The 861,367-nt window shown below is 36.9% G+C and overlaps 13 protein-coding genes, 2 long non-coding RNA genes and 1 pseudogene across 29 annotated transcripts; 7 read left to right on the top strand and 9 right to left on the bottom strand.

The window, feature by feature from the left end:
* The first annotated feature begins 40,937 nt into the window (after window positions 1–40,937).
* Window positions 40,938–42,632, top strand: LOC134678834 (uncharacterized). The gene is made up of 2 exons (XR_010100254.1): window positions 40,938–41,464; window positions 42,221–42,632. It is a non-coding gene; the product is annotated as an uncharacterized LOC134678834 (long non-coding RNA).
* A 17,043-nt stretch (window positions 42,633–59,675) lies between these two features.
* LOC134678317 (gamma-aminobutyric acid receptor subunit beta) lies at window positions 59,676–615,253 on the top strand. Of its 10 annotated transcripts, none has more exons than XM_063536831.1 (11): window positions 59,676–60,033; window positions 71,999–72,099; window positions 74,187–74,254; window positions 76,025–76,251; window positions 76,367–76,449; window positions 78,024–78,161; window positions 78,524–78,808; window positions 79,316–79,503; window positions 79,587–79,721; window positions 79,994–83,408; window positions 83,613–86,999. In XM_063536831.1, the coding sequence occupies exons 1-10, from the start codon at window positions 59,954–59,956 to the stop codon at window positions 80,156–80,158; spliced, it is 1,470 nt and encodes a 489-aa protein (XP_063392901.1). In that variant the 5' UTR covers window positions 59,676–59,953; the 3' UTR covers window positions 80,159–83,408; window positions 83,613–86,999. The 10 variants fall into 10 exon arrangements, with proteins under 10 accessions (XP_063392901.1, XP_063392900.1, XP_063392902.1 ...); XM_063536830.1 differs by lacking the exon at window positions 78,024–78,161 and adding an exon at window positions 77,629–77,766; XM_063536832.1 differs by lacking the exons at window positions 74,187–74,254; window positions 78,024–78,161; window positions 83,613–86,999 and adding exons at window positions 73,812–73,879; window positions 77,629–77,766; window positions 615,234–615,253 and having other exon boundaries at window positions 59,678–60,033; window positions 79,994–82,526.
* Window positions 91,796–100,602, bottom strand: LOC134678937 (UDP-N-acetylglucosamine--peptide N-acetylglucosaminyltransferase 110 kDa subunit-like). The gene is made up of 7 exons (XM_063537693.1): window positions 99,858–100,602; window positions 99,040–99,434; window positions 96,739–97,964; window positions 95,722–96,013; window positions 95,075–95,255; window positions 94,510–94,614; window positions 91,796–92,080 (listed from the first exon to the last, which is right to left on the bottom strand). Exons 1-7 carry the CDS (start codon window positions 99,971–99,973, stop codon window positions 91,924–91,926), a joined length of 2,472 nt encoding a protein of 823 aa, XP_063393763.1. The 5' UTR covers window positions 99,974–100,602; the 3' UTR covers window positions 91,796–91,923.
* Window positions 112,820–120,155, bottom strand: LOC134678312 (tryptophan 5-hydroxylase 1). The gene is made up of 10 exons (XM_063536818.1): window positions 119,853–120,155; window positions 119,616–119,769; window positions 119,256–119,421; window positions 118,153–118,203; window positions 117,335–117,452; window positions 116,131–116,294; window positions 115,470–115,596; window positions 114,777–115,009; window positions 114,096–114,312; window positions 112,820–112,914 (listed from the first exon to the last, which is right to left on the bottom strand). Exons 1-10 carry the CDS (start codon window positions 120,120–120,122, stop codon window positions 112,831–112,833), a joined length of 1,584 nt encoding a protein of 527 aa, XP_063392888.1. The 5' UTR covers window positions 120,123–120,155; the 3' UTR covers window positions 112,820–112,830.
* Window positions 129,417–136,345, top strand: LOC134678156 (JNK-interacting protein 1). The gene is made up of 8 exons (XM_063536609.1): window positions 129,417–129,657; window positions 129,812–130,050; window positions 133,489–133,743; window positions 134,265–134,480; window positions 134,921–135,038; window positions 135,114–135,276; window positions 135,562–135,743; window positions 136,075–136,345. Exons 1-8 carry the CDS (start codon window positions 129,575–129,577, stop codon window positions 136,145–136,147), a joined length of 1,329 nt encoding a protein of 442 aa, XP_063392679.1. The 5' UTR covers window positions 129,417–129,574; the 3' UTR covers window positions 136,148–136,345.
* LOC134679086 (uncharacterized) lies at window positions 147,331–169,001 on the bottom strand. Its single transcript, XM_063537931.1, has 14 exons — window positions 168,926–169,001; window positions 167,542–167,777; window positions 166,349–166,542; window positions 164,822–164,936; window positions 160,530–160,658; window positions 159,179–159,508; window positions 154,930–155,049; window positions 154,283–154,527; window positions 153,222–153,465; window positions 152,298–152,525; window positions 151,863–152,144; window positions 149,139–149,285; window positions 148,626–148,754; window positions 147,331–147,555 (listed from the first exon to the last, which is right to left on the bottom strand). Exons 1-14 carry the CDS (start codon window positions 168,999–169,001, stop codon window positions 147,388–147,390), a joined length of 2,643 nt encoding a protein of 880 aa, XP_063394001.1. The 3' UTR covers window positions 147,331–147,387.
* LOC134678159 (probable cytochrome P450 305a1) lies at window positions 173,035–185,342 on the bottom strand. Its single transcript, XM_063536613.1, has 8 exons — window positions 185,133–185,342; window positions 179,450–179,704; window positions 178,971–179,189; window positions 178,699–178,880; window positions 178,369–178,465; window positions 177,878–178,055; window positions 177,176–177,435; window positions 173,035–173,247 (listed from the first exon to the last, which is right to left on the bottom strand). The coding sequence occupies exons 1-8, from the start codon at window positions 185,221–185,223 to the stop codon at window positions 173,069–173,071; spliced, it is 1,461 nt and encodes a 486-aa protein (XP_063392683.1). The 5' UTR covers window positions 185,224–185,342; the 3' UTR covers window positions 173,035–173,068.
* LOC134678313 (glycerol kinase 3) lies at window positions 213,096–277,370 on the top strand. The gene is made up of 8 exons (XM_063536819.1): window positions 213,096–213,489; window positions 214,178–214,351; window positions 222,614–222,761; window positions 223,369–223,520; window positions 224,872–225,120; window positions 225,501–225,670; window positions 244,785–244,920; window positions 277,075–277,370. Exons 1-8 carry the CDS (start codon window positions 213,247–213,249, stop codon window positions 277,345–277,347), a joined length of 1,545 nt encoding a protein of 514 aa, XP_063392889.1. The 5' UTR covers window positions 213,096–213,246; the 3' UTR covers window positions 277,348–277,370.
* LOC134678333 (uncharacterized) lies at window positions 246,342–399,380 on the bottom strand. The gene is made up of 3 exons (XR_010100177.1): window positions 399,027–399,380; window positions 398,040–398,436; window positions 246,342–246,903 (listed from the first exon to the last, which is right to left on the bottom strand). It is a non-coding gene; the product is annotated as an uncharacterized LOC134678333 (long non-coding RNA).
* On the bottom strand, window positions 269,506–270,923 carry LOC134678930 (uncharacterized; annotated as a pseudogene).
* On the bottom strand, window positions 278,529–286,488 carry LOC134678314 (uncharacterized). The gene has a single exon (XM_063536820.1). It carries the CDS (start codon window positions 284,665–284,667, stop codon window positions 283,144–283,146), a length of 1,524 nt encoding a protein of 507 aa, XP_063392890.1. The 5' UTR covers window positions 284,668–286,488; the 3' UTR covers window positions 278,529–283,143.
* On the bottom strand, window positions 401,755–463,353 carry LOC134678319 (homeobox protein caupolican). 2 transcript variants are annotated; one of them, XM_063536845.1, is made up of 5 exons: window positions 462,477–463,353; window positions 432,146–432,472; window positions 425,008–425,117; window positions 403,333–403,631; window positions 401,755–403,198 (listed from the first exon to the last, which is right to left on the bottom strand). In XM_063536845.1, exons 1-5 carry the CDS (start codon window positions 462,516–462,518, stop codon window positions 402,684–402,686), a joined length of 1,293 nt encoding a protein of 430 aa, XP_063392915.1. In that variant the 5' UTR covers window positions 462,519–463,353; the 3' UTR covers window positions 401,755–402,683. The 2 variants fall into 2 exon arrangements, with proteins under 2 accessions (XP_063392915.1, XP_063392916.1); XM_063536846.1 differs by having other exon boundaries at window positions 432,146–432,456.
* LOC134678315 (homeobox protein araucan-like) lies at window positions 579,809–695,626 on the bottom strand. 3 transcript variants are annotated; one of them, XM_063536821.1, is made up of 7 exons: window positions 695,062–695,623; window positions 618,957–619,325; window positions 599,890–600,002; window positions 592,874–593,190; window positions 586,962–587,541; window positions 586,771–586,831; window positions 579,809–581,920 (listed from the first exon to the last, which is right to left on the bottom strand). In XM_063536821.1, the coding sequence occupies exons 1-6, from the start codon at window positions 695,152–695,154 to the stop codon at window positions 586,792–586,794; spliced, it is 1,512 nt and encodes a 503-aa protein (XP_063392891.1). In that variant the 5' UTR covers window positions 695,155–695,623; the 3' UTR covers window positions 579,809–581,920; window positions 586,771–586,791. The 3 variants fall into 3 exon arrangements, with proteins under 3 accessions (XP_063392891.1, XP_063392892.1, XP_063392894.1); XM_063536822.1 differs by lacking the exon at window positions 695,062–695,623 and adding an exon at window positions 642,382–642,654; XM_063536824.1 differs by lacking the exon at window positions 586,771–586,831 and having other exon boundaries at window positions 695,062–695,626.
* Window positions 695,627–710,502: 14,876 nt separating this feature from the next.
* LOC134678321 (uncharacterized) lies at window positions 710,503–766,418 on the top strand. The gene is made up of 5 exons (XM_063536849.1): window positions 710,503–710,671; window positions 710,742–711,364; window positions 726,009–726,035; window positions 726,241–726,369; window positions 766,360–766,418. The coding sequence occupies exons 1-5, from the start codon at window positions 710,545–710,547 to the stop codon at window positions 766,399–766,401; spliced, it is 948 nt and encodes a 315-aa protein (XP_063392919.1). The 5' UTR covers window positions 710,503–710,544; the 3' UTR covers window positions 766,402–766,418.
* A 12,344-nt stretch (window positions 766,419–778,762) lies between these two features.
* On the top strand, window positions 778,763–793,865 carry LOC134678324 (uncharacterized). 3 transcript variants are annotated; one of them, XM_063536852.1, is made up of 6 exons: window positions 778,763–778,845; window positions 787,451–787,543; window positions 788,025–788,120; window positions 789,501–789,694; window positions 790,146–790,262; window positions 791,453–793,865. In XM_063536852.1, the coding sequence occupies exons 1-6, from the start codon at window positions 778,797–778,799 to the stop codon at window positions 791,555–791,557; spliced, it is 654 nt and encodes a 217-aa protein (XP_063392922.1). In that variant the 5' UTR covers window positions 778,763–778,796; the 3' UTR covers window positions 791,558–793,865. The 3 variants fall into 3 exon arrangements, with proteins under 3 accessions (XP_063392922.1, XP_063392924.1, XP_063392925.1); XM_063536854.1 differs by having other exon boundaries at window positions 788,034–788,120; window positions 791,453–793,864; XM_063536855.1 differs by lacking the exon at window positions 788,025–788,120 and having other exon boundaries at window positions 791,453–793,863.
* A 34,848-nt stretch (window positions 793,866–828,713) lies between these two features.
* Window positions 828,714–856,492, top strand: LOC134679068 (cyclic nucleotide-gated cation channel subunit A-like). The gene is made up of 10 exons (XM_063537910.1): window positions 828,714–828,724; window positions 829,983–830,090; window positions 831,838–832,108; window positions 843,464–843,700; window positions 849,771–849,930; window positions 853,459–853,604; window positions 854,251–854,373; window positions 854,840–855,745; window positions 855,822–856,003; window positions 856,131–856,492. Exons 1-10 carry the CDS (start codon window positions 828,714–828,716, stop codon window positions 856,420–856,422), a joined length of 2,436 nt encoding a protein of 811 aa, XP_063393980.1. The 3' UTR covers window positions 856,423–856,492.
* Window positions 856,493–861,367: the final 4,875 nt, after the last annotated feature.

Genomic DNA, 861,367 nt, shown 5'->3' with positions numbered 1-861,367 from the left:
TTGGCCACAATTACAAATATTTCCATTAAGTAATGACTTGCATCGCTCCTCTAAATTTTGATTTTCTTGCAGCAATTTATTAAAAGCCTTGATGTGCTCCTCAACTTGTTTTTTGGTGGTTTCATACATGGTGGTTATTACCAGAAGCTCATCTTTTAACCTATTTATATCGGCATGTAACTTCTGGAAATTTGATTCCTTGGTTTCAAGCTCCAAATGACAATTTTGAACCCTATTTTTCATAACCGATAATGCATGTTTTAATTTACTATATTTTTTAATGCATGCCTGGCCTTTGATAAGCTTCTGGGTTCTCCTAATATACCTATTAATCTTGATATACTTTTTTAACTTATTGCTACTATTAAAATATACTAAATATCTAGAGTCCTTACTAATTTGAGTTTCACCGCTTGCCAACTCTTGGTACACATTTTGTAGTTCCGAAGCATCATAGTGCTCCCGCTCTCTCCTAAACAAATTAAGTTCATCATTAGCCGCACCCAGTTCCTCTTCCAAATGTGTGATGCGGGTTAAGGCCACTTCATGCGTAGAAGCGCACTGATTGAATGAGTCTACTGCCTCTTGCAAACGGTCCACTTCACCACGGGCATCAGTCAACTGCACATCATTGTCTGCCAGGTCCCGTCTTAAATCTGAGTTTGTGTCGACCAATTTCTTGAACTGTAGTTCGCTCTCCTCCCTATCCTGCAACAACTGCTTGGACAAGGCCCTCGACTCCTGTAGATCTTGTGTAGTAGTCTTAAGTTGCATCTCTAGTTGGCGCGCAGTTGCCTTGCGAGTGTTGGCAGCGCTTTTGGTGGTCATTGTCACTTGTCACGAGTTCTGAAAGGTGTAAATAATAAAGGATGAGTACTTATCTCAATACAATTGAGAGTGGAATTTTGCCAGGACAAGAGAGATGAAAGCTAGAACATATGAACTATGAACGATGTATGCAGTGTGTCAGTAGTGGGCTGTGTCTGTGGCGAATGTGCCTTGTCTCAACTTTTACTTCCACTAGTTCGTCAAGCAAAGAGAAACTGCACTGAGCCAATGTATTTGTGGTTTGACGTTGCTCACGGCTGTACAATGAGCTTTGTACAAATGTAATACTAAGTAATATATGGTATAATATAATAATAACAGTGTGGTAACAGTAAGATAGAACAAAATACTCTCCCGGTTTCAAACACGAAAATCCAACGGCGATCACTCGTTGACAGCTAGGTAGTTCCGCCCCAAAGTACAGTAAATACTCGATGTATCGTTGTCAATTGCACATAAATTATATAACTGATGTTTCTTTACTACTTAAATCTATTAAAGTTCACCATAACTCTAATTTTAAACTAAAAATATAATTAATTTTCAATATTTGAAATCAGCTGGTCTCAAGTCAGCCTGACAGCTCGGGGACCGTTCGGAAACTCCATAATGGCTGCGTCCCGTTCTCGGCAGGCAGCTTGCTCCATAACATCGGCGGCAGTTTCCGCCCAATTTTCAAATACATCATCTTGTATTTTGGCATAGTATTTTTCCGTAAAAACAGGTATATCCATAGCACTTGACATTTCCTCAAATTGGGAATACCCGATTCCAGTAGAAATTATACCTGATACGGCCGCAGTGTTAATATCAACTGTATTGTCATTCTTAGGATCATCTGAATTTACGCTGAAAGTCAAGCCGCAAAGTTTACAGTTAAATTTGAATATGCTTTTGAGGCCAGTGCGTTTTTCGCTAATAAGTTCCAAAGTAGACATGTTACAGTTAAACATGGACTCGTGAGCTGAGATTTCACATAATCGTTTTAGGAAATAATTTATATCTAATATCCTGCGACCAGTCATTAAATTGTGGTCTTCTTGACTTTCTGGTTCTACAGAAAAGGGCATTTCTTCTTCTGTCATGGTCCTGGAAATTACAAAAGTTAAATCCTCGTATTATTATCACAAACAAATTAATATAATTCTTTTAAAAAACGTCGTCTATATAATCGAACTAACATGTCCATTGTTTTCCTTAAGTTAGGTAATGAATTATTTCCATCAACATCCATTGCGACATCTTGTAGTGACTGTGGCAATCTGGAATACAACAAATAATTTTGATCATTGGACATATGCTAATAAGTTTACATTTAAATAGATAAATAAATAGATGCTTACATGTTGTCTGGTTGAACAAACGTAATATCTGGCTCCACATTGGTCAAAGTAACAAATTGTGGGGAAGATCTAAAACAAAAATATTTACTTACAAACAAGATATATTCAGTGGTATTACTAAAATAAATTAATAACTAGCTTAAATCTAAAATAGGCCCTTGAGGCATTGTACCAGAATGCTGGCGGCATCGGCATTTTATCGCTGTATCGCAATGCTGATACGTTGTGCGAGGTAGCCGCCTGCTCTTCGGTCACCAGTTACGTCAACCAGACGCTTCGCGATTTCTGCGAACAACTTGTGCGCGCTGGGACTCAACTCCAAATGGTACAAGATGGTACTCTCTACCGAGGCTCTTATATTTGTTACGTTTTAAAATTTCGGCGCTATTAACTATGTTAGCCCACCTAACCGGATGCATGCAATAGAGTCCCATTTGAGAATGGCGGTTTTTTTTTGCCAACGTCAGCGATGCGAGTTTTATAGCGCATCGTGGTGTTTCGGACGCGATCGGTCCTTTTAACACCTAAAATGCTGCGCTCCATAACACGTTGGCAAACCTTCAGTTTAGACAGGTTAGAACAGGCAGTGTACAAATATCAACGAGTTTTCGCTTAAGTGACAGTGGAAGATTTCCCTTCATTTATTAGCTCTTTCATGGACCAGTAGCTAGACATATATATAAAGAAAATAATTACTCAATTGACGGTTCGGTACAACAGGATTCTAATACTCTTCCATCATGTCCTGTGTCGCAATTCATCCAACTAAAAGAATATCACAATATTATTATAAATTTAATCAGTTGTTACGTAATAATATGACGACTGCTGAGCACAGGCCTCCCATGCACGAGAGGGCTTGGGCTATCTATTCAATAGTCCTCACGATGGCCCAACGGCACAATGCGAAAAACAATTTAATGCGAAAGGGGTTGCGGAAAACTAGTTTTAACTTAGTACTGTAAACCCATTTGCACCAAGACCTCCCTTAAAATTAGTATTCACGGTAACATGTACAGTCAACGGTAAAAATATGGGTGTACAAATCATTTCAAAAATATGTCCCATAACTCTTATATCAGTGAATTAAGAACTATGGGACATATTTTTGAGTAAGTTGTCTACACCCATATTTTTACCGTTGACTGTACTACATGATTGAAATAATAAACCGTTTAGCCATATTACTATAGTCTAGCGCAGCGGTTCTCAAACTTTTTTGGTGACGGAACCCTTTCGGCAAGCGAAATATTTGACAGAACCCCAAATTAAAAATTTTCGTTCATCACTGTGGACCAGATATACCTCTAGAAGAGCTGGTTTTTTTCTTATTATTACAAGTATATTTTCGCGGAACCCCAACAGAGGCTTTGCGGAACCCTAGGGTTCCGCGGAACACACTTTGAGAATGGCTGGTCTAGCGGGAAGCGAACGAAAAGTCTATTAGAAATGGATTTTCGCTCATGTCGTCTCGGATATGGGTGAAGAATGAATATGGTATCGATGCATTCAGTGTAATTTTTTTTATATTTATTTCAGAAACAAACAGTACTTTATAAAAAGAAAAAATACATAGTTTATTTAAGTTTAGACCTAAAGTTTCATTAATATATTTGAATTTTACAGTGAAAAACAGCGAGCTTTTGAGCGTGGGTATGCATATATTATGTCCATTTATTTGGCACGCCCTACAGCCCAAGCGGCTGAACAGTTTTGAATTCGTCAGAATTGTGGTAAAGACACACTGCCCTATTCGAACTTTAAGATACGTCAGCTAATAGATCTTGAAACGATATGGATTAGATGTGTCAGTGTCAAAAGTGACATTTTTCTTTGAAGAAACGTCACATTTGACACGGACATATCTAATCCATATCGTTTCAAGATCTATTAGCTGACGTATCTTAAAGTTCGAATAGGGCCGACAGGCGATATAAATTTTGAAAATAGCGCCCGCTAATGAAAACATGATACTATATTCACCCATATCCGAGACGCCGAGACACTGCTGTACTCTATATAAATACATAAATACAAAACTACTTACTCATCCGGCGGTTCAGGAGTACAAAATCCATCTATTTCTGCATTGTGATTCGACCAACTAAAATAATAGGTAACATAGGTAAATCAGCAACCATGATCAGCTAAGCCGTTTTTGAGTTACCTACCGTAAAAAGTCTTCCCTTCGTAGTGGAAAGACGTACAAAGTGCTGATGTACAGTAACCTGCAGATATAATTGACCCCCCTGTATAAAAACTTCTACGCAATCAAGTTTCTAAGGGGGAGGGGGGGGGGCAATTATCTGTACAGATTACTGTGGGTATATTAAAATAATAATAATTGTTTGCATGAAGTTCCACATATGGAACACAGGTAAAAACCTTTTATTTTCCCAAATGTGCGTTGTATATCTATAATTTATTTATTATTTTTCCCTAAACACATATATTTATCACAAAATTTTATTTTTCAAAACAAAAAAAGTCATACATTGTAGGGTTAAAATTCTTTTTTATCTCTTTGTTAACTTTAACAGCCTGCAGCACCGTATTGATCGTAGAATAAAAATAAACATAACTAAATTTGTAGGAAATTTTATGTTAATATAACTTTTGTCCGAAGTAATTATAATGCTACTCGAGATATGAAAATAGGTGCCTTCAGCCCGCCTCTACACCCTCAACACACCCCCTACCCTCAAGGACTTTTAGTATGTTTATCTGGACACCACAAGGTATAACTATATCAATTTTGAGCTATATTATGAATGTGGGTATATTAAATTAGTACTCACCGTTTGGCATTCAGTTTTTGAGCATTTTTTCTGCAGGTCATCAAATGCCCGATCTTTTTTCGCTTTTTGTGATTTTTTTTATTTCCCATCGTTAAAATGTATGACTGCGCTGATGGCGATACCTACTGCAGCTCGATGACTTCGATGAGCACTGAGGCGAGGGCTTACCGCGAAACACGAAAATCGAAACTTCGTTATCTGTCTCTCTATCATTCTTACAAATTGGAACGATATAGAGAGGTAGATCACGAAATCTTGATTTTCGTCTTTCGCGGTAGGCCCTCTGAACTGACATGACAACTTAGCACGCTCTGGATTACACTTTTGTATTTATTCGGTTTACTCGCGTATTTCAACAACGATCAAATGAATTTTATTAGTTTATTTACCTACATTGTAGGTATGTACGTCACGTGTGACATGAACAGACAAGGAGAGCAAGATAAAATATATTGTTTTGTCTTCCTTCTTTCAATGGAACTTTTTTAGAGTTTCTCTTCCTCAAAGGAGGCTAGTGGTTAATACGAAACTCAAAATACTCTCATTTGCATCTTAAAAAAAATAGGATGGGTCACTGACCTGTCCCGGTAAAGTGAGGTAGTGTGCGTGACGTGTGCTTGTGTGTGAAATGGGGTAATTTGACAGAATCTGAAAATTTTCCCCGGGCATACCTCACCTTAAATTTGATCCACTTCCCGGTTTCTGATTGAGCTGAATTTTTGCATGCATGTATAAATCGGATGACAATGCAATATTATGGTACCATCGAGCTGATCTGATGATGAAGACAGGAGGTGGCCATAGGAACTCTGTGATGAAACAACGCAACCTAATTGTGTTAGGAGTTTTTAGAATTGTCTCGATGAGTATTAGTTGTCTGTCGTAAAAAAAGTACAGTCAGCTATAAAAGCTTGTACCAAAAAAGTATTTTTTTCCAAAAACTTATTTCCATGTACATAGTATGACATATTTATCATTTTGTAGAATCAAAGAGAATTGTATAACAGCGCCACCTAACGTAACATAGTACTACTAAAACATGAAACTAAAAAGAAATTTACATAACCTCTTCCTTGGCTTAGAGCGCTAGTTTTGTCTAACGAATTGAACAAGATGGCATTAGTGATATCTGGAAACTTGAAGATATGTTGTAAGGCAGAATAATAAATACAATTTTGTAACTTTCCGAGTAATATCAAAAGGAACACACGACCGACATCTATAATTTTTATATTACTTTTTCCTTTCAGACATTATAATATTATGTTTTTGTCCACCAAAGTTCGCTATTTAGATAGGATACCAATAATACTGTCATAATTTAACATATTTAATTCTTCAATCAAATAAACAAGTTCTCCATTTAGAGTTCTGTTGTTAAGTAGGCCTAACCAGCCAATTAACTCTGGTATTTCTGGGTATTGGGTAGATGTCTACGAGGACATACGTGTAGTAAGTTTTCCTAGTCGTGTGCTGACTCAATTCACCCTTAGAAATTTACTGTTGCCATCAAATATGTGCACATTTTGACGACCGGATTGTATGCACTGGTAGGCCCTAATATGCTCGCCGTAATATGAGCGAGCTTGTTTAATCTGGTAAATCCCCAAAGAAAATAATATTAGGTAGGTACAGGCAAGTCAGATGAGGAATGGCGCTGAGTTCTGGGACATTTCCATCAATGCTTGTAAATTGCACCCTTATTCTGTTTAAATCGTGCAGGTCTACATAATCAGCTAGATTATTGGGTGTATTATATTTGGTTAGTGCTATTTCCAAAATCTCTTCTGCGTAACAATTGTCATGGATCGCTTAGTTAACGCGTCTTAATAAGGTGATTGATTTTAAATATGTAGAAGGAGTGATTTACTTTTGAATAAATTTAATTTGTGATTAATAACCGGTGCGACTGTATTGTCAAAAATTGATAAGCCTAAAAGGGGGAGGGATTTTTTGGTATGAACATATTAGGTAGGGAATGTTGAAGATACCGTTTTTTAGCAAACCTATTTTGTCCACCTCTAGTTTACGTATTATTGTTTTTGTATACCTAGTTTTCTTTAATTGTGGTGTGCAACAATTTTATATCTTGATAAAAAAATTTGGCCAAGTCCGAGTCATAGCTCGTGGCATTTAGTTTCCCGCACGCATCGTTATATTTTAGATTGTTTGCCTATTTTTAGGGTTCCGTAGTCAAATAGGAGAGAAGAAGATCTGTCGGTCTGTTCGAGGCGTTGATTTGCGTTTTATATTTAAAATGAAAAAACTTTATGTAGGGTACCTACCTGTAGGTACACGTAAAGTGGGCAGTGGCATGGTTTTTTTTTACGTCAACTATAGAGTGTGGGGCTGTGGGGTGTCGTTAGAAAGGTTTTTCAAAACGAATAGGAGTTTTTAGTAAACATTTTTTTATTACACCTTACATGACCCGACATAGTCTTGGTCGAGTTTTTAGCTTCTACGTTTAATTTACCGTGTCGTTAAGAGATCACAGGTTACCGTGGGCTTCTCGGAAGATCATCCTGTAAGTGATTCTTCGGCGGGAACGGGCTCGATTAAATGCATAGCCTGCACCAAAAGTACATCGCGGGAACGATAATTGGTGTTTTGGGGAAGTACCCTATGAAACTCAGTGACACATTCATCCTCGATATAACCATTCGCAAGTATTTACGAGAAGCGAGCCAGTGTATTCGACAATAAACTAGGAGATAATTTATAGGAATCGTGCAGTCAAAACGGCAAGTGCAACGTGACGTCCAAGCGCTCACAGTCTCGATAGGTCCTTAGTATTTTTTGGTTCACCATTATAGCTCGGTACTCGATACTCCTTCAATTTGAATTAGAGTTAATATTTTGATTTCATTTTGATTCTGGTTCCATGCCTATTCAATTCAATTCAAATAGCTTTTATTTCTGATACTATGTACGAGAATTTGGGTGTAAATTAGAAAAAAAAACGGATGATGAAAAGGGTCATAAATTTAAAAAGGTGCTTGATTTTAAATATGTAGAAGTAGTGTTTTAGTTTTGAATAAATTTAATTTGTAATTAATAACGGGTGCGACTGATTTGTCAAAAATTGGTAAGCCTAAAAGGGGAGGGATTTTTTGGTATGAACATATTAGGTAGGGAATGTAGAAGAAAGCGTTTTTTAGCAAACCTAATTTGTCCACCTCTCGTTTACGTATTATTGTTTTTGTATCGTTTTATTTAATTGTGGTGTGCAACAATTTTATATCTTGATAAAAAAATTGGCCAAGCCCGAGTCATAGCTCGTGGCATTTAGTTTCCCGCACGCATCGCTATATTTTAGATTGTTTGCCTATTTTTAGGGTTCCGTAGTCAACTAGGAGAGAAGAAGATCTGTCGGTCTGTCCGAGGCGTTGGTTTGCGTTCGTTAATGCTAGAAAGCTGCAATTTTAGCATGGATATTTATAAATCAACCAATCCGATAAACAGATAAAATATATTTAAAATAAAGAAACTTTATGTAGGGTACCTACCTGTAGGTACACGTAAAGTGGCATGGTTTTTTTTTACACCAACCACAGGGTGTGGGGCTGTGGGGTGTCGTTAGATAGGTTTTTCAAAACGAATAGGAGTTTTTAGTAAACATTTTTTTATTACACCTTACATGACCCGACTTAGTCTTGGCCGAGTTTTTAGCTTCTACGTTTAATTTACCGTGTCGTTAAGAGATCACAGGTTACCGTGCGCTTCTCGGAAGATCATCCTGTAAGTGATTCTTCGGCGGGAACGGGCTCGATTAAATGCATAGCCTGCATCAAAAGTACATCGCGGGAACGATAATTGGTGTTTTGGGGAAGTATGAAACTCAGTGACACATTCATCCTTCATATAATCATTCGCAAGTATTTACGAGAAGCGAGCCAGTGTATTCGACAATAAACTAGGAGATAATTTATAGGAATCGCGCAGTCAAAATGGCAAGTGCAACGTAGCCAAGAGCCGTAGCGACAGCATCCAATATTAGTTTTTAACTATAATGTTTGTGCATTTCTAAAACAAAAGTTGACGTATTCTCGATACATGTCATTAAGATTATAATTAATTACGAATCTATTGTACTCATCTCAAACTGAAAAGAAGTAGCTTTTTGTCTGAAAACGTGACATCTCCGCAATATTATAACTCACGCTGGTCACATTTCCTAAGTCGACCTCGCAGAGACATATTCGAATCCGCTCATGTGTTAATAATTCCTTTTGTGAAGTTCGTCTTAGCCTGCTTTCTCGACATTTCCTCTGCAGCTTTAACTTCTAATAAGTTAGTCCTAGTTAGAGACGCTGAGGTTGATGTGTTGTAGTTTTATTTGGCGATGATACGAGTGATTTTTAACCGACTTCCAAATCTCAAAGAAGGAGGTTCTCAATTCGGTTGTATGTTTTTTTTTATTTATTTTTTTATTTTTTTTATGTTTGTTACTCCATAACTCCGTCATTACTGGACCGATTTTGTAAATTCTTTTTTTGATTGAATGTATATGCATACAGATTGGTCCCGTTTTTGTCAAAATCCAGTTCTGATGATGGGATCCATGAGGAATCGAGGGAACTCCTCAAATCTTAAAGGCATACACATAGTGATTTTTGGTTTTTTATCAACGAATCAAGCATATACATCCAAAAAAGTGACATTTGATGAAGTGGAACTGCTGATGATGATCAGAACGGAACTCTTCAACGACGCATAGTTCACGGTTGGCGATTTGTCCTCTTCGTTATGTTTGTTAAGCAAGTTAAATTTTTAAGCCACATTTTTGTCAAGCTCGAGTTCTGATGATGGGATCCATGAGGAATCAAGGGAACTCCTCAAATCTTAAAGGCATGCGTATAGAGATTTTTGTATTTACATCAGAAAATCAAGCATTTTCATTAAAAACTGTTGCATTTGATGAAGTGGAACTGCTGATGATGATCAGAACAGAACTCTTCAACGACGCATAGTTCACGGTTGGCGATTTGTCCTCGTCGTTATGTTTGTTAAGCAAGTTAAGTTTTTAAGCCACATTTTTGTCAAGCTCGAGTTCTGATGATGGGATCCATGAGGAATCAAGGGAACTCCTCAAATCTTAAAGGCATGCGTATAGAGATTTTTGTATTTACATCAGAAAATCAAGCATTTTCATTAAAAACTGTTGCATTTGATGAAGTGGAACTGCTGATGATGATCAGAACGGAACTCTTCAACGACGCATAGTTCACGGTTGGCGATTTGTCCTCTTCGTTATGTTTGTTAAGCAAGTTAAATTTTTAAGCCACATTTTTGTCAAGCTCGAGTTCTGATGATGGGATCCATGAGGAATCAAGGGAACTCCTCAAATCTTAAAGGCATGCGTATAGAGATTTTTGTATTTACATCAGAAAATCAAGCATTTTCATTAAAAACTGTTGCATTTGATGAAGTGGAACTGCTGATGATGATCAGAACAGAACTCTTCAACGACGCATAGTTCACGGTTGGCGATTTGTCCTCGTCGTTATGTTTGTTAAGCAAGTTAAGTTTTTAAGCCACATTTTTGTCAAGCTCGAGTTCTGATGATGGGATCCATGAGGAATCAAGGGAACTCCTCAAATCTTAAAGGCATGCGTATAGAGATTTTTGTATTTACATCAGAAAATCAAGCATTTTCATTAAAAACTGTTGCATTTGATGAAGTGGAACTGCTGATGATGATCAGAACAGAACTCTTCAACGACGCATAGTTCACGTTTGGCGATTTTTCCTTTTCGTTATGTTCGTTAAGCAAGTTAAGTTTTTAAGCCACATTTTTGTCAAGCTCGAGTTCTGATGATGGGATCCATAAGGAATCGAGGGAACCCCTCAAATATTAAAGGCATACGTATAGATTTTTTTGTATTGTCATCATAAAATCAAGCATTTACATACAAAACTGTCGCATTTGATGAAGTGGAACTGCTGATGATGACCAGAACAGAACTCTTCAATGACGCATGGTACACGTTTGGTGATTACGAATTTCGATTTTGACTTGGACTGGGACCCGGACTCGGACTCATACCCGGATCCGGTTCGGACCCGGATCAGGTTCGGACCCTGACCTGGACTCGGATCCGAATTCGGACCCGGACTCGGAACCGGACTCGGACCCGGACTCGGATCCGGACTCTGACCCGGACTCGGACCCGGACCTTGACCCAGAAAACCACTATGATACCTTAACTAAATAAACAACTATGATTACCTACCATAAAATTAATGTAGGTATAAAGTACGATGATGCCAATCTTACTAGCCCCTCCCGCTTAAACCCCCGTACATCGCACGGCATGCGCCATTAAGTGGGTTAGGTTAGGTTTGAACTGCGATCCTCACAGAACCGAACAAGGATTAGGTTAGGTTAGAACTGCGAGCCTTACAGAAACGAAATGCTACTTGAAAAGTGGGTTTGATTAGGTTCGAACTGAGGAGTGGGTTAGGTTAGGCTAGAACTACGACCCTCATGGCTCCTCTTCACGGTGGGCCAACGCCGGCCACTCCAAGGGACGCATTTATGCGTTAGAGGGAGCAAGTGATAGTGCATGGCTGCGTCCCTTGGAGTGGCCGGCGTTGGCCCATCCTGTAGAGGAGCCATTATACAGAAGCGAAATGCTAGTAAAAAAGTGGGTGGTTTTACCTCCTTTTCTACATAGTGTACCATCTACAATAATCTTTCATCGGCCCCCATGGAAGTCGGTTTTTTTTTCTTAAAAATTATGTTGTTATAATTTTATTGTTGCATACGTTATATATATATATATATATATATATATATATATATATATATATATATATATCTATCTACGTTAACACAATCTATCGAACAGATTCATATAATTCGCTTTCCCTTTGTCGATCGCCTTTCTCGTTTATACAGCCCGATCCCCGGAGTTGGTTTTGGTCCTGGCCGCATTCCCCACACTATAGTCTCGTTAATTTTCATATTGTCAATACAGAATAGGACATTTTAAAGTCGACGACATTAAGTTTATTTGCTCTTCTCTAGTTAATGTCTGTCGAATGCTTATATCGCGTGGCCGCATACATAATGCATTCCGTAAGCAAGTTTTCCTGCTCTCCTAAATTTCCTAAGTTACTACCTGACACAACTAAAAAGGTCCTAAATATTCCACTTCGATCAATGCCTGGCCATAGTTTATATGAAGACTGCAGAGCAAGGAATTACTGACTCAAGGGGAATTAGAATTAATTAGATCTCTATTTTTTACTTCTACAGGTTGGTAAGTATTCTGAATTTGGTAAGCGGTTGGTAAGTTTTTAGGTTAACTTAGGTTCTCTAAGATATCTAGTTGGAGTAATTACTAGATTATTAGGGCCGTGACCGTCTAGTAGGTAAGTACAAGGGGGGGTTCTCTTTAGTTTGATTGCCGTAAGCTAGGATGTAACTTTTATTCAAGTTAGAATTGAATTAGGACTATAATATGTGAGTCAAGGGTTTCGAAGTTTTGTGGTCAGTTTGCTGTTCGTGAAAGTTTGGGGAGAGTTGGAATCATAATTGGAGCAATTGGGTAGGATTAAAACAAATGAATTCGTAATACGTACTTGTTGATGATTTTTATGGGTATCGCAATCACATTCACATTTATAACTTTCCTTCATTAACACTTATATATTATTACACATTACCTACGCAGCATTTCATTTGTTGCACTGCTTTCATTGTTCTAATTATTATAATTGTTTTCACTCGCGATATTTATTAAAATTAGCTTAATTGAAATTATCTAGTGATGATAAAAGATATATTATAGTTGTCTGTAAAGTCGCACGGCGGTCGGAGCAATTTTAGGCTGTTTTCTACACACTAGCCTGCCACTCAGTGTGTAAGTGATAGTCCCGCTGAACGCACGTCGACGAGAATGGCTCCTTTTTATCCCACATGTGGGGCCGGCCCTTATATACATCTATTATCCGTGTCCAAATTTCACGTTCTTTATTCATTGTGACAAGTGACCTCCGTTTGGTTCGGTTCAATGAACTGACTGGACTTGCCCCAATCGTACTACACATGTAACAACCTAGCAGGGCGGTAGATACAATCTAGGGAGCTAGGAAGGTCGTGCGCCCCTGCCGCCCTGCTGCAGGCCCAATCTAAAAATTGCCCTGCTTCTCTACACACATCACAATTAAGGAGGCAATTAAGGGTCCAATTCCAATATTGCCCCTGCGGCAGGTGTGTGAGTGGCCCGCTTTACGGATGATAATTTTGATGAAAAATTTCATACTTTTATTTATAAATTTTTCACTTCATTCGATGCCTCAGTTGCTGACGTCTGTTCAGACTGTGGTTCACTACTCAGCGATTCTATCAACTCTAGTTGTTCAGCGACAGGGTCCGGTCCGAAGGTATCCGGCGACCTGGGACATGGCAACGGAGCTGGCGGTTGCTGCGAGTGGACCACTTTCATGAGTTTTGCGCGATGGGTCAACGTTTTGGCTGGTTGGAGCCGCTGAGCCCGCGCCCCCCAGCCTGTCTCCGTCTCCAGCCCACAGATCTCGCAGTAGCTCCACTCGGGTTGCTGTTCGAACGACTGTCCTCTTCGGGGCCAGTTTACCCTGCAGTGCAGTGCGATTACAAAAAGTTATTATCGTTATACCAAATACTAAGTGTCATGTGTCTTTAGTTTTCATTAATTACATACAAGGAACTTTTAAGTTTAAGTAGGTACATTGTTCATTTAGCTCATTTGGAATCGATGCGTAATTATGGTCGTTTTGAAGATCGCGTAACAGGGCATCGATCTAAAAGAGAATAAAATATTTTGGAGTTATAAAAGATTAATCAGTTGAATAGTAATTAAGTATAAAATATATCACCTCGTCCATCTCTTCATTTATTGAAAATTCTTGAGGGGGGGGGGCTTGCGGCTTGGGTCCTGTGCAATGATGTCAATGTTAATGACTCGAGGTAGTTCATCTTCTATATCTCAATCTTCGAGAGACTCCTGAGCTGGAGGGTTCTGAACTGGATGGACCTGAGCAGAAGGGTCTTAAACAGGAGGATCCAGAACAGGAGGGTTCCGGGAAGGAGAAAGATTGAGGGGGGTTATGGGCAGGGGGAGGAGTGCGAGCTTTCGCGGCGTGATCGTCGTCCCTAAAATGTAAGAATATTATCAATACTTATAAGATATACTAAAAGAAGAAGTTGAGTGGAATTTCAAATAAATTTAATATTATGTAGCATACCTTTTTTTCTTTAGGTATATATATGCAAGCTTTCTCCGATAGAGAGAAAGTTGGTAATTTAGGTCTGCGTAAGAAATGGGATGGCGTGGAAAGTTGGAAATATAATCGAATGTAAAAAAAGAGAGACTTAAGGCTAAAATACTTTGACGGAAGTTTTAGAAAATTGAAATAAGAGACGTGTAAAACATAAAGTCAATGTAAAGAAATTTAATTTAATATGATCTTAATCAATTATACATTAACTTCATTTAAGAACACGAAATAAATTATCAGTAACCTAAAACTATAAATACAACTAAACTACCTAATTCATAAAAACTAATCAAATAACCGACCCCACACCCCTACCCCCGCCTACTTCGATTTTTATAACAAACAAAACCCTGGATAAATAGAAAATTCCATGTAAAACTTTAACGGAGAAAATAGATACAAGAATTGAATTCGGTTTTAAAATTATTTTTTTATTATTATCTGTGATAGTTTTAAAGGAAAGGTAAAAAGCCGTTTACACTAGCGTAGGTACCGCGTGATTCAAAACGAGTCTTGTACATGAGTTAAAGATTTGCCGGGTTAATCGCTGAAGTTAGTGTATAAAATATTAAAATGTTACAGATTATGTTAAAATATTGTTCGGGGAAATTTTATTTATTATCACAGTCGTTAGAGGTTTAAACGATGCGAGTGTAAATTAACTTAGTGAAAGATTGAAAATATAACCTCTGAAACTTAATATATTCAGATCTATTTTGTATGGAAAGGTTAAATCATAAATCATAATATATTTATTGTGACTATAGGCATATAAGTGACATAAGTGTTACATTTCATATAGTTATTGACTAAAACCATAGCCTACCTACCATCTTAATGGTGTACAGTATTTGTTATTTGAAGCTAAAGCTAAAAAAAATATTTAAGTAGTTTTTTAAATATTAATATTATTTTTAAATATAAATGATAAAAAGGCGGTAATTTACTTTACACAAAAGAAAAGTGTACCTAATCTCTTCGAGTTCTGAGAAGAATCTAAAAGAATTTGATATTATTGTCAGCTAAGTTATCAACTTATCACTATTATCAGGAGTGACTACTTAGGCCGCTAAATGAAAAACGAGATGCATTTCGAGTGGTCCAACAGAAATGATTAGTGCCAAAATAGGAGCGACTCAACATATGATTGAGAAAATTGAAGAAAAGAAACGTTGTACCAATTTGATATTAATTATTGAAATCAAATTTTAAAGCATTACAGCTAACACCAATGCACTGTAAAATTAAGTAAGTAATAATAAAGCGATTAATAAGCTACTTACCTATTGCATATTTGATTCGCAAAAACGTAAAAAATCTTTAAGAAGTTTATGAATTTGGTCGGCAAACAAGTTGCAGTCAGGTGCAAAAGATAAAAAAATATTAAGGTGTGTCCGCGGGAACGGACAATTGGAGAGTACTGGTGTGCAATGTGAGAGGTTCCATTCATTAAAGAATAGCGATTATTACATAATGAATTCTAAGCAATCAAGGCAGAATCGCCCGTGGCAGACGGAGCAAACCCAATAATATTCTAGCAGTAACTTTGTTATCACATTTACCACATTTCAGAGGCACTACCATTTTTGTGTGCGTGTTTTGGTAATGAAATCATCAAAATCTTGTATTATAAGCAGAAATAAAATAAATAATTATAGAGAGGAAAATAATTTAGTTGATGTTGTCAATTACTTAGAATCAAATTTCATACAATGATGTATGTTATACTGTCTGTTAATTATTACCAATATTATGAAGTCAGACAGATAACTTTTATATACATAAACTGCCATCAGGAATCGACACACTGACTACTCGTGAGAGGATTCGCGCATCAGCTACTTGCATCATATGGGCGGACCAGTATATTGCATATATTCAGGATATGAAATTAATGCTTAGTACAAGTTGACCTCCGTAGGAATCGTGATTCTCACAATTACCTGCGAAAATGAATCGCCTGATATGAAGGCAACAATGACCCCTATTCGACAAGCGACGTTTGACGTATCGTGTTGATCTCCCGTTGATGTGGGAAAAATCATAAGTTCTCGAATACGTATAATGTCAAAATTTGACATTAACAATCCACAGTTAGGGTGACAAGCAATCCAAACCGAACCACCCTTAGTTTAGAGTTGAGTTTTGGTTGTACCAAATGATATTATCCACCGTTGATGGAATCAACACACAGTATGCATTAAAATCAACTGTTGATTTGACGTGGATGCGAAATCTGCCAGTTGTACATGTCGAATTTGGCCCAATATCTAGGCTTTTTATGTACGCACTGACATTTAATGACTTGACATTTATTACTTACCTATATACAATGAGTTTTAGGTGTCTTCCGTACAAATAAATCGAGCCATGAAATCACAACTGATCACAACTAAAATCATACGGTATTCCGTAGAATAGTCTAATTTAAGATGAACGGGAAATAAATCACGGGGTAGGTATAGGTAGTTTCATAGTCTAATAAAACATGGTCTTCTCTTCCCAGAGTGACACAAGCCTACGTCACAATAACATGGCCGCTATATATAGCGCTATCGCATATTATCATATAGCGCTGTCGCATGATGACGTAGGCTTGTGTCAGTCAGGTGACCTAGAATTCTAGAAAAGGCGGGAAGAGAGTACCAGGCGGAGTATATTATTATACCATGGGTAGTTTGAAAAAATGAATGTAGAAAAACGTTTAGGTTATCTATGGAATAAAAGTACCCTTCACACTCTCGCGGTCTCAATAATAATGTTTTATAAATGTTATAATTTTGATAATTTAATGAAAATGCATTTATGATATAAAAAATTAATTTTAATTTAAAATAACTGTAAAATTATTACCTACTACCTACACCTTAGTGCATTCTTGGATCACAATATCTAGTTGGGGTAGTTACTAGATTATTAGGGCCGTGAGCGTCTAGTAGGTAAGTATAAGGGGACCTTCTCTTCAGTTGTATGGTGATTATGTTTATTTATGCTAATGCGCTTGGAACACAAATCGCCACGTGCCCGGCTTCTCAATAGGGCTTCACAGAAACCTAAGCATGTACTTTATGCATGTACACATTTAAGTACCTAGATGCAATAGCATTTCCATAGTCTAAGTAGGTTAACTAAATACAGATTAACTTCAGTAAGGTATTTTTGATCTATTAGGTAACTTAAAGTTCTAAATTTCAAATAGAAACATATAGAATAACTAAAGGTACTATATATATATATATTTTTTAAACATTGAATGATGGTGGTATTTTAAAGTCATATATAGACTCGTACACAAAATGTCCTTCATAAATAGAGACCACTTATTTGAACTATTTTGTTCTACTCAACACTTTTATTCATTAATAACAAATGCAGAACAGTACAACACAATAGTGTTGAATTATTACTTCAATTAATGTAACGTATATTGCTAGAGGCCGTGTATCATATGTGGTCCGGCGTACCTTAATTTAGGGGCGTAGATCTTACTAAGTGTTTCATGTGTACCTATATACCTATTTGCTTAAACGTTCAATCGTTGTTGCCAAAATATACTTATTTAAAATTTATTGTCATTTTTTTCCATCATCATACTCTCCAACTCCAAAAAAATATATTTTTGTGAGCATTTTAAAGATATATCAATGAATATTAATTAAACGTACCTACTTTGAATTGATCCCAATATCATTCAGATAGTTCAATTGTGCTATGAGCTAAGATCACTTAAGTTAAACTTGTAAAAAAGTAATATTTTGACGAAATAAAGGGGAAATTCAAATAACCAAATGGTTATTTGAATTTTCAGGCAATCGGGTTTCACTACAAGGATGAGGTCAAAAAAGAAACACTACACTATTTAGGTCAGAGTTAGAAATGTTACAATTATGTATTCAGAGTAACAGTTAATGGTATTACCTCTAGTTATTAATACCAGTCAGTAAAGACAAAGCTGATCCAGCAGTTTAAAAATAAACGTGTTTATTAGTGCACTTGAGGGAGCAGTCATAATGTACTAGTCTTAATTCCATAACGATCCTATTAAGCATAGTTGCACAATGATCAACAAAACAAAACATTGTGGTTTTTAAAAATAACTTCTTGATTATAAAACTCCTCAAAGGCAAGTAAGGCACATACGTTCTTGATAATCGTGATGTTATTATTATTATTGCGTATTATCCTGTCATTGTTCAATTGAAGACTATAATTTAATGGTTTGTTGACATTGACAAAAAAACACAATATTTCTCGGAGTGCATTGGCGTTAGTTCTCTTCTCCGACTCAGACTCGCTGTCTGACCTGTCCGAAGTGCTGGATGACAAGATGGACTAGGAGCTGGAGCCGCTGGACGAAGTGCCGGACTCGCCTGCCATCCTCAGCAGGCTGGATTGGATTGGCGTCAGTTCTCTTCCCGAAACGCAGCGCTGAAGCACAAGAAAGCATTGCGCTTTTATTTGTTTTATAATGCTAGCTGAAACACAAAAGACCAAAACGGATTATACCGCTTATACTTATTAATTTATTATACTTTTTCCAATGGTTGTCTACTGTATAAAAGAACACAAAAGCCTTTCTTCTGGTTACTTAAAAATGAGATCCTGTTTGATTTTCCATAATTGCAATCAATAGTGTTTCCTGGGTCACTAATGACAAAAAATGCACGCTAAGTTTTTATATTAGGTACTTAAAAAACGTATTTATTCATGTTCTATCTATCTTGGTGACATGTCAATGCTTCGGAAGCCGGTGTTGCTCGAAGTGTCAATGCAATGAAAGAATCAGAAAAAATTATAAAAACCCAATGTATGAGTAGGTACCGTTCCTTCAATAAAATGCGAAATGTGGAGTACAATTTTTAGGGAGTTTAGGGGATTTATAAGATTTAGTGTTTATCGCCTAGGATGATTATGGCACTAATTTTAAACAGCAGATCAGCACGGCTACCATCAGTATATGTAACATTACTTTCTGTACATCTCACATGCACTAATATGCGAGAGCGAGATGCATAGATAGTAAATTACGTAGACGTGAGAAAATGTGTCAATTTTGTTATTTAGTTCTTTATGTGAACCCTAGAGGCGCTGTATAAAACTCCGATATAACTCTTGCTCTGTTTTTTAGTATACTTAGAAAGGGACAGCATCGTTTGGAGTGGAGTGAAGGTACATATGTAAGACCGTAAAGAAACGTAAAATGACTCACGGCACGTTTATTCACTGAAAGTAAGTGAAAAATACTCTGCCAACTGATGGTAGAGGCACAGGTACGAGAGAGATTAAACTCAGAGGGTCGCCCCTCATCGTTCGTTGCAGTTTATCTGACATACATCTCAGGTCCGGATTCGAGGAGCTCGCCTGTTGCAATCGGCATAACAATCAATATCCGTGCAAATATCGATATTTAAATCGTGTTTCTCAAAGTTGTTAATTTAATAATTTGCGAATTGTAAGGACACACTTACCTATAACCTATGTGTTAAGGTTTTCTTAATAAAAATTAAATTCTTATGTGGGAATGACAACGTATATTGGCAGACCGATATATCGGTAGCCAAGCTTTATTGCCACCTGCGTACTGAACCTTAGCGTTTTCATTATCCCCATTTGTTCATTTGCTCTCAGCGAGCTCAATTTGGTTTAATGGAACAACTAATCAAGAACGTAAAGTGATGGAATTTTAAACTGTTGTAATTATTTATAACACACAAATGAGGATATAATTCACATGCAGTGGAAGTAGACGATAATGATAAATAATTCGGAGCGCTGCGCAGCGGGCCGATTATTGTATTTCGGCCGCTCGGTTTCGTGTATTTCATTCAATAGTGACGAAATCGAACACTCGAAATTCAAAAATCGGCCCCCAGTATCTACTTAATCTAGGGTTGGGGGCCGAGTTTTGAATTTCAATCACTCGATTTCGTCACTCGGTGGGAAACGGCGAAATGCTGATTTTTGAAATACGAGCGATCAAAATTAGAAAACTAGTGGCATTGACCACTCGATTTCAATTCTATTAGTAGAATTTAAACGCCTAGTAGTGGAGATATCATTTAACGAAATACACGAAATCGAGTGGTCGAATTTCAAAAATCTCGGGTTGGTCCTCGGGGTGACGACGGCCGCTGCCGTCTTACCAATGAATTAAAAACCCGATACATTAACTGTTACCGTTTCTATTTCCATGGCCAACGGCGTTTCACCCTGGTGATATGTCGTACTAGGGATGTATACTGCTCTCCTAACCCGAATAGCGCTATCTCAAAAACAAATGATTTTGAAAATGGAACTATAAGTTATAGAAACTAAAGTATAAGTTAACAATGAATTTTCTTTTGAGATAGCGGTACTTGGCTTAGTAGGGCAGTATAATGAACCCTCGTGAACGTCAGCACTTGGGTTGGAGGGTTGAGGAATGGCAGCCACAAAAAATAACAGATATCGCGTCCGGATTAAAATTTTGACACATGACAATTTAAATGATATAGTAATTAAAAATAATCGTCAGCCGTTTGTCTCGCAGTGTAAAGTCTGTTAGCTGGTCAGGAAAACGCCAAAATATTGGATTTGTTTTAATATAGGTAGTTCGTTTTGCAGCAATTTTTATCCAAATTTAAAGCAACTTAAAAACAGGTGGCGCACCAAAACCCAGTGGCAATCTCCACTTCTTGAATATGTATAACAAATATTCGTCTGCATTATTAGCTTGTAGAGTCGTTGCCAAATACGGCGTCTGCAGCGGAGGCAGAGGCTGTATCTAGTTCTGTTGGCACACTGCGCCTGGCCTTACTTACTACGAGTACGAGTAAGTATGTAACTAACTACAAACGCAACACCCATGCAAGTTTGGTTTGATAATTATATTGTTAGTATCTCGACTATCTAGGCGACTTATATTGTGGATTTTATTTCATCTACTATTTCATTCAATTAGTTGTGTGACGAGTTACCCATATACTTACCTATTACCGTCAATATTTCGTTAATGTTACTCAAGGATGAGTTTAACTCTATATCAATTGGTGACCTATAGCTAGTTTGTGAGGCAGCGCTTCTTCGACCCTGTTACCAGGCCGTATCAGGCCTACGGACCAGCCGACCTAGCCAAGGTTACAATCGCTATCGCTTCGACAACGAAAAGCATTATGTCTCTCTATCACTCTTCCATATTAGCGCGACAGTGACAGTTGCGTTTCGATCGCTACGGAGCGTAAGCGATTGGCATCTTGGCTACGCGGCCAGCTCTCTTCAATCGACATAGATGTTAACTTGATAAGTACGTATGTAGTTTCGGAAAAGACAGGCTGTAGCAGACGGGCGGAGGGATAGACGGCTAGACAGATAGACCAACCATTTATATTGATTTTGCGTATATACCTATTAAAAAAGAACCGAAAATGTGATACAGTTTTTAAAGTAGGTAAATATTTCACGGCATTAGCTTTTAGTACAAATATATAAAAGCCCTATTTTAATATAGATAGGTACATGTAAAACACCTACCCCTAGTTAAATGCAAGATTAAATGTGGCATATTAATGAGCTAATTTGTCCTCGTAAAACTTACCAACTTAAATATTATGAATCTTTCTCCAAAAAAATCCTAGACTAAAAACAGCAATTTGTTATATTGATATGTCTGCGGTAGTCGCCTGTGCGCCAAGCAGACGGATTTGCGACAACGTTAGATACCCGAAATCGATATCGCAGCGGGTTGATCAGGAACGGCTACTCTACCAAACAACCCCGCCTTATACGAAAGCCGAACGTTTCAATTTGTAACGAGCATTAATATTTCGGAAAATCGAAGAGCGAACTACTTAATGTAAGTACGTAATAGGTATATATTTACATAAGTAATAAAATTCATAGGCTCCGGGACCAAACCAGTTAAAAAAATTTAAACTCTTTGTTTAAATATGGATGGTTTCCCGTATCTTGTGTTGTGTTGGGAAATTTTGATTAAAATCTGTGGGAGTACTATTTTGAGATGAACAAATAGGTAATTAATCGCTGTATAATTAAACAAATTATATTTAATATGACATAAGAATATTCCACATCAGTCAGTTAAGGTGCCACAAATATATAAAATTGACTTAGCGACCTGCGTTCGTAGGCGAAGGTAAGCCAACTAAAGAGGTTCGTCACAACACAAATGTTACAAAATTTAATTTACTTCGTTTGAAATTTCTAGGGTCCTTTAAAATGATGTCGTGATGTAACAATACGAATGACCTCTGTCATCGTTTGTTAAAATTAAGGGCAATTAATTACACATAAGGAAGTTTTTGGATAGATTAAATTAGTTGGAAAAACAAAATACTCATAAAGTTATTCTCTGACTTTATTAACTAATGAATTGGAAGCACAATTGTATACATAAGAGATTTTAGATTGATGAAGATATCTTTTTCAGTTGTTTTATATGTATTATAGCAAGCAAAGGCAGATTTTTACTTTAAATAGCGAACATTTACCATATTAAAAATAAAATGAACAAAGAAAAGTTTGAATGATGAAATTTGTGAAAAAATGGAGTTATTGTCGTTAAATATTGTTGTAAGAAATAAGATCATATGCCTAAAAAATAGTTTTAGCCATAATTAACAGTGGAAGAATCGGAAAATTCAAAGAAAAGCTTGTAAATGGATTGCTAGGTGTAAATTGTATACTACAAACGCAACAGGAAAACTGATGAAAATTCTTAACATAAATGTTAATTAATGTTTTTTTAGAACATTAGAATATTTGTTAGAAAATAGTTTTAGTCATATTTTATAGAGAAAATAATGGAAAATTTGGAAAAAACATACAAATAAAAATGTTAGGTTATTTAGTTCATAATCTTTAAATTTAAAGTAAGGAATTATGACTATAGTGGGCTATTGTAATACATAAATAAAACGTAAATACATCCGATTTTGCATTTAATTCCATCTAAAAACGTATATTTTACTGAAAATTCATGAAGAAATATCCTCCTTAAAAAAAACACATAAATCATAGATTCAAAGGAAAATGGACTCAAAATGTATATAAAATAAGGTTCAAAATCGAGTGCATTTTTTTGGTTGCATAATATGAATGAAGCATATTATACGTTTTGGTCGAATAACGCGACCAAAGTTGTAAATTTGAAATATAGAATGGAATGGGGCACAAAATTCGGAGTATAAAAGCAGAACAGAATCTGGGACGGTCATTCAGTCTACAGCAGCGGACCAGGGAAGAATTCCAAAGAAAAAAGAAGAGGAAGCAGCCAAAGAAGCTACAGAGCAGCCAAGGAGCCGGGACACTAGAGGAGCCCTAGGACGCCAAGGAAGCCCTACGGAGCCCTATAGCGGGGTCAAGTTCGCCGAAGAATCCAGCGAAGCCCTACTGCGGGGTCAAGATCGTCAGCGAAGCCCTACGGAGCCCTACGGCGGGGTCAAGATCGCCAGGGAAGCTCTTCGGAGGATCTTCAGAGGAGCCTCAACGAATAAGCTCCGGACTGTGGAGTTCAGCGGGTAGACTTCGCCCAGCGGGCAGTCGCCTCACCACTCCGGGCAACGACTCAACGAGGCTTCAGTAGCAGAGCGACGGCTGATAGATCCGGAGCTTCGAATTCCAGTTTAGCCTCGAGAACTTCTGTGAGCGTTTAAATATTTTTCATATTAATTTTACTTAGATATTTCTACTACAATTAAATAAATAAAAGTTGATTAAAAGTAAATAGTTCTATGGAACTTTCATGGTTAAAATGGGAATCAAATAATAGATTTGTAGAAGTATTAAAGTATTTAACTGACTTAGCGAGAGTGATAAAATAGAATTGAATGAGAAGGATCAGTGAGTTAAGAAAAAACAAACTTCAAAACAAACCGTGGTAGGTACCGGATACTTTCACATCATGTTTTATTGGTTTTGTAGACATCTCAGCTCCTTAAACTGAATTTTGCAATAATTATCACTGCAGATTATTGTATTTCATCCATAATTCACAGCAAAATTTCTGTTGTAAACTTATGTGATTGTTATTTGAAACTGGAATTGAAATAAAAAAAAATATTCATTTTTAGTCGAAATAGTTTATACATATAACCATATGACATTCATTAAAACAAAACACTAATAAATAAATACTCACTTAATTTTTTAAGATAAAATACAAATAATAAATTTGTTTGATCAAAAACTTGGTTTACTTCATCAGTTCAGTAAGTGGTCATTGTGAGGGAAGGCGTTATTTATTTATTATTATGAGTGATGTTGCCAGACGGAATTAATTGTGTGGGGTGATGATTGTAAAAATTACGTATCTTTCACAAGGTTATAAAATGAAAGAGACAAACTATAAGATACGGAGTCGATTTAACAGAATGGAAATAGTAAAAGTCACGTAACAAAATGGCGTCGGAGTAAAGGAAATTGAGGACTGTACAGATTGTCGGATAGAATGCTAGAATTAAAAGGATGCTTAGACAAAGAGAAAATTAGAAATTATAAAATGAATTATAGTGAAATATGATGGAAGGTGATTGTTATAATATGGGGAAGGAAGAGTGTAAGTAAGAAAGAGAATGGTTTGTTTGGGATGGAGTGAAAAGTATTATAGTTTGTAAAAATGCTGAAATGTAGTGTAACATAATTTGTTGTTACAGAAATTATACATAAGCATTCAAGAAAACACTCTTTTTTTTCTCAAGACAAAATGACGGATAGAAAACAAGAAATGGAATCACATAAAATTAATGGAATAATTGATACGGGCAGTCACTATTCGTTTATTACGGAAGAATTATGGGAAAAATTAAAACAAAAATACACAAAACTACCTAGGACACAGATAACACCATTTTGTATAAAAACAGTATTTGGAATTAATAGCAAAGAAATCAGATTTTTGACAGTGTTACCATTATTAATAGGAGAAGAAAAAATTGAGGCAATTTTCTATATTATGCCAAAATTTGCCATACCCATAATAGTTGGAATTTATAATCTAAATTATATTGATATATGGAATAAAGACTTCAATGCCAATTTGGTTAATATGAATGAATGGATACAATTTAGGATAATAAAATAGAGGGAAAGGTGCTTTATAGTTATAAATAAATTAGTTAGTAACTAGAAAAATGGAGGGAGTATTAAGGAAGACTATTTTGTTGCAGAAAAAAAAAATAGAATAAAGGAAAGAGGAGATGAAAAAGGAAGGGAGTAAAAATAAAAAATAATAATAAAAATAAAAGAAAATGTACTATCTAAGAAAAGAAAAAAAAAACACAAAAAGGGTTACTTAACCACTAGAAAAAGTTTACAAATAAGGAAAAAAAATTATAACAAAATGTCAAAGTCAAAAAGACAAATTAAGGCCGGACCAAAGATAGTAGTAGAACCTGAAACAGAGAAAGAAATACAGGTTATTGATGAAGTGGTAGAACCAGAGAGTGAGCTTAATTCTAGGAAAAGAGCAAATATCAAATCTAAAATACAGAAGAGTAACCTGAGGTTGATTAATGATACACTCAGGCGAACTGAATTAAGAATGAAATTAGAACTAAAGCAAATGAGAACTGAAATCCAAGCTTTGCGCACCCAAAACAAATAATGTCGGAATCAACAAATGAACCAGGACTTAGAAACAATGCCATATGGAGAAGAACAATTAGAGTTAAATAATGCAGAGACTCAAGAAGCTACAGTGAACATGGCAATAAATACAACACAAAAAAATTTTGGAGAAGCTACTATACCAGCGGAAGAAAAAAGGAAGAAAATTATTTATAATATTAAGAATTTGAATTTAGAAAAACCTAAATTTGGAAAAGGAAACAGTTCCCATCCAGTGGATTTTTTAGAGGATCTGGAAAGCTATTTAAAGAAAACCGCAAACGATGGAGCCGAAATTGACATGATACAGGAATGTTTGGTAGAAGGAGCTAGAGATTGGGCTAGAATATATAAGGATCGTTGGATGACCGTGGAAGATTTTAAAACAGATTTTTTAGCAACATATTGGGGAGAAAGAGAGCAAAATGAGCTACGACGTAATATAGTGCATGGGATATGGGATAGACAACAGAATACTTCAATGTTAGATTATTATCTGAAGCTCATAGGGAGAGCAAAAATGTTGATACACAAAATACCGGAAAAACAATTAGTGGCAGATATTATAAGACACTTTCCACGTTACGTTCAACAAGCCTTTGTTACCACAAAAATTGACACGATTATAGAGACTGCAGAATTTTTAAGATCAATGGATGATGTAAATAAACAAAATTTTCCCACTTATACTTTACCAAAAGGAACAAACAAGAAGAAGGAGATCCAACAAGACTATACACAATGGAAACGACCAGAAAATTCACAAAGAAATAATAAGAAGTCAACAGATGTAAATGTTATAGAAACAGTAACTACAGAAGAGTTGGAAGAACAGGAAAACTGTTAGAAGCTGATGAACACGTCCCCAGATCGGCTTCTTTAAAAGGGGACAAAATTTTACAAATGATGTTAAACATGAACTGGAAACCAGGACAAAAGTTAGGGAAAAATGGAAGAGGATTACAGAAACCTATAATAGAAACTAAAGGACAAGTAAATAGAGTTGGTTTAGGTTATGTAGAAGTAATTATAGAAAATAAGGTAGATTTGAATGATATTATTGAGGGAATAAAATTTAGAATAGAAGAATAGTACATTACTACAGAGGCCGGGACGAAAGGGGTTGCCGGCCGAAGACATATAGACGGCCGAGCGAAGCGAGGCCGGATAGGTCTGAACGCGGGCAACCCCATTTCCCGCCGAGGTATGTATAGTGCTTTTCTCAAACATGCAATGAAATAAATAAAATAAAAAATCCACGAAACCCAAGTTTTATTTATAGAAAAAACTAAAAGTAAACTACACCCAAAATATAACCAACACGTACCTATATCATTATCACGCGTATGTTTTACACGAGTCGTGTATTTTTACTACCCGTATATTTTCATGTATCTTTGATTTTTTCGCCTTGTATCCGTCTGACTGTCGATTTCGTCACATAAGTTTACATAGTCTTTCATGTTGATATCATGTTTCACATACATCGTTGCTTTATGCATGGAGTAAATAAGTATAATTTCCACAGTGTTGACGAATTTGTAGTTACATTCATTTAAAATATGCCACAAAATTGTTTCTAATAAACTGTAAGCCATTTTTCTTAGTTTCTCAAATAATAAAATTACCATAAGCAACCATATACGTACTTCGTATTTGACTTGGCGGCAGAGGCAGCAAGTTATTTAAAATCAATTCTGCTTACGCTGCCAATTCCAACACCTACGATTACAATTAATATTAATTTCAATATCGTCGGAACTCATATTAAAGTCAAAAAATCAACAACGCACCATAAATCCAATAAAACAGAATGAATATTTTTCAATTTTACCTCCATAGCAATTTAAAAAATATAACCACGCATGTTTGAGTAGACCTTTTTACCGCGAACGTTTACAGTGCTGCAAACTTTCCTAATTTATCAGGAGATTTCCAGATTTTTGATGATGTCTCCTGATCTACTGATTTATTTGTAGAATAGTTTAAAATCTCCTGATTTTTTACAAGTAGTAGTATTTGAAACTATTACTTCATTCTTTGTAGATTTGTTAGGTTGGCAGAGGTTGTTTTCATTGAAATTTCTATGCAATAGAACGAAAGGAATGGGACAGAACGTTTTCATTCGGCCGGCTCGGGGACTTGACTATTTGTTATCTGTATCTGGCCGCCGCCGTACGGAATTTTTATTCTGTTTTTCGTACGGAATGACAGGTGCAAGCGAGACAGCACTATGAATGTGTATAGCGACGTCCCATTCACGCGTAAAGTAGTCGAAGTGTTTGGCCGTTTGGTTTGCCGCGCATTTGAACTGAATATTATCTGCCAGCTGTCAAAAGTGACATTTCTGGTCTAGAAATTTAATGTCACTGTCAAGTGTCAGAATCGGGTTCTTGATTGTTTTTGGTATTCCATTTTTTTTTTCTAAATTATTCACTTTTTTTTTCATATAGTCTAATATTTTTCATAGCTTAACCTTCATACACCTTATTTTTCATAAAAAAGGTATATTTATATTTAGCTCCTGATTTTTTTTGGTGTCTCCCGATTTTTTTTGTCTATGTCTCCTGTTTCGTTCAGGTTGCAGTTTGCAGCACTGAACGTTTAGATGAAATATTTTGAATGTTTTTATTTGTGTAGTTAAATTTATAATTTAAAATTATAAAATTATAGAATTTATTAAGTTCATGTTGATATTATACAAATAAAACTGCAAATTATAGCAAACATTGTTTTTTGTTTTTTTTTTTAATAGGCGTAGTGGCAGAGTGTCATTACGAACCATAAAGCAAATACTGCCTCTAGTTTTTTTTAATGGATGAATGCCACGATGCTGTGTCACAAATATCTGTGAAATGAAAATTAAAAAAGAGGACTTTGTCGGCCTAGGCCTGCAAGATGTGTATGAAATTCCATTAACGACCTTTTGTCCTAGCCGCACCTGAAACGTCATACTTCGCAGCCTATTATAAGGAACATAACATCAATATTTCATTGCATGTTTGAGAAAATAAAATTAATTGGTAAAGAATGTATATTAGTGTCGTCAGTATTTGAAGAAGTAGAATTTGAACAACCGGATCAAGGATTTTTTAAGTCGGAAATTACTTTCAAAGTAAGAGATTACGATGTAATAGGATTAGTAGACACAGGGAGTGATATTACATGTATGTCAGAAGCTTTTTGGGAAGAATTAATTGGTAGATATTCAGATTTGCCAAAAATGCCAGTTAAGCCTTTCCAAGTTAAAACTGCAGCCGGACATAAAAGTAGAGATGTTAAATTCATGACAATATTGCCCTTACAATTTCAAAGTGCAACTATTGAAGTAAACTTACTTATAGTACCAGATTTAACTATGCCGATAATAATTGGATTCGATTGGATGAGAGAAAATGAAATAACGATTAAGCTAAAACGGAGAGGAGGTGGAATATTAATTAATCATGAAAATGAACCTGTTTGGGTTCGGTTCAGAAATGTAGAAGATGACATAGATTTTTTATCAAAGATGCAGCAACAAATAGTTATAGAAGATAATATAGAACCTAAAGAAATTAATTATAAAATTGGAAGTGAATTACAAAGCCATGAAAGGGATAAATTTAAAGGTTTATTAGATAAGTATCAAAATTTATTTCAATCAAAATTGGGAAGAGCCAATTGTTATGAACATGAAATTAAAATGGAGAATAATGTACCAGTGGTAAAGAAAACTTATCCTGTACCATATGCATATAGAGGAAAAATTGAAGGGAAGTTGAAAGAAATGGTGGATCAAGGAATCATAAGCAGGACTTCAACCCCATATTGTAGTCCATTGACATTTACTTTGAAAAAGGATGGATCCATTAGAGTGTTACTGGATGCAAGAGAGATAAATAAATACATGATTCCAGAAACAGAAAAACCCCCTATGCAATTGGATGTAATGAATTCTTTTCACGGAGCAAATTATATTAGTATAATCGATTTGAATAATGCATATTTTCAAATTCCAATAACTGAAAACAGTAAAAAATATACAGGATTTAGCTTCAATGGAAAATCTTATGTTTATAATGTGTTGCCTCAAGGATTGAAAACTTCAGTAGGAAGTTTCAGCAGAGCAATGGATGTAATATTGGGACATGAAGTACGCGAATTTTCTGTCAACTATTTGGACGATTTAGCCATTATTACTACGGGAAGTTTAGAGGAACATCTAGAACATATAGATGTAGTTTTGGGAAGATTAGCAAAAGCCGGAATGACCTACAATTTGGGAAAATGCGAATTCTTATGCAAGCAAGTGAAAATGTTGGGTTATATCATTTCAACAGATGGACTGAAAACAGACCCTGACAAAATCAAAGCCATACAAGAATTCCCAGTTCCAAAAAAAATTAAACATGTAAGGGCATTTCTAGGCTTATGCAATTTTTATCGGATATTCATACCAGATTATAATGAACATATACAGCCTTTATGTCAACTGTTAAAGAAAGACAAACGATGGAATTGGGGAAATAATGCACAAAAGGCATTTGAAATGATAAAAACTTTATTCCTGAGTAGGGTTTGCAATCCGGATCCGAAATGTATGAAATTATCCGGATCTGGATCCGGATCCGCGGATCTTCCCATACATTTCGGATCCGTCGTGCAAACCCTATTCCGCAGAGAATTAGAATTACATCATCCAGATTTTAGAAGCCAATTTTATCTACAAACTGATAGTTCAGGAATTGGTCTTGCAGGAGTTTTGTATCAGAAAACCCCAGAGGGTCAAATAAAGTTATTGGGTTTCCATAGTAAATCTTTAAGAGGGACACAATTAAATTATACAATAACTGAAAAGGAATTTTTTGCAGTAATAAATTGTTTGGAAAAAATTGAAACTTATCTAAGAGGAACAAAAGTAATCATTCAGACGGATCTAAAGCTTTAATGTTTGTAAAAAATTGGAAGTTGTATAATTTAAGAGTAACACGTTGGATAAACTATTTAGAGCAATTTCAATATGAAATTCAACATATTAAGGGGAAAGAAAATGTTGTTCCAGATATACTATCTAGATACCCACCAGAAAGTGAATTGCTTCAAGAAGATAAAGTTAAATTGCCAGAGATATTATACACAGAGGTAGGGGTAAATAAGCAATTAATTAAACAATTAAAACAAATGGAAAATTTACAAAAGGAAGATAAAGAAATTGGTAAACTTATAAGCACAAAGGTGTGTTTTGGAGAAAGGGATTCTATATTTCAAACCTAATAAAACAGAGAAAAGGGTTATTTATTTGCCAAATGTGTTAAGAGAAGAAGTAATTAAACAAGTTCATTTGGAAATGGGACATCAAGGGGCTTATAAAGTGATAAAATATTTAAAAGACCGGTTTTATTGGAGAGGCTTAACTAAAGATGTAAAACGAATTATTAGAACTTGTCATGAATGTCAGATGTCAAAGTGTGATAATGTTAAACATGTAGGACCATGTCGGTCCATTGTTACAGAGAATATAGGAGATATGGTAGTCAGCGATTTATATGGACCATTGCCGTCAGGAAAATTCGGAATGAGTTACATTTTAGTAATACAAGATACATTTAGTAAATTTGTAAAATTTTATGCCATAAGAAAAGCAACTGCTAGAACTATAATAAGCAAAATGAGACAATTTTTTGACATTATTAAGCCAAAAGCAATTATGACGGATAATGGTTCACAATATGCTAGTAAGCAATGGAAAGATTTTATGATTAAAGAAGGAGTTAGATTGATTTATACAACAGTGAGAAATCCAAGGCCAAGTTTTTTTGAACGTACTAATAGGGATCTTAATAGTTTGTTTAGATTATATTGTAGTTCAAATCATAAAGGTTGGGTGGACATTTTACCAAAATTAGAGAGATTATATAATAATACTTATCACAATAGTGCTGGATATAGTCCTTGTGAAATAATGTATGGTCAATCAGAGCAATTTACATTTGATAAAGAGCTGAATGTAAACAAAACATTGGAAATAGATCTAGTACGGGAAGAAGAAGGAAAAATTTGATTAAAGCAGCTAAATATAGACAGGAGAAATTTAACCAGAAATATAGATTGATTCAATTTCAAATAGGAGACTGGGTTAAAGTTAGACAGTTACACAAATCAGATGCTAATAGGAAGTTAACAAAGAAGTTTGGGAAATTATATGCAGGACCATATATGGTAGCTGCAGTTCCATATCAAAATGTTTACATTTTGGTAGACCCTAAAACTAATCAAGTGAGAGGGAAATTTAATGCAATACATTTAGCTAGATATCACAAAAGAAAGCAATAAAGGATAAAAAAATATATATATATATATAGTTTGTAATTAATTAAAATTAATTTGTTAAAGTAAAGGTTAATGGAGTTTGTTAAAAATGGTGGAAGAACCAATTTGATTTGTTAAGAATGGTGGAAGAGCCAATTTGATTTGTTAAGAATGGTGGAAGAGCCAATTTGATTTGTTAAGAATGGTGGAAGAATCAATTTGATTTATGAAATTTGTTAAGAATGGTGGGAGAGCCAATTTGATTTGTTTAAAAGCACTTACTTTGATTATAAAGAGAAATAAATGTTTTATTTTATAAACTAGAATTTTATTTATTTAAAAAAGGAATGGTCCGGTAGTGTGTGTAGTCTCTAAATCTTTTTAACAAAAGATAGAATTTGCAGGATATAAAATTATGGTATGGTGGTGTGTAGAGGCTTTAAAAAAATGTTGAAAACGTAAGAGTGATAGGAATAAGGATTTATTTAGTGAAAGAGAAAAAAAATGATAAATAAGGATATCATATTATTTAGAGCCTGCAATGGTTAACAAACAAGGAAATGAGTTCTATGCTTAAGACAGTAAAGTTCAATCTTGAATTAAGAGAATTGAGGGTTATAGACAAGGTACATTATTACTATTGCCATGAAACGGGCGGCCATTTTGATTTAGGTCAATCAAGTTATTTTGTAATATGAAATATACAAACTTCAATAAGCAATCGGAATGATACTATTAAAGTAGATTATTATAAAATATTGTTACCTTGAAAAGAGAATTTTGTTATTTAAAGTTCACGCTCTGGTTCCTAAAAAAAATAAATAATAAAAAGGGTTAATTAAGTATATGCAAAATAGGAAAAAAGAAAGAAGTTAAAAGGATTTAATTATTTTAACATAATTACATCAATAGGCGCCATTGCGTAGTTATGGTCATTTCCGAGTTCTAAAAGTAGAGCGTCGATCTAAAAAAAGAGTTAAAAACATTAAAGTTATTTATAAACCTTTAAAATAGTTATTTTAATATTAGTAATTGAAATATAGTACCTCTGCCATTTCCTCGTCAAGAGGAATATTGAAAGGCTCTGGATCCTCAGCCACGAGTTCAATGTTAATTGCTTGGGGAAGCTCAATTTCAGGAAGATCAACTTGAGGGGAAATGGGGGGATCTCGTTCTGGAAGGTCTTGTAGTATGTCATCAGCTTGTTGTACTTCTTGTTGGGGAGGAATTAGGGGTTCAGGGGGAGTTCGAGCCTCGGCCCGTTCTCGACGGAGGCGTCTTTCCTAGAAAAAAGAAGAGAAGGAAAATGAAAAAAAATTTATCATTAATATATGTAAAAAAAAGAAAAAGAAAAAAATATATATTTAAGATTTCAAACAATAGATTGAAGATAACATACCTTTTTCTCTTCGTGATGGTTCAAGTCGGCGTATGAGATGGGAAGCTCTAGTTGGGTGTTGATTAAATTCAATACATGGATACGTATTGATTGTTGGACGCCTCTGTTAGCATAATTGACGTGATTTCTATTCCAGAGTACCGGAAATGCTCTGAAAGCTTCACCGTAATTAAAATTTTCCATTGTAACTAATATTGTTTAGGAAAATGAACTTTCTACTAAAACAAAATGGCTTGGAATGAGGAAAGAGCGCGGAATTTTGGAGATTTGGCGCGGAAAGTTGAATATTAAAAAAAAAGGAAAAAGAAGAGAGAATAGACAAACTATTTAAGGCTAGTATACATTGTCAGACACATTTCGTGAGTTGACAATACGTTGTCTGTACTAAATTAAGTTTGAAGTGCGGTGCGGTGGTCTGTTACGGTGTTCACATTATTGTTATAAAAGTGAAAAGTGCTTAGTGTCGGAAAGAGACGAAGTTAAAAAGAAAAAGAAAAAAGATATTTTATAGCTGAGCGCGAAAAAAATAAAATAATGAAAGGATTTATTGTGGAACGGAATCTATAAAGAAGCAAAATGTTGTATCTATAAATTAAGAATTACCACTGCCATGATTATGTTTGAGAGAAAGAGAGGGAAATAGAAGAAGGAAGCAAAGGAATAGAGGGCGGAAAAAGAGAGACAAGTTTTTTTTTTTGAAATATAATTGGAAACAATATTGACAGTTGATACGAAGATTGAAGATTGGAGAGAAGATAATAGAAGTGATTATTGTAGTGTATAGTGAATGTGAATGTGGTGAAAATTAATTGTTCACGAGTGAAGTGTGTGTATGTGTGTGTGTTTATGTGTGTGTTCGTTTGTTTCTATTTAGTGTAAAATATTAAGTTGTGTATGGAATTTTGCATATTAGAAAATAAATATTATCAAGATTTTTACGTCGTAGCGTCCAAAAAGGTCTTTATGACCGTAGACAAATAGAAATTTGAATAAGTTGAAGTCAACCAATGACGAGACGGAATGGTCTATACTCTATGAAAGTCCCGAAGGCCAAACATTAACCTATAAATTAATCAGCGAGACAAGAAATGAGATAATAATTTGGATTTTACGAAGAAATAAGAGCAAAATCAAGAATCGTTACACTATCAGAAGAAAAGCAAAGACTCTAAAGATACGAGTCTGGAAAGAACTTTCATCGAGATCAAAAAAGACGACGGTGTTATCAAGACTTACCCATATCACTGTTATCAGAAGCACCTACTGAGGCCATTAAAAGAAGAATGTAATGCGTCTGGAGTTTTAAAATATGCTGAGGATCAAAAGGAAGGTTGATAGTGTCAAATTATGAGCGAAATAACATATGATTGAGAGAATTTTGTAAGGAAAATCGTCTCATTCACTTTTTGAAGTCATACAAATGATTTTCACATACACTGTCTTGCGGAGGCCTATAACACGCATCTTCACACTGATTACTCGTGCAAGGGTTCATATATTAGTTGCCTACGACTATGGGAGAACCAGTAGTATGTTGTAGGTTATAATATATCTTCATGCATTATTGGATCACAACAACACAATGGAGGGAATAATAACTACTATATTGAAGTCAACCGAAATTAAAAAGCAGTTTAAACAAGAGGGAGGAAATGTAATTAAGCGGTAAAGAGGTTATTACCTATGGGAAGCACTACATCATGCTTAGCATAGCACTCCCGTTTTAGATGGAAGGAGCCAAAATTGATTTTAGGAGGAACAGCAATACAAATAACTAGAAGAAATATAAAAGAGGTATAGAGTTTGCAAGACAAAACACATTGACAATGTGATATAGACGGAAGTCGACCAAAGTAGTTCAGTTGAGAATTGAAGCAGTAACTTATATTATGTGCAGTAGAGTAAAATTTATGTAGCATAAATTCTATTATTGCTAGAGGTTGCTGCCTTTTGGAACTGAAACGGGACCTCATCAAATAATAAATCAAAATTGTATTTTTCATTGAAGAAAAGAAGAGACATGGATGTTAAATATTTTTGTTCCCTAAGTTATTTTGAATTGAAGTTTATTATGTCTGTTTTTCATAGTTTTATTTATATATTTTAGCAATAAGCTCATTAGCATTAGAAGAAATAAAATATAAAAATAAATTGGACAAAGTTTTATTTTACAACCCGCTTGGTCTAGTGTAATGAATCTGTGTTTTGAAACTGTAATTCCTGAATTTAAATCATAGTAAGAGCATTTATTTGAGTGTAAAACACAATGATTGTCCATGATTCATGGCTGTGTTTTATGAGAAAGCATATGTAATTGAAGGAGCCACTGTGTGTGTTATCAGGGCAATGAGACGTTCACCTGGTCTTATTTATCTATTTATATCAGTATGTATTGGTTCAGTATTCATGTTAAGTCTTGCATAGTATGAAACTAAAAAAAAAAAAATGACAGAACATCCTCATAATAAGTATTTATTCATCTAAAAATAATCAATGTTAAGTATAATAACAAATAATGTAAGCTAAAGTCAGGTCGTTTAGTGACAAAGTCAGGCACTTTTGTAATTGGTCAGCCAACCAATAAATGTTATGGCTACCCAAAAATATTATCAATTGTTTGATTACAAAGCGTTGATGTTTTAACAAACGCCAAACGCCTAAGGAAAAATAATCAAATAACAAGCTAATTTGCTATTACAAAAAGGCAGGCGTATTTAGATGCATAAAATTTATGTTTATTTGTAGGTATATTGGGGAAAATACATGGTTATATACAAAAATTCAGGATTACAGGAAATATGGTACATTTAGAGCTATCAGGGAACATAGAGGTACGATAAAATAGAGAGGGAACATGGAGGGGGCCGAATGATCAAACAAAAGGCAATTGTGAGACTTACGGTGGGTTCGGAATAGAGGGCGATATTATCGCTTGTCCATGTCACAGTCTCACTGGACCAAGTTTGCCACCGTTAATTTAGGCTAATAACTCGACAGGGTTGCGTAGATTGGATTTGGTATGTTGTCAGGAATGTTGGAACGTGTTATTAATATTGTCGCATTGCGTATGTTCTGTTTTTCACAGGTGCACGTGTTTAACTCATTTATGTAGTACTAGGTCCATGCCGGGAAAGTCTACAGGTGTTGGGGTCTAACCAGATTAGTTAAAATTTCAAGTTATTTACATCTGGCTTTGACTAGAATCATTGGCAGGAAGATTGGTCGTGTGGAGACTATGGGCAGATATCGAGAATGCCACATCTCACAATCATCGAGCGTAGCTTCACCTGGGTCATGGGTATGTAAAATTACTTGAATTCATCACGTGACCTTTGCCAAACAACTGTCACAATATGAAGATGCACTGGATGACGTAAATGCATCTACTTCACATGTCTGAATCTCGACCAAGTATTGAGGTTGGCCGTCGTTACTGACAGTCCACGTACGCCAAATATCACAGCTGAGCATCCGCGAGAGCTTGAAAAATAGCTCATTGTAAGATAGTTATCGGCAATAGCTCAAAAATTGTGAGCACTCAAGGGGGCGAGGATATATTTCTTACCACAACTAAGTCATTTTAAAATAACATAATGCGTAATTTCATTTTATAATTATTTTTCTTAAGTACCTATTCCAAATTGTGATTCCATTACTTTACCTAAATAACTTTAGCTTGACGTTACACAACTATATAAATTTACAATACATGTCGCGTTGCTTTGAACGCTTGATTTGACGTTAAAGTTTAGAGTCGATGAATATCGGAGCAGGCGAAACTGTCGCGAAGCGCTTCAATTTCATGGTACATTGTACAGGCCATTTAACATTCGTTCGTATTTAACATTCATAAATCGGGAAATCGATGTTATTCATGTTAAACAATTTGTAATTTTTGGTGTGGTTCAGAGGGGAGTGGGGTATGAGTGAGTGAGACCACAGATATAAAATCTAAGAATATGAACAAGACATTTAGATTGTAGCAAACAGAGAGGCATCAGTAATTTTTGAGTTGGTTAGGATTTTTCATCACTAAATTACAACTTTAACGTCATAATAGGTAGATGAAAGTCGGCACGTTTGAAATTTGCCTCATCTGGTGTATATATTATGACTGTGTATTAGACATGTAAAAAAAAATGGCAATAAGGTTGTAACCCTACAGATAAACAGTAAAGTCATTTGTTAAGTACATGTAATTTTTTGACTTTAAGTTATTCACATGCATTCGTATATTTATTCCTTACGAAATAATTTGGCTATGGATGATTGCAAATCAATATTCGTTTTAGTGCTTAAATGATGTGTTTCATTATATTTTATTGTTGATAAAATTTAATAAAATATTATCAATAATAACTAGCTATTTTATCTTATATATTATTCGTAAATTTAGTATGGTTTGCAAACAGTTATAAGTTGAGACATTCTGATGAATTGAAATGTTGTTGTGAGAATATGTTTTGATCATTTGGTAAAGTTGTAGAATCAGTCCTTGGATGTCTATGAAGATAAATCATTCTTTGGTCCCCCTGCACTTTGTGTGATGTGATGCTGAGTGAGTGTTAGTATGTTCATTGTACTAATTGGAAAATTCATGCAATGCATATACTGGCCTTCGACGCATAGGACGAGAGGTTTGTGTGTTTTCTATTTCCGGAGCAAACATGATTTGTTTTGGAGGGGAAGAGAATGCGGAGGCTAATTGATGATTTGATTAAGTCCTTGTTTTTCATAGGTAATCTAACAGTATTGGGTTATACCTTGGTAGAACACAATATTGTGGACAAATCGGTGTTTTAATATAGTATGATATTATTTGGAAGCAGGCCGAGGTGTAATTGAATTGTACTTGATTTTTTTACATTTTCGTTGCTTAACTTTTTTTGCGTGTTTAGTATATTTAAACATTTAGGTAATAACACAATTGGGTCATTGTCCGCGAATTTTGGGGTATATTTTTTTAAATCGGGAATACTAAGATTCTGGCGTAACTCACAATAACATTTTATGAGAAGAATGTTAGGGTGTAGAATAGTTGTTTTGTTAATAAAAAAAAAATGAATTATTTTTATATAATTTTCTGACTTATAACCACACTAGGAGTATTATTTATTTTTTAAGTTGTTATAGAGAATACTACGAGTTTGGAAACTTGTGTGGTTGAATTCTTGTTTATTATCAGTTAATATTTTAAGTAAACGAGTTTTCGAACGCGAGTATGGTGTTTCATGTTATGCGAAACAGAAATTTTAATAATTGATATTGTAATGAATGAACTGGTGGGGTTTTGTGGAATTTTCATATTAAGGGGTGGTCTTTTAAATGGTTAATGGGAAAATATAAAATTTTACAGTTAATTTTTTTTTAGAATTGTTTTCAGAGAGTTATTAATTCAATGGGAATTTGTGTGTTTAGGGAAATTTGTTAAAACTGACCATGTTTTAATGATTTTGAGTTTTCAAACGGAATAGTGTGTATGGCAATGAAAGAGAGAGCGTATGAAAGGCTTATAAGGTGAAGAATTGATGGTGAATTATTTGAGATGATGAATGTTATTTGAGATGATGAATGTATATTTGTGTGTAATGAAATGAGTTTTGTTTGATGACACAAAGTTCGGAAATGTGGTCTCCGAAGTTATGGATATTTCGAATACTTGAGCTTAGGGATGGGGGGAGGGGTTCGTGTTTGGGTTACAATGATCATTGTCAGGGAAATCTTGGTGTTAGGATAGTTTAAAGGATACCAGTTTTAGGTATACTTCTTTGACAATGAGACACATTACAAGCTACAAAAATGAAATCTACACACCCGTAATCTGTCTCGGGGAAATCAAAGAAAGATAATTTGAACTTTCAAGTGTTTAGTAATTGATTTGTCTGAGTTTGGATATGGACATCATGCCACAAAAGGTGACACTGGTTGATATGGGGGGGAATTGTGGACTGGTTGTTGGTTTATGGGAATATTATTGTGGGAGGTTATACAAAATGAAAGGAGTAGTCATTTTTGGAGAAGACTGCCTTGTCTCCTCGTCAGTCCGAGCAATGTGGACGTGGTATCTGTATGTTAAAGAAAGGTAGCTTAAGGTTACCAGGCGATTGGGCAGGGATAGTTTCTATTAGAGATTACATGACCTCACAACCCATGTACTTCATCTGAGAGTGGAAATTCTGGCCTCTTTATAATTTTGGCTCATGAAACTAATAAAAACCTTAAGGTCCGTGATTTTTTTCTCTGGGTCAACTAGTGATACTGAGTAATGGTCATTTTTACACATCACACTATTGTTTTCCTCTGTCTGAGGTTGCTTTCAACTTTGTGATTGATGGTGGTTCAGGAAGGGTGAAAATTACACTTGGTGGGTGAAATATCTATAATTTTATCATTTTGGGGTGTGGATTGTTCTCTGGTTATGGAACAAATGCTCCATGCTCGGCGAACAACTCCAAGAGGGCGATTGTAACAATACGAATGACCTCTGTCATCGTTTGTTAAAATTATGGGCAATTAATTACATATAAGGAAGCTTTTGGATGGATTAAATTAGTTGGGAAAACAAAATACTCACAAAGTTGTTCTCTGACTTTATTAACTAATAAATTGGAAGCACAATTGTATACATAAGAGGCTTTAGGTTGATGAAGATACCTTTTTCAGTTGTTTTATATGTAATATAGCATGCAAAGACGGATATTTACTTTAAGTAGCGAACATTTGCCATATTAAAAATAAAATGAACAAAGGAAAAAAGTAGGAAACATGAAATTTGTGGTTAAATGGAATAATTGTCGTTAAATATTGTTGTAAGAAATAAGACCAAATGCCTAAAAAATAGTTTAGCCATAATTAACAGTAGAAGAATCGGAAAATTCAAAGAAAAGCTTGTAAATGATTTACTAGGTGAAAATTGTATACTACAAAGTCAAACAGGAAAAGCTGATGAAAATTCTTAACATAAATGTTAACTAATGCTTTAGAACATTAGAATATTTGATAGAAAATAGGTTTAGTCATATTTTATAGAGAAAATAATGATAAATTTGGAAAAAACTTACAAATAATAATGTTAGGTTATTTTGTTCATAATTTTTAAAGTAAGGAACCATGACTATAGTGGACTATTGTAATACATAAATAAGGCATAAATACATCCGATTTTGCATTTAATTTCATCTAAAAATGTATATTTTACTGAAAATTCATGAAGAAAAATCCTCTTAAAAAAAATTACACAAATCATAGGTGCAAAGGAAAATGAACTCAAAATGTATATATAATAAGGTTCAAAATCGAATGCATTTTTGTGGTTGCATATTTTGAATGAAGCGTATTATACGTTTTGGTCGCATAACGCGACCAAAGTTGTAAATTTGAATTATTGAATGGAATGGGGCACAAAATTGGGAGTATAAAAGCAGGACAGAATCTGGGACAGATTCATTCAGTCTACAGCAGCGGTCCTGGGAAGAACTCTAAAGAAGAAGGAAGAGGAAGCAGCCAAAGGAGCTACGGAGCAGCCGAGGAGCCGGGACACTGGAGGAGCCCTAGGACGCCGGCGAAGCAATGTATAAAGGTCCTGTTAAATAATAAATTAAAAAAAAAAAAGCCCTACGGAGCCCTACTGCAGGGTCAAGATCGCCGAAGAAGCCAGCGAAGCCCTACTGCGGGGTCAAGGTCGTCAGCGAAGCCCTACGGAGCCCTACGACGGGGACAAGATCGCCAGGGAAGCCCTACGAAGGATCTTCAGAAGAGCCTCAACGTATAGGCTCCGGACAGAGGAGTTCAACGGGTAGACTCCGCCCTGCGGGCAGTCTCCGAACTCATCTGCCTGTAAAGGGCAGACGCCACACCACTCCGAGCAACGAGGCTTCAGTAGCAGAGCGACGGCTACTAGATCCGGAGCTTCGGATTCCAGTTTAGCCTCGAGAACTTCTGTGAGTGTTTAAATATTTTTCATATCAATTTACTTGGATATTTCTACTACAATTAAATAAATAAAAGATGATTAAAAGTAATTAATTCTATGGAACTTTCATGGTTAAAATGGGGATCAAATATCAGATTTGTAGAAATATTAAAGTATTTAACTGGCTTAGCGAGAGTAATAAAATAGAATTGAATGAGTAGGATCAGTGAGTTAAGAATAATTGACAGTATGAAAGTTATAGATGAATGAATAAAGCCTAGAATGCTCAAGCTTTCCTTTTGAGAATAAACGCATAAGCAAATTGAATTTTTACAAGAATAATTAAATTTAAAGAAGTTTAAGTTTGAATTTAAAGAGAATAAACTGCTTTTGCTCAAGAAAATTTGAGTGACTTTTAAAATATGAATAAAATTGGACTAAAGCCTTTGTAAACATAAGAGGATCATATTAGTGTGAAATAATGCACTAGAGTTCTATTCATTTTCCAAATTACAGTGCATCAGATAAGCAGAGCAAGTCTGAAAGATTACTGTTGGAAATCCCATTTGTAATCTGTGCATTATACTGTAATAAAAGAGTTTTGGAGTCTGAATGGAATCTTTTATTATATTTATGTAAATAATCATATTTGGCTTTATTCTAGTTTAAATTGGGGCATTAGAACATAATTATTTTACAAATTCTCTAGTAAAAGGTACTAAAGTTAGGATTTTATCTTTATTCGCTTTTGCAGTAAATCTACTGTGTCCAATAACTTTTTCAGGGACTCAGAAGTTCGGAACTACACCATGATCGCTTCAAACGGATATAGATTTATTAGCTTTGCAAAATGGTTGAGTTACATAGGGTTTATCTTTTGTATTTTCATGTTTAATAGCTTTTGCTTAAAATCAGTTTTAGTTTATTTTCAAGCAAGTGTAATTAATAATTTATATTTTATAGTACAAATAATAGAAGCCTTCGCTCTTCTATATCCAAAGCTTGACAGTTTTCTTTTAGCGTTCTTTCTGCAAGCTTTTTAGATTACGAACGCTAAAATAGACTCACGTCGCTTAAATTTAGACGCTAGGTAGGTAAGTCGAGGGATAAAACAAATTAGCTTCAAAATAGAATACAAATCCACATAAAATAAAATCAAGATCAAATATTCCGGTTAATAAACGCTTTAAACTCTATTCTGTTGTTTGTTTTAGTATCCAATCCCGTCCTCATAAAGAATCTGAGTTACTATGTGTCACAACAAAAAGGGTCCTTCATAAACCGCTGCGATCGTAGCCTGGCCATAGTTTTAAGGAAGCATGTGGCGGGGAATTCTGACTCATATTAGGGCTTTAGCAATATTTAGATTTAATTCTGTTCCGGCCTCTTCTAGGATATAGTAAGTATTCTGCCATTTTTAGGTTATCTATACTTGGGACTTTTTTTAAAGGGGGTTTTAGGTTCTTTGAGATACTTTGCTTGTGGTAAGTATTTGAGTGTTAGGACCGAGATCTTCTAGTTGCTTAGTAATTGGGCTGGTAGGTTAGGTTAAGTAGGTAAGTTAATTAGTATAGGGGTTAGGACTGTTACAGTGACTTGTGTGTCCTTTGTCTGTGACCCTACTACGCGTGTTGGGGCTTGGATGCAGCTTAGCTGTTGCAACTGCCACCACTTTTATGACATAAATATTAACTAGCGACCCGTCCCGGTTTCGCATGGGTTAAGTTTATTATACACCTAAAACTCTCTCAAGAATCACTCTATTGATAGGTGAAAACCGCATGAAAATCAGTTTCGTAGTTTTTGAGTTTATCGCGAACAAGCACAATAACAGACCGACGCGGCGCCGACTTTATTTTATACATGGGAAGCCAAAATAAAGGTGTGCATGAATTTGTCGACGATTCTACAACTAAACATGCTGAATTATTTATTTAAGATTAATAAAATCTCAAAAAACACAAAAAATCTAAAGCACTAAGCGTTTTTTCAAGAACCAAGCTAATTTTAGCAGTTCGCTGGCATACACTTCATAACTCACCTACGTAACTATTGTATTACCCAGCGGTTTCTGCTAGTTTCATTAGACAAACAATGCACGCCAGACTTCGAAATACGAGTAGAGCCACTGGTGCAGACTACCTGTGAAATAAACAACAAAATACTTGATAACGAGCTGGTGGTTCTGAAAATTAATTAAAAAACCGGGCAAGGGCGAGTCGGACTCGCGCACGAAGGGTTCCGTACCATAAAGCAAAAAAAAAAAACGGAAAAAATGCAAAAAGAAAACGGTCACCCATCCAAGTACTGACCACGCCCGACGTTGCTTAACACATTCAACACCAAGAACCCGACTGTCGGGTACACTGTTCGTAGCGACTACGCGCTACATACGGCGAAACCGTGGCTACGCGCTACGAGCGTAACCCGTAGCACTTAGTGGTAATGAATGTGTTAACTTTGGTCAAAAATCACTTTTGCTGTATGGGAGCCCCACTTAAATCTTTATTTTATTTTGCTTTTAGTATTTGTTGTTATAGCGGCAACAGAAATACATCATCTGTGAAAATTTCAACTGTCTAGCTATCACGGTTCGTGAGATACAGCCTGGTGACAGACAGACGGACGGACGGACGGACGGACGGACAGCGAAGTCTTAGTAATAGGGTCCCGTTTTACCCTTTGGGTACGGAACCCTAAAAAGTATTAGCTGGCCTGCAGCTATTTTAATTAATAATAACGCGATGTCTTCAGTATACAAAATGGACAAATAAGTGACTGAAAAGATATTATTATACTTACCAAAAAATTCAGGGTGCCTAGCCAAGATGCCAATCGTTCGGTCCGTAGCGAACGATACGGTACCCGCTCTATCACTCTTCTATATTGACATAGACAGACACGTTTTGTTTTTTGGCTACGCACCTAGGTAATAACTTATTAGCAACAGTTTAACGCATGTTGTTAGGCGTATCACAATAACGGGTATAGGTACTCTTCAAAACTGGCAGAAGTGCGCAATATGAATATGAATACATAGGTAAGTAGTTTGCATTGGTCACAAAAGTGGCAGTCATTTTTTTCGGCGTCTGTAGATAAGTTTTTGGGATACATTGAACATTTCTAAAACTTTGTGAAGGTGTATGGGTATGCTTGATGATGGTCAAGTACCAATTAGTTATCAATTAGGAGAAGGTGGTTCTTGTTTACATGTATTGTTTATGGTTGCGTAATCCGTGCGCCATTTAGGACACTACCTAGTCCTATAGGAATCGTTAGGCAAGTGGCCAAGTTTCACTTCGGATATAAATACGGTACAAATACGGCCTCCGTTAAAAGCCTTTTTTTAATTATAACTAACAATTTACATCTTTATCACTCATCACTTCAAAAAGTTTTAGACAAGCATGCAAAACAGGCAATATTATGAGTTTTTCTGCCTCTCGCAGTAGGTATGTAATACGAGTACCTTTATAGTAAGATACCAGAGTATGTTGACCAAACTACACTTAAAAAATGAATACACAGTGTGTACACCTTTTATACATAACATATTGAGTGAGTAATTGAGTATATTCGGAGCTACATAACTTTTACATTAAGGTAAATCAATAAAAACATTAATGCCGAATAGCCCCAGGGTGTTATAAATAGTAGATTAACCGTGATCCATAAAATTATTGTTTGCGTGAGGAAATGGCAAATGTGCATAATAGATCTGGGTCACAGTTGCATGTAAACTTGTTAATAATCTGGTTATAATGACGCACGCCATGGCAGTTGCTTGCTCCGAATGGACTTACCTACTCTACTAAATACACGTTCAAATGCTATTATTTCAGCCGCGCCAATTATCATAATTGCACGGCTTTAGGCTGAAACCTATTATTATAAAATATTTTGTCACAAAAAGTATACCAATGTAGAGTACGGCTACGGCATATGCGATGACAAAGAAAAAGTACCTACATCGTTGTTGGAACACCAAAGTATTAGGGAGGAGTCAGGGAAACTTGACTAGTTGGTAGAATTTAAGTGTTAAATTCAAAATATTTACTAGGTATCTCACTCCAATATCACCTTAATTAAGTATCAAAAAGTGAGACTGATACCTGACTACGCAGCCAAACTCTTTAAAACTAATATTAGTTGCATCACATGATGCAAGTGCAATGTAACTGAACCATCAGGAATACCATGAAAGCAGAACAAAGCTACTAGGACTTTTTTGCAATACGTTTTTTCGCATTGCGCCGCATCGTGAAGGGTTTACGCAAAAGGATACCAACTGCGCAATAAATAAATTGATACCACAATTTTACACATTTTTTCACCTTTACGTAAAGGTTCTTTTAGGAAAGGAGCTACATAATTGCTTAATTGAATTCGTACAAGTATCTAAGTGCATACCTATTATTTTTACGACGCTCTAAACTAAGTACCTAGCCCCTCACAAAAGACACCTACGTTCCAAACTCCTTAAAATATATCTTATAGCTTCCGATTAAAATGGCTTTCACATAGGTACGCATAGCCAGACTGACGAATGGACATGACGAAATTATAATGGTCCCGAAGTTATTGACATTTTGGAATGCTAGAAATTAAGCACAAATACAGAAAATAAATACAAACTAATTAAACTAAATAGCGGCTCACAAAATAAATTTACATATTATATTAACAGATTAAAAGTGAAAATTAATTTTTAACTCTATAAACTTAACTTAGTTTTTACTAATAACGTAGCATATATAATAATGTAACATATAACTAGAGTTAGACCAAGAGAAGTCTGCAATGATCTTGATAGCACACGCAGTGCAAGTGTTGTTTATACGTCATATATTCATAGAAGTTTGACGTTTAAAATAACACTTGCACTGCGTGTGCTATCAAAATTGTTGCAGACTTTTCTTGGTTTAACCTTACCTGATTAATATGAGGTCAATGTGGTTTATCTTATTGCTCTGTTATCAATATTAGCACGAGTTGGGGAAAATTGTAAATCAATCTATTTATCTCTGATGAGATAAATAGCAAAAGGAACTAACGTGAACTTTTGCGGCACTAAAATGAGGAAACGTTACAGTGAAATCCTTATAAAAAAAATCTCTAATTTGGTTCCATCCTGTTTTATATCTTCATTCTTGTGCACGTGCCAAAACCTCCGGGAGTCGTAAATCTTACTTCCTAAGTGAACGTTGATTTGGATGTACCAAATTTTACGCAAATCCTCGTTTTTATTGCTAAAAAGAATTCCATGTGCCTATGTGGATGCAGATACTACACATCAGACAAAACTTAAAAATAAATCACTATTCTGTACGGACATTCTGGTCGTTCTTGTCTACGTGACACCGTGATAAAATTGTGTCGCTCACTTTCAACCCCACGATGTTTAAATGTGACGGTTATTTTGTCTTGTGGATAAACTCATCCATAATGCCTACGCCTACTGACTTGTACTGACTACTTTTAACGTAGGTATCTCAATAAAGGGGGCCCACTGACTAACAGTCTGCCGGACGGTATCGACATGTCAGTTGTTCGGAACTGTCAAAATTTTGTTCTGACTGACAGGCCGATACCGTCTGGCGGACTGTTAATCTGTGGGCCCCTTAAGAAGACGTCTGATAACTATGCCCCAAAATAGCTTGTAATTACTTTGGTAAGTCGATGGAAAATATCTTACGTAATGCGGTACCTAGTTAGAGAAATTGCTCACGTAATTTAACGAGCGATAGCACTAATAACGTGCCAGTCACCTTTAAAATGAGATATATGTTTAATGAACGTTCCACGTAAATACATAATTATGACTGTATATCGGGTGGAACAGAACGAGAGACTTTTATGCAAACATGGAATAAGGGGAATTCTTTAGGCTACATACTTTATTTTTCAGTCTTAAACCATTTTTGAGATACAGTTTGTTAAACATTAGTGCAAAAATCTGTGTGTTTCAACCCTAGCATTGAAGATCATATTAATGATATGACATGTGTCAATTTAAAATGTACCTAAATAACTTTATAGGGTTGTCACTGATATAAAAATCCCTTGTTATTCGTACATTACTGTGTTACATTACCAGCATTGTACAAAGAAAAAAATTTCTTCGTGCAAAACCGGGTAATGTACCAAGAAACCTTTGTTCCTCTTGCACATTACCACTCACATTGACAGTTATGTACAAAGAATTACATATTCTTCTAAGAAATTGCTGTTCCTACTACTCAACCAAGGAGGTTCTCCGAGCAGTGTATCTAACTTATTAATGTGGGTCACTGATTTCTCATATGAGAAAATTTTAACCTAAGATATAAAAATGTTGTGGTAAATGTCAGTAGGTTATATTTGATAGTAGAGATACAAGCGAATGACAAAAAGGGTATGGGTAGAAATTCGGGTGGAAAGGATGCGAATGGAAAATTTGCTACGCGGAATTAACGATTTTGGAGAAAAGATATATACACTTCCCCCGCCGCGTCTGTCTGTATGTCTCAATATATGTTCGCGAGCAACTCAAAAACTACTGAACGGATTTTCATGCGGTTTTCACCTATCAATAGAGTAATTCTTGAGAAAGGTTTAGGTATACAATTTGTTAAGGTTTTGTGTAACCAATTAAATTAAATTTAATTTAACTGCTTCAAAATACTTCCTAGCTGAAACGACATGCTCAGTTATGACTATAGTTGATTACTTAGGTGTGAACAACTAGATGACAACTAAATTTTATGATCGCTTTACAATATTAGTTGCCAATTTATTATTTTAGTCGCCAACCTATCACTTTAAGTTCCCTATATTTTTTTTGGGTGGCTTGATTTTGCTGCCAGTTCTTTTAATAATATGATGTTTATATTTGAAGCTAATATTATTTTTGACGCTAAAATATTAATGCACAGCCAAATTATATTATTATATGCCGAATGAAAGTTCCTGTTTAATATTTTTGTTGCCTGGTTAATAATAAGCCAAACTAAAATAAGTAGGTACATCAAGCAAGTTATGAATATGAGGTCAGTAAATAAATGGGCCTATTTTTTCCAGACAATGTCCTGTTGTTATGTAATGATTTTCCAATTGAGAGACGGCTCTATTTATGCGAATGTTAACTTCAATGATATTCAAGCTTCTTTGTGAGCAAATGTTGGATATGTACGACCTATAAATCTCTTTACTCTAGAATTCCACCCCTCTGCATAGTTTATAGTACGGTACTGCTCTTTATGATAACACCATATCTTACGAAATTCTTTGTTTTTCATCCACACTCCTTCACTAAGAATTCTGATGTCCATAACTATAATACTAGAAATAAAAATAAGCTTGCTATCAGAAAGTTTCGTGTTCGTAAAGTACAGAAGTCATTCGTTGGGCAATGCATTCATTTTTATAACAAGTTACCTGAGGATGCTTTAAGATTACCCTTTCCAGCTCTTAAGAATTACTTAAAAAAGTCATTGATGTTGAAGGCTTATTACAGAGTCGAGGACTACTTGACAGACAAACATGCATGGTCCAAACCAGAAACTGTAATAACGACAAGTAGCAATTAAAAACATTGTATTATGTGTAGAGTTAAAGGTGACTCAGCTCAGGTAAGAAAGCACATCAAATTGTATGAAAGCATCTCATAACAATCAGTTAGATTCATATAATATGTATTCTCATTTCTTTTATTGATTTTATTTTCTTTTCCTTTTGTAAGATTTGATTTGTTTTCTGAAAGAGCTACGTATTTGTGATTTCATGTGCATATATTTTTATTTTTTATATCAAATTCTATAAAGTTATGTACTCACTGAGTATAATTGCATGAATTCTATAGTAATTTAAATTGTATTAATTACTCGTAATGCATGTTAATTATAAGATGTAATAATGTTTTGAAAAGATGTGTCCCGCCGAGTTTGTTGCCGGTCCCATATTGGGATACCCTCCTCCAATTGGGTAGGTAAAGTTTTTTGAAGATAGGCAAATTATATTTTTTTCCGATAGTATTCATTATAGCGATCACGGAAATGCAGCTCTTTTATTTTTATTTAATTTTATTGATTAAATATAATTTTTTAAATGATCGATATGACGTTTGTGAGTTGAAATGGCATAACCGAGTAATTCCTTTGCACGTAGTAAATGGGACGAGATAGAAAAAAAAACGATGTCAACTGTCAGTGTCATTCTTGGAAAATAACATGAAAATAATTGGAAAATAATGGTCGAACGAAACCTTTGTGTTTTCTTTTAATTGGATGTCGGTGTGATTTCTAGAATAAGTATTTTTAACGTCCCTAGCACGATCAACACGGATACTTTGATAATGATAACAACTGCTTTCGACTACTTGGCACTGCTTCTTGGAGAACATTTTCTTTAACGCCTTCACGACGACTCTTGGACTGCTACACGAGTCATTTTGGATCTCAGTATTAACACAATAGATGGAGACGATCCCGGAAACGTTCGAATGGAAATAGAATATTACAGAGATGAACTCAAAGTGCTTCGTACCGTCTTGTAGGAAGTACAGACATTACTTTCCAAATTCAGCGTATTTGAGCACACCAAAGTCTTTAACAGCGATTCGGTGCCAAGGTTTAAATATATATTGGCCAAAATGGTAACTTATACGTTTGTGAGGACTATATAAACGTGATTGTTGTATTGTACATAGGTACATAATGAATAAGATTGTAAATAGTCTTATAACTAGGTCGTTATTGGCTGTTATATATGGGCTCGGCAAGGTGTTCACAATATCTGAACACGCACTCTTAACGCCCTGATAATAGAGGCCTGTTCAGATATTTATGAGCACCCTAGCTGCACCAATATATCTGATGGCGACCGTACTTTAGAAAACTTGCAAAATAATATAATATAAATCCAGTAAATTTCGTTTCGTTTAATTTTATAAATCCACAAATTATTATCCTTAAGCATTAACGTTACAACAGTATTATAGGATCATGCAGTGTGTCAACTCGAAAAAAGACTACATTTTTGCTTCCATTGAGGTATACATAGTAAGCACTATTCTCAAATTATATGAGGAAATAAAACAAATTCAATTTAGTAAAGCGTATTTAATAGGGGTAAAGTGACGCGAATACAATTAAAAAAACAACGCATATTCTTAGTTTATATTAAATGTAGATGGCTTTTTAGTAGGGATGTACCGACTAGTCGCCGACTAGTCGGGAAAGCCGACTATCCGGCCACATTTGTAGTCGGCGATTAGTCGGCGACTAGTCGGCAAAAATGGCCGATTAGTCGGCACTTTATTAGTGAAAAAAATCCATATGTTTTATGTTTATTTTACTAAAATACCTATTCGGGATGCATACGAAAACTTTTGTTCATATAAATAATTGACCGTTTGATCGTTATCGTATGTTGGTGGGCTAGTGTTTTCCTCTACAGGTCGATCTCAACTGATTCTCGTGTAATTTCATGTGCAAGTTCGACAGTTAATTATTTTTATTGTTATTCAGTTTTTTTTTATGGTAGAGCCATGAGGAACTATTAATGTTATTGCAAAATTTATAGACTAACCCCCTTATTCGTAAACGTTTATTAAAGTTGAGAAGCCGATAATAATCGTTTGTCCCTTTCCGACGTATTGGTATGATGGAAAGGGACAAACGATTATCATCGGCTTCTCAACTTTAGTAGACGTTTATGAATAACTAAGGGGGTTAGACAGGGCTCGTGAGGGCTAGACGTTGCTCGTAAAGACGCTGACCACAGGGGATAGGTTCTTAAGTGGTGACTTCATACGGGAAATAGAGCCTTGGAAATACCTCCTACAAGCTATACTGACGGTCTGCTCAGGATCGTAAAATAAAATAACTAAAGACAGAAATTGAACGAGGATTCTTGTTGTAGGTCTTTGAACCTGTAGAGAACACCTTTTAGCCAAGCTAATATGATGAATAGCGCAACAAAAGGAGCAAAACTATTGTTTTTCACCTGAACTTATACGAAACTAATCATCTGGCCGACTAGCCGACTAGTCGGCCGACTAATCGGCCATTCGAGCGCCGATTAGTCGGCTAGTCGGCTAGTCGGCCAAATCAATAGTCGGTACATCACTACTTTTTAGTTTTCGCTTGGTCACAGAAATACGCTAATAACCACTTTCACAGTAGGTGTTTCTTGCGTTTTGGCTGTCCTTCCACAGCATGAGCATGTCGTAAGTCCTGTTGTATTTGTCCCTGGACTTAGCAGGAAGCTAGTTATTCATTATTAAGTTGCTTCTGCTTTCAAATGAGGCGGTGTGCCGTCTATTCCATGTCGTTTTCGTCACTTGAACTCATTTTGTTTATTACGAGTATTAAAATAACAAGCGGTAACTTATTGAGTATTGCACAAACGAATAAACTTTGCCGCCTTTTATTTGCATATTTTTTAAAATCATATTAAAGCCTAACAAGTTCCTTTTTAGCCCTCGCCACGTTGCGGATTTTCGATGGAACTAATTTATTTTAATGGCAATTATTTTGTTTGACATCCGACATTGAAAGTCATTGAATGTCACCGATGTAAACAAATCGAAAATGATTGTAAATATTTCAGGATAATAATAGATTTTGCAATCAAAATGCCCAAAAAAATTCACACCGATGCTAAACAAATAATTTTAAATACATTAAAATACTTGCGACAGAAAAAGGATACGGGATTCAGTAGCATTCCATTAAACAATGTTGTGAAATTATTTGTTGACATGACGGGTACTGATTTTCATAGTGAGTTTGTAATAAACTGGTTAGTTTTGTACTAAATATGAATATTAATTATTAAATTATTATTTTTCTCATTTAAGGCGTCTTTAGTGCTATAATCAAAAATATTTATTATAAGAATGAGCCATTACCACCACGAGTGACTGAATCTGGTAAATATATATACGGAGGTCGAATATTTAGAATCAAATTATGGCGGATAGGTAAATTATTCATACTTAATTATCAACTAAACATGCTCTTTCGATTGGGTTTCGATTGGGAAACATACTTCTACAACTCACATGTACATAATTGTATACCTCACTCGCTCTTGCACGATGCCAATACACACTGTCCCGACTATTCATGACGTACACGTATTGTTGCTATATGTAAGCTGTTTGTAGCGACATTATATCAGGGCTAAAAAAGAACTTGTCAGGCTATACCATAGATACTAAGCATACGGTACGCGCATGCGTCAAGCCGCGCGCACCGCGCAGCGCCCTTTCGCGGTGCTAAAGCGGTATCCAGACGGGACTGAAATTGGCGTCAATCTCCGATTTTAGATTTATGGTGATATTAGAGCCCTTTAAATTGAAAAAATGCCCCATAACGAAAATACTAGCGTCACAAATTGGTGTTCTTGCGTCAGCACCTCATTTTATCGTTAATATCGGTCATTCTCGGCGGTTGAATTCGGCGAGCCAAATTGGCGTTTGCGTCCGCACGTCCCGATTCGATCGGGCAATTTAATCAGATTGGCGAAAAATTTACTAATCTGGATACGCCTTAAGCAACATCGAGTTCACGATAATTTGAATATATATATATATATATATACTTGGCCAAGCAGATCTTGTCAGTAGAAAAAGGCGGCAAATTTGAAAAATGTAGGCGCGCAGGGATATCGTCTCATAGAAAATTTGAATTTCGCGCCTTTTTCTACTGACAAGATTTGCTTATACATAATGATAATAGATTTTTAGCACAAGTTCCATTTCATAAAACTTAACCCAAATCATTTGTACATTATCAAGTCAAAGATAAAGACATGTTGGTTTTAAAAATTTAATAAGTATAGACCATAACATTGTCATGATCTTGTAACATTGTTAAAATAGAGAGTCTCCCATTTTCATTTTATTGTATTTTTTTATAAAATGTCTTTAGTTTCTCGGGATATCTTGGTCCTAATTCGATTGCTCTTTTTTATGAAAATAATTCCTTCACATTCACAGGATGCTCGAGGCTTAGCCCAATAACACTGCACGGAAGTATGTGATGGCTCAATGATCCTAATTAGCCATCAGTATAATACCGCCAATGAGTGTTTACATCCACCTGAAAATAAGAACAACATTCATAAAATGAGGATAACCACACAAAACTAAACTCAGATGGCTGAAATTGTTAGAAAAAATTAGACCGATTTCTTGTTTACGAACTTAACAGCTCATGGCAATCTAATAATAAAAATCAAAAAACAAGTGAAGAAAATTTTATGTACCTATGTATTTCACGGATACGTACTCCTGTACGGCCATTGCTCCTCTTATTCAGCGGCATTGTGCTTATCACTGTTATGATAAAAATTTCAAATTTGTAGAATCTGCTCGCAATCTCGCATTAACTCGCTTATTTTTCTTGCAAAACTCAGTCCAAGGGTCAGCGCAGGGGTCGTCGTGTAGGGGTTGGGAAGAAAACGTTGTCCAATATGCAGTGCCAAGTTGTCGAAAGTAAATTCAATCTTTGTCCAAATACGCGCAGATGTCGTGGGGTATCAGAAGTCCGTGGGTCGTGCTGAAGTCGTCGAAAATCTCAATGATAACATTAATAGCAATTCGCGAGGTAACAGAAAATGAGGCTTGTCCGTTAATCCGTTAATTTTCGGGAATGACAGCTAAGTGACACTGACAGTTGACATCGTTTTTTTTTTTCTATCTCTTCCCATTTGCTACGCGCAAAGACATTAATGCCGCATCTGCCATTATATCTCACAAACGTCATATCGATCACTTAAAAAAATATATTTAATCAATAAAATGAAATATAAATAAAAAAGTTGCATTTTCGTAATCACTATGACGAATACTATTGGAAAAAAATATAATTTGCCTATCTTCAAAAAACTTTACCCACCCAATTGAGGGGGGATTTAAATCTTCTCGGGGCAGAGGTGTACGGTTGGAGCCGGTAAATTTATTTGACGTTCATAAGCGCATTGTAATATGCCTACTTGAATAAACTATTTTTTATCTTTTATCTTTATCTTTTACTCTGTACATATATGCGTTAATTTTTTTAATATAATCGTTTTGTGAACTCTCCCTTTGTATGTACATCCAACCTTCCTCTGTTATCCACAGGCAAAATTGCTAGCCCTGCACAGAGGCAAACGTGACGATTGTTAACCTTCGACGTTTTTTTAATCTTCTGGGCATTCGCTTTAAGGTCTGATAAAAAGGAAAGTAACACCATCGAGTTACAACGTGTGGAAATATTTTTTATGGCATTTCTTGCCGCCAATTTGAAATCAAATGTAAATTGAGCGGGATCCCATTCGGGTATTTGCTATTTTATCAGGTTGAATAATGTTCCGTAGGTTTTTTTGTTTTTTATTTACCAGCAGGGCATAGACCAGTGGAATTAAATTTGTAGACTCATCGTCACTGCCCAAATCACCGTAAATAACATATAGTTGTTCGAATGGTGAACAAGAACCAAATGTACCATCTGCGAAAAAATTTTTGCATTCGGTCATGAGTTCTCTGGCTTTTTCTGAGGCAAACAATAATATTTTATTACTTATCCTCTTCATAGTCGACTAATAAAAACTGTAAATATGTAAGTACTTTGCTGGTATTTCAACATGTGTAGAATCCCGAAATACGCTTTTCTTAATGCCTTGTACATTTTTTCTGGCGTTGTGTAAACCTGTATGTATAGAATTGAACTTTGGCAACGGCGCTAATATTCCTTGATCTTTTAAGCCACATATTGTTGCATTCAAACATGTGTTTATGTGGGCTGATTATTTGTAATGCAGACCAATTTTCATAAGGAATCTTTGATAGGTAACTAAAAAAGCACTTGAATTGACTACACAACAATTGCGATAAATTACGATATTATTTCCCTTGTTGATGATTTTGTTTTACTTTTTTTTATAAGTTCATAAGTTTTTATTCAGCATAAATAGTACAGTTTAATGAGTAACATCAAAAAGATTAAAAACTACCTAAAATTAAAAACTAAACTAATCTAAATTAAAATAAATCTAAAAAAGGCCCCCGCGGCATCATGCCAAAGATGCTGGCAGCATTCCCTCGCTGAATGGCAATACTAATGCGTTGCGAGAGAAAGCTGCCAGCTCTCTGCTGGTCACCGGTAGTATCGGTCAGCTTTTTCGACAGTTCTTTAAAAAGAACATGAGCGCTTAGACCCCACGGCCCCAGTGTCTCAACACCGAATGCCACGAAATGGTATTGGGGGCCGAGACCTTGATACTTTGAAAACATTTTTGTTTTCAACCGCCTCGGCAGCCGTCCCAGCCCTGGTCGAAGTTCTTGGTAGATGGGACGGTGCCAGTGTATCGACGCATGTGGCGTTCTAGACTCGCGTTCCACGGGACCGGGACATACCGTCCGGTCTCTTGCCATCGTCCCTCAAAACGCCGTTATGTTCGAGGATAGCTGGCGCATTGACGGTGGCAAGAGACCGGCGGATGATATTATTTAGGGCAGCGTGCCTGGGGAGGCGGCCAGCACTTAACCGACAAGAGAGGCCGTCGATTTACAGTCAGCAGAGAGTACTTACGAACACTGATGCACATGCACAATATGGGATTCAAATATAAAAAATGCAGAAACCAAAGGTCAATATTGATGGAGCGTTCCGATATTGTGGTTTGGCGTGAAAGTTATTTGGATCAAATACAAGAAGTAAGGGATAAAAATATACCTATAGTCTATTTGGACAAGACCTACATTCATACTTCTCTGAACCACGCCAAATGTTGGCTGAGCGAAAATTAACCCAGAGTATGGAAAGCCGTTTCAACAGGGTGTGGGACTCCTGTTTTAGGATTTTAAGAAATAATTAATCACCTAAAATTAAAGCGTATTAATATTTATTCTGACATAACAAGAATCCACATTCGACAATAATAAAAGTGACACCTATGTATTGTTGACTTAGCGGCCTGCTTCGCAGGCGGAGGTAAGCCAACTGAAAAAGGTTCGCCACAAGGGAAACAACATATTATTGTTCATGCCGGTGGACCGTTCGGATTTGTTCCTAATGCACTTCTGGTATATAATGATAAGAAAAAAAGCAGATTACCATGATGAATTAATTCCCAATCTAAGTGAACCCACATGTATAAATATGGATAATGCCCGAAAAATAGGGCATTGTAAAAGCTAAAGTGGCAACTAAAAATATGTCTATTGATAATAAAGCTTTTCTAAAGCTAGTGAAGATAGTTTTCAGGTATAAAACTTATTTTAATATTTAGAATTTATTTAAGCTATGTAAATTATTTGAATTTAGTCTAGGTAGGTATATCATTAATGATTTAAATTTTTAATAAATTATTATTGTATAGGAAGTAACTCAAGAAAATTCGAGTAATTGCTGTGACCATGTTAAAACAATTGAAGACGATTATAGAAATAAAGGTCCTATAATCGAATTGGAGACTGAACGTTTTATATTCGAGGTTGGTGGTCCTGAAAGCGACACAACATCTGATGAAAATCAGACTTCGTCAGAGTCAGAAAACGAAGAATATATAAATATTGAATATTTAGAATCAGATTTTGACGAATAGGTAAATTGAAAGAACCGAATTCTCTGTAAGCAATGTTTTGACATTATACGAGTATCAACATGAAGCCAATGCCCACTACCCCGACCCGCCCGTACGCAAATTATTGCCATACGTAAGCCGTTTGCAGCGATACTATCTCAGGGTTAAATAAACTGTTGTCAGGCTTTACAAAGGAGTAAAGTGCAAAAGTATAAACATATTTTTGACGTCAACTGTACAGCGTTGCATTATTTCCAAACGTATTTAAATATTTTATATGAAAACAAAATATTTTAGTGGATACGTGTAACAGTTATTTTTTTTATTACATAGGTATTTGAAATTAGCAGAAGTGTACTTATCGTTTAGAATTGGCAAGTGTCGGCTCGGCCGCCTCGCGCGGCGACCGCGGCTAAGTAGGCGGGCGATATGAGAGGCCCGAGATTGCCTCTTCAGACTAGGAAGTGTTGACATCTTCAAAGCCACCTGACTGACTGACCTTTTTATTGACTTGAGCCGGCACTCAAATTGATTTTGAATTAAATTACAAGAGGGTATTTAAGAATAAACGAGTATTTATTAGCAACGGGTAGTACATAATGATGATTGGGATAATTCGTTAGTAGGTAGATACTGTGTCTAAAAAAACTAAACTGTATCCCAACAAACATTATTGAGTATATTTATGATCGCTCCTTTGTAAGTAAAATTAAATAATCGATGGAACCGCTATCAATCCAACATTAACTGCAGGGTCCCTACAAATGAATATTTATTCAATTTTCAATCAAACAGAAAAATGTATTGATACAAATTTTACTTATCCAATTAACTTTTAATGCGCCAGATTTATTTAATTAAGCAACCAGTCTGTCAGTTCTATAAAATCTATAGTATTTTTTCATGACAAACTTTAGAAATTTATAAAGGAAGTATCAGATTTAAAAAATAGTAAGTTCTTCAATATCTTCATTCAACAATAAATTAGCACACATACGCAAACTCAAAGTGAACTCGCGGTTGACGGTAACAACAAACATACTCCTCGGCATTCATTCTCGCTCCTCGTGTCAGACATGACATGAAAAACAAACGCCACGAAGAAAACTCCTCTGTTGACAAAATTTTGACTTTCAATATCGCTACACTTATGTAGTATTTCAATAAATGTGAAAGTACCTACGTACCAACGTTTTCCAAGATAAGTAAAATAAGTTGTGGCGATTGAGACTGTCACTGAAGACAGCTTAAAAGTAACAAGTGACTTGTGAACTTAAAGGTACCGTTCGGATTCAGACTACATACACCAGCATAATAGTTCGTTTATCTTAGCATTAGAAATAAAGTAAACAATCTTGATGTGTCTTTTAATTGAAAAACACATTTTAAAAATAAGTCACGGCAAATTTGTTAACAATTATGAATCTAATATGATCGTTTATATTCTTCTGCTTTCATAAGTAATAGTTACTGGTTTTCAAAATTAAGGGTTTTTCAATTAAAAGACATGTCAAGATCGCTTACCTTCTTTCAAGTTCCTTCTAATGTAAAAAAAATCGAACTATAGTTAAAAAAATGTAAACAATGTGTTTTTACATTTTCGGGTACTTTAAACATTTATCAGTTAACCAGCCAAATAGAAAACTGCCTGGATCATTGACATTTGTTGACATTGCATTGCAGTCGGCAATAATTTTGGCGAAGGTCTCTCGTTTCCAGATAGATAGAGGGGTAACATTGAGACTTTACTATGGCTAGTTGCACGACTAGCCCTTAAGATCGTAAATTGTACAGTGCTGTGAGCCTAATCAGTATATTTGGGGGTATTTCCCTTGTCGAAACCTTGTTGTTGTTGGGTACTAGTCTGTTCTAACTTACTGCCGCGGTGCCGCCGTGTTACTGCGGCGATTTTAGCAAACATCTCATTTTTTTAAAGGAAATTGACAACACAAGTGAGCGGCGTCATTAAAACCGCTGCAGTAATTTAGCAACAGTAATGCAACAGTAGGTATGCTACGTAACACAAATAAAAGAAAAGGTAGCTGTAATGTCGTATAAGGAAATCAAGGAGGCGGCCCTGGATAGAGTCAAATGAGAGCTACAAAGACAAGAGTCTAACTCTTAAATTTACGACGACGAATGCAACTGCAGTTGACATCCGAATGATAACTTTAAAGCACCTGTCGCGGCAGGCAGTACCTATTAAGTGCATGAGGAAATCGCGTGCAAACTTCTAGTTACAGACAATCTAAGTAGTGTATTATCCCGCGCCTGCGACAGGAGTGTTTACACTACATATTTACACGTGCTGTGGCGTACAATTACCTTCAGACAATTTATATAAATATATGGCTAGGCTAATATATGTTATAAATACAACAAATTCACTTAAGCGTGGTCAACTGGCCATGTATGTATAATACCCATCCAATTCTTATACCAAATTATTATTTGTATCTAAATTAATGTTACAAAAAGATTAATTTTTGTTCGTTCTTTTTTTACTCCAGGAATTTTCAGGGTTTTGTTATTGCACATACCTACAAGGCATGTTTTATAAAAAAAACATTACACAACTGACGTCAGAGAATGTTTAATTCAGGCAGTTAGTTTAGTACACAAATCTTTGGCAAAAAAGACGCAGTAAGTAATATTGGGATATTTATTTGGCGAGGTGTCGCGAGCAGGTTTGAAGTTTTAATGTGAAGGAGTCCGGTAGTAGTAATTAGGAGGTGAGTACGCGTCGCAGCGGCTGCGGCGGCGCGACGGTCGATAGCTGGAGCGACAGGCGGTACCGTCCCGGGTCACGCCTGCCAGATCGATAGCGGCACGGCGGGGGCGGAGGACCCGAACCCGGCATTACTCGCGCCGCCACGGCAGACGAGACACCTAGTCCGCCGCGAGATCGGCGGCAGGCGAGCGCGGCCGGGGCACGACGCTCCATGCGACCTCCGCTCGCGACATGAGCGGCGCCCGCCCCCGCAGCGCGCCCCTGCTCCTGGCGCTCGCAGCCGCCTTTCTCCCGCAAGCCAACCATGTCGCGTAAGTATACGAGCAATACCAATCCCACCAAATGTGACGCTGACGTAAACTTTGCTCCAGCATCATAAAACACAGCGCGGCAATAAAACGGAATACATGGTTTTTGCTAGTTCATTACGTTTTTTCCAAAAATTTATACGATATAATAAAACAAGTGCGCCTAAGGGTGAATTATATAGAATGCTTTGGCCAACATTTTTTTTTAATTGACATTTTATGGTTGAGTAAATTAGGATGCTAAATAAATCAAGCGTAAGAATAGGTCGTTATAGTTTCTACTTTTTATTCAATAACTTACACGACGTGGGACGTGGTGAATAAGTAAATCAACGAGTGAAATGTGATTTGCCTTCTTAAAGTACTTTATAAAAGATTACAAATATAGGTGCAAACATAGTATCAAATGATCCTCACATACGTTGTTAGACTAAACACAAGAATGGTAACGAGTAAGTCTAATGTAGACCCAGTTTTATCGATTCACAAAAGAAGACACTGTATCGGGACTTCAATAAGATTCCCGATGCTTCGAGGGCGTCCGGGCATACTACGTAATGACGTTTGCAGATTAAACTCATATAAAAAGTAAGGAGATCGTTTTACTTCCAGAAAATTTAGTTATTTTCTTGCTAAATAAAATATATATAAGCATTTTAAGCCAACTACTTATACGCAGACCTTTTTGCGACGAATAAATATCTAATTCCTAAATTATCACAATCTTATCAATAAAAATAATTTTCTCCACGTCTAAAAACCCACAAGTAGTTTGGGTAAACAGGATTTTAGAATCCCGTCTTAGCTAAGGATGAAGGAGACCCAAGTTAGAACGGCCCGGGACCGGGCCGAGGCTAATGATACTTCTTTTTCTATGACAGGTGACCGATGATCACGTGATGTTTTCTAAAGAAAACAAAGGATCGGATGCCTCGGCCCGGACCCGCGTCGTTCTAACTTAATATATAGATATCTATACAACCTAGTGCCATATATGTTATTATATTTGGGTAAACAATATTTGTTTTGGCGCTGTAGACTAAACGTATATACTGCTTACTCGTTGTTCAAAGAAAACTGATATCAACTATAAAATATTATATCGTGATCAACATTTTTTCGACATCTCAACGAATAAAATACAAGCGATATTGCATCTAATAGTCACAAAGTGAAGACCAATTTTGTTTTTGTTGATTCTACTAATGAAATAATGAGTGATATACTTAATGAAATTTAATCGTTTTTTCTACACGGTAGAGAATGGCATAATCTCGCAGAAAGTCGGTATTTCCATACTCAGACCACAAAGGCACGAGCACTCACGCGACGCAGTTGAAAGTGTCGCAGATATCACGCGAACTTCTACTTAACAGTCTGCCAGTCGATTCTACATGAAACCCTGCAATACCGACTTAAATCATAAGTATTACAATCTAGGTGCGGTGCAAAGCTGGATATCTACGATTGCTCGTACCTAATAGGAAAACACATTAAAGGTACATTATCCCAACTAACAAGGCAACTGCAACCTAATTCAAGAACACAAAGTGCTGTTAACACAAAAAAATCAGTGCAGATCGAAGGAAAATGTTCAAGTACAAACAAGTGTATGTGCTACGCGACAACATTTCGATCTTTACCACTTAAATGGTTGGAGGTCCTCAAATGTGCTTTTCTGTCATAACTTCCTACGAACGGTCAGCCATAAAAGTGGTCTACCACTTTTCGACTCTATCAATCAGATTATAAAGACTATCGCTTGCGGTATGTCCGGACGGATACGATCTTCGAACCTTCAAGAAAAGAGCCTAATTTCATATTAAAGGCCGGCAACGCACTTGTAACCCCTCTGGTGTTGTCCTTAAGGTGTCCATGGGCGTCGGTAATTGCTTACCAAAATGCGATTCGCATGTGGTTTGCCTCTTATCATATCATGAAAAAAAAATTGTTACGATTAACTAAATTATGGCATAACTGATGATACTCACTAAATGCATAAAATATTAATCTTATACCTATAAACGAGCAATTGTATATTTATATATTTCGGGGATCTCTGAAACGGCTTTACAATTTTGATGAAATTTGCTTTATAGGGATTTTCGGGGGCGAAAAATCGATCTTGCTAGATCTTATCTCTGGGAAAACGCGCATTTTTGACTTTTTATATGTTTTGCGAGCAAAGCTCGGTCTACCAGGTATTAAGTGGTTAAATCTCCTACTTCAGACAATAACATCGCTAAAATTAGCTGTATTTCAACGAGCGAAGCCGCATCAGGTGTTCTATCGATACAGCTTTGCAGACATAACGAGTATACGTAGCTGTATTGATATCTAAAGGTTGCCGGTGTGATTCTATAGTCACAGCTGCCGATATTCGAAATACTGGGGATAGATATTCAGTTACGTCGGATATCCAACTTCCACTGTATTTAAAGCTATGCGAAATCCGATTTTGAATCTATGCGGGCTTTATTGCAATAGTTTGCTTTGAAATTGCCTTCTATCTGCAATTACCATGGAAAGCTAAATGATTGACTTTTATTATTAACTATACAGACGGATCTTTACTGCCATAAGGCATAGTAGTTTGCAAAATACTCGACTCGACGACTCGATTGTGATCCGTTTAACTAATCGTAATGGAAACTGTCTTAAATCAAATTAAATGTTTGCAAATTACAAAGTAAAAGGTTGTGGTGTGTGTAAGGTGTTGAGTGTCTGAAAGAAATCGCTCTTTAGCAGTAAGACTGCCTGTTGTCTGCCTCTACATTTAATCACTTGTTCTTTTCTTTTGTATCTTTTTACTGAAGTGTGCCAATAAAGAGTATTATATATCTATCTATCTACAATTAAAATCAAGCCGTATAAAAATATAATAAAAAAGTAGGTTTCTAATCTTTACGCAGTTTTGAATATTTAATACGTTATGAATATTTAATACGTTAATCTCCTTCTTCTTGATCGGGACGCTCTTGACAGAGCGGTCGTGGTCATCATTGGAAGTCTCCCTTTGTGACACGTTTGACAGCTCGCCTCCACTCCTCCCTGACGGCTGCGCGTTTAGCGCATTCGTGCAAGGGGCCGTCCATTGCTGCCTTTATTTGGTCCGTCCACCTCATGGGCGACCTTCCTCGCGCTCGGGTACCTTCTACTCTGACCTGCACCACCAGTGCGCAATACGTTAATATCAAACTGTTATTCTCGTATATTTATATATATTTTGGAGCTCCAAATGACTGTGTTGTAAGCATAATATTTGTTCCCGTAAAATGTCAGACAGGAGTAAATTGTCCCAGTGTAAATAATATTAAAACAACCTAAAGTATGGACTCGAAAAAATCTGGTCGTGCATGATATGGTACGAATAAATCTTTTAAATGTAGTAGTTTGATATCCACAAATCATTTAAAAAAGTGCTGATTGAAAATCCTGATTCATTTAAAAGATTTAGTACCATATCATTCAGGACCAGGGGGCCGATTTTTGATTTTCGATCGCTCGATTTCGTCACTCGAAAATAATAATTTGTGAAATACGAGCGATAGAAATTGGGAATCGAGTGGTATTAACCACTCGTTTTCAATTATATTAGTAGAATTTAAATGCCTAGCACTGGAGATATTATTGAACGAAATACACGAAATTAGCGATAGAAATTCAAAAATCGGTCCCCAGATTTTTTCGTGCCCATACTTTAAATATGCAACTTACACTTTACATGTTATGTCTATCATGCGGTACATTAAATGTTAAAAGAGCGAGGAAAATTGTTAGCACTTGATGCGTGGGAAATGATGTCTTGTTGCCAAAATTACAAGGGCAAAAATCGCCTGGCGGCTTATATCCAGGGGCCGCGCTGCGCGGTGGGTTAGCTACGCCCTGGCTCCGGGACTGCTTCTATTTTTAGATAGCTGAAAAAGACATCAAGTCCTTTACGAAATACAAATAACATTTATATTTTGCTTATTCATAGAGCTACACCCGAGCCTTACAACATATATTTATGAATGTGTATTCTTCTTGTTATTGGCTAAAACTTAAAATCTAATTTTACTCATATCCGAAGGACAAAAGGCTCTGTTACAATTAAAGTGGAGCAGTGTTCAGCCATAAATATTATGATTTACACTATAGCTACATAAATACATGTTGAAAAAATATAGGTTCAATTTCCCGGCATCAGTATTAATAGATTACAATATCTTTATTTAATGTATGTAAACATGTTTAATGTATGTCGATTCAATTTTAGTCCTACTATAGGTAGGTAGCTTTCGTATTTGAAACATGTGTATATTTTGGGGCATCCTAGGAGTAAAAGAGACTACCTGATCTTTGGGCGCGAGAGGCTAACTCGCTCTGTCTCGCAGGCGCGCCGCGTCGCGCCGGTCCGGGCATTCGCCAGCTCCACGTAGCCTTCCTTTTCGTATTCGCACACCACAGTAAAAATGAGCTTCTTCCAAAATACTCTTTCAAACAGATATCCGTAAAATAAAGTTCATTTCATCATTCAGTAAATCCTCAAATTGATATGCAGTGAGTATCGATGGAAGGTATAAGGAATGAGTTTTCCTAAGCCTATCTTGACAATTCGATCGTTCAATCCGGCTTTATATCTTATATCTGTCCTACTTTTAGTAATCGATGTCCGGCATCGAAATGCTTTCTCGCTATGTCGAATTTGAACTGTAAATACTAAATAGCTATAGGTATACTATTGAAAATGCTAAATCGCAAATAATTCAGTAATATTCTACTTCAATTGATTGTTAAGGTTTTTTTCACACTATAGATAGTAAAATAGTCGTCAAATTATGTACTTAAAGGTATTAAGCACAAAACTAGCTATTTAGACGGACAATAAGTACTCATAAATATCGAGCAGAAATGACTGTTTCGTCTGGTTAATTTGGTGAAACTAAAACAAACCGGTGTAATGTTACTGCGTGGCAAATTGAACCGAGCCAAGTGAACCTAGCGGGATTAACACGGCCTTTCGGCTTCATTTATGCACAATCGCGTGCGCGAATCCGTTACAACGAAGGTTGTTAGCTTGCTGCCATTTCATACGGGCGGCCGAACGTCCGAATTATGTCGTTGTTGGTGTAGTAACGTTTTGTCCGCGGCTATTATATAGCAGCGCGGCACAATGCCGCAGTACGGTAAGGGCGCGCTCTCACAAACTGAATACCTAGATCCTTTTAGCTTGAGTTAGAAGTGAACGATAGCTATGGCCCAGTTGCACCAACCACATTTGACAGACTGATCAGCGTCACTCAGTAGTGTACTATGAGACGTCCCATACAATAAAATTTAACGCACGTTTTGTTTGTGAAAGGCGGTTTGGTGCAATTGGCGTTTAATCCAGTAACTAAACTTTGCACAACAAGAGTACCTACACTCGTTTATAATGAATTCGTTTTTATTTTTAAATATACAAGTAATATAATTAAGTAAGTAAAGAGCTGCATATATTTATAAATTCATAATAAATATTATTATACTAATACATTTGAACCAAGCAAAGCTTGTAGATACTCGGGTACCGTAATCACAAGGTAACTTAGTGCACATTATATATCACATCTATGTCAATTGGTGTAAATTCAAATATCAAATATTTTATTAAAACCATAAACATAATTAATATCAAACTTACAAATAAGTACATATCAAAAATCAAATTATTTATTTAAAACAAAAGTTCGTATAAATATATTTAATTTTTTTAATAAAGCTTAAAACTAAAAGTGTAGAGGCTCGTCAATATTAACGTTAAAAGTTACATTAAAACGCTTTTACAAACAGTAACTAGTTTTCTATTGCATTGTATTCACTTTTGAAAGATTAGCTTAGTTCTGACTGCAAGGGTGGAAATACTTTTAGGTTTTTTTTTTATATTCATATTTAAATAATTTATCTTATTCTAATCTGCTGTTTTGAAATCGTAGCTACGTGAGGTAAAGAAAGTTAACTCTTGTACTCGTACTGTACTGTTGTGGTATATATAACCAAAAGTTTTACGATATACACAAATAGTTTTTTTTATATTAAATTCTTCGCCCTCCTCGCCTTTTCCTGTTATAACTAGATACACGGTCGGCTTTCCTTATTCTGAGTCTCCAAGCAGTTATATTCTGAGCTGAACTGATTCTAAGGAAGACTCCTTACGAAAGTTAAGGCTTTCCATATCCTTCTCAATAGTTTTCGTCCATGAGGTACGCTCTTTTTATACTTATTCATGGACATGCATTTTCTGACAATATTATTTTCCGGCCTTCGCATTATGACCGTATCTCTGGATCCAGATATGTTATCCATGATATTTAATCTTTTATGCCGTCCTCATCGCCAATGTGAAATATCGGACTACTTTCGGGAATAACGGGATAGCATTGAAAATACGTGCTACCAAAACTATATGTGTTTAAGGAATGAAAATCGAAATTAGAGGCCATGTGTCAACAGAAAACTTAATCAATTAATCATCCTCATACATGCAGTATGCATAAATACATCACAATGGGTGCGACTTTATGCTGCTCTATGTTACGTATCTTGTCCTTTTTAGGGTTCCGTACCCAAATGGTAAAAACGGAACCCTATTACTAAGACTTCGTTTTCCGTGTGTCCGTCCATGTCCGTCCCCAGGCTGTATCTCAAGAACCGTACTAGTTAAACTAGACAGTTGACACTTTCGCAGTTGAAGTATTTCTGTTGCCGCTATAACAAAACGAAATAAAATAAATAGTTAACAGGGCTTCCATACAACAAACGTCTGTTTTGCCGTTTTTTGCGTAATGGTACGGAACTTATGGAACCCTTCGTGCGCGAGTACGACACGCACTTGGCTGGTTTTTTATGTTGAAATCAAATAATAGTGCACTAATCCTTTAAGCTTATTATTTTTCAAGTAAATGGAATGGAATAATGACAATATGTTAAGGTTAGGTTATCTGTAGGTACTTGATGTATCAAATCGACTAATTTTACTTGCCAAAGTCCTGTGTAAGTATTGGTATAATGGTATTAAAAAAATGGTTGGAGAAAGAAACTTAAACACGCCACATCGTGATTAAATGCCGTGCGACGCCGCCGTTTTTGGTTCAATAGAAAAAGTGAACCAATTTTGTGACCTGACTTCAAAAGAAATAGTAGGGTACATCGCCAATTATTAGCCAGTTTTCAATTACTGGCCACCTATACTAAAATGAATTCTGTGTATAGGTGAATAGAACTCATTTTTGTAAGAGGCGGCCAGTTATTGAACGAGTGGGTTGTGGATAAATTTCAGTTACTGGCCATTTTCCTTATACTGAAAATGAGTTTTATTTATCTGTAAATATAATTCATTTTTGGAATAGGTGGCCAGTAATTGAAAACTGGCTAATAATTGGATTTTCGTACCTTATATACTAAAATGAACTTTGTTCACCTATAAATAGAAATCAAATTAAGTGGCCAGTAATTGGGGGGTGGCTAGTAATTGGCGATGTACCCTATATTAGTTATTTAATTTTCAATATTTAGTACCTATTATTTGTATATTATTAATTTAATTAGGTATACTATAATATATGTAGGTATATTTAAATATATAGGACATGAAAAGGAATATAAAACTATAACTACCTACAGTTAAATTTAAATAACTAAAACTAAAAATTTAAAATATCTATAAAAATTTGGTGCTCTCAGGAGGGTGCACAACACGCAGGCAGTACCTAGTCATTCGTAGAAAGTTTAACATTTAAATGGTATGAAATCTAACATAAGCTATATGTGTATTATAAACTCCAGTGCGCTAATAGAATTTAACTTTACCGCCAGTTTAAGTATTCAGTCACTTCACTTGACATTTTATTCTTCAATTTTAGCAGTGCATAAACAGTTTCTCTTTGTCTAGGTTAAGGTTGACTACAAGGGAGGGAGGCGGCCTCCATCTCTAATAATAAATCCTTTCATGTCCAATTTTGTTTTGCTGCATTTTATTTTAGTCAGACTGCGCTTGAACACAACCTTAACCGATGTGAACTAGGCTTGTGAAAATAGATAGAATCAGTGAACTACACTATTTATAAAGACCTGACCTTCTCGAAGTCTATCTAGCTCCTCTCTGTTTAGAACTTGGAGACATATATTTCAGATTCAAGGTGAGTTCCTTGAGCTCCAGTTGAATATTGCTGAAGTTCAAAGAATTCAGCAACGCATTGAAGATTTTAGTCCCTACTAAATTGACATGCAAGTTATCAGTTAAATATCCTTAAAAAGTTTGGTACATACTTTATATTTACATCGCTCGTGAAATGTACGATTCTAATTAGACATCCATATTTGAATGTCAACTATTTAGGATAATCGCTTTGCTGTTCGGGGGTCCATTGGCGATGGTAATCGCTTACCATCAGGCGATTCGTCTGCTCGTTTGCCTCCATCAATAATAAGCGTGAAGTTCGCGAAAACTTATGAGTAATTAGATTTAAGTTTAATAATTATTGACTTTTAAGCGAGTTTTAAACTTATTAATACTACATTTTACCATACCACCTCCCATACAACTTATTATTTATTAAATAAGGAAACTGATGTATGGACAGAGCACTCTACGCTTACTTATTTCTCTATGGACCAGCTATGGACTTAATATAAAAAAATAATTAATAATACGTACGATAAGTGTAGACCAGGGTGCCGATTTTTGAAATTCGATCGCTCGATTTCGTCACTCGAAAATCGGTGGAAATCGGCGAAATGCCAATTTTTGAAATACGAGACATCGAAATTTGGAATCTATTGGTATTGACCACTCGATTTCAATTCTATTAGTAGAATTTAAAAGCCTAGTAGTGGAGATATTATTTACCGAAATACACGAAATCGAGTGGTCGAAATTCAAAAATCGGCCCCCAGGTATCGATTGTATGTTTTTATAATGGCGGCTTGTACAGTTACCTGCAATAATATGATACACAACGAAGGCCGCATAAATATCTGACACGATCTTATTTGTAGAGCCATAAGCGCGTGTCACATATTTTTGCGGCCTTCGAAGAGTAACATATTGTTGCAGGTGACTGTACATAGCAGCCACTCAGCCGCGTTTTGTGGTCAGGGCCTGGCGTAGTGTTAAAATTATAACGCGCCCGAGGGACTTCGTAGTTGTCACAGTGCCCTGTTTAGTTAATTAGTTAGATTCTCGCTAAATTTAATCTGAACTTGGTTCGCTTGATAAGCTGAGGTGGATATATTAATTTATATAAAATAAATTTGAGAATTATTCCATATTCGTTATATAATTATGTAGAGCTTGTCAGTCGAGTATCGTGTTTAGGCCACGAAGCTTGCGGAGTGGTCTAACTCGATACGAGATATTGTATACAATATTTTTTCTACGAGTCGACTAAAATAATACTTTTTCCACTAGCTACAAAACCTAAATAACTAATCAAAATTAGGTAAGTATCTCACTAGATAAAAAGATAGTCGAAAGACATCAACGAAACTGCTCATTTATTAAACAGTCGGGCGTTGGTGTCTTCATTTTGACCGCGGTGACACGTGAACGATCCAATTCATTACATTTAACTAAAGCGTTTCGTAAGGAAGTTATTACACATATTATAGTTGAGTCGGGAGTCCATAGGGAAAAGAATGTTAGTTCAGTTTAGTATACGAAGTTTTAATTCAACTATTAATATCGAAGTTGAATATTGATAACAAATTCAGTTATTGGTGCATGAGTTAATTTGCATGAATACCGATTTATTATAAATTCACGTAAACTCTGTGTCCCGATAGCAACAGACTGAGTTCGTAAAATAAAAGAACTTCGTATAAAAGTTTGCTGGCTTACAACACAATAGATAAAGGTTGTTCAATACATTCTCTTGTCTTTCCGTCGGGATCCATAAATAAAAGAATACCGCAGCGTTTTCCATTGACAACTTTCAGCCGTTACACATGTTACGCTGTCAATGGACAGTTTTCCGATCACTAAGGTTCACGATACGTGTAATACGATTTTTTATAATTTTTACAAGCTTTTATTTAGTTTCACCTGGGGTGGTATTCGACAAGCGACGTTTGACGTATCGTGTTGATCTCCCGTTGATGTGGGAAAAATCATAAGTTCTCGAATACGTACAATGTCAAAATTTGACGTTAACAATCCACAGTTAGGGTGACAAGCAAACCAAACCGAACCACCCTTAGTTTAGAGTTGAGTTTTGGATGGTTTTGGTTGTACCAAATGATATTATCCACCGTTGATGGAATCAACACTCAGTATGCAATAAAATCAACTGTTGATTTGACATGGATGCGAAATCTGACAGATGTACGTGTCGAATTTGGCCCCTGACCGTTGTCTGTAATCAAATCTTGCAAGTTAAATTTGATCCACTTCCCGGTTTCCGATTGAGCTGAAATTTTGCATACATACGTAAGTCGGGTGACAATGCAATATATGGTGTCCTCGAGTTGATCTGATGATGGAGACCAGAGGTGGCCATAGGAACTCTGTGATAACACAACGAAACCTAATTGTGTTTGGGGTTTTTAGAATTTTCTCGATGAGTATTAATTGCCTGTGGAAAGAAAAGTACAGGATAAAAGCTTGTACCAAAAATGATTTTTATTCCAAAAACTTATTTTATATAGGTAATCTTGTATCTCTCAATCACTCTTACTCTTCCTATTTCCTTTAGTACGTAGTGTGCGTGTAGTGAAAATATTTTGGCACCTTTTTAAAGTAGGTACATATTTGATTTTTAAAGTACATATTCACAGTGACTACGCTTCAAATAGTATTTCAGTGTTCGCATGTTCAAGTAACAGCCTCGCGGCTCTATTATAAATGCATAGGTGCCTTTCCGTGGTTTTATTCGTTCACGTTGAAGGAGTAATTACCATTGATTGTGTTTGCCCCACTTACCTGTGATAATGCATCACTTCAATATGCAAGTGGCTCTCTCCTGCTCACACTTTGATCTTGATCTAATCGGTTCACTTTCGCACCTCACCACAATATCTAATTTTAATGCCGGATACGTGCAAGATTACCTATACTTTGTTAGATTACCTAATCTAACAAAGTATTTAGTCTAGCACTGGATAGGCCCGATGTAAGTGTAAATAATGTTTAAAATAGTTTATTGCACTTATTAACTTATTTTCTTGGATGCTTTCAGCATTATTCTGGAAATTGTTTCTAATTTAAGAGAAGTGATAAATATGATAAACAAATATCCTGTACGCGTATAATAATTTTAGTAGCTAAAGACTATTATTTACAAAATACACATTTTTTATTATTTTACTTTACTGGAAACCATAGTGGGTACATCACAATAATGCATAATTATGTGGTTTTTTTTTATTGAAATATTACCACTGTATGAATGTTCCCCGTGTATGAAAAACTAAACTGAAGCTATGATAAAACTTAAATGACTGATTAACTACAAGCAAGAGAACTAACTATGTAGGTAGGTGGTAGGTAAGTACGTGGGCCACACTGAAAGTTTCTGGATTCTGATATATGAGACGACTTATTTTTTCTAAGTGGCCAGTCCAGGAATTTTCAGTATGCCTTAAGTATTACATAGTTCCGCATTACTCTTGCCTATTGTGCTAAGATCACAATAGGCAACCTGTCCAGATTAAGAACGAGACATATGTATAAAGGTACGTTCTTTGTTCATATAAAGACGCCATCTTGAACTCTAGCTTAATGCACGGGCACGATGGAGTATTTGCCACGTAGTTCAAATTCTGGCCTAGGATTTGGGTTATAAGGTTAGGAACGCAAAGTTTCCTTAGAGAGTCTGCGGAAAGAGAAGAGACGTAGTTTATATTGATTCCCATACATTCCACGACTCTTGTCTTTCCGCACAGACTAAACCTTTTTATTGTTGGAAGTAGTTATACTATTTTATGAAAATGCTTTGTTTTTTGTTTACAGGGGCGCCGGTGGGGGTGGCATGTTCGGCGATGTCAATATATCAGCCATATTGGATTCCTTTAGTATAAGTTATGACAAAAGAGTAAGGCCTAACTATGGAGGTTAGTAATACACATAATCATTTCAACATAGGGCTTAGTTAACCCCACGACTCAGTATAAAATTGCCTTACAATTGCTTTAATGTGTAAATTGCATTTTATTTTGGGTCGTAGTGGATATGCAAGTTTATTTTACATGGACAATTTTGGAGGTTTAAATCAAATAACAAAATGGAACAACTTTGAGGAGTACTTTTGCATGATTGACTGTTTGATGTTTTTATAAACGGTACATCTCTTCTGAAACTAATCGTGTATATTTTGTATCCGTAGAATGTTTTTGTATATAAAGCCAAATTAAAATTAAAACAATAACCGTTTCTTATTTTTATATCAAACTATGGCCCCAAATATGTTTTTGTTTAAACGATATCTCGAATCAACTTTATTCAAAGATACCTCATTAACTAGATACTACTTACTTACATCAAAATAAAAATAATCAACCGCCCGAGAGCGCCCGATGCGCATCTTAAGATGACTAAGTCTGATCTGTCTGAAGATTCTATGCAATAGCTACATAATATAAAATAAATACTCTTCATCGCACATCTCAAGAATAAAGTAAAACAGTCAACACATTGAAAACGTCTGTATACCTATGGTCGATCCTGAAGAGCAATATTTTCTACCTCTAGACGACCTCTGGGTAGAGTGGGTAGTGGAACTATTACAACATATTTTCAGTAATGATTCGATGTTGACGTTCTAAAATCAAGATAAAAACAGCTGTTATGATTAATTACATACATACATACAGCTACATTTTTTTTAATTAGATATTTTGATAATGTAATGCAGAAACATTCACAAGAACTCGTCCTTAACACTCGTATGTAGAAGAGTTTCTTGGCTTACGGAACTCCACTATTCTTATTAGTATCTAACTTATTTTGACCCTGATTAAACTGTGATGATTTGTATCGATTTTTTTGAAATTTGACGTATTATTAAAAAAAATATATATCATTTTAAAATTCCCAGGAACAATGGGAAATTTCTCGGGAAGAATGGGAAATTTCCCGGGAGTATAGGGAATATACGTAGGCAGATGAGATACAGTTTATAATATTTAATAAAAAATTAAGATGCTAAGTGTTTACTGTATTTATGATAATGCAATAGTATATCTCTACGCAATTTTAAAATTCCCCTACTTTCCCTTCATATGGGAAATTTCCCGGGAACGTTTCCGGAAATAATCCCACCTAGGGAAATTTCCCGGAAACGGCATATCACTAGGTACAAGCAACATATTAAGCTGAGTAATTTTACGTTTTTAGTATAGCACTTGATGAAAAATTAGTTTTCAAAACTGCAAAATGGGATATTTTCTTTCATAGTTCGAATTTATGTGTGCTGTTGTGTTTAATTCCGGGATATTCGAGAATTCTCTCCCTGTGCAGGTGGAAATGCCCAACGCAATACTTTAGACTATTGCAAATGGTTCGATACATTCTGGAACGTTAATTTGAAAGTAATGGCGATATTGTTAAAAACAAACGTGTGCATAAAAGCTAAATTGTTGGGGTAGATGAATAGGCTGTAAATACATTATAATGTGCTAAAAATTCTATGTGTAATAGAACAACTTAAGACTTTTGGGTAGTACTAAAAAAAGATAATAAATTACCGACTAAATGAGAGCTCAGCACATATACAACTCGTCAGGCAAATAATCACCATATTATGAGTATGTTGTGTCGTTTTCAGGACCACCCGTGGAAGTGGGGGTCACCATGTACGTGCTCTCCATCAGCTCTCTATCTGAAGTGAAAATGGTATCTTCCTTTAAAAACAGTATATGTAAAAGACACAGCGCATATATAGCAAGATATGTCCCTTAGTACAATCACCAGCATTATACCGTTCATCGTAGCACCCGTGTCCACGGTTCGATCAAATAGAGTAGGCGTGACGCGCGCGCGCGTAGCTCAGTCGCGCTGCCGCGGCCCGCGTCCGCTCGTAGCGCCCGCGCCGCGCCCCCTCTGCTCCGCCCGCCCGCAGGCGATGGGGAACGTCACCGTCCTCTGGTTTGGTTTTCACGGCGCAAGGCGCGCGCGCACTCACGATTGGGCTTGATTGCAGGTCCGCCAGTGGAGGTGGGCGTCACCATGTATGTGCTCTCTATCAGCTCCGTCTCCGAAGTGCTCATGGTACTCGCCCCTGTCAGCTCACGCTTGACTCGGTCGCTCCGGCGCCGCGGCGCGCGCCTGCCGCGGCGACCGAGCAGCCCCAGACACGAGGCTGCGAGCATGTCCGCGTTTGGTGGAGCAGATCGCCCTTTGTCCGCCAACTTGCTTTCTTATTATGTTGTTTCTCGTTAAAACACCAAAATGGTAACCTGAAACACTATACGTCAAGGGCATCATAATAAGAAAAGCAATTCGTTATAACCTTGAAAGTTTATCCAGTTGTGTGTCCAGCAGTACTCGTAACTCCAAAGTTGCTGCTACTAAAGTGATAATAAAATAATGGCATCTGATGATATTTGAACGACGAGTGATGTTATTAAATATAATTTTAAACGTCAGGTTAAAAAATTGTTGAGGAAATAATGATAAGTTTCATAAATCAACAGTTGTCATTACTTTTGTTGTCTCGAGGTACCTAATCCAATCGTTCACAATGGAATAATATTTAAATGTGTATAAAGAAGATGTCGCGGTATTCGAACAGCGTATAGTCAGCATATATCATGGTTTATAACAGTTTTCTATTATTATGTTCTTGTTTGTAATGTCCGAATATTTCACATTTCATGCTCTATGGATTTGCGACGACTGTGCAATTCTTGTCGTGACTCATTTTGTAGTTTGTTGTGTTTGTACGTCTATGTGTATCTACTGAACATTACCAGTATTCGTACCTTTTTGGTCTTCAGTAAATTGGAACACCGACTGCATCTCGCTCGTATACTTCATAGTCAACAGAAGGAAAATCTTATGAAGTAGGCGTTATCACCTAGCTAGCTAATACAATGCCCGCTTGCGCTGCACGGCACGCGGTCGCGCGGAGCGAAGTCGGCTTTCCAATGAGTCAAGCTGAATGAGCCCGATAGGCGTGATTGGGTGAAAGACCCCGAAGTGGAAACCAAATCAAGGTTGGGAAGGTCACAATGAGACGTGACCCATGGCCCAGGGAGGGAGGTTGCCTGAATAAAAAGTCGCGTTTCAGCGATTGGTGCTCATTAACGAACGTTGAAAATGTTTTATACCTTGTCAAAGTTAATCGTGGCAAGTTGTACCTATTCGTGCCGGCTTGTTAGCTTCTGAGAGAGGTCTGCCTATATCGAGCCGTGGGTGCCCGCCTGCGCTGCCACCCACTCAACTCGTCCTTCCTCCACGTAGCGCACCCACCTACCTGTTCATACTTAGACTTCACACCATTAATGTCTATAGGCTTCATGTCACTGATACACTCTGTGCACACCTTTATTTTATGTTTAAGCTTCTCGCTAAATTTTGTCTTTTCAATGTAGTACTGTGTCTTAATACCGAAACTCAATAGAAACTGACGCTATCTGGAGCTTAAGAACCAAGTTCCGGACTTGTTGTTACTTACTTTGTTCTTAGTCTGCCGAACACGACTCTCGCAGTGTCTACTCATCACTGTAAGATGAAGTTGTTTTCAAAACAAGCATGCCGGTGTTAGATGTTGATGTAATAATAGAATTATAGTATTTATTTAAACAAAACTCATTTGAAAATCTATTGACTTAACATAGCTCCTACCATACATAAAAAAGTAATACCTACATCGGTTAAATGAAGCAAAAGAAGTAGGAACTATGTATTTAAACTTTTTTAATATCCATATTATATATTTTTTAGTTGATTCATCCCGTAATCTCATATTTCCATTCGCTGTGTAATAATTAAGAAGATAACAATTTATATTGATTTTTTGTTTTGTGCTTTCAACAGGACTTCACATTGGATTTTTACTTCAGACAGTTTTGGACAGATCCACGACTGGCGTATAAAAAACGACCTGGAGTGGAGACGTTATCAGTGGGATCCGAGTTCATAAAAAACATATGGGTGCCAGACACATTCTTTGTAAATGAAAAGCAGTCATATTTCCACATAGCAACCACTAGCAACGAATTCATACGTATCCATCATTCAGGCTCTATTACTAGAAGTATCAGGTAACATGAATATCAACGTATATTCAATGAAATAATACACATGAAGCGCTACAAATTATATTCTACTCGTATAGGTAATATAAAAACGTCACGACATATTTTATTGGCCTTTCAGATTAACTATCACAGCATCATGTCCTATGCATCTACAATATTTTCCTATGGACAGACAACTGTGTCACATAGAAATTGAGAGTTGTAAGTATCTTGACATTTTTAAAACATAACATTTTTATTAAGTCACTGAGTGTGCCAAATTCCAAAAAGTGTGCTATAATACTTGCAAAAAATTTGTTACTTGAAATATGTATTATTTATATATGTACTTTCTAAAATGTTATACAACTTATCATATATCAGTGTATAAATGAAAGCACGCTTTTCAATGAGTGTTTTGCATTCTTTGTCTGTCAAGAACGGTTCACGTTGATAATATAAACGGGGACGTTATATTTACAAACAAAGAAAATAAAAGAGCGAGGCCTACCGTATTTAATCACCGATGATAGAAAAATAATTAATTACATTTCAAAACTGTGTTTAATTGTGCTCACCAAAAGCAATCCATTAATTTGAGCCTGCCACAATGCAAATGTATCACTAGGCTTACCGATATTGTGTCGTGATCACTTTCTTGTATCACAGATGCTACACAGGTACCCTGTGAGCACAAGCGTTACCTTCAACACGTGCTGTGATTTCCCTCGTGTTCTCATATACGTTGGAACGTCTCCTTCTCGCATACAGCACCCGCAGAAGGCAGACTCGTAAATACTAGTAAGCCTTTGTTCTCACGAGCATTATGCGAAAAAATGATACTGAGACATCGACGCTGAGATAGCTGCGGGCCTAAGGAGGCGGGGACGGTGGCGCCCCGGAGTCTGCATGAGCGGGCCTAGACGAGCGCCGGCCGGGAGCGCCGCTCGCGGCGCCGGCGACATCCGGCACACCGCGTGCGCTCATCGACCTGCACTCGCACCCCGCACCCCGCACTCACTGACTGATCAACTGATCGCACCTGCATGACTTTTTATTTTAAGCTTAAAATAATTCTTAATTTCATACTGTTTGTATCCGCTTTTCGTCTAATTGTCTATTATTATTTATATACATAGATAGCATATCATAACGTCTTGATTTTATTCCAGTCCCTTTTCATCAATTACGTAGAATTAGTAGAATGTACCTATATTTTTCTATCATCCACGTCGAGTCGACCCGAGAATTTATATGGTAACTCGGGTCTGCTCGTTTGCGCCTCGCCATTTACGGCCGTGAGTCTCATCTCCGACATCGTTGCGGCCTCGCGGATGAGGGAACCGCAATGCTGCCGCAGCGTAAGTGATAGCGTTTTGTGTGTTTGACATGTCTCCGGAGTCGGATACACTATGAGAGACATTCGATACCATTGGAAAGACGGACATTCTAGCGTCGGAATGAGCAACGAGGTGCAACTGCCCCAATTCCGTGTGCTCGGGCACCGACAGCGCGCAACAGTAGTGACGCTGACGACAGGTAACATCACACACCCGCTATCCCATGCACTGTTTGTTCATCGCTCCGCCACCGCCCCGTCTCCCTCAGCCCGTGTGCAGACGATCGATACCGCGACACTAGCACACACGCTAACATGACACGACTACCGCACGACGAGACCGCGACTATCCGAGCTCGTGACTCCCCCGCTCTTACCCCGACCGTATGACGGCTCGAGCTCAAAACCCATTGCGATGGGCCTGGGGTTATTTCATGTATGTGTCCGCTGCGCACAGTCGGCTACACCATGCGGGACATCCGATACAAATGGAACGAGGGCCCCAACTCGGTGGGCGTGTCGAGTGAAGTGTCGCTGCCGCAGTTCAAGGTCCTCGGCCATCGCCAGCGAGCCATGGAGATCTCCCTCACCACAGGTATTGCGGGGGAATTAACCCATAAATAACAAGTGAAAAGACCACTACCTTTAACACTGGACAAAAACAGTCACGATTCTTTTCACGTCCTGCTTTTGTATCATTGCACAAAAAACACGATAGAGTGGTGTGATTATACTAGTATTAATGTAATTAACACTCGTATACTGTCTATTAAAATCATATTAAACATAGCAAAACATACAATTCGTTTAAAGTTTTACATTTTAATAAGACCGATTTTATTGAAATTATGAATTTGTGATATTTCTATTAATTTAATAATTAATAATCAATGAATTGTTTATATCTACCTCATACCTACAGAATTAATTTAATGTATACTTTTATACTTTCTACAGGAAATTATTCTCGGTTGGCATGCGAGATACAATTTGTTCGATCCATGGGATACTACCTAATCCAGATATACATTCCGTCTGGTTTGATCGTGATCATCTCGTGGGTGTCGTTCTGGTTGAACCGGAACGCCACGCCGGCGCGCGTGTCGCTCGGCGTCACCACCGTGCTCACCATGACCACTCTCATGTCCTCCACCAACGCGGCGCTGCCTAAGATCTCCTACGTCAAGTCCATCGACGTTTACCTCGGCACTTGTTTCGTCATGGTTTTCGCCAGTTTATTAGGTACAGTTTGATTAGCTCTCTTATCATTATCACATTTGCACAAATGAGCTCGTGTGTACATGTATAACTATTGTTGTTCACAAAAAGGTTAAACACGTGCTCTTAAATTGCAATAAGTATTGGGTTAGCACGATTTGTTTGCGGCTGAAACTCGCGCCAATTATAAGCTTAATAATTTTGATAATCATATTACGAGAAAGACCGGCGGACCCTGGCGCTAGGCCGGGAAAGCGCTAGGTTGAAGATATTACAAGAAAGACTTCCCAGAAATCTAGCTGACAGTTGTGCTAACTTTTCTAAAAGCATATATGTATTAAAGCCAATGCGACTTTATCCAAATGAATACTCTTAACTAGAACTTATACTATATGCAATATATGTAAGTGTAGTACCTACTTATGCAATGCATTTATCAAGCGAGGCGAATTTTGCGGTCGTGTATATTTCATGTATTATCATAGTTTATGAAACCATGCGCTTAGACTGAAGCCCTTCTCTTCTTTTCAGAATACGCTACAGTAGGATATATGGCAAAGAGAATACAAATGAGAAAACAAAGATTCGTAGCCATACAGAAAATAGCGTCCGAAAAGAAACTGCCTGTTGATTGCCCTCCAGTTGGTGATCCACATACACTCTCTAAAATGGGGACGTTAGGGAGGTGTCCTCCAGGAAGAGCTTCGGTAAGCTGTTCGGTAATATGACTTGCTCATTAGTACTCGTATACAAACATGAGAGTGTCTTTATTCTTTAAGTTAATTACCATTATACTTTTCAGGAAGTAAGATTCAAAGTGCACGATCCGAAAGCACATTCAAAAGGTGGAACATTAGAGAACACCATAAACGGGGGCCGGAGCGGAGCCGAAGAAGAGAACCCAGGACCACCGCCGCACATACTCCACCCCGGCAAGGTAATATATATTTTATTTTCTACATGTGTCAGTATTTAACATTCTAGAATAAGGCCTTGCATAAACTACGCGAATATATATACATATATAATATTTCTGTGTCAATCCATGCTTGACTTGTAGGCATGTGCTCCGCGAACATTTACATAACGTTAATACTTAATTATCATATATTGACTAATAATTTACTAACGCTAGCGAATCTATTTTATACCAAAATGAAGGTTAAATTTAGTTGACATGCGTTTAAAATAGCTATGTCTATTTTCCAGGATATAAGCAAACTGCTGGGCATGACGCCCTCTGACATCGACAAGTACTCGCGCATCGTGTTCCCGGTGTGCTTCGTCTGCTTCAACCTCATGTACTGGATCATCTACCTGCACGTCTCCGACGTCGTGGCTGACGATTTGGTTCTTCTGGAAGAGGATAAATAGAGGGGACGATGTCTTTTATCCACTTATTTTTCCACTTTAATCGCATACAATAATAATTTGAAACGAACCGCACTTATTTCCGAAATAAGTTTGAAGAAAAATAGAACTAGCTGTATTATCCGTACGACTTAGTAACAAAGTTAGCTTACGATGCGTCATAGAACTCATCGGTGACATAACTTATTCCAAAAAAAGAATTTGTAGATATAACAGCACTATCTAGTACCTAATTAATTAAATTTAATAATGTAATGAAAATGTAAATAACGTGTTGAGGATATGTAAAATATGGACGTCTTAATCTAAGATAATAAATCTCTTTTCTTGGAGTCTGAAGTAGTAACTAAACGACTGAACATTTTAGATAACATGGACAAGACGTGTTTTAGTTTCCGTAGTGACAGAGGGAGTCGCAGGGAGTGCGAGGAGGCGCGCAAGCGTCGGCGCGGAATTGCCGGGCTGCCAGTTCGATTGTCAGACAGTTTCCTGGTGGTCAGACTCTGTAAATACTAGCTTGCCGTATGAGTAGGTGTTTATTATAAGGCTTTAGAAATAAATAATATCTTTACTAAACGAACCCAGTAATTCAATCATGGACGTTTTTGGAACACAATGTTGGTTCCACATTTTCCAATTTTCTTAATAAGATTTTGACACAGTGCAATTTTTCGAAGTAATTGGAAAAAGTTCCTAAACTAATATTGAGTAGCAAATGGTTGTATGAATTAAAATTAAATCGTGAAATTAAAGTTTCAAATTATTATTATTTCTGTGGTAAAATGAGTGGAGTACAAAATAATGTATGATAAAATCTGATGCTCAAATTTCTCCGCTTGAACATATTAATTACTTAGTTGTAGTAGTTTTGTAGGTATGTTAAAAACTTAGTTGTTCGTTTATTCTTTGCTATTTTCTACATTGTTGTGATAATAATATTAGATGTTTTCTGTTGGAATGTAGTGCAAACCTATCCAATTCTATCTATTAAATATATTTTGTTTCATTTTAATACAAATTTGTAGCTACGTGTTGTAATTTACATATATATGATAAATGTTTCAAATCAGCAATAATTTAAGCTTCTCATTGAAAATGCACGTCGATTTTATGACATTGGAACCCATTATAATTACATGCCGACATATCTAGTTACTAATTGGATACATTATAACAAGAGCAATAAAAATCTTACCTAACTATGTTGAAAACGCATTATACCATGTCAAAAGTCGACTGCACTTGCGAACGACTAACACCGTTAGATGAAGATACAGGTAATTCATAATTTGCTTGCAGTAATATAATGATCATGATTAGTTTTGTCACAATAGTTTGGCTCCATAAGCGGTGTGCATGTGCGAAGTAAGTAAAGTTATTGTTGACCCTCTGATAACTCCAGCATGCGTACTCAACCTACCTCTGCGCCTTTCACTTTGTTCCAGTCATGGTATGTTTACCTTTAAATATTAGGCGATACATTTATTTCGTTGAAGGAATTGTTGAGATTATAATATGAATGAATAAGATTAATATACTTATAACACGTTAATTTTTATATTGACATTGAAATATTTTATAGTCTAGTGCCGTGAGACGATTGTTTTTGATCGCAACTATTTATAAAATAGTGAAAAGAGTTTTGCACTAAGGGATGTTATTGAAAGCGTGTTGTTGCCCGAGTAATTTATCAATAAGTGATTCGTCGCTAGTTTGAACCCAAATATCGATTACAAAATAGACAAACATATTCTTGAATATCAACCATTCCATTAAATTATGTGTAAAAAAAACCTTTAGTAAAGCAGTGTATTATTTTCCAACTATTTATTCGCTTCCTAGCATGCCAAGCCTACGTGCGCTTAGTTAGTATGTCATTCAATGTTTTTAGGTTATTTTGATTAAACGGTAAGATTTTAATTTTGAACGTATCTTAGATTCATTGAAGTACTCCCATAATTAATTGCATAATTTTTGTTTAAAAAAATGATGACGCAATTTTTACATTTTTATTTATTAAATTATTACCTCCATAGAATAGGCGCACAGTAGTCTATGCAATGCTTTCCCTAATTAGTTGGAATTAGTGTAATATTTAGCTTGTACCTCTCGCTAGAAGTAAGCTCTCGTAGCTGGAAGCATTAGGTTGAGCATTAGAACCGTTGGTGCCGGGGAAGCCGATTCGTGACCGCGGGTCTCGCACGTCGTGGCTTACTGTCACCACGTGCTCCGCGCGGACCATCGAGCGACTTCCCCCCAACAACGTTCGCCGGTACCCTCGAATATCTGACAAGCAGGGCTCCTGTCATCAGCTGCGAATTCGCGAGATCGTGTTACTCTTAGCGGGTTCCATAAGAACAAATATTTATCTGTTTAACTTTTAAAACTACCTAAATTAAAGCTCTAACACCATATATAGCAAACAACTGCCGTGTGATCGAAAACAAATACTACCTAGGTAAAATTTTGAGTTTATTATGTTTTTAAATTTTACTAATTAATTATAGGTACATAGATATTTATATAAGTCATTTATATTTAACGGAACCCATTAAAACAAATTCTGCGAGAGAGTGCTATCATTTAATATAGGTATTCAGATGCTATTGTCACTTGATTGTACAATATGTTGTGGCGATGCTTGTCATGGACCCGGCTGCCGTGGGGTCGTGTCACTCGCCGAGCTCACAGATCCGTGGACTAATCTAACAGCTGTGCGCTTGACAGTTTACTAGTGCCCGAAATGTATAACAAAATCAGAAAATTTTAGAAACAAGATGTAGCACTGTAAATTGTAGATGTCTACTAATTAATATATTGTACTAAATAGGTACGTTTTAGATTAACTTTACTTATATTACTTGAAGTATATCAAAGGCACTCTGATAATAACGGCACCTCTTAAACTGTATACTCACTTTTTATTTAATTGCAAACCGTTACTACATTCTAAATTATAATACTTACAGATAATTGATAGATTAAGATTTAGGTTCGCTGGTAGACGTTTGAGAGTAGGTACTACGGCGTAGCCTCTGCTTCGTCTCTCCGAAACGAAATTCTAAAATATTTGTCTAGTGATTAGATATAAGTACGAGACAAATAGTTATAAGGAAATGTATCTTAGATATTATTATATACATAAATACTTATATTATATACAACAGTCACATCCACGTTAATACGTCACAAGTAAGGTAATAATATTAACGTAACTCGATGCTAGCCGTCCGTCGCCGTAGTCGGGGCGGAGGTTCCGGCAACTGATAGCTGATTGTTGACTAGGTGCAGTGGCGGCGCATCCATAAAACTCGACTCCCACCGGGTTGCCTGTTTTTGGATGTTTGAGCAGAGTGGTAAAGGAAATTAATTAAATATGTAAGCCAAAGTAATTGCTTGCCTATGGATATTTTTGACGCGCCGCCACTGCTAGGTGCAGTATGTAGTCGGGGCGGAGGTTCCGGCAACTGATAGCCGGTTGTTGACTAGATGCAGTATAGACGATGCAGAGTACAAGGCCGGCCCGCGGCCGTAGACGCCCGAGAGGTGACATGGCGCGGTGACGCACCGCGGGCCTATATGATCCCGACAAGTAGCCACCTTTCCTGTATTTGTATATTCTATCGAACATAGAAAATTGTATCGAAGTTCTAAAACAATAATCCACCAAAGAGTACTTGCCTAAAAGTAAAAAAAAATACCTACTGTGCAATATGCTAGTCAAAGTCAGTCGGATACTTAGTAATAAGTAGGTAAAACAACGGATGATATTTTAGCATTATCACGACGTCGTATGTAGGTACCTTATATAATATGAATTGCTCAGAAAATAAATAGGAACACTTTGCCTCATGTATTTACTAAATGAAGTGTATAATATAACTCCGTGTATAAAACTAAAACATAGATAACCTAAGCTCATTAAAAAGTATATTTTGATGTTAGTAACAGATTTTTTGAGATTGTTCATTTGTCTACGTATTTGGAAAAATATATTTACTGCATAGATTTCACTTAGGATAACCTGCGTTCATTTGGGGAGTGACTGCTTAAATGATATTTGTTTTTTGACTAATATGTTATATTTATAAGTTTCGTGTTATATAATTTTTTTTAATAAGTAAAAGAACGCTAGGTAATTAACGTGTACAGTCTGCCGGTCTGCCCGAGAGGATATAGTTTATGTGCTCAATAAGTGACGCTAGTCAAGTCAATTTTTTTAGGCTATTGAACTAATAAACTATTGGCGAACGCGACATGCAGAAGAGGGGCGACAATAACAAAGGTAGCACTCCTCAAGTACCAGAAGTACAAATGTTCGTTCTAGAGTCAGCTGCCGAACCGTGCCGAGTACTTTCGAGCCACGACGTGGCGCGCCAAGTCTGAAGTGCCCAGCTGGCATGGTTTAGTGTCTGACTGTACGAATCTAATTCAACGTTTCCTTCACAAATTGATTTATTAAGTACGCTTCAAAAGATATATCAATATTTTCTAAACGGTATTATAAAAATTAAGCGATTACTTGATACTTTAAAGTAATTTTATATCAGTTTTGATGGAAATGACACTAAATGGAATAATAGAATCAGTCAATAGTAAACATTATTTTAGAAAATTGTAGACATCGGGAAAAATATGAAAAGTTGCTCGGAAGACCTTTGCAGTACATTTTTCATGTGGAGAAATAAAGCTCCGATATTGATGGGATTGATTGTACTCCTGGAATGAATTCGTTTTAATAAGCATGCCGCTAATGATTCCTTTGCCATAAGTCTACCATCAAAACGAGGCTAAGATGGCGAATGAAACCCATTCGTTGCCTCATTCCGTGGCAAATACCTACACTGCATAATGTAAAAAAGTGTTTACGCTTTTTGGAAGGTTTCAATGTAGGTACCTACCTATATTTTAAATGCGATCAACTTAAATCCAGAAATCAATTATGTATGAATCCCGATTAGGTATATGAATCTACTTCCAATTGCTGTTTTCCCTTCCCGTTTTCAGTACGGTAAAGGACACATCAACTGATTACGATTTGGGGGCCGATTTTTGAAATTCGACCGCTCGATTTCGTGTATTTCATTCAATAATATCTCCACTACTATGCATTTAAATTCTACTAGATAATAGAATTGAAAACTAGTGGTCAATACCACTAGATTCCCAATATCTATCGCTCGAATTTCAAAAATTAGAATTTCGCCGTTTTCACCGAATTTCGAGTGACGAAATCGAGCGATCGAAATTCAAAAAACGGCCCCCGATCCATGATTTGACCCTGCAAGTAATAAAGCAATAAATAATTTTGGCACCCCTAGAACACTTGCGTGGCGTAGCGATGACGAAATGGATTAATTATAAAGAGAGCAGTAGTCAGTTGTCGCGCGACAAGCTATCGCGGCGCACATGCGTTAGGGGTGCAGGTGTATCAAGGGCGACTGAATTGATAGTAGTATTTATAGTCTCCAATGCAACATAAATTCTAAAGAAGTTTACAATAGCAATAATTACCAGTACTTACCTACAGTTCAACCTGTAGATTTCGTGTCTTATAAAAACATACAAAATAGTATGTAATTTAAGTTTGGTAAGAACACAATAACGACATTTTCGTATAGGGTAGATACGTAAGTATAAATTTAGCAATCGTCTTTTAAATACGTTCGACGGATCTCACAAACTATACCTAATTTAAACCAAGTCACTAACAATACTTTCACTTTAAACCTTAGATATAATAAATACCCTCTGCACAATTTTTATAATAATAAATTATAATTTGGTTGCAAGAACCATACGAATTGTAGTTTATTTAGAAATTATCACTTAACATCAGTGCTCACTTAAAAAGTAACCTTTTTCATTCAAACGCGTACATAATATAAAAGTTGTATTACATATTCGGTACTTCGCACTATTTTTTAATACGTAGCACGTTTCGGTATGAACTGCGCACCGCCGCTTTTCTCCATTCCAATACAAACAGTGCATATACTTGTGTAACCTTAACAAATTAAACCCACTTAAACTCGTAAAATAAAAATAACAACGTCACCACAAATTAATAACCTAGAAGTTCGTTATTAGAACATACATAACATCTCGCCTAGATACATAATAACAATAATTAATCAAAAATTAGCAGTGTCCCATTGACTCATTAACACCAAGCAACATACAAAGTAGATGTTAAAAGAAATATATACATACATACGTATATATATTATAGCGATAAACTATGACTGTAGATTGAAATGTAGTGTTTAATTACAACGATGCTGTAATAAGGATATAAATTCTAAATCAATAATGAAACGATAGAATGAAAACAATGTGCTTTCCGTAAACATAAGAAATAATGTTGATAAACAATGGTGACGTGCATTCAGTCTAAGATGCCGCCGGCTTGAATCCCGGTTACCGGGGGTTTTATACTCACGCTCTACGGTGCTTCTGTGGTGGCAGACATTTTGCAGAATCATATGGATTACTGAGACTATGGATACAGACTATAGATTAAATGGACCAGTTGTGCCTACAGATATTAACCTGGATGATTTTATATACCTAACCTATGTGCTCCACTATAATTCTGCAAAATTTCCAGCTGTATTGATTGTTGTAGTAAAGTCCCTCGTTGAAGGAATCATTGCGCCCGCGCGCCCACGAAAGTCGCGTCACAACAGCCCGTGAACGACTAATCCATGTGTACGCTTTATAAACGTGTCGAGTAGGTCACTAAGTTGTTTTGTAATCTACACCTCTCCCAGTAAACTGCATTGGTTTCCAATCGGATAGATGCTGACTACACGAAATGGGAATGTAAACTTATCAAAATAAAGAAAGACGTGAAATCAGTTTTGTATTTAAAATATTTATTATTACCGACACCATAGTATTTATGTATACTTATGAACGATAAATATTATGTAAAATAATAAAGAAAAATAAATCATTTTTCAAACATGTGTTTTGATTTTGCCTGCCTAGGTACTTACTTAGTATCTACTACCTACATATCTCTCTTAATATTTAAGGTCTCAAAGCAAATATTCTATAGAGTTGCCACATGCCAGATGCGTATGCCATGAGGGACGGGACATACCTACACAATAACGAAACTACAAACACCTTTTAATACATGTATTTATGTATGTGTGCATCATGCATTCCTGTTGAGGCTCAGTGGCACCCTCAATAAATTTCCACAATTTCTTGTCGGACTGTACTTCGGTAAGTAGTTGTAGTAATACAACACTATATTGTACAAAAAAGAAATAATTATTTTTATATTTCTTCACCAGGAAACACCGCACATCACACATAATTAGTAGCGAATTTATCCTTCTTAGGGATCTCTTCCAGCTAACTTTTGAGCAATTGAGGGAGAATTGGAGATGAGGGAGCATAACGACAATATTTCATACAAATACATAAATCTCTAAGCATATGCATTTCAGCAAAGTTGAATAATACGCACTTATATAAGTACCTATAAATCCGTCCGCCTCGAGTCTACTGGACAAGTAGTTATCAGCATTGATTTAGGTTAGGTATTACATTTTTCAACGCATTTCGAAACGAGAGACGAATTTAGTTTGTGTTGCGACACGCTACTGTGAAGTATCCCATGGCGTTAGTCACCTCTAATAATGGAACAGTAATGCCATCGTAAGGGAGTACTCCTCAACCACAGAATAAGTATAATATTATCATACAGAACGATCACGATCCAGCCCACCCCGAATGTAATTAGTTAATTACATCGTCCCGCGGCTGAAGTTTGACAGTCTACAGTGTACTGACTAGCCTCAGTTCCGTTAGCAACGCGATGACGAAAAGTTTAAACTGCCGGTCCCAATTGAAAGTAATGTGCTTGTCAGTTTCAACTTATAAACGCTTTAGCTATTGCCAATAACCTGCCCTGAAGAACTTACACACATATATTGATGCGTATACAGACATGCGCGGCGTAAGAGATTAGATTTTCAAAGGATCTCTGTACAGTAGTAAGGCGTATAGAGATATTATCACAGTAGAGACTATGTTGGAGGCTCTGCCATCTCGTGACCTGAATCGAAAGCGAAAACAATTCACGCTTCTGAGCAGGTCTTCACGTTGGCTCTACTTATTTCGCATAGTAGTCAGCCATCACTAGATGGCTTAAGCCACTAGGTAATGCTTATCATAATATCTTATTAGAATCTTCTTCTGTGCTGCCGTTTACAGCTCATACACGCTCCCTATTACACTCCCTCGAAGGCACTTTTAATTGAGCATGAGGAATAACTGCAAGAAAAAGTTGATCCACTACCTAGTATTCCAAGCGCCTTCAAGAACCAATTAGGAATGGTAAAAGCATAGACAAACTCTTGAAACTCTCGTAAATTAGTGCAGTATATTGTAACCACATAATTGACAAATTAGTAGATAGATGGCGCTGTACGGCGTTACCGTATGGCCATTGTGATATGGCTATATGAGGCCATCTACGGTACGCTGCCAATTTCATGGCTTGCGCAAATTTTTCAAAAAACTCGGGTCTCATTTATACTAGGTATATTGAAATAACACTCTCGATAAATATAAATATGCATTATACTGAAGATGAAACCCACCAAAAACATTCTGTAAAAAACTAGCCAAGTCTCGATGGAGCTGCTTGTTTATCTCTAAAAAGTAATGAAATCTAGACAAAGTCGTGCCAAGTCTAAGGTTCCTTACTGCGATTTCTTTATTATTATAGTTAATGTTGTGTGACTTGGCCGTTGAAGGGTACACAAGGGTACAAAACCAGGTGCTCCGTGACACCATTGCACCAATCTGTCGCCAGAACCGCTACCCATTGACGATGGAAAATTGCCACTTGGAAAACGTTGATTCAATAACCAGTCAATTGTAGGCTTGATAAAGCTGCGTATTTCAATAATACTTATGTATGGGCGAGCCTGAAACAAACACTTCTTTTTGGTGCAATGGCAGATTGGTGCAATGGTGTCATGGAGCACCTGGTTTTGTACCCTTGTGTACCCTTCAACGGCCAAGTCACACAACATTAACTATAATAATAAAGAAATCGCAGTAAGGAACCTTAGACTTGGCACGACTTTGTCTAGATTTCATTACTTTTTAGAGATAAACAAGCAGCTCCATCGAGACTTGGCTAGTTTTTTACAGAATGTTTTTGGTGGGATTTCACTTCTTTTTGTAGAAACGTGGGCATATTGATTTATTTTATTAGATTTTCTTATTTAACACATTTTTTTTCTTTTTAGGAGTAGTTTTTTTTATTATTACAAATCTTTCTTTTCTTTTTTTCCGGTTCTGATTCTTGTACAGTAGCAACAGTTTTTCGTATTGCCCATTCATTAAATCTAATAATTAAATAATAATCAGTAATCCGTCACTAATCATCATATAATGACTTGGCAATCGCACATAATGCTTTACTCGTACCGTACTCGTAAATATGTGTAATGCTCAAACTGCAATTAGCGCTAGCGTTGTGTTCAATTAGAATTATTTTTAATAGGTGACGATGATCCTTTTGTCATTATGCAGCCGTGCGATGGCCAAGTCATTATACGTATTACAAATTAAAGATATCTTATTGATACGGTTTTAACACCCCCTGGCACTGATTAAAATAACCGACTTGGTTTCACATTACATCTCAAAACTTTTTTGTAGTAAAAGCGTTGCGAGACTTGCACCTTTTTACATGTAATGTTTTTGATGGGATCTCATCTCTTTTTGTAGGCAGTCCTCCTTTTCGGGTACTCATACCCATACTATGTATTCACATATCATAACTAAACATATCTTCATTCATACTCACATCGTACATCGTAGAGTACCTTTACTTTACTTTACCTACTAAGTATTTGTAGGAACTGCAACAGTAACTTTGTAATATCATATATTTATATGGGATTACAAACTTACTTATGCAGTTCTTAGATCTTTAAAACGTGACTGATATTGCAATATTTTTAGGCTTTCCCTTTATGTGGCCATTAAACCCTAACTCTGTACCAAATTTCAGCTCTCTGAGTTTATGGGAAGTACTAGTTCTATTCTGATGATCATGAGTGAGTTTCATAAATGCGAAACTTTGCTTTCGCTTAACTTCGGAACTAAATGACCTACAGACTTGAAATTTTGGATTTTAAGTATGTGATTATAGCTTACTGGATGACCAAGATTTCTTCGTTCTGGTCTTATCCAGAGGTTCTCAAATAGGGGCCTGAAAATGCGGCGAAATGGTTCCAGTAAATATGGTACGGCAGTGTTTGCTTCGCGCTCGACTTGGCGGGGGCACTGCCGTGCCCCCCGATATTTAACAATGATTAGATTCACATTATGTACATATATAATAATCTCTTTGTGAAATGGATTTTTCTGGACGGAGGCCTAGATTTAAATGTGAGCTATCCATAGGTAAACCATACCTTAGTAGAATCCATTTTTTTCAATCCAAATTGCAGTGCGGTGTTTGTACTCGCTTTCCATACTAATTTAACATATGGTTATGAAACCTCATTATTTACTTAGGTATCTAAAAAATTTTTATCTTGTGTGTGTCCATTAAAATGTAATGATAAAATTAAGCATAAATGTATATACTACAAAATTTACTGTAACGGTACAGACAGACACACATCACACGAGAGATTATCAGGTAAAAACTTAAGTACAGCCCTCTTAAGTTTTGACCCGATAAATGCTATATGTATAATGATTGATAAACGTGTACCAAAACGTCAATGCACCTTTTTTTTATGGTTGAATGTTAACCGTTTATATGAACTTACATTTGGAGATCAATATCGAAAAAATCGCATATTACATGAATTATTTGTATAAATAAAGCGGTTATTGTAAGTAGGTCGGGGCATATTGGGCAGTCGGGAGGGTCGGGCACCTTTTGTTAATCAGTACGGATATGATGGTCGTATTTGTCTACGTGACAGCGTGATAAAACGGTGTCCGTCTCTTTCTATCCCGCAGAGTTAAAAAGTGACAGTTGTTTTATCACGTGGATAAATGTGGATAAAGCGATCCATAATAGGCTTGCTGGACGATTTACAAGGGGTGCCCGAGCTTACCAACTGCCCGATAGTCCCCTACATCCCCCACTCGACTATTATATTATATTATTACAATTTGAATCTGACAAAATTCTAGACCAATTTAAATTATCTTTCTTACATAAATATACCGATTTTAAATTTTAGATCACATGACAGGCTAGAAAATTACTGAACACTTACATGACCTCATACTTAATAGTTATTTGTTTTACAAGGAGGCAAAGTTGTTGTTTAACCTCGTGCTAATATTGATACCGCGAGCGAAGCTAGCGGTCCGAAAAGTGGAATCATGAGAGTTGCGAGGGTTTCAAGGCACGACGGTTAAGCACATTTGGCCACCGACTAAAGCAAAAAATTTTACATCTCACCAACGCGAGGAAAATATTACCTACTGTAAAATATAAAACAACATCAAATGATCTTTCTTTAAATGAACGTTATTTAATATTTATCATTTCAAATTCAACATCTCAAAATTGCATTCAATTACTTTGTCACAAATGTGGATAAAACGCAACTTCCTCATTGCACTGTCTTTACCAGCTGGCGTGCTGAAAATACCTTTTTGTTATTAAAAAAGAAGTTGCATAGCAAGAGCACTATTTACTGCCCAATTTTTAAGATATATTGAATTACCGTTTTCCCGAATGCGTGTAACACTTGAAAAATGATTTATGTAAACGCTTTCATATGGATTGGTTCCTCGCCATTCTGATATTGCTTCCACATTTTATCATATAAAGACTCCAATCCGCGCGCGTAATGCTTACAGTCGAATAAAGTACTGCTGAAGCGAGACTCGGAGACTTTCGCGCGCACGTATCGTCGGCTGAAATAAGAGAGAAAACGTGATTAAACATAAGAAGACTAGAATTTTAGTTCAAGCTTGATTGTTGTCGTAAGAATATTATTGTTTGGCAAATAAAAACCCTGTTTGACATACTAAACCTAAACTTACACATACCACGTGTTCCAAAATCAAACGATTAGCTGGCACCAGAAGATGGACCTGCTCATGACTACTCTCGAAAAATAAAAACCGGGCAAGTGCGAGTCGGATCGCGCACGAAGGGTTCCGTACCATAATGCAAAAAAGGCAAAAAAAAAACGGTCACCCATCCAAGAACTGACCCCGCCCGACGTTGCTTAACTTCGGTCAAAAATCACGTTTGTTGTATGGGAGCCCCGCTTAAATCTTTATTTTATTCTGTTTTTAGTATTTGTTGTTATAGCAGCAACAGAAATACATCATCTGTGAAAATTTCAACTGTGTAGCTGTCACGGTTCGTGAGATACAGCCTAGTGACAGACGGACGGACGGACGGACAGACGGACGGACGGACGGACGGACGGACAGCAGAGTCTTAGTAATAGGGTCCCGTTTTACCCTTTGGGTACGGAACCCTAAAAAAAAGAAAAATACTTCTAAAGGCCCTGCCAGGATAAGCTAAGTGAGTCTGCCCCCAGCGAGTTTTGGCTTGTAATTTTTTTTATTGATTTGTCTTTCTATTAGTAGGTATCGAGTATGCCAAATTTCAGCTCCCCAAACTTTATAGTTAAATAATAAAAAAAAACGAAATATGATCTTTCTTCAATATTTTCTTTTCTAGTCAACCTATTTTAACGAGCTTGGCATATATTGTACATTTAATAAAGATGATTAAATGACCATAATTATATTTTCATTATGTCATAGAAAAAACCGGGCAAGTGCGAGTCGGACTCGCGCACGAAGGGTTCCGTACCATAATGCAAAAAAAAAAAAAAACAAAAAAAAGCAAAAAGAAAACGGTCACCCATCCAAGTACTGACCCCTCCCGACATTGCTTAACTTTGGTCAAAAATCACGTTTGTTGTATGGGAGCCCCATTTAAATCTTTATTTTATTCTGTTTTTAGTATTTGTTGTTATAGCGGCAACAGAAATACATCATCTGTGAAAATTTCAACTGTCTAGCTATCACGGTTCGTGAGATACAGCCTGGTGACAGACGGACGGACGGACGAACGGACAGCGAAGTCTTAGTAATAGGGTCCCGTTTTACCCTTTGGGCACGGAACCCTAAAAAAAATCCAATTAAACTTTTCAGATATTTTTTCTTTTACTGTCACGTTAGAGACCGCTCTAATTTTTTCACTGGTAATACACCCACCAACGTCCTATAATATGTTTTTTTTTTTCAATATTTTGGCTGAGGGAGAACATGGAGATATCTTTACATGATTTTTTTTTTATTATTTAACTATAAAGTTTGGGGAGCTGAAATTTGGCATACTCGATACTAAAAGAAAGACAAATCAATAAAAAAAATTACAAGCCAAAACTCGCTGGGGGCAGACTCACTTAGCTTATCCTGGCAGGGCCTTTATTATGAATTTACAAAAAAAAATGAAAATGACACCCCCAAGTGGTATTTTTAACGACCTAGGGGCCGATTTTTGAAATTCGACCACTCGATTTCGTGTATTTCGTTAAATGATATCTCCACTACTAGGCGTTTAAATTCTACTAATAGAATTGAAATCGAGTGGTCAATACCACTAGATTCCAAATTTCGATCGCTCGTATTTCAAAAATTAGCATTTCGTCGTTTTCCACCGATTTTCGAGTGACGAAATCGAGTGAACGAAATTCAAAAATCGGCCCCCTAGTCTTTAATTTTTCAATATTTTATTAAATTTTATTTTATTATTTTTCCTCGAGTAGTCATGAGAGCAGGTTCATCTTCTGGTGCCAGCTTATCGTTGAATTTTGGGACACGTATATCGCTAATCAAATAATAATAACAAAAGTATACCAAAAGAGTGAGAGACTTCAGCGATTCCAATCCTGAGTTTTCGACTTTGGCTCTATAGAAAAAAATTAACGACCATAGGTTTCAAATGCACTATAAAAATTATACTTAATAAAGTATGACAAAAGTTAAACACGTGAAATTTAATTCTCCAAATGTGCATGAGCAATATTATGATTGAGGGTACTCAGGAATTACTTTGTTATCTATAAAACACATAAACTTAAAATTAAAAACACACGATATCCGCGCTCCCGGACTTCCATCTCGCTCAAGGTTAAGGTTCCACAGGACAGTCCATTTCCAACGACAGCTGCACTACTACTGTTCATTTTACTATGGAAATTGACAATAACACCGACGCGTTTAGTACAACTTTAGTACTAGTAGCTAGTAGTGCAGCTGCGGACAGAAATGGAATGTTACCATAACGCTCCAATTTATTTTTATTAAAATATACTTACTATTTGTAATCTAATCCTAATTTTACTGCAATGTTAACGTAATCCATCTTGCTGTTTGCAATCAGTTCTGGGCAGTTTAATGTTTTCAATTGCGATGCAGCCACTCTGGAAGAAGATAAAAATGACATCGATTAAACAAACGATAAATAAATATGAAGTTATTGTAGAAACATTAAAAAAAATTACGTACCATGAAATAAAACTATTGAAACGGGTTATATATTTCAATAGTTTTATTTCATGAGTAACTATCGCGGTAACCGAAGACAACATTTACGTACCATATAAAAATACTGGAATGTCTGAAATAATGTAGTGACCCTTCAAAATTAAATTCTTCATAAAATAATTAGGTATATGAAGCCCTGCGAAGCTTCATTGACCAGTAACCAGACTTTCCTCCTTCTTTACAGATTTTCATTAATATGAACACTACAAGGCCGCTTGGTCTCCGTACGCAACATATGGATACAGGTAATGTCTATAGAAATTTTCCTGTCACAAAAAATGTGACGTTGCACACAGATACCATAGGTACCTCAGGATAAGCGCACCAGATGCTTACCTTGACGCTAGGGTATCTCCGGGCATAGTGACCAGCGGAGTGCCAGCCCACAGCACGTCCATGGCCGTGGTATGCCCGTTGCACAGAGGCGTATCCAGACAAATATCCGCCAACTGCCCGCGGCGCACGTGCTCCTCTTTACATGCGATTTTTGTAAAAATAATTCTACCTGGCTCTAAACCTGCAAAGCGTAATATATTTTTAACGTGACTGACGACAGACAGTTTTTAACAAAATATGATATATCTTATTGTTAAACGTCTCACATATGAGTGACACAGTTTTGCAGATAGTGGGTGTTAATAAAAGAAACTAGTCAATCGGTTTGTTTTCGTTAAGCAAAGAGGGAATATCACGCAAAACTCTGCGTAGGGGGCGCCACCAGCACAAACAGTAAGCAAACCGCCTTGTGTGGTGTCACTGTCAACATTTCGTAACAAATATTCTATCAAAACTTGTCAATAAACTCCACAAATAAACTGTATATCGTAAAGGCATCGTAAAGTTACCTACTCTATGGTTTACAGTTTGTGCTAGGGCTGCACTCTGGCGGCAAAACATTGCAGTAATACTCCCTATTGCTAATATATTGCTTTAGTGTATGTCATTTAATTAATAAAATTGTTTTGTTCAATCATATTTTTTACCTAAATCTTCTGCAGCTTTTCTTATATTTGGTTCCCCAGCAGCAGGAAAACTTAAAAGCCAAAGAACACTTTTTGGTACTTCCTTTAATATTTGTACCCACATGCTCATAACCCCTGGATCGACCTTGTACAACTGATTAAAGTTACAATACACAATTGCATCTTCTGGGAGATTGTACTGCATCCTCGATGTAAATATGACATTTTGTAGGATCTCTTCACCAGATGCAACTTTTTTGTTGTTATTATTTATCGAAACTCCACTGTATATTGCCATATCTTTGATAAATACCTAAAAATAAACTGCATTTCAATAAATTTATTAAAACTACGATTTTTTACTTTAAACAAAGTAACACATAAAATAAAAACCGGGCAAGTGCGAGTCGTACTCGCGCACGAAGGGTTCCGTACCATAATGCAAAAAAAAGGCAAAAAAAAACCGGTCAGCCATCCAAGTACTGATCCGCCCGACGTTGCTTAACTTCGGTCAAAAATCACGTTTGTTGTATGGGAGCCCCACTTAAATCTTTATTTTATTCTGTTTTTAGTATTTATTGTTATAGCGGCAACAGAAATACATCATCTGTGAAAATTTCAACTGTCTAGCTATCACGGTTCGTCAGATACAGCCTGGTGACAGACGGACGGAGGACGGACAGCAGAGTCTTAGTAAATAATAGGGTCTCGCTTTACCCTTTGGGTACGGAACTCTAATATTTGACCCTGGTCTGGTCAAGTAGTATGAAAATTCTGAATATCAAAAGATAAGATGTTGATCCCTTCTCTAGTCAGTCCTCCAGGATAATTAGGTAGGTATTCAAAATCGTAGAAGATTATATAAGAAATTTCCCCAAGTGTCCTGTTATATTCCAATAAATATATATGTCATTATCCAATTGGATTAAAAATTGGAGGGAAAGAGAATAACTAAATAGTGTTGGAAAATGGAATCTTAAATCTATTATTATCAATTTATTATAATTAACATATTTCACATTGCCAATAGTTACGCACCTGCGATTGATGAGAAGTATTTAAAACTTCAATAATCTTATTTGGAATGTATACTTCTCTCGTAAGCACTTGAATGGGTGAATATTTCTCAAACTGTACAACTTCGTTCTCTTCCTTTACTAGAAGTGGTTCAATTAAGTTTTCGGGAGAATTGATTATTGCAACGGTACCTTCATATCTTTCATCGTCACCCTTTACTTTGAATTGATTTTTTAAATGAGGAAACATTTGCATATGGTCACCGATAAAATAAGTTTGTGACATAAAAGCTAATTTTTCACTAAAATATTCGGCTGATGATATAGGGGATGATGTTTCGTCAGTAATTATGTAATCCATGTAATTTGCTCCACTGGTACCGGGGTATCCCAGCCACATCACTTGAACAGGTGCTGGTCTCAATGCAAATATTTCATTCCTCGCTCCCTTAGTATATCCGTTCATGTTGACCAATATATGAATCCCATCCCCATATATTTTCTTAGCCGCTATAACATTACATGTGACCGAAGATAAATCAACAAAATGTTCAGATTCTTCCTTAATCTTACTACGGAATGTGGTTCCATCATCTGGATTTAAAGCATAACAAAATACTTCGACCCGTCTGGAGTCGTGCAGTCCTGGTATCGATTGCATGAGATGTGACGTGGGGTGATTACCAAAATCACTACTCACATAACCAATTTTCAACCTCCCATGCAATGTTGTTGGGAAGTTAAATTTTATTTTTTCTAACATGTTTACTTTGTCAACATACAAGGTAGCATGTCGGGCGGCAATTTCTTTCCGGGTTTCGTTCGACAAAGGGTATAAAATGGAATGATGTGGGTGTACAGAAAGTAATTTTTCATTACTTAATTGATCTTTAACTATCGCTAAAATGTTCTGCATTCGTTCATTATAGCCATCCCAATTGCAAATGATTTGCAAACAATGTGCTAAATTGCAATAAGCGTCAGGAAAGTTCGGTTTAAGTTTCAAGGCATTTTCATATGATTCAATTGCATTATTAATAATACCCAAATCTTTGTAAATACTCGCCAAGTTGCAATGCGCATCAGCAAAAGTAGGATTGATATCGATAGCTTTTCTGAAACAAGCAAGAGCGCCATTTATATCTTGCATTTCTCTCAATGTGTTACCCATGTTACTGTAAGCATCGGCAAACTTTGGCTGTATATTTATAGCTTGTTTATAATGCGCTAATGCCTCTTTCAACCTCCCTGTAAGTAATACTTATAATTAGGCACAATTAAATAAATACGTAGTTACTATACTGCGTCAAGCAGATCTTGTCAGTAGAAAAAGGCGGCAAATTTTAAAAATGTAGGCGCGAAGGGTTATCGTCCCATAGAAAATTTGAATTTCGCACCTTTTTCTACTGACAAGATTTGCTTGACCAAGTATATAAGAAATATTGTTAATCACAGATAAAATCTCTCCGTGACTAGCAGCCGTTTATTAATGTTAGCGTACGACACATTAAAAGTAGTAAATTAAATATATCAGGCATTAGATTTTTTTCTATTGTATGTATATGTTAGTTTGTAAGGTATGTATCTATGGGCCTTAGTTGCCTGATAATAAATGTTATTTGATATTTGATTTGATTTGATTTGAATAGATTTCAGTAGAAGTAAATGCAAAAAATAATATATCAGTCGCTTCTATATTTTAAAGCTTCAAATTATAATATAATGCACTTTTGAATTTTACGATATCTACTGCTAGTGTTTAGGTATAGTTAGAAAAAAAATATCAAACGGCGGCGGGAAGACGGTCAAAACTATAGTGTTTTTTTTTTATCAAGGATATATTTTTTTTATTTACGTATGATACTACCTATCGCATATGTCCGTACTAGTATTTAAGTATTTTTAAATAAGTATTCGAACATAGACCATAGGTCATTTTACTTATTTTTATCAATATTAACACCGTAAGTACCTAGCGGAAAATAATGTTCTATTATTTTTTCATATTTTTTAATCTTTTCTTGTGCGAATATCCTTGTGTTGCTGATAATGATATACAATAAATTGATTGCGTGATAAAAGGTCTAACTTCAAGAATTCATTTGAATTCTTGCAATAACTAATTATTGCTATAATACCTGCAATAACTAATCATTGCTAACAATATGATAGATTATTTCCCGCTACTGTACAAAATACAGCTCAAATATATTGCTCATAAAATACACTGATGTCTAATTAAAGACACCAATGTGAAATACGTATAGTTATATTAACAATTCGCCAATATGTATTTGATAACCAAATAAACACTTTAACGAACCTTGTTGCTGTAAGAGAGACGCCAAATTGCTATGAGTGGCCGCAAAATTTGGAAACACTTCCAAAGCTCTTAAGTATAACTTAGTTGCCTCTTCAATTCTTCCTTGCTCCCTCTTAACATTGCCGAGATTGTTTAGAGTGTCAACATGAGAGGGACATAAACGTAAAGCCACGTTATAGCACTCTTCTGCCTCGAAGACGTGCCCTTTCTCTTTGAGAGCATTAGCTAGATTACAGTAGGCATCTGGAAAGTTAGGCTGAAGTTCTATGGCGCGCTTATATGTGTCTATTGCGAGATCTATTAAGCCTTGTTTGTAGTACGAGCAGGCAAGGTTGCCGTGAATTAAGCCATTGTTGGGAGTTAGCTTCAAAGATTGGAGATAGACTGCTACCGTTCTGAAAGCATACGGATAACATCTTATCGTTGGTTGTCATTTCGGAGTTAACTTCTTCTTTTGGGAATCTGTACATAAATAATTAAGTATTTACTAATTAATGTATTACTACAATTAAGAACTATACAACATGTCTAAATTACAAGTAATTTAATAAAAAAAAGAATTTGCCGTTTCATAACTAAGTAGGTAGGTATACCTACTAAATTTGTAAACAAAATAGACTAATCAGAGTCAAGCAAGAAAACAATCTACGAGGTTTACAAAATTATATTGAACTAAAAAAATTATAAATTGTAACTAAGTTGATAACTGGAACTATAATGATTAGTAAATAATAATGAAATAATCTAAACCCCTTGAAGTACCCGCAGCTGTAAATTTAGAAACTGAAAATGTTTTGGCTAGTAATAGTGCCACTGACCTTTTGATTTTGTTTTTAAGCCACGTGATACAGCCATCGGAAAATTCCGCATTTTGGTCGAACCGCGGCGGAGCGATGTTGATGACCGTATACACGACGATGCATTGGTAGTCCATAACAGGGACATATCCTCCGACGGACAAGGCTGCACTGGCGGAGCACACGCTCCCGACTCCGAGTCAGGGCATGACGCGCCGTCGCCGCGACGCGTGCGCCGCTGCCAACTCCCGCGTCCGCGTCCACGCAAACCGCGGCCTTCGTTTACGTTAATAAACTCAAAATCAAAGGCATATCTCAAACGGTCTATTAAACAGGCGGACACACCAAGCGATTACGCGCGCCATTGATTTGATGTGAGAGAATACCACATAAAAAAGTAACTTTCGTGTTCCTTTACAAATTTCAATTTCATATTCAACATTAAACTTCACAGTTTTAAAATACTTATCGCTATAAATCGTTATAACAGGCCCGTAATGTCCACATAACAATAGTCAGCTGTTCCCCCAGTCAGCTGTTAAGTCGTAAGATTTATATTGGTATTGTTTACGTTGCGGCATGGACCTGTCAAGAGCGCGGTAAACTGTCGAAAAAGGAACTGGGATTAAGTAGAATGTAGTATCAAAAAACCGCGCGATAAAACTTTTTAAACAGCCATAACACGTCTAGGTGAGGTAGTAAAACGTGCATGTGGCATGCTTGTATCGATTTTGCGTGGAAGCGAGCGGCGTGGCGACGCGGTGGGCGCCGGGCGCGACTGCGGCGCCCGCCGCCGCGCGCTAGGCAGCGCGAGCCCATCGCGCCTGAATCTGCCGACCGCAAGACGCTCAGCTTCTGCTGATCGTACCCAAATTCTACACAAGAACATTCCTGTATTGTTCGGCAAGCTTTAAAATAATGTGGGTCCTTGCTATATGTACATAACATAAATATTTAAGGTAGGTAACCTTACCCGTAGGGATTCCTATAAAATCATTATAATGAAAAAATAAATTACTCAGTCACTCATAATAATCAAATGTTTAGTCAGACTTACTTTGTTAATTATATAAGGGCTCGATAATAATTTAATTATTATTTAAGTTTTAATGATAATATACATTTTTAAAATGTTAACAAATTTAAAAATAAAGAAATATTATAAAAGCAAAAGTCAAATTTGTTTTCTAAGTGCTGCACTATAATCCGTGCGATAAAACTCTTCAACAAACCTATTCCACGCTCTTAACAATGTCTTTGTTCACTTTGTGAAACATAATAGAGTTCTATGAAACGCACGAGGACATTTCCTGCCATTATTATGATATAATCTTGCCCCATCCCCCGTTAACCTAGTGACCTATTTAGGAACTTCCTGCTGTAAGTAATAATTAAATTATTGCTTTAAATCTTCACTTAGCCCTGCATACTCGTTAATGCATCCATGGGCGTGGGTAGTGGGTAACCTACCTACTCTGATGTTGCGGAGAAAGTTATAACTACACAATTTTTTGTCTCAATCCTAAATATTTAAACGTTTATCTTAATAATGACTACCATATTAATACAACATTATATTTTATTATTAGCACGCAGCTGGCTACGTAAGTTTAGCTTAGACGTTAACTTAATAACTTTATCAGTAAGGGTGCGAAGTCTTTGTGTTTTATCTGGGGTATTGTGCACGGGAATATAGGACGAGTTCGTGACACAGGCCGGGCTGCCGGGACCGGGACCCTTCCGGACAAAACCCATACATAGTCATATTTATTTCACAAGAGCCGGTCCCTTCATCATTGTTCCGTAACAAAATCCAATTTTTTTATTTAAGGATTTGTTCTTTATTGAGGAATATGACCGTATGTTTCCGTTAATAATGCATATTTTTACTGATCATTAATTAATTAGCTAATAGGTACACGATGTAATCATATATTTAAAGAATGCATACAGTTATAAAATATTTTTCACCTCAGCAGATAGAACAAAGGTACTTTGCTTCTTAAAAACAGTGAGCAAAATCGCATCGCAGCAGAGTCCTTACTCAGCTCACCACAAGCTGCCTTTCCTTACCTTGCCTTTCCGATGAGCGAGTGCTCCAAAGTCACCCAAAAGTTTTCCCTCTGCCTCTCACTTGCCTTAGCTAGCCGTCAAGAGTGGAACCGCGAGAGCTGCGTTCTCGCTACCTAGTTCATTTTAGATTCCAACAACTCTTAATAATCTTTACACCCTGATGGCTACTACCTCTGCGTGAGTCCCATGACATAGGCGAGAACAGTTAGCATCTGCTTGGTGTACCTCATACATAAATATATATATGTAATATATATGTATGTAATGAAAATTCATTAAAGTGTCATAAATGTCACTGAGAGTTGGCGTCGGCTCCGCGCTCGCCTTCAAATGTCCAGAATACCTGTTCTCCGATGGGTAAAGACATACAAAATAATGATAATCTTTTAAATGAGGTTAAGGCTAATTTATCCAAATAATATAACGTCATGCCATCAAAAATTTTCAATGTTATAAGCTAATTTTGCCGCTCTGTTAGCGATCTTTGCCGCTCACTTGCCAACTTTCAAGCGGTTTTGACAGATACGTAACTAGTTATAATTAAATTCAAGAAGCACTGCCAAGGACTATGGGTTTCATTTACACTGGCATGTGATTACTTCCGTACGCGTATAGATACTACACCTATACTATTGTGCGATTTATTAGCATGTAATGTACCGCAACATGTTATTTATCATTTATTATCTCGTAAGGTATGGTAAGTAGAGATGTAATTCCAATGTGCTGATGCACACGTTTTATTTTTGCCAAGACTTATTAATTTACTTAACGTCTTCCGCCATTTATTTGAACTTTATAATAAACTGCATTAATTTCTAAGTGATGCGCGGTAAACTGGCGAGGGTTATAAATAGTACTTCCAGTATGAGCAGTATTTTGTTAAAAATTAAATTATTTGATATTTTGGCAGCGTGCCTAAAACAATTTCAATCTCCGGACCGAAATGAACCTCGGCCATCGGGTTTTGATCGTTCAGAAGACATTTCAGTATGTTTTAGGTACGTATTCTTACCGACAATTAACATTATCAGTCGCTGGCGCGCTGCCAGGTGATTGAGTAACTATTACGCGGCTTCAAGTATTTCAATCTTCGCTTGATGCAACTAAACTCGATATTGGGATCCGTAATTCCGTAGGCGTAGTTAAATTTATTTATCTCTGGTAATTTATGTTATACAAATAAAAAACTAAGTGATAAATCCATCTAAGTGACAATTCATCACTGATTTATTATAAGTGGATCTAGCCTCAATTGCCTACAGTTGTTAAATTGAACACTAATTATATCAGAAAAGAAGGCAACTAGTTTGTCGAGGGATTAGAATTTTCCGGAAGTGGAAAGCTCTGGATTTATTTCCTTATTTTGTAATAGTCTATTATGCTCAATGGGTGACAGTAACTAAAAAAATAATATTCAATATTAAAATATCTTTTTTTATAGGGGGTAATTTTATTTAATAACATTTTTACAACTTTATAACAAATCACTAAAACTTATAAATAAAAAATTTGCCCTAAGTCATGGTCCGTAGGTAGGGTGCCCAGAAGGCTAGCCGCATTGCCCCGCTGGATGGCAATGCTGATCCTTTGGGCAAAATATAGGCCAGCCCTCTGGTCACCGGAGGCCTCTATGAGGCGCTTTGATAACTCCCCATAGTGGCGACGCGCGCTAGGTCCCCACGGCCCCAAGGTTTCCACACCAAACGCCGCAAATATATAGCTACTACCTAGTGTGACATATTTGCGGCGTTTGAGGCTTTCGGCCGAGGATGCGGCCGCACCAGCGCCAACTTTGGTGCCTGGAATATGGGACGGCGCCAGGGTATCAACGCACGTAGCGTCCCAGACAAGTGGCCGTCCCATACTCCAAGGCACCAGCGTCATTCCGTCAGGCCTCTTGCCATCGACCCTGGCCAGACCGTTGGGCTCGAGGACCGCCGGTACCTTGGCACTGACAAGGGCCCTTCGGATGACGTCGTTGAGGCTGGCGTGGCGGGGGATCCTTCCAGCGCTACGGCTGCATGAGAGGCCGTGGTGGCCCAGATTATCCACCATAATTCCGCATTGGCACCGGTGGGGTATGTTTGTTGATGCCCCTATTCTTAAACATGTGGCCAAACGGAATGTAGTATTATCCAGCAATGTGCCCACAGTTGTGGATGGTAGTGTCTGTAACCACAGACCCGACTCCCATTCCGCAGTGGCAAGAAGACGAGCGCGATCTGTCGGACTAAGTGCCGAATCTAGGAGACGGTTCCTAGTTAGACGGCAGAGAGGCTCGTCCCACTGCCTCTGCGAACATTAAAATTTACATGTCATAAAAGTTAGAGTGTGTAACTAAATAAAATGAAATATCATCACAAGTTAAAATATTAAACCATAGGTTAAACTTATATTATTAAATTAAATTAAATATCTCCTTATGGTCGTAAAACGTCTGCTCGAGAAGCCATTTTTTGAGTTTTGATTTAAAAAGTAAAGCACTTTGTGCTGTTATAATTTCCCGCGGTAGATGATTGTACACCTCACATATACAGGGCGTCCCACGGCGATGCCACATGGAGGGAAAGTACCTTAAATATCATAGATAGCATATTTTGCTGAAAGAAGACTTCATTTTATTTTTAAAACTTAGTTAAATTGCAATCATACTTTTTTAATTTTTTTTGAAAAAAAATGTATGGAATAAAATATCGCGTCATTGGAGGAAAAGTACCTTAATTATTGTAAATGAACATCTTACTGAAAGAAGACATTATTTCGATTTAAAAAAACAAGTTGAATTGCATTTTAAATAATTTCATGGTTAAACCGGGAATCGAACCCGCTACACGAGAAAAAAAAATACCTTGTACCAAAAAAATAATTCTCACATTGAAGCCTTTCGATCGGTATGACAAAGCTATAAGGTATTTTTTTTCTCGTGTAGCGGGTTCGATTCCCGGTTTAACCATGAAATTATTTAAAATGCAATTCAACTTGTTTTTTTAAATCTAAATAATGTCTTCTTTCAGTAAGATGTTCATTTACAATAATTAAGGTACTTTTCCTCCAATGACGCGATAATTTTATTCCATACATTTTGTTTTTCAAAAAAAATTAAAAAAGTATGATTGCAATTTAACTAAGTTTTAAAAATAAAATGAAGTCTTCTTTCAGCAAAATATGCTATCTATGATATTTAAGGTACTTTCCCTCCATGTGGCATCGCCGTGGGACGCCCTGTATATATTACGGTCCATGACGTGGGTGAGTTTTTTGGACTAGTTTATGCGGCTCGAGTCGCAGCAGTCCCGCGCGCGCACTACGGGTCTCGTACCTTCGCGGGGGTTCGAAGATGGGGTTCATGTCCACCTCATCACGCACACTTCTTGGGCCTTGCCAAGATAACGATTAAACATTACCTACATTTGATACGACTGCTACGAAACCAAATAAAAAAAGGCTGCATAATCCGAAATTAACTACGGAACCTTAAAAACTCATAATTTTGGCTACCACAATTTAGTTTCCTAAAATGGCTAAATAATGCTTTGCAACAAAAAGCCAGAGAAATATTGAATGATCCTTCTAGGCTTCTAGGAATATTTATATTAATGGATATTGGAAATAAATACTGCGATAAAGTAGTTTTCTCACTGTTTAATATTATAGCATAATATTACGTATGTTATGCAAACAGTAGTCCTTGATAAATACATATATATGTTTAGACATTAGGTTGATCAGCTGAATAAAATTTACAGATTTATAACATTTTAATCACTAAGTACCTACACTTATTTTAATCACTATGTAGGCAATATTAGAATGTAAATAATTATGTACCCATGTACTCAGACTGTATCTTTGATATAACCAAATCCTAAACAAGGCGTAGACAGTGCTTAAAACGATTCCGAAAGAAGTTTTTAACTTGGATTTAACCACTGGTAGCGTTTTTTTTTTGTTGTATTGCAATGGAATCTATTGCGAACATCATTGTCATCATTTTGTAGAAGTGGTGACGTCGCGACAGTAAACGCGGCGGTATGATGTAAAATCAATTCATACATTGCGTGCTGTAGGGCTAAGATGGTCAGCTCTTTATCATTTGTCACCATGCCTTTCACTTTCTAACAAATATGTAAGTGGGAGTGACACAAGGCATGATAGATGATAAAAATGCGACCATGATATCGCTCCTGAAATTCAATTAAGGGTAAATAATAGTCGTACATTTTTAATAAGACCTATGACAGTTTGTTAATTAATAATTACCCTTAGGATATGTGGTCGTATCAAAAATACGGACTGTGATACATTTTTCTAACTTTCCTTTTTGTTCCCGCCATACAAAGTATATGAGGAAATGGTAACACAATAGGAAAAAAATGACTTTTTTTATCCCATTCGGATCGAAAGAGCTCGTGATTCTGAGTAGAATTGATACAAAAGTGGCAAAAATGTCACAATAAATAAAAGTGGCATAAAATAAAAGAAACACTCATTAACTCATTAGGTAGATAGGTACCTACGTATTATTATCAACGTTATTCTAAACGCTACATGGTTTCGATCGTTTATATACAGTTGGGTCCTGTGAGCTGTAGACCTCGCGAACGCAACCCTCGCTTTAAGTATTATATCAATAAGATAGAACTTGTACAAAGGAAATTTCTCAAAACCTTCGATTTCCGTATGGGTCGGAGTCGAAACTCAAAAAATAGTCTTTCTCACTATGGATTGCTGACACTTACCCCACATTGATCGCTTCTCGTATAAAAACTGTGAAAATTCAAAAAAAAACTTAAAATCGCAATTATAAACAAAAATAAACTGTTTATTAAAGTAATAATTTAATTATAGTAATAAGTTAAGTTTTTATTACAATTTGAGTACCTATTTAAGGTAACTTTAGTAGGTAGGTAGGTACTTAAAAAAATTGCATGCCCGTGAGAGCAAAAGGTTATGTTGTATGACGTAATTTCCGAAAGATGAGTTTCTGTGGTTTAAAACTAGTGGTTTATCTGTTGATCAAAATGTATACCAAAACGAAATGATCACAGTGATATTCACAAATATCACTGATAGCGAACAGCTGATCATGGACCACATACAAATGTTCATTAGGTAATAGAAAGAAAAACCGCGTATTTTAATCAAATATTTGGGAGACCGAGCTTTGCTCGGAAGACATACAAAAGCTCAAAAATGCGCGTTTTCCCAGTAATAAGACCGAGCTAAAACGATTTATCGCCCCAGAAAACCCACATATAGCAAATTTCATCGAAATTGTTAGACCTGTTTCCGAGATCCCCGAAATATATCTACACATATATAAATAATTAATATAATTATGCATATAAATAAATAGACAAGAAGGTATTACATATTTAAAGGAATAAGATAGATAGATTAGATTAGATTAGATTAGATATAGATTACCTGTATTTAAGTTTGATTTCAGATCCTGTTAGGTACTTATATCATTATTTCACCTCTTTTAACAATTCTAATTTTTTTTGTCAACATTTTTTATCACCCGGCATGATCCCGGAAATGAGTGAAAAAAACGGCGCCATTTTGATTTTCGTTTAAGTTTTGTTCTTAATAAATATAAATGATCATATAATTACGCTTGTAGCTATTATGTTTATAAATACCTACGCTTCACAAAAGTTTGTTAAAATTAATTAATGATCCCGGAAAAGAGAAAAACGAGAAACACCGCCATTTGATATTTACTTATCTTTAGTTCTTACTAAATATAAATTATCATACAATTTGTTTGTATCAGCATCTATGTTTTATATTAACGCTTCACAAAAGTTTGTTAAAATTATATAATTATCCCGGAGAAGAAAAAAAAGAGCCAATTTGATTTTCGTTTAGCTTTTGTTCTTAATAAATATAAATTATCATATAATTACGTTTGTTACAGCGATTATGTTTAGATTTACTCTTTACAGTTTGTCAAAATAAGAAATGATCCCGGAAATGGGTAACATTCGAGAAACGGCACCAATTTGGTACTAATTAGCATTTGTTTTTAATAAATATAAATTATCATATAATTACGCTTGTATCAGCGATTATGTTTATATCTTCTATTTACAAAAGTTTGTTAAATCAAGTAATGATCCCGAAAAAGAATAAAAGAGAAAAACGCCATTTCGATTTTCGATTAGCTTTTTTTCTAAATAAATATAAATTACATTTATATTTACGCTTAACAAAAGTTTCGCAAAATTAAGTAATTCATGCTCCCGGAAAAGAGTAAAAAAAGAGAAACGCCGCCATTTGATATTTACTTAGCTTTAGTTCTTAATAAATATAAATTATCATATAATTACGCTTGTAACAGCGATTACGAGTATGTTTATAAAGGCTGTCCCAGAAATAAAGAGATAAGTTTCAAATTTCGAACGGTTGAAAAGATTTTTGTTTTTTTTTTAACAAAAATAACTGTCATGCCTGCCGTAAAGGCATATCTACCAGAATATGATCAGAATAAGCGGGGATTACGATCGTATTTTTGAAGTTTTATTTATGAAGAAAGCTGAACATGAAGTATTTGCTAAAAGAGTTATTCAGTATTAGGTATAAGTGTCGTCGATAAACGGACACCATACCTACATAATTTTTCGCCAGAGGGATTTCAAAGAACTTCTTTATATCGAAACATAAAGCTTTTTAAAGAAACGCACAGAGATATTTTTAATAACATTCCGGGAAGAAAACGTACTGTTTTGACAGCTAAGAATATAAATAAGTTTATAAACGGAATCATTGAGTTGCTGCGAATAAATTGAAAGTATCGAAGTCAAGTATAGCTCGAATGAAAACACACTATCTACAGCTTAAAGCGATTACAAAATTATCTGCTCCTAAATATATTTTTAAGGCCATGAAGTGCGAGCTAAAAGAGGACGCCGAAGAGTGTATTAAAAAATTCTGAGAAAAGTTCTTATAATTTATAACGACACCCGTGGACCCAATGGATGTTCCTGGGAAACAAAATAATACTACTATGCGACCAATCGGGACTGTAGAATATTCGCAAAAAAACATTTCAATAAATACTTCGTTTGGCAAGCTATAAACTCCATAGACTAGAGTGGTAATACGTTTGAACCATTTATTTTTTTCACAGGTTCTATACACGCATTTACCTGAGAAAATGTATGATAAAGTGTAAAGTAAATTGATTCCCTTCATTGATAAATATTACCATAGAAATTGTATTCTGGCCGGATATGGCGTTATGCCACTACGCCACGAAAGTCACCCAACATTTAGAAGCTGCAGGAATAGATTTATTACGAAAACATAACAGACCCCAAATGTTCCCCGAGCTCATGGCATTGAAACTTTTTGGTATTACGCAAACGAAAATATAAAAAACAAACAGAAAACCCCAAATCATTACCTACTGCATTTAATCATCGATGTACTAGATTGGCTAAAATTGTGGGAACTAGGTCAGGAAAAGCAGTAATGAGGCGACCAGCAATAAACCTTAGAAAAATTGGCTATTAAGGCATTGCACATGGCACAATCAAATTCAGTTTAAAATAACAGTTAAGAAAAGAGTTCAAAAAGAAATAAGAAGCCATTTTGATTTTCGTTTAGCTTTTGTTCTTAATAATTATAAATTATCATATAATTACGCTTGTAACAGCGATTAAGTTTATAATTTACGCTTCACAAAAGTGTGTTAAAATTAAGTAATGATCCCGGAATAGAGTAAATAAAGAGAAACTCCGCTATTTGATATTCACTTAACTTTTTTTCTTGATAATAGTAATTCATTATGATTAATAGTTATAATTGTATTTTATAATCCGTTTTTGATAATTTTAAATTGATGTATACCTACTTATGTGTGTATACGGATGTTACGTGCTCTAAATTTATAGCTTTTATTAAGTAAATTCAACACGCAATGTAATGAATGTGGGATGTTCACTTATTTCGCGTACAATTTGATGTTATAAGTGCTTAATTAAGTGAAATAATTTTCTTAAATGTGTTTAATTAAATTTATTTGTGAATAAAGATCCGGTTCCGACGATGTCCAGTAAGACACCTAAGTACTTGCCATATACTTGCGCTCCGCTAGATAAATACTGTGAGTAACATAAAGATCGACACCACGCAACCAAAAGAATAGGCAGGCTTGCGCGCACACTTCAGCACAGCTACACATGTTCATGATAGCATGTAGCGGAACAACTAATAGAAAATCTTAATGAAATTAACAAACCGTTTGTAGGCGATGAAACTACAAACCTTTTTGCTGCACGCGTGCTGACCGCCGGCCTGGCCGGTAGGTACGGATGCCGCTGCCAGCGCGCGTCTTTTATTTATATGTCCATAGTTTTTTACATCATCTGTAATTTTTATGTGTAACTAGCTGGTTGTTTGTAAATATTCTATATCTTCTTCCGTGTTATTGTGTATATAGGATGTATTATATACTGTACATCATCATCATCATCATCCTGGCGTCAATCCCGGCTGTGCCCCCGCGCGGGGCGCGAGGACCCGGGGCCCGCCTTCCGACTCCTTCGTGACCACTTTGCCCGATCTTCGGCATTCCTGGTAGTGAGTCCGTTGGCACGCATGTCCTCCTTGACGACATCAAGCCATCGCTTCTTGGGCCGGCCTCTTCTTCCCGTACCGGGAGGGAGGTATTATATACTGTACAGCTAAAGTTTTTCGCGTTTCATTCACCATCAGCGGCCCAACAGCATACACCGTTACACGTATTTATAAGTACATTGCTTCGTCGACTACAGCAAAGCCTTCAATAGCATTTATGCTGTTGATGGCTTACCATCACTCAATCTGTAATGGCCTAAAGTCAAAAGTAGAACAGAAATACATAAATATAATCAAAGATGTTAAATAGCACAAGCAACTTAAACTTGAACAGAAATGTCATAGTTTTCAAGTAGTTGAAAATGATTCGGTGGCATGGGCTCATTAGGTCAGTAACTTGAATTTAAATCGTGGCGTTATGAGACTAATGGAAAAGGAACTACAGATATCCCTCCTATGGATAGTGTGCTTGCTTCACATGAACGAGTTACCACTGAGACATTTTTTTCCCCTCTATGGCGCTAGGTCACGGCCTCCTAAAAAACAAAAAATAAGGCCTCCTAAAATATATGATTACGGGTTCCATACATAGGTAAACTGTTAGAAAACTGCAAGCAAAGCCGTTCGTGTCGTTCTAGCCTATAAAGCCTATAGAAGTCACACTGCCCCAGTAGGCAATGATTTAAGCACAAATCGACGAAATCAAAGCCTTTGCGGGCGGCACTTGAGGGATGTCGCAACATATTTATCCCATCTCTCTAACCATACACAAGCTGTAGAGAGGGCGGTTAAAATAACGCCAGAAGCATCGGTGCTGCTGTGTGATAAAACAACCAGAGAAGGGCTAATAAAAATAAGATTAGCTTCGAGGAAAAATATTCCCTAATTTGAAACTAAACAATATTTTAGAGCAGATCAGTAGTTTTTTTTTTTGTATTTTAGTAGAGTTTTTGCTATGTTTTGTACATATTAATACATTAATTCTGAAATACATATGGCTTTATTATGTCAAGACCTAAAAACTTTAAAAAAAGTTTTGGACGTCATATTAAAAAAGACCGAAATGTTTTAATTTTTTTAATAGTTCAAGGACGTTGTGGAGGCGTGTTAAATATCTAAAAAAAAACACTGCACATAATAAGTCCTAGGATATCTTATACGCACTATTAGATTTAAAAAAAAACATACAAGCGCGCTCCACCCTATTAAATAGTTCCCATCAACCTAAAAGGAAACACTATTGAATATGTAAATAACTAACAAATATATCTGGGAAACAAATATCATTAATACGAACTAACAACGACGAAGAGATAGACTGACATCAGCAAGGCCAAAAAAAAATTTAAACTACACAGCGAGCAATAAAAGTATCTTGGTACTAAACAAAACACACACTACTAATAAAAATGATACAATTAGAAAACTAATATGCACTCACAATCGCGAAAGATTAAGTGGCAAAGGGCGGAATAAATGAGACATATTTCAAGACCGATAGACAAAAAATGGAAAAACCGGTTACAAACACATGAAACCTGCAAGACCTTTTACGATCAAGATTTGCTAATAATAATCAGGTGAAAATAAACCCAAGATGCTATTCAGACAATGAAAAAAGATAACGGCACAAGGTGATATTAAATCGTGTAAATTATTCCCTTGAAGGTATTATACTTTTACACTTATAGCAATTATCTAACATAACAGTTACTGCAACTCTTCAGGTTTATTAATAACAATTCCCTTTCAGTTTCAGCCATATGAAAGTACCAGTTGAACGGTTTTAATTTTTTTATGCTCACATAACAGGTCAACAAACAATTGCGCTAGGATATATTATTTAACAACAATATTTTTGGACATTTATTTAAAATAAAACCTGTTCTCGTTAGCAGAGTTTATAACCAATATTATTATGATACCTATAGCATTGCAAACTGCTATACCTAATATTGTAGGTATACCTATCATCTATTGTTTCATGCTCATAACGAGTTTTGCCAGAAACGGCTAGATTACGATGAAAATTAAAATAGATATTTGGTTAGGTAAATGCAATGATGAATCTATGACTAACGAATATTTTTATTACATTTTCGCAATTCAATACAAAGCCCGACCGAAGAGCTGTCGGCTACCTCGCCCAACGTATCAACATTGCGATACAGCGAGGTAATGCCGCCAGCATCCTTGGTACAATGCCTCAAGGGCTTATTTTAGATTTAAGCTAGTTATTAATTTCTTTTAGTAATACTACTGTATATATCTTGTTTGTAAATAAATAATTATACTTAAAATTCAAAGATTATGCTGAAAACAAGTGTACAATCTAATTCTCCGGCCTCGGCGACGCGCCGCGGTCAGAGTTTGGCGAGCTGCCGCCAGAAGTGCTCTGCGGGCTACGCTCGCTCACCTGCAACAAACAATCAATAAAGGACCTCGAAGATGTGATCTGATTCAACCAAATACATATTTTAGTGTACTTAACAATAACTAGTAGTTCGACTAGCGAGAGAACTCGCGTTTCGCCAAAAACTATGTTTGACTATTTAATTTTCGCATTGAAGAAAAAAATTAAAAATTCAAGATGGCGATCGTCGAAGAGATTAAATCAAAAAGTCCTTTCGGTGAAGAAATCAAGAAATTTAATAAGTATTTCCAGATGCAGTATAGATTAAAAAATATTATGTTGTTGTGTTACCGGGCAATTTAGAACTACCGAACAATACTCGTAACATAGCGGGGCGGCAGAAACTTTATGTACTTTTCTAAATACTTCTATAATAATAAAAATAATAATACTTCTATAATAATATGAGTATTGTTCTGAAATAGGGGCATGTCAAAATGTGCATATCATAACATCCAGAGAATTGTTAATACGCTGCGCATGATGCATTACAATGCTATTTGAATTACCTACATAGGTTTATATTGTTTGGGCGCATAAATACAACCCGCCTCGTGAAACATCAAATAACGTAAACATTTTGGAGCTGCTTACATAATGAGCTACTGTATGAATATTCTAGTTCCTCGGGGCTAACACATGTACAGTCGGCGTCAAAAATATGTTTCAATTTTCAAGTTTACGATAAAATTTACTTGGCAACAACAACATACGCCATCGCCTTATGTGGTTCATATTTCCATATAAATTTTGACTTTTGTGGGCGGGTGGACTTCGACGGACTATATATGTATACATTTTTTAAATGGTAACTATAGTTGGTCAAGCAAATCTTGTCAGTAGAAAAAAGCAGCAAATTTAAAAAAAATGTAGGCGCGAAGGGTTATAATTTCATAGAAAATTTGAATATTTCGCCTTTTTCTACTGACAAAGTACGGTGTTTTTTTTACAGAATATTTTTAGACACCGCATGACTCATTATGTATGGTGTGGTGCATGAACTTAACAAGTGTTTTGGTGAATTGTGTGTACCTGTACTAACCGCTTGTTTAAATGCTAATCCCAACAAACAATAAACCTTAAACTGTAACTTCAGAAACATTACATACTGTTTACTAAGTGAGTGCATTATCATTTACGATCCACGCAGGTTTAACACCCACAGCTTTATTGCGTGGTTATACCTGTAAGCCAGTGTGCAACATGTTGGCGATAGTCTCGACGTCGAGCGTGTTGTCCTGGGCGGAGATCTTCTTGATGGCGGAGGACACGATGCAGATGTCGCCTCGCAGCTCCCGCACGAGCGCCGTTATCTTCTGGGCGTTGCTTAACACCTCCACGCTCTGCGTGTACGGGTTGTATCGCACGCCGAACGGACGCTGGATACTTTCGGCAAATGCACTGCAATAAAAGTTTGCTTGCACATAATTATACAACGACAGAAAAGACAAGTTTTATACCTATATAAATTTCTTTTGAGGTACCGAACCCTAAAAACTAAGGCAAAGAAAGCAATTTTAATATCATCGGTAAACATTATTCTATGCTACGTGGGAGGGACTGTCCTACATGGCAACCACAGTGGTTTGTTTATTGCGCTTTCCAAAGCTGATATGTGTTCGATTTTTGATTGACAAATAGTTACCTAGCAACTAAACATATTTATAAGGTATTAATTCATTTGATTAAAATCTCGCACATATCAGATATGGTAAGCGCAACGATTAGCTACAGTAATCATTCCACAAACTTCAATAAATCAAAACAAAGAAAGTCACACTGTTTAGAAATTAACACCCTAGTGGAAACGTGGTTACCCACAGGATTCCGTACAGCGCCTGAAGGACTAGTTTTACAATACTGACCGCATCTTTTCTTTGGCCTCTTCGAACGAGTCTGTATAGTAATATGCATTCTGGTAGGAAGTGATGATGCAGGTTTCATTGACGGTGACGTCGGGGTCGAAGCGCTTGTGTTTGTCGCTCGTGGCTAGAGCGTGCTTCAGTTCGGCCACTGAGGAGAGCAAGCCGGCGCCGTAAACGCGGAAGGAACCGTCCGGGGAACGACAGAGACCGAACTCCACGGTGAAGAAATAAAGCTGAAATACACATGTGTATTTTAACTGTCAACCAATCAGGGTGTACTTAATAAGTGAAGTTTAAGTGGTCTAAAAGGAGATTGCCATACATCCAGAATGGAAGCATTGGAAGCCAAGGCAGATTTGAATATGCATTAAACGTGTTTTAACTACCGACCCAGTAATTTTATAATACACCGCAGAATTAAGATGATAAAAATTCGTGAGTTGGAGGTTGTTTTCTGAAGTACGTTTTAATTAGTTCGAGGTCATTCTAATATTGTATTGTCACCGGTTTTATTTAAATATACTAAATTTGAGCCCAACCGAATATTACATATTGGAATATTACAAAATTGGTTTCGATTAACTTCTAGGATATGACCCACGCTATATTTGAATACGACCTCCGTTAGGGCATGGTAAATACAGAAACGATATATCGAATAGCACCTTCCCAAAACACTAGAATGTTTATTACCGTGGCCAACTTGTCAATGTCCTCGTCAGATGCACCCAGGGAAGCTAGTCCCAGCTCTTGAGAAAATTGTGCGAAGGATGCGTTGGCGAGCAACGGCATGTGCCCTAGCAGCTCGTGGCAGCAGTCACTGAAATAGAATGCAAGTATATTTATTTACTTAAAAAAAGTAGTCCATATACTCGTATGTGTGACGGACAACCGAAAAAAAATCTCGCCACGATTTGTGCCGTTCTAATCCATCCATTTAATTGCAGGCACGATCAAGGTACTTAGGTACAAGGTACTGCGATTTATGACACTTTCTCCGTGTCGATATTGAATACCCTGGACTATCCTCCACGCACAAATAACTTAGGGGCCAATTATTGAGAACTTTCAAAGAGAAATGAATCAATTACTTTGATGTCAATATCCAGGGAGGAAAATGGAGCCTACGTTTGTTTGGAGAGATAATCGTCCACTAGTGGAGTCCATAGACCTCTTAAATTTTAGAGACAGTCAACGTCATAAAGTCATAACTAACTTCAGAACCTTAACGCATTCACTGCCAGGGGGCGTGGCCTAGGAATAAACTTGTATGACGGTGAACGCACATGTGCGTTGGGGGCAGTGAATGTGTTAAGGATACCTCAATATTGACGTTTAGGCGCATAAAACTTACGGCTCTGGAGTGTAAAACGGATCGGAAGAATGGCGAATGTACTGTGTGCAGTGGAAGACTCGAAAGGCGAGGCCGGAGAGAAAGTCGCGAGGAGAGAGGTATCCGGCCACTGGGCGAAGCTGGAAGCCAGTCTTCCTCTTCAGGAATGCGCTGACGTCCTCCAACTGAAAGTAACGTCGATAGGTAATTGATACGATTATATTTCAACCAGCATGCACAGGGTTTCCAAATTGTTCTAAAGGAAATGACACACGGGCCAATTAATTAATAAGATTAATAGTCACAACATCTTATAAAACAAAGACCCCGCCGCATCTGTCTATTCGTGTGTAATGTTCGCGATAAACTCAAAAAATACTGAACGGATTTTCATGCTGTCAATAGAGTAGGTAATTCTTGAAGAAGGTTTAGGTGTACAGTTTGTTAAGGTTTTGTGTAACCGTGCGAAGGGGCGGGGCGGGCCGCTAGTTTTAAGTATAAGTATGTAGTTATATATAAGAATAAAATGCTGTGCCCTTACGGGATCTGTGTTCATTGTAATGTATGAACAATTTGAGTTTAGTTAAGTACAAGGAACTAATTCAAAGATATTTATTTAAAACATAAGTCTATCCTAACAAGCGTTATTAGTAGGTTATCGCCATCCGTCATTTTTATTAGTGTTTATTATAATTCATATAAATATACAAAACTTAACAAGGGTATGCTAAGTTTTCTGAATATTTTTAATTGAGGAAACTGTAGCTTTAAGTATATTATCATATCTTTCTGTTTAACTGTAAATGTATACAACCGTTTGTTTCTTAATAAACAATAAATAAATATGGGAGAAGTTCCTTAGTTTAACACATAATGTTTCCATTTCCTTGATTGTCCCTGAACTTATAGCCGCGCTGGGGCCTTCTAGAACGCGCTAGCTGACGTATAAACCTTTTGGACGCCAATGAACGATATATATCTGCACCGCAGGTCCAACGCCAAAGACGAATTCATCGGTCACAAACCACAGAGCCACTAGGTCTACTACGTGCATATGCATAAAGTTCAATTTCAGTTTTGACATTTCGGCGACGACGTGGCGTCCGAGTGACTGGTTTTGTGTTTGACACGGCATCGAAAATGTATTGGAATTTATTATTCGTTTATGCGATTTCACTCCCTGTTAGGCATCGGTCTCGTTAAAGCGTTTTTGTTTCTTACATACCTGGGGTAAGTTGTCTTCCCTGTAGCCACAATACTTGACGAGTTGCGGCCAGTTCTCCAGATACTCCTCGCAAGCGTGCACCAGGTAGAGCTTGTGCAGCTCTCGGAAGATTATCCCCCTGGGCACAGTGATTATCGCCTTGATTACATGTACACTTTAGGGAGGGGGAGCGTGACCTTACTCTATTGATATAAGAGCTGTAGTTAGCCAAGAGTCACTTTACGCTTAAGCATAGGCAGAGAAAAGCATACTGCCTTTTGTCACTTTACGCTGAAGCATAGGCAGAGAAAAGCATACTGCCTTTTTATTACACCAGTATTATCAGCCCAAAAAAGAGATGAGTAGGTAGGTATAGATAGTTAATTTATTTTACTGGTACTGACAAAATTGGTCTGCCAGAGTATAAATATTTATAATAATCAAAATTCCTTCATTATTTTACATTGTAATGTTTATTATTATAATATCTTATTTGATTAGATTACACAAGTGTAATAATACTAGCGGACAAAATATTATTTCGATTATGCTCTTCCTCTAAATTATAATGTATGTACGCATGCCTGACATAAGATTTTTATGCATAATATTAATTATGATGTTATCATGTATCCGTTTTGTGTACAAAAACATCCCCAATTTTGCAGGCGATTTGTTTGGGCTTATTAAATATTCATTTTGCCGAGCCCAATGCTTTGACGGCATGTAATTCAATCGGCAATAACAGTGTGCACCTACAAAAGTTGCTTTATGACATAAAATCAACTATGTACTTAGGTATGTAACTCTTAACTTTATGAAAAACTTAGTAAACTTACCATGTTTTTATTTCAACTTCAGTATATTGCACTTTCGGTATCGGTTGGCCACTATAAAAAGAAAGGAACGTTTACGATACCATGTTCACTTGTTGACAATTAAGTGGAAGTAACGATTATGTGTACAATACGACATATGATTCCAAAAAACTTTATTCTAATACTACGTTTCCTGTCTCCCTATGAAATTTAAAATTACTACTAGGTACTGCACAATACAAATTACGTTAATAATTAAGGAGCACTTCAGCACCTTTGGTTTGAGATCTATAACAACCTTACTCCCTGTATACTTTGGTCAAATTAAAAAGTATAATGTCGGTCACTTCGCACTTGTAAACGGAGTACGATCTTAGTGCTCTGGAGTGTAGCTATTAGCTTAGTAGGTATTTTAATGCATTTTACTTTTTTCTATTAAATTTTATCTGTAACAATTAAAACTTACGCGTTTTGAACACATATTAATGATCGGGTCTATCGCGAATTTATTTTATTATCTTTATATATGACATTTCACTGGTCGTTATCGCGGATAACTGATGTCCCAGCAAAATGTCAAAACAGAGGTTTGCGTAACTACCCGACGTAAAGTCTATGAAAAAGTTTGGGATAGACCGCATAATTTCAAACCACCCACTACACATATGTTAATTATTATCAATAGTTGGCCACCATAAGTTGAAGTTAAAACCATATTCCCTATCAAAAAAATCTGGGGTGAAAAAACAAATAAATAAAATTCAAAAATTTATAAATATAAACGTTTAAGAGGTAATAAAATAAATTCGCGATAGACCCGGTTATTACTTAGTATATTTTAATATCAATAATCACCTAGCTACTTAGTGAAACGGACTATTATAGTTTTTATCGCTGCAGCAAGTTTCAATGTAGGTAATAAATAATTTATTTTCTTTATTTTAATGTTTTTACCTGTTTTACCAAAACCGGAAACATAATTATTAACAAAATTAGGATAAGAGAGGTAATCCAAAATTAAAACTACGAGTACCTACAAAACTAAAACCAACACTTAAAAAAAAATACACAGATTTGAACCTGTGATATTGTAACATCGCAAAGCGCAGAAAAGTAATACTTACTACTTGTAATTGTTCGCAATGGCAGCGAACTGCTCGCGCCGCTTGCGGTACACGGGATCCTTGAAGCCGGGGTGGTCAGCATCTAACTCGGAGCCGTACATCAATACGTTCTGCGCGCGGTCGAGGTCCGAGATCTTCCTCGGAAACCAAGGCATCTCGCCGAAATCTAACAAAGACCAATAGAAATAACGTCATAGGACTCATAGGAATCAAGAGTTAGCTATTTGGCAAATAAGAAAAATAATTTATTTGCTAAAAGTTGTAGAAACTTTCAGATGTTTTTTTACAGAGGCTCTGAACTGCGCATTTGTTACAGTTATATATGCATAATAGAGTACTCAAGTTTGAAAAAGTAGGTACCAAAACTAGCGGCAGCAGAAAGCGGCGTCGGTGGTGGAAACACTTCCCCGGTTTGAGCTTGTAAGACTTCGAACTCTTGAACTTCGCGCTTCAGCATTCTTTTCAATTGCTCCATCCTACGAGGATCACACTCCACATCCACAAGTATATCTGCCTAAAATAATTTGCATATATGTAGTTTGAACTCAAACTACAATAATATATACGAAAATCAAGGTACCAGTCGAGACTACTCACGTCAGCTACTTCAGTAGCAGATTTCCTGGACTCAATATGGAGCACGTTTATACCCAAGTCCTGAAATACGGACAAGACGCGAACTAAGCCGCCAACTTGGTTTTTTAACGAGAATATCACCGAAATCCTCTCCCCCTCAGCTGTCGGCTGCTGCGACGCCATGCCGATGTCTCCTAGCTTAGGGTGGTGGGGCATATCCTTCTTCATCTCCCACTCAGAACCGTTTCTGTACAACCATAATCCGAGGAACCCTTTTCCCGATCCACTCATTATTTGACAACTTTGATGTTATATGAAACAAATTAAAAATTATTGCTTAAGTTGGTGGTTTTTTATTGAATCCGAGATGCGCTGCTGCATTGGTGAAGACAAACTGCGGGCTCCTCCCAGGCAGTTCGCCTTATAAAGAGAAGAGGCGCGGGAGACTCGACGGAGGGTGGGTATATTTGATTGGCTGAATCAAGCGTTCGGAGTTACTTGGAAAATGTTCTCTTTTCACGCTGTAAAGACGGAGACACACTTAGATATATCAGTCTTTTATTACTTCTCGGATTTAGTACTTGAGGATTAAAATACCACTTGTATTGATGAATACGTCGTAGAAAATACTTATATCGGAAATATCATTAACTTGAAATTATAATTTTAAGTTTGGAACAGTCTTTTACTTTGAGTGTGTCGTAGTTACCTCACCCGCTTTCGCAGCTTTTGTGTGCTTATAGTTTTAGTGATTGAAAAATGAAAAAGATTTTATATATATTGAGGAGAGAAACTTTGAGAGAAAACCTGGAACATTAAACGGTTTCAAACGCAGGCTCAATAAGACCATCTGATGAGACTGAAGTTCTATTCCGAACTCACCTCACTCTAACCATCCCCTAGGCATTTAAATATGACCATTTGTTATAAGTAGTAGGTTATTGTAAAATTTCACTTAAAATTCATAATGGATACCACCTGTCCTGTTTATTTAATAAGTAAATCAATTTAAAAATTTGGTTAATTTGAATCCTAAACAGATGGGTAACACAACAGTATGTGCGAAGCCTCAGCACTAACACCTATAAAGGCTCGTGTAAGTGTAGACCGCGAGGAGGCACCCGGGCTGACGGAGTTAAACGGTCCAGTCACTGTATTTATTACCATTGTTTAGCGAAAAGAGCGTTCCGTATCATTCATTATCTAGTGAGGAACCCGCCCGTTTATTCACTTCGCTACTGGCTACGGTATAAAATTAGACCAGGGGTATTTTCTGATACCATCGGCAAGCATCTTTCGTTTACTAAACTTCTTTGACAAGCTCAGTTCAGATTTTATAATTTTTTATAGTTTTATTTAATCGCAACTTTGAATATTGTTATGTTTATTTATGTTTCACTGCTGTTATACCATTTAAATCAACATAGAAACCGGTAAAGTACTAATCAGGTAAGGTGTATTCAGGTAGTTCCGAATGTCGAAAACTGTCTGATAATTCCGAAAAGAGACTTTTATTATGATGGAATTTTGGGTGTTTTTCTTCTGAATTTCGGAACTATCCGAGAGTCGGAATTACCCGAATACACCTTAGCTAGTTATTAGCTTATTATTATTGTTGTTAATGAGATTTTTTTAGGGTTAGGTACATCAAAAGAATAAAACGGTACCTTTATACATAGGACCATTTTGTTGTCCGTCGGTCCGTCCGACTGTCTGTCAAGTACCTCCTTGTCGGGAACATGTTAAAATTAAAACCATATAGGTATCAGGTCTACAGTCCTTTGAAGGTATTAAATAATCAATTTTTTAATTTCATGTTTGGGTATATTCGTTTTTGTCGTATCAGCAATAAAGAAACACATGTAAAAATGTATTATGGTTCTTGAGATAGAGGCCTATATAACAGACAGCAGACAGACGACACAATAAGTAATACATAATTATAATATAACAAAGTAAATTAATTATTGCGCTAGGATCGAGCTAACGAAGCGTGAATAGGATAAGGTGACGTCACGGTTGGTGACGGTGCATGTGGGCTTTATCTGGTCATAGTTCGTAATACGACTCGCACACTAACTACATACATACAAGTTACATCAAATAATTTATTTATTTGCGTCAAATCGTTTTTAAGTGCATTGTTACATACGTTACAATAAAAATATAGCACGGATATTAAAATACATAGCCAAATATTTTTGTTTTATTTTAGATAAGGGCTAGGTAGTTACTTTACACTTTTTTAAATGCCAACTTGGAACAAAATGTACTAAACGCATTTAAATGATTTGTGTTGAACTCGTACCTATTCTTTTGTTTTTAAGATAATATTATGTTTTTATGTTACATCAGAGGCTAAGTAACTAAATTCTGACCGAATGACAAACCTCTATCATTTGTTATAAACGTGTTAAATAAGATATGGGTTATCTTATTTAACACGTTTATAACAAATGATAGAGGTTTGTCATTCGGTCAGAATTTAGTTACTTAGCCTCTGATGTAGCCCAAATCATGACTGCCAAGATGTGACTGCAAATAAGCCCTGAATCGCAAATAGAGCTACGTCTCCAAGGAAATTAAATTAATTAAAGGCAACAGCGCTTCCGAGGGACAACCGTTCACGCTGTTTAATATCATAATGCTTCTATTTGTTGATCGTTACTCATATTTTGATACCGTATTGATCGTAATTGTAGCAAATATCACCATCAATTTATCACTTGTTTTATCCGTGAAAAACTTTTTAGGGATTTGTACCATCATCAAACATTATGTTGGTACGTACAATCGTGGTAGTAGATATATTACATTAATTATTTTGAAGCCTAGGTAAGTTATTATTATGAATCTAAGCTTGTTATTTTTAAAGGACTTTCAGACTTGTTTTTTTAACCCTTAAATGCATAGCCTACCTCACAAAAACATCAAATTTGAAGCATAAATAAGATTTGTTTATTATATATTATTTCGATAGTAAAACTAATACATTGTCCGATTATTTATTCATTTGTACAGTATCTTACTACAAAAAATGGTTTTGTTTTTGGGGGGGAGGTTGGGGGAAATATGAAAAAAGTCAAATATCGATGATTTTTAGTAGTTATGTGATTTAGGCGGTTCTTTCATGCCATATAATTATTTTACAGGAATCCACACAAATAGTTTGACCTAGCTATACTTTCGGTCTGTGAAATGACTGGACTGTTAGTCCAACTTTAATTATAATATCAACGCCACCGGCGCCATTGTATGCTCAATAGGTAAATCCAGGCAAAGTAAAATGACACAGGACGTCGATGTAGATTTATTAATATCCCTTATTCAGGAACGCGCAGTATAGTGGGATAAAACCATCAATAAATATAAAGATAAAAATCTAAAGACGGCTGCGTGGAAATAGGTCTGCGGAAACATGTTTCACGAGTTTAATGACTTACTTACCTATAATGACCAAGAAGAAACAAAGGCGACATTTTATGCTCAATAGGAAAACGCAGGCAAAGTAAAATGACACAGGACATCCATGTAGATTTATTGATATCCCTTATTCAAGAACGCCCAGTATTGTGGGATAAAACTATCAATGAATATAAAGAAAAAATCTAAAGACGGCTGCGTGGAAATAGGTCTGCGGAAACATATTTCACGATTTTAATGACTTAATGACCAAGAAAAAACAAAGGCGACATTTTATGCTCAATAGGAAAACGCAGGCGAAGTAAAATGACACAGGACATCGATATAGATTTATTAATATCCCTTATTCAGGAGCGCCCAGTACTGTGGGATAAAACCATCAATGAATATAAAGATAGAAATCTAAAGACGGCTGCGTGGAAATAGGTCTGCGGAAACACATTTCACGATTTTAATGACTTAATGACCAAGAAAAAACGAAGGCGACATTTTATGCTCAATAGGAAAACGCAGGCAAAGTAAAATGACACAGGACATCCATGTAGATTTATTGATATCCCTTATTCAAGAACGCCCAGTAGTGTGGGATAAAACTATCAATGAATATAAAGAAAAAAAACTAAAGACGGCTGCGTGGAAATAGGTCTGCGGAAACATATTTCACGATTTTAATGACTTAATGACCAAGAAAAAACAAAGGCGACATTTTATGCTCAATAGGAAAACGCAGGCAAAGTAAGATGACACAGGACATCGATGTGGATTTATTAATATCCCTTATTCAGGAGCGCCCAGTACTGTGGGATAAAACCATCAATGAATATAAAGATAGAAATCTAAAGACGGCTGCGTGGAAATAGGTCTGCGGAAACATATTTCACCATTTTAATGACTTAATTAATCAAGAGAAAACAAATCGTGGTAAGACTCATATTTTATTTCATTGCCAAGTAAGTGATCCAAATTCGTTATTAAAATAATTACAGAATGCAACAAAGGGGCCTTGACCCGCGCTCCGGGTTTTTCCTGGTGCAAAGGCTGTCCATCGCAATTCAACGCGGTAACGCAGCGAGTGTGATGGGCACCTTTGCGCCGGGGGTAGCGCGGGGAGGCCTCTTTGAGTAGTTTTTATATTCCTTATTTTATTTTAGATGTATTTAGGGTTTTAATTACAGAATTCATTCCTTATATTATATTCGTAGCGGTTGTCCTACCCTCGGTTGTAGATTGATTTAGTTCAATAACAGACTAAAAACGAGGTCCCTGGTCAGCGGACATGAAAATATTCATGGGAGCACTGTCGGCGCGGCTGGTTGACACCACAGGTGAGCCCAGGGCTGGCGCTTGTTACCTCTCTCGCGTACGTATACTCACTACGTATTTCCCTTGCGCCACCAGGTCCCTTGAGGTAACGCCGCCAGTGTCATGGGGCCCATGCCGAAGTCCGACCTGTTAGACGGGGTATTATTTTTGTAATTGGTTTGGTGTTTTGTAGGTAAATAAGTAGGTATATTTTATAGTTCGTATTTCTAGTTTTAACTTTAGTTTTAATATGATTACTTGGCTATATAATATCATACACCTTATTAAGGATGACTCACGTTGAACCGGGCCGTGACCGGGCCGGAGCTTTCGGCGCATCGTTTTCTATAAAAAGCATCACGTAATCGCCTGTCACGTCATAGAAAAGTAAGCGCCGGAAGCTACAGCCCGGTCACGGCCCGGTCTAACGTGAGTCATCCTTTAAAATGAAATAACGGAATTATCAATTTGAACATCCTCCGAACATACGCCGTCTCGATTTATGACATAATTATGTACCTATGCTTTTATGACGTCTATTGCAAAAGTGAAATTAACATTCAACAGTCGATGGAATACCCTCCAGTTGTTCGCGGGGATACCGAATGCATATTCAACATGCCTTCTTGCTCGGCTCACTCAAACGATAATTAAAAACTCATTGGTATCTTAAGTGACGTATCAAGGCTCCTTAGCAACCTACATTATGAAGATACGGTTACTCGTAGAAAACTAATCGCTCCCAACGTCGAGAAAAGTGTGTCCAAAATGTTGGAGAAGTCGATTAGAGATACTTATCTTTTCGGTGAAAACATTCAAGATAATGTCAAAACAGTGACAGCTGTTAAAAAGTCTGCATCTGCAGTTCTGAAGAAGGATTATTTCAACAGCACTCAGAGGACGGACGGAAGACAGTTAACATTTAGTAGTAGTAGTAGTAGTAGTAGTAGTAGTAGTAGTAGTAGTAAACACTTTATTGCACAAAACAAGTACATAACACAGAGAGAATACAATAAATGTGTACAAAGGCGAACTTATCCCGTTAAGGGATCTCTTCCAGCTAACCTTTAAGTAACTGAGAGATACATATGAAATGGTAGTCAAACTAAGATAAAATGTACATGACGGCGAGACTTAAAAGAAGTAGCTAACCCTAGGAACATAACTTAATACAATGTGATGCATTAGGTGCAAAGGCATATACATATATAGATATACGAAACAATTACATGTCCATAACAATATTACTAATTACTTCTAAATAAATAAATATATACATACATATATATAAATACATACATACATTTAGATCACAGGGAAACATTAATATTGTTAAGTTCTTAAGAACACGATCGCAGCCAATAGTACACGTCAAATCATGAGATTAGTTGTCAAGCGGACCCCAGGCTCCCATGAGCCGTGACCAAATGCCGGGATAATGCGAGAAAGGAGAAGGGTTCTGCAAATTTTGACTGATCTGTATGAACCATCACATTACCAATATCAACACAATTATCCACAGAGAAACAATTATAGACACCCAAGTTACCAACCAGCCCATGCTGCTTCATCACATAATACCCCAAACGCACTCCATATCACCCCATATTACCCCAAACGTCGTTGTTAAGTTCCAAAGATATAATATTACCACGCACGACGTCGCAACGTGAGATGACGTCGCATCGGCCCACGATACGACGTCGCGCGTCGTATCGTGGGTAATAGGGCATGTGTGATGGCCTGATGGCCCTTAGAATCATGGTAGGAACATTTCCCATATATCTTTTAATTGTATATTTACATAGGTAAAAAGGATTTGGCCTAACACTGTTTTTTTAAACAATTTTTACCAGTAAGAACCTATCAGTAAACAATTACGTAATACATATTCATATTAATTACTGGCAAAAAGAAAAAAAACCCGAGCTAAATGCACTAGGCCTAAAAGGTGTATTATATAATATAATACTAACGTACATTAAGATTATATTTATTCATTAAAAAAAAATTAAATCCGATTTTGTTTTATGATTTTTGTAATCAATGCAATCTATACCTACCTGCTTAAACACTAGAACATACATATTATTTTTAATTCAACTTAAATTAAGTAAATATGCACCCAATAAATGCGCAAAGGCGCCTTTCAACTCATCTTGGACTTTGCGCCGTTTTTGCGAGATCTGCCGTGACCCCGAAGTCGCTGTGGGGCCAGCTTAGTTGTTGTTTAAACCCACAAGGCTTCCTTATACTGCAGACGTGTTCAGATCATACCCATAATATTTTAAATCCGGGCTATGTCGTTGGTCCATTCGTTTCCCACAGTAACGGTAAAATACAAAAGTAATAGAGAGGCAGATAATGAAATTACGATTTTCAAAATATATATAATAATCTTAAAACTTAAATACGCGATTAAGTCCCGTTGTGCAGTTTGATAATATAATATAATATTTTCAAAATACCAATAAAGTAAGAAAAGAATCCGTTATCGTTTTTACCGACCATTAATTACTTCCCTTAAGAGAGAGAAGAGATCAAAAGCGAAACAGCGGTCGTCATTAATTCCAGTAACGTAGCCAAACATGTTTTGCCAACGTATTTATTTATTCTAGCCTAAGTACCTGGGACCAATTTAAAAGCCCTTCTTGTCAAATCCAAGTTAAATAAACTTATAAGAGAATCCGCAGAGAAAAACCTCTCGTGATTCGTTTTTATACGCTTGCTGTCACTTTAAAAAAAAAAGGCTGGCCCAGCAAAAAGAAGAGTGGCGATTACTCCACCGACAAGAGCATACTTAGCTCTTAAATACTGATGATGATGATGATGATGTTGTCACTTTTATATGTGGAGTCGTAAAATAAAAAATCGCAGAATAATATTTCCAGTCTTTCTCGGCATCTTCTACGTTCCCAAGAATGTAAAAAATTATGAAATTATAGGTGTGAAAAACTTGAGGAAGTTTAGGTTAGGTTATAGTGGGCCCGGATCTGGGTCTGCCGGCCGTTATCAAGTCCATGGTGGAAAATGACAGATCGTGGCAAACTGTAAAAACCTTCTGCGAAGACGTCCTACAGCAGAAGGAAATGGCGGAACTCGCCAGGGAGATCGACCCAATGGCCGATCAACGGCGCCGCCGCCTGCCTCCGTAGGTTAACCTCAGGGTGACTGGCACGGGGACGCCTGCCATCCGTCACACACTTGGTCCCTGAGAGGGTGTGACCGTACTGGTTACGGTCTAAAAGAAAACGAGGCCATTAAGAGCCTCCGGAGACGATGGTCCGCCAACACGGCTGCTTTGCCTGGTCCGCTGGTGGTGCTGTAGAAGTAAAGCGCGAGCGTTCCTACAGCCCACCGCTACAGCACAATGGCGGCAGACGGGGGGTTGTTTAGTGGGTAGACTTGGGAACCCAGTAGCCTATAACAAGGAGTCCCACATAACCACTCGGTTCCATCCCCGCACCCGAGTGGTATGCGTTAGTGGTTAGAGTTGATATTGCAGTTTTCCCCACCTCAACAAAAAAAAGGTTGGGTTTGGTTCTTTTAATCGGAAAATCTAAAAACCCAAAATGTTTAATATTCTTTCTTAACTTGTACATAGTCGTAAAATATGTACATAAAGGCACAGAGCTGAAGACAGTTTTTTTATTTATAGGTTATTTTAGTTCATGTTGTAGTTAGTTGTAGCTTTATGTAGTTATTATTATTTTTATATTACATGTAAGTATTTCTGTATAAACCTAATATATAAACCTGTACATAAATACATTATTTTATTTCCACCAAACTATCTTTATGATTATGATTGTCTATTCGATACAAACCGATTAAGAATTATGATTATTATTAATCAACAACAATTTATTTTTATCAATAGGTACTTATTATAATATAACCTATAAACTTAAAAAGGGAACGATCGATAAATTATGTTTTAGTGATTCGTGGTTGATTCAGATTCAACATTTTAATGATATTTCGGTCAGACAAAGAGCTTTTGCACTTGACCTAGTTAATATAACCAGGTGATAGGCAGTGCTATCTGCGGCTATTCTCCTCTCCTGGTGTTTTATTAGTAATCCCCATCTGGCGCTGTGTGTTTTGCTCTCGTGCGTGCGGTGCGCGCCGCGTCGAGGATGAGGGCTCCCAGCTCTGCAAATAACGTACTACTTTTGTAGCATAATGCACTAAGAGACAAATACAAAGCGTCCCAGGATGAAACTTAGTTAAGGGCCGATAAAATTTTAAATGCAAAAACTGGTGTTTTTATTGCACATTCCTGATGCGTGTTGGCGTGGACCCAGTCGTGGTCGCATTACTTTTTAAGGCCTTGTACGTGGAGGGAACCCAATTACTGAGCATTTTCGTTTCTTCTGTCAGCGGAAGTATCTTAAGAATCGTAATAAGTAAACAATTTTAAATTTGGTAGGTATGTAATGAATAAAAAACAAGGTGCAGTAGGTTCACCCAGCAGAGTACCTATTTGAAAAATTGTAGAGCATTTTAGTTTATTATAATACGGTTGCCAAATATATAACAATTTTTGCACAAAAGCTAACTAAATGTATTTTTTTCAATCCTTTTTTTATTCCAATTCAAATAGTGATATTTATTGAAAACTTAAAAAAGCTTGGCTATTCCGTATAAAGCTGGCAGTTTTTATGCGTACAGTATGCATGTAGTCAGCTGTGAGCCTGATCTCTTTTACAATATTATTTCCTGGGTTATGTGTGCATCTCCTAGGTACACAATTACGAGTAAATAAGGTACAGCAGTTATCGGAAAAAAAAGTTGATTTTATGGATTTATGGAGGTATTTATAAATGGAGAAATTCACTGCGGAAATCATCCCTGATGCATTTCATCGCACAACGCATTACTGTGAAGTGCTGTGGGCGCCTGCAGGACACGTGCGCGCGCCGCGCGGTGCGCACCCTGCGCCGGTCGATACCACCCCGAGCGCTCGACGCGCGCAACCCTGCGCTCTATACCCAACTATCAGGTGCAAAAGCGACATGGCCGACAGCGAGTTTGAAGAATTTCGGAGAGTTTTCGACAGAATACCACAACATACAAAGGCTCCAACGCCGTTTTATTCGTAAGCGCTCTTTTTAATTTCTATGTTTAGTCCGAGTGTACCGAGTTTTGTGGTAACCGCAACTAATATTCGCGAGAGTGGAGATGAAGACGTGATGCGCGACGCAGTGAGTCACCCTAACGAGATCTACTAAAGTTGGAATGTGGTGTTACAGTTTAGTGCCAAATGTGGGTTTGGAAGACGAGTCCCCGTCATCGAAAAGTGATGGCACGCCGGAGGACGACCGAGGCTGCGTAGCCGACAATGACTCCATGTCAGCGCTCCCTCCCGGGACGGCATCCCCGGGACCCCCGCCGGAGCCCCCCGAGGCGCAGCGCAGCCCACGTCACCAGACCTTCGTCAACGGCGAACGGCGCAGGCGAAAACTCCCCGAAATACCAAAAAACAGAAAATGTAAGTTGTAATTTTAGCACTCCATGCACGAGTTTCCTGTTATTGTTTTCGTTGGTTCAAGTCCAAAGTTGATAGCCGGTTCGATAATTTTACGCTGGCGCTTGCATCGTTCCCTATTAATAGATTCTGCACCTGCGCTTTGGCGAATGCAATTGAGTCCACACATCCTCAACCTTTAGTGCTATTGCGACTGTCCAAAATCTGGACTCAGACATCGAAACGCAGCCCAAAAAGTGCTATGGATACCCGTGGTTAGTAACAACAGCCACCACTCAGGCTTTCTCAAAATTCCCGTTATATTTCGTGATTCGGTTTCCACCATCATAATTTACTTAACAATTATAAAGGGGCCTACTGATTACCAGTCCGCCAAACGATATCTTCATGTCAGTAAAACGCAAAATAGGACCGCTCCGAACAACTGACAGGCTGATATCGTCCGGTGAAAATTTCCTATATCTACATATTACGACAGGGCCCACTCGCTTAAGAAAATCGATGAACTCCTTTGCTAGTAGTTTTTTTAACTACCTACCTATGAGTTTTATTTTTAATTTTCGCTTCCATAGTTATTGCACTGGCATGGCATTAGGTGTTAAGTTTAGCACGTCAGTTTCGATTTCTATGACATGAAATAAACGCCAATGAGTGACGGCCTCATTCGAACTTTAATATACGTTTGAAACAGCCCGTTAAGTTAATGTTAATCGAAACAATCTTCAACAACTAAGAACATTAGGTAAAATTAATAATAAGTGGAGACTTGCGTGGGATTTTTTCATGAAAGTTTCCACATAATTATTGCGCAATTTTGAGAATGGTCTACAACTAGCCACGAATTTTCAGACAGCCACTTGTAGATATTTGAATCACGAATCATAAACTTTAAAAAACTAGACAAGTACTAGTTACACTCGCTCGGAGAGGGTTACGTACGTCGAGGGAACCTCAAATATATATTTTTTTAATCGAACCCATATCTGATTATGGTAACTGAAAAAAGTATGTCTTGTGCCGGATTGTAGTGGGAAATTAATAAATATATTATTTATAGTGGTAATCTGCTTTGTAGTATCTTCTTTAATACAAGTGTGGGCTGAAACCAAGCGATAAAAGGTAGTCTGATATTTCATCTTTTGATTTGACTCTATAATTAATATTAAATAATATCTCCCGCTGTAGTTGTCTTTTCCTGTACTTTGATCTCAGCTTTTCTAATACATTCTACGGCAATTTTAGGGTGAAATTTTGGAGATATGTATATGCATAAGAATTGGACACTCAATCATTTGAAAGTGAGGCATTCGCAATGCCCACGCCCTGGACTACATACAAAAAAAAACATTCGTAGCTATTATCTAGTTTGATAGCTAATGGAATGGACTGTATGATGAATTGAAGATATCCAAACACGCAGATATTAAACAAATACAGTTATTTAGTTTCATCCTTAGGTATATTTTGTTTGTACCTCCGCCGCCTCTTTCCCGGCCATAACGTATTCTGAGAAATCCAGCATTGTCTGCCACACCTCTTCGCCGGACAGCATAGCCTGCACTACGGCCGGCAACGACAAATCTTGCCCAACTCGGGCAATTACTTCCTCTCTTCCTACAGCCCAGACCGGGCATTCCGCCAATGTGTGCTGGGCGGAGTCTTCATGTGCTCCGCACTCGTGACATCCCGGGGTCGGCTCCCTTTTAGCTTGTTCGTGCAGGTAGTTGCCAAAGCAGCCATGCCCTGACAGCACCTGCGTGAGCCGGAATGTTAGGACCCCAAAATCCCTTACAATCCATTCATGAAGATTAGGTAAATTGTACGTTTACTTAATTGTTACATTTATTTGATGATTAAAATAATTTAAGTATTTAAAACGAAACACGAGATCTTGATAGATGCCACCGCCTGGCAGGCAGACTCCACTGACATAATAAATTAAAAGGTAATAAGAAAATAGTATATATTCAAAGCCTCCTTTGCTTCGCGCGCCAGCCAGTCGCCAACATAGTTCATTGGCGTAATTATTATTTATATAAACGATAGAACCCCACCCTGGGTATGAAATCGACACTAGGACCGTCTATTCTGCACACTTGCTCAAAACCTTCAGTACAAAACTGTCGCTTCGGGAACCCCATGTTTCTACATACAACGCGATGTGAGATCATCAGATCAATTAATCATCCAGTAAGTGTTTTCGTACCGATAATAAGTAAATTATTAAAAATTATTTGAATATTGTCTCCCGGTGACTGCATAAACTAGAACTGGGTTTTAATTTGTTTTCTTTTAGTCTCAGTTACAAAATTTGTATCAAATAAATTAAAACCTTAACAAAACTAGGTACGTGAAACTATAAAAAGGGGAAAGATTAAATCTAAAACTACAACTAAACTTACTGCAAATACTCGAACTGGGGTTTTGATTTATTTTCGATTAGTCTCAGTTAATGAATTTATTTAAAATAAAATAAAACCTTATAACAAAACTATATAAAACTAAGAAACGGGGAAAGATTAAAACTATAACTTCAACTAAACTTATAAATAAAAAATAATGAAAAATATTTGAATTTCGTCTCCCGGTGACTGCAAAAACTCGAACTGGGGTTTTAATTTGTTTTGTTTACTCTCAGTGTCAAAATTTATTTCAAATAAAATAAAACCTTAACAAAACTACAAAAAGGGAAAGTATACATCTAAAACTACAACTAAACTTGAAAATAAAAAATTATGAATTTCGTCTCCCGGCGACTACAAAAACTCGAACTGGGGTTTTGATTTATTTTCGATGAGTCTCAATAACAAAATTTAATTCTAATAAAATAAAACCTTGACAAAACTACATAAAACTATAAAAAAGGGAAAGATTAAATCTAAAACTCCAATTAAACTTATAAATAAAAAATTATGAAAAATTCGTCTCCCGGTGACTGCAAAAACTCGATCTTTTGATTTATTTTCGATTAGTCTCAGTTAGTAAATTTATTTCAAATAATATAAAACCTTATAACAAAACTACATAAAACTAAAAAAAGGGGACAGATTAAAACTAAAACTACAACTAAACTAATAAATAAAAATAAAATCGCCATCTAATGTAACCAAATAAAGACCACTAGCTGAGAGCAAGCTAAGTAGGTACCTAAAGCATTGTTCGCTTTACATTTCCACTTAAATTAACAACTTTCTCCATAGTAGATCCTTGAGATTTATGAATCGTCATTCCTTCAGATGATCTAATCAATATTCATACAATCCCTGAACAGACGTCATTCTTGACGACCATGAGACGACAATTATCTTCTTCTTTGCACTAACCTTAAGAAGGAATTTATTATTCCGTTTACGTTTGTAAGGTATTGCTTGCTTTAAACCCAGGTTTCGTATCTATAGCCACCCGATTGGCTCGTAACTGACTATAACCATATTTTTTCAGCAACCATATTGACATGTGGCCAACCGGCATCACTTGCCGACGAGCTCGGAGCCCTGGCTGGTCCCCTTATCCGACCAGGATGCCAGGGCCGCCCACTTTTGGTGCTCAAATGCGGATACCTGCTCGACGAGGACTCGAGCCCGGACTCGGAGCGGCTGCAGAGCCTGGGCGATGTCGACAGCGGTCACAGCACAGCACACTCACCTATAGACACTGGCCCCAAAAGTTTATCTCCAACTCCGCTACAACAGAATGGTTAGTAAAATATAGATAAGATAAGATAAGATAATAGTTTATTATTATAATTAATTTAGATTTATCAATTTCTATAAATATTTTTTTCTAATCTTCTGCCAGCATCCTTCGTACAATTCCTCAAAGGCCTATTTTAGATTTAAACTAGTTATTAATTTATTTTAGTAATACCACTGTATATATCTTGTTTGCAAATAAATGAGTTATGTATTTCTTCTATTTTGTTTTGATACCAAACTTAAACATAATACTAGGTGCAGTCACCAACAATATAAACAATGCGCCAAAAGTAGGTATCCCGATCCCGGTGCCATCCCCGATTACTTTTTCAAATAAAGATGAGATATATCTCGATAATTCGCATTCAAAAGTTAAGCAGTTTAATTGGTTGTATAAATAGACACATTATTAGCTGTTTCCGTTAAGCTATCAGAGAATTGTAGCTACTTTGGCGCATCGTCTAATACTGTTAATGCTGACTGTACCTATGTGTATTAACAATGCTATTGTTATGTATACAGAAACGAACATTTCGGTTTCACCATCATCCAGCTGTAGCATTAGCGGTATCAATTTCGCTGGTAACATGACTACGGTGCCTCACAGTCAACTGGAAATGCTAGAGGCTACACATAGAGGCCTACATAAGTTCAACCCGCGACATCACGATGAAATAGAAGTTGAGATAGGTGACCCCATTTATGTCCAGAAAGAAGCTGAAGATTTATGGTGTGAAGGTAAACATTTATTAACTCTTTTATATTGCCCCGACTATCCGTCAGGTTGTAACGTGCCTAATATTCGAGAAATTTAAATAGTTACGTTTTATATTATTAAAGCCAAATCTGCTTAAAATAGGATCAACAGGGGAAAAAATTCTCTCATACAAAAATTTACGTTTCATTTTGAAACAATAAATAACAAAACAAAAAATCAGATCTCTTAAGGTTGTTAAATATAATATAATATAAAGATACTTATTAGTTTAAATCCTACTTTTAGTTATAGATTTATTATTTGTACAATAATAAGGTTCTGGCTTTCTGGGTGGTATTAAAACCACGTGCAGCATTTGTTTATTTGTGATTTATATCCTAAAAATACGATAAAATATCTAATTTTACCCTTGGAAAAAGACCGGTTGTAATCCTAATATGATTCTGCACTATTCATACAGGAGTAAATTTGAGGACAGGGCAGCAAGGAATATTCCCATCAGCCTACGCAGTAGATATGGACTACAATGACTTTGATCCAGCAAATGCCAAAGTAAAAAGAGAGCGATATTTATTAGGGTATGTTTTTTTATATATAAAATAAATGATACTTTACTTAAAGTTTAATTTTACTTACATTTAAATATTCTTCAGGTACATGGGATCAGTGGAGACGCTAGCTCATAAAGGGACGGGGGTCGTTTGTCAAGCTGTTAAAAAAATTGTGGGAGAATGCAGCGGCGAACCGAGAGCGCAGCCGTGCATTCTAGAAGTTTCTGACCAGGGCCTACGAATGGTTGACCGATCAAAACCAGAGGTAAGCTTGTGACAAGTTATCGTTGTTTTTAGAGGAGGTCGGTTGTATATGAAAGTTTTTATCGTCATATAAATTATTAGTTTAAAATTTTCTTGACGCGTAAGGCCTTAAATAGGTGCGCATTTGGGGTTTTAGTATTTTGGAGCATGCATGTTGGAGCTAATGTACCTATAGAGCACTTTCCTTACAAGCCAACAAAATTAACAGTAATAGGTATTTTTTTATCTTCTAATACCAAATAAAGAAAATCGTGTACCTACTGAGTTGTTTAGTTTCTGTGTACAGAGAGGTCGAAACACTCCATGCATCGACTACTTCTACTCATTGAAGAATGTGTCGTTCTGCGCGTTCCACCCGCGCGACCACCGGTACCTCGGATTCATCACCAAGCATCCCACGCTGCAGCGCTTCGCCTGTCACGTATTCAGGGGCCAGGAGTCCACCAGGCCAGTCGCCGAGGCTGTAGGGTGAGTACACTACTTTTCCAGTGAGCTGCTGTTGTTTGTGTCATGTGTTTGGTTAAAAAGTTTTGACGCATGACGGTCCAACTTAATGGAATAAAATGAATCTTTTTATTATCTTCATAAGCATAATATAATAAATTACTTATTTCACTGAATAGATTTAATCTGAAGCAAACCCGAAGTTGCGAAGTTTTTTTCTGTTTAATACCATTTTATACATCGCGACTTATCAGATGTTCTCTATGAAACATTCAAAAATTATTTTACGATTTCGCTGTTGGTGCATATTTTATTACAAAAAAAAGTACAATGAAATGTATAATTCTGATTTCAGGCGAGCATTCCAGAGGTTTTATCAAAAGTTTATAGAAACGGCATATCCAATCGAGGATATTTACATAGAGTGAAGCCATAGTTAAATCATCATTGCAGTTATTTTAAGCTTATCCGTTGCATTTGTCACGGTCATCCAAGATGGACTGGAGACAAGCTGTAAGTTACTAGATTAGAGAATCCATGTCCAGTGGCCTAGCGTGAACTAATCTAGCCGAGGGCAATTTCGCATCTGCGAGGCCCTTTTCTTTCACTTTGCCCGAAGGGGCCTCGCACTAGGCCCCTCTGGAGGCGCGAGGCCGTGGGCGACGGCGGACTTCGCCCACGCTTATAGCTACGCCACTGTCCGTGTCTCAAAAAACGTTGCCGAATGGTGAACAGGATTGATGCTGGTTATATTATGGTGCTAACATTTTTTCTCCTGTATTTTCCCCGAGTTATATTTAAAGTTGCCTATGTGTGATTATAAGTGCTGTGATGTGACCTGCTTCGAATGTGTCTATGAAAAAACTGAGCAAAGGTAGATATGCAAGATTTAGTCCTAGTCAGAAATTTCTGCTGGATATCGTGATATTAATGCTATTAATGAAATAAGGAGAAAATCTGTAAGCACTATAAGCGAGTTGTTTGTGACAAAGCAACGTAATCTTTAAACTCGTTGTCGAACGCTATGTCGCGGTGTCTCTTACCAACAATCTTTCAAATATTTTAGATGTCATTCAGTTGAGTGTAAAATTAAGCAAATCATACTTATATCTACATAAGATTGCAAAATTAGAAAAGATCTTCCAATTCTATCATACCTTTACTCACTGTTTTAAGCGGCGTTCAAACTTTAAAAACGATAATGATGTATTATGTAAATACTCGCAACGCATCTCGTTCGCACCAATGCCATAAGTACGAGCCCTTGCTTTTAAGATGCATGGGTGAGTGATATCACAGTAAAATTAAATTGATATCACTTTGCAAATTCGAATCGGCCTCTACTATCTATTCAAATGATGATGGTCAAACAATAACAGCCATGTAAATAAAATTTATCATCTTAATAATTCATTCATTAGAGTGAATCCTTACGTAAATACTTATTGCAAAAAAAATGTAACAACAAAATAAAACCATGTGGATAGAGAAATGCCTTTCCAGTCTGAGAAGACGCAATAGCTCTGAGGATTAGTTTTTCAATAAGGAAACAGGCGGCTTAGGCAACGTGACAATCGCTCCCGCTTCGCCATCGAATCGCTTTGTGTCTCTCTATCACTCTTCCTCATTAGTGTAACAGTGACAGTTACGTTTCGTTCGCTACGGAGCGTTAGCGATTGGCATGTTGTCTACGGGGCTAGATTTGGGTCAGTGAAATTATGTAGGTGTATACAATAGGTATTTTTAAAGCATCATGCAATTCTGTCGGACTGGTTAGGGCAGCACATACTGGTTTAGTAAGAATACAGGAACTGCAACTATCTCTAATATGTACACTATATGATATTTGTTCACAACTGCATTTTTGTATGTGAAGTCCTAAACCCAGCGTACATACATGCTTAGGTCATTTTGGGGACCATATGGTATAGTATAGCCCAAGGCATGTGCTGAGCAAGTAGAACTTAACTATATTATTATACCTACTTACAAGCTGGAAACGGATGATAACCACTACAATACAAAGTTGTAAGGTACACGCCCAATAACGTCGTTTTAGTTTGCCTATGATGTCACACTTTATAATTTCAACTGTCTTGTTTATGGTCGTCACAGGTATATAGGTATACGCCAGTTGCTTGTAAAAATTAGCCTATGCAATTAATTAGTTAGTTTGTAGTGAAATACGTATATAAGTACAATTACTGCAAGGACACTGTTTTTCGAAAAACCGCCTAGCTAGACAACAAACATCACAAGAGTCTACCAAAATGCGTATTCCATAGTATCATTATAAAACGACAAGTATTATAAATTAAACATTGAATCTGAATGAGTACAATAATAGTTTTGTTACTTGATGTTTCTCGTTTGTAAGGATCCAGCGATTAGCCGGTTTATTATTTCATTTTGTAAAACAAAGTCAATGTACATATAAGACTTTGTAACGCGCATCAAAAGTAATAATAGATGTAAGTAGAATAAAGTGTGATTACTTTCCTATCTGATGTAAGATGGAGTATCATTAGGACTAGGTCGCCGGGAAAGCCGACGAGCGTTAGTAGGTACTTACCTAGTAGATAAATTTAGACAGACCAAAGTCAATGTACATATAAGACTTTGATGCAAGATTAATACCTTACGAGTAGGTATAATAGTAGACATAGACAGGTAGGTAAGTAACGTAATAAAAAAGCAAATGAAACATTTACATTGCTTAACTCTGCCTTTCTGCCAGACGATTTGGCGGGACGACCTGGACACATTTCTCAGCGACTGGCCGGATGCTGTAGTTAATCGGGAGGATTGGAAGTCTAGGGGGGAGGCCTCTGCCCAGCTGTGGGACATTTTATAGGCTCGTTAAAAAAGCTCTGCCTTCGTTCAGAGGAGCAAGTTGCAAGTACACACTCTGATTTGCTTTCGCTGTTCTTCTTGTCACTCTTACAAACTAATAAGGACTTAAAATTTTAAATTTCGTTTATTGATACGAAGTATCCTTATTTGTGAATTAAACGACTGGATTAGTTATGCAATAGTCCACCAAATACAAAATTATTGTATTATAACTAATGAGCAGACATCGTAAATTTTATAGCATTTTTGATGCAGCAGAGTGGTGTTAACGGAATTGGTGTAGATAATTCCAACTGAAATGGTAAATTAAGGTTAATATTAACGTAATTAACGCTAATTACCTAGTCATTAGGGTTTGAAATTATTTATACCAATTCCGTTAACACGACTCCGCTACACCGAAAATGCTATATTTACGATGTCTGCTCATAAGATATACTAATTGATGAAAAATAATATTTTATCTAAATTGTATGATGGGTATCTTTAAATATAACTAAATTATGTAGATAGTTTAGTAATTAAAGAAATATTATAAAAATAACGTCACATAATATAAAAGCAGCGTGCCTTTCTAAGCGTTTTTATAACGTGTGTAGAAATATATGACTCATTTTGTATATATTATTATATGTACACAGTCAGTACACTTGCCGAACAGTGCCATAATTTAAGCGTCAGTTAAACTCTTGACACATAACAGAATGTTATACATCAGTAGTAGATTTCGTCTTAGCGGAGATGTAGTTATTTAGTAGGTACTTGTAGCCAAGGTTTTCTAGGTCTTCAAAGATGGTAACCTCACTCTGCACGTATATATACCTAATAATTATCGTCCCTGGTGCCTGCTATAGGTAACGGCCACATTCCAAAAATTATGATCATTGGAGATTCAATCTTAATTACCTAATTTTTATCTAAAAATAATAAAGTTATGTTTCCAATAATCATAAATTTTAAGATAAAGCCGTATAGCATATCCATTTTAATAAAATATCCTGGTGATCTGCGCCTGCTGAAAATCATTGTGTGGCTAAAATGCTCTCATTATGATAGTTTTGGTTAAGATTATTTAGTGGCAATTGCCCGATTAGTTAAAAAACGTCCCCGGATTGGCTTTAAAAATAATCATTTATTATGCAAAGTAATTTATAATGCTGTAAGTAGTATTATTTATTTTCAACTATTTTATTTTGCACAGCTAAAATAGATTGTTTAGGACTCTCTTTCTCTATACTATACTATTAGTCGTAGTTGTCAAGCGACAGAAAACCTGCTGCTACGTAATTGTTGTATCTTAAAAATATTTAGCGGTAGTTACTATGGTAGATTATCATTTTGAGAACTTACAAATTTTATCATTAATTGTAAACACGTCATTTATAACGGAAGAGCAATTAATGACATACGGTCAAGACATGTAATACTAGTGATTAGTGTTTTTCTTTGGTTTCGTTTATAAAAGTAGAGTTAGACCAAGGTAAGACCGCAACAATTTTGATAGCATTCATAATTTCATAGAATGTTGACGTTTAAAATAACACCTACACTGCGTGTGCTATCAAAATGTATGCAAACTTATCTCTGTCTAATTAAGTTGTGTCCCATTTTACAGCTATTAAAACATTTCATTGCTTTTTTTCAACATAGAAATAAATCGAAAATCTACCATAGACATAGTGTTAGTTATAGATATTTATAGAAGTCAGGAATCAAAAAGAAAAGTACTAAATTACTAAATTAGGATAAGGTCATTAGAATCAAAATTGTACCTATAAGTAGATGAATTTAGTTTTTTAACAGTATTATACATATATATCAGAATCAGGTAGAAGTTAATTAATTAAAAGAACTGCAGAACTTAAGATGTGGATGTATTTAATGATATGTATGTAGGTACATAAATATTGATAGTTAGTATGGTTATTGTCCCAATTACGAGTAAATTATAATCTCTATTTGTTCTAATCTGATTTAGTTTTATGATTTATAAGAATCAGTGTGACTTTATTTCAGTACCTAAGCCGCGACGCCTACAAATTCGTATTTCAAAGTAATTTACTACGTTTTTAAAAGGGACGGAACGCGAGACGTAACTCAACGGTGATAGGAAACTTTAGAAGCATGCCATGACGTCACCGTAACCCGTAACTATAAATATTTGGTCGGTGGTCTGGACATTGTACCATTCTACTGTTAAGTAGCTATAGTTCGTTTTTTAGCGTTAGAAATAGACTACGCGATCTTGACGTGGCTTTTGATTGAAAAACGCTTTTTAAAAATCAGTATCTATTATGAAAGACATGACATATTTGCCGTACTATCTTTTTTTTTTCAAAAGTGTTTTTCAATAAAAATACACGACAAGATTGTTAAGCTAAAAAAAACGAACTATTATATCAAGGTGTTTACTAGGTGCAACCTTAGTTTTGTATTAAGAGAGTCATTTGTTTTGGTTTAACAGAGAATAAAATCACATAGGTAATATATATCGTCGGGTGACAAGCAAAAGTCACTAACTAACACCATTGACATTATTGGACAATAAACCGTGTTACAAGTATAATAAAGTGCATTGTTACTTTCATTTTTATAGTACTTAGTGAGTTTTACTTGTCACCCGACGATATACATTATTCGGGATTTCTGGAATTTTAATTGAATCCTGAAAAATGTTGAGATATTTGGTTGACTTGTGTGTGACAGCCCGCGTGAGCGGTTCGTCTTGCCGCGAGCTATTTTAAACGCTCCTCAAGTAACTGACGGGACGGGAGACTAACGACTTCCAGATGACCCGTGTTGCGTGGCTCACGTCGAATCAACTTTACATCCAAGGACCGTTACCGGTATAACTAAAAAAAAACATCACATAGCTTTCACATTATATCTTTGATATTATAAAACAGTATTCAGGTAAGGATATGAGTGAACAAATTAGCTAAATTAAGTGCAAAAGTATACATAAACAACCAAGATACCGAAATTGAATACCGGTTAATTTGTACGAAAAAGTTACTGGTATTCGGTCCCTGATTAGTTACGTCACGATCACAAGTTTGTCAACCCAAATACTTTCAATACTGAGTAAAGAATGAGTCAAATGAAACCAAAAAAAATGTAATTTTAACCTTTCCTTAAAGTTACGAGTAACCATAGCAGAGATTTTTCACCAAACATTATATAATAAATATAATTTCTCAATTGAGACCGTTCCGCTGCTTACCGTTTTCTTTGTAAAGAGTTATTTTGGTAACCACTTGAAAAACTTACTTTATATGCATATTCATATTACAATTCTCTTAGTTAGTATAGTATAAAGATAAGAGTAAATAGATACTATTTTTATATAGGTATAGGTTAATTTAACACCAACCGCATTTTCTTTAAGCTTTGTCATATCCTGTTATTAGTTTATGACTACTCATTACCGTAAATGAGACTGTACTTGTATCATAGACTCATATAATATATTGTATAGACTATATTCAGCTTATCTGTAGTTACCTAGCATATGTATTTCTTCAGTAGGTACCTTTGACAATTATAAACAAGACAGTGAATACAGTGATAGTTAGACTTGCCCATATTACCGCGCCTCGCGCGACGCGACGGATAACTCTAGACACATTACTTGTCATGGTTGGTACAGTGCGTGATATAAAGATTTTAGCCACGAGCAACTGATGCGTATTATTTTAGCTAAAAACCATAAATTTAGTTACTTTATGCGTTCAGGTTAAATTAGTAAAACTACATTTAATTTAGTCTTAAACAAATTCATTCTCTCAGAAGAACACCTCGAAATCTCCAATGTAAGTCATACAGATATATACCTACATATTATCAGGAAAGGATGATTGCCACAACCCAGTGTTTTTTTAAACAACTTGACCGAAAACGAAATTAATAAAAGAACAAACAAACAACACCAACAAAACAACAAACAAACAAAGATCAGTTCCTTTTTCCAATACTGATAATATATATTAATCAATTTAACAGAAAAAGGCATTTCTCTAACCCCAGGCAATTATATTTAAAATAAGGCAACACAATAAAATTTACATGAGAATCTCAAACACTGTGATATATAACAGCTGAAATTGGTTGTAAATAAATTATCCCTATTATTTTTTACTTGGCAATTGCGTAGTACATATATATGTATACTTAATCTGTTTATTTTATTGACTGATTTAACACAAACTACCTTTTATGTAGCCGACAATCATGTTTCATGATTATAACAAATATGTACCATTACCACGGATGTAGCTGTTTATTGTACTTATATGTATTCCTATATTTAACATTTCCTGTATATTGGCTGATGTTACGGATGTCCTGTAAAAAATAAATATTTTGAAGAAAAAAAAGTGGTAATTTTTTTATATTTTCGTCGAATAATACTTGTGCTAAGTTGAGAACTTTGGTTCCCAGAGAAACAAAATTCTCTTTAGCGTTGTATTTTTTTTACAGTTATATAGTAATAAAGTAATATCATATTCGCGCCCATAAAATACCACTAGGTCTTCGTGCCAGTATGATGTCAATGTTACTAAGCCCACCTAACAATATTGGGTTATGTAAGTAAGTATCTACCGCTCCATGTATTCACTCATATACGTACAGTCGGCCAAAAATGTGGTCTACCACCCTACGGTTGAGGTTCGTTTTAATGTCATGAGACAACAAAGTCGTTTTTATTTATGTTATGCCATGTGTCAAGTTTGAAGTCAACCTTAGCGATCGTTAGATCTCGCAGAAACTTTTGTCAAAACTGGTAGACCATTTTCTTGGCCCACTGTCACCTATCAATTTACGTTATTTAAATATTGGCTTTGGTTGCATTGCACCTAAATATCATAATCATAATGCTGCCAAAATGTTTCCTTTTTAAAATGGTGGAATGATTGTGAAATTCATATCATCCAAGTCCCAAAATGAACAAATGTAAAGAAATTAGTTAGGTACATGATATGCTTAATTTCCGATGGGTCTTCTATTTCATATGTATTAAATTTAACTACGTTTTATGGCTATTTTATGTTTATGACCTTTGTCATATTAACACTAATGTTCTGTTGGAACTAAACGGGTAAAACGAAAATAAGGTGTACTAAAACCAAAGCAAATATTGAAGCAAACTCAACATTGTCTGTAAAATGTAAAACAAATTCTTGTATAAAATTTGAGAGCTAATGTAGATGGCTCTGTATAGCTTCTGCGGCAAATATGGCCTCGTTCTGATTTAGCTGTAAAACAGTGGATGATTTGTTCTTAGTTTACAACAACAATTAATAACTGTTTTGTAAATATGTACATGCATTTCTATACTATAGGTCAGGGCTCTCCAAACCCCGGCCCGCGGGCCAAATCCGGCCCGCGAAGCGTTCCAATCCGGCCCGCCGACAGTGGTCCAATCCGGCCCGCGGGAGCCAGGCTCCAGGTATTCAGCCTTAACAGCAGCAACCAAGGGGCCGATTTTTGAAATTCGACCACTCGATTTCGTGTATTTCGTTAAATGATATCTCCACTACTAGGCGTTTAAATTCTACTAATAGAATTGAAATCGAGTGGTCAATACCACTAGATTCCAAATTTCGATCGCTCGTATTTCAAAAATTAGCATTTCGCCGTTTTCCGCTGATTTTCGAGTGACGAAATCGGCCGATCGAAATTCAAAAATCGGGCCCCAGAGGGGCTACCGTGAAAACAGAAATTCGCAAATTGCGGGGATCTTTCTCTTTTCCTCCAATGAAAGCGTAATTAGAGTGACAGAGAAAATGCCCGCAATTTGCGAACTTTCGATTTTGGGGAATTGGGTGCCGACGGTGGTCTGCGCGAAAATTCTGAGGGCGCGATATGGACCTCAGGAAAAGAGTTTGGAGACCCCTGATAGGTGATGGTCACAATAACTTCCGTTTCCGCAAAATAAATAAAATTAAAAAATATATTTTAATGTAATGGTATTTATCATATCCACGTATTTATTATCACGATTTCCTTAAGGTTGAAATGAACATAATAAATTAAAATTCTGTATTTATGTACGAGGTGACAATCTGTAATGTATTGATAAGTTTTATAACGTATGAACAGTGTAATAGTTACTTTTTCAGTTTTAAGTGTTCTGTGGGAAATGTCGATCATAAATACTTTCATAAAGTATATGTACTGTGTAAAATTCTCACAGAACCAGGCGTGACTCACTCCGTGATTTCGTCGTTTTGCTACAGATAGCTAAAAGTACATCCGTTCCGCCCCAATTTTGGGGAAAGCCATAAGCCGCGCGTGGCGCTGTCGCCACCTAGCGGCCATATCTGTGCTGATCGTAACACACGCGTTTTGTTAGAAAGTGAGTCTTCTGTACCTAGTCCTATTATTTATTCTGTGACAGAACCCTTTATGAACGCAGAGTAAAAAAAATAAAACCCGCTAAGTGCGAGTCAGACTTGCACCGGGACGTTTCTTAATATTTACAATTCAGAATTAATTCATTTCTCGAGTGAAACTCGCACTTGATCGATTTTATTAGGTAATTGTTGTTATGCATTAAGTACATTTTGTTTTATTTTATAATCGCATAGAGTTCAATTCGAATATTTACAGCTAAACCTTACGAGGACGGTAGCAGATGCATAGTTTCAATAACTATTGGAAATCCGACAAAACAAGAATACGATAAAATAAAACAAAAATATCGACACCAGTTTCATAGAAATATCTTTGGGAGTAACAAAGCTGAATAGTGCTGTAACTCAATGGTTTAAGCTAAAATATTAATTTATTTTCATAAATATCATTGAGTAATATTATACTCGTACGTAAAACCTTCATAAGGTTTTCGTTCCTCTTACATTAAAATAATAATTGTTTTCGTTGCCATTGTGTTATGATATGAGGTTAGTAATTTACATTTGGTTTCTACGCGTGTGCGTATATATCTCAACGTATAGAAGACAATATAAATGGAATAATTTCTTAATAATTGATTTTGTACGCAATCTATCTACGATTAAAACGAAATACATTGTTTTGAAACTGTCGTTTTGTTTTAGTAGGTAGTATTAATAATATACCTACCTTCTTTTACTTTTACTTTAATTTAGGTACTCACGTGAGTAGGTAAAACACATTCCAGTAAAATGTCCCTTCTATGGACAATATAATAACCTCTCTGCATTGAGCTGCGAACGAAAAGGAAGAGTAAGAATATGTAAGAGTAAGAAATCTTAAGTTGAACCCCAGTTTTTAATACAGGAACACACATAATTATGTTTGGCACATCCTGAATTTATTTTAACTTTTCATAGTTTCTTAAAATTGCCATGCATAAATAAGCCCGCATAAATTACGTAGGTGGTTTTTGTTCTATTGTCAGCAATGTTAAAATGTGTTTTAATAGCAAGGGAGACGGCGATGGCGATGTAAAGGCCTATTTATTGGATTCGTAAGATTATACTTACCCATAATGTTTTCTTTTTCAGCGATCAGCAAAGCGTCTACATATTTTTTTTAATGTAAACAATATCACCATTATGGAGTTACAGGGGCATTCGCATCTCAAATCAGCGCTCGTAATAAATGATAGATCGAAGCTTAATTATAAATTTATATTATTATAAGAAATCATGCTTACAACATACATACAGGCAACCATTGTGTGACACTAAGTTACAGTTTTAGGGTGCGTTCATAGTACCCAGCATACAATAAATACTCTAGTTGCGATGATGCTTATATCACTAACACTAAACAAGTTCTAGTGTTTAAATTAACTTGTACTGACTGTTATCAGATACTCCACCTTGTTAGAGTAAGTAATAAATTTTGGACCTTTGAAGCAGAAATAGAATAATATGAGCACGAAGTACAATAATATGTTAAAGAGCGGCTACCAGAGATACCATACGTTTACCATATGCCATACGTTTGGTAGGTATTCTCTGTGTTTGTTGTGTATCTAGTATAGTACATATTAGTTGTATATTTCCTATTGTTGAAGTAAGAACATTGCTTGTCTCCCACATAGTATTTCGCTGTTCATAATCATGTTTTAAGGGGCCCACTGATTAACAGTCCGCCGGACGGTATCGGCCTGTCAGTTGTTCGGAACTGTCAAAATTTTTCTAACTGACAGGCCGATACCGTCCGGCGGACTGTTACTTAATCAGTGGGCCCCTTTAAGCCCGGATCTCATGAAATACATCATACTAATCAATTACAATCACGCTACGAAAACCAATAATGTAGGTATCTCCGTTTGTAAGTGGTATTCAGATGAACTCACTTTACCAGTAAGTGTTTTATGGTGAAATCAGAACACTTAATTACATCGAATTAATTTTTAGTTAGGTATTCGTACATTTCGAGTGTTGTAAGGTTATTGTAATCATAGGTATACTTGTAAACTAGCATGTTTAAAAAGATACAAAATTGTGTTGTTGTAGTCAACCTATGACTAACAAATTAAGTAAGGGGTGGATTATTGATTCTAAAGCCTGTAAGTGGTAAGAGAAACATTACCTATGTAGAAAATATACCTCTCGGCCTAATCAAGATTATAATAACACGAAAGTGAATATGTCGCCTAGTCAGCCAGACATGTGCATTATTTAAAAGGTTTTAGGAATATATATCCGATTTTTGTTAATTAAGTACAAGATTGCAAATCTTTAGTTCTAATTAAAACATGCTTGTTCTTCGAGACCTGGTAAAGGGTTCAATTAATCTGCAATTAATGACTGAGGTCGGATAACACATGATAACAGCAACAGATCGGTAACAGCATGTTATGTTACAGTTACAATTATCAAGCCTGCTTCTCCTTTATGTCAGGTCTCATTTCCATAATAGTAATAACGCTATCCGCTCTTGATGCTACGGACTCGTACATTTGCGTAAGTGTGCTTTCAGAGTTCATGCTTGACGGCCCTTCTCCCGTATTCATAAGCGGCAAATGATTGCAATCAATTTCTTCCTAAAATAATACATTTATAATTCATAATATAACTAATTAAAATATCAAGTTAACGACCTAACTTTATGTGATTGTAAAAGTACAAATTTTTTCATAGCTCCCAAACAATGAGACGAAGCCTTCACGGTGCAATTATTTATTTACCTAACCTTTATTACACAATAGAAGAAAACAGAAAGCATTTTCTGAAAGAGGCAACGTTGCCAGCGTTGCCTCAAAGCCGAGAGAGTGGCCTCACCTGCTAAATCACTCCTTGCTTGACTTTTAAATAAAAAGTTCTTGAATACAGGTAGTAGAACTCATTAATACAATTTTAATCCAGTTGAAACAATAAAATGCGTGAATGTCGTTGACTATAGTTTGTTTTTTTAGCATCAGAAAGAACTTCGCAGAAGTAAGCTTGTGGTTCCAAATTCGACACTTATAGCGGTAATAATTTGAAGTAAATTATATGTATTGACCATGCTACATTAGATAATTCAATAATTATTAACAATTGAAGAGCCTGATAAAAACTGCACGCTTGCTTCTGCGGAGTTCTTTCTAATGCTGAAAAAAACGAACTATAGGAAAAAAATCGACAAATGAGTCAGCCTCAATTTTTGTATTTGTATTATAACTACTAACCTGCGCCTGCGATTTCGTTCGACAAGTTTAATCCTTCGATTTGGTACTTTATCTTCTTCCTCGCGTTATCCCGGCATTTCGCCACGGCTCATAAGAGCCTGGGGTCCGCTTGGCAACTAATCCCATGATTTGACGTAGGCACTAGTTTTTACGAAAGCGACTGCCATCTGACCTTCCAACCCAGAGGGTAAACTAGGCCTTATTGGGATTAGTCCGGTTTCCTCACGATGTTTTCCTTCACCGAAAAGCGACTGGTAAATATCAAATGATATTTCGTACATAAGTTCCGAAAAACTCATTGGTACGAGCCGGGGTTTGAACCCGCGACCTCCAGATTGCAAGTCGCACGCTCTCACCGCTAGGCCACCAGCGCTTTTTTTTGGCGATTTGGTACTTTATAATCAATTTTAATACCAAGAAACTGTGCAGATACGAGTACTTACATCTATGGATATACAGTCGTGGAAACAATGTCTGTCATCTATAGCCGGGTCGTACCGCCGCCGACGTTTACGATCTCGCTTATCAGACGGGCCGTACTTCTTATTATTTCGAAAGGCTCCTATTAAATTCTGCAAAAATTAAAACAATATCATATCTACGACATAAGCAGTTAGTATAATGTGTAACTATTGATCATAATATTCGTAATTCAACTGAGGAGAGCATTTTCAAAAGGGTTTAGATATTTATCTATGAAAAGTAGAAATAAACAAATTGTAGTTATAATATTGAATTATTCGTTTATAATACGTTTTCAAAAAAGGCAAATACTACGACAAAATATGGCTGGCATGTCGGTAGACTCGTGTCAAAACCATGGGTACGGACAAAGTGCCAACAATATTTAATATATACACGGCCTTATTGCCCATAGCATAGCACAAGTTTGCTCATCGGTTAGCAAGATTACGATAAATAAGATAAGATCGGGTCAATAGAAAAGAAGTCCTCACGTTTTTCATGGCGTAACGCACTATTATCCTGATCTGAAATACAAACGTGATCACAGCTGATACCAAGTACCATATCAATGCGTATCTTGTTTCGATGTGACCAATCTCCTGTGCTATATCGTAATACATTCCGTAACCAAACAGTATCTGCAAAATTATTGATTTAGGTACACATGTACTTGTATCGTGTTGGCGGGCAAAACCACGTTATTACTTGTTGAATTTATATAGAAGCTAGCTTCTGCCCCTGACTTCGTCTACGTAGAATATTAATGATTAGATATGATGATTGATAAAAACTAAAACTACCCTGTGTCCTTCCCCTGGACTCGATCTATCTCCATACCAAATTTCAACTAAATTGATTCAGCGGTTTAAACGTGAAGAGGTAACGGTGTACCCTTATTTTACCGCCAAATTTTTTGCAGAACTTTGTTATACAGAAAATTATTCAATGAATAATCGAATCGCACATTTTTGTTACAATTAATTATGTTTCTTCGATTATTCATTTCAAAGAAACATATTTCGTAACTTGATTAATATTACATTTGATATTCTAAATTCTAAAGACTGGCTGTAAAATTATTATTCATTGAATATTATTTGTGCGATACTACAGTTCACAGAATATTAATTTTAACAATTACTATTTTACTAAATTACCTTCACATACTCGTACCTAGATCGTACCTATTCATTGAAATTGTTAATTGAATTTAGAACTGCGACCCTCAAGAAAAAGAATTGTTGCCAGCAAAATGGGTTAGGTTAGGTTAGAACTGCGACCCCTTAGAAAACGAACTGTTGCCAGAAAAGTGGGTTAGGTTAGGTTAGAACTGCATGCGACCCTCAAGAAAACGAACTATTGCCAGAAAAGTGAGTTGGGTTAGAACGGCAGCCCCTAAAAACGAATTCCTTTCAGAGAAGCAGATTGCGTTAAATTAACGACTCAATAAATAACTAAAAATGACTAGGTATTCTGTATATTACATTATTGTGAACCGTATTTTATAAGAAGTGACTTTTCTACAGTACCTAAAGATTATTTCGCGATTTGAAATTACTTGAGAAATTTTCCGTGAAACGAAAATCTGCAGCAAAATTGTCGGCAAAATAAAGGTACCTACATTCGAATTTATATATTAGTACAAGCTTTTGCCCGCGACCTCTTAGGTGTGGAGTTAGTAATTTGGGTAGGTAGCTTATTTTTTATCCAATCTGCTTTTTATCGATTCCCACTACAAACTTCCACCCCCTTTTCACCCCCTTAAAGGGTGATTTTTGTGATAAAAACTACCCTATGTCCTTCCTCGGGACTCAAACTATCTCCAACCAAATTTCAACTAAATCGGTTCAGCGCTTTACGCGTAAAGAGGTAACAGACAAACAGACAGACAGATACACTTTCGTATTTATAATATTACTAGCTTTTGCCCGCAACTTCGTCAGCGAGGAATTATTGATTTAGGTAGGTATAATACCTGCTACTACTATCCGTTGCGTCTCTAATAATTTTAATCAATCTGCGTTTTCTTGATTCCCCATACAAACTTGAACCCCCCTTTTCACCCCCTTAAAGGGTGATTTCTTGAATGAAAACTACCCTTTGTCTTTTCCCGGGACTCAAACTATCTCTGTACCAAATTTGGACTAAATCGTGCACCAGCGCCGGTGCTACATCGCGCGGGCGGGACGGTTCCTATTAACAAAGTTTGTTGTGCAGTTGTTGTTAAGTCCCCATACAAAATTCCACCCCTTTAAGGGATGATTTCTGGGATAAAAAATAAACTATGTCCTTTCTCGGGACTCAAACAATCTCTATACCAAATTTCATCTAAATCGGTTAAGCGGTTTAAGGGTGAAAAGACAGACATACTTCCTTTTATAATATTTTTATTTATTTATTTTAATCTTTATTGCACAATACATGAAGGTACAAATGGCGGACTTAATGCCTTAAGGCATTCTCTACCAGTCAACCAATGGGTCAAACCAGAAAGATTAAGTAGGTGCAGTGTCTTTAAAGTAAATAAGTTTGTAAACAAGACTCTATATGAATATAAACTATGGTGATAAACTTACACATATACTCAATACAAAAAGACTTACATATTTACATAATATACATAATTATATACCTTGTGTAAATCATTAAGTTGACGAAGAAGAAAGTTTGTCAAGGAAATGTTTGCGCAGCATGCGCTTGAATGTGAATTTGGTCTGCGCTTGTCTGATAGAGAGTGGGAGACCGTTCCAAAGCCTGATAGCCTGGACAGTGAAAGAATTGGACATGAAACCCGTTCGATGTTGGGGGACAATGAGCTTAAGGCTACGGGAAGAGCGGAGATCTGTGCCTGGACGTGGGGTAACAAATTTAAATTTCGAGCGGAGATACTCTGGGGCGGACGGATCAAACAAGATTGAGTAGAGAGTACACAGAATACGAAGGGACCTACGATCTCGTATAGGGAGCCAATTAAGTTTTCTACGAAAAGCAGAGATATGGTCATACTTACGAAGTCCAAACACGAACCGAATGCAGCTATTAAGTAGCCGGTCAAATTTATTTAAAGAATCTTGAGTGAGATTAGTGTAACAAACATCAGCATAATCAAGGACAGGCAGAACAAGAGCTTGGACAAGGAGAGTTTTTGTGCTGACCGGAAGAAAATGTTTATGGCGATAGAGTGCTCTTAACGTGTTAATTACTCTACGACTAACGTCGGACACCTGTGGTTCCCATGTGAGCCCACTGTCAATTGTTAGCCCCAGGTTCTTCACTTGCGATGAAAGCGGAATAACTTCAGTTTCAAAGAGAACTGGCGCCAATTCCACAGTGTTTACCAAAGAGAGTAAGCGGGTGCTGCCAAGTAATATGGCCTGGCATTTAGCTGGGTTGACTGTGATACCAAAGCAATGTGACCAAGTGGAGATATGGTTAAGGTCTAAGTTTATTTCAGCGATTGCCTGGTCCAGATCCTTAGCACTCGCTTGGGTATAAAGCTGCAAGTCATCAGCATACAGATGGTAAGAGCATTTAATTTTAGAAGTAATAAGGTTAATAAAAATCGAGAAAAGAAGAGGTGAGAGAATTCCGCCCTGTGGAACTCCAGAAGTGAGAGTGCACCAGTCAGAAAACGTACGATCAGAACGAACCGCCTGACGACGGTCCTGAAGATACGAAGAGAACCAACCAGCCGCAGATGAAGATATATTCAGATGCCTAAGAGTGGCCAGTAACAGATCATGGTTAACAGCGTTAAAAGCATTGGAGAAATCGATAAGGACCAACACTGTCAACAATGAGGAGTCCATGCCGAGCCTCACGTCATCGACCACTTTGAGCAAAGCGGTGGAAGTACTGTGGCCACGACGAAAACCAGACTGAAATGAAGAAAGTAATTGATTGGAATAAATGTAAGTGGACAGTTGTTTATGGACAATAGCTTCTAAAATTTTTGAAAGAAAGGGGAGAATAGAAATGGGTCTAAAATCTTTAAGTGCACTAGGGTTGGAAACTTTAGGCAGAGGAATGACATAGGCGTGACGCCATAACGAAGGAAAAACCCCAGAAGACATAGAGAAATTAATAACATGCGTAATAACAGGGAGAATACATTCTAAAATGGAAGTAATCATAGTTCTACTTAACTCGTCATGGCCAACAGCATTCGATTTCACAGACATTATTGTTTTTCTAATCTCCTCATCTGTGGCTGGGGTAAGAGAGAAAGCGTTTGTAGTAAAACAAGGCAGGGCACTGATTTCAGCAATACTAAGAACTTTCGTAACAGGGTCTAAGGAAGAAGGTTTTGCAAAGTGGGAATTTAGATCGTTTGCCGAAAAAAGAGAAGAAGTTAACTTGTTAGCAGATTTAACTACGCCAATCGATTTGAGAAATTTCCACGTCTCAGCTGGTGAAGACATGGCGATGTTGTGGTGAATGAATTTACGTTTTGCTGCTCTTACCATCTGGTTGCATTTATTTCTGGCAGCCTTAAAAAGGCACCAATTCTCCTCGCAACGGTCCCGCTTAAATTTGCAAAAAGCCCGATCTCGTCGTGTCATCGCGATACGTACCTCTCGCGTGAACCACGGCGCCGGAGGCCTCTTCAACCGTACTGTGCGTATAGGCGCATGAATGTCGAAAAGCTTAAGAACAGACGAGTTAAGGGCCGCCACCGCTTCATCAACCGACGAAGCTGTCAGCGTCGACGACCAATCTACCGCGCGTGCGTCCCTCTGTAAGGCTTGAATGTCAAGTCTGGCAAAACTGCGGAGTTGTATCGTCACACGCTGCAACTTAGGAGGACGAAGGCGATAACTGAGAAAGACGAGATCGTGATGCGAAAAACCTGGAGCAGGGAGTTGGCCAACTTTTTCTACGAGATCCACACAAGAGACAATAATAAGGTCCAACCAGGAATCCGACGTGTCGATGTTATGGTGAGTTGGCATAAGGGGAAGCACAGAGAGATCTATTATTTTTATATTAATATTATACAGGGTGATTCATGAAACGTGAGCAGGATTAATCCTGCACACTCAGTAACTGATAATTGATCGATCACCCTCGTATTTAGGTGAAACAACCACACTTTTTACTATTTTTTAACTTTTTGGCGAGAGCAAATTTAATTCTCTACAATCATGGTCACCCTACAAGACCTAATTAATATACATAAAACCTCTTTAACCGTAATGACAGCATTATGACTACGAAGAAAATAAACTGTCAAACTTGAGTGAGATACGAGTTTTCAAAAGTAACCAGACCGTGATGACATTCAATTTGACACAGAATATCGGTAGTTAAGTATTCTAACTGTAGGGTGACCAATCATGTCGTAAATAAATTAATAACTTTTTTTTTCAACACGACTAGAAAATTAACGTTAACCTCACTAATACTGATACGAAACAGTTGCTTATAATTTACGAAATGCGCAGTGTTAGTCCTGCTCACGTCTCCTGAATCACCCTGTATATGGATGGATAGTATGGATTATACGTAGTGTTAGAGTGGGTAAAAATATAATTTCCCTTGAGTTGACTCACATTATACTATCATCACAGGATGTAGTTGTTAGCTGACATAATTAATTAGAGACGGGTACAAATTACAGATCCACAAAGGGCACATTACGCCTATAAATTTAAAAACAGCACATAGACCACTCACCCACAGGATAGCTGGAAGAACAGACCAACATACAGTCCAGAACTTTGTCGGACTAAATCCGAGCCAAAAGTTAATATCTGTTGAGAATCTTTTAACTCCGTATATCCACATGATAATAGCCATTCTTAACCCACCCAAATACAATACGGTTAGGCTCAATCCTGAAATTAATCCGGCTCGCATTTTATCAACATACTCACCGACCTACAACAAAAAAAATACAAATAATATCGTAACCTACCACCACCAGTAATATTACATGCAAGGCAGGGCGCCGATTTTTAGATTTCGAGTGCTCGAATCCATCGCTCGAACATCTGTGGCGAACGGCGAAATGCTATTTTTATATGGCAAACGGCGAAATACTATTTTTATAATAGGAGTGATAGAAATTGGGAATCTTATGGTATTAATCACTCTTTTTCAATTCTAGTAGAATTTAAATGTCTAATTGTGGAGATATAAAGAAGGGGCCAAGCGAAAACGAGTGCTCGAAATTCAAAAATCGGCCCACAGGCCCGGCATGGAGCCGACAAAACCGTGGTAAATGCTAGTTTTATTAACATACAATTCTAAATAATTTAAGTGAGTGTAATCACAACTTACCAATAAAATTGGAACAGACAAGATAAACCCAAAAAGGCAAATTAGTCCCTGTATGTAAATAAACTTTAGTGAAGGAAATTCACTATGTAGTAATCTCGTTACCGTTAACGAGTACAACACCTGAAATAAAAAGTTGAGTAGGTATTGGTCAGTGCAAATAAAAAAATCGAAATGTATTTTTAAGCTACTTTTCAGGGGACAAAAAAGAACTGTTTGTTTTCCTGTGTGTAATATATTTGTTGCACCTGTATTTTTTTCTAATAGATCAATGGTTTTCACATGATACTCATACTGAAAAACAAACAGTTTTATTCGTAAATTTTTACAATATAAATTATTTTAACCAAAATTTTGCTACATAGCGACTTTAATTTGGTTCACTTAAAATCGTCATGTGTGAAATACACATAGCGATTTGCTGTCAAAGTAACGTAGCACGAGAGATGACACACAGCGGATTTTAGGGTAAATTATACTCTACAATAAATCGCCATGTGCAACAATCGCTATCATCCTCAACGGAAAACAAACCATTTAATTTCGATATGTGTTAAAAAAATCACATAGCTATTTTTTTGTACAAATGTTGTTCTGTGTTCACTTAGCGGAATTAGTTATTTATGGTTATTTTCAAACTTAATAAAGATAATATTTATGTGGGTCGACGGGAAATTGTAAAAAGGAATTAAAATATGCCATAATCAAAAATCGTAAAAATACACCGAAATTTTCTCAGCCGATTTTTACGAGCGTGGCGTGGGCCCTAATATGTTAAACAAAAGCGTTTGTGTCTTTTAAGAGTGGTCTTCAGCACGTGCTAAAGCATTCATGTCGTGTAAAAAGCAACTATCTGGATAGTATTAAGGCTCAAATTTATGTGACAGCATTCAGAGAACAATCAGGGTGGTCTTTCTTCATCTTTGGAGAAAAGATAACAAAACGTGTTATCTCCGAATGGGCCGTTTCATTAATTTGAACCTTAGAAATATAATTTTAAGTTTGCTTTTTAAACAGGCTTGTCCCCGTTACTTATGTCGGGGCTATTAGCAGTAAGCAGTGTCACCACTGCTTAAAGAAAACAATACCTTTTGTTACAAAGATTAGGGCCTGTGCCCAAAAAATCATCTGAGATAATTATTACTCAATATTAAATGCGGTAAAAATTATCAAAAGGTCCCACTTTGTCGATTCTAGCTGAGTTACGGATAGTTTAATTAAAAATGGAATTATTTTTACCTAAAATCGGGTTTGGACAAAAACTGATACAATATACGCTAAACTCTGCCTAGGGTCCCACTTTTTCGACACCTAAAAAACGGGGATATCATAATATAACTAGTATTTTTAGCCGTTCTAATACTATGCCAAAGCAATTCTAGTCTGTCTATAATATTTAGACCAAATTAGATCTAAAAAAAGCGTTTTGAGGAATTAATTCCCAGCAAGCTGGACAACATCTTCATTTAGTCCTAAATGAGTGTAATCAGAGTTTGCGGAATCCCAAGAGGTAGTCTTAGTAGAGTAGCCTTGCAATATTTTGAATGAATATTGTGTCAACCCAAGGTCCTTTTTCACTTTTATTGTATTTTGTATGTTTTATTAAAAACTACAACTTATGCAAACATTCCCTAATAAGCTCGAGAAACTAAAAACGTGTGATACCTCATTAGATTATTCATGATGCCTAGAAAAATGTATTCGAAGCGTGTATTAGCACACAGAAAATATCAAAAGTTATAAGCAAAAAAAAGGGGGAAAAAGTAGATATTTTTTATTCCCCCAATATTTCAATAAGTATTCATATTTAAGAAACGAAAATTAAAATTATTTAAGAGGAGGATATTTCCAATAAAACATTCCATACTTTGCAGAACTGTATCTCCATTATTTATACTTTTTATTGAACGCTGAACACAGCCGCCGTCCGTGCCTCATTTTCGGGAAACGCTCGCGGCGTGGAAAAGCGATTATGTAACATTAAATATAATTTTAAAGGTATCAAAACTATGGTGTATGTAAAGCATGTCAACAAATGTAGGTACTACTTGTAGAAATGTATCTCAAAGTTATTTTTTCAACAAGTTAGGCAATTTATTTATTTTTCAGCAAGTTAATTCACAAAATTTTCTCGAAATTTTCTTTATTGAAAACGAAAAAAAAGTATAAATAACTATCGTAAAATTTGTCGCCTTCTAGAGCTCTTCTTATACATGCTTAATAAGATCACGTAAAAGTTCTAAAAATTTAAAATGTTGTTTTAAGTTTTACAATTTTACTTAGATTTTTCGATTTTGACAATTTTCTATGTTAATCTAAAACTTGTTTTAAGCAAACTATTAACTTTATTAAAACTTTTATAATATGATCTTATTAAGCATTTAAATATGTTGTCTATGTTGTTGAAAAAATAATTTTAAGATAAATTTCTACAAGTAGTACATTTTCTTGTCATGTTTTAAATACTCCATATTTTTTGAAATTTTTCTTTGAGTATTTTTTACCTTTAAAATTATATTTAATGTCACGTAAATTGCTTTTTCACCCCGCGCGCGTTTTCCGAAAATTAGGCGCGGAGGGCTTTGTTCGGCGTTTAATAAAAAGTATAAATAATAGAGATACAGCTTTGCAAGTATGGAATGCTTTATTGAAAATATCCTCCTCTTTTATAATATTAATTTTGTTTCTTAAATATGAATACTTTTTGAGATATTAGGGAAATTAAAAATATCTATTTTTCCCCCATTTTTGTTCATAACTTTTGATATTATTTGTGTGCTAATACACGCTCCGAACACATTTTTCTAGGCATCATGACGAATCTAATTAGGTATCGAACGTATTTTTAGGAGTAGTATCTCTATTTATCACCGTTTTTAGTTTCTTGAACAGACTATATTACTGTACCTTAATTTTCGTATTATTCTAATTATTTGATTATAAGTAAATTTATCATTTTTTGCCCAATATAACCATAACCCATTATAACCGATTATAGGTTATTTTACGGACATAACCGTAACCGAAACAGGTTATGAAGTTTGACCGGTTATTGCATTCCCTATTACTAATACTAACTCAGAATATAATACAGCTAAATACATTTTGAGAGCTGGTTTTTATATTTGTATCCAATTTTAAATATATGAACCATGTAACCGACAAAGTGGGACCCTGTCATTTATAAAGATAAAACATAGTTCTTGCCAAAGATTTATAACATGCGTAAATAGAGAACATTTTACACACCAAACACGCCATTTCAATAATGAGCCACTAAGTTTCGTAAATCTGCAAAGTGGGGCCCCTTAAGGAAAGTAGGTTTAATAAAGAAAATCACAAAACTTTATCATTATAAAAATTACTTGATATTCGGTATTTAGCATAATTTTAATACGTGTACTTGTTAAGAAATCGTATATATTTTTTTATTATAATAGGTACTACACATGAAGCTTGTATTTCTTACATTTTTTTTTACTTTACTACACATTAACTATTAACTAATTAAAATAATGTCTGTACTACCTTATTTCTACTCTTTTGGTTTCAGAATGCATTTATAAATATAACTTTCTTGAAAAATCGGTCTCATGTAACAATTATAGGAAAACGGCGTAATACACATTGAGTGTTTTTTTCCCTTATTTATGTTATAGCCATCGTTAACTATTAAGGTTTGAGATAGGGGTTTGAAAAATTAGGAATCCTGAAAGTATACATATAGATGGTCAAGCAAATCTTGTCAGTAGAAAAAGGCGCGAAATTCAAATTTTCTATGAAGTGATATCCCTTCGCGCCTACATTTTTCAAATTTGCCGCCTTTTTCTACTGACAAGATCTGCTTGACCAACTATAGTAGTTTGATATCAAGCACGCCATAATTTCAAAGTACGAGTGTACAAATTATTATTTTTTTCCGTATCAATTTTTATCCATCGTTCTCTCCGTTCGCGCTTTGTCACAAAGTAGGGATTCACTAATCTGTACTAGACTAGATAAAGCATAGGTACCAAAAATTAAAGATAAAAAAAGACTACATTCTTTCACCAATAGTTATCAATTGGTGAAAGAAGTGTTATTGAAATTGATATTATGTACTTAGTTGTAGGAACAACTAATAACTCCATATCGACAAAGTGGGACATTCACTTAATTATTATTAATTTATTTTAGAATAAATACTACAGGGTTAATGCCGATACAACTAGACTAAACATAAGTTTTTAAGAAAATTAAATAACACACTTACTAGACATGGAAGTAAAGACAGAAGCACGTGCAAGTATAAATATATATTGATTAGTTTCTGGCCAAATAAGAACTCAGTCGATAATGGCAATAAAACAAAAAATATATAATGCCAAGATCTAGCTTCGTCTCTGTTAATGTCAACGCAGTCACTTAATTGAAATAATAGTATATTCACAAGCATAGATCTCAGTGAAGCAAGAAGAATAAACAATACTGTAAATATAATAACAGCATTGTCAGTCATTGTAAAAGGCGAGGTACTACCAAAATCATGGAAGCCGATCATGCCTACACCATAAACCAATGCGACCATGTATACTGCTCCACCCTGAAAATATTTGACATAATTAGTTAATTATGCTGGTGGCTTGGAGTTCCAAGCCACGTGTTTCACGGATGATCCAAGAAATTAAATAAATATTAGAAACTACAGAGCACGACTATTATAGATTGCAGGTCAAATTAAGAGCAAAGAAACCGAATAAATTGTAATAGTGTGAATGGAAATATCTACCCAAAACAACCCGTTTTCATTGCTCTTATTTGAATTTAATTATAACATAAAGATACACATATATATAGATAGATATACAGGGTGTTTGGTACATCGTTTGCCAAATTAAAACGGCAGATAGGTTGAGTCATTTGCTATCTACTCATCCATAGAAAAAAAAATTGGGCATGGTTGTTTTTTCTACTGCTCAAGTAAAAATTTGAAATTTACGAAAAACTGTCATAGAAGTGAAATTTTTTTTTGCACCTAATTAAAAATTTCTAGGCTTGAAAAGATAGCAAATGACTCAACCTATCTGCCGTTTTATTTGGCAAACGATGTACCAAAGATAGAGTTACACTCTGTGCGGAAAGAGAAGAGTCGTGGAATGTATGGAGTCCTTCTCTTTCCGCACAGACTCTAATGGCTTTATTCATAAACGCGATGCTGGCCTGAATTACCTAGGTATAAACCGTTTGTCTTTATGTCATTTTGACTTGTGTATTTACTTATAAGAAAGGGATAAAACATAATTTAACTAAATCAGGTCCGTAGTTTAATGAATAATGAATAAGGGGGTAAGTACGTCTATGTATTTAATTGTGATGGTGGCTTAGAGTATTTATTATAACTGACTCCAGTTAAGCCATTAAGAGCTTACCCCTCTGCCGAAAAACTTGCTCAATTGTGCAAACTTTTGTATGAAATGACATGGCTATTTGTACTTTACGTTCAAACAAATCGTGTAAAAATAGCAATACATTTGACGTCCCCTCCCCCGCAAAAATCGACAGACTGTTTCGTAAAGAAAATGACAGCGATGACATCTCCTTTCTAAATGCTCTGGTAGACTCACAATTGTACCGTCTGCATTCACATCCATCAATTCAAGAAAAGCTTCGTTTCCTCGTCCAGTAGAAATTGCTAGATACGCATAGGTGAAAATACTGAAGATATGTTTCAGCAGAACTAAATATTTGTAAAACTGAAATGATACAATTAATCCAGAGTAACTATCACGTCATATATGCATGAGTAAGTACATTGTAAATACCAGCTCAAAAGTAGGCATGTTCCTAGGATGTTAAGATGCAGTAGGTTCAGAGAACGAAGTGTTAGAAGAGTCGTAGCCCTTTATATAGTCGCAACACTGTAGTGTCATCCCTTTCAAATCGATCTATATAAGAAAACGGGATGACACTACGGTATTGCCATTTTTTAATTTCTACACTTTTTTTGTCAGACTGTACAAGCTTTTTAATAACTTGCAATGTACCTGTGTATCTATATACATAACTATATTTATAAGGTTTACTCGGGTAATTCCGAATGTCGTAAACTGTCGGATAATTCCGAAAAGAGACTTTTATTATGATGGAATTAAGGGTGATTTTCATCTGAATTTCGGAATTATCCGACATTCGGTATTACCCGAATACACCTTACCTATGTTTGTACGGGCCAAATCACAGAAGAAATAATAGTACTACCCAAAGAGTAAAATAAGTATATAGGTAAAGAGAGCCCTCTTGAAGCATTTTATGGAGAGTCATTTGAAAGCGCCATCTCTGATTGTCCCCCGAAAGTAAGTAAGTAGTAAGTATGTATGTGTGCGTGCACAACTACATATGCATCCATACGTGTACTTTCGTCCCACATAATGTTAGGTCTACTTGGTCCTTCGAGCAACACCGGCTTCCGACACGTCGGAAGGGAGGGGCCCAAGCGATATCTCGCCGTACAAATCTTTCTGCCATTTTTCGCGGGGGGAAAGGTGCACACAGTCGCATTTCTCACACACTTACATACAAAATCCAATCTGTAATGACGACACAAATACATAGAAAATGACACACGTCAAAGACAAATCTTGCAAACCTCGATCTCTTTTTGTGTGCGGACCATAGACCTAGGATTCGCTTGCGCTTGACAGACAGCTTAAGTGTTCGAAAGGGAAGCCATCACGTATATGAACATCCCATAAGTGCGAAAGAGTCAGACTACCAATGAGAAAACGTAACCACTTTTGAGTTTGACGACGGCCGCGGACGGCCAAGAGCGTATCACGGTAATTTTCAAATTGAAAAATATGCACGGATTAGGACGAAAAGTATTAAATAAAATAATTCAGTGAAGATGGTGTCTTGTAGTGTGCCGGATTGCAGTGTCACAGGGCCAAATAATCCAAGCAAATACTCATTTCAGAGGATTTATGATATTCCGAGCGAAATTTTCATAGCGATATTTTGTCAAATTAACAGCGTAAAAAGTGTAAGAAGCCGGTTTATACAGTTCATTATAAGTTTTTCTTTAGTTCCGTGCTAATATTTTATCATATTAGTCAATAATTTAGAATATTTTGTGTAAAAACATAAACTGTTAGTTTACGCTAGGGCTTGACAAAATGTTCATATGACAGTATCGATAACTTGTCGGTATATTAATAGCTATGTAATTATTTCTTCACAAGACATCATTAAGATATTATCTTTTATAACCGACTTCAAATAATAACGATTGTTATACTTTTTTGAAGGTGTTCATGTTTAGCGTGTCATGATAACTTCACTTTTCAACACAGTAAGAGTTACATTAAGATAAGTCTGCAACGATTTTTATGTCAAACGCAGTGCAAGTGTTATTTATACGTCATAATGTCATAGAATTTTAGTGTTTAAAATAACACATTTGAAAAAGTAGTCGATAAAGCAATCAAACATCGACAGATTATTAATATGTTGTAACATGACATCACTATTTTTGATCTCACATAGACAATTTACACACACACTTGCATTTCATTTTTGGTCACACTTTTGAAGATTGAGAGTTGTTCTTTGTCATATAATTCTTTGGTGCGGACGAGTGACTAGTGTCACAACACGCACACTAACACGTTTTCGTTGAAGTATGTCATTGTATTCTGAGAGATGTGAAGTCGGATTTGTCGCTCGACCGATCCGCAATTTGTACTGAGCGAGCAAAATCGATAAATCCAACAATTACTTGAGACTAAAATATAATAATTGTATTTAAATGTAATTTAACGTATGATATGTAAAAAAAAATATTACATGTGAAATTTAACACTTTCTTTTTGTAAATTTGATGTCCCCGACCTCTTTTTATAACAAAAAACCGAGCAAACAGGCATTTTTGTGCAGCAGTGTTCACGCGCGCGTCAGGACTCGGTCTAGTGAAAAATCCAAGTGCAACTAGTTTTATTACCCGCGCTAGATTAGATTGACGCGCTAAGCTTGTACCTCGGCAGAGGGGAAATAGTGCGAATGCCGCCTCCCTTCCGTGTTGCTCGAAGACTTGGTCGGTTTACAAGTCCATTATTTGTTTGGTTTCTTGTAACAAATAACTTTAATTGTTTACAAGAAATCAAACAAAAAATGTACTTGTAAACCGCCCTAGTAGACCTAACATTATGTGGAAAAGGTTAATGTTATCAATAATGGAATAAAAAAAACAGAATATTAATGTAAATATGTTTATTGCTTTCATTTTGTTGATACCGTCAACTGCTTCAACTTTACCAACACGTTCCAACAATGCCTGTTTAGATAAAATTTAAATTTCTACTAAACCGTTATCTTATTTTCACTTCTAGTAATAAGAGAAACGACTCGATTTATCTGGCAACCCATTTTTTTTTGTGGCAACACTACTATGTTTTGGAAGCAGTCGCTGTCAAAGTTTTGAAGACACCGCAAAAACACGTGGTGACTTTGCAGTCGGTGAGTATTAGGTGCATGTGGAAAGAAAAAAAAGTAATAAAAGTAAGTAAGTGTAAGTAGTATTGGTGCAATAATAGTTAGATATTTATGATACAAATGTGGAAAGTAGGTCTTTCCCAACGAGTGGAAGTGAGTTTAATACACGAACGAAGTCGCCGCTCGGTCCGGAAGTATTATAAATGTAACATATTATATTAATTTAAAACTTTCAGAAAAATAAATTTTAATACACACAAATATAGTCTATCAAGATTTTAAGTTTGTTAATAAATGTTTTATTGATTATTGGTACTTAATTAGGATGAAAATTTAAATTCTTCGATTGTAATTGGTAAAATATTACCTTGGTTTGGACAATACGAAACTATTAAATAAGTATTTAGTAAATTAAAAAACTACTTTCCCGCACGCGCGCAAGAAAAGTGGCACTTTGTAGGCCTATGTTGTCCCGCATAAAGTACAAGTTTCTGAGCATAATATGCATTGTAAAGAATATTAATGTACATACTTACCGCAAAGATATATGTTAACTCTGTATAATACAGGGTGATTCATGAGACGTGAGCAGGAATAATCCTGCACACTCAGTAACTGATAATTGATCAATCACCGTCGTATTTAGGTGAAACAACCACACTTTTTCCTATTTTTCAACTTTTTGGTGAGGGCAAATTAAATTCTCTACAATCATGGTCACCCTACAAGACTTAATTAATAAACATAAAACCTCTTTTACGAAGAAAATAAAATGTCAAACTTGAGTGAGATACGAGTTTTCAAAAGTAATCAGACCGCGATGACAGTGATGACATTCAATTTGACACAGGATATCGGTAGTTTAGTACTCTAATGTTAGGGTGACCATCCATGTCGTAATAAATTAATGACTTTTTTTTTTCAACACGACTAGAAAATTAACGTTAACCTCACTAATACTGATAGGAAACAGTTGCTTATAATTTACGAAATACGCAGTGTTAGTCCTGCTCACGTCTCCTGAATCACCCTGTATAAATAAAGTCTAAGGAAAAAACGTGCCTCAGAAATCAAGAAAAAGTCATTTTCGAATAGATGAGCGCCGGGTCACAGCTTTGGCCTAATTACGAATAAAAAATGCCCAATGAATCCACGATATTCTCATCCCTTGAGTTAATACATGCTTTTTAATTAAGTTTTGTCTAGTATGTACACTTGTACAGCCACCTGCAATAATATCTTACTCTTCGAAGGCCGCAAAAATATATGACACGTTCTTATGGCTCTACAAATAAGATTGTGTCAGATATTTTTGCGGCCTTCGTTGTGTGTGCAGGTGACTGTACCTACTATGTATCTATGTACTACAGCAAACAGTCAAATTTACGTTTATGGTGGCATTTCTACGTTCTATCACTGCAAAGTATACCTTCAATATCACCGTGTCAGGTACTGTCGTGAGGCAAAAATTAAGTATCCACATTACAGCAACGACAAAAAATCTCCACGTCCATGCGCCTCTGATATTAGTTTTCATGTATTCCCTGTCAAATCATAAGTTCCAAATTAATATGGCTACTTACTAGGATTTTTGAGGTGATAAAGTTAACTTACTTTGATGGGTGTTATACACACACACACAGAAACTATTTCTGGGTTAGTTTTTCAAACATTTTGTGTATTACACATTGATTTAATTTAGACGTGATTGAGTTATATTTCGGATTTCTAATAATTCTCTTACTTTTCCTGCTAAAGCCAGGGATCACCACTGGTTAGCAATGAGGGGTATTGGATAGAGTATTTCATAGAATTTCTTCCAAGTAACGCAAAATATTTGGATAAAACGGCCGTCAGCTTGATTTTCTGCATTTTTGGTAGGATCAGTCCTTCTGTGGATCTCAATATGATCGAACAAAAAATATGAAACTTGAAATGGCGACCGTTTGTAATAATTTAAACCGCAGATTAATAATAAGGGGGCATTTGGATCCGCAGATATCGATTTCCATCACTAAATTGCAGATTTTCAAGATGGTCGTCTGTTTGTTACAATTTTGGCCTCAGACATGGGGCAGACAGTTGTATTGATTTTCAACAAAGACCAAAGATGTAGATTCAAGGTTACAAATTCGACCTCAGATTCGTATTAAGGAGCCTTCCAGATGGTCACACTTATATATATTTGTATAATTTCGATCATTTAAACTCGTAATAAAATCCCTGGCTATCAGTGGCGGGCGGTGCATCCATAAAAGCCGATTCCCACCGGCTTGCCTGTTTTTGGACATTTGAGCATAGTTGTAAAGGAAATATGTAAGCCAAATTAGCCCCTATGGATATGTTTGACGCGCCGCCACTGCTGGCTATCGATTATCAACGTGACTAGACCGAAATGAACTAGACTATACAGGGTGTGTCTGACCATGGGGCTTTAAATCCAGGGCTCGATTCTACTCGCTAAACTAAGCTTCTTTTATTATGGCACCGACCCCGATCACGAAAAAAATGTTTACTTTATCATTCATTTTGGCTGATCAGATGTCGACGTTTTCTGTGGAAACGCCAAAAAATTATCCCCGATTTTAGGGTTGGTCCCATAGTAAAAGTAGCTCAGTTTAGTGAGTAAAATCAAGCCCTGGATTTAAAGCCCCAAGTCCAGACACACCATGTATATTTTAGAATGAATATACAAGAAGTAACCTCAAACAAACCCTATTCGTTTGTAATCAGTTTCGAGTGAGACAGGTAGAAAACGCCTGTTTGCGCGAAAGAGCACTATTAACTGGTAAAGTGGTTACACATAATAGGTATAAGTGTTGACACACACACATATTGACAGGCTAACACAATAATAGGGTAACCATAATCATCTATCGAAAATATTAATCTAATTAAGGGGTTTTTGGGTCCCCAAGTAAAAGCAAAATATGTAATCAGCTTAACAAAGACTCACATGTAATATATGTGCACAGATGTTACGTTTAATGTAAGGAGTTCTCTGGGTTGTGGCTTTTCACAATATTGCAGGATGTGTTCAGAGTCCATGCAGTGAGAGGTGTTGACGAAGTGAGTGCACGTCGACCATATCGGTGTGCTCGCGAAGCTGCTGCTCAAATATCGCGCACCATCACCTGCGTATCTTAAGGACTATTTTTATATCATTTATTTTCATATTTTTTAAACTGGTTCAGATATTAATTTTGATTAAGGAGCAGTCAAGTGCGAGCCTGACTCGCGCACGTAGGGTTCCGTATATGGTTCCGTACCATTACGGCAAAAAGAAGCTCGTTTACAGAAGCACTAATACGATTCATGAGTTGCCAGCCTGGTGACGGACAGACGGACGGATAGCGAAGTCTTAGTAATAGGGTCCCGTTTTTACCCGTTGGATACGGAACCTTAAAAATGACTACATGGGAGACAAAGTTATCAATAAAATTATAAGTATGTAGAGGTAATGTTCTCAATAAGATACGAGTATTGAAAACATGTGCTTGCATTGCTTAGATATTTTGTTTCACACTACCTAAACTGAAAATAGTAATTCAAGACCAAAAAAAGTAAGTATGTTGCCACTGCAATAAATTGTTTGTAAAATACGCTAAGATAATGTATGTATCGGTAATTTTACTCATACGATTAAAAAAAGTACTTTTATTTACTTACTTTTACATATACCTACAAGACGCGCTAGTAAAAAGTGGCAACATTGTCTTATTTTTTTAGTCTTGAACTACGATTTTCAGTTTAGGTACCTAGGCACAATTTTTTAGTGTAGGTAGGTATATACGCGACAACTGATATCTGTCAGGTCAAGATATAATAGTCTAATCATTATTTTTCTATTCAAACGATACACAGTTGACTACATTTCATATTTTTGAGTGCTATTTGGTATAAATCTGGATCAAAATTGATATATCGTGAACGCCATGCGAGCGTATTATGGGAATTCAGAGTAGTGGAAGTAGTGGAAGCCAGCTCCGCTCCAGTCCGGGCGAATGCGGTCGCGCCACTCCTGTGCTAGCCCGGCTAATCGTGAAAGAAGATCAGTAAATTCAGAAGACCTTACTTTACAAACTATCTTCCAAAGCATAAATTGATGTCTAACCTACCTGATTTTATAGACATTTAAATGAAGCTTACCAGTAAACAAAATAAGGTATATTGCATAATTAAGGCCACTGTTATGCCTTTTAAAACCGGACTTAAGTTTTGATCCCAGTCTAATCGTTGCGTGTACTGTTTTATAAACAACTCCACCCACATATATGCCATGCCAACTACTAGTGCAATGGCTGTGAAACAGAAAATGTCCACTGAAAAAAAACCAACAAAAATTATAATTATTAAATTTATGAAGCATTGTAACAAGCTTTTATCTGTAACATGAATAACTTATCAACAATTCATTAGTATGTAGATACCTGTATTAGGGTGTCCCTCATTTTAGAAATAAATTACACATACCCCCTAAATCAGTTTATTTTATCCCAAAACACTGTGTAATAAAAATTCTGGTCATTCCTGTAACTGTAACCCGTGCCGACTGTCATGAGATTTTCCCATACATGTATAAAAAAAACATTTTTTTTGTTTTTTTTTTCATATCGATTTTGTATAATATTGCCATATTTATAAACTTTATTTAACAAATAAATCTCGATGCGAACACAAAACCAATGAAAAATTATCAAATAAGTGTCTGGTCAAATTTCTTCATACTAATTTGTATGGGAATTTCAGTTGTAAGTCGGCACGGGTTAGTTCCTGGAATATACTGAAAAAAATTCAGGGTGTTTTGGAGTAGTATCGTTATATATAGGGGGTATGCGTTGTTAATTAAAAAAATTACTAATAAGGGACACCCTAACCTGTATTCAGCGACTTTATGAAGGTATATATAGATATGTAATTAAATTGAATTTGTCGTGAGACACTAACATTAAGTTAAATTCACGTTTTAACTCGTGTTTTTCGCAACCTTAGTTTCGGAGATATCATCTTCAATCACTAACCGTAAATATATTCTTAATTCCCATTAGTAAAATTTGACGACCGGTCTGGCCTAGTGGGTAGTGACCCTGCCTGCGAAGCCGATGGTCCTGGGTTCGAATCCCAGTAAGGGCATTTATTTGTATGATGATACAGATATTTGTTCCTGAGTCATGGGTGTTTTCTATGTATTTAAGTATGTATTTGTATATTATATATATCGTTGTCTGAGTACCCACAACACAAGCCTTCTTGAGCTTACTGTGGGACTTAGTCAATCTGTGTAAGAATGTCCTAAAATATTTATTTATTTATTATAAAAAAAAAAAAAAAAAAAAATGTGATACAAGCGTGCTACGTTGGTCATTACACATGCGAACAGCAAGCGCGCAATAAGAAAGCCGAGCCGATGTGTGTAATGAACAATGCACACGTGTTTCATATGACGTTTTTCAAAACACTTGCGAGGGAGAAAAGAAAAACTTTCATATTAATCTTTTAATTGTTAAAACAGTAAATCTTAAATCTGTCATACTGCCTGCCGCTGGCGCCCGCCAGTCCTTGTTGTAAAATCTACTCGTCCAATTTAAAAAGGCTCCGTTTCCATACATATTATTAACAATCAGTTACCTTATTAAGTCAGTCAGATTATCATTCATAACATAACAAGTGCTATATTGTAATAATAAAACCACGCGTGTTTAATATTTAGGATTATGTTATGAGATGAGCCTAAAAGCGGTTCAATAACGTTACGAGCAAGTGTGTTGAAATAGTACATTTACATTACTTATATAACTCGTGTCGACTTAAAACACTCTCTCGGTCGTGTTTTAAATTATCGCCACTCGTTGTTAATTTCCTACTTTTCGCACTTGTATCATACAACGTTTTACAGTACTTATGGCCGTTTAAATTTTCGACATACGCACGTATAGTGCTAGTTACCGCATTAGGGCGATAAATTAGCACAATATGTACTGTAAAGGTAATTAGTGTAATTTATTGATTATATTATATTATACCTGGTTGGGCTATAACTTCAAATAAGTAAAAAAACGGCGGATGGGAGGAATATGTAAAAGTTAAGTACAACAGATTTCGTATACTTTTCCATTTGAAATGATAAGTTCTGTCTAATGCCTGAAACAAAGAAGGTTATTAATCATCTTTTATTTAGTGTTATTTAAGAAGTAAGCTATATTTAATAAACTACTTTTTTTGGTAAGGTAATATATATAGGTATATATAGGTACCTACCTAGGTAATTGTGTTCGAGTGTGAGATGAAAGTGCGACATTTCTTTATTTTATGTCATGATGGGAGTTAGTAGGTTGTTGCTGGTCAGAATCACTATACCTATCATCTTTATTTGTAATGAAATCATTCAATTCAACATAGCTTTCTTAAGGTCCATTCGAAAGGCTTTACAGCCTACCGAGTAAATAAATTTATAGCTGAATATATTTGCTAAATTTATGTTCATTAGGGCATTTAGGTTATATTTGAACTTACTTCTTCGCTGTAGACCTTGCTCCCAGACCGACAACTACTCGATTTACGCATTTTAGAATCTTTTAAATTATTAAATCACTACAAGTATATTTTTTGACTCATGATTTATTTTGACTTGAAAATTATTGACGTTTGATTGAATTTTGTCATAGATATAATATTTCTCATAGGATCTGTCAATCACTTGTAACGTCAGAAATTAAAAAGTTTATATTATATTATGAACATGTTTATAGAACATGTTCTATAGTTCGTTTTTTTTAGCATTAGAAATAAGGTAAACAATCTTGATGTGTCTTTTAATTGAAAAACACATTTTAAAAATGAGTTACGGGAAATATGTAACAATTATGAATCTAATACGATCATTTATATTCTTCTGCTTTTATAAGTAATAGTTTTTGATTTTAAAAAAGCGTTTTTCAATTAAAAGACGTGTCAAGATCGCTTACCTTCTTGCAAGTTCTTTCTAATGCTAAAAAAAACGAACTAGTCCCGGTTGTAAGTACTTGTCCCGGTCCTGAGCTAATCTCATCCAGAAGTGACCCGCAATCTTCCGGATGTCGTCCACCCAACGAATTTGCCACCCAGTTACCAATTGCTTAGGTACTTTTCGCACTTCTATCGTCATGCACTAAGTATTATTCTATGAAGTCAGACTTTATGAAAGCAGCAGAACATATAATCATTTTGTTATGACCCGCGAGAAGACAACAAATTGTCGGACTTCAAAGATTATACATTTTGGATTAAAATAGCCACTAATTGAAATACGAGTAATAATATTAATAAAACTTAAGTTACACAATAATTTTGTTTTTACTTACTTAAATATAAGGGTAAAAGAAACAATTAGGTACATCAATTGTACAGTTTTTACTAATAACATTATTCATTACTATAACAATAATAGGTCACTTAAATTAGCTAAATACGTATATTCACGTTTTTATAATAATACTTACAATTATTTTTCAGTAATAGCCTTGAAGGGGTAGGTAATATTAGGCGAAAAGAATTGACATCAACTTTTTATTAGCATTATAATAATTAAGCCTTTATTAACGTTAGTTGCAGAGAATGATTCGAGCTGAATATTCTAATATTTTTAGGGTTCCGTACCTCAAAAGAAAAAAACGGAACCCTTATAGGATCACTAGTGCGTCTGTCTGTCTGTCCGTCTGACCGTCTGTCACAGCCTATTTTCTCCGAAACTACTGGACCAATTAAGTTGAAATTTGGTACACATATGTATGTTTGTGACCCAAAACGGACGTGTAACGTAAACAAATGAATTTTAAACAGGGGGGCCACTTTGAGAAAATAAAAGAATAAAGTTTTTCAAACTATATACTATATCAAATGAAAGAGCTCAATTTGAGAATCTCAATCATATTTTTTTTATAATTTTAGAATAAACAGTTTAGAAGTAATTCAAGAAAATAGGCATAAAATGACCATTCCCCCCCCTTTATCTTCGAAACTACTGGGTCTAAAATGTTGAAAAAAAAAACATAAAATAAGTCTTTACCTAGATAGATAGATGACAGGAAAACCTATTAGAAATATGTAGTCAAGCGTGAGTCGGACCAATTACTTAGTTTTTGATCTGGCCCCTACGGGTTTTTTAAAGGCAATTCACTCGCGTTTCACATATATATAAAAAATATATTGTTAAAAATTTAGTAATGTACGGAACCCTTGGAACGCGAGTCCGACTCGCACTTGGCCGGTTTTTTTAGAATAACAATTTATGTTCTATGTTTTGTTGTACGTAAATACATATACTGCTAAAAAATAACTGCATTCCCATTGCCAGGGACCTTGTGGGATTATACTGAGCAACTTTAACTTTGGGACCGACCCAGAAATCACTAACTCCCGCTAAACCTTCGTGCAATTCCACATTTACTGAGCGAGTGTGATGAAAAATACTACAAGACACGGCGGAAGGATATCAAATCCAACTTAAATTTAAAATCAAATAAATAGATTGTGACATGACTAAACGACACGACTACAGTGAGGCCTCACCGGTCTGGTCCCACTTCGCAGAACATGCCATATTTATATAGATTGAAAAAAAAATGTTCACAATACAAATAAATGTATTACCTACCTAAATTTGAACCCTACTATTTCCGAGCCTACTATTCTGCTTCTGACCATAAAACCTTATATAGCGGAAGCAGTTATAAAGTTGACCCAAAATTTTTTTATTAAGCTATGAGCTTCATCACCTATGTTCCTTGAGTAATTCTAAGCATTTCAAGCCTGGGAGGCAATTAGAAATGTGTGTCTACTCGGATTTGTAATGGATTCAAACTTTCAACCCCTTTTTAACCCTGTTAGGGGATGAATTTTAGAAAACGCTGAAATTACTTTTCCTGTCTTTTAATTATATCCCAAAATACAAAGATTCAAGTCCCGCGTTCGAAAAATTTTTTGATATCCATACAAACTTTCAACCCCTTTTTCACCACCTTAGGGGATGAATTTTCAAAAACGCTGAAATTAGTTTTCTTGTATTTTAATAATATATCGTTTAACGAAGTTTCAAATTCCTAGCTTAAAATAAAACTTGAACCCCATACAAACTTGCATCCCCTTTTTAACCCCCTTAGGGGTTGAATTTCTCAAAATCGCTTCTTATCTCTTGTACACTTTATAAATGTAATCTAGTGTGCAAATTTCAACTTTCTATCTTTTGTAGTTTCGGTTCCGCGTAGCAAAAATTTCCAACCAAAGTTATCACCTTTTTACGTTTTTCTTGTAAAATTACTATGAAACTGAAAAAAACAAATATCAGCAATGAATTCTACGTCTTTGGTTTATACGAAAATGATACCAAACTTGCCCTAGTACCCACCAGGATCAGAATAGATGTTTTTTAAAGATGACGGGTGGCGGCCGTCTTTGTACCCCACCCTCCCCCCCACCCCAGGCTAGAAATGCTTAGAATTACTCAAATATCAGATGTGATGAAGCTCATAGCTTAATAAAAAATTTTTGGGTCCTGTATGGCAGCGTTACATAACTGATTCCAGTATATAGCCGAGTTGAATAAGTCGTTGTAGCTCTATTTGCCGTTTATCTTTGTACTTAGTTTTAGAGGTCATTATGGTCACTTATATCGTTAATTTTATTGCTTAACTTTGACATCTCATTGCCGTGCCACAAACATCGCGGAGTACGGTCGCGGGGCAGCTATTAGGCCTATAACTGGCTCGTCGCTGGGAAGTACACCGTTGACGCACTGGATCTTAAACTTCTGCAAAATCCCCACAAATGTTAAGAAGACGAACGATCGAGCTAAAGCGTCGCCGGGGCACCTCCTTCGACCTGTAAGTTAAAGCATTATTTTACTCACTGCGTCGTCAACCTGTTTTGAAAAGCAGTACCTATGTATTTTAAAAGTGGTACTTTTTAATACTACACTGAGAGAAAAAACTAACAAAAACACACTTAGAATTACAAAAATAAAACTTAATCCGGGGACAAGGAGAGTCAACTAATAGGAACAAATTGACTTTTGCAATTTCTATTAGTAGGATATACAACTTCTATTTTTGTAATTTGAAGTATGCTAGAGTAATTTCAGAAATTTGGTTTTGTTATTCCGAGAGGTGCTTTAGCAATATCGGAGGTGATGACGTCATGGGTGAAAACTAATCGTTTTGTAATTCTAAGAGTGCTTTTGCAATATCGGAAACGATGACGTCATAGGTTTTACTAAACTGTACTGCGATTCCAAGCTAGCTGTTGTTATTCTAGAGATAATGACTTCACAGGCAAAAACTAAACTTTTTGCAATTCCACCGCCCCTAGCACAGGTGCGCCGCGAGAGCATGTCGCGCGCGTGGTAGCTACCCGTCTCTATTTCTGTCTGTATGAATAAAATAGCAATTGGTAGTATATCTCTGTGCTAAAAAAGCCACTATAAAAGCCTGTCGAAATATTCTACCCATTCCTTTCTTATTCATACAGTCAGAAAAAGACTAGTAGTTATTACGCGCGCAACATGCTCTCGCGGCGCACCTGTGCTAGGGAGGTTGGAATTGCAAACAGTTTAGATTTACCTATGATGTCAATAGAATAACAACAGCTAGCTCGAAACAATATATTCCTGTAGACCCCAACTACACAGTAGGTCGCGGGTTAATATGTCCATGGCGCACAATATATCCTAAATTTATTATTTAACTTAAGTATATTTTAAACAAAGAAGGCACGAGACACGCCCGCCCGACATCCGACACAATACTAACTCTAACCAAATGAACGTAGCAAGTAGTAAATTTTACTAAAAGTACTAACATTCGTTTCGTTGTGTTGGAATTACAAAACTCGTTTAGTGATTGGTACAACAATGAACATAAAAACAACAAGTCTATCTACTAAATACCAGTAAACTTTGTAATGTCGCTATAGTAACAACTGAATTGTTATTTTAAATGGGGTAATGTTATTCCCGCGAACTCGTTTTTTAGATATTACAAAACTATGTAATTGAGACATTTACTAAAAACATAACTTGAAATCACAGATGTTTTTTTCCAAAAATCGCAAACTTCACTAGTAAAATTCGGAGAACTTTAGTAGTAATGAAAATGGATTGTAACAAATACTGAACTTTGTTTAATGCTCCATTTACTAAAGTCTGTTTGTTGAAATTAGATTTAGGATTACTGAGCTGTTTGTAGAAATAAATAAATTTTGCAGAAATAGTGAAAGTTCCATAATTATTACTAAAACTTCATTTTTTCCCCCAGTACAGAACTGTTTTTTAATTCCTGGTGATGATTTTTCTCTCAGTGTATTAATATTTGGATATTATTTTCCGTAACAAAACATTGCTCTTTTTCCATTCATTCATTGAGATTATACATTTATCATCAACTTGAATGCTAGTTTCCCCTATTTTGGTTAAGCGAACACTTCTTAACGTCTGCGTTGGAAAGCCAGTTGTTAGACTTAGACCAAACAATTCGGCAATGATTTTAACAGCACACGCAGTGCAAGTGTTATATTAGGTAAACGTTAAATTTCCACGAAATTATGACATATAAATTACAATTGTACTTAAAGCTTGGCAAAAAAGAGTAGAAATTAAAAAGTGGCAACACTGTAGTGTTGTCCCTTTCAAACCAATATATAAAAGAAAACGGGACGACGCTACAGTGTTGCCACTTTTTAATTTCTACTCTTTTTTGCCAAGCTGTACTGCGTGTGCTATCAAAATTGTTGCAGACTTGTCTTGTTATAAAAAATTGTACATATGCCAAACCTTGTAACTAGGAAGCCAGTTAATGACAATGATGAGACATTAAAATAAGTAGTTCTCAATATAATATATTAATGCCGACAAATACCGGCTTCATAGAAATTGCTAGCAAACAACCACAGGCGTTTGATTCCAGTTGTTCATCAACAGAAAACAGAATGTCTTATTTCCTACATAGAAAACTCGGGCTATACATGTCATCATATATATAAAATTGAAAAACCAGAACGGGATAAAAAACGAGGGAAGAAGCGAGATGGCGCCTTACAAATTTCTAAAAAAGTTTTTGACACGTTTCTCGAATACGACGCACGTATGATAAGAAAAAATTGTTCAAATAAATTATCTACGTATGAGAATAGGACTAGAGCATAAAAACTATCGCTTCCGATGCGTATTTAATTTACAATAAAGAAAATAAATTTTCATAACAATCTTCATTTTACGACATCGTCCATTTCTCGGCAACTCTCGGTTGCTTTCGTTTGGCGGTGCTACAGATTAGACCAAAAAATCCGTAAGTTAAAGTAAACTAAATTATGTTTGTCATGTTGGTATACAGGTATTTCTGAGTTTTATTACACGAAGTAAAATAAAAAGTGCTGTCAACCTCAACCTTAGTCTATAGAGCCCATACGAGTGATTTATGTCATATATGACTTATCATTCTTATCAATCAAAGTAATTACTATATTATTGTTATCAATTTGTATTTTGTTGTTTTAAATTTATTTTTGAGTTATATTATTCAGATTGACTTTCACGGCTTCGACAAACATTGCCATTCGTCCGGGGAACGGGCTAAGAATAGGGCAGATATTATTGAGCGACCTGATAAAAATAAGCAAATATACAGTCAGCAGTCAGCCAAATATCGTAATATAATTTTGTTGCCATAGAAATAAGGATGTGGTGGATGGGAAATATTGAGAGACAAAAGCGGCTAAATTCAGTGGTGGCTCGGACACTTAGAGAGAATGTGCGAGGATCGTGCCGTGAAGAGAGCACAGGTACTTGGGACAACAAAATGGGAGACGCCCGAGTGGACGTCCTAGGTACCGCTGAAACGACGTAGTTGCTCGAGACCTGCTCAACCTCGGCCATGGCGACTGGCGAGAGCTATCGCCTGACCGAGAGGACTAGACTATCTATGTTTGTATGAAAAGGCGATTTAAGGGCGGTGGTCGTCCATATTCGTCTTAAGGCGAAAATTAATCTAATGAACGTTTTTGCAACTAGGCTTATAAGAACAAATAATAATTTTATCTTGAAACTAGTTTTAAATAAATACGTGTAGATGAAAAAATACAATCTTGCCTTTTATCAAATCACATCATTTTTTGACAAATTTGCGAATTGAGTTATCCAAATAACGGCTACAAATAAGAAATCCCTATCACAGTTTTAAACCATGGCAGGGTTGAATACATAATAATGTCGGTATTTAACTAAACATAAGACGAACTCTTTATTTCATTTACGCGAGCGGAGCTGCGGGCCCGTCTAGTGAATTCATAAAATTTAAAAAATGACAGACGACGTGACGACAACGATTTCGGTTCATATTATGGTTCAAGGGTTAGGAATTTATTTATCATGGTCTTATGAGAACGTTGCGTTGTTAATGTTCATCTTCAGGATATCATAATTATATGTATATTAAATGTTCCTCGTCAAATAAATACTTAATTGACTATAATGTGATGATTGTTGAATTGAAACGTATGTTTTTATATCGTTTTTTATCAAAGCGATTCCGTTTGACCTTCCCACCATCCCACCTAAGGCGAAACTAGAATCATATTAGAATTGATCAGGTGTCTCTTAAAAATGTTTTCATTTACCGAAGAACTATTGTGTAAGTATGTCAGATAACTCTTAAGTAAGAAAAAAGTGATACGCACATTATGTTTTTTTTTTAATTCCGGATACCTTTATAACGATGGCGATAGCGATAATTATGAATTAGATCATAACGTGACCTACCTAAGCCGAAGGTGTAGACGTGCTCTGCATTTTTCAACTCGCCGTGCTCATCGATAAATCTCTCAGGCTTAAATTCATGAGGATCTTCGAAAATGTCCGGATCCAAGTAAAGGTCGCCGACTGATATCAATACAGTGGTGTCCTTCGGTATCATATAGCCATCCACAATGCTGTCACTTAGAACTCTCCTAGGGCCCATCAGAGGCACTATTGCGTAACACCTTTGAACTTCCAACAGAAAAGCCGATGTGTAAACCAGCCTGGAAATATTTAAAGATCATTGGATTACCCTCAGATCATACCCTATTACGTATATGTGACGTTCCACGGCAAAAGGTACCTTATGGCGGCTGGCGCTTACGTCGCATAGCCCTGCAATAATATTGGAGCGGCGTTAATAACAACGTTGCGCAGGATCGGGAAAGGTGGCACGCTCTCGTTTCGGAGGCCAAGATTCTCTTTGGATCGCTGAGCCAAAATAGTTAGTAGTTAGTTTAGTTAGTTAATAACAACGTAAGCGGCAACCGTCATAAGGTACCTTTACCCGTGAGACGTCACATATTGCCTTAATTTAATCTCACAATCTGACAGATGGATTTACCCGAGTTTGAAGCGACTCAAGTAATAAATATAACCACCATTATGACCGTTCTGAATCAATGGCAGAAGTGTAAATAGAAGGATGTTAAAAACAGGACTTACTTGTGACTATCAGTCCAACTGGGCACGTTATTTCCTATGACACGTTGTATTTCATCATAAATTTTTTCCTGTATATGTTGATTCCTTAGAACCGTAAGAAAAATGAATTCCAGCAGGTTACTTGTAGTTTGAGATCCGGCAATGAACATATCTAAGCATACCACTTTTAACTGTAGTTCTGAAAAAAAATATATTGGAATCTTAAAGGTAATCGTCTAATCGTTCACGATTCAATCGCTATTTACGAATGAGACACTGACAGATAGGTACTTGAGTCCCTACGGACGCTCTAAGAAAAAAAATGTAAACTAATTGTTCGTTATATCATTGCTAAAAGGAAGAGGTTCTCAATGCATCGCATCGTCCGAAAAAATCGACACTCATCACTCATCCACGAATTGCCACTTCCCGGCCTCTGCAATAATGTACCTACTATTATTTTAAAGATTCAGGTACCTACGTATATAAAAAGACCATAAAAAATATTTTACCCGTAAATGTGCCTTTTTTCACCTTCATTTGATTCAGGAACGAATAAATAAAATCATCACCACTAGCTGCATTATTTTTATGTTTTTGTATTGCTTCCTGGAACAAGGCATATTTATTAAGTAAGGTTTATTAAAAATATACCTATTTACACATTGTATTCAATATCTATATACCATCTGGTATAAAATGATGATAGAATGACCTACAAAAAGTTGGTGACCATTCGCCAAAATTCACGAACGATGCATCAGTAACTTTATTAGGTATTTATATTAAGTGAATTGTTCCCTATAATAGAAAGAAAACATTTTTTTGGTGAAATAACTTACCTCAATAATAGCGGAAATTTGTAAATTAATTCTATTTATAAGCGAATATCCGCTTGCTTCAGGAAAGAAAAATCTGCACCAAGGGAACTGATTGAGCCACCCTCCTGCCATGGAGAACGCCTTAGATCGGGCACTTAGCAATTCTAGTAGCAACTTAAGACGATCCTCTTCAATGGATTCTCCTGAAAACACGAATAAATTTTTGTTGGATTTTTATCCATCTTAAAAAAAAGAAGGAGGTTATCAATACAAAACTGAAAGCCTTATTTTACCTGCCACATATTTCCACAGAACATTCATAACGGCTGTAGCAAGAATACTCTTTGGACTTATTGGTTTAGAATTATTATTTCGTATGTAATCAACTAATCTAGCCATTTCTTGCTGTATCTCTTGTTCCATGGATGCCTTGCCGAACCCAACATTTTTGAGATGTTTGACTGCAAATTTTCTGTGTTCTCGCCATAATGGGCCATCTGCTGATGTTATTCCTAAAAAAATAGAGTATTTTTGACAAGCAACTACGCCTTAACATAAACATTTCAATATTCTACAGAGGAAAAGCGGTATAGTACAATATAGTTTTGATTTTGTAATAACAAAAAAGTTTCAGCATGTCAATCGCAGCAGGTTAAGGCAACCACATCGCATACATGTCATCCATGTCAAACAATTGCTGTCCCGCATTGCAATGCAGCAAGTGTTGAATTTAGCTTAAATACTTACATATTAATACGAACAAACAACGTACCCATCCTCTTTCCAAAACATCGTAATTTGATGAAAAAACTGTTTGGTCTGCCTTCAAACTCCGGTTCCAAAAGTACTTGACGTATATTTCGGTCTCCATACACGACTACAACCAATTCACTTCCTAGCTTCAGACCAAGCACCTGGGTAGAATATTCTTTGGCTATTTGTGAGAGCGCTTTCCACTGCGAACCATGTAGTTTGCTCATTTTTTGTACTATGTTGCTGCATCCAACAAACGGTAACCATTTTGGACCTGAAAATATAAATTTATATTCTAGGTCAAAGGGAATTACCCAATAAATTTTAATTCCCTAGAGAGTGTCTAAATATATGTTTTTGTGGCATAAATGGCAGTATCGTTTTTAGGGTTCCGTACCCAAAGGGTAAAACGGGACCCTTTTACTAAGACTTCGCTGTCCGTCCGTCCGTCCGTCCGTCCGTCCGTCCGTCCGTCCGTCCGTCCGTCCGTCCGTCCGTCCGCCCGTCCGTCCGTCCGTCCGTCCGTCTGTCACCAGGCTGTATCTCACGAACCGTAATAGCTAGACAGTTGAAATTTTCATAGATGATGTATTTCTGTTGCCGCTATAACAACAAATACTAAAAACAGAATAAAATAAAGATTTGAATGGGGCTCCCATACAACAAACGTGATTTTTGACCAAAGTTAAGCAACTTCGGGAGTGGTCAGTACTTGGATGGGTGACCGTCTTTTTTTGCTTTTTTTTGTTTTTTTTTTTTACATTATGGCACGGAACCCTTCGTGCGCGAGTCCGACTCGCACTTGCCCGGTTTTTTACGTTAGCTCTCAGATCTTCCTGGTACCGTAGACCTGATTATATATGTAAGTATATGGTTTCAATTCGATACCTCCATGCATTCCCAAGTTAAAGTGTCTTGATACACGGATGGGTAACAAATTGATCCTATAAGGGTTCCTTTTTTTACTTTTGAGTAGGTACCTGTGTACTGTTTTAGGAACCCTAAAAACAGTTATAAGCAGCAGTTAAGATGTTAAAACCTATTTTCCTGCGTCCTAAAATATAATTTTGCTGAAAGTTAATAAATGGAATGTTACCATTTTAAACACAACAAACAAAGGTCTCATTAGTGAATTAAGCCAATACGTCAAACAAAATTGTAATTAAATTTAATATCGTGATAAGATAAATATAGTACACGTAAATGTAATAAACCTACGTACGTAAATCATTAATTTTTATTGTAGTTTCGTGTCCTTTTTTATGAATATACACATTGTGTCCGTGTCTAATAAATAAGTTCGCATACCGATTACATATTCGATAAAATAAATGTACGAATAGGTAATGTAAAAAAAGTATACCATTTTATTATAAATTTTAGTATAAACGGTGAACTTCGAGTTAGGTAGTTGGCTAACCTTTAAACGCACAAGCAGTTTTCCACGCTTAAATGCAAGGCTGTACTAGAATGTAGGAGTATTTGGGGCATTATCTATGAAAAGGGACCTTATTGTCGATGGCGCATACTCCGCACAGTGTCGCGCGGCATTGTATTTATATCGGAGCATCGTTAATAATGGCGTAAGAGACATCGACATCCCTTTTCATAGATAACGTCACATTTTGTTCATTCTGAGCATTATAAGGCGAACCTATCACTATCGCAAAGGGGTCCTGTTAAAAAAAAACAAATTTATTCCCCTGCGTGCCAGTAAATTATTATGTGTGATCTTTCTACTCTCTCTTTCTTGATCGCTTCAGTAATACCATTAAGTTTACGTTATTAGTGGACCTTGAATGGCATGCCTACAATGCCATCCAAGATCCACTCTTAAAATGTTGTGTACCCAATACCTAGAATATTTCAGATCAGCAGCAAATTTTTGGATAGAACACTCTGGTTTCATATACACTTAGGTATTTAATATATAGGCAAAAGACTTTATTGGCCTGCGAAACGTATCTCATCCGGGGGCAATACAAATTGATGTGTATTCGAACTCACTGGACACTGTGTATAAAATGTGTATGCCAACTAAGTACTCCTACTACCTACACTCCGCCTATGATAGTCAAATCACTAAAATTTGTTGCAGGTTTATAACATTTTACCATAGACTTAGACGGGACGCCAAGGAAACTGGCTATATTTTTTGACTGAACTGAATGTAACTAAAGGACATGAACATTGTGTGTAACGACAATTGGTGTCAATTGTCGTAAGTAACTACTACATATTCCGGATCATTGGAACTAATAGTTAAACGTTACATTACAATACAAATGTCTGAAAGCGGATCTCACACTTTTAATATTTTTAAAGCTTGTTACATCTTTTGTTACCATGTGTATGCCTAAGGACTGTTCAATTTACTAAGCGGACATACTTTATTCAATATTAATCCTCATTATAAAAACTGACTGATATTATAATGGCTGGTTATAAATTAAACATAGATAAGTCTATCAATTGTTGTGTATACTTTTATTGTTGTCAAAATATTTTTCACGATGGAGCGAATTAATATTGAAGATCGCAAATTAATCTTGCAAAAATGGTGTACAGGCCAATTTTCAATGCGGAAAATTGCGAATCAGTTAAAATGCTCCAAGTCGGCGGTGTTTCAAATCATAAAAAAATTTGGGGAGCATCATACACTCGCCGATCTACCAAAATCGCGGCGGAGAAGTGGCCCGGCAAACCCAAATGTGGAAGAAAATGTCGTGCGGCTGTTAAAATCAAAAAAGTACATGTCGGTTCGTGATATTGCAAAAAAAGAAGGTATTAGCGTCGGCACCGTACAGAATATCAAGAAAAGAAATAACATACGGACATATAAAAAGCAAAAAATGCCGAAGAGAAGTGCCGAGCAGCAACTACGGTCAAAAAAAAGGTGCCGTAATTTATACGATATTTTGCTGCAAAACAAATCGCGATGCATTCTAATGGACGACGAAACGTACGTGAAGTTTGACTGCAGTACGTTACCGGGGCCTCAGTATTATAATGCAGTTGTAGGAAAAAATGTACCAGACTCCGATAAAGCCATAAAAATTGATAAATTCGGGAAGAAGGTCCTAGTATGGCAGGCAATTTGTTCCTGTGGCCTCAAAAGCACGTCTTATTTTGCAACCGGAACTATTGGTGGCGAAATTTATAGAAAGGAATGCATCACCAAACGGTTATTTCCTCTATATAAAAAGCACACTATCCCCCCTCTGTTTTGGCCAGATCTGGCGAGTGCTCACTATGCCGGTGACACAGTGACGCTGCTAAAATAAAAAAACATCGATTTTGTTAAAAAATACGACAATCCCCCAAACTGCCCGGAGCTCCGCCCCATCGAGCGATACTGGGCCATTGTAAAGAGACACTTGCGGAAGGATGGCCGAGAAGCTAGTACATTGGCAGAATTTAAACGGATGTGGTCTGCTGCTTGTAGAAAAGTGTCAAAAAGCGATGTGCAAACACTTATGCGACGAATCCGGGCTAAAGTCCGGAAATTTTACCGTTCTAATTGAATGTATTGTTCTTGTGTAATATATTACTTTATTTTAATATTGTTAATAAGTATTCACCGTAATAAAAATATATTTGTTCTAAGAAATCCGTAAACGGACCTATTTTTGATGTCCGCTTAGTAAATTGAACAGTCCTTAGTAGGCGTACCTAATTGGAACAATCCAGACATAGATTGATTATCTTAGATTAAAGGGGTCACTTTGTTTCCCATTAAGTTTGAAGTCATAATGTATTGTTTGTCATATTATAGTTAGTCATAAAACTGAAACCGTTAACTTTTCAGGTTTTTCGTAAGGTTAACCTATAGATGGTTCTGAACCAAATAAATTATGACTAACGAAAATGCGGGCAAACACATTTTCACAAACAATCGAGACCCTAGCTTAAAAGATGTACTTTTTTAGTCTTTATTTTCAAGCTAATTTTTCAGTTCCCAGTTAAGCAGACGGATAGGATTTATTTCATGGATAACACAATTCTCTTGTCATATTCATAACTTCCTACGTTTCTCAAAAATTAGCCCTTAACTCAACATTTCCCACACCATGGGTCGCGACCCATTTCACCCATTGGTGGGTCGCGAGCAAAATTTGAGTGGGCCCTGGGGGGCTACCGCGAAAACCGAAATTCGCAAATTGCGGGGATCTTTCTCTTTTACTCCAATGAAGGCGTAATAAGTGTGACAGAGAAAAATGCCCGCAATTTGCGATCTTCGATTTTCGCCGATATAGCCCTGAAACATAAGACGACATTCCGACCGATCGGGCTCACAACCCGACGAGAGCTACTGACTGAATTTGAGCATTCTAGAAAATGGGTGGGTTCCTAATTTGGCAAATTTTGTTAGGTGGCTCGGACGGAGCCCAGTCAGATTTGGGAACCACTGCCTTATTAGCACGCACATTTACATATATCTATAGAAATGAATTGGTTTATTAGAAATTCAATCCCCTAATGAATCCCTTAGAAGTTCTTGTGAAGTCGAGTCCATACTCGAGTCGCGTTATTTGTGTTTCATACTAAATAGTGTCTGTTAGAGCTCAAGCCCCTTACAATATTGCCTCCGGTGGCGGTAGGGTTGCCAGATCGAAAGGCGCTATTATCGGGAAACAATATCAATTTTTCGGGATTTTGGGACTTAAGTCGGGAAAAAGAATACATTCAAATTAAAGTAATTGCATTAAAAACAACGATATTTTACATTATTGGCACTACGTCAGCTCACTCGCTCGACGACAGTTCGGGACTTGAAATTGTTGTTTTATAACGTAAAGCTGTTTTTCGGGACAGTTTACACTTTGTCGGGAATCGGGAACACATACTAAAAATCGGGAGAATCCCGCCAAATCCCGACCATCTGGCAACCCTAGGTGGCGGCTTAAATATCTTTTGTTGAATATGGTTGACGCAACTATCTTTTCTTTTATAAAATCGCATGGACATTGCGAACAGCCTAGGAATTTTTTTTACAATAAATATTATCTAGTCCCTTATTCCTAGATTAAGTACTACATATTTGATACGTAAAAAAGTGTTAACGGTCTTTAAAGGATTTCCACATGAAGTAGAAAAAAAACTTTAATTGCATATAGGTATATAATATGTCTGACAGAGTTAGACCAAGAAAAGTCTGCAACGATTATATGAACAGCTACAAAATAACTCGCTATAACCAATATTAGCGGGTATTACTTAAATTAACAAATTGCATAAAATATAAAATATTTTAAGTAATTCTTTAACATTTTTAAAAAGGACGAAAACAAATTTTTATTCTGTTTAAAAATCGGCTTAACTCTGTGATAAAAAGACATTCAATAGGTAAGATATTTTTTGCCCCTCAACGGTGTTAAATCATATTTATTTGGCGAGTACCTACATCCGAATGCCAATACATGTTAATTGATCAATTGAACATATGAACACCTCGCTAAAATAGCCACTGTTACCATCGCGTAGAGCGCTTTTAGGTTATGATTCTAAAAGTATTTCGTTCGCTAACAAATATTATGTTCTAAACAATGACAAGACTATATGACCAACAGTAAATAAACATAAATACAGTATTAGTAATCGTTATGTAACCAGTCTAAATAGAAAATGATTGTGTATCGATTTTGTTGTGAAATAATGAAAATTAAGAATGTAATTATTAATTTTTAACTTAACATACGTACCTGGTGGATATTTCTTAGGTTTAGTAATTGTTTGAAGTATGTATCCTGTCAGAATTGTCACTAAAATAGCAAAAAGTAGTGCTGTAATCATTTTGTAAGAGCGCGCGTCGGGCAGTGCGCGTGCGGCTTTCCAGTGATTGATTGATGTGTGGTGTGAGAGAACGCGTCCGCGTCGCGACCGGAGATCGACTGCACTCTTCCCACATTCCCTTGCCACAAGACGCGATGACGTTTGGATAGAGCATTATTGTTAGCTTTTTTTATTCTTTACAATTATCTGTCCGACGCTTTGTATTGAGAAAGAACTCTTTAGATCCTTACCAATACGGTTCTTAATATTACAAAAGGAAGTATCGTAGAGATTTATCAAAACGGCATCACAACAAACGTGCATTGGATAACTTGCGAATTAGTATGGGCTCGATGAGGTTAAGGGCGTAAGCTGTGATGCCCGATAGATGGCGCTGCTGTGAATCGGTTTCAGTTCGAAGACTTCGAAGTGACAAGAGAGATCTTGTAAGTTCGAATGGAGTAAAAGGCCGGCCAAGTGCGAGTGGCATCTTCTCGAGTTTTTAATTGCAACGAAACATGTAAATGTTAACGGAACCCTTAGTGCGTGAGTCAAATTAACTACCTCTCAATCGACCGGTTTTTTGAGGTAGGTACTCATAGATGTTGCTTGTGATTGTGTGCCTAGCTTTTTGACGATAAACGTACTTTCTTTATTTTAGTGATGGTCCCGGACTGAATTATCAGCAAAATAATATTGTGCAATATTGACGTGCGCCGGGCTAATAATTATAAGTATGACAAATTAATGAGTAATGCGTACGAAATTACGACTTTTTAGGTAGGTAGGTAGGTTGGTAGGTGGTTAGGTACTTACTAAAGTGATCGATCGAGCGCTCGATACCTACCTATCAGGCGTGACTACGAACCTTATTATAGTATTTCACGTATCAAATCCCTAGAACATGTTCCCAGTTTGCTTAACATACAGATAACTCAGACTCCAAAAAGTCAAAATGTTTGATAATAAATAAGAAGAGCAATTTTTCGATCCGTATATAATAAGCAGCACATCTACAAAGTGTGTATCCGCACAGTATCCTCATATCATCCTGAGTCCCCCTTGGCGTTATTGCAGTTTTTAATTTAGACTTGTAGGATTCCATTCCATTTTAATTCAAAATTAGATTTGGATTAAATCCTTTATACGGGCCTCAGGGACTCTCGGTTTATTTCGCCCAGGCCACTCCCCGTCAGCTGAATAGCTCCAAAACAAATTTTTGCTCAAGTTGGTTGGGGCCCCGTGTGAGAAATAATGACTGCACAAGGACTTAAGCCTAACAACTGTGGCTCAACACTTTAAAGTGTACTTTTACAAAACATCCAATCCCGTCAACGATCTTATAAGTTATGCCTCTAAATACACTCCAGAGTCCGCCCAGGAATCTTGTAAGTCGTCCAAGGCATGTCTTGTTAGATCCTGACGATCGAATAACGATGGACCAAATTAATGAGAGGCAGAAATTGACAAAGGCAGGTCTGTGGCGAATAGTAGGAATATTCCCCTACTATTCGCTACATAGGTACCTAACCTGCGCAGACCTTTAGGGTAATACTCGTACTCTCGCCGCCCCCACTAGGAAAGGAACAGATCCTCCAGGAGTTGAATATAGGTAACTTCTGCAGTCAACTCAAAAACATGTAAAGCTAAGTAAACAACACATATTTTTTACTTAGCTGCACGTTAACTTCTCTTCTCTATCCTTTATTTCCGGAAATTTCCTTTCCTTTTCGTTCTTGGTGGTGACGTGGCCCTTTCGGTCACGACACCAATCTTCTCGTAAAAAAGCAGTCGCTGGTCACTATGTAAGCCAAACTAAAATTTTTAGATTACGTTGAAATAATGTCTTCGTGTTTTCCTTTGCACCTACCTACTTATTAGTAACTAGTAACTGTCCATGTCAATGGAAACCAATTACTCCTCAAAGCGAGGCATTGTTCACCTGATCACTTACTTAATCGAAACGTTCAATGATCAATTCTTGCCAACAAAACGGGTGGATTAAAATAACGTCAGAGTATTTTTAAAGTAGTGAAGACGTCTTTAAATTTTAATATAATTGTATTATAATTTAAATGTATCCATACAAGTTGACAGAATAATTAGGTAGACATCAAGGGCGATGTATGTGTAGTGTATGTGTGTAGAATGTCCTTGGTAGACATAAAAAAGTTAAATTTATAATAGTACAGTCACCTGCAATAGTATGTTACTCTTCTAAGGCCGCAAAAATATGTGACACGCTCTTATGGCTATACAAATAAGATCGTGTCAGATATTTTTGCGGACTTTGAAGAGTAATATACTATTGCAGGTGACTGTACATAGCACAGCAACGAGGGGCGTAAGTGAAACATAGGAAACGAGGGTGTTAATACACGACAGCCGCAGGCCGGAGTGAATTAAAGACCCGTATTTGCAATATTCTTACTCCCGGAGGTACACACAATTTTTCTTTATTAAATCGCCATTGCTTCTAAGTATGATATCTTTCTCAAATTCAAACTCTCCCTTCTGTACAATATTAAATAATGTTCTGGCTATACTGGAGTCAGTTACGGATCGCTGCCATATATGACCCAAAAATGTTTTATTAAGCTATGAGCTTCATCACATATGATCTCTGAGTAATTCTAAGCATTTCTAGCCTCGGAGCCGATAAGAAGCGTGCGTCTAGTCGAGGAGGGAGGAGTACAAAGATGGCCGCCACCCCTCATCATTCAAAAAAATCTGTTCTGGTCTTGGTGGCTACTAGGGCAAGTTTGGTATCATTTTCGTATAAACCGAAGACGTGGAATTCATTGCTGATATTTGTTTTTTTCAGTTTCATAGTAATTTTGCAAGAAAAACGTAAAAAGATAAAAATTTGGGATGGAGGTTTTTGCTTTGAGAGCTAATAACTTTTGTATAGTGGCCAAAAGTATCATACAAAAAATACTATAATAAAGCGCAATTCATGCAGGTTCTAAACATATACATGTTTAGTAATATCCTACTGCAAAAAGATGGTGAAAAAATTATTAAATGACCGCAGCGCGGGTAGTTGAGTACGAGTATCTACGTAGGTATGCTTAATTTGCTAGATTTTATGATTACGAATAAAATACTTTCATCCAGACATAATTCATCATACAGACATAATTTTATGCACTTTAATTTTAATGCAATTGTAACTATTTGGCCCCACGGCCTAGTGTTATTTGACCGGGGTTTTCTGTAAGGTGGAGGTACGTAGATACTTCCCCAGTTGGGCTCTGCTCGGATAGATCTGGAATGACATCCGCTGTGCTGTGCCCTACCACACAAAGTGAGATGACATTTACAGTGCCCATACCTCTCTTCTGAACGTAGTTTAAGGATATTCCCGGATCCAAAATTGGGTCCGAAAAATAACTATTATAACTGAATTTATTCTAATAAAATAGCGCTCTTCTTTTTGCTGATAATATTAAAACACTATTTACTACTTAGGAAGAGGTAAAATATTTATTTTCACGATAATTTTCATGCTATAACTCTCTTTAAATAATTTTATAGGTACTTACTTGTTGTTTTTAATAAATAACTTCAACCTTCACCTTTTTACCCTATTCTGCATGTAAAGAAAAAAATGAATATGGCAGCATCTTGTCAATAGTTTTTGTTTTTTGGTTTAATGTCATTAGTAAAAAAAATGGCACACGAAACAGTGAACTTAAAAAGAAAGAAACCCAATGATGATAAACTTTGTCGCGATACCCGTCGATGTTTCAGAAAAACTGAAGGTAGGTAATATTTGACAAATTATGATTATGGTTAATTGTTTGATGTGCGGTCAGAAATCTAAAAATAAAATCAAATATAGCTTCACTAGGTTAAAGGGTTATTTTACACTGTGTCTTGCCTGGGTAGGGCCACCACTAGAGGGGCGCCTCCGTATATATGTGACAGAATCTTTCAGCGTAATTTTCATGAATGTTGCACAGAAGTCAAGGGCCGATGATAGTACAATATAATAGCGAGTTTTTGTATTTATTTTTTACTGGAACTAGATTATTGCACTATAACATGTATGTGGTTAAATTAAACTTACTTGCCTAATGCTTTTTCTCTTCAGACATTTCAAAGACGTCAGAAACTAGTCTCGAATCTCTCGAATCTACTACGCACATCAATTTCAGCTTGTGCGTTCTTTGCCAAGAAGAAAAGAAAGAAAGATTACTAAATTCATGTAATGCTAGGAGTGGTTTGTCCGGTGTTGGTTATGAAACTCTATCATCTAATATACAAGAGTTTAACAAGATTTCTGCTTTGCCTATGAAACTGCACGAGTCCCTTCTTTTATATTCAAATAGCGTAGATCTTAAAAATCTACTCGCAACATATAAGGCTTTGTGGCATAAGTCGTGTTACCAAAAGTTTAACAACACTAAGCTAGAAAGAACAAAATTACGAATTGCCAATTCTAAAGATACTAGTCAAGAACCGAGTAGTTCATATTTTACACGTAATTCAGCAGACACATGTTTGTTTTGTGCAAGGCCAAGTACAAAGTTAGAATCATTAAGCGCAGTGACCAAGAAATCATGCAATGATACTATACTTGACTGTGCGAAAAAACTGAATGACATATTAATTTTAAGTAAAGTTACAGAAATATTCGATTTGATAGCTCTAAAAGTTAAATACCACAACAAGTGCTATACTACATATAAAAATCGCGCGCACCAGCTTGAAAAACAGGAAAGCTCGGAATCATCACTAAACACTCAAGTTTATTCCATAGCTTTTGCACAGCTAGTATCACATATTAATGAATCGAAAAATATCAGTGAAGAAGAACACGCTATATTCAGCGTAGGAGAGCTTGCTGATATGTTAGAAAAATCTCTAAAGGATCTTGGAGTTGTCAAAGAAATTAATAGAGTAAAACTTAAAGAAGAATTGTTAGATAAGTGTCCAGAACTAACTAGTATTAATAAGCCCGGTATGCCAACACTCATCACATTCAAAGATACTCTGGAAACTTCAGTTAGATCCCTAAAAAACCGAAATTTTTACAATGAAGGGATCGCTTTGTGCCAAGCTGCAAAAATTGTCAGATCAGACATTAATAGTATTTGTGATGAAAGTGAGATAAAAACAGCGCCAACGTCTCTTATTGCGCTTATTGGCATGATAATTTATGGCCCGTCTTCAGCGACATCATCGTCAACTCACATGGATGAAATTACCAAAAATTTAGCAGAGCTCGTGACTTTTCACGTCAAAAGTAGTGCTAGGAAAAGTTCACACCGAAGACAGCACAAGAACAAAGAAACGACGGTCCCCGTATATGTGGCAGCAAAATTATATGCTGCGACACGCAAAAAAAATCTAATCGACTGCACTTTTCAACTGGGAATGAGCATTTCGTATAATAGGTTACAAGAAATCATTTCAGAAAAGGCTAACGCCGTTTGTCACGTATACCACGTTCAGAATGTTGTGTGTCCCCCTAAGCTGACAAAAGGATTATTTACGACGGCATCCGTTGACAATATAGATCATAATCCAACATCGACTTTTGCGGCTTCTGCTTTTCACGGGACTGCTATTACCTTGATGCAACATAAGATGCAAGGTGAAGGAGGCAAGTATGAGTTCTAACAAAGTGGTTTAAGTACTAACAGGAAACTATGATTTTAGAATATCTATAATACTTACTTCATGTTTCAGGTATACCACGAGAAACAGAAGACACTTTCATTCAAACCACATCCTCAGACGAGTCCAATAGTTATAAAGTGAAGGAGTTACCATCAGATTACGCCATCGTCCCACCTTGTTTTGTGGATGCCAAAAAAGCTAAATGCACCACATCAACCCTCTGCCATCCTGCTCCACCCGACAGCCATCCTTTCTTTGGAGAAAAGGGCTGGTTAGAGTCTACTACAGAGTCGCCAAAGACATGGGAATCATATCACTCTTCAACACCTTCAAATTGTCAGCACACAACTAACATAGAGTTGTTGCCAATCTTTAGAGAGCATTCGAATACAGCAGCAATGATGATGCACACATTTGATGTAGTTTCAAAAGCTACTAACTACATTAACCCGGGTCAAAATCCAGTGATAGTCGGTGATCAGCCTTTGTATGCTCTGTTAAAACAGTTACAATACGTAGGTTGCCCTGAAAGTTTCGGGAATTGGAAAAAATACGCGTTTAAATGAAATAAAACTACTTTTATTGTTTTTCAAAGTATTCTCCTTTGTGTTTAATGCACTTTTTCATTCTCTGAAACCAGTTTTCAAAACAGTTATTGAACTCTGAACTGGGGGTTGACGAAATGGCCATTTTATAAGCGTAGACTGCTTCTTCCGCGGTCTGAAAACGCTGACCACGCAACCGATTCTTTATTTTCGGGAAAGTAAAAAAATCGTTGGGACTTAGGTCGGGGCTGTACGGAGGATGGTCCAGTAATTCGACTTTTTCGCCCTTCAGATAGTCGTTTGTTTTCTGAGCAGTATGAGGGCTGGCATTATCATGGTGTAGTATAATACGGCGGTTAGGGTTATTTTTTCGCAGTTCAGCAAAAACAATCGGTAAACAAACGCCTATATACCAATCGGCATTGACAGTTCTTCGATCTTCAAGAGCAATAGTCGCCACGTGACCCGATTTGGAGACAAACGTGGCTACCATTTTTTTGATCGTGCTGCGAGAACGAACAACTTTTGTTGGCTTCGGCTCGTCTTCGTAAACCCATACTCGAGATTGGTTTTTGGATTCAGGCTCATATGCGTAAATCCATGACTCGTCACCTGACACAATACTAAAAACGGCAGTTGAGCTTCCTCCATTAAATCTTTTTAGGGTTTTGTGGCACCAATTGACACGGACCGTTTTCTGGTCGTCAGATAACAAGTGAGGAATCCACCGGGAAAACAACTTCCGCACGCCCAACTCTTGCTGTAAAATAACTTGTACCTGACTCATTCCAATGCCTAAAGTCTCCTGAATTTCCCGATATGTAACATGCCTATCTTCTTTTATCAGTTGGCGAACAACATCGATGTTTTGATCGGTAACGGCAGTTTTCGGTCGACCCTCACGTACGTCATCCGCAAGAGACACACGGCCACGTTGAAATTCCGAATACCACCTGTATATTGTCGTCTTCGAAGGTGCTTCACTACTAAAAGCAATAGTCAATCGGTCTCCACATTGTTGTTGTGTTAATCCACTTTTAAAGTCATAATAAATCATTGCTCTAAAACTTTCGCGGGACAGCTCCATTTTCACCAGCGACTCAACGACTTTAAAAAACAATTGAAAATAGAACATTGTTTTTTTTTTCTAAGTGGCCAGTGTTTTCGAATAATGAGACTATGCTTGTAACAAAGAGGTATAACACATGTCAAATATACGTTCCTAAGTATGCAATTCCCGAAACTTTCAGGGCAACCTACGTATTTGTTTCCCGACAGACAAAATGTTTTCGTGATGATGGGTGGCCTCCATATAGAAATGGCTGTATTAAAACTGATTGGACAGTTATTAAATGGAAGTGGCTGGGTACAAGCATTGGTTCTATCAAATATAACAACATAGGGCAGATCAGAAGCAATGCTGTCGGCATCGAATATTACCAGGACAAGATATGCACATCAGGTGATTTCTCGAAATGAAACAAAAAAAATACTATTAAAATATGTGGGTATAAACTTGTAGGAAAATTTGAAATGTTTTTTAACTGTACTGTTTTTTAAGGTCACGGCTGCAGTATTGTACTCCTTACAACTGAAAGCATATCAAGCCGAAAACCCTTCGGATGAAAAACAAGAGCCAAAGAGATCATTCGAAGACTGGAAATCATCAAAACTCTTAAACATACCCCAATTCAAGTACTGGGATATGATACTCCAATTAGAGTTGTGCATGCTACAATTCATCAGAAGTATTAGAACGGGAAATTTCAACTTATACAAAAATTCCTTGAGACAACTAATACCTTGGTTCTTTGCATTAGACCACATCAATTATGCCAGATGGTTATCTGTACACATCCGCGATCTGATCAATATGGAACAGACTCATCCAAACCTGCTTCCCCATTTCAATACTGGGAAATTTGTGGCGAATAAATCAAATCGAGCCTTTTCAGGAATTGCTTTGGACCAAGCCCATGAACAAATTAATGCTCTTATGAAAGGAGACGGTGGTAAGCCAGAACTTGTGTGTAATCAAAATAATATATTTTGTGTCTAATTTACATTAATTTATGATATTATTCGTATTCTTTTAGGTATGATTGGCATTACCGAAGACCCAAACACACTACGTAAATGGCTTATCGGTGGACCAGAATTGGCTGCAATGATTGAAGATTTTGAAAAAAATTGTGAGTCAGAAGTTGACACGAATTCTCATAACTTAAAACATCATCTCGACACAGAATCCCACAATAAAAAGTTTTCTCAGGACGCGTCTTCCCTCGAGACTACTTTCGTTGAATTAGGTAACCCATTCCTTGAAGATTCCGGTGACTTGTATGACATTGATAGCAAAATAGTCGCGTCCGCTGATGTCATTAATTCAATCCAGAGTATTGAAAAAATTGGTGAAGAGCAATACATTACCTTTTCCCGAGAACGACTTCGTGAAGGGAAGCCATTACAGGATCCGATCAAACTCAACAAGTTGCCTTTGTTTTCCAGTCCAAAAACAAAATCAACTAAAAATAAGGATAAACACAAAATTGCAACGTTGAAAAATGATTGCCATCTTTTTAGCAAGTTATACATTGCTACTTCAGAGCACAGAGCTGGTGATCTAGACCAATTTTTCAGTCATGAAAATCAGTCTACTCCACCAGCTTTAGCTGTGGCCGGAACGATGCGGTCAGGAACTAAGTCTGATCTACTAAGATGCCTAACAGATATCCATAGTGAAAGCATGACTAATGCCCCTAGAGTAACCGTGAAAATCCTAGACGGACCGGCTATTGTACATATGCTGAACCCAGGCTTATCACAAACGTTTTGCGAATATGCCGACACAATTTTTGTCAATTTTATAAAACGTGAATTAGCCACTATTTCGCGTTTAGACTTAGTTTGGGATAACTACGAGCCCAGTAGCTTAAAAAATTCCACACGCCAAAAACGAGGATCTGGGCAAAGGACTAAAGTTGATCTTAATACTAGGGTTCCAAAAAGCTGGGCCAATTTCCTTCGTGTGGAATTAAATAAAGAAGAGCTTTTTGACCTGCTTTCGGTCCGATGTCTCTCAATGGATTTAACTGAAGATAAGGAGTTCAACGTTACTACAAAAAAATCTGTTTTGAGTAATTTCAGTCGGGACAGAAGAATGATTGAGCCATGCAACCACGAAGAGGCCGATACTAGAATGGTACTTCATGTTGCTGACGCTGTAGACCAAGGACATACAAAAGTTATGATTCGTACTGTAGATACAGACGTGGTAGTCGTAGCAGTCTCGTGTATTCAAAAGCTGCCGGAATTAGATGAGTTGTGGATCCACATGGGTACAGGAAAAAACCATACTTATATCCCATGCCACTCTATTGCCAATGCACTCGGTACGTGTTTGCTCTACCCTTAGTAATGAAAATGTGTAAATTTCCGTAGTAAATGCATGCTAACAATGTATTCTTATATATTACAGGACCAGAAAGAGCCGAAGTACTGCCAATTTTCCATGCCTTGACAGGATGCGACACAGTGTCTTCTTTTAATGGGAGGGGAAAAAAGAGTGCATTTGATGCCTGGAATGCCTACCCTGATGTAACTTGCGGATTCAAGGCATTGTTGGATGCAAAATTAGAAGAAGCGGACACTTTTATTCAAAAATTTATTATAACAATGTACGACCGGTAAGTATAAACTAGTTTGATACAATTTCAGTGTACCTGTTTTAATACAAAATAGTTACAATCTATTTTGTAGCGAATGACGTAAGAATGACTACATTTTATTTTTCAGCTCAAGCCCTTGCACGACAGTCAACGAGTGCAGAAAATATTTATTTACGAAGAGGGACAGACAGCTAGAAAATATCCCTCCAACGGAAGCCGCTCTTCGCCAGCACACACTTCGGGCAATATACCAAGGAGTTCATGTCTGGGGACAGGCCTTAGTGCCTCTCCAAAAGCTTCCGAGTCCTTCTTCTTGGGGCTGGAGAATGGAAGACAGTGAATGGACTCCTGTTTGGTCAGACTTATCCGATGTTGCAAGTGTGTGCCTGGAACTCACTCGTTGCCGGTGCAAGGCAGGTTGCAAAAATCGTTGTAACTGCATAAAAAGAAAATTAAAGTGCACAGAATTATGTCTGTGTACTGGAAACTGCGGACATTAAATATACAGAAAGCATTTTATTCGTCATCATAAAATCTAGCAAAGTAAGCATACCTACGTAGATACTCGTACTCGACCATTTTGTAAGATAAACGCCGCCTAGCGAGAGTCCAACTACCCGCGCTGCGGTCATTTCATAATTTTTTCACCATCTTTTTGCAATAGGATATTACTAAACGGGTATATGTTAAGAATCTGCATAAATTGCGCTTTATTATAGTATTTTTTGTATGGTATTTTTGGCCACTATACAAAAGTTATTAGCTCTAAAAAAAAAAATCTCCATCCTAAATTTTCATCTTTTTACGTTTTTCTTGTAAAATTACTAAGAAACTGAAAAAAATAAATATCAGCAATGAATTCTACGTCTTCGGTTTATACGAAAATGATACCAAACTTGCCCTAGTAGCCACCAGGACCAGAACAGATTTTTTTGAATGATGACGGGTGGCGGCCATCTTTGTTTCCCCCCTCCCCTTATTGCCTCCCAGGCTTGAAATGCTTAGAATTACTCAATGATCATATGTGATGAAGCTCATAGCTTAATAAAAAATTTTTGGGTCAACTTCATAACTGACTCCGCTACTAGTTCTGAACTGAACCCAATGTATTTGATAAATATAATTCTATGAATATTACCTATACATACAATAAAGCTAGATGTGTACCTATATTTATTTCTCCTTTTAAGTGTTTTATTCTCTAAATTACAAATTACGGGCCAAATTATAGTTACACTCTTCACATTATGTAATTATTTCATCCATATCGCTGACTCTTTCTTTCATTAATATATTCGACCTAATTTTTCATATCACCCGCCTTTTTGCCGACCTTTTTAACCGCAAATAAAGAATAACAGAATTTAAATATGTCATTGGTAAATATGTCAATTATTATGTCAATCAAGAAGAAAATACTACATAGGTATTTTCCTTGTGGAAATATAAATAAAAAAAATAAACAGTGAATATGTGTGAACGGAACAAAGAGAAGAGGAAAACGAACCACAAAAATCTGGCGGCCGCCACAACCTCTACAAATTGTATTCAGGTAAGGTCGGCCCATTCATTTCATAATTGAATTATTCATAGACATAGCCCCCTTTTATCTCCGGGCTGCGCTTCCGCTGGTCCTTCGATATAGCTTCTCCACTAACAAAAAAATTAAAAAAATGGAAAGAACTCAAGGAACACTTCATGAGGGTACGGACGTGGACACCACAAAGAAATTTTGAATTTCGATCGCTCGATTTCGTCACTCAAAAATCTGTGGAAAATGGCGAAATGCTAACTTTAGAAATACGATCGATAGAAATGGTGAATCGCGTGCTATTGACCACTCGTTTTCAATTATATTAGTAGAATTGAAATGCCTAGTAGTGGAGATATTATTGAACGAAATACATGAATTCGAGCGGTGGAAATTCAAAACTTGGCCCCCAGGGCGGGACGATTGATAGCGAACTCGAGATTTTTTTTTTTAAAGAAAGCTGTGATGTCCTCTCAGATAACTGGAATGACATGATCATAGACGGTCATAATATTTCGGCAGAACGTCGAGCCCCGGAGGGCGCCGTGGTGGTCGTCATCGATCCCAGTGCGCCCTCACGAACGGCAAAGAGGGTGAAACGCCGGAGTGGGTTTAGTGGGTAGGGCCAAATTCTCCCCCCCCCCCCCCCTCTCACCACGAGAGGGACAAGGAGAGGCGAGTCCCACACACCGCGCGTAAATGCATTCCCATTCCGTCAAAAAAAAAACGGGCAAGTGCGAGTCGGACTCGCGCACGAAGGGTTCCGTACCATAATGCAAAAAAACGAAAAAAAAAGCAAAAAAGAAACGGTCACCCATCCAAGTACTGACCACTCCCGACGTTGCTTAACTTTGGTCAAAAATCACGTTTGTTGTATGGGAGCCCCATTTAAATCTTTATTTTATTCTGTTTTTAGTATTTGTTGTTATATCGGCAACAGAAATACATCATCTGTGAAAATTTCAACTGTCTAGCTATCACGGTTCGTGAGATACAGCCTGGTGACAGACGGACGGACGGACGGACGGACGGACAGCGGAGCCTTAGTAATAGGGTCCCGTTTTACCCTTTGGGTACGGAACCCTAAAAAAGTAACGTCGAGCCCAGTGAAGTCGCCGCTGTACCAGTAGGCCAAGCACATGATTGGCGCGACAGTATCTCGCCGCGAGATAGACTACCCCTCTTTTTCTAACTTATTAATTAAAGAGGGAGGGGTAGTCTATCACGCGGCGAGATACTGTCGCGCCAATCATGTGCTAGCCCGGCAGAGATGCCATCACCGAAATGGTACAGTGAACATGTTCGGCAGAGTCAATATCTGTTGCAGGTACAGTTACATTAATATTAAATTTATTATATGTTCACAGTATATAAAGATGTTACAAATTGACATTTTTTAAAATACAAATAAAATATTTCATATCAATTTCAGGTCGTGAAATGTGACGACTTGCCTTTTAATAAGAAAAATTGTGTTTATTTCGAGACCAATTACCCTATTTTAACAAGTTTAAAGTACACTTTTAGGTCACTCCAAAGTAAAAAATATATAAACTAAGCCGGTCTTGCCCACTGTGACCATATTTCGCTACGAAACAGATCCAAATTAACATATAAACCAATCAAAATAACATTATAGTCTGGTTATTATGAATTGGTTTTGTAGTGTTATGCTATACAATCAAGGAAATACCTACAGTAACAATAGAGAGTTCGAAAAATATTTATTATGGTCTTTAGAGACGACAAACTTTGATGTAGATACCACAAAAGAGAAAGTGGCATCGATGCTGCACATGGAGGAGATATTTAATTTAATTTAGTGCAAAACAGTTTTGAGATACCTACATAAATATTTACGTAAAATCAGGACAAGAAATAATGCTCATAGGTATGTTATGATAAAATTATAAGGAAAAATCTATAAGGAAAATTAACATTGCGACATAATGAATTTACGAAATAGAACGTGTTAGGACAAAATTTCACATAATAAGTAGGTAATGCATAAGTATGTTCAACTGGACGAACAATTCCCTATTTATTTAGCATACCGTAAAACGGGGTGAGTAGGTTTCGCGGGAAGAGTTGGGCTATGAATGGGGAGAGAAGGTTTGAGAGGGGGGGGGGTGAGAAGGGATTTTAAGGCTACTGCTACAAAAATGTACATGTATTCCAATTTCCCAAACAAATAAATGGGGCTAAAGTAATACGCATAATAAAAAAAAATCTATCCAACAATTTTCCAAAATCACCTTTGTATGAAAAACCCTCTCACCCCAAATACGAGGCACTACGGGGTGAGGTGGGTTTTCCTCTTTATCGTCAAAGTTATGAAATGGAACTACCCAAAATAAAATACAAACTGCAATACAAACGTCCGAACCACTTATTATATACACCATTCAGTTTTCACATGTAAAAATAAAATTTTATCGAGGTTTGAAAGTCAAATTTCACCCAACTCACCCCGTTTTATGGTATGCTATTATTATCCAAAAATCACAAGGACAGCGCTCTTAATGATAAAGGCTTCTAAATATTTAGCAATGGACCAGGCATTCGTTGCAGTCTCCAGAGTTAAATTAAAACTTTTATTAATGTAGAATTCTAGATCCAAGACACAGAAAGTTCTATATTTAGTAGAATACAACCGCTTACGCACGTTAAGTATACCGCCCCGTTTTCAAATTAACAATAAACAAAAAACGTGTAAGGAAAAATGCAGATAAATAATGTACAAGAAAATATTTAACGTAACACAGTTTATATAATATTTGGCTATTGGTAAAAACTTGCAGAATGGAGACCCTTGATGCACAAAATAACGATGATCATGAGGAATCGAGGAAGAAGAAGAAGAAAAACTTGTCAAGTCAAAACCTGAACTTGAATACCCATTTATATTTTTGATGGGATATAATATAAGTATATGGTTGATGGGATATAATATAAGTTTATGGTTAATGGTGGACCCGGGTATGTCCTTACACCACGTCCAAGACCACCGGTGGACGGGCAGCAGCGTCCCTCAAATTCGGTGTACTCGACTGCGATCGCCAACCCGCCTGCCAAGCGTGGCGATTATGGCATTCACCCCCCTTAAGGGGGAGGCCTATGTTCAGCAGTGGACATCTTATGGCTGAGATGATGATGATAATGATATGGTTAATGGCCAGGTACTCGTAGCGTAGGTACTCTTTGCGAGGTAGAGGATTATACATCCTCCGAAGTCGAGTCCGGAGATCGGACAGCCGCTGGCGGGGTTTCGGAAGCATGGTCTTGGTCGTTTCCCGTGTCCCGTTTATAGCTTTGAGGCGGCCAAGAAGGGGGTTTAGTGGGTTAACCTGGGGTCTTATTAGCCTTCAACAGGGAGTCCCACATTACCATCCCGGTCCGTCCCTGCGCCAGGTGGCATGCGTAAAGAATTTCTCCTCTTAAAAAAACTTCGAAACTTTTATGATGACCTGCTGCTGATTTTGAAGAGCAGTTTCGTAGAGACTGGACCAAGGTACCCGAATCCAAATAATTCGACAAAAATGCTACCCGATGCCTAATGTAAGATAAGGTAACTTTATAAACTATTTTTTTTTATTTTACCAACTACAAATAATTAAAATTATCTTGCGCATGAAGAATCAGCGCGCCGCCGCCGCCGGTAGTTTAAAATTCGCGCCGAGACAAAACTCACAAGAGAGTAGGTACAAGCGAGGCGTGGTAGCGCGCGAAATGCAAGAAAATAGTAATAACAGTCAGGTATCGTTTGCCAGAAATGGAGAAAGAGGCAGAAAATTAATAAAAGTTTTTAAGCTCTTTAGAGACTGTTTCTTGAGTGAAAGAGGATGATGAAAATGATCCTATTTCTGAAGACGTGGTAGAAGAGACAGAAGCTTGTGCCTTATTTGGAAAGGCAAACATACCTACGCTACGGTTAAAACCTCGACTCCAACGAGATGGCACACAGTGTCTTAGAAATGCTCGAAAGTATGGCGCACTGTTGCATTAGGAACCCGATAAATAGCATCTTACGTCGTATTGGGCAAGGTGATATGATACTTTCCCAGGCAGAATGGAATTTGTTAGAGCATTTATACAATTTTCTGAGCAAGTTTCGGGAAATTGTAGAAATTTTATCAGCATGAAAATCGAGCACAAATTAACCTTGCTTTCTTATTTAAAGCCGAAGTAAAAAACGTGCTTAATTCGATTGATGACGAAGTCGAAGAAGTTGAAGTCGCTAATAAGGCGTCCGGTTTTTTACCCCATAGCTCAGTACTAGTCCATCGCTTTCACCCTTCGAGCAACACGGAAGGGAGGCGGCATTCGCACTATTTCCCCTCTGCCGAGGTACAAGATTAGCGCGTCAATAAAATCTAGCGCGAGTAATAAAACTAGTTGCACTTGGATTTTTCACTAGACTGAGTCCAGACGCGCGCGTGAACACTGCTGCACAAAAATGCCTGTTTGCTCGGTTTTTTGTTATAAAAAGAGGTCGGGGACATCAAATTTACAAAAAGAAAGTGTTACATTTCACATGTAATATTTTTTTTTACATATCATACGTTTAATTACATTTAAATACAATTATTATATTTTAGTCTCAAGTAATTGTTGGATTTATCGATTTTACTCGCTCAGTACAAATTGCGGATCGGTAGAGCGACAAATCCGACTTCTCATCTCTCAGAATACAATGACATACTTCAAAGAAAATGTGTTAGTGTGCGTGTTGTGACACTAGTCACTCGTCCGTACACAAAAAGAGATCGAGGTTTGCAAGATTTGTCTTTGACGTGTGTCATTTTCTATGTATTTGTGTCGTCATTACAGAGGGCCTACCGCAAACCACGTTCGACGTGTTGCCTCCCTGTCACACTTACGTATGAATTTACAAGTGCCATAGAGAGGCAACACGTTGAACGTGGTTCGCGGTAGGGCCTTTGATTGGATTTTGTATGTAAGTGTGTGAGAAGTGCGACTGTGTGCACCTTCCCCCCGCGAAAAATGGCAGAATGATTTGTACGGTGAGATATCGCTTGGGCCCCTCCCTTCCGACGTGTCGGAAGCCGGTGTTGCTCGAAGCTTTCACCCAATAACCTAGTTCATTTTAGATTTCATCAACTCTCAATAGCCCTTACACCCTGGCGGGTGCTGCCTCTGCGTGCGTCCCATGACACGGGTAAGGGCAGCATCCGCTCGGTGTACCCCTTATATACATTTCATTAAAGTGTCAAAAGGGCCTCTACGTGTTGGCTTCGGCTCCGCGCACGCCTCCCAAAGGTCCGGAACACCATTGTTCCGTGATGGGAAAGACATATCCTTAAAAAATAATATGTTGATGAAACTGGACACACGCTTCCCAGCCAGTAAGGCTGTTGTTGCTGCCGCATTATTAGACCGTAGGTTTATGAAGCTTGGAGAAGTTGACCTGATTGCTAACGTAAATCTGTGGAAAGGAAACCTTCTAGACACTCCTCTTCTTCTTCCTCGCGTTATCCCGGCATTTCGCCACGGCTCATAAGAGCCTGGGGTCCGCTTGACAACTAATCCCATGATTTAAGGCACTAGTTTTTACGAAAGCGACTGCCATCTGACCTTCCAACCCAGAGGGTAAACTAGGCCTTATTGGGATTAGTCCGGTTTCCTCACGATGTTTTCCTTCACCGAAAAGCGACTGGTAAATATCAAATGATATTTACCACACCACACCACACCACACATTTTTTTTTTTTAATGATATTTATTTATGAAACCTTCTAGACACTGTTAGTCAATAAAATGCTTGTGTTTGGTGATTGAACAAGTAGGATTTGAAATCAGTTGCCACAAATATCTGAACACGCCCCTATTGTCCAAAGGTTAGAATTCATGTTGTTCAACATTGGGTAGACATTTTTACCAACCCTTGTTTTAAATGAATTTTTGCCAACTTTGCCAACAAGAATGTAATTATTTACATCCAAAATAACCATAACAAAAGGAGTACCTAGCACATATCTACTATGAAGGATACCCAATATACCCATCCTACCAAAAATATTGCAGTAGTAGCGGCTAGCAATGGAATGAATCACACATTCATACATATCAAAATTAAAAAGAAAAGTAATCTCTTGTCCCTAGAGATAAAGATATATTTATTAAAGTAGGTAATTGCTACTAATAACGAAAGTTACATAAAAAAAACTTAACAGTTGATATTGTTTTGCACTTACTAATGGAAATTGTGTACCTAGGAAATTGCTGGACTCCGTTAGAACCGGTCACATACACAATAAAAAGATATAAATCATCACATTTACAAGTTCGCAGAAGTCAATACCCATTAGTTCCAGCGGAAGCCATAATCATAATCATAATCATAATATCTTTATTGCGTTCATGTTGGTACAAATAAATACAGGTGGAAACTTACAAAATTATGGCGCAACATGAGACCCTGTTAGGGTATTGCAAAACTATAACTAAAAACTTACACACAAAAAATCTATACAATAATAAATAATACAATTATTTTTGAAATTTATATAGGTCAAAATACTCTTGTATGGAATAAAAACAGTTCTCAATTAAATATTTTTTCAAATTGTTAACAAATTTACCATATTTTTCCTCTTTGGTTATCTCTTTAGGTAGGTTATTGTAAACTCGTATGGTTGTCATGTGAGGGCTCTTACTACTCATTTGCAAGTTACTACTTGGTAGGGCTAATCTGTCTTTATGACGCAGGTTCATGTGATAGGTGCAATGATCTTTGGCCTTAGAATATAGGGTTGGGTGCTTTCGGATGAATTTACAGGCTTCTAAAATATATAAAGATGGTAGAGTCAATATACCGAATTTCTTGAAGAACGGTCTGCAACTATCGGGGGTTCTTATATTGGCGAGGATCCTGACGCATTCCTTTTGTAGAACAAACAGGTCTGAAACCTCGGTGCTGTTACCCCATAGAATAATCCCATACAGGAGCCAAGATTGTGTGAACGCGTAAAAAGCACTCATGGCCGTTTTTAAATCTGTTGTTTTTTTTATGTTTCTAAGAGCATAGGTGAAACTAGAGAGTTTTAAAGCAACTTTTTCTACATGCGCTTTCCAATTAATGTTTTCATCAACAGTTATACCCAGCAGACTACAATTGTTTATTTGTTCAAATTGGAAATTTAAATATTTGTAATTTAATTCTAGTGGTTCTCTCTGATAAGGTCGAAAATGAATTAAATTTGTTTTTGTTAAGTTTAATTCAAGGTTATGATCGCCAAGCCAATTTATTATGATAACGAGCGTAGTATTTAATTGGGAAACTGCGGCATTTTTATCCTGGCTAGATAATACAATGGAGATATCATCTGCGTACATAAAACACTTAATATTATTTGTATTCAATATTTTTGGTAGGTCGTTCACGTAAATCAAAAATAAAATGCACCCCAATACGCTGCCCTGTGGGATAGAGCATGAAATTTGTCTCTTTTCCGATTGTACTTGTGCTATCGTGTTCGTGTTTTTATCGTGATGGCTTATTTCAACATACTGTACTCTATTTTCCAAGTAAGATTTAAACCAATTATGAATAATACCACGAACTCCTATCCCATACAGCTTATTTAGCAGGATGTTGTGTTGGACCCGATCATATGCTTTGCTCATATCGAGCAACAAACCAAATGCATATTGCTTTCTATCGATAATACCAATAATTTCCTGAATAAATTTGTGGACAGTTAAGACGGTTCCCCTTTCTTTTCTGAAACCATATTGACCATCATCAAAAATATTAAATTTATCACAAAATTATACTAATCTTTTGGCCATGATTGTTTCAAATAATTTCGAGAACGTTGGTAACATAGCAATGGGACGGTATTGGCCAGGGTCGGTCTTGTCACCTTTCACCGTTCACAAAAGTCAAGGTACAACATTAGAACGAGTTGCTGTCCATTTAAAACCTATGTTTCAAAGGTCTATGATATACATCGCTTGTTCCCGTGCAACTACAGTGCAAGGTCTATTTATAGTGACTGAATCATTCAAAGCACCCCGCCCTCCAACTAGTAAAGATGCTATGGTAAAAGAAATGGCAAATTTACATGAGAAACCAATAGTACCAATTTTTAAATTTCTTAGAGAGCGCCATAATTTCACACAGATTATGTACCATAATGTAGTCTTTGAAAGAACACATACCGGATCTATATCCAGCCAGTGACCCACCAGCCAGAGGCTGAATATCCGGTATCCGGTATCCGGCCAAACAACTATCCGTTGCATCTCTACTTATTACAATTTATTTTAAACATTTATAATTCACGTGTTTAAAAGCTTTTAAACACCGTGTTATTTAGTTTAGTTGGTGGTGTGGTAATTTCTCTATAAATAGGTCCTTTATAAACTCTGCAATTTGGCACTGAGAGTGTGCTAATATTTAGCGAGTTGAATAAGTTATTTATCGCTTTATCAGCATAGTAAAATTTACTAATTGACGGCATTCTGGTCAGGTAAGTCTTCACTTGCTACTAAATGTTCAGCTGTAACAGCAACCGTACGGCTAAATAATTGACTGGCTGATTTTACTTTCATCTTGTTAATTTTATTCTTGCAGGGATTACCTATGTCTATGCGCTCTTCCAAAAACTGCTCTTCTGTTATCTCCAAAATATGTCAAGTTGGGTATACCAATTAATATTCAAAGTTACTACTTACTACAGTCTCTACCATATTAAAATTAATGTTTTTTTTGTTGTGTACATGCTTGGTTGCCTTGGTTTAATCAGTTAATAATATTGACGCCATAATTATTTACAAATTACTTAAAAGTTATCAGAACCAGTATTTATTATATATTGATATATATAATAAATACTACCACAATGGTATCTTTTTAACATTGGCAACATGTGCGAATGAGACCATAGATATAATATACTTAAAGACGCATAGACATAAGATATATATAGACGGTGTCTCAGCGAGCTGTCACTGTTGCCACTTTTGTTTAGTGTACGATTAACAATGAGGCCCACGTTGCTGTAGCCATGTCGATAAAGTCATATCGATAAACTATCGACATTTCTTGCAATTTTAATTTTACTTCAAAGGCTTAACGATACCTAAAATGACCAAAAACGCTTTTATTCTTTATTGTGGTTATCAGATCACAATTTTATAGTCACGCCCCAGCAGGGAACCAAGGGAAAGTTCAGATATTTAATTAAAATACATAAATACCTCCTAAAATAGGTGTTCCGCAATAATTGAATTATATTATTATATTATAATATATTCATTATCCATTAGCATTTCAATTATGTTTATGTTTAACGAAGATATTGAAGCTTCAATTAATCGCTATTTCGTTCCGCTGTGTAGCGTTTATCGATATATAACATGATTAAAATCGACTTTTCACATCCCTAAAAGAGCACACATATACGCTTTTACGCACACATACACAGCCTGGGCGCATCAAGAAAGGCAACACTTGATTTGAAGTCCACCTTGTCAACAGTATGGTTGTCCTTTTTTGACAAACGGCATTTTAAAAGAGCGAGGAGAGAGAAATGATACTAGTTGCTGCGTCGTGAAAGAGAACAGAAAAGGTTGGGCCCTTGTAAAGACGAAGTCTAAGCGAGCTGTCACTGTTACCTCTTGTTTAGTGATACCTAAAATGAACAAAAACGCTTTTATTTTTTATTGTGGTTCACAATTTTATCGTCACGCCCAAGTCCCCTACGCTTTCTGTTCTCTTTGACGGCGCAGCAACTAGTATAATTTCTCTCTCCTCGCTATTTTAAAAATGCCATTTGTCAAAAAAGGACAACCATACTGTTGACAAGGTGAACTTCAAATCAAGTGTTGCCTTCTTTGATGCATCCAGGCTGTGTATGTGTGCGTAAAAACGTGTATGTGTGCTCTTTTAGGGATGTGAAAAGTCGATTTTAATCATGTTATATATATATAAACGCTACACAGCGGAACGAAATAGCTATTAATTGAAGTCTATGGTCACGCCCCAGCAGGGAACGAAGGTAATGTTCAAACATTTAATTAAAATACATTAATATGTGTTCCGCAATAATTGAATTATTTTATTACTTATATTATAATATATTAATTATTCATTAGTATTTGGTATATAAAAAGAGCACACATATACGATTTTACGCACACATACACAACTTGGCAGTTGGCACCACCTAAAACGGTAAAACCTTGATAACCTTGATTTGAAGTCCATCTTGTCAGCAGTATGGTTGTCCTTTTTTGATAAACGGCATTTTTGAAAGAGCGAGAAGAGAGAAATGATACTAGTTGCTGCGCCGTCAAAGAGAACAGAGTGGCTACCGCAAAAACAGAATTTCGCAAATTGCGGGGATTTTTCTCTGTCACTCTAATTACGCCTTCATTTTGCAATTTGCGAATTTCGGTTTTCGCCGTAGCCGCTCAGACAACGTTGGGGCCTTGAATTTACTAGTCGGTAGTGCTGCACTCTGGCGGCAGAACATTGCAGTAATATCCCCTATAGCAACCAAACAGAATATAATCACTACGTTTTACGAGACGGGACTTCCATACTAGCGATTTGATTAGTCTGTGTATGTTTGGTTATCCAATCATTACCAACATGTATGACAAACAACTGTCAAAGAGCAATAGTACCAACATAACAGACTTAAATAGTGTAGTATGCTACACGCTTGCGTATTTTATCGATATCGATAAATTGGGGAGGGTTGAAACATGACAGGGGCCCGTCAACAAATTTCGTACTCGAAATCAGGTTAGAATCGAGTCCATATTTAAATCGTATGTTATATATAGTGTTCTTTGAGTGGACTAATACATGGTTGGACTTAAATGTCAATACGATATTTTATTTGTTAAAATAAAAATATGTCAAATGTGTTTTTTTAATAATTTAAAATACATCCCGAAGGTTCGACGGTCAACAGGTAACAGAGCAAAATGTGTGTTCCCCTGATTAAATGTTTATTGCTATGTATTATATTCTTTAATAATAAAATTAAGTCTTCCTTTACAACTTATTTGACCCACTGCCTGCATCTGAAAACATTTAATGATTAAAACAGACACACATACATTTTCTTATATTTTAAGTTAAAATCTTAAATAATAGGGAGATAGGGAGTATTACGCAAAACTGCGGAGCGCCACTACCACTATCTGTTACAATTGGGGGGGTCTATTGCGAACCAAGAAAATCGAAATTTCGTTATATGCATCTTCTCGGAGACCATAAGATAGTCCTAAGATCTTAACAATTGATTTATCCTGATCAACCTCTTTATCACTCTTGCATATTCGAGCGATAAAGAGGCAGATAACTTAATTTCGATTTTCACGTTTACCGGTAGGGGGTCATCCATTAATTACGTCACACGTTTAGGGGGAGGGAGGGGGTCAAGAAAATGTGACATATTGTGACATGGGGGAGGGGGGAGACTCAAACTTTGTGACGTCACTTTAACTTCATCAGTAACCGAAAATTTATTTAAATTATTTAGTTCGCTATACATTTAAATAACAAGTTTTTAAAACGAAAATAGTTTTTAATCGTTTAATTTTCTTTCCTAAGCAGTTTTGGGTTATAAAATTACTAATATTTATATCGTCTAAAATATTTTGATAAAATATTAATAATACTTACTTACTTAATTCGATTTGGCGATTTCGTAGAAAAAATGTGACGTCACACTAGGGGGGGAGGGGTTTGCCAAATGTGACCAAGTGTGACAAGGGGGGGGGGGAGGGGTCAAAAAACCTAGAAATTGGTGTGACGTAATTAATGGATGACCCCTAGGCCCTGGTTAACAAACCGCCTTGATGCATCAATATCATAATTTATTGTCTGTGAAAACTCGTCAAAAAATAGTTTAAGGCAGAGTATGTATAACGTCTATGAATTTACTTGAGTCGGTAGTGCTGCACTCTGGCGAGTCTGGCGGCAGAACATTACAGTAATATCCCCTATTACTAGATTCCAAAAATATATAATATTATGTCCATAATCCATTCCATTAATGCACAGTCATGTTGTATGCAAGTTACCAGGAAATTCGCTCATTTTAGTTTATTTACTATTTACATTGATAAAAAATTAGGCTGCAGTCGATATCGATACTTCGTATTTTATACTTGTAGTACATACCTAGTTCACAATGAAAGTGGATATGCAATATCTAATTTTCGATGTGTTTATAGCCTGCTACACCAAAATAAGGCTAAAAGTATCTAAAGCATTACCGGTCTTCATCTAATGGAAATTTCGCCATAAACTTCCTTTTTTGCGATTTTCGCGAGCGTATCAATTGCCACATATTTCGCACTGAATCAACTTAGTTTTTGGTGGCAATTAAACAAAATCTATTGACTCACTGTATGTTCTTATCACATTTGACTGTTTTGGAAAATAACGAAGGCTTTAAAAAAAGAAATTGCAAGAAATACGTAAGTAAAACCTACGAACCGCCATGACAAGCAACAAAGCAATGTGGCTGGCAGTTGACATGACAGATGAATAGCCATAAACTTATAATATATAGAGACGGTGTCTCAGCGAGCTGTCACTGTTGCCACTTTTGTTTAGTGTACGATTAACAATTTAACACCACCTTGCTGTAGCCATGTCGATAAAGTCATATCGATAAACTATCGACATTTCTTACAATTTTAATTTTACTTCAAAGGTTTGACGATATCTAAAATGAACAAAAACGCTTTTATTCTTTATTGTGGTTATCAGATCACAATTTTATCGTCACGCCAAGGAACCAAGGGAAAGTTCAGATATTTAATTAAAATACATAAATACCTACTAAGATATGTGTTTAACGAAGATATTGAAGCTTCAATTAATAGCTATTTCGTTCCGCTGTGTAGCGTTTATCAATATATAACATGATTAAAATCGACTTTTCACATCACTAAAAGAGCACACATACACGTTTTTACGCACACATACACAGCCTGGATGCATCAAAAAAGGCAACACTTGATTTGAAGTTCACCTTGTCAACAGTATGGTTGTCCTTTTTTGACAAATGGCATTTTTAAAATAGCGAGGAGAGAGAAATTATACTATAGATGGTCAAGCAAATCTTGTCAGTAGAAAAAGGCGCGAAATTCAAATTTTCTATGAGACGATATGCCTTCGCGCCTACATTTTTCAAATTTGCCGCCTTTTTCTACTGACAAGATCTGCTTGACAAAGTATAGTTGCTGCGCCGTCAAAGAGAACAGAAAACGTAGGGGCCTTGGTGAATAGCACTGACGTTTTATTTTGTTTTTTGGCTATGGCTAGGTTACTAAAGTCCATACAAAACCTTTTTTTGTTCTTAAAGGCCTGCTACACGGTCGCCGACAAGCCCCCAAACCGCGTGGCCTTGGTCTGTCCCGGACCGTGTAGACAGTTGTTACCAACAAAATTTCGTTTGACCTCCGGACGCCCTTGGCATGCGAGCGCGCGCCAGCGACCGCGGTCTGAGCGGTCGGTCCGGAACCGTGTAGCCGCCCGTCGCCGACCGCACTAGGCCATTTCGCTTGGAGGACGCGCCGTGTGCGCTCGTGTGGTTATAGCCATGCCATGGGTACTCAGTAGCATTTCTAAAAATTCATCAAATACTTTTCTCTTCATTCTCAGAAAGTTATGTATGGCCCCGTAGCGTAGTCCAGCAAATTCATCAAGTTGAAATGACTCAACAAATGTCGTTTTTTGAGCCAGCGTTTCATTCGTATACCCTTTTCTTTTTTTACAAGCTTTTTATTAACTTGCAATATACCTAATGTAAGTATGTAAATATGTTTGTACGGGTCAAATCTTGCAAGTTAAATTAGACCTACTTTCTAGTTTCCGATGGAGCTGAACATTTGCATACATATATAAATCGGGTGACAATGCATTATTATGGTACCATATAGCTGATCTGATGATGGAGACAGGAGGTGGCCATAGGAACCCTGTGATAGAACAACGCGACCTAATTAGGATTGTTCATTTTTTTTCAAATGTTCTATTTCGAAAACCATTTCGAGATATAAGGTTTTTAAACAGTTTCCGACATTTGCTGCGATATGATAATTGAGGATTGAAGATATTTCAACAAATATCCTTATGACCTTAGTTTGACCTTCTCCTGGGCTGAATGTAAAGTCATTGCATAATAAAAGTTATCGAACCATAGTAAATAAATCCGTCACTCACGTATTGTCAAAGTTATCATTGTCATCGATTGTCATAACAAATTTTTTCAGTTAAACCGCTGCGCTTGTTTGTTACAATTTGATTTATAATTAATACCTAAACAGTAGATTTCATTGCTTAATAATATATCAAAAACCTTGTTCCTATGTGTGGGAATGATTCACAAAAATAATAGTTCGAATCCACGAAGACCTACGACGTGAAAGATGGTGCCGTGAATTAAACTTGGAATACCTACCTACTTCACGTGTTACACACAGTATTGCTGTGAGAATCACGTCGATGTAAGTATAAAATTAATATTAATTTACTACAATTAAGTATTTAAAAGCTCACTTTATTGGTAGGGTCGTGGTATCTATTTATTTTCTGTGGTAATGTAGCCAGAGTATCTAAAGGCAAACCGTTAAACAGAGATGGTGCCTACTAGAAAGAAGGAATATACAAGAATACATAGCCATACTCAAAATTCAGCCTGAAACTGCTTTAAAAAGATATAATTTCTAATTTCCAGGTACATCTTGCAGTTCAAGCTGCTGATATCATGGTGGACAAGACTTAATAAAGAGTTGTGAATAATAAAACATGTTTTTGTTTACCTACTTTTTTATTAATTTGGGGAATATGTTATATATGTTTCCAAAAAAAATAGTAACTTTACATTAAATGTATGTTTATCATGTTCTGCACGAGCATCTGACAATGATGGCTTCTTGTTGACCACCCAGAAGAGAAGTGTATGGTTTGTTATTTACTCTGTTCCCAGGCATTATTTACGGTCGTAAAGTATTACGACGATTAATAATTAATATGACGTTCGTTTCAATACAAAATGCTCAACTTTGTTCTGGGCCCAAGTGCAGTTACATATCTCACAGCTGTATCAAAATAGGAATCACGATGACCTGAAATAATAGGATATAATTAGCAAAATTGGCATGTTCCTAATATAGTAGTATAAGTATGTAGTACAATATCCAAACAATGGTGACAAGCCGGTAGAAAGCACCCACTGGGTGCTAAGCTACCTTTAGCAATGGACGCTTGTAACGATTTTATGAATCCAATCTTCTTACAAATCGAATCAGTTAAAATATATATGATGTAGGTAACTTACGTTTGTATTTTTGCTCCCTCGATTTCAGCCAAGTTATGGTTGGAGTTGGATGCTATATGGATACATACTCCAATAAAACTAAGTTATATTATATAACTTAGGCAGATTTCTGGAATCAGCTTTCTCAAATTTATAGCGTAGGTATTTTGAAATTAATGATTCAAAATAAACGAGTTTTCCATTCCAGACGATTGTTATTTATAGAAACACGTGACACTGACATTGTCGACAGGTGACATTACAATCAATTGACAATGACAAATATTTTTTTAATGCTTGTTGTTGCTTGTGCATTATCCTAATCAGCCGACGACATGTAATTTACGAGAAGTCGTATCTCATATTTTCAATAAATTATAAATATTCAACCGAGCCACGAATTACTAAATCATTCAAATTGGTATCTTAAATTAACCTATATTTTCAGAAAATAAAATAAAAATGGGGGTCTAAAAAAAATGAACAATCCTAATTGTGTTTGGGGTTTTTAGAATTGTCTCGACGAGTATTTAATTAGTTGCCTGTGGAAAGAAAAGTACATTCAGCGATAAAAGCTTGTACCAAAAATGACATTTTTGCCAAAAACTTATTTTTTTGTCATTGCACTAGTATGAGTAGATTATGAAATTTGGCGCCCCGCCAATAAGTTTTGCCGCCCCAGAAGTCAAGGAAGAAAAACAAAATGCAATCCGCAAGGTTAGGGGCCATTTTGTGCGCTTGCAATACGTGTTGTCCGTCCGCGAGTTCTGAACACACTGTGGTCTGCCACCGTCTAGCCAGCCAACTCAGACGGACCCACATACCAAGGACAGACCAGGGTCAGACGGTTAGTAGGCTTGTCGGCGACCGTGTAGCAAGCCTTTTAGTTGCGTCAGCCTGATCTGATAGCAACTGTGGCATTCGGCATTCGAATTTCGAATGAATCGAAGGTTGTTGTTGACTTTTTTTCTATTTTGAAATTTGTCTCCTTCGATTTACGTTCTTCACTTTCTTGTGTAACAATTAAATACATTACGATATAAGATTTTATGTGTCTGTAGCGCCCTCCAGACTATGCGCGTGAATCGCGGGCGAAGCCGCGAACGCGAGTGTGGAGTCTAGTTCGCTGATATGCGAAATCGACTCCAGACTCGCGTTCGCGGCTTCGCGCCGCGATTCGCGCACGAGTGTGGAGCGGGCTTGTCATGTCAAAGAGGATTTCGTTAATAATAATTTTGTTATCTGTAAAATCTTGTTAGAATTTATTATTGTGATAATCCTTTCGCGTATTAGATTAGGGTCATACGGTATTTCTGATCCATTTGGAAACACAAGATTAATAGAAAACTGCCGTTAAAATGAGTGAATACGGAAAATTCGGACCTCTCGTCGGCGCCATTGACGAGGGCACCTCTAGCGCAAGATTTATCATTTTCAAAGCTAACTCTTCGGAAGTCGTCGCGTTGCACCAAAAGTCTTTGGATCAGCATTTTCCTCAGGAAGGGTGGGTTGAACAAGATCCTATGGCCATTCTTGAAGTTGTGACGACATGCGTAGAAAAAGCAGTCGAGAAACTTGAAGCAATGGGCGGCAGAGCTAAGGTATTGTAATTTTTTTACAAATATTTAACCCGAGCAGTCGTTTATAAACATAATATTTTGTCCTTTTAAGATCTTCTTGGGCTCATAATTTTTTCTCATTACATCCATGTGGACAGTGCAATAGTAATTCTAATAAATAAGATAAAAATATCTAAGAACTTACCAACAATCAATGTTCAAAGTTATATTAACATTTATTGTTGGTTCATATTCTTGTCATAGATTTGCTGTAATTAGCAAATAAATTGACTTCACTATTTACTGAAATGCAATGTTTTTTTGAGATCTGGAATGATTGTGGCGATTACTCCACCAACAAGAGCTAGGCTCTTAAGAACAATGATGATGATAATGATGTAGTGCTGAAATAAGACACCTATTACACACTATTGCAGTTATCTTTAATTTTGGGGCAACAGACTACACACCCTGCCCCAAGGTTTATTGCACCACATGTATATTTCATAGTAAAACTGACTGTAGTTATGCAGAAAACGACCAACTCATTTTTTTATCAATGCAGAAAGCAACCAAAGCTACTGAGTTAGGGTATAAGTCACTTTGACAAAAATAAAAAGATGGTCGCTTTCTACAGAACTACGGTCAACTATTATATTGTGCCTTATTCATTTGCTTCTTTAATACCATGCTTCTTGTACACAGACCAAGTATAATTTAATATTTCCAGGATATATTAGCAGTGGGAGTGACAAATCAGCGAGAGACTACAATAGTATGGGATCGTAATACAGGAAAACCACTGTACAACGCTATAGTGTGGCTTGACATGAGAACTACAGCCACCATAGATAAACTCCTGGACACAGTGCCTAACAAGACTAGGAATCAGAACTATCTTAAGGTGGTTCTCCTTGCTCGATTTTCATACAACTTTCTTGGCACCCTAGCTCCTATTATATAGGGTTTCTTCACTTGTATATGTAATGTTTGGGTAGTATATATATTTCTGTCTTCGCAGAACGTAAAAAAATACTAGATTTTGATTAAAATTATTAAGAAAAAAGCCTTTGAATATTGGTAAAATTTTGCCTCATTGCTTGTTTGTGTGAGTGATGCTTATAGTATCGGTGTAATTCTAACATGGCGACTTCATTTGACAAGCAATCATTTTTAATTTGTCAAAGGTGTAACAGATGGCACTTTAAAACCGCAACACAGATTACCTGTGTATTTTGTTTTATTTTCACTCAATAGAGGGAGGTATATTTAATGCACAAAGCATGTTACGAGTATACCTACTCATTTAAGAATCTCCTTTCTGATATAATTTCATTCCCAGATTTAATATAACTTAATATTGTTTCTCCTTTTTGGACTTCACGGGCCTATAAATCCCGGTCTTTTGATAGGCTTGCGTGGGGATATAGATCCAACACGTAGAGGCCCTTTGGAGAGTTTTAATGTCATAACTTAATAATTATTATGATTATTACACAATAAAATACATTAATATATTTATAGAAAGGTCAGTCCAAACAATCATTCGCGTTACGGTCGTCCACCGAAAACCCTTGTGAATTCTGCTTTCGTTTCGGTAAATGTTCTCTGGAAAAGCCTATATTTATTGTAACAATGATTTTTAAACTAAAATACCTAGCTATATTTTTCTCAAAAATATATATAGTAGTGGACCCTATAATGGACGTGGAACCAGTTATGGGACAAAAAACCACAAATCCTCTAAAATAAGTATCTAAAAATAGTTTATAAACACTGTCTGTATATTATCATAAATATGTCTTAGAGCTGTTTCAATTTAAAGTTTCATTAAATTTGGTTATTTTTTAAGAAATTGGCGTCAACCCAAAAGTTGTCGTGTCACTGAAAAAAAATACCACTACGAATTCTTAACAACTTCGCTAAGAGAGGTGAGTTAATTTATTAAATTTTAATTAATTAATACTCGATGAAAACTAGAATGTGTTTTGTTAATTGCATTTACCATGAGATAATGTATACAACACACTATGTTGTGACTCCACAGATGTAAAAAAAATAGTGGTATTTGGCCCAATCCCATTATAGGAGCTGTAAAACTGCATGCCTCCTATAATGGGACAATTGACATTATAATGCTTGCCATGGCATAATTTCATGTTTAAACAATACAGAAGTAAAATGTAGTTACGAAATACGTCAACCAGGAGGTATTCTCGGACTTCGCATAAATTAATATCGTTTTTCCAAACTTTTATTTAACTTGCCCTGTTAGTTTGTGTGGGTCAAATTTTGGTAACAGAATTTGAGCCACTTTTCGATTTCCGATACAATTGAATTTTTTTGTAAGTACGTAATTAAGTATGCAAATCTGATGATAATGCAATATTATATATGATAACATCGACCTGATCTTATGATGGAGACAGGAGGTGGCCATGGGAATTTTATCGAAATAAACCCTAACTAATTGTGTTAGGTATATTAGAATTGTCTCGATGGATCTAATACAATAATAATTGGCTGTGGAAAGAAAAATACATTCATCGATAAAAGCTTATACCAAAAATTGATTTTTTTGCCATAACTTATACCCCATTTCAATATTTTATACTGATAGAGCAATGTCCATTATAGGGGGCCCATTACTGGATCCACGTCCATTACTGGGGGCCCATTACTGGAGCTTTGGTGTCCATGACTGGAGAAGAAAAAAACATAGTTTTAATTTGTTAAGTATGTGGAAACTCATTGCAATATCTTTGATACAACACGCCTAAAACATGAAAGACGGATAGGACTTTCATCTTTTAACACGCTAAGCGGTAGACCAGTTACATGTATAAGGGAAATATCATAAATACTCCAAATTTCTTCTTAAATGTCCCATGACTGGTGCTGTTACTATAGGTATGTGGAGAAAAATGTCATCTTCTTGTAAATAAACAAGATTCTATAATATCTTCTGCTTGTGCATAACAATAACATTAGTAGATGATACTTTTAGGGTTCCGTACCCAAAGGGTAAAACGGGACCCTATTACTAAGACTTCGCTGTCCGTCCGTCTGTCTGTCACCAGGCTGTATCTCACGAACCGTGATAGCTAGACAGTTGAAATTTTCACAGATGATGTATTTCTGTTGCCGCTATAACAACAAATACTAAAAACAGAATAAAATAAAGATTTAAATGGGGCTCCCATACAACAAACGTGATTTTTGACCAAAGTTAAGCAACGTCGGGAGTGGTCAGTACTTGGATGGGTGACCGTTTTTTTTTTGCTTTTTTTTTTGTTTTTTTTTGCATTATAGTACGGAACCCTTCGTGCGCGAGTCCGACTCGCACTTGCCTGGTTTTTTTTCAAAAATGCTGCCTTTCACCCGAGTTAAAACACTCTACTTTTCATTTCGCATACGAGGAAAGTAAAATGCATGTGTTTTTTGAAATACATTTTTATAGTAGGTATTTTTGAGAGTAGGTATTTTTGAGAGTAGGTATTTTCAATTAACAATTTGGCCAAAAGTAATTTATGGAATGGGGAGTCAAATATCAGAATGGAAATTGTATAACAAATCCATTTATACCCAAATTTCAATTGCTTATTGTAAAAAGAATAATAAAATCGTACTTGTAATTGGAACCTAAACTGCTCTAGTGCAGAAACGTATCATTTCCTGCACACCTTTTACAACAACAATGACCCTCTTTCATATATTCGGTCAAATTGTGCTTTTTGAAAAACTAATTATAGCCAGCCTTTTATGAATGTAGTATGATACCTTAGGGTATGGTGCTTTACGCACACTAGCGTCCCTTCCCCTCCCCCTGACGCAACCCACCCTTTTTGCATGAAATATGTCCCGGTTCACAGTTTTTTACATTTTTTGAGGAAAGTATACATTTTAGGAAAAAAAGTGTCAATGAAAGAAATAATCCTTAATAAATTCTTAATAAAAAAGGTCATATTCATTTTTTTTATATCATGCACCTAATTCATGTATTAGCTTGTCAAAATTCGAAATAACATAGTTTTTACTTAGGGTTCGAAACTCATTTATTATACACGGTGTAACATGAGGAAACTGAATAATTTTAGCAGCGTATTCCTGATCACATTTAGAGACAAAAATGTCCTATAAACTTTTTTGAAATTCGCCTAGTTTCAGAGTTAATACCAATAAAAAAAAAACAAGTTTCTATTGTTACATAGTTCAAAACGCCTTTTTGATGGCGATGTTGCTACTATGGGATTTAGTCTAAATATCCTTATTGATATGTCAAAAAGTGACAAGTAACACTTTACAAAAACTAAGTTTTACGAAAAAAAAAACCATTTTAAGTGACAATTTTTATATACAAATTCATTCATAAAATTAAAAAAAAAACCAAAAAAAAATTTTTTTTTGGCGAAATTGACCTAAACACATATTACATCTTTTCCTTTTTTTGACCTCATGTATACATTTTAGGATAAAAGTGTCAATGAAAGAAATAGTTCCTTATTAAATTCTTAGTAAAAAAGGTTATATATTCATTTTATAACACTTATTATACAAGGTGTCCTCAAGAAATGCGAAAGATTTTATTTCTGAGGTCAAATTAAAAGAAGGAAAAAATGTTTGTATGAGTTTAGGTCAATTTCGCCGAAAACAATTTTTTTTATTGTTTTTAGGGTTCCGTACTTCAAAAGGAAAAAACGGAACCCTTATAGGATCACTCGTGCGTCTGTCTGTCTGTCCGTCTGTCACAGCCGATTTTCTCCGGAACTACTGGACCAATCAAGTTGTAATCTGGTACACATATGTAAGTTTGTAAACAAATGAATTTTAAACATGGGGGCCACTTTTGGGGGGTAAATGAAAAAATTAAAAAATAAAAATTTTCAAACTATATCATGTTACATATCAAATGAAAGAGCTTATTGTAAGGATCTCAAATATATATTTTTTATAATTTTCGAATAAACACTTTAGAAGTTATTCGAGAAAATAGGCAAAAAATGACTATTCCCCCCTCCCCCTTTATCTCCGAAACTACTAGGTTTAAAATTTTGAAAAAATACATAAAATAGGTCTATGATGACAGGAAAACCTATTAGAAATGTACAGTCAAGCGTGAGTCGGACTTAATTACAGTTTTTGATCCGACTCCTACGGATTTTTTAAAGATTTCACTCACGTTTCGCATAAATAATGTTTAGTTTTAAGTTTATAAAATACATATGTATGTTAGTCTGTAAGGTATTTGTAATATGGGCCTTGTTCCCTGAATTAAAAATCTAAATAAATAAATAAATAAAATAAAAAATACATTGTTAAAAATTGTGTAATATACGGAATCCTTGGAACGCGAGTCCGACTCGCACTTGGCCGCAATTTTTTAATTTTTTGAGTATATATGTATGTACATAAAAAGTAAATGTTATTGGTAAACTTGTCAGTTAACATGGATTTTTACTTTTTTTTCGGTAAACATAGTTTTTGCAACGTGTTACTTAATTGTCACTTTTTGACATATCAATAAGGATATTTAGACTAAATCCCATAGTAACAACATCGCCATCAAAAAGGCGTTTTGAACTATGTAACAATCATCATCATTTCAGCCTATATACGTCCCACTGCTGAGCACAGGCCTCCTCTCATGCGCGAGAGGGCTTGGGCTATAGTCCCCACGCTAGCCCAATGCGGATTGGATGTAACAATAGAAACTTGTTTTTTTTTATTGGTATTAACTCTGAAACTAGGCGAATTTCAAAAAAGTTTATAGGACATTTTTGTCTCTAAATGTGATCAGGAATACGCTGTTAAAATTATTCGGTTTCCTCATGTTACACCGTGTATAATAAATGAGTTTCGAACCCTAAGTAAAAACTATGTTATTTCGAATTTTGACAAGCTAATACATGAATTAGGTGCATGATATAAAAAAAATGAATATGACCTTTTTTATTAAGAATTTATTAAGGATTATTTCTTTCATTGACACTTTTTTCCTAAAATATATTCTTTCCTCAAAAAATGTAAAAAACTGTGTACCGGGACATATTTCATGCAAAAAGGGGGGGTTGCGTCAGGGGGAGGGGAAGGGACGCTAGTGTGCGTAAAGCACCATACCCTATGGTATCATACTACATTCATAAAAGGCTGGCTATAATTAGTTTGTCTTCCCCATACATTAGAACACAATTTAACCGAATCAATAGCATGAGAAATGAAACGGATATTTCTTGTTTTCTTTGCATTAGCATTTTTCTCTCGATAATTTAATCAATTTGCAACATAAGTAGAAGAATCCTCATATATCCATAAATATCAAAATATAAAAGGACATACATTTTCAGAAGAATTCCCCGTGCGACGTTGCCAAGTGGTTTAAAGTACAACATGCTCGCAACGTTTGGATGTCAATAACTCGACAATGAAAAATTATATTTCAAATCAATTCAAACTTGATATTTTTGACAGTAATGGGTTACTTAAATAAGAAGGCATTTTTCGCCCGGGTCTACTATGGTCAAATGGTCTAGTGGCTTTTAGCTACTGAGTATAAGTCTAACAAGTTGAACAGCATGACAGGGTTCAAACCACGAACAAAGACTCATTTCTTTTTGTATTTATTTATTTATTTTGTTTCATCTTTTTGGAAATTTTATATGCCTTATTTTAAAAGTTATTTTAAGTAAATGTGTTGTATTTGATTATTTCATGTAGGTATATCATTTCAATAAAATTTTGGAAACTTATTTTATACCTGGTCAAGCAAATCTTGTCAGTAAAAAAACCGGGCAAGTGCGAGTCGGACTCGCGCACGAAGGGTTCCGTACCATAATGCAAAAAAAACAAAAAAAAAAGCAAAAAAAAAACGGTCACCCATCCAAGTACTGACCACTCCCGACGTTGCTTAACTTTGGTCAAAAATCACGTTTGTTGTATGGGAGCCCCATTTAAATCTTTATTTTATTCTGTTTTTAGTATTTGTTGTTATAGCGGCAACAGAAATACATCATCTGTGAAAATTTCAACTGTCTAGCTATCACGGTTCGTGAGATACAGCCTGGTGACAGACGGACGGACGGACGGACGGACGGACAGCGAAGTCTTAGTAATAGGGTCCCGTTTTACCCTTTGGGTACGGAACCCTAAAAAGGCGCGAAATTCAAATGTTCTATGAACGATATCCCTTCGCGCCTACATTTTTCAAATTTGCCGCCTTTTTCTACTGACAAGATCTGCTTGACCAGCTATACTTCGTCGATAGTTGACTTCTTATATACCTATTCTGCGATCCTAATTAGCCTCATGCATGACTTTTTTTTAATTATTTTAATCATTATTTATATCCTTTGAAATCGGAAAATAAAAATACTTTTATAAATCTTCCCATAATATTATTAAAAAATAATTAAAATACTGAAAATATTTTACTCACGTAAGTTTAGTTTCGAAGAATAACATACGCTTAAAATAATTCAAAAGAGAATGCTAAAATTATAAAATAAAAAAAAACTGGCATTGTCGGGGTTTGAACCATGTATCTTAGCTACAATATGATTTTTTTCAAAATAGAGGCTACGGGTGCCACGAGCACATGACATTTGATGGTCGAAAACATTAGTTGCTTCTGAATGCGTTGTAATTCTTAATCGTTGCTCAAACAAGAATTTATTATTTAATTTCCAATCTTTTTTCAACAATAAACATTTCATCCGCTGCGCCCTCTAGGTTACTTTACTGTAACATTACGAATGTGCTGACATTTGACACTGACTTTAAGGTGACTTTAAGTACGTAAGTGTGCGTGAATGCAAGAAATTGCAATATTTTGCAGTTGGATTCCGGTAATAACGAAATGAGACAATGTTGAGTTGAACATGTCTCGATTTAGATGTAGTATTTTTTATAGTTTTCGCACATATCAACACATCTTATGAAACTTTGTATTTTGGGAGAAATAGTGAAAATCCACAATTCGTGCACAGTGACGCCATCTTTTGGCTGATAATCGGCATCCCATCCCTAGACATCCACCTTAAGGTAAAATTTTAGTGAATTTGCTCAACCCTCAGCAAATATTGCATAATCTGACAGATGGATTTACCCAAGTTTGATGTTAGCGACTTATTACCCTTCTGGCTCGTTAAATGAGAAATATGTAATAAGATACACCTTGCCTTGCTCTCAATAGATCATTTATAAATAAATACAAAATGTGACATGGTAAGAACCATAGCCGTTACCTTTGAACTTACTCCTAATAACACATACCAAGGAATCACTCAACTCAAAGTTATGTTGAAGGCTCAGAAGACTGTAGAATTGTAATGAGTACTCATTTTCCTTATATTGAAACTATTATATTGCCACAATTCGGGAGAGCCCTCAAGATTGCATCCCTGACAAATCCAGATGGGTTTAGTAGGAGTATCTTTATTTTTCTACTCTACTCATACTCTACAGTGATTATGGCATTTCTCTGTTGGAAACTTGCTAGATAATTAACTTGGCAACTTTGAGGTAGCTTTGGCATTGAGAATATTTTAAAAGAATAAAAGGTGGTATTTTTAACGAAAAAGTTTTGTATGTAACCTTGTGCTATATTTTGTCATGGTCACTATGACATGATATGTTCTAAGCTACAGCTAAACTGTTAAAATACATATTTACGTTCTTAGTTACTTGACACATTTCTGTGATGTTACATGGCTAAGGCTCACTTGCACCATCCCACTAACCCATATGTATAGTACACACTCATCATTATATTTTAACATAACTTTAAGCCACTCAGTTTCTGACAAAAAGCGTAGTAAGGGACAACCCATGTGAGGAACGTATTGTAACACTATGAGGTACAGGAACATTATGGCCCAAAATTTTCTGGATTCAATGGGCATTAGTAATGATCATTAAAAGGCTGTGACAATAGATCACTCCTTGGTCAATGTAGGACTCAAATGATCATAAAAAAAGCTCACAAGAATTATATAATTCCTGCCTGAAACACCTTAGGAGGTAACCTTGATGCAATCGGTCTGCCTGAAACACATTAGGAGATAACCTTGATGCAATTGGTCTGCCTGAAACACCTTAGGAGAAAACCTTTGTTGCAATGTGTCATATTTTATATACTTTCTTGTCAACTAAAACTTGTCCATTTTTCTAGCCGCTGTGTGGTTTACCACTGTCCCCATACTTCAGTGCGGTGAAGCTGAGATGGCTCATTGATAATGTGGACTCGGTTAAGCAGGCTATGAAGAATGGCACATGCTGTTTTGGTACTGTGGACACTTGGATTATTTGGAATTTAACCGGTATGTTTCTGGCATTTTAATAATTGTCATACTTTTAATTATAAAGCAGTATGATTTAAAATTGTGATTATAATGATTAATTTTATTGTGGCCTGTTGCAGTGGTCACTAGGATATTGGCATATTTTTTTTTAAGTGTAAAACTTTGTAACATTTCTTATCCGAATAAGAATGTTAATATCTGTGTACTTTGCTTGAGTGCAATTGCTTAAAATTAACCTGATGACAGTTAAATAGTATTATAGTATAAGCTGATATGTTATCATTAATATGGCTTGATAAGGCTTATATTAAATACCGCTGTGAATGTATTAAGACTGATATTTCTGTAGTTTATTTACTGCTGCTTTATCACCATAGATAAGTTGTACCCATGTTTATGCTTTATCCTTTGGTGATAATAAACCAGACCAACCATTTAACAATGAAACATTTTTGGTATTCTTGCAAAATATTTTTTTAAGAATCTATACATAAAAACTATACTTAGATTGGAAACTTTCCGTTCGTTTGTTGACGTTTAGTTAAAAGGTAGGTACCTAATGCATAGTAGATCCAGATCTGATAATGTGGTATATTGAACTGGCCCTATACCTTTTATATTTTAGGCGGACCTAATGGAGGAAAGCATGTAACTGACGTGTCAAATGCCTCAAGAACAATGCTCATGAACATCGAAAACTTGAAATGGGATCCGTTGCTGTTGAAATTTTTTGAAATCACAAGTCCTGTCCTGCCAGAGATTAAATCCAGTTCAGAGGTAATACAGCCATTAATCACAACAATACAGAAATAGTGTTGAGGAAAACCTCCTGCTTACAATGTAGTCACCTGCAATAATATGTTATACAATGAATGCCACAAAAATATCAGACACTATCTTATTTGTAGAGCCATAAGAGCGTGTCACATATTTTTGCGCCATTCGAAGAGTAACATATTATTGCAGGTGACTGTACTATTGAACAACTTGATTACTTAGGCCCAGGTTAAGCGGTTAAACCTAATAACCTAATGTCAAATTGTACTGGTAACCAGGGTAACTCCAGGTTTAACCAGTTATCCCCGAGTTAGTAGAATGGTGCAAGTGGGCCTTGGCCACTTTGGAACATTTTCACATTTAGGTACTAAAGTAAGGACTCTAAGCAGGAAGAAGTTTGTACTTTGAGTCTTTGACCACCCTGTTTGCATGCGGACCTCAATATAATTATCAGTGATCGGGGATTTCTATGCCACACCGCGGGATATCAAGTCGAAATGGTAATATGGATACGCCGCTTAGCCCGCGATAGGAACAAAACTGTTCGAAAAGTAAACGCTATTTCGGTGTTGGTAATTCGTTTATAAAATAAAGGACTGTAAAAAACAGTGTTGGTTATGATTTAAAGAAAAAATATTATTCAAAAAAAATATTAAGTTATACAAAAATGTTCTTATAAGTACATATAATAATTTAAGGAAAATATTTTTAAAAAACCGTACATATGTACGTACGTATTTCTATTTTAACAGTTATGTCGGGATGTTGTTTGTCATTAAGACACGTGCTATTTTTGCACTTAATAATATAATGAGTGCAAAAAGCAGCTGCAGTGCGGTTTGTATTTACAATGTCATTCTACGGTGCTAATAATTAGTAGATAAGATAAGGGTTTGAAGAAGTGATTCAGTCGGCTTAGATAATGCATGATTAATTGATTAACAGTAACATGCCAAAACACTTCTATATCGCACACGAATCCCGGAATCCCGCGGCATATCCATACTAGCATAATGATTGAGGTCATTCACCCCAAGTTACATAGAAATCCCCGATCACTGATAATTATGCACGAGCGATAGAGATTGAAACAGGCGGGGCAATGTACGAAATTCTTCGTAGTTAGCGCCCTTACTTTACGTTCTTGGCATTATTTTGAATAAAAAAAAGTGAAATTATAATTATTATGACAACATTCTATTATTTCAACATTCCATAGTGAGATTGGTCAGTCACAAATCATAACAAATAACATCATGGCCATCGAATCTTGTTTGTATAGGTAGAGTCACGAACATATCATATGTTTATGCGCATTTCGTTGTTAAAGATAGTATTGCTAATATTTCAGGTATATGGTTACATATCTGACGGACCACTCAAGGGCATTCCAATATCGGGCTGCCTAGGCGATCAGCAAGCCGCTTTAGTAGGTCAAATGTGCCTACAGAGGGGTCAGGCGAAAGCTACATATGGCACAGGCTGTTTTGTGCTTTACAACACGGGTGACATTCGAGTTAATTCCAGTAGAGGTTTGCTGACTACTGTTGCTTTTCAGTTGGGTAGCAAAAACCCACCTGTTTATGCACTAGAAGGTTCGGTTAGTTTCCATTTTTTATGGATTAATTTATTTGAAATGAATACTTTTATACTGTTTTTTCTACAAGCTTTTATTTAACTTGCCCGTTACTGTTAGTAGGTATGTTAGTGTGGGTCAAATTATGAAACCTAAATTTGACCTGAATTGATTGGGCTGAAATTTAGCATACAGATGTAGGTAAATCGGATGAGAATGCAATATTATGATGACATGGAGCTGATCTGATTATGGAGACAGGTGGTGGCCATGGAAACTGTGATATATTGACTCAATGAGTATTAGTTGCCTGTGGAAGGAAAACTACAGTCAGCAATAAAAGCTTGTAGGTACCAAAAATGAATATTTTGCCAACAACTTATTTAATGGTAATTGTTTTTTAGGTTGCTATAGCCGGCGCCGCGTTGGGATGGTTGAAAGATAATATAGGATTGTTGGATAGTGCCAAGGACTCACAAGAACTTGCGGAGAACGCATCTGAAAACGGCAGTGTTGTGTTTGTGCCTGCCTTTAGCGGGTTGTATGCGCCATATTGGAGGCAGGATGCTAGAGGGTAAGTTGGTTAGTTCCCGATTCGCCGGATTCTTGTTCCTTCGGATTCCTCTTTCGCCGGATTTTCTTTAGGACGTCACAATCCGAGTAATATAAGAGAATCCGACGAAACAAGAATCCGGCGAATCGGGAAATAACTGGTAAGTTACTTTTATGATGAACATAAGATAGTTTTTATTAAGGATATCAGCCCTTCAAGAAGATATAATTTACTATAGAAGTAAACTAATTCTACACAGAAGAAGTCGGATAGAGAATCTATAGGATATATAAAAATAAACCACTACATTTCGGTATCGTGGTCGTCCCATTCGTTTTTCGTCAAGTTCCTAAATTAGTCCTATTCTGCTTTCGTCACCCATTCTACATTCGTCACAATCGTCGAAGGCTTTCAATGTAGAATGAGTGACGAAAGCAGAATAGGACTAATTTAAGAACTTTACGACAAACGAATGGGACGACCCAAGACGATACCTACATTTCCTACTACGCGGCATTTAACTGCGTGAAATGATTTCTAACAAGTAGTACCTGTGAGTGGTCGAGGCTGTGATGTTAAGTCCACTTTTTTTAAACTAGAAAACTGTCGTCTTTTATAATCGACTTAATAACCGACTAAACACTGCAGCTTGCAAAATCATTTTATATCAGTACTTAGTTGGTAAACACAATTTATTTATAAATTATTGTCGCTGGGAAGTAATTCGTGCCATTCTCAGCCAGTGACTATTAATACGTTCCTATTCGTACATTTAAGACAACGCAACTCCATTATATTAAAGAATTTATGCAGCATTATTTGGACTTTGACACCTCACGGCTCTGTCATCAAACTGGCTCTAAGGACTGTTCACAAACTAAGTAGGTAATAGTACCAATAATACATTTTTGGGGTTGTCTACCGTTAACTTGTTTTGTGATAAGTTTTTCTACCGTCGTTTTTTGTAATTGTTTTGTCTTGTTCTCATCTTCTACTAAAACTAAAATGTGACTAATTCACATTTTAGTGTTAAGTTATATTAAATAATTTATGCAGTATTATTTGGACTTGGACACCTCACCGCTCTGTTATCAAACTGGCTCTTAGGACTGTTCACAAACTATGTAGGTAATAGTACCAATAATACATTTTTGGGGTGGTCTACCGTTGACTTGTTTTGTGATAAGTTTTTCTACTGTCGTTTTTTGGAATTGCTTGCCTTGTTCTCATCTTCTACTAAAACTATAATAAAATTAAAATGTGACTAATTCACATTTTAGTTTTACGTGTTAAGTTCTGGTTTTGGTCGCAAAATGTATAAGATGATTGTCTTTTATCTTTTAACTCGCTTCTTTGGTTCATTTCGTTTTATTCCATTTGTTTTTTTCTCATGTTGCAATTTTTGTGAAAGCTACACATACACGCATAAATATATCGGGATGTGTGTGACACGTTATTCCATTCACTAGTGTAATGCATAATATGCCTAAGTTGAAAGGCAAATTGTTGAAGATTACCTATACCTCGGCGGGTCTCCACCGGCCTAATGATATATTATTAAGAATTGTCGATGGTGATGACTTCCAATTAACTTCAATGGGTAAATAAATAAAACATAAATAAACAATATTCGGAAACATCTAAAAAAGGGTTCAACCGGCAGTATTTATTGGCCTAAGTGTTAAAAGTTTCTTGATTTTGCATTGTTTATTGTCGGTATGGGTGTATGCCAAAATATAAATGTCCATTTTGTAATTCGCATATCTTCATAGTTTTTGCTTTGACAACCAATGTTAAAGTCGTGTCGGAGTGAGAAAAATGTCATTTGTTGTGACGTCACTAATTATGGTATTATATGTGAGCTTATAATCGTTGTCAATGCGTACCCAACTTATCAATGTTCAGTTAAGCAGAAATATCTCGACATTTTAATGTTATTTACCTATATGTCTAATGTACAGTTAGCTGCAGAGAGGTGACCCCCTCCCCCATGCATAAAAAAATTGTTTGCAGGCGGGTCACCTCTCTACAGCTGATTGTACATCATAGAGCTGGTTTCATGGATGAGCTTTAAGGTTGTCATAAAAACAAATGCAAATGGCACTTACAAAAGTTGGCTTGGCTCCTACGTTTCACTTTTCCTCTAGCTGGCTAGCTCGCAGAAAATCTGACTATGTTCTTAATTTAAAGATAAAGTACAATTACACAAAACCATAACTACAAATGGTAAGGTTTCGACGAGATGACGTTATTCATAAATGCGCTGCAAGCCTCAATTAGGTACCTAGTTATTAATCGTTCGACTTTATCTGTCATTTTGACTGATTGAGTTACTATATATGTCATATGAGGTATTGTAAGAAAGGGATAAAATATTATAAAATATCTAATTCAGGATTGTACAGTTTTATAATTAAGGGGGTTAAACTTTATTGAGCTGTAGCCTTTCAATGTATATTACACTATCTTTTACCCGCGACTTCGTCTGTGCAGATGTAGGTACTTCCTTCTTAGCGCCACTTGAAGCTAAGATATAGACCAGGGTCTCGAAGAGTGTAGTATGCATAATTGATAGACCGCAGTTTGACTTCTGATACTTGTAGTAGGGCTCCTAGTCTACAAGAAACCTGATGGTGCCGGGCTGAAAGGTGGCCCCGTTCCCCCCACCACCCTCTTGAAAATCACCTATAAAATGTTCACAGTCTTTGAGATTCTAATGGTTTTAAATTATTTTTAATAACTTATTCGTGTTAAAATAAACTGCTATAACATAATTATACCGCGATATTATTATTAAATAGAATAGTTTAACGGAGCTGTTTTTGACGGCCGAGGCTTAGCGAATCAAGTCAAGTACTAAGTTTTAGGAGCAGTTCAAAGACGGACTAGGAAAATAATTTGCATACTAGGTACAGGGAAGTTAAATCTATATTGGATAGTTTTAATTGAATATTCAGGTAAGAAAATGATGATAAAACCATACAGTTTAGCCGTTTTGTAGGTTTTTTTTTTTCAAAGTATTTCTTATTTTTCTGAGTGTGTCTTACTATCTATACTATACTGTCATTACAAGTTTTTACAATTGTTATTTACATATTTACATAGTGATATGCAAACATTTGGCCGTTTTTTTTACAGCTGCACGACATAGTGCGGCCCTGAGTTTTGCATTACATGGCTTAAGCAGCGATTCTGGTAAAGATTGTTTCGTCATTTTCTTTGGGTAACTATAACGAGTATCTTTACCTACTTTAAGATGTGCCGGCAATATATCGCCATGTTGAGGTTTTAGGTCAGCGTCGAGTTTGGCACACAATTTAAATAGTGCCAATTATTTCCGGACTCTATACCTACTTATACGTGCCGAAACTCATCGTTGGGCATATCAAATGAGTTGCATGTATCCCTAACGGCCCATCGTTGGAGTTTGCGATGCTGTTTTTCTTCGAACAGATACTGATATTTTAACTTCAAAAAATGCATTCACCCTATTCCTGTACTTACCACAAGAACACTTATCGTGACCCAGTGAGCACTACGATAAATTAATCAAAGGCCAGCCGTCAATAATCGACTATATTATATCTAATTATTCAACAATCGTAGCCATTTACCGTGTATTCTTGTCAAAGTGGACAAAACGGTATGAATGTTATAAAACTGTATAAATCTTGACAAGTGTCATTTATAGCATTTAACTTATCCATATTAGGATATTTGTCCTTTAATATTCGAATTCTATTTGGAGCATTCATAAAAACTTTCTTTACGTTCGAAATAAGCAAATCTACATTTGGATATAAGGAACGTATTTTTTCGGCTACGCCAAAATAGATAAATCAGTTAATCACATTCCATAGGTTCTAATAAAATGAATTTGTTTTGATGTCGACGTAAAGCTCGTAGCAGAAAGGCAGCCTAAATAAAATCATTTCATTAGTTTATAATAAGACACGGGGCGGGGCATTTACCATTGAATGACAAGGTATGTCCATGTTATGCAAAAACTGAAAACAGCTCACCCCCGCCGATCTCTGCTAATAATGTAATAATTACTAGTGTACGGACAAGTGGTGGCATTTTGAACAGAGCGGGAAATGGAGTCGCCTAGGTGCATTTTATGATTAAATGAATAACGATTAAATGATTTTTCGAAAACATATTTATTGCACTTTTTAATTCTTATTCAAGTAGTACCAAAGTTTATTTATTTATTTATTCAAGTATTTGCTGTGATGTTCACCTCATTGCAAATGGCGACTGGGATATACCTAGGATTCTAAATCTTCCTCATCTTGCTCACTTAAAGTGGTGTCCATGTTGTAAAATGAACGAATTATGGCAACTTGCTCCTCCATGTTCTTGGGGGTAAAGGAGGATGGGCAGTTTTGTATGGACACTGGCCTAAAAACCAATAATGACAAGCCATATGTCATTTGAAAGGTTTTTTCATATTCTACAATTTTTGTATGGCAGGAAATCTTAAATCGCTGTGTGAAACAAGTAATGGCAAAATAAAAACATTCCATCAATAAGTATATTTTTACTGTTTTAGGGTTTTAGTTCTGTACAACGGTTTTTAAACTTGTTATCATATAAATACACATGAGAAAACAACTAAATATCGATATACCATCAAACAATTACTACTATTTCTCAAGCAGAAGGTTCATCAATTATTAGCTGTGTTAAGTGCCCAGCTGGAGGAATAAATACTTCGTGTCTTCCTGCACCAAGGTACGAAACTATAACGCCCTGTCAAACAAGTGCAGTAACATTGTGCTATCGTACGTATGCCAATGGAATTTTTATTACACCCCGTTATCTAATGCTCAGTTTGGGGGCAAGTGATGGGGCAGTTGCGATAATCAATATCGATAAAAAATTAAGTTGATTATACTCACTTAATAACATCTACATAGATCTGATTCATACTTAACAGAGCCCTGCTAGTGTTTTTAAAAAATTGTTATGAAATAAAAAACTCTTATTTATTTATTACTTATACGTTTCATAATAATTATAATAAATTAACAATATTTTTTCCATATTGCATGACGTCAAAGGAACAGAGAAGTAGATTTGAAAAATAATAGAAGACACGAAAAACTAACTTTATAGAAAAATACTTCTTATTTCTTTACAAAATTGAAGAAACTTACTGCTCTTTGTTACTAGGAAACGGGACTTAATCGTGTACCTGTAAATTATTTTTAACTAATATTCCCCTCAAAAAAGAAGTGATCCCTGTGAAGTGGTGGTAGAGATCCCTTATAGGGATAAGCTCGCCTTTGTACATTGTTTCTGTATCAACTAACACAGTAATTGTAACTTGTTTTATGTACAATACCTATAAGTTTAGACGTATTTCAACAAGTGTTCGAAGTGACCACCACCTTACGTTTCCAGACACAGACAAAATCGCATTCTCCTAGGATAATCCGCTAAAACAATGTCTTGCGCCCGTTGGAAATGAAACTAGTGTTGTTAAAAGACTAGTCTTGAAGACTTTTTAAAGGTTTGAGCTGAGAAACGGTTCAGAACCTTAACGACTCAAGCTTTTTATGAGCTCTTAAGAGTAACGCTACGTCTTACGTAGGCGAACAACGCGCGAACGCGGCGCGGCGCGGCGCGGCGAAATCAATCCTTTGATGCCCATAGAAGTGTCCTACGTAAGCGATCTCGTTGCGAACGCGGTGCGGCGCGATTTGCACGCGAATGTCAGGCGGCGCGGCGCGGCGCGGCGCGGCGGCGGCCGCTTTCGCCGCGCCGCGTTCGCGCGTTGTTCGCCTACGTAAGACGTAGCGTAATTCTGTATGACTTGGGCTTCTTAGAGAACTCAACCTTTAATAATTCGGGCCTATTGAAAGCTCAAGCCGCTCAAGCGTTAAGAGCTCAAACAACGAGCGTTATTGGCAGAAAGTATTGTGTATTTATTTTTAACCCTTAATTTGACGGTGTCCGGTGTGGCCGTCTACCTAGTTTTTAGGGTTCTGTACCCAATGGGTAAAAAATTATTAGTTATTTCATAAAAACAACACATTTTATTTAAAAAGTAAAAAAAAAGTAAAAAAATGTATTTATTTTCAAGAATATAGGTTACAGAATATGTCAGGGGTCTCCGCACTAGGCTTTGCCTGTACCGCGGGGAACCAGGAACAATTTTTTAACAGAACTAGGTTACTTAATAGCTAATACAAAAGAAACTTACTTAAAAGTTTAAAACTATTTGCACAAATATATTGCAGAATATTATAACTAAACATTATCTAAAATATCTTCAGTCTCGGCATAATTTAGAGAGGTCAAGAATTTGAATAGGAGTTTCTTAGCTTCTATAGGAGAACTATATTTAAGGTTACAGTGTTTAAGTATGGTGTTATAGGTTGTTACGCTAATACAATCTCCGAACCGTTTACCAAAAGCGGTGCGTACTTCGGGAATAGGTAAATTGAAGATGCGTTTTTTAATCAAGGAATTATAGGAAAGAATTGATTTAGACAATTTATGTGTTTGTAGACATATTTTGTGTAGGAATAGCTGTCGACGGATAAAACTTGAGCTTGGGCATACAGATCTGAATTTGAAGGCATTTTCACGAACACGTCTTTGCTATAGTTGTCACATAGCGCTAGCTAGTGGTTTTGGTGGAACTTCGTTGTTTTTGTTATTTCTGTTAATGTTAATTTCTTTTTAGAAATATTGAACATGATGTAATTTAATTATATAGTTTAGTTACAAATACAAATATTTGTATTTCACCTTTTTTCTTGACATTGTGTCGTTAGGTAATTAAACCTACATGTTTTAAAGGGTAGGTACGCACCTCTTGCCTCTGCAACATGGCAGAGGAAAGCAACATTTGCCTCGACCTATTAAAACCTGGAAAGAATAAATAACTTAGACTTTACCGAGTTTGGATTTAAATAATAATGTTGTGAAAACACAACATTGCGAGAATTACTTACCCAGTAACTAAAATATGTATCTCCGGAACTTTATATATACGAGGGGAGGTACAAATATTCGCGGAATGAAGTATTTGCATATTAAATAAAACAGAAGTATTTTTCCTTTTTAATATATTTATCCTTGAGTTTAATGCATTTTTCAGATCGACTAATTAACTTATGTATGCCGTCAAAAAAATATTTTTAACTTTTCCCTCAAAATGAGCCAAAATAGCCTCCTTAACTTCTTCATCGTCACAATTTTTTTTTCCTTGTAGTTCTTTTTTTAAATTTGGGAACAAATTATAATCACTGGGGGCCAGATCCGGGCTGTAGGGTGGGTGAACCAGCGATTCGAAGCCGCACCTGTTAAGAGCAGCAGTCGCAACATGGCTCTTGTGAACCGGTGCATTGTCGTGCAACAGCAACACACCTTTTGATAATTTTCCCCGCCTTTTTTCCTTAATGGCTTCACGTAGTCTTTCTAATAGCATTGCATAATATGTCCCAGTTATGTTAACACCCTTGTCCTTGTAGTCGATCATGAGAATTCCTTTTGAATCCCAAAATATGGTAGCCATCACCTTTCCGGCCGATTCTGATACCCTGAACTTCTTCTGAGGTGGTGCACCCTTCTTATGCCACTGCATCGACTCAGGTTCAAAATGATGAACCCAAGTCTCATCCCCAGTCACAATTCGTTCCAATATGTGGGTAGGATTGTCACCGCACAGATCCAAAAATTGCTTCGATGCTTCAACTCGTTGTTGCATCTGCTGCGGTTTGAGCATTCTCGGTACCCACCTAGCACTCACTTTCGTCATGCCAAGATGGTCATGTAGGATCCTCAATATTGTTGTATCTGATACACCAACTAATGCAGCTAATTGTTTCTTTTTAAGTCGAGCATCTTCTAGTACGAGTTTTTCAACTTTTTGAACGATATCCGACGATGTGACTTCAATCGGCCGTCCTGGGCGAGGGTCGTCTTCAATTGACTCTCTGCCATGTTTGAAGAGGCCATGCCACTTGTAAATCATGGTTGTAGCAGGGCACTGGTCCCCGTAGACGGCTTTCATTTCATTAATTATAATTTGCGGAGGTTTTCCTTGCTTAGATAAAAAATTTATCACGGCACGATATACAATTTGCTCCATGGTCGCACGTTTATTCCGAAATAATTTGTTTGAAGGGCGATATCTTTAAAACAAATGACGGTTTTGAATTGACATCTACATTTTTTTTTCTAAAGAGTTCTCGTAAAAGAGAAACAAAAAAGGTTTTGTACCATTTCACCTCCTTCCACTTCATTCCGCGAATATTTGTACCTCCCCTCGTACCGTAAAACGAGGGGAAAAGACACGATTTTCAACTTCAAGGATGATTTTCGCCAATATTCCAAATGATAAAAGTAATAATCTTGATATCATTTTTTGAGTCTTGGTTCTTTAATTTTCCATTCTTTTACCTAAAGTACTTAGTATGGTACTCGTAAATTGGAAGTAAGTACATACCTACTTAAAACTTATTTTTATAAAAGGATTTCAGGAACACCCAAATGTTATCTCGTAAATGTTTTGGGTTATTATCAGTGATCGGAATAGGTAGTGCCATTTCGGGTGAATGACCTTAAACATTGTACATAGCACAGATAAGACTTCAGATTCTCCAACTCATAATTCTCACTGAAATTTTTCTTCACTAAAAGTAAAAAAAAAAGTCATTATAAATACATCATCAATTCATCTGGGAGCGTAAAGATCCTGCCGGTTTCGTCATAATGACGTATATAAACACACAGGATGTTTTTAAATAGGTACGTAATGACAGATAAAGTCTATTAACGTTCGATTGTAACAAATGTAATAGTTTTTACATTAGTTAAGGTGACGGCACCAATCATGGACATGTTAAGCGCACTAAATTAGAATTTCGTTTAAAAATGGGTTGTTTTTTGACGATACAAAAATGGTGATTTTTTTTTCGGCACTCAAATACATGAGGATCATTTAAACAAAACCAAAAATCATGTATGTTTGATATATAATTAATAAAAAATATATAAATTGAAATTTACGAAATCACCATTGATGGACATCAAAAATTCAGTAATGGACACCCAGTCATGGACATGGACCCAGTTATGAACATCTATTAATGGATACTTTTGTATTGAACACATAAATGAAACAAATGATGTCACAAACAACTTTTATTAACGGTATTTGAACTTTCAACATGATCAGCCTTAGATTTCCAAGTTATACTATCAGACTTTCAATCAACCATCTGATTTTCAGTCATTTATTAAACATTAATTGAGGCTTTACCTCTTTGCCAGCTGCAGCTTAGATTGGTAACATAATAATCAACTGAGATCTATCAGGTAAGAAATTAGAATCTCAGCAATACAATAATCATAAAGCACAATATAAAATAAAAAAAAACGATCAAAAAAGTTTACTTTTTCTCATTGCGACCAACCATTTTACCAGAGGAAGAGGCCCTCTGCCGTGAGGAGTTTGAGGCCACATAGCACAAACTGGAGGACTTTTGCCTGTCACCTTGTTGTGCAAGTAAAGGTTATTTGAGGAACCCCAAACCGGAGGGCAGCTGTGCTTATCTTTTCTCCCATCCTTACAGCATCCAATTCTCTCCCCATTTGTTCGGGGGTGTAATTTTTCTTTGGTGCCATCTAAGACAAAAAAAAGAGCCCAATTATGGACAACTAAAAATATCCAGTTATGGACATCGTGTCGACTCAAATGTTTAGAGCAACAAATTAAATAATTTAATACAATAAACTAAAAAAGTAATAAAAAACTTAAGCATGGACACTTGTCCATTACTGAATTTCATATAGCGGAAGCAGTTATAAAGTTGACCCAAAATTTTTTTATTAAGCTATGAGCTTCATCACATATGTTCCTTGAGTAATTCTAAGCATTTCAAGCCTGGGAGGCAATAAGAAATGTGTGTCTACTCGGATTTGTAATGGATTTAAACTTTCAACCCCTTTTTAACCCTGTTAGGGGATGAATTTTACAAAACGCTGAAATTACTTTTCCTGTCTTTTAATAATATCCCCAAATACAAAGATTCAAGTCCCGCGTTCGAAAAATTTTTTGATAACCATACAAACTTTCAACTCCTTTTTCACCACCTTAGGGGATGAATTTCCAAACACGCTGAAATTAGTTTTCTTGTATTTTAATAATATATCGTTTTACGAAGTTTCAAATTCCTAGCTTAAAATAAAACTTGCACCCCATACAAACTTTCATCCCCTTTTTAACCCCCTTAGGGGTTGAATTTCTCAAAATCGCTTCTTACCTCTTGTACACTTTATAAATGTAATCTAGTGTGCAAATTTCAACTTTCTATCTTTTGTAGCTTCGGCTCCGCGTAGCAAAAATCTCCAACCAAATTTTTCATCTTTTTACGTTTTTCTTGTAAAATTACTATGAAACTGAAAAAACAAATATCAGCAATGAATTCTACGTCTTTGGTTTATACGAAAATGATACCAAACTTGCCCTAGTACCCACCAGGATCAGAATAGATTTTTTTTAAAGATGACGGGTGGCGGCCGTCTTTGTACCCCACCCTCCCCCCCACTTCAGGCTAGAAATGCTTAGAATTACTCAAATATCAGACGTGATGAACTCATAGCTTAAAAAAATTTTTTGGGTCATGTATGGCAGCGTTACATAACTGATTCCAGTAATAAAATATCGAATCCAGTAATGAACAAACACCACAAAAAACTTATTGCTGTGATTGGACATATTCAACTTAGCTCAATTTACTCGCAATATAGTATTATTCAGTAAAAATAACATCAAATTTCATTACAATAATATAACACAAGATAACACCATGCACAAATATGTACTCACCTCCATAACGATTTCAACAACAAAAACGGATTTATATGACAACGAGATTTCACTTCGCAGCCATCTTAGAACAAAATAGCCGATTTTGGTGACGTGTGTCAAAATGACAGCTCAAACGTCTATTGGTTATGCTTTAGTGTTGCCAGTTGAAAAATGTTGGGACAGTTGCTTAATAAATTCGATCAACGTAAAGAATGTCCATAATTGGTGCCGTGTCCATTACTGGTGCCGTCACCCTAGTGAAATAAAAAACCGGCCAAGTGCAAGTCGGACTCGCGTTCCAAGGGTTCCGTACATTACTAAATTTTTAACAATGTATTTTTTATACGTGAAACGCGAGTGAATTGCCTTTAAAAAACCCGTAGGGGTCGGATCAAAAACTAAGTAATTAGTCCAACTCACGCTTGACTACATATTTCTAATAGGTTTTCCTATCATCTATGGGTAAAGACCTATATTATGTATTTTTTTCAAAATTTTAGACCCAGTAGTTTCGGAGATAAAGGGCCCGAATGGTAATTTTTTGCCATTTTATTGAATTACTTCTAAACTGTTTATTTTAAAATTATAAAAAATATATATTTGAGATTCTTATATTAATGAGCTCTTTCATTTGATATGTAACACGATATAGTTTAAAAAACTTTATTTTTTAATTTTCTCATTTACCCCCCAAAAGTGGCCCCTATGTTTAAAATTCATTTGTTTACGTTACATGTCTGTCTTTAAGAATAAGAATAATATTTATTTAAAATAACCTCGTTGACAATATATATATATACAGGGTGTTTGGTACATCGTTTGCCAAATTAAAACGGCAGATAGCTTGAGTCATTTGCTATCTTCTCATGCCTAGAAAAACAAAATTGGCCAGTTTTTTTTTACTACTATGCAAGTAAAAATTAAAAATTTACGAAAAACTCTCATAGACCTGAATTTTTTTTTTGCACCAGATTAAAAATTTCTAGGCTTGAGAAGATAGCAAATGACTCAACCTATCTGCCGTTTTAATTTGGCAAACGATGTACCAAACACCCTGTATATATATCCTGTGGCCCCACACTAGGCTAAGCCTGTGATGTGGCAGCCGGGGTTTCGATTTGTAAGCAAAAGGTTAAGAAGAAACTAATCTAATAAATAATATTTGGGTCACAATCTTACATATGTGTACCAAATTTCAACTTAAGGTGGTTCGCCTAGGTTACTCAAAACTTAACTCTCGCTAGATGGCACCACTTTTGCAAAATTTCAGATTTTATTTTTTTGTGAAATGGTCTTGGTATTTGTATACTTAAAAGTATGTTTCGCGCACTCTTTAAGTAAATATTGAACTATTAAAATAAACATTGAATACTTCATTGTGCAAAAACCACCTTTTTAATTCGACGGAGTGTTGCTGTCACGCTTTTTCCTACTATTACTCACACATGCAAACAGTGTTTCCGTGATCCTTGTAGTAGACAATTTCACACAACGTAAGTATGTTGCAATAGCGTAACGGTATGTTCGTGGAAATACGTGCAAGAGGATTGGGGTTCAAGACTGGTGCGAGTAGGTAATTTCTTTTTGTTTCTCCTTTGTGTTATCTTACCTTTAAACGAGCAATTATTAGATATATAATTATTTATTTATATATTTGGATGGTATCAGAAACGGCTCTAACGATTTCGATGAAATTTGCTATAAGGGGTTTGATCTCTTAGCTAGGTCTATGAGAAAACGCGCATTTTTGAGTTTTTATGTTTTGTAAGCTTTGGTCGGTCTCCCAGATATTCAATCTCCGCTTGGCAACTAATCCCAGAATTGGCATGCGCACTAGTTTTTACGAAATCGACTGCCCTGACCTTCCAACCCAGAGAGTAAACTTATTTGGATTAGTCCGGTTTCCTCACATTGTTTTCTTTCACCGAAAAATAGGTATCGGTGTATAAATAGGTAGGTATCAAATGCTATTTCGTCCAAGCCGTCATTCAATCATTGGTACAAGCCGGGGTTAGAACCCGCGACCTCCGAATTGCTTTCCGCTAGGCCAGCAGTGCTTCCCCCACATACTCAGTGTTATCAGGTTTTTTAAAAATCAAAAACCGGGCAAGTGCGAGTCGGACTCGCGCACGAAGGGTTCCGTACCATAATGCAAAATAAACAACAAAAAAAAGCAAAAAGAAAACGGTCACCCATCCAAGTACTGACCCCTCCCGACGTTGCTTAACTTTGGTCAAAAATCACGTTTGTTGTATGGGAGCCCCATTTAGATATTTATTTTATTCTGTTTTTAGTATTTGTTGTTATAGCGGCAACAGAAATACATCATCTGTGAAAATTTCAACTGTCTAAGCACGGTTCGTGAGATACAGCCTGGTGACAGACGGACGGACGGACGGACGGACGGACAGCGAAGTCTTAGTAATAGGGTCCCGTTTTACACTTTGGGTACGGAACCCTAAAAACGATTACTTATGAAAGCAGAAGAATATAAATGATCGTATTAGATTTATAATTGTTACATATTTGCCGTAACTTATTTTTAAAATGTGTTTTTCAATTAAAAGACACGTCAAGATTGTTTACCTTATTTCTAATGCTAAAAAAAACAAACTATAGTAATAATTGTGTTTTTCATTCATAGACAAAATCCATTATTTTTAACCACAGGAAATTTTATACACTTCTTTTTAGGGTTCCGTACCCAAAGGGTAAAACGGGACCCTATTACTAAGACTTCGCTGTCCGTCCGTCCGTCCGTCCGTCTGTCACCAGGCTGTATCTCACGAACCGTAATAGCTAGACAATTGAAATTTTCACAGATGATGTATTTCTGTTGCCGCTATAACAATTAACAAATACTAAAAACAGAATAAAATAAAGATTTGAATGGGGCTCCCATACAACAAACGTGATTTTTGACCAAAGTTAAGCAACGTCGGGAGTGGTCAGTACTTGGATGGGTGACCGCTTTTTTTGCTTTTTTTTTGTTTTTTTTTGCATTATGGCACGGAACCCTTCGTGCGCGAGTCCGACTCGCACTTGCCCGGTTTTTATTGCAGTGAGGAAGTCCTGATTGTAAAAATCAGAGAGATTAGGAAGAGTATAATTTCTAATTATCTTTGTAAAAATAAAAGAATACGTGTAGCCCATACTTAATAATCTATTTATGATAATAAGAAAAATTAAATAAAAATAAAAAAACAATACCAAATTTAGGTGTAACAAAAATACAAAAAGTTATGTTCCAGCATACAATGACTGGGGATCGAACCGGGAATCTTCCGTTTGCAAGCAAAAAAGCGACTGTTTGCATAACACGCCATGATAGTTCTTAGCTAAGCTGACGAACTTCTCGCTTAGGTCAATTAACTACCTGTCAAATATCAGTGTCAACAAAATTGCACTAAACATGACGGCACTCCAAATTCGAGCCGTGGTCAGCCCGGCAACGTCGGAAATGGTATGGCAACGTCGCAAATGTATCTGTACACGACATTTGTGACACATACATACGTAAAATTGATGAAAAGTTAACTATGATTTTTGCATGATTTCTGTATGAAACATTGTTTTCCTGTTAATTTCGCGCAAACGAATATTCGAAAGAAGATAAATGCGGAAATATTTGTGTACTAATAGTGTGTAGTTACTTAATGAGCTTTGATTGAATTTTGTATGAAAAGCGAACCACCTTAATGGGTCTATTAGTTTCGGAGAAAATAGGCTGTGACAGACGGACAGACGGACAGACGGACAGACAGACAGACAGACAGACAGACAGACGCACGAGTGATCCTATAAGGGTTCCGTTTTTTTCCTTTTGAGGTACGGAACCCTAAAAATTAGTACATAGGTACTTAATAAGTTAGAAATATAATGTTTTATTGTGTAATATAAATATCATTAAGAATTATCATTTAGTTTCATCTTCCCCGTAGTCAGCGAGTTGAAAAAAAAAACAACGGAAAATCGCTTCAATCCAAAGCAGATCTAAACGAGAATATTTAAACGACGAACATAACACTATCTTCACCGTCTCCATCGAATTCATCGTCCATTGAAATATATAATTCATACCTATTATACAGGATGGTACTTTACTATGATCTTTGCTGAAAGTATATTGTTATCTAAATAATTTTTAATCAATTTATTATCATTTTAAAGCTATAGGTTAAGTAAAACAAAAAGGCATTAAAAATTAATCATTTTATTATAGGTGACAACCCTAAGTGCCGCTATAAAGTTACTGTTTACATTTGCACATAGACCGGGAGATAGTGACACATTTTACTGGATCATTTGTACCAGTATGGCGGTTCGTCAGGGGTCTAAGCACGTAATGAAGGAAAGAAAAATTATGGTCATAGCGCTGGTACCGGCGGCCCAATCGCGTGGGCGTTAGTCGAACGTGTCGGATAAAATACGAGTGTCGAACGATTTGTACCACAAAAATCCTCGTATTTTCCGATAGTCTATAAAAAAGAAGTAGGCGGTAGCGTAATGCCATCCTTCTCCGGTGTGACTTACAGCCCGCCATACTGAGGCGAACACATTAATTTAAAAAAAACAATTCAACCATTTGTACCAAGCTAATTTTTGCACAGGTGATCATCGTTGAGCAGCCATTCATGGACATCACCATGCCATACTCTTCGGACGGTTCCAAATGGCCGCCATACCGCCGCAAGGGAGTTAATTATTTTTTGCTAAACGATTTGTACCAGTATTGCATTTAAATTTTTGGAAAGTATTTGATAAAATGTGACCGTTATTATAATTGCCATACTTATAGTAGGGGGAAAAAGTGCTGCCATACTTGAAAAACTTATTTAATCGACACGTTTCAAAAATACGACTATGTATACGTTAAATATTTTTTTACAGCATGGCATCATCATATTCTGTTTGTTTGGATACAATTATACCTAAAAAAAAATATTTCAGATTATAACTACGGGGCGGACGACTGTGAGACTTAAGCCAAGACTTAAAACAAAAAAAATTTTTTTGACGATTTGTACCAGTATGGCATTTGGATTTTTGGAAGTGATATGATGCAATGTGACCATTATTATATTTGCCATACTTCTAATAGGGGGAAAAAGGGGCACCATACTTGAAATAAAAAAAAAATATTGTACACATTTGCCACCGCCTACAGGTATGGCATTATGAGATTTCCATTTATGATCACACAGAAAGTCTTGAAAAAAAATTACAAGATGGTACAAATCGTTTAGCAATAAAAAAAAATTAACTCCTTTGCGGCGGTATGGCGGCCATTTGGAACCATCCGAAAAGTATGGCATGGTGATGTCCATGAATAGCTGCTCGACGATGATCACCTGTGCAAAAATTAGCTTGGCACAAATGATTTAATTGTTTTTTTTTAATTAATGTGTTCGCCTCAGTATGGCGGGCTGTAAGTCACACCGGAGAAGTATGGCATTACGCTACCGCCTACTTCTTTTTTATGGACTATCGGAAAATACGAGGATTTTTGTGGTACAAATCGTTCGACACTCGTATTTTATCCGACACGTTCGACTAACGCCCACGCGATTGGGCCGCCGGTACCAGCGCTATGACCATCATTTTTCTTTCCTTCATTACGTGCTTAGACCCCTGACGAACCGCCATACTGGTACAAATGATCCAGTAAAATGTGTCACTATCTCCCGGTCTAACAGTATGACAGATGTCACTCACTTCACTTACCTAGAATACAAATGTACACTATTTACATGCGATGTTCAAAAGTACCGCCATGTCTGATTATGCACGCTGCTGCCCGTGCTCGCGTATGTCGGTGTACCTGCGACGAAATTTGGGTGCGGATGTTTCTCCTACGGAGGAAGTTTGTGAAAGAAAATGTTTCTCCTCCTTTCAAAGGCAACCGTAAGCCTATGTCTCATCTCTTCTGCGGTGTTACACTCTTCTTTGTACACCATATCTTTTAAAGTACCCCACAGAAAGAAATCGAGCGGCGTTAGGTCCGGAGACCTAGGTGGTCAACGGCGTGGTCCAAATCGTCCAATCCACTGACGTCCGAAAAGCTCAGTCAGTTTACGTCGCGCTTCATGTGTGGAATGGGCTGGTGCTCCATCTTGTTGGTACCAGATAAGTGGTCTTTCGGCCAATGGCAATTCTTCGAGGTAGGTACTCTTAAAGCTCCGTATCTAAAAGGTTCATGTATCCCACTCTGTTGAGAGTTGGTGGTAAAAAAACAGGCCCTATAATAGTGTCTCCGTGATTTGCCGCCCAAACGTTCACTGACCAACGATATTGGTGTCCTGCATAACGATATGCGAATGGGTTTTCTTCAGCATAGATATGCTCATAACGGCGGTTCCATATACCGTTTCGTGTGAACAAACTCTCGTCGGTCCAAATTACGTGTTTGAGAAACTCTCCATCGTCCGCCAACCTTTCCAAAAGCCACCGGCAATATGCTTCTCGGACAGGACAGTCTCTTGGAAGCAAAGCCTGAACCCTTTGAATTTTGTACTGGTGACGGCCGGCACGTTTTAATATTCGTAGTATTTTTGTATGATTCGTTCCAAAATGTCCAAAACCCGCCTGTCTCGACTTGCTCTTGGATTTCGATCGAAATATTGCAGTACCCTCTCTTCAAATCGTACAGCATGCTGTACAACGCGTCCACCGCGTTGGTCATCCTGCCCCGTTCGTGGTACGATGTTTCTATTGTTGGTAACACGATCAATAGCACGCAAAATTGTCATTTGCCCTGTTGGATGGGGTGGTGGGTACCTGTTTCGGTACTGGCGTAAGGCTTCGGCGGCATTGTAATTGCACTCTGCGTACAAAAAAAGCAAATTTAAATAATCTCTAGCATTCAATTGAGCCATTTTGAAATAATTATTCGTAACACGATATGAGATTTTTGCCTTTGACAACGTCAAATTGTATTCAATCAATCGTCAAGCACAAAACTGGCCAGTATGATTAAGTCTTAAAAAGTTTCGTCGCTACATGATAGCTTTGTTACTCTCTTAAATATTCTTAGCGAAGATATTGCACTATTAAAACATTAGATTAACTTACCGATGGACAGTTAACAGTGTTACTTACTAGAAAATAAAGAGTATGATTTTCTTTGTCTGTAGTTGAAATGAGTAACTTCTTTGCTAAACTTTGGTTGGTTTAACCTTCTTGTTTATTATTTATGATCGGCAATTCCTACAATTATTTAGCAGTGACATGTAATTGTCTTTTTTTTTTCATTTTTGCTACAAAAGTAATTAAACTTATTTTCATGACGTCATCGCCCGATCAACTTGCTAGGGTTGAAACAAGTGGATTTTTGCACTAAAGTTTAACCGGCTTTATCTCGTAAATAGTAAAGAATATGAACATAGTTCGTCGTAGGTCGAACAATTCCCCGTTTTTGTAAAAGTTCTTCGTTCTGTTCCACCCTGTATGTATAGCGATTACGTTCCTCTGCAAATTGTACCAAATCGCTCATCCGATTAATTTTTCCAATTTCCCGTTTAAATAAGTATGAAAGTATAGACGGACACATATTGAATCATAAAATATCTTGACACTATTTAATGACAGCAGTGCTATAATTAATTTAATTCGTTGTAATGAACAGATGCTCAGATGTAGGATCTGTTCCGCTTCGATAAGGTCGTTAGGGCGATCGGACGCAATGGTGCGTTCACGGGTTTAGCCAAGTGTTCGCGTTCTTTTTGCTCCTTTAGACAGGATAGGGAAATGTCAACCTAGTCTTTCTTTGGTCTGAGCAGGCTAAAGATGCGCTCACGGCTCAACGCATGCGTTTGGAAAAGGTAGCACAAGTAGAAGTGAAATAATATTTTCCAACAGGGCTTCCTCTACATTATTTATTATTGGGTATAAATTGGACCAGTAGGTACTCATCTGCTACCAAATTTAGGTACACTTTGATCTTGATCTAGGAGGGCATTGTTTCTCTATTTAGTTTGGGGTTCTTGTTCATCAACATAACTTTTTCGGATAGAATATAGAAAGCATTCAATATAGAAAAACCGCGTGACGGAAGAGAACTGTCGAATATCGGACAAGGAATACAAGGAAGAAATAAGCTCTTTTCATCCGAACGAACCTTTATTTAGAGAACAAGAGCCTGTTTACAACTTTAATCTTAATAAAATGCGCAATTTTCTATTTGAAACAGAATTGCGTTGATAGTTGAATAAAAAAATTGATATAAGCCCTAAAAGGCACCTGATTGTGTATGAGTGCTGTGCATATTTTAAACAATCTTTAATATATAACGTTTCTCAATTTCAGGGTGATCTGTGGCATTACTGAGGACACAAATTCATCACACATAATCAAAGCAGCTCTAGAGGCTGTATGTTACCAAGTCAGAGACATTTTGGACGCCATGAACGAGGACTGTGGTATACCTCTACAATTACTGAAGGTTATTATCATTTAATCATGTAATGTAACCATGAAATCTTCAATAATTGCAGCTTCCTGTGTATTCCTGCATCATGTAGTATTTATTTTTTTGGGGCATTGCGCCTGTGCTAGTTTCTTGCGTTGCGCATATCTATTTCTGAATCAAATTGTTTGTAACTAAGTTGAGCCACTTATCACTGTTCTTAATTTAGTCGTGAAATGTAAATTGGGACCTGAACTCGTACTAGGAAGATATCGGGAAAACTCTGCAATTAGGACTTTTGCCGAACTCTGTTGGCCAATGATGCTGATGTTGCTACGGTTACTTTATAACAAAACTTGGTTAACCAATGACCGATCATGATTTCTTTGGAAACTTACATTGCATTGGTACTTAAGTACCTTATAACAGTCCTGTAAACGTCAAGCAAACTTCTCTTATAGGAATGGCAGATAAGACTCGTATTTCAAGCATATTTTGCAATTTTGCAAAGTGAATATTTTAGGAAATAATCGCCTCGGAAGAAACAAAATGCACGTGAGGATTTTTTTTCGTGTCGACCCTATGGTGTGGGATGTTGTTGGAAAGGTCTTTCAAAATGAATAGCAGTTTTAGGAGAACATTTTTGATAAAGTGAATATTTTCGGAAATAACCGCTTTGAAAGAAACAAAATGTGTGTGACAATTTTTTTATCGTTTCAACCTATAGGGTCATTCCAGGTGATTTCAACAAATCGAGTGTGCCGTATGATTTTTGATTTGAATAAAAAAAATTGAGGATATACTTCATGGTGGCAGAAGTGCTGAACCACGACCAGTTTTTTTTTTATGTTTTAATTTCCAAGTTTTGCCCATTCGAAGTTAACAGTGGGGTTAAATTCCTGCTTGTACAAAATCAGACCTAACTTTTTTTGTATAAAAGGTAACGAAATAATTATTTATTTTTTAATTATTTTTGATTAGGTAAGAAATGTGGATATTATACTGTATGACAAAATTTATCTGAATTAACTACAAAAAAAATGGTGACCACCCGAAGTGTACACCTAATTGGTCAATTATTGCAATTTTAAAATGGTTCTTGTGCCAACCCTGGTGCATATCAAATATTACTTTTTTCTGAAATATAAAGTACTTGCCGTGTTCATCTTGTAAAATAAATATAATTGTGTTAGATCAATTACTTCTAATAGAAAAATATAAGTGAAAATTGAGAAATTCGAAAAATGCTCGTGTTTGACTCTAAAAAAATCCATGTGGAAGAGAAAATAAAAATTTGATTTTAGTCAGCAAATATAGCTGATATCTTCGTTGATTAGATTTAGAAAAAAAAGTTTTGTTATTTTGCCTATTTTTTGAAATATGATTTTTTAAACTGCTCATCTCATACATTTTCGCTCTTGTTGTATTTATGCAGATTAAAATACATATGACCTTAAACTTATAAATATGAATGAATTCGATGGAAAAATATAAATAAAATCCAGACGATTGAAATTTACTTTAAATATTTATACAAAAAAAAAATCATTTGCAAACCTTTGCTACTTCAAAATTTTCTGAAGTTGAATAACGTCGCACTTTTAATTCATTTTGAGAAATGGGAACGAAGCTATGATAAGAACGTGTATTTTTTATGGTCCTTATATTTTTAAATCGTTCTGATAGATATACCTCAGCTTCTTCGACATCTGATTTTGAGACCAAAAAAGAACTTGATCCCATGAATTTTATTCACACAAAACTCGTACATAGCTTCAGGTGACAAAATGTTATCACTACCTGTGATGCGTTGCAGACTAGCTTTTCTAATCAACCGCTTAATCGTGCCGCCAGCACCATCACAGGGGGATTTGCCGTGAGAGGTGGCAAAAAAGTTCCACCCTGCTTTTAGTCCGAAGTCATCGTAATGATGACACAAGTTTACAAAATTCTTTTTGTTCTTATATTGTGCAGCTGCACCATCACTAAAATAATGTATCATTTCCAATTTGTCATATTCTTGTTTTAGGCATTCAAGCAAAACCTTTTGGAAAGCGAAAAATGATACGGTGTTGTGAGTTAAACAATCGCTGATAATACAAAATGTTCTACACTGGATAACGTTATCCTTTTTAATGTAAATAACGAATGGATGCAGCGTTGCTTGATCATTTGTCCAGTGAAATGATTGCCCTTCGTCTTGTACCAAAAAAGTGAAATTTTCCGAGAAATCTCCTAAAACTATGCACTCAGTGTCATTTTGCAAGTTTTCTTTTAAATTCTTCAAATATCCAGATTGCTTCTTTGTTATATAATGATGATGTTTCATTTTTAATAATTGGTCTTTTAAATCTTCGTTAAATTCTTCTGCAGTTTTAATAACTGTAAGTAAATGGCATCGATCAGTCGATGACCATTGTGAGTATGTTATGGGAGATAGAAGCTCAATATCTTCACTTATTTTCGAATCCAAGTTTTCAACCCCTGGGCAATCTTTACATTTTGAAAGCATGCAATTTTCGTTATATATATCGCACACAATACTTTTTAATAAGTCTTGGTAAGTTAACTTCGTCTTTATAGCCGATAACATTAACTTTATGTTCTGGTGCATTAGACAAACGCACACTGAGTGTGTCCCGCTAGCACCTGCTAGTATGCAGTTTTTAGGCCGCAGTGAACAAAAGGATGAAAAACCAATCTTAACTCCTGGATGGCATTCCTTAAATTTTATGAAAATTTCTTTTAAGTTCAATAAAACCAAACGCTTCTGCTGTTTAGATTTATTTCCTTCTTTATCTCGGACAGTTAAACAATCTTTTTGACCTGGCATTATTCTGCTAACATCATCATCCTCATAAAAGTCCGTCACAGCTTTTATAGTTTCATCAGACATTTTAGTTCCACTTTTTTTATTTTCATGTTTTGGCAGCACTTCATGCAGTTCACGCATTTTTTTTGCCTTTCTAATCATATACTGACTACAGTTAAATTCAGATTGAATTTTAGCAACACTCCAATTCTTTGGTAATAAAGTTAAAATTTGGTACTTTTCCTCGAAACTCGTGGAAATTAAATATTTTGCCTTAAGCTCTTCGATCAGCTTAAGATATTCTGACCCTAATTTGAAATCATCGTCCTCTACTATCTGTTCTGACTCTTCTGAATTAGTTTCGTCAACACCAAAAGCATCCATTAAGTTGCGGCGTACTGACTGTACTATTTCAGTAGTTTTTTCATCAATTTTCCTTTTTCTTCGTGATAGTGGAATTTTGGTTGAAGAAGTAACGGGAGGTTCCTTTAAAATGCTACATACTTCATTTACTAATTGGATTCCAATACAATCCGGTTGAAATTGTGGTTGTTGATCAAGACTAACAGGCATTGTCTCCTCAACAGACATCATGCAATTATTTTTAGCGGCGGCTGTCTTACTTATCAAATCAAAACATCGGGTACACATAGCAAAGCCTGGTATAAGCTTCATTTCTTCATGTGCTTGGCAGAAAGATAAGCTTATTTCCCGTAACGTTTTTGTTATAGTTTTTTAATGAATTTTCAATGGATCGCAACACTTAACGCCAAATCGCAGGTAAAATTTATCTATGTACTTTTTATAGTGGTACTGACAAATGGTGTTTATAATTGTAATACCTGTACGTTTCATAAGAAGACTTCTGTCGGTTTCACTTATTTCATTTATTGTTTTGAGCCATGATGTCCTCGAAAAAGTCGTTTGATGACAATCTTCCCCTCCAAATATTCCAATTGAACAAGGCTCCATTGTCGAAGTAATTGAATTGTCAAATAAATACTTCTTCTTGTCAGTGATATATAACGAACAGTCAACTATTAATAACACAAGCACTTACTACAAAGAGTTTGCACCACTTCATTATCTCCTAGATAAATACGATTTCCTATAGAACTTCGATAAGGATTATTGGGCCGTTTACTTATGTTCGTAATTTAGCCATGTAACATGCAAATAAAGCTTGTTAACAAGTCAGGAGGCGTCGGTTATTCACTACACGGCTAAATTAAGAAACATTCGCAAGTGATTCACAATCCTTGTCAGGTAACAGTGCATTGTCGAATTTCTACCCTCATTAAATTTACAAATGAAATTATTGCCGTGTCAAAAAAAATATTTGAACATAAAAAACGTAAATAATATCCGTATGACCAATTACCGTCCCATTTTTATTAATTTATAACATAAAACATTTTGTATCGATAGTTGTAAAAAGTAGCATGTTAAAAAAATCATATTTCAAAAAATAGGCAAAATAACAAAACTTTTTTTTCTAAATCTAATTAACGAAGATATCAGCTATATTTGCTGACTAAAATCAAATTTTTATTTTCTCTTCCACATCGATTTTTTTAGAGTCAAACACGAGCATTTTTCGAATTTCTCAATTTTCACTTATATTTTTCTATTAGAAGTAATTGATCTAACACAATTATATTAATTTTACAAGATGAACACGGCAAGTACTTTATATTTCAGAAAAAAGTAATATTTGATATGCACCAGGGTTGGCACAAGAACCATTTTAAAATTGCAATAATTGACCAATTAGGTATACACTTCGGGTGGTCACCATTTTTTTTGTAGTTAATTCAGATAAATTTTGTCATACAGTATAATATCCACATTTCTTACCTAATCAAAAAAAGTAATAATTATTTCGTTACCTTTTATACAAAAAAAGTTAGGTCTGATTTTGTACAAGCAATAATTTGACCCCACTACTAACTTCGAATGGGCAAAACTTGGAAATTAAAAGATTAAAAAAAAACTGGTGGTGGTTCAGCACTTCTGCCACCATGAAATATATCCTCAATTTTTTTTTATGCAAATCAAAAATCATGCGGCACACTTTTTAATTCAAATTTGTTGAAATCACCTGGAACGACCCTATAGATAGTGTGGGGTGTCGTTGGATAGGCCTTTCAAAATAAATAGGGGTCTTTAAACAACATTCTTGATTAAGTGAATCATTTCGGAAATAATCGTTTAGAAAGGAAAAAAAATGTTATTCCTTCTAACTTTTGAACCATCTGTCCAAAAAATATAAAAAAAATCATGAAAATACACTGAGAAACTTTAAATAGTTTTTCTTTAGCAACCTTCTATTTTGATGCTGTCGATATCGTTGTATTGTTCCATTGTTGATCATAAATTAACTACAGCAAAAGAAACGCTTAATAAATATATATGTAATTTAATTATAACAGGGTGCACCTAGTACATTAGATACTGTCGAATGAATTACAATTAATGCTTGTCGCATAACATTCACAATTTCTTGCGTATGAGCTGGACTAAACTCATCGCAAAGAGGTGCCTCCATCAAGTCCTCCCAGTTATCAGCTGATAAATGGTCGGCACATACACGAGTGTTACCTGGTATAAAAAAGTTTAAGTCACACAACATCCGTACCCTTACCATGTCGGGTATCAATAATAAATCAGTATTTGGACATCCAATAAATATGCAACTATTTATGTTCTCGTATGCTCGTACCAGACTCATGGCTAATTAATACTTTGTTTATATTGACGAGTAACAACTGTAAATGTCAAGCAAATTAAGTCATAGTAGTTACTGTCAAGGAATGTCAGTGCTTCATGTCTCTTAAGCCAGTGTCTTTTAAGGAACAAGGTTATAATATTGTATTTGCCAACAAAGTATTTGAATATTATCAGATGGTACAGTCGAGTTCGTTAATATCGACGCGACCAATTGAACAAAAATATGTGTACACGACCCTATACCCATACAAATAAGGTTGTGTTCACATATTTTTGTACAATTGGACGCGTCGATATTAGAGAACTCGACTGTACAAATTTTGTGTTCTGATTTTTGACTGGATATATAACGTGTACAGTACTTATACTGTATAACAAGGTGTATAAAATATAATCTTAGCTGACTTTATCAAGTTTATAGTTTATCAACGGTCGAAAGGTTTCGTACAACAATGAAAAGTGTTCGTTCGTAACTGGTTACGAAAAAGAACAAAATAGTTTTTGATCGCAACCAGTTACGTACAAGACCGAAAAAGTATTCGATCGCAACTGGTTACGAAAGTCTGGTTGCGTACGCGGCCGAAGGGGAAAAATCATCACCAGGAATTAAAAAACAGTTCTGTACTGGGGGAAAAAATGAAGTTTTAGTAATAATTATGGAAGTTTCACTATTTCTGTAAAGTTTATTTATTTCTACAAACAGCTCAGTAAGCCCAAATATAATTTCAACAAACAGATAATAGAAATTGCAAGAACTAATAGAAATTGCAAAAGAAGTTTATTTTTGTAATTCTAAGTGTATTTTTGTTGTACTTTTCTCTCAGTGTAGTGCTTAAAAAACTCAATCAAATAAAATTAAAACAAACTTGATCAGTTAAGCCGTTAATGAGTTATCGCTAAAAGTCTTCCCTTCTTATTTTAATTAAAAGCCTGGCAACCCATATTTGTGACCGGATTTTCGCAGGCAGCCCTATACCATTGTATTTGCAATAAAATTACCATCATTTTGATGTATAATTTAAGCGTCAGACAGATGAGTGCAATTATCGATATAAAATCACACTGAGAGAAAAATCATCACCAGGAATTAAAAAACAGTTCTGTACTGGGAAAAAAATGAAGTTTTAGTAATAATTATGGACGTTTCACTATTTCTGTAAAGTTTATTTATTTCTACAAACAGCTCAGTAATCCCAAATATAATTTCAACAAACAGATAATAGAAATTGCAAGAACTAATAGAAATTGCAAAAGTTAATTTGTTCCTATTAGTTAACTCTCCTTGTCCCCGGATTAAGTTTATTTTTGTAATTCTAAGTGTGTTTTTGTTGTACAGTCAGCATCAAATAGATAGTGACAGTGAAGGTCTCCAAATATACCGCAACATCTAAATTTACCATTAATACTAAGTCATCCAAAGTAATAAAATAATTCATGCCATCCACTGTCAACAAATATACCGATGCATACACAACGCCTGATACTTAGTAACATTCAAACCGCCGTAAACACCATTACACCCACATCGCCGCCGGTAGCGTAGCACCCAAAGTGTCCAAAAATCCGGAACACTTAAGAAAAATGAACTTTATTTTTAAGGAAATAGATGTCAATCTTACAACTTTGTGTTTTAACAATCACCGAGAAGAGTGGCGACCTGTCAAATAATTTCCTCTCTTTCTTTATGGCTATGCCTAATACGAGTACAATATTATTAAATTTTAAACTGATTCTTTTTCAGCCGCGTTTTTAAATGAAATGTAGTCATTTTATTTATTTAAAAGATCTACTTATATGAGTGGGTTTAGATTCCAAATCAAATCGAATGTTATCAGTAATGTTATTACTTGTACAGTCAGCGTCATATAGTTGGTAACATTCAAAGTAGTCAAATAGTTCGGTACATCATATAAATTATATGGTGTACCGAACTATTTGACTACTTTGGATGCTACCAACTATTATGACGCTGACTGTACATACATACATATATACCTACTTGGTTCGAAACACAATGTGAACGAGAAACGGAGACAAAGATTTAAATAAGGTACAAGAATAAAATAATGTTTTAATCAATCACACACGTTGTTGTTTCAGAAAATAATAAGCAATTTTAACAATAACATAAAAAAAAAAACAAATTTCTTCGTTGTTTTTGAAGTAAATAATAACAAAAAGAAAGCAGATTTTTTTAATAGCGTGTATATCCACCTTCAGCAGTGATTACATCCGACAGTCGTTGTCGCATGGACTGCACCGCATTAGAGCAAAAGACATTTCCCCGTAAAGACTCCCATGTCTCTACAACGTGTCTTCGTAAGGACTCTGTATCTCTCACCCTGTTGTTGTCCCAAAGTTGAATCATTTTCCCCCAAACATTCTCTATAGGGTTTAGATCCGGACTAAGAGGAGGAAAAACGATTTGCTTCAGGTGCACTTTAGTCTCAGGCTCGTTTAAATAGTTTTGGACTATTCTGCATTTGTGAACCGAACTGTTATCTTGTACAAATTGGACGGTTTCATTTGGATAGTATATCTGTGTGGTGGGCAACAAAACATCTCTTAAAATCTCTTTATATTTTTGCCCATTCAATCTACCACCGACTTCTATCAGTTCACCAGGACCAGCTTTAGACATCCATCCCCAAAATCCCAATGTGATTCTACCACTCCTATTATTCGGTAAAACGTTCTGTTCTTCATATCTCGAATTGTTCATTCGCCATAATGACAGCCGCCCTCGGGCAGAAGAACAAAATACCTTCTCATCCACGAATACCACATTTTCAAATTGAAATTTAGGTATTTACGTTCAAATTCTAGTCTTTGACCTTTGTGCCTATATGTAAGGAAAGCCTTTTTTGCTGGTATTCTGTGTCGCAAACCACCCTCCCGCAAACGTCTTCTTATGGTGGTTTGTGATACTCTATGTTCGGTTGCCAAATTACGCGAATTCACAAACCGATCGTCAAGAGCCCGCTGCACAATTTCTCTATCTTCAATAGCAGTTGTTCGACGAGGACGTCCATAGGAGACGTGGTTGTTGAGATTTCCTTCCGTGGTCTTTCTCTCTATCCATCGGTAGATTGTAGATCGCTAGAAATAACAATTAATTACTAGTATTTTTAACTAAACACCATGTGAGGCAAAAAACAAACATAGTAGACAACTTACGCTTATGCCCAGTTCATTAGATATGTCTGTTATTGAAACACCCTCCTGTTTTAAATGAATAATTTTATGTTTAACATCATCACTAATACGTATCGTGTCCATTTTAAGACTTACAAGATAACAATTACTTATTAATCTTATTAGATAGCAATGACATATCATGCACTTGACAGTGTAAGTACGATTAGGTATATTGACAGTAAAACGAAGTTTTATTTTTATTTTAAGAGCGCTCTTACAAGAAAAGTCGAAATAATGCAAAATTGATGATACTAGTCGACGGAATTCAGGACTTTGTGCTCATTATTAGAAACAATGAGTACTTGTTCCAGTAAAAGCGTCTTCTTATCTTTTTAAATATCGTTGTAAATATTAGAAAAAGGACTTATTAAATTAGTAATGAATTTTTTTCTGATGGTCGTTTCCGAAAAACCCCGTGAAGCACTGAACGGCAAGCTCTTATTTGGAAATGTTGAGAAGTTTACTCTGCTAAACCTGGCTATTTTGTATTACTAATACCCTGTACTTTAGGCATATCAAACGATATTTTTCCTACATACCTTTGAGAAAGAGAAAATCAAAGTAAAACGAACTCAATTTTCTCTCCGAAACAAGTGTCAATTTCTACGAAAATCTACTTAATATCGAAGTCATTTTCATACTCAAGCAATCTGCAACGTTTGCTTATACTGTTGGTATACATTAGTGTTTATGAAATTCTACTATAATTTTTTGGCAATTTTTTGAAAACTACTCTATATTACCGATGACGCGCGCTCGCCAGCTCAGTGCCGCGGCAGAGCTTGTACAGGCAGGACGTGTGTCGGTCGGCTCCGCACATTTTCAACGGCGACGACGAGGTTTTTTATCATTGTGTGCGGCGGGCGCCGTGTAAAACGCTATACTGTGTGCGTGTAAACCGCAACGAGAGACTTTGATCCTAGCACTGTTTTTATAGTATTATAATTTATAATGGTACAGTTTAATAAACTACCGGACAGGATTAAAAATATTTGAAACGACCTGACATTCTATATGTATTTATTTGACTCAAGATAGTACTCAGGGTCTGATGATGGAGCCGGAAGGTGGTCACCGGTACCAATCAACCATGCAACTAAACCACTTTGTGTTTAGGCTCGTTTTATTCATCTCAACAAGATCTTTGACACAAGATAGTACTCAGGGTCTGATGATGGAGCCGGAAGGTGGTCACTGGTACCAATCAACCATGCAACTAAACCACTTCGTGTTCGGGCACGTTTGATTCGGCTCAACAAGATCTTTGACTTAAGATAGTACTCAGGGTCTGATGATGGAGCCGGAAGTTGGTCACCAGTACCAGTCAACCATGCAACTAAACCACTTCGTGTTTAGGCTCGTTTTATTCGTCTCAACAAGATCTTTGACACAAGATAGTACTCAGGGTCTGATGATGGAGCCGGAAGGTGGTCACCGGTTCCAATCAACCATGCAACTAAACCACTTCGTGTTTAGGCTCGTTTGATTCGTCTCAACAAGATCTTTGACACAAGATAGTACTCAGGGTCTGATGATGGAGCCGGAAGGTGGTCACCGGTACCAATCAACCATGCAACTAAACCACTTCGTGTTTAGGCTCGTTTTATTCGTCTTAACAAGATCTTTGACACAAAATAGTACTCAGGGTCTGATGATGGAGCCGGAAGGTGGTCACCGGTACCAATAAACCATGCAACTAAACCACTTCGTGTTTGGGCTTGTTTGATTCGGCTCAACAAGATCTTTGACTTAAGATAGTACTCAGGGTCTGATGATGGAGCCGGAAGGTGGTCACCAGTACCAATCAACCATGCAACTAAACCACTTCGTGTTTAGGCTCGTTTTATTCGTCTCAACAAGATCTTTGACACAAGATAGTACTCAGGGTCTGATGATGGAGCCGGAAGGTGGTCACCGGTACCAATCAACCGTGCAACGAAACCACTTCGTGTTTAGGCTCGTTTTATTCGTCTCAACAAGATCTTTGACACAAGATAGTACTCAGGGTCTGATGATGGAGCCGGAAGGTGGTCACCGGTACCAATCAACCATGCAACTAAACCACTTCGTGTTTGGGCTCGTTTGATTAGTCTCAACAAGATCTTTGACACTGAAGATACACAAGGTTTGATTATGGAGCTGAAAGGTGGCCACGGGTACCAGTCTATCATGTAACTGAACCACTTCGTGTTTAGGCACGTTTTATTCATCTCGACAAGATCTTTGACACAAGATAGTACTCAGGATCTGATGATGGAGCTCGAAGGTGGCGACGGGTACCTGTCTATCATGCAGTGTTGGCATCAATCTGAACTAAATCAATCCGGATTGATCAATCGAATTGACGCGTCAATCCGAATTGATCAATTCGAATTGATTTAATTCTGATTGACGCGTCAATCCGATTGAATCAATTGGAATTAACGCATCAATCCTCAATTCGGATTAAATCAATTCTCAATCTAGATTAACCTAGGGTCCCTTTCCCTTCCCTAAGATTAGTTTTCAAAGGTGTCCTTTTTAAGCACTTACTTACTGGACTTAAAGTCGATATCTGAGGTTCCCAGAGGTTCGAAAACATGTTCCTGATGTCAGTATTGACTGATGTCCCTTTTAGGGACATTTTTCGAAATTGGCCAATTACGTTCATATTCGTAATCGATGTCGACCATAGGTCCCGAAAAATGTTTCGCGCGTCAGTATTGAAGGATGTCCCTTCCATTTCGGGACATTTTTTTAAATTGATCGTTGGCACTTTAAAACGATATCTGAGATTTCCAAAGGTTCCGTAACATGTTTCCGACGGCAATACAGACGGAGTTTCCTTTTTTTTCTGGACATTTATGGGACATTACTTCCAATTAACCGATTGCGTTCAAAATCGATATCTGAGGTGCCCAAAGGTTTCGAGACATGTTTCTGACGGCAATAACGAGAAATGACCTTTTTTCAGCAAGGTGGTGTAGTAAAGTAAGTACGCGGCTAAAGTGTAGAATCTAAATATTGCCGTTGAAACCATATTTTGCACCTCAGATATCGATTTTGAATGCAATCAGTCACTTTCAAAGAATGTCACTAAAATGTCCCAAAACAGGACACCTTTCAATATTGCAGTTGAAAAAATGTTTAGAAACGTCTGTTTACCTCAGATATCGATTTTAAACGCAATCGGGTAATTTCTAGAAATGTCTCAAAAAAGGACATCTCTCAATATTTCCCTCGGAAACAAGTTTCGAAACCTTTGGGCACCTCAGATATCGATTTTGAACGCTATCGGTTAATTTTAAGGAAAGTCCCGAAAATGTTCCAAAAAGGACATCCTTCATATAGCCGTCGGAAACATGTTTCGGAACCTTTGGTAAACTCAGACACCGCTTTTGAACGCATTTGGTCAGTTTCACAAAAATGGCCTAAATAAAAAGGACATTAGGTAGGTACATACAAAGTAATCGTCAATCCGAATTGACGATTGAGGATCGACCGATCAATTTGAATTAACGATTAGTAATCGTCAATCTTCAACCAGTAGATTTAGAATTAGTTTCGTCAATCGTCAATTCGAATTGATCGGTCAATTCTCAATCGTCAATTCGAATTGATTTTTTGCCAACACTGCTATCATGTAACTGAACCACTTCATGTTTGGGCTCGTTTGATTCGTCTCAACAAGACCTTGGACACAAGTTAGTACTCAGGGTCTGATGATGGAGCTGGACTGTGGCCACGGGTACCAGTCTACCATGTAACTGAACCACTTCGTGTTTGGGCTCGTTTGATTCGTCGCAACAAGATCTTTGACACAAGATACTACTCAGGGTCTGATGATGGAGCTCGAAGGTGGCGACGGGTATCAGTCTATCACATAACTGAACCACTTCGTGTTTGGGCTTCGTGTTTGGTTTATCACCTAGTGTCAAACATCTTGTTGAGACGAATCAAACGAGCCTAAACACGAAGTGGTTTAGTTGCATGGTTGATTGGTACCGGTGACCACCTTCCAGCTCCATCATCAGACTCTGAGTATCACCTAGTGTCAAAGATCTTGTTGAGACTAATCAAACGAGCCTAAACATGAAGTGGTTTAGTTGCATGGTTGATTGGTACCGGTGACCACCTTCCGGCTCCATCATCAGACTCTGAGTATCACCTAGTGTCAAAGATCTTGTTGAGACTAGTCAAACGAGCTTAAACATGAAGTGGTTTAGTTGCATGGTTGATTGGTACCGGTAACCAACTTCCAGCTCCATCATCAGACTCTGAGTATCACCTAGTGTCAAAGATCTTGTTGAGATAAATAAAACGAGCCTAAACACGATGTGGTTTAGTTGTATGGTTGATTGGTAATGGTGACCACCTTCCAGCTCCATCATCAGACCCTGAATACTGTCTTGTGTCAAAGATCTTGTTGAGACGAATTAAACGAGCCCAAACACGAAGTGGTTTAGTTACATGATAGACTGGTACCCGTGGCCACCTTCCAGCTCCATCATCAGACCCTGTGTATCTTCAGTTTCTTGTAACTTGATTCTTGTAAATAAGCGAGTACCTATAATTTCTTTCGAGTAATATACGTTCATAAGTACGAGTATGGGGCTATTCATAAATTACGTCGTTTCAAATGGGAGGAGGGGGGGGGGGGGTCTGGACATCGGATGATGGTAGCATGACGTAGGAGGAAACAGAGTCATCCGAAGCATGATTTTTAGATGATTTGAGGGATGGGGGGGGGGGTCAAAAATAGATGACGTAATTTATGAACAGCCCCTATGTACATTTGCACTGCATTTAGTATTTTCGTACTTACCAAATAACAGTTTTAGGACTTTATAAGTTAAGTACAGTTAGTGTTGTTATGGTTGATTTCAATATGCTTCGCGATGGATCAAGAATGTTTAATCCATAATTGTAGTGCGAGTGTGGTAGAAGGGATCGGAATACTGAGCTCGCTCGGCCTGCCGCAGCGCGTAAAATACCTAAACTCGCTCAACCCCGAAATGTAATAGCACTCTTAAGCAAATGTAAATCAACCTCCTTTACCTGAATTGGAAACCCACTTTGAACAAGAACACTTGTATGTAGATACATCTTGCAGTTATGTATGTAGACCATGCCAGAACGATATTTTTTTATTAAACGGTTTTATTTAGCTTGGGTTGGCGTGGGTCAAATCTAGTAATCAAAATTGTACCACCTTCTTGTTGACCGATTGACTTGAAATTTTTAACTTAGCTTTAGTTCTGGTGACAATGCAATAATATATGATCACTAGTATTACAAATTCAAGATGGCCGACGCCACAAAATGGCCGACTTTATATTCTTTCGTAATTCCCTCGTCATGGGTATCAAATGAAAGGTCTTGGCTAATAGAATACAACACAATATAAAAAAAAATGCAAATTCAAGATTGCGGCTAACACAGAATGGCCTTCATATTTTAAATTTATAATGTAATTTTATAAGAAATAAAACAATGGAATGATTTTATTGGTGGAAGCGATTTGTATATTCATACACGCAGTTACAATTATAGGGTGAATGAGGACATTCAATAAAACAGGGACCGCTACGTCGCTCACAGAATAAGTACATTACGTTTATTTCTTCGTCGTCGAAATTGTCGTCGTCTTCAAAAATAACAACGTGGCCGCAGTCGATGCATGCTCCCGTAAATGATATTTCTTCCTTATCAATGTTGATTTTCAAACGCATTTGTAACAGCACATCTAGGAAAATGTGACATAATAGATTGGTAGGTAAAGGAAGCTGAAAAATTTCATTTTTTCTCATTTTTACCATGTCCCACGAAACTACTTTCTTCTTATCGTTTAGCTGAGATATAATTTTATTAAAACACATTGAATAAAGAGAATCCATTTTTCACTGGTTGTCGTTTTAAATAGTCTTATTTCTTCAGCGATATGCATGCAAGATACAAAATGAACATTGATAATATGTCTAAGGTAAAACACCCAATTATCGACACTTTAACGTCGAGATTCGAGCATTTTTTAAATATCTGGTTTCTTTGTGATAATACACGATTCTTTAATGCACTGGGTAAAATTTTAGGGTCCATTCTATATTATTTTAAAGTAAAAAGAAGTGTAATACTAATAACTTAGGAAAAAAAACAAGATAGATTTAGGCTCTTTTAAGCCTAGTTATCGACTGCAAAATTCCATATATCGACACCCAGTAATCGACATGTTCCAATAATCGTGATCCAGTCATCAACATGTTCTATTTATCGTCATCCAAATATCGACCTAACCCCAAACACCATTCCCAAAAAAAAGTCTTATTCAGTCTTTTAATCATTTTAATTAGCTAAATAAACAAACAAGGGCATGTTGGCATGTAATGCGTAGGTAATTTAAGTACCTAATAATTTTTAATGCTATGGTATTAATGTTTTCATTTTTTTAAATCCTCTTTCTATATTATAAAATAGTTTAATTTCTTATTTATTATGTCAACTTTTAATCACACTTTTGTTACTTAGGTTACTAAGTTTCATCTACTTGCTTAATATTAATCAACAAAACTTAATGAGATCTTCTCAGTGGCATACAAAATTAACATACTTATTATGATATTATCCAGTTGGAATTACAATATTACCAAGTACCTATTTATTAATATTTAATAAAATTATGGCAGGTTTTGATCACAGACTCGTTACCTTAGTCTACCACTTAATTAATAGTTATTTGGCTTAAAAAGTCTATAAAACAAAGAAAATTAAATGTTTTCTGAAGAACATTAAATTAAAAACTTAATACCTTATATTATGAAAGGCAGATATTCTTTCATTTCTGGTATCGTATAAAAACCTCTTTTATTACATAGCATTGGTTTCGGAATTGCTTTAACTATGTCAGACTTTTGGTACCAGATTTTATCTTCTTTTTCCGGCCATTTGAACGTGTTACCCAATGAAAAGGTCATGGTGCTAATTTCAAATTTGTTTTTATCAAAATTTTTAATTACGCCTGGGAAAAATTCTCCTTCGTATTGGATTATAACATAATCTCCACTAGAATACATTGCTGGCTTAGAATATTTGCTCAGTGGTAGATCTTCGTCTGTTAGTTCTTCTTCGATTTCCATGTTGTAGCTATCTTCACTTTCTGCATAGTTTACCTCGGTGTCTGTATTGTCCGACGATGTGTCATTTGGTTTCGGGTTTGGTATCCTATTTCGTTTCTTCTTCTTATTTTCTTTTTCTTTTAGTCTATTTTGCTTTTTATTTTCCATCTCTCTCTGTTTTAACTGTCTTTTCTCTTCTCTTTCTTGGGCTTTAATTTCTTTTAGTCTTGCTGTTTCTATTTTTTGTTTCTCTTTCCCTTCATGATAATCCCTCCACATTTTACTTGTGATGGCAGAAGGAATTTTTTCTCTTAACTTTCTTTTTTTTCCTTTTTTATCTTCATCTTCTCCGGGCCAAAATAAATTTCGTTTAAATGGCGATGGAATATATGTATTTCCCACTTTATTTGCCACAGATTTTGATGTATTAGGGCTTATCATGTCTTTTAAAGGTGTTTTTTCTGCAGCACTTTGAAGAATACACATTGAAGAAGTTGAAGCTAACTGAAGTAAACCTCTTGCTTGCTTCGATGAACTTGGCTGATTAATGATCAAAGCTTCATTGGACTTTTCTTTGGATTCAGGTGTGATCGTCTCTTTTGAAGATGTTATTTCTACTACAGAATTTTCATTGAGGGTAAATGTTGAAGTGCAGGTATTGGAAGCTGTCTGAATTGGATTTATTACTTGGTTGGAAGAACTTTGCTCATTAACAATCAACACGTCATTAGACTTTTCTTTTGGTTCGGGTCTGGTCGTCTCTTTTGAAGTTGTGGATTCTGCGGCAGCTGAAGTTGAAGAGCAAGATGTCGAAGGTATTGCAACTGAATCTGTTATGTTGGAACAACTTGGCTTATCAATAATTGGTGTGTTATTTGTTGTTTCTTTTGATTCTTGTCCGCTAGTTAGGTTTGTCAGTATATTCGATGTAGAATTATTAGATGTTGTGGTTTCATTTAAAGGAACTGAATTTGCAACATTGTTATCACGATTTTCTGCTAGATTGGAAACATCTTCTTGAATCAAGTCAACTTCAGCTTGCATGGATCGTTGATTAACGTGAACTGTACGTTGAACTCTCTGTTTATTGCTAGCCCATATTATATACAGTGACGTGTCTTCCTCATTTAACCGAGAATTTAATTCATCTCGACCTTTATAAAAGAGTTCATCGAAAAACTGCAACTTTTCTGTCCCCAACTTTGCCACTATTTCCTGTTCCAAGAAATTAAAAAAGAGTGCCTGTTCCGTTGCAACTTGCGGGTTTTGTCGAGATTTTATTTTAGTTAGATCGATGTAGTCTGGACCAAAAGGATACAAACCACCAGCGCGAAAACCATTCTTAATGGAATCTTCAGTGAGCGATTGCAACGCTGTTTTAAGGACAGGGGCAAATTTATCTTTTGTTAAATTTTGACCTAAATTTTGTAGTTTCCAGTCCTTTACTGCTTTTTTCCAGTATGATTTCAGTGGTCTGAATATAGCCAAATCCATTGGCTGTAAAATGTGCGTACTGTTTGGGTGTAATGCTATGATTTCTATGCCATTTTCAGCACAAAAATTCGACAAATGCAGGGTCAAATGCGATCGATGGCCGTCCAAAAAGAACACTACAGGTTTTTGGATATTTTTCTGTAACAACCATGGATTAAAAACGTTCGCTATGTATTCATAAAACGTGCTGCCACACATCCAGCCACTCTGTGAACGTCCAATTGCCCAATCTTCGGGAAACGGAGAGGAAATTGTGGACGGAATTCTCTCATATGCAAATACTACCATGGGTGGTGCCAATTGTCCAGCGGCATTTCCAGTAATTAATACTGTTAAATTATCTTTTTCATCTCCGGAAGATTGGTAGATATGTTTGTCACCTTTTTTTGCAAGAACTTTACCAGCCTTAGGCGACAAAAAAAAGGCGCTTTCGTCTGTGTTGAATATTCTTGCCGGCTGTTCTAATGCATCTGTGAGATCTTTTTCGCGTAGATAAGATTCCACTTCTTCAAACCAACGCCTTGTATGCTCTTCTGTAACAGCATCTCGAGCTGTCGTTAAATTTTGTGCCGTTCTCTCAGACAATATAGGATGTCTATTTAGAAAAAGGTTGTACCATTTCTTGCCCGGTCTATTCATGTCAGTAAATGGGGTTGTTTTATTCTGATCAATTATGATACGTTGTACGCTATCGAGTAACTCATCTCTAGTAACGGGAATGTGTTTTTCAGCCATTTCAAGTACCCATTTTTCTAAAATAGCCTCCTCTTCTGTTGACAAATATGTTTTAGGGCCCATGGAACATTCGACTGGAGTCTTACCGGAAATCTTATCATGTAATGTAATTCTGGGTACACCAAACTTTTTTGCAGCAGTTGCAATCTTCTCACCTTTTCTGGCTGCTTCTACCGCCTGTGCCATTTGAAGAGGCGTGTAATTCTTTTTAGGCGCCATGCCTGCAAAAAATGTCGGTTACTGGAACATGTAGACTAACATATAGAATATCCAATCATCGACACATCGGCTGTCGGTTATTGTAGTCATACGCCTTATGGGAATATAGTTCAGAGCCGGAAACCGCTACCAACTTTTAGTATGTTGTTGGGCATGGCATTGGGTCTCCAAAACTGCCGGGAGACGGCGGCGCCGGCCATCTACTTCAGCGGAATGACGTCATCAAAATGGCTCCCGCTTCGTTGCGAATATTGCATACTGCACCCAAATTATGCATATAGCACATACACGTGTGGGGTATTAAATGAAAGCCAATTAAATAAACTATATTTTATTCATACAAAGTTTATAAAAATATGCAACAGTTTAAGAAAAATTTACAAAATAATAAAAATTACGTAAAAAAATATTCGATTATTTGGGTTTTGCAATCAAACCAAAAGTCGGGCGATAAAGCAATGTACTACAACATTAAAGATGACGTCTCAAGCCATACACTGATATCAATAAAATCAAAATTGAACCAAATATGTGGAAATTATGTATCAAAATGTAGATATTTGCCCATACAAATGCATAAAAGTTAAAAAAATCAAAATTGGTCATTTTCAGGATAATCCGCATAAGCTTCTAGTATGTTATTAGCAATATGACCTGGAGTCTAAAACTGCCGGGAGACCATCTCTGTTGTTCCTCAGTTACAAATAATGACGTCATATAAATAATCACTGCCGAATTTCGTAAAATGTAAATTATAGCTATACCACGAGTCTCACATACACGTGAGTTACATGTAATGAAAGGTTATTAAATGTATTATGATTTACTTACACATTGTTTGTAAAAAAAATGTACGGTTTCAGAGCTAGAAACAACGAAATACCACTTTTTATGGAAAAAGTAGATATGTATCAATTTTATAGCTAAACTAAAACCGTCAAAAATTTTTTGCATATAATATTTGAAAAACTAGTTATTCAACTATATATCACAATTTAAATTTTACATTTCTGACAAAAACTGTGGTAGGTGTGGAAAAAAAACTAAAGCGCCCCAACAATTCTACCTTAATGCGCTCATATTATGCAAAGAATAGTTCTATTTATCGAGTATTAAATGAATGAACATTACATAAAATACATGAAAACGACATTTTCGAATGGAACCATAATTAAAAAAATAATAATTTACTTGATAAGTAAGCAATATACTGTTTCTTTAAGTACCTAATCTCCTCCTTTCAAAGTCGGTTAAAATGTAGCTTTTGTGACCTGGGCTACAAAGACAAATAAATTGTCACCTAATTTATCAAAATCAGTTCAGTAGTTTCATGCAAACAGTACCTACACATGCACGCATAGATAGCAAATTCTGCCGTAGTCGGACAAAAAATTAAAATTCAATAATTAGACCTTTACTATTTTGGCCTGGCGTGGCTTGGCATCTAACGTTGAAACCCTCAGGCCGTAGATGTTAGCAGGCCTAGCGGGCGTCGCCTCGATGAGTTAGCAAGATGCCTTATGGAGGCTTCGAATGATCAGAGGGGTGACCTGTATTTCGGAGGATCAGAGGGAAAATTCTGCCAGCCTTCTCAGCTCAGCCTTGAAACCCTTGCACCAATCAAGATTCCACTTTTATAAGAATACCCAACTTACCCAGAATAGGGCAGAGTGACGCTCTTTTGTGCCAGAGGCCAAGATCCTCTTTGCTTTGGGTCACTGAGCCAGTGATGTATGTATGTACGAGGCTAATAGAGGGTTAAATATATAATTATGTATCGCATTAAGTGAACTGATATGGCATTTACCTCGATAAGGCATTTTGTATTAGGCATGTACCTACTTACTGACATGTAACTTTACATTTCTCTAATAATGTAGCGTTAGGCCATGACAATAAGAATCTATTTCATATTAATATTTACCGCGACTACAGCAGGAGCTGCTATCTACGTATGTAATTGTGTATTTTCTACATGAAACAACTGAACTGATTTTGATAAATTAGGTGACAATTTATTTGTCTTTGTAGCCCAGGTCACAAAAGCTACATTTTAACCGACTTTGAAAGGAGGAGATTAGGTACTTAAAGAAACAGTATATTGCTTACTTATCAAGTAAATTATTATTTTTTTAATTATGGTTCCATTCGAAAATATCGTTTTCATGTATTTTATGTAATGTTCATTCATTTAATACTCGATAAATAGAACTATTCCTTGCATAATATGAGCGCATTAAGGTAGAATTGTTGGGGCGCTTTAGTTTTTTTTCCACACCTACCACAGTTTTTGTCGGAAATGTAAAATTTAAATTGTGATATATAGTTGAATAACTAGTTTTTCAAATATTATACGCAAACATTTTTTGACGGTTTTAGTTTAGCTATAAAATTGATACATATCTACTTTTTCCATAAAAAGTGGTATTTCGTTGTTTCTAGCTCTGAAACCGTACATTTTTTTTACAAACAATGTTTAAGTGAATCATAATACATTTAATAACCTTTCATTACATGTAACTCACGTGTATGTGAGACTCGTGGTATAGCTATAATTTACATTTTACGAAATTCGGCAGTGATTATTTATATGACGTCATTATTTGTAACTGAGGAACAACAGAGATGGTCTCCCGGCAGTTTTAGACTCCAGGTCATAGCTAATAACATACTAGAAGCTTATGCGGATTATCCTGAAAATGACCAATTTTGATTTTTTTAACTTTTATGCATTTGTATGGGCAAATATCTACATTTTGATACATAATTTCCACATATTTGGTTCAATTTTGATTTTATTGATATCAGTGTATGGCTTGAGACGTCATCTTTAATGTTGTAGTACATTGCTTTATCGCCCGACTTTTGGTTTGATTGCAAAACCCAAATAATCGAATATTTTTTTACGTAATTTTTATTATTTTGTAAATTTTTCTTAAACTGTTGCATATTTTTATAAACTTTGTATGAATAAAATATAGTTTATTTAATTGGCTTTCATTTAATACCCCACACGTGTATGTGCTATGCATAATTTGGGTGCAGTATGCAATATTCGCAACGAAGCGGGAGCCATTTTGATGACGTCATTCCGCTGAAGTAGATGGCCGGCGCCGCCGTCTCCCGGCAGTTTTGGAGACCCAATGCCATGCCCAACAACATACTAAAAGTTGGTAGCGGTTTCCGGCTCTGAACTATCTCTGCGACCGTTTCCCATAAGGCATGGCACTATTGGAACGTATGGGATATCCAATCATCGACACGGCTGTCGATCATTGGAAGCAGTTTGAATATTTAAATGAAAGACCTATATATTTTGAGTGCTGAACAAGCTTAGCTAAATAATATAATAAAGTGCAAAAAAAAAAAAAAAAAACGTTTCGACATTTGTCGAAGATTGGAAAAAGCAAAAAAAAAATCTCCAATTACCGACAGGCGTGTTTTGACATTTTAACATAACCTCACCCTTCTAATGAAATTATTAAAAAGTTGTGAATTTCTATCCTAATTTTATAAATAACTAACATTTTCGATAAAGCAAAACAATTAAAAGTTATGGGCAATAAATCTTACTCACCTCCTTAGCGATGTTACTAATAAAACTGGATTTCGTTGGAGATATACCGCGGTCGAAACATATCATTACGCCATTTTGTACAAAATGGCCGAATGTATGAAACGTCATCCGCAATGACAGCTAGATAATCCTCGTCTATTGTTTATGCTTCAAATGCGTTCAGAAACTAGAAAATACTGTTATTTTTATTTGTAAACTTTTTTAATGTCGGACAATGGTGCCTTGTTGAAGATTGGGTGTTTTACCTTAAGCATTGACAGGTCGCCACTCTTCTCGATGATTGTTAAAACACAAAGTTGTAAGATTGACATCTATTTCCTTAAAAATAAAGTTCATTTTTCTTAAGTGTTCCGGATTTTTGGACACTTTGGGTGCTACGCTACCGGCGGCGATGTGGGTGTAATGGTGTTTACGGCGGTTTGAATGTTACTAAGTATCAGGCGTTGTGTATGCATCGGTATATTTGTTGACAGTGGATGGCATGAATTATTTTATTACTTCGGATGACTTAGTATTAATGGTAAATTTAGATGTTGCGGTATATTTGGAGACCTTCACTGTCACTATCTATTTGATGCTGACTGTACTTTTCTCTCAGTGCACCTATTTAAACACGGCAACCACATAATAGTGACCGGAAAAAGATAGGCAACCTAGTTGATTTATGTTGTACAAGTTGTATACTTTCCATTGAAACTTATTTCGTCCGTCTGACAAATCGGTGAAATATGACGAAAAAAAAATTTTCAATTTTGTTTTTTAAATAGCCTTCACGAATTCTTAAGGCAATCCTATTTATTTATGTTCTGGAACATATTTTCTTTCATATTTTCATAGTTTCATCTGTCAGACAGATTGGTGAAGGTCCCATATATGTGGGATCTCCTACGAGGGGTACACCGAAATTGACGGGAATTGTGTAGTTTAGGCTGAGTTTGAATAAAACCTTTTTTGATACATGCAAACTGGCTATTTACAATCATTATGACATATCCTTAATTTAAAAAAATATATGAATATATTTATTATAGCGGTTTAAAATGGCTACTATTTAACTGATCACCAGATTTAATAAAATTTAATACCAAAAAAATCTATTTTACCACCCTAAAATCATTAATGATCACCAAAATTATAACACCATTTTAATGTGAAATGATTACCTATTTTATTACTTTTTACTATCCTATTAAAGGAAATGACACCAAATTAATCATTATTAATCCAAAAATAGTAAATGATTACCAAATTTAAAATCCCATTTTAATGTGAAATGATAACCAAATTTTTACATCTTGCTATCCTATTAAAGAAACTAACACCAAAATAATCATTGTAAACCCAAAAATAGTAAATGACCACCAAAATTAGAACTCTATTTTAATGTTAAATTATAACCAAATTATTTAATCTTGCTGCCCTATTAAAGCAAATGACTCCAAAATAATCATTGTAAACCTAAAAATAGTAAATGACCACCAAAATTTTAACCACATTTTAATTAAAATTTGTGCAAATATTTAATATATCCATTAAATTAATTAATACACTTCGTCACCTTTTTCTAGTAGCATTTTATTTCTGTAACAGTCGCAGTTCTAACCTAACCTAACCCACTTTTCTAGTAGCATTTCTTTTCTGTAAGGGTCGCAGTTCAAACCTAACCTAACCCACTTTTCTAGTAGCATTTCTTTTCTGTAAGGGTCGCAGTTCAAACCTAACCTAACCCACTTTTCTAGTAGCATTTCTTTTCTGTAAGAGTCGCAGTTCAAACCTAACCTAACCCACTTTTCTAGTAGCATTTCTTTTCTGTAAGGGTCGCAGTTCAAACCTAACTTAACCCACTTTTCTAGTAGCTTTTCTTTTCTGTAAGGGTCACAGTTCAAACCTAACCTAACCCATTTTTCTAGTAGCATTTCTTTTCTGTAAGGGTCGCAGTTCAAACCTAACCTTACCCACTTTTCTAGTAGCATTTCTTTTCTGTAAGGGTCGCAGTTCAAACCTAACCTAACCCACTTTTCTGGTAGCATTTCTTTTCTGAAAGGGTCGCAGTTCAAACCTAACCTAACCCACTTTTCTGGTACCATTTCTTTTCTGTAAGGGTCGCAGTTCAAACCTAACCTAACCCACTTTTCTAGTAGCATTTCTTTTCTGTAAGGGTCGCAGTTCAAACCTAACCTAACCCACTTTTCTAGTAGCATTTCTTTTCTGTAAGGGTCGCAGTTCAAACCTAACCTAACCCACTTTTCTAGTAGCATTTCTTTTCTGTAAGGGTCGCAGTTCAAACCTAACCTAACCCACTTTTCTAGTAGCATTTCTTTTCTGTAAGGGTCGCAGTTCAAACCTAACCTAACCCACTTTTCTAGTAGCATTTCTTTTCTGTAAGGGTCGCAGTTCAAACCTAACTTAACCCACTTTTCTAGTAGCATTTCTTTTCTGTAAGGATCGCAGTTCAAACCTAGCCTAACCCACTTTTCTAGTAGCATTTCTTTTCTGTAAGGGTCGCAGTTCAAACCTAACCTAACCCACTTTTCTAGTAGTATTTCTTTTCCGTAAGGGTCGCAGTTCAAACCTAACCTAACCCACTTTTCTTAAAGCGTTTCGTTTCCGTAAGGGTCGTTTCAAAAAATGGGGCAACTGCCCTGGATTACCTTAAGGTTAAAAAACAAAACTCCTACAATTTCAACAAGCTTTATATTAAACTGTAAACAAACAGAACATACCAATCCTCTTGGTAACTAAAAATTAATAATCATTTTAAATTCTTACAGAACAATCAGTGTTTTAAATAGGTACTTAAGTGAGTACTTAGTGTAGGAGTCTACAATTTTAATAATCATTTTTTATAAGGAAATAAACAAGAATATAAAGTCAGTCCTCTTGTTAACTAAAAATAATAATCATTTTAATTTCTTAGGGAAGAATCAGTCTTTGAAATAGCTCTAACAATTTCAATAATCCTTTTTTATAAAAAAATACAAACATAAAAAGTCAGTCCTCTTGTTGACTTAAAATAATGTTTTTAATTTCTTACGAAAAAATCAATCTTTGTAATAGGCAAGTACTAATAATAGATACTAATTTTAAAATCTTTAGAAAGAATCAGTCTTCTGTAATAATTCACTGCACAATTAATGCTTTCTTAGCTTTGGCTGGTCGTCCTCTTTTACGTTTCATGCCAATCGGAATAGCTCTTGCCTCTGAAGGTGGCTGGACATGCTTAAGCCGAATTGCTAATCCAACGAGATGCTTGCAGATATAATCTCTGAGAAAGATCGGGCAATTGCATGTGCCACGGAGCCAATTATCTTTTTCTCGGGGCATTATTACTTCCCACTCGCTAAATTGTTGCTCTTTGTACTCGTCAAAGGTCTCCCATGGGCTTTCATAACTTTAACAAAGTAAATCCGAACCAGCTGGAATTCTGTAGGAACAAATTAGTTCAGTCGTGTTCTTTAATGGCACCTGCTTCGACAGTTTTGCCCATTGGTAGCTTTCTGTCCACGTCTTTAAAGTCACTGTTGGCAGATGAGCAAAACGTCTCTCAGTATTTATTATGTATTCATTAGACCAGTCCTTGTCCATATCAGACGCAATCACTAAGAACCGCGCCAAATGATGACGCTCACGAAGCATGCCTTTATCTTTAATCACTTTATTAAAAGCTTCTAAAGCATTGTTTGTAGCAGGAGTTCCCGGAGATGCACCCAAATACCAGAAACGATTTATATAAGCCATTCATTTTCAAAGTATGATATAAAATCATTTTCGGCTTTCCACTTGTCCAAGAACTTTTCACAGGCTCGATCAAATATTTCCTGAGTTGAGGCACACTGTAAGGTATCAATATCCTGTATGACTTCATTTTGGTATTTTTTGGGCACAATTTGCTCTACTCTTGTTTGCATCCTCTTTTTCGCATGCGCCCAGCACATTCTTATGACTGTATCTGTTCCAAATGTGCGCGCAAAGGCAGTTTGTATACTTTTAGCTGCATCACAGACCAAAACTGTCCAAGATAAAGTGTGTGAGTAGAGGTAGGAAACAACGTTTCTCAACGTGGAAAATAAAAATATGAAATCTTCCGTTCGTTCTGTTGTTGTCACAGCTAATCCGAATGGATGGAAATGTTTATCCTTGTCTGTATTTCCAATTACAAGTACTGGAAACCCTTGCCACATGAGCTTATATGTGGCAACCGCGTGAAGAACAGTACTTTGGCATGCTAGACTAGCGATGTGACGAGTCCACTTTTTTTCGATTCGAATCATTCGAATCGATTCGGCCACTGATCCGAGTTGAAATTCGAACTGACTCGACTCGACGGTTTGCGTGGTTCGCGACAAGGTCACGGGCCGCGGAGCCGCAAACGAGTCAAGCGGCAGTTGTTGTAAACAGAACCTTCAGGACACCGAATTAAGGTTTATTTTTCAATGGCCATACTACCAGTGAACTCGACTCGGGATGGCGAATCAAGCGGCAGTTGTTGTAAAAAGAACCTTCGGGCTACGGAATTAAGGTTTATTTTTGAATGGTTATAGTACCAGTCAACTCGGATTGAAACGGCGAATCAAGCGGCAGTTGTTGTAAAAAGAACCTTCGGGCTATCGAATTAAGGTTTATTTTTGAATGGCCTTAGCGTAGCGTTGACTCGGCTCGGAGAGTTGGTGAATTGGCGATTCATTCGCCGAGTCAGCGGATCGGATACCAAGTTACCAGTCAGTTTAGTGGCCGAGTTGATTCGGATTGCCAATAGTCTTGATTCGAATCAACTCATCTGTAGGTTGATTCGGATTATTCGAATCAGATAACTCGACTCGCCCATCGCTATGCTAGACCAATTAAATACTTCGTCGTTAACATAAACCGGAAGCTCTGATCTAAATCATCATCAGAGATTTCATAGGAAATAACGAAAACCTCGTGGTCGTCAACAGGTATTTGAGAGTTTTCTTTTAACCATAATTCCAGCTCTCCCAAGCTTATTACTGCTGGCCCGTATTTTTTCTTCCGTATGATTTGAAGATAATTGTTTAACTGTAACTTAGTCGGCTGAACTAATCCATTAATTTTACTTAAATTCTTCATGATGGACTGAGGCTTCAAACGCAGTTCGAATAGTTTATCAATTTCTTTTTTTGTTTTCTCATCTATACCACATGTGGACCGAAACTTAGAATTCTCATGGTCGTGGTATGTTTCAGTACGATATAATAATATATCATCACTCAATGCGTCAAACAAAAGATAAATCGCGGCAGAACACTGAATTGCAGCCCGAAGTTTCACTTGGTTACAACGATAGTAACGTTTTACTCCTTCCTCAGTCGTGTGATATTTATGTGTTGACCAGGTCTTCTCATTTTTGATATATTCCTCTGCGCTCCGCACGGTCGTAAATTTCCTTTCAAAAACCCAACTGTTACCTGTCTTTCGACGTTTGTTCGTATGCTCTGTGATTTTATCACCGTCTTCACCTGATTCTGACGAAGCACTCAACGGCGGAGCACAAGAACTTGGTCCCGCTAAGTTTTCACTCGCCATCGTAAAAGCAGAATACAAAACACACACAATGAACGCTGCTGGCGCATGACTGAGCATTGCAAAGATGAGCGCGGCGCGTGCGGTGCGGGTTACGGGGGGTTGAGCGGGAGGGGCTACTAATTTTGGTATCATTTTACTTTATTTGGTAATATGTATTCATTTTTTGGTAATCATAGCATTTATTTAGGTTAAAATATCGCATTAATTTGGTCTTCAAGATTTGGTGATCGTTAATGATTTTTGGTAATCATTCAATATATTTGGTATTTGAATACTATTTGAAGAACAGTCGTAATTAAAATGGTGGTACTTTTGTATTTTTAGGCCTTATTTTTTTGGTGTTCAGTAATTTTTTTTGGTAAGCACGTTTTTTTTTATTTAGGGTACCAAAGTATTTTTGGGTGGTCATTATATTTGTAGCCGTTTATAATTGACTAGTCGATAAACAGAATGGGGCTCACGTGTGAAAATTTCCGTGACCGAATTTTTCACAACTTTCGCCTAGGGTTATTTCGTGATGGATGTCTCATCGAGCTTATTTCTATATATGATGTTGAAGTGCCTTGTCAAATGACAATATATCGCTAGTCTGCGGAGTTTTGGCGGGGTCGTGCCTCTCTCAGTACACTTCTACAAGTCGACCAAAAACAGCGGTAACAATTGAAAACGACACGGCTGTGCAAAAGATAATTGAAGGTGACAGACATATGACATATGACATACGAGCAAATCCGGAGAACTATGGGCATTGGAATGACTGTAATCCAAACTATTGTACATAGTTAATTGGGTGTCAGAAACCTTTTTTCCCGATGGGTACCACATAATTTGTCAGAAGAGCAAAGTATGGCTTATGTTGTTTGGTACCTACCGATTTACTCTGAAACGCTTCAACGAAGGGAAATCAAAAGCCGTGTATAATATGGTCTCAGGTCGTCAATCGAGGGTTTATTCATATGAACAGCTTCATATGGGCAGTTTGGGTCTTCGAAGCCAAGGTCAAGCCAATGAAAACCTACAAATCGGCCATTTTGGTAATGCCTACTTCAGAGTACAAAAAGTGCTTTAATTAATGGTTCGAAAGAATGCAGAAATGCATTGATTGCAAAAGAACATACCTACTTAAAAAAACAATAAATCATAATTTATGTCTAACTTGCAGCTAGTTTTTTTTTACCGATCATTTCGGTGTGCCCCTCGTACTATTAGCATTTCTCTCTTTCAACGAACGAGTAATGTCGACTTTGCCCGACACGACCACCGTCAAATAACCGTCAGATAATTTTTGACAGTCGTTTTGATGGAAATACAAATATCTTCTTTTATTATACAAATTTGCTCGAATTATAACTAGTTATCAGTCGTGTGCCCCGAAGTACACCCGATTTGCATTACACTGCTAAATTAAGAACAGTGACAAGTAGCACAACTACGGAATAAAGAAAGAACGGAAAGAGCCTAGATTAGTATGAAAATCTATGTCGCCAACACGTACACTACTACAAATTCAAACACAACCTATCTAAAGGGATGATTGGCAATATTTTCTTATTTCGTAAGAGATTATGAGTTATGAGATGAGCCCTCGCCCATTCTAATAATTTGAACTTTACAGTAAAGGAAATCCCAACAAAAATATAAATGTGAAATGAGACCTAAGTTCAATTAAGAATATGTGTCGTTAAATAATTGAGATCTATATGGGTGCCAAGTTCTGTGCTGTGTAGAAAATCCTTAATAGCCTATGCGTAAAAACTAGCGAAGACAAATCCTTTATAATTTCAGGAAGTTCCTTATTACATTTAAATAAAGTTGATTTTTGTACTAAACAATCAAAACATCCTAAAAACCAAAAACTAGAAAATATTGAAATATTAATGAAATAATACTTAGTGCTGATATGAAATCCCTCCATGTGTGATATTTCTTGTCCGGCTGGTGTTATAATATTTATTATTTATTTATAATGCACTACATATGCATTATTTTCATAAATTTCTCCATTCAGCAATTCTGACAGCTGATATGTGCCAGTAAATAATAATTTTAGTAAATTTTTATTTATTTTTGATATAAGTATGTAAATTATGGTAATATTTATTAGATAAAGATAAAAGATTTATCAAACAAAAAGATTTATTCATATAACAAATATAAAAAGTAATTTTATAGAATTTTACAGACTAAGGTCGATAGGTGCCCGGGTAAATGTGCCTAGCACGCTGCTGGCGTTTCCTCTTTGAACAGCCAGCGAAATATGCGCCGGACTGGGGTCGCCGCTTTTTTCTCGTAGGCGTTGACCTAACTTTCTTATAATTTTTTTGGCGTCAGCACACCGAGGGCCGCTGGTCTCTATGGCTACTGGTACAAAGTCGAAAGTCGGCTTCAGGTTTGAATATTTAGCCCGTTTCAGTCTAGCGGCGTTATCGGCAGCAGCTCCAGCTTTGTGCATCGTGTGGCTGAGATGCGAAGGGGCAAATGTGCTTACGCACGTCGCGCCCCAATTAAGGCATTTTTGATTCTGGAGTGTAATGGTGAACTCATGTTTCATCTGTCTACGTTTCTAAATGACGCCAAAAACTGCTTTACTTCTCTGAAAACCATTCAAGTATTCTTTCGAGTTTTGCACACAAAATCTCTTTTGATCGTGGTTAAGCGGCACCTAACGAGGGGATAACTTTTTCATATTTAATTCCTAACTAAGGATAATAATGTATCTAACCTTTCGAAACACCGTGTCAGCTATAACAGATAGCTTCAATCGTCGATCTGCCATAACCAGAGGGCGGAATTGCTCATGGCAAAAATCAAACGTCAATAGAGTTGGAACGTTAGATTTTATCGAATAAACTGAAATAATATTTACCTATAGCGTATATTTATTTATTTATCAATAAAACTAAACCTCAAATCGATAAGCAAACAATAATAGACTTCATATGAACATAACGGAATAAAATTTAAATAAAACGCAATATAAAATGATAATTTTAGAAACTAATTTTTAACTGAGTACTGAATTATTAAAACTTACCTAAGTTTCAATAATGACGTTTTCCTTGTTTTCTCTGTAATAATACATGATGATCATAATTTTTCCCATATTATCAGCCTGCATACTGGTTCTTTATTTATTGTAAATCCATTTATACGTAGCAATTAGGGATGTACCGACTAGTCGCCGACTAGTCGGGAAAGCCGACTATCCGGCCACATTTGTAGTCGGCGATTAGTCGGCGACTAGTCGGCAAAAATGGCCGATTAGTCGGCACTTTATTAGTGAAAGAAAAACAGAAAACAAATCAATATTTACCATATGATTTATGTTTATTTTACTAAAATACCTATTCAGGGTGCATACCTACGAAAACTTTTGGTCATATAATTGACCGTTTGATCGTTATCGTATGTTGGTGGACTGATGTTTTCCTCTACAGGTCGATCTCAACTGATTCTCGTGTAACTTCATGTGCCAATTCGATAGATTTTTTTTTTAATTTCAGTTATTGGTTTTTAACGGTGGAGCCATGAGGAACTATTAATGTTATTGCAAAATTTAGAGACTTAGTCAGGGCACGTTGCTCGTAAAGACGCTGACCACAGGGGATAGGTTCTTAACTGGCGACTACGTATGTGGAATAGAGCCTTGGAAATACCTCCTACAAACTGTACTGACGGTATGCTCAGGATCGCAAAGTAAAAGAACTAAAGACAAATTGAACGAACATTCTTGTGATAGGTCTTTGAACCTTTTAGTGAAGTAGGACACCTTTTAGCCAAGCTAAATTATGATGAATAGCGCAACAAAAGGAGCAAAACTATTGTTTTTCACCTGAACTTATACGAAACTAATGATCTGGCCGACTAGCCGACTAGTCGGCCGACTAATCGGCCATTCGAGCGCCGATTAGTCGGCTAGTCGGCTAGTCGGCCAAATCAATAGTCGGTACATCACTAGTAGCAATACGTAAGGAACATTCTACTTCAGAATCTTCAGATGATGTAACAGGTGCATATTTATTGAACTCAGTTACGCTATCTTCCTATTTGTTTTTATAAAATCGGCTTAGTCACGAAGGGTGTCATAATCAGGCATCCTGTCCAGTACTTTTTCCAGTTTTATTTGACTGTATTGGATCCACTCCAATCTATAATAGTTCGCACATGGTCTAGAATCTCAAATGATTCTACCACAGATAAATAAGATGTTTGTAACTTTACTATTGCGTCACATAAACAGCTGTCTTTAATACAAATTAAATCATTTTTCAAATCTTTTGTCCTTAAGTTTTTTTTTTGCTTCTCTAATTGCCGCTGACTCGCTTAGGTTTAACTGTCAAATCGACAGCTGAAAAAGTCGATAAAATTCAACGATCCAACTCTATTGTCGTTTGATTTTTGCCATGAGCAATTCCGCCCGCTGGCCATAACCATAGTACCATGTACGTTGGAGACCATTTCCGCAGTCGTGATGTTTTCGGACGTCCAGTATTCATCTTAGGCACTTGTACAGTTCACAATGTGCGGTCGCCATCCAAAAGACATTTCCGTGAGAGGCGACGAAAAAATTCCATTCTGGTTTTAATCCAAAACCATTCTCATGATTGCACAAGTTTATGAAATTCTTCTTGTTCTTGTATTGTGCAGCTAGCTGCACCATCACTAAAATAATAGATATTTTCCCTAATTTTAACACGTATAATTTTTATTAATATAATTCATTAATCAACACAATTTACGAAGATGCAATCTATATTTTATCCTCCTTATGGCACTTTTTTTCTTTCCAGGTGGACGGCGGTATGACGTCAAATTCACTGGTCATGCAAATGCAGGCCGATTTAATTGGCATCAACGTTATTAGAGCAGGCTTCACCGAGAGCACCGCCTTGGGCGCAGCGCAAGTCGCCTATTGGGGAGTCGACGCTTCTAAACCGGTCACACCTATACCTATGACCGATGGTACCATTTATGTTCCACGTATCACAGATGACGAACGTGATATGAGGTATAAACAATGGAAAATGGCAGTTGAGAGGTCTTTAGGATGGGACCAAAATTAATATTATATTGGAATTGAAATTGATATTTTTGTGATATAATTCATTGTTCGTGTAAATTTTTATACATTGTTGAAAGTTAATATTCATTATATATTAGTTAAGTATCGCCTTATAGGGAATAGGTATATTTGCAATAATGTAAGTAAGCAGGTAAAGTTGAAATGGAGTTAAAATGGATTATATTATCATCAGTTAGGTTATACAAATATATATATTTAATTATCATGCGGTGTGCAGGTATTAGATGTCTTAGGCGCCAAGTGTACGATTAAGAGGTCAAAGCTCCCTTTTCATCTACATGTGGGTATAATCATCCATCCCATCAAATCAACGAAGTAGTTATTAAAACATTTTTTCATTGGAAATATTGATATACCTGTCAGATACGAGTTAAGCAGGCTTTGTAATGGGTCTTTTGGTCTAGTCCCGCAGTGATGTCGTTTAAGTACTAAACTAAAACGTCTAACGATATATGTAGATAACGTTGTACAAAAAAACGCATATTAAATGGAATATTAATATGTAAAATAGCCCTGAGATTACTGCAAGCTCTAAAATGATAAGTTTTCTAACGAAAGGAAATATTAGTAGATGTCCCCGTGTTGAAAATTAAAATATCCCGATATTCTCTAGATGAAATAAATAGCAAATGAGCAATACAAACATAACTAAGTAGAGAAAGGGAAGTTACCAAAGCTTCGCATACATATTTTTAAAACCATATACATAGTAGTTTTATGAATAAATAGATGGCATTAACATTCCCGTTGATATAGTGAAAATCCGATAGCCCAAAATATTTTTGGAGGCCTGAGAAGATAGGTATTAAATGACCCAGCCTATATGCCGTTTCAGTTGGGCCAAATTGATGGAATTCTGTATACGTAGAGGCTCAAAGGGTCGCACATCAAACAGCAATTTTTTTTTAAATTTGAATAGAGGGAACATTAGATGCTTATTAGACCTAGTTCTTCCTCTTGAGCGATAAGGAAATTTCTGTAGTTACGAGTAAGAGGCTATTCATAAATTACGTCATTTCAAATTAGGGGGGGGGGGGTCTGGACATCGGGTGACGGTAGCATGAAGTAGGAGGAAATGGGGTCATTCGAAGCATGATTTTTGGATGATTATAGGGGGGGGGGGGGGTCGAAAATCATCAAAAATCGATGACGTAATTTATGGACAGCCCCTAATACTAAGTATAGATGATTTTGCGATGGCGCGCTCCACCCTTCTACAGTTACTTTAGCTACCAGTACAGGTTGAGAAGGTGTTGAGTGCTTCTTCGTGGATGACAATAGTATAGTCAGGGTTTAACGTATGCGGAATGAAATTTTGCACAATATTTGTGCAACCTTATCAAATAAAAAAAATATTTAATATAACGATCATGTTATGTATTTTTTATAACAATCATCTAACAAATTTTAATGTAAAAAGTAATTTGGCCCCATGCATGCTGCTTTTCGACAATTTGTTGGCAGTTTATCCATGGCGCCTGTGTAAGTCGGTGTTGGCATTTTGTTTAATTCTAATTGAAATTTTCGAATTAAGAATAAGAATAATAATTATTATAAAAAAATTAGAACCTGTATATTTTTAGCCCGAAATTATTCAAATAAACACGCCATTTTAGGTTGGCCCAAAATCTTCGATCGGGGAAAGTTGTGGTACGTTTAGGTTAGGCTGATTTGAATCCTTTGGTACATATGGGATTCCTAGCTCCTCTATTTTAGCCAGGGTCTTTTTTGAATAATGGCTGGATGCTAGATCGGGCGAAAACACAACATTAGTTCATCTGTGCTGTGTTTTCTTTATGAAAACGTATACGTCTTTACGATCACGTACAATCGGCAAACAACCCTGCATGTATTGTTCAGCAATGACTGCTAAACCAGATTCAAAAAACACCGCAAGCCACACACATACTTTTTTTGGAAAGGCCCTGCCAGGATAAGCTAAGTGAGTCTGCCCCCAGCGAGTTTTGGCTTGTAATTTTTTTTATTGATTTGTCTTTCTATTAGTATCGAGTATGCCAAATTTCAGCTCCCCAAACTTTATAGTTGAATAATAATAAAAAACGAAATATGATCTTTCTTCAATATTTTCTTTTCTAGTCAACCTATTTTAACGAGCTTGGCATATATTGTACATTTAATAAAGATGATTAAATGACCTTAATTATATTTTCATTATGCCATAGAAAAAAAAAATACAATAAAATTCTTCAGATTTTTTTTTCTTTTACTTTCACGTTAGAGACCGCTCCAATTTTTTCACTGGTAATACACCCACCAACGTCCTATAATATGTATTTTTTTTCAAAATTTTGGCTGAGGGAGAACATGTAGATATCTTTACATGAAATGCTTTAGGTATATTTAATTACTATACAAATGCACAAGATGCCTTTTTGACAATTATCTGTTCAAAAATTGGAAGCGTATTATTAAAAAAATCGTATTGTTCGTTTATACACTGAAGTATTGTTTTTATTGCGAGGCAATATAGCGTTTTAACTTTCTTACGGAAAACGCGTTGTATTGCAGTCGTTTTTGTTAATGAATTCATATCGTTGTTTTTATTTTCCCAACGCACGACAATCGAAATGAGTTCTTTTTGCTGCAAAACGATTTTTTTTATTGTTTTTTTTAACCCTTTTAAAAAGCTGAAATGTAAGTGGCCAGTATTTAATATGCAACATGTACGTTTCTCTAAAGAGGTTGTAATCATTCCGATTTGAATTATAGCGTTTCTAGGAAATGTAATATTGAAGAAAGATCATATTTCGTTTTTTTTTTTATTTAACTATAAAGTTTGGGGAGCTGAAATTTGGCATACTCGATACTAATAGAAAGACAAATCAATAAAAAAAATTACAAGCCAAAACTCGCTGGGGGCAGACTCACTTAGCTTATCCTGGCAGGGCCTTTAGTGTGCTCCATATATATTTTACTGATTTTTCATTTGGGTCATTAGCGTTCTGGAAATAAAAGTTGCCATTCATTGCCGTCTAAGGTGAAATATGATTCGTCGTCCATAATTCATTCTACGTCGTTTTTTTGCATAAAATAATTGTTTTTGACCAAAGTTGTAAGTCTCTTCTTCTGTGTAAGTTTTTAGTTTTCGGACAACGATGGGTTTTACTTTTCTTGCTTGTTTCGCAATGCCCATATCATGTACATAGATACTTTTTCACTGTTTTGCCATCACAGTGAAAACTTTTCTGAGTCCTTGAGTATCGGCTTTTTCCGAACCTGGATTTCTAGTAGCCGTATGTCGAAGGGAATAGGATGATAATATATTTATAAGCCGTCCTTCGGCTCTCCCCCATTTCTGTAAAATGTTTAACAATCCTCGACTTCGGCCAATCTGGATATGTGACGCGAAAATCACACGTTTTTTCGACGAATTTCTTCGTGATTTGCCATAATTTTTCACACAAATCTTACAATCGAATGATTCGTACAACACTTTGACAGATATACAGAAAACAAATGATAATATCAAGTTTTAAATGGGTCAATCACCTTTTTTTTGTTTTTTGATAAAGAACAAATCAAAATATAAAATAACTTCTTTTTACATTTTTATGCGGTTTTAGCATATTACATATATTGAACTTTAATATTTCAGGAGTAGCCGCGGACTTTTATGATTATTACATAGTTTAATATGATCACAAACATAATTTGAGGTTTAATGTGGTCCCCTGTGTAACCATGGATAACTCAATAAAATAGCATGTTGAAAAAAGTGAAGCCATTGCAATGTTTACATAAACACATTTTTGTTAGTTACACATGTAAATTATGGCAAAATATTATATAAGTACAAAATTACAACAATTAGTTATGTCTCTTGAGTCACTGTTGACAAGAACATAAAAAAACTTTTCTTTTAAATAGTAATAACCAATTATACAAATAAAACAAACACCATAACTTGAATTCTCCCTTTATTTTAAACAAAATTTATCGTAAAAGCTAAAGTAAAACTGTTAATATTCCATACAAAAAAAATAAAAATATGTTAATTTTTATGTGACATGTTGGTTACCCAAGAGAAAAAACGGTAACCCAAGAGACTTTTTTTTACGAGTTGGTTACCCAAGAGACAAATCGGTGACTCAAGATAATTTTAAAATGGAACAAGCTTGATTTATATGATCGTATGACATATTTGTTAGACCTTTTTCATAATCATCATACAGATCATTAATGACAGCTTTATTGGGAATGAAATGAAACAAAATAATACCATAGAAAAATGTATTATCATTATTGAAGTAAATAAAAACAAATTCTAAACAGTTTTTGCTATAATAATCACAGCAAGCAATCATTTGTATTTTTATGAATCAACTAAACTAAACGGAACAATACTACCCTCTAATCAGATTTTTAATTAACATCAGAATAAGCTCTCCGCCACTTAACACAAAAAAACTTATTAACAGTTTTTGTTCTTAATAATCACAGCAAGTAATCATTTATATTTTTATAAATCAACCATAACAAAAATTAAATCTTTGGATCCTTAATTATAATAAACGGAACAATAATATCCTTTAATCAGACTTTTAATTAACATAAGAATGTGATCTCCACAACTTAACACCCAATACCACGAGATTTTTCAGATCTATTACAATAGAAAGACAATTAACAATTTTATTTTATTTTTCTAAAACATTAATAATATTTTTGAAGTCAAAATATTCCTGCTGTCTTTTAATTGTTATTACCGGTTTTTGAAGTATTTTTATTACGTCTCTAGGGTCAATGTATGAAAAATCGTTTGGATCCAGTCGAAATATTTGTTTTCCTTTGACTTTACGCAAAAACATGACGAGCATTTCGCCATCATCGTCTAAACCGTTAACTTTGCAGACGTATCTGAAAAGTTTACCTTTGGATCCGCTAACATTTACTAATAAAAAATCCCCACACTTTACTGATCGGTTTTCTTTGTCTTGAATCCCCGAAGTACATGGTTCCGGATTGGTGTACACTGCATCATACAAAGTTCCTTCGCGAGGTTTACACAAATCAGACACAGTTATTTCTTTTAAAACCCTCTCGTTCGCATCCTTAAGTTGACATAGAGGAATGTCATCGTCATCATCAGAACTGAGCTCTTCATTAATACCACTTGTCTTAACTACCTCAGCATAGTCAGGATCATCGTTATTGAGTGCAGGGTTGTCTTCAACATTAATTGGCTGATAATGTTTCGGATTTCGACACTGGCAAAATCCTCTTTCACAAAAACAACTTAAGTCACGACATTGCAGTCGACCTGCTTCAGTTGCGAATAGTTGATGCATACTGATGGTTCCTTTCAAGGGCTTTATATTTTGTGGCAGTTGTATCTGGAAACTGTTTATTTCTTGTCCGGTAATGAGAAATAGCTTGATTTTGCTTTGTTCTTTCAGAGCATTGTAAAAATCTTCTGCATTGACAATGTCCATACCTGTAGCTACCATATTATCTGCGGTTCTTTTTAGATAGCCCCCTATACCATCGGCTGGACCTTTGCCGTGGCCAGCTTCAAAAAAGGACCACGTCATTGACTGGAACCCATAGTCAAAAATTTTTGTCGAACTCAAATAAAAATTTTGCTTTTGCCTGTATTGACTGAAGGGCCCGTCTGAAAAAAAATGCACGGTTTTTATTCCCGGATAATTTTGGCGAATTTCTAAAAGAATGGGTCGGAGGTGAGCCCAAATTGCTGCAGGCTGATGACACAAGTTTGACGATACGGTACAGTAGGAATTCACATTAGGTTTGGGATCTAATTTATTGGTAGTGAAACTACAACCGTGTGTAGTGACACTTGCTCTCTTGAGCCACCAAAATGATGTGCCTGTATTTCTTCAAAACACTTACAATTATAATTTTCGCTAAAATCTGCGACCAAGACCATCTCTGATTCCTCCAATTTATCAACAGCCTGTCGAAAACTGCGATATTGTACTTTAATATTGTACACATGCTTTTTTAGTGTTTTCAATTCGTCATTAAAGTTTCTCAGCAATTCTTTAGCTTGATCTTCTTTCTGTATTTTAATATTCTTCATAGCTTTCATTTGTTTCCCATTTTTTTCATACGCTATTTCCTGTCGAACCCATTCTTGCCACTTTACATTTTCTGTCTCATTTTGTAGATCATGCGGGATATCTTTAAGACAACACGTGTCGCATGTTCCATACATGCAAGCTTGACTCTCCGTGTTACAAACTGTAGACGTAATGAGGACGTTTAAATCATCTGAGGGTATTATTCGTTTCCGTTTAAGAACTCTTGCCTTGTAAACGGGGTTGACGTGTACTTTACATAAGCACATTTCTCGTCCATCTGCAGAGGGTTTCACGGTGAAGAATGGCCTGTATTTCGTAAAAGTGTAATATGAACATTTTGTGTTTGGGTTCTCTTTTTTAAAGACATTGAATAATCTTTTCATATTATCTAATAGAAACCTCTTTTGGGCTTTTATCTTTGCCTTTGTTATTGTTTCTTTTTTCCCCGCAGTCGCTCGTGATACGTCATCTCGAAGGAAAAAATCTTGAACAATATTTTTCAACAGCTTCTCTCCACGTATTAAGCTTTTGATGTTTTCGTTTTCCCTTAAACCACCAGTCAACCCAAGAGTTTCCTTCATTATTTCTTTTCTTTTGGGCTTTGCGACATTTTCAAAAATACTTCTCAATAGTCTCTTTTCTTTGGCTTTCTTAATTTTCTGATATCTATCTTTTATGGCGTTTGTTAAGATATTGTATTTCGCCTCATCACTTTCATGTGATGTTATTTTACGATATTTGCGTTTTTGTCTAAAATAACGTTGTTTATACTTTTCAGACGCCATTTTTAGTTTTTGGTTTTCTTGCTTTAATTTTAAATTTTCTTTGTATAATTTTGTGCGATCTCTTCGGATTTTCTTTCGGCCTCTTTCCCTCTTTTTGTCTACGGTTTTATTATGAAGCTCTTCACTTTCCCTCAATTCTTCTCTATTAGTTTCTTCCATATGACCCATTTCTTGAGGGTTGTTTTCCAAAATATCCTGTGCAGTTACTGGTGAACTTGGAGGTGTGACTTCGAGAACACGACTTAGATTTTTCTTGTTTTGCCTTAAATTCTTTTTTCTTAGTTTCCATATTATTTTAGCATTATAGTGTTCTTTCGGAGTCAGGTCCTTCACTAACTTCTTCTTTGCGTGATAACATTCTCTTTTTTTCTTTTTATATTCCTCATATTTCTCCGGGTCCTTCTTTAACTTTTCTTTATAGCGTCTCTGTTTTTCGGCGGCTGACAATGGCATTTTCGCTGCAATGGATGATTAGTATGAGCAAACAAGCAATAAAAAGCGATTAGTAACAGGGTGATTTGAGCATACAACTTTTAAATAGAGGATTGTGAAACGTGCCATTTAGTTTTTCAGTACAAACATGTTCTCGGAATGATTCAACAATCACCGATAACATTTTGGTGAAGAGAAATATCGTGAAAATAAGTTTCCAACCAAGCGTTATTTCCAGCCAGCGTGTTAATTAGAGTCCATTCCCTCCTAGCCATGAGAGATAAGATAACTAATTATGACGAATAAGCACGTTAACATAAAAATATATTCAAAATAGGCAGTGAAAAATTAAATGATAGTTGTATCGTAATAAACACAATAGAAAAACAAAAATTAAGTTTTTTTTCATATTGCACATATGGCGATCCATTTACGTACTATAAATAGTAACAATTAAATAGCTTATTGTACCTTTATTCACTCAAACCTTGCAAAACAAGTAAATGTCTCATGGCTTACCAAGATTGTCTCTTGGGTCACCGAAAAAGTCAGCTAGGGGACCGGTGACTCAGGAGACAAACTTGTGTTAATACCAGATAAATGCATAATTAAAATAAAAGATGAAACTAAATAGGTCGCTCATGAATATTAGACCTCAGTGCCACGTAACAAACTCTAGTTTTAAACTAAAATCATACAAACATTACGTAAAATCGCAGTAAGTCAGGAGAAACGGAATAAAGCCACCTTACCTGTATCAGAGCTCCGGACGAAATGAACGACGCGACTAACTGCCGCTGCAATGGCGGACCGACTCACGTGACGCTCAGGTCGGTTTTCTATTGGTCGAGCCAAGGTCATGCGACATCACGCCATTCAATGCCTACTTTTGACTCGGTGAGTCGGGAGAACTAGTATTTTTATGATAGACAGTGACATTTTTTGAAACGTAATTCTTAAAAAAAGTGATTATTTTTCTTGCTTTTGCATAGCATTACAAGATAATAAACGCAATGGTCTGTTGGAACAGACCGTAACATTAAATGCTACAGTGGGATTTTTTCACACCATAAAGGTATTTAACTCTTAATGTGCACGCAGTGACAGGAAAGTTTAGTATGGAGGTAAAAATGTGTCTCCTAGAAAACCAATAAATTTTGTGTAAATTATAAAATGTATAATTTCATATTTTACTCAATTGTCATTAACCAGTCTAATTTAATGTGGAACATATTTGAAACCATATATGTTAATTAGTTTAATAGTAAAAATAGATTGTTCAGTAGTGCCACACAAAAACAAAAAAAAAGTGATTGACCCAAATATCGAGTCATTTAGTCTCCAAATTTTGTATGAAAACTTGGTGCAAATTATTATTCCGCATACGTTACCTACATATTTACTTGAAATCAAAGTCGTCATCGGGTATCATAGATAAAGCAGTGCCAAGACGCTTAGTTTTAAATAAACTGAATATGATGACACTATAAGTATAGTCATAATCAATTCAATTTGGATTATTTATGTCTCGCTCACTGTTGCCCTCGAAATTGTCAGGCTGTATACTACAAAACGTATCACACAGTACTGCGCCATCTACTAAATTATCTAATTAGCAGCTACAATTTGTTAGTAGTGCTTTACGTGTCTTAGTATTTCTTGTCTACAAGTATGTTTTAATGATGCACTATATTGAGTTTTCAATATCTTGTTATGATTAATAAGATTGTTTATATTTAATTTATAGAACAATTTATTTTATTAGACGCATATTGTCAGTTTACCACACCTAAAGTTTGTTTAGGTCATTCGTTATTTTTATTATTATAAATATATTTTTGACTATAATGATGGTCTTCATTTACAAATATTCCTTTAGGCCCTACCTATACATAGGTAAGTAGTGGTTCGGAAAAAAGTAGCAGCACATTAAGAGCCCATCAACGGCACACTAGCGCCACTGCTAAATAATCGTGATTCTTTAAATTTATCGACATAGCTATATTTAAAACTACGGAACCCTCAAAAGAGGCCGCTATATACAGTCAGCCAAAAAAGTGGTCTACCACTTTCTTGGTAGAGTCGAAAAGTGGTAGACCACTTTCTTGGCTGACCGTACCTACAGTATTTTGTATAAGTATAATAATTAAAATATGAAACAAGTTACAGTTTATTAAAATAATACTAATAATTAAATTTATTATAATCCAATACAATATCAACTAGATATTACTAGAATTAAAAATTAAATAAATTAGTACTAATTTAAACTACCTATAAATACAGTATAAAAAACCTATAAAGGACCCAATCATAAATGAAATGCCCCGTCTAAAAGTTCGGCCTGCGGCATGGACCCCATTACACTGGCGGCGTTACCTCTCTGTACCGCTAGAGCGATACGCTGAGAGAGGTAAGCACCAGCCCTACGGTCCCCTGTGGAGTCGACCAGCCGCGCCGACAAAGCGTTCATGAATGCCTTCATGTCGGTTGACCAAGGTCCCAGAGTCTTAACTGCGAGCGCCGCAAACTCATAGTTGTTAACTTAGGTCGAGTATTTGCGGCGCTTGGGAATCTGGGCCGCAGCGCCAGCCCGATGTGGGACTGTGCAAGGGTGTCAACGCACGTCGCGTCCCACACCAGGGCTCTTCCTAATTTCCACGGCACTAACGTGGCTCCGTCGGGACGCTTGTCGTCGTCTCTAGCCATGCCCACTGGTTCTAAAACTGCAGGGACAGACGGTGGCAAGCGCGCGACGGACCAAATCGTTGATAGTGCCGTGGCGATACATGCGGCCGGCGCTTTTTGCGCAAGAGAGGCCATGCCGGCCCAGCTGGTCCACGCTTTTGCCGCAGGTGTGGGAAACACATATTCTGGACCCAAGCCTATTGCTATTCTTAGGCTACTTGGGTCCAGAACCGTGCCTATTGCCTTGGAAGGGAGAGCCTGTAACCAATGCCCCGACTCGTGGCCGAAACTGCCAGAATTCGAGCGTGATCAAAGTCGTCCGGGCTGTTGTCTATAAGTGTGGCATGGACTGCCTCTAGGCGAGGGGAGTCCCAAGCCCGTTGAGTAGCAGTAGTAGTCGTCCCAAGTCCCAAGTACTTTTTTTGAATACATCACACTAGTTTCTATGTCGCTGAATTCATCGATCTATGAACTCAAAACAAAAACGGCCGTTTTAACTTTGGACGTACCTATAGATTAATGATTACAGCAACATAAAAACTAGTTTGATGGCCCCCTGTTTTTAGTACCTATCGTTAAATTTAAATAATCACGATTTAGCAGTGTCGCTAGTGTGCACGTTGATGGGCTCAGCAGATTTTTCATTTTATTTTGTGGTAAATTTTAAGCAGTGCATTTTTGTAGTGATCTGTACCTATAAGTAAGTATCCTATTTTGTAAAATGAAATAGGTACCTACAATCGTATAAAAATCAAAGGGCTATTTCAAGTTTTCTCCTTTTATATGATAGCGCAGCGTAGGACGTCCACCCACAAGATGGACGGACGACCTTGCTAAGGCCGCCGGAAGACGCTGGATGTGGGTCGCTTCCAACCGGTACGAATGGAGGTCCAAGGGGGAGGCCTATGTTCAGCAGTGATGTCTTATGGCTGAGATGATGATGGTGATGATGATATCTCACCTAAAACTTTTTAACAGCGTCTTCTTAGTAGCGGATGGTGCTGGGCCTAACATACGGCGTTGCATGAACAAGAGATTTCCTTTGGCAGGATTGGTCCTAATAGGACCCAGGGATGGATTCAAGAAGTGGAGCCACCGAGATTTTTGATGTAAATTTTTAGGGGGGGGGGCTCTCAACTTGATCTTGATATCTGTATTGTATCATTTAAGCTACTAGGCCAAGTTTGGTATCGTTTCCGTATAAATCGGGGGTGCCAAATTCATTTCTGATATCATAATGACACCATTCCGAAGTAAAAACACGTAAAATATGAAAAAAAAAATTTTTTTTATTCCTCTTCACGCTTTTACTGCTCAACCAATTTAGTTAAAATTTGGTACAGTGATAGTTTGAATCCCAGGGAATAACATAGCACCCTTTTAATCTCAAAAATCATCCCTTAAGGGTGTGAAAAGGGAGGAGGAAATTTGTATGGTGATTCAATAACCGCTGAACCGATTTAGATAAAATTTGGTAAAGAGATAGTTTGAGTCCCGGAGAAGAACATAGTATAGTTTTTATTTAAAAAAAATACCTTAAAAAAGAAAGGTCAATAAACGCTGAACCGGTTTCGATGAAATCTATGTCTACATCTTTGATTTAGTTGAAAATGATACTAAACTTGACTTAGAACCTAAACTTAAAGAATTATTAACCTCAAACGTCGCAGACGCTTAAACCCCCCGCCCCCACCCCCCACCTGCATCAAAAATCTGGGTGGCTCCACTTCTTAAATCCATCCTTGGGTCCTAAGGACCAATCCTGCCAAAGGAAATCTCTTGTTCATGCAACGCCGTGGTTGACCTTTTTTTTGCTCTGAGCAAACACAACTATAGAGAATTTATGAGTTATGAGCATACCTCGCAATCGAGCTAGCAAAACCGTAGCAGTTGCACATTAAGGTTGACGCATATATGCGTATTTACTAAGTCAAATACAAAAACTATGTTTTAAATTAATTATTTAAGATCTGTTTGCGTGTCATTACGCTAAATAAGGTATTTACATCCTTGTGCTATACACACATCATTACGTTATAAGTAGGTAGAATTTATTTTGTATTTCAAATTAAGAGTAAACAAATTGAGATCAAATAAACAAAAATTTAAGAAGTAATTTAATAATTTAGTTTCCTGAAACACAAATTTAACTTAAAAATTTAAAAAATAGTGACTGTTATCATGAGTCATGATGATGATTCATGACATATGAACGCTAACCTTTACATTCAACTGTCATTTGCTACGGTTTTGCTAGCTCGATTGCGAGGTATGGTTATGAGGTGTTGTAGAAAAATGCAAATGAAGATTTTGAAATTTTATTGTTCAAAAAGTTACAAAGTAGGTACAGTCGACGTCAAAGATATATTTACAATTGAAAGTTACAAAAAAATCTTTACATTAAAATAAGTTGCCATGTAATGTGACAAGTACTTGTTTACGTGATATATTACAGTTTTATATTTTCACACAATGTGCCCAAAATATGTTTACACTATTTAATCCATGTAGTTTGCCCCTTTTTCTGACCTATGTTCGTTTACATGACAAGTTACAGAATAATATTTACTCTTAATGTACCAAATTAAATTGCATGTAAAGATCTAATGTAATATTTACAATCAACCATACATAAACAGTTTTATACCTCCTGCTAAATAAATATCTTTACAAACAATTGAAAGCTGCATTCTAATTTCAAATAATGACAATCGTCGAAAAGAGTACCATACTGTCAAATGGTCTGTTTGTCTCGTTCGTTTAGATGATGTCAATGCTATGTCGAGTCTGTAATTCCGATGTTTACATTTTAACCATTTTCAGTATTTTTGATTTTCAGGGTTTCGTACCCAAAGGTTAAAACCGACCCAATTACTAAACCTCTACTGTCCGTTCGTCTGTCTGTCTGTCACCAGACTGCATCTATCTCACAAATAGTTAAAACTTTCAGACGATGTATTTCTGTGCCGTTAAGTTTAATAACAAATACTAATAAAATAAATATCAAATACTAATAAAATCAGAATAAAATAAATATTTAAGTGGAGCTCCCATACAACAATGGACGAATCCGACTCGCCCTTGGCCGGTTATTTTGTAAATGCATAGATACTGAAGAATTATAAGTTAACCCTTTTCGGCGCCATGTCAAACGCAAAAGCTAACGCTCATACGCCACGTCATCGAAATGTCAAAGTTGAACTTTATGCGTGTGCACGTAGGTCTAATTTGCTCTGTGGTCGAGGACATATATAATATAAAGTTTGAATGCCATTATTATTAAATCTAAAATCGAAGCCATAGTTCCTAAAAACAGATGTCGCTAGGTATCTCTCATAATTTCAGACTTCTCCCTACTGACCCATTTTTACTAATAAAGATTACCAGATTGAACCAAACTAATAACTGGTTCATCTTGTCTTCTTCATTGTGGTGTCTAGATGGGATGACACCGGGAGGAGAATTTTAACCATTTTGTTCAATCACTACTGACCCCAGCAAATGGTTTAAAAACTGGGATTTTAAAAATGGATTTATATGGCCCCATTGGGTCCATTGATGGCCCAATCCATCAAAGCAGCATGATGAGGGTCCTCAGTACGTTCATTTCCTAGCTGGTTGTAGCAAGCAGCATTGATGGACTTCAGTGGGGCTACATAGTTGCTTGAGTTTCCTGCCACCATTTTCAAATATCTCAGGGTGGTTATCCTGGTGGTCCCAGGGGTGGCAACAGAATCATATGCAGCCCTGTAATAGGTAAGGATGCTCTCCAAGGGAGTGAAGTCCCTATTCTTCTTGTGGATCACATCATCCAATTTAATGGCCACATAAAGGCAGATAGCATGAATGTTATTGTCTACCGTAGTGGGTGTCAAGAGCAGAGACGGAAGAAGTGTGCAACAGATTGCATGAGAGACTTGGGCCTCTCTTGCTGCCCTGCCTTCATCACCATCTACAGCTGCTCCTGGTTGTCCATTGATATGTGCCATCACACCTGGAATGCTGTGGAATGGCACAGTCTCCTTGGCCACTCTAAGGTGGTACAGCTTGGCTGCAACAGCAGGCAACAGAGCTGCAATTCTTGGCAAGGTGATGACATTAGAACCGATTGCAGTCCTTGAGTTCCTCTCATCATCATTGATGTCATACTTGGCCTGTAGCATGTTAAGGATTGCTTCCAGACCAGCATTAGACTTTAGTGCAATCTTGCTGAAATGATTGCTCCTCATCAGGAAAACCATTATCAAGAATTCTAAATCCTTGACCATGGGACCTTGAGAGCTAAAGATGTGAGCTTCAGCTGAAGTATTAGTGACAACAAAGTCCCCTTCTGTGTTGCTGATGTCCCATCTGAGCTCAGTAGGATTGTCAGCCAAATAAGCCAACCTGTTTGTCACCATCTGCTTCATTACCACCTTAGGATCAAAACCCTGATACTGGAATGCAGCAGACAATAATTTAAGAAAGGCTTCTTCAGGATTGAACAAGCTGGTGAAATCAGCTGCTGATAAATTTTCAGCAATTGTATCATCTGACCTATAAAAGGTAACTACCTCTTGCAAGTTCCAGGCCATGATTGGAGGGCTCAGATAAGTTGCCAGAGAAATCTTTAAAGCAGTCGCTAGTGTATTTGGATTGGTCACCCTGTAATATATATACATATATATATACGTCTTGGCGTTGAACCTGCGGTGCCAATATATACGTCTTTGGCGTTGAAAAGGTTAAATAAAAGTTAATTTAGGGCCGAAGTTCCTTACATAAGATAAGATAAGATTCGATGAATAACTGTATGGATTGTCATGGGTATCTGTAGGATAAATGTCTACCTGAGGAATCAAAATCGGCTCTAAAGTTCAGTGCTTTTTAGCTTTAGGGGGCTTTTATTTTTAAAAGAAGCCGACTTTACGTTTTTAGCACAAGTATGTAGGAACGTGGTTTTATTGCTTATGTTGATCAAAAACTTACATACCCAATAATTTCGTTTCTACTATAACTTTTGATTAAAAGACTTATGACAGTAAAGTTAGGTGATTTAATTTCAAATAAATGTTATACTACTTCTATTAAAAAAAAAGATTACTTATATTAATAATCATACAACGTGTGAATATCTTAATGTTTAAACATTTTAAAATCGTGTGTAGCCGCCAAAAGCATCATCTACGTCTTGTAAGCGTTGGCCCATAGAACGAACTAAATTTTCACAGTAGTCAATACCGCGATAGTACTCCCACAGTTCGTGTACATGTTCCCTTAAATTTTGTTTGGTCTTTATCTTCGAAGAGTCCCAGTTTTGGACCATAAGACCCCACATGTTTTCAATGACATTCATGTCCGGGGATTTTGGTGGCAACTTCATCAGTTCTATGCTAACTATCTTGTTCATTGATCCATGCTTGAACTATACGGGAATTATGGACCGATGAGTTGTCCTGTATCAAATATATTTTTTTATCACCAAATGAAGCTTTAAGTGTTGGTAGTAAGACATCCCTGAGGATTTCTATGTAGTTGTTGGCATTCATTCGTGTTGTGATTTCCACGAGTTCACCTGGACCCGAACTCGAAATCCATCCGCGTCTTCAAAGTCGAAGTGTCGAAAGTTATTGGCAAAATTGAACCGTAAACCTTTGTGCCGGTCAATTAATTGCGGTTTCCTTGCAGGGATTCCTGCACTCTTTAATCGTCTTCTGATCGTATTAGCACTAACATTTAATTGTTGTGCATATGTAGGTATGCTTATAAATCGCTGGACCATCACACTTTCTATTAAATCCCTATCAGTGTCTACCGAGGTTTTTTTATTTCGGCCCTTAGATGAGTGACATTTCACTGTTCCCTCGTTGCCCCATCTGTTGATCCACAGATACACCGTTGGTCGCTGAAACAATATGAGAATGATGAGATTCGCTATTTAATATTTCTCATAAAGTTTAATATGTTATGACGTAAGGCCATATTTCTTACCGTCATTTAAATGTTTACTTACCGAAATGCCCAGTTCTTCCGATATATCCGTAACCGTAGCTCCATATTCACGCATGTTAATTATTTTGTGCTTTTTATGGTCGTCTATGCGAAACATTTTATTTAATATTGTTTATGAAATTTATCTTTACAATGCCACTCACAATGCATCAATGACACTCGAAAAGATAAAACACTTCTAGAAATATCATATATAGAATGGAATATTCTTAATAAATGAATTAATAAAAATAAGTAAGAAGGTAAAGAAAATTATAGCAAGGAGGTTTCATAAATAAAAAGTAGGCCAGAATGAAACAGATGAATTATAAAGAAATTAGTAAATAAACAGGTGAATTGTGTAAATATGTTTTTGTAGCAGAATGCGTAAAAGTTTTTATGCATCATGAAACGTAAAAACAGAAATGTTGCTCTTGACGTGTATCACGTTTGACACATTGGGTGTAAATATTATTCTGTAACATGTCATGTAAACGAACATACGTCAGAAAAAGTGGCAAACTACATGGATTAAATAGTGCAAACATATTTTGGGCACATTGAGTGAAAATATAAAACTGTAATATATCACGTAAACAAGTACTTGTCACATTACATGGCAACTTATTTTAATGTAAAGATTTTTTTGTAACTTTCAATTGTAAATATATCTTTGACGTCGACTGTACATTGCAATGAAAATGAGAAAACTCAAAGTCTTATACATTTGAATATGACTGTATTTTTATTTTATAGTATTTTATCTACATCATATTAATACAACAAACTGCTTCATAAGAGCAAAAAATTGAAAAGATTCCAAATACTTTCACTGCTACTTTTTTTACTGAAACCCTCCTTTTAATTTAGGTTATTCATTAATACCCGTATAAAAAATAAGGAGCAGTAAAGGACACGAACGAGAGCACTACATTGCAATGAAAATTAGAAAGCTCAAAGTCTTATACATTTGAATATGACTGTATTTTTATTTTATCTACATCATATTAATAAAACAAACTGGTTCATAATAGCAAAAAATTGAAAATATTCCAAATACTTCACTGCTACTTTTTTACTGAAACCCTCCTTTTAATTTAGGTTATTCATGAATACCTGTAATAAATAAGGAGGAGTAAAGGACACGAACGAGAGCACTACATTGCAATGAAAATTAGAAAACTCAAAGTCTTATACATTTGAATATGACTGTATTTTTATTTTATAGTACCTATTTTGTCTACATCATATTAATAAAACAAACTGCTTAATAATAGCAAAAAATTTAAAAGATTCCAAATACTTCACTGCTCGTTTTTTACTGAAACCTTCCTTTTAATTTAGGTTATTCATTAATCCCTGTATAAAAAATAAGGAGCGTAAAGGACACGAACGAGAGCACATATTATATTTCTGATTCACCCAAAAATTCATGCTTTAGGAATTTACCTAGAGAGGTATGTTAGGTAGGACCATACATCAGGTCGGTTGCGGGAATGTTTAACACTAGCCTAAAAAAAGTTAATAACAATCGATTCAAACTACATCCGTGAAAAAATTTAGAGGAACGCAAAAAATAGTTTAATTGACAATAGCTTAGCTTCTCTTCTATAGTTTTTCGAATATTATTTATTCTATGCTGTTTTTTCCTTGACGCACTTTTTATTAATTTGGTGCAATCTACAGGTTGTGTCTGACCTTGGGGCTTTAAATCCAGGGCTCGATTCTACTCGCTAAACTGAGCTACTTTTATTATGGCACCAACCCCGAAATCCCGAATTTTTTTTTTACTTTTTCATACACTTTGGCTGATCAGGCGTCGACGTTTTCTATGGAAAAGCCAACAATTTTCCGCCGATTTTAGGGTTGGTCCTATAGTAAAAGTAGCTCAGTTTAGCAAGTAAAATCAAGCCCTGGATTTAAAGCCCCATGGTCAGACACACCATGTATAATTAAGTTGCAATTCCAATAGTTATGTGGAGGTTGACTTATATATCTTTCCACTATGACTGTTCTCCATAAAACGTAAGTTTGTCTGCAAACTTAATGATGCCTCGTTGGTAGACTGCATGTTTTATTATAATTTACAAACTTGAAGATATTAATTATGAAGTTCTTAATCGTGACAAAACCGTATTTATTTCATTAAAGTACTTTACATAGTAAGAGTAGTAAGACACAAGACCTTGTAATTACGGGCTTAGGAGGCAGAGGCAAATTTAGATACATTTCCTTTAACACTTCCACTCTACTAGGAGACTTCAAAAATACTGTTTACAACACAGACTTGAATATACCCTAGATGACGCAAATGCATCTACTTCGCGTGTCCGAACTCTGACCAAGCGTCGAGGTTAGCCGTCGCTATTGACAGTCCACGCACGTCAGTTGTTACAGCCGATAGTCCGTAAAAAATTAAAAAATGCCTCGTTGCGTGATAATTATCTGCAACAGCCCAAAAATTGCAAGCACCCAAGGGCAAGGACATATTTCCTATATCAGGTAAGTAATTTTAAAATGATATTATGCATGAATTGATTTTAAACAATTTTTTTAGTATTCCAGGTTGTGTTTCCAATAATGTACCTAAGTAACTATAGATTAACGTTACAAAACTATATTTACATTACATTGCGCGTTTGCTTTGAGCGTTTGATCTGACGTTGTGTATTAAAGAGTCGATGAATATCGGAACAGCGATACTGTCGCGCGTAGCTACGACTTCGTGGTACAGCCCGTTTATCATTAGTCTGTCAAATTTAGCGACTAGTGTTGTTCGTTCTACAATATCAATTAACCATTTTGTTCAATCACTACTGACCCCAGCAAATGGTTTAAAAACTGGGATTTTAAAAATGGATTTATATGGCCCCATTGGGTCCATTGATGGCCCAATCCATCAAAGCAGCATGATGAGGGTCCTCAGTACGTTCATTTCCTAGCTGGTTGTAGCAAGCAGCATTGATGGACTTCAGTGGGGCTACATAGTTGCTTGAGTTTCCTGCCACCATTTTCAAATATCTCAGGGTGGTTATCCTGGTGGTCCCAGGGGTGGCAACAGAATCATATGCAGCCCTGTAATAGGTAAGGATGCTCTCCAAGGGAGTGAAGTCCCTATTCTTCTTGTGGATCACATCATCCAATTTAATGGCCACATAAAGGCAGATAGCATGAATGTTATTGTCTACCGTAGTGGGTGTCAAGAGCAGAGACGGAAGAAGTGTGCAACAGATTGCATGAGAGACTTGGGCCTCTCTTGCTGCCCTGCCTTCATCACCATCTACAGCTGCTCCTGGTTGTCCATTGATATGTGCCATCACACCTGGAATGCTGTGGAATGGCACAGTCTCCTTGGCCACTCTAAGGTGGTACAGCTTGGCTGCAACAGCAGGCAACAGAGCTGCAATTCTTGGCAAGGTGATGACATTAGAACCGATTGCAGTCCTTGAGTTCCTCTCATCATCATTGATGTCATACTTGGCCTGTAGCATGTTAAGGATTGCTTCCAGACCAGCATTAGACTTTAGTGCAATCTTGCTGAAATGATTGCTCCTCATCAGGAAAACCATTATCAAGAATTCTAAATCCTTGACCATGGGACCTTGAGAGCTAAAGATGTGAGCTTCAGCTGAAGTATTAGTGACAACAAAGTCCCCTTCTGTGTTGCTGATGTCCCATCTGAGCTCAGTAGGATTGTCAGCCAAATAAGCCAACCTGTTTGTCACCATCTGCTTCATTACCACCTTAGGATCAAAACCCTGATACTGGAATGCAGCAGACAATAATTTAAGAAAGGCTTCTTCAGGATTGAACAAGCTGGTGAAATCAGCTGCTGATAAATTTTCAGCAATTGTATCATCTGACCTATAAAAGGTAACTACCTCTTGCAAGTTCCAGGCCATGATTGGAGGGCTCAGATAAGTTGCCAGAGAAATCTTTAAAGCAGTCGCTAGTGTATTTGGATTGGTCACCCTGTAATATATATACATATATATATACGTCTTGGCGTTGAACCTGCGGTGCCAATATATACGTCTTTGGCGTTGAAAAGGTTAAATAAAAGTTAATTTAGGGCCGAAGTTCCTTACATAAGATAAGATAAGATTCGATGAATAACTGTATGGATTGTCATGGGTATCTGTAGGATAAATGTCTACCTGAGGAATCAAAATCGGCTCTAAAGTTCAGTGCTTTTTAGCTTTAGGGGGCTTTTATTTTTAAAAGAAGCCGACTTTACGTTTTTAGCACAAGTATGTAGGAACGTGGTTTTATTGCTTATGTTGATCAAAAACTTACATACCCAATACTTTCGTTTCTACTATAACTTTTGATTAAAAGACTTATGACAGTAAAGTTAGGTGATTTAATTTCAAATAAATGTTATACTACTTCTATTAAAAAAAAAGATTACTTCTTATATTAATAATCATACAACGTGTGAATATCTTAATGTTCAAACATTTTAAAATCGTGTGTAGCCGCCAAAAGCATCATCTACGTCTTGTAAGCGTTGGCCCATAGAACGAACTAAATTTTCACAGTAGTCAATACCGCGATAGTACTCCCACAGTTCGTGTACATGTTCCCTTAAATTTTGTTTGGTCTTTATCTTCGAAGAGTCCCAGTTTTGGACCATAAGACCCCACATGTTTTCAATGACATTCATGTCCGGGGATTTTGGTGGCAACTTCATCAGTTCTATGCTAACTATCTTGTTCATTGATCCATGCTTGAACTATACGGGAATTATGGACCGATGAGTTGTCCTGTATCAAATATATTTTTTTATCACCAAATGAAGCTTTAAGTGTTGGTAGTAAGACATCCCTGAGGATTTCTATGTAGTTGTTGGCATTCATTCGTGTTGTGATTTCCACGAGTTCACCTGGACCCGAACTCGAAATCCATCCGCGTCTTCAAAGTCGAAGTGTCGAAAGTTATTGGCAAAATTGAACCGTAAACCTTTGTGCCGGTCAATTAATTGCGGTTTCCTTGCAGGGATTCCTGCACTCTTTAATCGTCTTCTGATCGTATTAGCACTAACATTTAATTGTTGTGCATATGTAGGTATGCTTATAAATCGCTGGACCATCACACTTTCTATTAAATCCCTATCAGTGTCTACCGAGGTTTTTTTATTTCGGCCCTTAGATGAGTGACATTTCACTGTTCCCTCGTTGCCCCATCTGTTGATCCACAGATACACCGTTGGTCGCTGAAACAATATGAGAATGATGAGATTCGCTATTTAATATTTCTCATAAAGTTTAATATGTTATGACGTAAGGCCATATTTCTTACCGTCATTTAAATGTTTACTTACCGAAATGCCCAGTTCTTCCGATATATCCGTAACCGTAGCTCCATATTCACGCATGTTAATTATTTTGTGCTTTTTATGGTCGTCTATGCGAAACATTTTATTTAATATTGTTTATGAAATTTATCTTTACAATGCCACTCACAATGCATCAATGACACTCGAAAAGATAAAACACTTCTAGAAATATCATATATAGAATGGAATATTCTTAATAAATGAATTAATAAAAATAAGTAAGAAGGTAAAGAAAATTATAGCAAGGAGGTTTCATAAATAAAAAGTAGGCCAGAATGAAACAGATGAATTATAAAGAAATTAGTAAATAAACAGGTGAATTGTGTAAATATGTTTTTGTAGCAGAATGCGTAAAAGTTTTTATGCATCATGAAACGTAAAAACAGAAATGTTGCTCTTGACGTGTATCACGTTTGACACATTGGGTGTAAATATTATTCTGTAACATGTCATGTAAACGAACATACGTCAGAAAAAGTGGCAAACTACATGGATTAAATAGTGCAAACATATTTTGGGCACATTGAGTGAAAATATAAAACTGTAATATATCACGTAAACAAGTACTTGTCACATTACATGGCAACTTATTTTAATGTAAAGATTTTTTTGTAACTTTCAATTGTAAATATATCTTTGACGTCGACTGTACATTGCAATGAAAATGAGAAAACTCAAAGTCTTATACATTTGAATATGACTGTATTTTTATTTTATAGTATTTTATCTACATCATATTAATACAACAAACTGCTTCATAAGAGCAAAAAATTGAAAAGATTCCAAATACTTTCACTGCTACTTTTTTTACTGAAACCCTCCTTTTAATTTAGGTTATTCATTAATACCCGTATAAAAAATAAGGAGCAGTAAAGGACACGAACGAGAGCACTACATTGCAATGAAAATTAGAAAGCTCAAAGTCTTATACATTTGAATATGACTGTATTTTTATTTTATCTACATCATATTAATAAAACAAACTGGTTCATAATAGCAAAAAATTGAAAATATTCCAAATACTTCACTGCTACTTTTTTACTGAAACCCTCCTTTTAATTTAGGTTATTCATGAATACCTGTAATAAATAAGGAGGAGTAAAGGACACGAACGAGAGCACTACATTGCAATGAAAATTAGAAAACTCAAAGTCTTATACATTTGAATATGACTGTATTTTTATTTTATAGTACCTATTTTGTCTACATCATATTAATAAAACAAACTGCTTAATAATAGCAAAAAATTTAAAAGATTCCAAATACTTCACTGCTCGTTTTTTACTGAAACCTTCCTTTTAATTTAGGTTATTCATTAATCCCTGTATAAAAAATAAGGAGCGTAAAGGACACGAACGAGAGCACATATTATATTTCTGATTCACCCAAAAATTCATGCTTTAGGAATTTACCTAGAGAGGTATGTTAGGTAGGACCATACATCAGGTCGGTTGCGGGAATGTTTAACACTAGCCTAAAAAAAGTTAATAACAATCGATTCAAACTACATCCGTGAAAAAATTTAGAGGAACGCAAAAAATAGTTTAATTGACAATAGCTTAGCTTCTCTTCTATAGTTTTTCGAATATTATTTATTCTATGCTGTTTTTTCTTTGACGCACTTTTTATTAATTTGGTGCAATCTACAGGTTGTGTCTGACCTTGGGGCTTTAAATCCAGGGCTCGATTCTACTCGCTAAACTGAGCTACTTTTATTATGGCACCAACCCCGAAATCCCGAATTTTTTTTTTACTTTTTCATACACTTTGGCTGATCAGGCGTCGACGTTTTCTATGGAAAAGCCAACAATTTTCCGCCGATTTTAGGGTTGGTCCTATAGTAAAAGTAGCTCAGTTTAGCAAGTAAAATCAAGCCCTGGATTTAAAGCCCCATGGTCAGACACACCATGTATAATTAAGTTGCAATTCCAATAGTTATGTGGAGGTTGACTTATATATCTTTCCACTATGACTGTTCTCCATAAAACGTAAGTTTGTCTGCAAACTTAATGATGCCTCGTTGGTAGACTGCATGTTTTATTATAATTTACAAACTTGAAGATATTAATTATGAAGTTCTTAATCGTGACAAAACCGTATTTATTTCATTAAAGTACTTTACATAGTAAGAGTAGTAAGACACAAGACCTTGTAATTACGGGCTTAGGAGGCAGAGGCAAATTTAGATACATTTCCTTTAACACTTCCACTCTACTAGGAGACTTCAAAAATACTGTTTACAACACAGACTTGAATATACCCTAGATGACGCAAATGCATCTACTTCGCGTGTCCGAACTCTGACCAAGCGTCGAGGTTAGCCGTCGCTATTGACAGTCCACGCACGTCAGTTGTTACAGCCGATAGTCCGTAAAAAATTAAAAAATGCCTCGTTGCGTGATAATTATCTGCAACAGCCCAAAAATTGCAAGCACCCAAGGGCAAGGACATATTTCCTATATCAGGTAAGTAATTTTAAAATGATATTATGCATGAATTGATTTTAAACAATTTTTTTAGTATTCCAGGTTGTGTTTCCAATAATGTACCTAAGTAACTATAGATTAACGTTACAAAACTATATTTACATTACATTGCGCGTTTGCTTTGAGCGTTTGATCTGACGTTGTGTATTAAAGAGTCGATGAATATCGGAACAGCGATACTGTCGCGCGTAGCTACGACTTCGTGGTACAGCCCGTTTATCATTAGTCTGTCAAATTTAGCGACTAGTGTTGTTCGTTCTACAATATCAATTAACCATTTTGTTCAATCACTACTGACCCCAGCAAATGGTTTAAAAACTGGGATTTTAAAAATGGATTTATATGGCCCCATTGGGTCCATTGATGGCCCAATCCATCAAAGCAGCATGATGAGGGTCCTCAGTACGTTCATTTCCTAGCTGGTTGTAGCAAGCAGCATTGATGGACTTCAGTGGGGCTACATAGTTGCTTGAGTTTCCTGCCACCATTTTCAAATATCTCAGGGTGGTTATCCTGGTGGTCCCAGGGGTGGCAACAGAATCATATGCAGCCCTGTAATAGGTAAGGATGCTCTCCAAGGGAGTGAAGTCCCTATTCTTCTTGTGGATCACATCATCCAATTTAATGGCCACATAAAGGCAGATAGCATGAATGTTATTGTCTACCGTAGTGGGTGTCAAGAGCAGAGACGGAAGAAGTGTGCAACAGATTGCATGAGAGACTTGGGCCTCTCTTGCTGCCCTGCCTTCATCACCATCTACAGCTGCTCCTGGTTGTCCATTGATATGTGCCATCACACCTGGAATGCTGTGGAATGGCACAGTCTCCTTGGCCACTCTAAGGTGGTACAGCTTGGCTGCAACAGCAGGCAACAGAGCTGCAATTCTTGGCAAGGTGATGACATTAGAACCGATTGCAGTCCTTGAGTTCCTCTCATCATCATTGATGTCATACTTGGCCTGTAGCATGTTAAGGATTGCTTCCAGACCAGCATTAGACTTTAGTGCAATCTTGCTGAAATGATTGCTCCTCATCAGGAAAACCATTATCAAGAATTCTAAATCCTTGACCATGGGACCTTGAGAGCTAAAGATGTGAGCTTCAGCTGAAGTATTAGTGACAACAAAGTCCCCTTCTGTGTTGCTGATGTCCCATCTGAGCTCAGTAGGATTGTCAGCCAAATAAGCCAACCTGTTTGTCACCATCTGCTTCATTACCACCTTAGGATCAAAACCCTGATACTGGAATGCAGCAGACAATAATTTAAGAAAGGCTTCTTCAGGATTGAACAAGCTGGTGAAATCAGCTGCTGATAAATTTTCAGCAATTGTATCATCTGACCTATAAAAGGTAACTACCTCTTGCAAGTTCCAGGCCATGATTGGAGGGCTCAGATAAGTTGCCAGAGAAATCTTTAAAGCAGTCGCTAGTGTATTTGGATTGGTCACCCTGTAATATATATACATATATATATACGTCTTGGCGTTGAACCTGCGGTGCCAATATATACGTCTTTGGCGTTGAAAAGGTTAAATAAAAGTTAATTTAGGGCCGAAGTTCCTTACATAAGATAAGATAAGATTCGATGAATAACTGTATGGATTGTCATGGGTATCTGTAGGATAAATGTCTACCTGAGGAATCAAAATCGGCTCTAAAGTTCAGTGCTTTTTAGCTTTAGGGGGCTTTTATTTTTAAAAGAAGCCGACTTTACGTTTTTAGCACAAGTATGTAGGAACGTGGTTTTATTGCTTATGTTGATCAAAAACTTACATACCCAATACTTTCGTTTCTACTATAACTTTTGATTAAAAGACTTATGACAGTAAAGTTAGGTGATTTAATTTCAAATAAATGTTATACTACTTCTATTAAAAAAAAAGATTACTTCTTATATTAATAATCATACAACGTGTGAATATCTTAATGTTTAAACATTTTAAAATCGTGTGTAGCCGCCAAAAGCATCATCTACGTCTTGTAAGCGTTGGCCCATAGAACGAACTAAATTTTCACAGTAGTCAATACCGCGATAGTACTCCCACAGTTCGTGTACATGTTCCCTTAAATTTTGTTTGGTCTTTATCTTCGAAGAGTCCCAGTTTTGGACCATAAGACCCCACATGTTTTCAATGACATTCATGTCCGGGGATTTTGGTGGCAACTTCATCAGTTCTATGCTAACTATCTTGTTCATTGATCCATGCTTGAACTATACGGGAATTATGGACCGATATTTTTTTATCACCAAATGAAGCTTTAAGTGTTGGTAGTAAGACATCCCTGAGGATTTCTATGTAGTTGTTGGCATTCATTCGTGTTGTGATTTCCACGAGTTCACCTGGACCCGAACTCGAAATCCATCCGCGTCTTCAAAGTCGAAGTGTCGAAAGTTATTGGCAAAATTGAACCGTAAACCTTTGTGCCGGTCAATTAATTGCGGTTTCCTTGCAGGGATTCCTGCACTCTTTAATCGTCTTCTGATCGTATTAGCACTAACATTTAATTGTTGTGCATATGTAGGTATGCTTATAAATCGCTGGACCATCACACTTTCTATTAAATCCCTATCAGTGTCTACCGAGGTTTTTTTATTTCGGCCCTTAGATGAGTGACATTTCACTGTTCCCTCGTTGCCCCATCTGTTGATCCACAGATACACCGTTGGTCGCTGAAACAATATGAGAATGATGAGATTCGCTATTTAATATTTCTCATAAAGTTTAATATGTTATGACGTAAGGCCATATTTCTTACCGTCATTTAAATGTTTACTTACCGAAATGCCCAGTTCTTCCGATATATCCGTAACCGTAGCTCCATATTCACGCATGTTAATTATTTTGTGCTTTTTATGGTCGTCTATGCGAAACATTTTATTTAATATTGTTTATGAAATTTATCTTTACAATGCCACTCACAATGCATCAATGACACTCGAAAAGATAAAACACTTCTAGAAATATCATATATAGAATGGAATATTCTTAATAAATGAATTAATAAAAATAAGTAAGAAGGTAAAGAAAATTATAGCAAGGAGGTTTCATAAATAAAAAGTAGGCCAGAATGAAACAGATGAATTATAAAGAAATTAGTAAATAAACAGGTGAATTGTGTAAATATGTTTTTGTAGCAGAATGCGTAAAAGTTTTTATGCATCATGAAACGTAAAAACAGAAATGTTGCTCTTGACGTGTATCACGTTTGACACATTGGGTGTAAATATTATTCTGTAACATGTCATGTAAACGAACATACGTCAGAAAAAGTGGCAAACTACATGGATTAAATAGTGCAAACATATTTTGGGCACATTGAGTGAAAATATAAAACTGTAATATATCACGTAAACAAGTACTTGTCACATTACATGGCAACTTATTTTAATGTAAAGATTTTTTTGTAACTTTCAATTGTAAATATATCTTTGACGTCGACTGTACATTGCAATGAAAATGAGAAAACTCAAAGTCTTATACATTTGAATATGACTGTATTTTTATTTTATAGTATTTTATCTACATCATATTAATACAACAAACTGCTTCATAAGAGCAAAAAATTGAAAAGATTCCAAATACTTTCACTGCTACTTTTTTTACTGAAACCCTCCTTTTAATTTAGGTTATTCATTAATACCCGTATAAAAAATAAGGAGCAGTAAAGGACACGAACGAGAGCACTACATTGCAATGAAAATTAGAAAGCTCAAAGTCTTATACATTTGAATATGACTGTATTTTTATTTTATCTACATCATATTAATAAAACAAACTGGTTCATAATAGCAAAAAATTGAAAATATTCCAAATACTTCACTGCTACTTTTTTACTGAAACCCTCCTTTTAATTTAGGTTATTCATGAATACCTGTAATAAATAAGGAGGAGTAAAGGACACGAACGAGAGCACTACATTGCAATGAAAATTAGAAAACTCAAAGTCTTATACATTTGAATATGACTGTATTTTTATTTTATAGTACCTATTTTGTCTACATCATATTAATAAAACAAACTGCTTAATAATAGCAAAAAATTTAAAAGATTCCAAATACTTCACTGCTCGTTTTTTACTGAAACCTTCCTTTTAATTTAGGTTATTCATTAATCCCTGTATAAAAAATAAGGAGCGTAAAGGACACGAACGAGAGCACATATTATATTTCTGATTCACCCAAAAATTCATGCTTTAGGAATTTACCTAGAGAGGTATGTTAGGTAGGACCATACATCAGGTCGGTTGCGGGAATGTTTAACACTAGCCTAAAAAAAGTTAATAACAATCGATTCAAACTACATCCGTGAAAAAATTTAGAGGAACGCAAAAAATAGTTTAATTGACAATAGCTTAGCTTCTCTTCTATAGTTTTTCGAATATTATTTATTCTATGCTGTTTTTTCTTTGACGCACTTTTTATTAATTTGGTGCAATCTACAGGTTGTGTCTGACCTTGGGGCTTTAAATCCAGGGCTCGATTCTACTCGCTAAACTGAGCTACTTTTATTATGGCACCAACCCCGAAATCCCGAATTTTTTTTTTACTTTTTCATACACTTTGGCTGATCAGGCGTCGACGTTTTCTATGGAAAAGCCAACAATTTTCCGCCGATTTTAGGGTTGGTCCTATAGTAAAAGTAGCTCAGTTTAGCAAGTAAAATCAAGCCCTGGATTTAAAGCCCCATGGTCAGACACACCATGTATAATTAAGTTGCAATTCCAATAGTTATGTGGAGGTTGACTTATATATCTTTCCACTATGACTGTTCTCCATAAAACGTAAGTTTGTCTGCAAACTTAATGATGCCTCGTTGGTAGACTGCATGTTTTATTATAATTTACAAACTTGAAGATATTAATTATGAAGTTCTTAATCGTGACAAAACCGTATTTATTTCATTAAAGTACTTTACATAGTAAGAGTAGTAAGACACAAGACCTTGTAATTACGGGCTTAGGAGGCAGAGGCAAATTTAGATACATTTCCTTTAACACTTCCACTCTACTAGGAGACTTCAAAAATACTGTTTACAACACAGACTTGAATATACCCTAGATGACGCAAATGCATCTACTTCGCGTGTCCGAACTCTGACCAAGCGTCGAGGTTAGCCGTCGCTATTGACAGTCCACGCACGTCAGTTGTTACAGCCGATAGTCCGTAAAAAATTAAAAAATGCCTCGTTGCGTGATAATTATCTGCAACAGCCCAAAAATTGCAAGCACCCAAGGGCAAGGACATATTTCCTATATCAGGTAAGTAATTTTAAAATGATATTATGCATGAATTGATTTTAAACAATTTTTTTAGTATTCCAGGTTGTGTTTCCAATAATGTACCTAAGTAACTATAGATTAACGTTACAAAACTATATTTACATTACATTGCGCGTTTGCTTTGAGCGTTTGATCTGACGTTGTGTATTAAAGAGTCGATGAATATCGGAACAGCGATACTGTCGCGCGTAGCTACGACTTCGTGGTACAGCCCGTTTATCATTAGTCTGTCAAATTTAGCGACTAGTGTTGTTCGTTCTACAATATCAATTAACCATTTTGTTCAATCACTACTGACCCCAGCAAATGGTTTAAAAACTGGGATTTTAAAAATGGATTTATATGGCCCCATTGGGTCCATTGATGGCCCAATCCATCAAAGCAGCATGATGAGGGTCCTCAGTACGTTCATTTCCTAGCTGGTTGTAGCAAGCAGCATTGATGGACTTCAGTGGGGCTACATAGTTGCTTGAGTTTCCTGCCACCATTTTCAAATATCTCAGGGTGGTTATCCTGGTGGTCCCAGGGGTGGCAACAGAATCATATGCAGCCCTGTAATAGGTAAGGATGCTCTCCAAGGGAGTGAAGTCCCTATTCTTCTTGTGGATCACATCATCCAATTTAATGGCCACATAAAGGCAGATAGCATGAATGTTATTGTCTACCGTAGTGGGTGTCAAGAGCAGAGACGGAAGAAGTGTGCAACAGATTGCATGAGAGACTTGGGCCTCTCTTGCTGCCCTGCCTTCATCACCATCTACAGCTGCTCCTGGTTGTCCATTGATATGTGCCATCACACCTGGAATGCTGTGGAATGGCACAGTCTCCTTGGCCACTCTAAGGTGGTACAGCTTGGCTGCAACAGCAGGCAACAGAGCTGCAATTCTTGGCAAGGTGATGACATTAGAACCGATTGCAGTCCTTGAGTTCCTCTCATCATCATTGATGTCATACTTGGCCTGTAGCATGTTAAGGATTGCTTCCAGACCAGCATTAGACTTTAGTGCAATCTTGCTGAAATGATTGCTCCTCATCAGGAAAACCATTATCAAGAATTCTAAATCCTTGACCATGGGACCTTGAGAGCTAAAGATGTGAGCTTCAGCTGAAGTATTAGTGACAACAAAGTCCCCTTCTGTGTTGCTGATGTCCCATCTGAGCTCAGTAGGATTGTCAGCCAAATAAGCCAACCTGTTTGTCACCATCTGCTTCATTACCACCTTAGGATCAAAACCCTGATACTGGAATGCAGCAGACAATAATTTAAGAAAGGCTTCTTCAGGATTGAACAAGCTGGTGAAATCAGCTGCTGATAAATTTTCAGCAATTGTATCATCTGACCTATAAAAGGTAACTACCTCTTGCAAGTTCCAGGCCATGATTGGAGGGCTCAGATAAGTTGCCAGAGAAATCTTTAAAGCAGTCGCTAGTGTATTTGGATTGGTCACCCTGTAATATATATACATATATATATACGTCTTGGCGTTGAACCTGCGGTGCCAATATATACGTCTTTGGCGTTGAAAAGGTTAAATAAAAGTTAATTTAGGGCCGAAGTTCCTTACATAAGATAAGATAAGATTCGATGAATAACTGTATGGATTGTCATGGGTATCTGTAGGATAAATGTCTACCTGAGGAATCAAAATCGGCTCTAAAGTTCAGTGCTTTTTAGCTTTAGGGGGCTTTTATTTTTAAAAGAAGCCGACTTTACGTTTTTAGCACAAGTATGTAGGAACGTGGTTTTATTGCTTATGTTGATCAAAAACTTACATACCCAATACTTTCGTTTCTACTATAACTTTTGATTAAAAGACTTATGACAGTAAAGTTAGGTGATTTAATTTCAAATAAATGTTATACTACTTCTATTAAAAAAAAAGATTACTTCTTATATTAATAATCATACAACGTGTGAATATCTTAATGTTTAAACATTTTAAAATCGTGTGTAGCCGCCAAAAGCATCATCTACGTCTTGTAAGCGTTGGCCCATAGAACGAACTAAATTTTCACAGTAGTCAATACCGCGATAGTACTCCCACAGTTCGTGTACATGTTCCCTTAAATTTTGTTTGGTCTTTATCTTCGAAGAGTCCCAGTTTTGGACCATAAGACCCCACATGTTTTCAATGACATTCATGTCCGGGGATTTTGGTGGCAACTTCATCAGTTCTATGCTAACTATCTTGTTCATTGATCCATGCTTGAACTATACGGGAATTATGGACCGATGAGTTGTCCTGTATCAAATATATTTTTTTATCACCAAATGAAGCTTTAAGTGTTGGTAGTAAGACATCCCTGAGGATTTCTATGTAGTTGTTGGCATTCATTCGTGTTGTGATTTCCACGAGTTCACCTGGACCCGAACTCGAAATCCATCCGCGTCTTCAAAGTCGAAGTGTCGAAAGTTATTGGCAAAATTGAACCGTAAACCTTTGTGCCGGTCAATTAATTGCGGTTTCCTTGCAGGGATTCCTGCACTCTTTAATCGTCTTCTGATCGTATTAGCACTAACATTTAATTGTTGTGCATATGTAGGTATGCTTATAAATCGCTGGACCATCACACTTTCTATTAAATCCCTATCAGTGTCTACCGAGGTTTTTTTATTTCGGCCCTTAGATGAGTGACATTTCACTGTTCCCTCGTTGCCCCATCTGTTGATCCACAGATACACCGTTGGTCGCTGAAACAATATGAGAATGATGAGATTCGCTATTTAATATTTCTCATAAAGTTTAATATGTTATGACGTAAGGCCATATTTCTTACCGTCATTTAAATGTTTACTTACCGAAATGCCCAGTTCTTCCGATATATCCGTAACCGTAGCTCCATATTCACGCATGTTAATTATTTTGTGCTTTTTATGGTCGTCTATGCGAAACATTTTATTTAATATTGTTTATGAAATTTATCTTTACAATGCCACTCACAATGCATCAATGACACTCGAAAAGATAAAACACTTCTAGAAATATCATATATAGAATGGAATATTCTTAATAAATGAATTAATAAAAATAAGTAAGAAGGTAAAGAAAATTATAGCAAGGAGGTTTCATAAATAAAAAGTAGGCCAGAATGAAACAGATGAATTATAAAGAAATTAGTAAATAAACAGGTGAATTGTGTAAATATGTTTTTGTAGCAGAATGCGTAAAAGTTTTTATGCATCATGAAACGTAAAAACAGAAATGTTGCTCTTGACGTGTATCACGTTTGACACATTGGGTGTAAATATTATTCTGTAACATGTCATGTAAACGAACATACGTCAGAAAAAGTGGCAAACTACATGGATTAAATAGTGCAAACATATTTTGGGCACATTGAGTGAAAATATAAAACTGTAATATATCACGTAAACAAGTACTTGTCACATTACATGGCAACTTATTTTAATGTAAAGATTTTTTTGTAACTTTCAATTGTAAATATATCTTTGACGTCGACTGTACATTGCAATGAAAATGAGAAAACTCAAAGTCTTATACATTTGAATATGACTGTATTTTTATTTTATAGTATTTTATCTACATCATATTAATACAACAAACTGCTTCATAAGAGCAAAAAATTGAAAAGATTCCAAATACTTTCACTGCTACTTTTTTTACTGAAACCCTCCTTTTAATTTAGGTTATTCATTAATACCCGTATAAAAAATAAGGAGCAGTAAAGGACACGAACGAGAGCACTACATTGCAATGAAAATTAGAAAGCTCAAAGTCTTATACATTTGAATATGACTGTATTTTTATTTTATCTACATCATATTAATAAAACAAACTGGTTCATAATAGCAAAAAATTGAAAATATTCCAAATACTTCACTGCTACTTTTTTACTGAAACCCTCCTTTTAATTTAGGTTATTCATGAATACCTGTAATAAATAAGGAGGAGTAAAGGACACGAACGAGAGCACTACATTGCAATGAAAATTAGAAAACTCAAAGTCTTATACATTTGAATATGACTGTATTTTTATTTTATAGTACCTATTTTGTCTACATCATATTAATAAAACAAACTGCTTAATAATAGCAAAAAATTTAAAAGATTCCAAATACTTCACTGCTCGTTTTTTACTGAAACCTTCCTTTTAATTTAGGTTATTCATTAATCCCTGTATAAAAAATAAGGAGCGTAAAGGACACGAACGAGAGCACATATTATATTTCTGATTCACCCAAAAATTCATGCTTTAGGAATTTACCTAGAGAGGTATGTTAGGTAGGACCATACATCAGGTCGGTTGCGGGAATGTTTAACACTAGCCTAAAAAAAGTTAATAACAATCGATTCAAACTACATCCGTGAAAAAATTTAGAGGAACGCAAAAAATAGTTTAATTGACAATAGCTTAGCTTCTCTTCTATAGTTTTTCGAATATTATTTATTCTATGCTGTTTTTTCCTTGACGCACTTTTTATTAATTTGGTGCAATCTACAGGTTGTGTCTGACCTTGGGGCTTTAAATCCAGGGCTCGATTCTACTCGCTAAACTGAGCTACTTTTATTATGGCACCAACCCCGAAATCCCGAATTTTTTTTTTACTTTTTCATACACTTTGGCTGATCAGGCGTCGACGTTTTCTATGGAAAAGCCAACAATTTTCCGCCGATTTTAGGGTTGGTCCTATAGTAAAAGTAGCTCAGTTTAGCAAGTAAAATCAAGCCCTGGATTTAAAGCCCCATGGTCAGACACACCATGTATAATTAAGTTGCAATTCCAATAGTTATGTGGAGGTTGACTTATATATCTTTCCACTATGACTGTTCTCCATAAAACGTAAGTTTGTCTGCAAACTTAATGATGCCTCGTTGGTAGACTGCATGTTTTATTATAATTTACAAACTTGAAGATATTAATTATGAAGTTCTTAATCGTGACAAAACCGTATTTATTTCATTAAAGTACTTTACATAGTAAGAGTAGTAAGACACAAGACCTTGTAATTACGGGCTTAGGAGGCAGAGGCAAATTTAGATACATTTCCTTTAACACTTCCACTCTACTAGGAGACTTCAAAAATACTGTTTACAACACAGACTTGAATATACCCTAGATGACGCAAATGCATCTACTTCGCGTGTCCGAACTCTGACCAAGCGTCGAGGTTAGCCGTCGCTATTGACAGTCCACGCACGTCAGTTGTTACAGCCGATAGTCCGTAAAAAATTAAAAAATGCCTCGTTGCGTGATAATTATCTGCAACAGCCCAAAAATTGCAAGCACCCAAGGGCAAGGACATATTTCCTATATCAGGTAAGTAATTTTAAAATGATATTATGCATGAATTGATTTTAAACAATTTTTTTAGTATTCCAGGTTGTGTTTCCAATAATGTACCTAAGTAACTATAGATTAACGTTACAAAACTATATTTACATTACATTGCGCGTTTGCTTTGAGCGTTTGATCTGACGTTGTGTATTAAAGAGTCGATGAATATCGGAACAGCGATACTGTCGCGCGTAGCTACGACTTCGTGGTACAGCCCGTTTATCATTAGTCTGTCAAATTTAGCGACTAGTGTTGTTCGTTCTACAATATCAATTAACCATTTTGTTCAATCACTACTGACCCCAGCAAATGGTTTAAAAACTGGGATTTTAAAAATGGATTTATATGGCCCCATTGGGTCCATTGATGGCCCAATCCATCAAAGCAGCATGATGAGGGTCCTCAGTACGTTCATTTCCTAGCTGGTTGTAGCAAGCAGCATTGATGGACTTCAGTGGGGCTACATAGTTGCTTGAGTTTCCTGCCACCATTTTCAAATATCTCAGGGTGGTTATCCTGGTGGTCCCAGGGGTGGCAACAGAATCATATGCAGCCCTGTAATAGGTAAGGATGCTCTCCAAGGGAGTGAAGTCCCTATTCTTCTTGTGGATCACATCATCCAATTTAATGGCCACATAAAGGCAGATAGCATGAATGTTATTGTCTACCGTAGTGGGTGTCAAGAGCAGAGACGGAAGAAGTGTGCAACAGATTGCATGAGAGACTTGGGCCTCTCTTGCTGCCCTGCCTTCATCACCATCTACAGCTGCTCCTGGTTGTCCATTGATATGTGCCATCACACCTGGAATGCTGTGGAATGGCACAGTCTCCTTGGCCACTCTAAGGTGGTACAGCTTGGCTGCAACAGCAGGCAACAGAGCTGCAATTCTTGGCAAGGTGATGACATTAGAACCGATTGCAGTCCTTGAGTTCCTCTCATCATCATTGATGTCATACTTGGCCTGTAGCATGTTAAGGATTGCTTCCAGACCAGCATTAGACTTTAGTGCAATCTTGCTGAAATGATTGCTCCTCATCAGGAAAACCATTATCAAGAATTCTAAATCCTTGACCATGGGACCTTGAGAGCTAAAGATGTGAGCTTCAGCTGAAGTATTAGTGACAACAAAGTCCCCTTCTGTGTTGCTGATGTCCCATCTGAGCTCAGTAGGATTGTCAGCCAAATAAGCCAACCTGTTTGTCACCATCTGCTTCATTACCACCTTAGGATCAAAACCCTGATACTGGAATGCAGCAGACAATAATTTAAGAAAGGCTTCTTCAGGATTGAACAAGCTGGTGAAATCAGCTGCTGATAAATTTTCAGCAATTGTATCATCTGACCTATAAAAGGTAACTACCTCTTGCAAGTTCCAGGCCATGATTGGAGGGCTCAGATAAGTTGCCAGAGAAATCTTTAAAGCAGTCGCTAGTGTATTTGGATTGGTCACCCTGTAATATATATACATATATATATACGTCTTGGCGTTGAACCTGCGGTGCCAATATATACGTCTTTGGCGTTGAAAAGGTTAAATAAAAGTTAATTTAGGGCCGAAGTTCCTTACATAAGATAAGATAAGATTCGATGAATAACTGTATGGATTGTCATGGGTATCTGTAGGATAAATGTCTACCTGAGGAATCAAAATCGGCTCTAAAGTTCAGTGCTTTTTAGCTTTAGGGGGCTTTTATTTTTAAAAGAAGCCGACTTTACGTTTTTAGCACAAGTATGTAGGAACGTGGTTTTATTGCTTATGTTGATCAAAAACTTACATACCCAATACTTTCGTTTCTACTATAACTTTTGATTAAAAGACTTATGACAGTAAAGTTAGGTGATTTAATTTCAAATAAATGTTATACTACTTCTATTAAAAAAAAAGATTACTTCTTATATTAATAATCATACAACGTGTGAATATCTTAATGTTTAAACATTTTAAAATCGTGTGTAGCCGCCAAAAGCATCATCTACGTCTTGTAAGCGTTGGCCCATAGAACGAACTAAATTTTCACAGTAGTCAATACCGCGATAGTACTCCCACAGTTCGTGTACATGTTCCCTTAAATTTTGTTTGGTCTTTATCTTCGAAGAGTCCCAGTTTTGGACCATAAGACCCCACATGTTTTCAATGACATTCATGTCCGGGGATTTTGGTGGCAACTTCATCAGTTCTATGCTAACTATCTTGTTCATTGATCCATGCTTGAACTATACGGGAATTATGGACCGATGAGTTGTCCTGTATCAAATATATTTTTTTATCACCAAATGAAGCTTTAAGTGTTGGTAGTAAGACATCCCTGAGGATTTCTATGTAGTTGTTGGCATTCATTCGTGTTGTGATTTCCACGAGTTCACCTGGACCCGAACTCGAAATCCATCCGCGTCTTCAAAGTCGAAGTGTCGAAAGTTATTGGCAAAATTGAACCGTAAACCTTTGTGCCGGTCAATTAATTGCGGTTTCCTTGCAGGGATTCCTGCACTCTTTAATCGTCTTCTGATCGTATTAGCACTAACATTTAATTGTTGTGCATATGTAGGTATGCTTATAAATCGCTGGACCATCACACTTTCTATTAAATCCCTATCAGTGTCTACCGAGGTTTTTTTATTTCGGCCCTTAGATGAGTGACATTTCACTGTTCCCTCGTTGCCCCATCTGTTGATCCACAGATACACCGTTGGTCGCTGAAACAATATGAGAATGATGAGATTCGCTATTTAATATTTCTCATAAAGTTTAATATGTTATGACGTAAGGCCATATTTCTTACCGTCATTTAAATGTTTACTTACCGAAATGCCCAGTTCTTCCGATATATCCGTAACCGTAGCTCCATATTCACGCATGTTAATTATTTTGTGCTTTTTATGGTCGTCTATGCGAAACATTTTATTTAATATTGTTTATGAAATTTATCTTTACAATGCCACTCACAATGCATCAATGACACTCGAAAAGATAAAACACTTCTAGAAATATCATATATAGAATGGAATATTCTTAATAAATGAATTAATAAAAATAAGTAAGAAGGTAAAGAAAATTATAGCAAGGAGGTTTCATAAATAAAAAGTAGGCCAGAATGAAACAGATGAATTATAAAGAAATTAGTAAATAAACAGGTGAATTGTGTAAATATGTTTTTGTAGCAGAATGCGTAAAAGTTTTTATGCATCATGAAACGTAAAAACAGAAATGTTGCTCTTGACGTGTATCACGTTTGACACATTGGGTGTAAATATTATTCTGTAACATGTCATGTAAACGAACATACGTCAGAAAAAGTGGCAAACTACATGGATTAAATAGTGCAAACATATTTTGGGCACATTGAGTGAAAATATAAAACTGTAATATATCACGTAAACAAGTACTTGTCACATTACATGGCAACTTATTTTAATGTAAAGATTTTTTTGTAACTTTCAATTGTAAATATATCTTTGACGTCGACTGTACATTGCAATGAAAATGAGAAAACTCAAAGTCTTATACATTTGAATATGACTGTATTTTTATTTTATAGTATTTTATCTACATCATATTAATACAACAAACTGCTTCATAAGAGCAAAAAATTGAAAAGATTCCAAATACTTTCACTGCTACTTTTTTTACTGAAACCCTCCTTTTAATTTAGGTTATTCATTAATACCCGTATAAAAAATAAGGAGCAGTAAAGGACACGAACGAGAGCACTACATTGCAATGAAAATTAGAAAGCTCAAAGTCTTATACATTTGAATATGACTGTATTTTTATTTTATCTACATCATATTAATAAAACAAACTGGTTCATAATAGCAAAAAATTGAAAATATTCCAAATACTTCACTGCTACTTTTTTACTGAAACCCTCCTTTTAATTTAGGTTATTCATGAATACCTGTAATAAATAAGGAGGAGTAAAGGACACGAACGAGAGCACTACATTGCAATGAAAATTAGAAAACTCAAAGTCTTATACATTTGAATATGACTGTATTTTTATTTTATAGTACCTATTTTGTCTACATCATATTAATAAAACAAACTGCTTAATAATAGCAAAAAATTTAAAAGATTCCAAATACTTCACTGCTCGTTTTTTACTGAAACCTTCCTTTTAATTTAGGTTATTCATTAATCCCTGTATAAAAAATAAGGAGCGTAAAGGACACGAACGAGAGCACATATTATATTTCTGATTCACCCAAAAATTCATGCTTTAGGAATTTACCTAGAGAGGTATGTTAGGTAGGACCATACATCAGGTCGGTTGCGGGAATGTTTAACACTAGCCTAAAAAAAGTTAATAACAATCGATTCAAACTACATCCGTGAAAAAATTTAGAGGAACGCAAAAAATAGTTTAATTGACAATAGCTTAGCTTCTCTTCTATAGTTTTTCGAATATTATTTATTCTATGCTGTTTTTTCCTTGACGCACTTTTTATTAATTTGGTGCAATCTACAGGTTGTGTCTGACCTTGGGGCTTTAAATCCAGGGCTCGATTCTACTCGCTAAACTGAGCTACTTTTATTATGGCACCAACCCCGAAATCCCGAATTTTTTTTTTACTTTTTCATACACTTTGGCTGATCAGGCGTCGACGTTTTCTATGGAAAAGCCAACAATTTTCCGCCGATTTTAGGGTTGGTCCTATAGTAAAAGTAGCTCAGTTTAGCAAGTAAAATCAAGCCCTGGATTTAAAGCCCCATGGTCAGACACACCATGTATAATTAAGTTGCAATTCCAATAGTTATGTGGAGGTTGACTTATATATCTTTCCACTATGACTGTTCTCCATAAAACGTAAGTTTGTCTGCAAACTTAATGATGCCTCGTTGGTAGACTGCATGTTTTATTATAATTTACAAACTTGAAGATATTAATTATGAAGTTCTTAATCGTGACAAAACCGTATTTATTTCATTAAAGTACTTTACATAGTAAGAGTAGTAAGACACAAGACCTTGTAATTACGGGCTTAGGAGGCAGAGGCAAATTTAGATACATTTCCTTTAACACTTCCACTCTACTAGGAGACTTCAAAAATACTGTTTACAACACAGACTTGAATATACCCTAGATGACGCAAATGCATCTACTTCGCGTGTCCGAACTCTGACCAAGCGTCGAGGTTAGCCGTCGCTATTGACAGTCCACGCACGTCAGTTGTTACAGCCGATAGTCCGTAAAAAATTAAAAAATGCCTCGTTGCGTGATAATTATCTGCAACAGCCCAAAAATTGCAAGCACCCAAGGGCAAGGACATATTTCCTATATCAGGTAAGTAATTTTAAAATGATATTATGCATGAATTGATTTTAAACAATTTTTTTAGTATTCCAGGTTGTGTTTCCAATAATGTACCTAAGTAACTATAGATTAACGTTACAAAACTATATTTACATTACATTGCGCGTTTGCTTTGAGCGTTTGATCTGACGTTGTGTATTAAAGAGTCGATGAATATCGGAACAGCGATACTGTCGCGCGTAGCTACGACTTCGTGGTACAGCCCGTTTATCATTAGTCTGTCAAATTTAGCGACTAGTGTTGTTCGTTCTACAATATCAATTAACCATTTTGTTCAATCACTACTGACCCCAGCAAATGGTTTAAAAACTGGGATTTTAAAAATGGATTTATATGGCCCCATTGGGTCCATTGATGGCCCAATCCATCAAAGCAGCATGATGAGGGTCCTCAGTACGTTCATTTCCTAGCTGGTTGTAGCAAGCAGCATTGATGGACTTCAGTGGGGCTACATAGTTGCTTGAGTTTCCTGCCACCATTTTCAAATATCTCAGGGTGGTTATCCTGGTGGTCCCAGGGGTGGCAACAGAATCATATGCAGCCCTGTAATAGGTAAGGATGCTCTCCAAGGGAGTGAAGTCCCTATTCTTCTTGTGGATCACATCATCCAATTTAATGGCCACATAAAGGCAGATAGCATGAATGTTATTGTCTACCGTAGTGGGTGTCAAGAGCAGAGACGGAAGAAGTGTGCAACAGATTGCATGAGAGACTTGGGCCTCTCTTGCTGCCCTGCCTTCATCACCATCTACAGCTGCTCCTGGTTGTCCATTGATATGTGCCATCACACCTGGAATGCTGTGGAATGGCACAGTCTCCTTGGCCACTCTAAGGTGGTACAGCTTGGCTGCAACAGCAGGCAACAGAGCTGCAATTCTTGGCAAGGTGATGACATTAGAACCGATTGCAGTCCTTGAGTTCCTCTCATCATCATTGATGTCATACTTGGCCTGTAGCATGTTAAGGATTGCTTCCAGACCAGCATTAGACTTTAGTGCAATCTTGCTGAAATGATTGCTCCTCATCAGGAAAACCATTATCAAGAATTCTAAATCCTTGACCATGGGACCTTGAGAGCTAAAGATGTGAGCTTCAGCTGAAGTATTAGTGACAACAAAGTCCCCTTCTGTGTTGCTGATGTCCCATCTGAGCTCAGTAGGATTGTCAGCCAAATAAGCCAACCTGTTTGTCACCATCTGCTTCATTACCACCTTAGGATCAAAACCCTGATACTGGAATGCAGCAGACAATAATTTAAGAAAGGCTTCTTCAGGATTGAACAAGCTGGTGAAATCAGCTGCTGATAAATTTTCAGCAATTGTATCATCTGACCTATAAAAGGTAACTACCTCTTGCAAGTTCCAGGCCATGATTGGAGGGCTCAGATAAGTTGCCAGAGAAATCTTTAAAGCAGTCGCTAGTGTATTTGGATTGGTCACCCTGTAATATATATACATATATATATACGTCTTGGCGTTGAACCTGCGGTGCCAATATATACGTCTTTGGCGTTGAAAAGGTTAAATAAAAGTTAATTTAGGGCCGAAGTTCCTTACATAAGATAAGATAAGATTCGATGAATAACTGTATGGATTGTCATGGGTATCTGTAGGATAAATGTCTACCTGAGGAATCAAAATCGGCTCTAAAGTTCAGTGCTTTTTAGCTTTAGGGGGCTTTTATTTTTAAAAGAAGCCGACTTTACGTTTTTAGCACAAGTATGTAGGAACGTGGTTTTATTGCTTATGTTGATCAAAAACTTACATACCCAATACTTTCGTTTCTACTATAACTTTTGATTAAAAGACTTATGACAGTAAAGTTAGGTGATTTAATTTCAAATAAATGTTATACTACTTCTATTAAAAAAAAAGATTACTTCTTATATTAATAATCATACAACGTGTGAATATCTTAATGTTCAAACATTTTAAAATCGTGTGTAGCCGCCAAAAGCATCATCTACGTCTTGTAAGCGTTGGCCCATAGAACGAACTAAATTTTCACAGTAGTCAATACCGCGATAGTACTCCCACAGTTCGTGTACATGTTCCCTTAAATTTTGTTTGGTCTTTATCTTCGAAGAGTCCCAGTTTTGGACCATAAGACCCCACATGTTTTCAATGACATTCATGTCCGGGGATTTTGGTGGCAACTTCATCAGTTCTATGCTAACTATCTTGTTCATTGATCCATGCTTGAACTATACGGGAATTATGGACCGATGAGTTGTCCTGTATCAAATATATTTTTTTATCACCAAATGAAGCTTTAAGTGTTGGTAGTAAGACATCCCTGAGGATTTCTATGTAGTTGTTGGCATTCATTCGTGTTGTGATTTCCACGAGTTCACCTGGACCCGAACTCGAAATCCATCCGCGTCTTCAAAGTCGAAGTGTCGAAAGTTATTGGCAAAATTGAACCGTAAACCTTTGTGCCGGTCAATTAATTGCGGTTTCCTTGCAGGGATTCCTGCACTCTTTAATCGTCTTCTGATCGTATTAGCACTAACATTTAATTGTTGTGCATATGTAGGTATGCTTATAAATCGCTGGACCATCACACTTTCTATTAAATCCCTATCAGTGTCTACCGAGGTTTTTTTATTTCGGCCCTTAGATGAGTGACATTTCACTGTTCCCTCGTTGCCCCATCTGTTGATCCACAGATACACCGTTGGTCGCTGAAACAATATGAGAATGATGAGATTCGCTATTTAATATTTCTCATAAAGTTTAATATGTTATGACGTAAGGCCATATTTCTTACCGTCATTTAAATGTTTACTTACCGAAATGCCCAGTTCTTCCGATATATCCGTAACCGTAGCTCCATATTCACGCATGTTAATTATTTTGTGCTTTTTATGGTCGTCTATGCGAAACATTTTATTTAATATTGTTTATGAAATTTATCTTTACAATGCCACTCACAATGCATCAATGACACTCGAAAAGATAAAACACTTCTAGAAATATCATATATAGAATGGAATATTCTTAATAAATGAATTAATAAAAATAAGTAAGAAGGTAAAGAAAATTATAGCAAGGAGGTTTCATAAATAAAAAGTAGGCCAGAATGAAACAGATGAATTATAAAGAAATTAGTAAATAAACAGGTGAATTGTGTAAATATGTTTTTGTAGCAGAATGCGTAAAAGTTTTTATGCATCATGAAACGTAAAAACAGAAATGTTGCTCTTGACGTGTATCACGTTTGACACATTGGGTGTAAATATTATTCTGTAACATGTCATGTAAACGAACATACGTCAGAAAAAGTGGCAAACTACATGGATTAAATAGTGCAAACATATTTTGGGCACATTGAGTGAAAATATAAAACTGTAATATATCACGTAAACAAGTACTTGTCACATTACATGGCAACTTATTTTAATGTAAAGATTTTTTTGTAACTTTCAATTGTAAATATATCTTTGACGTCGACTGTACATTGCAATGAAAATGAGAAAACTCAAAGTCTTATACATTTGAATATGACTGTATTTTTATTTTATAGTATTTTATCTACATCATATTAATACAACAAACTGCTTCATAAGAGCAAAAAATTGAAAAGATTCCAAATACTTTCACTGCTACTTTTTTTACTGAAACCCTCCTTTTAATTTAGGTTATTCATTAATACCCGTATAAAAAATAAGGAGCAGTAAAGGACACGAACGAGAGCACTACATTGCAATGAAAATTAGAAAGCTCAAAGTCTTATACATTTGAATATGACTGTATTTTTATTTTATCTACATCATATTAATAAAACAAACTGGTTCATAATAGCAAAAAATTGAAAATATTCCAAATACTTCACTGCTACTTTTTTACTGAAACCCTCCTTTTAATTTAGGTTATTCATGAATACCTGTAATAAATAAGGAGGAGTAAAGGACACGAACGAGAGCACTACATTGCAATGAAAATTAGAAAACTCAAAGTCTTATACATTTGAATATGACTGTATTTTTATTTTATAGTACCTATTTTGTCTACATCATATTAATAAAACAAACTGCTTAATAATAGCAAAAAATTTAAAAGATTCCAAATACTTCACTGCTCGTTTTTTACTGAAACCTTCCTTTTAATTTAGGTTATTCATTAATCCCTGTATAAAAAATAAGGAGCGTAAAGGACACGAACGAGAGCACATATTATATTTCTGATTCACCCAAAAATTCATGCTTTAGGAATTTACCTAGAGAGGTATGTTAGGTAGGACCATACATCAGGTCGGTTGCGGGAATGTTTAACACTAGCCTAAAAAAAGTTAATAACAATCGATTCAAACTACATCCGTGAAAAAATTTAGAGGAACGCAAAAAATAGTTTAATTGACAATAGCTTAGCTTCTCTTCTATAGTTTTTCGAATATTATTTATTCTATGCTGTTTTTTCTTTGACGCACTTTTTATTAATTTGGTGCAATCTACAGGTTGTGTCTGACCTTGGGGCTTTAAATCCAGGGCTCGATTCTACTCGCTAAACTGAGCTACTTTTATTATGGCACCAACCCCGAAATCCCGAATTTTTTTTTTACTTTTTCATACACTTTGGCTGATCAGGCGTCGACGTTTTCTATGGAAAAGCCAACAATTTTCCGCCGATTTTAGGGTTGGTCCTATAGTAAAAGTAGCTCAGTTTAGCAAGTAAAATCAAGCCCTGGATTTAAAGCCCCATGGTCAGACACACCATGTATAATTAAGTTGCAATTCCAATAGTTATGTGGAGGTTGACTTATATATCTTTCCACTATGACTGTTCTCCATAAAACGTAAGTTTGTCTGCAAACTTAATGATGCCTCGTTGGTAGACTGCATGTTTTATTATAATTTACAAACTTGAAGATATTAATTATGAAGTTCTTAATCGTGACAAAACCGTATTTATTTCATTAAAGTACTTTACATAGTAAGAGTAGTAAGACACAAGACCTTGTAATTACGGGCTTAGGAGGCAGAGGCAAATTTAGATACATTTCCTTTAACACTTCCACTCTACTAGGAGACTTCAAAAATACTGTTTACAACACAGACTTGAATATACCCTAGATGACGCAAATGCATCTACTTCGCGTGTCCGAACTCTGACCAAGCGTCGAGGTTAGCCGTCGCTATTGACAGTCCACGCACGTCAGTTGTTACAGCCGATAGTCCGTAAAAAATTAAAAAATGCCTCGTTGCGTGATAATTATCTGCAACAGCCCAAAAATTGCAAGCACCCAAGGGCAAGGACATATTTCCTATATCAGGTAAGTAATTTTAAAATGATATTATGCATGAATTGATTTTAAACAATTTTTTTAGTATTCCAGGTTGTGTTTCCAATAATGTACCTAAGTAACTATAGATTAACGTTACAAAACTATATTTACATTACATTGCGCGTTTGCTTTGAGCGTTTGATCTGACGTTGTGTATTAAAGAGTCGATGAATATCGGAACAGCGATACTGTCGCGCGTAGCTACGACTTCGTGGTACAGCCCGTTTATCATTAGTCTGTCAAATTTAGCGACTAGTGTTGTTCGTTCTACAATATCAATTAACCATTTTGTTCAATCACTACTGACCCCAGCAAATGGTTTAAAAACTGGGATTTTAAAAATGGATTTATATGGTCCATTGATGGCCCAATCCATCAAAGCAGCATGATGAGGGTCCTCAGTACGTTCATTTCCTAGCTGGTTGTAGCAAGCAGCATTGATGGACTTCAGTGGGGCTACATAGTTGCTTGAGTTTCCTGCCACCATTTTCAAATATCTCAGGGTGGTTATCCTGGTGGTCCCAGGGGTGGCAACAGAATCATATGCAGCCCTGTAATAGGTAAGGATGCTCTCCAAGGGAGTGAAGTCCCTATTCTTCTTGTGGATCACATCATCCAATTTAATGGCCACATAAAGGCAGATAGCATGAATGTTATTGTCTACCGTAGTGGGTGTCAAGAGCAGAGACGGAAGAAGTGTGCAACAGATTGCATGAGAGACTTGGGCCTCTCTTGCTGCCCTGCCTTCATCACCATCTACAGCTGCTCCTGGTTGTCCATTGATATGTGCCATCACACCTGGAATGCTGTGGAATGGCACAGTCTCCTTGGCCACTCTAAGGTGGTACAGCTTGGCTGCAACAGCAGGCAACAGAGCTGCAATTCTTGGCAAGGTGATGACATTAGAACCGATTGCAGTCCTTGAGTTCCTCTCATCATCATTGATGTCATACTTGGCCTGTAGCATGTTAAGGATTGCTTCCAGACCAGCATTAGACTTTAGTGCAATCTTGCTGAAATGATTGCTCCTCATCAGGAAAACCATTATCAAGAATTCTAAATCCTTGACCATGGGACCTTGAGAGCTAAAGATGTGAGCTTCAGCTGAAGTATTAGTGACAACAAAGTCCCCTTCTGTGTTGCTGATGTCCCATCTGAGCTCAGTAGGATTGTCAGCCAAATAAGCCAACCTGTTTGTCACCATCTGCTTCATTACCACCTTAGGATCAAAACCCTGATACTGGAATGCAGCAGACAATAATTTAAGAAAGGCTTCTTCAGGATTGAACAAGCTGGTGAAATCAGCTGCTGATAAATTTTCAGCAATTGTATCATCTGACCTATAAAAGGTAACTACCTCTTGCAAGTTCCAGGCCATGATTGGAGGGCTCAGATAAGTTGCCAGAGAAATCTTTAAAGCAGTCGCTAGTGTATTTGGATTGGTCACCCTGTAATATATATACATATATATATACGTCTTGGCGTTGAACCTGCGGTGCCAATATATACGTCTTTGGCGTTGAAAAGGTTAAATAAAAGTTAATTTAGGGCCGAAGTTCCTTACATAAGATAAGATAAGATTCGATGAATAACTGTATGGATTGTCATGGGTATCTGTAGGATAAATGTCTACCTGAGGAATCAAAATCGGCTCTAAAAATCAGTGCTTTTTAGCTTTAGGGGGCTTTTATTTTTAAAAGAAGCCGACTTTACGTTTTTAGCACAAGTATGTAGGAACGTGGTTTTATTGCTTATGTTGATCAAAAACTTACATACCCAATACTTTCGTTTCTACTATAACTTTTGATTAAAAGACTTATGTATGACAGTAAAGTTAGGTGATTTAATTTCAAATAAATGTTATACTACTTCTATTAAAAAAAAAGATTACTTCTTATATTAATAATCATACAACGTGTGAATATCTTAATGTTTAAACATTTTAAAATCGTGTGTAGCCGCCAAAAGCATCATCTACGTCTTGTAAGCGTTGGCCCATAGAACGAACTAAATTTTCACAGTAGTCAATACCGCGATAGTACTCCCACAGTTCGTGTACATGTTCCCTTAAATTTTGTTTGGTCTTTATCTTCGAAGAGTCCCAGTTTTGGACCATAAGACCCCACATGTTTTCAATGACATTCATGTCCGGGGATTTTGGTGGCAACTTCATCAGTTCTATGCTAACTATCTTGTTCATTGATCCATGCTTGAACTATACGGGAATTATGGACCGATGAGTTGTCCTGTATCAAATATATTTTTTTATCACCAAATGAAGCTTTAAGTGTTGGTAGTAAGACATCCCTGAGGATTTCTATGTAGTTGTTGGCATTCATTCGTGTTGTGATTTCCACGAGTTCACCTGGACCCGAACTCGAAATCCATCCGCGTCTTCAAAGTCGAAGTGTCGAAAGTTATTGGCAAAATTGAACCGTAAACCTTTGTGCCGGTCAATTAATTGCGGTTTCCTTGCAGGGATTCCTGCACTCTTTAATCGTCTTCTGATCGTATTAGCACTAACATTTAATTGTTGTGCATATGTAGGTATGCTTATAAATCGCTGGACCATCACACTTTCTATTAAATCCCTATCAGTGTCTACCGAGGTTTTTTTATTTCGGCCCTTAGATGAGTGACATTTCACTGTTCCCTCGTTGCCCCATCTGTTGATCCACAGATACACCGTTGGTCGCTGAAACAATATGAGAATGATGAGATTCGCTATTTAATATTTCTCATAAAGTTTAATATGTTATGACGTAAGGCCATATTTCTTACCGTCATTTAAATGTTTACTTACCGAAATGCCCAGTTCTTCCGATATATCCGTAACCGTAGCTCCATATTCACGCATGTTAATTATTTTGTGCTTTTTATGGTCGTCTATGCGAAACATTTTATTTAATATTGTTTATGAAATTTATCTTTACAATGCCACTCACAATGCATCAATGACACTCGAAAAGATAAAACACTTCTAGAAATATCATATATAGAATGGAATATTCTTAATAAATGAATTAATAAAAATAAGTAAGAAGGTAAAGAAAATTATAGCAAGGAGGTTTCATAAATAAAAAGTAGGCCAGAATGAAACAGATGAATTATAAAGAAATTAGTAAATAAACAGGTGAATTGTGTAAATATGTTTTTGTAGCAGAATGCGTAAAAGTTTTTATGCATCATGAAACGTAAAAACAGAAATGTTGCTCTTGACGTGTATCACGTTTGACACATTGGGTGTAAATATTATTCTGTAACATGTCATGTAAACGAACATACGTCAGAAAAAGTGGCAAACTACATGGATTAAATAGTGCAAACATATTTTGGGCACATTGAGTGAAAATATAAAACTGTAATATATCACGTAAACAAGTACTTGTCACATTACATGGCAACTTATTTTAATGTAAAGATTTTTTTGTAACTTTCAATTGTAAATATATCTTTGACGTCGACTGTACATTGCAATGAAAATGAGAAAACTCAAAGTCTTATACATTTGAATATGACTGTATTTTTATTTTATAGTATTTTATCTACATCATATTAATACAACAAACTGCTTCATAAGAGCAAAAAATTGAAAAGATTCCAAATACTTTCACTGCTACTTTTTTTACTGAAACCCTCCTTTTAATTTAGGTTATTCATTAATACCCGTATAAAAAATAAGGAGCAGTAAAGGACACGAACGAGAGCACTACATTGCAATGAAAATTAGAAAGCTCAAAGTCTTATACATTTGAATATGACTGTATTTTTATTTTATCTACATCATATTAATAAAACAAACTGGTTCATAATAGCAAAAAATTGAAAATATTCCAAATACTTCACTGCTACTTTTTTACTGAAACCCTCCTTTTAATTTAGGTTATTCATGAATACCTGTAATAAATAAGGAGGAGTAAAGGACACGAACGAGAGCACTACATTGCAATGAAAATTAGAAAACTCAAAGTCTTATACATTTGAATATGACTGTATTTTTATTTTATAGTACCTATTTTGTCTACATCATATTAATAAAACAAACTGCTTAATAATAGCAAAAAATTTAAAAGATTCCAAATACTTCACTGCTCGTTTTTTACTGAAACCTTCCTTTTAATTTAGGTTATTCATTAATCCCTGTATAAAAAATAAGGAGCGTAAAGGACACGAACGAGAGCACATATTATATTTCTGATTCACCCAAAAATTCATGCTTTAGGAATTTACCTAGAGAGGTATGTTAGGTAGGACCATACATCAGGTCGGTTGCGGGAATGTTTAACACTAGCCTAAAAAAAGTTAATAACAATCGATTCAAACTACATCCGTGAAAAAATTTAGAGGAACGCAAAAAATAGTTTAATTGACAATAGCTTAGCTTCTCTTCTATAGTTTTTCGAATATTATTTATTCTATGCTGTTTTTTCCTTGACGCACTTTTTATTAATTTGGTGCAATCTACAGGTTGTGTCTGACCTTGGGGCTTTAAATCCAGGGCTCGAATCTACTCGCTAAACTGAGCTACTTTTATTATGGCACCAACCCCGAAATCCCGAATTTTTTTTTTTACTTTTTCATACACTTTGGCTGATCAGGCGTCGACGTTTTCTATGGAAAAGCCAACAATTTTCCGCCGATTTTAGGGTTGGTCCTATAGTAAAAGTAGCTCAGTTTAGCAAGTAAAATCAAGCCCTGGATTTAAAGCCCCATGGTCAGACACACCATGTATAATTAAGTTGCAATTCCAATAGTTATGTGGAGGTTGACTTATATATCTTTCCACTATGACTGTTCTCCATAAAACGTAAGTTTGTCTGCAAACTTAATGATGCCTCGTTGGTAGACTGCATGTTTTATTATAATTTACAAACTTGAAGATATTAATTATGAAGTTCTTAATCGTGACAAAACCGTATTTATTTCATTAAAGTACTTTACGTAGTAAGAGTAGTAAGACACAAGACCTTGTAATTACGGGCTTAGGAGGCAGAGGCAAATTTAGATACATTTCCTTTAACACTTCCACTCTACTAGGAGACTTCAAAAATACTGTTTACAACACAGACTTGAATATACCCTAGATGACGCAAATGCATCTACTTCGCGTGTCCGAACTCTGACCAAGCGTCGAGGTTAGCCGTCGCTATTGACAGTCCACGCACGTCAGTTGTTACAGCCGATAGTCCGTAAAAAATTAAAAAATGCCTCGTTGCGTGATAATTATCTGCAACAGCCCAAAAATTGCAAGCACCCAAGGGCAAGGACATATTTCCTATATCAGGTAAGTAATTTTAAAATGATATTATGCATGAATTGATTTTAAACAATTTTTTTAGTATTCCAGGTTGTGTTTCCAATAATGTACCTAAGTAACTATAGATTAACGTTACAAAACTATATTTACATTACATTGCGCGTTTGCTTTGAGCGTTTGATCTGACGTTGTGTATTAAAGAGTCGATGAATATCGGAACAGCGATACTGTCGCGCGTAGCTACGACTTCGTGGTACAGCCCGTTTATCATTAGTCTGTCAAATTTAGCGACTAGTGTTGTTCGTTCTACAATATCAATTAACCATTTTGTTCAATCACTACTGACCCCAGCAAATGGTTTAAAAACTGGGATTTTAAAAATGGATTTATATGGTCCATTGATGGCCCAATCCATCAAAGCAGCATGATGAGGGTCCTCAGTACGTTCATTTCCTAGCTGGTTGTAGCAAGCAGCATTGATGGACTTCAGTGGGGCTACATAGTTGCTTGAGTTTCCTGCCACCATTTTCAAATATCTCAGGGTGGTTATCCTGGTGGTCCCAGGGGTGGCAACAGAATCATATGCAGCCCTGTAATAGGTAAGGATGCTCTCCAAGGGAGTGAAGTCCCTATTCTTCTTGTGGATCACATCATCCAATTTAATGGCCACATAAAGGCAGATAGCATGAATGTTATTGTCTACCGTAGTGGGTGTCAAGAGCAGAGACGGAAGAAGTGTGCAACAGATTGCATGAGAGACTTGGGCCTCTCTTGCTGCCCTGCCTTCATCACCATCTACAGCTGCTCCTGGTTGTCCATTGATATGTGCCATCACACCTGGAATGCTGTGGAATGGCACAGTCTCCTTGGCCACTCTAAGGTGGTACAGCTTGGCTGCAACAGCAGGCAACAGAGCTGCAATTCTTGGCAAGGTGATGACATTAGAACCGATTGCAGTCCTTGAGTTCCTCTCATCATCATTGATGTCATACTTGGCCTGTAGCATGTTAAGGATTGCTTCCAGACCAGCATTAGACTTTAGTGCAATCTTGCTGAAATGATTGCTCCTCATCAGGAAAACCATTATCAAGAATTCTAAATCCTTGACCATGGGACCTTGAGAGCTAAAGATGTGAGCTTCAGCTGAAGTATTAGTGACAACAAAGTCCCCTTCTGTGTTGCTGATGTCCCATCTGAGCTCAGTAGGATTGTCAGCCAAATAAGCCAACCTGTTTGTCACCATCTGCTTCATTACCACCTTAGGATCAAAACCCTGATACTGGAATGCAGCAGACAATAATTTAAGAAAGGCTTCTTCAGGATTGAACAAGCTGGTGAAATCAGCTGCTGATAAATTTTCAGCAATTGTATCATCTGACCTATAAAAGGTAACTACCTCTTGCAAGTTCCAGGCCATGATTGGAGGGCTCAGATAAGTTGCCAGAGAAATCTTTAAAGCAGTCGCTAGTGTATTTGGATTGGTCACCCTGTAATATATATACATATATATATACGTCTTGGCGTTGAACCTGCGGTGCCAATATATACGTCTTTGGCGTTGAAAAGGTTAAATAAAAGTTAATTTAGGGCCGAAGTTCCTTACATAAGATAAGATAAGATTCGATGAATAACTGTATGGATTGTCATGGGTATCTGTAGGATAAATGTCTACCTGAGGAATCAAAATCGGCTCTAAAGTTCAGTGCTTTTTAGCTTTAGGGGGCTTTTATTTTTAAAAGAAGCCGACTTTACGTTTTTAGCACAAGTATGTAGGAACGTGGTTTTATTGCTTATGTTGATCAAAAACTTACATACCCAATACTTTCGTTTCTACTATAACTTTTGATTAAAAGACTTATGACAGTAAAGTTAGGTGATTTAATTTCAAATAAATGTTATACTACTTCTATTAAAAAAAAAGATTACTTCTTATATTAATAATCATACAACGTGTGAATATCTTAATGTTTAAACATTTTAAAATCGTGTGTAGCCGCCAAAAGCATCATCTACGTCTTGTAAGCGTTGGCCCATAGAACGAACTAAATTTTCACAGTAGTCAATACCGCGATAGTACTCCCACAGTTCGTGTACATGTTCCCTTAAATTTTGTTTGGTCTTTATCTTCGAAGAGTCCCAGTTTTGGACCATAAGACCCCACATGTTTTCAATGACATTCATGTCCGGGGATTTTGGTGGCAACTTCATCAGTTCTATGCTAACTATCTTGTTCATTGATCCATGCTTGAACTATACGGGAATTATGGACCGATGAGTTGTCCTGTATCAAATATATTTTTTTATCACCAAATGAAGCTTTAAGTGTTGGTAGTAAGACATCCCTGAGGATTTCTATGTAGTTGTTGGCATTCATTCGTGTTGTGATTTCCACGAGTTCACCTGGACCCGAACTCGAAATCCATCCGCGTCTTCAAAGTCGAAGTGTCGAAAGTTATTGGCAAAATTGAACCGTAAACCTTTGTGCCGGTCAATTAATTGCGGTTTCCTTGCAGGGATTCCTGCACTCTTTAATCGTCTTCTGATCGTATTAGCACTAACATTTAATTGTTGTGCATATGTAGGTATGCTTATAAATCGCTGGACCATCACACTTTCTATTAAATCCCTATCAGTGTCTACCGAGGTTTTTTTATTTCGGCCCTTAGATGAGTGACATTTCACTGTTCCCTCGTTGCCCCATCTGTTGATCCACAGATACACCGTTGGTCGCTGAAACAATATGAGAATGATGAGATTCGCTATTTAATATTTCTCATAAAGTTTAATATGTTATGACGTAAGGCCATATTTCTTACCGTCATTTAAATGTTTACTTACCGAAATGCCCAGTTCTTCCGATATATCCGTAACCGTAGCTCCATATTCACGCATGTTAATTATTTTGTGCTTTTTATGGTCGTCTATGCGAAACATTTTATTTAATATTGTTTATGAAATTTATCTTTACAATGCCACTCACAATGCATCAATGACACTCGAAAAGATAAAACACTTCTAGAAATATCATATATAGAATGGAATATTCTTAATAAATGAATTAATAAAAATAAGTAAGAAGGTAAAGAAAATTATAGCAAGGAGGTTTCATAAATAAAAAGTAGGCCAGAATGAAACAGATGAATTATAAAGAAATTAGTAAATAAACAGGTGAATTGTGTAAATATGTTTTTGTAGCAGAATGCGTAAAAGTTTTTATGCATCATGAAACGTAAAAACAGAAATGTTGCTCTTGACGTGTATCACGTTTGACACATTGGGTGTAAATATTATTCTGTAACATGTCATGTAAACGAACATACGTCAGAAAAAGTGGCAAACTACATGGATTAAATAGTGCAAACATATTTTGGGCACATTGAGTGAAAATATAAAACTGTAATATATCACGTAAACAAGTACTTGTCACATTACATGGCAACTTATTTTAATGTAAAGATTTTTTTGTAACTTTCAATTGTAAATATATCTTTGACGTCGACTGTACATTGCAATGAAAATGAGAAAACTCAAAGTCTTATACATTTGAATATGACTGTATTTTTATTTTATAGTATTTTATCTACATCATATTAATACAACAAACTGCTTCATAAGAGCAAAAAATTGAAAAGATTCCAAATACTTTCACTGCTACTTTTTTTACTGAAACCCTCCTTTTAAGTTAGGTTATTCATTAATACCCGTATAAAAAATAAGGAGCAGTAAAGGACACGAACGAGAGCACTACATTGCAATGAAAATTAGAAAGCTCAAAGTCTTATACATTTGAATATGACTGTATTTTTATTTTATCTACATCATATTAATAAAACAAACTGGTTCATAATAGCAAAAAATTGAAAATATTCCAAATACTTCACTGCTACTTTTTTACTGAAACCCTCCTTTTAATTTAGGTTATTCATGAATACCTGTAATAAATAAGGAGGAGTAAAGGACACGAACGAGAGCACTACATTGCAATGAAAATTAGAAAACTCAAAGTCTTATACATTTGAATATGACTGTATTTTTATTTTATAGTACCTATTTTGTCTACATCATATTAATAAAACAAACTGCTTAATAATAGCAAAAAATTTAAAAGATTCCAAATACTTCACTGCTCGTTTTTTACTGAAACCTTCCTTTTAATTTAGGTTATTCATTAATCCCTGTATAAAAAATAAGGAGCGTAAAGGACACGAACGAGAGCACATATTATATTTCTGATTCACCCAAAAATTCATGCTTTAGGAATTTACCTAGAGAGGTATGTTAGGTAGGACCATACATCAGGTCGGTTGCGGGAATGTTTAACACTAGCCTAAAAAAAGTTAATAACAATCGATTCAAACTACATCCGTGAAAAAATTTAGAGGAACGCAAAAAATAGTTTAATTGACAATAGCTTAGCTTCTCTTCTATAGTTTTTCGAATATTATTTATTCTATGCTGTTTTTTCCTTGACGCACTTTTTATTAATTTGGTGCAATCTACAGGTTGTGTCTGACCTTGGGGCTTTAAATCCAGGGCTCGATTCTACTCGCTAAACTGAGCTACTTTTATTATGGCACCAACCCCGAAATCCCGAATTTTTTTTTTACTTTTTCATACACTTTGGCTGATCAGGCGTCGACGTTTTCTATGGAAAAGCCAACAATTTTCCGCCGATTTTAGGGTTGGTCCTATAGTAAAAGTAGCTCAGTTTAGCAAGTAAAATCAAGCCCTGGATTTAAAGCCCCATGGTCAGACACACCATGTATAATTAAGTTGCAATTCCAATAGTTATGTGGAGGTTGACTTATATATCTTTCCACTATGACTGTTCTCCATAAAACGTAAGTTTGTCTGCAAACTTAATGATGCCTCGTTGGTAGACTGCATGTTTTATTATAATTTACAAACTTGAAGATATTAATTATGAAGTTCTTAATCGTGACAAAACCGTATTTATTTCATTAAAGTACTTTACATAGTAAGAGTAGTAAGACACAAGACCTTGTAATTACGGGCTTAGGAGGCAGAGGCAAATTTAGATACATTTCCTTTAACACTTCCACTCTACTAGGAGACTTCAAAAATACTGTTTACAACACAGACTTGAATATACCCTAGATGACGCAAATGCATCTACTTCGCGTGTCCGAACTCTGACCAAGCGTCGAGGTTAGCCGTCGCTATTGACAGTCCACGCACGTCAGTTGTTACAGCCGATAGTCCGTAAAAAATTAAAAAATGCCTCGTTGCGTGATAATTATCTGCAACAGCCCAAAAATTGCAAGCACCCAAGGGCAAGGACATATTTCCTATATCAGGTAAGTAATTTTAAAATGATATTATGCATGAATTGATTTTAAACAATTTTTTTAGTATTCCAGGTTGTGTTTCCAATAATGTACCTAAGTAACTATAGATTAACGTTACAAAACTATATTTACATTACATTGCGCGTTTGCTTTGAGCGTTTGATCTGACGTTGTGTATTAAAGAGTCGATGAATATCGGAACAGCGATACTGTCGCGCGTAGCTACGACTTCGTGGTACAGCCCGTTTATCATTAGTCTGTCAAATTTAGCGACTAGTGTTGTTCGTTCTACAATATCAATTAACCATTTTGTTCAATCACTACTGACCCCAGCAAATGGTTTAAAAACTGGGATTTTAAAAATGGATTTATATGGCCCCATTGGGTCCATTGATGGCCCAATCCATCAAAGCAGCATGATGAGGGTCCTCAGTACGTTCATTTCCTAGCTGGTTGTAGCAAGCAGCATTGATGGACTTCAGTGGGGATACATAGTTGCTTGAGTTTCCTGCCACCATTTTCAAATATCTCAGGGTGGTTATCCTGGTGGTCCCAGGGGTGGCAACAGAATCATATGCAGCCCTGTAATAGGTAAGGATGCTCTCCAAGGGAGTGAAGTCCCTATTCTTCTTGTGGATCACATCATCCAATTTAATGGCCACATAAAGGCAGATAGCATGAATGTTATTGTCTACCGTAGTGGGTGTCAAGAGCAGAGACGGAAGAAGTGTGCAACAGATTGCATGAGAGACTTGGGCCTCTCTTGCTGCCCTGCCTTCATCACCATCTACAGCTGCTCCTGGTTGTCCATTGATATGTGCCATCACACCTGGAATGCTGTGGAATGGCACAGTCTCCTTGGCCACTCTAAGGTGGTACAGCTTGGCTGCAACAGCAGGCAACAGAGCTGCAATTCTTGGCAAGGTGATGACATTAGAACCGATTGCAGTCCTTGAGTTCCTCTCATCATCATTGATGTCATACTTGGCCTGTAGCATGTTAAGGATTGCTTCCAGACCAGCATTAGACTTTAGTGCAATCTTGCTGAAATGATTGCTCCTCATCAGGAAAACCATTATCAAGAATTCTAAATCCTTGACCATGGGACCTTGAGAGCTAAAGATGTGAGCTTCAGCTGAAGTATTAGTGACAACAAAGTCCCCTTCTGTGTTGCTGATGTCCCATCTGAGCTCAGTAGGATTGTCAGCCAAATAAGCCAACCTGTTTGTCACCATCTGCTTCATTACCACCTTAGGATCAAAACCCTGATACTGGAATGCAGCAGACAATAATTTAAGAAAGGCTTCTTCAGGATTGAACAAGCTGGTGAAATCAGCTGCTGATAAATTTTCAGCAATTGTATCATCTGACCTATAAAAGGTAACTACCTCTTGCAAGTTCCAGGCCATGATTGGAGGGCTCAGATAAGTTGCCAGAGAAATCTTTAAAGCAGTCGCTAGTGTATTTGGATTGGTCACCCTGTAATATATATACATATATATATACGTCTTGGCGTTGAACCTGCGGTGCCAATATATACGTCTTTGGCGTTGAAAAGGTTAAATAAAAGTTAATTTAGGGCCGAAGTTCCTTACATAAGATAAGATAAGATTCGATGAATAACTGTATGGATTGTCATGGGTATCTGTAGGATAAATGTCTACCTGAGGAATCAAAATCGGCTCTAAAGTTCAGTGCTTTTTAGCTTTAGGGGGCTTTTATTTTTAAAAGAAGCCGACTTTACGTTTTTAGCACAAGTATGTAGGAACGTGGTTTTATTGCTTATGTTGATCAAAAACTTACATACCCAATACTTTCGTTTCTACTATAACTTTTGATTAAAAGACTTATGTATGACAGTAAAGTTAGGTGATTTAATTTCAAATAAATGTTATACTACTTCTATTAAAAAAAAAGATTACTTCTTATATTAATAATCATACAACGTGTGAATATCTTAATGTTTAAACATTTTAAAATCGTGTGTAGCCGCCAAAAGCATCATCTACGTCTTGTAAGCGTTGGCCCATAGAACGAACTAAATTTTCACAGTAGTCAATACCGCGATAGTACTCCCACAGTTCGTGTACATGTTCCCTTAAATTTTGTTTGGTCTTTATCTTCGAAGAGTCCCAGTTTTGGACCATAAGACCCCACATGTTTTCAATGACATTCATGTCCGGGGATTTTGGTGGCAACTTCATCAGTTCTATGCTAACTATCTTGTTCATTGATCCATGCTTGAACTATACGGGAATTATGGACCGATGAGTTGTCCTGTATCAAATATATTTTTTTATCACCAAATGAAGCTTTAAGTGTTGGTAGTAAGACATCCCTGAGGATTTCTATGTAGTTGTTGGCATTCATTCGTGTTGTGATTTCCACGAGTTCACCTGGACCCGAACTCGAAATCCATCCGCGTCTTCAAAGTCGAAGTGTCGAAAGTTATTGGCAAAATTGAACCGTAAACCTTTGTGCCGGTCAATTAATTGCGGTTTCCTTGCAGGGATTCCTGCACTCTTTAATCGTCTTCTGATCGTATTAGCACTAACATTTAATTGTTGTGCATATGTAGGTATGCTTATAAATCGCTGGACCATCACACTTTCTATTAAATCCCTATCAGTGTCTACCGAGGTTTTTTTATTTCGGCCCTTAGATGAGTGACATTTCACTGTTCCCTCGTTGCCCCATCTGTTGATCCACAGATACACCGTTGGTCGCTGAAACAATATGAGAATGATGAGATTCGCTATTTAATATTTCTCATAAAGTTTAATATGTTATGACGTAAGGCCATATTTCTTACCGTCATTTAAATGTTTACTTACCGAAATGCCCAGTTCTTCCGATATATCCGTAACCGTAGCTCCATATTCACGCATGTTAATTATTTTGTGCTTTTTATGGTCGTCTATGCGAAACATTTTATTTAATATTGTTTATGAAATTTATCTTTACAATGCCACTCACAATGCATCAATGACACTCGAAAAGATAAAACACTTCTAGAAATATCATATATAGAATGGAATATTCTTAATAAATGAATTAATAAAAATAAGTAAGAAGGTAAAGAAAATTATAGCAAGGAGGTTTCATAAATAAAAAGTAGGCCAGAATGAAACAGATGAATTATAAAGAAATTAGTAAATAAACAGGTGAATTGTGTAAATATGTTTTTGTAGCAGAATGCGTAAAAGTTTTTATGCATCATGAAACGTAAAAACAGAAATGTTGCTCTTGACGTGTATCACGTTTGACACATTGGGTGTAAATATTATTCTGTAACATGTCATGTAAACGAACATACGTCAGAAAAAGTGGCAAACTACATGGATTAAATAGTGCAAACATATTTTGGGCACATTGAGTGAAAATATAAAACTGTAATATATCACGTAAACAAGTACTTGTCACATTACATGGCAACTTATTTTAATGTAAAGATTTTTTTGTAACTTTCAATTGTAAATATATCTTTGACGTCGACTGTACATTGCAATGAAAATGAGAAAACTCAAAGTCTTATACATTTGAATATGACTGTATTTTTATTTTATAGTATTTTATCTACATCATATTAATACAACAAACTGCTTCATAAGAGCAAAAAATTGAAAAGATTCCAAATACTTTCACTGCTACTTTTTTTACTGAAACCCTCCTTTTAATTTAGGTTATTCATTAATACCCGTATAAAAAATAAGGAGCAGTAAAGGACACGAACGAGAGCACTACATTGCAATGAAAATTAGAAAGCTCAAAGTCTTATACATTTGAATATGACTGTATTTTTATTTTATCTACATCATATTAATAAAACAAACTGGTTCATAATAGCAAAAAATTGAAAATATTCCAAATACTTCACTGCTACTTTTTTACTGAAACCCTCCTTTTAATTTAGGTTATTCATGAATACCTGTAATAAATAAGGAGGAGTAAAGGACACGAACGAGAGCACTACATTGCAATGAAAATTAGAAAACTCAAAGTCTTATACATTTGAATATGACTGTATTTTTATTTTATAGTACCTATTTTGTCTACATCATATTAATAAAACAAACTGCTTAATAATAGCAAAAAATTTAAAAGATTCCAAATACTTCACTGCTCGTTTTTTACTGAAACCTTCCTTTTAATTTAGGTTATTCATTAATCCCTGTATAAAAAATAAGGAGCGTAAAGGACACGAACGAGAGCACATATTATATTTCTGATTCACCCAAAAATTCATGCTTTAGGAATTTACCTAGAGAGGTATGTTAGGTAGGACCATACATCAGGTCGGTTGCGGGAATGTTTAACACTAGCCTAAAAAAAGTTAATAACAATCGATTCAAACTACATCCGTGAAAAAATTTAGAGGAACGCAAAAAATAGTTTAATTGACAATAGCTTAGCTTCTCTTCTATAGTTTTTCGAATATTATTTATTCTATGCTGTTTTTTCTTTGACGCACTTTTTATTAATTTGGTGCAATCTACAGGTTGTGTCTGACCTTGGGGCTTTAAATCCAGGGCTCGATTCTACTCGCTAAACTGAGCTACTTTTATTATGGCACCAACCCCGAAATCCCGAATTTTTTTTTTACTTTTTCATACACTTTGGCTGATCAGGCGTCGACGTTTTCTATGGAAAAGCCAACAATTTTCCGCCGATTTTAGGGTTGGTCCTATAGTAAAAGTAGCTCAGTTTAGCAAGTAAAATCAAGCCCTGGATTTAAAGCCCCATGGTCAGACACACCATGTATAATTAAGTTGCAATTCCAATAGTTATGTGGAGGTTGACTTATATATCTTTCCACTATGACTGTTCTCCATAAAACGTAAGTTTGTCTGCAAACTTAATGATGCCTCGTTGGTAGACTGCATGTTTTATTATAATTTACAAACTTGAAGATATTAATTATGAAGTTCTTAATCGTGACAAAACCGTATTTATTTCATTAAAGTACTTTACATAGTAAGAGTAGTAAGACACAAGACCTTGTAATTACGGGCTTAGGAGGCAGAGGCAAATTTAGATACATTTCCTTTAACACTTCCACTCTACTAGGAGACTTCAAAAATACTGTTTACAACACAGACTTGAATATACCCTAGATGACGCAAATGCATCTACTTCGCGTGTCCGAACTCTGACCAAGCGTCGAGGTTAGCCGTCGCTATTGACAGTCCACGCACGTCAGTTGTTACAGCCGATAGTCCGTAAAAAATTAAAAAATGCCTCGTTGCGTGATAATTATCTGCAACAGCCCAAAAATTGCAAGCACCCAAGGGCAAGGACATATTTCCTATATCAGGTAAGTAATTTTAAAATGATATTATGCATGAATTGATTTTAAACAATTTTTTTAGTATTCCAGGTTGTGTTTCCAATAATGTACCTAAGTAACTATAGATTAACGTTACAAAACTATATTTACATTACATTGCGCGTTTGCTTTGAGCGTTTGATCTGACGTTGTGTATTAAAGAGTCGATGAATATCGGAACAGCGATACTGTCGCGCGTAGCTACGACTTCGTGGTACAGCCCGTTTATCATTAGTCTGTCAAATTTAGCGACTAGTGTTGTTCGTTCTACAATATCAATTAACCATTTTGTTCAATCACTACTGACCCCAGCAAATGGTTTAAAAACTGGGATTTTAAAAATGGATTTATATGGTCCATTGATGGCCCAATCCATCAAAGCAGCATGATGAGGGTCCTCAGTACGTTCATTTCCTAGCTGGTTGTAGCAAGCAGCATTGATGGACTTCAGTGGGGCTACATAGTTGCTTGAGTTTCCTGCCACCATTTTCAAATATCTCAGGGTGGTTATCCTGGTGGTCCCAGGGGTGGCAACAGAATCATATGCAGCCCTGTAATAGGTAAGGATGCTCTCCAAGGGAGTGAAGTCCCTATTCTTCTTGTGGATCACATCATCCAATTTAATGGCCACATAAAGGCAGATAGCATGAATGTTATTGTCTACCGTAGTGGGTGTCAAGAGCAGAGACGGAAGAAGTGTGCAACAGATTGCATGAGAGACTTGGGCCTCTCTTGCTGCCCTGCCTTCATCACCATCTACAGCTGCTCCTGGTTGTCCATTGATATGTGCCATCACACCTGGAATGCTGTGGAATGGCACAGTCTCCTTGGCCACTCTAAGGTGGTACAGCTTGGCTGCAACAGCAGGCAACAGAGCTGCAATTCTTGGCAAGGTGATGACATTAGAACCGATTGCAGTCCTTGAGTTCCTCTCATCATCATTGATGTCATACTTGGCCTGTAGCATGTTAAGGATTGCTTCCAGACCAGCATTAGACTTTAGTGCAATCTTGCTGAAATGATTGCTCCTCATCAGGAAAACCATTATCAAGAATTCTAAATCCTTGACCATGGGACCTTGAGAGCTAAAGATGTGAGCTTCAGCTGAAGTATTAGTGACAACAAAGTCCCCTTCTGTGTTGCTGATGTCCCATCTGAGCTCAGTAGGATTGTCAGCCAAATAAGCCAACCTGTTTGTCACCATCTGCTTCATTACCACCTTAGGATCAAAACCCTGATACTGGAATGCAGCAGACAATAATTTAAGAAAGGCTTCTTCAGGATTGAACAAGCTGGTGAAATCAGCTGCTGATAAATTTTCAGCAATTGTATCATCTGACCTATAAAAGGTAACTACCTCTTGCAAGTTCCAGGCCATGATTGGAGGGCTCAGATAAGTTGCCAGAGAAATCTTTAAAGCAGTCGCTAGTGTATTTGGATTGGTCACCCTGTAATATATATACATATATATATACGTCTTGGCGTTGAACCTGCGGTGCCAATATATACGTCTTTGGCGTTGAAAAGGTTAAATAAAAGTTAATTTAGGGCCGAAGTTCCTTACATAAGATAAGATAAGATTCGATGAATAACTGTATGGATTGTCATGGGTATCTGTAGGATAAATGTCTACCTGAGGAATCAAAATCGGCTCTAAAGTTCAGTGCTTTTTAGCTTTAGGGGGCTTTTATTTTTAAAAGAAGCCGACTTTACGTTTTTAGCACAAGTATGTAGGAACGTGGTTTTATTGCTTATGTTGATCAAAAACTTACATACCCAATACTTTCGTTTCTACTATAACTTTTGATTAAAAGACTTATGACAGTAAAGTTAGGTGATTTAATTTCAAATAAATGTTATACTACTTCTATTAAAAAAAAAGATTACTTCTTATATTAATAATCATACAACGTGTGAATATCTTAATGTTTAAACATTTTAAAATCGTGTGTAGCCGCCAAAAGCATCATCTACGTCTTGTAAGCGTTGGCCCATAGAACGAACTAAATTTTCACAGTAGTCAATACCGCGATAGTACTCCCACAGTTCGTGTACATGTTCCCTTAAATTTTGTTTGGTCTTTATCTTCGAAGAGTCCCAGTTTTGGACCATAAGACCCCACATGTTTTCAATGACATTCATGTCCGGGGATTTTGGTGGCAACTTCATCAGTTCTATGCTAACTATCTTGTTCATTGATCCATGCTTGAACTATACGGGAATTATGGACCGATGAGTTGTCCTGTATCAAATATATTTTTTTATCACCAAATGAAGCTTTAAGTGTTGGTAGTAAGACATCCCTGAGGATTTCTATGTAGTTGTTGGCATTCATTCGTGTTGTGATTTCCACGAGTTCACCTGGACCCGAACTCGAAATCCATCCGCGTCTTCAAAGTCGAAGTGTCGAAAGTTATTGGCAAAATTGAACCGTAAACCTTTGTGCCGGTCAATTAATTGCGGTTTCCTTGCAGGGATTCCTGCACTCTTTAATCGTCTTCTGATCGTATTAGCACTAACATTTAATTGTTGTGCATATGTAGGTATGCTTATAAATCGCTGGACCATCACACTTTCTATTAAATCCCTATCAGTGTCTACCGAGGTTTTTTTATTTCGGCCCTTAGATGAGTGACATTTCACTGTTCCCTCGTTGCCCCATCTGTTGATCCACAGATACACCGTTGGTCGCTGAAACAATATGAGAATGATGAGATTCGCTATTTAATATTTCTCATAAAGTTTAATATGTTATGACGTAAGGCCATATTTCTTACCGTCATTTAAATGTTTACTTACCGAAATGCCCAGTTCTTCCGATATATCCGTAACCGTAGCTCCATATTCACGCATGTTAATTATTTTGTGCTTTTTATGGTCGTCTATGCGAAACATTTTATTTAATATTGTTTATGAAATTTATCTTTACAATGCCACTCACAATGCATCAATGACACTCGAAAAGATAAAACACTTCTAGAAATATCATATATAGAATGGAATATTCTTAATAAATGAATTAATAAAAATAAGTAAGAAGGTAAAGAAAATTATAGCAAGGAGGTTTCATAAATAAAAAGTAGGCCAGAATGAAACAGATGAATTATAAAGAAATTAGTAAATAAACAGGTGAATTGTGTAAATATGTTTTTGTAGCAGAATGCGTAAAAGTTTTTATGCATCATGAAACGTAAAAACAGAAATGTTGCTCTTGACGTGTATCACGTTTGACACATTGGGTGTAAATATTATTCTGTAACATGTCATGTAAACGAACATACGTCAGAAAAAGTGGCAAACTACATGGATTAAATAGTGCAAACATATTTTGGGCACATTGAGTGAAAATATAAAACTGTAATATATCACGTAAACAAGTACTTGTCACATTACATGGCAACTTATTTTAATGTAAAGATTTTTTTGTAACTTTCAATTGTAAATATATCTTTGACGTCGACTGTACATTGCAATGAAAATGAGAAAACTCAAAGTCTTATACATTTGAATATGACTGTATTTTTATTTTATAGTATTTTATCTACATCATATTAATACAACAAACTGCTTCATAAGAGCAAAAAATTGAAAAGATTCCAAATACTTTCACTGCTACTTTTTTTACTGAAACCCTCCTTTTAATTTAGGTTATTCATTAATACCCGTATAAAAAATAAGGAGCAGTAAAGGACACGAACGAGAGCACTACATTGCAATGAAAATTAGAAAGCTCAAAGTCTTATACATTTGAATATGACTGTATTTTTATTTTATCTACATCATATTAATAAAACAAACTGGTTCATAATAGCAAAAAATTGAAAATATTCCAAATACTTCACTGCTACTTTTTTACTGAAACCCTCCTTTTAATTTAGGTTATTCATGAATACCTGTAATAAATAAGGAGGAGTAAAGGACACGAACGAGAGCACTACATTGCAATGAAAATTAGAAAACTCAAAGTCTTATACATTTGAATATGACTGTATTTTTATTTTATAGTACCTATTTTGTCTACATCATATTAATAAAACAAACTGCTTAATAATAGCAAAAAATTTAAAAGATTCCAAATACTTCACTGCTCGTTTTTTACTGAAACCTTCCTTTTAATTTAGGTTATTCATTAATCCCTGTATAAAAAATAAGGAGCGTAAAGGACACGAACGAGAGCACATATTATATTTCTGATTCACCCAAAAATTCATGCTTTAGGAATTTACCTAGAGAGGTATGTTAGGTAGGACCATACATCAGGTCGGTTGCGGGAATGTTTAACACTAGCCTAAAAAAAGTTAATAACAATCGATTCAAACTACATCCGTGAAAAAATTTAGAGGAACGCAAAAAATAGTTTAATTGACAATAGCTTAGCTTCTCTTCTATAGTTTTTCGAATATTATTTATTCTATGCTGTTTTTTCCTTGACGCACTTTTTATTAATTTGGTGCAATCTACAGGTTGTGTCTGACCTTGGGGCTTTAAATCCAGGGCTCGATTCTACTCGCTAAACTGAGCTACTTTTATTATGGCACCAACCCCGAAATCCCGAATTTTTTTTTTACTTTTTCATACACTTTGGCTGATCAGGCGTCGACGTTTTCTATGGAAAAGCCAACAATTTTCCGCCGATTTTAGGGTTGGTCCTATAGTAAAAGTAGCTCAGTTTAGCAAGTAAAATCAAGCCCTGGATTTAAAGCCCCATGGTCAGACACACCATGTATAATTAAGTTGCAATTCCAATAGTTATGTGGAGGTTGACTTATATATCTTTCCACTATGACTGTTCTCCATAAAACGTAAGTTTGTCTGCAAACTTAATGATGCCTCGTTGGTAGACTGCATGTTTTATTATAATTTACAAACTTGAAGATATTAATTATGAAGTTCTTAATCGTGACAAAACCGTATTTATTTCATTAAAGTACTTTACATAGTAAGAGTAGTAAGACACAAGACCTTGTAATTACGGGCTTAGGAGGCAGAGGCAAATTTAGATACATTTCCTTTAACACTTCCACTCTACTAGGAGACTTCAAAAATACTGTTTACAACACAGACTTGAATATACCCTAGATGACGCAAATGCATCTACTTCGCGTGTCCGAACTCTGACCAAGCGTCGAGGTTAGCCGTCGCTATTGACAGTCCACGCACGTCAGTTGTTACAGCCGATAGTCCGTAAAAAATTAAAAAATGCCTCGTTGCGTGATAATTATCTGCAACAGCCCAAAAATTGCAAGCACCCAAGGGCAAGGACATATTTCCTATATCAGGTAAGTAATTTTAAAATGATATTATGCATGAATTGATTTTAAACAATTTTTTTAGTATTCCAGGTTGTGTTTCCAATAATGTACCTAAGTAACTATAGATTAACGTTACAAAACTATATTTACATTACATTGCGCGTTTGCTTTGAGCGTTTGATCTGACGTTGTGTATTAAAGAGTCGATGAATATCGGAACAGCGATACTGTCGCGCGTAGCTACGACTTCGTGGTACAGCCCGTTTATCATTAGTCTGTCAAATTTAGCGACTAGTGTTGTTCGTTCTACAATATCAATTAACCATTTTGTTCAATCACTACTGACCCCAGCAAATGGTTTAAAAACTGGGATTTTAAAAATGGATTTATATGGCCCCATTGGGTCCATTGATGGCCCAATCCATCAAAGCAGCATGATGAGGGTCCTCAGTACGTTCATTTCCTAGCTGGTTGTAGCAAGCAGCATTGATGGACTTCAGTGGGGCTACATAGTTGCTTGAGTTTCCTGCCACCATTTTCAAATATCTCAGGGTGGTTATCCTGGTGGTCCCAGGGGTGGCAACAGAATCATATGCAGCCCTGTAATAGGTAAGGATGCTCTCCAAGGGAGTGAAGTCCCTATTCTTCTTGTGGATCACATCATCCAATTTAATGGCCACATAAAGGCAGATAGCATGAATGTTATTGTCTACCGTAGTGGGTGTCAAGAGCAGAGACGGAAGAAGTGTGCAACAGATTGCATGAGAGACTTGGGCCTCTCTTGCTGCCCTGCCTTCATCACCATCTACAGCTGCTCCTGGTTGTCCATTGATATGTGCCATCACACCTGGAATGCTGTGGAATGGCACAGTCTCCTTGGCCACTCTAAGGTGGTACAGCTTGGCTGCAACAGCAGGCAACAGAGCTGCAATTCTTGGCAAGGTGATGACATTAGAACCGATTGCAGTCCTTGAGTTCCTCTCATCATCATTGATGTCATACTTGGCCTGTAGCATGTTAAGGATTGCTTCCAGACCAGCATTAGACTTTAGTGCAATCTTGCTGAAATGATTGCTCCTCATCAGGAAAACCATTATCAAGAATTCTAAATCCTTGACCATGGGACCTTGAGAGCTAAAGATGTGAGCTTCAGCTGAAGTATTAGTGACAACAAAGTCCCCTTCTGTGTTGCTGATGTCCCATCTGAGCTCAGTAGGATTGTCAGCCAAATAAGCCAACCTGTTTGTCACCATCTGCTTCATTACCACCTTAGGATCAAAACCCTGATACTGGAATGCAGCAGACAATAATTTAAGAAAGGCTTCTTCAGGATTGAACAAGCTGGTGAAATCAGCTGCTGATAAATTTTCAGCAATTGTATCATCTGACCTATAAAAGGTAACTACCTCTTGCAAGTTCCAGGCCATGATTGGAGGGCTCAGATAAGTTGCCAGAGAAATCTTTAAAGCAGTCGCTAGTGTATTTGGATTGGTCACCCTGTAATATATATACATATATATATACGTCTTGGCGTTGAACCTGCGGTGCCAATATATACGTCTTTGGCGTTGAAAAGGTTAAATAAAAGTTAATTTAGGGCCGAAGTTCCTTACATAAGATAAGATAAGATTCGATGAATAACTGTATGGATTGTCATGGGTATCTGTAGGATAAATGTCTACCTGAGGAATCAAAATCGGCTCTAAAGTTCAGTGCTTTTTAGCTTTAGGGGGCTTTTATTTTTAAAAGAAGCCGACTTTACGTTTTTAGCACAAGTATGTAGGAACGTGGTTTTATTGCTTATGTTGATCAAAAACTTACATACCCAATACTTTCGTTTCTACTATAACTTTTGATTAAAAGACTTATGACAGTAAAGTTAGGTGATTTAATTTCAAATAAATGTTATACTACTTCTATTAAAAAAAAAGATTACTTCTTATATTAATAATCATACAACGTGTGAATATCTTAATGTTCAAACATTTTAAAATCGTGTGTAGCCGCCAAAAGCATCATCTACGTCTTGTAAGCGTTGGCCCATAGAACGAACTAAATTTTCACAGTAGTCAATACCGCGATAGTACTCCCACAGTTCGTGTACATGTTCCCTTAAATTTTGTTTGGTCTTTATCTTCGAAGAGTCCCAGTTTTGGACCATAAGACCCCACATGTTTTCAATGACATTCATGTCCGGGGATTTTGGTGGCAACTTCATCAGTTCTATGCTAACTATCTTGTTCATTGATCCATGCTTGAACTATACGGGAATTATGGACCGATGAGTTGTCCTGTATCAAATATATTTTTTTATCACCAAATGAAGCTTTAAGTGTTGGTAGTAAGACATCCCTGAGGATTTCTATGTAGTTGTTGGCATTCATTCGTGTTGTGATTTCCACGAGTTCACCTGGACCCGAACTCGAAATCCATCCGCGTCTTCAAAGTCGAAGTGTCGAAAGTTATTGGCAAAATTGAACCGTAAACCTTTGTGCCGGTCAATTAATTGCGGTTTCCTTGCAGGGATTCCTGCACTCTTTAATCGTCTTCTGATCGTATTAGCACTAACATTTAATTGTTGTGCATATGTAGGTATGCTTATAAATCGCTGGACCATCACACTTTCTATTAAATCCCTATCAGTGTCTACCGAGGTTTTTTTATTTCGGCCCTTAGATGAGTGACATTTCACTGTTCCCTCGTTGCCCCATCTGTTGATCCACAGATACACCGTTGGTCGCTGAAACAATATGAGAATGATGAGATTCGCTATTTAATATTTCTCATAAAGTTTAATATGTTATGACGTAAGGCCATATTTCTTACCGTCATTTAAATGTTTACTTACCGAAATGCCCAGTTCTTCCGATATATCCGTAACCGTAGCTCCATATTCACGCATGTTAATTATTTTGTGCTTTTTATGGTCGTCTATGCGAAACATTTTATTTAATATTGTTTATGAAATTTATCTTTACAATGCCACTCACAATGCATCAATGACACTCGAAAAGATAAAACACTTCTAGAAATATCATATATAGAATGGAATATTCTTAATAAATGAATTAATAAAAATAAGTAAGAAGGTAAAGAAAATTATAGCAAGGAGGTTTCATAAATAAAAAGTAGGCCAGAATGAAACAGATGAATTATAAAGAAATTAGTAAATAAACAGGTGAATTGTGTAAATATGTTTTTGTAGCAGAATGCGTAAAAGTTTTTATGCATCATGAAACGTAAAAACAGAAATGTTGCTCTTGACGTGTATCACGTTTGACACATTGGGTGTAAATATTATTCTGTAACATGTCATGTAAACGAACATACGTCAGAAAAAGTGGCAAACTACATGGATTAAATAGTGCAAACATATTTTGGGCACATTGAGTGAAAATATAAAACTGTAATATATCACGTAAACAAGTACTTGTCACATTACATGGCAACTTATTTTAATGTAAAGATTTTTTTGTAACTTTCAATTGTAAATATATCTTTGACGTCGACTGTACATTGCAATGAAAATGAGAAAACTCAAAGTCTTATACATTTGAATATGACTGTATTTTTATTTTATAGTATTTTATCTACATCATATTAATACAACAAACTGCTTCATAAGAGCAAAAAATTGAAAAGATTCCAAATACTTTCACTGCTACTTTTTTTACTGAAACCCTCCTTTTAATTTAGGTTATTCATTAATACCCGTATAAAAAATAAGGAGCAGTAAAGGACACGAACGAGAGCACTACATTGCAATGAAAATTAGAAAGCTCAAAGTCTTATACATTTGAATATGACTGTATTTTTATTTTATCTACATCATATTAATAAAACAAACTGGTTCATAATAGCAAAAAATTGAAAATATTCCAAATACTTCACTGCTACTTTTTTACTGAAACCCTCCTTTTAATTTAGGTTATTCATGAATACCTGTAATAAATAAGGAGGAGTAAAGGACACGAACGAGAGCACTACATTGCAATGAAAATTAGAAAACTCAAAGTCTTATACATTTGAATATGACTGTATTTTTATTTTATAGTACCTATTTTGTCTACATCATATTAATAAAACAAACTGCTTAATAATAGCAAAAAATTTAAAAGATTCCAAATACTTCACTGCTCGTTTTTTACTGAAACCTTCCTTTTAATTTAGGTTATTCATTAATCCCTGTATAAAAAATAAGGAGCGTAAAGGACACGAACGAGAGCACATATTATATTTCTGATTCACCCAAAAATTCATGCTTTAGGAATTTACCTAGAGAGGTATGTTAGGTAGGACCATACATCAGGTCGGTTGCGGGAATGTTTAACACTAGCCTAAAAAAAGTTAATAACAATCGATTCAAACTACATCCGTGAAAAAATTTAGAGGAACGCAAAAAATAGTTTAATTGACAATAGCTTAGCTTCTCTTCTATAGTTTTTCGAATATTATTTATTCTATGCTGTTTTTTCCTTGACGCACTTTTTATTAATTTGGTGCAATCTACAGGTTGTGTCTGACCTTGGGGCTTTAAATCCAGGGCTCGATTCTACTCGCTAAACTGAGCTACTTTTATTATGGCACCAACCCCGAAATCCCGAATTTTTTTTTTACTTTTTCATACACTTTGGCTGATCAGGCGTCGACGTTTTCTATGGAAAAGCCAACAATTTTCCGCCGATTTTAGGGTTGGTCCTATAGTAAAAGTAGCTCAGTTTAGCAAGTAAAATCAAGCCCTGGATTTAAAGCCCCATGGTCAGACACACCATGTATAATTAAGTTGCAATTCCAATAGTTATGTGGAGGTTGACTTATATATCTTTCCACTATGACTGTTCTCCATAAAACGTAAGTTTGTCTGCAAACTTAATGATGCCTCGTTGGTAGACTGCATGTTTTATTATAATTTACAAACTTGAAGATATTAATTATGAAGTTCTTAATCGTGACAAAACCGTATTTATTTCATTAAAGTACTTTACATAGTAAGAGTAGTAAGACACAAGACCTTGTAATTACGGGCTTAGGAGGCAGAGGCAAATTTAGATACATTTCCTTTAACACTTCCACTCTACTAGGAGACTTCAAAAATACTGTTTACAACACAGACTTGAATATACCCTAGATGACGCAAATGCATCTACTTCGCGTGTCCGAACTCTGACCAAGCGTCGAGGTTAGCCGTCGCTATTGACAGTCCACGCACGTCAGTTGTTACAGCCGATAGTCCGTAAAAAATTAAAAAATGCCTCGTTGCGTGATAATTATCTGCAACAGCCCAAAAATTGCAAGCACCCAAGGGCAAGGACATATTTCCTATATCAGGTAAGTAATTTTAAAATGATATTATGCATGAATTGATTTTAAACAATTTTTTTAGTATTCCAGGTTGTGTTTCCAATAATGTACCTAAGTAACTATAGATTAACGTTACAAAACTATATTTACATTACATTGCGCGTTTGCTTTGAGCGTTTGATCTGACGTTGTGTATTAAAGAGTCGATGAATATCGGAACAGCGATACTGTCGCGCGTAGCTACGACTTCGTGGTACAGCCCGTTTATCATTAGTCTGTCAAATTTAGCGACTAGTGTTGTTCGTTCTACAATATCAATAATAGATTCTAATCGATTACTCGATTTCGAACAGACGAATGATGTTATCTAGTATTAAAAAAAATAGTACATTATTGCAGAGGCCGGGAAAGGGCAATTCGTGGATGAGTTTCGATTTTGTCGGACGACGCGAAGCGGAGTCCCGACAAAGAAGACGAATCCACGAATTGCTGTTCCTGCCGAGGCATATATAGTGCTTTTCTCCAAACATGCGAGGAAATAAGCTAAAATAATTATTATTTAAGCATCAAGCATCACTCAAATCAAACCTTCACATCCAAAATGACAAAAACAATTTCCCTCTTTAGTTAATTTTTAAAAGTTAAAGGCACAAACTTATTCTGCCATTCAGTACCATTCAATATTCGTTCATTCAATATAATTGCGCAATATAGTTTGTCAAACCAACTTTTCAGTCAGTAAGAACCAGGAAAACTACACCCATCCTTTTCTTTTGGGTGCTAGTACTAGTGTAAGACAAAGATAGTATGATTCTCTTTGTCTATGTTTGAAATGAGAAAGTCCTTTGACAAACTATGTAAGCTTTATGAACACGGATGAGATTTAAAAAAAATATAAAAATAATCTTTGATTTTATTAAGCAGTATTCGCACGATCATACACGTGAAATGATAGCTGATCGGGTCGTGTAGAAGCGGCTCACGGCAATAATAATTGGCTGTTTGCGTTTTTTATTATTAAAAAGTAAAAAACACTACAGTAATAAGTTATTACTGTAGTGTTTTTTTACTTCCCGTCCGCTAGAACAGGACATCGATAGTTTGATGTTTTTTAGTTAGAGTTTGACATTAACGAAGAACTTCCCGTACTATTTTTGCTACAGTAAGGTGAACATTTCCGAGCATATTGGAGAAAAACAATTTATTCGTTATTGAAGTACTTCCTTAGTCTGCGTTTTTTGTAGTAATATGCTCTCGAATTTTTACTCCATTTCTGTCTTTGTTTCTGCTGTTCATCTGTAGGTACTTTTATCTTTTATATATTTTATCTTTTACATGAGCAAGACAGTTGAATCGCAGCGGGGCAGAGGGGTATCGGTGTCTTTGAATCGGTTAGGATTTCCCATCACTAAATTGCGGTGGTGACGTCACAGTAGGTGGTAAAAAGTCGGCACGCTTGGTTTCAATACAAATCGTGATATTTGCTTCATCTAGGGTATATTCAAGTATGTGGTTTACAAATTAGCGATCAGGGTGTCTACATACGGATATTGATATCTTATTTGCTCCGCCACCCGATGGAGAGCATGAGCTCAGCATGTAACATGTTTCATTTTAGGTAAAACACTTTTTGAAATTCGCCCCGCCTTGAACATCTACGCAACGCTATCAGTAGCAACACATTATCACACATTGTAGAACCACATTATCGAGTTGATCTTGCCAAAGAATTAACATTTTACAAGATAAGTAGTTTGGTAGAAGTATATTCTCAAACCCGTACCAAAATGTATATTAACTAACAACGCATTATTTGAGGAAAAAAATAAAATGTCCGAGTTGTCAGACGGACAACTATCTTGCCGTTACACACAAATTCACCCCGCCTTGAACATTATACGCAAAGTTAAGTTACACTTTTCACACAAATTCACCCCGCCTTGAACATTATACGCAAAGTTAAGTTACACTTGGTTACACTTTTCATATGAAATCCCGGGGTGAAAAAGTATGTCCATACTAAGCTTACGCATCGAAATCCACACGTATCCCGTGAAATGGCACTACCATGTCCGATCACTGACGATGATGATGGATTTCTGTATTTGCTCCATTTGTCTTTAGTTTTATCAGGGACGACTATGTCAATGGGATTTTAGATTTTCCTGAGTTTTCTTACTAAACGAAGTTGATTTGGGTAAAGTGCGGGTGTCTAAATTGTCTAATATGGTAAACTCAGGTTTATCTTTTTTTTGCCTGACATGATTTTGAATGCGAACTGGTTGAATGGTCGGTTTGGTCGGTTCAATCTTATTTGTCTGTTCACTCACACATCACTGCCTTTTAGTCGTTTTCTTTTAAATCTGTCATTAAAGTGAAAACATCTACAAGTTCTACAACTGTACCTAACTGCATTACCAACGACTTTATTTAATTGAACACATTTAAGATTTGACTGTAAAAGTTCAAATATATTTCTACGATATGTACACTCTGTTGAATGTGCAGTAAGCTGCAGCAGAGTTTAATCCCCTGCAGATATTTTAATGGAGGGGGGTTCATTATTTCTGCAGCTAACTGTACAGCTTAATATAATTACAACTTTCACATTAAAAATACGACTAGATAGATTCGAACTTTACTGACTATAGAGTGACGGCACCAATCATGGACATGTTAAGCGCACTAAATTAGAATTTCGTTTAAAAATGGGATGTTTTTTAACGATACAAAAATGGTGATTTTTTTTTTCGGCACTTAAATACATGAGGAACATTTAAACAAAACCAAAAATTCTGTATGTTTAATACATAATTAATAAAAAATATATCAATTGAAATTTACGAAATCACCATTGATGGACATCAAAAATTCAGTAATGGACACCCAGTCATGGACATGGACCCAATTATGAACATCCATTAATGGACACTTTTGTATTGAACACATAAATGAAATAAATGATGTCACAAATCAACTTTTATTAACGCTATTTGAACTTTCATTTAGATTTCTAAGTTATACTATAAGAGTTTTAGTCCGGTTGCCGGCTGCATGAAACAAACCTGATCAAAAAATAGAATATACCTACCCTGTAGAGGTAACTGACATTTAGTACCTTCCAACGCACTTGGTCGGCCTAGGCTTAACCTGGCAGATTTTGTACAAATGGCAAAAACGTTGGACAAAAAAACATCAAAAAAATACCTCATCGAAAAATAGAATGAAACTTGTATGGTAGGATACCTGACTTTGGGGACAGTAAAAAAAAAAGTGGTCGGCCTCACCTTAGCCTGGCAGTTTTTGCAGTCCAACCAAATTTGTGGTACCACGTGACAGCTACAATTTACCTTGTCGAAAAATAGGATGAATAAAAACGGATTATAATAGCTAAAAAAAACCTGTTGACGTATGGCTTGGTCGGCCTCACCGTAGCCTGGCAGATTTTGCAGTCCGACCAAATTTGTGGTACCACGTGACAGCTATTATTTGCCTCATCGAAAAATAGGATGAATAAAAAACGGATTATAATAGCAAAATAAACCTGTTGACGTATGGCTTGGTCGACCCCGCCTTAGCCTGGCAGTTTTTGCAGTCCGACCACATTTATCCATCCATCTAAGACAAAACAAAGAGCCCAATTATGGACAACTAAAAATACCCAGTTATGGACATCGTCCATTATTGGAAAATAAAGAGCAATCACAAAATCAACCCAACTCAAATGTTTAGTGCAATAAATTAAATAATTTAACACAATAAACTAAAAAACTAATAAAAAGCTTAAGCTTGGACACTTGTCCATTACTGAATTTCATAAAATATCGAATCCAGTAATGAACAAACCCCACAAAAAACTTATTGCTGTGATTGGACATATTCAACTTAGCTCAATTTACTTGCAATATAGTATTATTCAGTAAAAATAACATCAAATCTCATTACAACATAACACAAGATAACAACATGCACAAATGTGTACTCACCTCCTTAACGATTTCAACAACAATAACGGATTTTTATGACTACCGCCCGCAACGAGATTTCACTTCGCAGCCATCTTAGAACAAAACGGCTGATTTTGGTGACATGTGTCAAAATGACAGCTCAAACATTTATTGGTTATGCTTTAGTGTTGCCAGTTGAAAAATGTTGGGACAGTTGCTTAATAAATTCGATCAACGTAAAAAATGTCCATAATTGGTGCCGTGTCCATTACTGGTGCCGTCACCCTAATATAATTTTGTATAGTAGACGGTGATGATCTGATGATAGAATAATGATTATTAAATCGGGTTTTGAAGTGCTGTCCTATCCTGCAGGTATTCATAGTTTATTCACAGGTTAAAAGAATGCATCTTAGGTCACTCACCTGCATCCTGGATCCAATTTTCATCAACAAATAAAACAAATTAATTTATAATATGTAATTACCTAGTGATTTTTCATATAAGAAACTTGAAGTCATCCAAGCCAAAATCGCGCTGCTGCCGCCGATATATGTGGCAGCCGTCTATTTAAAAACTATTTAAATCGGCATACACATCTAATCTATCAAGAAATTCATGAATGTTAAAAATATGTAGGTAATGGCCTACCTGGCTGACTGGCTGGCTGTACCTAGTACTATTATTTATTCTGTGGTAATGGTGTGTCATTAAATACAGTTAGTATTTTAATCATTCATTCTGCGGTTCTGCAAGCCCTTACTTTGAAAACCCCTGGCATCACACTTTGAAAGTTAGTTGGTAGTTTTTTTAGATTCATTCTGGGAGATTTAAAATTCGACTTTTAATTAAACTTTCTGTGGTTGGTAAGTAACATCAGTATTACTCAAATTTACAATAGTACTTACTACAATTATTGCAGGTAATTATAGCGCCAACCGACATTTAATGTTGGTGTTTATACCGCAATGGCAATCATAAAATCGTCGTACACTTGCGATATGATCGTGCTTTTTGATAATTTTGATCAGAAATTAGAGACACGCTCCTAGTTGTCAAACCAATTCTCCTTATACTTATTTATATTTCTGTGATAGGTATTAGCAAAAATTTGGGTAAAAACAGTACAAACCCATTTAATTGCTTCCATCTTTTTAATATTTATCGACCATATCGCTACTTTTAAGCCATAATGAAATGAAATCAAAATCAACTTCTGATCCGAATGATACAACTCTTATGATCAAATAGGTACATTTTAGTCCGATAAATTGTTATCATTAACCAATTCTTGTCAGGTGAAGTGTAATTATTTATTAATGATTGATGACATTTCAGTAAGTCAGCAGAGTTTCCATTGCCACGAGCGTGTGCCCGTGAGGGACGGAACAAGCAATTCAACTAAATCAAATACACATGTTTTCATTGCTCACAATAGTGTAATTTTAGTAGGTAGGACTTTTAGAGTCCGCAATAATTAAAAGAGAAATTATGACAAGAACGACTCTTTTTCTGCTTCTCGTACTAAAAAATCTAAAATTACTTATAATAAAACTAACATTTTCCATCCTAAATATGCTAATTACTTAATTTTTTTTAAAGCGCTGGTCATGGCTTTACTCCGTTACCCTTATAAGAGGGTGATACATAACTACAAGAACTGACACTTTAATTCCAGTTACGTTTTCTTCGGAAGAAGCATAAATAGTTAACTGATTGTAGTTGCACACGTTGGGTCCATTAAAGCTGCCGCGTATCTATCACGGTGTCTCTCATAATTGGGTGTCTGTTGCGGGATGACCACTCGTCTCGGCCCCTTCATAACTATTAACAAGTAGCAACTTAGCCCCTCATCGCCATAGACACATGTAGGGTTGGCGTGAAGCTAAGTGCAGACCCGTGTAGTGGCGCTCGCACGACAGCCTGACGGATGGCGGAGTGGGGAAACGCCGCATCTTGCGGGCCCATGTGAGCTCTTGTCATTGACTTGTGAATATTGCACCACTACACCGACTTCAAGTAAAGTCGGTGTTTGTCATCTCAAAAAAATGAAGGCTCCAAGAGAAAGACTATATCTGCTATGAAATTGTTACTTACCTACTTTTTTAATATTAGTTAACTCATTTTATAATTAAAAGTTACTTTTAAAAACTTATCTTACCTATTGCTATAGTTGCTAGAACGTACACCAGTAATTATTGGGCGTTTATGGATCATTTATATTGGCTATATCTCGTTTAACCCTTTAGTTAGTGGGTAAAGGCAAGATATTTGCCGTCAGGCAACTCGGACATTAATTTATCAATAAACACGTTGTTAGTTAATATAAATTTTAGTTACAGAATATACACATATATAAGTAAGTACAAAAAAAGGAGAGCCGATAAAAGTAATTCCATCTTTTGTAAAATGTTAATTCTTTGGTAAGATCTTAAATACATATTTTGATATTGCCTACATTTGAACAAAAATATCTATAAATAGAATTGAATACCTATGCTTGATTTTGTTGATAATCATAATTCTCATATTTCAAACGTCATATCAATGCTTTTAAATATTAAAATAACTTATTTTATAGAAAGAAATTGCCTACAAAGTTTCAGCCGCACTATGAAAATTGGTACTTAGTTTGTTTATGATATTCATTGACCGACAATGGCAATCCGTCTTGTAACTTGGAAATGACAACAGATATAATTCTCGCTTAAAATAATAAAAAAATACCTAGATCGTACGTGCTTGCAAATATTTAAATTAATAATAAAAATAATATCAGTTGAAGGGTTAAAAAAAAATGCGAAGCTTTTTGTGTTGAACTTAATTACATACACGTATTGGACAACCACCATATGGCGGCATGTTTTTTTATTGACATTATTCTAGAAAATTGAATATATAAACGAAATCGCTCTGTAAAATTTTTGTCTCAGTTTTTAATATTAATATCATTAATAAAAAATGCAGTTTTCGAGCACATACTCGTACCTATGCGTACAAATGATACTCCGAAATATCGGGAGTCCGATCTGATTAACATTTCAGCCGACAGCTTAGCACTATTGACAGGACGAAAGGAATTGTCTCTGTTTATCTCGTGTCTTTGTCTGTGGCTGGGCAGCTAAATTATCATATCCAAATATTAGAGCTTCGCAGAGCGACGTCTAAATCCGTGATACAGACCAACTCACACTCCCCTGGTTCCCTTGAGCCGCAATGCGTGACACTGCCTCGATGGCTAGGCACCCCAGTGCATAATCTACGGCTCGATTCACCAATTGCCTATTAAATCTAGTAATAATACCAGATATACCTAGGTACATCAAAATTCAAATTCAAAACATTTATTTCATAGCTTGGATGATACATAGGTCACGTGATAGGTGAGGTACAGTGATCCCCACACTAGGCTTAGCCTGTGACGTTGATATCTAAGCCAAATACAAATTATTATTAAATCTAGTGCAATAAAATTAAAACTAAAATTAAACTCTCTGTTTAGGTTTTTTACAACATGCATAAAAAAACACATCAATCAATAAAAAATACATATAAACACATTATAAAAAACCTAACCTTAGGGCGCCGCCGGCAGCGGGGCAAGGCCCAAGCTGCCGGTGGTCAGGGCTGCAGAGAGAAGAAACAGCGGACTATCCGCGCCGTATCCAAGATCACCGCCTTCTACATCTGGCCCTTGATCCAACCACCTAGCGAGATTCTCTCAAGATGTTGGTCGAGACTCTTCGATGGTCAGTTCAAGTGCCTATAGCATGACATTCTCATTGATCGATTGAGTCCATCGCATGCAACGCACTACACCACAGGCAGTCAGTTCAATCCTGAGTCGGTCTCACAATTTAGTCACCAGTAGCTGGTACCTAATAACTATGGACTTCTGCAACTAGGTCCTGTCCGTCACGTCCCGGGTAACTCTTGACAACTTGTGACCGCGAGGTGACTGGTTCCAGACGTCGCAGTCAATCCAGTCCAGTCTATAATTGGCATTATGAAGTCATAAGGCGTAAGGCGTGGAGCACTCCAGGGGGAAGTCAAGAAGTCAGGTCGGTTCAGCCATCTTGAGCGATCGATGGCGTCTGCATCGCGTGTCGCGTCGTCGGCAAGGTTAGGGTTCGTCGGCACCCACCTCCAGTCACGGAAGTCCGCCAGCTTGATGACTTCTGCAACGAGATGAGCGACGAAAGGGTACTGTGTGGCCGGCGCGCTATTTCCAGCATGGTACAGCCAACATTGTATATTTAATTATCTCTCGTAAAGCGTTCGTATTATTTCTTTTGTCCAGAGTAAAATGACACAGTAAAAGTACCCTCATCACGATCTAGAAGATAAGATTATTAATATTATTAAAACTGTAATATGTTTTGTAATCTGTATCATGACGAGTGTTTACAATGTTACGGTGCGATATATAAGTTTTCTTTAAATACCAACACGAAGCGAAGTTCACAAAAGATGTATATGAAAGTACCTATACTTTTTAAGTTAGTGTATGATTCTATATATTTGTCCAACTTTTTATAACAACGGCCAATGTTCCCCTTTTCCAAGTAGTTAATCAATGATGATTATTACTTCGCCATCCCAGAAAACCGCCTTCATCTTCGCCTTCTTTGGGACACGTTCACCAGCATTCAAAATATCACCTAGGAACTCCACGTTGATACCTATACACGAGGCTTTGTAGAGGCTGCCCCCCTTCCCCCCGATTCCAGCAGTACTTCCTGTAGATTTTTTGCCGCTGAATTTGTGAAGTTGTAATTTGATAATGTCAATGCAATATTCACTGTAGTCTCCTCGAGTATGTCGCCAATGTTTGGTGAGCAGGGGGCCGATTTTTGAATTTCGATCACTCGATTTCGTCACTCGAAAATCGGTGTAAAAAGTCGAAATGCTAATTTTTGAAATACGAGCGATTGAAATTTGGAATCTAGTGGTATTGATCACTCGATTTCAATTCTATTAGTAGAATTTAAACGCCTAGTAGTGGAGATATCATTTAACGAAATACACGAAATCGAGTGATCGAATTTCAAAAATCGGCCCCCAGACGTGGGGGCTGTTCCATTATTTTTCTCCTTCTATATCTATAGTCAGGAAGTTTTTATGATTCCCGGGCCTCTCTGGATATCAACAGTGCTTCGTGTCTGCATGTAGAGTTGCAGCAAGAATTAACAATACACTGATGCCGAATGCGAAACTTGTCCAGTAAAAGGTTAAATCTCAACAGCATTATGCGTGCACATCTTAACTCTGGCTAATGAAGGTAAATATGGAATACATAAGGTTAACAAAATTTCACGGTTCCTTGGCTCTGGTGAAAGTACATGTTATAGGTTCGTAACAAATGTATCTACTTAGGTAATTGCAGTCGTCGACGATGATGTAGGTAAATAAAAATCCCTGTCCGAGAGTCTGACATAACATAATTATGATTAACTTTACGTTATATATTATAATAAAAGCTGTTACTCTTGCTGCGTGTTTATCAAGCAATCATTCAGTGTTGTCGCAAGCTCGACACGTTGACGGCTCTATCTGAGAGCAGTGGCTGCATGCGCGGTCTGCAAACACCTAGCGCCCCACACCCGAGCAAACGCGTGCCAAAATTTGATAAACTCCTCGGTTCATGTTTAATCATACGACATTTAAGGCAAATGTACACACGGACACTGCCTTTCAATATACTCTATCGGCGCATTATCTTTTTCCATTAGCGGCCGGCAGAGTATCGGCCGTTCAAACATTTGTGTAGCTCTCTAACGGGATGTTTCCTTTGTTGCGAGCCTAATTTGCTCATATTGGTTATAAACCCAAGTCTTAATGTAAATATACCATAAAATCATTGTACTTACATAATTATGTAGGACATGCTTAGTCTGTGAGATAATTTTGATTATGATTAAGTGAATCGAACAGAGCGGCAAATGTGCTGCTGCATAAATTTTGCGCTCTATCGCCCTTACATTTCACCCTTTCTCCGTTGTAATTAAAGAATAAGCTGCACCAAGTTCGCATTTCAAATATATATTTCGTAAATGCGTTGTCAAGGCAATTAGTGACATACCTACTACAAAATATTAAAAGTTCCCCTAAGTGAAATGTGTCGCCAGCATCGCCGCGCCATTCGTCATGCACCGTGTCCTACAATCATGCCCGCTTTATAACGCACTTTAAATTTTGCGTAACGGGATAATATAACGCGAACAAGATGATTCTCATCTACATCTCCATAGTAATAGCACTAATAGCCAGGCTAAAAAATAGTACATTTCAATGCAAGTGTGGAAAGTGTGTTATTAAATAATAAATATGTACCTAAATACGAGTCCCGAGATGTGACACGGGACAAGTATAATATAATAACACACACACGTACATTGAACGGCGTTTTTTAATACATTTGCGAAAAAATCAAAATAAAACAAATATTGGTTACATGAGTATTACACTTAGTCTTTACGAATTTTCCCTTGAACTTAAATGATATTGTATATTATACAGCACTACCTACGTTCAGCGTTGATTTACATTGCAAAAATTAATCACATTATCTAAGTTCATACAAAAATACTCTTACGGTTGCAATTTAAGTAAATTATTTAGACACAACAAAATTTTAAGTGAAAACGGCGGGCGCCGGTTTTCTTATATAATTATTCATTTTTTTCTGTTAACGACAGCCAACGTGGCAATGATAGTTCCATTCAGCCAAATAATAAAAAAGTTTTTTAGTGTTTCATCGTATTATATAACGTTTTATTTATATAATAACTAATAAATATTTACTTTATGTCTTGTAACAAGACTTTTTGTACGTAATAAATGTCTAATGGCAAAATTTAAATTATTTAAAGTTATTGAACATCCAAACTCTTTGGTGTGGACGTATCGATTATGGTCAAAATAAAATTTTAAAAAGCTGGAAAAGTAAAAAGCACTAGTTCCCAAAAACTAACTTTGTGAACGCTAAACAGCTACGTAAAGTAGCACTTTTTGAGCAACTGTATTATAAAAATTTTGTTGCTCTGTTGTAGAGATTTTCAAAGACTTCCTTATTTATACGGTATGCAAAAGCAAATTACGTAAATTATATTGTGAGTAATTAACCATAACTTAATTTTATCATGTTATCATATAGTCTGTCCGTTTTGTTAAGATCAAGTACGCCGTAGTAATAGTATGGCGAACTTGATCTTAGAAATCGGACAGGCTATACGAATAATGAGGAATCTGTACGTATAACTTATTTATCAGTTAAAAACCTTTGACAGAATTTATAAACTAATTAAATATGAATAACGTGTAACGCATAACCAAAGACATATGTAACTTCGTATAAGATGGATAAAGTCTAAGAAAAAGACGTGCCTGGAAATCAAGAAAAAGTCATTCTCGGATAGACGGCGCACACACCTTTGGCCCATGCTCGGCTAAATGGCGTGACGACACCATTTCATATTTAACAATTTTAACACACAATCAGTGAATGAATATGGGCCATAATGATATGAAAATAATAAAATCATGTATCCATATATATTCATTTTTTTGATAGTTATTATACGTGTTTATTTTGAGTTATAGTCGTGTGTCGATAGATGGCAGTAAATTTACAGTGACTACAACATTTACTATGACAGGACCCTTCTATACTATCTATTCTTTTTGGCATAACTTAATTTTGATGGATAAAACTTCCCTGTTCTAGGGCTAAGCCCTTATTGCTATGCTTAAACTTATTGAATTGATAAATAGATTTATGAAAATTTTCATAAAATTTCATAAGTTATTAAAACGAAATTTTTATTCAGCCTACCATTTTTACTAGATACATTCTTATTGTCCTTCACTTTTACAAACTGAACATTTATGAAATAGAGTAAACGTAAATACGCAACCAATATATTTCGATGCTTGCTTTAAACTTTAACTTTAGTACATATTGCTGACTTCGCCTAGACGCGTGTACATTTTGTTTAAGATGCAACCACCCTGAAAACCACACGATTCGATTCATTCTCCTTAGGCCCTTCTTGTATGGTGCTTATGAATCACGAAACGATGCTCGTATTCAGATTAGCTAACCGTCGATATTAAAGTTTTCTTACGAATAAATACGTAGGGTGCAGTCCGCATCAAATAGATAGGTATTAGTGACGGGCAAAGTGGCCAAATATAGCGGAACATAATATATGTATCTTGAGATAGTAGAATGCATTTAAATTTGTGTGCAGGGGGTTCATTTAAGTATCTCTGCAGCTTACTGTACTTTGGACCGTTTTGCACCTAACTGTATTAAGTATATATTCCTTGTTTTATTCCTGTCTGAGTCTTTGAAAAAAAAAAGAGTTTTTTCAGTAGTATTTGGTAAATAAAAATTGAAACACATTTTATACTACATAATGCAAAATCGTTACCTGACCAAACAAAACCCAGAACAAGTATACAACGTTCATTAGTCCACTGGAGGCGTAGCACCACTCGTAAAAATGAAAAAGGGAGGAAGGAAAGGGATTTTATAAAGCCGAGCCCAATTTGAGTTCAATGAGCCGAGAGTCAGTAATGGTAAACGCTCAGAGGGCTTAGAAGGATTTCTAAACCAAACAATAACGCTTAGCAATATAAATAAGTGCTTACATTGGTACATTAGGGATCCCCACGTTGCTAATAAGAGTTTACATAGTACATAGTGTATTTATAAAGACAATACATGGTTATTAGGTTTTGAAAATGATTTTGTCATTACTTTATATTATGATCACCCTGATATTGTTCTTATGTATCTACTTAAGTAAGTACCTAACTAAGCTATGTTCATAATAGTTACCTATAGACGGTTCAATCCGCCGCAAAATTTTTGAGATTTGTGGAGTATTCCTTTTTTCGTAATTACTTTATTATGTACCATGGTTCGCAATAAAGGATTCTATTCTATTCTAAATTCTATATTTTCATATTTGTATTCTTTTTACTCAAGGAAATAACGATATAAAGTAGGTAACACAATTTCAAAATTCTCAACACTATGATATGATTGCAACACGCCGTCTCATCTATAATGTGCATACAAATGTGGGTGGAACAGGCGAATATACGGTAGAGGCCACACTGACTAGTCTATGGCACATCCTTATGATAAGAAGAGAGGAGGAACGTACACATGTACGCCCAGTGTGACTACCCCTCGCGCCGACACATGTAAGTGGATGCTGACGGTTTTCACTCCTATTCACGAGCATTACCGAATATTTGACTGAAAGCCGTAGCTCTGTCTCCTTTACGCTTATTTCATAAGAGTGAGATGGAAAAGAGAAATCAAACCCGAAACTAAAGTGTCGTCCGTTTCGATAAGATTGCCTTTCAGAAATTCGGCACTGTTCAGACTTTGTCGCGTACGTATTTACATGAGACGAGTAAGATTTTTGTATACGATGTAGGCGAGATGTAGCTTCCGTTTAGCTGCGAGCGGTTAAGGGAAAAAATTGTTTGACAACCAACATATTCGCTGCTTTTTTGTATGTCTTTTGTTTAGTGAGCTGATCGGTATCAATCATATCGGATCATAATATTCATACGTTTAAGTTAAGTAACAATCATAATACTAGTTCATAGTTTTAGTTACAAGAAATCTCTAATACCTCGTTTTTTTTTTAAATTCTGTTTACATGACCTTTACCTACCTGCATACAAAGATAGTCCCTGATTAACGACTGTTACTTATATGAAAAGGAACCCGTCATGATAATTCATGTCACTCTGTTTGTACACCGCCGTCGTTCAACAATGCACGACGGGGGCAAAAGGGGTGATATTAAACTCAAAATCAATGCCGACTCCATTGTATGCACAACACGTCTGTACGAGGGGGAAGTTATGTCTTTTGCTTATACTAATAACACCACCTAAAAGGGTGGTTCGTTTCTCCGTGGCACCTAAACTTTGTATGTTAATATAAACACTCGTGTAGGCCTCCTTGCGAACACGAGAAATTCAATGTACATTAAATGGATATTATTATATAAGCGGGCCCGCCGCCGAACCGGAATTATTTGTCGGGGGCATGTTAGTTTGAGAACGAATTTATTACTTCGGTAATGGTGCCAAGTCCTAACTTTATTTCGTAAAGAAGCTGTTTTTGAAGAGTTTAAATTTAAGCAATATCAACGGCTTAAATTTAAACTCTTTAAAATAAAACATTCGAAATTAACTCTGCCTCTTTGTCTGTCTGTCACACTTCACGCTTCCTCTTCACGCTTAAATTGCTGAACCGATTGAGATAATATTTGGTATAAGTAGGTATAGATAGTTTATGACCCGGGAAAGGATATATGATAGTTTTTATCAATGATTATCATACCACGCAGAAGAAGTGACGACAGAAGCTAACGTATATGTATCACCAATCAACTCTTAAAAACTAACCTGATCTAATAAGTCTAGGTTCGAATAATAAATACATATTAGCTTACCTGTCAATATAATGGAAAAAACCATGGAAAAAAAAGCCTTATCGTAAGGGTTAATTATAAAGCGTTAGAGATGCGCGTGCAAAAACAATTCATTCAATAAGTATAAAATGCGAGGCGTGTTGGACAAAATTACGATTTTCGTCAAAAACTTACGTTTGTTTTGATGATGAAGAACACCACAGCTATTCTACGCAGGCCTCTCATCAATATACCTCTGTAGAAACTTGAGTAAAGCTATTGTTTGAACACAACGGAGGAATGTAGCAAAAAGGAAGTTTCCCGTGGCGGGATCATTACAAAACCGCCCCATTTTCATTAAACGGGGCCTAGCCGGTGTCGGGTCAACTTTGAACAAATAGAGAGCGACAAACAACGAGTTTATAGCCATTCACTGGGAGTTCATTACTTTGCTACATTACTCGATATTGAGTCTGTATATAGGTACTTGCCTATGTAGGTACAATATTAGAGTTTGGTTGGTTGAATTTAAAATAATCTATTAAAATTATATTATGAATTAGAAGTAGGCATGACAAAAAAAAAATCTAACCGCATTTTGCTAAATAGCATTAATGTCCTATTTAAACTTACCTGCTTTGAACTGTTTGTCAATAGCGTAATCCGTAAACACCAAACTGTTAAAATCCGCTCTTTGACGGAATAGAGTTTGCTCAGGTGTATACCCTTTCATAATAACCAACTTAAATAATATTGAGCCTCTTGAATGTCATTTCTTTAAATCTACATCCTTCATGTCAAATGGTGACAGCTCAAATGGCGATTTTAAATGGTTATCGCTGTCCCAAATTGGATGGTATCATTGTATTTTTTTCTCTAAATATATTTTATTCATTGTAGTGAACACGTAATTTGGCTTGTCAGTTTAAATTTAATATCTACCTATGAGCCGCAATCAATAGTTCAGGATAGATTTTAAACAGAAGGCCGAAAAAGCCTTCCGCATCGAATACTTACTTATAAAAAATTTCTGTACAACATTTAATTTCTATTTGTGGGAAAGCCGTGCGATAAAATTATAACGGAGCGTGAAACATTGCCTCGCTAAAGCCCCACAGGCTTACTAAGTCAACTCGACTGTAAAAAATACTTTACGTTCAGAGCTTTTGTCCTTTTATTCATATTTAATCTCCGGAGCGTCTACAAAAAACAATGATTTCACGGTACAGCATTAACGCATGTAGGCATAACAGAGTGGTGCGCCCGAACCAAAGTAAACACGAGACCATATATTAAAATGTTGTCAATCCTATTTACAGACATTTTACTCTGTGTTTATCTTATAAATCTATTGTGTGCATGGCGGTCGAAATTGTAGGATTTTGTGTCAATATTGACGCCCAGCGGGTTTGGTGCATTTAACAAGTCCCACCGGGACCGGGAGAGCGGCGATGAGCCGCCAGCTGCCCCTGCCGTCCAGAGATGGCGCTACGAGCCACGAGAAATAATTTTTCCCTCACTTACAATACAAGTTAGTAACTTCTAACTCTGCATAGTCGTTACAATGACAAAATGTGGGATGTCATCATCTTTATACCCGTTTATGACAAATATTATATAAAACATCTATGTAATTATGACGGCATATTATGGCACTCCACACTTTGTCACGACTAAGCCGGCTCGGAATTAGCTTGATCCGACGTTAAATGTGTCTTATAGACTACATCGGATAATTACATTAAAGTTTACAGTAACGTTAAGTATTCATAATAGAGGGTTATTAAAATAAAACAAAACAAGACGTACACAGCATGAGGATTTTAAGACCTTGATATTTACTGTTGCATATAATGTTTTCTACGACTAAAGCTATTACATAAATTGATAAGTAAAATCGAATTATTACTCTATCTACACAATTTACTGTCGCAAGTAAAGCCTTACAAAAAGGACGACTTTAGGGATCCTTTAACCGACCACTAGATAAATCGACCACCGGTCACAGTCACACTATGGGTGATATAGAGGATATAATGGCGGGATTCTACCAGTGTGTGGCACAAGCATTTTCAGTACAAATATGCTTGTGCTGCGCAGTGCTGCACACTGGTGGAATCCTGCCTCAACAAAGCACGTCCCGAGCAACTGGCACATCAAGGATCAAGACAGAGTTGGTGCAAACTGGGCTCTACGTGTCAGTGTTGCCAACTTGGCATAAATGATGCCAGATCTGGCATATTTTCACTCGCTATAGCACCAAAATTTCCCATTAAGCATCTGGCATATTTTTTAGCATAATTTAGTCTAAGCCAAGTTTGCAGCAACAATATGCGCCATCGCCTTATGTGGTTCATATTTTCAATTGAATTTTGACTTTTGTGGACGGATGGACGTCAACGGACTATATAAAGTTGGTCAAGCAGATCTTGTCAGTAGAAAAAGGCGGTAAATTTGAAAAAAGTATGTGTTTTAAGTGTCTAATTTCAAGTGATATTTTAGCATTTTTAGCATAGATGTTTCAAAAATCTTTGGCATAATCTAGACATTAGCATAGCATTTTTTCAAAATCCGAGTTGGCAATACTGCTACGTGTATACTCACGAGTAGGTCCGCTCATTCATATAAAAATAAATTATGTTAAATATAATTTAAGATTAATTAATATAAGTCAGATTTAACCTTAGATCAAAACTGTTAACTTTTATATTTTATTTTATTTATGTGTTGTTGATTCCATTGTGAAACATATTTATGCTCCCATGTTCAATGAATATCTTTGTTAGTTAATCGAATGCATTTATTATTAGATCCTAAAGAGCTTGACTATATTTATCATTTTATTTTTAATCCATCCAATTTTAATTATAAAATACAATCAGGTACATTTTACATGCATCGGTTGAATTGCTTCAACTTAATTGTATTCATTTTACTTTTTATTTCAATACAGTTCTAATGCGCGTCACTTGCACCATGTCACTGACCTGGGGTTCACCGGTTAAACTGTTAACCCATTGTCAAATTGTACTGGTAACCATGGTAACTCCAGGTTTACCGGTTAAGCCCGGCTTAGTGGGGTTTTTAGATTTAGCATTAAAACGAGTGCCTACTGATATTTTCTTAGCCCCCCCCCCCCCCCACATCTGGCGTCTTTCCAGCGTCGGCGTCTACAATTCTAAGGCCGCTGCTCGACGCAACGTCGACGCAACTGCGCAGCGACGTCATTTTCCATAGCGCTGACCAGACGCCGACGCTCAAAAGACGCTAGATGTGAAGGGGGGGGGGGGGGGGGACTTAAGTGATGTTAAGAAACGTTATCGACCCACAGTGAAAAAGGTGGGATAGGCGATGCTTGCATTTGACACGACCAATCAATGAATTCTGAAGATTTAACGTGTCAGTTTCATTTATTTATAATAATAAGAAAGAAGAATAAAGATTCCAAAGAGTCTGCAACACACAGAAACTCAATTCTTCAACTTTTTTTTTAAAGCTAGCGTTTAAATTGAGTAATACAAAGACTTAATCAAACGACGAAAATCCACACACATTTAAAGACATGGTAGTTACTTAAACGCTTCATAAACCGAACGTGGCTTGAACAAAGAGTTGTTCAGTAAAAATGTCGGGGGCATAATGCGAGTCGGGATGTCATTAGCGAAAGCTCGGCCTTTCTAATGCCTAACTGTGCACCGCCTTCCATTGTCAACTCAAATAATGAGCAACTAACGATTAAGCTTCTGCACTCCGTTCGTGCTACGAAAAAATGCCTTTTAAAACCGCCAAACAACATTTAGAGCATCATTAAAATCAGTTTATTGAAGAAAGCTTCTTTCACGCTTTGTAACTGTTAACTGTGCCTTTTTTCACGATCGGAGTGTATGAAGTCCAATAATATTGGAAATAAAGTACCGTAGAGATTTGGAAATTTTGAAACCAGACGTTCCTATTAGGAGCAATGAGAATAATACATAATAGTTAGGGAGGCGAGGTAGCTAAATGGCGTAATTCAACGGCGCCGTCGAGACCTATCAAAATCGAAAGATAAAATAATTTCGAAAAGAAAAGCTCGTATGGCAAAAACCATTTTAGCGGTGGGTTTGGCGTGTACGGTTTTTCAAAAATGTTAAAAAAAACAGTTACTTGGGCATTCTCGAGCGCGTCAGATATTCATACTACGTATGCCCCGAGTGCCTCTGATAACAACGGTATACTAATCTGCCGGTTTGCGTGGTGGGGGTAGGCATATAAAGTAGTCAAAAATGCAAAAAAAAAAAATTTACTCGAGCGCGTCAGATTTTCGGAAGGGGTGTTAAGTAGGCCCCAAGGAAGCTTCCTTTAAAAAAACTGACGATTTCGGCGTGACGATAAGTTACGATGAATTTTTGAAAATGCAAAAAAAAAAAGTTTTTTTGAAATACTCGAGCGCGTCAGATTTTCATAGGGGAGGTTTATCTCGGTATCCTGAAAGCATATTTTTTTAATCTGACAAAAATGTTGGTGGGTTCTCTTAATCTGACCGAAAAAGGTTTTTTGGTTTGGTAGGACGGCATATTTCCGCGAAGCGCTCAGTCTGTATTACATGTTTATGGCAAATTCCTCTTTTTTGCTTCAATTCTTCACTTCGTTTTGCTTACGGTACGTCCAAAAAACAATTTGAGGATCAACAGGCTATTGAATAATATACATACATGAAACTATACATGTTAATAATACTTTTGTATACAGATACGCGTAACTTTTTCTGAGTCCACGAAAATTGTCGAGAAGCTTTAGAAAAAAAAAATTTGAGATATAATAAAAGTCACATAATTTAATCATCGTTATTTCATATCAACTTTTTTTAACACCCTCAGTTTTCGAGATATACTCAAAAAACCGGGAGTTTGAGTTTTTATGATGCTTCAAGTCAAAAAGTTTTAACTTTGGACAAAAATGTAAAGAGACCTTTTTTGTGTAAAATAAAATTACCTTTTTTGTTTATTTAAACTTTTTTTTTGTAAAATGTATCGTTCGCGACTTATATGCCGCAACGCGTTCTAAGGAAGACGAAATGGCTCCTCCACACTTCCGGTCATGCGGAAACCGGCAGATTTTGTATTTTTAGTAAGTTTTAGATTATATTCTTCAAAATAAAAAATAAAAAAATCGCGCTCGAGAATGCCGGATTAACGTTTTTTTTTTACAAGTTCGCGACCCTATAACTCGGCGGCGTCAAGGACTTATCGTCAGATTAGTTAAATTTAGTCTTTAAACACTAAAATCAACCCCCAATATCTTAATCTGACGCGCTCGAGTATTTCAGACTATCCATTTTTTTTTACTAATCTGATCGTCTATCCTAGGCGCGCGTCACTACATATAGAGCTAAATACTTTACAAGGTTGTTCTATTAGGTCTAAGGTATCTCTCATATCTTAAACTGCCACGCTCGAGTATTGCCGAAAATTCCCCTATTCGCCTCCCTAACTATAACCTACATAACAGTACACTACTTACCTAAGTAGTTTGAACAAAATATGCGAGATGTGATCATACAATATTCCGAGGTCATATGACGTTTTTATAAATCATTATAGGCTCAAGAGTTCAGGGTATCAGTTATGAAGCGCAATCTGTACTTTATCTTCCTGTTTATTCTTAATTATGATGCGTTTAAAATGTAAAAGGAAAGTTTATAAAATATCTAGTATAAAGTTGTGCGCATTTATTTCTGTTGCCAGCAATTATATAGTAATTAGCTTGACAGTAATAAAAGGCGATGGCCGTTAGACCTCGGATCTTCACTATTTTTATCTCTCGGTAGACACAAATAGCACAATCATTCAGTTAGAGTGTTCCAAAATGTATCCAAGCCACACCGGTGTGGGCTTACCTACCGAGCGAACGTACCCTCTTGTTTGCATTCGTGTGATATATCAACGCCGGCGGATCAGGCCCGTCACATCTCAGCTGAGGTCATCCCCTCGACAAACAGTGCTGGCAAACATTGTCGGGATTGCTTTTCAAAAACTCCGCAAATGGCATGTCTGCTGACCTAAGAGCCGTGTTTGAGGCTTAGAAGTTTTCGTTTGATCATTTGTCAATTGTTTACTTGGCGGGATTAGTAATATTGAATTATGTGTTAATACAATTATTAAATCTTATATTACTAAGTACTTACTTTTTTCCCAAATTATTCGAACTGTTTTAGTAATCTATTACTTTTATTGAATTAAAGAAACTTCTTAAATTGCATAGTGTAAAATTTTTGATTTACAGTTAGGTTCATATAAGTAAACAGTTGTAGTGCATATACATAATTATTTTCCATCGTATTTTCACGGAAGCGTACGAAGGTCTTGCTATTTCATTCAGTCTCGGTACAAAAAGTACTGAGGTTGACTGAAGTAGCATGGCAAATACGAACGTTTCCGAGAAAGTACGATGAAAAACAATTATGCACTACATCTGTAGCGACATTTTAAAACGTCCTACTTTGGCGATATTGAGTTATTGGTAGTTCCTAAAACTACATAACAAGCTGTCTATAAGTGAAAGAATGGAGTCCCTACGTCTAATAGTTTTGTACTTTGAAGTTAGAAAGTGGTTGATATTGAACTAATCTGCATCACGATGGCCGAAACCTATTCCTGAGGTCATATTAGGGAGCAAAAAGTTTTACAGTTATACTAAGCAAATTCTGCAACGATTTTGATATCACACGCAGTGCAAATGTTATTTTTCATATCTCATGCTCTGAAAGTGGGTCCTTGTTGTTCTAAAAGGTGCGCAGAAAGTGATACGTTTATGTTCTAGTGCAGAAAAGTGGTGTACTCCTCTGCGTCCCTGTCCCACGAACAACTGGGTGGAAACAAAATGGAAAAATAGTGTCTTTATTTCCTCGCCTGGAACAATTGGTAATTGAACCGGCCATACTTGCTAATAACCACCCGCTTTCATAATGACGAACCCAGCACAAACTGCGCTTCACGACGCGGACGACATTAAAGATTGCAAAACCCTCCACTGTGTGACTTCGTGTGATTTACTGGCTTCGTAGGATTTAGAGACACGCCACACTCAGTGGTAACCTAGCGGTGTAGTGTTACTCTCTCCCTTGCCATAATGTACCTAATTGAATCACGGCTGTATCAGGGGCATCATGCGACATAGGTTAAAATAAATATTAATATTTTAAATAAAAACTAGAGGTAGAGGTACTGAGCTCGGAACTGGTATAATGAGCGTACAATATCGTAAAACTACGGGGCGATTATTAAAGCCGCAGCACATACGTCCCTTAAAGTATAACAAGCCGCCAACGGCGCCTACGACCGAGCGGTTGGCTCGTACAATGAAGAGGAGGGAACTCCGCTGTCATCTGCTCTCAACATAATTAAAATCACTTTAAATAATGCCACTAAGCACCCAACCCTGCTGAGCTTTTATTTTAAAAAGTGCTATTAGCATTAAATTTAGTTTTGCGGATGATTATGTCGCTCTCAGGCCACGGAGGACGTTAACTGCTCACAATTTTTGTGAATTATTGTTCAGGCCGGTACTCCCTCGCTTTTATAACAGGCGTATTCCATTTTTTGGCTACTCGGAACATTAAGGTCTTGTGCACGAATAATGGAAATTGAATTGTTTGTTATTAAAGTCAGGGTTACATTTGTTTTATTTCTAAAATACGATACGACAACGGACCTCGTTGTAAGTTTATAAATTCTGCATTTTCGGCTACTTGAAAACAATACATAGATATCTTTAGCCATCTGACATTTGCTAAAAATGTACTATAGGTAGATGGGTTTTATTGTTTTTTGCCGCATTTGCACACTTTTACGGCTTTTACACAGGTACCCACCACGTGCGATCGGAACATAAAGTGTGCGCACAACACGCTTATCTGCTAAATCGGAGTCAAGGAGGCAAAGAGAAAAACAATCCCGAATCGAATTCTTTTAATTTATCCGGCGAAGTTTTAAATCGGTGTTAAGATTCAGCAGTCGTAACGTTTCTTCAATTATCAGCGTCGATCTCTACGCGCCTTACGATAGCTACCGAGCGAACACGCCAGGAGTTGGTCCCTGCTCGAAAAAGAAATAAAAACTAAGTTACTCTGGGCCATTCAATTGAAGCCAATCTAAAGATCAATAAATATTTTTTAATACAGTTGCTCAAAAAGTGCTACTTTACGTAGCTGTTTAGCGTGCGGAAAGTTGGTTATCTCGAACTAGTGCTTTTTACTTTTCCAATTTTTTTAAATTTATATTTGTTCCAATTCACGACTACTTATTGATGAGTGTTAATATTAGTTTCCTTTAAACGTCGTAATCAGCATAAAAACCTACCGTTAATGTAAGAATACGAAAAATATTACATATTTCATATTTAATTACTTACCTCTTCATCATTATAACACGTTTATTTTTTAATATTCAATATTGAAAATTCCGTTCTTAATAAGTTGACTGAATGGAACGGAATAGCTGTCAAACGCCCATAGATATAATATACTTAAAGACGACGTCTAACCGAGCTGTCACTGTTACCACTTTTGTTTAGTGTACGATTAACAATGTTTTTCTTATTTTTTCGCAACTGTATTAAAAAACGTCGTTCGATACACGTGCGGAAATGTCATTCTTCACTCGTCCCGAGTCTTGCCACTCGCCTGCGGCTCGTGGCAAGATATCTCGGTACTCGTGAAGTAATGACATACCTTCCGCACTAGCATCGAAATGTACTATTTTTTGACTCATCCAATAGCAATTACATTCTTGTTAAATTTAACTAAATACTTACCTCTAACTCAGACAATTAGTTTGCAAATGTGGAACGTATAGGTAATTAAAGTGATAATTGTTGTTTAAACTACCTATTTATTTTGAGAAGAAGTAGAATTGTGAACGTTTTCTCTCAAATGTGTTATTGACTACGGCATTAATTCTTCAATTGGAAAAAAAGCTTGTTTCTGTTCTTGGAGTGGCTAAAGTGTTATATAAATATAAATGTGTAGTATTACCTACGCCATTAATCCCCAAAAATCAATTAACCATCAAATTCAGTGTAGAATTCAGCCTACACAAAAAACCAACTAATTTTATGCATATGAATACATCCGTTGTTTTTAGGGATTTTAAAACCGGTCATCTTTAAAATCCATACCTATATTTATTTTACAAATATGCAATATAAGCGTTGTAATTGTAACTAAAGAAGTCTGGCCTTGCATGATCTGGTATATATTTTTATCGAATGCACATTTCTGTGCAGTTCTTATACGAGCCCCGATGCATATGTTTTCGTCAGGTGATAATTGAGTCATTCTATGTAATCAATGTATGGGAAAATGAAACAAATTAATATAGTTTTCAAACCTGTGTGACGTGATACATCTAGGTGTACTGTTTAAAATTCACCACTCTCCCCCCCCCTCCACCTGACGCTCGACCTCCCCCCACCTTGAAATGTGTCCCCGTTGGTAGTTTTTTGGCATTCTCACGAAAACTATAATAGATATCAAAAAAGTGTCAAGGACAGAATTAATCCTCATTAAATTTAGAACAAAAAAGGTCTTATGTGTTTTATTATAAGTTGGACGGTATTCAAGCTATAAGTACTTGTATAACCTTAAAATAACAAAATAACCATACTAGTATGACGAAATGCAGAATATCTTCAAAACGGCTAGACCGATTTTAATAAAATATACCAAAAAAGTCACCGCAGTGAAGCCAGCTATCAAACAAAAGAAACTACATCAAAATCGGTTCATCCGTTTCGGCGTTACGAAGTCACAGGTAAACACAGAAATACAATTTTTTTTTAACTGCACCCAATAATTTTGTAAACCGATTAATTTAGATCAATTATTTTAATGAGATCATGTCCCTTGAAGTTTTAGCTTTACGAAAAGTTAAAAAACATGGAAAACGGCCCAGTATTTTTCAAATTATCGGCATTTTCCCGATTTGTGAGTGGTTTCGTGTTATCACGCGCACGAGTTGCCCTTGACCCCTATAAAACGGGGGGTAAGGGAGGGGTTGTTATCAGTCACTTATCAGAAGTTGACCGGTACACATATCCGCATATTTTCCCGTAAAGAAGACCTGTGAAAAATGGAAACCACTGAAGCTGAAGTCCGCCAAGTCGTCCAGCTCAGCTCCTGCAAGAGGGGCGTAGCCAACGTTCAGTAGCCGCCACGCTGAATTTAAGTCAATCAACAGTTTGCAGAGTTTACCAGAGGTTCCAACGGACTGGATCCTTTACTTCAAGACCAAGAAGCGGCCGCAAAAAGTGTACATCAGAGAGGGACGACCGCTTCATTGTCACAACATCTCTCCGAGATCGACACCTGACAAGCGTTGCCATCCAGCAGCGTCTGCGTGAGATACGAGGAGTGGCTGCCAGTGAGTGGACAATAAGAAGAAGACTTAAGAAAGCGAACTTGACACCCAGGAGGCCTGCAACGGGGCCCAGATTGCTGGCGCGACACCGTACAGCCCGAAGAGAGTTTGCAGAAAATCATATGGACTGGACCATTGAGCAATGGACCGCAGTTCTCTTCTCGGACGTGTGCAGAATATGCTTGAATGGATGTGACCGAAGAGGAAGAGTCTACAGAAGGCCAGAAGAACGGTTCGCCCAATGTTGCTTCTCCGAAAGTCGCGCCACGGCCCCCGCCAGGCACGAAAACTAGCTCTGTTCGCGCGTCGTAGGAAACGTCGTCCCAGGACATCACGGATCCACCGCCATAGGCGACCCTTTCGGAGTAGCAACATTGGGCGAACCGTTCTTCTGGCCTTCTGTAGACTCTTCCTCTTCGGTCACATCCATTCAAGCATATTCTGCACACGTCCGAGAAGAGAACTGGGGTCCATTGCTCAATGGTCCAGTCCATATGATTTTCTGCAAACTCTCTTCGGGCTGTACGGTGTCGCGCCAGCAATCTGGGCCCCGTTGCAGGCCTCCTGGGTGTCAAGTTCGCTTTCTTAAGTCTTCTTCTTATTGTCCACTCACTGGCAGCCACTCCTCGTATCTCACGCAGACGCTGCTGGATGGCAACGCTTGTCAGGTGTCGATCTCGGAGAGATGTTGTGACAATGAAGCGGTCGTCCCTCTCTGATGTACACTTTTTGCGGCCGCTTCTTGGTCTTGAAGTAAAGGATCCAGTCCGTTGGAACCTCTGGTAAACTCTGCAAACTGTAGATTGACTTAAATTCAGCGTGGCGGCTACTGAACGTTGGCTACGCCCCTCTTGCAGGAGGTGAGCTGGACGACTTGGCGGACTTCAGCTTCAGTGGTTTCCATTTTTCACAGGTCTTCTTTACGGGAAAATATGCGGATATGTGTACCGGTCAACTTCTGATAAGTGACTGATAACAACCCCTCCCTTACCCCCCGTTCTATAGGGGTCAAGGGCAACTCGTGCGCGTGATAACACGAAACCACTCACAAATCGGGAAAATGCCGATAATTTGAAAAATACTGGGCCGTTTTCCATGTTTTTTAACTTTTCGTAAAGCTAAAACTTCAAGGGACATGATCTCATTAAAATAATTGATCAAAATTATTCGGTTTACAAAATTATTGGGTGCAGTTGAAAAAAAATTGTATTTCTGTGTTTACCTGTGACTTCGTAACGCCGAAACGGATGAACCGATTTTGATGTAGTTTCTTTTGTTTGATAGCTGGCTTCACTGCGGTGACTTTTTTGGTATATTTTATTAAAATCGGTCTAGCCGTTTTGAAGATATTCTGCATTTCGTCATACTAGTATGGTTATTTTGTTATTTTAAGGTTATACAAGTACTTATAGCTTGAATACCGTCCAACTTATAATAAAACACATAAGACCATTTTTGTTCTAAATTTAATGAGGATTAATTCTGTCCTTGACACTTTTTTGATATCTATTATAGTTTTCGTGAGAATGCCAAAAAACTACCAACGGGGACACATTTCAAGGTGGGGGGGGGGTCGAGCGTCAGGTGGAGGGGGGGGGGGGAGAGTGGTGCATTTTAAACAGTACACCTAGACGTATCACGTCACACAGGTTTGAAAACTATATTAATTTGTTTGTCTCAAAACATATAATGACTGTATTAGACTCCATTCTTTGAGGTTCTCGCGTTTGTTCAAAAATAATGTTTTTGTTTAAAAATTACTAATATTTAATGCTTATACTAATGTAATTTAATTTTATATGGTAATACTCTGCAATAACTAAATCCAAATACAAGAAATACCGTTAATACTGAAAGAAAAAAAATAATGATTTTTTTTTTTGACGGGTAGGATTACAACATATGTGAAAAGGGCTATTACCAGGGAAAGCAATAGGGCTCTGCCAATGTACTGACAATTTTGTTTCAAGCCCATGCATGCAGCAGTGCTGTAAGAGAGGACAATATGATTTGGACAACGTTTTTGAAAAGTCCTTTTTTTCAGCAATAAAAGTCTCATACAATTTTATTATACGATCAAAATAAACTACATTAAACATTACTATTATGTTTCCCATTACTGGGTCATTATATGTTCATGTGTAAAATTTATTAAAATAAACAAAATTATTGCGCGGAACTAGACGAAATCATTTGCATCGGGGCTCGTAATTTTAATAATTTGCAGATATAATAATACTACATTATATAAAACTACCTAAGCAAGGAGCGTTGGCTCGCTAAGTTTTCAGGACCGGGGAGACGAGGTATGTTGAGATAAAGAAGACGTGCGGCAACAAACTGTCATTTACTAGTATACTGTCATATAATTAATTATTATTGTTATAAGTTCGTATACAGATGTGTAGAGAGATGGTTGACTGACACTGGATCACTCAGGATACTTTGACTTTTCAAAATGGCTTTTTAACAGCCATTGCCCAAATCATATAAATACTTAGTCCTCTCTTACTGCATTTCTGCATTCATGGGCTTCGAGTCGAATTGTCAGCATACCGGCATCAGTATAGCCCTTATTCCTGGTGATGACATTTTCTAATCTTCAATATTTAAAACAATAATGATTAAAAAAGTATCAGATCTTCTTCTTCCTCGCGTTATCCCGGCATTTCGTCACGGCTCATGAGAGCCTGGGGTCCGCTTGACAACTAATCCCATGATTTGACGCAGGCACTAGTTCAGATAGATCAGATATCATTTGAAAAATTAAACCGTCTAAATACGAGTCCGAATACATTACACATTGTACTGTAAGATCGACTTACGCTTGACCTTCTTATCGGTTTAATCCCTGTAATTTACTGGTAAAAATGTATAGGTAAGAAATAAATAATATGGCGACAATCGGGGTATCATTTTGGAACGATATGAAAACCAATTTTAGGTTTTAATTAATCATTTTTTATTTTGAATTCCTAGTATAAACAACTAGTAATTGTTTGTCGGGATTATGTAGTATAATTTTTTTATTAGTATCTTGTTTTGCCAAAGATAAATCGATAGTAATCTAATTAATTACATCAAAGATGTAGGTATGAAAAACAAATTTTGACTAGATGACGTATGCATGGGGGTTCAAAGCAACCAAATATTTTCAGTTTTCCCGTTTCCGGGATTTAAATAAGGTTAACACAATGACATTTCGTATTACCTTTTATGTCACAATAACGATAGAGTTATATGAGCAGTAAAACGTCCACGCGCTGCGGCTTTTACCAATGCACTATCTATAATTAAACAATGGGGCTGACCCGCGCCCCGCCGTAACAACCCAACAGCCGACATTTAACACATTCGGATAATCTCACTAAATCGCTTTAATCTCAACTTGGGACGAAACTTAATTCAATTCCACGTTAATTTACTTATTTGAAAATGAGAGTACCTACCCGCGATACAGTTATCAGGGTAGGGCCGAGGGAATTAGGCCTAGAGGATGATCGGGATAATCTTTTTACGAATAAATGATTATATAGGTAGACCTTCGCGTTTAACGATGGGACGTTCAAGTTGTTTGTTTTTATGATTAGGTTGGACCGGAAGAGCCCGCTCTATTTGTTTAACTATGATTACGTGAGAATACTGTAATATCACTAAAATTTTATTAACTATTAAGCCACTACTTGAGAGATATGTGTGAAATTGTTTTCAAAAATACAGTGGAACCTCGATAACATAAAACTCAATAGTTCGTGTTAACGATTTTTCATCCTACGGAAAGTATCGACTTACTTAGAGAGTATTTTATAGGTTTATGGTCGTCTTAAACAGGTTTCGGTTGTTTAAGATATATTTTTGACTTGCAATAATCAATGAACAACTCGTATTTATTTTATTACAGAAAATTACAAAGACTATGTTAAGTAGGTACCTATTACCTACTTTTGTTGATTTATTCGCTTTTCACATCTCCATCTTGTGTGCCATCTCGATTTTTTCTAGATAAAGTACTTATACCTATATCTATCAGTATATACACAATCCTTATGTCTTTTTCCAGGTGTTATAAACATTTCTGAGCTATTCATTTAGCAAATATAAGTATAATATACTTTAATATTTATTTTCGGGAAAAAATGTTTTATTTACCTATGTAATTCGGGAAAATAATTAGGTACAGTGGTATGTCACAATAATATGGCAGTTGCTAGTCATCAATATTCATAATTACAATTACAAAGGTAGATATACAATCTATTTTCAGTAGTAATTAAGTAGTAGTAGTAATATTAGTAGTTCATTAGTATTTTCAAACCGTCTTAAAATTGTTATGTAGGTATTGTAGGACACTGAAAAAGGATAAAAAAAAATGATACAATTTTTGATTGGCAATTGTATACATATCATTATATATTCTTTTCATGTTACGCGTAACGCGTAACTTGCTATAAAATTGATTTAATAAATTATTTAACTATTTAAATAAAATGAGTGGCAATTATGTTGAATCACTTCGGCGGGCTTTCGACGACCCGCAATAGACCCTAATATTATGTTATAAAATATATTATCTTATAAAAATAAAAGGATTCATTTTAACCTTACCACCTGTAGTATCTAAATTTTAACAATAAATCCACTCAGATTTAGATATTTATTGGTAAAATGTAGTATTTCACATTTTACTTTTTTTTCATAAAGTTAATTTTTTTGCCATTGTATTTTATACATCCGTTGGTACCTAAGTAAAAGTAGCCTTATACTGGGTTTAGAAAAGGCCTTCCCGCCGCCGTGGAAGGATTTGGACCTATACCTAAATATTGCGTTGGTTGAATAGCCTCGGACAAATCAACACCCGTTTCTTATGAAAGGATGTAAAACAGAAAATAAAATAAATATGAGCCCTACACTCACCCCCGATCAGTAGGTCTTCAAGACAACAATAATTCAACAACGAACTCCGCAGGTCTTCAAAATGATATTTTCATTTTGCCACAACGTAAAAATTATCCGCACGTTTTTTCCGAATTGACAGATTTCTTCTTTTGTGTTCTTCTTACTTTTCCCCAAACGACATAATATGTACAAAAAAGGTGAGAATGAATGAGGTGATAATACTGATAATGGTATTGAAACTTAAACGCCGGGTGGGTATATTTAGAGCATAGTTAATTGTTATTTATCGTAAAGTTACTTCAATTTGTTACTGTATGAATTTAAGTCAAATGGAAATAGCCTGAGTAAATAGGTATCAATATCAATTTGTCTAACGATAATCGCAAGCAGCATTCACGTACAATCAGTGACATCAGTAGGCTTAGATTTATGACGGAAAATCAAAGTTAAGACGGAACCGTAGGCGGCGAGTCGACTTTGGTAAACAGATATCTATCTATGAACATCTATTTTGTTAATGCAGCATTCAGATTAAAAACAGATGAAGGTAAACGATCAAATAAATTTACATAATCTAATTACGCTAGTAGGATACAAATAACGGAAATAAATAAAGTAGGTACTTACAATATATTACCTTAAATTGAAGTATTATACTTAGGTAAATTGTTATGTTTAAAACTGAATTTATAAAGTTCTCTTTTCTCATACATTTATTATTCATTTATTTAGTTTCATGCGACCTGCGAGAACTATTTTTAATAACATTTTAGCTTAATAAGTAGGTAGTTACTTACATATTATCAAACAAATTTTACCTTACCCCCCGTAAAACTTAACATAAATAAGTAGAACATAACCTACTTATCTCTCTTCTATTTATGGTAGGTAGTTGGTATAAAACGAAAAGCTCCGCTTTTAAGGGATGAACGTGCAACTACGTAGGACCATACTCAACACTGAGCTTGGTCCTACGTAGGTATTTGTTGGTGATAATTTTGCTTATGAATTAAGGTAGGCTATTACTACCACTATTAGTCCGCTACTTTGCAATCCGTCACCATTCCCTCCGGTAATACGAGTAGGAGTTCGTAATTCATCGTACCCATTTAGATTTCAATGGGCGCGCACGTTTGTTTTTTCTCTGGGATTTGCATTTACTCGGCCTAACGGGTAATTTCTGTTGAAGTATAATAGTTATTGGTTTTACAAGGGGCAAAGTTGTTGTGCGCTCTTGCTAATATTGATACCAGAGCAAGGGAAAGTTTCCAAAATCTTGGTTCGAAAGGCGGAATCTTGAGTGTTGCCTACTAGGGTTACAAGGCTGGCTTAAACTGAATTAAACAATTTTTCACAACACCAACGCATTGAAAATACTAACTGTAAACATCAAACCAAAAGAAATTAACGATATTTATCATTCAGAACTCATAATCTGTTTATCTTTGGTTGGCGGTGTGGAGTCAAGAGCGGTGCGGATCTGGTCAGATCAACGTATTGGACTGCGTCCACGTCCATCTCCCATCCACTTTGCCGGTCATAAAAACTTTTTGAAGTTGCCACCATCTTTCCTTGCTATAAAAGTAGTTGTTATAAAATTGCTGTGCCACTATTGTAGATAAAATGGAAATTTCTCATCAGTTTTTAAACAATCAAAAGAGCCTTTACTAGCTGGTGTGGTGAAAAATCTTCTAAAGGGTCCAATGACACCCGAGGAGTTACAGGTAGCAGGCGTTAACACCAACGTCCACCAAATCAACGTATTGGACTGCGTCCACGTCCAGGCCTTCTCCCATCCACTTTGCCGGTCATAAAAAACTTTTTGAAGTTGCCACCGTCTTTCCTTGCTATAAAAGTAGTTTTTATAGAATTGCTGTGCCACTCTTGGAGATAAAATGGAAATTTCTCATCAGTTTCTAAACAATCAAAAGAGTCTTTACAAGCTGGTGAGGTGAAAAATCTTCTAAAGGGTCCAATGACACCCGAGGAGTTACAGGTAGCAGGCGTTAACACCCTAACTGCTGTATTAGGTAAATTAGGTTATAGGAAGTTGTAAGTACGCTCGATTACGGTGATTTATATATAAAACGAAACTATATAAAACTATTGTTTAAAATGATTGTTTTTGATTTATCGGTCGCACTCATATTGACATTGGGTTTTTTTTTGGTCTCATTTTATTACACCGAATTATATTAAGGAAACAATGCATCAAAGCTTTTACGTGTCTGTTAGTTAAGAAAAGATAAATCTTACTACTTGAATCGGCGCGTCAGATAGTTGAAGCTGGTTGGAGCAGCGGGTATTTTTAGGTTACGTCAGATCGGTCCGTCTGCCCGCAGATATGCTGCCGTGTCCCGCTGACGTTAACAAATTACATCGACTGTCGACTTTTTGAAACAATATACAGTTGGCGTTTAACTTATCTCGAGACTTTTCGTTTCGTGTAGATAAAGTGTTGTAATACTAAAATGTCATTATACTCTAACCGCTCGGTACTCGTAAGTCACACAAATAGGCGACTACGCACCTTGACAAATAGTGAAGCACGTAAAGCCATGGAATAGAGATTAAATTGGAGTGATTATGTCGCATTGTATGGAAGCTGTAGATAATATTTCTCGGCGACCCTCGGCGGGCGTATCGTTTTAGTTAGTATCACAGTTATCGAAGCGATTTGTTACGTTATCTCAGTTACTTTGTTTGAGGTTGATAGGTTAACGTTAAGGTATCGTTGCTTGGATCTACTCGTACCCATAAGCCGCGGTGTTGTTCTCTTCAAAACAAAAATCGGTTTGATGGACTTGGCTAGATATTTATCTCCTCTACATAATTATATATATGATTTACCTACGCTTATGGTCTGACCCGAACCCGCTTTGGTGACGCGGCGTGTTGGCTCTGCAGGAGTCATTAATAACGGCAACCTATGTCTGTACCTACTGCTTAATTAGACGACACTGGTTACGGGGTCCTTAATTACCAACTCACCTGCTACTAGCGTTCGACTAGATGTAAGCCTTCGTCAAGCACAATAAACACAGAATGTAAGAATTCTAAATGCATGACTAAATACTATTAACAGTATTGACCTTTACTATGAAACGCGAATGACGAAAATTTAAAAATGAATATTTAAACCAACCGGTGCTTTGTTGGTAGTGTGTATAATTTTGAATAGGATTAAAGTTACTAATCTGACACAAGTCTACGTAAGATAGCATCGCGGACATCTCGGCTCTTCATGTAACATATTGCCTTTTTAGACAAACGGTACGACACAGCCCACGTTCCCTAACAATCGGTGGGCCGTCTTAAAAAACTAATCACACGACGTTTTTTATTAGTCGTTGGGAGAGAAGTTAGAAGTGATTTGTCCAGGGCAATCTATCATTCGAGGCACTATGGGAATAATTAGTGTCAGCGAGCGCATCCGGACGGAGTGCGCGCCAACAATGAGCCCCGTGACGCACCATTCAAACAAACCATTAATAATTCTGAACGCTAGTTTTTCTTAGACGGATTCACTCTTGTAAATAAATGGTACAGCGGATTTATAACTACCTACTTACGAAGACATTTTTTAACGAACGAAGCTGTTGTTAAGTCCACGTCGCACGTGGTGCTAAGGAAGGCCGTGCCAGTTCAGTTCAGCCAGTCTATGATGAGCTATCGAACAGTCCTTGGCCGGTGACAATATTAACACTTGCTAGCTATATGAAGAAAAAAGAACATCCAACGGCTGAGTGATTTCATTTTGCAAATATTCATAAGGTGTTAAGGATTACACGTGAAGTTAAAGCATACGGCAGAGCAAATGGTCACGGTCGCACACCACGTTTTATAGGAACTGAACCGGTGTGAACGACCTCAGTTTCGAGATATGTTTTAATACGCATTTTAATAATGCTTGTATTGTTTAGGCTGCCGGAATACATTAAGCTTTATGTCGTTGTAAGCAGCCGTTGCGGGCGCTGTTCATAAGAGTAATTAGATGTGTTGGTTCCTACATTACATTAGTGAACAAAATTAACGCTGGTGCTGGTGTCCTCCTTTATAGATCCTTCATATTCACCGTGTTTGTTGGATCAATGCAATTATACACGCTACGTTTAAAATACGATTGTTGCGTGTTGTGATTAAAACACACAACAACACACACAAAAAAAACAATGTTTGAAAAAATCCGTCCGGTTGTATCAGTCAAGTTAATAAGTATTAAAGTTTAAAGAAAAATATTGTAATATCTAGTTAATCGATCAGGTGAAACAAACACACCTACTATTCTATAAGTATTTTTAAACACTTCTATAACCTGGATTTTATTACTTAACGATAAATATGTATGGGACCTTATATTAACACCTAACATAACGTATTAAGTAATTAGGGGCAAAAACTTACCGCGACGACACGAAACAACAATGGTGATCGACCTCAGACATTTCTGGAAGCGCATTCTCAGAGTAATAAAGAGTCCGTTCATAATTAGCGCTGCTTATTTAATATAATGTCTAAAACGTGATAATAAGGAAGTAATGTAAGCAAGATCGTTATAATAAAAATAGAGATTTCTTTATGTGTACAATTAAGTGGGCGAGCGTGTATTAATTACTTTACAGCAGCTGTTAACGTGTATGAAATACAGCTAGGTTCGCGGCGGGGAGCCGTGTCGTAATTTGGCTTTTAATAAAACGTTCATCATTTCTAACTTTTTTTACCATAATTGAAGTCAAAATTGTAGACATACTCGTAGTTGAGAAACTGTGACATATTTGACTTGATAGTGCATTCGTGAGCAGGTATATATGATCAACTTATATGCTATGAACGTGTGTGGTATAGTTACGGTCATAAAAATTAAATTATATTTACATCGTATGTTATTGAGTGTGTGTACATTTTATGTGACAAGATCTTTTAAACACACATGAAGTTTCTCATTTTGGTTAATGAATATATAATTATTTATCGTCCCAAAAATAAAACAACATAATAATAACAGCATAGGTACTTTCAGATCTACAGTACAGGCTTCGTCGCCATACAGATAGCTCATCCACCTCAGGTTTCGTTAAAAATAAATTTTGGTTATATTAGACAAAGTTTAGTCCCGTGCAAGTGAAAGATTCTCAAAACTCAAAAGAACGACGTGCTTAATTATATGGAATGTTAAATTCTAGACGGAATATATGTACCTATTAGCGCCCGCGACTTCGTTCATACAGCAGTTAATGATAAAGTATTTAGAACAACATTGCTGCTAGTTTACTTGTACTTGTCTCCCATTTCAAAAATTGCAAATATTCCATAGGGACCTGATTGTGGTGGACTTTTAGAATTTAGAGGATACGGAGAATCCGGGAGCTGGAGCCGATACTGCGGTGCGGTGCTAAAGAAAATTTATACTCGCAGATGACTACTTACCCCGTTCGTCCGTCGTCCTTGTCCACAAAATCCAAAGCGGTTTCTTGTTATATTGTGGCGGGCGGAGCGATATAAATATTAAACTTTGTAGGATTCTTCTTAAATGGACTGAAATCGGTACTCGATGCGCGTTTGTTAGTCGTATAACTCGAACTCAAAATATCCTTGTAGCTTTTCACCTATTCGCATTTCGCCGCGATAGCGTATTTTGTTGTAGCGTGTAATATCGATGGCATATTTTGTAATAGATTTTTACAACAGTAGCAAATTTTGATGTAGCATGTATTATCAATAGCCTATTTAGTCAACCACATATGTTTTCAATAGATGTTTACAACAATAGAAAATGTTTATGTAGTGTGGCGTAAAGCCAAGGGTGTGGACTGTAGGTTCTGTAATTACCTAGTAACACTATACTGGCAAACTGGAAGGCAAACGCGCTTACCGTAGGTTTTGTGGTCTGCAGCTGGCAGAGGCCTCTGCGGGTGATTGCTGCTTCCTCGTTATTTACAGGCACTGTTTTATTGCATTTCTTGCGAATTCAGCGATCATTTCTTTTGCGATTTTACGGTGACACTGATACTGTCAGTTATTATTTTCAGACCATTTATCTGTGTCGCCGGCCAGTAGCCTTGCTACCTCAAGCCTCAAGTAAGTCAGTATAGCAATATTAAGGTTAAATACTAAACTTGTAGCATGTATCCTAATAGTCTATTTAGTTAGCCGCAAATATATTTAGTCGCATTTTACCTGGGTCGCATATTGTTATAGTATATTGTATTGATGGTAAAAAAATTGGGATATATAAAAATACAGTCGCTTATTGACCTCATTGTTACAGCCATTCATTAACTAGCTTTGGAGAATATGTTGTTTAGGAAATCTATCTCTAATGCGAACACGATTATTTGGAAAAAGAAATTATCGAAAGGAAAATGGGAAAATTTGACCATGAATGTATACGATCGAGTCATATCGAGACATACCTGTAGGGCAAAGCAGTAGGACATACCGGATTACTTCAATTCAAGCATATTCCGTATTAACTAAAAACTGGATAATTACCGGCCCCCGCAAACATTGCATGACATCTATACAACCAATTATACAACAATTAGGTAATCAATTTATTTTATTAGCATTAAAGTCTAGAGAGTTAACTTAAAATAAACATAGGTACATACCCCACCCAGGATTTAACATAAAACAACATCAAAGGTTGGTAGATAGGTATAACTCTACATACAACACAACACTTAACATTGAAACATTACACTTAAGATTTATATTTTAACATTGAAAGCTTCCGTCCATGCGAACTTTCAATAAATTAAAAACTGCCCCGCTGACCATCAGCGGATCCAAGTTCTGCTTCCATTTTCTGATTTTAACTGGTATTCTCACGGGTCGGAAATATAATACGTGGTCAAATTGACATATATCAACAAGTTTTATTTAGGTATATTCTTCCAACCCCCATAGGTCTTATCTGATCACGAATTAAAGCTGCGCTTATGTATCGCGAATTATGTAAGTCTTACTTATTATGTACCTAGGTACCTATTACAATAAGCTCGCGATACAGTATCGGAAAGCGCGGCAGTTTGGCTTTCATAAATGTTATTTCTGCTTTGAGCTGAATATCAAAGTTGCAATGAAATCCGGTCGGGTTTTTCTGTACCTATCATTGGCGCGATTAAACAGAAGAAGACATGGATCCGTCGACAGATTTAACGAGGCGACCAAACAACGCCCTCTCAGAAATCTTTCACCTGAATATTTAGCTCTTTGAGTCAAAATAAATCCTTCCGTTTCTCGGAATAACAACAGTGTCAATTCGACGCGCTTTAGAGCAAAGATTATATTTGTCATCGGCGATCGCATTAACCGCGTCCGCGCAGTGTCTCGGTAGCCTCGCGGGCTGAAGGCTCCCACACCGAACAGATGTTTTGTCATCACGCCTTCACTATGAACGAGACTTTTTCCCCGCGGAAAAAAATGTATACACACAGAAGACGCCTGTCTACTATTTATAGAGCTGTCATCTCAGCTTAAAGACCTAATGAGGCGTTTCTAATAACGTTTCGGGCTCATTCGGTCTCCCTGTTTGTTCACGTAATTACTATCCACACGCCCCGAGCCTCTTCGTCGCGCTTTAAACACTTTAAGGAAAACGCTCCTTTGCTAGGAGTCCAGAGAGTGGTTCATCGATTAAGTAGATTATAGTTCTTATTTAAGTAGGTAATCATGGGTTCGTTTATCTCTATCCACTCTGTAGTATTTATGGGTACTTCTCTTACTTTTTGAGATTTGAACTTAGGCATGATTAACATCGACATGAGTAACGCGAGGGTCTATTTTATTGGCGTTCCTTTTATTCAAGATGCAAAAAGTGTTAATAACTGATCTGTAGATAAGTGTTGCCTTTTATGGAACACACTGACACTAAAATTTGCACGCGACGCAATGTCTCTACTTAGATTAGTTTTGTTATATCTCATACATCAATTTTCAGTAAGATAACTTGTGTTTAGATTGCACGATCAATATTTGGATAAAACAACAAGTAATAAGTAATATTATATTGTACGCGACGCGACAGAATGTAATTTATGTAACCTAAATTCCAAGGTATTTTTACCAGACCAGGCCTTATAGTTATTAACAATAAATATTTCACGTTAATGATCAGCATTGTATTCGCAAATCGCGTTTGAGATGGTTAAGGAAATAAAAGTGGATTCGGAAAGCCATCAACGGAAACAAGTCGCCGTGAAGCAAAATTCGCCGGGAAAGCGGCCAGCGCGGCCGCGGCGGATTTGAGAAATATTCCGGCATTAGTCCGGCCACCTGCCCGTTCACACTGAACCTCCGGAATTTTTCAGTATTTCCCATGCAAAGTTTCTCGTTAATATGCAAATTAACAGTTATCTGCACAGGGATGCGCGGATTTAGGGTCACTTTCCAACGCAAAGTGCGCATAATGAAAATTGGAAGTTCACGCCCTGTTTCTATTCCGACCCGTGTAACGATTTAGCATAATTATGAGGATTATAATATCTCTTTTTAACATGTCGATGTTTGCGTTTAATTAAAATAAATATGTAATTAAGCATAATTTAATGTTACTTGCGGACGTAAAGCTACGTACGTAACTGTTTCTGGTTTTTTATTGATAATTTTAATTTGAGATGTTTACTATTGTGTTTTTGTTATAAAATACCATGTATTGGATCGTTAACGTTGGTTTCGTGTGTACTTACGAATACAATACAGTACAAATGCATTTATTTCATTACTTTTTACATCAGTTCTTAGGTATAATATATAACCCATGGTACTTGGCCCATTTAGAGTTATTACCTTTCCAATGTACGAAATCTGCATTAAAGATCGATAGCAACTTATAAATGCTCCGTCTGCGAAGTAACACTTCAATTCAGTCATGCATTTCAACTTCGAGATAAAATTATTTGAATCATTTTGTATAGGGCCTTATACATGATAATGATACTGTATGTTGAGCTAATAACGCAGTGTTGAGTGATGACGTTACGCTGTAACCCCGTATTACTTAAAGTCACGAAACTAAGCGAAGAGCACGTACCAACCCCGTGACGGTTTGTTACCATCAGTTCTTTTATAACTTCTAAATTAAAGAATTTATTTGGGGTATTCTTTTGCTGTTAATGTAGGAAATACCAATCTATTTATTATTCACACTAGTCTCGTGGCGAACTTTAATATAAAATGTAAGTTGTGACTTGTACTAGATATGAAAATTAAAAAATGAATGCTATTGGATTTATTCTATTCATTCTAACTTGCAACTACGAATATGAACTACTTATCGTCTGTGAGGTACGTCATGTTTCGTTGGACCTTCCCTAGTTGAAGGAGCGTCCTTGTGAGTTGTCCGTTGATGCCAGGCGTGGCTTGTTTGGCCTGTCTGCATCCAGTCTGGTTGAGCCAGAGAACTGTGTAGTTTCCCTTACCGATGTGCTAGCAGCATTAAGCGTACCTTGGTAAAGGAGAATCGGTTGATTATTAATCTATTTGAAGATATATTTTCAATATGCTGACCGTTTGCTCGTCTGCAAGCTTCATACCGTAACAACGTATTACGGTGTACTGCGCCAAGATCCTGTCGTCGAATAATATTAAATCCCTCGACAATTCTGTTTCTTAACATTTCGGTATAATCGACTTCAAAGACTTCAGCACACATGATCTTTGATCGCCCCCAAAGATAAAAGTCTAAACATGTTAGATCCGGCGATCTCTGCGGCCATCGTTTAGGGCCATACCGTCCAATCCATTTTTCGCCAAATATTTCTGTTAGTCTTTCACGTACTAGCACAACGGAATGTGTAGGGGTCCGTCCAGTTAATACCATGTCATATTTTCTTTATCTTCTGGCAAATTGTTATAATATTCAATTCTAAACGGGGTTTATTTCAGAAAAGAAAGTAAAAAGAAAAATAAATAACTTATGAACTAAATATATCTAAGAATAAAACTAAATTATACTATAACAACCCTAAATATATCTAAAATAAAAACTACTGGAAGAGGCTTCCCCGCACTACACCCGGTGCAAATGTGCCACTCACACTCGCTGCGTTACCGCGTTGAATTGCGATGGACAACCTTTGCACCAGGAAAAACCCGAAACGCTGGTCAAGGCCCCTTTCTTGCAGGCGGCGACCTACTTCCCTAAGGAAGTTTTTTGCCTCAGCGCACCAACAACCGGACCTCTCTACAGCTATTGGGACGAACAGGTAATTAGTGAGTGCTGAGTAGTAAAAAAATATATATAATAATATTTTTATATAAAAGATTAGTTTGTGGTGAAATGACAAAACACGTCCCCATTCTTTATTCATGTTCTCCAACATATAACGAAATTAGTAATTAATTATCAATTTTTTTGAACAAATCTCTTCTCAGAAATTAGAAGGTTTGGTCAATTTTCTCCTAACAGGTTGAGTTTGGGCAGCTTAAAAAAAATACTTATCCGTTATTTTAGACTACTCTATAACATATATCAAAATAAATCAAATCGGAGTCGGACAGTTGGGTACCCTTCCTTGTAAGTCATATGACGCAACGCACTTGTAAATGGAATGGTATAATCATTTTGACCACGTGTAAGGCTTTTAATGTAATGTTTTTTTTGCTTTTTCGATGTGATCTATCACTAGGTATCCTTATTTTTATATTTGAAAAAAGTGAATTTCAGTGAACTGTTGCCCGTAGGAGGTGAAGAGAAGCGCCAAAAATCTCGTTGCATTGATAATTCTCGATGTATTGAGTTATGCAGATAATTCTTTAAATATTGAAGAAACTTGGCAATACATGTGTGACGTTAAGCGTCGCATGTAGAGTTAGATATGAAAGAAATAGAAAGTTTAATTTACAAAAGTTATTTAATATTAATTAAAATTACAACAAGTTAGCTAGGGCCGAGGGTCCTGTATAACTGAGCTGATACAGAACGAACGTAATATCGAAACAAGTCCTTAATATGAGGCACTTTCCTGGGACTCTACATCGCAGATGGTGCAGATGTAGATGGCTCCGCTGTACATCGCAGGCGTCGCAGTTGGTCCAGGGACTCCAGGGTAGTCTAGGAAGGCTCCCCGCTGTGGTTCCGGATCCTCAGCAAATGGAACGGAAACCTTTCGGAATGTAGAGCTTGCGCATGGCGAAACCCGGGGTACTGCAAGCAGGCTAGAGGCTCATTCAGGCAGGGTGCAGGCAATTTCAACCCCAGGCTTGATCCCTAGTATTCCTAGTAATATTGGGCAAATAAGAAAATGCACACAACAGTGACTGCGACTTCCGGCCCACAAGGACGAAATATAGGGAAGTTATCCTTTAGCATTATTTTAGTGTTCACGGATGAAGCAGTCAGAAAGGAACAGATTAGTTAACAGTATAAAAGTACGTAACGTAAAATTATTCCTATTATTAGACACTTAAATTAAATATTCACAACACTTACCCGATCCGGGGAAAAATACACAGCATAATAACAATAAGGCACGATCTAAATAGCAACAAGGTAGGTAATATTTAGTATTAGAGATAATTAATATCTTATTTGCAAAAAATTTACGTAGATGTTCATCAATTTTCTTCAAGTGATAGATTTCTGAAAACTATTTGAAAACGTTTTAAAATTTTTACTACCGGCCAGCACAAAGCGCTTAGCGCTTACGAGGTTTTATAGCAAACCGTTACACATGTAAATAACATAAGGCATCTCCACTTTTACGGCGATACCAAACTTCGTAGTAGACAAATTTTTATAATTACGGTACGGCAAATAAATATGAAAAAATGTTTACTAGGTCCTGCATATTGTTGATAATTTAAAAAAACGTTTGCGTCTGCGTATTAATGAAAGGAGAATGTTTTTAAGAAAATACGTTTTTTTTTGTAAAACACGTATTAACATAAAATATTTCAAAAAAAATGTTTGTCACCCTGTAATTAGGTACCTACTAAAATAATGTTTCTTGTCGGTGAGGTTGCAGCGAAGTGTCGCCCCTTTATTTAAGTAGTAAATAGCCAAGTGTGACGTACGCAGAGTCGCAGAGAATCCTAACATTAAGGACAATCGATTAATAGGCTCGGTGAACCCGCACAAGTGGCCCATGGCGGGTCTTTGGCAGCACGCACGGGAGATCGCGCGTCGAGTGGTGATTTATCGCAGCACGCGTGATCTGTCGTTGTTTAGCGACCTATATCTACATACCCTGCACGCTGAAGTCCTACAACAGTGCATTGGAGCTTACAAAATATTGAATTTCTACTAAACATGAAGAAAATGCATTTCGTACGTACATTTTCAACGACTTACAAGCATTAAGTACTTACGTAATTTGGTTCGAATTTAAATATATGAGTTTTGTCATTTTCTGTACTTAACTTAAAGGTAAGTAATTCGGTTTTAGGAGACCGTATTCGTAACATTAGAAAAAACACGGCAGAAGTAAGTTTTATATGTAGGTACTTTATGAGGTTTATATACTGATATAATTTCGAGTTGAAAAGTACGAGTAATATGAAGTAAATAGTTAGTAAAGTTAAGTAGTACTCTCATTACCCTCGTATAGCCAGATGCGTATTAACTAAATTATTATAAATTAAATCCTATGTCACAGGAACATACGCTCTGCAGCGTCCCAACAGAGGTATTTGCACTACACGTTTGCAACAAAGTGACATGTCAATCAATGAGATTCCATTAATAAACATCTAATCGCACTTGATAATACTTTGGCCTCATCATAATCCTAAGTGTTTTAATTATAGCTTACAAATTAAGTTGTATATCTGAAACTAAATAACAAAGAAATAATGTTATGGTTTTAATTCATGAGCGCTCTAAATATGCCAGCTTCGCTTCGCCAGCGCTGATTGAGTCCCGCATTAATTATATTATAAATAAATCCTTTGAAAAAAGTCAACAATTGTTTATTTGAAATTCCAACAAAATAACATTTAGTCGGTATGACAAAACCAACGCTGCTCAGGATTGTTGGCGGAATACTAATATGGTTTAAAGAAGAAATAAAGAATCGCATAATGCTGTGTCGTATTTGTAATATGGACATCGATAAATCATAGGGAACCGACCACAATCGTTCCGATGACATGGTATGCCCACAAAAAATAATACAAGCAATCATTCAGATGCCCCGTAGTATTGGGTGGGAGCCCGCTCTCCACTTGTAGGGTTGAGCTCGGCTCGCTCCGAGGAGCGGAAGAGGCCTACTGCATCGCGCATTTGTTTAATTGCAAAAGCTATCCAAAGCATCTTGCAAGCCTTGAGAAACCAATATCGGGAGAATCCCTAAAAAACTATACCCGAGTAAAAATAGTAAGTAGAGTTAGACTTAGAAAAGTCTGTAGAGGTTTTGAATTTTTGACCAACCATGATTTTGAGGGCAACCATGTCAGAAGACATTTAGCAGGTATGCAACTAAGCATTACCTACATTAATAATGAAGAATATAAGTAGTCATATCTTAACCACGTTTGTTAAAACGTTCATACAATGTGTCTTATTGAAAGTGATAAGCGATGAAGCTAACGCCAAAGATTAAGCTTTTGCCATCCTTAGGAAGCATGAATCGTCCGGCCACATGAGATATACAATTTTTGTTCTACCTAAATGTTAATATGATGACCCTCGTCTCTAATTTATTTTCCTATTGTATCGACGAGAGAACAAGAGAAATTAAATGTTATCATAACAGGAATCGAATACGTTCGCGACATATTATTGATCGTGTGAAATAGGCGGTATCAGATTGTCCCATAAATACTAATTATGGTGTGTTTTGATGGTGGAAAGTAGTGATAGAATAATACAAGTGTATCAATTGATGCAATATTAATTCGTTTTATTTTAGAGAGAATATGTTTTTGACGTGTTACACGATTGATGTACATGCATCAAAATGAAAAACATGTCAACAGAACAAATTCAGATATCGATGACAATGTGGACAGCCAGCACTTTCCAACATGTTTAAGTTGACTTTGATGTAGCTTATTAAAAAATGGTTGATTATGACGTAACTGAAATGAAATAGATGGGATAAGAGAAACGTCGGGAGAAGAGAAACACTTATAGGGGATCATCATACTGTTTCTCTTTCCCCAGGCAAAATAAACTATGTCTAGATATGTGGGGTAACTCACATGACATTAATAGGTTTTTTTATGTAATAATAATAATGCTAAACTGAAATAAATGTCATATACTATGAAAAAGTGACAAAGGCCTCCAGTGCCCCAGGCTGGAATCGAACCAGCGTCCTCTGCTATGGCGGCAGGTGCCTGTAAAACAGAACTAGATTATTGCAAATAAAAAACCGGCCAAGTGCGAGTCGGACTCGCGTTCCAAGGGAACCCTTGGAACATTACCCAATTTTTAACAATGTATTTTTTCTATGTGAAACACGAGTGAATTGCCGTAAAAAATCCCGTAGTGGTCGGATCAAAAACTAAGTAATTAGTCCGACTCACGCTTGACTACATATTTCTAATAGGTTTTCCTGTCATCTATAGGTAAAGAACTATTTTGTGTATTTTTTTCATAATTTTAGACTTAGTTTCGGAGATAAAGGGGGGGTGGGGAATTGTTATTGCCGATTTTCTTGAATTACTTCTTTAATAAACTGTTTCATTTGATATGTAACACGATATAGTTTGAAAAACTTTATTTTTTAATTTTCTCATTTTCCCCCCAAAAGTGGCCTCCATGTTTAAAATTCATTTGTTTACATTACATGTCCGTGTGGGTCACAAGCAATATGTGTGTAGGTACCAAATTTCAACTTAATTGGTCCAGTAGTTTCGGAAAAAATAGGCTGTGACAGACGGACGGAAAGACAGACAGAAACACGAGTAGCCCTATAAGAGTTCCATTTTTTTCCTTTTGAGGTACGGAACCCTAAAAAATAATCAGGACCCTATTGTCTTCCTACATTAGGTAAGTACCCTGTAGCGGAGCTCCCTGAGCACACAATGGTTAAATAACAATACTATTTAGGCATATTAGAATTATATATTATTAAAGAACGTAGTTACATCTCAATGTAAACAACCAGATCGAGTGACATGATAATGTTAAGCAGACAAAAATTAGAACATAGTCTAATTGCAAATATCAAATTATCATAGACATACTTCAATCATCATAAGCCAGTACAATACTAACTAGTTCATAAATATAAGTATATACACATTACATTAAAATCTAATTTTGACATACCCCTCTCTATTAAACTTATTATTTATTGAAAATTAATAGGGGTCAAATGAAATTTATATACGGTAAAAAAAAAATTTATTTAGTTAAAAAAAATAACTAACCCATAATCGAAAATACTACACACATTTAAAAGGATAGTAACATTTTAAAATATGCATACATTCCCTTGACGATCCCGACTCATTGTTTGTGTCTAAAGAAAAAGCAAAACACCAAGCAAGATGGAGATGTCCAATATTTTAGATGGCATAGCAGTGCCGCTACGAAATCAGAATTCCTGCTCCAAGGATTCGTGCTAAACGTAAAATGAAAAATAGCCTGTAATTCAAATTGGTGTAAGTCTTTATTACCTTGGACGACAGGGGACAGTATCGGATGTTCGAACAACGCTTTAGTAACCAAGTATGCAATAGATAACCATGTTTTATGCTAATCTTTTAAACAGAAACATGGCTTACAAATTTTCGAGAGCTATCAAAACTTGGACCTGACTCACGGAAAAATGGGATATATTAAGAAGTTTCTGTAGAGCACGGAATTATGGGCAATCAGTGCTTGGATTGTTACGTTAACTTTTGCCCGTCATCGACTATTAAGTTTTCTTTGTTGTAGAAACATGTTGGACTATTTACACAACACGGGCTCTGAGAGAGCCTTTGTAAAAATAACTTGAGGCTTTTTACCAGCCGTCCTGTCCTGTCGGTCAGCACATATCGCTCTCACGAGTTTGAATGAAATGTTCAAGTCATTTGGTGGTGTGACGTTAGAATTTGCTTTTAATATATGAATCGTTTTGATAGCTTTATTATAGGAGTTGAACGACGGCGTTATAGACGGTTAAAGATACAACAAAGCGCGCATCTAGAGGTGACAATGAGTGGTGATTGCCTCGTGAGACTGTAATTGAAATGGGAAGTAAATAGTCGGAACATGACGCATCGTACAAAAATGTTGATTGGCCTTGGGAACGTCTTGTTAAGAACACTGTTGAACTATCAACATAGCAAGACAGTTACAAATAAAAGAAAGCCAAACAAAGAGCAACGAAAAGCAAATTTTATTGCAAATATGTCATTGTCGTGGGTATTAGTTACAGGACCTACACACGTCGTAGCAAAATGCTAGGTAGTTTACTTCTTATGAAGGCAAGCGATTTTTGATCAATTGTTGTAAATGATTAGCTTGATAGTGAGGTTCGGAATGAGTCATTTGTAGTAAAGTAGTTTAATACTTTTTAATATTAGGAATGCTAATAGTAAATTTTGGAACCATCTGTATTTATAGTAATTCATTCATTTGAACATTTTGTGTTACTAGATACCTGATACCTACTAAGTCGCGCGCAACGGCTAGTAAATAAAAATTATTTATCTGTCAAAAAAAAAATCTACAAAAACCAATTATTCTAAGTTTCTTCTTTAAATTGAGTACTTTCCTATTTATTTATTATGTATTGCTGTGACTGTGTACTACCTAAGGGTGTACGGATACGGATGCAATGTTTCCATGATTATCCAAAGCTTTTTTGTTATACTTAATTATGCTTTATGTGACGTATTTTTCAAGTTTCTTCTTTAAATTGAGTAGCAATAGTATACCTTCTTATTTAAACGCGTGTTCTTGCATTGGTCGACACTACAATTTTTGCAAATGAGGTCAAACCCATCTTGAGTGTAAAAAGTGTGAGGATACGTTCGCGTCCGAACACATTTGGCAACATAAACAGAAACTATATTTTTTTTTACATAACGGTTTTATTCCAATCCCACATCAAAGAGATTTAATTCGTTGTTTTCATCACTTAATTTGATTGTTAAATATAATGATCAAACTTAAAGATTCGCATCAAAATAAAGCGATTCAAATGTTTTTATTATTGTTTATTGAGCAAGCTGCTCATATCCGTTCATTTTTCAGAATATTTTCATTAAAGCTTCACTGAATAGATGAAAGAGCAGCGTTAGTATTTTGTCTCAGCCTTTCATCTCACTCGGATTCATCGAATGTCAGTTTTTCCACGAGATATAATTTTATACATTAACAACCTCATTTAACATAAAGTTTTAAATCACTCATGAGGCAATGCTATTAAAACATCGTGGACTCTATTAAGTTCCAGCGGTGGATAAAAGTAATCGGTTCTCATGAACTCTATTACAATTCCGGTGTGTCCCTTACAACATTGTCACAGGCTGTGCTTCACACTACTTATTTATTTAGACTGTGGTAGCCTTTCATCTAGTATACGTGAGCAAATAATGAATGTAAGACATGGCTGTCAGGGTTGCAAGCCATATATCAGACAATTATTAATGAATTAATAACGCAACTTTAGTCCGATAGTTCTGGCGGGAAATGACATCCGAACAATTAGTCGTACAAAACTTACATGAGTATTTTTATGAGTTAGGAAGTGAGAAACATCAGTTTTCGAATATCTTTATATACGACTAGAATTTTTCTTAATAAAATGTTAGAAGAATCCTTTGTCGTTCTTTCCAAAGTATTCATTAGCTTGGATATCCTCGAACCTCGACAACCCTAGCCGCTGACGTCACGCCGGACACGGTACATCAAAGCTCGCCACTTCAATGATTTATGTAGGTACCTACCTATTCGCCGCGGCCCAATTACAGGCACGTACATTTCGTGCTTTTCTATAATAAAGAGTTCACCATCGAGGCCTTTGATGTCTAATTAGATGGCTAGATGAGCTGGTATTGTGGTAATTGATTGATTTATTCACGTTTGCTCCACTTGTTTCCAGTGATTGGAATATTTAATTTTATTTGAAATTGAAAGGTACAAAGTATTGAACAAATTATAAATAAATTCATTGACAATTGATATGATACAAATATCTAATCTATTCTACACTTAGTTAAAGTATATGAAAAATAGGAAAAAGGGGTTAATATATTAATTATTCAATTATTGCAATACCTCATGTACATTCATCGCGTAATCGTGGTTCAGAAGAGGGTCTGGTCCCGCAAAAAAAGCCATCTTCTAGCTCTCTTAACAAATAATAATACATAATAGATAAATAAAAAATATTTTAGGAATAAAGGACTAGAAATGTGAACAAAAAAGAAAATAGGTAGCTACTCGTACTGCGTTATCGTCGGCCAACTCCAAGACCTCTTGTGGGGCCTCAGGGGCCGGAGCTTCGGGAGGAACCCCTACGGCAGGGAAGGGCTCCGGGGCCTCCACGATAGGGTTGGGCTCTGCTGGGACCCCAACAATGTTTATGTTTATTACAGGAGGAGGATCAGAGTCGTTTGGACTTGATGGTGGACTGGGTGCACGCCCACGTCGTTGCCTCCTTCGATTTTAAAAATATAAGTATCTAATTATTAGAAACAAGAAATAGGAAAATATATATACAGGGTGTGTGGTCGATCGTTTGCCAAATTAAAATGGCAGATAAGTGGGGTAGTTTCCTATCTTTTCACGCCCTTTCAAAAAATTCTGGGCCCACGTGTATATTTCTTTTTTTGCTTTTTTTGTTGGGTTTGAAAAATCTTCAGGGCCGACTCGTTTAAACTTAAATAAAAAAAAAGTATGTGGTAGAGAGATGCAACGTTAATTGCGTAGTGATGTCTAACGATGAACGGCTTTATCACAGTCAAAATTAGTGACATTTATCCTTTAATTTATTTTTTATTAACTCTCAAATGTTTTACAACATGTAAAAATTAACACCAAGGTCAACTTTAATTTTCAATTTAAAAAAAAAAAGACCACTTTCTTGTAATTACTTATCTAAATTCTGGTTTGTCCTCTTTCATGGTACAATAATCCCATAAAACCTTTCATGAACTTCATTTTTTCCCGATGTTTTCGGACGCAACACGCAAAAATTATCGATGTCTAAACATTGACGCTGTTATCTCCTCTGAAATCCCCTTTGCCTATCCACACGCGGGTTTTTTTTAATTCTAATATGAAGAAACTTTACCTACCCCTCTGGGAACCTATTATTGTCTTCGGCTGAAGTTTTTGATGAGCAGGTTGAGCTCACTGTAGGATATGGGCATGATTAGGTATGGGAATTGATACAGTTTAATAACTGTATCCTAATGTCTCGCTGAATTTTGATAATTACAGTGTGTACGTTGCCATATCACAGGAACTTGACGAAATAAATGATCATAAACAATGTTTTCCATTTTGATGAATGATGATGATGAATTGGTGCGAAATTTTGGGGAATTGGCGCAGAAAGTTGAAAATGTAATATAAAAAAAAGAAGGCACTTAAGCCTAGAATACATTGACGAAAGTTTTTAAAAAGGGAAATAAAACCTGGAATAAATAATTATATGTTTACGTTGTATTTTATAACTGCTGCTTAAAACACTATCACATATAGGTATTTTATCTACACACATATCATAAACTCTCTATGATGCCTACAAAATCCGTAAATAATGGCCCCCATTACGATAAACTGTTTTGTTACAGCAAATTTCTTATCTGTGAAAATGTGGTAATAGCTTCATTACTATATCAAAATCGATTTGGTAATGCATTCAAATTTCGAACATCTCTGAAAAAAAAAGCAATTTGATTTGACCCCTATTCTAATATCAGTCGAGATGACGTTTTATTCGAAATCAAATGACAATTGCATACAATATTGACAAATCTCGCATGTAAGTTGGTTTCGGACGATATGGTAATCGACCCCGACTCTAGTTTGTCTCTGAATTAAAAAAAACTACAGATGCGTGACGTGCGTGAAAAAAGTTTTCATTTGCCGCCATTTGACGTACAGTTTATCTTTTATAACTGTATGCATTATTATTTGCGTTATTTGACACATTGTGACTGACGTATATAGAGATGTAACTAACCCAAATCGATTGTCACAGCAAGCGATTACGATTGAATGGCACGTAGACTGAGGTATCGAATTGTGACGTATAATGAATTTTTATTTGTGATTTAAATAAAGCTAGAATTATATGGTTTTCCCGCAAGGTAAATGCATTTAATACACCGACCGAGTAGGTCGCACCCATCGTCAAAATCTAAACTAACTGGGGATCTATTTTAAAGTTTATTTATGTTATTTCTGTGTCAAATTTGTTGTCTGTTAGGTGACGATAAATATATCCATATTTACAGTTAATTATCCACCTTTTCCTTACTTTTATTAAAAGAAAAATGAAAAATTCATATCGATTTACTTAGACAACTACCGATTCATAACGGTGGTGTCCGGCCAACCCTAAAATTAAAAAAAAGACGTAGAACGTAAACGTTCGCAGTGCAATTGTTTTCCTTTGTGATTTCGATGTGCAAGACATTTTACGTTGTATTGCTGTTGTGAGTGACAGATGTCAAATAACGCAAATAATAATGCATACAGTATAATTAGTTTTTAAGTAAAAAATAATTTGTTTCGTTGTTTTTAAAGTAACTATAACAAAAGTTTCGTGTAAAATGTGCGATAAAGATATTTCGGAGACGCCACCTCATATCCGCGAGTTCCGCCAGAAAGGAAAGTGCCCTAATGTCGGCTGTAATATGAGGTTAGTGAATATATCATAGAAAGTTTATAATATGTGTGTAGATAAAGCAGTGTATGTAACTGTACATAATTAGGCATTAAAACACTCGTGTGATACTATTATGAAACTCATTTCATTCGTTTCATAAACCCACACTCGTATTTTAATGCCTTTCATTATGTAGCAGTCACATAAACTACTATTAATAATAGTGTTTTAAGCAGCAGTTTTATAATACAACGTAGATATATATTTTTTATTTAAATCTGTATGAAATTGTCACGTTGGTAGCATATTGTTTTGATGTAGTTAAAGCTTCGTTTTGACGACTTTTTTTATAGTTCTCATTGTTTATGATATTTTATAATAGGTACCTACAGTGTGTTATTTTATAATAGCATTACTTCTTACTCTGTAGTGTTGTTTTCCTGATGGTGAATAACGTTTCTAGTACTCCTAAGGTCGAATCTAAGCTTCTACGGTGCTCCACTAGAGTTACAGGCGCTCATAGGCTGCGGTGGCTGCTAACATCAGGCGGGCTGCACGTTTGATGGAATATGAAGACCCAGTAGGCTTAGAACAGGAGCGCCACGACAGCGTTTCACCCGCTAACTAGACTCCCCGTCCCTCTCTAATTAATACGGTTAGAAAAAGACGGGTAGTCTGTCTTGCGGGTGAGATACTGTATGTGCTGAGCTGAGCCTATCTAAATAATAGGTACATAACACGATTCATTGGCAAACTTTAGTGCGTGAAGTAGCAGGAGGAAGACAACTAAATGTTGGTAGAATGAGCATATGCATGCGTTTTCCTGTATACTTGGCTGAGTAACAACTAGAAACTAATTTTACGATGACGACGTAAGTTGATTTCCTTTAACGAAAGAATGACAAGCATCGCACTAATTGGTACTTCAGTGCAGTAAATTATAATTAGCGACTTCCTAAGCTAAAATGGTTTGTGTTGAGTTTGTGGAAATGTGCGAGCAGTTTTTTAAGTTTAATGAAGCTAGCAATAATTGAGAATTAGTTTTGTGTTTCGGTTGTAGTCGAGATCTCCGACGTTATTTATTTACTTATTTATTAATCTGGCTTCTCCAACAAACTAAACGTAAATACTCATATGTAAGTATATGAGCATCAAATACCGTCGATTTTAATAAGTAATTGGGCCAAGAATAAACTGGATCATATATGATCGAAACGGACCTCAAGTTAATCGTCATACCTACAAAATTTGTAGATTACGGTGTGTCACCTTCCTTTGCGATAATAAGGTCATAATATGTATTTCCTAGCAGAAAAAAAGAGAAATAAAAAGCAATTATAATATTTCTGTATTAAATTTTATTGCATCTATTCACACACCTTTCTGGGGTAGGTTTTCAATGAGATTTAAGCTAACAAAACACAGTTTATATAGCCTTACTCGAAAACTTATATTGCATTTAAAACTAAAACATAGAAATGGGAGCTCACTTAAACAACAATAACAACAAGTATTTTTCGATGTTTTACAATCAAGTTTCAGGCAGATTTATTTACCTGCTCAAGAACGTACCTGTGCCAGCTTAGTTAACAAGTAACACTTACATCGAACTAATGCAGTGGATCCTGAGGAGTAGGTACCTACCGAGTAACATTACTGATATGCCAACTAGGAAACGGCCTTTACCAAGAAAATATATGTCTGCGCTTTAATTGCCACGTCTAGTGATTAAATTTATATGATGGCGATTAGACGTCGTTTATTCACATTTTTTCACACAAAGGGCACATCACTATAGTTGCCATATTCAATAACTACTGGATACCTACTCCAAAGTGGACGTGTAGCAGATTTTATTTCTATGAGGAATTCAAGATAACTTCTATTTAACTGTGTTGACAACATAATTTTAAGGCATATACGTATGTGTAAAATATACATAATGTTCAACTGACTTGATCCTTCATTCAATGAGTCCCATTCGGATCCGAATCTATCCATCTCAGCTTAGAGAACTATTTCGTTGTTTATGTACAACTAACTCTCAGGGTTCACAGTGTCATCTGCGGGTAATGTTATTTACATCAAAGAGACCTCTAATACAGAAAATTTATTGCGTTTACCTCTCTTAAATATTCGCATTATTATTACAATATATACTTACAACAGGGACAGTATGTACAAAACTATAGACTCAATTTTGGACTTTCAGTCTCTACTTTTAAAATATTTTACAGTGTTAAGGAAATAAAACGAGGACACAACTATCCATCCATCGATCAACTTTCATACAATAATACAAGGCCATCTTAGACGTATGTAAATTCAAGTTACTTCGGAGAGACCAAATTCTAGTTAGTATTTTCGAACGGAATACTTGTGCAGGATTAGCGCGACGCGGCGGCCACGCGCGGTGGGCTGCGCGCGGCTCCGTCGGCGGCTCCGTGGCTGCTCAGTGCTCAGAGGGGCTACCGCGAAAACCGAAATTCGCAAATTGCGGGGATCTTTCTCTTTTACACCAATGAAGGCGTAATTAGAGTGACAGAGAATAATGCCCGCAATTTGCGAACTTCGATTTTCGCGGTTTTAGGAGCCGCGCGGCGAGCGCGTGGCCCCGAGGCGCGCTCCTCCTCCTAATGTCTAAACTCTTTACTAAATATGTATGTACCTACAGTATGTTAAAATATTTACGACACTCTAACGACAAATGAAACGTCATCAATAATGAAATTTCATTTATGTTTAACATAGACGATCATAGTCTTCTGACTAGAAATGAATTACTCAGATTTAGAAAATTCTCAACAAATCTGGTACTGGTAGTTATTTAAACTTAATATAAAAGGTTAAGGCTACTGACCTCGTAAAATAAATAGTTAAAATGCGATGTTAGATTTATCTAAAACACTATTAAACAATAGACGTAAAGTGGACGTAATTAAGAAGCTTATTTAGAAACGTGAAATTTAATATCAATATTAATTATATATCAATGCGCATGTTGCATAAGTAGGTACATTATTGTTCTTATTTTTAACGTTTCTGAATACGCCTCTAGGCACTAAAATATATGGGAGAAATTTGAAAATAATAATTTACACTCTACAAAAGTACAAATAAACGTTTAAACAGTGTTATTTTATCTAAAAAAAACGTAACACATGTTAATACCTATTCTTCAATTATAGATCACTTTGTTTAACCACCTCCGAATATAAATACATCAACGTGTTTGTTGCAAGGTCCAACTGGTTAGCACCTAGTATTGTCGGTCAGTCGGCCCGGCGCGGCGCGCGCGGAGCGGCCGGTGGCCCCTCCGCTCCACTATCACATTATTAAGCTTCTCTACCGGTGCACATTTATTATTATCATGTATAATGTATGTATACATATTTATAACATTAATCTATAGATTTATTTACAGGTGAGAAGGCCCTCGCGTGGTTGCGTGGCGACCGGCGGCACGGCGGCGACGGCGGGTCGTGGTTATTGTCGGTGCGCCAGCGGCGGGCGGGGGGCCGGCGGTCAGGCGCGCGGCGGCGGCGGCTCCGCCAGCGACGAGGTCGACGACGAGGAGGGCGAGGGCGCGGGCGGCGCGGGCGCCGGGGCCGCCAGCGCCAGCGACCGCGAGTACTCGAGCAGCGCCACGTCGGCCGGCGTGGCGGGCGGGTACAGCCCGCGATACAACTCGGCCCGCCCGTACGGGTGCGCGAGCCGCGCGGCCGCCGCCGCCGCCGCCGCCGACTGGTAGAAGGCCGAGGCGGACGGTGGCGGCGGAGGAGCATCGCCGTCTTTACTCGCCATGTCCGCCAGTGACCATATTCGCGGCTTGGCGGAGGCGGGCGTGCTGCCGGGGGGCGCCCGTGAAGGCAGGTGCTGGTAGGCCGGGTGCAACGGCCGCTCGTAGGGCTCCGGCGACTCGGGCCCGCTGTCGGCGCGCGACTCTGACCACTCCGACTCCGTCCTTTGTCCTAGCATATCCAGCCTTTGCTGTGGCCGGTCTCCGTCTTCGCTCGAACCGGTTCCAGAATCCTTCCCATCTACAACAAAATTTATTACATTGTTTTCAATTCTTACATTTTAATTAAAGGTGCATTCTTTAATATTTCCCACATTTCGCCGTGCAATTGGGACATAACGTGGGTTTGATTTAGGTACAGCTTACAATACATACCTAATACATCCTTGCCGTCGTTGCTCTTGTGGTCGTCGTCATCATTATTATTGTCATCGTCGTCGACCCTGTTCCGTGGCTCCCACGTCATCTTGTTCTCCTTCTTGAGGCGGCGGCGCGCGTTGGCGAACCACGTCGAGACCTGCGTGAGCGTCATCTTGGTGATGATGGCGAGCATGATCTTCTCGCCCTTCGTCGGGTACGGGTTCTTCTTGTGCTCGTTCAACCACGCCTTGAGAGTGCTCGTCGTTTCTCGTGTAGCATTTTTTCTTCTGGCTCCGTTCAGGTCCATTCCGTATCTGTTAAAAATAAAGAATATAGAATAAGGATTAAATTTTAAACTGATTATGTCGTAATGGAATTATGAGCGTCACCAATCTTCGATAAGAAGACAGGCACGCAAATTTTCACCCCGGTCGAGGTGCTTAATTTTTTTATGGGAACAATCAAGCATAAACGGCAGAGTCTGATTTGAGCGAGATTTAAGATAACAGTTTTCGAGACCGCCGGGCGGGACCCTCGCCGCTGCCCAATGAGAGCACCAGCATAATAATTGAAATCGCGATAAGCCATCGACTGCTGCGCCAGCGTTAAGCCCGGCTTATCTTAGACACAGCTAGCACCACGCATTTGTTGGACCGTGCGCCCTTATTTGAATTGCCCTATCTTTATTACGATGCAGTTCTCGTATCGCCAGCCGGCTTCAGTAAGCATTATTAATGAATTAATATATTATCGTTAAGTCAATACAAATGGTCAAATGGTCAACACTGCATTTTTTTTTAAATTCTATTATAAGGTGATTTCAGGAGAGCTACTATATTCTCAAGTATGTACTTAAGTAATTCTTTCGTTACGCCGAAATATTTATCTTCAAGTTCAAAGTTGCAATGAATAATAATATGGCCACCAGAATAATATGGTAACCAGAATAATATGGCATACGTACCTAATAGCTACGACACTACCTAAACTACAAATGTGTAATTGTGTAGGTATCTATAAAAAATACAGCCTTATACTAAACTCAATTTTCCAGCTCGAGTTTATCATAGCCACACATTGTTTCAAATTTTATAACATTTTTGTTGTGGAGTGCAAGCGTTCTGCCGGCTCCATATGCCGCCAATGCAACAGTCGGAAATAGAGTAGGGTGGAAACTGGGGATGAGTTGTATGGGAAATTAATAAAACTGTCACTTAAATCGTATAAGTGACGGGCATCGCCCCTTATCGTTGCACTCCGCGTTCCGTTTTGAGTCTTATGCCCGCGTGCCAGGGCTCCGATCCGTGCCTTCTGCGGCCGCGGATCAACTCGTACTACCCATTGTTAAGCTCGTTGTTGACTTAATAATACTCCTCACCCCGATCGACTAAAATCCTTATAAATAAACATAAATGAATAAAGTTTTGCAACATCATAATCTACACATTTCTTCGTTAGGAGCTAACTTCGAGTGCAAAAACTCCTGCGGCGTTATGAAAGAGTAGCTCAATAGAAAGTTAGTTCACGTTAAATGATTATCTGACCGTAAAACACCGCTTTAAGGCGACATAAATTTAATGACGTTCGCGTCGGAGCGGGCCCCATGAATGAACTAACATCCATAGAATTGAAGTGACAATACGAAAGTGGAGCGACGCCAAGCTTAGGCGTATTCCACAAACAAAAAACCTTCATTTATCCACGGCGTGCCACTTTCACAGCATCCGCGCTCGCGGGGGATACCGCCGCAAAGCGTGCATTTTTTTATTATTTTCCTTCCCCCGGCGCGGCGCAGCGCCCCGGCCGCTGCGGCTTCCCCTTCTCACCCTCACTCCTCCTTCAATTAAATCCCTATCTAACCCACCACCTCATGCTTCCTACTTAAACTCATAAAAATGAGATAAACACAAAAATATTGCTGGTACCTACCTAAAGTTGTTGATATTAAACCTATTGCATCCGCGGTTAATTTGGACGTTTAAATTAATTTTTTTATGATTTTAATCGCGAGAGGGGAGGAAGTGGCTTGATATAATCGTCATGAAACGCTTCAGCCGAGCCATTTCATAAAAACGCAAATCCGCTTATTTTGCGTTTGCGGAGTATATTCTTTGTATCGTTAAAATGTAGGAGTCACGTCACGAGCATTCGGGTTTCTACAGAGAGAACTCCAAAACAATGATACTTACACCCTGATAATTAGGTAAGTAAACTCAAACCTTTAGTACTTAATTCACCGATTATAAATTTAACTGTTAGATTCTATTTGGTTTATTTGTTATAGTAGTTCCTAATATGGATCGAGGAGCGCAAATTGAATTAATCGGTATAATTATATACACAGGTGCAGCTGTAATAATAAAAAATGGCAACCTTTCGAAATTAAGAGGCAGGCTCTTATGGGAGATATAACTAAAAGTGTAATATTATACTTAGGTTTAAATATGAGTGATCATGCCGCCGGGGGAGTGACGCAGGTTAAAGGCTTCGGGATATAATGTTACTACACTTCGATTTAACCAATGACACCCTCGTCGGTATAGAGTTACACGGTGCGATATTTTGAGAGGTAATAGATGTACACCGTTTTCTTTACACGCCAGTAGGTTGATCAACAAATTAATCTATGGACTAGAAATTCGAAAAAAAGTTGACACGCCGACAGGTTTTGTGTTAAAAGTGACATGGGACTGTGTCATATGAGGGAAGATCGTGTTACTGGCAGAACTCGTTCCTTCCCGCACTGTCGCGGACAGACAAATTGAGATAATGTGGCCATCAGACCAGTACGGCCGTAAATTATTTAAATGAGAAACGTTTTCAAAAACAAATATATCAATTAAGCCTGGAAAACGTACTTAGATAGTTTATGTAAATGGTTTTATCACTAATTAATAAAAAACTAAATATATACACGGTTGTATTATGAAACATGTTATGCCAACATGGAAAAATAAACCAACAAACATTGGCTTTCATGCTACAAGTAAATTTACTATGTTCGTAAAAATGATATGAGATAAAGGTAATTATTTTGCCTCGTAATATAGGAATGGGCGCACGCAACGACCAATCTCGGTGTTATGGACGAAGTTTTAAAAGGTACGATACAGGCCCTAAATATTGGTGGGTAGATAGGGCGGTCGGGGGCGCGGCACGCCAAAAACACATTATGAGCGGGCAAAGCGCCATTACGGCCAACCGCACGCGTCGCGCAAGCGATACCCGCCACCTGAACATGCTAGCCGGCGACTAATTGGTCAGCACCATGCATAAAAACCCTTATAGAACAACTACGGGGGAGCCTCATGTTTCCGCCTAAAACGTAAATAAAGCCCGAAACATTATAAGCAGAGTTTGGAAATAATTTAGATGACTGGTTTGTGGGAAAGTAGTAGAGGTAACGTGCGGGAAGGGTGTGTACTGTGTAGCCTGAAATGTTGGTACCTAGAACAACCGAAGCGTGGTGTTTCCGACGACGCATCATCTTTGCACTGTGGCAACTAACTAGACAATAAAAAAAACATCACTACTTTTTTTGCTTTGATTTGAAGTTGCTAATACGAGTTCGCTTCACACATATCTTCACAGCTACAAATATCGTAGATTAATATGAGGTAAATGCAAGTAAAACAGGCATAACTTATGTATGTACCGATTTTTCCTACACAATTGAAATGGTATTTTGTTATGTGTAATAATAGATTTGGTCAAATTAACTATAAAAGAACAAAGAATGAATATAGAAAGATAACTTAATGAAAAAAACAAGACATAAATTGTCGTCATTATCTGTGGCAAATTATTTTTCTGTTAAAATTGTTAGTTGACCCGACCGACGTCCGAGAGCTGATAACGTAATAGTGGACATGTATGTCGTCCGCACAGTTAATTAATTCAAGTAACAATCTGTCTTTGTATGTGTTTACTGGCTGTAAAGCAGCTGCACCTTTGTTATTGGCAGCGTAATCTGACTGAGAAACGTGACCCGCAAAGGTGGCGCGAGACGGGGGATCGATCAACCGCTTCAAAAACTGACTAGTTTTATCAACAATTAGATCTCCTTTAACTCCGTAAACAATGAAATAACTGTACATACCTTTATCTAATATTGAGTCTTTGTTTCTCATTCACAAAGGCCAAAAAACGCTTATTTGATTACATTTATATTCTCAAAGTTACAGGAAGAAAAGCTAAAAGTTCCCATTGCATTAGCCACCTATTGTTATCCGGATTAAAGATAAAAGCGATCTATCATATCAGGCTTTATTAATTCGATCATATTTATAACGAGCTGCGGCCCGCACTTGCTTCTTGCGTTTTATTTCCTTTTACCGCATTGCCGACAGATTTATATTATATATATTCCTCCTAGCCATAATCACCTGAAGGCAAGGCATTTCCAGGTTGATTTGTGCTATTTTCGATTATATTTCAAGCTACCTATTTGTATAATCGTTTCATATTGTTGCCAGTGAAGTGAAGATCCGACCTAGAATTATATAAAGTTAGCTCGCTGAAAATCAAATCGTAAACACCACCTATCGGCCTGGCCATATCTAGCCTTAAGATAAGAATCTTAAATAAATAATAGAATACATATAGTCGTTACAGGTTATGCTTCGAAAAATATCAATAATATAACCATTATATATATTTCATTAAAATTTTCCTAGAACATTACGTTTTCACAATAAAACATAAAAGTATTTGATAAGGAGACTGTAAGGTTCAACTGTAAATGTAAAATTGTAGTGACGCGCTTTTCACCTTTTATATAAATACGCTTTCTTTGTTTTCATAAAATTGTGTTAAAATAAAACTATAAATAAAAGAGAAATAAGTGAATAACAATCAACATCGGGGGACAACATTACCGGGAGACGCAATTATGATAAGTTCTTGTTTTTTACAAGTTGAAGAGCTAAGGGCGGTCACGCTGTTCTTGATGTCAACATTGAAGATAATTAGTAAGCTCCAAAGTGTATTTAAAGAATACATTGTCGTGAGTGAGCTGCATCATAAACGGAATTTACGATGTACGCAAGTAAACATATGTTCTTCGTGTGCGATATTTGAAACAATTACTTATCAATTAATGTTCCGCAGTTTAAATGTATTTGTTTACGGTGACCAGGGACAGACAGAGTTCATCTGGGAAGATGTCAAGAGATGTTATTTATCAAGCGTCAGTCGGCAGCCCGGGCGGAGCGCAGCCCGGGACGCGGCGCGGGAGCGGCGCCGGCGCCGATACGGGACCTCACAAGTCGACTAATGTGGAACGAATAAACTAGTGAAAATTAAGTGTCGCGACCACGATTCCTCTGCTATCTCGGGTCACGTCTCATTTTATTGCTGACATATTATTAATATCTCTGTGAACATTGAATTTTATGCCTCTAGGAGGCATTGTTTCACAACACGACCTAAAGTGAATTGTGCAACTTGTTTCATCAGCACTATCAGCAGTCTCTGTGATTGATTACAACAACATTAAATGAAATAAACATAAAAGCATTTTTGGAAAATGTCTACAACATTTCATTTCATGGAAATTCACTGAATACTAAGAGCAGGCCTGCAGAGCGTTAGCTAGCTGGAATAGTTATATTCTAAAGTTTCAAAATAATCCCAAGGTCGTTATGAAGTAAATGGAATCAATATAAACTAGTAGTTGCCGATATCTAGGCCCTCAGAGTAGGTAGCCTACTTCATCCATTTTAAGATACTGACTGTCCATTGTCCAACACTAAAATATCTTATTTAGGGGTTGAGAGTAGAATGTGTTTAAATATTTATAGAAATGTCCACTTGGACGTAAATGGACGCTTGACCTCTCTGTGTAAACTATATTCAATTTAAGATCATTAAATGTCAGGTGCCAAGAATATCAAATCAATGGCAAAAATGGCAATAATACAGGGTGATTCATGAGACGTGAGCAGGACTAATCCTGCACACTCAGTAACGGATAATTGATTGATCACCGTCGTATTTAGATGAAACAACCACACTTTTTCCTATTTTTTAACTTTTTGGTGAGGACAAATTTAATTCTCTACAATCATGGTCACCCTACAAGACCTAATTAATAAACATAAAACCTCTTTTACGAAGAAAATAAAATGTCAAACCTGAGTGAGATACGAGTTTTCAAAAGTAACCAGACCGTGATGACAGTGATGACATTCAATTTGACACAGAATATCGATAGTTTAGTAATCTAATGTTAGGGTGACCATCCATGTCGTAAATAAATTAATAACTTTTTTTTTCAACACGACTAGAAAATTAACGTTAACCTCACTAATACTGATAGGAAACAGTTGCTTATAACTTACAAAATGCGCAGTGTTAGTCCTGCTCACGTCTCCTGAATCACCCTGTATAGAGCAGGGGCCCATTTCTCAAAAGCTTGTAACTTGTAATACAAGTGGAAGTCCCTTTCTAACAAAAGCTGTCAAAAAGTGACTTCCGCTTGTATTACAAGTTACAAGCTTTTGAGAAACGGGCCCCAGATCTATAAATTGAACAACCATCAAACTTATTTTTACCCTGACTGGTAAACAATTGACTGCAGCTGATAATTTTGATATTTACTGTTGACATATATCTTGTACCAAATGCAAGGCAACCAACAAAATACATACTTTTCCTATTATCCATTTATTACTTAACCTACCCCCTCTCGGCCATCAGCTGGCGACACCTTGGGACACTGTTAGGTGTGAAGTACTCATTGTGTAATAAACCCATCTGAAGAGGAGGGAATTTCGATAGCTAGCTAGTGGAAAATAATCAATGACCAGGCAGTCGACTTGATGCGATGGATTTATTTAGCGAACTGACATACAAAAATATAAACAATCAAACATACATCAAAATTTAAATATGGAATTAAAAAAGAACTTATGACTAGACATAGATAATAATGTAAACGTATCAATAGTTATTTGTTTTACAAGAGGGCAAAGTTGTTGTTTAACCGCTCGAGCTAATATTGATGCCCGAGCAAGCGAAAGATTCCAAAATTGAACCACGAGCGTAGCGAGTGGTTCGAAAAATGGAATCTTGAGCGTTGCGAGGGTTTCAAAGCACGAGGGTTAAACAAAATTTGCCCCCGACTGAAACAACATTTTTCACCACACCAACCCAAAGCAAATATGAAATGTAAAATATCAAACCAAATCAAATCCAAATGAAAGTTATTAAATATTTATCATCCAAAATCATTATTTTAAAGTCAATTCTACCAGCAAACATAAGAAAACAACTCAAAATTTGCATTTGATTATTTTGCCTCACTTGTGAATAAAATGCAACTTTGCTATCAGTTATTGAAGTGCAAAGTAAGCCTTTCTGAGTTGGTGTGGTGAAACAGTTATTTGTACAACAAGAGATCAAAGTTTGATATTTCTTCGAGTGCTTATTTTGAGTCCCGTGCAAGCGAAAGATTCTATAATTTAGAATCTTGAGCGTAGTAAGGGATTCAAAAGCGCACGAGATGTAAATAACTTTGATCTCGTGTACTCGACATTTGACTATAAAGGTCACTTGAATGACATTTTGTCTCACTCAGTGAGCAAAATGCAATTTTGCTCACTCATTTTGTCTCACTCAGCGAGCAAACTACCCTTGTTCGAGCTGCTGAGGTGAAATAGTACATTTCGATGCTAGTGCGGAAGGTATGTCATTACTTCACGAGTACCGAGATATCTTGCCACGAGCCGCAGGCGAGTGGCAAGACTCGGGACGAGTGAAGAATGACATTTCCGCACGTGTATCGAACGACGTTTTTTAATACAGTTGCGAAAAAATAAGAAAAACATTGTTAATCGTACATTAAACAAAAGTGGTAACAGTGACAGCTCGGTTAGACGTCGTCTTTAAGTATATTATATCTATGGGCGTTTGGCAGCTATTCCGTTCCATTCAGTCAACTTATTAAGAACGGAATTTTCAATATTGAATATTAAAAAATAAACGTGTTATAATGATGAAGAGGTAAGTAATTAAATATGAAATATGTAATATTTTTCGTATTCTTACATTAACGGTAGGTTTTTATGCTGATTACGACGTTTAAAGGAAACTAATATTAACACTCATCAATAAGTAGTCGTGAATTGGAACAAGTATAAATTTAAAAAAATTGGAAAAGTAAAAAGCACTAGTTCGAGATAACCAACTTTCCGCACGCTAAACAGCTACGTAAAGTAGCACTTTTTGAGCAACTGTATTAAAAAAACTATTTACATATACACCCTTAACATAATCGTCAAGGCATGCCTGGCTCCTCGAGGAAGAAACTTATTACATTCTAGAAACTACACACATTTAGCTTCTTCTAAAAACCAGAAAACAGTTTGTTCAGAATCGGAAGTAGTAGCACATAGTTAATATATTTCACTTCGTTAAACTACTCAAAGACGTATGACGGACATGAAAGAGTAACAAATGTAGAACTATGCTAAATATGATGCCAGCCAATTAGCCACTATACGAATATCGATCGGCGTATGTTAGAATATCTGCGGTTTTCAGTAGTTGATCTTAAACGTTGTTTATATCTTAAGGTTATCAGGGCCTCGACAAAACATGGTGTAGGCAGAGTGTAAGACACTATCTCTGCCAAAACAGTTCGTGTTGTCATCAGTAACAGCCGACCACTAGTTAACAACAATGGCGGTCAGACCGATACACAACCAGAACGACTAATTGATAGTAGACGGCGTAACATAACAACTGCATAGTAAGATACAGAGTTAGGCATTATAGTTTCAGTCAAAGTGAACACTCATCCAATTTTGGCCTAGTAAAACGCGACACAGTGTTCTTTTTGAGTTTGATTTATTTATATCACATACGTTACATCTTACAAATGCTTATTATTGCTTATCGTCTTATCAACGGACAGGCTATTCATGCTTCTAAAATCATAACCAGCAAAAATGTAAATGAATGACATCAGCACGTAGGTTCGTGGCGAAGCATGAGTCTCGTGCGCGGCTGACCGATAGGAAAAAGGAAAGAGGAAGCGTCCAATGCGCCTAGAATGAAATTAGCTTGTCGGTCAATTACTCCAGGCCCGGCCCGGGTTACTAATGGCGCGCAAGCGCTACCTGAATACGATACCGCTCATTGGCATGCGTCCGCGCGCACCCTTTATTGTTCTATAGATCGGTAATACACGGGAGGACTGGCATTTTGTGCTGTAAATCGTTGTCTATACACGTATCCTCGATTAACTGTGTGGTGCGGCGGTGGCACAGTGTTAGGACAAGTTGCGAGCGCTCCGATGACATCATGTCCGGAACGCGCCGTCGTTGGCCACACAGGATCGCGAGCCTTTGAATGCAACGGCGAGTACCTATCGTTACGAATCGCGGGTGATGGATGACGCATCACCCTTCCTCGACCTCATAATGGATAGTTACTTTACCTAGGTTGTTGGGTAGCTATGTATCTAGGTAATTGCGCGGTAATGTAGTTTATGCAGAAATCCCGCCAATTGCTTTGGTAGCACTTAGCCGACGACATTGCGTTAATAATTACGAGGACAGTTTGCTATGGCGGCACTGCTTATAGACTTTTATTTTTTGACTTCAACGAGGCTTACTCGGGGCTGGACTGGATCCATTGGCTCATTTATAGGCTCTAAAAGTGTAATGCACGGTAGTAACCGTAATTACCAGAGGAGGTACCTACTCTTAAAAGCTGTTTTACCAATTGAAAATAAAGAGTCAAGACATTTGTTTCATGAGTATGGAACGACATTATAGTATTTTTAGTAACCTTTACGTAATGTATAATTATTATATTTGTTTTATATAAAGTCACAGAGGTATGCACCGTCAAAATTATTAATGATATAATGAATTTCTGTTCATAGCTTTATCATTTGTTAGATGTTTCGTATATCGTACGTGCTTACTCAGTGTTGACAACGAGTGGAGCGCGCTGAGCTGACCCGATTTCCCCCGGGGGCGAGATTGACAAATAGTCTTATTCTTACCTAAATGTTCTCTTTATATTACTCGCACTTTAAGCTTTTAACGAAAGCAAAGACTTTTTCATTTCTCATGCTCTGAAATGTCTCATGTCATGGTTGTTCTAAAAGGTGTGCAAAAATGATACGTTTCTGCACTAGATCATATTACGTTCCAAGTAGATTTCATTTTTTTTTCGATAAACAATTGAAATGTGGGTAAATGGATTTGTTGAAAAATTTCCATTCTGATATTGAATAAAACTCTCCATTCCATAAATAAACATAGTTTTGCCTAAATTGTTAATTGAAAATACCCTCAAGAAATACTTTACAAATTTATACTAAGTCACGCTTTTAAAATATACCTCAAGTATTTTTTAGGTATTTGTTTTAGTTTTTAGGTAGTTTTATAATTTTAGGTTAATTTTATTCTAAGTTTGTTATTAATTATGTTTATGGTTTAATAAAATAAAAAAGTATTTTTTACTTTCCTCGCATTCGAAATGAAAAGTAGAGTGTTTAACTCTGGTGAAAGGCATCATTGCCGCTACCCCGGCATAAATGAGTGCCTTTCATCCCTTGGTTAACAATCTATTATTTATGCACCGCTCTTTATTAAGCAGAAAATAGAGCTGTTAAAGTGATCAAGTATGTATTAGTACAAAAATGCTATTTCTATTAAATTCACAGCAAGAGTATACTACCGTCCTCAGACTAAGGTACAGCAGCAGAGGTGACAGCAGGGTGTCATCTATTGGGCATTAGCATGTCAAGCCTTAGTACCACCAGACCACCACCTTAGGCTTTATGAAGCGTGAGCGAAGACCGCAAAGGTAACCACACCTAGACGGTTTATTAAATAGGTTTGGAATACCACGCCACCGATGTAAACCCCTAGAGCTTAGTTTTCATTATTATTTGTTATTAACATGAGTAGAAAACGTGAATAAATAAAATGAGCGGTTGTGCTTCATACTAATTTAGTATTGTCATTATGCCAAGTGATGATCTCAAGTATAATATACTTATTAAGCTCATTCTAGTAGGTAGGCCCTCTGTGATAAGTAAATAATATAAGAGGCATGAACTATTTTACTCCATGTAGTTACGCACTATGTTAGAATATTACTTATGAAAGTCACCAATGTTGGTGAGTCTCGTTTTCCATCTTATTTCACGTAGGCACAGTCAGAAGCAGAAGTTGCTAAGCGGGCGAGGTGTTCAAAATGATCTTGACGCGACTCTATTATTAAGAGAATAAGAGCGTGATTAGGTAATTTTGAACACCTTACCCGCTCAGCAACTTCTGCTGCTGACTGAATATGATATGTAATTTTATAAAATTGTACCTACTTACTAACGGAAAACGATTAATAGCAATAATTCAATGATCGCAAGCTTCTTGTATATTACTGTTTTTATTTATTCCCAAGGCGTGTGCGTGTTAAGATAATTTTGAGCATTTGGCCTTTCCGATATATCTGATAGCGACTGTAGAAGTGGATCACGAAGGTATTATTAGGTATTCGGGAAATAATATCTTCTATGTTCTAGATATATTGGCAAACAATGGTTCACTTTGGAAATATCCATAGAAAGTGACCCTTTTTCATTTCTATTGGGCTTATTTTGTTTAGTTAAAAATGTAACTGATGTTATCTACTGAATTCTATGTGTAATATTTTTTTCTATAGGTAGGTAGGTATATGTAGGTACAATGGTAGAAAGACAAGTTAAATGAATTTAACAAATGCTTAACGCAATCTGACCGCCAGGCGCCGTGTCATATTGGGAAGTTATAACCATTAAAAGAATACAATCGCAATTTCTTCCTGTCATAAATAAAGTTCGGCCGGTATGAGTAATCGTTACTTTGTGTGCACAATATCGGGCGGAGGCCAAATAGACTGGGACGTGCCAGGCATCCTGACGCTCTCTCACATTATCACTTGCTTCGACGAAATTCGTCTACGTACTCTTATATGGTGTGAGTAGTTGAATTTTCCGTTTGTAATTATGTCGGTGAGGAGCGGAAGTGTCGGCGATGGTTGTTACACCGGTCACGGCGCGCCGGGTGACGGTGACGACCGGCTAACGGGCACGCCGCCTATGGCGCGCCTTGGGGACCGTCCAGTGTCCGCCTCCATTAAATTCGTTGGTCCCGGAATAGATACATTTATCTTCATATATTGGTTTCCCATGCCCGCTGTTCTAGCTAAACGCTAAAATCGGCTGACCCAAACATGTTTGGAACATCGATCGATCCGTGACTTCTAATGATGTTGAAGGCTGGCCAGTTATTGAAACCTTACACTAAAATGAATTCTGTTTATAGGTGAATAGAATTCATTTTTAGTTTAGGGTGGCCAGTTATTGGCCATGGCAAGTAATTGGCGTTTTACCCTACCAATATTTTATCTGTACGAAATCGCAAACATTTTATTGAAAAAAACTAGTAGGTAAGTAATTATGTTAAATCTTTACATGGTAGCCGATTAGAACCCAGCTAGATGAGACTGGAAATTATATTGTATTTATTATTAATTACATTAGAATTCTATTCGTTGTGATTAAAAGTGATAGTATGAATATGAATAAGTTGAATAACCCATTCGTCAGCCAATCTTTATAAAAGTGTTTTTATTTTTACCGGTGTTTAAACGATATACTTAAACGACAGTCATGCATGAGGTTAAATTGTCCAGTAGTAGAATTTCAACATATTTCTAAAAGACCTCTTAATTTTGATGCCCACAATTCCACCTTCGGATTGGAATTGTTATCTCGACGCATTATTGTCGCACCCTTAAAATGCTTTTCAGCTCCTAGGCAGCTCTTAAATATCACTAGACGTCAGTGAAGTAGCACATGAGCGTGTGAAATAAAGGCACTTGAAAGTACCTAAGTCAATCATCGTACACTATACATTAAGTGACCTACTCGAGGCTACAGCTAACGAGGAATGTGTTCCTGTACAAAGTGACGAGCGAAGTGGGAACGCGTTCCTCCGGGTGACACCCGGCTGCTGCGTCCGAAGAGGGTTTGTTTGCGAGCGACGTGCCACGGCGGTTGTCCTCGCGCTAATTGTCGGAGAAGTGCCGCTTTATTATAACAGATGAGGATGGACCGACATGATTTTACAAACTGAGGGCTTTGTTGCCTCGGAGGGTAATTAAGGCTTTTAAATATGTTTGCCTCTTGACCGTCCTCGAGCTTTATGGAGCGTCGAGTGAAACGTTAGCGAGAAGGGAGTAGACTTTTTGTTGTAAATTATTTATGTCAGTATAGCTGGCAGGTTTTCTCGTCGTGTTATCAATGAAAGTATAATTTATTTCTCAGCCTCAACCTTTGGCGGCAATTATTTTACTCGTGCGAGTTTGTGCACACCGGTATAAAAACACCGGTATGTTTGGTGCTAAATTAAAAACGTCTGTACGAATTAAAATCTCCAAAACCCACTCGAATCCCAACGAAAATCCACTAAAATACAAATTAGACAGGTTTTGTGTGAATAGTCGTCTCCATCGTAGGAAATGTTTGAATACATATTTATATAGTGAGTTCAGGTCAGCAAAGTTTCGTAGCCCAAAATGAGTTACCGCACAGCTAGCAAAGTTTGAAAATTAATACATATTTCCTTAAATAAATTGTGTTAATAGGATTGCGGCTAGGCTAAAGAAAAAACATTAAAATAATGTTTTAACCTTTTAATCGAATATATTTCAGTCTGAACTAGTTAACCTTTGTTTGAGGACATTTCGCCCATTTACTACCATAATCCATTTTCTACTTATAATCATGGAAACTTCAGAAAATATCAAACAAAGGGACGTAGTACGTAAACGTACCGATCTACTTAGGTACGAAGGCGGGGCGAAAGGTACTCCTACTTCTATATGGAGAAATCGTTGTCCACTATAATATATATCTATAGAAAGAAACAAAGAATATAAATAAATAGTAGTTAAAGTTAAAATTCCTACTCAAGTTTATAAAAAACATCATGTGTGGTATATTATTAAACCTTTTTCTATTCAACTTATTTAATTAAATTACCATAACCTTCTACCGTGTACGTATAATATTTATAAACCGATAAACAATTTGATACCCACCCCTGACAAGTGAGGTGTTTGGACTCGAAAATAGTTAATTACACTCATTGACGGTCCGTTTTGGAGTGTGTTTAGTAAATATCACTACGAATTATTGGAGGGAGTGATTAAGGTGTGAGATAGGTATCAGGCGTCAGGGCTGGCAGCGCCTGAATTATTCAAGTTATTACAATTTTGGATATTTTACTGATTTCGTGTGATCTCAACCCCACAATTTTTTTTTTAAATGACACGCTTTTTTTTCTCTTTAGCGACAGAACAGTAAATACATATAGTATTGTTCAAATTAGACCGTTAGGATTCCATTGTGTTATTCATTTGTACTGACAGACACGTCGTAAGAAAATATTTAACTGCAGGTCGAAAGTGTCCAGTTAAGGAGTTTCTATTAAAGAATAAATTATTGCAAAATATAGCAATTGTGCTTGAAATTGTTTTATATGTATTTTTATTTATAAAATATGCCCTGCTTGGACAAGAAGTCAAAAATGGAATTAGGTACAATATTAGTATATTAATATCACTGGATAGTTTTTTTGATCCTGCTTTTCATCCCGTAGGGGTTAATAAAGCGTTGGAAGATAGGTAGTATGGAAATGCGATTAACGAGTTCGGTAAAGTCGCGAGTAAAGATAATAATGATCTCGTAAGACCCAGTCACCCAAGCCGATTTATGTGCTTTTGAATTTGGAACTTTCTTTTTTTTGGAAGTTCAATTTGTACTCGAATTTAATTAGTACTTGTACAAGTACGCGGGGACTTACGTGGTTAGGCAGCGTGCCGCGCAGTGGCAACCCTTATCAGTCGCAGGCGCACCTGCCGAGCCGTCCTGAACCTCGTATTACCTCGTTATTAGTCCGAAGACGCCCCACCATATATTTTATGACGTTTTAATTGTGTTATTTAACGCTTGTTATTTTTCGACAGCTTATTTCGGACTTGAAAATAGATAGATCAGCCGTTTTTGCACTTTTAGATTTACCGTTAATAAAATACGAAAACGGCAAGGTTAATAAGGACGTGCAAGTTTTGTTTATTTAATAGACTAATATGATTTTCAACTTGTTAATTAATTGTACACATACCTATATATGTAAAATTAATTAACAAGTTAAAAATCATGTTGGTCTATTCAGATTTTAAGGATAAAAATATGGGAAAAAACATTAATCTCAAGGATTTCCTCCTTTTTTTATTTAAGTCATTCAGAAACGGATCATGCAGATCTCTTGTTTTTTAAATTTATATTATGATAAAACTTAATTTACAGAGACCAAGTATGTACTTTATTACATCCCCGTTTTATTTCGTATGTACAGTCAGCAGCAGAAGTTGCTAAGCGGGCGAGGTGTTCAAAATTACCTTGACACGCTCTTATTCTCTTAACAATAAAGAAGCGTCAAGATCATTTTGAACACCTGGCCCGCTATGCAACTTCTGCTGCTGACTGTACCACTAAACTGTTCTGGTCAGAATTTGGGCACGACTTGTGATCCGTGTCTAAAAGGGACTTGTGGGGTAAATGTAAAATCTATTCATGTTCTAGCGACCTTTGCGTGTTTTGAAGCACTAATCATCTTTGTAAAAACTGTAAGTTATTACATAATTGTTATAAATAAGGCTGCTTACAGTGATAAGTCTGATCGACTTACTAACATGCACGGACCCTTTAAACATAAAAACGTATCATTCGATTTAAAGTTTACCTTATGGGCTTCTATGACACCCCAAGAAATACACTTGTGTTATATATACTTACACATATATTATATGTATATAAGCTACGGGTAGCGTATATATTTACATATACATATATTATATGTATATAAGCTACGGGTAGCGCATCAAACAGTGTAAGCCAAGTTGTAATAAAAAAAATTATAGGCGGCCCGGCATTTTGCCACGGTGACTGGGGTCCGCTCAGTAACATAATCCCAGGAACCTAAGGCGACAGTCTAACATTGTTTAATTAACGTAATTTTTATAGTGATTTTATCTCACGTACAGTACGACTGTAAAATCACATAAAAATAGGTTATTTTTGTTATTTAATAAAGCAAAAAAGAGAATTTTTGTGAGGCTGTACGTGTCTTTATTGGACAGCTCGAAACCTTAGATTTTTTTTTATTAACCTGTCGGCTACTTTTTCTGTCAGAATTTACGCTAGCGGCAAAGATCCATCTTACCTATAGCTATTTCGATTTTAGTACGGAGTTATTAGTTTAAGTTTTTACTTATATGACTTAAGTGTATGCGCTTGAAAGTCTTAACTACTAAATATTTCGATTGGATGTGTTTTCAGAAGTCACGTTTAATACTTTTATTTAGTACTTCAAAGTGCTCCCCACCGGGAAATAGTGCTCTAACCCTTTTTAGGGTTCCGTACCCAAAGGGTAAAAACGGGACCCTATTAGTTACTAAGACTCCGCTGTCCGTCCGTCTGTTGCCGATAATAAAACAAATATTAAAGTGGGGCTCCCATACAGCAACAAACGTGATTTTTGCCGTTTCTGCGCAATGGTAAGGAACCCTACGCGCGCGAGTCCGACTCGAACTTGACCGGTTTTTATGTATGAAAACTATATTACAGCAGATACAATTATTCATTAATACATATTTGAGTAAAATTGACTTACTTGACACGGGAAAGACTAACTCGTCTAATCCGGGTATTACGGAGGGGATTCTAATTTAAGGTATTCAGTCGGTGGCTGAAGTGCATGGCGTCGTTAATCTTTATTCAGGGAAGACGGCTCCGCAGTGCAGCGGCAATTAAAAACGAATAAATCACCCCCATCGATCCCTCCCCTTAATGAGCTCTTAATAACAACTAATATTTGTTTTGAAAACTTCAACAGGTTACAAGTGACAGCTCCATTAGATGTAAAAACATACTAGTCTTGAAAATAAGTTTTATATTTACGTACTGATGACATGAATAGATAAGTATACCATTTTCTTTATAAAATACAGGGTAACCTAGTCTACACGCACGTTGTTTATCTGTCTATAGTATAGCTTACCCATTTTTAGGGTTCCGTACCCAAAGGGTAAAACGGGACCCTATTACTAAGACTTCGCTGTCCGTCCGTCCGTCCGTCTGTCGGTCACCAGGCTGTATCTCACGAACCGTGATAGCTAGACAGTTGAAATTTTCACAGATGATGTGTTTCTGTTGCGGCTATAACAACAAATACTAAAAACAGAATAAAATAAAGATTTAAAAGGGGCTCCCATACAACAAACATCATTTTTGACCAAAGTTAAGCAACGTCGGGAGTGGTCAGTACTTGGATGGGTGACCGTTTTTTTTTTTGCTTTTTTTTGTTTTTTTTTTGCATTATGGTACGGAACCCTTCGTGCGCGAGTCCGACTCGCACTTGCCCGGTTTTTTGTTGATAACTTTTTGGTGAATGGGCAAGCCAGCTTTTCAGGTGAGAAGTCGTAGTGTATTGTGTTGTAGGGCTTGTGATGCTGGAACCCTACACTACCCCCGTCGATTCTGCTCCTTAATGACCTCAAAATAACAACTAATATTCATGTTTTGAAAACATGAACAGGTTTTATAAGCTATAAAGGGTGACCAAAAATTCCCCGTCCCGTTGCCAGGGAGGTTTTGGGATTATACCTATGAGCAACTTTTACTCTGGGACCAACTTCTAAATCGCGATTAAAAAATTTACCCTTCCATAGAAAATAGACCAGTCAAAAAGTATGAAACAGTCAAATGTTTTATGTGATTTCGGGGTTGGTCCCATAGTAAAACATGCTCAGAATAGTCCCACAATCTCCCTGGCAACGGGAATGCACTTATTTGTTGGCCATCCTGTATATATACATATATAATTTAAGAGCTTCATTACATGTAAACACATACGGAGCTGGGCTTGAGATAAAGCTTATATGTATTACCGAAATAATGTTTTTGACAGTTATGCCTAAAATACAGGGAGTCCTGTATTAATAGTCATACGAGTTATAAATTATTCTTTATTAAAATTCACGAGTCTGTTGAAAAGATTTTGTTTAATGGGCAGGCTAGCTTTTCGGGAGAGCCAGGAGGGTAGATGATAACATTAGGTACATGATTAAATAATGTAGTTTAAAGTCAGGTTCAGTAATAGACCCAGGCGGTTTTGTATTAGGTTGGTTGACCAATAAATGTTATAACTACCCGAAAATGTACAAATTGTCTGTTTACTTTTATTTAAATACCTAAAGATACAGAGTAAGGATTGCCTTGTGGTATCAGATGGTGAGAAACCATGTCATGTTTTAAACAATAACAAAGTGATACTTAGGTACCTTGTAATTTTCTTTAACAAAAAGTATATTATGCAGAAACTAAGAACTGTTCGTTCACTGTCTGTCGCATTACTTATACGACAAGATCGTTAATTACACTTAATGGCTAATTATAATTACCCTTTTTCTATATTTACATGAATTGTAATTGCCTAGGGTGTCGGGTTAGCCATAGAAAAAGCATGAGAACTATTTTTTCATAAGTTTTTACGAAGATATGAACGACAATTATTTTATGGATGTATTATGGCATGGTATGATCGAGTGAGCATGTAATTTGTCGCCTTTTTAAATATGAATATGAAGTAATATGAAAGCAATATGAAGTAAATATGAACGTATATGAACGGGCTAATATTAATTAGTTTTGTTCTACAGCTTATAAGTAATAAATGCAAATAAATTAGCTCGTTAAAGGATGTTTTGTATTCTGACGAAGTTACTAAAATATCGTAACAATGCTTAAAGAGAGAATTTTTTTAGTTGAGAGTTTTGTAAATTAACCTTTACGAGTTTTTAAATTAACCTTCAGACATAAGCTGACACGTGGACGCTACGTCACCGAAGTGTCAAAACTGAAATTGAACTTTATGCATATGCACGTAGGTCTATGTTGCTCTGAGGTCTGTGACCGATTAATCAGTATTTGGCGTTGAACCTGCCGTTGGCGTTGCAGTTGCCGTTTGGCGTTGAATATCGGTCATTGGCGTCGAAAAGGTTAATTAATACAACTGTTTTGCATTACATAGCATGATCGGACATACATTGATTGTAATTAATCCGTATCCGTTTATCACTACAGCTGTTACTTAATGTCCATCAGCTATCGTCATTTCTCGACTGCTGTCTCTTATCAAAACTAATCACTGCTTCTGTTACAAACTGGATTACAATACTAGGAGCTGTGATATGGGAACAGAATATTTGCAAGTTAGTATGCACTAATACATTCACCGTCACGGAAATCGCACACCTTCGGGCGCAAGCGATTTTTTTAAAGGCCGACAACCTCAACAATAAATAAAACACATAAAGAAAAGAGACATCAGATTAAAGGTTTTAAGTGATGTCAAATTGATTAAGATAAAACCATTTCTCTCAGAGATAGAATTACTCGCAATCGCTCGCACCATACCAAGGTGTGCGATATTCTAGACGCCGAGTGTGGTTGGTTATGGCACCAAACTAGTCACCAAGCATAGTTGGTGACCCCGAATACTTAATTACCTCTCAATAACAAACTTAGGGCCAGTTGCACCAACCACATTTGACAGACTGATCAACGTCAGCGGGCGCGCCCCAGCGCTTTAAGTACTATGAAACTTTCCATACATAAAAATTTAGCGAACTCTTTAACGATACGAACAGTTTGGTGCAACCGACCCTTAATCTGAGTTTCTCTACCCAGCGTAAGTACCTACTACTAAGACAGAGTGATTTGTCATACAAATCATTAAAATAATAATGAAAATCGGTTGATTGCGATCTAAAGAAAAATAATACTTTGCCATAAACAGATGTATATTGCGCATTGCACATACGGTAGGTACGCGGCAACTGGCCCAATCTGATATCTGATACAACATTCATATCTAATAAACTCATGTTTTGTTACCTTTTCAATTCACCGCTATCAGCTTGCCTACACAAGCGTCCTGTCTACATCGCCTAACATATAAATACGGGCACTGATTAACTGTATCAATCGTTATAATAATGATAAAGTGCTTACTTATCGCTTTAACACTTTGCCTTGGAAATTCTGATGCCTTTGATTTTTACGGTTGAATCTAAAAACACTCGATACAGGGTAAAAATCACATTTCAATTGTTAGTAACTTAGGATTTGTTGCATGAAACCGACTGTCACCGCTAAAGCGTTCGCTATTTTTAGGGTTCCGTACCCAAAGGGTAAAACGGGACCCTATTACTAAGACTTCGCTGTCCGTCCGTCCGTCCGTCCGTCCGTCTGTCACCAGGCTGTATCTCACGAACCGTGATAGCTAGACAGTTGAAATTTTCACAGCATAAAACAGAATAAAATAAAGATTTAAATGGGGCTCCCATACAACAAACGTGATTTTTGACCAAAGTTAAGCAACGTCGGGAGGGGTCAGTACTTGGATGGGTGACCGTTTTCTTTTTGCTTTTTTTTGTTTTTTTTTTGCATTATGGTACGGAACCCTTCGTGCGCGAGTCCGACTCGCACTTGCCCGGTTTTTTATTGTATGTGAAGTTTCAAAGTACACTGCTGAGCGATGATGATCAGTCCGTCATATCTGATTGGTGCAACTGGCCCTACCTACCTATTAGTAACTGTGTCCCGTACAAAAAATAGCAATACAGCAGTGATTGACCCTAGCCTGGATTTATAAAAAGTGACGAAAAGACTATAGAAGTTAATTAGCATAAAGCTCAGTGATGACAGACACGAAGTGACAGAGGTGATGGGGCTACTTACCTATTTGATTTAAGTTAAGGCTTCACTCAAGTAATTATAACAACCAGAATTACCTATTTTAATTAATATACGAGGGCTGGGTGTGGGTGTTTAGAACGATACCCTAATGTCTCTATTTCGAACTAATATGTAAGAGTGATAGCGAGATTACTGTTTCGTTCGCTACGGAGCGAGCGATTGGCCTCTTGACTATGCACCCTGGTCAGAAAGTTGTTTGCTATTAAGTTGACTGTTTGTTTGTAGGACTGTAGGTACCTACAATTACTGTAATAATTAAGGTGCTCGTTGTGTACTTGTTTGGTTAGGTAAATGGATAACTAAAGGTTTGGTACAGTAGGTAGATACATATATGCCTGTGTTTGAAGTAGGTACCGCCATAAAACAAGCAAATGCGATTTCGTTCTGGAGTGACCCCACGTAGTGGGATAAAGAGAGTAACACGTGGGCCGGACACGTGAAGTGACAGTGGACGGGGCCCGGGTCGCTCGGACGCGTCGATGCTATTTGTTCCTTTTTCATAGATTTGGACGTTTATCCTGTCGATAATGCACCCGACGGCGACTTATGTCCGTATGGCGAGAGCTCAATACTGTCCGGCGACGCTCCGGTGGGAGGCCGCTCAAAAATTAATTATGCCTGGCTCCAAACTCCCCGATACTGTCACTGGGAGTTAGAAATCAGGAGAGGCCCACGAGCAACGTGAATTTTAGATCGCTATAGGTTCATGAATACTGCACAATCATGAACTCTCGCAATTGTGCCTAAACTGTCACGGATTGTGACGCTATATCGTTACATAAATAGATAAAAGAGCTCACCCGTTGAAGGGGTAGCCAGCGAAGGCGGCGTCGTAGGGGTGGTACACAGTCGGGTAGGGCCAGCTCGCAGCGCTAGCCGCCAAGTTCTCTTTCAGTTCGATACCCGCAGCCTGTAAAAAAAAACATGCGTTTGTAACACCTACATGATCTTCCTACTTACTTATATTTAATCAAAAGGCTGATCTTATTAATCTAAGCCGCGGTATAAAAAGCGGTTAAAATCAAATTAGATTATTTACTTATGCTTAACATTGGCGCATTGAACACAAAAACTTTAATTTAACCGGTTTAAAGTCCGAAGTGAATCTATTAAAACATCGTTTCCGGTAGCGTTAGCGCGATCCATTACGGGTCCTCGCCGGATTGATTCCCTGATCGATCGCTTAAAGTCCTCGTCTTAACTATTATACGAGCTAATGGGCCCAGATACAAGATGAGAGCATCAATCATCTACGAGACAAACGCACCTTTTTAGAGTTCCGTCACCGGGTTACTTTAATTTAATAACTAGGTACAGATTATTTACTCGTAAGTTTCGTCACTTGTCGAATAATCGTGTGGCATTTTTATACCCTCAAAACGAACTATGTATAGGTATGTGTATACTCATGTTAAGGCTTACATTTATTTAGCAAAGTGTAACAACGGTTGATAATAATACTAACATGTTTTCATATAATCTTATAAAACCATTAAAAATGATATGAACACGAATAAAGTTTAATTGGTACAAGTTATCAAAGAAATTGCGTAAAAACTCTGACAGTAACAAAGGAACTGAGGGTCCAAAAATTTATAGCGACGCATTAAAATAACTCAGGAGCGACTCTTAATGCGGTCAGCCAGGATAAATCTATCAAAAGATTTTGTTGTTCAACAACTTCATTGGTGGCCGAATCGAAAATCCGATAATAAATTTTACTCAAGTACGACAGCGTAATCCAGGCGCTCTGTCGCTCTTTGTTGGTTAGACCTTTCTGATATAATTCCAGTTTTCTGTTACTACAAATAATCGGACTAAGCCGTGACGTGACGCGATTCTGCATTCGGGATTTATTGTAACGCGCCATGTTGTGCGGCTTGGCGACTTCGCCGATTTAGGCAAATCTATACCAAGCAGGTATCGGTGCGATATTTAAGTACCTACTTTTATATTAATATCGTTATAATTATGCATTCATATAAGTAATATACTCTCTAATTTGTTTTTAAAGGATAATTTTTCCCATGGAAATTCATACTTAAACAATTATGCATAAGGAATAAAAAATACAGTTTTAATATATGTACTTACCTATTTATTTATGGTAGAGGTTACTTATTAGGTACTAATAATTAACAGAATCACATTTTGGTCTTAATAAAAGTTAGATGAAGGCGACATTACTTTCTAGGCTAAATTAGATATTCTATGGTCACATATGTAATGACATAGGTACTTAGCTTTATATTGTATACATACTAGGGAGTGCTCAAGGTACTGACTTTCTATACAAATACAGTAAGTACCGGGAGCATTCCCTAATACATACTATCTATATTAGCATTATATAGTAGGTTTATAAAGATTGACTTTAATGGTTATTTATTCATGGACCTGGTTAATATTTTAGCCTGTCTATCCAATATACTCTAGTTATTAAATAAAGAGGTAGGTAAGTATTAATGATAAACGGCACTTAAGATGCAATACTGGTGTCTTGATAGTTGGTATCGTAAATATAAGTACCTATACATATAAGATAAATAATATACGTATAATCAAAAAAAACATGCTACTAATAGGTAGGTAACTTTAAAAATAATGAGTCGTAGTCATATAACCATTTACATTAGCATGGTGAACTTTATTATTATGGAACATAAATGTTTATCCGTCAAATGTTTTAATGGACACGCAAAGGTACCTACGAATGATTGAAAGGAAAACACAAGTTTTTACGAAACATCCATTCTTCTATAAAATGTTTTACCTCAGAACGTTTCTTAACTATTTGTTTCTCAGGATTTTTTAACTATAGGGGAGCGGGGGACTTGCTGTAACAGTTAGGGTTTGTGCTCGAGAATTCCCGAGGCGAGAAATCTCGAGAAATTTGTCCTAAGTCGAGACGGGAAAAATATATTCAATGCCTCGAGAACTCGAGAAATAAATCTCTAGTGATAAGTAAAAAGAAAACACGCGTTTAACACATGATGTGTCTATAATGTATTTTTTTAGGTAGTTAAATAAATATGAACAATGTTTTTTTTACATTTTCAGGTAGGTAACCTACTTAAAACATTTATTACCAACCAAATAAAAAACTACCTTGATCCGACCCCTATCGTTCTAGCTTTAACCGATTTTCATGTTTTGAAACTTTTGAACTATACATATCATGATTCATGACATTCATGTAGTGTCTTTTTATTGAAAAACGCTTTAAAACATTTTGTAACGAATCGTAGGACCATGTAATAAGTGTAATAACAAATATTACAAAATTAAATTACTATTGATAAATCAAATCATCCCGATATATTCCTACTAGCAAAATATGACAATTTTAGCAGCTTTATTGTTATGTTGAGTAAGTACGAGTAATTCATATTACGTAGTAAAACTTCTGTTATAAGTTTTGTCACATCGAGTTAAATTTATTGACTTGAATATTGCTGCCTAATAAAATACCATATTGTGGTTTGTTTATATTTTGTTGAATACCTAAAGAAATACACTATAGCATAACACATCGCCGGTGCGCACGCCACCTATAGTTTTTTTTTGCTGTTGTATTTTTGATTATTAAGTGCAATTTATGGTGCCTAAAAATGTACCATATGTTTAATTATTGATCTCACCTACGATTCCTACGAGTTTGATGTGTAAAAAAGCAAAAAAAAAAAATAACATGGTGTTTTTTGGAGCTTTCAAAATTTCTCAAGATACTTGAGAAACTCGAGAAATCTTGGTCGAGAATTCCCGTGCCTCGAGAAATTAAAAAGGTCGAGAAACCAGAAACCCTAGTAACAGTATTAGGAAAAAAAACTGTATCGTCTAAAATATGTATAATTTTATGATTCTGAGTATGAGGGTTTGTAAAGTATGTATCTAAGCACTAATTCCGATTACAATTAATTTTAAATGTTTACGCATCTTTTCCAGACACTTTTTGAAAAACTGGGAGTTGTAACAACTTACCCCGTAATTGGGGCTTGTTGTAACAGTTTTTTTGAAAATGGCCTGTATTGTCTAACATATGTATAATTTTATGATTCTGAGAACGAGGTTTTGTAATCTCAGCACTAATCCCGATTACAAAATAATTTTAAATGTTTACGCACCTTTACACCAGACACTTTTTGAAAAAATAGGAGTAGTTACTGGGAGCTCGTATGCACATCCACTCCCTTCGATGTCTGGCGGGGCAATGGCGGTGTTCACATTATCGACGTTATAAGAAAGTCATTCAGCAAAAAAAAAAAAAATGTTTTTAATTCCCCGTCAACATTGAGCGTTATTTACCCCTGTTACATTAAGCCCCCGGCTCCCCTAATAAGCACGTATAATTAACGTTGTAGGGTAGAGGTATCAACTAAAAGTAAATCGGATAATTAGTACCTACAAAATGCAAAACGATTACTAAGCAAATTATCCCGACTTTTAATTTGTTATAAATATGTTTAGTTCCCTCTTGTTTACCTTGTTGAACATTACTACCTTACCTAAGTAGGTATCAAATCAATATTGTATAACTATAATAAGTTGTTTTCAGAGATTAGAAAATTTATGTTTGTTTACAGTATTCAACGCCCGCCCTTACAAAGACGGCATAGAACCATTTTATAATCTGACAACGAATTCAACACAGTACAAAAAAAGGCTATAAAAACATAACATTAGACTACCCTTAAAGAGTAAAAAAATAATGAATCGTAGACAAAATAAAAGGCGTGAAAAAAACACGGAGGCAGGATCCCATTGAAGGCGAGCAAGGAGCGAGCAAGTTCACACTTTCGCCACCGATGATATACGATCATATCTCCATGAATGATTGAATCATCTGCCGGGACACGTTCACGGCCCCATCTTTTAACACCTTCCTCCAAAAGTTTTACTACGCGCCATATATTACGCGCCGTGGCTACTTTTATGTTGTTATGATCATTATCATTCAAAGTCACTACCCACACACGGATTCGAGCTTCGTATCACACCAGCGGTGGTGCGGACTTGCTTACCGTTAAAATTTCCTGTAATCATTCAAACGCAGTGGTATTCATGACCCTATTACACTTATTATAGAGACAAAATATTAGAATAATACCAATACCTATAGATTTATCGGGTTTCAATCCAATGACCTATAAGTTTTACAACCATAAATAATGTTGTTTGCATTTAATAAGTAAATAAAAACAGGATGTTATGAAAACAAGTCCTAATCGGTGATAAAGGAATCGTCGAACATATAAAGCCGTTAAGTCCGAATGGAGCTTGATACAACTTTTTATGAAATAACGGACAAAAAGGTCATACATCATCAGATTATTCTAATTTATACGTGAGCTTTATAAGGTACACATCGTCCCCGCGGTGGTACTTAGCGCGAGAGGACGACAGCATCTAAAAAACAAACTATTTTGACATCCGAACCTTATTATTTTTCAGTAATTCCTATTGTTGCAGGTGTCAAGAGTGAAATGAATGATAACCGGTAAGCTGCTGCGCTTTAGATACTAATAATCTTACAGAATGAGATGATATCTTGATCCCGAGGTATTGGGCTTCTTTAAACATAATTACTTTAAGACTTAATAAGATTTCGACAAAATTACAGCTTTATCGGATTATGGAACTGGTCGGGACCGCTAATACGAATCGGTTTAAACTGATAGGCAATATATTCACTAGTATTTTTGTTTTCAATTAAATAACCGTATGTATTAATTTACTTGAATACGTATAATTAATGTTTTTGCAACTGTTATTAGGTTTTTAAATGTGTTATACGGCGAAAAGCTAAACTCGTCTTGTAAAGTATGTTATGTAGTTCGTTATGTAGGTAGTATTACATGTAGCACGTGCGTATGTAGCTGTATTGAGCCATTTTGCCGAACCTCCACTTGTACGGTTTCGAGGTTAATCTTCCTTGTTTGAGGTAGTTCTCCGCTCATTATCCGTGCGGCCGCTTAACGCGCCTTAAACTAATTGCCTTTTGGTAATAGCTTTATGTGTTGTAGGTACTTAAAACTTTGTTATGTTTATATGTAGGTATATTATCGGTCAGTTCATTTCGAACAGATTTGGTTATACATGTTAAACTAGAGGCTCTGTGAGGTGTGAGCTAACAGAAAAATTCTATTTAACTATCAAAACTGCTCACAAAATTTCATGAGATTCTGTTGAAAAATGCGACCTGCAGAGGAGAATATCCGGAGTGTCTGACCACTCGGTCGTTTAGACAGACAGGCAAAGATTTTTACCCAAGCTGAAACACTCGGTCAATTATTATACTACCTACTTGGTATTCTATCTCTATTGATAATCAGGAAAATACGTCACCATTTCCATTATAACCAATAGCACTAATAACGTAGGACATAGAGTCTTAGTTGAAGAAAAATCTATCTCAATTCGGTATAGTCGCAATTTCTTCGTCAAGATAAAAATACACTAAAAACGAAAATATTAAACTTTCGATGTAACATCCGTAAATTAACATCTCAGCGGCAGATTATATCTTAGTGAGCATAAATTAATAGTAAAGTAAGTGCCCAGCGAGTTACGATGCATATTTCATTAGGTACTTATGTATGTATTTTGTTTTAGCCTGCTTGCCCGAACGTGCCTATTCTGATGATAATGCTGAAACTATCCATTGACCACACTTTTGATCAATTGATACCTACTTCGTAACTAAATCATCGGGTGTTTGAGTAATTCCAATAGGTAGGAAGGTACAAAACAAATGATAAATCAGACCGGATTTACTATTTAACTATTTATATATATTAAACGCGCTCGTCGCAATAATGTAGCTCTTCTTGGACATTAATATGATATTATTGAAGTTAATAATTAAAATTACAAGAGATATTAGCAAGTTCCTCTAAGTGACCTTATCTTTTTATTTCCTTTGCATATTGACTGAAATGTAAACATTGTAATTATTGTGTTTATGGATAATATACAGACACAATTTTATAAAGAGAGAGATGATCGAATGGAGATGTAGATTGAAACCCAAATTGAAGAAGTATGAGGAGGTAAATTATCTAATAGACCCCAGGGAAGTTGAATAACACGGATTATTTAAAAACAAAAGCCAGATCAAGATTGCGCCTTAAACGAAAAGCGTTTATTTACGACGAACAATATCAATGTTAATGAAATGAAAAGTGTATCGCTACCATTAGATTCATTAGGAACTCGAGGTATTGTGATCTTTACTGTAGCATGGTTTAGCAAACACCGCGGAAAACATACGTACCTAGTGAACCCACCTATAGTGAATTCACGCACGACACCTATACCTATACCGGGTGGGCCCTGAAATGGAGCAATAAATGTAGGCTATCAAACTGATCAAAATTTGTTCAGTGACTTATGACTTATAAAAATAACTTTTCTTAAATATCCTATTGTGAATTTTATGTTTAAAGCGTGACACACAACGTCAATTACAATGATGATACCTACATTGAAGATAATAATTAGTATAATTACCTAATGTGTACGAAAAATAAGAAGTCTAAAGGTCTAATTTTTAAAAGCTGTTAAAAAGTTTTATAGTTTGGAGTCAGTACAACAAGTAAGGTAGAAGTACTAGTGCTCCTAGTATTCGACATGGGCACTTTATGTCAAAGTAATGTAGGATAAAATTGAACGGCAAAGATTTATTATCTGTATTCAAATCTAATTCAAATCTAAATGTCACTGACATAAAGTGACCATGTCGAATACTAGTGCAGCGTCGAGCACTAGTACTTCTACCGTACCTATGTTTTAATTATCTGCTCGTGTTACAAGGCCCACTCGGTTATAAAACGAGTATTTTTTTTATTGTAACTAACACTGTTTTGTTTTAAAGGAATTAATTACTCCCGATAAGTGAAATTATGTCCCAAGGCACAAGAAAAAACAAAAGGTACTAACGGCGTTAGTGTAGAAAGGCGGTTGGTCGGCGGCCAGGGCAGGGAAGTAGGCGGCCATGCCGGCCGCGGTGGCGGCGGCGGCGTCCGAGTAGGGCGCGCTGTACATTGAGAGCGGCACTCCCGATGCCAGCCGCTGGTAGTTGAGGAACTCGTACTGGCAGGAGCAGACCGTCTGGCCGGTTATAGGGTCCTGGAAGATGGGCCGGCCGGTGTCGCAGCACCGGGGCGCGGCGGGCGCGGGCGAGCCGGGCCGCGCCGCGCCGCCGCCCGCGCCGCTCATCCCGGCCGTCGCCGGCGGCGGACTGTTGGAGGCTGTCGATATGGTGCTCTGTAAGTTGTAAATTTTGAAATGCCTTTATGGCGCGTTTTCACATTCGCTGTTGCAAAAGTACACGATCAAAGTACATGTATACAATAATGGTTAATGGAGGCCTCCTAACGCAAAGCGACAGTCGCACAGGCAGATGTAACGCTAACAAACATTGACACGGGCGTGGTATGCTGACTTGGTTACGTGCAAAAACTATTATGACCCCGCGAACGAGCCAACGGCTGAACTATATTGATGAAAGCATAGACAATGCGATTAGCATAGCTCCCGATGATGGATAGTAAATGTGAATTAAATGTGAGTATGCAAAGGGGACGTCGGGAACTGGGCGTGCCGCTCACATCGTCAGACGATTCTCTACCCTTTTCTGTGTGACAAAATTAGATTAGACGTGGAAGCAAAACTAATATCCTTTGAAGAATTCATATTTAATAACAATAGGCTATTATTGTTGTAATAGATTTATTCGCCGGCCTACCTGAATCGATATCGCGGTCGCAGAATAAACATCCGGCGGTTGTCGGAGCACAATGCGCCACGGCCTTTATCCAATGTGCAGACTCGTACGCGGATAAATAGCTTTCTAAATATTTGTCGTTCGAATGAAAAATGGTCCCGGCTGTCCGAGATTTTATTGTAACTTCAATGGGATTAGGAACCGAGAAATGCCACCCGACCGCTTATGATACAACGCTCTGTCAATTTATTTCAAAGAAAATCGTAATTAATACGTCTTTTGTGCCCTTTGCTGTTATATTTCCAGGATTTATTGATGTTTGAAAATAATTTCCGTTGATTTGAACTTAAAGTAATAGCAACACTGGATGTGATTGTGAGCGACGCGGAGGTTTAATAAGTCAAAGAGCATTGTTTCTTGTGGACGTAAGCCCCGTAAAGTAAAGGCGCGGTTAACTGTGAGGGTGGACTACGCTAAGCTGACCCATGTGATGCCCGGAGTATGGCTTCACTATCTCCCTAAACGCGCCATGCCACCCGCTACTTCGCCTGCAATTCACTCGTTCAAACTTTTCTTGGTCTATAGTTACTTCAGTTTAAACACTAGTTTGCCCACTCTTATCACTCAGAGGCTAAAAACATTTGTTGTGTTCAGGGTATTATAGAGGTAATCCCGAAGCCGTTCAGTGACGAATCCCTGAATTACCTACATAACATACCCTGCATTACATAGTGTTTAATCCTTGCTCGCTAACAGTGTGCATGACGGGTTCTACGGCTACAGTTTGAATGTGGCTCGTTCGACTTAAAGGTCATGACAATAGTAATCATATTGGTCTGGAGCGAGCACGCAGCTGAAACCGATGCCGGTGATTAAAAGGGTTCAATCCATTCAAACGATACGAGTACCTATCTATCTGTCGAATGGAAGAACATAATTTCTGTAGTAAATACTTGATCCTGTTCACCGCGCAGTGGCCATTGTGATTGTGTCCCAGTCCAGTACTTCCATTGTCGGCCGATTGTTGTTCTTGTTGATTACCTAATTTGACAGGGAGCTTTCCGGCTGTGGCTAAGAGAAGTCAGAGTAACTTTACCTTCTTTCGATGACCTGTATTGTATAAACGTTTCAAGCTGTATTGGCAACCGATTTCTTAAAAAAAAAAGTATAAATTATAATTAGTAAGTTTTTGTTTCACATTTATAGTAACGCATTGAAAAGAAGTTTTAAATAACTATGTGCCATACAAAACATGTAAGCAAGACAAAACGTAGACAATAATTCTCAATTGTTTACTTTATTCTTTTGCGTTTTATTTCCAATACTTTTTTCAAATTTTATAGCGGATGGAGTGGCGAGCCTTAGTTCCTTTCGTAATAACCTAAACCGATAATTTAGGTACCCACGGAGTATCGATCTCGATGTTTCAGAACAATTCGAATCCTTATTGTAGGAAGAAGTAACGTGCGTATAGGCTAAAAAACCTTAGTTTAGGAGCTATTTATACACAAACCGTACCTCAATTACCTAATATCAATCGAGTTTATCACTGGCAGTTTAAATTGTTTACACCGTAGTGAAACCTATGACGCGCCCCGTTTACAAATATGTACTATTTATATAGTTATCGAGGTGGATTTATTTATTATATTTAAAAAAAATATATATATAAATCAAAATAACAAAATTAGACCATTAACGTTGAAAATGTCAACAAATTGAAAACCGAAATTAAACCGTGAAAGCTAAAGCTAGGTTTATGTACCTAGTGTTTTCACTGTATTCTTTCCTACGAATTTGCCACATCACATAGCCAAATTTAAAAGCGCATCGACATATTTTTTCTTTATCTCTTTGGGCGGATTCTTCGGACCCATCCAGCCGGCGTATTATGATTAGCTTTATCCATCTTTATCCACGTGATAAAATAATTGTCACTTTTTAACACCGTGGGATAGAAAGTGACGGACACTGTTTTATCACGCTGTCACGTAGACAAGAACGACCATCATATCCATACTGTAGTTGTTAATGAAATGAACAACAATTTTAAAGGCGGTCCCTACTCTTAAGGTACCTACCATCGTTACCCCAACTTTACGTTAAATCAGTTTTCCTATATTACCGTTGCATCGCAGCTTTGTCATTATCTAACCGCGATTAATTAGTGTAAGTATTTAAAGGGAAACGGTCGGATACCGCGCGCTGACTTAAGTATTGGTTGCGCACTTATAGGTGCTTATTAGATAAAGAACACAAAAAAGTTGTCATCATATCCTTTTCAAATATCGGACGGTTCGAGGATTAAAGTGCCGCTGCACCTTATCTACAGCAGACATCTTTTAAAAAACAAACACGAGAAGTATTCTCTTTTTGTCGTATTTTTTATCGTAACCCGCAGGATGTGTTAGAGTCGTTAAGCCCTTTTAAGTGTTAAACCATGTAACTGAATATTTGAGCGTATAAGGGACCGATCTATTTGTTAAATAACGTAAAAAAATGTTAATCTAAAAGAAATCGGACCCAATGACATGAATTTCGTTAAAGACATCAGTCGGGCAAAAAATATCGATGACACGTTTGTCGCTCGACTAACCGTGGTGGCAGAGCGGTCCCCAGGTACCCGGGCTGGCCTCGCCGACACCGAGGTGCTCTCCGTAACATCTCATTAAAATATTTATTCAATTTCTACATTCACTCATAGCTGATTTCCCAAAAGGGATAGGTAGAGCACGTTTAATTAGTCAATATGAAAGAGATCAACTCTGATAGAACCACGTCTGATATTCGTTTTTACCTACTAGATATTACGCGTTTTAGTTTTCATAGTCATAGTCAAAAAACAATAAGGTTTACTCGGATAATTCCGAATGTCGAAAACTGTCGGATAATTCCGAAAAGAGACTTTTATTATGATGGAATTAAGGGTGATTTTCATCTGAATTCCGGAATTATCCGAATACACCTTATACGTAATGTGTTCGAAATACATGCCTTAAAAATGAAAGATAATAAGTAATATTTACCTAAATCATAAACATTATCAATAATTTTAGCCACCGTGTAAGAGCAACTCCTCAATAAAAATCTTTTCAATGATTCATAGACAACTAAAGTTCAAACGGCATTTATGCACACAATTGAAGTGGGTCACATCAAAGTTTTTTTTTATTATGAATGGTCTTACTCATGGCCACAGACTAGCCTAGGCGAACACATAAGCAACTAGTACAACGAATATTAATCTCATAGAATTTACTGCAACCGGAAACAAGCAATGGATCGTATACAAATTATCACATTAAGGCAGGCATTTTTTTTTGTTAATTACAGATATGTTTTAGTATCTAGATACTATTCTAGAATTAGCTCACATATTAGAGCATATTCCCCCTATTTAATCCGCTCATAGTCGGTTAATGAAGAAGCATGACAATTTGATAGAGCTGGTGATAAGCGCCCGTCACGGCGGTTGCTCGCGTTCCTCATCATGAGAAAACCACGCGATTATACGAGTACCGTCCCGATTTTTTCCATGAATCTGATTTATTTCCTACCGGCCAATTTTTATATTTGTTTAACAACTACTGTTTCAGTTAACGCTGGTTAATTATTACACATTTGTATATGTTACATCTGTGTTACGCTTTCTTGCGACACACAATTGGACCTGTGTTCTGCCTCTGAGGTTCCGTTATTTTATTAATAAAACGGATTCCTTAACGTAAGGAATGCGTAAGATAACATTTTACATGCGGCTTTAGTTCACTATTTTTTTTAATGCGAAGAGGTTTGTGGATGTACCGACATTATATACCTACTGTTAAAAAAAAGTTCCTAGCAATATGCTTAAAATTAGAACAAATCATAAAACTAACGTCCCAATAAATAAGACCAGGAGTTTTGATAATGTTGACCTCTGCGCGTGAGCAATAACTTAATTCGTCATGTTAGTGCTCCATACAAACTTTGTTTTTGAAACACTGAAGGGATCACTTAAGTGTCGTAAATCGGTTAAAGATGGTTTTTAATTTTTATAGAGACTGTTTGATTTTGATAGCCAAAAGCTTACCTTGCATGTGGCTTGCATAAAAACATGAATATTAATTTATTAATTTATGCCGATCTAAATTCACTATTTTATGGTTTCGTACCAAAAAAGAACCACCCTCATAATGAGACTCTCTTCGTCTCGCTTTCTGTCACATCTCTTAATATCTCGGGACTTTTAACTTTTGGAATAGTTATTTGATACCGCTTCACCCCGAAGGCATTGTCCTAGCGACAAAGCTAATACTCAAAAGTGACGCGATGTGTAAAAGATATGATAAATCGATATCATACACATACGAATCGAACGAATCGTGTCACAAAAATCGCATCACATCAAGTCACCTTTGTCCCTCAAAACAGCCGATTTAGGTCGCTCGCTCAGTGTTTGGCGATAACTGCCCCTGGATTATCGCCAAGCAGCTCCAGACTCCTGGATGACTAGCCAAGGTAACAATCGTTTGCGCCACGATGACGTAACGCTTAGTGTCTCTCTATCACTCTTCCATAATAGTGCGACAGTGACAGTTGCGTTTTGTCCGCTACGGAGCGTAAACGATTGGCATGTTGGCTACGCATCCTGACCAATAGCCAAAGAAAATTTTCTATCTTTTTCTATCTTTTTTTGTATTTTATTATGTAATTAGTTTTAAATGTTTTAATCACATATGGATTATTTCTGGAATAAATTAATTTCATTCATTCATTTATGTTTTATCCATTTTTACGAATACTTCAAAATTACAGATTAAGACAAACTAAGTGACTAACTAACTAACTAAGTGACTAACTAACTAACTGAGGCTTGTAGCGCATCTATTAATTATGTCTGTCTGTAAAAAATATATTGGTAATCAGAGATATTGATAAATTGGTAGGTGACAATATGACAACATAGCTGGACGGATTTCAACCAATCTCATAGCGTAACTGGAGACCCAAGGAATAGTAATATGTAACATAATATAGGACAAGTTTTAAATGAAATGAAACGTTCTCCTTGAACGTTCAAATAGATAGGACGCAGGCTTGATTTGAGTTGTAGACATTTGTGATATAAATTTTAAGCTCCTAATAATACCGTAATTAAAATAGGGTATTTGACTGTATTTAAAATAAATTATTTTACACCATGCATGGAATAAAGCACCAGAAGATTAAGAAACGTAGACAGCAATTATATTTAGTAATAATATATATATTTTTTAAAACCCGTATATAACTATAAAGAGTAGGTGATTTGATTGTGACGTCACAAGCTAGTGTTTCATATAAATTCCATAGTAGCAAAATCGTTTTGAGTTTTGACAGATCAAAAAAAGAAATTGATTTGACTAGTAGTCAAATAACCTATTGTCCATTCAAATACGACATTCCCATAGATTATTCATAATGATCATAATTCTAATTTATAATCCCATTCGCTCTACTTATCGGGCTTGACCTTCGATAATAACAAATAACAACAATCGAGTATAATGAACATGTTCCATTGGGAAATGAGGAATAGTGTTTAGTTACTTCCGCTTGGGAATTTACAGTTTTGTAATATCAAAAACAAGTAAATATCAAAATTAAGGAAAAATCTGCTTAATATTCCCTTTTAAATATCAACTACATTATAAAACTACTGTTTTCTTTGTTTTTACTACTAATTTATCACAATATCACAATAAATAATTTGTCAAGTTGGTGTTCAAAACCCGTAAGCAGACGTAGACGTAATACATAGATCATTTCAAAACAAATGTCATGTGACAAATTATATTCGATGCCAGAGAAAAACCAGCTTTAACGAAAACATGTCAATAAAAAGCACATAACACTTATGTAACTTGTTAAAGATGCGATTTTTATGTCAAACTACACAAAACGGACATAAAAATAAGAATGTAGAACAGTTTTATTAGCTTTCCACAAGCAGTCATATGTGTAGGCGCAGTGACAATCTGTCATGTGGTGGTGGCATTAGCGAGTGCCGTGTGATCCGTCCTTAATTGCGCACTGACGTGCCGGCCCCGTTCGCGTGAATAGGAAAACACTAATTAATTAACTAAGCATTCGTTTTTTCCTAATGTGTTTCCGACGATCTTAGATAAGTGCGGTCGGAGCAGCCGCGCGTGATTCTTCTATGTCCGACATGTGACTTTCGCGAGAGATAATCCTGCCGGGTATTCTCTTAATGAAGCGTCAGTCAACTCCCGCTGTGAGCCGTTAAGCCCGTGCACGCACCTTTCCTCGTGTAAACGAGATCAATTGTTTTCCATCAAAAGTTATTTACATAAAATTGTGACTTAATTGGACAATTACATGGTGGATCGCGAGTGTCTATTTCGACCGCATCCTGTCGAGATATCCTCGCCGATAACGCCGGAATTGGCCCACCCTCGAAATGCATAATGCCTTAAAGAAATTCACACCTTCCCTAATGAAGGTAGAATAAGGGAAGAATAAATATTGAAAGCGAACCGCCAGCCGTATTCTAATGCCCGCAAAGTAGTAATGTGAAGATAAATACGTAGTAATGGTGTATAATGATAATGAATGCATATTAATATTATAAAAGTTGTCCGCTGGCCTCGTTCACGGCCGTCGTCACATCTACAGGAGGTAGCCAAAAGCAAACTTATTCATTTCGTGGATTTTGTAGTTTTTTGAAGTGAAAACTTCTTTAGCGGTGCTGGGCACTTTTTGAGGTGGGGAAAAAATGATAAACTCGAGACAGTGTAACGCGATCACGTGACCGTAACGTTTAGATGGCCACTCATTTAGATGGCATTTAAATAAATAAAGAAAAACTCAATGACATTACATGAAAAAGGGGAAAAGGTTACAATCTTGTACGGGTTGAAATACGAGGATCTCACAGTTACATTCTAACTATATCACTCAAATATAATTCAGTAAAGCTACATCTTGATGAAATCGCTAATAAAAGTGAACTCTAGTACTGGTGAATATATAACTCAAAATATCATGACCAAATATATTTAGATGCGAGGTCTGCAAGGTAACTTTACAATTTCTATTCGAATTTTAAATAATTAACGCTACAAAGTTGAATTTCGAATTTTATACAAGCTTACTAACCAGCAATTTCGGAACTAAAGTTTTTCAATAGAAAGGAGGATGGGTCAATTATACATAGTGCTGCAGACATTTTGGACTAGTCGCAAGACCCGCCGATTAGTATTTTTATTATTAAGCCAGTAAAATTAAACCTACATTGATAGGAACATGGATTGACATCGATTATGTTTTAATGTTTATCATGAACTGGCACAGAGTATACGTACCTAATATAGGTAGGTACATATGGGACCTCCACCTTGTATTTGAAGATTTTGAGGTGTTGTTGCAGGCATCTGAACCTTTCACGTGAAATAAAACCGTAATGTCTGTAAGTATGAAGTTCTTCGATACTGTCCTATTTACTAAGTTGGCCAATAAGAATTTAACTGGGTCACATTGTCGAATCTAATAAGAAAACCGGGTAAGTGCGAGTCGGACTCGCGCACGAAGGGTTCCTTACCATAATGCAAAAAAAAGAAACAAAAAAAAGCAAAACAAAAAACGGTCACCCATCCAAGTACTGACCTCTCCCGACGTTGCTTAACTTTGGTCAAAAATCACGTTTGTTGTATGGAAGCCCCATTTATATCTTTATTTTATTCTGTTTTTAGTATTTGTTGTTATAGCGGCAACAGAAATACATCATCTGTGAAAATTTCAACTCTCTAGCTATCACGGTTCGTGAGATACAGCCTGGTGACAGACGGACGGACGGACGGACGGACGGACGGACGGACGGACGGACAACGAAGTCTTAGTAATAGGGTCCCGTTTTACCCTTTGGGTACGGAACCCTAAAAACGAGTAAGTATGCATCTTCTTATAATATAAGTTCGTCAAAAAAAAGAGTCAACGATAGCTTTTATTATAAGTAATGAATATAATTATTACAGTAGGTACATATGGTCCTATTTTCCCTCACTAGTGCGTAAATAGCACTTTTCGTGCGTATGTCATAAGTTTAAAGGGTCATAATATGTCACTAGTGCGGGAAAATAGGACCATATGTACCTACTGTAATAATTATATTCATTACTTATTATGTACTGTAAAACGTTGTACGATATACGTGCGAATAGGTAATTCGCAACTCGTGTCGATTTAAAACACTCCCTTCGGTCGTGTTTTAATTTATCGCCACTCGTTTCGAATTTCCTCTTTTCCGCACTTGTATCGTAACTAATTATTTTTACTTTATTATATTATAATGATATTACGTAATTCATATTGTCATGGCTTTAAATTCTAATATTTTCATTGATTTTTATTTTTAAGGGTAAACAAACTTATTGTCAAACGTTTTTTTAAAGGCTGTACGAAAAGATGTAGAGATAGACCAAAAAAATTCTGCATATTATTTTTACAGCACACGCAGTGGCAGTGTTATTTATACGTCATAAATTAATAGAAGTTTGACGTTTAAAATAACACCTGCACTGCGTGTGCTGTCATTATCTCTGCAGACTTTTCTTGGTCTAACTCTACCTCGATATAACCTATCTCCTCTACAATAGGGATCACTATATCTTATTCACTATAATATCCTATTCACTATATCTTATCTAAGTTGTTAGTTCAAAGTGCGCACTAGTATTGCCGTAACATACAAAAATTAGTAAAAATAAACAAACACTCTGTATTCCGTCTTCGTTACAAAGTGCGAGTGAAACAGAAAAGGTATAAAACGTGTCGGCTATTCATAATAGACCTTATCGGTCGGTGATCTGTTAGCAATGTGGGTAAAATACACTTGAATCGTTTTTAGGGTTCCGTACCCAAAGGGTAAACGGGACCCTATTACTAAGACTTCGCTGTCCGTCCGTCCGTCTGTCACCAGGCTGTATCTCACGAACCGTGATAGCTCAACAGTTGAAATTTTCACAGATGATGTATTTCTGTTGCCGCTATAACAACAAATACTAAAAACAGAATAAAATAAAGATTTAAGTGGGGCTCCCATACAGCAAACGTGATTTTTGACCAAAGTTAAGCAACTTTATGGTACGGAACCCTTCGTGTGCGAGTCCGACTCGCACTTGCCCGGTTTTTTAAGGTATTCTTAATTTAATTATAGGTACCTCTTAAAGGACTGGCGTTAAACCTTGTGTATTTTTATTGTTTATAATATAGTAAGATGAAAATAGGTTAAATAATATAGCGCATACTTTGGTTGTAATTTGGAATAGCTAATAGGAATCCTATAATATCTCTTATTTTGTTTTTTTTACTCTCGTTACCTATTTCGAAATATTCTTAATAACCCAATTTAATAATAAGTACCTACTTAAAATTACTTAGTATAATTGTTTTTTTTTTTGAAACTCTATTTCACTCATTTGTATAATGGCATTTGCAGGATTTGTGAAACGCACTAACAAGATCGCCCGTTTAAAATTAATACATATACTTACTGCAAATTTACGCATAACCCGCCTCGACAATCATGTACATTGTACAGTCAAAAATATTTTTACACTTTTGCACTTCACTCCTATGTAATTAGGCAAAAAGTGTAAACATATCTTTGACGTCGACTGTACATATGTGGTATGGGCTTAATGTTATACCTCCGAAGTAGTGTACGGTGCGTTTACAGGTACTTATAACAAGTACAAATACATACAAGAGCTTCACCTTGGACTTACCCAGTCACATTATTGCGAATACACCATTATACAAATTGCCCGGAGCTAATTTCTAGTCAGCGTATGCGTTAAACCGGCTTATTACCGTCATATTCTGCTTGTTCGTTTTTCGCGTTGTCATGTTCGCTTTAGGTCACTATGCGCTATTTGCATCCAGTTGATGCGCTTCGATAATTTTCTTACATGAAAAAGCTGTGTCATGCTTTTCTAGCTCTTCGAGCTCATCCTTAAGGATATCATGCTAGTTTTTTAGTGCCACTTCCTTCAGTGATTGCAAATGTATTAGCTAAGGTGTTATAATGAATGCAAAGTTTTTATTCTCATTGCAAAGTTTTAAATGGTGACACAGGTTGCTGGTTTTCAAATTGATAAAGAATTGACGGTTATTGGGTACGTGTTTTATGAGTTTCGATACATTTTACGTCGCCCCAAATATCAATATGCAGTTGAAATGGCGACTGGAGTTGAATTTTCAACACGTGCTTTTCGACGCGCTCCGTCGTCGCCTTATTACAGTGTTTCATTCAAACAACTCATTCATAAAATTGCAACTCTTTTGCGAGCAACCGGAGCTCGCCGCGCTCCATCGCCCACACAAATACGGCCTTTTAACCGCCACATTTTAATTTTTATCGCAATCTGAAAAATATGTTTAATTTATCTCGACAGCGTCGACCCGATTTGTGTGTCTTCAATCATTCTCGGCATCGCATTGATTTCACTAATGAAGTTGTTGCGGATTGTTTTGTGATATTTACGACCTTTGCTAAGGAACAAACATGTGCTAGCTATTGCTTTCTAATAATAACTGGCACTTTATAGTGCTTAATACCCCTTCGGGCGATCCAAACACGCCGACACCCATAAACACCGAAATAGACTGGTGTTCATAATCACGACGTGAACTATATTTGCAACTCGACACTTATTCTTAAACTTAAACTTGATATCGGACCTACACTTTTGATGGGCCTGACATAACTACCCCACTCGTCTAACGTCTTCCAACATGAGAGTTAGAACGTATAATTTAAAGGAAATATGTAGCTTATACAAATGTACAGTGCTACAGTATAGGTGTCTAGATATCAAAGATATATTTATTTATTTATGCATCTTACGCTTTTGCGAAAAAATATTGATGTTACCTACATAACTTGTAGAAAAAAATTACATTAGGCACAGTAAAACCAACTTTAGCTTTGGTTACAAACGCCCGTTGGTAATTTAAAACAATACGTTTTGACTGTAGGTACGATTTTCCTTATGTGCTAAACTGCAACTTTTAACTTTTATTACCACGTTTAGGTACGTGGTAATAAAAGTTGTTGATGTGCACAAAAAATTAAGTGTAAGCATTGACGGACAAAATATTCGACAGTATGCCACTTGGTTGGTAAGGTATAGTTTTATTTTATTGGCAAGTAATGCTGTAACAACATGCCAGCTGAAGGTTCTCCTACTTGCGCGCTGGAGTGCTTGTATCGCACCAGCTCTTCATATTAATCAGGCGGCTGCGAGTCCTTTATCACTGCTCAAGTGCCCGCGTTTATCAATTATTTATGAAATGTGAAATAAAACTGTTCGTGTCGTTGCGAGTATTGAAATTTGAATTATCGGTTATTACGTGTGCCATTAAATCGGTGGCGATTCAAAACATCCCGTTCCCGGCCAGCCTTTATTGCCAGCCTGTCGCTCCTTAATCGATGACTGTGTTACGGAAATAACCCGTGTTACCACCTTTGCATTTTATACTCGCCCCGGATTATTGACCAGACCTTGCGGATCATATACAGAACGTGCTCGTTTAAAATTGTTGTACGGTATTGAATTATCATATAGGTAGTAAATAAACTACTAATAAAATTTATTGCGACAAATATCCTGTATTTGCATCATGAGTATCATGGTCATGTTACAATTGTCATAAAACAGAACCGATAATTTGTATTGTTAATTTTATCTACATATTAACGATGGTTACCATATATCTACGTCTATATACTCATGGTCTCATGTCCATCAATATAGAAATGCTTTTCAATGACTTTAGATTATTATACACAATACAAACATGTTTTGTAATAAAAAAGAAGACATTTTAGGCATTGTAATGCTATTTATAATAATTAGGCTAAGTAATTATGCCTAATGCTAATATAGTAGGTACCTAATGATTCATAAAACGTTCTATGGGTACATATTCACACTGTTTTGATCAAGCAGGAATATACGGACCATGTGTTTGTGCAATTGTGCATATTAGGTATAATTTAACAAATATGTCACTTTTATTACACGTCATACAAATGTTAAATATGCTAAAAACGGGTCATTCACGTATTAAATATAGGTACATATACTATGAAAGGTTACTCACGGAAGTTTTGTTATCATAGAAATTGCTTGGCTTGTCCTGCTGGTACTAAGAAAATGATAGTCATTTTGTTACTAATACTGATGTATGGAGTGAGTACTATGTTATTTTATTTTTTCCTCTATAGGGAACCAATGGAATGATTTTTATGAAAATATGTACTTGAATTTTTATTAATTGAAGTAGAAACACTACCTACTTTATAAATTATAAACTGAAACAGATGTCATATATGAAAGAAAAGAAATGGAGGCCAAAGGGATGCATCTTACTAGAAAAAAATCGACCCATGACGTGTGAGCCGGGTGGCCCAGTTTTAGGCATCTGTCCCGATTGCAGAGGGCGCTGGTTCAATTCCAGCTTAGGACTCTGAAGGCCCTGGTTTCATCCATATCTGACATTTGATTCCTAATATAAATAAATTAAAAAGGGACCAATTGTCGACCTTATATACCCAGATCGGGTTAAATACACCCATAAAAAACCAAAACTGCTCTCCTGCCAACGTTTCGTTTTGAGACTTGAGTACATATGTCATCATATCAGTTGGTTAAGCAATTATTTCACCTGATGGAAGTGTTATATTTTTGGAAGAATTTACCGGATATTGTTGATACGTGTGAAATGGCGCGCGAGACACACAGACGCGAAAATATACTGTTCGGATGTAGAACGCTTACGTTTAGAAGAATTTGTGTTTGGATGTTTTAAATACTTTTTGTTTAACTTATTACTAATAAACACACGCTAGGTGACAAGTCACAAAATTCATAAGGCACGGTGAAGTCTAGTCCAGGAAAGTCAGACCGTAAATTTTATGACTTTAACAATGGGTGCCGGAGTCAATGTTTAGTTTATAAATTATTTACGATCACTTACCTACAGAATTAAAGCGTTACTTACCTACAGGGAAATTATATTACAAATTAATTAAATAACCACCATATTAGGATAACCACAACAAGTCTAAATAGGAAACTAGTCACACTACTATAACATTAACTAGATAGTTATACAACTATAACTTCCTATTCAAAGTTGATCATCATCATCATAGGCCTTTTCGACTACAGCAGACGGTTTATGGTGTAACACCGGAGAAACACCGTTAGATAAAACCAACAAAATATGAGAGTATACGTAAGTACTATTGGCACCCCCTGTACCGAAATTTCTTTTATCTCCAACTAAAATGCAAACTCCATTCGCCGTTTATACATTACGGTGATATTACTTTTTTGGACCTTATACTAAGGAGCTATCTGGAAAAACTCGGTAGCTTGCAAATCATTTGTATTTGCTACATTTACGGTCTGCTTAAGTATGATCACGTACTAGTTCTGAACTAAGCTTGGCTGGCTTCCTATGGTGAGTATCTCCTGTCATTGCTTTTTAATGTCTTATTTAAGCCTGCTTCTCGACTTTACCTTTCAGAGATTTAGGCTCTTGGCTGCTGGTAGTGGTTACCGTTTACAATCTAGCGCCAATCTTTCTCTGACAATTGTAAACAATAAGTCTCATGCGTACAAAAACTCTTTCACTGTCGACGCTGTTGAGTTATGAACCGGGTTACCGGTGTCCGAGAGGCAATCCCTGTCTGCTACAGCACTCCAGGAATGGCTTAAAAATGTGACTTTCCGACGCTTGATTCTGATCTATTTGTAATTCGTTTACCTATCATCATCATCATTGTTCTTAAGAGCCTAGCTCTTGTCGGTGGAGTATTCGCCATTCCGTTCTCTTCTCTGCTACTGTTTTGAGTTCCTGATACGTCACTACATTAATTTTCTCTTTGGCTTGGTCAATATATGCACGTCTCGGTCTTCCATAATATTTTATAAATGAATGTATTATTTTATTGTATGTATATACTTATATTTGTAACAATCTGCAATCATAACTTGCATAGCTTTACTGAAAAAGATGGGAAAGATGGACTGTATGAGTGGAATAAAAGTGAGATTTTACCTTGCGAATTATGCGTATTTAATTATGTTTATATTTACAAATGGATGAGAATAACACGTTTTTATATGACTGCCAAATCGAAACCCAAAAATAACACTATGTGACAATTTTCTTTTTAATAATTTCGAATTTTGAAAACTTGAAATAAGAATGATATGATGATAGTACTGCAAAGAGTATGCAACATCCTGCCCTCGTGCAGCTATGCAACAAGTGCACCAACTAATCTAAGTGGATACATTCATTAAGCCTTAAGTAGTAAGCCTAATAAGTTTTTTGAGGGGACGGCGTAGTGTACCCCCAGCCGTCGCAACGTCCACCACCCTGTTCACGCCATCTTTTCCAGGGAACATATTGGTTACCCTTCCCTTTGGCCATGTTCCACGCGGCAGGGATTCATCCACTATAATAACCACATCTCCTATTAGAAGATCCTGGCCACGATCTCCCTTTGCATTTAGTTGTGTTTGTATCGTCGGCAATACTTCACGTACCCAGCGTTTCCAGAAGTGGTCTGATAACCTTATCGCCTTCTTCCACTCTGAGCGGCCGAACAGGTCACGGTCTTCTAAGGTCGATGGCAGGGTTTGATTTGATGGAGACCCAATTAGAAAGTGGAAAGGTGTAAGGCTGGTTGCGTCCTCTGGGTCTGTGGCGTCGTGCGTCAGTGGGCGAGAATTTGCGATCGCTTCAGCTTCCATCAGCAGCGTTACTAGTGTCTCCTCCTTGGGAAACCTTTCATTAAGTGTCGCCCTCAGTGCCACTTTTACTGTTTTAACGAGGCGCTCCCAATAATTTCGAATTTTGATAACTTGAAATAAGAGTGATATGATGATAGTACTCCAAAGATTATACAACATTTACCTTTAGTTGCACATTTTTGTTTGTCTTGTACTTATTAAATAAAAAAAAAATATAACCTCATGCCGCACAAGAAAAAAAACGCATGATCAGCTAAACGCCCAGTGTGCAATATATGAGCCATAATATTTTGAAGTCGTAACTGCCCACGCACTTAAAACATTTTTTTTTTACACAAATCTCGAGCAGGATTTTTTTAATTTTTTTCTGGGTATAAGTGAATAAAAATGAATACAGTAAACTGAATTCCACCTTCGTATTTTTTGTTCATTTAAATGCACATTGGGTTTTTGATTGACGTTATAAAGTAATAAAATATTTTTTTTTTAAATCAACTTTAAGGCACGTAATTGCGATAACGTAGCCTCTGACTATTATTATTCTGCTTAAATAGTTACATAATAAGCCACGTAAATCAAAAATAATTAGAAAAAAAAATTTTTTAGTATTGGGCTACTTTTTTATGTATGTTAACATTCATATTTGACATCGAAATGCTTTATAACAAGGGCTGAAAAATAGTTAATAAACTTCCTTAACATACAACTTAATATCCTTCTTAATTATATATAAGTTATTGTATGTTTGCTGTGTTTCAGTATCACTGCCTTCGAAACTTTATTTTTCACTAAGACTGTAAATATCTGGTTCATCACCAGAAGGTTAGTATCCAGGATCACAAATTTTATTGTGTGATTGCAAAAAGTCTTACAGCTCGTATTCAACAAGTAAATCATCATGCAGACCTAAAATAAACTATCAAAAAAGAACCTTCAGTTGTAGGTTATATTTTTTTTTTTATAACAGTAGTGCCCAATGTGCAATATGATGAACATAATCTTACGATTAAGAAAAAAAAATGTTTTTGTGCCTTTGTAAAAAAATAACAGTATATTTCAATAAAACAAACATTTAGGATAATTTTTATGTCACTCTCTAAACGATAAAAGCCATGATTCATTTAATAAATTAAGATTATATACCCATGTGTCGCGCGTGTTTGAATAATTGCGGAAGTACAACACTTGTCTATGAATATCTGTCAAACCTCAGCTGTCAAAATGATCGCCACTGAACCGACCATTCACGACCTCAAGGTAAATTCGAATTATGCGCGAAAATTTAAAACTTACATCTGATAAACTTTTATGTACAGCGTATTGTACACTGGGCGTTTAGCTCTGAATTTAATTTCTAAAGTCTGGGCAGTTATGCTGAGTGTCACTTTGTACAATTTATTGCACATTGGGCGGCACGAGGATATATACATATATTACGAAATTGTTAATATAAAGTTTTGACATGTAAACGTAATGTGATATGGTTGACCGATATACAGTACCGGTCAAAAGTTTAAGTTCACTCTGTAAATTCGGTTAAATGAAGCTATAACACAATGTACTAATAAAAGTATTTAATAATCTTTTATTACATAATAAATTAAAGGTAATTCTCTAATTTAAAACCACAATTAAATAAAAAAGATCAGTTTTTGCCAACTTTAGACTCTTCAAAATATCCGCCTTTTGCTTTCAATGCTGCCATACACACTTTCGGCATTCGCGTAATTAGTTTTTGCAGTGTTGATGTCGAAATTTTATTCCAACAAATGTATAGGTATTCCCAAAGCTGTTCTTTATTAGTTGGCCGCATTTTTCTCACACTCCTGTCCAATTCATCCCATAACAACTCAATCGGATTGAGGTCGGGCGATTGAGGAGGCCAATCCATATATTTTAATTCTTTTTGGTTCTCTTTGGATGAAATGTAGTTTTTGCACAACTTCGACGTATGCTTGGGATCGTTGTCTTGTTGGAAAACAAAACCTCTGCCTACAATCCGTTTTCCAGATGGAAAAGCGTGACGTTGCAAAATGTTATGATACATTTTCTTATCCATTATGCCATTGACTCTCACGAGATCACCAACTTTATCACCCGCAAAGCATCCCCAGACCATAACTGATCCTCAACCGTGCTTCACTGTTGGCATCACGCATTGCTTTATCATTCGTTCACCTACTTGTCGTCGAACATATTGACGACGTCTCCCTCCAAAAATTTCAAACTTCGATTCGTCAGAAAATAAAACTTTAGACCACTGTTCAGACGTCCAGTTTTTGTGTTTCTGGGCCCATTTCAACCTCTTAACTTTATTCTGACTACGTAACAAGGGTTTTTTGGCAGCAATACGACCTTTTAGACCATAGTTTCGCAAACGCCGTTGCACTGTCGAAACCGATACTCGCTGTTCTCGGGTGGCGTTGAGTTCTTCGCAAATTTCTGGAGCAGTTAGAGTACGTTGGCGTTTGCTCTGCACGCAAATAAATTGGTCTTCGCTTTTAGACGTGACTTTTGGCCTACCTGATCGAGATCGACTGCAATTAAGACCGGTTTTTTGTTTTCGTTGCAAAGTACTCACGACAGCGGTTTGAGAAACCTTCATTTTTTCAGCGATTTTCCGCGTCGTGTAGCCCTCATTTGACAGAGTTACAATAACAGCACGAGTTTCGACACTAAAATCGGCTTTGCGACCCATTTTAAATGATTTCTAACTTCACGAAATCTCATAGGAAATACGGAACAAAAATATTAAATGGATCAAATTTTCCGAATAACATAAAACGATTCCTCCAAGAGGTATTTTTATTGTTATTTGGTAGTCGTGGAAACAATTAAACGTTTGAAATTCAAAACATATTCTATATTTGAATATAATTAAATATGATAACCTTATTTCGCAGAGTGAACTTAAACTTTTGACCGGTACTGTATAAGCTTTAAAAGCATTTACTAATTCTTTTATGAAGAGAAGAGGCAGATTATGGAGACAAACCATAAGCCCGTGAGTCGCGCGGCGACGAGGTGTGAAATAATGGTATGTAGGCACCTCATCCGTCGGGACGATGCGCCCACGTCGTAATTGTCCTACATGTGTACCTATTTTAAGTTCATATAATAAACTTCCACGACGGTGGCGTCTGATTAGGGGCGAGACTGACAGATCTGTGGTCGCGACGAGCCTCAATAGCTGTTTATTGTGTATTACAGCCGCCGAGCGTCGACTTCGGGAGTTCGTAATGTTTGTCAACCCGGGCGTATCTTCCCGCGTTTGATCATAAATAAGGTACGCACGAAATTAGCGGCTAGTAGATATATGTACATTATATATATTTCAAAATTATTATTGGCACGTAAATATAGGAATATGGCCGCGCCGCATACCGTCTCGGACGACCTCTGGCCAGCACATACTTGTGTGTGCCTTACGCCGAGGCATAAATATACCGTCCCTTAGAATTCGCAGCATCCGCGTATGTAACTGCTAAACACGATCTTTTCGTTCCCGCGTTTGAACGCGAAATATCTTATTATAAACGCAATGCCTTATGGCATCGCATGTCCGTCCTCATTGGCGCGATTCAAATTAATCCCTATTGTAAAGTAAAAAGATTCATATTAGTTATATATTGTATGAATGTAAGGGCTCTTAATATGGACGGTGTGTCGTATTTACGAACACACGCGCGCTGAGCCGGTTGCGTCGTCGGTGTGTGTAACACTATCTCAATCCGTTGCCGTATACGTAACGAGAGACTACAAAATATTACTAACCGCGTGAACGGCACTCCCTTCATTTCGGAGAAATTAATTAAAGTTTCCGAGAAGCGAGGGTCTCATTCACCTAAGTATCTGATTAGGGAGAGCCGGTTGGGGCGCCGGTGCGATCTTAGGTGTCGTGTCGGGTGTTCGGTGTCGCAATGCTCCACCATCTTCGAAACAATAGCTACGTGTGATTATGTAACTCGTTCAGCCCCCGGGGGTTTGTTTTACAACCGTGTCATTGCAAGTGCCGGAATAGCAAAGTATTTAAAACGATTTAATTGTGATAGACGTAACTGAACTGCACGAAACGATTTACATTATTTTATGCAATATATTATTGTATAGAAGCATAGTAATTACAGCACAAACTAAGTTAAACATGGTATTATTTACGCTGGTCGCCCGCGGAGCTCTAAGCCCATATCATATAACATTCTCTACAAAAGAAACTTGCACAACCTTTGACTCATTATAAAGAACAATAGCTCACCATACGAACGGTTACTTATTCATGGTACTTTATTAAAGCTGAAAAAAGAGCACCACCAATCGTTAAATTACGATTCGGAACAAAAAGGGGTCAGTTGAGAACCGACGGTCGAGTGGGTACTGCAAAAATGACGAAGATTGTTCAGGGCTCATTATGAAGTTAAATGAACAGTGTTTGGTTTTGTTGCCGGTTACGTGTTCCGAGGCCGAGCACGCGTGTTGGGCCTAGGACGCGTTCAAATCCGAAAGGCCCTAACGATATACCAATCTCATAGTCGTAATACTGACTTGCTGCCTTCCTGTTGGCTGGGCATATGTGGCGGGCCACGGTCCCGGGCATAAATACTGAATAACTCAACTCCAACAGCTAGGTACTTGACAACCATTCAAATTACTAAGCATGTTTTAGCTGTGTATCTAGTCCAGAGCACGAAATTACCAATTTTTAACGTCGACTTCTATAGAATCAGATGTACCCAAATCCGAACCAGCGAAGAACATGTGACTATAGTCATCACATTCTAGGAAATAAGGTTTCTCGGTATAGTCGCCTGCAAAACAAGACCAAAAGTAAATGCTAATTCTTGAGACTATCAGTGTCTCATATTGACTTTTTGATACTAATATTTTAAGTTTTTAAACTGTTTTGTACCTCCGTAGGAAATAAGTAAGTATTTTAGGTAGATATTTATGTATAATGAAATCAATCAAAACTTTTTGTTCGCATTCTGTGCTCGCCTTAATTCACTCAGCGCGCGGTGTAAAGTCGGTCACAAAATATTAATCTGGAACCCGACTCTCGGTAAGCAAGCCTGACGAGTCGTGTGACCCAAATAAAAACAACTTTGTCACCTTTTGTTCCAGCTTGTTTCGCAAATGAAAATACAGCCCAGCGGCGGGGAAGTCGCATTCAGCATTTGAAAACTTCGAGATAAATTAAATAGACTGGCTTGAGTAAGTAAACTGACGGATCGAATTAGTTTTAATGGAACATGTTGGTTAGTTTCAGACAGAATGTGAACTTCAGCACTAGCAGTAAAGCGCACACCTTTAATCAAATTTTCAGTGATCTCTACTATGTTTGTATTTGCTTTGACTGGCGAAGGTAATAGTGCACTTACCATACATGCAACATAACCATTAAATACGCGCGCAAATTTAACTAAATCACACAATATACGGCTTATTTTTAAGTTCAAATACGTACCGACTAATAGCAACAACAAAATGGCTACCATTCGGCAGCCATTTTGTTGTTGTTACGGCGATACAACTTTTTTCAAAGGGGTGGCAGAATAATAGTCTTGCTCGGTAAACGTATTATTCTGGCTTTGGAGGGCCAATATAAAGCGAGTTTTAAAAATATTGTTCTTAAGGTCACCCCTCCACTAAAATGTTTATAAATTTGTTATTGAACTCGCAAAGATACGAGTCTTTATTAACTAGGTATACATACTACAACAAATAGCAGGTTATCAGCAAGTAACGACATAGAGCGATTATTTAACTTTAAATAAGCATTGCACTTTTATTTAAACAAGTCATTATCGTAGCGAACAATATTTTAAACATATATATATATATATATATAGGTGATAAAATTATTCAGATGGAAGGAAAACATAGGATACATCTAGTTTCTATAGGTAATACTAGTACTACCTATAGAAACTAGAGAAATCCTCTACACATCTACACATCTTCATACATCTAGATGTATGTATGAAGATTAATTTACAACAATAATCCTTCCCAACTACATAAATTCAATTTATTTTCACGTTGTACATCCAATATTTAAAATTGGGTGTCAAAACTATAAAACTCGCAACAAAGAAAGGAAATGAATTCAATCGAAACGTTTCTGGTGCGATTCTAAGTCGATGAGACGTCTGAAGGGTGAGGTGAGAAAGTAGGCAGTAGTTTTTGAACGTACTTCAGTACAATATGGTAGTTTAATGATACATTTAATTGGGCGAGTAAACCGACGCCTGCGCATGCCCTACCCAGAACGCGATTATGCGTTTACTGCCCATTCTTATACTTAATTGCTGTTTAAAGAAAATTAAAACACGTCGGAGATCCTTGCATTCCTGGAAACGCATGCAAGGGTAGGTTTGTTCCAAAGAACAGATGTAGTCAAAAATCACTTGCACATTGATGATCACATTAAAGTCACAATTCCTTATCGAAATGCTAAATAAATAATTAACTTATACCTAATTAATTAAAACATCTCTGCTTGACTAGTTCAGTAAAAATCTGAGAATTAATCTTGATATCTGTTAAAATCATAAGTGTGAGATGTAAACCTCGCGAACCCATTCGGAAAAATTATCCGAAAACTAAAGATAAAAATGAGAAGAGTGATAAAAATCTATTCCTATGTAAAATCACTGGCATGCCTTGTGATTTATATCAGTTACTCGATTAAGGGTTAAATTGATGTAAATTAGCAAATTTTATTATAAAATGATTGTGTTACGAGGTCGGCTGCCTCGTGCGAACTACTCCAGAGCTACCAGTCAATGCCAGGTCCGGAATGAACCGAGATGTTTCACACATGCAAATATGTGTCCCGAATCGCCGGACTGGAATGTATCCCACGTCGTCCGTCCCCTGCGTCCAGAGCTATATAGATCTAGACACACTTTATTATGTTATAATGACGCCCCTAACAGGGAATTGAGAAGTTAAAGATCAAGAAAATATTGTGTTGTCAGTAGTGGAGGCGAAAGCTCGGAAATAATGAGGATAATCCCCTTTGTAAAGGGAGTGCGTCCCTCGCATGAGGCTTCTTATCAACAAGATAGTGAAAGTACGCACGCACTGCCCTGCTGCCGGGCATTATCTTTATTAACATTCGACTACTACTCACTTAGGATTTCACCGTTTTAATTATGACCCGAACTAAGTAATTGACAGATAAGTCTGACGAGTCCTATATTAATTCGACAGCCATGAAATTTAATAAACCGTTATCACAGAGCAAATACGGGTGAGCACCGGTTCTAATAATTTGCCAATAAATTAACCACTCAAAGATAATGTGGGAACGATTGGGGAATAATGAATTTATTGGATACCTACATAGTGGATATTCGCACGGGCAGCGCGGACGGCGCGCGCTTTGCATTTTTGCGCTCCATTCAGTGCCCCCGCTGCTTTGTATCGCTAAGAGCTCGCAGGCATTCTCTGCCCGAGAATTAGGTACAATATTGTTGCCCGTACAACCTTGAGATGGAGCACGAAATACAACATATTAAATTGCTAGCGTTTTAAAGGATGACTCACGTTAGACCGGGCCGTGTCCGAGCCGGAGCTTCCGGTACTTACTTTTCTATGACATGACAGGCGATCGCGTGATGCTTTCCATAGAAAACGATGCGTCGGAAGCTCAGGCCCGGACACGGCCCGGTCTAACGTGAGTCATCCTTAATCCTTTAGACCTCTCGCCATTAACATGTAGGTATGATATGTTTAAGACGCGAGGTTGTAAAACTCATTGAGGCAAAACGTAACGAGTTCAACTATAGTAGGAAGTTATATATATATTTATTCGAATTTAACTATAATAGGGAGCTATTTAAGTATTTGATACTAGGAATGTTTTAGTTTTAGAAAAAAGTTTGCCTCCATAGCAAAATCAGGGACACACATTTTTGTATGGGAGAATTTATTTCCGCTGCGTAAGTACCGTACACAATTTAATTCTTATCTGATCACATTGTAAATTTTTATGCGTTAATTCAATACTTATGGATCTAATAATGCCTCTGCAAACAAAAAAGAAAAAAAAGTTTTTTTTTTTGTTTTTGAAAAATCGATTTTTCTTTGCTAGGCACACGAAATCAGTGTTCTAAAAGTTGATTCACCCAAATACCGATGCATCCACAATTGTATCGTCAAAAGGGGGCTAATTACTTATTTTAATGATGATGATGATGATTTTAAATTGCTTAGAGGACCCTTGTAAAAGTTTTAAATTTAAATAAATCGAAAGTGAAATAATTGAATGCTCAAAGTTAACAAGCGTTTTCCCCGGTTAAAACTAGTGCTCCTAAATATTTTGGGACACAAAAAGCATATTTTCACATCAGCATCACCTGTTCGAAAAAAGGGATTTTTCTAAGAGATTAAAGTGGCACTTTTCTTGCAACTGTGCAACAAAATAATTTACTCATAGGTGATGTGAAAAGCAGTTTGTGTCACATGATAGCAAATTATTTCCACCTTAGGAGTTAATACTGGAATCCCACACTACGTTCAGGATTCTATTTTAGAACCCCACTCTACTCTCGGAAATTATTGTACTATTATTTTGTAACTTAATAACGTGTTACAAAATTGCTTGCCTTGCTTATGTACAGACTAAAAAGTGTCATAAATAAATATCTATCATTCTCTAATAGCTTAACAAAAATACGTATAGGTATCTATCTATACATAGAACAATCACACAACAGATACTTTTGAAAAAGTATCTCTATTTGGAAAATTATGCCAGAGTGGTAGATTTTTTTGATGCGTTGTTTCAGCCATTACTATTGATGCTGACGACTGTACCTGTCTGTCCTAACTATTGACTGACTAAACAATGTTTAAGTACTTATAACTAATTACCAGTGGCATTTCGTCAGGTGACAAGCAAAAGTCACTAAGTATCACCACAAGTTCATAGCCATAGTGAAACATATATATTAGTACTAAAAGAAGGTCGATTTTTGTGTAATTTTTTGTAGTAATTAGTGACTTTTACTTGTCACCTGACGATTTGTTTTTAAATTCTATGTCTTTCTATATGTCACCGAGGAACTTTTGGATCAATCACTCGGGAAAAATAATTTTAGCTAGCAAAAACGCGGTTAACTTGAAACGCGATTTTAATAATACTACCAGTTTTTATTATACTTATATTACTTATAATATAAGTTAGAGGTGCCAAAGAGTTCGTAAAGCATTGAATGTAAATAACATAATCTTGTTGCCATATTTTGATAATGAAATGTAATATTTACACTTAGGTACTTTATTAGTGAAATAAAAAAATCATTTAGAAAAAATAATAATAAAATCTAGCAGACGATTCCTGAAACTTGGCTTGACTAGCAAGGTTTCCTTTATATGAACAATATTTACTATGTATATATGTATAATATAGATAAAATTGTCTACTGAGGTGTCCAAGACATAACAACACTCGTCTTCATATTGTGGTACGGTCGCTGTTATCAATTATTAAACCATTTGGGACCACTTGTACCATCCCACTAACCCGGGGTTAACCGGTCAAACCTGCAGTTACCATGATTACAAGTACAATTACACTGGGTTAACGGTTTAGCGGTTAACCCCGGGTTAGTGAGATGGTGCAAGTGGCGCTTAGCGTTTAAGCTAATACCTATAGGTTGTTCAACTCTTTCGCTTTAATGTAAAGAAATCGCTAATGGCTCAACAGTTAAACACCGTGACTGTAATGGGTAGGTGCGTGATATAATTTGTTCTGGACCCATAACAAATACTATAACATAAAATTATAGAACATAATCTCAATACGTCCAATGTGACACGTAAGATAAGGACAGTTTTCTATGTACCTACTCTACATAATGTACCTACATACATTAGTGCTAAGTATGGCACAGATGTGTCAATTCATTTGTTTGTTCGAATGGACATCATCGAATAGCCACGTAGATTATGATCTATGCGTTTAGCCTACGGTCGGGACGTACTCGATAAGCGGTAAACGCTGTAACTAGCCGGGTCTTATGATAAAGTAGGACGTTATTCCTCTGAGCTGCGGAGAGCTGCCAACGTGTAAGCGATGTGGGCGGGCTCAACAACTTGACAACGTTTCATTTCTTCAGTATACCGTCGACTGTTCATGAATTTTTACAGGTTTAAAAGTTTTTTAACAACACGAATCTTTGTTTGTTTATTGTGTGTATTATTGAGGATACGATTATAAGTGATGCTTATGATATTATAATTATGTAGGTACAAGGTGCTAACGAAGTGAGATTTAACCACGCATTACTGATGTCAAAAAAATGGAAAAATTGTAATATGAGTAGATATGTATACCTAAATCAATTTTGCCAAAAAAAAAATATTTGTTCTTTTTTTTTTAATGTATTTGTACATAAAAAGTAAATGTTATGGGTAAATTTGGGTGGGTGGGTAAATTATAACTTCTTTTTCGTAAAACCTAGTTATTGCAAAGTGTTACTTGTCACTTTTTGACATCTATCAATAAGGATATTTAGAGTTTAGACTACGTCCCATAGTAGCAACATCGCCATCAAAAAGGCGTTACAACTATGTAACAATAAAAACTTTTTTTAAAATTGGTATTAACTCTGAAACTAGGCGTATTTAAAAAAGTTTATGTTTATAGGACATTTTTGTCTCTAAATATGATCGGGAATACGTTGTTAGAATTATTCGGTTTCCTCGTGTAGTTAAGTATAGGTACATTTTTATTATAGGTAGAAGAAATATTTTAAGTGTACTTCGTTTTTTTAGCATTAGAAAGAAGGTAAACAATATATGGACGTGGCTTTTTATTAAACAATATTAAAAAACGCTTATAAAAATTATATTAATTATGAAAGCAAAATATCTAGTGTAAACGTTCATAATTCTAACATATTTGCTGTGACTTATTTTTCAATGGTGATTTTTAATAAAAAGACATGTCAAGATCGCTTACCTTTTTTCTAATGCTAAAAATACGAACTATATTAATAAACATGGCTATTTCTAATAATCGTAATAAAAAAACTTCATCAAAAATTTGAGCAAAGGAGAAAACTTATAAGAAACTAATAAATATAAATATTGTATTTCATACAGTTGAAATAAATAACTCTAAAAAAATGTATTATAAAGGCTAACTTTGTTCTTTGTTTGTTTGTTTGTTGCTTTATTTATAAATATGTATTAGAACTTTTGTGCTATAGGTATATTATAATGCAATTTTGAAACAGATTAAGTCCGATTATTTAACTTTTTATAAACGTAAACTTGCCCTTAAGAGCATAGAAAACGGGCCACTACTGAATTTCTATACTACAAGTGAAAATTACAGGATCATCCGTTTCATGGCAGTTAAGCACAGTCAGCCAAGAACGTGGTCTACGACTTTTCGACTCTATCATCTGATTGATTACTTACAACACTTTAAACTCTCGCGTTTTGTACACATATTCAATTACACAACTCAACTGCAACTCAGCTGAAACGTCGGGATTAAAGGTAAAAACAATGAAATTATATCGCGGTAGACCCGTTTGTGTAATTGAATATGTGATTACTTACAATAATAATTTTTTTATCATTCTTGAATGCTACAATGGGTATAAGTAAATATCGCTTCTAAACCTAGGTACCTACTGTTGCTTTGGACAACATCCAACTACCTTACATAGGTACAATAGAGTTGAAAACAGGACGCATGTTTTTAACCTCGGAATCGGAACGATTAAAGCCTTTTAAGAGCCAACAGGAGTGGTCATTTCTCCATACAAACGTACTCGACTGTTCCTCCGTGGGTTGCTAGAGCAATGATTTTTTCAACACAGATTAATATTGTCAATATCTGTGTCGGCCAATTTTTTTGATATTTTTGTTTTTTAAGGCACTATTAGCCCTTCAAAAATGGCCAAAATGGCCTAATTGACTATGCCGCAATGAGAGGCGTAGTATTCAAAACTGATATCAATTAGTCAAAAAAAAGCAAAACGGTCCGACACAGACATTTTCATAATCATTTAGATTCCCAAGTTTGGTTAGGATTGGTTAAGTTTTGGAGGAGGAAACAGTCGAGTACGAAACCTCGATTTTTGAGATTTTTACGCAGGATTTTTCGCCTTGTCCTCGCACTAGTTTTAGGAGCCGCTTCCGTTAGCGAAACGGGTATATTTACCTAAAATATTTAAAACTCTCCTGCTTCGTCTTAGCATAGGAGAGTCGTTAGCAACAGTATGGGTCAAAGTTGAGTCATCCAGCCGCAGATACGCTATATCCGGATGGTGTACGTACTGTTACAGTGCCAATTACGCGATCGGTAATAACAAGTTAAGTTTCGCACAATCCCATCCATCACGCTGCCACTCGGCTTGTAGTGTTAATCGCGTACATTGTATTGTCGTAATTGTTTATCAACGTGAAAATTCACAATCGTTTGTTCGTGTTCGAAAAGCGTGAGTCAATTGTTTTATAGTGGATTTTCCTGTTGTAAATGTATACTTATGATCGAATGTGTAATCTTCTTATTCTTGTAATTTATTTCGTGCACTACCTGTTTTAAAAGTTTTCTATTCGTTTTATCCTGCTACCCCAATTAAGCTTGTCTGGAAGAGATCGCTTACAGTTATAAGACCGCCTGTTGCTACCATTATTTACACTGTAAATCTGTTATTGTGTTTTTCTTTGTGGTGTAATAAAGTGTATTTACTTACTTACTTGTACGTAGCGAACATAGTAGCGTTTTTTAAATGATAGCGTGTGGTCATTTGATGTGTCTATACCAGTTTGTAAAGAAAAATGGTTTATAATTTATATATACTTAATATATATACATAGTTATAACATATACATGACTAAATGTTAGTACGTACACAAAAATAAATTATAATATAATTAAGTTGTTTAGAATTACTTTATTTGTAATAAATGCCTATTTAGGTATTTATGTATCTACCTACATCAAAATCTACAGCAAATTATTTACAATGCAATATATGTAGGTACCTATATACGCATACTTTTATTTAACTTCAGGTTGCGGTGTTTTATAATGGGTTCAAAGGACCTAACCTCAAAAGTAGGTAATGAATTTATAATAGGTTTAATAGGTACTGGGAAAAGTTGAGAATAGTCCTAAGCGTTAATTTTAACGTTTCCACTTAATGAAAACGGACGGTTTCTAATTTAAATTTCTTATAATTTTATAACGATTTTTGTGAAAAGTCGTCGATGAAATCTGTCGCGGCCCAGCTGGCGCGGAGGGCCGGGTTGATAGTTTAATTGCTTCCTACGACAACTTGCCGACACCGATGTTTAAATATCGTTTACAGTTATGAATTTTATAGGATCTAATACTATTTAGAAGATAATTGCTATAATAAAATCAAGATAATTGCTATAATAAAATCATAAGTTTAAAACAATATAAACTAGGTAGGTAGGTATACCTATACATTTTAACTAGATTGCAGCCCACTCTAAAATAAATGAACGCTTATGATTTCTACTTACATAAGAGCAAAAATCTGTGTTTAATAACTTCATCTATGTATGTATAACGACGGTATTTATTTATTTACAAATAAAATACAAATAAAATGTACAAATGGCGGACTTAATGCCTAAAGGCATTCTCTACCAGTCAACCATAGAGCTAAACAGAGATGTAATTAAAATGGTGCAAAGACAAAAGTAAATTTAATTAGGAACTATTGCAAACAACGGGAAAACATAATAAACTACATATACAATGAATATACTACCACATGATTCTCATACATATTTATATGTTACGATGGATACTACCTACTCATTCTCTCTCTAACACTATGTCTAAGTAAAATTAATTTATTTTAGACATAGGTAATTAAAAGTAATACCTAACCCGTCTACCTCCACTCTGCACTAGCGCCATGTTTTTGTTGTTGCTTATTCTGTTTTTTTATAATTTTACATTTTTGATGATTTGACATGCTGTTAATTAAAAATCATTAAAAGTAAAACCCAATAGGAACGTGAATGTGATAACACGGCTCTCCTCAGAATCCAATTGCCATTATTCTCCTTGGTTACTAATTGGAAGTTTCTAACATACTAATTAAGGTAAGCAGTGTAAAAACAACTTGTTTGACAATGATGGATACAGAAGAGAATTTGTTACGGTATACGTGCTAGATTATTAAAATATGATACTGTTTTGTACGTGAACAATAAAATTGTAAACGTAATTTATACCAGGCACAGCGTGAGCTCTGCCGGAATCTTCACTTGGAATTTAAAATGTTTATTTATTTGGGCGTAGAGTTGAAAACTTGTATATTTTGAGATGAAATGTTTGTTTATTTAGTGAACCAATCGCGCGATACCTAGGTATCCAATAACGGAAACTTCTAGTGCCGTTTTACAGGTGGTTTTACACAATCAACTTAGTGTTGCGAATTCGGACAGATAAAACAATTCTTCGTGTAACATATCTCTTCAAACATTGGAACTAATTGACCTGAGATTTTTTATTCGAATGGGTGAAATGAACAATCCAGATTGTATTAATATATTTTAATTTAAGTAACTATGTCAGCATACCACAACACAGGCTGTTTATTATTAGACAGATTTAACCAAGATCGCTCAGCAAAGAGTTGAATCCAAACTTTCAGTGATAAATAACTTTTGGAAACTACTTTGTATAAAGTTGTTAAATCTGTGTAAAACTTTGAGTACATACCTGATTGGGCGGAGATCCTCGGAAGGCGAACTGGGACGTCATTTTTCACTTTTTTGAACAATTAAAAAAAATCCACGTATTATCCGCGTCACTGTCCGTACACTTCACTGTGTCATGTCTCGCGGATTCAGCCGGCGCATCCGGCGGTGCAGGCTGGCCGGGCGGCCGGGCGCCGGATCGATGCGTCGGGAGCGGAGCGGACCGCGTGGTGCACGGCGCGTGGTGGCGCGCGCGGCGGCAGTGGGTAATGCGGTAGCTGCCCGCCAGGTGATAGTAATTGGCGCCGCGGTCTCGCTCTGCCGTCAACCGTCCCGCTCGGCGCGCACACGCACACTGCTGCCTGTGTGCGTGCACCTCACCGCTCCTTCTTTTCACGCTGGCGTCGCCGTTTGACCCCGCGCGCTGACGACGCTCTCGATTTTTGCGGTGCGGTGGGTGGCGCCCGCGGCGGGGCGGCCCCCACTTCGGCCCCGGAGGTGGGGGTAGATGCACTCCTTTTTTAAAGCTTCTCTTTCTTTTCTCGTATTTTCTGTTAGTATTGGTAAGAAGCGGTCTCTTTTATTTTATTTTATACATATTTATTGTGATAATTAACAGTGACGATGCGCACAACGAGCTAGTCGGTCGAATCGTCGACTTAATGATAGCTTTGCATTTGATTGAAGGTAACCACGACATTTGTAATTGTTTTTTTCGATTGTAGAGGGGAGCGGAGGCACGGGTGTGTGGATGTGTACGCATACCTCTGTCCCTGAAAGCGAGCCAATTTAATCTTGCCATACCCGAAGTTACATGGGTACTTATAAACAATTATCTCTTCCGTGTGATGAGCAATAAATCTGCTTTTAAGCGCTACAATCGCTGGGGGCCACGCCACGCTACTACGTCTTATCAAATAGGTAGGCAGGCACTTAGGTAAATGTATAAATTAGACCAAAGTACATAATATTAATGAATATGATGATGATATTGATACATAATGAATAAATGTATATGGTATGGTAGAGGAAATCAACAAGACAGGACTACTACCTACCTACATTGTAGAGCTCTAGTTCATTGACTCTTCGGGTCACTCACTATACTTACGCAGTGACTTTGTCTAATAGACTCGCAATTCTACAACGTAACGAAGGCCACATACTTCAGTTTCAACTTAGTAGGAATCTTCAGAAAAGATGAAAGAGCCTAATTAAATACCGAATAAAAAAACTCGAGATGTAAGTAAATAAAGCGAATATTTACTTCGTTAAGTTTATAACTGTATAACTTATAAGTAGTGTGCTGTGACGTCCTGCCATTGAGCGCACTCGAACAAGCGTCGGTCAATCTATGACACCGCAGATTAACGAAATAAAAAGCGCAACGTTCCCAATCGATCTGTTCCCCTCTTCTTTCTTATCGCGCGAATATTTCACACTGCACGCATACCGACCGAAAAAACTCGCACACATATAAAATATTCAAACGGTATAACATAAAATAAATTATCTTAGGTGAGTATGAGAGTGTTTGCGTGGCCCCCTCCCCTGGGCGGGTCGGCGGCGACCAATTGGGCCCGGAGTCGCGCGCCGGTCGGCGCGCACTCGCGCCGCGGCCGCCGTGCCGGACGCACGCGTCGACTCATACACTCACATACCTATTTACAACTATTTAATATTTTCGGTACAATCACGGTCACAAATATGTATAGGTCCTAAATTTCTCATCCCTAACAAACGTCTTTTTCTTAATTTTTAGGGTTCCGTACCCAAAGGGTAAAAACGCGACCCTATTATTAGGGTTCCGTACCCTTTGGTAAAAGCGGGACCCTATTACTAAGACTCCACTCTCCGTCTGTCACCAGGTGATGATGTATTTTTGTTGCCGCGATAACAACAAATATTAAAATGTATGGAACCCTCGGTAGGCGAGTCTGACTCGCACTTGTCCGGTTTTTATAAATGTACAAAAAAGCTAAGTACTAAAATATGTGACCTGGGGAGGGATGGGGGGAATTCAAATTCGTAAAATATGATGCCAATTTTAGTTCAATTTAGTGTATCACGCTTGAACTAAAATTGATTGTGACATTGTTAACCAATGTTATGGCTCCTCTACACGATGGGCCAACGCCGGCCACTCCAAGGGACGCATAAATTTATGCGTTAGAGGGAGCAAGTGATTGCTATCTCATTCTAACGCATGGCTGCGTCCCTTGGAGTGGCCGGCGTTGGCCCATCGTGTAGAGGAGCCATTAGTTGTTAGCATGGTATCTAGATACACAGTATACACACCTACACGATGTGTTGTGCATACACAGGCCCAAGAGCAAGATGGTTTGGCTCTAACAAAAACCGGTCAAGTGCGAGTCTGACTGGCGTTCCTAGGGTTCCGTACATTACCCAATTTTTAATTGTATTTTTTTATATGGAACGTGAATGATATATGTCTGTAAAAACCAGTAAGAGTCGGAATAAAAACTAAGTAATTAATTCGGACGACTCACGCTTGACTGCACAATTCTAATAAGTTTTCCTGTCATCTACAGTTAAAGAACTATTTTGTGTATTATTTTCAAAATTTTAGTATCTATATAGTATCAAATGAATGTATGTATCGGGGCGGCTGATTGACGCCACAGAAGACCCCAGAGCTGGCGCGTCATTCTCGCAACTAATCGCCCTGGCGGTTCAGCGAGGAAACGCTGCCAGCGTAATGGATACCATGCCACAAGCGGACCTGATGCTGGAGGGGGTATTCTTTTTATATGTAATTAGGTTTTTATTTTGTAGGTAGGTTTCTTTTATTTTAGTAATAATTTTAATTTGTTTGTAGATTTAGTTAATTTTAATATTTTTAATAAGTTCCTTTATATTTAATATACCAATACTTTACCAACCGGTAATTAGTGTATGATGTGATGTAATTGATTAAATACAAAGTTTTGTACAGTTAATAGGAAAAAAATGTATGTACTCGTATCTACTTTTCTATATTTATTTTCTATAAATCCGTAAAAAATCGGTTTTTGTTGGTAGGTAAATACCTACAACAAATTTACTGACTTATGAAAAGTTAAAAAAATCGCTACCTATTATAAATTACGATATAATCGAATGTTTTTTGAAACCGTATATTTAAAGGCACCCCACTCTAGTTAGCGTCTCCCGAGCGTCGGCGTCTAGTCAACTATGGCCGCTCCTCGACGCAACGTCGGCGCAAAACTGCGCAGCGGCGCCATTTTCCACACCGCTGAATAGACGCCGACGCTCGAGACGCTAGTGTGGGGTGGCCTTTGGGGTCATCCATTAATTACGTCACACGAATTTCTAGGTTTTTTGACCCCTCCCCCCCTCCTTGTCACACTTGGTCACATTTGGCAAACCCCTCCCCCCTAGTGTGACGTCACATTTTTTTCTACGAAATCGCCAAATCGAAATAAGTAAGTACCTAAGTATTATTAATATTTTATCAAAATATTTTTGACGATATAAATATTAGTAATTTTATAACCTGCTTAGGAAAGAAAATTAAACGAATAAAAACGATTATCGTTTTAAAAACTTGTTATTTAAATGTACAGCGAATAAAATAATTTAAATAAATTTTCGGTTACTGATGAAGTTAAAGTGACGTCACAAAGTTTGTGTCTCCCCCCTCCCCCATGTCACAATATGTCACATTTTCTTGACCCCCTCCCTCCCCCTAAACGTGTGATGTAATTAATGGATGACCCCTTTACAGGGCTACCTACTTGTTTTTACGGTTCCGTAGCCAAATGGCAAAGAACGGAAGCCTTATGGATTCGTCATGTCTGTCTGTCTGTATGTGTATGTCACAGCCACTTTTTTCCGAAACTATAAGAACTGTATTGTTGAAACTTGGTAAGTAGATGTATGCTGTGAACCGCATTAAGATTTTCACACAAAAATAGGAAAAAAGTTTTGGGGGTTCCCCATACTTAGAACTGAAACTTTTTTTTTTCATCAAACCCATACGTGTGGAATATCTATGGATAGGTCTTTAAAAATGATATTGAGATTTCTAATATTTTTTTTCTAAACTGAATAGTTTGTGCGAGAGATACTTCCAAAGTGGTAAAATGTGTCCCCCCCCCCCCGTAACTTCTAAAATAAGAGAATGATAAAACTAAAATAAAAATATATGATATATATGATGTACGTAATGTATGCATGCAAACTTCCACCGAAAATTGGTTTTAGTAAGTAGTTTTTTTTTAATACGTCATAAATAGCGCAATTTTATTATGTTACTTGCTGCTACGGAACCCGTCATGGGCGAGTCCGACTCGCGCTGGCCGCTTTTTTATTGCTTCACAATCTTCACATCATTGCCTTTTTGATATTTTATAATACTAACAATCAACCAATATTTTTGGAGATTTGTTATCAGTAGGTATCTTGAAGTAGGTAGGTTACTTTCTTCTTCTTCAGCCGGGCCCTCAGTGCTGAGGATCGTGACATCATGGCCTTCTGTTGAAGACCAGGTTCCTCCATAGGCTTCTATTCTCCGCCAAGCGCATGGCCTCGTGCAGTTTTAATTGCATAGGAACTAACAGTGATATGTGTTAGGGGGGGGGGGGGCTGTCTGGTCCCTTCAACTTTATGGCTCCTCTTCACGTTGGGCCAACGCCAACGCCAACGAGGGACGCATTTATGCGTTAGAGAGAGCAAGTGATATTGCTATCTCATTCTACCGCATGGCTGCGTCCCTCGTTGGCGTTGGCGTTGGCCCAACGTGAAGAGGAGCCTTTACCCAGCATAATAACTCTCCAGAGAGAGAGAGAAAGTGGTGTCCGAAGTATATTAGTATTAGATCCTGGCATATCGGAGATAGCGAAAAATTGTATCATCAACGGCTTGTTTGATTTGATAGTTTGACGTTGGACTTTTAGATTAAGTATTTTGCAGAAACTAGTTATTTTTTAGAGAAGATTGTATATATTTGTGTAAAAACGCTTTATTTTAAATAAAAATAAATAAATATTAAATCCACTCTTTGATTGAACAAAAATTAGATTGTCAATAAAAGTATTAAGATTTACCCGTTGATAAAACTTGATAACGATATAGGTATTTAATATATAAATACATAGAAAACAAAGATCCGTGCTCATCGCCTGAATTAAGCCCTTACTAGGATTTGAACTCGGGACTTACTTCAGAGGCTGAGTCACTTAGACCAGACAGGTTGTTGAATTTTTTGAATCTCTACATAATAAAGTAGGTAACAAACAACTGGATTCTGTATTCTTACATCTGTACTCTGAAACTTAAGGATGTTAATGGCTCCCTTAAGTTTAATTTATGACGTGTTTTTGTGGGTTATGTTTATACTTTTGTACAAAATGACATACGAAGTCGGCATAAAAATATAAACTTACTCGCATATACTTTAGAGTTAGACTGAACAGAAATGAATTTTAAAAACTATCGAAGATACATGTAACGTGTTCCACGTGAAGGGATGAACGTGGTTGACGTGGAGCTGTGGACGGTGGAACGAACGAACCCTCCGCGAGCGCCATCGCCACTCCGAACGCTGCGCTCCAACAACCCATTGTTCGAAATTTTATGCTTAGAAATTGCGCATTTAAAACCAAATGAGCGGTGACTATAACTCATTCCGCAACAGATGTTTGCAAACCGCCACGCCGTAATCGGTGCTATGAGATTGCGCTAATTTTTTTTGAGAATTTTAAGAGCTGCCAAATGTTTACAATCTCGTTTTAGTGCCTTTGATGTCCCCTTTGATATCACCACGTGTGCTCGCCGGCTCCATAACTACACGTCACTGTATAATAACCTGAACGACAGATTGAAATAAAATGGGAAGACGCATCGGCATCTTAAAAAGGTTCGCGTAAGAAAATAAAAAGAAAGTAAGCGTTATTTGTTTTAGTCAAATGAGTTTCTGAGGTCGGCTCTCATACATATCGAGTTCGTGGAAGGCTTTATTAGCGCTGCACCTACCGCCTCAAAGACACATCGCATTTAAATATCACACTGAAAGCGTCAATCTACATACGTCCTATTGAGCAAATCCTAAAAGTGATTTATACCGAGTCCCTATTCGATTGAAGCAGATTACAAATAATGAATAAAATTGCATACGAAATGAGTAGACCTCACGGTCCGTGGGTGTTTGGTTGTTTGCGCGGGGAGGGCGCTTATTGCCTGCTAGCTCGCGGCCGCGGCTCCGCCCGCCTCGCCCGTCTAACTCCATCGCGTTTGATGTATGCTCCGATCCGACCAGCTAAACTTGCGGTGCAGTGCACATCAGTTCTCTGTGGAATTCATATTGAACACACATTACTCATAGTTTGGCTTCGGCACGCGAGCATCATATTAATCTAGCGTATGATTACTTTATCAATTATCTCTTTAAGTTTGAAGGGGTTAAGGTTGAAGACGAACAGTTTCTCGAAGGGTGAGGACAAGTTGGTGCGGCAAGACAAAAGAAGGCAGAAGCAAGAATGAGTCTGGGCGGGCGGCTTCCGCCCGGCGCGGGTAGGGCGCGGATAGTGTAGCGGAAGGCCGCGCCGTAGACCTTATTGATACCAGACATTGCCAATCTGCTTTTGCACCATTTGGGTGATTATTCGCCAATTTTTGGTGATATAATAAATGACTGCTTCATGTTTCCTATGGTTTGATAGTTATGAATGTCGTCGTTTTACGGTAGGTACCTAGGTATAAGTCGGTTTTTTGTGTTCGAACTCCACGAGAATTGTGCTTCGAGTGACTCAACTGTACATACCGAAAGTCAAATATTGTAATCTCTTTGATTTAACATATACAAGTATTTTAATATTAAAACTTTGTGAAATCGTTTACTGGGTAATATTCAAAGCTGTGGGCGGAGGCGGAGGTAGAATGTAAGTAGAGTTAAGTCAAGAAAAGTCTGCAGCGATTTTGATAGCCCACGCAATACAAGTGTTACTTTAAACGTCAAACTTACATGAAATTATGACGTAAAAAAAACAGTTGCACTGCGTGGGCTATCAAAATCGCTGCAGACTTTTCTTGGTTTAACTCTATGTATTTATGGAGGTTGGAAAAGTGGTAACTTTCAGTAATAGGTATCAAATGAATGTCACTCATAATGGACCGTTTTTCGAAGACAAAAATGTCGAAATCGATATATGTGTTGAAATTTAACATACGAGTACAACGCAATTTTATCATACCATTGTTCCGAGGATCCGAAGGTGGCTGTAATAAAAAAAAACCGGGCAAGTGCGAGTCGGACTCGCGCACGAAGGGTTCCGTACCGTAAAGCAAAAAAAAAAACGGAAAAAAATGCAAAAAGAAAACGGTCATCCATCCAAGTACTGACCACGCCCGACGTTGCTTTGGTCAAAAATCACGTTTGCTGTATGGGAGCCCCAATTAAATCTTTATTTTATTGTGTTTTTAGTATTTGTTGTTATAGCGGCAACAGAAATACATCATCTGTGAAAATTTCAACTATCTAGCTTTCACGGTTCATCAGATACAGCCTGGTGACAGACGGACGGTCGGACGGACGGACAGCGAAGTCTTAGTAATAGGGTCCCGTTTTACCCTTTGGGTACGGAACCCTAAAAACACGTAACGTGTTTGAGTTTATTTCGGCACTGAAGAAGAGCACAGTCGGCAATATCATAGTTTGTATCGAAAACGAAATGAGCGATGAATACTTTGATTATACAGGGCGTTTTTTGAACAACTAGCCTTATTGTGCGAGGTGATTAGGTTGGCCATACTGAACAACTTTTTCTATGGGACCAGACCAAAAAAAATATTTGGCCTTCCCATAGAAAACTTCGACATCCACTCGACCATGTATGAAACGGCCAAAAAATATGGTAGTATTAAGCTAAGCGTCAGTATTATCGATGCCAGTTCTAGTGATACCTAGGCCGCGTCGCATCCGAGCACGCTGTTTGCGGACACGGCGCGGGCACGGAGAGGAGGGATGGTCATTTAGTGGCAGCCCCCCTCCGTGTCTGCACAGACTGATTAAACGATCTGCTGTCTGTGTCGAGACTTGTTTGTTTTGCTCCTCTCATCGATTCCACTCCGCTTAAGTGTTTGAGTGAGATTTTCTTTATACAAATGTATTGGAAATTGTATACTACTGTACTGTTTTCTTCTAACATTATTTATTTTAAGCACGCCTTTCTAGACTGGCGCTATTTTGTGTTAATTACGTCTCATTAATGTTTTTATCACCTTCGAGCAGCCTCCGCTCGTCTAATTACAATTTTTATGTCTTTGTGTACAAAAAGTAGCCGCGGATCCGAAAGTGAACTATATTACGACGGCTTTTGTGTGTGTTCGACATACAAAGCCTGACAAAGGCTAATAAGTTTTGTGCGTAGGTGTGAATAGATGGGGTATTGACCGTATTGATGTTATGCCGACGCTTAAGTACTTTTAATTTATGACGAAAATTTAGCATCACGATATATTTAAAAAAATCGGAGAGGAGGAATAATAATAAAACATTATTCATTAACTACCTATTGTAAGAAAAACATAATACGCGTAAAGTAAATCTACTGGTGGAACTACACAGAAGGGAGGACTGGTAAAGCAGTCAAATCTATTGGCAAGAATTAAGCCTAAAGAGTACCCTGATGGTAGCTAGGTACCAAATCCGTATATGGCGTAAGCTGCGGAATATATAGCAAACCGCTTAAGTAGTAAGGCAGACAGGCAGAGCTGTAGGCCATTTTAGAATTTGCGTCAATCAACCTTCTAGACTAGACAACTAAGTAATTCAACTATACTACACGAAAAGTCAGAGGGTATTTTTGGCGGTAAGGTCTAAATCTGACGTGTCAACGTCTAGGCTGGTTGACAATTAGAGGCAATTTTTAAACAACCTTGGGCCTATTAGGAATAAGTATGTTTTGCGTTGGGTCTGCGACTCAGCCTGGAGATGCAGGACCTGGGCAAGCAGCTATCGTAGGAAATGAAAAAGCCGACGAACTTGCAGCCTAAAGGAGACTTATAGAAGGTCAGATAGCAGTCGTTTTCGTAAAAACTAGTGCCTACGTCAATTCTTGCTGTTAGTTGCCAAGCGGACCCCAGGCTCTCATGAGGCGTGGCAAAATGCTGGGATAACGCGAAAAAGAAGACGAACAGCTTAAAAGGAACCTGCAACTGTTTGAAGTTGAAGTAGGTATAGGGAATCACACAGAATAAAGACTGTATCGTTAAGTATAGGGACAGATTAAACCTGGTCTAACTGTTGGCATGTGTATTATTTTATATTACTATGTTCTAAGAGTTTGATCTGGGGGAATTTTTAAGCTATATCTGATTTAAGACGGTTTGACATTTTTTTAATTTTAGGGACTTTATGATGCTTTTAATACCGTATAGCAAATACAGTCCGGACAAGCCTATCGAGCTGGATTTGAGACCATTTCACCTACTCTTTGGTACGATTTAAAGTAACAACAGGTTAATAGGCTGCCAAAACATGTTATCTAAGTGTCCTCTTCATGAGTGTTCAATTGAGCGGCTGCGGAATAAATGTAGTGAATTTTTATTTTTACATAAAAACGATTTTTCACCCTACGTTTTGGAATCCCTTCAATTTCTGATGGAAGCGTCTCCATCATGACCGCTAGAAGAATAAACTTAAAACCAAAGCCTAACGGACATTCATGGCGTTGATCCATCGCTAGACCGGGTCGATAGAAATGCTCCATGATAGTTATAGGTATTAGATGTCAAAGTCATAGTTGTCGTAAGTAGCATGCCATATTCTCTAAAAGGCCACCATGCACAGACCCTAAACTTTTTTTTAACGAATTGAAATGCTTAGACTATGTCCAGATGTTTCGTTATACGAATCATGTGTAATTGCTGTTTATATAGTACGATTTCTTTTGGTGTGATATTGTCTTGTTCGCAAACCGCAATTTTTCTTCTAGTATTTGTCCGCACTCGGTATTGTTACTCGAGAGGATTGAGTAAATTTCGTCCAAACCATATGCATATATGCTTTGCGTCGAGCTCCCAGGACGAAATATGTACCTTATTAAAGCACTATTAAACACATGTGTAGTTTTGAAATAAAAATATAATACCAAAAAAAAACGGCTATGTAAAGTTGTCCCTATAATTAACGATACAGTCTTTATTACCGAATACCGCAGGTTATTGCATTTTAGTATAAAACGTAGCAATTAATGTTGTAAGTATTTATGTAATATTGTTATAAAGTTATTTAACTTCTTTCAGATCTACGAAACAAACAGCGTAAGGGTTAAAAATGCGACAGTCGACTGCGATAACGATAACCGATAGAAAAAATACATATAGAGTGTTCACTCCATACATCAGTTTTAGGACCAAAACGACTATTATTTTCGTAGTCGACATCTAGCATCTGAATTATCAGTACTGCTACTTGACAATATATATATTGCATTACTTACGACAGAAAAATCTAATGCTCAACAAGTTTGAGCTAATATTATAACCGGGTTAACCGGAATTCAATTTCCACCTTCTTTTGCTTTGAATATTAGTTGTAAATTGTTATTCAATACAATTTTCGGGAGTCGCGACACTAGAGAATTCTAGTATCAAGTAGCGGTATTGATAATTCCGCTGCGAAAATAATAGTAATTACAAGCTTTTATTTAGTTTCACCTGACCGTTGTTTGTGTGTAATCAAATCTTGCAAGTTAAATTTGATCCACTTCCCGGTTTCCGATTGAGCTGACATTTTGCATACATAGGTACGTAAGTCGGGTGACAGTGCAATATTATGGTATCATCGAGCTGATCTGATGATGGAGACCAGAGGTGGCCGTAGGAACTATGTGATAAAACAACGAAACCTAATTGTGTTTGGGGTTTTTAGAATTGTCTCGATGAGCATTAGTTGCCTGTGGAAAGAAAAGTACAGTCAGCGATAAAAGCTTGTACCAAAAATGAAATTTTTGCCAAAAACTTATTTTGGTAGGTATCAAAACGGATGTATGGAGTGAGCACTCTATTCTTACTATATTTCTCTATGCCTATACCGGTACGTACATACCTACATGCCGTCAGGTGCGAATGCCTCAACTTAACCTCGTAACAAAACTAGCGCGTCAAACGAAACAATACTTGTTTATAACAAAGTGAAATTATACATTAAAATTAAACGACTACTGTCAGATTAATAACAATGCAAATATTCATAATTTTCATAGTTGGCAATTCAAATGAGCATTTAGTTAGCACCGGGTCGCGACCCGCCGGCTAACTGCCCGCTTCGGAATGGAACATTGTTCGCGGCAATCACATTTATCACCCGATTTTAAAACGGCCTAACAAATACTGTGAATACATTTCAAAATGTAAATACAACTGTTTGACATATTGGATTTATTTCATGTACGCGGTGGTTGCCGAAGCCGAAAAGCATGTTTTTTCAACTATAGTTATGTATGTTAGTTTAAGCATATCACTCTATCTAGATACTTAAATAAGTAGGAAACTGCTGTGGCTGACCATCCATTCTTTTTTATGTTATAAAATAATTATGGTAATTTGAACGTAAAGTAAACGACAGAAACGGCAAGGTATATTATATAATAATATATTTATTTTATCTTTTTCGGTAGTCTCTACTACTTGTGAGGTCTAAAAAAGATAAATCAGATCATGTTTATCAAGGAAAAATAAACTTGTTTCTAAGCGCCATTTGCACCATTCCACTATCCCGGGGTTAACCGGTAAAACCTGGTGTTACCATGGTTACCAGTACAATTTGACACTGGGTTAACGGTTTAACCGGTTAACCCCGGTTTAGTGGGATGGTGCAAGTGGCGCTTAAAGGTGTTAATTTTATGAAGTGTAAGTCAGGCAACGCATTGTTGCTAATGCTATTCTCAGTGTGGGATGCCGATTAATGTGTTTCCGCTTTTCTCCACTAACATAAAGTAATATAGTTATTTACGATACAATTGCGGAAAGTAGGAACTCATGTTGATTTAAAAGACTACCTTCTGTCGTGTTTTAATTTATCACAACTCGTTGCGGCTTACCTATTCGCACGCGTCTTGTATGTTTTATAGTACATATGGCCCTTATATTTTTGACACAGGCACGGAAAGTCCTTTCTCCCGCACTAGTGCGATAAAGTAGCACCATAATGTACTGTAAATTAAATTTAATAAGTACTTACCTATAATGGGAAAATCTTACACCAATCGACCTAGTTCCACAGTAAGCTCAATAAGGCTGGTGTTGTGGCTATTTGACGACGATTTGTAATCAGTCTTGTCAAGCCCTCGTCATCCACGATTGAAGGTCACCTCGTCATCCACGATAGTCCTATAATTACCTCTTAGACTATACGTTGGAAAATTAGTAGCTCTGTTGGACTATTTTATGTTTTACGAAACTATTTTCAGGAAAGCTCCCAAAGAGCTCGAGCTAATACTTCTCTAGTAACTCTCTCCTACTTATTAAATACTAGCGACCAGCCCCGGCTTAGTACGGGTTAACAAATTATACCTTTATACCCCTAAACCTTCCTCAAGAATTACTCTATTGATAGGTGAAAACCGCATGAATATCCGTTGTCAAACGTCAAACGTCGTCAAAGGTCAAACGTCGCTTATCGAATAAGGCCCTAGGTTGTCAATCGTGGCTTTGGAGCGAGTGTCGTCCCACGCACGCTGTACGTCTTTTGGGGTTCTCTGGCAGAGCCACTCCCTGGTTGATGCACAAACGTTCCCTTAAAGCGTCCGCCACATAGGGAATGCACACCCTGTCGCCATTTTTAGGTACAATATTAACAATAAGGTCTGCCACCCCATGGGCCGACGCCAAGAAGGCCGACAGGCTCACATACTGAATACGACACACACCAAACACCAAGGCTACCGTGACAGACTAGAAGAGCTGCTTGTGTTCACTGGTTTTTGTTCATCGAGATGTTTACGATGGACTCAATTGTTAACTTTATAGTAGCATCGAAGCAACAGAAATAACCACACGGGGCCGTACGCATAAGATAGGTTACTTTAGGCTCGGCAAAACATTTTTGTATGAGAACCAAAGCTACATGCGGATTTATGTCCTTGAGGCGTTCGCCGGCAAGCAGGAGCTCTTTGCGCGTTAGCAGAGCCTCGAGAACTGCAGATGGAAATGTAGGGGCTCCAAACAGGATGAAAGAGTTGGAGCTAAGTACCTTAAGCCCAGGCAATATCGATGAGAAGGACGGGGAAGAAGATGACTCCAACCCGCAAGCGAAAAACTAGCGTTTGGACTCATTAACTTCTAAACCAAAATCATTAAGACGCGAAAGTAAAATAAGCTTTACCTCTTCTGGTAGACCAGAAGGTAACATTGGAGGTTTTTTTTTTGTCAGAGGTGAAGGTAATCTTCATTGGATACTCGGCCCGGTATCCAGCAGCATGCCCGACTCGGCTGCGTTGGAGATTTCCTCCCAGCCGCCTACGGACTAAACCCCTCCACCATGTAAAGTGTTTTGTTGCCAGAAACTCGGGCCTATCGGTATACGTGTTGTTTCTGGGTGTGTAGTTGTGTGATCCGGGAAAGATTTGAGAGTAGGTAGAGTACGTGATGAGTTGTGAAGTTATGTGTATGTTGAGGTTGAGTGTACCTATGTGTTTACAGTGCATGAGTGCAAGAAGCTATCGTGTGACCAACTCTATGCACTGCGAAGAGTAATTTAGACAAGCAAGGAAGATGTAAGGTATATACACGGTTTGCTATTTGGTGATTATGATTAGGTACCGTTGATTTTTTTCAGATTTTTAACTGTATACTCAAGGAACCCGTGAAAGCTTTCTGTTGTTGATTCTTTACTGACTGAGGATTTCTTGTATATTGCTAGGGTCTATGTGTAAGTTTTGACATGTTATAAAGTGATTAAGAGTGACATTCCATTTCCAACTGCAGCTGCAATACTGTTCATTTTACTATGGAAACGGGTCGCTGTCATTGTCAATTTCCATAGTAAAATGAACAGTATTGCAGCTGCAGTTGGAAATGGAATGTCACTCTAATTCGTTTAGCTGCAAACCTTGGGCATTCATTTATTAAGTGTTCCAATGTTTGTTTGATTTGTTCTGGAGTAATCTGGATGGTCCCAGGGACAGTGGTCGTTATTTATGATTTTAAATCTTAAGAGGTAAGCCTTAAGAAACCCGTGGTTGCTGAGATATTGCGTTGTAGCAAAGGTAAGTGAATTTTTGTTGACGTAGTCTATTAGCTGTTCGTGAGTGGGAAATAATGTTTTTGTGTATTTACAGTGGCTTGGATCAGACCTCCAATGGTCCCACCATCGAGGTACCAAATATTGAGTGGAGACTCAAGTTCCGTAATTGCTTTTTGTATTGAGAGGCTAAAAGTGAGGGGGCCCAACGGATCTTCTTGTTGAGCACCCGCTTGAGACATAATGCGGCTGAAGAGTTCAGCGGAACGCCGAATATTTGGATATTTTGGATCCGGAATCCATTTTTTGACAGTTGTCTTCAATTTTTACAGTCCGCTCACATTTCGCTGCCGAAAATTTTGGTTTGCAATGTTCGTCGCTTAACCCGCTGACAGCAATAAAGACATCTGACAATGGCTCCCATCCATTGCACCCGTTCGGTTCATTTTTGTTAGAATGTCTCTATACCTATGATTTCTCCTGGACATGTGTTTGGGCTCGTTCGGAAATATTTATATTGTTTTTTTTTTTACGTCAAGGTAGAGTGATACCGTATAGCTACGACCGATCGTATCCGTATCAGAAAAATCATTGAATGAATGGACTAGGAACGGTATGAAAAAAGTTAAAGGCGACCCTTCCGTGATTAATTTAGATACCTATGATCCTCGTACAGTTCCCGTTTAGACCATTTTAATGGGTCCGCTTTTTCATCCGGAGTCAACTGAGGCTGTCTCTGGAAGGCTTATCTTTATGTTGTTAAATGAGAAATCGTAAATTAAGATTTAAATAAAAGACGTCTTGTAAACAGCAAACCTTTTGCTAAAAGCGTTCATAAATTGCCAGAAAGGTTGATTTTTTACGTCCCCGTATTTCGTTTAACGACACCTGACATTTTTTTACCAAGTTTTAGATGTGATGTAGTTCATGTACCTACGTGATTGTCGCTACACGTTCAATGTGTGTAAAAAATACATCATTCAGTTGACACTTGCAACCTTTCGTTGTTAAAAATAATTCTTGGGTTTGTCAAACAATGGTGTCCGCAATTTAAATTAGCTTTGATTGTATGTTCACAAACATGATTTACATAACCGAATAACAAGTTTATACATATTTAATTAGTGACGGAATAACTAATTTTGACACAGTACAATGGTAGTGAAAGGTCAATGAGCACAACCACCCTTCGAAAATCGACAACTTGTATCTATTTGAGTTCATTCATTAAGCTAAAGATTGGGCGTTAAGGTCGGATACGCAGTTAAAAACAATTTGATGAACGCTTTCGATCCAATCCAAAAAATATATTTAATCGCAGCTGCAGTTAAAAGAAAAATCGGCTAAGTGCGAGTCGGACTCGCCCGCCGAGGGTGCCGTACTTTATATTTAGTATTTGTTTTTATAGCGGCAACATCAGAAATACTTAATCTGTGAAAATTTCAACTGTCTAATTAGCTTTCACGGTTCATGAGATACAGCCTGGTGACAGACAGACGGACAGTGGAGTCTTAGTAATAGGGTCCCGTTTTACTCTTTGGGTACGGAACCCTAAAAAGTAGCTAGTTACTATTTTTATTAAATTGTATGTACTTTCATACGCTGCGTATTGCTAAGTACTTTTTCACCACACCAGCTCGGAAAGGCTTACTTTGCACTTCAAAAACTGATAGCAAAGTTGCATTTTATTCACATGTGAGACAAAGTAATCAAATGCAAATTTTGAGTTGCTTTCTTATGTTTGCTGGTAGAAATGACTTTTAAATGATGGTTTTGGATGATAAATATTTAATAACATTCATTTGGATTTGATTTGGTTTGATTTTGTTTAATATTTTACATTTAATATTTGCTTCAGGTTGGTGTGGTGAAAAATTTTGTATTTCTCTCGGGGGCAAATTTTGTTTAACCCTCGTGCAAAACCCTCGCATCGCTCAAGATTCCATTTTTTGAACCACTCGCTACGCTCGTGGTTCAATTTTGGAATCTTTCGCTTGCTCGGGTATCAATATTAGCACGAGCGGTTAAACAACAACTTTGCCCCCGAGTGAAACAAATAACTATTATTAGAGCAACTATAATTTACGATTTAGGTACCTTATCTTGAAATTATTAAAGAGAATTTTGAATTGGACCATTTCTGTTTGTCTAAATAGCCATGGTATTTACAAGTATAGCGATAACCATGATATGATATTCATTTCTAATGGCGGCCAAGGCTCTAGGTAGCATCACGGTTACCTTATAAAAATTACCTGAACGGAGGCAACTAAATATGTATGTATTTTTTCTTACCGCTAGTTAGAATAAATCTAAAATTAACACGCAATATAAAAACTGAAAGAGGCCTCCCCGCGCAACCCCCGGCGCAAAGGTGCCCATCACACTCGCTGCGTTACCGTTGAATTGGGATGGCCAGCTTTTGCAGCAGGAGAGAAATTATAAATTGCTAAGCTAAATCAATTTACATGAATACATTATTATAGTCAAAAAGAAATAATAAAACATTAAATAAATATGAAAGGATATGAGCTTATCTACGTCAATAAAAGTACCTAAGTGTAGAAGAAAAATAACAAAGTCAATAGAAGTAGAATAGCGGAAAGATAATAATATTAAAAACGAAATAGTATTTTAATATAGAGCATAATAATGTCCAAAAAATATTAATGTGAAAATGTCCATGTATTCACTGATAAAGTATAATGGTTTATCCAATAAAAAGTTTCTCAGTCGATGTTTAGTACTGACATTGCTACGCTACACATAAAAGCACGACAGACACTGGGTCTGGGTCGCCCCGCACCATGACATTGACACTGAACTTATCGATACTTCATTATCTCTGATTTCTAACAGTACAGCACGCAAGCCCGGAGAAGAGCTAGTATTAAACGTCATTCAGGCAATCTTATCTTGAGGGACAGTCGCCTGTTCTCGACCCCCGGTTTATTGGTCGCCGTTTATTATCAAGATAAGTTATCTGTGAAGAGCCAATTAAATTTGAAAACAAAGGTAACATAATAAGGCGCCAGAGTAAAACAGGCGCGGCGCGGGGGGGTCACTGGCACTGAGGTGAGACTAAGCGCGCTCAGAAGCGGAAACCTACTCACGCCAGTAACAAGACTACAGTCGCGACCAAAGAAATGGAATCTTTTAAATACGAGTGTAATAAAAAGGCACCGGTTTTAGAGAAAACAAAATGTAATCTGTCAGTAATTTTAAATTGACAAAATAGTAGCAAAAACCATAAACAAAATATGTAAAAACAGATAAAATTATAAAAAGGTTGTGCAATCTTGTACAGGATCACTTCACATGCTTAACTTCTCAGTTCAATGACGTTTCAAATTTTCATGAAATCCTGAAGATAATCAGATGAAAGCTAATAGAATAACCTATTAAAAAGTACCACATTTCATGCGTTTACTTAGGTTTGACGACTGAAATAATTGCCGGTTTTCTAAAAGGCGCACTGCGATTATTTACTTAAGTATCTACGGTTTCAGTCCAATGTCTTGCGGTTTCAGTCTTCCAAGTGCGTGCGCTTATGACAACACAGTAAATTTCGACAATAACAATCATATCAACCGTGCAACAAATAACTTCAAAGGCTAATTTAAGAGTATCCACCGGTTATTTGCAATGGATCAATCTATTGTTAAAACTGAAAATCGCTGATTACTTATTTACTGCGAAGAAATGTCCTATCTGTACAAGATATTCATTCTTCCGGTTGCGTAGGCGCTCCTTTGTCGCTCATAGGGTCTCGGGTACATTGTGTGGAGGCGGCTCGCTTGCAACTGTGCTCACGTACCATGCTATATATATTTATTTCCAAGTCACTATACATTTTTTTAATATTTTTACACACAAGTAAGACGTAAGTTAAGCGTAAGCATTAACTTCATAAATTGTTGAATTCAGAGTGGAACTTAATTTTTTAACCCCCATAAATAATTGGAAACAACATTTAGTATTCCTAACTAATGAGGTGAATAAAGGTATGTCAAGTAAGTGGTAAGGTCAGTGGGTCACAGGTTCGAAACCCGGCTCGTTCCAGTGAGTTTTTTGGAACTGGTAAACGTCAACATCATGCAAGTCGCTTTTCGGTGAAAGAAAACATTGCGAGGAAACAGGACTAATCCCATGTTTTCCCCTTTGAAATGGAAAGTCCCTGTCCCTAAAGTCTCTAAAATTTATGAAAATAAAACCTAGTGCCTGTGTCAATTCTTGGGATTAGATTTCCTAAGTGACTCATGCCAAAAAACTATGGTCATGAAGTAAGTTCGAGTAAGAGTGATAACTGATTTCATCAAGTTTGCGGAATCCGTCTCCATACTAGTCAAATAATTCCTCAGTACCTCAATCGAGCCACTTTATTGCCCTTATTTCTTCCAAACGCAGACACAAAGAACTGTGTTTATAGCTAATGATACTTAGGTGTGTATTTTAACACAAGATCCCGGCCTCCAAAAGAAACGCGTAAAAAATATTCTACACGATATTAAAGGGATTCGACTGCTGTACATCGAGTCCAGATTCTCTTGGTGGCGCCTATTTTTTGTTTACATTTTTTAGTCGCACATTCGGCTCAAAGTTGGCAGCGTAATAAAATGGCAACTGTAAGAAATTTAACAGCCACTTTCGGGGTAGAATATTCGACGATAAAATGTCCGCCTAAGCGGCCGTGGGAGAATCCATCCAGTTTTCTAGATTTTTTCGGCGTTTTATTAACCAGCGTAATAAATTACGAGGAGCGGCCCCGATTGTCTTTTAAAACCTGATTAAATTTTATAGTCAGGGAAATTCCAGACGTCAACAGTTTAAAAGTAGGGAGGAGTAACTGCCGACGACGCCGCGCGTACGACTACGTGCAACTTACAATGAGGCGCTCGCTTAAGTAGGCACGGTAAGTACTTTAGTCAGGCTATTGGACCAAGTTTTATGGCAATCATAAAAAATGAAACCCAACACAGACATAAAACTGAAACAAAAATACAGTAAAATAAAATTAGGGTAACAAGTCGAACTCTTGCTTTGACTTACTTTGCTATGTCACGCAACGAAATTACATCGGCGAGGGCACCCAGCGGCCGTTCTGTTTGTTCTAGGTGAGGCTTAATCAATAGCATTACAAAACGAAACTACTAATAAATAAGAAGTATTTATCTAAACAGGAACTAGTATCGCGCGAGTCAAATGCAGGTAATGGCTTACTGTTCCACTATCTCGTACCCCCAACAAAGACCCCGCGCGTAACGACAAACGACAAAGCATCGCTTTGAGATTAACTCAATCAATTTAAGATAAAACTCTGATCCTACTGTTTTCTTGTGTGGCCTCTCGAGCTATCGTACCGGAGTACAATATCCGCTTTCTAATGATTATAAGGTATATATCTTTGTCATGTTTTGAAGGAGAATGGTCATCAATTTAATTCAATTTTAAGCTGTTTACATGCAGGTATACTTTCCGGAAAAATACCTACTTTCATTGCTAATACTCGTAGGTATCGTATCTTGTTCAAGGTAGGTATAAGTCCTTTTTTGCACGGTTTAACTATTAATTATATTCATTTAGTTAGCAGCTAGTCTTCCATTACCTACTTAAAAAGTATCAAATCTGATTAGTAATGTTGATCATACTTTTTTATGGAAATAAAAGTTTTGATTTGCCAATGTGATACAATTTGACAGGTAAGGTCAATGTGGCTTATTCCGCCATAGGGACTATTCCGTCCATGAGTGTATATTTCTTTGATTTTCAAACGCAGGAAAAAAACATTTGCTTTTGATTGCTGAAACTAGAATCAATCGCTGCTTTGTCGATGAAATTATCAATTTTGTTCGTTAAACGCTAGTGGACGGAATAGTCCCTATGAATGACGGAATTAGCCACATTGACCTTAATTAGATTGTAACCATTGCTTTTCAAGGCCTTGGGTCAGTTTTAGGGTTCCGTACCTCAAAAGGAAAAAACACTTTGTTGTCCGTCCATTTGTCTGTCAAGACCCTTTATCTCGGAAACGCGTGGAGGTAATGAGTTGACATTAAAAGCATAATACTCAGGTCTGCAGTCCCATGGGCCTGTGATGAAAATTCAACTTTTTAGTTGATGCAAAGAAAATGAATTACTCTCTAGGACAACAATGGTGCTATACCCCTAATATACTCGTAGCCATGTTGAGTTCACACCATCCGCTGTAAAATGAATGTCAATTTGAATACGCTCTCCAAACTTAGCAATGTGTAGAATAAATGAGATATGTATGCCCATATGACCAGTGAAAAAGGCAGCAGCTAACGAACGATCTTGATTAGACTACACAATGCCTTAGCGGCCGGTCCATTAGTGAAAGAGTAGGTGTCACGACTCGCGCTCTCGCACGCCTTTCATTATTTATTCCGACTTTCGACACTGCGCCGGGTTTATGGAATACAAACAAATGAACGTTTGTGTACGCCGGATAAATAGGCAGGTGAGAATTTTATGACGTGCTGTGATGAGTCTAATATTTTATGCCGCTGCTCGACGGACATTGTGTAATGTTTATACTGGATTCATGGGTATAAATCTTGTCAAGCAAACACACATTTATTGTTGTTTTATTTAGATGTCATTTTATAATATTCATAAATGGAAACGGTGACTAGGAACCACGATATGGAAAATGGAAATTTTACCTACAATGTTTCATTAGGTCATTAGATCTTGTTCCCCGATTCTGTATCTATCTGTGGACCGATCTAAATATACCACGTGTCCCAAAATTCAACGATAAGCTGGCACCAGAAGATGGACCTGCCGGCCTAGCCAAGGTTACAATCGCTATCGCTTCGACAACGAAAAGCATTATGTTTCTCTATCACTCTTCCATATAAGTGCGACAGTGACAGTTGCGTTTCGATCGCTACGGAGCGTAAGCGATCGGCATCTTGGCTACGCGGCCTGCTCATGACTACTCGAGGAAAAAAAAGAAAAATATATCTCAATTAATTATGGAATTACAAAAAAAATAAAATTGACAACCTAGTGGTATTTTTAAAGACCGCGTCTTCAATTTTTAATTTTCTTTTCAATCTTTATTATTATTTTTCTTCGAGTAGTCATGAGCAGGTCCATCTTCTGGTGTGCTTATCGTTGAATTTTGGGACACGTTGTATAAAGCAACGTACCACGCCTGAAACTCCGAGAATAATAACCAAAAGTATCGATGTGTATAAGAAGAGTATCTACATATTCAATCACCTATAAAAGAAATACTTAATGCAATGTCCGTGCCTAAGTAATGAGTATGAATCTCGGACGTTCTTCACTGTCAGTCAGACTCAATCAGAAGTTGCGGTGGTCACAGATTTACGAGTAGCTATTATTTTGAACTTCAATGATTATAAGGTTTCTTGTCGTACCTATTTACTCGTACTTAAACAAATAAATGCTCTGAAAAGCAGTTATTACATACTTATAACCCTTTATTAAATTATTTCTATGCATATAAGTTGATGACAACAATAATAAAATGTGCAAATGGATTCATGATACTGGTAAAAATGTATAACGGGGTTGGATTGGAATATACGTTTCAATAGTAACGAAGGGATGAAATTATTTCCTTTGTAGTTTTCATAATTTTCATTTCGAATAAGAGGAAAGTAAAATTGAGACTTTCAAGAATAGAACACACTTGTTAGAACAATTATCACTTTCAGAGCATGAGAAATGATAAACATTTTTTTATTAATTATTTATTATATCAGGTACAGTACGTATATGTACCTACTAACAAAGTACCTTTACCTACTGTTAAATGAGCACAAGCAGGGCGGTCGTAAGATATTTCCTTTTCGATTCCACCCGTTTTTGAAAACAATGCCGCCTAAACTGTTTAATTTACATCGGGAACAGGTAAGCAAAAAGGCTAAAGTGGTGACATGCACGGACACACCAGAGCCTAGCGTCGCGGGCGCGGCCGGCGCGCCGGCGCAAAAAGGCCGAATCATTAGAAGGCGCCACACGAGATCCCATTTAAAAGTATGAGAATATTTTCACAAAAAGCCTCACATTCAACTCCCGGCACATTCATTTTATGAGAACAATGAGTGATTTTTGTATTTTTCTTTAATTCTATGTCGATTTTATCCGCGGCAGCGTCGAAGCGAGCCTCTGTGGTTGTCGCCTCGTTCCGTCTTCGACTTTTTGCTCTGGGGAAGCGCGGGCGTCGGCGGCGGCCGATGGTTTTATTCCCGCGGAGGCGCTTACGCCCGCCGCCCCCGCCCCGCGCGGCGCCACACTCACCACATTTCACGCCGCCTCCGAGTCCGAGCACCCGGCCGGCCAGCCAGCGCCCCAGCCCGCTTGTCAATCGCTTTAACGAGCGCATTCAATGTATAGCACTATGTTTAAATAAAATTATCCAAATCTCCCGGCGCCATTGCGAAACCGGAATGTTCATCAAACCGACAATGGCCACTCGGGCTTCATCGAAGCTACTTAAGCGTCTCTCGAGCGTTAAATTACTATTGATACTTTAGATCGTGAGTCATCTCTATCACAGAAGCTGGTAATTGCATTATTTATTTAAGAACGGAAACTTAAATGAGTGGCACGGAGAGGTCTAGTCGTGTTATTTTATTTCTATTAGATGTATGACGGGTACGCGTAACATCTCGACGTGACGGCATAATGGTGCGGAGACAATGGACTTTAAGACTTGTTTATTGACGGGATGGAGTTGTTTTGAAGTAGAGTGCGCAGGAGCGGAGGCGGCGCGCGGAGAGCCAATGATCGCCGGTGGGAGGGCCGCGGCGCGGGCGCCGTTCGGAGTGCACTCTACGACGCACGGATGCTGCTTTTCGGGTGCATGCTCAATTGATCATCTATGGAACATCCTCAACTTAATACTCATGCATAACCCCTCCCATAATAGAGACGATAATATTCCTCTCATCTCTTTATTATTTTACTGTACGCTTCTTGTACTCATAAAGTTGTTTAGCAACGTAATTAACACACAAATGGAATAGGAAAGCATAAGCCATATATAATGCAATTACGCTTACCCCGGTTAGCCGCTGACCATTAGTATACAAATCTGTAATCTTTGTGATGGTAATTTTTCTTGGTTATTCTACTTTTCTTAGGTTGTTAATTAGACATTGGTACCGTGGTAAAAAGTTATATTTATAAATATATTTAGCTTTGTTACAAATTAATGTACCTAATTAATATGATGCAACTGGCGTATCAATGTGAACATTGATAAGCCACTGTGAACAGTGGCTGCTTCTCCCGAATTATGATAAAGGTGGTAATGAAGCTAAGTAGATGCCTATTTATATTATTGGGTTTGGGACCCACTTGCAGACTTGCATTAGGTTAGAAGTTTAGATATATTTGAAAGAGGGGAGAGATGGGGCAAGTTTTTCTATTTTACACCTACCAACAAGCAGAACAAGCTTCAAACAGATATGAAGGTATCGAGATAGGTCACCGTGAGAGAACACCGACATTATCAGATGTTTCATTATTAGCTCTCATGACATAGACATGTATTATATGAACGATTCTGGCAGGATCGCAAATGAAAGTAGGCATATTACAATGCGCTTATAAACGTCAAAAGCTACTTACACCGGCCAACCCTACACCTCTTCCTCGACTGCCAGGAGAAGATTGGCATCCTCCTTCAATGGGAGGAGGATATTCCAATATGAGACCGGCAACAAACTCGGCGGGACACATCTTTTCAAAACATTACAATACATCTTATAATTAACATGCATTATGATTAAATAAGAAAAATATTACAAGAAAGATACTTTGTTGGCAGTACTGGAAAATCTTGAATGTTTCTGTTTTGTAAGTTCATCTGATTTCATATGTATGTATGTATGTATATGTATATGTAAGTAGGTATATGTATTTGTATCAATATTATTTATATTTATGTATGTTTATATTAGTGTATTTATTATGATTGTATTGTGTTCGTAAAGGTACCTACTTAATTGTATCATCTACTACATGTTTTTGCACCGCCTACAACTTATCTGCTTTGCCTAAAGGTTGACTGGTAGAGAATGCCTTATGGCATTAAGTTCGCCTTTTGTACAGTGTATTTCCTTATGTGCAATAAAGATTAAATAAATAAATAAATAATAATTACGAGTAAATAATAGACGTGTATTGTCTGAACAATTCTGGTAGGAGCGCAAATGAAAACACAGGATTTGTCTATCTCCTTGGTGATAAGGTACCCTGCACAGGTTCTAGTCAAAATTGTCATATCTGCCTTAGTATGACGAAGAAGCCTATAATGAAGTAATGAAGAGGAAAGTATCACTATAGTATTTGAATAAAGGTCCCCGATATGAGTGTGGAAGGCCACCCAGGTCCTAGGGGTGGCTATTACCAGCCAGTGTTATCTATGTCTTAGATGCTTTGACAATAAAGTTCAGTCTGATAGACTACACACGATTGGCACCCTAAGCCATGTATCCAGGTTGCTAAAGTACCTAATACCTTCTTACGAGGATAAGGATTATCAAAGCAAACTTAACTCCTAACCTAAGCAAAAGAAGAGTTTTCTAAGATGTTCGAGAAGATAATAAGAGATAGATAGAATACTCTTTATTGACACACCTCGATTAATTGGTTAACCAATCAAATACAAAACCGCCTGAATCAGTCACTGAACGACCTGAATTTAACCTACATTATTTGATCATGTAATGTTTTCATCTACCCTTAACTGGCTTTTAGGAGCCATTTGAGGGTAGATTTTGTTTACTTTAATTTAAATACTTAAAGATACAGGGAAATTTTCAGCACCTAGAAGCCTGAGAAGTCATCGTTCAGATCACTACAAGCATTAAGAGGGGGCAAATACCTGCATAGCTGCGTTCCGAACAACAAAATTTTCGGCATTACAAAATGGTAATCATAGTTTAAATATAAGTACAGGTTATTATTAACACTGGGTACCTTGTTAAAATGTCAACCTGCCGATGGACAATTCTTATTAACATGTTTACAGTCCCAGACCTAGTCTAACAGTAAAATTAGGCTGATTTTTAATATGAACTAGATGACCCGGCAAACTTCGTTTCACCTATTTTTTTTGCAAACTCTTACTTAATTTTTTCTTTCATAAGAACCTTCTTCTGACAATAACAAACATATCAAAAAAAGAATTAGTGAAATTGGTCCATTGGTCACGCGTAATGCCGTGACTAAGTGAATTAGGGATTTAATTTTATATTATATTTTAATAGATATATATATGTAGTTTTTTCCCGAAGAAAGAATGAACTAATTGACCTGAATATGGGGAAAGTAATACCCTTTATTACCCATTAGTGGCCATGAGCCATGAGTAAATGACCTCAGAAAACTAAACACTTTTAATCTAAATCAGCGTTCTTAATAAAGCGCAAATTTAATTAACAACCAATAGTATTGGTTTGTGCATACACGGTATGAATTATAATTTATAACCGGCTGGCAATAAAAACTGTCGTCTGATATGGACGTAAAATAAATAAGGCGAGTGGCGTACAAAGACACATAATCAAATAGACTACGTAAATGCACATACTTTGGGTATAAATTGCCCACGCCTTGCAGAATTTTTAATTTAGACGGCTTTCCTACAAAGTGTAATAAAAATAGTGAGGATCCGTTGAAGGGCACATTTAGGTATCGTGTTCTGATTACGAAAAAGTAGAAGACTTAATGTCGCGAAATGCCTTACCGGGGATTTCAAGGTTCTACTGTATTTAGACCTCATCATCATCTTCCTCGCATTGTCCCGGCAGTTTGCCACGGCTAATGGGAGCCTGGGGTCCGCTTAGCAACTAATCCCTCCAATTCGCGTGGGCACTAGTTATTAACACTGTATAGTACCTAAAAGGTGCCTTAAGGTGACAGTCCATTTCCAACGACAGCTGCACTACTTTTCATTTTACTATGGAAATTGACAATGACAGCGACGCCTTCAGTAGGTACCGGTAGCGCAGCTGCGGTTAGAAATGGAATGTTACCATAAGGTATAATTTAATAACTATATAATGTACTTCACAACATCCTTACCAATCATCTAAGTGGTAGAGCTGGGCTGAATTTCAGGATTGTACGGAAAAAGGTGACTGCAACTTTTCAACCACATGTATGTAAGTATGTCTGTGGCAGCGAAACATCGCCGATCGCTGATTACCCTCGCGTGACTAACCCCTATTTGTACGATCATTGTCTTGCCCTGCATCCTCACACCGGCGGAACAGCGCTCGGACTGACCCCGAAATAATGACTCATTGATTTGATTAGGATTTTATTATTGTGCGTACTGAAAAAATATCTGATGGAACGAGATGCTCCAAAATATCTGTAATCATAACTCCATTTTCTGTTTTATTCACCAGATCGGGACTTAATCGCATATAAATTTGTTTGGAAATTACATTCGATGTTTTTAAAATCGGTCGTAAAAGGCGGAGATTAATAGAAACCACTGTTTATATCATATTAATTGAGAAACACAATATTAACGGCCTCTAACCTAGTCGGTTCCGGTACCGGGACAAGGAGAGGGGGGGAGTGGGCAACCGGGTTAAAATCTTCCTAAGTTATGGATGTTTTCTATACATATATTTAAGTATTTATCTATCATATATATATCGTCGTCTAGTACCCACAACAAAAGCCTTATTGAGCTTAGGTAGGTAATGTGAGTCTAGGGCGATGTGTGTAAGATTGTCCCATAATATTTATTTATTTATTAGCATCAGAAAATTATTTTAGCAACCTATTTTTCCACACCATTTCCTGTGTATTCTGACGTCCCAGTCTCTCCCGTTTGGGGTGTGTGATGTCGTTGGATATTTAGATCTTTCGAAAAATATTAGGAGTCAGGAAAACCATACTTTGATAAAGTCAATAATTTCGTAAATATTCGCTCCAAAAGAAACAAACAATCGTTTTTCCATGTATTTTATTATTATAAGTGCACAGAATTAGTAATAGTACTAGGTACAGAAGACACACTCTCTAACAAAACGCGTTTGTTACGATCAGCACAGATATGGCCGCTAGGTGACGACAGCGCCACGCGCGGCTTATGGCTTTCCCCAAAATTGGGGTGGAACGGATGTACTTTTAGCTACCTGTAGCAACGCGACGAAATCGCGGAGTGAACCACGCTTGATAAGGGTTATAATGCGAATCTATCGTCATTTAGTGTCTTCTTCAAGTAATGACATAGGGTAGGTACCTAAGTACTTGGATTGGTTGTGCATTATTTGTCGTTAACCTAACATCATATCGCGTTTCCTTTATTGAACGGGACATTGGACATCAGTAATTTTCAAGAACCGGGGTTTATAGGAGTAGGCGTAATATTAGGTACAAAAATGAATCTAAGGAAAGTACGAGTACCTAATGCTTATCCATTTTAAGTGAAGTAGTAATCCTAATTATAAGTAAGTACGTCTACAAGTACCGCCTCGCCAAGTGCTACCTCATTTTATTATCTATCATAATATTTTATGCTAAGAACCAAGGAATAATATATCAGCATGTGTCAGAGTATAAATTTATAATTAGTGCACCTCTGGTATTGTTTTTGATAAAAATACATAATGACTTTCCCACTTGGCGTCTCGTTATCGTTGGTTGCGAGGAATAAGGTCGCATGTGTGTACTAACAGCAACACAGTTAACTGGTCATCGATGGACCTTATTTCTGAGCAATAGGGTTTAAGATAAGTCAGTTGACAGTATGGAAAGCACGAGCCGGGTGTCGCCGTGTGCCGTTGTGTCAACGGCGGTGCGTTATGTTCCGGCGAGCTGGTTAATGAGTGGCACAGGACTCCGTCGTGTCGACACTCTCGACGATTCCTCATTTATTTCTGCACTTCAAACAGTAAAGGATTAAGCGCCGCTTTATCTTAATCTATTAATTTTTTATGGCGATTGGGAATAAACAATAGCTATACAACATGTGTACGACATATAGTTATACACTTAAGTACTCAACTTATTTTACTAGGATTTAATTTAAAACAGGTAACTACTTAATATGAATTCGTATTGCGATTAATCAATAAATATGTAACTCAGTGAATTTATTACAAAGAAACTTTATTAGATATCAATTCTGCATGCATTCATGCATTTATTGCAGATTTTTATTTGATTTACCTACAAAGGCCGTTCGTTATTTCTAATTAATTTCTTACACTTTCAAAAGTGCTACATCTACACTTGTGCCCTTATGACATTTTATATGCGATTTTTATTTAATTTATTCGGTGTGAGAGAAGTGTAGGCCCCGATGCCTGTTCCGATACGATAATCTCGGCTTACAGGATGTTTGTGCCGATTTAATTGGCGCTGAGATGCTCGGTGTTTTGCGCCTACCTTCCTGGGACTGCTTCATGCTTTCTACACCTCTCACGTGAAACTAAGGTCGTAACTGACTAGAATTTCTGATTACTGCGCGCCCTTTCATAATATCTACGACAAACCACAGCGTCTTGATTTTACGATAAGAGTTTAATGTGTCCTGGACGATGGATAATGGACAGTCAAACAGATTCCGTTTACGCGCCCTATGTCATGACTCCATTGTCTTAACTGAAGCAACGAACGAAGCCACTCATACCGATTGCTGCTATACTGAAAGCAGGCGTGGCTCACTCCGCGATTTAGTCGCTTTGCTACAGGTAGCCAAAATTACATTAGTTCCACCACAATTTTGGGGAAAGCCATAAGCCGCGCGTGGCGCTGTCGCCACCTAGCGGCCATATCTGTGCTGATCGTAACAGACGCGTTTTGTTAGAGAGTGAGTCTTCTGTACCTAGTACCTGAAAGTTACTAAGTAATATAAAATATTGATTTCCGGAAAATCCATTTATTTTATTTATTTCATTTTATGATTTTACAAATATTTATAGTCAAGTAAATGCAGTAACTCTTCAAATCCGTTCATAAATTTTTGTTATAAACAAGTTTTGTGACATATTTAGAAATTTAATTCAGGCAACAAGGCCCATATTACAAATACCTTACAGACTAACATACATAATGTATTTTATAAACTTAAAACTAAACACTATTTAGTCGACAAAACGGCGTGGCTCCGTTGCATCGGCTGCTCTTGTGTCGGACATATGTAGGTATTTTGATGAACTGTAAACCTCGCAGCTCATTGTAACTATCAAGTACCTATAGTAGGTAACTACAAAGGATATTTTTATTTTAGAATTAACCATGAACTGTTTAATAACGGTACCTAAAAATACACTATTTATTATTGTAGTGTTGCAAATCAATTGTTTTTTCACAATTGACGGTTCCAAATTGAATGAAATGTTAATACTTATCAATATTTTTATCACTAGTGTTAGGTATTAGGTACTTTATGAAAACAATCAGTTTATTTACAGCAAAATAAACAAAAAAACTCATCAGGAAATCTTACAAAGAAGTCGTGAAAGGTGGTCGTGCCCTTTAATGTTGAGAAGGCTTGCGCCGGCGCACAGCAACTCTGGCGACATCTACCGGCGATGCCACTAAGCAATAGGAAAACGTGCATGAAAATTACCTTCAGACTCTGTTTGTTCTCTGTGGCTTTTGTTTTGGTGCGGCGTTTATTATATTTATTATTTGTTTTTGTGTCCTTGGGTAAAAAAAACCGGTACCTAAGTAAATACCTATGTATATACCTACTCGTAGTTTAGATTAGATTAGAATATATTTTGCGCTAGTTGCGGGTATAGAGAGTAATAATTTGATCTAATTATACATATAAATGCAATCAATATTCACAACAAAATTGGTCAAGGATAAAAAGTATTGTAAGTTTTTTGATTGCTTTGAACCATAAAACTTTTGTTAGTTATTAATAGAAAAAGAACATAATCGAAGAGTTCAATAAAAAAAAATGGAGAATTTTTAGAAGCAATATTCATATTTATAGCTTTTGTGCAAAAAATTATACAAATTTTTAAGGTGCGTTTTAGTAGACCTATTTGCGTAATTTTTTCTATCAAGCGAAAGTCAAGAAATTAGGTTTCGTATCGATGAAGTTACTAAAGAAAGAACTCAAGATTGCTAATAATTTTTTGGCAACCGTATTGTGATCTAAATAGTGCTACGATTAACAAAAACTCTGCTGGCTACCTTATATTGATACTTAAGAAGAGGCATAAAGCCTGAAAATAAGAAAGGAACAAAAGATATGGCACGGCTGAAGCCAAATTACAAGCGTTAGCCCCTTCTCAACTAACCGTTTGCTTAAAGAGAAATGTAGGAACTATTTTTATTATCGTAGGTATTAAAATACAATAATCGTATTTTCCATTTGAAATGTAACATACCAAACATATGAAGGGCACTTAGAAAGTCCGGCCTTTTACCGGACTCGGTCTATAAAGCCTTATAAATGCACTTTACGGAACTAATATGCACATTAACCTTCTTGATCACTAATTACTTAGCTTCGTCTTGACGAAGGGCACTGTCTACCTTTTTTCGAGGCATTTCGTCGTATTTTTGTTGGAAAAGAAATGTAGGTAGTTCCGATTTGGATAATAAGAGGGCTGAAATTTTTAGGATACCATCGAATACTTACATAAAATTTTAATATTAGGCTGTAGAGATGCGCAAAACGCTTCGCTGGGTTTAAAAGATTGATTCATATCTTTTGCTCACGGTGATATGTACCTATCACTCATTTCGTTCATTTCGCTCAGTGGATCTGTACTTCTGTAGGCTATATTGTTCACGAGTGAGTAGAGACGAGAGTGATGTCAATCAATCAGAGGATATAAGTGCGACCAAGATCTCCGAATTCTTTCGAACCTCTCCGAAACCTATTCGCAACTCGCTCACTCGCTCGTCCGGCTCATTCGAATAATGAGTGGGAAGGAGCGAGAAGGAACACTGAGATAGATGAGTTACTGAGCGAAATAAGAGGGCTGAAATTTTTAGGATACCATCGAATACTTACATAAAATTTTAATATTAGGCTGTAGAGATGCGCAAAACGCTTCACTGGGTTTAAAAGATTGATTCATATCTTTTGCTCACGGTGATATATACCTATCACTCATTTCGTTCATTTCGCTCAGTGGATCTGTACTTCTGTAGGCTATATTGTTCACGAGTGAGTAGAGACGAGAGTGATGTCAATCAATCAGAGGATATAAGTGCGACCAAGATCTCCGAATTCTTTCGAACCTCTCCGAAACCTATTCGCAACTCGCTCACTCGCTCGTCCGGCTCATTCGAATAATGAGTGGGAAGGAGCGAGAAGGAACACTGAGATAGATGAGTTACTGAGCGAAATGAGCGTGTTGAATCTGCACTGAGTTGAAGAGTGAGTGAGTTCAGTCAGCTGATAGGTACAGTTCATTTAAATCACTCACTCGTGAACGATATGCCTATTAGGCTGGGTTGCATATTATCTTTACCTTAATTTTCACTGTCCGAGCCGTATGAATTTCACTGGTGTACTGCAAGGAAGTAAGACCTCTCTATTTTCTATGATCATTGTAGAGTTAAACCAAGATTCTGTAGCGATTTTGATAGCCTACGCTGTGCAAGTGTTGTACGTCATGTCATAATTTCAAAGAAGTTGACGTTTAAAATAACACTTCCAATGCGTGGGCTATCAAAATCAGCAGACTTTTCTTGGTCTAACCTTAGACCTATTTTAATGGATTGTTAATTTATTGGAAATTGGAATTAACGGAATTACCTTCCTTACCGTATTCCAATAAAATAAAACCGAATTCGAGTAAACTATAAGATAGTAAGAGTTTGGCGTACTTTACACTTACAGTATTTTTTCATCGATACAATTTGTAAAAAATATATCTACTTACCGTCTTTCAATTATTCACTTTGTAAGAGTCTGAGACTCTGTAATGAATGTCAAACGTTCTACGAAACTGTATTGTGCAAGTGGTTGTTATAAAAAATAAACATTAATTGTGTTGCTTGACGGTATAGTGATGATGACAGAATAAGTGCTTGGCGTGAGAATTTTAATTAGTCCTAATACTCGAAGTTTGATATGACTCATGCTTTAAGTTGATGCTTGAAGAGCTATATTCGAGTGTGTAACCGTTCATGTAGTGTGAAAATGTGGCTTACGCTTCGGTTTTCGGTTAGCTTTGAGAAAAACACAAGGCTCATAATCGTGTGCCACACTTGACGCCAGTGAGCCGGTGAGACGCCGAAATTCCTACAGGTCCCACTGTGAATACATAATACTCAAGATTTAAGAAGTTTATTAGACATCAAGAGTTTATTTTAAAGAGTTAAAATGGATTGCACCTGCAAATTTTGGATTTCATTTGGTTTGATTTTGTTTGATATTTTACATTTAATAAGTAGGTATATGCTTCGGGTTTGTGTGGTGAAAATGTTTGTGTTTCACTCGGGGGCAAATTTTGTTTAACCCTTGTGCTTTGAAACCCTCGCAAAGCTCAAGATTCCATTTTTCGAACCACTCGCTACGCTCGTGGTTTAATTTTGGAATCTTTCGCTTGCTCGTGTATCAATATTAGCACGAGCGGTTAAACAACAACTTTGCCCCCTTGTAAAACAACTATCATAACGTTATCATTAACCCAGGCATTTTTTCATAGGAGAGAAACTTTTACGGTTTTTATTTACTATCTATTTATGTAGATTCCTAAACTAGAGCTTGCACCGATATTTTCAATGGACGCTTTGAATTTGTATTCTCTCTATGAGTACCTACTTGTTTTATTTGTAGGGAAGACATCGTCACACAAAGTTGGCATCTTTATTAAATCTATGAATGATCAGCACGCTTGATACAATAGTATTTGTAAATCAAAACTGTTCACATAATTCTTACATGCTTATAATTGAATTCAATAAAACGTGAATGATAAGCTTAAAGACATCCTTGTGCCATTCAAATGGAAACAAACAGGCTCTCCCATTCATGCTCGATTCCAAAAAAAAGCAAATCTGGCAACAATGCCGAAATATCGGAAACATTCGGACGTCACCTTTAGAAATCAGATTAAATGTTGACAAAGCGTTGAACTCAGCAACCCCTTGCATTATGACGAGATATCGAAAATTATGACGCCCTAGGGTTGCCAATTATAAATAATTATTTGGCTTCCGTTAAGTTCAATTAATTTACTCCAAAACGTCTAATCAACAAACCAAACAAATCAAACCAAGGTCAACTTAACAACTGCCTACTTTAGAGACCCACAAACGGCTAGCCAGGTATACTTCTTAAATCAATATAGGTATAGTAAGGACACCCTCGAGCCCATAATTTCGTTTAACACTGGTTCCGCAACGGGACTAGACGAAATTTCACTGTTTTCACACTCTTGAGGCAATGCTGGTTAGCGATGTGACGAGTCCACTTTTTTTCGATTCGAATCATTCGAATCGATTCGGCCACTGATCCGAGTTGAAATTCGAACTGACTCGACTCGACGGTTTGCGTGGTTCGCGACAAGGTCACGGGCCGCGGAGCCGCAAACGAGTCGAGCGGCAGTTGTTGTAAACAGAACCTTCAGGACACCGAATTAAGGTTTATTTTTCAATGGCCATACTACCAGTGAACTCGACTCGGGATTGCGAATCAAGCAGCAGTTGTTGTAAAAAGAACCTTCGGGCTACGGAATTAAGGTTTATTTTTGAATGGTCATAGTACCAGTCAACTCTGATTGAAACGGCGAATCAAGCGGCAGTTGTTGTAAAAAGAACCTTCGGGCTATCGAATTAAGGTTTATTTTTGAATGGCCTTAGCGTAGCGTTGACTCGGCTCGGAGAGTTGGTGAATTGGCGATTCATTCGCCGAGTCAGCGGATCGGATACCAAGTTACCAGTCAGTTTAGTAGGCGAGTTGATTCGGATTGCCAATAGTCTTGATTCGAATCAACTCATCTGTAGGTTGATTCGGATTATTCGAATCAGATAACTCGACTCGCCCATCGCTAATGCTGGTGAACAGCTTTAAAATTCCATTACAAAACTGATCAATAAAATGTAGCCAGAAAACATGAACTCTGACAGATTTAGTCCCCATCTTTTTCGACGCCAACCTTATCATAGATTTAAAAGAAACGAACGAACGGACAAAAATGCGTATAAGTATTTTTGGCAACCCTATTCCCGCGACCCCTGCACATAACTCAGCAATGATCCTTCCATATTGGACGTCCCCGGACAATGGATCGGACAACACGCATTTGAACGCCACAAACTCGGCGAGCGCGCGTAAATCATTGGCATAGCGGAAGTGCGTGGAGTCTATCGTCTCTGGACATTTCCACTAAAGCCCGATACACATGATGGACTGCAACTGCAGGCCTGCTGGCAACTTTACCCGAGGTTTTAGTCTGAAACGCGGGCCAAATAACCGCACCGCCGTTGGACGTTTCAGGAAGGGAGACGGTTCGGTTCAGTCAGAAGGGTACTAACAAATTTGAGGTTTGTTTGTTTGTATGTATGCAGTTCGTAGTCACTTACATTTATCACATAAACATAAAACCAAATTGCATTAGAACATGACCTGTGAATCGCAGTGTCAAATGAAATATGCAATTAATTTTATATCTTCCTTTAAGAGGGGTTGGGTTTCGGTTAAAGGGGCTTTCAACTACTTGACTGGGGACTGTAAAATGCTAATTCTAAGACGTGTGAACTAAATCCTGAATTATTTAAAATCCAGTAAGCTATTAACCTTGCAAAAGAGTTAGTCGCGGATACCAATCTTGTACAGCGTAAGACAAACTTGAGTTTGTATCTAATTGACATGATTAGAGTTAGCGATAAGAAGGCGGTTTATAGATAAATACTTGGATACTTGTATGGCATTATAAGCTTACGTATACGTGATTCTTATTCACAGGCACAACGTATTTAGTAGCCTATCCTTCGGAATTTCCTTCACGCAAGCAAGCTCATTTGACTCGTTAGAACAGTAGGCTGAATAGTAACAGTTAAGTAATTGGTGATCCGCGCTGTTTGGTCGTTGGGTTATTGCGAGCCATCTGCCGCGCTCTAACGGCCAACGGCCATGTATCACGGGGTTTATAGATAAATTAAACGCCGACATCCCGGTACGGCCGGCCCGGGCGCGCTAGGAATGCCCAAATAAATTTTTTGATAAACGCACCGGAAGCCAGAGCTATTACGTGACACTGCCCCCGTTCCGTCTTGCGCCTCTCAGTTATTGTTTTTCTCAAGAAGAATTTGGACAATTCTATGGTCTCGGCCGACGGCAGATGGGTAGCGGTCCTTTGAATCGATAAGATCGTTATCGACTAGCTGTAATAGGTCAGTTTTGTGTCGGAATTAATCAAGCGTCAAAGGGCTGCCTATAATGGGGCATCGAACGTGTCGTATTTCTTCCTAATTAATGGATTTGCTCGCGTCGTTTTGTTTTTGTCACAAAGGACACCGCCACAAAGAATCTAATTGGTCAAAAAAACTAACCAGTTTTTAAAGCACATGTCCCACTCTAGTATTGAGATAGTCATTGGAATTAGCATTATCTAGTCCTCGGTCGTGTAACACAGGGGAGAAGTGCGTGCGGCGTCGGTATAAAGAAATATTAATATCAGCGCGACTATAAACAAGCCGTAGACGATGATAATTCAGAGGCATAAAACAAAGCGGTATCTACGATCGCTGGCAGCCCACGGTGGTTTTAGTGTGAAATGTGTTCTCAGAGACACCGTTTAGCCCCATAACTGCGTGACTGTCGTACGAATCATGCATTTCGGAGACGTCGATTTTATTACTGCGTCAATAAACCACTGTATACAGAAATTTAATGTCCCACTCGTATAATTTCCGATCGGATCCTGCCACGATACATCACGGTATGACACGGAATATGCTAACAACACAAAAACACGCTTTCTTTATTTTCGACGCTAAACAAAGTGAACTGTGGATGTAAGCAGCAGTTTCCTTTGTATGAATGATATATGTCTATAAATCTACATACGATCTGTTGATCGACCGATTGTTTTCATGTTAGTAAACAACGAGTCACTATCGTGGCTAGTTGGGTATACAGGGTGATCAATCCAAATGGGTCAGTAGGGAGAAGTCAGAAACTATGAGAGATAGCGATATCTGTTCTTAGGAACCATGGCTTCGATTTTAGATTTAATAATAATGACATTCAAACTTTTTTTTTAACTCTCATACATAACCGGGAATCGAACCTGGTCAATATTCTTTATGTAATCGCGTGTAGTATTTGTTTGTATGGCAACTTTTAAACGATGCGTGATAGGTGCTCGACCAAATATCATAGAGGGCCCCGAGATAAAAACAAACTACATTAAAAAAATTCAAAATGGACGACTTTTTTATTTTTTCAAATTGGCCCGATCGCGCTGAGATTTGGCATGCGGCAAGCCTGGGGGCCCAAGATTACCATGTCAAAAAAAAAATTTGGAAAAATCCAAAATGGCGGCGGACACGGGCAAAGTCATTTCCAAGTAGGTTAAGCGAGCCCGAAGGGCGAGCTTCAGGCCGGGAGGCCGAAGGCCGACCCCGGCGGAAGGCCGAAGGCTTGGAGCCTCCACCCCGACTCCAAAAACGCGAGGCCGAAGGCCGAGCTGCGTGAATGCCGTGCTTCCAAGCGTTCTACCAAGTCAACTGTCTTGATGCGCGAAGGCCGAAGGCCTGAACCGTCACACGACAGGGGGAAGTTGGAGCTTAAACACGACCCAACACTTCCTATTGGGAGTCGGGTTGGAGGCTCCGGGCCTTCGGCCCTCCGCCGGGGTCGGCCTCCCGGCCTGAAGCTCGCTCTTCGGGCTCGCTTAACCTACTTGGAAATTTGACTTTGCCCGTGTCCGCCGCCATTTTTTTTTTTTTTTGACGTGGTAATCTTGGGCCCCCGGGCTCGCCGCATGCCAAATCTCAGCGCGCTCGGACCAACTTGAAAAAATTAAAAAAAGTCGGCCATTTTGAATTTTTATTTGTGTAGTTTATTTTGTCTCGGGGCCTTCTATGATATTTGGTCGAGCACCCTCCACCTATCACGCATCGTTTAAAAGTTGCCAATACTACACGAGATTACGTAAAGAATATTGACCAGGTTCGAATCCCGGTTATGTATGATAAATTAGAAAAAAAAAATGCCATTATTATTAAATCTAAAATCGACGCCATGGTTCCTAAGAACAGATTTCGCTATCTCTCATAGTTTCTGACTTCTCCCTACTGACCCATTTGGATTGATCACCCTGTATAGTTGGTAAGTGTAATTAAAATAAGTACCTGATATGCGACGTTCCAGGTAATCACACCGAGCTGCAAAATTGTATAAAAGTGAGTACGCAATTTGTGGCTGGGTGTACACTAAACATCGAATCTGTGACAAAGCGCCTAAAAATATATAGGCATTGATTCATAAGTACATCAATACACTAATATACCTACACAAAATTTTAATCATTTTCCGGATTTAATAATATGGTTACATAGTCGATGATTGCGAACCTTCTACTTTCTAAGTTTCTACTCACAACCCTCTGTCCCTAAGTCGGATGGAGAAGGAATTTTAGTACAAGTTGGTTTATATTTTTTGTTTACAAACGTAATACACTCTGACCTCGCTAACTTTTCACATAATTGGCAGTAAGAATGCATACACATCCGTATAAGCTCCATACTTGATGTAGGTAGCACTTGGCATGAAACTTAGCGAGGTCCGACTCTACAAAATCAATTGTCTACAATCAAACTTTCAACCACTGCTTATAGTGAACCATAATAACTTCTGTTTAGTCGTGTAATAATCGGTAAGCCGTGTTCCAGATACAAAAAAACAGTTCGGTCAATTGGCCAATTTACTGCCCAATCATTCTGCTTTTGTACCAATTTCGTATTAAAGTCACAGATCGGTAGAACGAATTGGAGCTATCAAACTATCATTTTGATATCGGGGATGTAAAAACTACCCCCACGAACCCCCGGTTAAGCGGTTTAACCGTTAACCCAGTGTCAAATTGCCAATTGGTAACCATGGTAACTAAAGGTTTAACCGATAAACCCCTGGTTAGTGAATGGTGCAAGTGGCCGTAAATGGTTTTATTTTGTGTCTTTGATAGCATGATCAGCGTGTTCACGAAACCTAATATCGTAAAGGTAACTATCAGATTTTGCTTATGATTGGCAGCCTAAAATCAACAGACTCGACTGGACGCGGAAAATGCATCAGCATATTCATTAACGAACACAACCGTGGTAAATGGAAGTGCGGCTTGCGCTGCAGATTGATACGCGTCAGCACCGGGCCTGTTTAATATCGGATAATCTGCCCGGCCAAAACATTAAATGATACAAAGATACTCGGTGGAAATATGCACCGGTGCACTACTTTGAATGTGCCAAAAGTTGGCGTTAGAGTCGATTTAAGTCCTTAACAGAAGCGCCAAACGAAACTTACCTAAATAAACATAGAAATAGTCACGTGACGCATTTCACAGGGTTCTATGTAACATTTTCAAGGTAGTTGAGATTCGACTTAATATCACTATGACAATGTTCAAATTTCAGTTCGATAAAAGTGAAACATAGAACCCTGTAATATTGGGCCAGCAATTTGTTATCCCCTAGGTAGGAAGCTCATTTATTTCTCTATGTCCAGGGGAACAAATCCTTGACAACTAGTGCCGAGAAAAAAATTGATTAACCATAAAGTCTATCGTTCATCCGAGGAAATCCTAAACTTTGCGTTGTCAACGGCACCCCACCGCAACCCCGATTCTGCGATCGCTACTCCAAGGCTAGCTCGCCTCACAGGTTTCAAAACCGCTTGTTCATTATTGCTCCAACTAAAACACATAACTTTCAATAATGAACGAGCCCTACTTTCGAGCATTATGCGGCTATATTGAAACTGTTTAGTGGACTAAGCAGATTTGTACCACTCGCGTTGCGTGCGCTTATATGGGTCTAGACAATTCAGTTGTGATACTGATAGAGCAAGTAAACGTCACTTTAACACCGCGTGAAATTATCATAAATCCCCAGAATATAAGGAACGTACAAAATTAAAGCCTTTTCATATTTTCGATAACCTATATTTAAATACCTCATTATAATAATACGCTTAGAAGTTACAAAATTATGCTACTATTCGTCCTGTGGGTACTTATGTCTACTTCGTCTATTACGTTTTCTGATTTATGGAACAACGTCTATAAAGGTATCTATTTAATATAATGCGTATATGATCTGTAATACTCTCTGTACTAAAAATAACTAAATTAATTTCGCATGAGTACTCGAGTTAGCACAAACCCCACGCGACGCGGAATGACTGAAATATTGCGATCAAATACCAAAACGCCCTTAAATCTATGGGGTGTGACGCCCGCGCCCCGAACAGCGTCAGAGATTTTGTTCAGAATCAAAAAATGATATAGTCCGGAGCTTATATTGAACGGGAAATAAATCGTACCTATACTTTCTTTAAGTGCCAATAAAAGTTGGAGTAAATCATAAAAGTATCACTCCTCGAGAAACGTCTATAACAAGTGTGTTATTGCGGAATAATTCAGTAGCAGGGGAGGCGTGAAGGATGGCTCCCTCAAGATCCTGGCGGGCGTGGCTCGACCTGGGAATCCCGGTACTCTATCGAAGCCTTCAATTATTTATCGGACCCATGTCTACTTTTCATTTTACTCCTTTCCCCGGTAAAGCTTTCAGTGGTGGAAAATAAACATGTCGCCCTCCAGGGAATCGGCTTTACATCTTGTGACTACAAACTGTATTGGTTCCGGTGCCCATTGACAGTGACAAATGGCGCTTGCTTATTAATTATAAACATTGGGGCAATTTCCAATCGAAAATGTTATGTAATCTGCTACTGAATCTCGGATGAGTTGATAATTAAAGGTGTTAAAAAAGTTTTAATTCAAGTGATAATGGATAACTTTTTCATTTATATCACTTGTAAGTATTCGAATTAAGCAAAACATTTAAAAATTCTCGTCAAACACGACCACTTACAGCAGCAGATTGTCGACTTTTTATTGCTCTCGTCAGACTCAGTTACCTACTATTTTTTCTTTCGTTATACCTACACAATACGTACATTTAGGCTTACAAGATTTAAGCATCAGAACAAAATCAATAGTATCAACCTATTATACAATCTAAATTCAAATTTAGTAATTGAAAACATTCGTACTAGAGCAACAAAACTCAATAAACAACGGTAGATAACGAGTGATATCATTTAAAAGGTGTACTTTCGTTTCGGCCAAATAAATTTCGCCAAATTTCACTTCCCAACAAACTTATCGCAATAGTTTCATTTCCCAAAGGAACCTTTAGCAAAGTTACACTTCGCATATAATTTATTTGGTCAAATTATCATTTGGCATGATTTTACTTTGTCAAATGTTATTAGGACAAAAACTTATTTAGCAAACGTTTTTTATTGTCTAATATTATATTCCAAAAAGATGTTTGGTCAAAATTGTCACTTCGCAAATTTGACAAATAGGCATCTCTATTTAAATTTGTACTTTTTGTTATGTTAATATAGGTAGGTTAAATTCTACGTAATTTGGGTGGGTTGGGTTAGGTTTGAACTGCGATCCTCACAAAACGGAACCGCTATCAGAAAAGTGGGTTAGGTTAGGTTAGAACTGTGACCCTCACAGAATCGAAATGCTATTAGAAAAGTGGGTTTGGTTAGGTTAGAACTGCGATCCTTACAGAAACGAAATACTATGTACTAGAAAAAGGTCATCGAAGTGGAATAATTAATTTAATAGAATAACGAGATGTAAAAAATTTGCTTGACATTTTAAGCTAAAATGTGGTTTAAATATTGGTGGTTTTTTACTATTTTTGGGTTATAATGATTACTTTGGTGTTATTTGCTTTAATAGAATAGCAAGATGTAACAAATTTGGTTGTCATTTTACATTAAAATGGAGTTTTAATTTTAGTGATAATTTACTACATATTTTTGGCAGTATGAATGTTTTTTTTTGACGTTACTTTTACTATGTAGATGAAATTATCAGTTCAATACTAGACAAATAAAATTCTGCAGCCTCCACTTTATTGGTATGTAAATTGTATGCCATGCAATATTTTGGGACATGTAAGTTATGCTTAATGATACATTTGACTAAATAATATTTGGTAAAATGAAACTTGTCCAAGTAATTATTTGCTAAACAATAACTTGCCAAAACAGACTATTGCTAACAGAAAATTTGCGATAAGTTGTTTTGCCAAACATTTTTTTGGGAAATGATAATTTGGGAAACATAGTTTGGGATGTGATACTTTGGGAAACGATTTTGGCCCATTCGTTAGTAAACCCATTTAAAACGAATATCTTTCAGGGAACTATTGTGTAATTATTGAACAAGTTCGTTTTTTTTTAGTATTAGAAAGAAGCACAAAGAAGGAAAGCGATCTTGACATGTCTTTTAATTGAAAAACGCTTTTTATATATCAGTAACTATGACATATGAAAGCAGAAGAATATAAATGATTGTAGATTCATAATTGTTACATATTTGCGGTGACTTATTATTAAAACGTGTTTTTCAATTAAAAGACACATCAAGATTTTTTACCTTTTTTTATGCTAAATAACGAACTATAATGCAAAACAAACGTAGAGTGCATGAGTTTTACAAGAGAAAGCAAAACGTTAAGTACCTCAAAGCGGAACGCCGTTATTCGTCGACACTCTATAAATAGATTATATCGCACAAAAGCTTCACGCTTTTGTCGTTCCTGGATCCCCAAATTGGGCAGCAAGCAGACAGTCAAAAACATTAATTACTAATAAATCAAAAGTGTAATTTATTATTACTGTTTGCAATAAAAAATAGTTTCATTACGTTAGCGGTAGAGGAAACATAAAATTATATTATCTTTTCACGTGTTTGCCCGATTCTTCGGTTACTGCCTAGTTATAATCGTGAATTTGTGGTAGACGGACGTAAAATGTCATTATCTATTTATTTTAATAATAGTCATTAAGCATATTAATACCCCTACTACACTTTTCAGGTGTGGAGTGTGTCGTATAAAACTTTTTGTAATACACATTACTCTTCGGTCTATCAACCCTGCCACTATATATGTATAAAGGAACTGAATAATTAAACTATCTTAATTTTTCATAATGTTTGTATATTCGTAATGGATATAATACTGTTTTAACTACTGCCAGATGCTGGTTACCCCGTAACTGTTTCTGTAAATACTTACATCGAATTGAAAATTAATTACGGGTAATTGTATATGAATAGACGTAGTTTATGTATATACCTACATATACCTCTTTACCAATAGGTACATATATTTTGTAACCATAGGTATATATATTTTCTTTTTCGTTCTTTTGCCCTCTCAGGCAAACGATTTGACTCGTAAATGAAACCTAGCTAGACCGAATTTCGATCTTAGTAGGTATTGAAAATTTGTTACAAACAGGTGCTATATTAAGCACATTAATTACCTCGAAAATATTATGTAGGGCCATATTATGTAGGTACCTACTGTAAATCGTTGTACGATACATGTGCGAATGGGCAATTCGCAATTCGTGTCGATTTAAAATTCATGCCACTCATTACATTGGTAATTTCCTAATATTTTTCACACTTTATGTCTTTATGTCATAAGTTCTTCATCCGCCCACATTAAGGATGACTCACGTTACACCGGGCCGTGTCCGGGCCGGAGCTTCCGGCGCTTACTTTTCTATGACATGACAGGCGATCACGTGATGCATTCCATAGAAAACGATGCGCCGGAAGCTCCGGCCCGGACATGGCCCGGTCTAACGTGAGTCATACTTTACCCTGTGCAGCGTAGATCAGTCTGTGAGCGGTAATACCATGTACTGTGCCCCCGAACGTGCCCCCGAACGATGTCGACGTGTTTCCACTGCTGCCGGAGGTCGCTGAGTGGGGTGTTACAACAGCCGTAGCCATAGGGAGCTGTAGACGCGTCAAGCGATAACAACTGCAAAGGCTAATTATATCAAATTTCTTCGTATGTCATTTCTTGCGTAAATTTTATGCCATAAGCGAATATTTTTTAGCATGATCAGTAAATCGTTACACCAGTAAATATCGTCGGTACGTCGGGTACATCGTACAGTTAAATAGTGTGGAACGGTAGAATAAAATACTATAATGAATAAAATAATCAAGACGTGTTATATTTTGTAATGAACTTTCTACAGAATGCTGCAGTGACAAGTAGTGGTTGGCCACAGTAAATAACAACTGCACAAACTATTATAGTACCTCTACGCGTTTCCTAGTCTATATGACATCGTTATTCGGCACGCGTAGCGCGGCTCGCCCTTCGCAATGGACTCTGTCATTATCATAGCTTTTTGCCCCATAACTAGCCACAACTTCGCTACCTCGGTGTCGTCGCCTCGAGCGCGTTGTTTGGCTTCGCTGAGTACTTTCCGAGAGGAATTTACGGAAATATTAGGGATAGACGCAGTTATATATAACAACGGTAGCCGAGCGGTAACGCATGAATCTAACCTATTCTCGAATAAGTTAGTTTCAGACAAAAACAACAATAAATATTTTTGAAGTTTACTCTATAAAATAGAATGACACTGTTTAGGAGATCAGCAGAACATGGTTGTTGGCACACGGTAGATGAATTTCAAATACTCATCAATACTTATCTAATAGCCGGGGTTCAAAACCGACCCCCGGTTCGAAAACCGCACTGTGACATTTTCGTCCCCCATTAAGACCATCGGCCAAGTATACTTCGCACTGACGGACAGAGAATTGATCCTTAAAACGTATTTCGTAGGCTAAAATAAAGTTTTATAGTGGTGACGGGACCAGTAGTTGCGTTAATGGCCAATCGGGCGACGTTTTTTGTCGTCGTTAGTCTATTTGCTGACGTTTTAGATGACTGGGAAGCGATGCTTTAAAATCCATGGTGCCATAAGCCACACCGTAAACGTTGAGTTTATCTTGCACTTTTTGTAGCAATCTTAATGTTTGTTATTACGAAAGTTCTGTACTTTAAGTACTATTTCAATAAAAACTTGCTATTTCCGCCGTGGTAATTAAACGACAAACATGCCATATCTTTTTCCAAGGAGGATACTGGGTACTAACACGTTTGTATGCAAGGAGGGCCACTGACAATCTTCTTAAGTAATATTACTTAAGAAGGTCCGTTGCGCTCGGAGACACTCGGTTGTGCTCCACTACGAACAAGCATACTCGCTACCAATATGTTTTATATTGAATCTTGATAGGTACGAATTATGTACTATGGTAGCGTACTATAGGTGGTAATATGGTAGAATTATACTTAATAGAGTACACATTAGTGAATAGATCTATCAACTGATTGATTACCTACGTGTTTTACGTATCACAGGTAAAATCTTGTATAAAACCTACTGTTTTACCTGAGGAAAGGGTAGGCATAACCAAAATCTTAATCGGAACCGCTAGATAAAGGGCGGCGTCTACATAACTTTCTAGAAACTTCACCAAAGAAAATCTCCAATTTCTCTCCCTAATCTTTGGAAGAGTTGCCGGCTTTTTAAAATTTTATTTAAACTTTACAGAATAAGTGTCCCCTCGAAAGGGCTGATATTGTGAAGCCATCTGTGACGGAACCCAGCACGGTATCGAAAAGACATATTTTTAGATTTGCCTCGTAAATTGTTTCGATGGAATCTATTGAGGAAATAGAGTATTATCCGTTTATTACGATCGGGAGGGGACAGTCGTGGAAAACTGTTAGCGGGGCGATGTGTTTGTGTTCGATCGGAATGAGTTTCACTTCAAATATTGTTTCTACAAATGGGTGTTTACAACTAGAGAGGACAATTTTGTCTTCCATATCAATGCGACACATTGAAGGCTTTATGATTTGACGCTAAGATAAATAAATACTTGACTTACAAAGTATAAACAACACCCAATAGGTAATATTTATTTTTAATCGGTTTTACGTTATCGAAAGGAACCGAACATCGTTCGTACCGTGATGAATATAGGTATTTTTTAAATCGCTTGAGAAACAGTTTCCTAAACAATTCTTTGCTAAAAGTTCAACCCCTTTTAGATTTGATACATCCTTAATCCAGACTTAGGTATAATATCGCATACATTTCTAATAAGTAAAAGATAGTCAAGCAATTTAGAACGTTCTTAAAAAATACGGACACTAAATGTATCATGCCATTGACAATAATAGTAGATTTTGTATGATACCTACAATTTGTGTGGATAATAAAAAAAAATATATAATTAGGTATATGTTGGGCCCAGTTTTTGTCCTATTTTATTTACTCTGCCATCTTTATTCACCCCGTTTGAGAGTATATCAAAATCGGAATTTCACATAATACTTAGGTAGGTTCTCATATGTAGGTATATTTATGTAGCGAAAGTTAAAAGTAAGTAAAGGTTGAATCCCTTTTGTAGGCGGGCGGTGGCAACACAGCGACGGAGATCTTCAATCTGAACCTGCTAGGTGAGGGTTTATTTCATGGAGCTATGCTGCGTAACTTTCTTGTAAAATGAGAGATTTTGTGCCATATTCCATTGTCATTCGGCGTGTATACATTATGTTTTGACTGTAGGTACATTGAGTGCACCATAGAAATATAAATACTCTGATTCACATCGTAACTTGATATTTTACCAATTTCTGAGGCAGCGTAGGTATTTGTTGGCATTTAGATATTCCGTCAAAACTTAAAATATAATAGTATTTTCAACTATGAAAAGATATACTCGTATTTCTATTTTCTTTATTACCAGATGTACTTAAGCCACTTTTTGGAATTGTATGTAAGGTAAACGTACTAGTACTCGACATGCTAATGCCCAATAGATGACACCTTGTTGTCACCTCTATCTCACCTTAAGTTTCAAGATGACATGTAATGGGACCGCGCCGAGCACCAGTACGTTTACCTTATTCTATTGAATTTAGTATTTTCCTATAATTCATCTTGAAACTTAAGTCATTGTCAATAGAGGTGACAGCGGGTACACTACACAATTCCGAAATATTTTATGCCGAATTTTAGAATATCGAATTTTATTATTTCGATTTTTAAATGCTCGATCCATCATAATTCCGAATGTCGTAATTACCGAACGATGAAAATCACGAAGTTTTATATTTCCGAATAGCAAAACCGCCGATTTTTTTAAATTCCGAACCACATAATTCCGAATATTACAATTCCGATAGTGAAAAATACCGAATTTAACATTTACGATTGTTGAAATCACGAATTCCGAATTGTCATTATTCCGAAATTTTAAATTCCGATTTGACGTGATTCCGATTTTATAAATTCCGAATAACGAAATTCCGAATTTGTTCATAATAAATAATGTCGCTATAAGTAAGCAGAAATGCCTTTTAAAATTTCCTATTTTACATAATATTATAAGAGTTACTCACAAAAACAATTTTTCAACATAATTATGTATTTATGTATGTTTCTACATAATTGTGTATATATGTAGTTAGTTCTGTTTCTAAAAACACTTCTTTTCTGTGGGGGGTTACACTTCTAACCTAACCTAACCCGCTTTTCTAGTAGCGGTTAGTTTCTGTAAAGGTCGCAGTTCTAACATAACCCAATCCATTTTTCTAGTAGCAGCTGGTTTCTGTAAAGGTCACAGTTCTAACCTAACCTAACCCACTTTTCTAGCAACAGTTGGTTTCTGTAAAGGTCGCAGTTCTAACCTAACCTAACCCATTCTTCTAGTAGCAGTTGGCTTCCGTGAAGTTCGCAGTTCTAACCTAACCTAACCCACTTTTCTGGCAACGGTTGGTTCCTGTAAAGGTCGCAGTTCTAACCTAACCTAACCCACTTTTCCAGTAGCAGTTGGTTTCTGTAAAGGTCACAGTTCTAACCTAACCTAACCCACTTTTCTAGCAACAGTTGGTTTCTGTAAAGGTCGCAGTTCTAACCTAACCTAACCCACTTTTCTAGCAACAGTTGGTTTCTGTAAAGGTCGCAGTTCTAACCTAACCTAACCCACTTTTCCAGTAGCAGTTGGTTTCTGTAAAGGTCGCAGTTCTAAACTTACCCATTTTTCTAGTAGCAGTTGGTTTCTGTAAAGGTCGCAGTTCTAACCTAACCTAACCTAACCAACTTTTCCAGTAGCAGTTGGTTTCTGTAAAGGTCGTAGTTCTAAACTTACCTATTTTTTTATTAGCAGTTGGTTTCTGTAAAGGTCGCAGTTCTAACCTAACCTAACTCAATTTTCCAGTAGCAGTTGGTTTCTGTAAAGGTCGCAGTTCTAACCTAACCTAACCCACTTTTCCAGTTGCAGTTGGTTTCTGTAAAGGTTGCAATTCTAAACTTACCCATTTTTCTAGTAGCAGCTGGTTTCTGTAAAGGTCGCAGTTCTAACCTAACCTAACCGATTTTTCTAGTAGCAGTTGGTTTCTGTGAAGGTCGCAGTTCTAACCTAACCTAACCCATTTTTCTAGTAGCAGCTGGTTTCTGTAAAGGTCACAGTTCTAACCTAACCTAACCCACTATTCTAGAAACAGTTGGTTTCTGTAAAGGTCGCAGTTCTAACCTAACCTAACCCATTCTTCTAGTAGCAGTTGGCTTCCGTGAAGTTTGCAGTTCTAACCTAACCTAACCCACTTTTCTGGCAACGGTTGGTTCCTGTAAAGGTCGCAGTTCTAACCTAACCTAACCCACTTTTCCAGTAGCAGTCGGTTTCTGTAAAGGTCGTAGTTCTAACCTAACCTAACCGATTTTTCTAGTACAGTTGGTTTCTGTAAAGGTCACAGTTCTAACCTAACCTAACCGATTTTTCTAGTAGCAGTTGGTTTCTGTGAAGGTCGCAGTTCTAACCTAACCTAACCCACTTTTCTAGCAACAGTTGGTTTCTGTAAAGGTCGCAGTTCTAACCTAACCTAACCCACTTTTCCAGTAGCAGTTAGTTTCTGTAAAGGTCGCAGTTCTTAACTTACCTATTTTTCTAGTAGCAGTTGGTTTTTGTAAAGGCCGCAGTTCTAACCTAACCTAACCCACTTTTCCAGTAGCAGTTGGTTTCTGTAAAGGTCGCAGTTCTAAACTTACCCATTTTTTTATTAGCAGTTGGTTTCTGTAAAGGTCGCAGTTCTAACCTGACCTAACCCAATTTTCCATTAGCAGTTGGTTTCTGTAAAGGTCGCAGTTCTAACCTAACCAAAACCCACTTTACAGACAACAGTTCATTTTCTTGGGGACGCAGTTTTAACTTAACCTAACCCACTTTTCTGGCAACAGTTTGTTTTCGTGAGGTCGCAGTTCTAACCTAACCTAACTCACTTTTCTGGCAACAGTTTGATTTCGTCGGGTTGCAGTTCGAACCTAACCTGAGCCACTTTTCTGGCAACAGTTGCTCCGAAACTGCTCCGGCGCTGCGGGCATAGCAGCCTCTTGGCCCTTGCGTAGCAAAGCGCAGGCACTAACGCTCGCCTCAGCCGCTTCGGCTGCTCTGCGCTTTGCTACAGCGGGCGTGCTTCCCCTCCGCGCCTCTGGCTTTTTACATACACTCTAGGGGTAGGACAGACAAGACGACGTGGATAGTGGGGTGCTCCGATTCGGATTTTGGTTAGTGAGACTTTAAAAAAGTGCGTTTAAATCTTGTTTTGAAAATCACGAATTTCATTATTCCGAATTGACAAAAGATCGAATTTCTGAATGCCGAATTACTTTATTTCCGATCGGTCAATGATTTTTCGGAATAGAGAAATTCGGGAAAAATATTTTCGGATTTTTTCTAAATCGGAATTTTAAGCTTTCGTCCATATGAAAATCGGATTTTAAGTTTTCGGAAATAACACAGTCGTGATTTTGTTCTTTCGTGGTTTTCAAAGTCGTAATTTCGATATTTCGGTCATGTAAAAAATCGGGATTATGAAAATCGAGGTTATGAAAGTCGGAAAAACGTATTTCGGAATACTTGGGTGTTCACGGTGACAGCAATGTGTCATCTATTGGGCATTAGCATGTCGAGTACTAGTACGTTTACCTTACTAATCTAACCCAAATTTATTAGCGTTTCCTATTAATAATTTATTCAACATTAGCACTTACCGAAGAGTCCATCTGAGTCCATATATTATAACGGAAGGAAAAAGTCTTTTTACATCAAATCTCTTCAAAAAATAAGGGTCTCCGTGTGTTGTCGAGCGCACGTGATGAAAAATATATTATTTAATCACAATCTTCGTACAAGATTGTTTCGAGGGATAAGCGACACTGAATTATTTTACCAAAACTAAAGTTTATACTTCAGTGTAAACTTACTTCAAATGCATTTGCATTTGTGCATCTGTACAATGCGTCGCAAAGTCGCAATGCGATGACTGAAGAAGATCCTACACGTTTCACAGCTCTGGGGCCAAATTCGACACGCACAACTGTCAGATTTCGCATCCACGTCAAATCAACAGTTGATTTTATCGCATACTGAGTGTTGATTCCATCAACGGTGGATAATATCATTTGGTACAACCAAAACTCCACTCTAAACTAAGGGTGGTTTGGTTTGGTTTGCTTGTCACCCTAACTGTGGATTTTTAATGTCAAATTTTGACATTGTACGTATTCTAGAACTTATGATTTTTCCCACATCAACGGGAGATCAACACGATACGTCAAACGTCGCTTGTCGAATAGGGGTCAAGTACTTATGTCACAGAATAAAGAATAGTACTAGGTACAGAAGACTCACTCCCTAACAAAACGAGTCTGTTACGATCAGCACAGATATGGCTGCTAGGTGACGACAGCGCCACGCGCGGCTTATGACTTTCCTCAAAATTGGTGTGGAACGCATGTACTTTTAGCTACCTGTAGCAAAGCGACGAAATCGCGGAGAGAGCCACGCCTGCTTATGTATGATAGTTTTGAAAATACATAGGTACTTTATACCGGGCATGTACAATTTACTAAAATGTTATAGCCATCTCTACATATATTCTCGAATTAGTATCCTTTAATTATGATTTAAGTTCGTCGTAATTTAAGGGTCGAAATATTACAATTCCGTTCTAAAATTTCGACCCTTAAATTAATAATGTATCTACAAAATTTTGCACATTTCATCATCAAGTAGTGTTATTTGTTGTGTTTGCAATATCAAACTATTTTCACATTTAGATATATAAAGTAGCAAAAATTTATTGGTATAACAGTTACTCTGTTATACAAACTAATCCTCGTGGGAGCATTGCGGTGAAATGAAAATTCTGCCGAACCACAAAATAGGTAAACTATAATAGTAAATGCCAGTAATATGTAAATGTACTAAAAAGTATTACTATAACCGCAAAATACGCTAATTAAATTAACCTTTGTTTATTTAGAATACGTAATAAGTAAACTAAAGAATACGTAACTACTTTTTTTTACGTATTGTAAAAATCGATGTAACTCGTCGCTTGTTAACGTAACGAGTAGTTGAGTACCAACTTCATAAATCTCACGAGTATTTCGGTCGAGACGTGCTCAATAAACTCCAGAGTTTAACTCGACGTAACCAATTTAAAAATTATATCCGTGTTTATTAACGCGACAATAAATTAATTTACTTTCATAATATACAACGGAGACGCTATAAAATGTGTCTGTCACCATAATTTTGAGCACAGATTGTAGCGTTAGCGCTCGTTTTAAAGCAAGGGGTATGAACCCCTTCCGTTCGGTCTGTATTCGTCACGCACAGAGCGTCAAATGGAAGTATAATTTTTAAAATTGGATTTTTATAGCGCTTTGAATCGGAATAAAATGTGGCAACAGTCAACGCGGGGGTGTTGGCGTGGCCAGTAAGCCAGAGAGCAGCGTGCGCCGCAGCGCAGCGAGATTAGCACGGGAACCTAATCCTTGTGTGCAAACGGGCTTTAACAACCTACCTACGGGTACAACAACGAATGAGGTTACGTCAAAAAGCATTTATTACAAAGGTTTTTGCATTACTATGAGTTTGTTTATCAAAATAACCATTTATCTAAAACATTAAGCCGATGGTTATGAAATGTTTAAAAAGGAACATGGATTCTTCCTGACGTTAGCGGCTGTATAATTTATGTCAATAACTGAATAGTGTGCTTTCTAAAAATGGATGTACATCAATGATGAAAGTTTTAACTGATAATTAATACATATATGTCCGTTAATTAGCAAGTTCATATGCAGCGTGCTGCACAACGCGAGTTGAATGTTCCAAATGTTCGATAAAAGTTAGACATGAACACACGGCTGTTTATATTATTTTCGTGTACTTTTAGAATTTTAGTGCGGAAAAGCGGTAAGGTCGGATTACAGTCGCTTTCGTAAAAACTAGGGCCTACTTACGCCGATTTTTGGGATTAGTTGCCAGGCTCTCATGAGCCGTGGCAAAATGCCGGGACAACGCGAGGAAGATGATGATTTTTAGAAATTTTGTAAAAAAAAAGTGAAAAATGTAAGAGTTTACACATTTGCAGATCTACCTCTGTAACCGTTGTATGATCGTGACTGGTGAATTCACCAGCTTAGCTCCGTTCGCTGTTTAATTCTGTATAAGTACACATTATACTGTATCGGCTAGTTTTTCTGATGAATCTAGGTATTAGACCTACAGTCCAAAACGCAGACATATTTGCTGATAAGTGGCCGTCCTTAGAACGTAGTCGCTTTTCCTTGTCTTAAATGGCTTTTTTTTTAATTTTTGAGTGTTTCCAATAACCAGTAACCACTCAAAAAACATTACCCTCCTTGGTCAAAAAAGGATATAGTTAACGTATAAAGAGGTAGAGAGAACTGTAAAGTGGCGTGACGTGGCACTCGAATAACCGCGCTAATCACGGGGTTGTAGTATCCCGCCCGGTCAACTATCTATCATGCCGCCGTAACTGCATACGGAAACACCCTGTATAATGAGTTAATAACATAATTACTAACCGAGGATCCCGTACATTAACAATTCTAGACTGATTACGGCTACACTGGCAATTTGTTCTAATCATTTGGTGCCAACTCGATAACCCAATATTACAGGGTTATATGTTACATTTTCAAGATAGTTGAAATTTGACTTAATGTCACTATGATAATGTTCAAATTTCAGTTCGATAAAAGTGAAACATAGGACCCTGTAATATTGGACCAGGGAAGTGCAAAATGAAATCAAAGCAGTTTGATGTTAATTAATCGTGACGTCATGCTAGTTAGTGGACAGGTAATATTCCTGTTATCTGCTATACGGTCAGTCGGTATAATGACGTCCAGTCGTCCATAATAAGTTCGAAGAAGTAGGTGCTCTATTCTACTCCTCATATAAATTAATATTTGATTGGCGTATTCGGGAGCGCTGTCACGTTGTCACGATCATACAACGGTTACAGAGGTAGATCTGCAAATGTGTAAACTCTTACATTTTTCACTTTTTTTTTACAAAATTTCTAAAAATCATCATCTTCCTCGCGTTGTCCCGGCATTTTGCCACGGCTCATGAGAGCCTGGCAACTAATCCCAAAAATCGGCGTAAGTAGGCCCTAGTTTTTACGAAAGCGACTGTAATCCGACCTTACCGCTTTTCCGCACTAAAATTCTAAAAGTACACGAAAATAATATAAACAGCCGTGTGTTCATGTCTAACTTTTATCGAACATTTGGAACATTCAACTCGCGTTGTGCAGCACGCTGCATATGAACTTGCTAATTAACGGACATATATGTATTAATTATCAGTTAAAACTTTCATCATTGATGTACATCCATTTTTAGAAAGCACACTATTCAGTTATTGACATAAATTATACAGCCGCTAACGTCAGGAAGAATCCATGTTCCTTTTTAAACATTTCATAACCATCGGCTTAATGTTTTAGATAAATGGTTATTTTGATAAACAAACTCATAGTAATGCAAAAACCTTTGTAATAAATGCTTTTTGACGTAACCTCATTCGTTGTTGTACCCGTAGGTAGGTTGTTAAAGCCCGTTTGCACACAAGGATTAGGTTCCCGTGCTAATCTCGCTGCGCTGCGGCGCACGCTGCTCTCTGGCTTACTGGCCACGCCAACACCCCCGCGTTGACTGTTGCCACATTTTATTCCGATTCAAAGCGCTATAAAAATCCAATTTTAAAAATTATACTTCCATTTGACGCTCTGTGCGTGACGAATACAGACCGAACGGAAGGGGTTCATACCCCTTGCTTTAAAACGAGCGCTAACGCTACAATCTGTGCTCAAAATTATGGTGACAGACACATTTTATAGCGTCTCCGTTGTATATTATGAAAGTAAATTAATTTATTGTCGCGTTAATAAACACGGATATAATTTTTAAATTGGTTACGTCGAGTTAAACTCTGGAGTTTATTGAGCACGTCTCGACCGAAATACTCGTGAGATTTATGAAGTTGGTACTCAACTACTCGTTACGTTAACAAGCGACGAGTTACATCGATTTTTACAATACGTAAAAAAAAGTAGTTACGTATTCTTTAGTTTACTTATTACGTATTCTAAATAAACAAAGGTTAATTTAATTAGCGTATTTTGCGGTTATAGTAATACTTTTTAGTACATTTACATATTACTGGCATTTACTATTATAGTTTACCTATTTTGTGGTTCGGCAGAATTTTCATTTCACCGCAATGCTCCCACGAGGATTAGTTTGTATAACAGAGTAACTGTTATACCAATAAATTTTTGCTACTTTATATATCTAAATGTGAAAATAGTTTGATATTGCAAACACAACAAATAACACTACTTGATGATGAAATGTGCAAAATTTTGTAGATACATTATTAATTTAAGGGTCGAAATTTTAGAACGGAATTGTAATATTTCGACCCTTAAATTACGACGAACTTAAATCATAATTAAAGGATACTAATTCGAGAATATATGTAGAGATGGCTATAACATTTTAGTAAATTGTACATGCCCGGTATAAAGTACCTATGTATTTTCAAAACTATCATACATAAGCAGGCGTGGCTCTCTCCGCGATTTCGTCGCTTTGCTACAGGTAGCTAAAAGTACATGCGTTCCACACCAATTTTGAGGAAAGTCATAAGCCGCGCGTGGCGCTGTCGTCACCTAGCAGCCATATCTGTGCTGATCGTAACAGACTCGTTTTGTTAGGGAGTGAGTCTTCTGTACCTAGTACTATTCTTTATTCTGTGACATAAGTACTTGACCCCTATTCGACAAGCGACGTTTGACGTATCGTGTTGATCTCCCGTTGATGTGGGAAAAATCATAAGTTCTAGAATACGTACAATGTCAAAATTTGACATTAAAAATCCACAGTTAGGGTGACAAGCAAACCAAACCAAACCACCCTTAGTTTAGAGTGGAGTTTTGGTTGTACCAAATGATATTATCCACCGTTGATGGAATCAACACTCAGTATGCGATAAAATCAACTGTTGATTTGACGTGGATGCGAAATCTGACAGTTGTGCGTGTCGAATTTGGCCCCAGAGCTGTGAAACGTGTAGGATCTTCTTCAGTCATCGCATTGCGACTTTGCGACGCATTGTACAGATGCACAAATGCAAATGCATTTGAAGTAAGTTTACACTGAAGTATAAACTTTAGTTTTGGTAAAATAATTCAGTGTCGCTTATCCCTCGAAACAATCTTGTACGAAGATTGTGATTAAATAATATATTTTTCATCACGTGCGCTCGACAACACACGGAGACCCTTATTTTTTGAAGAGATTTGATGTAAAAAGACTTTTTCCTTCCGTTATAATATATGGACTCAGATGGACTCTTCGGTAAGTGCTAATGTTGAATAAATTATTAATAGGAAACGCTAATAAATTTGGGTTAGATTAGTAAGGTAAACGTACTAGTACTCGACATGCTAATGCCCAATAGATGACACATTGCTGTCACCGTGAACACCCAAGTATTCCGAAATACGTTTTTCCGACTTTCATAACCTCGATTTTCATAATCCCGATTTTTTACATGACCGAAATATCGAAATTACGACTTTGAAAACCACGAAAGAACAAAATCACGACTGTGTTATTTCCGAAAACTTAAAATCCGATTTTCATATGGACGAAAGCTTAAAATTCCGATTTAGAAAAAATCCGAAAATATTTTTCCCGAATTTCTCTATTCCGAAAAATCATTGACCGATCGGAAATAAAGTAATTCGGCATTCAGAAATTCGATCTTTTGTCAATTCGGAATAATGAAATTCGTGATTTTCAAAACAAGATTTAAACGCACTTTTTTAAAGTCTCACTAACCAAAATCCGAATCGGAGCACCCCACTATCCACTTCGTCTTGTCTGTCCTACCCCTAGAGTGTATGTAAAAAGCCAGAGGCGCGGAGGGGAAGCACGCCCGCTGTAGCAAAGCGCAGAGCAGCCGAAGCGGCTGAGGCGAGCGTTAGTGCCTGCGCTTTGCTACGCAAGGGCCAAGAGGCTGCTATGCCCGCAGCGCCGGAGCAGTTTCGGAGCAACTGTTGCCAGAAAAGTGGCTCAGGTTAGGTTCGAACTGCAACCCGACGAAATCAAACTGTTGCCAGAAAAGTGAGTTAGGTTAGGTTAGAACTGCGACCTCACGAAAACAAACTGTTGCCAGAAAAGTGGGTTAGGTTAAGTTAAAACTGCGTCCCCAAGAAAATGAACTGTTGTCTGTAAAGTGGGTTTTGGTTAGGTTAGAACTGCGACCTTTACAGAAACCAACTGCTAATGGAAAATTGGGTTAGGTCAGGTTAGAACTGCGACCTTTACAGAAACCAACTGCTAATAAAAAAATGGGTAAGTTTAGAACTGCGACCTTTACAGAAACCAACTGCTACTGGAAAAGTGGGTTAGGTTAGGTTAGAACTGCGGCCTTTACAAAAACCAACTGCTACTAGAAAAATAGGTAAGTTAAGAACTGCGACCTTTACAGAAACTAACTGCTACTGGAAAAGTGGGTTAGGTTAGGTTAGAACTGCGACCTTTACAGAAACCAACTGTTGCTAGAAAAGTGGGTTAGGTTAGGTTAGAACTGCGACCTTCACAGAAACCAACTGCTACTAGAAAAATCGGTTAGGTTAGGTTAGAACTGTGACCTTTACAGAAACCAACTGTACTAGAAAAATCGGTTAGGTTAGGTTAGAACTACGACCTTTACAGAAACCGACTGCTACTGGAAAAGTGGGTTAGGTTAGGTTAGAACTGCGACCTTTACAGGAACCAACCGTTGCCAGAAAAGTGGGTTAGGTTAGGTTAGAACTGCAAACTTCACGGAAGCCAACTGCTACTAGAAGAATGGGTTAGGTTAGGTTAGAACTGCGACCTTTACAGAAACCAACTGTTTCTAGAATAGTGGGTTAGGTTAGGTTAGAACTGTGACCTTTACAGAAACCAGCTGCTACTAGAAAAATGGGTTAGGTTAGGTTAGAACTGCGACCTTCACAGAAACCAACTGCTACTAGAAAAATCGGTTAGGTTAGGTTAGAACTGCGACCTTTACAGAAACCAGCTGCTACTAGAAAAATGGGTAAGTTTAGAATTGCAACCTTTACAGAAACCAACTGCAACTGGAAAAGTGGGTTAGGTTAGGTTAGAACTGCGACCTTTACAGAAACCAACTGCTACTGGAAAATTGAGTTAGGTTAGGTTAGAACTGCGACCTTTACAGAAACCAACTGCTAATAAAAAAATAGGTAAGTTTAGAACTACGACCTTTACAGAAACCAACTGCTACTGGAAAAGTTGGTTAGGTTAGGTTAGGTTAGAACTGCGACCTTTACAGAAACCAACTGCTACTAGAAAAATGGGTAAGTTTAGAACTGCGACCTTTACAGAAACCAACTGCTACTGGAAAAGTGGGTTAGGTTAGGTTAGAACTGCGACCTTTACAGAAACCAACTGTTGCTAGAAAAGTGGGTTAGGTTAGGTTAGAACTGCGACCTTTACAGAAACCAACTGTTGCTAGAAAAGTGGGTTAGGTTAGGTTAGAACTGTGACCTTTACAGAAACCAACTGCTACTGGAAAAGTGGGTTAGGTTAGGTTAGAACTGCGACCTTTACAGGAACCAACCGTTGCCAGAAAAGTGGGTTAGGTTAGGTTAGAACTGCGAACTTCACGGAAGCCAACTGCTACCTGCAACTGCTACTAAAGGTCGCAGTTTCAATATGTCAGTTCGAAGTGAAAACTGAAGGTAAGGTACCTATATGAAGCCACAATGTGAACATAAAGGTTAGGTACCTACATTCGGACGGAGACTGCTGATACGTTGTTGGTGCGGCATTAAAGTGAGTGACCTATTTCCAGCTGCAGTCACAATCCGAATGTAACCATCATGTTTGCATTGTAGCCTCATGTCGGTTAGCATTTTTAATAACAAAACTTCCGTGAGACAGAGATATGAAAATATTAAGAACGCTCCTGATGACACTGGGTTTTTTTTTTTTTTAATGTATCGTTTGTGTGAGTCAATCGGTCCTCGCTAGAAATACGGGCGGCCGGTTGCTCTTTGTCGGATATTAGAAGCTATATGTGATGTGTCTAGTAGGTGCAGTTAGGTCTTGTTAAAAGTTTTTAAGGTGTCAATTATATATTTTGTATATTTGATAAAGGAATTGAGTGTGTCTTCTTTTCCGATAATATGTTGTATAGTGTACGGTTCTATGTCCTGGTATTTTCCACAGATAGATTCGTGGTCACATCTATGATGACACTGGGTACGGAGTGAAAAATGTTGAGCGTTTTTCGACTTAATATACATGAGTGACCCGTTCTTAATGTATTTAATAAGTCATTTCGGTTAATTCATAAAATGTACAAACACGTAGGTACGTAGTCTTCAAAATTATAAAAGCCATTTTGACAGTTAAATTAGATAGCGCTAAATGGCAAGCGAAATGACATTCATGAAATGAAACGGTACTTATATAAAAATCTACTTTAAAAATGAGTGGTTACTCAAGTATAAATAACTTATACGCTTGTGTGACGATTTTTTTATAGTTTCAGCCCTAACCATAACGGCCAACCTGCTGTAAATACAGATGCAATTGTCCAATTCATCAGAATTCAAAATAACAATAATTGTAATAAATATTTGTACAGACAGAATATAAGTTTACATCGACATAACATTTTGGCCCCGGTTGGAGCCGTTCGATCATCTCATACAGCAGTAACAATTCAGTATTTTATTTCCTGAAAATAGCACGACAGACAAGCCACAGAGTAAGACTCAAACCTTGTTGCATTTAAGAACTAATCCGCGACGAGACAGTTTAAGCTCCCAAGCAAGAAACCTTTCTATTTGCATGTGCTTAGGGTTCATTTTGTCTTGGTAGAGATTTGGTGGCACATGTGTAACGGCACTCCGAGACGAGAACTTTTCAGATTCGCAATCACGTAGCCGTGAAAGTTTGAAGTAAGTATTAAGTTTAACCTGAGGCGAGGTAGTGGGGTTTGGTTAACACTATAGTGCTGTTGGAGCGTTGTGACACACGTGGGGTGATATAGTTTTGGCGTGTTATTAAATTCTCGTTTTATCATGTGTCAGTTACCTATAGAACTGTAGTAAACATGATCTCGTAATTTTGTCTTAATTAAAAACAATTGTCCGCAAATTACGACTCCATTACTTTTACGATCACTGCAAGCCACACGGGCAAGCATGACTCATATACATACTTAACGTATCGATCGAAAAAGTACCAATCGTACCAGAGGGCCTATCGCGAACCACGTTCCACGTATTGCCTCTCTGTCGCACTTGTAAATTCGTACTTAAGTGTGACAGCGAGGTAACACTTTGAACGTGGTTCGCGGTCCTTAGCTTCAGATATTTCGTTATTGTCAATAACGTATAAAACGTTCCTTGGACTATTCAATTAAATCTGTACCATTTCGATCCTTCTCACAGTGACTGTCAGTATGAAAGCCAAGAGATCTCACTCATAATTACGATTCGCGATCGTCTACGGGCCGCTTCAGAAGAAAATCCACCCGTCACGTCACGTTGTCGGCACTGTACCTGGCGTCGGGCGTCTTGGGGCGATTAACTCGCGGCTCGTAGACGCGAATGCTCCCCGTATCACTCTCTTGTTTCCGACACAAGGAAAAAGGGTTCTTTAACGTTTCTAAACCATGTATTTACACGTAAGAATTATTAACCTTGAAGTGATGTCATGATTGTCAATAACGTAGGTACCTATACAACGTACATTACGTACATACCATTCGTGTTTGGTCGCGTCTTCGGGCCGCTTCAAAGGAAAATCCACTGGCCATGTCACGTCGCCGGCACTGTACTTACCTACCGTCGGGTGTCTCGCGGCGATTAACTCGCGGCTTGTAGACGCCGCCGCTCCCCGTCTCGCGCGATTGTTCCCGACACAACACGAGAAGGAGAAACGGTTAACGTTTCAAACCCTGTATTTAAAGGTAAGAATTATTAAACTTAACTGGAGTCGTGTTTATAGTTCAGTTAAGTAGTCCGTTCAATGGTGTTCGTCAGTCCGTCCATCAGCGTCTATCAGCGGGCTTTGTCTCATACCCGTTATAGGTAGACCGTTGAAAGATTTTCGCAAAATCTGTTTTTCTGTTGCCAGTGTAACAACTAATAAAATACAAATAAACGCGTGGTGACAGCTATTTGTTGATTTCTTCTACCAACATTCTTCCTTTAACCTTCTTATTTCTAGTTCTAGTTTCTAAACTTTGCAACCTTAGCTTTATTAGTAAAATATACAAGAGGGACTCTTCAAGAGCTTTGTCATTAAAAGGATAGGGAATGACCGTTTCTCCATACAAACGCATGCATCAATTCAATTCAATCATTTATTATTAAAATCACAATTTTAACCATCATAATAATTAGGATCATTACTATTTATTCTCCCCATCCCGCCACTACCATTAATTCCAAAACGAAGGGGCATAGATGTGGTTAACATAAGTAGGGTAACCTACATCAAATCGCGTATAATATTTTATGTGTCCTATCTGGAGAAACGCACAGTTGAGAAGTGCCAACCATCTAATTGGTGAAGATGGAAGCGTTAATAAAATAAGATTTATTTTCATATGTAGACCAATTAGACTGTTACAGATATTTTCGACCGCGAATTGTAGAGATAAGTCTACATATTTGGAAAAATATTCCAGGGTGGCAAATACAATTGACGTGTTGTTTCTTCCGCCCCTAATGATGCTGACCATACCTATCAGAAATAAGTAGTAAAAAAGCTATTTTTGCCTACGGGAATTTTAGTAGGGGTGAAAGTTTATGCGGAAGTTCATTAAAAGTCGGATGATTCCTGAGATGTCCATCCAAATCCCTTTGGCGACGTGTGGATACCTTCATAAGTACCATAGAATTAAAAACTGTTGGTACGTTAACTACCCAGTTAAATAATTATGGTTCATAACTTTGCTGAGTGCTGGGTAGAGATGCAACGAATAGTTGATTGGCCGGATACCGGATATTCGGCCTGACCATCGGCCGAATATTCGGTATCCGGCCACCGAATTTTCGGCCGTCGGAAGTATACCTTTATTTCGGTTTTTCAGGTGCGCGTTGTGCATGTTTGACTTGTTTCCTATAGTGAACGTTCACGCGGATTCATTTTACTCTGAAATCAAGCAATGTTACTATCCTATGGCATCTGGCCTGATAGTGGGTCACTATCCGGTATCCAGATTATTAAAATAATAGCCGGATAGGTTGGATACCGGATAGTAACCGAATATCCGGTGTATCTCTAGTGTTGAGTGTCGTGTACTCGACGGTAATAATAGCCGAAGTCAAAATCTTACGTCGTTTTATAAATAACCCCGCAGAAGACAGCCAGAAGTAATGTAATACTACCTAAATTGCCTGACAAAACGTCTGTATTTAATCTTTAGAAAGTCAAATCATAATCATAATCATAATCATTTATTCGATGCAATCCATGGTGTTTATAAAGGTGTTTAAGTTTCATTCAGTACAGCATGGACCCTACTAGGGCGTGGCAACATATTATACGTAAAAAAAGTAAGATATTTAAACATTCATACATTATATAACTATTTATAATTTGTCAAGCTATTTCCGTCAGTAGAGAAAAGCGGTAAATTTGGAAAAATGTAGGCGCGAGGAGTTCGCATCCCAAAAAAGGTTTAAATTTCTTGCCTTTTTCTACTGACAAACTTGTTTGACTGTCTATATTTATTATATTATTAATAATATGTGCTATAAGAACCCCTAAAGATATTTAGTCGTTAAGGTTACATTCTGATAGTGTTCACAGCATTATTGCTGAAGCAGTACCTTCATGCTTTCAAGCGCGGTTTATATCATTTTCTAACTTCTACCATTTTAAGGATGACTCACGTTAGGCACTGGTCCCACCGCAAGCTAGTAAGCTATGAGCTATCGGCTATAAACACGAACAAAAGATAAGCACTCCCGTGTAAATAAAAGAGACACGGCGATATTTATAGCTCACCGCTGGGCGAGTAACTATAAATATCGCCGTGTCTCTTTTATTTACACGGGAGTGCTTATCTTTTGTTCGTGTTTATAGCCGATAGCTCATAGCTTACTAGCTCGCGGTAGGACCAGTGCCTTAGATCGGGCTGCCCGACCCGGAGCTGACGGCGCATCGTTTTCCATAGAAACAATCACGTGATCGCCTGTCATGTCATAGAAAAGTAAACGCCGGAAGTTCCGGCCCGGACACGGCCCGGTCTAACGTGAGTCATCCTCTACGCTTACACCAACATAATTGGTAGAAGATAGAAAATGATATAAACCGCGCTTGAAAGCATGAAGGTACTGCTTCAGCAATAATGCTGTGAACACTATCAGAATGTAACCTTAACGACTAAATATCTTTAGGGGTTCTTATAGCACATATTATTATCATTTGACTTTCTAAAGATTAAATACAGACGTTTTGTCAGGCAATTTAGGTAGTATTACATTACTTCTGGCTGTCTTCTGCGGGGTTATTTATAAAACGACGTAAGATTTTGACTTCGGCTATTATTACCGTCGAGTACACGACACTCAACACTAGAGATACACCGGATATTCGGTTACTATCCGGTATCCAACCTATCCGGCTATTATTTTAATAATCTGGATACCGGATAGTGACCCACTATCAGGCCAGATGCCATAGGATAGTAACATTGCTTGATTTCAGAGTAAAATGAATCCGCGTGAACGTTCACTATAGGAAACAAGTCAAACATGCACAACGCGCACCTGAAAAACCGAAATAAAGGTATACTTCCGACGGCCGAAAATTCGGTGGCCGGATACCGAATATTCGGCCGATGGTCAGGCCGAATATCCGGTATCCGGCCAATCAACTATTCGTTGCATCTCTACCCAGCACTCAGCAAAGTTATGAACCATAATTATTTAACTGGGTAGTTAACGTACCAACAGTTTTTAATTCTATGGTACTTATGAAGGTATCCACACGTCGCCAAAGGGATTTGGATGGACATCTCAGGAATCATCCGACTTTTAATGAACTTCCGCATAAACTTTCACCCCTACTAAAATTCCCGTAGGCAAAAATAGCTTTTTTACTACTTATTTCTGATAGGTATGGTCAGCATCATTAGGGGCGGAAGAAACAACACGTCAATTGTATTTGCCACCCTGGAATATTTTTCCAAATATGTAGACTTATCTCTACAATTCGCGGTCGAAAATATCTGTAACAGTCTAATTGGTCTACATATGAAAATAAATCTTATTTTATTAACGCTTCCATCTTCACCAATTAGATGGTTGGCACTTCTCAACTGTGCGTTTCTCCAGATAGGACACATAAAATATTATACGCGATTTGATGTAGGTTACCCTACTTATGTTAACCACATCTATGCCCCTTCGTTTTGGAATTAATGGTAGTGGCGGGATGGGGAGAATAAATAGTAATGATCCTAATTATTATGATGGTTAAAATTGTGATTTTAATAATAAATGATTGAATTGAATTGATGCATGCGTTTGTATGGAGAAACGGTCATTCCCTATCCTTTTAATGACAAAGCTCTTGAAGAGTCCCTCTTGTATATTTTACTAATAAAGCTAAGGTTGCAAAGTTTAGAAACTAGAACTAGAAATAAGAAGGTTAAAGGAAGAATGTTGGTAGAAGAAATCAACAAATAGCTGTCACCACGCGTTTATTTGTATTTTATTAGTTGTTACACTGGCAACAGAAAAACAGATTTTGCGAAAATCTTTCAACGGTCTACCTATAACGGGTATGAGACAAAGCCCGCTGATAGACGCTGATGGACGGACTGACGAACACCATTGAACGGACTACTTAACTGAACTATAAACACGACTCCAGTTAAGTTTAATAATTCTTACCTTTAAATACAGGGTTTGAAACGTTAACCGTTTCTCCTTCTCGTGTTGTGTCGGGAACAATCGCGCGAGACGGGGAGCGGCGGCGTCTACAAGCCGCGAGTTAATCGCCGCGAGACACCCGACGGTAGGTAAGTACAGTGCCGGCGACGTGACATGGCCAGTGGATTTTCCTTTGAAGCGGCCCGAAGACGCGACCAAACACGAATGGTATGTACGTAATGTACGTTGTATAGGTACCTACGTTATTGACAATCATGACATCACTTCAAGGTTAATAATTCTTACGTGTAAATACATGGTTTAGAAACGTTAAAGAACCCTTTTTCCTTGTGTCGGAAACAAGAGAGTGATACGGGGAGCATTCGCGTCTACGAGCCGCGAGTTAATCGCCCCAAGACGCCCGACGCCAGGTACAGTGCCGACAACGTGACGTGACGGGTGGATTTTCTTCTGAAGCGGCCCGTAGACGATCGCGAATCGTAATTATGAGTGAGATCTCTTGGCTTTCATACTGACAGTCACTGTGAGAAGGATCGAAATGGTACAGATTTAATTGAATAGTCCAAGGAACGTTTTATACGTTATTGACAATAACGAAATATCTGAAGCTAAGGACCGCGAACCACGTTCAAAGTGTTACCTCGCTGTCACACTTAAGTACGAATTTACAAGTGCGACAGAGAGGCAATACGTGGAACGTGGTTCGCGATAGGCCCTCTGGTACGATTGGTACTTTTTCGATCGATACGTTAAGTATGTATATGAGTCATGCTTGCCCGTGTGGCTTGCAGTGATCGTAAAAGTAATGGAGTCGTAATTTGCGGACAATTGTTTTTAATTAAGACAAAATTACGAGATCATGTTTACTACAGTTCTATAGGTAACTGACACATGATAAAACGAGAATTTAATAACACGCCAAAACTATATCACCCCACGTGTGTCACAACGCTCCAACAGCACTATAGTGTTAACCAAACCCCACTACCTCGCCTCAGGTTAAACTTAATACTTACTTCAAACTTTCACGGCTACGTGATTGCGAATCTGAAAAGTTCTCGTCTCGGAGTGCCGTTACACATGTGCCACCAAATCTCTACCAAGACAAAATGAACCCTAAGCACATGCAAATAGAAAGGTTTCTTGCTTGGGAGCTTAAACTGTCTCGTCGCGGATTAGTTCTTAAATGCAACAAGGTTTGAGTCTTACTCTGTGGCTTGTCTGTCGTGCTATTTTCAGGAAATAAAATACTGAATTGTTACTGCTGTATGAGATGATCGAACGGCTCCAACCGGGGCCAAAATGTTATGTCGATGTAAACTTATATTCTGTCTGTACAAATATTTATTACAATTATTGTTATTTTGAATTCTGATGAATTGGACAATTGCATCTGTATTTACAGCAGGTTGGCCGTTATGGTTAGGGCTGAAACTATAAAAAAATCGTCACACAAGCGTATAAGTTATTTATACTTGAGTAACCACTCATTTTTAAAGTAGATTTTTATATAAGTACCGTTTCATTTCATGAATGTCATTTCGCTTGCCATTTAGCGCTATCTAATTTAACTGTCAAAATGGCTTTTATAATTTTGAAGACTACGTACCTACGTGTTTGTACATTTTATGAATTAACCGAAATGACTTATTAAATACATTAAGAACGGGTCACTCATGTATATTAAGTCGAAAAACGCTCAACATTTTTCACTCCGTACCCAGTGTCATCATAGATGTGACCACGAATCTATCTGTGGAAAATACCAGGACATAGAACCGTACACTATACAACATATTATCGGAAAAGAAGACACACTCAATTCCTTTATCAAATATACAAAATATATAATTGACACCTTAAAAACTTTTAACAAGACCTAACTGCACCTACTAGACACATCACATATAGCTTCTAATATCCGACAAAGAGCAACCGGCCGCCCGTATTTCTAGCGAGGACCGATTGACTCACACAAACGATACATTAAAAAAAAAAAAAACCCAGTGTCATCAGGAGCGTTCTTAATATTTTCATATCTCTGTCTCACGGAAGTTTTGTTATTAAAAATGCTAACCGACATGAGGCTACAATGCAAACATGATGGTTACATTCGGATTGTGACTGCAGCTGGAAATAGGTCACTCACTTTAATGCCGCACCAACAACGTATCAGCAGTCTCCGTCCGAATGTAGGTACCTAACCTTTATGTTCACATTGTGGCTTCATATAGGTACCTTACCTTCAGTTTTCACTTCGAACTGACATATTGAAATGTAAACGACATTTCAATATTTCAGTTTCGCGGAAAATGTATGTGAGAACTTTTATTTATAATTTAGCACATTTTTAGAGATATAAATATACCACACAGACAGACATCGGAGACCTACGAATATCTAGGGTTCCGTTTGGCACCCTTCTTTTACGGAACCTTAAACACGATATTACATTCACAATGCTGATGTACACGGCATCGTAACTTAAAAACAATTATAAATAATAAAATAAATTTCACCAACTCCACGATTCTGTCGTACTCGTCGACTCAACCCAATAATCACAGCGAGCACAAATTTTAATATAACAAACTATTAGCATTTGTGCAAACTGGGAGGGCTTTTAATAAAACTGCGGCACCAACTCCGGCAAATTGCTTTAAGCTGGGCGGCGGTTAACAAGAAGCACGGATGCAGTTCCGCTGAGTTCACGCTTAAGGGCAAGCCCCTCCTGCCCGTTTTCAGAAATGTATCGTGTGTTCTATGACTTATGCTTTCTACTTTAATTTCGATATCTACTTACCTAAAGTTTGACCTCGTGTTAAAAAATGCATTTTACATACACAGGGCGACTTTTACCATGACACTGACCCGGGTTAACCGGTTAAACTTGGAGTTACCAGCACCATTTGATACTGGGTTAACGGTTTGATCGGTTAACCCCGGGGTAGTAGGATGGTGCATGTGGGGCTTAGGCCGAGGTTAGTATATGACATATCAACTAATTATGAAGTAGTCTGCCTCAAAAGCAGTCTAAAATGTAACTAATTGATTATTGCCGGCGGACAAGAGAATTCTTCTAGGATAAGCTCGTCGCGGCCGGCTGTGAGAGTGAAAAATTTCTAGCAACATGCTCTGGAGGTTGAAGAATATTTTATGCCGGGAATGGGGGAATACCGTGGAAATCGTGGAATTCGAAATAGGTAAGGTCGCGAAGGGAGCCGGGGACATGTCCAGTGCGTCTTCTGCCACACCAGCATTTAAGAACATTCTGCAACACTTGAGAGGTAAACATCGCGGTTTCAAAAAACTTATAGAAGAAATGGTGACTGCATAGTAGATATTTCAAGACGGTCTCATACGGCAGCTATTTTATGTCGTGTGGAGTTTAGGTGAGTGAGGTGACCTGGTTAGAAGGAGTAGGTACTTTATAAGAATCGCAAGCAAAACCTACTCAAGGAGCTTAAGAAATTTCGAACTCGTTATTTAGGGTAAATGGCACATTTCATACATTCATTGTTTTTATTTAATACGTAAGTACAGAATTACCCAAAAATAATTAAATATATTTTACAAAATGGCCGTAAAAATTAAAACTAGGTACCTACAATAATTAAAATAAAATATCTTCAAATTATGCTCTTTTAATAGCACTGATACACAAACTCACAGGTTTGTGAAATAATTCTTTGTCAGCGTATTTTGTGTCACCCTGTAACCTATACGTATACAGGGCACCTACCAGAAGTACCTACTCCTTACCCACCCTTCTATTAATAAACCAAATATTGTAACAATTATGAAAATAAATCAAAATTCATCCTCTTTGTTAACGGGAACATTGTTTCCTTTGTCCGCGTTCGTATCGGCCGACGTTAACAAACACTTGAAAAACTCCCAATTAGCGAGCTACGCCTTAACTGCTGGAGGGCCGATGAGAGGTTGCGAACAAAACTATGCGGCGGTGGAATAGAGCAAGCTATGCATTTTGCAGGTAATAGGGCTGGGCGATGTAAGTACCACTTCAGGAAATACTTAGTTTAGGTAACCGAATTTATTATTGATGTTTCCAATTTTAAATATGTATAACGTTCTTCGGTTTGTATGGAGAAAGATCTCATGCGAGAACATAACTACCTTAAGTACCTAATCGGAGAACTTTCTCGAAAGTTGTTATTTATACGTCATAATTTCATAGGAATTTGATGTTTAAAATGACACTTGCACTGCGTGGGCTATCAAAATCGCAGCAGACTTTACGGTCTGACTATAGTATGTAACTGAACGAAAAACAATTACTCAAAGTCGTTAATGTTTAGGTCATACTGAGCAACTTTTACTATGGAACCAACCCCGAAAACGCGGAAAAAAATTGTATGTTTCATACATTTTGCTATTTCGGGGTTGGTCCCATAGTAAAAGTTGTTTCGTATGATCTAAACATTAACGGGTTTGAGTAATTGCTTTTCGTTCAGCTACATACTGTATATGCACAATGTAAACAATATTAAAACTCATGAAAGTGCAGGACAAATCTGGGAATCGGTCTTAGGACTTCCCGATAACTGGTCCAATTTCTTAGTCACTCGACCACTTGAGCTTTTACAAAGTCGGCGGTAGGGGTGATTCATTAATGTTTAATAAAAAAAAGTGTACTTCAACTCATACTAGTAAATACCTATGTCATGTTGTGACAATAACTACCATGCATTAGAATTCTAACTATTAACGCCCTACGATTAGTTGATGAAATGAAATGGATTGTTCTCTGTTTGGCCCGAGGGCTAACTGGTAGAGAATGCCTTCTGGCATTAAGTTCGCCTTTTGTACAATTTTTACTGTGCAAATAAATAAATAAATATTTCCAGTTCCGCAGGTATTTTTTGGTCAGTAAAGGTCTTGGTCTAATCGCACGGCAAGCAACATCAATGACTGATGTCACTACTTGACCACGACACCCTGCAAAGAGTATAAAGACAAAGAAGAAGAAAATTGGTCTTGGTACTCTTAGCAAACACACACACACACACACAGACAGAACCCTACAGAAAGACAGAACCCTATGGAAGGGCCTGGTCAGCAAATATTAGGACATGATGTCACGATCCTCAGCATTGAGGGAACGACTGATGATGATGATGATGACTCTTAGCAAAGTTAGTAGGTACGACCAACAATTTTTATATATTACCGGTATTAGAACAGGGACATTTTCCCTCACTAACGACACAGAGGTAAACAGCAATCTCATACGAACAATACTCTTAAGTAACTTCCTTACATCACAATAGTTTCTGTGGAGCTCGCTCCGCGCATTCAGGCGCGCGGGCTGCATGTTGTTGCTACTTGATGGATTTACTGTTTCTCTGAATTAATCAGAATTTTTCGGCGGAAATTGTCCTCAATGTTGACTGTTTATGATAAGTAGGGGAATTTGAGATGAGTTAAAGAGTTATGTGGACGGAACATTGATTTATTGTTTAACTTAACGCATTCACTGCCAGGGGGCGTGGCCTAGGAACAAACTTGTATGACGGTGAACGCACATGTGCGTCGGGGGCAGTGAATGTGTTAACGGCAACAATGCGTAGAATAGGGAGTATTTCTCAATGTTCTGCCGCCAGAGTGCAGCACTAGTGCACCCAGCAAACCATAGAGTAACTACATACTTTTACAACTTAGACATTGATGCATCAAGGCGGTGTGTTTACAGGACGGTGGCCTACCGCGAAACGTACACAAAAAGAGACCGAGTTTTGCAAGATTTGTCTTTGACTTGTGTCGTTTTCTATGTATTTGTGTCGTTGTATAGATAGGATTTTGTATGTTGTGAGTAGGTATAGAGTGCGACTGTGTGCACATTTCCCCCCGCAAAAATGGCATAATGGTACGGTAATATATCGCTTGCGCTCCTCCCACGCAAGCCGGCGTTTGCTCGAAGAACCGAACTAGAATAACTATAGAAGTTTGACTAAAACTCAAAAATGATTCAGCTGCGCGTAGCTTAACAACGTCAAATATTGCAATGCTGCGCAAGAGGTGACTTTACGTTTATATTTATGTGTATGTATTTAAGAGTTGGTTGTAAACAGAGATGAACTAAAATAATCCCGAATCTCCGCACGTACGTATTTCAAATGACAGAATGTAAAGGTTGTTTTTTTTAAAAGGTATACAAATTCAAAATGAAATAAAACTGAATATTATATGATAATAATAAATGAAATAAAAATGAATTTTATCATCATGGTACCTATTGGTTTTATTTTAAAGATATTGTTATGCCATTAGCTCTTAAAAAAGATTTTGCGCATATGGGCACCACGGCTGGCTCGCACTTTTTTGAGCAACTGGGGCCGTATACTTATTGGCAATCACGCGGCAAATGTTGGCTTTCAAGTGGTCCAACGGCAATGGTTTGTCTTCATAGTCCTGTGATTTCACATATCCCCAAAGAAAGTAATCCATAGGTGTGAGATCACACGATCGTGGAGGTCAGTTCACAGGTGTACATTGCGGGAAATTATGCGCTCATCGAATGTTTCCCGCAATAAATTGATGGTGTCGCGCCACAGAATAACTAATAGTCGGTACTAACGTACAGAAAATTCACTCCTTCACAAAAGTCAGATTTAGGTATAAAATTATACCTGTACTCGCCGCCTGCAGCAAAAATGAAACTTATAACCGCTCACGAACCGTGAATCTCCTTTGCGCGAGCGCCACGTAAAAGTGACATTCCATATCCAACTGCAGCTGCAATACTGTTCATTTTACTATGGAAACGCGTCGCTGTCATTGTCAATTTCCATAGTAAAATGAACAGTATTGCAGCTGCAGTTGGAAATGGAATGTCACTCACGACGATCGTGCGGTCGAGCGGCAGCCCACTGCCATACGCCTGCCCTGCCCGGGAGGCCAGCCGGCCAAATGTACCTAAACTGCGTAGTGACACCCCCCTGGCCGCGCGCTGTGTGGCGTGCTTCAAAATGTACAATTTGCAATCGTTGTTCTGAAGTAAGTGTATTCATTATGAAAATTGCAAAACGTACTGACCACAAATCGTTGCTTATCATGAACAGTGGTAGGTACCTACAACTAAAAATGAAATGCTATTGCATTTAATATTCTATCTTTTACTGGTAAGATTTAAAGTCGAATGGCATTTCATTTTGTTTTGTGTCACTATTCATGATAAGCGTCGAAATATCCCGCCAACTGTTAAATTGACAATCACTAGAAACAGTGTCGCCAATTTAAAAACCAAACCTCTAAAAAAACACCCGTTACGACAGTGGATAATTCTCCTTTCATCTACCTTCCATTTAACAGAGCTTGTACTCGTAGCTGCCTTATCACAGGTCCCCCGCGTTCATTCATCAAAACAAATCCAAAGACACAATCAGCTATTATTCAATAAATACTTATTTGATTTATCCAAAGCTATTTAAATATATCTCCGTACCTCTGTAGCTTCGTTACTGAGTGATCCGATCACAGTTTTGTAGTAAAGATTATGTTCTAAAGAAACTCCCATCCGGTCTTAGGACGCTACACGTGAGATGATTTAAACTAACGCGTCTAAAGATATGCTAATGAGAAAAAACGCTATGTGCTTGTCGCACCATGCATAATGGAGGGTTCCGTACTTTTAAGCAATACAAAAAACACAAACAATAGGACGTACATATCTTCGCGGCACTTACATCGTTTCAAGAAGATTTATATTTTGAGAAAACTCATTAGAGTCAGACGGAGAAAAGTCTGCAGTGATTTTGATAGCCCACGCAGTGCGTCATTTTAAACATCAAATTTCAAGAAATTATGACGTTTAAATAAACAGTTGCACTGCATGGGCTATCAAAATCGCTGCAGACTTTTCTTGGTCTAACTCTAACAGCTCAATCGATCATATTCTAAAATTTTTATGTCGCTAAAAACGTACCTATGTTTCGACAATCTCAAAAGAATCAAAATTTATAGGGTACTTCCCGTGGACGTAACTATGAAATATTATGTCAAGTAGATAATATTATCTAACACTACAGTATAGGAAAAAATCTGAAAAATAGATGTTAGTAAAAAATAAATTAATAAATAGGTAGGTCAAATGCAAATGGCAAAACTGAACTGTAATAACACCCGAGTAAGTACAGTATGCCGTATAGAAGCTAAACTACAAATCGCACATAAAATTAATCTTGTGGTGAAATATCCTGCGTCGCGTTGGTAGCTCGCCCCGCGATGTGTATTGGGCGACACCGGTCCTCCGATGTCCGACATGTCGCTCCTATCTGTTTCGATGCATTTGTCGTTTAAACACCAACCTGTAATAAATCAGGCACACCAATAACCGTCCCCAAGCAGCACAACTTCAGCTCCCGCGTTAAAACGATTCCAATTCTAATCTTTAACCCTTAAAGTCGAGAATGCCTTGTGAGTTTCCTACCGCTTGTCACTGGGTTAGCCGAGCTAATTTAAGCCTATCTCGAGTCCACTACGGACACTCTTCATTCAATACTTTAAATGAGATTCTTATCCCACGTCCTTAAATAGATTAGTAGATTAATGATGTCTGTAATAATTAATAATGGATCCTCAATTTTACAACTACAATAAAACCGGGACGGTCACCATCGTAAACCTTTGCAGTTTGTTGTTTTGAATCCTTTAGCTTTATGATCCGTCAATACCTTGCCCTGTCTTAATTACCCATGGGACCAGTTTTATTGCACTTCAATTTTAACATAGGTATGCCGTCCTCTTGGTTACCTTCCGCTCTCTATATAGTTATTAGTTTTAACTAAATTCTACTATTTAACTCACATCTTCCAATATTATTGTAAACGCAACTTCTAGTTGACAAACTTTACTTCAAAGAGGCTTAAATTATGTCATTAGATAAAAGTGCTTTTAAATAAAAGTTGAATGCATCTTTATGTATTTAATTACAGTTTTTCATTACATTGTTGTTTTTTTAAGCTCTAAGGAAGCTAAGGCTCTAAGCAAAACAACTGCGCTTTAATAAATGTTAAAGAACCTAAGGATTAGACCTGAAAAAATGCCAAAATGTATTTTGCACAGAAACTTTGGTAGGTACTTAGTCGTGTCTTCGTGTCTGTTAATTAGTAGGTGTCGCATGCTCCAAGTCCCAAGTTCATGTTTGCACCCACTTATCTTTTTATCGGCTTAATTGTATCCTTTACAAGAATCATCGAGATCGATCTAATCAAATAAGTCAGTAAAATAACGAACAGGCTCGAGCGCAACTCGGTCAACGAACAAGCTTTAAAAAGTTAAGCCCTTTTTGAAGGTAAAAAAAGAAATGCCCCTAATTGATGCGTCGTCTTTGTTTAGTTTAATTCTAACATGCTTTTCCCATTAAAGTGGTCAGGAATCGGGCTGTGTAGGAGATAAGGCCGACTCTTTACTCCTTACACGTTATAATAGGTATTATGAGGATGGGGCCGGCTGTGCTATATTTTAACTGTGGTTTACAACGAGGTATCTGGAACATTATGAATCACGTGGGCGCGTATTTACTAGGTATTTCAAAATAAATTAAAAAAAACTTGGTTAAGTAGGTAGCTAGAATGGCAAAATTTTGCGAATAAATGAAATCTTTGCTTTTTTAGTCCGTGTATGACCTAAATATTTACTTGTTGTCTCCATCTTCATTGTTTCCGCATAATTATGTCCCCGCGGCGTTACGTCGCGTATTGTTCCGTACAATGCTCTTTTAAATTCCTTTGCACAAGTTGCATTATACTGTTGGGAAAGCAACTCAATTATTCCAGTTTCAGTTTGGAAATAAAAAATGAGATTGTAAAGTGCAATTTCCAGTCGTTAAAATTAATCTGCCAGACTGGTAATTAAGGACTAATCATGTACTTATCTTTTAGAATAAAAATATGGATTGCGACGCCGTCATTTATTTAAATATATCTGGAACATTTGCCTCCTGCTTCGTCTTTGAAGTTAAAACAAAATAAAAGAGCTGCTTTTTGGTTCACGATGTTAGGCGGTATATATTTTTTAAGTTCATAACCCTGTGACACTGTTGGTAAGTACCTATTTATGGATATTTATGGTATTAACATAGGTGTTTGTTAATTATTTGCGCTAAAATACATATAATTTTTAACTCACAATAAAAGACATTTACACGAAAGTTAAACTTGGTAGGTACCTTTTTATGATATCGCTTCATTATGGAATATTATTTCGTATTAATTTAACATACTATCTGGCCGAATAATTAAAACCAAATTAACCTTTTTTTAATGTCATACTTAGGTACTCAATTTTAAAATGGTTACACATAATCTAGTCTCAGCCATATAATACATTTTTCGTCCATACTACGTTCGCACCTTCTTATAAATTATTTCGTTTCATAATAACCTTCACGGTTTTACGTAGAGTTCAACCTATCTTAAAATACTCGTCTCATCGCCCACATTTCACGCTCACATCTAAATATATCGAATAGTTAGTGTGGTTAGGGTTAGTAGGTCAGATCCAACTGGTACGAAAGTACCTATTTATTTGCATCTGGATTCAAATCCGACATATTAGTGCCGTACAATTTGGGGCCAGATTTCATACCCTCCTCGGGGCACGATGGTTCAAGAGCAGTTTTCGAATTGAAACTTAAGGTTTCTTTCACAAGATCGATTCGGACTCGCCCACCGAGGGTTCCATACTTTTGGTAAACATAAATACATCATCTGTGAAAATTTCTACTGTCTATCACTATTTCTACTGTATATCTAGCTATCACGGACATTCTGTCTGAGTCTTAGTATGTGGTTCCGTTTTTACCCCTTTGGTACGGAACCCTAAAAACGATCCACTGGGCTTAATAAATGTATAGGACAAAGCGTAGAGTTAGTGTGTAATCAAACGGCGGTTAGACGGGCGCGGCACCGGGCGGGCAGGTTGCGAAGACAACTCGGCACCTTTTGTGAGTTTTATGGATAATCTTCGTTTTACGTGTATTAACATGCGAGGTGTATCCGGTCGCTTCCCCCCACTTATCACTCGGTCAATGCTCGATAATTTTATTACAGGAGTTTTGTCAAATTACCTGTGTCTTCAAATTAAATTAAACGATACTTGTCTCTTTGATATGAAGCTTTAATTTATATCGGTTTGAAGTTTAAATGTAGATAGTGGTTTATATTTTATAAATAGATGTATGATTTATCTTTATGAGAATTCGTAGGTATGTCGCGTACTAAAACATATCTAAGCTTCTGTTGACTCAAAATGAGTATTCGAATATTATATGTCTTCTCCGAAATGTTAGTTTACTTGCCGTTTACCTATTTTTTTTCACTTTGGTATTCCACCGTATTTCTTAAAAATATTTCGAATTATTCCTTTTTATTTTCTATACAGGCATAAGTTTATCTGGGTTAAAAACGAAGGAGGTCCTATAAGAATAACTACGTAGTCGGGTTACAGGTTTTAAACTAGCTGCAAAATTGGTAGGTGTGAGTTCATATCGGTGTTTGAATATGTTTGTATTCGTCCCTGACAAATAAAAACAATTTTTGCGAAAGGCAAAGGCAGATTGTATTGAATCTCGATTTTTATAGTTTCGTGACACTTGCGTCTTTTGTCGCGATTTCATAAGGTGACAAATAATCTCTTAGATAGGAAATATCTTGAAGATATTCATTATATGGTCAAAATACACGTCCGAGCTACAACAACGCAACGGGTCATTTATCCACGGAAATCCGAAAGAAGCGTACTTACCTTTTTCCATTACCTACTATAGATGCAGAAAACCAATTACGGTTCGATGCGTCCAAGATCCTACGACTATCCTATTGAGTGCCAGCAAATACACGAAACGGTCAGATGTACGCCTCCGGCTCATACGTACCTATACCTACCCATCATGATGCTTTCCATGAACATCCACCCTGCGTCTCAATTACCCACAAGAAGGATATGGAAATACAAGGAGGGCCTTGCCAAACAGACCCCCTTCGAATGACACTGCAAACAAAAGTATCATATAAGTTTATTAATTACATGGCCCCTCGGCACGAGCCTCCATGAATATTAATTATAGGATACCGAAAAGCTTTAGAACGCTCAACGAGGGAAAGTTTTACAAAGAGCTTTTATTATTTAAAGAAGTACCGTCGCTGCTGTGAAATGCATTATGCTCAGGATGTAACGCCAAAGGAAAAGTATATTTAAGCCGCGCAAAATAGAGTCCGTTCTCGGTTGGTAAGGGTGTCATTTATCATAACACGATAAGAAAGTGGCGGAAGAAAGTCAATAGAGTAGATGCTTGAGGGTAAGCTTTACATAGCGTCGGTGCTCGCCCCGCCTCGCGAACAAATAACCGCGCGAAGGCTGTTTCATTTGTAAGTTTTTGGCTTAAATTGAAATTATTTGGATGGATTTATTTATAAGAGCCTTTGTTGTGACGTTATTTATATTAATTATTGAACGCCTTAATAGGTAGATACAATAGATTGAACATGAAAAAACATTAAAGAATACGTAATTTCTAGCAGTTATTTACAAGGAAGTTTTAACCATACTTACCTACTTAGCATGACTGATATGGTGACCCTTTTTGGTCCAAATCCGCTCTCACGCATAGGTGGTAGTTACGAGCCAAGAAGGTTTCAAACACTGTACCTTGAACTAGTTTCATTCTGTAATTTTCCATTCGACTAGAATGTTACATTGGACAAAGCTGTGTCGATAAGGTAAAGTTTTATGTATAAATAGAGGCTCTCTACAATTCTTTACACGCATTTCTTTGATGTTATTAGACTAGAAAGGGCTTAAAAAGTTAATTATGATACTTCTTATGTGAGTATCAAGTACCAAGATTTTGTGATATGATTTAAAGCAAATTAACACTTATTGTAAGGGGGAGGCCTATGTAAGGGGGAGGCCTATGTTCAGCAGTGGACGTCTTATGGCTGAGATGATGATGATGATGATAACACTTATTGACCAGACATCCTATGATATGTTAAAGTTTATTTTTATAAGGTTTTTATGATATAATATATATTCAAATGAAATAATAAATTCCGACCTCTTAACCCGTAATTAGAACAGGGCATCGATTTTTGAATTTCGATCGTTCGATTTCGTCACTCGAAAATCGGTGGAAAACGGCGAAATGGTTATTTATGAAATTCAAGCGATAGAAATTGGGAATCTAGTGGTATTAACCACTCTTTTTCAATTTTATTAGTAGAATTTAAATGCCTAGTAGTGGAGATATTATTTAATGAAATACACGAAATCAAGCGGTCGAATTTCAAAAATCGGGCCCCAGGCCCTGCCCTGTAACCAATATCGACAGTCGATGTTCTCTGCATTGAGGCTTAAAAATCTTAAAATACCCATGCCCGATATAACGGCATTAAGGTTACCAAGTAAAGTGATATTTATACTCATTTCTTATCAATTTCGTTTCTAAATCAACTATCACTTAAGCGATTTTCGTTTTTGAGTTAGTTGCCTGGATTAACAACCTCAAAGCTGTTCTATGATTGCCTAATCATGAGTGATATACGATTAAATAATAAATCAATTTAATATACTTTGAGATATTTTCATTATTCTTGTCTTTCTATCCAGATACAGACAATATAAGACAAAGGAAGACGTGTTTTCAACACAAGAACATACACAAATCACAACCATGTTTCTGTATAACTTTATTCATAAGTAACAAAACTATTTGGGGTTACTGCCAAAACAAAAGCGCTTGTAGCTTATGCGACTTCACTGTCGTTTCCTTTTTCCGATTTATTTAAATAACGCGAAATATAAAAGAATAACATTGGTTGTAATGGGCCAGCCCGCGGGCGACGCGCGTTCAAAATGCATGCAAAATCCAAGAGCCACTTGAACGCCGGCAGCTCTGAGAGGCCCGACCGCAGGGCAGACCCTTTGTAAAATACTGAACCTTTAATGTTACCGGCAAAGAGTATTTGCAACCAGGGCAGACAAATTTTTTAGCACGTGTTACAAACATTAAATCTAAAGAGTTTTTTGCCAACAAACGATATTACGTCATACGTGACTGAATATAATCTTACTCATAAAATATACTTGTAGTATTTATCTAGGGTGCAACGTTGTACTGCACATAAGTAAGTACAGTGTTTTACTTACTTTTTAGGCTAAAATTAAGAAAATTAAGTAAGTCACTGAAAACAAAGCATAGGTAAGTTGTGAGTAAACGTCTAAATAACAAAATATTTCCAAGCCATATTTGTTCCCAAAGCGAACCGTCCTAAATCCACATAGAGCTTAAAGCGTTCCTGGGCCGCCGTCGAGTTATTATTTAGAGTAATTATTTAATTAACACCGTGTCAGCCTTACTCACTTAAGCGAGTTTAGAACGACAAGGTATTAAGTAGCGGGCTAATGTTAACAAGAGCGTACGCGTTATAGTGAGCGCCGGGACCCCCTGCGGCCATATTTACGTCCTCTATACCCAACTTTTGGCACATACACCCCAGCCACAATACATACGTCTACAGAAGGCCAACTGCACAAAATATGCTCCTAGAAAATTTACCTCCCCGGTACTTATAAATATAGGTATATTGATTTAGAAATTAGGCCAAACATTTCTTTGTGAAGTTATTTTTGTGGAGTTTCATGTATGGACAAAAAAGAAATGAGACCCTAATATGAACTTGGTTTAAGGCAAGAAGTTATTTTGCTATTGCATGGGTACCTATAAATATCTGATAATTCCTACTTCTTAGAGACAATTATTGTTTACTGTTTTTGCTAAATGCGATATGTATTTTTCATGTGGTAGATTTAAAATATTAAGAGTCACACCTCCGCCATAAAGCCGCTCACAATACAATCGTAATTACGCCTTCATTTTAAAAAGACAAGCTAAAGATTAAGATAAAGATAAAAAAGATAAAAAATAGTTTATTCAAGTTGGCATATTACAATGTGCTTATGAACGTCAAATAAAGCTATACCGGCTCCAACCCTACACCTAAAATAAAATGAAACTGTAAAAAGTTTACTCGCTCTATATTCTTTGTACCTATTACAATTTCTAGAAATGAAAAAGTTATTACCAGACATAGGTAAATATTTACTTGAATATCATGTCATTTCAGCTAGTCATTTTAAAATAAGAGTGTATTGCGGCGGCTAGTCAGCAGGTCCATATCATGTGAGCACATTAATAATAATTTGCATGATACCATATTTGTATGAAGCGCTCCTTCTGTATGTTCATATTTCTCTTGCGCCCGAACTATGGCTGTTAACAATGTTACTTCTTACCCCTCGCCATGTCATTAGTTGCACGAATTCATATACGCATAATGTGTTTGTTTTCACAAGTCAATTTTTTTCGTTTCGCATTTAATCATTGTGGGAACGTAATATTGTGACTGGCTTTTTTTAATTTATTGACGTAGTACAATTTTATTGCAGATAAGTTTGAAAGGAAGCTTTGTGGGATATGATATCTGCACCGTAATGGCTTGGAATTAAATAAATTACCATTGTTAATAATAGTCACAAATCAATTTGAAGTGATTTATAAAAAACGCTAAAGCGATTTGGTGAATATTAGTTTAACATATGTAATAATTGAATACCATTATATGTCTACGTACATATAGGTATAATAATCCATACTACGTACAAAATATTCAACTTTTACAGAGTATCTACAGTATTAAATACGTTTACAGACTGCAGAGACACACTAATAAGTACTTTCATGAAAAAAACAATGATTTGACATTAAAAATTGCTAGCTATACTTGAACGTAGGTATACGTAGTTATAATATTATATGTAGTAATTAAAAATACGATTACCTAAATCTGGATTGGAAAAATTGTGGTATTAATTAATGAAGCGCTGATGGTGGCCCAGCGGTCCCGTGTGACTTGTAATCTGGGGGTCGCGGGTTCAAACTCCGGCTCGTACGCGTACCAATGAGTTTTTCGGAACTTACTCGTATGTACGAAATATCATTTGATATTTATGAGTCGCTTTTCGGTAAAGAAACCATCGCGAGGAAACCGGACTAATCCCAATAAGGCTTAGTTTACCCTTTGGGTAGGAAGATCAGATGGCAGTCACTTTTGTACAAACTAGTGCCTGCGTGAATTCTAGGGATTAGTTGCCAAGCGGACCCCATAGCCGTGGCAAAAATGCCGGGATAACGCGAGGTAGAAGAGTGATATTAAATAATATGTTATTTATTCAGCAATTTCGACATTCGAGATTATCTTATTACCTAAGTACCTATATCACGCACTGTGTGATGTGTTTTCTGATGAGTCAAAAATAAAAAGGAAAATGTTTGAAGAAGAAGAAAGAAGAAGAAGAAAATAAATTCATTCAGGACGCTTACAGTATTGCTTAAAGCTAATACAACACTTTTATAAGTATAAAATATAAACGTCACTGAATAGGTCCCCCTCAGCTTGATGACAAGTTACCTTTCAGGTATCTTGACGCTGGTCTTCCGTGGAGACCTGTATGCTAGGTAGTAATATTTATGTAGGTACTCGTGCCTACCTAACATGTTAATCGCCCTAGTAAAAACATAGCTACCTACAGTGCGCGTGTTTTCATTAAACGGAACCATCTTTTTTATTACACGGACAAGATACAAAAGTCGTTAAATACGACATTACCACCCTGTAAAATAATTAAAACCAGAAAAGGCATTTATATTAAATAACTTTTACTGCTTCTTGATGCATCAAGTAACTAGCTTACTCGTCCAATTAACGGTAAATATATTATAGTATGCAACACGGGTAAAATAACACCAAGTATAGGTATCTACGTAAGGCAAATACAGTGTAAACTCCGCATAACGTCACTCGATATAACGATTCACTCCCTATAACGACGACATTTTTTTGACTATAGTTGCTTTAATATTCATTTATTTATATTATATGTATAACGAAAACTCTATAGCGTCCAAAAACGTCTGATCCCTCTGAGTGTCGTTATATAGAGTTTCCACTATACATGCAAAATCCAACCTATCTCATCTGCCGTACAAACAATAAAAATATTTCCACGAGTCGGAGCTGCAGTAACTCCGACGGCCCGTCACTCCGGCCGTAACTTTAAATTCATAACTTTTAATTAACCGGAATGCTAACACAATTTAGAGGGTTTATAGTCGTATCAAATTTTCCGAAACGGACCGTTCAGGATCGTAAAATGTGAGAATGATTACAAATTTTAAAACAAAGCATTGTAACGTGGAATTTAGTGCTCGGAGCAGCTGGTGCGGCGCTTAAGGGAAGCTTTAGGGCTCGTTCTGCGCGAGGCGGCTCGTCGCCGGCGCGGTGCTACGCGGTGTTAATTTGTCGCTACAAACAGAGCAGATGTTGGCCCGCTTCCGCTCCGCCTAGCCTCGCGCTAGACGCGTGCTGAGACTCTCAATAAGACTGAAATGTTACTGAATAATCGCTTCGACTGCAATGCCTTTCATAATGCAATACTAATAGCTCCACGCCACTACGCTAAAATTGGATGTGGAATTGCGGATCAATTTCAACTCTATGCATAATCATTGTATATGCTAGAGCGAAAACGAAGAGACAAACTTAGCTTCCTATCATGTAATGTTGAATGGTATAAAACTATAAATGATAATACTAATAATATATGATTTTCCTCATACGTCATGCCTAAACAAAGTATCTACAAGATATGAAAACAATTTTAATCACCTATATTAATTGACGAATATTACCAACTGTCGCTAAAAACGACGCTTGAATTGAGTAATGGAAACAAGCAAAACATTTAAATGTTAAATGATAACTTGTGAAATGGCGGTATTACCTATTCGTTATTAGGCTCGCGACAACGACAACAACCGCCACAAAGGCGGCGTCGAGCCCCGCGGATCCGGCCCCGCCTCGGTAACGGTAACGCAACAAAGAGCGAATTACGAAAACTGCGTCCTCCAAATTTCAGACATTAATCCGTAGATCCTAAGGTTTGTTCAATCAAATAAGTTCTCGTCTTATAATTTAAGCACCCGCATTTACATTCGAACTAGATTCATCCGGCAGCCGACGGCGGCCAAAAATTTTAATAACTGAATAACTTTGCAACTTCGTCTCGTCAAATATAATAGCAAAGTTGAAAGTAATAAGACAAGATTTTATGCATAACAAGGGGAGCCCTTCGAGGGTGAGACGGGGAGGGTCGAGGGAGCTAGCACTGGTCGGCCTAGACAGAAATGAAACGTCAGGCTTTATGAAGACGAACAACTTCGCCTTAACAGATATAAATCTCATTTTCATCCTGTGAAGGCTTTTTTAATGCAGTTTAGGGTAATTTTAATTTATGTTGGTTAAGTAATTGGTGTGGAGTTGGTCGGTTTGGCGCTTGCTGTAGTTGTTTGTGGACGCCATTGTGGGCGCCCGAAGCCGCTGTAAGCATTTGTAACGTTATGATGGGATGTAAGTGATGCTGAGCGGTTGGCTGGCCTTACATACATACGGCCGCGTGACAATATTAAGCGCACTGAGATGCTTGTCATCTCTATTGTGAATTAGCAGGACTAGTAAGAGCAGTGTTTCTGTTTGGGAATGGTTTGAGTGTACTCCATAAGTGAAACATAAGTAGGTATTGATTCTTAGACCCACGCCAGACTTTTACTAGCAGGGCTTAGAGGCTAGGGCTCTAATTAGAATAAGAACGTAACAGTGATTAAAGATTAGACATCAAGATTGTATGGACTAATCTTAGTAAATAGTTTTTAATGTTTTATCTAATTAATACTAAGATTGAAGCCAAGATCTAAGTGCCGCTTACTGAATGAACTAAATATAAAAAAAATAGACAAAACAAAGACGGCTTAAACGATTCGAGCATGATCATTTAAGCCGTTTTTGAGTTATCGAAAATCCCATCCATAGTAAAAAGGCCTACAAAGTGCTTAAAGTAGGTACCTATCCCCTTTTGCTTGATATGTAGGAACCAAGGAACCTTTCCAAGGTCTATTATGGCAGACTACGGAACCCTACACTGAGCATGGCCCGACATGCTCTTGGCCGGTTTTATATTGGCGTAGGTATGCGGTATGCGTTGGATTATACGGGTTATATTAATTGTATAAAATAATTACAATAAATACACTATGATACATTTACATACACAATCAACTTGAGACTTATTTAGGTTGATAGAGTCAGCAGCAGAAGATCATCTTGACGATCCTTTATTGTTAAGTGAATAAGAGCTTGTCAATGTAATTTTGAACATCGCCCGCTTAGCAACTTCCGCTGCTGACTGTACAGGTAGTTTGCCATGCTTAACTACTAACTACGTACAAAATATTTGTGAAACCAATTGAGCAATTACTAAGTATTTCAGAGACGTGACAAACGCCGACATCTGTAGCACGGCATCCGCGATTTACATATAACAAGAAAATATATTAAAAAGCTGTCAACGCGATCTTAGACACAGTTGCGCGCTCCGTCATCGACACCCGGCGGTGATTAGGGGCGGAAAAAGGGCTCGCTATAATTATTACTTTATATATAACCCCCTGTGAATAATTACCCAGGGATCAATTAAAAGGAAACCCAGAATTAAAACACCCTGTTAATGAGGCGGCAAATTTTTATTTCGGCAATATTAGGTTTGTGCCAAGCGGTCGCGGTTATTGTTCGGGGTGAGAGTTGGTAAGGATTTACGATTCACATTGGCATAACACTTTAAGTAATGTGGTATTTTTGACGTGATAATGTCTCATAAATCGATGAACACCGGTAGCATGCACGAAAAAGTGTCACGTTGTGGACGGATCTCCTTGGTAATGTTACGTAATGTAATGCGTCGGCCTAAATCACAAACCTCGTAACTCCATTTCAAGGAAATTAGTACCTAATTGCTACCTTGGGTAACAATACTTATAGTCGCAAACCTCGTAAAGGTGGCCACTGCTGACGAGCCTTCCAACAGTCCAAATAGCGTGGCTGCAATCCAAAATCGGTCCGTGAATGTCAAAAACGTACAATGTTTAATATTAGGATGCCTTCCATTTGGATGAATCCATTGTAACGGCATCCATTTGGAAGGCTCGTCAGTGGCCTGCTTAACACCCCCGGAGGAGTTACGAGGTTTGCGACTTAAGCCGACGAATGGTAATATTTTCTTATTGAACACGTTAACACGCAAAATTATCGTCCGTAAACTGACAACCTTTTTTTTACCACGACAGAATCAAACAATAAGAATAAGAATTATTTATTGCCACACACATACAAGAAAACAAAGACGATAAAAACAAAACAAACAAAAAAAAACACATATACAATACGTGTTGAACCAGCAACAATGAAATTAACATAGATTGACATTAATCATTCTTATGTTATAAAACTTACACATAAACAACCAATAGTGTGACAATAGGGATGGACTCAGCATTTGCTGTGTTACAGACTAGCTGTCACAGCGCTGGTTTTCAGTTCACCCCCAATTATACATATAAGACATTAAAATATAATAAAAATATAAAACAAACTAACCCGAGGTTAAGCGGTTAAACCGTTAACTTAGTGTCAAATTGTACTGGTAACCATGGTAACTCAAGGTTTATCCGGTTAACCCTGGGTTAGTGGAATGGTGCAAGAGGGCCTTACTAAAATACGGTAACAAAAGCCTAATGTATGCATGCAGATTCTATGTATATGTACATGGATTAACAGCGTTGATAGGATAAAACGGACAGGTCTCTCAGAGCTGTCACAGTGCATTCTGGTGTACTTAGGCAATCGTATTAACCATCAGTATGGCTACCACGAGTTGACACTTGACGTTTTACGTTAGCGGCTGCGTGAACTCGATCGCAGTCCATCTCGCTCGCACTGATATATTGGTGCGATCGAGAAGAAATGTGAAGAGACTACAGGAACTATGAAGTTATTTATTTATTTATTTTAATCTTTATTGCACAATACATGAAGGTACAACCCAAGTAGCATTGCAAGCTGTATATAAGCTGTATTAAAGTTTATTTGTATACTATAAGCTGCACAATTAGGCTGTACAAAGGCTGTATAAGCGCTTATACAGCCCTTATAAGTAAAAAAAGGGCCCAAATTATACAGCCTTTGGCGTTATTAGAGCTGTAGAGTAGCTGTATAAGCAATACATAAGCTGCATAATAGCTGCATTACAGCTATATTTCGGTGTAACAGGAAACCTTAACACTACAGATAATCTCTTATAAGTACGATATAAGAATATAAGTTTTAAATGAGTTATAAGAAAGAATTACAAGAGAATAATAATCATTTAAGAAACTAAAATGTCTTAATCTTGTTCATTCGTAATATAGTAATGGCGACAATAAAGTGTTATAGTGGATGGTAAAAGTAAAAGTAAATATTATACAGGACTTGAATGGAATATTACCATTATTAGTAAGTGCGGATTATTATTTATTGTGAACCTGTGTATCTTTTCTGGCAAAATATTTACGCGCCTACAAAATAACAAAGAGAAACCATAAGGAAAATATCAAAAATCGGTAAAGTTACTGTTTGTTTTTAAGGTTAGAGTATCAAAAATATTTATAAATATTAATTCTAAGGCTAAACAATTTATTTTAGCTGGTAATTATAACACGGCGTTAGTCTGCTAAATATTTGCAAGTATTTCTTTAATTATATTTACAAATACGTTTTTTTAGGGTTCCGTACCTCAAAAGGAAAAAACGGAACCCTTATAGGATCACTCGTGCGTCTGTCTGTCCGTCTGTCCGTCTGTCACAGCCAATTCGCTCCGAAACTACCGGACCAATTAAGTTGAAATTTGGTACACATATGTAAGTCTGTGACCCAAAGACGGATATGTAACGTCAACAAATGAATTTTAAACATAGGGACTACTTTTGGGGGGTAAACGATAAAATTAAAAAACAAAGTTTTGAAAACTATATCGTGTTACATATCAAACAAAAGAGCTCATTTTGGGAATCTCAAATATATTTTTGTTATAAATTTAGGATAAAAATTTTAGAAGTTATTCAAGAAAATAGACCAAAAATGACCATTCCCCCCCCTCTATCTCCGAAACTACTGGGTCTAAAATTCTGAAAAAAATACACAAAATAGTCCTTTACCTAAAGATGACAGGAAAACCTATGAGAAATCTAGAGTCAAGCGTGAGTCGGATTTAAGAACATAAATGCGGTTAACGTTTTTTTAGGGACACAGCCGCAATGGTTTAAGTGAAACGTGATGTAGACAGCTATTGCGAAGGCCATAGGCCGATATCCGCATAAGGCCGAAGGCCCGAAGCGTCCCAAAGTGGCGTTCCTTTAGCTTCAAGCGTGAGTCGGACTGAAGACAAAAAATGCGACTAGGCTGTAACTGGCACATAAGCAGCAGAAGTTGCTAAGCGGGCGAGGTGTTCAAAATTACCTTGACATGCTCTTATTGTCTTAACTATAAAGTCGCGTCCAAATCATTTTAAACCACTCACCAGCTTAGCAACTTCTGTTGCTGACTGTACTGATTGATTAGGTTACTATTGTTACGTGTTTTAAAAAGCACTAGATATACAGGGTGGCTAAAAAATAAACTAAGTGTATTCCCGTTGCCAACGTGCAACCCTGAAATCGCGAGGAAAAATTGACCGTAGTTATGCAGAAAACGACCAACTCAATTTTTTTATCAATACAGAAAGCGACCAAAGCCACTGAGTTAGGGTGTAAGTCACTTTGACAAAAATAAAAAGTTGGTCGCTTTCTACAGAACTATGGTCAATTTGGCTGTTTCATACATTTAGGCTGGTCCGTTTTCTATGGAAGGATACTTCTTTTTTCGCGATTTTGGGGTTGGTCCCATACTAAAAGTCGCTCAGTATAATCCCAAAACCTCCCTGGCTACGGAAATACACTTTTATTTTTGGCCATCCTGTAGGTATTATCTCTCTTCGGCCTTCGCTTTTAAAACACTTTCGGAAGTTGTAGGAAGCGCGACCCGTCGGACGCTCGAGTTTTCACTGTTTTCAGCTCTACGCATTTGGACACTTGTACTATTGTTCTGCATTTAATCTTCAGAGATGTAAAGATATAAGCCACCACGCCAGAAAACTTCATGTTACATCTGGTTTTTGATTGACCCATTCGGGTTTTTCAAGACGTTTCACGTACAAAAAATGTTGAAAATTATGTGATGTACGGAACCCTTGAAAGGCGAGTCCGACTCGCACTTGACCAGTTTTTTTATTGTAAAATGGCGACAATTTTTAAACAGCCTACAGGATAGTTGGAGAGCATTATAATCTTAGTAGCTGTGCTGTGTAATCAATGGAGTGTCTTTTACAGCTTTTGTAATTAAAACAGCTTTATAATAGAATATTTGTATTCGTTTGGCTGTATTTCGGTTCTCCGTACATAAGTTATAATTCTCTTTAGAGATCCGTATAACAAATAAAAGACCTGTACTGTAACTGTCATATATTCCTTAAGTTTTATAATACACTTATTTTCAGAAATCATTACACTACTATACTTATACGAGTGTAAAATTACGCCAAAAGATTGTTATAGGCGACTCTATCAGTAATACAGAAAAAAGCTGTACTATAGCTGCCATTTATTCATTTGGTTTTATAATACCCTTACAGACAGAAGTTATACAACTACTATTCTTATAGGAGAGTAAGATTACGCCATAAGAAATAGTTTTAAAACGGGGTTGACAGATACATTTGTACAGCTACAAGTGCCAAGTGATACTACAATACAGCCTGTATACAGCTTTTACGATAAAATTAGCTTGTAGTGTTTCACAACACTTAATGTTTTAAAACGGAGTTGACAGATACTTTTGTATAGCTAAAAGTGCCAATAGCCACGTCAAATTAAGCCGAATTTGGGCAAGCTGCGGAAATAATTCGTGTAGTTTTGAAAATTGGTACAGGCATACCTTGTGGTGTCTAGATAAACATACTAAAAGTCCTCGAGGGTAGGGGGTGTGCTGGGGGTGTAGAGGGGGGTTGAAGGTACCTTTTTTCATATTTTTGCTTATATCTCGAAAATGTGTACGAATTGCATTATAATTACTTCGGACAAAAGTTTTAACATAAAATTTACTACAAATTTGGTTATGTTTGTTTTTACTCTGCGATCAATACTTTAGGAGCTACAGGCTGTTAAAGTTAAATAAGAGATAAAAAATAGACGGTTTAAAAAAACGTCGTATTTTCATAATTGTTCATCATAAATAAAAATTTTAATTGAGAATAAGCAAGCTAAATGACCTGCTGATAAAATATAATAAAAACCGGCCAAGAGCATGTCGGGTCATGCTCAGTGTAGGGTTCCGTAGTTACCCGTCCGTCAAAATAGACTATTTGCAAAAACTCAAAAACTGCTTAATCGATTAGGTTCGCTATATTTTTCTCTGAAAGTCTTTACTAAGCTTTACTTTCACGATTTTTTTCATATTTTTTGGACCCATGGTTCAAATGTTAGGGGAACTAAAGTGGAAAACACAACTTTTTTTCTTTCAGATCGATTATTTCCGAAAATATTAAGCAGATCAAAAAATAGTTCTCAAAGACCCGTATTCGTTTTAAAAGACCTATCCAACGACACCCCACACTATAGGGTGGAAGCGAAAAAAAATTTCATCCTCTTTTTAATGTACGGCAGCCACCCTAAAAAAATATTTTTTCTAATTTATATTTTACAACTTTGTCAGCGTAACTGATTTATATATTCGTGTCAAATTTAAACATGAAAACTAGAAAATTTTTTTTTTATGGTGGTTGCCCTACATAAAAGTGGGGATGAAATTTTTTTTCCACTTCCACCCTATAGTGTGGGGTGTCGTTGGATAGGTCTTTTAAAACTAATAAGGGTCTTCAAGAACTATTTTTTGATCAACTTAATATTTTCGGAAATAATCGATCTGAAAGAAAAAATGTTGTGATTTACCCCTTAGTTCCCCTAACTTTTGAACCATGGGTCCAAAAAATATGAAAAAAATCGTGAAAACATAACATAGTAAATACTTTCAAGGAAAAATATAGCGAACCTAATCGGTACAGCTGTATTTGAGTTATGGCAAATAGTCTATTTTGACAGACGGGTAACTACGGAACCCTACACTGAGCATGGCCCGACATGCATATGGCTTATTTTTTTATATTTTATCAGCAGGTTGCTTAGCTTGCTTACTCTAAGCTAATTTTTTTATTTGTGATGAACAATTACAAAAAAACGACGTTTTCTTAAACCGTCAATTTTTTATTACTTATTTAACTTTAACAGCCTGTAGCCCCTAAAGTATTGATCGCAGAGTAAAAATAAACATAACCAAATTTGTAGTAAATTTTATGTTAAAACTTTTGTCTTAAGTAATTATAATGCTATTCGTACAGATATTCGAGATATGAGCAAAAATATGAAAAAAAGTACCTTCAAACCCCCTCTACACCCCCAGCACACCCCCTACCCTCGAGGACTTTTAGTATGTTTATCTGGACACCACAAGGTATACCTGTACCAATTTTCAAAACTACACGAATTATTTCCGCAGATTTTTCTAATTTGCTTAGGCTACAAGTGTTACTACAATACAGCCTGTATACAGCTTTTACGATAGAATTAGCTTGTAGTCTCTCACAACACTTTTAGTTTTGTAGTAGATTTTTTATATTCTGATAAAGCACCCCATGCTTCCGCAGAATCCTTTATAATGATTTTATACAGCTTGAGCTGTATAATGTCTGTAAAGTACCTTTTATAGAATAGAATAGAATAGAATAGAAATAATTTTATTCGTAAGCACAAACACAAAATAAAAACTTATACTAAACAGAGAAACATAAAAAAGAGAAAGTGCCACGAAATGGTCTCACCTCAGCATGTTGCTGGCGACTTCCAGCGCTGATCTTCCGATAAGAACATCCGGTGAAACAATCACGACAGGTAACATGAATAACAAGAGAATTAACAACAAAATTAATACATACACAAGACAAAGATAGTAATAAGAATACAAAAGACAAAGATAGCAATTAGTCAAGAATACATTACAATAAATTACTATGTATAGTTTTACTACGTACAATACAGCTGTTACATTATCAGGTCAAACTCATCTTGGCCGTACATTACGCCTGACATTACATCTAGCGCCATGCGGCAGCTGCGCAAACTAAACTAAAATGATAAATAAAACAGGTCGATTTGTTACGAACAAAAGCAGTTTAAGCAATATTTTATCGATCTTACAGATTTAACTACATATAGAGAGTCACAAGAGGGCGAGAATAACATTTTTAAAAGTAATGTGCCATGGCAATGCAGAGGGAACGTAATCTAAGTGGTAAGTAAAAGCAGTAACTACAGGCAGCTTGTATCGTGTAAGCAGGTACAGCTTAAATCTTTTCTGACACTCTTATACGTCCCTTAAATCACTCTAAGTTCTTAATTGGCTGCTATATTGATGTTGCCGACACTTCCATGCTACTTGGGAAATGGCGGACTTAATGCCTTAAGGCATTCTCTACCAGTCAACCGATGGGTCAAACCAGAAAGAAGTTAGGTTGGTAGTAATGGAGGCATTTCCCCAGTACGGCTGCTCATGATGCGTCTGCCCGTTTCGAACTTTAAGATACGTCAATTATTAGGTCTAGGAACGATATGGATGACATATGTCAATGCCACATGTGACGTTTCTTGAAACAAAAATGTCACTTTTGAAACTGACACATCTAATCCATAATCGTTTCTAGGCCTATTTAATTGATGTACCTATGTTAAAGTTCGAATTGGGCAGCGTATCTGTGTTCGACCACTCGATTTTGTGTATTTTGTTAAATAATATCTCCTCTACTAGGCATTTAAGTTCTACTAATATAATTGAAATCGATTGGTCAATACCAATAGAGTCCAAATTTCGATCGCTCGTATTTCAAAAATTAGCATTTCACCGTTTTCTACCGATTTTCGAGTGACGAAATCGAGCGATCGAAATTCAAGAATCGGCCCCCAGGTGTTTTGTAGATGTTGTAGAGTAGGTATCTATATAAAAGTGCATTCCGGACAGTTTGCAAAAATATACTTATTAAACGATCTAAATTATGTAAATGTAATAAAATGAATGCTATATGACTAAAACGCCAAACAAACATAAAATATTATTAATTAGGATCACTCGAGTATTAAAAGTACTAAATAGAAATGTTGTAACTAATATATTTTTGAGATAGGTACTTGCTAAAATGCATCAAGACAAATTTATGTTAATACGTAACAACCCAGACAGGGTTATGAGTCTCGTTAGTAATTGACATAATTTCAGTGCCCACATCGTGTAACGCATGCATTTATCAATAACTTTTTGCGACGAGAAAAAATATTAGTTTATGGAGATGAAACGATACGAGGACCGCGGGTTTGTCATACCTCCTCTCACAAGTCGTTAAATATTTTTTTCCACTTCCTACTTCGTACATCGCCTTAACATATGGCGAACTAAATTATGTTACCTACGTCTAAACGACAGCAAAATAAAAATGTCCAAACATTTGTATACATTAAATAAATTTATCATCCCGTTTCGTTTATACGAATAGTGAAAGGAAGCTGGCACACATGGGGAGCCTTCAAATCCCAAATGCATTATTTTTTCATGATAACCTCGCTAATACGAGATAGTGGATACGACAATCGGATGAATGTTCGCGCCGCGTGAAATCACTACTTTTGTGATGATGCCTGGAGCGTGGGACGCTGGGAACACGTGTATGTGGGTCCCTAACACGTGACGATACCTGTCAAAATATGACGAGTCCCATTCGAGTACAGATGTCGTCATTGTTAGTGCTAATCTAATTCGGAGTTGCCGAGCGTGAAAGTGTTGCGATTAACACATTTTCGCAAAGAATTATTGGGAGGTTGTCAGATTGCGTAAGCTGTGACAGGAGAGTGGCAGGCGGGTAGGGTGCGAGCGCAGGAGCGCGCTAGGCGCATTGGCTCCGTCAGATAGCGGTATCGCATCGTTGACAATATTGGCTGGTGTCTATTCATCGCGAATATCTCGCCGCGTGTATGCGTGTTAGCACTCCGGACTTATTGTGATATGTTTTAAGTACCTATGATTTCAGATATAGCTATCAATAAGAGAATGTTGCAAAAAAAAACGATTAGCATGATTTTACTGAGATCTCCGAGAGAATAAACCAGATGGCTAATTATCGAATTTCAAACGCTTGATTTTCGTCTCTCGAAAATCTTTGAAATACGATCAATAGAGATTGGGAATCTAGTTGTATTGACCACTCGTTTTCAATATTATTAGTAGAATTTAAATGCCTAGTACGAGTAGTGCAGATATATTGAAGAGGCGACACGGAAACGAGCGCTAGAAAATTTTGAAACTGAAAATGTACGTATATCGTTACGTTTAGAGTCGATACTCATAGCACGTCCATTAAACGCCGGCATCTAATTGAATGGCTGGAGAACAACCAGCCAAGTCATTGATTGCAACGTTTAACCAGATGGCCGAACGTCGTGTAGTCATTCAGTTCGTAGGTAACGCGTGAACCAGTCATTTTCATAAGGCTGAATTTCAATACGCCAAGTTATTAAGCGTTGAGTGATTCGAGTTCAATCAACTATCGGGTATTAGGCATCTAATTGGATCACTTAATGAATATCCTAGACTAGACGATTAATTTGTTGGCTAATTTAACCAGATGGCTGCGACATGTACTCTCGAAACATAACCCATCCTTCTGCAGTAAGGTAAAAATTAAATTATTTTTATTAAAGTTATGTATGAAGGTATAGGTATATACATAGTACAGACTATTATAGCCTGTAATACATTTCATGATTAATTGGTTATAATAATACTTATTACAAGTATTGCAAATGTTCTTTATGTGGCCCCCTTCTCCTCCCACAAATACGTACAGATTTAACAGTGATTTCACTCCGCAGCCGAAATGACTAATTTAAACCATAACGCTCACCAATTTAATACAGACAGCGAATACACTTGTCTCGGCGAGAGCACATTTGGTTCAGATGTTCCTCCCCGATACATTTGTAAAATAGAGATACGGCTACTTAGTAAAATTAGAGGGTGGGGGAGAAGTGTCACACAAAAGTTATTTAGATGTTTACGCGTCCATCGTTGCATTAAATAAGCTAGGAATACGCGAAGCCGGCGGGGGACAATGGACCCACACCGGGCCATCTCACCCTGTGCACTTTTATATTGCCTGTTTACCTTTTTCAACATCATTATTCACAATAGCCTTCTTTGGAAACTATACCTTAATCCTCATGACGCAAAATTGGTTTTGGAAAATCCAGGTCGAGGTAGTTACGATTTCGCGCGAATAGGGAATGTATAAACGCAATCATAGAAGTTGACATAAAAGTTTTTGTTGAACATTGAACGCTATTAGTTTCGTAGTCTGCGGCAGAAGTTTACAAAATAAACAATTAAAAAGAACGGTTGGTAAATTAAATTACTATATTAACATTATCTACCACGTTATAAAAAAACACTATATACCTAAACCTATGTAGGTAGGTACCGCGTAAATTAGCTACATGGGAATTAATTTGTATCTATACCTGTCGATAAACATTTTGTACAAAACAGCTTAGTATGATAAAATGTTCAATTGAATTAAATCTAATTGAACACCTAAATAAATATATAAAAATTGTGACGGCACAGATTACAACTTGGAATTAAAGACTACCTATAATAAGACTCAAATAGAGATTTGTTGAGACGACAAAAAAATCTTTTTTCTTTTCACTTCTTTTTGAAGTAGGGCGTGATTTGAAATTACTTACTTAAATATACCTACTGTTGATTGTGACCATTAGGTAGGTACCTAATAGGGTAGTATCAAGATTAAAAAAAGAATCTAGAGTTAATTTCAATTTAACTTTAAACTAAACCACTAAGTACATTCTACCTATTCTTTTTGTATGTCAGATATTTGAATTGATGGGTACAGCTCTTCCTCGAGAGGTGCCAGCAAGGGGCGGAGGTGACACGAGGATCTAATGCCGAGATAATGCCTCGACAGGAGAGTTAATTGCAAGCAGTGCACCACACTCAGCCGCCTCCCCCGGGACCGGCGCGCATCCCCCTCCGACGACCTCTTAATCATTCACTCCATCTGCGACGCCGAGCTAAAATACGCATGAAATTTATATGACCCACTCCAAAAAAATCGCACTACCTTTACCCAATTGTTGGGACAATAGGAGCCACCAACGCAGACTCGGCCACCCCGCGGCGCGATTTATGAATAGAATAATACCAGTCCACACAAAACGCTCTCGCACCATCAATCAATGTACTCCGAAATGTTTCATTAGTAAACATTAAGATGTTTGCTTACATGTCCGAATGTTGTTTGACGTAATATGCTCGAGTTCCGTGAAACGAGGTATGAAGTAAAATATTGTCAGTGGAGACGTATGGAGCACAATGTGGGGACGTAATAATCGCACGAGGCGACGCGGGAGGCAACGGTCACTGCACCGTGAGACCTTAACTTACAGACGTTTGTTTAAAAACTCTTTTTATCCACGCGATAAGAACTAAATTCGCTTGTTGAACATACATGATCAACGAATAACCGATGCTCACCCACTCTACGGACAGGTATGTCGAATCAAGAAATGACCATTGTCTGGCGAAAAGAGACGTCCACTCGAAATTTGATCTCAATTGTGCTGAATGTGCGTAATGTCCATAAATCTAGCGATTGACAAAAAGTATTGTAATCGTGTTTGAAAAACATTTTGATCGCACACTAAGGCATACATTTTGAATGGAATTTACTATTAACAGCTATAACAATGTTCCGCGTAGTTTTGCTTACAATTTCCAAGTCATCTTAGTGGCATTGAATAATGTTTTTTTTAAATCATACGTAACATTATTTCACACATTGCTTTTAACCTTATTTAATCTTTAAAAAAAACACATTGCTATTAACCTTATTTAATATTTTAAAACAAATCTTACGGAAAAACGAAATAGACGCCTACACTGAAAATATAGGATCGTTGAGCCTTGCGCCATCTTGCCGAGCGTAAACTTATAGGCGCTAGCGTGTACCGCAGCGCGCCAATAACACATAGCGATATTATACTCGATATACGTAAGTACGTATCCACTAATAAAGAACAATAACTGACTGATTACTAATGTAGATTGATATGAAAACAATGTACCAAAGCAACAAAGCCGGTCCCAAAAGCATTTCGGGACATTCACGACAGTCTCATGAAATGTTTGAACGTGACTAAATGAACTGTGGAAAAAAGTAAAAAACCTTGTCACTTTTCGCATAGCTGCTAACCTCCAGCCGGATATAGCGAGGCAGACAAGTTTTTAAGGCTTTTGTTGACAAGGACCTAAATATAGTTTAGCAAATTTCAGAGTTAGCTCCCTGGGTACAGCGAACTAAGTTAATGAACAGGTAGCAAGTGCAGAAGAGCTTTAGTGTTCTAAATTGTAGTACCTAGGTAGTCACGTCAATTACTCAAGCAAAAAATATATATTTACATTTGTCTAATGCACAACAGTACCAGGAAATACATAATGCAACTTCACGTCTTTCGTTTATGAACAATACACTGGTAGGTACGGTCAGCCAAGAACTTTCTTGGCTGACTGTACATAAATGTATAAGGTAATACCTATTTAGTTTTAACCACGGCATTATAACAACCTATTGTAGTTTTGTTGATCACATATGCGATTATAATATTATACTTAATTTTTTATTATTTTATCACTTTTATCAGCTAATTTACGGACATTTAACATTGACCGCTGTCTCTATCCGAATGCCACATCCTTTCCATTTCCATCTGACAGTGACTGCCAGTTCCAAATTTAAATAAATCTTTTGCCAGTCACCGTCCACCGACAAAAAAGGCTGTAAAGGTGGTAAACCTTTACATTAGGGTCATTAGGGAGTTGTACTTGCCCAGTACTATATGCCTAGTCCCATATCATGTTCATTTCAATAGTGGCTTTCTACTAAAGTGCGATTTTTACCCAACTACCGCAAAGCCAAAATGAATAATAATAAGTTAGCGGGGAAAAGCAGGGCATTAGTACTAATATGTAGAGTTAGACCAAGAAAAGTCTGCAGGGATTTTGATAGCCCACGCAGTGTAAGTGTTATTTTAAACGTCAAACTTCTATGAAATTTGACGTATAAATAACACTTGCCGTGGGCTATCAAAATCGCTGCAGACTTTTCATTGGTTTTCATAGCTCTACTATAAATGTCTGGTTGACTTTATGTAAAGTCTTGTGTTGTAACATGTAACCATCCTCATCACTATATAACAAACCAAGCTGATTATAACTTCCTGTCCGTCTTCAAATCCTCTGCAGGCAGGTATAAAGAAATAATTAAAAACTCATTATTTTATCTTCGTTCATATGTTTCGCTTAATAATTAATATCACGTGGTTGTATGTTGTAGTGATAGTGGGACATGATCGATGGCGGGGCAAGGACGCCCGCGCCTGAGACGCCAGCGAACCGCACTTTCCTGGAAGAGACATTGTCAAGGCGCCCTTATGGTGACCCCTGTGGTTATGTCCACTATTTTGTTGACAGATATGTCGCAAAAAATTGGAGTAAAGTTTCTGTGTTGTAACATGAAGATGTGACAGAATTGAGTTGGAATGTTGTTGTTTTTTTTTATAACAGCATGTGACAAACTACCATGTAGCCCACCATAACAGATACTCACCTACTATTAAATTATTTTCGAAAATATTTAAACACCGGGGATGCGATCGACTTGTAAGAACGTAGTTTTTCCGCATAACGTATTCCGTATATTATATTTTGCTTCTTAATTATATTGTGAGAATTGTATAAGTAAGTTTATTTAAACTATTTAATGGATTTTCGTAGAATTATTACTGAAAGGCTGGTAAGTCGTATACATTTGCAAAGAAAAACAGTGTATAAGTACCCACTTTCCTTATTTTAACTGAAAAAAGAATGTGTTCATTTGTGAGCATATGTAGGTACTTAATAAAAAAATAGTTTTTTATAAAGTTACCTGCGAATTCAATGTACAAAAAAAAATTCATTTAACTAATCTTGGAATGATTTTGGAAGGGTAATCTTTAAACAACTAAATGACGACAAGTCTTATTAAGCTTTTTTTTCGTAAGTAAGTAGGGATGTACTTACTTACCTACTGAGTATGTCCATATTACAAATCTTCATTGTATTTATTTTTAAGAAAACAATAATGGTAAGGACTATATAGTTAACACGCCTAAACTTTAATTGATTGTGTGCATTGGGTCTAGTACGGCTACAATTAGTTTGGCATTGACATAAACGCTATCGTGAACGTAATTTACTTTCTATATATCTCTTTCGCACTAATGTCAGTACGAGCGAGATGCATAGAAAGTAAATTACGTACACGATAGCGTTTATGTCAATGCCAAACTGATGGTAGCCGTAAAGCACAGACAAAACATCCTCCAGACTGAGCATAGTCGCGCTACCCCCTCTGCCACACATACGGTAATTTTACTCCATGTTCGAGTCGAAAGTGTCTTTGTGTGACGTCCGTGTCTTTGAACGGACCAATCACGGCACAGGACTTCGCTCAACTCGTCCCGCGCACCCCCGCATTTTTGGCATCATCGGTTGCATGAAATAATTGCTCTAAATTCGGTCTAGAGGATTCCTAGTCTATGCCGTATAGTTCTCTGAAACAAGCCACTTCCAGCAGCACTTCTTGATCTTTTGCTCTCGGTGCTTAATGAAACACACATCTCGATACATCATTGATCGTGCGCGATAGGCGCGCCCGTGTCGTGTCATGTTTACTAGATGTGACACGAACGCGATGCTCACCCAAAACTCATTACAGGAATTAATGGTGACGTTGTGCGTATGTTACCAATTTTAAGGAAACTGGGGTACGAATATCGTTATTAATATACTATCGCTAATCTGCGGTGAAATCAATTTTATTTTTGGCTTCGACAATGTTTTATTCTACTACATATATGTAGTGTTGTACCTAAGGCTGCGATGCGAACAGGACGAAGACGACTCATTGTAGGTAGTGCGGGCAACGCTGCGATGGTCGCCGTCCGCCGTCGTCGCTGCCAGCGTCCTGAACAGGTTCACTCAGTTCTATTATACATTTTAGGGTATCGATATACATAAATCGTAAACCAGTGTACTTGACACCAATGCCAAATTATTTTGTACCAACTTTATACAGGGTGATTCAGGAGACGTGAGCAGGACTAAGACTGCGCATTTTGTAAATTATAAGCAACTGTTTCGTATCAATATTAGTGAGATTAACGTTAATTTTCTACTCGTGTTGAAAAAAAAAATAATAAATTTATTTACGACATGCATGGTCACCCTAAAATTAGAATACTAAACTACCGATATTCTGTGTCAAATTGAATGTCATCACTGTCATCACGGTCTGGTTACTTTTGAAAACTCGTATCTCACTCAAGTTTGACAGTTTATTTTCTTCGTAATCAAAATGCTGTCATTACGGTTAAAGAGGTTTTATGTTTATTAATTAGGTCTTGTAGGGTAACCATGATTGTAGACAGTTAAATTTGCTCTCACCAAAAAGTAAAAAATAGGAAAAAGTGTTGTTGTTTCACCTAAATACGACGGTGATCGATCAATTATCAGTTACTGAGTGTGCAGGATTAGTCCTGCTCACGTCTCATGAATCACCCTGTATATTTAGACGACCTAACTCTTTGTTACCGCCATGTCACGTAGATGCGAGGTCGCAAGCATAATACAAATAGGATCTGGGGTCCAATAAGATTTGAGAAAATGGCAGTTTTGCACTGAGACAGGTCGCTTTGTGGTGGCCCTAGAACAATGTGATACTTTATCCAGCAACACTCTGCCTTTTGAGATGGCCATTTCCGAATAAACATCTTTCAGGTTTTTATTTTGATGATGATTGCCGTACAGTACGTTACGTACGGTGACGGCATGGTGAGCTGGCGGCCTACCACGAAAACCGAAATTTGCAAATTGCGGGAATCTTTCTCTTTCTCTATTAAAACGTAATTAGAGTGACGGAGAAAAATACCCGCTATTGACGAACTTCGATTTTCGCGGTTATAGCCCTGTAGCGCCGCTAGTCTTAATTTTTTCCAAAACATTAAAACCGCTATCTTTTACGCTTTTCATAATCCTCCAAATAGCTTTTAATAATACCTTTATGTGGCCGGGCCGGTGTTACCGGTGGGTTATCACTGTTTTCACGTTAATTTACTATCTGAGGTACTTGTTATTATTATCCTAATCAAGGATAGGTAAGTAGGTACCTATAATATCGCAGTTCCTAACGTTTTAAATTTTAATATTCTTTCGTAACGACGTGACGTTTTAAGGCCCCGTGGGTTCAGGAGCTTCTCTCACTCTCATTGAGCATAAGCGTGATCGAAACGGCAGTATGCGTGCTTGGGATTGCAGATAGCATGTTTTTAAATTTATAACAAAAGTACCTAATCGATGAGTTCGATCAAAAATAAAATTGAGCTCATTTTTAGATGCAGTTTTCATAATTCGCTTTTGTGCCCAAATTTTTAAACATAATTTAAGGTGCGTCATAGACCTATGTTGTAATGGGGAACATGACATGATCCCAGGACCTCCCAGGCCCTGGGCTGGTTCTACAAGAAATAGGTTTCATTGTTAAATTGGTCACCATTGGTCACCATCAGATGAAATATGGCAACAGATCATTTATCGTCAGTAACAACGCCCGCATCATCGTCTCGGCAGTAATGCCGTAACAGTAATGCAGCTGCAGTCATCATACGAACGTCACTTTTAGGGCCAGTTGCTTCAAACATAATCATCGTCACTCAGCACTATTAAGGAACGAACGAACTATCAATATTTTTCGCGAATATTTTAATCTAATCTGCCTGCTTTCCAAAATATGAGCAAAAATACTTAACGGTGATATTAATTCTCGTTATGACACGATCATGTAAATAATATCATGAAGCGACGATTTAAATTTAGACTACCTACGCTAAAGACTTCGCCATAGTCATTATTACAATTTGCATTCTGTAAGAAGAAAGGAATTAAAAAACACATTTTTGAAGCTAGTGGCCCATATGTATTTTTAACCCAATGACCATATTATTCGTACATATTAATAACGTGTTCAGTGATAGGTATCCAAAATCTTATGAAAAAGGCTTATGAAGCGCTCATACTTAACGTTTCATATAAGTATTCTTTAATAGATTATCTGTTGCCATATTTCATCCGATTGTGACCAATAAAGCTTAATACATACATACGTACGAGCATTCCAGACATTCATGAAATATATCTTAAAAATAACTTCTAGTGATATAGCACACTTATAATCATCAATCTTTGATACATTATAATTTTTTAATAGTATACGGGCGCGGTATAAATAAATTTGAGTATTGAAAAGTCCGAAGTTGTGATCAATAAATAACAACATGACGCTACAAACAAACAAACAAACATAGACCGCCTCCCGCAGCAAGGCGCGCGTGCCGTGGCTTAACCGTATTTTCATATCAAAGGCCCTGCTCAATTTTATGAATTACTTCTATTTCGACCGCTTACTCACTAAACCTCCTATCGAAAACGGTTTTGCTAAAGCAAATGCAATCTTGATAGGTCTTGAATAAGGCACGTGTTGCAATGTGCATTACAGAGTTTGATAAAGCTAGCATCGTGTTTGGGCTCGGCGTTATGTCTTTCTTTATTGGACGGGACTGCGTGGGAGAATTAAATTCGTTGCAGTTTTCATTTAATCGTATTAGGGAAATTCATAACTTTATTATTTGTGTCTTTTATACCGTGGTGACAATACAAAGGTTATTACCTAATTTAGGAAGTTTGTTTGCTTTAATAATCTGGGTGTTTAGAGTTACAATTTGTGGAATAGGTAGGTAATGATATTTTCGCATTGCTTCACAAAAGTTTTTGATTAAATATTTTTTCGTGTAATAAGTTTTTGGTTAAGTGCTTCGTATCGTGGAAATCCATTTTAAGAGCCTATTTTGATAGGCTACTGACGTCATTCAGAGTCGCAGCTTCCTGAAAATAAAAATCACATCAATGGTTCGCTAATGGACGCTCGCGCGTACAGCGAGTATTGTTTTGGTATTTGGCCCTCGTTCCACGAATTAAGTTTATTTAACATTGGTCTCTTATTTTTTTTGTATTTATTTCGTTTGATTTATCCCCCCATTAGGTCATGGTAAGTAATGCGGCCGGCGCGCGCGGCAGGGCGTCCGATCCGCTCGCATAGATAGCGAAGACACGTGTTGTCAACTTGTACTTACGTTCTCCTCCAAATACCGTATATTTGATAAATTTAACATTTAACATTAGTATGATATCCCGATAATGACACCGTTTTATTTGGAGGTGTCACTTAATAAAGTTCTCAGCCGGACCGAATTTATTAACGGGTATCACACTCGGCTTTTGGCTGTGATGGCAATCGTGATATTTATTCTGGAGGTAGTAAACACATAAGTTAGCTCATTTAGACTGTTATTATTGATGAGCTATTTATAAAGGTAAAAGTCTTTTACAGCTTGCACACTTAAAAGCTAGCAGCGTGTAGGTACCAAATGCAGTGTTGTAGATTTAGGTGGAGTGGAGGTAGACCTCTGCTAATATGCTAGGATACCTCTTCCTAGAGGGTCCCCCTCCCATCTTCTATTTGCTCATCAATAAATCACTGTGGCGATCAAGCCACAGTGATTGTCTACGACGAATTTTGAGACATAGGTACTTAATTATGTGGCGCATTACGATTTTTCCGGACCATTATCACATTTCGTAGGCAAAAGATTTTAGATGAGTGGTGTTTACAAGTACTAATTAGGTATATCTATATTAATTACAGCTTGACATTATCTTTGATCCTGCTAAAAGTTAGAGTTAGAGTTAGACTGTCTACAACAATTTTGATAGCACAAGCAGTGCAAGTGTTACATGTTTAAACGTCATAATTTTATAGAATTTTGACGTTAAAATAACACTGCAAATGCATGTGCTATCAAAGTCGTTGCAGACTTATCTTGGTTTAACTTTAGAAGTTTACATTGTCACAGGCAACATTTATAATATTTTTTGTGTTTTGTACATCTTGCAAAGTATTTGATACAAACATCCTGAATGACAGAGATAAGTCAACAGCGGTCGTATAACACAGCAGTAACCGTAACAAGGTACTTGTATATTGCATTATTAATTAGATCGTATCATAATGCATTCGAAAGCAAAGTAGGCGGAGTAACCGTAAGCAGATCCACAGAAAACAGCGCAGTCATCAGGTGCCACGAACATTTCATAAACAACGTGAACATATCAACAGATATAAACAAAGCACACTTGTCACCCGACGTAAGCGTTTTTGTTAGTCGTGCATTTTTATAACAAGAGTTTTTGTTGTGAGGCGATGTAGGAAGGAAACCGCGGCGGGGGGCCAGTCTCCCGGGGCATGCGTACACAAAACATTTCGTGATCCATAAAGACAAAAGGAAAATTAAAATCTGTAAAACTCTCGGGTGGACTGCGTGCGTTCCGACCCGTACACTCGGGGACCTTGTCAGGGATAGCTACGAGGACTTAAGTAATGTCAGCTTTCTACATAGGAGTCTAAACTATCGATAACAATCTTACTTAGCCACAAGTACGGATTGTTTCTCAAAAAAGATCGCATATTTTTTCATTTGCATCATTAGAATGCTAATTAAAAAATTGATAAATGCTGAAGGGAAGCAAGTTCATTAATTATTTTAGAAGATATAGCGTTTGAAATACAGGTGAGCGACATCAATGACAGTTGAAAAACATTTATACCTAGGTGTAGGTATTTATCAGTAGGTTATCGAAAATAGTCAGGTTAGCAAGAAATCAGTACAAAATCAAATAAAAAATTTGCCAGTATATTGAATGGTACCACTAACCTGCATCCGTTCTGGATTACTTGGTTAAGTAAGTACTCGTTTTTAGTCATCTGACATGGAGATCATTTAAGAAGTGAATAATTTTTGGTGATTCTAATACAGGCAAACGTGAGTACATCGCTCTGGGATACGGAAGGTGACTAGTAAAACCAAAGAGAATTTAGACTAGAGGAAAATGGTCATAATAAATACTTTTTGATATTTAGGAAATTTAACACATCTCAGTGAAAAAATAAGGATCATAGTCAAATGCCGTTTTAAAAGTTTTAATCGCTTGTGTCGAAAGATGGCTGTAAATGTACTGACTACATAATTTACTTTGACAAGATTCCTCTATTTCAAATTTTCATTGGAAAAACGTAGTTACAAATTGATATTTTTTTCGATTTCATTGAATTAATTTCAAACTATTAGGCCATTGTGTAAAAAGTTTTTCAAGACATATTTTTATATATAAAAAATATACGTAGGTACCTAGTCGATTTTTTTTTAACATGAACTTATTGCCATGTGGCGGTGCTAATTTAAATATTGAGCAACAGTCTATATCAATACTAGTCAAAATATAGTTCCTCAGCGATAACAGAAGTCATTTCAATAGATTTAGTCTATCAATGGCGCGTTTTAATTTTGAATGTCATTACCTAACTGTAAACACCATGTTTTCAAAACTAACGACAAAAAATAACCAAAACTCTTCCTTGTTACAATGGTGAGCTCCAGCAATATGAATTGTCCACTTTACTTGGCCACCCAATGTACGCAGTCACGGCGGGAAAGTAGTCCTGAGTGCTCTCCTCTGGTGTCTATAATAAAGTATTTACATATTATTATTCATGAAAACAAATGTCCTTTGAATGGTTTTTGAATTTTGTTGACTTAATACAAAGTGCTTTGCGAACGCTGCCCATTCTGTCGGCGACGTCGCATAATGGATTGCTTCGATGTTCGCATTTTGCGCAAATGTTTTTCTTATTTAGCGATATCACGAAATGTGTCTTCGTGGGGTATAGGCTAAGGAATGTTATCGGATATGTCTTCTTCCATTAGGTCGTGGGTCGGCTTGCCGTAAAGAGTTTCGGGTAAGCTATGCTGTTGAGGCCCTACTCCGTGTGCTCGGTTCTGCGAGCGACGCGACGTGCGCGGAGCGGGCGTCCGGAAATCATTGGTATAATAATAAAGAGCTAAGCGAGAAAGCGCCCGCTCGCTGCGTGATAGATGCTCCATGGCCGAGCGACAAAAAAATAACAAAATCGACTTAGCAAACATGTTTAATATAATGAATGACTCGCTCGTATAATATCTTCACCTGCTTAGTATGACATAAATTATAATAACATTATGTTGTACACGTTCAAGGAGTCCCAACAAATTCTTATTCACTAGAAAATAAGACGTTTCTCAAAAATATTGTCCGGGTTAGAGAGACGAGTTCGAAATGGAATAAACGATGAAATTCCTCTAATGCTCTGCTGGACGCGCCCCTTTGTGTGCGCTTACATGACTAATGCCTTGTGAAATTGAACTATTGACGTACATATTTCGAGAAAATCTTCATAGCTTAGAATGAGGCATTCCTCATAACTAAGATGGAGGTATAGAATAGTTTCGGCCCCGTTCCCCGACGATATTGGGCTCAGTTAAACATTTAGAGTACTCTGCCTGCGCTGAGTTTAATTGGATTCCTCGAATAAGAGTCTTAGAAAATCACCATCAATCCTTGATAGGACACTTGTCGATGGATGAAATGTAGACACCATCAAGTAGCTAGTAGAGCGATTCATTCAAAGAACGACCCGCACCTCTCCGTCGAAAAAAAAAACACATAGGTATTTTGTCATTTTTCTCTCATTATTTCTTACGGAGTAGGCCGTGGCGTATCACGTTTTATACACTCCGTATTGCTAACAGCCATTACAATAAATCTTACTACTATACTCCGCAATAACTCGGTGCATTGCGTTTTTATTTCGCGGTGATTTAGTTCACATCATCGATTTGATTCAGTGGCGTTAAAATTGAGAGGTTCTCCGAGAAGAGGGCGCGCCCCTTCGCTCCCCCAATAAAATTACTTAGCCAGCCTGCACATAATTAGCGCTAAACAATATTTAGCGGCGATTAACCCTATAAAGTCTTATTAGATTAGAAGGGGTTGTAAAAATCAATTAGAATGCCGTCCTATGTAACCGCACAGCGCTCACGAGGAATTTCTCTTTTTATTATCAATTAGATGGGTTTATGTGTGGTATGGAGAGTAGGTGAGGATTAGGCAAGTGCGGCGGCGTGCGTGCCTGCGGCGGCCGGCCGCGGCTTAGCCTCGAGGGACGCCCTGACCCTTCCAGCGACACGATGACAGCTGCCTTTGTCATGCCCGCACTCGAATTTTATACCACAAAATTGACAGCTACGTAACACCGTAATTCACCGATCGAACAACTTGTTACCGGGCTTGTTGCGACTCACAATAAAGTATGACGCTGGTTGTAGCCGGCTCGCGGCGCGGCGGGGTCCAATTTATGTTGTTTCATATGTTGTCTGCTTTTGTTAATGTGAAAATTAAATCAAACACGTCGGCACCATATTTTTTGTTTATTGCTTAATCTTTTTGCGATGAGAGTGTACAGCAAACAGCGGCGTGATGTGGCTGTTGTGATAATAACATGATTAAATGTAACAGTAACTAACTTACCTAATATGGAACTGAGGTCAAAACTGTTATTTTACGAGAAAAAGTAGCTACAGATCGATATTACTTTATATCTTGCTACTGCCCTAAATTGTTACGTTGATATGTATTGATATTAGGCAAACTTATCCTTCTTTTGATGCATATAATCTGGATCTGTAGTTGTTTAAATAAAAGTAACAAAATCTATCCCAATTGGCTCCTTAAGTCAATTGAGGGTAGATGAGACGGGTTGGTGTCAGAGTAGCTACGGGTATGACAACCTGAATTTTAAAGTTTGACCTGATGAAACTTAAAGTTAGTTGAAAGGGATTAGGTATGTACGAGTATCTATAGGCCTTGGTAAGGAGTAACTATCAAGAAAAATATAACTTAAATTTTGTTCATTAGGGCCATACTTATTAATAAATTCCAAAAATACTATTATGATGTATTCCGACAAAGAAGGACAGGATATTACATCAGTATGGGACTAGAAAGTAGAAAGCGTCCGAGCATGTTTGAGATTGGAAGAACAATTTGAACATATAATTTTTTGCGCTTACGTACAGGGTAAGTAAGTAAGAAAATATTTTTTCCAGTGTACCTTATGGTTTTTAAGCATGGTAGAGCAGTATTAAGATGAAGACATAAATCATAAATTTATTTGACAAAGTAAATAAAAACTCTACATTTTTAATAGGTAGGTACTTTAGTACCTAAATTAGGTATAATGATAAAAAAAAACAACACAAAAGTATATAAGGCTCTTTGATATCTTCGTAACGTCATGCATGTAGTCGTAATGTCGCGTGCGAGGACAAGGCCCCACGCTAAAGATAATTCGCACCGGCATGACTAAATCAATTTCCAATCAGATCTTGAAGTTAACGGAAGTTTGAACCCTCAGAGGCGTGTAGGAATGCCTGATTGATTCCCGACTCCCACCGTGAAAGTATGTCTGAAGTTGGGCCAGATTCAACTTCAGGCAGATCCAAGCGGAATTGATAATGAGACACGTCTTTGTTCCGCGTTTTGATTGAGCGCGCGTCTGGGTGCAGAGATAGGCGGGACTATTAAAATTTTTGCATTTAGACTTTCTTAGGTTGTTTTTCGAAAGGTTTGTAGTTTTGTTCAGTAGGGGAGACCGAGGTGAGTTAAAACTGAGGTAGTTTGAAACAACGTACATTTTGAGACATCTTTAACTGACGAGCTGGAAAAAACGTTGTGTAGCCGCGTCCCACCGTCCGCTGGTCCCTCAATATACGTCCATGCCTCAAGATGATTATAAATAGCGCAAAATAAACGTTGTTTCAACTTACCTCTGTTTTAACTCACCTCGGTCTCCTCTAAGCTTCGTACTTGTGCAGTACTCAGTACACGATTAATAATGGCCCGTGGATTAAGTCATAATAATCCTTTCGGTCAGCGGCATAAGTGAACTCACCTACTCATACTCATAGTACCTTCTTGTGTTTTTGTGTTACTATGCCAGTAGAATTGCGCCATCTATGTCTACTTCTAATTCCATCTACATCTAATTTTATAGATTGGTATTGGTATATATTTCAGTGGAATTTTGTACCTTAATGAAAACAAGGTAGTAAAAATTAATTAGAGGACGTAAAGTACAGGTAATTGATATGCCGGTTTTTCCATTATCGTAAAGTTATACGTACCTAGGTACTTACCTAGGTACACAGCCCGTAGGTTATAAAACTGACCCGAGTGATCCAGAACAATCCTAAACTAAAATACCTATATACCCAAATAATATCTACATGTTATTAATATCACGAACATGTTTTTAAAGCATATACCATGAATAAGTATGAGTATCAATTTAAAGTAATATATAAAAAAAACATCTTATAGGAGTTCGTCGCTTTCTTATTATAGGAATTTATTGTATTACTTGTATTATGATGGTCCTTTAATTTAAGTCGTTTACATTTTTTACTTTATTTTTGTAATCTATATTAAATTAATAATTTCATGTCGGTTAAATGGCTATTGCCTGATATACAACAACGCATCCCCACACGCATGCATATCAGTAAGTAATAGCCAGTGCTACTGGTCTGAACCCAACTATACCTACTGGCTATATTGACGTCTAGATTCCAGGTTCTACGTTGACTCTGTGACCTAAACTGTATTTATTCATTACTTGTCCTATCATGTAAACAAACACTTCTCGAAGACATTATCACACTTTTCTCTGGAATTACACAATAATCGTCACTTAAAATATCGTTGTATATGTAAAGAAGCTCACAAAGTATTGAAATTAACCAAATAACTACTGAAAAATATCATTTAGTCATATGATTTTCATCAATAATCAAAGTAACGGATGGATCACATCAAAAACTTCTGACGTTACGATGTCTTGATTGTCTATGAACCGTATTGTTGGAATGACTGTTTGTTTACATGAAAGACACGAAAGGATGATATTCTTTACGTATAGTCGAAAAATCGGTCTGTCTGGTGTTTCCAGGCGGAGGGCTCAAGGAATCCGTGCGGCGCGGCGCGGCGATCGATGCGTCGATAGCTCCGATACCTCCCGACGCATCTGGTAGCCACTAGTTTGTTATCGGTGACAAAACCTATTTATCGAAGTCGACGAGATTTATCGGTTGCTATTCTACTCAATAACATGACGTCTAACACGTTATGTCACTATAAATAATTATCTCGGACATTTAACTGTTATAATTTATTAATATGCTTTCTGTGACACATTTAATGTTTTCATTGGGACAAATTAGACAAATACTGTCGGTGATTTGTTATATCGATGATTATATTAATGAGATGTTTAAATCATCCGATGGAGATACTCATAAATGCTTAATAGAGTCTTAATTCAATTATAGTTTCTCATTTGATTTAAATTTTAAACACGAAAAGTCCGATGATCGATCGCGCACTAGTTAATAAATAACTAGCGGCTCGGGAGTACGACGGTTCTAACCCTCTAATTGCAGAGAAAAGATTGATAACCCGCCCGTAATCACCGCCGATACGGAACATTTGGAAGTGGTTAACATTTTAAACATGCCAAAACCTCATAATAACGCATAAATCAGTACATAAAAATCTGTTTGGTGTTGTAATAAATAAAACAGGAGGTAGGAGCCGATGGCCATGCATACAGCGGGGTCTTACGCAATAGTTTGATTTATTGGTTTCGGCAAGGTGCAAGGAATTCTAACGGCCCGGCCGGCCCTCCGAGCGTGATAGAATTTTGCCTTTGCAATTTCCTCATATATGTGAAAAACTATTCGCAGCCCGCGGTGATAAATGGTGGGGCACCTATGAATAAATTTGCCTGTCGGTATAATGCGGAAATCTGGAGTGATTAGGTCTGGCGGCAGGTGTGGGCCAGCTGAGGGCCATCTTCTTAATCGCTCATTTTGTACTCGGCCATGTAGCTTTACTGACGCTTCACCTTTAGAAGGTGGGGTTGGCAATTATTTCTTTAACAATATTTATTACTTCTGTGTTGTTTAACCGAAAACAACATTTATTTGCAAAATGTTTATATATATATGTTTATTAGGTATTTGTGATATGTGTAGATACCTCCTTATTTGATTCTGTATTTGACTAAGCTAAGAGCACTATGGTCCCCGACATCGCTTGGAATCAGGTTTGAAGCTCAGAAAGACGCAGCAGCTCTGCTTCTAGAATCCATGTCCTCTGGTGAAGAAAAATTAAATATTTAGTGGCGATGTGGCGACATCTAACTGGAGCAGTTGCGATGTTTGCACCTTTATCATCTATCGTGTCATCTATCACTGTCACATTTTACATAAGTACCTAGTGTAGAAAATGACTGCCATAAAAGCCTGACCAACTTAGGCGATCAAAATTACGACCGGCCGTTTTAGGGGTTCTTTGGGAAGGCATGTCTAGTTGTGGTCATTCGGCTGATATGATGATGGTGAAGCTTTTGTTTAATCTTTGCCAGTTCCATTCCTATATCAGTCACCAAGCCAAGAAGGACTATTGTAAAGTAGGTAAGCACTTAAACAATAATCTGCTCCTATCGGTTCAACTGGGTTTCGTCTTTTTGAAAAATCAAGTAAAATATAAAACGTCGAAGAGAACATCTAAAAAAGATTCTTTCAAACTTAATAGAATATATGAATTTTAGCCAAGACCATCTATTGAAGGTTTCGGAAATATAATTTGAACTCCAAATAGGTACCTAGTCATCATTAATCTCTCATTTATCACGGCATTCATCTCCAACCTGCAACGGCAGAAACATACAATGCCAATTAATAAAATATATCACCGACAATGACCCTTTATTCGGCCAATATGTTCCCGATCGCCCACCAATTCGAATTGCCGTGTACACCTAATAAATTTTACAAGCGTATCCGAAAAACCCGTACAATAAGAGCAACTGGATGAGACGAGAACAATAGCGGAATAACATTCAGCGGGCAGTAAACGACGCTGGAATTGGAAATCTAAATATTTATTTGAATTACCCGCTGGGGGCGCCGCTTTGACGATGATACGCGAACGAGCCGAGACCGAGTTGCTACCGTTAAATCTTATACCTAGGTTATGGCAATAAAAAAATGTTTCTTGTTAGGGTTCCGTACCCAGAGGGTAAACCCTATTACTAAGATTCCACTGTCCGTCTGTCTGTCACCAGGCTGTATCTCATGAACCGTGATAGATTTCTGTTGCCGCTATAACAACAAATACCAAAAAAATAAGGAACCCTCGGTGAGCGAGTCCGACTCGCACTTGTCCGGTTTTTTGACCTAGTTAGGTTTGTCAGGCACCTTTTGTCCCTTGGAGCGGAGACCTCCGCAGATAACGAGAATTCATACACTGGTTGTCATGACTGACTTGTCTAAAAATACATTCTACAAAGCGATTAATTTTGTATCCTGACAGTCTTTCATTGAATATAATATTGCTTATAAAAAAAACACAAAGCGATTAATGTCATTAGATATTTTTTTATATATACCACTTGATAACTTGTAGAAATAAAATTATGCAGATAATAAATTATTTGGGACGAATAATTTAAACAATTTGGCATAAAATGTACTTAACTCGTTTTTATTCAATTTGAGTGTAGTTACGATCAACATATGAAGAACTGTCTAAAGCTTGTATATTTATGAAGGTTAATATACTGCTTTGGGGCTTGTAAACTCTCCGTTGTTTATACTTATTCCATGTACCTACCTAACTGAAGATAATCAGCCGTTGAAATGCTGTTATATCTTCGTCAAGGTCCTTTACGTTAACTCTTCACTTAAGTAATTAAATCACAAAGGAGATTCATTAAGTTGTATGTAGAAAACCTTTTTAATTTTGTTTTTACCTATTACGGATTATTTAAACTAATCTAATAATCTTTCTGCTTTGGCTTTGATACACAAACACAATCCTTTATTACATTAAATATAGTAAATAAAAAAAAACGCAATATATAAGGAATAAATAAGGAATACATGGTATTCTACCTACGAATGTTCCTGAAATTTACACCGTCCACCGTACACGTCTTGGAATAAACCTAATGCTTAATATGTATGTAATAAATACGATATACTCCTTACGCACTCACTCCTAAATGAAGTTATTGTTAACGTCATTTAACCAATTATCCAATTCCTGCAAAAGATTTATCACATACTTAATTAACAAGAAAAAATAATATAAAATCTTAAGACAAAATGTGCCTGCAAGTGCCATCTGTCGGTGTGTCGTTGCGACTTGAGCTCGCGCCTGCAGCTAAGGCGGAGCGCATCCAAAGTGCACTAGGGATTCACCGCGGCCGTTGCAGATAGTTCTACCTATTTTGAAGAGGCTTCTCTTCGCCTACGCCGCGCGAAAGCCTACGTGGTAACGTCATCTGTATTTTCACAAAAGAAAAACTTTATTGTAGTACTTTACGTTGATGTAGATATTGGAGTATTCACAGAACTGTTACAGTTCTGTATTAATTAATTTGATTAAGATCTCGCGCATATAAGATTTGGTAAGTGCAACGACGTATAGTTCTATGGGAGTAGGTATTAGGTACTTAAATACAGAGCGGCTACCGTAAAAACCGAAATTCGCAAATTGCGGGGATCTTTCTCCTTCACTCCAATGAAGGCGTAATTAGAGTGACAGAGAAAAATCCCCGTAATTGACGATTTTCGGTATTGGCGGTAGCCCTACAGGCGTTAATATTCATAGTATGTTATTAATTTGCACCGTTAAGCTTATCTGTACTGAATCAAAAATAATGTCAGTTTTGTATAGCTTAGCTTTCGATAGTCATGCAGTTCATAGAAAAATAATATCCTCAAAATAATAATTAAACGTTTACGGGTATTTTTATATATTTTCCACATTAGATCACTATTAGGAATTGATATTGCTTAGGATTGTGTAAAAAAATGAATACCTACCTGATTTTAAATACTGTACTAAAATACTTAATATCTAGTAGGTACCTACTAGATATTAAGTATTTTATTTTAGTACATAATTTTATTACTAAGGAAGAGAGAGCCACAGATCTTTATATCTCGGGTTAATTAAATATAGAGTTAAACAAACAGTTTTATTGCGCGCCAATCATGCGCAATCTGTGTAATTTCCCTATGTCGTATATCAGCTTCTAATACGCTTTGTAAAAGCGACAGTATATCGTTGGTAATAGAGCTTAATTCAAAACGAATCAAAACAGGGATGAAATCTCTAAATAGTAAATCTCAATGATGTCTGATCTTCATGCGTGCAATGTAGATATTGAATTCGACGTTATTGTTAAGGGCGTAAGGGCGTATTCATTTATAATTTAGCGCTTTCACTGACTGGGATAAGGCCTATAAAACAGGCGATCGGGTCCCTACGTTATTAGACGTTATTTGTTGTCTATGCTTATTGCTGTTTTACGATCCGTGGACGTTTTATTGCGGTTTCAATTGGCGTAGTGACGGATTTGATTAAGGCGAATAGTGGTGGAATATTCATTATTGCGAGCATAAATCTCTCAACGCTATTCACAGAAAAGCTAGCAGTAAATTACAAATGAAATTTTGTAAGTAGGTCCGGAAATGTCGTACAATATTTAGAAAGACAAAGATGGTTTTAAGTTCATTAATGCTCCCCATAATGAATGATTGCAAATGGCGAAGGTTCTTAAACGAAACAACTAAAATAATATTAAATATCTGTATCAAAATTTCATGGTAATTACCTACTTAAGCTGTTTTAAATAATAATAACTACGCTAAAAAAATCTAAACAGGCGGTTCACTGCAATATTATCTTTCAGATAATATTGAAAATCCTATATTTCAGAAAATATTAGAAAATCTCACACATAACTATGAAATACTTACCAAATTATCGGCAGTTTTGCTGTCTCATTTGAATGTCCTCCTGAGCTCTTTGTACTCTACCTAAGGTTTTGTGACTCGGCCTGCCATCATGTTTCCCTGAATCGGGCTTTCTGGCAGTAGATTTGTAAAAAAGAAGAACGCTAAAGTAATCAGTGTTTCAGCTCTCATTTTTTTGTTTTTCCGCATACTATAGTTAGGAATACTATAATTAGTTACATTTTGAATTTGGTAATGTTTCGTTATCGTTGTGGGCAATTTCGCATTGGAGCCTAAAATATTGAAGCAGGTTGGTTTTAATTACGAGGATTTATTTATTTTAATGGACTTATTGCCTCCATTTACATCCAAATGCAATGATAAATGCAATGATCATGTTCGGTCGTGTTTGAGAGCGGCTGGCGCCATTCAGTCACTGTTAATAAATAAAAACCGGCCAAGTGCGAGTCGGACTCGCGCACGAAGGGTTCCGCGTCATTACGCAAAAAACACAAAAAAATTACGTTTCTTGTATAGGTGCCACTTAAATATTTATTTTATTTTATTTTTAGTAAAGTTTTGTTGTTATAGCTGCAACAGAAATACATCATCTGCGAAGATATCAACTATCTAGCTATCACGGTTCTCTAGTTACAGCCTGGTGACAGACAGACAGACGGACAGTGGAGTCTTAGTAATAGGGTCCCCTTTTTACCCTTTGGGTACGGAACCCTAAAAACGCCCATTCAATCCAGGTCAATCCCAACAAAAAGAAACAAGAACGGACATACGACTCGATTCGCATAAAATTTATTATTAAAACAATATTTAGTTAACGAAAACGCTCTTAATTAAGCTCGATTTTAATTACTATAATTACTTAAACCAAATGCCTATATCGAGTGGCACTCTTAAAGTTAAAAAAACGTTCTTTTATTACGTTTTAAGCATTGTTTAAGAGTTAAAAGAGGGGAGGACCCTCCCGGTCGACTTTTACCTTCTCATTATCGACTTTTTTTCCCCATTTTGTTTGTAAATTCTTAAAGATTCAGACGTTTACTGGTTAACTGATTCAGGGCTGGTTGAAACGTGGCTCGTTATAAAACTGAGCTTTATAATACATATTTAATAGAATAAAGTGTTAACCGTTGTAGTCTGTTGAATAAACCCTGTAGCGGCCGGGGTAAATATTTCCACGAAATTGAGAAAAATAACTGGCGTAGGTTGATTTGTAGTACTTTTGTTGTGGTACAGTTTTTATAACGCAAGCTTTATGTACCTAAGGGTGTAACCATACAACTATATATTTTCCTGAACCTAAACAATGTCTACCTACAGGCACCTGGCGCGATAGCAGAGGACGCTGGTTCGATTCCAGCCTGGGGCACTGGAGGCCTTGGTCACTTTTGCTTAGTATATGACATTTATTTCTGTTTATAATTTATATAGAAGTGTTTCTACTTTAAATAAAAACAAAATAAAATATTTTCTGAATATTATTTAATTTGTTCTATAATACTTCTAATAGTACTTAATGTCTATTACCTACGCCAATTTGTAACAAGGTGTAACAAAAATAGTTGAGGGCATATTTGGTATCGTGTTCTGATCTATTAGGTACCTACCGTGACGCTTAAGTTTAACCTATAAGTACGTCATAGTCGACACCAGGTCCAGAATTAAAATTTGATATTTTGGTAAAGCTCATACCATATCGTAAATCGTATATTTTAAGAAAACTACCAGAGTTGTTCATAGAAATCAGCCATCTTTAAAAAAAAATATTTCGACTGACATTGTTGCATCTCCTAAGTGTTTTGTTTTATCATTAGCTACCTAATCCTGTGTAGGGTTGCCAGATCGAAAGGCGCTATTATCGGGAAACAATGTAAATTTTACGGGATTTTGGGACTTAAGTCGGGGGAAAAAAAATACATTCAAATTAAAGTAATTGTACTAAAAACAACGATATTTTACATTATTGGCACTACGTCAGCTCGCTCGCTCGACGCCAGTTCGGAACTTGAAATTATTGTTTTACAACGTGAAGCTGTTTTTCGGGACAGTTTACACTTTGTCGGGAATCGGGAACACATGCTAAAAATCGGGAGAATTCCGCCAAATCCCGACCATCTGGCAACCCTATCTGCTTCTGTGATGGTGAGAATAGAAGATTGAGCTATAGTGAATCCAAGCGGGAAAAATGCAATTTATGAGTTTAATACAGGTACAGCATTGGATTTCTTTCACTCACTTCACTTTCATTTCACTCATAACACAAAGTGATCGTCTACAGAGGTGTTAGATACTTACTAGGTACATTATAAATGATTAGATACAATAAAAAAGGAAGATATTCTACAGCTAAATACTGATTCCACCTTATATTACATAATTAAGGCACTGAGAAAGGTATCTTGCTAGAATCTGGAGCAGCCCTACTATTAAAATACCTTATCCAATAAAACCAATACTTACTGCAGGAGTGCCTAGTATTCCTGTAGTACCTAGCTACCTACAGGTTGCAGAACTGAGGAAGCACTATTGGCTGTTACCTGCAGGGGTATCATAGCATGTCAATACCTAGAGGAAATCCTTGTACAGTGGGTCAGCAACGCCCTGATCCTTTGGAGGTGCAAGCGTTCATAATTATATAACAACAGGTAACGGTGACCGGCTGACAGGCTGTACGATTGTTTGCCACCATCAATTTCGTGTAGTTGAAATGTATATCATCTTTTTTTTTGCGTTTTCTGTCATTAAAGGCCAGGGGGCCGATTTTTCATATTCTACCACTCGATTTCGTGTATTTCGTCAAATGATATCTCCACTACTAGGCGTTTAAATTCTAATAAAAGAATTGAAATCGAGTGGTCAATACCACTAGATTCCAAATTTCGATCGCTCGTAAATCAAAAATTCGAAAATCAGGCCCCAGAGCCAAAATAGCAGAAAGTCACGTGTGTAACACATCGCTATTATCGCTACTTTTGTGATAGAAGTCAACCGAGGTTAAATTTTGACTGGGCTGGGAGAAGTATCGATTGGATATATTTGAAAGTATCATCGTGACATTGTTACTTGTCATTACAACCAGAATTTACCAGACGGGTATGTGGTATGGCTATAGCAACGTCACCTTTTTTGGGTTAAATTTGTCGCTAGTCAAGTCACTAGTCCTGACCCTGCTATATTTAAATGCCTATTTATTCGTTTTGTTAATCTATCTAGCTAATTCGTGATATCATACGATGTACATACTTACCTACTCGTATCTCACAGCTATGTAATAATAACCATTACAGTACATATGGTACTACTTTACCGCACTAGTGCGATAATTAGCACGTTACGTAACTATATCGAAAATTTAAAGGGATATATGTACTGTAAAACATTGTACGATACATGTGCTATTTAATAGGTAATTCGCAACTCGTGTCGATTTAAAACACTCCCTTCAGTCGTTTTTTAATTTATCGCCATTTGTTTCGAACTTCTTAAGTTTCGCACTTGTATCGTTATGTAAGTACTACATATATTGTGTCTTTATAACCCGAGCTACCAATTCCATCGCGAAAGAGAAATTATTTGTGACGTTTTATTTAGATAGGTAACCTATGTAGGTTTGCACTCTAATTAAATTAGAATAATGTGATAATTTTGTAAACTAAGTATATTTCTTACGAACATACTTCAAAGGCATTGCAAGGATTTCATGGTTCAAAATGGGCCTCAGCCGAGTCATGGATTTATCTCAACTAACATTTCTTTGACTAATTAAAATAATTAATAAATATAACTACGCATTTATTAATTGTGACATTATAGAGTGACAGATGAAATTCATTGCACTATTGGATGCTGAAGCTTCAATGGAAATTAATTAATTAATAAAAAATAATTTTGTCACAAAAATGGGCATGTCTATTTAGCTCAAAATGTATGAAATTACGTTATGTGATTATTACAACGATCCGATACGTGTAGAAAGCAACTTCATCCTAAGGCCAAAATACCTACCGACGCAGTTTCTGAAAAAAAAACTGACAATATTTGCGAGTGAGCCTAAACTCGATAGGGTTTTTTTTTAATTTACGGAATTCGAATCAAACGAGTGTGATCGATAAGTTGATAAGTCACTAAACTTAGAAGGTTACGAAGATATACTAACTTACAGCTCTATAGGATAACTGATTTAAACCTTGATATTTAACAAAGATATTCTTGCAGTCAAATTTTGAAAATAGATTACTTTTAATTTTTTATAAATTTTTCAAAAAAAGTTTAGTTCCGCTTGAGGAGTAGAACCTACCCGACCAGTTAAATCCCCAAGCCTAGGGACTCCCTGCAATCCATGGTAAAATATTCACAGTTCTCGAAAGTTTCGGACAGTGAAGCAAAATTATTAGGGTGTCTGCTCGTTTGTAGTCCTGCCGAATTGTGCGAAGCCATCAGTGGCGGGGACAATCATATTTTAAGTAAATCGGATGTAATCTTTTCATTTCTTCATAAGCCATAGGAAAATCGCCCGTCAGTCAATCGGGTTCTATGAACGTCCGCGCCACTCGTTTATACATGACAAGCTACTGCGAATCGAGCGAAAAAAAATAAAAATTTCACATTTGAAATAAAGATTTAATTACAATCATTACATAATGTTACTCATAATAATAATTAATAGGTATATAATATTCTATAAATAACTATATAGAACATTTAATATTAAGCGAATGTATTCGATTTGGTCACGTTGAAATTTGTTTACTATCTGCGTTGTTCCGTTTAGACGTAAGCCTTCGAAATAACTTGAAATAATGTCAGTGACCCTTCAACGTCCGTGCTACAAAATCAAATACGTCCATTTTATCCCCTTTACATTAAGAAGTAGCTCGATGCATAAAACACTGAACTCAACGAATAATAATATGACTTTTAGAAAACGATAAGAGTGAAGGGTCTTGAGGAATGTGCACTTTATACATCGAGTTAATTCGTCGTTTGCGTCGATTCACTCGGGACATTAAAAACGCTTGCAGATTGGTATAATGCATGCTGTTGAAAATTCAATTTCATAGGTATCTGATGTCAGTCATGTCCATCGCAGTGGTTTTATCTTCTTGCAAAAATACTACATAGATTTTACTTTATAACATTTATAAACATTAATACCTTTTGCTCTGATTTGATTTCTTAATTGACTAAATCCAAATTGAAGGTTGCAAAAGATGAAGCGCCTTTCGTTATATCGTCTAGCCACCCAGAGACCTATAAAAAGGTCTCCTGTGCCATTCTAATTTGAATCTCTGTTTTGACAAATCAAAATTCATTTTTTCTTGGCAAGGTTTGACGTCTGGGCGGGTAGAGGTTGAACCTGGGCCTCGTTTTGTAACGGCTTGTAACTTGTATAGTAATTGGATGCTTGTACATAATAAAATAAGGAAAAAAGATTGAGAAAGGCTTGTATTAGGTATTATCTAACTGCTGCTCTTTCAGGCTTTCATGAAACGGGCCCTGTTCGTGAAATAGGTGCAATAGCTTGCTATTGGAATAGCATGACTGCTTAAAAATGCTTAGTATTCGTCATTTGTGAATGCAACATAGAACACGTATATTAGTAAAATTGATTTTCATTTTACAGCGACGTTCATTAAACGTGCGCGTCACGCCTGCGACGCGGGACTCGTAAGTGAATGTGACTATCACACAATCGATTGGTCATCAGATAACTCATTCATTAATCTCAACTCATTTTAACTTTAAAACGGACGATTACAATTTGAATACAACACACATTACGCTGCCCGAAGATCCCTAGTGACCGCAAACAATATTTAAAAAATGAACCGTTATTCTGAATATATTTACAAGGTATACTAATAATACTTTTAAACAATATTTATAAAGATCATTCCGAGTGTCATCAACAACATCGAAAGTGGCGAAAACATACTAATTACTTTGTACACTTTTTGAGAAACTTAAAATAGAAAATCTACAAAACATTTTATATACAAGGGCAACAACAATAACCGAACCGATGGTTGTTTATCGATTATTCATATAGTTCTTTTTAACAAAAATAAACAATAGTTTACGATATAGGGTACGAAACCAAACTATGCTTCCCTTACTGCCTACGTACTGAGCGTACTCTATCTTATGAACTAGTAAAAGTACTGTCTGGCACCTGAACTAATCAATAACTTATTGCTTTGAAATTACATTTAGACAAATGAAAGTTGGAAGAACTTAGTAAAACAACAGTACCAGCGCCGGCCACACCCAAGCCACAAGTTACACGCCGAGCCGCGGCGCCGAGCCTTGCAAATATACAAATAATTTACTTATATTTCCATAATACTCTTAAATCTATAAAAATACTGAGCAATATTGATTTCGTACAGGGATTCGTTTTAAGTACAAAGTAGGACGAAAGTCGACAAACCTCGATCAGAACTCAAGTACAGATAACAAAATTACAATATCATAAGATACCTACAATTCTGTGCATTTAGGGATTCGAAGTACACCATTCAATGTAATTACATATCAATGCACCAAACAAATAGATTACAAATGACAATGGGTCGACGACCATCATTCATATTTGAGCCTAAGGAAGGGCGTGCTTTTCATAGTGTCCTAATCGCCATGACGTGACGTCACGGACTGAAACACTGAACACTGCCCAGAGTCCGAGACGCGGCGCAGCGACCCACTTCACTTGCTTTACCTGAAACAACAACAGGAAACACAAATTAATAAGCACACTCCGGCCACGCCAACATATTCATCCATACAAAAAACGTAGCTTTAAAAGAATAGCGGTATTTAAATTAACAAAAAAAAAGGTTCCGATAGCCGTTTCGATTCTATCGCGGTGTCGTCCGAGCCGGCCCGCCGCTGCGTTCACACATATCAACCAAAAAAGAAAAAATCTAAAGCAATCGAGATGAGGTGACGAAACGTTCAGTCTCATTATCTGAGAATTTATTAACGAATCGCCCGGACCGGAAAACCGAAATGTGAAAGAAATAAAAATTCGACCTCGGCTGCGGTCATCTAAGGTTTGTACGGCGTCAATGAAAAAAGAAGTCAAACGGGTTGTCCGCGACCTGGGCCTGAATGAAGCGGAGAGGACCCGAGTGAGGTTTAAGAGATAAGGGGAAAGATTGGAGGTTAAAAAAAAAGTAAAGCGGCTTTAATGCGAAGGTAGTGTTGTGAATGAAGAGGATCCATTGAGATTCCGCGCCCACGCGCGCTATCGGCGAGCGCGGCGCGGGCGTGCGGTCGGTGCACGGCAGCGCCGCTGACGCCGCCATAAACAATACTTATTGTACCTATTACATTAACGTTTTTTGTCTTAGACGGAACAATTCCAACGCTGTTTTATTTAAATTAGGTGTAGTGAATGGAATTAGAGCTGGGTGTGTCGTGGATTAAATCCGTATGGATGATTTACTTCCTACTAACTGATGAATAATGCATGCCGAAACTGACATTATACATATTATGTTTGTTTAAGCGTCAGTGTCCATTAACATGGCTTACGAGCTGTGCTGTGAGTCTCATCTTTTAGAATTCTGTATGATTGAGGTTGTGGCCAAGAAACATGTAATATTGTTTTTATCTTTTAATTTACTTTATCGAATTAAGTATAAAATCTTGACTCGGTAGCCCATTCAGAAGAACAAATAATAACCTTAAACTAAAAGGTAGGTATGTTATTTAAGTCCAAAGCAAAAACTGACGATTTTGCGTTCTTTTTGGGGCTACTTTAAAGGAATGCCGCGATAAGGAGTTATTTTCGCGTCATGGAATTCGCGGGCACAAAAAGGCGTGAAAACCAAAATAATACAAAAGGTTCTAGAAGTGAATTTGTGAGCGTTTGGCTAAAACAAAATTCCTCGCGATGCCGTCCTGTGCGGCGGTGGACGCGACGGGATTTATTGTAATGAGCGCGGATACCGCAGACTCTTCTTAGAAAACCTTTGACGTCTCTTAGAAAAATGCGTCTCTACTCCGAAACTAGACACAAAGACACAATTCAACTTCACACGCTCGCACTTCAACTGCGAATCATATACTTATAGAATCTATTTATTTACTTATGGGTCGTTCTACCGTTTCGTGCCGATTTGGTGTCCGAGCCCACATCAAGCCTTAAAATTATAATTTTTTACATGTGGTTATTTTTAAAAGGTATGTTTATGTGGTACGGAAAATGCGCCAGTTTTGGAATTTAGCTAAACCTAATGATCTATTAAATAAAAATTAAAAACATGCGAAAAATTCATTTCCCTCGACATAAAATGGCGTACCATTGGGTTCAAAAATTTAAAAACACTATTATTTGCAGATAATCCCTACTTTCCATTATTGTTTATAAATAGGCAAATAATCAGTATTATAATGGTACATGGTACGTATTTTTAAAGTTAAATTATCATAGAGAGAACGCACTTTTTTAATTTTGTCACGCGAAAGACTTCATTTTCGCTCTAAAAAATTGCCACTCATGCCAAATCTAAACGCGCCTTTATTCACGAATACCTGTGATTGCTACGTGTTTCTACTACCTTAGTCTACCGCAATACGTCAACGAAGGAGGTTTCGCGCTCTTGATTTACGAGTAATTTTGGTTCTCCTCACCGGAAAGGCACTTTGTCACGGTTACTAGTCATTTCCATCCATTAAGTAATTTGGTGCTATATATTGTAAAAAAAATCACCTTGTTAATAATCGGTTAGCATTTTGGCATATCTTCATTACTTTTACTTGATGACATTCTAGCCTTAAAGACGATAAAGAAATTTAAAAAAACCGTTGAAAGTTCATTCCACTCCAATTCATTCCTCTCCATTTCTCCCAATATTTTCGGGTGAAGGAAATGAACCAGTTTGGAAGGAAATGAACAATAATTTTGTATGACAGATGTGATACCTTTTTATGTTTTTAGCCCACAGCCCAAGAGTTATATGCACACATAGGCTCTCAAATCATAACTCTCATGTTTTGAAACGTATGTATGTCGCATTCTTTCGACTTCGTTAGACCGTTTGACAGAGTTTCAGGGTATAGGTTCTTTCTTACCTATACCCGACACTATGTCATGGGAATCCTGTTGGTTGTGGATATTGCATATAAATAAGCAGATAGGCGCGCAAGCGTAATTAGTCTCTTTTTTCATGGCAAATATTGTAAATATATCGAATAGATACATCATATTTCCAACATTTTATAAATGCGGAACATTTTGGACAGGTGAACCTATTGGAACTTATCTAATGCCTAACTTATCTGCTAATTAACATACTGAAAACTTTTTATAGTCCTGGAATAAAGCTCAAGAGCGAGCCCTCCGAGGGCAGATATTTATGAGGAGGGTCTCACAAAGATCTGCTCCCGGGAGCCTCTTCTTGTGCTAAGTTAAAAATACGGGTTGGCCGTATCAGGGAAATTTCTTGTAACTTTGTAACCGTTTAAAGGCCAAGCTTTACAAAAATCCAGAAAGTTCATGAAACAATGGTTCAACACCATCTAGAACTGGAGAGGAGCGTCCCATTCCCACCCCTTTCTGCGAGTTCCACAAAGAAAGAGCAGGCAGCTCGGAGCGTCCGATTGTGGCGCGCCTTCCTGCAAGGCTGAAAGCCGAGCTTTCGCAGGAGAGTAGACCTTAAATTGTTTCAATGCCGAAATGCAAGCGATGCCGAAAGGCGAGCTCCGCATGAGGTGTTCAAAATTTCTTTTAACTATTGGCAGCGGGCACAATCGTGCGAGGTCAAAGACTGAGCTTCAGTGGAGCTGACCTCAAACAAGAACCAATAGCCGAATGTATTAAAAAGCAAGGCCGACGGCCCGGGGGAGCTTCAGATAGGGGCACATTTCCGTACAAGGCCAAACATCAATCTGTAAGAGTGCAGAACTTTGCTAAGTGAGGCCAAAGGCCGAGATCCGCATAAACGCTGAAAGCCCAGTCCGTCTGATAACGTTGCGCTTCCATAGAAGACCTAACTTGAGAACTAAGAGAGCTTGAAATTTAACCAATGTGATCTCGGACCCTCCTGCGGCTTGACCTTTGCATTTTTCCTCGAAAGTGCGACTTGTTGAGTCTACAACCCTATGGAGTTTGTTATTTATAATAAGTATTTTGATTATTCGGGCGTACTCGGCCCTTGGCCTCTATCCACACAGGGTTTTCATGTTTCGTAGAGTACGCTCTTCGACATCTAACGGCTTTAGAGCTCAACATCGTGTTTGCGGTCCGCTAGTTTGCTTTTTAATACACATTTGTTCGTCTCCAAGCTCTGCTGTCCTGCAGCCTTACTGTGGCCCGCCGTTCCCTTTGAAACGACTTATCATGGTAGTGTCCTAAATCTAATATCTGGCCACTTCATTATTTAAAAAAACAACATCTGCTCTTTACAAAGACGGCTAAGTTACTTTACCTACTAGAAAGTTTAAAATTATGCCGCAGTTCTCTCCCGAATAATATCAAAACTAACGATTGTTTTTTATAGCAATTTCTAGATAATTTAAGCTTTTTTAATTTAATTTATGTAAGCAGTTTTTTACATTACGAATCTCATTATTATATGTTTCTAGTTCTGACAAATAATGAGACCGAAAAGAAATACTGAAACATCGTAAAAAGTATTGTTAAAAAGTAGGTTATTATATGAAACAGGTCAACAGGGTAGATATACTTTTTAAAAGCCAAGCTATTTATGGTTCCATCGTTTAAAATATTATCACTTTGATTTTGACTAATAAAGTTAATTTATATTTAATATAATTTCATTTACTTCTATTCGTGTTTCATTACCTTCCCTTAGTTTTTCATTTCCATCTGTGCCTTCATTGCTTTCCTTATTTGTTTTCCAAAAGTATAACTAGTATATAGGTGCCTTTCTTAAAATAATATACACAATACGTATACCCATCCACAATATCAAAATCTACACTGTAACTTCAAAATAAATAAAATCTCCAAAAAAGTGGCAAATCGGCACGAAACGGTAGAACGACCCTTATATTGAATTTACAAAATTTTTTTGGAGAATATATTATTTACCTAAATAAAGTTCCATTCCAAATGTTTGGTCTCTCAAAAATGTGGAGCAAAATATAGTACAAAACATTTTCTTCCTCATTAATCAAGCAAGGCTTATAGTGTCGTATCACATATTTTAATTCTGTGAACGGCTTTGATTAAAATCTCGCGGAAAATAAATCTAATCAGTCACGTTATGAGTTCAAATGGCAGCTAATTTGGGCAGGTCAGCGTGCGTAGGAGGTACACAGTGCGTCTCGGTGACACTGACAAATGACGCAAGATTGCAATCTCGCCGCCCTCGTGCCGTGTCGCCCTTCCGCCTCGAGTCGACTCCATTGTTTTCAATTACCGACATGACACCCCGGCGCGAGTCTCCGCTACTAAAACCACAACTCTGTTTATGGCTTTCGCGATATCTCCGCCGCGATCATCCATTTACGAGGGCGTACCTCATCTACATCTACCCGGCGCTCGCGACTCCACCGCCGCGGCCGGCGCTCATCAATTTGAATCAATCAGAAACTCACCGCCAGTGGAGCGGTCCGCTTTCAGACGGCCGGCACGAAACCGTTGGGGTGTTGTAGTGAACTGGAATAGGAAACATTCACTCTTTTCACGTGGTGTAGTTAACATCTCATGGGAGTTAATTCACCTACTATTTGTATACCGAGTGTTTAACGTGTGGGTGAGTGAGTTGTACAAGTAAAAAAAAAATCACCTTTTATAAAAGGGCTTGAACGCGGCCGAGCCTTCATTGTGATGGGGCTGGTTGGGCTGATGGTTTGCAGGGTGGTGGTTATTGTGGTAGGGGTCGCGCTGCGGTGATTGTTGGTGGCGCGGGAAGCAGTAGGGCGCACCGCCTCCGCTGCCAAGTGGGTTGGCCACGCTGGGCACTTTCATATTGGGCGGCGTCTGCGGTGGCGTGTCAGTCTGCACATCGGGAAAGGCGGCGGGGTGCACACAGGGGTGCTGCGCGCCGTACTGGCCCGGGAAGCCACCGTACCGGCCGTATGAACCTGTGGCGGGGCTGGCAGCTGCCGTGGCAGGCAGCGCGAACCCGTTGGAGCCGCTGTCTGCGCCGCGCTCGGGCCCCGCTCCGTACGCATGCTGTGGCCATGGCTGCGCCGCTGGCGGCGGCGTCTTGCACGCCGCTGTGTCCGCCAATGACCATATCTTGGGCTTCGACGCCGGTATCGGCACGCCGCAGTCGGATCCCCTTTTCGCCTCTTCTTTGATACCGTAACCCAGCAGCTGGTGGTGCATCCCCTGCAGCAGCTCGTCGCCTTTCCTCTCCTCATCTGTAAAAAAGGACAACAACGATCAAGTTTCACGTTGGACTCGAACGAACGCATTATTGCAATCAGATTAGTCGCAATAGCCCATGCCATCACTAATGCTACAACGATAAAAGGAGCTTAAAGTGTTTATATTCCGTATAAAATCGATGTGATGCGGATTGGAGCGGCGACGTGACCGTTACACCCGGGACGTAAGTTTTAGCTCGTAAGAACCTGCCCTCCCTTCAGAAAAGTCGTGTGAAAATACGTTTGGCGTGCAGTGACCCATTCGTTAAGTGGTTATCCGATTAGCGAAGTGAAAATACCACTTTGGGGCGCGAGCGAGGGCCGCGGGGCGCGCCGCCCGTCGCTCCGTATTTAAGAAGAGCATTTATTTCGCATTTCCCTTGGGCCCCGCGGCTCTCTTACAGTTCGCCGGGACAATTAATGGTCAACGTCGTTCCTTTCTTTCTTTGATTTTTAACAGCGACCCATGTTTACTTTTATAAAGCAAAATCTAAAGACGCTTACTCGTTTTTTTATGAATGTATTTTTACGGTCGCATTTTCCTGCGGGCGGCCTTAAGTAAAATTTGATTACCTATGTAATTTCTTATGTTTCGAGGAAAAATTATAGTTATTGCACAATTACACGTAAATGTTTATTCAACAAAATTTTATAAGGTTTTAGGTATTATCATAATACCATTTCCCGATGTAAAGCGGGTTTCGGGCGGCAAGCCTAATGAAATTCAGAGGCGACGCGGAGGGCGCGACCGCTCGACTCCATTCTCTTTATTCCATTTAATGCTGACTGCTCCTAGCTTTTAAGAGGGGTTATCCGCGTGCCCCTCACTACGGATAAATAGGGACGCCACTGATACTTCGCGCGAAGATATTTATCCGGCAAATTGTTTAAATTTTCATTGTATTAATCTAATAAAAGCCCACAACGACCGGAGATAAGCGAAAATTGGGCGATTTTCATCGTGTTTTATTTTAGCAATATGTTGAACGTTATTTAAGAAGACGCTAGTTAACAAATTGAAAGGGTCGTTTAATGAAAAGGATTTGTTACCTAATTTATTTAAATTTTCTAATGAATAACAGATTTATAGATTTATTATTATTAACTAGCCATCAGTTATTAAAAGAAAAAAAAACTAGGCCTTGATTCATGGAATGTTCTATGAAATCGAGCATGCTTTTACATAACGGCTTACTTCAAATGTTGGTACCTACCTACCAAAATTTCGCCCCTTATACTATGTACCTAAATCCCACGCTGGAAGTAAACTGCAGTAGGTAAGGTAAACCAATACGCGGACCTTATCAATTAGCTAGAGCGAGGCGGTTCAGGTTATCCGTGATAAATATTTATCGAACACTGTATGCGTTCAACGCTGTCCCCAGATATGCAAAATAGATGTATCGAAGTGCACGCCGCGGGAGGCGCGGAAACGCTGCCCGCCGAGTGGTATTTCCCTTTAGTCAGTGCACAGAGTGAGACATTATAAAAACGCGTCTGAGGGGCTCGGCCCTCCACCCTCGCTGCACTTTGCAACTGAGGTCAGTGCAATTTATTACATCTCGCAGCCCACTTGTTTGTATTACTTCTGTAGCTTTCCATTAACGCCACGGATTAATATTTTGTTTGCGATGCGTGTGCTTACGACAAAAATTAACATTTATTGGTGGGGTCCGAAGGCTTTATTCATGAGTGGCTTAGCGCGGGATAGTTCTGGATGTTTGTTTACCGACGACTGAGGGTTGGCGTGTGAAAGCTTCTATATTGGCTTTGTTTGCCGTGACTTAAAATGATATATTACACGTCGCGAACATTGACATTTTAGTAGAACGACTATGCATGTTGAGTGAGAAGCGTTATGGTTTATTTGCTCGGTTGTCGTGCCCGGGGATTTGGCTAAGCGGTATAAAAGTTTCTGTTTTTGTAATATCCTGTAGGGTTTTCGTTGTTTACTCGCAGATTTACTTGTATCGCGTTTTGTTTGGATATTATTCTGTGTGTGTAGGTACATATTAAGAATCACATCTATGCGTGATAAGATTTAAGTAGGTAGGTTATTCTTAGATATACAGTTACAGTGTATAGATATAATTGTAAGAACCCAAAAGTTACTTTTTTATATAATTAAAAATATTCAGAAATCGGGTCACTTTGTATAGAAATCTTGAGTGAAATCGTATCTAAATGTTGCAAGTACGTACAGCAACTGTATCTGATATCCCACAGGCAGAGTAAAGGCAATCATACGCTCGTTGCGCGGGGGGTGCCAGTAATGGCATGTCTGCACTGATACTAACGCAGTTACTTAAAACGCATTAGCCGAGGGTTGCTGGCTGATTCCATCGCGAAGGGTTAGCTAACGAATTTTAACTAATATTTCTAAATACATTATATGGATATATCGAAAATTTTAAGACTATTTACTGATTTTGTTTGTTTTTTTACGCGTGTCTATATACCTATCTTGTTTCTTCTAGGAAAATCTTTCAACTTTGACTTCAGTAATTTTTTTGTGTATGTACCTACTTTGTCTTGTCTTTATACATGTATTTGTATATTTCTTTGACACTCTCTTTTCCCGACTTTGCATCATCAATAACTTTTTTTAAACGAACGAACTACGTATATGTAGGTAAGACATATACTCAATTTAAGTTCGTTAATAGTGACATTATTTTTCCTTTTAACGGCGTATTATTCAAGTGAGGCACTCGGTGGCACTCGGCACTTCGCCGCACTCGGGCACTCCGCAACACTCCGGGCCCCCGCCGGCGCGTGTCGTAATCCCGCACAATGCATCGGTGCCATTGCAATTTACAGGGGACACAAATGCTCAACTGTTTAGAATTGCGCTTTTGTTATTAAGCGAATATATACAGGGTGTATCTGACCTTGGGGCTTTAAATTCAGGGCTCGATTCTACTCGCTAAACTGAGCTACTTTTATTATGGCACCAATCCCGAAAAACCCAAAAAAATTTTTACTTTTTCATACATTTTGGCTGATCAGATGTCGACGTTTTCTATGGAAAAGCCAAAAATTTTTCCCCGATTTTAAGGTTGGTCCCATAGTAAAAGTAGCTCAGTTTAGCGAGCAAAATCAAGCCCTGGCTTTAAAGCCCCATGGTCAGACACACCATGTGTGTAGTTGTAAATTCGGTTTGTTTCTGGCGTGATTCAAAGTTTGACATTATTAGACACTGCTGTTTCGTTTAGAATTATACCCAAAGAGAATTAAATCACTACGAGTTATACCTACAATGTAGGTCAGTTTAAGAACATTAGGACGAACGGTGGAGCAAGTATGTTTTGGAGGAGAGACCCCGGCTAGGCAGAAGAAGTGTAGGCAGACCAACCGCCCGTTGGTCCGATAACATAAAGGAGACTGCGGGACCAGTCTGGATAAGGGAGACTGACAACCGCTCAAAATGGAGAGAGATTGGAGAGGCGTAAGTACCTATGCCCTACAGTGGGTGAACACACGCTGAAGAAGAAGAGAAGAAGAAGGTACTTACTACTTAGCTTGTGGAAATGCGGGTATTAGGTATGTGAACTAAAAACTAAAGGAAGCTTTAGTCGAATTTGAACGGTTGCGAAACATACTAATATTAAATAATTTTACGGTTTAGATTAGTTAAGTGTATGGTGTCCATAGAGAAATAAGCCTTTATGAAAAGAATCTCCTCAAATGTACTTGTATATAAAAGCATAGGGAAATAAATAACCTTAGAGTGTTCACTCCATGCCTACCTTTTACTCATTACCAAAGAGTTAACCTAAGAAAAAATCGTGCCCATAAAGTTAACATTCTGTACCTCTATTTATTTAACATTTATTTACTTGCTTACCTATTCACCCATTATGAAGTTTCTTACTTTCAATATAAGTATATACACGTAATTATTACATTTAGATAACCAATTTTCTAAAGAGGTTACCTTTTTCGGTGTAATAAAATGAAATTCCTAATAAATTTTCTTCTTATAACGTCTATTTTAACAACGCATTTTAGTTGTTTCGAGAGTTCGTCATGTTTGTTGTTGTTATAAACTCAGCCCAATCCAATCTTCAGTGGACCGTTTCACCCCAGTTACACTCGACTTTCTAAACCCGGAGTTGATCCCTATAAAGTGGCAAAACTCATAACTTTTCTCTGTCAACAGCATCCATTTTCTACCGCGTGTCCTTTTATTAACTCCACGCGGATGCAGCGCTCTAAGCCGGTGGTTAGAAGGGCCTATGTGTACTTGGAACACTTATGGTTATACGTCATTTTATGGTTATGGGATGGCATTAAAACCACGAATCGTGCGCTTCTGTCCACAATAGGCGCGTTCATTAGGCGACATACGCCGCGCGTTACCCGTGACACCCCTCCATTACCGCCGCTATGAAAACACTCTCCCGAAACCATCTTTATTGTTACAATGCCCACTTACTTATGTTGTCGACAGCCGAGACTAAAGAGCGGTAGCGTGGGACTTTTGCATCGCTGCTAATGACGACGTATAAACATAAGCACAAACGAAAATGTGGAAAAAGCGACGACAATCCCGTCGAGCCGTATTCAATTGGGACACATTATAAATCTCCGAAACCGTACTTACTTACCTACGTTCCAGCGGAATATCCTCATAAAAGAAACGATCCACGAAGTCGACAAATCCTTTGGCAAGAGCACGAAGTAGGGCAGATCGTTGTACAAGCCGAGCGCGACCTCCGAACGTCGCCCCGTGTTCCGACGAACGGAAGAAACGTTATATGAAATTTGGACCTTGGCGCCGCCCACTTTACTACGAATAGGAAATCCGGGACCGAGGAGCGGTTACGCACAGTTACACGCCTGGGACCCCCGCCGCCCGCCGCCGCCTCCACCACCGCTCGCCTCCTTCCGGGTCCCGCTCACCCTCCGGCCCTCAGCGTTAAGCCAATTCACTGGACGATTTATACACCGACGAAATTAAAGCAATTTTAAACGGTTAACAACACCGGTGCAATTTGAACATGAAATAGCACGCACTACCCACACCGGCACAAAATTAGCGTACTTAGTGCAATAATTCATTATAATTCGCAGCGGCAGTTCGACAAAACAATTGTAACGGACATGAAGCATTTCGCATCGCAGTCATTGAAACAGTCATATTATACAAACACGCACGATATATTGGGTACTTAATTTAGTATAATAAACATAAATCAACATCCGGCAGTGACTTCATTGTTTAAGGCCACCCAAATTTGTTTGGAAAGCACAGGTTTGATAGATTTATTGGCCGGTCGGCTGAAGTCTACTCTCGGACGCACCACGATCCACGTGAGCGTACCTTTGTGGGGTTTGATTTTGTCGTCCTGTTCGTCTTTGTCCTTTTCGTCGTCGGAGAGCATGGTGTCGTCATCGTCGTCGGTCTTATTCTTGGGCTCCCACGTCATCTTGTTCTCCTTCTTGAGGCGGCGGCGCGCGTTGGCGAACCACGTTGAGACCTGCGTGAGCGTCATCTTGGTGATGATGGCGAGCATGATCTTCTCGCCCTTCGTTGGGTACGGGTTCTTCTTGTGCTCGTTCAACCACGCCTTTAGCGTCGCGGTAGACTCTCGCGTGGCGTTTTTCCGTCTCGCCGCTAAATCGTACCCCGCTCCATATCTGTCGACAAACACAAATTTATCTACATACCTAACGGGAAAATATAGACTTCATACGCTTCCGGCCTTAGAACTAATACGAGTAAAACTTAACATGAGCTTAAGGGTTATTGAGCCAGGTTATCCTAAGAAACAGTATGTAAATATCACGTTAACCGTCTACTGTTTCTTATAAAAAATAAACCTTTTAGTTGTGAGCATTAAAAGTAAGACAAAAAGAAGTAAATTCGGACAAATTAATAAAACGGACATGATAATGGTCTATCTGTCATTATAAAACAACATCTAACGTCAAGTTAATGATGGGTTAGGTACATAAATTCTAAACATTATTACGAAGAGCTTCTAAAATAATAACATTATATAAACTGTAGTTACGGTGGATGAGCCGGCTCGTTCGAACGAACAATAAAGTGGCTTTTAAATTCGTAACAGATAGGCGTTTTATTGGAGGCAATAGATTTCTCGTAACGGCAGCAAAAATAAAGCTATCGCGGCACGAAGCGTTCGATACACTTTTTAGGGCCTACGGTCCCATTTGCATCCACATTCTAAGCGTATTTGTGGCGGCGTTTCCCCCTGGCGACTGTTACTCGTACCTGACTTCGATTTTCTGTGCCGACATGACAAAGGCGCGGTCTAAGGGGGCCCAATAAATAGGTTCGCGCGTGAAAATAGTTAAAAAATGAACCGAGATCCTGGAAGAGGTGCAGGCAAAATTGAACACTGGAGGTGCAGTTTAAAGTTGAAAGTTAGACGAGCGGTGAGCACTCGACTCAGCGAGCGGAGCATGACGTGATGTGATTTGCAAAAGTGATGGCATTTTGTTTTACTGTAAGATACTATATTTTACTCGTATACTTACTGGTCGGGCTTGTTTATAGAATGATAATAAAACGGAGAAATACGGAATCTATTTACCCAAGTTTGTAAGTAGGTACCTACGAATTTTTATTATAGTCAATAAAGCTTAGGTACCCTTTCCGCCCTAATTTACATATTAACAAAATAGTAACTACTCTACATTTATGTGTAGACTAGATACAATTTTTGTTATTGTTAAATCGGTTGTATTGTAACAAGAACGCACGATGATGGGTTAGTATTGTATTGAAACATTTCCGTGTATTATTATTTATGAGTACCTAGCTACAAATAAAACATTAATGCGTATTGAAAATTTAATGCAAGTAGGAAGTTCAACATATTCTCAAGGAAGTATAAAAGATTAGAATTAAACGGGCACAGGGTTTGTGGAAAGTTGTTTAAAAGTTTTCCGTTCGCGCCAATACCTGCGCGTCAGAGGGCGGTCCGTTGCAGCGGTGCAACTGCAGGGCGTGCAGCGCAGGCGTGGGCGTGGGCATCGATCGCGCGCCATCTTGCCGAGCGAAGGCAAACGAGTGCGCCACCAGAACATATTAAAAAACCATTTTAAACGGTTTAATACGCGTGTCAAAGGCGCATCACATGCAAAGCCTCTGAAACCGAACCGCATTAGTTTGAACACGAATAAGCTCTTGAGAAACGGCGGTTTCCGACGACAGGGCGCCGGATCGCTCAGCGCTCCAGCGGGCCGCTACCTTATATGTGAACAACGCGTTCAACCATCATATTTTTAAACTACATGCTTTTAAAATAAAGACAGTGAAATAAAACGGATGTATATAGTTAAAATTCATTATAATTATGTGATCGTTATATGTAATTTGTTTATAATATTCTATTTCTTGAATTACATACTTTCGCGGTAACTAGATACCTACTTTAAATTGTAGGTAGGCATTCCATATCGAGTTTTTTTCGTAAGAAACATTCGTGGGGCTTAGTCAATTTGTGTCAAAAATGTGTAATAATATTTATTTTATTTATTTATTTATTTAAACATTATTACATGTGTTACTGAAGCAGTTAATTTGGACCATTTTGATTATCCATTTAACTATATTTCACCATGGCATGATGTACCTACTCGTACGACATTTGTATAGGAGAAATAGCGCTGAAGCGGTTGCGAGATCGGCCCGTAAGCTTTCTAATTAATTTAGGTAGTCCACTTACTCCGCCCGCCCTCCGCGGCACATGCAGACTCGCGACAACAACGTCACAAGTAATTACCACCGCTGCACACTTACGTCGTTCCCCGGGACGCGTGCACTCTCCGAATATGTTAATACTTTCATGACCGGAAATACTTTGTAGAAACGTTAATTTGGAGACGAAAACATAAAACCGACGGCGCGCTTTGAGTTATGCGTTATATTCGGCCACCGACTAATGCCAGGATTAATACGCTCTGACGTTTCCTGCTCGATCGCTTCAAATCTACTCAAACAAACTTAAGTAACGCGCCCAAATGCGTTACCCGCCATTTAAAAATAGGCGCCCCGTGACAACTCATTTTAAAACGCAAATGTATCATTGTGGAGCATTATGGGAACTTTTATTAGGTACGTTTACACAATAAGTCAACTGAGGCTGCATATTTATGTGACACGACACTCGTTTCTAAAATGTCGACGTTTGTTTCTCATTTTTACTGCGAAACTTCCCAGATAAAACAGTCGTTGTAGAGGAACATTAACGAAATTTATTTGTAGCTATAGAGTTAGTATAATTCAGTTAAACTGCTTAATAACAAGGAGGCTATCAATACGCAATAAACGGAGCCCCGCCGCCGAACAAGTCGAGTGAACGGTTGAGCGCGGCTGGGCGGGCGGCGTGCGCCGTACAACCAAAACATCACTACGTATTCCCGAGTATTCAATTCGCGGTATCGGGGTTTTTACGATCTGCCCACTTGGGGGAATTGTGGCCTCTACGTGCCCACCCCCGTAAAGCGCACCGCTATGTACGTCCGCGTAAATAAGTAATACACCCCCTCTTCCCTACGGGAGGCTCGGGACGAATTAGAATTAGGATTCGTAACACGAGTGCGCGTCGAGTAGACGCTTTAGAAACGAGATTGTTGCGTTTATTTTCTTGTTGTATCGCTTTCCGTACGTATCTTTTGTGGAACTTATGCTTTTATAGGTACATAGGACGCGTCGCGTGTGTTTGCAGCGGCCTTTTTGTTTTACATCGAGCATTTTGGCACTGGAATTCTAAACTGGATCTCCTTCTATAAGTTATTTATTCATTTGTAGCTGTTAACTTTATAAATACAGTAAACAGTGGTATTTACAGCCATGTAATTGATGCAATTGGACGCAGTTTTTTTTATGAATAACTTTGTCCAGGTGAGAGATACATTCCATTCCATTACGATGATACGATAACTCGATCGAAAATGCCAGGTGGGTATACATTTTTTATAAAATTCATTCATTATTAATACCTATACCTAGACCCATATTATTAGCAAAGTGTCAACACTTTGACTTGGATAGAAAATGCAGGGTGTTTGGTACTTCATTTGCCAAATTAAAACGGCATATAGGTTGAGTAAGTTGCTAATATCTTCTCATGCCCATAAAAACAAAATTGGCCATGGTTTTTTTTACTACTACGCAAGTAAAAATTTGTACTTAAACTGGCATAGAAGTGAAAAAAAAAGTGTGCGCTAAATTAAAAATTTATAGGCCTGAGAAGATAGCAAATGACTCAACCTATCTGCCGTTTTAATTTGGCAAACGATGTACCAAACATCCTTTATATCAATTTAGTTACTTACGAACAGGATGAAACGTAGTCGTTATTGTTTTTCTTGTGAGTCGCTCTTTTTTATTGAGTTCGTACAAAATCCATTCTTACTAATTATCATACGTGCGACAGTGCCTATAAGACCTTGTCATAAAACCGCTGGCAGGCAGAAGTGACTGTCAAGCTGCCATTCGGATGACTAGGCTAACGGCCAACCTATAGTTATAGTTATAGGTAAAGATTGCCCAGATTGGTCTCAGACGGCTTGGCAGGTCAAATTGCTAGGATAACTATTACTGGGCGGACGCGGTCGGCTTAAGGGTTAATGTACGATATTAAAATGATAACGTACCTAAGTTTTATTTAAAACACTCACCATCCGTACCATACATACCTTAATTCAGTTTTGTAACTAGTCATAAGTGCAGAGATCATTTAAATTAAACCTTGTCATTAACCTCCTGAGTCCCGTGTCATCAGTACGCCCTTTGCTGTTAGGTTTATTTGAAACGCAACAGCCCAGATCGCTCCTACACAAATAATTCCCATAGAGAACGCCCGCTCGCTTGAGAGTAATTTCCTGCTTATTTTGATCTCAATGGTGCGGCACAAGTGCTCCCTCTTTTCTCTAATTTTTGTACGTTTTCTGTACTCCACTCTTATGTTAAAAATAGCTGAGTAATTTTTCATTTCGGCGCGCGGCGGGCGTGGCAGATTACAGGCTGTTCGAAATAATACGTCGAGCCAACGGTACTTAACTGAAGTGGGCCTACACCCAGCCAAGTTTTGTTGCTTATGTATGCTTTTCACCGTACCCGTTCCTTTGTGCTCCTCCTATTTATTCGGCCCGGCTAACTTATTGCGGCCCGGAACGTTTTATGAGACTCTTGTGAAGTTTTTCTTTTGAAATGAATATGCAACAATTTCGTTGCCAACTGCTGGTAATTACGTGGTTTGCAACTAAATGAATATTGTTTGTTGATGCAGTTGATCGATGTACGGAGATGGTATAATGAGACGGTTTTTATGGATCGGAGAGATGTTTTCACGCTCGGTGTTGTGAGTTGGATTTGTAACCGGTGGAGGTCGACGTTTACGGCGGCGGGTGACGGGCGTAGATCACCCTGTGCGCGCGCGGCGGACAATTGCGCGCGTGGCGATATATCACCGAGTATTTCCGTGCGCGTCCCAACACCGGTATCGCCGCGTCTTTTTTACGCATAAAAACTAATGTCTCCTCTAATTATTTTTAGATTATAACGCCCCGCCGCTATATATTAAGTCGAGCGGAGCCGGATTGTCAGCATAACTCTGCTTTGATGTATCATGATTTGTTTTTATTTTCAGGCAATTTTAACGTGATTCATGGAGGGATAAATCTCTAGATCGCCGTGAAACTTCTGCTTGATTGATGCGTACGTATAGTACATTGTTATGACAGTCTTATGACGGCCATTCGAAATTTATATAAATTAGGCACGTTGGCGGTTGAGTATAAATAAAGCGTCGCCTGGCACGCCCCGCTCGTCGCGGCTGACGGGTTGATAAGTTTGCCGAAAACGTCAACGCAACGCGTCCGATCTCGTTTCAAAGAAAAACTGTGAATTAATCAGCCACTATCGCGAAATGGATGTAGACAGTTTCTCTTTGTCGCTCGCCCGGGCCGAGTTCGCGAGGGACAGGGAGGATCGGTCGGGAGTAGTTACGTGGGCATTTGTCCCTCGCACGCATCGCCCTACACGGACCTACACGCCGCTGAAGCAAATGGGAAAAGGATTATGGAAACCAGTTTTAAGAGTCAAAAATGTGGAATCTTTTTGCAGGAATTTTCATCGTTCTGTAAGGTAGTTTATTAGATATTTTTATGTGTAAGTAGTTAAATTGTATTTCAAAGCTCTTTATGTTGTACCGGCTTTATATTGGTAGGTATTTTTTTACGTGTGTCAATACTGCATTCCCGAGATGCGTATGTGCGCATTGTTGCTATATTCGTTTATTACCAGCTGACACTTAAACGGTCCAATCTATTTTCGTAAATAGATTCGTCTACTGAGAATCATGGTAATTAAACAGCGTCATAGAGAGGTTTTTTCATTTTTTTGTTATCTTTAAAATGTATTTTGTGTAATTATGTTACAGGTATATGAATTCACAATGGTTGCAGGGAATTATTGTAGGTAGGTACCTACACTAGATATCAATAACTAGTATCATAAATTGGAATATTATAACTACTAACTAGGTAAGTACCTAGTTTTAATGTGAGGTGATTGAATATGTATATCAATATTTTTCTGCCCTGCCCCTGCAATATAATTAGATATATCTGTGATAGCATATATCTATGAGAAGATGACATTATATGCCTATTATACTTGTAATTAAATTGTAACCGAAGCTGTTTACGTAGTCGCACATCAAAAGTTTCTCCGCTCGTGAAGTGTGTCGGTTGTCATGAGTTTGACGGGGCATTGAAACTTTTAGTCCGCAACTTACTAGAGTGTGAACTTGTCTCTATAACATTAGTCCGTGTCAAAACGGCAAGATCAAAGTGGAAATTCTATACTGAAGATATTGTTACATTTTAAGACAGCCTTTTAAAGACTTATGATTCTAAGCTCTTCTTGACAAGAGGTATCACGATACCGAATGTAATATCCACTGTACAGTTCTTAAAGTCAGTCAAAGTCCTAAACTAAATCAAAAGGTGGAAAAAAATAAATAAATGGACGTTTCTCTTGGGACACGCGAGTTTTAGAGCGAACATGTGCACCACACTACACGTCGCAACAAAAGACGAATCTCGATGCATTAATATTATTACGAACTGTCACTCAGCGAGAACGTGGCTCAACAACTGGCGGAGGGTTACAATTGCACAACACAACAAAATTTATTAAAGTCAAAGCGAGCAACAAACACGAGCCTTCGCATAGCAATCTCTTAGAGAGATAAGTCTCGATAGGGAAGTGTTATGTTAATCCTAGCGGCGCGGCGCGGGCTTTATCTAAAGTGGCGCTGGCAATGGACCTTTGGGGTCCCGTGGGCCCGAGGGACTTACCCGTAGGCCGCGAGCGTGGGGTCGTAGGGGTAGTAGCCGCCCGAGGGCTGCAGGCCCGCGGACGTCCACGCCGACATCTCACCGCCGCCCTCCTTCAGGGCGTAAGGGTTGCTCTGAAACACCGCACGACATAATAAACAAACATGCTGCTACTATACCCATCATTAGTTTACTTTGAACTTTAGTTTTAGTTTGCTTTAAACTTAGGTTTGCCTCGGTCGCAGTTATGTAGGTTTGTACTGGTCTGTGGGTATGGACTATGGATAAAGACAGTCCTAATTTTACTCTAACCTTACTATAAATAATTAAATAATGTTCGTTCGACAATAGGTAACTACCCAATACCTGTAAGCAAGGAAGTTATTAATTTTATCGAATTTTGAATTAATGCGACAGCAAGTTTTGTAAATTATACCTAGAAGAAGAGAATTATACCTAATTATGGTTTAAAATATGCACGAGTTTCTGTCCCTTGGCCGAATATCGAACTAACCTTCCGTATGGTATTAAACTTTATTATTTAAGTTGAATATAAGGATGCACCATTAGGTATGTATATCCATGGATGGATCAGTGCTAAAGCATATTTTCTCATTCCTATAAGGCCGTTTAATTAGGACCTTTAGGCGCCTAGTGATAAATACCCAGACTAACTAGGTTAAAATAAAATATGCTAAACAAAACTTTAATGAAGTAATGGCCATTGTAACTCGAGTTGGAAAGTAATCTTTTTAATTCGTTGTCAGCTAATGCCCAGGCTCTCACGTGACTAAGCGTGTGTAAGCAGATAAATCTCCGCCTAATACCTCTCAGTCAATCGTCCTTACAAATACGGCTCCAATTTAATTAAAGTTAACTTCATAAAAGGGCATAAACGCAGGAACAACAATAAAACTCCCTAGTGTACGGGCTGACATATCACTGGAGTATTTTGCATAATGTATGGAGTAAGGGGAAAACTATTAAGGCTCACGCACCCTCCGAGCCTGATAGTTGTTTAACAGCGCTCGAGTGAGGCCCCAAGCTCCCTCAGTACCCTCTATTCGCATACATTAGACGCGACTAAATTAAAAGTGTGAACGATTCAGCGTTCCCTGTCTTTGGCCCCCCTGCGAAAAGCGTGATAATAAAATGAAAAGTATTATGATACCCCCATATGGAGCGCTGGTTCGAGATAACTGAATAAAACAGCTTATTTTCCCCCTCTTTTTGGATAACGGATACTAGTGGAGGCATATTTACAAACAATGGCGCTAAGCGAGGACGGAGTTTAACATAGTAGGATATAAATGCAATCTGAAGCGCTTTTAAACTACCTATAGGTAGTTTAAAAGGCTACTTGTATCGCAAAAATTTTTGCCAGCAATTATTGAAACGATTTAAATTTTAAAGTTAGCGTATTATTTATTGCATAAAGTTTGCGCGAAAACGTTTAAGTTCATTGTGCCTTTTACCATAATATAATTAGGTGTAATTTACAAGTGTGGAACCGTTTTTTTGTTCTTGAACACAGGATTCGGGCACACGAAACCGGGCACTTTTACTAACCCCGAAGATTGGAGTAATTGCAGGCAACAAACACTATGTTTTAACACCCTCGTATTAGCGTCTGCTGTTCTGCTCTACGCGGAGGTTACTTTTCTCTCATTTAAAATGGTAAAGAAGAGTGTAAATATTTATGTATCGAATAAGCGAGAAAAGTTGGTATACATTGGTAGGTGCAAATGACGTCATTCCACGTACAATTTCTCGATTTTGTGTAAAAAAAATTACGCATTAATCGTAGTTTCATGTACCTATCCCTAAAGCACAGAGGTGATTGACCTAATCTAACAATCATTTCGGAAAAGAGCTGATACCCTTCAAACTGCCGGATTGATTTATATGAAGCATAGCTAAGAACTACCGCAAGAAAACTCGCTTTCTCGTGACAAAAAAAACCGCAACGAAATCGACCCATCCGTTGGAGAGCTACGATGCCACAGACAGACATACATTGGCGTCAAACATATAACACCCCTCTTTTTGCGACGAGAGTTAAAAAACAGGTTTTTTTCTATAAATAAAGTCTTCATACATATAACCACAATTCTACGAAATGAAATAATACCCCACGTTTGTCACTTAAAGTATACTATGCCATTTATGGCATACACATTTATGGCACAGTTTACTGTGCGATAATAATCAATTCATTAACTATTACTCTACACTGACGCTGGTTTATTTATTTATACTAATGGATGTCTACACTTAGACTTGGCAAATAAGACAATAAACACAATTTCAGGTAAACCTAACATATCCCTCGGTAAGGACGCGAGCACTTATTAGCATTTTAAATGAGGTGTTAGTAACCCATTGTAAGGTAATAACTTAATTATTGCACTAGGTCGTTAATGCTGCTTGTTTAGAGCTGCAACAGGACTAATTGACTAGGAATTAGATTTGCATACATCTTTCATAGTTACGTGATTAGAATGCTTATCGATTCTATCCTATTTAGTCAACAACTCTTTTTACTTGTGATTGCCTATACTCGAGACGGGGGCTCAATCAAACTGAGGGCCTACCGCGAACCACGTTCGACGTGTTGCCTCCCTGTCACACTTGAGTACGAATTGACAAGTGCGACAGAGAGCATCGAACGTGGTTCGTAATAGGCCCTCTGTTACATTGGCAAACCACCTAAAATGTGTACAATATTGTTTTAATAGCATATACCATGCCCCCGAGCTCTTTCGCGTTATAGGTATACTGCCTTAACTTTGACTACACTAGGATCGCTAAGATAGGCGATCTTATACATTCTGTGTAGGCTGATATTCGGGAATAACCAACGTTAGGTTTATCTCAACGAAGACTATCTACAATAAATATTCACTTTTATTTCATAGAAACAAATAGACAGACAGATATTTCGGCTTACAGATAGGTAAATGATTAACTTTCTTACTAGCTCGCCTATATTTGCTAATTTGTAGGTAGGTACCGACCTATTCTTCAATATTCATACTCTTAAAAAAAGTAAGGCAAATTAGACTTTAGTTTCTGTCGTAGTTTTAGTCCGGTCACTCAAAGCTTTATACGGAAATTTAAAAACAGATATTGACATTCAGTAAAATTAATACCTACCTTAAATGAGACGATACAATTGTTACTACAGGCATTAAATAATAGCTTAATTGTTGCTTTAGGGCTCATGTAGACGGTGCGAGAACTCGCATGCGAGTTTCATTACATTGCGGTTTTTGATCGGTCGGTTGGATTGGACTAACCACCAACAGTCCACAATGTAACTAAAATCGCATCGCATGTGATTTGCGCGCCTAAATCAGCCCTTACGGTATAAATTACAAGAGCAGCCACAACGGAGTCACGCCGTTTTGTCGTCTAAATAGTGTTTAGTTTTAAGTTTATAAAATACATATGTATGTTAGTCTGTAAGGTATTTGTAATATGGGCCTTGTTGCCTGAATTAAATATCTAAATAAATAAATTTACTGAGTGTTGTAAAGTCTAGAGCAAACGTTTGCATAAAATAAATTGTCTAACGATGCAATTTACATCTTGCAGTTATAATACTGTGTCGTATGCAGCACGTACCGATTTGTTAAAATTAATTAAACCACCTGTGGTGACACACCTCCTACGTTATACTTGAAATGAAAAACGCTATGTTACTCATTGGGTGGAAACTAACCTTTAGTTACCTACAATGTATAATGTGACAGAATTATGACTCTTTTACATAATTAACTAACAAGAACAGTTTTAAATGTTTACAGGCTGTTTTCAGATAAGACAAGCCATACATAAAAAAATAACGACGAGAGGCTATATATAATACAGATTAGGAAAATGGTCAGGCATTTATAGGTATACTAGTCCGTTTTTAATGTATATTACCTCTAATACCGGGTGTGGCCTGTAATATGAGCAAAAAATTAAACTGTAAGCTGTATTCCTCATACTGACTAACATTTGTTCAGTGACTTTTATAAATAACTTGTGGTTTGATTTTTAATACACTTTAAAGTTTATTCTAAGACGCAATGTATTGTGAATTTTGTTTTGTTTAAGGCGTGACAAGTAACGTCAATCACAATGATATGGCGTGGCTATGGCGTCCATTAAAGATAATATTTATTTTGTATGAAAAATAGGGACTCTAAATAATTCATAATTTTTAAAAGTTGTAGAACAAATGTGACACCGTTTGAGGAGTACAATCTATGTTTTAATTATTTGCTCATGTTACAGGCCACACCCGGTATATACAAAAAGTAAACAAAATAGATACGTAGCAGGTATTAAGCTTAGAAAAATAGTTTGAGTTCTGTAAATTGTGAATCAATATATATTTAGGTACGTGCTTGTATGGTTTCTAGATATGTAGGTAATAAAAATAATAAAGAAACCTACTAATTTCAAGTTATTGACGTATCAACAAGTTATTAGATATTGTCAAATAATCATAAGAGAATATACCTCGTCTATACCTAAGTAACAACCACAATTAAAACGGACGGAAATCTAAATTAGTGTCATATACACACGCATTATGGAGATCATTATAACTATTCATTTTTCCGCCAAGGGACGTTACGTCAAAAGCGCATTGTCGAAGATCACCCCACAGCGGAGTGACAAATTCCCTTCCGCAACTCTTTGGTGTCGCCAGAGATAAAAATTACCCCAGAGCTGCCATTGGCATTGCCACCGAGATTTATGACTGTGAGCTCACTTTGCGCATCCAAAGAATTTCATATAGGAAAATGTATACTTCTCAAGTAGTTAATACAATATAGGTATATAACAAAGGAATTAACACAAAAATCGATCCCTAGTTAGTAAATCACCGTTCACAATTCTAATAAATATAATATTAATATGATTTACGAAACTGGATCAAACAATACTCTTAAAAATACAAAATTAAATAGAGTCTGTGCGGAAAGAGTCATAGAATAGATTTGGGATTCGACAAGTGAATGAACCAGTTTAAATTGTGAAATAGTATTGTAAAAAAAGTTAACTATAGCCTATATTATAAAAAATTTAACATATAATTATAGATATACATAAAAACAGCACCAAAATCGTTAATAACATATTAGTTTAATAACAGTCATCAGTCACGTGTGTCTTTCGCGGATCCCTAAAAAGTGCGTCTTTGGGTCTGACTGTGGTTCGCTAACCAAGAGTGATGACTGTCTCGCCCCTAACATTAGCCAGGCACGCGCCGACACCTACAACATATATATTATGATGTATGTTCACGACTAGGATCTCTAATGGGGATGTTAGAAGCTCGCGAAATACAAGTGAACAATGAAAATGAATACTCTGTGATTTAACGACATTAATTTGTTTTTAAACTTAAAAGCGATTCCAATAATATAAAAACAATAATTAATTTAACTCACTTCATCTATGAAAGAAAGTCACAATTGACACTTTTGAATTTACTCTTTGTATTATTACGTGTCGATTGACAAATGCCAACGGACGTGTTGGTCAAAAAAAAGAGCAGATGTGTTCGAATTAGATAAGCTGAGTGAGGGTAGGAAGGTGCCAATGTTGATATTAAATCCAGTGCTCATTGGTGGACGTGTGATATGTAAAAAACACAATGTTTTGGACATTTTACAAATATACTAATGCAGCATGCAATTGAAAAATATTAGCAAAAGTTAAACTGAAAGTAAGAATCCTATTTTTCCTTCAGATTGAAATATGAAGCCTCTTCGAGAAGCGAATAACATTAACTAAGTCAAATTAAACATCGCTCTGACGTGAATAACAACCAAATAAACTTTGATTAGGACTAAAGCCTCCGTCACAGTCCTCAGAGCTGTCAACGCCTTACGGCTATATGGCTACGTAAATAGACCATTCTCTCACACCAGAATGGGTAATTAAAATATATACGCTGTTAATTAACCATTCCATCTATCCCAGTCAATAAACAATCTTTTATTCGCAGTTAACGCGGCACAATCGTATATTAACCCTTAAAATTGCATATTTTTAAAAATGTGTTCTATTTTGCATGTAACACGGCTACATTTACAATTAAACAAAATTGCAAAGATACGCTAAAATCCGGAATCCCCCTTTTCCGTAACACTGGGTCTAACAAGGTATTAATCAATTCTCTACAGGGTTCGCGAGTCAGCGCAGATAGACTCATTACGGGACCCCAAATAAATATAAACAGAGGCGAAGGGGCTGCCCCCACTATTTAACCGTATTCACACGCGCGAGAAGATCCATAAATAAAAGCCAACTAGACGACCCTAGCCGCGGAAATCGATGGAGGGTTCTGTAAAAAACAAACCATTGAATGGAAAGATGTTCCGATTTCTTGAAAAGGAACTCGGGAAATGTACCATTTTACTTTAGGTACCGATCTCCAAAATTACTTATTCATGTGGGAGTATAACAAACTGAACAGTAGCTTCATAAATTTTATAATAATCCTGGTTTATTTCAAATCAAAATATTTGAAAAAACCGTTTATATGATTAAAAAGACAAGAATAGCAATATGTATTGTACATCGTCGGAGATGGCGGGACGAGCTTGACGCTTTTGACAGAGACTGGTGGGAGACTTCTGAGGATAGGGATACGTGGAAGAATAAGAGGGAGGCCTTTGCCCAACAGTGGGACAATATAGGCTTATAATAATAATAAATAATAATGCGGCACCCTAGGTTAGGTTTTTTATAATGTGTTTATATGTATTTTTTATTGTTTTGTAAGTGTTTTTATATTTTACTTTTATATTCATATTATAAAAACCCTAGCCTAAGAAAAATGATGAATAAAAAATAATAATAATGTATTACATAAACTGTATTGTATAGTTTTGTACAACTCGAGACATCTTATTATGTAATGTATCTACGTATGAAACATTAGGTATGCATTTCCACTCCGGTAAGTGAGTACCTATCTTGCACGCGAAATAACCCTTTAAGCCCCTCCAGTTAATGGCCCCAGTATTAATCTATGCCCGCTCAAATCGAACCCTAAAAGAGTGATCGGCGTTCATAAATAAGGCTCGTTTATTTCATTGCATTAACTGGTGATAAGTTATTTGACGGTTCATAAATTTTTGCCCCGTCGGTGGCTGGAAGCCGCTTACTGACCCGAGCCTCAGGCCAGGCGCCTCGGTGCCCCGTTCGGCTGCCAAATCGACTGCACTCCATCATCCCGCTCTTCGGTTTCCTGGCTACTGTACGCAGTTAAAGGCTCGATACTTGGGTGTCATGTAGCGCCATTTTCTGCTTCATAAACTGTGTCTGTTAGTTTAGGGGCCAAGTTTGGTGATTGGATTATGTTATGGCGTGGATGTACCGTTATGGTTAGTTTATCGCTGTACGCTGTATGATCTGTTGGGAAATATATTTGTTCGTTCGTAAAGTGGTATCGTTGGTAAAGTGGTAGAGCCCAATAATTACGATGACGGCTTGGTTAGGAAATACTGAGGTCTGAAAATTTATCAATCCGTCCTTATCTAAATCTTCTGTAGTTTGTATCATCTTTGAAAATAAAGGCGATACTATTAACATCACTGCCAAGTGTGAATAGCTTTTGATTCTGTAAATGGGATAATTGTTTGCTAGGCATTAAAGCTTCATAACAAATTAGCGTTAATTTTTCCCATTTACATAGAGTGCAACACAATACTAATATTATTCATACAATAAAAATAACGAGCGTATGAAGCCCGTATTAGCAAAATCTGAAAGTGAATTGTAGCAAGTGGAAAAAAGATGACTGTAAGTGGATAAAAGAGCGCGTACAAACGAAAAAGTCATTTCATGCCGTGCGGTGGAGTCGCGGCCGAGGGCCTCGCACCATTATCGAGCTTGTGAATATGGAATTAAAAGCGATATTTGTAAAGCAACAGACAACGTGGCTAAGTTCAATAAAGCTTTCCCCCAAATAAGCCATAAAATGAGCGGGCACCGGCCCGGGCGCGCCCGCTATACCTATACTGCCGTTCCAATTATTTGTTTGTGGAGGCACAATAATTTTATTTTACGTTTTATTTAACATTTATTTCGTTACGGCAATTTCACGGGTATCAAAGAATTGCTAGATTGTGATTTAAACGGAATTGGTTATTTTCCAGTTGGCATAACGTTGACGCCGCCATCGAGTTGATATTATTTTATTGAGCATGATATTGGGTTCTTAATCAATGCACTAACAACACACATTATTAAAATGAATGATTGCTAATAATTGCAATTTGCTTTGCTTACAGTCAGTTACGATAAAATGGGTTTTGCCACACTTGTTTTTATTAAAAACCTTATCATTTATTTGTTCCTTTTGCTTGCTTTTTTACACATCATGAACGATTTTACATAGCCAATAAAATAAAGAAACCCTTTTCTGTGACACTCATTCATCTCCTTTTTCTTATTTAATCAAGCGCCTAGACAACGTTCATTATTTTGGAAGTTTAATTCAAACGGGAATTAGCATGTCGTAAATGACTTCCCATAAATAAATAAACAATAAAGCGGGATTAAACAAGTCGCGCGCCGAGGCCGTGTGCGGTCACGTTTAAGTGCCGAACTGGATCGATCGGGCTCGTAACTCAATGATCGTAAACAGCAATGATATCAATTAGAGGCCGGCCGATAAACCTCCACTTTAATTAGGAGAACAAACAACAGACTGTCTTTAATGAGCCGCGAGGGGGAAACGTAATTAGGGGAGATCAATTATTGAGCCTCCGTGATTGATTCGGTGCGGTTCACCCGAGCCGCGGCCGCGACCGCAGCCGAGTCTCACTCCGAGACGTCTAAGCAACTACTCGCAAGCTATGTTAATGAATCCATCAAAAACTTTACGCGGCCAAATTGAATCCATCTGAATACGAATTAATAAGTTAAATTGAATACAGCCCATAAGAGTTTCCGGGGTGGTCGTATAACGCATTTATCTGATGCCCCGCTAATAGCCGAGGGTAAAATGCAGCTGTGAAGCTTGACGTATAAATTACTTATAAAATAGGGACATTAAAAACCATTTAGAGCAATAACTATTCTACAATGAACATTCTAATAAATAAAGTGAATAATTTATATGTGTTATTTTGATACTGGAATGGAGAGGTGTCGGTTAATGGTGGGGGGAGGGAGGACAAAGCGCCCCCGGAGCGCTTTTGTCGAGGCCTCCCTGCCCGTGACATCTGTCCGAATCTACAATAACCCGCAAAAAACTCGCAACTTACCAACTGCGAAGCAATCGCACGAACATTCGCGGGCCAGCACGCCGAGCGGGCCCGAGCACCACTCGCGCACCGTTTTGACAGTACTAGATAGATGCGAGCACGTCTTCATTCATCTATTGTTGCTGTTGACGTATCATTTATTCCCCAAACTGGAGCCCGAGCCCCGGTGGTCGTGCGATTAAGGTACGGTGTCATAATATTATAAACGGCGTTAACTTTGTCGTTTCACGGTAAGTTTGCCCTTTTTTTCTACGTGACACGTCGGCAAAAAACCTGATGGGTATAGAAATAAGCCTGTTTACAGAGATGCAGCTTTCGAATCTTATCTTTTATTTCTATCAACAGTAGATTGACATGTTTCGTTATTTGTCAGTGTCAATTATAAATATAAAATTAAACTTAACGTAAATAAGTATATCATAACATAATCAATACTGACTTTGCGTACGAAGCTGGAGGATTTAAATTTGGGCAAAGATATTTATTTTTATGACAACTTGTCAGCATTGATTGTTCCTGAATTGTGGATGTTATGTTTCATATGTATAATCAATTTAATATACTTATCTAAGTTTGTATATAGTAGCTAACGTTTGCTAGTTTTGTAAAAATAACGCATATTAGTTACACGTACAAGAATCAAGTTTTTGTTAAGTGTAATAACGTAAATAGACCGCTTTATTGAGAACCTTTTGAAATATTGTCATTAAGTAAGTTAATCTTAAACTCAACATGGGGATGGGAGCGCGGTAATCGTCTTCTTAGATAACATAATTAACTCGTTACGTCATTTCAGAGATTGGCTTTATCTAATTGCTTGGATTATTTTGTCAACGGAACTGTGGATATAAGCTGTGCCTCATTTTCAGGAATAGTTATTTACGATACAAGTGCGGAAAAGATGAAATTCGAAACGAGTCGCGATCAATTAAAACACGAACGAAGGCAGTAAAGATCGACAAGAGTTGTAAATGACCTATTTATTCGCACTTGTATCGTACAACGTTTTACAGTATATACGGCCCTTTAAACTTTTGACATACGCACGGAAAGTAGGACAATTTGTACTGTTTTTTTTTGCTACTAGTTTGGTCAGTTTTAGTTTCTGTCAGCTAATGTTTAAAAGGCACTATCAAAAATTATCATTTAAAGTTAGTACTAAATCCTTCTAAATTTAGAACTACCTATATGGGTACAAATCGATCACTTGATCTATTTAGTTTTTGTTGTAATGTCTTAGCCCAAAGTAATAGTAAACTTCCTGTGCGGTTTATCACTAATTTATCACCGTTTGACCGCTGATCCGGCGTAGGTATGTTGTGTCCGTTATAATAGTGGCAGCCATTATAATGGTGTTGTAAAACTTTAATTAACCTTTTGGTTCATTAGTCTGATTACCAAGGATTGGCGTACAATTCGCGTTTTATGTATTTATTGAGGTAAAGCATAAATAGCACGAAGTTGTTCTACACAGTAACATAAAATCATATTTGTAATTTTGTAGTGCGATGTCATTTTATCAAAAAAACCAATACAATAACTATAAAATAAATTGGGCAGTTAAAGATTTTACTTATTTAGTTTTCATTCAAGTACTCTCTACTGAATGCTAAGTAATTAGTACGTAGGTACCTCATCTATCTTATGCATCTACTCGTCTTGTCTTAGGGCCCGATTCGGATTTTGAAATAGACATTTATTAGACATCTTTTAGACATCACCAAGATACGATAACGATATGTTTAAGATCTAACCTATCAAATTTGACATTTGCGCGATTCTGGAGATACTATTGAACGATTTGCACAGGATATGACTTAGAGATCCAATTCACATCTAATAGATATCTTACTCTATCTAACGTAAAACTGACATTTGTTGCCCGAATTGCGCTGCAAAAGAGAACTAGTTGATATCTAAACTATAGCGTATCTAGAATGGATCTAGTACGTGTCGTCTCTTGTGAATATCTTGAAATTCGAATACGGCAGTTAAATAAAAGTCAACCTTACTATTCACCGGCTGTACTTTAAAAAATAAATTTAAATAAAAAACAATATATCTAGTTAAAACTATCTCATGTTTCATCGGCACCATGTTTTTTATTCATCTAATTTTTTATTCAACTAATGCTTAGCTCGTCGGGCGAGTCGGGCGGACAAAAATTACACTTAGCATCACGTTTTTTTCACTTCCGGTCAGATAACGAACGGAATAAGCACCTTTATGCTGTTAAATGGTCACAAGTCGTGTTTATATTTACAACGACTGATGCACATCACATATTAATATTAAGGGCATTGTTTTCAATTTTGAACAAGTTAATTTAACTATTAAGTATTTCAAAATCTTAAAGGTTAGGTTAAATATCACTATTACTTACCTATAATTTGATTAAATAGTTGAAATTACAAAACCCAATTGTGGAAAAAATCATATAAAATTGAAATAAAAATGTTAATCTTCTTCATAGTTTTTTTAAATAACATGTTTAAATTTTTTTTGGCTATAACATACTATGTACGTAACAAAAATTACAAAGTGGTTGAACACCACATTGCGGTTGAGATAAAATTACAAAACTTGGCGTATTTTATCAACATTAATAGGTGTAACAAATGAGCGAGGAGGTAGCCCAACGAAATAAACAAGATTTATTTAACCACCCTAGTCACTCTAACTCTGGCCCTAAGTTCAACGTTGCAAATCATTTAGAGTCTGTGCGGAAAGAGAAGAGTCGTAGTTTGTTTTGGTTCCCCTACATTCCGAATTCATCATTCAACATCGCTAATTGCGTCTAATTTGATAATTTAATACACAGAGGTCAATCGCTTAACAACGGTTTATTTCATAATTTACTAGGTGATTTTATCTTTTTTTTAGGCAAAGAGATATTATAGCACGAGGAGACCATGCACACGAATTTAAGTATCATATCATCAGTTTAGTGACGTGACATTTTAAAAGCAACCTTTTACAAAGCTGAACAAAATATTAATAAGAAAAAAAAAACATTAGGTAACCCACCTTAAAAAAAAAATTAATAAATTATATGCAACAAAAGTACGAGTAGGTAGTTCATCCCAAACGACAATTAGTCGGTTCGAATAGAGTGCGGCCAGCCGGCGACTGCACTAACCACGCATTAGCACACTTCCTCCGAGACGCGTCCAGATCTTTTCTCTCAAGATTGATCGCAAATGCCTTCGCTCGGAACCGGTCACAATATCCTCCACTTCCGCCGCAGACAAAGGGTCATAACTAACACATTTCCTCCGGCTGCCGAGACCGCTGACTAACGCCACCGAACCTATGACCCCGCAAATGATCGAGTGAATTATCGCATCACCGCGGTCAAGATACTGCCCATGATAGTGTTGGAAGTGTATTCAAACAATAGTAAATACATTTAGCTAGGGTATTGTTTGATTTATAGTAGAAGCGTGTAGGTAATTTATAAGAGTGCCGGCGGATGGGGGGCCAGCGCCGCGGCGGGACGCCGGGAAATCGGGGAAAAGCCAGAGATTTATTAGCAGCGAGCCGGCGGCTGACCGCACGGCCGCTGTTTGCCCAGTCATTAAAGTCGGCAAGTAAACGCTTAGTGCGAAGATGAGTATATTTGCGGAGCAATTAACGCTTTCGAGGTGAGACGAGGGTTGGACCGTGACTGTTTATAAAACGTCATTGTCACCGATAGAGATGCGGCGTATCGATTTGCAAACACGCAGTGTATTTCTAGCGCTAAGTCGTTCATCCAGCACTTAGACGGTATCGCCACAATGCCGGCCGGTAGATAAGCGCGGCACAGAAGTAGGTACCCCACCTACGTCATATCACTGTGTCAACAAGCGGGTGTCAATCACGGCAAGGCGGTGCCTTACAACATTTTATCGCTTGTCACATAATCTAAGTATAACGAATTTGTGTCAAATCGCCGATAGACCTACCGATAAGCCCACCCATTTTCATCGGCAACACCATTGCCTCATACATTATGTACCTCTACCGCGTGAGATACGCCGAGATTACAAAAAATTACATATGTAAGTCTGTGAGTTATGCATTTATCTATATGTTTCTTGTATCATACTTACTAACATGATGCCGAAGGCTCGAGCCGAAACATTTTGGCAATTTAAAATAGAGCATAGCTTTGTATTAACGTAAAAGGCTAAAGGTACATTAGGTCTGCAATTCCACAAATACGGCTAATGGCTTCGGATGAAGTTCGATAAACACATAGATAGCTTTTAACCTGAATTAAAAATATTAACATATAAGATAATTTTGTAAAGGAGTGCAGTTAGTGTTCTCAAAGCGGGCGAAGTAGTGATCAATAAATAGTTGTTGTATTAGGTATAAATGGAATAAAACTGAGTCAAATAACAATAAGAAAATACCTACCTAATCATAACCATATCAATACAAGTATTTTGTACTCTCAAAACTAAATATGTGATAATATTTTCGAAGCGGCATTTAGTTCTTTATTAGTACGACTACATCCATTATGATATTAGTATCATCAACACCCTCTTATCTATGACGCCGCGCAATCTAAAGATACCTTATCCATTTATAGAATATCGATAAATACTAACATATTTGAGTACCGGGACATCATGGCCGGCAGAGCGCACACATGTGCAACTGCGGCGTTTACAATTCCGTGTAACTTTCAACCTTATTAACAAAGTAGCTAGATATCAATCGATCACGTTATTTGTGAGCGGAGTTCTCCGCTTTCCCATCCTAAGTTAATTAGGGAAGAAATAAAATATAACAAGAACATTAGTCAAACACTGAAGTCGCAGTGACTAATTGATCGGCAATAGAGTAGGTAATGGTGCATCTACATATGTTCCCAGTATTACTACACGCCACTCGCTCACTCACAAATCGGACGTTTTACGAACTGTCCAAAAGCACTTTAACGATAATATGCAATCGTGTACAGCAATTTCCGTTAAGCGAAATGGCTTTTGCGTATTCATGTTTCTATAGGCTTAAAGTAGATGTTTGTAGCTGATTAGAACACTTTTTATATAGTCATTCTTCAAGCAGCATGGGGTCACCTGAACACAAGTTCGTATTTCCGTTATAAGTATAGCAATGATGTAATACGGCGATAAAATACTAAATATTTATGTTTAAGCTTGCAACAAAAATATGGCGAATTATTATTTTGAAGCAAACCCGACTTGGTGTAATCGTTGCTTTCAGATTTTTGATATATGTATGTAAATACTTAAAATTACATAGAAAATATCCATAACTAAGGAACGTATATTTGTGATAAACACACAAATAAAGCCCTTACCGGGATTCGAATTCAGCAACCCAGGACCTCCATCTTCGTAGAAAATTAAACTACCTACCAACTGGATAAGGAGACCGTTATAATTTATTGGTAACTGTTTCAAACATTTCGCGAAACGGAAACCTGACTCCTAAAACGTGTGCGGCGCAGATGAAGATGTAATCAGTGTTGGCCGAAACGTTAATGCAATTGAAAATTCTTGACCATTAACCAGTACAAGTTGAACCGTCAACTGTAACCGTCCGTTACCGTTTACGGTTCAATTTGTAATGGTTAATGGTCAATTGCAATTAACTTTCGGCCAACATTGGGTGTAATAACCCCTTAATTCTACAGTCGTACTAAATGTATGGGGCCCTAAAATCTTAATATTTATAGACATTTCTATTTTAAATTAAAAATGGAAAAAATCACTGTCTCAGGCGGGGCACGAACCCGGGACACTGGAGTCCCGCATGAGACAGTTAATTTTTCCACTTTTCATTTATTTCTAATATCTTATGTTACACAGCCGAATTGTTGGTCGTCCTTCGCCTCGTCGATCCGGACATTTAGTATTTGTATAGTTACACGCCTTGCCTGCAACCTATTGATTGAGTCTACAGCCGTAGACTTTACCTTCGTTAGGCAGGATAAAAAAATATTAAGTCATTACTGACAGTAATTATGAGCATAATCTGTTATTAATCGGTTTATAAAGTGTGACAAACGAATAATTATGCGTTTTTAGTTATGGCAATTTTTTTTTTTACAATTATAGCCAGGAAATATGTATAACTTTTACTGTTTAAAAAAATAGGTAAGTACTGAAACAGCACGCATTGAATAAAAAATACCTTAAATATAAAAAAAACCCGTCTGCTCCGTATCAATTCAAATGACTCCCAAGGCGCATTAGGCCGTAAACTATCGCTGAGGGGCGGTAACGGCGACTTTATAGCAACTTAAAACAGTAGTCGAAAAGTGACAATAGTAGTAAGTAAGTGTATATCGTACGGCGGGTAATTAGGTCGGAGTTAATGCGCGGTGATTAATGAACAAAGCGGCCAACAAGCCGACCACCCACGGGGAGTAGACGGCTTAATAAGACCCTCATTAACACCTTAATGGCTATTCTCAATTCGCCTGATTCCTCTTCAGATTTGTTTATTTTTTCCTTCTCGGTCCAGCCCGTCGCCCGCGCACATCCCGTCTCGCTCCATCGCCCTTCTTTATTGAATTTCTGCTCTCCTTTTTCTAAACTTATTCTCTTTGACTTAAGATTAGTGACTTATTTAAATTGGCATTTTGTTACGTTTTTACAGTCGGCCTGGGCCGTTGCTCGTTTTTTCCCCGCTTATCTAACTTTTAATTTAATCGCGATGTCTAATGAAACGGCCGTGAAACTTTTTTTTTTCAATTGTCCCTTAGATGAGGACCGTATCTGTTTACTGTAGTTAAGATCTGTGTTAAAAGCGGGCCGGGTAAACGTTTTCGTTTATTCAAATGTATCAAAAGGAAAGTATAATTCTAATGCTTTGATGATACCTCCGCGGGCGAGACCTAGACGTTTTGCATGTTTAATAACGTGGGACGGTTTGTTTCGCCAAATGGTTGAATTGAAACTAATGCCTCACGCGAGACGAATATTTTCACGCCACACTTCATCTTGCGATGATCGTACTCGTTTGATTTTGCTCGTGTTGCAGTCGCAGCATCCGAGAATAACTAGTTGAGTTTTCAATACTGCACTTCAACCATGTGTCGGGTAAGATATATCGTGTGGCTTCACTTTCTACGAACATCTGGTAATACTGAGTATAACGATTCTGGCTATTTATATATATATGATTTTATCCAACCAATTAGATAAGTAGGTATATCTACCTACTGTGTAGTATACCATACAAGTAGTTCTACTTTAAAAAGCTCTTCTATACAATTTGATTACTACCTAGTTAATAGTCAGTATACCTCGTAGTCGTAGGTAAGTACATCTATTTATAGGTACGAATACATACTCGTAACTATACATATATCTAATAGAACATATACTAGATATGTACCTACCTAGAATATATTCTCAGCATAGGCACTCAATCGAAATGAGCCTTCAAAGTTAAAAATGTATATGAACATAAAAGGCAGATGCGCTTTCACGAGTAGCAGTTAATTTGGAATGTCGCCGTCATATGTCTATCAGGCGGCCATAACGCAATATGGGGATGGGGTGCTCCAAGATTTCCGTTCGCAATAAAGCGGGCACATGCCGACGAAAGATATTAAGCTTCCTAACAATTTGCCAGAACTTTATTAAATCGAGATTATACTACTGTTTAGTCTGTATGACACGTAAATTAGGGACAGAGTATACATACATAATTAAAATTATAGGTACTAGATTTAATTTCGTACTTTTTTATTTATGTACGAGTACATAATATTGATGTTAGTAAAATTTAGATACCTACCTTAGGTATAAAGATATATATCTAGGTTCATGTTTGAGCGTTCGCGCCTAGTCCTATCATATCATTTGATCATTTAATAGAATCGCACTCGAACAAACATTATTCGCCCTGCGGATAACAGCGAGCGCCGACCCGAGCAGCATTATATGTCGTATCATAAAACTTGATTGTCTCAACCGAAGAAGAAATATTACATTTTAACCGAGGCTGCACCTACAAGGGAATGTTTTAATAAAAAAGCGTTAAAGCCTTTATTATTATTACGGGGAAATATCACCGAGTTTTTTGTACAGTAAAAGCACATGATGCCGTATATTAAAACTAGAATGGAAAACGTGTTAATTTAACTGGCGTAGTCAACAACATTGGAACCTCAGATTAAACGCCACCGCACAAACAACCCGCTTTTATTGATTATCAAAAGCACACAATAGATAAAAGATGGCGCTGGGTGTATTGTTAGCGGGTCGCACAGACGGCGCCACCGGAGTCGCGAGCGTACAAAAATGGCAGTTGCATATTTTTTCCATGCGATCGCATGTACATCCAATAGAAACTAAACCATATCCCCATGATCTTACAGACTATGTTAGCTGAAGTGTCTAGTTAGACATACGCAGCCACAAACAGGCACCGTCGTATTTGTGGTAGAGCATCGTCATTGTTCGCTAAATTGTCGCTTGCACGGAACAGGCTCGGCTTGTCGTGAGTTAGGTATGAGCACAGAGCACACAATGACAGTACATACATTTAAACACCTGTTATTAAACATGCATGCAGGGTCACAGTGAACTCGTAGGTAGCTACGGGCTCGTTAAATACAATGACAGATAGAGATCAGAAGCGCGATTTGGGATGCGTCCACAATTACCGACACGAGTTGTCAGATGATATTATAATTACCGAGTTGAACGAACTCTTTATTTTCCATTTAAGTACGAGTTCTGGAATAATTTGGGGGTTTAACATCCTATCTACGCCGCGATCTGCAAAAACCTTAAAGCTACATCATCGCAATATGTAAAGCGCGACGAAAAACACTAAACAAAGGAGTGAACTAAAATCTTAAATGGAGCCAAGCGTCATGGTCGGTGAAGACTTCCGTTATGAACGCTACACTGCAATATTACATGCCACAAAACTTCCTCTTAGCACTTGACAAAAATCGGATCATGTTTTTCTTCAATAGGATTTTGTAGGTTTAACGGATTTCACATATGCCTCGCCCCGCCTAATGTCGATCGGATAAAACGCTTCGAATTGATCCCGGTGAAATCCGCAACCAGTTTCTAAGTGATTAAAAAATATTTCGAGTTCCGATTTCCAAGTGCACAATCGATTCCTCGGGCGGCTATAGACCCTTATAGGGATTATGCCCGCCGCATGCGACGACCGCCCATTTGTCCCCCTTGCACCAAACAAGGTGTTAAACTGAACAGTAGCGCAAGCCATTCTTTGCGCAACCACAAATTGGATTCGCTTCGTAACATTCTTCATAATAAAACGGGCTCGGAATATAATTTATTGACATTCAAAATCTTCAAATGAAAGGGAGTAAACCGAACGAGTCATTTGACATTTTGAGCATTAAGTTGAGACGTCATATAAAACTTAACTGAGATAAACGTAATTGGTATAATAATGGCGGTTTGTTTTTTGGGTTCCGTTGAGTTTTAAATATTAATGTGTCGTGACAGGGCGGCGACGCGCGCTGCGAGGTGTCGGTGGTTTTCTGGCCCGGCGCGTCCGGACCGGTTCTGGTGCTCTCCTCTCGCTCGCCAGAAAAGCCAAACACGTTGTACTGAGAGCGATAAACCCGGCCTCCTATGCGGACAAACTGCAAACGACCTATTCGTAACAATTTGCACAGTATAGGCAGGGAATAACATTCGATGTTAACGCTGCGCCTAGATACAACTGCGCGCCGAGGCAAACTCGATATGGATTTTATTAAAGGTAAATTTGCCTTATTAAGATCTTGTCGGTGAGTGGAAATTAATTCAAGATCTTAATATTGAATATTGAGATACTACATACCAATGGGGAGTAGAATGCCGAGCTGTCGACGCCGATGCTAGGGTAGGGGTTCTGGTCGGTGGAGGGGTACGGCGTGCCGTACACGCCGACGGCGGCGCTGGAGAGCCGGGGGTAGGAGGAGAGTGCGAGGCGGGCGCCGTCGTACTGGCAGGAGCAGACGGTCTGGCCGGAGACGGGGTCGGTGATGATGGGGCGCGGCGTGTCGCAGCAGGAGGCTGCGGGGGTGCTGGCGTGGCTGCCGGCGCCCGGGGAGAGCGCGCCGCCGGCCACGGCGGAGCCGCCGGGCGACAGCGGAGGCGCCGAGTTGGAGCCCCCGTCCGGCGACGTGGCCGCACCGCCCGCGCCCGCCCCGCTGCTGCCCACGAGCAACTGTAATCAAACATATACTCTCACTTTAGTTTTCAAAAAAAGCTTGTAAGTATTGAAACCGATGGATGCTCCTTTCTAAAAACAGAATCTGTCATGGACATTTGTCTGTCTGTGCCTATGTGAAAGCCATTTTAATTAGTAACATTATTCTGATATCAATGACTGGAGTTTTGTTTTCATACCCTATATAAAAGGTAGGGAACCCCCCATTATGCGTGAACCTATGTACACGCACCTTGGCAGTCTTTTTTTTATTCCGTAGCTTGCTACTGCCATAACACTTTTAATATTCCTGTGATACCTACGTATAGAAATGATACTTATAATATGTATTTAGGTATACAAGTAAATGCTGAAGACTTTTTATTTTCATTGATATATATGTATATTTGATATTTGAAAGTGTACTCTCTGGTTTAGGTATGTTATTTACAAGTATATATTGCGACAGTGGTCAATAATTTCAGTTGGCAATGTTATTGACGCCCACGTGGGCTTGTCACCTCATGTTTAGCGGCGGTGACTGAAATAAGATTATTAGCAGAAAATACTGAAATACTGCATGAGGTAGGAATGTTCTCATCCTTTCCTAGAACAGAAACGTGGTCAGTGAAATTAATACAAAAATGTCACCAGTAAAACGATTGTTTATCTAGTGTAAATTAAATGTTTAATTACATTATTTAGAGTCTCGACATTTAACTGGCAAAATTACAGTGTCGGTTGCGCATATTTAATATTAACGGTGACTTTAAATTTACATCGATACGCCAGTACGTAATCATCTTTTGCCAATCAACAATTTTAATACATTTTCCTGAAGAGGCACAAAATATATAATCCAGGAAATCGCGTAGATCGTATCCACTAGGTGTTTATGTAGGTTATGTGCCTTTTTCTAGACAAGTATACGTGTTTGCTTGATTACCAAATGTATAATTACTTGTTTGTACTTTGTAAATCCTATAATGTATTGTGAGAACCTCATTTGTAAGCGTGGCGACTATTAATTCCTTAAAGCCACATAAGCCCTATACGTTGAAGTTCCAGGCCACAAGTACAGCCACAAATAGGTTAGGAAAGTACCTAATTATATTAACTGATGTCCCAGCACACAGAACACACACTTACCCCGTTTAAATACAAATCTCGGTCGGCAAAAGATTAAAGGCCGAGAGCTCTAGAGGACGTCAACAGATTTTGGTCAATAGAGCGAGCTTGACTCAGAAATAATAGCATAAGATACTATGCACACATTGGACCCCACTTCAACCACTAACATGAGGGCCTCCAGCTTGTTTTCTTTAAACAGAGCGAGAAGACTTTAAAGGGCACTTTGTTTTGTACAGCTAGCGTCAATATCTTAGTTGAGAAGGTCAATATCTGAATAGGTTAGGTTCTACGTCGTTACCTACTAACGTCGTTACTAATGCCGTATTAATTGGCGTAGGTACGAGATACGAGGTTTTTTTATGGCTCCTCTACACGATGGGCCAACGGCGCCAATCCAAGGGACGCATTTATGCGTTAGAGGGAGCAAGTGATATTGCTATCTCATTCTACCGCATGGCTGCGTCCCTTTTAGTGGTCGGCGCTGGCCCATCGTGTAGAGCAGCCATTAGATTTCCATACGTTTCTACTTGTTTTTTTACAGACTTTAGATCTAAATTCTTATTATTGCCAGGTAGATTTATGTATATGTTAGGCGGAAAATATTAAAAATGTGGGCGCTTAGAGTTGACTTTTCATAGAAAATTTGAAATTCGCGCCCTTTTCTATTTGACAAGTTGTGTATGTTTTAGTATATTTTGAACAATTCCATGCTCTATTACGAGTAACAACTATGTCGCCTAACTAGCACCGCTTACGTTTATTTAGAAGAACCATTTGCTCAAGTTTGACATAGCATAGTTTTATTTGGTCGTGCCTTTTTCTGGAGTCGACCCTTAAACCAGCCAATTACCACCCAGCACATGTAAGTTTGTCAGAGCGGGTAACCCGAGCTTGCGCAGCGACGCGCATCATTCGACGCGAGGCTACGATTACAAAGACCCGGCCCCGTTTGTGTAAACATCGCTATCGCATCGCGTGCGTTCCTGTAATTAGTTATATCCAACGATAACGTGTTCACTATGTGTCATTATAGCCGCGACACTGATATTTACAACTATACAAGTCTAATCGGCATATCTGCCGCTCCCCACCCCCCCTGGACGAGTCCGAACCGAGCGAGGGCGAAGTAGGAGCAGCCTTGTTAGAGTTTAGGTATCACACTACCAATCGAAACCGACCTCTATCACGACCACTGAAACACCACGGAAAATGTATGTTTCATGTAGTGTGAAATCAGATTTTGTCCGCCTATCGTGAGCTAGATATCGCGTTCCAACATTATTATTAATACATGATTGTCTTTGTTTGATACCCCCGCTATCTGTGTGACACTGACAATTTGCCGAGGTACGTCTAGCTATTGAAAAGCTTTGTCGGAACCATTACAACGCTATCAGTACCTGTATATGCACTTATACATGTTTAGTACGCTAATGACATGTGATACGGTACGATGGTACTTAGGGTAACTATAGGAAAGCAAAAAATGTTGTTTTAACTTTTTACCAGGCATTCACATTAATGCTGTCTCAAGCTATGTGAGAAAATGTTCTTTACACTCAACTGCGTTAAGCGATTAGACGTCAGATAACGTAGATTATAACACGCGATGTCTAGCTTACATATATTATAATGAAAACTGCATTACATTTTATCGAATAGCAACCGATCGCAAGCACCATTGCGCAATAATATCTATTAAAGAGCAATCAAACTGAGAGGAAATCTATAACAATAACAAAGCATCTGTAACCAACAGTGCTGAGGGTTGATCAAATCAAATATAAGCGATATTATATCAATGTGTACCAAGGGGCGCTCGCTCCGCCGCCTAGGTCAACAAAACTTCTAATAAAAACTACTTGGACGTAAAGCTATCCCAGTTAGATGACAGTGCAAACACTTCGTAACGAATCCTGCGATTTCTATTGCCCTTAAATTAAAAAAAAAGCTTTAGTAATTCAGACCAATCTGTCAAATGAAGAGTGTTCAGCAAAGAGAGGGGCTCTTCGTGAGGATTAATAATGTTTTATGTGGGAGGATAGTTTGAAATGGGGTTGGTGAAGATATTTCTGTTGGAAAAGTGAGTGTCAGCTTTCGTCCCTGCAGAGTTTTGGGGCCTTTAATCAACGCAAGGCGAAGCACTTTGTCATGTGGACAGGAAAGGGCAGATTTTGTTTGCTTTGTGATAACGTGCTCATACTCGTATCGTATATGTAAGTTTCGATCGGAAAAAGTATTTCGGTAAAAAGATAAAAAGGTATACCTATTGAGAAAAACATTGTAGCTACTCGTGAAGCGTGTTTTACTCTTGTGCAACGACGTACCTATGTTTGTACTGATTTTATTTATTTGATTGAAAGTGTGCGGCAATTTCCTTGTTTGTTAAACGTTCTCAAATTAATTAGGCGATAGGTATGTAAAAAACAAATGTGTACAAATATATGTACGTGGAAGGGATTGCACTGTTATGTATTTTTGATTAGAAAATCTGAAACAAAATGTGTTGAAACGTACTAAATTTAATTTATTTATATTCTATTCGTGATTGTAACAGTGTCCCGGAATCCAGGACAATTTACACTTCGATAGCTAAAATTCGGGAGCAAACGAAAAAGCTGGGCTTTCAAACAGCATTTAATGACAACTCGTAAAACAAAAGGTAAAAACAAAATACCTTAAAAACATAGACAAAATCTATAAAAAGTATAAATAACATATGAAAACTCAGATTAGTTCTCGACAAACAGTGAATTGCAAAAATAACTATGTTGATTTTATATCAATATTAAAAAAAAATATTAATTCTCCATAACTTCCTTTAAAATTGAAAATAACCTATTAACATTGTATATAACGTTCATAACTCAACAACTACCTATAGAGATAGTAAAGTAACACTTGTCGAAGCCGAAGCTGCGAGCTGTTTTCTTTGCACAGCCACTGCCGAGGGCGTGGCCTCATTTGGTATTCGTCTAGTAGGTAAATCTTTCGAATTGGATGGCTCGCTACATCACAGGTACAGTCTGTACGCTTTCAGTCCGCTATCAATATTTGATGAGTTTCGGACAACGGCCGCCGTCCCCTTGCCTAACTCCCCGTCCACTGTCATAGTGCGATCTATAGACAGCTACAACTCTGTCTAAATCACACCATCAATTTTATATTACGTTCTATTTTTATTACTCCTTATTTCAACATCGCAGTTTGAAACAATCAAGAAATTCCGATTCTTATTAGATAGGCATTATCAGTGCCAGTGTAATTGCCACTTTAATAGTGTGCGTAAAAAATACTCGCAAACCTTTATTAAAACTTGGAGATCGTAATTGAAAAACATTAGCTACCTGTAATTTGGTATCCGCATTTGAATATAAAGCCCGTTCCAGAGTCGGAATGCGCCATCATAAAACCGACCAGCGGACAGTAAAGGCGTAGTAATGTGTTTATTTTAAAAGCACAGTTAAAGGCATAAAGATGATCTCATAATTTCCATTGCATTAGCAAAGGCATTATCCCGGCTCGAAAACCGGCCGCTCCAATTTCGCTTCCAACGGGATATGTTAAAGAGGACATTATAATAATTAGATTGTTATCAGATGTTATTATATGAATTTTCCAAAATTATAAGAGGGAACGAGATAAGTCGATGATATCGTGACGACGGTAGGCATAGATTACGGAGCCGCCGCGGGCAGGTAATCGGGCGCACAAATTTTGGTCCTTTAGAGAGGCACGCCATACAAATCGATAACCGATCATTATAATGATTGGGCAGTAAACGCCACTCTTGCTCTCTTTTGGCTTGACGAACGGGAGTCGTGTATTAATTTAGTCAGGCCGAGGCGGCAACTCACTTGCTTATTTAACTTCAATTATGCGGAACATGATCGTAATGTCGGTTTTTCTCTAACATATTGATTCATGATTCACACCATTTCTTCATGTCATATCAAACGTTAATTAATGCTAATCTGCCATTAAAATTTATAAAGCGCCCTAAGTAGATATGTCTGCCGCACTAAGCAATAATTAATTTGTATCTACTTTAATAATATTATTGAATTATTCTTTAATTATTTTAATTTTAGTGTTGTGTTCCGTCGTTGAGTAAGGTTGCCAGGGAGCTCAACGAGGGTGCGAGAGTCGGCGACGCGCATGTAACATCTTTGGAATTGGAGGCGTGCATAGGCTACGGAGACTGCTTACAATCAGGCGGGCTGTATGCCTGTTTGCCACCAACCTAGTATAAAAAAAAATATTTAACTTGATCTCGTCAAGATCATTACATAGGTAGAATTTGGAGTAGGTAATCAAAATTCGTTGTTGCACTTTATCTTAGTGCGGCAGATGTAAGTACCTACAGAATTGCAATGGAATTCAAATTTAAATCAATATGGATATGGAAATTACATACCTATATCAAAGTTTAAATAAAACCGACTAGTGTTATACCTTGTACCTATAAAGCAATGTTTCGTTGACAAGCGAGCCTATTTTTAAAAACTGTTCTCTTTAAGAAGATTTATGATATTTTTATTTAGCCTGTTAGTATGTCCCACTCCTGGGCTAATATTAATATAAGTCCATAGTATATTGATTAGATACTTATTGCATACATACATTATCCTAGATTAACGACTTGTCGTAAACTGTTGTTTAGATAAATTTGAATGTTGATCAAATTCAGATAACGTACACGATCCACGCGTGAACGGTAGCGAAGGCATCGTTGCCAAAAATGTGTGTGTTTACAAATTAAATCTCTATTGACTCTTATGTTTGACTGTATAAGCACAGAATAAATAATAGTACTAGGTACAGAAGACTCACTCGTCTGTCACGATCAGCACAGATATGGCCGCTAGGTGGCGGTAGCGCCACGCTTGGATTATGGCTTATGGCAAACCACAAAATTGGGGTCAAACGGATACTGTACTTTTAGCTACCTGTAGCAAAGCGACGAAATCGCGGAGTGAGACACGCCTGGTATAAGGAACATAAATTTGACCGGAATCCCTCCACATTAAACAAGTGTTAATGCATCAAGATCATTCTTGAATACACAAAGGGAGGTTCCATCGTCAGGTTTCCGTCGGCGTTATTACACCTATCATAAATATAAATCCTTGTCGTCTTCACGAACCCACATCCAAACCAAATAGGACTTTAACGATACGGGCGCATATGACGTTCTTACCACTCCTTTAGTACAAATAGAGGTAACTCGTGACATAAGCACCACGGTAAATAAGATATGTTTTAGTATAGACGCATCGGATGATACTACGTTAACAGAGTAATAAAAGACAGCGACACCACTAGAAACAAATCCAAGTTCGTTTATAGCGTCGTGAATTTGCAGTTTTCAATCTGCGTGAACCATTTAAGCTCTAGGCTGAGCTATAAATTATTTTGTATTTACTACTCACCGTCGATGTAAGATTAAATGCACTTTTACTTGAAAACGATAAGTACTAAAAGTATCTTGCAGTAAAATTTATGAAAAGTACATATTTAAAAGTTGATATTACAAATCGGAAATAAATGAAAATTGCCAGGAAGAAACAACTCAATCGTTATAGAATTTTGCTTTTCCTAAATTTCCCGCCAAAACACGAAATTTCCTACATGTTTTATGCACATGCTAAGCTAAGCAACAGTATTTACAAAGAGAACACTAAAGGTGACAGTCCATTTCCAACGACAGCTGCATTACTGTTCATTTTACTTTGGAAATTGACAATGACAGCGACGCGTTCAGTACCGGTAGTGCAGCTGCGGTTAGAAATGGAATGTTACCATAAATATGACATTTAGATGGCAACTGCAGCCGCATTACTGTTGCGGTATTACTGCTGCAGTCTCTACGCGGTCGCTGTCACCTTATTTACCATCCTAAGCTATTATTCTGATCTGTCTTTGTCTATGTCTGCGAAAAAATGGGATCACTTCAACACTCCTACACTCACGGAGCAGGAATAAGGAAATGAATTAACAGCGTTTCTTTTCTTATGAAGGTGGCATTGAGCCTTGAACCTATACTAAAACCAAGAATGTCTAACATAAGAAGATAAGATGAGATAATCGTTTATTTGTTAAAACACGAGTTATACAAGAACTGTGCAAAAAGCTGGTCAATACCACCGGTGACCAGAGAGCTGGCAGCTGTCTTTCGCAGCGCATCAGTATTGCGATTCAGCGAGGGAATGCTGCCAGCATCTTTGGCACAATGCCGCGGGGGCCTTTTTTAGATTTATTTTAATTTAGATTAGTTTAGTTTTTAATTTTAGTTTTTAATGAGGTATAGTATTAATTTTAGATAGTAATTTTCGGGTAGATATAATATTTATTTGCTAACCGACAAATTACAATCTCGCCTCGATCAGTCACTGTACGTCGACTTTAACGAATATTATAGTTATACATAAGATGTCAATATATACAAATTCAGTTCTTTACATGTCTGGCTGGAATTTCAGCATTCAAGAAGAAATTGTGATAATTGTTATAACTCATTTCCTGCAACTTTGGCTTTTCATCCGAGCGGTAGGGAAATGTAGAAGTAACTCCTGAATCTTATAATAATTAAAAATTCGAAAAAAATCTAACGTAAGTGCAATAGGTGCATAGCTGTGGTTGATAACAAAAAATTGTGTCAAAATATTTTTAATCATGTTAATATTGTTAATATCCAGAGAGAAAAATGAGGACTACGTTTGTTATGAAAAGGCGATTTCGCGCGGATCCTCCACTTTCGTCTTAACCTTCAATCTTTATGGGACTATGGGGGTATTAAGAGCCCTTCAACGTGCACACTAGCGCCACAGCTAAATAATCGTGATTATTTAAATTTAACGAAAGATATGGAAAAAAGGGGGCCGCTACATTTTATGTTGCTGGTTTCGTCGATCTAGGAACTCAAAACAAAAACGGCCGTTTTAACTTTGGACGCATAGATTGACGAATCCAGCAACATAAAAACTATAGTCTGATGTATTCAAATGATACATAAATACACAATACAGTACGCAGCGGCCCCCTTTTTTCAATATCTTTCGTCAAATTGAAATAATCACGATTATTTAGCTGTGGCGCTAGTGTGCACGTTAAAGGGCTCTTAAAATGTTCATATTCAGCAAAAGTGTGTGATTCCACTTTGTGTTTTCCGCTGCTGATTCAGCACATGACATAGACTGAGCCATATCCTACCCAGTACCCCATTAGTAACACATAAGTGTTTTTGTTTCGATTTTAAACTCTATTGCTTCAGGCTTTCACAGTTTTATAGGGCAAAAAGAAAGTGTGAGTACTTTAGTCCTTGTGCTCGAAACACAGGATTGTCTCGCGTCACGGCCCACGCCGTTGCGACGCCGACGTGGCTCTGCGTAGCGTCAGCAGAATTGGATTGACACCAGTTGATGACCGACTATGAAAATAAACATATATATAATTTATTCAAAAAACACGTATTTCATGGTTACATTCATATAAAACAAAGGCGGGTCCACATTCATCCCTACCCTTATATAGTATAAAGTTGAGGATGATGACCTTCCCCTATTTATAGAGTTATTTTTATTATTTGCTGTTATTGTCAAAGGTTTGTCGATATAAGAGTGACATTCCATTTCCAACTGCAGCTGCAATACTGTTCATTTTACTATGGAAATTGACAATGACAGCGACGCGTTTCCATAGTAAAATGAACAGTATTGCAGCTGCAGTTGGAAATGGAATGTCACTTTAAGTTTACTTCTAACATTAAAGTCCCTATGGCATACGTCGAGCACGGAACTTTAAAATGAATTAAGCGAGCAATGTAGTTAATCCTATAGGTATAGAAGCACGTATTTCACCGTTGTGTAATGTTGGGTGTTAATGATTAGTTGACATTGCCGACCGTACTTCAGACGTTTGCGTGCTAGACGGGACACGGAGATGCGAGCCGAGCTGATCGATCCTAACCGGGAGTGGGGATTCAGAAACTAAAATTCAATAGGAACACAACTAAGTCAATAGGTAAGCATAAGTAAATATGTCTGCGTCACGCTCGCATAGGTACATAGGTTCGTGCTTTAGACCGAGCGAGCGCCTTTTTTGACATTAATTCAGTTTTCATAAACGCCTAAATCAGCATATTTTAGATATGTATATCATTACATGAAGATTTTATTATTTAACGATCTCAGGCTGTCTAAATTTTACAACTAAGAGACAAGTAGATAGGTACTATTATTGTCACTTCCTTGATTGAGACGAATCTAACAAGTTAACGACACGTAATTCTACCACAGAACTGTATTTGCGGGAGAACGAGCCAAACCATTACCCATCCTTATTTTTCGATATGCTAAAACCCATTGCCGTGACTTAGATGTCAGAAAATACTTGAACTATACACGGAGCAACACAGTCGTGAGCAATGCGTAGCTTACAAAATCACGTACCTAGGTATAATCACATAGTTCATCATTTACATATAAAGCCAAATGGGGTCGTTTAACATTGTAATCAGGTGCGTGCGGCACGGCACGAGGACGAGACGGGATCGATCGCACCGCGTCATGTCACGTCGGATCGATACTCACGACGCGACGTGACGCGTGACGGGCGCGACACAGCGGCGACACGGTCGCGCGTTGCGCGCGCCTCGGGACCCGTCGCGCCGACAAAGTATCCCACCGACGCGACAATGATGTATGACCTATTTCAACTACAGCCAGATATTACGTTTCGTTTCGCTAAATATCCATCGCGCCCGCAATTAATTGTTATTTAACGCGTCCATTCAATTATCTCTCGGATTGCACCGATAATTCCAATGGCCGAATTCCCAGTAGTTTATACTGACTGGGCAACTTCATTTATGGTCGCACGGCACAATCGCAGCATCGGGCATTAATTCTGCAACGCTCCAAACCGACCGATCGTTAAAGTATGTTAATAGCGACAGTACCTAGGTTATTAATAAAGTCAACTGATAAAAAACGTCACCAGCTATTACATTTAATTACCATTTCATCCCATGAAATTGCGATGCCTCGGTTAATGTCGCCATTGAGATTGCGAAGGAGTCTTAATTTTTTAAGTTTCCCTTCCAAATTAGGTGCAAATGACAGTCATATCGCGTTAAGTGGTAACATTAAACCTTGAGCTTTACTAGATAATAAATTCCTGGCCGATCTGATGTGGAGAAACCGATAGTTGAATTGTATTAAAAACAATTACGCAGCTCGACGACTCGATTTACTAGATTCTTCTCCAGAAAAACAAAGAATTGCACGTGTTTTATTGTAGAACGCGAGAAATGACGTTCAAATTAAATGCTTACGATGGTGTGACGGAGGAACACTCGCCTTTTTCAGATAGGTATGTGTAGCGCAACTAAGTCATGTGTTGAAGTAAAATAAACTCACTCGAATGTGAAGTCCCGATGGCTCCGTGTGCGTCGCGTACATGGTTTGACAATCGAATGGAAAGGCGACGAATAATCGCCACTAACTCAATCTGCGGCAACGCGAGCTAATCGGGCGAAACACGGCAATTTAGAAGCCGTGCTCCATGTTAAATTACCGACAAGTTTAATAACAAGCATAAAGCCAATAGCAATAATCGGACTGCAAATTAACTGCCGGGTTAGAGTGGGCACGGAGAAAAACAGTAAAAGCGACGACGCGTGGAAGGTCGGGGGGTGCCGGGTAGGCCGCTACCGGGTAGCGGCGGGCTGGCGGCTATGGCGGACGTATAAATAACATTTAGCGGGCACCGGCGACTCGGATTATGAGGTCGCAGGACTCAATTAAATTGTGCTACCGGCCCGGGCTTTTGCTGTGGACTTTTGCCGTGACCTCCCACTGGATTTGCAGATAAATGGGCCCACTTTACACACAACGTTGCCGTTTGCACGATATTCGGATGAATTCATGATAATGAGTTCGCCGTAGCGCTTTAAGGTTTTGGTTAGTTTTTGATGGCTCATGCTGGAACTGTTATGGGGTGGAACTCATGCGTGATATTCAGTTTTGAGTCACATTTCAATGCGCGTAAAAGGACTACTGTAATGTTCACCACATGCTTTTTAGTGATAAAACTACCAACCATTTGTTATGTTTAGTTTAAGTTGCTTATGTTTTGATTTTTCAATACAGAAATCCTGCTAATTACCGAGCAATTAATGAAACGTAACACTTGTAACTCATAATTAGCTGAATATTTCAAAGTGTTAATTTTATCGTGTATTCGCTAAAATGTAGGAAGTTTCGGAAGATACCTACACAATATTCTTACCGTTATTACCTAATAGGTAATACGAGTATGAAATTAAATTAAATTATTTTAAATTACTAAGTACTGGAGCTGAAGCTTCAGTGATGGTCTTAATAGTTCCTAAAAAGCAACCAAAGCTGGATTTAATTCCCTGTAACATGTTATATGCACCTATATCTTGTAAATATGCATCTAAAACACTATATTATAAAGCAAATCAATCGCATCATACAGAGGGAAGTAATATATAATTTATCTTTTGTATGTACTACAAGAGCTAAAACGCATTATAGGTCTTATATTTCTGAACAATAAAAACGGCTGTTAACTACAAATTGACGTTAGTAAAAATGGTATAGACGCGGACGGTCTAGAACGCAAAATGACTAATAGTGTAATATTTTGCCTATACCCTTTTAGCCTACATTCCGAACGGTCTAGAACGCAAAATGACCGCTTTTGTATATCAATAGGGTAGGTTAGGTTCGTTAGTTATCTTCAAATGGCCGAAGGCCAAACAGCACTGAATAGGAGCCCCGCGATAGCGGGGCTCCGTCGACATCGCTAACGTAAAGATAAAAAGACGAAAATGATGCAGCCATTTTATGTATAGACTAAAAGCGATATAGGCAAAATATTACACTAGTCATTTTGCGTTCTAGACCGTCTGCGAATAACACGTAAAAAGGCATAAAAGTATAATGAAATAGGTAGCTTAATCACACACGTGGTGATCGGCCAAATTATCACGTTCATCGACGCATGACGGTCTCAACTTTATTGACGTGCGTTAGGGTTACCAGGGCTACAGCCGCGAAAATAGAACTTCGCGAATTGCGGGAATTTTTCTCTGTCACTCTAATTACGCCTTCATGGGAGTGAAGGAGAAAGACCCCCACAAAATGCGAATTTCGGTTTTCGCGGTAGCCCCTCTGATGTCGAGATTTTCCTGAAATAATCACCCCTTACTGTAAATTTCATTGGATAGCATGACTGACGTACGCGTTTGCGTTAAGTCTCACTTTGTGTGGGATTTTGAGTTTCCAACACGTCCCGCTTGGCGCGCTGTTCAGAATCCCATACAAAATTAGTCTTAACGCAAACGCGTACTTCACGACACCCTATCGGATGAAATTTACATTAGGGGGTCAGCGATAATATTTAAAGTAATAAGTTAAATACTTTGGCAAGCCAACCTTTTGACAGTAGTAAAAGGCGGCAAATAAAAAAATATCCACGAACGGGTAACTTCCCATACCAATTTCCATTTTCGCGTCTATATATTTCAAAAAAATTGGCTTACTAGAATATAAATTTAAACTAAAGCTTTGAAACAGCTTTATCTATCTATATATATAAATGCAAGTGTCCTGACTGACTGATTCATCAACGCAGAGCCGAAACTACAAAAGCCAGAAAGTTGAAATTTGCACACCAGATTGCATTTATAAAGTGTACAAGAGATAAGAAGCGATTTTGAGAAATTCAACCCCTAAGGGGGTTAAAAAGGGGATGAAAGTTTGTATGGGGTTAAAGTTTTCTTTGAAGCTAGGAATTTGAAACTTCATAAAACGATATATTATTAAAATACAAGAAAACTAATTTCAGCGTTTTTGAAAATTCATCCCCTAAGGTGGTGAAAAAGGGGTTGAAAGTTTGTATGGATATCAAATTTTTTTTCGAGTGGTGGACTTGAATCTTTGTATTTAGGGATATTATTAGAAGACAGGAAAAGTAATTTCAGCGTATTGTAAAATTCATCCCCTAACAGGGTTAAAAAGGGGTTGAAAATTTTAATCTATTACAAATACTTTGAAACTTCTTAGAAAGGCATAATAGCCGATTACAAAAAAAAGTGTGTGCAACGTTTTTGGAAATTCAACCCCTAAGGGGGTTAAAAGGGGATGAAAGTTCGTCTTCGGGTGCAAATTTTATTTTATACTAGGAACTTGAAACTTTGTGAAAAAGTATCAAATTTAAATACAAGAAAACTAATTTCAGCGTTTTAGAAAATTCATCCCCCACGGTGGTGAAAGAGGGGTTGATAGTTTGTATGGATATCAAAATTTTTTTCGAGCACGGGACTTGAATCTTTGTATTTGAGGATATTATTAGAAGAAAATAAAAGTAATTTCAGCGTTTTGTAAAATTCATCCTCTAACAGGGTTAAAATAGGGATGAAAGTTTGTATGGGGTTAAAGTTTTCTTTTGAGCTAGGAATTTGAAACTTCGTTAAAAGACATATTATTAAAATACAAGAAAACTTATTTCAGCGTTTTTGAAAATTCATCCATTAAGGTGGTGAAAAAGGGGTTGAAAGTTTGTATGGATATCAAACATTTTTTCGAGTGTGGGACTTGAATCTTTGTATTTAGGGATATTATAAGAAGACAAGAGAAGTAATTTCAGGGTTTTGTAAAATTCATCCCCTAACAGGGTTAAAAAGGGGTTGAAAGTTAGAATCCATTACAAATGGTTTTGGAACTTCTTAGAAAGGCATAATAGCCGATTACAAAAAAAAGTAATTGCCACGTTTTTGGAATTACAACCCCTAAGGGAATTAAAAAGGGGATGAAAGTTCGTCTACGGGTGCAAATTTTATTTGAAGCTAGGAACTTGAGACTTTGTAAAAAGGTATTAAATTAAAATACAAGAAAACTAATTTCAGCGTTTTTGAAAATTCATCCCCTATGGTGGTGAAAACGGGGTTGAAAGTTTGTATGGATATCATAAATTTTTTCGAGCGCGGGATTTGAATCTTTGTATTTGGGGATATTATTAGAAAACAATAAAAGTGATTTCAGCGATTTGTAAAATTCATCCCCTAGCAGGGTTAAAATGGGGTTCAAAGTTTGAATCCATTACAAATGCTTTGAAACTTCTTAGAAAGACATAATAGCCGATTACGAAAAGAAGTAATTGCAACGTTTTTGGAAATTCAACCCCTAAGGGGGGTAAAAAGGGGATGAAAGTTCGTCTTGGGGTGTAAATTCAATTTTATGCTAGGAACTTGAGCTTTTTGCAAAAAAGGTATTAAATTAAAAAACATGAAAACTAATTCAAGCATTTTTGAATGTATCCCCCAAGGTGGTGAGAAAGGGGTTGAAAGTTTGTATGGAGATCAGATATTTTGTGAGTGCGGAACTTGAATCTTTGTATAAGGGCATAGGTACCTATTATGAGAATACAAGAAAAGTAATTTCAGCAACCAACATCAAAATCCACTTGACTTAAAACTTCATACAACTTGCTAAAAAAGAAAAGTACTTAATTTCAACATTGCTTGGATATGAAAATTATAGGTACTAAAGATGTAAAATGTTGAAGATACGATTCCACGCGGACGAAGTCGCGGGCAACAGCTAGTATAATATATTTATAATAAAAGTGCTTTTAGTTTATCAAGGCAAGTATACATTTTATGGAAACATATACCTACATACATACATATAATCACGCCTATTTCCCGGAGGGGTAGGCAGAGACCACGGATTTCCACTTGCTACGACCCTGACATACCTCTTTCGCTTCCTTCACATTCATAACATTCCTCATACACGCTCGCCGGTTTAGGGTGCTCTTCACCTGGCCTTTCTTCAGGATTTCCCCGATCTGATCAGAGAAAGTCCGCCGAGGTCTACCCCTTCCAACTCCCACTTCCACTTCTCCTTTATATACCTACAAGTGATAAAATTATACTTAGATGTACCTAGAGATAAAACAGTTATTACGAAGGTGTATCAGGAATACTGTTACGTTCCAAAATCAGGGTATAGACATACTATTTTTTAAACACGAAGGGTAGGATGACACATGTAATTTCAATACAATTTTGCGAGATTTGGCGTTTTTAGGTTAGGTATAAATTATATGGAGATGACAGGCGTCGTCCTACCCTTGAAAAAGTCCTTGAGTGAAAAATACGTGAGCAGTGTCTATGTGTGCGTTGCTCGAGCGCACTTTGTATGTAGATTGATTTCTGTACCTATCTGTTCTGTGGTATGAGTGCCGCAAGACGGGCGAGGATGTGGTAGGCCCAGACGGAGATGGCGGGACGACGCATATCTTAACGACTAGCCGGAAATTGCTCAAAATCGAGACGAATGAAAATCAAGGGGGGGAGACCTTTGCCCAGCAGAGGGACACCACATAGGCTTATAATAATAAATATAAAGAATTTCGTTTCAGGTAACCCTGCGTATGAGTGTAAAGTTGGAATTGGAACAATGGCGCCTGTTGTCCTGGTGCGTTGCAATTTTCCGTCTAATTGACTGATCGCAACCAGCCGTGGCAGGGCTGACGTCAAGTTGCACTTTAAGTGCGTAATATGACCCACGGCTCGATCTGAACCGATGCAGAAACGAAAATAGGCAAACATCTCTCTCGGGGTGAATAGGAACGTATCGTTTGAATGGGGTTGGCAACTGTCAAAAGTTTACATAGATGGCGCCATCATAGCTCAATCTCATAGAATAAAACTAGAGAAAGTAGTTTTCTTCTATGAGGTTTGGCTTAAAGGGCTGCCATCCAGGCCATAAAATCGTTTAAAAAAAAACAACAAAAATTTTACACTATTTTATTTATTCTAGAGATTGACAGGGCAAGCTATGCTGGCGCCATCTGTTACATAGGTACTTCGACGACGACTTAAGTACTATACCGGGTGTGGCTTGTAACATGAGCAAAAAATTAAACAGTAGGCTGTACCAATAATGTCATACTGAGCAACATTTGTTCAACGACTATTAAAAATAACTTGTATTTTGATTTTTAATACACTTTAAAGTTTATTCTAATTTTAATTTCTTGCAAATTTTGTTATGTTTAAGGAGTGACAAGCAACGTCAATCACAATGATATGGCGTGGCGATGGCGTCCATTGAAGATAATATTTATTTTGTAAGAAAAATAGGGAGTCTAAATAATTCATAATTTTTAAAAGTTGTTGAACGAAAGTGTCACCGTTTGAGGAGTACAATCACACCCGGTATTTGTGAGTAGGTACAGTCAGCATCAATAGTAACGGATGAAACAACTCTCCAAAAGTATCTGCCACCCTGGATTGCCCTGGAATTATTTTCCAAATAGAGATACAATCTCTACAGTTCGTGTTCTAAAGTATATTTCTTGTGATGTATCTCTATTTAGAAAAGAATTCAAGGGCAATCCAGGGTGGCAGATACTTTAGGAGCGTTGTTTCATCCGTTACTATTGATTCTGACTGTACCTGGTTAGCTCTGATAGGTAAACCTTCTAATGTTCATTTAGTATTTGCATTTTTTAAATGACCGCTTAAGTTTGTGAAAAGTCTGGATTTCTTCGGAGAACAGTCATAGAAAGTTGAAGTAATGATATAATGCCACTGTACTTACTTACATATTTGAATAGTAAAAAAATATGTTATTTATTAGTATTACCCACCGAAATTAGAATATATTAATACTTTTCAAGATTACTTGTACTATAATCTTGAAAACTAATGACGAATGTTATTTTTCCTGTTTTGTATTGATTTTTGTACAACATTATAGTGTTTTACTACTTTTACTGTTACTATATTACAAATTATGAAGTAGGTACAGATATCTATCACATAATACTTATGATACAAGTCTTGGACTTGTACATATTATAGAATAGGTAGATAGAATAGGACATTAACCCTTATTTCAATGAAATTTCCAAAGTGTTTGCATTTACCAAAAGCTATTTTGAAAAGACTATAGCTGTGAAGTTATAAATCAATTTCACGTACAAAATATACAACATAATATCATAGTACTGAATATGATGAAACTGAAATATTATGCGATATTTTAATTTAATTTATTTCTAAAATGGTAATACAGACAATGGTACCTACAGATAATTTGTTCTTATACTTTTTAGGGTTGAGTACCCAAAGGGTAAAAACGGGACTACTTACTAAGGACTCCGCTGTCCATCCGTCTGTCTGTCTATCTGTCACCAGGCCGTAACTCAAGAACCGTGATATTGTATTGTATTTCTATTGCCGCTATAACAACAAATACTATAAACAAAATAAAATAAATATTTAAAAGGGCCTCCTATGCAACAAACGTGATTTTTTTGCCGCTTTTTGCGTAATGGTATGGAAACATTCGTGCGCGAGTCCGACTCGCACATGGCCGGTTTTCTAATTTTATAATGTTAGCATATGGGAATAAGCAACCATATGGCAGGTAACAACGAATATGTACGGTTGGCGATAATGAATGATGGAGAACAAATATTCCAAGTGTTTGAAATATATCAATTTATTAGTGTATACAAACTTAATACCTACAAACAAAAATGATACTTAAAACATAAATAATTAAATAACTAACCTACAAAACTTAAAAACTAAATCTAAAAATAAATAAAACTAATCTAAAAATAAATAATTACAAACTATCCTGCGGAATGGTGCCGTAGATGCTGGCAGCATTTCCCCGCTGTATCGCTATACTTATTCTTTGTGCGAGGAACCTGCCAGCATCTACGGCACCATTCCGCAGGATAGTTTGTAATTATTTATTTTTAGATTATATTTATTTATTTTTAGATTTAGTTTTTAAGTTTTGTAGGTTAGTTATTTAATTATGTTTGAAATATTAAATTTATTATAGGTACGGTGATTTTTAAGCTAATATCCCATGCCTCGAATAAGGAGTGTTGTTCTTAACTATCTTGATTGACACATAATTTATCGTATTTTTCGACGACCGTCAAAGACACTGATACGGGTAATTCAAAAGTTACAAAGACAGCACCGGTGTTGCCAAATTAAAAAGTTGCTTAAACGTACGGAGATTTTCATGTGATAAATTAAATACAGGACAGAACTTAATTGTTGTAGAATGCAAGATATCATAAAGACATCTCAAAAGCCTATATCAAAATAATATTAATACAAAATAATATCCATAATATCAAAAGTCTTTACAGTCAGTCAATTTGTTCGTCTGTAGGTATGTCAGATATTTATAGGTATTCATGTAACAGCAAAATAACTTCTTGCCTTAAACCAAGTTCATAGGGTCTCATTTCTTTTTTGTCCATACATGAAACTCCACAAATATAACTTCACAAAAAATGTTTGGCCTAATTTCTAAATCAATAATAATATACAATATATGTACCTACATATATTTATTAGTGCCTGGGACCTCGTACCTATTTAACAATTCATTAATAATTGATGAGTTCATGTACAGCTGTCAGTCCCTTATTATGTACTAGACTAGAATATTGTAAATTGGTATATTGTACACTGTCAAAGTGGCAAAACATTCAATAAGTCATTAAAGCGCAAGTAACATCATACCGATATTCCGTAGAATTCTTGTCTCCACTGTATCATTTACTTATCTATGGGTGCACCTTCCTACATGTTACTTCATTCATTTATTGATTCCGTTCGCCTCTTTCTAATTTTATAAAATTTTGAAATATTTCGTAAAGTAGGAAGTGTATTTTTCGTTTTAACCCTAAGGTATTTTGGATAGGTATTGTGGTTAGGGTTAGGCCCTGAAAAATCTGATGGTGTAAACCATTTTTCTAAGCTCTCTGATTTTTACTGGCTTTTTTACAGATATTTTTAAAAACTTGATGCGAAAGATAATGTAGTCTGGTTAGCATAATAATATTTATGCTACCTACACAAATAATAATTATTATATTCATTAATTAAGGGTGAAGATTAAAAATACAAGAGAATTGTGGAAAACATTTATTAGCTTGCATTCCAAAATTCGTCCCTGAAAAAACAGAAGAATTATGTTAGTTCTCTGATAAAAATGTACATTTGGCACTCGCAAGGCTGATTTAATTAACCTAATTATATCTAGGGATAAAAAAATATTAAATAAAAAAAATTAACATTTATTGATATGTTAACACTCATTATTTATCGTAATATGAAATTATGTCTTTAAAAACCTTTAGATATATTTTATAATATGGAAAAAACCTATTGTATTATTTTCTTTTACATTCAATATATTTATTAAGAATGGATTTCATTATTTTCCCAATCAGAGATTTAGTGATTGGTGGGTACAAATTTACAAAATAAATAACATAAGAACACTTTTCACCTAAAAATGGTCGACGTTGGGAAACGTTTGTAACTATGTTATGATGGTTATGCCTCTGCGTAGAAGTTTTTATTTTTATTTTAGAAACTGCAAACCTGATGGTGGCATCATATCTAATCCAACAGGGAAGGTACTTCCGCTCCTGATATATGTAAGTTTTGAAGGTATTGTTTTATCTTCCAGTTATATTTATTTACATCAACTTATCTATAGAAAAAATACTACCTACTTATACGAGTATCAAACGTTATGAGTGTTTTCTTTTCAAATGGGTACCTACTCAGACAACAGGAAGAATATTACATTTTTAACTTTCTTTCTGAGGTAACTTATTTAGGTAATAAGTAGTAAGTAGCACTGCTATGGTGTAATTGTGATAATGTATTGTACCTACCTAATTTGCAATTTGAACAAGGTACGTAATTATAGTAACGTTTGAAATTTGTAATAGAAGAGCTTTCCTAAGGGAAACCAGTTGAAGGTCGCTGCATACTTAGGTAAGTATGATTATTTATACTGCCCGGAAGGGGACGAAATATTTTTTATTGGATGGGAAGTGGGTCGATGGCGTCTGACCATCACAAACCTATCTATATTTTTTCCGCAGTCTTCACGAACGGGAAAAATCACATTAACCTTTTTATAGACATTTCAAAGTTATGTTTTTGCGATTGGCGACCGAAATATCCGTTAAGATTAAAGATGTGTCACACTAAAACGTATAATGGCTAGCTAAGTTTAATGTTTAGCTATTTGTCTACCTGCGCGTTATCTGATGGTGTACAGGCGCCATCTGCCTTCGATAGGCATCTCCGTCTATGCGAGCATCGGATTTCAACGATTATAGCCGTCTAAACAGGAACAAAAAATGACATAATTTAGTCCCCAACCGCGAGTCTGCGTCATATACTTCTAGACTTAACGGCAGTGTTGCTAATTAACTAGTGAATTTTGCATTTTTAGAAGTTTTTAATTTCTATAATTTTAATTTAGTTCTAGTACAATCAGTAGCAGAGGTATCTGCGCGGGCAAGGAATCAAATGATCAGAACACAACTTTATTGTTAGAGGATTCTGAGCGTGTAAGTACCTATTGATTATTTTGACCACCTCATCCGCTTACCTACTTAAATTTGCTGCTAACTGTACATACCTTTTGTTTCCTTTACAATTAAAGATTAGCAATTATCATAAATGAAGACAATATGAACGTAATTTATGGCAATTATTTAACATACCCTACTTTGCGCCGTCGGAACCGTAGAAAGGCGACATTCAATTTAACTAGCAGGGGTTGGCAAGTGATTCGGCGCCTCTTTAGCCAAAATCTTCTTAATGATGGCGTATCTTTACCAAGTCCCTCTATCGTTTCAAGTAAGGATTATACTTACTTAGTTACTTGTTTATATATATTAATTTATGGTGGGTTATTTGTTAATATGACAAAGTTAAATGACGGCCAAATTGGTAAAACAGGATTGCCGTATAACCTTAATAAACACTAATAATACACTAATATATATGGGGTGTTGGTGTGCAAGCTGTTTATAAATGTAGTCGATATAGTCACTTTTTCTTTCGTCTATACTATTTGATATTATATGGTATATGGCTATGGTATTTCAGGTTATAACGTAATTTAGTTTAATACTAATGTTCCTTTTTAACACCCGACGCAAAAAGAGGTGTTATAAGTTTAACCGCTATGTGTGTCTGTCTTTAGCCCTCTAGCTCTTAAACGGGTGAACAGATTTAGATGGGGATTGTATTGCGGTGGTTTTTAGACGTTTTTATCAAAATTCGTTAATCTATTTGTATTTTTCAAGTATTTTTTTTTAAATTTTATATTTATTGTCATGATTCGTTTTTGTTATTTGTCGTTTTGTACCTGTTTATTTTAATTGCGGTTTAACAATTAGACTATCATACAAATGATAATACAAAATATATGTATAATAATAAATAACTAGTTAATAAAACAAGTTAAATTGAAAATAAAATTTTAAATCTCTATTAGGTACATTACCAACTTCTTTAGCCAATAAAATATATAGGCCTATATAGAGGTATTATGATATAATTATCCTAACTAAGACCAATACAACACCCCAAACAACAACATCCTTCAAGTTATTAGGTAAACTAACTTATTTTAGGAAATTAACAGTTTTTTTATACTTCACCTTAAGATACAATTTCTACAAGTTCTATATTTCACACTTTAAAAATATAATAGTGGTACAAATATAGAAATAAGAAATTAAACTGCAGGTAGCTACTATAAAGCGATCTCTACCAGAGAACTTTAGGATTCCTAGCTACCTAAAATATTGTATGGCTTTAATAGAAAACGAGCTATCCTGCTATAATAACGACAACTAATTCGCGTAGGTATTAAGTGACGAGAGCGTATATTTAAGTATTTAAAATAGGTATTAATTAGTTTACTGCAAGGATAGTTAGGTACCTACCTAGGTCAGTCAGATTACCTAATTTATTTTGATAAATAGGTGGGTACTTTCATATCAAGTCAGTTGCTGAACAACGACTCAATAAGCGTCATACCTACGTAAGTAGTTTTTTATTTCTAAGAAGTATTAAGGATGTTACATTATTTAGAGTGTTAAGAATGTTATAGATGGAGTTATATATATCTCTGCTATGGGGCTAGGTCGTTTGTGTAATATTTCCCCATAATAATATTTATATTTGTTAATTTATATTTAGTTATAGCAATTAGCAACATTATAGCTAGTGCCGAGTGATCTCACTTTAGATTATTCAATTGTTACAGAATGCTGCGTGAAATAATTAATAATTAGTTTAAAAAAACTTCCTTCTTCTATAAATAATACAAAGCCATCAATTCAATACGATCTAAATGGGTTGTTAACAATTTCCCAATGAATAGGTACTTAATTATAAATAGGTAGGTACTAATTATTATTTATAAAATAATCTATCATTGTATACTTAACCATTGTTTACAAACATTTTTTTTTTCTTAAAACAGGTTATGTATATGTAAGCCATAATATAAATTGCAATTTACTTACAAAGAAAAATCCCTTATAAGTAATGTATTCGAATTAGGTAACCTTTTAGCAATTTAGCGAAAAATGTCAATAGACATAAATTTTGTAAATATAAATAGGTGGATTCTAATAAAAAACAAAGTAGTTACATAATAGGTATACGTATTTACCTATAATGTGTACCTATACGTGTTTTCTTACATGAACTGAAAACCCTTACATGAACTGAAAACCATTAGATAACAATTAGATACGAATAGGTAAGTAACTACTACAAAAATGTTTCCAATAAGATTATACATTATTTCCAGCAAAACTATGCGTCCTTAGTAGGATCATTAATTCCTTTTTATTTTAAGAATTAAGCTGTATTAAGCTATTAAACTTTTGAGTAAATATTATACACCGCATTAAGACAATCTGCCTGTTGATTCTTGACTTTTCCTCTTAAAAATAGGTTCATTCTGCACCAGATAAGCATATTCCGGAGCTAAGAAGATTATAAATTAGGTTCTAGGTAGGTGGTAATGAGACTAACCTGCGAGGCGGGCGGGTATGAGTAGCCAAACTGTGCGTACGCTGCCATCGGGACGATCATATGGGCGGATTCACAAAACACTGTCTCTCAAAGTCTTAATAACACGAACGTATTCCTAAATATATTGACAAATAATTAAGTAAACGTATCACAGGTTGTTTGCGCCGCGGCTGCGCGTTGCGTCGCCATCGCTTCGCTGTTCGTGTGCGAGCGGCCTTATGCTTGCGCGCGCGCTCGGATCTCGACACAGACTGGCGCGCGCCCGACCCGCTACGCCCCTCCGCCGAAGGACACCACCAATCAGACCCCTCCTCATGGGCGGAGTTTCACTTAACCCTCCAATAGCGAAGCGAGTTTTCTATCCCTTTCGAAACGCCGAACGGAAATTTGAAAGGCTATTGGTGGGTTTTATCCCCTCTACTTTGAAAGTGCCGCCTATTCGGAGGCGCCACCCACGTCCGGGTGGGGCGGGGGAAAAAAGCGTTAGTATAGGCTGGACGGGAACATGTTTATGGGTCTCGGGCAGACAGGCCGAGCCGGTGTAGTCCGAGCAAACAAATCTCTAGTGGCAAAAAACGGCCTGACCGAGGACAAGTTGTTTCATTATGCCGCGCCTCGTCAGATTTACGCGCTCGACCACCCCCGGGATAAATAAATCTATAATCGTTTACGAATGTAATTCTATTGGCAGTTTTACCTCTTGTACATACAATGCAATACAATATGTTCCAAAATAAGTTAAGGATTGCGCGCACGCAATAATACCTAATTCTGTACGTATACTGTAGATATAATACACTAAACTAAAACAACAAAAATAGTAGAGTCGTTCACGTTTATAAATATTCTATTTAGGTTATTGCTAGATGGGTTTCTACTTTTCTAACGTAATAAAATATGAAAACCTAGGAATTATTTAGGTGTGTATGTTCCAGAACTATTTATTTTATTTTTAAAATAATAGTATTCAAGATTACCAATATAGCACAGCTATTTAAAAACTTATTTAGGTTAGGTTAGCCCAAAGGCTTCTGTTGTGGTTACATTAGTTTCTTTTTAAATAACTTGTAGGTTCTATTTTACTTTTAATACTCAAAATAAAATAAAATATAACAAAAGTAGATAGAAAATGATACAAAAATTCAACCAACCTACACCTTAATAAAAAATCTTAGTTTTTTCTTGAATGATTAAATATGTAGATACCTACATAATTATTACAGCAGTGTTTCTAAACCTTTTATTCCTAAATTTTAACGATAGAGCACGAAGTACTGACCCTACCTTTCCAATCAATCAATAAGAGAGTAACTATCTACCTACCTATACTGGGATATAGGTACCTACGTATATAACGTACCTACCTACATCTCAAATACACCATTTCGTTGGATTAGTTCATGCAACCGCTAATTTCGAAATTTCAACCCCTAGCCAATACCCTCCACTCTACAATGAACTCTGAACTCTATGAAGTAGAGTCGATATTCGATAAACGGGGCGAGTGAATAGGTGCGGGCACGTTCAAAGTTATCGAACACATTCGCTAAGGAAAATTCGGTTTTTAGTATTCACGCTTTTGTCTAAACAAAATAATTTTATCTTTAAGGTTGGTGTAGAAATTTGGTGTAGGTATAACGTACTTACCTATGTAGGTACCTATATGTCGAAATCAACTTTCCACAAAAATACATTTGCCTACATCGTTATAAAAATGGATTATTTGAATCGTAATTTTTAGGGATCTCGTACCTCAAAAGAAAAAAAAAGAAACCCTTACAAACTCACGAGTGATCCTAATCACTCGTGAGTCTGTCTGTCCGACCATTCCCTTACCCTTTATCTCCGAAACTACTGCGTCTAAAATTTTGAAATAAATAGTTTTTTACCTATAGATAACAGGAAAATCTATTGGAAATGTGCAATCAAGCGTGAGTCGGACTTAATTACTTAGTTTTTGATCTGACTCCTACGGGTTTTTAAATAAAACGTTTCATTAAATTTCAACATAAAAAAATTGGGTAATGTACGGAAGCCTTGGAACGCGAATCACTAACTCCTAAATTTCAGTCACGAAGACGATACAGACAATCTCAGAATTAAAAAAAAAATAAAGTATTAAATAAATAATTTTCAAGATTCCCGGTTTTGATTTGACCCTTCCTCACGCCAACGCGCCTCACCCCTTACCTAGCAGGTGATATTGGCCTACGAACCTCATCTACATAAAAAAAAGGTGATGATTGTCTGTCAGTTCAATTGACGAACCCTTTTTATCTGTTTCTTTATCTTTGCTTTTATTAATGTTTGATTAGAGTTTTATAACCCAATTCAATGTCTTTATTAGGGTCTGATATTACAAGATAATTACTATTAAGGAAGAGAGCTCGGTTAATGAAATAAAAATAACCGCTTTATTGTTGTGGGTTTAATTCTATGTTTCGGAATAATGTGTTGGGTCATTCAAATAATGTACAAAAAAGTAACAGACAACGTGGTCGGTCACTGTAAAATCGAGGAATTGAGAATTAGGTAACCCTTGCAAAAAACTGCGGTCAAGTGCGAGTCGGACTCGCGTTCCAAGGGTTCCGTACATAAATCTGACTCACGCTTGACTGTTTTCCTGACATCTATAGGTAAATTTTGTGTATTAATTTCAAAATTTTAGAGACAGAGATAAAGGGGGGGGGGGGATAGTCGGACAGACAGACAGACGCACGAGTGATCCTATAAGGGTTCCGTGTCCTCCTTTTGAGTTACGGAACCCTAAAAATGAGGCGTTTTGGTAACCATTATCTTAGACTGAACAATAAATTACTAATTAATATTCGCAGTAGAGTCAGCGAATGAAACGAAATGCCAAAAATATCTGCCACCCTGGAATTAAATACTTTTCCAAATAAGGATACATACAACTCTATCAGTTGTCGTTAAAAATTAAAAAGTATCCGTCACTGTCTAATTGTTCTACATAAAGAGAGATTAGCGAATTTTGGAAACTTACGGCTCGATTCGGAAAATGAATTAGATTTCTACTACACTTCAACAAATTACGATACGGGTAATTTAAAGATATTTGTAAGATAGATATGTCAAATTTGACGTTTCCGCGATTCTGGAGGTCCTCTTGAACGATTTCGACAAGTTATGACTTAGAAATCCAAGTCAAATCTAGTCGATATCTAATGTAGATCTAGTTGATCTCTAAATCGTTTCAAGATCTTGTGATTATCTCGAAATCCGAATAGGCCTGTTAGTCTAACACGCTACTTTCGATGGTGACTGTACAGTCACCTGCAATAATGTCTTACTCTTTGAAGGCCGCAAAAATATCTGACATGATCTTATTTGTAGAGCCATATGAGCTTGTCACATATTATTGCGGCCTTCGAAGAGTAGCATATTATTGCAGGTGACTGTACCTACCTATAGTTCGTTATTTTTAGCATTAGAAATAGACTACGCGATCTTGACGAGTCTTTTAATTGAAAAACGCTTTTTAAAAATCAGTAACTATTACTTATTAAAGCAAAAGTAAATAAATAATCGTATATGATTCATAGTTTTTACATATTTCTCGAGACTTATTTTTCAAAAGCTTTTTTCAATAAAAAGACAAGTCAAGATTGTTTACCTTTTTTCTAATGCTAAAAAAATTAACTAAAGGTATTAGCTCGGCGTCGGTATCGAGTTTGAGTGCTAGATGGCTCGGAATCGTGCATTCTGCACCAAGCCTACCTTTCAGGCCCACTCAGTGGTCTCTTATCAGCCGGAGAGCCGGATAAGCCCCAGCCGCAAACCGTTTAGTGGTGTGCGGGCTTAGACAATCATAATTATATTGCACATGTTACACGAGGTCCACAGGCCTATTCGGATTTCGAGATAATCACAAGATCTAGAGACGATTTAGAGATCAACTAGATCTACATTAGATATCGACTAGATGTGACTTGGATATCTAAGTCATAACTTGTCGAAATCGTTCAAGAGGACCTGCAGAGTCGCGGAAACGTCAAATTTGACATATCTATCTTACAAATGGACCCGAGTAGGTATGTCCTTAAACCACGTCCAAGACCACCGGTGGACGGGCAGCAGCGTCCCTCAAATTCGGTGTACTCGACTGCGACCGCCAACCCGCCTGCCAAACGTGGCGATTATGGCATTCACCCCCCCCCCCCCCCCCCCCAAGGGGGAGGCCTATGTTCAGCAGTGGACGTCTTATGGCTGAGACGATGATGATGATTATGATCTTACAAATATCTTTAAATTATCCATATCGTAACTTGTTGAAGTCTAGTAGAAATCTAATTCATTTTTCGAATCGGCTAGCAGTCGAGTGCGTTCGCAGTGTTCGAACTTACGAAAAATTTCTTGGTCCGACTCTACGTCCGCTGAAGGGCAGTAAGTCCCTTGCAAAACAATTTTGAGAAGTGCTTATGTACTTGCCCGACTTTTTTCTAAGCTTACGGTGGCTTGTGGATGTACATCGTGACATAAAATTACATGTTTTTATGTACAACAAACTGATGACACTAATGACAAGGTGGTGACATGGTGACATGCTTAACACGAGTACCTATTCACAAACATATTCAAAGTCGTTTCGTAAAACTCGTACATGTCTTTTCAGTGCATCGAACATCAAGACATTGCAATTCTAATTCGTATGCTGAATTTAAAAGTGACAGCGGAGACTAGTAAATAATATGAACTGTCACAGTTCCGATCTCGTGCTCCTTAAACTGTTCGGTATTTGTGTCCTTAATATTGTGCTCAAAACCTTTGCTCAAAACCGCAACGCCATTTAATGAGCTGTCATTGAGAGTTGAAACATATGTATTGTATAAGATAAGTCTACGTGCTAACTGCTGTTACTGTATGAAAATTACTCCCAGATGAAAACGCCGCTTTCTATGTACGGCGACTATACTGCCCTATGCCCCTATCAAGTATTACAACCGTGAGTTACAAATTTAAACTCGTGTTATAAATATTTCGCGAGAAAATGATGAACTGGGTGGCATGGTATGGCACTGGCCAGACGTGCAAGTTGCAAAACTAGCAAAAAAGTTGGACAAGTACTCGAAATTTTCATAGGAAATCAAGGAAACTTTCATTTTGGAAACGGAAAATGTTGATCCCCATACTAATATAAGAAGCTTCCAAAATTGTACAATTTTCTGACGGCACACCAGTATACTTGCTAGAGTATAAATCCAAATTATTCCTGTTACTGAGGCTCTACATTAAGTTGGCCCTGAATTATTTTCCACCAGACAAACAAGAAAACGGCATATAGATATATGTATCTACCTAATTTTTCGATTCAGAGATTGTACATTTTAAGTATACTGAATATTACAAATCACGGAAAAAAGTAGATGTAGTCACTGGTTCAATTTTTGAATGCTAGCTAGAGTCGATCCTTGAATTTTCTATTTATAAAAGTATAAGAAACGAAAGGAAAATAAATTAAAGGATTGTTATGTTTAGTTAATCGCCTACAAGCCTAAAAACTAAATACAAAAGTAACAAAGTACCCTTAATCATAAAAGAAACGTTACATTTATTAGAATTTAATAACCCATTATATTTTCTAAGACAGTCTATGTAGTTTTAGGCCATTAAAATGATTACAAGTAAGTGTCTGTATGCGAAAGATAGTAGCTAAACTTATTAATTATTTTTTTATAGGTAATCCACTTTATTACCTATACAATTTATTTTTTACTTACTTGGAAAACCAAGACAAATTATTTACCTATAACTAGGTGTATGAAAAGGAACTTAAATCTTTGTTTTAAGTTTTTTATACATAACAAGCAAGTGTAATTTAGTGCATTTCAGGTTAGGATGGTAGTAACACATGGGAGTCAAATTTTAAACTCCTGTAAGTAGTTTAATTGGGCTTCGTTTGACCTATACCGAAAGCGACACTGTGTACTTACATCACATGTTCCCAAACACAGAACCAACTGACATGGCTTTGCTAAATATGTCATTAATATCTACTTACTTAATACTTCTCCTTCACGTGCTTGAAACTAAAAATCTTGTCACTAATTGCGTACCTATCCATAGCTCCAGTACGAGTATCAACATCCGATAAATCGCCCCAAGTCATTTCTGGTTGAGATTCCGCAAATAGCAACCCGATTATGACCGTTTTAAAACTATTATAAAATACAAAAAGTCTTAGGGCTGGCGCCAAGACATCTATCATCATTAATAACAACCAATTTAAGACAATTCTGAATTTTTGGAATATATGGGTGAGCCGAGGCGTCTCACGCAGCAGGAAGCATAAAAACAGACACTAAATAAAACTAGTGGTTGACATGTTGAGTTTTTGCCTTACTAATTACGTGCAACGGAGTGCGTGTAGAAATATTAGTCTCAGTGTAAACAACGCCTTAAGCGACAACATTTTTCTACTAAAAAAGTATTTTCTACCAAACGAGTTGGTAGTGTTCGCGTGAACGGACGGCGAACGTTAGCCGTAAATGCTAACAGTTTAGATATTTATGAACATGTGTACGTAATTAATTTTTACGATGGATCAGATAACGGAGTCGGTGGAGCGATACGCTTGTCGCTTGTCTCAGTAAAGGTTAATTAACACTGGATTGGCTAAGGTTTTTAGGTTTTTCCGAGAATCTGAAACCGGCGAGGGGGTTAAGGTCGTGACTTCACCTCCGTCACAATAGACGCCGACTGCCGCCGAAGTGTAAACACAGTTTGAGGACAATTACAATTCGACACCGTTCTGTGCCTCGCTTGAATACCATATTCGTTCGAAATCGTATAATCTCATCTCAAAAACGTCAAGTTACAATTTCAACTTTAAATGTATCGTACATTGGGTTCAAAAATGCAGTAACCGTATTATTAACTTAACCTCTTGTATTTTAATATACCTAGTAAGTTCATCGGTAGTTTTTCGAATATTTTTCTTTTATAAATATCTTGCTTCTAGTCATAATTTTTTCGTTGACTATTGTTTTTAACTGTCGACGAAAACTGTCTCGTCGTGATCTACATGGGACTAAACAAACGCGCTCATAAAAACTTTCACAAAGCGTGCCAACAGTCACTCCAGGTCAAACTGTTCCACCGGGTTTCATTCACATATTTTAAGACATTGTATGAATAGGTTTAAGGTTAGCAGCGTGAAATAGATGTGCAAACTAATAAAGTATTTTAGAACTGGGTTCATTACATATTTCAATTGTTTTTGGTAATATCAGGTAGAGAACATCGGAGTGACCTAGGTGCTCATAGAAATCCGTCCGTCCTTATAGGTCTGTTTATACTTTTACACCGTATTTCTTTATAATAAAGTATAAATGCGTACCTACCTTTGGTGTATGGTGTACCTATTTTTAATTTTAAAAAATCGCCCTACGATTTTCCAACAAATACCTAAACAGTTAATTACAACGCCAGAACCACCAATCTCACTTTTGGATAATGTACCTTACTGATAACTTATTAACATTTTTCATTGTGATGAGCCATGTCAATAAGTCGCAAATATATTAAAAACAAGGTGCTAACATGATTACAAATTATTCTTAACAGTGCGAAACACCAAATGAACTCTCAATTGTACACAAATACATCTTCTGTGACATTGTGAAAAACATCAATGTCAAGTGCAGAATCAAAACATACTTACAATATGTCCGTTTTTTTAAGACGGATTCTGACAACGTGTCAACATGATAGATATTTTTTACTTTACAATCAAGTATTAATCCCACTCGGCTTCAAATTTTCGAGACCCATAAACAGGTAAATACTCAAAGAGTTGCTCCTATATAAGTCCTGTTTTGCTAATTTAGAGACAGAAGGGTAAAATTGGGTGTATCAAGTGTGTTTAACTTACAAAAAGATTAAACCTTTGGTAAGCGGCAAGGTGTTTTTTTTATATGTACATATATATACCTATAAGTTATAGTTTGCCTTATTTCCATTTAACGTTCTAAGTAGTTTGTATTTTTGTAAACTGATAGCTGAAACGGTTACCTACAATAAGTAGTTAAATAATTATGTTTATGGCTTAGGTACTAAAATTAATTACAAACAAGTATTTATCATAATTAAAATGTTCTTAAATTTACTTATTCTGTTGCAAAGTATTTTATTAATAACAATTGAAATCTACCAGAGATAAATCTTTAAAAACATGTCATAATAAAGTGTCCGTGACATGTCATCAGGGCCTGAGGCAGGTGGGGCCCCTAGGCCATGCCCTGACCACCAACCCACCGTTCCATTAATAAGTAACGTAAAACAGCCGTTAACCCGCATCGAGTCACATTCAACAATGATTGCCATATCTGACTTTTCTATGACGTAATACTTGTAATAGGTATTTACTTTCTCAAATAAAATAAATCACTAAGGTAAGCAAGATTAATAAAAAAATAAGCTAGTAAAATTTCTCACTGAAAATCTAAATGACAATCAAAAGTCACAATCTGGCTTTAATCTGGCTAGTGAAGTATGCAACAAATTCTGCCTATTGTTATATACAGTGGTAACCGTCAAAATCTATTATGGAACCAAAAGCGTCCGACCCGCCGGCCAATTCAGCCCGCGCCTATCCTACAGGCTGGATTCAATTAACTGTACAAGGCACGAGTGTAATAAATTGTCTAAACAATCAGAATTCGAGGCCTGGTAATATGTCGGCGTGCATACGCATTGCGGATGGGGCGGCTTAATCAACGGAGTGTCCCGGGTGGACATGTGTTCGGGCTGGGTCAGATACCTGAATATAGATCTAATATTTTGTGCACGGGTAACGTTATGTAAATACGAGAGAGGGGATTTAAATGGCCGAGCAATTTTAAGAACAATTTATTACTTTAATGTTTTCAACTAAAAATGTAAAGTACGTTTACACAATTTAAATTAAAACGCAAAATTTTTACTCACAGTTGTTTTACCAATATTATTGGAGGTCGGAACATAAATATTATTATTTAAATATATTTATTAACTTAATGCAATTTCCTTACTCCAGCTTTAACAACCATTAAGTTAAAAATTTATTCGACACATCTGACTAACGGCTCACCCGCTGAGAAAATAATGATTTTTTAATTGAACTATTTCCGTATTTACTAATGACAAATACATACGAGCCCCGAATGTGTATTGTTATCTATCGGTCATAAAACTCTCGGACAGACCTCATTAATATGTATCAGCTTAGCGCTCATTATCTAGGAACAAAACACTATTTTCTTCATTGTTTAAATCTTGTTGTCATTAATCAAACAAAATGTAACAAGCTCTAAGCGACGACCTACATATTAATTGATGTATAAAGAATGAATATGTTTTGAATAATGATAGCTGCAAGGCAGGGAGGAACTTACGTATATTAACAAAAATTAGAATCAACCCCAAAGAAGTTATTATAGCCTCCTACCTACTCGTATTTTTAAAGTCAAACTATATGTCGCATACATAGAGGTGTCCTATGTCCTTTGGGTAGGACAAATGTAGGCACAAGGATAGATATATGAAGTGCTATAATGTGTGGTCCTCGGCTTGGACTTGGACGGATTTTTTTTATCCTTTTTGTTGAATTAAATCTTCGTTTTAGCCATTTTTTTGAGAAACTAGTAACTAATGTTGCTAGTTCGGCATGTATCTACACGTAAAATAATTCAAAATGTATTATTTATTATTCTGGTATTATTCTGGATATACCCTTATATAACATTCTATAATACCTACTTAAATAAATGTATTAATAGTAGGTAGTAGGTACCTAAATACAGAATGGTTCACAAGGCCTGGCGCTGATTCTATTCAAATTATCCTAAAGATCTTGTTTTTCTCTTTCGTATAAAATTCCAAATAAACAGGGACACTTAATTTTTTCTCACGTGTCACTACGACCACAAGAAACTGATCGCATTGCAAAAACTTTAGTTCCTAAGTAGCGTGTTAATGACTCCGGGTCGGGATATCGGGCCACTTGAAACAAATATCAGTCTAGCGCGAATCGCAGCGAGGATATGTGGTTCTGTGTTTATTTCCAACTCGCCGTTTAGCCCTACCAAGCTAACTCTGCATCGCATTTGCAATGACAAAGTCAGGCAATATTTATCTAGTTAAATTGATATGAAAATATGACTTTTATACTCGTAGTTAGTTTTAGACGGATTGTACCCTGGTAAGCAGTGACTGCGACATTTTTAACAATGTGATATAGGTACCTACCCTACCCTACATGGTTCGAAATCGAGTCCGTTATGTATAAATGTAATGTGAAACGTACGTACGTGGTTAATTTAAACTAGCAATATCACCAAATAGTGATTACAACTAGTGACCTATAAAACAACGTTAGAAAATTTCGTTTAATACAATATATAAAAACCAAACATTTATCATATGAATTTTGATCTACCTCACCTTACTTAAATAACAAGTACCATATTATGAAAAAGGCAATCGGACAAAGTAAATTGGAAAAATGAAAAGCATAAGGTAACCCTGAAAAATAAAAATGGAAAACGGAAGCGAAAGTTTTGAAACTCTCTTGTTGCAGTTGTTGCCATGTTATTTATAAATAAGTAAACAAAAAATCTCGCTATACAAAACAAAGGTTACAAATTTTGATTTAACATATCTGAAGTGGTTTTATTAACAAGGAATGAGGGTTTCCGCGATCGAGATTTTCACTAGATGGCAGCACCGTGACGAGAGGCCTTATTCACAGCTGCTGTCGAAATCCACCAATAAAATAACATGGTTAAACATGATTAGTGGATTATGACAGCAGACCTCTCGCCTCGGTGCCGTCATCTAGTGAAAACCTCGATCGTGGAAACCCTCAATCGTTGTTATTGTTGGGGATCCCTAAAAGTGTGCCGGATACGAGCGGAAGTCTTATCCCTCCCGCTTCAGTTACACGTGTTACCATGTTTACATTCGACGTAAACCTTATCAACTTGAAACATTTTTTACAAAATTATGCATTCCGTACTTTAACAACACGCTATATTCTTGTAATTAACAGTTGTATAATTAAGTTGGTTTTTGTCGTTGAGAAGTGTCAAAGCTTTATCTATTGACATTTGACGGTTTTTACGAGTGTTAAACATGTAGGTATTTAAAATATGTTAAGTATAGTTAACGTATGTTATTATTATAGGTACAGATGTAGTCCATAATTATTATCCATTGTATTTTCATGGAAACGTAGGTACGAACACGTCTTGCTATTTCAGCCAGTCTCGGTACAAAACGACATAATGACAAATACGAACGTTTCCGAGAAAATACGATGGGAAAGAATTACGCACTTACTACATCGGTAATCGGTACCTACGTGACTGTGAATAGGTATAGGTATAATGTTTATTTTTTAAACCTCATCGGGATATGAATCTATGAAAAAGTTAATGTCTAAAAAACGATCTAAATTTACAACTTTGGGTGGTGTACCCATTTACGCGATTCCTTAACAGGATAAAGTATTTATGGTTTTATATCATTACCATTACTATTAGTAATCCGAGAAATTAATGGCACACTTTAGTACGTAAGTACTTCATTTAAACATGTACTTTGAAGATACTTATGTATTTTACATTATTACTTTTTTAACACTCTTCTAGCCGTTTTGATTAGCCTGTTTTCTTTATAATATGCGTATAAATATAAGATTCGAGCCCTATAACCCAGCAGAGGTAACAGGATGGAGAAAAGAAGATACATATTTTTACCTATTTTGTGTAAAATAGAACGTCTACATACAATATACATACAAGTTCAAGTGTAGGTAATGTTAGGTAATCCCCGATATATGCGATCGATCATCTAATAACGCACTAACACAGGAGCGAGCAGGTACACGGGTACAATCAGCGACACCTGCCCCGTCTCCCACAGGCTCCTGTCACATGCAAATGCATTTCAACTTCGTCTTGGAAAGCTCTTAGCTGTGCCTCAGACATGGATCTAAATAGATATCCCATGTGTCTATAATCCGAGAGGAGTGATCGCTTGCGTTATTTGCCCCCACGCCAGGTGTCTGATAGCATCGCACACCCTTCCGCTTCCTTAGCCCCGAATCCATAATTTTCGTATTCTAACTACAAGGTATGTCACGGAAAACGTATTATTTTATGCCTCTTTCGCGTGAAAATAGCTTACTATTTGATAAAGCCGAAAGCCTGTCTTCTATTCGTAGTTTCTAAGTAAAGTATCATAATAGCGCGATAAGTGCTGACGCATCAGATATAGCCGTTTATAACTATGGCGGGGAATAATGAATTTGGCAAACGATAAACATTTTAGAATAATACTTCAAGTCTCAGTATTTTTTTACAATTTTGTTTGTAGTAACAGAAATGCAATTCAATTACAATCAGTCAAAATTTTATAATGGGACTAAACACATTTTTAAACTAAACTTTAAGAAATAAAAAATAAATAAAAAATAAACTTTATGATCAAATAATGGATTCTGCATTTTCATTCGCATAGGTACTAAATATTAAATACCCTCTGTATCAACACATTAATTTCGTTTAAGTTTGATAACGCTATAAGATTCAAGAAAAGGTTTGCATCTAACTACTTATATAAACATTTGCACAACATGATCAATGGCACTGCAAATTATGCGCCTGCGTGGTCTTTTTAAATATATGTCTGTGAGCAATACCTCCCCGTACGTACCAATACATACCTACATATCGTGCCGGCGGCGATGGGACTTAAATCTTACATTTAGTGCATTTCAAATTTACATGCGGAAAAATGGTATTTAGTAGTAGACCGAGCTTTAGGAATAAACGCAATGTTACAATATGTACTCATATTTAATGAAAATGTTACTCTTTTCGGAGTTATGCAGGGCAGAAATAGATGACGTAAATAGAGGACCAGATCTTTTCGTTGGTGGTGGTTAGGTATGGCATAGACCTCAGGCATGAAACTGTTACAAATAAATATTATTTTAAAAAATACAAGCGGTAATACCTATTTAGTGACAGGTACTACATAGTACGTACTTATGTAAATGGTTAGATACAGAAACCTGGCACACATACTGTGGATTAAACCAATAAGTCTTCAAACCTTCAAGAAAATAGCGTATGTACTTCCATCTTTAATGCCAGTGACGCACTTGCAACCCCTCTTTTATTGAGAGACGGTAATTGCTTATGATCAGACGATTCTTACTCGTTTGCCTCCTATATATAAAAAAAAACTTAATATAAGGTAAATGTACGCTTCACCGAATGCTTAAGCCCTAAACTTACGTTTAATTTTTTTATTATTTCTGATATTTTCTTACGAATATGTTCAATACTAAAATAGAAAAATCGATAAATTTGTCCTCATTTAAACATACCTAAAAATTACTGTTATGATTGGACGTGTATTAAAAACATTTTTAAAGTCATTTCTTCCAATTTCCTTGTTTGTACCGTTTACCGAACTAAGAAAAGTGATTTGCACATTTTACCGAATAGGGAGCCCGCATTACCGAACTAGGAAATAATTGTATGAAAATATGGTGTTGAGTGGCGCTCAAACTTCAGTAGTTCACTATTAAATCCCTACTATGCTTCGTTTTTTAGCATTATAAAGATGGTAAACGATCTTGACGTGTCTTTTTTATTGAAAAATAAGTCAGTAAGTAAGGTACGCAACAATTATAAAACATGTACGCATGTGTATAAAAAAATTTGGCTGTTTCATAAATTTTGGCTCGTCCATTTTCTATGAAAGGGTAATTAATTTTTAGGGTTCCGTACCCAAAGGGTAAAACGGGACCCTATTACTAAGACTTCGCTGTCCGTCCGTCCGTCCGTCCGTCCGTCCGTCCGTCTGTCACCAGGCTGTATCTCACGAACCGTGATAGCTAGACAGTTGAAATTTTCACAGATGATGTATTTCTGTTGCCGCTATAACAACAAATACTAAAAACAGAATAAAATAAAGATTTAAATGGGGCTCCCATACAACAAACGTGATTTTTGACCAAAGTTAAGCAACGTCGGGAGGGGTCAGTACTTGGATGGGTGACCGTTTCTTTTTTTGCTTTTTTTTGTTTTTTTTTTTGCTTTATGGTACGGAACCCTTCGTGCGCGAGTCAGACTCGCACTTGCCCGGTTTTTTTCACGATTTCGGAGTTGGTCCCATAGTAAAAGTTGCTCAGTATAATCCCAAAATCTCCCTGGGAATGGGAATGTAGTTAATTTTTAGCCACCCTGTATGGGAACCCCGGAATTTCATAACAAAAGATAAAAGTTTAAAAAATCACAATCGCCCACGACGAGAGGAATTTAAAAAAAATTTTTGGACATCTAGGTTTGGACCACCCTGTATAAAATATTATTGCTTCATTATTTTTATTATCCTATTCAGTTTTTTTGTCCACATTCCAAGACTATTATCAGGCGTCCATAAGTATGTCTAGAGTTTGAAAAGCGCTGGCATTGAAATAATGGTCACAAAAAATAAACATATAAATATCGACCTAGCCGTTATCGTAATAAGGTTTATATTCTCATGAACGTCGAATAGAAACATGGCCAAAGCAAACATGAGTTCGGTAGCAGAGACCATGGGTACCATTTACCGAACGGCCGTTCGGTGAACGAAACATGGAAAATATGTGGAACTTATTTCGCGAACAGATTTTGAAAATAGTATTTAAATCGTAATCAATGTGGTATAACTACAAATCTATCATTAAATTTAATACTCGAATCCATTACAAAACCGTACATGTGTAAAGTTCTTGCTAATACTGACGTAAAATATCTAAAATTATTGTTTGATAATAGTCTTGCCAAAAACCTTATTTTGATGCCAAAAAGTCGTACGTCGTCGTCGTACATTTCTAACGCAGTTTTATAATAATCTATATAGGTTATTGTTGTTCGGCAATTGCTCATAAAATTACAAATACATTAAGTTATTTGTGAAATTAGGTAGTTAATCTAAATAGTTCGTAATCAAGTTAATCTAAATACCTTCCAATCAAATTGTCGGTGTACTCATCACCGAACTCACATTAAGCTTAATTTCTGATAATATGACTGCACTAAATTAATTAAATTGACTAAAATACACAAACTAATTAAGTAGTCACACTGAAAAACCATACTTTGAAACACAGAAATAAATTTAAAAGGTTTTATGACCTTAAGAAATATACGCAACTTCTTACCGATTTCTTTAAGGTTGCCCATACAAAGTGGCAATCGGCAGCAACGATCCGTTTCGATCAGTTGCCACGTCCCAACTGCGGGACAAATTGGCCGACTCTGAGGCATAGTGGAAGGGATAGGTATTTAACTCGTGGAAAAAAAATACGCAAGTAAATATCAGCTGTAAATAATCGACTTATAGCCTAAAATAGAGGAAATTCGGTGATACGGACGGATATTGAGCGTTCGGTGAAGCGTACTTTTACCTTATCACTCCCGTATTTACTAGGCGGTATCTACTGTAAATGCGGAACACTACAATAAAGTCTCATTAACTCACGATATTTACTCCGCTAAGACAACCTTGCATACGTAAGCCCTTTGAGGGTGCGTGAACACACAAGGAATGTAATCTAGTTGTTTGTGTACGACCTCCTTACACCGTGGCGACAGAGAATCTTGGAGGTGTCCTGTCAGTGTTAAGCACAAACTACTGTTAGGTACTAGCATTATTTTTTTAAGACGACTCAAAATGATAGATAGGGATTTAACGATATGTAATTATAAAAATCTGTGTATTTTATGTCTCTTAAGACAAAAGGCAAGATGGGTCGACGATGTTGTAAAAACAGCTGGTAAAAACTGGATGACCACAGCCCAAGACAGACAAACATGGAACAAGATGGAGGAGGCTTTCTACCCTATAGGGGCCATACAATAATTCGATACACATAAATATTTCAAATATGTAACTGTATGGATAAATAAAGCTATAATAATAATAAAGTCTCTTTAGATGAGTACTATTTTTGTCTCTTTAAATAGGTACCTAACGAAAATGTCAAAGTAACAGTAACAGTTATAACAGTGTTTTGTCTGTTAGGTTAACATAACCTTTCGTAGTTCAATGGTAAACTGTTAATTAGCATTAAACTGAAGTTTGTAGTAATTATACAGGGTAAGGTATTTATAAAGCTATTAATGGTCTATTAGATCATTCGATCGTAAAAATCAGCATTGAATTCCGGCCTTCGTTATGACACAATCAGATAATTGAATTGAAAAATCGCTAACATGTAGATAATGATCAAATAAATAGCGCTTAAAACTGTTAAAAGGTGCTTTTTAGGGTTCCGTAGCCAAATGGCAAAAAACGGAACCCTTATAGATTCGTCATGTCTGTCTGTCTGTCTGTCCGTCCGTATGTCACAGCCATTTTGTTCCAAAACTATAAGCACTATACTGTTGAAACTTGGTAAATAGATGTATTCTGTGAACCGCTTTAAGATTTTCATACAAAAATAGAAAAAAAACAATAAATTTTTAGGGTTCCCCATACATAGAACTGAAACTCAAAATTTTTTTTTTCGTCGAACCCATACGTGTGGGGTATCTATGGATAGGTCTTCAAAAATGATATTGAGGTTTCTAATATCATTTTCTTCTAAACTGAATAGTTTACGCGAGAGACACTTCCAAAGTGGTAAAATGTGTGTCCCCCCCCCCCCTGTAACTTCTAAAATAAGAGTATGATAAAACTAAAAAAAATATATGATGTACATTACCATGCAAACTTCCACCGAAAATTGGTTTGTGCAAGATTTGGTAAGTAGTTTTTTTTTAATACGTCATAAACTACATAAATTTTATTATGTTACTTGCTGTTATGGAACCCTTCATGGGCGAGTCCGACTCGCACTTGGCCGCTTTTTTAATACAAATGCCTTAGCCTCAATAAGCCTAATTTAACGACTAATGTTCGACTATGTTCCAAGTAGGTACTTAACGTGTACCTACTACCTACGACATCATTCTATACATAATATGAAATTAATGTTAAAATATCGTAGCAAAAAACACATAAACGCATAGATTATTCAAGTCGCCATGCGTTATAAGTTATAACAAAGTGACGTCTACAAAAAACGAAAACCTACAAATAACCCAAAAGAGCATTCTTCAACACTTCGATACGTAAAAAGGTACCCTCTTGTAGGTACCGACCCCAAAACGCATTTCGAATTCAAACTTACCTTTTGTTTTTACAAAAATCCTTTTATATCTCTTAGAGACTCGATTTTATCTTGATATAAATCCAGATAATTAAGTGGTGTGACAAAAAATGGAGGCGCGATATGTTCCAGGGACGTCGACTCTTATAAAGCTAGATGGTAATGAATGAACTGAGATAACGAGAGATGAGGTCGGTCCCGTACAGGACAGGTTGCGTTACTGAATGAACTATATACAGTCTCGTTCATTCTCGATCATGCGGATGCGATGATTTTGAGTGAGGACGTGTTGGTTTAGTAGCCTTTTCTCTATCTTACCGCATAATCATTCATACATGGTCCATAAATACACACTGTAACTGTACATATAATTGGCAGGTATAAAAAGTCTAGAGAAATGTGTTAGAATTACATTTAGATGCAATAAACCTTCGCGATTGTATTAGGCGGGCCAGAAGGGAGTGATTTATCAGGGAAGTCACTGAATAATGATAGTGAGTAACAACTGTCATTCTGATATTTATTTATATGTCTAGGGGAGAGTCGGCTATATTGTAGTGCAGGTTAAACCTATCGCCTCTAGATTTCCCTATAAAAAACCAAGTTATTACCCTCAATTTTCTGATCTGCCGGGCTAGCACATGATTGCCACGACAGTATATCGCCGCGAGATAGACTACCCGTCCCTCTTTAATTAATTCACCTAGAAAAAGAGGGGTAGTCATCTCGCGGGCGATACTGTCGCGCCAATCATGTGCTAGGCTACAGACATGGTATACGCCTAAAAACGAATGACACAATTATTACACACGAGCATTCAACAACTTTCATTTAATGAACTTGAGAACAGGGGCCAAATTCGACATGTACAACTGTCAGATTTCGCATCCACGTCAAATCAACAGTTGATTTTATTGCATACTGAGTGTTGATTCCATCAACGGTGGATAGTATCATTTGGTACAACCAAAACTCAACTCTAAACTAAGGGTGGTTCGGTTTGGTTTGCTTGTCACTATAACTGTGGATTGTTAATGTCAAATTTTGACATTGTACGTATTCGAGAACTTGTGATTTTTCCCACATCAACGGGAGATCAACACGATACGTCAAACGTCGCTTGTCGAATAGGGGTCCTGAGAGAGATATGACAGTTGTCTTTTGAAATAGTTTGTTGAAGAAAGTTCCACCGAGTCTTGAAATATGCAAGTGTCTTCCAGTACACCTGTTACTCGAGCAGCCGCAGATCTCCAATTATAATTTTGCTAAACATTAGGTGCTCAACCCGCCGAGACCCGGGCTCCTTAATATTATAATCTTATTCGCAACATGGAATATATTTTGAGAACAGTTATCCGAACTTGTTACCCCCGCCTGTTGTCTAAAGACGGGCACGAAAGGTTCAGCTTTAAGTTCCCCCTGGGAAACTTACTCTAACCCAAGTGTTACACAATACAACCTCCTTGTAAATCCTGTAAACAAAATGGATAAAAAAGGATTTCCCCTGCAGTACGTAGGTATTATACAAGATAGTATACATATTAATAAATTTCTTGAAAAATATCAGATTTTTTATAACATTTTAATACTTAACTTCAAGCTAGTAATAGTATTTATACCCATAACACAATATATTTATTATATCTGATCTAATGAAACTCAAGTATATAACCCATGAGTTTATTCAGACTAGGGGTTCTAGCCAACATGACAATCGTACATCATCAAACGCCAAACGAAAAGAAAATATGTCACGGGACGCTTTTTATTCTATTTCCATATATTATACAGGGTTGCTGAAAATAACTGCATTCCCGTTGTCAGAGTGGTTTTGGGATTATACTGAGCAACTTTTACTATAGACCAACCCCGAAATCGCGAAAAAACCATTTGGCTGTTTCATATATTTTGGCTGGCCCATTTACTATGGCAGGTAAATTCATTTACTATGGGAGGATTTCGGGGTTGGTCTCATAGTAAAAGTAAAACTCAGTTTAATCCCAAAACCTCCCTAGCAACGGGAATGTAGTTATTTTTTGCCACCTTGTACAAGATTGGAGTTTTCTTTCAACTGTTGTCACCTTGGCTAGGCTAAGATATTATTTTCTCCCATGTATCATATGAAACTCCTGATAAAACCTTTTTTTTTAGGGTTCCGTACCCAAAGGGTAAAACGGGACCCTATTACTAAGACTTCGCTGTCCGTCCGTCCGTCCGTCCGTCCGTCCATCCGTCCGTCCGTCCGTCCGTCTGTCACCAGGCTGTATCTCACGAACCGTGATAGCTAGACAGATGAAATTTTCACAGATGATGTATTTCTGTTGCCGCTCTAACAACAAATACTAAAAAAAGAATCAAATAAAGATTTAAATGGGGCTCCCATACAACAAACGTGATTTTTGACCAAAGTTAAGCAACGTCGGGAGTGGTCAGTACTTGGATGGGTGACCGTTTTTTTTTGCTTTTTTTTTTGTTTTTTTTTTGCATTATGGTACGGAACCCTTCGTGCGCGAGTCCGACTCGCACTTGCCCGGTTTTTGTTCACATTGCATGTGCTAGTCTTCGTACAAATCGCGATAATTGCGACGTCTGTAGTTCTGTACAAATATACGTCTGTGCATGTTACTCAATTATTAGCTAAGTCCAACACGACTCCGTGGGCTATTAGGTATTGCGTAAACCTATTAGGCTAGGCCTGTTTATTGGGCGAGTTATCGCATTGTCCTGTCAGGTTGCTACAGGGTGGCCCAAAAGTACGTTGACAATTTTTTTACTGCGGAAGACTGCTGACAACTTTAACAAATGTTTGCATTTGTGTATCAAAGCTTTTAAAGCAGAATATTTGAAGATAATACGTTTTGTTTTAGGTAAATGATTATTGTATAAACTTTTAATAACATTTTGTAAAAAGGCGTTAAAATACGAAAAACGTTCTAAATATTTTTGGGCCACTTGTATATCAACGTAGTCTAGATATAATTAAGGTAAGGACACAACATCATATATTGCGGACATTGAAATCGATGACATCATCACACATATAATTACATGTCACAAATATTTCGATTATACTAGTTAGTGGTATGACCTCGACCCCTATTCGACAAGCGACGTTAGCGACGTTTGACGTATCGTGTTGATCTCCCGTTGATGTCGGAAAAATCATAAGTTCTCGAATACGTACAATATCAAAATTTGACATTAACAATCCACAGTTAGGGTGACAAGCAAACCAAACCAAACCACCCTTAGTTTAGAGTGGAGTTTTGGTTGTACCAAATGATATTATCCACCGTTGATGGAATCAACACTCAGTATGCAATAAAATCAACTGTTGATTTGACGTGGATGCGAAATCTGACAGTTGTATGTGTCGAATTTGGCCCCTCAACTCATGACTGCGGAGCCTGACTATAATGGCTTCAAGGTGCAATCACACATTGTCTTATGAGATCTCTAAACTCTAAACGTTCCTACGTTGACATATCCCCCATCAGAAACAATCATTGCCCCTAGGTAGAGTCAGATCAGACCAAGCTAACTAATTTTAGTTGAAATTGTGAAAACTAGTTTTCGCCAAGGCACTTTGCCAAAAATAATTTTGACTGAAAAATCCCAGTTACAACTAGTTTTCACGAAGGCGTTTCAGAAAACTAGTTTTTACTAGTGAAAACGGGTTTTCACTGTGGCGATACGGACAACTAGTTTTAATTAGGGAAATAGGGACTTGTCAAAAAACGGGCTTTTACGGTAACATATCATATACACTTAATCCGGATAACAATTTTATATTTATTCACATTTAGGATACTATTTTTCAGTCAGTTATTTCCTCTAAGTCCCCGAAAAAGGCAGGATGAGCTCACCTTTTAGCGGCGTGAGCAATTTTATGCGTTTATGTGCATTTTTCGAGTTGCATCCTTTGTTGTGGCTTGGTTAGTTTTAGTTAATTACTCGCGCTGCGCCAGCGCGCTGGTGGCCGCAACACAAAGCGGGTCGATGCCTTCGATAACGAACTCAAGTTTTTATCTTCTTATTTTAACGCTTTTAATTAGTTAGGAAAATATTCTCAAATAAATGGCCGAAGGGACCTTGAGTTAAGGACTGCCTTTGACCGCTGAGCGCCTCCGGGGTACTGTAATGGGCTGAGTGCCTCCGTTATTTCGATTGGCTCCCGTATTGCCGATAGCATGACTACAACAATAATTACTTTGATCGTATATTTTAGTGGTTTAGCTCGGGGATCATACTGCTATGTTTAGTATATTTCGGTGTTATTGACTTACCATGGCTCAGCCAGATTAGGTATCTATTTTTTAAGTCTGTTTAATTATAAATATTTTAAGTTACGTACAATAGGTAACATAAATATAATATAAATTTAGTTTAATTATTTAGTTAATACTTTTGTTAATAAACAGTTAATCAATAAAATATATATATATAAATATTTTTATGTATGAACATACTTTTTTTAATCATACAACATAACAAGAGTTTAGTCCTCAACATTAATAAGAAGATACAGTTAAGCGATAAGACCGCCTTTTGTTGACTCTGTCTTCATGCATTAAATATGTATGTATCTCTGTAAATGTTTCATTTAGGTTGTGCAATAAAGAGGATTTGTATTGTATTGTTTGTAAATATTTAAAACAAATAATTTACATACATACCTACGTATTTAATGTGGTAAATTAGTTATTGATGAAGTGATTAGTTTGTAATTAACATGATACTCGTAACGAGCACGAAAACCGAACGTTTACGTCGTTTGTTTTATCCATGTACAATATAATTGCTAACATGCCATCACGGCCGAAGATTATACTGATTATGATTACAGACTGAGAAAATAAACGAAAACACTTCGCCAACGAGTCTTATCTCGAATTGAATGCAGAGGCATCGGCGAAACGCGAAACCTATTTCGCCGGTGGTCGCTAATAAAAATTTACTTGTCAATTGAAAGCCGATCAGCATGCCGACATATCAGACCAATCTAAATAACAATGTAATAACTAGGTAACCACTTATTTCGACACAGATAATAATAGCCACGTTAATTATTATGGCACAGCGTCAGTTGGATACGTTCATAATTAAAACTCATGAATAATATATGAATCGAGTATTCTCAGCGGGTAACAATCAAACCACAGTAAAACTTAAATATCCGTTTGTGTCGAAAACTTGCCGAATGGAACAAAACGATACACTGGTTAGTTTCCTTTTTACTGTATTCACCTTGTTTAACCACTGTTCTCCGTCTCACTCGTTTATAAGGGAGTTTGGCGTACACTAGGTAATAACATTGTATTAAATAATAACATATAATTAGTACCTGCTACAAAGATAAAAGAGGGACGGAGTTTTTTAAAAGTTGTTTACAATCAACTGTAAGTGGAGATACAAGCGTGTACAGAACTGTTATTGTAGCCGACGTCATTATAGGGCCCCGGACAGTAGTTTAGTAGGTCATTAAGTATTTACGCGAAGTGCTGGTATTCTATAAAATGTGATGTGATTGTTAAACAATAGCGTTCACCATTCAGTATTCTTTGGTAATATGCCAGTAACGGATAAATACTTTTAATTGTATAAAGAGTTCCTTTTGACAGCGAAACAATACGGTGTGAACGTCCTTTGTCTTCGGCTGCCTCGTTTTAATTTTCTACTTTTAGATATGTTTACAGATTAATACTAATACTGGCTTATATAAGTAATAAACATTTAGTTTATAGCTTATTGTTTTAGTTTATTTTTCCAATCAAATGTAATGGGCTTTTACCTAAATAAATAACATTTATTTATTATTATTATAAAAACGGTTTAGGTGTTGAATTCGATGAAAGGCATTATAATTTGAAACGTACCCAAAATTATACCAATTTTGCGTAAAGCTAGAATTACAAAATTTTTGGCTCTCCTCTTGCGAGTAGAAGATCGGAACAAAGGGCAGGCCAAGTACCTACCATTATTCTAAATTTGGAAAGCATCAATATTACATGTTGTTATAGTCAAATCTATCCTATGTTTATAATAGTCGTTATACCTAGTAGACGGCCTTATTATATTCTAATTATAGATGTTTAATAATTTCTTTCGAACGCAGTCCGATCTCTGCTCCAAATTAGAACCAGTTTAGAAGTCTGCGCGCGAGTGTACAATGACGTTAGGCTTGTTAAATGTTATCAGCCCGATCCTTATCTGACGGGCTCGTCGTTGGCCGACTCTCCATCGACACCTCGATGCCCCCTCAACCCGACCGTTATTCATATTCATTAATTAATAATAAATAATAATGTCTAACCTAACCCTTCCGCGTTGCTACGCTAAATGAGCACTTATTATTTAAATTGTGAGATACTTAAAAATCCTGGGATCTCCAATTCCTAGGATTAGATGCAAGCGGACCCAGGCTCCCATGAGCCGTGGCAAAGTGCCGGGACAACGCGAGGAAGATATATGTGAGATATACTTATAGTTTCAAAAATTGGGCCCACCCAAAATGTACAATTGTGCTTACATTTGTAGCGAGTAGGTATGTGCAATCTACTGATTACTGAAATGTTAGCCAGGAGAGAGGATTATATTTTATCAATTTCGTCAAACGTAACAAAGGGATTGCGGATTTTAGCGAGGGTCGTATTATGAGAATTCCTAGAGTTAGACCAAGAAATGTCTGCAACGATTTTGATAGCCCAAGCAGTGCAAGTGTCATTTATACGTCATAATTTCATAGAAGTTTGACGTTTAGAATAACACTGGCAGTGCAAGTGAAAGATCGAATTTGATTGGCCTATAATTTCCTATGACCTGCACATATTTTAGCAGTCAGAATTTCCAAATCATTTCCCATACCCGCTGAGACGAGAAAACGCATTGTCAACTGGGGTCAATAGGGATGGCTGGGGCGAATATGGACAAAAATTTAATTGTTATTTACCCGACTTTACTTCTTAAAAATACCCACAAAAAATGTATCATTCGATTGAAAATGATAATAGATTTTGTATGATACTCGTACAATTTGTGTGGGTAGTTATTAAGAAATTGTCAGGATAATATCATTTTAAGTTTTGTCCCTATTCACCCCAGCCATCCCTATTTACCCCCGGTTAGCGGTACCTCATGAGAGTCATATGTAGCTCATAAGCCGCGGTTTGCTGACCAATCGACATACATAGTTGGTCTACTCCGTTGGAGCCCTTAGAATCCGATAGGTTCCTGTACTTTCTAAAAGTAATGTGCGTTTTCACACAGTTTAAATTCTTGGACGCTTTTTTAAAATCCCTTTTAATCCTAACTGGCTGGTTACCTCCAAGTATAACTTGCTTAGTATGTGTTACTAAGTTATGCAGTATTTAGTAGTTATGGCGTATTTATAAAACGTAGTAGGAGATTTTGTTAGAAATGGACACAACAATACCTACATTCTATGAGTATTTTAAGGTGAAACATTCAATTCAAACCAATAATTCTCTAAGATAAAAATCTAAATTTACAATCGCAAACAAATAAATTGAAACCAGTTTGATATTTATATCCCACAAATAAAACGTCCCAATACTTACCTCTCCAAATACCATAATGCAAAATAAAACAATGAATAAAACAGAAGTGCCCAAACTTATTATTAGTGTTTCAGAAAGTAATGAATCCATTAACACGGGTGACAGTTGGTACATAGCCGAGTAATTATCTTTTAAAAGGGATGCTGGACTACGGTGCTCGGTTTGAACAAAAGGTAGTATGTCTACAAGGGAATCATTGACATAGTTCAGTTTATATTCGTAGTGCGAAAGTTTTCGGTCGAGTCCATAATAATGTTGGTTAGCTAATAGTTACCACTCTGTTTTGATTTTGTGTGCAAATGTGTCGAGGTGATTGAGGTACAGTCGGATAAGGGTTATCTAATTACTTTTAAATTCATATTAGGCTGGCACATATAACTGACGATCTGATTAACGTTAAATATGACGTCGGCTGCTGTCATTCCATGTAGATCAGTGTTTTTTCCATAAAAGCAAATTAATCGCAATAGAGGTACTGCCATCATCTCTTGCGCTAATTGCTGTATGGCCTTTACAATAGAGAAAGAAAAGCGAAATAAATGTTGTAATAAATATTTCAACTCCAAGACCAAAATTATGCCAAATTATTCTAAACTTGTATAGTCAGCAGCCGATGTTGCTAAGCGGATGAGGTGTTCAAAATGATCTTGACGCGACTTTATTGTCAAGAGAATAAGAGCGTGTCAAGGTAATTTTGAACACCTCGCCCGCAGAAGTTGCTAAGCAGCAAGTAGGTACAGTCAACCTACACCTACTCTCACTACAGTTACAAAGTACCCTATTTACAAGAATCTTTCACACCAAACTGATGTAAATATGACAAAGCGATTAGCAAATGACATTTTGGCAGTTGGTATCAGAATATTTGATTGATAGCTATACAAAAACCGATAATTGCAGCCAATTTGGCCTGTCAAAAAACTTACGCAATTTTGCGAAGAGCGCAGGTGGATGCACCGATGTCGTGACTACCTTGAGGTTATTCTCGAATGAAAATTTGTGATATTGGTATTAGATTGAAAAGAAAAGCCACGAACAGTGATGTAATGATGTTACAAATAATAAATATAAAATAGAAAATATGAAGAATTGCCTGATCGTTTTGCGTTCCAATCACTTAGCATAGGTAGATCCAATCCATATCTACATATATATACCTATATTCATCCAGTATCCACCCACTGCTGATAATAGACCTAATTTATCGTTACTTTACATTTTTTTACATTAATACATTCTTTGATTGTAAATGTGAATAAGAGCTGTCATCGCTAAAAAATATTTTCTTGTATTCTTCATGGTATCAGTTCACACCAACTTATTAATAAAACCCTACAGTTGAAATAAAATTCAAAACTTCAAAATTATATAGAAGAATACCAACCCATTATTTTAACTGTCTAACTACTTAATGAATGAGAATAGATCCGCCAATTCATCAAATCACCTGAAGACGGTCGTTCAGATAGTAATTTGCGCCACATTTGGATATCCAACCTACTGGTCAAGCTCCTTGGAAAACGAACTTTAACCCAATAGCCAAAGGCTTAAATTCAAAAAGCAGACTTATTACTTTTTTTAACATAGGCCAGGCACTGAGTAGGGTCTGTTTTCAATCGCTTGCTAATCGTGGAGGAATAAATCGCACTAAAAACCAGAATAAAATGGTCCCGAGACAATCCCATAATGATAAATCCCATACAGCAACCATTTTAGCCGCGATAGCCCAGTTGTTATTAAGAATGCAGTGCAATAATATCGGGTTGTTCAAACCTAAATATAATCGACGAGGAAGAGTCAAAATATGAAGTTGTCGTACTTAACGAACATTGTTTTCATACGCCCTACGACCTAATATGTGATTGCACCATAATAGTTACGAATACATGAAAAATTGAAGTTGAAGATGAAACCCAAAAATATTGACGCATCAACTGAAGTGGCTTCAATATTATTTTAAGTACCTACCTAGATTTTTGCGGTTTAATAAATACCTAAGTAGTAACTGTCAGTATCAGAGATAGTATTAGAATCGGAACACTTCCTAAATTTCACTATAACAAAAGGTGTGTTACGACATAGTTACATATTTGGCCATTATATCAGTATATCTATTTGGTGTTGATTCATGGGCGTACGCAGCATTTTTTAAGGGGTGGGGCAGAAGTAGGGGAGGCTGGGTACGTTGTAACAGGGTACGGTTGAAACAGAAATTCTTAGCTTATGGTGAGAGACCAGGGTGAGGCACCTGCCCCACCTTGCCCCACAGTGCGTACGCCTATGTGTTGATTGCATATTAATTATAATTATAACTATTAACCCATTAGTTGCACAATGATCGCAATTAATCGTCTCGTCCTTTTTAGAGCGTATTGTACAAAGCTTAGTTAGTACCTACCTAAAGTTAAATTGGGTTCAGAGTTACTCTCGACCCCGACTCGCCCCCGTCTGTGAATCCTATCAGAAATACAGCCAGGGGCGGGGCCGACACCTACGGAGCTTCCGGCCGTTGCTGTCAATTAGAATGCAATTTCCCATATTGCAATTTTATTGGTGCATGTGTTGTTTTTCTATTCCGACGAAACGTTTAATTTAAAGGGAAGTTAGAGGTCTACTGTATTCTAGAAATGAGGCTTTCATAGATTAAACTAATGGCATACTTTTGACTTGAATAGGTAGAGACAAAAAAATTAATTTCCTACCCATTTTGTACTTTGTCACACGACTTTCATGTCGATTGTCACTGTGACAAGGTACGAAAGGGTCGAAAATTAAATTCTATAGGTACATACTACGGGTTATTCTTACTAAACTGTAATAAATTTTATCTATCCTCAAAAATATGCCTATGTTCAGCAGTGGACGTCTTATGGCTGAGATGATGATGATGATGTTTTACAAAAAACTAATATATTAACCATACAAAGTATACAATTATCAAACTGAACAAACGACGTCAACGCGCCAGTGACACTTGTTTCGGCATAATAGATTTAAAATATAGTACAGTCAGCAGCAGAAGTATCGAAACGGGTGAGGTGTTCAAAATTATCCAAACAATAAAGTTGTGTTAAGGGGCTCCCCCACGCCAATGACCTTCGATCTGAATCCTTTAGTTTTGTAATGTTTTTTGTAGTTTATCGTAGTAACAGCAACGGCTTTAAGCAAAATAGTATCCCATATTTACTTTAAAGTTCACTGTATTCGAGATATTTGGCATCAAAGTTGAACAATTTTAGGCTAAAAAACTGGTTTTCTGGCCATAACTTTTGTGTTAATTAGTTTAAAATTAAAACCTTGGACACGATTTTCGAGACTTCAAAGACGAACCCAAATATGTAGATTTCGTACATGTAAGATCCTTCATTGCAAACTAGATACGAAAAAAGTGCTTTTTTAGACAATGTTTAAAAAATTCATAACAAAATAGGGATTCTTTTTTTTCAAAATCCGGTAGACAAAACTGGAGATAAAATATTGAAGAGCCGATAACCGTTTGTCTTATAATTCTATCTGTAGTGCAAAAAAAGAAGATACGATTCAAAACTTGTCAAAAATCGATGAAAACCTCGGGTAGCCCCTTAAACAAAATTGGAGAAACGTAGAGGACGTTTAATGTTAAAATGGATTGACACGCAGTCAGGTCACAGTAAATACGTTACTCTTAGTTATTGTATAGAGATTATATTTGTAGGTACCTATAAATAGTTGTGTCCCTGCGGAAAGAGAAAACTCTTAGAATGTTTGCTCCCTTACATTTAGCACACCCTACCACCTTAAATTACCAACGTAGGTATACAATAAAGCTCAAATAAAAACAACTAGATTTTTTGCTATTACATTTGTTTTAAGCGGTTTTATACTGTCAAGTTGCCAACTATAAGGAAACGAAGAAAACCTTTAAATGAAGTCTTCGTGATGTGCATAAAACTGTTAAGTGTCGTCGGAACATAGCTACAATAGCAAAAAACCTTAAAGGCATCCCTCATTGCCTTTTTAGATAATGATGATGTGACCATAAAACGTTAAGTTCTAGGCAACCCACAACAGTAGGTAAGTATTCTTGGAAACGGAAGTTAAGATCTACCAGTAAAAGTAAGTACGTAATTTAATTACCAACAGGAGAAATTGTATTGGCGGTCGACCGGCAAAATTCTGATGTACAGTCGCCATCAGATATATCGGAGCGGCCAAGGTGTTCACAATATCTGAACACGCACTCTAACGCCCTGACAATAGAGGCGTGTTTAGATATTTGTGAGCACCTTGGCCGCTGCGATATATCTGATGGCGACTGTACCTACCTACTAGTAAATCGATGGTGCAAGGTACAAGTATTTTTTTAACTTTTATTTATGTATTTATCTAGTCGTATATATAGGAATGTTTCGTACCTACTTATATAACTGCGCATCTAACGTTCGTTATGCAAAACGACTCTTTCGACTAAACGGATGACATAGGTATAGGTTTTTATAATTAAAGGAAGCCGAAAAGAGGAAACCTACCCGTAAAATGGTTATTAGGCATTTAAATATTTAAAAAATGCGTACATAAAATAATTCCATTAAAAAGAGTAGGTAAGTATATAAATTTAAGAGAAACTAAGTAAATAGCATTTTTGTAAATAGGATATTTTCAATATACGTAAGTACATTTTATTGGAAAAGGAGTAAGTAAAAAATTTACTATTGCCTTGTCATAATAAATATAATTTACTACTTATTTTTCGTTGGAAAGTTCAAGAAATTTGTATGTTAAAAGCAGATAATACATTGTTTTATTAATATAAAGCTTATTTAAAGAGTTCCTAGACCATACCGGTCCACCCAAGGCTCATAAAGAGACACCCTAACACACACCGTGGCGATTACACGAAGCCGCAAGGAAATAAATCAATTCAAACACAGTTTCACTCCAAGGCAGAGATTTATTCGCGCCGACGTAAGTAATTTATGTCGAGATGTCGCTTCAATAATAATTACTAGTGGACTTTGTTTTTTTGACATTCGTTCGCGCAGCGCGATGGCAGGAGGCAATCAAGATATTGTACAGTCAGCAGCAGAAGTTGCTAAGCGGGCGAGATGATCAAAATTACCTTGACACGCTCTTATTCTCTTAACAATAAAGTCGCGTCCAGATCATTTTGAACAGCTCGCCCGCTTAGCAACTTCTGCTGCTGACTGTACATGCCTACACAAAGTTTGAGAACGGATAGCAAAGTTGCATTTTATTCACATGTGAGGCAAAGTAATCAAATGCAACTTTTGAGTTGTTTTCTTATGTTTGCTGGTAGAATTGTCTTTTAAATGATGATTTTTAATATTTAATAACATTCATTTGGATTTGATTTGATTTTGTTTGATATTTTACATTTAATATTTGCTTTGGGTTGGTGTGTTGAAAAATTTTGTGTTTCACTCGGGGGCAAATTTTGTTCAACCCTTCGTGCTTTGAAACGCTCACAATGCTCAAGATTCCATTTTTCGAACTTCAATTATGGACTCTTTCGCTTGCTCGGGTATCAATATTAGCACGAGTGGTTAAACAACAACTTTGCCCCCTTGTAAAACAAATAACTATTGTGTCAAAATAATGATATATTTTACTGAACATTGACTTATACTATTATCTTACACAATCCGACTTACTTCTTAGCTCACAGTCAGCTTAATAAAAGGCTTGTGTTGTGGGTGGAGTCAGTCCTAGAAAAGTCTGCAACAGTTTTGATAGCCCACGCAGTGCAAATGTTATTTATAGGTACGTCAAAATTTGATAGAAGTTTCACTTTTAAAATAACAATTTCACTGCGTGGGCTATCAAAACATCCATAACTCAGGAACAAAATATACATATTTGTGATAAACACACAAATAAATGCCCTTGCCAGGATTCGAACCCTTATACACTATCAATCCTAATAACTCTACTTAATTCTAATAAAGCCGAACTGCCAAACATACAACGTTAAAGATAATAACAAAATTTTAAAGTGGTTTTATCTAAAATTGTACTGAATACATTTAACTATTAGGTCCTTCAAACGATAATAGTTTAAGTGGCAAGTTTAGAAGTGACCGTCGCGTCGTGAGCTGTCAGATCCTTTCACAGATCATTACTCACTAGATGGAGCAATCTAGACGACTAATTTTACTACGCATTGACGGATCATAATTATAGAATGTGAACGCAACCGCTAACTTTAGTCAGATCCACGTTGAACTCCTGTAACTTATAAATTTAAACAGAAGAATTCTAAGGCGATTCATAGCTTCTTGTATTATGCAATGGTAAAAGCTGTAGCTTAGTAGTGCGCCATATAGCGTATTACCACAAACAAATTACAAAAAAAGTGATCATTTTATGGTAAATTTCGCAGTCAAAAATGCGTAGTCTTTAGGAGGCCGTCTATGGTTGCTTATGAATAAATTATACTACCAGAGCAGGTGCAATGACCTTACACAAAATGTTTTGATGGACTTGTTTTAATTGGGTCTTATCTCTGACCGACTATCAACGATAACATTTTCAAATATGAAATTTTTCGTCAACTATACAAACTTATTCGACGCTTATAAATATTGATACATAATTAATATACAAGCGAAAAGATTAATTGGTGACCATTAAATAGAAACATTAAATGGTCTTAAGTGACTAATTAGTAATTATAGACAATGTTTGGCGGCTTAGCTTGCTGGTGATGTTACGTCGTTTTTAGGGTTCCGTACCCAAAGGGTAAAACGGGACCCTATTACTAAGACTCTGCTGTCCGTCCGTCCGTCTGTCACTAGGCTGTATCTCACGAACCGTGATAGCTAGACAGTCGAAATTTTCACAGATGATGTATTTCTGTTGCCGCTATAACAACATATACTAAAAACAGAATAAAATAAAGATTTAAGTGGGGCTCCCATACAACAAACGTGATTTTTGACCGAAGTTAACTAAGCAACGGCGGGCGGGGTCAGTACTTGGATGGGTGACCGTTTTTTTTTGCCTTTTTTTGCATTATGGTACGGAACCCTACGTGCGCGAGTCCGACTCGCATTTGCCCGGTTTTTTACACTATTATGTTTATGAATCTTGTACAGCCTTTATAATATTTTAACAGCTGAACAGCCTACGCTAAACGTCTTGCGTTTAAAAGATAATTAATTTGTGTTAATACGCAATATTTATAAGTAGTATGATAGACACCTGCCGATTTATAAGTGAAGTGATTAAAAGCGAAATGATACAAGTTAATTAATGTTTAGAAACGAAAGTATACCTTATTCCGTTTACTGTAGGATGGGTAATTGCCTGAAGTGCATGTGAGTATTCACCGTTTTTATAGTGGGCCGTTGGGACGTTGCGTAAATGCACGCTATGAGAATGTATAAGGTGCAAACAGGTGCTTTAAACACGCTGGTTTTGACACGAAGTCGGATCCGTTAGAATTCATAACATACTCGTAATAAATATCATATGAAAGCAAAAACAATTTAATGGAGTAAGAAGTAAGTGTAAAAGGCACAAGTTACCTTTAAGTTTTTTCTACCTGTAAAAACAACTTTATCGGTATTATAGAGGTATTAAAGTTACATATAATAATATGCATGGAAAATAAAATACACATTCTTACAACGGCCAAAGTGGCTTAGTTTTGAACTTGATACAGTTCTTTTTTAATTTTCTTAATTAAGTGTTCCTTCAGGACCCGTAAATACAAATAAACGATTAAATTAATACTTATTAGATATTACTGAATAATCGTACTCAAATCGAGCTAGTCCTACAGTAAGCTCAAAAAGCTAGGTAAGTAAGTACACGTGTATAAAAGTCCACTGTTCATTTGTAGGTGCCTGTTTGTTGTTAGATAGACAAGTTAAACTTCCGTATGATTATATGTTTCTTACAGCGACGGTTCATAGCCGTACATTACGACAGCAATATTGTTTCATGGAAACGGCATATCGATTGAAGCAAAAACACTTTGCGCAAACCTCGACGCTAAAAGCTATATTCAGCTATCAAAACAGATCAACTACGTAGTTGATATAAACACATCAATCAAATTTGAGCTTCATCGCGGTGACAATAGGTCTAATTTACTGCGTATCACGTTATTGTGTGCAAGGTTTTGTCGTGTTACTAAAAGGGCTTAAATTTATAGAAATCTGAGTGAGGGAATAGACATTGTTTTGCTATGAGAGTAGTATTGCCGGCCTGACCAACCGCAAGGTGATGGGAAGCACGATAGTGGGTGTACGGCTCGTTTACACACGTACCTTTGTTCATGGCAGCATTAGCTTGTGATTATAGGTAGATAGTTTTACGTAGGATACGTTCACAAATCCAATGAATCGAACCCACTGTGAAAACTATGCAGAAAGCCAATAAAATAATAATGTCGTTAGGTATTAGAAAGAAGTCTACATTACGAGGGTTTTGTTTCTAGGCACTAGTTTTCCGATATTTACCTATAGAATAATCTGAGCTCATGACAGTAGTCTTCCTAACGTCCTATGTATTACCTACTTTTTGCCATAGCTCACAAGTGAAATTAAAAAATATATCGAAAACCATATGATCCTGTGGTAATAAAACAGAATTTTACAGCTTCAGCATAGCTACGTTCTTTTTTCGTTGAAATAATTCATTTGCAAATTAAGTGTAGTACGTAGATATATTTTATAAAGACAAAGTATGATGTAAATTGATTGAATTGCCTAGTACGTGGATATATGACGCTCCGTAGTTATGTTACGGTACATTAGGGAATCCCTAGTTACCACATTATTCATTACGTTTTAATAGGACTATGGAGGTTACCTAATACTCGCCAATGCTATTTCCTTCAATGAATTCGTCTGCTGTGTGGTGAGTGATATAAACTATCCTGTCCTTTTCCGGGCCTCAAACTATCTCCATAGGTATCTAAATCGGTTTAAACGTGAAGAGGTAACAGATAGACAGACAGTAGGGATTTGAGTCAGAACTGCGTCAGGAGACACACCGAAACAATTAAGATATTTGAATTTGTTTTATATGTACTATGGAAACGAGATGTTGGACTATAGTTGGGTAGTTTTACGGTAAGTGCATATAGAACAACAGTACCTATGCTAATGCTAGCACCTTTTGAGTAGTTCGCATTTAATTCCTTTTTGTTCTGGTAATTGCATTTTTTCTATGTATTTACCTAGATTAAGTTATAAAATTGACCACGTGGCGTTATCCCTATTAGCGTGGCGCGCTGAACACCGGTCTTATTGTCCTTAGACCGGCTACGTAGAACCACTTGTATAATAATTAGCTACGTATATAATTTTCGTCGTTCGTCAAGCGCCTCGGGTCCGAAGCACGCATTAATTAGACCAAAGTCTCCGGAAGTACGTCGCGTGCTTCCATCGGACCGATAGCTTGAATTATTTATACTTTTAATATTGTAATTATCATACAATAACACATGTCTTAATAACTTAGGGATAGAGACGCGTTTCGCGCGAAAAGTAACCCTGCCGCTGCCCTTATTATCATTAGTGTTATTATATAAAATGTTATAATAACGTTTACCACGGAAAGGTTAGCTTGATAAGGAGATAACGTGTGCTGTCAGCGTTCTATAATGAGCGCTCGAACGGCGACGCGTCGGCCGAATGCTAATTTCTTTGGCGGCATCGCTTGAACACGCAATGTACGAATTCTTTTACAATTTGTACTTGTTTGTTGAACTTGACGATCTTGTGATAGTGACTGTTAGTGTTCGAGTTATAATTGAGACACTTAAGTAACGTATTCCTAATTGGAGAAGTCGAATTATCAACCAATTTTAAATCTTGCTGGTGTTTTTGTCGTCGTCCAGAAGAAAACGGCTCTAATAATAATTGCCTAAAACTACCTGCTTATAAATTTAGACACCCTAACCTGTGTAAAGCTGTAAAGCTTCTGTACCACTGCTTCTGTATATATACACATCTAAGTAAACATGAGGTACCGAGGTACGGAGTTTGTACATATGTAGTTAGTTACATCACTTACATTTTTTTCCTACCAATTGTAGGCTGAAAGCTAACGCAGATCCACACTTCCACACTGTCCCCCCAGCCAGCGGTATCTGGGCCGACCTACCGGGCGGCCACCAGTCGGTCTTCCCAGATAGTGCCTACCTACGGCAGGGTTCTTGGCAGCCCGATCCTCTTTCATTCTTAACAGGCGACCGAACCAGCGAAGCGCTCGCTTTATACTTAATCATAAATTAATTTTTGACCTCCTGCGTGTGAGTGATGAGCTATTGACATTTAAAAGATATCCCCTACTCCCTTGGGAGAAATATAAGCTAATGTTAATATGTATCATAACCTGCAAAGTATTCATACTTGGCTAAAACCTCTTTAAGAGCGAGTATGATGAAAAAGCTTGTAAATAACATGCGGTAAGAAGTGTTGTACTCGTATTAAATCAAAGTGAGAGCCGTCAGTATTGTTTGGTAACTGGGAGCTCATGCGTGTAATGTGAAACTATGTTCCACGCCATCGGAGCCTCGGGAAAGAGTGCTTATTATTAAGTGATTAAATCCATTTTGTATTTTAATGAGGTTATAAATAAAACTCGATTAATTAAAGCAGGCACTTAGTATTTTCAAACTGACGGCGTAGACTTTTTCTATGATCTATGAAATTGAATGACAAACTTGTTCATCGCCACACGCTTTTCGCTAATCGCCGGTAGTGTTGGTACAGGCTTGACTCCTAAAATATTTGTAGATATTAAGTAATCAAGTTGTTTGCAGAAATCGCGAAGCGTCTGGTTGACTTAACGGTGGCCGAAGGGATGGCGGCTTCCTCGCACAACGTATCAGCATTGCGATACAGCGAGGAAATGCCGCCAGCATCCTTGGAACAGTGCCTCAAGGGCCTATTTCACATTTAATCTAGTTATTAATTTAATTTAGTAGTATACATCTTTTATGTAGGTATCTTTCACCAAAAATCCTATTAGATAAAACACAGTTATATTTTATTCACCAGTTGCGATCTGAGCTTGCCTCGATATTGTCCAATAAGTGCATGAAAATAAAAGTAGGGTATGTTTGCGTTTTTGTCTCACGAATTACGCACCAATTCCGCTGTTACACAAAATCGATTACCACAATTACGACAGGTGTTCAAGTTCATTTTTAGGGCTCCGTACCATACCTATAGGTGTCGCCAGGAGAGATGAGGTGAGTTATTTTACACACAGCTAATTAGAGCGGTAATTGAAAAAGTACCGAATGAACGAATGAGTGAATGTGATTTAAGCGCACGATGTTCAAGCCAAACACGTTGAAGAAACTATTTGGTCAGTCTTGCAGTTACATATTGAATTTGCTATCGGTACCACAAACATCATTGGCCTGTAACATCAATAAGATTATGGTTTAAACAGCGTCCATAAGAGTGCAGCACTTCCGCAAATGACTATTAAGTCCAATGCGAGAGCGACAGCCGCGACCGCATAGTTGGCTCTGTTGGCAAGAGAATGCCGAGCCCGGTGACGAAGGTGGGAGAGCGACGCCCTGATGTCTCAGTTCTCGCCTAGTGTGAAGAAGGCTAAACCACGCTTCATCGTGTGAAACTACCCCTTCACCCAGTGTCTTCCTCCAAGGGTCGCGTTCTTCAGCCTCCGTTTTCCCAGTTGGTGGGAGCGACCCGGAAAAACAACATGTCTCGCTTTGCACTATCCTTAAAACGAAGCATTGGTCGCCTAACCGGTCGTTTGGCGTGGCAAACGAGAAGGCTCCATCCTGTGCACGTCCCCAACCAACGTAATCTGTTTCAAGATTGGAAAACCACATAGTTAACATGAAAGTTCCCATTCCAGTAACAAAAACGACCAAGTGAATCGCTTCTCGGCATCAGACTCGGTCGACTCTATCTACCTTAAAATATTCATTTAAGACTGACATTTACTTCATTAAAAACGGAACCCTTCACCGCCATCGGATAAAAATACTGTTTATTAATGTTTTAATTTTCGTTATGATGTGCATAAAATTTATTCGGCCTTTGCGGCCCAACCGAGTGTAGCACAGCTGCGTCATAGTATAGAATTACATTAAAACTACCGGTTCTTTAAAACAATGCGGGTACCCATTGGACCAATGACCATCACTACACGTGTCCCCATGTCCGGTGAACACGTGAACAAGTGAACACTTCTACTGGACTTTCTCACGGATGCATTAGTCTAAGGGAATCGTATACAGCACTTAGGCAAAGTGCCTGCGTTAAAATTAACGGGGTATTATTGTGAAACGTGCAATAATGGCTAAAATTGTTAATTAAGAGCAAGCAGAAATCTTACACCGATGTCACAAACAATATCTAACACTCTTGGAGATTATTAAATATCAGATATTTCCAAAAATAAAGTGAGGTAATCTTAATAATGTAAATGAACATTAATTGGACACGCCTCTATTACTAACACCTCTCTCTATATATTTTAAATAATGTATCTATATATTTGGTTGGAGCACCCTTTCCTCTCCGACATCTAAAAGAAAAGGAAATCAACATTGTATTGTTACGAATTATTGCATGCTATTGTATCTGATGAGATATTTTATGATGACTCAATAATGGTTATTTTAGAGATTTATTTTTTACAATATTAAATGTATAATATTGTACTTAGATAGTTGCCATATTTTACTGTTAGATACTGAATAAATAATGTCGAATACCGTAAAAAATACCTATTATTACAAAAGCAGGAAACAACCTATAAATTAATGGTTTCATAGTATTCACGCTTTCAGCTATGTAAACGGAACCTTACAACATCCAAACACGAAGAACATTAACGACTTTTTTTCAAATTAGAACGCCATACGTAACTGTCAAAAGCGAAACCTGTTATTTACGAAGCCCAAATGACAAGTTACGTCTGATAATTATGTGGAGCAATCCAGATGTTATCATTTGCTTTATCTACATAAATAGGAACAAGGAAGTTTGTGGAATATGGAAAATGATTTTTCATTATTAAAAGTAAGTACCTATGAAGTAGAAGTATCGGCGGCTGACGATGTGGTGGAATATGTTCGCAAGAAGATCCGTTGCGAGCTGAAAGTGTTCCAGCTGCGATCGCGCCATTACGTGCACTTCAGAGGGCCTACCGCGAACCGCGTTCAACGTGTTGCCTCCCTGTTACACTTACGTTCGAGTTCACAAGTGCGATAGAGAGGTAACACGTCGAACGTAGCAGCAGAGAGCCTACCTCTGCTCGTTCGTGGTGCGTGTGCTGCGGCCGCTGCTGGAAACCATCGCGAGCGCGTACTTCTGGTCAAAGGGATAAAAATACGGCGGTTCCGTGGCATGGGAATCTGCCAAATCCTGCACCGGAACATGCGACACAAACGAAAATCCGCCGTGTCGCCGAAATAATTTTTAGCTTCTAAGATTTTTTTGTATGTATGTTAGTTTGTAAGGTATGCATGCATCTATGGGCCTTAGTTGTCTGATAATAATTTATTTTTATTTATACTGATTTGGTTTTAAATAAACATGGGTTTTTTTTTTATGATTAGCTAATTTTTGTATTGTTATTTAGAAAATCCACGGTTTTATCTTAGTAGTTCTACCGTTTCATCGATATATTTTCTTCGAGACATGGGCTAAGTAAATATTTGAATGACCGTGATGGAAATTTGAAAAAACTGGTCAAGTGCGAGTCGGACTCGCCTTTCAAGGGTTCCGTACATCACATAATTTTCAACATTTTTTGTACGTGAAACGTCTTGAAAAACCCGAATGGGTCAATCAAAAACCAGATGTAACATGAAGTTTTCTGGCGTGGTGGCTTATATCTTTACATCTCTGAAGATTAAATGCAGAACAATAGTACAAGTGTCCAAATGCGTAGAGCTGAAAACAGTGAAAACTCGAGCGTCCGACGGGTCGCGCTTCCTACAACTTCCGAAAGTGTTTTAAAAGCGAAGGCCGAAGAGAGATAATACCTACAGGATGGCCAAAAATAAAAGTGTATTTCCGTAGCCAGGGAGGTTTTGGGATTATACTGAGCGACTTTTAGTATGGGACCAACCCCAAAATCGCGAAAAAAGAAGTATCCTTCCATAGAAAACTGACTAGCCCAAACGTATGAAACAGCCAAATTGACCATAGTTCTGTAGAAAGCGACCAACTTTTTATTTTTGTCAAAGTGACTTACACCCTAACTCAGTGGCTTTGGTCGCTTTCTGTATTGATAAAAAAATTGAGTTGGTCGTTTTCTGCATAACTACGGTCAATTTTTCCTCGCGATTTCAGGGTTGCACGTTGGCAACGGGAATACACTTAGTTTATTTTTTAGCCACCCTGTATATCTAGTGCTTTTTAAAACACGTAACAATAGTAACCTAATCAATCAGTACAGTCAGCAACAGAAGTTGCTAAGCTGGTGAGTGGTTTAAAAAGATCTGGACGCGACTTTATAGTTAAGACAATAAGAGCATGTCAAGGTAATTTTGAACACCTCGCCCGCTTAGCAACTTCTGCTGCTTATGTGCCAGTTACAGCCTAGTCGCATTTTTTGTCTTCAGTCCGACTCACGCTTGAAGCTAAAGGAACGCCACTTTGGGACGCTTCGGGCCTTCGGCCTTATGCGGATATCGGCCTATGGCCTTCGCAATAGCTGTCTACATCACGTTTCACTTAAACCATTGCGGCTGTGTCCCTAAAAAAACGTTAACCGCATTTATGTTCTTAAATCCGACTCACGCTTGACTCTAGATTTCTCATAGGTTTTCCTGTCATCTTTAGGTAAAGGACTATTTTGTGTATTTTTTTAAGAATTTTAGACCCAGTAGTTTCGGAAATAGAGGGGGGGGAATGGTCATTTTTGGTCTATTTTCTTGAATAACTTCTAAAATTTTTATCCTAAATTTATAACAAAAATATATTTGAGATTCCCAAAATGAGCTCTTTTGTTTGATATGTAACACGATATAGTTTTCAAAACTTTGTTTTTTAATTTTATCGTTTACCCCCCAAAAGTAGCCCCTATGTTTAAAATTCATTTGTTGACGTTACATATCCGTCTTTGGGTCACAGACTTACATATGTGTACCAAATTTCAACTTAATTGGTCCGGTAGTTTCGGAGCGAATTGGCTGTGACAGACGGACAGACGGACAGACAGACGCACGAGTGATCCTATAAGGGTTCCGTTTTTTCCTTTTGAGGTACGGAACCCTAAAAATACTAAATTACTGAACATTTTTGCTCCTGGCCCGCGGTCTAATGTCGTCCCCAGACGCCAGCACACACACACATTCACATTTTATTCACAAAATATCCCAAATTTTCCATAGTATCCATGTCCAATTCGTTACCAACTTAAGACACCAACCATATTTTTTCCTAATAAGAGCTCGAATGCTAAATTTAAAAGTAATGACTAACATTTTAATTTTAACTATAAGTAGGTACTATAACTTATTTACAAAAATCAAAACAAAGCAGGAAAAATAACATTCGTCATTAGTACAAAGGCGAACTTATCCCTTTAAGGGTAAGGTTTTTCCTTCCCCTTTGCGTACGAGTAGGTATTTCATGGCTAGTCTAAATACTCTAAATAGCCAGGAAGATGGTACTCCCTCTGGCAGCAATGGGCACGATGCCACATGGCACGCGCCTAACCGTACGTTTCCACGAAACTGCGACCGGTGATGTCCTTAAGATATATTTTTATTGCTCCCATGCTTATCTAAAGTTGGCAATGTTACCCTTAATTAAAAACGTAGCATTAAATTTTACTTTGCAGCGCATCGGCAGTACGCTGTAAGTAGGTATATTCAAAAGTTATATTTATTTACATACATGGTTATGCTAAGTACCTACCGAGGCATATTGACCGTAATCCTAACAACTAAGGGCCCCCCCACATCTGGCGTCTTTCGAGCGTCGGCGTCTACAATTCTATGGCCGACGTCGACGCAACGTCGACGCAGCGTCGACGCAACTGCGCAGCGACGTCATTTTCCATAGCGCTGGACCGACGCCGACAGACGCCGACGCTCGAAAGACGCCAGATGTGGGGGGGCCCTAAAAAGTAAAGTGTGGATTTTGATTCGAAGTCAAATAAGACAAGCTGCTTATGTATTTAATTATTTATTAGAGGTTTCATTATTCCACAGAGAAATTGTATTTTTAAATTATTTATATTATTATTTCATACATAGGTATATTTTTAAGTTAATATTTTTCTGCTTTAGACCCCTTCTGGTTTAAAGCCTCCTTCAGCTGTTTCCATTTGGATTTATCTAATGCTACACTTTGCCATTCTTTCCTACAGTGGCAACAATCTCGTCCTGCCACCTGGGTAGTGGATGTCCTCTCTTTCCAGAGCCCTAGAGTCCTTTCGGGGCCCCGTCCTTGGAATGGAAATGGAACCTTAAAATACTTTACCTATACCTAATCTCTAAAGCGCTTTTTATAATGTCTGCAAACTTATTTTATCCTTTGTGAACACATTTATAGAGAAATGTGATATGTAACATATTTAAAAATCCCAAGAAAAAGTACCTAAAGAAGATTTTTTTAATCGTTACTTATATATTACTGGTACTTCTTGTATGGGTAATTTGATGATGATAAGACATGCCTTCGCTCGATTGATCTTTAGTCGCACAGTATAAAGCTGCTGGTTTATTAGCAGTCACTTCAAAGCTCGGATTACATCTGTCATTGATGTGCTTTGATCATAAAGCTGCAAAATGGTGTACCTACTTAACAACATTATTAGTTGAGTAAATGTTCTTGCTATTTTTTTTATATATATAAATCAGATCATGTCAAAATTGACAAAGGTGTTGAATTCAAAAAATTCCTAGTGTTGCATGCTTTCGTTTATAATATTTATATTTAGTTTTTACGCTTCATATCCAAATTGACGTAGATATTAGGAATATACCTAAATTTTTTTTTTCATTAGCTGCCACGGTGAAAAGAGAACAACAAATAACTGAAGTCTAAATAAAAAGTGCTGTTAATTGCTGCTTTTCTCATAGTCTGTGCGGCTTGCCAATTGCCGTTACCTCAATACTATACAAAAACAGAATTAAAGTGATATTCCATTTCCAACTGCAGCTGCAATACTGTTCATTTTACTATGGAAACGCGTCGCTGTCATTGTCAATTTCCATAGTAAAATGAACAGTATTGCAGCTGCAGTTGGAAATGGAATGTCACTCTTAAGGTTGACACACGCTAGACCAGGCCGGGGCCGGGCCGGAGCTTCCGGCGCGTCGTTTTCTATGGAAAGCACCACGTGATCATCGATCAGCCGTCATAGGAAATGACATCGGACGCCACGGGCCGGGCACGGCCCGGTCTAGCGTGAGTCATCCTTTACTTACAAAGGAAGACGAAAGAAGCACCAACTTCAAACATATCATTTCCTAGCACACATAGGTATGGGATAATATTTAATTTTATCTTTTTTAAAGTAAGATTTATTTTTATGGTTCCGTAATCCAAAGGGTAAAAATGGGACCCTATTACTAAGACTCCGCTGTCCATCTATCTGTCTGTCTGTCACCAGGCGTATCTCATGAACCATGATAGCTATGTATGCATGCATGTGGTTATATCCGAGTGGATAATGATGATATGATCTTCTCTAATCACGGCAGTGCGTTAACGATAGTACAGATGTAGTGCATAGTTGTTTTCTTTCGTATTTTCTCGGAAACGTTCGTATTTATCATGCTACTTCAGTAAACCTCAGTACTTTTTGTACCGAGACTGACTGAAATAGACACGTTCGTACGTTTCCGTGAAAAAACGATGAATTGAACGAATGATGAAAATTACAATTATTAATTTTCTGTAAGATAATTGTCATACTGAATTGTAAGTAGATAATCGGCATTCAGAATGTTGGTTTGTTCTATAGATTCGAAATATAGTTCATGATTTCATAATCAAGTCCTAAACGGACGTTATTTTTATTTTGTGTAGCTCTCTGCTCAGAGCAAAAACGGCTTATTCTCGTTTTCACATGCCAGAAATAGTAGAGTGTATGTTAACGTTGTCTAAGGGTAACATTCCATTTCTGACCGCAGCTCTCTGCACTACTACTACGAACGCGTTGTTGTGTTATTGTCAGTTTCCATAGTAACATGAATGGTAGTGCTGCTGTCGTTGGAAATGGACTGTCACCTTAAGACGAAACACGAATAAGGGTAACATTCCATTTCTAACTGCAGCTGCATTACTGTCAATTTTACTATGGAAATTGACAATGACAGCGACGCGAATACCGGTAGTGCAGCTGCGGTTAGAAATGGAATGTTACCATAAGTCTGAAGTTGAAGGAAATTCGCAGAAAGAAGCTCTTTATTACAACTAAGGAAGATGAACATAAATGAAATTGAAATAATGACCACTTATAGAGCGGCCACACCCCACTTAACCACAATAAGGGGCTGTCAACCGGAGTTTTTGCTTTGCGGTCGAATTGAATGACAGAAATGTTAATTTATGTTTATACCTATAATTGGACGTGTTATAGGTAAAAGTGGTTCAATGAATCGCTACTTAACAGTTCATTGTTTGCTTACTATTTATGACCCTAAACAACGAACACGTTTTATTTTTCCAACGAAGACCAAAGAAGCATCTACTTCAAACGTTTCATTTCCTAGCACACATAGGTATGGGATAATATTTAATTTTATCTTTTTTAAAGTAAGATTTATTTTTATGGTTCCGTAATCCAAAGGGTAAAAATGGGACCCTATTACTAAGACTCCGCTGTCCATCTATCTGTCTGTCTGTCACCAGGCGTATCTCATGAACCATGATAGCTATGTATGCATGCATGTGGTTATATCCGAGTGGATAATGATGATATGATCTTCTCTAATCACGGCAGTGCGTTAACGATAGTACAGATGTAGTGCATAGTTGTTTTCTTTCGTATTTTCTCGGAAACGTTCGTATTTATCATGCTACTTCAGTAAACCTCAGTACTTTTTGTACCGAGACTGACTGAAATAGACACGTTCGTACGTTTCCGTGAAAAAACGATGAATTGAACGAATGATGAAAATTACAATTATTAATTTTCTGTAAGATAATTGTCATACTGAATTGTAAGTAGATAATCGGCATTCAGAATGTTGGTTTGTTCTATAGATTCGAAATATAGTTCATGATTTCATAATCAAGTCCTAAACGGACGTTATTTTTATTTTGTGTAGCTCTCTGCTCAGAGCAAAAACGGCTTATTCTCGTTTTCACATGCCAGAAATAGTAGAGTGTATGTTAACGTTGTCTAAGGGTAACATTCCATTTCTGACCGCAGCTCTCTGCACTACTACTACGAACGCGTTGTTGTGTTATTGTCAGTTTCCATAGTAACATGAATGGTAGTGCTGCTGTCGTTGGAAATGGACTGTCACCTTAAGACGAAACACGAATAAGGGTAACATTCCATTTCTAACTGCAGCTGCATTACTGTCAATTTTACTATGGAAATTGACAATGACAGCGACGCGAATACCGGTAGTGCAGCTGCGGTTAGAAATGGAATGTTACCATAAGTCTGAAGTTGAAGGAAATTCGCAGAAAGAAGCTCTTTATTACAACTAAGGAAGATGAACATAAATGAAATTGAAATAATGACCACTTATAGAGCGGCCACACCCCACTTAACCACAATAAGGGGCTGTCAACCGGAGTTTTTGCTTTGCGGTCGAATTGAATGACAGAAATGTTAATTTATGTTTATACCTATAATTGGACGTGTTATAGGTAAAAGTGGTTCAATGAATCGCTACTTAACAGTTCATTGTTTGCTTACTATTTATGACCCTAAACAACGAACACGTTTTATTTTTCCAACGAAGACCAAAGAAGCATCTACTTCAAACGTTTCATTTCCTAGCACACATATAAGGAATTTTATCCTTATTTGAAGTTGGATTGCTTTTTTTTAGTTTAATTGTTTTCTTTCTTTTGGATGATCATGTCCATATGTTGGGGCATAAATGATTTTTTTTTTCTCCAAAATCTTATTAAATGTAAATGTGTGTTATTCATATTGTACGAAGGGTCGGCCTGAAAACCAGCGCTGTAGTAGGTAAGCCTGCTGAGGTTCGCTCCTTTTTAACATCATAATTTAAAAAATGATATCTACATGTAAACATAATATTTTTTTCTCAAACATGCAATGAAATATTGATGTTATGTTCCTTATAATAGGCTGCGAAGTATGACGTTTCAGGTGCGGCTAGGACAAAAGGTCGTTAATGGAATTTCATACACATCTTGCAGGCCAAGGCCGGCAAAGTCCTCTTTTTTAATTTTTTTTTTCACAGATATTTGTGACACAGCATCGTGGCATTCATCCATTAAAAAAAACTAGAGGCAGCATTTGCTTTATGGTTCGTAATGACACTCTGCCACTACGCCTATAAAAAAAAAACAGTGTTTGCTATAATTTGCAGTTTTATTTGTATAAAATCAACATGAACTTAATAAATAATACATTCTATAATTTTAGAATTTAAAATTATAAATTTAACTACACAAATAAAAACATTTCAAATATTTCATCTAAACGTTAGCGGTTAAATAAAAAAAAAAACAGTGTTTGCTATAATTTGCAGTTTTATTTGTATAAAATCAACATGAACTTAATAAATAATACATTCTATAATTTTAGAATTTAAAATTATAAATTTAACTACACAAATAAAAACATTTCAAATATTTCATCTAAACGTTAGCGGTTAAAAGGTCTACTCAAACACGCGTAGTTATATTTTTTAAATTGTTATGGAGGTAAAGTTGAAAAATATTCATTCTGTTTTATTGGATTTATGGTGCGTTGTTGATTTTTTGACTTTAATATTATGAGTTCCGACGAAATAATGAAATTAATATTAATTGTACTACGATTACAATGTTGGAATTGGCAGCGTAAGCAGAATTGATTTTAAATAACTTGCTGCCTCTGCCGCCAAGTCAAAGACGAAGTATGTATATGGTTGCTTATGGCAATTTTATTATTTGAGAAACTAAGAAAAATGGCTTACAGTTTATTAGAAACAGTTTTGTGGCATATTTTAAATGAATGTAACTACAAATTCGTCAACACTGTGGAAATTATACTTATTTACTCCATGCAACAACGATGTATGTGAAACATGATATCAAGATGAAAGACTATGTAAACTTATGTGACAAAAACGACAGTCAGACGGATACAAGGCGAAAAAATCAAAGATACATGAAAATATACGGGTAGTAAAAATACACGACTCGTGTAAAACATACGCGTGATAATGATATAGGTACGTGTTGGTTATATTTTGGGTGTAGTTTACTTTTAGTTTTTTCTATAAATAAAACTTGGGTTTCGTGGATTTTTTATTTTATTTATTTCATTGCATGTTTGAGAAAAGCACTATACATACCTCGGCGGGAAATGGGGTTGCCCGCGCTCAGACCTATCCGGCCTCGCTTCGCTCGGCCGTCTATATGTCTTCGGCCGGCAACCCCTTTCGTCCCGGCCTCTGTAGTAATGTACTATTGCCTAATTCTAAGCTTATAATGTTTTGTAGCATTTATTTATTTATTTATTTAATCTTTATTGCACATAAGGAAATACACTGTACAAAAGGCGAACTTAATGCCATAAGGCATTCTCTACCAGTCAACCTTTAGGCAAAGCAGATAAGTTGTAGGCGGTGCAAAAACATGTAGCATTGCCTGTAAATATTTCTCAATGTGGTGTTAAATAAAAATTTTCTATGTCTATGTCTATGTAAATACGTAAATAAGTGCTGGGAAAATAATCCTCTTTGCTTGTATGGCTTGTTTTATCGTAGGTTAGAAGACTATGAAGGTATGAAGGAACCCTCCATTACGCGTAATAGTCCCACGCGCATTTGAATGGTTTTGTATAAATATTACTTAGACATGTATGTGCTACAAACAACGCATTTTTTAATGTTATGGCTTAGAAATTTGTTTTTTTTTTCTCTGCTTCAAAAGGGCCTTAAAAATTTGGTACCTAAGTATTAATTTTAATTTGAAAGGTACTTTCATGTAATGTAATGAAATACAATTGTATTCTACGTTAGCTGGTATGTTTGACTTTTTTTGTCTTTTTAAATGACAGTTATCGATAACTATTAATTGTATGTAATATAATCCACATTTGCAGTAATGTTTATTTAGAAGACTTTAATTTTAACGTTATGAAATTTGAAATGAGCATCGAAAACTATAGGAAAATTTGTAAAACTGATATTCGGCATATACAATTCTATTCGTTACATCAGCATTACTAATGAGTTTGGTATATGTATGTGCCTACCTAGTATTTTTTGAAGGCATTTCGACAAAATTGACTGCTCATATTTTATTAGATTTGTACAGGTGAGCCGGTGACATCACCACTTTTTGCAACAGAGGCTTTTGCTTAATATTTACGCGGTGTAACATGAGGAAACCGAATAATTTTAATAGCGTATTCCTGATCATAATATTTAGAGACAAAAATGTCCTATGAAACTTTTTTGGATTTCACCTAGTTTCAGAGATAATATTAATTAAATAAAAAATAAGTTTTTATTGTTACATAGTGTAAAAGGCCTTTTTGATGGTGATGTTGCTGCTATGGGACGTAGTCTTTAAATATCCTTATTGATAGATGACAAAAAGTGACAAGAAACACTTTGCAAAAAGTAGGTTTTACGAAAAAAAAATGTAAAATTCAATTTTAATTTTAATTGACAAGACCAATAACATTTATTTTTTATGTACAAATACATTTAAAAAATTGAAAAAACAAAACAAAAAAAAATTGTTTTTGCCGAAATTTACCTCAGCTCATATTAAATTTTTTCCTTCTTTTGACCTCAGAAATGCGTGGTTAAAATTATTCGGTTTCCTCATGTTACGCCGTGTATAAAGGATGACTCACGTTAGACCGGGCCGTGACCGGGCCGGAGCTTCCGACGCATCGTTTTCTATCGAAAGCATCACGTGATCGCCTGTCATGTCATAGAAAAGTAAGCGCCGGAAGCTCCAGACCGGACACGGCCCGGTCTAAAGTGAGTCAATCTTAAGAGATCGCTAACGCTAGACCGGGCTAGGCCCGGGCCGAAGCGACCGACATGCCATTTTCTATGACGGTTAATTGGTGATCACGTGGTGCTTTCCATAGAAAACGAAGCGCTGGAAGCTCCGGCTCGGCCCTTGCCCGGTCTCGCGTGAGTCATCCTTAGTTGTCAACTTAAGTAAGGACGGAGTTCGAACTAGTGTTTGCCATTGTTACCTCGGAACATAGACTAGGAATCCTCTAGACCGAGTGTAGACCAATAATTTATGCAACCGATGATGCCAAAAATGCGGGGGTGCGCGGGACGAGATGACCGAAGTCCCGTGCCGTGATTGGTCCGTTCAAAGACACGGACGTCACACAAAGAAATTCACACAAAAATTACCGTATGCGTGGCAGAGGGGGTAGCGCGACTATGCTCAGTCTAGTGGATGTCTTGTCTGTGCCTCGGAACTACGAGTACGAGAGAAAAGCTTAAAGATTAACCTACTTTGTAAGTATTCAGAGTGTATAAGTTTCAACGGGAAAAGTGTTGCTACCGATTCAACTTTCCAAGCATTCGGTACTACCGTAAAGTATGCTTTACGGCAGTAAAGTAAAAGACCGTAAAGTATGAAACGCTTGGAAAGTTACGAATATTTCAGCAAATAGAGTAATGTGTATTGCGTCTATTAAATTCACCCATAAATCTCTTGACTATTGTCATTAGCAGCAGCACGTATTTAAAAGTAGGTAACCAATTTCCATTAAGTAGTATGTACTTAATAGACGCAAAACACATTACTCTATTTGCTGAAATATTCGTGTATATTCTCTTTGTAATCAATTACTTACTTGCGAAAATCTAATATTTTAGCGACTATGTGTTGCGTCCATAAATTTTTTTGTTTTGGTCTTCAGTACCTATAGTTTATCTTGTCATGCATACTCTCGCCTCCAATACTTGTTGCAAAGTAGGTACTCTAAGTAAAGTACCTAGTAGGTCGAAATGGCAGGCGAGATATACGCGACTATTGTATGACCCACGTATGACCCTTGTTTTTACGCGATCGACGGAAAAGGGAGGGTCCTATTTTTGAGTTAGTTTTGACTGAATGCAAGAGTATGTATATTTCTTTGGCATATTCTACTGCCTAAACAGTGTACAGTCGACGTCAGAGGTTTACATTTTTCGCCTTATTACAAAGGAATAAGGTGCAAAAGTGTAAACTTATACAGGGTGTTACTGACCATCGGGCATTAAATCCAGGGCTCGATTCTACTCGCTAAACTGAGCTACTTTTATTATGGCACCAACCCCGAAATCCCGAAAAAATATTTTACGTTTTCATACATTTTGTCTGATCAGATGTCAACGTTTTCTATGGAAAAGCCAAAAAAAATTCCCCGATTTTAGGGTTGGTCCCATACTAAAAGTAGCTCAGTTTAGCGAGTAATATCAGGCCCTGGAATTAAAGCCCCATGGTCGGACACATACTGTATTTGACGCCGACTATACCTACACTATTTCTTTGAAAGTAGTTTATTACAATTGCAATTAACTTTCACTTGTTTAGTGTCATATATTTTTAACCGACTTCCATTTCATAGAAGGAGGAGGTTCTGTATTCGGTTGTGGCTATTTTTTTTTTTTTTTTCTATGTACGTTCACCGATTACTCCGACATCCGTAGTCCGATTTGAGTAATTCTTTTTTTGTTTGAAAGGAGCTACCTCCGAGTTGGTCCCATTTTAATTTGGTTCTGTTCTGATGATGGGATCCATGAGGAATTGAGGGAACTCCTCAATTTTTAAAGGCACATGCATGGTGATTTGGGTGTTTTCTTAAGCAACTCGAGCATTTTCTCCCGAAAACCACCACTTTGATGAAGTAGACCTGATGATGATGATTGTTTTGATGATAATGATGATGATTTTTTAAATGTAGTATGTTCAGCGATTACTCCGGCACCTGTGATCCGATTTGAGTAATTATTTTTTTGTTTGGAAGGAGTTACCTCCACGGTGTTTCCGTATTATTTTTGGTTCTGGTCTGATGATGGAATCCATGAGGAATTGAGGGAACTCCTCAATTTTTAAAGGCACATGCATGGTGATTTGGGTGTTTTCTTAAGCAACTCGAGCATTTTCTCCCGAAAACCACCACTTTGATGAAGTAGACCTGATGATGATGATTGTTTTGATGATAATGATGATGATTTTTTAAATGTAGTATGTTCAGCAATTACTCCGGCACCTGTGATCCGATTTGAGTAATTCTTTTTTTGTTTGGAAGGAGTTACCTCCAAGGTGTTTCCGTATTATTTTTGGTTCTGGTCTGATGATGGAATCCACGAGGAATTGAGGGAACTCCTCAGTTTTTAAAGGCACGTGTAAAGTGATTTCGGTGTTTTCTAAAGTAACTCGAGCATTTGCTTCCGAAAACCGCCAATTTGATGTAGTGCAAGTGTAGCCAAGTGTAGCCTTACCACGAGTTTGACATTGACATATTCGCTAAGTTAGCGACGCTAACGTCTTCGTAACTTACTATTTATGCATCTCGCTCGCACTAATATACCAGTACGAGCGAGATGCAAAGAAAGTAAGTTACACACACGCTAGCGAATAAATCAATGTCAAACTCTTGGTAAGCTGGTAAGGCTACTGATCGGGGGTTAGGGTTAGGAGTTAAGGCGAAGCGAAGTTAAGGGAATGGCGGTTGAAGGGCTGCTGGTTCAGGGTCGAGGGGTTCATGGATCAGGGGTTGATGCGCTGTGAGGTAGAGTGATCGAGGAGTTGAGGGATTGGGTCAGCGGCGGGGCGGAGGATGGATTTAGTGTAGTGTCAGGAATTATAATTTCCCAGACGGACTCGAAAAAATTCCTGATTAAGTACATATTTATTAAAGTAGGTACACGAATTTAGTGTTAATCATGATGTTGTTTTTCATTCATGCGTCGCGCACTTTTTAACAATGCGTTAAAAACTAAAAATGGAAAAATAAAAACTTTTTACAAAAAAAAGAAAACCGACTTCAAAAAGGATGAAATAAAATATTATCCTTTTTAAGTCTATGCGTTACCAACTGATATGTTTGAAGTCGGTGCCAAGCCAAGTAGTAACAATACCCGTCAAAAATAATCAGCTTTATGACTATAAATCCCATTAGAACTGTACTAATAACTAATTATAAATGTGTAAGTAATTCTGTCTGCCTCTTTGTCGCCTTTTCATGGCTAAACAACTGAACCGCTTTAGGTGAAATTTGGCAAGAAAGTAAATTCCTTGAATTGTTTTATATTTTGAAATGTAGTCCTCTGAATAAGGGACGGGAAATAACTCAGTCCCAATCCCACGCTTGCGTGCCGACAAACATGGTACGGACTGTACCAAGAAGATTTGATCGTGTGTTCTTAGGTACAGTCGACGTCAAAGATATGTTTACACTTTTGCACCGTACTCCTTTGTAATATGTAATATAAGACGAAAAGTGTAAACATATTTTTAACGACGACTGTACCTACAGAAAGTACGTTCATTGTCGTCGTGTAAGGCAATCCAACGTAAATCATTATAGAATCGCACCAAAATCATGGTATGCTTCAAAAGTTGGCTTGGCACCGACTTCAAACATATCAGTTGGTAACGCATAGACTTAAAAAGGATAATATTTTATTTCATCCTTTTTGAAGTCGGTTTTCTTTTTTTTGTAAAAAGTTTTTATATGTCAAATACAAAATCGGACGTAGAAAATTACTTTGTGTGCCAATAAGATATATACATGTATAATTTATATTTTTGATTATGGATACTAGCAGCTGATGGTTATCATTCATCGCGTGATTTATTTGCTTTATCAGTGCCTTTTTTGTAAGATCGTATAACAAAGATATGTCAAAAAGTGTGATATAAAGTGTTCTCTAAGCATAATTCTAATGTAAGGTGGTGTGACCTACTGAGATGACAATTTTGTACTTATTTAATTTAGACAATTTGAGTTGCAAGAAGTAAGATGAGTAGGGTCAGGCCGATGATTAATTATTGTCTGACATTAAATACATATAGAAGTCATTAAACTTGAGTTCAATACAAATTACAGATAAAATAAACAAATCAATACCTTCATTACTTCGTAATCTCATATTTTTTGAGGACAACCATGAACTTATTCACAGTTTAATTCAGCGTGACAGATTTTGACAGCATGCACAATGATGACTCCAAGGAGTGTATCTAGATTAAAATAGGTCTTATACATTACCTATCTTTGGCTTCAGGTTTGTATGGGACGTGGTTTGATATGTTTTTGCTTAGAGATTGGCAATGTTCGATATGACCCTTCTTTTGCATTTTTTTCCTAACGAGAATCTTTAGCAATGTCCTATTGAGAGCAAAAGGGGGCTTGAACTCACTACCTTGACTTTTTGTAGTGAATATTTTATAGGACATTCAACATATCATAAGTATTTTCTAGATTTTAATTCCTACATACTCTACAGAGAGTCGTACATATATGATCTTCGATTTATTATATGAGCATTATGTTATGAGCACCATGAGCATTACTTAAACATAGTCCTAATTTTTCGGTCATACAACTCAATCATAACATATCAAAAGTTCGCATTTGGCATAAATTCGGGTTTCTATGTAAAGTTCTGCAAAGTGTTGCAGATTTTCTATGAAAATATTATATACATCTGACAACTTTTGCGCTATCCACACAGACTTTCTGCTAACATACTTGAAGCTGCGGCATCAACAGGCGGCATAGTTTTCTGCAAGAGTTATACTTATGACTTACGTCTTGTTGGTTAAAGAAGTCGTCCTGAGCATCCTCGCTGGGGCAGCCCATGTCCTGCAGGAGAGGCGTCACGTGCCGCTCCCAGTCATCCATTATTACGACTTTTACAGCTACTAGACCGGCTAACACAGCTCCAACGACTTTTCACAAACAAACCGTGCAGTCATTCTAGCTTCTGACACTGGGAACCATCCGTACACATTTCGCGCCAAAAACTTGTGAGCCGTCCGATTTCCACTAAAAGTGGCGGGAAAAGTGCGATCGCACGCGACACCCGGCTGTCACAGTCGAGCGAGAGAGAAAAAAACAGGTATCACGTGCCCGCCGGTACCGGCGCGGCGAAAAACGCAAGAGAAAAGTCTGTGCAGGCAGCGTGCGGAGTCAGTGTGGCGAGGAGCGCGATCCCGGCCGCCCGTCGACGCGACCGAGGCAGGAGTGCGTGGCGTCCGCGAGGCCGCACGCCCTCTGCGTCGCGCCGCCTCGCGGCCCTCTCTTTTCCCCGCCCAACCTGCGCATCTCCCCGTCCTTTTTCCTCGAGCCGGTGCCGCACGCCTCCCATGGGCGGCCGCGATTTCCCGCCGTCCGCGGCCGCAACATGGCCGTACCTCTCAGCCCCGCTACGTCCGCTTACCAGCTGCTAACATGAACCATCACCGAGCTCTTAGCGCCAACGAGAAAACACCATGCTGCACATTTTCATAACAAACAACGAACCGGCGGTCACTGTTAACTAAATTAGCAGACACTTATGAAAAGTTGATGAAACTTTTTCTTATCTACGTATAAGTACCTGCCTACTAACTTTTTCACCTACTTGCGTACTTCCTTAGATTTTTCTTACTTAGCCTCAGGTCTAGGCTAAGTATATCTTTTATTTTAGGAAATTTACATGAAAATAAGTACCTATATATGTAGTTACCAACATCATTACATACTCTCTGGAAACCCCGCTTCCGGACAATTAGTACATCACAGATTGTAGTGACATATCAGTATATCACACGATACCACATTTTCATTTTCAGACTTAGCACAGTAAAAGCCTAAATCAGACCATACCTATAAGTATGTCCAGTAAGTCAAAAGTCATGAATAGTTTACCAATTTTCAAATCTATGTATATCCATTGATCGTCCCAAAACTCACCGATACACATTAGCAACCCCGGGCATTATCAAAAGCGTAGAATAAACATAGTTAAACACTTAGTGTGCCAAAGTTCCTGAAGACCGTACAAGCGCCCAATTAAAAGTTAAATGTCTAATTCTTGTTAGACTCTGAAAGTCCGCAACTACCAGCTTCACTAAATTGAAAGTTCTTCAATGTTACGTACATAGGTATACGACGGACGGCCCACATAATTACGAAGTTGTGACTATCAGCAACTTTACCTAACCTCAACTCGAACACCGATGGCCCAGTCGAAAGGCGACTTTCAATCCGGAGGACGTAGATTCCGACTCTGGCACCAATATCTTTTCTTTGAACTTATTCAGCTTATGTACGAAAACCCTTTAACCATTTGACATTCCTTTCTAGTCGTTCGATTTCGAACCATAATTCTCATAGTAGAGATGCGTTTTTGTTTTAAGTATGATGGCAAGTATATTGCCGCTACGGACTAAACTAAAGGGTTAAAAACCACGAAAAATAGCGTTAGAAATTCGTCATCAGACGTCATCAGGGCTTTTATTTCAGACGGCAGTCACATTAATAAAAAATATACTTGCAGCTATACTGGGATTAGATTTCTAATGACAAAGGTAAAAATTAGGTAGGTTACCAGTAAAAATTAATGCTTCTTGGTCAATGATTGCTGTAATATAAGTATGAACACTATGAAAATGCCTCAGACAGAGGTCAGCAACCCGCAATTTGCGAGCCGCATGCGGCGCTTTCTTCTCTTCAGTTACTCGTGCGTAGGTACAGTCAGTTAGTCATTTGATTCCTAATTCCTAGGCCACTATATAATAGAACCATGTAATAAAAATCAATATTTTTATCGTCTACGACAGTGCGATGTATATAGTTCATAAAGCGACAAGGTTCTATAGTAGCCTATAGGAAACATATTATATGTGTATTAGGGTTTACTCGGGTAACGGGCGAATGTCGAAAACTGTCGGAATATTCCGAAAAGAGACTTTTATTATGATGGAATTAAGGGTGATTTTCATCTGAATTTCGGAATAATCCGACATTCGGTATTACCCGAATACACCTTACCTAATAGTCAACCGACATATAAGATCCCTTATAATAAGTCTTATAACTTTTGTGTTAATTGTAAAAACTTACTGCGATAAAATACAAACTGTACTGTAAGAATATTATGGGTCGCTTTATCCACGTGATAAAACAACTGTCACTTTTTAACTCTGCGGGATAGAAAGGGACGGACACCGTTTTATTACGCTGTCACGTAGACAAATACGACCATCATATCCGTACTAATATCGATTTACTTGACTTAAAAAGTTGACACTTAGGTCTGCCTAAATGAGTGTATTCTGACATTTCTGACACATTTAATACTCTTTCAAATGACATCTCACACGAACCGATCGGTCCCATAGGACTTAAGACGTGAACAAATATCAATGCAGAGGGCCGATTTTTGAATTTCGATCACTCGATTTCGTCACTCGAAAATCGGTGGAAAACGGCGAAAACCTAATTTTTGAAATATGGACGCTCGATATTTGAAATCTAGTGGTATTGACCACTCGATTTCAATTCTATTAGTAGAATTTAAACGCCTAGTAGTGGAGATATCATTTAACAAAATACACGAAATCGAGTGGTCGAATTTCAAAAATCGGCCCCCTGGTCGGCCGCCCACTTTTTCCTTCCTTTTTTTCGACCCCCCCCCCCCCTCCTCCATAAAATAAAAACATGTCTATTAATATTCTGGAGACCACGAGGAACACGTCCATACCAGTTTTAGGTATTTAGAAGAGATGTCGACGAAAATCGTGAAGGAGACGACTTTTGTTTAATTTGCCTATAGACTATAGGAATATCAGAATATCACACCTTGAGGTTTGCACAAAATGGCTGGTCAATTAGGCAGATCATGAAATGTCGGCGTTTCATTATATTCCTAGGAATATCTCGATACGCCCGATTTTACGAAGTCTATATGTATGGAATTCTTAGAGATTTTTGATTAAAATAACACATTTTTAGTTACTTTGTCAAATTCGATCTCGTCGAGATATTAATCTCGATCCCGAAAATCTGACTGTCAAGATCTCGAAACACCCAATCTCGATTCGGAAATTTCGTGCGAGATCTCGAATCGCCAATCTTGGTGCGAGATTGCATTCCCTGGCTAGGACCTTAAATTGCTCGACAATAAGGGAGCGTGACTGTACCTAAAAATTTAAGTAAACCCATAACCATGCAATAAAATATTTTTGATTTTAATTTCTAATTTGAAATATTAGAATCAAAAAGTTCAAAATAGATTGTACCTATGTAACTACAAAAATGTGTTCCCTCTCAACGCAAAACCCCTTGTGTCTTAGGAGGATCTAGATATTTTCACACAAGACGGTTTATCGATAACTTCTTACATCACTAGATTATCGACATTAAATGTCGACTATTGCCCATCACTTTTCTGGCTGTGTACGTATTTAGAAACTTGACTCCGCCCCTAAAATTAGTGCGATAGGGACAACTGCAGCTGAGGCGAAAAATCCTGCGTAAAAATGACAAAAATCGAGGTTTTGTAGTCCTCTTTTTCCTCCTCCAAAACTTAACCAATCGTAACCAAATTTGGAAATCTAAATGATTATGAAATTATCTGTGTCGGACCGTTTTGCTTTTTTGGCTAATTGATATCAGTTTTGAATACCACGCCTCTCTTTGCGGCATAGTCAATTAGGCCATTTTGGCCATTTTTGAAGGGCTCTAGCGCCTTAAAAAACTAAAATATCACAAAAAGCAAAACGGTCCGACACAGATACTGACAATATTAATCTGTGTTGAAAAAATCATTGCTCTAGCTTCAAAAACCACGGAGGAAAACGAGGAGTACGTTTGTATGGAGGAATGACCACTCCTGTTGGCTCTTAACAGTTGGTACACGTAACTCAGTCAGATTTAATAATAATAAAGGATGATTCACGTTAGACCGGGCCTTGTCCGGGTCGGAGCTTCCAGCGCTTACTTTTCTATGACATATATGACAGGCGATTCAGTGAGGCTTTCCATAGAAAACGATGCGCCGGTAGCTCCGAGTCGGACACGGCCCGGTCTAACTTGAGTCATTCTAAAGCTTGTAGGTATTTCCTACGGGTACTATTAAGCGTGTTACATGTTGGGTACCTAGTTAAGTCAAACATAATGTGTACGAGTACCTATAGAGTATGTGCGGAAAGAGAAGACTCGTGGAATGTATGGCATCGGCAATCGACTAGGCTAGGAGGCCTAAGGATTTTTGCTAATATTACGGCAGGTAGTATTTTTCTAAAAAAAGTTTAGCGATTCTGGTACTATATTTTTTACAGTAATACATCGTCTACATCCTCCTGTGCAATAGTGACCCACACCGTTTTATATGTACCTAAATAATTAATAATCTGTAAATAGCGCTATCGCAAAACTATATCGGTTCGTACTAGCAATGTACAAATTGCAGAACATTCCCAAAAAGCGGAAACGTTCTCGAGAATGTTCTCAGAACATTCCTGCAACATGGAAATTATTGTTTAAACAAGAGAATATACTTGAAATAAAGTTTAAATAGGCATAACTTAAAACTAAATGTTATTATGCATATATTATTGTCTATTACAGTTAGCTATTTTGTTCATGTGATAAATTTACCAATAAGTTGCTTAAATTCTCACTGTATATCAGAGAACATTTCGACATTCGACAATATTTTCCAAATTTTTTTTTCTTTCATTAGAATCTAGAGGCCTCTATTTCCCGCCATGCCAAATCTCAGCGCGCTCGGACCAACTTGAAAAAAATTTAAAAAAAAAGTCGGCCATTTTGATTTTTTTTAATGCAGATTGTTTTGTCTCGGGGCCTTCTATGACATTTGGTCGAGCACCCCCCACCTATCACGCACCGTTTAAAAGTTGCCATACAAAATAAAAGTGGCCAGTTTTCCCGCAATTGTAGCATTTTGCCAAAAAAAAATTTTTCATAAGTATTTAGGGGACCCCGAGATTCCGTGACCAAAATTTCAGCGCGCTAGGACAAAATTAAAAAAGTTAAAAAAAAAGTCGGCCATATTGAAAAAAAATGGCGGCGTCAAAAACTGCCAGGGTCCCTCTATGACATTTGGTCGAGCACTCCCCACCTAAGTCTGACCGTTTGGCCGGGCCGTCATACATTTTTCTGACCGGAAGCGGACGACCAAAAGTCGGAATTTTCTGGGGGTAAGGACTACACCTAAACTGTCGTGAATATTCAAGGTATAAACTACGATAAATAAATAAATTCTCGTTCTCGAGAACATTCTCAGAAGTTACCGAGAATTTCTCATGTGGAAAGTTTCGCAACTTTGGAAAGTTCTCGTGCGTGCATTGCTAGTTCGTACCAATGAGTTTATGGAGACTTAAATACGCTCGAATTATAATTTTAGCTGCTTTTTTGTGAAGAACAACCATGAAAAGACATGCCAAAAGGGAGTTCCTTAAAGACCTCATAAGTTGATTAAGTGGGTAGGTAGACAACGCCGCGCCGCGAAGCTGTATGTATACCTACTTTATATTTATCGAAGCTTCTGTCTGCGAATTAGTAATGATGATGTTAATTGTTAAAAACTATAATGTTTTGTCCTTTCGCGGCCCTCAAACTATCTCCGGTTTAAGCGTGAAAAGGTAATAGACAGACAAACAGAGTTACTTTCGCATTTATAATTGTGGGATAGGAGGGATACATTCTGCGATCTAAGACTCTTCAAAACTGCCTAAGGGCTTTCATAGTTCACAATGAAAGGGAGTAGTGGCTAGCCTGAGGCGCCACTTTGTTGCCGGTGACCCCACAGTTTTGCTCTGAGGTGCTCCAATAAGTTTCTTTTTGAAGTGGCATTATCCTAGTTTAGGCAGACATAGTTCGACAATTTTTTAACGAGATGTCATGATTAGGCCACGTACCTATATAATTAATTTGTAAAGTACAATGGAGCATTCCACGGGCTGTCCCCTACAAACGCATTTTATTTCCTCTCTCTTTTTTTCGGCATTTAAACCAGGCGATTATTTTTTCTGTGCATATTTTTGACTATTTGTCATAGAAAAGGAAACTCTTCAGAAAATTCGCGTTTGTACCGGTCAGCCAAGAAAGTGCTCTACCACTTTTCGACTCTATCAATCAGATGATAGAGTCGAAAAGTGGTAGACCACTTTCTTGGCTGACTGTACGGGACAAACAGTAGATAATTTCATGGAATGCTCCAATACACAAACTAAGATTTGTCTTTGGTTCCTGTTGTATAAATATTTTGCACTAGCTGTGCCCGCGGCTCCGCCCGCGTGGAATTCAGTCTGTGTCAGTAAGCGGCTTTGGTAGGCGTTCACTGCGTACAGCGTGGCACGTACCGTACGTCGGTCTATACCCGACTCTTTTAGTATATGAGGGCGCCGAAGGCGCCCGGCTTTGGAACGCGTACAGCGAGCCACGTACGTCGGATTACGCCCGACGCTTTGAGTATGAGGGCGCCGAAGGCGCCCGGCTTTGGTAGGCGTTCAGCGTGGCACGTACGTCGGTCTACTCCCGACTGTTTTAGTATGAGGGCGCCGAAGGCGCCCGGATTTGGAAAGCGTACAGCGCGCCACGTACGTCGGGCTACACAAGACGCTTTGGGTATGAGGGCGCCGAAGGCGCCCGGCTATGGGACGCGTACAGCGCGCCACGTACGTCGGGCTACGACCGCCTCTTTGAGTATGAGGGCGCCGAAGGCCCCCGGCTTTGGTAGGCGTACAGCGCGGCACGTACGTCGGTCTACGTCCGACTCTTTTAGTATGAGGGCGCCGAAGGCGCCCGGCTTTGGAAAGCGTACAGCGCGCCACGTACGTCGGGCTACGACCGTCGCTTTGAGTATGAGGGCGCTGAAGGCGCCCGGCTTTGGAACGCGTACAGCGAGCCACGTACGTCGGATTACGCCCGACGCTTTGAGTATGAGGGCGCCGAAGGCGCCCGGCTTTGGTAGGCGTACAGCGTGGCACGTACGTCGGTCTACGCCCAACTCTTTTAGTATGAGGGCACCGAAGGCGCCCGGCTTTGGAAAGCGTACAGCGCGCCACGTACGTCAGGCTACGACCGCCGCTTTGAGTATAAGGGCGCCGAAGGCGCCCGGCTTTGATAAGCGTACAGCGTGACAGGTACGTCGGGCTACGCCTGACACTTTTAGTATGAGAAAGTCGTAGTCGCTTGGCTTTGGTCCGCTTCCAGCGCGCCACATACATCGGGCCACGCCCGACTCATTTAGTATGAGGGCACTTAAGGCGCCCGTCTTTGGAACTGGTACAGCGCGCCACGTGCGTCGAGTTACGCCCGACGCTTTGAGTATGAGGGCGCCGACGACGCCCGGATTTGGTAAGCGTACAGCGTGGCACGTACGTCGGTCTACGCCCGACTCTTTTAGTATGAGGGCAACGAAGGCGCCCGGCTATGGAACGCGTACAGTGCGCCACGTACGTCAGGCTACGCCCGACTCTTTGAGTATGAGTGCATGGGGCTATGCCCGACTCTCTTAGTATGAGGGCGCCGAAGGCGCCCGGCTTTGGAACTGGCACATCGCGCCGCGTGCTTCGGGTTACGCCCGATGCTTTGAGTATGAGGGCGCCTTCGGCGCCCTGCTTTGGTAAGCGTACGGCGTGACACGTACGTCGGGCTACGCCTGACACTTTTAGTATGAGGGCGCCTAAGGCGCCCGGCTTTGGAACTGGTACAGCGCGCCACGTGCGTCGGGTTACGCCCGATGCTTCGAGTATGAGGGCGCTGAAGGCGTAACGGCGGACGTAAGTACTCTTATGATGTATCGATCGTACGTCTAAATCGGTTAAGGCATTCAGAAGTTAAGGCGGAATAAAGAAACTCACATAAATAAATATATACCTACATACACTCGTCTTTCTTTTGGGCAGTCGTGAAGTGTAAAAAGACGGCACTGTGCAATTAGGGGCAATTAATTTGTTTAATTTTGTTGTATTATTAAATCAACATAATTATTCAATTAAATTTGTTGATACCCGGTCTTCTAAACATAGAGTTAATTTGGCAAAATCCTTCCTCGGTGGCTTATTCGTGTCACTACGTATTAAATTCAGCGCCATCCGTTAGTTTTCCAGGGTACTCAGTAGTGGTAGCACATATTTGAAAAAAGTTTGCCCCTCCTTCCTAAGTAGCGCCATAAGATTCAGGGGCAAACTTAAATCAAGCGGTTGTTGTGGCTACCCCCCCTTTTAGGGGTTGAATTTTTATAGCCTATAACCTGGCCGGAGATTTTCTCGACAGATTAGTAAAGTTTGCATCAGAATCCGTTCAGCCGTTTTTACGTGATGCGCGTTCAAATAAACAGACAAACAGATAAACAGACAAACAGACAAAAATTCTAAAAACTGTTGGAACGTGTTCTGTTATCGATTCTAAGTATCCCCAGCCAACTTTTTTTCAAATATCTTCCATTTACAGACTTTCGACCCTCTACAGCTTATTATATGTATAGATTAGCGGTAGATTATTGAGTATTATTTATGTCATATAAGGATCGCCATGCATGATCAGGTCGTCATTAAGCTAGGAAAGAAGCAAATTTAAAGTAAACCTTAAAAATGAAGATGGCAACAAGATACTATTTAAATTTACTTGGTGGTTTCCTAAAACTCTTTTATGTGAGTAAGATTAACTAAATATAATATAACGTTTCTCAAGCGACTCAGAAAGTTCGACTTTTCAAGTATTTGGTTAATCCCTCTTAGTATGCACGGTTAGCCTCGAATATACAGGATGGAAAAATAAGTCGGGCCCTAGAGGGAACTACCTTAAATCCTTAAGCTGGCTCATTTTACTTAAAGGAGACATTCCTTTATTTTTAAAAAGAAACAAAACTGCATTCAAAGATTTTCTAAAACTCGCTTGCCTCTCCCGGGACTCGAACCGACTAAAAATTCCAAAAAATAAAAACTCGCAATTTTATTCTACTAGTCGATACAGTTAAAGTTAATGATAACATTTCTCCAAGAAACATTAGATCTTACACTCGTCTGTCGCACAAAATATCCATAAAATCTAATATGTAGTACTTAAGATTTTTTTAGACAAGCCAAATTGAAGAAAAAAAGAAAAATACTTTGAATGCAGTTTTGTTTCCTTTTAAAAATAAAGCAATGTCTCCTTTAAGTAAAATAAGCCAGCTTAAGGATTTAAGGTAGTTTCCCTCCAGGGCCCGACTTATCTTTCCATCCTGTATATTATTATAGCTGCAAAAGTGGTCAAATAGTTTGTTACACCATCTACTTAGTACGGTGTGACGAACTATTTGGCCACTTTAGCTGCTAGCTGCTACAATATACCTACATATATATTTGACACTGACTGTAAGTGCCTATACCTACCTATCTACGACCTATGACACGTTGGGGTTCTCCCTGCAAGTGCCATGCAACACGGGATTCTAAGACATCCTGACAGCTAATCACCATTGAGTTCTTACAAACATTAAAACGCAAAAGAAAAGAATATGATTTCAATGCAATTTGCGATATGAAAGGATTAAAATTTCGTACCAAGTAAAATAAACGGCTCTACCTAATCAATCAGCTTATCGCAGAATTTGTCGACATGGCACATCCAGTTTAGTAAACCTAAAATTAAAAATAACACCAGTCTTCGAAATTGGAACAATCACCACATGGGTATATATGGTCAAGCAAATCTTGTCAGTAGAAAAAGGCGCGAAATTCAAATTTTCTACGAGACGCTACCCTTCGCGCCTACATTTTTCAAATTTGCCGCCTTTTTCTACTGACAAAATCTGCTTGACCAAGATACTTAACCAACTTCTTATTTTTTTTCTTGTAGCATCTCCTTGATGGAATCCAATTAAATGGAAGTAAATAAGTCTGGTTCATTTGAGGTGACTTTTTTGCGTAATAAAAAGACAGTAAAGGAGTAAGTACAGTAGGAAACATTTAGAAGCTCGTTAAAACATGTCCCATTAGCTTCGGGCTACGAAAGGAACACGGACGAATGAATGCTTCAGGCGCAGATTACTTAAAGTAGAGCCAGGCGTGGCTCACTCCGCGATTTCGTCGCTTTGCGACAGGTAGCTACAAGTACATCCGTTCCACACCAATTTTGGTGGCTAGCCGTAAGCCGCGCGTGGCGCTGTCGTCACCTAGCGGCCATATCTGTCCTGATCGTAACAGACGCGTTTTGTTAGAGAGTAAGTCTTCTGTACCTAGTACTATTATTTATTCTGTGGTAGAGTAGACACGAAACTATTTAATACTAAACTCATACAAGACCATTTTCAGACCTATTTATTTTGTTAATTATATTTATTGGTCGTTGCAATAGCGCTTACGAATGGTCAATTAACAGCGTGGATGGTGATGGTGTTGTTAGATACTTTTGTACAAAAAAAATTTAAACGAAAATAAGATTCTAACCTAACATGATCAATCAACCATATATTAGGTACCCTTCAGGTGAATATTTTTTGATGGAATTCATTTAGAGTTAGGTATCCAAAATGAATATACAATGTAAGTGGGCATTTCCATTTAAAGTTGTACCATGACTCACTTGACGAGTTGAAAATAAAATTTGGATTATTTGGTACTTTTTTATGTGATTCTATGAGTAAATATATTCTAGTTTACGAAACCCAAAAGAGAATCGTCATATTTTTAGCATAAACTAGTTAAAATTAATATTTAATAGGATGAGGGAGGTTTTTTGCGGTCCGTTTGGTTACAAATGGTTTTTGAAATAGTCAATAAAAGACATACTTGAAGCAAATGTTTTTATGTTTAAAGCATAATAATGTTAATAAACAACCTAAAAATAATCATCATCCTGCCTCGATAACGTGTGTTAGCATTGTTATGGCAGGTGTCCGAACTCTTTACAATAGCCCAGTCTCATTGTCCACCCAAACTTCAATCCATAGACCGGTATACTATTCACTTTTGCTACAATAGTCCCAATGCCTGCTGAGACCGGTTCATGGGTGTCTATTGTTGCACCTGTGAACGGGTTCCAGCAGGCGTTCTACATGACATTAAAGCTCTCCAAGGGGCCTCTACGTGTTGGATCTGTGTCCCCACGCAAGCCTATAAAAAAACCGGGATTATAGGCCCGTGATATCCAAAAAAAATCATCATTGTTCAATTTAGAACAAACATTTTTCATAAAAGGGAATTTTAGGTGGTTTGGTTACGAGGTGGCCCCAAATCGTACGATATTTTTAGGTTTATTAAATAGTTATTGGCATTACTGCCATGTGACGAATAACAATAGTTAGAATTACCAAAACTAGTTATTATTGTCAAAAAAATTAAATATTTTAGTTTATAAACTTTGAATAAACAATAATAAATACTTTTGAAATCAAGGGGACATTTCCAAATGGACACCCATGTAACTTAATGGACAAAGTAAAGACGAGATCACAATAATCAAAAATTTACACAAATACTCAGTGAATAAAAAAAGGACTACAAAATATGTACCAAAATCAGTACATAGAGTTTTAAACATAAGAAACTCAATATTACTTAATAAAATATGACTTATTGATTGCACATGAATTAAATAAGTATAGACAAAGTCACGGTAAAAACTATACATACTCAATGTGCGTGCGACTTTACCGTGTCCGTTTGGTTACATTTTTCTAGTCCGGCTATATGTTACGCTTCAAATTGTAACCAAAAGGACGTAACGATTTGTCTGATCCAGAATTAAATCTATTCAAAATAATACAAAACTAACCGCAATGTTCAACTTATGTGCTTGATAAATAACTATATGAAACATCGTTTTATTTAATATTAACAGTGTTTTAGTTACTTAAGGTTCAAGCTACATAAACAGGTGAACAAAACGGACAAAACATTGAGTAAAATTACCGGTCACACACCAGCACGCCTTGGAGGTTGCGTTTTGACTGTTATAAATCAAATTTGACGTTTAAACAAGCTTTATCTATGGTCACAGGGTTCCCAGGATGAAAAAAAACCTAAAATATTGGTAAAAAGTATTTCGCTAGGTAGCCAAAACTGCGTAACCAACCTGGACTATGTCCGTTTCACTATTTCGCCGGGACAACGTTTTTATCGAAATTAAACTCTATTATTGATGTTTTTAAAGCTCTTTTTCATCAAAAACACATTTTCCAACATTTAAACTATGTCCGGAATGCATTACTTGGTGTTGCCTTCATAGAAAAAATATGTGTAAAAGTCCATCAAAAATTGAAGTCCGTGAAGGGGACAGTACTACAGAGTGATTTTATCATATCTAAAAACCTGATTTTAAGTAAGAAAAAAGTGATTTATTGTGCATTAAACTTAATAAATGATGTGTCTATATAATATATTTCAATAAAAAACATCATTTGCCTAGTTAAAAAATTCGTCTTAAGAGTAAAACGCAAAAAATGTAAAGGGACATGCGAAAAACTCGAGGGTACAACTTTAAATGGAAATGCCCAAGTAACAAACCCATTTAACTACAAAGGACGTTTACCTACCATTGGATTGGTTTAATTATGTAAGTAGGTAAGGTTTACGAATGATCAGCTAATACAGTAAAATTATGTTAGTACAAATATGTTCCTCAAGGTTATTTATTATCCAGGATGAAAAAAGGAATCTATTGGTGTCCCTTTTTCTAGGTAGGTACTTATTATGTATTCATAGAACATCGAATAGTGTGTTCGAGAGTGACGTATCTGTGGTGGAATACCCTAATCTGTAGGTACTAGGTGCATTTCCTGACGAAAACAAAGGTTGATATTATTCTGCAATTTAATTAAGGGTTGTAACGAACCAGTACGTGGAACATATTACGTAAATAAAAGTTACTTACAATTACATTCTTTCACAATTTTTTCGCTCTGTCAAAAATTACCAACTATCTCCGATAACCTAACGTGGAATTAGAGAATTAAAAAACCTTTAAGTACCTAATTATTACCATTGCAATGCTTGGTAATGCGACGGCGACGGGGGCCAAGGTCCTCGTTCGAAGAAAAATCATAATAGCACGCGATTCATGATGTTAGTAATGTCAATTACCTACTCGGCACAGACACAGAGTCACCTTGCACACCATTAAGTATATATGTATTATGTTTATGCCAAACGAAAAATACGTATGTATTAGGTGCCTATGTATGTAGTTACTTGCCTACAAAACAAAGCAAATAACTTTGTTGCCAGAAAAGTTGTATTTGCGCGATTCAGAATTGGTACTTATTACACGAAACAGTACCATCTAGCGTGAAAATCCTAATATAACCACCGAATAAATAATAGTACTAGGTACAGACTCTCTAACAAAAGGCGTCTGTTACGATCATCAATAAATTTGTATATATTTTTGTTTTCTTTTGTATTGTCTTCTTTTATAGAGGTGTGCAATAAAGAGTATTAATTGTATTGTATTGTATTGCGTATCCTAGAGTGGTCATATCATAGGTCTTTTACTTACACAGAACAGCGCCATCTACGCATATAATCAGTAAATCAAACATTTTTTACGCCTAGGTCCCTAGTCCCTTTAAAAATTATGTAGGGTAAGGCGAAAACTCTTTTAAGGGAAAATATTTGCAAAAGTGTCCAGCTGTCAGGCTGTCAGCTATAAATAACAGCTCCAAATCTCTCCAGGGTACCTAGCGCTAGAGTAGCTTAAGAAAGGTGTTATTGACGGACTGAAGTGCGCTGACAATGATTTGAATTTTTTTATCATTATTATATATACCTACTCTAGGTATTGTAGCGCCACCTATTTAAAGTTTATTGACTGACGCTTTTTCATACGCGGACGTTTTCCTTTCCCACTCCTTATAATGTAGAGGCCATTTCATAATAAAAAAAAATATTAATAACTGTATCAAGAAAAGAGCAATGGGGTTTTCATAGGGACCCCAGACGCAAAATCACATTTCTTGCAGCGAAAAAAGCTTATATCTAATCTATCTATTTTGTATTTATTTAAATTATTATCTCTGTCAAGCTATTACCGTCAGCAAATAAAAAAAAAAAAACAGCCAAGTGCGAGTCGGACTCGCACACGAAGGGTTCCGTACCATTATCTATAAAAACGGTCACCCATCCAAGTACTGACTTTGTTGTATGGGAGCCCCACTTAAATCTTTATTTTATTCTGTTTTTATTATTATTAGTGTTCCGTACAAAACTTTGTTTACGGAACACTTATGGGATCACTTCGGTCTTGCAAATCAGTTAGTATTTGTTGTTATAGCGGCAACAGAAATACATCATCTGTGAACATTTCAGCTGTCTAGCTATCACAGACCACGATATACAGCCTGGTGACAGACGGACGGACGGACTGACGGACAGCGGAGTCTTAGTAATAGGGTCCCGTTTTACCCTTTGGATACGGAACCCTAAAAATGTAGACGCGAAGAGTTATCGTCCCATAGGAAAATTTAATTTCGCGCCTTTTTCTAACATCAAACTTCTATGAAGAAAATAAAGATTTTACTTTATTTTATTCTGTTTTTAGTATTTGTTGTTATAACGGCTACAGAAATACATCATCTTTGAAAATTTCAGCCTGGTGACAGACGGACGGACGGACAGCGGAGTCTTAGTAATAGGGTCCCGTTTTACCCTTTGGGTACGGAACCCTAAAAATGTAGACGCGAAGAATTATCATCCCATAGGAAAATTGAATTTCGCGCCTTTTTCTAACATCAAATTTCTATGAAATTATGACGTATAAATAACATTTGCACTGCGTGGCCTATCAAATCCGCTGCAGACTTTTCTTGGTCCGACTCTAGTAAGTTTTCTATAGATGGTCAAGCTAAACTTATCAGTAGAAAAAGGCACGAAATTCAGATTTTCTATGGGACGATATACCTCCACGCCTACATTTTTCAAATTTGTCGCCTTTTTCTACTGACAAGATCTACTTGACCAACTATAATATCAAGCACGCCCTGTACGTATGGAGTGCGATAGAAAATGAACCTACGATTATTAAAACAATCTGTATAAACTTGACATAATTATGCTTAAAACGGAACGCTTTGAAGCTTCGGTGTACAAATAGCCGCGGATAATTTCCAATCACAGCCAAGTTTCTAACTGAATGAGCCATTCTGATTGGTTACTGGGGACCAAAGAAGAATACGGTAACCGATGACAGTACAGCGGCGTCGTCGTGACTTTGAAGAGAACTCAGTGTTTGACATTTGTAGTTTTGAGGAAAGTTGATTTGTTATCTAAACTATTTTATAATAATTTTATTAACATAATGTCTACTCCGACAGAGTTAAGTTTTGACGAAATATTAAAGTTCATGTTAGCACATAATGGAAAAGTGACAAATTATGAGTTGGTAAAACATTTTAAAGTGTTTCTTATGAATCCCGACATGAGAGGTACGTAAACAACTGAATACTATCCTGTATTGTCTTCATAGAACCAATAATAGATGACTAATATTTGTAGATGAAGCGAGGAACACTTTCAAGAAACACGTTAATGCGTTGGCTATTATAAAGAATCAGCACAATGAGAAATGGTTGATACTTAAAAAGAAGTACATGCCGAACAACAGTAAAAAAGAAGAGATGGCTGCTAATGACGGTGTATCAGAGTCTGAAGGCAACACCCAGTCGGTGCCGTACCAGCCCCCGCCTCCATTACAACTTAATCAAGACTTTAGTATTTTAACAAATTTAATCCAGCCAAATAATGCTGTTCCAAGTACTGAAACTCCCTCCCCGCTGCATCAGAGTGAGTCTTGCATCAGCTTAACTCTGCCCAGCGACATTTCACCTGACGATGTCCCACCCAAAGTACATCCAAGGCGAAAATCTGCTGACAAAGTAGCTGAAAAAAGAACCAGTATACCTGTAGCTCACCTAGAACGGACATTATCAACACCAAATGATGACAGTGAGGTGCCAATAGTCGAGCCCTTGTCATCTACTGCCATATCAAAAAGTGAAAGCACGCTGGTTGACAATGAACAGATGATCTCGGTGAAGGAGCGGAAGCAGATGTTTAATAGGATGGCTTCAGAGGGAGACATCCTAAAACATCAAGTGAGCGGAAACTTGAGTGCACAGGTTAGTAATCAATATTCATTGTTAGTACAGAATGATTAGATTTTTTTTTATTCGTAAACACAGACAATAGACATACGTAAAAAAAACTTAGTGAGAAGAAAATGTCACAAAATGCCCTCATCTATGCATATTTCTGGCAACTTCCAGTGCTGATCTTCTGATGTATATGAGTGTACATGTTGTGGAGTGTTAATTAGATTTTGGCAAAGTACATATATCTGTAAGATAAGATATTCAACTTTTTAAATATAGGCCAGTTGGTGGACTAAATTCTAAGGAAGCCTTGCTACCGATACCCATTCTAGACCATATTAAGGTTGGTTAACCACATGTGACAATGCTACATTAGGTTCATTGATCATGAATTATATTTAGATGCATCAACTTAAAATTGAGATTTTTCTATGTGCTTAAAACAGGTTTTTTTAAAGCCACAAGTCTCCCTTTGAATACTTTCCCCAGGGCTATGCAATGTAAATTTTGCTATTCAATAAAAATTGCGGCTGTGAGTGGGGTACATTAGTGGACAATTTTAATTATATGTAACTGCAAATTTAATTTGACAATATTACTATGATTGCTTAAGAATAATAAAAATGTCTACACAGGGATTACACTGTGGGGAGTAGCACCCCCATGTACCCGAGTGCTCCTAGGGTATTCTGTCACCTGATAAGTTAGTAGGTGGTACAGGGCCATCCAGAGTGGATCCATTAGAGATGCATACTGGTGGATGTGTAGATAATTTATTCTATAAGAGCTAAACATTTGACACTAGCTCTCACTGAGGATGTGCTCCCAGGACTGATTTTCTTTTCCGGGAATACACAATTCTCGGAAAAGAATTGCCCGAATCTTTTGAGGGCAGTAACATCATATAGTTTTTTCAAGGCCATACCTTATTATTATTATAAGCACATTACTTATTTGTGGACACAGGGTTTTTTAGTTATGGATCTGAAAGAGAAGAGTTGTGGAATGTATTGGGTCCCAGACATTCCACGACTCTTCTCTTTCCGCACAGACTCTGTTTTTGTTTTAGACAGACATTATGATGACTTAGGGTCGGTTGCACCAAACTGTTCGTATCATTAAAGAGTTCGCAAAATTTTTATGCATGGAAAGTTTCATAGTAAAGCGCCGGGGCGCGCCAGCTGACGTTGATCAGTCTATCAAATATGGTTGGTGTAACTGGCCCTTAATGGGGTTAGGCGGTTCACAAAACTATGATGGTGATGGTATCCTGTTATCCCTCATCAGGGACATAGGGCTCTCAGAAGGGTTCTCCACTGTTGTCGATCCTGCGCTGTCTCTTCGACTTTCTTCCAGTCGAGGCCAGCGGATGCCACCTCTTTGTTGACTGTGCGCCTCCAGGTGGTACGTGGACGACCGGGTCTTCTTTTTCCAGAGGTATGCCACGTCAGACCTTGTTTGGACAGGTAACTGTCTGGTCTTCGCAATACGTGACCTATCCAGCGCCATTTCCTAAGGAGAATTTCCTTGTCGATAGGATTTTGGCCCGTCAGCTCCCATAACCTTATATTAGAAATGGTCCGTGGCCAATAGATTCCTAGAATTTCACAATTTCAAAAATTCACAAAACTATATAGGCCCATAAGTGTAAAAATACTTCCTGTAAAGATTTTTATGATATTCACACAAGTTAGTAAATACCTATGATGCATTTCATAAAAGACGTACTTACCTAATTTCGGATTTAATTATAATTAGCTATAAAACCGTCAACCTTATAAAATTTTACCAAGAGCACAAAGCCATGTCCACGACGTCAAGGTAAAAACCGGACAAGTGCCTGTCGGACTCGCCCACCGCGGGTTCCGTACTTTTTAGTATTTATTTTTATAGTGGCAACAGAAATACATCATCTGTGAAAATTTCATCTGTCTAGCTATTACGGTTCATGAGATACAGCCTGGTGACAGACAGACATACAGACAGAGGGACAGTGGAGTCTTAGTGATAGGGTCCCGTTTTTACCCTTTGGGTACGGAACCCTAATAAATAAGTATTCGTCAGCGTAATCTCGTTTCAGTACCTACCTATAACCTTTTTGCTTCGCCGTAGTCGGGTAATAAAGCATTAGCACGTGCCAAACGGGATAGTTAGGATACCCACTGGTTTTACTGTCCCGATCCTATTATCCTGCCTTAAAAGGAGCATTCCAACAGACTTAACTGCAAAACGTAATTCAACACCAAAAAAAAACATTTTAGCCACTTTTTTACTAGCGCGTCTTGATCCTTGTAAAAATAAGTAAATAATAAGTACTTTTTTTTAATCGTAGGAGTAAAATTACTAATAAATAAATTATCTTAGCGTGATTATTTATCAAAACGAATTTACTATTTTACAAACAAATTATTGCAGTGGCAACATTGTCTTACTTTTTTTGGTATTGAATTACGTTTTGCAGTATAGGTATTAATTAAATCTGGATTACTTATGGATGTGATCTGTCCGTGTCATAGTGACGTATTTGGTTGAAGAAATGTCACTTTCACACTGGCAAATCATATCCATGACTAATCCAGATCTAATTCATAACCTGTTATTAAAATCAGAATGCACCTGTGAGAATCAACTACCTATCAACTAAGCTCTTTTGATACTTTTGAGAATGTTTTTGATATGGGCAACACTTTGACGTGCCTATTAGGTAGTGCAGACCTTAAAACAAAGAAGTTAGTAAAAGTAATAGGGCTTTCAAATAAAACAAGCTGATCAAAAAACATTGATTAACAATTTCAAGTATAAAAACACAAACCTTCAATAATTTCTTTCTTGTTCTATCGCTACTACAAAATCTAACTTACTTTTCACTGGCTGTCCTAATGTTTTTATCCACGTAACTGCATCGAACATAATCGTGTTTTAATTATGACCCTGGTTAGAGTATCATTTTGTCCTAAAAAGCCACCAATACTGTTTACTTACATAATTATTGCTTTGAATGGGCCTAAATAATTACACAAATTTGAGGTCCGGCCGCCCGCAGCGACCATAGCACCTGTTTGGATGGACTCCATTATCCCCAATTTATTCCAAGAAAGCGTAAATGTGTTAAATTCTCATTCACTAACGACATTGTGGAATAAAAGCGTATTAACTAATATTTAGACCCCAACTTCAGGGTATTTTTACCTTTTAAATGTCAACGATATATAAAACATACATTTTATTATTTATTGTAGTTTAACTGATCTTACACTAAAGAATGCGAAGCAAACTTAATAGCGAAGTGCACTATTATACGGATTTTACGTTATTACCAGGCAACAATCAGTTTTTCCAGATTTTATTTCTTCCGGATACCCTTAGTGAGTTGAAACTGGGAAAAACTAATTAGAGTAGGATAATGAGTAGGTTGTTGGCATCAGGGATGTTGCGGATGCAGATTTTTTGACAACCGCGGATGCGGATATTTAAAGGCTCACATTTGCGGACGCGGATGTCAAGATTAGGTAGGTACCATGGCCGGCGCGTCAAACATATCCATAGTCAAGCCGGGGCTAATTAGCTTACATATTTCCTTTACAACTCTGCTCAAATGTCCAAAAACAGGCAAGCCGGTGGGAATCGGCTTTTTGTGGTAGGTACTTAATAACGTCGAATATTAGTAATTTTCATTTAAAAAAAAGATGCGATTAGTATTTGTGCGTTGTATGTAATTAACAGTAACTAGGCCGAGTTTTCTGGATCTAGACGATTTTGTTATTGAAAATAATGCGCAAGTTCCGCGGTTACGGATGCGGATGCGGATATTCGCAACATCCCTGGTTGGCATTGCAGTCAAGCATCCAGGCGACCTACATTACTAAGGGCCACTTGCACCATCCCACTAATCCAGGATTAAGCGGTTAAACCGCTAACCGTGTGTCAAATTGTACTGGTAACCATGGTAACTCCATATTTAACCGGTTAATCCCGGGTTAGTGGGATGGTGCAAGTCGCCCTAAAACACGGAACGTCTCGAAGAGGGTTACTCTATTGATAATTATTATGATATGAATATAGAATGTTAATGCCGTCGACACCTGGCACTTCTAATTGAATTGTTTAGCCCTCGTCCGTCAAGCGGATGGTCAAATTGATTGTTATCTATAGTCTACTAACCAAGGGAGAAAAGAGGTCGATTGCACCCGAGATATGCGGCCCTTCGAGCCCTTCCTTCAGAGTGTAGTGGAGTTACAGAAAATTTGGAAATATAGTTAAAAGATCGTCATAAATTCTGCCATTATAACCAAAACACTGACCTAATAAAAAAAAACCGGCCAAGTGCGAGTAGGAATAGCGCACGACGGGTTCCGTACCGTTACGCAAAAAACGGCATAAATCACTTTTGTTGTATGGGCCCACTTAAATATTTATTTTATTCTGTTTTTAGTATTTGTTGTTATAGCGGAAACAGAAATACATCATCTATGAAAATTTCAACTGTCTAGCTATCACGGTTCATGAGATACACCCTGAAGATAGATAGACAGACGGACAGACAGATAGACAGGCAGGCAGACAGACAGACGGACAGCGAAGGCTTAGTAATAGGGTTCCGTTTTTACTCTTTGGGTACGGAACCCTAAAAACCTAAAATACATGGGTAAGCTATTAGTTAATTTACTTTCACCGTAGAGTCAACTGCATAACTCTTGCATAATCTCTTTTAATTTAACAGGATGACAAATTGCAAAACACCATAATAAACATAATGCTAACCCATATCGGTATAATGCTACACTACACCCGAAGGACACATTTGAAATATAACCGGGGGGATGTTGTGAGTGAAATTTTTTAGAATAATAATTTTGAGTCATTCGGACTACCCCTACACGAGGGATGCGTAATTGAACGAAGTTTACAACGATGGCACAGTACAGTTCCGATCAGTACCTAGACAGCCATTAGGCTGATATAGACGGCGCGCGAACTCGTATGCGATTTTAGTTACATTGCGGACTGTTGGTTACGTCCAATTCAACCGACCGATCAAAACCCGCAATGTAATGAAACTCGCATGCGAGTTCTCGCATCGTCTAAATGAGGCCTTAAGGCATGGGAATATTTATTACAGACTTTACAGAGCAATCCGAATGGGTGGGAAATATAAAAAAAGTTATGAAGGATAAAGAAAAAAATGTTCCAGTACCCGACAACTTTGGAGTTCAGATAAAACCTGTAATTTTTTTGATGCGTGTATGATTACCCGACTGAACCAAGATATTTAAACCGTCATTCGGGTCATTCCTTCATTCCAATTACGATACTGACACTAGTATCGTATTTTTAGGGTTCCGTACCCAAAGGGTAAAACGGGACCCTATTACTAAGACTTCGCTGTCCGTTCGTCCGTCCGTCGGTCTGTCTGTCACCAGGCTGTATCTCACGAACCGTGATAGCTAGACAGTTGAAATTTTCACAGATGATGTATTTCTGTTGCCGCTATAACAACAAATACTAAAAACAGAATAAAATAAAGATTTAAATGGGGCTCCCATACAACAAACGTGATTTTTGACCAAAGTTAAGCAACGTCGGGAGTGGTCAGTATTTGGATGGGTGACCGTTTTTTTTTGTTTTTTTTTTTTGCATTATGGTACGGAACCCTTCGTGCGCGAGTCCGACTCGCACTTGCCCGGTTTTTTATTGTAATGTCATTACTTGTGATAGTGTCTGGCCTGTATTAAACACAGGTAAACTCGTCGCTGCTGCTTGTGTACAGTCAGCATCAATAGTAGCGTATTACAACGCCCCAAAGTCACTGCCGAATACATTTCCGAGTAGAGATTTCTCTCGACAGTGATGGGCGTTCTAGTATTCAGTATACCTATGCAACAGTTTAATTGTTATTAAATTGTGCAACGGGACTTAAGCCGCGAATGTAATTTTAAGATTTACCTGGCCTCGCGCGGCTAGAAGATGTTGATGTCAATTGTCAACTTTAGCCTGTCGTCTCCGAGACCACGGGGACAACGCCGTCCTCGAAACGTCGGGGGTAAATCTTTAAATGTAATACGCGTTGTACAATTTAATAATGTGTAAAATCGTAAAAGTTTAAATCAGCGTATTTCTAATGTCTGAAATCAAGTTACTGTCTTAATTTAGCTGTGATTCAGGAAACAAAAGCTTCTAACGACAATATTAGTCTGCATAACGCCTCACGCCAAATGGACTTTACGATTGCTTTATACTGCCGTACACACCTCGTTGAGTGTTGTTAGGTGAACGGCGAGCTTTAAACCTTTCTTCTGTGTTTCTTTAAAATATACATATTATCGTTGTGAATTTACCTTTTTACTTAAGCTACAAATAGTTTAATGATTCGGTCAAATTGTGTTTTTTGAAAAACTAATTATAGCCAGCATTCTATGAATGTAGTATGATACCTTTGGGTATGGTGCTTTACGCAGGCTAGCGTCCCGTCCCCTCCCCCTGACGCAACCCCCCCCTTTTAGCATAAATATGTCCCGGTTGGGCGTTTTTTTTGTTTTTTGGGGAAAGTATACAATATAGGAAAAAAGTGTCAATGAAAGAAATGTTCCCTATTAAATTGTAAACAAAAAAGGTTATATTCATTTTTTTGATACGACGCACCATATTCATGTTATGGCTAGATGAACTTCGACAAAATTTAACAGTTGAGAAACTTGCAGAAGATCAATATAACATAGTACGTGATAGTACTAAAAGAAATCATACAGGACAATAACCTTGCAAGCTTATTTTCCGTATAAGATTTTTTCAGTACTATCACGTACTAACTTATAATGAACTTCAACAAGTTAATACATGAATATGGTGAGTCTTACTAAAAAGTTGTATATAACCTTTTTTGTTTAAAATTTGTTAAGGATTATTTCATACCTTGACACTTATTTCCTAACTCTAATACTTTTCTCAAAAATAAAAGAAAACCGTAAACCGGGACATATTTCATGCTAAAAGGGGGGGTTGCGTCAGGGGGAGGGGGAGGGACGCTAGTGTGCGTAAAGCACCATATCCAAAGGTATCATACTACATTCATAGAATGCTGGCTATAATTAGTTTTTCTTGCCCATACATTAGAACATAATTTAACCGAATCATAAGTAGATACTTAGAGTTGTGTTTTAACTAAGCCGCGAAAAGAGTATAACTCTTTTTTTCTATATTTGCATTGTACAAATCTGTAGCACTAAAACAAAGTTATCGTTTAATACTTACGTACATACTTCATCTTATGTGCGTTTATGTAGGTACTAGTAATAGACAATCTAGGACAAAACCATTTATGATATCGTTTCTACCAAATATGCCCCATAACCTATGTCGCTTGTACTACTTACGTTGACACTGAAATAGACGACACGATACATCCGCTCGTCAGCGTAGTTTTTTAAAACTAAATTAAATTAGACCCAACCCAACCTATAAAAAGTGCGCCAGAGCTGAGCTTTACCATTTAGTTCCTATTCATAGATACATCATTAAATTTGATAGATGATTTCGATTAGAAATTAACGGTTTAAATGTAAGTTTCCGTCGCGTGCCAGATTTGTCATCTCTGCATGTGTTCCGAATTCCTACATGCTAATCGCAACGGATGAGACACGTGTTTTTAGGGAACCTTACGCGAGGGATGCCAACAGGAGTCGATGCTATGCCATCTTTTAGCGCCATACTCAATTGAAAGTTAAATATTGAAAACATTTTTATTTTCACCTTTGAGTACGAACATCAATAAAAAAAATTCTAAATCGAAAATGGTCTTTGTAACTGATGGAGACTGTACTAGTTACTTATTACTCGTTGTATAAAGTTTCGTAATAGTTTAGTTAATATGCTGTTTAGCAGCGTTAAACTAACGCTTAAAGCATCGCGCTCAGTAGGTCCGCCTTGAATATCCTAAGGCTACAAATATAATGACCACCAAAAAATACTTTGGTACCCTAAATAAAAAAATCATGCTTACCAAAAAAAATTACTGAACACCAAAAAAATAAGGCCTAAAATTACAAAAGTACCACCGTTTTAATTACGACTGCACTTCAAATTGTATTCGACTACCAAATATATTGAATGATTACCAAAAATCATTAATGATCACCAAATCTTGAAGACCAAATTAATGCGATATTTTCACCTAAATAAACACTATGATTACCAAAAAATGTATACATATTACCAAATAAAGTAAAATGCTGCCAAAATTATTAGCCCCTCCCGCTCTACCCCCGTACCCCGCACCGCATACCTATCTAACCTAACCTACTTTTCTAGGAGCATACTGAAATGCTACTAGAAAAGTAGGTTAGGTTTGTACTGCTATCAGTTAAGTGAGCTAGGTTAGCACTGCGACCCTTACAGAAATGAATTGCTACTAGAAAAGTGGGTTAGGTTAGGTTTAAACTGCGACCCTTACAGAAAAGAAATGCTACTAGAAAAGTGGGTTAGGTTAGGTTTGAACTGTGACCCTTACAGAAACGAAATGCTACTAGAAAAGTGGGTTAGGTTAGGTTTGAACTGTGACCCTTACAGAAACGAAATGCTACTAGAAAAGTGGGTTAGGTTAGGTTTGAACTGCGACCCATACAGAAACGAAATGCTACTAGAAAAGTGGGTTAGGTTAGGTTTGAACTGCGACCCTTACAGAAACGAAATTCTACTAGAAAAGTGGGTTAGGTTAGGTTTGATCTGTGACCCATACAGAAACAATTGTGGTTACAATTTTGGTGGTCATTTACTATGTTCGGGTGTACAATGATAATTTGGGAGTCATTTGCTTTAATAGGATAGCAAGATTTAAAAATTTGGTTATAATTTTACATTAAAATGGAGTTCTAATTTTGGTAGTCATTTACTATTTTTGGGTTTACACTGATTATTTTGGTGTCATTTTATTTAATAGGATATCACGATGTGAAAATTTGGTTATCAATTGACATTAAAATGGGGTTTGAAATTTGGTAATCATTTACAATTTTTGGGTTAATAATGATTAGTTTGGTGTCATTTCCTTTAATAGGATAGTAAAATGTAATAAAATTGGTAATCATTTCACATTAAAATGGTGTTATAATTTTGGTGATCATTCATTATTTTAGGGTGGTAAAGTACATTTTTTTGGTATTAAATTTTATTAAATCTGGTGATCAGTTAAATAGCAGCCATATCCTAACATCGATATTCACAGTGCATACGATTGAACATTGACTCGTGACTCGCGGTCGATTGTCGTCCAATAATTACCGTCGTGTGTCCGAGCCGCACGTGCCTACGTAAAGACCTAAAAAAAGGTTATTCGTGCCCCAAGCACCACGCTGCGGGCTCAGCTTTATAATGCAATATGACTTGCCTACTAATTTCGTTCAGTGTTACTTCCCAGAAAACTGCATATCGGGGGGTCCGTAAGTGAGCTGCCTTAATCATTGCTTAAGTATGTGCTAAACTTGAAATCCAATTCGTTTTTAGTGGCTAAACTCCCTGTTAAACCTTTTTATTACACTAGTCGCCCCTTACGCGTTTAATTTTAGATTTCACGTGGACCATTTAGAGCCAGATTCCTACATTGACGGCTTCGCGGGAATCGTAGGAAGCTCTGATGCGAACTCGCAAATTAAATTGTGTAATCTATGCGCCATAAATCCTTCAAGAAGGTAGCGAAAATAAGCTTTGTTTTGAGTATATGCCATCAACGTTCAGTTTAAACGTATTCTAGTTGTTATACGCGATGCGGAGATAAGTTATCACGGTCTGCTGCGAGTTGGCAGGAAAATATGACCGATTTCATTGTTCCCTCTGCCATTCGGCCTGAGAATCACTCACCGGCATCAACACGGATGCCACACTTAACGAGCCTTGTCGAATTGATGGAAAATAAGGACGGATGAATTAACACAGGCCTATTGAAAGATAAAAGTGGGTATTATATGCGTCAATACGGTAAACGTGAAGACAATTGAATGTTTCTTGCGGTACAGCAACGGGGAATGAGTTAACACGGGGCGATCTCTCGTTAGATCTACTTCACGCATCTTTGTCTGCAGGTTTTAGTGAATGGAACTCGCAACAGTTTTTGTGTATTTGCAATTCAGTACGAAAATGTCCCTCATTTTATAGGCGATATAGATTTCTTTATTTGTAGTTGTAGTACTTGTAGTATAAATAGTTGTGCCTCTATACAGATGGATATCTAAAACTAAAGTTGGTTATGTCCATTATATACTTAACGTGCAAAAAGATATTAAATTCTATTAATTAGTTTAGCGATAATAAGTTAACATAAATACATACATAGGTTGATAAATACGCACTTAACAATAATCAATTTTATATTAGGCAGTAACTTCATTTAAGGGTTCTCTGCTAACTTTTCGTACAACTATAGTATTTTACCTTATTTATTCTAGATTTAATTAATACTACGAGAGTTTACTATTTGATACTTATTATGTTACTAATAAACCGAAGTCCAATGCCCTGTTACGTCGCCAAACAAAAAAAAGCTTCAGCCTTTGTTTCTCCGAATCTCCAAGGTTCGTAATAAAGTCAGAGATTCAGCCCGCCGAAGAAGCACATGTCTCTTACGGAGACCTGTTAAGATATGTCGTTTTGGTAGGAGGTTGTCGTTGGTCAGTTGTTTTATATAGCTGCCCCGTCGTCACCATAATGTGGCCGCGGAACACCCTGATGCGTAAAGGCGTCCTGGGGCGTCGCAGCACGAACCCGGAGCCACACGGCGCCTTCCCTCAACTCCCTTATGCTAGAATATCAATATCTTTTCAAAAGATTACATCAAATACTTAAATAACTTATGATTCATTTCTGCAACGGTTCTGGGACAAAAGTGCGTGCATTTTATTGAATTGTTACTTATTGAGATCACGAGGGATAAGCACTGTCACTCGATATTTAAATAGGATAGTGGGTTGCAAAACTAGGGTTTTAACTGCTAATTCTAAGTCAAAACGCTAGTATCTTAATCTAACTCGTCCATCTATAGTGATATTTCGAGCCTCTTCACAAATGTACAGTCAACTGTTAAAAATATGGATGCACAAATCGTCTCAAAAATATGTTCCATAGCTCTTATGTCAGGGAATTAAGAACTATGGGACATATTTTTGAATAAGTTGGCTAATACACCCATATTTTTACAGTTGACCCATAACTCTACCTATCATACATCATACATATCGCTGTCTTTTGTCTCTCGTCTCCCGCGGACCATGGGACTCTCAGGTATGAATTTGTCAAGCTATACCGTTTGAAAAGGTCATGTCAAATACATCGATGCCTAGTTATAAATCAGACATTTAATATACGAAATTATATTATAAAGAGCGTTTGCCGTTGAGTCAAGTAACTTACTTACGCATTAATTTTTTTTTAGATGATCTTGAGTATCCTAATAGAATAATTTGATGGTCCTCTTTGATGGTTGACCTGGAGGTGCCTGAATGAACAAACAGCACAGGTAACTGATCTTTGTTGGACTCTATCTAGTTGCAACAAGGTTTAACTATGACCGAAACTGTGTCAGGGAGCGCGGATGATACTGGTACAGTCAACTGTAAAAATATGGGTGTACAAATCATCTCAAAAATATCTCCCATAACTCTTATGTCAGTGAATTAAGAACTATAGGAAATATTTTTTAGGAAGTTGTCTACACCTATATTTTTACAGTTAACTGTATACCAGTTGAAAGTCGAATAGCATCAAATATTATAACAAATTGTATCCCGTATTGAAAGATCTTATTTCATAATATAAATATTTGAGTAAGTTGCCCTACTACATTTTATTAAATTAAGAAACCAGTCAAATAAAACAAGAATTCATTCATGACAAACAGTTCGGCTAATGCATGGTAAATTAATTTTTTTAAATCAATATTTTTTTGGTTTATAAGAGCATTTCCATACAGGTTGATTGTGTTAAAAAAGTCGCGTGATTAACAGTTGTTTCCATAGTTAAATTGTCGTTATCGCGAAACAACCCGGCAACGTACAAACTTAATCTTGTTATTAAATCAAACACATCACATTAAGGATGTTATCTTGTCAATATCGAAGTCCCTAACAGTGAGGCCTATAGTGTAGACATAAATATATAACGACAGGTGGTAAAGTGGCCATGCTGCGAAGCGCACGCCCTGCGATCCCTCGATGGAAATATTAAATCACTAACTTAAGTACTCGAAAATGAACTGTATTAAATACTACTTACGTTTTTTAATTACATACACCTATTTATGCCACATGCGTTATTGTCATCAAGGAATCAATCGCAACGCAGGTTTGAAGACGGGAGAATTCGAATTTATTGACCATTAATTCAAAATATTATTTTCACAATATAAGTACTCATTTATTAATTTTGAAATATTAGGTTCCGATTAATTTATATGTGTCTTTAAGATATTTATTATGTATGTAAATATGGTCTTTATTTATAACTATAAGCCTAACCTTTTGTTTTCAGTTGTCGAGTGCGGTGATGTACCTACTTCATTTAATAAATTGACTGTTCTGCTATGAATAAGTTATAATATTTATTAAACACTTAATAACCGCTAACGTTTCAATCGTGGCGCACTCTAAACACTGATAAATTCTGTGTCCAATTATGTCACACTAAAAGTAGTAGAATGCATTATTTATTACACCCAGTGTCATAAATATTAACGTTGGGTTGTATCAATGTGGGTATTAATATAAATTCTCTTATTCATAAATATAGGTCGTTTGTGGAAAAAATATAATTAAATGGATGTTTTTACGAAATAAACAAAGAATAAAACCGCAGCTGAAAAAAATGGGTTTTCATAGGATTCTTTTAATTTACTCAAAGGCGTAAAATAATGGAATGAAAAGTCATCATTGTCCGTTGCTTTAACTTTTTAATTTCTTACATTTGGATACAAAATCGTAAGGCCTAATGAAAAATTACAACCCATAAAAATCCCCTATTTTATTTTATTGTTATTGGTAATAAAAATTTATACGCTGTTTATTTTTGCCATATTACCAATAAATAATAACTATGGCATTAGAAGAATACCTACTTAAATAAGAATATTAAAAAGAGTTTACTAATTTTTGATAAAAAATCGCCCCGCTTTTTAGTGGTTTGAAATCCTCGTACTATTCTACAATACATGGCAACATGCGTGACTTTGGTATCTTTGGTATACGTGGATAGGTTTTAGATGAATGTTTCAGGTAGGTAGTAAGCAGAGATGTGATTTATTTGAAATACTTGTATTTAAAATGCAAATACAAAATGCAAAATACCTATTTTGTATTTTGTATTTAAATACCTTTTGAAGAAAACTATTTTGTATTTTATTTGAAATAGTTTTTGGGACCTACTTTCTATTTTCAAAATACAAAATACTTTATAGTAGGTAGGTATTGTAGGTAGGAGTTACAATCTCTTCTGATGTTACTATCCTGGCAACTCTCATTCTTTTAACATGGAACTGTTGAATCTGTTTAGTAACGTCGCACATGACCACAAGCATAGCGAGTGGTTAAAAAAGTGGAATCTTGAGTGTTGGGAGGGTTTCAAGGAGGAGAACAAACTTTTCTACCCTGGTGAAACACAAACGAGACGTTTTCATCACACTAACGAGAGGCATTATACTAGCTGTGAAACATAACAAATTAATACTTTAAAACTTGGCCGAAACCGATAAAAACCATCATCCATACCTACATCCTACCGGTCAATATGAGCAAACAACTAGAAATTTGCACTTTAGATAGAGGATTGATTTCAATGAATAAAGAGAGTCTTTTCAACTCGGAAATTCCGAGTAATACTTTTTAATTCAGACTAGGTATTCACTACTCAGAGTACCTTTTATCGAAAAGTATTTGTATTTTAAAAAAGTATTTTGAAAATACCTATTTCGCATTTTGTATTTAAATACAAATTCAAAAACTATTTTGTATTTTGCATTTGAAATAGTATTATCAAGGAAGTATTTGTATTTTGTATTTAAATACTTTTTATAAAGTATTTTTCGCATCTCTGGTAGTAAGTACATACTCGTAGACATTCGTGCACACCTACATTGGGCACGCAAACCGTTAACGTGACGTTATTGACAGAACATTGCATAGTTGTAGGCTGTAGTGATACTCGTACAGATTTCAAGAAATGACTTCCCAATTTTTCTTGTACTACTATTTAATTTTAATCGAATGAAAAGAAACAGGAAGACTGCCTGTCTGACTAAAAGATTTATATAAGATTATACAATAGGTAAACTTTATTGCACAGATCAATTAAATAAAAACGTGTTAACGTGCATGTAGCTCATAAAGCTTAATGCAAAGGCAAACAAGATGATATCATCCTTAAAGAATAAACTACATCTGAAAATCAGTTTAACACTTTTCTTCTTTTTTGACAAATTATTTTTTGATTAAATTTCGTTGGTCTACTCTTGATATCTCATAAAGATGTAAAATTTAAAGAATTCCCATACACACTGATCCGTTTTCGGTGGGCTTGAGTGTATAACTTTAAACCTATTTGTTTGTTGTTGTAATTTTAGTTTTGTTTATATATAAAACGTAAACTTTATTCATATATATGGTACAAAAACAAGTCAAAATTTTTGATTTATTTTCAGAACATTGATGAGGAAGACAGTGTGTCAGTAAGTATCTGTCCTACTTTTTTTTTTCACGCCGCATAAGAACAAATCCATTTTAAAATTGTGATTAAATTTGCGTCTCTGCGTACTTCTCCGGAATCATTTATTAAACTATTGACTAAAATTATTAGTCGGTTTCGAGAACATAATTGTTAAAAAAAATCAAATACAAGTATGTAGGGAAAATTTATTCTTACCTTTTGTACAGCTGGATCCGAAAAGCGAGACCGATCCCCTGGACTCCAAGCAGAAACAGTGGATCCTTAACGCCGCCAGGGGTGACTACCATGCCCTGGCTAAGATGTGTAAGGAGAACTCTAAGCTCGTTAAAACCAAGGTAAGTACTTACGTTATTCATTAACATTTACGGGCCCGAATTAGTTGAATTATGTTTTATCCTTTTCTTACAAATACAGTCGCCATCAGATATATCGGAGCGGCCAGGGTGCTCACAAATATCTGAACACGCGTCTATTGTCAAGGCGTTAGAGTGCGTGTTCAGATATTGTGAACACCTTGGCCGCTCCGATATATCTGATGGCGACTGTACATCAGTCAAAATTACAGATAAAGAGAAACGATTCATAGCTAATTCAGGCTTGTAAGCTACGTGTCTATGAGTGCCGAGCAGTACTTAAGAATTTCTACTGAACTAAAGTTTACTACCTAATGTCATAATGGTAGTTGAAATGTTAGGTGTCGCGAACCTCGAAATGGTTTGATACATGTCAAATTTGAAAACGGGTAAAGTCGATTAGGTATTTAGTAAGTTGTGACAGGTTTTAAGGGTTCCTTAGCTATGATGGCAAAAACGCTACTCTACTAAGTTAAGAATAAAAAAAATGTGTTAATACTTTATACATGTGCGGCACATCATTCGATAGCACCTAAATTATAAAACATATTTAAGGTTTCAAAAAGCTTTTTTCATAAAGTATATGTTTTTAAAATAATCACATCGAAAGTCCAAAGGGTCCTCCTCTCTAACTTTTGAACCGGGGAAATGATTTTTCGCACAAATTTGACCTCGAGAACGCGTCGCGTACCGCGCCGCAGAAAGTTGATTATGGGTTTTTAATTGTATTTCCACGCATTATTTTAGAAAAGCGCTATACATATCTCGGCCGGGATAGTATTTGCCGGCCTTGTGTTCATAAAATGGCCTCGCTTCGCTCGACCCTTTACCTATATGTATTACACTCGGCCGGTAAGTGCCTACGTCCCGGCCTTTGTAGTAATGTATAGTACATAGTTAATATCTTCTAATGTAAACTATCTCTCTCCAACTCTTAAATTATTACATTTAGCTATGTGAACTTTTTAATTATTTCTTATAATACTAGGTTTATTACTGTTATTACCTTCTTTATTAATATGTTAATATCGCGATTTCTAATGGAATTCTATTTATAGTATTTGTGCATTAGGTATGGTATTTTTATTAAGCATTGCAATAAAAAGTTCTCATCAAAACGTATTTCTTATTAATCAAGAACGCATTAGCTGATTTATACAAACCGTTATAATTGGGTCGGTGATTACTGAGAACATTAAATTTATATGTGTTTGTTTATGTTAAACATGTTAAGGCGAGGTGATGTCCTCCACTAACTTTTCAATACATTGACACGACAGCGTCGGCGGGCAGGAAAACTAGGATTTAAATAGTCTTGTTTTAATAATAAAATCTCTGTTTTATTAACTTTCTTTATAAAATTAAACGGTCTTCTTAAAACCTTTTATGATAAAAGAATAGTGTAGCTTGATGGCTCGAAGGACCAGAAAAAGTGGCGTAAAGCCAGTAGACTGTATTGGTGGTTGTGCTATACTAACCCAAAAGAAACTACCGATAGCTGCGGGTGTCTTGTCTTCTCGTGTTGGCAAAGGCAGAGGACCATGCAGCAAAGGCTGGTGGGGGCTTCTTCTTATAGATAAATAACTAGGTAACACTTCATAACTCACATTTATAGACGGGTATATCGTGAATTTTTACTTTATTAGGTACGTTTCGACACAAGTTTCACTGATGCGGTCATATGTGTTCAAAATGCGAAAGTTTTAAATATTTAACACTTAATAAGTTTGGATTTTACTGAATATAGGTATTGGAAATTTCTTTAGCGATTTGGATGACACTGACGTATTTAGTTATTGTTTTCTAAAGACTTTGGTGTCGCCGGCCAGTAGCCGCGCTACTACAAAAGAGTTAGCATAGCATCTAGGTGGAATACTAAAAAGAAACACACTTCAATTTTTTTTTTATTTCATTGGTATACTTGGTCCGAAATGTTCGAATTCGTCCACAATAATCGCCTTTATGAACGTGTGTCTTGGCACTTCCGGGCACTTTGACCGTCCTCGTGCGTTTTTGTGGTTCCTATTCCAAGAGGTCTCGCTAATTTAAAGGAAACCATTAATGCGTTTGGCCAGATAGACAACATTATCTTAAAATGCTGACATTCTGAGAATAAATTTAAAGGAAGCTCAGTAATTTGCTTAAGATTTTCCGAAATAAAACTATCTTCTGTATTTATTAAAATGTTGTGCAAAATGATACTTAAATGCTCTATTTCCGCGATTCAGGTTAACGTGTAGTAAGTAATAAAGTACCTACTATATCCACTATATCCAGCTCTCGGCCATTATCACGAAATACATATTTGAAGAATATATGCTAACTGAAAAAAAGGAGACGCAACGTTAAATGAACGTAAACAAGGAGTGTTAAATATCTTGCACCGTTTTAACATTTTCTTACTAGTTTTTGCTTTATCTTCAAACATCTCAGTTATGCATTAAATCGTAACTTAAACGACTAACAGCTGAACCACAAAAACAAACAAAAAAAAACTTATGCCATTTTTTTTTCAAAAATCAGGGATATGCAGGAATTTCACGAGCAAAAAAAATATGACAAACGATAACGGATGTGGTTGGCCCGCGTCCTTGCGTTTTTAGTTAGTTAGTTAGCGCCGAGTGAGAGCACATGTCCAAAAGGTGTGCTTCTAATTGGGCCCGATGCGCCGGCGCCGCGCCGCCCCCCCCCGCCGCATGCTATCTTGACATATCTCCGGACGTCCCTTGTTTTATTTTTACGAGCCATCTCTCAAGCCTGACTTTTTTCTACGCCATTGTATTTGTTCTGTTACTTACGCACTTGATATATAGACGTCATATAAATCGGTATCGCTAATTCCGTGCATTCCGCTGATTTATACGGACACAATTACCAAATCACACTAGTCCGGTCTGAGCGAGGACTATCTTTCTTAATTATCTTTTACGAATGCCTATTATCAGACGCTAAATTGATCTGCAGTTGAATTAAAATTACTCACATTCGTCATCCGTTTGATCGAGTCAAGACTTGAGATGTCATTACCGCTAAAATTATAATACATTACTTTTATTGAATACGCAATAAAGAGTTAATTATAGCCTTCTCTTTTATTGATTTGTTGTAAATCAAGCGTCGCCGCAGTCGGATTTAAATTTTATTGGCATCCTCTCGCAGGTATGTTAACTGAAACTAATTAAGCATTATTTAAGGTTGGTCTTTTAGGGCGCCAGTCGGTGCGTAGCGTACTGACCTTCTGTAACTCCAATAATACCATTTCGTGGCATGATAACTTTGTATGCATACTAGAGAATTTCTTAAAAAACTTTTTTGTTACTGATGTTTATACCGAATTTTTGTATTCCAATAACACTTTCGTGAGCCGAGTTAGTATTGGGAACAACTCAAGTTAATACGCAACTAATTCAGTACAATTTTCAGTAATATTTTCTGACTTTCTAGTTATCTTTTCGACGAATATTAAAATGCCTAGTCGATGCAGCTTCAATTTGTTAAAATGAATACGCTTCAGTTGTTATATGGCACATAACATGTGCTTTAGAATGTAGAACACTGGTTATTTTCATTTTCTTCCATCCGCTTCGCGAGCTAATAAAGCAACAGTAAATTTTGTCAGACAATATGTAACACGTGTTTGCCACTGTGCCTTGCCGGTTGACATTTGTCGCCTTTCCTCTAAAAAACACTTTGATGCTTATTTTCGTATTCGCCGGGCCCGATGATAGAATCATCGATTTGTAGAAATATCTTAGTGTGTGGGGTACTTATTTTTTTATACGCCTTGCTGCTCTTTGAAACGGGCCACTTAAATATGTCATCGTGGTTTCCTATTTAGATGAGAGCCGCTTTAATATTCATACATTAATAACGCTCCCTTGATGATAACTTGAAATAAATTAATAAGATTTTTTTAACACTTCATGACGTTTCCGTTGTCGAGTTGTTGATCATTTTAAGTGATTATTTTGATGTCGGAATTAAGATCAATCTTTTCATTTATTTTATGATGATTTCTTGTTGGCGGCTAGAGTAAAATGATTCGACATCTTATTTTTATTTTCTATTAGGTAGCAGGACTTTAGTGTTAAATATGAACAATGATTAACAATATTGTTGTTTTCAAAGTTATACTTTTACCTCTATGATGGCAAACAATTATATGGACGCTTGCCTATCTACCTGCCAACCTACATATAATAATAAAATAATAAATGAACATTTGGGGACAATCTTACAATACACACATCGACCTAGCCCCAAACTAAGCATAGCTTGTAGGGGAAGTCCGGACATAGTGAACACCTTTAACTTTGACTTGACATAACATAAAAGTTTAACACGGAAGAAATTAAGACTCATTACAATTTATTAAGTAAAGACTCATTTAATAATTTTTTAATTTAAAACAACATTAGGCTCCAATGTTTAACAATGTCTGTACTGGATGTCCAAAAATTAAGTTTTTGAAGTTAAGATGTGCTGTTGTTTGTAGTTGTAGCAATAAAGTTGTGTAGTGCAGTTGGGTGTTCTATCGCGAGAATAGCGAGTCTCTTCGGTGTCTGTTAGCGATACAGTCTCGGCGTCGAATACAGACTTCTTATCTGCATTATTTTTTGCTGACGGTTCGAGATGTTTTTAACTGTAAGTCGTTTCGATGTATTCCGGTGTTCTTAGATAACGCCGAATGGGATTACAATCGTTTTTACATGCATACTTCGTGTTTATGAGTCAACGCTTACAAAAAAACTGTAAAATATTATCATTTTGTTGTCATGCACACGGTCCAGACGCTATCACTATTAATGACATTACTTTTAATAAAATTAATGTCATTACTAAGGACGGGAACGCAAAAGTGATAGTAAATAATGAAGTTACCAGCAGTTTTGTAAACCTGGAGTGCGTAAGAAGTTTGTTGTTGTACCTATATTTTGTATTGATAGACTAGTAGTTAAGAAAATGTTTTGAAAAATTGAACCTCTGTTAAAGATCTATTATAACCAGAGCGGACCTTCTGTACGGCTACCATCAGTTTGGCATTGACATAAACGCTAACATAAACGCTATCATGAACGTATTTTACTTTCTATGCATCTCGCTCGCACTGACATATTAGTGCGAAAGAGATATACTATAGAAAGTAGATTACGTTCACGATAGCGTTTATTTCAATGCCAAACTGATGGTAGCCGTACTATACGTTAGTAATATTAAGTATCAGTCGTATTAGACAGTCTCTCGTGTGTGGCAGTCTAGAATGGAGTTTAATATTTTAATTCGTTCCTAACGATCGTGTAATAGCGTTGATAAAGATTTGTTTACCCAATAAAACGGCCGGCATTATTACTGCTGATTTACGATCAACCGATTTCATTCTGGGAGGAGCATTCTGAATACAATTAAATCCAATTCTACCGATGTTGATTTCCCACACTGGTATTTATTTAATCTTTTATGATTATTGACTTAGGTCTTAGGGCGTTTATTATGCGAGTGCTTTGATGATATAGGAGCACTATGAATTATAATATGAATACTAACTTTATTTTATTTTATCGGACTGGAATATGCCGTCGTAGTCTAAGACTACTTAGATACTTAATCAATATTTATGGGAGAATGAGTAATAAGCTAGCAAGAGTTTCAGGGCTAGAAGGCGTCACGCTATAGTCTGACATGAGAACCCGAACAGCTCCATTATTTATTATTTCGGGTGACTATAACGCGGTATAGGCTAATGATAGTAACGTGAACCAATCAGTCGTACCATTGTTGTTAAATTTTTCGTTGGTATCGCATAGTCTTCCAACCGCTAGGTTGCATGAAGTTCCCTTGGGAGTGTGACGCAATGCTCGCACGGACTGTTTGAATTGCGCGAGGTCGTCCCGGCTTTGACTATTACTGTTGCTTGAATCCATACCCTTGAATCCGGAGGAAGATACATGTTATATTTACTCAACACCATCGCTTTCTGCAGCAATGGTATCGGCATAAGGTGCACCTAAAAACACTATTTGGTTACGTCACCCAAAACTCTTTTTAAATGTCGATCCTCTGAACTGGAACCACCACTAACTTCCATCATATATTTACGTGAATTATTAAAAGCCAAGTACGTGTTATAGAATCACAATTCTTATGCCAGCCCTGACGTATCAAGTCACTATCTGAAACCATCCTGAAACACATTTAGCAAATTCTTCTTCGAACTTAAAGTGGCCAGTAATTTACTATGATTGCTGTAGAGTTTGATACCTAAACAAATTACATTTATTTTGCCATTGTCTTACAAAATAGCATAGGTGTACCTAGTATATAAGGTAAATAAATGTGTATGGACAAATAATTTCCAAGCAATGCCCGGTTGTTATCATGTTTTCTTTGAGTTCCACAATAGCTTTAGTAATTTCTTCTTCAATCTCCGTGTAATTTATGTTCATTCGACGCTTTTTGAAGCTTGAATTGATATGTATATTTTGTTTCCTTTTCCAGTACATCTAAAAGTTTGCCAATATTTGGTTTTTTAGTCCCGATACTTCTATTAATTTTATTGTGCCATCCTTCTAGATGATTTGTGGTTCTTATTGTATCCATTTGACATCCACATGTCTCAGCAAAATCAAATGCCTTTCGGTTGTAAGCTTGTTTTTTGAAGTATTCATATCCTCTTTGTATATACTCTTCTGGCAAATGGGCCAAACCAATGCACCGAGCAACGTGCCTCTGTTTTACTCTGGTTTTCATTTTCTTAGCTCTACGGAATACACCTCGGTTAAAATGATAGTAATATACTTTTACGATTATGTTTGGAAAAACTTGTTTGACAGCTATCATTGCCGCTAATTCATAATCCAAGGTTATTTTTTGCGGATTAAAAATTTCGCCAGATTGCGATTTTATCAAATGGTATAGAGTTGCATACGTCTTTGTTTTCTTGTTGGGCAGCAGACTAAAAAACAATGATACAATTGTAATAATAAAAAATAAAATAAAAATTCTAAAACTAAATATTTTCAAAATTAATTTCTTGGGGTTAGATATGAGGATATTAGGTATTATTTGAGGAATATTTTACAAAAAATAATTCAACGGTATCGTATCTGGAGGAACTTGGTATGTTTTGAAAATTGTTTTAATTTTAATTAAATACAACTGCCTGAAATGTAATAATGTGATATATTTTTAGAATCGACCCTGAATGCCTTAATACCACACACGATTGGTTTCTGAACAAAACATATTTTTTCCATACAAAAAAAAGATGACGTCATAACTCCTTTCCGTTTTTTTTTTATCCTTGGTGCTACGGGTCAAATTGATTCAAATAGCCTAAATATTAATCATGCCGATTTTCATAACTTTAACACCATTTCGCGGCGCGGGTGGCCAAGCTGCTCCCACTGCTGCTGGAGGTTGCCTGACAATAGGGCTGTTGACATGAATCGCGAATATATATGTAACATGTTATTGCAATTAGGAGCAACCAACCAAAATCGGTAACCACAATTGGCGGAATCGGTGCGTTGGCTGCGAGTATCAACCGCAGGAAATGGGCAACAATCAAAGACGGCATGCTGATCGGCAGACACCATCTGGAATATTGGGATACTACCCTCGTTTGTTACCAGGACACATTGGTACAAAAAAAATGTGTGGGTCATTTGATTGTTCCCGCTTGGCCATACCCCCAGTAACATCAATAAGAAATTGCGCGTCAAAATTATTTTTGCAGCGGGCTGTATACATTTGTAATTGTTCAGGTCGCCAATACACGCAATTAAATTTTAGCAAAGCTACATGGTGTGTAGAGCCTACGTATTTTCCATGCTCGGCATTTTTAAGGAAGTTCACAGCTGGATCTGAAAACTCTAGGCCATAGGCTTCTACTAATCGCTGCGCTTTGGCTTTGCGCAACACGTCAATTGACGGCAGTATTGGCGGATCCTTCCCGCCAAATTGCTTCAACCGAGCCGCCTCTTGACGTCGCCACGTAATCGCGTCCCGGCGCGTGTTTATGAGGAAGTCCGCTACCTTCTGCCTTTGGGCTCCACGTAACTGGCGGCGTTTTTTCCCAGTGTGTATATTTTTAATACCTTGAACGGTAACTTTTAACACGATGTCAATTGTCTTTCAGGATTTTTTTTCGGTAGCTTTATAAACTTTTTTACTTCAGGTTCAGAATGATGAAGAAGTTCTAGATGTCTAGCAAATTTGGTTTATAATTTATTGCAAAATGGACAAAAATATTTTTTGTTATTCTTGTATCTGACGTTTTCGACTGTGGAACAGTAACTTTTCTGACATCTACAGGTAAACAATTGTAAAAAATTTCAGACTTTTGTGAAGTTTGGGAAATATCTTTTACAGATGCCGTCTGATCTGGTACATAAGTAGAATCACTCGCATTGGTGAGTGTTTGACTAACATGAATAGGCGCTAATTCATCACGTCCAGCGCTAATTTCAAATTCTATTTCAGGATCAACAGGAGACATGTGACAGTAAGAGATCTCAGGTCCCATTTCTCGGTCAACAGTCCTTTATTTAAATGTATTAAATTGTAAATTATTTTATATACACAATTGACATGTAATATTTGTAATATTATAAACAAGGAAATTACAATGTTTTGTAAAATATAAATAGGAATATAAAACTAAAACTAACTACAATTAAAATAATTAAAACTAAAAATTAAAAATATCTATCAAAATTTGGTGCCCTCGGGAGGGTGCCCAACACGCAGGCAGCGTTCCCGCGCTGGATTGCGATGGCAATTCGCTGTGCGAGAAAGCTGCCCGCGCGAGGGTCACCCGTTGCCTCCCTCAACCTTTTCCCAAGCTCCTTAAGGAGCATATGTGCGCCTCTGCCCCACGAACCAAGTGTCTCGACGCCAAATGCAACGAATTCGTATTGGGCGCCGAGACAGCTGTACTTGGCTACCTTTAGACGCTCCCGGGTGTCCGCCGCCGCGCCAGCACGCCTGCTGGTCGATGGGACGTAGGACGCCGCTAGCGTGTCAGCGCAAGTGGCGTCCCATACCAACGCACGACCCATCTTCCAGGGAATCAGTGACATCCCGTCAGGGCGCTTACCGTCGTTCCGCACTATTTGGGGCTCCAGAGCGGCGGGAACGCCGGCACTGACGAGCGCCCTTCTCAGGATGTCATTGAGGGCGGAATGGCGAGACAGGCGGCCGGCACCCGAAGAGCAGGCGAGCCCGTGGTGGCCGAGGCTATCCACTTCAGCGCCACATGAAGCACAGTTGTGGTCAGCACAGACAGCAACACCTAGCCGGAGACCAGCGGCTACGCGAAGCGTCTCTGGGTCTATAAAGGTGCCGGTGTTAGGCGAGGGATACGCGTGAAGCCACTGACCTGATTCTGGCCTAGATGAGGCCAGAAGCCTCGCTCGGTCCCTGCCTGTCGCGGTGTCCAGAAGTGTGTTTAAAGTATTTACTGATGCTATATCATCCCAGGCCCTTTGTATTTTCGGTCGAGACGGAAAATTTTGATTTGGTCCAGCTAGCCAAGCATTCGAGGCCTCAACCAGGCACGCGATCTCGCAGTTTGTAGCCGGAGAGGCTTTGAGAATATTACCTGCGACAGTCTCTATATTAGAATCGAAATCATATTTTTTTATCAGCTGTTCTATATGCAAATTGGCAACGTTTTCACACGATTCACTGTTTTCAGGCGATAAAATTGTGTCAATAAATGTATCATCCTCATTTTTATTATGCTGTCCTGTCAAATCATCTTTGATGTCCTTGCAGCTACACAATAATTCTTGTACCGTCATCATCTATTTAATCAGCAAGGATAAAATGTTTAAATTTTTGTGGTACTACTACTTCACAATATTCAGAGTAACTGAAACATAATTCTGGGGCACCAACAATTTTGTTACGGTTAATATATAGCCCTGTCTTGATATTTTTAAAACTTGGAATATCATATAGCAAGTGGAAACCCTTATCCTTCACTTCACAAACCTATGTTTGTCTATGGGTTCGAAGTTACAACTTGTAGTTTGTTTCAGTTTATCAATTTTTTCCAAAAATATATTTTTATCCCCATCCCTGCAGCAATCATTATCGTGCCCATTCGTTTTTTAAAACTTCATTCTTTGTACTTAACTTGACACTCCCTTTATATCCTATTACGCCAGAATGAGTTTTCATCTTTGTATATTTTTCTGCGATGGAATCGAGTAATAGAAGATCACCTCTTCTTGTTGTTATAAATTTTAATTTAGGGTGCGGGCACATTGCAAATATTGCTACCACAAATCACTTATTTCCAGGTGGAAAATCGTAATAGAAAATTGCACTTTAATAATTACTATCTCAATTGCATATAATATGTGACATTACTTATTTATTAATTATCATTCAAAGAATGTTATCTTTATGGCCAGTACTAATAACATTCAGAAAAGAGAATCGTACCTACTTGAAGGTTTGATTACAACTTGGTTACCAAGAAGGAATAAAAAATCTGATACCTAACATAACTGGGAAAACAATTACGAAAAAATCCATACTAATATTAGAAATGCGAAAATGTGTATATCTGTCTGTCTGTTACCTCTTCACGCTTAAACCGCTGAACCGATTTAGTTGAAATTTGGCATAGAGGTAGTTTTCATCCCAGAAATCCCTCTTCTTTAAGGGGGTGAAAAAGGGATTGGAAGTTTGTATGAGGAATCAATTACCGCTTACCTAACCGATTTGGTTGAAATTTGGTATACAGATAGTTTGAGTCCCAAACTTCTACTTCTGTAACTTCAACTTCTCCTTCTCCTTCTTCTTCAACATCAACTTCTTCAACATGAACTTCTCCTACCTTTTCAACTTTTTCAAATTCTCCAACATCTTCAACTTCTACTTCTTTAACTTCAACTTCTACTTCTTCAACTTCAACTTCTCCATCTTCTTCAACTCAACTTCTCCAACTTTTTTAACTTCTCCAACTTTTCAACTTCATCAATTTATTCAACTTCTTTATCTTCCTACTACTTCAATTTTTACTTCTTCAATTTATCCAACTTCTTCAAATATTAACTTTTCCAACTTTTTCAACTTCTCACACTTTTTTAACTTCTCTAACTTCTACAACTTCTTCAACTTCTCGAACCTCCAAGTTGGAGTGGAGGTGAAAGGGCTTAAAGGCCTATCGTTACAAATAAAGAATGTTCGCATTTTTGACTAAGTCATCCATTATGGGGGTGAAAAGAATAGTGTAATAAAAAGCAGATTTGTTCAAAAATTATGGTACCCAAATTACTTATTTCACGCAGACGAAAGACCCGAAGTCGCGGTTAAAAGCTAGTAATAAAATAATCTTAGTTTGTAACTGGTAACGAGAAAAGATAAAACTTTCTTAATTTGTAACTTCACAGCGTTTACAAAACGCTGTTACAAAAGCGGCCGAGAAAGTTTTAGTTGGTAACTGTCTACGAGAAAAGAAAAAAAAATCTTATTTTGTGCCTGGTTACAAAACTCGGTTACGTACGCGGCGAAAGAATTAGGAAAATTCCAATAAATTTTCGTTAAGGTCTTCCCCTATAGAAGACTTCCCTATGTAAATAATTTTGACTTAATTAGCTTTAAGTCATTCATCTTAATTGACCGTTGTTTGCATATGATAACTCTTTTTGTGTTAATGATCATTCCGTTTCACAATATATTGACAAGGGCCGCTCTAATTGGTTCTAACCTGGGCGCAATTACAACCTTTTTTTACATGGCGCCGGGATCCTATTTCATAGTAAAAAGCGCTCCGGATCCGTAAGGTCGGATGTTTCGTTTAGAAAAGTGTCAAATTTGGCCTAATGATTTCGAGGTGGGAAAATATTTTTAAACAGACGTATAATATTTCGGTTGCGCGCTATTAACGCCAAGTCGACGATGGGAGTGTCGTTGCGGAAAGCAATTTAAATCTGATTTATATGGCCGTCGCGCCGTTGACATCTTTCACTCTTAACTATGACAGGAGTTTTCTTAATGATTTATTCCGGGCGTGAAACGCGCGCTCATATTGACCATATAGTTAGGTATAACTAATATCTCGAGATTATAACATTTACAGGTCGAGTAAGTGTAAACTATTTTTTTATGAGTTAATTATAAAACTGCTTAAAAAGTTAATTATAATATTCAGAAATCATAGACGAAGTATGAGTAACGTATTAACCTTAAACACACCTACCGCCTCTGTTCTGCCGTGGCGTGGGTAAAAAGGCGCTGCTTAAAACGCTTTACTTATATCTAAAGCACACATCACGTTTGACATTAACAATATCAGATGATAATGAGGTAATACATTCCCTTGTTTTATTTATTAACGTACTAGTTTTAGTTTATTTCAAGTTTGCGTGTTCAAGTCGGCGTTAGAACAAAAGCGGTAATATTTAAGTGCAAACTACTTAGTTGTGACACATAACACGTTCAGAAATCGATTCTCAGGCGGTTCGTCGTTCCGCTCGCTTGTTACTTTGTGAGGTGATGCATAACATACTTTTGTAGTATATGTGTAGTCTTTTGACGTTTATAAGTATAATATTTGTTACAATTACTTAAATATGTGCACTTATTAAGTACCTAGGCAAAGTCGTTGTGGTTTCAACGTTTTACTGATATCGTATTCTTGATTGTTACCTACCGTTCCGATTTACATTTTGCTTAATGAGTTAGCTTATTCGAAATACATATTTTATTTTTTAAGGGCCTATTGATTTAAATACTGCAAAGAATAAGTCCATGAATTCCCTCAGGGCAATAACTTAACGTTTTTAAGCTTGCTTACTGTTGGTACCTGTTTTTCTATCATCATTGGCCACATCATCTGTTGTAGATGTTTGTTGCGGCGCTTGTGTGTTTATGGGGTCCCGCATCGCCGTTGATGGCTATAAAGTCCTATAGCAGCGCGGCATTTCTTGCCACATCGATCGCACACAAAACGCGAGTCCGCAGGAGGTGGTAGAGCACGACGAAGACTTTTCCGCTTAAGGTTCTCCAGCCAGTCATCGTCATGCTTAGAAGTTCCGACTTGAATGTCATGACGCCACTCCGGTCTCATTTCGGCACGTTTCTCCCAGCCCTCGGTCCGAATGCCAAAACTGTCCATGTCACGCTTACATGAGTCCTTAAACCGTAGAGTTGGGCGCCCTACAGGTCTTTTTACGTCCGCTATCTGACCCAGCATTACTTGGCGTGGAAGTCTCCCAGGGTCCATGCGATGTATGTGACCGAGCCAACGAAGTCTTCTCTGCTTTAACATAGCAGTTAAGCTGCAGCAACGCGTTCTTGAGAGTACTACCTCGTTGCTAATTTTATCTTGCCAAGTAACTCCAAGTATAGTCCTCAGGCAGCGCATGTGGAAAGCGTTCAACTTCCGTTCTTGTTTCGCGTATGTAGTCCATGTTTCTGATGCGTCCATGTCCATGAATTCCCTCAGGGCAATAACTTAACGTTTTTAAGCTTGCTTACTGTTGGTACCTGCTTTTCTATACATATTTCACAATACACTTGAGGTTCTTTCGTAGCAAAATGTTGGATTAATTTTAAAAATTATGGTCTACCTACTGTTTGTACTTCTTATTGCAGTGTCCCCGCCATTTCGAAATGAGTTAGCATTGTATTATAGTAGGGGATCTAAGGTCCCCCACCTTGCATTTTGGAGACAAAGCAAACCGCTTGGAACAGGTGTTCCTAGGGGTGATCTGAGCTGATTAAGCCCGGTTGCCAAGAGGTTCCCCCCAGCAGGTGGGCAGGAGAGGGGGGGGAAAAGTGCCTCCGGCGCGCCTCACTCTAAGCTTTATATCTGCATACATCTCGCTACTATATCAAGTTTGGTGTCTTTTTCGTGTAATTCGAGGATGAAAAATTCATTTCTGTGACTACATTTTCACTCACCCATACAAAAATTTCGAGAAATTCAACATTCAAAAAATTTCATCTCATTTTTTTTTTCGAAAATCTTCTACAAAATTTAAACTATGAGGATGTGCCCTAGAAAAAAAATACCTGTGAATAGCCCAGTTATCCTACTATACAGAATAGTAAACATGTCAAACATTTTTTTCATAACTTTCTTAAAAAAAATGTTTTGTGTCGCGCGGCGTACCTGCATTGTAAGAGCGGTATGCAGCGTTTAGGATATTTAAGTATGTTTAGTTGATTTCTGATAAGCTGTTATTCTTCTGGTTGTAGATTACAATAATAAATTACTTCTGGACGTAATATACCTATATACAAATATAAGTTAAATATATAAATAGAGATGTTGGGAAAACTTTCGCCAATAGAGTTAAGTATTATAAATGTGATAAAATTAACATAGATGTTTGGCAAAAAATGCTGGTTAAAATAAGATATATATTGTTCGCAATTGCCACTACATGCCCATTGGTCCGTGCATTTTAGTTTTTTTTTAACGCAGTTCCCCTCCCCTCACCTCATTTTGTTTTGCAGCGGCAACGAATAAGCTCTAAACAAGCAGCAACCGCTGCAGGTAGGTTTGTACATATGGGCTCCCAATAACCATTTTGTTTGGACCAGCTCCAGTCAGCAGGGCATGGTAGGTGATGCTGAGAGGCTATAATCTGTCCCCCAACTTAGTCGCCTTAGTAAACTGCACGGAGAATATGTTTATGTAGGTAGCGCATCTTCCATTGGAGGCAAATTCTCTAACTGGAGATTTCTTTTTGTAAAAAGTACTTTTCGACACTCATTTATTTACACAGCTGATCTGAACACAGTAACAAAATGCATAGTATTAAAATAATGTCTAGGGACCAATTCACACCTCGTAATTCAAATCTGTTCAGATTTAATACTGTAAGACTCTTACTTGTCATTCAAGGCTTCCCTTTATCTTGCATAATATCGATTGTCCGAAATACACTTCGCATAGCAGGTTTCGCAGAAACATTTTTAACCGAATGATACTTTTGCATAATTGTATAATTAGCATAACTGTCATGTCGCATAACATTCATTTGGCAGAATTTTGAATAGCAGAATACTACTATCGTCGATTTTACATACGCAGAATTGTATGTAGCATAAATTACATTCCACCGAATTTCTTATGGCATATTGCTCGTATTGTAGACTTGAATTTCGCAGAATGTTATGCAGCAGAATAAAAGTTCTGCCGAAATTGTTACCGCATAATACTCATGTCGCTGACTGAACCTACACAAAAGGAATTGCTGCCAGAACTACAGGTTAAGTTAGGTTAGAACTGCGACCCCTACATAAAAGGAATTTCTGCCAGAACTATAGGTTAGGTTAGGTTACAATTGCGACCCCCCCGCGGGTTGCTCACCTTGTCGTGGTGGAGGGGCTTAGTAATCGTGGCTTGGTCACCCACGGTGAAGCGAAGCGGCAACCAGGGCCGGCCTGTTTGACGGTCGGGCTGGCCCGAGGAGGACGCTCCAAGTGGGCTTGTTAAGCCCGCTTGTGACGCGTTGGAGGTGGACCGTCGAGGAAGAGGAGTGTCGGTATTGCGGTGAGCCGTTCTCCCTATCCTCGGCGGCCGAGGTGGGATCGCAGGGGAAGAGGCGTGATGGTATTACGATCGCCACTCGCCCTATCCCCTGCGAACTTGGCGGTGCCGTTCCGCTGTAGCGGCGTTGGTGGGGCTGCAGAGGAAGAGGAGTGTCGGTGTTACGATGTGCCGTTCTCCCTGTCCTCTGCAGCCGAATTGTGGTTTTGCGACAGACCCATAGACCTGATCTGTCGCCGGGCACCGGAGAACTTTCTGGCGCCCGTAGCTTCCTTGTGGCGGGCTCGGGGGGGTCCGCTACAGTGCAGAACGGAGGCGGAGGAGGAAGGCGCGTCGAACCATCTGGCGCGCCTAGCGTGAAGGGCCTTCGGGCATTTGCGAAGGAGCCGCTCGTGGGCGGCTGCCGCCGGTGGGGTCGCGGATGAGTACGCAAGCGTCCCCGTAACCCCACCAATAGGGCGGCGAGGCGGTATATGGGGGGTTTTTAGTGGGTATACCGTGGGCCTCATTAGCCTAGACGGGAGTCCCACATAACCACTCGGGTCACCCCCCGCACCCGGGTGGTATGCGGAATGCATTTTCCCCCCTACAAAAAAAAAAAAAAAAAAAAAAAAAAAAAAAAAAAAAAAAAAAAAAAAAAAAAAAAAAAAAAAAAAAAAAAAAAAAAAAAAAAAAGGTTACAATTGCGACCCCTACACAAAAGAAATTGTTGCCAGAACTGTAGGTTAGGTTAGGTTAGAACTGCGACCCCTACTCAAAAGAGGGTGCGTAACGGTCCATATAACAACTTTTGATATATTTTTAGTCGATATAACGATTGAGGGACATAATGCACTTTTGCTATAACAATACATGGTATATTCTTAAAGAGTCTAACTATCGTCAAGTATAATGAACTTGTAATATAACAACTTCTAATCTAACATTAACAGCGTATATAATTAAGTTCGATATATCGCTCAGTTGGCATAATGTAGTACTGGTATAATTTGTAATATTTACTACTATTATAACAACCTACGTATTCGAACTTAAGGCAGGTCTCAGTTAGGTACGACGACGAGCGAAGCGAGGAGGAGTGTTAGGTAGAACTGCGACCTTACAGCGCGCGAGCCGAGCGAGCGAAGCGAGCGTGCCGCGGTAGCGGCCGGCGAAGCGCCAGAACCGACTTTTTTTATTATAACCTCAACTTATTATTATACATTTGAATACATTATACCATAAATACTTATAACAAATATTCATTATATCCAGTAAACGTTATATCGAATAGCTTTTATATCGATTAAACATTATATCCCATGAAAATAGTTATTTTGTTGTTATATCAAAAGTTCATTATACCGCTTAACTATCCATCAAAATATTATTCTCATCAACAGTATGCCAATGAATTATTCTGCCTAAGGAAATTGTGCGAAAAGACAGTATGCCAAGTACATATTATGCGACGCAATTTTCGGCAAAACAATTATTCGATTATAGTAATATTCTTCAAATTGAGATTATGCCATTGCATTATTCTGCTTTACAAAATTGTGCGAAACAACAGTATGCCATGAAACTTATGCAAAAAGTAATTCTGCGAAATGATGATTCTGCCAAGGGTTGCTATGCGAAAGTAAAATATGACAATAAATTTTATGCAACATATTAGTAATCCGTCATTCAAGACAATAACAAATTTTACCAAAATTGGCTGCTCAATATTGCCTCCTTGTTTACCTATTGCCTGCTTGTCCTTGTTGTTGTTTAAATCCCTCCGGAACATTACAAGGACCACTAAAACCAGGCTTGTCAGAACCCTCATATTTCCCATTTTTCTCTATGCTGCTGAGACATGGACACTAAGGGCATCCGAAAAACAGAAAATGAATGCACTAGAGATGTTGTGCTGGAGACGAATGCTGGGCATATCATGGACTGAGTTCTGGACCAATGCATCAATTCTTGAGGAACTTGGCATTAAAGAGCGGTTGCTTTCTACGGGCAAAACTCAGTACTCAACTTCTTTAGATACGTGTCTCGGCGAGACGGAACATCCACAGAACGTCTAGTTGTGCAAGGTAAAGAAGTGGCAGGGCTAGAGGAAGATCTCTAATGAGCTGGACCATGCAGATGGCCACGGTAAACGAATGCTCACGGAAAGCAGCACTACGGGAGGAATGGCAACGTGTCGTTAAATGAGTCGCTCAAAAGTTTACATAATGGCCACGACCACTCTATCAAGAGTGTAACAAAGAAAAAATCCCTCCGTTACAGCAGCATATGCGCTCCAAGCTTGAAATAAGCTTTTTTCCCCTTTCCACACAAAAAAGAAACAGTGTTGCAACCTGAAAAGGCGTGGAAGAATGGCAAGACTACTATCCTTTCTGATCCTGTAAAATATACATCGCAGTACGAGGTAACTCATCTGGGCAATAGGTCAAACTTTCTTTAAATATATGATTTTATTTGAAACGCATAGATATATTATTTATTTTACAGAACCAGAAAGGTCAGAAGTCTTGCCAGTCTTCCATGCCTTTTCAGGTTGCGACACTGTTTCTTTTTGTGTGGAAAAGGGAAAAAAGCGTATTTCAAGCTTGAAGCCCATATCCTGCCATTCCTGCCGTAACGGAGGGGTTTAAATACGGAAAAAGAGGCAATATTGAGCAGGCATTGCCAATATTGTTATTGTCTTGTATGACAAGTAAGAGTCTTACAATAGTAAGTATGGACAGATTTGAATTACGAGGTGTGAATTGGCCCCTAGACGTTATTTAAAAAAATGCATAGTATTTTGTTACTGATTTTAGATCAGGTACAACTACGAGTGTAAAAGAGTGCCGAAAAGTACTTTTTACAAAAAGAAATCTCCGATAGAGAATCTGCCTCCAATGGAAGATGCGCTACCTACGTAGACATATTCTCCGTGCAGTTTACCAAGGAAGCTATCAAAATAAATCAAATATCATTTATTGTCAGGCAACTAAGGCTTATAGATACATACCTTATAAACTAACATACATTTAATAGTGAAATCTTATATCTTAAAAATTATTTCGGCGAAACGGCGGTTTTCAGTTTTGTCGCATGTTTCGGTGAATGATTCGGTCTATGTTTGAGGACAGATTATAGCCCCTCAGCAACAGCTATCATGCCCTGCTGACTGGGGCTGGTCCAAACAAAATGGTTATTAGGAGCCCATATGTACAAACCTACCTGCGGCGGTTGCTACTTATTTAGAGCTTATTCGTTGACGCTACAAAACAAAATGCGCACTGCGTTAAAAAAAACTAAAATGCACGGACCAATGGGCTTGTAGTGGCAATTGCGAACAATATATATCTTATTTTAACCAGCATTTTTTGCCAACATCTCCTATGTTAATTTTATCACATTTATAATTCTTAACACTATTAGCGAAAGTTTTCCCAACATCTCTATTTATATATTTAATTTATATTTGTATATAGGTATATTACGTCCAGAAGTAATTTATTATTGTAATCTACAACCAGAAGAATAACAGCTTATCAGAAATCAACTAAACATACTTAAATATCCTAAACGCTGCATACCGCTCTTACAATGCAGGTACGCCGCGCGACACAAAACATTTTTTTTTAAGAAAGTTATGAAAAAAATGTTTGACATGTTTACTATTCTGTATAGTAGGATAACTGGGCTATTCACAGGTATTTTTTTTCTAGGGCACATCTTCATAGTGTAAATTTTGTAGAAGATTTTCGAAAAAAAAAATGAGATGAAATTTTTTGAATGTTGAATTTCTCGAAATTTTTGTATGGGTGAGTGAAAATTTAGTCACAGAAATGAATTCTTCATCCTCGAATTACACGAAAAAGACACCAAACTTGATATAGTAGCGAGATGTATGCAGATATAAAGCTTAGAGTGAGGCGCGCCGGAGGCACTTTTCCCCCCCCTCTCCTGCCCACCTGCTGGGGGGAACCTCTTGGCAACCGGGCTTAATCAGCTCAGATCACCCCCAGGAACACCTGTTCCAAGCGGTTTGCTTTGTCTCCAAAATGCAAGGTCCCCTTAGAAAACGGGACCTTAGATCTCCAGCTATTAGTTTTAAACAAGTACTTGTTGATGACATCAAAAATTTAATTCCAAGTTTTCTTTGTCGCTTATACTACATATGTTCATGTTGTTTAAAGCACCTTAGTAACGGACTTTAAAATTTCTTCAAGTGCCAGTTCGGTACACTCACGGTACCCACTTCTCTATATGAAAGAGGAAACAGCGTACGCGCATAATCTATACTGTCAAAAGATAAACCGATACTGAATATTCATCGTTACCTAGTTCTCGTTTTATGTCGTCTGGGACATTTCCGACGAAAGCCGCCGGGTAGAGCTGACCTCTAAAATTCTAGCACCATGTCGTGTTAGGCTCAGAACACACGGAGGAGCGGCGCCGAGCATAGAGGCGAAGCACTATCGAAACTTCATATTAACTATCATACTTCATGTTAACATAGGTACTTATACTTATGTTAATCGCTCGACTTTTTGCTCGGTCGTCTTTTTACTCGGTGGCTCGGTCTATATTGTTATGGAGACATATTGAGACCGGGTTATGTTGTTGTTTGACACGAATCTTTACAACGTCCTGCCAGATTTTTATGCTACAATGTCTGTCTTGTATTAGTCTTTCTTTCTTACATTTGCTTTGTTTGTCCTTTCTAGACTGTATCATATATCATATACCTATTCGTGTAAATGGTTTATGGTTTAAGAAATTATTTCTCCAAAAGAATATTACAATTCACTTATGTAGCGAAATACTTATAATCAATCATTATAATTCATTATTCACAGAGTGCACGTAATCAATATTATACATACTGTCTATTATAAATATCACAGTATAGTTCGCTGTAATGCTGTGTATATTTTATGAATCAATAAAATAGAATAAAATATTTTATGTTGTGCAATTATTGCTTACGGCGTGCTCCCATTGCTCCAAATATCACAGCACAGTACTTGCCAGCACAAAAAAATACAGTTATATTATTATATTAGCACAAAAAATAATACATATTTCGAAACATTTAGTCCTTAAGAAAATTACACTAAATATATTCAAATAATTTAGAAAACAACTAAGGAGAATCAGACGCTTTAGTTGTAATTTTTTTGATGTCTTCAGAGTGCAAGGTTAATTTAGACTTTTTAGCTTTGAAGCCCTCTGCCTTCCGTTGTGTTTATGAAACATTTTTTAGTTCGACTCCAAATACTCAATTCTTATCTGTAATTCACCATAGCCTAGTTTCCGCGGGCACTCACGCTCTAAATCTAGCACCTTGTAGTATTAACAGCACGTGTGCAAGCAGAAGTGATTTTTGATTCAGATAAAGTCAACTCGGGCGACTCGGGCGTGCAACTCGAGCCTGGCGCCAAGGCGGTACAAACGCAACCCGAGTTGACGCGCCTCATTTGACCCATCCTTCGAGCCATTGTTTATGCGTGTCGTACAAGCGAAGGGTCGACAACATCCTCCATTATTTTTTGTGGAGCCCGAGATAAAAATCTAAAGATTTAACTAATATCGGTCTACGATTTCGATAATGAATAAGCGCTGTTATCACTAGTGGCTAGTGATTAGCGATGACTAGTGATTGTTTGCACAATATTTTGGGATGCACTAAAAATGTGTCGCTTGTCTTTTACGCTCTGTATTCAGGACTATAAAAAAATGCAATGTAACAGTTATCAATAATATGATCATTCTTAATTGGTAAGTCTAGATACACTGTGGTACTGTAGTAAAACTACTAAGCTGTTTCTTAAAATTAACTATTACGAAACATTAGCAACCGTCGACCGAGGTGAATGAGGACGGCTGGGGTGAATAGGAACAAAAGTTAAAATGTGGTTTAGTTTGCGACAAATATGTTTACCATTTACAAAACCCCATCAAACACACCTCTAGGTAATAAATTTGTTCAGGAAATCTTAGATAGACATTGTCTGTTAAACAAGCATAAATGTTTAAAAATTTGATGAAGGCCCGTTCACTTAAGTTTATCTGATCGTATGCGTCAAAACTTGCAATTGTATTGACCAAATTCAACCTTTACGAACAATAAGTTGATGATCCGTGGCTGTAACGGGGGGTCCGAACAACGCTAGCGCCTAGCGCGGGCCGCATACCCCACTCAACGGAACCATAATTATTTACAAGCCTTTGTTTTACTTGCCGTGTTAGTTGGAAACCTGTAAAGTTGAACCAAGATAACTCGCATAGATTTTGCAATTTTAGGATGTGGAAGTTTCATCAATTAAACGTAAAATGTATATTAATATATGACGTTTATTATAGCCTTTCCACGTGAAAGTCCGCCCAATGTTAGAAACCATTGAGTTGAGGTTTGTTAGAATCATCTCTAATGACGAGTTAAATAAATGACTGTCGCACGAAAACAACAGTTAGGTGATCAAATCTTCAAAATCTTGTATCAAAACTGAAATTAAGTATTTGTATTGTTTTAACTGGAAGGTGGTAATATACTTGGTCGTCTTTGATTTTATTGTAAGCTGCCAACAAGGATGTTTACAAATTCAATCTTTATGTCAGTAGCTCGTTATTGGCTATAGGTACTTAATCAAAGTATAATTAATTTGGCTTGTCTCTTTAGACGACTCTCCTTAAGTTTTTCAAACCACTGATCATCGTGATTTTTCTACCTTTGCGTAGTAAGTGACGACATTCCAGTCTGTCCAGTGCCAGGAGTTTCCAGTTTTTTGGCTCGATTGCAAAGTCCTTCATGTCACGCTTGCATGAGTCCTTAAACCTGAGCATTGGACGCCCAGTAGGTCTTTTTGCACCAGCTATTTGCCCGAGCATTACACTACGGCATCTTGTCTTTGTACACGTCCCAGCCACTGAAGTCTTCTTTGTTTCAGAGTGGCGGTGATACTTCTTAAGCGGCATTGGCAATTGTATACTATTTAGAATTTTAGGTAATTTGTCATTATTTGCAGTGTAGGTACCGAGATCGAATACCGCCCCAGATAATTTATAAGTCTTACAGCACACATTGGGAATACTCATGTTCTGGTCCAACTCCCTCGTCAATTGGACTATCAGCATAAGGCACTTGCGTTTGAGTGTAGTGCAAGTCACTCCCACAATAAGTGATTTCTAACACGATGAGTCAGCGTTATTGTAATAGTTGTTTGTTTAGTTCTACCTTACTCGTGTATCGAGCTAATCATGTATGCCCATAGTTTTGTTTTTATACGGCCATTTCATTATAGACTTCATGGGCGTGTGATGTTGAACGCAATCAAATTTGAAAGACAGGATGGCATTCGTGCCGGTTTGGTAATTTGGTTGTGGCGCCAGTAGTGCTTCCTATTGGTACATCTGTGTTTGATCTGGACTACAGACTGCTGCGATTCATAGCTAATTCAGGCTTGTAGTGCGTTTATGAATAACGCCATATCTGTATAATTCGTTATTGCGAAGTTTTTACCGCTATTAATGCTTTTATGAAGAGTCGACAAAACGGACGTTCCATGCCTGAATGACACTTTTTTGAACGTATATTTGAATGAAATGAATGAAAGCAATTTAAGATTTTTAGTGATTCATACATTTGTTCTCGTAAATCTCTGAGACTGAAACGGCTGTCTGGAATCTCGATTTTTGTTTGAGTGTCATTTTAATTATCTCTGACAGGCCGAGGAAGAGAAGTTAGGGCATGCCATATTTCCAGTAGCAACTGTACCACTTATATCGCACTGATAACGACATACGTTCTTAAAAGTTTACCTCACTGCCTTGACTCGTTATGTCTCGTAATCTATTACGAGATCTATTGTTATAAATAGCCTATCAGACCCTCGAAAGCATATAGTCGCGAGCATATATAGGGCACATATTCACATGTGCCTTTGTTCAACCAAGGGTGCGAAATACCGATTGGCCCTGTATGCCAACCCGTCGGCATTGTACTCACCAAGCGGGGTTCGGTCTGTTATTGCAAAACACGAAAGCATGCTAATTGAAATTCAGCATGAAAGGGATAATGAGGGTGGGCCCGTCTGCGATCCGTCAGACTGAAGATCACATGACAAACTATTACCTATCCGAGACGAGTGTGAATTCGTATTAGGTATTTGGTCGGAGTACTTGGAGAGAGAACTTTGATCTGCGCATCGGATTTGCCGATTCAGTTGAATTCGATTTGTTTTATGTAGGTACTTAGTTTTGAATGAAAATCCGTGTTTGAAGATATTGTGTTGCTTGAATTTATTGAATAGTGTTAGAAATTGTCTAGTGTTATCTTTTTTACTCGACGGTGTTTTTTTTTTTACTGACTGGGACAAGACCATTTCTTGCCATAAGTTCTGTTTTTTGAAATATTTCTGTGATTTTACTTGACCTGAATTGTCAAACTTGCATTTTGTGATCTTCTAAGGTGTAGGTTTTCTTGGCTGATTACGAGGGTCGCACTGAAATATTCGGGAATGGGACACTTAGAAATAACATAATAGAAAGAGGCATATAATTTATAAAAATGTAACTCTTTATAAAACTTTTAAGGTATATTTCATTTGGTTGTCATTTGTATTTAAGAATTACTGGCAATTTGAAAATTGTATGTCGAACATTATTTGAATTTTTGGCAAAGTGATTTTTCCGATCAAATTTTTAAACGGTTTTCAATATGCCCTCAGCGAACAAATAAAAGTTACAATGGGCTTCTGTTATTTTTTTATGAACTAGAGTTCATCGTACGCTCGTTTGCGGTTAAAATTAAATATGAAAGTCACTTTCATTTTATCCCATAGATGATCTTAAAGAAGCATGTCATTCCAAAGCGACGTCAAAAATTAAAATCGCATTTGTGCTGTTAATTAAAAAGACTGCCAAAAAAGTTGCATATCGGCAGATTTCGACATTCCTAAATATTCATATGACAACAGTAAAAAAATATTATATATTATATATATATGTAAAAAAACTTCAATTCCGTTGGCTACTCCACGAATTTCATACAAAACCACTAAGGCTCCAAAATCGCCATACAAAAAGGACTTTGGGATTATGAGCCGTGTGCATTACAGAATGATTACTTTCAAAAGAAAATTTATATGCGTGGTCAGTTTGAGATTAAGTATGCATTAAAATAAAGATTGACTGTCTAGATGCGACAGTATTCTCTATTCCCGACATTTTCAGTGCAACCCTCGTATGAGCTATATTGTTGGTACTTACATATCAGACACATGGCCTTAGAAAACAGTTGGGAGCCTCATTAAAATCTCTATGTATTTTAACATAACAACGTAAACATCTCGTTTGTTAACCAGCAATATCTTCAAGCGTCGAATTTTAATTTGCCAGAATTGGGAGATGTACGTAGATGGTTGCGCAATTTACGAAGCCCGGCCGGGGCGAGGGAGGCCTCGCTACCATGGCACATTAATTAACTGGGGAATCTACATACGGCGCCACAACTACGTACTGGTGGTAAGAGAGTAGATTTACGAGTGGTTCGACCACCGTCTATCGGATGAACTAATTGCACAGCGGAGCTATTGTTTCTAAACAGCGGGCTGGGCCGTTTGTTCGGCGCAGGAATTATTTGATTGCGTATCGATGCTGGTGCTAGGATTTGCGTTGGCTCATTCAAGGATATATGTCGGCACGATGACGGTAAATTGAAACGGGTGAAGGTGGTAAAGATGGCGGATTCGAATCAAAGTTTTGTATGAATAACAAAACAGTTAACAGCTATAAATCTAATACTTCTGCGTATGAATGAAAGATGTGCAACGTTTTTGATATTCTGTCAAAGACAGATTTTTACAGCCCTAGAAATTACATGTAACTTAGGTTCTTCCTTCATAGCGGTTATGTGAATATTGATCTAAATACAACTTTTGACTGAGATTTGCTGAGAGTGCTGGGACTGACGGTGGTCGCCATCTGTTGTATGTGTGGTTCCATACTTTTGGATAGGTGCGGAATTTACACATAGTTGAGAATTCTCCATGAAATTACATGTACATTACGAGTATACAGTATTAAAGAAGCAATCCGGAATAATGTCCGGAAGCAAGACGAAATCCTTTGCAGCTTTTGCTTTAGTTACAAAGTTTTTTCACTTTTTTCTAACATACATACTAATCTAATACTGTTTTCACGATCAATCATTATTTAATGGATAAAGTTTCAAGAGCCAATTCAATTTGTGGTATGCTTGGATTTAGTGGTTTATGTTTATACTTGTGCGCGCGGTTTTTCGATAGAATTAGAGCGTGGGTCTGGTCGCATGTCGCCGCCGTGGCCGCGGGCCGACACGCAACGCGCGCCCGCTCGCGGCGGTACGCGAACAACTACCCTATCCGTAGTGCCCGTACTATGTACGTATATATCTATGTATCAATTTTACACATTTTGGGTTTGCATGAAAATGCATTTAAATGTAAAGATTACTAAGTTAAACGGGGCGAAAGAACTTTATTATATAACATAGAAATGTAACAGTTAAACAATATGTAGACTCTCTATTCTCCGATAGCAATAAATAATTCTTGAAAAAGTGCTGAAGTCATAAAATTTAACAAGAAACAATAAACGAAAATGATAATGGTTGTGTGATTATTTTATCCCTTAAAATTTAAAATACTTACTAAAAGTGAAGTGTGATATTGGTACAATTTTCAAAATTTAAAGTTATATTTTATACTGGCAATGAAATGTCGTTGAACAGAAAAGTGCCACTTTGATCCCTCCTAACAGGGAAGAAAACTCCATTTTCTGATTAGGTGATGTGAAAATGTGTTTTGTTTTATTATTTCTTGCGGGTGACACAATCTAATATGAAATTAATTTTTTCAACGGCTCCCAAATAGTACTTGATTGATTTTAATGAAAAACTGATCACATAGGAGCGTTAAAACGCAGTTCGGACCTTATGATGGTGTTTCGACCTGCGATTTAATATTTACAGATAGGTACATTGGTAGGTAGTGAAACCTTCGGGCTACTTACTGATGTACTTGTTGTATTTTAATAGCGATTCCTCATATTACACTACAAAGTGGTGAAAGACACCAAGCTACAAATTAAAGTGGGTGGGCGTCTCATGTAGTTAACATTCTAAATTTATCGTTGGCATCTAAATCCGTGTTTGATGCACAAACTGCACATATCTGCTAATCCTTGGAAATGAATGGTGCAGCCGTTCATGTAATTCACTTTCGTCTGGTATACATATATTGTACAGCAAAAATAATTTGCGCGTAGAGGCGGCAGTCAAAGCCCGAGGTGCTCCGTTAAGCCAGTACAATTCGTTTGCGGCGGCTCTGAGCGGCTTGTAAATCAAAGGGATTCTACACAATTAAGCTCATAATTAATGTAAATACTCCCTTATTTATAGACCCACTCATTCTTAAAATTGCTCCCGTTTTTGATAACGCTAACTCGACGCGGCGCGATGAACACATGTAACATGTTAATGTAATAGATAATAACGCTGTTTTCGATTTCAACTTTAAAAGCCTAGTCAATATTACAGCAGAACATATCTCTTATTTAATTACCCAATCAATTAATAAGAAACGGAACGGGAACTACTTGAGATGTTATTAAAAATGAAGTTCGAAAGGAACTTTTGAGAAATATGTTTCCTTCGTTATGATAATCAAAACTAGACAGGAAGCGCATATGTCATAAGAGTAAAGATTGTGTTATGCGACACTGATTTACAACTGTTGAGTGCCATATTTTTTTTTTGTAAATGCATTTAATGACGCTTGGGAGTGATTCCTCACGAAAGCCCCTGCGTTCGCGGCGTCGCTCTCTAAATTATCGCCGCCGCACGCCTAGCTCCGTATTAATTTGTTTATATTAGAGTCTCACTTGCGCAGTCAATCACGATTGTCGTCAACCACCCGATACCCGATTAGTTTGAGAAAGATCTGAACCGCGTTTTGGTTATTTCTGTACAATTGAAGCTTTTAAATGTAGTGTCACCGCGGTTCTCGGGAGACGTCCCGAGCATTTGTCTCGGATTATTTATCTCCGGCCCGGCGGAGTGTATCATCCGCCCGCTATTGTGGCAATCGATCAGCGCGCTGGCTAAATTGATTATTTATTCAGGCTCGGTTAAATATTCGAGCCGACCGCGTTATTTGTAGACCAAAGAGACAGGAAGCAGTTAAATACTTATTAAAATGTTAAGTGTTAAGTGTCCCGTCGTCGTGTTTGCTAAGATTTTTAATTTATAGCTGTCACATATCAGACTTAGGGTCGGTTGCACCAAACCTTTATTAGTCGCTAAATTTATTAGTATGGAAATTTTCATACTTCACTGCTATTCGACGTTAGTCAGTCTGTTAAATATGGTTGGTGCAACTGGGCCTTAGTATATTGGTACGGGTCGGTTGTTGGTCTACATTCATTTGCGGTTAGATACCAGCCAAAAATAAGTAGCTCTTTTTCCTCTTTTGTTATTATCATTACCCGAACTATTGTTGGACCTATAGCTATTTATGTGTGCTAACAATTCAACAAGTAGGTACTTAATGAGAACGAACAATGCCGAGCCCTCGCAATATCTCTGGGATGATTTTACAAAACGCTAGAACCAAAATACAGGCAACGTGTCCCTTTATAATTATTATACTCGAAGATCCTCCCGTGTTTTACACAGGCCGGGAGAGGGCACGGCCGCATGACCTCCGGGCCAACGGGGATAAGTACACACCGCACTCGGGTGGAAATATAAAACATGTTCATTATTTTAAGGCTAATTGGGAGGCCGCTTGCAGCGAAGTAGGTGCGATACCGCCGCAACCCGCCCACGGCGGTACCGAATTTGTGCGAATATAACGGCCTCATTACGCTATAAATGTGCGCGTATAGACACTGTTTCTGCATTAAGCTGAAGTACTACATGTGCTTTTTCAGTATATCTTCATATACGATGCGAGCGCCCCCAGCTTAATTCACTCGACAATGTGTAATGGTTTGAAATTCCACAAAAATATCTCAATTTATCAGACAAGGGTGAACATTGAGCAGTAGCGGATCGCTTTTAATTTGAACGAGTTGCGATCAGTTTTTATGGCGCTATCGTCCCTCGGTAAACCCTTATTTATAAATACTTTCTTTCAAATAATTAAGTTAGTAAATAGCCGGGCAAGTTCAGGCGGTATTTATTCTCGTCTTTGATGATCCCGCCCGAGGCGTATACGTTATTGCGAAACTTTTATATTTTGTTTGAGATTGGGAGTTGTTTTACTGAAAAGCATCTCTTTTTTGAATAAAATACAAAAGAACTTCACCAAGAACAACCCTTGCGTTAAGATTGGGCACTCCTTAAGCCAAAACTTTTAATTAATTAAAATTAAAAGGGATGAATTGCGAAATCTTTTGACGCCTTTCGTTTTTGTAGGTATACATATTTATCAATAACTAAAGTGGGCTTTCAAACTTCATGAAAAACTTATAGCTGTAGAATGAACTGACAGTATTTTCTTTCTTTTAATAAATGACGAAAAGAAGTACGTTTATCCCATTTGCTATGGAACATTAAATTTTACCCTTTTGTTCTTATTATAACGTCTATATATACTAAGACACCGAGCGTTGCTACTTATTTGAATAATTTATCTTAATTTACCTACTTATTGATTAAGAATTTAGAGGGGGTCAAGTACAAGGGGGCAAAGTTGTAATTCCTCGTCCTTATATTGATACTCAAACTAGCGAATCATTACAAAATAGAACCACGAGCGTTGTGTCCGAAAAGAGGGATCTTGAGCGTTGTGTGGGTTTGAAGGCACGAAGGTTAAGCTAACTTAGCTACCGAGTAATACAACATTTTTTCACCACACCAACGCATGGAAAAATTACATTTCTTCCAATATACGTTCACTAAGATCACTGTAAATATGTGATCACTGTGATTTAGTCCACAATGAATCACTAATATATTTAAATCACTAACGAGCAGATATTGTAAAAAAAAACTAGATTCATTACTTGTTGATCATAACTTTAACGACTATTGCAATAGTCTTCTTAAGCGCCGGTTGCATCGAACAGTCTGTCAACTATATCGAAGTTCGTTAAAATATGGTCGTATGAAAAGTTTGAAAGTTCACCATGAGCAGTTGCTGCCACGTTTGCCGTTGATCCGTTGATTGTGCGAGTTGCAACCCGGGTGTAAGAAATCGACCCTTACAGTGTAACCTTTTCATACGACCATATTTTAACGAACTTCAATATAGTTGACAGACTGTTCGATGCAACCGACGCTTAGACTATTACAATAGTCGTTAAAGTTATGATCAACAAGTAATGATTGTAATGAATCCTGATTTTACAATATCTGCTGCAACTCATCTGAGTTGGCAAGCAATACCTATTGACAAACAACTTTACTTACTAATTTCAGATTGAAAACCAATCACATCACAGCTCACTTAAAAAAAAGATTAGTTTTCAGTATTGCTTGATTTATTATCTTCAAATAATTAGTGCTCATAGATAAGTCGACTCTTTCCATCCTCAGTATACAAACTGGGTGGATTTCAGTTGGCGTTATCTTCAAATGGAAGTAACAATTCTCGTCACAAATTGAAATCAGTAAACCCTTTGGGGACACGTAATCTAAGTCACAACCAGTAAAATATGCTCCCTTCCAATTTCGGTTCTAATTCAAAGCAAGGACTCTGACTAGTCGCAGCATACATTTTATGAACAGTTCTGTGAGTTCATACAAATTTCAGATCAACACAGTAGGTAAAGTGATTTATGATGGGTAAGCTTGAATTTTTTTTACTGGCGTATAGAAAAGCGTATGAGATAAAAGAAAATTTAATTTAAAAAAATTATGTGCGGTAATCGTTAGTAATTCTAATAAATAATACAGCGTGGTCCAAACCTTGATGTTTAAAGGAAGAAATTAGATGCCTCTTCAGGGCTTTTAGAATATACCATGTAAATACCTATGTGTTCGAGTTAAAGTTTTTTTTGTATAACATGATTTTTTTTTTGTAAGCTGAGAACGGACAGCCTTTTACTATCAAATACGGGTAAAAATAATTGGTGGCATATGAAACTTTTTTACAGTGGAAAATCAGCAAAAACGCCCAGTTTTTCTTGGAAAACGTGTTTTAAGCTTATATAATGAACTGGCGAATAAGTGCCTACAAGCTTCACGCTTTGGTGCAATTATTATGCGATTTTAAAACTGTAAGGCCCACTTGCACCATCCCACTAACCCGGGGTTAAGCGGTTAAAACGTCAACCTAGTGTAAAATTGCATGGGTAACCATGGCAACTCCAGGTTTAACTGGTTAACCCCGGATTAGTGCAATGATGCAACTGGGCTTAAGCCACTAAAATAAAAACTATACTTTTACTGTTTTGATAATTAAAATTTGATTAATAATTGTGTTGCAAGTGTGCTGAAAAACGTGGTATGAAACGCGTGTGCATTGGTCAATACACACGTCGTCGGCTTTCTTATTGCGCGGTCGCTATATCGCCTCGTGTGTAATGACCAACGTAGCACACTTGTATCACATCACAATGTACTATTATTACGTAACTGTGAATCGTAAAATGTAACAAACCAAAAATATTTCAAATTATACTTCAATCATAAGTAAGATGATGATGAACTGTCACAAAGTTTATGCAGCCAATTTACATATTATTTTTTGTACTTATTGTCAATAACTATGTGCGAATAAATAGTGACTAAGTATATCGTCAACATAAGGTTTGTGCACTTAAGATACTGTAGATTCTTAGTTCGCGTCATAGTCGAGTATAGTCTGAGCTGTAGCAGCGCGGAACTAAGGGCGGCCGATAGTTAATCACTATTCGCATCTGTGATGAAGTGTGGCTCGATTGTAATTACTTCGTGTGTTGATTTAAGCTTTATCACGAGGCGAAGGGGTCTGCCGGCCCCGCAACGGAATATTGAATTTATTCCTCCAGAGATACTTTATACAATTACCGGTCAGTCAGGAGGTGCCGCCACGGGAACCTATTAAAATATGGAAGATAAGATCGAATTTTTAGTGCGGAGGAGGTGGGTTGGGCGCGCTATAGACCGAGAGTGCACATATTAAATCCTACAATGGTTAAATTTACGGTGTACCCTTATTTTATCGCCAAATTTTTTGCAGAATTTTGTTATACATAAAATTATTCATAGAATAATCGAATCACATATTTTTATTACAATTAATTCTGTTTCTTCGATTATTCATTTCAAAGAAACAGATTTTGTAACTTGATTAAAATTCAGAATATTTATTCAAAGAATTTTAAATAAAATAAAAGACTCACTGTAGAATTATCATTCATTGATTATTATTTGTGCGAAACTACAGTTCACAGAATATTTATTTCAACAATTATTATTTTACTAAATCACCTTTCACATACTCGTAGTATTCATTGAAATTGCTAAAAAAGGAGTTTAGGTTACTTTAGAGCTGCAACTTCTAAGAAAACGAACCCTTGCTGGAAAAGTGGGTTAGGTTAGGTTAGAACTGCGACCCCCAAGAAAACGAACTGTTGCCAGAAAAGTGGGTTAGGTTAGGTTAGAACTGTGACCCCCAAGAAAACGAACTGTGGCCAGAAAAGTGGGTTAGGTTAGGTTAGAACTGTGACCCCCAAGAAAACGAACTGTTGCCAGAAAAGTGGGTTAGGTTAGGTTAGAACTGCGAACCCCAAGAAAACGAACTGTTGCCAGAAAAGTGGGTTAGGTTAGGTTAGAACTGCGACCCCCAAGAAAACGAACTGTTGCCAGAAAAGTGGGTTAGGTTAGGTTAGAACTGCGACCCCCAAAAAAACGAACTTTTTTCATAAAAGTGGGTTAGGTTAGGTTAGAACTGCGACCCCCAAGAAAACGAACTGTTGCCAGAAAAGTGGGTTAGGTTAGAACGGCAACCCCTAAAAACGAATTCCTTCCAGAGAAGCAGATTGCGTTAAATTAACTACTAAATAAATAAAATTCGGCTAAATGACTATTCTGTATATTCAATTTTGGTGAACCGTATTTATAAGAAGTGACTTTTCTACAGATCGATGATTCTGTGAAATGAAATAACATGAACAAATTGTTCTTGGAACAAAACTAATGTTTTAAATTTTTGGTGAAACATAAATAATCCGAACTAAAATTATTACAAGTAAATATTCTATGTAAAGATTATTTTGCGATTTGACATTACTTGAAAAATTTTCTGTGAAACGAAAATCTGCAGAAAAATTGACGGCAAAATAAAGGTAAACCTAAATTTACAGATACCATTTCAAATATACCTGGTGTCTGCGACTATGACTAATTGATTATATTGTATGATCATATTCCCGATATTTTTAGTGCGATTCTATCTATTTACTGCTAGTACTAAGTAGTACTAGTAATACATACAAATATCTAGATTTTGTCTTTAGAAATCGGAAATGCAAAGATTGTAAAAAAAAATAGTAGGAACACGACATGCTCCAACCAAATAATAATAATAATATGATAAGCCCGCAGGGCAGCTTGTGGCGAGCTGTTGGGGAGTAACGACCCCACGGACCCGAGTGCTCCCGAGAGTCGGTCAGGGTCTCCGTCTCCGGCGTGTCTTCGTCGGTCGGAGTGGACCCCAAGGGGACCCGCAGGACTCTCAGCTCTGGCTTGCCTTCGTTGGCCGTCCAGAGAGGAGTCGCTAGAGCTATATGCTGCAGGGGTGGAAGTGTTAAAGGGCAAACGCCGCGAGTAACTTCGGAGAAAGCGCAGCACCACCTCTCGACACCCCTGAGCCGCTCACGCCGGTGTTGCGCCTGGCCGTCTTTACGATGGCGCATCAGGTGCCCATCTAACGAGTGGCGAGTCACCGCCTGCCTCGATAACACTGTATAACACAATGTTATGGCAGGTGTCCGAAACTTAGTAATAGCCCAGACTTATTTTCCACCCAAATTTAAACCATAGACCAGGACTCTTTCCATTTTTCTCCAATAGCTCCCAATGCCTGCTAAAACCGGTTTACGGGTATCTATTTATGCACCCGTGAATGGGTTCCAGCAGGCGTTCTACATGACATCAAAGCTCTCCAAACGGCCTCTACGTGTTGGATCTATATCCCCACGCACGCCTTATAAATGACCGGGCTTAAAAACCCGAGAGTTTGTAACGGAGATACAAATAATATGATAAAAAATCCCAATACAGCCCAATTCGGTAGCATCTGCGTACCAAGTGTTTAGATTTTAGTAATTTTATCAAGTATTTTTGTTTTTAACACATTCACTGCCACTGACGCATATGTGCGTTCACCGTCATACAAGTTTGTTCCTAGGCCACGCCCCCTGGCAGTGAATGCGTTAATGATCATAAGTTGGCAGGAAGTTTCAAAAATTATACCTACGATTATTTTATTCCTGAATGGTAAGTATGTCAAATGTGACACAAAACTCAGAAAATTCTTGATATTTTAAGAAATTAGCACTTATAGTGTTTTGCTAACATAACCAAGCCAATTTGTAAGAATAGAGTAAGTCAGTAATGAACTAACTCGGTAATGTTAACTCAGTCCACATGGTACAAAATTAATTAAAAGCCATGTAAAACTGTTCAATGGCAGTGATTTTTCAGTTTCTTTGTTGTTAAGCAGCCAGCGAAATGTACTCTTAATACATATTTTAATATGTATCTTATTAAAGCTGGGCTCTCGGTCTATTACAAACGAGGCTTGGATGCCAGCTTCCTCGCGCTCTCGCATATATTCTTATATCTACAATTGTTTCTAATTATGAATTGATCAAACATTCAATTGGATTTTGTTTGTAATTAACTCGAAATGTTTGTTCTTATTTGTAATTTGTTATTTAATTGGCTTCTGATCAGTGATCGAAGTGTTTTAGGGGCACGTTCTTGTTAGCTTATCAACTTATAAGCTTTGTCGAAAATGAACCCTTTCACTGCGAAGGTGTACAACAGGTGTACAACATTAGTACCGACCTGATGCTAATCAGGTATCACAGGTGATCTTTCCAGGACAAAAAATACAGCAAAATGTTTGAAACCCATAGTAATATTTTATGAGATCATACACTCGACTATATCAATATTAATTAAATGCATTGGATATATTGGTACCGAGTCTGAATAAGGTACCTAACATTTACAAATTAAAGTATTAGCTACTTTTTGACAAAATAAAAAAATATTTTTGCTAGTCCTAATCAGGCATTAGTTGCTGTGTAAACATCAAATTTCGACAAATAACAACAAAACATGTTTTCGTTAATGAGAACATGCTACAAGTCCAACGCAAACCCAGGCAGTGAAACAAAATTCTTCTGTCGTCTCACAGCTATAAACACTAAACGACTGGGAGGCGGCCAGACGGAGTGACTAACTGCCTTAGGCCTCCATCTGCGTAATATACGGCGGAGGCTGAATATAGTTTTTAATTAGGATCGCCTACCGGCCCCGGGTTCTATTTGTTTAACAAAACGCAAGTTAAAACGAGATGCCCCGATAACCGCTATCACGAATGTTTGAGCTGTGGTCTTATTTGCGAATCAGCCGTTAGGGAGATTTACGCGCCTGTCAGCAGTCGGGTTAACTGCCACAATCAATTGAATAAATAGATAGAATTAACCGCATGGAAACAAGACCTGAATAATCCTCATTGCTGCTATCTACATACTTAAAATACTTACACCATCGAGATATTTGTTATTATTTTTGAGTATCGTACCGGCTCTGTTTAAATGGGGAAATTAGCTCCCTTGCTCTTTTGTCTATTTGTTGTAGCCGAGAAGTTGGGAAGTCATGTGCGTCATAATAAGATTAATGGTGTAGCCGCCATCGCAAATTAAAGTTCTCTTCAAGATTTTAATAAGGTCTTTGTCAAACAAAAGTTTTCAATTTATGTAAATTGCCAAGTTTGAAGCGAGTTGGCGAGAGATGGTCTGGAAGCGTCATCACCCAGTCGTTTATCGTGCCGCGCATCTTGTTATGCGATTGAATAATGGATTGTAATCAAAACACAAATCGATAACTGATGGGGGCTTAGAAAAAGAATGCGACCGCGGCTGCAGGCGCCGGGGCCCGGTCGGCCGGCCTCAGCCCAATCTGTAAGTTTCAATTAAGCCTTTCCTATGTTCGCTACCGCCGTTGAATTGGCCCAATGATCAACTCGTTTTGCATAAATGCCCGCCAGCTGTTTACAATAATCGATGATATGTTTTTACGAGTTACATTTTCAATTTATTGATATTCATTCTTGGTCGGACAATTTATTTGTATCGATGTTTAAGACTTCTGTTTGTTTTTATAGCAGCGCGTTGACGGTTTTACGACGGGCGCGCTGTGCCAGCTGATATATCGGCGATTCGCTAATTATTTCATTAAGATTTTCTACAAACGCGCAAACGTCATCGTCGTCTACCTATTTAAAAAAGTGCCGTTTCATTCATGACTCCTCGGTAATGTAAACAAACCTGGCGAAGGAAGAATACAATGGAATAAAAGGAATAAAAACCCAAGTTAAGAGGGACTTATTGTTTCCTCTGTTAGGCGCCCATTCTGATTTGTAAGTTGTTTTGTTGGGTCTCCAAATCCTGTTGAAACGTAACCTCTGGAGGCAATGACTCCGGATAGGCGCAACTAACCGACGACAGCGAGTTGGGAACAGTTTTTCACGGCCGGTAAGATAAGTGCATTTGCTTGTCGCGACAAGGCGCGCCGTGGCGATCGCATCGCACTCTGCCTCAATGGGCGTCCGTTCTTTATTTATATAACGCGTTGCTGTAGGTAATTAACTATAGTAAAAAGATGTAAAGCTTGATTTATTTCTTATTGTATTATTGTCATTTCCGATTTTGGGCAATGCTTGGATGTAGGGTATTGTAGGTAAATACATACATATTAAAAGTAATTTTATAACATAATAATATTGACTAGAAAACTATCTGTCCTAAATTTCATACCTACTTAATGCAACTATACTGGTAACCTTGCTTTTAAAACTAGGAGTCATTTCTCGTTTGTAACCATTTTGATAGTAGATTAATAGAATATTTAAAATGCTAGGTGGGGTTTGTGTTGAGCCGTGGAACACTCGTTTACGACCGAGGCGAGACGCCGCACTAGATTGTCAATCAAAAGGTTAAGAATCCCCGACGCCAAGAATAATTCGTCGGTGCTTTTCGCCATTAAGTCATATAAATCTTCGTCCGGTTTGTCTTCGTGCGGTTAATTTATGACCGTTCAAAAATCCCCGATCGCATTCCGCCTCTCCACCGCAATGTTCCGAATACCAATAAAATCGATTCACTTAATGATCCCTCTGCGCGGTAAACGCACTTTTTAGCATCTTAATGCTGCGCACATGATTCCGTTCATACAATTTGTCATCACAAATAAAATATATTGCTTCCTTTTCTTTTGATGGATGATACGTGTATATCATTTAATCAAGAGCTATTAAAAGTTGTCACTCTACAGGAAAAACTGCTAGGGAAACATCGATAAATTATACCGAGTTCATAAATAAGTTACCGTGTACCGATATAGTTACACAATGTAACATCTCAAACGGAACGGATAAGCACAGCTAACACGATAATGCCGAAACAAACAAATAGAATGGCGAGGGAACGGAACGAAAATTGAACGGAGCGTTGATAAAATAAGAGAATTTAGGAGTATAACGTGAGGAATGAGACATCGACGCAAGAGTGCAGAGGCGGTCGAGCAGCTGACACCTGTCATCACGCTATTTATTAGCCGCTCCGAAATAAAGTTACGCGCGGACAAAACGAACACACAACACTCTATTAACGACACCCCGAGGTGCCCGCGGCCATGCCGATTACTCTCCACAGTTACCGACAACTATACACCAAATTCACTTAAAAAATATTACCCCAATTGTCCAAATACTTTGTAATTACATGGCTTTAGAGCACTATTAAAACCGTTTTCAGCTTTACGACAGACGATCAACGGTTCTTTTAAACGATTTTATATTTTTGTAATTGCCGTGTTGAGTGTCTTAATCTAGAAAGATTTGTGGCTTATCAGCTTTGTTGATTCATAAATATCAATTAACGTAAATATAATGGTGTGCTACAAATCTTAAGAGTGCTTCTACTGACGGGCGATACGAATTGTGCACTTTTGTCATACGTTTGACAATTGTCACGTTACAATCGCACTTACTCGTAAGATTAACAAAAAATACACGAAAAACAATCTAAATTTAAGCAGCAAGTTCACAGTCCCTAATTTTCCTAATTTGTCAGAACAGGATATTTGAAAATGGCCCGTTTTTTTTGTAGAAACAATGTCACGACTCACGACGGTTTCAAAATACGTAGGTAATGTATTCGTCTTGTTGATTTATTATTCTAGTTGTGAATGTAAGTAATGCCACACGCAAAAGAGATTTCAATAACCCTGGTTATAGATAGAGGTGTCGCAGGGTACCGTCACCAAAGAACACTTCGCCCACCAGACTGTCAGTACGCTATCCTTATTTCAAAGTAATAGGGTTGTGTTCAGTTATTAATAACACTCGATCCGCTATAATGCTGATGCTGACTGTACTTGCACTGTTCTAACGCTTAATAACTGTCGACGAATGTTTGCCTCACTGCCGCGGCTCTGCTTTCGATAATAAATTACCTCCTTATTTTAGAAATCCTCATTCAACACACTTCTAACCATATGAGCGTATCATTTGCACATATTTTTCCAAGTCTGACTAATTATATTGCGTCGAAACGTTTCTTGATTGAGATTAATAGAAGTATATTTTTCTGTTGAAAGAAAGGACTGTTTTATTCGAATGACAAATTAAATGTTTCTGTATTATTTTACAACTAGATTTATGTATTTTATTTTGCCGACCAAAAATTATACGTTTGAAGAATGAATATAAAGACATGTTTTCAATGCATTATACTTACAATGAAAAAGGTGTTTTTTTCTTGTAAAGTTGATTACTAAGAAGACGAGTACACAGCATTAGCGCGCATCTGAAAAAATATTATAATAAAAACATATTGCGAAAGGTCAAACATATTCGGTTCGCAAAATGAACACTAGGCTAAGTTGATTTATCGAATAGAGGTGAATTATCGGGCGAGAGGCCGCGCTCGGTCGCCATCATTACGCCCTCATCTTTGTACACGCATGGACCCACTGATGGGATATTAAGGCTATTACCCAGCGAAATTGGCCCAGCAACCGCTGAGGAAGCTACCCGAGACCTATTAGCGGTATTACATATTTCATATGATCCGCCATCGCCAGCGATTATGGGTGTATTAAAACGCCGTCCAACCGTCTCCCGATCATGGGAATATGCACGGCCGCGAGTTTTATCTACGTTTTTTACAGTTTAGTTGGTAATTCGGCCCTTACGAGAACGCTGTACATTATGGGTGCCTACTATTCGGAGTTTTTAATGGTTTATATTATGTTTTCTTTTACTTGGAGCGTGAGAGCGGCTGGAGTTAATTCAATAAATGTTATTAGTTACTAAATTCATACTTTTACATTTAAGGGAAACGTGCTATGATAAGGCCAGTTTTCTCTAAACAATATATTTAAAACTAGCTCCTGCCCGCGATTTTTTTCTGCGTGGGATGATAATTGTAATTGATAAAAACTATCCTATATCCTTCCTCGGACCTCAAAATGTCTCCATAACAAATTTCATCTAAATTGGTACAGCTAGCGGTTTAAGTGTGACGAGTCAGATGGACCGATTTTGTACAAAGTAATATAAAAGTTAAAAATTCATAGCACAATAGGTATATGTATAATCTCTCCTATAATTTAAAGTAAATTAAATACAGTATGGCGTGTGGACAGTGATTTGAGAAATCTGAATATTGCTATGCTAATCCAGATTGAAATAATGTAGTTATATATACTGACCGTTATTTTATTATATCAAGTTTCAGACTACGTATGTTCTTATAATTAATGATTTTTTATTGTTGTCCAATTTCTAAAGCTGCGGCGATCTTGTCCTTAAAACAATAATCCGCCTTCAAAATTTTATAAATTTAACAATTTCATTAATCGTTTCTCGAGATTATAGCTCAGCAGCACAATTTTCACAAGAAGTGTAACCTTAATAACAATTCCAAGCGCTAATGCAAGCAACATAATTGGAGCACTGAAATTTGGACTAAAATGCACCACGGCCTTTGATCGAACACTGACTGCTAACATTTACAACCTCACATCTCTTACATATCTGCTTTTGAAATTTAGACTTTATTCCTACAATGTGAGGTTGAAAATTACATTAAGTAAATGATATCAATACGAGATCGGGAAATAGAGCACTGGATATTGATGCTAAGTAATAACGGAGCTGCAAACTAATCGATTTTGTTTTGGGAGCCCTACTTAAATGTGTTTCTTGTTGTTTCAGGATCCTTTTACGGTAAGTTTGGAAGTTTTACAACGAGTTTGACACTGTTTTGTGAGTATTACCCATTATCAGCATTTGAAAGATAAAGAGTTAATCCCATAATTTATTTTTATAATATTACTAATGTTAAGTGAAATACAATGGGTCTAGCACAACGAACCGCACGACTAAAATCACGAGTGAGAGAAACTACCTTTCTGTTTCTATATCATATGGGTAAACCTCATCTGCATCCCAATGCACGTAGGGATGTTTGACTCAAAAAGCTGGTAGTTGGTGCTAATCATAGTCTAATAAAACATGGTCTTCTCTTCCCAGAGTGACACAAGCCTACGCCATAATAACATGGCCGCTATATATAGCGCTGTCGCATGATGACATAGGCTTGTGTCAGTCACGTGACCACGAAAAGACGGGAAGAGAGTAGCAGGCGTAGTATATTATTATACCATGGTGCTAATCAGTAACATTGTGTGCACTCTGTTCAGTAACCGTTACGTGTCAAGCTCCCGTAGCCATAACTAAACACAATTTCCCAAAAAATACCTTTGATATTGAGTCGTAACATGTTGACACTGCTCCGTAACAAAATAACCAGAACACAATTTGGTCACGAAGTGTTCACAATGTTACATTGTAACTAATTTATAATTTTTTGTATGTGTAGTAAATATTTCTATGTACACTGCCACCACTAGCCTTGTGTCTGAAAATGGTTGTCCACTTTCTGGCTTTCTATCTATAGACTAGACATAAAAATTCAAAATCGCTCTCCTTCTTGATTCGACTGGCAAATCATATTACTTTTTGGCAACCGGGTTTTTTAACCTAATTCGACCCCGCTGAATCCGAATTTGCCGGTTGCTCGATCGAAATCATGACCGGAAGTGAGATATTTGACATTAAAGGTCCCTTTTTTTAGTTTTTCGTAAATAACTCTTAAACGGAGGCGCATAGCAAAAAATGTTCTATTACATAAGTAATCTGCATAAAATTACCTACAAGAAAGATTCAGTACAAATTTTCGCTAGGATCAATATTCAAAGAGATATTAACGCGGGAAATTTAATTATAATCACTTCTAAGGTCCCTTTTTTTAGTTTTTCGTAAATAACTCATAAACGGTGGCCAATATCAAAAAATGTTGTTCAACGATAATAATCTACACAAAATTTTGAACAAAAGAGATTCAGTACACTTTTCACAGGGATCAATATTTAAAAAGATAATAAAGAGGGAAAGTTCTAGTATAATGAATTCTAAGTTTCCTTGTTTTTATTTATTCGTTAATAATTTGAAAAGTATGACTCATAGCAAAAAAAATCTTATACCTAAATAATAAACATAAAATTTCCTACAAGAAACATGTAGAACACTTTTCGCTAGGATCAATATTGAAAAAGACAAATATTTCGTAAATAAATCGTAAACGGTGGCCCTTTGCAAAATAGTATTCTACATAAATATTAAACATAAAATTGTCCACAAAAAAGGTTTTGTACACTTTTTTGCTACGTTCAATATTTAAAGAGGTATTAAAGGGTGTAAGTTAATTATAATCAATTTCCAGATCCGTATTTTTAGGTTCTCGTAAATGACTCGTAAAGTAAGGCTCATAGCAAAATAAGTCCTTAATGTTCTTGTAAAAAAAAAATCGGCATAAAATTTTCTACGAAAACATAATGAACACTTTTCTCTGGGATAAATATTTGAAACGATATTAAAGAAAGAAAGTTCATTACGATCAATTCACATGTCACTTCTTTTTAGTTTTTATGGTTCCGTACCTCAAAAGGAAAAAACCGGCCAAGTGCGAGTCGGACTCGCGTTGCAAGGGTTCCGTACATTATCCAAATTTCAACAACGTATTTTTTATATGTGAAACGCGAGTGAATTGCCATTAAAAAACCCGTTCAAAAACTAAGTAATGTGCGACTCGCACTTGCATATTTCTAATAGGTCTTCCTGTCATATAGGTAAACCCAGTAGTTTCGGAGATAAAGCCCCCCCCCTCATAGCCAAACAATGACCATTCCCCCCCCCCATTTATCCGTTTACGAGCCATTTACGAAAACCTGAAAATAGGGACTTGGAAATTAATTAATTATTATTGATTATTGAACTTACCCCCTTTAATACCTCTTTAAATATTGATCATAGCGAAAAAGTGTACAGAACCTTTTTTGTGGACAATTTTATGTTTAATATTTATGTAGAATATTTTTTTGCAAAGGGCCACCGTTTACGAGTTATTTACTAAAAACTAATAAAAAGTGACCTGTGAACTGATTGTAATTAACTTTCTTCCATTAATATCGCTTTAAATATTGATCCTAGAAAAAAGTGTTCCAGATGTTTTTTGGAGGAAATTTTATGTAGATAATTTATTTTTAAAAACCTATTTTGTTATGGGACACCGTTTACGAGTTATTTACAAATAACTAAAAAGGGACTTTAAAATTATTTATAATTAACTTACCCGCTGCTTTGTCTTTTTCAATATTGATCCTAGCGAAAAGTGTTCTACATGTTTCTTGTAGGAAATTTTATGTTTATTATTTAGGTATAAGATTTTTTTTGCTATGAGTCATACTTTTCAAATTATTAACGAATAAATAAAAACAAGGAAACTTAGAATTCATTATACTAGAACTTTCCCTCTTTATTATCTTTTTAAATATTGATCCCTGCGAAAAGTGTACTGAATTTGTTTTGTTCAAAATTTTGTGTAGATTATTATCGTTTAACAACATTTTTTGATATTGGCCACCGTTTATGAGTTATTTACGAAAAACTAAAAAAAGGGACCTTAGAAATGATTATAATTAAATTTCCCGCGTTAATATCTCTTTGAATACTGATCCTAGCGAAAAATTGTACTGAATCTTTCTTGTAGGCAATTTTATGCAGATTACTTATGTAATAGAACATTTTTTGCTATGCGCCTCCGTTTAAGAGTTATTTATGAAAAACTAAAAAAAGGGACCTTTAATGTCAAATATCTCACTTCCGGTCAAGATTTCGATCGAGCAACCGGCAAATTCGGATTCAGGGGGCTCTAATTAGGTTAAAAAACCCGGTTGCCAAAAAGTAATATGCTTTGCCAGTCGAAATCGTTTTGATGAAAAATATGACCAGTCTACTAGGTATTAACAGCGTTCACGAGCCGTTTTTAATACAAGGCAAAGCGAAGAGTGTGTAAGTACATTTCAGTCTTCGCCATATTTCTGTAACTTAGCATTGCATTTTTGTACATGTTTGTGCAAAGTACCTACGTGATAGAAGACAAAAATAACTTTTTGGTCATATTATGGGATAGGTATTTAGTTTGTTGCGATCAACTAGTTTCTTACGTGAAACAAAGACATATACAAAAGCCATTTAAACACTCCTAAGTGCTTTGCGTGTTCAAAGTTTACAATATTTTGCGACACTACATCTATTTATCCGTTTGTCAGTGTTAACTGACGGAAGATGACGCGACTTTCATCATGACGGTCAGTTGTGCTAGCCCTGTATGTAAATTTTCTTATGTTTTTGTGATTTTAAATAATATTTGCATAATGTATAATGTGAATTTCTTTTGTATCTTTCTCGGACACGCTGGCGCTGTTTCCTGAACACAACAGGGTGTAAGTAAAAATCGTCTACATTTTTAATACCTACCTACGTTCTTTATATCACTTAAGTAAATCCTATGCCATCAAAAATTCATGTAATTAAAACTATTAATTACCCATTAGAAAATAACTATTTTTTTTATAGCAAAGCTTTGTAATTTCGTAGGTAAAAAATTGAATATTTCAAAAGTAAATGACGCCTCTCTGCCTTGTAACTTTAATAGAATAGTGGGTATCCTTTTATTTGAATATGATCGGTTTAAATCGGCTATCCGAAAGACTGCAACTGAGTGTGTTGATGTTACATTTTATGTATTATGCTTGATCTGACTCGTACTTGGCCGGCTTCCTTATAGAATAAGGAGTTTCGGTATACGTCTAATTCTCCACCATCTAGTTTGTGGAAGTAAGTTGTCTTGAACTTTTATTACGTATCGTATATTCCTTACCCGTTTCGTACACGATACCATAGACTTTAATATTATTTAATTGTACAATGTTTCTATTACAGTACAAATAATCATATAAATATAGGATATCTGATATTCTGCCAAAAGTGATGTACTCTAATAGAAACGCGTGGTAACCCCAATAAGCATTCGCCAATGTGAATACCTCGCGTTCCCTAACACCCATAACACATATAGACATCTTAAGTGTCTCTAATCTGATTGACACATATATCACTTCGCTGTCAGGCTATATACCCAGTAATCTACATACGTACTCAGGTCGACATGACAATAATTAGTCGTGTTGAAGACGCATCGCCCCGCGTACACTAATTGACGTACATGCAAACGCAATCAATATGACGCGCCGACGGATGTTGCTTCGAGGCACCGCGTCCTGCACTTTGCTTGCCGGGCTTTGTTCACAATTAATTCGGGGGCAAGGTTAAATAAAATAAAAACAATAAAAGCAACCACAGGTGCAGCAGTCGCGGAGCGTCCACAGAACTGTATTCCATCGGCTTGTCTATTTACAATAATTAGGACTATGTCCTGCATTTTAGACATATATTTCTGTATTGAAAGTTGCAAAAAAATTGTTTTCATCATTCGGTTCAAGTTATTCATTTTCATAAAAGACAATATAGACCAAAGTGTTACATTTCTATTTTCCCAGTGTTGGTAACTTAACACCGAAGATACTTATTTTATGGTCCGTCACTGAACACAAAATTGCTTTTTAAAGTCACGGAATAAAATGACCTTTTACAATTTACAATTTTACACGTTAAAGTGGACGGAAGTGGAATAAGTTTATTGACTCCTAAAAGTGATGTAGAAAAAGGTTCCGTTTAATTTATGTCAAGAACATAAGAAAAGAGAATATACTTTAAAATGAACATTGTACCTACTTACTTGAGTAAGACAAAATATACATGTAAAGTCATGAAATAATGGGGTATTCTGCAGTAGTGGTTGAATGCAATGCTAATTGTAACCTACTGTATGTGTATAACATTATTATTTTTGGTTTAACACACGTACACTTGTCTCTAGTTTTTTTTTCTATTTGTGCACACCCCACCTTATGATACAGAATAGTCATAAATGGAGACATATTCACCGATACTGATCTCCAAAATTATTAGGCTGCTGAAGACACTCGCTTGATTTAGCTGTTTATTTGAGCAAGTAAATACCTCGAATCCGTCTTTAATGATAAAGTCAGCCGTTTGAAGGAAACAGCAAGATTTATATCGGGCAAATTATAAAGCTTTGCTTTGTGCGCGGACCACGTAATCCCCTTTTAAATTTATTAGCCTAACCGACAATAAATTAGTAATTCGCTCGCCGGGTCACCCGGAAACGTGGACTTAATAAGCTTTTTAAGGACTCAGAGGACCTTAATCTTGTAGGAGATCCCTTGTTCGAAGGACAGTATTAATATTTATAAGATTATATTAACTTTATTCAAATTTTTGTTGTTCTTTCCCTCATGTCCCGCGCTGTCTGATGGTGTCGGCGCATGCGACCGCAGTATGTAAGTATATTCGGCTATTTATTACACCAAGGTTACCGCTGTAGTTATTAATAAACATAATCATAATGCTTCAAACTCAGTCCACTATCTTAATTATGCAAATGACTTTGAGCTTACATGTCGTGAATCAATTTTTCGTGTTATACAATTTTGATTGTGATACTTTTTGCTCTTTAGTCAAACAGATATTGAAGAGTATGATAATTATTGTTATTGGGCATTTAGTAAATTTCAAAACCTCTGCTAACGTATATTCATACCACAAACAGTTGGTTACGGGAAACACGGTCCGAAAATGCCTCCATCAATATTGGAGTTGTCCGCGCGGACGCGTAGGTAGATACGTGGAAAATCGTGCTGCACCAGTTCTGTGTGAGCGGCAAATTAACAGCGCTTCCCTCGGGGCCAATATTTCTCTGGGCGACGTCGAACCCGGGACCGCCCGCCACTAACTACCCCACTGAATCAGCTACGATCACGCCTACATCTTGTACATACGCCGATTGGTACGTACCCCCAGATAAAGTAATATATATCCCGACGCTTAACTGCTGACTGAAACTGTGGACGACGAGCCATTCGGCGAGAAATTTCGTTGTAAGGGATTTAATGCCCGATTCCAAGTCGGAACTATAATCCCATCCCTTGCAAAGGGTGGCCTGATTTTATACTCCGTGAACCGTTTTTCCCGCGAACTCTAAATTACTTAAGCGATGTCAACATAAATAACTTGTCAGTCTCCTGCTAACTACGGGCCCCGCCTGAACAGTTGTTATACTTAATCCTAAGCTATCAAAACACCACCGGTTCCATGAAATTATGCTTTACTTATACAAAAACGTTTCAAAAATTAAAATGACCAATGATGATAGCAAGGTAATTCCTATAACTATGCTAATAACACCTACCTTCCCCAAAATATAATCTTTAATCTGGATGCAAATCATCCTAATACGTTCCGATTATAAAGAGCTATAATTTCGGCATTATATTGTCCATCAAAGTGTTTTACATATATAAAATAAAAGCCTGGCAATCAAGTAATTTGTTTCTCGACCTACTAAACTCGTTCGTGATTAGTGATGGGCAGGTTATACTTGTAAGTAAGTTACTAAGGTTACATTTTCACTTATACATATTTCATGTAAGTTTCTACCGGTTCGAATTAATATTTGGCTTGTATTTCTATATTTTTTGTGATTTTACTATTGTTAGGTACATGCAAATTCGTGATAAATAATGAATACTTTTGGAACATTTATTAAATACACCGTAACAAATTGATTGTGATTAAGTACATATTAAACTTTAAGTTTACACAACTACACTTTAAACATAAAATAAAGCGATACACTCCTTCTAACCATACTTAATCGATTTTTACGATCAGAATCTGCTGCATCGGTACTATAAGTAGTAGAAATATTACATATTTATTTGTATGTTTTAATAAGTTGTTATTTATTTTATTTATTAACATAAAAATATACATCTTATACAAACATTCCCACCTAATGAGTAACCTACCGATATAATTAAATGATTATACGTATAAAACTATATAAAACTTATACTTTACAGTAAACCAAACAAGATATGTTTAAAAATTGCCCATCGCTATTAAGGTTTTGTTTTGGGTTAGTTTGTTTTTAATATTTTGCATCGTAAAAAAAATTACAATATTCGACTGCCTAATTACGTGGAAGGTACAAGTTAGGATGTATTTGAATAAAAACTTGGTGTTAGCAATAATTAAATAATCTTGTGTTGCGTATAGTATCGGTGTGACTGAATAACGTTTGATTGTGTTTTAGACGGCGATGCACTGGGCCTGTAAACGCGGAGATGAAAATTTAGTGAAACTGCTAGCTGGGGCCGCGCGGCAGGTTGTCTACGAGCGCTCGGTCAGTATACCTAAACATAATCGATAGATGAAGTTGACATTTTCCATTTTACTTAATTAAACACTCTACTGGAGTTTGGTCATTCGTGCGTATAATCATAACTGTTAGCGGAACCAGGTGATGTTCGAAAATCGCATTTTGCAAAGATAAACTTTTTTTAAAGGTCCTGAGCACCTTTGCCTGGCTCTAACAACATGTCAGTCCGTTTGTTTTGATTGTTATGATTTTTTTTTATGAATAATAGTATTTATCGTTTGATTTTGCTTTTATTGGTACGAGGATATTGCGTTGTAAGTATGTATAATATACTTATATAATTTAATTGGCAACATGAGTCGCGCGGGGTCCCTTTGACATAAGTATTAAGTCATAATGTTTGTCATATTATCATTACCTAGTCCTAATTCTGAAACCGTTAATATTTTAGGATTTTCGTAAGGTTATCCTCTATACATATAGGTTAGGTTTGTTTTATGGAACTCCTAAAAAGTTACGCGTTTCTGAAAAAAATAAATTATAACTAACGAAAATGCGGACAAACAATACATTAAGACTTAAAACTTTATTGGAAACAATAGGTCTCCCGGCGCAATCATATCATGTAGCAAGAATGAAAATTATAGAACCTCTATCGTTAGTTTAACGTATACTAATTACAGTTTTATAATCACTGCAGGCAGGCGCACGACAAAACTGTAAAACTTATTTTATTGACGAAAAAGTATTAAGGCCCCCCCCACATCTGGCGTCTTTCGAGCGTCGGCGTCTACAATTCTATGGCCGACGTCGACGCAACGTCGACGCAGCGTCGACGCAACTGCGCAGCGACGTCATTTTCCATAGCGCTGGACCGACGCCAACAGACGCCGACGCTCGAAAGACGCCAGATGTGGGGGGGCCCTAAGGTTCCTAATATGATGTGAAAGGAGCCTTGATATCGCTGTATTACGGTTCCGTACCGAAATGGTAAAAACGGGACCCATTACTAAGATCACTGTCTATCTGTCTGTCACCAGGCTGTATCTCATGAACCATGATAGTATAGATACTTTCACAGATGATTTATTTCTGTTGCCGCTATAACAACAAATACTATAAACATAATATGTATAATAAATATTTTTTCTCAAACATGCAATGAAATATTGATGTTTTGTTCCTTATAATAGGCTGCGAAGTATGACGTTGCAGGTGCGGCTAGGACAAAAGGTCGATAATGGAATTTCATACAAATCTTGCAGGCCTAGGCCGGCAAAGTCCTCTTTTTTAATTTGCATTTCACAGATATTTGTGACACAGCATCGTGGCATTCATCCATTAAAAAAAACTAGAGGCAGTGTTTGCTTTATGGTTCGTAATGACACTCTGCCACTAAGCCTATAAAAAAAAAAAAAAAACAATGTTTGCTATAATTTTCAGTTTTATTTGTATAAAATCAACATGAACTTAATAAATAAAACATTATTAACCAAATTCTATAATTTTAAATTATAAATTTAACTACACAAATAAAAACATTTAAAATATTTCATCTAAACGTTAGCGGTAAAAAGGTCTACTCAAACACGCGTAGTTATTTTTTTTAAATTGTTATGGAGGTAAAGTTGAAAAATGTTCATTCTGTTTTATTGGATTTATGGTGCGTTGTTGATTTTTTTACTTTAATATGAGTTCCGACGAAATAATGAAATTAATATTAATTGTAATCGTAGGTGTTGGAATTGGCAGCGTAAGCAGAATTGATTTTAAATAACTTGCTGCCTCTGCCGCCAAATCAAAGATGAAGTATGTATATGGTTGCTTATAGCAATTTTATTATTTGAGAAACTAAGAAAAATGGCTTACAGTTTATTAGAAACAGTTTTGTGGCATATTTTAAATGAATTTTACTACAAATTCGTCAACACTGTGGAAATTATACTTATTTACTCCATGCATAAAGCAACGATGTATGTGAAACATGATATCAACATGAAAGACTATGTAAACATATGTGACGAAAACGACAGTCTGACGGATACAAGGCGAAAAAATCAAAGATACATGAAAATATACGGGTAGTAAAAATACACGACTCGTGTAAAACATACGCGTGATAATGATATAGGTACGTGTTGGTTATATTTTGGGTGTAGTTTTTTCTATAAATAAAACTTGGGTTTCGTGGATTTTTTATTTTATTTATTTCATTGCATGTTTGAGAAAAGCACTATACATACCTCGGCGGGAAATGGGGTTGCCCGCGCTCAGACCTATCCCCGGCCTCGCTTCGCTCGGCCGTCTATATGTCTTCGGCCGGCAACCCCTTTCGTCCCGGCCTCTGTAGTAATGTACTAAAGTGGGGTTTCAATACAACAAAGGTTATTCTTGTTATATAGACGGAACGCGGGCTCACGTAACCCCTTAAGGGTGTTGTATGCCTGTCAGCAGTTAGAACCACCGGTTCAACTCTACCTATAAAGTGGACGAGTAATGTCCAATCAAATGAGCAACAGCTGGGTTATTTTGCCTGGTTTACGGTATACTTAAATTGTCGTTACACTCTTTTTCATGTGGTGCTCGGCTGATGACGGAAGCAGAATGGGGTAAGTTCGCTTTTTATTACCCTACTACATACTTACTTAACTAGGTACCTACTTGTAGATTCTTGGGAAGTACCATAGTCATGTCAATGATTTCGATTTAAGTTTAAACCGGGCTGTGTTTACATATACTTTTTATTTCTTTAACGTGAATGTTGAAAACGTTCTAAAGGTATAAACTTCTAGTTGCAGGATTTAGCAGGTATTTCAAATATAATTTGAAGTTGTACGGTTACACAAACTTAAACTGAGCAGTGATATACTTTTGTGTGTGTTTTATTATCAACTGACGAAATAGGATATTGTATCTGAGTTTTCTTTCTATCTCTATCTGCTTGTTTTAACACGTTCCATCTCTTTATGTTAAAATATTCTTACTCTATTGAAACCTTCCCCCTTACACCTGTCGCTGTTATATACCGACTTCAGCTAGATCTAAGTTTAATATCGACTTCAATATAAAGGTAATATGAAAGAGGCAGATGGTCTACATTCTACATGGCTTGTCGCAAACGTAAAGTCGATATGATAAAATTGTTTCAAGGAAATATTTTAATTGTAAATTGTGACGGCAATGTTTAACTTCTACAAACATTAATATTTTTAGCCTGCGGCTGATAAAGTCAACTTCTTTGCTTCTTCTTACTTTAAACATATTGTTGTATACACAGTGACATTCAATATGCAGTGTAAGATGTATGTACAATGTAGTATGAATAGTGATGTGCCGAGAGTAAAATACCATTACCGGTATTTTACCATTTGGGAATATTACTAGTAAATTACCATTCTTACCGGTAATATTCCCAAAAGCGGGTAATATACTCGTACTTGAACGCTTACGTTATAATTTAATTAATTTAATTTAAAACATGTAGAAATAGCTTAATTATCTTTACGTCTCTTCTACTCGTAGCATCAGCTATCTCTTTCACTCAGTCTTAGCGGAGTTGCGAAGCAATGTAGTATTACGCTGTATCCCGTAACACGAACACGAAAAATCGAAATTCGTCAATTGCGGGCGTTTTTCTGTCACTAAAATAAATTAATAAAATAAATAAATTAATGAAATAAATAAATTAATGAAACAAATTAATGAAATAAATAAATTAATGAAATAAATAAATTCATAAAATAAATAAATTAATGAAATAAATAAATTCATAAAATAAATAAATTAATGAAATAAATAAATAAATTGAATAAAGAAAATAAATACAATAATGAAAATAAACAAAATAAATCAAATAAATAACATATATAAACAATGTCATTGTACTACAGCTTACCTACTCATAATAAAAATGTGATGATTATTATTAAATCAATCTGATTTTTTCATTTTCGTTTTAGTTTTACTAAAATTCTGGTATTATTCATTGAGTGGTTTTGACTGGAACTGGTTTTGACTATGCCCACTTGCCCAGACAAGGGGAATACTTCCGAGTAATATTGGTAAAATACTGAGTAACATTGGGAAAATTACCAGTAGTATTGGGAATTTACTAGAAAAATAAACCTATGTTGATTTTTTGCACTTCGTATGATGCATTTGTTGACAAGTAATGATTTAATGTAAAACAACTTATGTTGACATTCACTTAATTTGAATATTACCCTAAATTACTGATTCTGGGGAATCTTACCGGTAACATTACTGGGAATTTTCCCACCTTGGGTATTTTACCGGTAACGGCACATCGCTAAGTATGAAGAAGTCGGAAACCTTAGTATAAATTCAATGACATAATGACGATAATATGCCACGTCATTCGTCTTATAACGTCATTGTTTTTTAGGCCGATGTATGCAATTTGGACACTATCTTTATAATATTTGATCCCAAGGACGATGCATTTTCCGGGGAGTAAAATCGGTCCGCGGTATCGAAATTTCATTATCTAATTCTTCGCGTCTTTTTAGGGTTCCGTACACAAAGGGTAAAACGGGACCCTATTACTAAGACTCTGTTGTCCGTTCCTCTGTCACCGTGTCACCAGGCTGTATTTCACGAACCGTGATAGCTAGACAGTTGAAATTTTCACAGATGAGGTATTTCTGTTGCCGCTATAACAACAAAAACTAAAAACAGAATAAAATAAAGATTTAAGTGGGGCTCCCATACAACAAACGTGATTTTTGACTGAAGTTAAGCAACGTCGGGTGGGGTCAGTACTTGGATAGGTGACCGTTTTTTTTTTGCCTTTTTTTGCATTATGGTACGGAACCCTTCGTGCGCGAGTCCGACTCGCACTTGCCCGGTTTTTTTACCTACTTAAGACAACTGACATTAAGATGCTGTGTATATTTGACAGGGGTACACACCTCTACACATCGCCATGCAGTTTCGTCATGAAAATCTCTTCAGACTGCTAGTGGAAGCTTACGGTAAATATTTGTTTTATTTTACTTTAACCTCTAGCTAGCTACGGTTCTAAAACTATTATAAAATAACCTACAATGAAATTTTAATCATTATTAAATTAAACAGAGTTACTTTTGTTTTGTTTCTGTTTCTGAAACAAATTCAATTATATTTTAAGGTAAGCCACTACACGATACCCTAGTAGCATTTTCGTTGGGGCCCACGGTGCCAACGGTAGGGAAAACGTTGGGATGAGGTTCGTTCCGTAGCCAACATTAATTTTGTATTGGCCCACCATCGCATTTACCAACATTCGCTGTGGCACAGATGCCCAACAATGGGCCTTTGTGTATTTTGGTACCGTTGGCTAAACAACGATAATATTCATTGGCCCAATGATGACATATATCGCATTTACCAACATTGGCAGTGGCAGTGATGCCCAACAATGGGCCTTTGTGTATTTTGCTACCGTTCGCTAAACAACGATAACATTCGTTGGCCCAATGGTGACGAATACCGCATTTACCAACATTGGCTGTGGCACGGATGCCCAACAATGGGCCTTTGTGTATTTTGGTAACGTTGGCTAATCAACGATATCATCCGATGGCCCAAAGATGACAAAAATCGCATTTACCAACATTGGCTGTGGCACTGATGCCCAACAATGGGCCTTTGTTTATTTTGGTAACGTTGGCTAATCAACGATATCATCCGATGGCCCAATGACGACAAATATCGCATTTACCAACATTGGCTGTAGCATTGATGCCCAACAACGGGCCTTTGTTTATTTTGGTAACGTTGGCTAATCAACGATATCATCCGATGGCCCAATGATGACAAATATCGCATTTACCAACATTGACTGTAGCATTGATGCCCAACAATGGGCCTTTGTGTATTTTGGTAACGTTGGCTAATCAACGATATCATCCGATGGCCCAATGATGACAAATATCGCATTTACCAACATTGGCTGTGACACTGATGCCCAACAATGGGCCTTTGTTTATTTTGGCAACGTTGGCTAATCAACGATATCATACGATGGCCCAATGACGACAAATATCGCATTTACCAACATTGGCTGTAGCATTGAGGCCCAACAATGGGCCTTTGTGTATTTTGCTACCGTTCGCTAAACAACGATAACATTCGTTGGCCCAATGGTGACGAATACCGCATTTACCAACATTGGCTGTGGCACGGATGCCCAACAATGGGCCTTTGTGTATTTTGGTAACGTTGGCTAGTCAAAGATATCATCCGATGGCCCAATGATGACAAATATCGTATTTACCAACATTGGCTGTGGAACTGACGCCTAACAATGGGCCTTTGTGTATTTTGGTACCGGTGGCTAAACAACGATAACATTCGTTGGCACAGTGAGCACAAATATCGCATTTACCAACATTGGCTGTGGTACTGATGCCCAACAATACCAGTTGAGTTTGCTTGTGGCGTCACTAGATGGCGTTACTGTCTCCAAACATCGAAGTTATAGTTATTTTCTCGATTATTCCGGATATAATCATAATATTGTTTAAAAGTAACTTATAAATCTAATAGCTATAACTATAAAATTTATATATAAATTTAAAAAATTGTATTTTACCAACATTTTCTCAATTTAAATCTCAAAAAACATAAATCTCGCTTACGAAGTTTCGAAGTGCGGTTAGTATATATACAAATTAGAGTGTATAGTAAGTGTACTTGCTTCGGCAGTACATATACTAGAATTGGAACGATACAGAGAAGATTAACAACAACTGCTGCCTAGGGCCTTCATGTGCCTTCATGTGGATACAACCAATGCCTACCGTAGTGTAATTGTAATATTTATCAGCAAAGGCCCAACGTCGTATTACACAACCACTTACTTAACGTAGGGTAACTGTAGGACTCGTAAACAAAAGCCCATTACATAATTAGACTGTAGGCCCACTATAAATTACACAACTATTTACCTACGGTAGTATTGTAAGAATCCTACACAAGGCCCAACGTTAAAGTTACAATGTTGGCCCTTTGTGGGACAAGCTGTGTTGGGCCTTCAACCTGGTGCACGACTACCTACCGACCTACCTGACTTGCCGTTGGGTAATTGTTGAATTTGCAAACAGAAGCACAACGAAAAAATTGCCCTTTTTTATTTTTTTGCAGTTGGCCCTACAGCAAGCCATACGGCAAAATGTAACAATTAACCAACCATCAAACAAATGTGTATAGGCCCAGCCACGGCCCAACCAAAACCACCACCGTTGAATAATTGTATGATTTATTTAAATAGGCCCAACGAAAAAATTACTCTAATGGCCCTCTGTTGGGAATCTTCGGGAGGGCCTTTGTCGAGGGCCCTCCAGCAAATCGTACGGCCAAATGTAACAATTAACCAACCATCAAACAAATGTGTATAGGCCCAACCACGGCCCAACCAAAACCACCACCGTTGAATAATTGTATGATTTATTTAAATAGGCCCAACTAAAAAATTACTCTTATGGCCCTCTGTTGGGAATCTTCGGGAGGGCCTTTGTCGAGGGCCCTCCAGCAAATCGTACGGCCAAATATAACGGTTGCCCAACTAATACGTAAACAAAGGCCCAACAAAATCCCTACAAGAAAATGCTATTAGGGTAAGGGCTGATTTAGACGGCGCACGAACTCGCAGTTTTTTGTTACATTGCGGACTGTTGTTTACGTCCAATTTTACGAACCGATCAAAATCCGCAATGTAATGAAACTCGCATACGAGTTCTCGCATCGTCTAAATGAGCCCTAAGACATCTGTTTGACCGCCGATGAGGAAGCGATAAGCCATTGACAATTTTCTCTCGAAAAAAACGCATTTTTTTTGTATTTTGTAAAAGAGCTGCATGGCGTTTTCATAATTAAACGTTACATTAAACTCAGCCTTTAAGATTATCTTTTAGTCATGGCAGGAGCAATACATTTGTGTGCCTAATATCCAACATAGGCTCAGGCATAACAATGAAACATCCAAAATCTCCTAGCTGTACAAAAACTTCTACCAGAGATATATGTAACTCCGTATAAGATAAATAAAGTCTAAGAAAAAACGTGCCTCGGAAATCAAGAAAAAGTCATTCTCGAATAGATGGCACCATTACCTTTGGCCTATTCTCGGCTAGATGGCGTTGACGACACCGTTTGATATTTAACAATTTTAAGACATATCAGTAAAAGAATATAGGTCAGTATGGAACAAAAAAAAATCATTTCTCCGTAAACATATTTTGATTAATTTATACATTTTCAATTTTATTTTAAGTTTTCATCGTGTGTCGATAGATGGCAGTAAATGTACCGTGACTACAAAATTTACTTTGGCAATAGCCCTCTATACTATCTATTCTCTTTGCTTCTACTGATAGCTGATTTTGTATTGTTTGAAATTGAATGAGATAAAACAAATTCTATTCCAATTCAATATGAATTAAATTTCTAAAAGTAGTCTCTAGTAGTAGTAATCTGTTCGGAACCTGAGGTTAATTACCTCCCAGGGGACATAAAAAAGGATTTCATGAGGTATAGATTTGGTACCAACAATTATGTTTCTAAGCAACCATGCAGTGCCTAACTCATTCAGCGCCATGAACCCGACTGTCGGGTACACTGTTCGTAGCGACTACGCGTTCCATACGCCTAAGACGTGGTAACCCTTAGCACTTAAAGGCAATTAATGTGTTAAAGAGAGCACGAAACAAAGGTAAATTATCTGCTTATATATAGGCAAATAATTGAAACTACTTCGATATTTTAGATATTAAAAAATCTTTTAACATCACACGTACAACAAGCTGCAAAAATTGTTCACGTCACTAACGTCATCTATAACCAAAGCCTCGAACTGCATCCATTACGTTAGTAATAAGAGCATTAGCTCTCCTTTGTGGGTGTACGTTGTTCGGTTTGTGTTTCCGATGCTTGGTGATAGATGGCGATGGCGTATTGTGAAACCCAAACTGCTTATAACTTCGTATCCTTCCCGCGATACGAGTTCCAATGCTTTAAACCAGATGGCGTGCAACCGGGCCTCTTACAAAGGAAGTCCCTAAGGACGACCGGAGTAGTAGTTGTGTATATTTCCATTGCTAAGCGACCGCAGGGGAAGTATCAACTTGGATGAGCCAGTCCCTGTTAACCTGGATTTCCTATTACATATTATTATCTCAGGTCTCCGGCCCACACATTCTTTTAATGGCTCCCCAGAGTAGAACGCTCGCTTGTGATCTAAAATTACTCGTATACAAACTGTTGATTTGTTATTTTTCACATAGTGCATCTCTTTCCTTTTATATTTTGTGGAACGGGATAACAACACAACAACAAAAAAGTGACAGTGATGTGCTTATAGAAAAATATCGAATGAATCAATACTTGATTTACAGTTTTTAAACAGTTTAAATGGTTCGGGTGAGATTTGTATGCTCATTAATTGTATATCGTCGCCTAGTATCCAATGTACAATTTTGTTTATTTTGGGACTCGGTCAAACTGCTTTAGATTGTCTCCAAAATACGTATTTATTTATTGTTGTCGTCATATCATCGTCAATGGATAAGACAGTGTTTTTGAGTAGCATCCCTTCGTTAGTGCATGCGTCGTAAATAATAACAGATTGGTCGATACCAATCGGCCGCCCGGCGAAACCCACGCAGAGACTGATTAGTGTGACGGTGCCAATCTCCTGCAACTCCGTACCTGCGACCATAACACCTGTAAGTACCGTTGGACGTTATTAACGACTTCAAGTGAGAACTAATAAAAATGAACATTTTTAATAATAAAAGTAGCTCATTACAATATGAGAAACAATTTGGTGAATTGCCTTTTGTCTACTTGCTAAGGTAATGCATAGCGAACTACAATCCGTCTCTTTTTTTTAATTAAAACATGCTACAGCATTGGCTAATAAATATTATTATGTGATTTATGAGCCTTAAAATTTTAGATATTAAAAAAATGTATCCCTTTTTCCATTTTGTCTGCTATTTTTAGAACTGCCGTATTTTTCTTTTTGTCATTGCGCAAACGAATTTGGCAATTTTTTTCACGATTTCATTTCATTGCAATTGTATGTTTAATAACATATGTAACTAATTAAGTAGCATATTTTAGCATTAGTTGTATTACTTACATAAACTTTTTTTTTATATTTATTTTACAACTAGCTTCTGCCCTTGACTTCGTCTGTATGGAATGATGACAATTGCTAAATCCTATCTCTCCCCGGACATGAAAATACATATAAATTCCCATCTAAATTGGTTCAGCAGTTTAAGCGTGAAGATAAACGGACAGTTACTGTGACGTTTACACCAGATTTTTTTTTATTGCAGAATATGGCCAACCGGTGGGAAAATTACGGTGATTTCAATGAGTTGCCAGACATGCGCGCCTACGTCGAGGACATAGTCACCGCGGCACTGTTCACTTGACTACCCATCCCGCGGACGGTGGAAGCGTTCTGTCGCGTTGTAGAAAATATCTGCTTTCGGTACATCGGCCTCCCTCCAATGCTGAAAGTGAATCTTCTCTTTCTGTGCCAGGAACGATTCGCCGAAATAGATGCAACCAACTTGGATATAGTGTTCATAAGATCTATCCCACATCCTTGGTGCCCCTCGGCCCGCCCCTGTTTTGTCGAAGGAGTGCACGTATTGTGGTATATTCCGAAGATTGCGCAGTGGGTGTGCTACGATTGCTACCAGCCGATGTTTGAACTGGACCCTCGTTACTATGCCAAGTTTCAGTATGGCGTGCAAGTGACTATGTGAAGACTTCCGTCGACATTCAAACTCCATGAATATTTATTTAATTGAGGGGGAACGCGATTTAGGTTTAGACTTATGATCATTTATCCATTATAATATTCAATATGCAACAGCAATGCATGTGTTAGTTCAGAATATTCAATCGGTGAAATTAATAATTACAAGTACTTATAGTCGCACCAAACAAAGTCTGCAGCGGATTTGATAGCCCACGCAGTGTAAGTGTTATGTAAACGTCATAATTTCATAGAAGTTTGACGTTTAAAATGACACTTGCACTGCGTGGGCTATCAAAATCGCTGCAGACTTTTTACGGTCTGACTATAACTCAATTTAATTATTGTATCCTACGGATTTAAATACTATGTCTGTTAAAAAAAGAACCATTGTCATAGTGTGAACGGTTTAATTAGCGTTTCAACATAACAAAATTGTATTTGTATATCTTTGGCGTCGGGATCGTTTAAGCCATCCCAGAAAAAAATTGTATACATTGTACCAATCATTTATTATACAAAGTATTTTCACGGCTGTGAACCCAAAGGGTGCGAACCAAAATTATTCTGTTATAAAAGCTCCGCTGTAAGCTATGCTTCTTAGTTATTTTATGGGCCTATAATTTATATTTTTAAGTAAGATATGAATGTTTATAGTAAAATCTAGTCATTTATAGTATATTTATATAAAGTAATTAAACTAATTGTTACATTTTAAGATATATTCAACACAGCTTACTACACCTTCTTACGTTTCTCGGTATCCATTCGTATACCTAATTATACGAAAGTTGCAGTGTCACTAATTGAATCGCTGTAGGTATACGAACGGCCCTACATTGATATTTATCTCGCTTTAATGTAGAAGTAGTTGTAGTACCAAATAAAGTTTAAAAACCCAAATGTTTTTAATTTTCTACAACCTGTTGCTTTCAGGTTTTTCTAGCGCAAAGTGCAAACGGCCCAACGACAGTACGTGGTCGGCCTTACAGTTGGTCAAAGACGCCTAGTCTTACTAAGGGCCACTTGCACCATCCCACTAACCCGGGGTTAACCGGTTACACCTGGAGTTACCATGGTTACCAGTTCAATTTGACATTGGGTTAACGGTTTAACCGCTTAACCCCGGGTTAGTGAGATGGTGCACGTTGGCCTTAAATGGCCATACGTCGCACTCCAGCGGGCATTTTGCGGGCATGTGGGTAAGGTTTACAAATCAATTTTCAAGTTGTCACAATAAAGTATTTATTTTTACTTATAGTTCGTTTTTTTTAGCATTAGAAAGAACTTGCAAGAAGGTAAGCGATCTTGACATGTCTTTTAATTGAAAAACGCTTTTTAAAACTCAAAAACTATTACTTATGAAAGCAGAAGAATATAAATGATCGTATTAGATTCATAATTGTTACATACTTGCCTTAACTTATTTTTAAAATGTGTTTTTCAAATAAAGACACGTCAAGATTGTTTACCTTATTTCTAATGCTAAAAAAAACGAACTGTAGTATTTGTATTATGTAATTCCAAATACCTTAGCAACTAAAGTTGTACGTACTAAACGTATCTTTTTTATATCCATTCAATTTTAAATAAAAATAAGGTTGAATAATATGTAGTATAATTGAACGTACTTTTTAAGCATATTATGCGAATGTATTATTAATATTTTTTCCTAAATTATTGGCAGTCAAGGTTCTTCGTCATGTCAGCTATTTATTAGATGTTTCAAGTAGCCACTTAATGGACTTAATTATCACTTCAAAGAGTATTTATTTACCCATTTAACAAAAAAAAAATTTTTAGCGTAGGTACCGCCCATACAAAAAGCTTTTTTTTTATTTTTTTTGCTTTGTCCCGATAGTGTGGGGTATCGTTGGATAGGTCTTTCAAAATAAATACGGTTAATATTTTCGGAAATATGCGCTCCGAAAGAAAAAAAAAATGTGTCCCCCCCCTCTAACTTTAGAACCACGGGTCCAGCTTAATAAATACTTTCAATGAAAACTATAGCGAACATGATCGGTCTAGTCGTTTGTGAGTTATTGCAAAAAATCTTCTTTTCTTAGTAAAAAAAGACGTAATGTACAAGGCGCTGCAAAGGTGCTCCCTTATGATACTTACTAATAGCCCCCGTTTGGTCTATTTTGACAGAATGGTAACTACGAAACCCTACACTAAGCATGCTCGACATGCTCTTGGCCAATTTTTATACTCTAACGTAGCTGGCTCATCAACAATTTTCTTTTACTAGTACGTAGCTGGTTTCGATCAAGTAATTAGGTCAACATTTTTTTCGTTGTCTTGTTTTTTGTCTCCAAAAAATTAACGGAGTGTAGCTTTTTGTATGAGCTAATTTTTTTATTGATTTTTCTTATGTAAATTATAATCTACCTACAGCTAGACTACAGCTAAAGATGCAACATCACCTATTCAGAAAAGGGCTTTATCTTCCCTGCTAGGAGGAATCAAAGTGGCACTTTTCTTCCCTGCTAGGAGGGATCATAGTAAAACTTTTCTGTTCTAGCACACTATTTCTAAATTATTTGCATATAATTTTTTTAGCTTAAATAATCCGTTTTAAGCATCATAATTCCCTCATAGGAGATGTGATAAGCAGTATTTGTCACACGGTATCAATATTATTTCGTCTTGGGCGTTAACACTTGAATGCTTCATTACGCTCAGGATTCTACTTTAGAATCCATCGCTTCATTCAGGATTCAATGTAGGTAAGTCCTTGACGCAAATATATGATTTTGATCCCTTGTAACCAAACTACTATTTTTAAATGACTTCATGTTTTAAATCGTTAATTTTTCCAGATGCGGATCCAAATGCTAGAGACTGGTCTGGCCGGAAGCCAAGGCAATATCTGGTCAACATTGACACCTCCATGTCCCCAGGCTCTTACAGAAGTGAGTGTACTTTACTACTGGTACAAATATTATCCACCTGTATGTAAATTATTATTTTTTTAGTAAATTTTAGAAGGCATGTTATTTGACGACCGGTCTGGCCTAGTGGGTAGTGACACTGCCTATGAAGCCGATGGTCCCGGGTTCGAATCCTGGTAAGGGCATTTATTTGTATGATGATATAGATATTTGTTCCTGAGTCATGGTTGTTTTCTATGTACTTAAATATTTATATATATTATATATATCGTTGTCTGAGTACCCACAACACAAGCTTTCTTGAGCTTACCGTGGGGCTTAGTCAATTTGTGTAAAAAGTGTGCTACAATATATTATACATCAGCATAACTTGTTAAAATCATATGAAATATGTTCTTGAAAGAAATAGTATTTTTTTATGAGAGAATATATTTGTATGAGTCTCTGAAAATAGCGACGTAACTTTTTACCTCAGAGTTATTATCAACTGTCGAATTCACAGAGTATACAGAGGCGAATACGTTTGATTTGAAAGGGACTGTCACCTCTCCACCGGTTGTAAGAATAACCCCTCATCCAACAGTTCATGCGATGTCAAGTAAGAAATGAAGAATACACTGGTGGATTATAATTTCACGTTGTTTGTCTCACACCTCTAATACTCGGCTCGGCTGTGTTTGTGGTTAAATCTAGACTGATAACAGTGATGACAGTTTCTTGCGCCATCTCTCTCTGTAGCATACAAAGTTGAAACATAATGATACCTATACCCACCTATTGAGACTCGCGAGTCTAAATTTTGACTTAGGCATTATAGGTCTATGTTTCTTAATTAGTTTTTCTTTTGTTGCATAATTACAATTAGTTAGGAAAGCGGACCCTGGCAAAGACGGGGATAACGCTAGGTAGAAGAAGAATATATATATAATATTATTAGTTTAGTTTCGTAATAAAGATATATTTTTTCAATATAGGTAAGTTAAAATAGTTTACAGAATGGAAAAATGCAGCAATTTTAATGTGTCAATTATTTGCTAATGATTAATAAATGTCCCGTACAATTTGGTTTTGACAAGCACAGCCTAATCTTCCTTTCTTGTGGTATGTAGGGTTTTGGTTCGTATAGTCACTGGTGTTCTGAAAATTACAGTTATAGGTACCATTTTGAAATGAGAAAACACTTTAATTCTTTGCTGCAAGTACCTAAATGATAAAAACAATTGACTTTTTCCCGTATTATATAGTGGTAGTAGGTACGTAGTTGCTATAATTGTTCAAAATTTAAGCCATATGCGTTAAACAGTCTCTCAACAGTTTAAATTCGCTTAATCCTGGAACTTTTAAAAGAAAATATTATAGATTCATAGGCAAGTATTGATAAAGACGTTGTGGGATTATACTTGTATAGGGGTAAAAGGTATGGCGGAGGGTACTTTTTATAATCTCTAGGTCACTTTTTGTCAACATGTATGTACCGCGTTAACTGTGTAAATTTCGTATTCGGTTTTCTGATGTAAACTAACTTATTTTGTTATTTTGCACTTTTCTGTGTGTGATGTCCACATATTAATAGGTACCTGTGTGTTTATATACTCTATTGTCTATATTTGTTCTACGGCCTTATTAGTTAACTTGTAGTCGGTCCTTGTAAATAGTGATGTTATTAACATACTTTACTACACTTTTATGTCTAGATTAAGCTATCTTTCAAGTCGAACTGACATACACTGTCTTATTGCCATACCGCTCCTTGATCAAGGGACCTTGGTAATGTTTGCCGCAAAAACAGACTGACCTTAATAACAAAACTTCCGTGAGACACAGACATATTAAATATCTTATGAACGGGTTACTTCCGCGTCAAGCGAGCGCGAGCGGGTGGGGAGCGTTTTTCGACTTAAAATACGTGAGCGACCCGTTCTTAAGATATTTAATAAGACTGACCTTACTTTACAATGTTGCCGATTTATTCCCCCAGAAAAAGAGAGTTTCCTCCGGATCGGGTCGTTAAACGTCCGCGTGAAGAAGACTACGGAGGCTTTCAGCAACTTCCTGGGCGTGGGCGCGACGCGCTCGTCCGCGTACATGCCCAAGTCGGCCAGGGACAGGCCGCTGGAGCGCAACTCTGACGACGCCTCGCACAAGAGCTGGGGCTCGGCGGACAACCTGCAGGTTTGCTTCTATTTGTAACTAGATTAATTGTTAAGTTGGGGAAAGCTTTAAATATAGTAGTAAACACGTGAAAGGAGCGTGCATAAACTGTAGGGGCAACAGGAGACCCCTACTTTTTGGCGGGAAGTACATGTACCTATAAAAACATAAACTTAAGTATTCTCTTTATGCCACAAGGTGGCAGATTTCTGCAAAAGACACAGCATAAGAGATCTTCAAACATGGACTGACGATTTCATTTAGGATCCTGGTAGTTTGTGATTATATTTGTAAGCAGGCTGAAATTCGTCAATAATTAGTTACTGGCAACGGGGTCGAGGCAGGCTTTTGAGAGTGAAGAGTGCCAAGGTCTTACGCGAGTGCTGAAATAGGGTTATCAGCTGATCGTTTTATGAAAGAAAGCTGAAAGTTCTCCTCTTGTTTTTTACTCATTATAATTGTTTATTTTTAGAAGGATGATAAGCTGATGCCTCCTCCTACGAACAGTGGCAAGGTGAGACGGCGTGGTGCCCAGGGGCGTCGAGGCCTGGGCTCCCACAGCCGGAGCACGCCCACTACTCCTGATCAGGTATATACTGCTTTAGCACTAGCCTAAGGGTTCATTTAGGCCATGCGAACACTTGCGTGCGAGTTTCATTATATTGCGGTTTTTGATCGGTCGGTTGAATCGGACGTAACCAATAGTCCGCAATGTAACTAAAACCGCAAGCGAGTTCGCGCGCCGTCTAAATCAGCCCTAAAAGACATAAGACTTTCGCTACCAATAATTTGCTAGGCTGTTTCATTTTGTATTAATTTGTGGGGGGCACTCATTAGGCCCCTTAAGCCCCGGGGCTCTTGAAATGTGCCGTTCGTATTTGACATCCTGATATTTTTCAAGTGACGTTCACATCTATCTTCAATGATTGTCATCTTGGCCACGGGGCCTCAAACCACCCAGCAAACCGCCACTATCGCTTAGGGTAACAGCTAAGCGTCACGTTTTAAGTAGTTACCTATAAAATTTTTCTTGTTTAACCAATTATTTCTAAGGAATGTTTCTTTAATTTAACGATGCAATTTCAAACACGTAACTAGATGATTGCAAAAATATCTACTTTTTAAAACTTTACTTTCGCTTCACTGTACAAAGATAATTGTTATTTAATACATAATCGTGACTAATAATTGAAAATATTATTTGTTTATAACGATGAACGATAAAATGACTATTATTTAGGTCCACAATTCAGGTATGACATTGTAAATAAGTAAAAATAAATACATTACAATGTTTATAAATGAACTTATGTAGGAATAGGTAGGTAAAAAGGTAAGGTTTTAACAAACCTCCCCTTTTCTCTCTTATTGTTTTTGACTCGGAATATTGAAACAGAAGAATTCTTCTGTTTCACCAATACATTTAGTTATATCTTTTTTAAACTCCGCTAATTTCAAGGGTGCATTCCGCTGATTAAATTAAGGTACTTTCTCAAAAGTTACTCAAGTATCTGAAAATTACTCAAAGACACCGGTATTCTATAATTTCGTATGGGAGATATCAATAATTTATTTTTATCTGATAAATCCTCTAGGAGCGTGTATACTTGCCTTAGGGCCTGTTTACAGAGTTACCCCCTTATTCATAAACGTTTACTAAAGTTGACAAGCCGATAATAATCGTTTGTCCCTTTCCGACGTATTGGTATCATGGAAAGGGACGAACGAAGGGGGTTAGTATTTAACTCATGTTTATACATGTTCTACTTGCGTTTACAGCCGCGAGCTCGCATCGGCAGCAGCGAGACCGGCGACTCGGACTCGGACTCGGCCGCCGGATTCCACTCTGCCTGGCGTCAACAGCGCGCCTCCAACTGCACATAGCATATCGGCATATAGGAACCCAAGCCATCATTACTTTAAGTAACGAAATCCTTAAGCTATGGTCTGGTGAGCTTATTAAGACGAGGGAAATCGCCTTTTCATTAATGATGTACCGACTATTGATTTGGCCGACTAGCCTAATCGGCGTTCGGATGGCCGATTAGTAGGCCGACTAGTTGGCTAGTCGGCCAGGGGGCTGATTTTTGAATTTCGATCGCTCGATTTCGTCGAAATGCTAATTTTTGAAATACGAGCGATCGAAATTTGGAATCTATTGGTATTGACCATTCGATTTCAATTCTATTCGTAGAATTTAAATGCCTAAAAAGTGCAGATATTATTTAACGAAATACACGAAATCGTGTGGTCGAATTTCAAAAATCGGCCCCCATTAGTTAGATCATTAGTTTGTCTAAGTTCGGTTCAGATGCACTTAAAAACAACCGTTTGACCTCTTTCGTCACGCTATTCATCACATCTACCGCTACAAAAAAAATCCTAAGGCTACCAGTCTTTCGGATATGAAAAAGCGACCACACGGTCAATACTTTAACAACAATTTTCGTAAGCACCCTAGATAGGATTTTGGGTGAAATAGGTGAAAAGCTTAATTATGGTAAATATTTGCAGTTTATTTCTTTTTGCCCTGTTTTTCTGTCACTTATAAAGTGCCGACTAATCGGCCATTTTTGCCTAGTCGCCGACTAATCGCTGACTAAAAATGAGGCCGGATAGTCGGCTATCCCTACTAGTCGGCGACTAGTCGGTACATCCCTACTAGTCGGCGACTAGTCGGTACATCCCTACTTTTCATACAAACGTAGTCCGCATTTTCCTCCCTGGGTGACATGACATTGTTGAAAACCTCTCAGTGTCACGGAAATCGCACACCTTCGGGCGCAAGGGATTCTTTCCTTTGAAAGACGTGATTTATTTACTATGAAGATTGTCGGTAAGCAAAAGAGATATCAGATTAAAGTTATTCAATTAGCTTTTAAATGATGTCAAATTGAATAAGGCTAAACTATTTCACTAAGAGCTAGAATCGCTCGCACCATACGAAGGCGTGCGATTTCCGTGACGCTGAGTGTATTTTGACACATTTTGTAGTATATACATGTTGTATAAATATTTTCCATAATGTCAATATCCAGAGAGGAAAATGGAGTAACAGTCGTCCCTTTTCCTCTTAACATACACGGTGAACAGTCTCGTGTAAGCTTTTTGCAAGAATTTTCTAGTTATATTTGTTACTTGATCACAATATCTGATTGAAATTATATGTATATGTTGGTGGTCTATTAATGTAATGTTATGGTACCTTCAGGCTAATAGGTTGTGACTAACTGAAAGTGGCAAAAGAAAGGTTGCAGTGAAGCAAACAAAGGACTTCACTGATGTATAGGTACGGGACACGAAGCTTGAGTTAAAGTCCTTTGAACCAAAGTATCTTCAAAGAAATAAAACTATTGAAACGGATTATATCGCGTATATTGAATATATACTACATCCCGACGTTTCAATACTTTCAATAGTTTTATTTCATGAGTAACTATCGCTGTAACCGAAGACAATATTATGTATCTTCAATGAGTTGACACTCGTTTCATTTTTGATATTATTTCATATTATATTTGAAATATTGAATTACTTTATAACAATTTGATGAATATAATGATTGAATTTTATTTTTCTACAACGCTACTCACCGATGCAACAAACCGTGGCTTAGTGATTTCATTTATAAATTCACTTTACAATTGTTTCAATGTGGTATTAGTTGCAATTGCTTAGTCGTACATCACAGTTAGTGTCTTATTAATTATACATGCTTATTACTATAGTTCGTTTTATTAGCATTAGAAAGAACTTGTAAGAAGGCAAGCGATCTTGACATGTCTTGTAAATGAAAAACATCTAATCTAATCTAAAGTTTTTAAAAAATCAAAAACTAGGTATTACTTATGAAAGCAGAAGAATATAAATGATCGTATTAGATTCATAATTGTAACATATTTGCCGTAACTTATTTTTAAAATGTGTTTTTCAATTAAAAGACACATCAAGATTGTTTACCTTATTTCTAATGCTAATAAAAACGAACTATAGACTTAGTTTAGGTAATAGTTACGATATAGTTACTATTAGAGATTACAATACAAAATATAATAGACGTATGGTTCAAGATAAATAAAATTAATTAATTTCAGTATTGACAATACTGTCAATTTAAGAGAACAAATTAAGAATGTCAATCGATCACTTAAGATCGGTTTTCCTAGGATAGCGGTGCCGTCATATAGCGGCCGTCTCCATACTAAATAATACGGCTAAATATGGATGTCGTAATATTTGTATGGAGACGGCTGCCATATGACGGCACCGCTATCCTAAGAAACTAGAGCATTAGGGTCGATTGTACCAACCGTCACCGCTAAAGCGTTCGCTAAACTTTGTTATATGGCAACTTTCATAGTTCATGGCCGAAAGCCATTGATCAGTCTATCAAGTGTAGATGGTGCAACTGGCCCTTAGTTGGATAAACCTACATGTAAATTGAAAATATGTAGGATCCAAACTCGGAAAATTTTCAAACATATCAATTTGCTTAATAAATGTGATGCACTAATTCTCTTACTATTTATTTAATTTAGAAGAAACTTTACAATTTTGATGTATTTTTTTTTACTAAATTACTAAGGGCCACTTGCACCATACCACTAACCCGAGGTTAACCGGTTAAACTTGGAGTTACCATGGTTACCAATACAATTTGACACTGGGTTAACGGTTTATCCGCTTAACCCCGGGTCAGTGGGATGATACAAGTGGGCCTAAGTAAGATAATGCAAGTAAACGTTCAGCGAGATAGCGACTTAAGCGCCCTCTATCTACCAATCCGTTCAATTCATGTTACAATAATCACTTGATGGTAGACTGGATTTTAATAAAGCTCAGTATTTAGATGTAGATTGTGAGGTCAAGTAGATTGAGATGTAGCGTAGGTTCGTATCCTACCGGCTGCGCCATGTAAAGTATTGGGAAACGTACAATGAAACCACCTCAGCTGATTATAGACTGATTTATTATTTGTCTTGCATGCCGATCAACCTACCCTACATCTCAATCTACCCACATATAAATACTGACACTAAATAGCCCGTAAAGTATATACGGATTTTCCTAACAGGTATAGACATATTTTTACGGATCATGACTTCGAAGCCTACTTTGCCTGTGACTTTATTATTGTAATTTAAAAGTGCACAAAACGTTCTGTATATTCATATGAAATTTACACCTAAGTTATAAATGTATATAATCTACAATTTGATTTAATATGAACAATTTTTACTTGTTAATGTATTAAAAGATTCCTTAGATAGCTTAATTAAATCTAAAAACTATTGTACTCGTAAAATTGATGAAATGTTAACATTATAGACTCCGACGATAGAATGTAAACTCCCGAAATAGATCTAAGTTGGTGCTAAGATGTCATTGATATAGGATATATGAGCAAATTCGATTTTTATTGTGGCTGGCGATCTAGCAAACATGTAACCTTCTTTTTGTGAAGTGACTTTGAAGCTTTTTGTGAAGGAAGAAGTGAAATTGAAAGTGTCTCAATATTTAATTTTGCTATTAGAAATGGTGATAAAATAGTAAATGACTATTAAAGGCCATTACATATGGCCCTATTTTCCCGCACTAGTGCGTAAAATAACACTTTTCGTGCGTATGTCAAAAGTTTAAAGGGCCATATATGTACTGTAAAACGTTGTACGATACACGTGCGGATAGGTAATTCGCATTTCCTCTTTTCCGCACTTGTACCAAAAATAATTATTATTTAATTTAAGAGCTACTAATATATTTCACATCAACTTTATTGTTTTTCGTACCATTCGTGATACTTTGTTATTTCTGGTCGCATCTGTGGAATATTCCTGATTTCATGCAAAATTTAAAATATTAGGCCTGTATCAATTTCATTATGAATTTAATGCTCTTAATATGATCCTTATTTGTTACAATGAGTTAAATTTGGTAATTAATTATGTATAGTCAGCAAAACCTGAGTACAAATATGTATGCAAGGGTGCCAATCTAACTACTTAGCTGACTGTACCCTGGATATTAACTTATCTCAAAGATATCCCCTAAGACAATATGAATACAAGGTAAAGCACCGCACCCACACTCATTAACACCCCTCTGTGACATTTCTAATCAAAACCAGTAGATTTTTCGAATTTAACACAGGCATGGTTGTGTATGGGTGATATTCCATCTGTCCAATATGTGATTGAGTCTCACAATTTTGCTTAATGAGAGAGTGAGACGCATTGACATTGGACAGGTGGCATACGTTAGTGTTTGGACAGGACAGTCAAATTATGAACTCTCTTTCCTGTAGTCTAGAGATTATTAATAAGTTTCACGTACCTCCGCTGTCTTAGGGTGGTATTCCACCTGTCCAATAGCATGTCTCACTCTCTCATAAAGCAAAATGCGAGGTAGATAGAATGTCCACCCTTTCTCGGGTTAACGGAGCGGGTCAAACCTTTAATCGGTAGCCTGAAAGTTCGACCTTGTCGCAAACCACGCGAACCCGAGTCGCCGAGCGCGTCGAGTCGAGTCAACTCGAATCAACGGCCGAATCAATTCGAATGATTCGTATTGAAAACAAGTGCGAGTCGGACTCGCGCACGAAGGGTTCCGTACCATAATGCAAAAAAAAAAAACAAAAAAAAGCAAAAAGAAAACGGTCACCCATCCAAGTACTGACCCCTCCCGACGTTGCTTAACTTTGGTCAAAAATCACGTTTGTTGTATGGGAGCCCCATTTAAATCTTTATTTTATTCTGTTTTTAGTAAGTATTTGTTGTTATAGCGGCAACAGAAATACATCATCTGTGAAAATTTCAACTGTCTAGCTATCACGGTTCGTGAGATACAGCCTGGTGACAGACGGACGGACGGACGGACGGACGGACGGACAGCGAAGTCTTAGTAATAGGGTCCCGTTTTACCCTTTGGGTACGGAACCCTAAAAAGTGGACTCGTCACATCGCTAATTTTACCCGCGGGCGTGCACTCGCGCAAGGCAGCAGAGGCATAAATTTAGTGGATTTTTTTATGATAAAAATATTCTAAGTCAGCATTAATCTAAAAAATTCACATGAAATTAATTTAAGTAGGTACCTAGTAAGTAACTTAGCAACGATCAAATCGTTAAGTATTATTTTATTCTTTTTGTTTTGTAACTACCTTGACATTCCGATGTGACGCTTAATTCTGTAAAAATAAATATTAATTTTGATTTCCAAATTTTACAATGTGTTTTATTTTATATTCTAGCTATTTGCAAACCAAGCCATACGTTTAATTTTTACCCGTCTACGGCTTTTTGGTAAAACTTGTCGCCTTACGACGAATCGAATCAGTTATTAACCTTTTCGCCGCCATTGGCTTAATATAAAGTCAGTACATATCGTGCCCCACACGCCACTTCATATCAAGTCGTGGTTTTGGTCAGGTTTGTATACATGCAATTTTTGACGTGGCGTTGATGACACTATATTACTTCATTGACGTGGCGGCGAAAAGGTTAAAATTGGGCTCGGATAAAATAAGAATATGCCTAAAATGCTTTAATGTGACAACGGCTAGGAAAACCAGATTTTACGTTAGAATGTTTATAATTTCACGACATAACAATGCCTCGGCCTGGGCACGACCCGATCTAGCCTGAGTCATCCTTAAGGCCCATTTACATGGTTCGAGTTTCTCGCCTCGAACGCACGATTATCGTAGCACGAGAAAAAATATTGTATCATGTAAACTAAACATACGATATCGTACTAGAAGGAGCGATAATCGCCTCGCCTTTGCTGATTGGATGTCTCCGTGTAAACAAAATTTTAATGCGAGAATCGCATTTCGAGACTTTCGAGTTCATGTTTTTTGTAGTCCCAATTTTATGCGTTTTTTGGGACGTTTAAAGTGTTTTATTAATAGCCAAAACATACAACAATATTTTTCTTTTCATACAGTGTCTTTTGTGATGTTTGACCATAGGTACTCTGATGGGTGAATTAGGTCATACTGAACAGCTTTTAGAGTGTGGAGCCAACCCCGAAATCGCGAACGCGAAACAAATCTGCTTTTTCCATAGAAAACATTGACGTACCTACCTACATATTATGACTCTTCGAAATTTATGACAACCTACCTACCTACCATGGAGTAGGTAAGTAAAAGTTCTTTTGTATGAGCTACATAGGTATGTATTCCCCCCCAGAGTATAGTCAGATATCATATCACAGAAACACCGTGTAGGTGTACTTATATGTTGTCGTTTCCCGGCAACTTATTTTTTCTTAAAAGCAACGTCATGTTATTTCAGCCAAGAGCCAATATTAAAATACTCGTAAATGCAACTTAAACTATATTAATTAAAAATAATGAGAGAAACATGAAATATTTACTAAGAATATTGACAATATAGTGAAAAGATTAGTAACTAATCACGTAAGTTGACAGGTAAAACTCGTATAAAGGCCCATTTACATGGTGCGAGTTTCTCGCACGCTTTGGGGCGAGAAATCGTATGACATTATCGTAAGCAATAATCGTCAGGCGATTATCGTATAAAAATGTTTACACTCATGCGAGAAATAAAAACTCGCCTACGATTATGTCATGCGATACTCGAATGGAGATTATCGCCAGGCGAAATAGTTTACGCGGGGACCTGCGTTCTAGGGAGATATTTGCATACGATTTCTCGACTCGTCTAAACTGGTTCTCGTATGACATTTTTTCACGTACGTGCGAGTATCGCACGAATCGGTGCGAACCGATTTTTATACGAGTTTTATCTGTCAATCTACGTGATTTGTTACTAATCTTTTCACTATATTGTCAATATTCTTAGTAAATATTTCTTGTTTCACTCATTATTGTTAATTTTAATATATTTTAAGTTGTATTTATGAGTATTTTAATATTGGCTCTTGGCTGAAATAACGTGATGTTGCTTTTAAGAAAAAATAAGTTACCGGGAAACAACAACATATAAATATACCTACAAGGTGTTTCTGTGATATCTGATATCTGACGATACTCTGAGGGGCGAATACATCTGTAGGTCATACAAAACAAACTTTTCCCTACTCCATGGTAGGTTGTCATAAATTTCGAAGAGTCATAATCATAATACGTAGGTTGCCCTGAAAGTTTCGGGAATTGCATACTTAGGAACGTATATTTGACATGTGTTATACCTCTTTGTTACAAGCATAGTCTCATTATTCGAAAACACTGGCCACTTAGAAAAAAAAAACAATGTTCTATTTTCAATTGTTTTTTAAAGTCGTTGAGTCGCTGGTGAAAATGGAGCTGTCCCGCGAAAGTTTTAGAGCAATGATTTATTATGACTTTAAAAGTGGATTAACACAACAACAATGTGGAGACCGATTGACTATTGCTTTTAGTAGTGAAGCACCTTCGAAGACGACAATATACAGGTGGTATTCGGAATTTCAACGTGGCCGTGTGTCTCTTGCGGATGACGTACGTGAGGGTCGACCGAAAACTGCCGTTACCGATCAAAACATCGATGTTGTTCGCCAACTGATAAAAGAAGATAGGCATGTTACATATCGGGAAATTCAGGAGACTTTAGGCATTGGAATGAGTCAGGTACAAGTTATTTTACAGCAAGAGTTGGGCGTGCGGAAGTTGTTTTCCCGGTGGATTCCTCACTTGTTATCTGACGACCAGAAAACGGTCCGTGTCAATTGGTGCCACAAAACCCTAAAAAGATTTAATGGAGGAAGCTCAACTGCCGTTTTTAGTATTGTGTCAGGTGACGAGTCATGGATTTACGCATATGAGCCTGAATCCAAAAACCAATCTCGAGTATGGGTTTACGAAGACGAGCCGAAGCCAACAAAAGTTGTTCGTTCTCGCAGCACGATCAAAAAAATGGTAGCCACGTTTGTCTCCAAATCGGGTCAAGTGGCGACTATTGCTCTTGAAGATCGAAGAACTGTCAATGCCGATTGGTATATAGGCGTTTGTTTACCGATTGTTTTTGCTGAACTGCGAAAAAATAACCCTAACCGCCGTATTATACTACACCATGATAATGCCAGCCCTCATACTGCTCAGAAAACAAACGACTATCTGAAGGGCGAAAAAGTCGAATTACTGGACCATCCTCCGTACAGCCCCGACCTAAGTCCCAACGATTTTTTTACTTTCCCGAAAATAAAGAATCGGTTGCGTGGTCAGCGTTTTCAGACCGCGGAAGAAGCAGTCCACGCTTATAAAATGGCCATTTCGTCAACCCCCAGTTCAGAGATCAATAACTGTTTTGAAAACTGGTTTCAGAGAATGAAAAAGTGCATTAAACACAAAGGAGAATACTTTGAAAAACAATAAAAGTACTTTTATTTCATTTAAACGCGTATTTTTTCCAATTCCCGAAACTTTCAGGGCAACCTACGTATGTCAATGTTTTCTATGGAAAAAGCAAATTTGTTTTTCGCGATTTCGGGGTTGGCTCCACACTCCACAGTAAAAGCTGTTCAGTATGACCTACATAATTCACCCCTCAGTGTACCTATGGTCAAACATCACAAAAGACACTGTATGAAAACAAAAATATTGTTGTGCGTTTTACCTATTAATAAACCATTTTAAATGTCCCAAAAAATGCATAAAATTGGGACTCCAACAAACATGAACTCCAAAATCTCGAAATGCGATTCTCGCATTAAAATTCTGTTTACACGGAGACATCCAATCAGCAAAGGCGAGGCGATTATCGCTCCTTCTAGTACGATATCGTATGTTTAGTTTACATGATACTATATTTTTTCTCGTGCTACGATAATCGTGCGTTCGAGGCGAGAAACTCGCACCATGTAAATGGGCCTTAAATCGGTTCGCACCGATTCGTGCGATACTCGCACGTACGTGAAAAAATGTCATACGAGAACCAGTTTAGACGAGTCGAGAAATCGTACGCAAATATCTCCCTAGAACGCAGCTCCCCGTGTAAACTATTTCGCCTGGCGATAATCTCCATTCGAGTATCGCATGACATAATCGTAGGCGAGTTTTTATTTCTCGCATGAGTGTAAACATTTTTATACGATAATCGCCTGACGATTATTGCATACGATAATGTCATACGATTTCTCGCCCCAAAGCGTGCGAGAAACTCGCACCATGTAAAAAGATACCGTCTTTCGATAATTCAAAAATACGAAACTTCGATAGGTAGGTATATTGCAACGGGTTAACACTTTGACTAGGTACCGAGAACCCGCCTGGTAGGCACTCGTGATGTTTGCTCAGATGCCGGACAACCCGCCCAGCGGGTTCTTTTGTACGCAGATATAGACGACCGGTTTCTGGGGTAGTGCGCCGTTTTTTGCCCGGCTGCGAAAGTGTTAACACTGCCAGCGCATGCTACGAACTATTGGCGTAAACAAAACATGGAAAAATGCGTATGTAGCGAAAAGCGACTGCGGACAGAGCGCGGTCTGACGGGTTGCTGGCAGTGAATGCGTTAAGGGTTGAACATCCTCAAACTCTGACAAGGGGAATTGTTACCCCACATCAGAATTCTGGTCATGTTACAATAATACGTGAATTTTTAGTAAAGTATAATGGTAACATTCCATTTCTGACCGCAGCTGCAGTACTGGTACTGTACGCGTCGGCATCGGATATTGTCAATTTCCATACCTAGTAAAATGAATGGTAGTGCAGCTGTCGTTGGAAATGGACTGTCACCTTAATGGTAACATTCCATTTGTAACCGCAGCTGCACTACCGGTACTGAACGCGTCGCTGTCATTGTCAATTTCCGTAGTAAAATGAACAGTAGTGCAGCTGCCGTTGGAAATGGACTGTCACCTTAAGATTGCATAACAACACTTAACCCATTATGACCTGAATTATTTTAGGATCCCAGAAAGTGATGATTTTTGGATATGTTGTTGTTATATATTCCCTTAGTCATTTTTGATCATTAAAAGTTGAATTGTTTCACTACTTCTGGAGAAAACAATGGGTGCCAAATGGCACCGCTAGGCTAACAAGTAGTCTGAACCAGTTAGCGCCTGAATTATTTTATATTCTCAGAATTAGATATTTTTTTAATATATGATTAATAATGACTCAAGAATACATTTTAATTAAGTTTTAGTGGAATTTATACTTTTGGAAGAAAACTGGTGATGCATAACGGCACCGTTAGGTGTTAGCGTTATATTTTCAAATTATGTATGTTGCGTGTAATATTTTTTATTTTCTCGTGTTTACTGATATTTTTCCTTGTTTCTGGAACTATATTATATTATTTAATAACAACCAGCGATGTTACTAATGAAGAGACACCCAACAAAGTGGGTGGATAAACCTTGATAAATTATACAGGGTGGAAAGGCACGACGATCCTTCCCGGAAGTATTAGGTCGTTTAAGTGATACAGATCAGATTGGTAATGGTAAGAATCGTTAATTGAGTAAAAAATAAAAATACCATATTTTCTACTTTTTAACTGTGGTGATAACCCTATAGCATGTGCCCATGAATGACGGCTAGGTTAAGGATCTCCGACGGGAAAGCTCGGGACTTTACGCTTTTTTCCGATCGTTGACAGAATCGCAATGATGTATGAATGACGCATAAATGACAAATAAATCAAATTAATGCAAAAATATTACAAACAATTTTATTACTTCCTTCGATAATTACTTTTTGCCAATATTTAACACTATCTTCTCTTCACATACGGTTTTCAAATGTACCTCCGTGTCTTATAATGTACGCCGCAGCCCGCACCCGAGCCCGCGCACATTTAATTGCCCATGCGATAGCTCTTCGTCATTTTTCCTCCGCAGATTGTCAAAAGCAGCAATTAGCCTTTAATGTCTCATTTCGTCCGCAGTTTCACATTCCGTTTGGTACACCATATCTTTTACACAGTCCCACAAATTTAAATAACCACGAGCATCTAACAACGGTATTTTTATTTGAAGAATATGACATTAGATAAGTAAAGTTCAATGACAATTTAATTTCAAACATCAGACGTCTTGTCTATTTTCTGCCACGCAAGAAGGTTTGTTAGTTAGGTATTTAGGTATTCTAAGAGGTACCTATTTATTCTTGATGTATTCTTAGTAGATATTTCATTTTTGCAAATTCATTTGGTCTATCAGACACAACCTACTTGTATTTTTTTTATTATTTTAGATAGTTTCCAATTATTCGAAAATAATTTTGTGAAACGTGTTAAGAAACTAAAACCTTTTTATCAGTCAAGGAAACCAGAGATATTTATAAGACGATTGCGTACTTTTGAGTGGTTGTCAATGTCACAATTTAAACTGTCGTTGTAAACAATGTTGTGGTTAGTATTATTAATATTAAGGAATAACATAATTACTTCATTCAAGTATTGAACAAGTGGAACCACTAAGAAAGCGAAAATCCTGCAACGATTCTTACCGTGTTGTAAGCAGACCTAAGAATAGTTGGATGGCAACAAATTAGTACAATTTCCTGTCGTATACAGATTGTTTACTAGTAAGTTCATTGACCTTGTCACCTGTTAGGGTTAGAACAAAGTAGTTTTTTGCATGGATGTTTAAAAGGCCATAATTTAGAAACAGTTGCCCATATTAACATAGTTTCTATGGAGAAAATGTAGAGCTTAGGCTAAACAATCCGCCTTTTGCGGAAAGGATCGTCGTGCCTTTCCACCCTGTATGGACTAGAGGTTCATCATTACAACAAAACTCAAAATTCTTACTTGTTTAACAGTAATTGCACTTGAAATATTTAAATAACCCTATAACAGTCTAAAATCACCATTTACCAAGACGTTAAGAAATACGGGAAAATCAATCATAGTATATGCACATTTCATCTCATAAGGGGTCATCCATTAATTACGTCACACGTTTAGGGGGAGGGAGGGGGTCAAGAAAATGTGAGATATTGTGACATGGGGGAGGGGGGAGACACAAACTTTGTGACGTCACTTTAACTTCATCAGTAACCGAAAATTTATTTAAATTATTTAGTTCGCTGTACATTTAAATAACAAGTTTTTAAAACGAAAATAGTTTTTAATCGTTTAATTTTCTTTCCTAAGCAGTTTTGGGTTATAAAATTACTAATATTTATATCGTCAAAAATATTTTGATAAAATACAGGGTGGCCAAATAAGAGGTATACACTTTATTTTTGAAATTTTATTGTATAAAACATATAAAATATTAAGTATTCCTTGTTAAATATAATATGTAAGGTCAGCAATTACACATGGAAAATAATGTCAGACAAATGTTCACCTCTAGCAGCATGGCAGATGCGAACCCTTTTCATCGCGTTTTTCATCACTTTTTAACACATTTCTGGCGTTATTTCAGCGACAGTGTTTCGAATATTTTGTTTTAATTACTGAAGGTTCATTGGCCTATTAGCATAGACACGTCCCTTTACATAGCCCCACAGAAAAAAGTCAGGAGCTGTTAAATCAGGCGATCTAGGGGGCCAGTCAATGTCACCGTTTCACGAAATTAATCGACCGGGAAACGTTATTTTTAATGTTTCTATTGTGGCTCGTGGCGCGTGACACGTGTCCCCGTCTTGTAAACGCTCCATAACAAATTTGCCATATCTACACAAAGTAATTTTCATGCAACAACTGTCATATTTGCCGCCAAAACAAGATGGCGGCAAAAACAAGTTGTATACCTCCAAGTTGGCCACCCTGTATTAATAATACTTAGGTACTTACTTAATTCGATTTGGCGATTTCGTAGAAAAAATGTGACGCCACACTAGGGGGGGAGGGGTTTGCCAAATGTGACCAAGTGTGACAAGGGGGGGGGAGGGGTCAAAAAACCTAGAAATTGGTGTGACGTAATTAATGGATGACCCCTAAGACTACATAAGCGCCTAGGGGTGCCGTATGGCACCCGCAAGTTTTCTCAGGCCATGTACAAAACCTGAAATCATAATGTAAAACGTAATTGTGTATCATCGGATTAACCATACATACCAAATCCTAATAAAATATATTTCATTAGTATTTTACCAGAATAAAAACGATTTCTGATCTTAGAATGAAATCTAAAAATTTGCATATTTTTTCAAGCCTTATTTTTGGGTACCTGTGCCAGTAGCAACTATCCAAGTTGCTTAAAAATATGTGATTGTAGTGATAACTGGTACACTTGACTATCTAATTAAACACAAATCTCTTTAATTTTCCGTTTATTGTACCCTTAGAGAGCGCAAAACCAAGCACAGATAAAGCGGTGGCTAGGTCATAATGGGTTAACACATTTCAGTGCCAGCGCGTGCTACGACTGCTACGCGCTACGAGCGTAGCCGATAACATTGGAAAACGCGTATGTAGCGAAAAGCGAGTACCTACCGTTTTAGTTCCGAACAGGGCCTATTGCTTAAAATACAAGTTAATATGTACTACTAGAGCCACTTCCATCATCACACTAACCCGGGTTAAGCAGTTAACACATTCACTGCCAAGGTTTTCGTAGCGCTACGCTCGCCGATTCCAGCGTTTTCCCGCTTTGTATAGGAAAGCGACTACGAACAGAGAACCCGCCGGACGGGTTCCCGGCACTCAATATATTAAAACTGGAGTTACCATGGTTACCAGTACAATTTGACACTGGGTTGGTGTGTCTGTTACCTCTTCACGCTTAAACAGCTGAGCCGATTTAGATGAAATTTGGTATGGAAATAGTTTGAAGCCCGAGGAAGGACATTTGCCGATCATCATCATCATCATCCCACGCAGAAGAAGTCGCAGGCAGAAGCTAGTGCAACCATAAGTTCTATTTTGTGAATAAGGTATTAGATTTATCAATGGCGAATTCTTTATCTACAGGTGTACACTTACGTCGGCACTATTTGAACGAACACGACATAATAAGCTCCTTAAAGCGAAATGTAGGCGCGTATCTATACCGAAATAAGCTTCTAAACGCAAACATACGCTAGCATACCTAAGACATAAGAGGGCTCTACAGCACAATGATACGAGTTTATCCTTGAAACAGTTAACAAGAGCAAAACAAATGCGACGTTGCCAACTGGGCATGGAGTAAACGCTTCTCGTATTTACGTGATCGTCACTGAATGGTTGCCTATATGCCTATACAAACATTTGTGTCGTGACGCGACTGCCCGGATAACAAATGTTACCCTAGAGGGGACACAGGTGCAAAGGTGATAAAAAAATATTAGGTATTTATTATTTATATTTACCCGATGTGGCGCAACGACCCGAAGTGGATCTTGGCCTCCGTCAACAAAGACCGCCATGCTACTATGTCCAAAGCCGTTTCTGTCCAGTCGACGGCGCCGCGTTCGCTGAGGTTAATTACAATCTTGCAAGTTAAATTTGATCCACTTCCCGGTTTCCGATTGAGCTGATATTTTGCATACATACGTAAGTCGGGTCATCGAGCTGATCTGATGATGGAGACAAGAGGTGGCTATAGAAACTCTCTGATAAAACAACGAAACCTAATTGTGTTTGGGGTTTTTAGAATTGTCTCGATGAGTATTAATTGCCTGTGGAAAGAAAAGTACAGTCAGCGATAAAAGCTTGTATCAAAAATGAAATTTTGCCAAAAACGTATTTTTAAACTCATCACATAATCATTATTAGGTACCACTAATCATAACAAAGTGTCAGCCGAAAAGACCGTGGCAGGATCAGGAACAATTGGGACCATCTTGTGCCTTAATAGCTTTTCGGCCTGACAACGACACCTCTTTCGGGGGTGTTTTAAATCGACACGAGTTGCGAATTACCTATTCGCACGTGTATCGTACAACTTTACAGTACATATGGCCCTTTAAACCTTTGGCATACCTACGCACGAAAAGTGCTATTTCACGAAAAGGACTAGTGCGGGAAAATAGGACCATATATATGTACTGTAATAGTTATTTATGATACAAGTGCGGAAAAGAGGAAATTCGAAACGAGTGGCGATAAATTAAATCACGACCATACATACCTATAAATGACACTGAAAGAAAACACAGGGAAAAATCCACTCAGTTCAAATATTTTATTTATTTCTCTAAGATTACAAATCATTTAATACAGAAACAAAAAAAAATGTAACAATATCAAATACAAGTAATCCATAAACAAGAATAACATTTTCGTTTAATAAAAGTGCACTTCATACTAAAACTTAAGTTTTTGGTAAATAATTATAGTTCGTTTTTTTTAGCATTAGAAAGAACTCCACAGAAGCAAGCGTACAGTTTTTATCAGGCTTTTTAATTGTTAATAATTATTGAATTATCTAATGTAGCATGGTCAATACATATAATTTACTTCAAATTATTACCGCTAAAAGTGCCGGATTTGGAACCACAAGCTTACTTCTGCGAAGTTCTTTCTAATGCTAAAAAAACGGACTATAAGTACAGTATTATAATTTTATAATTAATTTTTCTGTAAAAACTAAGATCAATTACAAATAATAAATTATGGTCATTGAATAAATCGAAGGTATTTGGCAAACAGGTAATTTAAAACCGCAATAATTAAGGATATATTTCCCGGGACATTACGTATCCTTTAAAAAGCCCATTTACGGGCGTGCAGCTTTGTACGGCAGCACTACTAACGAAACGAATTCTGCTAAGACGAAGTCGCATTTGCTAATACATACTTAGTAAGTACATAGGCTGTTATGCAAGTTCTATGTACCTACAGTCGCCATCAGACATAATGGAGAGTCTAAGGCGATTACACATATCTGAACACGCCTTTATTGTTAGGGCGTCAGAGTGCGTGTTCAGATATTGTGAACACCTCGTACGATTACGATTGTACATGCCAGAAAATATATTAAAAAGCCTTATGAAACGGGTTTGACGGGCTAAAATAGAGAGATAACTAATTTAGAGCGATTTTCCCAAGAGAACTTGTGTTAATTGTCGAATGGGATGGGGGAAGCGCGGCGGACGCTGTCCGGCGGCAAGTTCACGTGGCGCGCCCGCTATCAATATGACCTTTATTGCGTACAGGTTAAAGTTGCGTTCGGGGGTGGTTCGCCCCGCCGGCCGTGGCCGTGGCGCCTTCGCGTTTATCTGGCAGAAGCTTTCCTCCCCTCGTGGGACGAAGTCGCGCGCGCCGCTGTCGCTACGACACGCAGCCGCTACGTGAACATGTGCTACACACTAATCAAACAAGCAAATACCAAATAAACATCACCGTTACAGTGACGTACTGCCTTTGTGGATTTTACCCTGCGTTAGGTGAGTATCGTATTAGTCTCCCTTTCACGTTTAAATAAAAGCTATGATAACTAATAAAATGAATGCCATAAAGATTCTTGACAGATAAGAATTGCTCGAAGTACCCATCAAGTGGATAGCCGAGTATTAAAGTTGAGTTTGTTCTACATACTTATCCTGCAGCTGTTATGGTCCATAAAATTTGGCTGAAGGTGATGCTGTATATAGGTCATATTATTTATATTAAATATAATTTAGCTATCAGTATCAATAAGCTTTTAATAGGTAGTTATTCTTTTACAAGGGGGCAAGTTTATTGTTTAACCTTTTGTGGTAATACTGATATCCGAGGAAGCAAAGGATTCTAAAATCACGGACCACGAGCGTAGCTAGCGGTTCAACGACAAGTAGAATCTTGATAGTTTCAAGGCACGAGGGTCGAACAAACTTTGCTCCCGCGTGTAACAAATTTTTGCATTACACAAATGCCAGGAAAATACCTACTTAGGTACCTAAAATAAAACATTACAAATCAAATTCAAATGAACGTTATTGAGTATTTATCATCCAAAATCGTCATTTAAGAGTAGATTCCACCAGCCAAAATGAGGAAAAACCTCAATATTCGCAATTAATTACTTTACCACTCTTATGTATAAAATGTAACTTTCTCGTCACTACTCGTCGTCGTCGTATTTACTGGAAATAAAGAATCAAACTATATAATGTTGGTGTTTCAAGTTTTTCTTATGTATAGTGTGTTTCACGGTAGTGTTAAAACGTCTGAGCCTACTTTTATTGATGAATTCGATATAAGTAAATAATATTCAATTTTGCTACAGGCCGGACACAGTCTAGGGTTTTAAAGACAAAGCCTCTATCGTAAAAAGAATATGAGTTATAATTGTCTAAGCGTTTGCGTACCTACCCCCTAATTTGAAGTACCTATTAACACTTGCAGTGCCAGCGCGAGCTACGCGCTACGAGCCGATAACACGGGAAAAACCGTATGTAGCGAAAAGCGCCTACGAACAGAGAACCCGCCTAGCGGATCGCTGGCAATGAATGCGTTAAACACGAATTTATCACGCGTATTCGGGAAACGAGATAATCACAAGTTCTAGAGACGATATAGAGATCAACTAGATTTACATTAGATATCGACTAGATGTGACTTGGATATCTAAGTCATAACTTGTCGAAATCGTTCAAGAGGACCTCCAGAATCGCGGAAACGTCAAATTTGACATATCTATCTTACAAATATCTTTAAATTATCCATATCGTAACTTGTTGAGGTCTAGTAGAGATCTAATTCATTTTCCGAATCGAGCCGTATGTTATGTGCCTCCTTACAAAAGTGTTACATGACTGTATAAAAAGGTTTTTGATGCTCAAGCTCTATACGATGTCATATAAATGTTTCCAGTTGTTTTAATGGGTATTTAATACTTAATTATTCAAAACAGTATTAACAAAGATGTAAACAATCATAATATTTACTTATATTTTCCATTAAATATTTAAATTTCCATTAAGTATATTTGCCCAGCAGTGGGACATTCAAATAGGCTAGGAAAAAAATTAAACTCTGAGCATTAACATATTAAATTAATAATTTAGCCAAGTTCGAATGGGACTCACGCACCGAGGCGTTCCTCTGACAAACCACTTTTTTATAACGTTTTCTTGCGACCGACTCTCCCTTGACTGTTTTATATAAATTAATTATTGTATGTTCCGTTATAATCACAACATATTAGATGTTTATGTTTCTGATTTCGGTACGAACATATAATAACAGAGAGTTTTCAAGGTCGGACCGACAGACGGTGTAAGCTTACGTCCCTTTATGATTAGGCTCCGGTTAGAATGAGGACCAAAAATACATTAAAATTAAAAAAAAAACCTCTACATTGTGATATTAGGTATCCTACACTAAAATAAATGTTTGCATATGGTAACAAAATATTTTGTTGCTACTTAGCAAAAAAAAATTAATACACATAATTAATTACTCTTACTTCGTGGTTACCTAGTTAATTAGTTAATAGATCTCCTGTCCCCTCGGAAAGAATTGAGTTGTCAATAAATGTAAATTGCGGGCCTCAGCCGGCAATCTAATTGAATCAAATGGATTTCCAATTCAATCTGTCAGGGCTTATCACAACTTATTAGTTATAATACTGGAAACAGTTTTATCAGTCAATAAGATAAATTAATTTCGGGTCTAATGACGAAGAGTGGCCGATAGTGTGAATTGAGTTGGGCCAATGATCAATATTAATAAATATTCTTTCTCGCGTAGTCTCCGGTAATTACTTATCATTTTTAGGGTTCCGTACCCAAAGGGTAAAACGGGACCCTATTACTAAGACTTCGCTGTCCGTCCGTCCGGCCGTCCGTACGTCCGTCCGTCCGTACGTCCGTCCGTCCGTCCGTCCGTCCGTCCGTCTGTCACCAGGCTGTATCTCACGAACCGTGATAGCTAGACAGTTGAAATTTTCACAGATGATGTATTTCTGTTGCCGCTATAACAACAAATACTAAAAACAGAATAAAATAAAGATTTAAATGGGGCTCCCATACAACAAACGTGATTTTTGACCAAAGTTAAGCAACGTCGGGAGTGGTCAGTACTTGGATGGGTGACCGTTTTTTTTTGTTTTTTTTTGCATTATGGTACGGAACCCTTCGTGCGCGAGTCCGACTCACACTTGGTTTTTTTGTGAAATATGTATTTAGTTTAAAGTTAGCAACCTGGCCGAGTCTTATGAAAAAATATTGAAGCTATTTATGACTATAATGTATTTAGCAAATTGAGATTGACAAGATTCTTTCTCGGGTAATGAATACATTTTGTTAATAATAAATTTGACACATTTTACCTATAAGCAATTTCTTGGGGAATAATAAAATTTAGCTTATTGTTTGGGAGTTTTTGAGCAATGTGACCCGTTATTATTGCATTAAATGTATTTTGTTGCAGAAAATGAAGCTATATTTAGGAAACTACCCGATTATCAATACATTTATGTAAATACATATAATATATAAGTAAAAATAGGTACCTACCTAAGGCACTGGTCCCACCGCGAGCTAGTAAGCTATGAGCTATCGGCTATAAACACGAACAAAAGATAAGCACTCCCGTGTAAATAAAAGAGACACGGCGATATTTATAGCTCACCACTGGGCGAGTAACTATAAATATCGCCGTGTCTCTTTTATTTACACGGGAGTGCTTATCTTTTGTTCGTGTTTATAGCCGATAGCTCATAGCTTACTAGCTCGCGGTGGGACTAGTGCCTAACAATATGTAATCTTTCCTCGCCATTGCTGAACTGAAATCTGCGCGTAAAATGAAAGAGTCAAGACAATCAATTCTATAAAACGGCCTAAAACATACGTCTGTCTGCAGGCATTCACACAATACGAATAAAGTTACAAAGAAAACGCATAACTTCGCATAACATAAACTTACGTCTTCGGTTCACATTATTTAGGCTTGTTAGATTATAGAAAAAAAATAACTTTCCACTTATATTTTACGACCCATCGAATGATGTACTCCTCCTAAATAAAAGTATTGCCATATTTGCTATGGTGTCATAATAAGCAGAATATATTGCCTAATAATTAAGTAACGAAAGTTAGTGTACTATGACGAAATATAATAGGTAGGAATACTCCTACGCCTTAGCGAATATGAGAAAAACCCACGGGAGTTTCAGCCCTTTCAATCTTTGACTCTCGGAATAGTGAGTATTGTATTGTTTGCACGGGAATTAGAAAGACAAATTACTTAGAACCTGATTTGTATTTGTGTTATTGGTCCGATTCCTAGATTAACAATTACGTAACTGGACTAGGTAATTTATATTTTTATGTTTTCATACAGAGAGCCGATTTTTGAATTTCGATCGCTCGATTTCGTCACTCGAAAATCGGTGGAAAACGGTGAAATGCAAATTTTTGAAATACGAGCGACAGAAATTTTGAATCGAGTGGTATTGACCACTCGTTTTTAATTCTATTAGTAGAATTTAAATGCCGGGTACTGGAGATATTATTGAACAAAATACACGAAATCGTGCGGTCGAAATTCAAATATCGGCCCCCAGTCGTTTTCAATTCTATTAGTAGAATTTAAATACCGGGTACTGGAGACATTAATGAACGAAATAAACGAATTCAAGCGGTCGAAATTCAAAAATCGGCCCCCAGGAACGATCTGGTCCACTTTATTCCTGACTCCAAAACCGAAATAACTTTTGGGATCGAAGTGCCCGTTGTGTTAACATGATCTTCAAGTACTAGGTAGATACTTTTGATTTCGAAGGTACATCACGTATATACTCGTGGACCTTTTAGCCCCACCCACCCTAGTAAATTGAATCCGTTGAGATAACATCTTTGTAGACATTGGGCGCGATGATACGTTCCGTTCGTAAGTCAGCGTAATGAAGTAATTTTCTTAGCTCCGTGTCTTGACGGCTACAGTTTTTCAATTGCCACGTAGCATTGTGATAAAGTGGGCGAGTCTTGGAGAGCCACGATTAGTTTTAACTGTACTATTCATCTAAGCAAAATTAACTGCTTTATTTGCTAATAAACTTAATTTGCTGCAAAATTTGCTGAACGGGCCTGAGAGCTCCCGTAAGGTCCAGTTTTACCCCACTATTAAAGGATTGAGCTTCTGTTCTGGTGGCCTAGCCAAAATGACAATGAAGTCGTTGATAATAAAACCACAAACCACAAACAGCCGTCTCGCACACGCTCAATAAGTGAGAAGAACCTGAACGCACGGCGCCTTAAGCTAACCAAAACAAAACATCACCTGCCTTAATACCTATTAAACATTAAGCTGTTCACAACTTAAACCTGACCTATAGTTAAATAATAAAATTATTCCTTGATAATTCAATTTTAATCAAATTATGACACAAACTGCACAAACATGTGTTAACCTTGGCAATATATGAAATACCCACAACATTGCAGACTCGTTATATCTGGGCCCCTATTCGACATGTACAACTGTCAGATTTCGCGTCCACTTCAATTCAACAGTTGAATGAATCGCACGTTCATCAAGTGCGGATAATATCCTTTGTTACAACTATTAATTCAACAAAAATCAACTTTGTTTTATTACTACTTTAAGGTTTATAATGGTTTGGTCTGGTTATCACCTAACTGTGGATTGCTAATGTCAAATTTTGACACAGGATTGTTCAGATTCAACGGAAGTTCAACACGATACGTCAAACGTCGAATAAGGCCCCTGAACCCCTGAACCTCAAATATATAGAGGTTTTTGATTGACCAGCGCTTTCCACATCATGCGACATCAAAGCGACAAGGGCGTGTGATTTGTTTTTCGCACAAGTTATTCAACCTTTGAGGCTACTGTATCCCCGAAATGTACGAGCAAAATTTTTATTGGGAATGGAACAAAGGATTTCCTGGAAATCTCATTTACTCTTTAGTTAGTAGCATTGGCTGCAGCGTCAAGGTGCTATGATAGATTTTCCTTCAGTGCCGAAGACTTTATGACTTCGTTCCCAGGCTGGACGACCCGATAGTCGGGATTGTGGTACTACCGCTTTATATGACTAAATTGTTGTGGCTTGGCGCGGTCGTCTTGTTTTGCTGGGTGGTAATGAATGTGTTAAGTCTGAATTCAGCATTATACGTATAGGTACTACGGCGTGGCAATCTAGTGCTCCAATGCGGTCGTGTAGCTACGTCGTAGCCGATAGCTTTAAGGGGCCCACTGATTAACAGTCCGCCGCACGGTATCGGCCTGTCAGTTAGAACAAAATTTTGACAGTTCCGAACAACTGACAGGCCGATACCGTCCGGCGGACTGTTAATCAGTGGGCCCCTTTAGTTTCCCGGTATGTAGCAAAAAACTCTTCGTATCAGGCAACACGATCGTCCTGGTGATTGGTGCGCATCTCACAGACCACTTTCAATGCATTTCGCATGCACCAATCAGCGGTGTTCAAGGTCGTTTCGAAACAAGATCAAATTATTAAATGAGAATCAGCCTAAATGTGACATGATCACATGATTAGGTTGGTGTGGTTGATTAAGTAGGACGTGATGAATGGGGTTGAACATTGTGTCGGCATACTGAGCTAAAGTCGGTAGCCCTCCAATTACTAGTTCGTTTCAAACATCCTCATTTCAAAGGTCTTGCTAAAATTCGATCCCAATTACTGGTGTGCCGAAAGCCCGATCAACGAGTGTCTCGATAAGTGTGAAAACGAAAAACGTCTTTTTATCATGTTGGGTCAACTGTAGGTTAGTAGTTAATGTAGGGACTTAGTTACATCGAAAATAACTTCGACTTTCTTCAATGTCTATATTTAGTATGGAACTCGCCAGTAAAGTTGTGAAGATTTTTACCAACCCGATCCTAAAAAACCGTACATCATTGTAAAGGATGACTCACGTTATACCGGGCCGTGTCCGGGCCGGAGCTTCCGCTGCATCGTTTTCTATGGAAAGCATCACGTGATCACCTGTCATGTCTTAGAAAATTCAGCCCGGGAAGCTCCGGCCCGGACACGGCCCGGTCTAACGTAAGTCATCCTTCACTGTACAGTCGCGGGTCGCCGCATACAATTACGCACTAAATGAGAAACGCATAAGAACAATTCGATTCTTGTTTATGTATTCATGATAGCATTATTCAAGCTTAACTAAGTACACCTAAATCTTAACCCAAAGATGATAACCGAATTATCAAACTAGTATTCAAACTTTCAGTTCCTATTATTAAAACTGCCAATCGTTCACGCTACGCCGGGTTCGCCACGATCTTGTTTTTGGATTCCTATTACCTATAATGTTATTTAGTAGGTATATGTTGAACTTTATGCCTTTGCTTTAATAAGATTTACAGATATACTTACATAGGAAATATTGATACACAAGGACAATCGCGTACGAACGGGTTTGCATAAAAGTATTTATTGAAAGATCTCTATGGAAAAGATATTTTAATAATTCTAGACCTAGAGTGCATCAAAAAAGAGAGCACCAGATATATTTAGATAATTGATTATAATATGTTAGAAACAAGTAAAACAAGAATCACTATTTTAATACGCTAGTTTATTAACGGCGTATTTTTTTATTATTTGTGCATAGGCAGATACTTAGTAAGTAGGTATTCGTTTTTGGAAATATCACGCCATTGATTGCGCGAGGCATGTCTAGACCGAATAATTGTGGGCGAAAATAATTCGGGTGTCACTTGAAAAGGTTTCACAGTGACACAATCCCATTGTTGGCCAATCGATAATAGTAGTTTATGTGACTGTTACATAATGAAAGATATTAAAATGCGAGTGTAGGGTTTACATTATAAGATTGTTTAAAGCCTAATTAAAATGTAGATAATGTGTGTAGATAAAGCAGTGTGTGTACAGTTGTATGTATGTATGTATAAATCTACACACATAATTATTATAAGCTCTCAACCACGTGCTAAGGAACCGCAAGGTACGACCGCCATTTGAGGCATTTGCTCACACACATAATGAAACTTTTATCTCGACTGATTCCAGAAATGAGGTTAAGTAAAAATCCTATATTTATCAGTAAAATCCTTAATTTAATCAGAAATTTGTATGTTGTGTATGTAACATATCAGTGACTATCTTATTCATATTCAGTAGTTTCTTTATAAATGCTTAATCTAATTAGGTATCTGCAGCAGCGGATGACGAACTTGGTCTCAAACGGAATACTCTTTATTAATGGCATTACGAAAAACGCCCTATCCATTTATCTGCGAGAGCGGAAAACTCCCAAATTTCTTTGTTGACTTTAGGAACTGTACTGAAAAAAGTAGAAATTTTATTGTGCTCCTGTGCGTAGTTAATGCCATTTAGGTAAATGCCCGACCGGCGGTCATTAAAGGATGACTCACGTTAGACCGGGCCGTGACCGGGCCGTGTACGGCGCTTACTTTTCTATGACATGACAGATGATCACGTGTTGCTATCCATAGAAAACGATGCGGCGGAAACTGCGGCCCGGACACGGAACGGTCTAACGTGAGTCATCCTTAACGAAGAGCCTAGAGGTGAACAATGAGTGTTTTTAGGGTTCCGTACCTCAAAAGGAAAAAACGGAACCCTTATAGGATCACTCGTGCGTCTGTCTGTCCGTCTGTCCGTCTGTCACAGCCAATTTGCTCCGAAACTACCGGACCAATTAAGTTGAAATTTGGTACACATATGTAAGTCTGTGACCCAAAGACGGATATGTAACGTCAACAAATGAATTTTAAACATAGGGGCTACTTTTGGGGGGTAAACGATAAAATTAAAAAACAAAGTTTTGAAAACTATATCGTGTTACATATCAAACAAAAGAGCTCATTTTGGGAATCTCAAATATATTTTTGTTATAAATTTAGGATAAAAATTTTAGAAGTTATTCAAGAAAATAGACCAAAAATGACCATTCCCCCCCCTCTATCTCCGAAACTACTGGGTCTAAAATTCTGAAAAAAATACACAAAATAGTCCTTTACCTAAAGATGACAGGAAAACCTATGAGAAATCTAGAGTCAAGCGTGAGTCGGATTTAAGAACATAAATGCGGTTAACGTTTTTTTAGGGACACAGCCGCAATGGTTTAAGTGAAACGTGATGTAGACAGCTATTGCGAAAGCCATAGGCCGATATCCGCATAAGGCCGAAGGCCCGAAGCGTCCCAAAGTGGCGTTCCTTTAGCTTCAAGCGTGAGTCGGACTGAAGACAAAAAATGCGACTAGGCTGTAACTGGCACATAAGCAGCAGAAGTTGCTAAGCGGGCGAGGTGTTCAAAATTACCTTGACATGCTCTTATTGTCTTAACTATAAAGTCGCGTCCAGATCATTTTAAACCACTCACCAGCTTAGCAACTTCTGTTGCTGACTGTACTGATTGATTAGGTTACTATTGTTACGTGTTTTAAAAAGCACTAGGTATACAGGGTGGCTAAAAAATAAACTAAGTGTATTCCCGTTGCCAACGTGCAACCCTGAAATCGCGAGGAAAAATTTTATTTGGCTGTTTCATACATTTAGGCTGGTCCGTTTTCTATGGGAGGATACTTCTTTTTTCGCGATTTTGGGGTTGGTCCCATACTAAAAGTCGCTCAGTATAATCCCAAAACCTCCCTGGCTACGGAAATACACTTTTATTTTTGGCCATCCTGTAGGTATTATCTCTCTTCGGCCTTCGCTTTTAAAACACTTTCGGAAGTTGTACTTAGGAAGCGCGACCCGTCGGACGCTCGAGTTTTCACTGTTTTCAGCTCTACGCATTTGGACACTTGTACTATTGTTCTGCATTTAATCTTCAGAGATGTAAAGATATAAGCCACCACGCCAGAAAACTTCATGTTACATCTGGTTTTTGATTGACCCATTCGGGTTTTTCAAGACGTTTCACGTACAAAAAATGTTGAAAATTATGTGATGTACGGAACCCTTGAAAGGCGAGTCCTACTCGCACTTGACCAGTTTTTTCTTTACTGGCGAGTGTTTTATCGTAGTTAAATGCCGGCAATGTAAACATTCAGCAATCAATTATATTACATGCATCTCTTTCATTTATACATGCCTACCTACATCGACATTTATGGGTCAAACAGATCACTGTGTTACGTTCTTTCCTGTAGACATACACAAAGTTAAGGGCTATAAAGGTTAATTTTCTTATTTAACCCTTACCCACGTAAAAAGGTCCTCCTTTTATTTACAGAACTATGATAAAATCATTACTTACATGCCCACAAGCTGTTAACTATTGCCCACAGGAGAGAAAACTAGCGTGTTCGCGCGAACTGTACATTTTTCTCTCCTGTGAGCAATAGTTAACAGCTTGTGGGCATGTAAGTAATGATTTTATCATAGTTCTGTAAATAAAAGGAGGACCTTTTTACGTGGGTAAGGGTTAAATAAGAAAATTAACCTTTATAGCCCTTAACTCCTGTGTATGTCTACAGGAAAGAACGTAACACAGTGATCTGTTTGACCCTTATAAAGGATTTTTTGTACGAGAATATGATAAATCTCATGTTAGCTGGTTTGTTAGTGCACGACACCTTGCACTTTGTGACTATGCGCTGAAACTGGGCACAGTTGATTCTTAGCTGGTTTTGAGCAGATGCAGACCGGGAGCCGTCGAGAGTCACGTCTCATTTAGTGGGGGGAGGGAAGGAAATTCGACGCTGCCGCGCTTCACTTGGAGCAATATTTCTCTAAAACTATACCTATTAGGGCATGTGATATATCAGTTTCGGATAAATTAAGGATGAAGAATCTATTTTTAGAACAAAAACAATGCACTTTCTAACAAAAAAAGCATAAAGTAGAAAAGACTAAAAAACGTATTTTAGATTTTTTCATAATTACCAATTTTTTTTAAAAAGTGTAGCAGGAATCTGCTAGTTTGTTGCAAATAACTCGTAACCCTACCGTTTACGATGGGCTACCGCACATAACAAAAAAATATATTTTTCGTAAATAATCTATTTCAGATTTGTCATAAAATAAGTGCTACTTCTTTTTCGCTAGGATCAATATTAAAAAAATAAATTAAAGAGAGAAAATAAATACAAAGTTTAGTCATTCGTAAATAACTCGTAAAGGATAGCCAATAGCAAAAAATATTTTATACATGAATAATTAGCATAAAATTTCCTGCAAAAAAGATTATTCAAACTTTTTCGCTAGGATCACACAAGGATCATACAAGCAAAATTTTAAACAGAAATGTACTTTCAGAGTTATTGGGGTAAAACTCGCGCGATCGTTAAATCTTCCGTGGCAAGTTTCGTTCGGTGTGCCATAAATATTTTTATCTCACTATACTAGACGCATTAAAACGCGGGCCTTTGGTACCTAAAATCTTTTATTCATATTTCATAATATTACGCAGAAATCATTTGGCATTTTATGACAAATGTAAAACCAATTTTATTAAGAATATACAGGGTACATATGACAAATTATATGATATGGAATGATAATATATAAATATGCTGTACCTAACAGCAGCTCTTTTGGCAGTTCCGATATATGGCTAATGGCTCGAAAACGCTACAACTACAACGAGCTAGATCGTAAAGCACTATAGCTTCTTTAATTAGGGCTAAATCAAATAGGATATTGTGCAGTAACCAACAAAACATCAGTACTAAGCAGTGTAGTCAAAAATATCTGAACATGCCTAATGACATCATGTAACAATTCATCTTTGGAGATTGTATTATTTACTTATAGTAAGTTGGACGGATGTTAGTTATATATTTGGATGTTTGGCCATTATGAATAAATAATACCTACTTCATATCATTTATTTACAAACAAGATATTTACAGTAGTATTACTAAAAGAAATCAATAAATTGATAATATCATGTTCATTTGTAACATTATCTATCTATATATGTATATAAATGCAAGTGTCCTGACTGACTGATTCATCAACGCAGAGCCGAAACTACAAAAGCCAGAAAGTTGAAATTTGCACACCAGATTGCATTTATAAAGTGTACAAGAGATAAGAAGCGATTTTGAGAAATTTAACCCCTAAGGGGGTTAAAAATGGGATGAAAGTTTGTATGGGGTTAAAGTTTTCTTTTAAGCTAGGAATTCTAAACTTCGTAAAAAGATATATTATTAAAATACAAGAAAACTAATTTCAGCGTTTTTGAAAATTCATCCCCTAAGGTGGTGAAAAAGGGGTTGAAAGTTTGTATGGATATCAAAAAAAATTTCAAGTGGTTGACTTGAATCTTTGTATTTAGGGATATTATTAGAAGACAGGAAAAGTAATTTCAGCGTTTTGTAAAATTCATCCCCTAACAGGGTTAAAAAGGGGTTGAAAATTTTAATCCATTACAAATGCTTTGTAACTTCGTAGAAAGGCATAATAGCCGATTACAAAAAAAAGTGATTGCAACGTTTTTGGAAATTCAACCCCTAAGGGGGTTAAAAAGGGGATGAAAGTACGTCTTCGGGTGCAAATTTTATTTTAAGTTAGGAACTTGAAACTTTGTAAAAAAGTATCAAATTCAAATACAAGAAAACTAATTTCAGCGTTTTAGAAAATTCATCCCCCAAGGTGGTGAAAAAGGGGTTGAAAGTTTGTATGGATATCGAAAAATTTTTCGAGCGCGGGACTTGAATCTTTGTATTTGGGGATATTATTAGAAGATAATAAAAGTAATTTCAGTGTTTTGTAAAATTCATCCCCTAACAGGGTTAAAAAGGGATGAAAGTTTGTATGGGGTTAAAGTTTTCTTTTGAGCTACGAATTTGAAACTTCGTTAAAAGATATATTATTAAAATACAAGAAAACTAATTTCAGCGTTTTTGAAAATTCAACCCCTAAGGTGGTGAAATAGGGGTTGAAAGTTTGTATGGATATCAAACATTTTTTCGAGTGTGGGACTTGAACCTTTGTATTTAGGGATATTATTAGAAGACAGGAAAAGTAATTTCAGCGTTTTGTAAAATTCATCCCCTAACAGGGTTAAAAAGGGGTTGAAATTTTGAATCCATTACAAATGGTTTTGAAACTTCTTAGAAAGGCATAATAGCCGATTAAAAAAAAAAGTATTTGCAACGTTTTTGGAATTTTTACCCTTAAGGGGGTTAAAAAGGGGATGGAAGTTCGTCTGCGGGTGCAAATTTTATTTTAAGCAAGGAACTTGAAACTTTGTAAAAACGTTTTAAATTAAAATACAAGCAAACTCATTTCAGCGTTTTTGAAAATTCATCCCCTAAGGTGGTGAGAAAGGGGTTGAAAGTTTGTATGGATATCAAACATTTTTTCGAGCGCGGGACTTTAATCTTTGTATTTGGGGATACTATTAGAAGACAATAAAAGTAGTTTCAGCGTTTTGTAAAATTCATCCCCTAACAGGGTTAAAACGGGTTTCAAAGTTTAAATCCATAACAAATGCTTTGAAAATTCTTAGAAAGGCATAATAGCCGATTACAAAAAAAAAGTAATTGCAACGTTCTTGGAAATTCAACCCCTAAGGGGGTTAAAAAGGGGATGAAAGTTCGTCTTCAGGTGCAAATTTTATTTGAAGCTAGGAACTTGAAACTTTTAAAATACAAGAAAACTAATTCAAGCATTTTTGAAAATCATCCCCCAAGGTGGTGAGAAAGGGGTTGAAAGTTTGTATGGAGATCAGATATTTTGTGAGTACGGAATGCGGAACTTGAATCTTTGTATAAGGGCATAGGTACCTATTATGAGAATACAAGAAAAGTAATTTCAGCAACCAACATCAAAAGCCACTTGACTTACAACTTCATACAACGTGCTAAAAAGTACTTAATTTCAACATTACTTGGATATTAAAATTATATGTACTAAAGATGTAAAATGTTGAAGATAAGATTCCACGCGGACGAAGTCGCGGGCAACAGCTAGTTTGTAATAAAGCTAACCATCCCAGAGGTCATGGTGATTTCATAAATCTAACAATAATACCTACCTTTAAATGAGCAATTTAGACTGGTCATATTTTTCATAAAAACGATTTCGACTGGCAAAGCATATTACTTTTTGGCAACCGGGTTTTTTAACCTAATTAGACCCCGCTGAATCCGAATTTGCCGGTTGCTTGATCGAATTCTTGACCGGAAGTGAGATATTTGACATTAAAGGTCCCTTTTTTTCGTTTTTAGTAAATAACTCTTAAACGGTGGCGCATAGCAAAAAATGTTCTAATTACATAAGTAATCTGCATAAAATTACCTACAAGAAACATTCAGTACAATTTTTCGCTAGGATCAATATTCACAGAGATTTCAACGCGGGAAATTTAATTATAATCACTTCTAAGGTTCCGTTTTTTAGGTTTTCGTAAATAACTCATAAACGGTGGCCAATATCAAAAAATGTTGTTAGACTTTAATAATCTACACAAAATGTTGAATGAAAAAGATTCAGTACATTTTTCGCAGGGATCAATATTTAAAAAGATAATAAAGAGGGAAAGTTAATTATAATAAATTCTAAGGTTCCTTGTTTTTATTTTTTCCTTAATAATTTGAAAAGTATGACTCATAGCAAAAAAAATCTTATACATAAATAATAAACGTAAAATTTCCTACAAGAAACATTCAAAACACTTTTCGCTAGGATCAATATTTAAAAAGACAAAGCAGCGGGTAAGTTCATTATAATCAATTTTAAAGTCCCTTTTTAGTTTTGTGTAAATAACTCGTAAACGGTGTCCCATAGCAAAATAGGTTTTTAATAACAAATTATCTACATAAAATTTCCTCCAAAAAACATCTAGAACACTTTTCTCTAGGATCAATATTTCAAGCGATATTAAAGGAAGAAATTTAATTACAATCAGTTCACAGGTCACTTTTTTTTAGAGTTTCGTAAATAACTTGTAAACGGTGGCCCGTTGCAGAACAATATTCTACATAAATACTAAACATAAAATTGTCCACAAAAAAGGTTCTGTACACTTTTTCGCTACGATCAATATTCAAAGAGGTATTAAAGGGGGTAAGTCAATTATAATCAATTTTCAGGTCCCTATTTTTAGGTTTTCGTCTATATAGGTAAAGAACTATTTTATTTTATTTTATTTTATAAATGTAGACCCAGTAGTTTAATACCTCTTTAAATATTGATCGTAGCGAAAAAGTGTAAAGAACCTTTTTTGTGGACAATTTTATGTTTAGTATTTATGTAGAATATTGTTTTGCAACGGGCCACCGTTTACGAGTTATTTACGAAAAACTAAAAAAAAGTGACCTGTGAACTGATTGTAATTAAATTTCTTCCTTTAATATCGCTTGAAATATTGACCCTAGAGAAAAGTGTTCTAGATATTTTTTGGAGGAAATTTTATGTAGATAATTTGTTATTATAAACCTATTTTGCTATGGGACACCGTTTACGAGTTATTTACACAAAACTAAAAAGGGACTTTAAAATTGATTATAATAAACTTACCCGCTGCTTTGTCTTTTTAAATATTGATCCTAGCGAAAAGTGTTTTAAATGTTTCTTGTAGGAAATTTTACGTTTATTATTTATGTATAAGACTTTTTTTGATATGCGTCATACTTTTCAAATTATTAACGAAAAAATAAAAACAAGGAACCTTAAAATTTATTATAATTAACTTTCCCTCTTTATTATCTTTTTAAATATTGATCCCTGCAAAAAGTGTGCTGAAACTTTTTTATTCAAAATTTTTGTAGATTATTAAAGTCTAACAACATTTTTTGATATTGGCCACCGTTTATGAGTTATTTACGAAAACCTAAAAAACGGGACCTTAGAAGTGATTATAGTTAAATTTCCCGCGTTGAAATCTCTTTGAATATTGATCCTAGCGAAAATTGTACTGAATCTTTCTTGTAGGCAATTTTATGTAGATTACTTATGTAATAGAACATTTTTTGCTATGCGCCACCGTTTAAGAGTTATTTACGAAAAACGAAAAAAAGGGACCTTTAATGTCAAATATCTCACTTCCGGTCAAGATTTCGATCGAGCAACCGGCAAATTCGGATTCAGCAGGGTCTAATTAGGTTAAAAAACCCGGTTGCCAAAAAGTAATATGATTTGCCAGTCGCATCAAGAAGGAGAGCGATTTTGAATCTTTTTGTCTAGTCTAATTCTTCGATAGGGCCGTTTCCGAGATCCCTGATCCCCGAAATCTTGGAAACGGCCCTAACGATTTCGATGAAATTTGCTAAATGGAGGCTTTCGAGGGCGATAAAAATCGATCTAGCTAGGTCTTGCCTGGGAAAACGCGCATTTTTCAGTTTTTATATATTTTCCGAGCAAAGCTTAGCTTAGTCTCCCTGATATTATCATGTTTATTTGCAACATTATTTCTAATCTTAAGATCCCAGAGATCATCGTGATGCCATAGGTAAATAATAAGCGTAGGTCTCTTAAATATTAACAAACCAATCCAAGCAACTCAATACACAGATATAACTATTCATGCGAATACACGTAAGTTGTCAGTAAGTGAATTACGATAAGACAAAAAGGTAAAGGTGGAACGAATGGAGATTGCTGTCCGGAGCTCTTAACAGAGTCTGCAGTAAGAAAGGACTCATGTGCGTCAAAACTCGTAGGGAAACGAGTCAGTTGAATGCAGCAGTCAGGCTTGCTCGGCAACGCGGTCTCTCGTTCTCGGGCTCTTAGTAAATTGATACGATGCTAAAGCCTCCAAGCCTATAGTTTATTTTAGCATTGGAAATAAGGTAAATCTTGATGTGTCTTTTTATTGAAAACACGTTTCAAAAATAAGTCACGGCAAATATGTAACAATTATGAATCTAATGCGATCATTTATATTCTTCTACCTGCTTACTAGAGTTATGAAATGAAGTCTAGTAAGCAGGTAACTCTAGTCAACAACATACACATCTAATCAACGAATACAAATCAAAAAGGCTCGTTGATAATCAACCTTAAAAACTGGACCACAGTTGTGTTTATAAGCATATATAGTAACAGCACCAGTCATGGGACATTTAAGAGGGAATTTGGAGTATTTGTGATATTTCCCTAATACATGTGAATGGTCTACCGCTTAGCGTATTGAAAGATGAAAATCCTACCCGTCTTTCATGTTTCAGGCGTGTTGTATCAAAGATACTGCAATGAGTTTCCACATACTTAACAAATTAAAACTATGCTATTTTTCTCCAGTCATGGACACCAAAGCTCCAGTAATGGGCCCCCCAGTAATGGACACTACTCTATCAGTATAAAATATTGAAATAGGTCATCAGATCTGGTCCATGTTATCATAATATTGCATTATCATCCGATTTGCATATTTAATTACGAATACAAAATTTCAACTCAATCTGAAAACGGGAAAGTGGCTCAAACTCGGCTACCAAGATTTGACCCACACTAAAAAACGATATTAATTTATCCGAAGTCAGAGCATACCTCCTGGTTGACATATTTCGTAACTACATTTTACTTCTGTATTGTTTAAACATGAAATGATGGCATGGCAAGTATCATTATGTAAATTTCCCATTATAGGAGGTATGCAGTTTTACAGCTCCTATAATGGGATTGGGCCAAATACCACTATTTTTTTACATCTGTGGACTCACAACATAGTATGTTGTATACCTTATCTCATGGTAAATGCAATTAACAAAACACATTTTAGTTTTCATCAAGTATTAATTAATTAAAATTTAATAAATTAACTCACCTCTCTTAGCGAAGTTGTTAAGAATTCGTAGTGGTATTTTTTTTCAGTGACACGACAACTTTTGGGTTGACGCCAATTTCTTAAAAAACAACCAAATTTAATAAAAATTCAAACTGAAACAGCTCTAGGACTCTTATTTATGATAATATACATGCAGTGTTTATAAACTACTTTTAGACACTTATTTTACAGGATTTGTGGTTTTTTGTCCCATTACTGGTTCCACGCCCATCATAGGGTACACTACTATATTAGTTACCTGATTTTACGATAACTCTACCTACTTATGTTTATGCTTAACTAGTAGGTGATCTTTCCACTCAAGCCCTTAGAGCTAAAAATAGCGTGGTGTTTAGAAAACATGCACGCCCCTGGCGATAATTCGAATCACATTAAAAGGTTCCTCCGTCTAAGAGGCACTTAGTATTCCTGTCAAATACTGTTTAACGATACTATAATGTCGTTTAAATGGATTCGACAGCACTGCCTCTACCCGATTCAAACCGCTACACCCTTTAAAAGAGTTTAATTGGTAAATATATGTTGCTTATAATACTAAGAAGCTTTATTTTTCGTAGAGAAGATCCATCCGTCATAATATCAGCCGAAGGATATTCACCGTACGAAAAATATCTTTTTCAATCATCTATATAACGAACTCGTTCAAAACCCTCATCAAACGGAATTATAATATGTAAATATATATTTACCTAACGTAAGTAATTTATACTTATAAATGTGTAATTGTGTTATTTACCTAACAGATTTGTAAATATTTTATAGTTAGGTACTTACGACAAATATGGAGCTTATAACTTAACAATGTCGAAAATTATTTATTTCCAACGAAAATCTATATCAACGTATATTTACGGACCAGGGTACCAAAAAATAACGTACGAAAGACCAAGGGAAAAGTTTCCGACTTTTCTTGAATAAATGAGGTCTAATGTGTATCTGATGTCGATAAGTTTCTCCGCTCGCTGTTAAGTATATTTTCGGTAACGTTTTACATTTACACAATATTTTGATGCGAAGAGATTTAGTCAATTTAAACTTGTACATTGTGAAAATTCATAAATACTTTCTTAATAAGGTGACATTGACATCGCCCGCGCCCGTTTTCTACTGTTGATCGCGGGAGTCTGTTCGGAAAGAGAAGATTCGTGGAATGTATTGGGCCGCATACATTTCACGACCCTTTCTCTTTCCGCACAGACTCACTTGTTTTTAGTCACTCGCGCGACATGATTCCGAAAACCTAGGTCTCCTTTCTCAAGCAATAACAGTGCGAGCAGCGTTCACGACGGCCGTGTATCGCGACCGTAAAATTATTCAATGTTAGTAATACTATGTCTCACAACAGCTTAAATTCGATTGTCTATTATAGAAAACTGAAGGATCGGGCGCCTCATTTTGACCTGGACTGTTTGTTCTATGAAGTCATCCTTTACACTGGACTCGCAGATCATTTAGCGGTCAGTAATTGTATCTGATGTCCTGGCTGCAGGAACAGGGATATTTTATGATAATATTTACAGCAATACTGACTACTACGCTCGAAACATTCCTCAGCGTACCGTTATTCGTATATCAATGCGAGTCGATATTGATACTTTCTGCTAATTCTCGTAGGTAGGTAGGTACCTTAAATGCAGCAGAACAAGTACCTAAATAATGTCAATATATAATAATATATATATAAATTTTTTTTTTTTTAAATAGGTAAGTATACTCTGTCGGTAATGCTTCCTTCTAACACAACACAGTTCAATGTCTATTGTGTCTGAACGACCGGACTTGAAATTGACGCGCGTTTTCGTTATTGAATTGTGTTAATAGAAACAAGGTAGTCTAGTCACACTAATATAGATCTTAATGAACAGGCTTAAGGTCCACGTATTTTAGATCGTATAGTTGATAATGCTGTCACGTCACCGCGAATATAGGCCTGCTTAACGCAGACTCAAAATGACGTAATGTAAACTATGTGTGAACCGTGTATTTCCTTTTTATTGTGTCGTTAGCGAGCCAGCTGTTATCAGGTCATATGGTTGTCAAAATAGATCAATCTATCAGGAGTGCTATCTGATCCACTACGGAGCTGAACTTTATCAGTACAAATGTGCTTTCCAATTTGTTTCTAGATCCAATGTGTTATTTTTTTGTGTGTATTGTTATATCTACTTTTAGCCTAAATTCCTAATTTTAAAACAACTTTACACCTCCGTCGCTTAATCAGTTATGTGCTACTGCATTAATGCTTGGGGCGGACCATCGAAAACTTATTGAAGTAGGGTTAGACCAAGAAGTCTGCAGCGATGTTGATAGCCCACGCAGTGCATGTGTTATTTTAAACGTCAAACTTCTATGACATTATGACGTACTAATTATCTCTATCAAAATCAAAATAGCTGCAGACTTTTCTTGGTCTAACTCCAGAGAGGAGCCTGATTAAGGTCATGTACTTTAAGCCATATTCATACCCACAAACAAGCTTTACAAAACTTCAGAATTCTATCTAGATGCGAAAACTATTTATTTTATTAACCACTCTCAAAGTAAGTAGGTACCTACACAACTTAATCATATAGGGTCTGTGCGGAAAAAGAAGATTTGGTAGAATGTATGGGTCCCCCTACATTTCATGACTCTTCTCTTACCGCACAGACTAACACACAATAATTAAACGGAAGGCTTTATTATAACGTTGCTCCTGTTACTCGGATCAAATCTCGGTTTGCTATATATCTATGTATCAATTCTGTAAACTGTCAACACATAATAAAGTAAAGTACCTACACTAGAATAAATAAAAAATAAACATTGGTCCTATCTATATCTACAACAATTTAGTTGCAAGAAAATACCTAGTGTAATATGAATGTCTAAGAAACTTGAAGTATGATGACGTTGAAGGGCTCTTATTCATACCTATTCAATATAACTACCCACACATATCCATACAAACACACACATACGTAGGTACACACTTCAGGCAATTTTCTCGTTATTTTTAAGCTTCTAAAATTACATGATATTGTATATTATGTCTAGAAAATAATATTGTATATTATGTCCAATAGGACAAATTAACCGTGGTAAATTTGTTTTGTTAACAGAAATAAACATTTTTTTCATTTTTATCCCTCACAGACGATGTCGGGAACGTATAAATTATACTATCTAACAAACAGGCAGACAGAGAGATTTATTTTTGCTTTTATAATTTTATTAGCTTCTGCTCGCGACTTCGTCTGCGTGGGATTGACAATGATGATGATGATCAAGAGCATGTCTGGATCGGATTTGTACACGGTACTCTTTTTAAATATAGTTAGGTGCCAAACCCAGGTGACAAGAAAACGGAACAGCCAAGTAATTAGGTATAACTGTCCAAGAAGTGTTAAGTTACAAATTAAACGTCGCCATAAAATGCAACGACATAGTAAAACTGTATTTTACGTCATAATCGATACCCGGCCTCTGGAAGGCCCCTATTATCAGAACACGAATATAGAATACTAATGGCACAAACAAATTCGCTTTCCATGGAGGTTGCTTAATGGGAGACAAGTCAGTCGATATTTCACAATGCCAATATTCGTACCGCGCCCAATGCTTAGGCATTACATTGCTTTCTTGTGTCATATTCATATTTTGGCGACCGATCTGCTCGGAATAAATTTAAATCACACATCGACAACGATACGAGTACCTATTCACATGCGCGTATATTTTATATGAATAACTTTTAGGGTTCCGTAGTCCACAGTATGTCCAAGATCCTGAATAGTTGCAATTCCCCAGTCGTACATAATAATCATCATCATAGGCCTTTTCGTCTATTACAGACGATTTATGGTGTAGCACCGTTTTTGGTGGCTGAATAGACCTGAATAGATCGTACATAATAATATACATATGTGAATCACGTCGCTAATCGGAAAATAACGTAAAGTGAACATGAGTTCTTTTCGCTTCAACAATATGGTGTGGGGTTCTGTGTGGTGTGTCGAAGAATAGGTCTTTTAAAAAGAATGGCTAGGGTGTATTCCTATTTGTACCCGCCGTGGACAGATGAAAAGAGATTCATATGAATAGTTCCCATCTGTCCCCGGCTCATATATGGTGGCGATCACGTGGGGTGGGGATAAATGGGAATACACCATAGCTCGGGGTCTTGACGAACTATTTTTGATGAAGGGAATATGATAACCATACATAAGTTAAAAGTAATTATACTTTGAACATTATAATCAGGAAAATAAACTCATGACTAATGACGTAACAACTACGCCATATAGTACTAGATATAATTATCAATAATAAGATTAATAAGTATACATAAAATCTTAAATTGAATGGCTAATGCGTACCTAAGTTCTCCAATTAAATCCATTGAATTAAAATAAAGAAAATAAAATTTGCTTGTTATAATAACTTCTTTGTGAAAGGTTTTGTTAAAATTAGAGAAAATAATACGTCGTTTTACTGCAGGGTATCGCTCATTAAAATCTCGGCTATTTCATTATATAAGTAAGTAGGTATGTACATATGTGTGTTTCAGTTTACAATATTCAATGTTTTACAAAGGGAACCACAAGAAATAAAATGTTACTCAGGTTTTACAAATAGTAGGTAGGTCCTTAATTACTTAAGTTTGTTGCACAACTCGTAAAATCAAATGCAGACGTAGTCTCTTAGGACATTCGTTCTCTATAAAATAGCAATTAGGTCAAGTCAGATGGAATAAGACCAACAAATTGCTCAGCCCTAAAAGATATATTTAAGTTGTGTTTCGGTGTAAAAATAACTTTAAGTTGTATTACAGGGTGGTGCGCACTGGCCGGATCCCTACTATGTGGGCCTACATCATCGCGGCGGCTCGCGGGGACTCCCGCCAGACGATGGCTCGCAACCCCGAAGAATACACCTTCTCGTTAGTACCACTTGACTGACTTTCTTCATCATTATCCTACTTAGTTGAGGTTGGCCGTTCTTGGCCTTTTTTTTAGAGTCCAGGGACCTTATACGAGATGTACAACTGTCAAATTTCGCACCCACATCAAATCAACTCTTGATTTAATCGCATGTTGATTGTATTAAATTTTGATTTGATCGACTGTGGATAATATCAGTAATTAGGTACAACCAAAACTCAGCTCTGAACTCGTGGTGGGTCGGTTTGGTTTGGTTGTCACATAACTTTCTGTGGATTGCTAATGTCAAATTTTGACAGCTGCATGTATTCGACTACTTACAATTTTTCTCACATCAACGGGAGATCAACTTAATACGTCAGTTATCGCTAGTTGAATAAAAGTAACATTCCATTTCTAACCGCAGCTGCACTACTGGTACCGAATGCGTCGCTGTTACTGTCAATTTCCATAGTAAAATGAACAGTAGTGCAGCTGCGGTTGGAAATGGACTGTCACCTTTATGGTAGCATTCCATTTCTAACCGCAGTTGCACTACCGGTACTGAACGCGTCGCTGTCATTGTCAATTACCATAATAAAATGAACAGTAGTGCAGCTGTCGTTGGAAATGGACTGTCACCTTAAGGGTCCTGTTTTCCTCCATTTAACAACACATGCGATTTTATAAAAACGTGTTACTAACTAAATATATGTTTTTATGTTTATGTACACTCAAAACACAGCTTAAAACATTTGTATAGAATAATAGGATTGTTGTGAAAATTGTTGTTATTTTAACCAAGTATTTTTTTGATCCTGTAAATAATAATTTAATTTCTCTTGCTCTGAATGTGGGTCGGGCAGTTGTTTATCTATGAAGCGAACTGAAAGTAATAACTTAAGCTTCGGCCATATGGGCTGAAAAGTAGCGGGTTCCTCTGTGTCTCCTTCCCATAAACAACTGGATGGAAACGAATGAGAAAACATTGTTCTATTTCCAGCCTGAAACAATTAATAATTGTTCTAAAATTACTCAAGGTAATAAGTAGTTTTAAAAATCGAAACCTAAAATACACAGCAGGCGTAGTAGGTAGGATGAGCAATGGCAGAAACTTAATCGTACTTATACGGCCACACTAAAATATTTTTACATTTGATGTTTTTTTAATGATACTTGATATTATTCATGTAGGTATACAAAATTAAGTTGGCTGTAGGTTATGAATAATTCCGTGGGTAGACTGGTGACAGTTGCAAAAATATAGTATTTAAATCCTAAAAAAAGATTCATTCATGGCCGTGGGTTTCTATTACTTTAATGAGCGAGTGGGCGAAAGTGTGTCATTGGTGATGTTAATACATACCGCATTTGCGTGAAAATCTACCTAATGATGAAAAATTACAGATTTTGCAAATTTATCTCCTTTTATTTGGATTCCTCGTATTAAAAATGCAAATAGAGTGTTTATTTCGGATGAAAGACATGATTTCTTCCATTAATTAATAATGACTACTTAATTAAGTATACGTCTCTAAATTCTTTCTGAACAAAAATTAAAAATGAAGCATTATTGGATTAAAGGTGACAGTCCATTTCCAACGAACGACAGCAGCATTACTATTCATTTTAATATGGAAATTGACAATAACACCGACGCGTTAGTACTAGTAGTGCAGCTGCGGTCAGAAATGGAATGTTACCCTAAGTTTGTTTTATGATACGGCTGTGTTAGACGAAGATACTATTATATTCATTTATCCCCAGATACCGCGATGGCCAAGTATTTATGGTGTCCGGGCCCCGAATGGATGAGCCGGGGCCCTCCGGAGTCAGCACCAAAGAGATCTTCGAGGAGTGCAGTCCTCCCTCTCCCAAGGACTGCACTAGCCCTCTTCCCACCTCGAAAGACATCTGCAGCAGCCCGCCGTTCTCCAGGGAGCTCAGGAGTCCTCCCGTCAGCTCCAAGAACGCGATCCCGTTGAAAACATTGACCAGCCATAGAATGGAGGATGTGATTGAGATATGCGATGATGAAGTAAGTGCTGGTTATAATTATTGTTAGCACGTGATTCACTTCATTTATAAATAAAATAAATTCATTTATTTGCGACCAACTTGGAACAATAGTGTTAGTGACAGTTTTTATCTTAAGGCTAATTATTTACTGCCTAGCTAATTAACTATTTATCTTCTTAACTTCTCCTATAAAACAGACAATAAAGAAGTCAAACCGTAAGTTCCAGGAGCTAACATGAGGAAAATTACCAAGATTATTCACCAAAGTCAATTTAACATTGGCATCGTCTAAATAAAATAGGTACAATTTTATTTATAAGCGCGTTCATTTAAATAACCATATAATCTACATAAGCTTTAAGTCTTTACTCAAATTGTCTTGATTATTGGCCTCTTGTAGATAAGTTTTCGTAAGTATTCTAATCACGGTTAATCCAATAATACTAACAATTGTCTTACCATGTCTGGAATGTAAATTCTTATTTATCTTTAACGTTTTGTTCTATAAAACATTTCCTTCCAGTGCATAATTAATTAATTATACCTGTTTTATACCTAAAATAAATGAAAGTTTCTAGTGAAATAAATTCTAGACAAACACACTTACATGCTAAGTATCTAGTTATAGGATATGATAATGCAACAAGTAACGTGATAGGGGGGAGGGGACATTCACCCTCTCGTTAATAACGTACAGAGTATTCAATTCCCTGAAGACTGTAATTAGTGTTCAGTGATGCTAAACCCAGGGATCAAACTTTATAGTATTATTTGAAAAAGCATATTCCTTAATAATGACTACAACGATGTAAGTTTCTTTTAAATATTATGAATACTTACTTACACTATTATTATAAACATTTGTGTTGTTACAAACTTCAAAGAAGATATAGAGGTATGTGTACATCAAAATTAACATTTTTACATAAAAGCTACAAATCTAAAAATAAATCCTTTCTATAACTTAACACTTACGAAAGTAAATTGTACAGTTTAATATATTAAAAATGGTTTTAATTTACTAGAAAACTCATATTGACAAGGACACTTTAAAGGAAATCAAATCTAAAAACAAATCCTCTCTTAAACTTATACTAGTAAATATAGTGCAGTTTCCACCGCTTACTTAATTAACTTAATACGCTAAAATTGCAAACACCAATATATATAGATCAAGAGACATAGGACCATCATCAAGTTAATGCACTAACTTTTTAAAGGGGCAATTAGGGGTATTACGTTCGGTGGCAATCAGTTATTTACCCAGCTTATTGTCCGAACCTCATATCTCTACAGCATCGATTCAAACGTGAACTTTAATTCAGGGTGGTGAAAGTCTATTTTATAACCGATGTCTGAGGAGATACGAGGTTGATAGTTTGAGTGGTCGATTTACAACGGAAGGTACGGTGAACGCGTCATAAACGTGACATCGCATCGGGAAGTCGGTTGCCGGCACTCATGGCCTATTGTTTCGATGTCCTCCGACTTAAGCACGCACTATCAATTTTTCGGCTCACCCATTCCTCCCGGGACGGTAGCGGCAATAACTCCTCACTCCTCACCAGTTAATGGATTTTCATAATTATACACATATGTCAGCCGCATAAATTGGAACGCGGTTTTACCTGAAGTGTTGCCTGAATTCTTTTAATTAAAGTTCGTGTTAAGATATCGTGACTAGATCAGCAATTATCTGATAGAGATCTTTAGTTTGTCGAAGAGTCTTAACGGCTCTATTCATTTGGAGACCGGTGAAGTGACATGCCATGGAGTAATTCCGCACGAGACTTTGAAGACTGTAGTGTTAATTACAACAAATATGAGTCCAGTGTTTACAATCCAAAAAATACCCATAGGGAACAGCATGGGCCCGGTAAGTAATACGTTTAAATATAAAAAAGTGCCTAAACAATACCAATTTAAAGTATATTTTATTTGAATATTACTTAAATTACGTTAACATTTTGCATTTTTACTTTAAAATGCATTAACACCTATGAGAACCTGATTGTTTGATATGTTAAAATTTATTAATACGTGAAGGTGTGAATAGGGTAGCTATTTATATACTTACAGTAAGATATTACGATGCTCGTTATTTTTTATTGTCAACGAATGGTCGATTTTTTCGCCTACATTGGCGGCAAATAGTGTGGCACTGTGGCAGTAAAATTGAATAGTTTTTTTATTACTTAAAAAAAAATTTCTTTATTAATATTTCATATTAAATAAATAACAAAAATGTTTTATTCTTTTTCATAAAATACCGTCGGAAAAAATCTTTATTGTAATGAAATTCTTATTTTCTTCTATTTACCAACTATTCCATTCAAATGAACAAAACTCAAATGTAACCAATTTTGATGGTTCCTATGTTTGCGTGTCTTCTTGCGTCGCAAAATCGATAGACACAATATTTTCCATCAGAGTTAATTATAGCCGCACTACAAACATCTTATTCAGAAGCTTGACTCCTAAGAAATAAAGAGGCAACATTAAATTTGCAATACTTCATCGCTACAACTATCAATTACGCAATCTGTAGCTTTGAGTTATAAATATCAATTTCAATATAGCGTTTTCTTGGTAATTATTTTTGTGAGCGCTTGTTGAGTACCCGGGCTCTCTCATGTATACCTACATGTCATTTCGCACTTTTATAATGTGTTATTTTTATGGAGAATGTTTCGTATTAAGGATGAATTACGCTAGACCGGGCCGGGGCCGGGCCGGAGCTTCTGGCGCTTTGTTTTCCATGGAAAGCACCACGTAATTACTCATCAGCGATCACAGAAAATTACATGTCGGACACCTCGGCCCCGGGCCCGGCCCGTTCTAGCGTGAGCCATCCTTTCGAATCAATTTAACATAATTTGTAAAAATCCAGGTCAAGCCACATCACACACTAATTAATAGGGGTATTTATTAAAACCTAAAACCATATTATCTTTAATCGACTTCAAGATCTCGAGGAAAGAGAATATTTTATAATAGGTACCTCTTCTTCTTCTTCTTGCATTTTCTCTCAGAAAGTGACATTATCTGAAGAAGAACTGCTGATAAAAATTATAAAATACAACTGCAACTGTAACCTGTATTATATATACTGTTTTAAATTAATTTAGTGCCATCATTTTCGTTACAAGTACTGCAGTCCACGAAGTTGAAATGCTAGTATTGATACTTCTGAACCATAACACCGTACTGAGGGGAGGAATTAGGACCCTTAATTGTGAAGTTTAATAGCATGTCAAATGAAATGTTCGTGTCTTGCCTTCCAAGGGTTAGATGTTGCGCCCAATTCACACAAACATGTTGTCGATTTTATTAGTAGCATTATCAACCTTATTGTATAGAAATGAAAGTTCAAAGTCCGAAAGATTGTTTTGTGAGATTTATTACTTTTTGGAAATGGTTGCTTTGTTCCGATCATTAGCCAAACTACGTTAGCAGACTAAACTTGACTTGGACAATTTCGAATAGTACCTCTTTATATATAGTATAACCTAACTCTGTATCCGTCTGCCTGTACCCTTCCGATTGAAGTTTTATACGTCTTCAGTTAAAACTCCGCATACATGTTATTATGGTACCTATATAACTTATCGCTTGAGCACTTTACATGGAAACTAACACCAGCCAGATCACTTGAATAAAACCCTTAAGTTTGACAATATTTAAGAGTTTCTGTAATGATTAATATTCATCAAGAGAATGTAGGTATGTTGCAAATGTTTTTGTACCTATTTATACAGGGAGTAGGATCTCGATTATTCATGCTAATTGGGACAGAGATCAGATCAGATAATTGAAATGTGGGTTTTTTGGGACGAGTTCCAAGAAAAATAATTGCTTTTGACTTGAAAAATTATATGGCGTACAAATTAACGTTAAAATATGATATTCGAGGTTCTACTCTACGCATATCACACTGCGTCTATTATATTTCAAATATAATATCCAAATATATATTAACGTTGAAACATATTACAAAAGATATTTTGGTAATATGCGTGTAATTGAGTTATCTGAAATTACACTTCATTATTACCAATTTGCCATACCTATTTCTTTTGCTAGACATTCAGGCTACTTATAATTCTTCTTCATGGAGTGTGTTTAAATTACCACAATTATCATTTATTACGCTATCGGAGCTTATTGTATGCAACTTTTACGAATAAATGTGCTAATCATATACTAATATAAAATAGGTAGGTAATTAATATTCAGTAAAGGAAATGGCGACACCACACGCACGTAGCTATAACATTATAAAGTCCCAATCATAAGGCATGTCCTGACTGAAGTGTTATATGCACAGCAATCAGAAATAGGTTATTATTAGGTTACTGCGGGGTTGCGAACTGCATCGCAGCCATAATTGTGTATTTAGTTTTAAGATATATTTTGTAATAATACACTGAGAGAAAAATCATCACCAGGAATTAAAAAACAGTTCTGTACTGGGGGAAAAAATGAAGTTTTAGTAATAATTATGGACGTTTCACTATTTCTGTAAAGTTTATTTATTTCTACAAACAGCTCAGTAATCCCAAATATAATTTCAACAAACAGATAATAAAAATTGCAAGAACTAATAGAAATTGCAATAGTCAATTTGTTCCTATTAGTTAACTCTCCTTGTCCCCGGATTAAGTTTATTTTTGTAATTATAAGTGTGTTTTTGTTGTACTTTTCTCTCAGTGTATGTACCTATGCTAGTTTTAAGGTATTTATCTATGGGCCAATAGTTGCCTGAAAATAAATGTTTTCATTCATTAAATATAGGGAAAAAAGAGGATAATAGGTTTTGTTGAAGGTACCTTCCTACCTTCAAGAGAAACTGTTTTGAAACAAAAATATGAAGTTGTAGAGCGGGGAAGAGAGGGCGAAGACGAAAAGTCGGCATTAGGTACTTAGCGCGTGTATTTGCAACTACAGGAAGATTTTACAATTATTAATTTTACAACCGGGTTTACTGCGATATAATTTCACTGTTTTTACCCTAAATTCCTACGTTTCAGCTGAGTTGCACCACGCGAGAGTTCAAGTGTTAGATTTTACAATAGTTTGAGCACTTACTTGCCAAGCATATAACCTATCTAGGTTAAGGCACTAGGATAGGTACCTATTTCAACAGAGGTTAAGGTATGTAGCGTGCGGTACCGCAGTCCCTATTTTCGAATTTAAAACAAAATTATTTCTACCGTGTGACGTAAGGTGCAGGGACAATTTCGACTGCGGGATAATTTCAACTAATCGAAATATCTCCCATGTATTACATTATTAACTATAGAGTCACACACAACACAACTTTTCGCTATCTGGACATATAAATGGCACTCTAGTTAATAATGTAAAACATGAAAGATATTTCTATTCAACTGTAGGTAAATTTTTCTTGTAGATTCGGCCTTAGGAGGATAAGGTTACTTAATGTGAACGCAGCTTTGGGTCGATATCGTTACGCCGGGTGTTTAAAAAGTGGCTCATTAGTATCACTTTATTATCATGTCATCCACGCGTTGCGGCGTTTCATGGGCCGGTATCAATTAGTGTATCGTTACGTCACCAAAATAGTCGTATCTTCCTATTAAACTCGTTGATATACGGCTTTCCGCTTTCGGTGGTTATATGCGTCGACCATGCACTGCGGTTATATTTTCGGTATGTTCAATTGTTCATAGATGTAGTGCGATATGTCAAGGCCGTAGGCTAAGGTTGAATTTTCACCTTGAAATTTCACACTGATAATAAATAGTTAAGGTCACTGAAATCAGTCGGGTCGCAGACTGAAAATACACATAATAATAAAACCGGGCAAGTGCGAGTCGGACTCGCGCACGAAGGGTTCCGTACCAGAATGCAAAAAAAAAAAAAAAACGGTCACCTATCCAAGTACTAACCACTCCCGACGTTGCTTAACTTTGGTCAAAAATCACGTTTGTTGTATGGGAGCCCCATTTAAATCTTTATTTTATTCTGTTTTTAGTATTTGTTGTTATAGCGGCAACAGAAATACATCATCTGTGAAAATTTCAACTGTCTAGCTATCACGGTTCGTGAGATACAGCCTGGTGACAGACGGACGGACGGACGGACGGACGGACAGCGAAGTCTTAGTAATGGGGTCCCGATTTACCCTTTGGGTACGGAACCCTAAAAAGGGAATCGAAGAACTGTAAGGGTCGTTGTGGTGATTTTTGATCAACAGTGGATAACATTGTCGAGTGGATAGTCATCTAGTATAATCGGTACTTAAATATAAGTACTCGAGCAGATTAGATTATTACGCCGCCCATTACATTAGGTTCAAGAAACGATACATCCCGCATTCCTCTAATAATTCTTCATTCTTTTAAAGTTGTAACCTATATTACTGAATTATAACAAATCCACTACAAGAAATTACTATCTGATTAGATAGTGTCATCGTCTTCGACGTCCTCATTTAGACGTGCTGATCAACGGCGCGATTCGGGAAATGAATTAGAAATTAACTAGATAGGTACGATATAGTAAAGATATGTGACGTCCCACGGGTAAAGGTACCCTATGGCGGTTGGCGCTTACGCTATTATCAACGCCACCCCGATATTATTGCGGCACTATGCGACGTAAGCGCCGGTCGCCATAAGGTACCTTTTTCCGTAGAACGTCACATATCTTCACTATTTCATATCTAGTTAATCTCTAATTAATTTCCCGAATCGCGGCGCCAGCCGCCGTAAGGTACCTTTTGCAGTGGAATGTCACATATCTTTATTATTTCATATCTAGTGAGTCCCTAATTCATTTCCCGAATCGAGCCGCAAGACTATCGGTATGATCAAAATTGCTTCTATTTACTTATTTAGGATAAAGTGATTGAAAAACAATTACTGATTAATTATTAAAACATAAAAGTACGAACAGGGCTCTTTAGCATAAATATTATCTTGATAGACTTCCGAACTTTATAACAGCCTATCTAAACTCCGCGAAGTCGAAGCTTTCCATCTGAAATATAAACAGTTAAAAAAAACAAAGAGTTGAAGTTACCCTTAATTATTTACTTAAGATACTGAAAATTCTTTGGAAAGTTTCGTCAACATTTTAAAATGTCAAATGAAATTTTTATTTTAGTTAAAGTTTAATTAATTTGATTAAAGCTCCGACTTTATCCTCGACGAAATTGACCTCTTTTTGTCACAAAAGTATTCAAGTGTGATTAAACTTAATACTGTAAAATCATACCAGGTTAAAAAATAAGTCCACATTCACAAATAGGCCGGGATCAGGGGCCAAATTCGACATGTACAACTGACAGATTTCGCGTCTACGTCAAATCAAAAGCTGATTCTATCAAATGTTGATAACCAAAACTCAACTCTGAACTCGGGGTGGTTCGATGTGATTTGGTTGTCACCTGTGGACTGCTAATTTCAAATTTTGATATTGTACGTATTCGAGATCTTATGATTTTTCCCACATCAACGGTAGATCAACATGATACGTCAAACGTTGGAACGAATAGGGGTCCACCCACACCACAAGATTGACACTGACATATTTGCTAGCGACACCGTAAACGACTCACGAAGCATCTCCCTCGTATTGACAATGGTGCAAGCATCTGCCTTTGCGTATGAATATATTACGCAAAACTGGAGGGCGTCACTAGCCCAATCACATGGTCTACCGTGAAACACGATGGTTTAGTATGTGCACTAGTGGTGCACTCTGGCCGCAGAACATTTCATTAATGCTCCCTATTAACGCAGTCGCTAGCTAAGGCTGCGTGAAAATCATCGTAAGGATACAGTTGATGCGTATGTTTTTGATTTAACATTCTGACAGAAACGCATTAATCAAAAAAGTTATGAAATTTAATCCGAAGAGTAAAATATCGTTCAACATCATAAAACTAAATGGATTCTGGAAAACAAACTTAATAATTAGTAAAGTTAATAAGACAGATCGAAGCTGACGATGTCGTTGCGATTAAATAATTAAGGGGGGAATACAGACTACATATGAGAAAATAAAGACTACACATCCTTAACACTTCAGAGCTACCATCACGCCATCAAGCCACCACAATTGAAGAGATGTTTACAAAAACAACATAACTGACTATACTGGTTGACACCTGAAACGATTAACAATGTTCTTAAAAAAGTGTCAACCGCTCTAAGCAGTTATGTTGTTTTTGTAAATATCCCTTCAATTGTATTATTGTGGTTTCACAGCTCATTTCTTCCAGACGCTCGCTGGCTATTCGCTAGATGCACGACGGTGCTGCCCTCATTTTGTGCTTTTCTACATTCTAAAATGTTTTGCTGGAATTAAAATATACTTAAGACGTAAGTCGAGGAATCATTTTCATTCAGAGAGAAAAATGGGGACTACGTTTGTATGGAAAAGCGGCCGTCCCCTTTCCTCTGAAAGTACGTATTTAATGATACTGCTTCAGAAAATATCTTCGTGGATATATTTTTTATTTTCTTCACCACGTTCTGTTATTTATAATCTCGTCAGACGTCAGTCGCCCGCTGTAGGTAGGTATGGAATTTACCTACCTACAGGGCGACGCCTAGCCTAATGACGCCCAGGCTCTAGATTAATTGCATAAAACATCCACCGAGTGCCCAGCAAAATCCATAACAAAGTTTGTAGTTAATATCATTACAATGTTAAGTCTTCGACTCAGATGAACCAATCAGTGCAAACTCCGATAAAGTATTACTTGTTTATTGCTCTTGAGGTCACCTTACATTGGATGGCCAGAGAACTGGACTCGCCTGTCCTCGCGACCCATATTTAGGAATTCACGACCAATCTAGTCAGCTTGGACAGAAATATGTTGAAGAGAATGTCATGTGCTATCTAGTACCTGGAAGTAATAAATGTTATTCCTAGGTAGGTGCTATTCGAAGCGATAAAGTCGATACATGACGGATTGTAACGTACATAATTTAAGTATCTATATCTTAGGACTGAAAGTAATATAGTCCGTATTCTGATTAAAATAACAAAAGTTTTAGTTGAATAATACATATCTTTGTAAAAAAGCCTAAGTAGACGCCTAGTTCAAAAAGGGTAGGTAAAATTCTACATATTTTCCAAATGTGAGGCGAAATTTTCGCAACTACTAGAATATCTGTATGCTATTAGGTAAGTGCATAGAATTTATTAAATTACATTAATACTTAACTATTAGGTATGTAGGTACATGTACCTAATTGTACCTAGGTTGAAATATCTCACAACAAGAACGAATTATCTGGTGTCAAAAATAGATGTCAGTGAAGAGCAAAAATATTAGCTGTACTTTCCAACTGATGTTAGTCAAAATACATAAATGTGAAGTTTAAAATTATTAATGACGATAGTCACGTTCTCGGCATTAATTTTGTAGAAACAAACTCAATATAAATTTATCCAGGTAAAAGTTTTGCAACCTATTAATATTTCTTGTATTAATACTTCTTCCTTACGAATCTTACGCAAGCGGGTTGAAAGTTCAAACCTTATGTACCTAATCGTAAATTGTGAATGAGGTTGGGTAAAGTATGTCGCAAGGATGCTGTTAAATATGGATGTTCGTATTTTTATAAATAACAAGGTGACCGAAACGGCGAGGAATAAAATTGCGAATGATATTTTATAAACTTTTAGTAACATTGATTTCTCGTACACGCTACTAAAGTATTTTTTTGAGATTTCGTTTACTTATATTTATATAAATAGGTGTTCTTTGTCAATATATAATACAGGATAAAAAATATATAATTTTGAGCTGATTTCGAATTTATGAACCGTTGAATTGCAATAACATAAAATGTATTTTTTTTAAATTGGTAGGTATTAAGTTTTCAGTAATCCGTAGACGTATTTACTTCTACAAATGTTAAGTATTACCTACATTTTATTGAGATTAGTGATATTCCAGTTCGTTTTTTTATTTAAGCATACATAAGCTCTAGTTTTGAGCATACAAATCACTATACACATCAGTTATAATTAATTCCTAATACTCTTTGCGCAATAAGTAGGTATCATAATTATAAACAACCTTATTTGAAGGATCTTGTGAAAGTCGATCAGTTCCATTCAATGTTAAGGTGGTAATGTGCACCCGACCGACAGTTTAATCGACAAGGAGCTTGAACCCGACGATATCTAATTCTGCCCTTGAAAAGTCGAATTGGTAGTTTGTCTACACTGTTATATTAATGTTAGGTAGTTGTATGAAGCAAATAAATATTTTTTATGTTTTGGTTAGGGTGGGTGGGACGATTTAATTTAAAACCATTACAATGAAAGGATTGCATTGTCGGACGTGGCAGAAATGTAAAATTTAGTCGAAAGCATATTATCAAAGTCAAAATTTATTTACCATCTCGTAGCGAGTCACATTGTCATTAAAATTCTTGAAAAGTAATCCTAAAAAATTTGCTCGGAAACTGTTTTGTAGTTGAGGCATAAGGAAATACTAAAAAGGCACTGATAAAAAAAAAACTACGAATGAATTTTGACCTATCCTACGTAATAAATCTGCCGGATTAAATAAATAAAACATACAGAATGCAAAATGATGCGTATAATTCTAAGGTACGTACTTTAAGGCATTTACATCAAAAACATTCAACGAATTTTTATGTGAATATTACAAAATTGTTAATCATAATTAATTCCTGCTTGATACTTACCTACCTTACTGAAGATTCCTCACTTCTTTTACAACATAACTAGGTACTGAAAGCAGCCTAAATGCCGGCGGCAACGGCAATCTAACTAGCGATTTTCAGCGACTTTCGAAACGTGAAAAGTGCAGTGTTCGTGTTCATACATAATAATATACCTCTATAGTATAACGTAATAAGTTTTGGATTTATGTAACTGTGTTGAGATCAGTTGCTCCTACCTAGTTTCCAGAGCTTAGTTTACCTTTAGTCCAACATTACAAAAAAATTACAAAAAACCGACCCCAACCGTGAATAATCAGATCTTGGATTGTTTTTTCGCAGGTCCCTCGGGGGGGTCACTGGGAGTGTAAATTCAAAAAGTAGACTGAATCAGGCTCGGGGGGGTCACTGGAAGTGTAAATTCAAAAAGTAGACTGAATCAGGTTCCTGTGTATTTGAAAAACGGTTTTTCTTAAATAACTCGGCCATTATTGATTTTACAGTAAATCCGTGAGAACAAAAATTGTAGGAAATTTGTGTCTCTACAAGTTTGGTCCTCACAATTTTTCTTCTAGGATCGATATTTTGGAAATTAAATTTGAAAAAGGGTCCCCCCGAGGGACCCACGAAAACAAAATCCAAGAACTGATTATTCACAGGTCAAAATTTAAATTGACTTAACTACTTATTGTTACCAGGGAGTGGGCGAGAGTCAGCGGCCCAGCTGGTACAGGACCGCCCTGGCGCGGGTCACGCGCGCCCTCCGCCGCTGCCTCAGCCGCGAGGACCCCGCCATGCCACCAGACTTGTTCCTTGACAAGTACGCGGCCACGGAGTTCCACGACCCGCAGGAGCCCATGTACGAGGCCAAGAGGTCCAAGATCCTTTGCGGACTCAAGCTGGTCTTCGATCCGACGCAGCCGGGACATTACCATGTGAGTTTATACCAATTATTAATATACAGTGTGGAAAGATAAGTCGGGTCCTGGAGGGAAACTACCTTAAATCCTTAAGCTGGCTCATTTTATTTAAAGGAGACATTCCTTTATTTTAAAAAAGAAACAATACTGCATTTAAAGTTTTTTCTTTTTTTTTTAATTTGGCTTATCTAAAAAAATCTCAAATCAAGAGTGAACAGGCACCTTCTGGGCGAGCTCGCTCCATCGTAGGCCACGTCTACGCCTCGGCTAGTCTGTGGCCATGAGTAAGCCCATTCATAATAATAAAAAAAAAAAATCTTTACTACTAAATATTAGATTTTATTGATATTTTATACGACAGACGAGTGTAAGACCTAATGTTTCTTGGAGAAATATTATCATTAACATTAACTGTATCGACTAGTAGAATAAAATTGCGAATGATTATTTTTTGGAATTTTTAGTCGGTTCGAGTCCCGGCCGAGGCAAGCGAGTTTTGAAAATTTTATGATTGCAGTTTTGTTTCTTTAAAAAAATAAAGGAATGTCTCCTTTAAGTAAAATGAGCCAGCTTAAGGATTTAAGGTAATTTCCCTCCAGGGGGCCGATTTTTGAAATTCGACCACTCGATTTCGTGTATTTCGTTAAATGATATCTCCACTACTAGGCGTTTAAATTCTACTAATAGAATTGAAATCGAGTGGTCAATACCACTAGATTCCAAATTTCGATCGCTCGTATTTCAAAAATTAGCATTTCGCCGTTTTCCACCGATTTTCGAGTGACGAAATCGAGTGATCGAAATTCAAAAATCGGCCCCCAGGGCCCGAATTATCTTTCCACACTGTATATATCTAAGGACTGTATCGTTTATTATAAATACAGATAAAACCTGGTCTAACTGTTGACCTGTGTATTATTTTGTATTACTATGTTCTTAAGGTATAATCTGGAGGTATTTTTAAGCCATATCTGATATAAGAAGGTTTTACATTTATTTTATTTTAGGGACTTTATGATGATTTTAATATCCTCTAGCAAATGTAATTCGGACAAGCCTATCGAGCTTAATTTGAGACTATTTCACCGATTCCTTGGTCCGATTTAAAGAAACAAAAGGTTAATATGCTGCCAAAATATGCCATCTAAGTGTCCTTTTCATGATTGCTCAATTGAACATCCACAGAATAAATGTGGTGAATTTTTATCTTTACATGAAAACGACTTTTTATGCAACATTTTGGATTCCCGTCAAATTCTGACGCCAGCGAAATGAGGGAAACAGCTAAAAGAATCTACGGAAATCCAAAGCCTAACGGACATTCATGGCGTTGAACCATGGCTAGAACAGGTCGATAGAAACGCTCCATGATGGTTATATTGTATACCAAAGTCGGGGCTGTCGTAAGTAACATGCCATATTCTCTAAAAGGCCACCAAGCACAGATCCAAAACTTTTTTTCCAACTAAAAGAAATGATTAGACTATGCCCAGATGTTTCGCTTTACGATTCATATGTAATTGCTGTTTACATAGTACGATTTTTTTGTGTAATATCTCGTCTTGTTCGTAAACCGTAAATTTTCTTGTAGTATTTGTCCAAAATCGTTGTAGTTAATCGGGAGGATTGGGTAAATATTGTCCAAACAATATGCTTTACGTGATCTCCCAGGACGAAATGTTACTTATTATTAAAGCACAAATTAAACTATATGTGTAATTTTTTAATAAAAATATAATACCAGGAAAAACGGCTAAGTAAAGTTGTATTCATAACAAACGATACAGTCCTTACACCATGCTAAAGCATTTTAAGCCGAGCAAAAAATTGTTTCTGCTATGATTCTGATATTCATAATAAAGACTTGTTATAATATATGTAAGTACATGGCCACTTTATGAACGAATTAGGTACATTAACAATTATATGATAATTAATGATGCTAGAAATAATAAAAGTCATAATAAAATTATTTGATCAAGTGCCAGCTCACCCCATTGCACATGGATACTAAGACTACTGAGGTAATGAGTAATGATCTAACGCTCGTCTCACGTTATTAGTAGGAAGTCCTATTTTCCTGTTTATCTAGAGCCTTCGCGTGATAGTAGTTATATATACCTACTCGTGTAGTGGGAAAATGTTGCTTCGATGCTACGGTGTAGAACAGATTCACATTGATAAATGTTGAATATCATTTGATAATCTGCCGTATTCGAACTTCAAGATTCACAAGAGACGACACGTACTAGATCTATTCTTTCTTTCTTTCTTTATAATTTAGATATCAACTAGTTCTCTTTTGCAGCGCAATTCGGGCAACCAATGTCATTTTTACGTTAGATAGAGTAAGATATCTATTAGATGTGAATTAGATCTCTAAGTCATATCCTGTGGAAATCGTTCAAGAGTATCTCCAGAATCGCGCAAATGTCAAATTTGACAGGTTAAGGCCGCGTAGCCAAAATGTCGATCGCTTACGCTCCGTAGCGATCGAAACGCAACTGTCACTGTCGCACTAATATGGAAGAGTGATAGAGAGACATAATGCTTGTCGTTGTCGAAGCGATAGCGATTGTAACCTTGGCTAGGCCGGCAGGTTAGATCTTAAACATATCGTTATCGTATATTGGAGATGTCTAATAGATGTCTATTTCAAAATCCGAATTGGGCCCAATGTCTAGAGATAATAATAAGAACCGACCAAGTGCGAGTCGGACTCGCGTTCCAAGGGTTCCGTACATTACTCATTTTTTTACAATGTATTTTTTATATGTCAAACGCGAGTGAATCGCCTTTAAAAAAGCCTTAGGGGTCGGATCAAAAACTAAGTAATTAGTCCGATTCGCGCTTGACTGCATAATTCTAATAGGTTATCCTGTCATTTATAGGAAAAGAACTATGTTGTATTTTTTTTTTCAAAATTTATACCCAGTTGTTTCGGAGATAAAGGGGGGGAATGGTAATTTTATCGCTATTTTCTTAAATAACTGCTAAACTAATTATTTTAAAATTACAAAAAAAATATATATGAGATTCTCAAAATCAGCCCTTTCATTTAATATGTAACACCGTGTTGTTATTGTCACAGTACCCGAGAGATAATTGAATATCATATCAAAATCGAGCGGAATACGTGCCCTGAAAGTAAAAGAATTTAGACGCGCCTCAGAGACATGTTTTTGATCACACTGCCAAGAGATGTTAACCCAGGATGAGCTGGCAACGTTTGTTATTGCTATCTCTTTTTATTTTTATCAGAGAATTTGTTATTAGAATAGAATATAATATCATTTAATCAAGCAGGATTTTACAATCGCTTTTGCATCGTCAAAGTACATTATAAATAAATTAAAAATAAATTAAAAAATAAATAACAGCTTACAAAATTACAAAATTTAACAATTACAATTTACTACTGATAATACATTTCATAATAATTAATTCATTTATTAACAGGCGGCCATACGTGTTTATCAAACATAATCTTCGATTGTGTAATTATGCCTTATGCAGTAGACTAGTTTTGACATATTTTTTATGTCCAGGAAATGGTAAATCCAGTGCCTTCCTTGCTAATTTATTGTAAAACTGTATACACAAAATTACCAAGTATTATTAATCGTACGAGTATTATTGGTTTTAGCATTGCAATTGTAATCTACGACTAGGTAATAAGTAGTTGTACAAATCACATTTTAATTTTCCTAATGGATCACCAAATAATAAGTAATTTAGGGCTATCCATTGACGTATATCTCAGAACTGGCCTTCTATCTAGTAAAAACGGCTGGCCTTTAGTTACCGAAGTTAGTTTTTTTGTTGAGTGCTCCAATGGTACCTACACCTGCGGGCGCAGCACGGTTCCATTTTTATCGACTATCACTATACGCGTCCCTTTCGCACTTACATACTTGTTAGAACGTGACAGATATGGTGACAAGGGATAAAAACGCGACCGTGCTACGCCGCCTGGAAACACAAGTGTGCCTTGATCATTTTGATACTACAGTTAAAAGCTAATTTCAACCCCGCCGTCACGGATTTAATGAAATTAAAATTAGAGTACTGAATACCTACTAGTGAAAAGCCTAGCCGTACAAACTACAAACCTATTGAAGTTGAAGAGTATGAGTAAAATTTTAGGTAGCCTCCGCACGCCGGCGAGCGGTTAAGCTGGAAGAGGGCGGAAGTTATTGTGACAATTTTTGAAAAATTAAATGTCGAAATATTAATATTAATTTCAATCAAATCAAATATTTACAAAATAAACTCGAAACACGATTAGTGCTACATAGTCACGACTACTTGTACTAACCATAAAAAGGTCAAATGTGGTGTTCTCTGAACAAAAGATTTCCTTTGGCAGAATTAATCTTTATGTTACTAGTTAAGATATATTTAAGAAGTGGACCCAGACTTTTGATGCAAATGGGGGGAGGGGGAGTTTCAGCGTCGGTGACGTCTGAGGTTAATAATGGTTAAGTTTAGGTTCTAAGCCAAGTTTGATATCATTATATGCCTCTTTCGCACCTAATTATAATTACTGCTATCATTTCTTACATTTGACGTTTATCCAATCAGTTCCTTGCTTCTAGAGGTATACCTACGATCATCATATTCATCATGTAAGCAAACGTATTTAAATTTAATTCAAGCCATAAATCGATTAGCTGCCGCCTTAATCGGCAGAATGTGCTATTGAATCGCTTATAAAGAGTAGGAAAAACAATAAGACGGACAGTTACTGCTGCTCTCCTCATAAATATTTTTGCGTCACCTACTCGAGAATCCGGCAATATACTCAAGTTGCATCCACGTCAATTTTTTAGCGATTTAATAAACACAGGTACCTAACGGAGGGTATATTTTTATTGTGAATAATATTTAGTTTAATCTGATTGTGTGCGTTGTCTTTAAAATCCCACTGCGTGATAGCACTGATATCATTAAAGCTGACAAGCGTTTTACCTTTGAATGCGCAACATCACATGTCCCCGGCGGCATCATACTCGCGCCTGATATTATGCTATCTGGCGTGTGAAATCTGCTAGCAATATTTATGTAAATACCGTGTTTGCGATGACATACGCCTCCTCTCGTATAAAGAGATCCGTAAATACATCGTGCATATATTAAGCATACAATGTTTAGACAAAAGAAACAATTACTTTTACTTGCAAAATGAATATTATAAGTAGGTACCTACATACATAATAATATACTTGAACTTGTTTGAAAAACATTTTTAATCCATTAAAAAAGAAATGCTCGGCAAAAGTAAAGTCAACAAGAAAACAGTGGGTGTAGCTGTTATACGTATAATAAAATAGCACTAAAAAGCAAGTCGCCAAGATAACGTAGTAGTACGAGTAAGATGAAACTCTTGGAGCTGTAACTATAAGGTACATGACCTATGTCGACAATTTCGTAAACGATAAGAAGAGCAATTTCTTATTTTTAATTCTCTTCTACCAAATACGCATTTTTGTAGCATTTCAACCTAACCTATGTATAATATTTAACGGCCTCCTAGCCTAGTGACCCTGCCTACGAAGCTGGAAGTCCCTACGGGTATCTAATTTATAATTAAGTAACCTACTACCTTTATTGTAATAGTCAACCTAGTAACATATGAAAGTTTAGGCCTATTTTTAGTAATTTTTAGGGCTCCGTACCTCAAAAGGAAAAAAACGGAACCCTTATAGGATCACTCGTGCGTCTGTCTGTCTGTCCGTCTGTCACAGCCTATTTTCTCCGAAACTAATAGACCAATTAAGTTGAAATTTGGTACACATATGTAAGATTGTGACCCAAAGACGGACATATGTCCTATGTGTTTAAAATTCATTTATTTACGTTACATATGTAACGTAAATAAATGAATTTTAAACATAGTTTCATTTTAAAGGCGTTTCACATATAAAAATACATTGTTTTTAAATTGAGTAATGTACGGAACCCTTGGAACGCGAGTCCGACTCGCACTTGGCCGGTTTTTGTAAGACTTATTAGTAAAAGGCTGTTTATTTCTAAAAAATAAAAAAGATTGTCCCCAAATATGTATCATTAACATTGTCGACAGTGGCTAGCCGTGGTCTCGCTCGCGATCCTATACAACGTGGTGTTCGTGATCGGCCGCGCCGTGTTCTGGGAGTTGGACACCATCACAGTGGTCTGGTTCGTGCTGGACTATATCTGCGACGCCATCTATCTCGTCGACACCGTCGTCCACGTGCACGAAGGTAACAATAGCTTTTTTACGAATTTTTATTTCTATACTGCAAAACGTAATTCAAGAACAAAAAAAGTAAGAAATGTTGCTATTTTTTTACTAGCGCGTCTTGTATTTATGTAAAAATAAGTACCTGAATAATAGTACATTGTACAACAAGGGCATAAAGTGACCCATTTTTTACCCGAGGCAATTTTTTGGTCTAAGCGAAGCGAAGACCAAAATAGTAGACGAGGGTAAAAATGGACATTTATGCCCTTGTTTGCTTTTCACTTCGATTGCGAGGAAAAATAATAGTACATTTCGATGCTAGTGCGGAAGGTATGTCATTACTTCACGAGTACCGAGATATCGACGAGTCGAGTGAAGAATGACATTTCCGCACGTGTATCGAACGACGTTTTTTAATACAGTTGCGAAAAAATAAGAAAAACATTGTTAATCGTACACTAAACAAAAGTGGTAACAGTGACAGCTCGCTTAGACGTCGTCTTTAAGTATATTATATCTATGGGCGTTTGGCAGCTATTCCGTTCCATTCAGTCAACTTATTAAGAACGGAATTTTCAATATTGAATATTAAAAAATAAACGTGTTATAATGATGAAGAGGTAAGTAATTAAATATGAAATATGTAATATTTTTCGTATTCTTACATTAACGGTAGGTTTTTATGCTGATTACGACGTTTAAAGGAAACTAATATTAACACTCATCAATAAGTAGTCGTGAATTGGAACAAGTATAAATTTAAAAAAATTGGAAAAGTAAAAAGCACTAGTTCGAGATAACCAACTTTCCGCACGCTAAACAGCTACGTAAAGTAGCACTTTTTGAGCAACTGTATTAAAAAAGTACTTTTTTAAATCGTAGGATTAAAATTACTAATAAATAAATTATCTTAGCGTGATTATTTATCAAAAGGAATTTACTATTTTACAAACAAAGTATTGCAGTGGCTACATTGTCTTACTTTTTTTGGTCTTGAATTACGTTTTGCAGTATAAATAGTTATATGCAAGGCCGATATAGTCTACTGTCATGCCATTTCCGTCAGTAGAAAAAAAAGGCAAATTTTAAAAAATGTAGCTCGAATGGTTATCGACTCATAGAAAATTCTAATTTCGCGCCTTTTCTACTGACAAACATGTTTGACCGGCTTTCGATAAAATATCGCAAAATTAGAACGTTTTTATCAATTTGTTCAACAAAAATTAAAGTGTGGTCGGGTTTGTTAACACATCGTGTTATGTTATGTAAGTTATGTTGTACTTAAATAAGATACTTAGGTACGTGCATCTACACAAATGTAAAATGATGGACAGATGGGTGTTAATAAATATCTCGGCACTCTATTTATATAAAAAACAGACGGACATTTTGTTTATGTAAGCAACGCGATTGTGCTCTGCGAATATGTTACATACTCTGACTAGTGTCAAAGGTTCTAAGGTGCTCTCAACAAGTACACACCCAGACTCTAATAGCAGGTTTCTATTTACCTTTGCTTTATATCAGAGTCCGGCCGAGGCTTTGACCCGTTTTGGCAATGACGGTACTATGAAACAATGACGGTTGTAGTGGCACCCCACACAATGTCGCCTTCTAAGTCGGTGCAGATTAATTAGCTTAGACGGAGTTTATTTGATTTTTTTAATACATAAAATCTTTTTGTTTTCTACATGACTGAATATATATTTTATATTTACTTTTCATTAACTACTTACTTTATTTTTCATTTAAGCGTATTGTTCTTTTATAATCGTCAATAATATTACTACCGGACAGAGACCCCACCTAAGAAAGTCTACAAAATATTGGCCTCATCCTAATCCAACAGTTCCCTCGGTTAAACCTTGTTTGTATATCCCAAAACTGTACTTTTAATACAAAATTACAAAATTGGGTCAATGGCAGAACGATTGCTACATTGGAAAATCAAACTATATTTAAAGTTTTATTTGTTATAAAATAACTTTAGTATTCCTTCCAACTCTTCCAAGGCATAATCGCAATATCGGCCCACGTCAACGTTTGCCCAAAACTACTAAAGTTACAGCTCTCAAGACTCGAGTTCACAAACCAACAAATTCGACACCGACCGCGCCTTACGTCATCAAATTTAGCTAACACGTGGATAAATATTTGACCGAGCCTTGTTGCTTTTTCCGTACATTTTGCATTGCGTTCGCGTGGCACTGGCGACTTGTGTTCGATTGGTTTTTCAAGTGTTTCTTAGGCCCACTTGGACCATCCCACTAACCCGGGGTTAAGCGGTTAAACCGTTAACCTAGTGTCAAATTGTACTGGTAACCATGGCAACCCCAGGTTTAACCAGTCAACCCCGGGTTGGTGGGATGGTGGAAGTGGCCCTTAGGCTATTTATCCTGGGAATCTTTAAAAAGATGCTGCATGCTTGCAATTTTCACTAGTGCCACTTGCACCATTCAACTTAGCCGGGGTTAACCGGTTAAACCGCTAACTCAGATCCTCTAACCGCTAAGGCCCACTTGCACCATTCCACTAACCCGGGATTAAGTGATTATACCGTTAACCTAATGTCAACTGTACTAGTAACCGTGGTAACTCCAGGTTTAACTGTTTAACCCGGTGCAAGTTGCGCTGAGTAAGACTATAAATACGCAATGCACAATTCAGGTAAATGTCTCTGTGGTCGACAGGGTGATGCTGATACATATTAATAGTTGACATCCGCCTCTACCTCTAGAGTTAGACCAAGAAAAGTTTGCAGCGATTTTGATAGCCCACGCAGTGCATGTGTTATTTACGTCATAATTTCATAGAAGTTTGACTTCTAAAATGACACTTGTACTGCGTGGGCCAAAGAGTAAAATAAGGCGCGGGCTATCAAAATTGCTGCAGACTCTTCTCGATTTGACTCTATTATTGCTAATGATGTAGATAAAAAACGGAATATTTATCGTTTTTCAAGAGTATGTATGCCTTATTATTACCTATATTTGTTTGTATAGTGTACGGTTAATGATCCTGTGAGTTATCTACTTGTATTCATTGATTCGTTTTAGGCGTGGGTGACATTTACGAAAATATAATGTGACGTAAAGCAAGGACAAAATTTACGAGTTTGTGTACCTAAAAAAACCGGGCAAGTGCGAGTCGGACTCGCGCACGAAGGGTTCCGTACCATAATGCAAAAAAAAATGAAAAAAAAACGGTCACCCATCCAAGTACTGACCACGCCCGACGTTGCTTAACTTTGGTCAAAAATCACGTTTGTTGTATGGGAGCCCCATTTAAATATTTATTTTATTCTGTTTTTAGTATTTGTTGTTATAGCGGCAACAGAAATACATCATCTGTGAAAATGTCAACTGTCTAGCTATGACGGTTCGTGAGATACAGCCTGGTGACAGACAGACGGACGGACAGCGAAGTCTTAGTAATAGGGTACCCTTTGGGTACGGAACCCTAAAAACCGTAGCCTCCCATACCTTTTCCTTTATTTCTAAAGGCATCCCACTCCTCCTGGCCTAAATACTATAAAATGTTGTTTCAGGGTATCTTGAACACGGTCTCATGGTAAAGGAAGCCACGAGACTTAGGAAGCATTATCTCAAGACAGACTCTTGGCGATACGACCTAATATCTTTGCTGCCCACGGATATTGCCTACTACTGGTGGAAACCGCAGAGCTGTGACTATGTTAGTACCTAACAGTTTCAATTATGAAAATACAAAATACCCTCAGATCGTATTTAAAATATGAAATTCGGATTTGGAGAATATGAGTTTTGATTATTTAGAATAACGAGTACCTACACCTAGTAAGGTCAGGCGTGGCTCACTCCGCGATTTCGTCACTTTGCTACAGGTAGCTAAAAGTACATCCTTTCGACCCCAATTTTTGGGGTTTGCCATAAGCCGCGCGTGGTGCTGTGACCACCTAACGGCCATATCTGTGCTGATCGTGACAGACACGTTTTGTTAGAGAGTGAGTCTTCTGTACCTAGTATTATTATTTATTCTGTGGTGAGGTCTGATGGGGTAAGAAGACCAAGCAAAATAAACTATGTTATTTTACCTTAATATGACCTTATTCGTTTTTATTCCGCTGTTTCCATTGTGTTTTCTTTAATGACATAATATGTATATTATTAAAAAATCTACCACCACTACACATAAAACTAAACCCGATTTCTAAATACCAGGTACCTAACAAAAACATGCGTATCTTTTACATGTTTTATGGAGCATAATACCTCTAAATAGAGACAGCAAAAAGCATGGCAATGTACGTTATTTAACATTGTTGTTACAGTTACAAATGTCAATATTGTTTGCGTTCTAGGACCGTTTACCGTGCCCTGTTATTGTGCGAATGAATCGACTGTTTCGCCTTCCTCGAATGTGGGAGTGGTTCGACCGCACCGAAACCGCCACCAGCTACCCAAACGCTTTCAGAATCTGCAAGGTCAGTACCAGAATTACACAAGTATTTCAATCAAATAATTAAAAAGGTACCTACTTAAAGTGGAGTTGTATAGAAATTGCGAATAATGTAAACAGATTTTGTTAGCATTTGCGACATGACCTAACATTTAACGAAGGTTGTTTTCTCTGAAATAATTTGTTGGGTAACATGAGTAATTATATTTGCGTTTACATGTATTTTGTATTGTGTTTGTGCCTATGTGTTTTTATATTTTTATTTAATATCCACATTATAAAAACCTAATGTAAGACTTAACATGAATAAAGGAAATTAAAAAAAAGTATATATAAGATTGAAGTACATAATTATATACCTAAACCACCCTAAACTAATAATGATATCATGCTTGCCCTAATGAAGGTAAATTGGTTTGTTTCCATTATTTACCATTTCTATTGAACTACACTTTAGTTTATGCGATAACTTATTGACATTCCTCTTTCAGGTCGTGATGGCCATTCTAGTCCTCATTCACTGGAATGCATGCCTTTATTTCGCGATAAGTTATGCAATTGGATTCGGCACCGACAATTGGGTTTACAATATAACAGGTGGACGAAACGAAACGTTGGCTCATCAATACATTTACAGCTTTTACTGGTCGACCCTAACACTCACTACCATAGGAGAAACGCCCCAGCCCGAAATCGATCCAGAATACTTATTTGTGGTTGCGGACTTCCTTGCCGGCGTCCTAATTTTTGCTACAATCGTAGGTAACATCGGCTCAATGATATCGAACATGAATGTGGCTCGCGTCGAATTTCAAAACAAAATGGACGGCGTGAAACAGTACATGGCATTCAGAAAAGTGAGCGGGGAACTAGAGGCGAGAGTTATCAGATGGTTTGCGTACACCTGGGCTCAGAGCGGCGCGCTGGACGAAGAGAACGTCCTGTCTTCATTACCTGATAAACTTAAAGCCGAAATTGCTATACGCGTCCACTTGGAGACTCTGAGGAAAGTGCAAATATTTCAAGATTGCGAGCCCGGTCTTCTTGAAGCTCTTGTGTTAAAGCTACGACTTCAGGTCTTTAGCCCTGGAGATTATATTTGCCGCAAGGGAGATGTTGGTAAAGAGATGTACATCGTTAAACGGGGCCGTCTACAGGTAGTGGCAGATGATGGTAAGACTGTGCTTGCCGTTTTGAGTGCCGGATCTGTTTTTGGAGAAGTGAGCGTTTTGGACATCGTGGGCAATCGCACCGGCAATCGTAGGACCGCCAATGTACGAGCACTGGGCTATTCAGACTTGTTTTGTTTGGGAAAAAGAGATCTTTGGGAAGCCTTGGCTGACTACCCCGATGCTCGAACTACCTTAACTGAACGTGGATGTCAACTTTTACGCAAGGTAATTACTTTCAAAAATGTAATGTAGGTATAGTAAGTATATTTTAGTAAGTATTCCACTAATTGATTATTTTTAGGATGGTCTACTTGACGAGCAAGTATTCCAAAAAGCGCAGAATACTCAATTGAGCCTAGAGGAAACTGTCAGCCAACTGGAGACTACAGTGGAAATACTCAATAACCGGCTAGAGGGCTTGTTGACTGACATTGGAGAAGAACAGGCCAAAATTAAACAAAAGCTCAGTCAGATCGAAATGAGGTATAATTTTTAAGTATCTATCTTAATTGGTAGCAATATATTGCTCATAGCGATTGTATAAATAAAATGCAAAGCGAATTTGTATGTAATTTGTACAACAGTAGCTGAATGAACACTGATTTTTCAGGGTGGTAGACACTGAAGGTGAGGTTATAACCGACGATGAGGATAGGACTTCGTCCGATGGGTCTGAAATAAGAAGCGAGATCGCTCGGATGTCGGACAGTTACGAGTGCAGCGAGCTGGCGCTGAGCATGTCTCCGAGCACGTCCACGGTGTTCCTGGAGAAGCCTATCGCGGGCCGGGAGCGCGGCCACTCGCTCTGCGTGGAGAGGACGCCCAGCCTCAGCCACCTTGCCGCCCAACCGCGGAGTAAATCACTCCGCATTAAAAAACCGCCCAAAGACTACTCTCACTAAAAGCCAAAAAGGGTAATAATTCAAAAATTCCGAGATGTATTATTTTAAACCCGATTTTGTTATCCTTCATATAAGTCTATTTCTCAGAAAAGTGACACCGCAGAATTATGGCTTTTTTTTAAAGTTGGTTGTTGCTTTAGTTTTATGTTGATTATTACTTACTCGTATTAGAACGTAAATTAAACATCTGATAAATGTTGAAGGAAAAACTTAGATAAATTATTTTAGAAGATAATGCGTTTGAAATTCAGGTGAACGATTTCAATGATAGGTCAAAGATAATTGGTTGTAACCCTGGTTATATACTTAGATAATAGAACAGGTTAGCGAGAAATAAGTACAAATTCAAATGAACCTTTTGACAGCCTGCATCCGTTCTCGATTACTCGTTTTTCATTCATTTCATTTCGTTAACATGATGCACATGGTTCACCTGCCCATTAGGTACATTTTATTTAAAATTTTAATTGTTTCCATAAATATTCGTTAAAAAATTAACATAATTCATTTGAATAATTGCACTGCCTAGCTCCAACAAAAATATTTTTCGAAATCGAGAAGTGGGTCAAATTTTACTTGTAAGTTTTGATTACAGACGCACAGAAAGCAACGGGACAGGTGAAACCAAATAAAAGCTTGTATAAAGTCTCTTAAAACACGTTTTAATCATTTATTTAAAATCATACACGGTGAAAAGTTCCAACATGATCCCATTGACAGGTGGCGGTGCCGCTTTTTTGAGAAACGGTCATAAATCTACGTTATTTTTGATACCTTGAAAGGGTTTTATTAAATGTAAGGGTTTAGAAATGGAACATCATTTTGGTACCTACGGCTAGATTTCGGAAACAAACCAAAAACTATTTTAAAGTATAGGTACTTAAAGATAAATCTACTTTATTATAATTTTGAAAATTAGTGTCAATGGAATGTGGCTTTAATTAGAAACAAGGGAGAGGCAGCATATGGCTGCGCATTTAATCCATTTGTTTATAAAACAATTTAAATTAGTTTGGACGTCACATAATTTACCGTAGGTATTTTACCGTTTTAAACGTTAAATATCTCAAACAAGTAACAATGTTTGTTTATAGTGGTAATGTAGGATTTCACAGAAAGGGCTGATTTAGACGATGCGAGAACTCGCATGCGAGTTTCATACCATTACGGGTTTTTGATCGGTCGGTTGAATTGGACGGAACCAACAGTCCGCAATGTAACTAAAATCGGTTGCAAGTTCGCACGCCGTCTAAATCAGGCTTTAGTATTCTTTTCAATGAAATGTTTAATGTCATTATCACTATTAGTAAATTCAATAATATTAAGTTTTGGAGTGACGTCTTATCTTTCCAATGGTATTGTTTTTAAGATTGTTAATACTCGTTAGGTAATTGTATTCTTAAAAAACTGTATTATACTTTGTATCAATATTTCAATTTAGTTTCTTTCATTTTTATAACGCTTAACTTAATAGAAATATGTTGAACAATATTGTAATAAATATTCAATGAATGTTATTTGTCTACTAACCAGTCTAACTACGTAAGTTATTATTGACCGCCAGTGACAATTTTACAAATAGTTACATAACTAGGTGTTATTTAATATAATTTTTATTCATAAAATGTAGGTACATTATCTCCTCAGTCAGACTTCTAAAGTTATTTCACCTGTCTTAAGGCTTACGTTTTATCTGTTCGAACCAAACTATTTAGCTATCTCTGGCGCAATTTTAGATTTCAGGATCTTTGTGAAAATTCAAAATTTTGTATTTTTATATTAACATATGAATTTTATCATAGGATGAAAAATTATATATTAAAACGATATCATAAAAGTGTATTAATGTAGATTAAATTAGATATAATAAATTAGTTAGTTAACCTAGCTAGTGTCATTACTTTCATACTGTTAGGTACACGAATGGTAATTCACTTAACCGTTTTACTATTTTCAACCTTATTTGCTGTTTATATTATGCTGATTCGTTTGCAAAAATAATTTCTACAATATCAAAATACAGAGAGAAAAATGGTTTATATGGAGAGGCGGGTCTTCCATTTATCTCTTAACTGCCAGTTTTGTTTCGAAAGGTATGACATTTGACTTAAAATTGTACAGTCAGCAGCAGAAGTTGCTAGGCGGGCGAGGTGATCAAACCGATATTGACGCGACTTTATTATTAAGAGAATAAGAGCGTTCTGCTGCGGACTGTACATCACTCTTATTTTAAATTCATGAAAACACCCATCTTTGATACGAAACATTCCGAAGGGATACCTACAATGAGATAATATTATCCACCACATCTCTAATTTAACTGTTGTAAATAAATATTTATAAGAAATCAGAGTAAATCAATGGAGAATTATTTGTAAAGGTAAATGGCAATTATTTTCGGCATAGCCTAAAGAAATTTTGAAATAAATATGAAACAACAGCCATGAAGATTTTTAATATCCCTTATTTATTTTTACATATCTGTTTTATCATTTTGATACATCAGTTTAACTAAAGTAAATCAACCAAATAACATAGCCCACCATGCCACCACAGTGAAACGAAACGACCACTAAAATAAAACACTTGGAAACAAACTGAAAACAGATCGGAGAATAATTCATTTAACGACAATTTGTTAACTAACTAAAGTTGTAAACTAACTTCAGAAGTCGAGCTCCATATTAACGCATGCACTGCCACCAACGCACATGTGCGTTCTCCGCTATACAAGTTTGTTCCTAAGCCACGCCCCCCGGCAGTTAATGCGTTAATTTATTTTCTACAAAATGTAAGCTCGTTAACATAGTTCATTTTTTAACTTAGCACATACCTACTTAGTTATTTATTGTGAAGAATTGAATTCAGTTAGAGCAAACTATCATTAATTAACCAAATCATTATGGGTGCTATTTCTAAATTTTATGGACTTAAAACTTCTAAAGATACGTATGTATCTCAAAATGTTCAGCACAAAACACTATGGCTCCAAAAAACTATAAAAAAATCAAATTTGTGTTATACGTCCTAATCACCTACTCTTTATGAAAATAAATTGTATTGTGAAATTCTAACAAAGAACCTAGGTATTTTTAGAAATCACATTCATCGTTGATTTTAATAAATGGAAGCGAAAAAATACAAAGGTCAAGAGGGACGAAGTCATGTGACACGTTTTTCCATAGGTACATACAAACGTAGTCCCCATTTTCTTCTCCGGATATTAACAATACACAAAATATTTTTACGCAATTTGATGTAGGTATACTCGTATTAACTAGCGCGCTGGTGGCCTAGCGGTAAGAGCGTGCGACTTGCAATCCGGAGGTCGCGGGTTCAAACCCCGGCTCGTACCAATGAGTTTTTCGGAACTTATGTACGAAATATCATTTGATCTAGTTGCTTAGTAGTATTAGTAGTAGTACTAGTCGCTTTTCGGTGAAGGAAAACATCGTGAGGAAACCGGACTAATCCCAATAAAGCCTAGTTTCCCCTCTGGGTTGGAAGGTCAGATGGCAGTCGCTTTCGTAAAAACTAGTGCCTACGTCAAATCATGGGATTAGTTGTCAAGCGGACCCCAGGCTCCTATGTGAGCCGTGGCAAAATGCCGGGATAACACGAGGAAGAAGAGGAGCTCCCTACATAAATCTTTAAAAATTCAAACAAAGCGATATATATCCCCTACATGATTGACCAAAGCTATTATATGAGTATTAAATTATCATATGAGTTAGGAGCTTTTGTAAGTATTTAATTTTTTGCTCTTAATATTATAATAATAAAAAAAAAACAATAACATTAAACATTGGGACATATCTTTGATTGAAATACAATAAATTGCGTAAAAGTATTTTCCCTAATGTCAATATCCAGGGAGGAAAATGCGGACTACGTTTGTATGCAGAAGCGGTCGTCGACTATCCTCTTAAGGGAACTATCATAAATTCATAAATTTCATAATATTATCCTTTCCGCAGTGCACTTTTTAATATGAACATACAACTGACGGTTATGTTTAACAAAACTAAAAAAAATAGTTTTGGAATAAGTATTACAATACATTTGAAAGCCGCTCTTGTTTTGTTCTCAAGCAATCAAATATTTTTTCGACGATGACTACTGGATTAAATAATTATTCATCTCTCCTGTTCGGAAAGTTCACCTTTCATAGGCTGATAACCGGGTGGAAAATTTAATTTCCCACCCTAGGGTGGAAAGTATTTTTTTTAATTTTTACTTCGAACAACAGCATATTATTCAGTTAAAAGCTCTCATATTAGCTTCCGCATGACTGAAACTGGCGCCGTTTACATTTTGATGGAAAAAAAATCGAAAACCATAGACAATCCAATCTTAAATTGGGATGTATCTGAAACGGCCTTAATGTATATGCGCCTTAAAAAAAATGTAGCTGAATGAATACCTAAATGAATGTAATGCCAACAATGATAATATTACCAATAATCAACATACATTTCTTGTGTTTGATTTTCCTCATAGTCGAAATGAAAAGTAGAGTGTTTAACTCGGGTAAAAGTAACCATCTCACCCTCGAACTATTGGTGCTCTCTCTGCGTTCGACCGCCAAAATATCTCGGGTGAAATGGATCACTTTCTACTTTTGGTTAACAATCTACTATTAAATACAAAACCGCCATTACTTGCAACCTGCCAAGAAACACGTTTTATTCAACAGTAACTAAAACACGTAACAATTAAGATGAATAATCCTAAAGTATATAACAATTCTACTTGTTTAAATTCGGGCTGTAACTTCTTACATCTAATCTTTACCTTAGACACATTCCAATAGTAAATACAGTCCTATTTTACAAACATCAAATCACATCAGAAACAAGTCACATTTACTTATATTCATAGTGACAGAAAAATGCGCCCGCAATAAAATACCTGCGCATTTGACATTGGCATTTGAAAAATGAGC

This window comes from Cydia fagiglandana, chromosome Z (genome assembly GCF_963556715.1).
Source record: "Cydia fagiglandana chromosome Z, ilCydFagi1.1, whole genome shotgun sequence".
In the NCBI taxonomy this organism is placed as follows: Eukaryota; Metazoa; Arthropoda; class Insecta; order Lepidoptera; family Tortricidae; genus Cydia; species Cydia fagiglandana.
Note: the sequence above shows the minus strand (reverse complement) of the source record. Positions and strands in the feature narration are given on the sequence as shown.

Coding starts and splice junctions, on each gene's coding strand:
- LOC134678156 (XM_063536609.1), top strand. CDS start 129,575: ATGGCCGACAGCGAGTTTGAAGAATTTCGGAGAGTTTTCGACAGAATA. Junction 130,051..133,488: donor AATACCAAAAAACAGAAAAT/GTAAGTTGTAAT, acceptor ATATTTTTTCAG/CAACCATATTGACATGTGGC. Junction 135,277..135,561: donor TTGACCGATCAAAACCAGAG/GTAAGCTTGTGA, acceptor TTCTGTGTACAG/AGAGGTCGAAACACTCCATG.
- LOC134678314 (XM_063536820.1), bottom strand. CDS start 284,667: ATGCCATTGTCAGCCGCCGAAAAACAGAGACGCTATAAAGAAAAGTTA.
- LOC134678312 (XM_063536818.1), bottom strand. CDS start 120,122: ATGAGTGGATCGGGAAAAGGGTTCCTCGGATTATGGTTGTACAGAAAC. Junction 116,295..117,334: donor GGGAAGACAACTTACCCCAG/GTATGTAAGAAA, acceptor CGTTACTTTCAG/TTGGAGGACGTCAGCGCATT. Junction 114,313..114,776: donor GAGGCCAAAGAAAAGATGCG/GTCAGTATTGTA, acceptor CTTTTATTGCAG/TGCATTTGCCGAAAGTATCC.
- LOC134679086 (XM_063537931.1), bottom strand. CDS start 169,001: ATGTATGGAAACGGAGCCTTTTTAAATTGGACGAGTAGATTTTACAAC. Junction 159,509..160,529: donor TGAATGCAGACGGTACAATT/GTGAGTCTACCA, acceptor AAATATTTTCAG/GGTGGAGCAGTATACATGGT. Junction 147,556..148,625: donor ACGACTGTATATCCATAGAT/GTAAGTACTCGT, acceptor GTATTATTTTAG/GAAGAAATTGATTGCAATCA.
- LOC134678324 (XM_063536852.1), top strand. CDS start 778,797: ATGCAGTTTCGTCATGAAAATCTCTTCAGACTGCTAGTGGAAGCTTAC. Junction 778,846..787,450: donor ACTGCTAGTGGAAGCTTACG/GTAAATATTTGT, acceptor TAATTTTTCCAG/ATGCGGATCCAAATGCTAGA. Junction 790,263..791,452: donor CGCCCACTACTCCTGATCAG/GTATATACTGCT, acceptor TTGCGTTTACAG/CCGCGAGCTCGCATCGGCAG.
- LOC134678321 (XM_063536849.1), top strand. CDS start 710,545: ATGTCTACTCCGACAGAGTTAAGTTTTGACGAAATATTAAAGTTCATG. Junction 710,672..710,741: donor TATGAATCCCGACATGAGAG/GTACGTAAACAA, acceptor TAATATTTGTAG/ATGAAGCGAGGAACACTTTC. Junction 726,370..766,359: donor CTAAGCTCGTTAAAACCAAG/GTAAGTACTTAC, acceptor TTGTTGTTTCAG/GATCCTTTTACGGTAAGTTT.
- LOC134678937 (XM_063537693.1), bottom strand. CDS start 99,973: ATGGACTACCAATGCATCGTCGTGTATACGGTCATCAACATCGCTCCG. Junction 97,965..99,039: donor GTCTCTCTTACAGCAACAAG/GTTCGTTAAAGT, acceptor TATTACTTACAG/GGAGGTTGAAAGAGGCATTA. Junction 92,081..94,509: donor TTAGGATTAGATTACAAATA/GTAAGTATATTT, acceptor CTCTTATTTCAG/CCGACGATACGTGCGCGCGA.
- LOC134678313 (XM_063536819.1), top strand. CDS start 213,247: ATGAGTGAATACGGAAAATTCGGACCTCTCGTCGGCGCCATTGACGAG. Junction 214,352..222,613: donor GGAATCAGAACTATCTTAAG/GTGGTTCTCCTT, acceptor CCATTTTTCTAG/CCGCTGTGTGGTTTACCACT. Junction 244,921..277,074: donor TACCTCTACAATTACTGAAG/GTTATTATCATT, acceptor TTTTCTTTCCAG/GTGGACGGCGGTATGACGTC.
- LOC134679068 (XM_063537910.1), top strand. Junction 855,746..855,821: donor GATGTCAACTTTTACGCAAG/GTAATTACTTTC, acceptor GATTATTTTTAG/GATGGTCTACTTGACGAGCA. Junction 856,004..856,130: donor CTCAGTCAGATCGAAATGAG/GTATAATTTTTA, acceptor CTGATTTTTCAG/GGTGGTAGACACTGAAGGTG.
- LOC134678159 (XM_063536613.1), bottom strand. CDS start 185,223: ATGATTACAGCACTACTTTTTGCTATTTTAGTGACAATTCTGACAGGA. Junction 178,466..178,698: donor AAATTTCCGCTATTATTGAG/GTAAGTTATTTC, acceptor GCCTTGTTCCAG/GAAGCAATACAAAAACATAA. Junction 178,056..178,368: donor GAAAAAAGGCACATTTACGG/GTAAAATATTTT, acceptor ATTTTTTTTCAG/AACTACAGTTAAAAGTGGTA.
- LOC134678319 (XM_063536845.1), bottom strand. CDS start 462,518: ATGACGTCCCAGTTCGCCTTCCGAGGATCTCCGCCCAATCAG. Junction 425,118..432,145: donor CGCCTTTCTACACTAACGCC/GTTAGTACCTTT, acceptor TTTTTTTTACAG/GCTGCGGGTATCGAACTGAA. Junction 403,199..403,332: donor CGACGGCAAGGATGTATTAG/GTATGTATTGTA, acceptor ATTTTGTTGTAG/ATGGGAAGGATTCTGGAACC.
- LOC134678317 (XM_063536832.1), top strand. CDS start 59,954: ATGAGCGGCGCCCGCCCCCGCAGCGCGCCCCTGCTCCTGGCGCTCGCA. Junction 60,034..71,998: donor CCGCAAGCCAACCATGTCGC/GTAAGTATACGA, acceptor TTTTGTTTACAG/GGGCGCCGGTGGGGGTGGCA. Junction 72,100..73,811: donor AGTAAGGCCTAACTATGGAG/GTTAGTAATACA, acceptor TGTCGTTTTCAG/GACCACCCGTGGAAGTGGGG.
- LOC134678315 (XM_063536821.1), bottom strand. CDS start 695,154: ATGGATGACTGGGAGCGGCACGTGACGCCTCTCCTGCAGGACATGGGC. Junction 600,003..618,956: donor CGGCATTCTACTCCCCATTG/GTATGTAGTATC, acceptor GCGGTGTTTCAG/AGCAACCCTTACGCCCTGAA. Junction 593,191..599,889: donor CCCACGCTCGCGGCCTACGG/GTAAGTCCCTCG, acceptor GTTTGTCGACAG/ATATGGAGCGGGGTACGATT.